The following is a 1153433-nucleotide window of genomic DNA, read 5'->3' on the forward strand; positions in this document are numbered from 1 at the left end:
CAGACCCCATTTGAGCCCCCCCCCCGGTGCAGGAACCCCCTCCCCCCCCCCCCCACAGGCCGCCCCCCCCAGCGTTCCCGCGCTGTTCCCGCTGGCAGTGACCAGGTGTGGATGGCGCTGGTGGGAACCCGTCGTATTGGGCAGGCCGCTCGGCCCATCCGGGCCGGAGGATAGTGGAGAATCGCCATTTTGGGTGTCTCGAGCGATTCACTGGACTGCGCCGCGCAGAACTCGATAGTGCCGATCTCGCCACTTGGGTGAATCGCGGGAGGGCATCAGGCCGGTGTCACGTGAAAAAGTGGCGCCCCAGGCGATTCTCCCAGACGGCGCGGCATCGGAGAATCGCGCCCATCATCTCTAAATACAGCTTACCTATTTTGTTAAATCTTCTAGTTTACTAGTGTCTTGTATGCATGACATTCTCAACCGGATCCTACCGCTTAAGTTTCTGCTTGTATGCCGGGAGAAGGAGCATCGTTCTGTGATCTGATTTTCTGAAATGTGGTCTGGGAATAAGGCGGTAGGCACCATGTTTAGGGGCTGTTTAGCACAGGGCTAAATCGCTGGCTTTGAAAGCAAACCAAAGCAGGCTTCAATTCCCGTACCAGCCTCCCCAAACAGGTGCCAGAATGTGGCGACTAGGGGCTTTTCACAGTAACTTCATTTGAAGCCTACTTGAGACGATAAGCGATTTTCAACATTTCAACATTAATGTTTGTGTAGCAGTGGTCAAGGATGTTAGGGCCCCTGGTGGGATAAATGTGTTGATGGAATTTTGGCAGTACACTCTTGAGGTTGGCCTGGTTAAAGTCACCAGCCACGATGAACAAGGCCTCCGGATATTTCATTTCAAGGTTGTTTATTGCGGTGTACAATTCATCACGCACCTTCTTCACTTTGCCTGGGGTGAGTGGGCATCCCTACCTTGTCCCACGGTGTAATCCAAAATATCCTGAACTCAGCTGATTCGTCCTAACACTCGCTACCGGTGACCTATGTAACAACTGGACCAAATCCACAAACCTCAGCCCAAATCCGAACCATCCCAGTACTTCCCACAGATATTCCCATTCTACTCAATCAAAGGCCTTCTTCACATCCATAGTGACCGTCACCTCCACATCCTGTCCCACCGGGGGGCATCATAATCACATTTAATAAGCGCCTTACATTGGCGACAGATGCCTCCCCTTTACCAACCACGTCTGGTCCTCCCCTATCACCCCCGGCACACAGTCCTCAATCTGCGAGGTGAAGGTCTTTGCCAACAGCTTGGCATCCACATTTAGCAGTGAGATCGGGCGGTAGGGTCCTTATCCTCCTTCAGAATTAAGGATATCAAAGCCTGCGATAACGTTGGGAAAGCTCCCCCTTTTCCCTCGCCTCAAAGAATGCCCTTACCAGCAGGGTCACCAGATCCCCAAATAAAATTCTACCGGGAACCCATCCGGGCCCGGGGTTTTACCTGCCTGCATCGCTCCATCATCTCTACCAGTCCAATGGGTGCCCCCAGCCCCTGTACCAGATCCTCCTCCACTTCAGGGAACTCCAACTCATCCATAATTCGCCGCATTCCCCCTCCCCCAGCCAGGGGCTCAGATTCATATAGCCTCTTATAAAATTCCTCAAAGGCCCCATTCACCCCCAGAGGGTCCAAGACCCTCCTTCCTTCCTTCTCATCCTTCCCATCCTTCACCGTTCCAATCTCCCTCACTGCCTCCTGCTTCCTAAGTTGGTGCGCAAGCATCCTATTCGCCTTCCCCCCATATTCATACACTGGCCCCCTGGCCCTCTGTAACCACCAATGCCTTCCCCGTTGACATCAACCCGAACTCCATCTGAAGCTTCTGTCGCTCCTTCAACAAACCTGCCTCTGGGGCCACTCAGTACCTCCTATCTACCCGAAGGATCTCCTCCATCAGCCTAGCCATCTCTGCCCGCTCCGTCCTGTCCCACTGCACCCGGATCGATATAGACTCCCCCGACCACTACCTTAAGTGCCTCCCGTAGCATGGCGGCCAAAACCTCACCCGTGCCAGCCAGCTCCACATACCCCCTAATGGCAGCTCTCACTCATTCGCACACCTCCTCGTCTGCTAGCAACGCCACGTCTAGTCTCCAATGAGGGCGCTGGGCTCTCCCCCACCCCCCAGGTCCACCTGCCAGTCCACCCAGTCCGGTGCGTGGTCAGAAACCACAATCGCCGAATACTCGAGTCTACCACCCCCGCCAGCAGAGTCGTATCCACCACAAAGTCATTGAGGCGCAAGTACACCCTGTGCACATGGGAGAAATACAAAAATTCCTTTGCCCTCCATCATCCACCACCCCACCCCCATGCGCTCCGCAAACCCCTTCAGCTCCTTCGCCACCGCCGACACCCTCCCCGATCGCCGACTCGACCGATCCAAACTTGGCTCGATAACCGTATTAATGTCCCCCCCTGCACTGGTGCAAGTCCAGGTGCGGGATCTTCCACACTTCATGAATTCAACATCATCCCAATTTGGGGCGTGCACATTCACCAGGGCCACTGGCATCCCCTCCAATTTCCCACTCACCACCCCGAACCTTCCCCCTGAATCTGCTACTGTATTCCCCACCTCAAACGCTACCTGATTATTTATCAGCACTGCCACATCCCTCATCTTCATATCCAACCCCGAGTGAAAAACGTGTCCAACCCACTCCTTCCTCAGCCTAGTCTGGTCCCCAATCTTCAAATGCGTTTCCTGTAGAAATGCCACATCCGCCTTCAAGCTCCTCAGGTGTGCGAACACGTGCGACCGTTTGCCGTTTGACTGGCCCATTCAGCCCTCTCACATTCCATGTGACCAGCCAGGTTTAGGGGGGGCACCACTCCCCTCCCCTGCCGATCAACTATAACCCTTCTTGGGCAAGCCCCCAGCTCACATCCTGCAACCCACCAGGTCTGCCCTCGGATGTCCACTGTCACCAACTCCCTCCTTATTTGGATATCAACCACCCCATCCCTGTCAGCAATCCTCCTCCCCCTAGACAGTACAACAATCTAACCCTCTCTAATGCTCTAACCACCTGCTCATCCTCCACTGCACTGCACGTGGGTGAGAGCTACCTGGAAGCCCTCACCCACGGCGTCAAGCATCCTGCCTCCCACTGATTCCCCTTCCCCTCGCTCGCACACTGCCATAGTGCAAACAATAAATAACAATGAAAAGAAGGAAAAAAGGCGCACTCACCCTCCGCCACCCTCTGGCCTCCCACCAAAGAACCCCATGAAAAACCTAAACAGCCTCGAAGAGAAGAGAGGTTTTCCCCTGACCATCACCCAAATAAGAACACACAGCAATACAACAAAAAGAGGGGCAGGGAGAACCAACACCACCTCACATTTCCTCCAAAGTTCAATGTCCTCCCTCTCCTGCCACTCCATTGTCTCTCAAAAACTCAGTTGCCTCCTCCAGTGTTCCAAAATAATACTTGCGGCCGTTGTGGGTCACCCAAAGAGGGGCTGGGTACAGCACCCGAACTTCACCCCCTTCTTAAAGAGGGCAGCCTTGACCTGGTTGAATCCTGCCCTCCTCTTTGCGAGTTCCACACCCAGGTCATTGTGTACCCAGAGCTCGTTGCCCTCCCAGATACATCACCTCCTCAGTCTGGCCCACCACAAGATCTTCTCTTTATCCAAAAAACGGTGGAGACTCACCATCTTTGCCCTCAGCGGCTCATTCACCTATGGCTTCCTCATCAGCGCCCTAAGCGTCCGATCGACCTCCAGGGGTCAGTCAAAGGCCCCCTTCCCCATTAGCTGCTCCAACATCTTGGCAATCTAACAGCCTGAGTCCGCTCCCTCAATGCCCTCCGGCATCTCCACTATTCTCAGACTCAGCCTCCGGGATCGGTTCTTCAAATCCTCCACTTTCTCCTTGAGCTCTTCTGGGTCTCCCTCAACATCCTAATTTTAGCCGCCAATGAGGTAACCTGCTCCTCGTGTTCGCCTGCCGCCTCCTCCACCTTGTGGATCGCCTGGCTCTGGGTCTCCAGCCTCAGCTTCACGCAGATGATCCCCCTTTCAGCGGGTCTACCACCTTCACCAGGTCCTCCTGAGCCACCCTCCTCTGTTGGCTGAACCTTTTGTTAAGAAAGTCAATCAACTGCTCCGTCGACCATTGGGTTGGTAGGGCCGACCCTTTACCCTCCTCCATCTTCCCCAATGTCGCACAAAGAGTTTCTTGTTCCTGCAGCTCCTTTCTTCTAGACCCACATCTGGTCTGTGGATCAATCCACAGGCCTCACCAGTGGAGTATAGCTTATCCTCCACCACCTCTGCACCTTCTTTCTCCAAAGCACCCACCCGGCAACCGGGGAAAAGGACCAAAAAAACCTCCTCGAGCAGGAGCTGCCAAATGTGTGACCACTAACGTCATGGCCGCCACCGGAAGTCTGGAGGTTACATCAATTTAGCAATATTTGCCCGCAACAGTGTTTCATTTTGTCTAGCTTGTCTCCTTACATGTAAATATAGGAGCATGCATGTTCTATGAAGGCGAGATGGAGAAGTAAACTAGAGATTTTTGGTTTTGGCAGTAAATGATGTTGCAATCATTTTTACCCTGATGATTGATAATATTTTAGGTGAAAGAGAGATTGGTGTTAGCACACAAGGACAGTCCCTTGAATAAAAATCCATTGTCTCATTTTCCCTATTTCACAGCTATGTCAGGAAAGAATGTTAACTCTGGCGTGATTATTATCAATTTTCTGTCTCTTTTTTCTAGACATTCAAAATCTGTCATTTTTTTATTGTATAACATGTTTTAAAAAACAAATTTCTCTATTTCTAATCAGATTCTAATTCAAAAATATAATGGAGCAGAAAGTTAGCAACATCGAACACTTAAAATGCTGCAACCTCTGAATAATAAGACAAATCTAATAGTAATCAACCATTTTCTCAACATTTTGCAGATAACAAGCTTTAATTTGTTGAAAGTGAATGTTTTAACCAGATCAGACTGACTTGATGTGGTGTCCTTGTGAATGTTCGTATTAACCTTTCAGTGAAGGCAATGGACCAAAAGATTATGTTAGTACAAATCAGAACAGCATTTTATCAGGAATCAACAGTTCTTCCCTTCTCATTCTATATGCAAATACCAATTTTCCATTAAGCACAAGCTTAATAAGTTTAGTTATCTGTCAATGTACTTCCCCATGTTAATTCTTTGGATGGTCATCCATTCTATTGCAGTAAAAGTTAGTAACGTTAAAGGGAAAAGTTAAAATGCATTTTCCTCCTCTTCTAATATTTAGATTCTTGCAGTATCAGAAAACTATTGTATTTAAATCGGCTTTGGAGCTAATGAACCATACATAGGAGGATTGAATAATTTGATGTTTCATAAATGATCATACTATCAAGGCTGGGAAACTCCACGCACAGAAACGTCATCATTCAACTCCAGAGCTGTTGGACGTTTAACCTTGTCTGTTTCCTGCAGTCCTTTTATTGGTTAAACAACGGGCTCCACTCCAACCAGCTAGTGTATATAAGACACTTAGCCCAGCTGAAGCAGTCAGTCTGTACATGTAAGGCTACTGCACGCAGAAGAAATTTTGTGAAGGGGACATAACAGCTGACAGCCACAATAAAAAATGTGCCGAGGACTATCATCACTACAAAGCTGCTGCTTAGAAAGGTATGTTACAGGACGAAGGATATGTTTGAATAGTGGGAGATTACTGAAGTAACTACTTGGGTTGGCCTTCTGAAAGAATAATGCATTCAATAGTTTAACCTTGTATACCTGAGGATTGATATTTTGCTGTATTACTTCTGTAAGTTAAGGTGGACCTGGGTTGCAGAGTGGGGTTTTGTTCACAAAGCTGTGATATAAAGGTGTGTAGCAGCACCTATTATACGAGAGAACCTGATAAAAAATTTACAATAGACTAAAAGTAGGCTGGAAAAATTGAAGAGGAACATAAGTAAAATGTATTTTGTGCATTCAGATGAACTTTGGAAAATGCTCTTTTAATTATTTTGGTGATGATTGAAAGTGATTTTAATTTTCATCAGTCCAGGTCTTGAGATCCTTAAAATGTTGAAAGATCATGTCCAATAAATTTTTTGATGGGACTCAAACCTATGTGGGCTGTCCAGGCTGTAATTCCAACATAAGTTAGTGGAGTTGCTGAAAAGTTTTTTTCAGATCATAGTATAAAGCTTTCTCCAAAGTACTTTTTTTTTTCAAATTTAGAAATAGCCAGAAATGCCTTCAAACACCTTTTGAAATTGAGTGAAAGCAGATCGATATGAAATTAGTCTTCAGCCTCTAAAAGAAAAGACAGATTAATATCTTGGGGTGTCACCGCTTTGTCAGAACCCAAAACATTATCCTTTCTCGTTTGCTTCCTGGATGTTGACAGTGACATGAATAGCTTTAAAAATCATGTCTACTCTTAAGCTTTGAATTGTCTTCGTTCCTCTTGAATGATTATACTGTGCAACCTGATGTGGTCCAGCCATGGTGTGCTGTGGCCCATCTGTAGGACAAATGAGCGGGCAGTTATGTCAAAGAAGAAATAGATTTAAGGATTGGCACAAACAAAATCACCTCAACTTAAAGCACATAGCTGGGTAATAAAGAAAGGAAAACGGATGTCTCCAAATAGCAAACTACATGGGGAGTAGAAATAAAATTGCAGCTTCTAGGTAGTAAAATTAGCAATAATGAGTGAATTCATTGGCACAATACTTACTTCAAAAATGGTGTTGATTCATGATTGCCATAGGAACATCAGAAGCTATTCTATTTTGCGACTAATAATGTTTTCTATTTTCAGGGCTAAGGGAATTAAGTCCCGGTTAGGAGTTTTTCTACAGACATCAGAGAAATCTTACAGTTCTGTTCAAGCGAACAATATAGAGAAAACCAAATCCAGGTTAGTACTCTGCCAACCTCTGAACCAGGAACAGAGTAACCGATTACTGAACACATTTAGCCTCTATTTTGTACAAATACAAAATAATACTGAAGAAAACTATTGTATATTTTTTTGTTCCAACCAGGCCCTCCTCAGAGGAAGCAAAGAAATGGAGGCAATCTCTGGACAAGATGCTTGCTCATAAATGTAAGTTGGTGTCTGTTTTGGTGTTGCCGTAATAGGGGCTCTAAGGGTTTTTCATTACGTTATTGTATTAAATTGACATGCATTGACAAGGTAGTTTTAGGAATCTTGCCTGACCATTATGATTCCATAAAGCTTGATCCAAGAGGATTTAAAAAAATAAATTATAGAGCTTATGCAGATTGATTTAATGGTTGTAGACAAAATGTTTTCAAGTGTTTGAGCACAGGACTTCAAACTTGCAAAATAATTCACTCATTAAAAAAGGGCACACCGAGGGCTTTGCCAACATTCAGTGCATCACATGATATGGGCAAAAAATAACTGGGAAATTCTTCTCCGACATCTAAAGGTGGATCAAAAGTGAGTTTGAAAGGTTTAACGATGAGCCCGGTACATTATCGAGCAGTCCACCTGTATGCAGGAATATTGACTTCCTCCAGGAGTTCGCCTAGTTCCCATTTAAATCTGCATCCACTGAATGAGTTGACAATCTATCCCAAAGGTCTGTGATCCTATGGGACTAGAAAAGCCTCCTATAAATTCTATATAACCTGGCACTATACTTATAAATATTGACTACATTAAATGATTGTCCAATAAAATATGGGAAGTGACTAGGTAGTATCTAAGCCAACCTAACAAACCAAATCTAATTATAAAACTCTGAACACCAATAAAGTTGCAGCACTGGTGATGGGAGGGGGATGGGATTAAGTGCCCAAAGATGTGCTGGTTGCAGCTTTTTGTAGTTGGGAAAACCAAGGTCCGAGCTGTGGTTGACCCACTAGCTTTGGTATCATTGAGAAACTACCAGCAGAGCAGCCTATTCAGCCTGTTGTCAACTCTCAGACAACAACCCTCCCTAGTCTAACCATGCGCAAAGGGATATTGAAAGCATAGGGGGCGTGATTCTCTGCTCCTGCGCCGTTTCAGAGAATCGCCTGGGTCGCCAAATTTTCCCGCGACGCCGGTCCGACGCCCTCCCGAGATTCACGGAAGCAGCCAGATCGGCACAATGGCGTTTTGCGCGGTGCGGTCCAGTGAATCGCCCGAGACAGCCAAAATGGCGATTCTCCATGCCGGATGGGCCCAGCGATTACCCAAAACGGCGGGTACCCCCCCCCCCCCCCACCCCCCCCCCCCCACCCCCCGGCGCCGTCCACACCTGGTCGCTGTCGGCGGGAACAGCGCAGGAATGCTGGAGAGGCAGCCTGCGGGTGGGGGGAGGGGGTATCCTGCAGCGGGAGGGGGGGGGGCCTCAAATGGGGTCTGGCCCGCGATCGGTGCCCACCGATCGTTGGGCCGGCCTCTCTGAAGGAGGACCTCCTTTCTTCCGCAGCCCCGCAAGATCCGTCGGACATCTTCTTGCGGGGCGGACTCGGAGGATGGCAACCACGCAAGCGTGGGTTGGCGCCGGCCAACCCGCGCATGCGCGGGTGATGCCAGTTATGCAGCGCCGGCCACGTCATGTATGCGGCGCCACCTTTACGCGGCGCCAAGGCCTGGCGCGCGTAAATGACGCGTCGCCGTTCCTAGCCCATTTGCGGGCCCTGAATCGGTCGGGTTAGGGGCCGTTTCGTGCCATCGTGAACCTCGACGGCGTTCACGACAGCGCGAACACTCTGTCTCCATTTCAGAGAATCGCTTTTCCAATGTTGAGGTTAAAAATAGAGCTAGATCATAATAATTTTGCAAGACGGAAAATGTGGAACATACTTGTTTCATCCTTAAATTAAACAGAACCTCTAGATCTTTCCAGAAATTACAATTTTTTTCCCCCTTCTCTTGGCAGATGGTTTGGCTGCCTTTCGGGCATTCCTCCACTCTGAGTACAGCGAGGAGAACATCGAATTTTGGTTGGCATGTGAAGACTACAGGAAAACAAAGTCATCTGCAAAGCGGGCCTCCAAAGCAAAGAAGATTTATTTAGAATTCATAGAAACAAATGCTCCTAAAGAGGTCAGTCCTTTCATCTGTAATTGAGGACCACATGAAATGTATTATTTTAAAACTAAATTGGTGCTTCAGTGAGAGCAATTTTAAGATTAAAAGGGAATGCTCATTGATTTATTTTCTGCCTCCACCTTCTGAATAGGTTAATATTGATTATGAAACTAAAGACTTCACTAAGAGTCACCTTCTGAAACCCAACTGCTCCAGCTTTGATGTGGCCCAGAAGAAGATTTACAACCTGATGGAGAAAGATTCCTACGCTAGATTCTTGAAATCGGAACTGTATCTAAACCTGATTAAACAAAGAGAAAGAACCACCAGCCAGTCAGACACCAACAGGCAGTCCCAGACGTGAACTTGGAAAGAGTGTCTCTTGTGGAGATCTTTAAAAAGCAGCTAATAGAAGCTGGGGCCATGAATGGAAGGCATGAGCGGAAAAGCAGTTGGAATTAGTGACAAAAGACATCATCCGATGACGTGGATTGGAGGCAAACGTTTTTCATAGAATTGAACAGAGAGAGATGAATCGATGATATTGAAGAAGATGGTAAATAAGAAAATGAAGGTGTACACCGCAATGAGAAGTGATGGGACAATGCATTATAGTCTTACCAAGTGTCTTATGTTTTGCTTAATAAATTATTTATTGTGCATAGCCATAAATGATTCTGATATCATTCACACAGTTTAGGAAATACAATTTGGAAAATATCTACATGAGGAAGAATTGATACCGACGTTGTTTAGAAAATTTGTGAGGGCAGCATGGTGGCACAGTGGATAGCACTGCTGCCTCACGGTCCCAGGTTCGATCCCGGCTCTGGGTCACTGTCCATGTAGCGTTTGCACATTCTCCCAGTGTTTACATGGATTTTATCCCCACAACTCAAAAGATGTGCAGGGTAGGTGGATTGGCCACGCTAAATTGCCCCTTAATTGGAAAAAAATTAATTGGGTACTCTAAACTTAAAAGAAAAAGAGAATTTGTGATTAACCGAAGCAATAGTGTAAAGCTTGCTTCAAGTCAAAACATTCTGAAACGAGAGCATACACTCTCATTCAGAATTGTAATAGGTTTGTTCTTTATGTTGCCATACAAAGAAAGTTTACATTAACCGAATAAAAGAAGATTATTTGAAAGTTGCTTGACAAAAGCCAAATTCTACATGAACAATACAGCCACACATTAAATCAGGAACATGTTACTAGTCATCTTGAACTTGCAACATGATTAGTTGTAAAGCTTTTGACATTAATTTCCAATGTGCTGAACATTACTGAGCTCTCCATGTCGATAATTGTTGTCTTACAAACATTGACATTGCTGGACATTTGCAATGACAATTTTCAGCTGGTGACTGGTCGCTTCTGGTGTAGTTCCACATCCAAGCTGGGACAGAATACTTACAACCACGTTGTACTAAAGTTTTGTTAATTTATTGTCTACCACTGGTTTGTACATGAATTATTTATGTTTGGATATTTCATCTCTTCCAAGTGGAAATGCTAAGAGAAAGTGAAATAAAGAATGTTGTACCACACAATGCCTTGTGCTTTTTTTGTGTGTGGGTGGGTGAGTGCTGGGAGAGGGAAAAGAGAGCAATGTCCATGAAACACACACAGTATCAAGTACTAAAATTAGAACAGCCAATCTTGGCTCTCACCTGAGTGAGGAGGTTATTGGTTCAGGCACTGTTTGTGACACCTTTTTAAAATTAATTCTTAAAATGTGGGCATCATTGATGAAACTGCCATTTGTTACCCATCCCTAACTACCCTTGAGAAGGTGGTAGTGGGCCACCTTCTTAAACCGCTGCAGTTCATCTGGTGTAGGTACACCCACAGTGCTGTTGGGAAGGGAGTTCCAGGATTTTGACCCAGCGACGGTGAAAGAACGGCGATATATTTCCAAGTCAGGATGGTGAGTGACTTAAATGGGAACTCGGAGCTGGCGGTGTTCCCGTGTATCTGCTGCCCTAGCTCTTTCAGGTGGTAGGGTTCACGGGTTTAAAAGATGCTTTTGAAGGAGCCTTGATGAGTTGCTGCAGTGCATATTGTAGCTGCTACATGCTGCTGTCATAGTGCATCGGTGGTAGAGGGAGTGAATGTTTAAAGTGGTGGTTTCTAATCAAGCGCTGCTTTGTCCTGGATGATGGTTAGCTTCTTGAGTGCTGTTGGACCTGCACTCATCGAGGCACATAGAGAATATTCCATCACACTCCTGACTTGTGTCTTATAGATGATGGACAGACTTTGGGGAGTCAGGAAGTGAGTCAATTTTCATAGCATTCCCAGCCTCTGACCTGCTCTTGTAGCCACAGTATTTATACGGCTGGTCAATGGTAAACCCCGTGATGTTGATAATGGTGGGGTTCAGCAATGGAAATGCCGTTGAATGTCAAGGAATGATAGTTAGATTGTCTTTTGTTACAGACGGTCATTGTCTGGCACTTGTGTGGTGCGAGTGTTATTTGTCAGTTATCAGCCCAAGTCTGAATGTTATCCAGGTCTTGCTACATGTGGGCCTGGCTGCATTGTTTGAGGAGTAACAAATGGAATTGAACGCTGTGAAATCATCAGGTAACATCAGGCAGTTGTGTCTGGAACATGGCACAAGGGAGCTTCTGCAGTGATGTCCTGGGCCAGAGTTGATTGACCTCCAACAACCGCAGCCATCTTCCATTGTGCTAGTGGAGCTGGCTCCACCGTGCTAGTGGAGAATTTCACCCAAATTCCCAGTCTGTTCAATTTTCCTAGGGCTCCTTGATGCCACACTAGGTCAAATGCTGATTTGATGTCAGGGTAGCCACTCTCACAACACCCATGGTTGAACCAAGGTGGTAATCAAGTCTGAAGCCTAGTGGACCTGGTTGACCCCATACTGAGGACCGGTACAGCTTATTGGTGAGTAAATGCTGCTTGACAGCATGTTGGTGACACCTTCCACCATGCTGATGATAGAGAGCAGACTGATGGGCTGGTAATTAATTTCATTGGCTTTATACAGCTTTTTGTCACATGATATACCTGGCCAATTTTCCAGTTCATGTTTTCAGTGCAGGTCAACAGAACGCTTCACCCAACAAACCTCCCTCCTACATTTGAACACTTGGCCCATCCCATTCACACACCTGCCCACCACAGACCTCCTGATCTCCAATCTTCATTAGTTATCCTCACCGTATACATTTCCTGCAGAGCTCTCATTGCTGGCCTGCCAACGTGAATAAAGAACAATACAGCACAGGAACAGGCCCTTCGGCCTTCCAAGCCACCGGTCAACGTGTTAATATGCTTTGGGGTCCTCTCATTGTCTTTGCAGTCCAATGTCTGATTTCAAATCCTGAGATGGTGGGCAGATTTACAACACTCTTGTCTCCTTAGTGGACTCTGATAACATATGGGCTCTTGTCCTTTCACCTAGTATCATTTACAATCACACCCCATCTCCACAGAGCAATGTACAGGCCTGTGCCTTTCCTACCCATTGCTGAGAAATATTGAGATCCTCCAAACCATTTACATCCTCACTTGTTGACCCCATTGGCCATCGATTCTGCAGAACTTAACTGCACTTTGTACTACCCTAAATCTCCATAACAAGCATAATCTCTTCATCCCCAAAGAGCAGTATCCCAGCAGTTAACATCCATCCGCAGGTGAGGAGTTTTACGGACTCTGTTCTTACACCAATTCATCAACATTGTACCCGCACCCAGGAACTCCCTACCAGAACAGAAGAATAGCACCAATGGAAACCAATATTTATTTTCCAGATAAAACCAAATTACTGGGGATACTGGAATCTGACACAAATACAGAAAATACAGGACAACCGCAGTAGGTCTATCAGCATCGGTGGAGAGAAGGGAGCTAACGTTTCAAGTCTAGCTGACCCTTTGTCAAAGCTTCATTGGATGTGATGCACTTGTCCTTGAGGTGAAAGCAAGTTTGTTCTTCTCTATCATTCAACTACTTTGAACTGCTGCGAAATGGTTACTTTGAAACGCAGTAATCATTTAAAAATGAACATTCTTCCTGTCAGAGGAACATCAAGTCATATAGATCAGTAAACTCCCAGGTTGGATACTGCACTGATTCACTTCTCAGCTGCAGAACTGCCATTGGGTTCTGGGCAAGGGAGTGTTAAAAATAAAACTCGACCATGGTTGCTTTCCTGACGGTTATCTAGTGACCCCTGCTGGAAAAAGAGTATGCATGCCTCTTTGATGCTCACAATCTAAGTTCACAATTGAAACTTGCCCCATTGGACAGGATATTGCGGGAAATCGGATCCTCAACACCTGAGAAAATAAAGCCCAGTATGGCTCTCCTGGATTAGAGAAAAATAACAATCAGAATTACCTGTAGTATTAGAAAGGTAAAATGTGACAATGGCATATTTCTGTGACAAACTCCCCCAACCACATGGTTTTCCAATTAAATATGTGATTATGTGGATTAGTGTACGTGTGGGATGGTATAAAAAGTCAGGCTAAATAATTTAGTATAAATATAATGTGTTGGCTGTTTAGCTCACTGGGCTAAATCGCTGGCTTTGAAAGCAGACCAAGGCAGGCCAGCAGCATAGTTCAATTCCCGTAACAGCCTCCCCGAACAGGCGCCGGAATGTGGCGACTAGGGGCTGTTCACAGTAACTTCATTTGAAGCCTACTTGTGACAATAAGCGATTTTCATTTCAGTTAACCCTATGTTTTTTCATGTATGGAGTGATCTGTCTGGACTGTAGGCAGAACAATACTTTTCACTGTATCTCGTTACACTTGACAATGAAATCAAATCAAATCAAATCAATGAGTAGCTAACCATCACATCCCACAATGTCTTCTTCGTCAGCTACAAGACTCATATCAGGAAGGTAACCATTCCTTGCCTGGATGGGTGTGGCTGCAACAGTCAAAAGACTAGACACCACCACTTGATCAACAATCCTGCCACAGATCTGAATATTTACTCCCTCCACCAGCAGCATGGTGTGACTATAATACTGACAATACAAGATGCACAACAACATTTTGCCATGCTTATTTCAACAATACCTCCCAGCACCATGACTGTAAAGGGTTAACATGATGCAGATGTTATAATGATGCCAGATCACATCAACTGAGAAGCAACAGAGAACTGGAAAGTGAAGAAGCTCCAATCTCGTGTTGAGATCCAAATAGGTAAATACTTGCTGTAAATAAAAAGTAGTGGTTTTGAGAAATGACAAGATTGATAAGTTATACTTTTGGAGAATAGACAATCCCCAAAATCCCCTGTTTAGACCCCGGCCACAGAATGAAACAATGACCATCACAATTTAGAAAGACATGAGCAGCAATGCCATGAGTATACCACCACCTCCAAGTGCCCACCTACCCACCCTTCCCAGCTACACATCATTCAGACATGAACAGAAACTATTTTTCCTTCTTCACTGCTGTCTCAACATTCTTCCTGATGCAACTGGAGGAGCACCATCACGATGGTCCAAGGAGAAGGCTCATCACCACCTGCAGGAGCAACTACAGTTAGGCAATAGGTAGAGCCAAGTCAGTGTTTCCACACCCCCAATGACAAATATTAAAAACATGAATGAACTGGTGCTTTTTGGAAAAATATAGATGTTCTGTTCATTTTAATACATCAGTCACTCACAAATGAACCATTGTATCCAAGACAACTTGAACAATTAAATTGGAAAAAATACATTTATTTACACAATTTTAATGACAGGAAGTGACTAAAGAAGTTATTTTTTTTAAATAAATGTTTTATTGAGATATTTTCTTTGGCAGTTTAACAGCAACAAAATCCACAGAAAATAACAAGAAAAGAAAAAATATATGTATACATAGTGCAAATTCCGCCACTCTCTCCCGCAGGTTCTGCCATTACTTACCCCCTACGCTACACTAACCTAACCCCCCGCCCCCCGCCTCTTTCTCCTCCTGGATTCCCGGGTCCTGCGATACCCCAAAAATCGCCACTTCCGGACTCATTGCCACACTCGTATTTAATACCGTGGACATGGTGTCGGCAAGCCCCTGCCAAAATCCCCTCAGTTTTGGACATGCCCAAAACATGTGGACATGGTTCGCTGCCCCCCCCCCCCCCCCCCCCCCTCCGCACACTTCGCACACCTGTCCTCCACCCCAAAGAATCTGCTCATCCAGGCCACCGTCATGTGAGCCTGGTGAACAACCTTAAACTGGATCAGGCTGAGCCTGGCACATGTTGCGGTGGCATTGACCCTTCCTAGCGCGTCCGCCCACAGACCCTCCTCCATCTCACCCCTCAGTTCCTCCTCCCACTTAAGCTTCAGCTCCTCGGTCTGCGTCTCCTCTGACCCCATAAGCTCTTTATATATATCTGAGACCCTCCCCTATCCATCCTCTAGAAACCATCCTGTCCTGAATCCCCCTTAACGGCAGGAGTGGGAAGGTTGGCACCTGCCTCCGCAAAAAGTCCCGCACCTGTAAATACCGGAGATCATTCCCTCCAGCCAATGCAAACTTCTCCTCCAGCGTCCTCATACTCGGGAAGCTTCCTTCTATGAACAAGTCCCCCATCCTCTCAATCCCTGCTCTCCGCCAAATACGGAACCCCCTGTCCATCCTCCCTGGGGCAAACCTATGGTTATCGCAGAGTGGGGACCACACCGATGCCCCCTCTGCCCTCACATGTCTCCTCCACTGCCTCCAGATTCTCAGGGTCGCCACCACCACCGGACTGGTGGAGTACCGCGCCGGCGGGAACGGCAGGGGCGCCGTCAGCAGGGCCCATAAACTTGTGCCCTTTCACGAGGCCGCCTCCATGCGCACCTACGCCACCCCCCCCCCCCCCCCACCCCCCCACCACCAGCCACCTCCTCACTATGGCTATGTTGGCCGCCCAGTAGTAATTACTGAAATTCGGCAGCGCCAGCCCGCCATCTCCCCGGTTCCGTTCCAGCATTGCCCTCTTCACCCGCGGGGGCTTACCCCCCCCCCCATACAAAGCCCACAGCAATCTTATTAATCCACTTGAAAAAGGAATGTGGGATGAAAATGGGGAGGCACTGGAAAACGAAGAGAAACCATGGGAGGACCGTCATTTTTAACAACTGCACCCTACCCGCCAGAGACAGTGGGAGTGGCCTCATCTCCGGAAATCCTCCTTCATCTGGTCCACCAACCGGGCCAGGTTCAATTTGTGTAGCTTATCCCAATCTCTCGCCACCTGAATACCCAAGTATCTAAAACTGTCCTCCACCACTCTGAACGGTAGTTCCCCCAATCGCCTCTCCTGACCCTTCGCCTGCACCACAAACAACTCGCTCTTCCCCATATTGAGCTTGTAACCCAAAAACCGGCCGAATTCCCCTAGGATTCCCATAATTTCCCCCATCCGCTCCATTGGGTCAGAGGCATACAGCAGCAAGTCATCTGCATACAACAAGACTCTGTGTTCTTGTGTCCCGGGGGCATCATAATCACATTGAGCAGCCTTCTAACATTGGCCCCCAGGTGCCTGCCCTTAACAAACCCTGTCTGGTCTTCACCTATAACATCCAGTACACAGTCCTCAATCCTAGAGGCCAGAATCTTGGCCAGGAGCTTGGCATCCACGTTTAACAAGGATATCAGCCTATAAGAACCACACAGCTGCGGGTCCTTGTCCCTTTTCAAAATGAGCGGAATAATGGCCTGTGACATTGTCTGGGGTAGAACTCCTCTTTCCTTGGCCTCGTTAAAGACTTTCAGCAGCACTGGCCCCAATATCCCGGAGAACTTTTTATAGAACTCGACTGGGTACCAGTCGGGTCCCGGGGCCTTCCCCGACTGCATGGCCTTCAAGCCCTCCATTATCTCCTCCAGCCCGACCGGGGCCCCCAACCCTTCTACCAGCTCCCCATCCACCTTTGGGAAAGTCAGCCCATCCAAAAGGTGCCTCATCCCCTCCGGCCCCCCAGGGGGTTCCGATCTATAAAGCCTGCTATAAAAGTCCCGAAAGGTCTTGCTCACCCCCTCCAAGTCCCCAACTAAGTTCCAATCCCCGTCAACCACTTTCTCTATTTCCCTAGCTGCCTCCCTCTTGCTGAGCTGCTGTGCAAGCATCCTACTGGCCTTTTCCCCGTGCTCGTACACCGCTTCCTTCACCTTCCTGAGCTGCTCCACTGCCCGACCTGTAGTTAACAAATTAAATTCCACCTGCAGCCTCCGGCGTTCCCTCAAAAGCCCCGCCTCTGGAGCCTCCACATACCTCCTATCCACTCGTAGGATCTCTCATACCAGTCAGTCCGTTTCTGCCCTATCCGACCTGTCCCTGTGAGCCCGGATCGAGATCAGCTCCCCTCTCACCACCGCCTTCAGCGCTTCCCAGACCACTGCTGCTGAGGCCTCCCCCATGTCATTTACCTGCAGGTAGTTCAGCATGCATTTCCTCAGCCTCTCGCATACCGCTTCGTCCGCCAACAGCCCCAAATCCAATCTCCAGTGCAGGTGCTGCTTGCCATCCATACTGACCTGCAGATCCACCCAGTGCAGAGCATGGTCCGAGATCGTTATTGCCGAATAGCCCATGTCCACCACCCCCGCCAACAGGGCTCTGCCCACAACAAAGAAATCGATCCGGGAATAGACCTTGTGAACGTGAGAGAAGAAAGAAAATTCCCTGGCTCTCGGCTGCCTAAATCTCCATGGATCTCCCCCCCATCTGTTCCATGAACCCTTTCAGCTCCTTTGCCATTGCCGGCACCCTACCCGTTCTCGAACATGACCAGTTCAGGCCTGGATCAATAACTGTGTTGAAATCCCCACCCATAATCAGCCGGTGCGAATCCAGGTCCAGAATCTTTCCCAGCATCCGCTTTACAAAATCCCCATCGTCCCAATTTGGCACGTAGACATTGACCAGCACTACCTTCATCCCCTTCAGCTTGCCTCTAACCATGATAAATCTCCCTCTTACATTCAAGACTATCCTCCCCACCTCAAACGTCACCCGCTTATTGATCAAAATCGCAGCACCCCTTGTCTTAGAGTCCAGCCCCGAGTGGAAAACCTGCCCAACCCAGCCTTTCCTCAACCTGACCTGATCCACCACCTTAAGATGTGTCTCCTGCAGCAGCACCACATCTGCCTTCAAACTCCAAAGGTGTGCAAAAACACAAGACCTCTTCACGGGCCCATTGAGCCCCCGGACGTTCCAAGTGACCAGCCTTGTTGGAGGACAAAGTGCCCCCCCTCCCCGCCGGTATGGCATCACCCTTTTTGGGCCCGCCTCTAGCCCATGCGCCCGCACCTCCTCTGGCCTGCCACGGGGCGGCCCCCACCCCCGAACACCTCAGTGACCTTCCATCGAAGTCCCTCCCACGTCAGCAGAACCCAACCCCCCCCCCCCCAACAACACTACTCTAAATCCCAACCCAGCTAATAAACTAATCTTATACACACCTCCCACTGTGCTTCTGTGAGCTAACACACACTAGCTAGCTTGGTGAAACCCCCGCCTCCGGCGCCTCTGGCGCCAAGCAGTCTCCCACCCATTGTTCCCTCACTCCCCTTCCCCAGCTCCTGCAAACAAGTTTCCTCATCCAGCCATCCCCCAACAAACACCCAGCAGCAAGCTAAAACAAAGATCAAAGGCACCACCCACCGAAACCCAGACAGGCACTTCTCCATCCCACCAAATTGCACAAGAGTATAATTACCCAAACTACAACACAAGAAGAACAATTACCAACATCTACCCCACAAACAGAAAATAACCAAAAACAAAACGAAAAATCGATTCTCTCCTCCCCCCCACTCCCCTCTCCCCTTAACAGAGCACTAAAGAGAAGACTTATACAAAGCAATACGAAAATACATAGCCAATTTTAACAACAGTAAGAGAGGAAAAAACACACCCCCTTCAACCGCAGCCACACCGACAATCAGAGCGGGGAGAGATGAAAAAACAAACAAACAAAAAAGAACAGAAAAAGAACAGACAAAGAAAAAGGGCCCGATATCGGCCAACATATTGTCACTGAGTCCAAAAGTTCTTTTCTTTTTGCATAGTCCAGCGCCTCATCGGGCAACTCAAAATAATGGTGTTGGTCTTCATGCGTGACCCACAAGCACGTCGGGTACAGCAGGCCGAACTTCACCTGCTTCTTAAAGAAGATCACCTTGACCTGGTTGAAGCCTGCCCTCTTCCTCGCCACCTCCACGCTCAGGTCCTGGTACACCCTCAGGATGCTATTATCCCACTTGCAACTTCGCGTGCGCTGGCCCACCGCAGAATACATTCCTTATCCAGGAACCTGTGGAATCTCACCACAGGTGAGTCCCCTGGAGAGCCCTCGGAGAGTCCCCCGCCCGCGGCTTCCTGGCAAGCGCCCGGTAGGCCCTGTCCACCTCCCGTGGTCAGTGGAATGCCCCTTCCCCCAGCAGCTTTTTGAACATACTGGCCACGTAGGCTCCTGCATCTGCTCCCTCAGCTCCCTCAGGAAGCCCGACGATTCTTAGATTCTGTCGGTGGGACCGGTTCGCAAGGTTGTCCACCTTTTCCAAGAGCCTTTTCTGCTGCTCTCGAAGCATCCCCACTTCCAGTTCCACCGCTGTTTGGTGCTCCTCTTGTTCCAGCAGCGTCTTCTCCACCTTCTGAATCGCCCGGTCCTGGACGTCCAGTCTGTTTTCCAGGCGTCAATTGACTCCTTGATCGGGTCCAGACATTCCCGCTTCTGTCTGGCGAAACCATCCTGGATGGCCTGCATCACTGGGTCCGCTGCACTCTGCGCTGCCACCCCAGGGGTCCACCCCTCGGCCATACTGACTCCCATTCCAGCTTCCACACCGCTCACTACTGTCTTCTTGTTCCTGCCCTTTTGCACGCTTCTAATCCTTTTTTCCATAAACCAATGCGAGGAAACAGTGCCCAGCTGCCTTAGCCAACAAATCTTCCCATTAGAATCGAAGAAATGTCTGGGGGAAAAGTCCAAAAGCCCAGCCAGAGCCGGAGCCACCAAATGTGCAACCTACTCCTCCATAGTCGCCACCTGAAGTCCAGAAGATATGATAATTACCACGCCTAGTACAGGCATGAAAATATTTCTAATTTTAAAGCTGTATTTTTTTAATGGGCTCAACAGTTTTTAAGACGGCTGACAACACAGCTTGTGACTTTGACAATCCCAGCTTCAGCCAAGATCTGAAATGCAGGCAACTACCTCATTCAAAAAGGAACAATCCCAGCCACTTGTGAAACTCATAGGTCTTTGATGCACGATCAATTGTACAAAGACTCAGGTTGGATACAACTGTGACTTTATTGCAGTAAGATGATGGCCTCCCACAGCAGCTGGCGAAATGGCTGCTGAATAGAGGACACGCATATTTATACTCCTCCTACTGGGCGGAGCCAGCAGGCAGGGGCTACCGTCAAACCTGTAGTACAGGTCCTGCTTTACTGTAACAGTGGTTTACCACATTCACCCCTGTTAAAAATGAGTCCGGCGGGGGGCTGGTGGGCAACTATATACAGTAATGAATTTATGTACAGTGTTTTATTAGGAGAGAAAAAAATGTCTTTTGAAAGTCCGGTGCCAGTTAGAGATTCAACCAGTCTGGTGCCTTGACGTTCCACTGGGAGCAACGTAACGGTGGCGGCGATGTCGATGCTGGCGACGTCGGTGCTGGCCTGATGTCGGGTGACCCTGGGAGCGTGCCGAAATCCTCTTCATCCTCTTGCGTAGGCAGGGGAAGGACGGATGGTCCTGGGGGGGTTGCTGCTGGGTGCGCCGGGAGAGGGGGGTGGAGCCGGGCCGGAGAGGTGTGTGTGTGTGGAACCTGCTGGTGCCAGGTCCCTGAGGGAGACAGTATCCTGGCGGCCGTCGGGGTACGCCACGTAGACATACTGGGGGTTGGCATGGAGCAAGTGCACCCTATTCACCAACCGGTCCGCCTTGTGGAGTCGGACGTGCCTACGGAGCAGGACTGGTCCTGGAGCTGCGAGCCAAGTCGGGAGCGACACCCCGGAAGTGGATTTGCTGATGAAGGCAAAAAGACGTTCATGGCGTGTGTTGTTAGTAGCGGTGCACAGTAGCGACCGGATGGAGTGTAGTGCATCAGGGAGGACCTCCTGCCAGCGAGAGGCTGGGAGGTTCCTGGACTGTAGGGCCAGTTGGACGGCACTCCATACCATCCCGTTCTCCCTCTCTCCCTGTCCGTTTCCCCAGGGGTTATAGCTGGTCGTCCCACTGGAGGCGATACCCCTGCTGAGCAGGAACTGACGCAGCTCATCGCTCATGAATGAGGATCCCCTGTCACTGTGGATGTAGGCGGGGAAGCCGAACAGAGCGAAGATTGTGTTGAGGGCCTTGATGACGGTGGCAGACGTCATATCGGGGCAGGGGATGGCGAAAGGGAACCTGGAGTACTCATCGACCACACTGAGAATATACGTGTTACGATCAGTGGAGGGGAGGGGCCCTTTGAAGTCTACGCTGAGGCGTTCAAAGGGGCAGGAGGCTTTCACCAGGCGCGCACGGTCCGGCCGGTAGAAGTGCGGCTTGCGCTCCGCACAGACCTGGCAGTCCCTGGTGACTGTCCGTATCCCTCGACGGAGTAGGGCAGATTGCGAGCCTTGACAAGGTGGTACAACCGTGTGACCCCCGGGTGATAAAGGCTGTCGTGTAGGGCCCGGAATCGGTCTACTTGTGCGCTGGCACATGTACCTCGGGATAGGGCGGCTGGGGGCTCGTTGAGTTTACCAGGGCGATACAATAGGTGGAGAGCTCGATTCTCCGCCGCAAGATTTTATCATTTTTGATCTTGCCCCTCGGTGTGTTATTGAACATGAAGGCTACCGACTGTTGGTGAGTGAGGAGAGTGAATCTCTTGCCGGCCAGGTAATGCCTCCAATGCCGCACAGCTTCAACGATAGCTTGGGCCTCTTTTTCAACGGACGAGTGCCAAATTTCTGAGGCATGAAGGGTGCGGGAAAAGAATGCCACGGGTCTGCCTGCCTGGTTGAGGGTGGCGGCAAGTGCGACGTCTGATGCGTCGCTTTCTACTTGGAAGGGCAGTGTCTCGTCTACTGCGTGCATCCCGGCCTTGGCTACATCAGCTCCGATACGGGCGAAGGCCTGTTGTGCCTCGGCCATAAGGGGAAAGTGGGTGGACTGAATGAGTGGCCGGGCCTTGTCCGCGTTGTTTGGCACTCACTGGGCGTAGTAGGAGAAGAACCCCAGGCAGCGTTTGAGGGCCTTGGGGCAGTGGGGTGGGGAAGCTCCATGAGGGGGCGCATGCGGTCGGGGTCGGGCCCGAGAAGTCTGTTTTGGACAACATAGCCGAGAATGGCTAACCGGGTCGTGCTGAACACACACTTCTCTTTGTTATAGGTCAGGTTGAGAAGAGTGGCAGTGCGGAGGAATTTATCGAGGTTGGCATCGTGGTCCTGCTGGTCATGGCCGCAGATGGTGACAGTATCTAAGTACGGAAAGGTGGCCCGCAAACGTACTGGTTGACCATTCGGTCCATTTCCCTTTGGAAGACCGAGACCCCGTTTGTGACACCGAAAAGGACCCTAAGGAAGTGGTAGAGCCGACCGTCCACCTTGAAGACAGTGTATGGCCGCTCCGACTTCCGGATGGGGAGCTGGTGGTAGGCAGATTTTAGGTCTATCGTTGAGAAGACCCGGTACTGCGCAATCTGATTGACCATATCAGATATGCGTGGGAGGGGGTACGCGTCGAGCTGCGTGTACCAATTGATGGTCTGGCTGTAGTCCACAACCAATCTGTGCTTCTCCCCAGCTTTAACGACTACCATTTGGGCTCTCCAGGGGCTGTTGCTGGCCTTGATGATGCCTTCCCGAAGCAGCCGCTGGACCTCGGACCCGATGGAGGTCTTGTCCTGGGTGCTGTACCGTCTGCTCCTGGTGGCAACGGGTTTGCAATCCGAAGTTAGATTGGCAAAAAGGGAGGGTGGGTCGACCTTTTGGGTCGCGAGGCAGCACACAGTGAGGGGTGGTAGGGGCCCGCCGAATTTGAGGATGAGGCTCTGGAGATTGCACTGGAAGTCCAGGCCTAGTAATAGTGCAGCGCAGAGATTAGGAAAGGCGTAGAGGCGGAGGCTGCTGAATTCTACGTCCTGGACCGTGAGAGTGACCGTGCAGAACCCCTGGATCGGGACGGAATGGGATCCGGAGGCCAGGGAGATTCTCTGATTGGCGGGGGGGACCGCGAGGGAGCAGCGCCTTACCGTCTCCAGGTGGATGAAGGTTTTGTTGCTCCCGGAGTCCAGCAGGCAAGAGGTCACATGGCCGTTGATTTTCACTGTAGTCGAGGCAGTGGCCAGGTTGTGTGGATGAGACTGGTCGAGCGTCATTGAGGCGAGCTGCAGTTGGTCGTCGTGGAGTCCGAAGATGGAGACCATGTGGGGTCCAGGTCGTGGAATGTTATCGGCGTCCATGCCCCGTGGGAAAGACAAGATGGCGGCACCTGAAGATCCTGTGGGGGACAAAATGGTGGCGCCCATGGGCCGCACGTTGCGGGGGCTGGACAAGATGGCGGGCCCCATGGGCCGCACGTGGACTGCGGGGGGGGAAGATGGCGGCGCCCACTGGCCGCTCGCGGCCCCGGGAGGTGAAGATAGCGGCGCCCACTGGCCGCGCGTGGTCCGGGACGAAGATGGTGGTGCCCATTGTGTGTGGGTCAGGGGGGAGGGGGTGATAGCGGCGACTGCGCGGGCCTGGCACATTGCGGCGAAGTGGCCCTTTTTGCTGCAAGCGCGGGCAGGGCAGCGTTGGCGAGGGGGCTTCTGCTGGCCGCAGAAGTAACATCGGGGACCCCCGGGGTGCGCGGATTGTATGTGGCGCAGCCGTATTGCTGGGTAAAGCCCTGGCTGGGGCGGCTGTTTGTGGGGTCCACGAGGGATAGGAGGGGTGAGCCGTGCGGCCGGAGGGGTAGGCCTGAGCATTACGTGAGATGACCGTCATGGAGAGTGCTAGCTTCTTAGTCCCCACTAGGTCGAGCGTGGCCCCTTCAAGCAGTCTTTGGCGAATGAGGTCCGACCCAATCCCCGTTACAAAAGCATCGCGCATAAGAAGGTTAGAATGTTCGGTGGCCGTAATGGCCTGACAGTCACAGTCCCGGACAAGTGGGATTAGGTCCCGCCAGAAGTCTTCTATGGACTCACCAGGGCGTTGAGAGCAAGTGGCGAGTACATGCCTGGCGAAGAGTCTGTTCGCTTTCTGTGCGTAGTTTTCTTTGAGGAGCGCCAAGCGTCGGCATAGTTCGGGGTGTCCTGGATCAGCGGAAACACGCTGGAGCTCAACCTTGAGTACAGGATCTGTATCTTCTGAGCCTCCATCAGAGGGGTGGTCGCTGAGTTGATATAAGCCTCGAAGCAGGCTAGCCAGTGATTAAAGTCCTTTCTGGTGTTGCTAAACTGCGGATCCAGCTGCAGGCGATCTGGTTTGATTCGGAGGTCCATCTTCTAGAAAATCTTACTGCAATAATTTGATGCATGATCAATTGTACAAAGACTCAGGTTGGATACAACTGTGGCTTTACTGCAGTAAGATGTGTGGTCTCCCACAGCAGCTGGCGAAATGGCTGCTGAATAGAGGACACGCATATTTATACTCCTCCTACTGGGCGGAGCCAGCAGGCAGGGGTACCGGCGAACTTGTAGTACAGGTCCTACCTTACATCACCTAATACAGGTGTAACAGTGGTTTACCACAGTCTTTTTGTTAAATATGAACGTAAGCTAGCAGAACTATGATACCAGCTGATTCACTTTCCTGGCTTACCGTGGATAATTAGGCATTGAAACTCAATGGGTGTTAGACGAATATGAACTGAGACTCATCAATCTGTTATTGTACTGTGATGGTCCTTCATCTCAAAACACTCAAAGTGTGAAAGGTCACAACACAGGATGTGTATCGGCACAACCCACATCCTTCTTTGTGAAAGGTCTTTGGACTTGCATTGGTCACATTAAAGCAACCTCACAGTTTATTGAAAATCTTCAGCTTTTACCTGACCTCCTATCCAGCTACAACTTCAATTCAGCTAAGAAACTACAGGTCTGCTGTGAAAGAGTCTAAAATCATTTCAACTATTAAATGTATTGTTGTTTTCCTCATTTGTATCTATTCTTTGTGTGTGTGAAAGTATGTATAACACATTGTGTTAAAACCCCTGGGATAAGTTGTGGGATAATAAATAATCTCTATTTTTAAATTCACAAAAACTGCTGCTGTACATTATTTTAATTGGGTAAAACCACTCTGAGGGTAAGAACGTACACTCACCTCACATAATAAAAAAAACTTTGATCACAGACAATGCAAGTAAATAAACTCTGATCCCGACATAATGAAAATTTGAATATGATGCATTTGCAAAAGGTTCCTGGGTAAATTCTTTTGTAGTTTTAATTTTCCCATTTTTGATGCACAATAGATTCCTAATACACAGCAATTTATTTTTGTGGAGTCACATTCTCCTGAGAGACACAGGGAAACTGCCGAAACCAATTTCACCATAATACTTCAAACAAGTATTTGGCATCTCCCTTTTAAATTTCAACTTGTGGAAGCTCCTGGCTAAGTAAGTAAAATGCCTTTCCTAAAATGGTACTGAGCTACATGCCCCAGGAAATAGCTAGGTTTGAACCCAGCCTGTATTGAGTTAACTGTTCTTAGAGCAGCGTGGAGGCATCACAATTGGTATCACTGCTCGGAGGATGGGATACAAGGAGACAATCTGATCATTATCCTGACTAAGGTATGCTGGAAAATACTTGTATATGCAGGCAAGTCTGGCTAAGGTCAGATTTGATAGGTTCCACTGGTAAACCGCCTAACAATTGTCTAGATTCACACATAAGGGCCGAGATTCTCCCATACCCAGCGGGGCGGGGACTACCTGACTACCCTTCCCAACCCCCCAATATCACCCTGCGATACCCAGCGGGACTCTTTCGACAACTCCAAAGCCCCCACAGGACCCCTCAGCTACCATACCAAAACCCCAAAATACCCTCCTGACTGCCACAGCACACCCGACTGCTGCCAATTTCCCCAGACTACTCTCACTGACCGTGCCCATTAACCACCTGCAGCTCCTCCCATTGTTCGCCATCAGCCCCTACTGAGCACCTGAACTCCCCCAAAACTGACAGATGACCAAACTCCTTCCCATCCACTTACCTTACACACTTGACGTTCACCCTGACTTCTCAAAGTGGCCAGACATTTAAACCTACCTGCATTAAAAAGGGAGCATGTTTTCCATTCTCTCCCCCGCCCCCCCCACACACACACACTCTGCTACACTCGACTTAAGGCTTCAGAAATGGCTGCACTACACCTTTCTCATCTGGTCCAAGTCGGAAGGTCAGGCGCGAGAGGTGCAGCTGTATTTCTGGGTATTTGGGGGGCAGAGTCACAATCCGATTGGGATTTCCACTCCACGGAAGTTATGGCCCAATGCGTTTTTAGTTTGAACTTTTAAGTAACCATACAAATATGGGTAATATTACACAATGGTAAATAGATCATTAGCGCCCTCTACTGATCTCAAGCTAAAATATTTTTTAAAGCTTTTTATTTGTTGGAAGAATTGTAAATTTTAGCTGCCACTGCGACCATCAAGATTTTCAACTGAAAAGCCATGGTGAAAATAGGGTATTGGTTAGAATAAATATTAATAAATTGAATGTGCTATCTATTTTTCCTCCCTGTCCAAATCACTTTAGATCTATAAATGTCAACCATTGTCCAGTGATAATTTGAGGATTTCAATCACCACATACAAGACTAGCAAATGTCAACAGGTCATTGGACCTGATGGCTTGCATTCTCAGGTATGGAAGGAAGTATCTGACATTTTTGCAATCTTCCAAAATTTCCTAGATTCTGGACAGGTCGGAGCAGATTGGAAAGCCGCAAATACACCACCACTATTCAAGAAAAATAGGAAAGAGACAAAAAGCAGGAAACAATAGGCCAGTTAGTCGAACATCTAACATTGTGAAAATCATTGCTAGAATCTATTATTAAGGAGGTGGTAGCGGGACATTTAGAAAATTATAATACAATCGGACAGAGTCAACATGGTTTTAAGAAAGGGAAATTGCGTTGGACAAATTTATTATTGCTTTGAGGACGTATAAGCAGAGTGGACACATTTAAAAATAAGGGGTCTCCCAGTTAAGACAAGAGATGAAATAATTATTTTTCTCTCAGAGGACTGTGAATCTTTGGGATTCTCTTCCCCAGAGAAGAGTAGAGTCAGGGCCAATGAATATTTTTCAAGCAGAGGTAGGTAGACTCTTGAGCAACAAGGGAATCAAAGGTTAACAGCCCAATGTGAAGTTGAGGCCACAATCTGATCAGCCATGATCTTATTGAATGGGGTGGAGTAGACACGAGGGGCAGAATAGCCTAGTCCTGCTACTAATTCAAACATTTGCATCGATGAAGGAGAACCAGTAGATGTAGTATATTGGGATTTCTAAAAGGTATTCAATAAGATGCCACAAGAAAGGATACTGTCGAAGAGTTCCAGGTGTTGAAGATGATATATTAGCACGGATAGAGGATTGGCTAACTAACAGGAAACAGAGTTGGGATAAATGATTCTGCAAATATATATAGATAGATTAGGTGAATGCCAGCTAAGGTTTGGCAGATAAAGTATAATGTGGGAAAATGTGAGGTTATACACTTTGGCAGGAAGAACAGAAAAGCAGAACATTATTTAAATGTATGGAGCCGGCAGAATTCTGCAGTTCAAAGTGAACTGGGTGTCCTTGCACATGAATTACTAAGGGTCAGAATGCAGATACAGCAAGCAATTAGGAAGGAAAATTGAATGCTGGCCTTTATTGCAAGAGGGATGGCATATAAAAGTAGGGCGGTCTTGCTACAACTGACAGGGCATTGGTGAGACTGCACCTGGAATGCAGACTCCTTAACTTAAGGAGCAATATATTTTCATTGGAAGCAGTTCACAGACAATTCAATAGGCTGATTCCTGGGATAAAAGGTTGTCTTCTGAGGAAACTTGGAGCAGGTAGGACTTATACTCATTGGAATTTTAGTAAAACATATACAATTCTGAGTGGGCTTGACAGGGTAGATGCTGAGAAGCAATCTCACTCTGATTTTGATTTCCTTTCTTACCCCTGAATGTGAGGATGATAACTTGCTGTCCCCATTGAGAAAAATTCACTCAGAATAGGCCACAAATCGCCAGTTACCAACGGAACCGTTGAAACGTGGTTATGACATTTTTCACATTATCCCACTCGCTTGTCTTCCTGCCAGGTTTAAAGGACAATTACGTGCAAAGACTACCCAAAGTGAGCAGTTGCAGAGATGATGCCCTCACGGTGCTTTTTAATTGCTTGCCAAAGGGATGTTGAGGTGTTGCAAGACCAAATATTAAAATTACTCACAGTAGATATCACTTAATTTCAGGCTGAGACAGCCACCGGTTTGTACATCAAGAGACATTTTAGCTTTTGTCACTTTTGACAGATGTCAACAGTAGCTTACATGAGATGAGCCACTATCTCCTTCCACAACAGGCAGCTTGTAGCGCACAAAGACTCACGAGAGACGAATAGAGATGAAGTCGATGAGGCTTTATTAAGCGTGACTTGTTCCCCGCAGTTCAGTAGCAGACTGGCCTGCGGGGGAGAACTCCAGGTTCTTATACTCTGCCTTCAGGGCGGAGCTAGAGGTCAACAGCCAACCAGGACGCGGGATCTGTCAGCCAATGACATCACGGCTTCACAGTCCCACATGACCCCTAATGCATACTACCACATTCACCCCTTGTTAAAAATGAACCCGGCAGGGTGGTGCTTCGTATGGTGGTAAGGGTTTACAAGGCTGGTCCTGGGAGGAAAACTTTTGCATGTCATCACAGCATGTACAGGGTTTTTTTTGTTTTTGTTTTGAACTATTTACAGTAAAAGGGGGAAAAGGAAAACGTTCTCGTTACAGTCCACAATATAGTAGTGTTACATCGATGCCACGAGTCGGTCGGGCGGTCTGGTCGTCCTTGTCGATCGCCTCGGCCCCGGTGGTGGTGCTTGTTCCCGTGTTGTCGTCTCCGGGAGCCTTACGGTTTCTGCTTCCGCTTCACTTCTGGTCGGACCTGGGAGGAGGACCGATCCCCCCGGGAAGGGGGCGCTCGTGGGGTGTGCCGGTGGCAGGGAGGGGGTGATTGGTGTCGGGGGGGGTGTGCGTGTTGCCGGCGGGCGCCAGATCTCGCAGGGAGACCGTGTCCTGTTGGCCGTCTGGGTACTCCATGTAAGCGTACTGCGGGTTCGCGTGGAGGAGGCGAACCCTCTCGACCAATGGGTCCGACTTGTGCGCCCGCACATGTTTTCGGAGCAGGATGGGTCCTGGGACCGCCAGCCAGGTCGGCAGCGACGTTCCAGAGGAGGACTTCCTGGGGAAGACAAGGAGGCGCTCATGAGGCGTTTGGTTAATGCTAGTACACAGTAGCGACTGGATGGAGTGGAGAGCGTCCGGGAGGACCTCCTGCCACCGTGAAACTGGGAGGTCCCTGGACCGTAGGGCCAGTAGGACGGTCTTCCAGACCGTGCCGTTCTCCCTCTCTACTTGCCCGTTCCCCCGGGGGTTGTAGCTGGTCGTCCTGCTCGAGGCTATACCGTTGCTGAGCAGGAACTGGCGCAGCTCGTCACTCATAAAGGAGGACCCCCTGTCGCTGTGGACGTATGCGGGGCAACCGAACAATGTGAATATGGTGTTAAGGGCTTTAATGACTGTGGCCGCTGTCATGTCAGGGCAGGGGATGGCGAAGGGGAAACGGGAGTACTCGTCCACCACATTCAGGAAGTATGTGTTGCGGTCGGTGGAGGGGAGGGGCCCTTTGAAATCCAGACCAAGGCGTTCAAAGGGACGGGAAGCCTTGATCAGGTGCGCACCATCTGGCCTGAAAAAGTGCGGTTTGCACTCTGCGCAGATGTGGCAGTTCCTTGTGACTGTACGGACCTCCTCCACAGAGTAGGGGAGGTTGCGGGACTTTATAAAGTGGTAGAACCGAGTGACCCCCCGGGTGGCAGAGGTCCTCGTGGAGGGTATGGAGGCGGTTAATTTGTGCGTTGGCACATGTGCCGCGGGATAGGGCGTCGGACGGCTCGTTCAGCTTTCCGGGACGGTACATGATCTCATAGTTGAAGGTGGAGAGCTCGATCCTCCACCTTAAGATTTTGTCGTTCTTAATTTTGCCTCGCTGTGCATTATCGAACATGAAGGCTACCGACCGTTGGTCCGTGAGGAGAGTGAATCCCCTGCCGGCCAGGTAATGCCTCCAATGTCGCACAGCTTCCACTATGGCTTGGGCTTCCTTTTCCACTGAGGAGTGGCGGATTTTTGAAGTGTGGAGGGTTCGGGATAAAAAGGCCACGGGCCTGCCCGCTTGGTTAAGGGTGGCCGCTAGAGCTACATCGGAGGCGTCGCTCTCGACCTGGAAGGGGAGGGACTCGTCGATGGCGCGCATCGTGGCCTTTGCGATATCCGCTTTGATGCGGCTGAAGGCCTGGCAAGCCTCTGTCGACAGAGGGAAGGTCGTGGTCTGTATTAGGGGGCGGGCCTTGTCTGCTATGCAGAAGCCTTTAATCTGTACGGAGTGGGATCCTGCAGCTAGGGAAATCTTTTGCGCACTGGGACGGATGGTCAAAAAACAGCGCCTTACCGTGTCGGGGTGGATGAAGCTTTCCGTGCTCCCGGAGTCGACCAGGCATGGTGTCTCGTGCCCGTTTATCAGCACCGTTGTTGTCGTCATCTGGAGCGTCCAGGGCCGTGCTTGGTCGAGCATCATTGAGGCCAGACGTGATCGTAGTGTTTGAGCGTCTTCCTCGAACCCCGTGGAGCCGTCGACACTGGGGTCCGTTGTTGCCGTCCAAGATGGCGGCGGGGGTGAACAAAATGGCCGCCCCCATGCATCGCACATGGCTGGGGGGTCACAAGATGGCGGCGGGGGTGGACAAAATGGCCGTCTCCATGCGTCGCACAGGTCTGGGGGATCCCAAGATGGCGGCGCCCCTCCTCCCCTCGTGGTGGCCGGGACCCAAAATGGCGGCGCCTGCGGGTCGCACATGGGGCGCTGGGGGGGTTGGGGAGCGTCAGAAATGCGCAGATCGCCTGGTTCTCCGGGGACAGCGGTAGTCAGGACCCAAACTGGTTGCGCCTGCGGGTCGTACATGGGGCGCTGGACAGCGGTGGCCGGGACCCAAACTGGTTGCGCCTGCAGGTCGTACATGGGGCGCTGGGGGGGTTGGGGAGCGTAAGAAGCGCGCAGGAATCCGTGTTCGCCGGGGACAGCGGCGACCTCCCGGGACCGGCACACAGCCGCGAAATGGCCCTTTTTCCCGCAGTTCTTACAAATCGCTGCGCGGGCCGGGCAGCGCTGCTGGGGGTGTTTCGCTTGGCCGCAGAAATAGCAGCGGGCTCCCCCGGGACGACTTGGCATCTGAACCGCGCAAGCTTGTGGGGTGGGGGGGAGGGGGGGGTTTGTCACGATGGGGGTCCACGGAGCCCAAGGGGCTGCCGCGCGGTCGGGGCCGTAGGCGCGGGCGTTTCGCGCGGCCACATCTAGTGAGGCTGCAAGGGCCCGTGCCTCTGAGAGTCCTAGCGACTCTTTTTCTAAAAGTCTTTGGCGGATTTGGGAAGAGTTCATACCAGCCACAAAAGCATCACGCATCAACATGTCCGTGTGTAGGCGAAAGAGGCCGACGTTGTGGCCTTTGCATCCCTAGTAGCCCGGCGCAGGATCCTACTCATGTGGAAGGAGGGGAAACCCCCCGGACTCGAGGCCTGGGTAAACTATATGGCGGGGTTCATTAATCTGGAGCAGATAAAGTTTGCCCTGAGAGGATCGGCTCAAGGGTTCACCAGGCGGTGGCAGCCATTTCTCGACTACCTAGGGGAACGTTAGAGGGAAGACAGATGACCAGCAGCAGCAACCCAGGGGGAAGGGGGGGGAGGGGGGGTTTAGTTTAGTTTAGGTCAAAGATAAAGGGGTTTTGTTACTTGTGTATTGTTAAAAGTTTCTGTATTGTTATTGTTGCGTTTGCTTTGTAAGAGGGGAAAAATTGTTGTTTGGGAAAAAAATTTCAATAAAACATATTTTTTTTTAAAAACATGTCCGTGTGTTCCATCGCGTTTACCGGCGGGCAGCTGCAGGCCCGTCCCAAGATTAGTAGCGCGGCGTAGAAATCATCTATCGATTCTCCGGGACTTTGCCGTCTCGTTGCGAGTTGGTAGCGTTCATAGATCTGGTTCACTGGGCGAACATAGATGCTTTTTAGTGCTGCGAACGCCGTCTGGTAATCCTCTGCGTCTTCGATGAGAGGGAAAATTTCCGGGCTTACCCTCGAGTGCAGGACCTGTAGTTTCTGGTCTTCTGTGACCCGGCCGGGGGCCGTTCTGAGGTAGGCCTCGAAACAAGTCTGCCAGTGTTTGAAAACTGCTGCTGAGTTCACTGCGTTGGGGCTGATCCTCAGGCATTCCGGGAGGATCCTGAGTTCCATAGTTCTTTTAAGCACGCTTAATAAATTGTAGCGCACAAAGACTCACGAGAGACGAATAGAGATGAAGTCGATGAGGCTTTATTAAGCGTGACTTGTTCCCCGCAGTTCAGTAGCAGACTGGCCTGCGGGGGAGAACTCCAGGTTCTTATACTCCGCCTTCAGGGCGGAGCTAGAGGTCAACAGCCAACCAGGACCCGGGATCTGTCAGCCAATGACATCACGGCTTCACAGTCCCACATGACCCCTAATGCATACTACCACACAGCTGTGAGGGACAATTTACTTTAATGGAAAGAAAAACTCAGATATATCTGTGTTCTCAGTTCTTACTAATGGAATTCTGTATTGATTTATATTAATTTTGTCTCGTGATGATCCCACACCACACTTGTTAGTTGTTAGATTACCTCAGACTCTGAAGGAAGTAACAAAGCATTGCAGTATGACAATGCCTAAAAAAACAAGCCCCCATAAACTTAACAACTTCTAGATTGCAGGTTACCTTGTGTTCATGGGACTTCATGAAGCTCAAAGTTTGTTGTTTAATTTAACTTCTCAGTTACAGCCTTTAAATTATTGATTGATAAATAAACTCTGATTGTATCTTATAATCCCTCGTAGCTTTGTATACTGGTTAAGAAATGGTTCATTATGGACCAAAACCAAACAAATGAGCTGAGCACTTCCAATGTCACCAGTCTCTAAATTGTTAAATCTCCATTTAATCCAAGGTCAAATGTCAAAATCAGTTTTACTACCTTGTCTCCTAAACCTCCAACTTGATTATGTTTCCAGCATAAAGATAAATGGAAGTTACGGCTAATCAACAATAAACACATTTCAAAAGTACTTTATTGGCTTTGAGAAATGCAAGTCCTTCTTTATCTCTTGTGACAGTTGAGAGTTTTTAGTAGGAGTATCATCTCAAGCTTCACACAAGTTATCAGGTTCACAGACCGGAAAAAAAATCTCTTCTTCTTACCATTTTACTGCCTTTTTTCTCACTAATTATTTTCGCATTTCCACCCTGTATTTTTCTTCACATTGTGTCCATACAACACTGATCAATCTTTTATTATCCCGCTCCCCATTTCGTTCTGGACCTTCCCAATGGGTCGATTGAGTTCTGAAGTTTTCCTTTTCTGATTTTTTAAAATAGCATGCAGGGAGGTGGAAAGCATTCTGATTGTTTGAATAGTGGGGTGGAGAGAGACAGTCAAATGTACCTCAACATCAGTGGTTCAAAGACAAGTTGGGGCTGATGGTCAGCCTCTGAGAGGCTGGAAGGGAAGGGTAGATCGCTACTTGGGTGGATAAAATAGAGTGGGCAAGGATGTGAGCCAGTCTGAAAGAGAGGTGAGGAAAGAGAAGGAGAGCATATGGTAAGGGGTGTGAACACATTTGTTTGGATTAGCATTAGAGACTCAGACTAGGTGAGTGAAAATTAAGGCTGGCATGGACTTTGGAGTGAGCAAATGAACAAGCCAGTCAAAATGTAAATAGAATGAATTGGCATCAGGTAGAAAAGGCGAAAAGCCAGACCCATTATTCTCCATCATTTACCCATCCACGTTTCTGATTTCCTTCCTCATGGCTGCTTTGCTCCTCAGCTGTATTAGAATATTTTGGCAATCATGATTTTTTTGCTGTATCTTTTTCAATAGCAGTATAGGGGTGGGGGCTGGCGGGGAGCGTTAAATTGCTGATCAGATTAAGTAAAAGTTTGGGGGGGGGGGTTGGAGGTTGGATGAAAGACATTGTCACTTAAACCCCAACATGCAAACCTGAGAGGAGACAAGGAATATCTAGGAAGACGTAGGGGGAAGGCTAATTATAACAATATTAGGCGGGAACTGAAGAACATAGATTGGGGGCGGATGTTTGAGGGCAAATCAACATCTGACATGTGGGAGGCTTTCAAGTGTCAGTTGAAAGGAATTCAGGACCGGCATGTTCCTGTCAGGAAGAAGGATAAATACGGCAATTTTCGGGAACCTTGGATAACGAGAGATATTGTAGGCCTCCCTCGTCAAAAAGAAAAAGGAGGCATTTGTCAGGGCTAAAAGGCTGGGAACAGACGAAGCCTGCGTGGAATATAAGGAAAGTAGGAAGGAACTTAAGCAAGGAGTCAGGAGGGCTAGAAGGGGTCACGAAAAGTCACTGGCAAATAGGGTTAAGGAAAATCCCAAGGCTTTTTACACGTACATAAAAAGCAAGAGGGTAGCCAGGGAAAGGGTTGACCCACTGAAGGATAGGCAAGGGAATCTATGTGTGGAGCCAGAGGAAATGGGTGAGGTACTAAATGAATACTTTGCATCAGTATTCACCAAAGAGAAGAAATTGGTAGATGTTGAGTCTGGAGAAGGGTGTGTAGATAGCCGGGGTCACATTGAGACCCAAAAAGACGAGGTGTTGGGTGTCTTAAAAAATATTAAGGTAGATAAGTCCCCAGGGCCTGATGGGATCTACCCCAGAATACTGAAGGAGGCTGGAGAGGAAATTGCTGAGGCCTTGACAGAAATCTTTGGATCCTCACTGTCTTCAGGGGATGTCCCGGAGGACTGGAGAATAGCCAATGTTGTTCCTCTGTTTAAGCAGGGTAGCAAGGATAATCCAGGGAACTACAGGCCGGTGAGCCTTACTTCAGTGGTAGGGAAATTACTGGAGAGAATTCTTCGAGACAGGATCTACTCCCATTTGGAAGCAAATGGACGTATTAGTGAGAGGCAGCATGGTTTTGTGAAGGGGAGGTCGTGTCTCACTAACTTGATAGAGTTTTTCGAGGAGGTCACTAAGATGATTGATGCAGGTAGGGCAGTGGATGTTGTCTATATGGACTTCAGTAAGGCCTTTGACAAGGTCCCTCATGGTAGACTAGTACAAAAGGTGAAGTCACACGGGATCAGGGGTGAGCTGGCAAGGTGGATACAGAACTGGCTAGGTCATAGAAGGCAGAGAGTAGCAATGGGAGGATGCTTTTCTAATTGGAGGGCTGTGCCCAGTGGTGTTCCACAGGGATCAGTGCTGGGACCTTTGCTCTTTGTAGTATATATAAATTATTTGGAGGAAAATGTAACTGGTCTGATTAGTAAGTTTGCAGACGACACAAAGGTTGGTGGAATTGCGGATAGCGATGAGGACTGTCAGAGGATACAGCAGGATTTAGATTGTTTGGAGACTTGGGCGGAGAGATGGCAGATGGAGTTTAATCCGGACAAATGTTCTTTGTCTTTGTTGTTGACGTATTTCACCGAAAGAACAAAAAAACACATGCATGGCTACTTTAGTAAACGTGTTGCACAAACTCAAAGAAGACAAGACCCCTGGCCCAGGTGGATTGAATCCACATATTTTAAAGTAATCTAGGGAGGAGATAGCAGAGATATTACCACTCATATTTATTAGCTTGTTATAAGAAAGTTGTGCCAAACTGGCCGATAGCTAATATCATTATTATATTTAAGAAGGGGGACTGAACATGTCGAGTGAATTGTAGGCCAGTCAGCATAACATTGATGGCAGGAAAAATAATGGACTCCTTAGTAAAGGAGAGAACAGAAGAATATCTAGCACACAGAAATACAATGAACAATCACCAAAGATTTCAAGAGGGAAAATCTTGCTTTACCCAACCTCCTTGAATTTTTTGAGCATGTGATAGAGAGTAGACATAATGCAGTAGATGCAATTTATCTAAATTTTCAACTTGAGAAAGTGCCCCATAATAGGCTAATGAATGGGTGGTGGTTGGGAGGGACGGTTGGGGGCGGAGAGACAGTGAATGTTGAGGAGGACTGCAACAAATTACAGGAGGACATTAATAATCTTGCAGAAAGGACAGCACTTTGGCACAGTGGTTAGCACCGCTGCCTCACGGCGTCGAGGACAGGGGTTAGATCTCAGCCCCGGGTCATTGTCCGTGTGGAGTTTGCACATTCTCCACCTTTTTTGCATTGGTCTCACCCCCATAACCCAAAAAAAAAGATGTGTAGGATAGGTGAATTGACCACGCTAAATTGACCCTTAATTGGAAAAAAAACATAGAATTCGGTACACTAAATTTATAGAAAAAATAATAATAATCTTCCAGATTGGGTAGATAATTCCCAGTGGAGTTCAACGCAAATAAATGTGAGGTACTACATTTTAGTAGGAAGAAAAGCGAGGTCACTCAGAAGGTGCAAGTCCAAGTGGAGTCGAAGAACAAAGATTTCTTGGAGTACAAATACACGAAAGGTTCATAGAATCATAGAATTTACAGTGCAAAAGGAGGCCATTCGGCCCATCGAGTCTGCACCGGCTCTGGGAAAGAGCACCCTACCTAAACCCGATCCCCGTAACCCAGCAACCCCATCTAACTTAAGGACAATTTAGCATGGCCAATCCACCTAACCTGCACATCTTTGGACTGTGGGAGGAAACCGGAGCACCCGGAGGAAACCCACGCAGACACAGGGAGAACTGTGCAAATGTGGAACATGCTACCATAGAGCGTGGTTGAAACAAAGAGTATAGTTGCATTTACGGGGAAGTAGTGGCGTAGTGATATTTTCCCTGGATTAGTAATGCTCTGGGGAGCCAGGTTCAAATCCAACCAGGCCGATAGTGGAATCTGAGTTTGATAAAATATCTGGAATTAAAAGTCTAATGATAATGATGACCATGAACCCATTGTCGATTGTCATAAAAACACATCTGGTTCAGTAATGCCCCTTTACGGAAGGAAATCTGCCATCCTTACCTGGTCTGGCTTACATGTGACTCCAGACCTATATACTCTTAATTGCCCCCTCAAGGGAAATAATTGCCCCCTCAAGGCAATAAATGCTGGCCCAGGCTGCGATGTCCAAGTGGAATTATGACAAGGAGAAGGAAATAGATGGTTACAATAGTAGATTTAGATGAGAAAAGTGGAAAGAGGCTTAAATGGAGCATAAACACAAGCATGGGGTTGCACGGTGGCATAGTGGTTCGCACTATTGCTTCACAGCGCCAGAGACCCATGTTCAATGCCAACCTCGGGTGACTGTGTGGAGGTGAAGTTTGCACGTTTGTTCTCCATGTCTACGTGGGAGTCCTCCGGGTGCTCCAGTTTCCCCCCACAGTCTAAAGATGTGCAGGTTAGGTGGATTGGCCGTGCTAAATTGCCTCTTAGTGTCCAAAGATGTACAAGTTAGGTGGTGTTATGGGGTTAGGGCAGGGGAATGGGCCTAGATAGGGTGCTCTTTTGTAGGATCAGTGCAGACTCAGATGGGCCGAATGGCCTCCTTCTCACTGTAGGGATTCCAGGGATAACCGGCGTGATGCCGGAAATCATACATAATCCTGGATTTTTAAAATTTAGACAAATTGTTCATCCCGTCACAAATGTCATCTTTTAAGTACAAACTTTGCAGCCTTGAATATTTTGGGATCCTGAAAAACCATTTTTTTTTTTTTTAATTTAGAGTACCCAATTCATTTTTTCCAATTAAGGGGCTATTTAGCATGTTCAATCCACCTACCTGCACATCTTTGTGTTGTGGGGGCAAAACCCACGCAAACACAGGGAGAATGTGCAAACTCCACACGGATAGTGGCCCAGAGCCGGGATCGAACCTGGGACCTCGGCGCCGTGAGACTGCAGTGCTACCACTGCGCCACTGTGCTGCCCCCGAACAATTTTTTTTTTAAATTACAGTTTCCAATTCTTTTCTTCCCAATTAAGGGGCAATTTAGCTTGGTGAATTCACCAACCCGCCACATCTTTGGGGTGTGGTGGTGAGACACATGCAGACACAAGGAGAATGTGCAAATTCCACACGGACAGTGACCCGGGGCCGGGATCGAACTTGGGACCTCAACGACATGAGGCAGCAGTGCTAACCACTGTGCCACCGTGCCGCCCTCTGAAAAAACATTTTGACCTTCAAATCGTCTTCAATGCCCACCTTTGACAAAATACTGGGATGATGTTCTGATAATAATGCAGTGATGTCAGCATTACACCTGGGATCTCATGAACAGTTTGTCCAATGGCTTATCTCCGGAACAATGGAAGAAAAAGGTGGAGAGAAACAAAACACAACAGAGAAGGAAATAGGGTGAATTAGAGTCAAACAAAAGATTGATATATGAAAAGAACAGAGATAGAAAGAATAGATTGTGAGAGACAAAAAAGTAGCAAAAATATTTCACAGGACAAATAAGTGGGAATTGTGACCCAGTTTTATTTCAGTCCATGAGAAGTTAATGAATGAATGGCAAGGTAGGCATGCAAAATGTACACAACAGTGGAAAACCCAGTAGTTACAGCATTGCACTGCTCAAGAATCAAAAGGCTGAAAAATATCAAAATCTACTTAGTTCCGCGACCACCCACCTTGGGAACTGTAGCGCACAAAGACTCCGTGAGACGAATAGAGTGAAGTCGATGAGGCTTTATTAAGCGTGTCTGTTCCCCCGCAGCTCGATAGTAAACTGGCCTGCGGGGGAAGACTCCGGCTTCTTATACTCCGCCTTCAGGGCGGAGCTAGAGGTCAATGGCCAACCAGGACCCGGGATCTGTCAGCCAATGACATTAGGGCTTCCAGTCCCACATGACCCCCAATACATACTACCACAGGAACATGGCAGAACAATAAAGGAGTTGTTGACTAGTCATAGCAATCGATCTCCATCAATTTAATTTAGACACAAACGACATGAGGAAAAACCTCAATGATGGAGAAGTTTCAGAACCATGGTACAAGGTCACCGTTTTTTCGCTCTACACTTACCACAGGACAGGTCTCAGATTACTCAGGTACTCTGTTCCAAAATGTAACTACGAAGAAAATTTAAATTTGCATTTAAACGAGTTGGAAGAAATTGGGTTCTTGAATAAATAGATATTTTCTACATAATATAGCAGCTTGTAAAAAATCTGTGGAAACAGGCATGGTCTCTTAGTTCAGACTAACATGTTGACATTCCACGTTGTTCATACTGCGTCCTGTGTACCCTCTTATCGATGTAATTCTTTAGAAAGAACCATGATATAATTCTCAGCAAGATGTAAACTAAAAAGCTGACCTCAGGGTGACAAATAGGGGAGTGCCTGCCCTGAATCCATTGGCCAGAGTTTGAATAGGTGATGACACTGGTTAGGCTACCAGCCCCCGGAAGAGGTTTATGTATATACATATATAGGTATTATACTGGTGGTAGGAGCTGAGGTGCTGGTCAGGTGGCAGTGCTCATTAGAAAGCTGTCTTTAGATGGAAGATGGACGAGGGGTTGGGAAGATGTAATGCTTTGAATGCTGTTACCACTGTTGTGTTCGGTGTTTGTTATCGAGCAAGGAATCTACGGAGCTGCTGCCGACTTGTTCAAACCAGGATTCTTATTTATTTTTTAAAAAAATCATTTTTATTAAGGTTTTCACAGAATATCGATAACAAAATGAAAAAGGAATCCAACAGGGTTAAATACAAAACACAGTCAAAAAACAACCCTCCATACCACCCTCCCCCCTGTACCTAAATAATAAATTAACACCACAACTTAACACAAAGCCAACATAGCAAATATAAACACCCCCTCAGATCCCCAAGTGTAAATAAACATAAATAAAGTAAACCCCCCACCCCCCCACCCCCAAGTTGCTGCTGCCATTGACCAATGTCTACCGTGTCGCGTTGGGTGTTCCGCTATACAAACGAACCAACACGGTTATAGATGGTACAACTCTGTTTTATTATTCTGGATAACAACAACTTATTTCTGTGGTTCGTACTTCTCCAGCTAACCTGTGGACCCAGCCCGAACACTATCTTAGAGAGGCACTCAGCACATGGTGTCTGTCTGAGTGGCACGCTGTGAGCTCTGTACTCTGAGCTATCTCCAGGTGGAATGAGCGGGAACTGTGGTGTTCCCTGTTTGATAGTGCGTGTGCTCTCAATGGTGATTGGCTGTGATGTTGCGTGTGTGTTGATTGGTCTGTCGATCTGTCCATCAGTGTGTGTGTGTGATTGCACCATGGTATGTTAATATGGATATCATGACATCCCCCCTTTTCACAAGAATATGTGCCTATATGGTAATAAATATTGGTGTGTACTGAGTGCAGCTGAATATGTGTGTGCAATATTTACAACGTGTACATGAGGCTAAACTATATACATAGGAAGGTGTCAGGTGCAACATAGCAACGAGGTTGTACCACAAACAAAACAAGTGCAATCATCAAATATCGAAAGAGACATCCTGGAACGACAAGAAAGAAACACATTAACATTGTTGCACAACAATTCAGTGAGTCCAATGTGCAAACAGGCTCATAAGTCCAGCCTAGTAGGTGGGCAACAAATTCGGGTTGACCGCCTCAAGGGTGGGTCAGGATCCACCGGCTGAGGAATGGGCCTGGCCACGAGCGATAGAGGAATAGGCATAGTGGCAGGAAGCTCCACGAAGTTGACATCAGGGACAACAGGAGGGTGTGACACCGGTGCATGATAACGTAGCGAGTGCGGAAGCAGCCGAAGGACCCGCCGATTACGCCGGCGAATGGAGCTATCAGGCATGCGAACCAGGAACGAGCGGGGAGCCACGCGGCGGAGAACTTCAGCAGTTGCCGACCAGCCACCCTCTGGTAGGTGGATGCGGACGTTGGCTCCAGGCGCCAGGGCAGGAAGATCAGTTGCCCGAGTGTCATGTGCCACCTTCTGCTGAGCACGCTGCTGTCGCATCCTTTGCAATACTGGAGCATGGTCGGGTTTAGGAACATGAATGGATGGTACAGTGGTCCTGAGGGCGCGACCCATCAACAGATGGGCTGGTGAGAGGCCTGTGGACAGTGGGGCCAAGCGATAGGCCAGCAGGGCTAAACAGAAGTCAGATCCGGCATCAGCAGCCTTGCAGAGGAGCCGCTTCACGATATGGATGCCCTTTTCCGCCTTGCCATTTGACTGGGGATGCAGAGGGCTGGATATCACGTGTGTGAAGCCATACGAAGCAGCAAAAGAAGACCATTCCTGGCTGGCAAAACAGGGCCCACTGTCCGACATGACGGTAAGCGGAATGCCATGTCGAGCGAAGGTGGCTTTACATGCTCTGAATACAGCTGATGATGTCAAGTCGTGCAGGCGTATGACCTCCGGATAATTGGAGAAATAGTCAATCATAAGAACATAAGAACTAGGAGCAGGAGTAGGCCATCTGGCCCCTCGAGCCTGCTCCACCATTCAAAGAGATCATGGCTGATCTTTTGTGGACTCAGCTCCACTTTCCCGCTCGAACACCATTACCCTTTCTTCCTTTATTCTTCAAAAAACTATCTATCTTTATCTTAAAAACATTTAAAGAAGGAGCCTCTACTGCTTCACTGGGCAAGGAATTCCATAGATTCACAACCCTACAATTATGATGACGTAGTCCCTGCCGAGCGCATGAAAAAGGTCCACACCCACCTTCGCCCAGGGGGACGTTACCAACTCATGGGGCTGAAGCGTCTCAGGGGGTTGCGCCGGCTGAAACCTTTGGCAGGTGCGGCAGTTGAGCACCATGTTGGCAATGTCGTCGCTGATGCCCGGCCAGTACACAGCTTCTCGGGCCCTCCGCCTGCACTTTTCAACCCCGAGATGGCCTTCGTGCAATTGTTCGAGGACCAGCCTGTGCATGCTGTGTGGGATCACAATCCGGTCCAACTTTAGGAGGACACTGTCAATGACGGCCAAGTCCTCCCGAACATTGTAGAATTGTGGGCACTGCCCCTTGAGCCACCCTTCCGTCATGTGGCGCATCACACGTTGTAGAAGGGGGTCAGCCGCAGTCTCACGGCGAATACGGGCCAGACTTGCATCAGTAGCTGGCAGATTGGCCGATGTGAAGGCTACATGTGCGTCGACCTGACAGACAAACCCCCCCGATTCGGGCGGTGTGCTCACTGCTCTGGACAGGGCATCTGCGATGATGAGGTCCTTTCTCGGGGTGTAGACCAGTTGGAAGTCGTACCTCCGGAGCTTGAGCAGAATGCGCTGGAGGCGAGGGGTCATCTCATTGAGGTCCTTTTGTATGATGCTGACCAGGGGGCGATGGTCGGTTTCCACAGTGAACTGAGGGAGACCATATACATAGTCATGGAATTTATCTATGCTGGTTAACAAACCCAGGCACTCCTTCTCAATCTGCACATAGCGCTGTTCTGGGGGGGTCATGGCCCGCGAGGCACAGGCGACCGGGGCCCATGATGCAGTGTCGTCCCATTGCAGGAGAACCGCCCCAATGCCGGACTGGCTGGCATCAGTCGAGATCTTTGTATCTCGAGTAGTGTCGAAGAACGCCAAACGGGGCAGTGGTGAGCTTAATCTTGAGCTCCTCCCATTCCTTCTGGTGTGCAGGCAGCCACTGGAACTCCGTAGTCTTCTTCACTAGGTGGCGAAGAGCCGTTGTGTGGGAGGCAAGGTTGGGAATAAACTTCCCCAGGAAGTTGACCATCCCAAGAAAGTGTAGCACTGCCTTCTTGTCTGCCGGCTGCGGCATGACTGCAATAGCTGTCACTTTGTCAGCATCCGGACGCACCCCTGACCGCGATATGTGGTCCCCCAGAAACTTTAGCTCAGTTTGGCCAAAAGAACACTTGGCTCGGTTGAGGCGCAAGCCGTGTTCTCGTATCCGAGCAAAGACGCGCTGGAGATGACTGATGTGCTCCTGTGGTGTGATGGACCAGATGGTGACGTCGTCAACATAGACGCGAATCCCTTCGATGCCCTCCATCATCTGTTCCATGATTCGATTAAACACCTTGGATGCCGAGATGATGCCAAACGGCATCCTATTGTAGCAGTACCTGCCAAAGGGAGTGTTGAAAGTGCACAGCTTCCTGCTGGACTGATCCAGCTGAATCTGCAAAAACCCTTTGAGGCATCAAGCTTGGTAAAAATTGTAGCCCGGGCCATTTCGCTAGTGATCTCTTCCCGTTTGGGTATGGGGTAGTGTTCCCTCATGATGTTGTTGTTCAGGTCTTTCGGGTCAATGCAGATCCGGAGTTCGCTAGAGGGCTTTTTCACGCACACCATGGAGCTGACCCATGCCGTAGGCTCCGTGACCCGGGAAAGCACTCCTTTGTCCTGCAGATCCTGCAGCTGCTACTTGAGGCGGTCCTTGAGTGGTGCTGGGACTCTACGAGATGCATGAATGACCGGGGTGGTGTCCGGTTTGAGCCGTATTCTGTAAGTGTAGGGCAGTGTGCCCATGCCCTCGAAAGCCTCCTGGTTGTGGGCCTAGCAGGGAGTCCTTTGAGGATCCAACTATCTCAACAGACAAGGTGGCTGTGTATGAATTGTGTGTAACCTTGATCCCATGGCCGGGATAACATTACCGTTGTAATCGACCAACTGACAGCGGGATGGCCTAATCGGTGGTTTGACCTTCACGGCGTAGAAGGCTGACCATGCAATGAGATTGGCGGAGGCACCAGTGTCTAAACGGAATGTGATTGGTGATCGGTTGACCGTTAGGGCGGCACACCATTCATGGCCCGGATTAACGCTGTGCACTGGCATCGGCTGGTGGGTCCTATTTGGGGACATCCAATTTCTGTTTATTACCGCAACGCGGAAGGCTTCCCAGTCGTCGGTACCACCGGTCTGTACATTGTCAGGGTATGACTCGGTGTATGGCGGCTGAGTGGCCCGCACGTCCCTGCGAGGCTGGCGGAATTGCGGAGCGTTGGCAGGTTGAGCTGCTCGACAGCAGGCAGCGTAGTGCCCCATCTTGCCACAGCGGAGGCATTGTCGAGTTCTGGCTGGACATTGCCGCTTTAAATGTGCGGATCCACAGGTGCCGCACGTCGTGACATCATGGCGTTTGTTGCGCCACCGCACATGCGCAGTTCAGTCCTGCGTAAAGCGCGCCTGCGCGTCACGTGCCATCTGCGTCGACGTCTCTTTTGGCGCATACAAGCGCGGGAGGCCTCGGAAAGCGCGCAAAATGGCCGCCCTCATCCGGGCACCGGGCCGGGAGGAACTCGATCGACTGGACCCGCTCTGCCTCGTAGGACCCCTGCCGTGCCGATTCGGCCGCCTGGAATTGGGAGTACCGGCTGGTCGCGTTTTCATGGAGGACGCAGGCTTCGATGGCGGTGGCTAGGGTGAGGCTCTTTATTTTGAGGAGCTGCTGGCGTAGGGTGCCCGAGGTGACTCCAAAAACTATCTGGTCCCGAATCATGGAATCAGAGGTGGCCTCATAGCCGCAGGACTGCGCGAGGATACGGAGGTGTGTCAAAAAAGATTGAAAAGGCTCATCCTTACCCTGCAGGCGCTGCTGGAAGAGGTACCTCTCGAAGCTCTCATTCACTTCGACGCTGAAGTGTTGCTCCAGTTTTAGAAGGACCGTCTTGTACTTTGTCTTGTCCTCGCCTTCCGCGAATGCCAGGGAGTTGGAGATGTGGATGGCGTGTTGCCCCGCCGTGGAGAGGAGGAGGGCAATCTTCCTGGAGTCCGATGCATTCTCCCTGTCTGTGGCTTCTAGGAAGAGCTGGAAGCGCTGTTTAAACAGCTTCCAGTTTACGCCAAGATTACCAGCGATTTGGAGCGGCTGCGGCGGGCTGATGGTGTCCATGGCGCAGGATGGCGGATCTCTGAAGATGTTCAGGTAGGTCTCACAGTTGCTGGGTTCCAATCCTGGTACTATGTCGTGTTGGGTGTTCCGCTACACAAATGAACCAACACGGTTATAGATGGTACAACTCTGTTTTATTATTCTGGATAACAACAACTGTAAACGTCTGGCTGTGGTTCGTACTTCTCCAGTTAACCTGTGGACCCAGCCCTAACACTATCTTAGAGAGGCACTCAGCACATGGTGTCTGTCTGAGTGGTGCGCTGTGAGCTCTGTGCCCTGAGCTATCTCCTGGTGGAATGAGCGGGAACTGTGGTGTTCCCTGTTTGATAGTGCGTGTGCTCTCACTGGTGATTGGCTGTGATGTTGCGTGTGTGTTGATTGGTCCGTCGATCTGTCCATCAGTGTGTGTGTGTGCTTGCACCATGATATGTTAATGTGGATATCATGACATACCGTTCTGCCAGGAAGTCTAAGAACAGTTGCCACCGCCTGAAGAACCCTTGTACCGACCCTCTCAAGGCGAATTTTACCCTCTCCAACTTAATAAACCCCGCCATATCATTGATCCAGGGCCTCGCATCTTTCCACTGAAGAAGAATCCTCCGCCGGCCTACCAGGGGCGGAAAGGCTGGCCTCTTTCGCCTGCTGCACTCCCGGCTCCTCTGCCACCCCAAATATTGCGAGCCCCCAGCCCGGTTGACCCTGGATCCTACCACCCTCGACAACGTCCTCGCTACCCCCTTCCAAAATTCCTCCAGCGCTGGGCATGCCCAGAACATATGGGTGTGATTTGCTGGGCTCCCTGAGCACCTAACACACCTGTCCTCACCCCCAAAGAACCTGCTCATCCTTGTCCCGGTCATGTGTGCCCTGTGCAGCACCTTAAACTGTATGAGGCTGAGCCTCGCGCACGAAGATGAAGAGTTCACCCTCCTCGGGCATCTGCCCACATCCCTTCCTCGATCTCCTCTCTCAACTCCTCCTCCCACTTACCTTTCACCTCCACCACTGAGGCCTCCTCCTCCTCCTGCATCACCTATTAAGCTTCCGAGATCTTCCCCACTCCCGCCCACCCCCCCGAGAGCACCCTGTCCTGTACTGTGCGTGGCAGCAGCCACGGGAATTCCACCACCTGCCGCCTGGCAAATGCCCTTACCTGTAAGTACTTGAATGTGTTCCCCGGGGGGGAGCCCATACTTCTCCTCCAACTCACCGTCCACAAACAGGTCTCCCAACCTTCCTATCCCTGCCCTGTGCCACCCCGAAAACCCTCCATCTGTCCTCCCTGGGACGAACCGGTGGTTCCCCGTATTGGGGTCCACACCGAGGCCCCAACTTCCCCCCTATGCCGCCTCCACTGCCCCCAGATTTTGAGGGCAGCCGCCACTACCGGGCTCATGGTATACCTCCTTGGAGGGAGCGGCAGCGGCGCCGTTGCCAGTGCCCCCAGGCTCGTACCCACACAGGACGCCGTCTCCAGCCTCTTCCATGCAGCCCCCTCCCCCTCCATCATTCCCTTGCGCACCATCGTCGCATTGGCGGCCCAGTAGCACCCACAGAGGTTGGGCAGTGCCAGCCCTCCCCATCTCTACCCCACTCCAGGAACACCCTTCTCACCCTCGGAGTCCCTCGCGCCCACACAAACCCGATTATGCTCCTGTTGACCCACCTAAAAAAGGCCTTTGGGATAAACACGCGGAGGCACTGGAACAGGAACAAAAACCTTGGGAGCACCGTCATTTTGACTGACTGCAACCTACCCACCAAGGACAGCGGCAACGCGTCCCACCTCTTGAACTCCTCCTCCATTTGCTCCACCAGCCTTGTAAAGTTAAGCCTATGCAGGGCCCCCCAGCTCCTGGCCACCTGGACCCCCAAATACCTGAAGCTCCTCTCCGCCCTTTTTAGTGGGAGCTCGCCAATCCCCCTCTCCTGGTCCCCTAGCTGAACTACGAACAGCTCGCTCTTCCCCATATTGAGCTTGTACCCCGAAAAGTCCCCGAATTCCCTAAGGATCCTCATTACCTCCGGCATTTCCCCCACCGGGTCCGCCACATATAATAGCAAGTCGTCCGCATAGAGCGACACCCTATGCTCCTCCCCACCCCGCACCGACCCCCTCCATTCCCTCGACTCCCTCAGTGCCATAGCCAGGGGTTCAATCGCCAGTGCGACGAGCAGGGGGGACAGGGGACACCCCTGCCTCGTCCCTCGGTGCAACTAAAAGTACTCAGACCTCCTCCTGTTCATGGCCACACTCGCCATCGGGACCTCATACAACAGCCTGACCCACCTGACAAACACCTCCCCAAACCCGAGCCTCTTCAGCACCTCCCACAGGTACCCCCACTCTATCCTATGGAAGGCTTTCTCAGCGTCCATCGCCACCACTATCTCCTCCTCCCCCTCCCTCGCCGGCATCATGATAACGTTCAGAAGCCTCCGCACATTTGCGTTCAATTGCCTCCCCTTCACGAACTCCGTCTGGTCTTTGTGGATGACCTGCGGCACACAATCCTCAATCCTCGTGGCTAAGACCTTCGCCAGCACCTTGGCATCTACGTTTAGCAACAAAATCGACCTGTAAGACCCACACTGCAGGGAATCCTTGTCCCGCTTCAGGATCAAGGAGATCAGTGCCCGGGACATCGTCGGGGCAAAGCCCCCCCCCTCCCTTGCCTCATCAAAGGTCCTAACTAGCAACGGGCCTAACAGGTCCATATATTTTTTATAGAATTCGACCGGGAAACCATCCGGTCCCGGTGTCTTCCCCGCCTGCATGCTCCCTATCCCTTTGGTCAGTTCCTCCAGCCCAATCGGGGCCCCCAATCCAGCCACCAGTCCCTCCTCCACCTTCAGAAACCTCAATTGGTCCAGAAAGCGGCCCATCCCTCCCTCCTCCAGTGGGGGCTCGGACCGATACAATTCCTCATAAAAGTCCCTGAAGACCCCATTGATGACATCCCCGCTCCGCACCACACTCCCTTCCCTGTCCTTAACTTCCCCGATCTCCCTAGCTGCGTCCCCGCTTCCGAAGCTGATGCGCCAGCGTCAGGCTTGCCTTTTCCCCATACTCAGAAATCGCCCCCTGGGCCTTCCTCCACTGCACCTCCGCCTTCCTGGTGGTCATCAGGTCGAATTCGGCCTGGAGGCTGCGCCTCTTCCTCAACAGTCCTTCCTCAGGCACCTCCGCATACCTCCTGTCTGTCATGATATTCAAACACACACATCATGATGGACACACCAACAGACAAATCAGAACACACAACACCACAACCAATCACACACAAAGACAGGAACCATATAAAAGCACGAACACGACACCTGGTGGACAGTAGGTCTGGGGACAAGGACACGGACATGACCTGTTTTAACATCACTAACAGGGAATCCCCACGTGCAGAGTATCAAGACAAAACTGTACATAGAAAGTTTAAATAAAATAGCGTTGTACCACATACAACTGTGTTGGCTCATCTGTGTGTCGGAACGCCCAACACCACACTGTCTACCCTCACCATCTCCCCCACCAGCCTCTCCCTCTCCCTCTGCTCCCTCCTCTCCTTGTGGGCCCTAATGGAGATCAGCTCTCCCCTAACCACCGCCTTCAGCGCCTCCCATACCATCCCCACTCGGACCTCCCCGTTATCGTTGGCCTCCGGTACCTCTCTATGCTTCCTCGGACCCGCTCACTCACCTCCTCGTCTGCCAACAGCCATACCTCCACACGCCACAACGGGTGCTGGTCCCTCTCCTCCCCCAGCTCTAAGTCCACCCAATGCGGGGCGTGATCCAAAATGGCTATCGCCGAGTACTCAGTATCCTCTACTCTCGCTATCAACGCCCTGCTCACAATAAAAAAGTCGATTCGGGAATAAGCCTTATGGACATTTGAGAAGAATGAAAATCCCCTAGCCCCCGGCCTTGCAAATCTCCAAGGGTCCACCCCTCCCATCTGGTCCATAAACCCCCTCAGCACCTTAGCCGCCGCCGGCTTCCTACCCGTCCTAGACCTGGAGCGATCCATAGAACATAGAACATAGAACATTACAGCGCAGTACAGGCCCTTCAGCCCTCGATGTTGCGCCGACCTGTGAAACCACTCTAAAGCCCATTTACACTATTCCCTTATCGTCCATATGTCTATCCAATGACCATTTGAATACCCTTAGTGTTGGCGAGTCCACTACTGTTGCAGGCAGGGCATTCCACACCCTTACTACTCTCTGATTAAAGAACCTACCTCTGACGTCTGTCTTATATCTATCTCCCCTCAATTTAATGCTTATGTCCCCTCGTGCTAGACTTCACCATCCGAGGATAAAGGCTCTCACTGTCCACCCTATCCAATCCTCTGATCATCTTGTATGCCTCAATTAAGTCACCTCTTAACCTTCTTCTCTCTAACGAAAACAGCCTCAAGTCCTTCAGCCTTTCCTCATAAGATCTTCCCTCCATGCCAGGCAACATTCTGGAAATCTCCTCTGCACCCTTTCCAATGCTTCCACATCCTTCCTATAATGCGGTGACCAGAATTGCATGCAATACTCTAAATGCGGCCGCACCAGAGTTTTGTACAGCTGCAACATGACCCTATGGCTCCGAAACTCAATCCCTCTACCAATAAAAGCTAACACACCATACGCCTTCTTAACAACCCTCTCAACCTGAGTGGCAACTTTCAGGGATCTATGTACATGGACACTGAGATCTCTCTGCTCATCCACACTGCCAAGAATCTTACCATTAGCCCAGTACTCTGTCTTCCTGTTATTCCTTCCAAAATGAATCACCTCACACTATTCTACATTAAACTCCATTTGCCACCTCTCAGCCCAGTGCTGCAGCTTATCTATGTCCCTCTGTAACTTGTAACATCCTTCTGCACTGTTCACAACTCCACCGACTTTAGTGTCATCTGCAAATTTACTCACCCATCCTTCTACGCCCTCCTCCAGGTCATTTATAAAAACGACAAACAGCAGTGGCCCCAAAACAGATCCTTGTGTTACACCACTAGTAACTGGACTCCAGTCTGAACATTTCCCATCAACCACCACCCTTTGTCTTCTTCCAGCTAGCCAATTTCTGATCCAAACTGCTAAATCTCCCTGAATCCCATGCTTCCGTATTTTCTGCAGTAGCCTACCATGGGGAACCTTATCAAACGCTTTACTGAAATCCATATACACCACATCAATTGTTTTACCCTCATCCACCTGTTTGGTCACCTTCTCAAAGAACTCAATAAGGTTTGTGAGGCACGACCTACCCTTCACGAAACCGTGTTGACTATGTCTAATCAAATTATTCCTTTCCAGATGATTATACACCCTATCTCTTATAAACCTTTCCAAGATTTTGCCCACAACAGAAGTAAGGCTCACTGGTCTATAGTTACCGGGGTTGTCTCTACTCCCCTTCTTGAACAAGGGGACAATATTTGCTATCCTCCAGTCTTCTGGCACTATTCCTGTTGACAAAGATGACTTAAAGATCAAAGCCAAAGGCTCAGCAATCTCCTCCCTAGCTTCCCAAAGAATCCTAGGATAAATCCCATCCGGCCCAGGGGACTTATCTATTTTCACCCTTTCCAGAATTGTTAACACCTCCTCCTTATGAACCTCAAGCCCTTCTAGTCTAGTAGCCTGAATCTCAGTATTCTCCTCGACAACATTGTCTTTTTCCTGTGTGAATACTGACAAAAAATATTCATTTAGCACCTCTCCTATCTCCTCGGACTCCAAGCACAACTTCCCATTCCTGTCCTTGACTGACCCTACTCTTACCCTAGTCATTCTTTTATTCCTGACATCTCTATAGAAAGCTTTAGGGTTATCCTTGATCCTACCTGCCAAAGACTTCTCATGTCCCCTCCTGGCTCTTCTTAGCTCTCTCTTAGGTCCTTCCTAGCTAACTTGTAACTCTCGAGCGCCCTTACTGAACCTTTATGTCTCATCTTTACATAAGCCTCCCTCTTCCTCTTGACAAGTGTTTCGACTGCCTTAGTAAACCACGTTTCCCTTGCTCGACCACTTCCTCCCTGCCTGCCAGGCACATACTTATCAAGGACATGCAGTAGCTGTTCCTTGAACAAGCTCCACATGTCCATTGTGCCCATCCCCTGCAGTTTTCCTCTCCATCCGATGCATCCTAAGTCTTGCCTTATCGCATCATAATTGCCTTTCCCCCAGATATAACTCTTACCCTGCGGTATATACCTATCCTTTCCATCACTAAAGTAAACGTAATCGAATTGTGGTCACTATCACCAAAGTGCTCACCTACCTCCAAATCTAACACCTGTCCTGGTTCATTACCCAGTACCAAATCCAATACGGCCTCGCCTCTCGTTGGCCTATCTACATACTGTGTCAGGAAACCCTCCTGCACACATTGGACAAAAACGGAAACATCTAAAGTACTCGAACTATAGCGTTTCCAGTCAATATTTGGAAAGTTAAAGTCCCCCATAACAACTACCCTGTTGCTTTCGCTCCTATCCAGAATCATCTTTGCAATCCTTTCCTCTACATCTCTGGAACTTTTCGGAGGCCTATAGAAAACCCCTAACAGGGTGACCTCTCCTTTCCTGTTTCTAACCTCAGCCCATACTTACTCAATTGACGAGTCCTCATCAAACGTCCTTTCTGCCACCGTAATACTGTCCTTGACGAACAATGCCACCCCTCCCCCTCTTTTACCACCTTCCCTGAGCTTACTGAAATATCTAAACCCCGGCACCTGCAACAACCATTCCTGTCCCTGCTCTATCCATGTCTCCGAAATGGCCACAACATCGAAGTCCCAGGTACCAACCCATGCCGCAAGTTCACCCACCTTATTCCGGATGCTCCTGGCATTGAAGAAGACACACTTTAAACCACCTTCCTGCCTGCCGGTACACTCCTGCAACTTTAAAATCTTACTCATGACCTCACTACTCTCAACCTCCTGTATACTGGAGCCACAATTCAGGTTCCCAAGCCCCTGCTGAACTAGTTTAAACTCTCCCGAAGAGCATTAGCAAATTTCCCCCCCAGGATATTGGTACCCCTCTGGTCCAGGTGTAGACCACCCCGTTTGTAGAAGTCCCACCGACCCCAGAATGAGCCCCAATTATCCAGAAATCTGAAACCCTCCCTCCTGCACCATCCCTGTAGCCACGCGTTCAACTCCTCTCTTTCCCTATTCCTCATCTCACTATCACGTGGCACGGGTAACAACCCAGAAATAATAACTCTGTCCTAGATCTAAGTTTCCACCCTAGCTCCCTGAATTCCTGCCTTACATCCCTAACCCTTTTCCTACCTATGTCGTTGGTACCAATGTGGACCACGACTTGGGGCTGCTCCCCCTCCCCCTTAAGGATCCCAAAAACACGATCCGAGACATCACGCACCCTGGCACCTGGGAGGCAACACACCAACCGCGAGTCTCTCCCGTTCCCACAGAATCTCCTATCTATCCCCCTAACTATAGAGTCTCCAATGACTAATGCTCTACTCCCCCCCCCCCCAGCTAGGACCCCTCCTAGCTGCTTTTCTCCCCCCATTGCACTTCCGCAAGTCAGCTGACTCCTGTTGACCCCGGCCACTCCCGCCTCTCCTCCGACTCCTCCCATTGTGTGACAACCCTCCTCTTCCATTCCCCATCCGCAGGCTCTCCACCTCCCCCTTCCAGCCCAAGCGTGGGAAACAACCCTCGCTTCCCCGCCACGGCCCCGCCCCGTCCAGTCTTCAGCGCGGGAAAAAGCCCGCGCTTACCACCTACCCGGCCCCGCCACCTCTGACGCAGCTCCTTTTACAGGCCCAGTCCCCTCACCCCCGACTCAGACCTCCCCCTCCCCCGTGGGGCCCCATCACACCGCCGACCATCCACCCCTGATCCATTTGCTTACTCCCCTCCAAGAGCCCCCCCGACCAACCCAACCAAAACGGTGCCCAACCCGCCCTAACCACCCTCACCAAACCAGAAAGGAAAAAACAAGAGCAAAGGACCCCCCTCAAAAAGTTACATATCAACCGCAGTCCCCAATCGCCCATCCCGACCCTCAGTCTGTGTCCAGCTTCTCGGCCTGAACAAAGGCCCACGCCTCCTCCGGAGACTCAAAATAATGGTGCCGGTCCTTGTAGGTGACCCACAGTCGCGCTGGCTGCAACATGCCAAACTTCACCCCCTTCCTGTGCAGCACCGCCTTCGCTCGATTGTACCCGGCCCTCCTCTTCGCCACCTCCGCACTCCAGTCCTGGTATATTTGAACCTCCGCGTTCTCCCACCTGCTGCTCCTCTCCTTCTTGGCCCACCTGAGCACACACTCCTGATCAGCGAACCGATGAAACCGCACCAGCACCGCCCGCAGAGGCTCGTTAGCCTTGGGCCTCCTCGCCAGCACTCTATGGGCTCCTTCCAGCACCAGGGGCCCCTGGAAGGACCCGCTCCCATCAGCGAGTTCAACATGGTGACCACATAGGCCCCCACACCCGGCCCCTCCAGCCCCTCCGGGAGGCCCAGAATCCGCAAGTTCTTCCGCCTCGACCGATTCTCCATCTCCTCGAACCGCTCCTGCCGTTTCTTGTGTAGCGCCTTGTGCGCCTCCACCTTTACTGCCAGGCCTAAGATCTCATCCTCATTGTTGGAGATCTTTTGTCGGGGCTCGCGGGTCGCCACCCCCTGGGCCGTCTGTGTCTCCAGCAGCTTATCAATAGAAGCCTTCATTGGCTCAAGCAGGTCCGCTTTAATCTCCCTAAAGCAGCGCTGGATACCCTCCTGTTGCTCCTGCGCCCACTGCATCCACGCTGCCTGGTCCCCGCCCGCCGCCATTTTATTCTTCCTCCCTCGCACCTTCTTCGGGTCCACCACCACTTTTTTAGTCGCCCCGTTCCTGGTAAAAGCCATATACTGTCGGGGAACTATTGTACTCTCCTTCCCACAGGGGGAAGTGTCAAAAAAATTGGGGGCCCTGAAAAGAGCCCAAAAGTCAATTTTTTGCGGGAGCTGCGGAATGTGCGACTTCGCTCCGCATAGCTGCAACCGGAAGTCAAAACCAGGATTCTTATTAATGTACACGTGGTAAGATAACGGTCAGATACAGAGCAAGTTAGCAAAGAGTTTCTTTAGACTCCCCTGGAACGACCCGCTATGCACAACTGTCCTCATGTACGTCTTACAACCTTCTGCGGATCACAGGATCTGCCCTGACTTATATCTGAGTGCCTTGTCACATGACCATTGTCTCGAGACCGCATGGTGGATTTATACTGCCACCTGCTGGTTGAATGTCGCACCACCAACTGTATTATACAACACCATCTACAGGCATATCACCAAAACCACAAACGACTGAGATCAACACACTGTCCAGTTGTCCTCCCTGATCAGTAAACTGCTCTTGACTATACACGTCGTATACATTTTCTGTCTAATTAGTTAATGTATCATATCCAAACTGTTGTTTCTTTATAAACTATGTTCACTGACGCCAAGCTCGAGACCCTCCTGCACGCGGTGGAGGAGAGGCAGGCCACCCTGTACCCCAGCCCAGGAAGGAGGCTGACAGGTTGCAGCCGCATATACACACTTCACTCCCCACACACACTATCCCAGCCAACAAGATGGCAGCAAGGAGTACAACTCCATGCTTCACCGATGCCGAGCTGGAGACCCTCCTGGATGCGGTGGAGGAGAGGCGGATGACACGGCATCCTGGCCCGGGAAACAGACTGCCAACTACCGCCTTTCGGCGTGCCTGGGCACAGATGGCAGAGGTGGTCAGCGCCGTGGGTAACACTGTCCGGACCGGCCAGCAGTGCCTGATAAAATTGCACAACCTCCTCAGGATGGCCAGGGTGAGTAGGTAGCACTGAGCCTCTGGCACCAAACCCGTCTCACACATCAGTAACCCTAGCCCCCACAACCCAGGTGACGGCTGAACCCCTACCCTGCACCACATGCCGGCACGCATACCTTCCGCTCTGCCAGGTGCCCTGGCCACTGAGGTCACCAGCTACCTATCCCCTGGGTTGCATGCGTAGGACTGTCTAACACTGTCATTTTCTGTTTGCCTCCCCCCCCATAGGAAATGGCCGCCAATAACTGCCTGGTGTGGGAGAAGACTGGAAGGGGATCGCAAGACTTGTAGCCCTCTCACCATGGCAGACCTGGACCTGGTCGGTGGCCCGGGGGAAAGAAATCTCTGGAGTGGAATTTGGCCGCAGGTGAGGAAGTGAGAACCTGCTGGGTTGCAGTCCCCCGTGACACATGTGACAACACGGCCAACACCACCCTCACCCTCTACCACTCTCACCCCCACACTACCCTCATCCCCACGCTCACTCCACCCCCCACATCACCCTCACCCCAACCCTCACCCTACACTACCCCCACCCCATCACCCCACCCACACACTCATCCCCACCACTCCGCCGCAGTCACTGCCTGATGTAACACAAACCCAGAAGGTGGTGGCACAGTCGCAGAGTGATTTGGCACAGCCCCAGAGGGAAGTGGTCCACTTGCTGTGCTCCATGGCTGTGAGCCTGCAGACCCTGGTCGAAACCAGAGCGGGCCTCCAGGACTCTCAGCGGCAGGTGGCAGGGGAGCTTCAGTGGAATGCTCCATTCGCGCCCCAGTCCCGTGGAGTACCCCAAGGACCATCGGGCACCTCGAGAAAGGTGTAGATGATGGGGCCCATGCCGGTGACTCCCGCAGGGGAGGTGCCGGAACACCGCAGCACCCTGGACAACCCCCTTGTGCTTCTGGTGGGCAGCAGGCAGAACAGGACAGCACCATGCTGCCTGGAACGCTCGAGCAACTGCCGGGTCCATCTAGGCCCGGATGGCCGATAAGATGGACACCAACAGTCACCTAGGTCGCGGGATAGGGATCACAGCAGCCTGCTTATATTCCTGCTGTGCCATCTGGGTATCCACCAAGACGTAGTGTTAGGACCCGTAAGACCAGAAAGTAGACACCAGTTAAGCTGGCACGGTTGCGGGGCACAGTTTCGTTATAGGGGCTAGGGCACAAATCTGTGCACATGTTTGTACATTAAACACCTGTTCACAATGTTACAACCTGCCTCGGTGCTCTGTCAGATTGGTGTGAAGGGTGGGCTGTCCGGGCTAGCCCCAGAGGGCAGGGGGGGAAATGGACAGACATCATGGGTGGCCTGCCCCCCCCCCCACCCCCCACCCCCCCCACCCCCCACCACCGCCACCATTGTCACCCCAGGGATCCAAATTGATTGTGTGATGGAATGGCCATCTCGCATGCGGGGATCACCCAGGTAGACGGGGACAAAGTGCTACCTTGGGCAGGAGGAGTCAGACGTGGTCAAACGATGTGGAGCACCTGAGCTCATCGCAGGGCGGGCTGTCATCCTCCATCCCATGGACCAGACCCTGTGTTACTGCCAACCCAGGGCCCACACCCCATAGTGCGGCAAGTATGTATCACGGAGGGGGGTTGCAAGCGAGAGGGTGGCGAAGGGCTGGGGGTGGGGGGTGGGGGGGGCGCAATGTGGGGATGGTATGCAGTGTCCGTGCCCCTGGCCACTTCCCCCTCCCTAGTTGGTGATCAGAGCATCCCGTACATGTTAGCATGGCGCACACTTGTTGCGGTCTCCTTTGCCTACCTGGGCTCCATGTCCTGCCCACCCTAGCTCTGCCCCGCATCCCGCTTGTCAGATGAGGCCTGGCATTCACCCTCCTCCTCCAGCCCGTCGCCCCTCTGCTGCATGATGTTGTGGGAGATGAAGTAGGCTGCCACAACGCAAGTGACCATCTCAGCATCATACTGGAGTGCCCCTCCAGAGCGGTCCAGGCACCTGAACCCCATCTTCAGGAGGCCGAGGCACCGCTCGGTCGCACTCATGGTTGCTGCCTGTGGTTCTCCGCATCGGCCTCCGGATAAGTGTCATCAGCCACTACCGCAGCGGGTAACCCAGGAGCCAACCCCCCAGCCGAGGTGAGGGGGCATCTTGAGCATGTCAGGAATCGTTGAGTGTGTCAGGATGAAGGTTTTGTTGCACACTGCCCGGGTATCTGATGCAGAGGTGAATGATATGCAGCTGATGTTCACATATCAGCTGCATGTTCATCGAGTGGAACCCCTTCCAGTTAGTGTAGAATGGCCTGATAACCACAGGTAGTCGTAGGGGCATTCACCCCATTAATCACCCTCTGGACCTGGGGCATGTCGGTGATAGCGGTGAACCCTGCTGCCCGGGCATCTTGGTGGGCTCGGTCCACATTGAAGAGGATGCATTGAGCTGCCTGGGCATATAGGGCCTCCGTGGCGGCACGGATGCACTGTGCGTCGTTGAGGTTTGTGAGATCCCAGATAGGTCTCCACTCGGCAGCTGGAAGGATTCCGTTGTGGACAAGTTCAGGGCAACCGTCATCTTGATGGCCACCGGGACCGGGTGTCCTCCTCCATATCCCCGCGGTAACAGGTGTGCCATGATTTGGCAGTTATGTCACACTGTCTCCCTGCTCAGCCGGAGCCTTCGACGGTACGGCCGGTCTGGCAGGTCTTTGAATAATAGGCGCTGCCGGTACACACGAGGCCTCATGCAGTACCTCTTTGGCACCTTTTCCGCCTTGGCCTGTTGGCCGGCAGGCTCTCCATCCTGGGCGGCTGCCTTCTGTTCCTCTGCGGCACACTCCACTGCTTCGCACTCCACTGCTGTGTGCTCCACTGCTTCGCGCTCTGCTGCTGTGCGCTCCACTGCTTCGCGCTCTGCTGCTGTGCGCTCCACTGCTTCGCGCTCCGCTGCTGTGCGCTCCACTGCTTCGCGCTCCGCTGCTGTGCGCTCCACTGCTTCGCGCTCCGCTGCTGTGCGCTCCACTGCTTCACGCTCCGCTGCTGTGCGCTCCACTGCTTCGCGCTCCGCTGCTGTGCGCTCCACTGCTTTGCGCTCTGCTGCTGTGCGCTCCACTGCTTCGCGCTCCGCTGCTGTGCGCTCCACTGCTTCACGCTCCGCTGCTGTGCGCTCCACTGCTTTGCGCTCCGCTGCTGTGCGCTCCACTGCTTTGCGCTCTGCTGCTGTGCGCTCCACTGTTTCGCGCTCTGCTGCTGCAGCTTCCTCCTCCTTGAGCAGCTCCAGCTCGTACAGCCCCAGAGCATCTCCCCGGACTGCGACGATTAGCAAGAAGGCCACATTGCTGGTTGAATTCCAAGATCCATTGTCTACAGGGGGTGAAAGACCGACATGTCAGCATGGTGTGTACCCCGATGTCCAACCAGGTCCAACTACATGGTGGCCCTGTCCCTGATGGCAGGGGTACCATTAGCTTGCATTGCCAGCGGTGCACTCCATGGTCCCTGCCCCCGCCGTAGGGACTACTGTGGCCCGCCTAATCCCCCGGGTGGCAGCTGGTTGGGTGGTGGGGGTATTGTGGAGGGTCGGGTGCGGGGGTTGGGGCACCCATACGGTGTCACTTTGCAGAACCAGGAGCCAAGGTGGGTGGTTCGTGCTGTGCGCAGCAAGATGGCTGTCTTGCAGGCCGCGATAATGGCGGTCAGTGCGTGGACACCGCCCCAGTCCCATGGGGGGTCACCCCAGCCCCTCCCCCTGTTCCCCCGTCAGCCCCCCTCCCCCAGCCCTGGCAGGGCCCCTCCCACTCCAGACAGTGTCTGGCCCGGCAGCTCGCAGTTGCGCCTCTCTGTGTCCTACCTCCTCTCTCCCTCATCAGACACGATGCTGGTTTCACGATTTTTAAAAGCACAAGTGAAACGCGCCGTCAGTAACTCGGCCTATCGGAGACGGAGACTCACAGTGAATACCAGGTCAAGCCCGTTAATGACATGCAAAGTGTTTACTGTACGTGCATTCTGCAATGCATTGAGGCCGCTATTAAACTGACAGAGCATTGCAATTAGGCGTCAAACCGGCGCCCCAACCGCGGTTTTGGCGTTGGAACCTATTCGCCACCCAATCATGTTTCGCAATTTCAGCGTCAGCCAACGGAAAATCTCGTCCATGGAATTTTCAATCACATAAAGTGATCGAGTCTCCCGCCACTTTGAATGGTGAGTGTTAAGCAAGGAGACCCATTGTTCACGGTCTAGTTTGGTGTCATCTTATATGTGATGTAAAAAAACTCCTGATTTGCAGATTCAATTGAAAACAGTCTGGAGGGATAATGAAGGAACTGCAATGTGCTCATTTATCCTGTAGGGATCTGACTGATCTCTTCAAATGTTGAATTGCTTGATGATAGAGAATTGTCCATTTGGGGTCCAATTTACAGACTCTGTATACAAAGATATTTATAAGCCAGTTTGTGACATCCTGTGAGCTCTTATGCTCAGATGGCTGTAGCATAGCTTTTGTATGTGGAACTCCTTCAAGGTAATCTCATGGCTTACGCAGCAAAACTGAACGCTGATGAACATGCCCTCGAGGCAAGGTGTGCTGCACCTTGCAAGATCTTCGGTGTTTGAGATCGTGTCCTGTCACTTTATGTTGCAGATAGGCCTTAAGCTGCTAAGATGAATTGCATCTCGCTGTGTCATGTGGCCTCGTAGCCCTGGGAAGTCATGAGAACTACTGCTTGGTTGACTTTGATCTTTGGACAGCTGATGGAATTTATTTCAGAACAAATGGGGGTGAACCTGTCAAATATTGAGCTTGATTTTATTAGGAAGTAATCAAGGTGAATAGCAATGATGCTTTTAACAGAGAAACACAGAGAAAGGAAAACAGCATATTATACTGATAGGGATCAATGAAGTGAGTTGGAGGAAGCTAGTGACAGAGCCCACTGCCCAAATGGCCTGTTTCAGTTTCGGTGCTCGACATAAAAACTCCTTGGGCGCAATCTACTGGTCAGGTCACACTGGAACAGTGGAGAGCAGCGTGACCAGTAGATGCCGGGTGAAGCCTCCACACGGGCTTCCCAGCAGCCAGAACGCCTCCTGAGATCTACCCAGATATCACGAGGCATTGGGATCAGGATCCCACCCATAATGGGCATGACCAAGCCACGCTCGTTCAAGTGTCTCGAGATAGTTGTGCGGAACTCACCGACAGATAGCTCCTGGCAAAACCCTCCCCACGAATGACTCTTAGAAACTTTGCTATTAGATCGCGCCCCTTATGTGGATTGTATGACAAGTTTTGTTCCACTGTGCTGTTGTGAAGCATCTTGGGATATTTTGTTACATTAAACATGCAATATAAACTTAAGTTGTTGCTGCTGTACTCAGGTGTCTATTCGCTCGGAAAAGTGTAGTCCTGGTCTTTATGCTACAAAAACAATATTGAAGCACAGGAGAAGGCACAGAAAAGATTTACAGGGATGTTACCAGAATTGAATGCAACTGTCAGAAAAGATAGTGAACTGTTTTCTATGGGGATAAAAATGCAGAGGATCCTCAAAGAGGTCTAAAAGAATTAGGAGGTTGATATGAAGCAAGTTTCCACTTGTGGGTGAGTTTAGAACATAAGGGTGAATTCAGAACAAGAGGGCATAAATACAAGATACTATTTATTTTTTTTAATATATTTTTATGCAAGTTAACACAATTTTTCACCCTTACAAATAACCCCCCCCCCCTCGTAACAAATAGAAAGAAAATGCACATAGCAAGACATAAACATGGTAAATCGATATGTTACAGAACTTTGTACATTGGATTCCTCCCGTACATGCCAGTTTTCCAGATCCTTCATGTATTACTAGGGACGCAAAGGCCAGAATGCCGGCCTCTTTCGCCTCCTGCACTCCCGGCTCGTCCACTGCTCCAAATATTGCTAGCCCCCAGCTTGGCTTGACCCTGGCTTTCACCACCTTCGATATTGTTCCCGCCACTCCCCTCCAGAGCCGGGCATGACCAAATCATATGGACATGGTTCGCCGGACTTCCTGAGCACTCCCACATCTGTCCTCTACCCCAAAGAACCTACTCAGCCTCGCCCCCGTCATGTAAATTGTATCAGGCTAAGCCTGGCACACGAGGAAGAGGAATTAACCCTACTTAGGGCATCAGCTCATAGCCCCTCCTCAATCTCCTCCCCCAGCTCCTCCTCCCATTTACCCTTCAGCTCCTCTACCAACGCCTCCCCCTCTTCTTTCATCGCCTGGTATATTGCCGACACCTTGCCCTCTCCAACCCATACGCCCGAGATCACCCTGTCTTGAATGTCCTGTGCCGGGAGCAACGGTAATTCCCTCACCTGCATGTATCTGAAAGCATTTCCCGGGGGTAGCCCAAACTTCTCCTCTAGTGCCCCTAGGCTCACAAACGTCCCATCAATGAACAGGTCCCCCATTCTTCTGATCACTGCCCGTTGCCAGCTCTGAAACCCCCGTCCATCCTCACCGAGACAAACCGATGGTTGACCCTGATCGGGGACCACACCGAGGCTCCCATTGCCTCCCTGTGCCATCTCCACTGGCCCCAAATCTTTAGCGTTGCCGCCACCACCGGGCTCATGGTGTACCATGTCGGCGAGAGCGGCAGTGGTGCCCTCGCCAGCGCCCCCAGGCTCGTTCCTTTGCAGGACGCCATCTCCAGCCTCTTCCATGCCGCCCACTCTCCCTCCATCACCCACTTACAGATCATCGCCACATTTGCTGCCCAGTAGTAGCTCCCCAGATTCGGCAGCGCCAACCCCCCTCGGTCCCTACTGCGCTCCAAAAACCCTCTCCTTACCCTCAGGGTCTTATTCGCCCACACAAACCCCATAATGCTCCTGCCTACCCTCTTAAAAAAGGCCTTGGTGATCACGATGGGAAGGCACTGGAACACAAAGAGAAACCTCGGGAGGACCACCATTTTAACCGACTGCACTCTACCCGCTAGCGAGAGCGGCAACATGGCCCATCTTTTGAAGTCCTCCTCAATCTGCTCCACCTGCCTCGTCAGATTCAGTTTATGTAGGGCCCCCCAACTCCTAGCTATTTGGATCCCCAGGTACCGAAAGCTCCTTTCCGCCCTCCTCAGCGGTAGATCGTATATCCCCCTTTCTTGGTCTCCTGCCTGTACTACAAAGAGCTCACTCTTCCCTACATTAAGCTTATGGCCCGAAAAATCCCCAAACTCCCTTAAGAGTCTGCATGACCTCCACCATTCCCTCCACTGGATCCGCCACATACAGCAACAGGTCATCTGCATAAAGTGACATTCGATGCTCCTCTCCCCCTCGGACCACCCCACTCCAACCCCCTCGGACCACCCCCCTCCATTTCCTAGACTCCCTTAATGACATGGCCAAGGGTTCAATTGCCAATGCAAACAACAGGGGGGACAGGGGGCACCCTGCCTCGTCCCACGGTACAGACGGAAATACTCCGACCTCCGCCGATTCGTAACCACACTCGCCACCGGGGCTCTGTAAAGAAGCTTAACCCAACTAATAAACCCTCCCGCGAACCCAAACCTACGCAGCACTTCCCAGAGGTACTCCCACTCTACTCGGTCAAAGGCCTTCTCCGCGTCCATAGCTGCCACTATCTTCACCTCTCCCTCCACCGATGGCATCATTATCACGTTTAGGAGCCGCCGTGTTGATTCCCAAATTTCTTTCTCCGTCAGTCTGGCCTCAATAAAAGTTGAGATGGATTTGCACGTAAAAAGAAGTTATTTTATTTAGCTTGCAAGCTTAATTCATCTCACAGAAACATAAGAGACATCCAGTCTCCTACACTCCAGAAAGCGAATGAACAAAGAGACAAAGGGATCTCTGCAAATCAATTCAAATGGTATCAAGTTTCACATACTCGACGCCCATAGGTCAGCCTATATCCCTCCTGACCTGTTTGATCTATTCTGATTGGCTCACTTCCAATCCCTTTCTCTGGCCCCTATCAATGCAGCATCACTCTCATAGACACACCTCTTCCTGCTTTTTCCATGCGGTCTCAAATCCCTTTGTCCCTAACTGCCAGAATCAAAGTGGCTTATTTCTACATTACATTAACTAGTATCTCTAAAGTAACTATTTTATATCACATTCGTCAGCCGCACATTAGTGTTTAGCTGCCTGCCCTTTACAAATCTCGTCTGGTCCTCATGAATCACCCCCAGGACACAGTTGTCGTTGGCCTCCAAGTACCTTTCGATACACCCCCTCACCCTCCCACACACCACCTCGTCCGCCAGCAGTCCCACATCCAGCCGCCACAGCGGGCGTTGGTCCCTCTCCTCTCCCAACTCCAGTTCCACCCAGTGTGGGGCGTGGTCTGAAATGGCTATGGTCGAATACTCCGTTCCCTCCACTTTCGGGATCAGCGCCCTGCCCAGAACAAAAAAAACTATCCGGGGGTAGGCTTTGTGTACGTGGGAGAAAAAAGAAAATTCCCTGGCCTGCGGCCTGGCAAACCTCCACAGGTCCACTCCCCCCCATCTGATCCATAAACCCCCTAAGCACCTTGGCTGCCGCCGGCCTCTTTCCAGTCCTAGATCTGGAGCGATCCAGTGCTGGGTCCAACACAGTATTGAAATCCCCATCCATTATCAAGCTTCCTACCTCCAGGTCCGGAATGCGCCCCAGCATGCGCTTCATGAATCCGGCATTATCCCAGTTTGGGGCGTATACATTTACCAATACCACCCACGTCCCCTGCAACTTACCGCTCACCATCACATATCGACCTCCATTGTCCACTACGATATTCTTGGCCTCAAACGACACCCGCTTTCCCACCAATATTGCCACTCCTCTGTTCTTCGCATCCAGCCCTGAATAGAATACCTGTCCTACCCCATCCCTTTCTTAACCTGACCTGATCCGCCACCTTCAGATGTGTCTCCTGGAGCATGACCACGTCTGCCTTCAGTCCCTTTAAGTGCACGAACACTCGGGCCCTCTTTACCGGCCCATTCAGGCCTCTCACATTCCACGTTATCAGCTGGATTGGGGGGCCTCCCACCCCCCGGCGACGAGCCATCTCCTTTTCTAGGCCAGTCCCGTGCCCGCGCCACCCTCACCTTACAGTCCCCCAGACGGGAGACCCCCGCCCCGACCATCTCTTCTGTGTCCCATTCCCCTTCGGCCAGTGCAGCAGCAACCCCTCCCCCCCCGCCCCCGCTAGACCCATGTCTAGCTTTTTTGCTCCCCCCATAACACTCCCGTAAGTCAGCTGACACCGGCTTCCCCCGCCTTCCCATTGACCCCCCCCCCACCCCCACCCCCCATGTGGGAATCTCCCAATCAGTGTGCATTCCTCCATTACCCCCCTTCCTTTCTTCCCTAGCGCGGGAAAAAAAAACATGCTTTCCTAAGCCTGCCCCGCCCCCTCTGGCGCAGCTCCTGTCTCATTTCCCCCATCCCCAAGCCTCCTCTCTCTCCAGCACCAGCGCCCACCGTCTCGTACGGTCTTCTCACCCGGTTCCTTTCCCCATCCCCATCCCTCCCCCAGCCCGTGAAACATTTCCTGCGCGTGATTAACACCCTATGTACAACAAACATCAAACATCCCCCCCCCCCCCCCACCCTCAGTTTGAGTCCAACTTTTCAGTTTGAATAAAGGTCCAAGCCTCTTTAGGCGTTTCAAAATAGTGGTGTTGCTCCTTGTATGTGACCCACAATCGCGCTGGCTGCAGCATTCCGAATCTCACTCCTTTCCGGTGCAGCACCGCCTTGGCCCGGTTGAACAAAGAACAAAGAAATGTACAGCACAGGAACAGGCCCTTCGGCCCTCCAAGCCCGTGCCGACCATGCTGCCCGACTAAACTACAATCTTCTACACTTCCTGGGTCCGTATCCTTCTATTCCCATCCTATTCATATATTTGTCAAGATGCCCCTTAAATGTCCCTATCGTCCCTGCTTCCACTACCTCCTCCGGTAGCGAGTTCCAGGCACCCACTACCCTCTGCGTAAAAAACTTGCCTCGTACATCTACTCTAAACCTATGCCCCCTAGTAATTGACCCCTCTACCCTGGGGAAAAGCCTCTGACTATCCACTCTGTCTATGCCCCTCATAATTTTGTATACCTCTATCATGTCTCCCCTCAACCTCCTTCGTTCCAGTGAGAACAAACCGAGTTTATTCAATCGCTCCTCATAGCTAATGCCCTCCATACCAGGCAACATTCTGGTAAATCTCTTCTGCACCCTCTCTAAAGCCTCCACATCCTTCTGGTAGTGTGGCGACCAGAATTGAACACTATACTCCAAGTGTGGCCTAACTAAGGTTCTATACAGCTGCAACATGACTTGCCAATTCTTATACTCAATGCCCCGGCCAATGAAGGCAAGCATGCCGTATGCCTTCTTGACTACCTTCTCCACCTGTGTTGCCCCTTTCAATGACCTGTGGACCTGTACTCCTAGATCTCTTTGACTTTCAATACTCTTGAGGGTTCTACCATTCACTGCATATTCCCTACCTGCATTAGACCTTCCAAAATGCATTACCTCACATTTGTCCGGATTAAACTCCATCTGCCATCTCTCTGCCCAAGTCTCCAGACAATCTAAATCCTGCTGTATCCTCCGACAGTCCTCATCGCTATCAGCAATTCCACCAACCTTTGTCGTCTGCAAACTTACTAATCAGACCAGTTACATTTTCCTCCAAATCATTTATATATACATTTATATACATGTATATATACATTTATATATACAAACCCGCTCTCCTCTTTGCAACCTCCGTGCTCCAGTCCGGGTATATTCGGATCTCCGCATTCTCCCAGCTGCTGCTCCGCTCTTTCTTGGCCCATTTCAAGACCCTCTCTCTGTCCGTGAAACAGTGAAACCGCACCACAATCGCCCTTGGCGGCTCATTAGTCTTGGGCCTCCTCGCCAGCACCCGGTGTGCTCCAACGGCCTCGAAGGGGCCTCCGTGCCCATCATCGACTCGAGCATCGTGCTCGCATATGCCCCGGCATCGGCCCCCTCCACTCGCTCAGGAAGACCCAGGATGCGAAGATTCTTTCTCCTCGACCTGTTCTCCAGGTCTTCGAATCTTCCCGACCACCTCTTGTGCAGCGCCTCGGGCTCCTCCACCCTCACCGCCAGGCCCAAGATCTCATCCTCGTTCTCATTGTCTTTTTTCTGCGCCTCCTGGATCTTTACCTCGCGGGCCTTCTGGGTCATCTCTAGTTCTTCAATCGCCGACAGCATAGGCACCAGCATCTCTTTCCGCAGCTCCTCGAAACAGCATTTGATGAACTCTTGCAGCTCTGGCCCGCATTCCACTTTATCCCCAGCCGCCGCCATTTTGTTTTTCTTCCCTTGCTTCTCCCGCTGTTCCAATGCCGCTTTTTTGGCCGTTTCACTTCTAGTCCAGTCCATAAACGGTGAAGGGGGACCTCACTCTTCCCTTCCCACACGGAGCGTCTTCAAAAAATTCCCGTTGGGGCTCCTCTAGAGAGCCCGAAAGTCCATGATCGCGGGAGCTGATGACTCATGCGGCTTAGCTCCGCATCGCCGCAACCGGAAGTCCCCAATACAAGATACTATTAACAAAGAATTCAAGAGTAATTTATTTCTGCACAGTGGATGAATGCGGAGCTCGCTGCCCCAAAGAATGGTTGAAGTGGGTAACAGTGATGCATTTAAAGAGGAGGTTTGATACATAATAAACGAAAAAGGAATACAAGATGGTGGTGGTGGGCAGGGGAGATAATTAGATCAGGAGGAGGTTCTTGATGGGTATAAATGGTGGCATGGACCAGTTAGGCTGAATAGTTCCTCTGCTGTAGATTCCATGTAAAATTTCAGAGTTCAAATGCTGGTTTATGTTGCATTTCCTTCCCCAAAATCCCTTGCTGAGCCGCTTTATCTTTTTGAATTCAAAAGTAGTCCAACTATTTATCATTATTAGAAGTGAATGAGAATGGGTGTGTGAAGTGACCTGGACCAGACCGGAAGGAAGCAAGGAAGAAACAGCCAGCGAGAATCACCTTTGCAAAGAGGAACCAGAGGGACTCAGGGATCGGATCTACAGCATACCAAACCACCTTTGCAGGTAGTATAGTCGATTCCTGGGTGTTTCTTGTATGTATATCGTGGGTAATTTACAGGTTAACCCTCTTTAATAAAGTATGTTGCATTAAAAAAAAAAGTGAATGAGAATGAAACAGCTCTTCGGGTACAATTAAAGAGACGAAGAGCAAAAAATCATCCAGAATAAACATTCTTTTTCCTGGGGTGCCCGTGTTCCAGTGGGAGAGGCAGGGAGCCACCCAGCCCTGTCCCTGACCACCTAGGGCTGTCCGATGGCCTGGGAGACCCCCCCCACCCCCCCAATGGCCTGGGAGATATCCTTCCTCCCCCCTAGGTGCTGTTCCAATAAAATATAATTCTTAAGACACTATTGGCAGCAGTTGCTTATTAACTGGGACAGTTCTTATTAACTTCAATAGTTTATTTTTACATTTATTCCGCAGTTGTAAATCAAAGGTCACACACTATAAAACACATAGAAATACATGAAAATGTAAATCAAATTTTGCACTTTAGGAAATTATAGTTTTCCTCAGTTAGTGCACTTTTAAGAAAGCTATATATAAAATAGTTCAAACAGTGACAAATATGCTGGCTAAAACTCAAAATAAAATGAAACGTGCTCAAGAATAATTGTAATTTGTAAAGGATAACTAAAGAGACAGTAGACTTAAACAGAGTAAGATTTGAAGTAAATGCAGGCAGTGCTTCAAATTCTTTCATTAATGGCTCTCTCTATTTCTGCCATTTGCTTGTGTCCTTCATATGTAGCCTTCTGCGTCACTATGGCCAAACGTTCATGGTATTGTTCCAGGTGAGCCAGCAATTTGGAATACAGATTCTGAGTAGATAAAGCAAGAACAAAAATGTGTATCCTCATCCTCTCCTTCAGAATATTCTTCTTTTACTCATGTTATTGCTTTAGCAAGCAAGAAGCTATTATTAAAAAGGTAGTAGCAGGACATTTAGAAAATACTACAATCAGAGTCAACATGGCTTTGAGAAAGGGAAATCACGTTAGATAGATTTGTTAGTTCTTTGAGAATGTAACAAGCAGAGTGAATTAAGGGGAACCAGTCAACAGTGTATTTCAATTTCAAAAAGGTAGTTGATAAGGTGCAGCATGAAAGGGGTCATATATTGGCATGGATAGGGGCTAACTAACAAGAAACACGAAGTGGGGAGAGATGGCTCATTTTTAGGCTGGCAAACTGTAACTAGTGGAGTGCCACAGGGATCAGTGCTGGGCCTCAACTATTTACAATCTGCATTAATGACTTGGATGCTGACAATACAAAGATAGTTAAAAAAGGTAAGTTGTGTGGAGGGTTCAAAGGGATGTAGATAGGTTAAGTGAGTGGCAAAAATATGGCAGATGAGGAGTATAATGTGAGAAAATGTCACATTGTCCACTTTGGCAGAAAGAGTAGAAAAGCAGGACATTTTTTAAATGGATGGAAACTTCAAGAATGCAGCAATACAGAGGAACCTGGATGTCATTGTTTGCGAATCACAAAGTGAGCATACAGGTACAAATAACTAAGACGGCAAATAGAATGTTGGCCTTTATTGCAAGGGACTAGATTATAAAAGTAGGAAAGTCTTGCTATACCTGTACAGGACATTTATGAAACAACATCAAGAGTACAGTGTGCAGTTTTAGTCACCTTAAAGCAGTTCAGTGAAGATTCATTAGGCTGATTCCTGGGATGGAAGGGTTGTCTTATGAGGAAAGGTTGAACAAGTTGGGCCTATGCTCATCAGAGTTTGGAAGGATGAGAGATGATCTTATAGAAACATGCAAGATTTCGAGGGGGCTTTTCAGTGTAGATGCTGAGAGGAATTTTCCCCTTGTGGGAGAATCTAGAACAGGGATCAGAGTTTCAAAATGAGGGGTCTCCCATTTGAGATGGAGCTGAGGAGGAAATTCTTCTCTTTGAGGGTTATTAGTGTTTGGAATTCTCTTCCCCAGCGAGCAATGGAGGCAAGGTTATTGGATAGATACAAGGCTGAGTTTTTTTTTAATGTATTTATTTATTTTTTAATTAAGGAGCAATTTAACGTGGCCAATCCACCTACCCTGCACATCTTTGGATTGTGGGGTGAAACGTGGAGAATGTGCAGACAGTGACCTGGGGCCAGGATCGAACCCGGGCCCTCGGCGTGGTGAGGCACCAGATACAAGATCGAGTAAAGACAGATTTTTGGGACAGCACGGTGGTGCAGTGGTTAGCACTGCTGCTTCACAGCAGAGGTCCCAGGTTCGATCCCGGCTCTGGGTCACTGTCCGTGTGGAGTTTGCACATTCTCCCGGTGTTTGCGTGACTTTCGCCTCCACAACTCAAAGATGTGCAGGGTAGGTGGATTGGCCATGCTAAATTGCCCCTTAATTGGAAAATAATGAATTGGATATTCTAAAAAAAGGACAGATTTTTGATAGAAAAGAGAGTCAAAGGTTATGGGGGACAGCAGAAAAGTGGAGTAAAGTCAACATTAGATCAGCCATGATCTTCCTGACTGACAGAGCAGGCTCGAGGGGCCAAATGGTCTAGTCTTATTCCTATTTCTAATGTGCCTATCGAACAAAAATTTGACATCAAGCCATATGAAGTTTAGCAGCTGAATTATGGCGTTTAGGGTCGTGGCAGCTAAAGGCAGAGCTGCCAGTGACCGAACAAAAATCCGTAATGCTTAAAGGACCAGAATTGGTGCATCGCACATATTGGAGGACTGATGACAGTAAGAATTTGCAAGTCTTTTTGTCTGCAACGACTGCACACTCTCATCTACATGAAACTAAAATGAACCCTCAATTTTAGAGCTCAGTTTTCAAAATAAAATAATCAGATGTAGTGACAATGGAGTCAAATTGCCACTCCACTCGTAGTTACTACCTTGAAATCCAGCCATTCCTATCTTGCCCAACCTTCCAACTCAGGATGGCTGAGATCTGTGCAGTGCATCGTGTTCCTGGGGCCTACTGGGGTTGCAGGGGGAGAAAGAGTTGGGTTGGGCCGGTGGGGAGATCAGTGCTATAGTTAGAAGTGGTTTTTATTGTTCTAAGCGTTTCTAGGTAACTAGTGTTGTAACACAGTCAGAACCATCCAAAGTTAGCGATTTAAATCACATTTCAGGTGGTTCCCAGTGCAGGGCAATTGTCCAAAGGAACTTTGAACTTCCTGAGCAAGTGTCATGCAATCCTTACCTGGGAACATCCAGTGGGGGAGGGAGGGCAACTCTGGGGTACTCCACAGATGCATTGCCCTGGAGCCTGGATGCTATGGCCCATTAAATATGGATATGTCACTTCTGCTAAAAACATTGATCAACATAGCAAGTTTATTCGTTTAGGAAAAGCTTTGATTTTAAAATTAGCTCAGCTATGGGCTGAACAGGTAAGGATTGTACAGCTACAATTAAAAAGCTAAATCTGGAAAGATTTGACACAGTTTACATTTTGCACAATGCTGAAAGGCTTGCTAACAAGTTTAATTTACCAAAATCCTCTCAAATCTCAATCTAGGACATCATAGACTTCGTAACGATCATTCTTCATTTAAAACTATGGGCTCACTTTTCCAATATTTTTTCCCAAAGTGTCAGGTTCTGACTGAAAACTGGTGTTTGACTCTCCAGCTGCACAGCTGAATTTGTAGAAAAAGCAGTGTTCATGGTTTACGCTGTCAATGTGGCAGGACGGGGTCTAAGAGGTCACGAGGCCAGCTACACATAGATCAGGGTGCCATTTTTAAAGGTTGTGCCAATCAGCATAGAAAATAAACGTGTCCAGATACGGAGGACCCCTACAAGCAGGCAACGCCCCCCCCCCCCCCTCCAATATAAACACAGCACAGGCATCGGGGATTTCCCAATTCTTGTGATACTTTGGGGCTATCTCACTGATGGCATCCGCAGGCTCAAAATTCCACTTTACATTCCACTTACTTCTGACACTCTATCAAAGTAGGAAAGAATACAAAGCGGGTAATTAAAGGCCAGTTAGCTTAACTTCGGTAGTAGGTAAGATGCTGGAATCTATCATCGAGGAAGAAATAGCGAGGCATCTGGATGGAAATTGTCCCATTGGACAGATGCAGCATGGGTTCATAAAGGGCTTAACTAATTTAGTGGAATTTTTTGAGGACATTACCAGTGCGGTAGACAACGGGGAGTCAATGGATGTGGTATATTTGGATTTCCAGAAAGCTTTTGACAAGGTGCCACACAAACGATTGCTGCATAAGATAAAGATGCATGGCGTTAAGGGTAAAGTAATAGCATGGATAGAGGATTGGTTAATTAATAGAAAGCGAACTTCCGGTTGCGGCGATGTGGAGCTAAGCCGCACATTTCACCAGCTCCCGCTAGAACGGACTTTTGGGCTCTCCGGAGGAGCCCCAACGGAACTTTTTTGATCGAATCCCGTGTGGGAAGGTGAAATAAGGTCCCCCTTCCATTGTGTATGGAGGGGACTAGAAGTGGAGGGACAAAAAAAGAAGCTTTGGAGCAGCGCCAGAAACGAGGGGGAGAAAACAAGATGGCGGAGATCGAGCAGCATGGGGGCCGGACCAGCAGGAGTTTCGTGGAGGAGCTTAAAAAGGAGGTGCTGGCGCCAATGCCGTTGGCATTCGAGGGGCTGAAGGCGACCCAGAAGGCCCAGGCGGTAAAGCTCCGAGAGGTGAAGGAAAAAACCAATGAGAACGAGGACGAGATCTTGGGCCTGGCGGTGAAGATGGAGGCGCACGAGGCGCTGCACAAGCGGTGGGCCGAGAGATTCAAAGTCCTGGAGAACAGGTCGCGGAGGAAGAACCTCCGGATTCTAGGTCTCCCCGAAGGAGTGGAGGGGGCTGATGCTGGGGCATATGTGAGCACGATGCTCCATTCGCTGATGGGTGCGGGGCCCTCTCCGAGCCCCCTGGAGCTAGAAGGGGCTCACCGGGTCCTGGCGAGGAGACCCAAGGCTGGTGAGCCGCCAAGGGCGATAGTGGCGAGGTTCCATCGTTTTGCGGAATGAGAGAGTGTCCTGAGATGGGCCAAGAAAGAGCGGAGCAGTAGATGGGAGAATGCGGTGATCCGAGTTTATCAGGACTGGAGCGCGGAGGTGGCAAAAAGGAGAGCCTGCTTCAATCGGGCCAAGGCGGTGCTGCATAAAAAAAAGGGTGAAATTCGGAATGCTGCAGCCAGCGCGACTGTGGGTCACGTACCAGGACCGACACCACTATTTCGAAACGCCAGAAGAGGCTTGGACCTTTATCCAAACGGAAAAATTGGACTCGAACTGAGGGGCTGTGGTAGTGGGGGAGATGTTGACTGTATACAGGGTTGTAAATATGGGTAAAGAATGCTTCACGGGTGGGACGGTGAATGGGGATGGGGGAAGAGTTTTTGATGGGGTGGACAGTGAGAAATGTGGGCGTCGGTACTGGAGGGAGGCGAGACTCGGGGATGGGGGAATTAGGATAAGGCCGCAACAGGAGCTGCGTCACAGGGGGCGGGGCTGGCTTGGGAAAGCGCGGGCTTTTTCCCGTGCTAGGGAGGGGGGAGGAGCGCAAGGATGAGGAGGGATTTCCACACCCGGGGGGGGGTCAACGGGTAGGGCTGGGGTCAGCAGGAGTCAGCTGACTTACGGAAGTATTATGGGGGGGAGCGAAAGAGCTAGATTTGGATCTAGTGGGGAGGGGGGGGACAATAGGGTTGCTGCTGCAATGGCCGAGGGGGAACTGAAAATCGAAGAGGTAGTCGGGGCGGGGGTTCCCCATTTGGGGGACTGGAGGGTGCGGGTGACGCGGGCAGAGGACTGGCCTGAAATAGGAGATGGCTAGTCGGCGGGGGGGTAGGCCCCCAATCCGGCTAATCACGTGGAATGTGAGAGGCCTAAATGGGCCGATTAAGAGGGCCCGAGTGTTCACGCACTTAAAGGGACGGAAGGCAGAGTGGTCATGCTTCAGGAGACACATCTGAAGGTGGCAGATCAGGTCAGGTTAAGAAAGGGATGGGTAAGAGAGGTGTTCCATTCGGGGCTGGATGCGAAGAATAGAGGGGTGGCAATACTGGTGGGGAAGCGGGTGTCGTTTGAGGCCAAGAACAGAGTGGTGGATAACGGGGGCCGGTACATGATGGTGAGTGGTAGGTTGCAGGGGACGGGGGTGGTATTGGTGAATGTATACGCCCCGAACTGGGACGACGCTGGATTCATGAAACGTATGTTGGGGTGCATCCCGGACTTGGAGGTAGGAAGCTTCATAATGGGGAGGGGACCTCAACACGGTGCTGGACCCAGCGCTGGATCGCTCCAGATCCAGGATCGGAAAGAGGCCGGCTGCGGCCAAGGTGATCAGGGGGTTTATGGACCAGATGGGGGGAGTAGATCTGTGGAGATTTGCCAGGCCTTTGGCCAGAGAATTCTCCTTTTTCTCCCATGTACACAAGACCTACTCCCGGATAGATTTTTTTGTTCTGGGCAGGGCATTGATCTCGAAAGTAGAGGGAACGGTGTATTCGGCCATAGCCATTTCAGACCACACCCCGCACTGGGTGGAATTAGAGCTGGGGGAGGAGAGGGACCAACGCCCGCTGTGGCGGTTGGATGTGGGACTGTTGGCAGACGAGGAAGTGTGCGGGAGTGCATCGAAAGGTATCTGGAGGCCAATGACAACGGGGAGGTGCAGGTGGGAGTAGTATGGAAGGCGCTGAAGGCGGTGGTCAGGGGAGAGTTAATCTCCATCAGGGCTCGTAGGGAGAAGAGAGAGGGTAGGGAAAGGGAGAGGTTACTGGAGATTTTAAGAGTGGACAGGAGATATGCAGAGGCCCCTGATGAGGGACTACTCAGGGAGAGGCGAAGTTTCCAGACGGAGTTCGACCTGTTGACCACAGGGAAGGCAGAGACACAGTGGAGAAAGGCACAGGGGATGATGTACGAATATGGGGAGAAGGCGAGCCGGATGCTGGCACATCAGCTCCGTAAAAGGATGGCAGAGAGGGAAATAGGTGGAGTCAAGGATGGAAGGGAAACTATGGTGCGGAGTGCGGTGAAATTGAATGCGGCATTCAAGGCCTTCTACGAGGAGCTGTATAGGTCCCAGTCCCCAGGGGAAAAAGAGTGGATGCGACGATTCTTGGACCAACTGAGGTTCCCGAGGGTGGAGGAGCAGGTGGTGGCTGGTTTGGGGGCGCCAATTGGGTTAGAGGAGCCGGTTACAGGACTGGGGAGCATGCAGGCGGGGAAGGCCCCGGGACCGGATGGGTTCCTGGTGGAGTTCTATAGAAAGTATGTAGACCTGTTAGCCCCGTTGCTGGTAAGGACTTTCAATGAGGCAAGGGAGGGGGGGGACCCTGCACCCGACAATGTCGGAGGCGACAATCTTTTTGATCCTGAAGCGGGATAAGGACCCGCTGCAATGTGGGTCGTATAGGCCGATCTCGCTCCTCAACGTAGATGCCAAGTTGCTGGCAAAAGTGTTAGCTACGAGGATTGAGGACTGTGTCCTGGGGTGATTCACAAGGACCAGACGGGGTTTGTAAAGGGCAGGCAGCTAAATACCAATGTGCGGAGGCTGCTGAACGTGATTATGATGCCATCGGTGGAGGGAGAGGCGGAGATAGTGGCAACCATGGACGCGGAGAAGGCCTTTGACCGGGTAGAGTGAGAGTATCTCTGGGAAGTGTTGAAGAGGTTTGGGTTCGGGGGAGGGTTTATTAGTTGGGTTAAGCTCCTGTATAAAGCCCCGGTGGTGAGTGTGGTTACAAATCGGCGGAGGTCGGAGTATTTCCATCTGTACCGTGGGACGAGGCAGGGGTGCCCCCTGTCCCCCCCGCTGTTTGCACCTTTGGCCATGGCGTTAAGGGAGTCGGGGAAATGGAGGAGGGTGGTCCGAGGGGGAGAGGAGCATCGAGTATCGCTGTACGCAGACAACCTGTTGCTGTATGTGGCGGATCCAGTGGAGGGGATGGTTGAGGTCATGCAGACCCTAAGGGAGTTTGGAGACTTCTCGGGCTAGAAGCTCAATGTGGGAAAGAGCGAGCTCTTTGTGGTGCATCCTGGGGATCAGGGAAGAGGGATAGACGACCTACCGCTGAGGAGGGCGGAAAGGAGCTTTCGATACTTGGGGATCCAGGTAGCTCGGAGCTGGGGGGTACTGCACAAACTTAACTTGACGCGGCTGGTGAAACAGATGGAGGAGGACTTTAAAAGATGGGACATGTTGCCACTCTCGCAAGCGGGTAGGGTACAGTCGATTAAAATGGTGGTCCTCCCGAGGTTTCTTTTTGTATTCCAATGCCTCCCAATTTTGATTACCAAGGCCTTCTTTAAGAGGGTAAGCAGGAGCATTATGGGATTTGTGTGGGCGAGTAAGACCCCGAGGGTAAGGTGGGGGTTCCTGGAGCGTAGCAGAGCTAGAGGAGGGCTGGCATTGCCGAATCTGAGTGGCTACTATTGGGCAGCCAATGTGGCGATGATCCGTAAGTGGGTGATGGAGGGAGAGGGGGCGGCATGGAAGAGACTGGCGATGGCGTCCTGCAAAGGAACGAGCCTGGGGGCGCTGGTGACGGCACCGCTGCCGCTCTCGCCGACAAGGTACACCACGGGTCTGGTGGTGGCGACAACGCTAAACATCTGGGGGCAGTGGAGATGACACAGGGGTGCGATGGGAGCCTCGGTGTGGTTCCCGATCAGAGATAACCACCGGTTTGTCCCAGGAAGGATGGACGGGGGGTTTCGGAGCTGGCATCGGGCAGGGATTAGAAGAATGGGGGACTTGTTCATCGATGAGACGTTTGCGAGCTTAGGGGTGCTGGATGAGAAATTTGGACTACCCCCGGGAAATGCCTTCAAGTACATGCAAGTGAGGGAGTTTGTGAGGCAGCAGGTGAGGGAATTCCCGCTGCTCCCGGCACAGGGGATTCAAGACAGGGTGATTTCGGGCACTGAGTGGCAAAGCAAAACGTGCAGAGGATACGGGAAGTCTGCAGAGGGATTTGGATAGTTTAAGTGAATGGGCTAGGGTCTGGTGATGGAATACAATATTGATAAATGTGAGGTTATCCATTTTGGTAGGAATAACAGCAAAAGGTATTATTATTTAAATGATAAAATATTAAAACATGCTGCTGTGCAGAGGTACCTGGTGTCCTAGTGCACGAGTCGCAAAAAGTTGGTTTACAGGTGATTAAGAAGGCGAATGGAGTTTTGTCCTTCATTGCTAGAAGGATGGAGTTTATGACTAGGGATGTTATGCTGCAACTGTATACGGTGTAGTGAGGCCACACCTGGAGTATCATGTTCAGTTTTGGCCTCCTTACCTGAGAAAGGACATACTAGCGCTGGAGGATGTGCAGAGGAGATTCACGAGGTTAATCCCAGAGTTGAGGGGGTTGGATTACAAGGAGAGGTTGAGTAGACTCAGACTGTATTCATTGGAATTTTGGAAGGATGCGGGGGGGATCTTATAGAAACAGATAAAATGTATGAAGGGAATAGACAGGATAGATGCGGGGAGGTTGTTTCCACTGGTGCGGGAAAGCAGAACTGGGGGCATAGCCACAAAATAAGGGGAAGTAGATTTTGGACTGAGTTTAGGAGGAACTTCTTCACCCAAAGGGTTGTGAATCTATGGAATTCCCTGCCCAGTGAAGCAGTTGAAGCTCCTTCATTAAATGTTTTCAAGATAAAGATAGATAGGTTTTTGAAGAATAAAGGGTTATGGTGTTCGGGCGGGAAAATGGAGCGGAGTCCACAAAAGATCAGCCATGATCTTATTGAATGGCGGAGCAGGCTCGAAGGACCGTGGGGCAGCACGGTATCATAGTGGTTAGCACAATTGCTTCACAGCTCCAGGGTCCCAGGTTCGATTCCCGGCTGGGTCACTGTCTGTGCGGAGTCTGCACGTTCTCCCTTTGTGTGCGTGGGTTTCCTCCGGGTGCTCCGGTTTCCTCCCACAGTCCAAAGATGTGCAGGTTAGGTGGATTGGCCATGCTAAGTTGCCCATAGTGTCCAAAAAATTGCCCTTAGGGTTGGTTGAGTGGGGTTACTGGGTTATGGGGATAGGGTGGAGGTGTGGGCTTGGGTAGGGTGCTCTTTCCAAGAGCCGGTGCAGACTCGATGGGCCGAATGGCCTCCTTCTGCACTGTAAATTCTATGACTCTATGACTATGACCAGATGGCCTACTCCTGCTCCTAGTTCTTATGTTCTAACTCTAATCCTTACAGCTGAAACAGGCATTTTGGGCATGTGGGTTACTCCCCTCCTGCACTGTATAATTTCTCTCTCAAGTGGCCAGTTGCAATTGCAATTTTTGCTAAAGGAAGACATTCAGCAGGGCAACACGATGGTGCAATGGTTAGCACTGCTGCCTCACGCCACCAAGGACCCGGGTTCGATCCTGGCCCCGGACCACTCTCCATATGGAATTTGCACATTCTCCCCGTGTCTGCGTGGGTCTCACCCCCACAATCCAGAATAAATATGCAGGCTAGATGAATTGTCGGGTACTCTAAATATATTTTTAAAAAGGAAGACATTCAGCAAGTCAGCCAGTCGCTTAAGTTAATGCAAATCACTTCAGGTTTAGGTGGTCAAACGTCCCAAGTCATGTAAAGCTAAAAAAGAGCCTGGGTGTCTTGTTACAATAAGGCTACGTTGTAGATTACAGCCTCGTCTTCATATTGCTATGACATACCTGACATTCAGATTCATCTTTAGTACAGCTCTCCTGCAATGCCTGGCTTTTTGTCAGATATTGTTGCCGTCCACTGTTTATTTGTGCAATCTGCTCAGATACCTCCTGGCTTCGCTGCTTAAACTGATCAAACTCACTAATCAAAAAACATACAAAGAAAAATAAACTTTAAATGCTTTTGGATTTTACAATGCAATATATCTTAAAACAAAACAAATAAGCATTCATTTTTAATAATCCAGAATTTAATTTATAAAATTAAAGCCGATAGCCCAAATTCAATGTTGCATTTCTTGTAACATTATCATCAAATGTGGAAAACAATCATCTATTCGATATGAAATTCATTTTAAAACTAAAAATTACTTTAATATTATAACGGTCTGAAAATTAGTGGCCAAAGCCAAAGGTATGAAGATATTTTTTGGCAATTGATAGAGGTATTCAAAATCATGAAGGGTTCTGGTCAGAGTGGGTAGGCAGAAACTGTTCCCATTGGTGGAAGGATCAAAAACCAGAGGGCATTGACTTAAATTAATTGGCAAAAGAAGCAACGTCGATATGGGGAAAAATATTTTCACAAAGTGGTTCGGATCTGGAATGCATTGCCTGAGACTGTGGGGAGGCAGGGTCAATTGAGGGAATTGATCATTATTTGAAAAGGAAGAAATTGCAGGGTTAAGAATAAAAGGCAGGGGGAGGCATCAATTGTTCCTTCAGAGGGCTTGCACAGACATAATGCTCTGACTTGTCTCCTTCTGTGGTGTAACCATTCTATGATTCTTCAAGGAATCATGACATTATAGCATTCACGATCTGTGGCGAAAGGCAAATGCTTCTTGGCCACTTCAAATGGGTGGAATTATTAGACTTCAGAAGTTTCTGACTCTCTCTCTCTCCAGGGACCCATTGCAATTAGTTTCTTTCCCGTCTTTTTCCCAAATCTTTCCCCCATCCACTTATTCACTCAGCAGCCCCTATTCTTAAACTGCTGACACATACACACCTAAAACCCCTACCCCACAACTCACTCAAATTAGCAACCTGGCATTTCAACAGCTTTACAGCAACATTGAGCTGCCCTGGGACCCCATAGGCCCCTTCATGGCCAGGCCAGTGATTGAAAACCGGTGCTGATTCAGTACAACTAAATGAAGCTTGGGCTTCCTCTCCTCCCCATCCCTCACTGCCTGCCAACTCCATGGCTCTGCCAAGCAGCCAGCAGCAGAGCATGCCCTTCCAGTGAGGTGAGTGACAATAGCCGGGTCTCGGCTGATGCAAATCTGTGGGGCAGTAGTTGAGATTTGGCTCCAGGCGTGAGCTACAATGGGGCTCCCCACCCTGGAGTTCACTGATTGCACCCTGGACATCTCGGACTTCAGGGATCAGCTGAAAGCATAAGATCAAGGTTGAGCGCACTAACATTCATGGTGGAGGTCAGAACATCATTTCCAAGGCAAAAGGCAGAAATTTCACACCCCATTTAGACCCAAGAATTTCTTCTGTGTATATGTTGACAAGGAATTATAAATACATATACAGAGATACAAAAGAATATTTGTGCAAAACAGATAAGCAATAATGGTTAACAAGTAGTGACACTTGAGGGCATATAACGGATAGAGAAACACAATTAGAAGATGAAAAAAGTTTAAATTTGGAATCCTTAAGTTTTCAGTTTGCATAACTTCAAAACAGATTACGAGAGGACGTTCATAGGGCGGCACAGTGGTTAGCACTGCTGTCTAACGGCGTGAGGACCCGGGTTCAATCCCGGCCCTGGGTCGCTGTACATGTGGAGTTTGCACATTCTCTCCGTGTCTGTGTGGGTCTCAACGCTACAACCCAAAGATGTGCAGGGTATGTGGATTGGCCACGCTAAACTGCTCCTCAATTGGGAAAAAAAATTTAAAAATTAAAAAGAGAGGACATTCATTATTCTGAGCACTCTGCTTAGATCTGTCAATAAATTGCAATTGTGAATTTTGAAAGGTGTGAATGATCGCCAGTCACAAAGCAAAATCTGAGACAATCAGTAGTTAAATGTACACACGTGGCTACTGAATCAAGATCATGTGCCCTGGTTTCCTGTTTCTTCTGCCTCTGCATCTGTAGCTTATCGTGTTTTTCAAACTTTGAACCCAGAATCCTTTTCAACCGAGTTTCTTCTGTCTGCAAATTTTTCAATTCCATTTGCTTTCTCTCTTGCTCATTTTCTTCATTCCAAATCTATAGAAGTCAAGAGAAAAATATATTCCTGTAGATGGTTTCACTTTTGAGATATAAATGCCCAAAGGTTTTCAGCTCTTTAATTGGAGTGAACAAGATAGCTGATTGTAATAAGGGTTAAAAGTATATTAAAATATTACCTTTCACGTACAGTACTAATATGTGAAGAATTTTCATAGAATCACTTCAGTGCAGAAGGAGACCATTCGGCCATAGAGTCGGCATCGATCCGCTGAAAGAGCACCCCCACACTATCTGCGCAATCCCATAACACCACCTAATCTTCAAATCTTTGGGCTGTGGCACCAGAGCAATGGAGGAAACACAGGGAGAATGTGCAAACTCCAAGGGGGGAATTGAACCCGGGTCTCTACCGCTGTGAGGCAGCAGTGCTAACCATTGTGCCACCATGCCGCCAATTGTGGTTAATTTTCTCGAGGATACCATGAACATGTTTAATGCTAGAAACAGAGGAACCAAATAATAGCGTGGTGCTTTGAAACACTAATGGTACTATTACTTTGCACATTCTCAACGCAACCTTCAGGAGTGCCCTCACAAGATCAGCTCCAGTTCTAACTACGGAAAAGCTTAATAAGATCACACTTAAGAGTAGGGGGGCAATACTGAGATCTAAGGTATAGGAACGATATTGAGTTTTTAGAGCAGATCCAACAAAGGTTTGTTAGGATGCTCGGGTGGAGAAATATAAATATGAAGTCTAACCTGAAAAATTAATGCTTTTTCATTAGAACAATGCATATTATGGAACAATACAATAGAAATATTTAAAGAATATTTTTAATGAAACGATATAGCAGGATAGGTAAAGCAACTGTTTCTGGTATTTATGGGGTCAAGAACAAGATGACGCCAGTACAAGAATAAATGGAAGAAGTTTAGAACAGGAGCAAGGAGAATTGTCTTCAGAGTTGTGAGAAGTGGAATTCACTTCCAGAGCGGAAACAGAAGTTGTCAATATTCATGATTAGATTGGACAGGTTCATGAACAAAAAGGGGTTGAAGAGCGAGAGGTACAGGGTGAGTAAACATGATCACAAATATTTGCTCACATGGAGAATAAACACCAAAGCATTTGGCCTAAATGGTTGGTTCCTATGTTGCAACCTCAATTTAAATGTAATCAGAAAACAAGTGTGCAAGTGTGTAGGATTTGAAGCGTAGAATAAAGCCCCCTAACAATTGTACCAAATCAGTGATATCGGAGGGTACGGTGAATTTCCTGTTAGTGAGAGGAAATTTTGGAACTCATCATCCAGCAGTTAGTCTACTTTACTAGTAAGATTTGGGTCATTCTGGAATTTGATTGGAGAATACACTTATTAGGAAAAGTATATCTATATAACAAAAGTTTGAAGATGAGCATGGGTCTCACCAAAGGTATCTGCAGAAAAATGGTGGGTGGTGGGGAGCCGATTGACTTATGACCATTACTTGTTTATTGACCATGCTGATTTTGTCAAATATCGACATGTAAGAAAAACTATTACTCATCAAAACCGCCTGGCAAACAAAAACATCCAACACCACCACCACCTACCAACAGATACTACGACACCAATCACACAACCAACTCACCCCTGTCCACTGTACTAATAAATTTATTACATAGAATTTACTTTTTACTTTTATTTGTAAATTTAGAGTACCCAATTATTATTTTTCCAATTAAGCGACATTTTAGTGTGACCAATCCACCTAACCTGCACATCTTTGGGTTGTGGGGGTGAAACCCACATAGACACGTGGAGAATGTGCAAACTTCACAGTGACCCGGGGCCGGGATCGAACCTGGGTCCTCAGTGCCGTAGGCAGCAGTGCTAACCACTGTGCCGCTCCACATAGAATTTACACCACAGGAACAGGCACAGACCAACGAGTCCATGCCAGTGTTTATTTTCCCTTCGATTCTCCTCCTGCCCCTCTTCATCTTACCCCACCAGAATAAACTTCTGAGCAAATCAAGAATCCCCTGAACTGTATCTATGATATTTGCCACAATTATCCTTGCAGCAAGTTTCACATTCTCACGTGAAAGAAATATTCTTATGAATTCTATTTTGGATTTATTGGTGACAATCTGATATTTATGTCCCTTAAGTTCTCAACTCCCGCTTCAGTAGAAACATCTTCTCTACATCCAACCCATCAATGTAAAAGCCACTCTTCAGTCTTCTCTTTGTTTGAAAGAACCTCCAGCCTTTCTAGTCTTTCCTAAGAGTTGCAGCTTCTCCATTCTAGTTTCATCCTTGTACCTTTTCCAGCACTTCTATATCCGTTTTATAATAGGAGCCCAGAATTGTACCTATAAATTATATATAATTAAGGTTGTATGTCTGCCTCTCAAAAAGCCTTTACAATACATAGAACATACAGTGCAGAAGGAGACCATTCGGCCCATCAAGTCTGCACCGATCCCCTTAAGCCCTCACTTCCACCCAACCCCATAACCCACTAACCCCTCCTTAACCTTTTTGGACACTAAGGGCAATTTATCATGGCCAATCCACCTAACTTTGCACGTCTTTGGACTGTGGGAGGAAACCGGAGCTCCCGGAGAAAACCCACGCAGACACGGGGAGGACGTGCAGACTTCGCACAGACAGTGACCAAGCGGGGAATTGAACCTAAGACTGTGAAGCCACAGTGCTAACCACGTGTGCTACTGTGCTGACCCAGTCGAAGTTCTCCATCAATCTTATGCAGGAGAAAATGGGGCAATCTGGAAACTCAATAGCATTCTTCGCATACAATTTGAATACAATAATTTTCAGATCGTTCTAAGGAGTTAGCAAAAGCTTTGCAATACATTATACAGAAAAAATATTTTGCTAAACACAGTGGAATCCACTTACCTCAGTGTTCATGTTGCTTATAAGATCAGAGCCAGCCTGGGATTGTTGCAATAAACTGCAGTAAGTTTCTAGTTCTTTGTTTTGGAAATTGTTAAAGCTTGCCAACTTGTCCTGAAGTTCCATTGTTCTATCATTTTTCTTTTGCTATTAAATGCACACAAAATTGAATTACAATTGGCGAAGTGAACTCGGTCTGCTACGTCAATGTGAGACATATCAGCTAGTGTTGCCCCTGCCAAGTATTTGCTGGCATTGTTCAGGACCAGGGACTGATGGTAACAAGCTACAGCATTTTCTCTACTCCAACAATTTCCAATCTGGACAATACAGGCACACAAGGTTGGGCAGCTCACAGTTCTGACCGAGGCTCTCTGCACTTTGTTCCTCCTAAATTATGTGGGATATAGGCACCAAGAATATTGATTAGTTATGCTACCATATGATCTAGGAAGGCATAGTTTGTAAATTGATTCGTTGTAATTCAATTTGATTTTTCTTTGCTAATTAGGACAATATTATTCCTATTGTTATTTATTCTGGAAATGTGTCAGTGGCAGCAATTTCGATTATTTAAAAAGAAAAAAAAAACAGAAATAGGTCTATTTGAAGACAAATACACTTGTAAAACTGCCTTAATGACCTAATGTAACCTAATCATTTCGACAGATTTTAGGTTTTGGCCTGTTTCGAAAGGATAGCTGCAACTTAAAGAATAGGAAACATTTTAGGCAGGAAAAAAAACAAAAATGCATCAATAACACAGGTCCAGTGGTTTTCATACTGTTCAATATCAAACGTACCACTATCAATTATCATAACACTCATGCATATCTTGAACATGCATAATCCATGGGCCACTGGACATCCGTGGTGTAAAAGAGATAGTTAGGGCTTGGAAACTGGAAACTGTAAAGCGGGTGGCGTTGGAAAAGTCACAGATGTAAGTTAGACGAGACTGAAGAAGGAGAAAAGAAAAAGTCAATAGAGCTAGGAAAAAATAAGTTCCATGGGCAAGAACAGGCTCCAACAACAGATCTAGCAGGGTAGTCCTGTTTGTGACCTTGGGAAGGAGGTAGAAGCAGGCTATGTGGGATTGGATGACGATGAGATTGGGAACCATTGGGGTGGGGGTGCAGGAAAGAACGAGATCACCAAAAAAGATGAATTAATAACAGATGGGAAAACGATGGTTTGATGTTTGGTGGAGGGATCATGGTCAAGAGGAGGTATCAGACCATTGGCATTCAGACTCTGCAAGATTAAGGCCTGTGCACCAAATAACAGTGCAGACCACGTCAGCAGGATTAATAAAAATGTGATCAACAGAAAAAAATGAACACAGTGCTGCAAAATCAGAGAGAGGTAGGGAAATTGAGGCAGCCTATTTCACAGGGGAGTCAGTAGCGTAGGGGTATGGTCAATGGGCTAGAAATCCAGTGACCCAACATAATGCTCAGAGGCACCAAGTTCAAATCCCACCATCTGGAATTTAATGTCTTTTAAAAACTATAGGGAAGGAAATCTACTATCCTTACCTGGTCTGGTCTTCATGTGACTCAATCTACAGCAATGTGGTTGACTCTGAAATGGTCGAGCAAACCACTAGGTTCAAGGCCAATTAGGGATGGGTAAATAAGTGCTGGCCCAGCCAGCGATGCTCACATTCCCGGAATGAATAAAAAATAACACCAGACATTAAAAGATCGAGAGAGAGTAAAAAGGTCAGAGGGACAGAGATCGGTGGAACGAGAATTTTGAAGATAGGAGCTGTGCAGGAGGAAAAAATCTGGTTAAAGAAGTGGGAAGCAATTTGATGCTTTTCAAGAGTTTTACTGAGATTGGATTAGAATACTACACGCACTTCTGATTATTACATTTAAAAATCTTTCAGCATAAAGGTAGCAAGTAATTGTTACAACAGATAAGGGAATAATTCAGTACTGGATTAATTACAATGCATGGTTCAGAATGTTTAAAACAAATTAGAAATTTAAAGCAATTTACTTTGTAATACATTTAAAAAACACAGAATGGAATGACATTCTAAAAACTAAGCAGTCTAGAATATATCTTTAGGATGATTGATGATTTATAAGCCTGGAACCAGGGGCAAAATTCTCCCCCAACGGCGCGATGTCCGCCGACTGGTGCCCAAATCGGCGCCAATCAGACGGGCATCGCGCCGCCCCAAAGGTGCGGAATGCACCTCAATGTCGGGGCTAGGCCGGCGCCGGAGGGATTTCCACCCCGCCAGCTGGCGGAAATGGCGTTTGTTGCCCCGCCAGCTGGCGCAGAAATGCGGCGCATGCGCGGGAGCGTCAGCGGCCGCTGACAGTTTCCCGGCGCATGCGTGGGAGCGTCAGCGGCCGCTGAACGTTTCCCGCGCATGCGCAGTGGGGAGAGTCACTTCCGCCTCTGCCATGGTGGAGGCCGTGGCGGAGGCGGAAGGGAAAGAGTGCCCCCACGGCACAGGCCCGCCCGCGGATCGGTGGACCCCGATCGCGGGCCAGGCCACCGTGGGGGCACCCCCCTGGATCAGATCGCCCCGCGACCCCCCAGGACCCCGGAGCCCGACCACGCCGCCTGGTCCCGCCGGTAAATACCAGGTTTAATTTACGCCGGCGGGACAGGCAATTTCTGGGCGGGACTTCGGCCCATTCGGGCCGGAGAATTGAGCGGGGGGTCCCGCCAACCGGCGCGGCCCGATTCCCGCCCCCGCCCAATCTCCGGTACCGTAGACTTCGGCGGGGGCGGGATTCACGGCGGCCAACGGCCATTCTCTGACCCGGCGGGGGGTCGGAGAATGACGCCCCCCGTGTCTTAACCAGTAACTCATACACTTGAAAAAAAATTCCATGTATGAATGTCAGACACTGACAGAATTTCATAAAATGCAATGCCGTACAGTGACAAAACAACTGACAGCACCAGCACCAGGTGGTTGTATGAAAGCACAAGTTACTATTAACAATTTTGGGAAATTGGGGGGGTAAGAAACATTTTACCATGGCCTCCTTCTTCTTTTCTACCGTCTCCCTCATTGTCTGTATTTCTGAGTTCAGTTGTTCTGGGCATTCCACAATCAGAGGCTTGAGATGTGCTTGGATTTCTTTTGCATTAGCCATGTCCAATTTTATCTGGCCCTTTTATTATCAAATAAAACTGGATTAGGAACAAAAAAACCACAATTGTACAACAATTCAGATTTTGGTAAAGGCATTGTACAGAATAATCTCAATACTACAGGCAGTCCTTGACTTTACGGCGTTCGAGTTAGGATGAATGGCACTTATGACATTTATAAATTCACACCATTTTAAATTTATGACATTGGTTCTGACGTTACGACTCCACACCAGCCCATCTTTAATTTTTTTTTTAATAAATATATTTTATTAAAGTTTTTCGATCAACCAGGAATTTTCAATTTTTTCAACTTTGTAACAGTAAATACATTGATCGTTTTTAAAATAATATATTAACTAACGGCAAGTGCCAACACAAATAAGAAACAAAAAGAAATAGTGACATTGAAAAGATAAACATGAACAGCAAATATATAACAACACACAAAAAAAACCCGAAGACCCGAATGCACCCTCCCCTCTCCCACCCCCCCCTTGGTTGCTGCTGTTGTCGTTCCTATTTTCCCTTATCGCTCTGCGAGATAGTCGAGGAACGGTTGCCACCGCCTGGTGAACCCTTGGGACGAAACTCTTAGTGCGTACTTTATCCGCTCCAATTTTATAAACCCTGCCATGTCATTTATCCAGGCCTCCACGCCCGGGGGTTTAGCTTCTTTCCTCATAAGTAGAATCCTTCGCCGGGCTACTAGGGACGCAAAGGCCAAAACATCGGCCTCTCTCGCCTCCTGCACTCCCGGCTCATCTGCAACCCCAAATATAGCCAACCCCCAGCCTGGTTCGACCCGGACCCCCACCACCTTTGAAATCACTTTTGCCACACCCACCCAGAACCCATGCAATACCAGACATGACCAAAACATGTGGGTGTGGTTCGCAGGGCTTCCCGCGCACCTATCCTCCACCCCAAAAAACCTGTTCAATCTTGCCCCCGTCATATGCGCCCTGTGTAGTACCTTGAATTGGATCAGGCTGAGCCTGGCACACGAAGACGAGGAATTTATCCTACTTAGGGCGTCTGCCCACAGCCCACCATCAATCTCTTCCCCCAGCTCCTCCTCCCATTTTCCCTTCAGTTCCTCTATCATCGTCTCCCCCTCGTCTCTCATTTCCCTGTATATATTGGACACCTTACCGTCACCCACCCATGCCCACAAAATCACTCTGTCCTGGATCCCTTGCGCCGGGAGCTGCGGAAATTCCCTCACCTGTTGCCTCACAAATGCCCTCACTTGCATATAACGAAATGCATTCCCAGGTGGCAACCCGTATTTTTCTGCCAGTGCTCCCAGACTCGCGAACGTCCCGTCCAAGAACAAGTCCTTCAGTTTCGCAATTCGTGCTCGCTGCCAAGATTGAAAACCCCCGTCTATCCTTCCCAGGACGAACCTGTGGTTGTTCCTTATCGGGGACCACACTGACGCCCCCGTCACTCCCCTATGTCGTCTCCACTGCCCCCAAATCTGCAGAGTCGCCACCACCACTGGGTTTGTGGTGTACCTATACGGGGAGAACGGCAGCGGCGCCGTCGCCAGTGCTTTTAAGCTAGTTCCCCTACAGGATGCCATCTCCAGCCTTTTCCACGCCGCTCCTTCTTCTTCCCTCATCCACTTACATATCATAGACACGTTAGCGGCCAATAATAATCACTCCGACTCGGCAGTGCCAATCCCCCTCTATCTCTACTGCGCTGCAGGAACCCCCTCTTTACCCTTGGGGTCTTTCCGGCCCACACAAAGCTCATGATGCTCCTGTCCACCTTCTTAAAAAAGGTCTTTGTAATCAGTATGGGGAGGCACTGGAACACAAAAAGAAACCTCGGGAGGACCACCATTTTAACCGCCTGCACCCTGCCCGCCAATGACAGGGGCACCATATCCCACCTCTTAAAGTCCTCCTCCATCTGCACTACCAGTCGTGTCAAGTTAAGCTTATGCAAGGTTCCCCAGTCCCTGGCCACCTGGATCCCTAAATACCGGAAATCTCTTGTTACCCTCCTCAGCAGCAGCTCGTCTATTCCCCTGCCCTGTTCCCCGGGGTGCATCACAAACAGTTCACTCTTCCCCATATTCAGTTTGTATCCCGAAAACTCTCCAAACTCCCCGAGTGTCTGCATTATCTCAGGCATCCCCTCCACTGGGTCCGCGACATATATCAGTAGATCATCCGCGTATAAAACAACAAAGAACAAAGAACAAAGAAATGTACAGCACAGGAACAGGCCCTTCGGCCCTCCAAGCCCGTGCCGACCATACTGCCCGACTAAACTACAATCTTCTACACTTCCTGGGTCCGTATCCTTCTATTCCCATCCTATTCATATATTTGTCAAGATGCCCCTTAAATGTCCCTATCGTCCCTGCCTCCACTACCTCCTCCGGTAGTGAGTTCCAGGCACCCACTACCCTCTGCGTAAAAAACTTGCCTCGTACATCTACTCTAAACTTTGCCCCTCTCACCTTAAACCTATGCCCCCTAGTAATTGACCCCTCTACCCTGGGGAAAAGCCTCCGACTATCCACTCTGTCTATGCCCCTCATAATTTTGTATACCTCTATCAGGTCGCCCCTCAACCTCCTTCGTTCCAGTGAGAACAAACCGAGTTTATTCAATCGCTCCTCATAGCTTATGCCCTCCATACCAGGCAACATTCTGGTAAATCTCTTCTGCACCCTCTCTAAAGCCTCCACATCCTTCTGGTAGTGTGGCGACCAGAATTGAACACTATACTCCAAGTGTGGCCTAACTAAGGTTCTATACAGCTGCAACATGACTTGCCAATTCTTATACTCAATGCCCCGGCCAATGAAGGCAAGCATGCCGTATGCCTTCTTGACTACCTTCTCCACCTGTGTAGCCCCTTTCAGTGATCTGTGGACCTGTACTCCTAGATCTCTTTGACTTTCAATACTCTTGAGGGTTCTACCATTCACTGTATAATGACACCCGATGTTCTTCTCCTCCTCTAAGTACCCCTCTCCACTTCCTAGAGCCCCTCAGCGCTATGGCCAATGGCTCAATTGCCAACGCAAACAGTAACGGGGACAGGGGGCACCCCTGTCTTGTGCCCCTATATAGTCGGAAGTAGTCGGGGCGTTGCCTGTTCGTAATCACACTTGCCATCGGGGCCCTGTACAGGAGCCAAACCCATCTAATGAACCCCCCTCCAAATCCAAATCTCTTCAGCACCTCCCACAGGTAGTCCCATTCCACTCTATCAAATGCCTTCTCTGCATCCATAGCCACCAGTATCTCCGCCTCCCCCTCCGGTGGGGGCATCATCATCACCCCCAACAACCTCCGTATATTGGTATTCAATTGCCTCCCTTTAACAAATCCTGTTTGGTCACCATGCACCACCCCAGGGACACAGTCCTCTATCCTTGTCGCCATCATTTTGGCCAATAACTTGGCATCTACGTTCAGGAGGGAGATAGGCCTGTATGACCCGCACTGCAGCGGGTCTTTGTCTCTTTTCAGGATCAGCGATATCGTCGCCTCCGACATCGTCGGGGGTAGTGTCCCCCTTTCCATAGCCTCATTGAAGGTTCTCGCCAGGAGTGGGGCCAGCAGGTCCACATATTTCCTGTAGAATTCCACCGGGAACCCATCTGGTCCCGGGGCCTTCCCTGCCTGCATGCTCCCGATTCCTTTTACCACCTCCTCTACCTCAATCTGCGCTCCCAGTCCTGTCCTCTCCTGCTCCTCAACCTTCGGGAACTCCAACTGGTCTAGGAAGTGCATCATTCCCTCTTTCCCTTCCGGGGGTTGGGCCTTATACAGCCTCTCGTAGAATACCTTAAATACCCCGTTCACCCTCTCCGCTCTCTGTTCCATCCTTCCCTCCTCGTCTCTAACTCCTCCGATCTTTCTCGCCGCCCCCCTCTTCCTAAGTTGTTGGGCCAGCAGTCGGCTCGCCTTCTCTCCGTATTCATACTGTACTCCGTGTCTTCCTCCACTGCGTCTCCGCCTTACCCGTGGTCAACAAGTCAAAGTCCGTGTGTAGTCTCCGTCTTTCCCTGTATAGCCCTTTGTCCGGAGCCACCGCATATTGCCTATCCACCCTCAGAATCTCCCCAATCAGTCTCTCCCTTTCTTTACCCTCTTGTTTCCCCTTATGGGCCCTTATGGATATCAGCTCCCCTCTCACCACCGCCTTCAGCGCCTCCCAGACTACTCCCACCTGGACCTCTCCGTCATCATTGACCTCTAGGTATCTTTCAATACATCCCCTCACCCTTCCACATACCCCCTCGTCCGCCAACAGTCCCATGTCCAATCTCCAAAGTGGGCGTTGCTCCTTTTCCTCACCAAGTTCCAGATCTACCCAATGTGGGGCATGATCTGAAATGGCTATAGCCGAGTACTCCGCTCCTGCCACCTTCGGGATCAGCGCCCTTCCCAGGACAAAGACATCTATCCGGGAGTACACTTTATGGACGTGGGAGAAGAAGGAAAACTCTTTACTCCTCGGTCTAGTGAATCTCCAGGGATCCACTCCTCCCATCTGCTCCATAAAGCCCTTAAGCACCTTGGCCGCTGCCGGCCTCCTCCCGGTCCTAGATCTGGACCGGTCCAGCCCTGGGTCCAGCACCGTATTGAAGTCCCCCCCCATTACCAACTTTCACATCTCCAGGTCCGGGATGCGCCCCAACATACGCTTTATAAAGTTCGCATCATCCCAGTTCGGGGCATATGCGTTCACCAGCACCACCGCTTCACCTTGCAATCTGCCACTCACCAACACGTACCTACCCCCACTGTCCGCCACTATGGTCTTCGCCTCAAACGATACCCGTTTCCCCACCAGTATTGCCACCCCTCTATTTTTTGCATCCAAGCCAGAGTGGAATACCTGTCCCACCCATCCTTTTCTTAATCTGACCTGATCCGCCAGTTTCTGGTGCGTCTCCTGAAGCATAACCACGTCTGCCTGTAGCTTCTTTAGGTGCGCAAATACCCTTACCCTCTTAATCGGCCCATTCAACCCTCTCACGTTCCACGTGATCAACCGGGTTGGGGGGCTCTTTATCCCCCCCCCATCGTCGACTAGCCATCCCCTTTTTTAAACCAGCTCCTCACCCGGTTCCCACGCAACCACTTGTCCCCCAGACAGCGCCCTCCCGTCCCGATCATCCCATCCCGTAACAGCTCACCCTTCCCCTTAGCAGCAGCAACCCAGATAATCCCCCCCCCCCCCCCCACTAAATCCCGCTCTAGCTTGATTGCACCCCCCATATTGCTTCCCGGAGTCAGCAAACTCTGGCTGACCTCGGCTTCCCCCGTTTATCCTTAGCCTCCCTGCGTGTGAGGCCCCCTCGTTCCTACGCCCCCTTTTCCCGCCAGTTTCCATAGCGCGGGAACAAAGCCCGGGCTTCCCTCTTGGCCCCGCCCCTATTGGCGCAGCTCCCTCTCTCCTTCTCCATCCCCTTCCCCACCGGCGCCCACATTTCTTCGTGTCCCCCCCCTTCGAGGGGAAAAAATTCCCCCATCTGATTTACAATTCCTTGCCACCACCTCGCTTCATTCCAAACATCCTTTCCCAAATCTAGTCCAACTTCTCCTCTTGAATGAATGGCCACGCCTCCTCTGCCGTCTCGAAGTAGTGGTGTTTGCCCTGGTGTGTAACCCACAGTCTTGCCGGCTGCAACATTCCGAATTTCACTTTCTTCCTGTGGAGCACCGCCTTGGCCCAATTGAAACTCGCACTCCAATCTTGGTAGACGCGGATCACCGCGTTCTCCCATCTGCTGCTCCGTGTCTTCTTAGCCCATCTCAGGACCATCTCCCTGTCCTTGTAGCGGTGGAATCTCACCACTATTGCTCGCGGTATTTCCCCTGCCTTTGGTCTTCTCACGAGGACCCGGTACGCTCCCTCCACTTCCAGGGGGCCCATCGGGGCCTCAGCTCCCATTAAGGTATGGAGCATCACGCTCACGTACGCCCCAACGCCCGCTCCCTCTGCCCCTTCGGGAAGACCCAAAATCCTTAAGTTCTTCCTCCTCGAGCTATTTTCCAGGGCTTCCAATCTCTCCATATATCTCTTGTGTAGCGCCTCGTGCGTCTCCGTCTTCACCACCAAGCCCTGTATCTCGTCCTCATTTTCGGCAGCCTTTGCCTTCACTCCACGGAGCTCCATCTCTTGGGTCCTTTGCGTCTCCTTCAGCCCCTCAATCGCCTGCAGCATCGGCGCCAGCACCTCCTTCTTGAGCTCCTCCACACATCGCCGGAGGAACTCCTGCTGTTCCAGGCCCCATACCAACTGGGCTCCCTCAGCCGCCATCTTGTTTCTCCCTTCTCTTCTCTGCCACTGCTCCAGAGGATCCTCCACAATCTGGCCACTACTATCACTTCTTTCCATCCACACCCGGGGGGGACTCCTTCCTATGTCGCCTCACACTGGGTTTAGCCTTTGAAAATTTCCGTTGGGCTCCCGATAAGAACCCAAAAGTCCGTTGAAACAGGAGGTGCCGAAACGTGCGACTTAGCTGGTCATCGCCGCACCCAGAAGTCTTTAATATTTTTATTACCCACATACACTACTGCTTATATTCGTAAATGCAGTCTTGTCTTAAATAGTCAAACAATCCAGCATACAGCAGTACGTATTGGGTCGCTGACTCCGAAAATGCTCAAAAAGTTGTGAAATCTGCTGCCAAACGTCAGGCTCCATGCACCCTCCATTCATCAGACCGTAACTCAGGGCTGGAACGACGGGCAATCACCAGCTGGTTAAACAGCTCGCCATCTACAGGGATTGGTTACTGTGGCCTGCTGGCAGTTCGCTGCCTGGCCAACCTACAACCCAGAAAGCGGAGAACGGTTTTCGGCGAATAATTTTGGCATGCCGCATTCTGGGGTTGCCAGCTCGGCTCGAGCCAAAACCAAGGCAGCCGCACCTCGGGGAGTCTGCCGGTAGAGATTTGAATGCATCGGGACGAATATCTAAAATCCACTGGAACAGCTCACAATTTGCTGGTAAAAATTATGTCCTGTCTAACTGATGGAATTTGCATGTGGGTTTAGAGCCCAGTACCCTGGGGGGCATATTCTGGGTGCCGGACTTGCAGACAGGAACAGGGGTAGATGTTTTTGCCTTTGCCTCGTTGATCGCTCGCAGGCTGGTCCTGTTGGGGAGGAGGTCAGTTTCCCCACCCTGTGCCTCGGTGTGGCTGGGGGATTTAATGGAGTTCTTGCACTTGAAAAAGGTGAAATCTGCTCCGAGAGGGGCAAGTGAGGAGTTTCATAAGAGATGGGGTTTATTTATACTACATTTCAAGGAGCTGGTTACTGTCAGCAGCTAGAGGAACGGGGAGGGGTAATGGGGGAGTTCATTGGTTGGGTTTCAGGATGACATGTTTGGGGTTGTATGTTGGTTTTAAATACTTGAAAAAACAATTAATTTTTAAACTCAAATCAGATGCAAGTACAAGGAAAGAAGACTATGACTTCCATTTGCTTACATAAAGTAATTGCTTACATAGAAGATAATTTCAAAACTAGTTAAATTTACTCATAAGTATGTGTTTATCTGTTCTTCTTGCACGCAAGTAATCCTAGGCAAACAAAATAGCTCATCTGAACATCACAGTGAACTGGCAGATGATGTTGCCATGTTCTTTATTGGGATCATTCAACTTCATCTGCAGGTAAGAATTTCCATTTCACTTGAAAAATATGAAACTTTGAAGGCAAATAAAGGTCACATACAAGCGAGTGTGATAGCAATTATTGGTGTGATACAAAATCTTCAAATCATTAGTGCCTTGCTTGGGAGACTTCTTACAATCATATTCCACATATCTACATACAAAATATAAACATAATTTAAATACTAATTTTTCAATAGTTGTCCAAAATTAAAAATAAATTAGGATGCGCTTACTAGCGTTTTGTTTCGTTCTGCAATTTCAGCTTTCAGTTGTGTGGTTGCATCTTGAATGGAATTCTGAACAAAACATAAAAACAGTGGTACAATTTCATTTGTATGGTTTATAACAGGGCTATTTCCAAGATGCAGCCCGTAAGTCAAATTGGGCTTGAATACACTGATTCAGTCAGCTCTTTGTGGAAATCCAACTTCAGCATCTTTTGAGTGCATAGGTCCTTTGTGAGATTCTGCAAGGCAAGTTAAGGCGGAGGACCAATAAATTGTCACGGTAGCAAATGGGAGATTCGGTATCATGAAAGGTGAAGGACAATTGCCACGAGTGACCGATATAAATGCTCCCAACATGGAGACTTCCGGGTGCGGCTATGCAGAGCTAGGTCGCATATTCGGTAGCTCCCGCTTGGAACGGACTTTTGGGCTCTTTTACAGGGCCCCCACGGCATTTGTTTGACATTTCTCGGTGTGGCAAGAAGACTGCAACATTCCCCTGACAGTGTCCCCCAGGAATGTTATGTCTTTTGGTTACCAGACCCGACAGAAACAGTAAAAGATTTGGCTTGAGCAGCAGGAATAGACAAAAGCCTCTTCCAGCATGCAGGCGGGGGAAGGGCAAGCTTAAAGCTGCAAGCTGACCTGAGGGCCTTTATCAAAGTTGAATTCTAGCAGCAGAGGGAACAACTGTGAAAAGATCTCACCAAGGCCACTGAAGAAGCAGGGACGAGGCTACCGGTGGCGGCCATGGAGGAGTAGGTCGCGCATTCGGCAGCTCCCATCTGGAACGGACTCTTAGACCTTTTTCAGGAGTTTCCACAGACATTTTGGGGCAGATTGGTGAAGCGAACACTGCCAAAAGGATTCCCTCTCGAGACTTCCGGTTGCGGCTATGCGGAGCTAAGTCGCACATTCGGCGGCTCCCGCAAAAACGGACTTTTGGGTTCTTTTCAGGGCCCCCAAGGGCACTTTTTCGACGTTTCCCGGTGTGGGAAGGAGTTAATAACAGCTCTCCGTCAGTATATGGCTTTAACTAGGAGTGTGGTGACAAAAAAGGTGGTGGTGGACCAGAAGAAGGGAGGGAAGGACAAAATGGCGGCAGGCGGAGACCAGGCAGCGTGAAGGCAGTGTGCGGAGGAGCAACAGGAGGGTATCCAGCGCTGCCTCAGAGATTAAAACGGACCTGCTAGAGCCGATGAAGGCTTCTATTGATAAGCTGCTGGAGACACAGACGGCCCAGGGGGTGGCGATCCGAGAGGCTCAACAGAAGATCTCTGATAATGAGGACGAGAGCTTAGTCCTGGCGGTAAAGGTGGAGGCGCACGAGGCGCTCCACAAGAAATGGCAGGAGCGGTTCGAGGAGATGGAGAATCGGTCGAGGCGGAAGAATCTGCGGATTCTGGGCCTCCCGGAGGGGCCGGACGTGGGGGCCTATGTGGTCACCATGTTAAACCCGCTGATGGGAGCGGGGTCCTTCCAGGGGCCCCTGGAGCTGGAAGGGGCCCATAGAGTGTTGGCGAGGAGGCCCAAGGCTAACGAGCTTCCGCGGGCGGTGCTGGTGCGGTTCCATCGGTTTGTCGATCGGGAGTGTGTGCTCAGGTGGGCCAAGAAGGAGAGGAGCAGCAGGTGGGAGAACGCGGAGGTTCGGATATATCAGGACTGGAGTGCGGAGGTGGCGAAGAGGAGGGCCGGGTACAATCGAGCGAAGGCGGTGCTGCACAGGAAGGGGGTGAAGTTTGGCATGTTGCAGCCGGCGCGACTGTGGGTTACCTACAAGGACCGGCACCATTATTTTGAGTCTCCGGAGGAGGCGTGGGCCTTTGTTCAGGCCGAGAAGCTGGACACAGACTGAGGGTCGGGATGGGCGATTGGGGACTGCGGTGGATATGTTATGCCTATTTTTGGTTCGGGGGGGGGGGTGGGCCTTTGCATTGTTTTGGGTTTCTTTTTCTCTGTGTTTTTCTCTTTCGGGTTGGGGAGGGTGGATGGGGCGGGTTGGGCACTGTTTTGGTTGGTGGCTGGGCCTGGTAGGTACAGAGCGCGGGATTTTTTCCCGCGCCGAAGACTGGGGGGGGGGGAGGGGGGGGCGGGACCGGGGCGGGAAAGCGAGGATTGTTTCCCGCGCTTAGAACGGAGGAGGAGAGCCTGAGAATCGAGTTGCTGCTGCTAAGATCAAGGAGGAGCTGGAGCGAGTGGGGTGGGTCGAGACGGGGGTATGTCGCTGTGGGGAACGGGCGCGTGGCTGGCCAAGGAGGAGTCATGGCTAGTCGGCGGTTGAGGGGTGCGGGTAGCCCCCTGATCCAGCTGATAACCTGGAATGTAAGGGGACTGAATGGACCGGTTAAGTGGACCCGCGTGTTCGCGCACCTGAAGGGGCTCAAGGCGGATGTGGTTGTGCTCCAGGAGACACACCTGAAGGTGGCAGACCAGGTAAGACTGAGGAAAGGGTGGGTAGGTCAGGTGTTTCACTCGGGGCTAGATGCCAAAAATCGAGGGGTGGCGATCTTGGTGGGAAAGAAGGTGTTATTCGAGGCGTCGAGCATTGTGGCAGATAATGGCGGTAGGTACATAATGGTAAGTGGTAAGTTGCAGGGAGAGAGGGTGGTGCTGGTCAACGTGTACGCCCCGAACTGGGACGATGCGGGTTTTATGCGGCGTATGTTGGGTCGGATCCCAGACTTGGAAGTGGGGGGCCTGATAATGGGGGGAGACTTTAACACGGTGTTGGATCCTGCACTGGATCGCTCCAGGTCTAGGACGGGTAGGAAGCCGGCGGCGGCGAGAGTGTGGAGGGGATTTATGGACCAAATGGAAGGGGTGGACCCTTGGAGATTTGCAAGGCTGGGGGCGAGGGAATTTTCATTCTTCTCACATGTCCATAAGGCTTATTCTCGAATTGACTTTTTCATTTTGAGTAGGGCGCTGATAGCGAGAGTAGAGGATACCGAGTATTCGGCAATAGCCATTTCGGACCACGCCCCGCATTGGGTGGACTTGGAGATGGGAGGAAAGGGACCAGCGCCAGCTGTGGCGCTTGGAGGTGGGGCTGTTGGCGGACGAGGAGATGAGCGAGCAGGTCCGAGGAAGTATAGAGAGGTACTTGGAGACCAACGACAACGGGGAGGTCCGAGTGGGGATGGTATGGGAGGCACTGAAGGCGGTGGTGAGGGGAGAGCTGATCTCCATCAGGGCCCACAAGGAGCGGAGGGAGCGGGGGGGAGAGGGAGAGGCTGGTGGGGGAGATGGTGAGGGTAGACAGAAGGTATGCGGAAGAACCTGAGGAAGGATTGTTGAGGAAGAGGCGCAGCCTCCAGGCCGAATTCGACCTGGTGACCACCAGGAAGGCGGAGGTGCAGTGGAGGAAGGCCCAGGGGGCGGTCTACGAGTATGGGGAAAAGGCAAGCCGGATGCTGGCGCATCAGCTTCGGTAGCGGGACGCAGCTAGGGAGATCGGGGGAGTTAAGGACAGGGGAGGGAGCGTGGTGCGGAGTGGGGTTGGCATCAATGGGGACTTCTACGAGGAATTGTACCGATCCGAGCCCCCACGGGTGGAGGGAGGGATGGGCCGTTTCCTAGACCAATTGAGGTTTCCAAAGGTGGAAGAGGGACTGATGGCGGGACTGGGGGCCCCGATTGGGCTGGAGGAGCTGATCAAAGGGATAGGAAGCATGCAGGCGGGGAAGGCACCGGGGCCGGACGGTTTCCCGGTCGAGTTCTATAAAAAATATATGGACCTGTTGGGCCCGCTGTTAGTTAGGACCTTCAATGAGGCAAGGGAGGGGGGGGCTTTACCCCCGACGATGTCCCGGGCACTGATCTCCTTGATCCTGAAGCGGGACAAGGATCCCCTGCAATGTGGGTCTTACAGACCGATTTCCTTGCTAAATGTAGATGCCAAGGTGCTGGCGAAGGTCTTAGCCACGAGGATTGAGGATTGTGTGCCGCAGATCATCCATGAAGACCAGACGGGGTTTGTGAAGGGGAGACAGTTGAACGCGAATGTGCGGAGGCTTTTGAACGTTATCATGATGCCTGCGAGGGAGGGGGAGGCGGAGATAGTGGTGGCGATGGACGCTGAGAAAGCCTTCGATAGGGTACAGTGGGGGTACGTGTGGGAGGTGCTGAAGAGGTTCGGGTTTGGGGAGGGGTTTGTCAGGTGGGTTAGGCTGTTGTATGAGGTCCCGATGGCGAGTGTGGCCACAAATAGGAGGAGGTCCGAGTACTTTCGGTTGCACCGAGGGACGAGACAGGGGTGTCCCCTGTCCCCCCTGCTCTTCGCACTGGCGATTGAACCCCTGGCTATGGCACTGAGAGAGTCGGGGAACTGGAGGGGGTTGGTGCGGGGTGGGGAGGAGCATAGGGTGTCGCTTTATGCGGACGACCTGCTGCTGTATGTGGCGGACCCGGTGGGAGGAATGCCAGAGGTAATGAGGAACCTTAGGGAATTCGGGGACTTTTCGGGGTACAAGCTCAATATGGGGAAGAGCGAGCTGTTCGTAGTTCAGCTAGGGGACCAGGAGAGGGGGATTGGCGAGCTCCCACTAAAAAGGGCGGAGAGGAGCTTCATATATTTGGGGGTCCAGGTGGCCAGGAGCTGGGGGGCCCTGCATAGGCTTAACTTTACAAGGCTGGTGGAGCAAATGGAGGAGGAGTTCAAGAGGTGGGACGCGTTGCCGCTGTCCCTGGCGGGTAGGGTGCAGTCAATCAAAATGACGGTGCTCCCAAGGTTTTTGTTCCTGTTCCAGTGCCTCCCCGTGTTTATCCCGAAGGCTTTTTTCAGGCGGGTTAACAGGAGTATAATGGGGTTTGTGTGGGTGCGAGGGACTCCGAGGGTGAGAAGGGGGTTCCTGGAGCGGAGTAGAGATAGGGGGGGGCTGGCGCTGCCCAACATCTGTGGGTACTACTGGGTCGCCAATGCGACAATGGTGCGCAAGTGGGTGATGGAGGGGGCTGCATGGAAGAGGCTGGAGACGGCGTCCTGTGTGGGTACGAGTCTGGGGGCGCTGCCAAAGGCGCCGCTGCCACTCCCTCCAAGGAGGTATACCACGAGCCCGGTGGTGGCGGTGGGGGCCCTCAAAATTTGGGGGCAGTGGAGGTGGCATAGGGGGGAAGTTAGGGCCTCGGCGTGGACCCCATTACGGGGGAACCACCGGTTCGCCCCAGGAAGAACAGGTGGAGGGTTTTCGGGGTGGCACAGGGCAGGGATACGAAAGTTGGGGGATCTGTTTGTGGACGGGAGGTTCGCGAGCTTGGGTGAGCTGGAGGAGAAGTACGGGCTCCCCCCGGGGAACACCTTCAGGTACTTACAGGTAAGGGCGTTTAGCCAGACGGCAGGTGGTGGAATTCCCACGGCTACTGCCACACACCGTGCAGGACAGGGTGCTCTCGGGGGGGTGGGTGGGAGTGGGGAAGATCTCGGAAACTTACCAGGTGATGCAGGAGGAGGAGGAGGCCTCGGTGGTGGAGTTGAAAGGTAAGTGGGAGGAGGAGATGGGAGAGGAGATCGAAGGGGGGACGTGGGCAGATGCCCTAGGGAGGGTGAACACTCTTTCTCTTCATGCGCGAGGCTCAGCCTCATACAGTTTAAGGTGCTGCACAGGGCACACATGACCGGGACAAGGATGAGCAGGTTCTTTGGGGGTGAGGACAGGAGTGTTAGGTGCTCAGGGAGCCCAGCAAATCACACCCATATGTTCTGGGCATGCCCAGCGCTGGAGGAATTTTGGAAGGGCGTAGCGAGGACGGTGTCGAGGGTGGTAGGATCCAGGGTCAAACCGGGCTGGGGGCTCGCAATATTTGGGGTGGCAGAGGCGAAAGAGGCCGGAATTCTGGCCTTTGCGTCCCTGGTAGCCCGGCGAAGGATTCTCCTTCGGTGGAAAGATACGAGGCCCCCAAGCGTGGAATCCTGGATCAGCGATATGGCAGGGTTCATTAAATTGGAGAGGGTGAAATTCACCTTGAGAGGGTCGGTACAAGGGTTCTTTAGGCGGTGGCAACCGTTCTTAGACTTTCTGGCAGAACGATAGACGTTGGTCAATGGCAGCAGCAGCTCCCGGGGGGGGGGGGGGGGGGGGGGGGGGTTTAATTTATTTTTGTTTATGTTATTTACACTGGAAGGGTCTGAGGGGGTGTATACACCTGTTGTGTTAAGTCGGGGTGTTAATGTTAATTTATTATTTAGGTACAGGGGGTGGAGGGGGGGTTTGGGGGATTGCTTTTTTAGATTGTGTTTTGTACTTAACCCTGTTGGGTTCTTTTTTCTTTCTCATTTTGTTATTGATATTTTATGAAAACCTTTAATAAAAATTATTTTTTTAAAAATAAATGCTCCCAACATTTGACTCCATGGAAAATAATTCAGAAGTGATTAGGTTAAGAATATGACTCTTAAAGCTGATCAAGTTGTTGGACCTGATGACATACAGCCCAGTGTTAAATAAAATGGGTTATATGTTATGCCAGCCACTGGTTCATATATTTAAACAACTCACTTTGGTCTGTAGTCTGGCGGCACGGTGGCATCGTGATTAGCACAGCTGCCTCACGGCGTTGAGGACCCAGGTTCGATCACGGCCCCCGGTCACTGTCCGAGTAGAGTTTGCACATTCTCCCCGTGTTTTTGAGTGTCTCACCCCCACAACCCAAAGATGTGCAGAGTAGTTGAATTGGCCGTACTAAATTGCCCCTTAATTGTATAAATAAATAAATAATTGGGTACTCTGAATTTATTTTTATTAAAACAACTTTGGCCTGTAGTCATTCCAATGAATTGGCAGGAAGTCCACGTAGCCCCAATATTAAAGTGGGTAAATCAGACCATAGGAATTATAAGCCATTTACTTTGGTGTCAGTTGTAGGGACAGTAATATAAGTCATAATCAGAGATGCTTTCGGTGATCACATTGTGTACCATAAAGTTGTTTGCCCATAAAACAAGAATCAAATGGTAATTTTGAATAAGTGCTCTTTGGTACCAACTTGAGTGACTACTCAAAACATTGCAGAAACTCAGTAGTGACAGGAAACAGCAGTAGCTTTAGAAAGCAAATAATCATTCTGAAATCATTGACCAATCCCTTTTGAGAATCCAATACTTAATTTGCTCTTCTTTGTTATTTCTGTAGTAATTGCAGGTCATTTGTTACAACTATTCTCTCCCTTTTCCTTCAGATTTATTTACTTTCATATTTAACAAAACTGATTAACTGCAGAAAACCTGGCAGCAAAATTTAGATCCATTATATCTGGCAAATATTAAATAGAACGAAGTGCAGAAACAGGCCAATTGGCATAACTAGTCAATGCTGATGTTTATGTTCCACATGAGACTAAGACAGCAGGTTCTAGCAACAGTCCTAAATATAGATAGCAACATGAGAGGGGAGGAATTAAGTGACGGTTAAGTACAAATGAATGCCAATCAGATCATGGAAATGAGGATGCAGTATCCATAGTTTTGTGGTAAGTCAGAGGATGCTACAAGATGTATTCCTCATTGTGGTATGTATGTAAATAAGTTTAGGTTACATTTTCTCTATATTAGTTCTGGAGTATTACCTCTTAAAAAAACTCCAGTAAATCAGGTGATTTAATCATATTGAAGTTCAAATTCTAAAACAGAACATTGTTGCCTGATTCACAACCTAACCCAACCTCCCACCCTTAGATTTCATAGGGGACTTCCGGTGTCAACATGTAGGTGGAGGTCGCACGTTGGGTGGCTCCTCCTAGAGCTTTCGTTTTTTGGCCCTTTTCACCCAGATTTGAGGGGAAATTTTATATGATTGATCTCAAGGAAAGATGCGGCAACGAAAGGGTGTCAGAAAAGCAACAGAAAATACGGATTGAAAAGGTGTGAGCGATAGTGTGCTTGAGAGCTCGAATTAGGTGCGGAGTTCTGTGGGAGGAAAGATGGTGGGAGCAAGCTTGCCGGGTGGGGCTGCGTCCATTACAATGGACAAGCTCGCTGAGGTGATGCCGCTGGAATTTGAACGCAGTTCACCAAGCATTTCAATAGGCATCAGAAGGAGATGACGGCCTCGCTCAAGGAGTTCGTAGATGATACGCTGACCCCGATAAAGGAGGCTCCTGGGAAGAGGTCAATGGTGGTGCGGGAGCAAGGAGAGGTGTTGAAGGGGGTGGTGGAGGCATTGTCGCGGCACAGCGATCAGTTCACCTCAATGGAAAGGAGCTGCGGAAGGTGGACGAGAATAATAAAGGGCTCAGAGCCAAAGTGGGGGACCTGGCGAACAGGTCACGAAGGCAGAATCTGCAGATCTGAAGGGTTGGAGCACTGGAGGCCGACTGAGTACTTTGCGGAGTTGTTCGCCAAGTTGTTGGGTAAGGAAGAGGAACCCCCCTCTATGAGCTGGATAGGGTTCACCGGTCGCTCCGGACCAAGCCAAAGGCGAATGAACCACCAAGAGCTGTGATAATCTGCTTTCATAGCTACCAGGTGAAGGAGAAAGTGCTGAGATGGGCAAAGCAGAATCGAGAGGTGAAGTGGGAAGGCAGTGGTATTCGTAAATACGAAGATGTCATGGTGGAGCTGGCAAGATGGTGGTGGCCTTCAACAGGACACAGGAGGCGTTGCACAAGAGCAACCATGTGGTTTGAGGTGGTCTACCTAGAGTTAAGGCATACACACAACTCCACGGACTACTACTCTGAGACAGGGGAGACGATTGTGAAGGCTGAAGGACTGGGACTCAATAGAATATGGACTTCATTTTTCTTCATGTGTTGGTTGTGAGGGGATGGTTTTGGAATATTGGGGTAATGTGTTGGAATTAGTTACTCTTTGTTTGGCCGTCTATTATGTTGGATTGTTTGGAAAGATTAAGTATGGGGGTCTTTATGTTGGTTTTTCGGTATTGTGTATGTGTGTGTGTGGGGGGGGGCGCTCTGCCAGGGGCCACTTCGCTAGCAAATGCAAGTTGGCTTGTGAACGGGAATGAGGTAGTGTTGTTGGTGGGTGTGGGGCCGCGGCCATCGGAACCTGTGTGGACCAGTTTCGATGGGCCTGGGCGGTGTGAATGGTGGAGGGGGGATTATGCAGAGAGAAGTGGTTTCGAGGGGAAGTGGCTGGAGGGTTTCTGGGAAGAGGGAAGAGGGGGGGGGGATGGGTTGGGTCCCACTTTCTGGGCAGGGCGAGCAGTGATCATGACTGACGGGCCAGGGAGGGGGGACCACGGTCCGAATGGTAATGTGGAACGTGCAGGGGTTGGGTGGACCGCTGAAGTGAGCGGCAGTGCCCTCGCATTTGAACAGCTTGAGAGTCTACATAGTGCAGTCGCAGGAGACCCACTTGAGGGTGAAGGACGAGGTGGGTTTTGGCTGAGCTGGGTGAGTCAGTTGTTCCCCTCGGGCTTTAATAACAGGGCTCCAGGGGAGAGCTAATCGATACGGAGGCTAAGAAGAGTTAGGTTTCAGATGGAGCAGATGGTGGCAGAACAAGGGGGCATTAACGTTACAGTAACGGGTGCTTTGGAGGGGGGGGCTGGTGGTGTTGGTCAGCGTGTATGCCCCGAATTGGGATGACATAGGGTTTATGAAGAGGATGGTGGCTGCAATACGAATTTGAATACGCACTAGTTAATTCTGGGTGGGAACTTATCCGAAGTTGGATCGGTCTAACCATGGCGATTTCTGCATCCACGGTGTAGTGAGTATTCCTTCTTTTCACCGGTGCATAATGTGTACTCAGGGATCTACTTGTTTATTAGGGGGAAGTCATTGTCGCCGATTGTTATTTTGGATCATGTTCTGCATTTGGTGGATGTGGTCTTGGGAGGATGTGAAGCCACAGACCAGCGTGGAGGTTGGATGTGGGGCTGCTTGCAGACCTGAATTCTTGTGCAAAGGTGGGAAAGGTGATTGATGACTGTGGGGTTCAATAGGAACGGGGAAGTCCTGCCATCGGTGGTCTGGGAGGCACTGAAGGCGGTGGTAAGGGGCGAGATCATCTCATTTAAGTCTCAGGTGGACAGGGAGGCAAGAGAGGAGCGCAGCAGCTGTTGGAGGAAATCTTGGAAGTGAATGGAAAGTATGTGGAGGATCCCATTCCAGAACTTCGAGTGAGGAGAAAGGAATTGCAGGCACGGTTAACCTTCTGTCCACACAAAAGGCGTTCCGGCAGTTAAGTCAGGCGAAGGGGGTGGTATATGAATATGGGGAGGCGAACAGTCACTTGCTGGTGGGCCAGATCCGCCGTCAGGCAACTGCACAAGAGATTATTCTGGTTCGGGATGGGGCAGGGGAATTGGTGATGGCGCTGCAGGAGGCAAACAAGGCATTTGAGGAATTTTCTAAAACACTGTGTAGGGTATGGGCGACTTTTTTTTTGGGGGAGGGGGGGTTGTGGTGTCCTAGAGTAGGAGAGTCCAGGGCTGGGATTGAGGAGGTTCGGGAGGCGATAGGGAAGATGCAAACAGGCAAGGCGCCGGGGTCAGATGGATTCCTGAGTTTTATAAAAAGTTTTGGATAGACTGGCGTCGCTGCTGGTGGAGATGTTTCAAGATGCTTTGGCTAAGGGAGCACTCCCAGAGACGATGGGACATGCATCCATTTTGCTTTTTTTCAAAAAAGGATAAGGAACCAATGGAGTGTGGGTAGTATAGGCCAATATCTCTGCGAAAAGTGTATGCCAAGATTCTTGCCAAGGTGTTGACGCTTAGGTTGGAAGTGTGCCTCCTGCAAGTGATTGGACAAATCAGATGGGTTTTGTGAAAATAGGCAGTTGGCCTCAAACGTGCCGCGTTTGTTAAATGTGATGCTTTCTCCAGCAGAAGGGAAGGACACGGAGGTGGTGGTGGTGGCATGGACACGGAGAAGGCATTTAACCGTGTAGTGTGGAGATATTTGTTTGCAGTGTTGGAGAGGTTTGGGATTGGGCCTAGGTTTGTGCCGTGGGTCAAATTGTTATAAAGAGAACCAAAGGCGAATGTGCGCAAGAATGAGGTGAATTTGATGTACTTTTGGTAACATAGGGGAACAAGTTAGGGGTGTCCCATGTCCTCCCTCCTGTTTGCGCTGGCAAAAGAGCCCTTGGCCATTGCGTTGAGGTGCTTGGATAAGTGGAAGGGGATAGTGAGGGGGGTATGGAGCACAGGGTGTCTTGTATGCAGATGATTTGTTCTACATCTCCAACCTGGGTTCTTGGGTGGGCAGCACGGTAGCACAGTGGTTAGCACAGTTGCTTCACAGCTCCAGGGTCCCAGGTTCCATTCCATTGGGTCACTGTCTGTGCGGAGTCTGCACGTTCTCCCAGTGTCTGCGTGGGTTTCCTCCAGGTGTTCCGGTTTTCTCCCAGTCCAAAGACGTGCAGGTTAAGTGGATTGGCCATGCTAAATTGCCCTTAGTGTCCAAAAAGGATTGGTGGGATTACTGGGTTACCGGGATAGGGTGGAGATGTGGGCTTGGGTAGGGTGCTCTTTCCAAGGGCCGGTGCAGACTCGATGGGCCAAATGGCCTCCTTCTGCAGTATAAATTCTATGATTCTATATAATGGGGCTGCTCAGGAGATTCGGGCTTTTTCAGGTTATAAGCTGAATCTGGAAAAGAATGAATGATTTTTGGTGTCTTCTCTGGGGGCAGGAGCTGGTTTGGAGGGGTGGAGGTTGCTATTTTGGATGATGACTACCCACTTTTGGTATTTGGGGCTGCAGGCAGCTCAAAACTGGGCCCAGCTCCGTAAATTGAATTCCAGCAAATCCGTCTTGACCCAGCCCACTGGGCTCATGAAATTCAATTTACAGAGCCAGGTGCAGGCGATTCGGAAAACGGTGCTTCAGAGAGGGCAGCAGCCAGGGGGCCTGGCCCTTCTGAACCCGAGTATTATTATTGGGCGGTGAACGCTGAGAAAATGCGGGGTTAAAGTAGGGAGTCAGAGGCTGTGTGTGTGAAGATGGTGGCAGGCTCTTTTAATGGGTCGAGGTTGCGGATGTTGGCAGTGGCGCCGCTCCTGTTTGCCCCAGGGAAATATTCGGAGAGTCTAGTGGTGGTGGCCATGTTGAAGATATGGAGGCAATTTTCGCACCACTTTAGGTTAGGGGCAGGGTCAAAGTCGATGCCAATCTAAGGGAATCATGGGCTTGAGCCGACATGGCTGGATGCTAGGTTTCCAGGATGGGAGCAGCGGGGTGGGGGTGATGGAAGGTAAGAACTTATTTCTACAATAGCGATTCTCACGTTTGGAGGAGCTGATGGGGAGGTTTGGGATTCCGCAGCAGAGGCCTTTTAGGTATATCCAGGTGCGGGATTTCTCGACTTTTCCGGTGCATCATCCTATTTGTTGTTGGAGGGGGTGCTGTCAGTGATGGGGCTGGGGGGTAGGGTGTGTGCGGTTATCTTGGTGATCTACAGGAGGATTTTGGAGGAGGATTGGTGTCGCTGGAGGGGATTAAGGCCAAGTGGGAGGAGGTGCCGGGGATGTGGTGTGAGGTGCTGTGGATGGCGAATGCCTCAACCTCATATGTGAAGCTGGAGTAGGTACAGCTCAAGGTAATAGTACTTACAGTGTAGTACTTACAGCGCACCTGATGAAGCTGAGGATGAGCCGGTAGTTTGAGGAGGTGGAGGTGGAGGGCATTTGTGAGCAGTCTGGGAGGGCCCGACCAATCATGTACATTTGTTCTGGTTCTGCCCGAAGTTGGAGAAATTCTGGAGGTCGCTTTCCAGCACTATGTCGGCGATCCTTCATATGGATTTGGAGCCCAGTCCCTTTGGGGCCATATTTGGGGTGTCGGACTTGCCGGCGCTTCAGATGGGAGCGGGAGCAGATGTTTTAGCCTTCAGCTCGATGATTACTCGCAAGCGGATACTTTTGGGGTGGAGGTCAGTCTCTCTGACCTGTGCCTCAATATGGCTGGGGGACTTGATGGGACTCCTGTACTTTAAGTTCATTTGGGTGGGTTGGGCGGGGGGTGGGGGTGGGGTGGGGGGGGGAGTGAGCGGTTCCACAAGAGATGGGGTCTGTTTATATGACACTTTAAAGAACTGTTTTCCGTCAGCTGCTGAGGTGTGGGGTTGGGGGGGGGGGGGGGGGGGGGGGTTGCGTTTTCTCTGATTTATTGGGGTATTGAAGGATGGGGGATGGGGGATGGTGGTTTGGGGTTTTTTAAGTTTGTTGTTTTACTTTGTTGTGTAGTACATTTAAAATGTTTGTTTTTTTTAAATTTAAATATATTCCCCAAAAAACCATTAAATTTCATCCCACATTTTTACACCTTCCTTCCCTTCAATTCATCTATTTTCTTCTTTTTTAAAATAAATTTAGAGTACCCAATTCTTTTTTTCCCAATTAAAGGGCAATTTAGCTTGGCCAATTCACCTACCCTGCACATCTTTTTGGGTTGTGGGGGTGAGACCCACGCAGACACGGGAGAATGTGCAAACTTCACTCGGACAGTAATCCAGGGCCGGGATCGAACCCAGGTGCTGGGCGCCATGAAGCAGCAGTGCTAACCACTGCACCACCGTGCTGCCCCCGATTCAGCTATTTTCTGCCTGTGGGAATTTGGTGTGCACCTGGCTGCAGTATTCTACAGAATAGTAATTATTCTCTTAAAATTAATTGGTTATGGAGCACTTTAGGATTCAAGCAGTATTAAGTCATGTTATTTCTGCGTATTAGTACAGAGGGAGAATCTGCACATACCTTATTGAACTAGAGCATACTTACTTGTTTGAGACGATATTCATGGTTTAGGACTTGTTGCAATTCTGAAATGTCCGCAGACAGCAAGTCAATCTTTGCCTTTTGTTCAGGTGGTATGGTACTGCCAAAATTAATGGTTTCTGACATGAATTGGTTTTATATCTCTATGAAATTTACACATAGTTTTATCGGATCATGGAAACCAAATTCAGAGTACACAGAAGTAATACAGTAGGTACCAATCTATTTCACTGTACTTTTAAAAATAGGTGGCTCAAGTGGCAGTTCTTCAGTTAAAAACCTGTTCATAAAATGCTGGATCAAGATACAAATTTACCAGTCTAAATATGCCACCAAATTGCTCAGTTTTGCGATGCCATACTTGAAGAGCCAATTAATACTTTACATTAAAACATAGGATAAAAATTAATTTACATAACCAGATACCTGTAGGATATCAACAGCAGTATAATTACTGAGGTAATATTTGTAAATGCAGATTTTTTCAAAAAATAAAAAATAGCAATATGCTGAGAAGATGTGGGGCCGGATTCACCATTTAAGAGACGAAGTACTGATGCCAGGACTGAATCGATGACGTTCTACGACCACTGAAGCGGCGCCAGTCCTGGAGCAATTCAGAATGCGTTAATGGGTGCCACGTGGAACCAGAGCAGTTCCAATGAAAAATAGTGTCCGATTCACCAAGGTCAGGATTGACACTCGAGAGGCTGACAAGCTGCAGCCGCATTTCAGCACTCCACACCGAACACACACTCATTCCAGCCAACAAGATGGCAGCAAGAAGAGCAGCACCAGAGTGGGAAGGAGGCTGCCACTCGATGCCGTACACCAGGCTTAGGCACAGATGGCAGAGGCTGTGAACGCTGTGGGCCTCACGGCCAGGACTGGACAGCAGTGCCAGAAAAAGCTATTAGACCTCCTCAGGGCGCCGGTGAGGGCAGTCACTGAGGCAGAGTTTGGTATCAGGGAACCAAATGAGCCTCCACTGAGTTTCAGTGTCCCTATAACACGTGGCGAAGAAGCGGGCCCTTCTGTTTCCCCCGCTCCAGCCCCGCTGAAGGTGGGCACGTCCAGGGCCCCCAGGTCAGCCATGGTACACCCCTCTCATTCCACTCCCCACCCACGCCACACCAGGGGTTGGGTGGGATCGTCTGATGGAATAGCCAGCTGGCATTGGATTGGATTTGTTTATTGTCATGTGTACCGAAGTACAGTGAAAAGTATTGTTCTTCGCATAGTTTCAGACAGATTCCATACATGAAAAGTAAATACATGGAGATAAACTAAAATACACAATGCAAATGGTGGCACAGTAGTACAGTGGGTAGCACTGACGCTTCACAGCTCCAGGGTCCCAGGTTCGATTCCAGGCTTGGGTCACTGTCTGCAGAGTCTGCACGTTTTCCCCGTGTCTGCGTGAGTTTCCTCCAGGTGCTCCAGTTTCCTCCCACAGTCCAAAGATGTGCGGATTAGGTGAATTGGCCATGCTAAATTGCCCTTAATGTCCAAAGGGTTGGGTGATGTTGCTGCGTTACAGGTATGGGGCGCAGGTGTGGGCTTAAATCGGGTGCTCTTTCCAAGGGCCGGTGCAGACTTGATGGGCTAAATGGCCTCCTTCTGCACTGTAAATTCTATGTCTTTTCAAATACATAGACACATGCATCAGGTGAAGCATACAGGAGTGTAGCACTACTCAGTCGAGAAGATGTGTGAAGATATCAGGTCAGTCCATAAGAGGGTTGTTTAGGAGTCTGGTAACAGCAGGGAAGAAGCTGTTTTTGAATCTGTTCGTGAATGTTCTCAGACCTTTGTATCTCCTGCCCGATGGAAGAAGTTGGAAGAGTGAATAAGCCGGGTGGGAGGGGCCGTTGATTATGCTGCCCGCTTTCCCAAGGCAGCAGAAGTTGTAGACAGAGTCAATGGATGGGCGGCGGATTTGCGTGATGGACTGAGCGATGTTCAAGACTCTGTCGTTTCTTACAGTCTTAAGCCAAGCAATTGCCATACCAGGCTGTAATGCAGTCAGATAGGATGCTTTCTATGTTGCATCTGTAAAAGTTGGCAAGAGTCAATGTGGACATGCCAAATTTCCTTAGTTTCCTGAAGAAGTATAGGCGCTGTCGTACTTTCTTGGTCGTAGCGTCGACCTGGGTGGACCAGGACAGATTGCTGGTGATGCGCACACCTAGGAATTTGAAGCTGTCAACCATCTCCACTTCGGCCCCATTGTACGATACTTTGTTTCCTGAAGTCAATGACCCGCTCTTTAGTTTTGCTGACATTGAGGAGAGATTGCTGTCATTACAGCACTCCTCTAGGTTCTCTATCTCCCTCCTGTATTCTGACTCATCGTTGTTTGAGATCTGACCGACTACGGTTGTGTCGCCAGCAAACTTGTAGATGGAGTTGGAGCCAGATTTTGTCACGCAGTCGTGTGTGTATAGGGAGTATAGTAGGGGGCTAAGTACGCAGCCTTGTGGGGCCTCTGTCTTGAGGACTATCGTGGAGGTGTTGTTGTTTATCCTTACTGATACTATGTATCAGAAAGCCGAGGATCCAGTTGCAGAGTGAGGAGCCAAGTCCTCGGTTTTGGAGCTTTGATATGAGCTTGGCAGGGATTATGATGTTGAAGGCAGAGCTGTAGTCAGTAAATAGGAGTCTGATGTAGGAATCCTTGGCGTCGAGATGTTCTAGGGATGTGTGTAGCGCCAGGGAGATGGCGTCTGCTATGGACCGGTTGTGGCGGTATGTGAATTGAAGTGAATCTAGGCATTCTGGGAGTATGAAGTTCATGTGCCTCATGACCAACCTCTCGAAGCACTTCATTACGATCAATGTCAAGGCCACCGGGGTAAGATGGTCGCACCGCCGTTGGCCAGGACCCCTAGTCACCCAACCTGGTGGTGATTAGAGTGTCCCATGTGCACCGGCCCAGGTGCACACGTTGTGTGGCCTCCTCTCCATGCCCTGACCAATCTGGTTTCCCTCACATCTTCCTCATCGGACTATGCCAGGCGTTCATCCCCCTCAATTTCATGGAGGATGCAGCAGGCCACCACAATGTGGCAGTCCCTCCTCGCGCTATATTGGAGGGTCCTTCCAGAGTGGTTGAGGCACCTGAACCGCATCTTCAAGGCGCAGTGCATTCGGGTCATAGAGTACAAAAGCAAGGAAATTGTGTCAAACATGTATGAAACACTGAATCGTCCTCAACTGTTATGTCTAATTCTGGATACCACACTCGGAAGGATGTAAAAGTGTTAAGAGAGGGTGCAAAAACTATTCCTGGGAGAAAAGAAGGTTGAGGGGAGGTTTGATAGAAGTATTTAAAATCACAAGATATCTGGGCCGAGTAGATGGGGAGAATTCTTCCCAGTGGGAAGAATTGAGAACCCAAGGCACAGATTTAAGGTAATTGGCAAAAGAGGTAATGACATGAGGAAAGTCATTTTCATGCAGTGAATGGTTGGGATCTGCCTGAGTGAGGTGCGATCGAAGCATTGAAGAGGGAATTGGTTTATTACCTGAAAAGGAAGAATGTGCAGGGGTATGGGAGAAGTTTGGGGAGTGGCACTAGGCTAACTACTTCAGAGGGCCAGCAGAGTTGGCCAATTGACCTCCTCCTGTGCTCTAATCATTCAATGATTCTATGAAAATACTGCTGTGCTTGTACATTGACTGAAGTACCATGGGCAGGATTCTCAGTTGGCTGACGCTGGAATTGGGAAATGCAATTGGTCTCGATCCACATTGAACCTGATATATTGTGCCGAATGGGCATACAGGGCCTCAGTGATGGCACGGATGCATCTGTGCACCAAGGTCTGCAAGATCCCAGACAGGTCACCACTCGGTGCCTGGGTGGACTCCATAACGAAAATGTCCAGGGCGACCGTCACCTTGATGGTCACCGCGGGACGAGTTGTGCTCCCCCTTACCCCCGCGTTTCCAGGTGCGCCATAATCTGACAGATATGCCATGCTGTCCCCCTGCTCAGCCGGAGTCTTCAATGACATGCTGGCCCGGTAGGTCCTTGAATGACAGGCACTGCCGGTACACACTAGGCCTAATTCCGCACCTCCTACTTTGCCTGTTGGGCAGCCAGATCTCCATCCTCACCGGCTGGCTCCTGGTCCTCTGGGGCAGGCTCCGCTGCTGCAAGTTCCTCCCCAAGCAGCTCCTGCTCATACAGCCTCAGTGCATCGCCACTGCTGCAGCAGCTTGGGTGATAGTAACTATTCAGAGTTGAATTCCAACATCCATTGTCTATAGGGGATGAAAGGCAGACATGTTAGCATGGTACGTACCCCCGTGCCCAATCAGGTCCAAGGGGTTACACTGTGGCCCTGGTCTGCACTGCAGCCCCTGCCCCCACATATTCCCTTCCCCTCTTCTCCATCCCCACGCCCGGCCGTCCCACGGCACTCTGTCCTCCGCATCGCACCCCTGGCCCCATCGGTGCCCGGCACCACAGAGGCCTCTGGCCCCGGCACCCTTCCCTGTCGGCAGGGGTACCGGTGGCTAACGTTACCCATGCCGGCGGAGGTTCTGTGGATCTCATCCGGCGTCCTCCTGTAGGGGCTACCATGTGTGTTCCCCTTGGGAGGGCCGCGTGATGCCCTGCCAGTGGCTGGCGCACGGTTGCGGGTTGGATGGGGTCGAGGGAGGGTTTGGGGTGTGGGGAGGGCAGGAGTGGACCCATATGGCCGGTGTTGCTCTACTCAACCACTGGCCCAGCGGGCGGTCAGTGGGGTGCACAGCAGGGTGGCTATCTTGCAGGCCACGGCAATCCGTGCCTGGACACCCTGATCCCAGAGGGGTCATCCTGATGTGAAGACCCATACCCATGCCACCTCCCGTTACTCCTCCCCGCCCTGGCAGACGCACCCCAACACCCCTCCCCAGCCCCTGCCATGCCAGTGGCAGGACCAGCAGCCCATGGTCACTCCCCTGGGAACATGAGCTACCTCCGCTCTCTCCCTCAACAGCCACTGCGCCTGTTTCCCGATGTTTTAAGTCATAAGTGAGCCTTGCAGTCAGTAATTCCTCCTGGCGGAGGGCGGTGCATTGCGGGAGCCCGGCAGAATACCGGGATGGGGTCATTAATGATACGCCAACGCCGTTTACTGTACATGCGGCGTAGAATGCATTCACACCGCTGTCGAGGCACCAGAACATGTCATTCAGCAGGGCGCCTGGTGCTGGCCTCGATTTCCGCCTGTCGCGTGATTCTCCGCCCAATTGCATTTCCCAATTCCAGCGTCAGCCAACTGAGAATCCTGCCCATGGTACTTCAGTCAATGTACAAGCACAGCAGTATTTTCATAGAATCATTGAATGATTAGAGCACAGGAGGTGGTCAATTGGCCAACTCTGCTGGCCCTCTGAAGTAGTTAGCCTAGTGCCACTCCCCAAACTTCTCCCATACCCCTGCACATTCTTCCTTTTCAGGTAATAAACCAATTCCCTCTTCAATGCTTCGATCGCACCTCACTCAGGCAGATCCCAACCATTCACTGCATGAAAATGACTTTCCTCATGTCATTACCTCTTTTGCCAATTACCTTAAATCTGTGCCTTGGGTTCTCAATTCTTCCCACTGGGAAGAATTCTCCCCATCTACTCGGCCCAGATATCTTGTGATTTTAAATACTTCTATCAAACCTCCTCTCAACCTTCTTTTCTCCCAGGAATAGTTTTTGCACCCTCTCTTAACACTTTTACATCCTTCCGAGTGTGGTATCCAGAATTAGACATAACAGTTGAGGACGATTCAGTGTTTCATACATGTTTGACACAATTTCCTTGCTTTTGTACTCTATGACCCGAATGCACTGCGTCTTGAAGATGCGGTTCAGGTGCCTCAACCACTCTGGAAGGAACCTCCAATATAGCGCGAGGAGGGACTGCCACATTGTGGTGGCCTGCTGCATCCTCCATGACATTGTACATTGACAAAACCGAGGATACTGTAAGCTTTATTAACTGCTCGTTCAATTTATCCTAGCACATTCAATGATTCACACACGCATTCACCAAGATTTCTTTGCTCCTGCATCCCCTTTAGAATTGTACCCTTTGGGCTGCATCATCTCTGTGATATTTCTATTAAAATGCGTCCCTATGATACTTTTACAATATTTCTTCCAAATAATACAGTATATGCAGTTACTATCCTTGCTTAACTCATGGTGTAGGGAATATACTACGTGTGCTTATCTTAAATGTAGATAATTTTTCCAGAGAAACTCTTTTTGTCTAAGGCGGAACACAGAACAACTTTCACCAGTTCTGATTGAATATTCCAGCCATGATCATTTGGATTTTGTTCAGCATGAAATGTCACTATAAGATATCTGCAGACTTGCAATGCAGCGGTATGCAAGCACTACCAAAACTTATTTTGTTCACACATATGCCAATACTGGAACACGTTGAGACATGTCTACAGAGCAGAATCTGATTATACATTATTTTGCCTTTAACAGGTTGAATTGCATTAGGATGCACTTACGTAAGACTTTCAATTTTGTATTTCATTTCTTCACTTGATGAAACCATCTGCTGCATCATCTCCAGATTCAATTTCTTTGGGGAACAAGTACATAGGTCAACTTTTCTATTAGACTTTTATTTTTGCAACTTGTAGTAGAGGCTATTTTGTTCAAGAAACACTTATTGTACTGGTCCCTAGTCCGAATAATCACAAAGACATCATAGTGACACATGTAGTAGAATAAAAATAAAATGTTACAAATACTCAGCAGGTCAGGCAGTATCTGCAGGGAAAGAAACAGAGTTACGGTCATAACCGTCGAAATTTAGAGGTGTGGTACAGGGTACAGGAAAAAGGACATCCCATCCATTCCATACAGCAAACATTGGTAGGAGTTGTTTATAGGCCTCAAACAGTAGTGGTATTGTGATGCATGTTGCATGTTATGAACCAGGAGATTAGAGAAGCATGTAGAATGGGTAATACAGTAATCATGGGTGATATCAATCTGCATATGGACTGGATAAACCTAATGAGCACTGGTGGACAAATTTCTGGAGTGTGTTAGGGATGGTTTTCTACAGCAGCATGTTGAGTAGCCAACGAGAGAAGAGGCTATTTTGGACCTAGTCTTACATAATGAAAAAAGGCTAATTAATAATATTTCAAAATAACCTTTATGAATGAGTGGCCATAATATGATAGAATTTTATATTGTGTTTGAAAATGAGGTAGTTCAATCTGAAGACAGGGTGTTAAATTTGAACAAACAAAGGAAATTATAACGGTACGAGGGTCAAATTGGTTGAACGGAATTGGGAAAATACATTGGATAAAAGCAAATTACTGTGGGTGCTGGAATCTGAAACCAGAGAAAATGCTGGAAAAACTCGGCAGGTCTGGTAGCATCTGTAGGGATAGAAAAGAGCTGATATTTCGAGTCCAGATAACCTTTGACAAAGGGCCATCTGGGCTTGAAACGTTTTCTCTTTTCGCCGGACCTGCTGAGATTTTCCAGCAGTTCTCTTTGGAAAAATACACTGAAAGGTATGGTAGAACACAGGCAACAGATAGTCATTAAACAATTATTACAAAGCTTATGGCAACTGTACATTCATTTCATGTACAAAACCCAAAGAAAAGTCAGTCAATTATGGCTAACAAAGCAATAAAGAATTTTATAAGATTAAAAGAAAAGACCTATAAATTGGCCAGAAATAGTAAACCTGAGGTTTGGGAGGATTTAAGAATATAGCAAAGGAGAATCAAGAAACTGATAAAGATGGGGGAGAGTAGAATATGAATGCAAACTAGCAAAAAACATTTAAAAAGGCCTGTAAAAGCTCCTATAGGTATATATAACGGAAATGTTTGTTTAAGGCAAATTGCAGGCAGAGTCAGAGTTATAACGGGCAGCACGGTAGCATTGTGGATAGCACAATTGCTTCACAGCTCCAGGGTCCCAGGTTCGATTCCGGCTTGGGTCACTGTCTGTGCGGAGTCTGCACATCCTCCCCATGTGTGCGTGGGTTTCCTCCGGGTGCTCCGGTTTCCTCCCACAGTCCAAAGATGTGCAGGTTAGGTAGATTGGCCATGATAAATTGCCCTGAGTGTCCAAAATTGCCCTTAGTGTTGGGTGGGGTTACTGGGTAATGGGGATAGGGTGGAGGTGTTGACCTTGGGTAGGGTGCTCTTTCCAAGAGCCGGTGCAGACTCGATGGGCCGAATGGCCTCCTTCTGCACTGTAAACTCTATGATAATCTATGATAACGGGAAACATAGAAATGTCAGAAAAGCTAAAATATTACATTGTGTCTGTCTTCACCTAAGAAGATATGAGAAATCTACCAGAATTAGAGAGCCAAGGGATTTGGGGGCGGAGGAGGGGAGAGTGGATGAGGAATTGACGGAAATTAGTAAGAAGGTTGTATCAGAGAAATTAATGGTCCTGAAAGTTGATCAGTCCCAGGGATCTACAATTCTATATCCCAGAGTGTCGAAAGAGATATCTGTGGAGATAGTTGATGCATTCGTGATCATTTTCCAGAATTCTACAGGTTCCGCAGATTGGAAGGTAGCAAATGTCACCCCACAATTTAAGAAGGAAGGGAGAGAGAAAATAGGAAGCTGTTGGGCTGGATTCTCCGACTGTGAGGCTATGCCCTCGCGCCAGCATGGGAACGGTGGCGTTTTACAGTGAAAATGCAGCACCAAACGTCCACCGATCCTCCGTTTGGTTGGGAGCTAGCAGCTGAGTAGCGTGAAGCACCCGACTCTAGCTGCCGATAGTCAGAATTGCCGGCCATGCGCAGACCCAGCCTGCGAAATAGTGCCCCCCTTTGGCGAATGCTGAGACGGTGTTAGGTTGGTGTAGTGACCCAGGGTCTACTTGAGTGGAGACAAGAGGCGAGGTCGTGCAGGGGATCTGGTTTGGGGGCACTGGTGACAGCTTCGCTCGCGTTCTCACCAAAAATACTCTTCAAGTCCAGTGGTTACGTTCACTCTAAAGTTATTGAGGCAATTCAGACATTTAAAACTTGGGCCAATGTTGAAGCTGGCCCCCATCTGTGCGAGCCGGTGAGATTCAATGCCATCTGTGGGGTGTGGGTAGGGAGAGGCTGTAGAGATTGCGAGACCCGTTTCTGGAGGAGCAGTTTTGCCAGTCTAGAGGAATTGACGGTGAAGTTTGGGCTCTGGGGCCCAGACTCATTCAGGTATCTCCAGGTTCAGAGTTTATATCTGACAGATCTTCCCAACATTCCCCGTGGCAGCATCAATATCTCTGATGGAAAGAGTCCTTTTGCTTGCGGGGTCAGAGGAGGGTAGCATATCCGGCATTTATGGGCAAATTCTGGCAGAAGATTCGGCTTCAGTGTAAGGGGTAAAGGCTAGGTGGGAGGAGGAGTTGGACAATATGTTGGACATAATATATGATGAGCTGTGGAGTGAGGCCCTTTGCAGGGTGAACTCATCTAACTGTGCAAGGATGGGTTTGACCGAGCTTAAAGTGCTGTTTAGGGTGTACCTCACCAAGTCTAGGATGAGTTGTTTCTTCTCGAAGGTGAATGTTAGATGCGATGCTGTTCCGGGGGTCCAGCCGATCACGTGCATACATTTACGTTTGAGCACTATGTCAGCGATTTTAAATATTGAACTGGAGTCCTGTCCGTTAGTTGCCATATTTGGGGTGTCGGACTCCTTGCAAATGGGTGGGGAGGAGGATGTTCCTGCCTTCGCCTTGTTGACTGCCCAGAGGCAGGTTCTGCTGGGGTGGAGGTTGGCATCTCCATCCAGCGCCTCAGTATGGTTGGGAGATTTGATGAAGTTTTTGTACCTAGAGAAGGTCAAGTACATTGTGAGGGGTTTGGTCAAGGGATTCGACCTGAGGTGGCAACCTTTTTAAGGAATTGATCACTGTCAGTTGTTTGGGGGGGCGGGGGGTGTAACTGGTGTGTGTTGGTGATACATTTAATATCTTTTGCCTGCAAATTGTATTTGGTTTGTTTGTATAGATTTGTCTATTTTGTAGTTTCTAAAACAAAAATCTTTAATAAAAACATATTTTTTAAAATCCAAGTCATTTACATGAATTGTAAACAGTTGAAGCCCCAGCACTGATCCATGTGGCACACCACTCGTCACATCCTGGGAACCAGAAAAGACCCTTTTATGCCAACTCTGTTTCTTTTCCAACAATTTGGGCGCAATTCAACCGACTCAAGTTAACGTCCATTCAACGGCAGCCGGTCTGGGCACCATTAGGAAGGCTGCCCCAATCTCCCCCCACACACACTTTTGACCCCCCTCATCCCGACCCCAACCTTGGGGAGGCACTCGGAAACCCCTATCACACACCCTTTACCTGGCAAGCCCACCCCCCCCACCCGGGCTTCACTCCTGGCAGTGGTAACCTGGCGTTCTGGCAGTGCCATTGAGGGACCATGGCAGTGCCAGGGTGCCATGCTAGTTGTGCTAAGGTGCCCAGGTGCCAGGGGAAATGGCAGGGTGCCACCCTGCCCTGTCCCCCAACAGCCCTGGGGTCTCTAATGGCTTGGGAGACCCTCCCCCTAGGTGCTGTTACAACTGGTCCACGTTTGTCCACTAAACGGCACCCTGGCCAGTTCTCCCAGGTGTTCTCCCGGGCGCTGGGTGAATTTAGCGTCCGGCAATTTAAATGAGCCGCAAGGCACATTTAAATATTCAGAACTGGATCATGTCCAGTGAGGGAGAGATCCAGGTCGGGTCAGGCAGAGCAAGTTCGGTGATTCGTGCGACGTTTCATGCCCGACACAGAGCCTGATATGGGGCTTGCGCACGGTTCCACTGTTGTGCCCGGGTCCGCGCCGGGCACAACAATGCAGATAAATCTAACAAGTGACTTTGCCAGAATGATTCACTAAAATAATGCTGATCACAAATATTAGAAATAATCAGGGTACATTACGGCAAAAGTCATATTGGAATTCCATTGTACAACCGTGTTTAACAATAATTGCTGAACACATTTTTATTATTATGTATATAATGGGAAGGGCAGCACGATGGCGCAGTGGATTAGCCCTGCTGCCTCACGGCGCCGAGGTCCCAGGTTCGATCCCGGCTCTGGGTCACTGTCCGTGTGGGGTTTGTACATTCTCCACGTGGTTTTCACCCCCACAACGCAAAGATGTGCAGGGTAGGTGGACTGGCCACACTAAGTTGCCCCTTAATTGGAAAAAATGAATTGGGTATTCTAAATTTTTTTTAAAATGTAGATAATGGGAAAGCAACAGTTGAAAAGTTGTCCTTCTATTGCCAGGAAATGATTTTGAAAAATTATTGTAAAAATCGAATCATGGAAATGAAAAATAACCAGGAAAGCAACAGGCGGAGGCCGCAAGAATGGACTACTTCACAATCCTCAGAAAAATAATTTCTATCTGTTAGGAAAACAAAAGTAGTGGGGCGGCACGGTGGCGCAGTGTTTGGTATTGCTGCCTCACGGTGCCGAGGACCGGGTTTGATCCTGGCCCTGGTTCACTGTCCCTGTGGAGCTTGCACATTCTCCCCGAGTCTGCATGGATCTCACCCCCACAACCCAAAACAAAATGTGCATAGTAGACGAATTGGCCACGCTAAATTGGGAAGAAAAAAAGAATTGGGAAAACAAAGATAGTTTTAAAGGGTTTTCATTTGTATTAGCAAGCTTTAGAAATAGGATATAGGGCGCTAGGGGATATAAGTGTCATTTGAGGCGGGTTTTGCTGGGAGTTTACCGCCAGCACTGTCGGCTAGTTCCTTACCGCTATCTAACCACTTAAGTCACTTTTTTGTGCCCTGGGAGTTTCTCACCGGTTTAGCCGACACTTAGAATTATTTTCATCACTGGGGAGTGAACTCACTGGCCAGACCGGCTCCTCAGGGATGGACTGCCATTTTGAAAAGGTGCCCCGATTTCTACGTGAGCTTGTGGGTCCCCCACATCCCACCCATGGGCAATGTCAACCCCACACATATGGGCAATACCACACACTGTCATCAACAGTGCTTTCAATAACCTGCTCACGGATGCTCAGTTTGGGTTCCGCCAGGGTCACTCAGCTCCTGACCTCATTACAGCCCTGGTTCAAACGAGCTGAATGCAGAGGTGAGAGTGACTGCCCTTGACATCAAGGCAGCATTTGACCGAGTGCGGCATCAAGGAGTCCTAGCTAAACTGGAGTCAATGGCAATCAGGGGAAAACTCTCCACTGGTTGGAGTCATACCTGGCACAAAGGAAAATGGCTGTGGTGGTTGGAGGTCAATCATCTCGGGTGAATACACTTAAGTAGGTCTGAAACCTCCTTAAGCACATGTGACTTGGTCCTGCCCATTGTGGGCGGGATTCTTGTCGCGCCATCTCGCGGGACTTGGCTAGATCCCGCAAGGCATAGTGGCTTCCAGGAAGACCACGGGAGACCTCACCAGGCATCTACCGGCCACGTCGCACAACGTGGCCAGTAGATCGTGCCCATAGTTTTAAGTGGGTTTAATTTAATGTTTTTGTGGAAGGAAGGGTAAATCCTATAAGTTAGATTCATGCTGGACAAAGGTGTTTTTAGATTCAGTTACAACTGTGTTTCTATTGTGCTTAGAAAGGGCCATGGCGTGACGGGTAAATAAACTCACAATGTTGCTGAGCAACTGGGTGCCCTTTTAAGGACGAAAGGTTTTGAGTTTAGTTTTGGCTGAACTCATTGCAGTTGGAAATGAGGTAGTAAGAGAGAAGACATCTCTTGCAACTCTGCTCGAAGCAGTTGGTAGAAAGCTAGAGAGAGGAAAGATCTCTCTCTGCATTGCTTGAAGAAAACCATACCATGGAGTAATGGTTTAGAAAACAAGCGCAGACATCTCAAGAGCAGCTAGTTAAGGCAACCAGAGAAATGAAGAGAAGTTTCCAAGAAGTCTGGAATTCAAGATAGGGAAACTGGGAACCAGAACAGATTACTTTTCTATAAAGTCACAAAGAGTTGAAAAGGAATTGGATTGGGAGAGGCCAGAAAGATATTTGCGACAGCGCTAAGGTTTGAGTGACATTATTTGGGATAATCGAGAAAATCAGTGGCTGGATTTCAGAGTTTGTGTGGAAGCCTTTAAGATAAAAGAAAACGTGAAATGAAAGGTGTAAAACCTGAAAGCAAATCTTTGAAGAGAGTAGTTGAGAAAAAGCATTTGAAAAGATTTGAAAGTTTGCCCATTTGAAAGTGGAATTTGAAATCACTCAGTCGGAGTTCAGGGAGATAAGGGGCGGGATTCTCCGCAATCGGCGCGATGTCCGCCGACCGGCGCGAATCAGTCCGGCATCGCGCCGCCCCAAAGGTGCGGAATTCTCCGCATCTTGAGGGGCCGAGCCCTCACCTTGAGGGGCTAGGCCCGCGCCGGACTGATTTCCGCCCCGCCAGCTGGCGGGAAAGGCCTTTGGTGCCCCGCCAGCTGGTGCAGAAATGACATTTCCGTGCGGCGCATGCGCGGGAGCGTCAGCGGCCGCTCACGGCAACCCCGCGCATACGCAGTGGAGGGGGTCTCTTCCGCCTCCGCCATAGTGGAGACCATGGCGAAGGCAGAAGGAAAAGAGTGCCCCCACGGCACAGGCCCGTCCGCGGATCGGTGGGCAATGATCGCGGGCCAGGCCACCGTGGGGGCACCCCCGGGGCCAGATCGCCCCGCGCCCCCCCCCAGGACCCCGGAGCCCACCCGCGCCGCCTTGTCCCACCGGTAAGAGAGGTGGTTTGATTCTCACCGGCGGGACAGGCATTCCAGCAGCAGGACTTCGGCCCATCGCGGGCCAGAGAATCACCAGGGGGGGCCCGCCAACCGGCACGGCGCGATTCCCAGCCCCGCCGAATATCCAGTGCCGGAGAATTCGGCAACCGGTGAGGGTGGGATTCACGCCAGCCCCCGCCCAAGGTGCCTCACACTACAAGAATTCCCTGGGGGAACTCAGAGGAGAAATTCACAGGCGCTAACTTGGGTTCAGAGCAGAGTGTGTGTATTTGACCACAGCCAATCTGGGTGCTTAAAAGATACTGTGTGTTAATGGGACCATTAAAGTTTAAGATATACTTTGTAATTCATGTTAATCTTAAAATCTGTGTGCATTCGTGAAGTTAAGGGAGGAGTAAAGGGGAAATGCATAATAATCCAACTTTCCATGTTTCTAAATGTTAAAAACTAATTTGTGGTCCTGTGACTCTGTTCCTCCACCATTTATTTAAAAAAGTTACGGTTGAGCCAGGGTTCCATTCTGGGATATACCCGTAGTTATATCGACTGACATTGTAACTATCCGTAGCTTCTTCACAAGTAAAATTAGATAAATATACATCAAGACAAAAAACAAGTACAAATGGAAACATATAAATCCTGCACACAATAATTAATTAAATCCTCCCTTATATTTTGGTGCAAGAGCAACCATTCTAATTGTTACAGGAATCTGGTTACATTCACTTTGCAACACACATAGTTTAGATTTACAGCTGATACTTACAAAACTTTTTTGTTGGTTCATGTAGGTCTCTAGAGCTCCTTTTCTGAACTGAAGAAAGTTGATGATGCCACTCAAGATGACAATAGTACATTTTGTTTCTTTGTTGAAAACGTTGATGTATCAGGTGAGCAAATGAGAAAGGAGAAGATAGGAAAAAATAAGAGTCCTACTCATAGCTTCTGTGAAATTACATGCAAGATACGTTGAAGTTGTTTCCAAAATTGGTATCCAGGTAAATAAGCAAGCAGCAAGATTAATCATACTGGTGCACCTGAAAAAAATAGTGCAATTGCCTCATCAAATTTCGAAAGCATTGTTTCTTTCCTTTAACCCCCATTCAACTTCCTAACTTCATTTTACTTCATTCAATATCAATTGTAATTATCAACAAACTGTCAGCAACACCTACTGCTATCATAAAATACAGAAAATGGAAAATCGTACCTTCTCCCATACCACGCAAATGTAATAATAGTGGGCCATGGAGGATGATGACAACCCGCCCTGCGGTGAGCTCCTGGCTCCACATCGTTGGACTATGTCTGACCCATGGCCACAGTACCACCATCCACCCAGACCATCCCTGCATGCGGCTGTGACACTGCAGCGCACGGTCCCGTCCTCTGCCCGGGGGGATGTTGATGGCGGCCCAGGGGGAAGGGGCAGACTCACCTGGGGCTGAGGTAAGACCACCCCTCACACACACACTTGCGCTCAACGTACATGACACCCCCGCACGCTTTGGACAGAGCACAAACGTAGCTTCTGTAGGTGTAACATTGACTTTAATAACCAAATGAGTTCATGCACGTGCCCTAGCCCCTAAAACTCATCTGTGCCCTGCACCCGTGCCAACTTACTCAGTGTCTAATTGTTTGGCCTTACGGGCCCTTTGACTACGGCTACATGGTTCCCCAGACGGTACAGCAGAACTGGAGGTGGACTCCTGTGATTCCTGCCCTCTGACACTGGATCCCTTTGGCGGCCGTTTCCTGGGGCGTCCTGGCCTAGATGGGCCAGGCTGCGGCCCGGGCGACTGGGATGGCGAGCTGCCAGCCTGCCCTGCCCGTTGCCCACCCGATGCACCTGGGACGGAAGGGGGGGGGGGGGGGGGGGGGGGGAGTCCGAGGTGTCGCGGTGTTCCGGGACCTCCCCTACAGGGGGAGCCGGGACGGACCACACCACCTCCTCCTCCCTCGGGGTGCCCGATGGCCCCCAGGCCTCTACATGGGTGGGGGATGCGAACCGACTGGCCATCCGATGCCCCCCCGACATCTGGCGCTGCCAGTCCTGGAGGCCCGTGCTGGTATCGACAGGGGTCTGCAGGTTTGCAGCCATGGAGCCCAGGGGGTTGGCAAACCCTGTCTGTGACAGTGCGACGCCGGCTCGCACATGGCCACTGGCGCCGATGCCGTCAACGATGGCCTGCAGAGACTGGGCCATGGCCAGCTGAGACTGGGCTATGGACTGCTGAGACTGGGCCATGGCGTTGAGCGCCTCTGCCACTGGCACTGGCTCATGGCCTCCTGTGAGAGGGCAGCCATGTCCTGGGCCACAGACGCCGCCTGCACGGAAAGCCCCAGGCCTTGCAAACCGTTCCCCATGTCTGACACCGTCGCACCCATTGCCTCCACCGCGGACGCCACCCGTGCGGTGTCGACCTGGGTGGCACGCATGACCGGCACCACTTCCAGCTCCTGGACGCGGGTGGACTCCTCCACCTGCGACTGCAGCCGCCGCAAGCCGCCCGTCATCCTCTTCGCTCGTCTCCGGGTCGGTGGTTGCATCGGATCTATGGGTGGGTGTGGTAACTCCAGGAACCCGGGATCCATCTGGGCGGCAGATGTTCGCTTGGGCTGGGCTGCCCTCCGACCGCCCGGCCCCTCTGCTGCTCCTACCTCCACCTGCTGTACCGGGACGGCTGTGTTGTGCGCACCAGTGAGTGTACCAGACGCCTCATCACTAAAGTGCCCAACCGAGGTGAGTGTTTCTGCGATGGTGGAGGGTGTTGGTGACAGCAGTGGCGTTGGGTCGTGCTCTTCGTCCCACTCTGAGTCCATGGCACTTTGGGGTGGGGGTTCGTCTCCACCCATCCACTCTGAGTCACTGTTCGGTATTTTGTCTTCCTGGGTAGTGCTGTCCCGGGTAGGGGTGTCCTGGGCAGTGGTGTCCCGGGTAGGGGTGTCCCGGGTAGTGGTGTCCCGGGTAGTGGTGTCCTGGGTAGTGGTGTCCTGGGTAGTGGTGTCCTGGGTACTGGTGTCCTGGCTCGGATGTGACGGGGGCCTGTGGCTGCCCCCCTCGTCGCTGGGTGGCACACGCCTGCCTCGTCGCTCCCGCACGTGACGGGGGTGTCGTCTCCCTGTTGCTCCAGGTCTCTCCGTCTCCCGTGGTGTGCGAGGGGCATCCTGCGGGCGTCGCATGCCGGAGGGTCCGGGTCTCTCCATCTCCCGTGGCCTCCGAGGGGCATCCTGCGGGCGTCGCATGCCGGAGGGTCCAGGTCTCTCCGTCTCCCGTGGCCTCCGAGGGGCATCCTGCGGGCGTCGCATGCCGGAGGGTCCGGGTCTCTCCGTCTCCCGTGGCCTCCGAGGGGCATCCTGCGGGCGTCGCATGCCGGAGGGTCCGGATCTCTCCGTCTCCCGTGGCCTCCGAGGGGCATCCTGCGGGCGGTCTGCATCTGCGGGGATGGGTGCCTCGACGCTTGATCCTGCGATACACAATGAAGCATGCATGGTTAGGCACGCAGGCAGTGATCAGCTGTTATGGGGGAGGGGGGATATTGGGGAGGGGGGATATGGGGACGGGCTGTCGGTGGCTCGCTTGCTAGTACGCCCCCGACCTCTGCATCAGCAACCTCCCGGTCGTCAGGTCCGCCAGCCAGTTCCAGGGCCCTTTCCTCGTGTTCGGTCAGTGGCCTCTCATCAGCGGGGCCTCCTCCAGTCCTCACATGCTCCCTATTGTTGTGTGCGCGCTTCTCCTGTGGCGGGGGGGTGGGTAGGGGTGGTGGCAGGGGTAAAAGGCAACACTGTTAGGCAGGTATATGAATGCACGCCATCGGTTGCGCGTGTATTGCAGAGGTTAAGGTTAGGGCTGGATTCACTTGGGGATATGGGGAGGGGGGGATATGGGGGAGGGGGGATACAGGGAGGGGGGATACGGGGGAGGGGGGGATACGGGGGAGGGGGGGATACGGGGAGGGGGGGATACGGGGAGGGGGGATACGGGGAGGGGGGGATACGGGGGAGGGGGGATACGGGGGAGGGGGGGATACGGGGGAGGGGGGGATACGGGGAGGGGGGATACGGGAGAGGGGGGATACGGGGAGGGGGGATACGGGGAGGGGGGATACGGGGGAGGGGGGATACGGGGAGGGGGGATACGGGGAGGGGGGATACGGGGGAGGGGGGATACGGGGGAGGGGGGATACGGGGGAGGGGGGGATACGGGGAGGGGGGGATACGGGGAGGGGGATACGGGGAGGGGGGATACGGGGAGGGGGGATACGGGGAGGGGGGATACGGGGGAGGGGGGATACGGGGGAGGGGGGAAACGGGGAGGGGGGATACGGGGAGGGGGGATACGGGGAGGGGGGATACGGGGAGGGGGGATACGGGGAGGGGGGATACGGGGAGGGGGATACGGGGAGGGGGATACGGGGAGGGGGATACGGGGAGGGGGATACGGGGAGGGGGGATACGGGGGAGGGGGGATACGGGGAGGGGGGATACGGGGAGGGGGGATACGGGGGAGGGGGGATACGGGGGAGGGGGGATACGGGGGAGGGGGGATACGGGGAGGGGGGATACGGGGAGGGGGGATACGGGGGAGGGGGGATACGGGGAGGGGGGATACGGGGAGGGGGGATACGGGGAGGGGGGATACGGGGAAGGGGGGATATGGGGGAGGGGGGATATGGGGGAGGGGGATATGGGGGAGGGGGATATGGGGGAGGGGGATATGGGGGATGGGGGGATATGGGGGAGGGGGGATATGGGGGAGGGGGGATATGGGGGAGGGGGGATATGGGGGAGGGGGGATATGGGGGAGGGGGGATATGGGGGAGGGGGGATATGGGGGAGGGGGGATATGGGGGAGGGGGGATATGGGGGAGGGGGGATATGGGGAGGGGGGATATGGGGGAGGGGGATATGGGGGAGGGGGGATATGGGGGAGGGGGGATATGGGGGAGGGGGGATATGGGGGAGGGGGGATATGGGGGAGGGGGGATATGGGGGAGGGGGGATATGGGGGAGGGGGGATATGGGGGAGGGGGGATATGGGGGAGGGGGGATATGGGGGAGGGGGGATATGGGGGAGGGGGGTATGGGGGAGGCTCACCCTGCCTGCTCTGACGAGGTCGTTCACCTTCTTGTGGCACTGGGTGCCTGTCCGTGGTGTCAGGGCCACAGCGGTGACGGCCTCTGCCACTTCCCTCCACAGACGCCGGCTGTGGCGTGGGGCAACTCTGCGGCCGTGCCCGGGATACAGGGCGTCCCTCCTCTGCTCCACTGCGTCCAGGAGCGCCTCCACATCCCGTGGCTCGAACCTCGGGGCTGAGCGGCGGCCAGCCATCCAGTCGGGTGTTCCGGTCGGGTGTTCCGGTCGGGTGGGGGGGGGAGCAGCGTGGCCTTATGAGCCGTCACGCCGTGCGGCGTGTATGACGCTGCACGGCGTGAACCACGTGCGCAAGCGCGGATCCCGTCACGTCGCTGCTAGCCCATTTCGGGTCGGAGACTTTTGACCCATTTTTCCGACGTGACGCAAGTCAGATTTGCGCCGTTTTTTGCGCCGATCGGCGGACTTTGCGCCGATAACGGAGAATTTCGCCCAGTATGTTTGTAGGTCAGGACAAATCTCTGAATTAATAATCCACTCCGAGATGTTGTGGGAAGTTGGTAAAATGGGACATACAAGAGTCAACAAGTCGTAGGGAACTCGCTCTAAGCTTCATTTTTTTTACACTGTCAGAAGTGCAATGATCTGATTCAATGATACCTTGGATGACCCTAGAGTACATACATCAACACACAAAACTCAAGAAGGTATTTGTATAGGTCTGTGGTGTTTAGAGGATGGCTGTGGTTTGAGGTAGGTGCTCTATATTCATGCCATTGCATCCCCGATATTACAAGACTATATCAGAGTCAGACAGAATTTAGATGGGGAGGATCCTTGTGGAGAAGCTAAAAATCAAATCAGATGCAGCAGCCAAATCTAGACAAAAGTTCTCAATATATTTGTGCTGCTTCTGCACAGCTGATTAACAAGTGCTATTCACTGGAACGGAGAAATACCCAGGAAGCCATATTCCAAGCAGAGCGTCAATCCAGAATTATCTGATCATTGGCTAAATCAGTCATAGAATTTACAGTGCAGAGGGAGCCCATTCGGCCCATCGAGTCTGCACTGGCTCTTGGAAAGAGCACCTTACCCAAGGTACATACCTCCACCCTATCCCCATAACCCAGTAACCCTACCCAACACGAAGTGCAATTTTGGACACTAAGGGCAATTTAGCACGGCCAATCCACCTAACCTGCACATCTTTGGACGTGGGAGGAAACCGGAGCACCCAGAGGAAACCCACGCACACACGTGGAGGATGTGCAGACTCCGCACAGTCCCACTTCATAATTTTGTCCCCCTTTGATCTCTCATCTGAGATCTGCCAATACGTTAACGCACATTTAAAAATACTACAGGTTAGGAAAAATACAGCCCAGTGTCACTTCTATTGTTCAGTTTTAACATGCCTCAAGAATCCACAATACTGAAGGTCTTAAGTGAACAGAAGCATTGCCAGGAGCTGGAGCATTTCTGCTGGCAAAGTCAGTGATACTTCTATGGGCTATGGGAAGCACATAGCTGCCCACACCACCAAGGAGTTTCAAAGCATGCAAGATTGTATTATAGTGCTTTGGGGGGGGGGGGAAATCACAGAAAAAAAATCTGTCGAACAGAAAGGGCCCAATGGAGCAGTTAGTTTCGCAGATGGTTCAAAATTGACCCTTTCAACTATTACAGGCATTCATGACGACAGGTTCAGCAAAGATGAGGAATTTCGTACATAAACCAAAAGGGCAGCAAACTAGCGTGATGTTATTTTGGGGATGGATAGGCAGGCAGAATGGAGAGTAATTTTGATGCAGTGAATAATTGTTCACTTGTTCACCTGAGGAAGGAGCAGTGCTCCGAAAGCTAGTGACATCGAAACAAACCTGTTGGACTTTAACCTGGTGTTGTAAGACTTCGTACTGTGCTCACCCCAGTCCAACGCCGGCATCTCCACATCATGTTTAGGTAATGTTAGGGAATTTACTCTACTGGATTAAATCCTTAATACTGATGTTGGGACAGCATTCAAAATACATGAGAGCAGTGGGCAAATTTGCCCTGAGGTTCCCCCAAACCCTTGAAAAATCAATGACATGGGCATAAATGAGAGAATGGTCACCTCCATGTGAGAGACCGGATGACACACGTGCAAGGCCCAACTCCCTGCATGTGCGATGATGTTACACCACTAGCGGCTGCTGTGAACCAGAGCTGGAGCCACTGCCACAACGGCCAGGAAGAAATCATCATGGTGCTTTCTTGATAATAGTCCCTTTTCTATAAAACAGCTATTTTTCAACTCAGTATGAACACCACTATGGGAGAACTGAAACAAATTATTTTTTTAAAAGCTGGAAGTAAATAGGACAGTCAGGATATGTGAAGAGGACAAACATGTCAACGTTTCAGGTTGGGTCTTTCTTCGCAACAGAGAAATAAGTGAGAAGGAAGCATATTAACAGAATCAGAAAGCAGGTTGGAGAGAGAAAAAGAAACATTCAGAAAAACGTGCATGGAAAGTAATATATAAAAGAGACAAAATCAGAGGTGTTTAACAGTGGAATGATACAATGGATAATCTCAGTCAACTAATTATCAGAAATGTTAAGAGATTCATAAAAGGTTTTAAATTTGTGTTTAAATAATCTTTATTGTCACAAGTTGGCTTTCATTAACACTGCAATAAAGTTACTGTGAAAAGCCCCTAGTCGCCACATTCCGGCGCCTGTTCGGGTACACAAAGGAAGAATTTAGAATGCCCAAATTACCTAACAGCACGTTTTTCGGGACTTGTGGGAGGAAACCGGAGCACCTGGAACAGACACAGGGAGAATGTGCAGACTCCCCACAGAAAGTGACCCAAGCCGGGAATCGAACCTGGGACCCTGGGAATCAGATGAGAATCTAAATGGATGTGAGAATGAAGATACTGCCAAACTTAGGGGGGGGCTGGCACTACCGAGCCTAAGTGAGTATTATTGGGCCGCTAATATTTCAATGGTGAGTAAGTGGATGGGAGAGGAGGAGGGAGCGGCGTGGAAGAGATTAGAGAGGGCGTCCTGTAGGGGGACTAGCCTACAGGCTATGGTGACAGCCCCATTGCCGTTCTCACCGAGGAACTACACCACAAGCCCGGTGGTGGTGGCTACACTGAAGATTTGGGGACAGTGGAGACGGCATAGGGGAAAGACTGGAGCCTTGGGGGGGGTCCCCGATAAGAAACAACCATAGGTTTGCCCCGGGGGGAATGGATGGGGGATATGGAATGTGGCAAAGAGCAGGAATAACGCAACTGAAAGATCTGTTTGTGGATGGGAAGTTCGCGAGTCTGGGAGCGCTGACCGAGAAATATGGGTTGCCCCAAGGGAATGCATTCAGGTATATGCAACTGAGGGCTTTTGCGAGGCAACAGGTGAGGGAATTCCCGCAGCTCCCGACACAAGAGGTGCAGGACAGAGTGATCTCAAAAACATGGGTGGGGGATGGTAAGGTGTCAGATATATATAGGGAAATGAGGGACGAAGGGGAGACTATGGTAGATGAACTAAAAGGGAAATGGGAAGAAGAGCTGGGGGAGGAGATCGAGGAGGGGCTGTGGGCAGATGCCCTAAGCAGGGTAAACTCGTCGTCCTCGTGTGCCAGGCTAAGCCTGATTCAGTTTAAGGTATTACACAGGGCACATATGACTGGAGCACGGCTCAGTAAATTTTTTGGGGTGGCGGATAGGTGTGCGAGGTGCTCGAGAAGCCCAGCGAATCATACCCATATGTTTTGGTCATGCCCGGCACTACAGGGGTTTTGGATGGGGGTGACAAAGGTGCTTTCAAAAGTAGTAGGAGTCCGGGTCGAACCAAGCTGGGGGTTGGCTATATTTGGGGTTGCACAAGAGCCGGGAGTGCAGGAGGCGAGAGAGGCCGATGTTTTGGCCTTTGCGTCCCTAGTAGCCCGGCGCAGGATATTGCTAATGTGGAAAGAAGCCAAGCCCCCGGGGGTGGAGACCTGGATAAATGACATGGCGGGGTTTATAAAGCTAGAGCGGATTAAGTTCGTCCTAAGGGGGTCGGCTCAAGGGTTCACCAGGCGGTGGCAACCGTTCGTCGAATACCTCGCAGAAAGATAGACGGAATGGGAAAAAGAAGGCAGCAGCAGCAGCCCAGGATTGGGGGGGGGAGGAGGAACCAGAAGGACTCTCAGGGTTGTTAATATATACTGTATAGTATGTATAGGTCGTTGCTACAGATAATTATATATTGGACTGTTAAATTATATTTTTGGAGAGTGTTACTTGTGACAAGGCAGTTGCCAATTAGGGCTAGTTTTCATTTTTGTTATTTATTATTTATTCATTTTTTGTTTATAAAATAGGTCATTGCTATTTGTGTTGTTATAATATTGTGTAAAGGATGCACAATGTACTGTGTTGGTTGACCAAAAATTTTCAATAAAATATTTAATAAAAAAAAAAGATACTGCCAAACTGTGTATAGTTATAATTAGACCACAAAGTAGGATGAAAACACAGGATGCGATATTGTTCTTGAAGTTTATACTGAGCTTTAGATGGTACATGGTGAAATTAATTTTGCCATTTTCAAAACCCATCCTAAATCTTTTCTACATGATGTTTCCTTATTACTACTCCCTATTTTAATGTTGTCAACAAATTTCATGTGCTTACATTTGCTTCCAAAACAATGTCAGTTAGGAACAGTTCACAGGAGAACACACTCAACTCTTTTTGTAGCACTTTTCATTCTGAGTGGGAAGAATGTCTATTCAAATCTCAATCCAGAGATTTGAGTACATAATCTAGGGTGGCAATTCAATGCAATACTGAGGGAAGATTCACCATTCCAGGAACTGTTTTCAGATGAAATGTTGAATCAAAACCTCATCTACTTGCTCAAGTGCACCAAAATGATCAACAACAGTTCTAAAGAGGTGTAAGGAATTTTTGTGTGTCCTGGCCGACGCTGATCCCTCAATCAATATGACTGATTCGCGAGTCATTTATCTTACAGTCTTTGGTATTTGTGCTACTGTATCAATCCAAAGAAAGAAATCAACACAATGAAGAAGGTAATGTCACTCTGTGACTGCATCACAAAATGAGGAAGTTGTGAGAATGAAAAGGAAGCCTGTGAAAATCAAAAAGCAGCTCGGTAAAATCTCAAAAAGAACTCTTGAAAAATAAACTACTTTATTTAAGTTGATTATTTTCCTAATTTTGTATATACGTTTATAACAACTCGCACTTTGCATATTTGCTTGAATCTAGAACTCAAATTAATTTGGAAATGTTTCAAACTTACTTGGGTTCAAGAGGTCACTCATCTCAAAATAGGGAATTGAGCACAGTAATATTAAATTCTGCCTGAGAGAGATATAAAATATTAGTTCAGACAACGTTATAGGATCTCACAAATAAAAATCCAGCACACATCATTTAACAGTATTTGTTGGTTGCAATGCAAATGTGATAAAAATTCTATGAAAGTTAAAATCTACTTAGTAAAAAAACATTATTTAACTAAATACATCGTAGCCTTTTAAAGTACAATTCATGCTTGTCACAACTTACTTATCAGTAAATAACCATGTCTAATGTATCATCTTTAAAAAGTCAGCCAAGTTTTAAAAAGTCAGCCAAGTCTTTGGATTAGACCCGTAACAGGGATTTATGTAGTAACATAAAGAGTTCAATCAACATGATAAATGACTACCAGGATCCAAGAAGTGAAAAGCCAAGACCAATATTATCACTGAGAATTTCTTAGGGGCTTTTACCTACTTTGTCATCATGACATCGCCAGAAACACAAATTATAGGCATAATAAGTGGGTGCTTCTGCCAGTCGTCAACCAAAGTCATGGTGAAGAAGTGGGAGAAGCTGTGTCAAAATTTCCAGCATATAGTAGTCAGTTACCACTGCAAAAACACTTTTTAAAATAAATGGGATGATCTTGGAGGAAAATTTTAATTAATCTCAAACTCTGCAGGCCAGAAAGATGGTTAATTGGTGACCTCGTCAAAATATTAAACAGTATAGGGAACATAAAACTGAAACACTCTGCAAGCAGAATCATCAGGTCAGAGGGCATAAAGTTAAATTGATGTAAAGACTCAAATCTGATAAATCTGCAATAATTTGCCAGTCAGCCTAATAGTCAAAACCATTGGAGACTAACAATTATTTTACACCAGATAGCACACATCATATTAGCGTTGAATAAGAACAGAGGAACTATGTGGAGCACAAATTCCTTTGAAAAAGAATCACTGGAGATCAGATGACGTTCCTTGGAACTGGAACAAGCAAACAGAACATCTCTATTTAAAAAATGTGCACAAAATGTCAATCACGTAATGCAGTCCTACATTAAGAACAAATGAAATAATGGGAACCATCTTGAAAGAGTGGGCTGCAATTAAAAGCAATAACTGCTTATTCATCTCAGGTGTTTATGGGATTAACATTATAAATTTATACTTCTCAGAGTTTTACAAATTAAGCAATCTTAGAATAGTTTATGATATAGTTAGCATGTTTGAGGAAGTAGTGAAAACAAAAATCAGCAGGAGCGGCACAATCGAACAATGGCTAGCACTGCTGCCTCACGGCGTCGAGGATCTGGGTTCGATCCCGGCCCCGGGTCACTGTCTGTGTGGAGCTACCGTGTCTACAGGGGGTCTCACCCCCGCAACCCAAATATGGCCAAGGTAGGAGGATTGACCACGCTAAATTGTCCCTTAATTGAAAAAAAAAAAAGAATTGAGCACTTTAAAAATGAAAAATAAACCAGCACCCTTCAAGGGTAAAGTCAGACTGGGAGAATTTTAACTGGATACTAGATTCTGGAAAATAAAGGTACTTTTCGGATCACAGGAGTCACCAATCAGTATCACCAAATCAGAGGTGTACATGGGGCTGACTCAAAATTTGTAATACACACCCATTTAAAACTTTTCCCATTACCTATACAAACGCATTGTCAATGTTCAGGTTTTGGACTTCACTAAAACTAATTACAAATGTAAGACCCAAGTACACTAACACAACTTATTTGTACAAATTGATTCAAGCTGTTTGCATTGGAGATAGCACCAAAACTCTGAAACTCTGACAGAAGTATTTATATAATTTCCACTTATCATAGAAGCATAGAAAATAGAAACAGGAGGCCATTCAGCCCCTCAAGCCTTCTCCGACATTCAATACGATCATGGCTGATCCTCTAACTCAACGTCATACCACCACTCTCTCCCCATAACCCTTGATGCCTTCAGTCTAGAGATGTATTTCCTTCTTAAATATATTCAGTAACTTCAATTCAATCACGAATCTGATAAAGATCAAATGCTGCAACCTGCATTAAGGTTGGTATTAGGTTTCCCCAGTATTCTTCAAAAAAGATTAAAAATTGATCAGTGTGGAATATTTAAATGATGGTTAGTGCTGGTGTCTCACAGTGGCAGGGACCTGGGTTCAATTCCAGCCTTGGGTGACGGTTTGTGTGGAGTTTGTACGTTCAGCCAGTGTCTGCGGGGGTTTCCTGCAGGTGCACCAGTTTCCTCCCACAGTCCAAAAATGTGGTTAGGTGGATTGACCATGCTAAATTGCCCCTTAAGTGTCCAAAAGGCTAGGTGGGGTACAGGGATAGGGTGGGTGCTCTTTCAGAGGGTTGGTGCAAACTCGATGGACCGAATGGTCTCCTTCTGCACTGCAGGGCTTTTATAATAAACTGGAGTGAATAAAGTTAAAAATACATAGTGAATAAATGCTGGTAACAGAGAAGCTAACAGTTCTCTTATGTATCAAAGCTCCAAAATCTTCATCTTTGATTATCAAATATCAAAGATATCTTGTTCTACAAGACTACTCTGATACTTACATGCAAACATTCAGATTCATAATAGGGATAAAGCCTTCAGAAAGTTGAGGATATGGCGTATTTTCACTCATGGGCATCTATATATAAACCAGACAGATTTATTTACGACATTTAAAAGGCTTAAGAACATTCAATTTTCAAAACACACCTTTCAGAAGTTGGCTGACAGGAGGTTATCGGCAACAATAAATGTCCTGTAATGTTAAAGTAAAATACTTTGGGGCACTTATCCAACATTGCCAAGAGCACAATGAATGAATATTTTTCATCTTACTGTCATGGGAGTGTACCTTTAAGAAAAGGGTGTTTATCAAAAAGCTGCAGTGATGTCATTGTGTGGGTGGAGCTGGGTTGTGTCTCTGGCTTTTACTTTTATTTTGAGCTGGAAGCTGTTTGTGGCTTTGTGTTTTACTTTCGTTTTAGGCAGTTGAAAGCTGAATCCAGGCAAGGAAGGTTCATTTTGTCTCTCTCTCTATGTTAAATGGTGTCCAGATCACTTGATAATTTAAAAGTGATAACTGTCTTGTGTAAAGAATTTATACCTACTGCTTTGTTAAAAAGGGTGTTTGGCTTATGGATGTTGTTAGGAAAGTTATTAAGGGTTACATATAGGGTACTGTATCTGTGGAGGGGGGGGGGGGGGGTAGTTGTGTTGGCAGTTGATAAAATGTTTACTGTGTGTTTATAAATGTTAACTGAATTCATAGAATAAACATTGTTTGCTTAAAAATACTTAAGGTCTCTGTTGCATAACACCTGGAAAGTAGGCCCTTGTGCTCCTCATAACCAAAATCTATTAAAAGTTGTAGGTCAGGTAAACTCTATGATATACTTTGGAGTTTCCTAAAACCTGGACCATAACATTACAAAGAAAAACATTATTTCATGCAACTCAAATATGCTATGAATTTGATAACATCAAAACACTTCCAACGTGCACTTACTTCAGTCTAAATGTTATTTCTAGATATTATTCTAGCTTTGAATACCAACAGATCAACTGTGATAGAATACATCAGAAGCACTCTTAAATGAACAGGCAAAGAACTGTTCAAAAGGAGTGATTTTGTGGAATTTGTGAGTTAGTCCCCTGGTATTCCAGGAGTGACTGTACAATAATCAGAAAGACCAATTATAGTGGGTCTGGAAATAAAGCCAAGGAATGCACTTTGCAGGAGGCAATGAATGTATTCAAATCCATAGTTAAGCAGTAGGGATTAAACAAAGCCCTACTCATGTATAATTGTCAACTCTCATGTGTTATATTGGGAACCCATGTTACAACTAATCCTACCATCATACTACAGTTGGTGTGCGCACAGAATCGAAAACAAGAACACCGGGCAGAATTTACTGCCTGTTCATACCGGCGGGAAATTCAGGTCCCACCCTGGTGCACAGGTTTGCTAACGCCAATGGATGCAGTCAACAGGAAATCTCTTTGATAACAGCGGGACTGGTAGATCCCGCTGGCGGGCCTCCTCCTCCACCAGAAAATACAGAGCAGGGTGATCGGTAAGTCCTGTCCACTACATTCATCATTTTCCCAACAGTCTTCCCAATGAGCAGCATGGTAGCACAGTGGTCAGCACTGTTGCTTCACAGCTCCAGGGTCCCAGGTTTGATTACTGGCTTGGGTCACTGTCTGTGTGGAGTCTGCACGTTCTCCCTGTGTCTGTGTGGGTTTCCACCGGGTGCTCCCATTTCCTCCCACAAATCACGAAAGACATGCTTGTTAGGTAATTTGGACATTCAAAATTCTCCCTCAGTGTACCCAAACAGACGCCAGAATGTGGCGACTCGGGAATTTACACAGTAACTTCATTGCAATGTTAATGTAAGCCGACTTATGACACAAATAAAGATTATTATTATAAGGTCCGACTAACCATGTAAAGGCAATCTGGTCGTGCATCAAAGATAATCTGTAGACATCTCATGTATAATCGCTGTACAGAATCCGGCTGTTGAAAAAATTAAAGCCGTTATCAACGTGTCAGACTAGTTAAGCTCAAATACTTCATTTTCAATGCAGGAAAAGTATCAACATCATTGTGATATTTAGTTCATAAATTGTAGCTATTGATATTGTAATTTAGGTCAGTAAACTGCTTGTAAACGATTGGTTTCAAGTAAATGCTTTGTTTCCTTCTTTCATGTTGCCTCTACAACAAAGCTGCACGCTAATGTTACGGTCATATACTATATGTACTTTTTCCAAGTAAAGATTAGACTTTGCAAAAACTTGTAAGCCCAATCCCGATCTTTACATGCCGATGCAAAAGTTTGTTGTCAGCGTTTTTAAAAATGGAAGTTGTGGTGTTCTTTGTGTCACTAAATTCAGGATGGTTGACGTAGTGTTCACAAAGACCACAAAATAGCTTTACCTTGAACAAAGCTATAAAATTAACACTACTAATTTGGATTCAACACTTACTCCTAGATAATACAGTTGATAATAAACATATAATCTACACTCATCAACTACTAATCTCTACACCATAACATTAACTATGATCTGCTCTCATTCACACACTCTTTCCTTCAGTCTGCTGTCTAGCCTTTTCCTCAACCTCTCACCCATCAGGCTCAGCATCAATGTCTTATATACTTGTACATCTAGCTCCCTCTAGTGGTTGAGTTATACATTTCATTAACCCTTGCAGTTCTTCCATTTATGATAACACCACAGTAGTCACCCTGCATTTATTCAGTGTTTCAACAACAAACTTTCTCCGCTCTTCATTCAATCTAATAGTTTCTATCAGGATAGTGATTCTATTTTGGGTAATCTAGCTGCACAAGCTCAACTTCCCTTTCAGAAACTCCTGTGGTATGACATTGTAGAAAATGTTTATAAAAGGATACCAAACTGCATGTTCACAGAGCATATCTATGCTTTAAACTATTGGCATCTTTGTATTGTTACAAGGATGTGTTTTTTAAAAAGAAATTCTCTTCTGACTGGATTTTAAAAACTGAAACTCTCTAAAAGACAATGGAGACTGCCAGACAGCCAGCAGAGTACATTATGAGACTGTTACCAAGCAGAAGGGAGATCAGAGAACAAAAGGCTGTACAAAAACAGACTTCAAAAGCTGTTTGCTTTCCCTCGCTCTTGAATATTATGCCCAGATTTGTAAAGTAACCTGAGAAGAGAAATCTACTGCAAACCGAGGTCTTTTAGGAACAAAACATGGAAATCTGCTCCATTCAACTACACCCAGGAGGAAAGCTGAACACAATGGCCGCTACATGGAGTCACCACATTGAGATCGGGCAAAGAACAGCTAACCTTATGCTCCTTTTTGTCATCTAATTCATGAACTGTCAAAATCCTTAAGCCTGTCCTCTGATTCTGCCCTCTGTTGTGTGTGGGCCCAGACGAATGTGTGTGACGTATGATTGGTTTACCTTTTTTGTTTAATTTCTGAAATAGTTTCAATAAACTCATCTTGTTCTTTATTTAATCTAAGAATGCCTGTCTGACTGATTCTTTACAAATGAAATGTAAATAGCGGGACTCATGTGGCATTGGCAAAGCACAACCCCCCAAATTCACAACAAAATAAATCCTGTTCTGGTCAGACCTAGAGTGGTCAAATAGGATAGTAATTTCACCCCTCCTCACATGGTCATAACAAAATTTTATAATTAAATTAAATTCAAACAGATCCAGCAGCTATCTTTTTAACATCCAGAGAACGCAAATGGTATGTAATGGTGGCTGCTGTTTATTAACTTGCAGGATCACAATAAAAAAAGACAAGATCATAATAAAAAAAGACAAACAATTTTCTAGGTTCTAATCAAAACACACATACTTCACTCTCAGAAATCTCAAAAACTTATTTTTAAATGTGTACCTCTTCCCAAATGCCAGTCTAGAATCTCTCCTAAAAACTAAACCTCTAACCCATTTAGTAGGATATATATATATATAAAATGTTCCATATGACAGTTCAAGTATATTTTATAAATGCACAAATGTCTTAGAAGAGGAAAAAAATAATTTAACTAGGATTTTTAACCTTTTCAAACTTTCTTTGAAGAGTACAATGCTCTGCAACTGGCATTAAGAGAAATTAGCTTGTAATTGGCCTTCAGGGGTGTATTTCTATAGATCAGACCTTTTAGAACAAAAGGGCCATAGGTCCACCAATATAACGTGCATTACATTGTTTAACACTCCTGTCCTCACAAAACAATGCATATTTGGTTGCAAATAAGACCACGAAAGGGCAGCTTTACACCGTTTAAAATAGTAAAATATTTACCTTTGATAGGTCAGCTTTTGTGAAGTTGTTCGCTTCTGATCCACTTAAAATGTGTCTGCGACAAAAATTCACAATATAGTCCATTTTGCAAATGGGATATGGAAGTCTGTTGTCCCCTTCCATTTGAGCTATTAAGAAAAAAGCTATATTTTAGAAGTCAGAAGTATACATAATATGTGCACTGCAGCTGAATATGAAATCATAATTGTTCTCTCAATGTAGGAGTTACCAATATTTACATGTTATAACGCCGTTCATTTTTTGAGCATACATCATCACCTCTACACAAGTACAGCAGTATCCAAAAGACAGACTCACAAATCATCAAAGACTTTCATCACCGCAGAAGAGAGGTTCACATGCCCAAGTTCTCTGACACCACAAAAGAGGGGTTGTATACTCTATTTTATTATCTTTGGCAGAGTTATGAGCTCTTTAACCCCCCAAGGTCCAAGCAGCCCAGTGAAGGATAAAACATCACATAGAGGAAAATCATACTGACGGTTAAGCGAACCGTCTCCCTATTTATTCACCAACCATGGATTAGTGTCTTGAGATTTCAACCAGTGAGTGCATTAGATTTAGCAGTGCTATCTTCTATGATAATTACCCTGCATTTGAGATAAACTTTAAGAGTGACTGTTTTCAGGAGCTGGACAGTATGCAATGTAGAAAGTTGTGCACAGCAGGTAACAAAAGCACTCTGCAATGACAAGCATTTCTCATTTGCTACGAGGGTCTCAAGGTTTAGCTGAAGAATTCTAAAAGTTAATTACCACAGCTGGAGTACTGTATGGAGTTCTGGTCACTACACTATAGGAAGGAAGTGATTGCACTAGAGGGGGTACAGAGGAGTTTCACCAGGATGATGCCTGGGCTGGAGCCTTTCAGCTAACAGGAGAGAATGGATAGGCTGGGGTTGTTTTCCTTGGAGAAGAGAAGGCTGAGAGGGGACCTGATTGAGGTGTATAAAATTATGGAAAGGAACTTTTCGCCTTAGTGGAGAGGTCATTAACCCGGATTTAAGTTAAAAATTTAAGAGGGGATGTAAGGAAAAACATTTTCACCCAGAGGGTGGTGGGAATCTGGAACTCACTGCCTGAAAGGGTGGTAGTGGTATGAACTCTCACAACATTTAAGTAGTATTTAGATGAGCACTTGAAATGCCATAGCATACGAACCAAGTGCAGGAAAAGAGGATTAGAGTAGATAGGTGCTCCATGGCCGGCATGAACACGATGTGTGGAAGGGCCTCCTTCCGTGCTGTAAAACCTCTATCACTCTATCATGCGTTAATCTTCCAGTTACAAAGACAGTGATTAAGCACAAAAATAGCAAGTGTCTAATTCACTTACATACTGGTGCTGGCAGTAGCAAGGGAAAGAATCTAGAACACGGCACCATATACTTGTTCACTTAGCCACGATAACAAAAATATAAAGGGAAACACTGGTGACTGTCATAATATACACCAGTATATCATGGTGCAGCCACACACACTGATGGACACACAGCGGGACCAATCAACACACACAACACCGCAGCCAATCACCAGTTAGAGCACACTCACTATATAGACAGAGGGCATCAGAGTTCCCGCTCATTCGGGATGCAGCCTCCTACAAGGACACAGCTTACAGCACAGATCATCACCATGTGCTGAGTGCATAGACTGGTTCGGACAGGCATAGGTCTTTAGTTTAATCTAACATCGTGTTAACCCGCAGTGAAAGTATGTTCAACAGTTTCGAACTTAATCAAATAGTGTTGTACTATTTTAAGTGTTGGTGGCCTGTATGTGTTCCACGGATCCAGAACACCCAACACATCATGGTACCAGTCGTTGAGGGATATTAGAACTTCTTAGACCTACCTGCAAGTGATCTGCCTTGCACCAGCATACAGTCATCCTGCAAAATGGACAGCGTCCGCCCGCCGCCGCCGCTCCGCATCACCGGTAACCTAGGGGCCAACTGGAAGATATTCAAACAACGCTTCCAGCTCTACCTTGAAGCCACAGACCAGGAAGCTGCCTCAGACACCAGGAAGATCGGTCTCTTCCTATCCACGGCCGGGGAACATGCCATCCACATTTTCAATTCTCTCACCTTTGCTGATGGGGAAGATAAATCAAAATTCAAGACGGTCCTCCTTAAGTTTGACAGTCACTGCGACATTGAGGTGAATGAAAGTTTCGAGCACTATGTATTCCAACAATGTTTGCAGGATAAAGGATGAACCTTTCCAGTCCTTTCTCACCCACCTCCGCATCCTTGCACAGTCCTGTAATTACGGGCCCACCGCCGACTCCATGATACGCAACCAGATCGTTTTTGGTGTTCAGTCGGACCCCCTACGCCAGCAGCTCCTCAGGGGAAAGCAGCTCACCCTAGCGATTGCCATCGAGACCTGCATGCCACATGAACACGCCACTAGTCGGTACTCCCCATCCAAGCGGCTGAAACGGCGTGGCATGGTCCCCACGAGGCAGAACAGGTCCAAGCAATCGAGCAACTCCAGGGCCTCAGCCTGGATGAGGGCGGCCATTTCGCGCGCTTTTCGCAGACTCCCGCGCTTGTGTGCACCGAATGAGGGGACGGCGACGTCGACGAACGTACTGCGCAGGCACGCACCACGTATGACCGCACCGCGAACGTACTGACGCTATAAATAGCGGCAACTGTGGCTCCACCCACTTAAAGCGGCAATGTCCTGCCAAATCCCGACGATGCCTGCGATGTGGCAAACTTGGCCACTATGCTGCTTTATGCAGATCAGCTCAGCCTGCCAACTCTCGTCGCTCCAGCCAGCCCCGCAGGAATGTCCGTGCCATTCAACCCACGATCACCGAGCCCGATTCAGACCTGCTACCCGATATTGACACCGAGGACCCGAAGACGCCTTTTCGAATCGGTATCATTACAAAAAACAGGGTGTCCCTGAAGCAAAGAATCCAGCCTCTATCAGTATGCAGCATCGATCCGGACGATGAGTGGTGTGCCACCCTTACGGTCAACCAAAATTCGTCGCCCACCTCCGAGACTAAATTTATGAACTTTTCGAATTTATGGACTCTCTGAATTGTTTTGTTGCTTTGTTTGATCGTTTCCCTGGTTTGTATATAGTGTTGATCTCGTTATTCTTGTTGCATACTGCTTCTCTGCACCAGGCACCTTCCCATGTAAATAGCTTAGTTCCCATGTACGTAGTCCTGTAAATATGTCTTCGCACCCCACACGTAGTTAAGAACATTCTCACCACACATTATTTATTGCCATACACATACATTTTTTATAAAAGGGGGGAATGTCATAATATACACCAGTATATCATGGTGCAGACACTCACACTGATGGACACACAGCAAGGCCAATCAACACACACAACACCGCAGCCAATCACCAGTTAGAGCACACTCACTATATAGACAGAGGGCATCAGAGATCCCTTCATTCGGGATGCAGCCTCTTAGGACAGAGCTTACAGCACAGTTCTTCACCATGTGCTGAGTGCATAGACTGGTGAGGATAGGCATAGGTCTTTAGTTTAATCTAACATCGTGTTAACCCACAGTGAAAGTATGTTCAACAGTTTCTAACTTAAAATAGTACAACACTAGTTTATTAAGTGTTGGTGGCCAGTATGTGTTCCACGGATCCAGAGCACCCAACACATCAGTGACCTATTGTTTCCCCTGGTTCGCGGCTCATTCAGTGACATGGGGAAAATTAACAAATAAGAAATGATGGCACTTTTAACATTTTAACTATGGTTCAACATTGCAAAAATTAAATTTCCTTGCTGATGAAATAGTTGCAACCATTTGCAATTTCCATTTAATGCAACCTCCATGACTCCTAATATGCAAAATGTTTTTGCTGCAATTCTTGCTTCCCTGTCTAAGAGACAATGTGTGCACACTAATGGGTCACTGATTGGTTTGGCAGCGTCTTGCTCTCTCTTTGCAATGTTGTCTCATGTCTTGCTTGCTGCTGCATTTCTTCTCTTTCACTCCCGTCTTTGTCATGTTGCTTGGTGGGGTATTACAGTCCACTTGTCGGACAACAACCCTAAAACCCAAGCACTCAGTGGAGCATATAGGTTAGTCCAAACATGGACAAAGAGCTGAACGCCAAAAGTGAGGTGGAGGGAGTGCCCTTGACATAAAGGCAGCATTTGACCAAATATGGCATCAAGGAGCCACTGGTAAAACTGAATTTAATGTCATTCCTAACACAAAAGATGGTTGTAGTGGTTGGAAGTCAATAATCTCAGCAGATAAGTGGAGTAACATACACACCACAGAAGTGCCAGGCAATGATCATCTCCTATAAGAGAAGATCTAACCATCGCCCCTTGACATGCAATTGCATTACCATCACTGAATCCCTAACTATCAACGTCCTGGGGTTACTGTTGACCAAAAACTGAGCTGGACTAGCAATATAAATACCGTGTCTCCCAGGGCAGGTCAGAGGCTAGGTATCCTGTAGCGCATATCACACCTCCTGCCCCCCCCCCCCCCCCCACCCCACACACACAAGCCTGACAACTACCTACAAGGTACAAGTCAGGAGTGCAATGGAATACTTTTTACTTGTCTGGATGGGCGCAGCTCCAACAACATTCAAGATGCTCGACACCATCCAGGACAAAGCCCATTTCATAGCTACTCTTTCCACATTCAATCCTCTACTACTGACCAACAGTGGTAGCTGTGTGTACCATCTACAACATGCACTGCAGGAACTTACCACAGGTCCTCAGGTGGCATCTTCCAAATCTTTGAACACTATCATCCTGAAGGACAAGGGTAGCAGATACCTGGGAACACCACCACCTGGAAGTTCCCATCCAAGCTACTCACCACTCTGACTTGGAAATATATCGCTGTTCCTTCATTGTCTGCTGGGGTACAACCCTGGAACTCCCTCCCTATCAACAGTGTGGGTGTGCCTACATCACATGGATTACAGTGATTCAAGAAGGCACATTTTCAAGAGCAACTACGGATGGGCAATAAAAATGTTCGTCTAGCCATCAAAACCCATATCCCATAAAATATTTTTTAAAAATCTACCTGTCCTATTACCAGCAAGGATCTGTAGACATGTACTCCACTCCTGGAACAGGAGCCGGAATGTGGCGACTAGATGTTTTTCACAGTAACTTCATTTGAAGCCTACTTGTGACAATAAGCGATTTTCATTTTTCATTTCATTTACAAGTTCCCTCTGTCCCTCGACATTTCTCCGTATCAGACTATTTATTGTGTATTCATTTGATTTGTTAGATTTCCCCAAATGCTTTTCTTGCACTTCCCAGAAAGAACTCCATTTGTTAATGTTCTGTGCATTTTCTTGTAGTCTAAAGTTTCTTCCATTGTCAACCTCTCAGTCAATATTTGCATTGTCTAAAATTTAGGATGAAAGACAGTTGCAAACCCAGGGACCTGTTGTATGGTGAAGTATCTGGAGTGACAGGTCCAAGGCTCGACTCTTGCACCTGGAAGTTATTCGTTGGCAAAAGAGGAGAATGGCGACGTCGCCTGTGGGCTGGCGGGCCATTACAACCAGTGGCTACTCAGCTTGCCTACTGGTGCCAAGGCCAGAAACAACAACCTACGTCACTTGGCAGCTTCATGTATTTTGCTTATGGCAGAAGCTGCCTCTCAAGGATTGGCTTTCACAATTATCAGCAAAGGTGCATCATATGAAGGAACCCCACCTGGGCGGCATGGCAACTCAGTGGTTAGCACAGTTGCTTCACAGCGCCAGGGACCCAGATTTGATACCCGGCTTGAGTCACTGTCTGTGCGTAGTCTGCACATTCTCGCCGTGTCTGTTTCCTCCCACAAGTCCTGAAAGACGAGCTGTTAGATAATTTGGTCATTCCGAGTTCTCCCTCTGTGTACCCGAACAGGCGCCGGTATGTGGTGACTTTCACAGTAATTTCATTGCAGTGTTAATGTGAGCCTACTTGTGACAATAAAGATTAATTATTATTATTAAACGGAATGTTTGTTGCATATCCATTATCTCTCATAGATGCAAAGATGACAACATGGTTCCACAGTTAGTTTTCAGTAAGTCAGCTGTGAAACATCCAGTTCCATTCTTTCGGAAATTATAGAGATGCATAATGTTAATGCCCTTCATTTTTTTTAAAAATTGTAGGATGTGGGCCTCGCTGGTATGCCAGCATTTATAGCTCATCTCGAATTGCTTGAGAAAGTGGTGGTGAGCTGCCTTCTTGAACTGCTGCAATCCATGTGAACACCCACAGTGCTGTTAAGGAGGGAGTGCCACGGACATCCGGTGGCGGCTATGAATGAAAAAAATGAAATGAAATGAAAGTCGCTTATTGTCACAAGTAGGCTTCAAATGAAGTTACTGTGAAAAGCCCCTAGTCGCCACATTCCGGCGCCTGTTCGGGGAGGCTGGTACGGGAATTGAACCGTGCTGCTGGCCTGCCTTGGTCTGCTTTAAAAGCCAGCTCTTTAGCCCTGTGTTAAACCAGCCCCTAGGAGTAGGTCGCACATTTGGTGGCTCCCGCTCGGGTCGGATCTTTGGGCGTTTTCCCCTGGTTTTTATCGGATCTGATTCAGAAAATTGATGTTGGATGCAATTGTGAAGAGGAATCCTACACCAGTGCATGGAGAGGCGGACCAGGAGTGTTCACAAAGGAAGAAATAGGCGAACAGAGAAGGCTTGGGCTGGGGCTGCAGAGGGAGAAAACATGGCGAACGACCGGAGTCCTGGCTCGACGACCCAGCGGTCGATGGAGCAGCTGATGCAGTTCATACAGGAGGGCTTCGCCAAGTAGAAACAGGAATGCTTGGACCCGATTAAGGAATTGATTGCACGGCTGGAACTCAGACTGGATGCCCAAGATCGGGCGATCTAGAAAGTGGAGAAGGCACTGACTGAGCAGGAGGAACACCAAGCTGCAGTGGAGTTGGAGGTGGGGATGTTGAGAGACCAACAGAAAAGGCTCCAGGAGAAGGTGTAGGACCTAGAGAACAGGTCCCGCCGGCAGAACTTGAGAATCGTGGGTCTCCCGGAGGGATCTGAAGAAACAGACACAGGGACATACATGGCGGGCATGTTCGAGAAGTTACTGAGGGAGGGGATGTTCACCCGACCCTTGGAGGTGGACAGGGCGCACAGAGCGCTCGCGAGGAAGTCGCGTGTGGGGGACCCCGAGGGTGATGGTGGTGAGATTCCACAGGTACCTGGACAAGGAGTGTATCTTACAGTGGGCCAGGCAGACACGGAGCTACAAATGGGAGAACAGCATCCTGCATATAGCCCAGGATCTGAGCGCGGACATGGCCAGGAGAAGAGCAGGGTTCAATCAACTAAAGTCGGCCCTTTTCAAGAAGGTCAAGTTTGGGCTGCTGTATCCGGCCCGTCTTTGGGTCACGCATGAGGAGCAACATTTCTACTTCGAGTCGCCCGAGGAAGCGATGGACGTCGCTAGAAGGAAAGGGCTGGTAGCGGACTGAGGTCTTTGAACTGATCTTTGCTGCAGCGTCCATGTTAAAGATGTTTGTGTGTTTGGACGTTATCTGTAATACCTTCTGTATTGATTTGGGGCCTTCAGCTGAGCTGTGTGAGTTAAAGTTTGCATTTGCACTGATGGGGGATGGAGATGTGAATTTGTAGATGTTGGATCTTCTTTTTGATTTTCTTTGTGTTTGTGTTGGGCAATTGGGTTGGGATTGCTTTCGTTTGCATATGTGTCCGAGCGGGGGAGAGGGGGAGCGGAAGCAAACAATAGGAGGGAAAATGTCTGGCGCCATGGGCGGGGGCCACCAAGCCTGCTGGGCGGGCTATCTCACGGAAGCACAGTGGGGGGTGAGCAGATGTTATGCTTGTTGAAGGGGGTGGTTTGCATAGTGCTGTTACTTGGGGGGGGGGTAATGTTCTGCTGATGGGGGGTGGGAACTTTTGCTGTGGGACAATAGGGAGGTCGGGGCCGGAGGCTGCCTGGGGGCGGGCCTGCAGGTGCGCAGGGTGCTAGATGGAGACTGGCCCAAGAAAGGCGATGACTGATCGGCCGGGGGGGAGGGGGGGGGGGGGGCAAGAAGCCCCCCATCCAGGCTGATCACATGGAATGTAAGAGGGCCAAATGGGCAGGTTAAGGGGGCACATGTATTCACGCATTTGAGGGGACTGAAAGCGGACGTAGCAATGTTGCAGGAGACGCACCTTAGAGTAACTGATCAGGTCAGATTAAGGAAGGGATGGGTCGGGCAGGTTTTCCACTTGGGGCTGGACTCTAAGACTAGAGGGGTCGCATGGACCCATGGAGATTTGGGCGGCCGAGAGTGAAGGAATTCTCCTTCTACTCACACGTGCATAGAGTGTACTCCCGGATTGACTTTTTTTATCTTGAACAGGGCTTTACTGAAGGGGGTGGTGGACACCGAATATTCAGCGATCACAATCTCGGATCATGCCCCGCACTGGGTTGACCTACAGGTGAGCATGGAGGGTGGCCAACACCGGCACTGGAGGCTGGATGTTGGACTTTTAGCGGATGAGGTGGTGAGTGGGCGGCTGAGGAAATGTATCCAGAGCTATCTGTAAGTTAACAACACGGGGGCAGTCTCGGCGGCAATGGTCTGGGAGGCGCTGAAGACAGTGATTAGAGGGGAGCTGATCTCGATACAGGCCCACAGGAGAAGGTAGACAGAGCAGAGACGGACCGACTGATAAGGGAAATACTACAGGTCGACAGGAGTTATGTGGAGGCCCCAGAGGCAGGGCTTCTAAGGGAACGACGGAGGCTACAGGTGGAGTTTGGCTTGTTAACTACAGGGAAGGCGGTGGAGCAGCTGAGGAAGGCGATGGGGGGGGGGGCGATGTATGAATATGGGGAGAAGGCCAGCAGAATGCTTGCGCAGCAGCTTAGAAAGAGGGAGGCAGCCAGGGAGATTGGGAAAGTAAGGGACAGGAATGGGAACCTGGTCGGAGATTCAGGGGTTAATAAGGCGCTTAAGGAGTTTTACAGCAGGTTGGATGAGTCAGAACCCCCCCCCCACCCCCGCTGGATCGGAGGTGATGATGCAATTCTTAGGGGGCTGAGGTTCCCGAAGGTTGACGAAGGGCTGGTAGAAGGGCTGGGGCCCCGATCGGGTTGGAAGAAATAGCAGAAGGGCTGATGGCCAAGCAGTCGGGTAAAGCCCCGGGACCGGACGGGTACCCAGTGGAGTTTTATAAAAAGTTCTCTGGGATACTGGGGTCACTGCTGTTGACATTTAATGAGGTAAGGGAGAGAGGGGGGCTTCCCCCGACGATGTCACAGGCCATTATCTCATTGATCCTGAAGCGGGATAAGGACCTGGAGCTATACGGGTCCTACAGACCGACCTCCCTACTAAATGTAGATGCCAAACTGTTGGCCAAGATCTTGTCCTCAATGATTGAAGACTGCGTTCCGGACATGATTGGAGAGGACCAGACGGGATTTGGCAAGGGTAGGCAGTTGGCGGCCAATGTAAGAAGGCTGCTGAATGTAATTATGTTGCCCCCAGGGGGTAGGGACGTGAAGGTAATGGTCGCAACGGACGCAGAGAAGGCATTTGATCGGGTGGAATGGGATTATCTGTGGGAGATACTGGGGCGGTTTGTATTTGGACGGGGCTTCATTGACTGGGTTAGACTGCTGTATCGGGCACCCATGGCGAACAGGTTGACATCGGACTAATTTAGGCTTCATCGGGGAGGCAGGACGTCCCCTCTCCCCACTGCTGTTCGCGTGAGAGCCTCAAGGGGCTGGTCCGGGGGGGGGGGGGGGGGGCACACAGGGTCTTGCTATATGCAGCCAACCTGCTCTTATATGTTTCGGACCCACTACGGCCGGTTTTTGGGTTATAAATTGAACATGGGGAAAAGTGAGATGTTTGCGGTCCAGGCAAGGGGGCAGGAGGGGCGATTGGGGGAGCTGCCGTTTAGAGTGGTGGGGGGGCTGCCGTTTAGAGTGGTGGGGTAGCTTTCGGTACCTAGGCATCCAGGTGGCGCAGGAATGGGAACGGTTGCACAAGCTAAATCTGGCCTGAATAGTAGACCAAATGAAGGAGGATTTCCGAAGGTGGGACATGCTCCCACTGTCGCTGGCTGGGAGGGTACAGACAGTAAAAATGACCGTCCTCCCGAGATTCCTGTTTGTGTTTCAGTGTCTCCCCATCTTTATTCCACGGTCCTTCTTTAAACGGGTCACTAAGGTGATCTCTGGCTTTGTATGGGCAGGTAAGGCCACACGAGTTAAAAGGGGGATGCTGGAGCGTAGGGAAGGGGGGGGGCAGCTGGTGCTGCCGAACTTTAGTAATTATTATTGGGCGGCGAATATAGCCATGATTAGGAAGAGGATGGTGAGTGGAGGGGGGGGTCAATGTGAGAGAGTGAAGAGGCGGCATCATGCAAGGGCTCTAGTTTGGGGCATTGGTAACAGTGCCTCTGCCATTCCCACCAGCATGGTACTCCACCAGCCCCGTGGTGGTAGCAGCCCTGAGAGTCTGGGGACAATGGAGGAGACATGTGGGAGCAGAGGAAGCATCGGTCTGGTCTCCAATAATCACCAGTTTGCCCCATGGAGGCTAGATGGAGGATTCCGGAGAAGACAGAGAGCAGGGATCGAGAGGATGGGAGATAAGTTTATAGAGGGGAGCTTTCCCAGCCTGAGGGAGTTGGAGGAGAAATTTGAATTGACGGGAGGGAACGGGTTTAGGTACCTGCAGGTGCGGGACTTCTTACGCAGGCAGGTCTCAACCTTCCCGCTCCTACCACGGGGTAGTGAATGTTTGTGCATTAAATGACAATCAAGCGGGCTGCTTTGTCCTGAATGGGGTCAACATCTTGAGTGTTGTTGGAGTTGCACTGATCCAGGCAAGTGACGAGTATGCCATCACACTCCTGACTTGTGCCTTGTAAACGGTGGAAAGGATTTATGAAGTAAGGAGGTGAGATACCCACCACAGGATTCCTCGCCTTTGACCTGCTCTTGTAGCCATAGTATTTACATGGTTAGTCCAGTTCAGTTTCTGGTCAATGGTAACCCCCAGAATGTTGACCGTGGGGTTTCAGCAATGGTAATGGCACTGAACATCAAGGGGTGATGATTAAATTCTCTTTGGTAGGAGGTGGACATCTGGCATTTGTGTGGAACAGAAGTTATTTGCCATTTGTCAGCCGAAACTGGATATTGTCCAGTCTTTCTGCATACGTGCATAAGACTGTTTCAGTATGCAAGTCGCCACAAATGGTGCCAAGCATAGTGAACATTCCCACTTTTGGGCCTTATGATGGTGGGATGGTCATTCATGAAGCAGCTGAAGATGGTTGGGCCCGGAGGAACTCCTGCAGTGATGTCCTGAAGCTGACATGGCTGATCTCCAACCACCACAACCGTTGTGCCAGGTATGGCTCCATCCAGCAGTTTTTCCTCTGACTCCCTGTGATTCCAGTTTTGCTTAGACTCCTTGGTGTCACACTCAGTCAAATGCTGCCTTGATGGCAAGGACAGTCACTGGAATTCAACTCTTTTGCCCATATTTGAACAAAGGCTGTAATGAGGTCAGGAGCTGAGCGAACCGAGCCTGCCCGTTAGCAAAATTGTTCCCCTTCTGCATTCGAGTTTTATCCTACAGAGAAGCAAATAAGGCAGGTAACCTTGATCAACACACAGAACTCCAACAAGAATTGTGCAGCTGGAAACTGACATCACGTCACTAACCGAGCATGCGCCAGAGACGGGTCCCGGCCGGTCACTCCAACCCAACCGAGCATGCGCCAGGAGCCGGCTGCTCGACAACCCCGCCCCCCTTCCCCTCCCGAAAAAAACTATTTTTATATGTAAAGATTGCTAAAATCGTAGTTGAAGAAAAAATTCATTGCAAAAAGTAAGGCGACATAACGTAACCCTGCGCAAAAGAGTAAGATCCGCCAGCGTCCTGCCGCAATTGACACAGTTAAGTCACATTCAAACACACCACACGCCTTAATAAAAGACCGTCTAAAACTTCCAGAGAGAGGGGCGGGGTACCGAATTGACGGAACATACCGCCGGCAATCCCGAGGTTGCTGAATTTCCCCGCTCCAACCTGCCGCTCCGAGCACTCAAAATTTCAACCTTGGCGCTTCCAGCATCAACTGCCAGCGTGATGAGCTCATGGCGCAGGCGCGGCCATCAGGCCGCTGTTCCCTGCCCCGAGTGCCAGGAGGCGCTGTGTTACCCCGCCCCCGCCCCCGGCAGCATCTACCAGAATACAACAAGCCTCTATAATAAAGTGTTTCAAGTGTAACAACTAATATATCCCAAAATAAATAATAAAAGTGAAATGTTGTGGGTGCTGGAAGTCTGAAATAAAATTGGCTCCCTGAGTATTGGCAGCATTTACTGTTTAACTGGAATATATCCCACATCCACTACACACTCGAGCACGTGTGTGATCACAAGAATGCCATAAATGTGCCAGTAGGCACCCTGTGCTTTCTACTGGGGTGTCCATGCCTCTTGCCCAGGGTTGCAGGGGTCAGTGGAGCATCAGTGTAATGAAGCTGTGATCGAACATGAATGTGGGGGCAATAAGAGTGGCCAGGATTCAATTCCGGCCTTGGGTGACTGGGGGGGGGGGGGGGGGGGGGTGCAGTTCTCCCCATATCTGATTTCTTCCGGGTGCTTCGGTTTCCTCCCACAAATATGAAGATGTGCAGGTTAGGTGTATTGGCCATGTTAAATTGTCCCTTAGTGTCCAAACGATGTGCAGGTTAGGTGGGGTTGTGAGTCTTCGGGATGGGGGAATGTGGGTCTAGGTTGCATGTTCTTTTGGGGGGTTAGTGCAGACTCAATGGGCCAAATGGCCTCCTTCTGCACTGTAGGGATTCTAATGTTCATGGAAGCATAATCCAGCTGAGAGGCTTTACAAATAAATGCTTAGCTTCATGGACATGTCGGAACTCATGAGTCCAAAGACTGGGTCTAGTCCAAGCAGGAGACAGTGGACCTATGTGGAATGCTGGAGGAACAGTTATGGCCACTGTGATATAGTGGTCATCCGTTATCTGTGCCGATGAAGATGACCACGGCACTCAACTGACTTGTCTTAGGCATGTTCCAGCGATCATCCTGGCCAATGTTTACTCCTCAGTCAAGGTGACCAGAAACAAATTATCTAGTTGTTATCACATTGCCATTTGTGGGAGTTTGCGATGAGCAAATTGGCTGCATTTCATATCTTATAACAATGACTACACTCCAAAAAATGCACTTTATTAGCTGTGACATGCTTTGGGATGCCTGTAGCTGGTGAAAGGTGCTATAAAAATGGAACTCTAAGGACAAGGTCAATGTAGAGAAACATGAAGTGATTAACCTTGTTAAGAAAACATGGAGAGACAAAAAAATAAATAAAAGGTACAACTCTAAAGTGAGCAGAAAGACCTGGGTGTACATATGCATAATGTGGAGATGCCGGCGTTGGACTGGGGTGAGCACAGTAAGCACTTAACCTGGTGTTGTAAGACTTCTTACTGTACATATGCATAAGTCACTGAAGGTGACACAACAGATTGAAAGAGCAGTTAATAAAGCATACAAAGGACTTCCGGGTGTGGCGATGACGAGCTAAGTCGCACGTTTCGGCACCTCCCGTTTTAACGGACTTTTGGGCTCTTATCGGGAGCCCCAACGGCAATTTTCAAAGGCTAAACCCACTGTGAGGCGACATAGAAGGGAGTCCCCCCCGGATGTGAATGGACAGAAGAGATAATAGTGGCCAGATTACGGAGGATCCTCTGGAGCAGCGACAAAGAAGGGAAGTGAGAAGCAAGATGGCGGCGGAGGGAGGCCAGTTGGTATGGGGCCTGGAACAGCAGGAGTTCCTCCGGCGATGTGTGGAGGAGCTCAAGAAGGAGGTGATGGCGCCGATGCTGCAGGTGATTGAGGGGTTAAAGGAGGCGCAGAAGACCCAAGAGATGGAGCTCCGTGGAGTGAAGGCAAAAGCTGCCGAAAATGAGGACGAGATACAGGGCTTGGTGGTGAAGACGGAGACGCACGAGGCACTGCATAAGAGGTGTATGGAGAGACTGGAAGCCCTGGAAAATAGCTCGAGGAGGAAGAACTTAAGAATCTTGGGTCTTCCCGAAGGGGCAGAGGGAGCGGACGTTGGGGCGTATGTGAGCACGATGCTCCATACTTTAATGGGAGCTGAGGCCCCGACGGGCCCCCTGGAAGTGGAGGGAGCGTATCGAGTCCTCGTGAGAAGACCAAAGGCAGGAGAAATACCTCGAGCAATAGTGGTGAGGTTCCACCGCTACAAGGACAGGGAGATGGTCCTGAGATGGGCGAAAAAGACACGGAGCAGCAGATGGGAGAACGCGGTGATCCGCGTGTATCAGGATTGGAGTGCGGAGGTGGCGAGAAGGAGGGCGAGTTTCAATCGGGCCAAGGCGGTGCTCCACAAGAGGAAAGTGAAGTTCGGAATGTTGCAGCCGGCAAGACTGTGGGTTACACACCAGGGTAAACACCACTACTTCGAGACGGCAGAAGAGGCGTGGACATTTATCGAAGAGGAGAAGTTGGACTAGATTGGAGAAAGAGTGTTTGAAATGAAGTAGTGAGGTGGTGGCAAGGGACTGTGAATCAGATGGGGGGGCGGGGGGAAAAAAAAGAAAAAGAAAAAAATGTCTTTCCCCTCGAAGGGGGGGGGGGACACACACGAAGAAATGTGGGCGCCGGTGGGGAAGGGGAGGGGGAAGGAGAGAGGGAGCTGCGCCATCAGGGGCGGGGTCGAGAGGGAAGCGCGGGCTTTGTCCCCGCGCTATGGAAATTGTGGCGGGAAAAGGGGGCGCAGGAAGGAGGGGGCCTCACATGATGGGAGGCTAAGGATAAACGGGGGAAGCCGAGGTCAGCCAGAGTTTGCTGACTTCCGGAAGCAATATGGGGGGAGCAACTAAGCTAGAGAGGGATCTAGCGGGGGGGGGGGGGGGGGGGAGGGGGGGGTGTTAACTGGGTTGCTGCTCCTAAGGGGAAGGGGGAGCGGTTACGGGATGGGATGGTCGGGACGGGAGGGCGCCGTCGGGGGAGAAAGCGGGTGCGTGGGAACCGGGTGAGGAGCTGGTCTAAAAAAGGGGATGGCTAGTCGACGAGGGGGAGGGTGTAACGAGCCCCCCAACCCGGTTGATCACGTGGAACGTGAGAGGGTTGAACAGGCCGATTAAGAGGGCAAGGGTACTTGCGCACCTAAAGAAGCTAAAGGCAGACGTGGTCATGCTTCAGGAGACGCACCTGAAACTGGCGGATCAGGTCAGATTAAGGAAAGGATGGGTGGGACAGGTATTCCACTCGGGCTTGGATGCGAAAAATAGAGGGGTGGCAATACTGGTGGGGAAACGGGTATTGTTTGAGGCGAAGAACATAGTGGCGGACAGTGGGGGTAGATACGTGATGGTGAGTGGCAGACTGCAAGGTGAGGCAGTGGTGCTGGTGAATGTATATGCCCCGAACTGTGATGACGCGAACTTTATGAAGCGTATGTTGGGGCGCATCCCGGACCTGGAGATGGGAAAGTTGGTAATGGAGGGGGACTTCAACACGGTGCTGGACCCAGGGCTGGACCGGTCCAGATCTAGGACCGGGAGGAGGCCGGCAGCGGCCAAGGTGCTTAAGGGCTTTATGGAGCAGATGGGAGGAGTGGATCCCTGGAGATTTACTAGGCCAAGGAGTAAAGAGTTTTCCTTCTTCTCCCATGTCCACAAAGTGTACTCCCGGATAGACTTCTTTGTCCTGGGAAGGGCGCTGATCCCGAAGGTGGCAGGAACGGAGTATTCGGCTATAGCCATTTCAGATCATGCCCCACATTGGGTAGATCTGGAAGTAGGAGAGGAAAAGGAACAGCGCCCACTTTGGAGATTAGATATGGGACTGTTGGCGGACGAGGGGGTATGTGTAAGGGTGAGGGGATGTATTGAAAGGTACCTAGAGATTAATGATGACAGGGAGGTCCAGGTGGGAGTGGTCTGGGAGGCGCTGAAGGTGGTGGTTAGAGGGGAGCTGATCTCCATAAGGGCCCATAAGGGGAAACAAGAGGGTAAAGAAAGGGAGAGATTGTTAAGGGAGATTTTGAGGGTGGATAGGCAATATGCGGAGGCTCCAGATGAAGGGCTATACAGGGAAAGACGGAGATTGCACACGGACTTTGACTTGTTGACCACGGGTAAGGCGGAGGCACAATGGAGGAAGGCACAGGGAGTGCAGTATGAATATGGAGAGAAGGCGAGCCGGCTGCTGGCCCAACAACTTAGGAAGAGGGGGGCGGCGAGAGAGATCGGAGGGGTTAGAGACGAGGAGGGAAAGATGGAACGGGGAGCGGAGAGGGTGAACGGGGTGTTGAAGGTATTTTACGAGAGGCTATATCCGGCTCAACCCCTGGAAGGGAAAGAGGGAATGATGCGTTTCCTAAACCAGCTGGAGTTCCCGAAGGTTGAGGAACAGGAGATGACAGGACTGGGAGCGCAGATTGAGGTGGAGGAGGTGGTAAAAGGAATTGGGAACATGCAGGCAGGGAAGGCCCCGGGACCGGATGGGTTCCCGGTGGAGTTCTATAGGAAATACTTGGACCTGCTGGCCCCACTTCTGATGAGAACCTTTAATGAGGCTAGGGAAAGGGGGACACTACCCCCGACGATGTCGGAGGCGACGATATCGCTGATCCTGAAAAGAGACAAAGACCCGCTGCAGTGCGGGTCATACAGGCCTATTTCCCTCTTGAACGTAGATGCCAAGCTTTTGGCCAAGGTGATGGCGACGAGGATAGAGGACTGTGTCCCTGGCGTGGTGTATGATGATCAAACGGGGTTTGTTAAAGGGAGGCAATTGAATGCTAATATACGGAGGCTGCTGGGGGTGATGATGATGCCCCCACCAGAGGGGGAGGCGGAGATAGTGGTGGCGATGGATGCAGAGAAAGCATTTGATAGAGTGGAGTGGGACTACCTGTGGGAAGTACTGAGGAGATTTGGATTTGGAGAGGTGTTCATTAGATGGGTTCAGCTCCTGTACAGGGCCCCGGTGGCAAGTGTGATTACAAATAGGCAACGATCTGACCACTTCCGACTATATAGGGGTACAAGACAGGGATGTCCCCTGTCCCCGTTACTGTTTGCGTTGGCAATTGAGCCACTGGCCATAGCACTGAGGGGCTCCAGGAAGTGGAGGGGGGTACTTAGAGGAGGAGAAGAGCATCGGGTGTCATTATACGCGGATGATTTGTTGTTGTATGTCGCGGACCCAGTGGAGGGGATGCCTGAGATAATGCAGACACTCAGGGAGTTTGGAGAATTTTCAGGATATAAATTGAATATGGGGAAGAGTGAACTGTTTGTGATGCACCCCGGGGAACAGGGCAGGGGAATAGACGATTTACTGTTGAGGAGGGTAACAAGGGATTTCCGGTATTTGGGGATCCAGGTGGCCAGGAACTGGGGAACCTTGCATAAGCTTAACTTGGCACGGCTGGTAGAGCAGATGGAAGAGGACTTTAGGAGGTGGGACATGGTGCCCCTGTCATTGGCGGGCAGGGTGCAGGCAGTTAAAATGGTGGTTCTTCCAAGGTTTCTTTTTGTGTTCCAGTGCCTCCCTGTACTGATTACAAAGGCCTTTTTTAAAAAGGTGGACAAGAGTATTATGAGCTTTGTGTGGGCTGGAAAGACCCCAAGAGTAAAGAGGGGGTTCCTGCAGCGCAGTAGGGACAGAGGGGGACTGGCACTGCCGAGTCTAAGTGATTATTATTGGGCCGCGAACGTGTCAATGATATGTAAGTGGATGAGGGAAGGGGAAGGAGCGGCGTGGAAAAGACTGGAGATGGCGTCCTGTAGGGGAACTAGCCTAAAAGCACTGGCGACGACGCCGTTGCCATTCTCCCCGAAAAAGTACACCACAAACCCAGTGGTGGTGGCAACTCTGAAAATTTGGGGGCAGTGGAGATGACATAAGGGAGTGACGGCGGCCTCAGTGTGGCCCCCGATAAGGAACAATCATAGGTTCCTCCCGGGAAGGATAGATGGGGGATTTAAATCTTGGCAGCGAGCAGGAATTGCGAAATTGAAGGACTTGTTCTTAGACAGGACGTTCGCGAGTCTGGGAGCACTGACAGAAAAATATGGGCTGCCACCTGGGAATGCATTTCGCTATATGCAAGTGAGGGCATTTGTGAGGCAACAGGTGAGGGAATTTCCGCAGCTCCGGCGCAAGAGATCCAGGACAGAATGATTTCGGGGGCATGGGTGGGTGATGGCAGTGTGTCAGATATATATAGGGAAATGAGAGATGAGGGGGAGACGATGGTGGAGGAGCTGAAGGGAAAATGGGAGGAGGAGTTGGGGGAAGAGATAGAGGAGGGGCTGTGGGCAGACGCCCTAAGTAGGGTAAACCCTTCGTCCTCGTGTGCCAGGCTCAGCCTGATACAATTCAAGGTTCTACACAGGGCGCATATGACTGGAGCAAGGCTGAGTAGATTTTTTGGAGTGGAGGATAGATGCGGGAGATGCGCAGGAAGCCCGGCGAACCACACCCACATGTTCTGGTCATGTCCGGTATTGCATGGGTTCTGGGTGGGTGTGGCAAAAGTGTTTTCAAAGGTGGTGGGGGTCCGGGTCGAACCAGGCTGGGGTTGGCTATATTTGGGGTTGCAGATGAGCCGGGAGTGCAGGAGGCGAGAGAGGCCGATGTTTTGGCCTTTGTGTCCCTAGTAGCCCGGCGAAGGATTCTACTTATGAAAGAAGCTAAACCCCCGGGCGTGGAGGCCTGGATAAACGACATGGCAGGATTCATAAAATTGGAGCGGATAAAGTACGCACTACACTAAGAGGTTCGGCTCAAGGGTTCACCAGGCGGTGGCAATCGTTCCTCGACTATCTCGCAGAGCGATAAGGGAAACTAGGAAAGGTAGCAGCAGCAACCCAGGGGGGAAGGGGGGGGAGAGAGGACTCATTTGGGTCCTGAGGGGTTTTATGTGTGTGTTTATATATTAGTTATTTATATTAGATTTTACGAAGTTACTATTTTAGTTCCTATTTCTGTTGTTTCTTATTTTGTTGTTGGCAGTTGCCGTTAGTTAGCATATTATTTATTTAAAAAACGATCAATGTATATATTATTACAAAGTTGTAAAATGGGAAATTTTTGTTTTTGTTTGATCGAAAAACTTTAATAAAATATATATTTTTTAAAAAAGCATACAAAGCTTTATCAATGGGACATAGAGTACAAAAGCAGGGGAATTGAGTAAAACTTGACAACAGGTCCCATCGGCTTAACCTGTGGATTGTTGGACTACCAGAGGGTGCAGAGGGTAAGAACCTGACAGAATTTGTCTCGAAGATGCTCGGGAAACTGGTCGGGGAGGAAAGATTCACTAAGCCCTCAGAAGTGGATCAGGCCCACAGGTCGCTCCTCCAAAAGCCCAAATCAGGAGAACCACCATGGGCAATAATTGCGAAACTTCTCAAGTTTCAAGATAAGGAATGGCTCTGAGCTGAAGCACACAGTCGTGCAAGTGGGAAGAACACACAATGCGCATACATCAGGAGCCGACCTGGCCAAGCACCGGGCAGAATATAATGGGGCCAAAACCCACTGTTTAAAAGTAAAGTGAGATTCGGAATGTTGTATCCGGCAAGACTACGGGTTACATTTAACAACAATGAACATTACTTCAACACGATGGAGCCAGCGAACGAGTTCATCCAAAAGGACGGATTCAGGAAGAAGCAGTGAAAGGAGAACAAGGACAATGTGGATACACAGGAACCAAGGGGGAAGGGGGGGTAACTATGCAGGGGATGAGGCGGGGGGGGGGGTGGAATCAGACAGGTACAAAACTGAAGAAACATTTTTTCCAGGGGGGAGCCACCACAGGCTAGTGCACGGGAAGATGGGGAGGGAGGGGGGGGTTCACTGCACCTCAAGAGAGGGTGCCTGGCAGGAGGAGAGGGTACAACTGCAAGCTGGGGGGTGGGGGGCATGGGAAGGGGATGGACAAAAGGTGGGGAGAAAGACATTGGGGGAGAGGGAAGGGGGACACCGCACAGGCAAATGGGCCCAGGATGGGGCAGGGGAGGGTAGAACACTGGTTACACACATGGAGAGGACTGGAACAAGAGAATGATGGTGGCCATCTTGGATGGCCCATGAACGAAGAGAAACCACATTGCAGGGGCGCACCCACGAGGTAAGTATGGCTGACCCCACAGGGCGACAGTAACCACCCGTCAGAATAGTCACCTGGAATGTGAGGGGACTCAACGGGGCAATGAAAAGATCCAGAGTCTTCACCCATCTAAAAAGCCTGAGGGTTGACAAAACCTTTCTACAGGAGACGGATTAAAGTGAGAAAGACTGACTGAGGTTAAGGAAAGCTGGATAGGACAGACTTATGAGCGCTTCAACACAAGGGCAAGGGCTGGCCAAACTGTTCAACAAAAAAGTAGCATTCACAGCGACAAACTCGATGATGGACTCAGGAGGGCGATATGTAATGGTGGGGTCCCGGTGGTACTTGTGTGTATATATGCTCCAAACTGGAATGACAGGTTTGTCAACGGCAGACAGCTAATGGCAAATGTCAGACACCTGCTGAACATGATTATAACCCAACCCTGGAGAGGACACCCAGAGGTAATCATCTCTCTGTATGCTGAGAAGGCCGGAGTAGAATGGAAGTACCTCATGGATGTGCTTGAACGGTTTGGGTTTGGGCTAATGTTCAACCTCATGGGTGAAATGCATGGCGAGCGAACGGACAAAACCACCAACTCTGAATATTTCCGGCTGCATAGAGGTATGAGGCAGGGATGCCCATTGTCCCTGCTGATGTTCGCTCTGGCAATTGAGCCACTAGCCAATGGAACCCCGAAGGGAGCTTGGATGCAAATTAAACCTGAGGAAGAGCAAAATCTTCCCGGTGAAACCCCAGGGGGGGAGGAGCAGTCTGGGGATGCTGCCGTTCAAACTACCCCAAACCAAGTTCAGGTAACTGAGGATCCAGATTGCTCACAACTGGGCAAGGCTCCATAAGTTGACCTGTCCAGCCTGGAGGAGAAGGTGAAGATGGACCTGCCGAGATGGGACTTGCTCCCACTCTCCTGGCGGGAAGAGTGCAGACAATAAAAATGAAAGTGCTGCCAAAATTCCTTTTCATATTCAGATCACTCCCAATCTTCATCTTCAAATCCTTCTTCACTAGGGTGGAAAAACTGATCATGCCCCTTGTCTGGGCAGGAAAGAACTCTAGGATACGTAAAACCGTCTTACAAAGAGGGTGGCGCATGGGGGACTTGGCTCTGCTGAACCTCCTATTCTACCACTAGGCAGAAAACGCAGAAAGGGTGTTGGGGTTGCTGGGAGAGCCGAAGGTGGAATGGATGCAGGTGGAGGGGGCATCCTGTATTGGGACGTCGCTTCGGGCATTGGCCACTGCCCCATTCCCATTGCCCCCAGCCAAGTACTCGAGGAGCCCGTGGTACTTGCCAGACTAAAGACCTGGAACCAGCTCAGACACCACTTCAAACACAGTGACATGTCTGTTGCGGTCCCCATCTGTAGAAAGGATGGATTTGTCCTGGCAAAGCTACCTACAAAGGGTGGAGAAAAGATGAAGGGAGGCTGATGCTAAGGGATCTGTAGGTGGATAATGGCAACTCTGGGGGAATTAGTGGAGAAGCTTCAACTCCTGAAAGGGAACAAACTCCGCTACCTGCAGCTCAGGAACTTCCTACACAAGGAGACCACTACATTCCCCCAGATACCCAACTGAAACAACTTGCTCAGGACGAACCAAGGGGCGGTAACTGCGCTGGCATAGATGAGGTAAGGGCTCCACTGAATGAAACATGAGAAAAATCGGAGGAGGAACTGGGCATGGAGACAGGGGGGGATGACTCTGGATTGAAGCTCTGCACAGGGCAAAGCCTAATGTGATTAAAGGTGGTGCACAGGGTGCACCTGACCAGGACACGCAGGAGTGCGTTCTTCCTGGAGGTGGAGAATGAATGTGAGCGGTGTCGGGGGGATCCAGCCAACCATATCCATATGTTCTGGTTTTCAGGATGCAGGGTGGGGGGGGGGGAGGGGAGAAAGAGACAGAGAGGGGACAAGGGGGATGGGGCGAGGTTAGACGGGGGTGGAGAAGAGGGAACACCAACTACAGCGAGGAGAAAGTGAAATCTTTATAACAATGTAAATAGGCCAGTTGTCCCTTTTTTCCTAATTTCTTTTTTTTAAAAATATATTTATTCAAATTTTTCAACAAATTTTCAACAAACCCCCCCCCCCAACAAAAAGAAAGAAACAAGAACACAACAATCAGAAATTATACATTGGATTTCCCCCATGTACAATAACTCCCCATATAACATTTAAAAATACAAATAGGGAAAAACCCCCGTCACGATATTCAGGTAAACATCATGGTGCAAACATACATACATACTGATGAACAGATCAACAGACCAATCAACACACACACACACCACAGCCAATCACAGGCAAGAGCATACACACTACAAAACAGGGAAGACAACACTTCCCGGGCAGTCCAGCAGGAGACAGCTCAGGGCACAGAGCTCACAGTAAGCCACTCAGACATCCACCATGTGCTGAGTGCCTCTCCAAGATACTGTTAGGAATAGGTCCACAGATTCAGGGGTAATGATCGAACCTCAGTAACCAGTTTACCACTGAAAATACATGTTAGTAATAAAACTGAGTTGTACCATTCACAACCGTGTTGGTTCGTCTGTGTAGCAGAGCACCCAACACATCATGGTACCAGGATTGGAACCCGGTAACTGTGGGACATACCTACGGATCCTCAGGAATCTGCCATCCTGCGCCATGGACACCGTCAGCATGCCGCAGCCGCTACAAGTCGCTGGAAACCTCGGCTTCAATTGGAAGCTGTTCAAACAGCGCTTCCAGCTCTTCCTGGAAGCCAACGAAAAGGAGAGCGCTTCGGACACCAGAAAAATCGCCCTCCTCCTCTCTACGGCAGGTCAACACGCCATCCATGTCTACAACTCCCTGGTGTTTGCGGAAGGTGAGGACAAGACCAAGTACAAGACGGTCCTTCTCAAACTCGACCAACACTTCTGCGTCGAGGTAAACGAGAGTTTCGAGAGGTTTCTCTTCCAGCAGCATCTGCAGGGTAAGGATGAGTCCTTTCAATCCTTCCTTACACACCTCCGTATCCTCGCGCAATCCTGCGGTTACGACACCACCTCCGATTCAATGATTCGGGACCAGATTGTTTTTGGGGTCACCTCGGGCACCCTACGACAGCAGCTCCTAAAAATTAAAGGCCTCACCCTAGCCTCCGCAATTGAAGCCTGTGTCCTGCATGAAAACGCGACCAGCCGCTACTCACAATTTCAAATGGCCGAATCGACGCGGCAGGGGTCCTACGCGGCCGGATCGGCGAGGCAGGCATCCTACGAGGCCGAACAGGTCCAGGCGGTCGAGTTCCTCCCGGCCCGCAGCCTGGACGAGGGCGGCCATTTCACACGCTTTCCGAGGCCTCCCGCGTTTGTGCGCGCCAAAAAAGACGTCGACACAGAGGGACGTGATGCGCAGGCGCGCTCGACGCAAGACCGAACTGCGCATGCGCGGTAGCGCAATGGACGCCATGATGTCGCGACGTGCGGCAAATGCGGAGCCGCACATTTAAAGCGGCAATGTCCAGCCAGAAACCGACAATGCCTCCGCTGTGGCAAGATGGGCCACTACGCTGCCTGCTGTCGAGCACCTCAACCTGCCAATGTTCCCCAATTCCGACAACCTCGCAGGGACGTGCGGACCATTCAGCCTCCTTACTACGAGTCGTGCCCAGACGATATCCAGACCAGTGACACAGATGACCGGGACGCCTTCCGTGTTGCGGGCATTGATGGGAACCGGATGTCTCCAGCCAGGACCCACCAGCCGTTGCAAGTGAACACTGTCAATCTGGGTGATGAATGGTGTGCCACCCTAACGGTCAACCGATCACCGATAACATTCCGTCTGGACACTAGCGCCTCCGCCAACCTCATAGCATGGTCAGCCTTCTACGCCATGAAGGTCAGACCACCCATTCGGCCATCCCATTGCAAGGTGGTCGACTACAATGGAAACATTATCCCGGCTATGGGATCCTGCCAGCTCCAGGTGACACACAACACACACACGGCCACACTCTCATTCGAAATAGTCGGATCATCAAAGGACTCCCTGCTAGGCGCACAGGCATGCAAGTTTCTCCACCTCGTGCAACGGGTCCACGCTCTGTCTCCAGAAGGCACATCTGATTTCCCGGATGCTGAATTTAGGGCACAACTTCAATCGCTCCTCGCCCACAACCAGGAGGCATTCGAGGGCATGGGAACACTGCCCTACACCTACAGAATTCGGCTCAAACCGAACGCCATCTCGGTCATGCACGCACCTCGCAGGGTCCCGGCGCCACTCAAAGACCGCCTCAAGCAGCAGCTGCAGGATCGCCAGGATCAAGGGGTGCTATCCCGGGTCACGGAGCCCACGCCATGGGTCAGCTCCATGGTGTGTGTTAAGAAGCCCTCTGGCGAGCTCCAGATCTGCATTGATCCAAAAGACCTCAACAACAACATAATGAGGGAACACTACCCCATACCCAAACGGGAAGAGATCACGAGCGAAATTGCCCGGGCTAAAATCTTCACAAAGCTGGATGCCTCGAAGGGTTTTTGGCAGATCCAACTGGATCAGTCCAGCCGAAAGCTGTGCACCTTCAACACCCCTTTCGGCAGGTTCTGCTATAACAGAATGCCATTTGGCATCATCTCGGCATCCGAGGTCTTTCACAGGATCATGGAACAGATGATGGAGGGCATCGAAGGGGTGCATATTTATGTGGACGACGTCATCATCTGGTCCATCACACCACAGGAGCACATCAATTGTCTCCAGCCCGTCTTTGCACGCATACGGGAAAACGGCCTGCGCCTCAACCGAGCCAAGTGTTCTTTCGGCCAAACCGAGCTGAAGTTTCTGGGGGACCACATATCCCGGTCAGGGGTCCGTCCGGATGCAGACAAGGTGAGCGCCATTACAGCCATGCCGCAGCCGGCAGACAAGTGCTACGCTTCCTAGGCATGGTCAACTTCCTGGGGAAGTTCATTCCCAACCTTGCCTCCCACACGACGGCTCTGCACCACCTAGTCAAGAAGTCCACGGAGTTCCAGTGGCTGCCCACACACCAGAAGGAATGGGAGGGACTCAAAATTAAGCTCACCACAGCCTCGGTATTGGCGTTTTCGACACATCTCGTGACACTAAAGCTTTGACTGATGCCAGCCAGTCCAGCATTGGGGCGGTACTCCTACAGCGGGATGACACTGCGTCATGGGCCCCGGTCGCCTATGCCTCGCGGGCCATGACCCCCACAGAACAGCGCTACACGCAGATCGAAAAGGAGTGCCTGGGTTTGCTGACCGGAATAGACAAGTTCCATGACTACGTGTATGGTCTCCCCCAGTTTACCGTTGAGACTGACCATCGCCCCCTGGTCAGCATCATACATAAGGATCTGAACGAGATGACCCCTCGCCTCCAGCGCATCCTACTCAAACTCAGGAGGTATGACTTCCAACTGGTCTACACCCCGGGAAAGGACCTTATCATTGCGGATGCTCTATCTAGAGCAGTGAGCACACCGCCCGATTCGGAGGGGTTCGTCTGTCAGGTCGAAGCGCAGGTGGCCTTCACATCGGCAAATCTGCCAGCTGACGACTCCAGTCTGGCCCGTATTCGCCGGGAGACTGCGGCTGACCACCTTCTACAACGGGTGATGCGCCACATGACGGGAGGGTGGCTCAAAGGACAGTGCCCGCAGTTCTACAATGTCCGAGACGACTCGGCCGTCATTGATGGTGTCCTCCTAAAGCTGGACCGGATTGTGATTCCGCACAGCATGCACAACCTGGTCCTCGACCAACTACACAAAAGCCATCTGGGGGTCGAGAAGTGCAGACGGAGGGCCCGAGAGGCGGTATACTGGCCGGGCATCAGTGATGACATTGCCAATATGGTGCTCAACTGCCCCACCTGCCAAAGGTTTCAACCGGCGCAACCTCCTGAGACGCTTCTGCCCCATGAGCTGGTGACGTCCCCCTGGGCGAAGGTGGGTGTGAACCTTTTTCACGCGCTTGGCAGGGACTATGTAATCGTCATTGATTATTTTTCAAACTATCCAGAGGTCATACGCCTGCACGATTTCACATCGTCCGCTGTCATAAGGGCCTGCAAAGACACCTTCGCTCGCCACGGCATTCCGATTACTGTCATGTCGGACAATGGGCCCTGTTTTGCCAGCCAGGAATGGTCGTCCTTTGCTGCTTTGTATGACTTCACACACGTGACGTCCAGCCCTCTGCATCCCCAGTCCAATGGAAAGGCTGAGAAGGGCGTTCACATCGTCAAGCGGCTCCTCTGCAAGGCTGCTGCTGCCGGATCGGATGTCTGCCTAGCCCTGCTGGCCTATCGCTCGGCCCCACTAGCCACTGGCCTCTCACCAGCCCAGCTGTTAATGGGTTGCGCCCTCAGGACCACTGTGCCATCCATTCTGGTACCCACAACCAACCATGCTCCGGTACTACACAGGATGCAACAGCAGCGCGTTCGCCAGAAGATGGCATATGACACACGGGCAACTGATCTTCCTGCCCTGGCGCCTGGAGACGACGTCCGCATCCACCTACCAGAAGGTGGCTGGTCAGCACCTGCCAAGGTTCTCCGAAGCGTGGCTCCCTGCTCGTTCCTGGTTCGCATGCCGGATGGATCCATTCGCAGGCGCAATCGCCGGGCTCTTCGCCTACTTCCATGCTCGCTACGGGACCTTACACCGACACCACACCCTCCTGTTGTTCCTGATGTCGACTTCATGGAGCTTCCTGATGCCATGCCCATTCCGTCGTCGCCCGTGGCCAGGCCCATTCCTCAGCCGGTGGATCCTGACCCACCCTTGAGGCGGTCAACCCGAATTTGTCGCCCACCTACTAGACTGGAATTATGAGCCTGTTTGTACATTGAACTCATAATACCACTGTGTTAATATGTTTCTGTTCTTCCTTGTCGTTACACCAGTTTGTTTTGTCGTTCAACATTTCCCCGTCCTTTGTTTATGGTACACCATCGTTGCTATGTCGCACCCGACATCGCCCCTTGTATATAGTTTAGCCCCATGTGCATGCTCTAGATATTGCACACACACACACATTCAGCTGCACTCAGTACACGTCTCTATTTATAACCACATAGGCACATGTTCTTGTAAAAAAGGGGGATGTCATGATATTCAGGTAAACATCATGGTGCAAACATACATACATACTGATGGACAGATCAACGGACCAATCAACACACACACAGCACCATAGCCAATCACAGGCAAGAGCATACACACCACAAAACAGGGAACACGACACTTCCCGGGCAGTCCAGCAGGAGACAGCTCAGGGCACAGAGCTCACAGTAAGCCACTCAGACATCCACCATGTGCTGAGTGCCACTCCGAGATAGTATGAGGAATAGGTCCACAGATTCAAGGGTTATGATCGAACCTCAGTAACCAGTTTACCACTGTAAATATATGTTAGTAATAAAACTGAGTTGTACCATTCGCAACCGTGTTGGTTCGTCTGTGTAGCAGAGCACCCAACACATCACCCCCCAACTTCACTCAAACGCCACCCCAAGAGAACCCCCCTCCCTTCCCCCCTCCCCGCCCCCCCCCCCCCCTCCCCGCCCGCCCTTGGGCTGCTGCTGACCTCCTCCTAACGCTCCGCGAGATAGTCTAGGAACGGTTGCCACCGCCTGAGGAACCCCTGCACAGACCCTCTCAAGGCAAACTTTATCCTCTCCAGCTTGATGAACCCTGCCATGTCATTGATCCAAGCTTCCACACTCGGGGGCTTTGCATCTTTCCATAGTAGCAAAATCCTCCGCCGGGCTACCAGGGTCGCAAAGGCCAGAATACTGGCCTCTTTCACCTCCTGCACTCCCAACTCGTCCGATACCCCAAATAATGCCAATCCTCAGCTCGGCTTGACCCGGGCATTCACCACCTTGGACATAGAACATAGAACATAGAACATAGAACAATACAGCGCAGTACAGGCCCTTCGGCCCACGATGTTGCACCGAAACAAAAGCCATCTAACCTACACTATGCCATTATCATCCATATGTTTATCCAATAAACTTTTAAATGCCCTCAATGTTGGCGAGTTCACTACTGTAGCAGGTAGGGCATTCCACAGCCTCACTACTCTTTGCGTAAAGAACCTACCTCTGACCTCTGTCCTATATCTATTACCCCTCAGTTTAAAGTTATGTCCCCTCGTGCCAGCCATTTCCATCCGCGGGAGAAGGCTCTCACTGTCCACCCTATCCAACCCCCTGATCATTTTGTATGCCTCTATTAAGTCTCCTCTTAACCTTCTTCTCTCCAACGAAAACAACCTCAAGTCCATCAACCTTTCCTCATAAGATTTTCCCTCCATACCAGGCAACATCCTGGTAAATCTCCTCTGCACCCGCTCCAAAGCCTCCACATCCTTCCTGTAATGCGGTGACCAGAACTGTACGCAATACTCCAAATGCGGCCGTACCAGAGTTCTGTACAGCTGCAACATGACCTCCCGACTCCGGAACTCAATCCCTCTACCAATAAAGGCCAACACTCCATAGGCCTTCTTCACAACCCTATCAACCTGGGTGGCAACTTTCAGGGATCTATGTACATGGACACCTAGATCCCTCTGCTCATCCACACTTTCAAGAACTTTACCATTAGCCAAATATTCCGCATTCCTGTTATTCCTTCCAAAGTGAATCAGCTCACACTTCTCTACATTAAACTCCATTTGCCACCTCTCAGCCCAGCTCTGCAGCTTATCTATATCCCTCTGTAACCTGCTACATCCTTCCACACTATCGACAACACCACCGACTTTAGTATCGTCTGCAAATTTACTCACCCACCCTTCTGCGCCTTCCTCTAGGTCATTGATAAAAATGACAAACAGCAACGGCCCCAGAACAGATCCTTGTGGTACTCCACTTGTGACTGTACTCCATTCTGAACATTTCCCATCAACCACCAACCTCACTTGCATGTACCTGAAAGCGTTTCCCGGGGGTAGCCCAAACTTCTCCTCCAGCGCCTCTAGGCTCACAAATGTCCCAACGATGAACAGGTCACTCATTCTTCTAATCCTTCTTTCAGCTAGCCAATTTCTGATCCACATCTCTAAATCACCCTCAATCCCCAGCCTCCGTATTTTCTGCAATAGCCTACCGTGGGGAACCTTATCAAACGCTTTGCTGAAATCCATATACACCACATCAACTGCTCTACCCTCATCTACCTGTTCAGTCACCTTCTCAAAGAACTCAATAAGGTTTGTGAGGCATGACCTACCCTTCACAAAGCCATGCTGACTATCCCTGATCATATTATTCCTATCTAGATGATTATAAATCTTGTCTCTTATAATCCCCTCCAAGACTTTACCCACTACAGACGTGAGGCTCACCGGTCTATAGTTGCCGGGGTTGTCTCTGCTCCCCTTTTTGAACAAAGGGACCACATTTGCTGTCCTCCAGTCCTCTGGCACTATTCCTGTAGCCAATGATGACATAAAAATCAAAGCCAAAGGTCCAGCAGTCTCTTCCCTGGCCTCCCAGAGATTCCTAGGATAAATCCCATCAGGTCCCGGGGACTTATCTATTTTTAGCCTGTCCAGAATTGCCAACTCCTCTTCCCTACGTACCTCAATGCCATCTATTCTATTAGCCTGGGGCTCAGCATTCTCCTCCACAACATTATCTTTTTCCTGAGTGAATACTGAAGAAAAATATTCATTTAGTATCTCGCCTATCTCTTCAGACTCCACACACAATTTCCCATCCCTGTCCTTGACTGGTCCTACTCTTTCCCTAGTCATTCGCTTATTCGCTTAGGACATAGTCCTCGCAAAACCCCTCCAAAACCCATCCAGCGCCGGGCACGACCAGAACATATGGACGTGATTTGCCAAGCTCCCCGAGCACCTCCCACATCTGTCCTCTGTCCTCCACCCCAAAGAACCTACTCAACCTCGCCCCTGTCATGTGCACTCTGTGAGTAACTTTGAACTGTATTAGGCTGAGCCTGGCGCAAGAGGAGGAAGAATTAACCCTACTCAGGGCATCAGCCCACAGACACTCATCTATCTCCTCCCCAAACTCCTCCTCCCACTTGCCCTTTAACTCCTCCACCGAGGCCTCCTCCTCTTCCTTCAGCTCCTGGTAAATTGCCGAAACCTTGCCTTCTCCAACCCATATACCCGAAATCACCCTGTCCTGAATCCCACGTGCCGGAAGCAGCGGGAATTCCCTCACCTGCCGCCTCACAAACGCCCTCACTTGCATGTACCTGAAAGCGTTTCCCGGGGGTAGCCCAAACTTCTCCTCCAGCGCCTCTAGGCTCACAAATGTCCCAACGATGAACAGGTCACTCATTCTTCTAATCCTTGCCCGATGCCAGCTCCGAAAAACCCCATCCATCCTTCCCGGGACGAACCGATGATTCTCCCAAATCGGGGACTAAACCAAGGCTCCCACCTCACCCCTGTGTCGCCTCCACTGCCCCCAGATCTTCAGCGTCGCCGCCACCACCGGACTCGTGGTGTACCTTGTCGGCGAGAGCAGCAGCGGTGCCGTCACCAGCGCCCTCAGGCTCGTGCCCACACAGGACGCCATCTCTAGTCTCTTCCACGCCACCCCCTCTCCCTCCATCACCCACTTATGGATCATCGCCACATTGGCTGTCCAATAATAGCAACACAAATTCGTCAGCGCCCCCTGTCCCTGCTACGCTCCAGAAACACTCTCTTCACCCTCGCGGTCTTATTCGCCCACACAAATCCCATGATGCTCCTGTTTACCCATTTGAAAAAGGCCTTGGGGATCATAATGGGAAGGCACTGGAACACAAAGAGAAACCTCGGGAAGACCGTCATTTTGACCGACTACACCCTACCTGTTAGTGAGAGTGGCAGCATATCCCATCTTTTAAAATCCTCCTCCATCTGCTCCACCAAGCGCGTCAAATTGAGCTTGTGCAGGGCCCCCCAACTCCTAGCTACTTGGATCCCTTGGTACCGAAAGCTCCTTTCCGCCCTCTTCAGCAGTAGCTCGTCTATCCCCCTTCCCTGGTCCCCTGAATGCACCACAAAGAGCTCAGTCTTCCCTACGTTGAGTTTATACCCCAAAAAGTCCCCAAACTCCCTGAGGATCCGCATGACCTCCGCCATCCACTCCACTGGATCTGCCACATACAGCAACAGGTCATCGGCATACAACGACACCCGGTGTTCCTCTCCCCCCCCGGACCAGTCCCCTTCATTTCCTGGACTCCCTCAGTGCCATGGCCAATGGCTCAATTGCCAGTGCAAACAACAAGGGGGATAAGGGGCACCCCTGCCTCGTCCCCCGGTACAGCCGAAAGTACTCTGACCTCCGCCGGTCCGTAGGCACACTTGCCACTGGGGCTCTATATAGCAGCCTGACCCAACTGATGAACCCCTCCCCGAACCCAAACCTTCGCAACACTTCCCAAAGATACTCCCACTCCACCTGATCAAAGGGCTTCTCCGCGTCCATAGCTGCCACTACCTCCGCTTCCCCCTCCACCGAGTGCATCATAATCACATTGAGGCGCCTCCGCACATTTGTGTTTAGCTGCCTACCCTTCACAAATCCCGTCTGGTCCTTATGAATCACCCCCGGGACACTGTCCTCAATCCTCGTAGCCAGCACCTTCACCAGCAACTTAGCGTCAACATTGAGGAGTGAGATCAGTCTCTACGACCCACATTGCAATGGATCCTTATCCCGCTTCAGATCAAAGAAATCAGCACCCTGGACATTGTCGGGGGCAAGGTCCCCCCCCCTCTCGCCTTATTAAACGTCCACACTAGCAACGGGCCCAGCAGGTCCACGTATTTCCTGTAGAATTCAACCGGGAACCCATCCGGCCCGGGGGCCTTCCCCGCCTGCATGCTCCCCAATCCTTTAACCAGCTCCTCCAGCCCAATCGGCGCCCCCAAACCAGCCACCTCCACCTCCTCCACCCTCAGGAACCTCAGCTGATCTAGGAATCGTCGCATCCACTCCTCCCCCGCTGGGGGCTCAGACCTGTACAGATCCCCATAGAAGTCCCTAAATACCTTGTTTATTCTCACCGCACTCTGCACCGTATTCCCCCCTCTATCCTTAACGCCACCAATCTCCCTCGCTGCCTCCCTCTTACGAAGCTGATGTGCCAGCATCCGATTCGCCTTCTCCCCATACTCATACGTTGCCCCCTGCGCTTTCCTCCACTGTGCCTCTGCTTTCCCCGTGGTCAACAGGTCGAATTCCGTCTGGAGGTTCCGTCGCTCCCTAAGTAGGCCCTCCTCGGGGGCCTCTGCATACCTCCTGTCTACCTTTAGAATCTCCCCCCCCCCCCAACCTCTCCCTCTCCCTCCCCTCTCTCCTCTCCCTGTGGGCCCTAATAGAGATTAGCTCTCCCCTGACCACCGCCTCCAATGCCTCCCAGACTACCCCCACCTGCACCTCCCTGTTGTCGTTGGCCTCCAAATATCTTTCAATACCCCTCCCGCACCCGCTCGCACACCCCCTCATCCGCCAACAGTCCCACATCGAGGCACCACAGTGGGCGCTGGTCCCTCTCCTCCCCCAACTCCAGCTCCACCCAATGCGGGGCGTGGTCTGAGATGGCTATGGCCGAATATTCCGTTCGCTCCACTTTAGGGATTAGCGCCCTACTCAAAATGAAAAAATCTATCCGGGAGTAGGCTCTATGGACGTGGGAAAAGAAGCAAAATTCCCTGGCCAGCGGCCTGGCAAACCTCCATGGATCCACTCCCCCCATCTGGTCCATAAACCCCCTGAGCACCTTGGCCGCAGCCGGCCTCTTACACGTCCTGGACCTAGAACGGTCCAGTGCTGGGTCCAGCACCGTGTTGAACTCCCCCTCCCATTATCAAGCTTCCTACCTCCAGATCCGGAATCCGACCCAGCATGCGTTTCATAAATCCGGCATCATCCCAATTAGGGGCATATCGGTTCACCAGTACCACCCGCACCCCCTGCAGCCTTCCACTCACCATCACATATCGACCTCCATTATCCACTACAATATTCAGTGCCTCGAACGACACCCGCTTCCCCACCAGTATTGCAACCCCTCTGTTCTTCGCATCCAACCCTGAATGAAAGACCTGCCCTACCCATCCCTTTCTCAACCTAACCTGATCTGCCACTTTCAGATGTGTCTCCTGGAGCATAACCACGTCTGCCTTCAGTCCCTTTAAGTGCGCGAACACCCGGGCCCTCTTGACCGGCCCGTTCAGGCCACTCACATTCCAAGTTATCAGCCGGATCGGGGGGCTACTCGCCCCCCCCCCCTCCTACTTCCAGCTCCCTTTTGGCCAATGCAGCAGCAACCCAATTTCCCCCCCCCCCTCCCGCCCTCCCCCCGCTAGATCCTCATCTAGCCATTTTGCTCCCCCCATGACACTCCCGTAAATCAGCTGACTCCTGCTGACCCCGGCCTCTCCCGCCATTCCATCGACTCTCCAGTGTGAGAGTCCCCCCACCCCATGGCAGTCAGTGTGCACTCCTCCCCAGCACCGCCCCCGGCCCCACCCCCATCCTTCCCTAACGCCCCCTCTGGCGCAGGTCCTTTTTGCGGCCTTACCCCAACTCCCCATCCCCGGGCCTCCACTCACCCTCTTCCTCCGTGGGGCCCTGCCCCTCCAACACCGACGCCCACACTCTCCCACAGCCCCCACATCAAATCCCTTCACACATCCCCACCCAGCACTCAAACAAAAAGAACATTCCCCAAACGCGGTAAACACAGTAAACATCCCCCCACGACAAACCCTTAATTTGAGTCCAACTTTTCAGTCTGTATAAAATTCCATGCCTCATCAGGCGTTTCAAAATAGTGGTGCCGATCTTGGAACGTGACCCACAATCACGTTGGCTGCAGCATCCCGAACTTCACCCCCTTCCGATGGAGCACCGCCTTAGCCCGGTTGAAACCAGCCCTCTTCTTAGCCACCTCCGCACTCCAGTCCTGATAAATTCAGATCTCCGTGTTCTCCCACCTGCTGCTCCGCTCTTTTTTGGCCCATCTCAGGACACACTCTCTGTCCATAAAGCGGTGGAACCTCACCACTACAGCCCTTGGCGGTTCGTTGGCTTTGGGTCTCCTTGCCAGGACCCGTTGAGCCCCATCCAGCTCCAGGGGCCTCGGGAAAGCTCCTGCGCCCATCAGCAAATTGAGCATCGTGCTCATATATGCCCCGGCATCGGGCCCCTCCACTCCTTCAGGGAGACCCAGAATCCGAAGATTCTTCATCCTCGACCTATTCTCCAGGTCCTCGAATTTTTCCGCCCACCTCTTCTGTAGCGCCTCGTGCGCCTCTGCCTTCACCGCCAGGCCCAAGATCTCGTCCTCGCTCTCCGAAGCTTTTTGCCGCACCTCCCGGATTGCCGCTCCTTGGGCCTTCTGGGTCTCCACAAGCTTCTCAATCCCCGCCTTCATTGGCGCCAGCATTTCTGTCTTCAGCTCCTCAAAGCAGCATTTAAGAAACTCCTGCTGCTCCTGCAACCACTGCGCCCACGCTGGTTGGTCTCCACCCGCCGCCATCTTGCTTTTCCTCCCTCGCACTTTTCGCTGCACCAGGATCACTTTTTTAGCCGCTCCACTCCTGGTCCAATCCATATAATGTCGGGGGGACCTTGCTGTCACCTTCCCACACTGGAAGCCGTCGAACAACTGCCGTTGGGGCCCCTCTGAAGATCCCAAATGTCCGTTCCCAGCGGGAGCTGCCGAACGTGCGACCTACCTAGGCATAGCCGCAACCGGAAGTCGTAATTTCTTTTTTTTTAAACACGAGTGGTTAGAGTGGGCAGGGGAGTGGACCTGGGTAGAGTCCTCTTTCGGAGAGTTGATGCAGACTCGATGGGCCAAATGGCCTACTTCTGCACATATGATTCTGTGATGGGAAAGTTGTTATGAAGATCAATTGGCAAGGCTGAGGCTGTTTTCCCTGGAGAAAAGAAGGCTGAGAGGAGATTAATAATAATAATCACTTATTGTCACAAGTAGGCTTCAATGAAGTTACTGTGAAAAGCCCCTAGTTGCCACATTCCGGTACCTGCTCGGGGAGGGCGGTACGGGAATTGAACCTGCGCTGCTGCCTTGTTCTGCATTACAAGTCAGCTGTTTAGCCCACTGTGCTAAACCAGCCCCTAATAATAATTTTTTATTGTGACAAGTATGAAGTTACTGTTAAAAAACCCTAGTCGCCACATTCCGGCACCTGTTCGGGTAAGCTGGTACGGGAACTGAACCCGCGCTGCTGGCCTTGTTCTGCATAACAATCCAGCTTTATAGCCCACTTTGAGAGGGGTACACAAAATCATGAAGGGGAAATCAGATGGGGAAAAACAGTTCCCACAAGATTGAGAATGAGAGGGCATAAGTTTAAAGTAAATGGTAAAAGAAGCAAAAGCGACATGAGGAAAAGTGAGTGGTTAAGGACTGGAATGCACTCCCTGTCGGTGTGGGGGAGGCAGGCTCAATTGAAGCATTATAAAGGAAATTAGACTGTTAATTGAAAAGGAAGATGTGCAGGTTTAAGGAAAAATAGCATTAAGCAAATTGCTCATTTGGGCAGCCAGCACAGACAAGATAGGCTGAATGGCCTCCCGTTGTGCTGGCGGCAGGGTAGCACAGTAGCACGGTTGCTTCATGGCTCCAGGGTCCCAGGTTCGATTCTCGGCTTGAGTCGCTGTCTGTGCGGAGTCTGCACGTTCTCCCCGTGTGTGCATGGGTTTCCTCCGGGTGGTCTGGTTTCCTCCCACAGTCCAAAGATGTGCGGGTTAGGTGGATTGGTCTTAGTGCCCCCCCAAAAAAGGTTGGGTGGGGTTACGGTGATAGGGTGGAGGTGGACGTGTGGGCTTGAGTAGGGTGCTCTTTCCAAGGGCCGGTGCAGACTCGATGGGCCGAATGGCCTCCTTCTGCGCTGTGAATTCGACCACTCTATGACGTCTTGGTTCGTGTGGGCGGGTCCATTTGTTTGACGGACGTTGGATTGTCCAATCAAGATCGCGGAGAATGTGCATGCGTCAGCGTTTGTTTATCAGACGTCAGGAGGGGGCGGGGCCGGGTTAGGTGGCACGCATGCGTGCGGTTCCTTTCCTGTCCATCAAGGGGCAGCAGACACACAGAGCTTGCGGCCTTGTTTACAGGCAGTCGGCTTGCCGAGCCGGCCTCCTGTCATGGCGACCTATATCGGGGCGAGATCCAGGCCCCCGAGACCCAGACCGCGGTACCACGCGGGCGGCTGGTACCCGGGGCCCGAGCGGCACGGCCTCAACCTGCCGCCGCTGGGCGTCTTCCAGGCCCACGGGCGGCTGTGGCGGGCGCACCGCTGCCTCGGCAAAGGGTCGTCGGCAGCCGTCTATCGGGTGACATCGGGGGCGGCCCGGGCCGCTGTCAAGCAGTTCGTCCACGACACCAAGTCGGACTACGGCTTCCTGACCGAGAGCGGCGTTTTGGAGGACCTGCAAGGCCACCGGAATATCGGTAAATATAGAGGGTGGTGCGACTGGGCCCAGCGACGGGGCCGAGTGGCGACAGCGTTTCTGATTCTGAACTACTCGAATGAAAACCCTGTTGGGATTTCTTTCCATGCCGAAGAAGAGTCACGTTTGACTCAAAACATGAACTGTTTCTCTCCACAAATGCTACCAGACGCGCTGTGTTTTTCCGGCGCTTGTTTTTATTTGAGGTCATTTTGTGTGAATTTAAATCTCAGCGCGAATATCTGAGAATGGCAGAACAGACTCCAGGGCCTTGGAATGGTGTATTTCTATTTGTGCAATGCAATATTGGATTATATGGGCAGTAAGCTGAAAGGTTCAGGTTCATTTGGATTTTAGAGTAGAGCATAGCTTTATTTCATTTTGACCTGTTTCAGTGGGTATTTGATGCATGGAAATTCAAATTATAGTTGCAATTCCATTATTCTCTCTATCTCTCAAGTGTTTCTTCTCAGACAAAGATTTTAGGAAGGTTTATATTCAACAACTGCAGGCCTGCTGGCAGCTAGTCAGGCCGAACCATGACCAGATTGTACATTGGTACAAGTGAAGATGCAGTCGCTGTTGGGGGTAGTTTGATCGTTCCTTCTCTTTCATGCTAGTTTTTCATTCGATCGGTAAGGTGTCTGTGGCACTCGACATTGTGTCTCCAGGCATCACAATTTAGGGCCTGCACTTACCACCGATAGTCGACGTAGCACACAGACTTTGAGTGAGCCCTTGACATGTATGCATGGGGCCAGTTGTCAGCTCTTGTGCCACACAGTCTTGGGCAGCCAGCTGTCATCCATCTGGGCAATGTGATCTGTCTGGCGCAGTAGATTTTGCAGAAGGGTGGCCTCATTGCTGTGGATGTTGGCTTTTTCCATGATTGAAGTGTGGTCCTGTCAGTTAATCTTGAGCCTGACAAATGCGCTGTATGCTTTCAAAAGCCTCTTATCCACTTCCTTATCTATGGTGGCATTAAGGGAGATGTGCTCCCTAAATGGGTGAATTGGTTAATAGCATTCAGCTCGGTTTCCTCTGGCAATGCTTGGTCCATAGTATTGCTCTTTGATGATTCTTCTAGGTTAAATTGAAAGGCTGTAATTTCCGTGATCCAACAGTGAAAAAATTGATACTTTCTATGCTGATTTTGGCACATGCAACTTTTGCCAAAATGCCTTGGGCATCCAATCAGCATATGGCCACATTTCAAAACCAGTCATGTCCCCAGTAAAGGAGGAGGTTACATACCATCATGAATTTTGTAAATATCATATCTTCTTAATGTTCCCAGCTTAAATGTTCATATTATTATTGTGTCATTTCATTTTTAAATGAAGCAGTTTCAAATGCTAGTAACAACATTCAAAGATCTGGAAGATACAGTACAGATCTTAGTAAAGACAAATCAAATACCAGAAGAATATCATCCGGTTCAATTGAACCTAACATTTTAGGCATCGGTTTACAGCTATTCAAAATTGGCGCAATTGGAAGAAACTTGTGTTGTGGAAGCAGTGTTGAGTTAAATAGGGTTTTTACAGGCGTGACACAGGTTTGTGGAAGTAATCAAGGAAAGCTGTGCATTGTGTTTTGATGTAAATTCCTACAGGCAAATTTAGAGAAGATGCAACTGCTTAGCCAAACCTCAAGCCTTAGTGTAAATTCTGACCTGTGTTGGGGAGGTTTTGGCAGGATATGTAGCCAGTTTCTTGAAAAGATAAAGAACCTGCATTTTTAGAGCACCTTTCATGCCCTCAAAAGTGCTTTACAGTCAACGAAATGCTTTTCCAAGTGGCATTTGGAAAGAGGAACTGGAGAGACAAGGGCTCTCTCTCCAGCCGCTCCGTCTAGACCTGTAAAGACTTAATTACCTGTGAAGACTCGCATTCAAAGTATCATTTTGCATCATTGACTTTGTCTATATGTGTGGTTGTGGAACCCACCTCTTCACTCATCCAATTCAATAATCAATAATCTTTATTCGTGTCACAAGTAGGCTAACATTAACACTGCAATGAGGTTACTGTGATAATCCCTCGTCGCCACACTATGGTGCCTGTTCAGGTGCACTGAGGGAGAATTCAGAATGTCCAATTCACCTAACAAGCACGTCTTTCGGAACTTGTGGGAGGAAACCGGAGCACCAGGGGGGAACCCACACAGACACGGGGAGAATGTGCAGACTCCACACAGACAGTGATCCAAGCTGGGAATCAAACCCAGGTCTCTGGCACTGAAGCAACAGTGCTAACCACTGCTACACTGTATCTTGATTTGTGCAATCGTGATTTTTCTTCCCAATAGTGTACAAGCCAAAAAATGCATCTTTGCTCTACTTCTAAAACACTAAAATTGTGCAGTCCTGTACGAAAGCTCAAAGTAACAAGTTGCCTATTATATTCTAATCTTCTATGTTTCAAATTGTGCAGCGATGACACCAAGCTCCAATGCAAGGTCAAGGAAAAGAAATATTTTTGCTGTAAAAGTGCTTTGCGTACACAACTCCAATATCCTTTGTGAGTCAGGGAACCTGGATTGTACCCACACAAGTGGCAGAAGTGTCTAAAAGGCTTGCTCAAAGTTAAAAGAATGAAGTCAGCAGCTGTAATGGTGAAAACGATATTTTTTTCTGCTACCAAAATAATTGAATGCGAGGGAACTGGCATCCAGATTTACCACAGACACCTAACAGCATTTCAGTGAAATCTCTCTCCCTATTGTACAAATCCCATTCTTATTTCATTTAAAAAAACATTCCAGTGAATTCAGGTCCCCGCACTTCCACTTAGAACCTATGATTCTGCATTCTGAATGCAAGATACATATTCTTACTGGTGAACTATATTCAGGTAAAACATTTCCAATTAGCACATTCCCCTTCCAACCTGTCTCTGGTGTAACGCAAGAGCTCAAGCTGCCTTTACCAGATGTTGTAAAATACTTGAAGCTAAGTTTTCTCACATCGAATAGTAAATTGCAACAAGGGCCATTGTGCATATTCACCTACTTACTCTTCCGTATGGCTCTTTGGAGCAGAAGCTGTTGTCACAGTTTTAATGTCAAGTTCTGAACCAGTCCAATGCCCTACTGGAGAGCAAGTATAACTCCAGGGCACCCTTAAACTTGATTTGGGAGCAAGGTGTTATGTGCTCCATGCGTTTGGGCGAGTGAAGGTGGCTTTGTACAAGAAGGGGGTGCGATTTGGTATGGTGTACCCGGCGAAGTTGAGAATAACATATAACGCCAATAATAACAACTTTTATTTTGTGGCGGCTGAGGCGTTCGTGAGGGCAGAAGGCTTGGGACAGACGTGAAGAGCGGAACTGGAAGAGAGACTGTGTACATAAATGCTACAACTTTATTTTTACTGATTTGTATTGCAATTTACTTCTCTTTGCATTGTTACAGAGTTCAAGTTAATGGCATTCTGTGTTGCGACGGTTAAATGTTATGTTAGTGAATTGTAGGGGTTGGATTGTTGGGTTTGTTTTGGTGTTTCTTTCTCTGGGACTGGGTGGAAAGGGGCGAGAGGTCTTGGCGGGGGGAGCCACCCGCGCTAGCTAACTAAAGTCAGTTAGTGAACGGGGGTGAGGTGAGAGGAGGGCTGCGGACCTTGGAGCCTGGATAGCAGGCTTCAATGGGCCTACGAGGCGAGCGAGACGTGGGGAAGGGATGGATGTTGGGGGATGTTTTTGTAGGGGGGGTTCTTGGGAGGGGGGAAGAGGTTTGATATTAACAATGGACAGGGGCAGGTCAGGCTTATGGGGCAGGGCCCGGTGGTATGGTGCTGGTGGATAAGAAAGGTGAGAGACCCCCAGTAAGGATAGTCACGTGGAACGTGGGAGGGCTAGGAGATCCAGTCAAAAGGTCAAGGGTGCTTGCGCATCTTAAAAGTTTGAAAGCCGATGTAGCAATGCTGCAGGAGATTCACTTGAGGGTGAAGGACCAGGTGAGACTTAAAAACGGCTGGGTCAGCCAAGTGTTTCACTCCGGATTTGATGGAAGGGCTCGAGGGGTAGCGGTGCTGGTCGGCAAAAGGGTATGCTTCCAGGTGGAGAAGGTGGTGGCAGATCAGGGGGGTAGATATGTGATTGTGGCAGGGGCGCTGGAGGGGAGATTAGTGGCGTTGTTAAGTGTATATGGTCCCAATTGGGACGATGTGGGATTTGCGAGAAAGGTGTTTGGCGCCATTCCCGACTTAGACATGCATGAGCTGATTGTGGGGGGGGGGACTGGAACTTGGTGCAGGAGCCACGGTTGGACAGATCACAGCCGCATTCGCTGGTCCCATCAGAGGGGGGGGCGAAGGCGCTGGCTGGGCTAATGGTGGAAATGGGAGGGGTGGACCCTTGGAGGTTCCTGCACCCAAGGGAATGGGAGTACTCGTTTTTCTCAGCGGTCCATAAGGTATATTCGCGGATCGACTTTTTTGTGGTGGGGAAGGCTTTGCTGACTGGAGTCAAGGGGTCGGAATACTCTGCAATTGCAGTGTCAGATCATGCTCCACATTGGGTGGATATGGTGCTGGAGAAGGGGGTAGTGCAGAGACCGGGATGGAAACTGGATATGGGGCTTTTGGGGAACCAAGTGTTCTGTGAGAAAATTGAAACGGTAATTAAGGAGTATGTAGGTTTCAATTGTACGGGTGAGGTGTTCAGTTTATGAACATGGAGATAAGTATGTTAGCAGGTCAGCTCCGGAGGGAGGCAGCGGCAAGGGAAATTCTTCAGGTGAGGGATAGGGCAGGGAAGTTGGTGGTGGCTCCAGTGCTGATTAACAAGATTTTTGAGGCGTTTTATGAGAGGTTGTACAAGTCAGAGCCACCCGGGGGAGACCGTGAGATGCAGGAATTTCTAGATGGGTTGGAGTACCCGAGGCTCGGGGAGGGGGACAGGGCTACATTAGAAGGAGCAATAGTGGAGCAGGAGATAAAGGATGCGATTGGGAGGATGCAGTCTGGGAAGGTGGCAGGGCCGGATGGGTTTCCGGTGGAATATTATAAAAAATTCAAGGATAGGTTGGCCTCCCTGATGGTGGGGATGTTTGAGGAGGCGATAGGGAAGGGGGTGTTGCCCAAACCTTGAGGCAGGCATCGATTTCACTGTTGCTAAAAAAAAAGATAAGGATCCGACGGAGTGTGGGTCGTATCGGCCCATATCACTTCTGAATGTGGACGCAAAATTGTTGGCGAAGGTACTGGCGGGTAGGCTGGAGGAGTGCCTCCCGAAGGTGATAGGGGAGGATCAGACGGGGTTCGTGAAAGGGAGGCAGCTGTTTTCAAACATTAGGAGGGTTTTGAACGTCGTTATGGCACCGGCGGAAGGGAAGGAAACAGGTAGTTGTGGCATTGGATGCCGAGAAAGCGTTTGATCGGGTAGAATGGGGGTACCTGATGGCAGTGCTGGAGCGGTTTGGGATTGGACCAAGATTTGTGAACTGGGTAAAGCCATTATATAAGGAGCCGAAGGCGAGTGTCCGCACAAACAATATCAGTTCGAGATACTTTTCTCTCCACTGTGGGACGATACAGGGATGTCCTATGTCCCCCCTGCTGTTTACACTTGCGATTGAGCCGTTGGCCATCGCATTGAGAAGTTTGGGAGTATGGAAAGGAATAGTGCGGGGGGGGGGGGGATAGAGCATAGGGTGTCCTTATATGCCGACGACTTGCTGCTGTATGTGTCGGAACCGAGTGCATCGATAGGAGGAATATTGGAGCTACTGCGGGTATTTGGGCCTTTCTCTGGGTACAAGCTGAACCTGGACAAGAGTGAGTATTTTGTGGTGTCTCGGCTGGGGGTGGGGGGGCTGCCACTCCGTAGGGCAGGGACTCATTTTAGGTATCTGGGGGTGCAGGTTGCCCGGGAGTGGGGGAGGCTTCGCAGGTACAACATCACTAGTTTGGTGGGGAGAGTGAAAACCGATCTGGCAAGGTGGGATGGCCTTCCTCTGTCACTGGCGGGTTGGGTACAGGCGGTTAAAATGAATGTGTTGCCGCGATTTCTGTTAATTTTTCAATGCCTACCGATTTTCCTGCCAAAGTCTTTTTTCAGAGAGATTGAGGGAAGGATTACCTCATTCATATGGGGAGGGAAGGTGGCCAGAGTGAGAAAGGTGCTGCTACAGAGGGGAAGGCAGGCAGGGGGTTTGGGTCTCCCGAACCTGTTGTGCTACAACTAGGCGGCGAATGTGGAGAAGGTGCAGAGCTGGGTCAGAGGGGTTGATTCTCAGTGGCTCAGAATGGAGGAGAGTTTGTGCAGTGGGTCGGGGCTGAAGGCACGAGCAACAGCGCCGCTCCCGATAGCTCTGGGGAAATACTCGGGGAGCCCGGTAAAAATAGCTTCGTTGAAAATCTGGAGGCAATTTCGCCAACACCTCGGGTTGGGGGTAGGGTCAAGGGAAATGCCGATTCAGGGGAACCACAGATTTGAGCCAGGGAGGTGGGATGGAAGTTTTCGGAAATGGGAAGAGAGGGGGATTAAGACACTAAAAGATTTGTTTCTTCGGGGTCGGTTTGCCGGATTGAGGGAGCTGGAAGCGAAGTATGGGCTGGAGCAGGGAGAAGTGTTTACATGCAGGTTCGGGATTTTGCCAGGAAGGAGATACAGAGCTTCCCAGAGGAACCGGCCTCCACATTGCTGGAGGAGATGCTGACGACAAGGGGACTGGAGAAGGGGGCAGTGTCAGTGGTGTACGGAGCTATTTTGGAAGAGGATAAGGCACCACTGGAAGGGATCAAAGCAAAGTGGGAGGAAGAGCTGGGAGAGGTTATAGAGGAGGGGGTCTGGTGCGAGGTGCTCCAGAGAGTGAATGCCTCCACCTCATGTGCGAGGTTGGGGCTGATACAGCTGAAGGTGGTATATAGAGCGCACCTCACAAGGGCGAGGATGAGCCGATTTTTTTGAAGGAGTAGAGGATGTGTGTGAGCGTTGGGGGGGGGGGGGGGGGGGGGGGCGCGGCGAATCACGTTCATATGTTTTGGTCCTGTCCAAAGCTAGGGGAGTACTGGAAGTAGGTGTTTAGGGTAGTTTCCAAGGTGGTGCGTGTGAAACTGGATCCGGGTCCCCGGGAGGCTATATTCGGGGTGTCGGACCAGCCAGAGTTGGAAATGGACGCAGAGGCAGATATCATAGCCTTCGCCTCGTTGATCGCCCGAAGGCGGATCCTGCTGGGATGGAGAGCAGCCTCTCCACCCAGTGCCCTGGCGTGGCGTGGGGACCTGTTGGAATACTTGATCCTTGAGAAGGTTAAGTTCGAACTGAGGGGAAGCTCGGAGGGGTTCTACAATTCTTGGGTACTATTTATTATGCACTTTCAAGAACTGGATAACACCGAACATTAGTTTGGGGGGTGGGGGGGGGGGGGGGGGGGTGGGTGGATGGGGGCTGTGTATATTAAGGGTGACTATGGGTAATCCCGGATTCCTTTTTGTCATTTGTTTGTGTAAACATGCGGACTGATGGTTGGGGGTTGGTGGGAGGATGGGATCGTTGTTATTATGGGGATTGACATATCTTGCTGATTATTGTTAATAGGTATAAATGCGGAAGAAAATGAAAAAGGAGGAGAAAAATATATTTTTTTAAAAAGTGTTGGTGCCAGTGTTAGTCTCCAGACTGTTGCGGAGTGTTCTTGGAGTGCTGACCTTGTAGTGTAGTTTAGCACATGGGGGCAGCAGCAGGGACAGTTTGAGCATTAGTCGTGTTTCCACAGAGTATTGTAGGGCAATCTTTGAAAGCAGCTCCAGTCTTAAACTTGCAATGAAAAGCAACCTCTGTTTGTGGTGATAGCAAGCACTTGTTCACAGCAACTTTGTCATAAATGTACCCAATCTTTACAACTGAAAACACTGCAATTAAATGTTAAATGTATTCTTAGTAAAGGGTCATCTACTTGTCCGTTGGCTTTTATTACAAGACTGAGCTGAATGTAGATTACATATCCCTTTTTTTTAGAAACTGAGCTAATTGCAGCAGACTTCAGGTGTAGTAAGAGAGTGGCACGGTGACACAGCGGTTAGCACTGCTGCCTCATAGCTCCAGGGACCCGGGTTCAATTCCGGCCTCGGGTGACTCTGTGTGGAGTTTGCACTTTCTCCCTGTGTCAGCGTGGGTTTCCTCCGGGTGCTCCGGTTTCCTTCCACAGTCCAAAGATTTTTTAAAAAAATTTTGAGTACCCAATTATTTTGTTTTTCCAATTAAGGGGCAATTTAGCATGGCCAATTAATCCACCTAACCACATCTTTTTGTGTTGTGGGAGTGAAACCCATGCAGACATGGGGAGAATGTGCAAACTCCACACGGACAGTGACCCAGGGCCGGGAGTCGAACCCAGGTCCCCAGCACCGCAGTCCCAGTGCTGCCCATTGCGCCACCGTGCTGCCCCATAGTCCAAAGATGTGCAGGTTAAGTGGGTTGGCCATGTTAAATTGCCCCTTACTGTCCAAAAGTTTAGGTGGGGTTACGGGGATAGGGTGGAGACGTGGGCTTAAGTAGGGTGCTCTTTCCAAGGGCCGGTGCAGACTCGATGGGCTGAATGGCCTCCTGCACTGTAAATTCTATGATCTAGGAAATACTGTTGCGCGTACACAATGAACTGCTTGGTCATAATCATCGCGCAATAGCTTTCACTGACTTGCCGTAGGTCTGTATTCAAACCACAATAGGATAGAATCATAGAATGGTTACAGCACAGGAGGCAGCCATTTGGCCCGTTGTATCTATGCCCCCTCCCTGCATGAGAAACTGCTTGATCTATACCCCTGTTGATCTTAGTAATAGGCAATGGAACATAATTGAGACATGGGGCCAACTGGGTATTGTTCATAAAACACAAGGGATACTAAGCAATTATGTATCCAAGCGTAGTAGGGACCAAAGTTGATTAATGATTGCATACTCTGTACTTGACAAGAAACTTGACAACAGTCAGGACAAAGCAGCCTGTTTATTGGTATGTCAACAATCTTAAACATTCACTCACTCCACCATTGACGCGCAGTGAAGGCAGTGTGTACCATCTACAAGATGTGCTGCAGCACCTCACCAAGGCACCTTTGACAGCATCTTCCAGACCTGCGACCTCCACCACCTTTAGAAGGTCAAGGGCAGCAGATGCATGGCAACACGGGTTCCTCTCCAAGTCATGCACCATCCTGAACCGGGAACTATTTATCACTGTCGTACCATCCCTGTTGCTGGGTCAGATCCTGGGACTACCTTTCTAACAGCACTTGCGTGTTCCAGCAGCAGTTCAGGAAGGTGGTGGTACCTTTCCAAGGTTGGGCATTAAATGCTGGTCTAGCCAGCAACATCCATATACCATGAAAGAATATAGAAAACAAAATGTTGGTTGAGAGACGAATATCAGGAGGACGATTTTATTGCCTACAGATTGTACTGATTTGAATAGGTCGATTTCATCATTTGAAAGATGACCATACAGCATTTAATAATAATCTTAGTGTCACAAGTAGGCTTACATTAACACTGCAATGAAGTTACTGTGAAAATCCCCTAGTCGGCCCTCTCTGGCACCTGTTCAAACCCATCTGATATTTAAATATGGGATATGGAAGTTCTAAAATGAGAGAGGGTCCGATGATAAGGTGCCCATATTTTGGTTGCAAAATGAGTATTCTTAGTAATAATTTATATTTAGATTTTTCATAAATGAACTTATTAAAAGAAATTGACATCAGCTCAGTGATATCCTTACTTTGAAGTCAAAAGGGTCCTAGTTAATACCTTATTGCAGAATTGAAACCTGAGCAGTACAGATGCAGTGCTACATCATCAAAGATATTTAACACCTATTTAGGTGGGTATAAAAGATCCCACGGTGCTATTGAAGAGGGCACAGGACAGTTGTGTTGGTTAACAATCTATCCTCATTGCAGAATCCATTGACAGATTAATTGGTATTCAACTCATTGCCTGGTGCAAATTGGCTGCGGGATTTGCCAACAAATTGAAATGATGTGGGATGGTCAAGGGACATGAAAGTACACTAAAGGTTATTTATTTTTATCTCTAAATTGGAGAAGTACTTGTATAGATAAATATGGGAGCTGTTTATTTTATTTTATTGCAATCTCCAAGTGCCAACTTCACTATTGATTTTAACCAGCTACAACCCTGACTATTGTGGATTTGTTGAGCTTTGTTAAAGAAATTCTTTCTACTTCGACTTGGGACCATGCGAACACATGGCTAGTTGTCTTTCTCCACTGTTTGCCTCACTTCAAATAGGGTCAAAGCTTTTGAGAGAGACAATGCAAATAACTAAGAGTATTGAAGTAACCTGAATCAACTATAGTCTTTTCTGATTAGTACATCTCCCCAGCATAATTAGCTCTGCATTTTCTTCAAGCAATTCTTCATTGGTGAATAACTGCACTCACCTGTTAAATTTTTGAAGCAAGTACTATGGGCAGCAAAATTCACTCGGCCCCTGGAGTTTGCACATTCTCTCCGTGTTTGCGTGGGTCTCGCTCCCACAACCCAAAGATGTGCAGGTAGGTGGATTGGACATGCTAAATTGCCCCTTAATTGGAAACAATGAATTGGGTGCTCTAAATTTATTTTAAAAAAACAAACTCACTCTGTCCCATTGTCTCTGGCAGCACCCCCTTAGCCACCATATCCTCAAACATCTCCATCAACAGTGGCCGCCAGCTTATCCAAAAACTTCTTCTAAAACTCCACCGGGAAACCATCTGCCTGCTGTGCTGTACCCATCCACATCCTCCCTATCACCGCCTGCATTGCTTTCATCCCCACTGGCTCTTCCATTTGTGCCCTCTCCTACTTTAGGACACTCCAACTGCCCCAAACTTGCCTCATAGCTGATTTATCCTCCAGAGACTGACTTATACAACTTTTTATAAAACTCCTCAAATGCCTCGTTCACCTGTTCCGGTGCCACCACCAACTCCCCTGCCCCATCCCGAACCCGAACAATCGCTCTCGCAGCCACCTGCCGACAGAGCTCATATGCCAGCAAGTGGCTGGCCTTCTAGTACTCTGGAAAGATTTGCAGCTTAATAGTTGTGCACCTATTTAGAAACTCAATTTGGAAGAGTGCTGTGAAATATTAGTCGTTCAAGATTAATCATGGCTTACAAAAATAAAATATTCATCATGTTGCCAGTTTATGTAGATGTTAGCAAGCATGCTACCAAACCATGGCAAAGTAACCATAGACCTAAAAGCCTTGTGTTTTAATCACCAGACAATGTACAGAGTAAATGGTGCTTTGGAGTTGTTTCACATTTCACATGCTCAATGTTGGTTCTAATGAGTAGGAAGCTTGTAACACAAGTTGCAAACAACAACAAGCCATAATTGTATTTTCTGATGTTCCATGAAATTTAATTTATATTTTCCTCTTTATACTTTCAGTGACTTTATATGGGAGATTTTCTAACTTGTCCTACACGAATCAACGTTCTAACTGCATTTTGCTGGAATTATTGGACGTCAGTGTCTCTGAGCTGCTGCTACACTCCATTAATCGAGGCCACTCAATGTGGATGATCCAGCACTGTGCTCGGGATGTTCTGAATGCACTAGCTTTTATTCATCGAGAGGGTTACGTACATGCAGACCTCAAACCATGTAATATCCTCTGGAGTGCGGAAGATGAATGCTTTAAACTCATTGATTTTGGGCTCAGTTTTCAAGAAGGAAATCAGGTAAATTGTATGGCCAGATTCATTACTGTAGATATGGAGCATAAATGTATGAACTTGTGCTAAAAACATAATTGGAAAAAAAATCACTTTCCAGTTCTCTTGACACCAAATACCTTACCAGACTGATTAAAAACAAAATGCCTTGATTTCTGCAGAGAAGTTAGCCTGATTTGTCGTTTCCATTTCTGCCGACGTAGGGCGAGGTATAGGAACTGATTTACAGGGTGTCAGGGAACCTGTTACTCTGATCTGCAGAAATATCAGCAGTTTCAAAATGATAAGCAATGAGGAAAAATGCAGAATTTCCGGAATTGCACTTTACATTTCTGTAACATCTTAAGCCATGTATAATTCAGAAATCAGGTTGCAGCTCTAAAAATGTTTTGAGCAATGATTTTAGTATTTTGTAGTGGGTTTAATGACAGGTACAAAAGTTGTTTTTTCTATGTGCATTTATCTCGAGGAGGAGGGTGTTAGGAGCTGACATGTCTAGAACTTAGCAACTCACAGGGACAGTGTGCGCATTGAATAAGTTGCAACAACAAGATTGTGTTCACGTTATTGCATGAGATTTCAGGTGTTTGCTGCACCAATCATTTGAGAAATTATTTCCCCTTAAAACTGGATCACTTGACATCATGATGAATTAAATGATAAAATGTGAACAACTTGGCTTCTGCTAGCTAGATATTTTAAGTAATTACAAATCAACTATGCAGCAAATGTGATCTAATGCATCCTCCGAATAAATTGTAATATACAAACACAGCTTAAACTTTAAGTTGCGGACATCGGTCCGAAGCCAGTAAATGATTTTTTCCTGCAAAAATGTAATTGTCCATGTGCCATATAAATTGCTGACGCAATGCGTTTTTCTCCTAGCAAAACCCTCCAATGCCACCTTAACATAGGAAAAAGTCCTAAGATGCTTCAAAGGATCATTATCAAAATGCATAAATGTAATAACACGAGTAAAGGGTTGGACATTGTTTTCTTGAGGGTAAGAAATTAAACTGACTTAATCAAAATTCTTAGATATTCACTATTTTGTCTACTCTATACAGGATGTTAAATATATTCAGACAGATGGCTACAGAGCTCCTGAAGCAGAGTTACATAATGTCTTAGCACAGATGGGCTTGGAAAGTAATACGGAATGCACAACAGCAGTTGATGTTTGGAGCCTTGGAATAATTTTGCTGGAAATGTTCTCAGGAATAAAACTGAAGGAGACAATCAAATCTCCACAATGGAAGGTAAGAACCAAAACATTTACTGGAAAGTAATTAGGCAATGACATTTAAAATAAGCGGGAAAATATCAATTTTTGAAATCATAGTCCTTTACATACATTCAGAAATTGAAAAGAAACCAGCAAAGGCCAGTTGGATCAAACAGCCAGTTTTTATGTGGTAAATTTTATGACAAAGGGGAACTTCATCCTACCATCATTGCTAAGTTTAAAAAGCAAGGGATAGATTAATTGAAAATTTAGGAATTGGGTGGGAGAAAGTACTTCATTTTCCTTAAGTAACTTCATGCCATCTTTTAAAAAAATTTTTTAAAAAAAATTCTCCTCCTTTTTCACATTTTCTCCCACGTTTGCATCCATCAACAATAAACAATAATCAGCAAGATATGTCAGTCCCCATAATAACAACGATCCCATCTACCCACAAACCCCCAAACCTCAACCCGCATGTTTACATAAACAAAGGACAAAAAGGAATCAGGGATTACCCGTAGTCACCCTTAATCTTACACAGCTCTCCCCCCCCCCCCCCCTCTTCCCCCCCCCCCCCCCAGTCTCCAGCTCCTCCCGTCCACTGCCTCTTGTAAAACTCCTCCTCCCAACCTCGGTTCCTTCCCCCCCAACTTTCCACCCCGGCTAGACCACTCGGACCCTGTTCTGCCAGGCTCCGATGGCCGCAGCCCCTCCACCCCACCTCACTCCCGTTCACTGGCCGGCTTAAACCGGCCAGCGTGGAGGCCTCCGCCCGGGTCCCTTTCCCAATTGCCCGGCCCTAGGAAAGCCCAAAGATCCCCTTTTAGCACACAAACCCCGCATATCCACCTACACCCCAAAGAACCCTCATTTCGAGTGAAAGTCCTGTCCCTTCCCTTGTCCAAATATATACCACATTAGCTCCTTTAGTCTCTACGCCCGCGTGCAGTGATACAAAAAAGAAGAAAATACAGTCATGAGGTTACATCGGTACATGGCCATTCCTTAATTTGTCAGTTCTGCCACAGTCCTTCTGCTTTCGCAAACTCCTCCGCTGCTCCTGCCGTTCCAAAATAAAAGTCCCTGAGCTTGTAAGTCACCCTCAGCTTCGCTGGATATACAATGCCGCACCGCACATTGCTAATGTACAGTGCCCTCTTCACCCGGTTGAAGGCAGCCCACCTCCTTGCCAGCTCCACCGTAAAGTCCTGTTATACACGTATACCAGCTCTAGCCCACTGCACCACCTGCTTCTGCTTGGCCCAGCTCAGGACCTTCTCCTTCACACTGTACCTACGGAAGCACAGAATCACTGCTCTTGGCGGCTCACTCGCCTTTGGTACAGGCCTCAACGACTGATGAGCCCGATCCAGTTCATATCGGGAGGGATCCTCCCCCTCCCCCAATAGTTTTGCCAACATCGCGGCAAAATACTTACTCGGCTTTGGTCCTTCAACTCCTTCGGGCAGCCCCACAATCCTTAAATTCTGTCGCCTGGATCTGTTTTCCAGGTCTTCCATTTTTCCTCGCAGATCATTGTTAGCATCCATCACCTTCCGCATCTCTTTCTCCATCGAGGCAAGTTGATCACCGTGCTGCAATAACGTCTCCTCCACTTCCTTCAGCGCCTCCCCTTGCTCTCGCACCTCCGCCACTGCGCTCGCCACCTCCGTCCTCACCGGGGAAACCGCCTCCTCCACCAGCACACTCAAAACCTCCCTCATCTCATCCCTCACCGTCTCCATGCATTTCGCAATCTGCGCCAACTGCTTTTCAAATTCCGCAGCCATCACCATAGTTATTTCTTCAGCCGTAAGCAATGCGGCCTTCCCTGGTGCTCCAGCCTCCATTTTCCTTGGTGACCCCACGGTGACCTTTCCACTCCCTGACGGACCCTCAGCTGTTGTTTTTTCCGGCCGTTTTCTTGCTCACCCTCGACATTTTTCTTTGTTCTTTTTTTCCTCCTGTGTCTTCACTGTGCCTCTTCACTGTGCCTTCTCCCTGCTTCTGCGCCTCTGTGGGACCGGGCTTATAGCCCCGAAAATGCCGTTGCCGAACGGGAGCCCTCCATTGTGCGGCCGCCTCCCGCCCGCCGTCACCGGAAGTCCGACACTTCATGCCATCTTTGTGCACATGTCCACAAGTTAACAGATGAGGTGTATTTATGTGAATAGTTGTGGGCAGCAGCTGTTTGAATATGGAGTTACTCGGGTACGTTTAAAGAAAATCTCCGCCGTAGCTTCCATCTAGATGCTTTTTTTCCCGGTGATCCCATTAAACATTAACAGGTGATCCTGTTGTTTTCCTGAGTAAATTGACCTCGTTGTTCTAATGTCAGAAATAGGCAGTGGGTGATTGCAAAAAACTGATGGCCTGACGGGAGAGAAAAGCAAGTGCTTTATCCAATCCAGGTCCCCACCAAAATAAAAAGCATGTTTTATACGGACGTGGATCTTATTAATTTTAATGATGCAAAATAGCATGTTTCCTTGCACCTTTGTTTACAAAGTGACCTAATTCAACATTACGTCCAGAAACCTCTATCAAGAAATCCACAGTCTTGATCAGAGTTGCAGAATTAAAATTTACGATCCACCAGGCTGAGATGGAATAGAACATCCAAGAATCCACAAAATACAAAACATACAGACAAATAGTCCCGCTGTAAAATTGGAGATCTACAAAATTATGGCAGGGATTCGAGCATGGATCTCATTCTCCCAGTTTTGCAGCACAGAGCACTTTTCCTTCCCTCAAAATAATGGCTGGATTTTGTTGTTGGTTGGGGTTAAACTCAGCATTTGCCATTCCAAGTTCTCTGAAACAGTCCACATGTTCAGTTAAACACAAAAATCCAGCAGTTGCTGTTGCACTTGTATGCGTCTGCATAGGGTACATTATTGAAGACTATCAGATTGCAATCAAAGAAAAATCACTGAAATTACTAAAATCATCTTATTTGTACTATTGATCTCAATGTAACAAGCCTTGAAAACGTTACACCTCATTCAGTGACGTTAAGCAGTGTTTTTAAGTCTCTAATTACATAAAATCAATGAATAGCCTCATGACTCCATAAAAAAACTAATTTGTATTTGAATTTCAAATTTCTCCATTATGATAAAAATGAAGATCTCAATTTTAAGTTTATGCTATTTCAATTTGTATGTTAATGCCAAATAAATCCCCCAATCATTTTTATCTGTTTAAAATGTTTCATTTAAAACATTTAGGTGCATTTTACCTCCTAGTTTGCCGTCTAGGAGAAAATATGTCAGTGTAATTGGCTGTTTGACTTCCTGCTGGATATATAAAGGTTCCCTTGACTTGGCATCTGATTCAAATTGGCATGGGGAAAGGAGAAATCCATGTTATGATGATTGCTAGGTCTTTGTTGGCTCTGACTCTGAAATCCAGGCCATAGCATTCTTTCCTCACCAGCACATTTATTTTACAGAGAAAATATGAGCAGGAGTAGGGCTTTCAGCCCTTCGAGCCTGCTCCCCCATTCATTATGATCATGGCTGATCATCCAACTCAGTAACTTGTTGCTGCTTTCCCCCAATATCCTTTGATCCCTTTAGCCCCATGAGCTATATCTAACTAATTCTTGAAAACATACAATGTTTTGGCCTCAACTGTTTTCTGTGGTAGCGAATTCCACAGGCGTACCACACTCTGGGTGAAGACATTTCTCCTTGTCTCAGTCTAAGTGGTCTACCCCGTATCCTTAGATTGTGACTGCATGTTCTGGGCTCCCTGATATTGGGAATACCCCTCCTGCAATTATCCTGTGTAATCCTGTTAGAATTTTATAGGTTATTTGAGATTTCAATGAGTTTGTATCCCCAAATTTACTCCAGTTGTTGAACTCAGTGCCACCATCGTGGGAACTGAAATACTTCTACCAGAAAGACAGAAATCACTGTTGCTATTCACCAAGCTGGCAGCTTGTTAGAATTTAAAAAAATTTCCTTTTTAATTTTTCCAATTAAGGGGCAAATTAGCCTGGCAACTCCACCTATCCTGCACATCTTTTGGGTTGTGGGAGTGAGACCCACGCAGACACGGGGAGAATGTGCAAACTCCACACGGACAGCGACCCGGGTCCGGGATCAAACCCGGGTCCTCGGTGCCGTGAGGCAGCAGTGCTAAAGAATTGCATTTATGCCGTGTCAGAGCAAGTAAACGAACCCACTCCTCCGTGCTAGAAAATGGCACTGTAAGTTATTTATTTTCTAGTAACAAGTATATTTTGCTCAGCAGAGCTATGTGCAACGTCTTTTCACCTGCTGAAGGCGAATTGTATTGGCTCGCATCATAATACTATGTTCGATTGGGGGACTCATGTAGGGTAGGGTTGGAATAGAGGAGAGAACATTAATTATGTTATGGGATAGAGTTGAAGAACATGTGGCCAAGCATTGATGTGACAATTTAGCACTTTCAGTTTTGGGCTATAATGTTTGGATTGACATTTCATGTTGTTTGGGGATGATCCAAAATTTATTTCTGCCGGTGTTCTGCATTTTCTACAAAACCGCTCAATATTGGCTTTTTCTATACTTAAGTCAAGTGATCTCTGTAGCTCAAAATGTGGGACCAGAAAAATTCTTCCACAATTTTTAAAAGATTAACGATCTAAATCTTTACCGTTTTGATTGCACGTGATATTTTTGCTCTGATCTAAATGTTTCCATTTTATTCTACCTAGGCAAACAGTTCTGCGATCATCGATTCTATTTTTGCAAGTAAAGATATGGTTTACTCGGCTATCCCAGTGTACCACCTCAGAGATGTTATCAAAAGGTTAATTATACGCATTAAGCATCTTGAACATTACAACTTGCGTTCTGTCTGAAATCTGATATTTGTTATGGACTTACTCTTCACAGACACATAAATATATGCGCATTTATTTTTAGACTGAGTGCCATTACAGTCCCAGAGGGCCATAGGCTACTCTCTCCTTTGAGAGAGCTGACTGATCATGATTTAACCTGAGGGTACCACAGCTCAGGTGAGGGGCAAAGTTGAGAAGACTCATGAATAAACACAGCCAGTACAGTAATTGAACCAGCACTGTTGGCGTCGCTCCACATCACGAACCTGCCATCCAGCCAACTGAGCGAACTGACCCCCTATTTTTTGGACTAACTGGGGACATGAGCAACTGGTATCCTGTATATGCCTTAAGGAGGGATATAATTGCATTGGAGCAGTTCAGTAAAAGTTCACTATTTTTATCACTGGAAAGGTTGAGCAGGATGGGTCTGCATTTAATGTGGTTTAGAAGAATGAGATGTGATCTTATTGAAACACAAGGGGCAGGATTCTCCGAAATGGAGGCAGAGGGTTCGCGCCGTCGAGGTTCACAACGGCGCGAAACAGCCCCTATCCCGACCGATTCAGGGCCCGATAATGGGCTAGGAGCGGCGGCGCGTCATTTACGCGTGCCAGGCCTTGGCGCTGCGTAAAGGCGGCGGTGCATACATGACGCGGCTGGTGCCGCATAACTGCCATCACCCGCGCATGCGCGGGTTGGCCGGCGCCAACCCACGCATGCGTGGTTGCCGTCCTCTCCGAGTCCGCCCCGCAAGAAGATGTCAGACGGATCTTGCGGGGCTGCGGAAGAAAGTGGGTCCTCCTTCAGAGAGGACGGCCCGACGATCAGTGGGCACCGATCGCGGTTCTCTCCCCCCCCCCCCCCCCCCCCCCCCCCAGCGTTCCCGCGCTGTTCCCACCGGCAGCGACCAGGTGTGGACGGCGCCGGGGGGAACCCGCTGTTTTGGGCTGGCTGCTCGGCCCATCCGGGCCCGAGAATAGCAGGGGTGCCGGAGAATCGCCATTTTGGGTGTCTCGGGCGATTCTCCGGCCTGCGCCGCGCGGGGCTGTTCTCGCCGCTTGGGAGAATCACGGGAGGGCATCAGACCGGCGTCGTGGGAAAATTTGGCGACCCAGGCGATTCTCCCAACCGCGCGGGAGCAGAGAATCGCGCCCAAGATTCTGAAGGGGCTTGACAGTAGATGTTGTCTCCTGGGGAAACCTAGAAGTAAGGGGCACTGTTTAAAAATACGGTATCTCCCACTTAAGACAGATGAGTAATTTCTTCTTGGGGTCATTTGTCTTTTGAATTCTCTTCCCGACGAGCAGTAGCAACTGGGTCATTGAATATAGGTTGAGTTAGACAGATTTTTGATTGACAAGTGAGTCTAGGGTTATTGGGAGGGACAGGAAGGAAAGTAGATCTGAATCCGATCAGCCACAATATAATTCAATGGCAGATCAGGCTCGAGGAGCCAAACAGCCTACTCCTTCAATTCTTACATTAGGATTCTTGTACATGGCTGTGGAAACGGGATGCTAAAGCCTAATGGAATGGCTACTGATGTCTGTCCCAACCAGTGTTAATATTTACAGGCATTCATTGTTGGGCAAAAAATTGCCTCAAAATAGGAGTTTTAAAAGTGCTATTTAAGTATCCTAGTGCTTCCCAAGTAAAATATTTTGAGGCACACTCATTGCTGATATGTAGGTAAATGTATCAATCAATTTGTATGGAGCAGGCTCCTACAAACAACAGTAAGATAACTACTAGATGATCAACATTAATGAAAAAAAAATAGCTCCATGCAAAGTGTTGGCTTTCTACTAGGAGAAATTCCCTGCTCTTCAAATGAACTTGTTTGGAACGTGGACCATTGTCTGTATTACACTTGTCAGCTTAGACTATGTGCTCATTACACTGGAGTGAGCCTTTAATCCACAAACTTCTAACTCTAAGTCAGGAGTACTATGGCTGAGCTTGACACCTTTATTACACCTTAAATTGACTCAAGTTATTGAAAAATTTGGTTATTTGACTGCACTTCAAAGTGGTTTATATATGAATTTTACAGTTGTGATTATTTAATGAAGCAACGGAAGACTTCAAATTGCTGGGATTTTCAAAACCAACTGATTTAACAACTTGTTTTGGATGTGTAATATACCATTAAAATCTGACCTCCGACCGATATTTTTATTATCAAAATAGATCCCTTACAAAAAAGATGTGTTATCGGTTGCAAGCGAACCACACTTTAAAAAAAAAATTAGAGTACCCAATTATTTTTTTCCAATTAAGGGGCAATTTAATGTGGTCAATCCACTTACCCTGCAAGCATATTTGGGTAGTGGGGGTGAGACCCACTCAGACACGGGGAGAATGTGCAAAGTCCACACGGACAGTGACCCAGGGCTGGGATCGAACCTGGGTCCTTGGCGCCGTGAGGCAGCAATGCTAACCACTGCGCCACCGGGCTGCCCTGCAAACCACACATTTAAATATTTCTTGGAAACAACAGCACTGGTCACTCGACAATGTGTCTGAACTACAAAACTCCAATGCATTTTAATCTTAATGTAGTCTGTTTTAATATGGCAACATTCCTCTAGTAATTGGTGCTATATTAAAGAAGATATTTCAGTCCTGACATTTGTACTAAAACAAGAGATATTAGAAATCTGTAAGAGTATATCATTATGGGTGCAACTTAATCTTGCCAGTTGAAAAAAATGTAGATAGTTGCATATTAAATTATTTACTCTCTTTTATAATACTTGCCAATATTTTCTCCCGATATTTAAATTATAGCATGCTTCATGATGATCCAGCACAAAGAACTACAGCAGAACATGCTTTATACAACCCTTTCTTCAGCATTCCCTTTGGTGAGTTCAATATCCTATATCTTATTTCATGTCATAAAGAGCACAATGTCCAAAACTTTACAATGTTCTAGAGAGGGATATGGTGTTCTAGTTTACATTTAATATGACTATATTGTGAATTATATTGGAGCCAAGAGACTTGGAGGATCTGCTCTTTCGTGTTCTTTTGTTTTGGGTATGGAGCTTAACTATCCACAGTCAGCCCTGATGGGAATATTGAACAATGGTGGCAAAGTGAATGTGAAAATCTGTTCCTGTTAACAGATGTCAGAAAATTTATTTGGTTTGTCTATGCTGTGCCAAACACAAAATAAGTAGATTTTCTGGCTAAAGTGTACTGAACTGATTTAACATATTTAACATGTGCAATATACATCAGTATATTACTGCAAAAATGTAAAACTCTACCATCCCTCAATAAAAATCAACACCCACTTCCTTTGCAAAATTTCATTGGTGTTTGAGACAATTTTGCATTCCTTCCTTTTTGTTTTTGGGAAGAGCTGTCAAAACCCAACTTTGTTCAGCTGCAGTATAACTCCTTATTTACATGTGACGTGTCAGAAAAACATAACGTTTTCATATGCTTGCATTTTTAATTAAAACTGTGACAATTGAAATGAAGTGCTCACTGCGTTCATTTTCACTAACAGCACCCCATATTGAAGATTTGGTTATGCTACCAACCCCAGTGCTGAGACTGCTTAATGTTATCGATGACAGCCATCTTCAGTGTGAGGAATATGAAGGTCAGTTACCTTTTTCACTTCAGGGCTTCTATTTTCTAAGCAATTAACTATTGGGAAGGAAGCAAGTTTGGCTTGGATAGCTTGACTAGGTGTTGTTTTTAAACAAATTATGGAATTCGAATTTAACTTAAAATTCAGTTTGCTTTTCAAACAGATGTTGTGGAAGATGTGAGAGAGGAATGCCAGAAGTTTGGACCAGTTATGTCTCTGCTTGTCCCAAAGGAGAATCCTGGTAAAGGCCAGGTAAACATTTCCTCATATATGATATGTCTTTCCTTGATTTCCGAAGCATGGTAGTATTATTTCCTTGGGGAAAATGTAAGCTGAACAGACATCTGAGCAGCTTGATCCAGAGACTAATTAAAACACCACAGGTTTTGTTGAGGACTTAAAATACCTGCATTAATATAGCACCTTTCACAGGCACTTTATACACTATGAAGTACTTCTGTAATGTAGGAAACATGGCAGCCAATTTGTAGACAACAAGCTCCCGAAAGCAGCAATGTGATAATGACCAGATAATCTATTTTTTGTGGTGTTGATTGAGGGATAAGTATTGGCGAAAGCACTGCCGTGATACCTTTTACATCCACCCGAGAGGGCCACGGTTTAACATCTCATCCAAAATCCAAAATGTTTGCTTGGGTTTCACCCCCACAATCCAAAGATGTGCAAGGTAGGTGGATTGAACACGCTAAATTGCCCCTTAATTGGCAAAAAAATGAATTGGGTACACTAAATTTATTATAAAAAAAGCTTTGATTTTTATTTCCTCCTCCCCATGTATTTTTGTGTTTATTAAAGTCAGCACTTGTATAGAATGAATCTCAAAGAAAAAGTATGCCCTACGTTCAGCAGTGTGCATTTTCCTACTCTTCATTCTGGCTTCGGGCCTCTTCAGGAGTCCACACAATCCCATGTTCACTCCACATGGTTTCAAGAAGTGGCTGAAGGCACGGGTTATAATAATCTTTATTGTCACAAGCAGGCTTACATTAACACTGCAGTGAAATTACTGTGAAAAGTCCCTAGTCGCCACATTCCGGCGCCTGTTCGGGTACACAGAGGGAGAATTCAGAATGTCCAAATTACCTAACAGCACGTCTTTCGGGACGTGTGGGAGGAAACCGGAGCACCCAGAGCAAACCCACTCAGACACTGAGAGAACGTGCAGACTTCACACAGACAGTGACCCAAGTCGGGAATCAAATCTGGTACCCTGGATCTGTGAAGCAACAGTGCTACCCACTGTGCTACCATACTAGAGCACAAGTCTTCAGAACTTGCCGTGTCCCTAACCAACATAACAACAGAACGGGCTACAAAGCACAGCCGAGTAGAATTTCCGGCAGCAATGTTCGGTTTGAGCAGGAAACCATCAAACCGTTGTCAACTGCCCCAGCAGCCTCAGACACACCCTTGAATCACAAGTCAGTTCGGCCTTCTTGAAAGAGAACCCTTGGAAAGCCAGGTCCTCGCGGGATCCCTGGTCGTGCACTTAGATCCTGCGCGGACCAACTGGCGGATGTCTTCACGGACAACTTCAACCTCTCCCTACTCCATTCCAAGATTCCCACCTGCTTCAAGAGGACCACCATCATACTGGTGCCAAAGAAGAACCAGTCAATGTGCATCAATGACTACCGTCGGGCAGCACGGTGGCGCAGTTGTTAGCACTGCTGTCTCATGGCGCCGAGGTCCCACGTTCGATCCCGGCTCTGGGTCACTGTCCGTGTGCAGTTTTCACATTCTCCCCGTGTTTGCGTGGGTTTCATCCCCCACAACCCAAAGATGTGCAGGCTAGGTGGATTGGCCATGCTAAATTGCCCCTTAATTGGAAAAAATGAATTGGGCACTCTAAATTTTTTTTTTTTAAATCAATGACTATCGTCTGGTGGCCTTTACCTCGATCATTATGAAGTGCTTTTGAGAGGTCGGTCATGAGACACATTAACTTCATATCTCCAGAATGCCTTGATCTACGTGCAATTCGCATACCACCGCAACCGGTCCACAGCAGATGCCATCTCCCTGGCCCTAAACTCCTCCCTAGAGCATCTCGACATCAAGGACTCCTACGTCAGACTCCTAGTCATTGACTACAGCTCCGCCTTCAACCCCATAATCCCAGCCAAGCTCATATCCAAAACCTCCGACTTGGCTCCTCCCTCTGCAACTGGATCCTTGACATCTGACCCATAGACTATAATCAGTGAGGATACACAACAATACCACCTCCACGATAGTCCTCAATACTGGACCCGCAAGGCTGTCTGCTTGGCCCCCTACTATACTCCTTATACACAGGTGACTGCGTGGCAAAATCTGGCTCTACAAGTTTGCTAATGACACGTCTGTAGTGGGTTGGATCTTGAACAACGATGAGTTAGAGTACAGGAGGGAAATATAGAACCTAGTGGAGTGCTGTAACAACAATGGCTGCAAAATTAAAGAGCTGGTCATTGATTTCAGGAAGCAAAGTATCATGCACACCCCTGTCTGCATCAATGATGCCGAGGTGGAGATGGTTGACAGTTTCAAATTCCTAGGTGTGCACATAACCAATAATCTCTCCTGGTCTACCCACGTCGACGCTACGACCAAGAAAGCACAACTGCACCTATACTTCCTCAGGAAACTAAGGGAATTCGGCATGTCCACAATGACTCTTAGCAATTTTTACAGATGCACCATAGAAACCATCCTATCTGGCTGCATCACAGCCTGGTATGGCAACTACAATCTTGAACACAGTCCAGTCCATCACGCGAACCTGCATTCCATCCATTGACTCTGTCTACACCTCCCGCTACTTTGAGAAAGCGAGCAGCATAATCAAAGACTTCTCCCACCTGGGTTATTTACTCTTCCAACTTCTTCCATCGGGCAGGAGATACAAAAGTCTGAAAACACGCACTAACAGGTTTAAAAACAGCTTCTTCCCCGCTGTTACCAGACTCCTGAAAGACTGACTTTCTTATGGACTGATCTGAACTCTTCACACACATTCCCTACTGAGTAGTACTGCACTCTGTGAGCTCACCCGTTGCCTGTGACTATGTATTTTCATTGGGTATTTATGTATGTCCCATGTTCTTTTTCATGTATGGAATGATCTGTCTGGACTGTATGCAGAACAATACTTTACACTGTACCTCCGTACACATGACAAAACAAATCCAAACCAAGCTGTTCCAGTTCAATTACAGCATTTGGCACCTACCCAACAATGTGGAAATATGCCCAGATATGTGTCTCCACAAATGCAGGACAAACTTAATTCAGCTGATGAGCACCCCATTAGTCTACTTTCTAGCATCAGCAAGAAGTGATGGAAGGTGCTTCCACGGTGCTATCAAATGGCACTTAATCTGCAGTAACCTGCTCACCAAGACTCAGTTTGAGTCATCAGAACCACTCGACTCCTGACCTCATTAGAGTCTTAGTGCAAACATGAACAAAAGAGCTGAATTTGTGAGGAGTGGCTGACTGCCCTATGACATCAAGGCAAAATTTGATGGGAGTGTGGCATCTAGGAAAACTGCTGGTAGGAGTCATAGCTACCACAAAGGAAGATTCTTATGGTTGTTAGAGGTCGATCATCTCTGTTCCAGGACATCAGTGCAGGAGTTACTCAGGGTAGTGTCCTAGGCCCAACCATCTTCAACTGTTTCATCAATAAGTTCACTCCAAGGTCAGAAGTCGGGATGTTGTTCAGTAAAATTTGCAACTCCCCAGATACTGAAGCGGTCCATGTAAAAATGCAGCAAGACCCGGACAAAGTTCTGGCAAGTAACATTCACTCCACGCAAGTGCTAGACAATGACCCATCTCCGACATGAGAGAATTTAACCATCTCTCATTGACATTCCACAGCATTACTATTGCTGAATACCCCACCATTCATATCCCATGGGCTACCATTCACCAGAAACTGAATTGGACCAGCCATATAAATGCCAGGGCTACAAGTGCAGGTCAGAGGCTGAGAATTCTGTAGAGACTAACTCGTCCAAAGCCTGCCCACCTCCTACAGGTCAGGAGTGTGATGGAATGCTCTTCACTTGCCTGAATGAATGTGGTTCCAACCACACTCTCAAAACTCAACACCAACCAGGACAAAGCAGAGCACTTATATTTGCACCCCATACATCACCTTAAACATTCACTCCCTCCATCACCAACACATAGTGGCAGTAATGTTTATTATATGCAAGATAGAGTCATAGAGGATTACAGCATGAAAACAGGCCCTTCAGTCCAACTTGTCCATGCCACCCAGTTTTTACAACTAAGCTAGTCCTAATTGCCCAGATTTGGCCCATATCTCTCTACACCCATCTTTCCCATATAACTGTCTAAATGCTTTTTAAATGACAACATTGTACCCGCCTCTACTACTGTCTCTGGCAGCTCATTCCAGACACTCACCACCCTCTATGTGAAACAATTGCCCCTCTGGACCCTTTTGTATCTCTCCCCTCTTACCTTAAACCTATGATCTCTAGTTTTAGACTCCCCTACCTTTTGAGAAAAGATGTTGACTATCCATCTGACCTGTGTCCCTTATTATTTTATAGCCTCCCACGCTCCAGGGAAAAAAGTCTCAGTTTATCCAGCCTCTCTTTATAACTCAAACCATCAAGTCCTGGTAGCACCCTAGTAAATCTTTTCTGCAGTCTTTCTTGTTTAATAATATCCTTTCTATAACAGGGTGGCCAGAACTGAACACAGTTTTCCAAGTGTAGCCGTACTAATGTCTTGTACAACTTCAGCATCCCTGGTGTATTTCAGCAGCTCACCAAGGTTCCTTTGACAGTACCTTCCAACCCGTGACTTCTACCACCTAGTGGGGTAAGGGCAGCAGGCACCACCACCTGCATGTTCCTCTCCAAGCCACACACCATTCTGATTTAAATAAATATCACCATTTCCTCACTGTCGCTATGTGAGAGGAACCTGGAACTCCCTTCTAAACAACACTCATAGGTGTAACTACATCAGATGCACTGCAGTGGTGCAAGGTGGCTCACTACCACCTTCTCAAGGGCAGTTAGGGATGGGCAACAAATGCTGGCTTTTCCAGTGACACCCCCATTCCATGAAAACGTTTTTTTTTTAAACTCTGGAAATCCTTCACATACCACAGAAATAAATACAGACCGACAAGAAACGACCATATGAAAATGCAGATTGGCAGTAGGATTAGATTAATGTATTTTGTATTAGATTGGTACATAACTTTAAACTTAGGAGGTTCTCTATTAGTTCTATATTTACAACATGATCTCATCTTCTTTGCAATAAGTGAGCAGAATTAGATAGCACAGGAGATGACCATTTGGCCCATTGTCCCAGAGCTATCCAGTTCCCTTTTGAAAATTATTGAATTTCCCTCCACCGCGCTTAGACAATGCATTCCATATCATAACTTACTGCATTAAAAAATTCTCACCTTCCCCCTGTTTCTTTTGCCAATTATCTTAAGTATCTATCCATTGGTTACTGAGCCTTCAGACACTACCAATAGTTTTTGAACCCTTCATGATTTAGAATAATTTGATGAAATCTCTCCTAAACCTTCAGTGCTCCATAGAGGAAATCTGAGAACACGCACCAACAGATTCAAAAACCGCTTCTTCCCCACTGTTACCAGACTCCTGAATGGCCCTCTTATAGACTGAACTGATCTCTCGTCGCATCTTCCCTTGAGTTGTAATACTATATTCCGTCTGCTTCACCAGATGTCTTTGTATTTACATAATGTATTTATTATATGTCCTATGTTTTTCATGTATGGGGTGATCTGCCTGGACTGCAAGCAGAACAATAATTCACTGTACCTCGGTACATGTGACAATAAATCTAAATTAAGTCCAGCCCTTCTAGTCATCCCGTGTAGCTGAAGTACCCCAACCCTGATACCATTACAGTAAAGAATGATTTTTACCCTCTTTAAGGCCTTGCCATCCACCCTAAATTACAGTGGTGCAAATTAAACCGTATTCCATCTGGGGCACAACCAGTGATCTTTGACGGCTTAGCATAACTTCTTTGCTTTTGTAGTTTATGCCTCTGATTCTCAAGCCAATGATCAATCACGTATCATTTTGTTTTTAAAAAAAGTTCTTCATTTGCACTGCCTCCTTCAAACATTTGTGTACACCATCCCCCAGATCTCTGTTCCTGCATCCATTTTTAATCTGTCGTTTGAAAAAGGACTGTTCCTCTGATTTATTGAATAGAATTTATTGTTCTTGGAACAAGGATTTTATGTAGACCAAAGGACTCGATCTTACATTTACAGTAGTTCTACAATATATTGAATATGTTTGAAAAGTAGTTAAAACAGTTAATTTATTGTATATTCATTATTACAATGGAAGGAGCCTCCATATGCCATGGTATTACCCAATCAGTTCAACAATCCTCTTTTGTTATCTTGAATTCTGAGCATAGGTGTGAAATTGGAATAGCCTGGGGCAAGGGAAGGAATTTCCGCTCTACGCAATCAAAGTAGTGAAGTATTACTTCACCTAACAAACCCAGCTTGCAATCCAACTGTCAGATCTGTGTTTTTGTTTACCTCATGGAATCAGAACACTACAAATAAACATTTAAGCAGGAACTAAAGATGTGCAGGGTAGATGGATTGACCACTTTAAATTGTCTCTTAATTAGATTTTTTTTTTAAAGCAGGAACTGGCTGAGGACAACAATGGAATTTAAACTGAGGCTAATGCAATATGCTTCTACCTACAGTGCCCCTGTCCATCCATAGTCAATGACCTGAAACAGTTTGTATGCACATTCTTCCCCACTAATGTAAACAAATGGTTCTGCAGGCAGTGGAGCAGCTGGTCTTCAGTACTTCAAATCTTTGTACAGAAACTTATTAGTAGGAGAGATGATGGTACATGGGCAGCACTTTTTCAAAATCCACATGGGCATTCTTGAGAGTCATTAATCATTCACCTTTAATCAAGGAGAGCTTGAGGATACCAGAGACCGGGATATGGATAGCATGAAGCCAGTTATCCATAGAATAAGTCCGAAAGGCAACCACACCTGCATATCCTTTAAGCATTATTTCCTGGAATGGAGGATCTTTTTGCACTTAAACAACATAGAAATGATGTGCGTTGAGAACAGTACTAATATTATGAATAATTTCTCACTGCAGCTTTAAAAGAAAATTGGTTAGTCATTTTCCAATGAAGTAAGTTGTTAAACTTTAATATGCTGAGCACCCTGATGTTTTCTACCAATTCTGGTAAAGAAAATAGGAGGCGGCGGCGGTTCATTTATAGGTAATCTCAACTGCATGCTCATTTAAAAATCAATATGTGCATTTCAGGTTTTATGAAATATGGCACATGGTACTTCTTAAGCCAGGTGGAACTCATTCGTTAGAGAATCAGGATTGGTGTTACTTTAGATGGATAATACTTATGGGTTATGTTTTGCTGTCTCATTTACTCCATGACTGCAAAAAATTGTATTGGCTTGTAATGATTTGTGATGTTTTCCAGTTACCATACTTAATATAAAATAACTTGAACAATTTAACTCCCAATCATGTTTGTCAACGAGATGATGAATAACATGCATTGTAAACCCACCCATTTGGATTCGATTTGATTTATTCTCACGTGTACCAAGGTACAGGGAAAAGTATTGTTCTGCGTAAAGTCCAGGCAGATCACTCCAGACATGAAAAAACACAGGACACACATAAATACACAGTACATCGGATGATGCTTACGGAGTGTAATACTAATCAGTAGAGAAGATGTGTGAAGAGATCAGTGTCATTCAGGAGTCTGGTAACAGCGGGGAAGAAGCTGTTTTTGAAATGTTTGTGGATGTTCTCAGACTTTTTTATCTCCTGCCCGATTGGAGAGTGAATAACCCGGGTGGGAGGGTCTTTGATTATGCTGCCCGCATTCCCAAGGCAGCGGGAGGTGGAGACACAGTCAATGGATGGGAAGCGGTTTTGTGTGATTGACAGGGCTGTGTTCATGACTCTGTAGTTTCTTACGGTTTTGGGCCAAGCAGTTGCCATACCAGGATGTGATGCAGCCAGATAGGGTACTTTCTATGGTGCATCTGTAAAAATTGGTAAGAGCCAATGTGGACATGCCACATTTCCTTAGTTTCCTGAAGAAGTGTAGGCACTGTTGTGCTTTCTTGGTCGTAGCGTCGCATGGGTGGACCAGGACAGATTATTGGTGATGTGCACACTTAGAAATTTGAAGCTGTCAACAATCTCCACCTAGAATCATAGAATTGGGCCCATCGAGTCTGCACTGGCACTTGGAAAGCACACCCTCCTTAAACCCACGCCTCCATCCTATTCCCTTAACCCAACCTAACCTTTTTGAACACTAAGGGCAATTTAGCATGGCCAATCCACCTAACCTGCACATCTTTGGACTGTGGGAAAGGAGCACCCGGAGGAAACCCATGCAGACCCGAGGAGAACGTGCAGACTCCGCACAGACAGTGACCCAAGCCGGGAATTGAACCTGGGACCCTGGAACTGTGAATCAACTGTGCTAGCCACTGTGCTGCCCTCAGCACTATTGATGCAGACAGAGGTGTGTATGATACTTTGCTTCCTGAAGTCAGTGACCAGCTCTTTCGTTTTACTGATGTTGAAGGAGAGATTGTTGTCCTAGGTTCTCTACGTTAACAGAAAGACAAAGCCTCAATATTCAGTTTCAGTTGAAAGTCATTTCTTAAGAATATTTGGCTGTGAAGCTCCTGTCTGTGCTGTGAGAAATACATGATTTCTTTTCAAATGAAATGCTAGACTATTTTTCTCTTTCTTCTTTTAAAAACTAGGTGTTTGTTGAATTCAGAAGTGCTGCTGACTGCAAAATAGCCCAGCAGATGCTGACTGGAAGAATGTTCGATGGCAAGTTCGTTGTGGCTACATTCTACCCACTCTGTGCCTACAAAAGGGGATACCTATATCGTACTGTTGTTGCTGACACCTAAGTTACAGCCAGGCTTACCACCTTTTACAATCACCCAGATCCCTTTTGAAATATTCGTCAATACGATAGCGTAAAAGGTTAAATGTTTTCCTCCGTTTCCTTTTGTGTGTAAGCGAGCATCGATTTAAGCAGCTAGTTTAGAGAAAAGGTTTACAATGTTAGGGATTAATGCACTTAAGTCTGCTGGCAAGTTATTAACAAAATCTATTTTATTACTAGAAATTATAGCAACCTGCATTTGGTTTGTAAAATGCTAAAATAACATCTTTGCTGGCAGAGCTATCAAATACATTATTGTTAATGGGGAGCATGCTGGTGAAATTTATTATATCTGAACGTAAAGAAATCACAAATCATTTTTATAAATGGTGCAAAAGGATTAAATTGGATTGAATCTGTCAGTGAAGTCAAATGAATCACATTGCAAGCCTATAAGTGCATCAGATGCAGAAAAGGTGTAATTTCTTGAAGGATTTTAATGAATGTGTGTAGTAGAAAAATCACTCTATTGTGGGCAAGAGGGACACACATTTGAACACAACTCTTAGAATTCCTCAGTAGTGCTTTATTTGGCCTTGTTTTAACAGCAGCTTGAATGGCACATGTAGTGCGGGGCAGATTATTTATATTCAGGGACAGATAAAATGTTCCCTGTATCATTTTGGAGATTTAGACATTGCATTACATTGATTTTTTTTTTTGCCTTGCATTGGGACAGCTTTGCAACTGTTGAGTGGCCTGGAAATGCACAAACTGACCATAGCAGACCACAAACACTAAACAAACAACAACAACCTCTTCTACATATGAATACATTTAATCCGATACATAAGCGGACACCCATGCCAAAAACAACATAGTTAGCATATTTAGGGATGTAAACCGCAGTTATATTCTTGACTGCATCGTACATTTGGCTTCCTCAGACATGTTTTATATACCCAGTAATTCAGTATACAATAAAAGCTAGTACTTCTGAAATAGTGGAGGCAGTAATCTTATTATTCCCCTCCTAAATCATTCAAACAGCCCAAATATCAAATAAAATGAACCACAATTTGAACATCTACTCTGGCAGAAAGGTAAGAGAGAGTATGCACAAATTATGCAGGACAGAGTACAATTCATACACCAGATTTTACTGGAAGGTCAACACATACCCAAAGCCAAAAATAACCTTCAAGAAAAATATTGTCTTAATCATAAAGTGTGTCCACCATAATATAGTCGAGTGTGTCTCATTCTACCAATAATATGAATGAAAAGAGATGACATTGTGTATAGATGTGTTCGGAGTGAAGTATGGAAATTCATCCATGCATTCTCCTACGGGGCTTTCCTTCAGAGAGAGAACGATCACCTAAATCTTTCATTATTATTGGAAATGGCAATAAGCAAGGTACTAACAATGTTTAGCTGATTACCAAAGACAAGTTGCTGTAATGGAAAAACCTTGGAACCAGAGTCTAGAACCAGTGTTTGAAATATGACCTAAACATACATAGCAGTGACGATCTGCTAATTCACTGCCTGAAAGGGTGGGACAGGCAGATTCAAATCATGGCTTTCAAAAGGGAATTGGATAAGTACCTGAAGGAAAAATTGCAGGGATGATGAGGAAAGGGTCCAGAAGAGTTGAGTCTCGCTAAGCTGCTCTTGTAGAAAGCGGTCATGGACTCGATGGGCCAATTAGCCTCCTCCTGTGCTGTAACCATTCTGTGACTCCACACAAATTTTGATAGCATAATTACAAAATGCTTAGACACTCTGATGGATTCTGAGCTTATTTCTCAAGTATGTTGAAGGCAAAATTAATTACACATTCTTAATTTTGGGCGGCACGGTGGCGCAGTGGTTAGCACTGCTGCCTATAGCACTGAGGACCCGTGTTCGATCCAAATTTCTTGAATTTAAAGTCCACACTGTCCGTGTGGAGTTTGCACATTCTCCCCGTGTCTGCGTGGGTTTCACCCCCACAACCCAAAGATGTGCAGATTAGGTGGATTGGCCACGCTAAAGTGCCCCTCAATTGGGAAAAAAATAATTGGGTACTCTAAGTTTAGGTGGAAAAAACAGATACTAAATTTTAATGCCTTTGGTGTATATCTGACACCAATTTCTGTCACTTTGTTGTACTCCACATAATTTCAAAAAGTTAAATAACTGAACTAATTTATCCAGGAAGTGTGGACTTTAAATTCAAAAAATTTGGAATAAAAACTGACCCTGAATTTGAATTTAAATTAAACCCAAATTGAATTTGCTAAAATGAACTGTGTGTATTCCAAATTAGTTTTGTGCCTGGATTAACTTTTAATTTTAAAGCCAGTGCAGCAGCTTTAAATATCAAAAAGGTACCAAAGAAAAAAATAATGCAGGGAACATAACATAATATTTAGGAACATGTTCATGGTTACATGTTTCCTGCACCCAATTCTTACTACACCACTGCCATTTAACAGGTTTTCTTGATGATTTTCTAGGCTTTCTTGGTGATTTTCTATACACTTTCATTCTCTAAATCATTACTCAGTCATGGGTGAGGTCTGCTGCCTTTCAACTCCTGTCCTTTCAAGAGTACTTCTTAGGTTAACATCAATGTTCAGTGAGAAGTAAGTTTTAAAACTGAACATTCATTGTCTACCTTACAGATACGAGCCATTAATTTCTAGATCGTCTTGCCACATCACTGACTGCAAAAAATAAGCTTTTTTATTCAAGGATCACTATCAGCTAAACGTGGAGCGCTGCTGTTCTCCTCGGTTAGAATTCAGACTAATGAATTAAATATCCTGCAATCGTTGAAATTTTTAACGCTTTTGTTGAGTCAATAATTTTCCTTGTGCTCTGCACAGTTTGCAGGAGTTGTATTTTGCAGTTTATTGGCATGGTGTTACATAAATAAGGTATTGCACCTTGGGATGGTTGTCCTTTGCCCCACCTTCAACAATGGCTTGTTGCTTGCTTACCCAGTTTCTTGCACAAGGTTAGTTATTTTCCTGAGGTGGGAACTTGTCTAGCAGGCTATATGGCTAGGCACACCCCCAATCTCTGACAGACTTTCGTGATGGTCAGTAAACATCCTTCCTCCTGCCAGCTCCGCCACACATTTTGGTCATGTTTCGTAATGTAGAGGTTGGAAGGACTGTGACCACTCTTAAATACCTATAGTTCTTTCTGGCTCCCAATTTAGCCTGAACTAATGTCACCATCTTGGCTGCAAATGATTACCTGGTGAAAGAAAATGGATGCATACCCTCACAATTGTGTAATTATGGATTTTAATTTTAGAATTAAGTTCAGTATATTGGTCATGTTAGAAACACTGGGCATTATACTTGCCGTGAGATATTCAAAACAAATAAAACTGGCCTAATTCCAATAGTTCATACGCCCATTTAATTTCCGCACGTCCTTTAGGTTGTTTTTCAAACTTAAGTCTGATTTTCAGATCTGATCTAAACTCCCCATGTGGTTAAATCAATTCTACCACACCAATTTTTTTTCACATCTGCAACTGTGAAATGATAAGTGTACCCCGAGTGTACCATAGGCCCTCAGAAACCTGCAGCTCTGGAGCCAGACTATTGTGTGGCTTCTATAAATCACCTCATATTTGTGTGTTCGCCCTATGTCCTAGATCAAATCTTCTGAGATTAACTATAAGAGTTTGAGTAGCCACTAAATAATGAACATAATGCACACAATTTACTGAGTTCAAATTACATGCCACCTTTTCCTGAATCCAAGTACCAGGCTTTAAATGTTTTATTAACTTCCTGAAACAATTTGAAAGTAAACCAATGTAGAGAATATTGATATTTTAACCATTAGTAATTTTACTGCTCCGATTAGCTTTGGTGCAAAGGGGAAAATGAAAACATATTCCAGTGTACGTCCCATGACTCCAGACCTAATGTCAAGGACGCCAGTTGTTTTTAACAAACCTTCTACAAGCTCACGGGTGACGAGGGTTAATATAAATCGCATTTGTGATTCAAAGGTGTGATGTCTCCTTTTGAACTGGAATGCTTCAGCCAAATCTTAGCCATGTTATTGCTGCTGATTATGGTTGAAGATGCTGTAGTGGGTCCAGGCCTTGCTTAGTATGATTTCATCCTTTTGCTACTTGCACTTTAGAGCTTTGGCCATTTATAGAATTGCCCCTTTTGTGTAAACCTTTCTCCAGAGAAGATTTTTCTCCCCGCAGATCAAAATAGTATCAACTGTATTTGATTTTTTAAAAAATGTGCCCAAACTTTTCCCTTATTAGCATATTTACACTCCATGAGGGTGTCATGATAGCAGACAAATTTGACTAGGTGCCTCTGTTTCTTTTCTTCGTACTGAGCTAAGGATCATTAAGAGTTTGGCTAACTTAGTTTGCCACCTTGTCTGGGGTACAATTTGTCCACTTGCTTTTTTCCTGTGGAAATAAATGGATTCTTGGTAATCATCCTTCCCACCTATACAACTTCATGAGGTGAATAGAATGTTTACTCAGTCACAGCTTAACTGCTACTTTGCATAGTGAGGCATCTTTCTTCCCTGTCCAGCAATAGACCCACCAGACAGTAAAGGCTGACATTTAAGCAGGCAGTAATCATGATTACTTTTGCACCAAAATCTTTGGAGATAATCATTTTGTAGTCATAACTTGCTGCTTTTTAGGTAACCCATTAGCTAGGCAAAACTGAGATTGAGACACATTTGCAAAACATGGGCTGCACTGATGAAAATAATTGATTTCCTGCTTATATTTTGGTCACCAAAATCACATCACAATTTGTTACGCAAACTTAATTTCGAGCACATAGTGGGATTAGTATATGCAATTTTTATAAAAGGCAAGTTAAAATTGTGTGGATTATTTTTTAAAATGAAGGTCTTGGACCTCCATGCTAACAGAATTTGTCTGGTAATCTGTATTTATTTACTGAAGTTAGAGGTGTGGTACGGTGCGCTGAGAATGCATGCTTTCCCCAGTCTTTGTTTATATGCTGCCCCCTGCAAAAAAAAAAAAACTTGAGCCAAAAGAGATTAAAATGCTATCTTGTACCATTCGCCACATTCCTCAAACAGTTGCATTTGGGAGTGGAAATGTTTGTGTTTCCACAAATGACTGGTTGAGTTGAAATAAAACTTCCCAGTTCTTTAATAAAATTCAAGAGGAAGAAATTAGATATTTGCACTGTGTGAATGTGTGAACAGTGTATAGGACCATTTTTTCAAAGCAGTGTAGAGTACTATTTTGTTTGATTGTTCACTTTGTTCTTCTGTCCTTCAGTACATACCTGAAGACAAGGTTACTAGAACAGTGCACAGCTGACTTCAGTTTGAGCTCATTGTCATCTCCAACAACATTTTGATTGAAAGGGGATAAAAACAGCCATGCATTGACATTCTGCAGACAATCATTGCCCTACAAGAATACTTCCATCAGCTTTAAGTACTGTTTAGCACAGTGGGCTAAATTGCTGGCTTGTAATGCAGAACAATGCCAGCAGCGTGGGTTCAATTCCCGTAACTTGCCCCCCCCCCCGAACAGGCGCCGGAATGTGGTGACTAGGGGCTTTTCACAGTAACTTCATTGAAGCCGACTTGTGACAAGAAGCGATTATTATTATTATTAAAGAAAAGATATTACTGGGTCATCCCCAAAATATTTTTCAGGGTCTGTCATTCGCAACACATCCATGCATGATATGAGCAATCATAGCCAAAATTCTTGTGATTACAGAAGATTATTCTTATGTGGTGTTTCATGACATTCAAATCAGTCTGAGATACTGTCCTCATTGTGTAAGTAATGTGAACATTTAGATTTGAAGTGCAACAATCAGACAAGGCAGACCATGGTATTTAGAAACTGCCATTATAGCTCTTTTGGCTGTAACCTCTAATATTTAATGGATTGTTTATGTGCAACCTCTGAGGTTCCCTCAGTGACTGCTCCACCTCGGACTTTTGATCCTTCCTCAAATCAACACATTTAATACAAAGGTTGTGGAACAGATTCACTTGTAAAACAAGTAAAATAGCTGGTATCTTATGGAACTAGTTGACCTCTTGCATTCTGTTTTCAAGATTATTGTAAACTTCCTTGTACTCTTGAGTGAAATGTCAATCCTGTGTATAACTGCTTTTAATTGGGAAGTAATTTGTCTTTGTGAGAATTAAATCCAAGCCTCAATGGAGAGAGTAAAAGTATGATGTGCTCTGCTTTTATATTTCTGAATTTATGTTATCCTGTAACACCAAGAGCACAAATAGAATTTAAGTGTCCATAACGTTTGGATTAGAAACCACATGGTCAAATTAATAGCAAGCCAGCTTCTTTAGCTACACCACATTCAATTTGTTCAAAGTCTCTGATTATGTCTCAGAGATTCAAAAAGTTGGGCAATTGCACAAATAATGGATTGTTGTTCCAACACAGTACAGCGGTTATAATCTGGTCTCATACCTTGAAATTTGAATGTCCTTCAGTGCACTTCAGTCCTCTGTATCACTACGCCACCCATCGTAATTCCGCTGGTGATAGTTTTGAAAATCAAGCTAAACTTCTAGATTACACATCAATAATTTTTGTTCTCAGGAAACTATTAGAGACGTTGGCAAATTCTTTGCATTATCCCTCCCTAATCCAAGATTGGATATCCATTATTAAACAGACAGATTCTAAAAGTAAATAATTGAATGCATTGCCAGGCACCCTCACTGCACATCTGTTGCCATTATGAAATTTGTGCTCTCAAAAGCTGAATGTTCAACTGTAATTAAATTCATTGTCACCAGATGTTCAATAAATTTACATTTCTTAAAATCGCACAGCTATATATTAGAATAATTGTATGAAAGTTTCTTTTATAAAAGATGTTTATAAAAATGTAATTGTGCCCTGTTGCTGGATCAGACTAAGCCAATGAAAATGGAGCCATTTGCATATGCTGTGTTCATTATAAAATACTGCTGAGTGCCGATTGTGACAATTCTTTATCTAATATTTTGAATAACTACTGTGAATATTTGTAAGTTATCTGTGCAAGTGGTTAAGCTGCAGTTTGTACATGTACATTGGTGCACATCAGTTGTTAAAAACTTTCAGCATTCATCTTGAGCATTGCCTTGGGAATTGATTGTTAAAAGTTACTGCACAGTTAAATACTACATGGATGCATGTTCCTTGCACTTGTGCCAAGTAATGAGGCCAAAATCTATTGCAGGTTTTTCCTACTTTTGAGAGATGTAGAGAACGTTTGTCAAAACAGAGTGCAAAATTTTGCACAAATAATAAAGGAGAGTGATACTGTGAAGGGGATTGCAGATGCATTGCAAGCTGTAAAGTTGCGGTTTGTTTTCCAAACAGTTTTATTGGGAATTCTAGTTTGACTGCTTATTTCTGCAACTAATCGTCTTCCAGAGGAACAGTAATAGTTCCTGAAGGGATTTGCACAGCGAATTTCCAAACCAATTCCTTTCTTGCAGAAAATCAAGATTTGACTGTAGATTCAGTGCGCTTCCAGTCACTCAACAAAGGTTCAGTCCTAAATTGTCATTTTGCTTTTGCAATGGGGCTGTTTTCTTAATACTGCGACAGTCCTCCCTCTTCCAATTAGTTCTGCATCACAGGTTCAAATATTTGCCTTTTACAACGGTCATTGTCACTGCAAAGTTGTTCCCACTCAGTAATGTAAAGGTGGTGCTGTAACTGGACTTTAGAGAGAATAGTGCAAGGCCCTTTCTTCCAGCAGTTTACAATTTGTCATCAATTCGTGCATTAGCATTTCCAAATATTGAGTTGTGCAGGAGGTTTAGAACAACTTGGGCACTTCGTAAAAATAGAGGAGCACTTGCAGAGTTGCTTTGAGTGTATAGATGCAGTCATCCACCCTCCCAAAAATACTCATACTTAAAGCTATGTACAATTCTCTTATTGCTGAGAGATTGAATTGTAGCCAGGAAAAGTAAACCAGGCACTGTTTTTGTATTGATAATGTAGCTACCAAACTGTTAACACCGTAAAACTTACTAGAAAGACATTCAAAGGGGGAAAAATTACCTGAACGATTATTAATCTCCAAAACCATTGATACACAACAATGGATTTAATTTTGTCTCTGTGCTACTTTTAACAACTGTTAATGTATATAAATTACTGCTGTTATTTTAGCTCAGTCATTCCTCTTTTTAAATCAGCTGCTCAGAAATTTTCAGAAGTGTTACAGGTGTTGCAGAAAGAGGTAATTAAACCCACATCTGTTTTTCAATAGATCTTTTATTGTATGATAAATGTGTTGAAATAAAAGTACCGGAAGATGCAATACTGCTAGACTATTTCTGCCATTCAGTATGCAGACAGTAAATGAGTTCCCGTCTAATTCCAGTATGCTGTAAAGCAATTTTAATGTGCGGAGGGGCTTACCAGTGCTGTATCCTCCTACATTATACAAGGATTTAGATATGTGTACTATTTTTGTCACCTTGGTCATTCTGTTGCTTTGTGTACCAGACTATCTTGAAAGGCATGCTACCCTGTCTCGTAGCATTTATCTCCTTTTGGTTAAAATACTGCCTTATGCTTTAGTGACAATAAAAAGAACATACCTAAACAAAGGAATTTGTGTTTTTTGTAAGGCTTTTATGAAAATGAATCAGAGGTATTGCATATTAAAATTTAATGTACAATATACAAGCAAGACTTAAATGTTTTAGCATCAATCTAAACATCCAAGTTGTTAGAAATATTAGTTTCCTCCACCACCTTTAGCTCCTTGATGAAGCTTGGTTGCACAAGCACCAACCATCTAGCAATACCTTGCCAAGCACAATCATCTTCCAATACCTTATCTAGGAAGGGCTTTGTTCAACTGGAGTCAAAGTTGAGACCAGTGAAAGGAGTAAAGTCCAGGAAACGGTTAATTTTTCGTCTTACGAATGTAACTATGGCCAGTTTTAGCATTCAAAGCGTTCGGAAGAGATTTAAAGCGAAGATTAGCAATTTAAATTGTGGCGAGAATGACAAAAATTGTGATTATTCTGAGAATAGAGAAGGTTTAAGGTTGAATTTAATTACAAGGGATTTTGACAAAGTAAACCAGGAGAAATTAATTACACTTTTAAATTTTTGTAATTGAGCAGGATCCAAAATTATTAGTTCAAGACTGAAATGAAAACCCACTTATAAGTTTGGAAGAGTAGATTTTTAAAATACCAATCTTTTTCTGTTTAATCTCTTAAGTCACCTGATCATGTTGCTTGGGATACACAAAGTGGTGATTGACTAGGTATACCAACAAATTGCTTTTTTAAATTTAACATAGGGTAGAATTTGAACTTTAGGTGCAATTCACCAACTCTTTGGAAGTGATAACTCACTTTTCCACTTATTAACTTGCATATCTGTAAAATGTTCTAACAACTGCAAATTGGGCAGAATGGAGCACAATTCGCATTAAAAATATTAATTCTATTTGGGTGGGAACTTGGTGTAGTTTAATTAATGCAGCTGACAGTGAGTTTACCACAAAAATGTTTTTAGTCAGGGTGCCCAACTGCAAAAATCACTAATTTACGCTAGGTTTCAGTGGTAGGTCCATGTTCCTGTAAAAAGCCAAGTTTCAGGTTTTAAAAATTCTGACTCAATTTCTCTGCAAACATCTGAAGCAGTCTGGAAGCCACCTGAAGAAATTGACGTCATCTTCATTATCAAGCATAGCACTACTGCCTCACTGCACTGAGGACCTGGGTTCGATCCTGGCCCCGGGTCATTGTCCGTGTGGAGTTTGCACATTCTCTCCTTGTCTGCATAGGTCTCATCCCCACAACCCAAAGTTGGTATTGGTATTACGGAGTCTTGGTTGAGGGAAGGGCAAGACTGGCAACTAAATATCCCAGGGTATAGATGCTTCAGGAGGGATAGAGGGAGGTAAAAGGGGTGGAGGAGTTGCATTACTGGTCAGAGAAGATATCACAGCTATGATTAAGGAGGGCACGATGGAGGATTCGAGCACTAAGGCAATATGGGTAGAGCTATGAAATAGGAAGGGTGCATTAACATTGTTGGGACTTTACTACAGGCCTCCCAAAAGCGAGCGTGAAGTAGAGGTACAAATATGTAGACAGATTATCGAAAAATGTAGGAGCAATAGGGTGGTCGTGATGGGAGATTTTAACTTCCCCAATATTGAATGGGACTCATGTAGTGTTGGAGGTGTAGATGGAGCAGAATTTGTAAGGAGCATCCAGGAGAGTTTTTTAGAGCAGTATGTAAATAGTCCAACTCGGGAAGGGGCCATACTGGACCTGGTATTGGGGAATGATCCTGGCCAGGTGGTTAAAGTTTCAGTCGGTGATTACTTTGGGAATAGCGATCACAATTCCGTAAGTTTTAGAATACTCATGGACAAAGATGAGAGTGGTCCTAAAGAAAGAATGTTAAATTGGGGAAAGGCCAAGTATAACAAAATTCGGCAGGAGCTAGGGAATGTGGATTGGGAGCAGCTCTTTAAGGGTAAATCCACATTGGAAATGTGGGAGTCTTTTAAGGAAAGGTTGATTGGAATGCAGGACAGACATGTCCCTGTGAAAATGAGGGATAGAAATGGCAAGATTAGGGAACCATGGATGATGGGTGGAATTGTGAGACTAGTTGAGATGAAAAAGGAAGCATACATAAGATCTAGATGACTTAAATCTGATGAAGCTTTGGAGGAATATCGGGAAAGTAGGACAAATCTCAAACGCGCAATGAAGAGGGCTAAAAGGGGTCATGAAATATCTTTGGCTAACAGGGTTAAGGAAAATCCCAAAGCCTTTTATTCGTATATAAGGAGCAAGAGGGTAACTAGAGAAAGGATTGGCCCACTCAAAGACAAAAGAGAGAATTTATGCGTGAAATCAGAGAAAATGGGTGAGATTCTTAATGAGTACTTTGCATCGGTATTCACCAAGGAGAGGGACATGACGGATGTTGAGGCTAAGGATGGATGTTTAAATACTCTAGGTCAAGTTGGCATAAGGAAGGGGGAGGTTTTGGGTATTCTAAAAGGAATTAAGGTGGACAAGTCCCCAGGTCCGGATGGGATCTATCCCAGGTTACTGAGGGAAGAAATAGCTGGGGTCTTAACAGATATCTGATAGCATTTGATAAAGTTCCCCATGGTAGGCTTCTGCACAAAGTAAGGAGGCATGGGATAGTGGGAAATTTGGCCAGTTGGATAACGAACTGGCTAACCGATAGAAGTCAGAGAGTGGTGGTGGATGGCAAATATTCAGCCTGGATCCCAGTTACCAGTGGTGTACCGCAGGGATCAGTTCTGGGTCCTCTGCTGTTTGTGATTTTCATTAATGACTTGGATGAGGGAGTTGAAGGGTGGGTCAGTAAATTTGCAGACGATACGAAGATTGGTGGAGTTGTGGATAGTAAGGAGGGCTGTTGTCGGCTGCAAAGAGACATAGATAGGATGCAGAGCTGGGCTGAGAAGTGGCAGATGGAGTTTAACCCTGAAAAGTGTGAGGTTGTCCATTTTGGAAGGACAAATATGAATGCGGAATACAGGGTTAACGGTAGAGTTCTTGGCATTGTGGAGGAGCAGAGAGACCTTGGGGTCTATGTTCATACATCTTTGAAAGTTGCCACTCAAGTGGATAGAGCTGTGAAGAAGGCCTATGGTGTGCTCGCGTTCATTAACAGAGGGATTGAATTTAAGAGCCGTGAGGTGATGATGCAGCTGTACAAAACTTTGGTAAGGCCACATTTGGAGTACTGTGTCCAGTTCTGGTCGCCTCATTTTAGGAAGGATGTGGAAGCTCTGGAAAAGGTGCAAAGAAGATTTACCAGGATGTTGCCTGGAATGGAGAGTAGGTCTTACGAGGAAAGGTTGAGGGTGCTAGGCCTTTTCTCATTAGAGCGGAGAAGGATGAGGGGCGACTTGATAGAGGTTTATAAGATGATCAGGGGAATAGATAGAGTAGACAGTCAGAGACTTTTTCCCCAGGTGGAACACACCATTACAAGGGGACATAAATTTAAGGTGAAAGGTGGAAGATATAGGAGGGATATCAGAGGTAGGTTCTTTACCCAGAGAGTAGTGGGGGCATGGAATGCACTGCCTGTGGAAGTAGTTGAGTCGGAAACATTAGGGACCTTCAAGCAGCTGTTGGATAGGTACATGGATTACGGGAAAATTATATAGTGTAGATTTATTTGTTCTTAAGGGCAGCACGGTAGCATTGTGGATAGCACAATTGCTTCACAGATCCATGGTCCCAGGTTCGATTCCGGCTTGGGTCATTGTCTGTGCGGAGTCTGCACGTCCTCCCCGTGTCTGCGTGGGTTTCCTCCGGGTGCTCCGGTTTCCTCCCACAGTCCAAAGATGTGCGGGTTAGGTGAATTGGCCAATGATAAATTGCCCTTAATGTCCAAATTGCCCTTGGTGTTGGGTGGAGGTGTTGAGTTTGGGTAGGGTGCTCTTTCCAAGAGCTGGTGCAGACTTGGGGGGCCGAATGGCCTCCTTCTGCACTGTAAATTCAATGATAATCTATGATTAATCTAGGACAAAGGTTCGGCACAACATCGTGGGCCGAAGGGCCTGTTCTGTGCTGTATTTTCTATGTTCTATGTTCTATGTTCTATGTATATCTTTGCAGCATCCTTCAGCATGGGTGAGGTCCCGAGGACTGGAGAATTGCTAATGTCGTCCCTTTGTTTAAGAAGGGTAGCAGGGATAATCCAGGGAATTATAGACCTGTGAGCTTGACGTCAGTGGTGGGCAAACTGTTGGAGAAGATACTGAGGGATAGGATCTATTCACATTTGGAAGAAAATAGACTTATCAGTGATAGGCAGCATGGTTTTGTGCAGGGAAGGTCATGTCTTACAAACCTAATAGAATTCTTTGAGGAAGTGACAACGTTAATTGATGAGGGAAGGGCTGTAGATGTCATATACATGGACTTCAGTAAAGCGTTTGATAAAGTTTCCCATGGCAGGTTGATGGAAAAAGTGAAGTCGTATGGGGTTCAGAGTGTACTAGCTAGATGGATAAAGAACTGGCTGGGCAACAGGAGACAGAGAGTAGTGGTGGAAGGGAGTGACTTAAAATGGAGAAAGGTGACTAGTGGTGTGCAACAGGGATCCGTGCTCGGACCACTGTTGTTTGTGATGTACATAAATGATCTGGACGAAGGTATAGGTGGTCTGATTAGCAAGTTTGCAGATGATACTAAGATTGGTGGAGTTGCAGATAGCGAGGAGGACTGTCAGAATATAGCAAAATATAAATAGATTGGAGAGTTGGGCAGAGAAATGGCAGATGAAGTTCAATCCAGGCAAATGCGAGGTGATGCATTTTGGAAGATCTAATTCAAGAGCGGACTATGCGGTCAATGGAAGAGTCCTGGGGAAAATTGATGTACAGAGAGATCTGGGAGTTCAGGTCCATTGTACCCTGAAGGTGGCAGGTCGATAGAGTGGTCAAGAAGGCATACAACATGCTTGCCTTCATCGGACGGGGTATTGAGTACAAGAGTCGGCAGGTCATGTTACAGTTGTATAGGACTTTGGTTAGGCCACATTTGGAACACTGCGTGCCGTTCTGGTCGCCACATTACCAGAAGGATGTGGATGCTTTAGAGAGGGTGCAGAGGAGGTTCACCAGGATGTTGCCTGGTATGGAGGGTGCTAGCTACGAAGAAAGGTTGTGTAGATTAGGAGTGTTTTTGTTGGAAAGACGGAGGTTGAGGGGGGACCTGATTGAGGTCTGCAAAATTGAGGGGTATGGACAGGGTGGATAGCAACAAGCTTTTTCCAAGAGTGGGAGTGTCAATTACAAGGGGGTCACGATTTCAAGATGAGAGGGGGAAAGATTAAGGGAGATGTGCGTGGAAAGTTTTTTACGCAGAGGGTGGTGGATGCCTGGAACGCTTTGCCAGCGGAGGTGGTCGAGGCGGGCACAATAGTATCATTTAAGATGCATCTAGACAGATATATGAACGGGCGGGGAACAGAGGGAAGTAGATCCTTGGAAAATAGGTGACAGGTTTAGATAAAGGATCTGGATCGGCGCAGGCTGGGAGGGCCGAAGGGCCTGTTCCTGTGCTGTAATTTTCTTTGTTCTTTGTTCTTTGAGCAAGGTAGGTAGATTGGCCATGCTAAATTGCCCCTTAATTGAGAAAAAAAGAATGGGGTACTCTGAATTTATTTATTTTTAAAATCTTCATTATCCAGCAGAAACACCAAGGCCGGGATTCTCCGAACCCGCGCTGACTCGGAGAATTGCCGTTGATGCAAAAATTCCCGCCACACCACTCCGACGCCAGGAAGTGATTCTCCAGCCACTGGAGAATCGGCGGCAGTCGCGCACACGCGGTCGAATCGGCGCCGGTTGGGAGCCGTTGAAAGATGGCCTCTCCGCGGTCGACCGACCGAGTTCCGCCGGCGTGGTTCACATATGGTACCACCCTGCAGTGGTTCGGACCTGCGGCCGTGGTGGCTGTCCTGGTGAGGTGGGGGGGGCCTCCACGACGGCCAGGCCCGCGATCGGGGGCTATCGATCGGCGGGCGCAGGCAATCCGGGGGGGAGGGGGGCCTACATTGTTCCTTTCGGGCCCACTGTGTCGCTACGCCATGTTGTGCGGCGCCATTGGGGAAATGGCAACCAAGCGCGTGCGCCGGTGCGGAAACGGCCACCACGTGCATGCGCGGACCTGCGCCGGCAGTGCATGGCCACATATCAGCGCCAGAGCTGCGAGGAGCACTCCAGTGCCATTCTGGCCATCTGTGGGCCACTGAATCGCTGGGCCATGCGGCCTGTTGACCCGGCGTGAAACACTCTGGTGTTTACGCAGGCGTCAATACTTAGCCGGGATTTTGGAGAATCCTGGCCCAAGACTCTTGGAGCACAGGTTTATATTTTTCATAGCATAAAATAAAGGCAAAGTGCATGATAAAAGTTGAAGAAGATGCACAACATCATTCCAGACAGTAGTACATGGCCAGACTATAGCCTTGATAGATTTTAAATCAAACCAGGATTATAATAAACAACTTGCCTTGCAAATACTTGTAAATACATGTAGGCTACTCGAGGGAGCACTAGAAACATCACACACACACACTCAAGCAATAGATCACGTAGATAAGATATGACCAATAGACATTCACGATACACAAGGAGGTGACACGACCACAGGGGGGGCATTACACCAACCCATATATAAAGGACACCACACACATGATCTGCCTCTTTCCAGTGGAGACAGTCAGTGAGTACAGAGACAGGGTTGATTCAATATTACACCCACCACATGGATTGCAGCAGCTGGTCAGTCAGTCTGTGTAGCTATAGTAGGATTAGCAGTAGTGTCGAATCCGAGTAATAGAAGTGTAAATAGTTTAATAAAGTGTTGAAGTTATCTCCACGTCTGAACCTTCCTTTGTCAAGTGCACCACAAGGAAGCCGCTTATGTTACACCTACAACATAACAAATCATGGTACCAGAAGTGAACTGTTTCAATCCACATAGCAGTACCTCAGCGTACAGTGACAACCAGCAACGATACCCAGGCAAGATGTTCGACATCCGGGTTACGCAGCAGCTCCAGTGCCATGGCGATCGCCGCGAAAACTGGCGGGCATTCCGTCAAAAATTTGAAATCTTCCTGGTGGCAGCCGAACTAGAAGAAGTGGCCGATCCTGAAAAAACAGAGCTTCTCCTCACCATTGCCAGTGCCAGAGCAGAAGAAATCTTTTAAAAATTCAAGTTCTCCAAAGGGCAAAACAGGAACGACTTCCAGGCAGTCCTGGACAAATTCGGCAAATACTGTGAGGAAAACACACTCCAACCAGCAAGAAAAGGTCAGAGAAGCGCCAGTACTCACCTCGAGGCCGAAATCCCGGAGCAGAGAACGATTTTGATCGGGGGCCATCTTTCTAAAGGGACTGCACTTGCGCAGTTGCGCGAGAAGCGCACAGAACGGGACTGTCCGTTTGTGCATGCGCGAGAAGCCAATTTAAAGGGGAAACGTCCCAAATCAAAGAAAAAATCTTTTAAAGCTGTAAAACAATCTTCCTTCACCTGGAATGACAGCACAATGCCTCAAATTGAACCAGGGAATGAAATTAACCTCCGAAGAACCCTGCAACAAGCAGTTACCTATGCCCAAACCGATGATTCCGACCTTGAATACTTCGATACCGACCTTTACATTTTCTCTGGAACTCGCGAGCCCAATGCCAGCTCCGACGCAAACAGTGATGATATGGTCCTAGAAGACTACAACTCGAACGAACCTTTCACCTTGGGAGGCTACCCCAGTACTAAATCCGAACCACAACTAGACGTGTTGCACATTGGCGACCCCCGCATTGAATCCGACGCAGACGCGGATTCATTCTTCAGATTTGAGGATCTTCAGCCCAGCAGATATTACATCCCAACTCGTGAGTGCAAGATGATGCTGCAGCCTGAAACCAAGAGACAGAGGGCGATACAAGCCCACAGAGAGTGGCCTGCTGCCACACAGAGCGTGGTCCACGCACCGCTCAGGGTTCCCGACTCTACGAAAGAAGACATGCAAGACTCCACACCGCAGTCTTTGCATGAACAAGAAGTGACTCCAGTGTCACAGGCCTCCACAGCGAGCTCGTGGACAGCCTCCACGATAGAAGCAACGCAAGACTCCAGAGCGCAGTCCTTACAGGAACAAGACCATGAGGGTCTAGCAACCTCCTCTGACCAACTAGCGGCAGATGATGCAATTCTGCCATGCTCAAGTAAACAGCAAGAAGACTATGACAGTCTACCACACTCCAGTGCACAGCAGGACGACCATGATGGTCTGTCATGCTACAGTGAAGAACAAAGCGACGATGACAGTCCAAGCCCAAATGAAGGACAACAGCAAGACAATGACAGTCCACCCACATTGTTTGCACCACCAGATGAAGACTCTGACAATTTACCCAGCCCAAGTGAACAACAAGCATCTACTGAGGAGCTACCCACGGTATGTGAGACGTGTGACAACAGCATCCCACTTCCCATGCAAGATGTGCAAAGTGACAGACCTCAGCTAGTGTGTACAGAGGCACTCGACGATCACTGTGAGACCACTGGTGACTCCAGTGACACCATGATACTTCCACCCTCATTCGCTCGAACCTCTCCACAAGTCAATGCATTCCTGCATGTTCCGACTCCAGACGTGCAGCTTCAAGAAATCTCAGCTGACTCCAGTGAACCTGCTAAGACTCCGGATGGGGAGTATCAACAAACCAACATTGACTCAGTTAAAACAGACCAGACTCCAGATGGGGAGCAACCAAATGCCGACTCTGATTCACGTAAGCCAGACTTTACTCCAGACAGGGAGTGCCGCAACCTCAGTGATGGCACGCTCAGGGTGACAGCAGATGCCACAATGACAGGTGATGGATCACTTAACAATTACACTGGGTGAGTAATAACAAGCAGCGGCTACAGTCCAAGAGGAATACACCAATATTCACAACAGCTATATCCACACATTTTTTCCACACCAGCAGTGCAGCCAATGACAGCTCATGCTGGACAAACCCAGTATTTAAACATGCAACAGCCAGCAGTCTATGCAGCATAGTCTCAAACAGGCCAGCACTACGGATTGCCCACTAAAGGAATCAAGACCGAAGGAGGACTACCGCAAGCGCAATCTGCACTACAGACTGGATGCCTTAGTTACAGCCCAGGATTTGCTGCACCCCAGCCTGGCCAGATGGCATATTCCTATCAGATGCAAGGTTCTAGTTTCACACCATCACCAGGTATTTATGCGAGCAGCAATTCTGTTTCCAAGTCGACAAGCTTCGATGGTTCTCAGCAGGATCACCCTTCCTGCACAGCACGTGGCCAGAACCAGTATATACAGTCTTATCCAACTTCAACATATGGCACATCCATGACCTCGAATGATACTGTTGATGGTACCTCTTCAACATCAACACCTTATCAGCACAAGATGCCATCCAACAGCACCATCACAAATATCGAAAAAAGAAAGGGACTCCAAATCAGACAGCAAAGTGATTTGACCACTTCTTGGTTCCTGTGGCACAGGGATGTTGATGGCGTTCATAACCAAGAGAGACATTTGACCATGATGATTAATGGTTTATGGACTCACACAAATGATTTGGACTTATTGTTTAATCCCTTTTCCCGTGACTTGTATATACCTTACCTTATCTACCTGTTCTTTGTTCAATTTTCTTAAAGTGTACAGAAAATATGAACATATAAAAAAGGGGGGATGTGGTGATGTGCATCAATGTAAATACATGTAGGCTAGCTAGACACTAGAGGGAGCATGAGAAACATCACACACACACACTCAAGCAATAGATCAAGTAGATAAGATACGACCAATAGACATTCACGATACACAAGGAGGTGACACGACCACAGGGGGCATTACACCAACCCATATATAAAGCACACCACACACATGATCTGCCTCTTTCCAGAGGAGACAGTCAGTGAGTACAGAGACAGGGTTGATTCAATATTACACCCACCACGTGGATTGCAGCAACTGGTTAGTCAGTCTGGATAGCTATGGTAGGATTAGCAGTAGTGTCGAACCTGAGTAATAGAAGTGTAAATAGTTTAATAAACATGTTGAAGTTATCTCCACGTCTGAACCTTCCTTTGTCAAGTGCACCACAAGGAAGCCGCTTATGTTACACCTACAACATAACAAATCACTTGACTGCTGAAGTGTTTCCCGACTGGAAGGGAACATTCCTGCCTTGCGATTGTCGCGCGATGCCCGTTCATCCATTGTCACCATCGTCCGCATGGTCTCGCCAATGCACCACACCTCAGGACATCCTTTCCTGCCGTTTTCCTTCTATATATGAATTTGTGGAACCCACCCCTTCACTCACCTGATGAAGGAGCTGCGCTCCGAAAGCTAGTGATTCGAAACAAACCCATTAGACTTTAACCTGGTGTTGTAAGACTTTTTACTGTAGTAATCCAGAGTCCAAGGGAAATGATGTGGGGACCTGGGTTTGAATCTCACCAGGGCAGATGTGGAATTTGAATTCAATAAAAATCTGGAATTAAAAGTCTAATGATAACCATGAAACCAATGTTGATTGTAGTAAAAACCCATCAAGTTCACTGATGTCCTTTAGGGAAGGAAATCTATCATTCTTACCTGGTCAGGCCTATGTGTGACTTCAGATTCACAGCAATGTGGTTGACTCTTGCATTCCCCGAGGGATGGGCCATAAACGCTGACCCAGCCTGTGATGCCCACATCCCATGAATGAATAAAGAAAGAAAAATATATTTTTAATAGTGATGAAAAGATAAAATCTGATCTGAAGATTAAACTCAGCCTTGGCTATTAACAACATTTCTGGACTCAAGAACATTAATGGTAAAATGCTATTTCCCTGTAATGGATGCGAGAATATATTTATCTGGAATTTATAACATTGGGTTTTGCCTGTACTGTGAATCAATGAAAACAAAATGAAAACCAGTCAAAATTACAAAACATATTCACATGCAACAGATCAATTCATAAATATTTAAATTTGTTACTTGCTACTACAGACTGGAAAGTTTAAAAACATTGAACCCTTATCCAATATCATGGCATAATAAAAGAGAACGCAAGATTAATAGCAGATCAATGCTAGTATTGCACCTGATACTGCAGGTCAGGGGCTGGATTCTCTGCCGGCAGGATGCTCCGTACGGGGATTCCTGACGGCGTGGGGCTGCCCCACAATGGGAAACCCCATTGACCAGCCGGCGTAACGGAGCATCCCGCCGGCGGGCTAAACAGAAATGTGACGCGGCGGGGTGGAGAATTCAGCCCCAGATATTTGACATCAAATTAGAAGAATTAAAAGATATCCAGAGGATATTGAAAACTTGGTCCACCTGTGTGCCAGTATAATTCAGCTCTCGGAACCAGTGTCATGCCTTCTGGTCAGGAAGGTGGATTACAGGATAGGAAAAGGAAGAGTTGGAGGCCAATCATCTCAACCTCAAGACACCATTGCAGGAGATTATCAGGGTAGTATCCTAGGCCTAACCATCTTCTGTTTCATCAATGGCCTTACCTCTATCATAAGGTCAACAAGTGGGACCTTTGCTGGTGAAATTCCCATTTAGTACCATTCACAACTAAAATGCAGAAGCAACCCGTACCCGCATCATGCAGCAAGGTCTGGACAACATTTAGACTTGGACTGCGATTAATATAGGAATTTCAGATGTGCTGTATTATAGTATTTAGTGCAATAGGGGTTAAAAGCCTGAGTTAGCATTTGACTGCTGCCATCAGGTTTTAAAAGAAATACTAGTTTGAAGGGCAGCAAATGTTTTGGGAGCCAGGGGTTGCAATTAAGCCAATATAAAAGCTTCGGCTAGTGCGGTTTTTTTGGATTAAGGGGATTCCCTGTGGAGATTATTAGATTTCATCTTGGTAAAATTATGTCATTACTGGGCGGAGTTAGGTAATCAAGCATTTTGCTTGATTACAGAAAGCAGGTCACTGGAGTTTTAGATGAAGCTGTGAACAGAAGTCAAGCAGTTTGCTCTTTGCAGATCAGTTAAAAGATGTGTCTGCAGACAAAAGAGCAGTGTGGCTGGAAATTGAACAAACCAGCTGAAATAGCTTCTGAAGAAACACAGTCAGATTTTCTGCATAGTTCTGACAGAAGTCAGATCTTTTATTTAAAGGAGTATCAAAATACCTTGCTTCCTTAAAGAACACCTCTGTACAGCAGGTATTCCTGAATGCCAAGTGGATTGAGAGCTGAGATGTTTTTTCTTGCTGTTTGAATGGGATTCAAGATAACAGGTAAGGGTAGTGTATTCCCTGTATTGAGTCGCGTTCTTTAAGGGGTAATTGTCAGAAATTGTATTCTGGTGTGATGTTAAAGATATCTTGGCTGGGATTCTCCCCTGCCTGGCAGGGCAGGGGGCCCTGGCGGGATGGAGTGGCGTGAACCACTCCGGCGTCGGGCCGCCCCAAAGGTGCTGCTTTCTCCGCACCTTTAGGGGCCAAGCCCTCACCTTGAGGGGCTAGGCCCGTGCCGGAGTGGTTGGCGCGCCGCCGACCGGCGGGAAAGGCCTTTGGCGCCACCCCAGCCGGGGCTGAAAGGACTCCGCCGGTCGGCTGGAGTCCGCGCATGCGCGGGAGCGTCAGCGGCTGCTGACGTCATCCCCGCGCATGCGCAGGAGGGGGTGTCTCTTACGCGTCGGCCATCGTGAAGGCTGTGGCGGAGGTGGAGGGAAAAGAGTGCCCCCACGGCACAGGCCCGCCCGCGGATCGGTGGGCCCCAATCGCGGGCCAGGTCGCCCCGCGCCTCCCCCAGGACCCGCCCGCGCCGCCAAGTCCCGGCGGGAAGAGAGGTGGTTTGATTCTCGCCAGCGGGACAGGCATTCCAGCAGCGGGACTTCGGACCATCGCGGGCCGGAGAATCGCCGAGGGGGGCCCGCCGACCGGCGCGGCGCGATTCCCGCCCCCGCCGAACATCCGGTGCCGGAGAATTCAGCAACCGGCGGGGGCGGGATTCACACCAGCCCCCGGCGATTCTCCGACCCGGCGGGGGTCGGAGAATCCCGCCTCTTAATCTGTTAGTAATAAAGTTTGTTTTAATATAACATATAACTATATCTTTGTAGTGAGTGATGGTGGTATAGTGGTGAGCATATCTGCTTTCCAAGCAGTTGATCCGGGTTTGATTCCCGGCCATCACAGTAATAAAAAAGTTGGAAATTTTAGGGCAGCACGGTGGCGCAATGGTAGCACTGCAGTCTCACGCCGCCGAGGTCCCAAGTTCGATCCCGGCTTGGGTCACTGTGTGTGGAGTTTGCACATTCTCCCCTTGTTTGCTTGGGTTTTGCCCCCGCAACCCAAAGATGTGCAAGGTAGGTGGATTGAACACGCTAAATTGCTCCTTAATTGGAAAAAATTAATTGGGTACTCTAAAAAGTTTTTTAAAAAACTATATCTTTGTGAAATCACTCAAAAAAACAAAGAACAAAAAAAAGTACAGCACAGGAACAGGCCCGTCGGCCCTCCAAGCCTGTGTCGATCATGGTGGCCCAGCCTTAAAAATAACCTTACTCGGTCTGTAACCCTCTATTTCCTCTCTATCATTGTACCCATCTAGATGCCTCCTGGAGTGAGGTGTCCCTTAACAAAATTAAAATAAAATATTGGGGTTTCTGACCAATATCCTAGCCACTGTTGGGATTAGGTCTGGGATCATAATAAAATTGGGGGCTATTTGTCGGATTCCTAACATATAATTCCTTGTTTGTTATTGAATTTAAAGACGGTTAGTACGTGTGGGACAATTGTATTCTTTCAAGTTGTGAAATTTAAGTAGGGACTGATTGAACATGTCTCTTTCAGGTACCAATAATTTCCTGGATGTGGAAGAGGTTACTCGGGATGATTTACAAAGGGTTATAAAAACAAATTTTTAAAACGATTTATAAAACAAAACTTTTGGGTTTGGTGGAACAGCTGCAGTTAACTATCTAAAGGGAGGGTGGCATGATGGAACAGTGGTTAGCACTGCCGCCTCATGGCGCCGAGGATCCGGGTTCGATCCAGGCCCGGGTCACTGTCCGTGTGGAGTTTGCACATTCTCCCCATGTCTGCATGGGTCTCACCCCACAACCCAAAGATGTGCAGGGTAGGTGGATTGGCGATGCTAAATTGACCCTTAATTAGAAAAAAAAGAATTGGGCACTTTAAATTTAAAAATACTTTACCTAAAGGGGTGAGGAAGGTAGAGATAATACAAGCAATAGCTCAACATTTAAATTTGCCAGAGACGCAGCATGAATCAACAGAATTAGCTAGACTTCAATCACAAATGAAACAATAAACAAATGCAGGAAGAAGATAAACAGAAAGAAATACAATTGAAGAAATTAGAAGCAAAGGAAAAAGGGAGAGAATTTGAACTTGACAAAATTGGTAGCAAGGGAGCACAGTGGTTAGCACTACTGCCTCACAGTTCCAGGGACCTGGGTTCAATTGCAGCCTCGGGTGACAGTCTGTGTGGAATTTGCTCTTTCTCCCCGTTCTGCTTGGGTTTCCTCCCACAGTCCAAAGATGTGCAGGATAGGCGGATTATGCATGCTAAATTAGTGTCCAAAAGGTAAGAGGTTAGGTTAGGTGGGGTTACTGGGTTAAGGGGATAGGTAGGTACCCGTTCAGCAAGTCAGCGCAGACTCGATGGCCCACATGGCCTCTTTCTGCACTGTAATGACTCTATGATTCTACTCTATGAAAATAAATGAGAGAGTTGAAAAGGAAAAGAAAACATTAACTTAAACTGTTCGTAGTCTTGGTTCAAACAAAGTTGCTAGATGGAACTAGTGAAGTGTTTGCATCACTATCAGAACAGGTATCCAGGGATTAGGATAAGGTGGGAAAAGCCATATTGAGCGCATATGAACTAGTGCCAGAAGCCTACAGACAGAAGTTTAGAAATCTGAGGAAAGACCAGGTCAAACGTATCTAGAATTTGAAAGAATTAAACAAAATTATTTTGTTCAGTGAATAAGAGCATTAAAAATAGACCAAACATATAATGCTCTTAGGGAAACGATTATTTTGGAGGAATTTAAAGATTCACTTCGCGCAGTAGTGAGAACTCGTGTTGAAGGGCAAAGAGTTAAAACTGTTAGACTGGCAGCAGAAATGGCAGATGATTTTTAATTAGTTCGCAAAGCAAAGTCAGATTTTCAACAACAATTTTGATCTGCGAAGGATAGAAACTGGGGAAATAAGAAATTCACGGTTAGTCAAATAAGAAGGTCTAGTTGCTGGAAAACTCAAGCAAAACATAAACATTTTTATTGGCCTGGACTGCATAAGGATGTCATGGAATTTTGTCGTATATGTCACACATGTCAGGTAATAAGGAAACCTCAAGCCTTAATAGCCTTAAAAACCTTGATACCCATTCCAGCATTTGAGAAACATTTTACTAGGGTCCTAAGTGATTGTGTGGAACCCCTGCCTAAAACAAAAAGTGGAAATCAGTGTTGACCATAATGGATGTGTCTACTTGATTTACGGAGGCCATTCCATTAAGAAACATTACAGCTAAGAGGACTTGAGGAGTTAAGCAACATTTTTACTAGATATGGACTACTAAAATAAATTCAGTCAGATCAGGGGTCCAATTTCATGTCAAGGTTATTCAAGGAAGTTATGGATAGCTTAGGAATAAAGCAATTTAACTCAACTGTTAATTATCCAGAATCACAAGGGACATTACAAAGGTCCATCAGACATTAAATACCATGTTGAGGGCCTATAATCAGGTTTATCCAGAGGATTGGTGTTGGAGGGCATATTGTGATACTGGACTATGATATAAATTATAGGTGGCCCTGTAACTACATTTGTGCTCCAATATTACTTTTAAATAGTTCTGATGAAACAAAAGGTACTCATTGGCTTAGATGCCTGTTTAGAAGAGGCAATTTGTAGAAATAGATAGTGTATACACAATGCTGTTAATATCAGAAAAGATACAAAATGGTAGCATTGTGGATAGCACAATTGCTTCACAGCTCCAGGGTCCCAGGTTCGATTCTGGCTTGGGTCACTGTCTGTGCGGAGTCTGCACATCCTCCCCGTGTGTGCGTGGGTTTCCTCCGGGTGCTCCGGTTTCCTCCCATAGTCCAAAGATGTACAGGTTAGGTGGATTGGCCATGATAAATTGCCCTTCGTGTCCAAAATTGCCCTTCGTGTTGGGTGGGGTTACTGGGTTATGGGGATAGGTTGGAGGTGTTGACCTTGGGTAGGGTGCTCTTTCCAAGAGCCGGTGCAGACTCAACAGGCCGAATGGCCTCCTTCTGCACTGTAAATTCTATGTAAATTCCATGAAAATGGCTGTTAGCTATTTTGTGATATTAATGACACAAAATGGATGAACAAGCCACATTTCCTGTAAACTGTCTCATGAGACCCAAGCGTGGGTATGTATAGGGAGCGTCCCAACAGCCGCTGATAACAGCATTACAGAACAAGACATGCAATGTATCCTTTATAAAGCTCAAGGTCTATAGCTGTAGACAGAACACATTATTATGTTAGTTTTGAATGACTTCTGTATGAAGTTAGGGGTGAGTAAGTCAACACCCACTTTAACCATATTTGTGATAATTGGGATGCTACTGCAACTGCGTGTAATAAGTGTGACGCAAATATAGTTGATTGATTGTATGTAAATAAGAAAACAACTAATTCCGCTCCTTGAATCTGTATATTAACCCGTGTGAGCTTTAGCTCAAGTGAGAGAAGGTGCTGTCAAAGGCTGTGGAGTCTGAGACCTTCCCTCCCAGAATTCTGACATAATAAACTGCTTTTTTTAACTTATACTCAGGCCTTCGTGTGAATATTTTCACCTCTAACAATTGGGATAAAGAAATTCCATTTCTATTATGTGCAATTAGGGATGCACCTAATAAATCAACTAAATTTAGTGCATTTGAGCTGATTTTTGGTCATGAGGTGAGCGGGCCACTTAACTTGATCAAAGAGAAATTGGTGGGTCAATGTTCGGAGACTACGTTGATTGACTATGTGTCAAAATTTAGGGAAAGATTAACGGGCTGCTGAGTTGACTTGGAAACATTTTTAAAAAGAGGCAGATAAGAAATCAAAAATTTGTAGTTTTGCTAGTGGGAAGAAAGTATGAGTATTGTTACCAATGGTAGGTGAACCATTAAAAGCAAGATTTAGTGGGTCTTATCAAATTGAAAGGAAATTGAGTGAGGAATTTGATAAGCATGCCAGAAGGAAAATTCACAGAATGTGTCATGTTACTCTGCTCAGCTATTTTGATAGAGAAGAAAAGAAGGAGGAGGTGTTAGCCATTGTAACTCAGGGAGGAGATAGAAATCCTGATGATTCTGAATTTGACATTCCTCAAATTAGATTGGACAATGAGGAAGTAATATTAAATTGGGATAAATTATTGAGTCACCTTCCCGAGGAAAATCAAAATGACCTAAAAGAGTTATTACAATCACATAGAGCCGTATTTGGGAATAAATTGGGAAGTACAAAAGCAATTATGCTGTAGATGTATGAAATGCTAATCCAATTAAACAACATCCATGTAGGCTCACTCCACTAAAGTTAGCACAGGTACAAAAGAAGACTGACAGCATGCTTAAAAATGATACCATCAAAGTGAGTTGCATCGCTTGGAGCTCACCTAATTGTGATTGTACCAAAACCAGCAAGAGAGATTAAATGACAAAGATGTTATGGAACATAAAAGGCAAAAAGGGCGTGTTTTAGAATTTGGCCAAGTCCTACAGTTAATGGCATCTTTTTAGAGTACCCAATTAATTTTTTCCAATTAAGGGGCAATTAAGCGTGGCCAAGCCACCTACACTGAACATCTTTGGGTTGTGGGGGTGTAACCCTCGCAAACATGGGGAGAATATGTGCAAACTCCACATGGTAGTTAATCGCATCTTGCCGTGGTTATCAGAATTTGACATTTTTGTTCATATGATTATTGGCCAGAAAAATGAAAGTAGAAACTCTAACAGGCATGTTGGCTACATCGTATATTAGAGGTCAGTGTCAAGTATACGCCAGAACAATGAAAAACACCCAAACAGTCCCACTTGACTATTTGAGATTGTCTAGATCATCTTGTCCCTTTGGTAAAATTAATTGCTCAACAGCTAAACCATGAAGACAGACACTATGTCAATCAGGAAGTTGGACAAATGTTTAGGATGGTGGATGTTCAGTGATCAATATACATTCTGGATATCATACAATGGAATTAGCAAAGAAAGGGAACAGCTCGCTAAGGTCAGAACCCATGAGACAATCAGAAGCAGGGCGACCAACTCCTGCAGAGAAAAATAAGGGATACTCTGGCACGGGAGAACATTAGCGTAGGCAGGGGATGTGGGTGCTGTCATGGAGTGAAAACTGGTGGAGAGCAATAACTGCCCAGCTTGAGATCTAAAGGCCAAATTACGTGGGAAACAGAGGCCTGGATGCACGCAACCCTGGACACAGCACAATGGGCTCATTAGTCTGGGTAATGTATCTTCTTACATCACTGTGTGGGTGGTACTGTACTCAGTCTCACATTAACTCTATATGTGCTGACTTCCAGTGGCGGTATGTGTTGTGTTTGGTCCCTTGCACTTTAAGAAGAACTCAACAAATACTTTGATCTGTCCAACCAAGATTCTTTTATTGTGTCCATCGCAGTAGGATGGCAACCTGATACAGAGCATATTATCATGGGGTCTTGCTACTCCTCTGGAACTTATAACTTCTCTGACCTGCTACATGCACGTCTTATCACCCTCTACCTTGTGTTCTTCTGGAGATGGCCAGATGAGCCTCTCTTTATATACAGGTCCCCAGGTCACATGACCTTACTCTTGAGGCCTCATGGTGGATCTGTACTGCCACCTGCTGGTTGGAGTCTCACCATACAACTGTGATATGGCACACAGACATATCACCACAGTATATAGTGAGCAGTCGTACATGTTCAACGGGATTCTCCAGAATCGGCGCGATGGCCCGACGCCGGTTTCAAATGCGACAAAAACCATTCCGGCTTCGGGCCGACCGGAAGTAGCGGAATCCTACGCACTTCCAGGGGCTAGGTGGACGCTGGAGGGTTGGCACAGCGCCAGCCGGCACCGAAGGGACTGCGCAAGTCCACGCATGCGCCAAAGGGCCGGCGTGATCCCGCACATGCGTGGAACCGCCGCCGTATTCTGCCGCATGCGCAGGGGGGTGTCTTCTCCACACAGGCCATGGCGCCCTACAGGGGCCGGCGCGAAAGGAAGGAGTGCTCCCACGGCACAGGCCCGCCCGCAGATTGGTGGGCCACGATCGCGGGCCAGGCCACCGTGGGGGCCCCTTCCGGGGCCGGATTCCCCTGCGCCCCCCCCCCCCCCAAGGAGTGTCCCAGCCGACCTACCTGCCAGGTCCCGCCGTGTGGGACCATGTCTAATCCACGCCGGCGGGACTGGCCAAAAACCGACGGCCACACAGCCCATCGGGGCCCGGAGAATTGCCGGGGGGGCTGCTGCCAATGGCCCCCGACCGGTGTGGTGTGAGCCCCGCCCGAAAGCCGGCGCTGGAGAATACGGCGGGGTGTCGGAGAATGCCGCCCGTGGTGTCTCCCCCCCTGGGGTACATTGTTTTAGCCCTTTTTGCACAGTTTTTGGGTGGTGTTTGGGGGGAAACTTGAGTAGTTCAATGGGATAAGGTTCCCACGTAAAAGTAATGCCCAACAAGGTGCTGTCGTCTATTCCCAATCTGGATTCACACCAACTAATTTTTATGGTGGGGGGACTTAAATTGCATTTGGGTTCACGGTTGGACAGTCCTAAATCACTGAATTTCTGAATCTATCAGGAGTGATGAAGGCATTATTGTTTTTTATGGATGAGGGAGTGGGCGGTTGGGGGGGCGGTGTTGGTAGTGGCAGCAGACCTGTGGAGATTTTTGTATTGGAAGGAGCATCAATTCTCTTTTTTCTCTCACATCGATTGGGTCAACTCCTGGATTGACTTTTATTTTGTGGGTAAGTCTCTTATTTCTGGGTGAAGAGAGCGGGGTACTCGGCAATCATTTCGGATCATGCTCCACATTTTGTGGACTTGATCTTAGAGCTGGGCCCCTTTCAGCGTCCTTGGGGGAGATTGGACACGGCGATGTTGGCAGATAAGAAATTCTGTGAGCGCATATCCTCCACCATTGGGGAGTACATTGAGTCAATAGAAATGAGGCAGGCTTGCCCTCCACGCTATGGGACACTGAAGGCGATTATTAGGGGGGAGATAATCTCCGATAAAGTGCATAAGGATAAATCTGGAAGGTTGGAGAGGCAGAGGCTGGTGCATTCCATCCTCGGGGTGGACTGCCAGTATTCGATTGTCCCGACGCCGGAGATTTTGGCGAGTAGGAAGAAATTGCAGACGGAACTGGAGCTGCTTTCAGCGGGCAAGACGATGAACCAGCTGTGATGCTCGAGGGGGACCTTTTACGAATATGGGGAGAAAGCCAGTCATCTTTTAGCGTACCAGCTGAGGTGACAGGCTGCCTCCCAGGAGATAGTACAGATAAGGAACTGGGGTGATGGGTTGTTTTTCTGCCCCAGGGAAGGTTAATGCACCGTTTTCTCGAGATCTATATAAATCAGAGCCTCCAGAGGAGAGATTGTCAATGATGCAATTTTTGGATGGGCTGCCCTTCCCAATGGTGGGGAGAACGGGAGAAGGGAGGAGCTGGAGTCAATGTTGGGTCCGAGCAGGTTACAAAGTGCATTGGGTTAATGCAGTCGGGTCAGGCTCCGGGTCCTGATGGATTCCCTGCCGAATTCTACAAAACATTTGCAGGTCAGTTGATCCCACTGTTGTTGGACATGTTCAATGATTCCTTGTCCCGGGGGTATTGCCAGCCAGTTGGCGCAGGCATTGATTTCCCTGATCCTGAAGATGGATAAGGATCCTACGAGGGGTGGGTCGTACTGACCCATATCATTACTGAACACAGATGCTAAACTGTTGGCGAAGGTGTTGCCAATGCATTTGGAGCCCTGCCTTCCAGGGATGATGTCAGAGGAGCAGACGGATTTAGCCAAGGGTCTTCATTTGTCGGCCAACATACTAAATATCAGCCTGAACTCTCCGTTCTGGAGCCTAAGTGCTCTCACCAGCGGAGAATTGGGACTGGTCTCGGCTGGCTCTGGGAGTGGGGCCCAGATGCGAGTCTCTCTGCTTAATCGTACAAATATCTGCATGGTGGAGAGCTCGCCGGATTCTGACGGAATCCTACTATTGAGCCGCCATTTTGAGTGGGCGGCAGAATCCTGAGGTTCAGCGAAGGCCCGCTGCAACCCCACAAAACTAATCCTTCCCCCCCCCGCCCCCATTGACAGGGAAGGGCATCCTCCCCCAACCACAGGAATAACGGGTCACCCCCTCACAGCATGCATACATGAGAGTGACCCAACCACCCCACACCACCCACCGCAACCCCCCACATCAGACCCCCCATCAGAGACCCCCATCAATCACCGCCAACAAATTTCCCCACCAGACTCCCCATCTGACCCACAATCAGAGACACCTTTAACCCCCCAAAAGTCACCCCATCAGAGACCCCACATCAGAACCCCCCACCCCCCCCCCACCCCCATCAGAGACCCCCTATCATATTACCCCATCAGGGACCCTCATAAGAGATCTACATCAAATACTCCATCAGTCACCCCACCGGAGAACCCATCAGATCTCCCATCAGAGATTCCCATCAGTCACCCCTGCCTGAAAGTTGAAGAGCAGTCCACGCAATACAGTGAAGGATCACTGCATTTTCACTTACCCTTCCCTCACATCTGCTGCCTCAGACAAAAGTTGTTTGAAGCAGCAGCTGGTACAAGTACCAGTGGCTTCCTCGAAAGCCCAGTACGCTTCCCATGACAGCCTTTGAAATGAAAACCTCCCATTCAATTTCACACAACAATGTATTGCACTAGCCAGTGATTGACAATTTTATTAGTCCAGAGACAGGTGTTTGGTGGATTCTTTAACTATCTTTCCCTTCACGCTTAAATACATTTCAAGTACCCTGCCTTGATGCAAACCACAATGTTTCGAAACACTCTTTCTATGATTGGGCGGAGTGGTGGCACAATGATTAGCACTGCTGCCACACAGCCCCAGGGACCTTGGTTCAATTCCAGCCTCGGGTGACTGTCTGTGTGGAGTTTTCACTTGCTCCCCGTATCTGCGTGGGTTTCCTCCGGGTGCTCAGGTTTCCTCCCATAGTCCAAAGATGTGCAGGTTAGATGGATTGGCCATGCTAAATTGCCATTAGTGTCCAAAAAGGTTAGGTGGAGTTACTGGATTACAGGGTGGGGTGGAAGTGTGGGCTTCAGTAGAGTGCTCTTTCAGGGGGGTCAGTGCAGACTCAATGGCCAAATGGATGCAAATGCTTCGGCACTGTAGGGATTCTACGATTGACAACTCCAAACAACATCAAAAGGAACTTATTGATTTCACTTCCTCTTATTCACAGCATCTGCCCCCCAGTGCGGGGAAGGTAGCGCGCTCAGGCCGCTGGCAGGGGGTCGGAGCATCGCAATGGGTTTGGTGCCTGTTTTCCAGGGGATGCTCCATTGTCTACTCAATCAAGAATCTCGAACGCGGTGTCGGGCAACGGAGAATCCATTCCATGATATCCACCAATGAGTTATATCCTGTTTCATAGTCACTATCAACAAGTGAATCTACCAGGGGGAATGTTTATGCGATTTTTCTGAGGCTGGTGTATTCATCACAACTAAATATATTGCAACTAAAGTGAAGGAATTAAAAAGGGATTTGCCCAACAGGTTTTCCACCATGAATGAACTGTCTGGCCATGTCTGCAGCTCTTCAGTGTAATTGATCAAAACGTTCACAGCTCATATGAATCAGTTGCACTGAGACAGTTCCTCCCACTATGCACTCGCCTTCTCCAATCTGCTGGATTGGATTCATGGCATTGGGCTGAACGCCTGTTGAGAAAGAGGGAACCTATGGATAGAATTTTCATTTTAACCATGAATTATGCAAATATGATATGAGATGTTCGGGAAAAGTTTCGTGACATTTACCGAGCTGACTATTTACCGAGCTACTATTTTTCTGTTGAAGTTACATCAGAAAAACATTTGTGGGATGAGGAAGAAACATCCGAAAAGACCCGAAAAAAAGGTTTGTGGTCTTCCTTGTTCTTTTACTCTCCTTTTGGGGCCAGCAGGAGCCGGCATTATTATCCAGGACCCACTGTTCAAATTTAGACCTCCACATCCCCGGCCTTCCTCCTGCCCCAACCAGACGTGAGGCCTTGCGGCAACAAGTACTGGGGACTGTCTTCTTGGTTTCCTCGTGGCAGCCTCCTGTCGCAGCATTGCCCAATAGTCAACTTCTGCTTGCTGGCACATCCGACTGGTGATTGACAGGCCGATGGAGATAAAGTCTGGAATTTAAACGTTTTTTTCATTCCTTTCTCAGTTACAGAGCCAATGCACAGTGTGGATAAACTTAATCCATCTCCTTGCTTGCTCCAAAAAACAATTCAAATTCAAATGAAATCTGGAAAGGTTTGTCAGCTTGACTGCTGAAGTGTTCCCCGACTGGAGGGGCTAACGTTATCTATCTCATACGCTGCAGGAAAGGATGTCCCGAAGCGTGGTACATTGGCGAGACCATGCAGACGCTGCGACAACTGATGAACGGACATCGCGCGACAATCACCAGGCAGGAATGTTCCCTTCCAGTCGGGGAACACTTCAGCAGTCAAGGGCATTCAGCCTCTGATCTCCGGGTAAGCGTTCTCCAAGGTGGCCTTCAGGACGCGCGACAACGCAGAATCGCCGAGCAGAAACTTATAGCCAAGTTCTGCACACATGAGTACGGCCTCAACCAGGACCTTGGATTCATGTCGCATTACATTCACCCCCCACCATCTGGCCTGGGCTTGCAAAATCCTACCAACTGTCCTGGCTGGAGACAATTCACACCTCTTTAACCTGGGACTATCCCACTCTCTGGATCTGCAAAGACTTAATTACCTGCAAAGACTCACATTCAAAGTATCGTATTACATCTTTGACGTTGTCTATATATGTGTTTTTGGAACCCACCTCTTCATTCACCTGAGGAAGGAGCAGTGCTCCGAAAGCTAGTGATTAGAAACAAACCTATTGGACTATAACCTGGTGTTGTAAGACTTCTTACTGTGCCCACCCCAGCCCAACACCGGCATCTCCACATCATGTCAACCTTTACTGTGCCATGGGAGCAACTCTGTAACCCCACCGTGTACCTCTGCTGTGAGTTAAAGACTGAGGGCACATCACCACAAACTGCTGCAGCGGGAGAGGCGTAAGGAGCAGAACTAGCTGTTTCCTTCTCTGCAACATGCCCCTCCACAGGGCAGTGGGACGGACACGGAGGTCCAGCTGGAAGAAGGCGAGACTGCCAGCACAGGATGTACAGACAGGTCAACTCTCTCGCCATATCTGAGCACCAGTGCTTCAGGAGCTTTAGGCTCTCATATCAGGTTTCAGCTGACAGCTGCAGCCTCCTGGAACAGGACCTCTTACTCCACTGGGAAGGAGGAGTGCACATTTACACTTCTGGGAAGATGTGCACTCACTGCCAATGTGCCTGTCTCGGGTGTGGGTTGCGAGTCACTGGCCCGCCTCCCCTCAACCCCGGCTCTCTGCCCCTCACCTGTTTCTGTACTTTCTTCTCCTGCAAGGAGCGAAAACGGAGAATTTTGAGAGTTCATAATAGCCTATTTGTAGAGAGCTGAAGGCAACCGATTGTGGTGATGATGAGGCAAGGTGGCAATACGCTTTTAAAAAAAACATTCATAGTATGTGGGCATCACTGGATAGGCCAGCATTTACCGTCCATCTGAATTGCCTCGGAGAGGGTGGTGGTGAGCTGCCTTTTTGAGCCGCTGCAATCCATGTGATGTAAGTACACCCACAGTGCTGTTAAGGAGGGAGTTCCAGGATTTTGATCCAGTGACAGTGAAGGAGCGGTGATATATTTCCAATTAAGGATGGTGTGTGGCTTGGAGGGGATCTTCCAGTTGGTGGTGCTGCCTTGTGCCTTGTAGGTGGTGGACAGACTTTGGGAGTCACAAGGTCAGTTCCTCACCACCAGATTCCTACCTTCTACTTGCTTCTGTAGTCCTGGTACTTATATGACTAGTCAATGGTGGATAGTAGGGCAATTAGTGATAAAAATGCTATTGAATGTTGAGGGGCGATGGCTGGGTTCTCTCCTATTGGAGATGGTCATTACCTGGCATTTATGTGCTGCGAATGTTAGTTCGGCTCAGGGTGAGTGAGTGTTGACTATTCGGCTGGAATGTGAGATGGCTGTAGGGAGAAAGGAGTGAATGTAGCTGCAAGTTGTGTTGTCCTGAGGCATGCTATGTAGGAGAATTCTGGGAAAGCCAGATGTGTGGTGCTTGGCACTTGAGAGTGTTATGTACTCACCAGCCATACTTTACCGAGGTCCTAGAGCTTCTTGGTGCACTGTCTCTGGGTTGGAGGGGCCATATTCTGCTTCTGATTTCCTCAGCCATTTCCATCCATGTCTGCTTGGCTGGAGAGGTAGACTACTGCTGTCCATAAGGGTGGGTTGGGGGGGGGGCAACTTCCTCAGCATTTCTGTGGCTGTTGCAGCTTTAAAAATGCAAGCTTCTCTGCAAAATACCATGGTCCCTTAAAGCAGAAATCTTTCCTTTGACAAATGTTGCGTGATCCCACCCTCTCTAATTGGTTGGCGGACCTTGTGGTCAGGCTGGCAAGGTACATAGGCCCAAAACACTAACTGTTACATGAGGCCTTGGCTGGAATTGATATTGGCCATCTGCAAGAGCACTCAAGTCAAAGCATAAACCCGTTATCGCTATGTGGACTTTGTGATTACCCACTCACATTTACACAAACAAACAAGACCATGCTTTGAATATGTAACAAACGTCCAGACACAGGTGATCAACTTTGCAGCAGGACGAAGGACAGACAAAAGAAGCCACCTGATTCCATAATGAGCTGATGACTGGTCAGGCGAGGGTATTTCAGAGAACAATGGGCCTTGATTGAATCATCCTGGATAAACAGGAGTATCCTGTCTTTCCCATTAACGAGTTGGGGCCTGGATGGGACTGGCCAGTTGTAGGCGTATATCTATGATTCACTGCTAGCAGATCAGGAAAAGAAAGGAACATCAGAACAGATCATCAGCGATAACTTGGGAGTCCCCCAGGCATCAACCATCGCAAGAAGATGGGATCCTGGGTTTCGAAGCCCAGAGAAGACATCCACATTGAGTGATCGTAGGCTCGCCAGCCTCCTTCACTAAGTCTGGGTAAAACCTAAAGCTCAGCTATGAGTCAGAGAATTGTGAATACAATTGCGTTAAACCGTGAAGCTGTTTTGTTCTTTGTTCATCTTGCAAATAAGGGCACCTGGGTAAAAAATTTGATTAACACACTGGTCGACGTGTGATGATATGCCTGTGCAGTGTTCTACATATAGTTAGTAATCATAGAATCATAGAGTTTACAGTGCAGAAGGAGGCCATTCAACCCTTCACGTCTGCAGCGGCCCTTGGAAAGAGCACCCTACTTAAGCCCACACCTCCACCCAAAGCAATTTATATCCAAGAGGTTTTATTTTGACAATGTAATCACAGTTGTACGATAGGAAACCTGACATGATTACTTGAAAAAATGGTATATTACTTGATTTAAAGTTTAAGTGCTTGACTGAGTATCTGTTCCATAATCATGACCAGGATCATCCACCTTTAAAACAACTCCTCCTTTACCTATACCTGCCTGTCCTTCCTGATACCAATTCTACAATTAAACCACTATCACCTTGAAGCTCAACTTCTTTGTTGATCTCTACCCACCTATCGCCCTTCACAGTCGACAAACCATTCGGAATAACCCCACCCACAACCCTTAAAGCACTACACTTCACTCCATTTCGCTCTGACTCCATGTTCTGCTTCATATCAATTTCAAAATTCTGACCTGTACTTTCAAATACCTTCACATTCTTGCACCAACTTATTTCAGAAACCTTCAGCTATATGTTCCTGTTTGCATCCTTTATTCCCTGAAACTGGCCTATCTTCTATTCTATTTTTTTTAAATATAAATTTAGAGTACCCAAATTTTTTTTTCCCAATTAAGGGGCAATTTAGCGTTACCAAGCCACCTAACCTGCACATCTTTTTTGGGTTGTGGGGGCAAAACCCACGCAAACACGGGGAGAATGAGCAAACTCCACACGGAGAGTGACCCAGGGCCGGGATTCGAACCCAGGTCCTCAGTGCCGTAGGCAGCAATGCTAACCACTGTGCCACCGTGCTGCCCTTATTCTCTTTTTTAAAAAATATATAAATTTAGAGTCCCAGTCCTTTTTTTCCAATAAAGGGGCAATTTAGCGTGGCCAATTCACCGACCCTGCATATCTTTAGGTTGTGGGAGAGAGACACACGCAGACACAGGGAGAATGTGCAAACTCCACACGGACAATGACACGGAGCCAGGATTGAACCCATTCCACGGAGCTGTGTGACATCAGTGATAACCACTGCGCTACCATGCTGCCCTTCTATTCTCTATCATTGGTCTTCTGTCCTTTAGTACTCCTTCTCAATGTTCACTTCACCTTCTGCCTTTCTGCTTTCAACAGTCTTCTTAGTCCCATGCTACAATTCTGCCTCTCTTCTTCACTCTCCCTTGGATGACCTGTAACCTCACTGTGAATGATGCCACATTAAAGGACATCCTCTAAATGATAATAAAAAAGACATTATACGGCCAATTCTGTGATCTATGCTTCTTGATATCAAGACATTTCATTAAGAAGGAAAGTAACCAGTTGCTATTAGAGAAAATCAATAATTTATGTGCAAGTTAAAAAGGAGAGTTGATATTGAGATAATGAAAGGAAAATTAAAATTGTAGCAGAGACTAATGGATACTGTAGGAAAAGAACAGGAGGTTGAATTAATTCTGTTCGTTCAGGCATGTTTTGAAAATTGTGGATTTGCTTGATGTGTTTGATACTGTGGATGTGTGCGGTTCTGTGGCATGGGTCTGTGAATGGAAGTACAAGATGATTCAAGGGCAAGAATCCGAGACAGAAGTAAACAGGGTTATATGAGATCACAAGACATGAAGCTTTCGCTGTCTCTTTCACTGCGTATTGTTTGGCGACTAATATAATTCATGCGCACTGTTGCCTCACGGCCCAAGCATCCGGCCCGGGTCACTGTCCACGTGGAGCTTGCACATTCTCCCCCTGTGACTATGTGGGTCACACCCCCACAACCCAGAAAGATGTGCAGGGCAGGTGGATTGGCCATGCTAAATTGCCCCTTAATTGGGAAAAAATAATTTGGTACTCTTAATTTATTTTTAAAAACTAATGTAATTTATGAAGGCCCCCGGGACTGGAATGAGGGCCTGAAGTCAAAGTTAGAGCCATTCCCAAGTCCCTGTTGGAGCAGGCTTATGTCACTCATCAGTAACCAGAAAACATAGATGGAAATGCACCTGACTGAAATGGAGAGTTTGTCTTGGTTGCGTGGTGGAGTTAGTGTCAGGTAAAGTAATGGTGGGCATTTGAAGTCTCAAGTCAAATATTAGAATCAGCGAACCAAAAATAGGGAGGATAAATTTGGTTAGAGTAATTTGGGGATAATAAGTATGACTGTGATTAAGAGTGACTAAGATCCAAAGGAGTGACAGTAAAGTCTATAGGAGGTAAATGCCGCTTTGACAGGAAGACCGTAAACAAGCCGTTTTTTATGTTGCAGACAGTAAATCTCTTGATGACAGCAATATTATTCAGCTGATGTAAGGTATTCCCCAACAAATCTGATTGTGGCCTAAAGTACCTGATTGTGATTCCAAGGTGTCCACTGATCATGCTGTCAATACCCACTCCATTGATGGCCTCCAGATCGTCACACCTAAACTGACCTGTTCCCACAGATACCATGCTGCAGCTTGCTGCCCCCAGCTCCCAGTCCCGCTCGTCAGCCAATTAGTGGATGTGGGCCGACCGCAACTCTGGGAGAACTCATGTAAATGAGGCCCAGTCATTAAAATCAGCCAGGCCTCCATGTCCCTGGATTACTCAGGTTCCCCCTCAGCTTTAGGCCTGGGAGGTCTGTCCCTGTCCCGAGTTTAAAATCAAGGCATTGGCAATAGCACATCAAGAATGCAAGAGAGAAAAAAAAGATATATTGTACTGTCTTTGAAGCGTAGGAAGATTAAAAGAAAAAAGTTCAGAGAACCCAAGATTCCAGGAATAGGACAAATCTAAATCTTACTTACATTGGCCAACACATTTTCATTATTGGTATTCATCTGATAACCCTTGTAATGTTGAATTGCAAATGACCCCATATAAGAAAATCAGATAAAAACCCTCCACAGCAAACACTACAGTAAATTGAATCTTTTGATCTTGTAATAGACCTGGACACGACACAGAAATAGTGGTGTGGCTCTCAGAATCCAATTCACTAATGTTATTGAGGTTGAGCAATCACTGAGTAAATGTATTCATTGATTCTTAAGCTCTATCTTCATGTTGAACTTTACTGGGTGAAGCATTCAGACAGAAAAATAGAAATCTATTTAAAAACATTATTAACTGAATGACAGACAAAAAGAGAGAGTAAAATTGGAGCAGGTCCATGTAAGATGGTTCTTTATTGGAAACTAGAATTTAAATAATGCACTGAGTACTTGTTGCTAATGATGAATGTGATATAAAATAGTTACTTTAAAGATATTAGTTACTGTAATGTAGATGTAGGCCGGTCTTATTCATGTTCGTTCACAGACAAAGGATTTCAGAGAGCATAGCAAGGAAGGGGGGGTGGGGTGTTTAGAGTATGAGGAGAGAAGGATGCTGGGTAAAAAGAGGCCAGGGGAAGGAATGAGAAGTGAGCCAATTAGGATGTATGGCCAGGTCAGGAGGGGTATAGGATGACCTATGGGAATCGTGTATGTGAAACTTGATGCCATTTGAATGTGTTGGTAGAGATTTCTTTGTTCTCCAGAGGCACTCGATTCTGGAGAGCAAGGAAACTAATTGTGTCCTGGGTTTTTGTGAAACGAGTCAGACTTGCAAGTCGAATAAAAATAACTAATGCTATGCCTACAAATCCATCTCGAGTTTTATTGAGGCCAGACTGACAGGTAAAGAATTTAGAAATTCTCATTTGGTGCCGAAACCCGGGATTTTTCAAGACTATTCTGACCAACCGCAAAATCAGAATTAGACTGATTTTGGACAAGGCGAGTGGAAAAGGGCCCACAATGTATAGCTGGAAAATGACCGCACATTGATTTTTCCCTTCTTCTTATGGTCTGATTAGTCTGGTCACTCGCGGTTGGTATGGAAAGATCGTCTCGACGAAATCAAAGGTCAATCTGGGGATTAGAAATTTAACTGATAGGATTTCATAATTGATGATTCGGTTTTGGGTTAGGTTTTGAAATTGATGTGACATCAAAAAATGATGGTTTAATTCCACATGTGAGTGTTTTGTGAGAACGGATGGGATTTCATAATTGATTATTCGGTTTTGGGTTAGGTTTTGGAATTGATGTGGCATCAAAAAAGATGGTTTAATTCCATGTGCGAGTTATGATTCGGTTTTGGGTTAGGTTTTGGAATTAATGGGACATCAAAAAAGATGGATTAATTCCATGTGTGAATTATGATTCGGTTTTGGGTTAGTTTTGGAATTGATGTCACATCAAAAAAGATGGTTTAATTCCATGGGTGAGTGTTTTTGAGAACTAATGGGACCTCAGGAAGAGGGTTTAGTTCAATGAGTGTTTTTAAATCTATAGTTGATTAAGCTAAAATTGTACCCTTGGACTGTAGTGGCGAGAAAAGATAAATTTGAAAACAAACTGGATGCTACATGTTAGTTAAAGCAGAAATCTCTCAAAGGGTTAACAGTAGCTTGAGATAACAGGCAGCTTGTGTGTAATTGGATACCTTTCTTTCGAGTCAGTGAAACTCCAGCAAAGTTACGTTTTGAATAAATTAAAGGAAACCAGTGGGTTTCTCCACCTCTTTGATAAAAGTTTATTATTTTCGCAAGCAATTGATTGAAATTGCCAGAATCTTAAGTTTTAATTACTTGAAATAATGTTTATTCTCATTTTATTTGTGAATTAATAGAAACTTAAAGAAACACACTGACACCATTATAAAAGAGTAAATCTGGAGATGACAGTTGACTTTGCTCCGGTATAAATCACCGCAGCTAATTGCTCCCTCATTGATAGCAGCCAACATTTTTGTGAATGTAACAAAAACTTGTTAAAAGAAAAATTGTTAAGATAAAGAATTAATAAGTTGTAAAAGTTATACGAGTTTGTGTTAAGCAAATCGTAAATTTAGTTCCGAGTTGAGATCAGAGCTAAGCTTGCAGGTTGCAGTAATTTAATTTGAATTTTCAAACATTTTAAGTTTTAAAAGAACACTGTTAAAACCTTTTCAATAATTTTGCCAAGTAGCAAAAATTGCCATTGGTTATAAATAGGCAAATAAAAATAAAAAATAATAATAAAAAAGAAAGAGAGCCAAAGTATGAAAGCTAAAGAGTTAATTAGATTATGGAGACGATATTGTCAACATGAGAGGGATAGGATCATGTTATTAAGTTGGCAAGAAAATGCCCTTAAAATGGGGATTCCAATTAGTGAAGGGGGAAACCAGAAAACGAGAGAGATCTTGAAAAAGGAGTGTGCATTCAAAAAAACGCGCAAGTAAAGAGAGGGTGAAAAAAAACCCCAATGGGCTACGTAGTTCAATGGCTGGCCTTGCATTGACAGAGGATGAAATAGAAAATTGGACCGACTGCACCGGTAGCATTGTCTGCACTAATTCCAGAACCACCAGAGTATCATAATTTATATCCAGTCACTGCTCCCCAGATTCAAATCATGCCAGCCTATTCAGCCCCTTCGGTTGATAGCGTGGGTCCTATTTTACCATCTTCACTGTCTGCGAGAGAAGGGGAGTTCTGTTCCACAAGCCCAGTTAGCTCTAGGACCCGATCTCGGACAGCGAGAGAAGGGCCTGATCCTATCCAGAAACAATTACGATTACCACCTAAATCCCTTCAGACCGATATAGTAGGACAAAAAAGTACGAGAACAAAGGAAGAGGATAGGGATGGTTCTGAGGAGCTGGAGCTCCCTCTAGTGACAGGGAAGGAGGTCGAAGTCTTGGAAGAGCCAGAGGAATCAGCTAGAGCGTCCCCTAGTGGGACTCTGAGACAGTTGCCGATTAGGAAAATACCAAACCCTGATGCTGTGACGGCGGCGGCCCAGCCCACGATAGACGTTTATTTCCCATGGAGACCCAGTGAGATGATGGCTATTATGGCTGCAATCCCAGACAGGAAGAAATCTCCTGCTGCTTTCGTTGGTCATCTGAGAACTACCATCTCAGTTTATCAAGCTGATTCTAGGGACCTCTGGGCCCTAGTCCAGCAGGTTTTAACCCCAGCAGAATACCGCAATCATCTCAATCACTTGAATTATGCTAGCCACACCGCACTCCAGCAGGCCCATTCGTTGGACGATGATAGACGGACACAAATCCTGAATGCGTTGAATGTCACATTTCAAAAGCCCATAAACATTTCTGCTATATTAGACCTCAAACCACTCAAAAGAATGAAGAGCCAGAGGAATTTCTGGAACGTTTTAATGAAATCTACCGTGGGCAGTCAGGCGACTTGCCATATCAAAATGGTCAGAATTCCCCTCAATATTGTGCTATGTTAATGCATTGCCTACCACCTTCCGTGGCTATTGCCGTGAAATGTAATAACATGAATTGGATAGAGAACGACCCTTCTCAAATGGCCAGGGCAGTTAGATTTTATTGGAATGAGGGTGTAGGCCAGGAAGGAGGCTGAGTATGTAATGAAAAAGGATGATCTGAGACCCCAACCAGCGGCAGAAACGGTGGCTTACCAGCTGGTGGGTGGATCAACACGGGGGAGGATATCAAACCCACCCAAATGGACCCTTAGCTCCTCTTTATGGCCCACCGTATGCACCAACAGCTTTACAACTGCCGCCCCCTCTGAGGGGCCATTGGTCTACTGGGAAAAGAGGACGGGGCAGATATAGAGGGAACAATGCATGTTTTAATTGCGGCCGTGCAGATCACTGGCAACAGGAATGCCCCTTTAAAAGACGGGCAGCAGAAGGAGACTACCCGACCCAAAGGAGGGGGTACCCACCAAGGGGAGGACAGACGAGGTACACTGACTTCTCCCAGGCAAACCCTTTTCCCAACACAGGATTGACTAGCTAATTTAGTCATAAGGACTCTCCAATCGGACAGGGAGCCTATTATCTCTCTGCAGATAGGAGATCAACATTACCTATTTGTAATCGACACTGGAGCAGCCATGTCTTCAGTGCAATCAGAACTTCGACTACCACTATCTGACCACACGCAGCATTTGTCGGGGTTCCAAGGAGTATCCTATTTCTGAACCTGTGACAGTCACTTACGAGAATAAGTCTGCGGATCATCAGTTTGTAGTGACTACTGGATTGGACTGTAACTTGTTGGCCCGAGATTTACTGTGTATCTTCCAGCTACAGCTAGAGTGTGGAGACGAAGGGCTAACGGTTCAATCATGGAGGATGAGACAACAGTGCTATATTTCTATCACTCCCCAGTGGTGGACGTTAGATATTGAACATTCACTGCATCACGTTACCCTGGCCTATGACAGAACCGGACAAAACAGGGTGTTGGAGGACAAATACCGGCCGTTAATTGGGACCGAATGGCCAGTCAAGGTTACAGTCACGGGAAAAGAATGTATAGCCGATTTTGTTACAATACCACCACATTTATGGCCACAGTCAGCTTCGGCAAGCCCTCATATTACACGACAGGTCCACGACCAGTACCATGCCAAGGATCTGGGGCCTATGGTAAGGAGGGCAGTGGATCATTCGGATCCAACAGAGTACGCACTTCAAGTCACGCCAGACGGCATTGCCATAAAAAATTTTGAGGTCCCTGAAACTATTAACGCTCGACTGCAGCATCACCGGGGACGTGATGTTTTGGAATATGTCAATCCACAGGTCTGGGCGGAATACCCATCACAAGTGGGAAAGACAAATGTTACACCTATTAAGGTAACGATTAAGGACCATGTAAAGCTGCCTTCCATTCGGCAATACCCCCTGAAACCCCAAGCTGCCCCGTCTATAGACAAATTAATCCGAGAGCTGTTGCAACAGGGTATTTTGGTCCCTTGCCAATCAGAATGTAACACCCCCATACTGGCTGTGCCCAAACCAGCCAAGCCAGACCAGTACCGATTAGTACAGGGTTTACGTTCAATCAATGCCATCGCATAGCCGTTACATGCTCTCACCCTCCAACAGGATATTACGGTGTATAGCTCCCACTCGGTCATCGCACTACTGAGGCAACTGCAGACTCAGCATCTTACCGCAGCTCGTCAGAATAGGTATGAGATATACCTTTTGAACAATCCACGTCTGACATTTAAACACTGTACCACTATCAATCCAGCCTGTTTTCTTAGTGGTCCCCCTGTCCATGAAGACGCACCTGGCCACGACTGTTTAGCCTTGATTCAGGAAACTACCACAATAAGGGACGATCTGAGTGATATTCCGTTAGAACAACCTGACATGATTATGTATGGTCAAATATCCCACCGGGGTTTAGTTAGTGACCTACTACAGGCCCTCCTTATGCCCGCGCAGATTTCCATCATTAAATGCGCTGCCCATACAAACGGTAAGACCCCAGTTGACGTTGGTAATGAACAAGCAGATTGTGCAGCGCGGACAGCTGCGCAAATTCAGCAAGTGATGGTGCCTAAAATGTTAGGTCAGACTAAACGTTCTGCAATAAATAGGTCTGCCTCTGACAAGCCAATTCCAACCATCCAAGACGTCATAAGGTTACAGGAGGATGCTCCTGAGAGTGATAAACAAATGTGGAAAAGGTTAGGTTGTACATATGATTCTGTTTCCTCTTTATGGACCACGCCAGCACATCAAACTTGTATGTCTGATGTACTGGCTTTATGGGTCATCGAATGTGTACACTTTGCAACTCATTGTGGGGCTCGGGGGACTAGTGATTTGTTGCTGGACACTTGGTGGCACCCTAAAATGCAGGGGTTGGCCCAGAGTATCAGTAATCGGTGTTTGATTTGTCAGCAATATAACACCGGAAAAGGTATCCCTTGTGGTATGAGCCAAACCCCGTTGCCCAGTGGTCCCTTTGAGACGCTCCAAATGGATTACATTGAGCTGGAAAGGTGTCAATGTTGTCAATGTTATAAATATGTTTTGGTCATTGTGGATGTGTTCAGCAGATGGGTTGAGGTGTATCCGACTACCAATAATAAAGCTGCAACTGTGGTTAAGGTTCTGAGGCGGGAAATCATTCCCCGGTACTGCATCCCAGCTCAGTTGAGTTCTGATAACGGGCCTCATTTTCTTGGACAGATTAACCTGCCTCCCTTCCCCAGTGCTATTTTACAGGTGTGGAGCATGACGGGGTGGCTACGCACCGCCTGTGTGATCTTCGGCCTCACCTCGCCTGGAGTGACATTGGCGACGGACATAGAAAAGGGACATATTATCTACATTTGTAACCCCAACCAAACTGTAAGGACATTTTGTTTATGCAGAGGTGATGTTCTTCGGTGCCCCCATATACGAGGGCATGGTATCGACTCATAGAAGGTCACCAGGTTAACGGACAATGCAGGACTCATGAAGCAATTGCACCGGTCCCGGCGATGGGAAGGGAACATTACATGGACATTGCCTTGTTTTTGGAGTACATGTAAATTTGATTTTGGGATGTGTTAAGATTGGTGCCATAAAGGTAAAATCAGACCGTCAGGAGAGGGTAGGAAGAGGTTGTGAGAGAGGGGGAACTAGAGAGAGGACGGGGCGTGTAAGGAGGGGAGTACAACTAGAACGTAGGTTATCAGGAGATACACTTAAGTCATTTAGGGCCCAGACTGAGGAAAACCCGGGTAGTATGAATCTCTTCTACCAGATTTACCACCGCTTGTATGGCCACGGACGGGTTGTCTGCTACCCGAACCCCGCAGCGGTGTCTAGGTTATTTTCTGTTTCACCGCTTTGGGGCACTCCCCAAACGGTGGTTCATTGTCAGCATTCCGAGCCACCGCCCGAGCAAGTCACTCTTCCTTACGATCCAGGTTCAGCACCACCGGCTATTTGCCTTCCCCTTCCTCGGGATAATTCCTGTATGATAGGCTGCAACGGTGGAGGGCGTACATACCTAGCCATTTCACTCCCAATAGGGACTCCCGGTCGTACGCGAATTGTTTCAGCAGTGACGGGTACGGCTGTTTGCTCGTAGAAACGAAGATAACATGTCTGTTTTCCACCTGTCCATACAGGAGGTGTCATATCACCCAGGCGTCTGGCAAATGCGTTTGTTACAACACCACCTGCGTTCCATTGAACGCCGGCTTCCAGCTCCTTTGTGGCTGGGCGAATGTCTCTCATATCACTGTTGGGACTAGGGCTTTCCGCATTGCTAGGCGGCCCAAATGGGCGTTCCAAAGCTGGATAAACTGGACTACTGGGGGATCCCTACGCGACCGATATACTGATTGTGATGCTAGCCTGTACACGGAGCAAGGATACTACTTTTTATTTAATGGCACAGCGACCAATGTTTTGTCACCCCCATTTCCCTGCCAAATTGCTATTGGGACTCTAGTCCCTACCACAGTCCCCTGCCCCTCGACGTGGATGCTGCATAATCAGTTAGCATGCCGGGCAGTCTCAGCTGAATTCTGCGAGAACTGGAAAAAACCTCAGGTTCTCGCACCCAACCGGGGCCACTCAGCCGGATGGGGAATCCTGAGCGTCTTGACACTGGGAGGTGTGGGGGGTTCCTTGGCGGTCAGCGATAGGAATTATTTTATTTGTGGCCTTACCATCTTGGGAAATGAAACCTTGGGAGCCCTCGGGGCAATAACCAAGGAATTGTCTCAGCTACGGTTGTTTGCACTGCAGAACCGGTATGCTCTTGACTATCTTCTGGGCCGTGAGGGTGGGGTATGCGCCATAGTGCAGGGCGAGTGTATCATGGGAGTTCAAGACTTAACCGCTAACATCACTAAATTTATGGATCACATAAGGGATCACCTGGACGGAATGCAGGACCCTGGCTCTTGGGGTAACTGGGGATTTGGAAGTTGGAAGGATTGGTTGATGAATATGGCCATGTATTTAGCAGTGGCACTCGGCTGCATCTTTGTGGGCCTGGCCATAATTAAATGTGTGATGGGTAGAATGCGGGGTGCACTGGAACAGATAGACGCCCCAAGAATCTTGGCTGTTAGGATCCACGAGGGTGCAGCAGATGAGGGGGCTACAACAGGAATTGGAAATGCAGCGACGCATCTTTTTAGATGAGGGGCCGTAGCTACGGATTGAATAGCTAGGTTATCATGAAATGATAAAAGGAGGGAATGACGAATGTGATATAAATAGTTACTTTAAATATATTAGTTACTGTAATGTAGATGTAGGCCGGTCTTATTCATGTTAGTTCACAGACAAAGGATTTCAGAGAGCATGGCAAGGAAGGGGGGGTGGGGTGTTTAGAGTATGAGGAGAAAAGGATGCTGGGTAAAAAGAGGCCAGGGGAAGGAATGAGAAGTGAGCCAATTAGGATATATGGCCAGGTCAGGAGGGGTATAGGATGACCTATGGGAATCGTGTATGTGAAACTCGATGCCATTTGAATGTGTTGGTAGAGATTTCTTTGTTCTCCAGAGGCATTCGATTCTGGAGAGCTGGGAGACTGGTTGTGTCCTGGGTTTTTGTGAAACGAGTCAGACTTGCAAGTCGAATAAAAATAACTAATGCTATGCCTACAAATCTATCTCGAGTTTTATTGAGGCCAGACTGATTGGTAAAGAATTTAGAAATTCTCACTGATACATCTATTCTCTAATGCAGTGTTCTTCAAACTTTTTTTCCGGGGACCAATTTTTACCAACCAGCCAATCTTCGGGACCCACTCCGGCCAACCTTCAGGACCCACTCCGGCCAACCTTCGCGACCCACACCAGACGACCTTTGCGACCCATGCCGGCGGACCTTCGCAGACCATGCCGGCTGACCTTCACGGCCCACGCCAGCCGACCTTCGCGACCCACCATATTTTCTTACCTTGTTTGCTGCTGACAAAATGGATGAATCGCAATCGTGCCCAAAGCACGTGACATCGACGTTCGGGGGGGCGTGACCTGCTCTCTGTCTCCCTCCAGCCAGGAAGATTACATAGAATTGTTTTTAAAATCTTCTGCATCGGGGTAGCACGCTGGCGCAGTGGTTAGCACTACGACCTCACGGCGCCGAGGTCCCAGGTTCGATCCCGGCTCTGGGTCACTGTCCGTGTGGAGTTTGCACATTCTCCCCGTATTTGTGTGGGTTTCGCCCCCACAACCCAAAAGATGTGCAGGGTAGGTGGATTGGCCTTGCTAAAGTGCCCCTTAATTGGAAAAGAATGAATTGGGTATTCTAAATTAAAAAAAATAAAAAATAAACAAATTTTTTTTCAAAATTCTGCATCTCCAATTGCAAATTTGTGGGCAACAGCCGCAGCAGCTGGCTTTTAACAATGCCGGCTGCGAGCAACTTCAAAAAGGCTGCGACCATATAAAAAAAATGCACGCACACTGCGCATGCATGCCAGCTCATCGATGCGCATGCAAAACTCTGCACATGCGCACCGATGTGCGGGCACGCATGCACAGTGCGGCTCCATTTTTTTTATATGGTTGCGGCCTTTTTGAAGGCCGCTCGCAGCCGGCATTGTTAAAAGCCTTGCGCAATCGGATATCACCCCCACAACACCCAAAAAATGTGCATGAAGGTGGATTGGCCATGCTAAATTGCCCCTTAATTGGAAAAAAAATTATTGGGTACTTTAAAATATTTTAAAAAAAATTTTTAAAGAAGTTAAGCTATAAATTCAATACAACTCTTAAAGTTGCCTGGTTTTAGTTCAAACTACCGCCCTAGCTTAGAGGGTGAAAATTCTTAAAGCAAATTAACCAGTCACCTATTGCTCACCTAATTCATGCCTGTGGACTTCAGCTCTCATGTCTCTCATGTGGTAAACCTGGCAGGGCCTGGATTTTAGGCCCAATAAAATTGGACAGTTTAAATTAAGAATTGGACATATTAAATCAAACTGCCGACAACCTTAGGCAGGCTGATGGGAATTCAGACTTAGTCAAAGTCAAATACTCAACACACACACAAATTGCCAGGACAAGTCTGGACCTGCCCTGTCAATATCCATCAGGAGATAATTGGCTCCATTCACATGCATCGATCTGTCTTGGGTTGCCCAGATGGAGCCAGACTGTCTGGCACCCAGAGTTCCTGCTGTTACCTTATATTGCAACAGGTTACACACAAGCAACACCACAAGAGATGGACACTTGGGGGTGGGCCCCGGTGTCCTGTCAAGTGGTCATCATCTAATCCATAGGGTGTTGGGAACCCCTCCTGAGTCCTCATTGGTGGTAAGTCAGAGAAGTGTCTGGAAAGGCAGGGAGGGGCATAACACTCAGACCTCCCAGCAGCAAAGACTCCATGCAGAGGCAAGCGAGACATCTGACCAGAGGTGGAAGAAAGCAACATGTGAGACCCACCTTTGTAACAACGAAAAACCCTCAGGAAATTGAGACTCAGAGAATCAGACCCGCGGATCAAATGAATATGGTGGTATAATGAATCTTGGGGATCTTTAGTATATGGTTTTGGGTTAATTTAAAGGTAAATATTGTTGTAGTTGAATAATATTAGTTTGACTTTATACTTGTATTGTCCTTTGTTCTCCTGGCTAACAAAGACATCTGGGTAGAACTTTAATTAAAATACTGGTTGAAGTATCAGAGATTTTACAGATACAACACACTGTGCCCCACCCTCTCTCTCATATCACTCCTTGTAATGTAAAATACCGAAACACAACTCTTCTCTTATTGCACCAATTTCCCTCATTCAACAAATTCCCTGAGTTAAGCAAGTACTCTGTTGCAGCAGTATTCCATTGAGCTGGACTTTGGTGATGTAAGTAGTGCAATCTTCATTTCCAGTCTACCCACCAGTCGTTACCAATTGCAAATGTCACTTTTTCTAAAGCTTTGTCTCAGGGATACGTCCCTATTTTGATTATTTCAACATATTCAAACTTTTACTTATTGTTATTTTAAAGACCTGAAAGGACACAAATATTGAAATAAAATACTCACCAAAGCCATCAAACCTATGTTATTCAGGGGTTACGTAAACCCTTATACACAGTGTAGGAGTTGACTAGAAATTCCTATATTGTGAGGATAAGACCATGTGACCTCTTAAGCCTGTGCTGACATTCAGTGAGGTCATCGCTGATCTTTGACCTTTATTCAACCTTCCTGTCAACCCTTATTTCCCTTGATTCTCGTTGAGTCCAAAAATCCATCCATCTCAGCCTTCAATATACCATGTGAGGTAGAGAATTTCAAAGATTCGCACCTCTCTGAGTGAATAAATTCCTCCGCATCTCAGTTGTTATGATTATGGAGAAAAAAAACATGGAATATATACAGAAATATTAGACTTTAAAAAGACCTGAGGTGAAATTCTCCGGTATCGGCGCGATGTCCGCCGACTGGCGCCCAAAACGGCGCAAATCAGTCGGGCATCACGCCGCCCCAAAGGTGCGGAATGCTCCGCATCTTTGGGGGTCGAGCCCCAACCTTGAGAGGCTAGGCCCGCGCCGGACGAATTTCCGCCCCGCCAGCTGACGGAAAAGGCCTTTGGTGCCCCGCCAGCTGGCGCGGAAATGACATCTCCGGGCGGCGCATGCGCAGGAGCGTTAGCGGCCGCTGACGGCATTCCCGCGCATGCGCAGTGGAGGGAGTCTCTTCCGCCTCCGCCATGGTGGAGACTGTGGCGAAGGCGGAAGGAAAAGAGTGCCCCCACGGCATAGGCCCGCCCGTGGATCGGTGGGCCCCGATCGCGGGCCAGGCCACCGTGGGGGCACCCCCCAGGGACAGATCGCCCCGCGCCCCCCCAGGACCCCAGAGCCCGCCCACGCCGCCTTGTCCCGCCGGTAAGGTAGGTGGTTTAATCTACGCCGGCGGGACAGGCATTTTAGCGGCAGGACTTCGGCCTATCTGGGTCGGAGAATCGCCGGGGGCTGGCGTGAATCCCGCCCCCGCCGGTTGCCGAATTCTCCACCACCGGATATTCGGCGGGGGCGGGAATCGCGCCGGTTGGCGGCCCCCCCCCCCCCCCCGCGATTCTCCGGCCTGGATGGGCCGAAGTCCCACCGCTCAGCTGCCTGTCCCGCCGGCGTAGATTAAACCACCTACCTTACCGGCGGGACAAGGCGGCGCGGGCGGGCTCCGGGGTCCTGGGGGGGGGGGGGCGCGGGGCAATCTGACCCCGGGGGGTGCCCCCACGGTGGCCTGGCCCGCGATCGGGCCCACCGATTCGCGGGCGGGCCTGTGCCGTGGAGGCACTCTTTTCCTTCCGCCTTCGCCACGGTCTCCACCATGGCGGAGGCGGAAGAGACTCCCTCCACTGCGCATGCGCGGGAATGTCGTCAGCGGCCACTGACGCTCCCGCGCATGCGCCGCCCGGAGATGTCATTTCCGCGCCAGCTGGCGGGGCACCAAAGGCCTTTTCCGCCAGCTGGCGGGGCGGAAATTCGTCCGGCACGCGCCTAGCCCCTTAAGGTTGGGGCTCGGCCCCCAAAGATGCGGAGCATTCCGCACCTTTGGGGTGGCGCGATGCCCGACTGATTTGCGCCGTTTTGGGCGCCAGTCGGCGGACATCGCGCCGTTTCCGGAGAATTTCACCCCTGAGTTTTATATTTTAAATTGGACACAAACTCCAAAGGTGGCTGAGAATGTACAGCCAGCCACTGACAGGAATGGCTGCAGGATGTTTCTCGAAGGGACAATGTGTTTCTTGTATTTCCAGACAATGTACTTCTGAAAGCATCCAAAGAGTGATTATCATCTCCGGTAAAGACAAAGGAACACAATGACCATCTCATCTCAAAGACCCTGGGTGTAATTGCCCAGACGGACTAGTGTATTCTAGGTTTCCATTGTACAAAGAGGGGGTTAAAAGCTAGCTGAGAGAGCTGCCTGTGTCTGTCTGTCAGCCTGTGCGTGTGTGCTATGAGATTAAGCATCTGGATGTTTTCCAGAGTGAGAGTGTACATTGACAAATGTATATCAGCAGAACAGAACAGAAGCCAGTATCTAGCATTTTGTCCTAAGGAAAAAAAGTGTGAATCTCTACCACGAGGCAGAGAAAATTAAAATGGTGTCACAACAAAGCAGAAATCTGTAAGGAAAGGAAGCTATCCTCTGCAAGCATTTTCGAGCTCTGCACATGCGTACTAAAATGCGAGACGTTCAAGAAGTCTGCACATACGTGTACGTCACAATTACATCATGACGACAACGTAATTGTGTGTCACAGATGTGGTAACACCCACTTAAAGGGGAATTGTACAGCTTTTGGCAACAATGTTTAAAATGTCAGAAACTCAACCATTATGTTTCATAGTGTCAATCACCTGCTACATACATTCCTCCTACACACAAAAAATATCACAAAGTACGGGCTGTGGTCAAAACAGAAGAAATCAACACTCAAGCAGATTTCACGGAAGATGACAATATTTTCTCATTAGAAAATACTTTCTTCATTGGTGTAGTTGATTCGTCCATCAAACATGATCTATAAGCAAGCAAGGATCATCTTAAAACAATGAAGTTACCTTCTTCCTCAACCGTGATATCCCACCTACAGTTGTTGACAGAGCCCTCAACAGTGTGCGGTCCATCTCCCGTGCCACTACCCTCACCCCCTCCCCCTGCTCCCAGAACAAGGATAGAGTCCCCCTCATTCTCACATTTCACCCCACCAGCCTCCGTATGCAAAGCATAATCCTCCGCCATTTTTGCCAACTCCAGCGTGATACCACCACCAAACACATCTTCCCTTCACTCCCTCTGTCAGCATTCCACAGAGACCGTTCCCTCTGAGATAATCTAGTTCACTCCTCCACCATACCCAGTACCTCTCCCATTACCCATGGCACCTTCCCATGCAATCGCAGAAGGTGTAACACCTGCCCCTTTACCTCTTCTATGCTTAACGTCCCAGGCCCAAAACACTCATTCCAGGTTAAGCAGCGTTTCACTTGCATCTCTTCCAATTTGGTCTACTGCATTCGCTGCTCCCAATGTGGTCTCTATATCGGAGAGACCAAACGCGACTGGGTGATCGCTTTGCATCTTCGGTCTGTGCACATTCAGGACCCTAACCTTCCTGTTGCTTGCCATTTTAACAAAAGACTCTGCTCCCATGCCCACATGTCTGTCCTTGGCTGCTGCAATGTTCCAGTGAAGCTCAACGCAAACTGGAGGAACAACATCTCATCTTCCGGTTAAGCATGCTACAGCCTTCCAGTCTCAACATTGAATTCAACAACTTCAGATGATTAGCTCTACCCCACCTCGACCCATTTGTTTTCATCCCATTTCAATTTAACTGTCTTTTACCATTTCTTTCTTTCTTTCTTGTCTTTCTTAATATATATTTAACACCCCCCCCCCCCATCCTATCCACCTTTCCTTACCTTTTCTCCTCTTTGCTTCCCCTTTCCCCTCCCCTCACATCTACAGTTCACCCTCTGTTTGGCCTTTCACATCTTTTGTTCTCTCTGGGGACTGCCATTAGCACTCTTTCCCCTTGGTTTCTGTGGCCATTAGCACCCGGTTTACCTGGGTTTCTGTGCCTATGACTCATCTTTCATTCTTACTCCACAGTATAAATATTTCCCAATTTCTCTCTCTGTAAGCTTTGACAAAGAGTCATCGGACTCGAAACGTTCACTCTTTTCTCTCCCTACAAATGCTGCCAGACCTGCTGAGATATTCCAGCATTTTCTCTTTCGTTTCAGATTCCAGCATCCGTAGTAATTTGCTTTTATTAATGAAGTTACCTCATTGAGAATCTGAGAAAAATCTTCAAGCAACGGAAGAACAAAAAGTCAACATAGTAAGCAACGAATGGATGACTACTGTGTATATTAACACAATTCCAATCACTTTTAAATTGGATACCGGCGCCTCGGCGAATCATTTGAATTCCAAGGACCTGTCCAAGATTAAGAGTGATTATGAAATGATTCCTCCAGAATGCTCATTGAGTGATTACAATGGCAATCCCATTTCTTACATGGATCCTGCTACCTAAGTGTCACAAACAGAGACATTCAAGGACAAGTAAGGTTTGAGATTGTCAATGATACTCATTCATCATTACCTGGAGCACAAGCATGCAAAGGTTTGCAACTCTTCATGAATACGTGTCAATCAAGTGCACTCACTGATGATGTTCAGCAACTCTTACAATAATACCCAAAAGTTTTTCAAGGTATGGGCAGGTTACCTTTTCAGCACAAAATCCAACTCAAAAAGGATGCCAAATTGGTGATCCATCCGCCTAGGCGTGTTCCTGCTCCACTTAAAGATCGACTGAAAGCTGAATTGTAACGACTTCAAACTCAAGGAATAATCTCGAAGGTTACTCAACCTACTGACTGGGTAAGCTCCCTAGTCTGTGTGAAGAAACCTACAGGTGAAATAAGAATCTGTATGGACCCAAAAGATCTCAATAGAAATATCAAGAGAGAGCATTATCCAATACCAAAGAAAGAAGATGTCACTGCTGAGATGGCAAATGCTAAAATATTTACCAAGCTTGATGCGTCTCAAGGATTTTGGCAGATTCAATTAGAAGACTCCAGTAAACGTCTTTGTACTTTTAATACACCTTTTGGAAGGTACTGTTTCAATAGGATACCTTTGGTATCATACCTGCTTCTAAAATTGTTCACAGCACAATGGAACAGATGACCGAGAACATAGAAGGAGTTTGGGTTTATGCTGACAACATAATTGTCTGGTCAACAATGCCTGAAGAGCATATCAAGCATAGTGGGAACTTAAAAACAACAGCACATTTTTCCAAACAGCTAGTGGGTTGGATTCTCCGCCCACCACCTGTAGCGGACCCCTGATGCGGCGGAGAATTGAGTGTCAAGCGCCTCCGGCACCCCGCTGGCGGTGGGATTGGGGTTCGTGCCCACCAGCCAGTGGGAGGATGCTGATGATTGCAAATGGGTCCTAATGACCCATTTGTATCCATTTAGCGGGCTCGGCACCAGATTCTCCAGGCCCTCATTATTCTCTGATCTTCAAAGAGAGTTAAGTGCATTCCAAGCATGCCCTTTCATGCTTGAGTGATTTTGAAGTGCTGAGCTGGAAGTTGATAGCACTTAACTCTCTTTGATGTAGTTGATGTTTGTAAACATTATGGTTTCAACACTTAGACTTACTCATCCATGAAGAAGATGAATGAAGCAAGGCTCACAACTGGTTTGTGGAAGCTGTCAATCACAGCTCACTACCAGAAATTAATGAATGACATGCAGCGAATGGATCTGAGGGGCTTAAACACAGGTCACAGCTGTTCTCTTTTCAGGAATGGACACTTCCAGGTAAGTGTTACAACTGTAATTTATTTCACCACCCTTGTCTGAACTGTTCTCTAGCTTGCTCTCTAGCTTCCAGACAGAGGGACCCCCTCTTTTCTGGGGGGTCTGTGACGGGGTCCCTCTAGTTAAGAGGTTCCTGTGGCGGGTTTCTTTAGTTAGGGGTTCCTGTGGGAGGTCCCCCTATCTAGGGGATCACGGGGGGGGGGGGGGTACCTCTAGATTGGGGTCCCTGTGGGGGTTCCCTCTAGTTAGGGGGTGTATGTGGGGGTTCCTTCTAGTTTGGGGTTCTCTGTGGAGGGTTCCTTTATTTAGGGTGTCTCCCTATTTAGGGGGTCCCTGGGGTCTCCCTATTTAGGGAATCCCTGGGTGGGGGTGGAGGCAGGTCACCCGCATACTGGGAGAAGAGGGGGCACCAGAAAATCTAGGGGTGGGAAGCTGCTCTGTGATGCGGGCGGGAGGTGGGGAGGGGAGGGGTGGGGGGGGGGGCGCTGATTTGCAGTGTGAGGAGTGGGCAATCATGGGACTTCACTTTTGCGGCACCCGCTGAAGATGGTGTCCCGATAGTGGAATTCCCTCGGGAATCCCTTGTATTCCTTGCCAGCATAAATTTACATGGCAAAGGATACGGGATTGCTCCGTGATTTGCTCTCCCAGCGGGAGCTCAAATCACGGGCGATTCAGCTCCGACAGCAGAACATAGGGCACGATTCTCTGCTCCCGCGACTAAGTGCCCACACCATCGAGAATGCCGTCGAGGTTCACGACGGCACGAAACGGCCCCGATCTCAACCGATTCAGGGCTCAAAAATGGGCTAGGATAGGGGCCGCGAGAAACTCGGGGGGGCGTGTTGCGAGAGCAGCGACGTTAGCGTGCGCCGGGCATTGGCGGTGCATAAAAGCAGCGCCGCGTCATCCGCCGTGTAAATAGCGTCACCCGCGCATGCGTGGTTGCCGTCCTCCCCGAGGCCGCCCCGCAAGAAGATGTCTGATGGATCTTGCAGGGCGCGGAGGAAAGGAGGTCCTCCTTCAGAGAGGCCGGCCCGCCGATCGGTGGGCACCGATTGCGGGCCAGACCCCTTTTGAGTCCTACCCCGGTGAAAGAACCCCCCTCGCCCCCCCACAGGCCGCCCCCCAGCGTTCCCGCATTGTTCCCGCCGGCAGCGACCAAGTATGGATGGCACCAGCGGGAAGCCGTCGTTTTGGGCAGGCTGCTCGGCCCTTCCAGGCCGGAAAATAGCGGGTGTAGCGGAGAATCGCCGTTTTGGGTGTCCCGGGCCATTCTCCGGCCTGTGTTCAACGGTGCCGTTGTCGCCGCTTGGGTGAATCGCGGGAGGGCATCGGACCGGCGTCGCGGGGAAAAATGGCGCACCAGGCGATTCTCCCAACCAGCGCGGGAGCGGAGAATCGCGCCCATAGTCTCCCAAATGGAGAATCCCGCCCGACATGTGTTCAGTAGAGAGGATTATGATCATCTTCAGATATTTGCTAAACAAGCTTACGATTAGACGTTGTAAACTAAATCAATGCAAAGGAAAAGGTAAACAATTTTCCCATGAATTTTCCCAGGACAGCATGCAATAACTCCAAACTGCCACAGGGAGGCAGAAGAAACACAATGTACTGGCTTTTTTTGATGTCAAACAAGAATTTATTATCTGCAGCGAGTCTAGAGTTACGGGAGTGTTGACAAATTAATTACATAAATGAATCCACTTCATTGACACCTTTCAAACCATACAGGACTTGCTGCTAAAAAAACTTTTGCTAAAGGTGCTTTCAGCAAGTCTTGTTAAAGAGATTCATGTTCACTGTCCGTTTGGAATTTGCACATTCTCCCCGTGTCTCACCCCCACAACCCAAAGATCTGCAGGGTAGGTGGATTGGCCACGGTAAATTGCCTCTTAATTGGGGGGAAAAAAAATTTAAATAAAAAATACAGATTTGTATGTCCAATGCTTAAAGCTTGAAGGGACACATATTTTTCCATAGCTGTAACTGATTGAACGAACGGGAATAAGGTTTATATAACACTGCATCCTTCAAACTCAATCTGGTGCACCATGTTAAATAATGTTTTGGAAAAAACATTGCAAGGATAAACATCGGGCTCAGTAACAATGTTTTATAGTTTGAAGATGATGTCCATTGGATGTGTGCACATTCTGATATGAATTCCAGACAGGCAGCATGGTGGCGCAGTGGTTAGCATTGCTGCCTCACGGCACCGAGGACCCGGGTTCGATCTCGGCCCCGGGTCACTGTCTGTGTGGAGTTTGCACATTCTCCCCTTGTCTGCATGGGTCTCACCCCCACAACCCAGAAAGATGTGCAGGTTAGGTGGATTGGCCACGCTAATTTGCCCCTTAATTGGACAGAAAAGGCTGCTCTAAATTAAAAAGAAAATGAAACATGCCAGACACCGTCTTGGTAAAGTTCTTACTGCGCATGTGTTTGACATTTGCTGGGAGATTGCAGCATGGGTAGGTCTTGATTTCAATTAGCCTGCAACGTTGATTTGTTGTTTGTGCTGCCAGTTTGGAACTCCACTCTCCAGCCTCCACTCTGCCATAACCTCGCATAGCAAAAGCATGATCTAGAGTTCTGCTGGTGGACAAGCAATTGAAATATTAAAGGGTAAAAGCTGCTGTACCTGCTGCGAGTTCCAAGACTGAAGGTGTGTACAAGCAATCTCAGTTTAACATTTTGAGGTGGGCATCTCCGTGATTAGCTGTTTATGAACTTTGCTGGCTAAGCCAGAATTTATTGCCTATTTCTTTTTTTTTTTTAAATATTTTTATTCTCCTCCTTTTTCACATTTTCTCCCAAATTTACACCCACCAACAATAAACAATAAGCACTAATGAATGCAATGTCAATCCCCGTATCAATAACAACAATGCCATCCCCCCCACCACCCCCCCCCCCCCCACCAAACCCCCAAACAGCAGCCTGCATGTTAACATAAACAAATAACAAAAAGGAATCAGGAATCACCCATAGTCACCATTAACACCTACACAGTTCCTCCCCCCCCCCCCCCCCCACTAATGTTTGATGAATCCAATTCTTGAAAGTGCATAATAAATAACACCCATGAATTGTAGAACCCCTCCATCCTTCCCTCCTTTCAAATTTGGCCTTTTCAAGCGTCAAGAATACCAACAGGCCCCCCCCCTCCCCCCCCACCCCCCCTCCCCCCCCCACCCCCCTCCCCCCCCCACCCCCCCACGCCAGGGCACAGGGTGGAGAGGTTGATCTCCACCCTAACCGGATCCGCCTGGCAGGCCCGAAGCCAGGGCGCGATGTAGGTGAGATGTCCCACATCGGATGGCTCCCACCTAGAATGTGGTCAGAAGACTGAAGCCCGGTCCCAGGGAAATTTTGGAGGAATATAAAAAAGAAGAGAAAGAAGTTTTAAAGAAATTTGGTCAAAGTTTTATTTTCCCCTTTTTCCTTTGAAGGAAGAAACATTTTGTTTTTGTTTTTTCTATTAAAGAAAAGAGATTGAAGAAGGAAGGAATGGTGTAAAAAAAAGAAAAAGGAAAAATAATAAGTCGTTAAAGGATGCGAAAAGCAGCGTCGAGGAAGGGAGGAAACGCGGGCTCGCCGTTGAATGAGAGGACGAGAAAAAGTGCTGACAAGATGGCGATGGCGGATCGCATGGTGGGGCCATGCTACTTACGGTGGAGAAGATGACCGAGGTGATGGCGGTGGAGCTGGAAAAGCAGTTTGTGAGGCACATGAAGGCTTTGAGGAAGGAGACGGCGGTCGCATTGAAGTCATTGGTGGAGGAGGCAATCGCCCCGGTGAGAGTAGTTGTGGCAAAGACATCGGCCGAGGTGAGAGAGCAGGGCGAGAAGATGAAGGAAATGGAGGAGGCCTTGTCGCAGTACAGCGACCAGTTCACCTCGGTGAGGGACGAGCTGCAGAGGGTGGTGGAGGTCAACAGAGGATTCTGAGCAAAGCTCGAGGACTTGGAGAACCGCTCGAGGCGGCACAATCTGAGAATTGTGGGCTTGCCCGAAGGGACAGAGGGTCCAAGGCCAACAGAGTACTTTGCTAAGAAGTTGGTGGAGCTGATGGGGAGGGTGAGAACCCCTCCCGGTACAAGCTGGACCGAGCTCATCGGTCATTAAGGGCGAAGCCCAAAGTGAATGAGCCACCAAGAGCAGTAATTATCTGCTTCCATAAGTACTGCATGAAGGAGAAGGTGTTAAGCTGGGCGAAGCAGAAGCGCGAGGTGCAGTGGGATGGTGCTGGAGTTCGGATCTATCAGGACTTGACGGTGGAGTTGGCAAAAAGACGAGTGGTGTTTGGGCGAGTGAAGGCGGCATTGTACAAGAAGGGGGTGCGATTTGGTATGGTATACCCGCCGAAGCTGAGGGTGACGTATGATGCCAAAGACTTTTATTTTGAGACAGCGGAGGCGGCTGAGGCATTCGTGAGGGCGGGAGGCTTGGGACAGACATGAGGAGCGGAGCTGGAAGAGAGACTGTGGACTGTGATTGGGGAGCTGGAAAATGTATAAATGCTATAACTTTCTTTTTACTGATGTGTATAGTAAATTATTTCTCTTCACTTTGTTACAGAGTTCAAGTTATTGGTTGGGTTGATTGGCTTTCTGTGTTGCGACGGTTATATCTTAGTTTAGTGAATTGTATGGGTTGGATTGTTGTTTTTATTTTTTCTTTCTCTGGGACTGGATGGGAGGGGACGGTATATCTTGGCGGGGGGGAGCCACCCGCGTCAGCTAACTAAAGTCAGCTAGTGAACGGAGGTGAGGTGAGAGGAAGGCTGCGGACATTGGAGCCTGGTTAGCAGGTTTTGATGGGCCTATGGAGCGAGCGAGGGGGGGGGGCGGATTGATGCTGATAGATGTTTTTTCGAGAGGAAATGTAGGGGGGTTTTGGGAGGGGGGGGGGAAGGGGTTTGATGTTAATAATGGATAGGGGCGGGTCAGGCTCATGGGGCAGGACCCGGTGGTATGATGATGGTGGATAAGAAGGGTGGGGGTGGGGTGAGAGACCCCCACTTAGGATAGTCACGTGGAACGTGAAGGGGTTAGGAGGTCCAGTCAAGAGGTCAAGGGTGCTTGCGCATCTTAAAAATTTGAAAGCCGATGGTAGCAATGCTGCAGGAGACTCACTGGAGGGTGAAGAACCAGGTGAGACTTAAAAAGGGCTGGGTTAGCCAAGTGTTTCACTCCAGATTTGATGGAAGGGCTCGAGGGGTAGCGGTAATGGTCAGCAAAAGGGTACGCTTCCTGATGGAGAAGGTGGTGGCAGATCAGGGGGGTAGATATGTGATTGTGACAGAGGCGCTGGAGGGGAGGTTAGTGGCGCTGTTAAGTGTATACGGTCCCAATTGGGACAATGTGGGATTCGCAAAGAAGGTGTTTGGGGCCATCTCCGACTTGGACACACACAAACTGATAGTGGGGAGGGACTGGAACTTGGTGCAGGAGCCAAGGTTAGACAGGTCACGGCCGTGCTCGCTGGTCCCATAAGGGGGGGGGGGGGCGAAGGCGTTGGCTGGGCTAATGGTGGAAATGGGAGGGGTGGACCCTTGGAGGTTCCTGCACCCAAGGGAACGGGAGTACTCATTTTTCTCAGCAGTCCATAAGGTATACTCGCAGATCGACTTTTTCGTGGTGGGGAAGGCTTTGCTGGCTGGGGTTAAGGGGTCGGAATACTCGGCAATTGCAGTGTCAGATCATGCTCCACATTGGGTGGATATGGTGCTCGAGAAGGGGATAGTGCAGAGGCCGGGTTGGAAATTAGATGTGGGACTTTTGGGGGACCAAATGTCTGTGACAAAATTGAAAAGGTAATTAAGGGACATGTAGGTTTCAATTGTACGGGTGAGGTGTCGAAGGCAGTTGTCTGAGAGGCTCTAAAGGCGGTGGCGAGGGGTGAGATGATTTTGTTTAAGGCCAGGGTGGACAAAGAGGAGAGGTCGGAGCGGCAGAGGGTAATAGATGAGATGTTGGAGGTAGATAGGAGTTATGTAGAAGATGGGGAACCAGCAAAGCTGGAAAAGAGGAAGGAACTACAGGTGAGCTTTGACCGACTATCTACCAGGAAGGCGGTGCGCCAACTGAGACGAGCAAGGGGTGCAGTTTACGAACATGGAGATAAGGCGGGGCATATGTTAGGTCAGCTCCGGAGGGAGGCAGCGGCAAGGGAAATTGTGCGGGTGAGGGACAGGGCAGGGAAGTTGGTGGTGGCTCCGGATCTGATTAACAAGTTTTTTGAGGAATTTTATGAGAGGTTGTACAGGTCAGAGCCACCTGGGGGTGACTGTGAGATGCAGGAATTTCTAGATGGGTTGGAGTACCCGAGGTAAGGGGAGAGGGACAGGGCTACATTAGAAGGAGCGAAAGTGGAGCAGGAGATTAAGGATGCGATTGGGAGGGTGCAGTCGGGGAAGGTGGCAGGGCCGGATGCGTTTCCGGTGGAATATTATAAAAAATTCAAGGATAAGCTGGCACCCCTGATTGTGGGGATGTTTGAGGAGGCGATAGGGAAGGGGGTGTTGCCATAAACTTTGGGGCAGGCATCGATTTCCCTGTTGCTAAAAAAAAATAAGGGTCCGATGGAGTGTGGGTCGTATAGGCCCATATCACTTCTGAATGTGGACGCAAAAGTATTGGCAAAGGTGCTGGCGGGTAGGCTGGAGGAGTGCCTTCCGAAGGTGATGGATGAAGATCAGACAGGGTTCGTGAGAGGGAGGCAGCTCTTTTCAAACGTTAGAAGGGTATTGAACGTCATTATGGCACCGGCAGAGGGGAAGGAAACAGAGGTAGTTGTGGCGCTGGACGCTGAGAAGGCGTTTGACCGGGTAGAATGGGGGTATTTGATGGCAGTTCTGGAGCGGTTTGGGATTGGACCAAGATTTGTGAACTGGGTAAAGCTACTATATAAGGAGCCGAGGGCGAGTGTCCGCACAAACAACATCAGCTCAAGATACTTTACTCTCCACCGTGGGACGAGGCTGGGTTGTCCTATGTCCCTCCTGCTGTTTGCACTCGCGATTGAGCCGTTGGCCATCGCATTAAGAAGTTCGGAGGTATGGAAAGGAATAGTGCGGGGGGGGGGGGGGGTAGAACATAGGGTGTCCTTATATGCCGATGACTTGCTGTTCTACGTGTCGGAACCGAGTGTGTCGATAGGGGGAATATTGGTGCTGCTTCGAGTGTTTGGGTCTTTCTCGGGGTACAAACTAAATCTAGACAAGAGTGAATATTTTGTGATGTCTCGGCCGGGGTTGGGGCAGGGGTGGGGGGGCTGCCATTCCGTAGGGCAGGGACTCACTTTAGATACCTGGGGGTGCAGGTTGTCCGGGGGTGGGGGGGGGGGGGGGGCGCTCCACAGGTACAACATTTCTACTTTGGTGGGGAGAGTGAAAGCTGATCTGGCAAGATGGGATGGTCTCCCTCTGTCACAGGCGGGTCGGGTACAGGCGGTTAAAATGAACGTGTTGCCGCGATTTCTGTTTATTTTTCAATGCCTGCCGATTTTCCTGCCAAAGGCTTTTTTCAGAGAGATTGAGGGAAGGATTACGTTGTTCATAAGGGGAGGAAAGGTGGCCAGAGTTAGAAAGGTGCTGCTACAGAGGGGAAGTCAGGCAGGGGGTTTGGGTCTTCCGAACCTGATGTATTACTACTGGGCGGCAACTGTGGAGAAGGTGCGGAGCTGGGTCAGAGGGGTTGATTCCCAGTGGGTCAGAATGGAGGAGAGTTCGTGCAGGGGGTCGGGATTGAAAGCACTAGCAACAGCACCGCTTCCGATAGCCCCGGGGAAATACTCAGGGAGTCCAGTAATAATAGTTTCATTGAGAATTTGGAGGCAGTTTCGCCAACACTTTGGGTTGGGGGCAGGGTCAAGGGAAATGCCGATTTGGGGGAACCACAGATTTGAGCCAGGGAGGTGGGATGGAAATTTTCGGAAATGGGAGGAGAAGGGGATTAAGACACTAAAAGATTTGTTTCTTAGGGGTCGGTTTGCTGGACTGAAGGAGCTGGGAGCGAAGTATGGGCTGGAGCAGGGGGAAATATTTCAATACATACAGGTTCAAGAATTTGCTTAGAGCCGGCCTCCACATTGCTGAAGGAGGTGCTGACGACAGGGGGACTGGAGAAGGGGGTAGTGTCAGCAGTTTACAGGGCTATTTTGGAGCTGGGAGCGAAGTATGGGCTGGAGCAGGGGGAAGTATTTAGATACGTGCAGGTTCAAGACTTTGCCAGGAAAGAGTTTCCCGGTAGAGCCAGCCTCCACATTGCTGGAGGAGATGCTGACGACAGGGGACTGGAGAAGGGGGTAGTGCCGGCCGTTTACGGGGTTATTTTGGAAGAGGAGAAGGCACCACTGGAAGGGATCAAAGCAAAGTGGGAAGAAGAGTTGGGAGAGGATATGGAGGAGGGGTTCTGATGTGAGGTGCTTCGGAGAGTGAACGCCTCCACCTCGTGCGCGAGGTTGGGGCTGATACAGCTGAAGATGGTATGTGGAGCACACCTCACAAGGACGAGGATGAGCCGGCTCTTTCAGGGGGTAGAAGATGTGTGTGAACGTTGTGGGGGGAGGCCCCGCAAACCACGTTCATATGTTTTGGTCCTGTTCAAAGCTGGAGGATTACTGGAAGGAGGTTTGTAGGGTAATCTCTAAAGTGGTGCACGTGAAACTGGACCTGGGCCCTCGGGAGGCCATATTCGGGGTGTCGGACCAGCCGGGGTTCGAAACTGGTGCGGAGGCAGATGTTGTAGCCTTCGCCTCGTTGATCGCCCGAAGACGGATCCTGTTTTTCGTTTTATATATTTTTTATTCTCCTCCTTATTCACATTTTCTCCCAAATTTACACCCACCAACAATAAACAATAATCAGTAACAAATATGTCAATCCCCACATCAATAACAACGATCCCATCCTCCCACCAAACCCCAAACATTAGCCCGCATGTTCACACAAACAAATGACAAAAAGGACTCCGGAATCACCCACAGTCACCACTAACACGCACAGTCCCCTTCCCCCCAAACCCTCCCACCCCCAACTATGTTCGATGTTGTCCAGTTCTTGAAATTGCATAATGAATAATGCCCATGAATTGCAGACCTCTTCCATCAGTTCAAACTTAACCTTCTCAAGAGTCAAGAATGCCAACAGGTCCGCCCGCCACGCCAGGGCACATGGTGGAGAGGTTGCTCTCCAACCCACCAGGATCCGCCTTCGGGCGATCAACGAGGCGAAGGCTACAACATCTGCCTCCGCACCCGTTTCCCACCCTGGCTCCCGGGGGCCCGTGGTCCAGATTCACATGCACCACTTTAGAAATTACCCTAAAAACCTCCTTCCAGTAATCCTCCAGCTTTGGACATGTCCAAAACATATGAACGTGATGAGCCCCCCCCCCCCCCACCGCAATGTTCTCACACATCTTCTACTCTTTCAAAGAATCGGCTCATCCTCGTATTCGTGAGGTGTGCTCTGTATACCACCTTCAGCGCATCAGCCCCAACCTCGCGCACGAGGTGGAGGCATTCACTCTCCGGAGCACCTCACACCAGAACCCCTCCTCCATATTCTCTCCCAACTCTTTCTCCCATTTTGCTTTGATCCCTTCCAGTGGTGCCTTCTCCTCTTCCAAAATAGCCCCGTAAACTGCTGACACTACCCCCTTCTCCAGTCCCCCTGTCGTCAGCACCTCCTCCAGCAATGTGGAGGCCGGCTCTCCCGGGAATGCCTGTATCTCCTTTCTGGCAAAATGCTGTGGTCCATCACGCAGGTTGCTTTGTCTTGGATGGTGTCAACCTCTTGAGTGTTATTGAAGTTGCACTTCCGAGCAAATGGGAAGAGTATTCCATCACACTTCTGACTTGTGCCTTGTAAATACTGGACAGGAATTTGGGAGTCAGGAGTTAAGTTACTATATCTTTCTCTAAGTCTGAATAAAGATTGTAGACTTCCAGTTAATACAAATACTTTATTCAGTAGGTTTGTTCTGTTTCCAGAGCTTAACTAGATGTAATGGAGTCAAGAGGTATGACCAGTGAAGCTAAGGTAAGCTGCCTACGCTGAGCTGTCTCTGTCTGCTGCTCCCCAGCCCTGTGCTTCTGAACGATGCGGATCCTACCTTGGGCTGGACCCTTTATACCCGTCTCTGATGCCCTCTAGTGGCTGTTACATCTGTCTGTAGTCCCTGGTGTATGTGCAGACGTATGTACAGATGTACAGATCACTACATCCCCCCCCCCCTTTTATTGGACATGTTTTCTAGACTGGCCTCAAGAAAACTGTACATAACAAGTGGTGAGAATATGCAAACCTGCACACTGTGAAAATGATAAAAGTAATACAGAAACAATTAACTGCGTTGTGAGTCCATCGTGAGAAATGTCCATATTCGTCTTGTGCGTGTGTTGAAGTGTCGTCACAAATCTAACCGGTCGGGTGCCCTACGGCTTCTGCTGGAGTGTCTTAACGGTGGTAGTAGGGATGATGGTTTGATGTCATCAAGAGTACTGTCTGGCGTTGTGTGGCGAGGAACGTCCTGTGGACAAATGGACTCGGTCAAGTCCAGTGTGGGAAATACTGGCGTTGTAGGTCGAATCTCTAATAGATCCCGGCAGTTACGGCGAAAATGTACTCCCGCAGACGATTTGACAATGTAGGACTGCGGTGCCTCCTGCCTGATCACCGTGGCTGACTCAGACCATCCGCCTCCTGGGTCCCTGATTCTGACAGTGTCATCTATTGTCAGTGATTTGAGTGGGATCGCCTGTTGATCGTAGTATAGTTTTTGTTTGGAGCATAGTGCCACCATGTTGTCGAGAACCGGTGTGTTGCCGGGTTCTCGGAATTGCTTTGCCGTTAGGGTTGTCCGGATGTCTCTGCTGAAGAGCATTTGCGCTGGCGACAGTTCTGAGCTCAATGGGGTTGCTTGGTACGATAACAGAGCTAGGTTGATGTCGGAACGTGACTCGGCTGCTTTGCTGATGAGCCGTTAAATGATGTGGACACCTTTTTCCCCTGTTCCATTTGATTGCAGGTAGCGATTCTGTGTCGCACCGTTGTCTGACCTCGACTTTTTCTTGTGTTTGCGGTATTGATTCTGTATATCATCGTTCGTGAAAGCTGTTTTGTTTGTTTGTTGTGGCGCAGATGTGAATTTGTGAGATTCTTTATCATGCCATAGCATGTCTGCAGTCTTGTCATTGTTTCGCAGTGTGCTGTGGCATTGTCCTTCACGTGCAGAGTTGTACCATGTTGTACAGGTCGTTGTTCATTGTTGTCGTTCTTGTTGTTCTTTGTGTCACGCTTGTTGATTCTGTTTTCGTTTTTATTCTTGCTCTTTTTCTTGTCGTGCTTGTTGTTTCTGGGATGCTACTTGTTGCTTTTGTCGCTCTTGTTGCGCTGCATGTTGGTTTTGTTGTTGTATTTGTTTCTGATGTGCTTCGTGCGGTTTTTGTTGTTCTTGTTGCGCTCAATGTGTGCCATGTGGATGATTTCAGTCATTGTCAGTTATTGGTGTCCGTGTCCTTTGTAATCTTTGCTACATTGAGCGTATCTTCTTGAGAATTGTGAGAATGATCTGATGTTGCATTGATGTTGGTGACATCAGTCATTTGTGGTGGATTCGATTCCTCTTTGCTTACTTGGTACTCCTCTTCTAGAATCATTTCTGGTTCACTTGAATCACCATTGATTTCTTGGTGCTCCTCTTTTGGAGTCATTTCAGATTCATTTGAATAATCTGTGATCTCTTTGTGCTCCTTTTCTGGAGTCAAAATCTTCAAGATTTCAATTGACATGGTCTCTCTGGACTCATGGGTGGCTGTCCTCTGATTGTTGAGTGCTTCTGTGCAGACGAGCTGAGATCTGTCAGTCTCGCTGTGATCCTGCACATCTTGTATGGGAATTGTGATTTTTTTCGTCACTTGTCTCGCATACAGTGGGTAGACATTCAGTGTCTTCTTATGGTGGCTCAAATAAGCTTGATAGATCTTCATGGTCTTGTACATACATGGCGTTGCTATGGAGTGTTTGCTTGCTTCCATTTTTGAGTCTGTCACCGAGCTGTCTGTGGAGGCTTGCATCACTCTCTTTGTGGAGGCTTGCATCGTTCTCTTTGTGGAGGCTTGCGTCATTCTCTTTGTGGAGGCTTGTGACGCTCTCTCTGTGGAGACCTTCATCGCTCTCTCTGTGGAGTCCTTCATCGCTCTCTCTGTGCAGTCTGTCATCGCTCTCTTTGTAGAGTCGTGCAGTGTTCTCGCTGTAGAGTCAATCTGTGCTCTCTCAACGGAGTTGTTCTGTCCTCGCCGTGTGGCATCGTCTTCATCTTGGGTATTGCTGTCATCCAATGTATCAACGATCTGCCATGGCATCATGGTGTTGGATTCATCTACCAAGAGAAGAGTCGTATTGAACTGTTCAACCATGTTGCTGATGCTGTGATCAGGATCTCCGAATAACTCAACCATGTCTGAGCAGTATTGTGCGTATTGTTCGATTGACAAATCATCGCTTTTAGTTTCGGAGTTGTGATCGTTCTCTTCATGTTCAATGAACAAATCATCATCTTGTGTGGAGGCTGGGACCCTTCGTGGTGCATGGACCACTCTCTGTTTCTTGGCATCAGGTCACAGCATAATCCTGTACTCACGAGTTGGGATGTCATATATGCTGGCTGAAGATTCCCCATTCCGAAGAACTCATCGTCGGGGTCTTCACGGTACAACACCTCTAGTTGCGGTTCGGATTTGGTACTAGGGTAGCCATTTCCCAAGATGAAATCTTTGTCTGAGTCGTAGTCTACAAGGACCATATCATCTTCTAGGGCGGTGCTAACTGCTTGTTCCAGGGTGTTGTGAAAGTTATTTTTAACTGCTGGTGTAAGTTCAGGCATTGTTCTGTCTTTTGAGGCAAGAAAATTGGGTGTTGCAGCTTTAAATTTATTTTTGTTCATTTTCGTGTATTACCTTTTGAAGTGGGAGTGGTCCTGGTCATCTGACATCATGACGCCAGTGACGTCATTTTCCGGACTCGATTGCGCATGCACAATTCGAGTTTCCTTTACTGTGCTCTCTTGGCACAACTGCGCATGTGCGGCTCCTTCCTCAAGATGGCTGCCGCTCAGAACTTCCTACAATCCGGTCTCTGCCTCGCGGTAAGCTTTGGCGCCGTTTTTTCCGATTTTCTTTTCTAGACACTGATTCTGTGTTTGTAACGACTGACGGTATTTTGTTTTTGTTCATGAGTAAGGCATTTTTGTATAGCAATTTCTAGAGTTAGATGCTTATTTTGTAATAGTTCTTCCCTCAAATTTTTATCAGATAGTCCAGAAATTAATTGATGCATTATCACAGTGTCTCTGAAACCAGCATAATCACAGCCTTGTGGTATTAACTTGAGAGTTGTAATAAAATCAGAGATGGGCCCTCCGTTTCTCTGACAAGAGTTAAATCTTTCCAGCATCTCACCAGCCTGACTGTTACAGCATTTAGCAAATTTTTTGAGTATGATTTCTACTTTGGATTTGTCGTTATCTTCTAAGTAATTAAAACAATTATAGGTTTCTCCAGCTCCATGCCCTCCTGTTGAGAGATGTAGGGCTATTTTCATTGCATCAGAGGCATGGCCTAAATCATTAGCTGTGATAAATGTTTGGAACATCTGTTCAAACATTCTCCAGTTATAACTTAAATTACCGGTTGTTTCCAGCCGCCATGGAGTTCCAACAAGTTCCATCGAATCAGTTAGTCGTCGAGGATCCATTTGCTGCGAAGTCTTCCACAGTCGAATATTCAGTTTAAATTTTTCTTCTCTTGCTGATGGCTAGCTAGCTTTCTGAAATCACTACTGGTATCATATATCATTCTCTAAGTCTGAATAAAGATTGTAGACTTCCAGTTAATACAAATACTTTATTCAGTAGGTTTGTTCTGTTTCCAGAGCTTAACTAGATGTAATACAGTACGAAGTCTTACAACACCAGGTTAAAGTCCAACAGGTTTGTTTCGATATCACTAGCTTTCGGAGCGCTGCTCCTTCCTCAGGTGAATGAAGAGGTCTGTTCCAGAAACACATATATAGACAAATTCAAAGATGCCAAACAATGCTAGGAATGTGAGCATTAGCTGGTAATTAAATGTTTATAGATCCAGAGATAGGGGTAACCCCAGGTTAAAGAGGTGTGAATTGTCTCAAGCAAGGACAGTTGGTAGGATTTTGCAGGCCAGATGGTGGGGGATGAATGTAATGTGACATGAATCCCAGGTCCCGGTTGAGGCCGCACTCATGTGTGCAGAACTTGGCTATAAGTTTCTGCTCGGCGATTCTGCGTTGTCGCGGGTCCTGAAGGCCGCCTTGAAGAACGCTTACCCGGAGATCAGAGGCTGAATGCCCTTGACTGCTGAAGTGTTCCCCGACTGGAAGGGAACATTCCTGCCTGGTGATTGTTGCGCGATGTCCGTTCATTCGTTGTCGCAGCGTCTGCATGGTCTCACCAATGTACCACGCTTCGGGACATCCTTTCCTGCAGCGTATGAGGTAGACAACGTTGGCCAAGTCGCACGAGTATGTACCGCGTACCTGGTGGGTGGTGTTCTCACGTGTAATAGTGGTATCCATGTCGATGATCTGGCACGTCTTGCAGAGATTGCCATGACAGGGTTGTGTGGTGTCGTGGTCACTGTTCTGAAGACTGGGTAGTTTGCTGCAAACAATGGTTCGTTTGAGGTCTTTGAATTTGTCTATATATGTGTTTCTGGAACAGACCTCTTCATTCACCTGAGGAAGGAGCAGCGCTCCGAAAGCTAGTGACATCGAAACAAACCTGTTCGACTTTAACCTGGTGTTGTAAGACTTCGTACTGTGCTCACCCCAGTCCAACGCCGGCATCTCCACATCATAGATGTAATACAGTCAAGAGGTATGACCAGTGAAGCTATGGTAAGCTGCCTACGCTGAGCTGTCTCTGCCTGCTGCTGCTGCTACTTAGCCCTGTGCTTCTGAATGAGGCGGCTCCTACTTGAGCTGGACCCTTTATACCCATCTCTGATGCCCTCTAGTGGCTGTTACATCTGTCTGCAGTCCCTGGTGTATGTGCAGATGTATGTACAGATGTACAGATGACTAAGTTTCTTGCTGCAGGATTCCCAGCCACATTATTTACATGGCTCGTCCAGTTCGGTTTTTCTTCAATGGTAATCCCCAGTATGTTAATAGTGGGGGAATTCAGCAATGGTAATGTCAATGGCGATGGCTAGATTATCAAATGTTACTTACCACTTGTCAGCCCAAGCCTGGATATTGTCCAAATCTTGAAGCATGGGGACTGCTTCAGTATCTGCATGGTCATGAATGGTGCTGAACAATCATCTGCGAACATCCCCACTTCTGACCTTATGATGGAAGGAAGGTCATTGATGAAGTGCTGAAGATGATTGGGCCGAGGCAACTACCTTGATGACCTCCTGCAGTGATGTCCTGGAGATGACATGATTGACCTCCAACCACCATAACTATCTTCCTTTGTGCCAGGTTTATGACTCCAACCAACAGTGTTTTCTCCCTGATTTCCATTGACTCCAGTTTTGTTAATATAAGAGTTGGAAAAACAACTTCTGTTCTTGCCAGAGGTGCAGTTATGGTTGACATTTTTGGATGACTGATGTTGAATATAATAGAAAGTGAGGAGTGTGTGATTTGAGACTAGAGTTTTGTATTTTGAGAAAGTTGAACATTAGCAAAGTGTTCCCTAACAGGTGTGGAACAGATTATAAATGCATTTGATTAATAATCTTTATTGTCACAAGTAGGCTTGCATTAACACTGCAATGAATTTACCGTGCAAATTCGCCACATTCCGGCACCTGTTCGGGTACACTGAGGGAGAATTCAGAATGCCCAATTCATCTAACAAGCACGTCTCTCGGGACTTGTGGGAGGAAACCGGTGCACCCGGAGAAAACCCACGCAGACACAGGGAGAGCGTGCAGACTCCGCACGGACAGTGAGCCAAGCCGTGAATCGAACCTGGGACCTGGAGCTGTGAAGCAACAGTGTTAACCACTGCACCACCGTGCTGCCCGAGCATCTCATTTAAAATGTGCTGTGAGTTTACTAAATCTCAGCTTGAGGAATAAGGTGTGGTGACCGTGTCAGCGATGCCTTTGGTCACTCCACATTTCCTTTCTCTTTTCTTCACTGTTTCTTTCCTTGGTGTTTCTTTCCAACATCATATTGTAAATCACAGACAAATAAAGTTTGTTTTGCCAAGTGTAATGAGAATGTCGCTTTAAGAAATAGTTAGCTGCTCATGTTACTGCAGTGACGACAGAGTGTGGGTGGAGCTGAGCTCTGGTTCTGCTTTCTAGTTTCACTTTGAGAAAAGCTTGGGTGTGTCTCTGTCTTTTTGTTATTGTTTTTCAGTGTGTTGCAGCTGAAGTCAGACAAAGCAGGTGTACTGTTGATCTCCCTGCCATAGTGGACTATCTCTTGATCATTTGGCGAATTCAGAATTGTAAATGTTTTCAGTATTGAATGTAAACCCTGATGTGCTTCTGTTTAAAGGTTGTTAAGTCTTTTGGATGTTAAAAGGACAGCTTAAAGGATTACTTAGGGTTATCTTTGAATTAATGTTTGCTAAGATATTCACTGTTTGTTTTAAAAAGGTTAACTTGAGTTCATAGAATAAGCATTGTTTTGTTTTTAAAAATACTTTTCCATTTCTGCTGTACAACACCTGTAGAGTGGGCCGTGTGCTCCCCATACCACAATCTATTAAAAGTTGTGGGTCAGGTGAACTCCATGATACACTTTGGGGTTCTCTAAACCCTGACCCATAACAATTGGGGGCTCGAGGGGGATAAAAGTCTATCTATTGGATTGGCTTAGTGAACTTAAAAGAAAGTGAGGGGTGAGCATATTGTGGTTGCTTTTCAGGTGTGGTATTTTAGTTTAAGTAGGGTGTGTGTTGTGGACAATGGCTCTTTCAGACGCTCAGAAGTTTTTGGGGGTGGAGACCGTCACATGCAGTACCTTACGGACAGAGACTAAAAGCAGACTGTTAGATTTGGCAAAAACATTGCAGTTAACATTACCTGACAAAATGCGAAAAGATGAGGTAATTATGGCGGTGGCATTAGAAATGGCAAAGATTCAGTTGCAGATTAAGCAACTTGAACACGAAAAAAAATTAAAGCAGCTTGAATATGCAATGAAAGAAAAAGAAAAGGAGAGAGAAGAAAGAAACAAAGAAAGAACAGCCCTAGCAGAACGAAGAGAAAAAGAAAGAGAGATACAGATCAGGGAAAAAGATAAAGAAAGAGAGTTTGAACTTCAGAAAATGGCCATGAAATGTGACAGCCAGTTAAAATTGGCAGACGTAAAGGGAAATGTACAGTTGGATAATAGTGATGAGGATAGTGAGAAAGAGCGTCAAAGTCAAAAGCGTGGTGGGGATCTATTTAAATATGTCCAAGCATTGCCAAGGTTTGACGAGAAGGAGGTAGAAGCCTTTTTCATTTCATTTGAGAAGGTAGCGAAACAAATGAAATGGCCACAGGACATGTGAGTATTACTGATTCAAATAAAGCTGGTAGGTAGAGCTTGCATCACTACCGGAGGAGGTATCTGGGACATATGAGGAGGTGAAAAAATCCATCTTAGGTGCATATGAACTAGTGCCTGAAGCTTACAGACAAAGGTTTAGAAATTTAAGGAAAGAATTTGGTCAAACATACATGGAGTTTGAAAGGCTCAGAGTAATTTTGATTGGTGGATAAGGGCTTTGAAAATAGACTTAATGTATGAAGGTCTCAGAGAAATCATACTTTTGGAGGAATTTAAAAATTCAATTCCTGATGTCTTGAGAACTCATGTGCAAGAGCAGAGGGTTAAAATTGTGAGATTAGCAGCAGAAATGGCAGATGATTATGAATTAGTTCATAAATTAAAGCTTGGTTTCCGACATCAGTTTCAGCCTGTGAGGGATAGAAACTGGGGACATGAGAAATACTCAAGTGGTAAAGGTGACCTGATGGGAGATAATAAGGAGAATGTAACTCAGATTAAAAAAGAAATCCAGGAGGGTGGAAATAAAATGAAATGTTTCAAATGTTTTCACTGTAATAAACTAGGCCATGTAAAGTCACAGTGTTGGTGGTTGAAGAAAAGCACTGGGAAAGCTGATGTTCTAAAACAGGATAAGACAGTGGGGTTTGTTAAAGTGGTAAAGGAAAGCCCAAGTGAAGCGAAGGAGGTGCAAAAGATTGTACAGACTGATCGCGAGGTGATTGATAAGAAGGTGCCAGGTCTCTTTAAAGAATTTACTGTGTGGGTAAAGTTTACTCATGTGTATCAGGAGGAGTAGGTAAAAAGTCAGAATTTTAAGAGATACGGGAGCTAGTCAATCTTTAATGGTAAGCGATGAGGAGTTATGTAGTTCGGGAAGAATATTGCCAGAAAAAGTGGTAATATGTGGAATTCAGGGTGAGAGGAGTAGCGTTCCATTATACAAGGTAAGGTTGGAAAGTCCAGTGAAGAGTGGTGAAGTAGTAGGAATAATAGAGAAACTATCTTGTCCAGGAATACAGCTTATCTTGGGTAATGATATAGCTGGATCGCAGGTGGGAGTGATGCCTACTGTGGATGATAAGCCTGTGTAAAGTCAGACAACTGAAGTGTTGAAGGATGAATTTCCTGGGATTTTTCCAGATTGTGTAGTAACAAGGTTGCAAAGTCACATGTTAAGAGAAGAGGAGAAATCAAAGAGTGAAGATGAAGTTGAAGTGCAATTATTAGAAACGATTTTTGATCAGATGGTTGAAAAAGAACAAGATCAGGAGGAGGATGAGGCAGATATTTTTAGTTCAGGAAAATTGGCGGAGCTACAACAAAAAGATATAGAAATAAAACGGATGTATCAGAAAGCATACATGGAAGAGGAATCTGCGTGTGTACCAGAGTGTTATTACCATACAAGTAATGTCTTGATGAGAAAATGGAGACCTTTAAATATGCAGGCGGATGAAAAGTGGGCAGGAGTTCATCAAGTAGTATTGCCGGTAGGGTATAGAAAGGAGGTGTTGCGAGTTGCACATGAGGTACCAGTGGGAGGTCATTTGGGAATAAGGAAAACTCAAGCTAAAATCCAGAATCATTTCTATTGGCCTGGACTACATAAAGATGTAGTTAAATTTTGTCAATCATGTCACACATGTCAAGTGGTAGGGCAACCTCAAGCAGTGATAAAACCAGCGCCCTTAATACCCATTACAGCATTTGAGGAACCTTTTACAAGGGTCCTAATTGATTGTGTAGGACCGCTTCCGAAAACAAAAAGTGGGAATCAATATCTTTTGACGATAATGGATGTGTCTACTAGGTTTCCAGAGGCCATTCCAGTACATAATATTACAGCTAAAAAGATTGTGGAGGAATTACTTAAATTCTTTACTAGATATAGACTACCCACAGAAATACAATCGGATCAAGGATCAAATTTTACCTGAAGGTTATTCAAAGAAGTTATGGATAGCTTAGGAATAAAACAATTCAAATCAACTGCGTAGCATCCAGAATCGCAGGGAGCGTTAGAAAGGTGGCATCAGACATTAAAGACAATGTTGAGGGCTTATTGTCAAGATTATCCAGAGGATTGGGGTAAAGGAATTCCATTTGTACTGTTTGCAATTAGGGATGCACCTAATGATTCAACCAAATTTAGTCATTTTGAACTAATTTTAGGTCATGAGGTAAGAGGACCACTTAAATTGATTAAGGAAAAATTGGTGGGTGAGAAATCGGAAATTACATTATTGGATTACGTGTCAAATTTTAGGGAATGATTAAATAGAGCAGGTGAATTGGCTAGACAACATTTGAAAGTTGCACAAAATGTGATGAAACGGGTCGCGGACAAGAAATCCAAAGTTCGTAGTTTTGTCAGTGGAGATAAAGATTTAGTGTTGTTACCAGTGGTAGGTGAGCCTTTAAAAGCAAGATTTTGTGGACCTTATCAGATTGAAAGGAAATTAAGTGAGGTGAATTATGTGGTAAAAACACCAGATAGAAGGAAAACTCAATGAGTGTGTCATGTGAATATGCTTAAAAGGTACTTTGAAAGGGAAGGAGAGACAAAGGAGGAGGTTTTAATGATTCTAACTCAAAGTGACAAACCAAATCCAGATGACTGTGAATTTGACATACCTCAAATTAAATTGGAAAATGAGGATGTTTTTAAAAATTGGGATAAATTGTTGAGTTACCTTTCAGAGGAAAAATGACTGACCTGAAAGAGTTATTGATATCACATGGGCAAGTTTGTGGCGATAAATTGGGAAGTACTAAAATGGCTATACATGATGTAGATGTGAGAAATGCTGTTCCAATCAAACAACATCCATATAGACTTAATCCTTTAAAATTGGCACAGGTTAACAAACAGATTGAGAGTATGCTTAAAAATGGCATAATTGAAGTGGGTTGCAGCCAATGGAGCTCACCCATACTGATGGTACCTAAACCAGACGGTACCCAATGGTTGTGTGTGGACTATAGAAAGGTTAATGCAGTTACAAGAACGGACTCTTATCCTATCCCACGTTTGGAGGATTGCATTGAGAAAGTGGGACAGTACGCTTTTATTTCCAAATTAGATTTACTTAAAGGTTACTGGCAGGTACCTTTATCCGACAGGGCGAAGGAGATTTCAGCTTTTGTGACTCCAGATGGTGGTATATACCAATTCAAAGTTATGCTGTTTGGCATGAAAAATGCCCCAACCATATTTAAACAGTTAACTAACAAAGTTGTTTCAGGATTACCCAATTGTGCGATATACATCGACGATCTGGTAATTTTCAGCCAGACATGGAAAGAACAGTTAAAACATCTGATGGAGTTATTCGATTGACTTCAGGAGGTGGATTTGGTGATAAACCTAGCCGAAAGTGAATTTGGAAAAGCCCAAGTCACTTTCCTTGAGGAGTTTCCGATACCCTCGAGATAAAGGGAAATAATGCGATTTCTTGGCATGAGTGGATTTGATCGAACATTGGTGAAAAATGTTTGTAGCGTTGTTGCTCCACTGATGGACTTGCTCAAGAAGCGTAACAAATTCCAGTGGACGGCGGACTTTTGACAGGCATTTGACTGCCTGAAAGCTGTGATAACCAATGCGCATGTGTTGGAGAATTACAAGGGACTCTGTGATCAGATTGAACTAAAGTATCTGACTTTAAAGAGAAATGCCGAGGTCTGGAGCAATGGACGGATTGTGCAGAGACCTTCTTGTTCAAAGAGACTGTCAATCATGAAGGATTTCAGTTGGAGGAAGAACAAAAAAAAATGGACTATATTATTACACCTGTTTGCGTGTGTTGTTTTTTTTGAAATGATAAAGTATATTTACTGTGTGCATTTCTTAAAGGATAGTGAAAAGGTGAAAAATGAAACCATCTTGAAGTTGATGGTTTATTGTTTTTTCTCGGGGGGAGGTGTCATGGGAATGTCGCTTTAAGAAATGGTTAGCTGCTCATGTTACTGCAGTGATGTCAGAGTGTGGGTGGAGCTGAGCTCTGGTTCTGCTTTTTAGTTTCACTTTGAGAAAAGCTTGGGTGTGTCTCTGTCTTTTTGTTATTGTTTTTCAGTGTGTTGCAGCTGAAGTCAGACAAAGCAGGTGTACTGTTGATCTCCCTGCCATAGTGGACTATCTCTAGATCATTTGGTGAATTCAGAAATTTAAATGTTTCCAGTATTGAATGTAAATCCTGATGTGCTTCTGTTTAAAGGTTATTAAGTCTTTTGGATGTTAAAAGGACAGCTTAAAGGATTACTTAGGGTTATCTTTGAATTAATGGTTGCTAAGATATTCACTGTTTGTTTTAAAAAGGTTAACTTGAGTTCATAGAATAATTTGCTTTAAAAAATACTTTTTCCATTTTTGCTGTCCCACACCTGTAGAGTGGGCCGTGTGCTCCCCATACCACAATCTATTAAAAGTTGTGGGTCAGGTGAACTCCATGATACACTTTGGGGTTCTCTAATCCCTGACCCATAACACAAGATAACAGTACAATTCTGTGGATACTGAAATAAAAACAGAAAATTCTGGAAGTACTCAGCAGGTTAGGCAGCATCTGGGGGGGGGGGGGGGGGTGGGGGGGGGCAGAAAACAGTTACACTGGACTTTGATACCATTATAAGTTGGGTCGACAAGTCCCCCCAGAGCCTGGCTGCAAAGTTCTCCTTTCATTTAAATTTTTTTAGTTTACATTTTAAAAGGTTGACAAAATAGTGTCTCTATTTTGGTGTGCCTCTGTTTTGCTTATCCTGTCATGGCAGCCTGCTGCTCCTTCCAAGCTGGAGTGCCTCCTATTGGCCACCTGGCTTCAAGAACTCGCCCCGCCAGCCTTAATTAGACAGTGAGTGCATCCTCTGGCCACTAATTGGCCAAATCAAGGAAACAGTCACTTTGAGTGACTGTGCCCCCAGTTGACCCTGTCAGTGGGGCCGTGAAGCCTGGAGAGAAAATCCAGCCTGAGAATCTATTGCATCCATCTTTATCATTGTCCATACTTCAAATCCATGGAAGATATTGACCCTTTTATATAGCTGTGGTGAAACCACTGTGTTGTATTGTGCTGCCACAGTATTACGCATTATACAGTATTGCCACTATATTACATGTTGTACGGTTTTGGTTCTGCCCTTGGCTCCTCCCCCGAAGGCCTGGGTATATAAGCTGCGACCTCTCACACTGCCTCATTCTGGGGTCGCTGCCAGCTCTGTTGTAAGTCAATTAAAGCCATAGTTAATTCACTCTGCGTTCTCCATCTTAATTGACGGCATATCAATAGCCTAAAGCAATAATTAACACTTGATTACAAAGCAACAACAATGGCACAATACTGGAGATGCTAAGATGGCAAATAATTTCCTTAGTATTTTCTCAATACACTAAAGTTGCACCAACATGAGTCTGAACTCTCAATCATCAAATTTCCGGTGAGCGATATGAAACACATGCCTGTCAACAATCCCATCAAGATTAACCTGGCATGGAAAGCGTAACTTATTGATTAGCTCATTTGTAAGGTCAAAATGAAATTAATACACGGTTTTCATAATATTATGTTTTGTACTAAAAGACACTTGGCTTAAAGAAAGAGGTTAGATTGGCAGGCTCCATACTGTATGAATTTTACAGCACGGAAGGCGGCCATTCAGCCCATGATTCATGTGCTAGCTCTTTGAAAGAGCCATCCAACTAGTCCCAAACGTCTGCTCTTCTCCCCCTCCCCCCCCCCCCCCCCAAGGCCCTATTAACTTGTTAATTTTGATTATTTATCCAATTCTTTTAAATAATAAATCAGTAACAATTCTGCTCACTTTGGATCCTGGAGATATAGACAGTGCTTTTAAAGATATGTCAGAATTGATGGTGATCCTCACCCTGGAATTAATGTCACAGTTCCACTGACAGAAGACTGATACTTTCCTCTCTACAATCTTGCCACCAATTCCAGGTAAATTGCATTTTAATGCAATCTAACATGTCTCATTACAGCAGCAAACTAAATCACTAAATTAAAAGACATTTCATGAATAATATTTCAGTACTCTCTTTCACAGGTGCAGTCTGTCTAATTACAGAATCTATATGCACATGGCAGTGAATTATGCAGAATGTGGGTAGCCTAAAAGTTTGCAAAGCATAATGGTGTACTAATCTGTGCAAATCAAGGCAGAAGGGAATAAATATATCAAAGCACTTCAGAGAGAGAGAGAGACTGCAAACACCTACATTAAAATTTGGAAGAAAACCACAAAACATTATGAATTTTTTTGTAAGGATTTCAGTTTATAAAATAATGTGTAAAAATGCTAAAGATTTGAAGTGTTAACATTTGCATTTGAATAGAACAACTATATCTGAAAATGCAATCAAAATTCAAGATCACTTCTACAAATATCAGTAGATTATAGCTTTTCAGAATGTTGACATGGGTTGGCAGTTATCTCCACTGAGGCTAACTCCACTCTCTTCCCACCATCACTTCTTTAGGCTGAGAGTAATGGATATAAATCACATTAAAACATGAATAAAATCATGCCCTCGCACAGCAATGGTCCATACTAGTGTGGGTTTTAACAATTTAGGCCTGTGTATTTTTGATAAAAAACACGTTTTTGAAGTTTTTTATCTGGTATTCATTAGGCAAGTTTGCAAGAATATCAAGTGCACAGGGAATGACAGAACAGTCAGAGTCTACCTGCATGGTTTGAATTTAAATAAAGCTTGGTAATCAAGACTGTCAATCATCAGTTAACTGGTGCATTCTCTACAGCAATGCTTCTACCAATCAGAGCCCATTTGCCAACCAATCAGCACTCTCTTCTCATTAAGTAGGAATTGCTGTTCCCTTAATATTTGGTATTCTTGCGAATTACCTTGATGAGTGCAAGACGACAAGCTTCAACAACATGTGCCTTTTATCAGTAAAACGCAAGTTCTGTCCTACCAAACAACTATTCTGGCTTGTGTGCAGATGTGCTCAAAATCACAATGGATGCATAATTCCCTCTTCATTCCTCTGTGGTACTGAGCAAGCGTGAAGAGCAAATATGCAATAGCTATGGAGGGTTGTGGAGGGGGAGAGGAATTGCCTTATTCTATTACTGAAACTCTGCTACATTCTGAATAACAGAAGTAATTAAAACTAATAAACCGTAAACAAAAATTTGACTTCACTGAAATACCTTTGGAAATAATTCCTGTCTAGACTGGAATTCTGAAGAGCAGCACATTGTGTGTTAGTCTGAATGTGCGCGGTGAATTAATACAGAGAGCAGCTATCGTGGGACAGAACAAATTGTGCCATATTTAAATAATCCACTTCCTAAAACAGGATGTGCTTCTTCAAACAGATTATTATGAAGGCAGTATGACACCTAGAGTTTTTAATAAAATGATGCATTTTATAAAGATTCATTTGATTTAGTCAGTGATGCAGTAATATTAATCTAAAATAAATTCTTTTTTCCTAAAAAATACTACATTACCTTTCATTTTAAAATTACAAATCACTGTATATTCCTTGCTAGTTTCCCTTGTTCTGATTTTAAGATTCCAATAATTTTTTCTGAATAATCTAAGCAGCACTCCCAACAGACTGTGATGTTTACTTCATTTTGCAGTCAGTTTGCAGAAAATGTACGTATGAAAGAATATTTAATGAGGTGTTGACAAAACATAAGTTTACTGTGGCAATGTTGCAAGTGCATAAAGTTTAATTCAGGCACTTAATGTTATCTTGTTACATTATAGGCTTTCTATATGGTAAAAGGTTATCAGTCACTTTGGTGAATAGGTAGAACTGTATCTGGATTTGCTGAGTTTCATTCATTTAAAATCTAGGCTTTGAAATTACATTGTGAGATAGGAGGTATGAATGGTTGATGGGTTGGTCCGAACTTGTCCCCCTCTGCTATTTTAGCAGAGGGATTAATTTGTCTAAAATAAATAGGTAAAATGCACAATTAAAAATAGGACAGAGGAAGTTAGGTCAAATGCATAAGCTATTTGTATTTGAGTGTAAGTTCAAAGCCCAGTTCTAAAAATTATCTGCATTCTACTTTAGCCTCCTCATAATAGTCCAAGTGTATGCTGGACAATTTACCCTCTGAAAGTAGCGATTGGTAGTCTTCCTATGATGAGTGTAAAGTTGTCCTCAGCCCATTTAAAGCTCAGGGTCAAAGCCAAACTGCTGCCTAATAAAGGACACCTACACTGGTAATTGTACAACCCCTCGTTCCACCATGACACCAAACTCTAAGAGGCAAGTTACACATCTGAGACTATTCAAGGGAAAGGGATTCTGCTGTTCCAGTTATAGTCAGTGAAACAAGATCCCCACAGAAACCTATTCGAATGATAGCAAATCTGGGTGGTGTTCTTCATTTTCAACACTTGAACATCTTTGTCGTGGTACCCCGGAGTCCTCAGAGTCATTCCCCAAAAGGTCATCTTCACTAATGCTGATCCGCAAGCAAGCTTTGTCTGGATGCGGGGAGGAGGTCATCCGTTTCTCATGGCCAGTTGGCTTGAGTTTGACGTCCACAGGCTCTTTGTTCAGAAGATCAGGCACAGAGAGGGCTGGCTTGGCAAGATCTGCTACATTCTCCAGTGTGCTGCACAGCTCACTCTCTGATTTGGCCTCGGCAGTGAGGTTGGAAGTTAAATTCTCCACGCTGCTCGTGGGGGCAGTTTCGTCACCTTCGGCCTTACTCTCAGCCGCTCCATTCTTTTGCAGCACCGTTTCATCATGGCTTGACGTGGATGGATCGGAAACATCACTGCTGTTAACCACAGGCACCGATGATATCATCATATCCTGAGTGGTCTTCAGTGCTCGAGGTGCCCTCTTTTTGACCGTTGGTGGCGGTGGCTCTAGTCGAGGGAAAGTGTCCAAAAAGCTTTGTCTACAATTAAAGAAGCAGTGCAGAGGTTAATGTCCAAAATATAAAATGTGAATCAGTCAGTACACAGACCTTCAGAAACCTAGCTGACTGGGTTAAATTTTCTTCTCAATACCCCATCATCCCTTGTTAACGAGAGAGTTCATGCTTTCTCTTGCTGCTTACCTAACACTGCCATTTGTAAAGGCCATTTCCTTAACAACTGGCCATCTAGGCCATGTGCCAGAGCCTAAGGAACAAGATAGAATGGAAAGGAAAAGAATACCAATTACAGGATGGGTAAAGAATTAAAACAAGGTTGGAAGCCAGAAGCAAGCCTGACTTCTGACTTTGAACATTAAGTACTTAGAAGTTCATTGAAAACAGAGAACTTTGTAGCCTTATGTGCAAATGTGGTCCTGACTTCAACTGCCAGGGCCCCCCCTCCCTGGAATTCCATTCCTAAACCGCTCTGCCTCTCTCCTTTAAGAGGCACCTTCAAACTTATGGGTGGAATTTTCCACCCTCCTTCATCCCCCCTCCCCTATTCCTCCTTGCCCCCATCGTCCCCCTCTCGCGCCCCCCGTTCCCCCCTCCGCGCTGTGTTTTGCGGTTCAGAAGTGCCTCACCATTGATTGGCAACAGGACCATCCGGTCCCGCTGATGTCAATGGCGTTATGGATTTGTTTGCTGGCTGCAATGCCAGGGCACCCACCATGGGCTGTTCGCCATCAGTGGGACAAGATGATCCCGCTGGTGGAAAGGGCCATAAAGATCAGCCCCATGTCTTCAATTAAACAGTCGCCCAAATGCCCTAATGTCTTCTCCTTCAGCTCAGTATCAGTTTTCATTTGCTTACAGTCCGATGAGGCAGCTTGGGACTATTTAAAACACTAAAGGTGCTACGTAAATGCAGGTTGTCAATGTTGCAGTTTTGGTTTAATTCAGATGTATTTCTGAACTTGCCCTCTTGTGATTCATTCAGATTCACACATGAATATTTACCATCTGAGGGTACTGCTCACACAGACGCCCAAGAGTTAATATTAATTTGCATTGGTACCTTTGGCCAATACGAAGGGCAATTTTCTGTGCCAGGGTGCAAAAAATGTATTATTCAGTGACCGTGCTCAAATATTCATATATTCATTTAAATACAATAGTTCAGTAGATAAAATTAACACTTAGTCAGTCACCATAACAGAAAACATACAAGTCAAATCCTTATGGTGAATTGGCTAACAAACTTAAGGTTGTAGCTGATGAGCATTCATCTGCAAATCTTCCAGTTCACAAATCCTGCTTCCACGTTACTGCTGCCAAGCCAAGTTCTTCAGGACACATCAGCAATAGGTTTGTGTCTGTCGGGGACAGGCTAGTCTCTAGAGTAGTTACTGTTATGTACATAGAACATACAGTGCAGAAGGAGGCCATTTGGCCCATCAAGTCTGCACCGACCCACTTAAGCCCTCACTTCCACCCTATCCCCGTAACCCAATAATCCCTCCTAAACATTTTGTAAGTGAATCTGACAGTCAACATGTGCACAGAGCGTTCCCACAAGTGAAGTTAATGAGTTAGGAAAACTGCTTCATCTCTTTTTTTGTGTGATGTTGGTTCAAGGAGGAATGTTGGTAGGTCTCAGTTTAATCTCACTATGTCAACACCTCTGACAATGTAACACTTCCTTGATACTGAATTAGTACGTCAGCCTAGGTTACGTGCAAGTCATTTATCGAGGCTTGGCCCCATGACCTTCTGACGAAGTGTGAACAATTGATCAATTTGAAAGCAATAGCAGCACTGCAACAGGAACATAGAGGCCTGGTTTAGAAAGCTATCTCCCACTATATCAACATAAATGTACTCTCAATGTATTATTAAAGCCAATATGTTATGACATCTATTCATTCAAAATGACTACAGCAAGTCAATATAAATGAAGTTCACAACTAATGACGGCTGTCTTTTTAATGATTTTAATAGGGTTATTAATATGGCAGGTTATGACATTAGAATACAGCCATGGCTCAACGGTAGCATGCTTGCCACTGAATCAGTAGGTGTAGGTTCAAATTCTGCACCCAGAACTTCAGCACATCATTTATGCTGCCAGTCCAGTGCAGTACTGAGGGAGGGACTGTCTTTTGGATGTGATGTTAAACCAAGGATTCGTCCCCCTTTTCAGGTGGACACAAAAGATCCCATGCCACTATTTCAAACAGGGAGTGCTCCCCGCTGTCCTGAGCAATGTCTTGCTGAATCAGCATCTTTAAAAACAGATTACAGACAAACTACAGGCCGGTGAGCCTTACTTCAGTGGTAGGGAAATTACTGGAGAGAATTCTTCGAGACAGGATCTACTCCCATTTGGAAGCAAATGGACGTATTAGTGAGAGGCAGCACGGTTTTGTGAAGGGGAGGTCGTGTCTCACTAACTTGATAGAGTTTTTCGAGGAGGTCACTAAGATGATTGATGCAGGTAGGGCAGTAGATGTTGTCTATATGGACTTCAGTAAGGCCTTTGACAAGGTCCCTCATGGTAGACTAGTACAAAAGGTGAAGTCACACGGGATCAGGGGTGAACTGGCAAGGTGGATACAGAACTGGCTAGGCCATAGAAGGCAGAGGGTAGCAATGGAGGGATGCTTTTCTAATTGGAGGGCTGTGACCAGTGGTGTTCCACAGGGATCAGTGCTGGGACCTTTGCTCTTTGTAGTATATATAAATGATTTGGAGGAAAATGTAACTGGTCTGATTAGTAAGTTTGCAGACGACACAAAGGTTGGTGGAATTGCGGATAGCGATGAGGACTGTCTGAGGATACAGCAGGATTTAGATTGTCTGGAGACTTGGGCGGAGAGATGGCAGATGGAGTTTAACCTGGACAAATGTGAGGTAATGCATTTTGGAAGGGCTAATGCAGGTAGGGAATATACAGTGAATGGTAGAACCCTCAAGAGTATTGAAAGTCAAAGAGATCTAGGAGTACAGGTCCACAGATCACTGAAAGGGGCTACACAGGTGGAGAAGGTAGTCAAGAAGGCATACGGCATGCTTGCCTTCATTGGCCGGGGCATTGAGTATAAGAATTGGCAAGTCATGTTGCAGCTGTATAGAACCTTAGTTAGGCCACACTTGGAGTATAGTGTTCAATTCTGGTCGCCACACTACCAGAAGGATGTGGAGGCTTTAGAGAGGGTGCAGAAGAGATTTACCAGAATGTTGCCTGGTATGGAGGGCATAAGCTATGAGGAGCGATTGAATAAACTCGGTTTGTTCTCACTGGAACGAAGGAGGTTGAGGGGCGACCTGATAGAGGTATACAAAATTATGAGGGGCATAGACAGAGTGGATAGTCAGAGGCTTTTCCCCAGGGTAGAGGGGTCAATTACTAGGGGGCATAGGTTTAAGGTGAGAGGGGCAAAGTTTAGAGTAGATGTACGAGGCAAGTTTTTTACGCAGAGGGTAGTGGGTGCCTGGAACTCACTACCGGAGGAGGTAGTGGAGGCAGGGACGATAGGGACATTTAAGGGGCATCTTGACAAATATATGAATAGGATGGGAATAGAAGGATACGGACCCAGGAAGTGTAGAAGATTGTAGTTTAGTCGGGCAGTATGGTCGGCACGGGCTTGGAGGGCCGAAGGGCCTGTTCCTGTGCTGTACATTTCTTTGTTCTTTGTTCTTTGTTATTACCTGATCAGTATTACAATGTTGGCTGTGGAACCATGCTGCACACAAAGTGGTTGCTATGTTTCCTATATTACAGCTGTGATTATATGTCAAAGGTCGTTCACAAGCTTTTGGGCATTGTGAAACGGAGAGGGAGTGGCGAGAGGAAAAGAGGAAGAATAAAAGGGAAGGGTTGTGATTGGGAAGAGAGCAGGAGAGATTAATGACAAAGATGTTATGGAACAAGAGGCAAAGGGAGCGATGATGGGTTGTAGTAAAGAGACAAAGCGTTTGTCCAGAATAAGTGTGAATGGCAGAATAATGATGGCTCTGTCCGAAAGCAAAAATTTGGAAAATGTGATTAAGGCCAGCACATAGCAAAGAAAACCCAAAGAGGGACAGAGTTCACAGTCTGAAGTTGTTGTCCAGTCGACAACTAAACTTCACCTGGAATCATCCCAAAACTCCAATCGGATGGTTCCGACTCTCATAGCAGAATAGTTACCCAGGAAAAGTTAGAAGGACTAAGGAGTTAATCTTCAAACTAAGTCGATACAAAAACCAAGACACTGGGACATTACCATATCAAAGACAAACAGTGGCCATCAGACAATCAAATCAAAGAGACTGGGAGACCATCAGAGCTGATGGCCCCAGACAACAACCACTATACAACCAAGTCCAGAAGACTGTAAAGTCGCTAACCAGAAAATGAGGTGCTGTTCCTCAAACTTGCATTAGGCTTCACTGGAACATTTGCAGCTAGCCAAGGACAGAAAAATGAGCGCGAGAGCAAGGTGGTGAATTAAAATGGCAAGCGATCGGAAGCTAGCGGTCATGTTTGTGGACTGAGTGGAGGTGTTCTGCAAAGCGGTCACCCAATTGCGTTTGGTCCCCCCAAAGTAGAGGAGTCTCCTCTACATTGGTGTCATCAAATGCTTGGTGGAACATCTCTGATTGCGTCCCCCTCTCGGGGGGGGGGGGGGGGGGGGATTCACCCGACGTCGCTCTGACGCTGGTCCGCCAATTCACCGGTGACTGGAGAATCGGCGCCATTGGCGCTGGTGTGGTCGGCGCGGCGCCAGTCGGGGGCCGTTGAAAGCGGCCTCCCGGCACTTCTCCCCGCGCGATGGGCCAAGTGCCCACTGTGTAAGGCCAAGTCTCGCCGGCGCCGTTCCCGTTTGTTCCTACCCGCCGGGACCTCGGCATTCATGTTGCAGGGGCAGCCTGGTGGGATGGAGGGGGGATCCAACCCCAGGGGGGAGCCTCCACGGTGGCCTGGCCCGCGATCGGGTCCTACCGATCGGCGGGCGGGCTTATCCTGGTGGGGGCCTATGTTCCTCCGCACCGGACCCCTGTAGCTCTCCTCCATGCTGTGCCGTGGTGCGCATGCGCGAACTCCTGACGGCCGTAGCACGCATGCGTGAACCCACGGCGCAAATTCTGACGCCCGGTCGGCAGCTGGAGCAGCGTGAGGCTCTCCAGTGCCGTGCTGGTCCCCTGTGTGGCGCAGGATCGCTGCTCCTGGGGGCCTGTTGACGCTGTCGTAAAACGCCCTGGCGTTTACGATGGCGTCAACAGTTAGCCCCAGGATCAGAGAATCCCACCCATGGTTCTGGGTGCACCTGCATTTCTTATTTTTGCCATTTGGTGTCACTGTGGAGCACTAGAAATTCTACACCTGCCTCAAAAGTGTGTTTTGACTTCAAAAGCTTCACCCGGTCCTTCCCTGGCCACTATCCCCAAGAATGTTTGTTACACTTAGAAATCCCAGTGATCAGTATTTTGCATTTCACATACTACTAGATCAATACCTGGTGATAACTAACTTCTGTTTCAAGGGGGTGTGGAGGGGGTGTCGCGCAGGAAGGTACCTCAGAAAATGTGCTGTGCCCCCTCCACCCCCTCTGGAAGTTCCCATGCAAGGAGTGCACGGGAATTGCCCAGGAAGTTTAAACTTCCGATGGACAATTACCTTGCACCAGAAACTATCCAAAAATCCAATTTAAATCGGAGACTTCTAAGGAATATTTACCCAGGAAAGGTTAGAAGGATCAAATCAATGTTTTACTCCTGGGCAACGATAGTACTGGCTCCCTGACTGCCCACCTGACTTCCCCCTATCCTTCTGACTAACCCCCCCACTCCCCCATCTGTAGAATTGGAATCTTCTCCAACTGTACTTTTGTTAAATATGAAATTTCAAAAGCTTTATGGACATAAAACACTGCAAACAAACAAACAGGCCAAATCTCAACTGTACTGTAAGGAATTAATTTTCAAAACATGTCGATACCGAAACCAAGACACCGCAAAGACAAAATATTGGCCTTCAGACAATCCAATTAAAGAAACTGGGAGACCATCAGAGCTGATGGCCCAGACCACAGCCACTATACAACCAAGAATCAACGGCTAAGGAGAAATGGACTTTATCACATATATACCAACTTGGGAGCCAGACGTAGTACACCTGAATGGAGCCCATTGCTTTGGTTCTGGAAGCAACATCATTAAAAAAAAAATGTATTCCTTTCTCAGAGTTACAAAGCCAAGGCACAGAGTGGACAGTGGCAAACCCCTAATCCATCTCCTTTTTTGCTCCAAAAACCAATTCAAATTGAATCCAATTCATGGTCCCACAAGAGAGACATACCAGATCCAAGCTGACAAGAACAGGCATTACACCTGATCTCAAGCCTGATCTTAGCCAAAAGGCCGAGAAGCAGTGGAAGCCACATCATGATGAATGGTTTGTCTGAACTAAGGCAGGAACCAGGAACAAAGAGATTAAAAGGTGCTAAGCACTGACCATTAAAACAGGATGTCTTCAAGAAATATGCTTTGATATTTTTGATAATGTTTTGTCATAAGAAGGGCAAGACAGTTGAGTCTTGAACTGCCATCACAAAGGACGGTCAGGAAAGGTCAACCAGATGCAAGGCCCACAGCTCCAACCAGAAGAACAAACTGTGTGGGGAGCTGCAAGTATCAGCCAGATCCAAGGGAGTTTGGGGCTGAGGTTTAAGAATAGTTTAAGGATAGCAACTAAATCCTGAGGGGGGTTTAAGTTGAAGTCTTGGGCAACAAGTGGGGTCTTACTTGTGGTTTGTCGTGTCGGCTTTTATTAAGTCATTGATTTGTATACAGTGCGGCGTCATTCCATTAGTTTGAAGCTCTTGTATTAGGAATTAGAAATGTTTTATTCTGTTAATAAAATCATTGGGGTTGAGCATAAAAGCCCATGTCTGTGTAAGTCTATCCTTTATAAATTCCTAAAGTCAAGAACTGACAGTAAGCGTAAATGGAAGTGTGCACTTCTTATGTGACATTCCCCTACAAACTGAAATAGTGCCCCACCTCTCAACTGATCATACGACCCTATCCTTCCCACACAACCCCTCCCCAACGCATTCCTAACCCACAACCTATGTCCCCAACCCCATAACTAACCTCCCGATCCATACCACACTCCCCAACCTAGCCCCACCCCTGACTGACCATCCAGCCCCCCCCCCCCAATCCATCCCACCTGACCCCCCAACCCATCTGACCCTCACCCCCCAACTGGCCACCCCAGCCTCCTGATTCATCCTATCCCACATCTCCCTGGCCCCTCCTATCCCCACAACTCCCTATTGCCATCCCAACCCCCACCGCAGTCCTTGACTGACCCCCACACCCCCACTCACTGACAAATCCTATCCCTCCCCACCCTCTAATTGAAACCTTGGGAATCCGTTGAACTGCACTTTATGCCCCCGCCCGAGTTAGAAGGCCGGACTAGAAATGTGCAGCCCTCAAATGGGGCAAGTGTAAAGGAGCAGGGTGGCAACCTGTGATTACCATTCCTCAAATCTCCTGGCTCAATATTTAATCATGTTTCAACGTTGTGTCATGGTAGCTGCAGTTTCCTGTCCTCCAGCTTTCTCCCTATCCCTCCTTCGGTGTCCTGCTGTGACCCTCTGCAGCTAGTCCACAACCAATGGAGAGAAAGGAAAGACCCTGCTGGCACATCACAACACCACTACTGCCACATTTTCATTTCCCATCTTTGGTGCTGTTCACTTTTTCAGAAAAACGGTTGCTTCTCTGTTCCGAGCAAATCCCCTTTGCACGTTTTTACATGAAGCGCAAAAATGCAACTTGATACTGTCCGTGTGGAGTTTGCACATTCTTCCCGTGTCTGCGTGGGTTTCGCCCCCACAAAAGATGTGCAGGGTAGGTGGATTGGCCATGCTAAATTGTCCCTTAATTGGAAAGAAAAAAATTGGGTTTTCCAAGTTAAAAAAAAATGCAACTTGAATGACAAAACTTTAATGCAGAATGAAGTCATCCTTTAGAATGAGTAACTCTAAAGAGAAGTGTGTTAGACTACATGCGTCATGGGCCTAGACAAAATCATATGCTCTCAAAACGTTAGCTCTGTATCTCTCTCCACTGATACTGCCAGACCTGCTGAGTTTTTGCAGCATTTTCTGTTTTCATACGTGTCATCGAGTTTAGGGCTCGCTGCAACTAAATGGGAACTAAGTGCCATAGAGAGCATGTTTAGCCGTGTATTTCCCAGCACTCAGTACTGAGAAACACATGGCCAAATAACGCGACTCGCATTGTATAAGGGGCCTCAGTGGGGAATGCCATGATATCCACATTAACATATCATGGTGCAATCACACACACACTGATGGACAGGTAGTTGGACCAACCAACACACACACAACATCGCAGCCAATCACCAGTGAGAGCACAGGCACTTTAAACAGGGAATACCACTGTTCCCGCTCATTCTACCAGGAGATAGCTCAGAGCACAGAGCTCACAGCGTGCCACTCAGACATACACCATGTGCTGAGTGCCTCACTAAGATAGGGTTAGGGCTGGGTCCACAGGTTAGCTGGTGAAGCCCGAACCTCAGCCAGAAGTTAATAGTTATTATTGTACAGAATAATAAAACAGAGTTGTACCATCTACAACCGTGTTGGTTCGTTTGTATATCGGAACACCCAACACGACATGATACCAGGATTGGAAACTCCCCAGCGACTGTGAGACCTACCTGCACCTCTTCAGAAACCCGCCATCCTGCGCCATGGAAACCATCAGCCCACCGCAGCCGCTCCGGATCGCTGGAAATCTTGGCGTCAACTGGAAGCTGTTTAAACAGCGCTTCCAACTCTTCCTAGAAGCCACAGACAGGGAGAATGCATCGGACACCAGGAAGATCGCCCTCCTCCTCTCCACGGCGAGGCAACACGCCATCCACATCTACAACTCCCTGGCATTCGCGGAAGGGGAGAACAAGACGAAGTACAAGTTGGTCCTGCTAAAATTTGAGGAACACTTCAATGTGGAAGTTAATGAGAGCTTCGAGAGGTACCTCTTCCAGCAGCACCTGCAGGGTAAGGATAAGCTTTTTCAATCTTACTTGACACACCTCTGTATCCTCGCGCAGTCCTGCGGCTATGAGGCCACCTCCGACTCGATGCTTCGGGATCAGATAGTTTTTGGGGTCACCTCAGACACCCTATGCCAGCAGCTCCTCAAAATAAAATGCCTCACCCTAGCCACCGCCATCGAGACCTGCGTCCTCCACGAAAACACGACCAGACGGTATTCCCAATTCCAGGCGGCCGAATTGGCACGGCAGGGGTCCTACGAGCCCGAGCGGCTCCAGTCGATCGAGTTCCTCCCGGCCCGCGGCCCGGACGAGGGCGGCCATTTCGCGTGCTTTCCGAGGCCTCCTGCGCTTGTACGCACCAAAAGAGGGGACGTCGACGCAAAGAGATGGGACGCGCAGGCGCGCTCTACGCAAGACCGCACCGCGCACTCGCGGTGGCGCAACGAACACCATGACGTCATGATGTGCGGCAACTGTGGATCCGCACACTTAAAGCGGCAATGTCCGGTCAAAGCGCGACAATGCCTCCACTGTGACAGGATGGGCCACTACGCTACCTGCTGTCGAGCAGCTCAACCTGCCAACTCTCCGCAATTCCACCAGCCTCGCAGGGACGTGTGGGCCATTCAGCCCCCATACACCAAGTCATACCCTGATGGCGTGCTGACCGGTGATACCGACGACCGGGAACCCTTCCGCGTTGCGGTAATAAACAAGAACCGGATGTCCCCAAGTCGGACCCACCAGCCGATGCCAGTGCACAGCATTAATCCGGGCGATGAATGGTGTGCCACCCAAATGGTCAACCCGAATTCGTCGCTCACCTAATAGACTGGACTTATGAGCCTGTTTGCACATTGGACTCACTGAATTGTTTTGCAATACTGTTAACGTGTTTCTTTCTTGCCGTTCCAGAAGTTCTCTTTCGATGTTTGCTGTTTGCACTTGTTTTGTTTGTGGTACAACCTCGTTGCTCTGTTGCACCTGACACCTTCCTATGTATATAGTTTAGCCTCATGTACATGTTGTAAACAGTACACACCAATTTTTATTACCATGTAGGCACATATTCTTGTGAAAAGGGGGGAATGTCATGATATCCATATTAACATATCATGGTGCAATCACACACACACTGATGGACAGGTAGTTGGACCAACCAACACACACACAGCATCGCAGCCAATCACCAGTGAGAGCACAGGCACTTTAAACAGGGAACACCACAGTTCCCGCTCATTCTACCAGGAGATAGCTCAGAGCACAGAGCTCACAGCGTGTCACTCAGACATACACCATGTGCTGAGTGCCTCTCTAAGATAGTGCTCGGGCTGGGTCCACAGGTTAGCTGGTGAAGTACGAATCACAGCCAGAAGTTAATAGTTATTATTGTACAGAATAATAAAACAGAGTTGTACCATCTATAACCGTGTTGGTTCGTTTGTATATCGGAACACCCAACACGACAGGGAATACATGGACGAGGTCGCACGTAGCCCCATTTAGTAATGGAATCCCAATCTCTGAGGCCCCCAAAGTGATCACCAATCCCCTACACAGCCCGAACACACTAAGGAAGAGTCCCCCCCACCTCCACAAACCCACACAGGACACCACTCACCCAATCATGTTCCACACAAAATGCCAGCTTGGCACTGCCAACCCAGCAGTGCCCTGCCACCTGGGCACCTTGACAATGCCAGGCTGGTACCCAGGTGGCACTGCCAGGTTGCCCAAGTAGCAACAGCAGTGTCAAGGCACCACCCTGCATATAGGACATGCAGCTGGGGGCCTCCGAACTCCTGGAAGACTCCCACAAGTGCCGTTTCGTCTGGTCCCCGTTTGTGGGGACCAGTACTGAACATGGCTCGCCTGAAGCCTCCGAGGCAAAGTTGATGAATCCCAAAGCCTCAGGTACCTTGAGAATCTGCATATTAGAGTGAGACGAGTTCTAATATGCAGATTTGCCAAAATGTGATACCGCCCACAATGGGTGAGATTTACATCGCAATGTCTCACGAGATTGCACTGGATCTTGCAAAGCATTGCGAGCCAGGTAGATCCCAGAAGCAGGGTCTCCCAGCTTTTATCGGCCACGCTGCGCCGCGCCGAGCTGCTTTTCGGGCGCAGTGTGGCCATTGGATCAAACCCGTAGCTTTAGGATGTCACTTAAAGGGCAGCACGGTGGCCCGGTGGTTAGCATTGCTGCCTCAAGGCGCCGAGGTCCCAGGTTCGATCCCAGCTCTGGGTCACTGTCCATGTGGAGTTTGCACATTCCCCCCGTGTTTGCATTGGTTTTGGCCCCACAGCCCAAAGATGTGCAGGCTAGGTGGATTGGCCACGCTAAATTGCCCCTTATTTGGAAAAAAATGAATTGGGTACTCGAAATTTATTTTTAGAAAAAGGATGTCACTGCAACTCTTTGATTGTATTTACACTCTCCAAACCATTTTTCTGTCTCTTGGCAAGCTGCAGTTTGGGATTTAATTTGTTTATGTGATACTTTTAGTGTGCTGCTTAAAATGTTCTTAAAATTTTTTAATTATTTTTTTTTAAAAAGAGTACCCACCCACACAGACACGGGGAGAATGTGCAAACTCCACACAGACAGTGACCCAGAGCTGGGATTGAACCTGGGACCTCGGTGCCGTGAGGCAGCAGTGCTAACCACTGTGCCACCGTGCTGCCCTAAAATGTTCACCTTAAATTTTGGCCCCTAAATATTTCTGACACTTTTGACGTCATAAAAATGCTCCTTAAAATCTACCTGTTTGGCCAAGCAATTGGTCACCTCTCCTAATTCATGTCTCTTTTTGTAGCTCAGTGTCAGATTCTGTCTGAATATACTCTTGTGTTACATCTTTGGATGTTTTGATCTGTTGACAGTGATTTCCAATTGCAAGTTGCTGTTGGTGAAAAGACCAACAAAACACTGATCCCTGCACTCTAGATTTATGATCTGCGACACGTTTTGTCCTGTTTTTGATGTGAAAGGTGCTACACGGATGGTTTGAAGCAATGTTGCCTTTATCTGAACAAAATGGCGTTGCAATTTTTGAATTGTTCAGCACCGAAAGGTGAACTCTCAATGCGGCTGATCGAGATTCATTCCACTGCGAAGACCATTCAGTGAAAAATAATAAACAAGGTGAATTTTGCATCCTGTGTCCCTGATTGACAACTGGTCGGACCAAAGGAGAATATACTGGCATATGGACTTCATTGGCTGATTAGTGTCCTTCTGTGCTGTAATGACTATGTAATGACTCAATAAGGTAAAGTTGCCATAGTCCCAGATGACCATAGGCTGCTTTCCCCTTTGAGGGGGAGAGCTGACTGGTGGTGCTTTGACCTGAGGATCACCACATCTTAATCAGATGAAGGGCAAGTTGAAAAGGCAGGCCTTCATATCAGACGAGACAAACAAGTTCCAAATTCTAAACAAAACCCAAAATAATTGGTCATCTTGATGTGAACTTTAAATGCACTTTCTACTGTGTACCTGCATAAAATGTGATTTAGTACAATGCATTGCAGTAGATTGCAGTAAAGAAGCACTTGCATTTATATCGCACCTTTCACGACTTCAACATCATCCCTCACAGCCAGTTATTTTAAAGTGCAGACACTGTTGTAATATAAGATGTCCTAAGGCGAGCTCAGGGAGGACAGAAACCTCCCATGGAGCAGAAGGGCAAAAGCTCGCTTGATCTTGATTTTCAGTACGAATACAGACCGTGAAAGCGGGGCCTCACGATCCTTCTGACCTTTTGGGTTTTAAGCAGGAGGTGTCAGTAATATAAGAAACATTAACATCCTAGTTTGCTCAGTTGCACTGAAGCCAAAGTGGGCCAAATGTCAGTTTGTGAACCTATCGTTATTTGTAGAAGCAGGTGTCTCAGGGAGAGTATAGAAAGTGTGCTCAGGCAGTTGGTAAACCAGTTTAATACCACCTGATCCCATTAGCCGAGCGACATTGAAGACCTTTTGGCAGATGCAGCAAGCTGTCACATCTGCCACTCTACCTGAACCAGAGACATGGTGGACAGGGAACACTTTACAGAGTGAGGAGTACATTCAATCAGACTGATTTATGACCAGACATTGACCTAGTCTGTAAATGTGTCTTTAATGCAGCTGGGTATAAAGCAGACGTTAATCTCAGTGTGCTCATGGAGCCAGTCTGTGAAACAGCAACGCCGACATGGCAGTTGGATGAGTGAAGCCACAATGCCTAGTGGCAGTCACTTTAAAAGGTACTTCAATGTGGATCTGATAAAAAAGTGTTAATGTAATCATTTTAATTTCGCTACTGCTAATCTATTAGGAGGAAGCATGCTGCAAATTCTCATTGCATTTATGCAACTTGTTGCTCGAGAAATGTGCATTAACAAATACGTCCATGTTCTGAGCACTTGTCAATCTTCCGTTTGCTGCACAATGGGAACAATAGTGGAGGGAGAGTGGTGACTGCCTTAGTAAGGTGCCTAGAGGCGGACAAAGTTACTGGACTCTTGTCACCCCTTATGGTATGTGATCATCAGTAATTACTTCCCCTGCTGTAGTGTGTTTATCAATTCAGGCTGATAACCCCAGTGCAGTATTGAGGAAGTGCTGCATTGTCAGAAGTGTTGTCCTTCGGATGAGAAGTTAATCCAAGACCCTGTTTACCCGCCTCAGAGGGCATAAAAGATCCCATGGCAGTATTCAGAACAGAGCAGGGGAGTTCTCCCTGGTCTCTGATCAATAGTTATCCTTCACCAATACCTAGAAAAGACTTATCCGTTAGTGGTCACATTGCCATTTGTGGGACTTTGTTATGTACAACTTGATTGGCCCATTTCTTACATTGCAACAGTGACTACACTTCAAAAGTGCTTGTTAAAATTATGAGGTTAATAAGATTATATTTTGGGACTGTAGCTTTAAATTTAAGATAAATTAAGAGAGTCACGTGGCCTGTTCCGCAGTCTGCCTGACCGTAAGCCTGGGTGATTTGATTGTTAGTGATTAAAGGAATACTCAGATTGTTTTGCTGAGAAGGTGTAAGGTATTTACACTCTTCCCTAGGGAAGGGGGGGGGGGGGGGGGGGGGTAAAAGTGCAGCAACTTTCTTAGGTAGTTTATCCAATGTCAATCACTTGTTCGAACCTTGATAACCAATGAATCCAGGACAGGTATCCAAGATGCCAGGATGGTCACCTCCCCCATGCCCATCACTTAACTCAAGGTAACATTATAGTTTACCTCATGCTGGAGGCCATGCTGAGGTAGCAGCGCTCGTCAGGCAGCTACCTTCTTCAGATGGAAGATAAACCAGGGAAGATGGAGGAAGAGTCCCGAACACTCAACTGGAGAGCAGAATGCTGCTATCACAAGCTGCTGAGCTTAACACATGGAATTTTCTGAAAAATGGCGAAGTGTCAGGTTCTGACTGAAAGCCAGTGTGTTTCTTCCCAGAAACACAGCCAGGTTTTCTGTCCAGATCTATTGACACTTTGTCATAAAAAATTGGTGGGCATGTTTTGCGGTGTAAGTCTGGTGGGGCGGGGCCTCCTGTGCTGTATGTATATATCCATTCAGAATGACACTCCTCTGCACTACTGCATTGTCCATAAGACCATAAGGTTAAGAGCAGAAATAGGCCACTCGGCCCATCGAGCCTGCTCCGCCATTCAATCATTGCTGATATTTTTTCATCCCCATTCTCCTGCCTTCTCCCCGTAACCCCTGATCCCCTTATTAATCAAGAACCTATCTATTTCGGTCTTAAAGACACTCAGTGATTTGGCCTTCACAGCCTTCTGCGGCAAAGAGTTCAACAGATTCACCACACTCTGGCTGAAGAAATTCCTCCTCATCTCTACTTTAAAGGATTGTCCCTCTAGTCTGAGATGGTGTCCTCTGGTTCTAGTTTTTCCGTCAAGTGGAAACATCCTCTCCATGTCGACTCTATCCAGGCCTCGCACTATCCTGTAAGTTTCAATAAGATCCCCCCCTCATCCTTCTAAACTCCAACAAGTACAGACGCAGAGTCCTCAACCGTTCCTCATACGACAAGCTGTTCATTCCAGGGATCATTCTTGTGAACCTCCTCTGGACCCTTCCCAGGCCAGCACATCCTTCATTAGATACAGAGCCCAAAACTGCTCACAATACTCCAAATGGGATCTGACCAGAGCCTTATACAGTCTCAGGAGCACATACCTGGTCTTGTATTCTAGCCCTCTTGACACGAATGCTAACAATGCATTTGTCTTCTTAACTGCCGACTGAACCTGCACGTTATCATAGGTATTATAGAAGTTACAGTGCAGAAGGAGACCTTAAGACGGTAACCTTAAGTGAATCGTGAACAAGGATTCCCAAGTCTCTTTGTGATTCTGATTTCCTAAGCATTTCCCCATTTAGAAAATAGTCTATCTCGAAATTCCTCCTTCCAAAGTGCATAACCTCACACTTTTCCACATTGTATTTCATTTGCCACTTCATTGCCCACTCTCCTAGCTTGTCCAAATCCTTCTACAGCCCCCTTGCTTCCTCAATACTACCTGTCCCTCTACAGATCTTTGAATCATCTGCAAACTTAGCACCAGTGCCTTCAGTTCCTTCTTCCAGATCATTAATGTATATTGTGAAAAGTTGTGGTCCCAGCACAGACCCCTGTGGCACACCACTAGTCACTGGCTGCCATCCTGAAAAAGACCCCTTTATCTCCACTCTCTGCCTTCTGCCAGTCAGCCAATCCTCTATCCATGCCAGGATCTTACCCTGAGCACCATATGCTCTTAATTTATTTAACAATCTCCTATGCGGCACCTTGTCAAAGGCCTTCTGGAAATCTAAATAAATCACGTCCACTGGTTCTCCTTTGTCTAACTTCCTTGTTACCTCCTCAAAAAAACACTTACAGATTTGTCAGTCATGACCTCCCTTTGACAAAGCCGTACTGACTCAGTCCTATTTTACCATGCACTTCCAATGCTTCGCGATCTCATCTTTAATAACGGACTCTAAAATCTTACCAATGACCAAAATCAGGCTCACCGACATATAATTTCCTGTCTTCAGCCTCCCTCCCTTCTTAAACAGGGGTGTTACATTAGCTACTTTCCAGTCCTCTGGGACCCTTCCTGCCTCCAGTGATTCCTGAAAGATCACCAATGCCTCCACAATCTCATCAGCTATCTCGTTTAGGACCCTGGGGTGTAGTCCATCCAGTCCAGGTGACTTATCCACCTTCAAACCTTTCAGTTTCCACAGAACCTTCTCCTTAGTGATGGCCACTGCACTCACCTCTTCCCCCTTGATTCTCCTGGAGCTCTGGCATCCCACTGGTGTCTTCCACCGTGAAGACTGATGCAAAGTAACTATTCAGTTCATCTGCCATTTCTTTGTTGCCTATTATTACTTCTCCAGCCACATTTTCCAGTGGTCCAATGTCTATTTTACCTCTCTCTTACCTTTTATGTATTGAAAGAAACACTTCCTATCTTCTTTTATATTACTAGCTAGCTTGCACTCATATTTCATCTTCTCTCTCATTGCTTTTTTAGTTGTCCTCTGCTCGCTTTTAAAGGATTCCCAATCCTCTGGCTTCCCACTAATTCTTGCCACTTTGTATGCTTTTTCCTTTGCTTTTATGCTGTCCTTGACGTCCCTCGTCAACCATGGATGCCTTGCCCTGCCCTTAGCATGTTTCCTCCTGCTTGGGATGAGGTTTTAAGCAATGTCCTAACGTTACGGGATCTATAGATGTCAGCACGGGAGTTTTTGTCAACTGTTGTGAGTAGAAACACCACATTCACAGGCTCAACTTGCAACATGTTCTGCATATAAGTGATCCTACATCATGCAGATAGGTTGCGCCTCAACCATTTCACGCACACAATCCTTTGAAGGCCTGAGTGTTCAAAGGGTTCTAAATTACACAGATTTCATAGAATCTGCAGCAGTAGAAACATCTGTTAGGCCCAATTGATCAATGCCAGGGTTTGTATTCCACACGAGCCTCCTCTCACTCTTCATTATCTAATCCCATCAGTTTGGAGCTGCGGAAGAAGCTTTGGGCTGGTTTAGCACGGGTCTAAATCGCTGGCTTTGAAAGCAGACCAAAGCAGGCCAGCAGCACGGTTCAATTCCCGTACCAGCCTCCCCGAACAGGCGCCGGAATGTAGCGACTAGGGGCTTTTCACAGTAACATCATTTGAAGCCTAATTGTGACAATAAGCGATTTTCATTTTTTCATTTTTAAGAAGGATTTGGGTTTATAGTTTCACAGGAGGTGAGGGTGGCAGTGGTTTGCACTGCTGTATCACAGAGCCAGGGGCCCGGGTTCAATTCCAACCAAGGGTGACTGTGTGGAGTTTGCACCTTCTTCCCATGTCTGCGTGGGTTGCCTCCGGGTGCTCCGGTTTCCTCCCACACTCCAAAGATGTGGATTGGTCATGTCAAATTGCCCCTTAGTGCCTTTTGTAAGGGCCACGAAGAATCCAGCACGAGTTTTAAGGATACAAAATAATAACGTTTATTTACTATAACAATATATACATAACAGTAGCAGTAACTTCCCTTGCTACCTTCTCCTTCCTGCTGGTTCCTGAACTGGCCAGCTTATTTATACTAGGAGTTTCTCCGCCCCCCTCATTGGGGAAGTTCATACTCCCATCGGATTGTGGGATAGTCATTAGTCCCCAGCCATTCGTAAGTAGGCAGGTTATAACATCCCTCCCCCCCAAAGTCCAAGGAATGCACCGAAGACCATGGCGAAGGAAGGCGTCGAACTCGTTTGGCCGCAGGCCGGACGCCATTTGTACGCGGCGCTGGATCAGGCGGCGTGTAACGAGACGGAGACCGGCGCTTCCGTGATGAACGGCGCGGTTGTACATCCACGGCTTGTGGACCCGAGGATTCCCCCTCTGATGCATCCTGTGTCTCCATCTCGGAGTCAGAGTCTGCTGCCTCCGTCATGTCAGCGTCTCTATCTCCATTCGGTCCCGTAACGACCTGCGCAGGCTTCGAGTGAGGCACCAGTGGAAGATTTTGAGGACTACCTTCCGTTGTCTCTGGTCTTTGCGGCTGTTGAAATGAGCTCCGGGGGCGGGGAATCTTTTGAGGGGATGATCTTCTGGACTGGACGTGGTCTACATGTTTTCGTTGGAGACGACCCTGGGCTTGCACTTGGTAAGATATAGGGCCCGTTTGGCGAAAGATTACACCAGGAACCCATTGGGCACCACCAGCAAAATTCCGCACGAATACTGGGTCACCGGGCACAAACTGCCGAATCGGACGATGCCGAGACAATCCCTGTCCCTGCCGTTCTTATGTGCGGCGTACTTTTGCGCCAATGTCCGGGAAGACCATACTAAGGCGGGTGCGAAGTCTTCGGCCCATTAGGAGTTCTGCGGGAGCTACCCCAGTCACTGCATGGGGGGGTGGTCCTGTACGTAAACAAAAAGCGAGCCAGTCTCGTGTCCATTGATCCGGAAGACTGCTTCTTTAGGCGTCTTTTGAATGTTTGCACTGCACGCTCTGCCAACCCATTTGAAGCCGGGTGGTAAGGGGCAGTGCGGATATGGCGGATGCCGTTCATCTTTGTAAACCTAGCAAACTCCTCACTCGTGAATGGAGTGCCATTATCCGTGACCAGCACCTCGGGGAGGCCATGCATACTAAATGATAAATGCATCTTTTCAATTGTTGCGCAGGACGTTGTCCCCTGCATCTTATGCACCTCCAGCCATTTGGACTGGGCGTCAATTAGTAGAAGGAACATGGATCCCTGAAAAGGGCCTGCGAAATCTGCATGTAAGCGTGCCCAAGGCCGCCCTGGCCATTCCCAGTGATGTAGGGGCGCGGCCGGCGGAAGCTTCTGATGGTCCTGGCAAATGGAGCTGTTTTGGGCCACCTTCTCAATGTCGGTGTCGAGGCCTGGCCACCAGACATAACTCCGGGCCAACATTTTCATCTTGGTCACGCCCGGATGCCCATTGTGCAAGTCTGATAATATCAGCTCCTGGCCTTTTTCCGGGACAATCACACGCGTCCCCCACAAGAGGATGCCGTCTTCCACGCTGAACTCTGACAGCTTGGAGGAAAATGCCCGCAACTCGCCTGGGAGCTGTCTATGCTGCCCACCATACAGGACTATGTGCCGAACCTTTGACAAGACTGGCTCCGTCTGGGTCCACTCACGGATCTGTGATGCCGTGACAGGCAAGGTGTCCATAAAATTTAGGGTTGCAACCACCTCACCGGTCGTGGGGGTCGACATGGGGCCGGTCGTACACATACTGGTGGAAGCGTTTCACCGCGAAAACCACTGCCAGGCCCTCCTTCTCGATCTGCGCGTACTTTTTCTCCGCTGCAGTCAATGTGCGGGAGGCGAAAGCTATCGGTCGCTCGGCCCCGTTCTCCATCTTGTGGGACAGGACAGCCCCAATACCATATGGGGATGCATCACATGTGACGAGCAAAGGCTTTCCCGGATCATAGTGGGTTAGTAACCCAGACAACGACAATTGTTGCTTTACCCGCTGGAAAGCGGTTTCTTGCGGCTGACCCCAAACCCAGGTGTGATTTTTCTTTAGCAGCAGGTGCAAGGGGACCAGCGTAGTTGCCAGATTGGGGAGGAACTTCCCGTAATAGTTTACGAGGCCGAGAAAAGAACGAAGATGCGAAGTGTCAGTCGGGGTGGGGGCATGTTGAATTGCACGCACCTTCTCTGCGACGGGGTGCAGACCCTCGCGGCCCACCCGATAACCTAGGTAGACTACTTCTTTTGCCTGAAAGACGCACTTTGTGTGACGTAAACGGACTCCAGCCTCCGAAAGGCGTCTAAGGACAGTCTCCAGATTTTCCAAATGCTCTTGCTCCGACGTCCCTGTAATCAACACGTCATCTAGGTAGACAGCCACATGTGGTAAACCTCTCAAAATGCCCTCCATAACACGTTGAAAAATTGCGCAGGCAGAGGATACTCCAAAGGGCAACCGTGTATATTCATACAGGCCCCGGTGTGTGTTAATTGTTACATATGGTCGGGAGGCAGGGTCCAGCTCCAACTGCAGGTAGGCGTGACTCATATCTAATTTTGTGAATGAGAGTCCACCTGCAAGTTTCGCGTAGAGATCCTCTATGCGAGGCATTGGGTATCGGTCGAGTCGGTAAACTGTATTCACTGTAAGTTTATAGTCGCCACACAAGCGAACTGTGGCATCTGGCTTCATTACTGGTACAATTGGTGCTGCCCAGTCAGCAAAACGGACGGGCCTGATAATACCCAAACTCTCCAAACGAGTGAGCTCCCCTTCTACCTTCTCGAGCAAAGCGTAAGGCACTGGGCGCGCCCGGAGCGTGTGGCTCCTGGTTCAACTTGGATACGGGCTACGTCCCCTTTTATTTTCCCCAAACCAGGCTGGAATACCTCTGGGTATCGTCCTAGCACCTCAGTCAACCCTCCAGAAACTGTTTGGAGGATGTGCTGCCATTGCAACCGCAAATGGCGCAACCAGTCCCGACCCAAGAGGCTGGGCCCATGGCCACGCACTACGATAAGTGGGAAACGCCCCTCCTGGCGTCCATAGACAACAGGGGTCATTGTAGTTCCTGCAATGTCCAGTGGTTCCCCCGTGTAGGTGGCCAACCTGGCCTGTGAGTCAGTTAATGTAAGGGTCTGTATACCCTGCTTGATGCGGTCGAATGTCCTCTGGGCGATCACGGAGACCGCTGCGCCAGTATCCAACTCCATCTCCAGCGGGTGGCCATTGACCCGTACTGTCACCTTAATGGGGGCCACACGGGGAGCTGCCACACAATGCAGCTGCAGGCAGTCGTCCTCCGTCTCCATGTCCTCAGGGGTGGTCGCCGCAGGTTCATCCACATGGAAGGTACGGCCTCTGGGCTGGTCCCAGTTACGGCCCCTGGGCTGGTCCCAGTTTCGGTCGGAACGACGGCGCCTCTGGAGTCCCCAGGACCGCCGTCCGCGACGGGGTCGGCGCCTACAAGTCTGACACGGACATGGCTCCTCATCCATTGGCTCTGGAGAAGGCTCCCTTCGGGGAGGAATGTCCGATGGCCACTGGCGTCGGTCCGGTCGTTGCCTCGCCCAAGGTACCGCAGGAGTGCGGGGGGACGTTTTTGGGCGGAAAGGGTTGCGCCCCAAGGCATGCACTTCCATTCCCTGTAGCTCCTGTACTCCTCGCTCTGCGCTCTCTCGGGACAAGACTATTTGTATTGCCTGTTGAAAAGTCAATGTTGGCTCCGCTAACAACTTTCTCTGGGTTGCTGCATTGTTAATACCGCAAACCAAACGGTCGCATAACATTTCTGACAAGGTCTCACCATAGTCACAGTATTCCGCAATCCCGCGTAGCCTGGATAAAAAAATCGACAAGGGATTCTCCAGGGGTCCTCTCAGCGGTATTAAACCGGTAACGCTGGACTATCGTGGACGGGGTTGGGTTAAAGTGTTGCCCCACTATATTCACAAGTTCATCAAACGTTTTGGTGTCCGGCGCAGCTGGGTACGTAAGGCTCCTAATCACCCCAAACGTATGCGGCCCGCAGGCGGTGAGCAATATGACCACCTGGTGCTCGTTTTCAGTGATATTGTTTGCCCGGAAATAGTAATGCATCCATTGTGTGTACTGGTTCCAGCTTTCCAGCGCAGCATCAAAAACATCCAAACGTCCGTACAGAGGCATGGTATAATAGAAAACAACTTCCAACCTGTATCCAACAAAAATCCAGGGAGGTGGCTTCAGCAGTGTAGACAGCTATTCACCTTTACCTTCGTCGCCAGTTTTGTAAGGGCCACGAAGAATCCAGCACGAGTTTTATAATAATAACGTTTATTTACTATAACAATATATACATAACAGTAGCAGTAACTTCCCTTGCTACCTTCTCCTTCCTGCTGGTTCCTGAACTGGCCAGCTTATTTATACTAGGAGTTTCTCCGCCCCCCTCATTGGGGAAGTTCATACTCCCATAGGATTGTGGGATAGTCATTAGTCCCCAGCCAATCGTAAGTAGGCAGGTTATAACAGTGTCCAAAAGATTAAGTGGGGTCACAGGATTGCGGGGATGAGGCGGGGGGTGTTGGCCTGGGTGGTGTACTCTTTCGGAGGTCATGTGTAGACTTGATGGGCCAGCTGGCCTCCTTCTACACTGTAGGAATTCTATAAAGCACCTCAGATGATAAGACTATAAGAATATTCTTTTGAAAAGCATAAGTTTTAACTCTAAGGGATACACCATTTAAAAACCAAAAGGTAACGATGAACGGACATAAAACCACAAGCCTCAGTTTAGAGTACTGTACGCAGTTTTGGACTCGCCACTATAGGAACGAAATCAAAGCTCATCAGAAGTTCGAACACAGATTCAATAGGATGCTGCCAGGTATGAGAAAATCAAAACATAAACAAAACTTTTGTGCACATCTTTTTGGGTTGTGGGGGTGAAACCCACGCAGACACGAGGAGAATGTGCAAACTCCAGATGGACAGAGCCCTGGGGCCGGGATCGAACCCGGGTCCTTGGCATCATGAGGCAGCAGTGCTAACCACTGCGCCACAGTGCTGCCTTCGTTGCCTGCTTTTAAACTTATTTTGATGGCTACTGGTTTGACACTCCTACAACCTGTGTGAGGACTATGAAAAGAATAATAAAATCCCAGGTCATCGGGTTGATAGGAAGACAATGAGGCGATGACAGACATTCTGCACTGGGACATTGCCTCATCCTCTCTCCCAACCCCCGTCCTACTGAATACTAGAGGGATGTCACCAACTCCTCATGATCCTTAATGGGTCACTGCCCCCTGTGCTCGGAGAGCCCTGCCAGCAAAGCTAAAATGCCAGTACCCAATGTGTTTTTCCACAAGAATCGTGCAAACTTATACTGATGCCGCAGAATATGGAAAAGTAAAAGAACATTCCAAGATCTTCATTTCAACATCAAATAACTTTTACCTTTTTGCTGAAACATTTAAAACCCATGGGTCAGACATTGTTTTCACCAGTGCAGCTACTGGTGAGCTAACAACATACCCAGAGAATGTATTTAAGGAAGAACGAGATACACAGATGAGGGAGAAGAAAACGGAAGCTTATGAAGATGGGGATGGAATGAATTCTGATGGAAGGACCTTTGTGTGTAGCAGGAACACTGGCAGAATGGCCCAATACATCAGAATAATCATGTAATGTTAGTCAGAAGCCAACTGAAAACTCTCCTCATCGTGGCAGGGAAAATCGTTCATATTGAGCAGCCCAACTTACATTCCATTATTGTCCGTAGCTCCTTTCTCATCCCTGCTCGCCATTGAAACCGCTCCCTCTGCGTTCTTGTTGACCTCGGTCACACCGACCTCCATTGTGGTGCTCTGCTCCTTTCTGCGAAGGAGGTCATTGACCTTTGCCCCCATGGCCTTCCCCAGGTTGATGGCGCTCTTGAGATGTTGGCTGTTGATACCTCCACTGCCCGATCTTCCACCTGATTCACCAGCAATGGTCGTTGAGGAACCAGCCAGGGCTCCTTTAATGGAGGCAGCCCTGCCGTGGTGAAGTTTTGGCGTGGGGGCAGTATTAGAATTCTCAAACATGCTTTGGTCAACTGTTCAAAAGAATGGAGAAAAAGACCCATAAGTAACTTCTTTCACCCGATCAGCCAACACAGATCATAATTACAATCATAACTACTTTTAACAATTGGTAGAAAATAATTTGTTGTAACCAGACAGCCATTAGCCTGCAGTTTCCGCCTTGGGCACAGCCAGCAATCTGGGTGTCAAGTGCTCCAAATCTTCTGCTAGTTTTGAGGAGTGCTTTTTTCACTTCGAGTTTCCATTTGAACTCAGTGGCACATTCTCAATTGCAAAATCAACCCTCAACCGTGCACTGGAATAAAACATTTTAAAAAGATTTTCAATCTTCGATATATTTAAGACTGGTGACTTGTCACCGTTTGATGAATATAGCTGAAATTGGACACAAAATGAGGAGAATCTTTATTCACAGCTAGTGTCTCATTTACCACTCATGAGGAACCCAATTTTAAATAACTGAGGAAGGGTGGCAAACATACGCAAGTAGTTAAATCTCGCCTTGCTGATTAATTCAATCTTGGGCTGGGGCAGCACGGTAGTGCAGTGGTACGCTGTGCTGCCCCACGGTGCCGATGACCCGGGTTCGATCACGGCCCTGGGTCCTCTGTCAGTGTGGAATTTGCACTTTATAGGGCAGCACGGTGGCACAGTGGGTTAGCCCTGCTGCCTCACGGTGCCGAGGTCCCAGGTTCAATCCCAGCTCTGGGTCACTGTCCGTGTAGTGTTTGCACATTCTCCCCGTGTTTGCATGGGTTTCGGCCCCACAACCCAAAGATGTGCAGGATAGGTGGATTGGCCACGCTAAATTGCCCCTTAATTGGAAAAAATAATTGGATGCTCTGAATTTTTTAAAAATTCAATCTTAGGATCTGGATTACCAGTCTAGCTTTGTGGCAGCGCTGTCTTCTGGTTGGTTGTTTCTTTGGAATGAATGTAAAAGGCACTAGATTTGCACTGGACCCAAATTGTACTGAAAATCCTGTGATCAACTTGGTTCGATCAACTTTGAGCAAAATGTCACTAAAATGTCTAGCGGAACCTAGGAGCAAATCCAGGTCACTATCTGTCAATGGAAAGAGAGTCAGGAGGGAAGAGGGAGGATGAAAAATAAATTCTCAGATAATTTACGTGATGGGAGCGAACGGCAGAAGTATCTTACCTTATAAAACAAGAGCTCAGACAGCATTAAAGCAAAAGGGAAAGTAAAGGTAGAACAAGATATAGCAGGAAAAGAATTATTAATCAGCAGTCAAAGATTCGTACACATTCAGTAATAATAACCCATATTCCACAAACCCAATTACAATATACTGATATCTCACTTTTTATTTCACAGAAAAAGATACCTTAAAAGTGGCACAATTAAAAAATTAGCATATATAATAAGTGTTCATCAGAGTTGAGGTCCAATATTTAAACATTCACAATTTCTAGACCTGTCCCCACTTTCAAAATTTGCAATATGTATCTGAAACAGACTAACAATTGCAAAAATGAAACATGCAAAATATTCATATATATATATATATATATATATATATATGACGTTTTAGAATAATGATCAACTTGATTAATATACATTATATATATTTGACACAATTATTAACAATTCTTCCAGGTAAATTCAAAACTAGCTTAATTACATTTTCCATCTATTTTTGCTATGTCCATTCATCAGTCTTATTCAGATGGCCATCACAGAGTCAAACAGGCCTCAAAGCTTTTTATCAATCTTTCCCTAGCTGCCTTGTAATTGTTTAATGAGAGAAGCCCCACCCCCCAGGTGAAGCAGGGCAAACTGGTCATTCCCTTCCTTCCCTATTATCCGAATATGCTGCTTCACAGCAACGTTAGTACTAAAAACAAAATCAATTGCAGTGTCTTTTTATTTCAGATAAGTGTTGCCATTCCTTCAGGGTCAGAATGTTTGTTTTTTAGTCTTTAAGACTGCTTGCGATTCTACATTGATTTCAAAAGGAAATCACGTAAACCTGCAGGCTACAGGCAGAGTGGGACTGCTGATTGAATTGCTCAACAGTGGGCCAGCAGAGACTCGATGGGCAGAATGCCCTCCCTCTGCAAAATGATGACCCTGTGACATTGTGGCAGGTTGCTGGCTCCAGCAGCAGCGGCAGCCATTTTCCATGCCAACACCCCAAACTGGAAACTCCCAAGCAAGGAGGGACATCATCAGGAACCTGACCAACTTAAACAAATTAATCTGACCCGATAAAATTTGCCTGGGGCGTGCGAAAGATCATTTATACTAATGCAAAAAACTGTCTCGCCACATCTCCAGTGACACTGAGCCTGGAGAGGAAGGTCCCAGCCCATTTGTTTACAGAAAGTATTCACTTTCTCTCAAGGACACAATTTTTTTTCTCTCAACAAGTTCGTCATCTCAGACTTGAACTAAAGGGACATGCTTGATTACTTTGTTTGATTACTCCTTGCGAGCGGCTTCCGGATTCCTGGTACTGCATTGCACTCTTCAGCAATATCTATTCATGATTAAACCAGTTGAGCCTGTTACAAGTACTGCCTGGTTTCCTGATATTCTTGGTCTCTCGAAGTGACAAGAGATATAACAGTAATCTCTTATAATTCCCAGCAGCAAGACTTCAACAGTAAAAGGGCAATAATTGGATGCCATCACCCTCGTTCTATTTAACACACACGGTTAGGTCTCAATTTAATCGAAGGCGTTTCTTATAAATCTTTTGAGATAGAAAAAAAATCTATCAGGTGCAAACCTCAACCAGACTTATCAAATGATAGTTTTTCCCACCAGATTCAAGCAAGTTCCTTCCTCACTGTTTCAAAACATTAGTGTGAGGATCACCTCTCACACCCCAAACCTTCCAGTGAATCCAATCACATTATGATCATTATTTTTATGAGTTCTCTTTGTGCCAGCTTGTCAATTATAGTTTGCTACTCAGAACTATCAGTGATTTGTTGGGTTGAAGAGATGTTGTTTTGGAAATTAATTAGTCCTTCCTCATTAAGCCATGTCATGTCATGTGTGCTCTGCCGTGGCTCATTGTCTGCAGATGTTTCACCCTGAGCCGTTTTCTTTACAAGATTTGTCAGTAGTTGGTTTGCCTTCGACTTTCTCTCTTAGGAGCCCCCAAGTCGACCTCAGCTGGAATGGGAATTGAACGCACGCTGTTGGTGTTTATCTGAACAACTCGTTAGCCAGCTGAGCTTATCTCTGCCCTCACCCCTTTCACCAATGCCCTAATCTATATGCAAGTTGAAAGCTCTCATTCTTACTACATTTTTCATACAGAATTCCCAACACTGGAATAGACCATCAGAACCAACCGTTCTATGCTGATGTAACTTTCACTTGAGCCTTCTCCCACCTATTTTATTTAATCCCATCAGCATATACCTTGAAGTCCTTCTCCCCTGTGCACGTATCTAACTTCCCTTAAATGCATTCATGTGCTGGTAAACCTCAGCAGGTCTAACAGCATCAGGGAGAGAGAAACAGAGTCAACATTTTAGATTGAACATGACTTTTCTTTGGAACTGAAATGAGGTAGAAATGTGATGGATCTTATACTGTTGAAAGGGGTGTTGGAGGTAGAGGGAAGCAAAGGAAAGGTCTAGGATAGATTAAAGGGCCATCACTATTCATCTGTGTCATCTGAGGAAGGGACTACCGCTCATAATTTGCCTCTACTGCCAGCGCAGACAATGTTCATTCCAAATATGACAGAAACCCCCAGGCGCAGTCCACATCTCCTGAGAAGAATGGGTGGCAAAACTCCCTCTCTTCAGTTACTGTCCTTCTCTCCCTTTTAATTCATTCATAGGGTGTGAGCAATGTTGGCTGGGCCAGCATTTATTGCCTATCCTTAATTGCCCTTGAACTGAGTGGCTTGTTAAGCCATTTCATAGGACATTTAAGAGTCAATCATATTGCTGTGAATCTGGAGTCACATGAAGGCCAGGCCAGTGTAAGGATAGCTGATTTCCTTCCCTAAAGGACATTAGTTTATGACTATCAATCCATAGATTTTTAATGCCTCATTTTTATTGAATTAAAATTTCACCATCCGCTTTGGTGGGATTGGAACTTGGCTCCCCAGAGCATAACTCGGGGTCACTAGTCTAGTGACAACACCATTACACCACTGTCTCGCCTTCTAATCTGACATCATCACTCCTCGCCTCAAAAACTCACCCTTGACCCCACCATCCTTGCAAACTACCGTTCCATCTACAAATCCCCCTTCTTCCTCTAAAAACATGCTGTTAGCATGCCCGAATCCATGCTTTACTGGACGTTTGAATCCCTCATGATTTGCCCAAGAATCTACCGGACATATAACTCTCACAGCAAGGAATGGACTTAGACCCAAAGATTAATCAGGAATTTGACAATCTGGACATTTATTTCCAATTTAATTTACCGTCCCTCCAATCTGATTTCTGCCTATTTCTACCACCTATTATTATTATTACCTGTGATTTTGCCTCATTCTCTCTCAGTGGGCGGAATTTACCGGCTGTTCATGCCGGTGTGGATATTCTGGTCCCACCGATGGCACACAGGTTCCCTGGCAACGAGGGTGTAGTCAACAGGAAATCCCATTGACAAAGGCGGGACCAGAAAATCCCGCTGACAGGCCACCTCCACTGCTGAAAAACAGCAACTTATATTTATGTAGCACAGGTTGGTCGGTAGATCCCACCCATTATATCTGATGCGGAGAACCTCATTTAATGCCTTCATTATCTCTAAACTAGACAACTCCTGTCTGGTCTCCTATACTTTCCCTTGTATAAACTTGAGGTAATCCAAAACTCTGCTGCCCACGTTCTGTTCACTCATCACCAAGGCACTTGCCGATCTACGCTGGCTCCCGGTTGAGCAGCACCTCGGTTTTACAATTTTCATCCTTGTTTTCAAATCCCTTGGTGGCATCACACCTCCTGGTCTCTGTATGTATTCCATTTCCACAGCTCTCCAAGATATTTGTGCTCTTTCAATTCTGGCCTCTTGCACACCTTTTTAAAAAATTTAGAGTACCAAATTCATTTTTTCCAATTAAGGGATAATTTAGCGTGGCCAATCCACCTACCCTGCACATCTTTTGGGTTGTGGGAGCGGAACCACGCAGACACAGATGGAATGTGCAAACTCCACACGGACAGTGACCCAGAGCCGGGATCGAACCTGGGACCTTGGTGCCGTGAGGTAGCAGTGCTAACCACTTCACCACTATGCTGCCCCCTCTTGCACACATTTAACATTAGTTGCTTCATCACTGGCAGCTGTGCCTTCAGCTCCCAAGGTCTTAAACTATGACATTCCCTTCCTAAACCTCTCCACCACTTTTTATTCTTTAAAAATGATCCTTAAAACCTATCTCTTTGACTAAGCTTTTGATTATCTGCCCAAATTGCTCTTCATGTGGCTCAATGTCAAATTTTGTTTGAGAATGCTCCCACTAAGTACCTTGAGCTGTTTTATTACAGTAAAGGCGCTACATAAATATAAGTTGCTGTTTTTATTGTTCTTGTTCAGCAATAAATTTAAGTTTATTTTCTGTATTTATTTAATCACTGTGTCACTAAGCATTCTTATATTCCTCGTCACCTCAATTATTCACGAGCCTCCAATTCCCCTATTCGTCATCCCTACCATTCTATTTGTCTATATTATGATTGTCATTATCATTTGTGTGTTATTTTTTCACCAGGCTACCTCATTAGTTCAATATGCATCTCGTTGGACCATATCTGTGTTCACCATAAGCTTAAACCAGAGACACAGAGGATGTAGAGGGAATATTTAGAATGACTGATTATGTGTCAGCAGAAATACATCAAAGTCACAGTTCAATGTGTGTTCTACAATTCCTGAATGTTACAGACCAAATTCAGGGTTTCCTGAACTTTTGAACCATCGAATGCTTTTGACTTTCCAAGAGTATGGACAGAATCCCTAAGAAATATTCTTATTGTGTCGAAGAGTTAACCACAACAAAATGATTTCGCGCAATAGGCAAAAACATACAAAAGCCTAATTTATAGAGGTCTTTTCTATTTCTTATATCAATATGTTTATTATAATTTAAAAGTTCTCTTAATAAAGTCTGACTTAAGTCTGACATTTTTGTCATTTTTAATAGGAGGAGTGCTGCTGGAAAGCTGTATTCCCATATGGGACACACACACTTCCCCCCCCCCCCCCCCACTCACACACACTCACCTTTCTCTCACACACACACACTCACATATCTCTCTCTCACACACACTCACCTATCTCTCTTAAACACACTCACCTATCTCTCTCACGCAAACTCAACTATCTCACACATACACACACACTCACCTATCACACATACACTCACTCACCTATCACACACATACTCACCTACACACACACATACAAACTCACCTACCACACACATACTCACCTACCACACACATACACACACTCACCTACCACACACATACACACACTCACCTATCACTCACATACACACACTCACCTATCACTCACACACACTCACCCACACACACTCACCTATCACTCACCCACACACACGCAGCTATCACTCACACACACACACACCTATCTCTCACACACACACTCACTTATCTCTCACACACACACCTATCTCTCTCACACACACACTCACCTATCACTCACACACACTCACCCACACACACTCACCTATCACTCACCCACACACACGCAGCTATCACTCACACACACACACACACACCTATCTCTCACACACACACTCACTTATCTCTCACACACACACCTATCTCTCTCACACACACACTCACCTATCTCTCTCACACACACTCACCTATCTCTCTCACACACACACTCACCTATCTCTCTCACACACACACTCACCTATCTCACACACACGCTCACCTATCACTCACATAGACACACTCACCTATCTCTCACACACACACTCACCTATCTCACACACACACTCACCTATCACTCACACACACTCACCTAACACTCACCCACACACACACACCTATCACTCACACACACCTATCTCTCACACACACCTATCTCTCACTCACACCTATCTCTCACACACACCTATCTCTCACACACACACACTCACCTATCTCTCACACACACACTCACCTATTCTCACACACACACTCACCTATCTCTCACACAAACACACTCACCTATCTCTCACACACACACACTCACCTATCTCTCACACACACTCACCTATCTCTCACACACACACTCACCTATCACTCACATAGACACATTCACCTATCTCACACATAGACACACTCACCTCTCTCTCTCACATACACACAGACACACTCACCTATCTCTCTCTCACACACACACACACTCACCTATCTCTCTCTCACACACACACATTCACCTATCTCTCACACACACTCACCTATCTCTCACACACACTCACCTATCTCTCACACACACACTCACCTATCACTCACATAGACACACTCACCTATCTCACACATAGACACACTCACCTCTCTCTCTCACATACACACAGACACACTCACCTATCTCTCTCTCACACACACACACTCACCTATCTCTCTCTCACACACACACATTCACCTATCTCTCTCACACACACACACACATTCACCTATCTCACACACACACACACACATTCACCTATCTCTCACACAAACATTCACCTATCTATCTCTCACACACACTCACCGATCTCACACATACACACTCACCTATCTCACACATACACACTCACCTATCTCTCACACACACACACTCACCTATCACTCAAACACACACACTCACCTATCACTCAAACACACCCACCCACCTATCACTCACACACTCACCTATCACTCAAACACACATTCACATATCTCTCTCACACACACACTCACCTATCTCTCTTAAACACACTCACCCATCTATCTCACACAAACTCACCTATCTCACACATACACACACACTCACCTATCACACATACTCACTCACCTATCACACACTCACCTACCACACACATACACACACTCACCTATCACTCACACACACACCTATCTCTCACACACACACACCTATCTCTCACACACACACACCTATCTCTCTCACACACACACTCACCTATCTCTCTCACACACACACTCACCTATCTCTCACACACACACTCACCTATCTCACACACACACTCACCTATCACTCACACACACTCACCTATCACTCACACACACTCACCTATCACTCACACACACTCACCTAACACTCACCCACACACACACACCTATCACTCACACACACCTATCTCTCACACACACCTATCTCTCACACACACCTATCTCTCACACACACACACTCACCTATCTCTCACACACACACTCACCTATCCTCACACACGCACTCACCTATCTCTCACACACACACTTACCTATCTCTTACACAGACACTCACCTATCTCTCACACACACTCACCTATCTCTCACACACACACTCACCTATCACTCACATAGACACACTCACCTCTCTCTCTCACATACACACAGACACACTCACCTATCTCTCTCTCACACACACACACTCACCTATCTCCCTCTCACACACACACATTCACCTATCTCTCTCACACACACACACATTCACCTATCTCTCTCACACACACACATTCACCTATCTCTCACACAAACATTCACCTATCTATCTCTCACACACACTCACCTATCTCACACATACACACTCACCTATCACTCACACACACACACTCACCTATCACTCAAACACACACACTCACCTATCACTCAAACACACACACCCACCTATCACTCACACGCACACACTCACCTATCACTCAAACACACACACTCACCTATCACTCAAACACACATTCACATATCTCTCTCTCACACACACTCACCTATCTCTCTCACACAAACTCACCTATCTCACACATATACACACACTCACCTATCACACATACACTCACTCATCTATCACACACACTCACCTACCACACACATACACACACTTCCCTATCACTCACACACACTCACCTATCACTCACCCACACACACTCACCCACACACACTCACCTATCACTCACACACACACCTATCTCACACACACACACTCACCTATCTCTCACACACACTCACCTATCTCTCACACACACTCACCTATCTCTCACACACACTCACCTATCTCTCACACACACACTCACCTATCACTCACATAGACACCCTCTCCTATCTCACACATAGACACACTCACCTCTCTCTCTCACATACACACAGACACACTCACCTATCTCTCACACACACACTCACCTATCTCTCTCTCTCACACACACACATTCACCTATCTCTCTCACACACACACACACACACACACACATTCACTTATCTCTCACACACACATTCACCTATCTCTCACACAAACATTCACCTATCTCTCACACACACACACTCACCTATCACTCAAACACACACACTCACCTATCACTCAAACACACCCACCCACCTATCACTCACACGCACACACTCACCTATCACTCAAACACACACACTCACCTATCACTCAAACACATATTCACATATCTCTCTCACACACACACTCACCTATCTCTCTTAAACACACTCACCTATCTCTCTCATACAAACTCACCTATCTCACACATACACACACACTCACCTATCACACATACACTCTCACCTATCACACACTCATCTACCACACACATACACACACTCACCTATCACTCACACACACACACACATCTCTCACACACACTCACTTATCTCTCACACACACACACCTATCTCTCTCACACACACACTCACCTATCTCTCACACACACACACACGCTCACCTATCACTCACATAGACACACTCACCTATCTCTCACACACACACTCACCTATCACTCACACTCACTCACCTACACACACACCTATCTCTCACACACACCTATCTCTCACACACACCTATCTCTCACACACACCTATCTCTCACACACACTCACCTATCTCTCACACACACACTCACCTATTCTCACACACACACTCACCTATCTCTCACACACACACTCACCTATCTCTCACACACACACTCACCTATCTCTCACACACACTCACCTATCTCTCACACACACTCACCTATCTCTCACACACACACTCACCTATCACTCACATAGACACACTCACCTATATCACACATAGACACACTCACCTCTCTCTCTCACATACACAGAGACACTCACCTATCTCTCTCTCACACACACACTCACCTATCTCTCTCTCACACACACACATTCACCTATCTCTCACACACACACACACACATTCACCTATCTCTCTCACACACACACATTCACCTATCTCTCACACAAACATTCACCTATCTATCTCTCACACACACTCACCTATCTCACACATACACACTCACCTATCTCACACATACACACACTCACCTATCTCTCACACACACTCACCTATCTCTCACACACACTCACCTATCTCTCACACACACTCACCTATCTCTCACACACACACTCACCTATCACTCACACACACACACTCACCTATCACTCAAACACACACACCCACCTATCACTCACACGCACACACTCACCTATCACTCAAACACACACACTCACCTATCACTCAAACACACATTCACATATCTCTCTCTCACACACACTCACCTATCTCTTAAACACACTCACCTATCTCTCTCACACAAACTCACCTATCTCACACATATACACACACTCACCTATCACACATACACTCACTCATCTATCACACACACTCACCTACCACACACATACACACACTCACCTATCACTCACACACACTCACCTATCACTCACCCACACACACTCACCTATCACTCACACACACACCTATCTCACACACACACACTCACCTATCTCTCACACACACACACTCACCTATCTCACACACACACATCCTCTTCTATCTCACACACACACTCACCTATCACTCACATAGACACACTCACCTATCTCACACATAGACACACTCACCTCTCTTGCTCACATACACACAGACACACTCACCTATCTCTCTCTCACACACACACTCACCTATCTCTCTCTCACACACACACATTCACCTATCTCTCTCACACACACACACACATTCACCTATCTCTCACACACACACACACATTCACCTATCTCACACATACACACTCACCTATCTCACACATACACACTCACCTATCTCTCACATACACACAGACACACTCACCTATCTCTCTCTCTCACACACACACACACACACATTCACCTATCTCTCACACAAACATTCACCTATCTATCTCTCACACACACTCACCTATCTCACACATACACACTCACCTATCACTCACACACACTCACCTATCACTCACACACACTCACCTATCACTCACACACACTCACCTATCACTCACACACACACACACCTATCTCACACACACTCACCTATCACTCACACACACACTCACCTATCACTCACACACACTCACCTATCACTCACACACACTCACCTATCACTCACACACACTCACCTATCACTCACACACACTCACCTATCACTCACACACACACTCACCTATCACTCACACACACACTCACCTATCTCACACACACACTCACCTATCTCACACACACACACTCACCTATCTCACACACACACATCGTCTTCTGTCTCACACAGACACTCACCTGTCACTCACATAGACACACTCACCTCTCTCACACATAGACACACTCGCTTCTCTCTCACACACACTCACCCCTCTCTCTCACACACACACACTCACCTATTCTCACACACACACTCACCTATCTCTCACACACACTCACCTATTCTCTCACACACTCACCTATCTCTCACACACACTCACCTATCACTCACACACACTCACCTATCACTCACACACACTCACCTATCACTCACACACGCACACCTATCTCACACACACACACTCACCTATTCTCACACACACACACTCACCTATTCTCACACACACACTCACCTATCTCTCACACACACTCACCTATTCTCTCACACACTCACCTATCTCTCACACACACTCACCTATCACTCACACACACTCACCTATCACTCACACACACACACCTATCTCACACACACACACCTATCTCACACACACACACTCACCTATTCTCACACACACACACTCACCTATTCTCACACACACACACACTCACCTATTCTCACACACACACTCACCTATCTCTCACACACACTCACCTATTCTCTCACACACTCACCTATCACTCACCCACACACACACCTATTACTCACACACACACACTCACCTATCTCTCACACACACACGCTCACCTATCTCTCTCACACACTCACCTATCTCACACACACACTCACCTATCTCACACACACACACTCACCAATCTCAAACACACACATACTCACCTATCTCACACACACTCACCTATCTCACACACACACTCACCTATCACTCACATAGACACACTCACCTATCTCACACATAGACACACTCACCTCTCTCTCTCACATACACACACTGACCTCTCTCTCTCACACACAGACACACTCACCTATCTCTCTCACACACACACTCATCTATCTCTCTCTCACACACACACTCACCTATCTCTCACACACACTCACCAACTTTCACACACTCACACTCACCTATCTCTCACACACAAACACTCATCTATCTCTCACACACGCACACTCACCTATCTCTCTCTCACACACACACTCACCTATCTCTCTCACAAACATTCACCTATCTCTCACACAAACATTCACCTATCTCTCACACACACACACACTCACCTATCACTCAAACACACACACTCACCTATCACTCAAACACACATTCACCTATCTCTCACACACACAAAGAACAACAAACAACAAAGAAAATTACAGCACAGGAACAGGCCCTTCAGCCCTCCCAGCCTGCGGCGATCCAGATCCTTTATCTAAACCTGTCTTCTATTTTCCTCGGATCTACTTTCCTCTGTTCCCCACCCGTTCATATATCTGTCTAGATGCATCTTAAATGATGCTATCGTGCCCACCTCTACCACCTCCGCTGGCAAAGCGTTCCAGGCACCCACCACCCTCTGCGTAAAAAACGTTCCACGCACATCTCCCTTAAACTTTCCCCCTCTCAATTTGAAATCGTGACCCCTTGTAATTGACGCTGCCACTCTTGTAAAAAGCTTGTTGCTCCACCCTGTCCATACCTCTCAGAATTTTGTAGACCTCAATCAGGTCCCCCCTCAACTTCTGTTTTTCCAACGAAAACAATCCTAATCTACTCAACCTTTCTTCATAGCTAGCACCCTCCATACCAGGCAACATCCTGGTGAACCTCCTCTGCACCCTCTCTAAAGCATCCACATCCTTCTGGTAATGTGGCGACCAGAACTGCACGCTGTATTTCAAATGTGGCCTAACCAAAGTCATATACAACTGTAACATAACCTGCCGACTCTTGTACTCAATATCCCGTCCGATGAAGGCAAACATGCTGTATGCCTTCTTGACCACTCTATCGACCTCGTTGCTACCTTCAGGGTACAATGGACCTCAACTCCCAGATCTCTCTGTACATCAATTTTTCCCAGGACTCTTCCATTGACCGTATAGTCCGCTCTTGAATCAGATCTTCCAAAATGCATCACCTCGCATTTGCCTGGATTAAACTCCATCTGCCATTTCTCTGCCCAACTCTCCAATCTATTTATATTTTGCTGTATTCTCTGACAGTCCTCCTCGCTATCTGCAACTCCACCAATCTTAGTATCATCTGCAAACTTGCTAATCAGACCACCTGTATCTTCGTCCAGATCATTTACGTATATCACAAACAACAGTGGTCCGCGCACGGATCCCTGTGGAACACCACTAGTCACCTTTCTCCATTTTGAGACACTCCCTTCCACCACTACTCTCTGTCTCCTGTTGCCCAGCCAGTTCTTTATCCATCTAGCTAATACACCCTGAACCCCATACGACTTCACTTTTCCCATCAACCTGCCATGGGAAACTTTATCAAACGCCTTACTGAAGTCCATGTGTATGACATCTACAGCCCTTCCCTCATCAATTAACTTTGTCACTTCCTCAAAAGAATTCTATTAGGTTTGTAAGACATGACCTTCCCGGCACAAAGCCATGCTGCCTATCACTGATAAGTCTATTTTCTTCCAAATGTGAATAGATGCTATCCCTCAGTATCTTCTCCAACAGTTTGCCGACCACTGACGTCAAGCTCACAGGTCTATAATTCCCTGGATTACCCCTGCTACCCTTCTTAAACAAAGGGACAACATTGGCAATTCTCCAGTCCTCCGGGACCTCACCCGTGCTCAAGGATGCTGCAAAGATATCTGTTAAGGCCCCGGCTTCCCTCAGTAACCTGGGATAGATCCCATCTGGACCTGGGGACTTGTCCACCTTAATGCCTTTTAGAATACCCAAAACTGCCCCCTTCCTTATGCCGACTTGACCTAGAGTTAAACATCCATCCCAGCCTCAACATCCGACATGTCCCTCTCCTTGGTGAATACCGATGCAAAGTACTCATTAAGAATCTCACCCATTTCCTCTGACTCCACGCATAAATTCCCTCTTTTGTCTTTGAGTGGGCCAATCCTTTCTCTAGTTACCCTCTTGCTCCTTATATACGAATGAAAGGCTTTTGGATTTTCCTTAACCCTGTTAGCCAAAGATATTTCATGACCCCTCTCTCACACACACTCACCTCTCACACACACACCTATCTCATACACACACACTCACCTATCTCACACACTCACCTATCTCTCTCACACACTCACCTATCTCTCTCACACACACTCTGACCTATCACACACACACAACTCACCTATCACACACACACTTACCTATCTTAAACATACACACTCACCTATCTCACACACACACTCACCTATCTCACAAACACACACATACTCACCTATCTCACACATACACAGTGACCTATCTCACACATACACACACTCACCTATCTCACACATAGTGACCTATCTCACACATACACACACTCACCTATCTCACGCACACACACTCACCTCTCACACACACACACACACTCGCCTATCTCACACACAGACGCACTTACCTATCTCACACACACACTCACCTATCTCACACATACACAATGACCTATCTCACACATACACACACTCGCCTATCTCACACACACACTCACCTATCACACACACTTACCTATCACACACACTCACCTCTCACTCACACACTCACCTCTCACACACACACACACACTCACCTATCTCACATACACACACTCGCCTATCTCACACACACACAAACACTCACCTATCTCACACACACACTCACCTATCACACACACACACTCACCTATCACACACACACACTCACCTATCACACACTCTCACCTCTCACACACTCTCACCTCTCACACACACTCACCTATCTCACACATACTTGTAATGCTTGTTTATTTCCAAATCAGAATTTGCCTATGTATCTGTTTAATCCTAAATATAGCAAACTGACCTCCACCTTTTAATTGGAAATTTTGCTGTTTGGCGAGGTCATACATCCTTTTGGTTTTCAAGTGGTTATGAATTGAATCATCCCAGTATTTGCTGCATTCCCAGCACCTGTGTGTTTATGCCACAGAACTGAAGGAGCACTTTCTTCAGTCAGTTAATTAAAGGTTTCCAAAGTTTTAAGGGTTAATGGTTAAATTAATGAGATTATGATGATAATGATGATGTAACTGTGACATCAGAGGTCAGGAAGGCTCCAAGTGAGTTAGATGCCGAACAGTTTGTGTTCCGAATACCATGTGCTCATTTTGATTCCTTGTAAATAATGCAAAACTGCACTGTCTATCAAGTAAATCCTCACCGATAAGAATAGAAACTTTCTTCTATACCATATGGAATAGTTGAGGTGAATAGCATTGCTTTTCAATGGAAGGACAATAAATCCATGAAGGATCAAAGAATGATAGGGCAAGATGCAAAGGTTGTGGAGCATAAACAGTAGCAGGGACCGGTTGGGCCAAATGGCCTGTTTTCTTTGTGCGGTAAATATTTTGAAATACTTTGCAATGTCCTAACAGTCCTTAGAGATCCCGGCTGAAAAGTGCACGGCTACCAGGCTCACATATGAAGAATTGTCACTTGGGGCAAGTGATAGATACCATAAGTATATCAAACGAGGTGAGGAAAAACCTGCCCTGGGAAGGGATTATTATATTAAAGACATAACGTGTAACATTATAATCAATTTACAGAGCCAAGAATTGGTCTTGGGCATGTCCCTGTGATCTCTGTATTGGACTGGAGGATCAGGGGAATCCAGTGAAGCCATACCAAGGTTATTACTGCTACAAGACATTTGCTCTTTGGGAACGGAGAGTTAGGTTTGTACATAATTGCTCGCAATTGGGGAGTTAAGTCTTCAAAACCCTATCCAGGTGTACACCTCCGGAACAAGATTTCAGTCTTCACACATTAATGTAATTTTTAGCCAGAAGTCTGAACCGAAATAACAGGGTCTAACACTGCCTTTTTTGTAAAAAAAAATGCCAAGAAGAAGAATACAAGAAACAGCCATGAATGCAAAAGTAGGTTTATTAAGCAGAAAGCAGTTTGAGGACAGCAACACAGTAAGAGCACTTACAATACCGAGAGAATATTGTCAGAGAGAGCCAAGTTTACAGAGTCAAAGTCAGAAGACAGCAATGAGCTCTTGCTATGTTAGTATGAAAGATTCCAAAGCAAATAACACAGCAATATTAGTGAAGAGTTTGATCAACAGAATCAGTCTTTGCCTCAAGTTGAATTTTCACTGTTAGAGCAGACATACAGTGCAAGGATTACAATCACCAGCATTCAGTCTCTCTTGGGCACAAAGGAATGGCAGCAGGTTGAAAGGGTTAAACTGCGAGGGCAGGTTTCATAAATGTCGCATGAATTCTTTTGAGATCAGAAGGTTGAGAGCTGAACTAATTGTCATACTTAAAGTTATAAAGGGATTCAGGTTTGATTCAGGTCTTGGGTGACTGCGGGATTAGCATTTTCTCCCATATCTGTGTGGGTTTCCTCCAGGTGCTCTGGTTTCCTTCCACGGTCCAAAGGTATGCAGGTTAGGTGAATTGGCCATGCTAAAATTGCCCCTTCGTATCCATAGATGTACAGGTTAGGTGGGGCTCAGGGGATACAGGGATAGGGCGAAGTGGGCGTAGGGTGCTCTTTCAGAGAGTTGGTGCAGACTCAATGGGCTGAATGGCCTCCTTCTGCACTGTAGGAATTCTATGGTTCTGTCATTCTCGCTTCGCGCGGCTTGTCAAGCTCACATTGAACAAGAAAAATATTGCTACATTTGTTTTATAATAAATGATGCCCCAGGTGAAATACTTCCATGATTCAATGCAGCAAAGTATTCCTCAGGCCCATTTTGAACAACTCTATTAAGCTTCTCCAATGGTAGGATTGAACTGAGCCACATAAAGAAGGAAGGTTGTATTGCCTTGCGACTTTTGGAAAGTGTGGACATCAGGCAAGGACAAGATAGGGTTTGCACTGGAACCCATGCCAATACTCAGCACCCAGGGCAGCACGGTGGCACAGTGGTTAGCTCTGCTGCCTCACGGCGCCGAGGGCCCGGGTTCGATTGGGCCCTGGGTCACTGTCCGTGTGGATTGTGTACGTTCTCCCCGTGCCTGCGTGGGTCTTACCCCCACCCAAAAAAATGTGCAGGGTAGGTGGAATGGTCACGCTAAATTGCCCTTTAATTGGGAAAAAAAAGAATTCGGTACTCTAAATTTATAAAAGAAAACACTCAGCAACTAGGCTCCTGATGTGGTCCTGACACTTGCGTAATGCAATTGTATCTCAGCACAAATCACTGCTTTCAGAACCAATAAAGAGATGCTAAAAGGAGCAGTGGCCTGTATTATTGTAAGATCACATATTGTGAAGAAAACAGTCTGACAGGTTGTAAATTCAAGTTTAAAAGATGTAAAGGAACAATATTCCTTTCCAGGCCTCCACTCGATTCCCAGCAGACACAACACACTAGAGGGAGTGCATGCCTGAAAGGGGACTTTTCCATTCCTGAAACATTGTTTGGAATGAGGAACAGCAACAAAATTAAAGCTGTCGGCCTATGAAGTCCGTGGCTACAGTCCTGGAAATTAGCATTGGGGAATTCTGGTGGCAGAAGGTCTCAAGGCTCCAAGTTTCTCAAAAGGAAGTGGGGCAGCACAGGTTGGACAGGAGCTGGAGGGGGAAAAGAGGATTAATTCCGATTCTTTTTTTTCCAATAAAGGGGCAATTTAGTGCAGCCAATCCACCTACGCTGCACGTCTGGTCGCTGGTTTAGCACACTGGGCTAAATCGCTGGCTTTTAAAGCAGACCAAGGCAGGCCAGTAGCACGGTTCAATTCCCGTACCAGCGTCCCCAAACAGGTGCCGGAATGTGGTGACTAGGGGCTTTTCACAGTAACTTCATTTGAAGCCTACTTGTGACAATAAGCGATTTTCATTTCATTTCATCTTTGGGTTGTGGGGATGAAACCCACGCAGCTTCGGGGAGAATGTGCAAACTCCACATGGACAGTGACCAGGGGCCGAGATCAAACCCAGGTCCTCGGAGCCGTGAGGCAGCAGTGCCAACTACTGTGCTGTCCCTAAAGAGGATTATTTCAATGACTATTTGAGCCCTTCTTTGCTCAGGGTAATCAAGCGAACCCTGCAAACTCTCCATTCTGTGGAGGGTTCTGGTGCATGGTACACCTCCAGATATTGCCAGTAGCCCTCCATTTGGGCAGCTGCCTGTGAAGTTGAAAGAAAGTGAGTCAGGAGGTTTGAAACCTTCAACTTAAGCGACATTACTTTCTGGCTACAAAGCTTCCTACGGGTGCAGACCCAATTGTGTAAGATTGAGGAAGCATCAGAAATGTTGGAGCAGTCTGGTGGAGGCAGACGCCTGAGAAAATGAACCTCTGCCCTCATATCTTGTTTGATGTGCCTGGGAACTGTGCACACCCCAGATGGAATGGACCTCCAACTTTAATGCCACTGAGCCTCTACTTGATGTGCTGATTGCTGGGCTGGGGGAATTGTCTTATGAGGAGAGACTGAGTAGACTAGGCCTAATTTAGGAAAATGTGAGGTGATCTAATTGAAACATCTAAAATTCTTAAAGGAATTGAAAGGTCAGTGCTGGGCAGGGAATTCCCCTGGTTGAAGAATAAAGAATTAGGGGGGGGTCACAGTTTCAGAATAAGAGGTTGGCCATTTAGGACAGAGATAAGGGAACATTTCTTCACTTTGAATTTACTAACCAGGAGTATATGCTGAGTCGCCGAGTATATTCAGGGCAGAGATTAATGAATTTTTGGGTACTAAGGGGAATTAAGGGATATGGCATTAGTCCAAGGAGGGTGGAGCTGAGGTGGAAGAGAAACCGTGATCTTAGTGAATGGTGGAACAGACTTGGAAGGGCTGAGTGCCCTTCTCTTGATTCTGTTCCTTATGGTCTTACATTTTGATGGAAAAGTAGTCCTCAGATTTTTCATACACTTTATTTATACTTTCCTCACTTGAAATCTACAACTTTATTTTATTATTGTTCACATAAAGCTTGGTCTATGAAAATCCTGCCTTTGTCCAATATCCTCTCCGACCCTGGGCCCTCATCCTCCTAGTGGAGGACCTTAGCACATTTTGCTATGTTAAAGGCTCTATTTAAATATAATCCATTGTTTGAAAGCAAGAAGTCCAAAAAGGCTATCAAACTGCTGATGATTGAAATCCTTGTCCTGAACATAAAGATTAGAAAAAACAGTTTCGGTCACATCATGTAGGATTTGCTCAGACAGTCCAAAATATATTTTGCTTTCTTAAGGCCTTCCGCTCTGTGTCCCACCCCCCGCAACTCAATATACTTTGCTGCTGATCTGCAAAGATGCAGACGGATTCATAAACAGGGCCAATTCTCACAACAGCTCAGGTGTGCTGGTGTAATCACGTACACAACCCCATGAAAGGGAAGCCACTAAGAAATGAAAAGTCAGGAAACCTCGGTGGTGATTTTAAGACAAAGCCATGGAACAGGTGGTTGTATTGAGCCTACCGCACTTGCCTACATTTAGACAATAACAGCTGCTTCTTGATTATCGATGCAGCGAGAGTCCATTAAAGAGATGCGTCTAAACGATTTCCATTAGTTTCCCCAAGTTCCTAGGTTGATAATCATCGCACGTACGCTGATGTGCATTGTAAGTGTTAGGCTGGTTTATTTCCGAACTTCCGTTTGATAATAGGCCAGTTCAAGGGAAATTTGCCAGAGTTGATCAATAGGAAACAGTAAAGGCTGCCTTGCTCCCTGTTGTTTACCATTTGCCCACATTTACCTCTGACTAGCAACAGATAAGAAAGCAAAAGATATTTCTGGCTGACTCAATGATTACACAGAAGCATCTGTTCTCGGTCAGTACAAAAAATACTATTTTTTCATCACAAAATACTTTCTTATTTATATACAGAAAGTGGAAGAGAACTGGGTATGGGCATGCATATAAGCCCTGGACATCCCTGCTAATTCTGGGATGCACAACTGTTTAATACTCTGCTGATTGGAAAATGGCGGTGGGAGCGGGGAAAGTACACTCTCCACATTCACAGTTCCAGCCACGGTATTAGCATGAATGACTATGAAACAAAGCTTGGTGATAGATAAAGAACAAGGGGCAGCTACAGATCTTTTAAATCATATTGCCCAGAATTATTTCCCGATAACTGAATACCCTTTGTAGCTTACAACAGACTCGTGGACTTTAAAGGAAGTTCTGCAGTCATGCTCTGGTGTACTTTTTAACCATATTCAAATAATTAAGAGAGCCACAGATTATTTCTCAGTCCTCAATGTTCTCAGAAACAGTTTCGCCGTATTTTCCTGCAGACTGCAGGTTACCACTCAAAAAGAGTGTGGAGATGCTTTGACACTCTACATCTCTGCACTTGTACCATAACCTACTGTACTTAATCCTCAAATGTGACATTCTAATTTACTCTTCTAAGGAAAGCAGCAGCAGCTCCCTGAGTAAAGAGTAATGGAAGACTATCCATCAGACTTGACTCAACACAAAAATGCTTGTCTGATTCCTCCCTCTACTACCCCCAACTCAACCTTTTCCAATTTTTTATTAAACCTCTGAAATCAAAGGGTGCCTTCAGCTTTCAAAGCTCAAGTTCGCTCTTTCACCAAAATACTCCATGGGCGCTATTCTCCCCCCCCACGCCAGGTGGGAGAATCGCCAGGGCGCCGCGCGAATCGGGCCACGCTGCCCCGACCCCCGCACGCGATTCTCCCACCCCCGGAAACCAGCGGCGCGCGATTCGCACCGGGCCGCTCAGAGAACCGGCGAAGGGCGATTCTCCGGCCGGATCGGCCGAGCGGCCGCTACAACACAAAAGGTTCCCGCCTGCGCCGTCCAACCCTGGTCGCTGCCGGCGGGAACTATGTGGGAATGCTGGGGGGGTGGCCTGGGGGGGGGGGGGGGGGGGAAGAGGAGGGGTCTCCTTCACCGGGGTGGCCTCCGATGGGGTCTGGACCGCGATCGGGGCCAACAGATTGGCGGGCCGGCCTCTCCCCCCCCGGGCCTACCTCCTTCCGCACGCGGCCCCAGAACACCGGCTCCATCTTGGTGAGGGGCCGGCACGCAGAAGACGTTCCCCGTGCATGCGCAGGATGGCACGGCCCAACTGCGCATGCGCGGGTTGGCGCGGCGGTAAGGACGCTGGAGCGGCGTGAACCGCTCCAGCGCCATGCTGGCCCCCTGTGGGGGCCAGAATAGGTCGTGTCCGGGCCCTGTTTGCGCCGTCGTGAAACGCGATGGCGTACACGACGGCACGAACACTTGGCCTCAATATTGGAGAATCGCCCCCATAATGTTTTCATTCCTGATTTGTTTAAATTAATGTCAATTAAGAATCAGAATTAGACGCAACTTGAAGCCGTATGTTTCTCAGCACAGAATGATCTTCGAATGAACCACTTCATTTGCCACAGGTTTCACCTCAGACATAAATGGTTAAACATGACTCAGAGGTGAAGGTAAATTTGAATGTTACGTTTTAGTACCTGTTTTGCAGCAGAGTTCTGATTTGTATATATATATAAAAAAATATACATTTCCCCCAGGCAGCCCTCATGTTGGCCTTCAATCCAGGATTCAAAGCAATGGGTCCAGTCAGATGGGTGGTCTTGCAGTCAGGGTTGCCCGACTAGAGATCTCCATTTTGAGAAGAAAATTGACGACTTAAATTTCTCCCAATTTATTTTCTATTAAATGGGGCCAGTTTCAGGCTTCTTGTTTCTCAGCGATTAGAGGAACCAGTGATTAAAGTAGAGATGGTAATGAAGGGGAATTGATTATAGTTGTTCAAAATAATTTAGAGTTTGAATAGAATAAATAAGGATCATAATAGGGAGGGTCAATAAACCAAGGGCACAGATAATTGACAGAAAAACTTGGGTGGCGGGGGAGAATATGTGCAGGGATATGGAGAAAGAGCAGGGGAGTACAACTAAGTGAATAATTCTTTCAAATTAGCTGGCACGGGCAGCACGGTGGCGCAGTGGGTTAGCCCTGCTGCCTCACGGCGCTGAGGTCCCAGGTTCGATCCCGGCTCTGGGTCACTGTCTGTGTGGAGTTTGCACATTCTCCCCCTGTTTGCGTGGGTTTCTCCCCCACAACCCAAAAGATGTGCAGGGTATGTGGATTGGCTATGCTAAATTGCCCCTTAATTGGAAAAAATGAATTGGGTACACTAAATTTATAGAGAAACAAAAAATTAGCTGGCACAAGCATGAACGACCTCTTTCTGTCCTGTAAGATTCTATGAGCTTTGAGTCTTCCTGTGACCTACCTTTCGCTTTAAGTGACAAATTTATGCCCACAGTGATAATATTATAGTGCAAAACATGTCAGTTCTTGCTAGCATCATGATGTTTTGTAGGGGGCAGGGTGGCTAAGAGCTTAAAGCATTTTTCACACATACACACGAGACAGCGATTCTTTCGATCCTACGTTGTTTTAAAGGGCAGCGTCTTTATGAGAAACTGCTTGGCAAGCCCTTCATTTGTTTTGAGAATAATAGAGTTAAAGGAGCTGCAATTTATTTTCACCACCCCTGAGATATGTCACTGTCCATAGCCTGCAGTTTTAAACCAAGTTTCGGCCAAATATTTTTCAAGAAGACTTTAAAATCTACCCCTTTACCATTCTGCCTTAAAGCTTCCACAAGGTAAGCAGCTTGTGTTTGATGTTTTCATCTCCCTTTTAATAAAGCAGAGCTGAGAGAACTGTCTTTTTTTTTTAAAAAGTGCTTTGGTAAATATTTTGCTCATTATTTGCCAACACGTGTCTTCTTGCACAAAGTGCGTCGCTGCGTGGAGCATCGCTGTGAGCAAAAGGATGCATAGCTCCTTCCACAAGCAGCAGATGGCCTTTACACAATATGAGGGAAGATCAAAAAGATCCAAGTGAAATGCTAGTAAATCTGTTACAGACCACACATAAAAAAACTGGCAGCTTTTTGCAGTCGTGAAAAAACAGATCTGAAAATCCAATTTGTACAGGACCTGCTACCGAGCCACCGGACTGAGCTAATAATGCTGGCATTTTACAGACGACCTTCATTTAATCTCCTCTGCAGCACCTGGCCCAGTGAGGCTAATAAACCTTCACTTTGCACTCAGGATTATTCATAGTCCATTATAAATGCCTTGTAGCTGGGGCTGGTTTAAACAGTGTTGTGTTCATAGAAACTGCAGCATATATATATATATATTATACATATTTTAAAAAGCAAACACAAAGTAAACTTCTGACAAATTACATCTAAAAAATATATATTAATGTAGTAGGTAAATGTTAGATTAAAAAGTACCGGCTCATATTCTACGCTGACTATATGTACATAGGTTATCAACAAAAGAGGTTATTATTCAGTCTGTAAATGTAGTTGCTTCTTCTGCAGCATGACTAGGGCAGATCGAATGGGAAGGTGTCAGTACGCAGTCATTTGATGCTTACAATATGAAGCAACTTTCCCACACTTCAATTATTCAAAAGCCAAGTTTGCAGACCTGTATGACTCCCAATTCACCCTCATTAATCACAGGATTTAAAGGGAAAGAAACAAATCATTTAAGAGCGACTAATTCCAAACAGAAAAATCTAACGTGAACAAAGGGGAGATGCAATGGACGGATATGAAGTGAATCACAGTTCTGAATTCAGATTTAATGTGTCCAATGTTCCAGTGCTAAAGAGAACTAAAGACAATTATGCTTTGGGCATTTTAATGTTTAACATGACAGCAAGCTGTGTTTAGACTTGTAGTATCTGCCATGTCCATGCCACCTACTGTACCCGATAGTGAATCTGTATAATAGCACAAAAGATCAGTACATGTTGGACTCAAATTTTCAGCACTCTCGTCTCAAGAGTCAGAAGATTCCGCATTCCACCTCAGGACCTGAGCATTAAAAAGAAAATCAAGGGTGATACTCCAGAGTGGAGCTGAGGGAGTGCTGTGCCCGTTTGAGGTACTGTCTTTCAGATGAGATATTAAAGTAGGGTGGCATGATAGTACAGTGGTTAGCACTGTTGCTTCACTGCGCCAGGGACCCCGGTTCAATTCCCGGCTTGGGTCACAGTCTGTGCGGAGTCTGCATGGGTTTTCTTCAGGCGCTCCGAAAGTCGTACTTGTTAGATGAATTGGGCATTCTGAATTCTCCCTCAGTGTACCCGAACAGGCGCCATAGTGTGGCAACTCGGGGATTTTCACAGTAACTTCATTGCAGTGTTAACGTAAGCCTGCTTGTGACACTAATAAAGATTATTATTATTACCAATGCTCTGTCCACCCTCTCAGGTGGATACAAAAGATCCCATGGCACCATTTTAAAGAACAGTGAAGTTATCTTCGGTATCCTGACTTACATTTACCCCTCAATCAACATCACAAAAATAGATGATCTGGTTATTATCACATTGCTGTTTGTAGGATCTTGTTGTTTGCAAATTGGCCGTAGTGTTCCTTACATTACAACAGTGACTACACTTTAAAAGTATTTCATTGATTTGAGATGTCTGGTGGTCATGGAAGGCATGAGATAAATGCAAGTTTTTCTTTGAAATTAATATATTCAACTACTTACTGTTCACTGCTCTGATTCTCATAAGGGGCAAAATTCAGAATCCCCTTTCTCATATGAAACAATCCCAATTATCCTTTTAATTTAAAATAAATGCAGCATGCCAAAAGGGACCAACATTTGGAAGCACCAATTCTTTTATTTCTTAATTGAGACAGTTTGCGGATTCTGTTGTTTGAGATTGTGAATTCAGCAATATGAGACTGTGCATTCTGTGGGTTTGAGATTGTGAATTCTGCAGGGTGAGATTTGAGATTGTCAACTCTGTAGTGTGAATTCTGCAGTTGGGGTGATTTTAAGCCTACGTTAGCTGCCAGTGAGAACGGCGATGCGGTTGCAAAATGTGCAAGAACCGGGAAACGCGATTCTCACTGGCGAAACCATATTCTCAATTTTACAGGCCCCTTGCCGGTGACGTAATGAGAATCTAGCCACAGAAGGTCAGGAACCTCATTAAATACTTTAGCATCGAGGACTGGATTCTCTGTTGGGGAGGCTATTTCCTCCCGCCGGAGTAGGATTGCTCCTAGAAGTGCCATCCAGGAGCAAATCACTCTCCTTGCCATGCAAATCTCTGCATGGCTTGGAGCTCCCGGGATTCCGTTCCGAATCCCGCTATCAGGCCATCATTTTGAACAGCTAGATAGCAAGGTCTGGCGGCTGGTTCTCCACCCCCCCCCCCACCACCCCCACACCAAGCAAATCCTGTCCCCCCACTACACCAAGCAAATCCTGCCAGCCTCCGACAAGTAGGGTCACTGACCCCCATTAGTGACCGTCCATCAGACCCCCCTACCCGAGACCCTCCACCAACCCTTCCCCCCTGAGTCACCCCTACCTGGAAACTAAAGAGCAGTTTAGACAGAAACAGTGAAAAATCACTGCTATTTCACTTACCTGTCCCTTACACCTGCTACCTCAGACAGAAGTGTAGAAACCATTTGCTGTTACTTCATAGAAAGCCAAAGCATACCACAAGGCTTTAAACTGTCTCAGATCATTTGATCTGTGAGGCTGCTATTCACTTTCAAAGAGAAATAGCTTTAAGTAGGCTGTTATTGACAGGGAAATTGCTTCCAGAGAGCCAGATGTCTGAAATCTTTATTTTCATTTCCTTTCATGTTTGAATGCAGCTCCGGGTACCCTGCTGTGAACCTAACCACAATTTTTATGAACATCTAGCTATGATTGTCAGGTTGTATCATATCAATAGCAGTTAAGTGATTTCTGCTGAGAAAAAGAGGAAGTGAATGCATTTACCTCCTAGATGTTTATAAACATTGCGGTTAGTTTCATAGCAGGGTACTTAAGATGTGTTCAAGTGTGAAGGGAGATAAAAATAAACGATTCAGACACTTGGCTATATGGAAGCTATTACCCTGTCAATTACAGCCTACTAAAAACTATTTCTTTTTGAAAGTGAATAGAATCCTCACAGATCAAATGATCTGAGTGGGTTTAAAGCCTTACAAGGTGTTTTGGCTTTCTATGAAGTCACAACTGATGATTTCCACACCTCTTTCTGAGGCAGTAGGTGTAAGGGACAGGTAAGTGAAAAGGCAGTGAATTTTCACTGTTTCTGCCTGGACTGCTCTTTAGCTCCCAGGCAGGGGTGACTGATGGGGGTATCACTGCTATGGAGGCTGTTACTGATGGGGGGATTTGATGGGGGAGAACTGATTGGGAGGATCGATTGCGGGTTTCTGATGGGGGTCAGGGAGGACTGTTGGGGGGTCTTTGATGGAGGGGTGGGGGTGGGTTGGGCAGGATTTGGGTGGAAGGATGAGGCCCTCGAATGGACCTTTAGGGCATCTATGTTACATATAGACCCCCTTAACTCACCATGAGGTCCATAACTTCAAGGCCATGCTTAAAAATACTTGCTCCAATCCATACTCGCATGAATCCTGGCCGAGAGGATTGGAGCATCACGGAGGCGTGGAGAATCGGGTTGCCAGACTGTTAATCGGATGCAAATTTGTTCAAATGATTCATTTGTATCCTCCCGCCGGCATGAGGCGTGTAGCGCGCTGCCGCTGGTGGTGGGGGACAGAGCATCGGAATGGGATCGGCACCTGATGCGTGATTCTCCTCCACAGTAGGAACTCAGTTACCGGTGGCGGTGAATCTACCCCCGTATTAGCGAGCCCTCCCACCGCAACTTCCCCGCTCCCCAACTCACTGATTATTCATCGGGCGGCAGCGTGACGTCATGCCAGCATGATTTACAACAGCTGTATGAAAATGCGAAGCTGGTGACCTCACCTCCAAAGGGGATATTGGAGGTGAGCACTCAGGTCGCCATCACACTCCAGGGTTCCAATTGCAAAGGGGGCACCAGAGAGGATGTGGGGGGGGGGGGGGGGGGGGAGGCCGAATTAAGTGCAACTTGTGGCAAGGAAGGGGCGTTCAGTCTTGGAATCTCACTCGCAGGCCTTAACAGCTGTTCATGGCACCATGACATTGCAGCGTAGAGGATCCATATCGGTGAAGAAGTACGTTTTTATCCAAATGCACTATTACAATGGTGGCTTATCTTTACTAATGCCTAGCATCACCCGTGCTCACTAGGTGTCGATCATTTCTTACTCTTCCTCACCCTTCCACAATGTCTAGGTGTATAACCAGGATCCACAGCTGAGGTTGAGCTGGCCTACTACCTTCCACAGCCTGTTGCCTGAAGCGACCTTGGCCAGTGTCCCCTGGGGCGTCTAGACCTTGAGGGACCAGGCCTACCTTTGAGCTGCATGGGTGGGAGGTGGATGTGAAACGGGCAGGGTTTCCTGGGTGGAAGGCCCTGGGCTGTGCTCATGCCGAATCCCTTCCCTTCAGGTGTCTGGGGCTCCTGAACTCCTCCATGGGATGGAGGGGCAGCTGGTGACATCCAGACACTCCTCTATCCTCTGGCGCTGTCATAGCAATAAGAATCTGCATGGAGTGCAATGGGTGATCAAATCTAACCTCTGCTGTGGTCCGAAAGGGATCTGAGAGGCTTGGTGGGCGAGTTAGTGAGTTCAAAATCACAACCTCTAACTAGAGCAGCTTGAAGGGAGCATCTCAAACCTGCTTCGCTTCAACTTGTCTTCTCCTTTTCGAAATACACCATCATACTGGAATATTCAGTACAGACTATAAATAAAATGGCCATAAAAATGCAATCAAGACTAGAATAATAGATAAGGTGATTAGGCAGTGATATGAAATCAAGGAGATTTATAAAATGCCAGAAACCACAAAGGTAGAGTTGGAGTGATTTGTAAGCAGAAACTGACTCCTGATATTAAACTGTCACCCAGAAATCCCTTGCTAATATCGGTTCCACGAGAATTTATTAGTTTTCAGTTTTATGCAAGGTTTTATTCTGCTGCTCCAGATGCCATGCGTTGATTTAATCCACATTAAAAACCCAAAAGACCCCAAACGCTTAAATATGAAACATCACTGGCAGCAGCAATGCTTGAATAGGAGGATTAACCCTGGAGTAGCAATTCATCAAAGGGGTTCTGAACTCTCTGTGTTACCTCCTTTCTACAATAATATTTTAGTTTGAATACAGTAATCATGAAAAACCTCTAATATTCTTCAATTAGCTGTTGAGATGTTAGTCATAAAATATCTAATCGCCATATTAAAAATACATTTAAATAGTCTGTTATATAAAATTGCTCCCCTGACTGCCTCTTCTCCCTATTCTCTTCCATCATGATCTCCAGGATCTCCTGTGCTGGTTTAGCACAGTGGGCTAAACAGCTGGCTTGTAATACAGAACAAGGCCAGCAGCGTGGGTTCAATTCCCGTACCGGCCTCCCCGAACAGGCGCCGAAATGTGGCGACTAGGGACTTTTCACAGTAACTTCACTGAAGCCTACTTGTGACAATAAGCAATTATTATCATTATCGACAGCCCCTATTTTCTCCTATTTCAGCCTTTATCTCGCATCTACTTTGTTTTACACATTCAAAACGGTTTGCTGTAAGGCAGAAAATGAGTTCCAAAATCTGTGTTATTTCGCGAGGTTGACGGGAGATTAATGAAGGCCGTCTGTTATATGACAAGTTCAAAATTGGGACCCATTTGGAGCTGACATTGCTGACTCCCGATACATGCAAAGCATTCGGCAAAATAACTTCTCACTATCCATCTAGTAGACTGTGGAGTAATCTATGGGAGGTCATTAGTCCCAACTAATGGCAGCTGAATACAAAGAATTTCCTTCCAGTCTGCCATAAACCAACACTTGACACTGTTACAGAGTAATGGACGATATCCTCCCTCTCCCCTCATCTCCATCACTGTGTGGAAGTGGGCAGGATTTATCATGACCATACTGAGTGGCTAATCTTGCTTTGTGGAAGGGAGAAGACCCAGAGTCACATTGCACCTTCTGGATGTGATGACATCACATGTAAGGGTTTGATGTTTGTGGTGGCCGAAACAAAAACAAGACGATTTGCCAAACATTTTTTCTTAAAGACAGGGCCCAAAATGAATAATGAATCTACCATGTTAGTGGACCTGTTGCTTCAACATTCTGGAAGAATGCAGGACCTTTTTGTGATGGATAATGCATTAATAAAAAAAACTTCAAATTCAACATGGATCAGAGCAGGGTTTAAGGGTGCAAAACCTTTGCTGTCAAATTCCTGCATGTGTTGTTTTGGAAACAGTGGGCGTCATTCTCCGACCCCCTACCGGGTCGGAGAATGGCCGTTGGCCGCCGTGAATCCCGCCACCGCCCCCGCCGAAGTCTCCGGTACCGGAGATTGGGCGGGGGCGGGAATCGGGCCGTGCCGGTTGGCGGGACCCCCCGTTCAATTCTCCGGCCCGGATGGGCCGAAGTCCCGCCCAGAAATTGCCTGTCCCGCCGGCGTAAATCAAACCTGGTATTTACCGGCAGGACCAGGCGGCGTGGGCGGGCTCTGGGGTCCTGGGGGGGGCGCGGGGCGATCTGACCCCGGCGGGTGCCCCCACGGTGGCCTGGCCCGTGATCGGGGCCCACCGATCCGCGGGCGGGCCTGTGCCGTGGGGGCACTCTTTCCCTTCCGCCTCCGCTACGGCCTCCACCGTGGCGGAGGCGGAAGAGACTCTCCCCACTGCGCATGCGCCAGGAAACTGTCAACGGCCGCTGACGCTCCCGCGCATGCGCCGCATTTCCGCGCCAGCTGGCGGGGCAACAAACGCCATTTCCGCCAGCTGGCGGGGCGGAAATCCCTCCGGCGCCGGCCTAGCCCCTCAATGTTGGGGCTAGGCCGCCAAAGATACGGAGCATTCCGCACCTTTGGGCCGGCGCGATGCCCGTCAGATTGGCGCCGTCTTTGGCGCCAGTCGGCGGACATCGCGCCGTTGGGGGAGAATTTTGCCCAGTGTTTGTAGTAATTAGTTTTCAAAGAGATGTGCAATCCAGAGCGACAAAAGCCTTCAAATGTCCATCATTAGTGTTCAAGTGGCCCTCAAGGTTATTCCCAAAGTGACTATGACAAGTGAACAAGCATCAGGGGCGAAATTCTCCCCCAACGGCGCGATGTCCGCAGACTGGTGCCAAAGACAGCGCCAATCAGACGGGCATCGCGCCAGCCCAAAGGTGCGAATGCTCCACATCTTTGGCGGCCTAGCCCCAACATTGAGGGGCTAGGCCGACGCCGGAGGGATTTCCACCCCGCCAGCTGGCGGAAATGGCGTTTGTTTCCCCGCCAGCTGGCGCGGAAATGCGGCGCATGCGCGGGAGCGTCAGCGGCCACTGACAGTTTCCCGGCGCATGCGTGGGATCGTCAGCGGCCGCTGAAAGTTTCCCGCGCATGCGCAGTGGGGAGAGTCTCTTCCGCCTCCGCCATGGTGGAGGCCGTAGCGGAGACGGAAGGGAAAGAGTGCCCCCACGGCACAGGCCCGCCTGCGGATCGGTGGGCCCCGATCGCGGGCCAGGCCACCGTGGGAGCACCCCCCGGGGTCAGATCGCCCCGCGCCCCCCCCAGGACCCCGGAGCCCGCCCACGCCGCCTGGTCCCGCCGGTAAATACCAGGTTTGATTTACGCCGGCGGGACAGGCAATTTCTGGGCGGGACTTCGGCCCATCCGGGCCGGAGAATTGAACGGGGGGTCCCGCCAACCGGCGCGGCCCGATTCCCGCCCCCGCCCAATCTCCGGTACCGGAGACTTCGGCGGGGGCGGGATTCACAGCGGCCAACGGCCATTCTCCGACCCGGCGGGGGGTCGGAGAATGACGCCCCAGGTAACAGACTCTCCACTCCTGTCTGTTGCGAACCAACAAAATGTACATTTGGTGAGTGAAGTGCAGGTGTAGCCAGCAGATAGGATGGAATGTTGACCTTTTCAGCGATTGTGACTTCAATACACAAGTGACCACTTTATTGAAGGTTCAAAGGTTTCAGTATAAAGAGGCAATGCCTACACTGATCGGATTGACTAATTGTTTGTAATTGTATCTCTGCAGCCATCTTCAAATATTTCTAAGCTTCTACCATTTCTCAAAGTTTAAAGAATATGATGATGCTTCAATTTATTTTATTTAAACTCAGGAAACTAGATATTTAAAGAAGCATGGTACAGGTTGATTTTAAACAGATTGCATTACCGTCACTTTAAATCAACAGGATTATGTCAGAATTGAAAATCCGTTACCATTATTTACATGTGACAGCTCAGTCTGGTTGACCATTGGAAAATGCGTCACATTTAAATTTCTTTCATAAATAGAACCAGTGGCTTTTACACCGCAATTTCATCGTCAAGGCAATCCCCCATCTCCTGCCTCTTCAGCACATTCATTAACCGAACTGATTCTTCATTTACCCAGCAGTCCCTTTCCTCACTCTCATCTGTATTAGACTCGTATTCAGATGCTATTCCTGACTCTCGGAATTTGATCAACTCCAGGCTTCCCATGAATTCTTCACGGGATCTCTTTTCATTGTGCAGGAAGTGGAAGCACTCCAGTTTTACCAGACAGTCATCCATACCTAATGGACTTCCCAGAGGAAGAGTGAGGTCCGATCCGTCACATAGAGGTGGTAAGCAGATGTCCTCGGGTTTGGGCGTTGTGGGGTCGCACAGCACTGGTGGCACAGTCGATCGGTAGGTAATTTCCAACAAACTGTCCTGCGAGCCAGCTGAAAAAGCAAGGAAAAGCGAGACCATGTCACAGTGGCTGCTTACAACACCCTATTACCCTGATGTCTTGGTTCCCCCGGCCAGCTCTTCAGTGAGGCATGCAGGAGGGTTATGGGGGGAGAGTAAAAGGGGAAACTCAATCCAATGCAGCCAGCTTGAATTTGAAAACTACAATTGGTCCCCCCAAGTCTCACCCCACCCATTCTGCCACCGCAGGGGCTGCATTAAAAATCTGGTGGCATTCAATGCACTGCTTATAAAAATCAGCCGGAGACAACTGCCTACATAAAAAGATCTACAAACTATGGGTCTCACGCCTACAAACCAAAGACATGCAAGGTAGGTGGATTGGCCATGCTAAATTACCCTTTAATTGCAAAATAAAAATAAATCTACAAACTTGGGGCAGTGCTGACACTTTGTTTGGATAAGTGTCTGAGTGAACAGTCAGATCATCAACACAGATGTACAACTATTACAAAGAATGATTCTGATCAAAGATCATGAATTTGAGAAGTTATTTGTTTCTCTCCATAGACATGCTGAACATTTCTAACATCTTATGTTCTTTAAATGAATGATTAACATCAATTTCCTTAGTGGGCAGCACGGTGGCGCAGTGGTTAGCACCGCTGCCTCATGGCGCCGAGGTCGCAGGTTCGATCCCAGCTTTGGGTCACTGTCCGTGTGGAGTTTGCACATTCTCCCCGTGTTTACGTGGGTTTCACCCCCACAACCCAAAGATGTGCAGTGTAGGTGGATTGGCCATGCTAACTTGGCCCTTAATTGGAAAAAATGCATTGGGTACGCTAAATCTTTTTAAAAACCCATCAATTTCTTCAAGTACGGGTTTGTGTAGTCGGAGGCGTTCAGATACATGCAGGTTCGGAGAATTTTTCCGACCTTCCCGGTGTTGCAGCCATTGTCGTTGGTTGAGGGGGTATCGTCATTGACGGGGGTGGAAGACGAGAGTACTGCTGGAATTTATGGGAGGATTCTGGCGGAGAGCACAGTGACGCTGGAGGGGGTTATGGCCAAGTGGGAGGAAGAATTGGTGGTGGTGATGGTGGGGGAGGGGGGGGGGGGAGAGAGAGGGAGAGAGAGAGAGTGAAGGAGGAGTATGTAGCCCTGTGGAGGGTGAATGCCACCTCGTTGTGTGCAAGGCTTGGGCTCACACAATTAAAGGTGGTGCATCGGGCAGATTGCAGATTTAACAAGGGCTAGGATGAGTCGCGTGTATGAGGGGGTAGAGGATGGGTGTGAGCGATGTGGGAGGGGCCGAGTGAATCATGTACTTATGTTGTGGGCATGTCCTGAGATAGCGAACGTTTGGGGTTCTTTCTTCAGCACCATGTCGCCGATCTTGCAGAAGGAATTGGAGCCTGGTCCCCTAGAAACTATTTTCAGGCTGTCGGACCTGCGGGAGCTGCAGACGGGTGCGGGGCAGATGTCTTAGCCTTCGCTTCGCTAATTGCTCGCAGGCGGGTTCTGTTGGAGTGGAGGTCAGTGTCTCCACCCAACGCCTCGGTGTAGCTGGGTGTAGCTCATGAAGTTTTTGCACCTTGAGAAAATTAAATACACATTGAGAGGTTCGCTTGGGAGGTTTTAAATAAGTTGGTAGTCATTTGTCATGTATTTTAAGGAACTGATCATCATCAAGAGGCAGCACAGTGGTTAGCACTGCTGCCTCACAGCACTGAGGACCAGGGTTCGATCCCGCCCCAGGTCACTGTCCTTGTGGAGTTTGCACATTCTCCCCGTGTCTGGTGGGTCTCATTCGCACACCCCAAAGATGTGCAGGGTAGGTGGATTGGCCACACTAAAAATTGCCCATTAATTGGAATTCCTTTTTTAAAAAAGTTGCCAGACTTTCCTACTGATATATTTAGACATGAGTGCAGATGCAGAATTGGGGCTTTAATATTGTTGCCTATCTCCAGTCAACAATCAAATCTGGCAGAGTCTCAAAGCCTCCGCTCAGCCAAGTCCAACATAGGGGTGAAATAGGGTTAACGGTTGAAGGAATGTCAGTTTTTAATTAATTCTCACCATGTGGACATCACAGGCAAGGATGCCCTTTATTGTCCATCCTTAATTGCCTTTTCCTTAAACCGCTGCAATCTGTATTGTGAGAGTGCTCCCATAGCGAATGAGTTCCAGGACACTGGGTGCCTCAATGATAAGATCCATTCAATTGTACCTGGCCTTAGTTCTGCTTCATCTTACTGGGGCTCAAAGCTACTGCTTAATGCTATCTTAGCACAATTTTTCCAACAGAAAATCATTGCGCAATAGTGGATAGCGATAGCAAGACAGACAGAAGCTGTCAAACCAAATTCTATCTGGATATAAAGGTTTGAGGTTTTTTAAGAGATACTGAATAATCAACATTCTCTAAACGGTAGCATAGTGGTTAGCGCAATTGCTTCACAGCTCCAGGGTCCCAGGTTCGATTCCCGGCTGGATCACTGTCTGTGCGGAGTCTGCACCTTCTTCCCGTGTGTGCGTGGGTTTCCTCCGGGTGCTCCGGTTTCCTCCCACAGTCCAAAGATGTGCAGGTTAGGTGGATTGGCCATGATAAATTGCCCTTAGTGTCCAAAATTGCCCTTAGTGTTGGTTGAGTGGGGTTACTGGGTAATGGGGATAGGGTGGTGTGGGCTTGGGTAGGGTGCTCTTTCCAAGAGCCGGTGCAGACTCGATGGGCCGACTGGCCTCCTTCTGCACTGTAAATTCTATGAAATCTATGAGATCCCACAGAAAACTATTCAGTTGTTAATTGTTGCAGTTGACAATCACTTCACAGGCATTCGATCGAATATGGGGAAGCTGTAAGGTAACATACTGTATTAGGTCAACTGTACATTGATAATCAGACCTTATTGGATATAAAACTATTGCAATTCCATCACAATAAATGTAATCCTTTACAAAGGTCAAAAAGTATTTATCTTGGCATTCTTTGAGGATGATGGCAGTAATCCTGCAGAATAATGAAAGCCCACAACACAATTAAAAGTACAGGGTCTCAAAACTGACAACTTCGGGACCGAGGCCCTGCAGATTTTTAGGACCGTGGCAGATTTTGGGACGGGCGGTTCAGGCTGTGCGCAGTTTGGGCCAAGCCAGGTCAGGTGGGGTCAAGGATCGCTCAGAGGATAACACGTCACACCGTGCCAATTATGCAGAGATTAACTGAATTGTCCAGATAAACTGTATTTAAATTTTACTCAATTAACTTTGATGCATGACACTTTATTTTTTTTAAATAAATTTAAAGTACGCAATTATTATTTTTCCAACTATGGGACAATTTAACGTGGCCAATCCACTTAACCTGCACATCTTTGGGTTGTGGGGGTGAAACCCACGCAAGCTTGGGGAGAATGTGCAAACTCCACATGGACAGTGACCCAGAGCCGGGATTCGATCCCGGGTCCTCAGCGCCATAGTTCCAGTGCTAACCACTGCGCCAAGTGCTGCCCTGACACATTTTAAACATATTTGGTTGTCAGACAACTCTGGTTGTTGGAACACCCCGATTTCAGGCAATGTACCTTGTGCAGGCTTTTTGAAAATGTCAATATTTCTCCGCGCTCAGAAATGTTTATGATACCACAGATTCCCACAGCACTACAAATGTGCAATGCATTTGATGTGAATGTGTGGCTGCAAACATTGCGAAGCTTCAGAGGACTAAATGCTCAAAGGATCAATTATTAACTTGTGCTCCGCTAAATAAACATGCATGAATTCTTGGCACCACAAACTCATGAAGAGCTGCATTTTGAGGCCTAATCATTTTCTTATGTCAGTCAGCTGCAAATAACACCACACCAGCTGTCAGAGCTGGAATGTTTATTGTAGACTGGGTAAAAAAAGTGACTGGTATTTCCTTACTTGAACTGTGGCCAGATAGTTTGAGCTCCAACTCCTGCACTTGCTTCACAAGCAGCGATATGTGTTTGAGTAGGTCCTTGTTCTGGAGCAGCAGTTGATGGACACGAGCCTGGGCCTCAATTCGAGCTGCTGCCTCTGCCGCCAACTGATCCTTCAGTAAATGGACCTGTCCCAGGCATAAAGGACAACATTAGACTGGACCTTTCAGATCTATTGTAGTTGGCATGTGACAGATGTTCACTGCTACTTACTTCAATCTGGAATTTGCACTTTTCACTCACATTTACCTGATTGAGATTTGATTGTTGTAATGGAACATCATCACAGTTTGAGTTGTTGGATTGAGCTGCAGGAGGAACTAGCCAAGGAGGTGAGAAAGAAGAAATTGGGGGAAATGTTGGTCAGTAAAATAAACCAGCCAATGATATGGGGGGTGGGGGAGTGGGATTGGGCATAGGAACTGAGTGAAATGATTGAAAGCTTTAGAAGCCACGATCTAATGTTGCTTAAGAATCAACTCTGTTAGTAAAGCATTATTATTACCAAATAGAATGAATCAGAAACAGTGCGTTTGTGATAACTTGGCTGAAGCATTCCTAAAGGAAATGGACAGGCCCCTATTGTGGCACTTTTGGGCTCACATCAGAACTCCTTTACATACCCCCATGGCAAACAATAACATTTGCAGAGGTCACATGGTCAGATGTACTGGAGTTGAATGTCATATGATTGTACCGGCAGCATTGCCCCCATCCCCATTTTTGGCGGGTGGGAATGACGAAGGGGCGGAGAATCGCGTGGGAGTCCCCAAAACGGCTTTTCCGCTACCGGGATTTCTCTGCTCGATTGTCCCATCCCCTTACCAGTGACATAATGGGGAACGCCATTCAAATTCATTTAGATATAATTAGTGGGCCTCCCCGCTGGAAGATGTCTCCACATACAAAGGTCAGGGATACCGACAGGTTTTTGAAAATGGGGAACTGGTAAACAGAAGCTGTGGGGGCACAAAGCTAAGTATAGCCTCCAGGGGGCAGAGGATCATGCCCAGTAAGTACCCGGGCACTGCTGGGGGTAGTGCCAGGGGAGCCTCTTTTGGAGAGATTTAGGGTGGGGAGTGGGTTCCGTAGCCCTTTTATTTTTATTCTTTTTACATTAGGAGGGCACCCCAATCTGTCAGGAGCAGATGGTGCTGGTGGGGTAGGCTCATTCATTGCCCGTCCACCAGCATGGTGTCGTGGGACCCACCTCCAGAATTTTCTTTTGCAAAGAGTGTTTAGAAATTCAAGAGGAAAGCCAGCAGCGTAGCTTTCCGAGTTGTCACTGAAAAAAAGAGAAAATTCTACCCTATAAAGTTCTAGGTTCAGGATGGCTTGTGACTTGGAGGTGGTGGTGTTTCTACATCTTGCAACATTCCACCCTGATTCAGGTCAGGGCTCACAGCACTATTTCAAGGAAAAGCAGGGGAGCTTTCCCCTACTGTCCCAACCAATAACTATCACTCAATCTAGATCATTAAAATATAGACTAACTGGTCTCATTTCATTGCTCTTTGTGGGAGAGACTGGTATGCACAAACGTTTCCTACCCTACAACAGTGGATTAACTTTAAAAATACTACATTCCAGGGAGGTCTGTTAGCTCAGTGGCTGGACGACTGGTTTGTGATGCAGAGCGAGGCCAACATCGTGGGTTAAATTCCGGTGCCGGCTGAGGTTATTCATGAAGACCCTGCCTTCTCAGCCTTATCCCTCGCCTGAGGTGTGGTAACCCCTTCAAAGGGGAGAGCAGCCTATGGTCCTCTGAGAATGTGGCGGCTTTCATTACATTGTAAAACACTTTGAGGCGCCCAGAGTTGCAATACGGATGAAAGCTTTCTCTTTCCAATCTTGCTTTAATATTTAAAAAATTACATAATACAATCAGTCAAGCCTTCTGGAACAAATCACTATCCGTTCGGCTCTGAGGAAGTCATTTGGACTGGAAACATTGGGCGCGATTCTCCGAAATGGAGACAGAGTGTTCGCGCCGACATGAACGCCGTCGCGTTTCACGATGGCGCGAAAAGGGCGTGGGGACTACCGGTTCACGCCGCTCCAGCCTCCCTTCCCAGTGCCAAATGGGCGTTGCGCCAACCCACGCATGCGCAGTTGGGCCGCGCCAACCCGCGCATGCGCGGGGGACTTCCTCAGCGCGCCGGCCCCAACGCAACATGGCGTGGGGGTTCAGGGGCCGGCTGCGTAATAAAGTAGGGCCGGGGCTGGAGAGGCCGGCCCGCCGTTCGGTGGGCCACGATCGCGGGCCAGACCCCATTGGAGGCCCCCCTGGTGAAGGAGCGCTTTCCCCCGCCCCACAGGTCGCCCCCCGACCCTTTGCTCAGAGTTCCCGCCGGCTGCGAGCAGGTGTGAACGGCGCCGGCAGGACTGTGCCGTTTCCGCGCAGCCGCTCGGCACATCAAGGCCGGAGAATCGGCGGCCCGGCCGTGGACAGCGGCCCGTGACAGGCGCTGCGCCAAACGCGTTGGCGCAAATGGTGCCTGCCGGCGTCGGTCCGGCGCCACGGGAAAAACTGGCGCAAACGGCGATTCTCCCATACGGCGCGGCATGGGAGAATCGCGCACATTAACTCTGTTCCTCTCTCCACAGATTCTAATAATAATCACTTATTGTCACAAGTAGGCTTCAATGAAGTTACTGTGAAAAGCCCCTAGTCGCCACATTCCGGCGTCTGAATGGGGAGGCTGGTACGGGAATTGAACCCATGCTGCTGGCATTGTTCTGCATTACAAGCCAACTGTTTAGCCCACTGTGCTAAACCAGCCCCTGCATTCTGCCTGGCCTGCTGAGGATTTCCAGAATTTTCTGGTTTTAGTTCAGATTTCCAGCATCCGCAGTGTTTTATTTCTATTTGAATATCGGTTGAGTCCTGCTTAAGAGGGTAAGTGTGCAGATTGTATTCAACAGTAATATCCCTTGAGGTTCACGCATGATGAATGAGTACATGGGTGGCTGGCACACAAATACATCCCAGTAGAAATGGGCATTCTCAGAAGAAGAGGGAAGTAAAAGACAATTGGGAAAGAAAAGAGTTAAATGCTCCCCCCCCCCCCCCCCCCATTTGTTGTAGCCTTGCTGTCTTGTTTTTTTTATATATCTGCATCAGAACTGATTACATTCCTTTAACCTTTTACCATAGCTCATTAATTTAATATGCCAACACGAATATATTTGCCTCAAACAGTAGATTTTTGCTGCTGGACAGTTCACCAATGAAATACAGCAATTATCCTGCTACAAAAATGATAATTAACTACTTCAGTCAATTAAGAACTAATCCATTAATATATCTATGGAGTTTTCTACAAATGCAAAAATATCACGGTCTATTGCCTGTCACACATTCACAGCATTTTCATGTAGAATTTACTTGAACTACTAACTGACGAGGGGAGGGTGTTGTCGGCATGCTAGAAGCATTACCACTGCTAATACCTTGTGTCACTTGCCATGGCAACTGTGTGGGTTTCCACCCTCTGGCTCAGAACCTAACACTTCGTCACATTCCCAGCCATTGAACGGGACCCTGGCATGATATACACAACCATGTTCACAACTCCCAGAACTTTTGCCCTGAGCTCGAAGAACATATGGAATACAGCAAGCAGACACACTTAATCAGTAGCAACAGGCATTTTATCTTTTGTTTTCTTTGGCAGATTTTAGAAAAACATTCATGAAATACATGTGCTAAAGGTTCCAAAGTCACTAAAACTCTCAATTTCAGCAGCACTGCCATATTGAGGCCACAAAATTCACTGGCATATGCAGTGATAAATTTTCTTTGATACATGCAAATGGGCAGCACGGTATCACAGTGGTCAGCACTGTGGCTTCACAGCACCAGGGTTCCAGGTTCAATTCCTGGCTGGGTCACTGTCTGTGAAGAGTCTGCTCGTTCTCCCCGTGTCTGCGTGGGTTTCCTCCGGGTGCTCCGGTTTCCTCCCACGAGTCCCGAAAGACGCGCTGTTAGGTAATTTGGACATTCTGAATTCTCCTTCTGTGTACCCGAACAGGCGGCGTAATGTGGCGACTAGGGACTTTTCACAGTAACTTCATTGCAGTATTAATGCAAGCCTACTTGTGACAATAAAGATTCTTTTTAAACTGCATTTTATTTGGCTAGAAGATACAAATTCCAATTTGACATCGCTAACATCCTTTGACTCATTACAGTATGACAAGAGATCCTTTTTAATTGATGAAAATATTGAAAAGGGGGGAGGTGTCAGCATTATACCATAAGTTTTCAAACTGGGCTTCCCAGGCAATGATAAGTGAACCAGATTTCTACCCATTTGTTGAATTAACATCACATTATTTCTGTTGCTGTATATTGGTAAAAATAATTTTCTGCGATGATAGCACAGTTTTACCTTGGGGATCAGACTGTATGTTACAGGGAGGGACAATAAATACTGTGACAGGAAGCACATAAAAATGTGTTAATGCCACAGCTGAAAGGGGCATCAATCAGTTGGACAGTTACGAAGGTACAGGATTGTGGCCTTTCAGCATTTAAGAAACCCCAAAATAACGTGGGACTGCATACAAGCCCGGTTCACCTCCTGTCCATCCATTATTCAACATAGAATCCTTAGGTATGGAGCCATACTTGGCTTTAAAGTGGTGATAATCAAAGACTTTTATACAAACTGTCAATCACAAGACATTGATTTAGTCACTGTGTTATGTGTGGAGGTGGATTGCGTGGGTCTCACCCCCACAACCCAAAGGTGTGCAGGCTAGGTGGATTGGTCATGCCAAATTGACCCTTAATAAAAAAAATAATTGGGTACTCTAAACAAAAACAAAATGTATGGAGGTGGATGACATGCCGAAGGTTTGTGCGAGTTAATAGCTTTGCATTCTTTCAAGAATCAAGTCTATTTCCCCAAGAAGCAGCAGTAACAGATTGCGGTCATTGGAGATGGAAGATTTGGATGACCCTAACACAGTTTGTGCTGACAATGTCCACCAAGTCAATCAAAGCCACAAATTAGGCACTATATAGGAAGCTGTGAAACATACACAACACCATGTCACACTGCAACAATGACTAATATCGTTTTAATGGCTGAATGATCAAGAACATGTTTTCTTTTTCCTGGTGCTTATTAAATTGAGGGTAGATGGAAGCAGGGAATGAAAACGTTACTTTTTTTTTTAGAATTTGAAAAACACATTTTCATAGAATGTACAGTGCAGAAGGAGGCCATTCAGCCCATCGAGTCTGCACCGGCTCTTTGAAAGAGCACCCTACCCAAGGTCCACACCTCCACCCTATCCCCATAACCCAGTAACCCCACCCAACACTAAGGGCAATTTTGGACACTATGGGCAATTTATCATGGCCAATCCACCTAACCTGCACGTCTTTGGACTGTGGGAGGAAACCGGAGCACCCGGAGTAAACCCACGCACACACGGGGAGGATGTGCAGACTCCGCACAGACAGTGACCCAAGCCGGAATCGAACCTGGGACCCTGGAGCTGTGAAGCATTTGTGCTATCCACAATGCTACCGTGCTTCCCTTTTTTTTTTCAAAAGAAAATTTTGCTGGCTAATCCTACATTAAGGATGGACTTTCAAAGCTCAGTTTGCTTTGCCCTCATGCAAAGTGCCAAGCGTTTTTTAAACATTTATACTTTTGGCAGAATCAAAGTGAGGGAATGGACTTTGTTTTGGGGTGAGCTGGTTAACATTTCAACCAGCCGGTCAGCTTGTAGCACTCCTTGGTCAGGTATGGCACCAAACTGACACCAAGCTAAAGCTCAGCTCGTATACCTGTTGAGTAACTGGGCCATATTTATCAGGAAACCTCCAAGGCTCTATTCTGTGGTCACATTGTGCTCAACCCCAACCTAGGAAGAGCATTAGTGTACATGTTTTCCATGTCCAATTCTACCCATGCTGTGCGCTCTACAAGTGGGATGCCAATTAGTGCCAAATTGCCAGCAGATTTATGCCACGGATCTTACAGACTAAGTTCACTGAGGAATTCCACAGCAAAATATATATCTACATATTAAGAGAATGGTGAAGGGAAATGTGTTCCCATTAAAGGTGGATACAGGTGAAAATATAATAGACAGTAAGAAAATGTCACAATTGTTAAATTAATAATACTATTTTCACAGCAAAGGAAGAGACTAAAATACCAGTTGTAAAAGGGGACCAACAATTAGTCAAGAGTGAAACTTAAACAGATTAAATATAAGCAAAATAATAATTAAGAAAATAAGGTGTCTGCTGGGCGGCATGGTGATGCAGTGGTTAGCACTGCTGCATCACAGCATTGAGGATCCGGGTTCAATCCCAGCCCCGGGTCACTGTCCGTGTGGAGTTTGCACATTCTTCCCCTGTCTGTGTGGGTATAACCTCCACAACCGAAAAGATGTGCAGGGTAGGTGGACTGGCCATGCTAAATTGCCCCTTAAAATAAATAAGGTGACTTAAGAAGGTTTCCAGGACTTGATGCTTTCCAATCCAGAGTATTAAAACAAAAGGTCGAAAAATTGTAGAAGACATTCCATTATTTATGAAGGGAAAAATGAGATAACTACAGATCTGAAGTTCAACATCAGGGGCGAACTTCTCCCCCAACGGCGCGATGTCCGCCGACTGGCGCCCAAAACGGTGCCAATCAGACGGGCATCGCGCCGCCCCAAAGGTGCGGAATGCTCCGCATCTTTGGGGGCCGAGCCCCAACATTGAGGGGCTAGGCCGACGCCGGAGGGATTTCCGCCCCGCCAGCTGGCGGAAATGGCCCGCCAGTTGGCGCGGAAATGACATCACCGGGCGGCGCACGCGCGGGAGCGTCAGTGGCCGCTGACAGTTTCCCGCGCATGCGCAGTGGGGAGAGTCACTTCCGCCTCCGCCATGGTGGAGGCCGTCGCGGAGGCGGAAGGGAAAGAGTGCCCCCACGGCACAGGCCCGCCCGCGGATCGGTGGGCCCCGATCGCGGGCCAGGCCACCGTGGGGGCACCCCCCGGGGTCAGATCGCCCCGCGCCCCCCCCCAGGACCCCGGAGCCCGCCCATGCCGCCTTGTCCCGCCGGTAAATACCTACTTTAATTTACGCCGGCGGGACAGGCAATTTCTTAGCGGGACTTTGGCCCATCTGGGCCGGAGAATTGAGCGGGGGGGTGCCCGCCAACCAGGGCGGCCCGATTCCCGTCCCCGCCGAATATCCAGTACCGGAGACTTCAGCGGGGGCGGGGGCGGGATTCACGGCGGCCAACGGCTATTCTCCGACCCGGAGGGGGGGGTCGGAGAATGACGCCCCAGTTCTGGAAAAATTATAGCAATCGATCATCAGGGATTTGGGGTGCAATTCTCCCGTTTTTACATTCTGGTTGCTCCCGCCAGTGGGGAATTGGGAGTGTTTCCCGCTGCCGCTGGGAGCACTGCTCACATGCCATTCAATTGCACTGAGAAACGTTTTTCAGAGGATTGGGTTTCACGTTGGAGTCGAGAGGGGCAGTGCACATACTTACTGACACATGGGAGAGAGTTTAAACATCTTAAGGCAACAGAGAGGAGACTTACACTTCCTTCTGACAGATTCATAGAATCCCTGCATTGCAGAAGGAGGCCATTTGGCCCATCAGGTCACTACTGACCCTCTGAAAGTGCACTCTACCGAGGGAGACTCTCCCACCCCCATCCCTGGAATCCCACCTGGCCTACACATCTTTGGACACTAAGGGGCAATTTAGAATGGCCAATCCACCACACCTGGATATGTTTGGATGATGGGAGGAAACCAAACCACCCGGAGGAAACCCACGCAGACACAAAGAGAACATACAAACTCCACACAGTCACCCAAGGCTGGAAATGAATCCGGGTCCCTGGTGCTGTGAGGCAGCAGTGCTGACCACTGTGCCACCTTGCCGCCATTGATATTGACATGCTGGGAGAGATATCAAAACTTCCAAGGATCCAGACGGAACATTTTCTCCTCTTCCTGACAGAACTTTTAACTTGACATGTTGGAAAAGACATCAAAGGGTTCCAACACATCAGATGGAAAACTTGAAACTGTAAATTTAAATTTAGAGTACCCAATTATTTTTTTCCAATTAACGGGCAATTTAGCGTGGCCAATCCACCTACCCTGCACATATTTGGGTTGTGGGGTTGAGACCCATGTGGATACAGGGAGAATGTGCAAACTCCACACAGCCAGTTACGCGGGGCTGGGATCAAACCCAGGCCCTCGGCACCATGAGGCAGTAGTGCTAACCACTCTGCCACGATGCCACCCTAATCTTAACCTGAAACTTGACATGCTGAAAGACGGTTTAATGATGGCTGCAGATGGATAGACCTGCCAAAATGACCATCATCCCAGGAAAGACCCTCAACCTGAGCCCTCCAGCTCAGCCCAAGGCCCCCCGAACCCAATCTCCCATTAAATACTCCCTCGGCAACCTGACGCCGAGTGTAGGGAAGGTACTCACCTCCCTGTCGCGCCTAGGAGTACCCACATTACTCCCAGCTGCGGGGTACTGGAGCATCCTAGGCCGGTGCTTCCTGCCCGATAATTACATTCAGATGAATGTAATTGACAATTGGCATGCTCTTGCCTGTTCTGGGTAAGAACTTGGTCCGGGGGATTCAAAACGGCAAGAATCCCATTTTTGCCCTCACATCCAATTCAGCGGGGTGTCGCGATTCCCGCCTCACGCTATCCACCCCGCGAACCCCCCCCACCCAGTGACTGAGCACTTGGGTAAGTATGGGCTAATAAACCAAAGTCAGCATTGTCATGATATGCAGACATGCAGATAATGATATACAGACAGGCACAGACAGGCGGCTAATGAACACAAAGAACAGGACATGACCAATGAGCAGTCAGGACACTCAGTGGTGGTATCTCACTATAAAAGGCACGAAGCACTCACACTCCACCTCTTTCCACTGATGAACATCAACAGATTGAGTCAGGGTGTATGTACAGTATCACACCTCCAGCACGTGGCTAAGAGCTAGTCTGGTTCAGGCAGACAGAGTAACCACACTTAGGTTAGCAGAGAGTCGAACTCATAGAGAACTGTGCTAACTGTGCTACTGGTTCAATAAATCAGATTGAACTAACTTCAAGGTCTGGAGTATCTTTTGGTTAAAGCTGCATCCAGTTGTAGCCTATGTTATCCCAGAGTAGATAACACATCATGCTACCAGGAGACTGCTTAATCTAAGTGGTTTACCTCAGTCCGTTCCGTGACGACCAGCGAATGTATCCTGGTACCATGGAGAAGATTCAGGCTCCTCACCAGCTCAGGATCTTCAGCAATCTCAGTGCCAACTGGCGGACATTCAAGAAAAGTTTCTGCTGTACATCGAAGCTTCAGACCTCGTGGGAGCGTCTGATGCAAGGAAGATTGTGCTTCTCCTCTAAACAGCGGGTGATCAAGCCATCAAACTCTTCAACTCTTTTCACTTCACCGAAGGCCAGGACAAGACAAGGTTTCAGACCATCCTGGACAAGTTTGACAGTCACTGTGAAGTGGACACCAATGAAATCTTCGAGCGCTACATATTCACACAGCGTCTACAAGGTAAAGATGAATCTTTCAACTCCTTCTTAACTAACCTCCGCCTGCTAGCGCTGTCCTGCAACTTTTGGTGATATTGTTGACTCTTGTGGAAATAAACATTGAGACATTGACAAGAAAGTTCACAGAAAGAATAACTTATAACAACCACTTAAAGATGCCAATCAAGAAAATTCTCCAGTTATCAAAACAGATTCCATACTAGGATGAGCCTTTTATGAATCTGGGTTCTCAGTGAAGCATACCTAATGAGGTCAGGTATATGAACTACTTCATTGGAACTAGGTGGCCTCATGCATCGCTCATTTTTTCTGTATATCGTGAATCAGGTGAAATATAGATAAGATGTTTTGAACTTACCTTTCAAAAGGTTCCCGAATGAAAGGGCAGCATGGTAGCACAAGTGGCTAGCACTGTGGCTTCACAGCGCCAGGGTCCCAGGTTCGATTCCCCGCTGGGTCACTGTCTGTGCGGAGTCTGCACGTTCTCCCCCTGTCTGCGTGGGCTTCCTCCGGGTGCTCCGGTTTCCTCCCACAGCCCAAAGATGTGCGGGTTAGGTGGATTTGCCATGCTAAAAAGGTTAGGAGGGGTTATTGGGTGACGGGGATAGGGTGTAAGTGAGGGCTTAATGTGGGTCGGTGCAGACTCGATGGGCCGAATGGCCTCCTTCTGCACTGTATGTTCTATGTTCTGAATGGAATTTAAAGTAAGTTTGTAACATGAGTAATAGATTGGGTAGTAGGATAAAAGTATTAAGGATGAAGGGTTGTTCTTTGTTTAGTGGAATGTGACAAATGGTGCTCCCACATATCTGTACATGAGCACATTACCTGATGCCTAAAGAGCGTGGAAATGCCAAACTCGAAGGGGGAGGGGGGGGCTTTTCCACGTCTCCCATGGCATGTTTCTCGGCGTCAGGAGGCGGCCCGCTGTTGAACAGTGGTCCCACCACTGTCAATGGGATTTCCCATTGAATCCAACCACCTGCCATGGTAGAGGACGGGAAGATCCTGCTGGCGAGAACAGCTGGGAACCCCTCACCCCCTCTCGGCCCCCCCACCCCCCCCCCCCCCCCCACCCCCCTCCCTCCAAAGTCATTTTTATCATTTGAAATCTCATTAATAGGCCCAGACTCACTGAATTTTGACCCTTCAGTACAGCCAACAGGGAAAATAATATTTTTCTCTACTATCAGCTTCCCAAGCCGGCTTAAGTGCACAGTGCCAACCAACTGGCCTTCAACAACAATCCTTTTATCGTCTTAGTCAGACGCTGAATTATGAATCACATCACGTAAGTGACAATGGGTGAATGAAGTTCTTGGGCAGCCTGCATTAAAATACCAAGTCAGTGTAATGGGACATTTTCCACACGCTATGGGCCGATTCTCCAAAATGGAGACTAAGTGTTCACGCCGTCGTGAACGCCGTCGCGTTTCACAACGGCGCGAAATGGGCACGGGTCAACCAATTCTGTCCCCCACAGGGAGCCAGCACAGCGCTGGAGCGGTTCACGCCGCTTCAGACTCCCTTCCCGGCGCCAATGGTCGCTGCGCCAACCTGCGCATGCGCAGTTGGGCCGTGCCAACCCGCGCTTGCACGGGGGACTTCTTCAAGGCTCCGGCCCCGACACAACATGGCGGGGGGTTCTGGGGCCGGATGCGGAACAAAGTAGGCCCGGGGTGGGGGGGAGAGGCCGTCCTGCCGAGCGGTGAGCCCCGATCGCGGGCCAGACCCCATCGGAGGCCACCCCCCCGGTGAAGGAGCGGTGTTAAACTGCCCCACAGGCCGCCCCGCGACCCTTCGCGCAGAGATCCCGCCGGCAGCGACCGGCGGGACTCTGCCGTTTCCGTGCGGCTGCTCGGACAATCCGGCCGGAGAATCGGCAGCCCGGCCTCGTACAGCGGCCCGCGACAAACGCGCCGGTGCAAATGGCGCCGATTCTCCGCACCTCGGAGAACTGCGCGCCGGCGTCGGGGTGGCGTGGTTGCGGCAATTCTCCGGCCCGGCGCGGGGCTCGGAGAATCGCGCCCTATGGGTTTTACATATCCAGAGTGAGTGCCTTGAACTGCGAAAATGAATTGTGTTTCTCTATTTTATCCTCGACCTGGGTTCTCTCAGCCACTTAAGGTGAGGCACCAGATAGCTGCCAATGCCTGAGAGACCCATCAGTGCCCATGGCACAAGAATACATGTGGCATGGGGTCGCACCCCAGGAAGAATGAGTGCTTTGAGAGCAGCAAGAAAATGGTAAGATATTCTGAAATTTTAAAGTGAGCAGGGCAGCACGGTGGCGCAGTGGTTAGCACTGCAGCCTCACGGCGCCGAGGACCCGGGTTCGATTCCGGCCCCGGAGGTCACTGTCAGTGTGGAGTTTGCACATTCTCCCTGTTTCTGCATGGGTCTCACCCCCACAACCCAAAGCTGTGCAGGTGAGATGGATTGGCCACATTAAATTGCCCCTTAATTGGAAAAAAATAATTAGGTACTCTAAATTTATTTTAAAAAACAAAATTTAAAAGTGAGCAATACAAAGCATTCAGCAAGTGGAAATCAATCGTCGATGCAGTGTTTTTCACAGCAGTGCCATTTCATGTTAACAGCGCTTGTTGCCTTTAACATAATTTATGCATCATAATGAGCAGCTTGTCAGAATATATTGCTGCAAGACTGGAGGAACAAGCAGCAACAACACGGCAGGGAGACATATAATAACCATTTTGGCAGCACTCTTAACACTGAGAAAATAAACCAAGAGAAAGCTTTTATCATTTTCACAAATAATACAAAATATTTCATCCTTCACTTCCGACAGAAAATAAAGATCTGGCAGCCTGAATAACATGTTAATTTGTTTCTATCCCTATTTAATTTGTCACACACCAAGTTTGTCTGAGTGCTGGTGATGTTTGCCGAAGGCAGACTTTGAACTGCAAGACCTATCCTTTGAATTCCACAAGATATCAACATTTCAACTGTTGCCACCCCAATCCACATTTAATTCCTTCACAGAGAGCTCAAATTAGAATTTCACGCTGATTAAACAGGATCGATTCTTTTTGGCACTACATCAAATGACTCCTGTGTAAATAGGGATGGCAGTGGAAAGTCTTGGAGTTTTACAATAAGACCTAGGCTGGAATTCTCCGGTTTTGTGATTCACTTTCCTGCCGGGAGAGCACCCCGACCTGTGGGTTTCCCGGCGGCATGGTGTGCCTTCAATGGGAAATCCCATTGACAACTGGCTGGAAGACAGAATTCCCCCCGCAGTGAACGATGCGGCACTGGGAAACATGCGGCTGGGGATCTAGAGAATCCAGCCCCGGGTGTCTCGGTGAAATCTATGATGGATACATATAACTGTGGGATTACAAAGTTTGAAAACATTGGGCGGGATTCTCCGGTGCCCTGGCCGTGTGTTTCCCGGCAGTGCGCCGTTCACTGGCGGCGGGGTTCTCTGTTCCTGTCGCTTGTCAATGGGATTTTCCATCAAAGGATTTCCCTGGGGTGAGGGTGTGCTGCCAGCGGGAACAGAGAATTCAGGCCATTAAGTTTGAACCATACCATTTATCAATGGACACCATGATTGATCCAGTATGGCTTCCTTGTACATTCAGTTCTGATTTCACCCTAACAGTTATTAGAAACATTGAAGCAGTGGTAGGCAGGTTGGCCCATCAAGCCTGCCCTGCCATTCAGGTTTGGCCTGTACTTCAATTCCATTTGCCCATCTTTACTCTGTCTTCATCCCCTTACTCAACAAAATGTACCAAGTTCCGACTGACCCAGCACTGAACCAGGCCGAGATTTCCCGTCGAGGGCAGGATGGAAAATATGACAGACCAGCCACAGATCCGTTAACTTTGGGCGGGAATTTCTGGTCCTGGCTGCCAGGCCAATTTGTGGGAAGAGAATTCCCGACTTCTCCCTCACTTTGTGCTCCTGATTTCTCTCCTAAAAGGCCTTGTTCTATTTAAAAGAGTATCTTTATTGACCAATTGCACCAGAGCAAAGAGTTTCCCTGTATCTACCCCTTTTAACAATTTTAACCATTTTGATCAAATGACCTTGAAAACAATCAGGATTTTCTCACTTAACTACTAGCACGGTTAACACGGCCTATACAGTTTTCCTAGTGCAGCTCTTGAGCAACTACAACCTCTCCACATTTCACTTCAACGATTCACAGTATGAACATGTCCATTGTTCTCAGAGATATCAATTACTGCCAAACTGGGAGTAAATTAATCTCCGGATACCTGCAGCCTAGGAACTGCACTCATTTCAAATAGAAATGGAACAGCCATCTAGACAGGGAATTGCACCCCATCAAATGGTATGAAATATAAAACCCTTGTTACCAGGAATCGGAGACAGAACATGGAGTAATTTAATGTTGCTTGATAATTCTCCTGTGGGACATTTTACTCAATTGAAGGTATTATATAAGTGAAAGTTACTGCTATATCTAGTTTATTTCTGTGTATTTTAGAGTTCTGACTTTAGAGCAGTAGGACACTAAAAGGTTTAATGCCATAGATTTTTGATTCAGTCTGTAACAGACTCATTGCTAAGAAAGAAAGAGCTGCTATAAATGTTGACCTGCAAGAAACATTTCAACTTACCCTCCCTGCCTATCATTTCAATATTCCTGGATGCTTCTTTCTCATGGGAAGGAGCCCTCTGAATAACTAAATTTGTCGAGTAGGTTGTAATGGGTATGCTCTTACCAGCATACCAAATAGGCCAAGTTCCCAGTTATTGATTTTAAAAAAATTTTCCAATGAAGGGCCAATCTAGCATGGCCAATCCACCTAACTTGCACATCTTTTGGGTTGTGGGGGTGAGACCCACGCAGACTGTAACCATCTGGGATGGCCACGTCCCGATTACAAAATGGACACTTGCAAAGAATGCAGGGAAAATTGGACAATACTAAGAAACAAGCAGGTGCAAGGTCTGTCTGTTGATTAGAACCTTAAGCTCTCAGACAGGACAGAAACTGCTAAGCAATCTACATACTAATGAGCCATCTCCAGGGACAAAAGGGAAACATTTAGATACACAATGTTAAGGCAGACACCACGGCGCCAGAAGAGACTAAACAAAGCAGACCAACGGTCACCTAGGACACGCCCAGCAATCAGGGAACCACCCCTCTATTGGAGGAAGATCGATACGAATGATTGGGAAAGGCCCAATTAATTGAGGCCAAGTTCAAGGCCCGCCCAAAAGCGCTCGAAGCCCTTTTTAGTATAAAATATATTCCCCAAGGGAGAATCTTTCTTCTTTGGCCTTGGCTCTCAGTGAAGAGAGACCCGCCGAGTTGCTGCATCAGACCAAGTAAGTTCCAAGCCAACGCACGCTACGAGATAGACGCTCCTAGTTGCTATCCTGTAAACAGCTCAACCCAGCAGCCTCAGAACCGAGCAACAGCCATTGTTCCTCTGACTGAGTGGGCACCCAAAGCTAAGTATCAGGGGCAGCACGGTAGAATTGTGGATAGCACAATTGCTGCACAGCTCCAGGGTCCCAGGTTCGATTCCGGCTTGGGTCACTGTCTGTGCAGAGTCTGCACATCCTCCCCGTGTGTGCGTGGGTTTCCTCCGGGTGCTCCGGTTTCCTCCCACAGTCCAAAGATGTGCAGGTTAGGTGGATTGGCCATGATAAATTGCCCTTAGTGTCCAAAAATTTCCCTTAGTGTTGGGTGGAGTTACTGGGTTATGGGGATAGGGTGGAGGTGTTGGACTTGGGCAGGGTGCTCTTTCCAAGAGCCGGTGCAGACTCGATGGGCTGAATGGCCTCCTTCTGCACTGTAAATTCTATGAAGTATAGGCTTTAGTCATGGTGATAGTTTAGTTTGAAAAGTTTATGCATGAGTAGATTTGACTGTGTGTAAATAAATGAGCATTGCTTTTGATCTTACTAACTGGTGTATCGAGTCTTTGATCAGTATTCGGTTCTAAATCTTGTGGTGGTGTCGAAAGATAACTGTCGACTCTTGAGCAAACGTAATTAAACAGAGCCAAATTAAAAGTCAAACAGACGCGGGGAGAATGTGCAAATTGCACACGAACAGGACCAGGGGCCAGGACTGAACTCGGGTCCTCAGCACTATGAGGCAGCAGTGCTAACCACTACGCCACTGTGCCGCCGGAGAAAGTGCATAATGAGTATGGTGTGAATCCTCCAAGTACAGATTATACTAATATATGATGGCCCACCCAGGGCATTGTCACAGCACAACCTGAGAAACACTGCAAGTATGCACAAGAGACTGGAGTTTTCCTGCGGAGGCGCTGGCGAGCCATTGAAATCTCTGTTCTCATCGATGGGACAGGAGGGACTCCGCCGGTATGAGGGGCTGGATAATTCCAGCCTCAGCTGGAATTCTTCACATTCCAAAGTCTCTGCTTTGTTGCCAGGTAGAGGGATACAGTGCTCCTTTTGTAGCCTGTCAGGGATTGGCAGCACCAGGGGCCTTGGAGAAGGTTATCTACCTGAGCCACTGCCGGGTAACCGAAGGAAAATGGCAATGTTTAACAAAATTGGAGGGAAGTACTATTTCTGGATTATTATTTACAAAAACAGTGGGCAAAAATTTCCAGTTGGGAGACAAAGTGTTGAGGCTGGAACTGAATTACGTGTGGCTCGCGTTCCCGTTGGGGGCGCTATTTGTGGAGCAATTCAGGACATGCTATTGGGCAGCACTGCTGATGTGAATTTCGAGCAATTCCCAGCTCAGCGGGCATTCTAGCTGCTGGAGCGGGTGTTGGCGTCAAAGAGCCTGGCAGTTGGAGCTGTTTTTAAGCACTCCATGTATCACACACTCACTGCAGCCACCAAGGTGGCTCAGAGAAGACCCTCCCACCGAGGTTGTGAATGCGAGGTGAACCCACAGCTCTATGCCAGTGAGAAGCGAGGGACACTCTCTTCTCCAGCGTGGGCCGCAGACTCAAGTTTGCCCTCCGGATCACAGCCTGGGAGGTGATGGCAGTCAGTGATGCCAGTCTCACCCGGAGGAGACAGCTGATGATCCAGGGGGTGGAGGTCACTGGTGAGTCCTCTGCCCTCAGAGGAGCAGAGAACCAGTGAGGATTCTAAAGGCTGCAGTACAGGTGTCCTCTGGTTGGGGTGAGCTTTGCTGATCCCTTGCAGTCCTTTGCAAAGGGGCAGCACTTCTTAGGAGTGCCAACAACTGGTGGGCCCCTGATTGAAATTGGCCCTTGATGGTACAGTTGGGGTATGAGGGTGTCCAGAGGGGTGGCCTGAGTGGGCTCCCAGATGACCAGAGACCTTCTGAGTATTCAAAGGACACAGGCAGCACTCAACAGTGTGAGCAGCCAGGAGCCTGGAAGTAGCACCAAAGGGTGTTTAAAAGGCAGACAGCAGCAATGGCGGTCTGAGCCAGGACACCCTGATCCCAAGGGGACATCCGAAGTCCACGGACTTTGCACCAAGTCACTACCCACTACTGCCCCCGTCCTGGGCAGTCATCCCTCAGCAAGCCTGACAGTCATATATTAATGATTTAGATGAGGGAACAAAATTAATATCTCCAAATTTGCAGATAACACTAAGTTGGGTGGGAGAGTGAGCTGTGAGATCCATCAGTGTGGTTTGGACAAGTTGAGTGAGTGGGCAAATGAATGGCAGGTCCAGTATAAGTTAGATAAATGCCAGGTTATCCACATTCGTAGCAGAAACGAGAGGCAGACTATTATCTGACTGGCCATAATGTGCAATGAGACTTGGGTGTCCTCATATGCCAGTCACTGAAGGTAAGCAAGCAGGCAGAGCAGGGGATAATAAAGGCAAAATGGTATACTGGCCTTCATTGCGAGAGGATTCGAGTGCAGGAGCCGGGGTGTCTTGCTGAAATTGTACAGGATCTTCCCCCTCGGGGGAACAGGATGCCTCGTCTCTCATCGAAGCCTGGTAGGTCAGCATCTTCAAAGTGAGGAGGTGTGTGCACTGCCATGCTTGTGCGTTAGTCATAGAACATACAGTGCTTAAGGAGGCCATTTGGCCCATCGAGTCTGCACCGACCCACTTAAACCCTCACTTCCACCCTATCCCTGTAACCCCAAAACCCCATCTAACCTTTTTGGATACTAAGGGCAATTTAGCATAGCCAATCCACCTAACCTGCACGTCTTTGGACTGTGGGAGGAAACCGGAACATCCGGAGGAAACCCACGCAGACACGGGGAGAACGTGCAGACTCCGCACAGACAGTGACACAGCAGGGAATCGAACCTGGGACCCTGGCACTGTGAAGCCACAGTGCTATCCACTTTTGCTACTGTGCAGCCCCAGTGTTGTACCGTGCTACTCCAGTGCTGACTGGAGTGAATGGTGAGGGAGCATTTAAAAGCAGCTTTCCCTTGTCAGCGGCGAGACGCTGAGCTGCGAGTCTGACAAATCAGACGGCAAGACAGCCAGTAATGGCGAGAAGCTCAAGGGGCTCATTTCCGGCACTAAGTGCCGTTAAATACAAGCTGGGACCTCGCCAACGTGGCCGCCAATTGTGCCCAAGATGACACTTAGAAAGTTTTTGGTTGAATCGTGCCCATGTTCTCAGTTGTTGACCAGGAAGCCATCAGAAAGATCTGACCCATGGAAACTAAGCTGATTATGGTGGAACTCCAAAGTGTGTTTGACGGATGCGATTCTGTTTCCATTTGAAGGGGTTTGTTTCAGCAGTCAGCTAATGGGTGCCAGAATGTCCTGGACAGGCAAGCATTAATAAGCTGATCAGTGAGGCAATGCATGGTCTCAGAACCTGCTGAGGTACTCATTTGGATAGAAGCTAAGCTTGTGAAATGATATCAAAATAATATGACAATGAGGCAGCACGGTGGTGCAGCGGTTAACACTGCTGTCTCACGGCGCTGATGACCCAGGTTCGATCCCGGCTCTGGGTCACTGTCCATGTGGAGTTTGCACATTCTCCCCGTCTTTGCATGGGTTCTGCCCCCACAACCCAAAGGACAGCTTTTCTACCAAGATAGGAGTGGCATGTTGGGAAATTTTAAGACTCAAGCTGGTGGCCTTGTTAGTGGAAATCCAACCCTGCTGTCTGCATATTCTTGTTTTTATCGCAATGTTTATCATCTGGTCATTGGGTTTGAAATGCAAAACCTGGCAAACTCACTGAACTCATTCATTTATGTCTTTAAACAAAATAAGTCAATGGTATTGCCAAAACTAATCTGAAAAATCGAATTAGGCTGGTGTCTGATTGGCTTTCTGCTTGAGCAGACTTCATGTTAGTGGCACGTTTCCAGTTTATCCCCTTCGTTGGAAATAGTTGCATTAGTAGAAAGGTCCCCCAATGTTGTGATCTTCACTCTGGGAAGTGGGTGTGGGATACATTAGAGCCTGCCAAACCCGGAAGCAGATGCAGGCAATTACAAAGGCTGCCAAGTTCCAAGGTGGTCTCTTTTGAAGGCCCACATTGGTTCCCTGGAACTTTGTTCCAGTTGTATTGAAGGGTGTTGGTCCTCTAGTCCTCATCTCTCACATCCCTCCATTTCCCATGCCACCTTCATGCAAACTCATACCCCATACCAACCCCAATGACCACTTGTAGAACATAAGGCATACAGTGCAGAAGGAGGCCATTCGGCCCATCGAGTCTGCACCGACCCACTTAAGCCCTCACTTCCACCCTATCCCCGTAACCCAGTAACTCCTCCTGACCTTTTTGGTCACTAAGGGCAATTTATCATGGCCAATCTACCTAACCTGCACGTCTTTGGACTGTGGGAGGAAACCGGAGCACCCGGAGGAAACCCACGCAGACACGGGGAGAATGTGCAGACTCCGCACAGACAGTGACCCAGCGAGGAATCGAACCTGGGACCCTGGCGCTGTGAAGCCACAGTGCTAGCCACTTGTGCTACCGTGCTGCCCTTGTCATTCGCGAACCTTTTGAAAGGTAAGTTCAAAACATCTTATCTATCTTTCACCTGATTCACGATGTACAGAAAAAATGAGCGATGCATGAGGCCACCTAGTTCCAATGAAGGAGTTCATATACCTGACCTCATTAGGTATGCTTCACTGAGAACCCAGATTCATAAAAGGATCATCCTAGTATGGAATTTGCTTTGATAACTGGAGAATTTTCTTGATTGGCATCTTTAAGTGGTTGTAATAAGTTATTCTTTCTAGTGAACTTTCTTGCCAATGTCTCAATGTTTATTTCCACAAGATTAAGAGGTGTGAAGTGTTTGAAGCCTCTGTTATTGATACTTTAATGATCTGTCTGATTGAATCTTGTTTTTATTTTCATAAGAAATTTATGAATGGCTGAATTGTTTTTTCTGACCAGTTCCACTCATGCCATTGTTACTGATTGCTCATTTGTTTTGTACTTAGTGTATACAATGTGAATGGTCATGGGAAGCCCATGAGTTAAAATGGAGGGTATGAGGGGCTATGGAGTTCCCTGGGGTACATGAGCTGGCACGGAGTGGAAAAGGCGGGGCATAGAAGGGGCATGCGTAAGGTTTTGAACCCGATTCCAGACGATGTTTCACAACTCCTCCAAGAGGCCATGAACTACTAGTTCATGTGTTGGGATGGGAAGATGGGGGGAGGGGGTGGAGGGAGATGCCTAACCCCGCAATTGAACTGGCCAGGTTGGGAGTCCAAGGTGTGGACTCATTAACTGCACCTTTATCCCACGCCAGCAAAAATGGAGGAAGCCGGGACTGGGGACGGGAGTCCTGGAATTGGGTCCTGCTTGCCATTTTTAAATGGTTCCGGAGTCATTTCAACGCCCCAGAAATCCGGGTATAGGTCTGACGAAGGTCAATGAGTGAGAATGCAACAGGGAGCTCAAAAAATCTGGTTTACTCCAGAGCTTAGGGCTCTGATGGCTGACGAGAGGCCAGACCTTAAGGAGCACAGAGATCTCGGAGGGCTGTAAGGCTGCAGGAGATTACAAAGAGAGGGAGATGAGAAGCCACGGTCAAATATGAAGATGGTTACGTGGAGAAAAAATTAGAGGATGGTACATGCCGTCCTTCGAACCAGAGCTCATCAAAGAGAGCAAGGAAAGGGAGAAAAATCAGTGCACAGAGAAAAGAAGATGCATTAACTTTAAGAGAAAACAAAAGGAATAATTCATTCATTTAAAAAAAAAAAAATTTAGAGTACCCAATTATTTTTTTCCAATTAAGGGGCAATTTAGCATGGCCAATCCACCTACCCTGCACATCTTTGGGTTGTGGGGGCGAAACCCACACAAACACTGGGAGAATGTCCACACGGACAGTGACCCAGAGCTGGGATCGAACCTGGGAATTCAGCGCCGTGAGGTAGCAGGGCTAACCCACTGCGCCACCGTGCTGCCTGGGAATAATTCATTCATTATGTTCACCTGGTCATCTTGCTCTCCAATCTTTTACGTTTCATTCTTGGCAAAACACATTACATCAAAAAAGATTTTGAAATGTATTATATGCTGCTGTTTCAGCTCCTGTACCATACCAGCAGATCCATTTAAACGTAACAAGCACACAAGGAAAGATAAAGTCATCCTAATTGTGATGCTTCCATACCAGATAGCACCTTTGTGTAACACTGGAGTGTGACAACACCAATTCAATCAGTGGAAGGTTTCTAAAGAGCAGTTGCATAAATGAAGCATGAAAATTACAGCACAGAAAGAGGGCAGTTGGTCAATCAAACTGCTGCTTCTCTCTAATTGAGCCACCTACACAAATCCTCCTCGCTCCCCATGTCCACCGAAGCGATGTTGGAATCATTACAGCTCAAGAATGATTGAGTCTGTGGGTTAATCCTGTGCAGAGCTCCCACACCAAGGCCCTCACGCGCTGGCTCCTTCTTACCTGAGCGACAGCCACCTGTGTCTGCTGCTGCTGCTGCTGTAGTTGCTGCTGAAGGAGCTGGATCTGATGGTGTACCGAGAGTGGGGTGCCTGGTGGCAGCTGGCTGGCTGATGGAAGCAACATCTTGGGAGTGGCCATCAGAATGCTGGGGCTGTCGTCATGGGGCTGAAAGAGAGGGGGAGGGGGAGGAGAGCATGTTAGAATTCCTGTCAAGAGAAAAGAGGGATTCATTGATTTTTCTCACTTCTGCCCTTTTATATTTGCCGTGTTTGGGATTTAAACTTTTTTTTTTCATTGGTACAGGTCAGACTGCCATTTAATTAATTCTGATCTTACCATTTCATGAAGTTGATCATTGCAGAAGAACTCCTACATTTGAGGGGTCAGTGACGTGATGCATTAGCATTTTAATCACTGCCCTTCACTTCCAGTTTCATTAATATTATTCCCAAGAGCAAGGCAAATGTGCTGAGCTGCGTTAATGCAGTAACACTAAGTTTCAAGTCACATCATGACTAAGTTTCAATACAGACTCCTGCTCGAGTAATCTGGGAAAATGTTAAAAGGATAGCATCATCAAAAAATCTTTCAAATTTGTTTGTAGAACAGCAGGCAAGATGGCATTAGGGCTAAAGCGCAGGATTGTACCCTTAACATCCTGGCTCAAAGGGATTTTCTTTTCTGTCAAATTGACAATACATTTTCATGAAGAGTGTCCTTTTCATTGTTATCATGCCCTCTGAAAAATTAGAACATTTTTGACTTTTGTAACTCCGTCCACCTTGCAGATTAAAGTTTGTGTGCTTTTTCTGAGTAGGTGCATCCTCAGCTATCTGGACAGTCAGCTTGCTTTCAGTGCACTGTTCATTGGCTTCGGAGCACAAGACGCTAGCTTCAACCAGTTGGACAGCTGAGTGGTATTGAGAAGGCCGGTTGCACATCTCATTTCACTCTGAATTTGGTTCCTTAACACTCAGAAGAAACATCTTGGGCTACCATCCGACCTGAAAACATAAATATTAGTTTGTTCCGTCCGCAAGCAGGCCCCAGACCATCCTGCCTCTTGCCATTTCAACTCACCATTATGCTCTCACCTTCACATGTCTGTCCTTGGCCTGCTGCAATGTTCCAGTGAAGCTCAGTGCAAACTGGAGGAACAGTACCTCATCTTCCGATTAGGCACATTACAGCCGTCCGCACTTAACGCTGAGTTCAACAACTTCAGACTGTGAACTCTCTCCTCCACCTTCACCCCATTTTTTATTTCTATCAGTTTATTTTCATTTCTTTCATAGATCTGTTTTTTCCCTCACCATTGTCCCCCCCCCCCCCTCCCCCCCCACCCCACTTGGGCCATTTGTTCCCAGTTACCCTTTGAAATACTGCTCAACTTTGTTCTGACATTCACACATTCTATATATGCCACTATCAACACCCTTCTAAGCCTTAATCACCTCCATTTACATTCCTTTTGTCTTTCTGTCCACAACATCCTTGTTAATCTCCACCTATCGCTAGCCTCCTGTCTAGCCCCACGGCTCCATGCCGCCACGCAACAACAGTATAAATCTGACCCAATTTCCAGTTCTCTCTAGCTTTGACAAAGACTCCCTTCTCTCTCCACAGATGCTGTCAGACCTGCTGAGATTGTCCAATATTTTCTGTTTTTGTTTCAGATTGAAGCATCCACAGTAATCTGCTTTTATGTACTTTCTTCCATGCGAGCTTGAAAATCTGAGCCTTTTCTGCATTGCTGTGAAAAATGAATAGCTAAATGTGTATCCAGATATGTTTGTGTTGGGACAGTGTATACATCCAACAGGATGCCACTTTCAATTTTTAACTTACCGAACAATAAACTTGAAGGTGTGATGTCTCCTTATCTCACCGAACAGAATTTGAGTTACAAGGACTTAATTGCTAATCAAGTATGGTAAAGCAGTTATTACTCAATTGTCCTGACACTGTGCTTTTTCATTTTAGTCTAGAAATCGCTAATGAATGAAAATGAATGAGTCACTCTCAGGCTGCTATTTCCCATTGAAATTTTGAATATAGCCTCAGGGTTTTAAAAAATATATAAATTTAGAGTATCCAATTTTTTTCCAATTAAGGGGTAATTTTAGCGTGGCCAATTCACCTACCCTGCACATCTTTTTGGGTTGTGGGGGTGAGACCCACACAGAGACGGGGAGAATGTGTAAACTCCACATGGACAGTGACCCAGGCTGGGATTGAACCCAGGTCCTTGGCGCCGTGAGGCCACAGTGGTAACCACTGCGCTGCCATGCCGCCCTTATCCCAAGGAATTTTACACAAAACATGTTAAGCACTTGTCTCTATGATCAATTATAATTCCTTAGCTGTAATGTGTTGTTTTCACTTCATTTTTTACTTTCACTCAAGTTATTGTGAACTCAAACAAGATAGCTATTATTTCACTAACTTTTGACTTTTAGAAAAAGCGAGTCTCCCTGTATTCTTACAGAAAAACCACTTCTTTCAGGGAAACTGATGTAAGCTTTGCCAGAGGCCTGTCCTAATTAGGCTCCACTCTTTGCCGAGGCCAATGGCGATGGTTTCAATCTTCCAGCTTAAAATGCCTCTTCCTCACTCTTTAAGCCAAACCACATCACTTTTACATGAAAACTTTAGATTTACATAGAATTTACAGTGCAGAAGGAGGCCAACCGGCCCATTGAGTCCGCACCAGCCTCTGGAAAGAACACCTCACCTCACCATCCCCGCAACCCACTCAACCACTTTGGACACCAAGGGCAATCCACCTAACCTGCATATCTTTGGACTGTGGGAGGAAATCGGAGCATCCGGAGGAAACCCACGCACACACGGGGAGAATGTGCAGACTCCGCACAGACAGTGACCCAAGCCCGGAATCGAACCTGGGATCCTGATGCTGTGAAGCAACAGTGCTGCTGATTGCAGGCTTCTGATTTAGCTCTGTAGATGCAGCACTTACACATCTCACAGATTTAGTTACTCATTCTGTTGCAAGAATGAACTTCTCATCAAGTCTTGATCCTGTTCAGAGACACTGGCATCACCTGTGTAACCGAACGAGGGAAGGTGTTAAATTAAAGAGTCACTGAATACAGAGCTCTTCTACTTAGCTGAATAAACAATACTTCACAGTTATGAAGCATTGTATGAAACAATTACACAAAGGACTAGGCTGAATAAACACCAAAGTTTCAGCAATTGGGATTGAGAAACTGAGGCTTTTGTGTTGAGCAAACAAGTCTTATAATGAAATGCGAGCCATCCATCTACACCTCTTGTCAAAAAAAAATAATGCTGCTTCGTACATTCAAACAAAAAGGACAAAAAACTAAATTCCTCCATGGTATTGAGAATTCCACAATCTCAGCTTCTCTTATTAAATCTGGGCAAGCCATTCTGACTCACTGTCCAGTTAAGCATTCAGAATGTGTGAAAGTACAACAGGATATGGGATAAACCCCAGACACAATTAACGCCTTGCAGAATTATTATTTATGAACACAAAAGTTGGGCAAATATAGCTTGGTTATTAACCATGAATTAAGTTCAGTGAATTCTAGATGAAAAGTTGGCCACAGCATTGCCAGCATTTAAAGGTCGCTTTTCCACAGCAACTTGCATAAGAAAAAGAGCGACAATAGTATAATGTCAGATCAAAAAGGCCAGGTTTATGTTGTTTGAATAAACTGGATTGTGTTTTTATTTATTGGGGGTTTTCTATCGTGTTACTGGGAACACATTCCAAGATGCCATCCATTTTCCCCAGGCCAGTCAACCTTGCAGCTTCCAACCTTGCACCTCTCAACACTTATCCAGGGAATGATTCAACTTCCTTTAATCTTGTAAAGAAGTGACAGAGAGGGGATCTTGTACATGATAACAAATCGTATAAAAATGGTAAACCTAGGGTGCCACGGTGGCCCAATGGTTAGCACTGTTGCCACACAACGCTGAGGACCCGGGTCACCGTTCATGTGGAATTTACACATTCTCCCCGTGTCTGCGTGGGTCTCACCCCCACAACCCAAAAAGATGGGCAGGGTAGGTGGATTGGCCACGCTAAATTGCCCCTTAATTGGAAAAAGAATTGGATACTCAAAATTTAAAAAAATGGTAAATCTAGTTTAAGTTTGCCCACAAGAGTAAGACATAGGGGCGTTCTAATCAGGTACAAGGCAAACTTAACACCAATATTAGGAAGGCCTTTATCTCAATTGAAAAGAGTGAACCACAAATGGGGAAGGCTACAGTTGAGGAAAATATCTTGGCACCATTTAGGAGACAATTATGTCTCGTGATGGGAGGATTTTAAACTTTCTTTTTAATTGACTTATTAGCTCATGAAAGAAGCATATGCTTCCGCAATGGACACTGGGTAACTATCTGCTCATCTCACTGAATTGGAACAGGAAGGTTTTCCGCTATAGCTCGTTCTCCTATAACTGCTATAAAGTAGCTGCATATCTCACTTATCAATGTGTCAGACATTATGTTGGCTTGTGGCAGATTTGAACGTCTAATACATTTGCCGTCCACGAATACTCATGAATAAGAAACAGTTTTGAATAAATTCCTACCTTCAAGATCAAGTCAGCGGCACACGAGAATCTCGTGGCACCTGGTCCATGATGGTTTAAAGATGGTATGCACCAGTCGGCTTTGTGCAGTTGTGTGTAAGGAGAGTGGTTTTCTTTGTTTAACTCTACGGGCACAAGGGAGGGGGAGCAAGAGAATGGACTATTGCATGGAGGCACGGCGGCTGGCGAAGGTGGGTCACTGATGGAGGGGGGTGGGGTTTGGAGTGGGGCCGAGGCATTGTAAAGAGATCCAGGGGAGGACAAGGGGTAGGGTCAGGGACAAGGAAGAGTGAAGTGGGAAAAGCCTGGTGCCACGTGTGTGATGGGGACATTTAGTTAAGGTAAGAAAATGAGGGACCTATAGGGAGGTGCAAGTACTGTCCAAATGTGTATCCATTTCAAGCTGGCAGAGTCCTTCCAGGGCTTTGAGTTCACCTGCAACATATCCCACTGAGAGTAATCTCAGGCAATGTCCTTTACAATGCACAGAAGGGGCAACCAGGTGAGCGTGCAAGTTCAGCCACGTTCCACAGAGTGGCAAGTACAATACTGGACATCAGCATGAAGATTCAATAAAGTGAATGATTTGTTATGTTGTAGGTGTAACATAAGCGGCTTCCTTGTGGTGCACTTGACAAAGGAAGGTTCAGACGTGGAGATAACTTCAACACGTTTATTAAACTATTTACACTTCTATTACTCGGGTTCGACACTACTGCTAATCCTACTATAGCTACCCAGACTGACTAACCAGTTGCTGCAATCCACGTGGTGGGTGTAATATTGAATCAACCCTGTGTCTCTACTCACTGACTGTCTCCACTGGAAAGAGGCAGATCATGTGTGTGGTGTCCTTTATATATGGGTTGGTGTAATGCCCCCTGTGGTCGTGTCACCTCCATGTGTATCGTGAATTACATTGGTCGTGTCCTATCTACTTGATCTATTGGTTGAGTGTGTGTGTGTGTGTGATGTCTTTGGTGCTCCCTCTAGTGTCTAACTAGCCTACATGTATTTACATTGATGCACATCACCACAGTGAACTCTAAAACACTGGGCGGGATTCTCCACTCCCGCGCCGAAATGCCCACGCCGTCGTGAACGCGTCGAGGTTCACGACGGCGAGAAACGGCCCCGATCCCGACCGATTCAGGCCCCGACAATGGGTTAGGATCCGGGCCGCGTCATCTACACGCGCCAGGCCTTGTCGCCACGTATAGGCGGCGCCGCACAACTGGCGTCACCCGCGCATGCGTGGTTGCCGTCCTCTCTAAGTCTGCCCCGCAAGAAGATGGCGGACGGATATTGCGGGGTCGCGGAAGGAAGGAGGTCCTGCTTCAGATAGGACGGCCCGACGATCGGTGGGCACCGATCGCGGGCTATCCCACATTTGAGGTACCCCCCGGTGCAGGATCCCCCCTCGCTACCCCGCAGCCCGCCCCCCCCAGTGTTCGTGTGCTGTTCCCGACGGCAGTGATCAGATGTGGATGGCGCCGGGGGGAACCCGCCGTTTTGGCCTGGCCGCTCGGCCCATCCGGGCCTGAGAATAGCGGGGGTGCCGGAGTATCGCCATTTTGGGTGTCTCCGGCGATTCTCCGGCCTGCGGCCCGCGGAACTCGACCGGACCGTTCCCGCCGCTTGGGAGAATCGCAGGAGGGAGTCGGACCGGCGTCGCGGGAAATTTTGGCGGCCCAGGCGATTCTCCCAACCGGTGCGGGAATGGAGAATCACACCCAATATTGTTCCTTCTACAATAAAGGAAATATCCTCAACTCCCCTGTAAGCATCAATGCTTGCAAACCATGTCAGCACAATTAGCTCTCTGACTAAGCTAGTCACAACAATTAGCAACAATGCATTCACGAATAAAGTAAAACCAATGTGATGTGAAATATTTACATGTGAAATTTAATTTTGAAAAGCACCCATGCTGTTAAATTCTAATAGTTATTTGTCAATAAAGAAAAGTCTTGATAGAGCTTTATTCTAAATGATACAAAACTCAATCAGCGCTTTTGTCTCCTTTACATGCACCCATGTGCTTAACCAATTATGTGGAGATGCCGGCGTTGGACTGGGGTGAGCACAGTACGAAGTCTTACGACACCAGGTTAAAGTCCAACAGGTTTGTTTCGATGTCACTAGCTTTCGGAGCGCTGCTCCTTCCTCAGATTCACCTGAGGAAGGAGCAGCGCTCCGAAAGCTAGTGACATCGAAACAAACCTGTTGGACTTTAACCTGGTGTTGTAAGACTTCATACTTAACCAATTAGACTACTGTTAATAACTTAAACATTCCTTGACCGTTATCTATTTCCTACCCTAACCCATGCCACCTTTGTTCTCACAAGCCTTTTTTTAATAGCAATGTAGTGGGGCAGGAAATATGTGTCTGTGCTGTAGGTCTCTCTATTTGAGGCCGTTTGGTGATGCAAAGTTGTCAGCTGACGGTGGCATTCACCAATGTAAAGCTTCCCTCATCACAAAATTAAATGTGTTTTGCTCTTTGAATTTTAATAATAATTCTGTTGGAAAAGGCAAAAAGAGAGAACGTGTAAGTGGTGCATAGTTCCAGTTACAACATTGGGAATGGGAGGATGTGGACAAAATCTCAGCCATTATGTGGTGTGCAGCTATCGTGGTAAAGCAGGAAGGGCTGCCGATCAGCTCCACCAGTTAAAAGCAAATTACTGCGGATGCTGGAATCTGAAACGAAAGATAAAATGCTGGAAAATCTCAGCAGGTCTGGCAGCATCTGTAGGGAGGGAAAAGAGCGAACGTTTCGAGTCCAGATGACCCTTTGTCAAAGCTACAAGACAGAGAAAGTGGGAAATATTTATACTGTGGAGTGAGAATGGGGAAAGAGTGCTAATGGCAGTCCCCAGAGAGAACAAAAGGTGTGAAAGGCCAAACAGCAGAGAAACTATCATCAGAGGGTAAACTGTGACAGATGTAGATGTGGGGGAGGGGAAGGGGGATGCAAAGGAGAGAAAGGGTAAGGAAAGGTGGATAAGATGGGGGTGGGGGGTTAAATATATATAAAGAAAGACAAGAGAGAAAAAGAGAAATGGTAAAAGACAGTTAAAATGAAATGGGTCGAGGTGCTCCACCAGTTAACTTGAGTGAAAGCAAGGCAGCAGCAATGGGGGTGCCAATAGAAAATTGGGAGTCACATAACTGCCAGAAAGTAGCTTTATAAACAGACCCATAAGTGTCAACAGGATGCAATAGGTACTGATTCATCCCTTCACAAACGTGAGTGAAATCATTAGTGCCAGCATAAAGGCGCATGCTGACTTCACACTCACACTGACATAATGAGAGGAGAAATTTACACCCCACTATAAATTAGCATCAGTAAAAGGGTTATGGAAGCATCAGTCTATCTAGGGACTACAGTCAAGAATCTTCCTTACATTTACTATCACTTGTTTACATTGTGACTCTTAGTCTCATTTGCTCAGCATTTGAGATAGGATCAAAAGCTCAGGCCAATGTAATGGTCCAAACTCTCAATATCAATGGGTGGAATTTAATGCTGGCACTGGGGGAAGCCAGGGTTCTGTACATAGAACATAGAAAAATACAGCACAGAACAGGTCCTTCGGCCCACGATGTTGTGCGGAACCTTTGTCCCAGATTAATCATAGATTATCATAGAATTTACAGTGCACCCTACCCAAGATCAACATCTCCACCCTATCCCCATAATCCAGTAACCTCACCCAACACTAAGGGCAATTTTGGACACTAAGGACAATTTATCATGGCCAATCCACCTAACCTGCACATCTTTGGACTGTGGGAGGAAACCGGAGCACCCGGAGGAAACCCACGGACACACGGGGAGGATGTGCAGACTCCGCACAGACAGTGACCCAAGCCGGAATCGAACCTGGGACCCTGGAGCTGTGAAGCAATTGTGCTAACCACCATGCTACCGTGCTGCCTTCGCAATGCTACCGTGCTGTACCTAGCCGAGACCAGCAGCTAGCTCTCCACTGCCTGTCAGTACTATTGCAAGTAGTGGCAGCTGTTAGAAATGTACCCACTGAGGCCTAGGATCACCAAGGGATGAATGCCTCCGGTGAGTGAGACATTGATAGGTTGCGGGAAGAGATGGCTGGCTGGCTTAGCGGGGGGAAAGGGGGTCAGGAAAAAGGTCAAGGGTGGCTCGCAGTGGCGTCCATTCCCCCTGCCTCCTCCCCTTCATGATCCTGAGTTCTTCGATCAACCACAGAAAACTGCAAACAAACATGACAGGTGACCATTTAAGGATCTCCTTCCACTGTCACTCGTCTGCAGCCAATGGGCAGTCATTACATGGGAAGTTCAGAATGCAAACCCTCTCATGTTTGCCTGGGGCCTCCCGGGGGGAGGGGGTCCATTGATCAATGCCTGATCAAGAGATTCAGAATCGGTGGGGAGTGTGTGCCCGCTGATACTCATCTGCCCTGGTGACCAACATGCCCTCACCCCCTCTCCCATGATGTTCATCCTACCCGTAATCACCTGTGGCCTGGGCAGCTCAGTGATCCCCAGCCTCCCCTGGGGGCAACTTTTGCCGCTGCCACTACTTCCGATGGCCCTGCCTACAACACACAGCTGCAGTCACTGACTGGCCAGCAAAGCTCTGCAGTGAGCCAGGGTTCCTGGATTCCAGAGAAGGCTTGCTGCTAGCCACTCAAGATGGTGGACCTTCCCAGTGTCATGATATGCACTCATGCACATAATGAGATACAGACAGGCAGTGACAGACACCCAGTACAGCCAATCAACACACAGGACCGAACACAACCAATCACCAGGCAGAACACTGAAGGGGGGTTTCCCACTATAAAACACATGAGGCATCAGCACTCTGCCTTTTTCCACTGGTGACAACTGTAGTGACAGTCAGGGTGTATTTATCAGTTAGCACCTTCTACACGTGGCTCAAAGCTAGTCTGGTCTAGTTAGTTATAGTTAGCACATTTAGATTATTGGAACATACAGTGCAGAAAGAGGCCATTCGGCCCATCGAGTCTGCACCGACCCATTTAAGCCCTTACTTCCACCCTATCCCCGTAACCCAATAACCCCTCCTAACATTTTTTTCTGGCCACTAAGGGCAATTTATTATGTCCAATCCACCTAACCTGCACGTCTTTGGACTGTGGGAGAAAACTGGAGCACCCAGAGGAAACCCACGCAGACACGGGAGAACATGCAGACTCCGCACAGACAGTGACCCAGCGGGGAATCGAACCTGGGCCCCTGGTGCTCTGAAGCCATAGTTCTAATCACTTGTGCTATCGTGCTGCCCTATTGTGGCCAAAATGGAAAACTGAACACATTGCCACATTAAAGGGAAGTTGCCACTCCTTGGACCACTGCACCATAGTAGAGAGTTCACTCTGGAGGTGTGCCTTTGAGAGCCCTGGATTATTTTTCTTAACTTCCAAATAAATTTAAATGTCATCCATATATTTCAAAACTGTACTATGTTGAATCTGGCCATTAGTGGCATCAACGAGAGTGTCAACCCACAACAAGCTGTGTGCACTGCTCCAGAAGTTCAATAAAACGTATTGAACTAACGTCTAAGTTTGGTGTCTACTTTACAGTACAACTGCATCCAGTTGCAGTCTGCGTTACCCCAGGGTGAATAACACGACATGGTACCAGTAGTCTACTTTATCTAAGTGACTTACCTCGAGTGATTCAGTGACGACCAGTGAGTGCCTTCCAGCGGCATGGAGAAGATCCAGGCCCCTCCACAGCTACGGATCTCCGGCAATCTTGGCGCCAACTGGCGGGCCTTCAAGCAGAGATTCCTTCTCTACATTGAGGCCTTGGGCCTTGAGGATGCGTCCGATGCCAGAAAAATTGGGCTGCTCCTATCAACTGCGGGGGACCAAGCCATCCAAATTTTCAACTCGCTCACTTTTGCCGACGGCGAGGACAAGACCAAATTCAAGACCATTTTAGCTAAATTCGACAGTCACTGTGAAGTCAAAATGAACGAGAGCTTTGAGTGCTATGTCTTCCAGCAACGTCTTCAGGGTAAGGATGAACCTTTCCAATCCTTTATAGCTCATCTCCGTATATTAGCGCAGTCCTGCAACTATGGTGACACCACTGATTCCATCATCAGGGATCAGATCGTGCTTGGGGTCCACCCCGACTCTTTGCGGGAGCAGCTCCTCAAAATTAAAAACATGACCCTGCCAGTCGCAATCGAGACGTGTAAAGTGCATGAACAGGCAAGAAATCGGTACTCCCGTTTCAAATCGGCAGAACATGACCAACTTGCCTCCCACGAGGCAGAGAGTGCACAGGCCATCGCCCGGATGCGGCACCTTTTCCCGGGGTCCCACGCATGCACACCACAAACGGGAGAACGAAGCGGCCGAAGACCAAACTGCGCAAGTGCGAACGTCGGTTGACCGCACTGCACATGTGCAACGGCGCACGGAGCGTAACGACGTCAATGTCATGACGTGCCTGAACTGCGGCACTGACAACTTTAAGCGGCAATGCCCTACAAAAGGCAGGCGATGTTTAAATTGTGGGAAGCCTGGACATTATGCAGCCTTGTGCAGGTCTGCACCACCGGTCAAGGGCCAGCGATCCCATTTCCAATGCAAACGCGTTCGATGTGTACAGCAAGGTCTACTGGATTCTGATCCTGGTAGCACTACGGATCCAGACTACGGCTGCCTGGAGTCCCCATATCGTGTGGGCATCATCACTACATGTGAATATGCCTCCTCAAATTCAGTAAGACGCCTATCTATCCTCAATGTGGATTGGCGGTCGAATGGCTATCTGTCATACACGTTAACCAATGCAGCACCCAGTTCAAGCTGGACACTGGTGCTTCAGCCAATCTCATCTCTGAAGCTGATTTTGACAGCATTAAAAAGCAACCCAAAATTCTTCCGCCAGCCTGCCAGCTCCTTGATTATAATGGCAATGCCATAACTGCATTAGGATCTTGTCATCGGTTTGTCTCCAACAAGACCATGAAAATGAAATGAAATGAAAATCGCTTATTGTCACAAGTAGGCTTCAAATGAAGTTACTGTGAAAAGCCCCTAGTCGCCACATTCCAGCGCCATCAATGCCACACTGAGATTTGAAATCGTCAAGCCTGACAAGTCATCCCCGCTTGGTGCCCATGCATGCAAGCTACTCAACCTCGTACAGCGAGTCCATGCCATGTCCTCTTCCAATGTGGATCTTCAGGCTGACATTGATGACATCCTGGCGCAATACCCGGATGTGTTTAATGGAATGGGTACGCTGCCATACTGCTACAAGATCTTACTCAGGCCTGATGCCACACCTGTAATCCATGCACCACGCCGGGTGCCGGCTCCTCTGAAGGAACGTTTAAAGGCACAGCTGCAGGAGCTCCAAGACCAGGGCATAATCTCTAAAGTGACGGAACCGACTGATTGGGTCAGCTCGATGGTGTGTGTGAAGAAGCCCTCAGGAGAGTTGTGGATATGTATAAATCCCAAATATCTTAACCGGAACATAATGCGGGAACACTACCTGATCCCGAAGCGGGAAGAACTGACCAGTGAGATGGCACACGCCAAATTCTTCACAAAGCTAAATGCATTGCGTGGTTTCTGGCAGATACAACTGGACGAGTCCAGCAGGAAGTTCTGCACGTTCAATACACCTTTCGGAAGGTACTGTTATTGTTTCTGCCTCTGAAATCTTCCACAAGATCATGGAGCAGATGATGGAGGGTGTGCGTGTCTATGTAGATGATGTAATCATATGGTCCACGACCCCCAAGGAAAACATATCTTGTCTCAAACAAGTCTTTCAATGTATCCATGGAAACGGCCTCAAGTTGAACAAAGCCAAGTGTTCCTTTGACATGTCATCCATCAAGTTCTTGGGCGATCAGATATCCCACCAGATTCGGACAAAGTCAAGGCCATTAAAGCCATGAAGACCCCGGAAGACAAAAAGGCGGTACTACGCTTCCTCAGTATGGTAAACTTCTTGGGAAAGTTCATTCCCAACCTGGCATCACACAGATCGTTTGTGGTTCGTATGGCTGATGGCTCCATTGTCAGGCGCAACAGAAGGGCACTACGCAAACTTGCCTGCCCACCACCAAATCTCACCTTTCCAGATGTTGTTATGCCTCCTCCAGATACCTCGCTCCACGAGGCCACGAATCTGGCAGCAATCCCGCCTGTCAAGGCGCCGTCATACCCACCTCCACCTCTCAGGCGGTCGACACGGATCCGACGCCAGCCCCAAAGATTGGACTTATAGACATTTATCTTGTAAATATTGTTCTGTATCTGCACGTTAGCCACCTTTCATGTACAAATTCATTCACTCGCCATTTAATGTAAATAGTTATACATGTACATACAGTCGCATATGCGCTAAGCAACCGACAAATATTTTTTTAAAAGGGGGGTATGTCATGATATGCACTCATGCACATAATGAGATACAGAAGGCAGTGACAGACACCCAGTACAGCCAATCAACACAGGACAGAACACAACCAATCACCAGGCAGAACACTAGAGGGGGGGTTTCCCACTATAAAACACATGAGGCATCAGCACTCTGCCTCTTTCCACTGGTGACAACTGTAGTGACAGTCAGGGTGTATATATCAGTTAGCACCTTCTACACGTGGTTCAAAGCTAGTCTGGTCTAGTTAGTTATGGTTAGCACACTTAGATTAGTAGAGTGTCAACCCACAGCAAGCTGTGTGCACTGCTCCAGAAGTTCAATAAACCGTATTGAACTAACCTCTAAGTTTGGTGTCTACTTTACAGTACAACTGCATCCAGTTGCAGTCCGTGTTACCCCAGGGCGAATAACACGACACCCAGCAGGCGGGCGAGACACCCACTGCCTACATTAAATACCTCCCTTTGAGAGGTAAGATTTGGAGTGAGAGAATGGAATCATGACAAACAGCACCCAAGGAACAAGAAACAGAGAAGAGGAAACAAAGTGGTACAATGGGAGAATACTGAAAAGAGAAACAGAGAATGGAATTGTGCAAATGGACCATGCCATAATAGTTTCCATGTGCATAAGTGACCGTAGACGCAGGAAAAGCATAGAAATCCTTTCATTGTTTCTTTGATTCATCCTTGACATACATGTGGGAAGGTACATACATACATACAAACAAACACGCACACATGCAAACAAACACACATGCAAACACATGCGCACATGCAAACAAACACATGCGCACACTCTGACACATATGTGCACAGGAACATTAGAGTAGGCATTTCAGCCCATCGATCTGAGCCTGCCATTCAATACGACCATGGCTGATCAATACACACTGGCACACACAGCAGACTGGTGTACCCAAACGCACACATGCACACACAAACAGACACATATGTACACACACACAAGACAGACGCACACACACGGAAAGCAGAGAAAACTAACATGGAAGGAGCCATCTGATAGTCATATAAATCTCCCATTCAGATTGTTCTGATTAAATGTAGCAGCTGCAAATAGTGGCCAGCAAGTAGTGACTCTACAAATTCATCCCAAGCTGCAGTTTAATTAACCAACCCGTACTCTGCCTTTATATTACTGGATAGGTTCCAATCAACATAACTGGAGCATTTCCCTTAAAGCGAAATCTATCCTGATTAAGTGTTGTGTGGCTTTTGTAAAAACAGAACGTGATGTATTAACTACCCCACTGCCGGGTGATTGAAGTGGGGGGGGGGGGAGAGAGTTTTGGAATGCAAATATGCGTTGTTAGTTTGAATCAGGCTCTGTACACACACATTCTGCTCCTACTGTGAACAGCAGTATTCCCCCAATGGTGCTGGTGTCAGGTTAGTCATGCTGTTAGCACTCTTATCACCATAGACAGACCTGCAAGGTGAAGGGTACATCACTTTATCTAATAAGGATATTTGACACATCCACAGCAAAGTACATTTCAGGAACACTGCCACCTGAAGTCCCTCCAAGTCACTCACTATCCTGACATGGAAATATATCGGCGTTCCTTCACTGTTGCTGGGTCAAAATCCTGGAACTCCCTCCTAACAGCACTGTGCCTGTACCTACACCACATCAACTGCAGCAGTTCAAGAAGGCAGCTCGCCACCATCTTCTCAAGGGTAATTAGGGATGGGCAATAAATGTTGACCTAGCCAGTGACACCCACATCCCATAAATGAATGAAAAAAAATCTAGGTGAGGATATTGCGGTGAGTGATTAACTCACACCTTCTTAATGTACTGTAGACAACACACCTGCTTGGTGCTGTCTGCTAATTGTTATGATAGTCGCATGTTGTTCATTGGCTGCACACAGCAGCAGGGGACTCAATATTGCTAGCATTATTTGAAAGTAAAATGCACTGCGTAAAAGGAAGGTGCATTCTGGCTGTTGGGAGATGTTGAGATCATTCAGAATAGTGCTGACTATGGGAGAGGACTAGCACCCAGGGTTTCCATTGTTGCACTGGAGGTATGCAGGAGTGGGGGGGGGGAGGGGTTGTTAGTGGGGAAGTGGAACTGAGGAGAGATATCCTGGGCGGGATTCTCTGCTCCTGAGGCTAAGTGTTGACGCCGTCGGACGCGCCGTCGCGTTTCCCAACGGCATCAACACGTCCCCCAACGGCGTCAACACGTCCCCAGGATCAGCAATTCTGGCCCCTACAGGGGGCCAGCAGGGCACTGGAGCGGTTCACGCCACTCCAGCTGCTGATCCGGCTGTGGAATGGCCGCCGGGGGATGCTCACATGCGCAGTGGGTCCGGCGCGAACCCGTGCATGTGCAGTCCCACCGGCGAGATTTCCGCGCATGCGCGGTGTCTCCCTTGTCTGCGCCGGCCCCGACCCAACATGGCGCAGGTGAAAGGAGGCCGGGAGACAGAGAGGCCAGCCTGACGATCGGTGGGCCCCGATCGTGGGCCAGGCCACATCGGAGGGCCCCCCGGGGTCGGACCCCCCCTTCCCCCCACAGGCCGCCCCCGGACCCTTCAACCCGAGGTCCCGCTGGCTCAGAACAGGTTGGAACGGCGGCGGCGGGTCTCGTTTTTTTTTCTTTTTACGGCTGCTCGGCCCATACAGGCCAGAGAATCACGGGGGGGTCCGCGATCCGCGCAGCCCGCCGCCGATTCTCCGACCCGGCGCGGGGTCGGAGAATCCCGCCCCCTGTTTCTACGAAGAGCCAGAAGAATCTCCAGACATTTAATGAACAGGAAACAGATCGTCGTGGGTGTATAATACAAGGGGTTTAGCCCAAGGACCTGGATGCAGCATAGCAAGAAGTTTAATGACCTCACACATGTGGTTAAGGTGAGGTAATTCATTTTCTAATGCCGTATCCCACTAACTGCACCACTACCACACAAGCAACTCAACTCAGCACAACATCGCCACTCAGCTACCGCCAATTTCTACCATTCAGGATTCGTACTTAACATTGAAAGCTCCACGTCACACTCACCCACCCAAGCCTCACCTCCATATCTCACAACTTGCACATGCTGCCAGCTATTCAACCACAACATTCACATCACCTGAACATCTTGCTTCACACTCACTGACGTATTTTCCTCACTCTTGCAGGACAAGATGGTGCATAACAGAGGAGGCAGCACTTAGCTGGCAGGAGACAGGTTCTAACCCTGGCGCTGGTCATTATAGGTGGAACCATTGCTGAAAGCCTGGTAGCTAGCTGGGCTAAATCCATTGAAGAAGACATCTAATCCTCCTTCTCACACCCCATTTCCCCCTCATCCCGCACTCTCTCTGTCTAAGAAGCTGCAGATGATATAAGTATGCCCTTCTTACATTCCCCTCTCACCTCACCACGGCACCCTCATTCCCCTTTGCGTTCAGATACCCAACCTAGCCAAGCAGTGGAGAAAAGCAAATATAATAGTGGTGAAGGGCGGCATGGTGGCACAGTGGCTAGCACTGCTGCCTCACAGCACCAGGGACCCGGGTTCAATTCCAGCCTTGGGTGACCGTGTGTGCGGAGTTTGTGGGTTCTCTCAGTGTCTGTTTGGATTTCCTCCGGGTGCTCCGGTTTCCTCCCAGTCCAAACCTTACGACAGTCCAAAGATGTGCAAGTTAGGTGGATTGGCCATGCTAAATTGTCCTTTAGTGTTCAAAAGGTTGGGTGGGGATACTGGGTTCAGCGGGTAGGGTGGTGCATGGGGCTAGAAAGGGTGCTCTTTCGGAGGGTCAGTGTAGGCTTGCAGGGCCGAATGGCCTCCTTCTACACCGTAGGGATTCTATGATACGCCATTATGCAATTTAACACAAGTCCAGACCTGAAGTGACAGCATTAAGGTGGGATTTTCACAGGGTGAGACACAGAGTACGAGTGCACCGCTAAGAGATCAGGGACTAGGATAGTGGAGGTGCCAGCGTGCCGAAGAGTGAGTTCACACGAGTTCTGCTACAGAAGACTCAGGTGAGGACTTTGATCGGTCAGGCTACAGAAATTGTCTGACGGATATACACAAAAAAACGTTTGTATTTTGCACTGAAAGGCCTGCCAGAATACCCATGTTCAGCAGCAGGAAACATGGAGGAATCCAGCACCAGCTTGTCATGGGGCTTTGAGCAGAGTTTGGCGTTCATCATTGCTGGCATGGAACTGGTGGTCAATATCATCAGCTTACTTGCGGACTCAAGTACGATCATATTGATAACTGACATTGCAACACAGGCTGATTCCGCCAAACCCTTAAGTGCTGCAGGGGTAACTCTGACTGCTTCGACCATGGCTGCAGTTACTAGTGTTCAAAGGGACTCTTGATGACCAAAGAAGATGTGTTCGGCCAAACAGGTTGTGTATCAGCTTGTAAATCCTTCCAACATACACCACTGGCAGATGGTAAGAGCGGGAGAGATTCCTGGTCAGTCATGTGTTGGAAAGAAAATTGGAGCCTCCACCATCATTGTCCATAGCTTTTATAGCATGCATATAAAAGTGCATGTTATCACAGCAGCTTTCATTCTCCTCAAGTTAGTTGGCCCTGTTGGTTGGATGGCTAGTGTAGATCAGATTGGTGCTGATGGGGCAGCACGGTGGCACAGTGGCTAGCACTGCTTCCTCACGGTACCGCGATCCCAGGTTCGATACCGGCTTTGGGTCACTGTCCATGTGGAGTTTGCACATTCTCCCCGTGTTTGCCCCCACAACCCAAAGATGTGCAAGTTAGGTGCAGGGTAGGTGGATTGGCCACTCTAAATCGCTCCTTAATTGGAAAAAATGAATTGGAAACTCATAAATTTATTTTTAAAAAGATTGGGTTTGTTCCCTGTTCTGACTGGAATGGACTCCTTGCCCCACCTGTGGTGGAGGTCCTGATGCTGTGGGTCAGACCTGCCTCAGGGCAGAGAACTCAAGGAGCAGAAGAAGCAATTTTGTGTAAAATGGTTCCTATTTGAGGTCCCTTGCCTTGATTCTCTGTAATGGAAGAGAATGCACTGAGTAATGGAAGAGAATGCACCTTTATCAGCCATGATTGAATGGTGGAGTGGACTCGATGGGCCGAATGGCCTTACTTCCGCTCCTATGTCTTACGGTCTTATGGTCACACACTAGCCAGCTCCTCGGATGAAATGAAGTGTGCAATTGCATACATTGGCAAAAAAATTCCATCTAGTTCTTATACTAATTTCAGCTGCTAGTCGTAAGGTTTAAAAAAAGCAATTTTATGAAAATTAGTATGGGAACTAGATGGTATTTTTTTGCCAATGTGTGCAATTGCAGTTTCTGATCAAACTTAACTGTAGAGATTATTACTTAACTGTAGAGATTATTTAATATGCTGGCACTGAACAGCTACAGCCTAGCATCAGCTTAAGCTCTTGAGTCCTTGTCACAATTCTGGCCATGAATTTCCTCCCTATATAACTGATTCAGATAAGTGGCAAGACTTATTGGATCCTTTTTTGGATGAAGAACTCTCACATTATGTCTGTTGGCAGAGTCTAAGCAATATGTTTACACCAGGGTTGTATAATTTATTTATTTAAAACTGTGTAATCAAATCAACATTTTTTTCCTCATCTTTCTGCCAACTTCCTACCCATCTGTGGTTCTCTCCAGAAGGCTTTGAAAGATGCCTTGCCAGAGTCGGGTCAGAGAGATTAGGGAGGCAGATCCAGGCTGAGGCAGCTAAAAGTGCTTCCTCAACTCCCCTACCATAGTGCGACATCCATTCCTAGAATAAATCTTCGGCTGGCAGGCTTAGTGTTACAGTGCAGTGTAAGAATATGGCAACATGGAGCGGTAGGGAAAAAGACCCACATGACAAGACAAACGATAGGGATTGGAGACAGGGCAACAACACCATTGGGCTGATTCTCCAACCTCCAATCTCTTTTGAGTGTCTGGTTCCTGGCTGTGCATGGTCAATGAATTTACCCTGCTGCCATCAACCCAAAGGAACATTGTGCTGCCTTTTGCGAGACCATTCATTGTCAGAATGTGGCAACATGAGTGCGGCATGTGGTGCAGTGGCTAGCACAGGGACTGCGGCGCTGAGGACCCGGGTTCGAATCCCGGCCCTAGGTCACTGTCCGTGTGGAGTTTGCAGATTCTCCCCGTGTCTGTGTGGGTCTCACCCCCTCAACCCAAAGATGTGCTGGGTATTACATAGAATTTACAGTGCAGAAGGAGGCTATTTGGCCCATCGAGTCTGCACCGGCTCTTGGAAAGAGCACCCTACCCAAGTCCACACCTCCACCCTATCCCCATAACCCAGTAACCCCACCCAGCACTAAGGGCAGTTTTGGACACTAAGGGCAATTTAGCTTGGCCAATCCACCTGACCTGCACATCTTTGGACTGTGGGAGGAAACCGGAGCACCCAGAGGAAACCCACGCAGACACGGGGAGAACGTGCAGACTCCGCACAGATAGTGACCCAGCGGGGAATCGAACCTGGGACCCTGGAGCTGTGAAGCAATTGTGCTAACCACCATGCTACCGTGCTGCTGGCAGGTGGATTTGCCATGCTAAATTGCCCCTTAATTGGAAAAAATAGAATTGGGTAATCTAAATTTATTTTAAAATGGCAGAACAAAGGTAAGCAGTGTGTCAAAGGGCAACTAGAAACAGGGAACAGATGGCCCAATGGGGTGGGGGGACAATGGTGAGGGAAAAACAGATTGATAGAATAAATTTGAATTAAATTGATCAAAATTAAAACGGGGTGAAGGTGGAGGAGAGAGTTCACAGTCTGAAGTTGTTGAACTCAATGAACTCATGGTGATCTGGAGGCCCAGGCTAATGCTCTGGCATTAGGAATTTGCTGGTTAGTAATCATGGGTGAGGATTCCTAACGAGGGCAATGGTGGCCAATTCCAGTGACCTTGACCACCTCTCCAAATAATAACATGCAAGTTATCAGAGGCTTGAGAACAAGAGGAGAACTTTCATCATCTGTTGCTTATTGGTTAAGCTCACTAAAGCAACCACGGGAAAGGAGGAGCCCGATTTCTTTTTTTTTATTTTTCCAATTTAGAAGCAATTTAGTGTGGCCAATCCACCTACCTTGCACATCTTTGGGTTGTAGGGGTGAGGCCCATGCAGACACGGGGAGAATGTGCAAACTCCACACGGACAGTAACCTGGGGCTGGGATCGAACCCGCTCCTCGGCGCCGTGAGGCAACAGTGCTAACCACTGTGCCACCTGTCGGAGCCTGATTACTGTAATTTTGCTTTTTTTAATCAGAGATTTATAGAAAGGGGAAATATTCCCTGTTCCCAGTTGTGGAGTCAGTGGGGTTCCGGGAATCCCCCCCACCCCCCCCCCCCCCCCCACACCCACACCCATCCGATTATTTGGGGGTTTATCATGTGGTATAGGAGAAGCTCTTCCATTTTGACCCCATCACCCAACCTTGGCTTCCATGTTCGAGCTGTCAGTCCACTCTCTGATTCGGCCGCTGGGCCAGGGACATAAGCATTTCCCAGGTCCCAGCCTGATCAAGCTCCTGCCCTATCAAAGAAATCTTGGGAGGTGGATGAGTCCTCCACCTCCCCACTGCCACCAAACAGCTGGACCAACTTGTGTCCCTGCTTGATCTTCTGGACATTAAAACATCTGGTTAACCTTAGGAAAACATGTTTGAGGCTGGACTGAGGTACAGGCTCCATGTCCCACTCAGAAATCCAACAGTTTTATGAACGCTTAGATAGGATGTTTTTCCCGACAGCAATAACAGGACTACGAAAAGGTTCCTACAAAAGCTGACCTATGTAAAAATGGTTAGGAATAAAGTGAGCCTGAAGTGTGGTTTAAAATTAATTCACTGACATTCTGCCCATTGAACTAGGCCTTGGACCTTTTATTCTTAGGTGTCAGTTTTTAGTTTTCCCATTATCAGTTCATATCCAGTGTCAAACTAAATTTATTAATTGAAAGGTAACATTACTTGGGCCGTTGACTTTGTGCTAAGAAGCTGCTACTCACATTTTTAATTAGCTCATACCTCCCCAGATGCACATCAAAACATTTTAGAGAAAATAAATTTGGATGGAAGCCACAGATTATATAACCACTTTTGAAAATTAATTCTGTATGTGAAGTGATCTGATGAACGATGTTTCATTGTTGGCAGTTGTGTAATTGGGTTTCAGCAGCAGTTGAAGCCTCCTTCGGTACTCTATCAGATTTGCAGCCTCCAGCACGCCACCCCCGCCATAGAATCATAAACACTCACAGAGGGCAGCACGGTGGCACAGTGGTTAGCATTGCTGCCTCACGGCGCCGAGGTCCCAGGATCGATCCCGGCCCTTGGTCACTGTCCGTGTGGAGTTTGTACATTCTCCCCGTGTTTTCGTGGGTTTCACCCCTACACCCCAAAGATGTGCAGGGTAGGTGAATTGGCCACGCTAAATTGCCCCTTAATTGGAAGAAATGAATTGGGTACTCTAAATTTAAAAAAAATAAAATAAACACTCCCAGCACAGCCAGAGGCCATTCAGCCCATCGTGTTTGCACTGGCTGACAATCAGTAGCCCAGCCTAATCCCACTTTTCAGCTCTTGGTTCGTAGCCCTGAAGTTTCTGGAACTTCCAAGTTCATATCCAAGTACTTAATAAATGTTATGAAGGTTTCTGCCTCTACTCACTACATGCAGTGTGATCGAGATTCCAACCACCTTCTGGGTAAAAGAATTTCCTCTCAGGGCAACATGGTGGTGTAGTGGTGAGCACTGCTGCCTACGGCGCTGAGGACCCGGGTTCGATCCCGGCCCCAGGCCACTGTCTGTGTGGAATTTGCACATTCTCCCCGTGTCTGCGTAGGTTTCGTCCCCACAACCCAAAAATCTGCAGGTTAGGTGGATTGGCCATGCTACATTGCCCCTTAATTGGAAAAAAATAATTGGGTATTCCAAATTTTAAAGAAAGAATTTCCTCTCAAAGCTCCCATACCTCTTACCCTAAATCTATGTCCCATGAATACTAACCCCTCAAATAAAGAGAATTTGGCCTTCTATCCAGTCTATCTCACAATTCAATACACTCCAATTAGGTTTACCCTTAGCCTCCTCCGTTCTAAAGAAAATGACGCCAGCCGATCTAATTTTTCCTGATAACTAAAATTCTCCAGGAAAGGCAACATCCTCATAAATCTCCTTTCTACGGTTTCTACGAACTGTAGTACTTCAGCTGCGGTCTAACTGGTGTTTTATGCAGTTCCAGCATTATCTCCCTGCTTTTATATTCTATGCCTCGGCTAATAAAGGTAAGTATTCCGTATGCTTTCTTGACCGACTTGTCTACCTGTCTAGCCACATTCAGGGGTCTGTGGGCCTGGATCATAGAATTTACAGTGTAGAAGGAGGCCATTTGACCCATCGAGTCTGCACCAGCTCGCAGAAAGAGCACCCCACTTAAACCCACACATCCCCATAACCCAGTAACCCCACCTAAACTAAGGGCAATTTAGCATGGCCAATCCACCCAACTTGCACATCTTTGGACCGTGGGAGTAAACGGGAGCACCCGGAGGAAATTCACGCAGACACAGGGAGAACGTGCAGACTCCGCACAGTGACCCAAGCCGGGAATCGAACCTGGGACCTTGGAACTGTGACGCAACTGCGCTAACCACTGTGCTACCGTGCCGCCCTATACTCCAAGGTTCCTCTGTTCCTCTACATTTCTCTATATTCTACCATTTATGTTGTATTCCCTTGCTTTGTTAGCCTTCCCCAAATACATTGCCTCACATTTCTCCTTCAAGGAACTAATCTTATTTTTCCAATTTATTTTTTGCCATTGGGCCCTTTGTGCCTTATTCGTAAAAGATAACAAACAAAATGGCAGAAACATATGCAGTGGAGTGGGAATGGTATTGAAAGGCCGTGAAGTATAGATTTGAGGCCTTGCTGCATTGACGGAGTGACTGAAACGGGTCCGCAGGCTTCTCCAATACCTCCTACACGTTCATTATAAACACAAGTGCTTCTAGGCTACAAAGCTGAAAACAACCAAAAGACCGCAAACAATAAAGGTTTTGCCTCGAAGCCATATTGGCGAGTGGGACTGATAAAAGATGGCAACGTGAATCTTTTCTTCCCTACAGGTGAGAGTTGAGAGAAAGTCGATCATCTTGTTTCATCGATAATGATGCAAGTGGTTGCCATAATCTCAACTCAAAAGGGGTGAAAAAATTGAACCTCATATCAGTTTTAATCCATTTAGTATTAGAATCTGTGCAGTTGTCAAAGAGGAATTTTTTTTTTTTTTTTTTAAATCGAACTTTCTTTCTCTGATTTTGATAAAATAAGACAATGAGGAAATAAAATAATATGGTTCGATGTTACTTACGCTTTCCCACAGCATATTTGAAAGAGAAACAAACCATATAATTCTGGCCTTGTGCACCATTGGGCCTTGATTATAAAGTCACAGAGGCATCATTGTGGAATGGCCATGCTAAAATTGCCCCTTAAGTGTCCAAACATGTGCAGGTTAGGTGGGGTTGTGGGGATAGGGCGAGGGAGTGGGCCGAGGTAGAATGCTCTTTCATGAGAGGCTCGGTGCAGACTTGATGGGCCGAATGGCCTATTTCTGCACTGTAGGGATTCTTTTTTAAAAATATATTTTTTTAAGCATTGCCAATCCACCAAACCTGCACATCTTTGGACTGTGGGAGGAAACCGGAGCACCTGGAGGAAACCCACACAGATACAGGAGAAAGTGCAAACTCCACACAGTCACCCGAGGCATGAATTGAACCCGGGACCCTGGCGATGTGAGGCAGCAGTGCTAATCGATGTGCGAACATGCTCACTGTAGGGCTTCTATGTAATCACGATCAAGTGGATATTCCTTGTTTTTTTTTTAATAAACATTTTATTGAGGTATTTTTTGGTATTATAACAACAACACAATAAACAATGTACAGGAAACTAAAAACATAGTGCAAAAGCCATCTCCTCTCTTACAGGTTCCACCTTTATTAACCCCCTACTCTAAGCTAAACTAACCCCCCTACCCCTCCTCCTGCTGACGATTAATTTTCCACGAAGAAGTGGACGAACGGTTGCCACCTCCTGGTGAACCCAAACAGTGACCCTCTCAAGGCAAACTTGATTTTCTCCAAACAGAGAAAGCTAGCCATGTCCGATAGCCAGGTCTCCGACTTCGGGGGCTTTGTACCAAGCTAATGGTATCGATCTCCGGGCTACCAGGGAAGCAAAGGCCAGAACGTCTGCCTCTTTCTCCTCCTGGATTCCCGGGTCTTCCGACACCCCAAAACCGCCACTTCCGGACTCAGTGCCACCCTTATTTTTAACACCGTGGACATGACATCTGCAAACCCCTGCCAAAATCCCGAGCTTCGGACATGCCCAGAACATGTGGACATGGTTCGCTGGTCCTCCCGCACACTTTGCGCACCTGTCTTCCACCCCAAAGAATCTGCTCATCCGGGCCACTGTCATGTGAGCCCGGTGAACGACCTTAAATTGTATCAGGCTGAGCCTGGCACATGTTGCGGACGCATTGACTCTACTCAACACGTCCGCCCATAGACCATCCTCTATCTCTCCTCCCAGCTCCTCCTCCCACTTGTGCTTCAGCTCCTCGGTCTTCGTCTCCTCTGATCCCATAAGTTCCTTGTAAATGTCCGAGATGCTCCCTTCTCCTACCCACCCTTTGGAAACTACCCTCTCCTGAATCCCTCTTAGCGGTAGGAGCGGGAAGGTTGACACCTGTTTACGTAGGAAGTACCGCACCTGCAGATACCTGAATTTGTTTCCCCTCGCCAACCCAAACTTCTCCTCCAGTGCCCTCATACTCGGAAAGCTCCCCTTTATAAACATATCCCCATCCTCTCAATCCCTGCTCTCCGCCATATCCGGAACCCCCCATCCATACTTCCTGGGGCAAACCGGTGATTATTACAGATGGGGACCAGACCGATACTCGCTCTGCTCCCACATGTCTCCTCCATTGCCCCCAGACTCTCAGGGCCGCCACCACCAGGGGGCGGGTGGAGTACCGTGCCAGCGGGAACGGCAGAGACGCAGTTACCAATGCCCCCAAACCGGTGCTCTTGCATGATGCTGCCTCCATACGCTCCCATTCCGACCCCCGCCCCCAATTCCTGATCATGGCTATATTCGGCGCCCAGTAATAGTTACTAAAATTTGGCAGCGCCAGCCCGCCCTCTCCCCGGCTCCACTCAAGCATTATCTTCCTTACCCGTGGGGTCTTACCCGCCCAAACAAAGCCAGAGATCACTTTGTTGACCCGTTTAAAAAAGGACTGCAGAATAAAGATGGGGAGACATTGAAACATGAACAGTAATCTTGGGAGGATCGTCATCTTCACCGTCTGCACCCTCCCAGCTAATAACAACGGGAGCGTGTCCCATCTCCGAAAATCGCACATCATTTGGTCTACTGGCCGGGCCAGATTTAATTTATGCAGTCAGTCCCATTCCCGCGCCACTTGAATGCCTACGTACCTAAAGCTTCCCCCTACTAATCTAAACGGCAGCTCCCCCAATCGCCTCTCCTCTCCCCTCGCCTGGACCGCAAACATCTAATTTTTCCCCATATTTAGCTTATACCCCGAAAACCGGCCAAATTCCCCATGAATCCTCATGATTTCTTCCATCCGATACATACAGAAGCAGGTCGTCTGCATAGAGTGAGATTCTGTGCTCCACCCTCCTCCAGACCAGCCCCTTGAGGCTCTCAGAGCAATTGCTAACAGCCTTATAGCTAGCGCGAACAACAGTGGGGAGAGGGGGCATCCCTGTCTCGCCCCCCCCCGGTGCAGTCTAAAATAGTTCGATGTTGTCCTATTCATCCGTACACTTGCCACAGGAGCCTGATCCAGCAACCTGACCCAGTCAATAAAGCCCCGCCCAAATCCGAACCGTCCCAGTACCTCCCACAGATAGTCCCATTCTACCCGATCAAAAGCCTTTTCTGCATCCATTGCGATCACTGCCTCCACCTCCCTACCTTCCGGGGCATCATGATCACATTTAACAACCTTCTTACATTGGCCACCAACTGACTGCCCTTAACAAACCCCGTCTGGTCCTCCGCAACAATGTCCAGAACACAATCCTCAATCCTGGAGGACAAAATTTTGGCCAGCAGTTTTGCGTCCACATTCAACAGGGATATCGGCCTGTAGCACCCACACAGCTCCGGGGTCTTGTCCCGCTTAAGAATCAGCGAAATCGTGGCCTGTGACATGGTCGGGGGCAGCACCCCTCTTTCCGCTGCCTCATTGAACATCCTCATCAATACCGGCCCCAATATCCCAGAGAACCTTTTATAAAACTCCACTGGGTACCCGTCCGGCCCTGGGGCTTTACCCGCCTGCATGACCTTCAGACTCTCCACTATCTCTTCCAACCCGATCGGGGCCCCCAGCCCTTCTACCAGCTCCCCGTCCACCTTTGGGAAGTTCAGCCCCCGCAAGACGTGCCTCATTCCTTCCGGCCCCGTAGGGGGTTCCGACCTATACAGCCTACTGTAGAAATCCCGAAACGCCTTATTCACCCCTGCTGAATCTCCAACCAGGTTACCATCTCCGTCATTTACTTTTCCTATCTCCCTGGCTGCCTCCCTCTTTCTAAGCTGTTGTGCAAGCATTCTGCTGGTCTTCTCTCCATACTCATAGATCCCCCCCTCGCCTTTCTCAGCTGCTCCACCGCCCTCCCTATGGTTAACAAGCCGAACTCCGCCTGTAGCCTCCGCCGTTCCCTTAAATGCCCTGCCTCTGGGGTCTTCGCATACCTCCTATCGATCTGTAGTATCTCCTTAACCAGTCGGTCCGTCTCTGCCCTGTCCACCTTCTGCCTATGGGCCCGTATCGAGATCAGCTCCCCTCGGACCACCGCCTTCAGTGCTTCCCAGACCATCGCTGCTGAAATTTCCCCCGTGTCGTTGACCTGCAGGTAGTTCTGAATACATTTCCTCAGCGATTCGCACGCCCCTTCGTCAGCCAAAAGTCCCACATCTAACCTCCAGTGCGGGCGCTGGTTACTGTCTTTACTAACCTGCAGTTCAACCCAATGCGGAGCATGGTCTGAGATTGTGATCGCCGAGTACCCCGTGTCCACCACCCCTGCCAGCAAGGCCCTGCTCAAAATAAGAAATCAATCCGGGACTACACTTTATGCACGTGTGAGTAGAAGGGGCACTCCTTCACCCTCGGCTTCCCAAACCTCCATGGATCCCCCCCCCCCCCCCCCACCTGCTCCATGAACTCTTTTAGTTCCTTTGCCATTGCTGGCACCTTACCCATTTTCGAGCTTGACCAGTCCAAGCCAGGGTCAATAACTGTGTTGAAGTCCCCACCCATGCCAACCTGTGCGAGTCCAGGTCCGGTATCTTCCCCAGCATCCTCTTTATGAACTCCACATCATCCCAATTTGGCACATACACGAGTGAAAGACCTGACTGACCCAGCCTTTCCTCAGTCTCACCTGGTCAGTTACTCTAAGGTGCGTCTCCTGCAACATTACCACGTCCGCCTTCAGTCCCCTAAAATGCACGAACACACGTGCCCTTTTGACCGGCCCATTTAACCCTCGAACATTCCAGGTGATCAGCCTAGTTGGGGGGCTCATTGCCCCCCCCCCCCCCCCCTTCGCCGATCAGCCATCCCTTTTTTTGGGCCTGCCTCCAGCCCTTACTCCGTGCCTCCACCGGCCCGCTCCCAGGCAGCCTCCGCGCCCAATCTCCTCTCTGTCCCTTGGCCCAAGTTCCTCCCTCGTCAGCAGAACATTTCCCCCCCTCCCCCCCCCCCAGTAACAACACTCTGTAACCCAACCCCTTTGATAAACCGAACATATGCACCCCCCCCCACTGTGCTTCTGTGAGCTAGCCCGCCCAGGTAGCGTGGTGGCCCCGATCCCTGACGGCGGATAGTCTCCCACCTATTGTTCCCTCTCCACCCTCCCCCCGCTCATTCAAACATACTCCAACATCAAACAATCCCCACACAATTGCCCGACAGAAAAAACACCAAAATCTAAACAAGCACACCTCCATCCCCCAACAGTGCAAATGAAAACCTTAACTAACTCAGCTCTGCCACTGGTCCCAAATCAATACAGAAGGCATTACAAACAGCTTCCACAAAACGAAAAACGAGAAACTGTTTTTTAAAGAACAGAGAAACAAAAAGAAAAAAAACCAATCCATGAACGTTGCAGCAAAGTTCAAAAGTTCTCAGTCCACCACCAATTATTTCCTTTTCACGAAGTCCAGCACGTCCTCACGCGACTTGAAATTAAAGTGCTGTTCCTCGTACGGGACCCAGAGACGGGCCGGATACAACAGTCCGAACTTCACCTTTTTCTTAAAAAGGATCAACCTAATCTGGTTGAAGCCTGCTCTTCTCCTGGCCACCTCCACGCTCAGGTCATGGTAGACCCTCAGGATACTATTGTCCCACTTACAGCTCCATGTCTGCTTGGCCCACTGTAGAATGCGCTCCTTATCCAAGTACCTGTGGAATCTCACCACCATTGCCCTCGGCTGGTCTCCAGTTCGCGGCTTCCTCGCGAGTGCTCTGTGAGCCCTGTCCACCTCCAAGGGTCGGGAGAATGCCCCATCCCCCAGCAGCTTCTCAAACATATCTACGATGTATGCCCCAGCGTCCGCTCCTTCGGACCCCTCCGGGAGCCCGAGTCTCAGGTTCTGCCGGCGTGGTCTATTCTCTAGGTCCCCCACCTTTTCCAGGAGCTTCTTCTGCTGGTCTCTCAGCATCCCCACCTCCAACTCCACCGCAGTTTAATGTTCCTCCTGCTCAACCAATGCCTTCTCCCCCTTCTGGATCATACGATCTTGGGCGTCCTATCTAAGCTCCAGCCGCTCAATCGACTCTTTTATGGGGTCCAAGCAGTCCTGTTTCTGCTTGGCATAAGCCTTCCTGAATAAATTGCATCAACTGCTCCGTTGACCGCTGGGTCGTCAAACCAGAGGTCCGGTCCTCCGCCATGCTGTCTCCCGCTGCAGCTTCAGCCCAAGCCTTCTCTGTCTTTCTGTTTCTGCCTTTACGAGCACTTCTAGCCCTTCTCTCCATGCACCGATGTGGGAATTCAGTACACAATTGCCTCCGTCTTCAGTTATACAGTTCAAGTCCGGCAGAAAATCGGGGGAAAAGGTCCAAAAGTCCGACCCGAGCGGGAGCCACCAAATGTACAACTTAGTCTTTCATAGCTGCCACCGGAAGTCTCGGATATTCCGTGTTTGATCCATGCTTTTGCATTCTCTAGATCCTCCAAGAATGGAATTTAGAACGATTTCACTACAGTATCTGAAGCAATCCAGGCAGATGGTCTTCTGGTGTCAGCTTATCGGATTGAAACAGAGTGTTTGCCCCAACTGGTCTGTGCTGGTGTTTGTGCGCCACACAAGTCTCCTCTCAACTGGCATCATCTCACCCGATCAGCATTTCCTTCCATTCATTTTTCCCTCCTGTACTTATCACGAGGAACACTTCTATGGCACCACTAATCAACTGCCCGGGTTCTAATTCCCTGGGCAATGAGCTGCTGGTCAGCCTCTCCTGCACCAGTTGCCTTGTCAAACTAGTCAAAAGCACTCAAAACTTGATGCTGCCTTCTCCCTGGCAGTATTGTGCCATTTTCTTTCATTTATCATTTATATTCATTTACGTGAGTAATGTCCTCAAAACTAATTTCTGTACGGATAATGATAAAAGTGAATTGAATTGAATTGAAATCCATTATTGCAATTCTTACGAAATTGGGTTGACGAGGTGGACTGGCCAAGGTGCCAGTAGCTGAGCTGCAGTTAATCAGTTGCAGCTCTAACTCAAACCAATTTACCCTCTTCAAAATGCTACATCCAAGGGCAGCATGGTGGCGCAGCGAGAAGCACTGCTGCCTCACGGCGCTGAGGTCCCAGGTTCGATCCTGGCTCTGGATCACTGTCCGTGTGGAGTTTGCACATTCTCCCCGTGTTTGCGTGAGTTTCGCCCCCACAACCCAAAGATGTGTAGGGTAGGTGGATTGGCCATGCTAAATTGCCCCTTAATTGGAAAAAATGAATTGGGTACTCTCAATTTAAAATAAACAATTCCACATCCGATAAGTGCATCAAAACTCTCCACTTAACCTGATTTCTGAAGAATCCTTGCCTCTTATAAACCTACATGGCGGTGTCATTTCTAACATGTCCCCCATCAACTCAGAATTTTTGAGACATCTTTTTAATTTTCTTTTCCCAATTAAGGGGCAATTTAGCGTGGCCAATCCACCTAGCCTGCACATCTTTGGGTTGTGGGGGTGAAACTCACGCAGACACAGGGAGAATGTGCAAACTCCAAACAGACAGTGACCCGGGACCGGGATCGAACTCGGGTCATCAGAGCTGTGAGGCAGCAGTGATAACCGTTTTGAGACTTCTTCCAGTTATCATAAAATGCAAAGACACAATTTCTGCTGCATGGCTTCATAACGAAATCAATAAACAAAATCTGCACCAGGCTTGCGTTCTGGGAATCAAACATCTGTTAATTAAAACCCGCCACATATTATCCTACAACCGAACTGAGTCAAAATAGCCTGAGGTAATCTTCAGAATTTTATATTGGGTGAGCTTAATACCAGGAGAATTCCCTTGGAAAATCAAGAGTCATTATTTAGAAAGAGACCGTGGACAACATATGGTCTGTGAAAAAATCTAATCGATGGATAGGCCAGAGATACTGTTGATTTTGTCTTCAAAGAAAGAGGTTTTGAATAGATTTCAAAACAGAAGCAGCAGTGTACTGTACAAAAGCAAAAGGTCACGAACACTAGAATTCTGGAACCAAAACAGACAATGCTGGAAATCATAGAAACCCTACAAAGAACAAAGAAATGTACAGCACTGGACCAGGCCCTTCGGCCCTCCAAGCCCGTGCCAACCATGCTGCCCGACTAAACTACAATCTTCTACACTTCCTGGGCCCATATCCCTCTATTCCCATCCTATTCATGTATTTGTCAAGATGCCCCTTAAACGTCACTATTATCCCTGCTTCCACCACCTCCTCCGGCAGCGAGTTCCAGGCACCCACTACCCTCTGCGTAAAAAACTTGCCTCGTACATCTCCTCTAAACCTTGCCCCTCGCACCTTAAACCTATGCCCCCTAGTAATTGACCCCTCTACCCCGGGGAAAAGCCTCGGACTATCCACCCTGTCTATGCCCCTCATAATTTTGTAGACCTCTATCAGGTCGCCCCTCAACCTCCTTCGTTCCAGTGAGAACAAACCGAGTTTATTCAACCGCTCCTCATAGCTAATGCCCTCCATACCAGGCAACATTCTGGTAAATCTCTTCTGCACCCTCTCTAAAGCCTCCCCATCCTTCTGGTAGTGTGGCGACCAGAATTGAACACTATACTCCAAGTGTGGCCTAACTAAGGTTCTATACAGCTGCAACATGACTTGCCAATTCTTATACTCAATGCCCTGGCCAATGAAGGCAAGCATGCCTTCATTGGCAAGCAAGCGTGCAGGAGGAGGCCATTTGGCCCATAGAGTCTGCACCAACCCCCTGAGAGAGCACCCCACCTAGGCCCACTCCCCCACCCCATTCCTGTAAACCACACCCAACCTGCATATCCCTGGACACGAAGCAGCAATTTTATCATGGCCAATCCTGTACAGCTTTGGACTGTGGGAGGAAATCGGAGCACTCGGAGGAAACCCGCGCAGACACGGGGCGAAAGTGCAAACTCCTCATAGACAGTCACCCAAGGTCGGAATTGAACCCGGGGTCCTGGTGCTATAATGCAGCAGTGCTAACCACTGTGCCACCCCAGAATTTTTAATTCCACCATGCAATGTGGCTCGTTGAAGCTCTCAAGGGTCGAGGAGCTTCTGTGAAGTAGAATTAAGAGGGACAACTGTGGGCGATTGGCCACTGTGTGAGAGGGGAGGGTGTGAGGCTCATTGGAAAGGCACTCACATATGGTGATATGCATGCTGGATGCTACAGATTCTGAGAGGGCTGGGAGTCAGGGCACTGTCAGGTATCCTCATCACTCACTTTTACGTTCTCTTTCAGTTTTGCTACAAGAGAATCGTGGTGCCAGTGCAGCTGGCAGTTCTGTTGATAGCTGTGCAGCAGCAGCGATGCCAACCTGCGGCTGCATGTGGCCAGGACCAGCACCCTGCAGAGTCTGCTGACCTGCCAGGATCAAGGCCACAGGTGGCGGAGCCTCAGAGGGGACAATACAGACTACGGGTATACTGCCAGAGAATGTCCTCCCTCTAGATGTCACACATGCGGAGTAAACAGAGATGTTCCACAAAGTGGTCACCCAGTCCATATTTGGTCTTCCCAGTGTAGCCATATTGTGAGCAGTGAATACAGTATATTAAATGGAAAGAAATACAAGTGACTCACTCTTTCACTTGGAAAACGTTTATGGCTATTACAATTTGGATGGTCATAAGTGAGTAAGCAAAAGAACATGTATTGCATCTCCTGAACCTGACACTCTCTACCAAAACTCTCCAGATCGGAGTGCTCCTATGCATGGTGTATGGTGTTAACCAAAACTCTACCTGTGTGGATTCCTCTATAGCTCGATTTGGAGACTCTTAAGGCTGGTGATGGGTTTGTGTGCATATCAAATGTTCAGTTGACCATAAATGAGGAGCAAGTGCAAACTGACTTGCATTACAAGGCTAACACTTCAAATTATACTTTATTGGCTATAATCAGAAAACTGAACTGGTACCTCCTAATAATCTTAATTTCTGGTATTTTACTGTTAAAGATATTTTTCCTCTATGTCACACAGATTTTACTTTGCATCTGCCTCCTCTTTCTCTCCAGTAATTTTTCAGCAAAATGATCCTCTTGGCCACTCCCGACCACAAATCTTATTTGCAGTCTCCCAACTTTGCGGCCTAACTACCTCGTTCCTTTAAAAAACCAGAAAATGCTGGAAACACTATGCAGGTCTGGCTGAGGCCTTTTACTGATACTGTAGTATAATTGGATGCTCAGGTTTTTTTTAATGCTGCCCTGCCTCCAGGTATCAGCGGAGCCATCAACCTGCTCTTGCTTTGGAGTCAGAATGTCATTAAGCTGAAGAGCTGTCTGTGCTCTGAACTGGGCCTAAAGGACCCCATGTCACGATTTCAGAAGAACAGGGCAGTTGTCCTTGGTGTCTTTGGGCAATGTTTATCAGTCAATCAACATCACCAAAGGAAATAGGTTATTTTTGCTCATTATTACACTGCTGTTCGTGGGATCTTGCTGTGTGTACATTGTCTGCTGCTTTTCCCGCACTACAACAACAATGTCATTTCAAACTGTACCTACGGATGTCCTGATGTCATGAAAGGCACTATATAAAGGCAAATCTTACTTTAACCTTCATTTCCCTTGCTACAGACTCCCTCTACTGGCCAGTGTAAAGGAAGTACACCTACCCAGTGAGGCGCTTCCCCATGACGTGCTTCAGTTTTCTCAAACTTCCATTGACAACAATCACCTCATAAATTAAACTCTACCCATTTATTTTATGTATTATCTTCCAGCAGGTGTGGCAACTCTTTACATGGGGCTCTACTGCAACCCACAATTAAATGGCAAGTGAACACAGGATTAATTTAAACTCCTGGGCTGAAGTTCCTTTCCAGGTTTAAATGCAGTTGGTAGATAGGAACCCATTTCAAACAAAACCACTGGGGCCATTTCTCTCCAAGTAAATTATTGGCAACACAACACAGAGTTGAGCAGATTAGCTCTCGATTTACTCCCTTGAGCTAGGACCACAGCGTCAGCCAAGTGCACCTAAACTGCAGTTAAGTGCCCCAAAGTACCACTGGAATAATGCCAAGTATTAAAAAAATGTCACAAATTAAATATAAATGGGGAGTTTCAACATCAGAGGCAAAATCAATAGATGCCCAATTACCCTTAAGCTTATAAAAGTATTATCAATCTTTGTCAGTCACCAAAGAAAATTCCAAGCTAGACAAAAGGATGGATTGCACAAATCTTTAGAGCAATTCCTCTTTTAAAAGGGAATTTGCTGGAGAAGCTCCTTTATAAAATAAATGGTAAAAGCATTTACTTTAAAAAAAGATGTTGCAGGGGTGGCACGGTGCCAGTGGTTAGCACAGCTGCCTCACGGCGCTGAGGACCCGTGTTCGATCCCGGGTCACTTTGTGTGTGGAGTTTGCACATTCTCCCCGTGTCTGCGTGGGTTTCAACCCGCAACCCAAAGATGTGCAGGATTGGCGACGCTAAATTGTCCCTTAATTGGAAAAAAAATAATTGGCTACTCTAAATTTATTTTTAAAAAGACGTTGCTTCTCCAACGTTCCTCTGACTCTAATCCTCAGTCTACCAAAGTTAGGTGTAGGTGGGTGCTGCTGAGTGACATTGCAGGCATTCTTGCATCCTATCAAACATGTTCTCGGCCCACTTGAGGCACTCCAGACTGCTCTGGAGTGACAGTCATTTATAAAAGCCTTTCAAGCAAATACAATAGACGAGTGATGGAATAATAAACTACACACTCTGTGTACACAGATAAGCACTCACCCAGAGCAATATCCTTTCTAGTTAGACCTCAATTGCTTCTAATTGTGGTAAGCTCTATCACTGCACAAACCTTTCAATCAGCTTGGTCTATGGCTATTACTGCTAATGATTAATAAGTACCATAAGTGATCTTGTGCAACACGAGAGAGCTGCGGTTAAACTTGTGCTACTCCAATCCTAGCGAATCCTGGTAAATTTACTTGCGGTTGTTCAAGTGTCAAGAGCTGCTACAATTGGCAGCTTAAGAAATGGGCATGCAGTGCACTGAGTCATGAATCAACTTGCACTCATTTGCATTCAAGTACAGAGCATTACTTGAAACTTCTGTCTGCTGCAACATGGAAGCAGAGCTCGAGTCTACTGCCATTCAATTGGAACTAGTTCTTCTAGTTAACCACTGTTGCTCTATATTACACGATGCCCTTGCCCAACAGAAATCTACAGACTTCATTCAGTCTTGAAACCTTCAACTGTCATAACACACACATCTTTCTTAGAGGAAGAAAGTTCCAAGTTTCCAAACCTTTTGTGCGAAAAAAGTGTTTCTGAATGAGTTAACTATCTAGCCCCATTGCTCGATGCACCCCCACACCCAACAGTATAAATCTCATCCCATTTCCAGTTCTCTAGCTTTGACAGAGTCATTCAGTCTCAAAACGTTAGCTCCCGTCTCTCTCCACAGATGCTGTCAGACCTGCAAAGATTGTCCAGTATTTTCTGTTTTTGTTTCAGATTCCAGCATCCGTAGTAATTTGCTTTTATCCAATTTTGAGCTTATGTTTCCTCATTCTTGTTACCCACCAACCACTCACCCAAGCAAAGGATATAGCTTCTCTGCATTTACCGTATCAAATCCTTTAATGGTTTTTAAAAAATCAATAAGAGTACCCAATTCATTTTTCTTCCAATTAAGGGGAACTTTAGTGTGGCCAATCCACGTGCCCTGCACATCTTTGGGTTATGGGGGGTGAGGTCCACATAGGCACGTGCAAACTCCACACGGACAGTGACCCGGGGACAGATCGAACTCGGGTTCTCGCCGCCGTGAAGCAACAGTGCTAACCACTGCGCCACCGTGCCTGTTAACATTTTAAACACATCGGGCTGGATTCTCCGCTAGTGTGATTTTCCATTGCGCTGGCAGTGCACCCACATCCGCGGGTTTCCCGGCGGTGTGGGGTGCCCACAATGGGTAATCCCATTGGCCGGCTGCGGGAACGGAGAATCTTGCTGCCAGTGAGGGCGCGCCGCGCAGGAAAACGCGGCTGGTGGACTGGAGAATCCTGCCCCTCATCCTTCAAGGTCCTGTCTCAAGAGAATTCAAGTCATTTTTGTAGAACTTATTAACCCTCTCAGACGACCATCATTCTGATCACTTCTGGGTGTATCATTACAAAGCCCCTGTTTTTCAAAATTTTTCCAATTAAGGGGCAATTTAGCGTGGCCAATCCACCTACACTGCACATCTTTTTGGGCTGTGGGGGTGAGACCCATGCAGACACGGGGAGGATGTGCAAACTCCACATGGACGGTTACCCGGACTGGGGTTGAACCCAGGTCCTTGGCATCGTGAGGCAGCCGTGCTAACCACTGCATCACTGTGCCACCCTTACAAAGCTCGTGTTGACTATGTTGTTTTCTTGTCACAGGCTTTCAATAGGGGCATAGATTTGTCAACCTTAGCATTCATGTCGAGAGGGCTAGAATACTAGTAAGAAGTCTTACAACACCAGGTTCAAGTCTAACAGGTTTGTTTGGAATCGCTACCTTTTGGAGCGTTGCTCCTTCATCAGGTGAGTGATGAAGGAGCAGCGCTCTGAAAGCTAATGATTCCATACAACCCTGTTGGACTTTAACCTTGTGCTGTAACACTTCCTACTGTTCCCACCCCAGTCCAACGCCGGCATCTCCACATCATCGAATACAAGAGCAAGGATGTACATCGGAGGCTGCATAAGGCTCTGGTCAGACCTAATTTGGAATATTGTGAGCAGTTTTGGGCCCTGTATATCAGGAAGGATGTGCTGGCCTTGGAAAGAGACCAGAGGAGGTTCACAGGAATGATCCCTGGAATGAACAGCTTGTCATATGAGGAGCGAGTGAGGACTCTGGGTCTGTGCTCATTGGAGTTTAGAAGGATGAGGTGGGGGGGGGGGCGTCTTATTGAAACTGATAGGATACTGAGAGGCCTGGATGGAGTGGACGTGGAGAGGATGTTCCCACCAGTGGGAAAAACTAGAACCCGAAGACACAGCCTCAGACTGAAGGGACAATCCTTTAAAACTGAGATAAAGAGGAATTTCTTTAGCCAGATGGTGGTGAATCTGTGGAATTCTTTGCCGCAGAAGGCTGTGGAGGCCAAATCACTGAGTGTCTTTAAGACAGAGATAGTTAGGTTCTTGATTAGTAAGAGCACCAGGGGTTATGGGGAGAAGACAGGAGAATGGAGCTGAGAAAAATATCAACTATGGTGGAGCAGACTCGATGGGCTGAATTACCTAATTCTGCTCCTATGTCTTATGGTCTTGTGGTCTCAACCACCCTTTGTTAATTTTCTAGAATGGCTTCTACAAAGATAGTCTGAGTCGATGTCAATCAGTACATTATTGTGACTGGTCATAGCGATTCAATTTGTCACTGTTGTAGGATATTCTATCAGTGTGCAGGACAGCTGGTCAGCGAGGTTGCTTCTGAAATCCACAGAAAACACGTATATAAAAAAGAGAGCATTTTGCCTGACTTCTCTGTTATATGGCACTGTCAGTGCAGTGATTGCTGACATGAAGTGCAGGCCAAGTTGTTCTGACTGTCTAATTGAGACCGCTGCATAAGACACAAAGGACTAGCAAAGGCCTGGCACCCGAGAACCTGGAAACCGGCAGGAAGGTGACCTTGCAGGCGGTTTGCTGTGGTCACCAGTGACAGTGGGCCAGAGCTGCAGCAGAAGTTGGCCAATGCTTTGCATCAGTGCAAGCATCTTTGTTGGTAAAGTGGGAAGATGAAAAGGAGAGTGTGTGCAAGTGTGGGTTGTTTTTAATCCCAGGAGGTGCTCTTCGTCTTTGGTTACACAATCGTGATAGAGGTTTGTTAAGTAAATACATCTGTGTGAAGTGCATTTATCTATATTGTGTGGCTAAAACAATGTTAATGTAGCCAAATTCATGAGCTAGTTAATGATTCATATTGGACAAACAAAATCTAGGCTGATTCTCCAACACGGCATGTGGGAGTTGGGATTTTTTGGACGAGGTGTTAAGTATTACTGGCGGTCAGCCGTGGTTAAAACACACTTGAGGGGCTGAATGGCCTACTCTTGTCCACACGATCCCCAGAGCTTTTTCAGATGATCACAAAAGATCCCGCAGAATTACTTGAAGGGATTTCACCCGTTGTCTGGATAAGATTTCATCCCTTAATTGCCAGCACCAAAAAGAATAGATTAGGGGCAGCACGGTAGCATTGTGGATAGCACAATTGCTTCACAGCTCCAGGGTCCCAGGTTCGATTCCTCACTGGGTCACTGTCTGTGCGGAGTCTGCACATCCTCCCCGTGTCTGCGTGGGTTTCCTCCGGGTGCTCCGGTTTCCTCCCACAGTCCAAAGATGTGCAGGTTAGGTGGATTGGCCATGATAAATTGCCCTTAGTGTCCGAATATGCCCTTAGTGTTGGGTGGGGTTACTGGGTTATGGAGATAGGGTGGAGGTGTTGATCTTGGGTAGGGTGCTCTTTCCAAGAGCCAGTGCAGACTCGATGGGCTGAATGGCCTCCTTCTGCACTGTAAATTCTATGATAAAAACTCAACATTTATTGGATTTGCTGTTAGTGGGATCTTGCTGTGCAGATATCGTGTGCTGCGTTTGCCGACCAGATAACAAGGACAGCACTTCACAAATGATTAAATCGACTGTGAGGTCTTTAAAGGTGCTGAATTAATAATTTAGGCTCGTTCAGTATAAAATATATATGTATATAATTACAATTTAATAATGCATTCACACTGACACATAGAATGATGTATGAAACAAAGTGCGTTCAATAAATAGGCTAATCAGTTTGGATACATTGTAACCTGATGAAGGTAATCTCAGAATACTCTGGCTTCAACGTAAACTTTCTGACACAATAGAATTTCCTATCCGGAGCTATTTATGGGAACCCTGGAGTTCTGAAAATGAAAAATTGATATACCCCAGCGCGTTTATCAGAAATTAACTTCACTGTGTGAGAGCAGCATTAACTAAGCTGCAACTGAACCCCAAAAAGCTTCAAGACAGAGTTGGATTCTGGGTGGATCTAAGCAACTGCTCCTTAATTACATTTCTCAAAACCAGAATTAAGCTACCTTTTGTTTCACGAAGACTATCTTTGTGAGAGAAGTTAAAAGTTGGCTTCATTTCGACATCATCTGAATCTCCTTTGAAATGTCAGCATGTTGAGATTTGGAAGCCTTTCCACATGTTTGAAGTTTTTCGAAATAATGAGAAGCCACTGAATACATTTTAGATCAGCTTCCCTCCCCCCATTGGGTTTAAAATATTTTTCCGCTCAACATGCCTGGGTGTGGGTGCGGGAGTTCAGACAAACTGAAAGTCTCATTTGCTATAACCTCCCACACCAAAGAGGAGGTTCCTCATCCCAAGGAAAACATTTTGATTGGTAGTTTAGCAAGGCAGAACCTGACACAATCTAAGGTGGGGTGGGGGTGGGGAGTTTGGAGGTCAGTTTTTGTCTCTATTTCTTTTTCCTGGGGGAAGTCAATTTAGCATAGTCTCAGGAAAAGATAGGGGGATTTTCAAACAAATACTTATTTATTGTGTTTTAAGCATTTTTTCGATTATTATTTTTTAAATATAAATTTAGAGTAGCAATTCTTCTTTTTCATTTAAGGGGCAATTTAGCGTGGCCAATCCACCTACACTGCACATCTTTTTGGGTTGTGGCGGTGAGACCGACGCAGACACTGGGAGAATGTGCAAACTCCACACAGTCAGTGATCCGGGTCCTCAGCGCCATGAGGCAGCAGTGCTAACCGTGCTGCCCCTTTATGTATTACATTTGATGCAATTTTATCAACAGATTGTCTGGCCTACCATGGATCACTCAGCAACTTCTTCAATTTTTCTCCACACTCCTTAAGCTTTCTGAAGGTCCTTCTGATGCTTAAATCACTTCGGAAATCAGTTCTTTCCTGCCATTCAGTCTTCCTCTGGCATTGAACACATTTTCTTTTGACCCTTTGTTATTCATACATTAAATATTGACAATAAAGTTCAAGGGTCTCATGATTAGATCAGTTTCGCATTTAATAACATAATAAAGATTTTGCCATTTGAAATGAAAATCGCTTATTGTCACAAGTAGGCTTCAAATGAAGTTACTGTGAAAAGCCCCTAGTCGCCACATTCCGGCGCCTGTTCGGGGAGGCTGTTACGGGAATCGAACCGTGCTGCTGGCCTGCCTCGGTCTGCTTTCAAAGCCAGCGATTTAGCCCTGTGCTTCATGATGGGACATCACATGCAGGCTGCAGGTTAATTGCCACAAAAACCATAATGCGCAGCCCAACATGGCAAGATGGTGGTGTCGTGATAATATCACTGGACTGATCATCCAGAGGTCCAGGCTCATGCTTTGGGGATATGGGTTCAAATCCCACTAGGTCAGCTGGTGGAATTTAAATTCAATTTAAAAATCTGCAATATAAAGCAAGTCAGGTATGGTGATCATGAAATTATCAATTGTTGTAAAAAGCCATCATCAATTGTTGTTTTGTAAAAACCCATCTGGTTCACCAAGAGAAGGAAATCTGCCATCCTTACCTGGTCTGGCTTACAAGTGACTCCAGACCCATAGCAATGTGGTTGACTCTTAAATGGCCTCTGAAATAGCCGAGCAAACCACTCAGTTCAAGGGCAATTGGGGATGGGCAAGATATGCTGGCCTTCAAGTGATAAAAAGAACAAAAACAATAGAACTTAGAACACACAACACGTTAATTTGTAGGGGCATAAGGTTACACTGTAGCTTCCCCAAGTGGTTACTGTTGACATACACCATGGACAGGATTCTCCGTCCAGTGATGCCGGAACCGCAAAGCGCGATTGGGTGTAGAATCGCACGTCAGCCGAACGTTGAGGACAGTGCTGGTCTCCCAACGGAATGCCATGCTCCAGTGCCTCGACAGCGGTGTGAATGCGTTCCACACCGGCATACAAATTGTACAGTAACTTCCGTTGGCATATCATTAATAAGCCCAACCTGGCAATTTCTGGGCCCTGCAATGCTCCGCCGGGCGGAATTACCGATGGCGAGGTTCACTTGTGGTATTTAAAATTGAGAAACAGGCACCAAGTCTGCTGAGGGAGAGAGAGGGGGTACGAAAAGTGCCCAACATCGCTATAGTGTGCTAACCGTTGTGCCGTTGGCTGGGGTTTCTGCCAAGGCCGAGGGGTGTAGTGGGCGACGGCCAGCAGGTGGGCTGTGGGGTTGGGCTGGATGGGCCCAGACCAACATTGCTGCAGCCTGCAAGGCAGCCATGTGGCTACACATGCCGCTGACTGCCCACTGTAAACTTAGTGCCACTGGTGGTATGGGTGCTTCCCCAGGCCAACTCTCTAGGTACCCTCTGGCCCCCACTGATCCATCAACAGGATGTGCATGCTCCAGCGCAACCAGTGCCATCTTCTTGTTTGTGATTAGGGTGTGCGGGGAGTGAAGTGTGTCATAATACACACCAGTATATTATGGTGCAGACACACACAGTGATGGACATGCAGTGGGACCAATCAGCATACACAACACCGCAGCCACCGAGAGCACACGCACACCACTATAAAGACAGGGGACAGGAGAGTTCCCGCTCATTCTAGTAGCAGCCAGCTCGGAGCACAGAGCTCACAGCCTGCAACACAGACATTCATCATGTGCTGAGTGCATCACCTGGTTAGGACGAGGCAAGGGTCAACAGTTAAAGCTGGTATTGTATTTACCCACAGTTCAAGTATGTTAATATAGTTAACCTTATAATAAAATAGAGTTGCACCACTTCCAGTGTTGGTGACCTGTTTGTGATCCAGAGCACCCAACACATCATGGTACAAGGAGTGGTTGCATACTAGCACTTCTGAGACCCACCTGCAACTAATCAGCATTCCGGCATCCTTAAGTATGGAGAACATCAACCCGCCCCCGCCGCTCCGCATCGCCGGTAATCTCGGGGTCAATTGGAAGATTTTTAAACAGCGCTTCCAGCTCTTCCTCGAAGGCAAGGACAGGGAGAACGCCTCGGACACCAGGAAGATTGCTCTGTTCCACTCCACGGCCGGGAAACACGCCATCCACATCTTCAACTCCCTCACATTCGCAGACGACGAGGACAAGACAAAGTACAAGACGGTTCTCCTCAAATTCGATACCCGCTTCAGCAGAGGTCAATGAAAGCTTCTAAAGATACCTGTTCCAGCAGCGCTTGCAGGGTAAGGACGAGCCTTTCCAATCCTTTTTAACACACCTCCGCATCTTTGCGCAGTCCTGCGGCTACGGGCCCACCTCCGACTCCATGATACGCGACCAGACCGTATTTGGTGTTCTGTCGGACCTCCTGCGTCAGCAGCTCCTCAAAATTAAGCAAATCGCTCTAGCGACTGCCATCGAGACCTGTGTCCTGCATGAAAATGCCACCAGCCGGTACTCCCACAAACAGGCGGCTGAAACGGCGCAGCAAGGTCCCCACGAGGCAGAATGGGTCCAAACAATTGAACACCTCCAAGGCTGCAGCTTGGATGAGGGCGGCCATTTCGCGCGCTTTTTGTGGCCTCCCGTGCTTGTACGTGCCAAACGAGGGGACGGTGACGTGGAGGAATGTGATGCGCAGCCGCGCACCACGCAGGACCGCACCGTGCATGCGCAGTGGCACAACGAGCGTACTGACGTCATGACGTGCAGCAACTGTGGCTCCACAGATGTGGCAGACCTGGCCACTATGCTGCCTGCTGTCGAGCAGCTCAGCCTGCCACGTTCGGGCAATTCAACCCACGTTCACCGAGTCCGATTTCCCGCAGATCAGTGACACCGAGGGAGCCTTTTCGAGTCGCTGTTCTAACAAAGAACAGGCTGTCCCCGAATCAAAACCACCAGCCGCTGTCGGTGCTCAGCATTGATCCAGACGACGAGTGGTGTGGCACCCTGTCGGTCAACCGATCCCAGATACGATTCCGCCTCGACACTGGTGCTTCCGCTAATCTCCTAGCGTGGTCAGACTTTCAGACCCTTGGGGTTAAACCAACCATTCTTCCGTCGACCTGCCAACTAGTGGACTACAATGGCAACGTCATTCCTGCTACCGGTTCATGCCAACTTGAAGTGACGCACAACTCGCGAAAAGCCATCCTTCCCATTGTGATCGTGGGCTCCTCGAAGGACTCTCTGCTAGGCGCACAGGTGTGCAAACTCCTAAACCTCATTTAACGAGTACACTCTCTCTCTCCAGAGGACATGTCTGCCTTCCAGGATGCGGATTTCAGGGCGCAACTCAATGCCATCATCGACCAGCACCGCGACGTTTTCGAAGGCATGGGCACGCTTCCATACACTTACAAAATCCTGCTCAAACAAGGTGCATGCTCTGCTCATGCACCTCGCAGAGTCCCAGCATCCCTCAAGGACCGCCTCAAGCAGCAGCTGCAGGACCTCCAGGACCAAGGAGTGCTCTCCAGAGTGACGGAACCAACCGACTGGGTCAGTTCCATGGTGTGCGTAAAGAAGCCTTCCGGCGAGCTCCGGATCTGCATTGACCCAAAGGATCTGAATCGCAACATAATGAGGGAGCATTACCCTATCCCCAGGCACGAGGAGATCACGTGCGAGATGCCTCGGGCCAACATCTTCACCAAACCTGACGCCGCGAAAGGATTCTGGCAAATTCAACTAGACAGGTCCAGCAGAAAGCTGTGTACCTTTAATACCCCGTTTGGTAGATACTGCTACAACAGGATGCCGATTGGGATTATATCGGCGACAGAAGTATTCCATCGGATCATGGAGCAAATGATGGAGGGCATTGAGGGTGTGCGCGTCTATGTTGACGACATCATCATTTGGTCCTCGCAGGAGCATATCAGTCGCCTCCAGCGCGTTTTCAAACGAAAAGGGGACCAAGGCCTTCGCCTCAACAGAGCCAAATGTTCCTTCGGCCAGACAGAACTCACGTTCCTGGAGGACCACATCTCCCGGTTGGGTGTGCGGCCGGATGCGGACAAGGTGGCAGCCATCACGGCCATGCAGAAGCCAGCGGATAAGAAGGCGGTCCTCCGATTTTTGGGCATGGTCAACTTCCTGGGGAAGTTCATCCCCAACCTCGCCACCCATACCACAGCTCTCCGGAACCTAGTCAGGAAGACGGCAGACTTCCAATGGCTTCCCGCCCACGAGCGCGAATGGGAGGAGCTTAAGACCAAGCTTACCACGGCCCCGGGATTGGCATTTTTTGATCCCACGAAGGAAACAAAAATTTCAACGGATGCCAGCCAATCCGGCATTGGGGCGGTGCTCCTGCAACGCGATGAGGCCTCATCATGGGCCCCCGTTGCATATGCGTCACGTGCCATGACCCCCACGGAACAGCGCTATGCGCAGATCGAAAAGGAGTGCCTGGGCCTGTTGACTGGGGTCGCCAAATTTCATGATTACGTGTACGGCCTCCCCCAATTCACTGTCGAGACCGACCATTACCCGCTGGGTAGGTCAAAAAGACCTGAATTATATGACCCCTCGCCTCCAGTGCATTCTGCTTAAACTCCGGCGGTACGAGTTCCAGCTCCTATACACCCCGGGCAAGGACCTGATCATAGCCGACGCTCTGTCCAGGGCAGTAAACACCCCATGTGACCCAGAGGGGTTCATCTGCCAGGTTGACGCCCATGTGGCCTTCAGGGCCTCCAATCTGCCAGCCACGGATGAATGCCTTATCCACATTCGCCGCAAGACTGCGGCTGACCCCTACTACAGCATGTTATGCGCCACATGATGGACGGGTGGCTCAAGGGCCAATGCCCGCAGTTCTACAATATCAGAGACGATCTGGCAGTAGTCGATGGTGTCCTCCTGAAGCTGGACCGCATCGTGATCCCGCACAGCATGCACCAGCTCGTTTTGAAACAGCTACACGAGGGCCATCTTAGCATGGAGAAGTGCCGACGGAGGGCCCGAGAGGCTGTGTACTGGCCCGGCATCAATGAGGACATCGCCAACACAGTGCTCAACTGCCCCACTTGTCAGCGGTTCCAGCCGGCCCAACCACGTGAGACCTTACAGCCCCATGAGTTAGTCATGTCCCTTTGGTCTAAGGTAGGCGTTGACCTGTTCCATGCGCTCAACAGGGACTATGTTCTGATTGTAGACTATTTTTCGAACTACCCGGAGGTCGTACGCCTGCACGACATCACATCATCGGCGGTCATCCGTGCCTGCAAGGAGGCCTTTGCTCGTCACGGCATCCCACTCACTGTGATGTCGGACAATGGCCCGTGCTTCGCGAGCCATGAATGGTCCAACTTTGCCAGCAGGTACAACTTAGTGCATGTGACATCCAGTCCCCTGCATTCCCAATCCAATGGCAAAGCGGAAAAGGGAGTCCACATCGTTAAACGGCTCCTCTGCAAGGCTGCCGATGCAGGATCCGACTTCTACCTCCCCTTGCTGGCCTATCATACGGCCCCACTCTTCACGGGCCTGTCGCCAGCCCAGCTGCTCATGGGTCGCACCCTCAGGACCACGGTGCCGTCCATTCACGTTCCGGTCCTTCAGCGGATGCAACAGTCTCGTGCACAACACAAGACAACGCATGATGCTCGGGCGACTGATCTCCCTGCTCTGGCGCTGGATGACAACGTCTACATCCATCTTCTGGAGGGTGGCTGGTCTGCAACTGCTCTGGTTCTTCGGCAGGTGTCTCCCCGCTTGTTCCTGGTTCGTCTGTCAGATGATTCCATTCGCCGCCGCAAGCGGCGTGCCCTTCGTCTCGTTCCACGCTCGCTACGTGATCCTCCACCGGTACCACGCCCTCCTGTTGTCCCCAACCTGGACTATGTGGAGATTCCGATTACTCTGCATCCTCCTCACTCTGCCGTGGCCCAGCCCGTTCCTCAGCCGGTGGCTCCTGACCCACCCTTGAGGCGGTCAACCAGAATTCGTCGCCCACCTCAGAGACTTGACTTATGAGTTTTACGATGTTGGACTCTTTGATCTGTTCTGTTATCCTGTTTCATCGTTCCAGTAGTTTGTATATAATGTTCATTTCATTGTTGGTGTGACACCCCATTTCTCTGCACCAGGCACCTTCCCGTGCAAATAGATTAGCCTCATGTACATAGTCATGTAAATAACACGCACACACATAGTCAGGTACATTCACTACACAATATTTGTTGTCATGCAGGCACATGGGGCGGGATTCTCCACTCCCGCGCCGAAGTGCCCACGCCATCGTGAACGCCGTTGAGGTGCATGACGGCGCGAAACGGCCCTTATCCCGACCGATTCAGGGCCCGATAATGGGCTAGGGGGGGCTCCGTCATTTACACGCACAAGGCCTTGTCGGTACGTAAAGGCGGCGCCGCATACATGCCATGGCCGGCGCCGCATAACTTGCGTCACCCGCACATGCGCGGGTTGGCCGGTGCCAACCTGCGCATGCGTGGTTGCCGTCCTCTCCGAGTCCGCCCGCAAGAAGATGGCAGACGGATCTTGCAGGTCTGCGGAAGGAGGTCCTCCTTCAGAGAGGACAGCCCGACGATCGGTGGGCACCGATCGCGGGCCAGACCGCATTTGAGGCCCCCCCCCGGGTGCAGGATCCCTCTGCCCCCCCCCTGCAGGCCGCCCCCCCCCAGCATTCCCGCGCTGTTCCCGCCTGCAGCGACCAGGTGTGGATGGCGCCGGGGGGAACCCGCCGTTTTGGCCTGGCCGCTCGGCCCATCCGGGCCTGAGAATAGCGGGGGTGGCGGAGAATCGCCATTTCGGGCGATTCTCCAGCCTGCACAGCGCGGAACACGACGGGGCCGTTCCCGCTGGTTGGGAGAATTGCGGGAGGGCGTCGGACCGGCGTCGCGGGAAATTCTGGTGACCCAGGCGATTCTCCCAACTGGCGCGGGAGTGGAGAATCGCACCCATATTCTTTATATAAAAGGGGGATGTCATAATATACACCAGTATATTATGGTGCAGACACACACACACACACTGATGGACATGCAGTGGGACCAATCAGCATACACAACACCGCAGCCAATCACCAGTGAGAGCACACGCACTATAAAGACAGGGGACAGGAGAGTTCCCGCTCATTCTAGTAGCAGCCAGCTCGGAGCACAGAGCTCACAGCCTGCAACACAGACATTCACCATGTGCTGAGTGCATCACCTGGTTAGGACTAGGCAAGGGTCAACAGTTAAAGCTGGTATTGCATTTACCCACAGTTCAAGTATGTTAATATAGTTAACCTTATAATACAATAGAGTTGCACCACTTCCAGTGTTGGTGACCTGTTTGTGATCCAGAACACCCAACACATCAAAGTGCATGCCTGTCAGGCTCTTGAGTACCAATCCCGACCCCAGCGAATCACACGCCAACGTTCGTTGAAATTGCATTAGTTCCACGTAGTGCCGATGCTAACCCATTAGCACATCCGGAATTGTTTCGGGACTGACGCCACTTTCCGGTGCGTAGATCTCGTGATTCAAACCTGCCGTCTGCACCTAGTCTCTGAAATGGAGAATTCTGGCCAATATTTAAGTAGGAAATAGTTGGGAGATGGCAAACACTATTACACATGTTTATTTACAGATTTGGCACACATTACTGGCCCAGAAAGAGGATAGCAGAAATATTAACAGATTTATTTAATTCCAACGGAGGTTAAAAGGAATAAGTATTTTGGATAGATCATGGAGAAAAAGCCCACCATTGAGTGAGTCGAGGTACTCAGCAGAGCAATGCTTGGCTTCATTTACCATTTTTCCTCTGTGAGCATTGTTATGCTAAACGTTTTCACATTAATGAGATAATTCATTACATTTTTCAAATCCTAGTTCTACTTGAACTAAAATGCGGGGGAGTCAGAATGAAGTTGATGGATCGGAAGATATTTTGATGAGTTGCAATACAGTTCAGGTTTTAAAAGATGTCAAACTACAAAATCTGCTGCAGCCTGAAAATGTAGGCCAAACAGGTTTCAAACACAGTGCAAGAGCTTGAATCTCAAAGAGTTAAGTGATCAAGCCCTGCATTTTATGTGCTCCCGCTCGGCGCATTTCTGGTGGAGGGAGCGAGCATGTAAACCCATGCCACCACCTTCCCGCCCAACATCAAGCTCACCCCATAATCCAGGTGGGGTGGGCAGGCACTGGAATTGGCGGCTGTAGCGCACAATGACTTACGAGAGACGAATAGAGATGAAGTCGATGAGGCTTTATTAAGCGTGACTTGTTCCCCGCAGTTCAGCAACAGACTGGAGCTGCGGGGAGAACTCCTGGTTCTTATACTCCGCCTTCAGGGCGGAGCTAGAGATCAACAGCCAACCAGGACCCGGGATCGGTCAGCCAATGGCATCACGGCTTCACAGTCCCACATGACCCCTAATGCATACTACCACATTCACCCCTTGTTAAAAATGAACCCGGCGGGGTGGTGCTTCGCATGGTGGTAGGGGTTTACAAGGCTGGTCCTGGGAGGAAAAACTTTTTGCATGTCATTACAGTGCCCTACACTTTGCCCTACACTGGGCTATGTACAGGGTTTGTGAACTATTTACAATATTCGTAAGAGGAACAGAACCTTCTCGTTATAGTCCCACAACATTCTTGTGTTACACCGATGCCACGAGTCGAGCGGGCGGTCTGGTCTTCCTTGTTGATCGCCTCAGCCCCAGTGGTGGTGCAGGTGCTTGTTCCAGCGTTGTCGTCTCTGGGAGCTTTACGGTGTCTGCTTCTGCTTCACTCCTGGTCGGACATGGGAGGAGGACCGATCCTCCCGGGAAGGGGGCGGTCGCGGGGTGCGCCGGTGGCAGGGAGGGGGTGATCGGTGTCGGGGGGGTGTGCGTGTTGCCGGCGGGCGCCACGTAGGCATACTGCAGGTTCGCGTGGAGGAGGTGAACCCTCTCGACCAACGGGTCCGACTTGTGCGCCCGCACATGTTTCCGGAGCAAGATGGGTCCTGGGGCCGCCAGCCAGGTCAGCAGCGACGTTCCGGAGGAGGACTTCCTGGGGAAGACAAGGAGGCGCTCTTGAGGCGTTTGATTAGTGGTGGTACACAGCAGCGACCGGATGGAGTGGAGAGCGTCCGGGAGGACCTCCTGCCACCGTGAAACTGGGAGATCCCTGGACCATAGGGCCAGTAGGACGGTCTTCCAGACCGTGCCGTTCTCCCTCTCTACTTGCCCGTTCCCCCGGGGGTTGTAGCTGGTCGTCCTGCTCGAGGCTATACCCTTGCTGAGCAGGAACTGGCGCAGCTCGTCACTCATGAAGGAGGACCCCCTGTCGCTATAGATATATGCGGGGCAACCGAACAGTGTGAATATGGTGCTAAGGGCTTTAATAACTGTGGCCGCTGTCATGTCGGGGCAGGGGGTGGCGAAAGGGAAACGAGAGTACTCGTCCACCACGTTCAGGAAGTGTGTTGCGGTCGGTGGAGGGGAAGGGCCCTTTGAAATCCAGACTGAGGGGTTCAAAGGGACGGGAAGCCTTGATCAGGTGTGCTCTATCCGGCCTGAAAAAGTGCGGTTTGCACTCTACGCAGATGTGGCAGTTCCTGGTGACTGTACGGACCTCCTCCACGGAGTAGGGGAGGTTGCGGGACTTTATAAAATGGTAGAACCGAGTGACCCCCGGGTGGCAGAGGTCCTCGTGGAGGGTTTGGAGACGGTCTATTTGTGCGTTGGCACATGTGCCGCGGGATAGGGCATCGGACGGCTCGTTCAGCTTTCCGTGACGGTACAAGATCTCGTAGTTGAAGGTGGGGAGCTCGATCCTCCACCTTAAGATCTTGTCATTTTTAATTTTGCCCCGTTGTGCATTATCGAACATGAAGGCTACCGACCGTTGGTCAGTGAGGAGAGTGAATCTCCTGCCGGCCAGGTAATGCCTCCAATGTCGCACAGCTTCCACTATGGCTTGGGCTTCCTTTTCGACTGAGGAGTGGCGGATTTCTGAGGCGTGGAGGGTTCGGGAGAAAAAGGCCATGGGTCTGCCCGCTTGGTTAAGGGTGGCCGCCAGAGCTACGTCGGAGGCGTCGCTCTCGACTTGGAAGGGGAGGGACTCGTCGATGGCGCGCATCGTGGCCTTTGCGATATCCGCTTTGATGCGGCTGAAGGCCTGGCGAGCCTCTGTCGACAGGGGGAAGGTAGTGGTCTGTATTAGGGGGCGGGCCTTGTCTGCGTACTGGGGGACCCACTGGGCGTAATATGAAAATAACTCCAGGCAGCGTTTCAGGGCTTTGGAGCAGTGGGGGAGGGGAAATTCCTTGAGGGGGCGCATGCGTTCGGGGTCGGGGCCTATTATCCCATTGCGCACTACATATCCCAAGATGGCTAGCCGGTTTGTGCTAAACACGCACTTGTCCTCGTTGTATGTGAGGTTCAAGGTTTTAGCGGTCTGGAGGAATTTTTGGAGGTTGGCGTCGTGGTCCTGCTGATCGTGGCCGCAGATGGTTACGTTGTCGAGATACGGGAACGTGGCCTGCAACCCGTGTTGATCAATCATTCGGTCCATCTCCCGTTGGAAGACCGAGACCCCGTTTGTGACGCCAAATGGGACCCTTAGGAAGTGGTATAGTCGCCCGTCTGCCTCGAAGGCTGTGTACTTGCGGTCACTTGGGCGGATGGGGAGCTGGTGGTAGGCGGACTTGAGGTCCACGGTGGAGAAGACCTTATATTGGGCAATCCGATTGACCATGTCGGATATGCGGGGGAGAGGGTACGCATCTAGCTGTGTGTACCTGTTGATGGTCTGGCTATAGTCTATGACCATCCTTTGCTTCTCCCCTGTCTTTACTACTACCACCTGTGCTCTCCAGGGACTATTGCTGGCCTGGATTATGCCTTCCTTCAGCAACCGCTGGACTTCGGACCGAATAAATGTCCGGTCCTGGGCGCTGTACCATCTGTTCGTAGTGGCGACGGGTTTGCAATCCGGGGTGAGGTTTGCAAACAAGGATGGGGGCTCAACCTTGAGGGTTGCGAGGCCGCAGATAGTGAGTGGGGGTATTGGGCCGCCGAATTGGAATGTTAGGCTCTGCAGGTTGCACTGGAAATCTAATCCCAGTAATGTGGGCGCGCAGAGTTGGGGAAGGACGTAGAGCCTGTAGTTTTTAAACTCCCTCCCTTGCACCGTTAGGGTCACTATGCAGAACCCTTTGATCTGTACGGAGTGGGATCCTGCAGCTAGGGAAATCTTTTGCATACTTGGGCGGATGGTCAAGAAACAGCGTCTTACCGTGTCGGGGTGGATGAAACTTTCGGTGCTCCCGGAGTCGATCAGGCATGGTGTCTCGTGTCCGTTTATCAGCACCGTTGTTGTCGTCGTCTGGAGCGTCCGGGGCCGTGCTTGGTCCAGCGTCACCGAGGCCAGATGTGGTCGCAGTGTCTCAGCGTCTTCTTCGAACCCCGTGGAGCCGTCGATGCTGGGGTCCTTTGTTGTCGTCCAAGATGGCGGCGGGGGTGGACAAAATGGCCACCCCCATGCATCGCACATGGCTGGGGGGTCCCAAGATGGCAGCGGGGGTGGACAAAATGGCCGCCCCCATGCATCGCACATGGCTGGGGGGTCACAAGATGGCGGCGCCCATCCTCCCCTCATGGTGGCCGGGACCCAAAATGGCGGCGCCTGCGGGTCGCACATGGGGCGCTGGGGGGGTTGGGGAGCGTTTGGGATGCGCTGGACTCTTTCTTCTCCGGGGACAGCGGCGACATCCCGGGACCGGCACACAGCCGCGAAATGGCCCTTTTTGCCGCAGCTCTTACAAATCGCTGCGCGGGCCGGGCAGCGCTGCCGGGGGTGTTTCGCCTGCCTGCAGAAATAGCAGCGGGCCCCCCCGGGATGACCTGGCGTCTGAACCGCGCAAGCCTGTGAGGGGAGGGGGGGTGGTTTGTCGCGACGGGGGTCCACGGAGCCCAAGGGGCTGCCGCGCAGTCGGGGCCGTACGCGCGGGCGTTTTGCGCGGCCACATCTAGGGAAGCTGCAAGGTCCCGTGCCTCTGAGATTCCTAGCGACTCTTTTTCTAACAGTCTTTGGCGGATTTGGGGAGAGTTCATACCTGCCACAAACGCATCGGGAATTAACATGTCCGTGTGTTCAGCCGTGTTTACCGGCGGGCAGCTGCAGGCCCGTCCCAAAATTAGCAGCGCGGCGTAGAATTCGTCTAGCGATTCTCCGGGACTTTGCCGTCTCGTTGCGAGTTGGTAGCGTGCGTAGATCTGGTTCACTGGGCGAACGTAGACGCTCTTTAGTGCTGCGAACGCCGTCTGGAAATCCTCTGCGTCTTCTATGAGAGGTTAAATTTCCGGACTTACCCTCGAATGCAGGGCCTGCAGTTTCTGGTCTTCTGTGATCCGGCCGGGGGCCGTTCGGAGGTAGCCTTCGAAACAAGCTTGCCAGTGTTTAAAAACTGCTGCTGAGTTCACTGCGTGGGGGCTGATGCTCAGGCATTCCGGGGCGATCCTGAGCTCCATAGTCCTTTAAGCACGCTTAATAAATTGTAGCGCACAATGACTTACGAGAGACGACTAGAGATGAAGTCGATGAGGCTTTATTAAGCGTGACTTGTTCCCCGCAGTTCAGCAACAGACTGGAGCTGCGGGGAGAACTCCTGGTTCTTATACTCCGCCGTCAGGGCGGAGCTAGAGATCAACAGCCAACCAGGACCCGGGATCTGTCAGCCAATGGCATCACGGCTTCACAGTCCCACATGACCCCTAATGCATACTACCACAGCGGCCTAGCCACCATCTTTAAATGAATAATCAAGTGTCAGTTGGACTTGTTAACAATAATAACATGGTTGGCATGGGCAGTCGGTTAGGAGAGGGCAGGCCGCTTTTTCAATAAAACATGATCAAAAGGTGGGAAGTTGGGGTACTATCATCTGGGGAGGGTGCCCTTTGTAAATCGGGGGCAGCCCCCGAAGATAGTACTGCTCCTTTCTTCTAACCATCTGCTCGATAAAAGCCACCACCCCATAACACTCCACTCCATCCCTAAATTGCTCAAAGCCTCCCTGCACAAGACCCTGGACTTACCTGGCTCCAGGATCCATGGGCCTTCTTGGGCCTGCTTGCAGTCCCATCAGTGCCCACTAATGTGTTCTCAGCGTTGCTGGGACTGCTGAAGCTATCAAATTGACTTTGCTTGCATGGTTGGGCAATCTGCCTGCCCCCAACTCTGCCCCTCACCCCCACCGTAATATTCTGCTGTAAATATTGAAATAGTACAGGCTTGTCCATCACTTACATCTGCTTTCCGTGAATTGTTCGAAGGTTCCGTACACATCCAGAACTTTCACAAAGGTTAGAACACAGAGTGGATATAGTTCCCTGCCCAATTTATAATGTGGATTCTCGGATGGTTGTGAGAGATCCCATGGCAGTATTTTGAAGAGCAAGTGGGGTTCTGCCTGGTTTGCTGGCCAACACTTACCCCTCAACCAACATCACTAAAACAGGTTACCTGCTCATTACCTCATTACATTTGTGGGGATCTTGTTGTGAGCAAATTGGCAGTCGGGTTTCCTACAATATAACAGGGATTACACCTCAAAAGCTACTTCATTGACTTTAATGTGCTTTGCGATAGCCTGAGTCAGTGCCAGGCTTGATGTAAATGTCTTTTTCTTGAGTAGTATTCAGGGAGCCCGGTGGTGCAGTCCACAGTTAAGATATGGAATCAGTTGAGGAGGCATTTTATGGTAGAAGGGATGTCGGCGTTAACGCTGCTGTGCGAGAATCATGGGCTTGAGCCGTGGGGGATGGAGTGGAGGGAAGTGGAGCTGGTCAAGGTGAGGTATTTGTATTTGGAGGAATGGTTCGCCAGTCTGGAGGAGCTAAGGGAGAGGGTCGAGTGCCGAGGGGGAGTGAGTTCAGATATCTACAGGTTAGGGACTTTGTGCGAAAGGTCTGGAGGGGGTTTCCTCGGTACACCCTGCTGGAGCGACTGCTGCTTCCGGATGTGGAAGGGGAGGGAAGAATTGGTGTATATACAAGTAGCTAGGGAGCAGGAAGGTGAGCAGGTGATGAAGATCAAGGAAAAATGGGAAGCGGAGTTGGGAGGGGAGATCAATTGGGGAGTATGGAGTGAGGCACTGCGTAGAGTAAACGGGACCTCCGCTTGTGCAAGGATGAGCCTGATACAGTTTAAGGTGGTGCACAGGGTGCATATGACGCGGGTGAGAATGAGTGGTTTCTTCTAGAGGGTAGCAGATGAGTGTGAGAGGTGAGGGCGGGGGCCAGCGAATCACGCAAACATACTTTGGGGTTGTGAAAAATTGGGAAGATTCTGGGTGGGAGTGTTCACGGTCTTCGCCAGGATAGTGGAGGAGGAGGTGGACCCGGACCCTTTGGTGGCGATATTTGGGGTTTCAGAGAAGCCGGAGCTCATGGAGAGGAGAAAGGCCGATGTCGTGGCCTTCGCCTCTCTTGATTGCATGGCGACAAATTTTACTGGTGGCGGTCGGCATTGCCACTGGGGATAGTGGTTTGGTTGGGTGACCTGTACGATTTTCTGCAGTTGGAGAAGATAAGGTATGAGTTAAGGGGCACTGCAGAGGGATTTGTGAAAAGGTGGGTGATGTTCATGACCGTGTTTGAGGAGCTGTGTATAGTTGATTGCTGGGAAGTATGTTTCCCAGGGTATTTATTTGCTGTAACCTGTTTTGATTCATGTTTGTAATAAAATACATTTAATAAAAAAGTATTTTTTTCTTTGTAAAATTGCAATGTCTCTGATTTCTTCTACAATCTTGAATCATTCTCCTTCTTATTGGATACCATTCAGTGGGTCTTAGTGAAGTCATTGTAGTCTTTAGTACGTTAGCCGTATGTATTTATTTAATTCAAGAACAATGTACATATATACAGTCGAGGGTTCAAACTAGAAGTTGTCTCCATGCTTGCTTCTACACATGGCTCAGTCCAACACTAGACTGCCCTTAGGTGTGGGTCATGTGTTGATTTATATCACTGTGTGGGCGGGACTGTACTCAGTCCCACGTTAACTCTACATGTGCCTGACCATTCTACTATAACTTGCACGATCCAAAGCCGCGATGCAAAACTGAATGACGATGCTTTTGGAAATAGTGAATACTAGCTGAAGAAAAGTATATACGCCAACAGCAAAATTCAATTGAGAAAGCTCAGAAAAGCAGGTGAGAGTGTTAAAGGAGGTGAATGGAAGGCACAATCAAGCATATAACAGGGAACATGACAGGCACCGGAAAGTGTCTTCAACTCTGCAATAATCAGACTTGGCATTTAGATAACTATCTTTTTAAATACAAGATAGGGGAGAAACTGGACACACTGAGTTCTTAGAACATGTGACACCGCTTTTGCATCCCATGTTACAACATGGCCGAAGTTTAGAGTGTCAGAATATCAGGCGGAGTTTATACAACAGCTGGGAAAAGCAATGGAGTCCGTTTTACACCCCCTCTCACCTCAAGGCCTGGTTTTCCAATGCTGTAGGGGAGAAACAAGCTCATTAACAGAGGGAGCGAGAGGTTTACAGAAGTTGTAGATGCAGAGGGCTGTTAGGCAATGGGTTGCACTAGTAGAAATGGGAGCTGAAGCAGGATCAATAATAGTTTTCAAAAGGGCTGTGAGTAATTATTGAAACGTTTAAAACAGTGTCGGGGAATATGTGTGGCATGGTGGTGCAGGGGTTGGCACTGCAGCCTCATGGCGCTGAAGACCCGGGTTCGATCCCGGTCCCGGGTCACTGTCCGTGTGGAGTTTGCACATTCTCCCCTTGTCTGCATGGTTTTCATTCCCACAACCCAAAGCTGTACAGCGTAGGTGGATTGGCCGCGCTAAATTGCCCCTTAATTGAAAAAAAAAATTGGGTGCTCTATATTTACTTTTAAAAAACAGTGTCAGGGAAAAGGGCAGACAAGTGTGAGAAAAAGTGAAGAGTTCTTTCCGGGAGCTTGCACAAACGTTATGGGCTTCATTCTGTGCCATAATAATTCTGATTTAAGGATGCTTGGGCTGAGGCCCAGCACTTAAAGAACAATCCAGAAGTCCCATGGCTTCTTAACACTGAAAAGTGTCAGCAGTATTTATGTTTCTTTTTGTTTCTTTATTGCCTTTGAGGGGGCGGGGATTGGGTGCAGGGGGAGGTTATTCGATGAAGAAGGCAATGAATGAAACGGCCAGAAACTAGAAAGAGCATTCATTACCAGAGGCACTCGGTGTCCTGTAAGACAGCAGGGTTTAAATCTTTCAATCTAGTGGATAAGCAGAGAACTGCTGGGAAAAAAAGTCAGTTATATACAACGCTGACAGTTCTGTAATGTGTGCGCTGGATGTCAGCTGTAAATGTTATAACTCATGTCGCCACTTCCAGCGACAAATTCCATGCCTAGTACACACAGTCTCTCACAATGTTGACAACAGCAACACAACCTAGACTGATCAAACCAGCGCCCGGGGGGGTGGTGGGGATAAAGGGGGTAACGGGGCACGGAAGGGGACTGTTTGCAGTCAGACCCGGCAAAGCGTTAATGGTTCTCTCTCTTCCACCAAGAGATTTCACAATTAGATTTATCAGAAAACAAAATACAATGGATGGTTTTCTTCTCCCTAAAATGAAAGTGTTGCCTTGCTGGCTGGAAAGCAGAAAAAAAACACAGCCATCTCCTCACCCCCTTTCAAGTGGGGATCCACAGGAGAGAAGCCTTACATTGTGCCTGATTGTAAACCTCACAATAGGGGGGAAGGTGGGGGAGGCAGGAATTACCAAAAGTACATTTTGGACACTGGGACATTGTAAGAGTTTTTTTTTAATGTGCAGATATAAATTAAGGCCCCCTGAAGCGTTGACCTATGAGGAAATAATAATCCCCTGTCGTTCAGTATTCCAGAGAAAGTGCAATTGTGACTCCAAGCCAATGCAGATTCCAGAGCTTGCTTTTTAAGCTGGTCTTCTGTGTTGTTTCCTAGGGTTCTGCATGGATTGTGTTGAAATCTTATTAAAATGTTCATATTAACAGTTCAATTTGTTTCACAGCACTTACAGTAACCTTCCAAAAACATAACTAACTTATAAATAGGATCTGTTTAGCACAGGGCTAAATCGCTGGCTTTGAAAGCAGACCAAGGCAGGCCAGCAGCACGGTTCGATTCCCGTAACAGCCTCCCCGAACAGGTGCCGGAATGTGACGACTAGGGGCTTTTCACAGTAACTTCATTTGAAGCCTACTTGTGACAATAAGCGATTTTCATTTCATTCATTTCTAAGAAGGCATGAGAAAAGTCGAACTGTGAAGCAATGCAACTATAAAAAGGGACTTATGAGAGAATCCAGATATTATCACAGAGGCGTACAATTAAAAAGAGTGATTCTAGGGCGGCATGTGGTGCAGTGGTTAGCACTGGGACTGCGGCGCAGAGGACCCGGGTTCGAATCCCGGCCCTGGGTCACTGTCCGTGTGGTGTTTGCTCATTCTTCCCATGTCAGCGTGCGATTCACCCCCACAACCGGATGTGCCGGTTTCACGATTTTTAAAAGCACAAGTGACCCACGCCATTGGGAATGCGGCCCATAGGAGGCAGAGTATCGCGGAGGCCCTGGAGAGGATTGGGTTGGGCCCACTAATGATATGAAAACGGTGTCTACTGTATGTGTGGAGTGAAACGCATTGACGCCGTTTTCGAGGTGACGGAGGATCGCGATTTGGCATCAAATCGCCGCCTGTCGCGCTTTTGGCGTCGGCTGACGGAGAATCCCACCCACGATGTTGCTGAACACGTGTGCTCACATTCTTCCTGCTGCTTCAGCTCTTTTATGGTATAAATATTGGAAGCACACAGTAGGATTTTTAGATTCATTTGACTCACTCCAGCATCTCTCAAGATAAAGGTAGAGCTGCTGCCGTGTAGCAACGAATGTTCTAACCTTAATTGGGATAGAGGTATCTCACAAGTCTGTTGCTTTCTACTTGGGAGATTTAATGTAAACACTGCTCTAAATATATTGGATATCTTAAATGTCTCTCTGTAACATTATTTAAATCTGGATTCCCTAATAAAAACAAGATATTATCTTTTCTTGAACTATCAATGTTTCAATCAACTTACCACCTTGTTGCATGGAGAGAGATTGGGTCACCAGGCCTGTATTCTCTGGAGTTTAGAGGAATGCAAAGGGACCTCCATGAAATACATAAAATTCTGCCAGGACTGGACAGACTTCACGCCGGCCAGGGTGGTGTTTCCTCTGGCTGGGAGTTCTGGAACAAGGGGGGTCAGGATACGAGGTAGGTCAGTTAGGATTGAGTAGAAACTTCTTCACAGAGGGTGGTGAACCAATGGATTTCTCTACCACAAAAGGCTGTAGAGGTCAAGTCATTGACTATATTTAAGAAGGAAATAGATAGATTTCTAGACACGAAAGGTGTAATGGGCTATGGGGAGAGAATGGGAATATAGCATTGAGATAGAGGGCCCACCATTATCATACTGAATGGTGGAGGGATCTCGAAGGGCTATCTGGCCTACTCCTGCTCCTGCTTTCTATGCCAATGTGAATTACATGTTTGGTTCCTTAATAAACTTTTGCATAATTTAGAAAATTATATTGGCTAGGATTCCGCCGCCCCCCCCCCCAAATGGAATGGTGGGTTTTTCCCACGGCAGAGGTAGCACGTCATTGGCATTGCTCGCCAGCCATGCCAACGGGGAACTTAAACAGGGGATCATGTGCAGCGGGACCTGAAGATCCCGCTGGTGGGAAAGAGCAGGAATTCTCATACGGCTTTTCGTATTCAAACTCGAAAATCCGTCTCTGTACACTTTTCAGTGCAGAGGTACAATGTTGAGGAGAGGTCCCCAGACCCTTATAATATCCAGGTCATTATAATTGAGCTAAAAATGACTAAAAAGGCTATCTGGAGGATGGTATTATGTTCTGGTGGTTCCTGTCTTTCGGGAAGAGTTCGATCAGTTCTTAAGAGCCATTTAAGTGTCTGTGAGGCCTATCTTTCTCAACCTTAGGTTTGTGCGTGTATCTAAGGAGCACACCCGATTCAGAATAGACCCACAAAGGATCTAGTATTATAATCCACTTCATAATCGGTATGTGGGATTAGTTACAAAGGCCAAACTCTCATTGCATGTTTGGATAATATTGCTTTCATTTGATGAGGCCTTTCAAAATTATGGATTGAAATTTGCCCTGAAGTTACCACAGGAAAGCATTTGATGTTTGTCTTCAGCTTGCAGGCTGCCAAAATGCATTTCTCCTCATTGGTTGTGTCACAGACAATAGCATTGCTCAAACGTTTGTTAGGCAGTAAGTGAAAATGCTACAAAGTAGTTCAACAACTAGAATTCTTCGTCCATCTGGGAAGACTGCCAATTCAGTTTTGAAATGGATGGTCCATTTTTAAGCACACTCGGCAGTCCCCTTGAAAATGAAACTGAGAACCAGGACCAAATACAATTCTGTTAAATGACTAATGAAAGGATTCTGCGGGCAGCACGTAGCACAGTGGTTAGCATTGCTGCCTACGGCTCTGAGGACCCGGGTTCGAATCCCGGCCCTGGGTCACTGTCCGTGTGGAGTTTGCACATTCTCCCAGTGTCTGCGTGGGTTTTACCCCCACAACCCAAAGATGTGCAGGGTAGGGGGATTGACCACGCTAAATTGCTCCTTAATTGGAAAAAAAAATAATTGGGTACACTTAATTTTTTTTTTTTTTTTAAAAGAGGATTCTGCAAGGATACCTGCACTTAATGAGCATGAGGGCTGGCACATGACTGCAACTGGCAACTGTGCCAACAACTCACCATGCCCCTCACTCCCACTACCCTCCCCCAATCTCCTTCCTTAATTCTGAACAAAAACTCCTGCTAGTCATTAGAAGAGCTGAAGTCTGCTGTTGAAAATAAACGCCCATTTTGATTGTCAATTAGAGTAAATCTTTCCAAAGCTCTGCCCTGAACACAAACCAAGAAAGAGAACGCCTCGCGTGGTCTCAGAATGTCTAAAAGTGCTTTACAACTAATGAACAGACTGACGATTATAGCACGCCAACAATTAAGCAGTATATTCCAGGTTCCAGCATGTTAAATTACCATATAAATATGCACAGATAGACTGTCAATGTACCCATCCGTAAATGTCAAGAATAAATGCACAGTACCATGGAAACCGGTGTTTGTGAAAAGGAAGAAAAAATCTGCCATTTGTATCAGTGTCTTTCACGACTACTGGAAAAGTGAAAATGCTTTACAGCCAATGGGATGCTTTTGAATTGTAGTCATTATTATAATGTAGGAAATGCAGCAGCCAATCTCTGCACAATAAACGCCCACAAACAGCAATGTGACTGACCAGATGATGGTTTTTTGTGATGTTGATTGAGAGTTAATATTGGTCAGGTCTCCCCTGCATTTCTTTCAAACTGTGCCAAAGGATCTTGGGACACGTAATCAGCGACTGGGGCATGATGTCGAGGCCCTCAGCCATGGGTGTCACAGACTGAGCCTTGCCTTGGACACCACCACTCATGGTCAGTGCGCCTCGTGCTGCAGGCTTTCTGTTGCGTCGCCACCCTAGCAGTGTTGGCCTCGGTGCCACGCATTGCTGCCACTATCTCCTGTGCCCATAGCCTTTGGGACTCCTCCAATCGGCTATGCACTCGCCGGAGTGTTGCTGAAATCCCCTCCTGAATATCACAGCCGTGCCCAAGCATCTGCATCAGCTTCGGGTTATCCTTGCCCAGAAGCTCGGCATCTGAGTAGGACTCAGCAGAGAACTGGGATCCAGCAGACTTCCAACTGTTGACTCCCTTGAATGCGCCTGCCTCCCTCCACCTGATTTGCACCAGCAACTGTGTGGTGCTCACGAGATTGTACGCCAGAAGCCTGATCACTAATGTCGCCCACGGAGGTGTGTGTCTCTGCACTGGTGAAGGTGGGGTTGACAACTGTGATGCCTCGACGCACCCTGGATGGCCGAGCCCAATGAAGTAGTGATCCTGTGAGAGCATGGACATGTGGTCAGTGAGAGGGAAGGATCATTCTGACATGAACCACTCACTTGTGACAGCTCAGGTAATCTGGGTGAAGGGGCAATAAATCCTCCCCCCTGCGGTGCAGGCCAACCTCTCAGTTAGTGACCGCTCTCTCCTCGGCCAACCTGCCTGTTATGGGCCACCATCTCCTGTGGGGACAGAGAGAGGGTATTGTGGTGAGCAGGGCCATAAAATCCTGACCAAAATGGTAGAAAAACACATCTGGCAGCATCTGAAGAGAAGTTGATGTACCTGCTGTCGTGTTGGGTGTTCTGGTTTACAAACAAGCCAACAATGCTGGAAGTGGTGTAACGCTATTTTATTAACTGTTCAACTATGCTAACATTCTGTAAACGTGGGTATAAGCAATACCAGCTTAACTGTGGACCCTTTCCTATCACTAGCTATGGTGAGGCACTCAGCACATGGTGAATGTCTGTGATGCAGGCTGTGAGCTCTGTGCTCTGAGCTGGCTGCTGCTCGAATGAGCGGGAACTCTCCTGTCCCCTGTCTTTATAGTGCTTGTGCTCTCACTGGTGATTGGCTGTAGTGTTATGTATGCTGGTTGGTCCTACTGCATGTCCATCAGTGTGTGTATGTGATTGCACCATAATGTACTGATGTATATTATGACACCTGCTGTGTTTACTGATTTTCACACAAGAAATTCTGCAGAAAAATGGAATTATCATTTTAGAAAGAAAGAGTTGCATTTATAAAGTGGCAGTCATAACCATGTGGCTTCCAAAATGCTTTACAACCGGTAAACTAGTGTAGCAAATTCAGCAACCAAAAGGCTTGCAGCTAGGTCTGACAAACAGCAGTGAATGAAATTAAATGAAAGGTTATCACTTTTGAAGTTTTAGTTGAGGGGTATACGTTGGCCAGGACAACCAGGAAAAGTCTCTTGGTTTTCCGTCAAATAGTGCCATGGAATTTTATAGCCCCCCCCCCCCCCCCCCAAACTCAGTTTGAAGACAGGCAGAGCTCAAGTTTAACATCTAACCTGATTGATGATATCTCCAACAGAGGTGTACTCCCTCAGTACTGCACAGCCTAGATTAAGTGCTCAAGTCTGTAAGTGAGTCTTGAACCCTTCTGATCAGAGCTAAGAAGGTTGAGGCAGAAATGACTGCGTAGTGCAACTGAAGACACCAACAGGGTAAGGGTGTCTCTTGGACCAAGAAAATATCATAAGAAAATCTTTCCCCGTGTTGATCGATGACTTGGAAATTTTTTCAATCAACCAAAGTTACTTCAATAAAATGACTGCAGTTGCTTGGCGTTTTGATTTTTGGCTCCATTTTCAAACATTGACTCACCTTGCGGGCTGTCCCAGATTTTTCTGTTCTGTTTCAAGTCTCCAGAAGTTGGCTTTTTCTTCATCCGGTTACCCCCAACTGCGGAATCTTCAAATACACACTGATTGATTAGAAAGTACTCGCCATTTCCTGATTACTCCCAGTGGAGCTACTCTTTAGTTCGGTTGCCTACTACAACTGGTTTCAGAATGAGCCTACCTACTCATGGACAGCATAACATATTTCCATGTGTTGGACCATGAATTCCTCGGAGCTGCTTCCACTCCACTCCTGTAACTGCCGGCAAAGTCATGGCAGAGGTGTGGCATGAACTGCCCCATGGAAACTCTATGCTGTCCCCAGGAATGTCCTGAGCGGCTTTCCCAATCGTTCGGTGCAAATAGGGATGGACTATCGTCAGAATGGTGCGGACAAACCATACAGAGCAGCTGGCAGACAGGGAAAGGATAGCGAAGCCTCATCCAGCTTTTTGTGCACAAAACCATCGTAGCAAAAATGAATGTCGTCTTTTTTAGCTGCTTCAAGAGGAGAGGATTTGCTTTTTCCTGAAGATCCTTTGTGTTATGGGGGATGGGGGAGTAGGTGGGTGGTGGGGTACACATTAAGATTTCAAACAGGCATATTTGTAAAGTATATACTTTTCAGGCTGCACTTCTTCAGTGTCAACAAGATGCACAGTTGCACTTGGGTGGGATTCACAAGACAACATGTAAGGCAATTCTCTCTGATGTGTATTATGACTAGATTTCAAAAGCGCCTATTAATGAATTGCATTAAAGTCCATGCAACATTTCGACCTGCAACAAAGAGAATTATGTGGGAGAATTCTTGCTGTTTCCTAGCATTTAAGACCGAGTAATAATCATAAAAAATGGAATGTTTAAGTAAATGGGAAGCGTGACATTAAACCCATCAAATGCTTCAATGGTTCAAACTCGACTAGAGCCCCTGCGGGGTCCACGAGAAGGAATTTAGATTTTGTTTCGCCATTTGCACGCCACCTTTTTTCCCAGAATGTATCGGGCTCAGTGGGGTTGGGAAACACCACTATTGAGCTTCTATCCTTCTGGTACTGTTCTACACACTGCCCCCTTCACTCCAAACTCAAAACAGAAGGTACAATGGCAACCAGAGACCTTAGAAAGACACATCAGGGAGTCAGAAACACACATCAGGGAGCCATCGGACGAAAGACCTCAAAGAGGCGATTGCTTTATCCAAGTTTACCAGAGTCATGCAATCATTACAGACCCAGGCAGCTCAAGCTTTTTTTCAATTTTAGTCACTGAAAACAAATAAATGACAGCGAGAACTGTTAGGAATTAGAATTAAAAGCCAACACAGTCTGAAAAATGCTCTCTTTACATTCCAAAGAGTTTACTATTTTCAGGGTAAATTGAAAGTGCTTTTCGATTCTTGGTATTGCGAACAAACTGCATTGAGAAAGCATGGTCGTTTCTGAAAGATATTTGGCAAATAATGTATTTCCAGATGTATCATTGAATGAAAATTGTGATTATGCTGCTCGTCTACAGGATTTCTTAGCATCTGTCAATCTTTTCAAGTGGAAGTTGCAACTTTTGTTTTGTGGGTGACTGAGTTGCAGGTCTTAGTCCCCCAGGAATGACATGTTGGGATAGATGTTCATTTACTTCTGCACTTGCTGAAAGGACATATTGGGAAACCGCACAGCCGTCAGCAGTGATTTTCCACCAATTAAATTTAATGAGAACATTGTGTTGTAATATTTAAATCAACAGTCTCATTAATGTTCATATATTTCAAATTGTTGAGTGCTCCGGCTCTTTGTGTTGTGGCCAAATTCACCAGTGAGGCAGCAGCATTAAGGACAGACCACTCCACATCTCCAGGCCTTCAAGACGGAAATTAAGCAACAAGCCTAAGTGTGGAACTCTATCCTAGATCCCTAAACTCCTCAAATTTAAAATTTGCATCATTGTGCTTGTGATGAATGTCGTAAATTGTTATATATTTTATATTTGTTACAGTGATGTTATTAAAAATCCTGATTTAAAATACATACTGTCAATATGTCTAATAATGCTGTGATTAAGGGGTCTTAAAAGTGAGCTTATCATTGATTTTAACCATTTCCTTCTTTACAGATAGATAGCTAATGCAATATTGTTTTGATTTTGGAGGATTCCTGGAGAGTAGATCATTTATGAAGGATACTGCTTAGTCTTGGATAAATAGCTCATGGGGCATCTGAGTGGGAGGACACCGAAGAGTGCATTCTGATGTAATTAAGGGGTGGAGCCAGGTCTATTTGTAGTTTTGCAGTTTGCTATAGGATTTAATCCGACAAGACAGAACTTCAGCTGACTCATGGAAGGTTCACTCCAAGGTCTTTGCACAGAGAAAAGCAAGTAAACCTGATTGTTAACTTTGTTTCTAAGTGGTCTTTGGACGATATTGGTTTGCTTAATTGGAATATATGTACAGTTGCAGGTGTAGGGAGTAAGTTAAAGTTTTTCCTTTTATTTAAGAACTGTTTGAACTGTAAAGCTGTTACTTTGTTGCTAATGTGATTGATTCTGTGTTTAAATTAAAGTTTGTTTTAACATAAAATATACCCACTGGTCAGTGTTCTAACTCCTGGGGTGAAATATCTTCCCCTCAGTTTTGCAAATTGCAAATGGTTGGGTTTCTCGTTTGGGATCCTAACATGTTCAAATCCCTTTATGACCATGTTCCTCACTATCTCCTCGAGACCTAAAATCCTCCAAATCCTTTTTTAAAATAAATTTAGTGTACCCAATTCTTTTTTTCCCAATTAAGTGCAATTTAGCATGGGTCAATCCACCTACAGGCACATCTTTTTGGGTTGTGGGGGTGAGACTGACGCAGACACGGGGAGAATGTGCAAACTCCACACGGATAGTGACCCAGGGGTGGGATTGAACCCGGGTCCTTGGTGCCGTGAGGCAGCAGTGCTAACCACTGTGCCACCGTGCTGCCCCTCCAAATCTGCTGTTTATTCCCTGCTTCCATGAATCCATGACCGGTGGCTGTGCCTTCAACAATCCAGGTCCTAAGCTCTGGAATTACTTCCCATAACGTTTCCACCTCATTTAGCCCCTTTAAAATATCTCTTTAGGATTTATGTCCTGACTCACTTCAACTGATAGCTCCACCTCTGACCTGAAATCTTATTATTTTAGTCTGGTTAGGCTCCTGTCAAGTTCTGAGGGACATTTTCTATATGAAAGACACTGTATCAACCAAGTTGTTGGAAGAGGCCTTTTGTTTTGCAGAATTTATTGAAAAGTTGTTGACTCAGGACAGAATATTCTGTTCTCCCTGGCGGCGAGTTTGGAAGTGGGAAGGGTATTTACTTTAGTCATGATGGTGTCACACTAGAACCTTATCATTTTCCCACCTTTGTCAGAATTAAATTCAGAGTGACCAATGGTTGACCTCCTTGCCCTGTGACCTACTGAGGCGTTTAAGTGGCCAACGAATTGATCAGTGAAGGGTCTCATCTCACTGTTGCTGTATTAACCCAGTGACAAGCAGGCCCGTCATTGTACGGTCTGGTGGTTTGGCGGGGGGATATCCCTCAAAGGCACTCAGTGCTTGATTGAAGGACTTGACATCGTGAACGGGGGTTGTCAGCTAAGTGCACTGTCCCAGTGGCTTATGTTTGGGCGAGGCTTTGCTAAAAGACGCAGTGCGAGTCTCTCGTGTGCTCTCCAGTCAACAGGTGTGACCCTCAATGCCTCAACAAGACTCCACCCAAAGTTTCAACTTTCTACTCTATAGCACTGAGAGCTTTTAATAGCTGGTAAGGTGAAAACGATAAGAAAAATGGTGATTCCCCCCACCAACCTATGTACCTGAAGAAAGCTCTTTTCTCTCCCCCTCTTCATCTGACGCTGAAACAATTTTAGTACCTCTCACACATACAAAGATCCCCAGGGACTGGGTATACAGCTGAGAGCAATCAAAAAGGAACAACAATTGCTGCAAAACGGCCATCTTTTTTGCTCAAGTAAGTTGTGCAGTTCCCAGAGAAGCTTAGACTGTGTGGTGGCGACCACTTCACTCCAGGAAGACTTTAGCCATTAATGCTAATGGTGACCACTTTCTCTTCATTCTTGGTATTACTCCTATTGAGAGTGACATGATGACTGATGGTCGGACACTTTTCTGGAGAGCCACTTCATTCAGTCAAAGGCAACAAAAATGCAACATTTACGTGACAAGCCAAACATTAATTTAAGTGAGCGGTGGTGTGATACTAAGTTGACACCCAAATCCATGAGGTAAACTTAGGAGAGAATTCCTTCAAGCAAACATAAATCCTTTGGATGGCAGCTATGGATACGATTCACACGTTGGTTCCACATACACACAAATATGAAGAAATTCTGCACTTAACCAGTGCTGGCTCTGCTGGGTGCTTGTAAATTGAAAACAAATATATTGTTGATTTGCGAATAACACTTGCCTGTGAAAACGACAGACTACAAAAGGGAAATGGCAACTCAAGGATCAAATCACGATTTTAGCTGTGCAAACTCAGATGATTAAGACTGTCTGCGCCATGTAAACTTTGGGTGGGACTTTCCAATCTCGCCTATCCTGGGACCGGGTATTCCCACCCGAGGACAATGATCTGTGAAATTGTCCCATAGTGAGCGGGACGGGAAGATTTACCCCAGGACAGCCTCACATTCAATGGCCAGTCTTTAATAAGTTAATTGATTGCAGTCTGCACGACAGTGGTGATTGCTACAAAGCACAAATGAACATCTGTCGTCATACTATCCCTTCACTGCCCATTATTTCTGACGAGGTGAGATGTAGACTTGCTCACGGGTATGAGTTGAGGTCTACTCACTCATGCAGCCTCCAATTGCTCCTGAAATTTCATTAACTGAAAGCTTTGACAACGTAATTCCTTCTTGCATCCCTCCCACTTTAAAAAAAATTGTGCTTCGGTACATCCAGATCTCTCTGCTAATCCATGTTTTCATGAAACTTATCATTTAGCACTTCCTTGCACTGTTAAGTTTTTTTTAAAAAATGTATCGTTGCTCATTTTGCTGAAATTGTCAGCTGTCTGCCCACGTTGTTAGCCTGTTTAAACCTTGTTGCCATCTCCTACATCCAAACCTAAGAGTTATCACAAACCCTAATCTGGAATCGCTCACCGACCTTATGGCGTACGAGCAGATCATTTAAGTAACTTGAAAAACCACTAAATCTATTATTAGACTGTTATATTACCATTCATGGTAATATGTTATGTTATTTGTCTTTTCTTCCAGAATGATCTGATGTGTTGTTGACAAAGAATCCACCAATCAAAAGATTGAAACAAAACTAATTTATTATAGTACTATTAATTAAATGAAGTTTGCATACTCTACTGAGCTACAGATAATAATTAAGTAATATTGAATCTGTCTAGCAGTATTCAATAATCTAAAGAGTCACTAACTACACTATGATCTAACCTTGTGTTAACTTTGTCTCATCTAATCTTCTTCTATGCTGTCACCATGCTTTCTCCTTATGCTACTCCCAGAATTCCCTCAGAGTCTGACTTAAATACAGAGAAGTGGTAGCGCCCTCTAGTATTTTATTCACACAGAGATGTAATAATTAACCCTTCACTAACCTGACTATATACCTAGGATTACATAGACCATTAATGATATCCTGCCCAATCAAACAACAACTATTTTCCCTCTTCTTTCCAGCCATCGATGCATAAAGCTACATTCCCTTCATCGCCTAAAACTTACATTTTAATGACAAATCTCTTCTACATGGCGTAACAAATACCTTTGAAAATTCATATATCCCACATCAACCTCCGCTTATCTGGGATTCCCAGAAAGAATTCTGTTGATGCATGATTCAACTTTCACAAGTCCATATTGACAAATTTTGATTCACCCCTGCTTTCTAAGTGCTTAACCACTCTCAGCCCATATTATAGGGCTGGATTTTGCTGGTCAGATCGCGACCCTGATTTTGGGATGAATTGTGTGCGCAGAACCAGTTATGCTGGAACTGTATAAAACGTTGGTTCGGCAACAGCTAGAGTATTGTGCGCTGTTCTGGAATCCACATTTAGGAGGGATGTGATAGCACTGGAAAGGGTGCAGATCAAATTTACCAGGATGTTGCCTGGGCTGGAGAGTTTTAGTTACGAAGACAGATTGGATATACTGGGGTTGTTTTTCTTGGAACAGAGGAGACTGAGGAGGGGACATGATTGAGATGCATAAAATTATGAAGGAGATAGATAGAATAGACAAGAAATGATTCCCCTTGGTGGATCAATGAACTGGGGGCATAGATTTAAGGTAATGGGCAGCAGGTTTCAAGGGGATGTGAGGAAAAACTTTTTTACTCAGAGGCGGGTGGGAGTTTGGAAATCACTGACTGAAAGGGTGGTGGAGGCAGAGACCCCTCATAACATTTAAGAAATATTTAAATGTGCACTTGTGATGTCAAGGCACACAGGGCTATGGGCCAAATGTTGAAAATGTGATTAGAATACTTAGGTAGTTGTTTTTGACCAATTCAGATGTGATGGGCTGTAGGGCCTATTCTGGGCTGCAGACATCTGTGACTCTAACCCAGAAATGGCCATGGTGGGCGAACAGACGCGATCTTCCTGGAGGCAGCGAGTTAAGAAGCCACACCCATTAGGGACATCAACTGGATCCCAGATATGGGTGGTCCATCCAGCAGACAGGGTTGCTGTCTGCCTTCGCAGTGTGCACTCTGCCCTGTCACCAGCAGGACCATGGAAGCACCTTTAGTGACAGAGAATAACAGCTGCCCCTGTGGCAGGGAAAGCATTAACAGAGACCCCAGTCTCCAGGAAGTGGCTGCAGGGCACCTGGAAGAAACCCACGCAGACACAGGGAGAACGTGCAGACTCCGCAGAGACAGTGACCCAAGACGGGAATCGAACCCGGGTCCTTGGAGCTGTGAGGCAACAGTGTTAATCATAAATTGCCCCTTAGTGCCCAAAAGATTAGGTGGGCTTACTGGGTTACGTGGATAGGGTGGAGGCATGGGCCTTAGGTAGGGTGTCCTTTCCAAGGACCGGTGTAGACCCGATGGGCTGAATGGCCTCCTTCTGCACTGTAAATTCTGTGATCATGAGGATCGCACTCAAAGATTTACTGGCAAACAAGATAAAATCAAAATACGAAGTTTTTGGAAGATTATGGCTAATAGACTTACACCAACAATAACTTGCATTCACATAGCACCTTCAATATAGTAAAACATCCCAAGGCATTTTATCGAAGCATAACCAGAGAAATTCTGATTGAGTTTGGATTGGGCCTTGTCAACAAAACATGTTCTGTTAATGTTATCAGATCAGCTGAGCTGCAGGCAACATTTGGTGCTTTATGTTATGTAAATTATCAGGGCAGCACGGTGGCGCAGTGGGTTAGCCCTGCAGCCTCACGGCGCCGAGGTCCCAGGTTTGATACCGACTCTGGGTCACTCTCCGTGTGGAGTTTGCACATTCTCCCCGTGTTTGCGTGGGTTTCACCCCCACAACCCAAAGATGTGCAAGGTAGATGGATTGAACACAGTAAATTGCCCCTCAATTGGAAAAAAAAATGAATTAGGTACTCTAAATGTATTTTTTAAAAATGTAAATCATCAGCTGCTGACGCAAATCCTCTATATATTATCCCTGCAGGCAGCACCAACTTCTGACTCGTGGATGCTCGGGTGGATTATTTAGTGGACAGACAGTGGGATTACGCTGGACTCAGGAGCCCGCAGATGTTATAAATGACATTCGGCCACCCAGCTCTATTTTATCCCCTGTCTGACGGAGGTGATGAACATTGGTGAAATGCAGTGCAGTGGGAAACAACAAATACTTGGGCTGACTGTTGAATGCAAGTCAACACCCATTGCAATATTTAAAACCATCAGTTACCCCGAGACTTTCTTTTTATCTCTGTCTGTATTCCACTCTTTCGTGAAAGGGCTCAAATGCGTTCCACCCATCCTGTTGTAGTTAAGGATCAACTATCACAACAGAAGAGAACCTAGTGGATATTGTGCACTACTCAGAGAAGCCTCTTTCCCTGCTACTCCACAATTTACAATCATAGAAATGGAACCGATCATACACTGAGTCCCAATTGGTCACCAAGTCCAGGTGATCCTTACTCTGCTGTGGTGCCTTAAAGAGACAATCAACACAGTTACGGAGAAAGAATAGGGGAATAGGGCTAACTGGATAACTCCTTCAAAGAGCTGGCAGAGACACAATAGGCCAAATAGCCTCCTCCTGGATTCTACGATAAATGAGCGGCAAATCAGGGAGGTGTGAACGTGAAATACTATACAAGTTTCTTTAAAAGGAGAATTTTTACCTCCCATATCCCATTCAAGGTGCAAGAATCATGTACACATTCTTAATGCTAAAATATGGGAGTTAGCAATTTTAAGTTAGGCAAATCAATTGAGTATTGGCTCATTAATATTTCACGTAAGCTTTCAATCTATTGTTTTTAAGTGTCTAAATGATCACAGTTGAGCTGACGGGTCTCTGTTCGCAGATGGTCCATACAAATGGCTCTTTTTCTTGTTGGTCAGCTGGATGTCTGAAACCCATTGCCAAGTTTGGCAGATCGCACACATGAGAAAGCTGTGTAAATGCATTGCAGCCAGAAGAGACGGTCTCTGAACCATCCTCAGAACCCTTGTCACAGAGCAATGTGCTCCCACATTACTTTCTCAACCTGGGAACACTAACTCACAATCTGAGACACCTTCTGGCTGTGGCACAGATACATTGGAAAGGTAATGTTCACAGCAGATAGACACTTTTGTAATTTGAGCAAGTCTGTATTTCAGGCGTAGGGTACGACTGGGCCCTTCACAGAGTGTGCCCACTGTCTCACTGGACAAACACAATCCAGCGTCTCCCAAGTGTTTCTACGTCGTAACTAAGCATCAGCCGCTTCATAAATGTTACAAACTAACTGGATTAGATGTGCTTGTCATTCCGTAGACATGAAGCAGAAAGCAGGCTGCTTCAAAATAGCAGCAAAATGCATTATAAAAGGATTAACATCAGGATTCGCCTTCCCAGAGTAACGTGGTTTCTATGGACCCAGGCATCAATAGAGTCACCCCTCACACGGCGAACGCTGGGTGGATGAAGGGACAGCTTTAAAATTACCTTTTGGAATTTGTGAACATCCTGTTCTTTGCGTACCGCGTCTAGGTCAGTCACACCTCGGCTGAAATCAGTTGCTGTACCATCGTGTAGAGGTGGATCGATGGCATCTATATCAGTCTCTTCCGAAGCCTCTTTCTCTGCGTCAGTGAGCTGTTGAACTGGTACAGACCGCAAAGCAACACAAAGGATTAATCAATGTGAGACACTGGGAGATACAGAAATAAACATACACCCAGCAAGAATAGCATCTATTTAAAAAGAGCCAGGGCAGCACGGTGGAGCAGTGGGTTAGCCCTGCAGCCTCATGGCGCAGAGGTCCCAGGTTCGATCCCGGCTCTGAGTCACTCTGGGTCTGTGTGGAGTTTGCACATTCTCCCCGTGTTTGCGTGGGTTTCGCACCCACAACCCAAAGATGTGCAAGCTAGGTGGATTGGCAACGCTAAATTGCCCCTTAATTGGAAAAAATTAATTGGGTACATTAAATTTATAAAATAAAAAAAATAATTAACAAAAAAAGAGCCAAATTAGTAGGCTTCGAGATGAGTGGTGACCTGACTAAAGTAAAATTGTCAGGCTAGAAACTGAACTTCATTTTATTCAGGGGCTGGTTTAGCACAGTGGGCCGGAATGTGGCGACTAGGGGCTTTTCACAGTAACTTCATTTGAAGCCTACTTGTGACAATAAGCGATTTTCAATCATTTCATTTTATTTCATCATTCAACTCCATTTTCTCAGTGTATAATGGGAGCAAATGCCAATGTTGGGGACAAGGGTTCTCACGCCCAATAGAGACTTGAAAGACCTTCGACCCGATATTGCATCAGGAGATTATTTTACGATTCGCTCAAGGACACCTGAAACAGGTGCAAGACCCGTAGCAATATAAATGAGGGATTTAATGCCCTTTTTAGGGACCCTCATTCCTGCACAATGGTGCCGGTCGGAGGAGGAGCCTAAAGATTCCCCACCAGCAGCTCCTCGCCTTCTGGTGTAGGCCAGATTTGATGCCCACCAATGATAAGTCAATGTCCTCTTGCTAGCTGTAAACAGGCAGGGGAACAGAAATTGAAACAAAATAAAAAGTCTGTTTTCTGCTGATGGTCGGACCATTCCAATTTTCAGATGACCTCGATTTAGGCACCCAATGCCAGAAACAACCAGAGGAATAGCTGAATTATTAAGATGGCGGGGAATGGGGAATCAAATGATCTTCAAATCAATCAGCACTACACACTCAAACTGTCCACAAATCACAGACCGTACAGGGTGTGTGGGGACCATTCTCAGTGAAGAGATCAGTAGTTGCAAGTGAGCAGAAACTGAAATATGCCTGGCACTCACACTCCTTTGATTCACTGAAGAATGGTGAGCCGTACAGCTTCACTACAGCCTCTTGCTCCTGTATGTGTTCTTTAAATTTCTCCTTTGCTGAAACAAGCTTTTCCATCAACTCCCTCTGCCACCCCTACCCCAGACTTTGAGCCCTTCCCTTTGTTGATCAGTGCCACCCTGCCGGATTCCTTGCCCTCCCGAAGATTGGGAATAGTTCTGGCTGCAAAATGATAATGACGATCAACACAAGAATAGATTGAGCGCCTCTGATATCTTCAGATATCATGCCCGATCAGTAGGACAGGAAAATGGTGCCAGTGTATTTAATGAGTGCAGATAGACGGTGGTGTTTACACTGACTGGTGCCCAGCAGTTCGTGGGCAGCCAGGGATTAGTCTGTCCTGTTCAGATGATAAACAGGCAAGTGCCTGAAAAGGTAAGTATTAGAGCATTAATCAACAGTTTAAGTGCACACTGTGTAACTGGACATTTAAACAAAGAATGAAAGTTAGAAGAAAGTCGCCATAGTCCCAGGGGACGATAGGCTATTGAAATAAAATGAAAATCGCTTATTGTCACAAGTAGGCTTCAAATGAAGTTACTTTGAAAAGCCCCTAGTCGCCACATTCCGGTGCCAAGAATTGAACCGTGCTGCTGGCCTGCCTTGGTCTGCTTTAAAAGCCAGCTATTTAGCCCTGTGCTAAACCAGCCCCCCATTCACCCCTTTGAGAGAGAGAGAGTTGGCTGGTGGTGATTTAACCTGAGGGTCACCACACCTCAGCTGAGGGGCAAGGTTGAGAAGGCGGGCACCTTAATTGTAACCTGAGCCGGTACAGGAATTGAACCAGTGCTGTTGGCTGTTCATCACAAATCAGCCGTCCCGCCAACTGAGCTAACCAAACCTCTAAACGGAAAACACCCTTTTAACAATTTAAAAAATAAATTTAGAGTACCCAATTCTTTTTTCCCCCCATTTAATGGGCAATTTAGCATGGCCAATTTACCCACCCTGCACATCTTTTTGGGTTGTGGGGGTGAGACCCACGTAGACACGGGGAGAATATGCAAACTCCACACGGACAGTGACCCAGGGCCGGGATCGAAGCTGGGTCCTCAGTACCGTGACACAGACATGCTAACCACTGCGTTACCATGCTGCCCTCACACCCTTTTAACAACTGCACCGTAAGGCTAATTGTGACATTGGGCACAATTTAACCACCAGGTTGCACCCAGCTCAGATCTGGGTGTGCCGGTTAAATAGCGAGAAAGGCCAAAATTGAGATTCGCACTCTCTAACCAGCCAGCTCCCGATTGCGGAATCCGGGTCTTGCCCAAATAGGGCGAGGATATCATTAACCCCAATTTGTATTGATTTCCATCTCATTAGCAGGATTGAAGTCAAATGTAACGGCCTCCCAGGAATTAACCGGCTCCCCAATGAGAAATCATGCAGGCATCGTTTAGCACTCCTTTTTAAAAATGTGAAGCTGGTGTAATGGCTGCTGCGGGGAACTCAGCGAGTAGCCATTTCCATTTTCCGGCAGTGGGGGGAGGGGTGGAATTTGCACCTGTGAGGCCTTCAAGCCATCATTAAATATTGTGGATACCCATAACAGTGGTAACTACAGCTGCTGCCTGTCTGCCCTAGCAAACACTTCCTGGGCAGAGACTTTACTGCTGACAGTTACTTTAGCTCCCTTTGATGGCGAACAGCCTTTAGCTTCACAGCTGAAGGCTATTGCTAATAGGGAATTAGCTTTGTTAGTTGTGAGATCATTTCACAGCTCTCAAGTGATGCTGCAGGTTGTGTTTGCTGCTGCTTGTGGCTGTAAATGCATGGAGGCTGCCTCTTTTGCATCCTTCTTTCTGTAGCCAGGAGTAAGGAAAGGGAGGATGGGAAGATGACCTACTGCCTGGGCTGGAAAAGGGGAAGAAGAACTCTTTCTCTTTTCTGGTGTGCTCTGGATCAAGGTGATTTTCCACTCCTGGGAAGCTGCCAGAGGAAGAGAAATACAGGCGGATTGATCCGAATGAGCAACTTGGTGAAGGTGTTGAAGAGATGCTTTTGCAGATGGCTGGTGATTTTATTGGGAGTATGTGAGTGGTGCATGTCGAGTAGCACACCGCCATGAGTCTAACACGCTGGACGTTGAGGCTGCTGTATTGCACCTTGAACACCAGTGGAACAGGAGCACTGGGCTTTGGATTCAATGAAATTAAGCTGTATAAGAAGGCCTCTACAACTAAGGCTCATGGACAAAGACAGATAGGTAAAACAAGCGCACAGCATCGATCCTCCATTCTGTTGAGGACCTGCGAGGGGTGATAGTGTGTTTTTTTTAATACAAATGAACTGTTATGGCTTTGTGTTTGAACCAATATTCTGTGGTGGAAAGTTACTTGTGGGTGTGTGGCACAATGTCTTTTCCTTGTTGATTAATGGTTCACGTGATTTATTGGCTGTTAAGTAGTTGATTTTCATCTTTTTCTGGAAAGATACTTTTGACCATTTAATAAACATAATATTCTCAAGTGGTATCATAGAATCATAGAATTTACAGTGCAGAAGGAGGCCCAGCCCTTGGAAAGAACAGCCTACGCCTCCACCTTATCCCCGTAACCTTTTTCTTTTGGACACTAAGGGCAATTTATCATGGCCAATCCACTTACCCTGCAGATCATTGGGCTGTGGGAGGAAACCAGAGCACCCAGAGGAAATCCACGCAGACACGGGGAGAACGTGCACACTCCACACAGCCAGTGGCCCAAACCGGGAATCAAACCTGAGACCCTGGAGCTGTGAAGCAACTGTGCTAACCACTGTGCTACCTTGCTGCCTGTAGATACTGAAGGTTTTGTTTGCTGCTTGTATCTGCAAATGCCTGGCAGCTGCTCATAAGAAATTGGTCTTGTTAGTTGTGAGAGCACTTCACAGCTGCAGGTTGTGTTTGCTGCTTGCTCTTGCTGGTGACTGCAAATCCTCCATTTCTGTTGAGGAACATGTGAAGGGTGATACCGTGAGTCTGTTTTTTTGTGTGAAAATTAGCTGATATAGCTTTTGTCATGTGAGAGTGCCTTTAAGAATTGGATGCTGAAGAAGTGTACCTTTAACAGATGAAGCTGATCATATTACTGAAGTGATGTCACTGCGGGGGGGGGGGGCTGAGCTCACTTCTGCTTTTGGTTTCAGTTTGAGAAAGCAGCTTGGGTGTGTCTGTGTGTTTCCAGAGAGCTGCAGGAAGAAAAGCAAGGTGCTGGAGCTGAAGTCAACCAAGCTGATATATCTCTGCCATCCAACAGAAAATATATATATTCTGTGACCTGGTGTGTTTTGAAGGTTTGAAGCCTTTTGGATGTTTGAAGGAACATTTTGATGGATTATTTAGTGTTGTATTATTTTCGGGGTTATCTTTGAAGTAAGGGGTGTTAAGGGATCCAATGTTTATTTAAAAGGTTAAGTTGAGTTCATGGAACAAACATTGTTTTGTGTTAAAACCCACGTGTCCATAATTGTAACACCACACCTGGGGAACAAGCCGTGTGCTTCAAAAGCAACAATCCATTAAAGGGGGAGGTTGGTTGAACTCCATGATACATTTTGGGGTTCTGAAAACATCTCGCCCATAACACTTTGTATTGGCACCAATATGGAATGGTGACGTTTCCTTGTTGTTTAACGGTTAGTGTGCTATGTGGAACGTTGCATAGTTGATTTTCAAACGTTTGTTACTGTTGACCATTTACTAAACAAAATATTCTCAAGCAACAAAAACACAAAATACTGGACAACCTCAACAGGTCTGACAGCATCTGGAGCTAATGTTTTGAGTCTCGATGACTCTTGGTCAAAATTATTCTCAAGAATATTCTCAAGCGCATTCCTGTGGGTTCACGTGCCATGTCTCAGATGAGTGTTATTGCCCAGCATTCCAATCAAACTGCGAGGCCTGGATACTTTGCCTGAACCCTGGGGTTCACTCTCAAGTGAAACAAAATCACTTTCGGGTAGCACAGTGGTTATCAAAGTTGCTTCACAGCTCCAGTATCCCAGGTTCAATTCCCAGCTTGGGTCACTGTCTGTGCAGAGTCTGCACGTTCTCCCCGTGTCTGCGTGGATTTTCTCCGGGTGCTCCGGTTTCCTCCCACAGTCCAAAGATGTGCGGGTTAGGTGGATTGGCCATGATAAATTGCCCTTTGTGTCCATAAAAGGTTGGTGCAGTTACGGGGATAGAGTGGAGGTGTGGGTATAGGGGGAGGTGTGGGCTTGCGTAGGGTGCTCTTTCCAAGAGCCGGTGCAGACTCGATGGGCCAAATGGCCTCCTTCTGCACTGTAAATTCTATGAATATAAAAAAACAAAATATTCTCAACACTCAAATGCCTACTTCAATGTATACATGCCATTTCTCAGCTGATGATTATTGCATCGCATTTCAATCAAACTTTGAAGCCTGAACAGTTTGCCTGACCTCACGAAGCATCAGCATCATAGAGGTAGCAACGAACAACCAAACACTCAAGAGCTGGGCTTCAGCACTGGAGATATCCTCATGACCAAAGGGTGAATGTGTGGATCGGGGTGGGTACCTGAGCACGATCTCCCTAATGTTCCGCTTGGGGTCTGGAGTCTAGGGGCTCCTAATGTGGCCAAGCATTAAGCATGCAGAGCGAGGTTCTCCAGCACAACTGGCTTGCTGGATGGCACTCTGAGAAAAGGCAGAACATGTAAGGGTGGGGGAGGCTTGGGGGGTTTGAGGTTCCCGGGGTGGAAGCCCTGGCTGATTGTTGGTCTCTCTCCTTCTCCAATTCCTCACAGAGACCAAAATGGATGGTGCTGCCGGTCCCGCAGAGGATGCCTTCCCAGTGCTGGTGGCAGCCCAGGCAGCTAGACACTGAAGAAGGCATTGTGGTTTGGCAGTGAGTGTGCTTTAAGGGGCCATTATTTAGCCACTTGTGGGCTTCAATTGGCACAAGCGAGGGATGGTGGCCTAAGGCCTTGCCCACCACTTGTTAAATCATGGTCAGATTGGGTTGGGCAAAAGGCTGCAAAAAAGGCATTCGTGAAATTTTATGTCCCTCCCTTCTCCCCCACAACCAAAGACATCCATAGGGCACCACAAACTTCTGCCCGATGTCGGAACATAGCCCGGAATGGAATAGGATAGGAGTTTTAGATCGGCTGGTGTTAATGGAGGATTGGTGGCTGGTCAAGAGAACAGAAGAGTAGTGATGTCTGAAGATCACAAATGGAAGACCAACTGGGCAGCAGGTCGGATACTCTGCTCAAGGTAAGACAGGAAGATGAGGTTTAAACAACCGGAGTCAGAGGTCATTAGAAGATGGATTCACTGGTGTGGGGATGAAGCTTGTGGCTGGAGTCAAAGACAATGGCTGCTACTGGCCATTGGGACATTTAAAGGTAAGCATTAAAATAAAACGAAACACCAACTGTTCAATGAGTGGGATGTTTAAATAATAAAATTGCAGATTTTCCATTTTAAAAAAGTATATATTTGCTGAAGTTTTTCTTTGGACACCCAGCCTCACTGACCTGGGACATGGGTTACCCTGGTTACCTATAGCCCAGGGGTCCATTAGTTGTTTCTCTGGAAGAAAGATTAAAAAGATTATTCCCCCCATTATAGAATAAGTCACTGAACATAATTAAAATGTCATACCTGGGTCATTGCTGTTTTCAGCACTCTCTTCACTTTCGTGGTCCTCCTCTCCAGCCACATTTTGCTCAGTGTGTAGGAGGCTCAGCTTGTGGCATACTTCAAAGGCTTGCCCTATAGTTCGCACTATCCTCATTGCTTGGCTCTGTGATGGAGAGTAAGAAGGGGGAGACTATTACGTCAGTGCAACTCAGTGAAATATAGTTGGCATTGTTACAATATTTAGATGATAAACTTTCAGAATGGGCCAGTGATTGTGTAATACGGATCATCGTTTTGTACGAATAAGAAATACAGAAGAACTATGTGCACAATGTGGACCATTCACAATGAAGGTTAATCCTTCTCCTTCCTTAACAGACCAACAACACTTCTCCATGAGGTTTATGGCTCTTCTCTAATGAAAAGTATTTGTTTACAACAGGCTCTTTGTGCTATCTCCAGAAGTCACTCTGTAGAGAGGATATACTACTTATTCACTGACGACTTCCATTTCTGTAGCAATTATCATTAGGCTGTAAAGTAATCCAGACAGGTCACCCCGGCTTTGGCTTTGCAGTCTGAACAGGAACAAAACCCTGAATGAGTAGAACTTTTGCACCAGGGTTAAGTTCTTGAGCTTCGACCACGAGTCATCCAGACTCGAAACATTCCAGCATCTGCAGTAATTTGATTGTTAAGTTATTGATTGTACTGCTGCTCTGTTTATTCAACAGGAAAGCTTTGCAGCCATTGAATAGAAGAACGCTCCACATGAGCAGCAAGATAATACATTGTGTGCAGCACCATGTCAGAGATACCTGCCCTGACCAAACAGTACCTCATCTGATCGACCATGGGTGAATAATGCTGGCAAAGTATGGGTCACAGGTGGTTTACAAATTGTTCACAGTTCCAGTGGATACTCCCCCCACCCATCGCCCTACCCTCTCTTCCGCCTGCCTCGGGATTCTCTTCAGTGCCCTCCCTAAGTATTTCCTGCTGAGTACTAGCGTGTGACCAAGCATGCACGAGAGTTCTCCCTTGGGCAGAATATTTGGCGTTCCAGCCAGACAGTGTAAACAAAGTATTTGCTGCCTGACTGGAACCCACATGGCAGTTACCATTTTCAAATGAGGAGCTGCATTATAAATATCACATCAAACAATCAAACTACCGTTTATATTTGCTAACAAGCTGCTAACGGTGCAAACCTCTTTCAATAGTAATCCTCGAGCCTGGGTCCCAAAGGGTTCCCACCACAGTGGCAACGTTGAGTGTATTCTCTGCCATTGCTTCGGTCTACAGGAAATGGACATTTCCTCATTTCAGCCCCAGTTACTCAACTTTGCAGGGGGCCACATGCAGCTTTTGACCATTTAATGCGGCAGAGGGATGAAGTTCAAAGTTATCCACAATTTTTTAAAAAATGCTAGAACAACCTTTCATTCCAATTTACATGTAGTCACAATCCCAAACATAACCTGCTGACAATAAGGTTACTGTGTTTCGGTGAGTGATTACAAGTTTCAACTCAGCCCTTGTCTCTGTCATACACACACTGACAGTAATAGAGTGAATTGATCTGCAGCCATATTTCCAATTGATGAAGCATTTTCCCTATTTTTCTCCTTTCTTATTTCTACAATCACATGGTAGGAAATTGAACCAGTATTTAACTGTACCACTCTACTTCCAGCTGTACCACTTTACCTCTAACTGTACCACTCTACCTCTAACTGTACCATTCTACCTCTAACTGTACCACTCTACCTCTCTTGGTGCTTTGAGAGTGCAGCGTTCAAATTAGTCCACAAATTTAGTCGCAATCCATAACAACCCACATTAACGCACACTTAAAAGTAATCACATGCATTCAGAGCTCATCCATCAGGTTTCGGAAACAGCAGGCCAGAATTGATAATCACACAGGTAGCTCTGAGTTCTCCCCGCAGCTGAGAAAATTAAAAACATTAATTTCAGCTTCTGCTTTCCATATGTCATGGTAGCAATAACAAATGGACGGATGTGAGTGTTTGCACACCATGTAGCCCTTTGTCACAGAGCGAAAGCAAATGCTAATGCAGAGTCCACTGTTCAGGGCATCTCCCTTTTCATACCCATTTTGCCTTCTTCAAACCCCTCACCCCTTTACCCCATCTCCCCTTCATCTAAACTCCCGTCTTCCCCTTCATACACACCTTCTCTCCTTCAAACCAACCAACCCTCCCCATCTCCCCCTTAATATCCAATCTTGTTCCCACAACAAATGCACAGATCAAATCACTCAAAGACAAACATATTATATAATGGACAGAATGTTACACCCATCCCCACCCAGGCCGGTTCTCAGGCAGAGGGGGGAGGGAGCATAACGTTTTTTATTTTAAAAAAATATTTTTATTAAGGCATATATAATTTTAACAATTTTCAAGAGGAAAAACAACAAAGTAAATAACATCCACCCAACCAACAACCACACCCAGCCAACGTGGCTTACATACACAATTACCCAATCCCCCTTTCCTACTAACTATTTCCCACCTCATCCAACCCCCCATGCCTCCCTCTTTCCTTTTACCCCCCCCCCTCTCTGCTGACAGCTTAATTTTCCCCAAAGAAGTTGATAAACGGCTGCCACGTCCGGGCAAACTCTAGCATCGATCCCCTCAGGGCGAAATTGATCTTCTCAAGCCTGAGAAACCCGGCCATGTCACTAACCCATACCCCCGATTTTTTTTTTTGGGGGGGGGGGGGGGGGAAAGCATAAAATTGCATGGATGGATCCCCCCTCCCCCCAACCGGGATCCCAGATGCCCAAACCTAGACCATTTTCACAGAGGGACAGATAGGGCCTTGGGCAGGAAACCCAAACATTCCTGCATTAAGATCTTTAAATAGTCACTTTTTAGCCATTTAAGGAACTTTTGCCACCCAGCCTCAATTTTTAAGCTAGTGAGCATGGGTCAGGGTTGGGTGGGAAATAGGAAGAACCAATTCTCTGTCTCAAGACGGGAAGGGTGGTCATGGGAGGGGCTGTGCCTCAACCTGATGGCCCCTTCAGATTTGGGGCGCCCTCCCTGGTCGACCCCCAATGCCACAGTCACCCCCTCCCCACCTTCCAGGACATCCTGCTCCGAGACTCTTGTGACTTACTTTAATAATGGTCCTGGGACTTTGTTCCAGACAGTTACAGGCAGAGTGCTGCAGTACCTCTTTTGGCCACTCCAGCGCTGTACCTGTACAGGGAGGAGAACCTTTGGGTAATCAGATTGGCTGACTGCTCTCATAGGGGGGGATTTCCTTCCAAGGGCTGATGAAAGTCCCATCAGCTGCCAATCAGAGTTCAATTGAGCATGATATGGCAGTGGGCCTCTGAGCGGTGGGACAAGTTATGCGCTGACTCTCAGGATGGTAAATGCCAGCCACTCGCCATCCTGAAAATTCTGCCCAATATATATGCATGCATACTCAAATACATTCATGCATACCCAAATATATATACATATATATATATATATATATATATATGGCATATATTTATGTGTCAAAATCAGTAACCCTAATATATTTAACGCAAGTTTAATCTGACGCCTGCTAAGTGACTGTATAAAGGAAACAATTCAGCTGTAAAAATCATTTTAATTTAGTGTTTAATGACACAAATAGGAACATTTGCTTATACACAAAAGCAGCCCAGTGTGCATCCAATATCTATGCCCTGCATTGAAAATAGACATTTTACTGCATCTGTCTGTGCATGCACAGATGCCAGCCCACACCCTGACAATGTGGATCAACACACTGCACCCCAGGGCAAAAGCTCACCCTGAGCTTTTTTTTATTTAAAACGCGAGTATGAAAATGACATTTCGGCAAAATTGGAATGGCAAGGAAATATAATCTATAAAATTCATTTACTTTTAAAATGTTGGTGACACAGCGAAAAATATACTTTAATGAGACACTGAAAACTGAAATGCTACGAATATGGTATTCAGAACTGGAACATTTAATCCAATTAACTGAAAGCTTTCCAATGATGAAAATTATGAAACAAATATCCATCAATAGCATGATTATGTAGAGGTATCTGTGCTTGCCAAACTTCTGCTTGTACAACAACAATCCTAATTTCCATTAAAATTGTGCCTTTAACCTAGAATAATATTACAAAGCGCTTCACAGAACAACAATGAGATAAAAGTGGATGTTGAGCCAAAAAGGAGAGGGTGACTAAAAGCTTGGTCGAAAGGTGGTTTGAAAAGAGAATTTCAATAGGCAGAGAGGTCAATAAGTTGAAGGAGGACTTGAGAGTTCCTGCAGAAAACCTCCTATTTAATTATCAGCAGAGTTACCAAGTATGTGGCATTGTGCTATTTTTCACATATTCCCTGAGAGACTTGCTGGGTGTACAGTCATGCAGTCTGTTAGAAGTTCTCTTGTAGCTCACAGGCAAGTGCAAGCTCATATGAGACTATTAAATCATGGGAGGACATCCCAGGCAAGCCCAATATCCTGTCCTCACTCAATGTCCAGAGAAGCACACTTTCTGGCTGAGGTTAGCAACCAGACCGTGAAACTCTCCCCGACATTCTGCACTCATTAGTCCCAGGTATCTGAGGCCAATTGCACCATGAACGGGGACTAAAACCAGAAACCTCACTGATTTTAAGGCTCCATTTCAACATCAGGGAATGGATGAATCCACTGGCTCATTAGACGTTCTATGTCACAGGCTAAAATATGGTTGCATGAGGGGAGTGGCACGTGGCGCAGTGGTTAGCACTGGAACTATGGCGCTGAGGATCCGGGTTTGAATCCCGATCCTGGGTCAGTGTCCGTGTGGAGTTGATTGAATTATGGAGTGCAGAGTAGAATTTCAGAACTTGATAATAATATCTGAATTGACAAACAGCGAGAATGATAAAAATCACCCTCAACTTGACATAAGCTAGCACGATGGCGGAGTGGTTAGTACAGGTGCCTCATGGCGCCGAGGACCCGTGTTCGATCCCGGCCCTGGGTCATTGTCAGTCTGGAGTTTGCACATTCTCCCAGTGTCTGTGTGGATCTTACCCCCACAACCCAAAAAGATGTGTAGGGTAGGTGGATTGGCCATGCTAAATTGCCCCTTAATTGGAAAACAAAATAAGTGGATACTCTAAATTTTTTTATTTAATTTTTAAAAACCTTGACATAAGCTATTAGAAAGGTTAGGTAGAGGCAATGTAGACCTAATGGCACAATTCTAAAGAGTGTGTAGGAAGAGTGGGACCTGATGGTGTACGTGCATTGATATTGAAGTAATAGAACATACTGAGAGAGTAATTAGCAAGGCATATGGGATCTTGGGCTTCATAAATAGGCGCATGGAGTAAAAAGCTGGGAGATTATGCAGAACCTTTATAAAGCTCTGGTTAGGCCCACATGCCACCAGTTCCATCCTTCTCCTTGTCAACATTCTGAGGCTGAGCTAGATTCTTCGCAAACCTGATGACATATCCATGCCATTACTAACACTGCCGAGTTCCACTGCTGTAGCACCACCCGATATTGGCTAAAGCTCATCCACTGCTGAAACCCTCATCCATGCCTTTACCAGGATGTTGCCTGGTATGGAGGGCATTAGCTATGAGGAGCGGTTGAATAAACTCGGTTTGTTCTCACTGGAAACACGGAGGTTGGGGGGGCGACCTGATAGAAGTCTACAAAATTATGAGGGGCACAGACAGGATGGATAGTCAGAGGCTTTTTCCCAGGGCAGAGGGGTCAATTACTAGGGGGCATAGGTTTAAGGTGCGAGGGGCAAGGTTTAGAGGAGATGTACGAGGCAAATTTTTTTACACAGAGGGTAGTGGATGCCTGGAACTCGCTGCCGGATGAGGTGGTGGAAGCAGGGACAATAGTGACGTTTAAGGGGCATCTTGACAAATACATGAATAGGATGGGAATAGAGGGATACGGACCCAGGAAGTGTAGAAGATTTTAGTTTAGCCGGGCAGCATGGTCGGCACAGGCTTGGAGGGCCGAAGGGCCTGTTCCTGTGCTGTACTTTTCTTTGTTCTTTGTTCAAAAGGTAAACTGAAGTGCTAGTGTGGAAGGCATGGAGGGGAGACATCATCAAACATTGATGTAACTTTGATGGACTATGGACTTCAGTTGGAATATAATTAGAACACATTTTTGGAAACTATTTGTGTAACAGATGTGGGGGCATTTATTTCTTCTGGTAAGACAGTGGTTTATGATTGTTTGAAATTCCACTGTTGATAATCATTAAAATAAAACCAGTGGTGACAATGTTGATAGTAGACCAAGGAGATGACTTATATTCTGGGACAGGAGTGGGAGGAAGAAGAAAACAATTTATTTACCAGACTCTTAGGGTTTATACGTTTTACGATCCACAACATAAAAGAATTCCAACCACAGCTTTCTCATAAATTTCAATTTTTCCATTCCTCAACTCTGAAGATTTCTTCAGGCAAGTTTCATATTAATAGAAAGAAAAAAAAATTGCATTTATATATTGCCTTTCATGATTTCAATATATCCTATTGCATTTCATAGCTAATTGATTATTTTGAAATGTAGTCACTGTTGTGATGTAAGGAAATGTGGCTATCAGTTCTGACCCAGTAGGGTCTCATACACAACAATAAGATAAATGACTTACAGTTAATAAAAGGTTCCAACTGAAGGATAAATGTTGGTCAAGACACTGGGGAGAACTGCCTTTCCCTTCTTTAAACAATTCTACAGATATTTTACATCTACCCGAGGGTAGACCCCTCTGACAGTGCAGCGCTCCCTTGGTACTGACCCTCCGACAGTGCAGCACTCCCTCAGTACTGCCCCTCAGACAATGCAGCATTCCCTCAGTACTGCCCATCTGACAATGCAGCACTCCCTCAGTACTGCCAATCAGACAATGCAGCATTCCCTCAGTACTGCTCCTCTGACAGTGCAGCACTCCCTCAGTACTGATCCTCTGACAGCGCAGCACTCCCTCAGTACTGCCAATCCGACAGTGCAGCACTCTCTCAGTACTGCCCCTCCGACAGTGCAGCATTCCCTCAGTACTGCCCATCTGACAATGCAGCACTCCCTCAGTACTGCCCATCTGACAATGCAGCACTCTCTCAGTACTGCCCATCTGACAATGCAGCACTCCCTCAGTACTGCCAATCCGACAGTGCAACACTCTCTCAGTACCGCCCCTCCGACAGTGCAGCACTCTCTCAGTAATGCACCTCCGACAGTGCAGTACTGCTCCTCTGATAGTGCAGACCTCCCTCAGTACTGCCTCTCTGACAGTGCAGCGCTCCCTCAGTACTACCCCTCCGACAGTGCAGCACTCTCTCAGTACTGCCCCTCCGACAGTGCAGCACTCTCTCAGTACTGCCCCACCGACAGTGCAGCACTCTCTCAGTAATGCACCTCCGACAGTGCAGTACTGCTTCTCTTGACAGTGCAGCGCTCCCTCAGTACGGCCCATCTGACAATGCAGCACTCCCTCAGTACTGCCAATCCGACAGTGCAGCACTCCCTCAGTACGGCCCATCTGACAATGCAGCACTCCATCAGTACTGCCCATCTAACAATGCAGCACTCCCTCAGTACTGCCCCTCTGACAATGCAGCACTCCCTCAGTACTGCCCTCTGACAGTGCAGCACTCTCTCAGCACTGCATTGGAGTGGCAGTGGAGGAATTGTATTTGAGTCTCTGGAATGTAGCATGCACCAACAATCTTCAAACTCAATAGGTGAGAGCTGTGCCGTGAGCCAAGACTGGCACCTAACTGAAACACAACGGACATTCCAATAGTCAAGAAACCAAAGAAATAGACAAAAAAGATCATTAAGCGCTCATGTCCCTCTGCATCCTCGGATGTATCCCATTGGACAGTGCCTCTTCCGCTTCCTTAAGCCTAACAAACTTAGCTAAAAGTTTCCTGTTAACCATCATAATATTGTCTTGATGAAAGGTCATCAACCTTAACGGTTGGCTCGGTTTCTCCCACCACAGATGCTGCCTGACCTGCTGAGTGTTGCCACTGTTTTTATTTTATATTTATATTTCCAGTATCTGCAGTATTTTGTGTTTGTAATGATATTGTTTATCCCACTCTCGTGCACTTCAGGAATCGCTTGCTCTTCAATACGCTTTTAAGAATCCTATGACCAGAATCCCATGTTATGTCAAATGTGTAGATAGCACCGATATAGCGGTTTGGTGTTCGGTCTGAATCAGGAATTCTGTCTTCTATTTCCTGACTAAACGGGTTCCTGGATCATCAAGATGAAAGCCAATAATTGAATTAGTTGCTTTAGTGAGCTGCTGCATCCATCCATTTCTTCTTAATGAATGCCAAAGAAATGCCCGCTCCATGATTTACCAGTCCATTAGGAAGACTGTTCAATTTAATAACACTAAGTATGCAGTATAATTTATTAATGTTACTCCGAGTTTGCAAAGAATGCTACTAGATTAGGCGGGGTCCAATTATTACTGTTGTAATGAATGCTTTAAATACCAGCTAAAGTAAAAGATAACACTGCATCTAAAAACAGAAAGCTCGTTGAGTGGTTTAAAATAAATAAAATGTAATTGTATGATTAGAAGCTGCACACTTAGTAACGGCCATTGCATGCACTTTATGGATAAAGGAATGACTTTCCATTGAACTGCAGCCAAATCCAAAACAATTCAATGTGGTGCCACCCCACAAACACACTGCATGGTGTTGATTCCAGTCAGCTTACATGCTTCAATTCCACTGTGGAAGATCAAGCCATTCTGAGCAACCCGAGTGATTATCAGGCTCACCTCAGTCTTACTGAACAGCCTAATCTGGATAGAAAAACAGGTGTGGACTAATGCCCCATCCTGAATACAATATTCTGCAATGGAATTCATAATGGGACTCCTTGCCGATTTTTTTTTTTCATTTCTTCATGTGATGTGGGTGTAACTGGCAAGGCCACTGATTTGTTATGTTGTAGGTGTAACATAAGCAGCTTCCTTGTGGTGCACTTGACAAAAGAAGGTTCAGACGTGGAGATAACTTCAACACGTTTATTCTATTTACACTTCTATTACTCGGGTTCGACACTACTGCTAATCTCACTATAGCTACCCAGAGTGACTAACCAGCTGCTGCAATCCATGTGGTGGGTGTACTATTGAATCAACCCTGTGTCTCTACTCACTGACTGTCTCCACTGGAAAGAGGCAGATCATGTGTGTGGTGTCCTTTATATGGGTTGGTGTAATGCCCTCTTGTGGTTGTGTCACCTCTGTGTGTATCGTGAATATCCATTGGTCGTGTCCTATCTAACTGATCTATTGGTTGAGTGTGTGTGTGTGATGTTTCTGGTGCTCCCTCTAGTGTCTAGCTAGCCTACATGCATTTATATTGATGCACATCACCACAGCCACCATTTCTTGCCCATCCCTAATTGCCCTTAAACGGAGTGGAAGGTCTTGCTAGGCCATTTCAGGGGGCAGTTAAGAGTCAGCCATGTTGCTGTGGATCTGGAGTCACATGTAGGCCAGACCAGGTAGGGGTAGCATTTCCTTCCTTACAGGACATTAGTGAACCAGATGGGTTTTTACAGTCACCATTGCTGAGACCCGATTTATTAATTGGATTTAGATTCCACCAGCTGCCGTGGTGGGATTTGAGCCCATGTCCCCAGAGCATCGCCTGGGCCTCTGAGTGACTAGTTCAGTGAAATTGGGTGGGATGCCCCCCCCCTTCTCCGGGGCATCTTTTGCAGTGGCGGAGGCAGCCTGCCATTAATTAGCCAGTGGTGGGATCACCTCGGGCTGCCGCTGTCAGTGGGGTTTGCATCTTTCTCTGTGGGGAAACCTGTAGGAGGGCTTGCCATCAGCAGGACCGGATGATCCTGCCAGCGGGAACGGCAGAAACTCACACCCATTACTATTATGCCACCAATCCCCCCTAATAGAAACACACAATAATAGAACATAGAAAAATACAGCACAGAACAGGCCCTTCGGCCCACGATGTTGTGCCGAACCTTTGTCCTATATTAATCATAGATTAATATTGTGGGCTGCAACTGCTGACCATTATACGCTTCAAGTAACACTTCCAGCTCGGTCTGCCAACCCTACAGGATGGCCTGGAGTCTCCAAGAGTTGAAGATTAATTTTCGGGCCCTGGTAAAAAACTACAGGGGCATTAAAAACGGTTGCGTTTTTCTCAATTTCCTTCATTTCGTTAGTTTTTAAAAATTGTAGATGGATAAAAAGGACATTTAACTTGACGAGCATCAGCCAACTGGACAATGAAAAGTAATTTTGCATTCCAATTGGCTGTGCGACTACAGTGCGCCATGGTGATGGACGCATTGGGCAGCCAATGGAGGGAGGGTGGGGGTATATCCTGTGTTAAAGCCTCCAGGAATGCCTTCAACCATAGTAGGCAACCCTCTACACTCAGGATGTGGAGATGCCGGCGTTGGACTGGGGTGAGCACAGTAAGAAGTCTTACAACACCAGGTTAAAGTCCAACAGGTTTGTTTCGATGTCACCTTGGAGATCGCTTACCCGGAGATCAGAGGCTGAATGCCCTTGACTGCTGAAGTGTTCCCCGACTAGAAGGGAACATTCCTGCCTGGTGATTGTCGCGCGATGTCCCGTTCATTCGTTGTCGCAGCGTCTGCATGGTCTCGCCAATGTACCACGCTTCGGGACATCCTTTCCTGCAGCGTATAAGGTAGACAACATTGGCCGAGTCGCACGAGTATGTACTCGTGTATGTTCCAGTCGGGGAAAACTTCAGCAGTCAAGGGCATTCAGCCTCTGATCTCCGGGTAAGCGTTCTCCAAGGCGGCCTTCAAGACGCGCAACAACGCAGAATTGCCGAGCACAAGCTTATAGCCAAGTTCCGCACACATGAGTGTGGCCTCAACCGGGACCTGGGATTCATGTCACATTACATTCATCCCCCACCATCTGGCCTGCGAAATCCTACCAACTGTCCTGGCTTGACACAATTCACACCTCTTTAACCTGGGGTTACTCCACCTCTGGATCTGTAAAGATTTAATCACCTGCTAATGCTCGCATTCCAAGCATTGTCTGGCATCTTTGAATTTGTCTATATATATGTTTCTGGAACGTACCTCTTCAGTCACCTGAGGAAGGAGCAGCGCTCCGAAAGCTAGTGACATCGAAACAAACCTGTTGGACTTTAACCTGGTGTTGTAAGACTTCTTACTCTACACTCAGAGCACAGGTCATTGACTCAGAGCACAGCATTCTTCAAGTAAATGAAAACATTAGAATAGGTCAATGAAAAATGCAAACTATGTAAGCTCTGTGAGGGGTCACAAATTGGTATTTGCAAACTGTCCTTAGGAGGCATCTCTAAGTTATTGTCTAACTATCAAACTGTGATTACAATGGAGCTCTGTGATCAGGAGCACTGGCTTGGATTCTAAGAGGCAAGATCCTTTATTATGTAATGAGAATGTTCCAACAGCAGCCATTCTTTCTTAAAATGATAAATCAAAAGTACTTTTTTGTAAATTCTCAAAAGGTGAAGCATCTCTGCAGTTTTAAAACCAGCTTTAGAATCACAAGGCCCGTCAGCCCATCGTGCCTGGACCAGCTCTCTGTAGATCTATCCAACTAGTCTAATTTCTTTGCTCTTTTCCCACAACCATGTAAAACATTTTGCCTTCTGATAGTTACTCAAGTCTCTTTTGAAATTGATTACTGTATCTGCTTCCACTGTTCTTTCAGACAGTACATTCCAGCTCTCTCGGCCAGAGGTAATCTACAGCTGTTAATTTTGAGACTACCTCCCAGAGGCCTTTTGCTTAAGTGCACTCAAGGGCGGCTGGAGATCTACTACTGAGGTGCTTCACATGAGGCATGAAAGCAGCAGCACAGATCTACACCAAGTACGACAACGCATTTAAGCATCACTCAGTGCTGAGTAGCTTTGGTAAATGTTTTGCAGCATTGAAACAGGTAGCTATTAAAAGAAGACGTTTTCTGCCCTTCACAAATGCACTCACATCTATGACAGCTTTTTTTTGGGAGGTTTCACCTGGAACGCATGAAGGTTCTTCAAAGACCAAGGGCCGATGTAGTTATTCTTTTTGAAGTTGTGTGAAATGTCTGATTAAATCAGCACTTATGACAGTACAGACTTTCAAAGCAAATAGTAGTTTCTCATTAGGAACTGTTCTTTAAAATACAAGATCCACAAGGTGAGACAATATTTTAACTATCTTACAGGGTATGCACAATATGGTAATGCTTTTGGCAGGAGAAGACCCTTGGTCCATCTAGCCCACCTGATCACAATAATCCTTGGTACATTTTAAATAAATCCAAATCCCATTATTGGCAAGAACCCATTTTTCATCTCCTCTAGAAACCCATTCAGGTTCCATGTGAATGTTGTTAATACTGTATATACACAAGAACTAGGATGAGGCCATTCGGCCCCTTGAGACTGCTCTACCATTTGACAAGATCATGACTGATCTGGTTGTGGCCTCAACTCCTCTCTCCTTTCTGGCCCCCATTACCCTCAACTCCCCTGTTGATCAAAAAGATATCTAATGCAGTGGTTAGCACTGGGACTGCAGTGCTGAGGACCCGGGTTAGAATCCCAGCCCTGGGTCACTGTCCATGTGGAGTTTGCACATTCTCCCCATGTCACCCCCACAACCCAAAAGATGTGCAGGTTAAGTGGATTAGTCATGCTAAATTGCCCCTTAATTGGAAATAAATATAATTGGGTACTCTAAATTTATTTAAAAGATATCTAACCCAGCCTTGTATATATTCAATGACGCTGCCTCCACTGTTCTCTAAGGCAGTGTTTTTCAAACTTTTTTTCCTCAGGACTCACTTTTGCCAACCTGTCGACCACATGACCCACCCCATCCAACCTTCGTCGCGACACACGTCGGCCGACCTTGGCGACACACATCATATTCGCTTACCTTTAATGCAAAAGGAGAGCCTGCTTGATCTTACTCCAATCAGGTTCACATGAGGAGAGGGCAATGTGCACAGCAGGTGCAGACTTCAGCCAGTACCTTTGTGCCATCTGCATCTTTGTGGGAATGGAAAATCCAACCATGCATATATAGGCCATCATGAAGGGCAATAGGAACAAACTGCTTGTTTTACTCAGCACTGGATGCTCCCAGATGCTACTGCAGAATGCTGGCAGCCTCGTGGGCTTTTGCATGTTTTTAATGCGCTGTCACAGGCCAGGTATAACACCGTAGGGAGGGATTCTCCGGCCACACCCATCTGGTGACTGGAAGTTCCCGCCTGACGTCAATGGACCTTTGCATGGTCCGCATCCTGTCCATGGCGATCTTGCGGCGAGTGGGGCGGAAGATTCCAGCCCGTAGTCTTTTTACTTGGAGTCAGCTGCAAGTTAATAACTGACTCTGGGTCTCAACCTCAAAAATAATTTTTCACCCACCCCTTCTTTCAAAATCTGAAACTTTGCTCATTTACCAGTATTTCCCTGCATATAGCATACATGGGCTTTGCATCCTTATTTGCACTGACACAATTGACAAAACTGTGCCTCAAGAAATCATCTTTATATTGCTTTGTTCCTGAGTTAAGTTTCTTCTTTGTAGACTGTTAACCAGAGGCCCTGGAGCTCTGTCCAGAGGTAACACTGGCACGGCTCTGTCTTTTCCTGGACTCCCCTGAGCAGCTCTCTCCAGCAGATTCAGAGGTGAGATCCTGGCCTGTAGGTACACTGCCTGCCTATGTGTGTGTCTGGCCGTCTTACTTGTAAGAAAATGATTCACCTTCACAGTTCTTTGTCTTGCTTGCCAGCAGCTAGAATATGGACGAAGCTCTCCTCTGTGATTTGGTGCCAAAAACATGTACATAGAGGGCACTTGACGTCAAGTGTACGTGTAGGGAGTGTGATCTGCTCTCTGCTGCCACTTCTGGCCAGAAGAATACACAGAGCCTCATTTCCTGCTCATTTAAAAGACGGCAGCAGTTGCCATTCTCAATAAAAATGCAGTAGCAGCCATCGGGTGCTTCTCCCATTTTGCGACAACTGTGGGAATGCCACACCCAATCGCTCCGCAACTTTTCCGACACTTATCGTCGGGTTGCAACTCGCACTTTGAAAAATCCTGCTTAAGGGAACAGAATTTCTCAGATGAAAAAAATCACCTCCTCCTCATCCTTGTATCCCCTCGTTCTAGTCTTCTCCTGGAAGGAGAAATATCCTCTCAGCATTCACCTTGGTCAAGACCCCTCAGGATCTTGTATGTTTCAATAAGATCACCCCTCATTCATCTGTACTCCAATGGGCATGAGACGAACATGTTCATCTTTCCTCATAAGATAATTCTTCATCCCAGTGAACCGTCTCTAAGCTGCTTCTAATGCAATTATATCCTGTCTTTAGTGAGGAAACCTTTTTTGTAAAAAGCTCCTCTTCCTTTTCCTACTTTATTTTCTTGTCTTTAATTTGTAAATATGATCTTTTGTACTTAAATCCTTCACATTCCAGAAAAGCATACTTGGATCTAATTTGTCCAAACTCTTTGTCGCTTTAAACATTTCTGTCACATCCCCTCTCAGACCACTCTTTGCAAAGGTGAACAGTCAGGATTATTAATCTTTCTTCACATGCCATTCCCTTATACATACACCATCCAAGCATGGAAATACATCACCATTCCTTTACTGTCACTGGTTCCAAATATTGGAACTCTCTAACAACCAGCCCTGTGGGAGCACCTTCACCACAAGAGGTTCAAGAAGGCAGCTCACCAGCACTTTAGAGATGGGAAACAAATGCTGGCCTTGCCAACGACACCCACATTCCAAGAACGAATAAGCAAGAAATGTCTGGTCTCACTGAGGCCATGTTTTTTAAAGTGATCTTTCTGCCTTTATTTATATTCCATTCTACTTTGTGATGCAGAGTGAGGCCAACAACGGGAGTTCAATTCCCCTACCAGCTGAGGTTATCCATGAATTATTCTCAACCTTGTCCAGTGCCTGAGGTGTGGTGATCCTCAGGTTAAATCACCACCAGTCAGCTCTCCCCCTCAACGGCAAAAGAGGCCGATGGACATCTGGGACTATGGAGACTTTACTTTATTCCATTCTATGCACCCCATTCCTCCCCCTGCTTTTTTCACAGACTGGGATCATTTTCCTGATGGTTTTAATCACTGACAACCCAGTATCATTTCCTAGCTCTGATACCTCAAGTACAATCCCATTTGGCACATACTCCACGTCAATCAACAAAAATAATTTGATTGTGAAGTAGCAAAAAAAAATCTGAAAGGAGATGGAAGGACTGACGGATGAGAGGCAGAGGGAATGTGAGCCGTAACAACATGACTATTGGGTTACTTCAGCATTAGGACGGGAAGCGTTCCATCATTCAAGCGTTTTCAAAAATTAAGAAATGAAGGGGGTGTTTCAACATGTGTCGGTGGGGCACCTCAGCAAGGAATAACTGAATCCGCCGCGCTGCGGGATTGTTGAAACTACCATCTCAAGATGTGAATGCAGAGCAGAAATGGCAGGAAAAGCACTAGAAGACTGCAGAATGTTTTAATCAACGTAAATGCCTTGTAGTGTAGGGTGGGTCTGACTTAATTATGCATCATCACCACTCCTGCTCATTCAAGGTGAACCATTTTTCCATATCTTAAAGTTAAATAATTCAGCTCCTTTGACAGCTCTTGTATTCGCTTTCTCTTTCCATTTTTTTCCATTATTAAACAGGTCATCAGAGATGGAACATACCCTCTGAGGGGTGGATCTTTCCATCAAATAGGCTATCTGTATGCAGATTTCTACTTTTTGCCATCAGTCTTCACTGACTCATTCAATTAGAATCTGTTTAGTTTTCACAAAAGTGAAAGCTTTACTGTTGTATTCTGTGTTACTATTCCAATCAATTTGCATTTCCTGCTGGTTACAGGAAGGTTTTGTTGCTTCAGACAGGAGTCCATACGCACTATCTGTCAAGAATGCCTCTGGGACTATAGTGACTGAAAGGGACAGCAACATCAGGTAGCTGTGACACAACCTGCAGCCATTTCTTTCCAAATGATCCACATAGTTCCATGTGGCAATTTCCTACACATTCCCAAAGTCAGTATGGAAGTGTCATTATCTGAATGCATGTGTAGCACTCTCGTCTCCGAGTCAGATGATTGTAGGTTCAAACTCCACACCAGAGACTTGAGCAGATCATCCAGCCTGATACTCAAGTATTATAGTGAGTACTGCCATCTTTGAGGTGAGATGTTCAATTGAGGCTCCTGTCTGCATGCTCAGATGGATATAAAAGATTCGACGGAATCCATGCCAAAAGAAATGCTGGGGAGTTCTCCCTGCTGCTCTGTGTGGAAAAGACTGCCATGTTTCCCACATTGAAACAGTGACCCCACTTCAGAATAATTCATTGGTTGTAAATCACTTGAGGACATTCTGAGGCAATGAAAGGCACTATATAAACAATAGTCTTTCTTTCTTTCGCCTATCGTTTCGTAAGTTTTAGGAGGATATTGTTATATTGAGTATGTGAATCACTGCACATAATTTGTCCCCATATTGTGAAATAATGCTAGTCCAGTCACAGCATTAAACGTATATTAGTCACACTAAACCGTGATTAACTGTGATTCAGAAGAAGTGTGACGTGAGATGGTATTATTTTTAAATTCTTTTGGGATCTATTGTATTATTCTGTGAAGCAGGCTTGTGGTTCTGTGTGTCCCTCTGTGTGAAAATAATTTAATTAAAATGAAGTTGAATTGTCCACAAGGTTTAGGACATCAAAGGAGTGTAGGTGTGAAAGGCATGCATTTGAAGGTATGACCAAGTGGATTTTCTATAAGTAAATAAGCAGTGGGAAGAAGCTTGCATTAGGATACAAGTAAGTTTATTTTGATCAGTTGTTAAAGATCAAAAGTAAGTAAAATACATTTACAGCTTGCAATGGTCTCTTACGTAAGCAAGGAAAGACTTGTGACAATAAGCGATTTTCATTTCATTTCATTTTTCACTTCATTTCATTTTCATTTAGAAACAATACACAATCCAAATGTGGTGAACTCAAAAACCAAAAGAGAAATACTGCAGATTCTGGAATGAAAACAAAAACTGATGAATACATACACAAAACACAAACTTCCTCTAAAGGGAAGGAGGTAATGGCAAGTTTATGAGGCTCACTGACTTGCAATATTAATCCCACCTTCCTCGCTGCAAGAATGCTGCCTGACCTGCTGGATCTTTGCAACATTGCCTTAATCCGTGTAAATTTGACTTCTCCAATCCACTACCTGCATCATATAACATCTACACACACAAACTAAAGCAAACACGTATTTCCAGAAGACAGTTTTTAAGGTGCCACATCAAAAGCTATTGTGGAAAATAAAAGCTCATGATGCAGGGGTAACATATTTCCTGGCTAACATGAAACAGAGTTGGCATAAATGGGTCTTTTTCTGGTTGGCAGGATGTGACGAGTGGTGTGCTACAGGGATCTGTGCTAGGGCTTCAACTTTTTACAGTTTATATTATTGACTTGGATGAAGAGACTGAAGGTATGGGTGTTAAATTTGCTGACGACACAAAGATAGATAAGAAAATAAATTGTGAAGAGGACACAAGGAGGCTACAAAAGGGACATTGGCAGTTTTTGTGAGTGGCAAATGGAGTATGTCGGCAAATGTGAAATTCTCCATTTTGGCAGGAAGAATAAAAAAGCTTATGCTCTAGACAATTGCAGCAAGACCTCTTTATTCCTGTACTGAAATCCTCTTGCAATAAAGGCCAACATACCATTTGTCTTTCTAATTATTTGCTGTATCTGCATGTTATCTTTCAGTGACTCAAACAAAGACACTGTAATCCCTTTGCACATCAACACTTCCTAAACTCTCATTATTTAAAAAGTACTCGACACTTCTGTATTTCCTCCCAAAGTGGAGAACTTTGCAATTTTTCTACATCATGGGCACGAATTTCCCAGAAATTAGCAAAGGCCGCTGGCAGGCGGGAAAAGCAGTGAAGCTGCTGACAGCAATGGCAGCTTTCTCCACGACATATCACTGGTGGGACGGCCTCTGATTCGCCTGCCCCGCGAGCAACCTAGAAACCGGAGTATCGGTCCGCCATTTCTAAAGGCCGTCCCAGCGCAGAGAGAGCAAAGGAGTTCACCCTGGTACACCCACTGGCACTGCCCCCTGGCAGGACCTCCTCCCTGAGTGCTGCACTCAACCGAGCTCTCTTGCAAGGTTTGTACACCAAGTTCACGGCTTGGGAGACCTAATAATTATGTTCATTTATTAAAATGATATTCCCGATGTTGAAAGCAATTTTGCAATTCGCACAATGTTTTCTGCTCCCGTCGCCGAACCTGCCTGACAAAAAGAGGAGTGAAAAACACCATCTGCCACATTCGTGCCCACTCACTTTATCTGTCCAAACCCCCTTGATATGACTTTGCATTCTTCTCACAACTCACATTCCTACCTAATTTTGTGCCATCAGCAAACTTGGAAATATTAGATTTGGTCCCCACATCCAAATCATTGATAGAAAGAAAGAACAAAGAAAAATTACAGCACAGGAACAGGCCCTTCGGCCCTCCAAGCCTGCACCGATCCAGATCCTCTATCTAAAACTGTCGCCTATTTTCTAAGGATCTGTATCCCTCTGCTCCCTGCCCATTCATATATCTGTCTAGATACATCTTAAATGACGCTATCGTGCCCGCCTCTACCACCTCCGCCGGCAATGCGTTCCAGGCGCCCACCACCCTCTGCTTAAGAGCTTTCCGCGCATATCTCCCTTAAACTTTTCCCCTCTCACATTGAACTCGTGACCCCAAGTAATTGAGTCCCCCCACTCTGGGGAAAAAGCTCCTTGCTATCCACCCTATCTATACCTCATGATTTTGTAGAGCTCAATGAGGTCCCCCCTCAACCTCCGTATTTCTAATGAAAATAATCCTAATCTACTCAACCTCTCTTCATAGCTAGCACCCTCCAAACCAGGCAACATCCTGGTGAAACTCCTCTGCACCTTCTTCAAAGCATCCACATCCTTTTGGTAATGTGGCGACCAGAAATGTACGCAGTATTCCAAATGTGGCCGAACCAAAGTCTTATACAACTGTAACATGGCCTGCCAACTCTTGTACTCAATACCCCTTCCGATAAAGGAAAGCATGCCATATGCCTTCTTGACCACTCTATCGACCTGCGCAGCCACCTTCAGGATACAATGGACCTGAACACTCAGATCTCTCTGTACATCAATTTTCCCCAGGGCTTTTTCATTTACCGTATAGTTCGCTCTTGAATTGGATCTTCCGAAATGCATCACCTCGCATTGGCCTGGATTGAACTCCATCTGCCATTTCTCCGCCCAACTCTCCAATCTATCTATATTCTGCTGTATTCTCTGACAGTCCCCTTCACTATCTGCAACTCCACCAATCTTAGTGTCATCTGCAAACTTTCTAATCAGACCACCTATACCTTCCTCCAGATCATTTATGTATATCACAAACAACAGTGGTCCCAGCACGGATCCCTGTGGAACACCGCTGGTCACAGTTCTCCATTTTCAGAAACTCCCTTCCACTACTACTCTCTGTCTCCTGTTGCCCAGCCAGTTCTTTATCCATCTAGCTAGTACACCCTGGACCCCATGAGACTTCACTTTCTCCATCAGCCTAACATGGGGAACCTTATCAAATGCCTTACTGAGGTCCATGTATATGACATCTACAGCCCTTCCCTCATCAATCAACTTTGTCACTTCCTCAAAGAATTCTATTAAGTTGGTAAGACATGACCTTCCCTGCAAAAAACCATGTTGCCTATCACTGATAAGCCCATTTTCTTCCAAATGGGAATAGATCCTATCCCTCAGTATCTTCTCCAGCAGCTTTCCTACCACTGATGTCAGGCTCACCGGTCTATAATTATCTGAATTATCCCTGCTCCCCTTCTTAAACAAGGGGACAACATTAGCAATTCTCCAGTCCTCCGGGACCTCACCCATGCTGAAGGATGCTGCAAAGATATCTGTTAAGGCCCCAGCTATTTCCTCTCTCACTTCCCTCAGTAACCTGGGATAGATCCCATCCTGACCTGGGGACTTGTCCACCTTAATGCCTTTTAGAATACCCAACACATCCTCCCTCCTTATGCTGACTTGACGTAGAGTAATCAAACATCTACCCCTAACCTCAACATCCGTTATCTACCAGCCTTCCCGAACAGGCGCTGGAATGTGGCGACTAGGGGTTTTTCACAGTAATTTCATTTGGAGCCTACTTGTGACAATAAGCGATTTTCATTTCATTTCATTTCATGTCCCTCTCCTCGGTGAATACCGATGCAAAGTACTCGTTAAGAATCTCACCCATTTTCTCTGACTCCACGCATAACTTTCCTCCTTTGTCCTTGAGTGGGCCAACCCTTTCCCTAGTTACCCTCTTGCTCCTTATATATGAATAAAAGGCTTTGGGATTTTCCTTAACCCTGTTTGCTAAAGATATTTCATGACCCCTTTTAGACTTCTTGATTCCTCGTTTCAGACTGGTCCTACATTCCCGATATTCTTCCAAAGCTTTGTCTGTCTTCAGTCGCGAGACCTTATGTATGCTTCATTTTTCCTCTTAGCTCGTCTCACAATTTCACCTGTCATCCATGGTTCCCTAATCTTGCCATTTCTATCCCTCATTTTCACAGGGACATGTCTGACCTGCACTCTAATCAACCTCTCTTTAAAAGCCTCCCACAAATCAAATGTGGATTTACCTTCAAACAGCTGCTCCCAATCCACATTCCCCAGCTCCTGCCGAATTTTGGTATAGTTGGCCTTCCCACAATTTAGTACTCTTCCTTTAGGACCACTCTCCTCTTTGTCCATGAGTATTCTAAAACTTACGGATTTGTGATCACTATTCCCAAAGTAATCCCCAACTGAAACTTCAACCACCTGGCCGGGCTCATTCCCCAACACCAGGTCCAGTACGGCCCCTTCCCGAGTTGGACTATTTACATACTGCTCTCGAAACCCCTCCTGGATGCTCCTTACAAATTCTGCTCCATCTAGACCTCTGACACTAAGTGTATCCCAGTCAATGTTGGGAAAATTAAAATCTCCTATCACCACCACCCTGTTGCTCCTATATTTTTCCATAATCTGTTTACATATTTGTGCCTCTATCTCAGGCTCGCTGTTGGGAGGTCTGTAGTACAGCCCCAACATTGCTACCGCACCCTTCCTATTTCTGAGCTCTGCCCATATCGCCTCACTGCTCGGGTCCTCCATAGTGCCCTCCTTCAGCACAGCTGTGATATCCTCTCTGATCAGTAATGCAACTCCTCCACCGCTTTTACCTCCCTCTCTATCCCGCCTGAAGCATCGATATCCTGGGATATTTAGTTGCCAATCATGCCCTTCCCTCAACCAAGTCTCAGTAATAGCAATAACATCATACTCCCAGGTATTAAACCAAGCCCTAAGTTCATCTGCCTTACCTACTACACTTCTTGCATTAAAACAAATGCACCTCAGACCACCAGTCCCTTTGCGTTCATCATCTGCTCCCTGCCTACTCTTCCCCTTAGTCACGCTGACTTCATGATCTAGTTCCTTACAGGCTTTAGTTACTATCTCCTTGCTGTCCACTAACCTCCTCATTTGGATCCCACCCCCCTGCCACATTAGTTTAAACCCTCCCCAACAGCGTTAGCAAAAGCACCCCCAAGGACATTGGTTTCAGTCCGGCCCAGGTGTAGACCGTCCAATTTGTAGTAGTCCCACCTCCCCCAGAATCGGTCCCATTGTCCCAAAAATCTGAACCCCTCCTTCCTGCACCATCTCTCAAGCCACGCATTCATCCTGCCTCTTCTTTCATTTCTACTTTGACTACCACGTGGCACTGGTAGCAATCCTGAGATTACTACCTCTGAGGTCCGACTTTTTAAACTTGGCTCCTAGCTCCCTAAATTCTGCTTGTAGGACCTCATCCCATTTTTTACTTGTATCATTGGTGTCTATATGCACCACGACAACTGACTGTTCATCCTCCCCTTCAGAATGTTCTGCAGCCGATCTGAGACATCCCTGACCGTGCACCTGGGAGGCAACATACCATTCGGGAGTCTCATTTGCGTCCACAGAACCGCCTATCTACTCCCCTGACAATTGAATCCCCTATGACTATAGCCCTTCCACTCTTTTTCCCACCCTTCTGTACAGCAGAGCCAGCCATGGTGCCATGAACATGGCTACTGCTGCCTTCTCCTGGTGAGCCATCTCCCCCAACAGTATCCAAAACGGTATACCTGTTTTGGAGGGAGATGACCGCAGGGGACACCTGCACTGCCTTCCTGCTTGTTCTCTGCCTTTTGGTCACCCATTCCTTTCTCCCTCAGCAATCCTAATCTGTGGTGTGATCAATTCGCTAAACGTGCTATCCACGACCTCCTCAGCATCACGTATGCTCCAAAGTGAGTCCATCCGCAGCTCCAGAGCCATCATGCGGTCTAACAAGAGCTGCAGCTGGGCACACTTCCCGCACGTGAAAGAGCCAGGGACATCAGCCATGTCCTTGAGCTCCCACATTGAGCAAGAGGAGCATAACACGGGTCTGAGATCTCCTGCCACTTTTAATCTTAAGCTTAACTTAGTCCAACTATAATATCAAATAATAGATAAATGAAAAAGGAAAAAAAAAGAAAAATTGTTACCAATCGCATGATAAAAAAAAAGAAATCGAAAAACCTTACCTTATCAACATACCTCAGGGAAAAGAAAAACTACTTACCAGTCACCAGCCAATCACTTACCTGCTGGCTGTGACATCACGGTTTAACTTCTTTCTACTTCTACCTGCCCTCGAGTCTCCCTCTTGATCTTTACTCGCCTGGGATCCTTACAGTAATTGGGTTTTTTTAATTAGAGGAGGAGGTAGGGAGGGAAACACTGAAGAAGTGTTTGGGGTTTAACTGTTACTTGACAACGGCTCCTCCACAAACCACCTTCTGGATACAGTGGCCGCAATGCACTGATGCAAATTTTCCCCGTAATAGCCAATCAGCGGCTCCGCTCTGCTGTCCTCTGCTGGATGCTTGCGTTCACTTGAATACGAAGGGTGTCTTGCTCAGGCACACCTTCTGGATACAGTGACCGCAATGCACTGATGCAAATTTTCCCCGCAACAACCAATCAGCGGCTCCGCTCTGCTGCCCTCTGCTGGATGATTGTGAATAGCACTGATCCGTGCGGCAGACTACTAGTCATAGCCTGTCAACCCAAGAAAGACCAATTATTCCAGTCTCTGTTTTCTGTCCATTAACCAATTCCCAATACATGGCAGGATATTACCCCGACTTCCCTGTACTCTAACTTTGCTGACTAACCAGTGTGGGTCCTTATCGAAAGCCTTCAGCAAATTCAAATAAACCACATCCACTGGTTCCCCCTCATCTACTCTGTGTGTAACATCCTCAAAAAATTCAACTGGTTTGTCAAACTGGAGTTCCCTTTCGTAAGCCCATGTTGACTCTTCCCAATCCCACCATTATTTTCTAAGTGTCCAGTTATCACATACTTTCTTATGGATTCTAGAAATTCCCCTACTACTGATGTCAGGCGAACAGGTCTGTAGTTCCCTGTTTTCTCTCTACCTCCTTTCTTAAATAGTTGGGTTACATCTGCTACCTTTCAATCTGCAAGAACTGTTCCAGAATCTATAGAACTTTGGAATATGTCCAAAAATGCATCCAATATCTCCACAGCCACTTCTTTCAACACCCTGGGATGTGGTTCATCAGGAATGATGTGGTTCATCAGGACATTTATCAACTTTCAACCCCATTAATTCCACCAGGGTTACTTCTTTATGAATACTAATTTATTTCAGTTCTTCATCCTCACTAGTCCCTTGAGAAATGAAAAAATGAAAATCGCTTATTGTCACAAGTAGGCTGCAAATGAAGTTACTGTGAAAAGCCCCTAGTCACCACATTCCGGTGCCTGTTTGGGGAGGCTGGTAGGGAGGGATGATGACATAATTCCAAGACTGACTTGGAGGGAAACCTGAATGCGTTCCCACACACTTGTCGTTATTATTCTTCTGTGTGGTAGAGGTTGAGGGGTTGAAAGGTATTCTTGAAGGAATCTTGGTGAGTTGCTGCAGTCTACTTTGTGGACAGTACACACTGCTGCCACCGTGCACACTGCTGCCACTGAATATCAATGATGGAGGGAGTGAATGGTTAAGGTGGTGGTTGGGGTGCCAATGAAGTGGGCTGCTTTGTTCTGGATGACGGTGAGCTTCTGGAGTGTTGTTCCAGTTGCACCATCCAGGCAAGTGGAAATTATTCCATCGCAAGTGGAAATTATTCCATCACACTCCTGGCTCATGCCTTATAGATGACTGGCCAACTTTGGGAAGTCAGGGTGTGAATGAATGCTGCTATAAATATGAAGTTACAGGAGAATCCAGCTACAAATAAGAAGTTATAAAATTTAAATGAATAATTCTCATATGAAGTAGGAATTAAAATTAAAAACACAGTTCATCTGCCGGACAAATGCTAAAATATTTATAAACATGTCTGGGCATAATTTTGTGCCCAAGGACATCAACATCCTGTGGCACAAAATACGATACATCCTCTAACACAAGACAGTTCTGAAAAAACAGGAACTGGGCTCAACATTATCTCAGTCAGGCACTGATAAATATTAAGAGACTACAATCTAACTATGGATAACTTTTAATGATGACCCTAAATAACTTGTTAACTGAATCCTGGAAACAGTGTTATAAGGAAGTGACCACTTTCTGCATAAAAGAAACTTATTGCGGATGCTGGAATCTGAAACAAAAAGAGAAAATGCTGGATAATCTCAGCAGGTCTGACAGCATCTGTTGAGAGAGAAGGGAGCTAACGTTTTGAGTCTGTATGACTCTTTGTCAAAGCTTTGATGTTAGCTCCCTTCTCTTTCCACAGATACTGCCAGACCTGCTGTGATTGTCCAGTATTTTCTGTTTTTGGACCACTATCTGCATCTTTCAGTATCCTGTTTGATTGAGGTACATTGACTAAAAATGAAGGATATTGATAAAAAAAACAAAGGACGTTGTCCAGCATGTGTGTGCAAAATGCTTCCTGCTGGTTTAGTTATTTTAGGATCTAAGTTCTGGAACTGCACTGTAATTTGTTTAGATTTGTTTGATTCACTCCAGCATCTCTAAAGGTAACAGTGATGATAGTTATCCCCTGAATTGGATGGAGGTATCTTGCTAGACTTGTTAACTTTATACTCATGGATTTAAGGTAAATGCTACTTTAAATATTGATAGATAGCATAAATAATTCTCTGAAACATTAATAAGACTTGGATTCACCATTAGAAACAAGATTATATTTACTTTTCCTGGAATTATTAATGTTTTGATTCATCAAAAGTGAAATGCATGTACGGTCCTTTAATAAACGTTTATACAATTTGGAAAATATATTGTCTTGTATAATCTTCTGCATTCAAACTCAAAAAAACATCTGTATACTCTTCAGTGGAGAGGTAACATGTTGAGGAGAGATGTCCAGACCCTTATAATCTAGCTAAAATATGTTAAAAGGCCTATCTGGAGGATGGTAATATTCTCTGGTGGTTTCTTTCCTTCGTAAGACTTAGATCAGTTCTTCAAACCCATATAAGTGTCTGTGAGGTCTGTCTTTCTCAATCGCAAGTGAGATTGATCATCCAAGGAGTATGCTTGATCCAGAATAGTCCCAAAAAGGTGTCAGGATTATCAGTTCAGTTCCTGGGATGAGGGGACCTCAGTTAATCTGGAGAAACTGGGATTGTTCTCCTTAGAACAGAGAAGGTTAAGGGGGAGATTTAATTGAGGCGTTCACAATGACAAGGGGGTTTCAATAGAATGAATTTCCAGTGGCAAGAGGGTCAGTAACCCTAACAAAGTAGGCAAAGTAATGGAAAGGGTACTGAAGGATAGGATTTCTGAGCATCTGGAAAGACACTGCTTGATTAGGGATAGTCAGCACGGATTTGTGAGGGGTAGGTCTTGCCTTACAAGTCTTATTGAATTCTTTGAGGAGGTGACCAAGCATGTGGATGAAGGTAAAGCAGTGGATGTAGTGTACATGGATTTTAGTAAGGCATTTGATAAGGTTCCCCATGGTAGGCTGATGCAGAAAGTAAGGAGGCATGGGATAGTGGGACATTTGGCCACTTGGATAACGAACTGGCTAACCGATAGAAGTCAGAGAGTGGTGGTGGATGGCAAATATTCAGCCTGGATCCCAGTTACCAGTGGTGTACCGCAGGGATCAGTTCTGGGTCCTCTGCTGTTTGTGATTTTCATTAATGACTTGGATGAGGGAGTTGAAGGGTGGGTCAGTAAATTTGCAGACGATACGAAGATTGGTGGAGTTGTGGATAGTAAAGAGGGCTGTTGTCGGCTGCAAAGAGACATAGATAGGATGCAGAGCTGGGCTGAGAAGTGGCAGATGGAGTTTAACCCTGAAAAGTGTGAGGTTGTCCATTTTGGAAGGACAAATATGAATGCGGAATACAGGGTTAACGGTAGAGTTCTTGGAATTGTGGAGGAGCAGAGAGACCTTGGGGTCGATGTTCATACATCTTTGAAAGTTTCCACTCAAGTGGATAGAGCTGTGAAGAAGGCCTATGGTGTGCTCGCGTTCATTAACAGAGGGATTGAATTTAAGAGCCGTGAGGTGATGATGCAGCTGTACAAAACTTTGGTAAGGCCACATTTGGAGTACTGTGTACAGTTCTGGTCGCCTCATTTTAGGAAGGATGTGGAAGCTTTGGAAAAGATGCAAAGGAGATTTACCAGGATGTTTCCTGGAATGGAGAGTAGGTCTTACGAGGAAAGGTTGAGGGTGCTAGGCCTTTTCTCATTAGAACGGAGAAGGATGAGGGGCGACTTGATAGAGGTTTATAAGATGATCAGGGGAATAGATAGAGTAGACAGTCAGAGACTTTTTCCCTGGGTGGAACAAACCATTACAAGGGGACATAAATTTAAGGTGAATGGTGGAAGATAAAGGGGGGATGTCAGAGGTAGGTTCTTTACCCAGAGAGTAGTGGGGGCATGGAATGCTCTGCCTGTGGAAGTAGTTGAGTCGGAAACATTAGGGACCTTCAAGCAGCTATTGGATAGGTACATGGATTACGGTAGAATGATATAGTGTAGATTAATTTGTTCTTAAGGGCAGCACGGTAGCATTGTGGATAGCACAATTGCTTCCCAGCTCCAGGGTCCCAGGTTCGATTCCGGCTTGGGTCACTGTCTGTGCGGAGTCTGCACGTTCTCCCAGTGTGTGTGTAGGTTTCCTCCTAGTGCTCCGATTTCCTCCCACAGTCCAAAGGTGCGCAGGTTAGGTGGATTGGCCGTGATAAATTGCCCTTAGTGTCCAAAATTGCCCTTAGTGTTGGGTGGGGTTGCTGGGTTATGGGGATAGGGTGGAGGTGTTGACCTTGGGTAGGGTGCTCTTTCCAAGAGCCGGTGCAGACTCAATGGGCCGAATGGCCTCCTTTTGCACTGTAAATTCTATGATAATCCATGATTAATCTAGGACAAAGGTTCGGCACAACATCGTGGGCCGAAGGGCCTGTTCTGTGCTGTATTTTCTATGTTCTAACCCTAGGCAGCACGGTAGCATAGCGGTTAGCACAATTGCTTCACAGCTCCAGGGTCCCATGTTCGATTCCCTCCTTGGGTCACTGTCTGTGCGGAGTCTGCACGTTCTCACTGTGTCTATGTGGGTTTCCTCCGCGTTCTCCGGTTTCCTTCCACAGTCCAAAGATGTGCAGGTTAGGTGGATTGGCCATGCTAAATTGCCCTTAGTGTCCAAAATTGCCCTTAGTGTTAGGTGGGGTTACTGGGTTATGGGGATAGGGTGAAAGTGTGGGCTTGGGTAGGGTGCTCTTTCCAAGAGCCGGTGCAGACTCGATGGGCCAAATGGCCTCCTTCTGCACTGCAAATTCTATGATTCTATTATTAGAATCCACTTCAAAAGAAGGTGACTCAGTTGTCATAGAATTCCCAGCCTCTGACCTGCTCTTCTGGCCAGTGTTTATACCACTCGCCCAGTCAATGGCAGCCAGCCTCCACCCACCGCCCCCCCCTCCCCCCCCAAAGATTTGATGGCGGGGGATTTAGCAATAGCAATGCCATTGACCATCGAAGGAGATAGTTAGATTCTCTTGTTGAGGATGGTCGTTCGCTGGCATTTGTGTAGTGTAATTGTTACTTGCTTTTTAACAGCTCAACCCTGAATGTTGTCCCGGTTTTGCTGCAGGTGCCCACAGACTGCTTCGTGTCTGAAGAGTCGCAAGTGGTACTGAACATAATGTAATCATCAGCGAACATCCCCACTTCTGACTTCATGATGGAGGGAAGGTAATTGTAGCAGCTGAACCTAGCTGGACTTTGGACACTGCTCTGAAGAACTTCTGCAGTGATGTCCTGGGGCTGAGATGATTGACCTCCAATCACCACAACCATCTTCCTTTGTGCCGGGAATAGCTCCAACCATTGAAGTGTTTCCCTCTGACACCTATTGACTTTATTCAGGTTCCTTGATGTCAACTCAGTCACCCTCACCTCACCATGTGATGCCATGTATGTCACCATTGTAATAAGTGACTGTTGTTCAGAAGAGAACAGCGCAGCTCCAAGCTCCTGCCCATCCTTGCAGAAGTGAAAAGGGAAACTCATTCAGAAATGACACTGAAATGTTGGCAGCACAACGAGAAAGGTTCGAACTTCCTGCTGTACTGAATTCTCAATATGGCTACCAAGTGGAGATCAGAGTTGTGGTGATATGCATCACTGTAGATACACAAGGGGTTAATGTAGATACACTAGGACTGAATAAACACTAGAGGGAGCACCAGAGACATCATGACACACAGACATTCAACCAATAGGTCAGTAAGATAGGACACGACCAATGGGCAGTCAAGACACCCAGAGGTCACACTACCACAAGGGGGCAACCCATATAAAAGGACAGGGCACACATACTCGTTCTCTTTTCCACAGGCGACACTCAAGAGAGACAGAGGCAGATCGGAAGCATCACACCCGCCGCATGACTTAGAGCAGACTGGTTAGTTAGATTGAGTTACTATAGCAAGATCAGCAGGAGAGTCAAACTCAAGTCGGAGAATTGTTAACTGTTCAATAAATGTGTTAAACCTATCTCCAAGTCTGAACCTTCCTTTGTCAGAGTATATATCAAGGAAGCAGCTTATGCTACATGAAGAAGCATAACACAACAAGGGTTGACTCTCAAGGAGCAGCAGGAGGCAGAGCGGGGAGAAGGAAAACTAGCTGAGAAACATGGAATTCTTTTTATGGGCTGCTATTGGTATTCTCATGTAGTCAACTGAGACCAACAGTGGCAGTGATCTGGAAACTGGGCACATGCGGCACCTCAGAGATACAACATGTCCATCTCCCAAAAGGAATGTGGAAGGGGAGCAAAACAGAGGTGTAGTTAAAATACTCCATTAAAGAAGGAAAAGGAAAGATATTATTGAACAGGGTAACCGCTTTTCTCTCGAACAGGAAGACGCAGGAACAATCTGATGGAGGTATGCAAGATGATGAAAGTGTTTGATAGAGTTGATGTAGAGTGGATATTTCCATTTGTAAGGGAAGATCATAGGCTGGATTCTGCGGCCCCCTCCAGCCGTGTGTTTCTCAGTGGCACGCCGTTCACTGGTGGCGGGATTTTCCATGCCCGCCGTTGTCAATGGGTTTTCCCATTAAAGCTACTCCACGCGGCTGCCAGCAGGAACAGGAAACCCGCAAGCTGGAGTCCACTGCCAGCAGGAACAGGAAATCCCAATGGCTGGGGAATTCTGGCCCACATCTCGAGACCAACATTATACGGCAGTCACTAATAAATCCAACAAGGAATTGAAGATAAACTTATTTACCCAGAGAGTGGTTAGAATGTGGAATTTGCTACCACATAGAACGGTTGATGAGACAAGCAGCACAGCTGCACTTAAAAATAAACTGGACAAACACGTGAGGTAGAAAGGAGTACGGCATAAGGTTATGCTGATAGGATGGCATGTTGGAGCAGGGGAGGAGGCTTGGGTGACGCATTAGCACGGACCAGTCGGACTATATGGCCTGTTTTGGTGCTGCAAGTTCAATGTAATGCCATGCAAATTCTAGACTGTGCGTTCTATCAATTGTTACCTTCTTTTTAGATTTGAAGACATTGCATCTGAAAACGTTGCTGGAACCATCCCTGGCGATGTAACTGAAGATCTTGAGGTCTTGGGAGTCATGTGACACATAGAATATCCTGTCAGGATTGAGTGTAAAGAAAGCTGGTTAGGGTGATTGCAGACTCACATCAAGTCTCACATCACAAAGGGTAAAAGCAGAGATTTGCAGAGGCTTATTTTAATAAAGCATTGAGGCCAGGGACGGGAGCCAAAATGCAATAATTTCAGCCCTCATTCATTATTAAAGAACTGTGTTGCAGTTGCCAGGAAACGGTGCACTACTGCTGATATACTTTGTATCCTGGAAACGTAAGTCAATCTCAGGAGTACCTGGCTAAAGGTGATCAATTGGAATTGTTAACCTTTAGTTTCTTTGTATAAAAGTAAAATACAGCAGATGCTGGAAACACAAAATTAAAAACAGAAAATGCTGGAAATACCTTCCGGCAGAATCGGCGGGGAGAGAAACAGAGTTAACCAACTTTCAGGTTGTGGCCCTTCTTCTGAAACTGAAATTATGTACAACAGATGCTGTCTGATTTGCTGGAGCTTTCTGTTTTTACAGATCATAGAATTTTCAGTGCAGAAGGAGACCATTCGGCCCATCGGGTCTGCACAGGCGCTTGGAAAGAGCACCCTATCTAAGCCCACACCTCCACCCTATCCCCGTAACCCAGTAACCCCATCTAACCTTTTTGGACACCAAGGACAATTTAGCATGGCCAATCCACCTAACCTGCACATCTTTGGATTGCGGGAGGAAACCGGAGCATCCGGAGGAAACCCACGCACACACGGGGAGAACGTGCAGACTCCGCACAGACAGTGACCCAAGCCAGGAATCGAACCTGGGACCCTGGAGCTGTGAAGCAATTGTGCTAACATGGCACCCTTTTTTAATTGCAGATTTTCAGGGGCAGCACAGTGGCTAGCACTGCTGCTTCACGGCGCTGAGGACCCGGGTTCGATCCCAGCTCCGGGTCACTGTCAGTGTGGAGTTTGCACATTCTCCCCATGTCTGCGTGGGTCACACACTCCCACAACACAAAGATATGCAGGCTAGGTTGATTGGCCATGCTAAATTGCCCCTTAATTGGAAAAAAATGAATTGGGTACTCTAAATTTATATTAACAAAAATTTAATTGCAGATTTCCAGCTCCAGAAGTGATTTTTTTTTGTCAATGTTGTCAGGGTTTGATTGTCCTCTCATTGTCATGGAAATGTCTTCACTTTTCAACTTATGAATTGCCAATAGGTTAGAACAAATCCTCAAAGGTGAAGAGGAATAATACAACTTTCCACAAAAATAAAGAATTTGCTTTCAAAAGAGGTGCTCGAACGACTGCTGTAACTTTATAGAATGCATTCAAACACCAAGCCCCATTAGTTTTCCGAAAGTATCATTTCCTTTTATTAGCCTGATATCACAAAATAATCATGTTAATCTCATGAAATTAATCCTTTTGAAGAATCTGGGATTTTTGGTAATTTTTTCAGAAACACCAGCAGCAGGAGACTAAGATGGGCGGCACGGTAGCACACTGGTTAAGCACTGCTGTTTCACGGCGCCAGGGTCCCAGGTTCGATTCCAGGCTTGGGTCACTGACAGTGTGGAGTCTACATGTTCTTCCTGTGTCTGCGTGGGTTTCCTCCCACAAGTCCCGAAAGACGTGCTGTTAGGTGAATTGGACATTCTGAATTCTCCCTCAGTGTACCCGAACAGGCACTGGAATGTGGCGACTAGGGGCTTTTCACAGTAACGTCATTGCAGTGTTAATGTAAGCCGACTTGTGACAATAAAGATTATATATATATAAGTGTTGTCACTGGCGCAGGATTCGTGGAGTTCCACGACAGCAAAACTGGCGTTGCACCTGGACCAATTCAGCGACTGTTAAGGGGCCAGCACTGGCACCACGTGGAACACAATCAGGGCAGCATGGCAGCAATGTGATTAGCACAATTGCTTCACAGCTCTAGGGTCCCAGGTTTGATTCCCGGCTTGGGTCACTGTCTGTGCGGAGTCTTCACATTCCCCCTGTGTCTGCGTGGGTTTCCTCTGGGTGCTCCGGTTTCCTCCCACAGTCCAAAGATGTGCGGGTTAGGTGGATTGGCCATGCTAAATTGCCCTTACTGTCCAAAATTGTCCTTAAGTGTTGGGTGGAGTTACTGGGTTATGGGGATAGGGTGGAGGTGTGGACCTGGGTAGGGTGCTCTTTTCAAGAGCCGGTGCAGACTCGATGGGCCGAATGGCCTCCTTCTGCACTGTAAATTCTATGATTCCATTGAGACACAGTGCAGGACTCGTCGGGTCCGAGATTGACACTCAAGAGACTGGCAAGCTGCAGCCTCATTTGCATATTACAAACCCCACACACAACATCTCAGCCAATAAGAAGGCAGCGAGGAGTGCGGCGCTGAGATTCACAGATGCCGAGCTGGAGACCCTCCTGGACGCGGTGGAGGAGAGGTGGGCCGCCCTGTACCCCGGCCCGGGAAGGAGGCTGCCAGCCGCTGCCATTCGCAGTGTCTGGGCACAGGTGGCAGAGGCGATGAGCAACATCAGCAACACTGTCCGGACTGGCCAGGAGTGCCAGAAAAAACTGCACAACCTCCTCAGGGCGGCCAGGGTGAGCAGGCAGCAGTGTGCCCCCAGTGGCATCCCACGCACCTGTAACCCTACCTCCGAACCCACACCCTGCACCACATATCGGCACCCACACTGGCCGCCATGGCCAGGTGCCCTGGCCACTGAGGCCACCAGCTACCCACCCCCTGGGCTGCATGCGTCGGACTGTCTAACACTGTCGCTTTCTGTCACCCCTACCCCACCCGAGGAGAAGGTCGTTTGTAACTTCCAGGAGCGGGAGAAAACTGAGAGGGGGACCGCCGGAACTGCGGCCCATCACCATGGCAGAGCAAAGGGCCCTGAACATGGTTGGCGGCCCGGAGGAAAGGGAGGTCACAGGGGCGGAGGTCGGCTCCGGGCAAGGAATTGAGACCCTGCTGAGTAGTGGTACCCCGTGACACGTGTGTCAACACCCCCCCCCTCCACATCACCCTAACACTCACCCCCACAGCACCTTGACCACCGACACACACCACTCTCACCCTCACCCCCACACCACCTTGACCACCGACACACACCACCCTAACACTCACCCCCACAGCACCTTGACCACCGACACACACCACTCTCACCCTCACCCCCACAATACCTTGACCACCAACACATACCACTCTCAGCCTCACCCCCACCCCAACTCCTCCCCAGCCACAGTCTAATCGTGGTGGCACAGTCAATCGGTGATGTGGCGCAATCTCAGACGGAGCCGATCTACTCCCTGTACTCCATGGCTGTGAGCATGCAGACCCTGGTCGATACCCGAGGGGCCTCCAGGACTGACAACGGCAGGGCAGCCTCAGGGGACAGCTCCACTCGCACCCCCATCCCATGGAATAGCCTGGGGGCCATTAGGCACCCCAAGGGAAAAGGAGGTGATGGGTTCCGTGCCGGGGGGATGGGCAGATGTTGTGGGTGGCCTGGGCTCCACCCCCCCCCGCGACCGTTCCCACCACCGTCAACCCAGGGATTCGATCGGACTGTGTGATGGAGTGACCAGCTCGCATGCAGGGATCACGCAGGTGGATGGTGCGAAGTGCTACTGTAGGCATGAGTCAGACGTTGTCATACGTTGCGGAGCAGCAGAGCTCATTTCATCATGGGTAGTGGGCTATCAACATCCTCCATCCCATGGACCAGACCCGGTGTTACAGCCAGCCCAGGGCCCTCTGGTGCACGATGTTGTGGAGGACCTAGCAGGCCGCCGCAATGCGGGTGACCCTCTCAGCATCATGGATGGCCCCTCCAGAACAGTCTAGGCACCTGAGCCGAAGGAGGCCAAGGCACCGCTCGATCATGCTCCTGTTCTTGCAGCATGGCAGTCACGTAACGGGTCTCTGCATCGGCCTGTGGCCTCTTGATAAGCGTCATCAGCACGACCGCTGTGGATAACCCCCGTCACCCAGGAGCCAACTCCCGAGCTGAGGGGCGTCTCGAACATGTCAGGAATCATCGAGTGTGCCTAGATGAAGGCGTTGTGAACACTGCCCGGTGTGGAGAGTTGACGCGCATGATGCGCAGCTGATGGTCACATAACAGCTGGACGCTCATCGAGTGGAACCCCTTTTGGTTTGTGTAGAGCGGCCTGTCATCTGCGGGTGCTCATAGGGGAGCATGCATCCCGTCGATCACCCCCTTGACCCGGGGCATCCTGTCGATGCTGGCGAACCCTGTTGCCCAGGCATCCTGTTGGGTTCTGCCCACATTGAAGTGGACGTATTGAGCTGCCTGAGCATCCTGGACATGTCCCCACTCGGCGCCTGTAAGGACCCCATCGTGGAAAAGTTTAGGGCGACCGTCACCTTGATGGCCACTAGGAGTGGGTGTCCTCCCCCATATCCCCATGGTGCCAGGTGTGCCATAATCTGGCAGTTATGTCGCACTGTCTCCCTTCTCAACCGGCGTCTTTGACAGCATACCCAGTCCGCTAGTTCCTCGAATGACAGGCGCTGCTGGCACATGCAAGGCCTCATGTGGCGTCTCCTTGGCACCTCCTCCTTCTCGGCCTGTTGGGCGGCTGGCTTTCCATTCTGGTCAGCTGCCTCGTGTTCCTCTGGGGCACACTCCACTGCTGTAGCATCCTTCTCCTTGGGCAGTGCCAGCTCGTACAGCTGCAGGGTATCCCCCAGGGGATGAAAGGCCACCATTGCTGGTTGAATTCCAATATCCATTGTCTACAGGGGATGAAAGGCTGACTTGCTAGCATAGTGCGTGCACCCGTTCCCAACCAGGTCCAATGGGCTACATGGTGGCCTCGGTTGGCACTAAGGGCTCTGTCCTGCATATCCTCCCTCCCCCATCTCCGCACTCATGGCCCCGTCATTGACTGGCACGGTGGAGACCCTGGCCCTGGCGCCCATCCCTGATGCCATGGGTACGGTCGGCTGGTGCTGCCCATGCCAGTGGTACACACCATGGCATCCATCGAGCTACTGTGGGCACTGCCCTGGGTGGGCCACCTGATGCCCTGTCGATGGGTGGTGGCCAGGTTGGGGGTGGGGGGGGGGTATGGCGGAGGATGGGGTGTGGGCACCCATTAGGTCGGTGTCAATCTGCAGAATCAGGGGCCAATGTGAGTGGTCAGCAAGGTGCGCAGCAAGATGGCTGCCTTGCCGGCCGCGGCAATGGCGGTCCGTGCCTCAACACCGCCCCAGTCCTGTGGGGAGGGGTCATCCCATCCACTAGCCCGTTCCCCCATCACCCCCTCCCTCCAAAGGCTGGCAGGGGCTCCCCACACCAGCCAGCCAGTGTCCGGCCCGGCAGCCCACAGTCGTGCCTCTCCGTGTCCTACTTCCTCTCTCTCCCTCATTAGCCACGACGATGGTTTCACGATTTTAATTTTAATTTTTTTTTAAATTTAGAGTACCCAATTATTTTTTCCAATTAAGGGGCAATTTAGCGTGGCCAATCCACCTAACCTGCACATCTTTTGGGTTGTGGGGGTGAAACCCACGCAAAAAAGGGGAGAATGTGCAAACTCCACACGGACAGTGACCCAGAGCCGGGATTCGAACCCAGGTCCTCAGCGCCAAAGGCAGCAATGCGCCACCGTGCTGCCCTTTCACGATTTAAAAAAATAAATAAATTTAGGAGTACCCAATTATTTTTAGCATGGCCAATCCATCTAACCTGCACCTCTTTGGGTTGTGGGGGTGAAAACCAGGCAGACACGGGGAGAATATGCAAACTCCACACGGCCAGTGACCCAGGGCCCGGATTCAAACTCAAGTCCTTAGCCCTGCAGTCCCAGTGCTAACCACTGCACCACATGCCGCCCTGGTTTCACGATTTTTAAAAGCACAAGTGAACCGCGCCGTCGGTAATTCAGCCTATTGGAGGCGGGGAATCGCGGAGGCCCCGGGGAATACCGGGTCAGGCCCGCTAATGATCTGCAAATGGTTTTTAATGTTTGCGCGTTCCAGGCTGCATTGACGCCGAGTCGAGATGACGGAAAATTGCGATTTGGCGTCAAATCGGCGCCCGCTGCAATTTCGGCATCGGAACCTATTTTCCGCCCAATTGCGTTTCCCAATTTTGGCGTCAGCCAACGGAGAATCCCACCCCAAGTTCTTTTCCTACAGTCCTCGGAATAATTGTGTTGCCAGTGTCCCTTGGATAAAGGGTTTAAAATGATCTGAAACATGTTTCTCTGAAACAAAATAAATAGAAACTGAACTGCTTTAAATTCTAATTATCGAGGATCCGCACGGTGGCGCAGTGGGTTAGCACTGCTGCCTCACGGTGCCGAGGTCCCAGGTTCGATCCCGGCTCTGGGTCACTGTCCGTGTGGAGTTTGCCCATTCTCCCCGTGTTTGCGTAGGTTTCGCCCCCACAAACCAAAGATGTGCAGGGTAGGTGGATTGGCCACGCTAAATTGCCCTTTAATTGGAAAAAAATGGGTAGTCTGAAATTTAAAAAAAAAAAAAATTGTAAATATCTTCAGAACAGATTCCTGTAGATTATCTAAAAGAGGCACACAGGCATTTCAAAGTCTCCACTGACATTGGATTGCTTCAGTCCAGGGTTGTGTGTGTGTGTTCTATTTTATTTATTGTTTCATGAGGTGTGGACATCACTGGCAAGGCCGGCATTTGTTGCCCATCCCTCATTGTCCATGAACTGAGTGGCAAGGCAGTTAAGAATCGATCACATTGCTGTGGGAGAGGGAAGTGAGATCAGCGGACTTCCTGACCGAAAGGACATCAGGGAACCAAATGGGTTTCTACAATTGATGCTGGTTGTCATGGTCACCATTACTGAGACTGGCTTAATATATTCCAGATTTATGAATTGAATTAAAATTCCACCAGCTGCCATGGGTGGTGAACCCATGTCCCCACACCATTAGACTGGGCCTCTGGATTACTAGTTCAGTGACACTATCACTACATCACCATCTCCCCACCATACTCCGGAATCGTAACTAAATTCCAAAACGGCTGATTAAATGGGGAAATCATTTTTCTTGCAATTTTGTGCCTTTCTTGGTGCCTTACATAACGGTTTTTACACGGAGATGTTGAGGTGTACATATAGATTGATGCCAATCAATGTGTGCACACAAGTACAGAAATGGGTAAAGTGTGCATGTGCGTGTGTAAGTGTTTCATGAGAACACCATTACCAGAAATGTTGGATTTGATTTGAATTGCTCCATTGAGCGGAAACAGATGGCAGCAGAGTTAAAGTAGAGATGCCAGTCCTGCTGCCCGTTTCTCCCACTTCAATGCCAACGTTCCACTTGGTGGCTGAATCAGGGACCACCTGGTTAATAATCTATGCAGATCAGGGTCCTACCTACTGGTTGGAGAGTCCACTGTGGGTGTTCCACTCAGGTAAAGCCTGGCACAACATAAGCCCTTTAACTCTGTAACTGGGGGAGCCCCTGGAGGAGCAGGAGTCCTCCTCAGATTCAACAAGAATAATGCAGGCCACTGCCATCCTGGGTTTTACCTCTTCACCTGATCATTGAAAAATCCACCCATTACCACCACCACCAAACTCCCCATATCACCTCCTCCCCACCTCCACCCGCCCCGGTCCCCCAATCCCGCTCGCCTATCCAATCCAGCTGCCAGTTACATCAGCCTCCAGGCTGCAAGTTGGTGTCCAGTGTATTTGTTAATATGGACCTGACCTCTTGCCATTATTAATTGGGCAGCAGGATGAGACTCGCAACCAATTGCTATGTATTTTTTCATTGCACATGCGCGTTGCTGGTTAGGCCAGCAATTTTATTGCCCACCCCTAATTGCCCTTGAGAAGGTAGTGGTGAGCTGCCACTTGAACCGCTGCAGTCCATGTGGTGTAGGTGCACCCATAGTACTATTAGTGAGGGAGTTCCAGGATTTGGACCCAATGCCAGGGAAGGAATGGTGATATATTTCCAAGTCAGGATGGTGTGTGGTTTGGAGGGGCACTTCCAGGTGGTGGTGGTCCCATGCATCTGCTGCCTGTAATATACCGCACGGGACGTAAGGGGTGGGAATTCTCAACTTCCCAATGCTCCTTGTGGAGTACGAGTGCCCCTGCTGGGAGTGGGGTATCTCAATTAACCATTGTATAACAGGCCGGCCAGTAAGTCAACGACCAGAATAGGAACCCAGTTGGGATCTACCACCATCATACCGGTGCCAAAGAAGAACCAAGCAACGTGCCTCAATGACTACCGTCCGGTGTCCCTGACGTCAGTCATAATGAAGTGCTTCGAGAGGTTGGTCATGAAGCGCATCACCTCCCAGTACTCCTTGATCCCCTGCAATTCACATACGGTCGCAACCGGTCCACAGCAGATGCCATCTCCCTGGGACTACACCCATCCCTAGAGCATCTCGGCAACAAAGACTCCTACATCAGACTCCTATTTATTGACAATAGCTCCGCCTTCAATACCATAATCACAGCCAAACTCAAATCAAAGCTCCAAAACCAAGAACTTGGTTGCTCACTCTGCAACTGGATCCTCGATTTTCTGACCCACAGACCACAATCAGTAAGAATGAACACCTCCTCCACAATAGTCCTCAATATCGGGGCCCCGCAAGGCTGCATACTTAGCCCCCTACTCTACTCCCTGTACATGCACGACTGCGTGGCAAAATTTGGTTCCAACTCAATCTACAGGTTTGCTGACGATACGACCATAGTGGGCTGGATCTCGAATAACAATGAGTCCCAATACAGGAGGGAGATTGAGAACCTATTGGAGTGGTGCAGCGACAACAATCTATCCCTCAATGCCAGCAAAACTAACGAGCTGATCATTGACTTCAGGAAGCAAAGCACTGTACACACCCCTGTCAGCATCAACGGGGCCGAGGTGGAGATGGTTAGCAGTTTCAAATTCCTAGGGGTACACTTCCCCAAAAATCTGTCCTGGTCCACCCACGTCGACGCTACCACCAAGAAAGCACAACAGCGCCTATACTTCCTCAGGAAACTAAGGAAATTCAGCATATCCACATTAACTCTTACCAACTTTTACAGATGCACCACAGAAAGCATCCTATCTGCCTGCATCACAGCCTGGTATGGCAACTACTTGGCCCAGGACTGCAAGAAACTTCAGAGAATTGTGAACACAACCCAGTCCATCACACAAACCTGCCCCCCATTCATTGGCTCCATCTACACCTCCCGCTGCCTGGGGAAAGCGGGCAGCATAATCAAAGACCCCTCCCACCAGGCTTACTCACTCTTCTAACTTCTTCCATCGGGCAGGAGATACAGAACTCTGAGAACACGCACGAACAGACTCAAAAACAGCTTCTTCCCTGCTGTTGCCAGACTCCTAAATGATCCTCTTATGGACTGACCTCATTAACACTACATCCTGTATGCTTCACCCAATGCCGGTGTTATCTAGTTACATTGTGTACCTTGTGTTGCCCTATTATGTATTTTCTTTTATTTCCATTTCTTTTTATGTACTGAATGATTTGTTGAGCTGCTCGCAGAAAAATACTTTTCACTGTACCTTGGGACACGTGACAATAAACAAAATCCAGTCGATTTGTGTAAATAAAACATTGTTTCTTATTTTTCTCCATCTTATTAAATGTTCTTGTCCTTCCAGATGGCTGAGGCCACAGGTGCGGGAGGTGTTGCTGAAGGAACTTTGGTGAGTTCCTTGAGTGTTGTTGGAGCTGCACTCATCCAGGCAAGTGGAGAGTGTTCCATCACACTCCTGACTTGTGTCTTGCGGATGGTGGACAGGCTCTGGGAGGTGAGTTACTCGTCACAGAATTCCCAGCCCCTGACCTGTTCTTGCAGCCACAGTACTTACATGGCTGGTCCAGTTCAGTTTCTGGTCAATGGTAACCCCCAGGATGTTGACAGCGATGGTAATGCCATTGAATGTCAAGGGGAGATTATTGGATTCTCTCTTGTTGGAGATGATCATTGCCTGGCATTTGTGTGGTGCAAATTAGCAGCCCAATAGTTAAATTCTACCTTGTGATATCTCACGTATTGGCATTAGAATTGCAAAAGTAGAAAAATAACACACAGTGCACATTTTAAATTCAGGGGGAAATTCATTTAACTTTCAAAAACACCATACATGGGCGGGATTCTCCACGGGCGAGGTTCATGATGGCGCGGAACGGCCCCGGTCCCGACCGATTCAGGCCCTGACAATGGGCCAGTATTGGGGCCGCGTCATCTACACGCGCCAGGCCTTGTCGCCCACGTAAAAGCGGCGCCGCATAGATGACGTGGCCGGCGCCGCATAACGGACGTCATCCGCGCATGCGCGGGTTGGCCGGCTCCAACCCGCGCATGCGTGATTGCCGTCTTCTCTAAGTCCGCCCCGCAAGAAGATGGGGGACGGATCTTGCGGAAGGAAGGAGGTCCTCCTTCAGAGAGGACGGCCCGACGATTGGTGGGCACCGATCGCGGGCCACCCCACATTCTAGGTGAAGCCCGGTGCAGGATCCCCCCTCGCCCCCCCACAGGCCGCACCCCCCAGCGTTCATGCACCGCCCACGACTGCAGCGACCAGGTGTGGACGGCGCCGGGGGGAACCCGCCGTTTTGGCCTGGCCGCTCGGCCCATCCGGGCCTCAGAATCGCGGGGGTGCCGGAGAATCGCCATTTTCGGTGTCTCCGGCGATTCTCCGGCCCGCGAAACCCGACCGGGCCGTTCCCGCCGCTTGGGAGAATCGCGGGAGGGCGTTGGACCGGCGTCCCCGGAAATTTTGGCGGCCCAGGCGATGCCCCCTTTGCCCTTGGTGTGTGCTGGATAGAGGAACAAAAATATTTAAATCTGACGTGCTGGCATTTACAGGCTGTGTTTCAAGAATTATTTGTCCACAGGACGTCTATTAAATTTGAAAACAGGATTAGGATTAATGTTAAGTGACAGTGAAATTCCAGGGGACTAATGAAAACAGAGCTGCACACAAGCAATAACGACCGACTGAAGAATCTATGGGGTGGAAACAGGCGCAAGGGCAAAATGTTTCATTTAAATATGTTGACAGGAAATGATTACAGCACCTTATACCTGTTTGGATGCAGTCACAGAGACAAGGTGAAATGGTGATTGAACTCACACAAAGTTGCCCTCTGCCCAACCGACTTCAGGGCAACTCCAAGTATTTGTCCTCAAATTGTTACCCTGCCCGAATGCTCCACTGGGATAAAGAGATACCCAATTATGGCCAAAGGAGGGGGAAAGGGCACAGCATTGAGGGGAGCATATTGGAACTGGGTCAGAACAATGTAATGTTGATGGCCCCAGCATTGATTTACCAGGATAAAAGCAAATTACTGTGGATGTTGGAATCTGAAACAAAAACTGGACCATCTCCGCAGGTCTGGCAGCATCTGTGGAGAGAGAAGGGAGCTAACGTTTCGAGTCTGGATGACATTTTAAGACGTGATCAATCGGCCTCATCACGCCCAAATTGGCGACGCAACAAACGCGGTAAATCTCGAGAAAGGCCTCTCGCAAGATTTACGCCGCTCGGGGAGCCTCACAAAATCTAACGAGATCTCATGGGATATTCCGATCTGGATCTCACCCTGACCCTCACTGGGTGGAATCCTGATTTGTATATTCAAGTGAACATGCATCATTTGACGATGTCTGCGGCGGAGCATCCCAAGGCACGGGATTGAACGCCCACGCCTGGGAGACCTCACCGTGTCGTTGATTAGCACTGGTTTCCTGAACGTGGACCAGGCATAACGGCACGGGGGGGACGACTCCCAGGCGATCAGAGGCTATCGGGTGGTCGGGCTCTCGGCAGGGTGGTACCCCAACAGTCCTGTTAGGCACTGCCAGTCAGGCAGTGCCACATTGGCAGTGCTAGGCTGGCAGGGGGACTCCTCATACACACAGTGCCTCTCCCCCATACCCCCCACCCCCTGGCCCCACCTCCACCATCCCAGGGATTTGATGGAACTGTGTGATGGAATGGCTAGCTCGCATGCAGGGACCACCCAGGTGGTTGGTGATAAGTGCTACCGTGGGCAGGAGACAAACGATGCAGTGCACCAAAGCTCATCGTACAGCAGATTGTCATCATCCACCATCCCATGGACCAGACCCGCTGTTACTGCCAATCCAGGGCCTGAGCCCCATAGTGAGGCGGGTAGGTATCAGGGAGGGGATTGCAAGCGGGGGGGGGGGGGGGTGGCCCTAGCCTGTTCTCCCCCCCATTTTGATGAACCTGGTGGTCATTAGAGCATCCTGTGCGCGTTGGACCTGGCGCACATCTTGTGCGGCCTCCCATGCCTGCCCACGCCCCATGTCCTGCCCATCCTCCCCCTTCCACGCATCCTCATCAGACGAGGCTTGGCGTTCATCCTCCTCCTCCAGCACGTCGCCCCTCTGCTGCACAATGTTATGGAGGACGCAGCAGGCCACCAGGCTGTCGGAGTCCCTCCCAACGCTATACTGGAGGACTGCATTTCCAGGAGGCCGAAGCACTGCCCGATCACGCCCCTAGTCGCGGCATGAGCATCGTTGTAGCGGGTCTCCGCGTCGGTCTGTGGCCTCCAGATAGGTGTCACCCGCCACGACCACAGTGGATAATCCCTGTCGCCCAGTAGGCAGCTCCCCAGTTTGGTGGGGGGGGGGGCGCCTCGAAGTGACCAGGAACCATTGAGTTGTCCAGGATGAAGGGTCATGCACACTGACTGGGTATCGGGCACAGACGTGCATGATGCACATCCGATGGTCACATAAGAACATAAGAACTAGGAACAGGAGGAGGCCATCTGGACCCTCGAGCCTGCTCCGCCATTTAATGAGATCATGGCTGATCTTTGTGGAGTCAGCTCCACTCTCCGGCCCGTACACCATATCCCCAAATCCCTTTATTCTTTAGAAAGGTATCTATCTTTTTCTTAAAAACGTTTAAAGAAGGAGCCTCAACTGCTTCACTGGGCAAGGAATTCCAGAGATTCACAACCCTTTGGGTGAAGAAGTTCCTCCTACACTCCGTCCTAAATCTACTTCCCCTTATTTTGAGGCTATGCCCCCTAGTTCTGCTTTCCCCGACCAGTGGAAACAACCTGCCCGCATCTATCCTATCTATTCCCTTCATAATTTTATATGTCTCAATAAGATCCCCCCACATCCTTCTAAACTCCAATGAGTACAGTCCCAGTCTACTCAACCTCTCATCATAATCTAATCCCCTCAACTCTGGGATCAACCTAGTGAATCTCCTCTGCACACCCTCCAGCGCCAGTACATCCTTTCTCAGGTAAGGAGACCAAAACTGTAAACAATACTCCAGGTGTGGCCTCACTTAACACCTTATAGAATTGCAGCATAACCTCCCTAAACTCCATCCCTCTAGCAATGAAAGACAAAACTCGATTAGCCTTCTTAATCACCTGTTGCACCTGCACACCAACTTTTTGCGACTCGTGCACCAGCACACCCAGGTCCCTCTGCACAGCAGCATGTTTTAACATCTTACCGTTTAAATAATAATCCATTCTGCTGTTATTCCTCCCAAAATGGATAGCCTCACACTTGGCAACATTGAATTCCATCTGCCAGACCCTAGACCATTCACCTAACCTAACAAATTCTTCTGCAGACTTCCGGTGTCCTCTGCACTTTTTGCTTTACCACTCATCTTAGTGTCGTCTGCAAACTTTGACACATTGCACTTGGTCCCCAACTCCAAATCGTCTATGTAAATTGTGAACAACTGCGGGCCCAACACTGATCCTTGAGGGACCCCACTAGTTACAGGTTGCCAACCAGAGAAACACCCATTTATCCCCACTCTCTGCTTTGTGTTAGTTAACCAATCCTCTACCCATGCTACCACTTTACCCTCAAGGCCATGCATCTTTAGTTTATGCAGCAACCTTTTGTGTGGCACCTTGTCAAAAGCTTTCTGGAAATCCAGATATACCACATCCATTGGCTCCCCGCTATCTACTGCACTGGTAACGTCCTCAAAAAATTCTACCAAATTAGTCAGACACGACCTACCCTTTGTGAACCCATGCTGCGTCTGCCCAATGGGACAATTTCCCTACAGGTGCCCCGCTATTTCCTCCTTAATGATAGATTCCAGCATTTTCCCTACAACCCAAGTTAAGCTTACCGGCCTATAATTACCTGCTTTCTGCCGACCTCCTTTTTTAAACAGTGGTGTCACGTTTGCTACTTTCCAATCCTCTGGGACTACCCCAGAGTTTAGTGAATTTTGATAAATTATCACTAGTGCGTTGACAATTTCCCTAGCCATCTCTTTTAACACTCTGGGATGCATCCCATCAGGGCCAGGAGACTTGTCTACCTTTAGCCCCATTAGCTTGCCCAATACTGCCTCCTTAGTGATTACAATCATCTCAAGGCCCTCACCTATCATATCTTTATTTCCATCAGTCACTGGCATGTTATTTGTGTCCTCCACTGTGAAGACTGACCCAAAAAACCTGTTCAGCTGCTCAGCCATTTCCCCGTCGCCTATTATTAAATCTCCCTTCTCATCTTCCAAAGGACCAATATTTACCTTAGCCACTCTTTTTTGTCTTATATATTTGTAGAAGCTTTTACTATCTGCTTTTATGTTCTGAGCCAGTTTACTTTCATAGTCTACCTTACTCTTCTTTATGGCTTTTTTTTAGTAGCTTTCTGTTGTCCCCTAAAGACTTCCCAGTCCTCTAGTCTCCCACTAATTTTTGCCACTCTGTATGTTTTTTCCTTCAATTTGATACTCTCCCTCACCTCCTTAGATATCCACGGTCGATTTTCCCCTTTCTACCGTCTTTCTTTTTTGTCGGTATGAACCTTTTCTGAACACTGTGAAAGATCGCTCGGAAGGTTCTCCACTGTTCCTCAACTGCTTCACCATGAAGTCTTTGCTCCCAGTCTACCTTAGCTAGTTCTTCTCTCATCCCATTGTAATCACCTTTGTTTAAGCACAAAACACTAGTGTTTGATTTTACCTTGTCATCCTCCAACTGTATTTTAAATTCCACCATATTGTGGTCGCTCCTTCCAAGAGGATCCCGAACTATGAGATCATTAATCAATCCTGCCTCATTACACAGGACCAGATTTGGACCGCTTGTTCCCTTGTAGGTTCCATTACATACTGTTCCAGGAAATTATCCCGGGTACATTCTATAAACTCCTCCTCAAGGCTGCCTTTACCAACCTGGTTAAACCAATCGATATGCAGATTAAAATCTCCCATGATAACCGCTGTACCATTTCTACATGCATCCGTTATTTCTTTGCTTATTGCCTGCCCTACCATCCTGTTACTATTTGGTGGCCTATAGACTGGGAGCAAAGGTCCTATCAGTGACCTTTTCGCCTTACTATTCCTGATTTCCACCCAAATTGATTCAACCTTGTCCTCCATAGCACCAATATCATCCCTTACTATTGCTCGGATGCCATCCTTAAACAACAAAGCTACACCACCGCCCTTACCGTCCATTCTATCCTTTCGTATAGTCTGATACCCTTGGATATTTAACTCCCAGTCATGACCATCTTTTAACCATGTTTCAGTAATGGCCACTAAATCATAGTCATTCACGATGATTTGCGCCATCAACTCATTTACCTTATTTCGTATACTACGAGCATTCAGGTAAAGTACACTTATGCTGTTTTTTATGTCTTTGTTATGAATCCTAACACCTTGATCAGTAACTTTTCGCAATTTATTTTTCCTCTTACCCTTTCTCCTAATTTTCCTGGTCTTTGAACCCATATCTCTACATAATAACCTGTCACGTAACCTGCTGCCTTGATCTCCATTAACCATTATACTGTCCATAGCTTTACACTTCCCTTCCCCCCAACTTGCTAGTTTAAAGTCCTTGTGACCAACCTATTTATCCTATTCGCTAGAACACTGGTCCCAGAATGGTTCAGGTGAAGACCGTCCCAACGGTACAGGTCCCTCCTGCCCCAGTACTGATGCCAATGCCCCATGAAATGGAATCCCTCTTTCCCGCACCACTCCTTTAGCCACGTGTTAACTTCCCTAATTTTCTCAACCCTATGCCAATTGGCACGTGGCTCGGGTAGTAATCCAGAGATTATAACCCTGGAGGACCTGTTCTTTAATTTAGTCCCTAGTGTTTGATAATCCCCAAACAGGTCCTCTTTCCTAGTCTTACCTATGTTGTTAGTCCCAACGTGGACCACAACAACTGGATCCTCCCCCTCCCTCTCCAAAATCCTTTCAAGCCGACCAGAGATGCCCCTCACCCTGGCACCGGGCAGGCAACATACCATGCGGGACTCTCAATCTGGCTTACAAAGGATGCCATCAATCCCCCTAATTATAGAATCCCCTACAACTACCATTTGTCTTTTTGCTCCCCCCTCTTGAATGGCTTCCTGTACCACGGTGCAGTGGTCAGTCAACGCATCCTCCCTACAGCCCTCTTCCTCATCCACACAGGGAGCAAGTACCTCATACCTGTTGGACAAGGTCAAGGGCTGAGGCTCCTCAACTCCTAAACTCAGGATCCCCCTACCGCCTCCCTTGCAGTCACACCACTCTGTCCCTGACCACTGTCCAAATTAACAGTACTTATTCTACCAGGTGTGACTGCCTCCTGAAACAAAGCGTCCAGGTAATTTTCCCCCTCCCTGATGTGCCGCAGTGTGTGCAGCTCGGTCTCCAGCTCATCAATTCTGAGCCGAAGTTCCTCGAGCAGCCAACACTTGCTGCAGATGTGGTCACTGATGGTCTCAATGGGATCCACCAGTTCCATTATCATACAGCAACAGCACATCACCTGTCCAGCCATATTCAACTAGTTAATTAATTTAAATAATTTTTTAATTTTTTAATAGAACCTCAAGGATAAACCCGAACACCAACAAAAACACAGCCCTCTCTCGCCACTCACCCAAACTCAGTCACTCACCTAAACTCAGATGCGCTCTGTTCCAATCAGCACTCACCTAAACTCAGATGCACTCTGTTCCAATCAGCACTCACCTAAACTCAGATGCACTCTGTTCCAATCAGCATTCACCTAAACTCAGATGCACTCTGTTCCAATCAGCACTCACCTAAACTCAGATGCACTCTGTTCCAATCAGCACTCACCTAAACTCAGATGCACTCTGTTCCAATCAGCATTCACCTAAACTCAGATGCACTCTGTTCCAATCAGCACTCACCTAAACTCAGATGCACTCTGTTCCAATCAGCACTCCGTGTCTAAAGGCACTCCTGCCCCACCTTTTGTGCACTCGCCTCTCCCAGCACTCACATAGCAGCTGCATGTTTATCGAGTGGAACTCCCTTCAGTTTGTGAAGATCGGCCTGTCATCTGCAGGTGCTCATAGGGGGACATGCATCCCGTCGATCAGCCCCTGGACACGGGGCATCTCGGCCATGGCCCTGAACCCCGCTGCCCGGGCAATCTGGTGGGCTCGGTCCACACTGAAATGGATGTCGTGTGCCGTCTGGGCACACAGGGCCTCCATGACACCGTAGATGTTCCTGTGCACCGAGCTCTGAGAGATTCTGGATAGGACCCCACTCAGCGTCTGGAAGGACCCCGTGGCTTAGAAGTTCAGGGCGACTGTCACCTTGACAGCCACCAAGAGCGGGTGTCCTCTCCTATAGCCCCAGGGTGCCTGATGCGCCATGATCTGGCAAACATGTCGCACTGTCCCTCTGCACAACCAGAGTCGTCGATGGCATGTCCGGTACAGCAGGTTCTCGAATGACAGGTGCTGCCGGTTCTTAGGATGCCTCATCCGGCGTCTCCTTTGCACCTCTTCCTCCTCGATCTGTTGCGCTGCCAGATCTCTAGCGGCTGCCTGCTGTTCCTCTGGGCCACGCTCCGCTGCTGCATCTTCCTCCTCCTCGAGCTGCTCCAGCTCGTACAGCCGCAGTACATCCCCCAGGGCTGCAGCGACTAGGAGGAAGGTCACCATTGCTGGTTGTATTCCAATATTAACTGTTTGTAGGGCGTAAAAGGCCATTATATTAGCAGGGTGCATACCCCCCTTGCCCAACCAGGTCCAACAGGCTACATGGTGGCCGTGGCTGGCACGACAGAGCCTGGCCCCACATGTCACCCACATACCCCAATCGCCTCACCCCTGGCCCCGTCAGTGCCCAGTACCGTGGAGGCCTCTGGCACTGTCTCCCGTCCCTTCTGCCAAGGGTACCATAGGTTGGCACTGACCATGCCAGCGGTATGCTCCATGGCCCCTGTCCCGTGTGCCCCTGCAGGAGCTACTGTGGGCAATGCCCTTGGGTGGCAGCGTGATGCACCAGTTTGGTGGGAGTGATGCTAAGGCAGATGGTGGAGTGCGGATTTGGGTCTGGGGTGGAGTTGGGGGTGAAGAGAGTGGGGGCTGGGGTGCGGGTGAATTGGGGTGGAGGCACACATACAGCCGGTGACACTCTGCTGAACCAGGTGCCAAGGTTGGTGGTCAGTGGTGTGCACAGCAAGATGGCCGTCTTGCAGGCCGCCCCCAGTCCTCTGGGGGTCACCTCGGCCCCATGCCCCCCCCTCCCCATCACGGCCCCCCCCACCCCTGGCAGGCCCTCCCATGGCCCGATCCCCCTTAACGGCCCCCCCTCCCCATCACCGCCCCCCCCACCACCCCTGGCAGGCCCTCCCATGGCCCGATCCCCCTTAACGCCCCCCCCCCCCCTCCCCAGCCAGACCGGCCAGTGTCAGGACCGGCAGCCCATGGTCGCGCCTCTGCGTGTCGAACCTGATCTCTCTCCCTCATCAGCCATGGCGCCTGTTTCCCGATTTTGTAAAACACAAGTGAACCTCGCCGTCGAGAATTCCCCCCGGTGGATCACAGAGGACCCGAAAAATACCGGGTCAGGCCCACGACTGATATGGAAATGACATTGACTGTACGTGCGGAGAGGAGCGCATTGACGCCACTGTCGAGGCACCAGAGAATTGCAATTTGGTGTGAATCCAGCACCCGCCACGATTTTGGCGCAAAACTGATTCTCCACCCAATCGCCTTTCCAGATTTCGGCGTCGGCCAATGGAGAATCCCGCACAATTACATCTTTATTGAATTGCACCCCTAGTCTTGGTCATTGACCAGGACTTTGCTTTGGAGTAACGAGGAAAGACTACGGCATCAAAAATACCTGAATTTATATGGTGCCTTTCATGACTATTGGCTGTTTCAAAGCACTTTACAGACAATAATGTGCTTCTGAAGTATACACTGTTGCAATATAGGAAATGCTTCAGCCCATTTGTGTGCAGCAAGGTCCACAAAGTGCAACGTGAGATTACCTGTCCAGATTATCTGACTTTGAACTGTTTATTGAAGGATAGTCATTGGCCAGGACAGGTTCAACTTGCCTGCCTCTCTTCACAATAGTACCATGGGGGGGTGCGATCTACCTGCTGCGTTGCGCTCAAACAGGAGCGTGGCACCGCCGGTAGATGCCAGGTGAAGCCTCTGCCATGCACCCAGCAGCCAGTCCGTCTCATGAGATCTACCCAGACCTTGCGAGGCATTGGGATCAGGATCCTGCCTATAATGGCCGTGATCAAGCCACGCTCGCTTAAGTCAGTTTCAAACCGACTTCAGCGTGCTCAGCTGGGATCTACGGGTCTCCCGAGATCGACCGACCTCCCCAGGAAGGCCCCAGTCAGGTGCTGTTCAGTGCAAACGTGAACCAGGCAGAACGCACCCAGTGGAGGGAAGGGTGGGGGGGGGGGGGGGGGGGGTCTCCCAGGTCGTTGTCGGCCCATGGGTGCTCAGGGACAGTGCTGGGTGGCTCCCTTCGCCCCCCACCCCCCAGTCAACCTGGAACCCGGGTGGCACTGCAAAGCTGGTGGGTGCACTCCCTTCGCATTTCATTCGTGTCGGCCTAGATTTTCAGGCTCAAATTCTAGAGTGGAATTTGAACCAAAGACCTTCCGACTCGGTGGCATGAATGTTACTGTGGAGGTCACAGTAGAAGGACTATCAGATTCCCGGTGACCTCCACAGAATATGAACGACCCTGGTAACGGAGGGGGCAGGGTTTCCCCCTTAGCAACAGTGTATAAACCCCGACCTGGGTACAGGACAGGGAGGGAGACCCTTCGGGGAGTGGAGATTGTTGTACATCAAAATAAACCTGGTCTTTGTTTTCTACCTGCTTGTCTATACGTGCGACTTTGGGGGATTCCAATTGAGCCATAACTGACACGAATCTGGAACAGTGATTCAGGGGCTTGGGTCACCTTGGAGGTCCTTCAACACCAACCTTGTCATGTCCCAAGCTTTGCAACAGGCACAGGATCGAGCCAAAGGGAACTGGATAAATACTTGAAAGAGAAGGAGCTTGCACAGGTCCGGGGAAAGAACGGGGAAGTGTGACTAACCAGATTGCACTTCAAAGGAGCTAGCAAAGATTCGAAGGGTCAAACGATTACCTTCTGCGTTGTATTATTCTATTATAAAAGTGAAGTGTTGATGAAGTGGGAGGATCACGAGAAGATTTGATCAGTCCTTTATTTTCAATAAGGTTAGGAAATTCTACTGAGATTGTACATAAGCAAAAAAAAAAAGAGGGAATCTTCACAAGTATACTTACAATGTTGCTACACAGAGACCAGAGGAATTCTTAACTCCAATCTTTTACGAGGAGATAAGGCATATTGAACTAAGCAGCTTTACTTTCTTTGACAGCAAGTTACACACTATTAGCTTAGATGGTATTTCTCAGCGCAAGCTGAGGAATCCTGCTTACACAACAAAAGAAAATAAAAAGCAGGAGGAAATGAAGGAGATAAAAATAACTCGAGCAGAATTCTCCTTGTCTGACACAAACACTAACAGACAGTTTGAGATTAACTCAATGGTCTGATTGCTGAATACCTTTATTGTTGGAGCAGCAGAGGCTTTTAATAGATTGTCTTATCTTGTAATTATCTGTTGCGTTTCTCTGGTGATGGTATGCCTTCAACAAGGCTCTCAGTGAACAAAGACAAACATAGGCTATTTCTATGCCTCATGAAGGTTATTTACTGCCTTTCCTAAGAAAAGTTGTAATTCTCTCTCCTCTGCCATCGAATGCATCAAGAGCACAAATAAATCACATCAAATATATAGATGTTTTACATCAACAAGCTCCAGTCCTTTCCTCGCAGTGATACTGCTTCCTTTCAATCTTTCTCCATTTCCCCGAAAGGTGCCAATTCCTGCTGGAATACAGTTCTACGTGCGGTCACCAGAGTATCTTCCAAATGGTCATTCTTCATGTGCACCCAGACTGAGAGTGTCAGCAAACTATGTAGAGGCACTGGAGGTGATTCTGTCTCTACGTAGCACCCACGATCAAACAATTTTCAGCAGTATCAATTAGGAATTAGGATAAATTTGTTCATTTACCCCCAGCCTGGGGATAATGGCACCAATTCATCGCGAGCGCGACCGGAAAATCTCATACAAGGGGCGCGATTCTCCGACCCCCCACCGGGTCGGAGAATCGGCGGGGGCGGGATTCACGCCCCCGCCGTGTCCCGAATTCTCCACCACGAGAGAGTCGGCGGGAATCGCGCCGCGCCGGTCGGCGGGGGCAGGAATCGCGCCGCGCTGGTCGGGGGGGGGGGCAGGAATCGCGCCGCGCTGGTCGGGGGGCCCACCCCGGGTGATTCTCCGGCCCGCGATGGGCCGAAGTCCCGCCGCTGTCAATCCTCTCCCACCGGAGTGGATTAAACCACCTTTTGTACAGCGGGTCAAGGCGGCGCGGGCAGGCTCCGGGGTCCTGGGGGGGGGCACGGGGCGATCTGGCCCCGGGGGGGGGGTGCCCCCATGGTGGTTCCCACCACTCCATTACGCTGGAACCCCTCGCCCCGCCGGGTAGGGGAGAATCGCGCCCAAGGTGTCTTTACAGAAGTTAAAATGGAAGTTAATTTGACTGGATAAGCCATTGATTCTATCTTCCATGTGTTACAATCCTGGACCCAGGTTAGGGACCAGTAACTTTTTGTTTAAAGCTAAACTCCACGGATTTGTAACAAACAAAATAAATTTCAATATACAAAGTCAAAGAAGTAAAATGATTTACAATATAATAATAATAATCTTTAATATTGTCACAAGTAGGCTTACATTAACACTGCAATTAAGTTGCTGTGAAAATCCCCTAGTCGCCACACTCTGGCGCCTGTTCGGGTACACAGAAGGAGAATTCAGAATGCCCAATTCATCTAAGAAGCACGTCTTTCGGGACTTTTGGGAGTAAACAGGAGCATCCGGAGGAAACCCACGCAGACACTGGGCGAACATGCAGACTCCACAAAGCCAATGACCCAAGCGGGAATCGACCTTGGGATCCTGGTGCTTTGAAGCAACAGTGCTAATCACTGTGCTACCGTGCCACCCAATATCTGTCTTATACTCTAACATTTCAGGATGAACACAAGATAAATGTGAATTAACAGGCAAACTGTGGTCTAACATTGAAACAAATGTGATGATTTCTCAGCAACACACCCAGTCATCAGTGAGCATGGTGAGCCCACCAGTCTCTTGCAACATCTGGCTCCTTTATGAGGGGTTACAAATCTCCACCCTTCCATTTTGTAGATCTATCCTTGGAATTCCTTATAAAAGTCACTCCAATTCAGACTGCCTGAATGAACACGGTTTCAAACTCATCTCCCAAGATTCTGTGTTCCCCTGGATTCCCGAGTCTGCACTCCACCACCAACTCACAGGCACAGTTTCAGCTCTTCAACCTACTCAAGCAGTTCACCATTGCTCCAAAGGTTTATCTTTACCCCAACTGCCCACAGTACGTAATCACCAACTTTCTGCTGCCTTTGCTGATGTCCAGGATTTCTCCTGAACCCTTATTACTTGAAGCCTGCCAACTCCAGCATTTTTACCGCTTAGAGCCTCTTTCCTTGCTTCTTTTCCCAGCGATTCCTGTTCCCTACCAATGCTCTCCTCCTCCTGATGGCTCTTCCCCGGTTTCTTTCTCTCTCTCTGGGATCTTTGCCTCTCCCTTTCCCAGAACTCTTCTCCGGAATCCCGAGATCAGCTTCTGGCGCTGTTTCTTTTCCCAAATAGGTGCCTTGAGAACTTGTACCTGCCCCAAAGCCGCCAAAAATGTTTGACTGCGCATGCACAGCTGCCTCCCAATCCATCATGCATGTCTGGAAACTCATGAAGTCTGTCAGGGTTTGTAGGAGAGATTTTGCACCTGCGTCAGCCAGGAACAAAATAGCGATGCAGGATCAAAATATCTCGAGTCGTGAAATCAGGAGCTGTATTCTCCAAAAATGGAGCCATATCCCCACGCCGGTGTAAAATCGCTGGCGTTTCACGCCAGACTTTCCTTGAAAAAGATTTGCAGCTATTCTCCTACCTGCAGGGGGCTGGCAGGGCCCCGGAGTGCTTCTCGCAGCTTTGGCTGCGAATACGGCCCCCGTACTTCCGGTTGCAAGTCTGTACATGCGCACGCCGGCGGACTCGAACGGCCGCGCTGAACGCGATGGTGGACTCAGCCGGCGGACCTGGACCAACGAAGAAGGTCCCAGCGATCTGCCCTGTGCTGCTCCATCTGACCCGCCCAATCGCTGGCCTAAAGGCCCCACCCCGGTACTTAATCCCCCACCATGGGTCCGCAGCCGCCGCGCGTGAGTCCCGACCGGCCAGACGTGGTTAGAACCACACCATCGGGAATCTGGCCGGTCGGGACCTGAGCATCGCTTGGAGGGCCTTTGGCAATGTCCCCCCAGCCGCGCCGGGGACCGGAGAATCGTGGGAGCGGCGCCGGGCCCGATTCGGGCGTAAGAGTGGATTCTCCGCCCCCGCGCCAAACGCGACTTCGGCGCAGGGCTACAGAGAATCCAGCCCCAGGTGCATGCCAGCGAGATCATGGGTCGGTTCCTCCATTCTGGAGACTTAACTGCTCCCGCTGAAATAGAATTGTTCCTGGTCCCCATTCGTGCTAGGAGCGGTGCCCAGGAATGATTCAGTCCCCTTGTCCATGCAAATTTATGCATGGAGGGGAGCTCGCGGGATTCTTTTGGAATCCTAGCACTGGGTCACCATTTTGAGAGGTGAGGATCTGTCAATCATAGCAAGAGTGTTTATAAAAACTGTGGTGAGCATCAAAGCAGGGTAAGGGAGATGCATTCATGTGTGACGAGAAAGGTCAATGAACAATCCATCAACAGCTGTTTCTGGAGTAATAAAACTGAACTATCACTGGCTAATGCAATGTATTGCTATGTGCAATTGAATGGGAGATTTACGTTTCAAAGGCTATCAAAGGATTTCATTCTTTTTGAAGTATACTGGGTTCTTGAGGAAGCCAGAAGCCTCTGACACTTGTAGCAATTGCCTCTGAACACTTCTGTCTGAGGCAGATGTCAGGAAAGGGTAGGTGAAATTGCAGTGATTTTTCACCCTACTGCCTGGACAGCACTTCAGCTTTCAGGCAGGGCCCTCTGAGGGTGGGGGGGGGGGGGGGGGGGGGGGGGGGGGGGGGCAGTTGTGTTGTGGGGGATCCTCCGATGGTTATAGGGAAAACCTACACTCCACTCCACACTTACCCCGGGGCCCATCGAGGGTTCCACTACGCCAGGTCATGCTTGAAAATACCTGCACCAGGACTTCCGGTGGTGGCCATGGAGGAGTAGGTCGCACATTTGATAGCTCCCGCCTGTGACGGACTTTTGGACCTTTTTCCCCCGTTTATTTCCGGATTTTATGGGATAAATCGGTGAAGAGTGTGACAGTGAGGAGAAATACCCCTCCAGTGTATGGAGAATTGGACCAGAAGTGGCTGAGTGAGAAAACAAAGTCCTATAAGGAAGACGCGAGCAGAGCCGGCAACGCGGGAAAGCGTGGCGGAGAGCAAGGGCCGCGGGGAGATGGCACATTGGTCGGCGGGGCAGCTGGTGGAGGTTTTTGAAGATTGCTTCACCAAGCTGAAGAAGGACACGCTGGACCCGATTAAGGCTTCGATTGATCAAGTTGTGCAGAATCAAGAGACCCACGGGAGAGCGATCCAGGAGGTGGAGAAAAAAGTGTCCGAGCACGAGGAGTACATAACCGTGCTGGAGACCAAGGTGGAGATGATGAATGACCGCCAGAAAAGAATGCAGGACAGGCTGGAGGACCTGGAGAACAGGTCCAGGAGGCACAATCTGAGAATTGTCGGCCTCCCTGAAGGCAGTGAGGGATCGGATGCGAAGACTTGTGTGACGGACATGTTGGAGAAGTTGATGGGGGCTGAGGCGTTCCCTCGGCCCCTGGAAGTCAATAGAGAGCACAGAGTCCTCGCGAAGAAGCCCCGAGTGAACGAGGCGCCAAGGGCGATGGTACGCTTTCACCGATTCCTGGACAAGGAACACGTTCTGCGGTGGGCCAAGAAGGAAAGGAGCAGCAAGTGGGAGAATTGTGAGCTGCGCATTTATCAGGACCTGGGCGCGGATCTGGCCAAGAGGCGAGCTGGGTTTAATCGGGCAAAAACGGCCCTCTTTAAAAAGGGGGTGAAGTTCGGGATGTTGTACCCAGCCCATCTGTGGGTCACACATGAGGAACAGGACTTCTACTTTGAAACACCAGACGAAGTATGGACTTTTATTAAAGAAAAGAGGCTGGAGGCAAATTAAAAGACACTGAAGCCTTGGAGAGTACGGTGGTGGCAATTTGTTGTGCTGGGCTGTATAAGTATAAGTAGTGTTATGTGTAATAAGGGGATCTTTGGATGGCTAAAGGTAACTTTGTCTTGCAGGGAGCTGGTCAGAGGAGGGATGGTCTTTGGAGTTGGTTCTGTTATTGGGTGTTTTTTTTTCTAAAGTGGCTGTTTCTTCACTTTTTTTTTCCTGATGTTTGTTTACTAGGGAATGTGATGCTTTTAATATGTTTGTCCAAGTGGGGGGAGAGAACAATAGGTAGACAGACTGCTTGGTGCCAGGGGCGGGCACTATCAAGTCAGCATGGGTCAGCTGACTCTCAGAAGCGCAGTGGGGGTGAGCAGGTGTTAAGATGGAGCTTGACTTGGGGGGGTTGGGTTTCTAGTGTTGTTGCTAGGAGGGAGAGGGAGAAGGGGGGCCGAGCTACTTTGCTGATGGGGAGGAACTGTTACTAGGGGACAAATGGGAGGTTGGGAACGGTGAATGCCCGAGGGGGGGCTCGGGGAGATGGAGGGCGCGAGCTAGAGGCTGGCCTAAAAAGGGTGATGGCTCGTCAGCGGGGGGGGGGGGGGGGGGCGGAAGGAAGCCTCCCAACCAGGCTGATTACATGGAACGTCAGAGGACTGAATGGGTCGGTCAAGAGGGCTTGCGTGTTTGCGCATTTGAGGGGGTTGAAGGCAGACGTGGCAATGGTACAAGAGACACACCTAATGGCTATAGACCAGACGAGATTGAGAAAGGGGTGGGTTGGCCAAGTATTCCACTCAGGGCTGGACTCAAAGACCTGGGGGATAGCGACCTGGATCAACAAGCGAGTGGCATTCGAGGAAGAGAGAATCATGTCAGACAGGGGGTGTAGGTACAGAATGGTGAGTGGGAAGCTGGAGGGGGTGCGGGTGGTACTCGTGAACATATATGCTCCAAATTGCAGCGCTGTGGAATTTATGAGGCAGGTGTTAGGTAAGATCCCAGACTGAGAGTCACAAAACCTGATCATGGGACGGGACTTCAATACAGTCATTGATCCGGAATTGGACCGGTCAAAATCCAGGACAGGAAGGAGGCCGGCTGCAGCAAAGGAATTGAAGGGGTTTATGGAACAGATGGGGGGAATAGAGGTTTGCACGGCCAAGGGCGAAGGAGTTTTTCTTTTTCTCACATGTCCAAAAGGTATACTCTCGCATCAATCTTTTTGTTCTGAGCAAGGGGCTAATACCAGAGGTGGTGGATACTGAGTACTCGGCAATTGCAGTGTCAGATCATGCCCCGCATTGGGTGGATCTACGGGTTAGTGTGGAGAGAGGGCAACACCCGCTGTGGAGACTGGATGTGGGGCTGCTAGTGGACAAAGCGATCTGTGGGCGGGTGAAGAAGTCCATCCAGAACTACCTGGAAACAAATGATACGGGGGAGGTCTCCGCAGCAACGGTTTGGGAAGCTTTGAAAGCAGTGGTCAGAGGGGAATTAATCTCGATACGGGCCCACAGAGAAAAGGCGGAATGGGCTGAGAGGGCTAGGTCAGTGGAGGGGACACTCCAGGTCGGACAGGAGATACTCGGAGGCCCCGGACGCGGGGCTACCAAGGGAGCAGCGTAGGTTACAGGCGAAGTTTGGGCTGTTGACCACGGGGAAAGCAGTGGATCAGTTGAGGAAGGCAAGGGTGGGTGGGTGGGGGGGGGGGGGGGGGGGGGGGAATTTATGAGTACAGGGGAAAGGCAAGCAGAATGTTGGCACACCAGCTCAGGAAAAGGGAGGCGGCCAGAGAGATAGGTAAAGTAAACAGTAGAGGCGGAAATACTGTCCTGGACCCAGCAGGGGTGAACGAGGTGCTGAAGGACTTCTACAGTAAATTATATGAGTCGGAACCCCGGCTGGGGTGGAGGGGATGAGGCTGTTTTTGGATCAGTTGAGGTTTCCGAGGGTAGATGAGGATCTGGTGGAAGGGCTGGGAGTCCCAATTGAGATTGAGGAAATAATCAAGGGGCTGGTGGGCATGCAGGCGAGCAAGGCCCCGGGGCCTGACGGCCACCCGGTGGAATTCATTAAGAAGTTTTCAGAGATATAGAGCTCGCTGCTGGTGAGGACAGTTAATGAAGCAAGAGAGAAGGGAGTCCTCCCCCAACAATGTCGCAGGCCTTGATTTCATTGATCCTGGAACGGGAGAAGGATCCGGGAGAGCAATGCAGGTCATACAGGCCAATTTCTCTACTGAATGTGGATGCCAAACTGCTGGCTAAGATACTGGCCACAAGGATAGAGGACAGTGTCCCGGGGGTGATAGGGGAAGACCAGGCGGGGTTTTGTAGCCATGTAAAATGGCTGACTCCCGATTAGAATGGCCAAATCCCAATTTAAAATGGCGAATGGAAGAGACTGATGGGAAAATCAGCCAACAGGACTCAAACAGACAGCTGCAGGTAAAACAGTGTATTCGCCTCTGGAGAAGCCAGACCAAACCGATACCTGCAGCCATCAACATGACAACACCCCAGCCATCTGCATATTAATCAGCAATCCCCGGGAACAATTGATACAGAATAGACACACAAAGCCGGCCCAGACCTTTCGGCGCCAGCAGGAGCTGACACAAAGAAAGGTAAACGACCACCCCTCGATCAAGGAATCGCTCCAGTATTGGAGAATATCGAACCAAGTGATTGGGACCAAGTCCAATCACTTGGAACCAGGTACAAGGTCCGCCCCGAGAGGCGGGAAGCCCCTGGGGACTATAAGAATAGGGACCAAGTTCAAATCGACCCTTCTTTCTCCGCTCCGCACCCTTCGAGACCCTTGCTGAAAGAGAACGTAAGTTTTACTCCAACCATCGCTACCAGATAGACACTCCTGACTATCGAACTGTACCAGCTTTTGAATCCCGCAGGCTCAGAACCCATTCGAAAGGCCATTCGTTTCCCTGACCTGGTAGGCCATTTCCAAAGTTAAGTATTGGCCTGTTAGTGGTAGGTAGTAGTTTAGAAGTGGAATTAATGTATAAGTATTAATTGCTGCATATAATAAATGAGCGTTGATTTAACTCTTACTAAGCGGTGTGTTGGATTATTAATCATTACTCGGACTTGAACCACGTGGCGGTATCAGAAAGATACCTGGCAACTCAAGAGCAAAGGTGACAGAATTAGAGCAAATAAACTAAGGCTAAAACGAGCAACAGTTTGTAAAGGGCAGGCAACTCGAGGCCAATGTTTGAAGGCTTTTGAATGTTATTATGATGCCCTCAGAAGGAGGGGAGATGGAGGTGGTGGTAGCGATGGATGCGGAGAAGGCTTTTGATCAGGTGGAGTGGAATTACCTGTGGGAGGTGCTGGGAAGGTTTGGGTTTGGTGAGGGTTTTATTGACTGGGTGTGGTTGCTCTATCAGGCACCAGTAGTGAGTGGCGTACGAACCGGCTGAGGACGGGGTATTTTAAACTACACCAAGGGACGAGGCAAGAGTGCCCCCTCGCCCCGTTACTGTTTGCTCTGGCCATAGAGCCATTGGCCATGGAGTTAAGAGCCTCTAGGAGCTGGAAAGGGCTGGTTCGGTGGGGGTGGGGGGGCACTGGGTCTCGCTTTACGCAGATGATCTGCTCTTGTATATTTCAGACCCATCGGAGGGGATTTTGGCAATTTTGGGGGGAATAAATTGAACATGGGGAAAAGCGAGATGTTTGCGATCCAGGAAAGAGGACAGGAGAAGAGATTGGGAGAGTTGCCGTTTAGAATGATAGGAAGGAGCTTTTGAATCCAGGTGGCCCGGGAATGGGAGGCACTGCACAAGTTAAACCTTTCCCGGCTGGTAGAACAAATGGAAGGGGACTTTAAGAGATGGGACTTGCTCCCGCTATCACTGACGGGGAGGGTACAGACCATGAAAATGACGGTCCTCCCCAGATTTCTGTTTGTCTTTCAATGCATCCCCATCTTCATCTCAAAGGCCTTTTACAAGTGGGTGAATAAGGTTATTTCGGGCTTTGTGTGGGCGGGTAAAACCCCGCGAGTGCAGAAAGTGTTGCTGGAGCGCAGTCGGGGGGGGAAGGTGGGTTGGCGCTGCCGAACTCCTGCAATTACTACTGGGCAGCTAATATAGCCATGATTAGGAAGTGGGTAGAGGGGGAGGGGTCGGTGTGGGAGCGGATGGAGGTGGCGTCATGCACAGACACCAGTTTGGGAGCACTGATAACGGCACCTCTTCCGTTCTCGCTGGCCCGATACTCCACAAGTCCGGTGGTGGTGGCGGCTCTGAGAATCTGGGGGCAGTGGAGGAGATATAAGAGAGTGGAGGGAGCATCGGTTTGGACCCCGATTTATAATCATCATCGGTTTGCACCGTGTAGGCTGGATGGTGGGTTCCGGAGATGGAAAAGGGCAGGAATTAGAACAATGGGGGATCTATTTATAGGCGGGGGCTTTCCCAGCTTGAAAGCCTTGGAGGATAAATTTGAATCACCAGCAGGGAACCGGTATAGGTATTTGCAGGTGCGAGACTTCCTGAGAAAGCAGGTTCCGGCCTTCCCACTGCTGCTGCCACAGGGATTACAGGATAGAGTGGCCTCCAGTACCTGGGTGGGAGAGGGGAAGGTTTCAGATATTCACCAGGAGCTTTCGGAGAGGGAGGAAACTCCGCGGTGGAGGAGCTTAAGGGCAAGTGGGTGGACGAGCTAGGAGGAGAGATAGAGACGGGTCTGTGGGCGGATGCCCTAAGCAGGGTTAATACCTCCTCATCATGTGTCAGGCTTAGCCTGATAAAATTTAAGGTAGTCCACCGGGCACACGTGACAGTGGCTCGGGATGAGTAAGTTTTTCGGGGTAGAGGATAGGTGTGCGAGGTGCGCGGGAAGCCCAGCAAATCATGTCCACATGTTTTGGGGCATGCCCGAAGCTTAGAGGGCTTTGGCAGGGTTTTGCTAAGGCAATGTCCACGCTGCTAAAAACACGGGTGGTGCCGAGTCCGGAGGTAGCGATCTTTGGAGTGTCGGAAGAGCCGGGAGTTCAGGGGGAAAAGAGGCTGACGTTTTGGCCTTTGCCTCCCTGGTAGCCCAGAGATGGATCTTGTTAGTGGGGAGGGACCCGAAGCCCACGAGTATAGAGACCTGGGTTAGTGACATGGCGGGGTTTTTCAATCTCGAGAAGATAAAGTTTGCCTTAAGAGGGTCAATGGCCAGGTTCACCCGGAGGTGGCAGCCGTTCGTCGACTTTCTCTGGGAAAATAAAAATGTCAGCAGATGCAGTATTCCAAGCGTGTAGCTCGCTGCTGAAGAGGGGCCAGAGCATCTGAACGGGAGGAGCGGCCCACGTTTAGCCCGAGGCTCAATTCTCCGTCGGATTGAGAATCCCACTCGCACCAGTGGAAATCCAGTTCCTTGCTTCCCGATTTTCTCCACCCTCGCCAGTGCCGTAACGGGGTTCCCACTGTCGCCACCTAAATTGGCCAACTCCCGATTTAAGATGGCGAACGGCAAAGGCTGATGGGAAAGTCAGCCAACAGAGACAGAAACCAGCAGCTGCAGGTTTGCTGTGTATTTACCTCTGCAAAGGCCAGACAACATCGATACCAGCGACCATCAGCATAACAAAGTAACAGCCATCTACATACTGATGAGCAGTCCCCGGGAACAAGAAGTAACATTTTGGACACATAAAGCAAAGCCAGACTCCTCGGCGTCAGCAGGAGCCAACACAAAGGAGGTGAACGAGCACCTCAAGACCGCCCATCGATCAGGGAACCGCTCCAGTATTGGAGAAAATCGAACCAAGCGATTGGGACAAAGTCCAATCACTTGGGACCAGGAACAGGATCCGCCCCGAAAGGCGGATGCCCCTGGGGACTATAAGAGTTGAGCCCCAAGTTCAAATCGCTCTCTTCTTCCTGCCCGGGTCACCCAGCAACACGAACCAACATTGACCGTGACCGGTGCAGTGATCGTCGACTGACGTAAGCCTTAATTCAACGCTCGCTACGAGATATGGGCTCCTAGCTACCAATCCGTACCAACTTTGAATCCCGCAGACTCAGAACCCAAAAGAAAGGCCATTTGTTCCCCTGACCTGGTGGGCCAGTCCGAAGTTAAGTATAGGCCTGTTGGTTGTAGAAGTAGCTTAGACATAGAATTTGTGCATGAGTAGCGATTACTGTGTATAATAAATGTGCTTTGATTTGAATCTTACTAATCGGTGTATTGAGTTATTGATCATTGCTCGGACTTGAACCTCGTGGCGGTGTCATAAAAATACCTGGCGACTCGAGAGCAAAGGTAATAAAACAGAGGAATTGAACCAAGGAGAAAATCATCAACATTATTTGGCAACTCTGGTGGGACCCGATCTAGAAGTGGAAAACCACTCCGGGAATTTGAATTAGAGATCCAATTGGAAACAGAAAACCACAAGTGTTCAAGCAGTTCTGATCAATACGCATGAATTCAGAAGTGTGTGTATGCATGCGTAACTAACAGGACTATAAGGTAAAACTGATTTTTTGTTGCGACAAAACTGTCGGAAATTTGTATATCGGAAAGTAGCGAAAGCCGTACCCGTATTTACAGCACCGCCTTAATACCCCTGTCCCAAATTTGAAGAGCAGCATTCGGATAGGAAAGATGGCAATGCAGGGCCGAATGAACCCAGAGGAATTTGCAGTCGAAGCGACCAGCAGCAGTAGAGTGGGACAATGTCCCATTTGGGAGGAAGAGATCAGGAAATATCTCAAAGGGAAAGGATGGCCCCTTTGGAATGAATTCTGTGACAACGAGGAATCAGGTCCCAGGAGTATAGGACATACTTGGTGGGAGAACCTGAGCGAGATCCACAAAAAGAGCTCAGGGAAAGCTCGCAAGCCGATGGCAATCGTGTCCTGCTTAGCACAATTGCGAGGCACAGAGGAGGTCGTTAGGACGCTCCGGAAAGAAGTAGAGGGCATACATCGAATGAGTAAGGTCGATGTAAGCGAGGTGGAAAAAGAGAACTTAGAATTGAGGAGGAAATTGGCAGCAAAAGATGGAGAGGTGGAGGATGCCAAAAGGGCACACCAGTCTTGTCTGGCGCACTTAAGCAGCTTCCAGTCTCAATACGAAAAGGCCTATCAGGACACGCAACGTGCAGTCCTGGTACGTGAAGAAACAGAAAAGCAAGTAGAAGTGTTGCAGAGACAATGCAGTGACGTAAAGGCAGCATTAAGAGCACTCCATGCTGCCACGACAGAAGAAAGACAAAGCACATTAGATCACGCAAAGTGCCGGAAGCAGATTGCAGAGCTGCAATTGCAGCTTTCAGTTCAGAAAGGCTTCCAGGAAACCTTTGGAGCAAAATTAGATCAGGAAGACGGCCCTGATTGGGAAGAATTGAATGAAACAGCGCAGACATATGTTCAGGGAACATGTGCGCAGGGAAAGCCACAAAAGAGGAAAGTGCCCCAACCCCCCACAGAGCAAATAGTTCAAGCTCCAATGAATCCAGTCACCACCCACCGCACAGCCACATCGGACGATGCGGAATTTCTATACTCCACCCCCTTAACAGTGACCCAACTACAGGACGCGTGCGGTAAGATCACACCGTTCCTCCACACCTCAGACCCCCACCATTTCTTTGCCACAGTCAAGCATCAGGTGACCATGTACGGCCTGGATGAGCGAGAGCATGTAAAGCTCACAGTTTTAAGTTTAGATCCTTCAGTAGCAGCAGCCCTTCCCGACCCACAGAATGTAGGAGGAGGCACCCTTGCAGAAATGCATACCGCGATCCTGGATGCGATCGGGTATAACTGGGGTGACCCCGTAGATGGCCTCAACAAATGTAGGCAAAAGAAATCCGAGCACCCCACAGCGTTTGCTGGACGCCTGTGGACCCACTTTGCAGCAGTCTTTGGAGACTTAGACCGCGCCCATTTGTCCCCAGACAACATGACCAAATGGACCCGCACCCTTATCTCCCATGCCACAGAAACACGACAGGACGCTTGCGCGAGTTATGATCCCTCAGAAGAGGCCCATAATGAGAAGTGGGTAGTGAAAAGATTGTCCCGCCCTTGGGAGCAATCTATACAAAGCAAACCCGCAGTCAAGAATCCCGAGGAAAAGCAGGCCGCCGCAGATATACAGGCAGTTACAACACACCAGAACCCCGCATGGGTAAATGAAGGCAAGAGCAGCCCCCCACCCAAGTCACAGGGGTGTTACAACTGTGGACAGTTGGGGCACTTCGCAAGAGAGTGCAATGCCCCTAGAAATCCACAGAGAGCCCAGCAGACGGGCACTCTGAGCAAGAAGAAGACAGAGCCCATTCATAGTGTTAGCGCCCGTTGGGATCAGACGGACTTGACCGGAACGGACTGACGGTGTAAGAGCTCCCCCAGTTGGGTCTGCGACACCCTTTGGGATAGGTCCGGACGACCGGTAGTTGCAGCGAAAATTCGGGGACAGCCCATCGAATTTCTCTGGGACACAGGAGGGTCCCGCACCACAATAAATTCCTCCACCATGTTCCAAAAAGGCACGTGGCCCACTACAGCCACCATCACCCTCAGTGGCTTTACAGGCCACTCACAGCAGGGACACATCACAGCCCCTGTGCCAATTCAAATCGGTACCATCACCACCAAGCACCCCGTAGTTTTAGTTGACCTGCCCCACACAGCAGAACACATTCTGGGAATCGATTTCATGAATTCCCACAATCTTTCATTTGATCCAGTCAACCAGTGTGTCTGGAAGATGGCAAAATCCGCAAGAGCCCCCGCAACACTCAACGTAGGAGAGTACGCGAACAAAATAAGCGCAGTAGGCGAATTTTAGTTAAACCCGACCACGCTTAGTGCGGACAAGCAGGTTAGGGCAGTTCTGCAAAAGAACAGGGCAGCATTCGCGACCCACAAGCACGACTGTGGACGGATGACTGCCTCCGTACAAATAATAGGACCTGACCCTAGATCCCCAAAACAGTATGGATTTCCCCAAGAGGCAGAGGGAGAAATCTCCAATGTAACAGAAAGCTTATTAGAGCAGGGCGTACTTAGATCAGTAGCCTCCACAAATAATGCCCGGATTTGGCCAGTGAGAAAGCCCGATGGATCATGGCAACTGACCATTGATTACCGGGAACTCAACAAAATCATTCCCGCAGCAGCCCCCACAGTAGCAACAAGTCCCGAGACCATGCTTACGGTTTTGGATGTCAGTAATGGAATTCTGGTCCATTCCATTGGCAAAGGCGTGCCAGTACAAATTTGCCTTCACCTTTAAAGCACAGCAGTACACGTGGACATGCCTGCTACAAGGCTTCCACAACTCCCCCTCCATTTTCCACCGACAGCTGTCAAATGGTTTAGCCAAATTCTCTCGCCCCGAATGTCTCGTTCAGTACGTAGACGACCTACTACTGCAGACAGACACCAAGGAAGAGCACATTGAGCTTCTGTCTGCACTCCTGGAACACTTACACTCAATCGGTTGTCAAGTCAACACCAAAAAGGCCCAGATTTTGGAAGATAAGGTGATATATTTGGGAACAATTATCACACATGGTAAACGCGAGATTGAGCATAAAAGGATTGACTCGATTGCTAAATTGCCCCTTCCCCAGAACGTTTCAGCCCTCCGGTCGTTTTTAGGACTGGTTGGCTACTGCCGAAACCACATTGACGGTTTCGCCAGCAAGGCAGCACCCCTCTCAGACCTCCTAAAGAAGGGAGCCCGCTGGGAATGGCTCCCGCAGCATACGGATGCTGTGGACTCTTTGAAACAAGCACTCATAGAAGCCCCCACACTACAAGTTCCAGACGCGCTTTCCCCTTACGCCATAGAGGTAGTGACCACAGACCGCACCCTTTCGGCCGTGCTCCTCCAGGAACGGCACGACCAGTTAAGGCCCGTAGCTTCCGCCTCCAGAATTTTAGATGCTGTGGAGCAGGGATTTTCAGCCTGTGAGAGGCACCTGCTCGCAATATTTTGGGCAGTTCAGTACTTTTCGTATATTACCGGACTGAACCCCATCACAATTCTCACCGAACACACCCTCACCCAACGTTTACTGGACGGACGACTCAAGGACGGTACAGTAAGCCAGATTAGAGCAGCTGGATAGACCCTTCTCTTGCAGGGACGGGACATCACTGTTAAACGGACAAAGACGCACACCTTTTTAGCCGACAATCCGGAACCCCCCATGAATGTGAAATTATCTCTCCACACCACGACACGGGCCCCTTTATTGCTAAGACACCCCCCAGAAAGATAGGTAGTTCAACCCGGAGCCCCCAGCATACAGACATGTGTGAACCCATAAAGATCTATGTGGATGGATCTTCCACAGTCTTGGATGGGACGCGCATAACAGGTTGCGGTATCTGTGTCGAGGACGCGCAGGGACGCGCCTTTGAGGAAATATTGTTAAAAAGTTCAGGCCACTTAGGCGCACAGGCAGCAGAGCTCACGGCCATCGCATATATAGTGGAACACCCAGATTCCTTCCCCAGCCCAGCAGACATATACTCGGACAGCCTCGATGTCTGCAACAGCCTTACGGAATTCCTGCCCCTGTGGAAAGCAAGAGGATTTGTTTCCACAGTCAGGAAGCCCCTCCCCTCAGCCCCATTGCTCCGTCACATTTTAGAGAGAGCCCAGAACAGGACTTTTGGGATAGTCAAAGTTCGCAGTCACCATCGTTCCTCCCCCCCTGGAAATGTGAAAGCCGACGCACTGGCTAAGGCAGTTTCCAGGCATGGATATTTTTGGACACCCCCCGAAAGCGCACCAGTGAGTGCAGTTCAGGTCTCACAGACAAAGATCGAGGATCTAGTGGAGGCCCAGAAGCATGACAGCAATCTCAGAGAGATTGTAAAAGGAAAGTATCCAGCACCCTACGAGAGATTTTAAAATGCTCTGACCACACATGACGGTGTGGTGTTAAAAGACACCCTTTATGTGGTTCCTGAACAGGACAGGAATCAACTGATTTGTTTATTCCATGACGGTCATGGACATCAGGGAATCGATCCCACTACAGCCCACCTCAAGCAGCTTTGTTGGTGGCCGAATTTAAAGGATGATGTAAACCACTACATCAAGAATTGTCTTATCTGTGCCCAGAATAATCCGGACAGATATGCCAAAAAGGCTCAACTCAGCCACACCCGACCCGTTAATGGCCCCTGGACTAACCTCCAGATTGATTTTATAGGACCATTGTCCCCTTGCAGGAATGGCTATAAATATGTACTCGTGGTGATTGACACATTTACGAAATGGGTGGAAGCATTCCAAGCCCGCACAAGCACTGCAAAAACCACAGCCAAGATTTTGACCCACCACATCTTTACAAGATGGGGACTCCCCTGCAGCATTGAATCTGACCAAGGTTCCCATTTTACGGGACGTGTCATGCAGAACGTCCTCACGATATTTGGCATCACCCAAAAATTCCACAGAGCATATCAACCACAGTCGAGTGGTATCGTGGAGCGCATGAATCGGACCCTAAAATCCACCCTCAGAAAAATGGTCCAGCAGAACAACACGACTTGGGACTCAGTCCTCCCTTTTGCGCTGATGTTTTTGCGGAATACAATTTCTACTTCCACAGGTTACACCCCACACACTCTCATGACTGGACGCCCCATGGAAGGTACAGAATTTTTGTTAGGTTTAGACTTGACCAGCCCCGAGGTGACGGCCCTCACACATGAGAAAGCAGTAGAGCAATTAGTGGAAAATGTTAAAACGGCTCAGCTAGCAGCCGCAGTAAAATTGGGCACAAGGAAGAAATAGAGCAAGGCCTGTTTTGACAAGACAGTGCATGCGACTGAGTACAGTACAGGACAGCAAGTCATACTCTCCGTATACAACCCCAGCACATTCCTGTCACCAAAATACTCGGGTCCGTATTCCATTGCGGACAAAGTTTGCCCTTCAGTATATAAAATAAAGTATCCCAATGGTAAGACTGCGTGGTTCCATATCAACCAGCTGAAGGCATACGGAACACAGTCTAACCACTCACACCACGTCATGCTCGACGCAGCACACCACGGCCCGCCCACAGCCAACGTAACCCTACCATCCCCCAACACGTCCAGCCCAGCCACGGACTCGACCTCGACTCAACCCCCAAAATATACACTCCGCCCCGGTACGCCCACAGACTGCAGCAGCAGAGACAGCGACTGTGACTCGGACGATTGCCACAGCACGCCTCCCTACTATCCCCATGCACCAGGACGCACACCCAGCGAATCGGACTACGATCCAAGTGATCCCTTCATGATCACTTTCCTAAACAAACCCCACCACCGACCACCGAACTACCATGACAAACCCGATTCTGTCCCCACACAACTAGACACCAACTATTGGCACCGAGATAACTCGTTCCAACTCGTCCGCAACGACGAGAGCGACCCCACCTCACACCATGCAGCCCTATCAGCCCTGATACACTCAAGTGTTTGGCACCCGGGAGAAGATGACGCCCTTGAGTCTGACTCCCAAAACAAGAACCCCTTTGCGACCCTGTTCACAAACGATAACGGAGGTGTCCAGATGATGTTTTAAAAGGAACCGCTTGGGAGAAACGGTGTCCTTTCTGATGGACCCTGCAGCATGTTTTATGTTGTTTGTAAGTTTGTTAAATGTTGTTTGTCAGACCGAAAAAACTTTCACAGCTCCACGCCTTTTCGGCCGAAACCTCTGAGGACTTGCCCACAGAGATTTGCTATTGGCCAGACGCCAGTTCAGTGGAACTCGTCTGTTGACGGAAACCTAGACCCCCGTTCATAACTGCTCTTCTGGTTCAAGGAAGGAACCACGGCGGCAGCCCCCCACGATGACTACATTTCTTCCCGTTCTTGTCGGTTGCTCAGTCATTGGAGAAACGGCTTGGGACCCGCCCTGCCTGGGAAACACCCTCTGGTCAACTACGCTCGGGTAGGAGAGACACGGCATTGGTAGCCGTCCTACCCGGGGACTCCATCCAACTCTTACCCGTCGCGGCCCATACGCACCTCATTTTGGAAATTTTAGCTCAAAAAGTTTTGTTTTGTTTCAGGTAACCCTTAGGTTGTCAACCACATGCTATTTACATCCTGAAACATTTGGATGGTAGATCGCACAGTCTGCGAGACGGCTCCCACTGGTTCATTATTTGAAAGTGTGTCTTGTCCTAAAATTCGGTTTTTGAAAAAAAAAATGAGGGAGTCACACATAGTGACCAATTATAAAGGGAGTAATTGGCATTAAAGGACAGACAGGCTATCGTACGAGATGTTAAACCAAGATAGTTACAGACACTATGCTTGATTACACAGAACTCCAGAAGCTCCAGAACCGGAGAAGAAAAGAAAAGAAAAGAGAAGAGCCATGAGGACTTCCTTCACATGGATCATCATCATAATAATGGACATTTGGTTGCGAGTGAACGCGAACCCATGACCTCAAGACCCCCAGCCGTTAATGTTTCACTTCCCCACAGTACCCTGAGCCCAGTCACCAGCGACACCGCGCCATCTTGGTGTGCCAGGTTTATAACCTGGTACTCTCTGTCACATGTAATAGAAACCTTACTGGTATTGGCGATACTCTGCTGCATCGTGCAGACTATGCGTCTAAGGAAATGGAAAAGGAGAGACTACCGCGCTCGAACCCCGGTATATAGGATCAGATCCCCTATTTTCGGATACGACCAGACCCCCTACCCCCACGATCTATAATAAAGAGCATTCATTTGCGGATTTATTGTAAATAAAGAAATGTAAAGAAATGTTCATGAGCAATTGTACGATCCTGAGCTTGACTGCCAAGCCAGGAAAAACTGCGTATAAACTGCTGTGATTTTGTTGTATGGTTGAGGAAGGTAGAATAATGAAATGTTTAAGTGAGTGTAGTGTATTAAGAATAGTTAGAGGTTCCCATTTTATTGTTTGTAATGCATGTCCCTGTTTGACATAGCACCCCATAGAATTGTCAGTTAAAAATGTTTTTGCATAGTTATGGTCAGTGCAGAGGCCATGAAAGAAGTGCCCACCAGGTCAGGGAATGGAAAGCAACGTAGTTATGTGATCCTTCACGCTTCGTGTTAGGATTACAAGGAGGATATGTAGCCACCTAAATTGGCCAACTCCCAATTTAAAATGGCGAACGGCAAAGGCTGATGGAATAGTCAGCCAACATAGACAGAAACCAGCAGCTGCAGGTTTGCTGTGTATTTACCTCTGCAAAGGCCAGACAACATCGATACCAGCGACCATCAGCATAACAAAGTAACAGCCATCTGCATACTGATGAGCAATCCCCGGGAACAATAAGTAACATTTTGAACACACAAAGCAAAGCCAGACTCCTCGGCGCCAGCAGGAGCCAACACAAAGGAGGTGAACGAGCACCTCAAGACCGCCCATCGATCAGGGAACCGCTCCAGTATTGGAGAAAATCGAACCAAGCGATTGGGACAAAGTCCAATCACTTGGGACCAGGTACAGGGTCCGCCCCGAAAGGCGGGAAGCCCCTGGGGACTATAAGAGTTGAGCCCCAAGTTCAAATCACTCTCTTCTTCCTGCCCGGGTCACCCAGCAACACAAACCAACATTGACCGTGACCGGTGCAGTGATCGTCGACTGACGCAAGTCTTAATTCAACGCTCGCTACAAGATAGGGGCTCCTAGCTACCAATCCGTACCAACTTCGAATCCCGCACTCAGAACCCAAAAGAAAGGCCATTTGTTCCCCTGACCTGGTGGGCCAGTCCGAAGTTAAGTATAGGCCTGTTAGTTGTAGATGTAGCTTAGATGTAGAATTTGTGCATGAGTAGCGATTACGGTGTATAATAAATGTGCTTTGATTTGAATCTTACTAAACGGTGTATTGCGTTATTGATCATTACTTGGACTTGAACCTCGTGGCGGTATCATAAAGATACCTGGCGACTCGAGAGCAAAGGTAATAAAACAGAGCAATTGAACCAAGGAGAAAATCGGCAACACCACCCACAAAGGTTGAAAACCTCATTGTAATACATTTAAATAAAAGTTAATATAATTAACCAATGCCACCCACCCCCGCACATGATTCCCCCTCATTTAATATTCAAACATCACATCAGCGAGGTTTAGTACAGACATATGAAGGCGTGAATCAGTTGAGGGGATCGCCCCAGGGATGCTCAGGTAAGTACAGCCACCGGGGGAGGGACATGCCCTGGTTGACATTGGGCAGACCCTCTCGGGAGCCCCATTGGGCAGCCGGGGTTCCCATTATGTTTTCTGGGTCAAGGGACTAGCCTGATGCTTATGAGGTGGTTGGGGGTGGGGTGCAATGCTTCTGGGGGTGTCCTTCATATCCGTGGGAGGGGGCTGTGGGGACTTCATTTTTAGTTAAAATCTGTGCGCCCTTTAACGATAGCGCGCCGATATCTTTGGAGGTGGCCTTGCCGGCTGTATCAGGTCCCGCCCCGCCACAGTGATGAAAGACACCATGCCCTCAAATGACTTTTTGCTCAGAGTGTCAGAAGGTGTCTCAAAATTTGGCCGTGTAGCTGGAGAGATACACGCCAGATTTCAGTCAGAGCCTGACACCCTGACAAATTATGGAAACATTCTGTCCATAGTTCCTGACGTCCACCAGATGACAAAGCAAAGGTTGGATCTCTTAACGCATGCACGCACATGCTGCTTTAAATAAGGCCTGTACCGTAGAATCACGTTTTTTACATTTTAACACAAAATGTTCCAGGAATGTAACGTCTGCAGCTGTGATAAATTAACTACGAAAATCCAAATTGATCCTCTAGATTAGAAAATGAAAAGAGAAGTGTTTGAAGCTGACAGAGATTTGTGCTTGGGTTCAATTTTGTTTTGCGTAGAGCATAGATTAGACCAGGTGCTCATTCACCTGCAGTCACAGGCCTCCCACTTTTAATCACTGCATATTATTTCAATAAGGGAATGTGGTTTGTTATAATACACGTGGGGTCGAGAGGTATTTCAGTCTGTTAGAGACAGACAAATGGTTATGTTGCTTGAGGGGCGCCACTCACTTCAGGCATGGACAAGGTAAGGACGCAGGCCTCCACGAAAGACCACAACCAGTGTCGAGATCAAATACATGCTGCTGGCTTCATTCTACACCACTCTCTAGCCTAGGCATTTTCAAAGTCGGGGGCGCGACCCGTGGGTGGGTCGCCGGCGGGTGGCGGGAGGGTCGTGGAGCTGTCCGTCGCGGCGCTCCCAATTGTGCAAATTTGCACGCAACAGCCGCAGCAGTCGTTTTTTAACTATGCTGGCTGCGAGCGGCCTTTTTACCATATTAAAAAAATGTGGCTGCACTGCGCATGCGTGCCCGCTGATTGGTGCGCATGCGCGCCCGCTGATTGGTGCGCATGCGCAGAGTTCTGTGCATGTGCACCGATGATCGGGCACGCATGCACATTGCGGCCGCATTTTTTATATGGTAAAAAGGCCGCTTCAGGCCTGCATAGTTAAAAGCCGGCTGCTGCTCGCTCTGCCCGGTTCGGAAGTGCTCGGTTCTTCAGAATGAAGCTAAGGCCGAGTTTCCCCCTGGTGACTAGCACCATCGGACCCACCCGCAGAGATCCAGCGCCATGATCTCCACCTCGGAACTCACCTGTATCCACAGCGCACTCATCCTGCACGACGATGAGGTCACTGTCACCAAAGACAAATTCAATGCCCTGATTAAAACAGCTGGTGTGACCATTGAGCCTTTCTGGCCTAGTCTGTTTGCCAAGGCATTGGCTAATATTGACGTCAATAGTCTGATCTGCAACGTTGGTGCTGGTCATCATGCCCCAGCTGCTGCAGCAGTTCTTTCCACCGCTGCCCCTGTTGCTGCTGAAGAGAAAAACAAAGAGAAGAAACAGGAAGAATCTGAAGAGTCTGACGATGACATGGGCTTTAGTGTCTGGCCTTAATTGTTAGTCATTAAGATTAGACTACACCATGGAGAGTATCAATGTACAGTTTTAGGCAGTTATCGCAGGTCGAGGTAGCTGGAGAGACAAATGTGACTGAGCTCCATCAGCAACATCAGCACAAGTTAATTGCTTAATTATCGATGCAGTTAAGAGAAAACTCGGTATGTGGGAGAAAGAAGCAGGATATCATGATGCGATGAAATGAAGTCAGGTGGAAAATGACCTGTGTGGAGCATAAACACCGATAAAGACCAGTTGGGTTGAGTGTCTTTCTGAACCCATGCCTTTTCTGGCAGGAGTGGTTACTTGCCAGTGGCCGCCAGGGGGATTTTCCAGCCCTGCCAAGGGTCATTTTGCGTGACCCTTGTTCATCTGCTATAGTTAATATTAAAACAGGTTAACATTATTCATTTACAGTATGGGAATCACTGAAATGCAAATTTGCGATATAATTTTGTTTATTTATTTCTTATTTTGAGACGCAGGAAGAGGACTGCATGCTCCAGGAGTATATATTTTTAAAAATTTAGAGCACCCAATTATTTTTTTTCCCAATTAAGGGGCAATTTAGTGTGGCCAATTCACCTACCCTGCACATCTTTGGGTTGTGGGGGTGAAACCCACACAGACATGGGGATAATGTGTAAATTCCACACAGACAGTGACCCAGGGCCGGTATTTGAACCCAGGTCCTCAGCGCCGCAGTCCCAGTGCTAACCACTGCGCCACATGCCGCCTGTCGTGTTGGGTGTTCTGGTCTACAAACAGGTCAACACGGCTGGAGATGGTGTAACTCTATTTTATTAACAACTCAACTGTAATAACATACTGTAAGCTTGGGTAAATGCATTACCAGCTTAATGTGGACCCTGTCCTATCACTATCTAGGTGAGGCACTCAGCACATGGTGAATGTCTGAGAGGCAGGCTGTGAGCTCTGTGCTCGGAGCTGGCTGCTGCTAGAATCCGCGGGAACTCTGGTGTTCCCTGTCTTTATAGTGCGTGTGCTCTCACTGGTGATTGGCTGCGATGTTGTGTATGCTGGTTGGTCCTACTGTGTGTCCATCAGTGTGTCAGTGTGTGTGTGATTGCACCATGATATGCTGATGTATATCATGACACCGCCCTCCTCTGGGAGCATCTTCAACACATGGGCTCACCACCATCTTCTCAAGAGCAACCAGGGATGGACAACAACTGCCTACTACACACATGGATATCATTCCGTTGTAACTTAGGAGATCTGGAGAGAAAAAAAATTAAGGATACAATAGGATGCCTTCTCTAGAGAAAAAGGAAAAAACAGTACATTTCCTGAATTGCGGGTTAGTTGCGAAGCTAATGAAAAATGACAAACAATACATGAAAACTCATTGTCAATCATGAACAGGGTATTTGATCACCACCCCTGTTCATGGAGTAGCACCCACTAAAAGACTGAACTGTCTGCCTTCCTGTTGGAACTTGGGTTATTCTTTCACAAACTGATGATACAACACACTTCCCGCTTGCCTGGTCCTTCCAAAATCCCTGGGGATTCTTGCTTCATCAAATAATCAGCAACTGAACATTACCTACCATGTTACCTCCCACACACTCATTGTGGGGAAGGTTGTGGGCTGGAGCATCTTGCACTCCGTCTGCAGCAGGGCCACAGGGAAAGGAATGAATGGATAAGATACAGTCACAAGCTTGACAATACTCTTGTTACTGTCAGCCCTGCCCCTATCTCTGTAACATTCTTAAGCCCTACAATCGTCCAAGAGCTTTGCATTCCTCAGATTTTGGCCTCTTGTGAACTCCTCACTCAGTCTGTCCTGTCTATGGTGGCTGTGCCTTTATGCATTTCAGATCTAAGCTCTGGAATTCCCTGCACGAATCTCCCCACCTCTCTATACCCTTTATAATTTACTTCCTTGGCTTTCCAAACATCTCTTTCTTTGGCATTGCATCAATTGCTTTGTCTGCTCCTATGAAGCGCCCCGAGACATTTTAATACTTTCAAAGGTATGTAAATGCAAGGTGTTTTTTGTACGTTTGTTAAAATTATACCAAAAATATGGGGCTGGATTCTCCAATTCTGAGGCTATGTCCGCAGGATCCGTCTAGTCTTACGACCAGAACGTCGGTGCCACCCCGGCACTGATTGTCCGCCCGGTGGGGGGGCTAGCAGCCGCACAGCATAAAGCCCCCGGCTTTACCTGCGGATACAGCCGCAGAATGGCCATGTCCATGGCCGCGCATGCGCATGGCGACGGGCTGCGCGGTGCAACATGCCGCTGGCCGCGTGCAGACCCAGCCTGCTAAAAACTGCCCCCCTGTAACCAGCCTCGCCACCTCTGGACCACTCCCCACCAGCCCCCGCAGGCAGAACGGCACCCCCCCCCCCAAATTGGTTGCCTAGTTTTCTGCAGTACAGCAATGGTTCCACGTCACAAGTAATTTATTGGTATTGAAGTGCTTTGCGACACACTGAGGTCCTGAAAAGTCCTGCATAAATGTAAGTCTTTCTTTGTTTTATATGTGACTCAGCACAGGCATAGGATGGCTGGTGTGGAAGATGGGGGAAACAATATTACACTATTGAAGCCAGGGGGTGCCTTTCTGATATTGGGACTGCGACATGTTGGTAGGACATTAAGAGAGAAATTTACACTGTGACTACCTGTGTCACCCCTAACCTGGAAGTGCTTATGCAGTGTCCTCTATTCCTAAAGCAACACCTTGGGTACGATTCTCCAATAATGGGGCTATGTCTCCATGCCCGCGAGAAAACGGGCGGAAATCACTCCGGACTTTTTTCTAAAAGTCCGGAGTGATCTTTTGTTTTTAAGGGGGCCAGCAGGGACCCGGAGTGCTCCACGCAGCTCCGGCTGCCGATACGGGGCCCTGCACTTCCGGCCACGGCTCCACGCATGCGTGCGGCGGCCGCCTGCGGTTCCGGACCCACGCGACATGGTGGACCCACACAGCAGACCGGCGGCGAAGAAGTAGGCCCCACCCAGATCGTGCGCGCCAGCCGATTGGCGGTCCCCGATCGCGGGCCTGGCCATCGTGGAGACCCTCCCCGGTGACGGATCCCCCTGCCCCTCACCAAGAGGGCCACCGCAGCCACGGGTCAAAGCTCCCGCCGGGTGGAACTATACGTGAACCACGCCGGCGGGAAATCGTCCGGTCTTCCGCGGAGAATCGCCGCGGGGGCCTCTATCAACGGCCCCCGTCCAGCGGCGTGCTGACCGTGCGTGTGCGAATGCCGGCGATTCTCCGGTCACCGGAGAATCGCGGGAAGGCGTGGACCTGATCGCGGGGCTGACGCCCCATTCTCCGCCCCCGCACCAAGCGCGATTGCGGCACGGAAGCTCGGAGAATCCCAGCCCTTTTCTTATTGCAGGTGGAGCAAACATTCACACACATTAAAAAAATCAGAAGAACTGTAGCTCAGATATAAACAAAGGACAAAAAAGAGCACAGAGTGCAACTCATGCACACAGAGGACCCCGCCACACATTTACTGAAGGTCTTTTGCGAAACAGAAAAAATGTTTTACAAAAGCAAGATTTATCAAACTGGCTTCAGATATTCCACCCCCCACCACCCCTGACACACACACTTTAATTCTTTCCAAGTCAAACTTCATTTAGCAAAATGGGCGAGTGACTTCTGCAGCATACTACAAGGTGAATGTTAGAAAAGCCTGTGCTGCTTTCCCTCCTTATCATTCAGAGACAGAACCGCGTATATCATCAATCCACTTCAATGACAAAAACAAGCAGAATCCAGTGCAGGGAAATCAGTTCCACAAAGGTTAACCTTGAATTACCACAACACATACCACATTCATTGAAAAGTCAATTTTCACCTGACAGTTTGACTGGACTAAGTTTGGGAATGTGTGACTCCAGTTTCTCCCCAAGCCGGAGCAGATTAGTATCACTAAGATTCAATTTATTCCAAATAGAACATTTATTTTTATTTTTCTCTCCTCCAAGATTACTGAGGATGACTCGCCAGTCATAGCAATCGCAAGTGGACTAAGCTGACACTGCTCACAATTAGCAAAGGAAGTCTCTTGGGAAAGACTGAACATTGTTGGGCATTTTTACACTTCAATTCACATCACAGAACACCACAATGTACTGGCTTTCAATTGCTTTCACTCACTGGTAACTCACGCATTTTATATCTGTACACTTTCATCTCCCAAGTATTTTCAAAAATAAATTTAGAGTATCCAATTCTTTTTTTTCCGATTAAGGGACAATTTAGCGTGGCCAATTCACCTATCTTGCACATCTTTTTGGGTTGTGGGGATGAGACCCACGCAGACACGGGGAGAATGTGCAAACTCCACACAGACAGTGACACGGGGCCGGGATCGAACCCAGGTCCTCGGTGCTCTGAGGCACCAGCACTAAGCACTGCACCACCATGCGTTCTTTTTCATCTTCAAGTACAAAAGTGTTTTGATGTGGTGTAAAGGAGCTTGAATTTAAGCACCTGCTTTTAACCTCTCAAGGTCTGAAGCAGGACAATTATCGCCCGGAAACATCTCTTATGGTGGCGAGCTTGGAGGCGGGTAGGGCATTTACTTTACAGGATTGTGATGTACTGTAATCCCATTGCCTTCCCGCCAGAGTTAAGTTCAGGGTGGCGAAAATTAATGACCACACAAAGGCCTCAAATCGCCAGTGTGGATATTAACCTAGTTGCAGGTAGACCTATAACCATGCAGCGTAAAACTGTAAAACCAGCTCATCATGTCTTGAGGTGGGGTCCCCCAATCAAAGGCATTCAGTGCCTGATTGAGAGACTGGATATCAGGAAGGAGGATGGGGGTGTTTCCTCTGTCAACAGCCACTACTCAGATGCCTTGCTCTTGAACACCAAACCCTGCACCCCACACCACCCCCATCCCCAAACCCTGCACCCCCATCCACATTACTTACCTGTGACCCGGGTGGCTCTGTGATTCTGGGGCTCCAGTGCCTGTCCTTCCGGCAGCGGCCACAGCCTGGCGAGTGGTGCTGCTGATCCCAAGAGCTGCCAGCCTCTGATTGGCTGGCAGCTCTCAGTAGATATGACAACCGCCCCCAGGGTCTTGATTCCAGGGGAAAGCCCACCGCTGCCCTCGCCACTGCCCGATTGATGCCGGATCGGCGGGCCTTTCTGAAACGAGTCAGTGTGGGTCTCCAGTTGACGCTCCATCCAGCAAGCAAAACCCATGACACCTCAACAACTCTGCGCCACAGATTAGGTCAAAAGAAGGCCATTCAGCCCATTACGCCTGTGCTGTCTCTTTGAAAAAGCAATCCAATCCAAGATTTCCCATTGAAGCCCCCGAAAGCCACTGGGAAACCCAGGGGAGGTGGTACGCTGCCGGCAGCAACACTGCAGAAGGAGGCCATTCAGCCTATCGAGTCTGCACTGACCCTTCAAATGAGCACTCTACTCATGTCCACCCCACCCTATCCCCATAACGTCATAGCATTATCTGCATATCCCTTGACACGAAGGGACAATTTAGCATGGCCAATCCACTTAACCTGCACATCTTTGAGCTGTGGGAGGAAAACTGGAGCACCCGGTGGAAACCCATGCAGACAACGGGAGAACGTGCAGACTTCGCACAGGCAGTCACCCAAGGTTGGAATTGAACCCGGGTCCTTGGCGCTGTGAGACAGCAGGACTAACCACTGTGCCGCCGTGCCGCCCCACAATAGCAAAGTGGGAAACACAGTGTCCGATATGTATACAGCAAACACCCACAAACTGTCTGACAAAATATTTTTTAAACACACTAATGGAGGAAAGAAAGTCTTTGCATTTACACAATGCTTTTCACAACTTCCGAATGGCCTGGAATGTTTTGCACAATGCAATCCTTTGTGTAGTGACTGGTGTAATGTGAGAAAAGGTGCTCTGACAAACAGCAATGTGATAAGGACCAGATAATCTTCTTTACAGATGTTGACTGAGGGATAAATATTGGCCAGGACATCAGGGGTAACTTTGACGGGCAATCTTTGATGCCCACCTGTGAAGGCTGACAGGGCCTCGCCTGAACATCTCATCCCACAACCTTCTGACTCAGAAGCGAGGCTGTGCCACAGCTGACATACACAGATTTTCAGATTGACAAGCAATTAAAAGGTACATTAGCATAGCAGTTATGTGACTGGACTCGTGACCCAAAGGCCTACCCTAGTAATCCAGAGTTCAAATCCCACTGTGGCGTAATTAAAAATAAATCTGGAAATGGAAAGTTGTGGCCCAGTAAAAATGGCCAGAAAACTGTCAGATTTTCATAAAAATCCATCTGGTTCACTAATAGCCTTTAGGGAAAGAAACCTATCATCCACACACTGCTCGGCCTATAATCCGTCGCTGAAGTGGTTGTCAACTGCCTAACAAGCCACTTTGTTGTATCAAGCCACTAGAAAGGAAAGGGATAAAACCAAAAGGACCCATCAGGGGGGGGGGGGGGGGGTGGGGGGTACAATGAAACTGCATTGAAACAATTGGGAAATTGGGGACATGGCTAAGACCAAAGAATAAGTGTGGGCTGCAGTATTAACAACAAACAGCTCTGTAACACCTTTAACATTGTGCTTCATAGGAACAGTATTAAACATAATTTGACACAGAGCCACATGAGGAGATATTGGGATGGGGAATTAAAACCTTGCTCAAAGAGATAGGTTTTAAAGAGTGTCTTAAAGAAGGAGTGAGAAATTTAATGAGGGAATTCCAGATGTGAATTAGGATAGGGCAGCAGAGTTGTGGATGAGCTTGTTTTTATGTAGGTTGAAGATGGGTTATTGGCCAGGGGAGCATTGGAGTTGTCAAGTCCACAGGTAACAAAGGTGCGGATGAAGAGTTGAGAGAGGTGGTGGTGGGTATAGCCGGCATACATCTGGAATCAGACATTGTGATTTGGGATGATGTGGCCTCGGGGCAACATGTAGATGAGAAATAGGAGGGGGCCAAGGAGAGGCCCTTGTGTAACACCACAGGAAACAGAGCAAGGAGGGGAAAGAAAAGCCATTTCAGGTAATTCACTGGCTCTGACTGGATTGTTTAGAATGGAGCCCAATGACTTTATTCCCTTCCAATTTGTTTTCCCTCATTCCTATAAGTAACTTGTTCCATTGAAAGCCTTTTCTCTCTAGAATGTTTTCCTCTGAGTCATCAGCCCACATTGTTAGACGACCAGGCACCACCTCTGGTTACAAGGAGGATACGGATTTACACCTGATAGTCAAGGATGTTGGCTGGTAGGGGTTTGGAGGAGAAACTCTGCTGATTGAACTGTCACTTCATGATAGACACAGGTCCAGAACTGGATTGGATATAATGAGGGGAAGCTGGATAAGTACATGAAGAACAATTAAAATGGAAGGAAACATTAATAGGGTTAGATGAAGTAAGGCTCATTTGCAGCATGTCATGATGATGGAGGAAAGCCCTGAATTATGGACAGATATACTGGACCTGTAGTTTTAAAATTGACATACCAGCCAAAGATGACTGAGGATGTAAACTTGGTCACTGGTTGAATTGTTGGTGGGTGATACTAAGACAGACACTATGGAACCACCCCCTGTTTTCAGACAAGGATACATCAAAAGCACGGAAGCCATACAGAAACTAATGCCATCTCTTGTGGAGATAATGGGAGTTGATTTAACACCTCGGCAGGAATGATATCCTGTAAGCAATGCCACAGATCGGTTTATGAATTTGTCCCAACGAGGAATATACAAAGACTGACATAAAAGCCAGCTGAAAGACTTGGCTAGCGTTGACTAGCACTGGATGTGTCAGCATGTGACACAAGAGGAAAGACAGCAGCAGACCCCTGCAAATGCTTTTTGCGCGTAACTCCAAAGTCAGCAATGCCACAGCTGAAAAGGAAACAGGGCAACCTCTCAGCTAAACTGCAGAATACTGGAATCTTGGAACCGGCTATTCATCTGCTGAAGTCAGTGCTACTGGAATCACAAATCACAATGGCCACAACATTCCAACGTCTACTCCTCATGGACAATGCAAAGACTGATTTGTATATATTTTTTAAATTACTTTTTCATTTCTAATCTGTGTGAATGTATATGCATGTGCTAAATCCTTTTTCTTGTGTTGGGCAGCTAATAAGTTCACTCTATTTTTAACTCAAGAATGCCTGGTTAAATTGGTTCCTTTTAAAACATAAACAGGGAACGGTTGTAACAAGCACCAATGCCAAGGATCATTCGGACTGATTGCTTCTGTACTGCGACATTCTGTGCTGTAACATTCGATGTAATTCTATGTCGTTTTTTGATATTATTTTAAAGTGGAAATGAACATGGCACGTTAGTAGCCAAATTGTTGCAAAAGTTGGAGGAATCTGTGGATATTAAGATGGAGTACAGTGGTCAGAGTTGGGAAGATGTGTGTTGTGGAGATGGTCCTCCTTGATTTCAGGTCTCCTCAGTCTTCTTGGCCTTTTCTAATAACCTAGTATTTGGTAAATTAAGATTCACATCTGCACCTTCTCTGTTATTACTATCATTTTTTGCTGTACCAAAAGTTGAAAATATTATTTTCTGATGTGATATACAGCCCTATTTTATTTGCTCTTATCTGTGGATGGGGATGTATTTTTCTCCTGATTGTTGTAACAGTTACTCTGGCACCTTGATGAACAATTGTAACTTGATATCTTAAATACCAAGGAATTGATCCAGGCTTCTGTGGACTTTAGATAATCTTACTGGATGGGGAATCCTGTATGTTATAAACTGATTGCTGTTCAGGCCAAAGGCACTTTAACTGCTAGTCATGAATAACTTCCATAAATCTAAATTCTGATAAATTTAGACCTATATCCCCCCCCCCCCCCCCCCCCCGTCAAAAACCAAAAATGAGGGAATGCAAGGAGCAAATACCAATATATCCCATCTTGTGCAAAGAATTACACTGGGCACCAGCATTAAAAAAAAAATCAGACTGTGTTCATTAAAAACGAGATTATGGGATTTATTGTGAAATATAATTGCCTGATGTGTATGATGCTTTGGCAATTTTAATCCTTCCAAAATCTAAAATCTTAGTTTTAGATTTCTGACACTTTTAAACAGCACTGAACATTTGTAATTTGATTTTCACTTTGCTTCTCCTGTATTATATTTATAAACTTATGGAAGAGGCAACAAGTACTGCCAAGAACCTCAGGACATTATCCTGCTAACAGTCTGACATTAGATAGACATTAAATTCACTGATATTTAAAAATCTCAATTATTTAAGGATAGTGATCACAGGCAGAATAACCTGTGGTCAGGTGATGGGACCTTTGCAAAATTCAAGTTTTAGGTGTTGACCCTCGAGCCTGACCGAATGATCTTACTGGGAAGGGGATTCTGGCTAGTAACTTGCTCATAGCTTGTCTCACACAAGACAGTCAGAGACTCAGAGAATCCCTACAGTGCAGAAGGAAGCCATTTGGTCATTGAGTCTGCACCGACCCTCTGAAAGAGTACCCTACCTAGGCCCACTCCCCAGCCCTATCCTCATAACCCACCTAAACTGCACATGTTTATGTCGCCACACTACCAGAAGGATGTGGAGGTTTGGAGAGGGTGCAAAGGAGGTTTACTAGAATGTTGCCTGGTCTGGAAGGTGTTAGCTATGTGGAGAGGCTGAATAGCCTCAGACTGTTTTCATTAGAACAACGGAGGTTGAGGGTGTGGTGATGTGCATCACTGTAAATACATGTAAGCTAGACAGACACTAGAGGGAACACCAGAAACATCACACACACACACTCAACCAATAGATAAGTTAGATGGGAGGCGACCAATGGACATTCACGATACACAAGGAGGTGACACGACCACAGGGGGGCATTACACCAACCCATACATAAAGGACACCACACACATGATCAGCCCCCTTCGGCCAGTGGAGACAGTCAATGAGGAGAGGCACAGGGTTGATTCATTATCACACCCACCACATGGAAGACAGCAGCTGGTTAGTCAGTTTAGGTAGCTACAATAGGATTAGCAGTAGTGTCAAACTCAAGTTATAAAAGTGTACATAGTGTAACTAAGTGAGTTGAAGTTATTTACATTTCTCGACCTTCCTTGACAAACGCAACACAAGGAAGCCGCTTATGTTACAAAGGAAACATAACAAAACATGGTACCACGAGTGAACTGCTTAAATCCAGATAGCCATACCTCAGCGTACAGAGACAACCAGCAGTACCCAGGCAAGATGTACGAGCTCCGGGTTCCGCAGCCGCTCCAGTGCCACGGCGATCTCCGCGAAAACTGGCAGCCATTCCGGCAAACGTTTGAACTCTTCCTGGTGGCAGCCGAACCTAAAGACCTGGCCGATGATGAAAAAATAGAGTTTCTCCTCCTCATCGCCGGTGCAAGAGCAGAAGAAATCTTTAAAATATTCAAGTTCTCCAAGGGGCAAAACAGGTACGACTTCCAGGCAGTCCTGGACAAATTCGCCAAATACTGTGAGGAAAACACACTCCAATCGGCAAGGAAAGGTAAGAGAAGCGCCAGTACTCACCCAGAGGCCGAAATCCCAGACCAGAGAGCGATTTGGGTTGAGGTCGGCGGCCTTCTTGCTAAAGGGACTACACCAGCGCAGTTGCGCGAGAAGTGCGCAGAACCGGAAAGTTCGTTTGCGCATGCGCGAGACACCATGCATGCGCAATCAAGAAAACGGCCATCGGTAAATGAACAGCAATCTGCGCATGCGCAATCGCTTCCTACGTGCTACGTCACGCGCGTCATGACGCCAGAGGCCCCAGACCGCACCAATTTAAAGGGGAAACGTCCCAAATTTAATTTAAAGGGGAAATATCCCAAATCAAAGAAAAAATCTTTTAAAGCTGTAAAACAACCTTCCTTCACCTGGAATGACAGCACAATGCCTCAAATTGAACCAGGAAATGAATTTAACCTCCGAAGAACCCTGCAACAAGCAGTTACCTACGCACAAACCGATGATTCCAACCTCGAATACTTCGATACCGACCTTTACATTTTTTCTGGACCTCGCAAGCCCAATGACAGCTCCGTGGTCCTATACGACTACGACTCGGACGAACCTTTCTTGTTGCACATTGGCGACCCCCACATTGAATCCGACGCAGATGCGGATTCATTTTTTGGATTTGAGGATCTTCAACCCAGCAGACGTCCCAACTCATCAGTGCAGGGTGATGCTGCAGCCTGAAATTAAGAGACAGAGAGCGGTACAAGCCCACAGAGAGCGGCCTGCTGCCACACAGAGCGTGGTCCACGCCCCGCTCAGAGTTCCCGACTCTACGAAAGAAGACATGCAAGACTCCACACCACAGTCCTTGCAGGAACAAGACGTGACTCCAGTGTCACAAGACTCCACAGCAAGCTCGTGGACAGACTCCACAATTGCAGAAACGCATGACTCCGATGCGCAGTCCTTGCAGGAGCAAGACCATGAGGGTTTAGCAACCTCCTCTGACCAACTAGCGGCAGACGATGCAAGTCTGCCATGGTTACGTAAACAGCAACAAGGCTATAACAGTCTACCACGCTCCACTGCACAGCAGGACGACCACGACGGTCTATCATGCTACAATGAAGGGCACAGCACTGATGACTGTTCAAGCCCAAATGAAGACAAGCCAAAGGAATCGCCTCTTCCAAGCCCGAAGAAAAAAGAATTATGCGCTGACCTTCAGGATCATTCCAGCCGAAGAGATATTAATAATGCTGCACAGTCACAGAAGGATGCTCAGGATTTGCTAAAGAAATTGCTTGTATGTCTAACTTGCAAGGAGCAGACTGAAAATTGCCATTGCTTTAGTACGGATCGAAAAAATGGACAAGACATTGATCCTCATTTAATGGAAGTAACACAATCTGAATCATATCTACAGCAGGGACAACTGTCTCCCTTCAACACAAAACCACAAAGTCCCAACTACAGAGACCAGCAGTTAGTCAGTAATGACTCTTCAACCCCTGATGGGAATATTAATCGCATTGAACCTCTGCACACTCCACTGATAAATGAGCAGAACATTGGAGCAAGAATCCTGAGGACACCGACATCGAGTAGCCAGATAAAGCACTTAAAACCCGCAGCAGTTTCAAGTGAACCAATTGTGCTTTCCAGTGATGGTGAAGATGCAGATAAGGTCGACCGGATTATCCATTGTACCACATTAACTCCAGAGATTAAGCATTCATGTCTGGGGAGTAGAATGTGGGCAATTGAGAACAGTACAAGAGAGACTGTGACTGTGCCAGTCCCAGCAAAATCAGAGCCACAGACTATGAAGGCATGTACATTAGAAAAAGATGCTTTGAAGTAACTGAGAAGAAAATTGAAACGGACTGTTCTTTGGAAACTAGTACAATGACGAAAGAAACATTGGATTTAACATTTGATGCCCTACATATGGGAGAAATTGAGGGAAATTAACAAGGTTCTGTAATGTCTGGGGGAAGATTTAAAATTCCAAAGAGGGAAAGCCCAAATGAAGGACAACTGCAAGACAATGACAGTTCACCACATTGTTTGCACCACCAGATGAAAACTCTGACAATTTACCCAACCCTAGTGAACAGCAAGCTGCTACTGAGGACCTACCCACGGTATGCGAAACGAGTGACGACAGCATCCCACTTCCCATGCAAAAGGTGCAAAGTGACAGACCTCAGCTAGTGCGTACAGAGGCACTCGACGATCACGGTGAGACCACTGGTGACTCCGGTGACGCCACACTACTTCCACCCTCAATTGCTCGAACCTCTCCTCTAGTCAATGCATTCCTGCATGTTCCGACTCCAGACGTGCAGCTTCAAGAAATCTCAGCTGACTCCCGTGAACCTGCTAAGACTCCGGACAGGGAGCATCAACAAAAAACAGACCAGACTCCAGATGGGGAGCAACCAAACGCAGACTCTGATTCACGTAAGCCAGACTTTACTCCAGACAGGCAGTGTCGCAACCTCAGTGATGGCACGCTCAGGGTGACAGCAGATGCCACAATGACAGGAGATGGATCACGTGACAATCACACTGGGTCAGCAATAACAAGCAGCAGCTACAGTCCAAGAGGAATACACCAATTTTCACCACAGCTATGTCCACACATTTGTTCCACACCGACAGTGCGGCCAATGACAGCTCATGCTGGACAAACCCAGTATTCAAGCCTGCAGCAGCCAGCAGTCTATGCAGCATATTCTCAAACAGGCCAGCACTACGGATTGCCCACTCATGGAATCAAGACCGAAGGAGGACAACCGCCAGCGCAATCTGCACTACAGGCTGGATGCCTTAGTTACTGCCCAGGATTTGCTGCACCACAGCCTGGCCAGACAGCATATTCCTATCAGATGCAAGGTTCTAGTTTCACACCATCACCAGACATTGATGCGAGCAGCAATTCTGTCTCCAAATCGACATGCTTTAACGCTTCTCAGCAGAATCACCCTTCCAGCACAGCATGTGGCCAGAACCAGTATGCACAGTCTCATCCGACTTCAACATCTGGCACATCCATGACCTCGAAAGATACTGTTGATGGTACCTCTTCAATGTCAACGACCTATCAGCTACAAGATGCCATCCGACAGCACCACCACAAACATAAAAAGAAAAAGACTCCAAAGCGGACAGCGCAGTGATTCAACCACTTCTTGGTTCCTGTTGATGGCGTTCATAACCAAGAGAGACATTTGACCATGATGATTGATGGTTTATGGACTCACATGAATGATTTGGACTTATTGTTTAATCACCGTTCCCATGACTTGTATATACCTTACCTTCTCTACCTGTTCTTTGTTCAGTTTTTCTTCAAGTGTACAGAAAATATGAACATATAAAAAGGGGAGGATGTGGTGATGTGCATCACTGTAAATACATGTAAGCTAGACAGACACTAGAGGGAGCACCAGAAACATCACACGCACACACTCAACCAATAGATAGGTTAGATGGGAGGCGACCAATGGACATTCACGATACACAAGGAGGTGACACGACCACAGGGGGGCATTACACCAACCCATACATAAAGGACACCACACACATGATCAGCCCTTTTGGCCAGTGGAGACAGTCAGTGAGGAGAGGCACAGGGTTGATTCATTATCACACCCACCACGTGGAAGACAGCAGCTGGTTAGTCAGTTTAGGTAGCTACAATAGGATTAGCAGTAGTATCAAACTCAAGTTATAAAAGTGTACATAGTGTAAATAAGTGAGTTGAAGTTATTTACACGTCTCGACCTTCCTTGACAAATGCAACACAATGAAGCCGCTTATGTTACAAAGGAAACATAACAAAACAGAGGGGGTGACCTGTTAGAGGTCCACATGATTATGAGGGGCATGGATAGAGTGGATGGGCAGGCATTCTTTCCCAGGGTGGAGGGGTCAGTCACCAGGGGGCATAGGTTTAAGGTCCGTGGGGCAAAGAAAAGCTGAAAATATTTAAAAAAAATTTTTTTTAGAGTATCCAATTATTTTTTTCCAAACCAGGACAGACTGTTGGTGATGGTGACCCCCAGGAACTTAAAGCTATTGACCATCTCCACTTTGGAGCCATTGCTGCAGACGGGAGTGTGTGCCGTGCTACGCTTCCTGAAGTCGTTGATCAATTCCTTGGCCTTTCTGACATTTAGAGATTTATCTCCCTCCTGTGGTCTGATTCGTCGTTGTTTGAGATACTGCCCACCACAGTCGTATCATCCACAAACTTACAGATTGAGTTGGAGTTAAATCTTGCCACACAGTCATGTGTGTATAGGGAGTACAGTAGAGGACTGAGCACACATCCTTGCGGGGCCCCGGTGTTGAGGACTATTGCGGAGGAGGTGCTGTTGCCTTTCCTGACAGATTGCGGTCTGTTGGTGAGGAAGTTGAGGAGCCAAGACTGCAGAGTTTGGTTATTAGTCTTGTCAGGATAATGGTGTTGAAGGTGGAGCTGTAGTTTATGAACAGCAGTCTTACATAGGTGTCCTTGTTGTCGAGGTGTTTGAGTGTTGATTGTAGAGCCAGGGAGATAGCATCTGCTGTGGGCCGGTTGCGGTGATAGGCAAACTGCAGTGGATCGAGACTGTTTGGGAGGCTGGCGTTGATCCATCTCATGACTAGCTGCTCAAAGCATTTCATGATAACAGACTTTAGGGCCACCGGTCAGTAGTCGTTGAGGCAGGCTACCTTGTTCTTCTTTGGTATTAGGTGGTCTTCTTGAAGGAGGTGGGGACCTCAGAGCGGAGGAGTGAGGAGTTGAAGATATCTGTGAATACACTCGCCAGCTGGTCTGCGCAGGCTCTGAGTGTTCGCCCAGGGTCTCCGTCGGCGCCCGTTGTTTTCCACGGATTCACTTTCAGGAAGGCAGCTCTTACCTCTGAGCCTGTAATAGTGGGTATGGGTGTGTCCAGGACTATTGGGGCAGGTGGCACTGATGCATTGGCTGACTGCTCAAAGCTGGCACAGAACTTGTTCAGATCATCAAGTAGGGATGCTCCAGCACCAGATATTCCGCCTGGCCTTGTTTTGTGGCCTGTGATCTTGTGTAGGCCTTGCCATAGTCATCGTGGGTTAGTGTCGTTGGGCTGGGACCCTAGTTTGATAGGGTATTGTCTTTTTGCATCCCTGATGGCTTTCCATACGTCGTACCTGGATTTCTCATATCTTTGGGTTGTGGGGGTGAGACCCATGCAGACATGGGGAGAATGTGCAAACTCCACATGGACAGTGACACTGGGGCTGGGATCGAACCCGGGTCCTTGGCACCTTACAAAAACAAAAAACTGGACATTTTAAGCAGGTCTGACAGCATCTGTGGAGAGAAAAGGGAGCTAACTTTTTGAGTCTGGGTGACTCTTTGTTGGTTTGTTAGTCTGGAGATGTGAGGGAAAAAGGACCTTTGACTGCTAATAAAACAAAGAGCCGGTTCACTTTTCAGTTGGCCTGGGAAAGCAGTGCGCCCGCAGAATGAGCCAATTGGTAAGGCCAAGACGGTTCGAGGCAAGAAGTCCAGGAACAGGCCTGATCAAAGTTGGCAAAGCTGCAGTCATGTTACACCCCTAACTCTGACAGCAGAGCTTCAGCAGTGAAAATGCACATCGATTCTAACACTGACTGAGTGGATGAAACACAAAGTGGAACTTGTTTATTCGATCTTTGTTTTTTTTTCTGGATTCCCGCCTTGCTGCAGGGAACACAGGGCAAGTGCCAACTCCAGGCTGCTTTGGGCCTTTGCTATGGCGTATGGCCCCCAGATGTTTGAAAGAATCACACTTTTTAGACTAAAATGCTGAAGCTTCATCACATGTATTTCTCACATCACACCATGTGCTGTGGACTGATACAGTCTTGCTCAGTGCCCTGCCAGTAGTGCAGTCGTACGTGATGTGGCACTCTGGGTATTTACATACACATATAGATCCAATATCATATTGGAATAATATAACAATCAAACTGTGCAAAAGGCCTGTGCCCAAGAATGTGAGTTGGGAGGTCAGGAACACCCCATACCACATTCTAAAGTGGGACGGAATTAGGTCAAAATGGAGTGGGATGCCTGAGGTGGCAGGTGTAGCTCAGGGTGCGGCCTTCCACCTGGATCTCATTTAAGGCCATGGGTGGCATGAACTCTTAATGTGCAGGTTCAGTCGGCAGTTAAGAAGGCAAATGCAATGTTAGCATTCATGTCGAGGGGGCTAGAATACAAGACGAGGGATATACTTCTGAGGCTCTATAAGGCTCTGGTCAGACCCCATTTGGCGTATTGTGAGCAGTTCTGGGCCCCGCATCTAAGGAAGGATGTGCTGGCCTTGGAAAGGGTCCAGAGGAGGTTCACAAAAATGATCCCTGGAATGAAGAACTTGTCGTATGAGGAATGGTTGAGGACTCTGGGACTGTACTCGTTGGAGTTTAGAAGGACGAGGGGAATCTTATTGAAACTTACAGGATACTGCGAGGCCTGGATAGAGTGGACGTGGAGAGGATGTTTCCACTTGTAGGAAAACTAGAACCAGAGGACACCATCTCAGACTAAAGGGACGATCCTTTAAAACAGGAGATGAGGAGGAATTTCTTCAGCCAGAAGGTGGTGAATCTGTGGAACTCTTTGCCGCAGAAGGCTGTGGAGGCCAAATCACTGAGTGTCTTTAACACAGAGATAGATGGGTTTTTTATTAATAAGGGGATCAGGGGTTATGGGGAGAAGGCAGGAGAATGGGGATGAGAAAATATCAGCCATGATTCAATGGCGGAGCAGACTCGATGGGCCGAGTGGCCTAATTCTGCTCCTATGTCTTATGGTCTTTCATGGTTGACACTTTTGAGCTGGTCGCCTTCGAGGCCTCATACCTCATTCACTACAACAAGCGGCACGCCATCTTAGCCTGGGCAATCCAAACTGCTCTCCGCCTCATGTTACCGGAGGAACTGGCCAAACGCATCATCTCTGATGGCACAAAAGCGATTACCACGTACAGCAACTCCGTTTAGGTCGACCATACCGAAAGATTTTTTTTAAATGCGCCCCAAGCGCAGGCCAGTCATGCTCCACTGACAGAAGGCCGACAAATCCGAGAGCAACATACTGAGTCAGCCCTTACACAGAAAAGTGGATAGAGGAAATCCTGCTCTTTCTCGCTTTCTCATGAGCAAGTGAGACAGTCTCTAATTATCGATTTTGGAATGCAGCATTAGAGCGAGGGTCAAATGTATATTCAATGACTAAAAGTTACAGTCCCATAAAAAAAACTATCAGATTGTTTTTGACAATTTGCAGTGCAAGTTTTGCATTGATGTAAAGCAGATTTGACTCCACATTGTCCGAATGCCAGACTTTTCTCCATAGGCTACATTGGAACCTAACTCCCCAAGGCTTAAAGTGGAGTACAATTGCAGTGTAGTGAAATTCCAGCCCGACAGTCAACCGCTTGATTTGTACCTCACAAAATTTAATTTGCGACTCCTGGCGATACCACTCCATGAGACACCTCTGGATACTCTAATAAAACTTAAATATATGTACACATAAATATAGAGCAAGATCAAATGTAACAGCTGAATCCTAGTGCCTCAGTTGCACTGTGTCAGTCCTTGAGCTTATCCAGAGGCCACAGTCATCCACGTTCCAATCATATTTATTTTAAAATCTCTTTTTTGAAATTGTTTTTCAGTTTTTCCAATTAAGGGGCAATTTAGCGTGGCCAATCTACCTACCCTGCACATCTTTGTACTGTGGGTGTGAGACTCATGCAGACACGGGGGCCAATATACAAACTCCAGACCATTCCTAACTTCAGTGTAACGATTGTAAACATCTAGACCGGTCCCCACAAGGAAATCCCTCCCCATGCCCTTGACCCCCAGAGGTCACCCCTGAACACACAGGGGATTATCCCACTCCCCATCGTATTCCCAGTCCCTCCCCCACCCACACTGGTTTCACCACTCCACACCGACTCTCAACTTGCATATAGTTTCCTATCCCTCCCACCTCCCCGACCTGGCCAGACGACCCCAACCTGACCCTCCCCACCAACCTGACAGACCCCCCACCCAATTTCCCCCCTGATGTCTGACCACCACCCTTAACGTCCATTGCTCCCAATGTCCAACTGACCCAATGTCCGATGACACGCTATACTGTGCAAACGCACTCTCAATGCTTTAGCTCTCACAATGTCTGTCCAGCCCCAACATCCAACCCCCACCCTCCTTGATGTTCAACCCGCCCATGTCCAACCCCTTCACCCCCCTCCTGCCCCTTTCTGACCAACCCAAATGCCATCCACTTACCTCAGACAATTAGCTTCTCCCATGTCTGTTATTTTCAATGCAACCTTTAACTCACCTGCTTTATGGCAGCTAGTGCTGCAAAAAGGGGGCATGCTCTCCTTTAATTTGATTCTTTTAGACTGCTAATAGGACCCAGGGACCCAGTGTGCTGATTGAATCTCATCTGGCCTAAATCAGGAAGGTCGGTTGAGGCAAGCATTGATGAAATTTAGCACAACTAAGAGGGTGCAGGGAAGCTAGGGCCAACATATTCATTCCTTACCAATCTTCTTGTTCTTCATGTTCTTTGCTCAAGAACCATGACCTCCACCAAGGGTAGGGCAAGGAGGTAGGTCCCGAGTCCATCTCAGCTGGGATGGAGATTGAATCCTGTACCATTGGCACCTACTTGGTCCACACCAGCTGTCCAGACAACTGGACCAGCAGTCCCCTCTCCACTCCCACCCCCCCCCAATAACCAGAATTTCTGTGGTAACATATACTTCTATGTGCATGTTGCAACCTGCAGCTATGGATAGTGGAGGCTTCCATTTCTTTCCATCACATGGCTGACCAGGAATTACTTACTGCCTGCCATTTCTCTGTGTTGGAAGGGTTTTGCAGGTTGATACTCAACCTCTATGTCTGTACCTTACTTGGCCATCAAGTCCTAGGATGGGACTTGAACCTAGGGCTTCTGGTTCTGGGCTAAGGATCCTACCCACTGTGCCACAAGACCTCCTGGCTCCCTACCAGGAGACCTTTTTAAATCCTGAAGGTATTGATTCCTTGCTGGAGTACGACTTAGGAATTGCTGTACAAATATAGGCCAAGATTCATCATGTTGGTCTTCACTATCTGGTAGTCACAATACAGAAATGGAGTTATTGACTAATCACAGCGATCAATCTTTCCCAATTAGTCTACAACAAGAGGCAGGCACGACATGAGCAAAACACCAGCATCACAGAACATTGGAAATGACTGGCTCAAAGTCAACTATTCCTCCATAAGCCTGTTTCATTTATCACCTTCCCCAAGTGTCAAATTACTCACAGAATGATACTGCACAACGGCAGGCCATTCAACCCATTGTACCTGGCTCTTTGACAGAGCTATTGCATTACAGCCGCTTCCCTGCTCTTTGATAGTCCTGCATTTAAAAAAAACACTTTTTAAGTACCTATCCCATTCCCTTTTGCAAGTTAGATCTGAATCCGCATTTGTTCATGTTGTGCATTCCAGATCGTAACTCACTGCATGAAAGAATTACCAAACACCCTCATTCGCTTCAGTTCTTCTGTGAATTACTTGAAATATATGCCCTCTGGTTCCAGCCCCTCCTGCCACTGGGAAGTTTCTCCTGCACTGTGCCCCAGAATGATATTTTCTGAAAAAAAATCCAATTGGCAACAACATTAATCTATACCAACAGTTTCCACTGTCTGTCCAGGGAGTCTGCGATAGAGACGGACTACTCACCCATTGAAATGCTGGCCAGCCCCTTGGCGATGGGGTGAGGCTACGGGAAGGCTGGAAAAATGCTATGGCAAGGCGTCAGGTGGTGGGGGTGGGGGCTGTTGAGTGCATGCCTGCTGCCTTCCCACTGCCATGCCAATTTGTCAGCAGCGGGAAAGCTGGCATATTGATCACCTGCACGGAGTCCACTTGAGCCACGAGATTGGCACTGGCTGGCACTTACTGATTCCTTACCGATCGGTCACCGCTATTCACAGGGCACTTAGACAAAGCTGAAATGTTTTGAGCGCAGGGAGGGCTGAATCTTGACTGTCTAAACAGTTTATATTAAGGTCAGACAAGGTTTACAAAATATCCAAACAGGGAACACCAAAAATACCCTGAGCGCTTTGCAAACCCGTTGTAACATTGCACTGGATTACACGTAAGGTGTCAAACTGAAATAATGTCTCCCCATCTCACTCGCGAGCTAGGTCGGGCCCTGGTCCTAAGTTTACAATGCAAGTTGAGCACTGGGGCAAAGATGCAGTTGCTTTACAACAACCAACAGTAAGAAAGTGCAAATGTACTCTCAATAACATCTGGATAAATACTGTCAGAACATTCAAAGTAACTGATATTCATTTAAGATAGGCACAATCCTGGTGAAAAGCAGAATAAAGCACAAGCCAGTGACCACTCTCCTGAGATTAGAATCCAAAAGGGAATGTGAATCTTAGTTTCAGACCAGGATATATCCATATATCACTCAACCCCCCCAACCACTCCTGTCACTGCCATCAGGGCGGGTTTTCCAGCAGCGGAACTGGCTCGCACTTGGCCGCCAGTGAGATCTTCCGGTCTCACCGAAGTCGATGGCCATTTGCATTGCTCACCTGCTGTGCCGCTGAGGAACCCGCCATGGGGAGGGTCACCTTTGGAGTTAGAAGTTCCTGCTGGCGGGAAGGGCCAAAAATTCCCACCCTCTGGGTGAGACTTTGCCCACACCCCTGGGGCGTGTTTCACGGTGGTGGAGGTGATCCATCATCGGCCAGCGGCGGGATCATTCCATCCGCCGTTGTCAACGGGGTTTCCTACTGTATGTACCCCCCCCCCCACCCCCCCAATGGGAACAGCCAGAAAAGTCTGGCCTTTGTGTTTTCCAGTTGTTGACCCAGTAACACATTTACCTGTATTCTTCTATTTTTGGAAGCTTTTCCATTCTTAATGTGGCTTACGCTGGTGCCAAAAAAATAAAAGGAACAGAGAAAACTGAACAGGTCTGCGCGAAGATCAAGGAATCAAAAATTGACACTTATTCATGAAATGTTGGTCATGATTTGTAGCAAAATTCTGAGCAAGCACAATTGTAGGAAATTTGTAGCTGGGAATCTATAACTTGTGGGTGGGACACTTTTATGAACTGTAAAAAATCAAGGAGATTTGGGTGCATTGTACTTTGGAGCATCACTCATTTGCACTGCAGGTTTTGCCGTCCTATAAGTTGTGTGACTGCTTTACACCTGATTGTAAGTGTCGCTGGACACAACTACACAAGAAATTCCAGGCTCACTGGACGGTGCTTCTGGCTTCAATAGAGAGCAGAGCTGGGCAACGGACAGCCCAGGAGCCACATTGGGTTCTGAGTGCGACCCATAAACATTTTGCTGACCGTTATCCATGCGCGGGGTTATCACATTCCGCTGATCCCCATCGTTTTTTTCATAGCAGTATGACTGAACCTAAAACAATGGCAAGTGAAGTGAGGTGCGTGCGGATTGCTCACAACATTGACTGTGAAAGCCATGCGCAACCTCTGCATCCAAAGGGTAAATATTTATTTTGTCTTTACTATTTGAAGTTGATGAAAGATCTTTTAATATACAAATGATTAAGCACTTTCTATCGCTCATGTTGAAAAATTTAGTATGCATTAAATGCATTTAATCTTATTCATGGGATCATGGTTCGTGAACAAGCCTGATTTCAATCTTGCAGCCCATTGAGATGAAGGGGGGCCACTCATATGGCCTGCTCACTAACCTAGGTTACCCATCACTGATGTGGAAGAATGAATCGGGAGGAGTTATTTACTCAGCAAAAGTAGGGTTGGTAAAGTCTTGCCTCCATGGTTTGTTCTTTCGCAAATTTGTTTACCTGCACAAACGTCCTTGTACATGCAATCGCCCATTATGGACCCAAATCGTCACCTTAGCACAGTGGGCTAAACAGCTGGCTCGTAAGGCAGAACAATGCCAGCAGCATGGGTTCAATTCCCGTACCAGCCTCGCCGGAATGTGGCGACTGGGGGCTTTTCACGGTAACATCATTGAAGCCTCCTTGTGACAATAAGCGATTATTATTATTAGCGAGTTTAAAAAAAAAATTTGGAGTACCCAATTCTTTTTTTCCAATTATGGGGCAATTTAGCGTGGCCAATTCACCTACCCTGCACATCTTTGGGTTGTCGGGGAAAGACCCACGCAAACATGTGGATAATGTGCAAACTCCACACGGACAGTGACCTGGGGCTGGGATTGAACCCGGGTCCTCAGCGATGTGAGGTAGCAATGCTAACCACTGCGCCACCGTGCCACCTACTGCCTGCGAGTTAAACATTGAAAGTTCATACCTGAACATACCCTGGTCCTGAAATAAGGAAATATTGGCATTTAGAAGATAGAAAAAAACAAGGTGCAAGATCGAACGACCTCATCGCACCCGACATGGTGATACCACAATGTCATTAAATCACGTGAGGAGTTTCTCGCAAGATTTGCTATGCTCTTACCACCTCAAGATCTAACGCGATCCCATGAGATGCGGTGATCTGGATCTCGCCTTCACTGGGCATGATCCAGATTTACATATTTAAGTGAGCAGTTAAATATGTTACTGCCAGATTCTCCCAAGGCCCAGGAACGAACGCCCGCGCCTGGGGAGCTCTCCCAAGCCGTCAGAGGCTCCCAGGTGGTTGGGCTATGGGCAGGGTGGTACCCAGGGACACCTGCTGTCAACCAGGAACCCTGGCAATTCCAGCCTGGGCGCCAGGTTGCTCGTGCCGGGATCGGGCCTGGGAGTGCCCTGCGCCATGAGGTGGGGTGAGGTGGGGGTTCGAAGACCCCCCTAACAGGTAAGCTGGGGGGGGGGGGGGGGGGGGTCGAAAGCTCGTCAGTGCAGGAAATTAAGGCAAGTGCAGCCTTGGCAGGCGGCGATAAATACCCCACTAAATACACCCAAAACGAGACTCTGTTCTTTTTCCCGTTAAATCGCGCCAAAGGTTTCCGTGGTGTCCCTCCCCCAGTAGGAAGCGTGCACTGTGCATGCGTTGCCTGTGGGATGCTGTGATCACCACAACACAGTGACTCCTGACCAGTTTTTTACAGTGCTGCACGTTACTAAAAAAGAGCAAGTCCAAGCCAAGCAGACAGCATCCTGGGAAAGTGTTTTGTTGCTTTGTTAAACAAGTTCTCTGGTAAAATTATCTTGACTTTACTCAAAAACATATTTTTTGTTGACTCTGTGTCTCAAAAGTCAAAGTTTGGGATGGCTGGAATCTGATTCCTCATAGAACATAGAAAAATACAGCACAGAACAGGCCCTTCGGCCCACGATGTTGTGCCGAACCTTTGTCCTAGATTAATCATAGATTATCATTGAATTTACAGTGCAGAAGGAGGCCATTCGGCCCATTGAGTCTGCACCGGCTCTTGGAAAGAACATCCTACCCAAAGTCAACACCTCCACCCAACACTAAGGGCGATTTTGGACATCAAGGGCAATTTATCATGGCCAATCCACCTAACCTGCACATCTTTGGACTGTGGGAGGAAACCGGAGCACCCGGAGGAAACCCACGCAGACACGGGGAGGATGTGCAGACTCTGCACAGACAGTGACCCAAGCCGGAATCGAACCTGGGACCCTGGAGCTGTGAAGCAATTGTGCTATCCACAATGCTACCGTGCTGCCCTTAAGAACAAATAAATCTACACTATATAATTTTACCGTAATCCATGTACCTATCCAATAGCTGCTTGAAGGTCCCTAATGTTTCCGACTCAACTACTTCCACAGGCAGTGCATTCCATGCCCCCACTACTCTCTGGGTAAAGAACCTACCTCTGACATCCCCCCTAGATCTTCCACCATTCACCTTAAATTTATGTCCCCTTGTAATGGTTTGTTCCACCCGGGGAAAAAGTCTCTGACTGTCTACTCTATCTATTCCCCTGATCATCTTATAAACCTCTATCAAGTCGCCCCTCATCCTTCTTCGTTCTAATGAGAAAAGGCCTAGCACCCTCAACCTTTCCTCGTAAGACCTACTCTCCATTCCAGGAAACATCCTGATAAATCTCCTTTGCACCTTTTCCAAAGCTTCCACATCCTTCCTAAAATGAGGCGACCAGAACTGTACACAGTACTCCAAATGTGGCCTTACCAAAGTTTTGTACAGCTGTATCATCACCTCACGGCTCTTAAATTCAATCCCTCTGCTAATGAACGCTAGCACACCATAGGCCTTCTTCACAGCTCTATCCACTTGAGTGGCAACTTTCAATGGTGTATGAACATAGACCCCAAGATCTCTCTGCTCCTCCACATTGCCAAGAACTCTACCGTTAACCCTGTATTCCACATTCATATTTGTCCTTCCAAAATGGACAACCTCACACTTGGGTTAAACTCCACCTGCCACTTCTCAGCCCAGCTCTGCATCCTTTAAAAAAAATCTCGAGCTCCATTTTAAAAAGTTTTTCCAATTAAGGGGCAATTTAGTGTGGCCAATCTACATACCCGGCACATCATTTGGTTATGGGGGTGAGACCCACGCAGACCTGGGGAGTCTAATTCCCAATATAAAGTATGTTCGCCGTTCGTGATTTCATCCTTCGTGAGAATTCACAAGAAGATAGCCTCCCTGTGAATGGTGGGATTTTACTGTATACTAATCCAGGAGGATGTACAATTCTGTTACCTTGCACTCATTTTTAATTTAATTTAATTATAGTTTGTAAATCAAAGATCTGGCTAAAGCCATGTCACAAGTAGCAAACAAGGTGAATTTCAAAATGATAAAAGGCCATCTAGAAGCTGAGGTGACAATTTCTTTGGAAACATGAAGGGTGTGGCGACAAGTCACTTTCATTTTAGCAGGCACTGATAACCAATTTGTTTTGCTTCAGTCCCACTGGGGAGTAGTCTATACAGAGCACCCACAGGGAGCGAATAAATCACTCTCTGGGCTGAGACGTTCAAGGTCATGGGCACACTGTCATGGTGCCAAAAATCATCGACTTAAAACTAACAAATCGGCCACTGGCCAGTTCAGAATGGCAAGTAAAATGGACCAGGTTTTTTTTTTTAAAAATCCATTTCCTCAATGAAACTAATCAAAAATGTCAAACATCCACCCACCATTGGCTTGAAGATACTAATTGCAATCCTAAAATGACAGGTCAGGATTACAAATACACACTGGGGGAGTTTCACCCTCACTCAATTCATCATCTTCCAATTAGTTTTGAAGTGGCATTTCAGCCACCAGGCAATACTTTCTTTTGATAAACACTTGGACTGATTTTTTTTAACTAAGTATATCTGTCAATGTTCGCAGCAAGTCACCTTTCATCAGTTGCACACTCTCCACAAGTTTCCCACCCACACGCCCATTATCACACATCAGCGTTCCAGCGATAAGCTGCCCCAGGTGTTAGTCAATACTACTCGACTCAGTATTTACCAGCAGGTTGCAGAAGTATTCAGGATGACTCTTTCTAATTCCCCCTCCCCTCTCTTGTGGAGATTTGAGATTGCCCAGACAGTTCCTCAATAAGTCATTTACTGGCCATTCTGTGTGAACCTAGACGATGCGAATCAGGAGGCTAACTGATTGGAAGGGGCTTCTGAAGTCCATGCCTGAATTTCTACTCCCCAGTTGGAAGCACGGAGTTGGAAAAATTCATGAATCTGTAAATCTGGCTCGGGAGAAAGTGCCCTAAAAGGTTTGATTTTCGTTCGGAGGGGTGGGTGGTGTTAACAGCAACCAGGCCCGCCACCCTCTGGAAAGAGTTTGGAGTAAACCACAGGAGCTGTAGGTGTGGTGGAGAGCTGTGTGAAGGTCCCACCCTGGTGATCCTGGGCTTGGTTCCAGCTGTAAGAAAAGAATAAAACGAAAACAGCCCTCCAGCCTACATCATTAATACCTACTCAGTCCCCATACCCCATACATGGCAACCCACACCTCCTTGGTGATTTTTTTTCCAATTCTGTCCATAGCGAGCGTGCTTAGCTGTGTGTTTCCAGGGGCTCGTAAAACGTCACACGTTGTATAAGGCGAACATACGGCCGACACTGCTCATAGCCCCGTTTTGTAAATGTAAAAATGGTGTTCCGAACTCCGAGGTCCCAGAAGCGACCCCCGACCCCCAGCCTGAATGCACTATGCGAGGATCGCAACGCCTTGCTAGCTCGGGATGGTCCCCGGCCCTACCAACACCCATGCTGGGCACTCACGGCCTGATCACGCATGTGCAAAAAATGCCAATTTGCAACTTGGCAGTGCCCATGCCAGTTTCAGTGCCACCTGGGCACCTTGGCAGTGCCAGGCTGGCACCCAGATGGCACTGCCAGGCAGGCACTGCCAAGGTGCCAGGCTGGCACCAGAATCACCAGGCTACCACCCTGCAAAAGGGCATGAAGCTGGGTGTCTCCGATTCCCTTCAAGACCCCCACGAGTGCCGTTCCATTTGATCCCCATTTGTGGAGACCATTGTTGAACGGCATTCGCCCGAGTTCTCCGAGCCTCAGGTACCTGGAAATCTACACATTCGAGTGAGACTAGCGGTCTCGCTCTAATATGAAGATTTGCCATAAAGTGATCTCGCCCACAATGGGTGGGATTTACATCGTAACATCTTGCTAGATCGCGTTGAATCTCACGAGGCATTGTGAGCCACTTTTAGCGGCCATGCGAAATAAAAAAATTAATAACCTTTAATGTCACAAGTAGGCTTACATTAACACTGCAATGAAGTTACTGTGAAAAGCCCCGAGTCGCCACATTCCGGCGCATGTTCGGGTACACAGAGGAAGAATTCGGAATTCTCAGCTGTTACGGGAAAATTGAACATTCGCTGCTGCTGCGCTACGGCGAGCTGCTTTTTGGGCGCTGCATGGCAATTGGATTGTGCCCTAAGTATGTGCTGCTGAATCATAGAATCATAGCATTTACAGTGCAGGAGGAGGCCATTTGGCCCATCAAGTCTTCACCAGCCCCTGGAAAGAGCAGCCCACCCAAGCCCACACCTCCACCTATCCCCGTAACCCAATAGCCCCACCTAACCTTTTTGGACACGGAGGGCGTTTATCATGGCTAATCCACCTAACCTGCACATCTTTGGATTGTGGGAGGAAACCGGAGGAAACCCACGCAGACACGGGGAGAACGTGCAGACTCCACACAGACAGTGACCCAAGCTGGAATCGAACCTGGGACCCTGGAGCTGTGAAGCAATTGTGCTAACCACTGTGCTACCATTCTGCCCGCAAAGGAACGAGACTGCCTTGTCTGGAGCATCAAAGAATTGATTTTCTCCATTAAGTGCGATACAGAGGGGCAGCACGGTGGCGCAGTGGGTTAGCCCTGCAGCCTCACGGCGCCGAGGTCCCAGGTTCGATCCCGGCTCTGGGTCACTGTCCGTGTGGAGTTTGCACATTCTCCCCGTGTTTGCGTGAGTTTCGCCCCCACAACTCAGAGATGTGCAGGCCAAGTGGATTGGCCACGCTACAATTGCCCCTTAATTGGAAAAAATTTATTGGGTACACTAAATTTTTTTTTTTTAAAGTGTGATGCAGAGACGGGCAGGGTGAATCAGCCCGAGGCTAATTCCTTTTATGTACAGCGTGGACTTGTTGTTGTTGAATGATGCATGCCTTCTTGCCAGGTCTGCACTCTTGTCTCGGTAGATCCTGATTGAGTGGCCCTGGTAAGTAACATCACGTTGCTCCTTTGCCGACCAAAAAACAAGCTCTTTATCTTTGTAGCGATGAACCTGGACTACAATGGCTCCTGGGGGTCACCAGGGTGAGGTTTCACTGAAGGGTATGGTGGGGCCGGTCTATCTCCAGGGGACTGGGAATGTATCTTCGCCCACCACCTTTTTGAATAATTCTTCCAGGGTAACAAAGGCGGAATCCTCCGGGATTGTAACCTCTCACCACACGCTGCACTACATTGACGTTCTGGGAGGCACTGAACGCAGTAATCAGGGGAGAAAGTATAGCCTGTCGGGCCTTAGGACAGGAAAGAAAGGGCAGTCAAGCAGCAGCGGATTGATTCCATTCTGGAGGTGGATCGGCAGCACTCTATGGCCTCAACCGTGAAACTGCTGGCGGAAAGGAAAATGCTGCAGATGGAATTTGACTGCTCTCCGCACGAAATGTAGTCTCACCAGCTCCGCCAGACACGGGGGGGGCCTTTCCAAACATAGAGACGAGGTTAGCTGCATGCTGGCACACTAGTTGAGAAAACAATTGCCCATGAGAGAGATAGCTCAAGTTAGGGACAGAAATGGTAGGGTGGTAGTGGACCCAAACGAGGACAATGAGGCCTTTACGAACTTTTACCGAGGGCTATACACCTCCGAGCCTCTCCGGAGGGGGTCTCAGGGATGGAACAGTTCCTTGACAGACTGGATATACCAGTGGTGGGGGAGGACAGGAAACAAGGGCTGGAAGCAACGCTAGAACTGGGCGAAATCTTGGAATACTATGCTGTCAGGGAAAGAGCTGGGACTGGATAGGTTCCCGGTAGACTTATACAAAGAATTTGTAGCAGCTCTGGCCCTGTACTTGCAGGAGTAGTTCAACGACTTACTGTCAATGGAGGCCCTGCCGCATACACTGGCCCAGGCCTCAATCTCATTGATCCCCAAAAAGGACAAAGACCCGACAGAGTGTGGATCACACAAACCCATCTCTTTCTTAAAAACTGATGCGAAAATTTTAATGAAAGCACTGATGAGGTGACTGGAGAGTTCCTGCCAGATGTGATCGCGGAAGATTAGACTGGTTTTGTTAAGGACAGACAACTAACAATGAACATCAGATGCCTGCTGAACGTAATAATGACCCCATCTGGGGAGAGGGCACCAGAGGTGATTAGTTCCCTGGATGCTGAGAAAGCCTTCGATCGAGTAGAATGGAGGTACCTCATGAAGGTGCTCGAACTGTTTGGGTTTGGAGTGGGGTTCGCCATCTGGGTGAAACTCCTGTACAGTACCCCGATGGCAAGGGTACGGACGAAAGCAACCTGCTCCGAATACTGCCAGATGCACAGGGGAACGAGGCAGGGGTACCCGCTATCCCCGCTCCTGTTCGTGCTCGCAATCATGCCACAGGCTATCGCCCTTAGATCGGCGGAGTGGTGGATGGGCATTCGAAGAGGGAGCAGACAGCATAGAGTCTCATTCTATGCGGATGACCTGCTCCTCGACTTGTCGAACCCTCGAGCAGGATGGGATAAATAAACTGGACTCATTAGAGAGTTTGGCGCCTTCTCAGGTTACAAAGTCAACCTGGGAAAAAGTAAAATCTTCCCTGTAAACCCCCAAGAGGGAGGAGCAGAGCTGGAAGAACTCCCGTTTAAAGTAACCCAAACCAAGATCGAAGTGGATTAGACCTGGATGAGGCTCCACAAATGGAACCTCTCCAGCTTGGCGGAGGAGGTGAAGAGGGACCTGCACAGATGGGACTCACTCCCTCTTTCACAAGCAGGAAGCGTACAGACAGTTGAAATGAACGTGCTGCCTCTGCTCCTTTTCGTATTCAGATCTTCATTCCCAAATACATCTTTACCAGGGTCGACAAGTTAATCAAAGCCTTCGTCTTGGCGGTGGGGCAAGTCTATTCTACAGCAAGGGGGGCACGTGGGAGTTCTGACCCTACTGACCCACTATTCCACCACTGACCAGAGAGGGTGCCTAAGGGGGCCGGAAGCAGACTGGATCCAAATGGAGGAGGCCTCCTGCACAGGGATATTTCTCCAAGCTCTGGCCACCGCGGTACTCTGGGGCCCACCCTCACCAACACACACACTCAAGGAGTCTAGTGGTAGTAGCCACCCTAAGGACATGGAACCAGTTTAGGCATCACTTTGAACTTGGCGAGATGTCCATGGGGGCCCCCATCTGCAACAACCCCAGGTTGATAGTGGCAAGGATAGACACCACATTTTGAACATGGAGAGTGGACAGAGGTACGCTGAGAGTAGATGACATGCACAAGGACGACAGACTGGCGACCCTGATGGAATTCACAGAAAGGCTCCAACTCCCAAAAGGGAACGAGCTTAGATACCTGCAGCTGCTTGACTTTGCAACGAGACAAAAAGGTTCGCCAGAGACTCAAGGAGATAGATAGGGAAGGCCACCGAGAGGGAGGGGAGTTCGCAAGGAACAGAGTAACAATGGGGACGAGGGCCACCCACTGGAAGGAACACAAACCCCTTCCACGACAGCTCTTGTGCATAATGCTACCTGCAGTTAGCAGCACAGTAGCACAGTGGTTAGCACTGTTGCTTCGCAGCACCAGGGACCCAGGTTTGATTCCCGGCTTGGGTCACTGTCTGTGCGGAGTCTGCATTTTCTCCCCGTGCCTGCATGGGTTTCCTCCGGGTTCTCCGGTTTCCTCCCACAAGTCCTGAAAGACGTGCTGTTAAATGAATTGGGCATTCCAAATTCTCCCTCTGTGTACCATAACAGGCGCTGGAATGTGGCGATTAGGGGCTTTTGCCAATAACTTCATTGCAGTGCTAATGTAAGCCTACTTGTGACACTATAAAGATTATTATTATTATAAGTACACTTGACATGTCATTTTACTCATATCCACTGGTCTAATGCTGTGGGAATTGTCATCAGGAGCAGACAGGGGAATAGTCTAGGTACCTCACACACTGCTCCCAACTGAAATTCTGTGCCTTAGCCATCAATCCATTCCCCTTCCTGCCTGCTGTCTGAGGTGAAGTCAAACTGTTCCCAAGCTAAGTTTGCAACCCTTCATTCCCTGCATTCTCATGACCACCTGCTTCACCTTCATAATATCATCCTTTTCTGACCCAGTGTCACACCATCTCCTGCTGAAACCCCCGTCCAGATATTTGGTACATTCATACTTGATTATTCCGATGCCCCCTTGGGCCACAGTCCCATCTTCCACTCTCCATAAATTTCAGCTCATCCACAGATCTGGTGTTTGCCGACCTACACTGGCCCCCAGTCAAGCCATCCCATAAATTTCAGATTCTCAACCTCGTGTCCAGACCCCTCTTCGGCCTTCGCCCTCTCTATCTCTGTAACCCATTCCAACGCGTAACCCTCTTGAGAACCCCCCATTCCAACATCTAGAACATTCCTGGTTACCTTTACCCCTTCCATTGGCAGACATGCCTTCAGTTGTCTAGGCCCAAGGCTCTGAGATTACCTTCCTCAGCTTCTCTCTCTATCTATCTACTCTTTGGAGACATTCCTTAAAACCTACTGCAGATCCTCTGTGGGGAACCGTCACAGGGCAAACAATATCAAGATGGGCAGTCTACACGGTGGCGCAGTGGGTTAGCCCTGCAGCCTCACGGCGCCGAGGTCCCAGGTTCGATCCCGGCTCTGGGTCACTGTCCGTGTGGAGTTTGCACATTCTCCCCGTGTTTGCGTGGGTTTCGCCCCCATAAGCCAAAGATGTGCAGGCTGGGTGGATTGGCCACGCTAAATTGCCCCTTAATTGGAAAAAATTAATATGGTACTCTAAATTTATTTTTAAAAAATGAAAAATTATAGCACCCCAACAAATGAGTAGTGTGTTCCAGATTCTAGCATGTCAAATTACTATAAGAATATGCACAGATAGGCTGTTTTATACCCGCAGTAAACATCAAGAATATATGCACAACACCTTGGAAACCAGCAAAAGCATGAGTATTGTGTCAGTGAAAATGAAAGATTTGTGTTTATAAAGTGCCTTTCCTGACCACCAAGTGCCTCACAGTCAAAAAAGTGCTTTTGAAATGTGTAACTGCTGTAATGTAGAGAATATGGCTGCCAATTTGCACACAGCAAACCCCCCCAGCAACAATGTGATAATGGCCAAATCATCTGCTTCAGGGATGTTGACCGAGGAACAAATAATGTGCAGGTCACTGGCAATGACTCCCCTGTTCTTCTTCAAAACAATGCCATGGCACCTTGGACACAAAAGTGGGTCGGAAAACAAGTTGTGAGGAGGCTACAAAACATCCGCAAAGGGTTAAGGTTAAGTGATTGGGCAAAAACTTGGAAGATGGTGTATAATGTGGCTAAACATGAGGTTGTCCACTTTGACAGGAAGAAGATAAAAGCAGCATGCAGAAGGATCTGGGTGTCCTTGTGCTTGAATGAATACAAAAGTGCCCACGTGTAGGTACAGCAAATGAATAGAGAGGCAAATGGGACGTTGGCCTATATTAGTAGGGGGATGGAGTGTGAAAGTAGGCACGTCTTGCTCAAACTGAACAGGGAGTTGATGTGACTGCAGCTGGAGCACTGTGAACAGTTTTGGCCTCTTTACATAAGGAGGGATATACTTGCATTAAAGCAGTTCGGAGAAAACTCACTCAGCTGATTCCTGGGATGAAGGGGTTATCGTATGAGGGAAGACTGAGCAGAATGGAGTTTTTGAAGAATGAGAGGTGATCTTATTGGGACATAAGATTCTGCAGCGGGGTGGGGGGGGTGGGGGGATTACCAGGGTTAATGTTAAGAGGATGTTTTCTAGAATCTAGAGCAGGACGCACAGTTCAAGAAGAAATGAAACCCAGTTACGATGGAGACGAGAAACTTCTTCTCTCAAAATGTCATTAGTCTTGGGAATTCTGTTTCCCGCGAGCAGCGGAGGCTGGGTCGTTAAATATATTCAAGACTGAGTTGAACAGATTTTTCATCGATAAGGGAGTCCAGGATTATTCAGGGGTGGGGGGCGGCAAGCCAGAGTTAGGACCACAATCAGATCAGTCATGATCTACGGCAGAGAGGGCTTGACGGGCCGATTGGCCTCGTCCTGCTCCTAATACTTATGATCTTTACATCCACCTGAGCAGGCAGCTGAGGACTTACCCAAAGACCAGCATGTCCGACCGCACTGCCTCAGGATTGAAGTATCAGCCTACTTTGTTGTGAGAGAATGCATTGGCAGCTCTGGATCAGAGTGAGAAAACACTCGGGTACTTATCAGAGAGAGAGATTGTGTGTGAAAAGCGGAGCTTAAACTGTTATATCTGAATAATTAATTGGTAAACGTTTATCAGTTTCCCTCTTTCACTATGTAATATGTTTGCTCAGAAAATTGTTTCTCCCCATAAACAAGGATGCATCAGGTTTGCAGGGGTTCACAGCGGTGAACGATTCAAAAGGTTTTGTTGAATAATTAATAGAACTAAGTAATGATGCTCTAAGGCATTTGCCCCTCAAATAAATCATTTGTGATGGAGCCAGTGCAACTGTTCTTTCAGCCATTTTGCACCACTCCCGAATTTCCTGGCCAAATCCTTCTAATTGTTCCTTTCCTGCCTGCTTTCCTCAGGATCCCGTCTCTCCACGAGGCCTGCTCTCAGCCACTGCTCCCCGCACTGACTTACCTGGGGTTGCAAACTCTCCAGGATGATCCTGAGTCTTCCAGGAAGGAAAGATCAAACTGCCGGATATTGTTGTGAGCAACCCAGAAGAGAAAAGCCATTGAGGCATTAAAGAAATTCTGCGTTCGCCTTTCATTTACTTTGAGGCCTTTAGCTTACAGAAATGTTGTGGATGTGAAACAAGGTTGCCGGACTGGGCCAACCCATCGGAGGCTGGAGATTATATAAGGAAACCAGCCTTGGAGACTCCCAAATGCTCCTTCAAAGAGGCTGCAGTGAGGTCTTTTCCGCAGAGCGCACTGCTCGGGAAAGGGAACCTGCGGAGCCCCTGAGGTTATTTCCACTCCAAGCTCTGGGTAAAAACAAGAAATTCGAACTCTGCATTTACAGTCTAATGGTGTGAAGAGAAACTCTGATTCCTGGTAAACACAATCAATGAAGAAAAATTCCCCGATCCGATGATGTAAAAATAAAGGGCTCAAAAAGATGGTTCATAAAACGTTGGTACATTCTCTCAAGAGGCTTCTCCACAGAAAATCTCAGAACAAAAGGCACAGGGAGATGTCTGGTAAATTATCAACCAGCTATCAACAGTTAAAAAGTCAGGTAAAGGAAATCTAAACTTAGCCATTGCGGTGGCGGCGGGCGGGAGGCAGCCGCACAATGGAGGGCTCCCGTTCGGGAACGGCATTTTTGGGGCTTTAAGCCCGGACCCAGGATCCACGGAGGCGACAAAAGCAGGGAGAAGGCACAGAGGAGGCGCAGTGAAGGCACAGTAAAGAAAAATGTCGAGGGTCAGCAAAAAAACGGCTGTACAAAAAAACAGCTGAAGGTCCGTCGGGGAGTGGAAAGGTCACCACGGGGTCACCAAGTAAAATGGCGGCTGGAGCACCAGGGGAGGCCGCATTGCTTACGGCTGAAGAAATAACTACGGTGATGGCTGTGGAATTCGAAAGGCAGTTTACAAAATACATGGAGACAATGAGGAAGGAGATGAGGGCGGTTTTGAGTGTGTTGGTGAAGGAGGCGATTTCCCCGGTGACGACGGCGGGGGCGAGCGCAGTAGCGGAGGTGCGGGAGCAAGGGGAGGCACTGAAGGAAGTGGAGGAGACATTATTGCAGCACGGTGATCAACTTACGTCGATGGGGAAGGAGATGCGGAAGGTGATGGAGATTAACAAGGATCTGCGAGGATAAATGGAAGACCTGGAAAACAGATCCAGGCGACAGAATTTGAGGATCGTGGGGCTGCCCGAAGGAGTTGAAGGACCGAGGCCGACTGAGTATTTTGCCGTGATGCTGGTGAAACTATTGGGGGAGGGGGAGGATCCATCCCGATATGAGTTGGATCGTGCTCACCGGTCGTGGAGGCCTGTACCAAAGGCGAGTGAGCCGCCAAGGGCAGTGACTCTGTGCTTCCGGAGGTACAGTGCGGAGGAGAAGATCCTGTGCTGGGCCAAGCAGAAGCGGGTGGTGCAGTGGGCTGGAGCTGGTATACGTGTATACCAGGACTTTACGGTGGAGCTGGTGAGGAGGCGGGCTGCCTTCAACCGGGTGAAGGGGGCACTGTACATTAGCAAGGTGCAGTGCGCCATTGTATATCCAGCGAAGCTGAGGGTGACTTACAAGCTCATGGACTTTTATTTTGGAACGGTGGAAGCAGCGGAGGTGTTTGCGAAGGCAGAAGGACAGTGGCAGAACTGAGAAATTGAGAAATGGCCATTTGCTGATGTAACCTCAGGACTGTATTTTCTTCTTTTTTGTTTCACTGCGTGCGGGTGTATGGGCTAAAGGAGCCAATGTTGTATATATTTGGACAAGGGAAGTGATGGGACTTTCACTCAAAATGAGGGCTCTTTGGGGTGTAGGTGGATATGCGGGGTTTGTGTGCTAAAAGGAGATTTCTTGGCTTTCCTAGGGCCGGGCAAGGGGGAAAGGAACCCGGGCGGGGGCCTCCACGCTGGCCGGTTTAAGCCGGCCAGTGAACGGGAGTGAGGTGGGGGGAGGGGCTGCGGCCATCAGAGCCTGGCAGAACAGGGTCCGAGTGGTCTAGCCGGGGTGGAAAGTTGGGGGGCAGGAACCGAGGTTGGGGGGAGGAGTTTTACAGGAGGCAGTGGATGGGAGGAGTTGGAGAGGGGCGGGGTGTGTTTACAACTCTTGGGTATCATGAACGGTACTCTTTCAGAGGTTGGATGGCGTTGAGTGTGTGTGTGTGGGGGGGGGGGGGGGGGGGGGGGGGGGGGGCTGGTGGACTTGAAAGGTTAATGGTGACCATGGGCGGTCCCGGACTCCTTTTTCTTTTTCTCGTTTGTTTTTTGCTTCCACCATGGGAGGGTTTGTTTTATTATTGAATGCATATATTGACAGGTGGGCCATTGTTTAGGGTGGTGGGAGGATGGGATCGTTGTTATTGTTAAGGGGATTGATTTTGTATTTGTTACCATTTACTGTCTGTGGGTGTGGTGTACATTTTGAAGGAAAATGTGAAAATGGAGAATAAAAACATTTTTTTTTCAAAAAAAACTTAGCCGTTACTCTCAAGGGGTATATGAAGCTAACTCCCATTTTGATTATCTGTACCTCATGTGGGAATACAACAGATACTTGTTCCATCCTTGCTCAAAAGCACAATGGCACTATTTAGTGGAATGTGATGGCAGTCTCCTATGAATTAAAACAGCAGCAATGTCACAATGCACTCAGTTAGTAGCATTGGTGCCTCTGAGTTAGAAGGTTTTGGGTTCAGGTTCCACCCCAAAGCCTTCAGCAAATCATCTTGACTCAGTGCAGTACTGAGGGGCTGCTGCACTGTCAGAAGTAACACCTTTTGGATGAAACTTTAGGGCAGGTGGGGTTTTGATTTTTCATATGTAATGAAGGGGGATGGGACGGGGGACTTTTATGCCCATATTGGTCCCACCCAGGAAGATTGGGAACCTCATATCAATATACTAATATCTGATTAGGGAGCTTTGCCACCGTGTCGTCCCCCCTCATCAGGAATTCCATGGCGAGGCTTCCAACAGGTTTTTAAAACTGGGAACCTGGGAAGCACAGGTAAGTATAAACCCGGAGGGAAAAGGAAAATGGTTGGACTGTACCCCAGCACTGCCCCTGGCACTGCCCCGGAAGTACAAAAGAGCAGTGTCTGGGGGGGGGGGTGTCTTCATCTGGGGAGGTCGGTGCGGGGCGGAATAGGTCCTTGTGTCCCTGGAGGACGGGGTTCCCTGTGAGGCGGGTGGGGGGACTTGTGCGTGGGAAGGGCCTCCATCTCAATGGGAGGGGCGGGACTTTTTTTTTTTTTTAAGGTCAACTGGAGAGTCAATGTTGCCAGCTCTTTCAGGCACTTCCCTGCCGGTGTGACAGCAGAGACACGGCTCCAGCATTTCCTTTTTACTAAGTGCTGGACAATATGGAGAGAAAAGACGGATGTACAGCTGGAGAGCTGCGCACTGGTTTGCTCACCTGGTGCAGCACTTGGAAAACAAAATCATAGCATCCCTATAGTGCAGGAGGCCTTCGTCCCATCGGGTCTGCACCGGCCTTTCAAATGAGCACTTTACACATGTCCACTCCCCTGTTCACCCCGCCATATCCCCATCATCTAACCTGCACATCTCTAGACACTAAAGGGCAATTTATCATGGCCAAGCCAACTAACCTGCACATCTTTGGACTATGGAAGGAGACCGGAGCACCCAGAGGAAACCCACGCAGGCACGGGGAGAACGTACAAACTCCACACAGTCACCCAAGGCTGGAATTGAACCCGGGTCCCTGGCGCTGTGAGGCAGCAGTGCTAACCATTGCACTACCCTGCTACACAAAATGGAAATTTCTTGCTCAATACATCAGTTCTGATAAAGGGCCATTGACCTGAAATGTTGGCCAGGATTTTCTGGCCCCACCCACCACTACGATCTTCCAGTTTTGCTGAAAGTCAATGGACCTCTGGCTGGCCTGACGTATCCCCTGTGGTGCTTCCCACCATGACAGTGCTGGTAAACCCTGGCCATTAACGTTTCTTCTTTCCACAGATGTTGCCTCGTTTTTCTGGTAGATATAAAAGATTCCACGCACTACTTGAAAAAGGCAGTTTTCCCTATGGTATTTACCCTTCAGACAACATGACTAAAACAGATTATTAATAATAATAATAATAATAATAATAATAACAGCTTATTGTCACAAGTAGGCTTCAATGAAGTTACTGTGAAAAAACCCCAGTCGCCACATTCCGGCGCCTGTTCGGGGAGGCCGGTACGGGAATTGAACCCACGCTGCTGCCTTGTTCTGCATTACAAGCCAGCTATTTAGCCCAGTGTGCTAAACCGGTCCCAGTATCTGCTCATTATCAGCTCATTATCACACTGCTGTTAGTGAGAGCTGCTCCCTACAAACCTACAGCATTGTGTGCAGTTCTGGAATCCCCATTGTAGGAGGGATGGGATAGCACTGAAAAAGGGGCAGAGGCTATTTACCAGGATGTTGCCTGGGCGGGAGAGTTTTAGTTATGAAGAAGATTGAATGGACTTGGATTGTTTTCCTTGGGCAGAGAAGACTGATGGGGGACATTATTGAGATGTTCAAAATTATGAGGGACATAGATAAAGTAGAAAGGAAGAAACCTTCCCCCTTGGTGGAGGGATCAATGACCATGGGGCATAGATTTAAGGTAAGGGTCTGGAGGTTTAGAGGAGATGTGAAGGAAATCTTTTTCACACAGAGGGTGGTGGGAGTCTGGAACTCGCTGCTGAAAGGGTGGTGGAGGCAGAGAACCCTCATAAAGTTTAAGAACTTAGATGTGCATTTGGGATATTAAGGCATACAAGGCTACAGGTCAAGTGCTGGAAAATGGGATTAGAATAGTTAGGTGGTTGTTTTTATTTAAATTTAAAGTACCTACTTCTTTTTTCCCAATTAAGGATCAACTTAGCGTGGCCAATCCACCTACCCAACACATGGAGTTTTGGGCTGCAAAGGTACAAGACAGGGGTGTCCGTTGTCGCTGATGCTGTTCGCACTGGCGGATTGAGCCCTTGGCGATGACCCTTAGGGGGTCAGTGAAGTGGCAGGGTATTGTGAGAGGGAGTAGGGATCACCGGGTGTTACTGTACGCGGACAATCTGTCGTTGTTTGTGTCGAACCTGCTGGAGAGTATGGGTAGGATCATGGGAATATTGGAGAGGTTTGGGGCCTTCTCTAGATTTAGGTTGAACATTGGGAAGTTCAAGTTGTTTCTGGTGAATGCGGCGTGGCGGGGGGCTAATTTGGGGATGTTGCCATTTAAAGTAGCTAAGGAAAGGTTGAAGTAGTGGGGATTCAGGTGATGATGCACAAGTGGAATTTGACAATGTTGGTGGAGGAGATTAAGGAGGACTTTAAGAGATGGGACATGCTACACCCGACACTGGCAGGGAAGGTGCAAGTCATGAAAATGAATGTGCTACCAAGGTTCTTGTTTGCTTTCCAAGCCCTTTCTTCCAAAGGCCTTCTTTCAGAAATTTGAGACGGTGATCTCAGAGCTTTTATGGGCGGCGAAGGTGCCGAGGGTAAAGAGGACCGTGCTACAGAGGCAGAGTCAGAAAGGGGATTTGGTGCTCCCACACCTGCTGCACTATTATTGGGCAGCGAACATGGAGGAAGTGAGACGATAGTTATACGGGGAGCCCGTTGGTACAGTTGATGGTCAGGGTTGGAATCAGCTGAGGAGGCACTCTAAATTGGAGGGGATGTTGGTGATGATGTCATCGTGCAGGAACCATAGGTTTAGGCCAGGGGAGCTGGATGGGTGTACGGGAACTCAAGGGAGGCGGGGCTGGAGCGGGTGAGGGACATGAATCTGGAAGGGCAGTTTGCGGGATTGGACGAATTGCGGGAGAGGTTTGGGTTGCTGAGGGGGAGTGAGTTTAGGTATATGAAAGTGCGGGACTTCGCAAGAAAGGAGTGAAGGGTGAAGGGTGGTTCCCAGGTGGCCGGGGTTTACCCTATCGGAGCAAATGCTGCTCCTGGAGAGTCAATAGAGGGTAGGTTTAGAGATATATATGGGTGTGGGTGGCGGGGCGGGTAGTGGTGCAAGTTGTGAGGATCAAGTGCAAGTGGGAGAAGGAGTTGGGGGGGGGGGGGGCGTTAGATAGACTGGGTTCTGTGGTGTGAGGCAATGCGCAGGGTGAATTCAACCTCTTGCGCGCGGATGAGTTTGATTCAGTTCAAGGTAAAGCACTGGATGCATATGATTCAGGCAAGGATGAGTGGGTTCTTTCAAAGGTTGGCCAACAGGTGTGAGATGTGCGGGTGAAGGTCAGCGAATCACGCACACATGTTCTGGGGTTTGAGAAGCTTTAGAGGTACTGGGAAGCGGTGTTTGGGACGTTGTCCAAAATTGTGGGGGTGGAGGTCAGGCCGGCCCCAAAGGTGGTGATCTTTGGGGTATTGGAAATGCCGAAGCTGATGGAGGGGAAGGGGCCAATGTTGTGGCCTTGGTCACTCTAATTGCCCGCGAAGGAGCCTATTGAATTGGAGGTCGGATACGCCACCGGGGGTGGTGGCCTGGCTACGGGACCAGTATGACTTTCTAGAGTTGGAAAAGACCAAATTTGAGTTGATGGGTTCGGAGGAGGGCTTTGAGACACGGTGCGAGTTGCTCGTAATGATGCTTGAGGAATTGCTCATCATGGGGGATGGGGAGGGGAGAGGGTAGGGGGTAAGAATTGTACAAACTGTGGATTGGGAGGTTGAGTGTGTTGTGTATGTATCTGTTCATTTTACACACATTAGTAACAAAATACATTTTTTAAAAATCCACCAACCTTGCACGTCTTTGCGTTGTGGGGGTGAGACCCACGCAGACATGGGGAGACGGTGTAAACTCCACACGGACAGAGACCCGGGACCGGGATTGAATTCAGGTCCTCAGTGCTGTGAGGCAGCAGTGCTAAACACTGTGCAACGAGGTGGTTGTTTTTGACCGGCGCAGACACATTGGGCCGAAGGACCTTTTCTGTGCTGTAGACCTCTGTGACTTTCAATCGCCTGCTGTGTTTCCCATTTTGCAACCGGGAGTACAATTCAAAAGTGCCGCAGTGGCTGTGAAGTGCTTTGGGCTGTCCCAAGATCATGGTAAGCACTATACAGATGCAAGTGTTTTTCCTTTATGCACACCAGTAAAATATATTTACAATAAAAACTGGTCAGTGTGCAATCACGCTAGTCAGCATATTTGACAGAACAGAACGAGCATTTCAGTGGCATCTTACATCACCTGCATTGGTCATGCTGGAATAATTTAACCATCTCCTTTTGATACCGACTCATTTGGTTTCAAATCTCAGCACTGTTTGATTTGATTTGGGGATTTCCGTTTTTAAAATCTTGTATAAAGGTGCAGAGCATTGCCTCTCTTTATACATGGGGGTGGGGGGAGAGACCGAGAGACCATCTAGACACAAGGTGCTGAGAGCTGCAGAACCCTCTGACTGGTAAAATGAAATCTAACCCTGGTAATCACTTATTCTTCATAATCCTGATATCAAGCACTAAATCCCAGTTTAACCTCCAGAAGGAGTGCTGCATCAAGTTACCCAGTCAAATGCCACTCATTTTAACCCATGGGTGAATATTAAACAACCAATAACAACATAGACTTGCAGTAATTTTCCACCATGTGTTGCAACAAATCACCTCCGCAATTTATTGTTGTTTCATTAAACATTGAAGTGTTTTTCCTCTCCATTACTGGGCTGTAACTTCCCTTGGAAAAACTTGGCATTTGAATTTTGCAAAATATCCGTGACCAATTCATTATTATTGCTGGTCGCATTCTCAAGCCCAGCCTATCGCACTCGTTTCTGACATGAGTTTACAGAAGGATTATAGATCCTGTGACATTCAAATCACGTTTTTAAAAAAATAGTCAATTAGATTTTTCTTCCCCTTCCCCCAATTCAAACAATTTGCTCAGGTCCCTTCATGATCTTGGGAGCGATTTAACTACCTTGTCCAGTCCAATTTGGTGTCGGGATGAGGCCATTGAATCTGGCGATAGGAGAGGCTTCTCACGGGATTTGCGATGCTCGAAATGCATCGCGAGATTTAACGGAGTCTCACGAGATGTCGTGATCTGGATCTCGTCCTCACTGGGCATGACACAGATCAGCATATTAAAATGAGCCATTAGGCTAATTTAAATATGCGTTCACAGGATTTTCCCAGCGCCCGGGACCTGATGGCCGTGCCTGGGAGACCTCGGCGGGGCAACATTTAGCACTGGTTTCCACAAATGTGGTCCAATCGTACTAGCATTGGGGGAGGGGGGTCTCCCAGGCCATTAGCGATCCCCAGATCATTGGCGATAGAGCAGGGTGGCACCCTGACACTCCCACTGGCACCTTGCAGGGAACCCTGTCAATGCTACCCTGTCACTGCCAAGGTGACAGGCTGGAGGTGCCAGAGTGCCTAGGTGTCAGGATGGCACTGCCAGGGATCGGGCCCCAGAGGGCCTTCCTGAGGTGTGTGGGGGGGGGGGGGAGGGGGAGAAAACAGAGATGGGACTGAAAGGAAGGGGTAAAAGATCAGGGCAGCCAGACAAAATGGCTTTCCTGCTGGTCTCGTCACCAAGAAATGACCCTAAGAGCGGCCTCTGCGGGGAGAAACTCCCCAAAACGGGACAGAGATTTATTTTTTCTGGATAAATTGCGTCCCTTGTGAAATGTAAAATTGGATTGCCCTGAAGACTTCTCATTTCTGAAGTAAGCAATCGCAAGTTACTTAACCTTTCCACACAACATCGATTTCCAGCAAAATTAGGATACAGACGAGGCTACAATGCTCCCTCGGGCCCCCGAGGAAAGTTTCTCTTTGATGCTGTGGCTGGGCTTGAGAACCCACCGGATAGTGATGCTAATATGTCATTTCCTGCATGCTCCATTCCATGGAAGAAGGAATGGCATTCTTGCAGTATTTTGTCACAATTTCTGGGACTGAAGCCTGGGGGCAGGCTGCCCAGAAATCCCTTTAACCACATGCTACATAAAATGACGACGACACGTGAAGGGAGCAAGTAATATTGAAAAAAACAAACCACACAGCATGTTATGCCATGCACCATCACATTCATATTTAATTTTAAACTCAGCCAGGCCTTTCGAATGAGAAACCAAACAGAGGCAAGGCCTTTGCAAAGAGAGGGCATGCAAACCAGGTGGAAAAGCATATATTTCACTTGGTGGCAGCCAGTTCCAGAATGGCATTGGCACACTTTGAGAACGTAAGACATTGCTAAGATACATAGTTAGTGGGTTGGTAATCATTGGGCATAACTTCAAGAGGGACTCTCAGTAGGTGGAATAACAGACAGAGAAATGAGCCAATTTTATCAGAATGCAGACAGGGGCATGATGAAGCAAATACCTTCTCTGTAGAAAACGGAATAATTTAACTGTTACAATTAGTAGCTAACCAACCTTTAGTGCGGAAGCAATTTCTGATCCACAAGGCTTTTGGAACAGAAGACAGCTTAGAGTGAATCATCCAAAGACTCAAAAGGATGCAGTTAGTGTCCCTGCTGATTTTACCTGCAGGAAGTGCTGCCATCTCCAGCTCCTCCAAGATCGAGTTAGGGAACTGGAGCTGGAGTTGGAAGAACTTTGGATCATTCGGGAGGCAGAAGGGGTCATAGATAGCAGCTTCAGGGAATTAGTTACACCAAAGATTGGAGATAGGTGGGTAACCGTTAAGAGGGACTGGGAAAAAGCAGTCAGTGCAGGGATCCCCTGTGGTCGTTCCCCTGAGAAACAAGTATACCGCTTTGGATACTTGTGGGGGGGACGACTTACCAGGGGTAAGCCATGGGGTACGGGCCTCTGGCACGGAGTCTGTCCCTGTTGCTCAGAAGGGAAGGGGGGAGAGGAGCAGAGCATTAGTAATTGGGGACTCTATAGTCAGGGGCACAGATAGGAGATTTTGTGGGAGCGTGAGAGACTCACGTTTGGTATGTTGCCTCCCAGGTGCAAGGGTACGTGATGTCTCGGATCGTGTTTTCCGGGTCCTTAGGGGGGAGGGGGAGCAGCCCCAAGTCGTAGTCCACATTGGCACTAACAACATAGGTAGGAAAGGGGACAAGGATGTCAGGCAGGCTTTCAGGGAGCTAGGATGGAAGCTCAGAATGAGAACAAACAGAGTTGTTATCTCTGGGTTGTTGCCCGTGCCACGTGATAGTGAGATGAGGAATAGGGAGAGAGAGCATTTAAACACGTGGCTACAGGGATGGTGCAGGCGGGAGGGATTCAGATTTCTGGATAACTGGGGCTCTTTCTGGGGAAGGTGGGACCTCTACAGACAGGATGGTCTACATCTGAACCTGAGGGGCACAAATATCCTGGGGGGGGAGATTTGTTAGTGCTCTTTGAGGGGGGTTTAAACTAATGCAGCAGGGGCATGGGAACCTGGATTGTAGTTTTAGGGTAAGGGAGAATGAGAGTATAGAGGTCAGGAGCACAGATTTGACGTCGCAGGAGGGGGCCAGTGTTCAGGTAGGTGGTTTGAATTGTGTCTCCTTCAATGCCAGGAGTATACGAAACAAGGTAGGGGAACTGGCAGCATGGGTTGGTACCTGGGACTTCGATGTTGTGGCCATTTCAGAGACATGGATAGAACAGGGACAGGAATGGATGTTGCAGGTTCCGGGGTTTAGGTGTTTTAGTAAGCTCAGAGAAGGAGGCAAAAGAGGGGGAGGTGTGGCGCTGCTAGTCAAGAGCAGTATTACGGTGGCGGAGAGGATGCTAGATGGGGACTCTTCTTCCGAGGTAGTATGGGCTGAAGTTAGAAACAGGAAAGGAGAGGTCACCCTGTTGGGAGTTTTTTATAGGCCTCCTAATAGTTCTAGGGATGTAGAGGAAAGGATGGCGAAGATGATTCTGGATAAGAGCGAAAGTAACAGGGTAGTTATTATGGGAGACTTTAACTTTCCAAATATTGACTGGAAAAGATATAGTTCGAGTACAATAGATGGGTCGTTTTTTGTACAGTGTGTGCAGGAGGGTTTCCTGAAACAATATGTTGACAGGCCAACAAGAGGCGAGGCCACGTTGGATTTGGTTTTGGGTAATGAACCAGGCCAGGTGTTGGATTTGGAGGTAGGAGAGCACTTTGGGGACAGTGACCACAATTCGGTGACGTCTACGTTAATGATGGAAAGGGATAAGTATACACCGCAGGGCAAGAGTTATAGCTGGGGGAAGGGCAATTATGAGGCCATTAGACGTGACTTGGGGGGGATAAGGTGGAGAAGTAGGCTGCAAGTGTTGGGCACACTGGATAAGTGGGGCTTGTTCAAGGATCAGCTACTGTGTGTTCTTGATAAGTATGTACCGGTCAGGCAGGGAGGAAGGCGTCGAGTGAGGGAACCGTGGTTTACCAAAGAAGTGGAATCTCTTGTTAAGAGGAAGAAGGAGGCCTATGTGAAGATGAGGTGTGAAGTTTCAGTTGGGGCGATGGATAGTTACAAGGTAGCGAGGAAGGATCTAAAGAGAGAGCTAAGACGAGCAAGGAGGGGACATGAGAAGTATTTGGCAGGAAGGATCAAGGAAAACCCAAAAGCTTTCTATAGGTATGTCAGGAATAAGCGAATGACTAGGGAAAGAGTAGGACCAGTCAAGGACAGGGATGGGAAATTGTGTGTGGAGTCTGAAGAGATAGGCGAGATACTAAATGAATATTTTTCGTCAGTATTCACTCAGGAAAAAGATAATGTTGTGGAGGAGAATGCTGAGCCCCAGGCTAATAGAATAGATGGCATTGAGGTACGTAGGGAAGAGGTGTTGGCAATTCTGGACAGGCTGAAAATAGATAAGTCCCCGGGACCTGATGGGATTTATCCTAGGATTCTCTGGGAGGCCAGGGAAGAGATTGCTGGACCTTTGGCTTTGATTTTTATGTCATCATTGGCTACAGGAATAGTGCCAGAGGACTGGAGGACAGCAAATGTGGTCCCTTTGTTCAAAAAGGGGAGCAGAGACAACCCCGGCAACTATAGACCGGTGAGCCTCACGTCTGTAGTGGGTAAAGTCTTGGAGGGGATTATAAGAGACAAGATTTATAATCATCTAGATAGGAATAATATGATCAGGGATAGTCAGCATGGCTTTGTGAAGGGTAGGTCATGCCTCACAAACCTTATTGAGTTCTTTGAGAAGGTGACTGAACAGGTAGATGAGGGTAGAGCAGTTGATGTGGTGTATATGGATTTCAGCAAAGCGTTTGATAAGGTTCCCCACGGTAGGCTATTGCAGAAAATACAGAGGCTGGGGATTGAGGGTGATTTAGAGATGTGGATCAGAAATTGGCTAGCTGGAAGAAGACAGAGGGTGGTGGTTGATGGGAAATGTTCAGAATGGAGTACAGTCACAAGTGGAGTACCACAAGTATCTGTTCTGGGGCCGTTGCTGTTTGTCATTTTTATCAATGACCTAGAGGAAGGCGCAGAAGGGTGGGTGAGTAAATTTGCAGACGATACTAAAGTCGGTGGTGTTGTCGATAGTGTGGAAGGATGTAGCAGGTTACAGAGGGATATAGATAAGCTGCAGAGCTGGGCTGAGAGGTGGCAAATGGAGTTTAATGTAGAGAAGTGTGAGGTGATTCACTTTGGAAGGAATAACAGGAATGCGGAATATTTGGCTAAAGGTAAAGTTCTTGAAAATGTGGATGAGCAGAGGGATCTAGGTGTCCATGTACATAGATCCCTGAAAGTTGCCACCCAGGTTGATAGGGTTGTGAAGAAGGCCTTTGGAGTGTTGGCCTTTATTGGTAGAGGGATTGAGTTCCGGAGTCGGGAGGTCATGTTGCAGCTGTACAGAACTCTGGTACGGCCGCATTTAGAGTATTGCGTACAGTTCTGGTCATCGCATTATAGGAAGGACTTTGGAGCGGGTGCAGAGGAGATTTACCAGGATGTTGCCTGGTATGGAGGGAAAATCTTATGAGGAAAGGCTGATGGACTTGAGGTTGTTTTCGTTGGAGAGAAGAAGGTTAAGAGGAGACTTAATAGAGGCATACAAAATGATCAGGGGGTTGGATAGGGTGGACAGTGAGAGCCTTCTCCCGCGGATGGAAATGGCTGGCACGAGGGGACATAACTTTAAACTGAGGGGTAATAGATATAGGACAGAGGTCAGAGGTAGGTTCTTTACGCAAAGAGTAGTGAGGCCATGGAATGCCCTACCTGCTACAGCAGTGAACTCGCCAACATTGAGGGCATTTAAAAGTTTATTGGATAAACATATGGATGATAATGGCATAGTGTAGGTTAGATGGCTTTTGTTTCGGTGCAACATCGTGGGCCGAAGGGCCTGTACTGCGCTGTATTGTTCTATGTTCTATGTTCAGTTTGAATACTGAAATGGCCTCCATTTTTACAGGCAGCAAGGTTGGTAACCAGATGACACAGATTTAAGTAGTACAGTAACATAGCAGCTATATTCCTGGACTAATAACCCAGAGCCATCATCTGGAGCCACAAGTTCAAATCCCATCATGGTGATCACAAGACCCATCTGGTTCAGTAATGTCCTTTGGGGAAGGAAGTCTGGTCTGTCATTCAAGAAGGCAGTTCACCAATAAAATGTGTTTAAAAAAAAAGAAGGCAGCTCACCACCACCTTCTCAAAGGCAAATCAAAATAGGCAATAAATATTGGTCTTGTCAATAATGCCCACATCCCATGAAGGAATAAACAAAATGATCCATTAGCAAAAGAACCAAAGATGAGAGAATTTCATTTTAATATAGTGATTTGTTAGGGTTTAGAAAGCACTGCCTGAAAGTGCGTTGGAAGCAGATTTATGAAAAAGAATTGGATATAGACTTAACCTTAAAAAGTTACAAGGCCATGGGGAAAGAGCAGAGGTTTGGGACTAATTGGATAGCTTGTTGAAGGAGCCGGTACAGACAAGATGGGCAGAATGACCACTTCTGTACGATGTAATTTTATGAACAAGAAGCAGCTCAGTTGTACTCACTGTAAACCTGTTCCCATCATAGTACTTTCAACTTTGACATAAATGCAGCTTCACACACACACAACCATGTTGCCAATGGAAAAAGCATCAGACTTAAACCTGTTTTGCACCAGTGAACATATAGGCCAGGATTCGGTCTTGCCCGCTGGCGGGACAAACAGGGGTTATGGGAAGAATGCAGGAGAATGGGGATGAGAAACATATCAGCCATGATTGAATGGAGGACCAGACTGAATGGGCCAAATGGCCTAATTCTACTCCTATGCCTTATGCTCTTATGCAACCCCCTTCATTTTTGTGGGGAAGCCCAAGAGAATAATTGACCACTTTGGAAATTCCCCACGATTAAAGTCTCCGGCGGTGGAAGTCCTGTCCGCATGGAGCTACCAGCCAATCACTGCTCAACTGTTCCTCATGCCACGAGTGCCAATGCTACTGGCGGCAACACACCTACCAGAGACCATGGATCACCATGGCAGCCCAGACCAAAGAAGCGTGATGGCGGGATTGGCATTGTAGGATGGGGGTCGTGGCAGAGGCTCATTAATGAGTCTAAATTACCTTCTGCCAGCGATAACTGAAAGTTCTGTGTCAGCCCCTTCCACTTCAGTGGCGGAGGCTGAAACCTCTCCCATGAATAATTGAGCCTAGTCAGCATGGTTTCAGTTATAACCCTTGTGAAGACCACAGGTGATCGCAGATTGATCTCCCCGTGGGCTTCATGGAATATGAATTCTCGTGTTGAATGGGTGGAGGCCCGCTCAATAGGGGCTCATCAGGAGGCCTTAAATATTGACACCCAGACCCAGGCCGGGAGTTCCACATAGTCCCGGGCTGGGATATTTGTTGGGACATTTATTTTGTACGCCGCGGCTGCAGTTTTATTTGTGTTGGAGAATAAGCCTGCTTTGCCTTTTAGCCTGCGCCTTCTGAATTACTATAGTTTCCATGTGATGGACTGCATTAAATTTAGCCCACAGGAATGATTAAGTGAACGCTATAATGGAGATTATTCAGCACAATTTTAATTTGCTCCCAATTGCAGTCGTTGAGGCGAGTACCACAGATGTTAAGTTACAAATGGAGCCAGGTGGCACAGTGGCGCCGTGGTTAGCACTGATGCCTCACGACATCGAGGACCCAGGTTCAATCCCAGGTCACTGACTGTGTGGAGTTTGCACATCTCCCCGCGTCGGTGTTGGTCTCACCCCCACAACCCAAAGATGTGCAGGGTAGGTAGGTTGGCCACGTTAAATTGCCCCTTAATTAAAAAAAAAATGAATTGGGTACTTTCAATTTGTCAAATAAAAGTTACAAATGAATTCAATGCCACTGTCAATTGCTGATAAGTGAGCAAGGCGGTCGTTACTACACCACCTGGAAAACACCCCACGTGTGTTGGGACCTTAATCAGATTCAAACACTTTCGCACTTTGGAAAGGGTTGTGGGGGTTACACCCACACAGACACAGGGAGAATGTGCAAACTCCACACAGATAGTGACTCGGGCCCGGGATCGAACCCAGATCGTCGGTGGCATGAGGCAGCCATGCTACCACTGTGCCACCATGCAGCCCGGGATGCCGCACAACTTTAGGATTTTGGGACTGGCTCTACACAATGAAAGGAAAGTATTGACTGTGTGGATGGCCTTAAATGAAAATGTTGTTAAGAACTGGGGGTAAATTCCCCAATCCAGTGTGAAGCTACGTTCAGTAGTTTTAGGCAGATAGTCCTATATCAATGAGCATTACACGGCTCCCTTTGGAGTAAACGCCAGCATTAGTTCCAGATCTCATTACAATCTTGGTCAACATACGTGCAAAAGAGCCGAACTCCAGAGGGCAGGTGTGTGTGACTGCAAGGCAGTATTCGACTGAATGGAGCACCAAGGAGCTTCAGTATAATTGAAGACAATGGGAATTGTAAGAAACTCTCTGGAGTCACATCTAGTGTAAGCATCTTGTCCCCAGGAATCACTGCAGACCTTCCTCAGCATATTGTCCGAGGCCCAACCATCTCCAGCTGCTTCATCAATGAATGAACGTCCTTACGTGAGATCAGAAGTGTTTTCCTTATTCCTACATAGGATGTGGGCGCCGCTGGCTGGTTCAGCAATTGTTGCCCATCCTTATTTACCCTGTACCAAAGGGCTTGCTAGACCATTTCGGAGGGCAGTTTGAGTCAGCCACATTGCTGTGGGTCTGGTGTCACATGCAGACCAAACTGGGTAAGGGCGACACTAATGAACCCGATGGATTTTTACAACAATGAAGGACAGTTCTGTGGTCACCGTTACTGAGACTAGCTTTCAATTTCATAATTTATTCATTAGAGGACAGCACATTGAAACACTTGTCAGCACTGCTACCTCGCAGCCTCAGGGTCCCAGGTTCAATTCCGGCCTTGGGTGACTGTCTGTGTGGAGTTTCCACTTTCTCCCCGTGTCTGTGTGGGTTTCCTCCGGGTGCTCCGGTTTCCTCCCACAGTCCTAACATGTGCAGGTTAGGTGGATTGGCCATGCTAAATTGCCTCTTAGTGTCCAAAGATGTGGAGATTAGGTGGGGTTACAGAGATAGGGGGGAGGGCCTAGGTAGGGTGCTGTTTTGGAGGGCTAGTGCAGACCTGATGGGCTGAGTGCTTCCTTCTGCATGGTAGGGATTCTATGGATTCTATGAATTTTAATTCTACCAGTTGCCCTGGGGAGATTTTAACCCATGTCACCAGAGCGTTAGCCTGGGCCGCTGGATTAATCATCTCATGACATTACCACTGCACCACCATCTCCCACCACCACCGCACCCCCCCACCGCCCCCCCCTCTCCATGATGGCTGCACAACGTTCAGTACCATTTGCCTCAGATATTGAAGCAATCTGTGTATATATGCAGTAAGACTGGAAATAAAAGCAGCTAAATATCACCACAGCAATCTGAGTGTTTATTAAAACATAACAGGCCTCAGAGTCATAAACTGGGATTTTTCAATCCCATTGTGGCGGAACCCGCTGCTGGAGATTTGTCCATTGACTTTTGGAGGAGTCAGGCAGGAGACAGGGTCAGAAAATTCTACCCATTGGCTCCATCTCCGTCTCTTGTCTGGGGAGCCAGTGAAATTAAAGCACTTCTGCTTTTGGACAGATGGTGAGAAAATAAAAGAGTTCAGTTTTTCCTCCCTCCCCTGTCCATAACACTTTAAAAGCACTCCAAAAAACCTCAGAGCTTGGGAATGAGCTTGGGAATCCCAGAATCGGAACCGGCCTGCTATTTTTAAAAGGCTCCTGAGTCAATGTGACTCAGTAAAAATCTAAACCTATGTCTCTAATTATTAATGATATGGGGATGTCGGTGTTGGACTGGGGTGAGCACAGTTAGAAGCCTTACAACACCAGGTTAAAGTCCAACAGGTTTGTTTCGAATCACTAGCTTTCGGAGCACTGCTCCTTCCTCAGGTGACCTGTTGGACTTTAAGCTGGTGTTGTCAGACTTCTTACTCTAATTATCAAGCACAGGATTCCATATGCATTAAAAAAAATATATATATATTTATTCAAATTTTTCAACAAATTTTCAACAACCCCCCCCCCCCCCCCAACAAAAAGAAAGAAACAGGAACACAACAATCAGAAATTATACATTGGATTTCCCCATATACAATAAACCCACATAGCACATTTAAAAACACAATTAGGGGAAAAAAAAACACCTTCACCCAAACGCCACCCCAAATGCAACCCCCCCTCCCCCCCACCCTTGGGCTGCTGCTGCTGACCTCCTCCTAGCGAGATAGTCTAGGAACGATTGCCACCGGCTGAGGAATCCTTGCACAAACCCTCGCAAGGCAAACTTTATCCTCTCCAGCTTGATGAACCCTGCCGTTTCATTGATCCAAGCTTCCACACTAGGGGGCTTCGCATCTTTCCATAGTAGCAAAATCCTCCGCCGGACTACCAGGAACGGCAAAGGCCAGAATACCGGCCTCTTTCTCCTCCTGCACTCCGGCTCGTCCGATACCCCAAATAATGCCAATCCCCAGCTCGGCTTGATCCGGGCGTTCACCACCTTGGACATAGTCCTCGCAAAACCCCTCCAAAACCCATCCAGCGGCTGGCACGACCAGAACATATGGACATGATTTTCCGGGCTCCCCGAACACCTCCCACATTTGTCCTCCACCCCAAAGAACCTACTCAACCTCGCCCCTGTCATATGCGCTCATGTAGCCATTTTGCTCCTCCCATGACACTCCCGTAAGTCATATCATAGAATTTACAGTGCAGAAGGAGACCATTCGGCCCATCGAGTCTGCACCGGCTCTTGGAAAGAGTACCCTACCCAAGGTCCACACCTCCACCCTATCCCCATAACCCAGTAACTCCACCCAACACTAAGGGCAATTTTGGACACTATTGGCAATTTAGCGTGGCCAATCCACCTGACCTGCACATCTTTGGACTGTGGGAGGAAACCGGAGCACCCGGAGGAAACCCACGCACACACGGGGAGAACGTGCAGACTCCGCACAGACAGTGACCCAAGCCGGGAATCGAACCTGGGACCCTGGAGCTGTGAAGCAATTGTGCTATCCACAATGCTACCGTGCTGCCCCCTGCTGACCCCGGCCTCTCCCGCCATTTCATTGACCCCCCCAGTGTGAGAATCCCCCCACCCGTTGGCAGTCAGTGTGCACTCCTCTCCAGCACCGCCCTTCCCCCCCAGCTCCGCCCCCATCCTTCCCTAACGCGGGAAAAAGCCCGCGCTTTCCTGAGCCGGCCCCACCCCCTCTGGCGCAGCTCCTTTTTGCGGCCTTACCCCAACTCCCCATCCCCGGGCCTCCACCCCCACTCTTCCTCCATAGGGCCCTACACCTCCAAGACCGACGCCCATACTCTCCCACAGCCCCCACATTAAATCCATTCACCCATCCCACCCAGCACTCAAACAAAAAGAACATTCCCCAAACGCGGTAAACACATTAAACATCCCCCTACGACAAACCCTCAATTTGAGTCCAACTTTTCAGTCTGTATAAAGTTCCATGCCTCATCGGGCGTTTCAAAATAGTGGTGCCGATCTTGGAACGTGACCCACAATCGCGCTGGCTGCAGCATCCCGAACTTCACCCCCTTCTGATGGAGCACCGCCTTAGCCCGGTTGAAACCAGCCCTCTTCTTAGCCACCTCCGCACTCCAGTCCTGATAAATTCGGATCTCCGTGTTCTCCCACCTGCTGCTCCGCTCTTTTTTGGCCCATCTCAGGACACACTCTCTGTCCATAAAGTGGTGGAACCTCACCACTACAGCCCTTGGCGGCTCGTTGGCTTTGGGTCTCCTTGCCTGGACCCGATGAGCCCCATCCAGCTCCAGGGGCCTCGGGAAAGCTCCCGCACCCATCAGCGAATTGAGCATCGTGCTCACATATGCCCCGGCATCGGGCCCCTCCACTCCTTCAGGGAGACCCAGAATCCGAAGATTCTTCCTCCTCGACCTACTCTCCAGGTCCTCAAATTTTTCCGCCCACCTCCACCTTCACCGCCAGGCTCAAGATTTCGTCCTCGTTCTCCAAAGCTTTTTGTCGCACCTTCCGGATCGCCGCCCCTTGGGCCTTCTGGGTCTCGACAAGCTTCTCAATCGCCGCCTTCATTGGCACCAGCATTTCTGTCCTCAGCTCCTCAAAGCAGCGTTTAAGAACTGTCCTGCTGCTCCTGCGACCACTGCGCCCACACTGCTTGGTCTCCACCCGCCGCCATCTTCCTTTTCCTCCCTCGCACTTTTCGCTGCACCAGGATCACTTTTTTAACCACTCCACTCCTGGTCCAATCCATATAATGCCGGGTAGACCTTGCTGTCACCTTCCCACACTGGAAGCCGTCAAACAATTGCCGTTGGGGCCCCTCTGAAGAGCTCAAAAGTCCGTTCCCGGCGGGAGCAGCCGAACGTGCGACCTACCTAGGCAGAGACGCAACCGGAAGTCCTCCTTATGCATTTTAACCACTTTCTCAACCTGCCTTTCCACCCTCAATGATTTGTACACATGTACCTTTGTTCCTGCACTCCCTTCAGAATTGTATCCTTTATTTTATTTTGCCTCTCCTAATTTTCCCTACCAAAATGTATCACCAAACAGTCTCTGCATTAAATTTGATCTGCCACATGTCTACCCATTCCATTAAACTATGTCCTCTTGAAGTCTATTGCACTCCCCCTCACAATTTACAACACCTTTGTTTTGAAATTATAAAAAGTAAATAAACAATCTTTATTGTCACAGTAGGCTTACATTAACACTGCAATGAAGTTACTGTGAAAAGCTCCTAGTCGCCACATTCCGGTGCCTATTCGTGTACACGGTGGGAGAATTCAGAATTCTCAGCTGGGAAGGGAATTGAACCCGCGCTGCTGGCATCACAAACCAGCTGTCTAGCCCACTGAGCTAAACCAGCCATGTGCCCAGTACGTTTAAGTCTAAGTCAATAATATATATCAGTGGGCTAATACCAATCCTGGGGAACCCCATTGTATACCTTCCGCCAGGCTGATAAACAATCATCCAATAGCAATCTCGTCACTCAGCCAACTTTGTATCCATGCGATCACTGTACATTTCATTTCATAAGCTTCAACTTTGCTGACAAGCCTAATATATGGTACTTAATGAACTGTCTTTTAGAAGTCCATATGGACCAGATCTATGCTATCTGTTACCTCATCAAAAAACTCAGATCAAGTTAGTTCAACCCAATTTCTCAATAGGGAATCTATACTGGCTTTCCTTTATTTTTTTTAAATTAAAAAAAAATTTTTTTTAGAGTACCCAATTAACTTTTTCCAATTAAGGGGCAATTTAGAGTGGTCAATCTAGCCAGCCTGCACATCTTTGGGTTGTGGGGGCGAAACCTACGTAAACACGGGGAGAATGTGCAAACTCCACACGGACAGTGACCCAGAGCCGGGATCGAACCTGTGTAGCCATCTAAGATGGTCACCTGCAAAGGACCATGGAAATTATGGCCAACCCAGGACTCAGACAGATACACAGCCTATATGTATCTAAAACACAGGTAATCAGACCTGATCAAAACCCCCGCTCGTTTGCTTTTATATGGCCCATTTTCCCAGGACAATAGAACTCCAATCAAGTAATCGGTACAGCCACAGACTGATCCGCACCACTCCCCTTGCTCAGAAAGCACAACTGCCAAGGTCAATGACCGCTAAGGACCCGCCCAGCTACCAAGGCATCCGCTCCTTTGTTGGCCAAAATCGAAGAGAGTGATCAGAGCCCTATCAAACTATTGGGTCCAAGGTTAAGGACCGCCCCAAAGAGTGTGAAATCCCAGAAGGATAAAAGAGGACACAGCCGTGTGTTCTGTCCCTTTTGGATCTGGCCTGTGCCAACCCAATTGCAGCAGGAACAGCCAGCTAAGATCAAGACCAACGATCGCTAGCTGACGGATGAGCCCAGCAGAGACAGAGCCACTTCCTTCGAACCAGCCAAGTGAATTCCAGATAAAGGCCTTATCCATTTGCACAGTGTCGGTTGCCCTGAAGTTAAGTATAGGTTATTGTAGCTGATAGGTGTAGTTTAATTCGTAGTAGGTGTAGTTTAATTCATAGTAGATATTATGTTTGCATGTTGAGATAACTCTTCTGTATGTAAATAAACCATCTTTTGAACTAACTAACTGGTTGTGTGGTCATTTGACCGATATAAGGGAAAGGCTTGTGGTTCACCGAGATAAATAGAAATACCCACAGTATTGGCGAAGCAGTTGGGACTGAGACAGAGCAACACCTGGGACCTCGGCACTGTGAGGCAGCAGTGCTACTCACTGCGCCACCGTGCTGCCCTGGCTTTACTTTATTAATGTTTTCTAAATGAATGTTAATTTTGTCCCTCATTATCATTTCAAAAGATTAAACGGACTGGCCTATTGTTGCTAAGTTTATCTTTTTGAACAAGGGTGCAACATTTGCAATCCTCCAGTCTTAAAGAAGGCATACAGCAGTGTTCTTCAAAGTCGGGGGCACAACCTGCGGGTGGGTCGCGGGCGGGTGTCGGGAGGGTCCCGGAGGCGTTGTCCACGGCGCTCCCGATCGCGCAAATCCCCGCGCAGCAGCCGGCTTTTCATAACGCCGGCTGCAAGCAGCCGCGAACATGTTAAAAAAAAAATTCAGCCACATTGCGCATACACGCACGATGATCGGCGTGCATGTCCAGTGCGGCCGCTATTTTTTTAAACAGTTGCAGCTTTTTGTTTTACAAGTTCTTTAGTGGTTTTTATTCATTTATTCGTTTATTTTATTCATTTAATTTTTTATTTTTTTTTCATTTATTTTATTCATTTTATTTTTTTTACAAGTTCAGGTGGGGTTTTATTTGATAAAATTTTACAGGAAAAAAATTCAGAACTTTGGACAGATGGAGACTCCATACTTTCCAACACCGGAAGGCTTCACCTTAATCTAACAGGTTCCATTGGAGGAGCGCGTACGAGGGCCAAAGGGACCCAGAACCATTTCCTCCATTTTTGTCAGCAGCAAGCAAGATAAGAGAAAATGGTGGGTCACGCAGGTCGGCCGGCGTGGGTCGCGTAGGTCGGCCGGCGTGGGTCGCGAAGGTTGGCCGGGTTGGGAAAAATGGGTCCCCGGAAAAAACGTTTGAAGAACACTGGCATACAGCCTCGAAGTGTTAACTCTATTTTCGCTCCCCACAGATGCCGCCAGGCTGCTAGCTTTTCCAGCATTTTCTCGTTTTTGTTTCAGGTTCCAGCATCCCCCGCAGCACTTTGCTTTTTACCATATCTAAGGAGCATTGGAAGATTATGGTGAGCATCTCTGCAATTCCCACACTTACTTCCCTCAGCACCCTCGGATACATCCCAAACAGTCCGGTGACTTATCCACTTTAGTGCAGCCAGTCTTGCTGATGCTTCCTTCTATCAACTTTTAGCCCATCCAGTATCTGAACTACCTTCTCACTCACTATGACTCTGGCAGAATCTTCTTCCTTGATAAAAGGCAGATCTAAAGTACTGATTTAGTACCTCTGCCATGCCCTCTACTTTCATGAGTAAATTCATTTTTGGTCCCTACTCCTCCTCTCGTCACCATTTTACTATTTATATGCCTACAGAAGATTATATGCATACAGAAGACTGCCATTCTCTACTCATACTCTCTCTTTGCCTCTTTTATTTCCTTTTTCACTTTCCCCCTTAACTTTGAATATTAATTTTGCAAACAAATCACAGGAAATATAGTCAAGGCCTGTAGTTTGCAATTGCCACAAAATAGAATCACAAAATACAGGTAAATAACCCCAATAATTAAAAAAAGCAAATTTGATGCCCTCAGCCCATATACCAGCAAGCCTGGTTCTAAACATATAACATTATGAGACGTAACTACCATCAAAATATTCACCAGAAACACATGTTGATCCCTTACAAAGCAACCCTTCAGAATATGATTATTATTTTTTTAAATTATGAAAATATTTTACACTTCAGGAAATACTGAATTTCTCTGCAGAAGATAGGCTGAGGGGTTGATCTTTGAAATTAGAAGGGGTTTGACAGGGAAGACATGGAGAATGGGTTTCCTCTTGTGTGGAGTCCAGAACCTGGCAGCATTAATACAAGGAAATTGGTTTAAAAAAATTCAATGAGAAATTCGGGAGAAACTTCTTTATTCAGATGCTGACAGTGTGGATCTTGTTGCCACATGAATAAAAAAAACTTGCATTTATGTAATGCCTTTCACAAGCTCAATCAGGTCCCAAAGCTCTTCACAGCTAATGAAGTAGTTTTGAAGTATAGTCACTGCTATATTGGAGGAAATGCAGCAGGTAATTTGTATGTAGCAAGGCTCCACAAACAGCAATGTGATAACTACCGGATAATCTGTTTTTTTTCAATGATGTTAATTGAGAGATAAATATTTATCAGGACACCAAGGAAAACTCCCCTGTTCTTCTTCGAAATAGTGTCATGGCATCTTTTACACCCACTTGAGAGAGCAGACAATACCTGGGTTTAATGCCACAGAAATTGACAGCCCAACCGTGTCGACGCTGGCCATCAAGCACCTCATTTGAAACATGACATCTCCGACAGTGCAGCACTCCCTCACCATCTCAGTGGTGTGTCAGCTTAGAATTTGCGTAAGGGTGGAACTTGAACACAAACTTCTGACTCAGAGGCAAACGTATCACAGCTTACACGACAAGGAGCTAAATGGGGTAATTGAGCAAAATAGCATAGATGCATTTGTTGGGGAGGTGGGGGGGGTGTTGCGTTCAGTGTTCGATGTGTAGCAAGGAATCCACAGAACTGTTTGTGACTTGTCCAAACCAGGATCTTTATGAAAACACACGTGGTAAGGTAAACGATCTGATACAGAGCAAGTTATCATGGAGTTTCTTTATATTTCCTGGAACTACCCCTATGCACAACTGTCCTCATGTACGTCTTATAACCTTCTGAGGATCTCCAGATCTGCCCTCACTTCTACCTGAGTGCCTTGTCACATGACCACTGTCTCGAGACCACATGGTGACTCTATACCACCACCTGCAGGTTGGAGGTCGCACCACCAACAATGTACAATATTGTTTATAGGCATATCACCACAGGGGGAAGCAGATATGTACATGCAAGAGAAAGGAATAGAAAGATATGCTAATTGGGTTTGTTGAAGTAAGGCAGGAGGAAGAACTTGCAGAAGAGAAACAGTCAAGCTAAATTCCCCATTTCTATTCTGTAAGTACTATGCCACTAAGACCTGTTGATTTCCAAACAACCAGCCTCCCTGGCGGCAGACACGGTCCTGTGGAATATTTGATTACTTCAGTCTGTAGTAATCCCTACATCGTACAAGGATAATCTCAAAAGAATGAAAGCTGTACAATGATGAAGGGTTTGTTTGACTCTCCTGTGTCACTACTTATAATAGCTGTGTGCTCCTGATTGATTAGTCAGTACCACAGTGTGGGCACTCAAGTCCAAACTGTGTGCATGACGTCAGTGAACCACATGACGCATGGTAGTATTATTCAGTTCCCTACAGGTCCTCAGGCACAAGACAATCCCACCACCCCCCCCCCCCCCCCCCCCCCCCCCCCCCCCCCCCCCCCCCCCCCCCGGCAACACCCCACCCAGCAGTTCAGAAATCAAAGTTTGTTTCTCCCCCCACCCCAGATACTTCTTTTGACTAATTTCTACGGACAGTTTTCAAATGGGAGTTTTCCCTGGGTGTTTCTGCCATGTTAGCCAGAGCTCCTTAACTTGTTCTGAGAGTTAAGTGTATTTATAAGAAATTGTTGCCTGGTAGCCAGCCATATTCTTTGATCTTACTCGAGCGTGCATTGATCTGGCAATAATGACCATTCCAGTGCGTTGTATTTTAACTGAGAGTGGATTAAAGGGCGATGCACAGCTGAATGCTTTAATCAACTCGTTGTCTCTGACTCAACCATAAAGCTTACTGAGACGTGCTTTAGTATCCCAAGATAATTCTACATTCAAAAATTTAAACCTTGGCTGTACATTAACCCTTCCCACTCGAAGCCCTTGGGTTGGTCATTTCCTACAATCTATTTGCAGATGTGGATTAAAGTGCAAGAGTGGCTCAGTAGCACACAAAGGTGAAAAGACTGCATGCTTGACCATGCAGGGTATTATGCCCTAGTGCTAAAGCATTAAACGGCAGAATGTCCAAATTATACTGCATAGCATATGTGAAATTCCAGGCTGCAAGAAATCAAATCAGGGAACATAAAAGCTGAAATGTATTGGCTGTCCTGCATGATAAATAAAGTAATCAAAAATGAAATCTTGGATAACGATGTAATCATGTAAATCGCCATGGCTGACAAAATGGGTGCCGCACAATGTGAGAATAGTAGATAATCACTGTCGATCCAACCTTCCAGATACATGGCAACTATCATGGGACTTACAAAGCCCAGGATTGGAGGTCAGTTATCTCAGCCCGGGACTTCACTGCAAGAGTTTCTCAAGGTAGTGTCCTAGGCCTAACCATCTTCAGCTGCTTATCTATAACCTCCTTCCGACTTAAGGTCAGAGGTGGGGATGTTCGCTGATGACTGCACAATGTTCAAAACCAATGGCGACTCCTCAGACACTGAAGCAGCCCATGGGCAAATGCAGCAAGACCTGGGCAACATCCAGGCTTGGGCTAACAAATGGCAAATAGCATTCATGACACACAAGTGTCAGACAATGACCATCTCCAATAAGAGAGAATCAAACAATCGCCCCTTGACATTCAATGGCATTACCATCGCTGAATCCCCGCAATCAACTTCCTGGAGGTTAGCACTGATCAGAAACTGAACTGAACTAGCCATATTAATACTGTGGCTGCCAGAGCAGGTCAGAAGCAAGGAATCCTACGGCAAGTAACTCACCTCCTGACTCCCCAAAGCCCTTCCACCACCTACAAGGCACAGGTCAGGAGTGTAATGGAATACTCCCCACTTGCCTGGATGAGTGCAGCTCCAACAACACTCAAGAAGCTCAACACTATCCAGGACAAAGCAGCCTGCTTGATTGCCACTCCTTCCACAAACATTCACTCCTCCACCACCGATGCACATTAGCAGCAGTATCTACAATCTACAAAATGCACTGCAGGAACTCACCAAGGTTCCTTAGGCAGCACCTTCCAAACCCACAACCACTACCATCTAGAAGGACAAGGGCAGCAAATACATGGGAACACCACCACCACCTAGAAGTTCCCCGCCAAGTCACTTACCACACTGACTTGGAAATATATCTTCATTCTTTGACTGTCGCTGGGTCAAAATCATACAATTCCCTCCCTAATAGCACAGTGGGTGTACCTACAGCTCAGGGATTGCAACGGTTCAAGAAAGCAGCTCACCACCACCTTCTCAAGGGAAATTAGGGATGGGCAACAAATGTTGGCTGAACCAACGAAACCCACATCCCGTAAAAGTGAAATTTAAAAAAGTATAATCACCACATGAATGGTTTTCATCCGATGGCATTCTTCCCATCCTGTGTAAGAACCTTCATCAATCCATCAACATATTAAACTACAAGGACCACACCAAATAAAGCTACGGCTACGGAACATGTCAACAGACTATTCTCATCGTGCGAGAAGTTTACGCAACCTTACATTGAACAGCAGACAAGACTGTGACCGAACTTTCTCAGTGACTCATCTCTCAGCTAAGGGACAGAGGCAGTGCTCAGGTTTGTAACTATGCCCCGCTACGCTCATTTGCTTCACTGTCATGCCGGTTGTCCCTGATCTGCAATTATGCTGCGTATACGGGCGCCATTTAATGGAAAGGTTTCTCAGTGTCATATGTGGCGGGTTTTACGGAGTTTCCCCCCATCACTATCTAGTGATACTTAGGGCGGGATTCTCCAGAAAGATTTCTAAGTGGTGTAGTGAGCAGGAATTGTCGCGAGCTTCCCGGCACTTGGCCCAGCGAGGCCAGCCACGCTATTCAATGTTAATTAGTCCACTTAACGAGATCCCATGGGCTTCTCGCCGCAATTGAAGGGTTGCCAGCTGATTCGCCGGCTCCACGCTTGCCAGCCCCCCGCTAACAAGGTTGAGCAGCACTTAAGCAGCATCTCAGCCAATCTCAGCCAGCTCGCAACAATGGCGTCCAGATGATCAGCCCAAGATTTGGGTGATGCAGATTTGGGGAGGCTCCGAGATGCTGTGGAGGCCAGGGGGGTGTCCTGTTCCCCCGAGGGTCCCAGAGAGCCAGCCAGTACAGCCTGGGACGAGGTGGCGGCGGCTGTGAGCGTTAGGAGTGTGACCAGGAGGACCGGCCTCCAGCACCGGAGAAAGATCATCAAGGTGTGATTGGAATGCTAGGCAATGACTCCCACAAGCTACATGACCCATCCACCCACGGGAATCCACTTGAGTTGTGTGAAGTGCTCATTTAACCATGATTGTCAATTCCCCATCGGCAATAGCCTTCAGCTGCACGGCCAGAGACCTCGGCAGTTGATGGGGGTTTGGGTGGTCGGTGGGGCAGATGGGCAGGGACAAGGGTTCCTCGGAACATGTACACATGATCCAGGGGTTGGAATGATGGAACCATGTGCGGTTGCCCTCACAGCGCCTCCCCCCCACCATCCCATGGTGGCCCACCCCTGCGAAAGGTCCCCCAGCCCAGCCGAACACTGGGGTCGCAAGCCCAGCAACACTGGGCTCTTTGCCTGTGAGCAATAATGGCTACTCACCTCATTAGCTCCCCACAGAAGCCCTTCCGCCAGGTTCACGTTTTTCAAAAGGAGTACTAAACGGCACCAGCGTGACCACTTGCTTGGGAGGCCACTGAATCGTGGCAGGCTGTTGGGTATGAGGTGGCTCTCATTACTTGTATGGAAATAGGTCTTAAGTGGTGATAATTGGTTTCTCGCCATGCTATAGTGAGATCATGATTTCTAGCACGGTAGCACAGTGGTTAGCACAGTTGCTTCAAAGCTCCAGGGTTCCAGGGTCGATTCCCGCTTGGGTCACTGTCGGTGCGGAGTCTGCACGTTCTTCCCGTGTGTGCGTGGGTTTCCTTCGGGTGCTCTGGTTTCCTCCCACAGTCCAAAGATGTGCAGGTTAGGTGGATTGGCCATGATAAATTGCGCTTAGTGTCCAAAAAAGGTCAGGTGGGGTTGTGGGGATGGGGTGGAGGCATGGGCTTGGGTGGGGTGCTCTTTCCCAGGGCCGGTGCAGACCCGATGGGCCGGGTGGCCTCCTTCTGCACTGTAAATTCTATGATTCTATACTACGGGAGTGGGCCGGTTGCATCACAAAATGTTTGGTGCCTGGCGCGGTTCTCTGCCTCTCCTGCTATTCACCAGCCTCATTTCATTCGAGCGAGAGTGCGCGAGGCCAGAGAAACGCGCCCTTAGTCACTTTCTAGGGCCCTGGGGAGTTTCTCACCGGTTTGAGCCATACTTCGAATTTTTTAATTACTGGGGAGCTGAACTCCGAGCTCGGGCCGCCATTTTGAAAAGGTGTCCCGATCTCTAAGTGAGGTTGTGGGTCCTGCACCTCCCCCAATGGGCAATGTTGCCTTCTATACACATGGGCATTACTCCACACCACGCTCACCCCCCCCCCCCCCCAAATGAGGACATTCCGCTATGGGGTCCCTGGGGGGGGGGGGGGCTCTTCAGGCACCCCCCTCCATGCCCCCTTAACAAACTCCACCCTTTCTAGACCCCCACCTTTATACACCAAACCTCCCAGAGGCCCGTCTTATCTGCCCTGAACCCCTACCCTTCATATTCTCCCTCCACCCTTCTTTCACGGGCATGGCCCTCCTCGGCCCTAACCCTTGGCAGTGCCACCCTGGCACCCGGGCACCTTGCACTGCCACCCTGGCGGTGCTCCTTCCGGCTTTTTAGTGCCACCCAGGCACCTTGGCAATGCCAGGGTGGCAGTGTTCAAGGGGAAGCGCCGGGTGGCACCCTACATTATCCCTGGCCATCAGGGGCCTCCGATGGCCTGGCAAACCTTTCCGGTGCCGTTCCACGTGATCCACATTTGTGGGGACCAGTACTGAACGACACTTGGCTGTGGCCTCCCTGAGGCGGCTGGTAGATCCTGGGAGGCTAGTAGATACTGGGTAAGCTTGCCTAAGTAGATTTAAACCCTGCGTAGGCTTGCCTAAGTAGATTTAAACCCTGCTGAGGCACGTGCCGTTTAGTCACACCCATATTGGGCGGGATTCTGATTCCGCTGCCTTGTGAGATCTGGGTAGATCTCGTGAGGCGAATGGCTGCCGGGAAGCCAGCGGGGGGACTCTCCCGACATATACCCACTGCGCCCTCACTCGAGCGCAATGCAGCCAGTAGATTGCGCCCTATACATCAGTACTGCAAACAGAAAGTCCTGACTCCATTGGCAAGGCTGTAACACAAAAGGTGGCAGTACTGGTACCTACACCAGCATGAAGACTTCATACAGGAGGCTGCTTTTCCACACACCCATACTGTCACGCAGTAGAAATGATCAGGCAGTGGGGACATTTAGCCAGCTCCACGGGCCACTGGATTTCCTCATGTGAGATGGGACTGATGAGCTTTTACATTTACAGGGTTCCAGGCATGAACAGATCTCACATCCGTGTCACTCATGATTGCAGCTTCAAACATATACAGAGCAGATGGACGAGTACAGGGCACCCCCAATAGAATGTCCGTCTGGAAATTGTTCACAATATATTAAAAAACAAGCACAATTAATTCCCATCTGCTTTGCCAGAATAGGGGGTGATTTCTGAATGGAACAGGGTAAGTCTGTGTGCTGTGTTTGAATGATCTGCCGTATGACATTTGCTTCACACACTGGTCACAGTGCAGCCAAATACTTAAGGCACAAGGCCATTTAAAAAAAAACAATGGTGTCCATTTAGTTTGGACGATAAGAGATCATCCCTGCGTCAACTGTCTATTTACAGCGCTAAAATTGGTCTCTAATTCTACAACTCGCAATACACCAGCACCTCTGTTGCTCCCCAGCCACTGCACCTTGACCTGCTGGGAGAGGACCATGCGGCACCTATGTCAGGGGTGTGAGGTCGGAGCCACACCGAAGGTCAGTCCTCCTAGTCAGAGGGAGAGAGTCAGTTCTACGGTGTAAAAAAACACCTTATGTTATGGGAATAAATAGAGACAAAACAATTCAGACACACGATATGAACGTCAACTGTGGAGAATCATGATCTGCTGGATGGAAAGCAGCCAAGTATCATGGACAGACATTAGTGAATGATAAGTTCCATGAACCATAGGGACAGGAGGCTGATAGACCACCTGACCGGCACATTCTGTCACTGGAATAAGGCACCGGAGTTTAGCAGCATAAACTCTGAAAGGCAATGAACAAACATTGCTCTCTCCTGCAGAGTTTTATGTACTGTAATTCACAAGAGTTTCATTTTTCTTAAGAAAGCCAGATGTCTATAACCTTACCACCAGAGACCATTAAAGAACGAGTTTCATTATCTAAAAGGATTGTAAAATACCCAGTAAAGTTTTCAAATTAAAATTCCAATTAATTCCAGCCCATTAAGTTGGATCGTTAATAAAAAAATGATGAACTGGATTTCCAGATGCCCATCTTGAAAACCAGTTTTATTGACAGAAGGGCAAGGTGGAAAGGTTGGGTTTTCATCTTGGCGTCACTGTTTCCGTTTTTGTTTCAAAATTTGTTTTTTAAAAAACATGAACGAATTTGTAAAGCGATGGATAAATAAAACTTGAGAACAGGCTTGGCATGGGACATGGCGAATTCCAGGTTCAGATCGGATGGTATATTGACGCCATACTGTCATGTGACAGGAGTGTGTTGTCAGGTTTCTCTTTGAAACAAAGACGCCTTTCAACCTTTATACGTTCCTGTGTTCAATCAGTGAATGATAATCAGATGTAAAACCAGAAATATTAAGCCATTGGTCCACTTTTCTAGTTTCATAGATGCTGCCGGACAGAGTATGCTCAATATCAACAACAACTGGACGGCACGGTGGCACAGTGACTAGCACTACTGCCTCACAGCACCAGGGACCCGGGTTCAAATCCAGCCTCGAGTGACTGTCTGTGTGGAGTTTGTATGTTCTCCCCTTGTCCGAGGGTCTCCTCCGGGTGCTCTGGTTTGCTCCCACAGTCCAACGATGTGCAGGTTAGGTGCATTGGACTTGCTAAATTGTCCCTTAGTGTTCAAAAGGTTGTGATGAAAGTATAATTACTGATAATTCACCGGTGCACTGTGTTATGTTATTAACCCTGTGGGCTCCATCTATGGCCCATTGTGTGGCTTCACCCACAGGGGGATATGTTGGGGCATGTACGGGCTCCGCCCATGACTCCACCCCTTTAGAGGATGTATAAGAGCAGCTGACCAGCAGGGCCGCCTTCAGTATTGTACCGGTCGCAGGCAGGCACAGTTCTAAGCTTATTAAAACCACGGTTTACTTCTCCACGTGTCTTTGAGTGAATTGATGGTCGCATCAAACGTTAGGTGAGGTTACTGGGTTACTGAGATGGGATGGGGGTGTGGGCCAAGATAGGGTGATCTTTTGGAGGGTCGGTGCAGACTCGATGGGCTGAATGGCCTCCTTTGGCACTGTAGGAATTCTATGATTCTATGAACTTGGATTTGGACGACACCTTTAACTTAGTAAAATGGCCCACGGTTCTTCTCAGCAGTGCAGTCACACAGAATTTGAGACCCAGCCACTTGAAGTAATATTCGGGTCAGATTTTGCAGCTCCGCCCAGCACCGGGATCTTCTACTCCTGCCGCAAGTCTTTTGACAGGCCCACGATATTCCCCATGGCGAGTGCTGCCAGGGCGGAGCCGGAAGATCCTAGCCGAGAACAGGTGACCAAGCTTTTGGTCAAAGAGGTCGGCTTCAAGGCATCTTAAAGGAAGGAAGAGAGGTAGAAGGCAAAGTAATTTCACATAATCAGAGAATGGTTACAGCGTTACAGCATCAGGAGGCCATTCAGCCCATCATGTTCATGCTCTCTGGAAGAGGAACTCACTGAGTCCCATTCCCCCGACCTTTTCCCCATAGCCCTGCAGATTTCTTCACTTAAGCTCAATATCAGATTCCTTTTTGAAGACCTTGATTAAATCTGCCTCCGCCCCGCTCTCAGGCACTGCATTCCAGACCCTAACCTCTCATAAAATAGTTTTCCTTCTATCACTGTTGTTAAGTTTGCCATTCACCTGAAAAGGTTCTCGACCCTTCCGCCAATGGAAAGAGTTTCTCTCCAGCTCTTCCGTCCAGGCCTTTCATGATTTCGAACACTTTGATCACCTCTTAAATCTTCTCGTCGTCAGGGAAAACACTCCCAGCTTCTCCAATCTGCCCACGCAGCTGCAGTCACTCATGCCCAAAACCATTCTTGTGAATATTTTCCTGAACTCCTTCCAATGCCTTCACATATTTTGTGAAGTGTGGCGCCCAGGATTGGACACAATACTCCAGTCAAGGGAGCAAATTCCAGGGCTTAAGGTTTAGGCAGCTGAAAGCACATCTGTCAATGGTGGTGTGATTGAAATTGGGGATACTTAAGAGGCCAGAATTCGAGGAAGGCAGAGATCTTGGAGGATTATAAGACTGGAGTGGGGTTACTGAGATAAGACATGATTTGAAAACAAGGATGTGTATTTTAAATTTGAAACGCAGGCAGAACATTTGCATCATGCATTGCAGAACTCAGTAGAATGAATGTGCTGCATATAGAACATCAAGCATAGAGCCACAGAGTCATAGTGTTTTACAGCACAGCAAGAAACCCTACAGTCCATTGAACCATCAAGCACCTACCTATGCTCATCCCATTTTCCAGCACTTGGCCGGTGGCGGTAGGCTTTTAATTCTGGAATACGTTTTTCCCAGGGGAAAATCATATGCATCTAATCAAAAGCAAGATGCTAGCTATTAGGAATAAAAATTGAAAATGCTGGAAATGCTCAGCATCTGCAGAGAAAGTCTATTCAACCACCCTCATTAAGACAACACATGGTGCAACATTGAATTGGGCAAAGCAGCCCAAGCTCGGGTTATTCTACTTGGTTCCATCGAAGCTATTTTGCCTCAATGATTTTGGCACTGTGTTAGCAGAACTCAGATCTAGGCATAAAGATTGCAACACTGGTTTAAAAAAAAACATTTAATTCATGTATTAAAACCAGGAGTGGGTTCAGAATTCCTGGTTGATGCAGACATCTGCTTTTACTCAAAAAGAAATCCAATTAATACTTGGTTATCAACCATCCCTGCAGACGACTTCCGGTTGCGGTGATGCCTAGCTAGCCGCACGCTTCGGCGGCTCCAGCTCCGACGGACCTTCGGGCTCTTTTAAGAGCCTCAACGGGGAATTTTTCGACGACGCAACCCGGTGTGGGGCGTGTGAGAAGGGAGTCCCCCCCAAACGAAGGAGGAAAAAACCGGCGGCGGCGGCTGCAGCGCGAGGAATCGACGACCAAAGGGTCAGAAAGAGAGAAGTACAAGATGGCGGCGGAGAAAGCGCAGGCGACATGGGGGCCTGAGCATGAAATTGTGAGACGGTGCGTGGAGCTGCTGAAGAGGGAGGTGCTGACCCCGTTGCTACAGGCAATTGAGGGGCTCAAGGAGACATTAAAGACCCAGGAGACAGAGCTCCGTGTGGTGGAGCAGAAGGTGACAGATATTGAGGACGAGATCCTGGGCCTGGCGGTTAAGACACAGACGCACGAGGCACTTCATAAAAAGTGTACTGAAAGGATCGAAGCCCTAGAAAATGGAGCGCGAAGGAAGAACCTTCGGATACTGGGTCTCCCTGAGGGTGTGGAAGGAGTGGACTGTGGAGCGTACGCAAGTACGATGCTGAGCTCACTGATGGGTGCTGAGGCCCCTACGGGCCCCTTGGAGGTGGAGTGGGCAAATCGGATTCCGGCGAGAAGACCAAAAGCGGGAGAACCACCCAGGGCGATAATCGTGCGATTTTACCGCCTTAAGGATAGAGAAGAGGTCCTGAGATGGGCTAAAAAGGTGCGGAGTAGCAGATGGGAGAATGCAGTGGTACGGGTATACCAGGATTGGAGTGCGGAGGTGGCGAGAAGGAGGGCGAGCTTCAACCGAGCCAAAGAGGTGTTGCATAAAAGGAAGGTGAAGTTCGGGATGCTGCAGCCGGCAAGACTATGGGTCACGTATCAGGAGAGACACCATTATTTTGAGACGGCGGAGGAAGCATGGACCTTCATCAAAGAAGAGAAATTGGATCGGAACTGAGGGACTGATGCTGCAGGAAATGTTATTGTTAATGTTACGGTGGAAGTTAATTGAGAAGTAAACAGGGAAGGGGGGAGACATTGGGGAAATGTGGGCGCCGGTGAGGGGGGAAAGACGGGACATAGTTGGAGAATGGGGAAGGGGAGGGGGAGGGGAAAGGGAGCTGCGCCATAAGAGGCGGGTCAGGTAAAGGGATGTTCCCGCACCAGAAAGAATAAGGCGGGAAGACAGGCGCAAGGCGGATGGGAGTTCCCCACATGGGGGGGGTCGAGGAGTGAGCAGGAGTAGCCGGGGTCAGTTGAAGTCAGCTGACTTACGGAAGTAATATGGGGGGAGCAATCAAGCTAGAAAGAGATCTAGCGGGGAGGGGAGGAGGGAGGGAGAAGGGGGGGGGGGACAACTGGGTTGCTGCTGCGGAAATCCAAAAGGAAATGGCTAAAGAGTGGGTGGGCGGGGATGGTGTGCGACGCTGGGGGAGCGAGCGGGAGCGCGGAGGCGGGATATGGGACTGGCCTAGAGAAGGTAATGGCTAGTCGACACGGGAGGGGGGCAGGTAGCCCCCTAGTGAGGCTGATCACGTGGAACGTGAGAGGCCTGAACGGACCGATAAAAAGGGCCCGAGTGCTCGCGCATTTGAAAGGACTAAGGGCAGACGTGGTTATGCTCCAAGAGACGCACCTAAAGGTGGCGGACCAAGTTAGGCTAAGGAAAGGATGGGTGGGACAGGTGTTCCACTCAGGACTGGACGCAAAGAATAGAGGGGTGGCCATTTTGGTGGGGAAACAGGTCGCATTTGAAGCAAAGAACATCGTAGCAGATAGCGGAGGTAGATATGTAATGGTGAGTGGCAGGCTGGAGGGAATGGAGGTCGTGTTGGTTAACGTGTATGCCCCAAACTGGGACGATGCGGGATTTATGAGACGGATGCTGGGGCGTATACCGGACCTGGAGGTAGGAAACTTGATTTTAGGAGGGGACTTTAATACGGTGCTGGACCCGGGGCTAGATAGATCCAGCTCAAGGACCGGAAGAAGGCCGGCAGCGGCCAAGGTACTTAAGGGGTTTATGGACCAAATGGGGGGAGTGGATCCATGGCGATTTCTTAGACCTAGGGCTAGGGAGTATTCCTTCTTCTCCCATGTCCATAAAGTGTACTCCCGGATAGATTTTTTTGTTTTGGGAAGGTCGTTGATCTCTAGGGTGGAAGAAGCTGAGTACTCAGCCATAGCGGTTTCGGATCATGCCCCACATTGGGTGGACCTGGAATTAGGAGAGGAAAGGGAGCAGAGAACACTCTGGCGATTAGATGTGGGACTGATGGCGGATGAGGGAGTGTGTGCAAGAGTGCGGGGGTGTATTGAGAGATACCTGGAGGTCAATGACGACGGCGAGGTCCCTGTGGGAGTGGTATGGGAAGCACTAAAAGCGGTGGTCAGAGGAGAGCTGATCTCCATTGGGGCCCACAAAAGGAAAACAGAGGCCAAGGAAAGGGAAAGATTACTGGGGGAGATTTTAAGGGTGGATAGGGAATTTGCAGAGACCCCGGAGGAGGAATTGTACAGGGAGAGGAGACGACTCCAGACGGAATTTGACCTTCTGACCACCAGAAAGGCGGAGGTACTGTGGAGGAAGGCACAGGGGAGGAGGTATGAATATGGGGAAAAGGCGAGTCGCCTGTTGGCTCATCAATTGCGAAAGAGGGCAGCAGCGAGGGAAATAGGAGGAATTAGAGACGAAAGGGGAGACACGGTGCGAAGGGCAGGAAAGATAAATGAGGTGTTCAAGACCTTCTACGAGGAACTGTATAGGTCTCAACCCCCAGAGGGAGAGGAGGGGATGCGGCAGTTCCTGGACCAATTGAGGTTCCCGAAAGTGGAGGAGCGGGGGGTGGTAGGCCTGGGGGCACCGATTGGGGTGGACGAGGTTATTAAGGGACTGGGAAGCATGCAAGCAGGGAAGGCCCCAGGACCAGACGGGTTCCCGGTGGAGTATTACAGAAAATATGTGGACTTGTTGGCCCCGTTGATGGTGAGGACGTTCAATGAGGCCAGGAAAGGGGGGACTCTACCCCCGACGATGTCGGAGGCGACGATATCGTTAATTTTGAAGAGGGATAAAGATCCGTTGCAGTGCGGGTCCTATAGACCCATTTCATTGTTGAACGTGGACGCCAAATTGTTGGCAAAGGTACTGGCATCGAGGATAGAGGACTGTGTCCCGGGGGTGGTGCACGAAGACCAGACAGGGTTCATAAAAGGGAGACAACTGAATGTTAACGTGCGACGACTATTAGGGGTGATAATGATGCCCCCAGTGGAGGGGGAGGCAGAGATAGTGGCGGCAATGGACGCAGAGAAGGCATTTGATAGGGTGGAGTGGGAGTATTTATGGGAAGTGTTAAGGAGGTTTGGGTTTGGGAACGGGTTTATTAGCTGGGTTAGACTTCTTTATGGGGCTCCAACGGCAAGCGTAGTTACAGGTCGACATAGATCGGAGTATTTCCGACTATATAGGGGAACAAGACAGGGATGCCCGCTGTCTCCATTGTTGTTCGCGTTGGCAATTGAACCTCTGGCCATGGCGTTGAGAGACTCCAGGAAATGGAGAGGGGTGATTAGAGGGGGAGAAGAACACCGAGTCTCGTTATATGCGGATGACCTATTGTTATACGTGTCGGACCCAGCGGGGGGAATGATAGAGGTTATGCGAATTTTGAGGGGGTTCGGGGATTTCTCGGGGTATAGGCTAAACATGGGGAAGAGTGAATTATTTGTGATACATCCAGGGGACCAGAGTAGAGAGATAGAAGGCTTGCCTCTAAGGAAAGTGGAAAGAAACTTCCGATACCTGGGGATTCAGATCGCTAGGAGCTGGGGAACCTTGCACAGACTTAATCTGACACGGTTGGTAGAACAAATGGAGGAGGACTTCAAGAGGTGGGACATGCAGCCTCTATCGCTGGCGGGCAGGGTGCAAGCAATTAAGATGATGGTCCTCCCGAGGTTCTTATTTGTATTTCAATGTCTCCCTATACTAATCACTAAGACCTTTTTTAATAAAATAGACAGGAGCATCACGAGCTTCGTGTGGGCAGGGAAAGTTCCGAGAGTAAGGAGGGGGTTCCTTCAGCGTAGTAGGGACAGAGGAGGATTGGCACTACCGAACTTGGGCGATTACTATTGGGCCGCCAATGTGGCAATGATACGTAAATGGATGATGGAGGGTGAGGGAGCGGCGTGGGAAAGACTGGAGAGAAAGTCCTGTAAAGGGACGAGTTTAGAGGCGCTGGTGACGGCGCCGCTACCGATCTCACCTAAAAAGTTTACCACGAACCCGGTGGTGGCGGCAACATTGAATATCTGGGGACAGTGGAGGCGACAGAGAGGGGTGCGGGGAGCCCTGGTGGGGTCCCCAATCAGGAACAACCATAGGTTCGCCCCAGGAAGAATGGATGGAGGATTTCAGAGCTGGTTCCAGTTGGGAATTAGGAGGGTGGGAGATTTATTTATAGATGGGACTTTTGCGAGCTTGGGAGCATTGGAGGAAAAGTATAAGTTGCCCCGGGGAAATTTCTTGAGATATATGCAGGTGAGGGCATTTACTAGACAACAGGTGAGGGAATTTCCATTGCTCCCGACACAGGGGATACAGGACAGGGTGCTTTCAGGGGTGTGGGTCGGAGAGGGCAAGGTGTCAGAGATTTACCGAGAGATGAGGGAAGAGGGGGAGGAGTCGGTGGGCGAACTAAAAGGAAAGTGGGAAGAAGAACTAGGGGAGGAGATAGAGGAGGGTATGTGGGCTGATGCCCTAAGCAGGGTAAATTCCTCTTCCTCATGCGCCAGGCTTAGCCTGATTCAATTTAAGGTGCTACATAGAGCACACATAACGGGAGCAAGATTGAGCAGGTTCTTTGGAGTGGAGGACAAATGTGGGAGGTGTGGCGGGAGCCCGGCAAACCACGCACATATGTTTTGGGCATGCCCGGCACTGGAAGGGTATTGGAAGGGAGTGACGGGAGTGATTTCGCGGGTGGTGAGGGCCCGGGTCAAACCAGGCTGGGGGTTAGCTCTATTTGGAGTTGCGGAAGAGTCGGGAGTGCAGGAGGCGAAAGAGGCCGACGTTGTGGCCTTTGCGTCCCTAGTAGCCCGGCGCAGGATCCTACTCATGTGGAAGGAGGCGAAACCCCCCGGACTGGAGGCCTGGGTAAATGATATGGCGGGGTTCATTAAACTGGAGCAGATAAAGTTTGCCCTGAGAGGATCGGCTCAAGGGTTCACCAGGCGGTGGCAGCCATTTCTCGACTACCTAGGGGAACGTTAGAGGGAAGACAGATGACCAGCAGCAGCAACCCAGGGGGAGGGGGGGGGGGGGGGAGGGGGGGTTTAGTTTAGGTCAAAGATAAAGGGGTTTTGTTACTTGTGTATTGTTTAAAATTTCTGTATTGTTATTGTTGCGTTTGCTTTGTAAGAGGGGAAAAATTGTTGTTTGGGAAAAAATTTTCAATAAAACATTTATAAAAAAAAAAAAAAAACATCCCTGCAGACATCTGTACGGATTTTAACTTTTTCACTTGGTACTGTGTGTGAAAATCAATCTCAAACACTCTCCCATTAAAAAGGGATCTCATTGTACCCTAGCGTAGCCAAAGTTCTTACTTTGCTCCCTTCCAGAAGAACAAAAATAGATGAACTAGTAACTCACCTGATGGCTATTTGCGGGATCTTACTGTGTACAAAGATTTACCTGTGCAATAGCATTTCAAAATAATTCTTTGGGCATTTTGGACATTTTTGAGAGATGTGACAAAGTTCTGTGCTACCTTTGTTCCTGAATTTTCTCCAAGTAATTTCCTTGCATGCTGAATAAAATTGGCAGCATGCATAGATACATCCTCCTTTTCCCGGACGTACTAAGGCCTGACCGTGAGAAGGGTAATATGCAGTAGTGTACCCTGACATTAGACATGTTTATTTTCTTTAGAAATAACTAGGATTTCCACAGCGTACCCTGTTTCTTAATAAGACATTAAGGTCAGAAAATAAACTAACAGGATTATTGACAAAATTAAGTATTTTAACACTAGTTATTGAAATCAGTTCAAATAATACAGTAAGTTTGGACCAGTTATTGAAAGGGTTAAGCAAACCAGTCTGGTTTTTTTTTTGAATGGCATTCTTTGTCAACCTTTCAAGCAACACCTTGCATTTATATAGCACCTTTAAGATAATAAAACATTCCAGGGTGCATCATGACAGTGGAATCAGACAAAATTGGCACTGAGCCAAAAGAGGAGATCTTGGGGCAGGTGGCCAAGCGTTTTATTAAATAGGTAGGTCTTGGAGCAGCATTTTAATTAATGATAGAGGTAGAGAGCTTTAGGGAGGAAGCTCCAGAGCCTAAGACCTAGATGGTTGAAGGCATGGTTGCCAATAGTGGAACAGAGTGCAATTTGTTGGAAAAGGCATGGTCACATAACCTATACCAATCGTTCTTTTTTTTTTTAAAAACAAAGTTGGCATTCCACCTACGCAATTATGTCTTGCCTTCAAGCCACATGTCAAAACCACATCAAACAGTTAGAGCTGGGTATCTGATTACAATGCCCATGCCAGGCTAAGGTGCCTGCAACCCTGTGGTATCTTCTGAGTACTATTTTTTCCCAACAAAATCGAGGCAATGAACATGGTCAGGCTGCCGGCCCGTGGGATTACAGCTGAACCTGATTCTTTCATGGTCCAACTCTACCAATCCAGATTAATGTATAGCAATTAGTAAACAGAATTATTTTCCACAACCCAAAGACACTGAGGCCAATTACCGTGCTTCATCACTTACCAAGGGTCAGGCAATTGCTCAGATTAAGGCTCAAAATGGAGGCCTTTCTGCATGGATGAGTAAAATATGGGTGGTATGTTGCATTATCTGGGATTTTAGACTAAAAGAAACAGCAGAAAGGTTGGCATTGAGGGTGAACACGCAAATTGTTTCGGGAGACTTTCTGCACGTGCAACTGACAGTGAAAGACTGGCCAAAAGGCATGATGTCATGACAGGAAGCAATGCAATATATATTTACATAAGCATATATTCAAATAATTATACTTATTTTATCCAACTTATAACATACTAACCAGTATACTATCACAATGGTATGTTTTTCCCAGAAGCCATTGGGAGAGGGCAGTTTATAATATAAGCTATCAGAGATGATTGATCATTCTTCAACAGTATATTATGCAAGGTGGCAAGACAGTATGCTGACTACTAGGATATGGCTTTAATCAGGCAATTCTCTGATCTTTCTCAGGTGTTTACAGGAGGTCCAAAAATAGAAGCTGGCCACTATGGAAACTGGGCAGGGAGGAGAATGTTGTAAGTCAGACCCCTAGGGCTGAAGTTTCACTCCTGGGACAGGAGAGCAGATTCGGGACAATTCCCACTCTGCAAACCCGATTTGGGAGAAGTCCCCTAGATAGTCGGATGTCACTCCGGGCCTTGGGTGGGGTGAAATGGGAGTCAGGCCTGGCCCGCTGGTATGGAGGTAAGCTGGGCTAAAAGGCCAGTGCTCCGACACTGTAAGAAAAAGAATGAAACACTAACAGCCCTCCACCTTCTCCCTACAAACTCCCATGCCCCACCCATACCACCCCATGGCCATCTTATGCCCACACCCACCCACCATGTCCCCATATATCCTCCATGTCAACCTATGCTGCTCTACCCACCATGGCCCTTTATAGCCCCTATGTCAACTAATGCCCATCCCACCCACATTTTGCCCTTATGCCCTCCATTTCACCTCAACCAGTATTCACCATGGGTGGACCTCAGGACCCATGCTGAGATTAAATAGAGTTCTTAAGTGTCCATTGATTAAATCACTGTTTTTTTTAAACCACTTTAACTAAAAGCCCATGCACCACATTTAAATGCCTTTAATCCCTTAAAAGAACAAGAATTTATATTCATAGACTCACTTTCAAAAACCTTACAAACACTTGGATCTGTCAATCACATTGTGAATTGACACATGCCCCACTGTGATAATGATGGGCTCTGAAACCATTTGTGCAGCACCATTCCTATAATGGCACCCCTCAGGCTTATGCTAACAGGCAGAGCGAAATAGCAAGGACTGTTTTTTTCCCAGCACCGCAGAGTTTTGTTTCAAATGTTTAAAATGCTGAAGATTTAAATACTAAAAAGAACTATCAGCCCCCTTTGATAGTTCCCTCTGACGGTTCCTTAGCAATTAGTTTTATCTACTTTTTACCTACCCACATTCATGTCCATTTGGGGCTGGTTTAGCACAGTGGGATAAATAGCTGGCTTGTAATGCAGAACAATGCCAGCAGTGCGGGTTCAATTCCCGTACCAGCCTCCCCGAACAGGTGCCGAAATATGGGGACTAAGGGCTTTTCACAGTAACTTAATTGAAGCCTACTTATGACAATAAGCGATTATTATTATTTGTAACAATCCCAAAGGGCACTTGACCCACTTCTATAGGGTACCTGACCCTTACTAAAGGCATTCTGTGACAATATCCAAAATGGGTGCCGTACCTTTCCAAAAGGGTTTCCTATCTCTCCAAAGAACTCCATTAAGTTCAGACCTTCTCCAGACCTAATGTGCACATAACATTTTTTCCAATCCAACCTTGCAAAACTCAGATCAGACTGAAGGCAGCTGCATTTCAACATGTGAACCACTGGTGTGAACATTTAAAAAAAATTATTATTATACATTTAGTGTACCCAATTCATTTTTTCCAATTAAGGGGCAATTTAGCGTGGCCAATCCACCTACCCTGCACGTCTTTGGGTTGTGGGGGTGAAACCTACGCAAACACGGGGAGAATGTGCAAACTCCACACGGATACTGACCCAGAGCTGGGATCGAACCTGGGACCTCGGTGCCGTGAGGCTGCAGGGCTAACCCACTGCGCCACCGTGCTACCCCCGGGTGTGAAAATTTCACCTCTCCCCACCTTTTACACCACCACCTCCCCACCTCACCATGAAAATGCTGTTGGGCCGGGTTTGGGACTTTTAGAATCAGGCCTCTGGGGACATTATTATAGAACGGGAGAGTTCCTCCCAATCTGGGTAAAACTGAGACCCAGACTGGGATATTACCCTCTGTCTCCTTTACCCAGCTACAACTGAGCACAGGGTCGGTTAAAATTTGACCGGAAAAGATTAATTAGGCTCTCAGCGGGTTGGAAGAGGGGTTCTAAGTAAGATTGAGGTCCTTTCTGCGGGGGGGGGGGGGGGGGGGGGGGAAGAGAGCTGTTTGGGGTGGGATATTGGGCTAGCTCAGGAAAGAAAAAGGGAAAATGACAAACTGTTTGAAACTTGGTGATATTTGCTTGTTGATTGCTTGCATTACTGATTGTGTTTGGAATAAAATACATATATTTTTTAAAAACAAGCATTCTGCAGATGGCTATTGCTTTCAAACTGGCTGATTCCATGATTTGGAATCCAGATTTGATTATTTCAAATAATAAAAACGTATTTCCCTTCACATCCTTTAGTGAGGTATATTTCAGATCTTTACATGCATCACTGGAGCATTTTGTCCATTCCCATGGCAACTATAACACACTATAACTTCTGGGAATTAAACGCGCCTCTCCAAAAACATGAACTTACTGATCTGTACAATTGCTCAACAGATAACGCCACCGGAGAGCTCTTGAAGTGTGTATTTTTGTGTGTTTTAATGCATGACAGAGGAATCCTAACTGCGATAATAAACCAGTGGTTGCCTGGCCACACAGCAGGTTTATTTGGGTTTATGTACGCGACAGATGTTTGTTGGCTCGATGTGAGCTCCTCTGTAAAGTTGTGATCACCTCACATGTTCACAAAACTGCACCTCACGAAGAGCATCAACTGACCTGTAGATAGGATCCTGCATAATCATCATCTTGCTCTCATCCCAGGTCCATTCTTTTTTCTGAAAAGAGCAACAAAAAAAAAAAGAGAAAATTACTGAGCAGGAATAATTTGTCAACAAACCTGCAAGTGTTAGACATGGAGTAATATCCAGTGAAATGTGCCAATTGTCCGGGAAACGACTGTCCGCGCGTTGTGTGAAATTCCTGCAGTAAGATGCAGTGCCAATCAAATTCCAAAGGAATGGAGTTGGGCCATCATTGCAGGAAAAATAAACACTGCCCAATATGCATTACATTCCAGTACTTTGCGAAAACAGGTCATATAAATTTGTCTCACATCCCTTGAGCATAGGAGATCGAGAACTGATCTCATCGAGGCATTCAAGATATGAAATGGTTTCAATAGATAGATTCAGATAAACAATTGCTTCTGGTGAGGGAAGAGATGAGAGAAACTCAAAACTCTCAAGGTTCCCACACTTGCATGTTAGATATAATCTACACTCATCGCCAAAAGTTAAATTAGGTTGAGTGCTGATGAGAAAAAGAGACACGCAGTCGAATCTTTGCACCCATCAGGACAGGTGCAAGAATATCACATTTCAAAGGGAACAACCGTCTGTACTTGCTGACCTATATTGGATTCCAGTCTAGCCGCATGTCAGGTTTAAAATTCTCATCCTCGTGCCCAAATCCCTCTATGGCCATACACTCTCCATCTTTATAACCCCCTTCAGCCCGATAACTCTGGAAGCACTCTGCTTTTATCCAATTCTGGACTCTTTTGCATCCCTGATTTCCTTTTTCCCTCCACTGGTGGTCAGGCTTTCAACTGTCTAGGCTCGAAGCACAATGCTTCCTGCCCAAACCTCTCCATTCCAATCTTCCTCTCTTCTCATTTAAGGTTCTCCTCAAAACTGAACTATTTGATCAAACCTTTGGATGCCTGCCATGAGATTTCCTACTGTGGCGCAGTGACAAATGAGCGATTGGCAAGGTTACTGTGAAGAGCTTTGAGACATTTTACTGCAGTAAAAATGCTATGTAAATGCAAACTGTTGTTGTTGGAGCAGTGCAGATGGCACTTCCTGTTGGGTAGGTTGACCCACTTTGGGGAAAAGTGAGTCTATTCCATCCCTCTCTTGCACACTGCAGCAGTCCAAATGCAGCAAGACTGGGACAATTTCCAGTCTTGGGCTGACAAGTGGCAAGTAACATCCACACCACACAGTGCCAGGCAATGACCATCTCCAACATGATAGAATCTAATTATTGCCCCATGACATTCAACGGGATTACCATCGCTGAATTCATTATCAACATCCTGGGGGTTATCATTGACCAGAAACTGATGTGAACTAGCCATATAAATACTGTGGCTACAAGAGCAGGTCAGAGGATAGGTTTCCTGTGGTGGATAACCCACTTCTGACTCCCCAAAGCTTGTCCACCATCTACAATGCACAGGTGAGGAGCATGATGGAATATGTTCCACTTTTCTGGATGGATACAGTTCCAACAACACTCGAGAAGCTCAACACCATCCAGGACAAAGCAGCACACAAGATTGGCACCTTATCCACAAACATTCACTCTCCCACTACTGACGCACACCGGCAGCCATGTGCACCATCTACAAGATGCATTGCAGGAACTCACCAAGGCTCCTTCTGCAAAACCTTACCAGCAGCACGGTTCAATTCCCGTACCAGCCTCCCCGAACAGGCGTCGGAATGTGGCGACTAGTGGCTTTTCACAGTAACTTCATTTGAAGCCTACTTGTGACAATAAGCGATTTTCATTTCACCTACAAGCTATTTCACTACCATCTAGAAGGACAAGGGCAGCAGATACAGAAGAACACCACCACCTGGAAATTGCCCTCCAAGTCACTCACCAGCCTGACTTGGAAATATATCGCCATTCCTTCACTGTCACTGGGTAAAACTGCTGGAATTCCCTTCCCAGCAGCACTGTCGATGTACACCCACATGAATTGCAGCGGTTCAAGACGCAGCTCACCACCACCTTCTCAAAGGTAACTGGTATGGGTTCTGTGCAATAGTTACCCAGGAGCTAGAAGTGCTTTTAACTCTTCTAAATTTTTCTGGGCAACAATTGCTGAAACCCGATCTGAACCTTCTGAAGTGTGTGATCTGAATCGCATTTTCAGATGGTCCCCAATGCTGGGCAATTATTGTTGGAAATTTGCACTTCCAAGACAATTGCCGTGCCATCCCCGGAGCTCGGATGTTACAGCCCGATATTTCCGAGTTTCCTGAGTGTGCAAAGCTAGTTGGGAATCTGAGTTGTGAAGAGGATGTTAAGAGGCTTCAAGATTAAGTCAGTGGGAAAGCACATGGTAAATGGAATATAAGGTGGAAAAAATATGAGGTTATCCATTTTGGTAGGGAAAATGTAAATTTCTTAAATACTGAGAGACTGAAAAGTGTTGATGTTCACAGGAACCTGGGGTTCAGGAGTTGCTGAATGCTAACAGGCAGGGACAGCAAACAGATAGAAAGGCAAATGGTATGTTGGCCTTTATTGCAAAAGGATTTGAGTATAGGAGTAAAGATGTTGCTACAATTGTATAGACCCTGGAGTATTGTGTACAATTGGTACAATGTGAGAAGCCTCCTTAGCAAAGGCTTGGGAAGATGAAACACTAATCAAGAAGGAGAAATAAGGAAAGATGGCCATGAAAAAGGCCTTCATTTTAAACATTAGTCTATCCTTTATTTTTAGAGGTGTTAATTGACTTGCGAATGTTTCCAAAATGGTCTTCACTTCATTTTGATCCCTTTTGTATCCTGGGCACGATTCTCCCATGCCGTGCCTAATGGGAGAACAAAGAACAAAGAATCGGCGTTCGCGCCATTTTTTCCCGTGGCGCCGGTCTGACGCTGCCAGGTGATTCTCCGAGGAGCGGAGAATCGGCGCCATTTGTGCCGGCGCGTTTGGCACGCCGCCAGTCGCGGGCCGCTGTCGCGCCGCCGATTCTCCAGCCTTGATGGGCCGAGCGGCCACGTGGAAACAGCAGAGTCCCGCCGGCGCCATACACATCTGCTCGCAGCCGGCGGGAACTCTGCGCGTAGGCTTAGGGGGCGGCCTATGGGGGGCAGAAAAGCGCTCCTTCACTGGGGGGGGCCTCCGATGGGGTCTGGCCCACGATCGGGGCCCACCGATCGGCGGGCTGGCCTCTCCAGCCCCGGCCCTATTTTATTATGTGGCGGCCCCCCTGAACCCCCACGCCATGTTGCGTCAGGGCTGGCGCGCTGAGGAAGTCGCCTGCGCATTCGCGGGTTGGCGCAGCCCAACTGTGCATGCGCGGGTTGGCGCGGCGCCGGGAAGGGAGGCTGGAGCAGCGTGAACCGCTCCAGCATCGTGCTGGCCCCTGTGGGGGCCAGAATCGGTAGTGCCCGCACCCGATTTGCGCCGTCGTGGTTCACGATGGCGCATACACTCTGTCTCCATTTCGGAGAATCGCGCCCCCTCTCTCTGATGTTCCTTAACAATTTGGCTTGGCAGACATTATTTCTTTTGCCAACACTGATGCCATTCACATTCTCCTTTCTTTAATGACACTTTTTGCTTCTGTCCAGCTCTTGAAGATCACTTTGCGCTATGTCACCACCTCCTCCAAGTCATGGTTCCGACTGCATGTTGAATCCGACCCACGAAACAGAAATCTAATTCTGTCCCCTGAACAAGCTGACAAGCTTGTTCATAGAATTAAGGGGCCATTGAAGAAGTTTGGACAGGTTGCCTCTTCCTCCTCCCATCGACGGCTTTTGAATTTCGAGCGTGCAGCTCTCGCACCAGGAAAAGGTCATAGAATTTACAGTGCAGAAGGAGGCCATTCAGCCCACTGCGTCTGCATTGGCCCTTAGAAAGAGCACCCTACTTAAGCCCATGCCTCCACCCCATCCCCGTAACTCCGTAACCTCATCTAACATTTCGAACACTAAGGGGTAATTTAGCTTGGACAATCCACCTAACCTGCACACCTTTGGATTGTGGGAGAAAACTGGAGCACCCGGAGGAAACCCATGCAGACACGGGGAGAAAGTGCAAACTCCACACAGACAGTGACCCAAGGCTGGAATTGAAATCGGGACCCTGGAGCTGTGAGACAGCAGTGCTAACCACTGTGCCACCATGCTGGCTGGGAGTGGGGGGGGAGGGGGGGGGGGTAGTCTTAAACAACCATCCCAGTAAGGGTAAGGTCTCAGCTATTTATTATACATGCCCTTCTTCATAAAATGGTTTTAAGAGTCACACAATGAAACCTTCCCCCACTCCCCAGTATTGATAAGCAACATGTTTGACCACTGCTTCAAACTACTAAATAACAACAACTTATTTTCATATAGCACCTTTAATGTAATAAAATGTCCCAAGGTGTTACACAGACAACATCAAATATGACAGTAAACTGCACACGGAGAGGTTTTAAGAAGATTAAAGGATTAAAGTGAGTAGAGGAGGTGTAGGGAGGGTATTTCAGAGTTTGGGGCCTCGGCAATAGAAAGTGCAGCCACCAATGGTGGAGTGATTAAAACCAGGCATGTTCACGAGGCCAGAATTGCAGGAGTCAAGATATCTCAAGGGGTTGTGGGGCCCTGGCGAAAATTCACAGAGAGAGAGGGAGGTCATGAAGATTTGAAAACAAGGATCCAAATTTTTAATTCAAGACACTGCTTGACTGGGAGCCAAACTAGGTCTGTAAGAACAGAGCGATAGGTGAACGGGACTAAGCCATGATCAACATTTGGTTGACCTCAAGTCTACAAGTCTTTTGGAGACCAGCCAGGAGTGCACTGGAATAGTCAAATCTGAAAGATAACAAAGGTATGAATGCCAGAGATCTGCAGACTAAATTCCCATCATGCACTATACCTTCAAAACTTTATTATTTCAACCAGCCTAACAATGGTTAATCGTGTTTAAAAGAAGATCTTGCCTGCCTCAAACATGAAGCAATCTTTCAACTTCAGTTACATTCCTTAGTCCTTTCCATTTTGAGGCTATATTTATATTTTTAGCTTTTAAACAAAATTTCTAATATCTATTTTTTAATTTTAATAGTACAAATATTATTTTCTGTAAAAAGTCAATATAAAATCCACAAGGAATTGCTGCCCTGATCGAGGAACTAAATGGCCAATTTCATGTATAATAAAAGAGAATTTCATTTTTCAATAATATTGTAATTTAGATTTGCACTAATTGGAGACATTGCCCCATGTGAAAAGGCTGACGTAGAATACCAGATTTGGAGAACATGCACAATGATTCCTGCATTAATTTTCGAAAATCTACTCTCCGGGCATCGCAAATGACAAATAATGCAAGCCCGGAAACCAAAGAACAGAGACAAATATATTCAGCATTAAGAAAACAGGGAAGAGGAAAATGGGGAAATTCAGGAGTGAGCAGTTTGACGTTTACAAGATAATGAGGGGCCTAGATAGACAGGGAAGTTTTGTTTGCCCTTCCAGGAGGCACAGGTTTAAGGTGATTGGGAGATGGGTTAGAGGGAAAACTTCCAAACGCTTGAGCAATCATTAGATTGCCAAGTAACCCTGGTATTTCCGAAAGCCAAGTTCCTCAGGGAAAAACACTCTTGCAGTGAGGGATTATATACATAGCAAATAAGGGGCCTAATGCCCGGTTCAGGCATTCAGGCTGCTTGCTTAGGATAGTCGGCGAACCTATTGCTTGTAATGAGTGTGCATTTACTGCTCGCCATACCTAGTGGTTGAGAATTTCTAGACTGTTTAGATTTCAGTTCAAAACGTTTGCATTTTTAAACTATTTAATCTTCAATAAATGTTTTGCTGGCTTCGCTGACGACCAAATTTACATCAAATCACTGGAGCAAAAGAACTAAAACACCAGAGAAAAGTGACTTTCAGTTGACTTCCTTCTCCCCCTACTCCATATCTCTCGTGCCAAATTAGGATCAATCAAGCCCCAACCATGGGTACCTCATCAATTTTCACCCACAGCTCCTAGATCCATTAGCAAAGACACAGAGTACAGGTCGTGTTTTTCTGAAAACAAACTGAAAATGTATATTCTCTTCTCATATAATGTAATGGCAAATAAAAAAAAAAGTGAAAATTGCTAATTGTCACAAGTAGGCTTCAAATGAAGTTACTGTGAAAAGCCCCTAGTCGCCACATCCTGGCGCCTGATCGGGGAGGCTGGAACGGGAATTGAACCTGCGCTGCTGGCCTGCCTTGGTCTGCTTTAAAAGCCAGCTATTTAGCCCTGTGCTAAACCAGCTCCATGTGCTAAACCATCCCCGTATATTACAACGTATTACTATTTTACTGGCTTGCATTTATCCCCAAAACATCATCACTGAAACAGACTGGGGGTGACATGGTGGCACAGTGGTTAGCACTGCTGCCTCATTGTGCTGAGGACCCCGGTTCGATCCCGGCCCCAGGTCACTGTCTGTGTGGAGTTTGCACATTCTCCCCGTGTCTGTGTTGGTCTCACCCCCACAACCCAAAGATTTGCAGGGTAAGTGGATTGACCACATTAAGTTGCCCCTTAATTTGAAAAAAAAAAGAGAATTGGGTACTCCAAATTTTAAAACAAAATCACTGAAACAAACTATCTGGACATCACCTTATTGTAGTTTGCGTGGTCTTGCTATGCGCAAATTAGCAACTGCAGTTCCTACAAAAGAGTATTTCAAAAAAATAGCGCATTGGCTGTAAAGTGCTTTGAGGTCTTGAAAGGTGCTACAGGTCAGAGGTGGGAATTCTGCTGTGAGCTACTCATTTCCTGAATCCCCAAAGCCCGTCCACCATTTACAAGTCACTAGTCAAGAGTGTGCTGGAATATTCTCCACTTGCCTGGAGGAGTGCAGGTCCCACATAACGGAAGCTAAACATCATCCAGGACAAGGCAGCCTGCTTGACTGACACCCATCCGCCCCAGCAAGCATTCACTCCATAAAACCATAAGACATAGGAGCAGAATTAGGCCCATCGAGTCTGCTCCGCCATTCAATCATGGCTGATATTCTTCTCATCCCCATTCTCCTGCCTTCTCCCCATAACCCCTGATCCCCTTATTAATCAAGAACTGATCTATCTCTGTCTTAAAGACACTCAGTGATTTGTGAGATTGTGTCCTCTGGTACTAGTTTTTCTTACAAGTGGAAACATCCTCTCCACGTCCACTCTATCCAGGCCTCGCAGTATCCTGTAAGTTTCAATAAGATCCCCCCTCATCCTTATAAACTCCAACAAGTACAGGCCCAGAGTCCTCAACCGTTCCTCATACGACAAGCTCTTCATTCCAGGGATCATTCTTGTGAACCTCCTCTGGACCCTTTCCAAGGCCAGCACATCCTTCCTTAGATATGGGGCCCAAAACTGCTCAAAATACTCCATATGGGCCTGACCAGATCCTTATACAGCCTCAGAAGTACATCCACGGTCTTGTATTCTAGCCCTCTCGACATGAATGCTAACATTGCATTTGCCTTCCAAACTGCTGACTGAACCTGCACATTAACCTTAGAATCTTGTACAAGGACTCCCAAGTCCCTTTGTGCTTCTGATTCCCTAAGCATTTCCCCATTTAGAAAATAGTCTGCCTTTGTTCCTCCTTCCAAAGTGCATAACCTCACACTTTTCCACATTGCATTCCATCTGCCACTTCTTTGCCCACTCTCCTAGTCTTTCTGCAGCTCCCCTGCTTTCTCAATACTACCTGTCCCTCTACAGATTTTTGTATCATCTGCAAATTTGGCAACAATGCCTTCAGTTCCTTCTTCCAGATCATTAATGTATATTGTGAAAAGTTGTGGTCCCAGCACAGACCCCCGAAGCACACCACTAGTCACCGGCCATCCTGAAAAAGGCCGCTTTCTCCCCACTCTCTGCCTTCTGTTAGTCAGCCAATCTTCAATCCATGCCAGGATTTTACCCTTAACACCATGAGCTCTTAACTTAGTTAACAGTATCCTATGCAGCACCTTCTGGAAATCTAAATAAATCACGTCCACTGGTTCTCCTTTGTTTAACAACTCCCTCCACCACCCACACGCAGTGGTGGCAGCCGTGTGTGTCATCTACATGATGCACTGCATCAACTCGCCAAAGCTTCTTCAACAGCACTTTACACACCCATGACCTCCGTATGATGCATGGGAACCCCACCAGTGGCAGGTTCCCCTCCAAGCCACACACCATCCTTACTTGGAACTATAATCGCCGTTCCTTCACTGGCACCGAGTCAAGGAACTCCCTCCCTAATAGCACTGTGGGTGCTCCGACAATACTTGGACTGCAGTGTTCAAGACGCCTGCCCACCATCACCTTCTCTAGGACAATTAGGGATGGACAATAAATGCCATCATAACCAGAGATATCCACATTCCATCAATGAATGAAATAGATAAATGCGAGACTTTCTTTGGCTTTTACTAAATATATTGAAATTATATAGTAATGATAAAAAATATATATGTTTCAAATATGTTCTCAAAAATATATTGGCCGGAATTCTCCGGTCGTCACGATTCAGTTGTCCCAATCGGGCAGCGCATCCCCTCCAGCGGGTTTCGAGGCAGCGTGGGGTGGTTACAATGACAAAACCCATTGACAATCGGCAGAGAAACATGCAGCTGGCGGACCGGAAAATCCTGCCCATTATTTAAATGAAAACATGTACAAACAACGTGATGTCGAGATTTAATATTCCAAAACGACTTACAAGGAGAGTCATCCAGAATGAAGTCGGGGTCACTCTCCTGTCCTCGTCCTTAGCTTCTAGACTCTTGACCATCTAAAGTATACAATGATTAACAACAGAATTAATAATCCAAAATAGAAAGGCACCAATTCATTACCACAAAAACTCACTCCTACTCCAGCCTGCTAACACCCCACAAGAGAAAGCAGTACAAAATGTACTTAGTGCTTCGATGAATCAAATTAAGAAAACCTCAAATGCTGAACCACGGGAACAGCAAGCCTTCAGTACATTAATTTAAGCATTACTTACAATAAAATATTTCAGTGCTTGACCAGAGATCCACTTTATAACAATGATATTTCCTAAAAGTAAATCAGGAACAGCACACCGCTCATATGAACAAAAATTTACTGATGTTAAAAATGAAAAAAATTTCTTCTGGCATAGGTTTTCAGATAGGAAATCAATCGACAGCACACACCCCTCACTTTTCATGAAACAGGGTCATCCAAACACCTTGAAAAGCTCCCAAAGCTTAAAATATTGCAGCAGGAAAGGGTTGATAAAGCAATGGCAAAACTATCTCAGTGCCTCTGTAAATGGGCATTGAGCAGCACCGATCCCATTCTGTCAGAGTTGCTCTGCAGACGAATGAGTGAGTCTGATCGGCATCTGATCAATTCCTCCTCACGGTCTTTTTAAGAATAAATTAAATCAGAACTCTCTGCGCAAGCCAGACTGCAATCTGAATCATCATTAAACTATCTGTATTTCTGAAGTTATTATATTCCTTCTGAGCAATGCTGCGTCATAATATTCACTCGAAAATGGTGTGTCTTCAAGTGTTTCGAAAGCAAACTAGGATGCTAAAATCTTTTATTTCTAAGTGTTCCCCTTTAAAGCATACAGTGTCACTCTGGGCCAATGGACACATGGCAGCAGCAAAGTAATGAACACTTCATCCACAGTGTTTTGAAAATTACTTGCAAGTTTCGTGCCATTTTTGATTCACTTTTTGATGAAGTGCAGAATACAATAGAGAATCCAATAAAACATTTTGGGTAGTAATAACACAGTTATTTCTGAGATGAAAGTTCGAACTGAATACATCATAATCCTTCTCCTTGCTTTATCCAAAGTAGTTCTCTCCACGTTTGTTTACATACCAGACTGTTATAGGTGTAAAGCTACCATTTTCAATTTATTAGTATGAAATTACAGTCGAAATAGACATACTCCAATGTAGCTGCAATGCTTCCAATGACACCCTGTTGCCTACATTATGTCCAGTACACCAGACTTCAGGTCTGACTATCCCAAGTCAGGCTGTTAGGTTAGAGTCAATAAATACATGCACAAAGTTTATGAATGAATGAGACAAGGCACCAGAGGATGGCTCAGGCGTCCTGATTTCTTTACCTGACAATTGCGGCCGCCCTGATCAAAAGCGGGTTAAAAAGCCATTGTGGTCATCTGCCCAATGGGATGATTGGTACTGATTAACTTGGTCAGAGTCCAGTGGGAATCTCACCTACATCCAAATTCCAGTGGTGTTAAAATTGGGAGTGGAGCAGGAAATGGAGCTAGTCCATTTGGATTACTCCCCTCAGCCAGGAACAGTTACAGTTACAGTTCATCTGTTATGGTGGCAGTGGAGATTGGAACCCGCATGATGTAACGTTGGTGTGGCATGTCAATCTGCAACATGCTGCTCTGCTGGAGGAGAAACACAGCCGCCCTCCAGATGGGAAAGGGGGAGGAAAACTGAATTGTGGAAACATGAATTAAGTCCAAGCAGGTCATCTGCCAGCACCTGACTACGAGAACCTATTCTAGCTTCTTGGAGAGGTATGAGGTCTAACAAAAGTTAAATACCAGGTCAGAGAAAGCAAATCAACACACACATCAAGGGTGAGATTCTCCGTTTCTGAGACTATGTGTTGACGCCAATGCAGAATCCGTGGGCTTTTACTACAGAAAACCCGGCGCCGCACCTGGACCGATTCTGCTACCATTGAGGGGCTAGCACCGGCGCCACGTGGAACACAATCGATTCCAATGAAAAACGGTGCAGGGTCCGTGTTCGACACTCAGGAGGCTGACAAGCTGCAGCCACACATACACATTACATTCCCCACACACGCTTATCTAAGCCCAAAAAATGGCACTGGTTGTGCTGGAGCGCACACATCCCACTGATGGGTCGGCTGGGGCCTGGGGGCACCCAGAGCGGTGCCATGGGGGGTCACCTATACGACCCGTGGCCCTAAGTTCACAGTGGGCTGGTGCAGTGTGTGCAGCTGCATGGCTGCCTTGCCGTCTGTGACAATAGTGCGCCATGCTCGTCCACTCCGCCCCACAGCCCACCTCCTGGCCACCTCCCACTACTCCCCCAGGCTCTGGCAGAAGCCCGCCGAAAGCGGCACAACTGTCAGTAAACTATGGCGATGTTGGACACCTTCTGTACCCCCTCTCTCTCTCCCTCAGCAGTCGCCACACCGGTTTCACGATTTTTAAAAGCACAAATGAATCTCGCCACCATTGGAGGCAGAGAATCGCGGTGGCGCCAGAGAATACCAGGTCGGGCCCGCTAATGATATGCAAACGGTGTCTACTGTACATGCGTTCTGAAACACATTGACGCCACTGTCGAGGTGCTGGAGCACTGCGATTTGGCGATAAATCGGCATCTGTCGCAATTTCAGCATCGGAAAATTTCTCCGCCCAATAGTCTTTCCCGATATTGCTGCCGGTTAACGGAGAATTCGCCCCATACACTTGCAACACTTGTTTACCAACGGGTTACTTCTTCATAACTTGGCTACCAAACATAAATGGAAATAGGATATCTCTTGTATTGATCTCTCAGATGTCCTTAGAGGAGACTGTTACTTCATAGGTGAATTGATTTTTAAAAATACATATGACAGCTAGGAGGTCTGGACACTTACACAAACTATTTCCCATACTCTATTTTTTCAAATCCCATTTTGTGCACAACTCAGACAAAGACAATCGAGTTCCCTTCTGTATTTATTAAAGCTCTTCCTCGAAGGATACAGTGGCGTGAAATTTACCAGTGTCGTGGGAACTCTGGGGAACGTTAAAAATGGCAGGCGAGACCCAGATACGGAAGTCCTGTCCCCATTAAGGACAAATTATGTTATCGTTGGTAGGGGAAAGAGGGCAGGATGTAAACCACACGAGGGAAACTCAAAATCAACAGGGTCATTTGAACTCATTAGATCAAATTTGCCTCATTTTCACTGGAGCGAGAGCTTTATCCTGCATTGTGTGAGTTATGCATTTTTAGAGCAAACGTAAATGCTCATGTGGAAGTGTCAAGCTGTCAAGCTATTTAAATCTCCTGCCTTTTATAAATTTGAAAAAATAAGTAGCCTGCCTATGTCTAGGAATTTAAAAAATCTGTGATGCAGCTCCAATAGCCATTTGTGTACATAATCCCTAGTGTTATCACTATAGCATTTTAAAAAAAAATGAATTTAGTGTACCCAATTCTTTGTTTTCAATTAAGGGGCAATTTAGCGTGGGCAATCCACCTACCCTGCACCTCTTGGTTGTGAGAGTGAGACCCACGCAAACACGAGGAGAATGTGCAAACGTCACATGGACAGTGACACGGGGTCAGGATAGAACCCGGGTCCTCAGCACGTGAGACAGCAGTGCTAACCACTGTACCACCGTGCTGCCCATCATTATTGCATTATTAATGCTCGACTGCTTTCCATACCTTATATCCTCATACAGGTCGGTTGGGTGGGGGGGGGGGCACCGGTTTGTGTGGGAGGTGGGGGGTCCTGAGGTTTGCCCAAGGGTGGATACTGGGTCAGTTGGTTTAGACGGTGTGAGCGAAAAGGAAGGTGGAGCATGAGTTGGCATAGGGGCTAGAAGGGACCATGGGGGTAGCTGGGGGAACATGAGTGGCATGTGTGGCACTAAGGGGGCGATCTTCCCAAAAGCGAACAAAGTCCACTGCTGAGAAACACGTGGCTATTCAACGCTACTCGTGTTGAATAAGGGGCCTGAATGGGGAACGCGCGTCCAAGGCTGCACATAGCCCCATTTTTACAACGGGGAGCTACGCTCGCCAGAATTGCCGATTGTAATGAGAGATTGGGATGCCATTTATCAATGCTGTCCCGATCTCCGGGGCCCACAAATAAAATCCCCAACCTCCCCCCAGCTGGAACACAACATGGGAGGGTCCCGCGGCCCCTCCACCCTCTAACACCCACAGTGGGCAATCCCAGCCCAATCGCACGTGCACAAAAATGGCAGCTTGGCACTTTGACAGTGCAAACCTGCACCGTGGCAGTGCCATCTTGGCAGTGCCAGGATGGCACTTAGGTGACACGGCCAAGGTGCTAGCCTGGCATTGCCAGGGTACTCAGGTGGCACCAGTGCGAGGACACCACACTGCTCAAAAGGCATGCAGCTGGAGGCCTCCGATATCCTTGGAGAGCCCACGAGTGCGTTCCGTCTGGTCCTCATTTGTGGGGACCAGTGCTGAACAGCGCTCACCCGAGATACCTTGGAAATGTGCACATTAGAGTAAGGCTTACTGCCACGCTCGAATATGCAGATTTGCCAAAACGTGATCCCGTCCATTGTGGGCGGGATTCTCCTTGCAACGTTTTGCGGGATTGCATTGAATCTCGTAAGGCGTTGCGAGCCGGGTGGATCCCGGGAGCGGGGTCTCCCGGCTTTCACCGGCCACGCTGCAGCACAGCGAGAAGCTTTTCCGGCGCAGCATGGCTGGAAGATCACGCCCCAAGTTAACATCATGCTACAGGGTAACGTGAGGTTAGTGGGAGCATGTGGTCACAGCATCAAAACCCTGGAACTCTCTCCCTATCAGAATGATGGCACAACAAGGACTGCAGCAGTTCAAGGCAGCAGCTTACCACCACCTTCTCAAAGGCAATTAGGGATGGGCTGTTAATTATGGCCGAGTCAGCAAAGCCCACATTCTTTAAATGAATAAAAAAATGAGTTGCCACTACATTTGCAGATGGATTATAAGAGGCCATAAGAGTTTGGGGCATGGGTCGATATGTCCTGATAAGCCATCCCAATCTTCCAAACGTTAAAGTTGCTGTTGGGGTGGCCTGAATCAGCCCATAAGACCATAAGATATAGGAGCAGAATTCGGCCACTTGTCCCATCGAATCTGCTCCGCCATTTGATCATGGCAGATATGCTCCTTACCCTCATTCTCCTGCCTTTTTCCCGTAACCCCGGATCTCCATATTAATCAAGAAATCCCCTGATTAATCAAGAACACCAGATTTGTGCTTAAGGTGCAGTTACCTACAGGGCTACAAAGAGCTGCAAGGTGAAATCAGACAGAATAGTTATTTCTTAGAACATCAGAACTAGGAGCAGGAGTAGGCAATTTTGCCTCTCAAGTCTGCTCCAACGTTCAATACAATCATGCCCGATCTCATCATGGCCTCAACTCCACTGTCCTGCCCGTTGTCCATAACTCTTCAACCTATTACCAATTAAAAATTTGTCTAACCCCCTCCTTAAATTTACTCACTGCCCCAGCATCTACCACACTCCCACAGATTAACAACCCTTTTGGAGAAGTAAGTTTCTCCTCATCTCAGTATTAAATTTGCTACCTTATCCTATTATTCAGCAATGGGCTGAATCATGCTAGCATAATCTCATAGGACCACCGTTTCAATTTCCCCCCCCCAAAGAGTTTAAAAATAAAGCGGGAAAAGCCGGCAAGGCAGCCGGCGGCCTGCCCTCTGTATTTCCCACCCAAGACAACACTGGAAAAAAGATCAAAAAATTCCGCCCCATGTTTTATTGACTTCCAGTGTGAGATAATACTCTGCCTTCTGCGACACAACTTTTCACAGCCTTATTCGTGAACGGTTCAAGTTCCAATAAAAACAGATATAAAGCCAATGCAACTGATTCCCTGATCTATTCTCTGGGATAACTGGATCAGCTACAGGTCAGCCATTGTAACTAGTGGGGAATTACAGGAACATTGGTGGGGCCTCAACTATTTACAATCTGATGGCTTGAATGAAGGAACAGATGTATCGTAGACAAATTTGCTGATGACAAGAAGATAGGTAAGAATATAAGTTGTAAGGACACAAAGAGCCTGCAAAGGGACAGAGATAGGTCAAGTGAGTAGGTAAAAAATTGGCAGATGGAGTATAATGTGGGAAATGGGAAGATTCTGAGGGGGTTTGATAGGGTAGATTCTGAGAGGATTTTTCCTGTCATGGGGGAACTAGGAGGCACCTTTTCAGAATAAGGGATATCCCATTTACGATGGCGATGAAGAGCAATGTCTTCTCTAGAAGATCATTAATCTTTGAAATACTTTATCCCAGACAGTGGAGTCATTTAATATATTCAAGGCTGAGTTAGACAGATTTTTGATCGACAAGGATGTCAAGAGATAAGCTTTGGCCCCCACAATGGGGCCAAGCAGGAAAGTAGAATTGTGGCCACATTCAGATCGGGCATGATCTTGTTGAATGGCAGAGCAGGCTCGAGGGGCTGAATGGCCTGCTCCTGCTCTTCCATCTTACACTCTTCTGTTCTCTAAAAGAATGCCTATTTCTTGCTTCAGGTTAAAAAAAGGGCCAGAGATCCTTTACTCCTTTGCATTGCCCCTGGATTTCTGGGTCCTAACCAGGCGTGTGGTTGCAGTGCTGGAGGAGGATGGGAGCTGCACCTCCAACTATAATAGTTATAATCCCAGCATTGAATTTCAAGGTGGAACAAGGTTCTCTATGCCTATTTCATACAGCATCATCAGAAATGTTGATAGGTTCAATCAGAAGGCCTGAGAAATTGGCCAGTAAGGTAAAGAGGACCAAAAACTGGGAAGTTGGGTTGTTTAACAATTTTCCTAATTTGGGACTCCAGCTTCTAGCTGAGAAGATGCCAAGCTGCATTCTATTTGAATAACCAATTATACATCCACATCCTAAACCACAGCTGGACATCTGGCAGGGCTTTTTGTTTTGTACGAGGTATACAAATATAACATGCAGCATTTTTTTTTAAAGTTCAGGCTTGATGAAGATCGCCTGAAGCCTCCACTTCCCAAGTGCCTCTTGCAATTGTTAACAGTTACATCTGAATCAGGGCTACCGATAACAATCTCATCACTTCACAGATGTACTAGATGGATAGTGGCATGTGTAAACAGGTGTCACATTCAATCATCACCACAGCCAAGGACCAAGACGTTTACAAGTTCTGTCAGCGACCAAAGCTGAGTCCCATAAATACACAAGGGGTCAAACATCTGAACAACCACAGCAATCGTAAATGAAGAAATTCTACAGCAAATTGCTCTAGTTGCACACACCGACACGAGAACTGAAAAACTTTAGCAGATGATGACTGAAGGCTCCATATTGGCAGGGCATGGACTTTGCTGTAAATCACTACTCCAAAGATCATTCAAGGTCAACCCACCTTCTTCTTCTTCCTAAGGAGGACTTTGACACCATCCACTGACACCATTATATTCACTTTCTTCTTCTTGATGTTCTTGGCTTTGAATTCATACTGAAATAAAAAGGGATGGAAGAGCTATATTAATATGTGATGCCATCCTTAACCATCAGGAAAAACATGGAGAATATTATTTTTCTCATTTCCCATGAAGGGCTAAACAAATCTGCGCAATCTGCCCCCACTCCAATCCCTCACATTTCCCCCCTCCCCTCTTTTGAAATAACAAACAACAGTGGCATAGCATGTTCTGATACTTTGTGCTAGAGTACTGGTAGTCACAAGATTTTACTTGTATTCTTTGCTGTGGCAAGTGCCATTGGGCAAAGATATTTGCTCCATAGAAGGAAGAATTTAGACTGCGACACAAACACTGGTTTTCAGCAGCCAGGTCACAATCAACACTGCCACCTCGTAACAGAGAACTGAGCTGTAAGCGTGCACACATAAGACGGAGTGCTGTGGGTTAGTAATCAATAAGGGAATCAAGGGTTAGGGGGACAAGGTGGCAAAGTGGAGTTGAGGTATCACATCAGATCAGTCATGATCTTATCGAATGCTGGAGCAGATTCGATGGGCTCATTGGCCAATTTCTGCTCCTACTTCTTATGGTTTTATTGGTCAAGGAGATGCTTTATTATCACCGCCTCATTTTTTAGGATTTACAGTGCAGAAGGAGGCCATTCAGCCTATCGAGTCTACACCGGCCCTTGGAAAGAGCACCACACTTAAGCCCCACTCCTCCACCCTATCCCCTTTATCCCCATAACCCAGTAACCCCGCCTAACCTTTTTGGACACCAAGGGCAATTTAGCATGGCCAATCCACCTAACCTGCACATCTTTGGACTGTGGGAGGAAACCGGAGCACCCGGAGGAAACCCACGCACACACGGGGAGAACGTGCAGACTCCACACAGACAATGACTCAAGCCGGGAATCGAACCTGGGACCCTGGAGCTGTGAAGCAACTGTGCTAACCACTATGCTACCGTGCTGCCCTCATGGATTATTAGGGATGGGCAACTGATGCTGGCTCGTTCACACCCCATGAAAGAATTGGAAACATTTTTAATATGTTCAACTTAATACAATTTGCATCCAGACCATCATTTTACTCTTTCCTTGTGAAAGATAAATGGCAATGACCTTTATAGTTGTTGCATATGACAACGCAGTGCGCCATGATACAGGATAGCACTGCAGTCAGGGAATGGCTTTGCACTATTGAGGTAGCTTTCGATTCCGGACTTGGGTCACTATCTGTGTGGAGTCTGTACCTTCTCCCAGTGTCTCAGTGGGTATCCTCTGGGTGCTCCGGTTTCCTTCCACAGGTCCCGGAAGACGTGCTGTTAGGTGAATTGGGCATTCTGAATTCTCCCTCAGTGGACCCGAACAGGCGCCGGAGCGTGGCAACTCGGGGATTTACACAGTAACTTCTTTGCACTGTTAATGTAAACCTATTTGTGACGATAATCAGGATGTTATATTATTATTCTCGGAGGTTTTGAGGGTTAGTAAAGTTTCCGCAGCAGTAAACAAAGTAAATATTAATAACAGAATGATAGCTTCCTGCAATATCTGAGTGAGTTAATCCAGTAATTATTTGACCCATACTTTTAAGTCCCAGATTCTATTCCAATTTTTGCTACAACATTAAGAATACTACGGTCGGGTTCAGTGTCACTGAATTGGTGAGGGCTTGACCGACCAGAGTTCCTGCTTTGGTTCTTTATACATTAACCTTTGCTAGAAGTGGCAAGAACCGAGCGTTAAAATAATTGTTGGGTGGTTATGAGCACGAGCAAAATCCTAATAATTGGATCTTTATTATTGTCACAAGTAGGCTTACATTAACACTGTAATGAAGTTACTGTGAAAATCCCCTAGTCTGTAATGCAGTCACTGTGAAAATCCCCTAGTCATCACACTCCGGCGCCTGTTCGTGTACACTGAGGGAGAATTCAGAATGTCCAATTCACCTAACAAGCATGTCTTCCGGGACTTGTGGAAGGAAACCGGAGCACCCAGAGGAAACCCATGAATGATGACAATGGCAGAAGCAACAACTTCCAGTTATGAATAGCTGTAATGTTAAAAACAAAGTTTTAAACATTTACGTACATTCCTGTCTCATTAGCAAGTCATTTCTAACAACCACCTGAGTATTCAACGGTTGGAAATGGGTCATTAAGACAAATTGCTTGGACAATGGGACACTGACTATGTTAACTTCCAGATATGATATGATCAAATCGCCTTTGGAATACACAGACAATGCCTTTTTTAAATTCCCCTGGAAATTAGAGAAATAGGTCACAAGACTAGCCTACCTTTTATATGTTTTAAGCGCATGATTTCTCAGCAGAGCTGAGGACAAGCAGATTGTCAAAGTGGGGATCAAAGTTGGGTCCCTCCTGACGTCTTTTTTCTCCAATCCACCTGCTGTGTTTCCAGCCCCGTTTGCAGACTGTGATCATCCTGCTCCCAAAAGAGATTTCTTAAACCATCCCAACCCAGCACTACATTGCCCGAAGAGCAACAAACTCAGTCACCCACATATTTAAATTGGAAGAGTTTAAAATGGAGGGAGTGCACAGAAGATTTACTCAAATGTTGCCAGGACTGGAGAATTGTAGCTACAAAGAGAGATTGGAGAGGTTGGTGTGGTTTTCCTTGGAACAGAGAATGCTGATGGGTGACATGATTGAGATGCACAAAATTGTAAAGGGTCGAGATAAAGTAGACAAGAGGCACCTTTTTCCCTCGGTAGAGAGTTCAAAAACCAGGGATTCCTGATTCAAGCTAAATGGCAGAAGGATTAGAGGGGGCATGAGGAAATCCTTTTAATGCAGATGGTGGTGGTCTTGAACTTGCTGCTTGAGTTGGTGGTGGAGACGGTGAGCCTTAACTCTTTTAAAAAGTACCTGTATCCACACCTTAAATGCTGCAGACTGCAGGGCTATGGGCAGGAAAATGGGATTAGAAAGGATACCTGGGTGTCTTTGGTTCGGCATGGACAGGATGGGCCGTATGGCCCCCTCTTGTGCTGTATCATTTCTATGGTTCTCAGCATCAATTGAGCCATAAGCCAGCTGAGTCACCATACTACAAACTGCATACTCTTCCAATTTTTGTTTTAAATTGACTTTAATTTAGTCAACCTACCCCTCTCCACTTTGTTACCTGTATTTGTGTGGGAGAGCTTCAAGATTGCATGCATGAACATTGGTGTGTACTTTATTATTTTGCTTCGATCAATTTAAGAATAATAAATCTAACCTCTTTTCTTTGTTAAGCTCAAGAAAAACATGTCTTCTTGGTTCTTTTATGATCATATCGTGTAAGCAATTACGCACCCACTGAATTGGAGATATATCCTTTTCAACTAAAACACCTATTTGCAGTCAAACAAGGAGAGAGCAAAGAGGGAAGCCACTCGATTCTTCCTCATCTTATTTGTTTTTGTTCATTTACAAGATGTGCCCCTCCCTAGGTGGCCTTCAGAAGGTGGTGGGGAGCAGTTTTCTTGAACTACTGCAGTCCCAAAGGTGTCGGTACACCCACAGTGCTGTTAGGGAGTTCCAGGATTTTGACCCAGCGACAGTGAAGGAATGGCGATATATTTCCAAATCGGGTTCGTGAATGACTTGGAGGGGAAGCTCCAAGTGGTGGGGTTCCAAGATATCTGCTGGTAGTGGTTGTGGCTTTGGAAGGTGCTGCCTCAGGAACCTTGGCAAGTTACTGGAGTGCATCTTGTAGATGGTACACGTGGCTGCCACTGTTTGTTGGTGGTGGAGGGTTTGAATGTTGGTGGAAGGGGGAGCAATCAAGTGGGCTGCTCTGTGCTGGATGGTGTCGAGCTTCTTGAGTGTTGTTGGAGCTGCACTCATCCAGGCAAGTAGAGAGTATTCCATTACACTCCTGACCTGTGCCTTGTAGATGGTGGACATGCTTTAAGGGGGGTCAGGCTTTAGGGGGTAAGATTCCTAACCTTTGACCTGCCCTGGTAGCCACAGTTTTTTTTCAATTAAGGGGCAATTTAGCGTGGCCAATCCACCTAACCTACACATCTTTTGGGTTGTGGGGGTGAAACCCACGCAGACATGGGGAGAATGTGCAAATTGAGTGAGCCAGGGCTGGGATTCGAACCCAGGTCCTCAGCGCCGCAGTCCCAGTGCTATCCACTGCGCCACATGCCGCCCTTAGTAGCCACAGTTTTAATATGGCTAGTTCAGTTCAGTTTCTGACCAATGGTAACCCTCAGGATGTTGATTGTGGAGGATTCAGTGATGGTAATGCCATTGAATGTCAAGGGATGATGGTTAGATCCTCTCTTGTAGGGGATGGTCATTACCTGGCACTTGTGTGGTGTAAATATTACTTGCGACTTGTCAGCACAAGCCTGGAAATTGTCCAAGTCTTGCAGCATTTGAACATGACTGCTTCATTATCTGAGTCGTGAATGGTGTTGAACTTTGTGCAGTCATCTGCGAACATCCTCACTTCTGACTTTATGATGGAAGGGAGGTCATTGATGAATAGGGCCTAGGGCACTATCCTGAGGAACTCCTGCACTGATATCCTTGAGCTGAGATGATTGGCCTCCAACCACCACAACCATCTTCCTTTGTCGGTTCAAAGTGGAAGATCCAGGAAGATCGCGCATATAGACACTGACATTAAGTTTCTACAAAGATGCAAGAAAGCAGACAAGATCCCGAAAGGGCTACAGATCACAAACCCACTCAAGTCGACCTACAACACAGACTTCGCTGAGAGACTCTGCCGTCGCACCTCTCTCACACTCCTCAACCACCTCGTACACCAGCTCTACAGCAGACGACGCAACCTGGAAACCAAGATAGAGGCCATATTCTCAACTTGCGCTCAGGATGCAGCAGACCAGCTGCGGAACACCGCCAAACAGATGAGACAACAATACTATGCCACCTATATGCATACCAAGAACAGAAAGCTTGAGAAACTTGGCATCACCACCGGCAGCAACCAAGCCACCCCCGGTGTCACAGTAGAAAACAATACAGGGAAATCTATTGTCAACTTGTCAGACTACACCCTTCAACCAGATGAAATCGAAGTCCTCAGCAGAGGGCTCAATTTCTGCACCACCACCAAAATGGACCCCATCAGTCTCGCGGCAGACACGGAGGAATTCATCAGGCGAATGAGGCTCCGGGAATTCTTCCACAGACCCCAAGAGGCCAACAGCGAACCCAAGCAGACTACCAATGAACCGGAACAGCAGACCGAGAGATCTGCGGTGCGGCAACCGAAGAGGAAAGAGTCGAATTGGACCCCTCCGGAAGGCCGCTGCCTTAGACTCGACATGTATGCTCAAGCCGTCAGGAGTCGAATCAATGCCAGATTCATCAGTCGCATTCACAAGACAGCCCCGAACGTCACCCAAGCACAACGCAATGCCATCCGCGCTCTCAAGACCAACCACAGCATCGTCATCAAACCAGCAGACAAAGGGGGGGCCACTGTCGTACTGAACAGAACGGACTACTGCAAAGAAGTATACCGACAACTGAACAACCAAGAACACTACAGACAGTTACCCGCAGATCCGACCAAGGGACACATCCGCCAACTTAACAGACTGATCAAGACCTTGGATCCAGATCTTCAGAGCACCCTACATGCTCTCATCCCACGTACTCCCCGCATTGGAGATCTCTACTGCCTCCCGAAAATACATAAGGCCAACACACCAGGCCGCCCTATCGTTTCAGGCAATGGGACCCTGTGTGAGAACCTCTCTGGCTACATCGAGGGCATCTTGAAACCCATCGTACAAGGTACACCCAGCTTCTGTCGCGACACGACGGACTTCCTACAGAAACTCAGCACCCATGGACCAGTTGAACCAGGAACATTCCTCGTCACAATGGACGTCTCGGCACTCTACACCAGCATCCCCCATGACGACGGCATTGCTGCAACAGCCTCAGTACTCAACACCGACAACTGCCAATCTCCAGACGCAATTCTGCAACTCATCCGCTTCATTCTGGATCACAACATCTTCACCTTCGACAACAAGTTCTTCATCCAGACGCACGGAACAGCCATGGGGACCAAATTCGCACCCCAATACGCCAACATCTTCATGCACAAGTTTGAACAGGACCTACTCACCGCACAGGACCTTCAACCGATGTTATACACCAGATACATCGATGACATTTTTTTCCTTTGGACCCACGGCGAAGAATCACTGAAACGACTACACGATGACATTAAGAAGTTCCATCCAACCATCAGACTCACCATGGACTACTCTCCAAAATCAGTTGCATTCTTGGACACACTCGTCTCCATCAAGGACGGTCACCTCAGCACTTCGCTTTACCGCAAACCTACGGATAACCTCATGATGCTCCACTTCTCCAGCCTAAACACATTAAAGAAGCCATCCCCTATGGACAAGCGCTCCGTATACACAGGATCTGCTCAGACGAGGAGGAGCGTAACAGACATCTACAGACGTTGAAAGATGCCCTCGTACGAACGGGATATGGCACTCGACTCATCGATCGACAGTTCCAACGCGCCACAGCGAAAAACCGGACCTCCCTCCTCAGAAGACAAACATGGGACACAACCGACAGAATACCCTTCGTCGTCCAGTACTTCCCCGGAGCGGAGAAACTACGTCATCTTCTTCACAGCCTTCAACACATCATTGATGACGATGAACATCTTGCCAAGGTCATCCCCACACCCCCACTACTTGCCTTCAAACAACCGCGCAACCTCAAACGAACCATTGTTTGCAGCAAACTACCCAGTCTTCAGAACAGTGACCACGACACCACACAACCCTGTCATGGCAATCTCTGCAAGACGTGCCAGATCATCGACATGGATACCACTATTACACGTGAGAACACCACCCACCAGGTACGTGGTACATACTCGTGCGACTCGGCCAACGTTGTCTACCTCATACGCTGCAGGAAAGGATGTCCCGAAGCGTGGTACATTGGCGAGACCATGCAGACGCTGCGACAACGAATGAATGGACATCGCGCAACAATCACCAGGCAGGAATGTTCCCTTCCAGTCGGGGAACACTTCAGCAGTCAAGGGCATTCAGCCTCTGATCTCCGGGTAAGCGTTCTCCAAGGCGGCCTTCAGGACCCGCGACAACGCAGAATCGCCGAGCAGAAACTTATAGCCAAGTTCTGCACACATGAGTGCGGCCTCAACCGGGACCTGGGATTCATGTCGCATTACATTCATCCCCCACCACCTGGCCTGCGAAATCCTACCAACTGTCCTGGCTTGGTACAATTCACACCTCTTTAACCTGGGGTTACCCCATCTCTGGATCTGTAAAGATTTAATCACCTGCTAATGCTCGCATTCCAAGCATTGTTTGGCATCTTTGAATTTGTCTATATATGTGTTTCTGGAACAGACCTCTTCATTCACCTGAGGAAGGAGCAGCGCTCCGAAAGCTAGTGACATCGAAACAAACCTGTTGGACTTTAACCTGGTGTTGTAAGACTTCGTACTGTGCTCACCCCAGTCCAACGCCGGCATCTCCACATCTTCCTTTGTGCCAGATATGACTCCAACCAGTGGGGGCTTTCCCCCCGATTCCTGTTGATTCCAGTTCAGCTAGGGGTCCTTGATGCCATACTGTGTCAAATGCTGCCTTGATGTCAAGGGCGGTCACTCTCACCTCACCTCTGGCAGTCACCTCCTTTGTCCATGTTTGAATCAGGGCAAGATGTGCAGCAGAGTTTGAAACAAGTTGTCAGTTCTAGAGTTTGGATCTTGGGAGACCAGCAAAAAGAGAGTTGAAAATGTTGAAACAGGGTGCAACCAGTGAAAAAAATAAGGTCATAGGCACTAGCCTGAAGAGACAAATTCATAAGTCTTGGGAAATACAGGTCTATTTCATAAATATTGATCAGTCAGGACTGAGTTGTAGGTATTAGCAGGTAGAAAGGGAAGTTCTGAGTGTTAGCAGGGGCTGTTTAGCACAGGGCTAAATCGCTGGCTTTGAAAGCAGACCAAGGCAGGCCAGCAGCACGGTTCAATTCCCATAACAGCCTCCCCGAACAGGCGCCGGAATGTGGCGACTAGGGGCTTTTCACAGTAACTTCATTTGAAGCCTACTTGTGACAATAAGCGATTTTCATTTCATTTCATTTCCACAAGTAATGGCCAATATGGCTATGGTTCAAAGTGAATAAGGCTTAAATGTTGGCTATTTTGAAGCAACTCAACTGTGAATATGCATGAAATGAAATGAAAATGAAAATCGCTTATTGTCACAAGTAGGCTTCAAATGAAGTTACTGTGAAAACTGCCACTGGCACTTATATGCCACTGTCGCTCAGGTGAATATGATGATACAATGTTTGCATTAATATCAGATGCCCTTGTAAGCAAAAGTACGTGAAAATCAGTCTTAATATATTCCCAAGGATACAAGAAATAGAAATTCATGACAAATTAATTAGCATAATTCCTTTAGCATCAGCTCACATTGAAGATCGTGGCTGAAAAGTAGAGCCTGCTATTCCTCAAACTGATTGTCTGCATTCCATTAATCCTGTACCGTAGCAGATGTAAATATGTTACATCGCACCAGTCTGACACAAATTATTTCATTCAAGGCTCGAAAATGAGTTCATTCAGGTGAGCAAACGTTGACAATGCATTTCCTCTCTTTGGTTTCCTGTTTCCTAAACCCTTCACTTTCAAGGCCTGAATCCTTTGTATTTTTAATGAGTTGATGCCACTTCCAAAATAAGTAAGCATTGATAATCTAGTTGAAACACTCTGCAGGGTGATGGATAAATTATTACATTATTTGTGCACTTCATTAATAACTAGAAACTGGGAATGTCAGTCCAGTCACGCCACTGAAGCTTAATCTTTAGCAAAAGCCAAGTTTATTCTACAAAGCTGAGATCAATGGGTAGACACCTGGAAAGCCTTGCAGCCATTTAAGGATGTCCTGTTCATTGCAGGAATAGGGACAAAGGCTTCACAAAGTGCTTGTTCATAAAAAAATATGTTTAACACGCTGCCAATTTACTCTGATTATTTATTCCACATTCTGTCAAACTTCTCGCTGTCACCAATGCAAGCATTGCTGGCAAGGCCAGCTTTATTGCTCATCCCTGATTGCCCTGGGGACGGTGATGGTGAGCTGCCTCCTTGAACTGCTGGTTCATGTGGTGTAGGTACACCCACAGGGCTGTTAGCGAGAGAGTTTCAGCATTTGATCCAGCGACATCGAAGAAACAGTGTCAGAATACTGTGCGACTTAAAAGGGGTTCATAGAACTTACAGTGCAGAAGGAGGCCATTTGACCCATCAAGTTTGTACCAGCCCTTGGAAAAAGCACCCCACTTAAGCCCACGCCTCCACCCTACCCCTGTAACCCAGTAACCCATCTAACCTTTTTAGGACACCAAGGGCAATTTATCACGGCCAATCCACCTAACCTGCACATCTTTGGACTGTGGAAGGAAACCGGAGCACCCGGAGGAAACCCACGCAGACACGGGGAGAACGTGTAGACTCCGCAGACAGTGACCCAAGCCGGGAATCGAACCTGGAACCTTGGAGCTGTGGAGCAACTGTGCTAACCACTGTGCTACCGTTGGTTGGAAGTTCAGTAATTCTGACAAATGAATGAAGTAGAAAAACTTTACCCTTACCTAGCATCAGTCATCCAGTGACACAGGTATAGAAAAGACACGAGTTTAGAGAGAGTGTATCAGAGAGAGAGGACAAGGATTATAAACTCTGAAAAGAAAGCTACAAGACTAGTGGGACAGTAGTTAACTGAATAATCAGTTATAGAACTCAGTAAAGTGATCGGTTTAGTTGAGGTGTTATTAGAAGATTCAAAAAATCCCTACAGTACAAAAGAAGGCCATTGGGCCCATCGAGTCTGCACCTACCCTCTGAAAGAATACTCCACCCAAACCTACTCCACCTTATTCCAATAACCCCGCAACCTAACCTATACATCTTTTTGGACACTAAGGGGCAATTTAGCATGGCCAATCCACCTAACCAGCACATTATTGGACTGTGGGAGGAAACGAGAACACCTAGAGGAAACTCACACAGGTATAGGGAGAACGTGCAAACTCCACACAGTCACCCAAGGCTGGAATTGAACCCAGGTCCCTGACGCTGTGAGGCAGAAGTGCTAACCACTGTGCCACCCACTGAGTTTAAGGAACTAATTTGTTTACTCTGTAGTTGAAGAAACCGTGAGTTTAGAGTGCAATTTTGGGTGACTCAAGGAGAGATACGAGTTGGATGACAAGAATCAAGAGAATGCTCAGCGACCTCACTGGAAGAAAACTTTGCAACTGTGCCAATGCCAGTGCCAGTCCCAAAGTCCCTTTGTGTCAAGCTGGTGGTAACTCCTCACTGGTTTATGTGCATGTACAGATATTGCTGGGGTAAAGGAATAGTGTGAATTTGAATCATCCTCTTTTGTTTGTATTAAGATCTTCCCAGCCTTTTTGTACAGTGTAATAAAGTTCACATTTCTTGTTAAAATAAATATGTTATTCTTTGGGTGAAAAGCTCATCAGCCGACTCTTATGAATTCGGTCAGTAACTTTCCTCCATGGTTTTTGAAGACAGGGTAGGATCTATCATCCCAGGCTTCACTCTGGCATCTAACTCATCCAGTATTAATAGGTAGAATCATAATAGCATGGATCCATCAACCTGAATCCACCAATAAGTCGGGTCTAAAGATGATATGGGTAGCTATAGCAGAAAAGGGAAAGGTCATTCAAACTCCATTAAACAGATCAAAACTCCTCCTAATGCAACTCTTCTGTCCTTTTGTGAATCCACAAGGTTACAGAAGGAATATGACTGCCCTTGCTTATGTTTTTCATGCATAACAGTAACTCATTAGCTCATAGAGACAAGCAGCATCTGTCCTGCACCTGAGGTAAGCAGAAATAAATGGAGCCATCATGACTTAATCTGGATCACACTGACATGGGTTTTGAATAAACTAGGCCCCAGAGAAGCAAAAAAGAGCAGGTGCTAAACTGTGTCGTTTTTCTTCACATGGAGTATCAAACAAATAGATTATTTGGCGCTAAACACAAGAAAATCCATTCTCTGGCTCATTTCATTGTATTGATCCAATTAGTAACAAATCTATGTGACACTTATGGATTTTTTTGTGTATCATGGCAGACAGAATTCTGCATCGTTTTTACTTCCAGAAACAGGTCTCCATTGCAGAGAAACTAAGCCCCAGCGGGATGATCAACAAGTTGCATTTATTTAGCACCTTTAATGTAGTAAAATTGCTTATGGTGAACGTTTCACCGAGCCACCTATTAGGGTTGATGACCAAAGGCTTGCTGAGAGAGACAGATTTCAAGGTATGTCTTAAATGAGGAAAGAGGGGTGGAGTGGTTTCAGGAGCGAATTCCAGAGTTCAACACCTCCTTGGAAACTGAAGGCATGCCAGGCAATAGTGGAGCAATTAAATTGGAGGACATCTTACTAATGTCTCTTTTGAATGTAGGAGTGGCGTGGATTCGTTGCTTATTCCTCAAACAAATTTTGATATTTCCAGGACAGAATGGGGAGAAAAGTGGAGGAAAGCAAAATACAGTTTAGGCACAACGGTGGAATAAGTTTAAAAATGGACAAATGAGCAGGTACTCCTGGAGGTTTCTTAAGTTGAACAACAAACTTTATTTATAAGATTGCTTCATTGGCTGAATGCTTCAAGCATTGTGTACTCTTTCTAACTTGGAAAAGCCCTCCCTCCCATTCTAGGTGTTGATTGGTTGTTCAGATCATGTGACCCTTACTCAGTAAGGCGGGGTCTTAAGTCCACCAATCACTACAGATCGCCTCACCAAAATTGAAAACAAAATTACTTGCAGGAAATAAATGAAGCAAATCATTCATCTGTATTTCTGGCTACTTTCACGACCTCAGCATGCCCTAAAGTTCTCTATAATCATTGAAATGTGCTGCAGTTGCTTTTAGTCAGTAGACCAGACAGACATACATTGTTCATTCAAAATTCACACACAGTTCAGATCCCCAAGGTTAGTGTCTCTAGCTCGCATGTTGCAATATTGCCACATTGTTCCTTCGCAACATTCACTCGATTAAAAGAAAACACACAATTACGCCCCACTTTCTCACTAAAGTCCACTTTCAGCATAGCCCTGTGAATAATGCAAGTACGGAAGATCCATTCATGTGGGGCAGCATCATTAACACAGGCAGGATGAGAACTGTACAGATTTTTCAGAATTAGGACTTTGTAAGAGGGATATATACATGCCTTATAATTTAAGGGGTATATCCCTGTCTATGAACCAGACGCTCCTCGTGCAACACGGTGGCGCAGTGGGTTAGCCCTGATGCCTCACGATGCCGAGGTCCCTGGCTCGATCCCGACTCGGGGTCACTGTCCATGTGGAGTTTGCACATTCTCCCCATGTCTGCGTGGGTTTCGCCCCCACAAACCAAAAGATGCGCAGGGAGGTGGATCGACCACATTAAATTGCCCCTTAATTGGAAAAAATGAATTGGGTACTCTAAATTTTTTTTTTTTATATAAAAGAACCAGATGCTCCTGGTTCAAGTCCCACTCCAAGACTTGATGGTAAAGGAAGGTGTGTTGATAAGATGGCCAAATAGGTTGCGCATCAACCTTGAAATCCTCTCAACAGACGCCAATGGCAGGCGGTAAAAGCAGGAGAGATTCCTTGGCCGGGAATTTCTAGAACCCCCCACCCCCTGCCACCCCCAACCCCAGCGAATTTTCTGGCGGCGGACATGGGTGGCCGTTGGCTAGGGAAGCCATCGGAAATCTTGCTGTGAGGGTGCCTTAGTCAGCCATGTGATGAAAGGATACTGGAGTTCCCACCGTCCCTATTCACATAGCACCAACTACAACATGCATGTAAAAGTGTATGGTGCCATAGCAACGAAGGCTCACTGAGTGATATATAATTAAAAATGCGTTCAATTCAAAATCGATGCAGCATTTCATTAAACCCTTATGGCATTAATTTTAAGACTATGATCACATATTTATGCAAAAACCAAAAATATGGAGGAGCTGGAGGGGAAAATTAACTCTATAGTTCACAAAGACATCTATCATTTACTAAATACTCATTGTGATTTGGAATGCGTCTGCACATTCTGCTTCAATTGGTATTGAAGCAATGGGCTCAGGTGAGGTGGGGTGTGGGGGAGGGGATGAGATGGTGGGCAGCTGCTGATGTCTGACACCCTTGGGTGCACTGACTAAGAATAGGACTGCTTTCTTCAGTAATCCAACCTAGGGAAAGATGGAGAAGATGCTCACATTCCTTGGTGAGGTTTTTATACCAGCCTGAGATGTTTGGCTTCTCAAATATTCCAATCCCAATGAAGCATAAACCTGAGCCAAACTCTCATGAGTCCATTATTTTTACAAATCTACGGGACCGGTTAATGGTTGAGACTGGGTGTGGCACCATCTTGAAGGGATGAAATAAAAATGGGATCAAGAGGAAGAAGGTTCAGAACAGTTATTTCCATTATATTTTTGTTGGATGTTTACATCCGGCAGTGCAGTTTTTTTTCTCAAGATGCATTTTGAAACATCTTTGTCAAAGTGATTACACAATCCTGCATCATAAAATAGGTTCTTTTGTTTCTACTGCCAAAGCCAAGTTCCCTCAAGCGCTTTAAGAGAGATGGCACAACTTAAATCTGGGTTATATATTGCAGCTATCATACAGCACTTCCTCTGGGCATGGAACTGGTATCGGATGTAAAATCCCTGGGGGTCACTGGCTTTGAGCACGCCATATTATTCCATTCAATGGAATTGTTTTGACAAGCAATTATACATGGGAAGTTGAACTACAAGGAATTGGTTGGAATACATATGATAATCGACCAAAAGATGTGTTATTTTGTTTAATAGATGCATTGTTAAGAGGAGATTTGTATTCCCAGCTGCAACTATGTCATCGTACATAAAAGTAAAATTATGTCACATACATCCTAACTGCCTTAAAGCAGCAACTTACATTTATATAGTGCCTTTAATGTAGTAAGATCTCCCAAGGAGCTTCATAGGAGCACAGTCAGATGTCATAATTGGTTTTAAGGGACTTCCGGTTGCGGCTATGCCTGGGTAGGTCGCATGTTCGGCAGCTCCCGCCGTGAACGGACTTTTGGGCCCTTCTAAGGAGCCCCAGAGACACTTGGACGACGATTCCCGGTGTGGGAAGGCAGCAGTGAGGTTCCCACAGCACTGTATGGAGTGGACAGGACCGGAGCGGTCAAAAAAGTGGCATTAGAGCAGAGAGGAGAACGGGCGCGAAAAAGCAAGATGGCGGCGGGTGGAGACTAGGCAGCGTGGGCTCAGTGGTCATGGGAGCAGCAGGAGTTTTTGAGAAGCTGCTTTGCGGAATTGAAGGCAGAGATGTTGGCCCCTATGAAGGCGTCAATTGAAAGGCTGGTGGAGACCCAGAGGATGCAGGGGACAGCGATTAAGGAGGTGCAGCATAAAAAATTAAGGCCTCTGATAACGAGGACGAGATCCTGGGCCTGGCGGTGAAAGTGGAGCCGCACGAGGCGCTGCATAAAAAATGGCAGGAGAAATTTGAGGATCTGGAGAACAGGTCGAGGAGGAAGAATCTGCGGATTCTGGGTCTCCCTGAAGGTGTGGAGGGGTCGGCTGCCGGGGAGTATGTGGCTACGATGCTGGGTATGCTGATGGGCGCGGAAGCCTTCCCGAGGCCCCTGGATGGAGCTGGATGGGGCACACAGAGTCCTTGCGAGGAGGCCGAGGGCGAATGAGCTGCTGAGGGCTGTGGTGGTGAGGTGTCACCGTTTCACCGACACGGAGTGTCTCTTGAGGTGGGCGAAAAAGGAGCGGAGCAGCAGGTGGGAGAATGCTGAAATCCGCATTTATCAAGACTGGAGTGCAACGCCGGCCAAGAAGAGGGCAGGATTCAACCGGGCCAAGGCGGTTCTCCACGGAAAGGGAGTGAAGTTCGGGCTGTTGCAGCCAGCGCGGCTGTGGGTCACATATCAGGACCGATACCACTACTTTGATACGCCGGACAAGGTGTGGAACTTTATCAAAAACGAGAAGCTGGGGCTCAAATTAGTGGTTTATAGCATGCTATGGGGGATGTTGGGGAGTGAGAGGGGGCGATATATGTGTTTTCTCTGTATGTGTGCTGGTTTGGGAGGGGTTGTTCTTCCCCCCGTTCGATGGGAGGAGTGTATGAGTATGGGGAGAAGGCGAGTCGGATGCTGGCGCAACAGCTGCGAAGGAAGGAGGCGGCTAGGGAAATTGGGGGAATCAGGGACGGGGGGGGGACACGGTGCGGAGTCCAGCCAAAATAAATGAGGTCTTTAGGGACTTCTATGGGAACTTTTACAAGTCAGAACCCCGGGGGGGGGGGGGGGGGGGGGGGTGCGCAAGGCCCCGGGACCGGATGGGTTCCCGGTTGCGCTCTACAGGAAGTTCTCGGAACTGTTGAACCCATTGCTGTTGAGAACCTTTAACGAGGCGAAAGAGAAAGGAATTCTTCCCCCGACGATGTCGCAGGCTCTGATCTTGCTTATCCTCAAGCGGGACAAGGACAAGCTGCAGTGTGGCTCGTATAGGTCGATTTTGCTCCTCAATGTGGATGCCAAGTTGTTGGCGATGGTCCTGGCGACTAGGATTGAGGATTGTGTCCCGGGAGTAATACATGAGGATCAGACGGGGTTTGTGAAGGGCAGGCAGCTGAATGCAAATGTGCGGAGGCTGAATGTGATTATGATGCCCTTGGAGTGGGGGGCAGGCGGAAGTGGTGCCGGCAATTGGACACAGAGAAGGTCTTTGACCGGGTGGAGTGGGAGTACCTGTGGGAGATGCTAGGCAGGTTTGGGTTCGGGGAGGGGTTCATAGGGTGGGTTAAATTGCTGTGCCAGGCCCCGGTGGCGAGTGTATTGACGAACCGGCTGAGGTCAGAGTACTTTAGACTGTACCGTGGAACGAGGCAGGGGTGCCCCCTGTCCCCCCTGCTGTTTGCCCTGGCAATTGAGCCGCTGGCCAGGCACTGAGGGAGTCCAGAAACTGGAGGGGGTTTGGTCCAGGGGGGGGGGGGGGGGGGGGGGCAGCACCGTGTCTCACTATACGCGGATGACCTGCTTCTGTACATCGCGGATCCGGTGGATGGGATGGGGGAGGTCATGCAGACCCTTAGGGAGTTTGGAGACTTCTTGGGGTATAAGCTCAACGTTGGGAAGAGCGAGCTCTTTGTGGTGCACGCGTGAGGCCAGGAAAAGAGGAGCTGCCGCTTAAGATGGTGGAGAGGAGTTTTCGGTATTTGGGTATTCAGGTGGCCAAGAGTTGGGGGGGCAGCAAACATGTCGATGATTCGGAAATGGGTAATGGAGGGAGAAGGGGCGGCGTGGAAAAGACTAGAGGCAGCATCATGTGTGGGTACTAGCCTGGGGGCACTGGTGATGGCACCGTTGCCGCTTCCGCCGACACGGTATACCACGAGCCTGGTGGTGGCGGTGATGCTGAGGATATGGGGGCAGTGGAGACGGCACAGGGGGGAGCTGGGGGCCTCAGTCTGGTCCCCGATACGGAACAACTATAGGTTTGCTCCGGGCAGGATAGATGGTGGGCTCCTAAGCTGGCACCGGGCAGGAATTAGAAGGATGGGGAATTTATTCATCGACGGGACTTTTGCCAGTCTGAGGGCGCTGAAGGAGAAAATTTTGTTACCCCCGGGAAATGCCTTAAGGTATATGCAGGTTTGGGCATTCGTGAGGAGGCAGGTGGAGAAATTCCCACTGCTGCCTGCCCGGAGGATACAGGACAGGGTGATTTTGGGCGTGTGGGTCGGAGAGGGTAAGGTCTCGGAGATATACCAGGAGCTGCAGGAGGCGGAGGAAGCCTCGGTGGAGGAGCTGAAGGGCAAGTGGGAGGAGGAGCTGGGTGAGGAGCTGGACGAGGGCCTGTGGGCTGACGCCCTGAGCAGGGTCAATTCCTCCTCATCTTGCGCCAGGCTCAGCCTGATCCAGTGGAAAGTGGTACACAGGGTGCATATGACAGGGGCGAGGATGAGTAAGTTTTTTGGAGTGGAGGACAGATGTGTGAGGTGTTCGGGGATCCCAGCGAACCATGCCCAAATGTTCTGGGCGTGCCCAGCGCTTGCGGAGTTTTGGAAGGGCTTTGCAAAGGCTATGTCAAAGGTCTTGGATACTCCGGTAAAATCGAGCTGGGGGATAACGATATTTGGGGTAGCGGATGATCCGGGAGTGCAGGAGTCGAAAGAGGCCGGAGTCCTGGCCTTTGCCTCCTTGGTAGCCCGGAGAAGGCTCCTGTTAATGTGGAGGGACGCGAAGCCCCCAAGCGTAGAGGCTTGGGTCAACGACATGGCAGGGCTTCTCAGGCTGGAGAAGATAAAGTTTGCCTTGCGAGGGTCCTTGCAGGGGTTCTCCAGGCAGTGGCAACCGTTCCTTGACTTTCTCGCGGAACGTTAAGTGGAGGTCAATAGCAGCAACAACCCGGGGGGGGGGGGGGGGGGGGGGCTGGTGGCGATTTTCCTTTTTGTAAGGGGCGCATGCCCCATTTCGTTTTGAGTTGGGGGTTAGTTTGTCAAACTGTTTATCGTTTAGAGGGTTAAGTTGTTTTGTTTTGTTGGCATGTTGCCCTTCTTTGTATTATTTTCCTTTTTGGAGTGTTTTGTAAAATTATTGAAAAACTTTGAATAAATAAATTTTTAAAAAATAATTGGTTTTAAGAAACGTCTTATAGTAGATGAGAGAGGTGGAGCGTGCAAAGGTTTCGGGAGGTATGACAGAGCTTCTGGGCAAAAGCAGCTGAAGGTACAACTGCCAATGGGGCGTGAAGGCAGTGGGGGATGCATAAGAGAACAGAACTGGAGGAATGCAGAATTCCTAAAGGATTGTAAAGCGGAAAGAGTTTACAGAGATAGAGGTGGTGGTTGGGGGGGCACCATAAAGCGTGGCTTAAGCCTGGCCACTAATCTGCAGTTTGTACAGGAGAAATACGACAGAAAATTCCAGAGCCCAGGTAAGAAAATGGATCATAGCTTTGCCCTCGCTTCGTGCTTCTAGTTAAATTGACAGGGTTGCTGATTCAAGCCCCAAAACAATGTTAAGCATTCTGGTGCCACACGGCACCGAGGGCCCAGGTTCGATCCCAGCCAGCGCTGGATCACTGTCCGTGTGCAGTTTACACATCCTCCCCGTGTCTGCTTGGGTCTCACCCCTCACAACCAAAAAAAAGATGTTCAGGGTAGGTGGATTGGCCATGCTAAATTGGCCCTTAATTGGAAATAAAATTGGGTACTCTTTTTAAAAATATATTAAGTGCAGCATGGTGGCACAGTGGTTAGCACTGCTGCATCACGGCGTCGAGGACCCGGGTTCGATTCCGGCCCCGGGTCACGGTCTATGTGGAGTTTGCACAATCTCCCTGTGTCTGCGTGGGTCTCACCCCACAACCCAAAAATGTGCCACACTAAATTGCCCTTAATTGAAAAAAAAGTAGTGTGTACTTTAAATGTATTTTTTTTTAATGTCAAATTCCATGCAATAAATAAAGAATTTGACCAATTATCCTGTCACTATAGCCCCATCAATGGATTAGAGACAGCCAGTTTCATAAAGACTCCTCTTACATCATGCACCATTTATGTTTCCATCATATTTTCTCACTGCGATGTGAAACAACAAACATAGATTCAATAAATACATGTAAGGAAATGTGAACACGGGGATCATTACACAGAGCCGGTTGCAGGACAGTACATTTGCAATGCCCTCCTGCTTTCATTTATAGGCTTACAAGGCATTAAAGCTTCAATTAAAAAAAAATATTCACTCATGAGAACTTCATCTCTATCCCCAACTTCATATTCTCATCTGCTTAGTCACAGTTAACTGCCTTACCATGAATGATGAATGTCCTCAAAGCCACGGAAGGACCGACTGAGAAAGTTATGTACTCTAACAGATTATCCATGTTAACAATTAAGTTTAAGACTCCTCTGGTATTAAACCCTAAAGTCCAGGGAAGCCCCTTATGCATGGGATGTGTTGGGTGAATTGAGCCTCATCCTCTAGCAGGGCTTGCTATAAAATCTATGGATCAGAAAGGAAAGACAGGGACACAAGTACAAATATACTGGAAAACTGTTCATCTGTTCTAGTATCATAATTTCAGGAGACACTTGGGAACAGTCACAAGCTTTTAGTTTTATGTCTATTGGGTATCAATCACTATCCTTCACCAAACACAACAGGAACAAAAACTTGCCTTTGTATGTTAAAGTGGTGTAGCACCCAGGACACTTGAATACGAGAGCACTGAAGCAAACCATGGCACTTTTACCTGAACTCTTTTGAGAGAGGTTAATTCAGTTTGGGTAGGGTGGATCTGGAATTTTCGTGGGCTACATAGCTCTGTACAACATCTGGCTACTTTGACATAGGAATCACTGGATGGCTAAAGGCTAAAAGGTCTCTCCAAGTCGCTAGCCTGATAGTTCCTTAATATGGTCATAAAGGATTTGTTTACCAATAATAGCAATCAATCTCTATCAATTGGTCGAAAACAGATCCAGTCACAAAATGGGAAAATCCCAACATGGTCCTGTTTTTCCTCATAAGGCTGTGACACTTATCTCACGTCTCATCTCAAATTACTCCCATACTGCATCCCAAAATGTTTTTTGCTTGAACAAAATCTGTCAAATTTGCAGTTGAATGAATCAATACTAACTGCTTTTATTCTTTCCCATGGGAGATAACTCAGATACCTGGATAAATAATGCATGATATTTATGAGCAAGGCAAAGTACAATCCTGTTTACTTCAAAGATCTTGCCAATTTAAACCAGTCAAACAAAAAGCAGTGGTAATAAATATTATGCCTACTATAAGGGTCCTTCCTGTTTATTCCCCTTGTTTCCCCTTTCTTTTATTTTGCTGTTCTTATTTTGATCCATGGATGATTAATGGACGTGTCTCTTTAAGGCAAGCAGCCTATGACTTTCATTCAAGCAGAAGAATGTAGAGGTTTAAGAAGAGATCACCTGTTGGTTTCAACTGGCGCTGCAGACTTTCCGGCACCAGTGTGCGAGATGGGGCTGGGACTCGGTTAGATTGATTGCGTGGTGGCCAATGAATTGGCCCAAAAGGCTGTTCTCTGCCCAGTATGCTTTTCAGAGTACCCACGGTTTGAGTTTTGATTTTGGCAGCACGGAGAAAAGATCCAGATAACTCTCTCCAGAATGCTGCTGTGAGCACTATCTCTCTCCAGAAAGCCTCTGGCGGCTGCATTCCTGAAACTACAGAGGTCTGAATACAAACCACAAACTGAAAGCAAGGTTTGAAGGACAATTGTGAGTACTGAATTTCTAAACTACAGAGAAATTGAAGGAATGGATCTACAGAGAAGACCATTACATGCTGCAAACCAAAGACTTTAATCTGCAAACTTACTGTGAAGAAAAGTGTACTAAAAACCATCACCTGAAACAAAAACTATTTTTCCTTTCGCCTATGACTTTGCCCCTTTCCATCCCTCTGTGTTTGTCTGTCTTATGTGTGTGTTTGTGGGGGCAAGATAAGGTGGGAGTTAGGTATTAGTTAACAACTGTATCTGTTGCATACTTCATTATAGTTTGTGTTATAAATAAACTGTAATTGTGTTTAAACTTACAAACCTGGTGATTGTAATTATTGGGCAGCTAAGGGCCAAAGACTTTGGGTATTTTTATAAGAATTATTGGTTAAGTTGCTTTTGGTTGGGCTAGAATTGACCATGCACTCGCCAATATTTTGTAAGAATACATGCACTAGAACCAGTTTGCCACACATGCACTGCTCAGTCAAATTGTATCAGGCTCTAGTTAAGCCTTTAGACCATGTAGCTTGGCAGAGTGGGAGTAAGTCAAAGTATGACAGTGGATAAACTGGTTAAGTGAGACATTTTAACTGCGAGCAGTTCAGATTTCCAGTCACTCATTCAACGCTCATTTGTATGAGCTATTAGCTTTAATCCCGGTCATCTTCCTTTTACAAACATGGCTGTTGCTCACATAGCTGTTGACAAAATACTCCCATTTTTCTGGACCAACATCCAATTCTGACCTCCCCTACTGAATCATGCAGGCAATTTCAGATTGAAAACATATGATTGGTTACGGAATTTTTTACTCCATCTATTTTCCCAGCTGTCACCATTGTCAACTTGCAGTCAGCATTAGAAGCAGAGAGGAGAGAGAAATCCTCGATTCCTGAATAAAGCTCTGTGACATGAACATGATGGCACGGTGAATTATTGAATTTTATTCCCTCCTGTGACCAGCAGCAACTGGCACTCAATTTTCCTCTAACCAGCCTCATTATACAACTGTCACTGTTATCATCCCATTCTAATAACAGTTCAAGCTGAAGGTGACATTTCAGATGGAGGTTTTTCTGCTCGGATTCCGATGATCAATGTAACTCAGCATATCATAAAGGAACTCCAAGCAAAGAAGCAGAAACCAGAAACATGCATCCATCACTCAAGTTGCTCTAATGCATCTACAAGTGGCTTCAAGTGGACTAGCCATATCTATATATACTGTGGCTACAAAAGCAGGACAAGAGACTTCTGGTGACGGGGATGTGTTGTGCAAACACACATCAGGTGGCTCTCCTCCATACAACAGGAAAATAGGCACCTTTGGCCAAAATTAGCCCGCAAAACTGGACTTAAAAATCCTCTCACCCTCAGCAACAATACGAACAACAAAATGCCAAGAAACATCGTCTTGGGAGGCCGCAGGGAAACCAGAAACGGCAGCACTGCAAGGACAGGTGCGGTGAGCAAGTGGGTCAGCAGACCCACAAGGTCAGGGGTCCCCAGCCTTCCCTGAGAGGAGGAGACTGGCAACCCAGAAAACAAGCCCCTCCACACCGCCATACAGTGGATGGAGCATGTTCTTACGCAAGGAACTAAGTGCAACGAAGGATGACATTGAGGCCGAGATAAAGGCGACGGTCAAGGTGGTGGAGGCGCTAGCCACAATGCAGACAGCGCTCGATGGCATGGGGAGGAATCTGGGAGTCCAGGTGCACACAATCCGAGAGCTGGAGAAGGCATCGACAGATCAGGGTGACCAAATTGTCTCCCTGAAAGCTGAGATCATGGGGTTGGTGGAGACCCAGGGGAGCCTGAAAAGGAAGATCGAGGACCTTGGCACTGCTGCCTCACAGCGCCAGGGTTCAATTCCGGCTTGGGTCACTGTCCGTGTAGAGGTTGTACATTCTCCCTGTGTCTGCGTGGGTTTCCTCTGGGTGATCTGGTTTCCTCCCACAGTCCAAAGATGTACAGGTTAGGTGGATTGGCTATGCTAAATTGCTCTTTAGTGTCCAGGGATGTGCATGGTAGGTTGTGGGGTTACGGGGGAAGGGAGGGGTGGTTGGGCGAGTGGATATGGGTAGAGCGTTCATTCAAAGAGTCGGTGCAGACTCAATGGGTCGAATGTCCCCCTTCTTCACCGTGGGGATTCCATGATTCTATGATGACCAGGAAAATTGGTCGAGGAGGCAGAACATTAGGATTGTGGGCCTGCCAGAGGGGATCAAAGGCAGGGACCCAACTGACTACACGGCTGGGCAACCTGGTTGGGAGGGACAGTTCCCAAAACCGCCGGAGGTCTACAGGGTTCAAGGCCACTCTGACCAAATCCCAGGCGGACGGGGTCATCTGTAAGAATGGTATGGACAGGCAGCAAGAGAGGCAGCAGTGAGGAAGACACAGAGGAGACAATGGAGAAAAAGAAAAAAAGTACAATTTTGCGCGGAACTGCTTCGCCTCGCTATGAACTAGGGAACCAGCTCATAAGAAGGAGAGGGTTAGAAGGAGACAGTAAGGACACGAGCAGAGCGGGCGTAGGAGGGGCCAGATTGACCCCGGGAGGGGAACCACCACACTAGCAGGAAAGCTAGCGCCAGGAGGTATGAGAGAGAGGGGGCTGTGGCGCATCTCTCTCTGGGGAGAGAGGATCTGGCCGGGTTTGGGGGGGGGGGGGGCCTCTGCGAAGACGGGGTGGAGGGGGTGAGCAAGGGAAGCAAAACCATGGGTTAGAGGAGGGAAGGCAGGGGGTAGATAGAAGAGGGGGAATTTGGGGGGGGGAGCAAGGGAGGCAGAAGGGTGAAGCAAAACCATGGGTGGAACAAAACAATAAGGGGGGAAGGGAAGGGCTCTGGACTGGCTTCAGCAGATCGATTTCTTAAATGTGCAATTAGGTGGCACAGTTAGCAGCTACTTTGGAGGGTCCCTGAACAAAGGGAAAGGTGGAAGTGCAGGAGCTCACCCACATGCCATACACAGTGCGACCATGCTGGGTGGCCCCTGAACAAAGGGAGTGCAAGGGCCCGGCGTCATGCGAGAATGGTGGCTGTGGTCATTTTGGATTGCCCTCTAACAAAGGAAAATCCCAGAGTGCAGGGGCGCTCCACAAGTTAAGCATGGTTGATCCTGCAGGAAGGGGGGGGGAGAGACAAAAAAAAACCATCAGGATAGTCACCTGGAACATTATGGGACTTAATGGCCCAGTGAAAAGATCCTGAGTTTTTACTCACCGATAAAACATGAAAGCTGGCATAGTCTCCCTCCAAGAGATGCATCGGAGGGGCAGACCCACCATTCCAGTTACGGGATGAGGACGGGGGGGGGGGGGGGTAGCCATACTGATAAGTAAGAAAGCGGTGTTCACTGCAATGAGGACGGTTTCAGACCAAGGGGGATGGTACGTCATGGTCAGCGGTGTCCTGCCGTTCTGTGAGGGGGGGGTGGTGGGAAGAGAGAATCCAAGAATCCCCAAAACAGTACTACAAAGGAGAAGAAACATGGGGGAGTGGGGCTGGCCCTCCCGAACTTGCAATACTACCACTGGGCAGCCACAGCGGAAAGAGTAAGAAGTCTTACAACAGCAGGTTAAAGTCCAACAGGTTTATTTGGAATCACTAGCTTTTCGAGTGCAGCTCCTTCATCAGGTAATATAACTACAGTCTTATCCCGGTATTTTAATATCTAACACTATGAAATATTCTCAACGCCTAATCTAAAAGATCAAAAGGTGCTGAAGCCGATATTCTTCTGTTTAGAGCCAGTACCATTATCTGACGAAGGCGGTAAACAGGCCATACAAACAGCATTCTAAATTTGCCACTGTCCTCAAATTAGCTCGATTTTCATAGCTAAATCTGTACAGCAAACAGTTTCATCCCTCTAAAGGGTTGTGCAACAAATGTTAACTAACTTCATTTTTATGGTAATTGGAACTTCAAATCAATATGGAAAGTTCAGCCAGCCATACAGTGCTATGCCTCATTTTGGCCTCAGGATTTAAGAGTGATTTATTCTGAAGTTTATTATGGAAGTTATTTTTGAGATCAGCCTGTTGAAGTCGACATGCCGCAGACCATCCATGATCAGCGGGCAAGGTCGATCTTTATTCAGCACAAACTGCTACCCCCGAGTGCTTTCAAATACTGTTCTTTCTCCTGCCCAGAAACACGATGAGCGTAGTTGACTTTGGCAGTTTCAGCCAAAGGCAAGTTTCAGCAGACACAGAGACAAGGAAAACTATATTACAGAAACCACCAGATCAGGATTCATGAGCATCACTGCATTTTGAGATGAGACTGGGAAATCCACATTCAGACAAAACTTTCATCCAAGATCACAATATGTTTTTTTGAAAAGTAATCAGAAAAAAAACTATTGGCGTGACTCAACTGAAGGCCCCGGGTTTTCAGATCCCAGTCTCCCTACCACCTCTTGCTTTATTCAGACTCCACCGTTTTATAACCCAGCAGATTCTCATTTCTTTTTGATTTAGATGATCCTCAAAAGTATTTCAAATGCTCCTCCGTGCCCTCAATCCCCTGCTGAGGGAAGGCAGCGACTGATAAGCAGAACTTTGGAATGAGGTTAAATTTCAGATGAGGTGTTAAATCCAAGGTGCCATGCGCTCTCTGAGGCAGGTGTGAAAGATCCCAAGGCACAATTTTGAAGCTGAGCAGGAAAATCCTCAGCGTTGGCTCTGGCTAAAATCTATCCCTTTATCAACATCAATAAAACACAATACTTGTTCTTGTTATTCACAGGAACTCCCAGCTGGAGGGTTGACAAGCCCCCCCGCCACCTCTTTTCAGGAAGACCTGCCTCATCCACTCAGGCATCTGACAGCCCAGCAGCGGGCCTTCTCCTGTGATCAAGGACCTCAGAGGTGGAGTCCCACCTGCCGACTGCTACCGATTCTTCTGTACTCAGCACTGCCGGCGGCGAGGCAGGGGCTGCTGCAAGTACGACCCCTTCCTGATGCTGAGCCCTTCGATCAGGAACTGAGTGCCTTTGAACAATCAACCCCACCATGGATCCCACCTCACTGGAGCTCTCAAGGAAACTCCCACATGCAAGCCCCCCTCCCGCCACTGGTATATATACTAGCACGAGGGCCCTAAGTGAGCATTAATTCATGGAAAAGCCATTTATTCAACCTACCCATGCAAGTTTGAACAACATAGAACGTTACATGTGACAGGGAAGGCAGGCCAAGAAGGTGGAGGTGGGCAGATGACAGTGTCCTCACGCACCACTGACCCAATTAACTGCTCCCTGCCAACCAAACTCACCATGGAGGTGGGCCCATGATTCCACCTGCTCTGTGCAAATTGGGTGTCCCCATCACCCTTTCAGCGACTATTCACATTCTTATGGGTAATCTCAATTCTAATTTCATCTTGGTGGGAGGGAGAGATGGAGGGGGCAGAACAACTCGAAAAGCAATTTCCATAAACGAGAAGTTCTGTGAAATTTCTCCCTGTTCCTGAAGGTAATCAGGCAGCAACGCAGGCTCAGTCACATGTAACTATTCTTATTATTCAAACTTGGCTGGGTATGTTGAATAAATGGCTTTTCCATGAATCACAATCTTTTTATGGAGTTCCATGTACTGGAACCCGTATAATTTTCAACCAATATTAAACCAGAAATTCATCCAACTCTTAAACAAGAGGTATTAACTGATTTTGCAGTTATATCTATCCTGTATGTCTGTTAGGAGGACAGAGAAAGGCAATCCTTTGTAATCTCCTGCCTCGCTGGAAGCCCATGAATTTTTGCGCTCGCATTCTCTGGATCAGTAGTAGTAGCAAAGTTAAATGATTGCTTTCATTGATGCTTTTAATGTTTTAAAAGTCTGGACCTCGCCCTCTCTCTCGATCTCCTTCACTGAGGAGAAGTTCAGATTTCAATCGCAGGCTATTTCTACACAGAAATCACAAAATGGGGCTTGGTTTTTAGCCCCAGCCACAGTCAGGATAGGAGCCTGGGTGGCGCTTAAAACACACTGCCTGGCCTGCACGTTGGTTTCCCAACTCCATCCTAAACCCCAGGCCATTTTCCCTGGGATAGGGCGACTATCATGACTATCCACCTCCCAGCTGGTGGGGTCGCCGATTAAGCTAGCTGAAGGCACGTAAGGCCACATGCCCTGTGACATGTTTTACCGACACTCAACTAGACATCCACGAATGGGATATTTCAGTCAGCGTCCAGGCTCCAAAAAAATGGGCAGCTGGTTTTGTTCAACAGACTCGGAGACTCAGTCAGGCAGAGAGAGAACTGAAAAGGGAGACCAAAAACGGCTGCTGCTGCGCCCTACCAGAAGGAGAGGCTGTTTTTGTGCTAACCACCAAACAGAATGCTGGTGAGAATGGTTTCCCTGTTTGAAGAGGTGGGACAAGTGAAGATATAACCATTCAGAAATCTCCAGAGGGTGCCTTGCTACCAGAAGTCAATTTGATTCTACTCAGGAGGATTAAAGGACACTGGAAGGCTCAGCCTAATGCAGCAGTGAGAACAGAGCTTGTTGAATTGCCAGTAGGAACTTTCAACTTGTTAGAACCCTCACAACACCAATGGAGAGAGACCAATTAGTCTCCCCTTAAGCCTCATGGAATACAAGCACCCTTGCTGAGGGACAGGGCCAGCCCATCAGCAAGGTAATTGAATATGGGCATAAAAGCCAGCCCATAAAGGAGACTGGACACAGAAGTCCTGGCAGGGACCTGGATTGTGACCTGTAAATAGATGGCTTTAACAATAAACCCTTTTCATTATACTCTTGTATCGGACTCCTGTGACCATAAAATTAGTGATGTGGGTCGCTACAGTGTAGCTACAGTCAGCGCTGCTCATTGTTTGGAGTACAGCCACCTCCTCTCTTTGTACCCAAATAAGGTTTGCAACATTTGAATATGCCACTGTCTTGACTCAATGCGTTTGATACAAATGTGGAGGACTGGCCACAATACGTAGAGTGTATGCATTATTTCTTAAAGGCTAACGCTACAGTCAGAGATGAGTGACAGATGGTGATTCTTCTGACCGCCTGTGGGGATCCCCCACTTTCGGCATTATAAAAAGCATGATATATCCCGCAGCCTCAGACTCCCAAGACATTCGAAGAGCTGGTGACATTGGTGACGAACCACTATGACCCCAAGCCTTCGGTCATAGTAGAGCGGTACCATTTCAATACGGCTGACAGGAGTCAGGGGAGTCTGTTGCTGAGTTCTTGACACACTTACAAAAATCAGCGGAATTCTGCGACTATGGCCCATTTCATCCTGAGCTGCTGCGCGACCGACGTGTATGTGGAAGGAACAACATGCCGACCCAGAGGAAGCTGCTAGCAGAACCGTTGTTGGACCCTCAAATGGCCATAGAGATCTCCTTTTTGTGGGAAAATGGCGACAAGGGACTCCAGGGGACTATGAGGATGAAGGTCAGCAACATGGGGCATGCACTCTTCTGGCATACAGCGCCGCACGGTACTCCACCCTGGCCCAAGCACCAGCGAAGCCAAGTCCATGGGCCTAGGGCCGTAAAAGACAGGCAAGACTCCTCCCCCGAGTCAGAAGAGGGCGGTGCCAGACAATGCTCCGCTTGTGGTCAGACCAGCCACAAGGAAAGAAAACCCCAGGGCAGCCAGCTGACAAACTGCCCAAGGCAGGCGCCTGCCCAAGTAGACCAACTTGAGGAGCAAGACTGCATGCAATTGAACTGCATCACGGCATCAAGAGATGCGCCAATTCAGATCACAGTTCAGGTGACTGGACACCTCCTTGAGATGGAGTTGGACACGGGAGCTGCAGTTTCGATCTTTGGAAAGCGAACATTCGAGAATATTAGGACCGGCGTCCAATGGCTGAGCCTGCAGGACACGGATGCCAGGTTGGCTACCGATATAGGGCACGTCTCACCATAGCAGCTGTAACGATGACCCCAGTAAAGTATGGACTGCAATCCATTCAGCTGCCATTGATTACAGTAAAGAGTCCTGGGCCGAGCTTACTGGGTTGCAATTGGCTGCAAAGCCTCCGCCTAGACTGGCTGCAGATCTTTTGGATGGGCACCGGAGGACCATATGAGGTGTTGGAAAGTACCCTGAAGTTTTCCAAGCAGGTTTGGGTAAAAATTAGGGAGCCATAGCCAAAATACAAGTGGACCCTGATGCATAGTCCAAGTACTTCCTGGTTCTCTATGCCCTACTGTCGAAAGTCAAAACGGAACGGAACTGTCTAGAAGCCCTCGGCGTCATCCGGCTGGTACGGTTTGCCAATTTGGCAATGCCGGTACTCCCCATACCTAAGCCAGATGAAACAGTTGGACGGTGTGGCGACTACAAGTTGACTGTGAATAAAGCCTCCCATTTGGACCGGTATCTAATGCCACAAGTTGAATATTTGTAGCCGAATTTGGCTGGAGGATATTCATTTACTTAGCTCGCCATGAGCCACGCATATCTCCAGCTGGATCTGGACCCAGAGTCCAGACTTGATGTCACCATTAATACACACAGAGGCCTTTACGAATCTATATGGCTGCATTTGGAGTATCGTCGGCTCGTGCTATTTTGCATTTTAAAATAAAATTAAAGTAGCCAATTCTTTTATTCCCCAATTAAGGGGCAATTTAACGTGGCCAATCTACCTACCCTGCACATCTTTGGGTTCTGGTGGTGAGATCCACGTAGACACGGGGAGAATGTACAAACTCCACATGGACAGTGACTCTCACTTTACCAACAATGAGTTCAGTAGTTTTATGAAGGCCAAAGGGGTGCGCCACATCCTCATGGCCCCATAGCACCTGTCCTCAAATGGGCTGACCAAACTGGCAGTGCAAACGTTTCAAAGGGGCTGACGGAAGCAGACCTCTGAATCCTTGGACATAAGGCTGGCTAGATTTCTATTTTGCTACTGAACCATGTTGCATGCCACCACTGGCGTAACACGGGCAGAACTTTTAATGAGCCGATACCTCAGGACCCGCCTCAGCCTCATGTTCCGCAACAGTGGTGGGAAAGTGTGACAGAGTCAGGAGCAGCAGGGGCATCGTCCAGTCAGGCGAACACGGATCTGGCAGTTCTGACCAGGTGGCATGGTTCATGTTCAGAACTTTGGTGATGGCGCCAATTGGGTTCCTGGGATGGTGGTGCAGCAAACAGGGCCAGTCTCATACCAGGTGCCAAGCATGTAAACCACCTCAGGGGTAGGAAACCGAATTGCACCATGCCCCTCCAGAGCAGCCAGCTTCTAAACACATCAGCCCAACTGAAGCAAGCTTAGCCGCCCCCTAAGCCTTGTCGTACGAGCTCGGTAATTGAAGTCGGGCATAAAAGCTGGCCCAGATAGGAGCCTGGACAGAGAAGTCCCAGCTGGGACCTGTACTGTGGCCTGTAAACAGTTTGCTTTAACAACACATCAATTTCATTATACTTTTATACCCGACTCCTTTATTGGAAGGCAATGGATCGGCTGAGATTGTGGTGTAACATATAAACATGGTGTGAGATTTTCGGTTGTGGTAATTGGTTAATGGGTGGGTACTTTTCTGTAGTTTAGTGTATTACAGGTTGAGCATCCCATATCCAAAATGCTTCGGGCTGAATGTGAATCAGAATTCTGAATTTTTCCAATTTCAGAATGGAATTTGAGGGGACAAAATGACTTGTTCCCGGGACCTGCGTATGTGTGGTGCATTGGACCTGCTCATGAGATGCACAATGGGGCCTGCACATGTGAGGCACAATGGGGCCTGCACATGTGAGGCACAGTGGGGCCTGCACATGTGAGGCACAGTGGGGCCTGCACATGTGAGGCACAACGGGGCCTGCACATGTGAGGCACAATGGGGCCTGCATATGTGAGGCACAATGGGGCCTGTACATGTGAGGCACAATGGGGCCTGCACATGTGAGGCACAATGGGGCCTGCGTGAGGCACAATGGGGCCTGCACGAGAGGCACAATGGGGCCTGCCTCCCCGAACAGGCGCCGGAATGTGGCGACTAGGGGCTTTTCACAGTAACTTCATTTGAAGCCTACTTGTGACAATAAGCGATTTTTATTTCATGTGAGGCACAATGGGGCCTGCACATGTGAGGCACAATGGGGCCTGCGCATCGCCCAGTAACCTTCCCATAGCCTTGTGGAATTCCCCACTTGTGGCGTCATGTCGGCACTCAAAAAAAAAAAGAGTACGGATTTTGGAATTTTTCAGTTTTTGATATCCGGATAAGGGCTGCTGAACCTGCAGTTGCCTAATAAGTAATGCCGGTTGATGTTAATTTCAGTTGGCTTGTTAAAGTAAAAGACTGAAAGCATGAATTCCTGAATCATTCTTTGCATTGGCCACTGGCAAATTCAGATCTCTTCTTAAATGTTATCGGTTTCTATGGGACCATAACAAAGCCCAAGAGTCAGGTTGAATATCACCAGTACCTAACATTTGTCATGACTGTCAGAAAGTAAAAATTTGTTCTTCTAACATCAAGGACTCTTGCCCTAACAAGCCCTCTTACATTACTTTCAAAATATCAAGAATTCTGTTTGCCAAAATAAATAATAGAACAGCATCTGTGTAAAAAGACAATTTTCACAGGGAACATAATTTAACTTGAGGCCTGAATGGATTATCATCAGTTTTAGCAAAATCTAAATGGGCGTAAAAAGTGACAGAGGGGAAGCAGAAATTGTTACTGGACTGCTCATCTGCAGCTGGCTACTTAACAAGCTAATTCATCCGTCATTTCACAGGTGTACAATCAAATTGAAGAGCAAATATTTTACAACGGTCGCGCCTGGGATTCATGAACTTAACAAATAAGAACCTTTTCAAGTCTTGTTACATCAGTGACCAAAGTGCAAGTTGAATTTTATTATTTTGTCTTGAAATAACTGCTTGAGAAGTGTTCAGGAATGTTTTCTTTCCAAGAGCTGCCATTGGCAGGTTAAGCATGGCCACGCAGCCATACCACATGACAAAACTGCAGACAGCACTGTACCAGAGACAGCCCACATGGAAAAGCTGGGGATGGCTTTAGAATAAGGAAGGCTTCTCATAGGGTTGCAGGTTGTGCCATACAACTGATCAGGACTTTAAGAGGAATTAGGCATCTGCAATTTACTATCATTGGCAGCAAGAGTGAGCAGTAATGTTAACTTTCATCCCATGTGGCTTTTCAGGTCCACCTCAGGAGTCAGTCATTTTATTAATTTGCCTCTAAATAGCTGCTTGAGATGTGTTCATTGGTTAGTGGTAACTGTACACTGTGAGGGGAATCTATTTCACCCTGCCCCCCCCATTACCTGTTGTCTCAGGTTTTCCACACTTAAAACATACACACCCATGATTTCACCCAACAAAAAAATATAGTCTTCCCACTTTTGGCTGGGTCAAATTCCTGGATCTCCCTCCCTCACAGTCCTGTGGTGGTGCTTACACCAGATGAACTGCAGCTCACCACTACCACTTTCTCAAGGTCAATGAGGGATGAGCAACAAATGCTGGTCTAGCCAGTGGCATTCACATAGCCCATGAAAGAAAACAAAGTCCTGTTTAGGACACTGTATGCAATGTGCAAAACCAGCACTGGCTAGCTTTATAATCAATACTCCCTACTTCTCATCTCATCTCAACAATCAGCAAACACGTATTTTGGGGTGGGACAGCATGGTAGTGCAGTGGTTAGCACTGCTACCTGACAGTGCTAAGAACCCAGGTTGGATCCCGGCCCCGCGTCACTGTCCTTGTGGAGTTTGCATATTCTCCACATGTCTGCGTGGGTCTCACCCCTACAACCCAAAGGTGTGCAGGGTAGGTGAATTGGCCATGCTAAATTTCCGCCTTAATTGGAAAAAAAGAATTGGGTACTTTGAGTTTAATTCAAAAAAATTATAAACACGGGTTTTGGGGTACAAAGGTTGCTGGTGTGCGATAAGAACACCATTGCTCATTACCAAGCACTGAACAGAAGGTCTGCCTGAGTGGAAAGGCCCAGTTTATCCCCCTATATAGAAACTCTGAATTAAGCTGCTAAGATTTGCCTCAATTCGGATATTATCGCGAGTGCTTTCTGCAGCCTGTTAAAACATCAGGAAACACTGCCAGGAAATATCACAATCTTAAAATGTGGTAATAATCGTTAAGAAAATTTGAGTAGGTCATGAGCAAACACTGAGGGCAATTGTATTCAGAGTTTCTGATGACCCTCAAGAAAGGCTGATGATTAATTCCAGGAGCAAAAAACAAACTTGAGAAATCGGCCATTAAGGGCAGCCTGTGTACTGCATAATATGAATATAATATGAATATATATACTTCACTTGTGAAGATAAGGGAAAGATTTCAATGCCCCAGTTGCTTGTTGTGCATAGCAATGGCAAAGCACTGTTAGAATGAAATTACTATTCACGTCTGGTGAAATACTGAATGCCAGCCAGCAAAAAGCAACAAAGTGTACACCACAGGTCAATAGAATCAGCCTAAATCTTAACCTTGTCCTTCGACATGAATTGAATCTTTTAGATTACACTGAAAAAAAAAGCATTTGTTCCAGTTCAGTTCCAGGAAAGTGTCTCAGGCTTTTTGCTGGTCATGCAGCTTATTTCAGATCCCATGTTTACGGAGCCTCCCCTCGTTGCCATCTCCATTGTCACCAATAGTTAGTCAGCGACAATTCAGTCAACTAGCTCTTGGTCCTGACATTTTAATTGCCCCAAAACAGCTTTCATTCCAAAATGAGTGCTATCACATTTGAAGTTAGAGAGCTAAACCCAAATTGGTCAGTCCCTGGGAATATCATTTTATATTTCTTAGCACTTTCTTAAAAAGCAGTGCTGATCATTCCAGTGTACTGTTTAAGCTATCAAGCCTGTGAAACGCAAGAGGACTTTGTAGTTAATTGATCTTTTGTAACATTTAGCGGAAGAGACTATAATTACGGTAGATGGATTTGGGGCATGTAATTACTTTTAGGCTGGAAAACAGTGGCACAGAAAAACTTTAAAGAGACAATTAGCAATATAAATTCCTGACACCAACTGTTTATCTGCTTTAGTTGACAGCTTTTCTCCATGACACCCTACCATTCTGGCTTCTTTTTCAACAGTGAATATTGCGCCGATAGATAGCCTGCATTGATCCAGTCCTGCAGCTGTGACCAACCCGACAGGTCAGATAGAGTTTTACCTTCATTATATATCCAAAGAATGCCATATCTACCAGCTACAGCTTACACAAACATTTATCATTCCAGTTTTATGAGTTTCGGCTTTATGTCAGATCCAAGGAAGTGTAAAGATTATGCAAGTATATGTTGCTATGAAACATTATCAGGAATAGAGGCTCATTCAGTAAACGCCAATCAAAACACTGATTCGCTTTTTAATCAAAGTGATCCCAGATGTATTCAATGAATAACTATTCACCATAAAATGAAGCTCGCTTCCTTTGCTGGGGTTTTGAAGTCCAATGCATCGCACACTCACTCAGTTTAACTGACAGGCGTTTGATCTTTCTGATTCTAACCGGTGTAGTTCCCACGGTTGTGCTGGGAGAACTTGGGGGTGGTGGTGGCCTGGCACTGAAGTAAAAGTGGTCCACACATATCATCCACTTGATTCTTTGTCCCACAGGACTGCAGCCTTGACTCTCAGTTTCTGTGCTGCCAATGAGCAAGATAATTCATGAGCAGCTTGGCCAAGAACAGCACGATATATGCACCTCACACAAACTGGGAACAATTCAAATATTCTCATCAAAACCAAGAAATAAAAATCTACACTTCAACAAGAATCAAACTGAGAATCGGACCACCATTGCAATGGTGATCTAGATGAGAGATTGCACTGGCACAGTGCGCGCAGTGACAAAACTGACAATTGTAGAGAATGCACCAGTGCTTAAATTATTCCTCTGCACTCTCATCAGATTCCAGCATCCATCAAGCTGAACCTTTTCTTTTCGTATTGCAGCCAATTTCCCCAAATACCAGAACTTGCACTTACACTTCAAGCCCAGTATTTTTTTGCCCAGTTCAAAACCAATGCTTGACAAACCTCTGGCACTATTAAGAGAGCAACCAAATTCTCAGTGTCTGGCCAATAGTGGCACGGTAGCACAGTAGTTAGCACTGTTGCTTCACAGCTCCAGGGTCCCAGGTTCGATTGTGGCACTGTTTATGAGGAGTCTGCATATTCTCCTTGTGTCTGCGTGGGTTTCCTCCGGGTGCTCCGGTTTCCTCCCACAGTCCAAGGTTAGGTGGATTGGCCATGCTAAATTGCCCATCCAGAAAGGTTGGATGTGGTTTCTGGGTTACGGGGATAGGGTGGAGGTGTGGGCTTAAGTAGGATGCTCTTTACAGTGGCCGAAGCAGACCCGATGGGTCGAATGACCTCCTTCTGCACTGTAAATTTTATGATTCTATGATTCTGATTCCATGCCTAATCCTCGACCAAAATCAGAAAAAAAAAGTTAAAATTCAGCTTGCTCGGGCAGCACGATGGCACAGTGGTTAGCATTGCTGCCTACGGAGCTGAGGACCCGGGTTCGAATCCCGGCCCTGGGTCACTGTCTCTGTTGAGTTTGCACGTTCTCCCAGTGTGTGCGTGGGTTTCACCCCCACAACCCAAAAGATGTGCGAGATAGGTGGATTGGCCACGCTAAATTGCCCCTTAATTGCCTCCTTTGGTTGGGAATCGAAGCCCAACATCATGCTCACGTGGGCAATCTCACTCAGGTTAGATGATAAGCATTTGATCACCCCGATCATAACTGGTGTAGAAATATTAACTTCACGTGTCTCATTACTGTTTGTGGGGCCTTGCTGTGTGCAAAATTGTCTGCTGTGTTTCTCATGTTGCCACAGAGGCTGTACGTCAAAAGTGCTTAAGGTCTACCAAGTTGTTTGACATGCACTGAAGTAGTGTACGGCACAATGCAAATGCAGGTTGTTACTTTCTGGTATTCCATTAGTTGGCAGTTTACTCATTGTGAAAGCTGGTCCCATTTGCCTTTCTCTTTTCAAAAATAAAATGCATCCTTCTGTTCTTCTGAGATGTCATTGCACACTGCTTTGTGCACCCGGAAACAAAAATCATTCACTTCCAAGTCGGGTACTGCACAGATCAGATGCAAAGCAAACCTCTATTCTGCTTTTGAATGTCCCTTAGTCTCCACACTTGGACCTCCGCCACAGCAATTTATTTTTACTTCTCTCCAGAGCCTTGCTGGTGAATAGTTGCAGAGATAGAAACCAAGTTTAATTAGTTTTGAAGTTAGTGAACCAGATGTGCTTTGCTTAAAAAAAAAAGACGAAGACAACGTAGCTTCTTTCATGGTCATTTAACTTATAATTCCAGCACATAATTTACCAGATTTATTGAATTCAATTTCGCGACTAACCATAATGGAATTTGAACTCATTTCTAAACTCTAATCCATTATACCAACACACATACTTCCCACCGGCCTTTATTTTCATGCAAGACTAGGCTGAGTGTATGAATAAATTCTTCTCGATGGTTAGTGTTCAGATATTAATTATTTCTATCTTTGATAGAATCATTGAACAGAAATTATGGGCGGGATTCTCTAAGCCCAGGCAGGCCGGAGAATCGCCAGGATGGGAGCGAATCGCGTGACGCCGCCCCAACGCCGGTCCGCAGATTCTCCGGAGAGTGGAGAATCGGCGGCGGTCGGGCGGCCCCCCCGGTGATTCTCGGCGCAGTATGGGCCGTACAAAAAAACCCGAGCCCACCAGCGCCGTTCTAACCTGGTCTTACCCGGCAGGACCGCGGAGTGAATGGATCCGGGGGCGACCTGGTTGGGGGGGGGGGGGGGGGTTCTCCGCTGTGACCTGGCCCACGATCGGGGCCTACCAATCGGTGGGCCGGCTTCTCGGGCTGGGGGCCTCTTTTGGTCCGCGCCGGCCCCTGTAGCCCTACGCCATGTTGCGTCGGGACCGGCGTGGAGAAGGGAGCCACCGCGCATGTGCGGCAATTGCGCCAGTCTCACTATGCATGCGCAGATCCGCGGCGCCCATCTGATGCTGGGATCGGCAGCTGGAGCGGCGTGGATCACTCGTGTCGTGCTGGCCTCCTGTAGGGGTCAGAATTGCTGCTCCTGAGGCCAAGTTGACAACGTCGGGAAACGCGACGGCGTTTACAATGGCGTCAACACTTAGCCTCAGGATCAGAGAATCCTGCCCATAGAATGGTGACAGCACAAAAGGAGGTCATTCTGCTGGTCATGTTCATGCAAGCAAAATTCAGCTACTCCCCCTCCCCTGCCCTTTTCCTGTGGTCCTGCATTTTTTTTTCAGGTCATTTACCAGTTGCCTTTCGAAAGTCACCCAGTTGAATCTGTCTCCACCACTCTCTCAGGCAACGCATTCCGGATCCTAATCACTCGCTGCATTAAAAAAAAATTCTCATGTTGCCATTGGTTCTTTTGCCAATCACTTTAAATCGTTGTCCTCTGGTTCTTTACCTTTCCGCAATTGGGAAAAGCTCCTCTCGCTCTACATACTCAAGCCCTTGGTCAAATCTCCTCTCAACCTTCTCCTCTCAGTGGAATAGCCCCAGTTTATCCAATTTATCCATGTAGCTAAAATCCTTCATCTCTCAACCATTCGCACAATCTTTCCAGCACCCTCCCTAAAGCCATCACATCCTCCCTAAAGTGCGGGTGTCCAGAATTGAACATAATACTCCCAATTGTGACTGAACTAGTGTTTTACAAAAACTCTATGCCTCAATTTGTAACGCCCAGGATCCCATATATCTTTTTAACCAACTTCTTTCTCAACCTATCCTGGCACCTTCAATATTAATGCTGCCAGGTCTCTCTGTTCCCGTACCCCTTTTAGAATTGTACCGTTTATTTTATATTGCCTCTCCTCGTTCTTCCAACCAAAATGTGGTACGTCACAGTAAATGGCCATCTGTCCACCACCCTATGTCCTATTGAATTCTAGCACTATCCTCCTCACAGTTCACAGCAGTTTCAAGTTTTGTGTCATCCATAAATTGTGATCAACCAGTAACATACCAGTGATCAGATGGGTATATTTGCATTAGGACAAATCTCCTGACAATGCAACCAATTTGAGACACAAATTTCATCTACAAATTTGCTGCTTATGCTGTATACAGAGAACTGAAAATCATTTTACGTCTGAGGTTAATACCTGTCTTTGAACAACTTCCTCATTCATATTTTCCAGGACAATTTGGTGTGTTGGCCACTCCTCAGGCAGCAAGACAAGAACTATTCCTATAAAGTCAATTGTTGGCCTGCCCTCATTTTGTAAGCAACACCACATTAAATAAAGCAGGACTTTCCTTATTTCACGCAGGATTAACACTCGACTTCTGCACACAACATTTTTCTGAAGTTCTATTCTCTTCTAATGACTCTAGTTGAATCTTCTCTAGCTTGTCCTTCAAGCACTGCCTTTTTGAAATGTGCATTCTCATTTTACCTTTCTTGCCACTGACCCTCGGCATTTTAAACTGGTGATTGCTTTTGCTAAAATGTTGCTCCCTCTTAAAACGATGAGCTATTTTCAATTTATTGCTGAATCAAACGTCGTGAGCTGTATTCTCCGGGCCGCCAGCCACGTTTGCCTCGGCGACAGGCCCTCGGCAGCAGCTGGATTTCCGTTCCCCCAACTTGCCAATGGGATTTCCCATTGTGGCTACGCCACAGCGCCGGGAAGCCAGTGAGCATGGGTGCACTGTCGGCTCAACGGAGAATCCCACCCCACAACTTTCCTCAGATCTGCACGATCGCAATGCTACAACGTTCACGAAGATTGATCTCCCGGTGGGCTTTGTAGAATCTGAAGACATTTGTTTTGGAATCCGCAGCTGGAGCTTTATTTGTGTTGGAGAATAAAACTGCTCTGCCTGTTAAGACTATGCCTTCTGGAATTATTACACTGATGATAGGAATCCAGCACAGCAGTCTTTGAAACTTCAGTAGGCAAGGCCGGTAAGAAAGAAAACCTAAACTTCTTTGGAAGACGTGGGCCATATGCTGCGCATGTACAGGTCTGGACCCAGAATGCCATGCGCATGTGCAATTTTACTCTATGGCAGTGGCATTGAAGGGGATGAGAGACAAAAGGTGATCCTCCAAACAACATGCTGGGCCCCGACGTTTATCATCAAAGGTTTAACCTATTCAGCGGCTCCGGATACAGAAATGTTTGATGAACTCGTGGACCTGGTGAAAAACCATTCAGACCCAATGCCGTCCATAATCCTCCAACACTACTCTTTTAACACAGCTTGAAGGACCCCAGGGGAGCCCATTATGGAATTCTTTCTAGCTGAAGGAAGTTGGAAGATTATTGTGAATTTGGCTCATTCCAAAATCAGATGCTACATAGGCTAATGTGTGGGATGAACAATATTACAACCCAGGGAGGCACGGTGGCGCAGTGGTTAACACTGCTGCATCACGGCACCGAGGACCTGGGTCCAACCCTGGCCCCGGGTCATTGTCCATGTGGAGTTTGCACATTCCCCCTGTATCTGCGTGGGTCTCACCCCCACAACCCAAAAATGTGCAGGCCATGCTAAATTACCCCTTAATTGGGGGGGGGGGGGAGAACTGGGTACTTCAAATTTATTTCAAAAAACAATGTTACAATCCAGAAAAAATTACTGATGGAGCCTAACGAAAAGGCCTCGAAAAGGCTATAGAAATAGCTTGGCCCCTAGAGAACGCAGCGGAAGGTGCTCAAGAACTTCCAAGAGGTAATAGATAGTAGCTTACTCAGGTTGGGGGGAGCATCCACACAGAGAAGCCAGCATATCGAGTGAAGGCACCCACATGCCTCACCCACCATCAACCCAACATTCCAAAAGTGCATCCTGGCGTTTTAAAAGACAACTGGATCACCTCAAAGTACCCAGGAAACTTTCCGGGACGATCACAAGTGTCAGCTATAGGACTGCTGGCGGTGATGTCAAAAGGCACGACCCAGAAAAGGCTGCCAGAATCAGCAAGGAGATCCTGACCCCCCCCCAGAGTTGAAATCTTTCTTCAACCTGATGAATTACTATGGGAAATTCATCCCATATTTGGAAACTTTGTTGTCACCCCGACAGATGTTATTGAACAGCAGTCACGGCAGTCACCGCAGGATGAAGTCTTCGCAAATGTAAATCCGCAACTGCTTTCCTGGAATATTCTGGCCCATTGTGACTCTGGAAAATAACTAATACTGTGATGCCTCTCTGTATGGAGTGGGTGCAGTCCTCTCACATCAATTGGATGATGCAATGGAGAAGACCATTGCAAACATATCCAAGATCTGGCGGACGCATTATTCACGGATTGAAAAGGGAGAGTTGGCTGTTATGTCTGGTGTGAGAAAGTTCCACCAGTATGTCTATGGGCAATATTCTGGAATCATAAAAGACCACAAGCCTTTGCTGGGCCGTTTCAAAAGATAAAGCAATTTCTGCCATCATCTCGGCTCAGATCCATCATTGGGCTTTGATACTGGTGGCCTATGAATACTCACTGAAGCACTGCTTCAGAATCGTTTCCCTCTGCCCTAGCCCCTTTGCCAGCAATGGAAGAAGTCATCATGACTTTAAATGTTTTAGTTACCTTGCCAGTTTCTGCGAAACAGGTCAGAGCTTGAACTCCAGAAGGACTCCACATTGTTCAGGTTATGCCATATGATCCTCAGTGGTGGAATCCGAGGACACCCCACAGACAATCAAACCCTTCCTCACGAACAGGGAAGAACTATGTGTTGAAGATGGCATTATCCTGTGGTGATCCTGGATAGGCGTTCCCCACCCAGGGTCGGCGCCCAATTCTGATGGAGCGACACAACGGTCACCCCGAGGCATCCAAGATGAGGAGCTAGGTTTGGATCCTAGTCTCGATGCAGATGTCAGGGACTTGGTGAAGCAATGCTCCTTGTGCCGGGAGAACCAAAGGCTCCCACCTTCAGCCTCCTTACACCAATGGGAATGGTCAGGAAGACCATGGGTACGGATGCACGTAGCCTTCTCTGGTCCGTTCTTAAGATCAATGTTCCTCATTATGGTTGACGGCCATTCTTTTTTTTTCTTTTTTAAAATAAATTTAAAGTACCCTTTTTTTTTCCAAGGGGCAATTTCACGTGACCAATCCACTTACCCTGCACACCTTTGGGTTGTGGGGGCGAGACCCACATCGACATGGGGAGAATATGCAAACTCAACACGGACAGTGATCCGGGACCGGGATCAAACCCAGGTCCTCGACGTCGTGAGTCAGCAGTGCTAATCACTGCGCTACCATGCCATCTGACAGCCATTATAAATGGGTGGCAGCTCATTGCATAACCTCTACGACTTCCCATGCAACAGTAGAAAAACCTCCCGCCACATTTTTGTACCTACAGCATACCAGAGGTCCTCATAGCCATCCTTTACCAGTGGAAAGTTAAAGGTGTTCTTGAAGCTGAATGGCATCAAGCACATCTGGACGGCACTGTACCACCTGTTGTCCAATAGTCTGGCAGAGTGGGCAGTACAGACATTCAAGAATGGAATGAAGAAACAGCCAGCGGGTTCCATGGACACAAGTTGGCTTGATTCCTGCTTGACAACTGAACCACGCCTCACACCTCGACGGGAGCAGTCCCGGCGGAATTATTACGGAACTGGGAAATTGGCGGGGAAGGTAGAGTCCAAGCAGGAGAGAAAATCCAGTCCTTGTTGAGACAAACAACAACTGCAGGCCCTACTTGGACCTCCTTTTATGTGTAGTCTTTAATGAGCTCCAACTGGATGGCCACCGCCCCTTTCCTGGGAAGCTCAGAATTCACAGGACCCATGGGGAGATCAACAAATGAGGGGATGGGGGATGGGGTGTCATAACCCCCGCGAGGACAATGGGGAAACAAGTCTCAAAGCTCCCCTTAAGCCGCCAATGGTGGGGCCTTCTGCACCACTTCACCCAAGGATGTGCTTCAGCTTGCGGCAGCTCTGGGTCAGGCAGTGTATATCGATCGGTTCGTCCACTGCCTCTTTCTGGCTGACCTCCGCTGGGATCGGTCCTGGACACTACATCGTTCGTCTGCACGGATACTTTCATGTCCATTTCCAAACCAGAGTGACCCTCCTCCTGCTGGGCCAGGCACTTGGATATAGACAGTTGGGTCCCCTGGCTGAGGCGTGGTTCCTGGTACAGAGGTGGGATCAATGCTGCCGGCTGGGCATCATGTGGCGTGGGCCCCCGCTTCTTGAGGTGGACCAAATGCTTCCGCTGAACTCTCCCCGGATTCCAACTTTGTAGGAGCCAGGTTCTCTCCAGCACGACATCTGGGAGCCAGTGTGCCCTGTCTGCAAAGTTGCGGGCATAGATCGCGTCCTGTGAGTGAAACTGCCGCCCTGGTGTCCTCAAGTCTGTGCTTCCTGCTGCACTCTACTTTCCTGCCAAAGTTTGGAAATGGGAGACTCAGCTGGGTTCAAAGCCTTTGGCCCATCAGCAGTTATGCAGGAGCGATTCCCATCATCACGTGTGGTGATGTGCGGTAGTTAAAAAGGAACTGCGCCAGTTGCATATCCAAGGAGCCTGTTGGTTATTTTATTATGCTCCTTTTGAAAGTCTGAACCGCCCTTTCCGCCAGGCCGTTGGATGAGGGATGGTACGGAGAGGTTCTGATATGCCAGATGCAGTTCAGTTTTGTAAACGTGACAAATCCCTCACTTATGAATGGTGTCCCATTGTCCATTACCAGGATCTCAGGGATCCCTTGGGTGCTGAATGATCATTAGAGTTTTTCTACTGTGGCCCTGAGTATTGTCAAGGCCATCTTGTACACGTCAAGCCACTTCGAGTGGGCATCTACGATGACGAGAAACATGGAGCCCATGAAAAGCCCCACGAAGTCCGCTTGCAATCGCACTCATGGGTGCCCCGGCCAATCACATGGATGAAGGCAGGCTGCTGGTGGGGGCTTCTGATGCTCCTGGCATGACAGGCAGCTGCATGTGACCCTCCCAATACCGGGCCACCAGATAAAACTACAGGTCAACATCTTCATCTTAGAGGCACCGTGGTGCCCATTTTGTAGGTCCTACAGCAGGAACTCCTGGCCCTGTGGCAGGGTTACTCCCCACAACATGACACCATCCTCCACGCTGAGCTCAGACAACTTCTGGGAAAAAGGCTGTAGAACTACAGGAAAGATCGCCTGCATACCACCACTCAAAAGCATATGGCAGAGTTATGGAACATAGAACTGCACAGCACAGTACAGGCCCTTCGGCCCACGATGTTGTGCCAAACTAGTCTGAAACTAAGATCAAATCAACCTACTCCCAATCATTCTAGTGCACTTCATATGCCTATCCAATAACCGCTTGAAAGTTCCTAAAGTGTCCGACTCCACTACCATAGCTGGGAGTGCGTTCCACACCTCAAAAACTTTCTGAGTAAAGAACCTACCTCTGACATGCCTCCTATATCTTCCACCACGAACCTGATAGTTATGCCCCCGTGTAACAGCTACATCCACCTGAGGAAAAAGTCGCTGAAAGTCCACTCCATCTATCCCTCTCATCATCTCATACACCTCAATTAAGTCCTCCTTCGCTCCAATGAGAAAAGCCCTAGCTTCCTCAACCTTTCCTCATAAGACCTACCCTCCAATCCAGGCAGCATCCTGGTAAACCTCCTTTACACCCTTTCCAATGCTTCCACATTCTTCCTATAATGAGTTGACCAGAATTACATACAATACTCCAAATGTGGTCTAACCAAGGTCTTGTACAGTTGCAGCATAACCTCACGGCTCTTAAACTCAATCCCCCTGTTAATAAATGCTAACACACTATAGGCTTTCTTCACACTATAGGCTCTATCTACTTGGATGGCAACTTTCAGAGATCTATGGACATGAACTCCGAGACCTCTCTGCTCCTCCACAGTTCCGTCAGTCTCGGATCCCGCTGCGTCCATGCATGCATCAGAGTAGCCATCACTGGCAAGGTATCCATAAAGTTAAGAGTTGCAACCATTTCTTCCGCCACTGGCAAGGATGGGAACTTGTGGGCAATAGTAGAAGACTGAAAGCGTCGGCGGGGCAATCTGCGTATGCGGCGAGTAGAAGTACCCAACACTGAATTCTAGCTGATGTGGTGGGTGGGTTGCCCTTATCCTCCCTAAAAAGGCCAAGCAGGGGCTTGTGGACAGTCACAATAGAAAATTGCCTCCTATAAACATATTGGTGGAATTTCTTGAACTAATACTGCCAAGCCCTCCTTTCCGATTTGAGCAAATTGTCGCTCAGTGCCCGCCAGGGTCCTTGAGGTGAAAGCAATGGTGCGTTCCACACCATCGGCCCATATATGGGCCAGCACTGCTCCAATGCCATTGGGACAGGTGTCACAGAGCACCTGGACTGGATGGAGGATTAGAGACTGAGCTGGATCATAGCGAGAGTGAGGAGCTGTGTGGATGACAGGTGCTCTTTTACTCCAACGAATGCTCTGTCTTGTGAGGCACCCCAAAACCACTTCTGGTCCTTCTTCAACAGTATGTGGAGTGGAGCCAATAAGGTGGCCAGGTTGACAATGAATTTTCCATAATAATTTACCAGGCCCAAGAGCACCCGGAGTTCAGTGGTGTTCTTCGGGGCCGGGGCCCTTTTTATGGCCCGAACCTGATCTTCAACTGGGTGTAGACCATCCCTGTCCACTACGTATACTAACTTACCGCTCCAGCGTGGCACACACTTGCTCCTCTTTAGCCGGGTGTCCACTTGGGAAAACCGCCCGAGTACTTCTTGTAGGTTGTCCATAGTTCCTTCTCTACAGTTACCATGATGAGCACAGCGTCTGGATTGATGGCCACCTGCGACAGACACTGCAGGATATTTTCCATTACACGCTGAGACACCGAATGGAAGGCGGGTGTATTCAAATCACTCTCTATGGGTGTTTATGGTCGCAAATTTTCTGGACGCTGGATCTAGCTCCACCTGTGAATATATGTGCTTCATGTCAAGTTTTGTAAAAGAACATCCTCTAGTCAGTTTGGTGCACAAATCTTCCATTCCAGGCATCATATACCAGTCCAGGCGCAAAGCTCTTTTACTGTGAGTTTGTAATCCCTACAGAGTTGGGTAGATTTGTCGGGCTTCATTACAGGTATCACAGATGCAGCCCGCTCCGCAAATTGTACAGGGCATATAATTCTCAGAGCCTTCATGCACTGAAACTCTGCAGCAACCTTGGCAAGCAATGCGTATGGGACAGGCCTCACCCTAAACTACCAGGGCTGAGCATCAGGATCCACATAGATACGGGTCTTGGCTCCTTTTATCCTACTCAGACCCTCCTGGAACATTTCAAGGTATTTGCTCATCATACAGATTCCCGGTGCCCACCTGAAAAATATTTTGCCATTTGAAACAGAAGACTTGCAACCAGTCGCAAACAACAAATTGGACTCCGGTCCCTGTACCACAACCAAGGAAAGATGGAATGACTATTGCCCGTGTGTTACCAGAATTACGGTGGTCCCCATGATGCTCACTGGGTTTCAACCCATGGGAGACCCTAGGGTAATTCCCGCCAAAAGTGAAGACTCTGGATTCAAGATGGAGACAGAAGAGACTCGTTTGCCTTCGGAAATCAGCACTGAAGGCTAACCCGCTTTCGTAACTTTCAGCCGCTCGTCGAGGAAATGGAGGACCCCAGTCCGCTTCATGCCCCCCGATCAAGCTCCACCTGCCACAGACTGGAGGTCTAGGCCCAAAAGGTCTGGGAGCTCCCGATAGTCCCAAGCTGGTATATTTTTATTGGAGGCTGCGGGGTTATTTGTGTTTGAGAATAAACCTGCTTTGCCTTTTAGTATGCGCCTGCTGGAAATATTATACTCGACCTTACAAAATTCATTTGCTCCCCCAGCAATGACCTATGTTCTGTCCAATTTATTACTGGATAATTAAAGTCACACTGGATTACACTTCCTTTCCTTGCAGCCTCCTATTCACCATGTGACTTTCTCCAGCCGTATTAAAAATGATTGCTAACAAGAGAGGGATGCGGGCGTATTTCTCTTCAATGGAATGGACAATTCACTTGCTTAGATGCCTCTATTCCTGGTCGTCTTGTGTTTGTTAACAATTAAATATATCACTGCAGATTGAAGCAAAACACTCCATCTGCACAGGCTATGTGGTTCAAAGGTCTCGTCAGGGCTGATAGCAAACAAAATCGTCAACTTCAGCAGCAATTTATATTGATATAGCACCTGAAAAGTAACACAACATCCCAAGGTGCCTCACAGGGGCATTATAAAACAGAGTATGACACCGGATCTCAGAAGGAGATATTAAGTCAGAGAGTCCTTATGAGCTTCATAAGACATGCCATGAGTATGCAAAGTCATTATGATTTGTTGAAATTATCGAATTTGAATAGATTACCTCCAGAACATTTAGATAGTCTACATTTTCCTCGGACCACATTTTAAAGGTAAATGTGCATTGACTGCGAACGTGAGGAAACTAAAAAACCCTTCAACAGAATGGCTTAACTGGCAAGCAGCAGTTATAGCTTCACTTCGAAAGAATGATTGATGACTTCAAAGCTTTAATGATTGCATTCACAGATAAGTCCGATCAGAGTGCTGGGATTCATCGTGGGTGGTTTTAATGTGTGTTGAGCTCTTGGTAGCTCTAACAAGAAAGCCATACTGTCATTGTCACACATTTAATCAAAGGATTATGCCCTCAACTCCACAGGGAGGATACCAAACTGAAGCCATGTCTACCCTTTCAGGTGGATGCAAAAGTACCCCCTTCACTATTCAAAGATGAGCATAGGGGTTCGCCTTTGTATTCTTGACAGTATTTATCCCTCAATAAACATCATCAAAACATGACTATCCAGTCACGATCACGCTGCTTTTCATGGGAGGTTGCTATGTGCAAACTGGCATTTCCTACATTACAACAGTGACATTTAAAAAAAAAAAAACATAAAATTGACGGAAAAAGCTTTTGGAATTTTTGGATCGTAAAAAGTAAAAGTACAATGGGCTGGATTCTCCGATTTTGACGCTATGTCCGGAGCATGTGTCTAGTCTTATGAAAAGGTCAGCAGCAGCCGGCCACATAAAGCCTTACCTGCAGATACGGATGGAGAATTGCCTGGTCCGTGGCCGCGCATGCGCACGGCGGTGACCTGCAGCGGTCGTGCCGTACAACATGGTGCCAGCCGCACACGGACCCAGCCTGCCAGATAGTGTCCCCCTGTAACCGCACCCGCACCCCCACCCCCCGACTGTTGCGGCGCCACGCAAGGTCTCCAAAAACTGTAAGCACACACGTCCCACGCCGTCAGGCCGTCGGCCCATCAGGGGGAGGGCCTCACGTGTCGTCCTGAGGCCGTCCCAACAGCGTAGTCAGCGATTACGCCGTTTTTGAGGGGACGGATCGTCAAAACGGATTCTCCGGCCAATCACTGAATGCGATTTTGGAGTTGGCAATCGGAGAATCCAGCCCAATGTCTCAAGTCCAGCTGCCCAACAACTAGAGTTGCCCAAAAAGCAGACATTTTTATAATGTGCCATGCATCAATTTGAATCGAGTAAAACCTTTTTAAAACCTGCCTCGACAATTCAGCGAGGCGCTGCATAATTGGCACGATGTGGCTGCTGACTAATTATTAGCTTCGTCCGCTGGTCTATCCCAGCCTCCAAGTGGCCCTTGACCCCACCAGACCTAACTTGGCCTAAAAATGGACATGGGCTGAACCCGCCCGAAACAAAATCCGGCAAGATCCAAAATCCAGCTCGATTCTGAGAGTCGGTTTTGAGGCTCTGTACCTGCATACACATGTGCGTTAATGAACGCCACTTTTTATAACAACAGCATGTGTGGCAACACCTATCATTACTTTACCCGTAACAAGCACTTCCTGTGTTTTATTTCAGTCTACATGAATTTGCTGCATTCAGCCTGCAGTAGCATCATTCCTTCCTTTCAAATGTTCCTTCACGGTTAAAAACTTTGCCAGCATTAGCGGGTGATCAACATGCCAGCAGGTGCCACAGCAGGAATAGTATCTATCGGTGACAGTTCTGGATAAAAGCAAATTACTGCGGATGCTGGATTCTGAAACCAAAAGAGAAAATGCTGGAAAATCTCAGCAGGTCTGGCAGCATCTGTAGGGAGGGAAAAGAGCTAACGTTTTGAGTCCGGATGACCCTTTGTCAAACCATCCTCTTGACAATACAGGGTCTCTGTTGGTCCACATTTTAATGTGGCCAGATGAAATAGGCATGTATCAAAACAATTTAGAGCCAGGACGATCTCCTAAGAAGTGGGAGGTTCAGAAATTGTTTATGGTAATAAACTCAAAGCACATTTGTTATCTGGGGTCCCGGTCTATGCTGAAAGATATACAAATATATCGCCAAGTGCAGTGCCCATCTTTGCAGACAGGCTGAAGCTATTGATTGAACGGGCATTTCTTCAAGAAAAATGCCACGTCATGTTTTATGGTCTGAGACGATGGTAAAACGTCGACAGTAAACGTATTTTGTTTCAATTTAGAGTACCCAATACGTTTTTCCAATTAAGCGCCAATTTAGTGTGGCCAATTCACCTACCCTGCATATTTTTCAGTTGTGGGGATGAGACCCATGCAAACACGGGGAGAATGTACAAACTCCAGACGGGCATTGACCCGGGGTCATTACCGACCCCGGGTCCTCGGCACCATGAGACAGCAGTGCTGACCACTGCGCTACCATGCTGCATGATCGTAAACATATTGATTACATTTTTTTTTACGGCATAAATGACAGCCAAAGTTTCTTTGTTGATCTGGGAATAATTCCTTCCAGCATCTGATAGTTTTCGTGATTAGAAGGATGCGAAGGTAACAGACCTTTCCACACCGTTTTCCATTTTGTGTTTGAGCACCGAACCAATACCGCACCAATATGCATCGCAAGTAACAATGATAGGTTTATCTGTGTTGAAATGGACCAGTAAGGCCGTCGACTGCAGGATCTGACCAAAATGCTTCCCCTGGGTTCCTCCAATGTTGGTGCCTTTTTGTAAAAAGTTGATGCAGGTGTGCCAAGATGGTCGACAGGTTGGACAAATGTAGAGGTTGGACAAATGCGGCCGTAATAACTAACCATACCTAGAAAAGACTTCAATTCCGATGCATTTTGTGGTTTCCGGAACCCCCATCAATTACCTTCATCTTATCTTCAAGCAGGTGTAACCCCTTTGCATCAACTCTGAAACTGATATGTGATTTCCTCAGCCTAATGCAGACTTCTTTAAACTGCTTCAGGACTTCTTCCAAATTTGTTTTGTGCTCCTCTGGTGTTGTTTCCGTCACTAGATACACAACAACCGTTGGAATTCCCTGCAAAAGGCTCTCCATTGTGTGCTGCAATATTACACAGGCTGACGAGATACTGAAAGGCAATATTGTATATTGGAACAAGCCTTTAGGGGTATTATATTAACAAACTTTCTTGATTTTTTTTCCAACTCAAACTGCTGTCACAAATGGCTTAAATCTACCTTGGTGTATTTAAGACCTCCAGCCAATGTAGCATATAAATGTTCTATCCTAGGTATAGGATATTTATCTATTTTAGCCGCTCTGTTTACCGTCTTCGGAGAATTATCACAGATTTGGACTATGCGGTCTAGTTTCAACACTGGTACGACGGGTGTAGCCCATTCGGAAAATTGTACTGAAATAATTAGGCCCAGATCCTCCAGATGTTTCAACTCTATTTCCACTTTTTGGTGTCGAGCGTAATGATAATAATAATCTTTATTATTGTCACAAAGTAGGCTTACATTAACAGTGCAATGAAGTTACTGTGCAAATCCAAGCACCAGTCTGGCGCGAAAAGATTTTGGTATTGCTTCCGGCTCCAAAGAGATCTTTGCCTTCACACCTTTGATGTATCCGAACTCTCTCTGGAAGACCTTGTGGTATTTCTGTAGAAACGCCTGGAAAAAAACGGTGATATTCTTCAGCCAATCATGCTCCATGTGGCTTGGTTTCTTTCCCTCCACAACAATTAATGGTAACTGGGTTGATTGATGTTGGTACGATACTGGTATCCAACCAGTCCCTCTCCAGTGTAGGTGGCTAAAGTAGCCAAAGTACTGCTGAGTTTCACAAGCTGCAGCCGGTGCTTAAGCAGGCACTTGGGTGTCTGCTCACCCACTGCTGAGGCAGCTGCCCCCACATTAACCTCCATTTTGAGTGGACGGCCATTGATGATGAGGGTGATGTCAATGGGAGATGGTTTACTTAATCACACCACATAAAGATTGTATACTTCTTAGGTCTCTTCAGGGTCTTCCTCAAGCTTGTTGACTGGAGTCACCGTTGTTTAGTTTTGGGAACTTGAATTGGACTGTTTACATCTGCACCTGGCTTACACATGGCCTTTCTTATTATATCTGCGACAGGTGAATTCTTTATACCTGCATTTGACCTTGGAGTGTTCTCCTCCTACAACAGCACCAAAGCTCTAAGCTGTGTGACTGACTTTTCTTCTTTTCAGGCTCCACTGTTCCTTTGCTCCACGAACCTCGAGCTGCCACCACTTCTCGGTTCACCTCGGTCTGCACGCTTTGTAATTCGAAAGCGGTTTCTGCTGCGCTTTAAGTCACTTGAACCAACTCAACCACCTTGTCCAAGGATATCTTGGTTTCTGCAAGAACCCTTTTCTGAATATTTACGTTGTTAATCCCCAGAACAACCAGCCATGCAGCATATCACTGACAGAACTATCAATTTCACAATGTTCAGACATTTGTCAAAGTCTCACCATGAAAGCAGATACCGTTTCACCGGGACCTCCGATGGCTGTATGAAACTTGCATCTCTGCATAACGATGGAGGGACGGGGGTTATAGTGATCCCTCACCAACTGCACCAATTGATCAAAGGACTTGAGGCGGTATTCTCCGAGCCTGCGCTGGATCAAAGAATCACCAGGGGGGGGGGGGCACGAATCCCGCCACGCCGCACCGACACCAGGCCGCCGATTCTCCGGTGACTGGGGAAATCGCTGCCAATCACGCTGGCGCGGTCGCCGCAGCGCCGGTCGGGGGCCGTTGAAAGAGGCCCCCGCAGCGATTCTCCATGCTCGACGGGCCGAGTGCCCGCCGGGTTCCGCCGCGTATGGTCCTACCCGGCAGGACCTCGGCGTTCTGGCTGCGGGGGCCGACTGGTGGGGGGTGGGGGGAGCTGACTTGGGGGAGGCCTGCATGGTGGCCAGGCCGGCGATAGGGGACAGCCAATCGGCGGGCACGCTCATTCCGGGGGATCCTATGTTCCTCCGTGCCGGGCCCCTGTCGGGCTCCGCCATGTTGCCCAGGGAGATGACCGTGGTGCGGAGATGACCGTGGCGCGCATGCGCGGACCCACGCTGACCGTGTAGGGCCGGCTTTTGGCGCCGGAGCAGCGCACAACACTCCGGCACCGTGCTAGCCCCCGAGGAAGGGGAGAATGACTGAGCCTGGAGGCCAGTTGACGCCGGTGTCGCTCGCGCCCGTTTTGGTGCCCGTTTTTACGCCGGCATCAACACTTAGCCGGGATTTCGGAGAATCCCAGCTTTGAAGTCTGGAATCTCCGGACATAAGTTTGCACAAGGTTGGAGGTTTGTGGGCTGCAAACAGTAATATCACTTCTTGTTTCTCTTCTGCCATTATTTCATTGGCAGCGAAAAGTATCGAAGCCTTTCAACATATTGACTGCAACATTCAACCTCAGGTTCAAACATATTTATTTTCCAAACAATAGCATCGCTATTAGACTGCAGACGATCTTTAACCTTCTTAATCTTGGGGACGCGCCGTCTTCACGGCGCCGATGAACCGAGTTCGATCCCAGCCCCGAGACACTGTCTGTGTGGAGTTTGCACATTCTCCCCGTGTCTGATTGGGTCTCACCCCTACAACCCAAAAAGTTGTGCAGGTACATGGATCGGTCACGCTAAATTGCCCCTTGATTGGAAAAAAAAAATGAATTGGGCACTCTAAATTTTTTTTTTTTTAAATCTTGGGAAGACTCTTTTCAGCCCCACCCCACCCATCCAAATCTTCCAAGATATCCTTTGACTGGCTTGTTGACTCTTGTCACCAATGTTGTATTGCGAGGTAATCGATGAGGCAGTGTTAAAGTACAAAAGAGGTTTATTGAAGTAGGGTGAACTATATACACTGAACTGCTCAAAAATACAGATCTTGTTCCCATGACTCACAGGCTAACTCTGGCCAAACTCAATGGCCAGAGTCAGGCCAAAACTCCTGATAGGCTTATACACACTGCCCCCATCGGCTCTATGCCCATCACATGGCCAGCGAATTGTTGTCCCTTAAAGGGCCCATGCTACCACAGTTCCCGTGAGCTTTTTACTCATTATATTCGGCGGAAGCAGAATATTGTCACACCTTAAATGTTTTTTTAAAATCAACAAATCTGAAGGCATTTATGTGACAATTGGAATGAAGATTTTGATCATATTCCGCACCTCCAAATCAAACAGTTTGTTCATTCACGTAATCAAAGGCACTTTATTTGAGCAGGCTGCGCTCAAGGTGTGCTGAAGTGACAAAACAGCCTGGCAATTGCTCCTTTAAATCACTTTGACGATTTCAGCCTCTCCCATGCAAAACTGAACTATCTGGATGTTGAAAGCTGCCCTTGTGCAGCTTAGTGGCCACTGTACAGACCTGACAGCTCTGCACGGTGGTGCAGATAGCAATGAAAATTTGGCTGCTCCCCAATTTATAGCGGACAGGCAAGAACCAAAAGGTCTGGAGCTGGATTCTCCGCTGTCGGGATTCTCTGTTGAGCCAGCAGCGCACACACGCCCGGGGATTTCCCGACAGAGCGGGGCTGCTCACAATGGGAAACCCCATTGACCAGTTGGCGGGAGGGAGAATCCCGCCGCCAGTGGGGGCGAACTGCACCAGGAAACTGATGCAGAGGGACGGAGAATCGCACCCCTGAAGTCCACCGCAAATCATGTGTACTGCATTGTACTAGTAATTCAACGTTACCACTTTGTTTCCCAATTACCCCAATGAACATGGCGCTTAAAGACAGGATGGTATGTTTTGAACAACAGCTTGTAATGATATGGAACTTCAACAGAGGAAAAAAAATCCCAAGAGCTTCACATTGCTGCACATTCTCCCTGTGTCTGCGTGGGTCTCACCCTCACAACCCAAAGATGTGCAGGTTAGGTGGATTAGCCATGCTAAATTGCCCCTTAAATGGAAAAAAAACATAATTGGGTACTCTAAATGTATTTTTTAAAAAAGAGCTTCACACAGCCACAATATTGACATTGGGTCAAAGGCGTGGGGGCAGCAGGACAGTTGACCACATTTATTAACGAACAGAGAGGCGGACAGGTGTAAAGGTTCGGGAAGTGAATTCCAGGGGCGAGGGCTTGGGCATTGAAGGCACCAAATCGTGAAGCAAAGGAAGTGGGGGTGTACAAGAGATCACTGTTAAGTAATATCTTGGAGGGTTGTCGAGCTGGAGGAGGCAACACAGATGAGGCTATAGAGGGGTTTGAAAACAAGGATGAGAATTTTAAAATCGAGGCTAAGATGAACTGGGAGCCAATATAGTACAGTGAGCACAGTGGTCACGACTGAATGGGACTTGAGAGGGTGTCAGGGTGTGCTGAAATAGCATTTTTGATGAGCTTGAGGGTAATGGATGGGAAGCAAACGTTGGAATAGTCAAGTCTAGAAGTTAAAAAATCTAGATTAAGGGTTTGAATAATTACGGCAGGTTACCTACAAAATTTATTTCCAATCCTAAACAGATGGATATTCTAGTTAATGACAGCCCACTTCAACACCTCATATAAAATGCCTCTGCAAAATTGCCACATCTGCCAGTAGGTGTGGGTCTAGGACAGCATCGTTATTCACTTAAGAATTACTTTCCATCTTCTGAATATTTCCACTCGATGCTTACGGTCCAAAAGAAATCAGCGCTAGCTCACTTGTGCTTTGTGTATTCACCACGTGTGAAATCTCTTAATTTTGGGGCTTGGGAGGTAGAGCGCACAAAAAAAAAGAAATCAAAGCTAGGAGTGAGGAGAGATCGTAAGAAAAGAATGATCAAGTTTGTGTTTGGGGGCAGCACGGTGGCGCAGTGGGTTAGCCCTGCTGCCTCATGGCGCCGAGGTCCCAGGTTCGATCTCGGCTCTGGGTCACTGTCCATGTGGCGTTTGCACATTCTCCCAGTGTTTGCGTGGGTTTCGCCCCCACAACCCAAAGATGTGCAGTCTAGGTGGATTGGTCACACAAAATTGCCCCTTAATTGGAAAAAATTAATTGGGTACTCTAAAAAGAAAAAAAAAGGTCTGTGATTGGGAATGTCTCATTGTACAGGGCAGGAAAGAAGCGGACATTCAAAGTACAGAAAGTTGCAAAATGCTGTTCTGGAGAAGAACGGAGGGGACCAGTTGGAGAGAACATAGAACATACAGTGCAGAAGGAGGCCATTGGGCCCATCGAGTCTGCACCGACCCACTTAAGCCCTCACTTCCCCCCTATCGCCGTAACCCAATAACCCCATCTAAACCTTTTGGTCACTAATGGCAATTTAACATGGCCAATCCATCTAACCTGCACGTCTTTGGACTATGGGAGGAAACCGGAGCACCCGGAGGAAACCCACGCAGACACGGGGAGAATGTGCAGACTCCGCACAGACAGTGACCCAGCGGGAAATCGAACCTGGGACTCTGGCGCTGTGAAGCCACAGTGCTATTCACTTGTGCGACCATGCTGCCCAACACATGAGAGAACACATGAGCATTGAAAACATTCTCAGAATGGTGGGAGGAGGAAAGGTCGTCAGTGAATGCCATCAAGAAAAGACAACAAGGTTGTACAGGCCATATTCAAAGGCTTGAGTACTTGTTGAAGGTGTTTGAAGGAGGATGAGAGGGCTATAGAATTAGAGGGAGAAAGAGAACGATGATGTTAGACAACTTGAAAATGGGAGGCTCCTATAAGCAATCAAAGAGGAAAACGCAAGACCCGTAAGGTGTGAAGAAATTATCAGAGAACCTGCCCTTAGGCAGATCACTCTAATATCAATTAGTTCCCTGAGGCCAGTGTTAATTTTAGTAATTTAAGTATTGTTCATGATTTGAATCACTGTCGTCAGATTTCCATGAAGAATGCTGAATAGTAGAACAGTGTATTCAATTTGTAAAACTTTTCACATTTACACTAAAGTGAAATAGAAATAGAAAGAAATTATATTTACATAGCATCTTTCATGACCTCAGGATGACCCATAGTGCCTTACAACCAATGAGGTACTCCATGCTGTAAACATCTATGACTCTATAGACAGTTACATGGGCATGGTGGGTATAGAGGGATATGGGCCAAATGCGGGCAAATGGGACTAGCTTAGGGATAGAAACTTAGTGATATGGACAAGCTGCGCCGAAGGGTCTGAATCCATGCTGTAAACATCTATGACTCTAAGCAAGCATAGTCACTGCTTCTTTGTAAAGGAATGGATTTTGGGATTTACCCAACCAGCCTGTGTTTGCAAAATTCAAAACAGATGGCACGATTTAACCACTGCGCTGTGCCAGGCATAGATCTGGGCACACCGGTTAAATAGATGGAAAGACCAAGCACGAATCAGTTTGCTATCTAACCGGCCAGCTCCCGATGGCGAGTTCTGGATCATGCCCAAATATGGCAAGCATTTCATTAACCCTCATTTGCATTAATTTCAACCTCATTATTGAGTTTGAAGTCGAATGCAGCATGGGCGCAGTGGTTAGCATTGCTGCCTCACGGCACCGAGGTCCCAGGTTCGATCTCGGCTCTGGGTCACTGTCCATGTGGAGTTTGCACATTCTCCCTGTGCCGGCGTGGATTTTGCCCCCACAACCCAAAAGATGTGCAGGGCAAGTAGATAGGCCATGCTAAATTGCCCCTTAATTGGAAAAAGTGAATTGGGTACACTAAATTTATTTTTAAAAATAAGTGCAACAGCCTCGCAGGAATTAACCAGCACCCCAGGGAGAAATCAGTATTGTTTAGTACTCCTTTTTAAAAACATAGAGCCGGTGCTTGGTTGTTCAGGGGAACTGAGGAGGTTAATAGCCATTTTCCGGCATGAGGGGTTGGGCTTGGTCGGGTTGCTGAGGCGTTCCAGGTCGGGGAGCGCCAACCGTCCGGTGGTGGGGGTGAGGTTGGGGGTGGGGGGGGGGGTGGGGGGGGGGGGGGGGGTCTTTTCATCTGTGAGGCCTTCGAGCCATCTTTAAATATTGTGGATACACATAACAGTGGCAACTACAGCTGCTGCCCACCTGTCCTACCAAACACTCTCAGGACAGAACCTTGCTCTTGATTCTATAGTGGTTAGCACTATGGCTTCACAGTGCCAGGGTTCCAGGTTCAATTCCCGGCTTGGGTCACTGTCTGTGCGGAGTCTGCATGTTCTCCCCATGTCTGCATGGGTTTCCTCCGCATGCTCCAGTTTCCCCCCACAAGTCCCAAAAGACGTGCTGTTAGGTAATTTGGACGTTCTGAGTTCTCCCGAACAGGCGCCGGAATGTGGCGACTAGGGGCTTTTCACAGTAACTTCATTACGGTGTTAATGTAAGCATACTTGTGACAATAAAGATTATTATATTATGCAGACTGAGCCTTTGACTGTGCGCAGCCTCTAGTTTCACAGCTGAAGGCTATATTGTTCATGAGGAATTGACCATGTTATTCCAAACAAGTGCAAATTATCGGTAAGGAAGGTGTGGGTCTTGGTTCTTTTAACAGAAAACAGTGCAATGATTTGAAAGCAGCCCTCCAAAAGAAGAGCTTAGGGAAAGCTCGCAAGCTGATGGCAATCTTGTCCTGTTTGGCACAATTGCGAGGCACAGAGGAGGTCGTTAGGACGCTCTGTAGATAGAGGTGAGAGACAGAAGTAGTGAGGTAGACGTGAGCGAAGTAAAGAAGGAGAATAGAGATTTGAAAGAGCAGTTAGCAGCAAGGGACAGAGAGGTGGATGAGGCCAAGGGGGCACACCAGTCTTGTCTCGTGCATTTGAATAGTTTCCAAATGCAATACGATAAGGCCGACCAGGACACGCAACGTGCGGTCTTGGTAAGACAAGAGACCAAGCAACAACTTGAGAAATTGCAGAAACAGTGCAATGATTTGAAAGCAGCCCTACGAGCACTCCATACTTCCATGACGGAACAAAGGCAGAGCTCCGTAGACCACGCAAAGTGCCGGAAGCAAATTGCAGAATTGCAATCTCTGCTTGCCATTCAAAATGGATTTCAAAGTACATTCGGACCCCAATTAGATCAGGACAATGGCCCCGATTGGCAGGAATTGAACAAGACTGCCCATAGATACGTACATGGGACATGTACGCAGGAAAAACCCCAGAAAAGTAAAGCGCCCCAACTCCCAACCGAACAGGCAGAACACACCCCCATGAACCCTGTAACCACACACCGCAGGGCCGCAGGAGAAGCAGAAGCAGATTTCCTTTCTACAACCCCGTTAACCGTGACCAAATTACGGGACGCGTGTGGAAAAATTACACCGTTCCTTCCCACATCAGACCCCCACCAATTTTTCGCGAAAATCAAACAGCAGGCTACCATGTACGGCCTGGACGAGAAGGAGCAAGTGAAGCTCACAGTTTTAAGCCTCGACCCCTTCAGAACATATCCTACGGATCGATTTTATAAGCTCCTACAACCTTTCTTTTGACCCAGTTAACAAGTATGTATGGAAAATGGCAAAGGCAGCACGAGCCCCCGCCATGCTCACAGTACGAGAGTATGTAAACAGGATTAGCTCAGTAGGAGACTTCTGGTTCGACCCTCGAGCCATTGGTGCAGACAAACAGGTTAGGGCAGTCCTGCAGGAACACAAAGCAGCATTTGCACAGCACAAGCACGACTGTGGCAAATTGGCTGGCTTTGTGAACATTACAGGTCCCGACCCTAAACCCCAGAAGCAGTACGGATTTCCCCAGGAAGCAGAGGGAGAAATCTCCAAAGTAATAGAGAGTTTGTTGGATCAAGGCGTATTCAGATCAGTAGCCTCCACAAACAATGCACCAATTTGGCCAGTCAGGAAACCGGATGGATCATGGCGACTGACCATTGATTACCTGGAACTGAACAAAGTAACTCCTGTAGCAGCCCCCACCATAGCCACGAGTCCCGAGACCATGCTCAAACAGGGACTCCAGTCAAACTTTTTTTCGGTTTTGGACATTAGCAACGGCTTTTGGTCCATTCCATTGGCTAAAGCGTGCCAGTACAAATTCGCCTTTAAATTCCAGGGACAACAATATACGTGGACGTGCCTTCCACAAGGCTTCCATAACTCCCCCTCCATTTTCCACTGACAGCTGGCAAATGGATTGCCCCGATTGTCTGGTCCAGTATGTAGATGACTTGTTACTACAGACAGACACAAAGGGAGAGCACATTTCACTTCTCGCCGAACTCCTCGGACTCCTAAAAGAAATTGGTTGTAAAGTCAACCCCAAGAAGGCCCAGATTTTGAAAGAGAAAGTGATTTACTTGGGAACAGTAATCATACATGGTAAACGCGAGATCGAGCAAAGGAGAACTGACTCGATCGTCAAATTGGAGCTTCCCCACAATGTCTCAGCCCTACGGTCATTTTTAGGACCGGTTGGCTACTGCCGAAACCATATTGACTGTTTCGCCACAAAAGCAGCACCCCTTTCCGAACTTCTCAAGAAGCAGGCACCTTGGGAATGGCTTCCACGGCATACGGATGCCGTGGATGCTTTAAAAAGAGCACTCAGCACAGCCCCCGCACTACAGGTCCCAGATCCACTTTCCCCATACGCTATCGAAGTAGCAAGCACAGACCGAACCCTGTCGGCCGTGCTCATCCAGGAACGCCATGACCAATTAGCATACACCTCACGCGTGTAAGACCCTGTAGAGCAAGGATGTTCTGCCTGTGAAAGGCACCTGCTCGCAGTTTTTTGGGCAGTACAGTACTTCGCCTACATTACAGGACTCAACCCCATCACCATCCTCACAGAACACACCCCAACACAGCTATTGTTAGACGGCTGACTTAAGGATGGCACAGTCAGCCAAATCTGCGCAGCCCGTTGGACCCTTCTTTTACAGGGACGGGACATTACAGTAAAAAGAACCAAGACCCACACCTTCCTTACCGATAATTTGCAGTATGCAGGCACCCCTCATGAGTGTGAGACCATCACCACAAAACAGAACACAGGCCCATTTATACCCAAAACACCTCCCAGGAAAACAGGTAATACACCCCAGAGCTCCCAGCCCACAGACACGTGCGCACCCCTGAAGATTTATGTGGATGGCTCCTCCACAGTGTTAAATGGAAAGAAAATCACTGGTTGCGGTATTTACGTAGAGGACGCGTAGGGACTCGCCCTAGATGTGATCTCATTAAAGTTGCCAGGACACTTAGGCTCACAGGCAACAGAACTGGCAGCGATCGCTTACATTGTAGACCACCCAGACTTGTTCCCGATCCCAGCAGACATCTATTCGGACAGCTTGTACGTCTGCAATAGTTTGACGGAATTCCTACTCCTGTGGGAAATGAGAGGATTTGTTTCCACGGACGGTAAACCCCTACCCTCAGCCCCATTACTCCGCCATATCTGAGAGACAGCGAAGGATAGGAAATACGGAATAATTAAGGTTTGCAGTCATCACCGTTCTTCCCCCCCCTGGAAACGTTAAAGCAGACGCCCTAGCGAAGGCAGGCTCCAGGCATGGTTACTTTTGGAACCCCCCCAAAAGCACCCCAGTACACGCAGTTCAGGTCTCACAGACCAATATTCAGGATCTAGCGAAGGCACAGAAAGAGGACGAGAAACTCAGGGAAGTTTTAAAGGGTACCTTCCCAGCCCCGTATGATAAATACAAGAATGCAATAACCACACACGACGGTATGATTTTAAAGGATGGCATTTATATCGTTCCCAGCCAGGACAGGAACCAGATCATTTGTCAGTTCCATGACAATCATGGACACCAAGGTATTGAACCCACCCTAGCCCACCTCAGACCGCTCTGCTGGTGGCCTGATTTACTAACTGGTGTATCGAGTCTTTGATCATTATTCGGTTTTGAACCTTGTGGCGGTATCGAAAGATACCTGGCGACTCTTGAGCAAATGTAATTAAACAGAGCCAAATTAAGAGAGAACACAATTAGCAACAGGGCCCAATAGGAAACTGCCTCAACGATCTACGGAGGCCGGAAAACAAAAGAACCTTCAATTATGATGTGCCAGATTCCGGGAGACCCCAGACGGGGTGAGAGGCGACACACTGTCAGGCACAAGTGAGCCCTGCACCCCACTGCAGAGAGCCTCATGTGCACCTCCGCTCCAGTCACTGGGCGGCTGACAGCCTTCGGACCCGACAGCCTCTGGGCCTGAATCCTCCACCACACTGAGTGTGGCGGGCGACATGGGCCCACCAACCAACCCAGGGCCTGCCTTGATCGCGACACCCGGATCATCGACAGGTGGGATCTCTTCAGGCTCCTCTCGGGGCCCCGGGACAGCGGGCGGCGGTGGTGCAGATGTCTGCTCCGCACCCCGGTCACCGGAAGGCCCCGAAAATAACTACGGAAACAGATCCAGGATGAGGGCAGAGGTGTCCGAAGTTGGCAGTTGGGACAGAGGGTCTTCCAAACGATAACCCGCTAAGAACCTAAGAAGCAGGGGGTTATCGCTGACCCCCTCCCCCGAGTAATTGAACAAGTCCGGGATGCTAAATTGTACTGGGTGGAATGGACCCTCTACGGTCCCGTCCGACTCCGAAGCACCCTGCTCGGGGGACAGCGGCAGTTGCTGGGATTTCCTCACTATCCCCTGCCTCTTTTCTTTCGGGGACTGGGCTGAGATCTATGGAAAATAACCTGGAGTGACGCCGTTTGCAGGGGAGGGAGTCACACACCGGGGAGATCTCCATCTCTGGAGGCCCCTCCAGGCAGACTCCTTGTCCCTCAATGCTTCTCTCCAGAATTTGCGGCTGGGACAGAGCACCCTCTGGTTTGAGGTCGCGCACCTCACTACCGCCACCCACAGGGGCCTGCGCAGAAGTGTCGCTGAGTCCGCCATCCGATGCCGAAATGTCACCGAGCTGAGAGTGTTGCTGGGTAATGGTGGGGTGAGGTGTAACGGCTGCACCCGAGTCAGGCTGCAGAGGGACAGATATGTTTTAATTGTGAACATTTAACATTTCCATTCCCACTAGCTGAACATTCCTGATTGTGCTAAAAGTTACACTGAAAACCAATATAAGATTATCAATCAGGAGCACAGCATGGCGGACTTATATATGCTATTAGCCATATATATTCACATACAGGGGTCTATCCTCTACAGACAGAGGAAACATGTGCCCACTTTGCACCTTATCTAAACAAAAGCTTTGGGGACACTCAATCCCTGGCCCATTCCACAGGGCAATACCCTGATCAGAGTTGAGCTGCCCAGTTTGAAATTGAACAAAGCTGGGCAGTTTACTGTTCTATGCTGCATTGTCCATGGCAACACCTCCACCAATCAGAATCAACTCAATAATCATTGGCGGGAGCTGACACGCCGCACACTGGCAGAGGGATTCTCTGCTCCCACGGCTGTCAATGGGAATTGCCATTGAATCCCCAACATGTCGTCGGTCATAAAACTCAAATCAAAACCTATCAAAAGCAAGTGCAGGTTTTAACACATGGGCACAAATTAGGAGACAGCTGGTCTGTCTTTTCACAAACTCAAAAACACTCAGTCAGACAGAGATTTGAGGAAGAAGTCTGAAAATAGTGCTGCTATTCCAAACAGAGAAAAGGGTCTGCTTTTGTAATAACTGCCAAGCAGAGTGCTGGTGAGGGTGGATTCCCTGTTTGAAGGTCATTGGAAGATTACCCTGGAGGGGAAGGGCGAGATCCTGTTGAAGCTGGGGGTTGGGGGTCTTGGGACTCGAGATGGAGTACGATGTAAAGTATTCTTGTGGCGTGGGGCTTTTGGTTGTGCTGAGTAGTTAATGGGGGGTAATTTTTCTGTGCTTTAATGTATTAGTTGTCTACTCAATGATAATTAGTCAATGATGATTATTTATTAGTTACAGTAAAGTCTTTATCATAGATCATAGAATTTACAGTACAGGAGGCCATTCGGCCCATCGAGTCTGCACCGGCTCTTGGAAAGAGCACCCTACCCAAGGTCAACACCTCCACCCTATCCCCATAACCCAGTAACCCCACCCAACACCAAGGGCAATTTTGGACACTAAGGGCAATTTATCATGGCCAATGCACCTAACCTGCACATCTTTGGACTGTGGGTGGAAACCGGAGCGCCCGGAGCAAACCCATGCACACACGGGGAGGATGTGCAGACTCCGCACAGACAGTGACCCAAGCCGGAATCGAACCTGGTACCCTGGAGCTGTGAAGCAATTGTGCTATCCACAATGCTACCGTTTCCAACATCAAATCTTGTTGTGCATAAGTCACTGGGAAATTCACACCGCTTTTTAAAACCTATCGTCCTCTACAGGAATCGTAACAACTCCAACCCCAATGTATACAGCAAGAACAGGTGCATAAACATTTACAGCATTGATACAGGTTGGCATCGTGGAAATATTTGGGAATAAGATTTAAGCAATTAACAGAGCTGACTGACTTTTATGAACCATTTAAAACAGGCAAGCAATTTCAGTTTAAAAAAATTAAGATCTGTCAAACAACGGTAATTTGGAATCTAATTGTGTGAGCCTCACTGCACACGAGTGAGACTAGACAAATTTGAGTGCTCATAATCTTAAATGTAGTTGTCACCTACATGCAAGACAATTGAAACAATGGCACTTTTTTCCTTTTGAGTGCTGAATAGTTTTTGAAGCTTTATATGCACCTTTGACCAAAGAACAACTTACCTTGATAATTGAACACTGGGCCAAACAACAGAGATGCTCCAACTGCTTTGCCGAGAGGCCTATCTTTGCTAGCTAATTTGCTAGTTAATTTGCTGCCAACCACGTTTCCTACTTTAACATCTATTCACTGGATTGTTCAATCGTTCTACTTACTCAGTGCATCAACAAATCAGATTCTGTGTGGGATGGGAGTTTCTGATTAGATTTGCTGGCCTTGTATGCACATTGAGCAGGGAAAATTCCCAGATGAGCTGATATTTCAAGACATATTAATAAATGACAACAAATTCTTTGATAATACCAAATTAATTAGACAAACAAAGACATTGTAAATGTTCCAACAAACCAGTTTGATGCTTTTGATTAAGAAATGGATATCGCTGATTTGAGATTCAAAGTCCTTATTCTACAGTCTGCCCATCAAATCATACTTCCTGACATCATTAGAGAGAGAAAAAAAGTTGCTCAATCAAATACTTTTTGCAGCTGGTTCTTTCCAACAACTTTTTTTTAAAAATGACTGTCACTTATTTCATGCCACATGGGTTACTAATTGGTCAGGAGGTAAAATAGGACTAAACAGAATCTCTTCTGGTTAGTGGGACGTGACAGGGATCTGGACTGGGGCCTCGGCTTTTTCGTACATATCAACAGCTGGGCTTTTGCAGTCCTGCTGTGGTTAGACCCACTGCGGAGGATGCAGCGGGCCAGCTAAAAGTCCATTGACTTCCAGCAAGACCGGAAAATCCTGTCAGTGGTCGGGACTGGAAAATCTCGGCCAGCAACTTGGATGAAGGAATCCAAGTTTGCAGTTGACACTACGTTATGAGGCACAGTAAGTTGTGTAGATGGGATCAGGAATTTATAAAGAGAAGTGGACTAATTATGAGTTGGCAAAACAGATGGGATTTCAATGTGGGGCAGTGTGAGGCCATCCACTATGGATCCAATATAGACAAATTGGAAATTTTTTCCAGTGGTGAGGGACTAAGGACTGAAAAAAAGCAAGACATTTGAGTGTCCACGCCCACAAATCATGAAGCACTAGTGGGCAGGTGCAAAAGGCGAGTGAAATCATATCCCTTATTTTAAGAAGGGCAGAATATAAAAGTGGGATAAATTATGCTTCAGTTGTTCAGAGTCAAAATCTCTTCAGGTTTTTCGCACCTCACCTCAGGACAGATATAATGGCACAGATTATCCGGAATGATACCACGCATTGAAGCAGACCTGCTCTTTCTAGGACGCACTTGAGAACAAAGAGGCAGCCTTGTAAAATAAAACTGCGGATAGAAAACTACCTGCTAGGGTGGCATGGTGGTTAGCACTGCTGCCTCAATGCGCAGAGGACCCGGGTTCGATCCCGGCCCCGGGTTACTGTCCATGTGGGAGTTTGCACTTTCTCCCAGTGTCTGCGTGGGTCTCACCCCCACAACCCAAAGATGTGCAGGGTACGTGGATTAACCACGCTAAATTGCCCCTTGTCAGTATGCCAAGTTTAAAGGTCTGGGAGGCAAGGGTAGAAATAATCCCTTTAAACTGGTGGATACCTTTGAAGTGGTTTTCACACAGTCAATTCCATTTCCCTTTAAAGTACAGAAGCCTGTTTGAATGCCTAAAAGCTTTGAACTGTATGGTTTACATTCAACATCACAGATGCTAAAAGCTTTCTGATTGACAGGTCCAGGCAATTTCAAAGGGAATTTTGGATTGTTTATTTATATAGCTTCGCAGTGGTCCATTAACTCAGGGGAGCAGGTAAATTTCATTTTTTTTTCCTATTTTAAAAACTAAATTTAGTGTACCAAATTATTTTTTTCTAATTAAGGGGCAATTTAACGTGGCCAATCCACCTAACCTGTACATCTTTGGGTTGTGGGGGAGAAAACCACGCAGGCACGGGGAGAATGTGCAAACTCCACACGGACAGTGACCTGGGGCCGGGATCGAACCCGGGTCCTCAGCGCCGTAGGCTGCAGTGCTAACCACTGCTCCATCATGCCGCCTGAGACCCTTGTGGAATTAAAATGAATTTTTTTTCAGCAACTGTGGCACAGATCGACATACACAGGGAACAAAGTCAACCAGTGGTCACCATTCTCTGATCACTGATTTTCCAGGGAATCATATAGTAGAGTTTACTGTGCATTACCATAAAACGTTTGTTTCCCGGCCAGTTAATCCTGTGGAGGCTACATTTTCCAGCTAATGTAAGAAGCCCATATAATGATACGACGCCCAAGACCAAAGTGGAACGACAAAAAGAACAGTTACATTCAACAGATCATGGATATTGTGTTGAAACTCCTTCGGTGGAAGGATTGGCTTTTAAAAATTGTTTATGGGATGTGGGCGTCGTTGGCTAGGCCAGCATTTATTACCCACCCTTAATGGCCCTTGAGAATGTGGTAATGAGCTGTCTTGTGGAACTGTTGTAAGTTCATGTGGTGTAGGTATATCCACAGTGCTGTTAGGAAGGGTGTTCGAGGAGGATCCTGAACCAGCAGTGATGGTCAGGATGGTGAGTGGCTTGAAGGGCAACTTCCAGGTGGTAGTGTTCCCATGTATCTGTTGCTCTTGTCCTAGATGGTAGCGGTCCTGGGTTTGCAGTGGGTGCTGTCTAATGAGCATTGGGTGATTTCCTGCAGTGCATCTTGTAGATGGTGCACACTGCTGCCACTGTTCATTGGTGGTGGAGGGAGTGAATATTTGTGAATGGAGTGGCAATCAAGTGACCTCGCAAACTTCAGTATTTGCTCTTTTCGTCCTCCTGCTGTGAACATGGCTGCTGCATAGGAGATTGTGCTAATCTTGCTGTGTGAGACATTGGTATGTAAGCACAGAGCTGAAAAGCTAACATAGCTCCAGACAAGGCTGTAGCACAGAAGCAGGCCATGCTTACCGTATCTTTGTCTCTTCTTTCCTCGGGCAAGCTAAACCTCAACCTCTGACCTGCGTGCTTCCCATTAGCCCAGCATCATTCGGCTTCAAATGTTTAACCAACTTTCTATTTAAAAAAAAAAATGCAATGATCTCTCTTTCCATTCCTCCTTGTAGCAAAACAATCTATGCTCCAACAGTTCACTGCTTTAAAGGAATTTCTCCTCTCTGTTTCCCTCATTCTTAGCCGTCTTGTAAATTAATCAACTAACTCCTCAACCAGAGAAATAGTCATTCCCATATCATAACCATTACAAATCAAAATTACTATTGAATCTCTTTGCCTTCTCTGCTCCAGTCTAAATAGCCCAGCATCTCAATCTCACAATGATAGATTTCCATCCTTGGTACCGCCCTGACGAAAATTTTGTTGCACGGCAACTTTAACATTCTGTCCATAATGGCATGTCCAAAGCTATATACAGTGTGCATTAAGTAATGCTTTGAACAAATTTATGATTCCCTCCCTTCGAGTGTCTGCTGTGGCTTAGTGGGTAGCCACAGGGCCTCAGATTTAGAACATAGAATATTCAGTGCAGAAGGAGGCCATTCAGCCCATTGAGTCTGCACCAACTCACTTAAGCCCACACTTCCACCCTATCCCCGTAATCCAATAATCCCTCCTAACCATTTTGGACACAAAGGGCAATTTAGCATGGCCAATCCGTCTAACCTGCACATCTTTGGACTGTGGGAGGAAACCGGAGCACCCGGAGGAAACCCGCGCAGACACGGTGAGAATGTGCAGACTCCGCACAGACAGTGACCCAGCGGGGAATCGAACCTGGGATCCTGGCGCTGTGAAGCCACAGTGCTAGCCACTGTGCTACCCATGGATTTAGTTCCCACTCTAGGGCTTAAAGCAGACAGTGCTGTAGTGAAGGAGTGCTGCACTGTGTGATGTACCATTGTTCAGATGAGGCATTAAACCAAGACCTCATCTGTTTTTCAGGCGGTCGTAAAAGACCCCTTGGCACTGCTTCAAAGAGTAAGGGAGTTACCCCTAGTGTCCTCAGCCAATATTTAATCACTCGCCGAACATCGCAATAGAACAAATGATCTGTACATTGTCACATTTGTGGGATCTTGTGTGCGCATATTGGCTGCTACATTTCCGACATGACAACAGTGACTACACTTCCCAAAAGTATTTCATTGGCTGTAACATGCTTTGAGATATCTGGTGGTGGTGAAAAGTGCAATATAAATGTGAGTCTTTCTTTCCCTGCCACAAAACTTCCATGTACCTAAATATGGAACTTTCTTGACTTTCTGGCTTTAATTACATACACTTGCAATGCATGATCAACGGTTTGTTAATTATTGAAACAAATAATGCCTCGCCACTGCGGCTCCCGTGACAGGTGCTGAACACTGTGAAGGTGAGCTGCATACCAATAAAGTCCCAGGTGCATTTCCCTTGGTTACACCATGCCATGACCCCCATGCTCATTGCCAGCAATGAGTGCTTTATGAGTTGTTTCCCCTTCAAATGTCAAGGTTACTGAAGCAAAGGGGAATGGAATTAAGAATGCAAGTGCTCCAGTTCTTTGTTGCATCAGCTGATAGGAGCCCAGGGAAATGATAGCGACCCTATAGTTGGCTTCAGTACTCCATTGCAGGTTGTCCTTGCCCAATGTCTGGCTTCGGTGAAAATTAATTGATAAGAGATTGATTGCTACGATTTGCCAACGACTTTATTATCAATGCACATATTCACCACTAGGCTGGTAGACTGTGAACTAGATAGGCCTTGGGTGAGCCATCCTTACACTCCTGTGATAGAGATTAGATAATCAACCCCGTTTACTACTCTTATTCATCAGCCAAAGTCCTGCAGGGAATAGCATGAGTGGATAGGCCATCAAGACAGAATTCAGATTGAGTTGAATGTTGTCTCTTGCTCTGTACAAAGGTTGAATACACAACCAAAACTCAGTGCACGGTTTAACAAAATGCAGAGTCCCGTTTTGGGCACGAAAAGCAGGGTGTTTCTCAGAGCCTGCATCACCGAGAACCACCCTCTATCAAACTGGACTTTGTTTGGGGAGGCGCCTCTGCAGGGAACTCCCCGCCAAAGTCACCTTCACCTTACCTCCTGCGCATGAAGAGATCAGGGTGCCATTTTTAAATGCCACACGATAACTTGACCACTCCACCGCACCCTCCCCCAACAACCCAACTTATCAATTAGGAGGTCCTCGAACACTATCACACCCCACCTCTTAAGGGCATGGTACACCCGGACCCTAACCCAGCACAGGCATTATTAGCCTGGCAGTACCCTGCAAGCCTGGCAGTGCCACCTGGGCACCATAGTAGTGGGTGCCACTGCCAGGGTGCCCAGGTGGCAGTGCCAAGGTGCCCAGGTACCACACTGTCCAGAGTCCGACCACTTGGGGCCCTCTGACCACCTGGGAGAGTTCCCCCATCCCCCCAGTGACATTACGCCTGGTCCACATTCATGGAAACCAGGGCTAAACAGCGAGGTCTCCAGGCACGGGCGTTTAATCCCGCAGACATATTTAAGTGAAGTTAACTGCTTGCTTAAATGTGCAAATCTTGCACCGTCCAGTGAGGGCGAGATCTAGATTGTGACCTTTCGTGAAGCGTCGTTGAGCATCGTAATTCCCGCAAGATTTAAAGGCCTCAGCGTGTCACCGAGTCGGGCGCAATGGGGCCATACGATCACACCCTCACAGTCTAAGCTCAATCATTTAGAATGGACATTCACATGATTAGCGGGGTCGCCTCTGAAGCTGAATCCCAAGTAGTACAAACCACCATGTATTTGAGGCCAGATTAATTAGCCACAATCTACGGAAAGTGAAAGCTACTATGTGATTTTGCTGCAATATTGTCACTGTAATCTTCAAAGGATTAATGGCAAGTATCTCACGGCATCTACAGTTTTCCATAATAAGACTGACTGGATGGTGACTGTACAAAGAGGAGGCCTTGTAGCACAGCAGTAGCATCGCTACAGCTGGACCAGAAGCTCCGAGTTCAAGTCCAAACACCAGGACTTGACCTCAGAAGGAGCGTTCAGCATGGTTCAATGTGCTGATAATCAGCTCAGGAATCCTTCCCACTTTTCTGCAAAGGGAAAAAAGCAATGTGGGTGTGAAGATACATTAAAATAAACTGGACAAACTATTGAACTAGAAAAACAATGGGTGCTATTCTCCCCCCCTCCCCATGCTGGGGCGCCGCGTGAATCGCGCCACGCCGCCCCGACCCCCGCACGCAATTCTCCCACCCCCCCCCCCCCCGAAACCAGCGGCGTGCGATTCGCACCGGGCCGCTTGGAGAACCGGCGAGCGGCGATTCTCCAGCCGAATGGGTCGAGCGGCCGCTACGACACGAAAGGTTCCCACCGGCGCCGTCCACCCTGGTCGCTGCCGGCAGGAACTCTGCGGGAACGCTGGGGGGTTGCTTGTGGGTGGGGGGGGCTCCTTCACCGGGGTGGCCTGCAATGGGGTCTGGCCCGCGATCGGGGCCCACCGATCGGCGGGCTGGCCTCTCCCTCCCCGGGCCTACCTCCTTCCGCGCGCGGCCCCAGAACACCAGCTCCATTTTGGTGAGGGGCAGGCGTGCGTAAGACGTTCCCCGCGCATGCTCAGGATGGCGCAGCCCAACTGCGCATGCGCAGGATTGGGCTGCCCCAACTGCACATGCGCAGGGTGGCGCGGCCCAAGGGTGCTGGAGCGGCATGAACCACTCCAGCGCCGTGCTGGCCCCCTGTGGGGGCCAGAATAGGTTGTGTCCGGGCCCTGTTTGCGCCGTCGTAAAATGCGACGGCGTTCACGACGGCACGAACACTTGGCCTCAATATCGGAGAATCGCCCCCAATATCTATTCTGTATCTTTTGAGTTAATTCAGGAAAGGATGCAAATGCAAATCTATTCTGCAATTTCTTGCATTTTTCCATCTTGACGTTGCAAATGTTTTTTTTAATCCTTTGCCCCCAGCATAAATAGGGAGCAAGTTGTCAACCTGGTTAAACAGAGAGATAACTGGGGAAATAATACTTGGAGAGTAAGTTTACTCTAGAGGTGAGTACTCTGAAGAATCAAGTGTTTAGCTACAGATGTGTCCATTTAGCTCCATATCTATCTCTTTTTCTTATCCTACAACTGAAAAATGAGGTCTGCTCCCAATTACTGTATTAGACATCAAGTGAAGTACACTAGCGGTGTAGAAAAAAATTAGTTCCCATGTCTGCAAGAATCTCTTGACTGACATTTTGGGGTGTCTGAGAGCACAAGGGACACATCACTGGGGTAAGTATAAAAAGCCTACAAACATCACTGATATTGTAATGGAAACGCATTTTCACAGGAATCATGATAAGAAGCAGAGCTGGAGGATGGAGGGGTCAAAAGGTTGCAGTGTTGCAGATTATGCGACTGATTGCTTGAGAGGGAACAATTCACCCACACCAAAAACAAAGGCATCCCGAATAGGTCAGAAACTTTACTCCTTTTAAACCTCAACTCATCATCGGCCAGTGATTTGCGGTCGACTTTAGATCTAATCAGCAGTTGAAAAGGAGAGGAAGGCATTTAGAGAGTGCCTTTCACAACTATAGTACATCCCAAAGTGCTTTACAGTCAATTGAGTACTTTTTGAAATGTGATCACATGCAATGTAGTAAATACAGCAGCCAATTAAACGTGCACACAGCAATAATATAATGACCAGATAATCAGTATTTCAGTGATGTTGTTGAGGAAAATATATCAGGTGGGTCTCCCTGCTCCACCAATCACATTTGATACAGCCTTGTTTTTTTTAATGTTGTGATGACTGAGAGATGTTAGGAAATTGGATCCAAGATGTTGTGGGAAATTTAGGGGTTAACAACCCGTGAGTAAAACTACTAGCACTGAGTCAGAGGTATATGCCCACACCTGGCCTGAGTTACATCATCCCATTCAGACTTATATTTAATGGGAATAAACTAGGTAGGCCTGTTCAGCCAGGGCAAATCACTCAAGATCCATTGTCCTCTCGGACACTCTTGTCTGACCAGCCATTAGCCTATTATGGAGTTCGATGGCCTATTTTGTCCACCAATTGGAGGTTAGTTGCATATTATACCCCTGCCCCACCCGAGGTCCGACCCCCTGCTCCCCACCAGGACAGCCCCCGCAGCCGAGCTCCCGCCAGGTGAAACCATATGGAAACCATGCCGGCGGGACTCAGCGGGAACTTGGTCAGTCGACCGCGAAGAATCGCCGCGGGGGCCTCTTTCAATGGCCCCCGCCTGGCGCCGCATCGACCGCGCGTGACTGCCGCTGATCCTCCAGTCGCCGGAGAATCGCGTCTTGGCGTCGGATCCGACTGCGGGCATTCTCCGCCCCACGCCGATCGCGATTTCAGCGCGAAGAATCCCGCCCATGTTCTGTAATGCAAATATTATTTTTGCCTGACTGTGTAAGTGGAGTTGAGAGCAGTATGTTCATTTTACATGCTGCTTAATAGGAAATTGTGTATTAGGTTTAAGAGATACATGTAAGCTGTTCTGGTTAGGTTCAATATTTAAAAGTTTAAATATTGTTTTTCTTTGCTATAATAAAGTTTTGGTTATTTTTACAAACAAGTCCTACTTTTCATGCGGTGGAGATGCCGGCGTTGGACTGGGGTAGGCACAGTAAGAAGTCTTACAACACCAGGTTAAAGTCCAACAAGTTTATTTGGAATCACTAGCTTTCAGAGTGTAACTCCTTCATCAGGTGAGAGTTCTTACTATTTTTCATGCAATCACTCCTGGAGCGAATTGGCCCAGTATCTTAGCTACTGTTGGGATTTGGGCATGCGCCTGTAACAATGTCTACAGAATTAATAATAATCTTTATTATTGTCACAAGTATGCTTACATTAACACTGCAATGAAGTTACTGTGAAAATCTCCAAGTCGCTACATTCCAGCACTTGTTTGGGTACACTGAGGGAGAACTCAGAACATCCAATTCAACTAACAAGCACGTCTTTCGGGACTTGTGGGAGGAAACCGGAGCGCCCGGAGGAAACCCACACAGACACAGGGAGAATGTGCAGACGCCGCACAGACAGTGACCCAAGCGAGCATCGAACCAGGGATCCTGGCGCTGTGAAGCAGCAGTGCTGAATTGTCCAGCTGTTGGAATTCACGTCCGGCCGACAGCGCATCCCTACCTGTGGATTTCCCGACAGTGTAGAGTGCCTTCAATGGGAAATCCTATTAACAAGCGGCGGGAGTAGAGAGAATCCTGCTGCCAGCAAACGACAAGCTGCCGAGAAACACGGGACTGTGGGACTGGTGAATCCAGCCCTAGTCGTTTGGCAGTACCCTGATGGGTGCAAGACGAAAAGATTCAACAAAAAAAGTCGCATTTTTTAGCAAAACATCAGAAACAAGGTCATTTTCATTCAGGTGTGATTAGGTTATGGACTTTAAAACATATGCTGAATCTTGCCACATTGGAGTTACATCAATAAGGAAAAGGATTCCAAGATAAATTATTTAGAAAGTGTCCATAAAAGGTTCCTGGCACGTAAACGATATAGGTGTAAGTTAAAAGAGAACGTAAAGAAATCAATTCTCAATGGCAGTATTTTGAGTGCTCCAGTTGTGCTGGGAGTTCTAGAAAAAGAGAGTCTGACAGCCAGCCACAAAAATCGGGAGGTCATATTGGCTGTCAGTCAGAATGCACTCGTTCATCTGGGGTCATTTTATCAAGTTCCCAGCTGGGCTGCCAGATGGACAGCAGAACAAAAGGAAGTTTCTTTAGCGCAGGCTGAGAGCAGGGACGGGGGAAAGAGGAAAATAACTGAAAGCATCTGCAGTGATAGCTGTAGATTATATTTAAATTAAATTCAATTCAATGGTCACCATTATATGCGCATGTTGTACTATCGTCCGAACACAGACCTCAGACATAGTTTTCTCCCAGTAGGAATAAGAGGGAAAATAAGAGGAGCAGGGGGACATGTAATGTAGTGGTAATGTCACTGGACTAGTCATCCAGAGGCTCTGGTTAATGCCCCGGGGATGCGGGTTCAAATCCCACCATTACAGCTGCTGGAATTTTAATTTAATTAATAAAACGGAAATATAAAGCTGGTCTCCGAAACGGCGCCCATGACAGCTATCATCGATTGTTACAAAAACTCATTTTGTTCATGAATGTCCTTTATGGAAGGAAGTCTGCTGGCCTGGCCTTCATGCGACTCCAGGGGGATACTCTTAACTGCCCTCTGAAATGGCCTCACAAGCTACTCAGATCAAGGGCAATTAGGGATGGTAACAAATGCTGGTCTTGCCATTGATGTCCATATCACACAAAAGAATAAGAGAAAAAAAAAAACAGCAACCCATCAACAGATAGATCAAGACAACAGTGGCAACACCAGAGCAGGACTGCAAGTCAGAAAGATCTCCTCATTAACCTATTTCCAGTCATCAAAGTGAATGTAACTGCTCCAGTCAGTAAAGTTGCAGCATGTGGAAAGGAATGGAATACATCAAATGCTGATTCCCCTACAAATCTACAATGGCTCCCTAAAATATCCTCAGAAAAAGAGCGCTGAATTTTATCCCTCACAAATGGGTGGAATTTGGGTCAGGTGTTAAAATCTTGAAAATCGTACACCGCACCCCCAACCCACCAACTTTCAGGTTTGAAGGCGGTAGGTTGGAAATCTAACCATTTTAATTAGGCTGGCCACCTCTGAATTAACTTGTTTTGCAGGTGTATTCGTGGTCAGCTGGGATTTCTCGGCTTTCAGCGCCGCCCCCCCCCCCCCCCCCCCCCCACCTCTCTCCCAAACATCATGCAAAGAAGCTCCAATCACTTTACCAACTGTTCAGGGATCGGATCATTTCTGCGACCCCCCCCCAAAACCACCCCCCGCATCCCCATCCCCCAGGTTAGTATCTGAGCACTACCCTCCATCCTGTCATCCTTGTAACAATCTCAGTGAAAGCTACAGGGTCACAACCTGCTCAGGTGTCGTCCTAGTCAGTCTGGATGCCAAACTGATCAATCGAGCTGACATCTGTTCAGAGAAGTCAGTCAAGGAATAAAGTCACTTGTATGGAAAGCTGAACGTGCAGGTTTTCCATCTGAAGCTGCACTCCCATCCCCACCTACTCAACGAACCGGTCAACAAATCAGTCCACAATTTTGGAATATTGGACGAGGCCCTACTTATTCCTAAAGAGAATAAACTTCACACCACATGTAAGTCGCAGAAATGGTTCTGTATGTGTTGAGGCCCTCAAACTACAACCTGATACAGATTCCACAGCGGAATCAAAACAGAACTTAGCCATACACCGTAATTTGCGAAGTGACCCACAGATGCTAGAAATCTGAAAGTTAAACATGAAGCACTAGAAATGCTCAGTAAATCATGCCAAGATCGTTCAAAGAACTTTAACCAACAACACTGCAGCTTATCCTTTCGACAGAATTGGATCAGAATCCTGGAGCTCCCTCCCCAACAGCGCTGTAGTTATACCTGCACCACATGGACTGCAGCGGTTCAAGGAGATTGCACACCAACACCTTCTCAAGGGCAATTAGGGACGGGCAATAAAGGCCAGCCCAGCCTGGGATGGCAACACCCCATAAATGAATGAAAAGAACAATTCAGATGAGCAGCATTTTTAAAAAATGAATAAGGGAAAGGGTGTGATTAAAATACACACAAGGGCAACAAGGTGGCGCAATGGTTAGCACTGCTGCCTCACAGCACCGAGGACCTGGGTTAGATCCCAGCCCTAGATCACTGTCCGTGTGGAGTTTTCACATTCTCCCCGTGTTTGCGTGGGTCTCACCACCACAACCCAAAGATGTGCAGGGTTGGTGGATTGGCCACGCTAAATTGCCCCTGAATTGGAAAAAAAACACAATTGGGTGCTTTAAATTTATATTTTAAAAAACCACACAACAATCACACACAAACAATGGGGGGAGATTCTCTGGCCCCGTTCACTCAGGCACAAATTGCGTTACAGGTGGCAACTAACGAGATTGCTGTAACGCGATTTGCACTGGCGAGATCTCATTTTGATATTCTCCATGCACCCAGCCGACAATGGAATCTGGTTCACGCCCTCATTTGCAGGATTAGCTTTAAACCAAATTCACTGTTATTTACCCACCCGCCGGCGCACCTTGAAGCCGGCAGGATTCACTGCTGGTCTCCTGAAACGGAGTCCAGGGGCCGGATTCACCATTCCAGCCACGTGTTTCTCGGCAGCACATCATTCTCTGGAGGCAGGATTCTTTTGTTCCGTCGCTTGTCATGGGATTTCCGATTGAAGCCAACCCACACCGCTAGGAGACCCCCGCAGGCGGGGGTGCAGAGCCAGTGGGAAAGGCGAATCCCAACGGCCAGACCATTCCAACCCAGATGTGATGACCACGGTGGGGGGCACGGAGACCACTGTAACCCATGGGGGGGTCAGGGACATGGCTGGACAGTTCCCTGGCACTGCCACCTGGCAGTTCCAACCAGGCAGCCAGGGTTCTAGAGGAGTTGGGGCCTTTGGCGACCTCTTGCCGGTGATTGGGTTGGGGGATTGATTGCCGGTGATTGAGTCAGGGGGCTGGTCTATACACCCCGATCTCGGAAGAGCTGGACCTGCCAGTGCCTTTGGAATCGCAAGCCTCATTCACAGCACAATTTACTCCAGCCTCCAAAAAGATTTCTGCACATGGGTGGATTGTGTTCTGGGTCACGCCAACCCACCCAGTGGGAGTCACACCACGTTTCCCGCTGGACACCATTCTTAGACATTTTTGGGAAAATTGCGCCCAATGACTATGGCATCATTACAATCATGACTTATACCTTGATGGTGGACAGGCTTTGGGGAGTTATGTGCCGCAGAATTCCCATCCTCTGGCTGACCCTTGTGTAACATTTGCAATCCTCTGATCCTATGGCACAATCCCCATATCGAAGGGAGAATGGATGATTGAGACCAGAGCCTCTGCAATTTCTCTCAGAAATCCAGAATATATTCCATCCGGGCCAGCTTCAATGCAAAATTGGACACAGGGCACCATCAAACTCTTACATTGAAGCTACTTGACTTGGACATTTTAGACCCCATTACATGCCAGCTGGCTTTGGAATTGGAGAGCCAATTCAAGTCCGAGAGATGGAGCCAACTGAGCATTTAAACAAACCATAAGATCATAAAACATAGGAGCAGAATTAGGCCACTTGGCCCATCGAGTCTGCTCCACCATTCAATCATGGCTAATATTTTTCTCATCCCCATTCTCCTGCCTTCTCCCCATAACACCTGATCCCCTTATTGATCAAAAGCCTATCTATCTCTGTCTTAAAGACACTCAGTGATTTGGCCTCTACAGCCTTCTGCGTCAAAGAGTTCCATAGATTCACCAACCTCTGGTTGAAGAAATTCCTTCTCATCTCTGTTTTAAAGGATTGTCCCTTTAGTGTGAGATGGTGTCCTCTGCTTCTAGTTTTTCTTACAAGTGGAAACATCCTCTCCACGTCCACTCTATCCAGGCCACACGGTATCCTACAAGTTTCAATAAGATCCCCCCCTCGTCATTCTAAACTCTAACGACCCAGAGTCCTCAACCGTTCCTCATATGACAAGATGTTCATTCCAGGGATCATTCCTGTGAACCTCCTCTGGACTCTTTCCAAGGTCAGCACATCGTTCCTTAGATACTGGGCCCAAAACTGCTAACAATACTCCAAATGGGGTCTGACCAGAGCCTTATCCGTGGTCTTGTATTCTAGCCCTCTCGACATGAATGCTAACATTTCATTTGCCTTCCTAACTGCCGACTGAACCTGCATGTTAACCTTAAGAGAATCATGAACAAGGACTCCCAAGTTCCTTTGTGCTTCTGATTTCCTAAGCATCTTCCCATTTAGAAAATAGTCTTTGCCTCCATTTCTCCTTCCAAAGTGCATAACCTCACACTTTTCCACATTGTATTCCATCTGCCACTTCTTTGCCCACTCTCCTAGCCTGTCCAAGTCCTTCTGCAGCCCGCCTGCTTCCTCAATACTTTCTGCCCCTCTGCAGATGTTTGTATTATCTGCAAACTTAGCAACAGTACCTTCAGTTCCTTTCTCCAGATTATTAATGTATATTGTGAAAAGTTGTGGTCCCAGCACTGACCCCTTAAGACACCACTAGTCACCAGCTGCCATCCTGAAAAAGACCCCTTTATCCCCACTCTCTGCCTTCTGCCAGTCAGCCAATCCTCTATCCATGCCAGGATCTTACCCTTAGCACCATGGGCTCTTAACTTATTTAACAGTCTCTTATGCAGCACCTTGTCAAAGGCCTTCTGGAAATCTAAATAAATCAGGTCCACTGGTTCTCCTTTGTCTAACTTCATTGCTACTTCCTCAAAGAACACTAACAGATTTGTCAGACATGACCTCCCCTTGACGAAGCCGTGCTGACTCAGACCTATTTTATCATGCACTTCCAAGAACTCCGCGATCTCATCTTTAATAATGGACTCTAAAATCTTACCGATGACCGAGGCCGGGCTAACTGGCCTATAATTTCCCATCTTCTGCCTCCCTCACTTCTGAAACAGTGGTGTTACATTAGCCACTTTCCAGTCCTCTGGGACCCTTCCTGCCTCCAGTGATTCCTGAAAGATCAACACTAATGCTTCCACAATCTCCTCAGCTATCTCTTTTATGACCCTGGGGTGTAGTCCATCCGGTCCAGGTGACACCTTCAGACCTTTCAGTTTCCCCAGAACCTTCTCCTTAGTGATGGTCACTGCACTCACCTCTGCCCCCTGGTCCTCCTGGAGCTCTGGCATCCCACTGGTGTCTACCACCGTGAAGACTGATGCAAAGTAACTATTCTGTTCATCTGCCATTTATTTGTTTCCTATTATTACTTTTCCAGCCACATTTTCTCATGGTCCAATGTCTATTTTTGCCTCTCTCTTACCTTTTATATATTGAAAAAAAAACTCCTCCTATCTTCCTTTACATTACTAGCTAGCTTGCACTCATATTTCATCTTCTCCCCCCTTATTGCTTTTTTAGTTGTCCTCTGCTCGCTTTTAAAGGCTTCCAAATCCTCTGGCTTCCCACTAATCCTCGCCACTCAGTATGCTTTTTCTTTAACTTTTATGCTGTCCTTGACTTCCCTCGTCAGCCATGGCTGCCTTGTCCTCCCCTTAGCATGTTTCCTCCTCCTTGGGATGAATTTCTGTTGTGCCTCCTGAATAACCCCCAGAAACCCCTGCAATTGCTGTTCCATTGTCTTCTCTCCTCTGCTCCTTTTCCAATCAACTCAGGCCAGCACCTCCCTCATGTCTTTGTAGTTACCCTTATTTAATTGTAATACCGTTACATCTGATTGCAGCTTCTCCCTCTCAAACTGCAGGGTAAATTCTATCATATTGTGGTCACTGCTCCCTAAGGGTTCCTTCACCTTAAGTTCCCTAATCAAGTCTGCCTAATTACACATCACCAGATCCAGAATTGCCACTTCCCTAGTCGGCTCTGTCACAAGCTGCTCCAAAAAAACATCTCTTAGACATTCCACAAATTCCTTTTCTTGGGATCCACTCCAACCTGATTTTCCCAGTCCACCTTTATATTGAAGTCCCCCATGATTATTGTAATATTCCCTTTTTTATCTCCTGATTTATTTTCTGCCACCCATCCTGACTACTGCTAGGGGGCCTGTGCATAACTCTTTGCGATTTCTCAACTCTACCCACAGAGATTCTCTGCCTTCTGATCCTATATCGCTCCTTGCTATCGATTTAACTTCATTCCTTACTAACACTGTAACCAGTGATCAATACTCCCTTTCATAAAGACCCAATCAAAATCAAACTAGAAATTGGGCATCATGTGATGAGAACAGTCTAATTGATGCTCAAGTGGACATTTTCAAACAGAACCCTGAAGATTGGCTCACTCCTGAAGTGGCAACTTGCATGCCGCTCAGTAAATTTGGGTGTAATTCTGACTACACAGGATGGTTTTCCATTTGTAGAAACACTTACAACATTGTGTAAAAAGCAGCTCTTTCGACAGCACCACCGGTATGGGAAGACCACAACAATCCTTCAACAGCAATAAATGAGATTGGAGTACTAACTCCCTCTCAGAATGGCAGCCTCATCATTCGCAACCATTTCAATGTCTCAATTTAACTTAGTGCATTCATGCTCAGCAACAGGAGTTTGAAGAATTACTGAAGAGTCCTTGCTCTCTCTGAAGTAGATTAATACAGTACAACGCACAGAGTAGAGACCAGCGCATTACAGGCTACTGGGTCAGGACTGTGGGAGGATGTAACTGAATCTATTGCACTTAAAAACATTCTCCAACCCCAGTAAATTGGCACCATGACAACATGCCTGGGGCAAGGTCTTTCACTAACTAATAAACACCAGTGCCCGTAATAAAAGCCTGTAACCTCACCTCATTCTTAAAAATATAATCCTCTGCACAGTGCTTTCTGAGCAAAGTGCTAACATGAAATCCCGCAGAGTCAAAACTACTCAATTAATTTACAGTCCCAAGTCTTAAACACAGCCATGCTCCTCGATCCCAGAGGGGATACATGTGCTAAATTATGCAAGTGAATTATTGTAGCAATTAAATGGCTATTAAACCACCCAATTGTAAATAAATAGGACTTTTTCCTCCTCATGCCCACTAGTACAATTATAATTCCCCAAAGATGAAAGTTGATTTCTAAATCAAAAATAACTTTTCAGAAAAGAAAGTCAAACTTATTGACGAAATTGCCAAATTGGTCTGGAGGTGTTGAAAGGCGTGTTCAAGAATTGCAGTACCACCCATTCTGGCTTTTTAGTCGAAATTAATTTTCAAAAACTTTGAATCTGATTGGATATTAGTAACATGGAAGCAGGAGGAAGCTGTTCAGTCCTTCGGGCCTATTCCAGCATTTAAATAGTTTGTGGCTAATCTGTGCTTTAATGCCATCTATCTGCCTTTTCTCTCCATCCCTTCATTATTACCTAATACAAATCTAGCACTTTTGGTCTTCAAAGCTCTCAACGACCTGGAATCCAGTCTTTTGAGGAGTGAGTGACACACCTCCATTACCCCTGTATGTGCCTGACCATTCCTAAACAGCCTAACTCTAATTTTAAGAGAATGCCCCTTGTTCTGCCCTCACCAGATGGTTTCTTTGAATCCACTCTTAACAAGCCCTTTCATCACTTGAAGCACTTCAATCGGTTCATCTCGCAAACTTCTTGAGTTGCAACCAAGGTTTATGCAACATTTCCTCAAAATTTAATCCTGCCAACTCGAATATTAGTTTTTTAAATTCTTCCATGAGATGTGCGCATCGCTAGCTGGGCCAGCATTTATTGTCCATTCCTTATTGCCCTTGGAATGGGCGGCTTGCCAAACTGTTTGAGGGCATTTAAAAGTCAACCACATTGCTATGGGTATCGAGCCACGTGTAGGCCAGACTAGGTAAGGATGCCAGATTCCCTTCCCAAAGGGACATTAATAACACAGGGGCAGAGTACTCCTTTTGGGAGATTACGTTCTCCCACCAGAGCTGAATCACACCTGATGTGGTCCAGGAGTTGTCCATCAGAGCTAGATGTTTCTAAACATACAGCTGGGTACTTCAAAGCCCATAGCTATGATTGACAGAGACAGTTAAGTGCTTTCTGCAGAGAAGAAGAGGAAGTGAGATCACTTACAACACTTATCTGTTTATTTTCACAGCTGGGCACTTCAAAGCCACTTTTTGAAGGGAGATGAATGAAACCATGCAGACAGCTGGGCGCATGTGGAAGCCATCATCCACAGCCCAGTGAAAGCAATTTCACAGATATATGCATGAATGTCTTACAGATCGAACATCTGAGGGGGTTTAAACCCAGCTGACAGGTTCTCTCTTACCAGGATTTGACAGGTGCTGCTTCCTCTATCTAAACCAGCATGTGAATTGCATAGGTGAATTTTAAACCAGTAATTTTTTCACTGCCTCTTGTCTGCACTGCTCTCTAGTTTTCAGACAGGGGGTGTCTCTCTTAAAGGGGGCTTCCAGGCAAGTGTCTCTCTAATTGGGATATCTCTGGTGGCGGGGTGGGGGAAGGGGTTGGCCCTCCGATGGACTTGGGGACCATCTCCCTGAAAGAAGTACCCCCTTGGCCCATCGCGTCAGGTCAGGCCCATGGTTGTCAAGGACTGCACCAATTCTCGGCCATGTGATTCCCATCCCAAAGTCCAGGAAATCACACGCGCCTGGAGAATATGATGCCCGGCCCATTCATAGGATGCAAATGGGTTATTAAAACCGCTGGTGCAGAGCATGAACCTCGATCTTTCCGCCAGCGAGGGACTGAAGGCATTGATCTCCCTTTTTGCCCCAGACTGGATTCTCCGGACTATCATGAATCGTTCTTCTGGCGTTGTGAAATGGAGAATCCAGTCCCGATGGGTTTTGATGACAATCGACAATCTGTGCTGTACCACCTCTAGGAATAAGGAAGAAAAGCATAAGAGGAGGAGTGCATTCAGCCCCTCAAAGCTGTTCCAACCTTCAATTCGATCTTGGTTGATCTCAATACTTTTTTAAAAAAAAAACATTTTATTCAGGTATTTGTAATTTTATAATAATAACAGAAAAGAAAGCAAATCCAAATATAAAGTACATACATCATTTCCATCCCTAACAAGTCCCTCCTACACTTAACAGAAAATAGCCCAACTTCCCCTCACCCCCCGCCCTGCCCCTTTAGATTATAGCCTCTGCTGACAGTATGACAATTAATTTTCCCCAAAGAAGTCAATAAACAGCTGCCACCTCCGGACAAACCCTAGCATTGACCCTCTCAGGGCGAACTTGATTTTCTCAAGACTGGCTGATCTCAATTCTATCTAACCAATTGGGTTCCATACCCTTAAAACCTTGCTGAACATAACCACTGCCAAGGTGTCAGGTGGGGCGCCACCCATAGTGTTTTCGGGCTTGGGGGGGGCGGGGGGTGGGGGGGTTGGCAGGGGTCACCTAGGGGACTTCAGAGATCAGGACGCCTCGCTTCACTGGGGTGTTCCGGCGAGCAGTGTACAAAACGGGGCTAAGTGCGCCTTAGTCACGCGTTTCCTGTTGAGTCGCATTGTACAGCCATGTGTTTCCCAGCGCTGCGAGCCGAACCAGCAGTGCACATGATGAGATGATCCACTTCAGCAAATTCTGGCCCAATTACACGTGGACAAATGGTGGACTCATTGGGCGGGATTCTCCGACCCCCGGCCAGGTTGAAGAATCGCCGGGTGGCGTCGTGAATCCCGCCCCGCCACTCCGACGCCAGCTGCCAAATTCTCCGGCGCTGGCTTTCGGGCGGGGGTGGGGATCATGCCGCGCTGGTCGGGGGCCGTTGGCAGTGCCCCCCCCCCTCCCAGGCAATTCTCCGGGCCCTGATGGGCCAAGCGGCCGCCCGTTTTCAGCCAGTCCCGCCGTCGTGGAATGGAAATGGTCCATCACAGCGGGACCGGGCTTGTCGGCCGTCCAGCGGGGTCCTCGGGGGAGGGGGGGGGGGGGAGGAGCAGGGGGATCCGGCATGTGGGGGGCCCCCACGGTGGCCCGGCCCGCAATCGGGGCCCACCGATCTGCAGGCGGGCCTGTGCCATGGGGGCACTCTTTCCCTCCGCGCCGGCCTCTGAAGGACTCCGCCATGGCCAGTGCGGAGAAGAAACCCCCTGCGCATGCGCAGGAAACACGCCGGCAGTTCTGCGCCTTCGCCAACTCGCGCCAGCCCACGGCAGCCCTTTGCCGCCGGTTGGCACCAACCAACCAACCCCGGCACCGGCCTAGCCCCCGGAAGTGCGGAGGATTCCGCAACTTCCAGGTGGCCCAACGCCGGAGTGGTTCGCGCCGTTCTTGGAGCCGGCGTCGGGCCATCGCACCAAGTCCGGGAGAATCCCGCCCATTGTGTGCGGGAGTACATGATGCACACGCCCACACACATCACTGCCCTGGAATCATCCAAAACCTGCCCTCAGCAAATAATTCCAAGTTACTGTCAGCTAGCGGTGTACCAGGTCTAATTGGGCTCATTGACATCCTGGTGGTTGGCAGAGAGTCCCCATGGCTCAGTGTCCATCAGGAGTATGTTGAAAAGAGAGAGAGAGAAAGAAAAAACATCCTGTTCCACTTCTGAGCAAACATTTTTTGGAAATTTCCACAGCACATTCACAGGCTGCAAAGACATGTAACAATACCATTCTTCACAATAAACACACCTCAAGGAAAATTAATAGCCTCCTCAATGTCTGAACTATTGCGGGCTCCTGCATACAACAGCAGTCCACGGTTCACGACACTTGGCAGGCAACTGGTTTATGAGTAAGCTAATCACTTATCACTGAAATGTGTAATAGCAGCTGAACTGCTGTAGAAATCACAATGGGGCCACAAATGGGGCATATATATGACTGCATGATGACTTGACAATGCAGTGTGCACTAGCAGAGTAAACAGTGTAGAACTGGAAATACAAAACAGGGTGAGTTCCCAACCTCTCACTGTCACTTCATCCCCATTTCTCGCAGCTAATGGTGGACATTGCCAGAGATATTGGGAGATCATCGTCACAGGAAAATCATCAGGTTGTTGTCCACAGGTGGGTAAAGCAGGTACTGCATCAAACGGCCAAAATAAAATTCAAAAGCAGAAAGGCGCATAGAAATTGAATTTGAAAACCAATGCCCTTTTACTTTTCAAGTAATTGCATATTTTGATCTATTAAACTCTTATTCTGATTTCAGTATCCCTTACAGCTAAGGGTGCACTTGCAGGTGTTTTAGAATAACAGATTACACCAGACAACTTTAATATGTGAACTTGCAGGCAAATATAAAAATAGGTGGCCCAGTGGTTAGCGTGGCTGCCTCACAGCCTTGGGTGACGTGTGAGGTTTGCCCGTTTTTCCAGTGTCTGTGTGGGTTTCCTCCAGGAGCTCCGGTTTCCTCTTACAATCCAAAGATGTGCAGGTTAGGTGGATTGGCCGTGCTAAATTGCCCCAAAGGTGTATTGGTTAGTTGACAGGGTTATGGGGATAGGGCAGTACAGATTTGATGGGCCGAATAGCCTCCTTCTGTACTGTCGGTAGTGCATGAATTCGCATGAGTCCCTGCACCAAGTACTGGGGATAGAAGATGATTATTGTGTTTCAGGAACAACATATGACTGTGCTACATTTCACCTTGTTTGGTTTTTAATGCCTTTAAAGTTATCCCAAGAAACGTGCTGACATAAGAAGGATTAATGTGCAGTACATGAACTGCTTCTTTACACAGTTGCGAGCCAACTAAAGTTCCAACCTTTGTTGGTGCCGTTTCACTGAATGTATTCCATTCACGGTCAAGATTGGCCCGTCTATATGCTCTATTTGTCCTTTTGATGGTGAAATAAAGGCCAGTACAACTTCTAGCGTGTTGTAAAGCCAGCTGGAATTGAAAAGAAAAGGCCTTGGGATAAGACTGGAGAGGTGCCAGTAATTTGACTTAAATGTGCCCCTCCACATGTAACAGTGAAACAATACAACTGAAGGTTGAATTCAAATTGATTTTTTTGTTTGAACTATGTCTGATATTAAAAGGGCAACAGGCTTAAAACTAACATATCGACGACTCACTATCCCAGTGTTTCTGGGTACAGTAGCACAGTGGCATGTTACTGGACTAGCAATCCAGAGGTATGGATTAATTCTCCAGAGATATACTAGTTCAAATCTCACCACAGCAGCTGAGGAATTTCAATTCAATTAATTAAATAAAGCTGGAATGAAAAGCTGGCCTCAGTAATCGTGGTCATCCTCGGCTGGTGGGATTTTCAGGCCCTGCCGACGGCGCACACCCACCATGGGCTTTCCGCCAGCCTAGGGTGGATTCAATTGACAGCTCATCTCTCGCCGCTGAGAAACATGCCACGGGGTGGCCAGAATATCGAGCTGCATGAAACCACTGGATTGTCCCAAGCACCCAACTGAGCCACCAATATCCTTTTGGGAATGAAATCTGCCGGCCTTACCTGATCTGACCGACATTTGACTCACAGCCATGTAGTTGATTCTTAACTGCCGTCTGAAATGACCCAGGAAGTCACTCGGTCGTATTCACGAAGGCAGCTCACCATCACCCGAGGGCGATTAGGAATGAGCAATAAAATGCTAGTCCCATAAGCAACGCATACATCCCCTGAACGAATAAAAGAAAAGATAGCCTCTATACGGAGGGTGCAATTGTCTTGCAAAGCTTGAAGTCAACAATTGAGTTTCTGGATAGTTTTGAGCCACTGAAGCAAGGCATTTTGTCCATGTGTTTACATGAAAAAACAATATCAGAAAGAGGCCCTGTATACAAGGACATTAACAGCCATTGCAGAGGTGATATTAGTTACCAATTTTGGTTGGATGTATTTCTAGAGATTTCATCACATGACCTCTTGCTTCCAATAGCCCCAACCAGTGAAACAACTTTTCCCATCCTCCAACTCCGAAAACTTTTAGGTATATAAAGAAGCAACTAAATCATATGCAAAGAAGAGGATATTCTTTTCCCCAGGTGGCACGGTAGCACAGTGCTTAGCACTGTTGCTTCACAGCGCCAGGGTTCCAGGTTCGATTCCCGGCTTGGGTCACTGTCTGTGCGGAGTCTGCACATTCTCCCTGTGTTTGCGTGGGTTTCCTCCGGGTGCTCCGGTTTCCTCCCACACATCCCGAAAGAGGTGCCGTTAGGTAATTTGGGCATTCTGAATTCTCCCTCAGTGTACCCAAACAGGCTTCAGAATGTGGCGACTAGGGGCTTTTCACAGTAACTTCATTGCAGTACAGTGTTAATGTAAGCCTACTTGTGACAATAAAGATTATTATCATAGATACCGACTTAACGGGTCAACTTCATAGTGCAGGTTTAAAGAAAGTTGAGGGGAAAAAATAAAGTAGGAAGATGCTGGGCTGGATTCTTCAGTTCTCTAGTTGCGTGTTTCTTAGCTACACGTCGTTCGCGGGTGATGGGATTCTGTACTCACGACATTCGCTGGTGGCGGGATTCCATACTCACGGCACTTGTCAATGAGATTTCCCATTGTAACCACCGCACAGCGCCAGAAAACCCACAGGTGGGGGTGTGCCACCGGCAGGAAAAGTGAATCACGACAACCCGAGAATTCCTGCTCCTGACTTTGGATTTTAAAACCAACGTTTTAGATTATATGTGAAACACTCAGTGTTATGGTGAAATATTGACAGCAAGAGTGAAGATGGGAAATCAGACTGTACATTTGGTCAGAATTCCAAAGAATCAGAATACAAGATGGGGGACAACCACGCAAGGCAAGAAATGGAAAAAGTTAGGAGGGTAGAGAGAAAGGCAAAAAGGGAAAGTAAAAAGCAACAAGATAAAAAGTGGGAGAGGAAGGCAAAAAAAAGAACAATGTCTAAATAAGACTGAAATTGTATTCATATGGCATCTCATTACTTCCTCAGGGCACCTCAAAGCCCTTTACAACTAATTAATTTAGATTTTGTTCTACCGGCAAACCTGACAGGCAATTTAACCATGGCAATGTCTCAAAAGCAGCATACAAATTACCAAATAACCTGTTCTTGCTGTTGTTGAGGGAAGACTGCTGGTCAGAACATCATGGCAACTTCCCATTTCTCTTCAAAATAGCACCATAGCATTGTTCTTATATGCACCTGTGAATGCAGCCTGTGCCTCGATACCTAGATCACGCGCTCAAATGCTGGAATGCCATTGGACCTTACAGTCTTCTGATTCAGAGAGAAGAAAGCAATCTCGAAACCACAGGTGACACCATAAATCTCAGCTGGTGGATTTTTATATATACATTGAGGGCTGGTTTACTGCACAATTGAATGTGCACAGAATTTGCATCAATCTCACTCACTGTTTATATCTGTTATGCAACTGGCATAGTTTCAACGTTAGATCCATCACTCAATTGGGAGCTAAATGAAATCAAAGCTGTTCATTTTGTTGAGATATGTGCTGAACAAAATGGATCTGACACCACGCCACTTTGAAATTGTGTTTCAAAAGGCTTCGTCGAGATGTTCAAGATGGTGCCATTTACTCAGAGTCATCGAGACATCTCCTGATCAGAGATATCTCAGATTTAACACGAGTCAGAAGAATTTTTTTCCAACACCGTTCCTTGCTCAAATTCAATATTCAGACTGAAACAGATTTTCCTTTTGGCTCGATTTATATATCTGCATCCAATTAATGGCATCTCCAATTCAGAAGCAACAAAGTGAACAATGCAATGCTGCTGCATACAAAGAGGTCTACGACCCACTAATGAAAGGCTATTGCCATGGCAACTTGTGGAGGCAGACATGCTGAGAGCACTAGTCGACTGGGAAGCTCCATCCCCACAACCTGGCAGTGAAGGGACTTTTCCAGTTGATGACCTGCATGGGCCTTCCGTGCACAATTGAGAAAGTTGCAAGGCATTACGCATGGCCATTGTTCCGATCGCTGTGGACACAATATAAAGCAAAGTGTCTCCAAACTCTCAGGACACTGAGGCAATTCCATTACATACCTGGCATTTTATCAATTGCAAGAATGTGCTGGAGAGATGAAATGAGTTTAAAAGCCAAATCATAAAAGAGCAATTTTTCCCGTCCTTCGCTTACCAAACAGCCACCATTAGATCCGTGGCTGATCAGTCACAGAATGAAGACGGTTTCATAACGGAAAAATTTACACAACAGCATCATGCATCCAGAATTCAAATGAAGTGCATGGCTGCAATCCTTCACAAAAGACCACAGCAGATAACCTCTACAATCTCTCTGCATTTTAAACCCAGCACATCATGTGAATCTCTCAGTAAAGAAATGATTTAAAATGACTATCATGTACCTGCAAATCAGAACAGCAAAGAGATTGGTTTTGTCGGGGCTGCATGTGGACTCAGTGGACTGAATGTCGTGAGTACATCTTACTAACCATTTTATTAAAATAAAGTCTCCGTAACCTATCAATGCAGAGCCACTCAACGCCTGGGTTAAACACCAATAGACACTGCACCATTATTGAAGCTGTAAAGGCAGGCATGAAGGCATTTTCCTGACTTTCAGCATCGAGTAGTCTCTTATTCATAGAATTTACAGTACAGAAGGTCATTTGGCCCCTCGAATCTGCACCACCTTGGAAAGAGCACCTTACTTAAGCCCACGCCTCCACCCGACCCCATCCCCATAACCCAGCAATCCCACCTAACCTTTTGGACACTAAAGGGCAATTTAGCATGGCCAATCCACCTAACCTGCACATCTTTGGACTGTGGGAGGAAACCGGAGCACCCGGAGGAAACCCACACAGACACAAGAAGGAAGTGCAAATTCCACACAGACAGTTACCTGAGGCCGCAATCAAACCCAAGACCCTGGAGCGGTGAGGCAGTAGTGCTAACCACTGTGCCACCGGGCCGCCCCTGGTTATCCAACTTCCAGTACTGGATGAACAGGAGTTTTCTCCAATTAATTATTTGGGAAGACCAAAACCAATATTTTTAATCCCTACTCCAAATTCCATTCCCTACTTACCAACTCCACCCCCTTCCCTGGCAACAGTCTGAAGCTAATCCAGATTGATCACAACCTTATTGTCACAGTTGACTCGGAGATGAGTTGCTAACCACACACCGTCGCTAACAATGGTTGTTCCATCCCCTTAACTTGAGCAGATTTCATCCCATCCACTGCTGAAATCCTCATCCATACTCGACGATGCGAACATACCGCCAGTTGGTATCCCACATTTTCCCTGTTGTAAACTTGAGATCATCCTGAACTCTGCTGCCCATGTGTAACTCACACAAAACATGCTTCCCCTATCATCCCTCAGCTCCCTGACTTACCCTTGGTATCCAGTCAAATAATGGCTGAAATCTCCTGTCCTTGTCTGGGATTTTCCAGTGCGGCCGAGGATGAATGAAGTTTCAGCTGAAATGCCAAATTTTCCATTTTCGCTCGCAACGCATCCTGCCCAATGTCTTGATATGAAAATTTTCATCCTCACCCCTCCCTTTTTTCTCTATTGCCCTCTGAGATATCTGTACTCCTGTAATTCTGGCCTCTTTGGCATCCAGAATTTTAATCTCTCCACCATTGGTGGCATTCAGTTACCTCAGCTTCAACCTCTGGAATTCCTGCTCTACAACTCTGAGCCTCTCTCCCTCAATTTCCTCCATCAAGACGCTCCTTAAATCCTACCAAGCTTTTAGTCAAATTATTTCCCATCTCCTGATGTGGCGCCATAGAACCATAGAATCCCTACAGTGCTGAAGGAGGCCATTTGGTCCATCAAATCTGTATCAACGCTCCAAAAGGGTGCCCTACCTAGATCCACTCCCCTGCCCTATGACCGTAGCTCCACCTAACCAGCTCATCATTGGACACTGAAGGGAAATTAGTGTGGTCAATTTAGCATGGCTACCTAACCTGTCCATCTTCATGACTGTGAGGGGGAAACTGAAGCCTCCGGAGGAAACCCATGCAGACATGGGGAGAATGTGCAAACTCCATGCAGATTGTCACCCAAGACCGGAATTAAACCCAGTTCCTGTGAGACAGCAGTGCTACCCACTGTGCCGCACCTTTTTTTGTTTTACAATGTTCCTGTGCGACAGCTGGGGATCTTTTATCATGTTAAAGGCAAGTTGTTGTACAGAGCCCCTCTTCTCGTAGTGCTGCTCCCAACACAGATCAGTAAATGCATGAGTAATTGCAGCTACTATATGCTCTGGGCAGAATGAGAATTCATCCCAGTGGTTTGCAGCAGCCAGAATTAGTTCAGGTAGTAGGAAGTAGGCAAGCGCAGGGCTCAAGGAGGATGAACGAGTGGAAAAGGGAGGCAAGAAAACGAGGGAGGAAATCTGAATCAATGCTGAGGAGTGATAGGGTTGTATGGAAGGAAAGTATCAGTTGTAAATGAGGGCAGGTGTAGAGGTGGGAAGAACGCCAACGTGAAGGGAGGAGGCGTGGGCGATATAGACTTGGAAAGGGGGGGAAAGAGAGTAAATGGAGCGCAGGCAATTGTCCTCCTTTCCATTTTTAGCTGACAGTGTTTGAATGAGCTGGATGCGAAGAATAATGGCTGATCCAGTCGCGAGATAGAGAGGGAGGATTACCAGCTTACACAGAGCGAGGTAAAAGGAAGAAGTCCCATCTTGGGTAAAGGTAAAATAGAGTATCTAATACCACTTGTTTATATCCCATCAAGGAGGCAATTTGCAACATCGGTGCCTGTGTTTTCAAAAAAACAAAAACAAATTTAGAGTACCCAATTATTTGTTTTCCAATTAAGGGGCAATTTAGCGTGACCAATCCACCTACCCTGCACGTCTTTGGGTTGTGGGGGCGAAACCCATGCAATCAGGGTGAGAATGTGCAAACTCTACACGGACAGTGACCCAGAGCCGGATGTCATGATTTGCAGACACACATAATGATATACAGACAAGCAGCTAATGGACACAGAGAGCAGGACATGACCAATAAGCAGGCAGGACACTCAGGGGTGGGATCTGACTATAAAAGACACGAGGCACTCACTCCGCCTCTTTCCACTGATGAACATCTAGAGAGTCAGTCAAGGGTGTTGTTACAATCTCACACCTCCACCACGTGGATAAGAGCTAGTCTGGTTCAGTCAGAAAGAGTAACCACACTTAAGTTAGCAGAGAGTCGAACTCACAAAGAACTGTGCTATTAGTTCAATAAACCTGATTGAACTAACTTCAAGGTCTGGAGCATCTTTTTGAGCTATGCTGCATCCAGTTGCAGCCAGTGTTAGACCAGTGTACCTAACATGACACCGGGTTCGAACCTGGGACCTCAGCGCCGTGAGGCAGCTGTGCTAACCACTGCACCACCGTGCTGCCCATATCGCTGCCTGAGTTAAGCTGATAATCGTCCTCCCTCCTAAAATCCAGCAGCTTTGCATCCCATTCATTTTGTGGCTCGGGTGCACCCACAGCATGAGAGGCAGGCTGCACTCACTTCAATCAGTTGAAGAAACTGGTGGCTGGGATTTTCCACTCCCTTTATTCTCGGGTGGGTTTCGTGACAGGAGCAGAAAATCTTATTTTACGTCAGTGGGAAGTCTTGCCAAGTTGGTAATGAGCTGGATAGGAGGTACATTTTGCTCTCAGTTCTGGGATCTCTATTTGATTCCGAAAATATTCCATTATTGCCCCTAGCCAGCATCACTGTTGAGGCTGTGAATTAAACAAGGCACTGCTAAGAATTGATTTTTCACAGAAGACAAAATATGAAGAATTCCCCAGCCCTGTGAGTTCTGATCTCAAAACATTGCACACTATCAAGCTCATCAGACAATACCAGAAATAATCTACAGCTTCATACACACGCTGTCCCTGCAATCAAATCAATCAGAATTCCCAGCTTAGCTGGATCAGGGAAAGAAAACATGCAATGTAAACAATCTGCTGCCTCAATTTATTGCAGGAACTGTAGGGGTAAACTATTAATTAACTTCGTCCTGCATTTCATTCACTTTTTCAAACAGTAATCACGCTTTAACGGGTCTTGAAATCAGTAAAGCTACTTATTACAAAGCTGGATTGGATTTGTTTATTGTCACGCGTACCGAGGTACAGTGAAAAGTATTTTTCTGTGAGCAGCTCAACAGATCATTAAGTACATGAAAAGAAAAGGAAATAAAAGAAAATACATAATAGGGCAACACAAGGTACACAACGGCATTGGGTGAAGCATACAGGGGTGTCGTGTTAATGAGATCAGTCCATAAGAGAGTCGTTTAAGAGACTGGTAACAGCGGGGAAGAAGCTGTTTTTGAGTCTGTTCGTGCGTGTTCTCAGACTTCTGTATCTCCTGCCCGATGGAAGAAGTTGGAAGTGTGAGTAAGCCGGGTGGGAGGGGTCTTTGATTATGCTGCCCGCTTTCCCCAGGCCGCGGGAGGTGTAGATGGAGTCAATGGATGGGAGGCAGGTTTGTGTGATGGACTGGGCTGTGTTCATGAATCTCTGATGTTTCTTGCGGTCCTGGGCGGAGCAGTTGCCATACCAGATTGTGATGCAGCCAGATAGGATGCTTTCTATGGTGCATCTGTAAAAGGTGTTAAGAGTTAATGTGGACATGCCAAATTTCCTTAGTTTCCTGAGGAAGTATAGCTGCTGTGCTTTCTTGGTGGTAGCGTCGACGTGGGTGGACCAGAACAGATTTCTGGTGATGTGTACCCCTAGGAATTTGAAACTGCTAACCATCTGCACCTCCGCCTCATTGAGGGGTGTGTACAGTACTTTGTTTCCTGAAGTCAATGACCAGCTCTTTAGTTTTGCTGGCATTGAGGGAGAGATTGTTGTCGCTGCACCACTCCACTAGGTTCTCTATCTCCCTCCTGTATTCTGACCCGTCGTTATTCGAGATCCAGCCCACTATGGTCGTATCGTCAGCAAACTTGTAGATGGAGTTGGAACCAAATTTTGCCACGCAGTCGTGTGTGTACAGGGAGTAGAGTATGCAGCCTTGCGGGGCCCCGGTATTGAGGACTATTGTGGAGAGGTGTTGTTGTTTATTCTTACTGATTGTAATCTGTGGGTCAGAAAGTCGAGGATCCAGTTGCAGAGTGGGGAGCCAAGCTGCTTTAGTTACAAGGAATTCTTGAAGATGAAGGGGAAATAAAGAACATAGCTTGTTTTCGAAAATAAACACCAAATAAGTTTGATTTTGCTCAAGCCAGTGCGTTGGACAGTCATCAAGTCAGTTTTAAAATGTCAGTTGTGTCACTAGTACGATCAATACACCAGCATCATCATCTCAAGAAATCCCCTATTTATTTATTAAGTTCAGAGGATCGTCCCAGTAAATATGGGCAGGGTTCATGCTCCCTCAAGGGTGGGTTATCAGGCGGCAGGAAGTTTAAAAGTAGGTGTGATGCCATGGGGCTTACACTTTTACCCCCAACCTCACCACAATTTTACGCAAAGCAGGGTCAGGCAACACATCCAACCTTGAGCCAACTGATGCACTTAAGTAGCCAATTATTGGTGACTTAAAGGTCTCCTCCCACCTCAATCATGGAGCAGATGGAGGAAGGGACTAGGTTTCAAACCCGTCAGGTTCCATTCTAGGGCTATTGGCAAGAGGGGTGCTTCTTTTACAGGCCACTGAGACCATCGAAGGCTCCATTTTCACCCCTCCCAAGATCTGCCCCCCCTCCACCTCCCTCCAGAATGTGCCACACAGCCCCCAATCCCCTTGTCCCCCCCTCACCAGAACTTCCTATTCTTGTCCCACTAAATCTCCCCCTCCCCCCCACCCCACAATTTACCTCCCCACCTGGCTCCAGTGAAGATCATCGTCTCAGAGCCATGTTTTCACAGGGTATTGGGCCACAATAATAGGGGCAAGGAGGTTCAGAGCAATCCTCTCTCTTTTTTTGGCAATATTTTTATTAAGTTTTAAACATTTTATACATAAAAAAGAAAACACACCCCACCTCACTTAGTACAAAATGAAACACCCACAATGCGCCCCCACAACCCAACCCCCATCCCCAAACCATGCTCCACGCCGCCCTATTCCCCACAGCAGCCGATGGTGACCAACTCTTTGAAGTACAGTATGAATGGGTGCCATATTTTATAGGACCGCTCGTTAACTCCTCTGATGGTGAACTTAACCTTTTCAAGGTGTAGGAATTCATTTAAGTCCCCCAGCCCTACTGAGGCAATGGGGGGGGGGGGGGCGGACCTCCACCCCAAAAGGACCTGCCTCTGAGCAATCAGTGAGGTGAAGGTCACTGACACAGTCTGCAGCTCCAGCAGGTCCGACACCCAAAATAGGCCCCTAGGAGATTGGGCTCCAACTTCATTTGCAAGAATACCGACATGGTCCTCAAGAATGAGCCTCAAAACCTCCGCAGCTCAGGGAAAGACCAGAACATGTGAATAGGGCAGCATGGTAGCATAGTGGTTAGCACTGTGGCATCACAGCGCCAGCGTCCCAGGTTTGATTCCCCACTGGGTCACTGTCTGTGCAGAGTCTGCACGTTCTCCCCGTATCTGCGTGGGTTTCCTCTGGGTGCTCCGGTTTCTTCCCCCAGTCTAAACATATGCAGGTTAGGTGGATTGGCCATGCTAAATTGCCCTTAGTGTCCAAAAAAGGTTAGGAGGAGTTATTGAGTTAGGGGGATGGGATGGAAGTGAGGACTTAAGTGGGTCAGTGCAGACTCGATGGGCCGAATGGCCTCCTTCTGCACTGTACGTACTATATAATTGGTCGGGCCCGTCCCACACTGCTCTCACTTGTCCTCCACTCCCTCAAACAACTGGCTAGTTCTCGCCCTCATTAAATGTGCCTTATGCACCACCTTTAATTGAATCAACCCTAATCTCGCACACAAAGTCGTGGCATTCACCCTGTGCAACACTTCACACCACACCACCATTGCCATTCCCAACATCTCCTCCCACTTATCCTTAACCCCCTCCAGAATCCTCTCAGAAATCCCTAAGGTACCCCCCTGCTCCATGCCTGCCACCGACAGCACTCTCTCTAACAGCGAGGGAGGGATCACCGGGAATATCAGAAAGATCTTCCTCGCAAAATCCCGCACCTGCACATAACGGAATGTTATGGTCCTTGGGATACCATACTTTTCAGTCAACTCCTCCAAACTCGCGAATTGCCCCATCCAGAAACAAATCCCTCATTCCTACAACCCGCTTGTCCTCCCAGACCCAGAACCTAGCATCTAATGTAGCCAGTTCAAACAGGTGATTTGCACAGATTGGCACCATCTTCGAAACTGCCCCCAACTTAAAATGCTGCCGAAATTGCCTCCAAATCCTCAAGAGTAACAACCACCCCCCGGATTGCCAAGCTATTTCCCTGGGGAGAATGGGAGTGATGCCGTCACCAGCGCCCCCTTACATGAACCTGCTAAATTTCCTCTTGGTCCGTACCATCCCACCACCTTCTCGGCGTTTGCCGCCCAATGGCAATAAATCAAATTCGACAGAGCCAAACCAACCCCCACCCCCATCCCCGACCGACTCCTCCGAAGCACAGATTTCCAAATGCTGGCTACCTTGCCCGCACAAATAAATGACCTGATCAAACGCTCCACCCCCTGAAAAATGCCTTCAGCAAAAACACAGGCAGGCATTGGAATAAAAATAGAACTGATCGATTGAACCCAGCTGGTGAGGAAGGTTACCCACCTCTGTAACTCCGCCTTGACCCTACCCACCAAGCTTGTGACTCCAAAGCGTCATCCAGACTCGAAACGCGAGCTCCCTTCTCTCTCCACAGATGCTGTCAGACCCGCTGAGCTTGACAAGTATTTTCTGTTTTTGTTTCCGATTCCAGCATCCGCAGTTATTTGCTTTTATAACCGCAACAACTCCACTCCACCATATCAAAGATCTTCTCCGCATCCAGCGCCACAACAACCTCCTGCCCCCCCCCTCCAGACGGAGACAGTGCCACGTTCAACAAATGCCGCACATTCGAGGACAACCGCCTACCTTTTACAAACCCCATGTGGTCCACCCCAATCAGCTGCAGAAGACACTCCTCCAGCCAGAGCGGCAGCACCTGAACAAGAATCTTGGCATCCACATTTAATAAAGATATCAGCCCGTATGACCCGCACTCTATGAGGTCCTTATCTTTCTTCAATAGAAGCGAGATAGAAGCCTGCCTCATGGTCTGAGGGAATACCCCCTTGCCACCGCATCCTTAAACATTTCCACCATCAGCGGAACCAGCGGGTACGCAAACGTCTTATAAAATTCCACCGGGACCCCATCTGGCCCCAGTGCCTTGCCCGTCTGCATTTTCCCTATGGTCGGCCAAACCTCCTCAATCCACAGTGGCTCCTCCACCCTCCCTATCCTACTCCTCCACCATAGTGCACTCCAATCCCTCCGAAAAACTCCACCATATCCAACTCATTCCCCGGCGGCTCGGACCTGTACAGCTCTTGATAAAACTCCTCCAATGCCCTATTCACCTTCTCCGGAGGGGATACCAACCCCTTACTCACCTCCCTTATCTGAACAATCCCCCAGGAGGCTGCCTGCTGCCTGAGCTGGCCAGCCAGCAAACAACTGGCCTTCTCCCCATATTCGTACATTGCTCCTTTTGCCTGCCTCAGCTGGTGCACCGCCTTGCCTGTGGACAACAGATCGGACTGCGTCTGCAGTACCTTTCTGCTGGCCAAGAGCTCTGTGGGGAGGACCTTTCGAATACTTGCCATCAACCTCCAAAATTTCATTCATCAGCCTCGTGCCTCCTTCTCAACCTGCACCTCATGCGAGACTCTCACCTTCTCACCACTGCTTTCAAAGCCTCCCACAGCACCGATGGAAAAACCTCCAATTCTTATTCAACTCCACATACCCATCTATCACCCTTGCTATCTTCTCACAGAACCCGTCAGTTAGCAACCCCACATCCAAACTCAATGCCACCCGCCGTGCCGGCCCCCTCTCAAATACCACATCCACCAGTGGGGGCATGTTCAGAGATGATGATCACCGAATACTCCGGCCTCCTCACTGCTTCCAATAAGGACTTCCCCATGATGAAAAAAATCAATCTGAGAATACATGTTGTGTAGCAGAGGAAAGAAAGAGTGCTCTCTGGTCCCAATTTAGAAACCTCCACAGGTCTACTCCCCCCACCTCCTTCATAAGACCATAAGACATAGGAGCAGAATTAGGCCACTCGGCCCATCGAGTCTGCTCCGCCATTCAATCACGGCTGATATTTTCTCATCCCCATTCTCCTGCCTTCTCCCCATAACCCCTGATCCTCTTATTAATCAAGAACCTATCTATCTCTGTCTCAAAGACACTCAATGATATGGCCTCCACAGCTTTCTGCAGTAAAGAGTTCCACAGATTCACCTCATCTCAGTTTTAAAGGTCTTTAGTCTGAGATGGTGTCCTCTGGTTCTAGTTTTTCCTACAAGTGGAAACATCCTCTCCACGTCCACTCTATCCAGGCCTCCAGTAAGATTTAATAAGATCCCCCCTCATCCTTCTGAACTCCAACGAGTACAGATCCAGAGTCCTAAACCGTTCCTCATACGACAATATCCAGGGATCATTCTTGTGAACCTCCTCTGGACCCTTTCCACGGCCAGCACATCCTTCCTTAGATATGGAGCTCACAATACTCCAAATGGGGTCTGACCAGAGCCTTATACAGCCTCAGAAGTACATCCCTGGTCTTGTATTCTAGCCCTCTCGACGTGAATGCTAACATTGCATTTGCCTTCTTAACTGCCGACTGAACCTGCACATTAACCATAAGAGAATCATGAACAAGGGGCCCGCCCCCGCCACCCGCCGAATCCTCCGAAGGGTGAAAAATCGGCGGGGTGTCAATCGCGCCGCCCGCCTCGGAGAATGGCAGGGGCGGGCGCAAGACAATGGACTCCGGGGCTTCCCATATTCTCCCGGCCGGATTGGCTGAAGTCCCGCCGATTTGACCACGGGTCACATCGGCGTAAATCTAAACACCTTTTTAATGGCGTCAACCAGTGCGGATGGTTGACGCCGTCCAGCGTGGAGGTAGGTCACAGCCTGGGGGGTGGCCGCAAGAGAGGTGATGGCGTGGCCGCAGTCTGTGTGTGTGGGGCAGAGGTGTAGGTATGTGTGTGCGCGGCGGGGTGGAGGGGTGAGTGCCAGGGATGGCGGGGGGGGGGGGGGGGGGGGGGGGGGGGGGGGATGAGTGCCGGGTACGGGAGGGATGAGTGCCGGGGACAGGGGGTGTGAGGGCAAGGGAGTTTGTCCGCCTGACCAGGTGCCATCCTCCAACAGTCGCGCCCATGCAGCCCATGCCACCTGGCTGAGGAGAGTGGGGGTTCGGGCAATGACGACATGTTGTCGGCCCCCCCCCACCCCCCGCAGGCCGTCATGTTTTCTGATCAGCCAGCGATGTTGGCCGCCATGGCGGCAGCCGCTATTCTCCATGTTGCCCTGGAGGAGGAGGAGGAGCGTGCCAGAGAGGCGGCGCAGGCTGCCGCAGGGGAGCATGCTGCAGAGGGGCAGGCGGCAGCCGCCCAGGCTGGAGGGACACCCGCCCGACAGGGCAAGGAGGAGCAGGGGGAGCACATAGTGAAGGAGGAACACGAGGGTGGGGAGGAGGACGTCGCGGCGCCACGGCAACGGAGGCACCCGAGGAGGTCCCGTGTGTACCGGCCCCGGCTGTCGTACCAGGACCTCACGGACCGGGATTGCAGGAGGAGACACCGGATGAGCCGGGAAACCGTGGCACACATCTGCCACCTGCTGGCACACCAGGCACCGCGTGGCATTGGGGGGGGGACACACCCTCTCCCCGTATCCGTCGAGGTTACGGTGGCCCTGAACATTTATGCCATGGGGTCATTCCAGACGCCAGGTGGGGACCTGTCCAGCATCTCGCAGACACCGGTGCACCGGTGCATCCAGGCAGTGACAGACGGCCTATATGCCATTGCGGACCGCTACATCCACTTCCCTGTGGACTGGGCCAGCCAGGATGCCCGAGCCGTGGGCTTCTCTGCCGTGGCCGAGTTTCCCATGGTCCAGGGTGCGATCGATGGGATGCCGTCGCCGTGCGGCCAGCTGCAGATAACAGGGCCGTGTTCACCAATAGGAAGGGGACCTATTCCATGAACATCCAGGTGGTCTGCGATCACCGCATAATTATCCTGCACGTCTGTGCCCGGTACCCGGGAAGTGTACATGACTCATACGTGTTGTCGCGGTCTTACATCCCCGGCATGTACGAGGGACGCCACCCCCGGCTGAGCGGCTGTTTGCTGGGCAACAGGGGTTACCCGTTGCGGTCGTGGCTGATGACGCCTATACGGAGGCCACAGAATGACGTGGAGAACAGCTACAATGATGCCCATGCAGCGACAAGGGGTGTGATAGAGAGGTGCATTGGCGTGCTCAAAATGCGTTTCAGGTGCCTGGACCTCTCTGGGGGCGCCCACCAGAATCCGTCAGATAGGGTCGGCCGCATCATTGTGGTGTGCTGCGTCCTGCACAATATAGCCCAGCAGAGGGGCGATGTGCCGCAGGCAGAGGATGGCGGAGTGGAGGAGCAGCAGGAAGATGCGCAGTCCTCCCCAGATGAGTGGGATGGGGGAAATGGTCAAGGCAGACGGGCTAGACATGGGCGGGTGGCTGTCCACCGTTACTGGCTGAGCCAGCAGGCACGGGACAGGCTGATAGCCGCCTGCTTCACTGACTAGGGGGCGTGGGAATCGGCGAGTATGGCCACATACCACACACCATGGCAACACCTGAACACCCTCACCCACCCTCCAATCCATCCACCCACCCAGCACCCTCACCCCCCCCTAACCACACCCACCCCACCCGCATGCACACCACCCCTCCATTGCAGATCCACCTGCGGTACGACAGCCGGGCTCTCACGGGCGCCGGTGGAAGCGTGTCTATTGCAGGCCACTGAGGATGATGACAACCCGCTCTGCAATGAGCTCCTGGCTCCACATCGTTGGACGATGTCTGACCCATGGCCACAGTACCACCATCCACCCGGACCATCCCTGCATGCGGCTGTGACACTGCAGCGCACGGTCCCGTCCTCTGCCCGGGGGGATGGTGAGGGCGGCCCAGGGGGAAGGGGGCAGACTTGCCTAAGGCCGACGTAAGACCACCCCTCACACACACTGGCGCTCAACGTACATGACACCCCTGCACGCTTCGGACAGAGCACAAAGGCAGCTTCTATAGGTGTTAAAGTGATTTTAATAGCAAACAGTGCATGCACGTGCCCTAGCCCCTAAAACCAGTCTGTGCCCTGCACCCGTGCCAACTTACTCAGTGTCTAATTGTTTGGCCTTACGGGCCCTTTGACTACGCCTAGGTGGTTCCCCATACGATACAGCAGAACTGGAGGTGGACTCCTGCGATTCCTGCCCTCTGACTTGGGATCCCTTTGGCGGCCGTTTCCTGGGGCGTCCTGGCCTAGATGGGCCAGGCTGCGGCCCGGGCGACTGGGATGGCGAGCTGCCAGCCTGTCCTGCCCGCTGCCCACCCGATGTACCTGGGACGGAAGGGGAGGGAGTCCGAGGTGTCGCGGTGTTCCGGGACCTCCCCTACAGGGGGACCAGGGACGGGCGCCAGCAACTCCTCCTCCCTCGGGGTGCCCAATTGCCCCCAGGCCTCTCCATGGGTCAGGGGTGCGAACGGACCGGCCATCCGATGCCCCTCCGACACCTGGCGCTGCCAGTATTGGAGGCCCATGCTGGTATCGACAAGGGTCTGCAGGTTTGCAGCCATGGAGCTCAGGGAGTTGCCCATCCCGGTCTGTGACTGTGCGATGCCGGCTAGCACATGGGCAATGGCACCGATGCCCTCAGCGATGGCCTGCTGAGACTGGGCCATGGCCTGCAGGGATTGGGCCATTGCCTGCCGAGACTGGGCCATGGCCTGCTGAGACAGGGCCACGGCATTGAGCGCCTTTGCCATCTTCCGCTGGCTCATGGCCTCCTGTGAGAGGGCAGCAATGTCCTGGGCCTCAGATGCCACCTGCATGGAAAGCCCCAGGCCTCGCATACTGCTCCCCATGTCTGACACCGTCGCACCTATTGCCTCCACCGCGGACGCCATCCCTGCAGTGACGGCGTCACCGTCCACGTCGGGCGACGCCATCACGAATGGCGTCATGCCGCTTTTAGTCCATTCGGGGCCGGAGAATTTGCGTTGTTTGGGGGGAGCCCCGACGCTGGAGTGATCCGCGCCGTTTTTGGCGCCGGGTCCCGGACATCGCGCCAGTTTTCGGAGAATCCCGCCCAAGGATTCCCAAGTCCCTTTGTGCTTCTGATTTCCTAAGCATTTCCCCATTTAGAAAATAGTCTATGCCTAAATTCCTTCTTCCAAAGTGCATAACCTCACACTTTTCCACATTGTATTTCATTTGCCACTTCATTGCCCACTCTCCTCGCTTGTCCAAATCCTTCTGCAGCCCCCTTGCTTCCTCAATACTACCTGTCCCTCTGCAGATCTTTGTATCATCTGCAAACTTAGCAACAGTGGCTTCAGTTCCTTCTTCCAGATCATCAATGTATATTGTGAAAAGTTGTGGTCCCAGCACAGACCCCTGAGGCACACCACTAGTCACCGGCTGCCATCCTGAAAAAGACCCCTTTATCCCCACTCTCTGCCTTCTGCCAGTCAGCCAATCCTCTATCCATGCCAGGATCTTACCCTGAGCACCATGAGCTCTTAACTTATTTAACAGTCTCCTATGCGGCACCTTGTCAAAGGCCTTCTGGAAATCTAAATAAATCCCGTCCACTGGTTCTCCTTTGTCTAATTTCCTTGTTTCTTCCTCAAAGAACTCTAACAGATTTGTCAGACACAACCCCCCTTTGACAAAGCCATGCTGACTCAGTCCTATTTTAACATGCATTTCCAAGTGCTTTGCGATCTCATCTCTAATTTTTTTTTAAAAATAATTTTTATTAAGGTTTTCACAGAATATCAATAACAAAATGAAAAAGGAACCCAACAGGGTTAAATACAAATCAGTCAAAAAAACAACCCTCCATATCCCCCTCCCCCTGTACAAAAATAATAAATTAACACCCCAACATAACGCAGAGCCAACATAGCAAATATATACACCCTCTCAGAGATCCCCCAGTGTAATTAAACATAAAAAAAGTAAACCCCCCCTCCCGATCTCATCTTTAATAACAGACTCGAATCACTTCTCGGCCTTTTGGCTAAGATCAAGTGTAGTAGCCTTTTGGCTCAGATCTGGTGTGTCTCTCTTGTGGGGACCATGAATTGGATTCAATTTGGGTTGGTTTTTGGAGCAGGTGGGGAGCTGGACTGGGGGTTCGCCCCGGCCACACTCTGAGCCCTAGCTTTGTAGCTCAGAAAAAGTAATTTAACAAAATAATAATAAATAAATAACACACTCTAAAATCTTCCCTCCCTTCTTAAACAGTGGTGCTACATTAGCCACCTTCCAGTCTTCTGGGACCCTTCCTGCCTCCAGTGATTCCTGAAAGATCATCACCTCCATAATGCCTCCACAATTTCCTCAGTTAACTCTTTTAGGACCCTGGGGTGTAGTCCATCCGGTCCAGGTGACTTATCCACCTTCTAACCTTTCAGTTTCCCCAGAACCTTCTCCTTAGTAATGGTTACTGCACTCACCTCTGCCTCCTGGTTCTCCTGGAGCTCTGGCACCCCACTGGTGTCTTCCACCGTGAACACTGATGCAAAGTAACTATTCAGTTTGTCTGCCATTTCTTTGTTTCCTATTATTACTTCTCCAGCCACATTTTCCAGTGGTCCAATATGTATTTTTGCCTCTCTCTTACCTTTTATACATTGAATAAAACTCTTCATATTCCTTTATATTACTAGCTAGCTTGCACTCATACTTCATCTTCTCCACATCAAACACCTTATCACCCACCAGCGAGGCCAAAGACCTTGCCCTAGACCTATCCACTCTCGGGTTCAGAATCGTATTCAAGCCCCCCCCCACTCCCCTCCAGAAGCAGCTGATGTGTGTACATGTAGAGGATAGGACCATAAGACCATAAGACATAGGAGCAGAATTAGGCCACTCGACCCATCGAGTCTGCTCCGCCATTCAATCATGGCTGATAATTTTCTCATCCCCATTCTCCTACCTTCTCCCCATAACCCCTGATCCTCTTATTAATCAAGAACCCACCTATCATTGTCTTAAAGGCACTCTGTGATTTGGCCTCCACAGCCTTCTGTGGCAAAGAGTTCCACAGATTCAAATTCCTCCTCATCTCTGTTTTAAAGGATCGTCCCTTTAGTCTGAGATTATGTTCTAGCGGGATAGCCGCTAATATCTTCTTCATGAACCTTGCATCATCCCAATTGGTGACATGCACGCTGACCAACACCACCGAGCACACAGCTCACCTTTGTTCTGCCATTCACACATTCTAATCTCTTTATGTATCACTAGCAGCAACCTTCTTAGTCTTCATCATCCCCATTTGCATTCATTTTGTCTTCTGTCCTCAACATCTTTGTCAATCTCCACCTATTGCTAGTCCCGTATCCAGTCCCACCGCTCTACGTTCACACCCCCTGCCCCCACTACAGTATAAATCTGTCCCCGATACCGGTTATCTCTAGCTTTGTCAAGGGTCATCCAGATTCAAAATGTTAGCTCCCTTCTCTGGCCACAGATGCTGTCAGACCTGCTGAGATCGTCCAGTATTTTCTGTTTTTGTTTCAGATTCCAGAATCCGAAGTAATTTGCTTTTACCACCGACCTCCCCTCTAAAGTACCAATAACCATCCCGTATCTGCCCCCTGATCTGCCACCACCTTTCGCCATCTGAATGCACTCTCTTGTTAATCAGTATCGCTACCCCGGGTCCTACTAGCAAAGCCCGAGTGAAACACCTGACTAACCCAGCCCTTACAAAGTCTTACTCGGTATTTCACTCGCAAATGGGTCTTCTGCAGCAGCAGCACCACATCAGCTCTCAAGCCCTTCAAATGGGCGAAACTCTGCTTACTTGAGAAAGGATGTGCTGGTAATGGAAGGTGTGCAGAGAAGATTCACTAACTTGATTCCGGAGTCAAAAGGATTGGCTTATGAGGAGAGACTGAGTAGACTGGGACTATACTCATTGGAATTTAGAAGAATGAGGGGGGAATCTAACAGAAACATAAAATTATGAAGGGAATATATAACATAAAAGCAGGAAGATAGTTTCCACTGGCGGGTGAAACTGGAACTAGGGGGCATAGCCTCAAAATAATGGGAAGCAGAATTAGGACTGAGTTGAGGAGGAACTTCTTCACCCAAAGCGTTGTGAATCTGTGGAATTCCCTGCCCAGTGAAGTAGTTGAGGCAACCTCATTGAATGTTTTTAACGTAAAGGTAAATAGAGTTTTGAACAGTAAAGGAATTAAGAGTTATGGTGAGTGGGCGGGTAAGTGGAGCTGAGTCCACAAAAGATCAGCCATGATCTCATTGAATGGCGGAGCAGGCTCGAGGGGCCAGATGGCCTACTCCTGCTCCTAGTTTTTATGTTCTTTTGTTCTCTCACCCCTATATAGCAGCCATGGCCACTGCGAGGAATGCTCCAATCCCCCCACTCAATTCCCCCCCCCCCCCCCCCCCCACCTCCCCCATCCCCGTTCTCACAGTTGGTAGCTGAAAACGGCCTAGCCAGGTTTGGCCCTATTGCAGCTCCTTCCCCATCTTGCTTCCAATCCTAATTAAAGGATTAAAAAAAAAAATTTAGAGTACACAGTTTTTTTTTACAATTAAGGGACAATTTAGCGTGGCCAATCCACCTACCCTGTACATCTTTGGATTGTGGGGGCGAGATCCAAGCAGACACGGGGAGACTGTGCAAACTCCACAAGGACAGTGATCCGGGGCCTGTTTCGAACCCGGGTCTTCGGTGCTGTGATGCAGCAGTGCTAACCACTGTGCCACCGTGCTGCCCTACTTCCAATCCTATCTGTTTTTCATAAATTTAGAGTACCCTATTCATTTTTTTTCCAATTAAGGGGTAATTTAGCGTGTTCAATCCACCTAGCTTGCACATCTTTTGGGTTGTGGGGGCGAAACCCACGCAAACACGGGGAGAATGTGCAAACTCCACACGGACAGTGACGCAGAGCCGGGATCAAATCTGGCACCTCGGCGCCGTGAGGCCGCAGGGCTAACCCACTGCACCACCATGATGCCCACTTCCAATCCTATCATAACCAAATTCTGCATGTGCACACTTTCTGTGGGATGGGACATTGCGTAGCGATCAGAAGCCAGGATGACTCTTCCACACCCTAATCCTGGAACACGGAGATTGATCGTCCTGAACCCTTAAAGGTCTGAGAACCTTTCTGTTGTATATTGAAGCAAGTTGGACATCTCTGCTATTTACTAACTTGAAGTTGCACTTTGACCAACTCAATAGACAATCCAGTTTGCTTTCGAGGTTGGATCCATATTGTACAATGACAACTTTCACAATAAGTATTATTGACTATTTGTGAGTGGACAGGGAATGTAACTATTGTCTATGGAATTACATCCCAGAAAGGAATTGATATTCCCCAGGAGAACATGGTAGGAAATTAGCTGAAACGATCAATGATAAAATGTAAGGCAGCCGACAGGTGGGAGAGATTTCCCTATCCTAGGAATACTGGATTGTCTCACTGGCCGAGATTCAGATCAATATATCTGGCTCAGTTAAATATGAATGCACTGGATTTTCTGGGATCCCAGGAACTAATGGGCTCCCCAGTCAGCTCTCGACCGGGCCCCATTTAGTATGGGTCCATACAAATGTGGACAAGGTATAATGGCACCTTTGGACTCGCCCATGTCTTTGAAAACCTCTGGGTGGTCGGGGACAGGGCAGGGTGGCACACTGGCTCGCCCTCTGGCACCTTGGCACTGCCATCACCAAGGTGCCTGGGTGGCTCTGCCAGGCTAGCAGGGGTAGAGGGTGGCAGTGCCACAGGTCAGGACCAAAGAGGAGTCATGTACATAAAAGCCGAATGGGGAGTACAAAGGGTGGGTATGAAGGGGCCTCATGAAGGTTGGAGGGGTGAAGTGTGGGGGTCCTGTAAGGGCGGGGCCTAAAAGATGGGGTGGAGACATCTGAAAATGCAGAAACTTCAGTGACCCCTTAGCGGGGTGTCCTCACTTGGCAGGGGTGGGTAATGCCCATGTGTGCAAGGGGTGACATTGCCCATGGGTGGGGGACCGTCAAGTACACAGAGACCGCGGTACCCTTTCAAAACGGTGGTCCGATCTGTGAAGAGCTGGTCTGGCCAGCGAGTTCAACTCCTCAGATGATGAACAAAGTCTGGGTTAAACCAGGGAGAAACTCCCCAAGAAATGACTACGTGTGGTTGAACACAGATCTTGGTCTCACCCAAAAAGCCAGCGGGAAACACGGGAAACACCTGCCAAACGTGTCCAAAATGACACTTAAGTTTTTTGGATAAATTGCGCCATTTAATTGTTCATTTCCACGGGCGCAATCTACCAGTCGCGTCACAACCAACCCGGGACCCGCAAGGCCGTTAAATCTTGACTGGAGAGTCCTCTTGTGAGATTTACAAGCTCGTTATGCCTCTGAGATCTAATGAGATCTCACGAGGCATTGCAATCTGGATCTCGCCCTCAGTGGGCATGATCCAGATTTGCATATTCAAGTGAACAGTTTGTCTCACTTGTATAGGTCTGCGGGGGAGTTACCCAAGGCTCGGGATCAAACGGCCTCGCCTTGGAGCCTGCCGTGGTGACGTTTAGTTCTGGTTTCCACAAAGGTGGAGCAGGCATTCCGGCACTTGAGGAGGGGTCTCCGAGGCGATCAGAGGCCACCGGTTGGTTGGGCTCTGGACAGGGCGATGCCCTGGCACTCCCGATGCCAACCAGGCATCTTGGCAGTGCCACTGTGCCCAGGTGGCACTGCCAGGCTGCCATGGGCGCTGTCAGGGTGCTAGGCTGGCAGTATTAAAGTGCCCAAGTGCCAGGTTGCCCATGCCAGGGATCAGGCCAAGGGGTGCCCTGCCCTTTGGGAGCTCGAGTGGGGGATTGGGGTCCAAGAGACATGATGCCCGAGCTGAGCTCGCCAGTGCAGTAAATGAGTAAGTGCAGCGTCGGTGGGGTGTTCCTGGCCGTGGCCCAAAAGAGAAGTAGAGTCCTGTTTAATAGCAGGGTCATTCTCGGCACTGCAGGTGCTGGGAAACACCCCACATACACACCCAAAATTGACTCTTGTCTCTTTGTCAATGAATCGCGCCCCATACCTGTTATGTAATTCTCAGTCAAGAACTTGTTCAGCTCCCTTTTGAAAGCATACCGAAAGTCAGTGCAAACTGCAAAAACAAACAGCAGTACATTTCCAGTGCCTCACTATTCTCGGGGGAAATGATCCACCACCTAACATTCAGCCTATTCCTCGTCTTGCATAGTGTAAATGAAAGCTCAATGCTGGTTGACTTCAATCTATCAAAGTGGAACAATCTATTAATATCTATACAATCAGAGGTACGTTATTTTATTCCGACCTATCAGATCTTCTTTGGGCTTGCTCTGAAGTAAACAGTCCCAGTTCTTTAAATCCACCTGAGTAATCAATGCTCTTTAAGTTGGAAATCATTCTTGTTCCTGACCTCTGACGTCTTCCCCTCTGTGGGAACAGTTTAATGCGGAGCACACTATGGAGGGAGGGACAGGGGACGAGAGAAGGACTTGCATTTTTCCATAGAGTCACTACAGTGCAGAAGGAAGCCATTCACCCCATCGGGTCTGCACCGACTTTCTGAAAGAGCACTTTACCTCGGCCCAATCCCCCGCCCTGTTGTGAAAAAAAAGTAAAACCACTCAGCTGCTTTTGATTTGGTGAGAAGCTGTCAACCATATCAAGAGTGTTTATAAACATTGTGGTTAGTACCAAAGCAGGGTAATGGATATGCATTCAAGCACGAGGGGGGAGATCAATAAACAATCTACCAAGCACGGTGTCTGGACCACTAAAACAGTCAATCACTGGCTAGTGAAACATTTTGCTGTGTGAAATTAAATGGAAGATTGGCATTTCAAAGGCCATCAGGGGATTTGAAGCCCGTTCAATTGCACTGGTCTTTGGAACAAGCTGTTGACTCTTGTAAAAAGCTGCTGCTTTAAACATTTGTCTGAGGCAGCTGATGTTAGGAAAGGGTAGTTAAAATGAAGTGATCTTTCACTGTACAGACCATATGAAATAGGAATAAGAATAGATCTTTCGACCCCTCAAACCTACTCCGTTTAACCCGTTTATCAGAAATATATCTATCTCCTTCTTGAAAGCTTATAATGATTCAGATTCTTCTGAACTATGGGGCAATAAGTTCCACAAATTCACCAACCTCTGCGAGAAGTAGTTCCTCCTCATCTCAGTTCTAAATCTAGCACCTTTCAACCTATATCTGTGACCTCTTGTTCTAGATTGCCCCACAAGGGGGAACATTTGGTCTATATTTACTTTATCAATTTCTTTTAGTATTTATTTTATATATCTCGATCAAATCACCTCTCATCCTCCTAAATTCCAGCCCAAACTGTTTATGATCTCTTATGGCTCATCCAACATTCCTCACGTCCACTTTCCTGTCCTTTCCCCATAACCCTTGATTCAACACAAATCTGTCTATCGCAGTCTTATATATAAACAAGGGCTCTGCTACCTCAGCTCTCTGTGGTAAGGAGTTCCAAAGATTCACAACCCTCTGAGAGAAGAAATTCCTCCTCATCTCAGTCTTAAATTGGCACCCCTTTATTCTGAGGCTATCCCCTCTGGTCCTAGACTCTCCCACGAGGGGAAACATCCTCTCAGAATTTATCCTGTCAAGCCCCTTAAGAGTCCTGTATGTGTCAATGAGATCACCACTCATTCTTCTAAATTCCAATGAGTAGAGTCCCAACATGCTTAATCTTTGCTCACAAGACAATCCCTCCTTACCGGGGATCATCTGAGTGAAACTTCTCTGAACCACCTCCAAAGAAATTATATCTTTCCAGAAGTAAGGGGACCAAAACTGCTCACAGTACCCCAGATGTAGACTCACCAGTACCTTTTACAGTTGCAGCAAGACTTCCCTGCTCTTATATTCCAAACCCTTGAAATAAGGGCCAACATTCCATTAGCCTTGCTGATTACCTGCTTTACCTGTGCGTTAGCTTTCGGTGTTCGTGCACAAGTAACCCCCAAGTCTGTGGTGCAGCTTTCTGCAGTTTTTCTCCATTTAAATAATATTTTGTTCTCCCTTCCAAAATGAACAACTTCACATTATACTCTATTTGTCAACTTTCTGCCCATTACTTAACCAACCAATATCTCCTTGCAAACTGTTTGTATCCCTCGCGCAGCTTACTGTTACCTCATACGCTGCAGGAAAGGATGTCCCGAAGCATGGTACATTGGCGAGACAATGCAGACGTTGCGACAACGAATGAACGGACATCGCACAACAATCACCAGGCAGGAATGTTCCCTTCTAGTCGGGGAACACTTCAGCAGTCAAGGGCATTCAGCCTCTGATCTCCAGGTAAGTGTTCTCCAAGGCGGCCTTCAGGACGCACGACAACGCAGAATCGCCGAGCAGAAACTTATAGCCAAGTTCCGCACACATGAGTGCGGCCTCAACCGGGACCTGGGATTCATGTCGCATTACATTCATCCCCCACCATCTGGCCTGCGAAATCCTACCAACTGTCCTGGCTTGATACAATTCACACCTCTTTAACCTGGGGTTACCCCATCTCTGGATCTGTAAAGATTTAATCACCTGCTAATGGTCGCATTCCAAGCATTGTTTGGCATCTTTGAATTTGTCTATATATGTGTTTCTGGGACATACCTCTTCATTCACCTGAGGAAGGAGCAGTGCTCCGAAAGCTAGTGACATCGAAACAAACCTGTTGGACTTTAACCTGGTGTTGTAAAACTTCGTACCTATTTTTGTGTCATCTGCAAATTTGGCTCCAGTACGTTTCCTTCCTGGGTTTCCTCAGAGTGCTCCGGTTTCCTCCACAAGTCCCAAAAGACGTGCTTGTTAGGTGAATTGGGCATTCTGAATTCTCCCTCAGTGTACCCAAACAGGCCCCGGAATGTGGCGACAAGGGGATTTTCACAGTAACTTCTTTGCAGTGTAGTGTAATCCTACTTGTGACACTAATAAAGATTATTATATATCAGTGCCTGGACCATGATAAGGAGTTATTAGATATCTGGGTTCAGAAATGGGGTCCACAAATGAAGCAGACAATTTAAAGGTTTAAACAGATTGAAGGAAAATGTTGTTAGTCCAAGCTCATATGCCCATACCTGGCTGAGTCACATACTCCCATTCAGACCTAAAGTCGTTAGGGAATGTATAATGTGATTCACCAAAGACCCACTGTCTTTCGGGACATTCCTGCATGACAAGCCATATCCCATTAACAGAGTCTGATGACCTCGTGGTCTATCAATGGAAGGTAGTTGCGAATGAGAGCGAGCGAGAGCATGTGAGAGAGCAAGAAATCCCTTTGGGAACAAAGGCAGAAGCAGTTGGACAGCCAGGCAGACAGGTCAGGAAACGAGGATCGGAAGGCTGTGGAGAGCAGCCAGTCAGGTCATGAAGCCTGCTAACTTAAAGATGTAAGCAGCCATGGGACAGGTCATGGAAACTGCCACAGAGAGAGAAAGGTTTGAAAAAGGATTTTGAAAGAGATGTCCTAGCAGGAGAAAGATTGCTTCCTAAATTAAAGTACTATCTTTGTTTGGATGTGTAAGTGGAACAAGATCTGTATTTTAATGCCTGGATGTGTAAGTGGAACAAGATCTGTATTTTAATGACGAGTGCTGTTTAATGGGACTTTGTGTGTTAAAGTCAAGAAACTACATATAATGTGTTAGTGTGAAAACTGAAGTTTGAAAGTTTAAGGGCAATATTCTCCATCCCTCCAGACCCGCTTTCTGGCACAGCGTACCCCTGCTGGCAGCGGGATCTTCCATCCCAGCAGCCAGCCAATGGGGTTTCCCATTGTGGCCACCCCCACGTCCTCGCAAATTCCCGGGCGTGAGTGTGTTGCCAGCGAAGTGGAGGATCCCGCCGACGGAGAATACCGCCCTATATATTGTTTTCTTTTAATAAAGTTTTGTTCATAAAATAACAAGGCCCAATGTCTCACTATTATCACTCAGAACAAATCTACCCTTTCTGCACAGTCTTAAAACTGAAAAACGTTATGCATCTGGTTCAGTATCTTAACCTATGTTGAGGGCTGACAAGGTGTCCATAACACTTGATCCCTTTGACCCTCTCCGGCTCCACCACATCAGGGCTGCACTTGGCCAACCTCACACCAAAGCCCAAACAGGATTTAGATGTTCCCGCCAGCGTGGGGCGGGTAGCATGCTGCCGCCTCTGATGGGGGAATCAAAGCATGGCTATGGAAAATCCATATTTCGGGCGACCTGCCATTCTCTGCCCAATTACGAATCCAGATACCAGCATTGAGCAATGGAGAATCCACTCATATGTTTTAGGCATTGATTGATGGATAAATCCTGGGCAAGATACAGCAGTTTCTTGAAAATTGTATTCTAGGACTTGCTGAGGGTAAAGGCGGAAACTCAATTTTAACGGCTCATCCAAAGGACATCACCGCTGGCAGTGCAGCGCTCCCTCAGTACTGCACTGAAGTACCGGCCTAGCTACTGTGCTGAAGACTCAAGAGTGGGAATTGAACTCAACTTTGTAACTCAGGAGGTACGAGTGCTGTGTAAACTGAACCACAGAACCAGGATCAGAGCCTCAGTGGCTCACTGATGCACCCATTCTGCATGCCTAAACCCAAACCCAGGGTGGGATTTTCCAGAGCCTCCTGGTGGCAGGGATTTTCCAGACCTGCCAAAGTTATTGGGGATTTAAATAGATTGCCACATCCGCCGCAGGAAAGCCAGTCACGGCAGGGCCAGAAGGTCCCTGCCAAAGTTTCAGTGGGCCATTATGTTAGGAGGCAGTCCAGTCTGATCCCAACCTAATGCTATCCCAGACACTTTTACAATCATAGTGCTATATACATCAGCATGCTGCATGCTTTCTGCTGTGGATAGGCATTGACTGCATTATCTAGAGGAAGAATGACTGCCGATGATCAATACAAATACAATTTTGTTATAAAGCCAACTCCAATAGGTTTTTGGAATAGATGACTGCTGACAGCGATATCCATCAACTTTCTAAAATAGATTATATTGCAACAATTGAAGAAACCAAAAATGGCAAGTTTGGAATCAGATTTATTTTTGGGCGCCCAGAAATTACATCAAAAAATGATTTTCTCCCTCACCCCCAAGATTCTCTCTACTTCAGAGTTTGGACGAGGTTTTCGAATTTGCAGAAACATATGAACAGTCCTCGAGCCCATTTAGCAATTTATTTGGATTGTAGTTGATCTGTTTCTGAACGTCACTTATCCACCTTGATACCGTTAATTGATCAAAAAATTAAAGAAGCCACTTATTTTAATAAAATAGCTTGCTAAAATTAACATGGTCAAAAAAAAATTACTTTATGGCTACGTAGAAAGTGTTGTTAATTTTTTGATTTTGAAGTTCATTGGAGGCTGAGGATAAGTTAAAGTAAACAGATCCATACTCAGGCTTTATATTGTGGACTTTCCTGACTTACCCCATGTGCTGAAGGACTCTACGTTTGCTACTCGATGCAAGTCTTTGCTGTTCAGTCCCAAACTAAATCCAAAGGAAATTCATATTAGGCATCTATGGTGTACCTATAAAAGTCTCCTGTTTCACCTCACAACCCTCAGGCAAAAACAAGGGGAAACAATAGGGGAAATCTCTCCAAAATCAAATCAGCAAATGGTTTGCAATGATTTTTAACAAGATGTTTGTCTGGGACTGTGTTAAAACTTTCACTGGGTGCGATTCCACAACACAAACTACAATCCTCAGACCCAGAAGAAATGCAAGTGCCGTCTGCCACTGGGCCGTCATGGAACTACACTGAATTTATACCATACTAGTATATTAGCTGTGTTGAATTGTTTACAGGTTTGGGCGTTAACTAGTGGTTCACTTGTGCTTCTACAAATAGATAGAGACTGGAATTGTTGTTTTGGCTGTCAAGTTAGAAGGTGCATGCTTGTAATGTGTAAGTCGGTAAATAAATGCTTATTAAAGCATGCAAACATCGGTTCCAACTCTATCCTTCACCAACTGGTTTGCTGGACTAGAGCAAGCTAAGTGGTCTCTGCCAGTATTTATTGTCCACATGAACCTCTGCCTACCCTCTCAGCATAGCCTTCTATTTAGAACCATAGAATTCCTACAATGCAGAAGGAGGCCATTTAGCCTTTCAGGTCTGCACCGACCCTCCGGAAGAGCACCGTACCCAAGCCCACTCACCTGCCCTTTCCTTGTAACCCCATAAAGCCCACCAAACCTGCACATCATTGGACACTAAGGTGCAATTTAGAATGGTCAATCCATGTAACCTGCACATCTTTGGACTGTGGGAGGAAACCAGAGTACCCAGAGGAAACCCACTCAGAAATGGGGAGAATGTGCAAACTGCACACAAAAGTCACCCAAGGCTGGAATTGAACTCGGGTCCCTGGTACTGAGGCATCAGTGCTAACCACTGTGCCACCATGCCACCCTTTACCTCACTTCTTTCGCACTCATGTACTTTGCCAGCTTCCCCTATTGCCTCAACGACTCCCCGCGGCAGTAAGTTCGACATTCCAACTGTTCTCTGGGCAAAGACGTTTCTTCTGCATTTCCTTTGGATTTGGTGAAAATTCGATATACATTTCCTCTGGCGCAAGTGAACATCTGGAGCTGTGTAAGGGCCATGCAGTACTTATTACTCTACAACACAGAAGTAATGGCACCTTTCTCCAGTTCAATATTCGCAAAAAAAGCTACAGTTAATTATAACCAGGTACTTTTAAAGTATAGTCACTATTGTAACAATACTGTTCTAAGGTGATCATTTTAATTTTGAAAAAGAGAACTTGCAACTTTAGCTGAAAATCTGTCTCCACGGTGGCACAAAATTCAAGCACTATAGGGACGGCCATTAAAGGAAGATAAACAGTTTCCTCCCAGAACCCGCAAAATAATTTAATCTCCATTTATAGAAAATTCCGTGAAGACCTTAAGATTTGTCAAATTGCAGAGACGAAACTGTTCTTCACCAAATCTATCTTTCTGGATCAATCACTTAATGAGAGCAGATGGAATGCAACAAAGTCCTGTGTAACACAAGGTCTTGAATATCCCTAGAGCCTGAATAATCCATCTTCAAAAAGACCCGCTACAGTAAAGAAGAAAACTAGTGAATTAGATTTGGTTGAAGACAATTAATGGACCATTAAGTTATCAAGGCAACCAGCAATAGACAACAGAGCCACAACAAATCTTTCTGATCCGCTGTTGCAGCACACGATTCATGAGGTTGTTGCAACAGGAAACAATGATAATTTCATTAGCTTAATTGTAATTGGATAATTCTCAAAAATTTATTTTACTCAATAGGGTAAATTTTACACAGGAGTCTATTACAGGAAGAGGTATAAGCTAACAACATAAGACCAGCAACATCAGGTCTCAATAACAGGGAAACACCAAAGGGGAATGCAAATAATGAACTTTTAATTCAGTTTCTCTCTCTTTTTTCACTGAAGCAGGAATAATATGAAAAACAACAAACTTCAAAATATAATTGGTTTGACAGCTGCTAGTCTGCGATCTCCAGGGCACCATTATACTGGCACAACAAGAGTCACTGTATGCCAAAAATTAATTCCTTAAGTGCTGGAAGACACTTCATTAATGTCACAAAGTGCCTCTTTTCTGCAAGTGCTCTGGTACCATTTAGCTTCATAACAGATAAAAACATTTATAGCAAGAAAAATTGCAATTCAACTACCAATACCTGATTGACTGTTATGAATTAATTGAAATCTGCCTGTTCCTATTTATCATAAAGCCTTCCCAGTGTGTTCAAAATACACATCTGACCGAGAGAGAATTGCTTTTGCTTACTGCAGTGCCCCATCATAACAGTAGTCTCCTTGGAGGCAACTCTACTCCTCATTCAGATGTCATTGGTGATGGATGAAGTTGACCGTCAGGGATTCTGCTCAAGGCACCAATTTAAAGTTTTCTCTGAGGAAAGTACAGTTAATTGCACCTGGGTTTTTGGACTATTTCATAAATGGCAGGCAAATTTTGCAATATTAAGACACATCAAACATAATTACACCAAAAACAGAACAGCTCTTTTATGAGTAATTTGTATGTTTATAAATAAATCACAGCTTCAAGCCCCAAATCTAGACTGCATCATAGAAGACGTGTATCCATCGAAAAACTAAAACAAGGCCGAAAATACCACCTTGATATAATACTGTTGCTGGCTCAAAATCTTAGAATCACAGAATTTACAGTGTAGAAGGAGGTCATTCGGCTAATCAAGTCAGCACTGGCCCTTGGAAAGAGCACTCTACTTAAGCCCATACTTCCACCCATCCCTGTAATCTGATCTAACCTTTTGGACACTAAGGGACAATTTAGCATGGACAATCCACCTAACCCGCACATCTTTGGACTGAGAGAGGAAACCGGAGCACCCGGAGGAAACCCACGCAGTCATGGGAAGAAAGCGCAAACCCCACACAGACAGTCACCCGAGGCCGGAATTGAACCCAGGTCCCTGGAGCTGTCAACCATACCTCCGACATTTTATGTCATTCTCTCTCTCTCAAAAGTTCCAGCTACTTGTGTCTTGTGGACGATATTCACTGGGCTTTATATCCAGATATGTGTTCTGCATTGTACTCAGAAGAACAATTTTGCATGGTCACAGTTACAGAAAATCCTTCCACACAATTTTTTCCCGCATCTTTAATAAATAATAAGTCATCACATCAAACCTACTGTTAAGTTTAAATGAAACAAAAGATAAAGCAGCTATAGATATATATTGAAAAAACTTTCAGTATATCTTTAATAGACACTTTTGTTCCCCGTTTTCTTTCTTACCGTTGAGGGAACTGCGGTAATCTTTAATATATCTCTTGAAAGTATATTAACTGCGACAAGGTCTCCAACATATATCATGAGGTTACTGTTTAACAACCATAATATATCTCGCTGGCATGAATGAAATTGGTTCATGTTAGCTCTTGATAAAACCGAAGGGGTATTGCAGACAAACAAAACTCCACCGATGTAAACAGCCCCCTCCTCAATCATGTGCAGCATAAAAAGGGGACAAAGCGCAACACTGTTCTCAACAGTTCCAACATTGTACGCCTCACACAGAAAGTACTGGCAATACCTAGTTTCATTCAAGGAGCAGTTAATTGCAACAGGAAGTTTTATACAGAAGGACGAGCAACCTTCCACGTCTTCGTGAAAAGGGTTCATTGAACCACACCAAGTGAAATGTTCAGGAGGTAAGCAGTACAGTATCAGATGCACTGCAAGCAGACAAGAATGTTTCTAGACCATTAAACTCCTCCCATCCTCAATAGCGTAATCAGATACTTCTCTTAATTATGGCAGCAGCCTGGCATTGAAAGCCAAAGAAATGGACCTGTGGAAAAATAGCTGTCTGGGGACTGAAGATGTGGAACAGTGATTGGTCACAATCTGTGTTTAAAGCCTGCTACTGGCGCCAGAGGGGCCAGAACATTCCGAGTGCTGACCTGACTTTGTCCAGATCCAATCCAGATTTAGAAACATTTCACTGAAAAATTGAACATGACAACTGCAATGATTTTTCTCTTGCACCAAGTGATCTGTCTGAAAAACAGAGAGTACCTACGAGAGAGAGTGGCTCAACACTTGGCTACTACTGATCCCGCAATGGCTCAATTTTTTTAAAATATAGATTTAGAATACCTAATTATTATTCTTTTCCAATTAAGGGGCAATTTAGCATGGCCAATCCACCTAACCTGTACATCTTTGGGTTGTGGGGGTGAAACCCACACAGACATGGGGAGAATGTGCAAACTCCACACAGACAGTAACCCAGGGCCGAGATTCGAACTCGGGTCCTCAGCGGGCTCAATTTCAAACATTCATCTTTGCTTTCAAAACCCTCAGTGACCCTGCGTCTCACTAGTTCGGTAACCTCCATCAACCCCATAAGCCTCAGAGGCCTCTGCACTCCTTCAAATCAGACTGCTTGAGTATCCGCGATTGGTTTGTCCCAACTTTGGTGGCTGTATCCCGAGCTGCCGAGGCCCCAAGCTCTGGAATTCCTGCCTGATAGAAATCTAACTTTTAATATTAAAGGAAGAAATGGTTCAGAATCAAAATGGTTTATTAAAAATGGTTCAGAATTAAAATGGTTTATTAAGGTCACACAGTTCAAACAGATAGACAGTGAGAACTTCTGAATAGCATGCGAATGATCAGATTAAAACTCCAGACAGAAGGACACATTTGTTAGTATGTAAATCTGGGCAGCGTTCCTAGTTCAGTTTTCATGACAACGGATAAAGTTTGGTGGGAACACAGTCATACCATATCAAAATTTGATGGACAGACATTTCAATCGAATTAAATGAACTGTTTAAAAATGGAGGTAGGCAGAAAGTGGGTAATTATAGGCCAGTGAGCTTAACTTCGGTAGTAGGGAAGATGCTGGAATCTATCATCAAGGAAGAAATAGCGAGGCATCTGGATGGAAATTGTCCCATTGGGCAGACGCAGCATGGGTTCATAAAGGGCAGGTCGTGCCTAACTAATTTAGTGGAATTTTTTGAGGACATTAACAGTGCGGTAGATAACGGGGAGCCAATGGATGTGGTATATCTGGATTTCCAGAAAGCCTTTGACAAGGTGCCACACAAAAGGTTGTTGCATTAGATAAAGATGCATGGCATTAAGGGGAAAGTAGTAGCATGGATAGAGGATTGGTTAATTTATAGAAAGCAAAGAGTGGGGATTAATGGGTGTTTCTCTGGTTGGCAATCAGTAGCTAGTGGTGTCCCTCAGGGTTCAGTGTTGGGTGCACAACTGTTCACAATTTACATAGATGATTTGGAGTTGGGGACCAAGGGCAATGTGTCCAAGTTTGCAGATGACACTAAGATAAGTGGTAAAGCAAAAAGTGCAGAGGATACTGGAAGTCTGCAGAGGGATTTGGATAGGCTAAGTGAATGGGCTAGGGTCTGGCAGATGGAATACAATGTTGACAAATGTGAGATTATCCATTTTGGTAGGAATAACAGCAAAAGGGATTATTATTTAAATGATAAAATATTAAAACATGCTGATGTGCAGAGAGACCTGGGTGTGCTAGTGCATGAGTCGCAAAAAGTTGGTTTACAGGTGCAACAGGTGATTAAGAAGGCAAATGGAATTTTGTCCTTCATTGCTAGAGGGATGGAGTTTAAGACTAGGGAGGTTATGCTGCAATTGTATAAGGTGTTAGTGAGGCCACACCTGGAGTATTGTGTTCAGTTTTGGTCTCCTTACTTAAGAAAGGACGTACTGGCACTGGAGGGTGTGCAGAGGAGATTCACTAGGTTAATCCCAGAGCTGAAGGGGTTGGATTACGAGGAGAGGTTGAGTAGACTGGGACTGTACTCGTTGGAATTTAGAAGGATGAGGGGGGATCTTATAGAAACGTATAAAATTATGAAGGGAATGGATAGGATAGATGCGGGCAGGTTGTTTCCACTGGTGGGTGAAAGCAGAACTAGGGGGCATAGCCTCAAAATAAGGGGAAGTAGATTTAGGACTGAGTTTAGGAGGAACTTCTTCACCCAAAGGGTTGTGAATCTATGGAATTCCTTGCCCAGTGAAGAAGTAGAGGCTCCTTCATTGAATGTTTTTAAGATAAAGATAGATGGTGGCTTCCGGGTGCGGCGATGACCAGCTAAGTCGCACGTTTCGGCACCTCCCGTTGAAACGGACTTTTGGGCTCTTATTAGGAGCCCCAACGGCAATTTTTAACGGCCAAAATCATTGTGCGGTGAAATAGGAGGGAATCCCCCCCGGATAAATATGGATAAAGGAGAGGATAGCGGCTGGATTGCAGTGGATCCACTGGAGCAGCGGCAAGGAAGGGAAGCTCGAAGCAAGATGGCGTTGGAAGGTGGCTGTTTGGTATGGGGCCCGGAGCAACAAGAGTTCCTGCAGCGCTGTGTGGAAGAGCTGAAGAAGGAGGTGTTGGCCCCGATGTTACAGGCGATTGAAGGGCTAAAGGAGGCGCAGAGGACCCAGGAGTTGGAGCTTCGGGTCGTGAAGGCAAAGGCTGCGGAGAATGAGGATGAAATACAGGGCCTGGTGGTATGGACAGAGACGCACGGGTTACAGCACAAAAGGTGCGTGGAGAGGTTGGAAGCCCTGGAGAATAACTCGAGGAAGAATTTAAGAGTCTTGGGTCTTCCCGAAGGCACCGAGGGGGCGGACGTCGGGGCATATGTGAGCACGATGCTTCACTCGCTAATGGGATCGGAGGCCCCGACGGGCCCTTTGGAGGTGGAGGGAGCTTATCGAGTTCTGGCGCGAAGGCCTAAGGCAGGAGAAATACCTCGAGCATAGTTTCACCACTACAATGACAGAGAGATGGTTCTAAGATGGGTGAAGAAAACTCGGAGCTGCAGATGGGAGAACGCGGTGATCCGCGTGTACCAGGATTGGAGTGCGGAGGTGGCGAGAAGGAGGGCAAGTTTCAACCGGGCCAAGGCGGTGCTCCACAAAAAGAAGGTTAAATTTGGAATGTTGCAGCCGGCGAGACTGTGGGTCACATACCAAGGGAAGCACCACTACTTTGAGATGGCAGAAGAGGCGTGGACATTCATTGTGGACGAGAAGCTGGAATAGTCTGGCGAGAGAAAAAGCTTCTGTAATAAAGTGGTGGGGTGATTATGTGGGACGAGGAAGGGAAAAGGGGGGGGGGATTTTTTCAATTTAGTACCTTTTCTCTTTTCCCCTCGTGGGGGGGGGGGGGGGGAAAGAGTATGGGGAACTGTGGGCGCCGGTGGGAAGGAAAGGGGAAGGAGAAGGGAACTGCACCATCAGGGGCGGGGCCGTGTGGGAAACATGGGCTTTGCTCCCATGCTATGGTAATTGTGGCGGGAACGGGGACGCAGGAAGGAGGGGGCCTCGCACAATGAGGGGCCGAGGGCAAACGGGGGAAGCTGAGATCAGCCAGAGTTCGCTGACTTCTGGGAGCAACATGGGGGGGTGCAATTACGCTAGAAAGGGATCTAGCGGAGGGGGGGGGGGGGAGTTAACTGGGTTGCTGCTGCTAAGGGGAAGGGGGAGCTGTTATGGGGCGGGGTGGTCGGGACGGGAGAGCACCATCGGTGCGATAAACGGGTACGTGGGAACCGGGTGAGGAGCTGGGCTAGAAAAGGGGATGGCTAGTCGACATGGAGGGGGGGGGGGGGGGGGGGGGGGGGGTAAAGAGCCCCCCAACCCGGTTGATCACGTGGAACGTGAGAGGGCTGAATGGGCCGATTAAAAGGGCACGGGTACTCGCACACCTAAAGAACTTAAAGGCAGATGTGGTCATGTTGCAGGAGACGCACCTGAAACTGGCAGATCAGGTTAGACTACGTAAAGGATGGGTGGGGCAGGTGTTCCATTCGGGCTTAGATGCGAAGAATAGGGGGGTGGCTATTTTAGTGGGGAACTGGGTACTGTTTGAGGCAAAGACCATAGTGGCGGACAGTGGGGGTAGATACGTGATGGTGAGTGGCAGATTGCAAGGGGAGGCGGTGGTTCTGGTGAACGTATACGCCCCGAACTGGGATGATGTAAACTTCATGAAGCATATGCTGGGGCGTATCCCGGACCTGGAGGCGGGAAAGCTGGTAATGGGGGGAGACTTCAATACGGTGCTTGATCCAGGGCTGGACCGGTCTAGGTCTAAGACCGGGTGGAGGCCGGCAGCGGCCAAGGTGCTTAAGGACTTCATGGAGCAGATGGGAGGAGTAGACCCCTGGAGATTTATTAGGCCTAGGAGTAAGGAGTTTTCATTTTTCTCCCATATTCACAAGATGTATTCACGGATAGACTTTTTTGTCCTGGGAAGGGCACCGATTCCGAAGGTGACAGGGGCGGAGTACATGGCCATAGTCATTTCGGACCACGCTCCACATTGGGTAGATCTGGAGGTAGGAGAGGAAAAGGAGCAGCACCCACTCTGGAGATTGGATATGGGGTTGTTGGCGGATGAGGGGGTAAGTCTAAGGGTGAGGGGGTGTATCAAAAGGTACCTGGAGCTTAATGATAACGGAGAGGTCCAGGTGGGAGTGGTCTGGGAGGCGCTGAAAGCGGTGGTCAGAGGGGAACTGATATCCATAAGGGCCCATAAAGGGAAGCAAGAGAGCAAAGAAAGGGAGCGACTGTTGAGAGAACGTCAGAGGGTAGACAGGCAATATGCAGGGGCTCCGGAGGAGGGACTGTACAGGGAAAGACAAAGGCTACATATGGAATTTGACCTGCTGACCACGGAGAAGGCAGAAACACAGTGGAGGAGGGCACAGGGAGTACAGTACGAGTATGGAGAGAAGGCGAGCCGGTTACTGGCCCAACAACTGAGGAAGAGGGGAGCGGCGAGGGAGATAGGAGGGGTGAGGGATGAGGAAGGTGAGATGGAACGGGGAGCGGAGAGGGTGAACGGGGTGTTTAAGGCATTCTACGAGAGGCTGTATAAGGCTCAGCCCCCGGAAGGGAAGGAGTGAATGATGCATTTCCTAGATCGGCTGGAATTCCCGAAGGTGGAGGAGCAGGAGAGGGCGGGACTGGGAGCACGGATTGAGATGGAGGAGGTGGTAAAGGGGATTGGGAGCATGCAGGCGGGGAAGGCCCCGGGACCGGATGGGTTCCCGGTGGAATTTTATAGGAAATACATGGACCTACTGGCCCCGCTTTTGACGAGAACCTTTAATGAGGCCAGGGAAAGGGGGAAGTTGCCCCCGACTATTTCGGAGGCGATGATATCGTTACTCTTAAAGAAGGAAAAAGACCCGCTGCAGTGCGGGTCTTACAGGCCTATTTCACTCCTAAACGTGGATGCTAAGCTCTTGGCCAAGGTGTTGGCGACAAGGATAGAGGATTGTGTCCCGGGGGTGGTCCACGAGGATCAAACTGGGTTCGTTAAGGGGAGACAGCTGAACACGAATATACGGAGGCTGCTAGGGGTGATGATGATGCCCCCGCCGGAGGGGCAGGCAGAGATAGTGGTGGCGATGGATGCTGAGAAAGCATTTGACAGAGTGGAGTGGGACTACCTATGGGAAGTGTTGAAGAGATTTGGTTTTGGAGAGGGGTTTACTGGATGGGTACAGCTGCTATATAGGGCCCCGGTGGCAAGTGTGATCACGAACAGGCAGAGGTCCGACTACTTCCGTCTTTATAGAGGGACAAGACAGGGGTGTCCCCTGTCTCCGTTACTATTTGCATTGGCAATTGAGCCGCTGGCCATAGCACTGAGGGGCTCTAGGAAGTGGAGGGGAGTACTCAGGGGAGGAGAAGAACACCGGGTATCATTGTGTGCAGATGATCTATTGCTGTATGTTGCGGACCCAGTGGACGGGATGCCTGAGATAATGTGGACACTCAGGGAGTTTGGGGAATTTTTGGGGTACAAATTGAATATGGGGAAGAGTGAGTTGTTTGTGGAGCAGAGCAGGGGAATAGATGATTTACCGCTGAGGAGGGTAACAAGAGATTTCCGGTACTTAGAGATCCAGATAGCCAGGAACTGGGGAACCCTACATAGGCTTAATTTAACACGATTGGTGGAACAGATGGAGAAGGATTTTAAGAGATGGGACATGGTGTCCCTGTCACTGGTGGGCAGTGTGCAGGTGGTCAAGATGGTAGTCCTCCCGAGATTTCTTTTTGTGTTCCAGTGCCTCCCTGTGATGGTTACGAGGGCTTTTTTCAAAAAAATTGAGAAGTGTGTTATGAGCTTTGTGTGGGCTGGGAAGGCCCCGAGAGTGAGGAGGGGGTTTTTGCAGCGTAGCAGGGATAGGGGGGGGGACAGGCACTGCCGAGCTTAAGTGATTATTATTGGGCCGCCAATATCTCAATGGTGTGTAAGTGGATGGGAGAAGGGGAGGGAGCGGCGTGGAAGAGACTGGAAATGGCGTCCTGTAAAGGAACCAGCCTACAAGCATTGGCGACGCGCCGTTGCCGTTCTCCCCGAAGAAATACACCACAAGTCCAGTGGTGGTGGCAACGCTGAAAATTTGGGGGCAGTGGACGGCATAAGGGAATGACGGGTGCATCGGTGCAGTCCCCGATAAGAAATAATCATAGGTTTGTCCCGGGGAGAATAGATGGGGGATTTAGAACATGGCAGAGAGCAGGGATTGTGCAACTGAGGGATCTGTTCCTAGACGGGACGTTTGCGAGTCTGGGAGCGCTGACGGAAAAATACGGGTTGCCCCAGGGGAATGCATTTCGGTATATGCAATTGAGGGCTTTTGTGAGGCAACAGGTGAGGGAATTCCCGCAGCTCCCGACGCAGGAGATTCAGGATAGAGTGATTTCGGGGACATGGGTGGGTGATGGTAGGGTGTCAGATATATACAGGGAAATGAGAGACGAGGGGGAGACCATGGTAGATGAGCTGAAGGGAAAATGGGAAGAAGAGCTGGGGGAAGAGATCGAAGAGGGGCTGTGTCAGATGCCCTACGCAGGGTAAACTCTTCGTCCTCGTGTGCCAGGCTTAGCCTGATACAATCCAAGGTCTTGCACAGGGCGCATATGACCGGAGCAAGGCTCAGTAAATTTTTCGGGGTAGAGGATAGGTGCGGGAGATGCGCGAGAAGCCCAGCGAACCACACCCACATGTTTTGGTCATGCTCGGCACTGCATGGGTTCTGGATGGGGGTGGCAAATGTGCTTTCGAAGGTGGTGGGGGTCCAGGTCGAGCCAAGCTGGGGGTTGGCTATATTCGGGGTTGCAGAAGAGCCAGGAGTGCAGGAGGCGAGAGAGGCTGATGTTTTGGCCTTTGCGTCCCTAGCAGCCCGGCGAAGGATATTGTTAATGTGGAAGGAAGCTAAACCCCCGGGCGTGGAGGCCTGGATAAACAACATGGCAGGGTTTATAAAACTAGAACGGATAAAGTTCGCACTAAGAGGTTCGGCTCAAGGGTTCACCAGGCGGTGGCAACCGTTCATTGACTATCTCGCAGAACGATGAAGGAACTTGGAAGGTAGCAGCAGCAACCCAGGGGGGGGGGGGGGGAGGGGGGAGGGCTCGGGTGGGTCCTCAGGGGTGTTTTTGTATGGATATTTTTACTTGGATATGTATATTGGCTTGTTTGACTTTATTATTTGGGAGAGTTATTATTTTGTTATGGCAGTTGCCATTCAGTTTATATATTATTTATTTATTTGTTAAAAACGGTCATTATTATTTATATTGTTTTATTGTTGTAAAAGGGAAACATTTTTGTACTGTTTTATTTGGCCGGAAAAAAATTTGAATAAAACATATTTTTTTAAAAAAAGATAAAGATTGATAGTTTTTTGAAGAATAAAGGGATTAAGGGTTATGGTGTTCGGGCTGGAAAGTGGAGCTGAGTCCACAAAAGATCAGCCATGATCTCATTGAATGGAGGAGCAGGCTCGAAGGGCCAGATGGCCTCCTCCTGCTCCTAGTTCTTATGTTCTATAATTATTATGATACAATCACAGACAGAAAGGGGACAAAACAGTAATGATAGCAATTACCTTAAAACTAGGTGCCGGTTTTGAACAATTCATTCCGGAATAATCTTACTTCATTTCTTTAACTATTTCCTGTGCTTTGCTCTAAAAGCCGCCATTTTGTCTATTTCCAACTTCTCTGTATTATGTATTTTAATTTGAAGAAATCATCAAGAACTGTAATTTGTATTGAATTCAACTCAGTCATCTGTATTTGCTTGGATAAAACAAACTTTGAAACACTCTGTACTTGCAAGCAAACTGACCTGATCAAGAGACATCTGAAAACTGACTGAATAAAGCTACAATTTACTTCACGCATGAAGCTCAGTTTTAAGTTCTGTTGAGTGATATATAGTGCGACGATACATGAGATACATTAACCAAGTACAGATCTATCACTTCCCTAAAACCTCTCCACCTTGCTTTCCTCCTTTAAGACACTTATTAAAACGTCTGGTCACCTGGATCGCCACCCATGATTCAGTGTCAGATTTAGTTTGGTATCTGTCCTGTGAAGTGCCTTGGACATTTCCTTACAAAGGTGTGATACCACTGCAGTCTATATGATGTAGGTACAGTGCTATTAGAAAGGGAGCTCCAGGGTACTGATCCAGCGACAGTGAAAGAACAGCCACAGATCCAGTCAGGATGGTGTGTGGCTTGGAGGGGAATTTTCAAGTGGTTATATGGTTACTCTTTACTTCGGAATCCAGAATGGTCTGATGGTTGTGATTGTAAAGAAACCAGCAATCTCTAACTTAAAGCGAAACTGATTTATTGAATAACGATTAATTATATTGAGTTTGCACACCCCACAGAACTGTAACTATTAATAAAGTAATCTATGTTTAAGTAATAACTCATGAACTACACGTGCTACTTCTATATAGTCTTAACTATGCTGTGATCTATCTCTCTCTGTTGCTAACACTTAACTGACTACCCAAGATTCCCTGAGTTCTTATATTTATACTGGGAACTGGTGGTACCTCTAGTGTTTGCATTACACTGAGATGTAATAATTAACCCTTTGCTCGTCTACATATATACATATCATTCCAACCCCCACAACCCAAAGATGTGCAGGGTAGGTGAATTGGCCACACTAAATTGCTCCTTAATTGGAAAAAAAGAATTGGGTACTCTATTTTTTTTCTAAACTCAAATTATGCACTATATACTTTGAATTAAGCAATGTAACACAACAAATTAAGAATCTGTTGTTAAAATAAATCAAATTAATAGACACTACAACTGCAACTAAGTTATTTCAAATTAAGAGCCAACAGTAACTGCCCAACCGAGTGGGGTTTGGATTGGATTTGATTGTCACGTGTACCGAAGTACAGTGAAAAGATTTGTTCTGCGTACAGTCCAGACAGATCATTCCGCACATGAAAAGAAAATACATAGGGCAAACATAAAATACACAATGTAAATACAGACACAGGCATCGGGTAAAGTAGGCAGGAGTGCAGCACCACTCAGTAGAGAAGATGTGTGAAGAGATCAGATCAGTCCTGTGATTAAGCGAGGGAGTCCACCAAGCTTCTTAAAAGTCCTTTATTTCAGCAACAGCATCATACATGCACAGGGCCCGTTTACCTTCCCCTGGGTCCTTGTTCCGTTTTAGCTGGCTCTGCAGCTGCTGGCCTTTTATGCTAGTGCTGGGTTAACTCAGTCCAATTGAGCACGGGGAACAATCATCTCCAGCTGGATGAGTCCTGTGCAGGTTATTGCAAGTCCATAAGAGGTTCACTTAGGAGTCTGGTAACAGTTGGAAAGAAGCTGTGTTTGAATGTTAGTGCGCGTTCTCAGACTTTTGTATCTTCTGCCTGATGGGAGAAGTTGGAAAACTGAATAGGAAGGGTGGGGGGAGTCTTGGATTATGCTGCCCGCTTTCCCAAGGTAGCGGGAGTTGTGGACAGAGTCAATGAATGGGAGGCAGGTTTGTGTGATGGACTGGGCTGTGTTCACGACTCTCTGTTGTTTCTTACGGTCTTGGGCTGAGCAGTTGCCATACCAGGCTGTGATGCAGCCTGATAGGATGCTTTCTATGGTGCACCTGTAAAAATTGGTAAGAGTTAATGTGGGCATGTCAAATTTCCTTAGTTTCCGAAGAAACGATAGGCGCTGTTGTGAATTCTTGATCGTAGCGCCGAAGTGGTTGAACCAGGACAGATTATTGGTGATATGCATACCTAGGAATTTGAAGCTGTCAACCATCTCCTCCTCGGTCCTGTTGATGCAGACAGGGGTGTGTACGATACCTTTCCTGAAGTCAATGACCAGCTCTTTAGTTTTGCTGACAACGAATGAGAGATTATGGTCGTTACATCACTCCACAAGGTTCTCGATCTCCTGTATTCTGATTCATCGGTGTTCGGAATCCAACCCACGACAGTCATGTTGTCAGCAAACTTGTCGATGGAGTTGGAGCCAAATTCTGCCACAGTGGTGTGTGTATAGGGAGTGAGTATAGTAGGGGGCTAAGTACTCAGCCTTGCGGCGCCCTGGTATTGATGGTATTGTGGATAATCTGGGCCAAACAGAACACACTCCTAATCCAACAGAGCAGTCACGACAGTTCAAATATCCTTAGCACTGAGTAGATTTCATGTTTCAGGTCAAGGACGGTGTCATAATACACACCAGTATATCATGGTGCAGACACACACTGATGGACACACAGTGGGACCAATCAACATACACAACACCACAGCCAATAACCAGTGAGAGCACACGCACTACAAAGACAGGGGGCATCAGAGTTCCCGCTCATTCGAGTAGCAGCTAGCTAGGAGCACAGAGCTCACAGCCTGCAACACAGACATTCACCATGTACTGAGTGCATCAACTGGTTAGGACAAGGCTTTAGTTAAAGCTAGTATCGTATTTATCCACAGTTCAAGTATGTTTAAATAGTTAACCTTCTAATAAAATAGTGTTGCATGACTTCAAGTGTTGGTGACCTGTATGTGATCCAGAACACAAACACATCATGATACCAGGAGTGGTTGCATATTAGCACTTCTTAGACCTAACTGCAAGTGATCTGCCTTCCGACAGCATTCCGTCATCCTGCAACATGGACAACATCAGCCCGCCGCCGATGCTCCGCATCGCCGGCAACCTCGGGGCCAACTGGAAGATTTTCAAACAGCGCTTCCAGCTCTTCCTCGAAGCCACGGACAGGGAGGGTGCCTCGGACACCAGAAAGATTGCTCTTCTCCTCTCCACGGCCGGGGACCATGCCATCCACATTTTCAACTCTCTCACCTTTGCAGCTGACGAAGACAAGACGAAGTTCAAGACGGTTCTCCTCAAATTTGACACTCACTGCAGCGTAGAGGTGAATGAAAGTTTCGAACGCTACGTGTTCCAGCAGCATTTGCAGGGTAAGGACGAACCTTTCCAATCCTTTCTAACGCACCTTCGCGTCCTTGCGCAATCTTGCAGCTACGGGCCCACCTCCGACTCCATGATACACGACCAGATCGTTTTCGGTGTTCAGCCGGACCCCCTACGCCAGCAGCTCCTCAAAGTAAAGCAACTCACCCTAGCAACCGCCATCGAGACCTGTGTCCTACATGAAAATGCCACCAGTCGGTACTCCCATATACAGGCGGCTGAAACGGCGCGGCAAGGTCCCCACAAGGCAGAACGGGTCCAAGTGATTGAACATCTCCAGGGCCTCAGCCTGGATGAGGGCGGCTATTTCGCGCGCTTTTCGCGGACTCCCGCACTTGTACGCACCAAACGAGGGTAGGCAACTGCGCAGGCGTGCACCACGCATGACCGCACCGCGCATGCGCGGTGATGCAGCGAACGTGCTGACGTCACAACTTGCAGCAACTCTGGCTCCGCCCATTTAAAGCGGCAATGCCCTGCAAAATCTCGACAATGCCTACGATGTGGAAGACTTGGCCACTATGCTGCCTGCTGTCGAGCAGCTCAGCCTTCCAATTCATATCGTTTCAGCCAGCCTTGCAGTGACACAGAGGACCTGAAGGCGCCTTTTCGAGTCGGTGTCGTAACGAAAAACAGGTTGTCCCCGAAGCAAAGACACCAGCCGCTGTCGGTATACAGCATCGATCCAGACGATGAGTGGTGTGCCACCCGGACGGTCAACCGGTCCCAAATACGATTCCGCCTGGACACTGGTGCCTCCTCCAATCTCATGGCGTGGTCTGCTTTCCAAAGCCTTCGTGTCAAACCAATCATTCTTCCATCAGCCTGCCAGCTATTGGACTACAATGGCAACATAATTCTTGTTACTGGCTCATGCCAACTCGAAGTGACGCACAAGTCACAAAAAGCCATCCTTCCTTTCGAGATCATGGGCTCCTCGAAGGACTCTCTGCTTGGCGCACAGGCGTGCAAGCTGCTAAACCTCGTTCAAAGAGTTCACTCTCTCTCTCCTGATGACACGTCTGCCTTCCAGGATGCTGACTTCAGGGCGCAACTCAACGCCATCATCGACCAGCACCACCACGTCTTCGAAGGCATGGGCACGCTCCCATATACTTACAAGATCCTACTCAAACAGAATGACACGCCTGTGGTGCATGCACCTCGCAGAGTCCCAGCACTCCTCAAGGACCGCCTCAAGCAGCAGCTGCAGGACCTCCAAGACCAAGGAGTGATCTCCAGAGGTTCGGAACCAACCGACTGGGTTAGTTCCACGGTGTGCGTAAAAAAGCCTTCCGGCGAGCTCAGAATCTGCATTGATCCAAAGGATCTGAATCGCAACATAATGAGGGGGTATTACCCAATCCCCAAGCGCAAAGAGATCACATGCGAGATGGCTCGCGCCAAGCTCTTCACCAAACTTGACGCCTCGAAAGGATTCTGGTAAATTCAACTAGACAGATCCAGCAGGAAACTGTGTACCTTTAACACCCCTTTTGGCAGATATTGTTACAACAGGATGCCATTTGGGATCATTTCGGCGTCAGAAGTGTTCCACAGGATCATGGAACAAATGATGGAAGGCATTGAAGGTGTTCGCGTCTATGTCGACGACATAATCATTTGGTCCACCACCCCGCAGGAGCATATCAGTCGCCTCCAGCGCGTGTTCAAATGCATACGGGAGCAGGGCCTACGCCTCAACAGAGCCATATGCTCGTCTGGTCAGATGGAACTCAAGTTCCATGGGGACCACATCTCCCAGTTGGGTGTGCGGCCGGATGCGGACAAGGTGGCTGCCATCACAGCCATGAAAAAGCCAGAGGACAAGGCGGCGGTCCTCCGATTTCTGGGCAGGGTCAACTTCCTAGGGAAGTTCATCCCTAACCTCGCCTCTCATACCACAGCTCTCAGGAACCTGGTCAGGAAGACGACAGACTTCCAATGGCTTCCTGCCCATGAGCACAAATGGAGAGAACTTAAAACCAAATTTACCACGGCCCCGGTATTGGCCTTTTTTGATCCAGCGAAAGAGACAAAGATTTTGACCGATGCCAGCCAATCTGGCATTGGGGCAGTGCTCCTGCAAGTCGATGAGGCCTCATCATGGGCCCCCGTTGCATATGCGTCACGTGCCATGACCCCCACGGAACAGCGCTACGCGCAGATAGAAAAGGAGTGCCTGGGCCCTTTGACCGGTGTCGTCAAGTTTCATGATTACGTGTACGGCCTTCCCCAATTCACCGTCGAGACCGACCATCGCCCGCTGGTCAATATAATACCAAAAGACTTGAACGACATGACGCCTCGCCTCCAGCGCATTCTGCTCAAACTCCGGCGATACGACTTCCAGCTCGTATACACCCCGGGCAAAGACCTGATCATAGCCGACGCTCTGTCCAGGGTAGTCAACACCCCGTGTGACCCAGCAGGATTCGTCTGCCAGGTTGACGCCCATGTGGCCTTCGTGGCCTACAATCTACCGGCCACAGATGAACGCCTCATCCAAATTCGCCGCAAGACTGCGACTGACCCCCTGCTACAGCGTGTCATGCGCCACCTAACAGATGGGTGGCTCAAGGGCCAATGCCCGCAGTTCTACAACATCAGAGACGATCTGGCGGTAGTCGATGGTGTCCTCCTGAAGCTGGACCGCATTGTTATCCTGCACAGCATGCGCCAGCTTGTCTTGGAACAGCTACACGAGGGCCATCTTGGCGTGGAGAAGTGCCACCGACGGGCCCAAGAGGCAGTGTACTGGCCCGGCATCAATGACGACATCACCAACACAATGCTCAACTGCCCCACCTGTCAGCGGTTCCAGCCGGCCCAACCACGTGAGACCCTACAGCCCCATGAGTTGGTCACGTCCCCTTGGTCCAAGGTCGGCATCGACCTGTTCCACGCACTGGGCAGGGACTATGTTCTGATTGTAGACTATTTATCAAACTACCCGGAGGTGGTACGTTCGCACGACATCACATAGTCTACAGTCATCGGTGCCTGTAAGGACACCTTTGCTCGTCACGGCATCCCACTCACTGTAATGTCGGACAATGGCCCCTGCTTCGCAAGCCAGGAATGGTCCAACTTTGCCAGGAGGTACAACTTTGTGCATGTGACATCCTATCCCCTGTGCCCCCAATCCAATGGCAAAGCGGAGAAGGGCGTCCACACAATCATTTTTTTTTTTTTTATAAATTCAGTTAATACAGCTCTAGACCCAGCATCATAGCCCTGCCCTGTAGAAGCAGCTTTAATCAGGATCACAGGAAGCCACGGCCAATTCGGGGCACAGTGATGGAACAGCAGCAGAGCCCAGGCATCGAGCTCCATGCATAAAGTGACATTAACACTCGGAAGTATCCACTGAACAAGAAAGATTCAGAGTAACACCCCCGTGCAATGATTCAAATGGGCTAGCTTTGCACTGGTCCTAGGAGTATTTGCTGCAACAGTGGCCAGCTGCACCCCTCCTCGCCACCCCCCCCCGCCCAATCCCCAGCAAGCCTCCCTTCCCGTGGCAATCAGACCAGAAACGCACCAATCAGTCATACCAGAAACGCACCAATCAGTCATTGGCGTCCACATAGTCAAAAGGCTCCTCTGCAAGGCTGCCGATGCGGGATCCGACTTCTACCTCGCCCTGCTGGCCTATCGCTCGGCCCCACTGTCCACTGGCCTGTCGCCAGCCCAGCTGCTCATGGGTCGCACCCGGAGGATGACGGTGCCGTCCATTCACGTCCTGGACCTCGACCATGTTCCGGTCCTTTGACGAATGCAACTGTCTCGTGCACAGCACAAGGCGGCTCATGACTCCCGTGCAGCTGATCTCCCTGCTCTGGTTCCAGATGACGACGTCCGCATCCATCTTCCGGATGGTGGCTGGTCTGCAACTGCTGTGGTTCTTCGGCAGGTGGCTCCCCGCTCGTTCCTGGTTTGTCTACCGGATGGTTCCATTCTGCGCCGTAATCGACTTGCCCTACGTCTCATTCCGCGCTCGCTACCTGATCCTCCGCCAGTGCCACGCCTTCCTGTTGACCCTGACCTGGACTATGCGGAGATTCCAGTTACTCTGCATCCTCCTCGCTCTGACGTAGTCCAGCCCGCTCCTCAGCCGGTAGCTCCTGACCCACCCTTGAGGCGGTCAACCAGAATTCATCGCCCACCTCAGAGACTTAATTTGTGAACTTTGTGCACTAATGGACTCTCTGGTCTGTTCTGTTCTTCCGTTTAATCGTTCAAATGGTTTGTATACAGTGTTCCTCTCGTTATTTGTGTGACACACTGTTTTTTCTGCACCAGGCACCATCCCATGTAAATAGCTTAGTTTTATGTACATAGTCCTGTAAATATTTCGCACACACGTAGTCAGGAACATTCACCACACACTATTTATTGTCACGCAGGCACATTTTTTGATATAAAAGGGGGGATGTCATAATATACACCAGTATATCATGGTCCAGACACACACGGTTGGACACACAGTGGGACCAATCAACATACACAACACCGCAGCCAATCACCAGTGAGAGCACATGCACTATAAAGACAGGGGGCATCAGAGTTCCCGTTCAGTTGAGTAGCAGCCAGCTAGGAGCACAGAGCTCACAGCCTGCAACACAGACATTCACCATGTGCTAAGTGCAACAAATGGTGAGGACAAGGCAAAGGTCTTAAAGCTAGTATCGTATTTACCCACAGTTCAAGTATGTTTAAATAGTTAACCTTTTAATAAAATAGTGTTGCACTACCTCAAGTGTTGGTGACCTGTATGTGATCCAGAACGCCCAACACATCAGACGGGCCTTCAGATCCAAAGGTCCTTGACTTGAAATGTTACCGCTGTTTATCCACACATGCTACTTGACCTGCTGAATGTTTCTACCATCACCAGTTTTTATTTCAGATTTCCAGCATCTACTGTATTTGTTTTTGAATGTAAAAAAAAAAACTACTAGCATTTCTGGTTTTAAGTAACTTTGCCAATGTGAACATCTTGCAGGGGCATCATCACATTTGGGTATTGTGTCCCAAATGACTCAGCTACATTTATCCACTCCTTTTATCGCAAGGTACAGTTACGTGGGTCAACTGAGCCCCGCCTGCCGTATAACTTGTACACAATTCTAAAGAGAGATGGCCAAATCCTGTGGAACTGTACCCAAGCTTAAGTTCAGTGTGACACTTCAAAAGGATGTCACTGTCTGCACAGGCTTTGGTAAGGGCAGAGGTCATGAATGGTGCTATAGAAATCCTTTGTCTTCCTTTCTTTTGCATTCACAGGAGGAGAGATGGAAACGTTGGCAGGGAGTCATGCATAAAGGTACCAGTTATACACTAGGCTTTTGTAACTGTCCCATCAGGAGCTCCTTGGAAAATGGATGAACTGTTATTTTCTCTATTTTTACAGTTTACTATTTTGAACCTTTCAAAGCTATTTTGATTCGACAATCCCAGTGCCAGGAACTGTCTTAAACGAGGTATAATTATAGTCTGCTTTTCCTTGTTTACCAATTTATGTCCCAGCCAACTATTAAATGGAAGAGGGTTCATTAAGGACACCATGGGAGTTCAGTCTCATGTGAATGCTTAGCCTGAATCACAAGCGTTCTGTTTCCTTGTGATTACCAGAGTCCAAAAATTACGGTCCTATCACCAAGAACAGCAAGCACGTCCAATGCATTGAAAGGGATTCCAAGTTCAAGTGCAGCATTGTAAACAAATCAATCAATCTCTTGTTTATTTTGTACTTTCCTCTGCTAATGACTCACCTAGATAAATATGAATCCTAACGTTTAGCCGGAGTGCTATTTTCCTGTTAGTTGCAGATCCGGAGTGCACAGCAAGATCCCATACCATTTCCAGTGAGATCCTATTTTATTTTCTGTGCATACCTTGACTCTAAAAAGGGTCCAGCATTTGCACTGTGGCCTGCATACAAGAAAGTATATATTTTTTTAAATTAATTTACGGGATGTGGACGTCACGGGTTAGGCCAGCATTTATTACCCATCCCTAGTTGCCCTTCAGAAGGTGGTGGTGAGTTGCCTTCTTGAACCGCTGCAGTGCTTGAGGACATCCACTGTGCTGTTAGCGAGGGAGTTCCAGGATTTTGCCCCAGCGACAGCGAAGGAATGGCGATATATTTCCAAGTCAGTATGGTGAGTGACTTGAAGGGGAACCTCCAGGTGGTAGGGTTCCCAGGTATCTGCTGCTCTTGTCCTTCTAGGTGGTAGTGGTCGTGGGTTTGGAAGGTGCTGTCTAAGGAACCTTGGTGAGTTATGCAGTGCACCTTGTAGATGCTACACACGGCTGCCACAGTTCGTCGGTGGTGGAGGATTTCAGTGTTTGTGGAAGGGGCAGCAATCAAGCGGGCTGCTTTGTCCTGGATGGTGGACAGGTTTGGGCAGTCAGAAGGTGAGTTACTCGCCGCAGGATTCCTAACCATTAATGTGTATTAATGTGACTAGTCCAGTTCAGTTACTGATTAATGTTAACACCCAGGATGTTGATTGTGGATGATTCAGCGATGATAATGCCATTGAATGTCAAGAGGTGTTGGTTAGATCCTTGCTTGTAGGATATGGTCATTGCTCGAAGCATAATAGTGCCATCCTCTGGATTCAAGCAAGATTCTTGCATGCCTATGTAGTTAGATGTTAAAGATCCAGTTGTATTTTTCAGAAAAGAGCAGGTAGTTTTCCAAGTGGCCAGGCCGACATTCCACTCTCCCACACTAATACCATTTATTAGCCTTTCAGTCTACTGTCATTTGAGATTAATGGCTGCTGAACATACCTACATTATCATATACACAACGCACTATGGGCCATTTCCAAGCGAAGGGATAATGGATTGTGTAAATGCAAGTCATTTTTTCTTTATACTTTTATTCTCCTCCTTTTTCACATTTTATTCCAAATTTACACTCACCAACAATAAACAATAAGCTGTAGCGACCACAATGTCAATCCCCATATCAACAACAATTGAAAATGGCTCGACCAATTTGTTTTCATGCCATTTCATTTTAACTGTCTTTTACCATTTCTTTCTTTCTTGGCTTTCCATATATTTACCAACCCCCTCCCCATCTTATCCACCGTTCCTTATTCTTTCTCCCCTTTGCTTCCCCTTCCCCTCCCCCACATCTACATCTGTCACAGTTTACCATCTGATGTTAGTTTCTCTGCTGTTTGGCCTTTCACACCTTTTGTTCTCTCTGGGGACTGCCATCATTTCCCCGTGGTTTCTGTGGCTATTGGCACCCAGTTTCCCTGGGTTTCTGTGGCTCTGATTCATCTTTCATTCTCACGCCACAGTATAAATATTTCCCACTTTCTCTGTCTTTTAGCTTGGACAAAGGGTCATCTGGACTCGAAACGTTAGCTCTTTTCTCTCCCTACAGATGCTGCCAGATTGCTGAGATTTTCCAGCATTTTCTTGAGGGGAGAGAGTTAGGGGTTTAAGGAGAAGTAGAGAAAATAAGTTGAGTGCATTCCGAGTTGATCCTGGAATTTGAGCAGTTCTGGAAGATGGGCCCAGTCAAGCTTTATCTGGTCCAGCCCAATCTGGCAGGGAAAGGCCAAGTCAGTTGTTCGCCGTTTCTAGTCCAGGGTGGGGGACGAGGACTAGCCAAGGTGAGAGTAATGGTTTCAATAAGGGGAAAAGTAGAGGGGAGGGGGTAACTGAGCAGATCGGAAGCTGAAGAAATGTGGCAGATGGTCAGCCAAAGGCAAGCAGTTGGGATTTTTAAAGTGTAGTTGTAAGTGAATTGGGCGAGATCCTTTCCCTAGGATGGACATAGAAAGAAGGATACTTGGCTGGGGTGGGTGTGGGTGGTGGAGGGGTATACATGGAGGATAAAAAATGTGATCTGAAATGGCCTTCTTTATCTGTAATTGGCAAAATAGGAATAGCAAAGCCCGTGAAATGGTAAGGCCAAGAATATGGATTTGGGAATTTATATGGAGGGAGATAGACAGAGAACGTGATGAACTGAGATAGAGATCAGGGAGGATGAGAAGTCACTTGGTAGAGGGGCAGAAGGAAAAAAGCAGTTAAAAGTAGGGCAGCTGAAACTAAGGCCCAAGGAAGGACAAATGAGCTGTTCCCTGCTGAACCTCGAAACCAAATCTAATTGGAAGATTACCTGAATCAGAAACAATAAATTAAAATAACAATCCAACCGACATGCCAACAAATTAGAGAGAGAGGTGGCGCCCTGCCGATCCCGGCTCTGGGTCACTGTCTGTGTGGAGTTTGCACATTCTCCCCGTGTTTGCGTGGGTTTCGCCCCCACAACACAATGATGTGCAGGGTAGGTGGATTGGCCACGCTAAATTGCCCCTTAATTGCAAAAAAATGAATTGGTACTCTAAATTTATAAAAAAACACAAATTAGAGAGAGAGAGAGAGAGAGAATGCTACAGTCAGACATGCTATCTAACAGATCTGACGTTAAATCGAAGCACTGTTTACCCCTCTCACAGATGGAAAAGGGTCACTGGCACTTTTTCTAAAGAGTAGAGGAGCATTCCCCAGTGTCCTGATCAATGTTTATCACTCCATCAGTATCACTAAGAAAAGCCCATTAGCTGGTCATGATCACACGGCAGCTTGTGGAGCTAACTGTATGCAAATTGCCTGTCACAGTGACTACAATTCAAAAGTACTTCACTGGCCAAAAGGGTTTCTTTCTCCACCTCATAAAGCAGTGACAAAGCATGTGATACACAGGAATTTCAGCACTGAATAAATTCTATAGGCCCGATACAGTTTAAGGAAGGCCAGAGGTACAGATCTATTTGTTTTAAATCCCTTTACACCAGAAAGGGTTTCATCTGGATTCTGTATCTCATCGTAACAATCACGACTTGAAATGTTTTAAAGCCTGATTATTATTATTCAGTGCCAGGTCATGAAACAGAACTGGTGTAAATCCCTCTGCCGACTAGAATAAGACACAGTCAAAATACATGTGGGGCGGGATTCTCCAAAATGGAGGCAGAGTGTTCGCGCCGTCAAGGTTCACGACGGCGCGAAACGGCCCCTATCCCGACCGATTCAGGGCCCGATAATGGGCTAGGAGCGGCGTCGCATCATTTACGCGCGCCAGGCCTTAGCGCCGCGTAAAGTCGGCGCCGCATACATGACGTGGCCGGCGCCGCAGAACTGGAGTCACCCGCACATGCACGGGTTGGCCGGCGCCAACCCGCGTATGCGTGGTTGCCGTCCTCTCCGAGTCCGCCCCGCAAGAAGATGTCTGATGGATCTTGCGGGGCTGCGAAAGAAAGGAGGTCCTCCTTCATAGAGGCCGGCCCGACGATTGGTGGGCATCGATCGCGGGCCAGACCCCATTTGAGGCCTCCCCGGTGCAGGATCCCCCCTCACCCCCCTGCAGGCCACCCCCCTCCCCCAGCGTTCCCGCCAGCAGCGACCAGGTGTGGACGGCACCGTGGGGGAATCCACAGTTTTGGGCAGGCCTCTCGGCCCATTCGGGCCGGAGAATCGCGGGGGTACCGGTGAATCGCCATTTTTGCTGTCTCGGGCGATTCACTGTACCGCACCGCGCAAAATGCGATTGTGCCGATTTGGCCGCCTCCGTGAATTGCGGGAGGGCATCGGACCGGCGTCGCGGGAACATTTGGCGACCCAGGCGATTCTCCCAACCGGCGCAGGAGCGGAGAATCGCGCCCGTGATTTCTGTCAGAGGAGAGAGGCAAAATGATTGCCCCAAGCCTGCACTGAAAATGCTCAGGAAACTTGGAATAACAAGCGAGGTGCGACTGGCACAGGGCGGATAAAAATACTTAGAAAGCATGTTTCTCATTCAAATGAGTTGAAGTTAAGACAAATCTTGCTGGGGTCTAAATAATACTTTTCATAAAGGACATTTAGCTCATTTATTACAATTAGTGAATTGTTACATGGTGTGCACCAACAGAAGAACATTTTGGACTACAAATTCACTGGAAGGTTTCTGAAAAATTCCAGAGCATGACTGCAGGAATGGGAGAGCATCCTATTCCCGTGAGCTACTTTGGAACTTTTTGACAGTTACTATTACTCTTCACCATACAATTTTTTTTCAGTGGTACAGGCCTTCACCAGACTAGATATTTATTTATACTTGCTTCATTTGACGAGAGTTCTCTCGAGCTTGGCAGATGCAAATCAAGCAGCTTCAAAAGGAATGAATACATTTAAGGCTGAGCATATCATACCAGTTTAAAATAGTGAAATCTTGCGAATAGCGTCATCTAAAAGTTTCCATTTGTTGCCGGTGACTGCCTAATTTGCTATTTTACAATACAATGCTCCGTAGTAAGAATATCCCTCCGAGCCAGTCCTGCACAGTTTGAAATGGTTATCGACAAGACACGGCATTAACTTTTTTTTCCAATGCCTCATGCACATCGTACCTATGTTAGCAGCAGCCATTACAATTCTGAAGTCTGCAAGTTATACCTTACAGGGTGATCATACCCATTTACATCGGACTCCTCTTCCAACTCTTCACCGAGTAGCAGGCCTATTTGAACTTTTGATGGTGCAGTAATGAGCATTGCTAATTCTATTCAATGTGCAACAGCCACACAGGGGATAGTCTCAACCACAGTATCAGCATATATGCACAGAGTAGAGATTTAATCAGGCTGCACATCTTTCGGAATTTTAGTATTTATCTCAAAGAATTAAAGGTGTGATCACCAGTGGCACACGTGCAGTTTACACTTCTTACAGCACTCCATGCAGTCAGCGTGCAAAGCGTTTTTAAAAGTTTCAGAGCCAGGATCAAACCTGGAACTTCGGTGCCATGAGGCAGCAGTGCAAACCACTGTGCCACCCGTCAGTGTGCAAAGGTGAGGGCAGAATGGTATCACCAGGCTGTCGGAGATCTGACTTGACACCAGGTTTGTAGCAGAAAGCGCAGATTTGATTAGTGTAATTTTGTAGGGCTTATTATATCTATTGCCTACTTCATTATTAAAGTGATAGTGACTGACAAAACAAGCCCATCATTATACCAGGACAAAGTGGCTGGGAATGTCTGTAGAAAAAAAGGGAGCAACGTTAGGTTGCAGTGTCACTGGGCTAGATTTTGCCATGGAGGTAAGTTAGTGTGGCGGTTGCCCCTTTAAGGGCAACACAGCAGGGTAAGGGTCACCGTGCCTGGGTTGTAGCCACCTAAAATGGCTGATTCCCTATTAATTTGGCCAAAACCCGATTTAAAATGACTAACCGAAAAGGCTGATGGGAAAAGCAGCCAACAGAACACAAACGGACAGCTGCAGACAGAATAGCGTATTCAGATCTGGGGAAGTCGGCCCAGATCGATACCCAAGACTATTAGCAGCACATGAACACAGACATCTGCAGTTTAATCGGCTATCCCCGGGAACAATTGCAACATATTAGCAATTGAATACCAGGCCAGACCTTTCGGCACCTGCAGTGGCTAAAAAAAACAGGTGAACGACCACCCCCCGATCAAGGAATCGCCCCATTATTGGAGCATATCAAACCCAGTGATTGGGAACAAGTCCAATCACTTGGGACTCAGGGTAAAGGGCCGCCCCGAGAGGCGGGAAGCCCCTGGGCCCTATAAAGTGAGGGGCCAAGTTCAGATCGCTCTCTCCCTTCTTCTCCTGCTCGCAACCTTCGCAAGAACATCGACCAGAAACTGTAAGTTTGACTCCAGCGATCGCTACCCGATAGAGATTCCTAGCCATCGACCCGTATCAGCCTTTTGAATCCCGCAGGCCAGCCCCAATTCGATAAACCATTTGTTTCCCTGACCTGGTAGGCCATCTCCTAAAGTTACGTATTGGCCAGTAGTGGTAGGTTTTGATATAGATAGTAGGATTATTGTGTAAGTATTGATTGCTGTACATAATAATGACCGTTGATTTCAATCTTACTAAGCGGTGTGCTGACTTATTAATCATAACTCGAGCTTGAACCACGTGGCGGTATCAGAGAGATACCTGGCAACTCGTGAGCAAAGGTGACATAATCAGAGCTAATAAAACTAAGGTTAATAAGAGCAACAGGGTGACGCATAGAGACTCAGTGTGTGGAATCACCTCATGGTGAGAAAGGCTCCTAGGCAGAGACATTTTGGGAGCGAGCTACAGCCCATGAGGCTGCAGTACAATTCTTATTAACAAATAACTTGTGTGTTCGGTAATGGAGTCGCTGAAAGAGCATCTTTACACCTGGCAACGAGGATAAATAATCCTGACACTGCCTCTGGGCTGATACCAGTGAGTATCTTGATTCAATAGAAGTCCGAGGGAGAAAAAAGTACTCACCACAATGCCTCTCTTCAGGCGAATAAACCGACTTGACTCCTCCACAGAGGACTGGACACATTACGTCAAGCGCCTTGGGTACTACTTCCAAGCAAATGAAATAGGGGAGGAGGAGAAAGGAAACGCAAAGCAATTCTCAAGTGTTTTTGGAACTCATACCTGTAAACCTATACACAGTCTTACAGCCCCAATTCTGAATCATTAAGTGAGCTTCTGGATTTAGTGAAGGTTCAATTGTAACTTAAACCATCAGCCATACTCCAGAGATACAAATTTAATTTATGTTACTAAACTAAAACAATAATCAGAGTATTGTGATTATGGAGCCACTCTATATGACCGGCTACGGGATAGGTTAGTCTGTGGCATGAACAACGCCGCTATTCAACGCTGATTACTTGTAGAGGTCGACATAAATTTTAAAAGAGCAATGGAGATAGCACTGGCCATGGAAAGCACTGAAAAAGGTGTACAAGAGCTGAAGAGTGCACAAAATGGCATCGTTCACCAGTCCGGGCAGGAACCTGTGGCCAGCAGTGGCACCAAAATTGCCAAAGCAGCAGCAAAGTAGGAAATAATTTCAGCCACCAACAAAACAAAATGATACAGAATAGGCAACCGGTCAGTAATGTTTAAAGGAGATTGTCCGATGTGGAGGTAACCACACCCCTGAATCATGTTGGTTAAAGGAGGCCGAGTGTTTTTATTGTCACAGAAGAGGACATTTGATAAAGCAGTGCAGAGCCATGTCAAGGAAATCAAACAGCTAAGGTTTTACAAGTATAAAATGTGGAAGAGCCCAGCACCCTTGATTCTGGGATTAACTCTCTGTTTTATCTAAAAACAGGCAAGTAGACCCCATTACTGTAATGCTCCTGGTAAATGGGAAGCCTCTGAAAGATGGAAGTGGATGCAGGGACATCAGCCACCGTGATGGGTGAGCATACATTTCAGCACCTAAGAGAGGGAGTCCAATCATTGAACTTGGAAGACCATTTCTGCCAAGTTGATGGCTTATATAGGAGAAGCGATAGAAATAAAAGGCATCACAAAGGTATTTGTAAGCTATGGACAACAGTCGACCAATCTCCCAGTGATAATAAGACCAAGACTTATCGGCCACTTAAAAAAATCAGAATTTTTTTTTTTAAGTAGAATTGGGCTGGGATTTTTCAAATGCTGGCAGGGGAAACTGCCTGAACTGATAAGAAAATACGAGAGTATCTCCTGTGATGAATTAGACAAAATCAAAGGGCTATAGACTAAGATTTATGTGGATGCCTGACTCTTTAGTGCAAGTCCAGTACCATATGCCTTAAAAGAAAAAGTGGATAATGAGTGAAACAGATTGGAGGAATTAGGCATTATTCAGCCAGTTCTGTTCTCAGAATAGGCAGCACCTATAGAACCCGTATTGAAATCAGACAAGACCATCCACATGTGAGGCGATTGTAAGCTAACAGTTAATCAGGCTGCCAGGATGGATAAATGTCCAATCCCAAGAATTGAAGACGTGAATGCAAAGCTGGCAGGAAGTCAATCTTACACAAAGCTGGATAGGAGTCATGCTTACCAGCAATTCAAATTAGGTGGAGTTTCCCAGGGGCATGTCACGATAAACACACACAAAACATATTCCAGTGTACGCACCTGCTTGTGTGTCTTTAGCATGTGCAGTGTTCCAAAGGACAATGGACAGTCTGCAACAGGGGCTACTGCAGCACATTAGCACTGTTGCTTCACAGTGCCAGGGACCCGGGTTCAATTCCCGGCTTGCACACAGTCTGTGTGGAGTCTGCACTTGTGGGTCCTGAAAGACGTGCTTGTTAGGTGAATTGGACATTTCTGAATTCTCCCTCAGTGAACCTGAACAGGCGCCATAATGGGCAACTAGGGGATTTTCACAGTAACTTCAATGCAGTGATAATGTAAGCCTACTTGTGACAATAATAAAGATTATTATTATACCTTGGCCATGTCCTGATAGCTGGATTGACAGAGGCTGTGTATCCAGCAAACTTAGAAGAGATGTTAAAGAGATTTTAGGAGGCTGGATTTCACCTCAAGAAAGAGATGTGCACCTTTCAAGTGACCTACTGTAGGACCGTCACTACCGGGGGCATCATGTCGATGCATGAGGATTACAACACATGGAAGACAAGGTCAAGCCGATAAAGGAGGCACCTTCTCTCACAAACACAGCTGAACTCAAATTATTTTTGGAGATGGCGAGCTTAAATCGGGGAGTTATTTTGACCGTAAGCCCCAATTTCTCCTCCCAACTTTATTGATTTGGCCTCACTCACCAACCTTGGTGGGGGGGGTGGGGGCGCCTGGAAACCCCCAGTTACCCATTCTCCAAGTGGCAAGACCCCCTGGCAATGCCAACCAGGAACCCTGGGACTGCCATTTTGGCAGTGCTAAGGTACCAGGGGGAGTGCCATAGCTTACAAATACCTGTCCTGTCCCTGAAAAACAAGGGGTCTCCAATGGCCAGAGAGACCCCCCCCCCACCCCACCCCCCACCCAGGTGCCAATACACCTGGTCCACATTTGTGTGGACCAGTACTAAACGGCGCCCTGGTGATGTCTCTTACGCAGGGTTGTCGAGTTCCGGACACCAGGTGAATCTGGCGTCCGGGTATTTAAATGAGCAATTGGGCTTATTTAGATATTCAGATCTGGATCTAGCCCAGCGAGGGAGAGATTCAGATTGCGCGGGGCAGAGCGTGTTGGGTGACTCACGCTTGATTGGATTGGATTTGTTTATTGTCACGTGTACCGATGTACAGTGAAAAGTATTTTTCTGCGAGCAGATCATTAAGTACATGAGAAGAAAAGGGAATAAAAGAAAATACATAATAGGGCAACACAACATATACAATGTAATTACATAAGCACTGGCATCGGATGAAGCATACAGGGTGTAGTGTTAATGAGGTCAGTCCATAAGAGGGTCATTTAGGAGTCTGGTGACAGTGGGGAAGAAGCTGTTTTTGAGTCTGTTCGTGCGTATTCTCTCAGAACAAAACTGAGCCTAGTGTGTCCAAATTTGCAAAGGATGGCAGAAGTCAGCCAAAGTAATCAGAAAGCAAGCAATAATTCATTCAGTGCAGTACAATCATTTATAGCAAATTAAGCCATGCACATGAGAAACTTCAATCGTAATTAAAGTCACCTAAATGGGCAGACAGACGAGCTTAACATTACATCCAAAAAATGGCACATCAGAGCAACATTGAAATTTAGCCTCGAATGTGACCAAGTTCTGGGTTGGGGCTTGAACCTACAACCTGATGAACAAGAGGTAAGAATGCTGCCCCAAACAGAGGTGGGAACGCTGTCCCCAAACAGAGGTGGGACTGCTGTCTCCAAACAGAGGTGGGAACGCTGTCCCCAAGCCAAGTCCAACTCTTTAAATATAGGTTTTGCTCCCAAGTCGCGAGTTATTATTTTGAGGGAAGGACACAGATACATTTAAAACAACCTTCACTTGATGAAAGGCAAATACTTTTTGTGTTTGAACTTTGGATTGAGATAGTAGTTCATTATGGAAGCCTAAAGTTCAGATTAAAATGTGACTTCCCAGCATTTAGCCTGCTCGGAGATAAACGTGAAACTGAACTTTGAACATTCCTCTTCATTTCATCAAGTTATTTATAAAAATTGCTCCTAATTACAAGTCAGCAAATAATTAACATAAATAGATTACTAATAAGCACCATCATAGCCTGGATATATATTGCATTTTCCAAGAAGGTATAAGTTTATGTCACTTGAACAGTCTTGAATAAAACCATTAGAAACAAGAGCCAATAGCTGCCCAACATTAGTTCACTGCCCAACATTAGTTCACTGCAGCAGGGCAGTTGGGTCAGCTACTGATGGAACATTTCAGAAAATTTGGTTTTCTAAAGCATAGCATAACTGACCACACATTCAACTAGTCACCACACTTTACCTTCCTAAATTAGGGATGAAGAAGGACGGACAAACCAGGAATAAATATGTAGGAACAATGGGGGTAATTTTGAGCCCGCATTAGCCGTCAGCGTAAACTGCAATGTGGGCCCAAAATCCCACGATAGTCAGAAAATGAGATTATCACTGGCAAGATTTCATTTCCTGATTTACCCCACCCCTCGCCAGCGACATAATAAATTTCAACATCATTAAAGGGCTTGCCAGCCACAGATCCCCCCCTCATTGAATATTCATACCTTGCCGACGTGATATCACATTGGCTGTGCCAGAGGTGGGCCCCCTTATATCTGTTGGTGGGGGAAGTACCTGATGGGTGGGGGATGGGGTAGAGTGCCCCGATACTTGCGTTGGAGTTTGCCCCAATGCTTGTGGAAGGTCTTCCATGTCTGAGGGTGGAGGTGGAGGGGGAAAGAGTTTATTTGCAGCACAGATCAGGGCGCACTTTACAGATGGTGACCCAATCTCTATGGAACTGGTCTTGCCAGGCCCCGCTCCCCAGTGTGACAGCGCAAATCATGACTGTGCATCCGGAGAGGCACACGCTGGTTTTCAGTCTGATACTGACACGCTGAAATATTTTGGTATAATTCTGCCCAATGCTCAAAAGGACAATGCAAGGAGCATGCCAGGAGCATTTATTACAACTTCAACACTCTGACATCCACAACCTGCTCATCATTCCCCAAGTAACCAAGGTATTTCCATTGAACATTGGTCCAAGTTTTCAAATTATTACCTCCACCCCTGCAGGTGGATGAAAGCTTTTTTTTCTGACTCCTGCTGGTTAGTCTATTTGTCTGCAAAAAGAATCTCAAAAATTGATGGTTTGATCTCAACAGAATTTGGTACATAAATAGGATATACCCGAAGGAATAACTGATTAATTTTGAAACAAAGGAGCAGATGCAGATCCTGGATTTTTCTTTTAATAAAAGGATCCTTTCATATTGGGGTATAGACCTTTTGAAAAAAAAAATGTTGTGGGTTCTCAGATTTGGAATGTTGTTGCTTGTTTTAGAATGTTTTGGATTGTCTCAGATGATAAGGTAGATCTTGTCACAGCTGTCCAAATGTGAGCAGACTTTTCAGAGCAGGTTTTTTTTTTAATAAATATTTTATTGAAAATTTTTGGTCAACCAACACAGTACATTGTGCATCCTTTACACAGTATTATAATAACACAAATAGCAATGACCTATTTTATAAACAAAAAATGAATAAATAATAAATAACAAAAATGAAAACTAACCCTAATTGGCAACTGCCTTATCACAAGTAACACTCTCCAAAAATATAATTTAACAGTCCAATATATAATTATCTGTAGCAACGACCTATACATATTATACAGTATATATTAACAACCCTGAGAGTCCTTCTGGTTCCTCCTCTCCCCCCCCCCCCCCCCCCGATCCTGGGCTGCTGCTGCTGCCTTCTTTTTCCCATTCCATCTATCTTTCTGCGAGGTATTCGACGAACGGTTGCCACCGCCTGGTGAACCCTTGAGCCGACCCCCTTAGGACGAACTTAATCCGCTCTAGCTTTATAAACCCCGCCATGTCATTTATCCAGGTCTCCACCCCCGGGGGCTTGGCTTCTTTCCACATTAGTAATATCCTGCGCCGGGCTACTAGGGACGCAAAGGCCAAAACATCGGCCTCTCTCGCCTCCTGCGCTCCCGGCTCTTGTGCAACCCCAAATACAGCCAACCCCCAGCTTGGTTCGACCCGGACCCCTACTACTTTTGAAAGCACCTTTGTCACCCCCATCCAAAACCCCTGTAGTGCCGGGCATGACCAAAACATATGGGTATGATTCGCTGGGCTTCTCGTGCACCTCGCACACCTATCCTCCACCCCAAAAAATTTACTGAGCCGTGCTCCAGTCATATGCGCCCTGTGTGATACCTTAAACTGAATCAGGCTTAGCCTGGCACACGAGGACGATGAGTTTACCCTGCTTAGGGCATCTGCCCACAGCCCCTCCTCGATCTCCTCCCCCAGCTCTTCTTCCCATTTCCCTTTTAGTTCATCTACCATAGTCTCCCCTTCGTCCCTCATTTCCCTATATATATCTGACACCTTACCATCCCCCACCCATGTCTTTGAGATCACTCTGTCCTGCACCTCTTGTGTCGGGAGCTGCGGGAATTCCCTCACCTGTTGCCTCGCAAAAGCCCTCAGTTGCATATACCTGAATGCATTCCCTTGGGGCAACCCATATTTCTCGGTCAGCGCTCCCAGACTCGCGAACTTCCCATCCACAAACAGATCTTTCAGTTGCGTTATTCCTGCTCTTTGCCACATTCCATATCCCCCATCCATTCCCCCCGGGGCAAACCCATGGTTGTTTCTTATCGGGGACCCCCCCTCCAAGGCTCCAGTCTTTCCCCTATGCCGTCTCCACTGTCCCCAAATCTTCAGTGTAGCCACCACCACCGGGCTTGTGGTGTAGTTCCTCGGTGAGAACGGCAATGGGGCTGTCACCATAGCCTGTAGGCTAGTCCCACTACAGGACGCCCTCTCTAATCTCTTCCACGCCGCTCCCTCCTCCTCTCCCATCCACTTACTCACCATTGAAACATTAGCGGCCCAATAATACTCACTTAGGCTCGGTAGTGCCAGCCCACCCCTATCCCTGCTACGCTGTAAGAATCCCTTCCTCACTCTCGGGGTCTTCCCGGCCCACACAAAACCCATGATGCTCTTTTCAATCCTTTTTAAAAAAGCCTTCGTGATCACCACCGGGAGGCACTGAAACACAAAGAGGAATCTCGGGAGGACCACCATCTTAACCGCCTGCACCCTCCCTGCCAGTGACAGGGATACCATATCCCATCTCTTGAAATCCTCCTCCATTTGTTCCACCAACCGCGTTAAATTTAACCTATGCAATGTGCCCCAATTCTTGGCTATCTGGATCCCCAGGTAACGAAAGTCCCTTGTTACCTTCCTCAACGGTAGGTCCTCTATTTCTCTACTCTGCTCCCCTGGATGCACCACAAACAACTCACTTTTCCCCATGTTCAATTTATACCCTGAAAAATCCCCAAACTCCCCAAGTATCCGCATTATTTCTGGCATCCCCTCCGCCGGGTCTGCCACGTATAGTAGCAAATCGTCCGCATACAAAGATACCCGGTGTTCTTCTCCTCCTCTAAGTACTCCCCTCCACTTCTTGGAACCCCTCAACGCTATCGCCAGGGGCTCAATCGCCAGTGCAAACAATAATGGGGACAGAGGGCATCCCTGCCTTGTCCCTCTATGGAGCCGAAAATATGCAGATCCCCGTCCATTCGTAACCACGCTCGCCATTGGGGCCCTATACAACAGCTGCACCCATCTAACATACCCCTCTCCAAAACCAAACTTCCTCAACACCTCCCACAAATAATCCCACTCCACTCTATCAAATGCTTTCTCGGCATCCATCGCCACTACTATCTCCGTTTCCCCCTCTGGTGGGGCCATCATCATTACCCCTAACAGCCTGCGTATATTCGTGTTCAGCTGTCTCCCCTTCACAAACCCAGTTTGGTCCTCGTGGACCACCCCGGGACACATTCCTCTATTCTCATTGCCATTACCTTGGCCAGGATCTTGGCATCTACATTTAGGAGGGAAATAGGTCTATAGGACCCGCATTGTAGCGGGTCCTTTTCCTTCTTTAAGAGAAGCGATATCGTTGCTTCAGACATAGTCGGGGGCAGTTGTCCCCTTTCCTTTGCCTCATTAAAGGTCCTCGTCAATACCGGGGCGAGCAAGTCCACATATTTTCTATAGAATTCGACTGGGAATCCATCCGGTCCCAGGGCCTTTCCCGCCTGCATGCTCCTAATTCCTTTCACCACTTCTTCTACCTCGATCTGTGCTCCCAGTCCCACCCTTTCCTGCTCTTCCACCTTGGGAAATTCCAGCCGATCCAAGAAGCCCATCATTCTCTCCCTCCCATCCGGGGGTTGAGCTTCATATAATTTTTTATAAAATGTCTTGAACACTCCATTCACTCTCTCCGCTCCCCGCTCCATCTCTCCTTCCTCATCCCTCACTCCCCCTATTTCCCTCGCTGCTCCCCTTTTCCTCAATTGGTGTGCCAGCAACCTGCTCGCCTTCTCCCCATATTCGTACTGTACACCCTGTGCCTTCCTCCATTGTGCCTCTGCAGTGCCCGTAGTCAGCAAGTCAAATTCTACATGTAGCCTTTGCCTTTCCCTGTACAGTCCCTCCTCCGGTGCTTCCGCATATTGTCTGTCCACCCTCAAAAGTTCTTGCAGCAACCGCTCCCGTTCCTTACTCTCCTGCTTCCCTTTATGTGCCCTTATTGATATCAGCTCCCCTCTATCCACCGCCTTAAACGCCTCCCAGACCACTCCCACCTGGACCTCCCCATTATCATTGAGTTCCAAGTACTTTTCAATGCACCCCCTCACCCTTAGACACACCCCCTCATCATTAGTCCCATGTCCATTCTCCAGGGTGGGTGCCCTCCTGTTTCCTCCCCTATCTCCAAGTCTACCCAGTGTGGAGCGTGATCCGAAATGGCTATAGCCGTATACTCCGTTCCCCTCACCTTCGGGATCAACGCCCTTCCCAGCACAAAAAAGTCTATTCGCGAGTAGACTTTATGGACATAGGAGAAAAACGAGAACTCCTTACTCCTAGGTCTGCTAAATCTCCACGGGTCTACACCTCCCATCTGCTCCATAAAATCTTTAAGTACCTTGGCTGCTGCTGCCGGCCTCCTCCCAGTCCTGGACTTCGACCTATCCAGCCCTGGTTCCAACACCGTATTAAAATCTCCCCCCATTATCAGCTTTCCCATCTCTAGGTCCGGAATGCGTCCTAGCATCCGCCTCATAAAATTGGCATCATCCCAGTTCGGGGCATATACGTTTACCAAAACCACCGTCTCCCCCTGTAGTTTGCCACTCACCATCACGTATCTGCCCCCGTTATCTGCCACTATAGTCTTTGCCTCGAACATTACCCGCTTCCCCACTAATATAGCCACCCCCCTGTTTTTCGCATCTAGCCCCGAATGGAACACCTGCCCCACCCATCCTTTGCGTAGCCTAACCTGGTCTATCAGTTTCAGGTGCGTTTCCTGTAACATAACCACATCTGCCTTAAGTTTCTTAAGGTGTGCGAGTACCCGTGCCCTCTTTATCGGCCCGTTCAGCCCTCTCACGTTCCACGTGATCAGCCGGGTTGGGGGGCTTCCTAACCCCCCCTTGTCGATTAGCCATCACCTTTTTCCAGCTCCTCACCCGGTTCCCACGCAGCTGTATCTCCCCCAGGCGGTGCCCCCCCGCCCATCCCCTCCCATATCAGCTCCCCCCTCTCCCCAGCAGCAGCAACCCAGTAATTCCCCCCTCCCACCCCCCCCGCTAGATCCCCCGCTAGCGTAATTACTCCCCCCATGTTGCTCCCAGAAGTCAGCAAACTCTGGCCGACCTCGGCTTTCCCCCGTGACCTCGGCTCGCACCGTGCGACGCCCCCTCCTTCCTGCTTCTCTATTCCCGCCATGATTATCATAGCGCGGGAACCAAGCTCGCGCTTCTCCCTTGGCCCCGCCCCCAATGGCCAACGCCCCATCTCCTCCACCTCCCCTCCCCCCCCCATCACCACCTGTGGGAGAGAGAAAAGTTACCACATCGCAGGATTAGTACATTAAACTCCTCTTTCCCCCCTTTTTAACCCCCCTCTTTGCCCCCCACATTCGCCCCACCACTTTGTTCAAACGTTCTTTTTAATAACCCGCTCATTTCAGTTTTTCTTCCACAATAAAAGTCCACGCTTCATCCGCCGTCTCAAAGTAGTGGTGCCTCCCTCGATATGTGACCCACAGTCTTGCCGGTTGCAGCATTCCAAATTTTATCTTCTTTTTATGAAGCACCACCTTGGCCCGATTAAAGCTCGCCCTCCTTCTCGCCACCTCCGCACTCCAGTCTTGATAAACGCGGATCACCGCGTTCTCCCATTTACTGCTCCGAGTTTTCTTTGCCCATCTAAGGACCATTTCTCTATCCTTAAAACGGAGGAATCCACACAGCATTTCAAGAACTCTTGTTGTTCAGGGCCCCATGTTAAACTGCCACCTTCCGACGCCATCTTGGTTTTTGCTTGCCTTCCTTGCCGCTGTTCTAAAGGATCCACTGCAATCCGGCCACTTTCTCCTCCTTTTTTCATCCGTGTCCAGGGGGGGATTCCCTTCTGGTTTACCGCACAGTGTTTTTAGCCGTCAAAATTGCCGTTGGGGCTCCTATCAAGAGCCCAAAAGTCCGTTTCACCGGGAGCTGCCGAAACGTGCGACTCAGCTGGTCATCGCCGCACCCGGAAGTCCAGAGCAGGTTGTTGGATGTGAATTGACCTGAAGCCTCCTCAGTGAGATGGAAGCTGTTAATAAATACATCTCTTGCAGCCAGGCGAGGAAAGGGAGGGTGGCATAATTATAATGATGTTGGGTTGACAGTGTGGCAGAGCTACGCATTCTACAGAGTTGATCTGTTCTCAAACGAAACACTTCAATGTAAGGAGTGTCCCTTGAAAGGATATTCATTTAAATAATTCCTGAAACACTCCAGGTGTCGCAGCTTTCAAAAAAAAGTACTAGGGTATATGTTGTTTGAAATTCTGAATGCATGCAAGTCAGAATTTAGCAATCTTTAACACCCTATGAAGAGGTGTTTGCTTAATGAGTAGCTCTTTGCTGGTTTTTGGATCCATACCGAAAGAACATTTGCACTGTATTAACATAGACTGGCTGCAACACAGAAGGCGCCCATTCATATTACAATGAGGCTTCCACCTAATTTCCCCAGGAGTTTCCTGTTGCCCTGTCCTGCTTGAGTAAGAACACACGTGATATGTAGTGTGAGCGGAGAGCTGTCAAGCACAATCTACATCCCCACTCCCAGTAATCGCTACAACTCATGCGAACAAAGACAAATACATCAAGAGGAAAAATTTGATTTGGTCTGCTTTATCCCCCCCACTCCCTTTCTTGGCTCGCAGGCTAGAAAAAGGGTTGCTTCAGGTTGACTTCCAAAATAAACACTTGACTCAAACCAACATAAACAAGGAAATAGTATTCTGGTTAAGTATCTGGCTGACTAATCACATTTTAAAACTACTGCAAAGTTGTAGAAGCAGATCTCAGATTATACAATATGCTTCACACTCAAACACCACACTCGACAATTATTTTGAAATTAGGAGGTCCTCAATTTGCCCAAAGAGTTGATTAAAAGTGGAAACACAGTAAATGACCGTTAATCCCTATGGGCAGTTACCATTTTGTGTTGTGATGACATAGGTGATCTAAAAATGGTGCTACACTTAAGAGAAATTCAACTGTAAACTTGGCCAACTTTTACCTTTTTTTCCTAAACTCAACAGACTGTTAATGTTCAGATCGCACAGACCTGATTACTGGGAATCTCCATTAGTGACTCATCCAAAAAATACAGTGATGGAATGGGGGTGTGAGATTTATTCATGTTACAAAAAGACAGATTGGTCATTTATCTGTCATAATACATGAATGGGAATGTTTCAAATTACCAGGTCCACATTGGCTATTCATTCATGCAATTTTAATACAAGCCTCAACAACCATGCAGTATTTGAATCATACAGATAGTCATGTCTATCCAAATTATTTGTACGTTAATCGCTATATATGCCATCATTCCAGGACTTATTTTTTTAATTAGCATTCCTGCCAGGGGTAGGTCCTTTATTTTCCATAGAACTGGTACCATCTGCTTTTTAAAAATGTCCATGAATAACTTTGTGGTAAGACTCACATCTCTGAGTCAGAGGTTTGCAAGTTAAAACCCCACTTCAGACTGGAGCACAAAATCTGGGCTGATATTTCAGTGCAGGACTGATGGAGTGCTGCACTGTTGGAGTTGCCATCTTTCAGATGAGACGTTAAACTGACGCTTCTTCCACCCACTCAGTTGGATCTGAAAGGTCCCATGGCACTATTTGAAGAGCAGGGGAGTCCTCAATAATTAGCACTGATACATCTGATCTTGTCAATGGCCGAGATTTCCCGGCCCTTCCCGTTGGCGGGACCTTCTGATCCCACCAAATGTGACGCCCTCAGCAGGTTCCCTGGCGGCTCAGCCGGCGAGTAGCGCAAACGACTATTGATTTTGCGGGGACAGAACATCCGGATAGCGGCCAACTGCAACCCATTCCTACTGCCAAGGGGGGAGGTTCAAGAAATCCTGGCCATTATCTCATTGTTGATTGTGGGACTTGGCTGTGTAAACTGGTTGCTGCATTTCCTACGTACAACAGTGACTAACTTTGAAAGCAATAAAGTGCTTTGGGACGTCACAATGTCATGAACCACTTAGTATAATTTAAGCTCTTTGTTCCATGTCCAAATCATAGAAAAAAAGAGACACCAAAATACAATGGGCGGGATTCTTCCTTCTGGGGACTAAGTCCCCACGCCCGCCGGAAAACGGGCGAGAATCACTCCGGACTTTTTCGTTGAAGCTCCAGGGTGATTCTCCGTTTTCCAGGGGGCTATCAGAGCCCTGGCATGCGTCCCGCAGCTCTGGCTGCCAGCAGGGCCTTGCTAGACAGACCGTACGGCGGCCGCAAGCTGGTCCGCGCATGTGCGCGGTGGCCCACCTCGGCGCAGGTGCCGCCGACATGGCGGAGTCACACAGCGGGCCCGCGCAGAGGAAGATAGGTCCCTCCCAGATCGCGATTTCCGCCAATTGGTGGCCCCTGATCGCAGACCTGGCCACCGCTCAGGCCCCCGCCGGAGTCCCCCACCAGGACCGTCACCGCGGGTCCCAGCTCCCGCTGGGTGGTACCACATGTAAATCACGGCGGCGGGAGTTCAGCCCGTCGAACACAGTGAATCACCGCGAGGGCCTGTTCCAATGGCCCGCAACTGGCGCTGCGTGGGACTGGCTTGTCTGCGGAAAATAGCGGAAGCGCCATCGCGCCGGATTTCCGGTGTGAACATCTATTCTCTGTCCCCGCGCCGGGCGCGATTCCGGCGCGGAGGGTCGGAGAATCCGCCAAATATGTTGTCGAGCTATTCAATGTTCCGAATTATGTATTTGCATGAAACAAAAACTGCTGACTGATTGATTGCTTTGTCCATTTTTCACAAATGTTTCTGGAGATTCACTTCACATTTTAACAAACCTCAATTTCTTTTCATGGAACCCAGAGTGACAAATTGAAGCTTTACAAAAAAAAACACCAACAGTGACAGCTGCGTAGGCCCAGACGAGCCTGGAACCTTTCCTCACGGACAGGGTCATTTGTTCACGGCCATAAGTGCTTACATCTTTTGCTGGGCTGATTGATAGCAGGAGGGCTGCCGGCGGTGTTGTGAGATTTGACATTTACTTTGAAATCTGACCATCATGGCAAATTTCTAATTTGCTAGTTATGTTGTCAAGATTAGCCAGTGAAAATTTGTCAGCAGCCGTTTGCAGACATGTAACTTAAATTTGTGTCAATTGTGCCAAACTCGAATGGATTAAGGAAAGGACCTTTTGAAGAAGGGCACATGTTTTATAATGGTAGCATTTTGACCAGCATAACAATGCTGCTTGATGCAAAGATTTAAACCTGGATTGTGAGAAATGCATGGCTATTGAGCCAAAACACCTGAATCTATTTTATTTCAAGCAGAAACAGAATTAAAATAGCAAAATTATTGGATCCAAATTGATGCAAGTTCGAATTCAGCCATGGCTGACTGTGTGGAGTTTGCACGTTCTCCCAGTGTCAGTGTGGGTTTTCTCCAGATGCTCCGGTTTCCTCCCACAGTCCAAAGATGTGCAGGTTAGGTGAGGTTACGAAAATAAGGTGGGAGAGTGGGCGTAAGTAGGGTGCTCTTTTGGAGTCGGTGCAGACTCGATGGCTGAATGGCCTCCTTCTGCATTGCACCGATACTACCTCTAATAATGGTCTCTCTCACCAAACATCCACTGGCCAGTGACCTGCCTTTCACCAATACCTTTTAAGAAATAAATCATAAGAATACAGTACATTGAATAAAATGACTAATTTCCCCATACTGTTCGTACATTATAAATAGGCTTCAATCCATTTGGAAGGCAAACAATTAATCAACTCCAAGAGCCCAGCAAAGTAAATAGTAAGTTGATCAGAAAGGATGCACTTGGGCATCTAAAGATTAGTTAATTGATTAGGAGAGGTCTAGCTATGGTCTGTTCTCGAGGATGCTAACCCAGTATGGGTCAGAATGACTGTATATTTTCTGATAGCCATTAACAGAGTGGGGTGCAAATCCATTTTACTCAACTATTAAGAAAATTATTCATAGAATTAACAGTACAGAAGGAGGCCATTTGGCCCATCAAGTCTGCACCGGCCCTTGGAAAGAGCATCCCACTCAAGCACAGGCCTCCGCCACCCCATCCCCTGAACCCAGTAACCCCAATTAACCTTTTTGGACACCAAGGGCAATTTAGCATGGCCAACCCACCTAACCCGCACATCTTTGGACCGTGGGAGGAAACCGGAGCTCCCGGTGGAAACCCACGCACACACGGGGAGAATGTGCAGACTCCACACAGACAGTGACCCAAGCCGGGAATCGAACCTGGGACCCTGGAGCTGTGAAGCAACTGTGCTAACCACTATGCTACCATGCTGCCCCTATCATCTTCCTTGGGCAACATAGAACATTTTAATTACTTTTTAATTTTTCCCATCCTTAAAAGTTACAAAGCCAATGCGCAGAGAAAATAGGGCAAACCCTAAACCTATCTCATTGCTTGCTCCAAAAAACAATTCAGCAAGAGAGACACACACGCATGACCCAAGCAGAGAAGAAAAGGCATCGCACCTCATCTTGGGTTTGATCTGACGCTTGAGCTCAGCCAAAAGGCCGAGAAGCAATGAACATTTTAATTACAAACCGATCTTTTATGTGGTCTTTCCAGAACAACTGCCCATCTGTAAATTACCAGGGTTTCCCACGATCAGGTGGTAATTCCAAATGTAAAGGTTCAAAAGACCAAGGAACATCATAATTAGCAAGAGAACGTCAAGTGAAAAGACTTAACAGAAATTTCCTGGGGCCGAATGCTTCCTTTTTGAGACGGGGTCCCGTGGCAGAAGCAGGGAAGTGGAGAGTTTCCCACTGCAGCAGCTAGTGGGAAAACATACCAAATCTTCCAACCCCGACCTCAAATTATGCGGCTGAATGTTTCACACACTATTCAGTGGTGGGCTGGATGGCGTGTAGTCTGCGTCGTGTCCGGGTGCCATGTTGAAGAAAGAAGGTGAAGCGCCTGAAAATGAAGATAGCTCTCCGGGAGCACTCGGGGACTGAAGACAGACCTCCTGACAGCAAAGTTGGATCTCCAAGAATTATCTGAGGTTGGAATCATAGAATCCTCCAGTGTAGGAGGTGGTCATTCATCCCTTTGAGTCTGCACTGACCTTTGCAAAGAGCACCCTGCCTCGGCCCACAATCCTACCCTATTCCCGTAACCTAGTAATCCCACCAAAAAGTTTGGATTCTATGGGGTAATTCAGCATGGTCAATCCACCTAACCTTCATATCTTTGGATTGTGGGAGGAAACCGGAGCACCCAGAGGAACCCACATAGACACGGGGAGAAAGTACAAGCTCCACACTGACAGAGGCTGGAATTTAATCCGGGTCCATGGTGTTGTGAGGCAACAGTGCTGGCCATTGTGCCACCGTATTGCCCATGAATGATGGACGCCTTGCAGGACACCTGATCTGGAAGGTCCTACTGCAGATGCTCCCCCCTGTCCCCAACCCACCCACTGCTGTGGTCCTCCAGGTTTGCAGGCGGTCTTCATCTTGAACTCCGAAGGCAGTCCCAGGCCTTGTTCAGAGGAGTCCAGACATCTGCACATTGTTCCAAAGGTGTTTCATGCCAGCGTGTTTTCCTGCCAGCATCGCAGAAAGTCTGGGGTGGAGGTGCAGAGTCTTCATATGTACCCCATTAATAGGATGCAAATGAGGTTCACACTGGCCTCTGGTGGGTGCCAGTGGATGATGCCGGTGTAAACTCACTGACGTGAAAATAATTTCTTGGCCTCTCCCCATGCACACCATTGAACCCACTTGGGGGAATTCTGCCCATTGTCTTCACTGCAATACAGTTAAGGGCCAGCATTTTAGTATCACAGAGTTCTGTATCAGAATCTACACTCAAATTAATTACCATGGAAACTGAACCCATCGACATCATTGTATTACTGTATCAAAATTTTATACAACATTCCAAAGGAACACTGTCCTGGTGGATGTCCTGTGTGCTGAACGTTTATCAAAATCTATCACCCATTGCAACAGTTCAGACTATAAGTTTTGAACATGTTGTTCATCAACCTCTTCGAATTAAATGAATTGATTGACAATGTTGATAGCTTTCACAGCAGTCATTTGTTATTGCTGCTTGCTCATTACACTGTACAATGGTTGTAGCTCGCGCATTATCCATCCTGGGACCGATTGTGGAAGCATCAACAAATCCTTAACTCACATAACCATCAGTTAACCTCAAAACGTGCCGGTTAGATTTCAAAGTTTGGTAGTCAATCCTGAAATGTTGAACTGAGGTTTCTCCCTCCACCCCACTCCCCTCATCCAAAAACAAACATTCAAAAACTTAGATTGTAATAAAGATACGATCAAAAAAAGTGCTGCTCGAGAGGCAAAAGTAAAGGCAACTGGAAAGGTACTCCTTCGAGCTGGCCAGACGGAGAGGAAAACAAGCTGTCAGTTTGCTATTAATACAAGTAATTAGATCAATCTCCATTCTGTTGCTTCCACTTCAGTGCCTTCTTGCTGCATCTGGCAATACGCAAGGCAGCAAACGGATTCATTTCTCATCCCTACCAGCAAGTGCCTTTTATCCTTTTTTCCCTCAATTTAAATCACTGCCATTTAAGACTAGTCAGTGAGGTATAATTGAACTGGTGTCTTACGCAAGTTCAAACAAGTCAACAGATGTAAACAATGTGCACATTTGATCATAAATACTTAGAACGCATAGTGCCGAAGAAGGACATTCAGACCATTTTTTTTACGCTATCCAATTAATCCAACCCCTCTGCTCTTTCCTCTTAGCCCTGGAGGTTTATACTCATCCCTTCAGTATATATCCAGTTCTCTTTGGAACGTACCTGCTGAATGTGACTCTGCCACCTTTTCCAGCTGTGCATTCCAGATTATAGCAATTTGCGGTGTAAAATAATCTTTGCTCCGTAGAAATCCGTGGGATCGCTACAGTGCAGGAGGAGGCCATTTGGCCCATCAAGTCTGCACCAACCCCCATTGACAGAGGTGGTACTGGAATGTCTCACTGCCAGCCAATGGTGGGCCTCCGCTGCCGTCAAACGCAGGGCAGTGTGGGGGGGGGGGTCGAAATCCGAACCAATATTTTAGTTGATGGACTTTCATCAGAACTAGAACAAGTTAGCGATTTAGCAGATTATGAGCAAGGAGAGAGCCAGTGAAACGTTAGTGGCCGGGGTGGACAGAGGTAATATGTGATAGGCAGGTCAATAGGGATAGAAGTGGGTTATAGTGGGACAAGCAATGAACTAGAGCAAAGAAACGAAAGGTCAACTGTCTACTTTTTCTACCTATGCTGTACTGCTAAAGCAGCAAAGAACACAACTTTAATGTAACATCCAATTGAAAAGAAACAATAGATCTCAGCTCCCCATTCAGGCATTGGTTTCCAAATCATTGAACTCTTTCTTGTGATTCTGTCCGGCTGATTTGAATTGGAAAAATTCCCCATGATATTTCACTCGGTAAATCATTGCTGGATTTATGTGTCAAATGCAACCAGTTGGCTACGTGTTGCAATAAATAACTGGAATGCTCAGAAGGATGATAAGCATTCCTGACTGGCAGTGTAAATCTCAGGCTGGAACCTGTGCTGTATTTGTACAGCACTCCCATCCCACATTCTGACCGTACCACACTATCCTTTCTCATTATTATGCTGCTTTTCCTGGGTCTAGTTCCCCAACATGACAGCGGACATCTCGGGAAGACGCAAAATAGATCCGGAATTTCCACATATTGGTTCCTACGCTGTCACCCAAGTGGGGTCTCAAGAATTTTGACGTCCAAGCATAATTATTTGTAATTGCGTTTTGTGTTTCTGACAATCTTCATTTTCCCTTACTACCAGGACTTTTTTTCTGGTGTGTTTGTCTGCTACCTCAGCTACACAATGCTCGGTCTTTTGTCCTGTTACACTATTGTAATGAGTCACAAATACACAGATTTCAATTTGTTTCCTTTATTATGGTAGGATTTAAATCCACCAGTTTTGGATTGCAAGTCCATTAATGCAACCACTAGGCTACTGTATCCAAAAATGCTGGACCCCTTTAAAATGTGCAATGTTTGTCCGCTGTGGTGTAGTTGGTAACACTCTTGCCTCGAGTTACATAATTACGGGTTCAAGTCGCACTCTAGCACTGAAATCAATGCTGGCACTTGCAGAGGGGAATACAAAGAACAAAGAAAAGTACAGCACAGGAACAGGCCCTTCGGCCCTCCAAGCCTGCGCCGACCATGCTGCCTGTCTAAACTAAAATCTTCTACACTTCCAGGGTCCATATCCCTCTATTCCCATCCTATTCATGTATTTGTCAAGATGCCCCTTAAATGTCACTATCGTCCCTGCTTCCACCACCTCCTCCGGCAGCGAGTTCCAGGCACCCACTACCCTCGGTGTAAAAAAACTTGCCTCGTACATCTCCTTTAAACCCTGTTCCTCGCACCTTAAACCTATAAAATTGACCCCTCTACCCTGGGAAAAAGTCTCTGACTATCCACTCGGTCTACGCCCCTCATAATTTTGTAGACCTCTATCAGGTCGCCGCTCAACCTCCTTCGTTCCAGTGAGAACAAACCGAGTTTATTCAACCGCTCCTCATAGCTAATGCCCCCCATACCAGGCAACATTCTGGTAAATCTCTTCTGCACCCTCTCTAAAGCCTCCACATCCTTCTGGTAGTGTGGCGACCAGAATTGAACACTATACTCCAAGTGTGGCCTAACTAAGGTTCTATACAGCTGCAACATGACTTGCCAATTCTTATACTCAATGCCCCGGCCAATGAAGGCAAGCATGCCGTATGCCTTCTTGACTACCTTCTCCACCTGTGTTGCCCCTTTCAGTGACCTGTGGACCTGTACACCAAGATCTCGCTGACTGTCAATACTCTTGAGGGTTGTACCATTCACTGTATAATCACTACCTGTATTAGACTTTCCAAAATGCATCACCTAGTGAGTGAGGCGCTGCTGGTAATATTTTGCAAGAAGTAGTTACATTCTTTGGCAGAATTGCAGCAGGTGCTGACTTTCATGCGTGTAGTGAATCATTACTTGCCCTTGAGGGAAGGACATTCAAATGTAGCTGACCCTTTCCCCGCATGAATGGCAAGTGTCAAATTCAACCCTTTATCTCTCAGTGTCTCTCCGCCATGGGCAGTAGGGTGGCACTCTGGTTAGCACAGCAGATGTGGGGTCATCCGGCAAATCTGCCTGCTGTGACAGAAAAACCTCAGTGACCTTTCGAGATCTGCCAGCTCAGTGTCTAAACATTTCAGAGATGGACCCAATAGAAGGGTGTAAAGTAGCACTAGTGTGGGGTTCACTACTGTGCTGCCCAAGTATAAAAGGCAGCATGATGATGACACCACTCTGCCTGGAATGGGGGTTGATCGGCAGTGGAGGGGAGGGGATGGTACTGTAGCACCGGTCAGCTGGCAGGGAGCACTGACAAAATATTAGCATCTGACAAAGCCCAAATTGGTCACCCATTTGAAGGTAGCGCAGCACAGTCATGACAATGTCCTTTTTACACTTTCAGGAGTAGGTGGGTGCACAATGACAGAGAATGATCCAGGACCAGAGGTGGCTAGGCAACAATGGCTTTCCTCACCCTGCTAGGGGAGGTAGTCCTGGAGCCATTCCTTTGGCAGAGGTTGGATGAAGACTCCAGGCTCATAGATCTCTTCTGTGAACGGTGTTTCAAAGGGTTTGTGAGGAGGCAGAGAGGATGGATGGTGAGAGGGTTTGGGGGGGGGGGGGGGAAGAAGAGAGAAAAAGATATGCAGGGTGGCGGGAACGGGAGAAGCTGCCAGGAAGATTACATTGGTTTTGTCTGTGGAGACTCAAACAATTCAGGGAGGATGGTCCCGCCTGAATGTGGAGGGAATTTCAACATTGCCTACAATCTCCTAATGGTGCCTGTGTGTGTCCTGAACTCAGCTTGAATAATGATGATGCCCTCCATTCTTCTCGTTTTGTTACTCCCACAGGATCAGACAACAAGAGCAGCAGCCACAAGCCCTGAGGGACCCTCACTAACATTGGAGGAGGAGGCGGACTCAGATGGTGGAATGTCACGTTATTTCTTCGCACCTAGCGCCAGCGCAGATGCTCACGACTCGATAGACTATGTGCAGCTCCCCTGCAAGGGATTCTTACACACTGGTGAACATACATCGCAGTCAACTGACCAGCTGTTGCAGACTGAGCGAGAGCAGCCACTGGCACTGGGAGGAGATTTCGGAAGTCACCGAGATGCAGAGCTTCTGGACCTACAGCATGAGGTACGTGGAGATGAGGGTAGAGATTCCAGAGGGGTTGCTTCCATTGGCATGGGCAGTAGAGGTCACTGTGGTGACTTGCTTTTCCAAATGGGGGTCACCTTGCAGGATGCTCCCTTGGTGGGGGGTTAGGGAACGTTGGTGTCTACTCCCTCGTGCTGCCCGGTGACCTTGTTCCGACACTGAAGGCCAATCCACCTGGTCACACTGCCCGAGCTGACAGCTGCCGCCACCTCGTCCCAGGCAGCATTGCCTGTCTTGTGGTTCACCCTCCAGGATCCTCGTGGGAACAGGACATCCCTCTTGGCCTCCACCGCGTCCAGGAGCCTCCCCAGGTCGGCATCTCCAAATCTTGGGGCTCGTCTCCTCGGCACCATTTGTTGTGAGCTGGCTATGGTTGGGCGAGCAAGTGCAGTTTAAGTGCTGCTCGACCTTGTTTGCGGGGGGGCTGGCGAGAGCGGTCCCAGCCAATCAGCTGGTGAGTCAGCAATTGGGGCTGGAAACCCACGAGGCTTCATTACGTGGACTAATTAACGTTGAATAGCGTTGCCGGCCGCGTGGCATAAACGTTCAGGGCTGCAGTGATTTTGATGGCCACCAGGAGTGGGTGGCCTCCTCCTCCAGGTGGTGCCAAGTCTGCGAGGTTTTGGCACAGATGCCGCACCGTTTACTTGCTGAGACGGAGCCTCCTGTGGCACACGCTGTCCGTCATCTATTCAAACGACACCTGTATACACTGGGCCGTTGTGGGATTCCCCCTCTGGCCCCTCCCTAGCCTGAGAGGCGGCCAGGTCCTCAAGGTGTGGGGCAGGGTCCGACACATGGGCAACTGCCTCGAGCATCTGCAGACGCTTCGGCTGCCGCCTTCTCTGGCGTCTGGCCACATCGTGTGGCACCAGCATCACTAGGGCAAAACTCTGCCTCCAACATCCCTGCCATAGCGTTCAATACCTGTAAAGAATTGGGAGAGGATGTTAGACTGACAAACAGCGGTGGCTCCCACCCTCGACCCTCCATTCCCACTGATCCTCCCCCCACCCCACCCCCTCGCCCTTACCGAGAACACCCTGTCCATGAACACCCAGTCAGGGTGGGCCCCCTTCACCTGGCCCCAGACCCTGTACCCCGGACACCTGCTCACAACATCAACCGGACTGGGCACTGGCCCCCTCCCTGTGGCACTCACCCATCTCGTGGCACTCACCGCATCGCGGTCTGATTGGGATGCTAGGCAATGACTCCCACGTGCCACATGGCCCACCCACCCATGGGAATACACTTGGGCTGTGTGAAGTGCTCCACAATTCCCAATTCCCTGGAGGCTATAGCCTTCAGCCGCGCAGCCAGAGGCCTCGGCAGTCAGTGGGGTTCTGGGTGGTCAGTGGGGCAGATGGGCAAGGGCAAGGGCTGCCCCTGGAATGGGTACACATGGTCCAGGGGTTGGCATAGTGATGCAACGACCAGTTGCCCCACGGTTGCCCACCAGCATGCCCCCACCCTCCCATGGCAGGCTACCCCTGCGGAGGGACCCCTAACTCCTAACTGAGGATCCCCCATCCCCCACCAAGCACAGGGGCAGTAAACCCAGCGCCGCTGGGCTCTTTTGTATGATAGTAAAGATGGCTACTCACCTCCTTGGCTCCCCACTGAAGTCCTTCTGCCAGGTTCACATTTTTAAAAAGGAGCATTAATTGGAGTCAGCGTGAGCACTTGCTAGGGAGGCCACTAAATGATGGGAGGCCGTTGGATAAGGGGAGGCTCTCGTTAATTGTATCAAGATGGGGCTAAAGTGGTGATAAATGCTTTCCTGCCTCGTTACGGCGAGATTCCAATTTTGGCCTCTCCCGTTATTCACCCGTTATTCACCCGCCTCGTTTCACTTGAGCGTGAGTGTACGAGACCGGGCGATTGCACCCATTCTCTTTGTGATGAGAGTTGATTTGGTTTGGATGGCTGGATGGTTTTAGGGAGTTTGTGTTCATTTGGGTCCCTCTGTGGCATTCATTTGTTGATTCTACATAGTGAATAGTAGACACGGATATTCATGAGGGACATGATTGTATTGTTGTGTTACAGACACACATCACTCATGGAACCTTCACATAATTACATGGTCTCTTGTTCCCCGGTATCCAGAACTCCCTGTGGACCAATATGCACTCCTGGCTTGTATGGCTCACCCCAGGGTTATCAGAGCTCTCTCCATGATATTGTCCTCTGGCAGGGTTTCCCCTCTCTGCAGAGCTAGGCTGTGAAACACACAGCGAGCCATGACCATTAGTGACCTTTTCCATGGTGTATATTGCAGGCTGCCACCTGATCGGTCCAGACAACAGAATCAGTTTCAATGGTTTGCTCAGTATGGGGCCCTGGTCGATGAGTGGGAGGCATAGTGGGATTGTCACTGGACTAGTAATCCAGGGACCTAGAGAACTCTGGGGTTCCAGATTCAAATCCCACCACTGCAGATGGTGAAATTTGAATTCAATACAAAAATCTGGAATTAAAAGTCTAATGACAACCATGAAACCATTGTCGATTGTCGTAAAAACCCATCTGGTTCACTAATGTCCTTTAGGGAATAACCTTACCTGGTCTGGTCTATATGTGACTCCAGACCCACAGCAATATGGTTGACTCTTAAATGCCCCTCAAGGCAATTAGGTGATGGGTAATAAATACTGGCACAGCCTGCAATGCTCACGTCCCATAAACAAATAATAAAGAAAACATTGTTTCCTTTCTTAGCCTCCATCCATGCCTTTCCCACAGGCATCATCAGCCAGCTCCGAAGAGGTTGTTGCTAATTGTGTTTCCCTTAATTTGGCTCTGAAGATGGCGGCCTATATGGTCGCTTCCTTAATTCTAATTACGTTTTGCTCTAGAGTCGCCAGGTATCCTTCAATACCGCCACAAGGTTCAAAACCGAATACTGATCAAAGACTCGATACACCAGTTAGTAAGTTCAAACTCAATGCTCATTTATTTACACACACAGTTAAATATACTCATGCATAAAACACTACAGACTAAACTATCACTACTGCTAAAGCCTATACTTAGCTTCAGGCGCCCACTCAGTCAGAGGAACAATGGCCGTTGTTCGGTTCGGAGGCTGCTGGGGTCGAACTGGTACGGAATAACAGCTAAGAGCGTCTGTCTCGTAGTATGCGTTGACCTTGGACTTACTTGTTCTGATGTTGCTGTTGGGCAAGTCTCTCCTTGGTGAGAGCAGGGGCCGCAAGAGAGCGATTCTCTCTTAGGGGATTCTTCTTATACCCAAAAGGGGCTTCGCGCGCATTTGGTCGGGCCTTGAACTTGGCCCCAATTAATTGGGCCGTTTCCCAATCGTTCCTATCGATTTCCTCCAATAAAGGGGCGGGTGCCCTGATTGCTGGGCGTGTTCTAGGTGGCCGTTGACCTGCTTTGTTCTGGTCTCCTCTGGCGCCGGGGTGTCTGCCTTGGTATCGTTTACTTAAATGTTACTCTTTTGTCCCCGGGGATGGCTCATTAGTATGGTAATGGTTTTGCAGTATTGGTCTTGTCTGGGAGCTACGGCTCCAATCAACAGACAAACCCTGCACCTGCTCGCTTTCTCTGTATTGCCCATTTTCCCTGCAATCTTTGCAAAGTGTCCATTTTGTAATCGGGAAGTGGCCATCCCAGATGGCTACAAGGTTAATCTCTGGCCCTCAGTGAGCATCACGGTGGCACAGTGGTTAGCACTGTTGCTTCAAAGCACCAGGGACCCGGGTTCAATTCCCTGCTTGGGTCACTATCTTTGCAGAGTCAGCACGTTCTCCCCGTGTCTGCGTGGGTTTCCTCCGGGTGCTCCAGTTTCCTCCCACAAGTCCCATAAGACGTGCTGTTAGGTAATTTGGACATTCTGAATTCTCCCTCAGTGTACTCGAGCAGGCACCAGAATGTGGCGACGAGGGGATTTTCACAGTAACTTCGTTGCATTGTTAATGTGAGCCTACCTGTGACTCTAATAAAGATCACTATATCCTTGCATAATTAGAGGCAAGCTGAACAAACTGTTGTAAATATCCCAGCATGTTTTATTAATTTGAAACAATGTTTTCTTTCCCCACCCCGTTACAGTTTTATGGATTGGCACATGGACAGAAAGTTTGGGGGTGTGGCATGGGGGGAAAAGTAAATCCACTTTTAGGACCGTTCGCAATACAGGTGAAGCAACATTCAAGGTCATGGAATTAAAGCAGAATTTTCTTTTTGATTGAAACGGATTATGGGGGAAAAAAGACATGATTTCTTCAGACTATGCGGGTGAACTTGAAGGAAGGGACAATTATTTTAATAGCCTTAAATAGATCACTAATACAATTCTACAGGTCCAAATTGTAGAGTTACCTTGGATCACTGGCATTTCAGAGCAGCGGAGAGGACAAACAGGAAAATACTAACTGGTTAATCAAGCTGACCCACAGTAACAATGCCTGGGGCATCACAAATAGACACTTCCCACTGTACGTTATCTCCGCAGAAGGGCAAAAGAAAAAAGGGAAAATATAGGCTGGTGGTTCACCACACCTGAATGAGGGTGGGAGATAGACCTCAGGTTGAATAAAACAAATTCAGGCATTAAAATGAGGCTGGAAGCGTTGCTCAGTTTGAGAGAGGAAGAATAATCTCCACCTTAAAATAAACCTCACTGTGAAAGACTGTTCTGAGTTTAAAAGTTGCCAGGCTGAGAAAAGACAAGTAAACCTACTGGAGCCAAGAATCACCTTGGATTGTTCTGGGAGAATTGAATGCCCACTTAATGGAGAGTGTAAAAGTATATCTGTGAAGTGTGTTTCTGGTTGTACTGAAAGAAAAGGCAAACATTCCACTTTGTGGTTTAAATTAGAAGTTGCGCACAAAGGTAGTGTTTAGTCAATAACCTTTTTAGTCTTAAAACATGAAATGTTGTTTTGTCAAAAAGAAAACCTTGAACGGAAGCATCAATAAATGATCATAAAGATGTATTTAAAAATAGCAATGGTGAATTCAAAATATTACCTTTACAAGGAGTCTTCGGTTTAAATTAATAAAACTCAAATCTAAGATTGTCATGATATTCAAACACACACATCATGATAGACACACCAACAGACAAATCAGAACACACAACACCACAACCAATGACAGAAAGATATAAAAGCACAGACACGACCCCGGTGGTCAGTATTAGCTGCAGAGGAGAACCAGGACACATCTATTGCCAAACACACTCAGGGAGACAGCACGTGCAGAGTATCCAGAACGAACTGTATTATAAGAGTTATAATAAAATAGAGTTGTACCACATACAACTGTGTTGGCTCATCTGTGCACCAGAGCACCCAACACCACATGGTACAGGAGTGGATCGATACCTGCCGGCATACCTCAGTGTACACAGACAACCAGCAGTGCCCAGGCATGATGTACGAGCTCCCGGTTCCGCAGGCGCTCCAGTGCCACGGCGACCTCCACGAAAACTGGCGGCGATTCCGGCAAAATTTCTAATTGTTCCTGGTGGCAGCTGAACTCAAAGACCTGGATGATAGGGAAAAAATTGAATTTCTCCTCACCGTCGCCGGTGCAAGGGCAAGAGAAATATTCAGAAGGTTCAGGTTCTTCAGGAGGCAGCAAAGGTACGATTACCAGGCAGTCCTGGGCAAATTCTCCAAGTACTGTGAAGAATACGCAATCCAATGGGCACTTAAAGGTAAGAAAAGCTGCAGTACTCACCTCGTGGCTGGGATCCCGGAGCCCGAAATCCCGGGCCTGAGAGAAGGCTGGGTCGAGGTCGGCGGCCATCTTGCTAAAGGTATAACGCTAGCACAGTTGCGCGAGAAGTGCGCAGAACCGGAAGTTTCGTTTGCGCATGCGCGAGATGCTGCGCATGCGCAGTCAAGAAAACGGCCATCGGTAAAGGAACAGCGATCTGAGCATGCGCAGTCGCTTCCTACGTGCTACATACCGAGCGTCAGGATGTCAGAGGCCCCAGACTGCACCAATTTAAAAGGGAAATGTCCCAAATCCAATTTAAAAGGGAAACGTCCCAAATCAAAAAAACAAAAATCTGTTAAAGCTGTAAAACAACCTTCCCTCACCTGGAATGACAGCACAGTGCCGCAAATTGACCCAGGAGATGAATTTGACCTCCGAAGAACCCTCCGACAAGCAGTTACCTACGCACAAGCCGATGATTCCGACCTTGAATACTTCGATGACGATTTTTACAGTGTTTCCGGACCTCGCGAGCCCAATGATAGCTCCGTGGTCCTATATGACTATGACTCGGACGAACCTTTCGTGTTGCACATTGGCGGCCCCCACATTGAATCCGACGCAGATGCGGATTCATTTTTCGGATTTGAGGATCTTCAATCCAGCAGATATGACGTTCCAACTTATCAGTACCGGATGATGCTGCAGCCTGACATTAACAGACAGGGAGCGGTGCAAGCACACGGAGAGTGCCCTGCTGCCACACAGAGCGTGGTCCACGTCCCGCTCAACGTTCCCGACTCTATGAAAGAAGACATGCAAGACTCCAGAGTGCAGTCCTCGCATGAACCAGAAGTGACTCCAGTGTCACAAGCTTCCACAGCAAGCTCGTGGACAGACTCCACAATTGCAGAAATGCAAGACTCCAGAGCGCAGTCCTTGCACGGACAAGAAGTGACTCCAGTGTCACAAGCCTCCACAGAGAGCTCGTGGACAGCCTCCACGATAGAAGCAACGCAAGACTCCAGAGCGCAGTCCTTGCACGAACAAGAAGTGACTCCAGTGTCACAAGCCTCCACAGAGAGCTCGTGGACGGACTCCACGATGGAAGGAACGCAAGACTCCAGAGCGCAGTCCTTGCAGGAACAAGACCATGAGGGTCTAGCAACCTCTCCTGACCAACCAGCGGCAGACGATGCAAGTCTGCCATGCTCACGTGAACAGCAAGAAGGCTATAACAGCCTACCATGCTCCACTACACAGCAGCATGACCATGACGGTCTCTCATGCTACAATGAAGGGCACAGCGCTGAAGACTGTTCAAGCCCAACTGAAGACAAGCCAAAGGAATCGCCTCGTCCAAGCCCGAAGAAAAAAGGTTTATGCGCTGACCTTCAGGATCATTGTAGCCGAACAGAGATTAATAATGCTGCACGGCCACAGAAGGATGCTGAGGATTTGCTAACGAAATTAATTGAATGTTTAACTTGCAAGGAGCAGACTGAGAATTGCCAGTGTTTTAGTACGGATCGAAAAAATGGACAAGACATTGATCCTCAGGTAATGGAAATAACACAACCTGAATCATATCTACAGCAGGGACAAATGTCTCCCTTCAACACAATGCCGCAAAATCCCAACTTCGGAGACCAGCAGTTAGTCAGTAATGAATCTTCAAACCTTGAGGGGAACATTAATTGCATTGAACCTATACACACTCCACTGATTATTGAGCAGAACATTGGAGCAAGAATCCTGAGGACACCGACATCGAGTAGCCAGATAACGAATTTAAAACCCACAGCAGTTTCAAGTGAACCAAGTGTGCTTTCCACTAATGGTGAAGATGCAGATAAGGTCGACCCGATTATCCATTGTACCACACTAACCCCAGTGATTAAGCAGTTATGTATGGGGAGTATAATGTGGGCAATTGAGAACAGTAAAAGAGAGACTGTGACCATGCCAGTCCCAGCAAAATCAGACCCAGAGACCATGAAGGCATGTACACTAAACAAAGTTACATATGAGGTACCTGAGAAGAAAAGTGAAACGGAATGTTCTTTGGAAAATGGTACAATGTCGATAGAAACAGTGGATCCTATATTCGAGACCATACATATGGGAGAATTTGGGGGTAATAAACAAGGTTCTGCAATGTCTGGGGGAAGATTTAAAGTTCCAAAGAAGAAAAGCCCAAATGAAGGACAATGGAAAGACAATGACAGTCCACCGACATGGTGTGCACCACCAGATGAAAACTCTGACAATTTACCCAACCCTAGTGAACAGCAAGCTGCTAATGACGATCTATCCACGGGATGTGAGACGAGTGACGACAGCATCCCACTTCCCATGCAAAAGGTGCAAGGTGACAGACCTCGCCTAGTGCGTACCGAGGCACTCGACGATCACGGTGGGACCACTGACGACTGCGGTGGCGGCGCACCGCTTCCACCCTCGATGGCTCGAGCCTCTCCACTGGTTGGTGCATTCCTGCATGTTCCGACTCCAGAAGTGCAGCTTCAGGGAATCTCGGCTGCCTCCAGTGAACCTGTTGGGACTCCGGACGGGGGGCATCGACGGAAGGCAGACCGGACTCCAGATGGGGAGCAGCCAAGCGCCGACTCTGATTTGCGCACGCCAGACCTTGCTCCGGACGGGCGGTGTCGCGGCCTCGGTGATGGCACGCTCAGGGTGACGGCAGATGCCACGGCGACAGGGAATGGATCGCGTGGCAGTCCCACTGGGTCGGCAGTGGCAACCAGCACCGGCGGTCCAAGATGGACACACCAATTCGCGCCATCGCCAGACGTTGATGCGAGCAACAATTCTCTCTCCAAGGCGACATGCTTCGACGTTTCTCTGCGGAGTCGCCCTTCCGGCACAGCAGGTGGCCGGAACCAGCGTACACGGTCTCGGCCAACTTCCACATCTGGCACAGTCATCGCCTTGTATGATATTAGTGATGGTGCTACTTCGATGGCAACGACCCATCGGCTACAAGATGCCGTCCACCACAAACATAAAAAGAAAACAGACTCCACCTTGTTCCTGGCATGCAGGGCGGATGGATTGGTGCGTAGGCGCAATCAGCGGGCTTTGTGCCGCCTTCCACGCTCGCAACTGCACCGTACGCACACGCCGGATCCTCCACTGGTTCCCAAGGATGACTTCGTGGAGGTGCCACGGATCATGCCCCTTCCATCGCCACCAGAACCAAACCACAGCCAGGGCACCACTAACAAAGATGTTGAATGTTATATTTGCACGAATGAAAAAACCAAGCACTGCACGAAGTACAACAAATGGTAAAGTAGAGACTTCGGCAACAGCATCACCTCCAACAGTCCAAGGTGAACCAGTGTGACCCCAAATCTCCACAGCTGAACCGGCTTGAGGACCAGCCCATTCTTGAGGCGGTCACCCATTAGACTGGACTTATAACGCTGCTCATACGTTCAAAAAGTCAAACACTTCTGTATTATAACCTGTTGTTGTTTATTGTTCCAGATATCGTCTGACCGGACCAATGTTCAAGTTTTTTTTTTCTCTCGCATCCAAGTTTTGTTATGGTACAACCTTGTTAGTGTGACGCACCCGACATCGCCCCATGTAAATAGTTACGTCATAAACACACGCTGTACACAACACACACACACACTCTTAGATGCACTCACGACACAATTATATTTATAACCACGTAGGCACTTATCTTTGTAAAAAGGGGGGATGTCATGATATTCAAACACACACATCATGATAGACACACCAACAGACAAATCAGAACACACAACACCACAACCAATGACAGAAAGATATAAAAGCACAGACACGACCCCCGGTGGTCAGTATTAGCTGCAGAGGAGAACCAGGACACATCTATTGCCAAACACACTCAGGGAGACAGCACGTGCAGAGTATCCAGAACGAACTGTATTATAAGAGTTATAATAAAATAGAGTTGTACCACATACAACTGTGTTGGCTCATCTGTGCACCAGAGCACCCAACACCACAAAGATGACCATCAGAAACTCCTTTAGCACAGGGCTAAATCGCTGGCTTTGAAAGCAGACCAAGGCAGGCCAGCAGCACGGTTCAATTCTCGTAACAGCCTCCCCGAACAGGCGCCGGAATGTGGCGACGAGGCGCTTTTCACAGTAACTTCATTGAAGCCTACTTGTGACACTAAGCAATTTTCATTTCTTTTCATTTTCATTTCATACAAAAAGGAAAGTGAATAGATACACAGAGCAAAACACACTGAAACCAATCCAAAAACGAATTGGATGCTGCAAGAGAGGTATTTTAGGGTGAATGAACCAGTATGGTTGATTTGGGATTTGCAGTTCCACAAAGGGAAAACTAAAGGAACAGGTTTTAATGTATTATGGAGGTTGCCAGTGGTAATAAGGGAGAGGGTGCATAAATCTTTCTCCAGGCAATCCAATTAGAACTGATGAAAGCCGCTCCTTCATTCACGCTAGAAACTAAATGAAAGATCTGCTCCATAATGAAGGAAAATTGAAGCCACAACAAATTGACCAGATTTAATGGTTAAGGAAGTGCAGCACGTGATTTCTGGAATTGTGCTCATTTTTATTTGGACCTCGAGGGCCATGTTTTCAGAGTCTTGAATGGTGGACGGTAACCCAGGTACAGATGCACTGCTCCCATTTGCCAGCAGCAGGGAAAGGGATTGGATGTGAATCACACAGAGAGAAACCCATACTCAGCAAGCCATTTAAACTCAGTGTTGAGTTCACACAGACCCCATTTTGACTATTGTGTGACACCAAAAATTTCACAATCGATTACAGGGGTTGGATTCTGCTGTTATTGTTAGCGTTGATAGAGTACAGATAAATTCTCTTGAAGTGCACATAGAATCTGTATAACTGCCATGATCTGGAATTTTTAAAAAAAATCTCTTTTCTTTAAATTAAAAAAAACAGGTGGCATCTGCCACTTAATAAGTTTTTTTAAATCCCTCTATCTGCTGTGGGTTAGAGAAAGAATTAGCATCAGTTTGTGCAGTTTAACAGAGTTGTTGTTGGTGTTTCTCCAAGGACTATTATAATGTTATTATAAATGTTTGCCCAGCGCATATGTTAGCACTGGGACTGCGGCGCTGAGGACCCGGATTCGAATTCCGGCCCTGGGCCACTGTCCGTGTGGCGTTTGCATATTCTCCCCATGTCTGCGTGGGTTTCACCCCCACAACTCAAAGATGTGCTGGTTTGGTGGATTGGCCATGCTAAATTGTCCTGTAATTGGAAAAGAAAAATAATTGGCTAATCTAAATTTATTAAATAAATAAATGTTTGCCCGAATTAAAAAGTTACAATTATCTCAACATGGGTTCGGAGTGTACAGTTTGATTGACAATTTAAAGAGGTTATTAATGGATTAGCTATCTTTGCTGTGGAGTCGGAATAAAAGTTTGTTTTTATAAGTGATTAATTACTCAAGGACTCTAAATGGATTCTATAAATGGAAAGGGGTTTCCCCACTATCAAATGTACATGGGTGAGAGCGGTATTAGATGGTGGGGTGATGAGTTGACATGGAGGATATGAGGGGCCATGTAGTCAGGACTGAAGGGCCTTACAGCTTCTGAAAGAAAGTCCCAGAGAACTGAGGAGAAGCCTTCTAACCAGGCCATCGACATTCACCCACCCGTACGGAGACTCCGCTTCCAACTCCATTCCGCATCGGCCTCACCTCCCCCACCTGTTGCAGAAATTGTGCGATTCAGAGTGATTTCTACTGAGTCAGGAAATTTCCCAACTCGAGATACCCAATCTCCATTGACAAAATCTGCCCCTCCCTCCTCTGATTCCTTTTCAAAAAATGGTGTTAGTTTTATATCAGCAGAGGTAACTTTAGGCATTCTGTCTAATGCAAAGGACAGTTAATTAGACAGTGAGGGTGTCAAATTGGTCCTGCATCTGTAGATAATGATAAAGATCTGGGGCGAAATTCTCCGGTATCGGCACGATGTCCACCAACTGGCGCCCAAAATGGCGCAAATCAGTTGGGCATCACGCCGTCCCAAAGGTGCGGAATGCTCCGCATCTTTGGGGGCCGAGCCCCAACCTGGAGGGGGTAGACCCGCGCCGGACGAATTTCCGCCCCGCCAGCTGGCGGAAAAGGGGCAAAATTCTCCGGTATCAGCGCGATGTCCGCCGACTGGCGCCCAAAATGGCGCAACTCAGTCGGGCATCGCGCCGCCCCAAAGGTGCGGAATGCTCCGCATCTTTGGAGGCCGGGCCCCAACCTTAAGGGGCTAGGCCCGCGCCGGACGAATTTCCGCCCCGACAGCTGGCGGAAAAGGCCTTTGGTGCCCCGCCCCCGCCGAATATCCGGTGGTGGAGAATTCGGCAACCGGCGGGGGTGGGATCACGCCAGCCCCTGGCGATTCTCCGACCCGGCGGGTGGGTCGGAGAATCTCGCCCCTGGTCTTTGGTGCCCCGCCAGCTGGCGCGGAAATGACATCTCCGGGCGGCGCATGCACGGGAGCGTTAGCGGGTGCTGATGGCATTCCCGCGCATGCACAGTGGAGGGAGTCTCTTCCGCCTCCGCCATGGTGGAGACCGTGGTGAAGGCGGAAGGAAAAAAGTGCCCCCACGGCATGGCCCGCCCACGGATTGGTGGGCCCCGATCGCGGACCAGGCCACCGTGGGGGCACCCCCCCGGAGCCAGATCGGCCCACGCCCCCCCCCCCCCCTCCCAGGACCCCGGAGCCCGCCTGCGCCACCTTGTCCCGCCGGTAAGGTAGGTGGTTTAATCTACGCCGGCGGGACAGTCATTTCTGCAGCGGGACTTCGGCCCATCCGGGCCGGAGAATCGCGCGGGGGGGGGGGGGGATGGGGGGCCCGCCAACTGGCGCGGCGCGATTCCCGCCCCCGCCGAATATCCGGTGGTGGAGAATTCGGCAACCAGCGGGGGCGGGATTCACGCCAGCCCCCGGCGATTCTCCGACCCGGCGGGGGGTCGGAGAATCTCGCCCCAGATCTGTATTACAAATGAGTAAGTACTGCCAAATACATACCAACCACATTTATTCTTGAATGTTTCAATAAAACTGCACAATTCTACTGTCTGCAACATTACTTTAGCACCGCTTTTAGCTGGATTCCTAGCAGCCTCAATATGGGAACAATACTTGTATTTTCATGTGTGCAGAAGAATCATACAGATCACAGAATGAAAAAGTTCCAGATCCAACTCGATCGATCTACCTTCCCTCATTTTGGTAGTGACATGTTGAAACAATAAACTGAACTGTTAACTCATCACAGCAATCAATCTCCACCAATTAATCTACACCAAGCATGAGGAAAATCCCAAATGATGGAGTCCAAAGACACCTGCTGCTACTAAGCACTAAGGACACCTGCATGTTATGATTCAAATTACTCGTAAACGATATTCCAAAATGTTCTTTTCTGAAAGCAATCTATCTAATTTGCATTTGAATGAACCAATGCCGCCAACATCTCCTTGCGCAGCTTGCTCTGTAGACTGACGGCTCACACACCAAAATCCTGTTTCTTCAGATTAGTTTTGTGTATACACCCTGTTCAATTGTTGTGGACAAGATGCAATAGCTCGGCGTGATCTATAATATTCAGTCTCCTTAGAATTCTAAACCCAGCAATTATGTCACTTCTCAGCATTCTCTTTTCCAGTGAGAATATGCCATAAACACTCCTCACAATCTAATCTAAAGATGAGGAGGATTTTTTTCAGCCAGCGGGAGGTGAATCTGTGGAACTCCTTGCCGCAGAAGGCTGGGAAGGCCAAATCACTGAGTGTCTTTAAGACAGAGATAGATCGGTTTTTAATTAATAAGGGGATCAGGGGTTATGGGGAGAAGGCATGAAAATGGGGATGAGAAAATATCAGCCATGATTGAATGGCGGAGCAGACTCGATGGGCCAAGTGGCCTAATTCTGCTCTCATCTCTTACGGTCTTATGGTCTAATCCCTCCAACTCCTTAATCATTCCGGTTGCTCTCTTGTGCACTTTCACTAGCTATAATGTCCTTTTAGTCATGTGATGCCAGAACAGCAATTTAAATGCAATTATAGCAATGGTTTATAAAGTGCTAGGACTACCTCACTGTTTTATTCATTACAAGGAAAGCCTTGTAATGCTTTCCAACATCCATTTTGCCTTACTGCCACCTAACATAGATGTGATGGCTTCAAGCTGTTGATCATCAGGGTCCCCCAAAGCATTCACATTTTTCAGGTACATTATTTCCTTTTCACTGAAGTAGTAGTTCCTTCCTGGATTTTCTTTGTGGCATACAGGTTTGGCAATGTAGCTGAACTGCAGCAACTATCACACAGCTAAAGACCAGCCCAATGGTTTGAGACCTGGAACTTTTTATTTCTGTAATCTCCGGGGTATCTGCGCTCCTCTCATTCTGGTCACCATGTTAATTGCTTCACCATTGGTGCCAGTACCTTCAGCTGCTTCGGCCCTAAGCTCAGGAATTCCCTCCATCTTTCTTATCTCCTTTAAAATACTCCTTAAAACTTAACTCTTTGACCAAGCTTTTTGGTCATCTGCCTTAATATTTTTATGGATGATCACACGTATAAAGAGGTGGTCGCATCACAGGCTCAGACTCCACAGGCAGGAAGGGAATGGATGACAATCGGGGGGGGGGGGGGGGCAATTTTAACTGGAAGCAGCTACTTGTAAGAAAATCTACATTAGAGCAGTGGGATTTATTCAAAAAGGAAATAGGAAGAGTACGGGGCCAACATGTTCGCATGATAGTGAAGGGTGGGAACAATAATCTTGAGAACCCTGGATATCAAGGGATATCCAGGGTTGGATAAGGATAAAAAGGGAGGCTTATGGCAGATACCAAGGGCTCAAAACAGCGGATGCTCTAAAAGGAATATAAAAAACGCAATAGTTACTTCAGAAAGAAATAAGGAAAGCAAAGAGGGGGCATGAAAAAACACTGGCGGGTAAAATAAAGGAAAATCCAAACGTTTTTTACAAGTATACTAAGGACAGGAGGTTGAACAGGGTAAGAGTAGAGCCCATTAGGAACCAATGTGGCAATTTGTGTGGAGAACCAGAATATATAGGTGAGGTTTTAAATGAGTACTTTACATCTGTCTTCACAAAGGAGAAGGATGATGTGGGTATAGATATCAGGGAGGCGCATTGCGATTTACTTGAATGACTTAAAACTATTAATAACCCCTCCCTCTCAATGTTAACGGGCCTAAAAGTGGATAAATCCCTGGGGCCAGATGAGATGCATCCCAGGTTGCTGTGGGAGGTAAGGGAGAATATTGCAACGGCTGGAATGAAAAGTTTCAAATCTTCTCTGGCCACAGGAGAGGTGGTAGAGGACTGGAGGACAGCTAATATGCCATTATTCAAGAAGGGAAGTAGGGACGGACCAGGGCGGCACGTTAGCACAGTCGTTAGCAGTGTTACTTCACAGCGCCAGGGCCCCTGGTTCGATTCCCGGCTTGGATCACGGTCTGTGCGGAGTCTGCACGTTCTCCCCGTATCTGCGTGGGTTTCCTCCAGGTGCTCCAGTTTCCTCCCACAAGTCCCAAAAATGTGCTTGTTAGATGAATCGGACATTCCAAATTCTTACGCAGTGTACCTGAACAGGTACCAAAGTGTGGCGACTAGGGCTTTTCACAGTAACTTCATTGCAGTGTTATGTAAGCCTACTTGTGACAATAATAAACATTATTATTATCAGGAATTTACAGGCCAGTGAGTCTAACTTCAGTGGTTGGGTAACTACTGGAAAAATTCTGAGGGGCAGAATTAATCTCCACTTGGAGAGCCATGATGTGGAGAAATCTGTAAAGATTTAATCACCTGCTAATGCTCGCATTCAAAGCATTGTCTGGCATCTTTGAATCTGTCTATATATATGTTTCTGGAACATACCTCTTCATTCACCTGAGGAAGGAGCAGCGCTCCGAAAGCTAGTGACATTGAAACAAACCTGTTGGACTTTAACCTGGTGTTGTAAGATTTCTTACTCCACTTGGAGAGGCAAGGATCGTCAGCATGGTTTTGTCAAAGGGAGATAATGTCTTACAAATTTGATTGAATTTTTTGAGGAAGAGGTGACTAGGTGTGCAGATGAGGGTAGCGCGGTTGATGTAGTCTACATGGACTTTAGTAAGGCTTTGGACAAGGTCCCACGTGAAGAAGAGCCCATGGGATTCAGGACAATTTGGCAAACTGGATCCAAAACTGGATTTGTGGTCCGAGGCAGAGGATGATGTTTGACGGTTATTTTTGTGACTGGAAGCCTGTATCCAGTGGTGTTCCAGATGGATCAGTGCGGGGTCCATTTTTGTTTGTAGTGTACATTAATGATCTGGTGTGAATGTAGGTGGTATGCTAAATTTCACAGATGACACAAAATTTGGTGGTGTGGTAAATAGTGAGGAATAAAGTCTAAGATTACAGCATGATATAGACAGGCTGGTTCAGTGAACAGAAGACTGGCAAATGGAAGTTAATCATAAAAAGATGTGAGGTAATGCATTTTGGGAGGACTAACAAGGCAAGGGAATATACAATGAATGGTCGAATCCCAGGAAGTACAGAGGATCAAGGGGACCTTGGTGTGCATGTTCACACATCTCTGAAGAGAGGTCAGGTTTATCAGCTGTTTGAGGCGGCATGCGGGATTCTTGTCTTTATTAACCAAGGCATTGGATATAAGAGCAAGGAGGTTATGCTGGAGCTGTATAAAATGCTGGTTAGCCCCCAGCTGGAATACTGTATGCAGTTCTGGTCACCACACGATAAAAAAAGAAGTGATTGCACTGAAGAGGGTGCAGAGGAGATTCACCGGGATGTTGCCAGGGCTGGATTATTTCAGCTATCAAGAGAGAGGCTGGACAGACTGGCATTGTTTTCCCTAGAGCAGAGAAAACGGAGGGGGGGCCTGATTGAGGTGTATAAAATTGAGAAACATAGATAGGGTGGACAGGACGGTACTTTTCCCCTTAGTGAAAGGGCCAATAACCAGGGGGCATAAATTTAAGGTAATGGCAAGGAGATTTCGAGGGAACGCGAGGAAAACCTTTTCAGAGGGTGATTGGAATCTGGAACTCACTGCCTAAAATGGTGGTAGAGGTGGGAACTCCCAGCATTTAAGTAGTATTTAGATCAGCACTTGTAATGCCATCGCTAGAAAATGGAATTAGAATAGTTAGGTGCTTGATGGTTGGCGTAGACTCGATGGGCCCCTTTCCTTGCTGTAAAATTCCATGACGATGTATTGCAGTTTGTTTTATAACCCTTCTGTGAAATGCTTTGGGACATTTTATTATATTAAAGATGTTATTTAATTAGAAGTTGCTGTTGTTTTACACATCAAACCCACAGCAGCATTGAACAGCAAGAGAAGCAAAGGAAAGGAACTATTTCATCTCCGAATCAGCAAAAACGCCACAAGAGCTCCCTATTCTACAATCCATCTATATAATGTCATGGTGGAGTTCGAACTTAGCTTTCCCACAGGACCTACTGCAATTATTCATTCAGGTAGCGTGACAAGAAGTTCCACATAATTATCTCAATATTTGGTAAAAAGTTTAGGAGATCAATTCTTATACTTTACCCTTAACAAATAAATTTTACTCCAGGCTCTTTACAACTCAACCTTGATTCATTACATCAAGGGATTGCATTTAACTGCACATTATACTTTGTTGTTGACAGAGTTATTGGGGCAATTTTTTGCTGAATACTTTAGGTGCCGAAGAGGTGGCCAAGATGGGGGGTCATAAACTGAAAAACCTGGTTTAGCACTAAGTCACTACCTTGATAAAGCAGCTGAAGGCAGCTCCAGAAACAGCCATCTGGAGACTTATTAAACAGTTATAGCCACTAAACATACCTGCTAGTGTTCAAATAGACTGCACATTTTGGTGGCTCACACTGCAGTTAAAACTGTTCTACAGAGACCAGCTGATAGGGAGCAAAACACCAATAAGAATTTCACATATTTCAAAGCAGGCCTGCCTGTCCCACCGGGTTCCCGCTCATTGAAGAACATGCATTGGATTAAAACCACTGGTGGGTTCCTACCATCAGTAATTTCAAGTATTTTAATCTGCAGCCCACACACCCAACCAGCCTGACAGGTTAAAATTCCCCTTGTGTCCTCCTCAGATCTTATTTTCTTAGCTAGCTTCTTAACAGCAGCAAATTTGGATCTATTACATTCAATTCCATCATCTAAGTCATTAATCCGCCTTCAGGTACTCTGCCCAAAGAAGGTATTGGTGACCACTTTTATTGGAATGGTCCATGCTTATGCTTGGGAAAGTACTGCAATAGCTTGACATCGCCTTTTGCAGTATGGCTGACTAAGAAACTCTCCCATTCTTACCACCTGCCATCAGGCACATTAGAAGGGTTTAAAGGCTAATAATCAACCCATTTGGCAACATTATGATTACACCTTCTGTGGCCATCAAAACCTGAAATGGGAATTTAAACCAGTGCGTCTGGTCCAGAGACAGATGTCTATCACTGAGCCACATCATTAATATTGATCATGAATAATAGGGTCCAACATAGATGCTCGCCAAAACAAAAATGACACATTAATTCCTGCTCTGTTTCCTGTGCTTTAACCAATCTTCACCAATCTTGTGCAACAAACCTTTGTCATATGCCATCTTCTTCTTCTCCCTCTGCCTGAAGGCAGAGCTAACCCACCAGTACCACAACCTCCACCAAGTGGAGGTCAAGGAAGCAGATCCCAAATCCACCTCAGTCAGAATGGGGATTGAACCCTGTACCATTGGCACCAATCTGATCCACACAGATCATCCAGCCAATCGAGCTAACCAGCCCGCCAAGGAGTCCAAATATGTTGTGGGCTGGGGATGTGTGGAAGAGGACATTGTTTCCCATACACCCTGTGGATTAAGGCCTCCAGTGTTGTGCTGGAGATCATTGCAGCGCGCTCTCTCCCTGTTACATCATTAATCAGTCTTCTACCTGTTCAGAATGTCTTTCCTAGTCAATTCCAGCAGCTGCTGAAATCAGAAAGTGCCTCCCTTTAAGGAGGTGAATGCTGGTTTGAAGTAGCGCTAGTGAGCTTTAAATGATACTAGTCTTGAACAAACTTGAGACCCCTACTGAGGCATGCAATCACTGAATAGCGAGTGTGCAGCACCGGGCTACATGTTACTATCAATGTTAATCAGCAGGCAGCATGTTAGAGACGTACACAACAGTGGCGAAAACCTTATCTTAATGGTCCCAAAATGTATTCACAGCAATTCAAACACTCTGCCTATGTAAAACAGGTGTCTGCATGGTAGGCTGATTCAGATACCTTTTCTTCATGGAGATTCACAGAATAATCGCAGAAAACAGAGAACATACAGTGCATTCGACCCATCGAGTCTGCACCGACCCACTCAAGCCCTCACTTCCACCCTATTCCCCAACCCAACAACCCCTCCTAACCTTTTTGGACACCAAGGGCAATTTGGCCTGGCCAATCCAGCTATCCTGCGCATCTTTGGACTGTGGGAGGAAACCTGAGCACCCGGAGGAAACCCACGCAGACATGGGGAGAACGTGCAGACTCTGCACAGACAGTGATCCAGCAGGGAATTGAACCTGGGACCCTGGCGCTGTGAAGCCACAGTGCTAACCACTATGCTACCATGCTGCCCCAGTTGAATGGGACAGTTGAATGTGGACCCAACAATTCAATTGCCATCTTACTGAAGTCACTCCCCATTTTCCATCTTTTTTTGCATTCATTCATAAGATGTGGGTGTCACTGGCTCGGCCAGTATTTATTGCCGATTCCTAATTCCTTAAGGTGGTGGTGAGCTGCCTTCTTGAACTGCTGCAGTTGTGGTGTAGGAGGGAGTTCCAGGATTTTGACCCAGTGACAGTGAAGGAATGGAAATATATTGGGGGGGGGGGGGGGGGGTTGGGGGTTAAAGTGGCAGCACCAGAAGATTCCGCCACCGGCCAACATGGGCTGCCTCCTGCCGCTGAGAAACAGGTTGCTCGCAGGCCAGAGAATCTGGTCCTGTATCTCCTTCCTAATCATGTGACCCTTCCATTGGTTTCTTTTTAAGAGCAAGGAACAAGTTGGACAACGGGGAATGGCCGGAGAATCCAAATTCCCAACGAAATCGGGGACGCCACTGCTTTTGTGATTCTCCGCCCCCTCACGCCACGTATCAACGGCCTCAGGCCATTTCCTGAGGCCTGCACCCCCCCCCTCCCAACCCCCGATGCTCCGCCCCCGACCGACCGAATACCCAACGGCGCGGGACATGTGTGGTCTCATTCATCAGAAACTCGGCGTGGTGGCTGCGGTCTCAGTCCAGCGCCGCCACAGTCAGGCGAGGGCCGATCCATGAGCAGGGGGACTCAGCAATTCTCCGGGCCGTATAGGCAGCTAGAGCCGGGTGCTCTACGCTGCTTCCCTGCTCGCCTGCAGCAAAACGGGGAATCGGTGCCCGTTTTGCGGCGGTTTTCCTGGCATAAAACCCCACCGTTCCCACGCCGGCGTGGTGGCATCGCCCCAGAATCGGAGAATCCGGCCCCAGTGTCTGTTTAACTTGGGGCTTGAAAGTCGTCCATTACTTTATGTTGGCTCAATACTGAGGGAGTGCCGCACTGTCAGAGGTGCTGTTTATCAAGTGAGGTGTTAACCAATGCCCCAGTGGCCCTCTCAGGTGGATGTAAAAGATGCCCATGGCATTGTTTTGAAGTAAAAACAGAAAACACTGGATAAACACGCAGGTCTGGCAACATCTGTGGGGAGACCTCTCTACAGATGTTGCCAGGACTGCTGAGTTTTTCCAGCATTTTCTGTTCTTGTTTCCGATTTCCAGCATTCGTAGTATTTTGCTTGTAGTTGCACTATTTTGAAGAGCAGGTCTGAGTTATCCCTGGTGCGCTGGCCAATATTTGTCCATCAAGCAATGTGCAGCAATATGTTACGTTTCTCACATTACTTTCGGAGTATAGGCTTGATGCAAAGTGCTCTGGGGCAGCCCAAGGTCATGAAAACCTCTATAAATGAAAGCCTTTCTTTCTACCTACTGGTGTGCTGAATGATTTCCGATGATCTGCATGTTCATAGTTAATCTCGTAGACATTAAAGGACAGTAAGTCACGTTTGTCTACATCAGTTTTTTCATCTAGGTGGTGGTAGGCCAAGCACATGAAATTGCTGTTCAGAATAAATGACTTTTCATCAGACTACAGAGATCTGCAAATGGTATCTGACAGACCAAAGCAAGGGGGCAACCTATTGTCAAAAGGCTTTTAATTTCTCAAGAGGTGGTTTAGTCCAAAGGACCTTGAAGATGACAGATTTCAAATGGTGCCAAGATTGCCAACCTTGTCTTGAAATATTAGGCAGGCCATCTGCTGAAAGGAATTATATCCCATTTTAATATCTGGTCTTTTAGTAACAATTCATCGATTCTGTCACAAATAAGCTGCAACACCAGGCAGAGATGACAAGAGTTGACCGCAAGTATTTATGAAGTACATGAAAATCATTATTTCTCAACCCAAAGGCAAAAGGGGACTACAGGCCAGAGTTCAAGATGCCAATGTTGAAAAAAATTAAATATCAGGAAGCCATTCAAAACATTTTGATTGAGTGACACTTTTTGGGGGAATTCAGGAGGTAGGGCATCGCAGAAGATTTTCCACTCATGAAATTGCCAAATCTCAATGTGATTTTCATTTCATCTACTGTCCTTTCAGTTTCTTATGTCATTCTGCTCAGAGTCTAATCCTATTGTGTACCTTTTTGTTCTCGACTACAATCAATTTTTAAAGTTCTTTTATCCTTGTTCTTTCTGAGTCATGCTGATTTTTGTAATTTTGTCTATCCAACTTTTCCTCTTCGGGGTGACTCAAGCTGTCAATAATTGAGTGGATTGGGTTGGGGGAGAAGGTGTGGGTCAGAAGTTAGAAAATGAACTCAAGGTCAGGCTGAGTTCATATCAGAGTACACAAACTAGTGGTATTTTGTAATTCATATTTGGCCCAGAGATGAGCATCTACTCTCATTTATGTGCCAGCCCAGTGAGCTTGACAGCTGGTTTGTGATGCAGAACAAGGCCAGCAGTGCGGGTTCAATTCCCGTACCAGCTTACCCGAACAGGTGCCGGAATGTGGCGACTAGGGGCTTTTCACAGTAACTTCATACTTGTGACAATAAAAGGTTATTATTTTCACTAAGACAACCCGTTTCCATCTCTGTTTGACACCTTCATTACCATGAGACTGCATATCCCAATGCACTCCTGGCTGGTCTCCCACATGACTCGAGGTCACCCAAAACTCTTGCTGCCCATGTCTTAACTTGCACCCAAGTCCCGTTACTTTCCCAATTGCTGTTTGCCGACATCTCTTTGGTCGTCACAATTCATAACAGAATCAGAGCTCACCTCAAGTCTGTCAGCTCAGGTAACCAGAATTGAAAATAACAAGAGTACATATTACAAACGCCAAAAAAACTGCGGATGCTGGAAATCTGGAAGATGGTGCCAGAAATACTCAGCAGTCATGCTGTCCAATACATAATACACAAGTTAACATTTCAGGTTAATGAACGGGGCAAGTAAAAAAAACAAAAGATTGAAGGTGTCAGTGGCAGAAGAACGAGCAGCCGCTCTTCAAAAGCAAACAAAAAAAAAAGAAAGAGGAGAATAGCCAGATTAAATCGAAACATGGGACGGTGGGGCAGAGATTACAATCTTAAATTGCTAAACTCAATGTTGATTCCGGAAGGCTGCAAAGTACTGAATCAAAAGATACAGTAAAGTGTCATTGGAACATTACAGCCAATATTGGTCAGCAAGAACAGGGGAGATGGAGTAACGGGACTTGGCACAAATTAAGACATGGGGAGGAGTTTTGGATAACCTCAAGTTTATGCAAGGCAGAATGTGAAAGACCAGCCAGGAGTGCATTGGAAAGTCAAATTAGATGTGACGAAGGTATAAATGAGGGTTTCACCAGCAGATGAGCTGAGACAATCGTGAAGTCAATGCGATGTTACAGAAGTGGCAATATGTTGTGTTAGTGATGGTACATAAATGAGACCAGATGCTCATCTCCGGGTCAAGTACGGCAAATACAGAAAACCCCACATGTTTCATTAGCAATTGCTGTTGAAGGGAAGTCACCTGCAGTGAATGCCTCACTTGAGCCACCTACAGCCAATGCCTCACTCGACTCATCTACAGCCAATGCCTCAATCGAGCCACCTATAGCCAATGCCGCACTCGACTCACCTACGGCCAATACCTCACTCGACTCACCTACAGCCAATACCTCACTCGACTCACCTACAGCCAATGCCTCACTCGACTCATCTACAGCCAATGCCTCACTCGAGTCACCTACAGCCAATGCCTCACTCGGGTCACCTACAGCCAATACCTCACTCGACTCACCTACAGCCAATACCTCACTCGACTCACCTACAGCCAATGCCTCACTCGACTCATCTACAGCCAATGCCTCACTCGGGTCACCTACAGCCAATGCCTCACTCGACTCACCTACAGCCAATGCCTCAATCGAGCCACCTATAGCCAATGCCGCACTCGACTCACCTACAGCCAATACCTCACTCGACTCATCTACAGCCAATGCCTCAATCGAGCCACCTATAGCCAATGCCTCACTCGGGTCACCTACAGCCAATGCCTCACTCGGGTCACCTACAGCCAATGCCTCACTCGACTCACCTACAGCCAATGCCTCAATCGAGCCACCTACAGCCAATGCCGCACTCGACTCACCTACAGCCAATGCCGCACTCGACTCACCTACAGCCAATGCCGCACTCGGCTCACCTACAGCCAATGCCGCACTCGGCTCACCTACAGCCAATGCCGCACTCGGCTCACCTACAGCCAATGCCGCACTCGGCTCACCTACAGCCAATGCCGCACTCGGCTCACCTACAGCCAATGCCGCACTCGGCTCACCTACAGCCAATGCCGCACTCGGCTCACCTACGGCCAATGCCGCACTCAGCTCACCTACGGCCAATGCCGCACTCGACTCACCTACAGCCAATGCCGCACTCGGCTCACCTACAGCCAATGCCTCACTTGAGTCACCTACAGCCAATGCCGCACTAGAGTTGCCCATTATCATAAAGCTCACTATTACCTCACATAAAGCAACAAAATAAATCCTAATCTCTTATTAATACAGAGAGTCTTCTAGGGACACAAGAGGGGCTGGAGGGCAGGGAAACAATGCCATCAAAAGCTAAGTCTGCTCCGGTCCTTCCCCCCAATATTTACATGGGCGCAACTTAGGGGTGGCATTCGCACCATGCAATAAGGCATGGGGAAAACACATCAAGGGCCCCACCAGCAGATCCAGGACCTGATTCAATGGTCTCAACTTAATCAGGAGGACATGAGGGTGGTCAGATGGTAGGGGTATGTCAGTGGCTGAGGGGAGGAGTAGGAAAAGAGGGATCAGTTTAGTAGTTACTCAGGTGTTCGATGAGGTTTCATCTAACTATCAGGTAAGGACCACGGATCTCTCCCAAGCCTCCAACTCTGGCTCAGACACCTTGGGCGAAATTCTCCCCCAACGGCGCGATGTCCGCCGACTGGCGCCAAAGACAGCGCCAATCAGACGGGCATCGCGCCGGCCCAAAGGTGCAGAATGCTCCGCATCTTTGGCGGCCTAGCCCCAACATTGAGGGGATAGGCCGACGCCGGAGGGATTTCCGCCCCGCCAGCTGGCGGAAATGGCGTTTGTTTCCCCGCCAGCTGGCGCGGAAATGCGGCGCATGCGCGGGAGCGTCAGCGGCCGCTGAAGGTTTCCCGCGCATGCGCAGTGGGGAGAGTCTCTTCCGCCTCCGCCATGGTGGAGACCGTGGCGGAGGCGGAAGGGAAAGAGTGCCCCCATGGCACAGGCCCGCCCGCGGATCTGTGGGCCCCGATCACGGGCCAGGCCACCGTGGGGGCACCCCCCGGGGTCAGATCGCCCCGCGCCCCCCCCAGGACCCCGGAGCCCGCCCACGCCGCCTGGTCCCGCCGGTAAATACTAGGTTTGATTTACGCCGGCGGGACAGGCAATTTCTGGACGGGACTTCGGCCCATCCGGGCCGGAGAATTGAACGGGGGTCCCGCCAACCGGCGCGGCCCGATTCACGGCGGCCAACGGCCATTCTCCGACCCGGCGGGGGGTCGGAGAATGACGCCCCTTCTTCCTAAATGTTGTTTAAAAACTGAATAATACGTGGTTGAGTTTAACATAACTCAAAAACAAAGCAAAACGTATATACAAAGAACATTTTAATCATTTCAAGAAATGTGCACCCTAACATCAACGGAAACAGGAGTAGAAATTGGAATCACTCCAGCTCCAAAATCTTCTTAATTGCAATCATATTGGGTGCACCTTGTGAGCAGTTTTAAAACTAATTGTGATAACCCTCACGAGGACCACAGGGGAAATCACTGATTAATCTTCCCGTCTGCTTAATAGATTACGAGTTCCCATGGTGAGCAAGTGGAGGCTCACCTAGCGGAGACTCGATAGAAACGTAGCTCTCAGCCACTGACAGTTCCTGATAGTCCTGGGCTGGAACGTTTGTTTTGTGCCGCATAGCAGCGGCGAGGCAGGGGCATAGTGGTATTGACGCTGGACTAGTAATCGAGAGACCTAGGGTAGTGCTCTGGGGACCCAGGTTCAAATCCCACCATGGCAGATTGTGGAACTGAATTCAATAAATATCAGAACTTAAAAAGTCTAATCATGACCATGAAACCATTGTCAATTGTTGTAGAAACCCATCTGGTTCATTAATGTTCTTTAGAGAAGGAAATCTGCCATCCTTATCCGGTCTGGCCTACACCTGACTCCAAATTCACAGCAATGTAGTTGACTCTTATAAGCCCTCAGGGATGAGCAATAAATGCTGGCATAGCCAATGTTGCCCACATCGTATGAACAATCTTTTCTTTTAAAGCTTAAAATAAACCAGTTTGATCTTTCACCCAATATGCCGCTACTTCGCCCACGCCAATGTCATAGGAGGGGATAACAGACATAAAGTAATCCTTTTGAGAACATGAGGGGCCCGGATGTTCAGCATTAAGAGTTTTACTTATCTTGCAGGCTCTGACACAAAACGTTCAATGAGCTTGTGGATCGAGTGAAGAATCATTACGATCCAAAGCCTCCAGCATTACCGATTCAAAACAGCTGTGTGGACCCCTGGGGAATATGCGACACAATTTCTGGCTAGATGAAGGAAGCTGGCCAAATAATGCCAGTTTGGCCCATCTCTGACCGAGATGCTACGTGACCAGCTAGTGTGTGGGATCAATAATCTAACAATACAAAGGAAATTGTTGGCAGAACCAAGCCTAGACCTCAGAAGGGCTATAGAATTAGCATGATCCTTGGAGAACGCCAAGAAAGGGCCCAAGAACTCCAAGGGGTGCGTGTGTGTGTGCGCGTTGGGGGGGGGGGGGGTTTAAGGGAGGGACCCTCATACAGAAGAATACAGAAAAGCCAGCAGTCCCAGTGAAGGCTCCCACGTGCCTCACCAACCACCAACTCAACATTCAGCCAGGACATTCCGACATCTCAAAGCACAGCATTATACCCCTGGGAGGACCAGGAAGTCTCCCGGAGGGATAAAACTTGTGTAAAACTGCCAGAATCAGCAGTACTCGTGTGGCCCAGGCCGAAAGCCAAAACCACCTCCGGCGCGGGCCTTGTAAGTCTATCAGTCCCTCAAGGACATGCAGCTAAACTGCATCATCACCCCTAAGGTTGCCCTGATAAAGATAACTCTCTCAGTCAATGACTATTCCCTACAAATGGAGGTGGATACTGGAGCTGCCATCTGCATCATCAGAGAACAGACTTCCGGCATCTCCAGATGGGCATCTTGCCCCCAGGCTGTGAGACACCAGGGCCAGGGGAACCGTTGAAGATTATGGGGATCACTATGTCCCGGGTTACCTATGGGCAGCAGATGGCTCATAGTTGTTCGAGGACCAGGACCCAGCCTATTGGGCAGAGACGGATTCCGGAGGATCCGTCTAGACTAGATACAAATTTTATAACTGGGAACCGTTGAACCTGTGGTCATTGGCAAATACCGTTGGGTATTCGAAGAAGTGTTGGTACAATGAAGGGCATGGGCAAAGATTTGTGGGCCCCGACAGGTTACCCAAATATTTTAGGGCACAGCCAGTCCCATATGCTTTATTTAACAAAGTAGAGACCGAACTCAAGTGGTTAGGAAACTCGGGATAATACGACCAGTGTAGTTCACAGAATGAGCTGCACCAGTAATCCCGTGCTCAAGCCTGACAGATTATAGTCCCCGCAAAGATGGACCAATTTAACAGTTAACAATACCTCACATTTAGATCGGTATCCCATGTCAGGCATAGAAGATCTATATGCCAAACTGGCAGAGGGTCAAACCTTCACCAAACTAGATATGAATCATGCCTACTTCCAGCTAAAACTAGATGAGTCATCCAGGAAGTATGTGACGATTAACACCTATAAGGGTTTGTACGAATATACACGCCTGCCCTTTGAAGTCGGGTCAGCATGAGCTTTTTTCAATGCATGGTGGAGAACATTCTCCAAGGGTTACCCAAGGTAGCAATACATTTAGGCGACGTACTAATCACAGGAGCCAAGGGAAAAAAAGCATCTAGAAAATTTGGGAGGAGGTTTTGAGGTCATTTCTGATGCAGGTGCCCATCTCAAATGAGAAAACTGTGCGCTTCAGACAGGCGAAGAGACCTACCTCATGTACCGAGTCAACAAAAAAAAAAAGGCCTGCGCACCAGGGAGTATAACGTTAAGGCCACAGAGGCACCAATCCTGCAAAATACGCAGAATTAAAATCTTTCCCAGGTTTCATGAGCTACTATTGGAAATTTATCCCAAACTTGGCGACTTTCTTACTATCCCTGCCATGCTGTTAAAAAAAACACCCGAAGAAGTGGTCCTGGTAACGTCGCAGGATGAAGCCTTCACAAAGGTGAAGCAGCATTTACCATCATCCTGGCTCATTATGACCTAGAGAGAGAACTGGCATTAACATGTGATACCTCTCCATTTGGATTAAGGGCAGTCCGTTCCCATCGATGGGACGATGGCACAGAGAGACATATAGCATATGCGTCCAGAACCTTGGCAGATGCAGAAAGATGCTATTCTCAGATCGAAAAGGAGGGATTCGCTGTTATTCTTGGGCAGAAATTCTACCCATATGTCTACAGCCGACATTTCACAATCATAAACATACCGTAAATCCCTGCTGGGCCTTTTCAAAGGGGATAAAGCGATTCCCCCCATCGCCTCGGCTCAGATCCAACACTGGGCATTACTGTTAGCATCCTACAAATACTCTTGAGCACCACCCAGGAACACACATTGCCAACGCGTATGCCCAGAGGTGCCTCCTGTTGTCCACACTTGGCCCCTCTGCTGGCATTTGAAGAAGTCATCATGACCTTGAACTTCCTAGATACTTTGCCAGTATCCACAAAGCAGATTCAAACGTGGGCCTAGAATGAGCCACATTAGCAAAATAGCGCCATATGATCCTCCATGGCGGAATCCAAGGACTGATGAAGCCCTTCCTCATTAAACATCAAGAGTGTCATGATATTCAGATAAACATCATAGCACAAACATATACATACTGATGGACAGATCAACGGACCAATCAACACACACACACACAACACCACAGCCAAGAGCATACATAGTACAAAACAGGGAACACGACACTTACTGGGGATTCCAGCAGGAGACCGCTCAGGGCACAGAACTCATAGCAAGCCACTCAGACATCCACCATGTGCTGAGTGCCACTACAAGATAGTATTAGGAATAGGTCCACAGATTCTAGGGTTATGTTTGAACCTCAGTAACCAGTTTACCACTGTAAATAAATGTTAGTAATAAAACTGAGTTGTACCATTCGCAACCGTGTTGGTTCGTCTGTGTAGCAGAGTACCCAACACATCAAAGAGCTGAGTAAAAAAGATGGCATCATCCTGTGGGGAGCCCGAGTAGTCGCCCCCCGCCCAGGTTGGCGCCCAACCCTGACGGAATCACACAATGGACACCCAGGGTATCCAAGATGAACATATTCACAAGGAGCTACATCTGGAGACCCAGTCTCAAGATAGACATCGAGAAACTGGTTGAGGGAGTACTAGAAGAACCAGAAATTCACACCATTGGCTTGTTTGCACCATGGGAATGGCCAGGAAGACAGCGGATATGGGTGCACGTGGTCTTTGCTGGCCTATTCTTGGGATCGATGTTCCTCATTATGGTCCTCCCATGACTTCTCATGCAACAATAGAAAAAATCTGGCAAAGTCTCTGTACCCACAGCACACATTGTATCCAGTAATGGTACTCCCTTTTACCAGTGGAAAATTTCAGGTATTCATGAAGTCAAGTGACATTAAACACATCAGAATGGAGCTGTACCATCAATCATCAAATGGCCTGGCCGAACAAGCAGTTCAAACATTCAAAACCGGCATGAAGAAACAGCCTGCTGGTTCCCTGGATACACAATTGGCCCAGTTCCTTAGAACCACATCACACACGACGATGGGAATCACACCAGGGGAAATATTAATGGGACGACTGCACAGCAGGCTCAGACTGCTGTTTCCCCAATTGGAAAGCTGATGTCACAGCAGGAGACCCAAAAAAGGAACTATGACACCAGAAGACATGAAAGGACTTCAAAACATGAGATGCCATCTATGTTGAGGTACTTTGAAGATGGCTCCCAATAGATCCCAGGAGTCATGCTGGAAAAGACTGGTCTGGGAAGTCAGCACCGAAGACAAGCCTCCATCTTTGGCCCTTCGGGGCTCAACAAGGAAACGGCGATCGCCAGTCCACTTCACGGCCCTTGATCCGGTTGAACCAGCTGCCGACTCGCAGCCTTGTGCCAAGCGACAAAAGAGGCCTCATCGCCACGATAGTGAGGGGGATGATTCAGACTCGAGGAAATAAGATTTGATAACCCCCATGAGGGGATTACTGATTGATCTCCCAGGGGCTTCGCAGAATAAGAGTTCCTATGGTGTGTGGGCAGAGGCTGCTGGGGCTTATTAGCGGGATCTTAGCTCCCAGACCTGGACAGGCAGTTCTCAAAAGTCCTGGGCTGGGACGTTTCTTTTGTGTGCTGCAGTAGTGGTTTCATTTTAAAATAAACCAGCTCGGTCTTTCACCTCATGCCTCCTAGAATTATTACACTAATCAGCAGTGGGTGTTTCTATTCTAAACCTAACATGTGACATGTTGACTCACTGTCATTTAATTTAACATAGCTTAAATTCTGGAAACGATCCAAATGTAAGAGTATTGTTTATACAGGAATTCAAATGCAGTAAAATGGTGTGGCAAAGTACAAGATATGGCAGCAATGCTTTGTTTGAAGTATCATTCTGGGTTCAAAAGGGTCAGAAATGTTTTCATCTACCTGGCAGCTTCTTGATGGCTCATGAGAGAACACAATAATAGAGATCATGTAACAGTACCCAAGGAAGCAACCTGCTGACATTATACTGCCATCAGCTTTTCTGTGTGCACCTTGTATGCTTGAGCAGGCCACTGTCCCAACTGAAAAAGTTTTTTTTTTTTAAATTGCTAAAACATCGGGGCACTTGTGCAATTGGAATATAAAGTTGGTCATGGAGTACGATGGGACTTCAAACTCATCTAAAAATATTGCATGCATGCTTTTTCTTTAAACTTAGGTATGCTGAATTCTGAGCACATGTTGCAATCCAGAACATTTTATGAATTGATTCTTTACATTGTTAGCAATGTCATTTGCTGGAGTATTGGCTTATTTGTGTGCATTGGCACATTGCATTGTATGATGAATTGCAGGTTTAGGGTCACGACAGCACGGACCTCCAAGTTAAGGCATCCCAGCAAACAGTTAATGTAATTAGATTTCTATATTTGTTAAGTTATTACTTGCTTTCTTACACGCTGAATGCGAATTAATTAAAACTCTACTTTCAGCCAGCCACATGATCTCTTTCCTCCTTCCCTGCTGTAAATATTCTATGTTTTTAATTATAGGAAGTCTCCTGTTACAACTTAGGTTCTATCACTAATTCTATTCCTACCCACCCCCACAACCAACACATTTGGACAAACAATTTGATTACTCATTTCTTACAAACTGACACAAACCCAACAATTAGCCAGTGTCTCATACTGGAGACCAGGCATGATGCCCACACCGCTGCTGAACAGCACCATACCTCGGTTAGAGAACAATAATTTGGGGCAGCTAGACGGTGCGGTGGTTAGATCCAAGCCCCAGGGTCACTGTCCGTGTGGATTTTTCACATTCTCCCCATGTCTGCGTGGGTCTCACAACACAAAAAGATGTGCAGGGTAGGTGGGTTGGTCATGCTAAATTGCCCTACCTCTTAATTGGAAAGAATTGGGTACTCTAAATTTTTTTTTTTTTTTTTTTAAAAAGAAAATGATAATTTGCTGGAGGTTAATGCACCTTCATTTTGAGCAAGGGTGCTGACATTTTTCAGTTTCTGACTGACAACCAGAATTTGAAATGCATCTTTTGGAACGTTACTCACAGGTTGCACGCACTCACACACACACACACACACACACACCAGCAGAGCCTTTTGTGTGGTCAACAGAATTAAGAACCAGCAACTTTACCCTGAAACGTAATTAACTCAAGTATTTTGAAGCATCAAAGTAGAAAAAAAATGTGCCTTGAATCGGAGTAAACAATGACACCACCACCTGGTACATTTGTTTTAATAAATTTCCCAGACTGTATGTTCTATTTTCGGCCATTCTTAAAATAAATTTAGAGTACCCAATTCATTTTTTCCAATTAAGGGGCAATTTGGTGTGGTAAATTCATCCACCTTGCACATCTTTGGGTTGTGGGGGCGAAACCCATACAAACACGGGGAGAATGTGCAAACTCCACACAGACAGTGACCCAGGGCCGGGTGCGAACCTGGGACCTCGGTGCCGTGAGGCAGCAATGCTAACCACTGCACCACTGTGCTGCCACCTATTTTCAATCATGGCCACAACTACAAACTGATGCGACCGTCAATTCACTCGAAGACACGTGGAGAAGTAAACCATGGTTTTAATCAGCTTAGAACTGAGCCTGCCTGCGACCGGTACAATACTGAAGGCGGCCCCGCAGGTCAGCTGCTCTTATACTTCCTCTAAAGGGGTGGAGCCATGGGCGGAGCCCATACATGCCCCAACATATACCCCTGTGGGTGAAGCCACACAATGGCCCATAGGTGGAGCCCACAGGGTTAATAACATAACATGACATAATACAGTGCACTGGTGAATTATCAGTAATTATACATTCACCACACAAACTACATATCTGTCTGGTCTATATTGCCTACATTAACACTTTGAACATGCTCCCTCAAATGCCTCCTGTGTTCTCAGTCTCGCGGGTCTACCATTTTGTTCTAGCTGCACAAAACTGTCACCTAACAAATTCAGAAATTCCAACTCTTGTCAAACACCCGAGAAAACCAGCCTGACAGTAACTGGGGAGATGGTGGTGTAGGGGCAATGTCACTGGAAATCCAGAAGCCCAGACTACCCCAGATATTGGTTCAAATACAGCAGCTGGTCAAATTTAAATTAAAGTTAGTCTCGGTAATGGTGAGCATGACAGCTACCATTGATCGCAGTAGAAACCCATTTGATTTATTAATGTCCTTTGGAGGATACCCTGGTCTGACCTACAGGTGACTCCAGACCCACAGCATGCAGCTCATGCTTAACACTGCCATCTGAAATGGCCTAGCAAGCCATTCCGTTCAAGGGCAATTAGGGATTACAAATGCTGGCCTTGCCAGTGACACCAACATCCTGTGAAAGAAAAAAGATGATAACCTGTCAATGACATCCTGCTAGCTCTGGAACCGCTAAGCCAATAAAGATGTGTTGCGTCCATTTCATAAAACGATGGGGGAAGGTGCAGGAAAAAAAACCCTGCATACATATAGCCAAAGTGCTTTTACAGCAAATGACATGAAATAGCAGTCTGCAACAGTCACCATACCTGGCAGCAATTTACTGGAACACCCCATCTCCCGAAGAAGCAGCAAGTGTAGAAACACCATCAGAAGTAGCCTGTCGAGCAATGATAGGCGGTTTGGCCCTGTGAGTATGCTTGCCTCACTCGATAGTGATCAGGGCAGTCATCAAGACTGATTCTCTTTCCAACATGGGTCATCACCTTCAGGCATGACTGTCGACCCTATCAACATGACCAAACCCAAGTTCTAGCTTGTGAAAGAGGGAGATACAAATCTGGCAATATTGAATTTCCTTTTCATAAACATACTTTCTTTTTTGCGTTTAAATTTTGGAGCTCTGATACCTGCTATAGCATATAGGCCGAATGTCCTCGGTACTTATTACAGCCATATCGCTTAATCATTAAGACCTAATTGTTCTCAAATAACATATTTATGTATGGCTAGGTGATAAGTGCGGTTTTACCTTTGTGGGCTTTCTCTAAATCATGTTGATGTGGCTGCTGGCTGCCTTGGTCTTAACCAATGTTAATGTCAACGCTGAAGGAATGAATGAGGCAAACACAATAGCAACAGTCAAGCTACAGAAAGGCGTGCAGTTTGCAAAGCCAGTGCAGTCACACAGCTGGGATTACAACAATAGCAACTGGTTGGTGCCAGCCAGCCTTTGGACTGCAGGCAAGAAAGAGAATTTGGTGGGCTTGGTGGCCTAAAAGCTCTGGCGGCACCGTCATGCATCTGTCCACTTAGCAGGGGTGAGATGACCATAAATAACAACATACCAGCATTCACGTGCCCAGAAAGCAGAGCCGTGCAAACAAATGGATTATGAGGACCGATGGAAAGATCATGTTCAAATCTCCATGTTGTATTCATCAAGATTCAGGCTGTTCTGCGGCAGTTGCACAATACAGACTTTGACAGTCCTGGCACTCTGAATCAACAATGCACTCGATTTGAATGGGCAGCACTAATCACTAGTTAAATCCAAATCTCAAAACGAGGACAGAATGAACTATGGTAAAAAAAGCCAGGGAAAACAAACAGTCCTTTCACAAATGTTATCAGAAAGACTATTTGAATATTCTCAGGCGAAATTATTCTTGAATTTCATAGACAACAGGGGATTTTCACAGTAACCTCATTGCAGTGTTAGTAAACCTACTTGTGACACTAATAAAGGTCACCATTGCATCAATCGCAATGGGGTTGCGTAAAATTAGTTGGTGGAGGTAAACTGGTCATTCACCTCCCAAATCTGCCAGCTATCAATAAATAGAAGTCAAACACTTTTAAACTAAAAGAGTACAAATTAACAGTCAAGGTTGGATACCAATATTGAACAAATATTATGCATTATCAATTATGTTGCAGGAACCAGTCAAGCCTCAATTTTTGGCAGCTGATGCAGTCATTTAGGTTTAAAATATGACCTGATGGTTCAGCTGGGTCACACAGACCAGGAAGCTGTCCTATTTGACCACAAGTATTTACTGGAGTTTGCTGATTTCACTCAGGGCAGAAGCAGAAAATACTACAAATAACTTCATGCCCCTGGTTTAGGGATTCCACTCCCACCGAGTTCCAAGGAAGAGTCACATTGAACTTGAAACTTTAACCCTGTTTGTCCCTCTACAGATGCTGCCAGACCTGCTGAGTTTTTCCAGCACTTTCTCTTTTTATTTACCGTCCCAATGGCTATCCATTGATTGCTGCTGGTTGTTGTCGGATACAGAATGCAAATGTCGCCGCAATCCTAGAGGACCAGAGGTTGCTCTCCCCTTTGAGAGCTGACTAGTGGTGATTTAACCTGAGCGTCACCACACCTCAGGCAAGTGACAAGGTTGAGAAGGTAGGGCTTTACTGAATAACCTCAGCCAGTACAGGAATTAAACCTGCACTGTTGGCGTTGCTCTGCATTATGAGCCAGCCATCCAGCCAACTGAGCTAAACTGACCCGAAAGAGAAAATGCTGGAAAATCTCAGCAGGTCTGGCAGCATCTGTAAGGAAAGAAAAGAGCTAACATTTAGAGTCCGATGACTCTTTGCCAAAGCTAACAGACAAAGAAAGTGGGAAATATTATACTGTGGAGTGAGAATGAAAAATGAGTCATAGCCACAGAACCCCAGGGAAACCGGGTGCTAATGGTGGTAAAGGGGCAGGTGTTACACCTTCTGCGATTGCATGGGAAAGTGCCATGGGTGATGGGAGAGGTACTGAGTGTGGTGGAGGAGTGGACTAGATTGTCTCGGAGGAAACGGTCTCTGCGGAATGCTGACAGAGGGAGTGAAGGGAAGATGCGTTTGGTGGTGGCATCACGCTAAACTGACCCCCATGTTTGAGGAAAGAAATCAGACAAAACAGTTATGCCCAACAAGTCTGCCAAGTTTGTGGGCTTCTTAAACATCCCTAGTCTTCACTGGAAAGGCCAGCATTTACCAACCATCTTGCCCTGAGAAAATGTTGTCAATCCTTTTTCTTGAAATTACTGGTAGCATTTTGTTTACAAGTGGCTCAATGGGTCTCTTAAGAAATAAATTAATAGTAAAACCACATTAGTTTGGGACTGGAGTTACGTTTAGGCCAGGCTGGTAAGGATTTCAGGGTTTCTTCTTGAATAGGACCAATTAACTGGTTACAATTGATGGACAATTTTACTCATGAACTCCTCAAACTGGCACATTGGGATTGGGACAAAATTTATTGGATTATTAGTTGATTGTTGCAGCTTGCACTGCATCTCAGAATAAACAATACCACGTCCCAGAGGGATATTGTGTAACACAGGCACCATTTTAACCTGAACAATGCGCATGGAAACAGTTCATCCACAGAGACATACCAGCATCCATACATATGCAATGTATGCTCGTAACTTTCCAAAGCTCCGATACCAAGATAATAGGAATGTGTCTGGCTTGAACCTCTTGTCACTCAACAGAAGGCCGCAATCTGTTGGCACAGATTACAAATCCTCTCACTCATTATTGCATCAGTTAGTTAACTTTTAACATCTCTCCTCCATGGAATATACACAGCTTATCTCCAAAGTGTTCAGAAAGCTTCAGGCATATTGGCCTCCATATTAGCCCCACCAATGAGTGGAAGGTTTTTTTTTGGGAGGGTAAAAAGTATGGGAAATGAAACCCCAACTGCCATTTGTTTAAAGGACATCAGATATCACCATCCAAAGTGGAACACTTCATTAATATATATATAAAATAAGGATCACACAATGCGATTGGGAGCCCAATTTAAAAGTTAAAGTTGTTGCATTGATTTCCCAGGGAAACTCTGCATTGAAAGGGAGGCAGGTCCTGCTGGTTTCAAGTCAGCACTCCGTGGGGCAGAAGTGCTCCCTTTGGCCTCTTCCCCATTTTGGGCCTCTCCACCCTCTCGATTTGTCAGCAACCGTCCCCAAGGGGTCCACAGCTGCGGCCTTCTGTCACTGGTTTCCCCCATCCCCTACCCCCAGCCCAATGGACAGGCAGCAAACCAAGCTAAGGAATGCTAATGAAGTCCTGCGTTAAGGCTTTGCCAGGTTATTTGGCCATTTGTTTCATCTCCCCTACACCCAAGCCATTTATATTGGACCAATCATAATCAAACCTTTGCGGCTATCGTAGGTTAGAAAGATGCAAACCAGGACACCCATTAAGCTTTACCGTTAGGTATTACAGGAAGACAAAAAAATACTTTCCCCAATGAGCATGTTTCCACAAATTAATTGGCTTCAAATCAGAATTAAATCCAGCTGCATTCACATTTTTCACTCAGCCATGGGACAGTATTTACCTGAAAAACCTTACAAGATGATTCAGCTAAGAATGTGACAGATTTCAGTTAGTAGGAAAAGCGATAGTTTCCAAAGAGAGGCAGCAATGTTTAAACCTTGGCCTTCGTCCATTATACCTGCTCTGACATGTGGAAAAATGTAGGGAGGGGTTAGCGGAAGAAAAATCAGATGGTAAGTAGTGTAACAGGTCCAGAATTGGCAGGGGCTGTGAACTTGACCGCAATTTCCGGCCTGTGTTTACAGAGGTAGGGTAGGGCAGGCCATAAAAGAATTTAAAAACAAGCAGTGTGGATTACAAATTAGAAATATACTATGGCAAGAGATCATCTAGTCAGAACAATCACTTACTGCAAAGTAATTTTGACAAACTTGAAGTAGAAACTGAACCACTAAAAAAAAAAAGAGTTGCGAGATTATGGAAACAGAAATCAGGCAATGTAGTTTGCATGATGACCTTTGAGCACTAGCAAACGTGAAATGTCAAGTAATGTGACACCAAATGATTTTATTAGTTACTTACCATGTGGAGGATTTAAAAATGAATGTCAAATTAACTGGACTTCAGGATTTCTGTCATCCTCTCATAAATCCAAACATTCTACATTCTGGCTTGAGTATGGACCTGTTGATGGAGTTGCGTACTAGCATGTTAACAACAATGGTTTAGCAAAAGATAAACAGAAGTTGAAGGTGAAAAAAAAACAATTTGAGAAATCTAGGGCGGCACGTGGCGCAGTGGTTAGCACTGCTGCCTCACGGCAGTGAGGTCCTAGGTTCGATCCCGGCCCTGGATCACTGTCCATGTGGAGTTTGCACATTCTCCCCGTATCTGTGTGGGTCTCACCCCCATAACCCAAAAGTTGTGCCGGGTAGGGGAATTGCTCACGCTAAATTGCCCCTTAATTGGAAAAAAAACAATTGGATACTCTAAATTTTTTTTTTTTTTTTTTTTAAATTGAGAAATCTTAAAAAAGAAACAAAATACTACAAATGCACAGATCAGTCAGCATCTGTGAAGTGAATGACAGACCCATGCTTTGATCAGGAAGCATTTCGATGAGGACCAATCAATTTTATATCTTCTGGTTTTATTTTGCAATTGGAACATTTTCAGAGAAGGGTGTAATCATACTGCAGCGTCTGCCCCAACATGGAAGTGTTTTAGGTTCAGCTCAAAACACAAGGCAGGATAGAATAACCCAGAAGACTAGATCCCCGAGACCCAGAAGACCATAAGACATAGAAGCAGAATTAGGCCGTAGGCCACTCGCCCATCGAGTCTGATCCGCCATTCATACATGGCTGATATTTTTCTCATCCCCATTCTCCTGCCTTCTCCCCATAACCCCTGATCCCCTCATTTATCAATAACCTATCTATCTCTGTCTTAAACACACACAGTGATTTGGCCTCCACAGCCTTCTGCGGCAAGAGTTCCACAGAATCACCACCCTCTGGCTGAAGAAATTCTTCCTCGTCTCTGTTTTAAAGGATCGTCCTTTTAGTCTGAGTTTGTGTCCTCTGGTTATAGTTTTTCCAACTAATGGAAACATCCTCTCCACGTCAACTCTATCCAGGTCTCGCAGTATCCTGTAAGTTTCAATAAGATCCCCCCTCATCCTTCAAAACTCCAACGAGTACAGACCCAGAGTCCTCAACCATTCCTCATATGACGAGCTGTTCATTCCAGGGATAATTCTTTTGAACCTCCTCTGGACTCTTTCCAAGGCGAGCACATCTTTCCTCAGATACGGGGCTCAAAACTGCTCACAATACTCCAAACCCCTGAGACACTCTCCAGGAGGCCAGCTCTCATTGATTTGAGTTAATACCAAGTACAGTAAAACTTCAGCCCAAAAGACCATGGATATGATGAGATTCACCAATATGACAAATAGTTCCTCATACCTGCTTGGTAGCACGTTCACATCAGAGTCAGGGGTTGTTAGTTCAAATCTCATTCCAAGCTTCAGCATATAAGGGGCTGGTTTAGCACACTTGGGCTAAATAGCTGGATTGCAATGCAGAACAAGGCAGCAGCGTGGGTTCAATTCTCGTACCAGCCTCCCCAAGCAGGTGCCGGAATGTGGCGACTAGGGGCTTTTCACAGTAACTTCATTGAAGCCTACTTGTGACAATAAGCTATTATTATTATTATTATAAATTGATAAACTTGGAGATATTTGCCGGGATTGTCCAACCCTGCGCTGGGTCGGAGAATCCCCGGGGGACAGCGCGAATCCCGCCCTGACACCGGCTGCCCTATTCTCCGGCGTCGTTTCTCGGGGGCCGGCAGGATTCTCGCCATGCCTGTCAGGGGCCGTTGATAGCGCCCCCCCCCCCCGGCGATTCTCCGGGCCCCGATGGGGCGAGAGGCCGTAAAGTTTTGCCCAGTCCCGTCGCCGTGAATTACTCACCTCATGCACGGCGGGACCTGGCAGGTAAGTGTGCGGGGGCGGTCCTGGGGGGGGGGGGGGGGGGGGGGGGAGCGCAGGGAAGGCCACGGTGGCCTTCTGATCTGCAGGCGGGATGGTTCCATGGGGGGCCTTATTTCCTCCGTGCCGGGCCCCTGTAGGGCTCCGCCATATTGCCCGGGGGCCGGCACGGAAAAGGGAATCCCCGCGCATGCGCGGAAATACGCCGGCCGGTCCGCACATGCGCGAGATCACGCCGGCCGTTCCGCGCATGGGCGAATTCGCACAGGCCATTCGGCGCTGGCTGGAGCTGCGGGAACCACTCCGCCGTCAACCCAGCCCCCGAGAAAAGTGGAGAATTCTTCACTTTAGGGGGCTGTTGACGCCGGAATGGTTGCCGCCGGTTTTCCCGCCAGCGTGGGGACATAGCCCCATTTTCAGAGAATCCCGCGAATAATGTTTTTCTTTTAAATAAGACATTGGATTGTGTTCCAATCTAATTAATTGTAAACACTCCCACGGCAGGGTGTGATGAATGCAGGATTTTAGGTATATTGAATTATACATATTTGGCAATTTCAGGGTTAAAAGCTTGGGTTAGAGTGTGTTTGACTGCAATAGTCATGTTTTAAAAAATAATAATTTTTTACAAGACCAGAAAGCTTTTAGGTGCCAGAGGTGAAATTGACCATCGTAAAAGCCTGGGCTTGGGCGGCATGGTGGCGTAGCGCTTAGAATGGCTGCCTCACGGCGCCGAGGACCCAGGTCACTGTCCATTTGGAGTTTGCACATTCTCCCCGTGTCTGCGTGGGTCTCACCCCCACCAAACAAAGATGTGTAGGTTCGGTGGATTGTCGACGCTAACTTTTCCCTTAATTGGGGAAAAAAGAATTGGGTACTTTAAATTTTAAAATAAAGTAATAGCATGGGCTATTTGACTAGAGGGGAGTCAATGTGTTTTGAGCATTGGTAGATGATGTTATTGCTGGGTGGAGCTAAGGCATTCAGACATTTTGAGAAAGCGTTTTGAGCGAGTTCTGATCTGGCTAATACTGGGTCCACAAGTAAGGCAGATAATTTTTTTAAAGATTAATAGTATTTAGAGCAGTGCAGACTTGTCTTAGGACAAGGGGGAAAGCTAAAACAGCTTTTGTAAGACATCCAGCTGGAGTCTGCAAGGGTTCGAACCGGAACCAAATCTGTTCTAGAAAGCAAGTATTGTGCCATTGGGTTGTAGGATGGATTGGGAGCGAGAGGATTTTCCTTTCTTGTTGTTTAATTGGGAATAGAGATAGTAATTAAGAGTAATAGTAATTCAGTATTTACTATATTTAGTAGTATTGCTTAAGGGGTTATTGCAAGCTATTTTTGGGCGTGACGTTAAAGATTTTAATACTGTTACTAATAAAGTTGTGTTTTAAAAATAACAAATCCTTTTTTTTGTGCAGTCACTCCTGGAGCGAAGTATTCTTTACGCACAGTCTTACAAAATAAGCTAAACTTTTGGGGGTTCGGTCCAGTATGGGATTGTAATAATGGTAAAAATAAGAAACCTCAAACAAAATTAGGTGGATTGGCCATGCTAAATTACCCTTGGTGTCCAAAAAGTTTAGATGGGGTTACTGGGTTGCGGGGATAGGGTGGAGGTGTAGGCTTAGGGAGGGTGATCTTTCCATGGGCTGGTGCAGACTCGATGGGCCGAATGGCCTCTTTCTGCACTGTAAATTCTATGTCTATGTCTAAAGTATTTGGCTATTCCTTCAATTTGCCAATTGTGAGATCTTACTATAATGAAGGAAAGAGGAACTCCAACTTATAAAGTGCCATTCAAAATCTCAGCCAATGAAGTATTTTTGGGGCGGCAGAGTGGTTAACATTGCTGCTTCATAGCACCAAGGCCAGAGTTCAATCCTGGCCCCGGTTCACTGTCCGTGTGGAGTTTGCACATTCTCCCAGTGTCTGCGTAGGTCTCACCCCCACAATCCAAAGATGTGCAGAGTAGGTTGATTGGCCACGCTAAATTGCCCCTTGTAAAAAAAAAATTGGGTAAATTTTTTTAAAAATGAAGTCCTTTTGAAGCTTCGCCATTGTTGTGATGTAGGAAACACGCAGCTAATTTGTGCACAGCAAGCTCCCCCAAACCAGATTGAGATAAGGACCAGCTGATCTGTTTCCTTTGGTGTTGGTTGATGGATAAACTATATAGCGGACACGGGGAGAACTCCCGTTCTCTTTGAACAGCACCTTTCTGACCAACCGAGTGGGCAGACGGAACCCTGCGTTTATGTCACATTTGTGAGCCAGCACCTCAGACAGTGCAGCACTCCAGTCAGCTTGAGAACGTCATTCTTGATGTTGCACACAGTTCCTGGAGCGGGACTTGAGCCGACAATCTTCTGCCTCAGGGTAGGTGCTACCAACTGAGCCAAGGCTGACACACGGGCAAATTAACTACCACATTGGCTTGCGTAAAAGCAAAAACATTTGAAAGGTTGTTCATTGATTTAAACTGCTTTGAGACCGAGAATATAAAATACTGCAACGCTGTAAAATTTTCTATACTCTAAATAAATTCCAACAAGCCATATAAAGAGCAGATTGACAACTGTTGGAAGTGACAGTTCACCTTCGATCATCTCGCAGTGGGATTGCTGGAGGTCAGGGCAGCTTTGTTCAAATGCAGGCTGAATTAAATCACCAGTTGGTTATCTGGTCAAGGTGAGATGCAGAGATTTGTAGGCATTTCAACTTGACTCAATCAATATAAAACGGAAAATATGCAGGAGATCAAAGTGCAATGGGGAACAGTTCCGCAGAGTACAGAAAAAAAACTAAAAAAGTCTATTGAGGCATTTCAATTTTTAACTATACGATTCTTTTTAAAACACGCACCAATAAAAAAAATCAGCTTAACGTTAAAGAAAAATCAGCTCATGGTTACTGCTTTCCGCTTCAAGAAAAAAAACTCCCATTTTTTCCCCCAGATTACAAATTGAAATTCAATTACATAAAAGCTTGAACAATCAGATCAAATTTCAAAAGTATTTGTTTTGTTGTGCATGTGATTTATATGCCAAGTCTATTCGCTGGTAAATTTTACTTCCAAAAGGTCCCTCAGGTTTGCAAATAAATTTTTTTTAAAATCAATAAACGTCATCAATGCTGATACAGTACTTCAGTCAGACAGAGGTTGTCAAGCAATACTCATTGCAGGGAACATGTGCTGGCTGCATGGAGTAAAATACCTCAATATGGCAAAGTTGTAAGGGTGGGGGAGGTGGAAAGATACGGTTTTCTTCCCAAAATTTAAACTAGCAAGCAGCAGAGAGGCTGCAGTAATCAGTGCAGGCAGACCTTCAAGTGACTGGGACAAAGAGAGATTGGGTTGTTAATAAATTCTGAACTATAGTGACCAGCATCCAAATTGGTGCCATATTGAAGTCACCTCTGAAAGTACATTTTCCTCACGTATGAATGCGTTTTGGGGTATTGCCTCAAGAGAGTTTCAGATTGAAATGGTTCATGGAGCTGGTGCACGGCTCGACCAAGGTGAATTGTTATTGTAAGGTACCAGCTTTTACTATTGTGAGTCAGGTAACTCAAACTAGCATGAAAATATCACGGTAGTTAACAGGCAAATTCTCGCACATTTAAGCACAAGACAAATGGGGAAGGGGAACGGAACTGCTGACATAATAGGAGAAGCAGGCCCTTTGCCTTCCTCATCTAGGGAGCTGTGCAAGAGATGGAAACATTCCAAACTTAAGTTGGTGCATCACAGTTCTTTTCAAAGCAGCCTCAATTAGCTCAGTGATACCGACCGGTACCTCTCGGGAACATTAATCACAATAAGAATCCATGGTGGCATACCAACAGGAGCTATAAATCTTCAAATTTATTGACATAAGTTAAGCCCTGTAATAAGGCCATCAAGTAAGCAATTGAACTTCTGCTACAAACTATGCAGCCAATAACAATCGACATTCCATTTGCTCCTCAGGAATGTCGAGCTATTATTTTATCTGCAACAATTCAGCACTGTGACTTGGGCAGCTGGCAAAATTCAAATAGCACCCACTTAAGAAAGCTTAAGTTGTAAGGAATTCATGGGGGGGGGGGGGACAGGAAATCTCTGTAGAAGCTTTTATTGAAATGTTCGGAATTCAAAACTTTAATACAACCTAAGAGAAACAACCTTGAAACATCCGTACAGTCCCCACGCTTGGGCAAAAAGATATCAAAGAGAGCCAATTTCATCAAGCCCAATCATATCGCAGAGGCAATATGTGATGAGATAGTATAGGTTAGAGGTTTGAACAATCCCTTATGGAGGAATTCTCCATTTTTGCAATGACTCAGCAGAACGTGGGAATATTTCGCTCATTTTAAAATATAGAAATGTGGCATTGGGAGCTGCCTATTCCTTTCAATACTCGACGAAGGACTGACATGCTTTTAAGTGAGATTTGAAGTAAAACTTATAGAAAGCACAATGATCCACCAACCCCATCTCCATCTGTTTCTCCTCTGACACAACAGCCGGGAGAGAAGAATTTTCTCTCAAAAAAAAGTTGACGGACTTTTAGAACTCTCTGCCTTAGAAGCCGGTGGAAGCAGAGGGGGTCACTGAATATTTTTAAAGCAGGAGGTACGTAGACTCTTGTTAGGCAGTCAAAGGTTATCGGGAGATGGGAACATAGAAACTCAAAATACAAAGAGATCAGCCATGACCTTGCTTAATGGCAGAACAGGCTTGAGGGACTGAATGGCCTATTTTCTATCATCATATGAGCTGAAACTCATTTCTTTCAGTTAAGGAGCAATTTAGTATGGCCAATCTACCCACAACTGCACATCTTTGGGTTGTGGGGTGAGCCCATGCAGACACGGGGAGAATGTGCAAACTCCACATGGACAGTGACCCGGGGCCGGAATTGAAACCGGGTCCTCGCTGCTGTGAGGCAGCAGTGCTAACCATTGTGCCACCCATGAAACCTTTTTCAATCGCATCTAATTTATTCCACAGACCACAGAATGCCTTCTGGAAGCCAATACAAAGACCATTCACAAATACACGCATATCTACAAGTTAGTGACTACTCAAAAAGTACAACTAAGTCAGTTATACAATGCTTATTCTTTACAAGTCCATGCTGATTCTTACTGACCAGTCCCAATATTTTTCCAAGTGCTCAGGCCCTCTATCTTTAATACCACATTCCAAAAACCTTCCCACAACAGGAATTGGACCAATAGGTCTGTAATTTCCTGGGTTATTCCTCCCACAAATCTTAAATGATAGGATGGCATTGGCAATTTTCCAGTCCAAGGAAACAATTATCGAATCAAGGCCAGGATTTTATGGTCTTTCCTGCTGGTGGGATCTTCTAGTCCCACCGAAGGTAACTCCCACATAGCGGTTTATCGACGGCGGGATGGGTGAGCCACGCAAAATGCCAAAGACATCGGCGCGACCAGAAGTTCTCACCGGCAGCCAATGGTGAAACGTCTCCACCACCGGAAAAGGCCCCATGGTGGTGGGCGGGGGAATCCCGCCCAGGAAATTAGGAAAGATCCTAATTCGTGCATCTACAATTCATTCACCTGCTTATTTTAAATCCTGGGGTTGGGAATATCATGCCCTGGTAATTTTCTTATTATTAGTTTTGCTTTTTCATTCGTATTTTATATTTCTTTTATATCTATAAGTTCCTCCCTTGGATTTACTTTTGATTTCCTTGTACCACTAGTAGTCTGTTCACATCCTGCATGGTGAACAAAGTAATCATTTAGCAACCTTCATTTCAATCATAGTGTCACCCATGTCTGTCTTTAAGAGTCATGATGTGGAGATGCCGGCATTGGACTGGGGTGAGCACAGTACGAAGTCTTACAACACCAGTTTAAAGTCCAACAGGTTTGTTTCGATGTCACTAGCTTTCAGAGCGCTGCTCCTTCCTCAGGTGAATGCCCACCATCTGGCCTGCAAAATCCTACCAACTGTCCTGGCTTGATGTAATTCACACCTCTTTAACCTGGGGTTACCCCATCTCTGGATCTGTAAAGATTTAATCACCTGCTAACGGTCGCATTCCAAGCATTGTTTGGCATCTTTGAATTTGTCTATATACGTGTTTCTGGAACATACCTCTTCATTCACCTGAGGAAGGAGCAGCGCTCCGAAAGCTAGTGACATCGAAACAAACCTGTTGGACTTTAACCTGGTGTTGTAAGACTTCGTACTGTGTCTTTAAGAGGCCACCTCTCCCTTAGTCACCCTCTTTTCCGCAGCATATTGATAAAACATTTCAGTGTTATCCTTGATATTCACTTTAAGGGTTTTCTCATCTCTTTTCTGACACTCTCCTTATTTTGTTTATGTCCCTTTGATGTTCTTTATATTTCTTCTAGTTTGCAGGATCACCACTATTCCTCACATTGTTGAAGTTCATTCTTTTAGTTTCATACTGTCTCTCATTTCTTTTTTTGGTCAAGGTTGTTAAATTGCACAAATTGAGATCTTGCTCTTCAGAGATATGTATAGACCATAAGACCATAAGACATAGGAGCGGAAGTAAGGCCATTCGGCCCATCGAGTCCACTCCACCATTCAATCATGGCTGATTTCAACTCCATTTACCCGCTCTCTCTCCATAGCCCTTAATTCCTCGAGAAATCAAGAATTTATCAACTTCTGTCTTAAAGACACTCAACGTCCCGGCCTCCACCGCCCTCTGTGGCAATGAATTCCACAGACCCACCACTCTCTGGCTGAAGAAATTTCTCCTCATCTCTATTCTAAAGTGACTCCCTTTTATTCTAAGGCTGTGCCCCTGGGTCCTAGTCTCCCCTGCTAATGGAAACAACTTCCCTACATCCACCCTATCTAAGCCATTCATTATCTTGTAAGTTTCTATTAGATCTCCCCTCAACCTCCTAAACTCCAATGAATATAATCCCAGGATCCTCAGACGTTCATCGTATGTTAGGCCTACCATTCCTGGGATCATCCGTGTGAATCTCCGCTGGACCCGCTCCAGTGCCAGTATGTCCTTCCTGAGGTGTGGGGCCCAAAATTGCTCACAGTATTCTAAATGGGGCCTAACTAATGCTTTATAAAGCCTTCAGAAGTACATCCCTGCTTTTATATTCCAAGCCTCTTGAGATGAATGACAACATTGCATTTGCTTTCTTTTTTTAAAAAATATATTTTATTCAAATTTTTTGGCCAAACAAAACAATACACAGGTTTTCCTTTTTACAACAATAAAACAGTATAAATAACAGTGGCCGTTTTTAACAAATAAATAAATTATATATATATATATATATATATATATATATATATATATATATATATATATATAAACTAAATGGCAACTGCCATATCAAAAATAATAACTCTCCAAAAATAAAATCAAACAATCCGATATACATAGCCTAATACAAATATCTATACAAAAGCACCCTGAGGACCCGCCCGGGCCCCCCCCCCCTCCCCTCCCCCCTGGGTTGCTGCTGTTACCTTCCCATTTCCTTTATCGTTCTGCAAGGTAGTCAATGAATGGTTGCCACCGCCTGGTGAACCCTTGAGCCGAACCCCTTAGTGCAAACTTTATCCGTTCTAGTTTTATAAATCCTGCCATGTCATTTATCCAGGTCTCCACGCCCGGGGGTTTGGCTTCTTTCCACATAAGCAATATCCTTCGCCGGGCTACTAGGGACGCAAAGGCCAAGACATCAGCCTCTTTCGCCTCCTGCACTCCTGGCTCTTCTGCAACCCCGAATATAGCCAACCCCCAGCCTGGCTCGACCCGGACCCCCACCACCTTCGAAAGCATCTTTGCCACCCCCACCCAGAACCCCTGCAGTGCCAGACATGACCAAAACATGTGGGTGTGGTTTGCTGGGCTTCTCGAGCATCTCCCACACCTATCCTCTACCCCGAAAAATTTACTGAGCCTTGCTCCGGTCATATGCGCCCTGTGTAAAACCTTGAATTGTATCAGGCTTAGCCTGGCGCACGAGGATGACGAGTTTACCCTACGTAGGGCATCAGCCCACAGCCCCTCCTCAATCTCTTCCCCCAGCTCTTCTTCCCATTTCCCCTTCAGCTCATCCACCATGATCTCCCCCTCGTCCCTCATTTCCCTGTATATATCCGACACCCTACCATCCCCCACCCATGTCCCTGAGATCACTCTATCTTGAATCTCCTGCATCGGGAGCTGCGGGAATTCCCTCACCTGCTGCCTCGCAAAAGCCCTCAGTTGCATGTATCGAAATTCATTCCCTTGGGGCAACCCATATTTTTCCGTCAGCGCTCCCAGACTCGCAAACGTCCCGTCTACGAACAGATATCTCAGTTGCTCTGCCCCCCTGGATGCACCACAAACAACTCACTTTTCCCCATGTTCAGTTTATATCCTGAAAATTCTCCAAACTCCCCAAGTATCCGCATTATCTCTGGCATCCCCTCCGCCGGGTCCGCCACATACAACAACAAATCGTCCGCATAGAGATACCCGGTGTTCTTCTCCTCCCCTGAGTACTCCCCTCCACTTCCTGGAGCCCCTCAGTGCTATGGCCAGGGGCTCAATCGCCAATGCAAACAGTAACGGAGACAGGGGACAACACTGCCTCGTCCCTCTATGAAGACGGAAGTAGTCAGACCTCTGTCTGTTCGTGACCACGCTCGCCACCGGGGCCCTATACAGCAGCTGTACCCGTCCGATATACCCTTCTCCAAAACCAAATCTCCTCAGCACCTCCCACAGATAATCCCACTCCACTCTGTCGAATGCTTTCTCGGCGGCCATCGCCACCACTATCTCCGCCTCCCCCTCTGGTGGGGGCATCATCATTACCCCTAGCAACCTCCGCATGTTCGTGTTCAGCTGTCTCCCCTTAACGAACCCAGTTTGATCCTCGTGGACCACCCCCGGGACACAGTCCGCTATCCTCGTCGCCATCACCTTAGCCAGGAGCTTAGCATCTACATTTAAAAGGGAAATGGGCCTGTAGGACCCACACTGCAGCGGGTCTTTTTCCTTCTTCAAAAGGAGCGATATCGTTGCCTCCGACATAGTCGGGGGCAGCTGCCCCCTTTCCCTGGCCTCATTAAAGGTTCTCGTCAAAAGCGGGGCCAGTGGGTCCATACACTTCCTATAAAATTCCACCGGGAATCCGTCCGGTCCCGGGGCCTTCCCTGCCTGCATGCTCCCAATCCCTTTTACCACCTCCTCCATCTCAATCTGTGCTCCGAGTCCCGCCCTCTCCTGCTCCTCCACCTTAGGGAATTCCAGCTGATCCATGAAATGCATCATTCCCTCCTTCCCTTCCGGGGGCTGAGCCTTATATAACCTCTCATACAATGCCTTGAACACCCCGTTCACTCTCTCCGCTCCCGGTTCCATCTCTCCCTCCTCATCTCTCACCCCACCTATCTCCCTCGCTGCTCCCCTCTTCCTCAATTGGTGGGCCAGTAGCCGACTCGCCTTCTCTCCATACTCATACTGTACACCCTGTGCCCTCCTCCACTGGGCCTCTGCCTTACCCGTGGTCAGCAGGTCAAATTCCACATATAACCTTTGTCTTTCCCTGTACAGTCCCTCCTCCGGTGCCCCCGCATATTGCCTGTCCACCCTCAGAAGTTCTTTCAGCAATCGCTCCCTTTCTTTACCCTCTTGCCTCCCTTTATGTGCCCTTATGGATATCAGTTCCCCTCTAACCACTGCCTTCAACGCCTCCCAGACCACTCCCACCTGAACCTCTCCATTGTCATTAAGCTCCAAGTACCTTTCGATGCACCCCCTCACCCTTAAACATACCCCCGCATCCGCCAATAAGCCCATATCCATTCTCCAGAGTGGGTGCTGTTCTTTTTCCTCTCCTACCTCCAGGTCTACCCAATGTGGAGCGTGGTCCGAAATGGCTATGGCCGTATATTCCGTCCCTGTCACCTTCGGAATCAGTGCCCTTCCCAAGACAAAAAAGTCTATCCGGGAGTATACTCTGTGAACATGGGAGAGAAATGAGAACTCCTTACTCCTCGGCCTACTAAATCTCCAGGGGTCTACCCCTCCCATCTGTTCCATGAAGTCCTTGAGTACCCTGGCCACTGCCGGCCTCCTCCCGGTCCTGGACCTCGACCGGTCCAGCCCTGGATCAAGCACCGTATTGAAGTCTCCCCCCATTACCAACTTTCCCGCCTCCAGGTCCGGGATACGTCTCAAAATACGCCTCATAAAATTTGCATCATCCCAGTTCGGGGCATATTCGTTCACCAGAACCACCGCCTCCCCTTGCAATCTGCCACTCACCATCACGTATCTACCCCCACTATCCGCCACTATGATCTTTGCCTCAAATAGTACCTGTTTCCCCACTAAGATAGCCACCCCCCTGTTCTTCGCATCTAAACCCGAATGAAACACCTGCCCCACCCATCCTTTACGTAGTCTGACCTGGTCTATCAGTTTCAGATGCGTCTCCTGCAACATAACCACATCTGCCTTTAATTTCTTTAGGTGTGCGAGTACCCGTGCCCTTTTAATCAGCCCGTTCAGCCCTCTCACGTTCCACGTGATCAGCCGGGTTGGGGGGTTCTTTACCCCCCCCCCACCCTCGTCGATTAGCCATCCCCTTTTTTAACCCAGCTCCTCACCCGGTTCCCACGTACCGGTATATCCCCCCGAAGGCGCCCTCCTGCCTCGACCACCCCATCCCATAACAGCTCCCCCTTCTCCTTAGCAACAGCGACCCAGTTAACCCCCCCCCACCCCGCTAGATTCCCCTCTAGCGTAGTTGCACCCCCCATGTTGCTCCCAGAAGTCAGCGAACTCTGGCTGACCTCGGCTTCCCCCCTTGTCCTCGGCCCCCACTGTGCGAGGCCCGCTCCTTCCTGCGTACCTGTTCCCGCCATAATTACCATAGCGTGGGAACAAAGCCCGCGTTTCCCACTCGGCCCCGCCCCTAATGGCCAGCGCCCACAGTTCCTCATACTCCATTCCCCCCCCCAGCATGGGGAAGAGAGAAAAGTTCCAGGATCGCAAAATTAACAAATTGAAAAAAACATCCCCCCCCCCCTTTTTCCTCGCCCCACATAATCACCCCACCACTTTGTCCCACAAGTTCTTTCTCTTGCCCGACTATTCCAGCTTCTCGTCCACAATGAATGTCCACGCCTCTTCTGCCGTCTCAAAGTAGTGGTGCTTCCCTTGGTGTGTGACCCACAATCTCGCCGGTTGCAACATTCCAAACTGGATCTTCTTTTTGTGAAGCACCGCCTTAGCCCAATTAAAACTTGCCCTCCTTCTCGCCACCTCCGCACTCCAATCCTGGTACACGCGGATCACCGCGTTCTCCCACCGACAACTCCGAGTTTTCTTCTCCCATCTGAGGACCATCTCTCTGTCATTATAGCGGAGAAACCTCACCACTATAGCTCGGGGTATTTCTCCAGCCTTCGGTCTTCGCGCCAGAACTCGATAAGCTCCCTCCACCTCCAAGGGGCCCGTCGGGGCCTCCGATCCCATTAGCGAGTGAAGCATCGTGCTCACATATGTCCCGACGTCCGCCCCTTCGGGAAGACCCAGAACTCTTAGATTCTTCCTCCTCGAGTTATTCTCCAGTACTTCCAACCTTTCCACACATCTTTTGTGCTGTGCCTCGTGCATCTCTGTCTTCACCACCAGGCCCTGTATTTCGTCTTCATTTTCAGCAGCCTTTGCCTTCACGACCCGAAGCTCCAGCTCTTGTGTCCTCTGCTCCTCCTTTAGCCCTTCAATCGCTTGTAATATCGGGGCCAACAGCTCCTTCTTCAACTCCTTTTTCAGCTCTTCCACACAGCGGCGCATGAACTCTTGTTGGTCCGGGCCCCATAACAAGCGGCCACCTTCCGACGCCATCTTGCTTTGAGCTTCCCTTCCTTGCCGCTGCTCCAGCGGATCCTCCGCAATCCGGCCGCTATCCTCTCCCTTATCCATGCGTGTCCGGGGGGGGATTCCCTTCTGGTTTACCGCACAGTGTTTTTGGCCATTTAAATTGCCGTTGGGGCTCCTCGTAAGAGCCCAAAAGTCCATTCCAACAGGAGCTGCCGAAACGTGCGACTTAGCTGGTCATCGCCGCACCCGGAAGTCTGCATTTGCTTTCTTAATTACGGACTCAACCTGCAAGTTTACCTTTAGAGAATCCTGGACTAGGACTCCCAAGTCCCTTTGCACTTCAGCATTATGAATTTTGTCACCGTTTAGAAAATAGTCCATGCCTCTATTCTTTTTTCCAAAGTGCAAGACCTCGCACTTGCCCCGTTGAATTTCATCAGCCATTTCTTGGACCACTCTCCTAAACTGTCTAAATCTTTCTGCAGCCTCCCCACCTCCTCCATACTACCCGCCCCTCCACCTATCTTTGTATCATCGGCAAACTTAGCCAGAATGCCCCCAGTCCCGTCATCTAGATCGTTAATATATAAAGAGAACAGCTGTGGCCCCAACACTGAACCCTGCGGGACACCACTCGTCACCGGTTGCCATTCCGAAAAAGAACCTTTTATCCCAACTCTCTGCCTTCTGCCTGACAGCCAATCGTCAATCCATGTTAGTACCTTGCCTCGAATACCATGGGCCCTTATTTTACTCAGCAGTCTCCCGTGAGACACCTTATCAAAGGCCTTTTGGAAGTCAAGATAGATAACATCCATTGGCTCTCCTTGGTCTAACCTATTTGTTATCTCTTCAAAGAACTCTAACAGGTTTGTCAGGCACGACCTCCCCTTACTAAATCCATGCTGACTTGTCCTCATCCGACCCTGCACTTCCAAGAATTTAGAAATCTCATCCTTAACAATGGATTCTAGAATCTTGCCAACAACCGAGGTTAGGCTAATTGGCCTATAATTTTCCATCTTTTTCCTTGTTCCCTTCTTGAACAGGGGGGTTACAACAGCGATTTTCCAATCCTCTGGGACTTTCCCTGACTCCAGTGACTTTTGAAAGATCATAACTAACGCCTCCACTATTTCTTCAGCTATCTCCTTTAGAACTCTAGGATGTAGCCCATCTGGGCCCGGAGATTTATCAATTTTTAGACCTCTTAGTTTCTCTAGCACTTTCTCCTTTGTGATGGCTACCCTATTCAACTCTGCCCCCTGACTCTCCGGAATTGTTGGGATAATACTCATGTCTTCTACTGTGAAGACTGACACAAAGTGCTTATTTAGTTCCTCAGCTATTTCCTCGTCTCCCATCACAAAATTACCAGCGTCATTTTGGAGCGGCCCAATGTCAACTTTTGCCTCCCGTTTGTTTTTAATGTATTTAAAGAAACTTTTACTATCATTCCTAATGTTACTGGCTAGCCTACCTTCAAATTTGATCCTCTCTTTCCTCATTTCTCTCTTTGTTATCCTCTGTTTGTTTTTGTAGTCTTCCCAATCTTCTGACTTCCCACTACTCTTTGCCACATTATAGGCTTTCTCTTTTGCTTTGATGCATTCCCCAACTTCCTTTGTCAGCCATGGCTGCCTAATCCCCCCTCTGATAACCTTTCTTTTCTTTGGAATGAACCTCTGTACTGTGTCCTCAATTACTCACAGAAACTCCTGCCATTGCTGTTCTACTGTCTTTCCCACGAGGCTCTGCTCCCAGTTGATTTTCGTCAGTTCCTCCCTCATGCCCCTGTAGTTACCTTTATTTAACTGTAACACCTTTACATCTGATTCTACCTTCTTTCTTTCAAATTGGAGATTGAATTCTACCATATTATGATCACTGCCTCCTAAGTGCTCCCTTACTTTAAGATCTTTAATCAAGTCTGGCTCATTACATAACACTAAGTCCAGAATGGCCTGTTCCCTCGTGGGCTCCATCACAAGCTGTTCCAAAAAGCCCTCCTGTAAGCATTCAATGAATTCCCTTTCCTTGGGTCCACTGGCAGCATTATTTACCAGTCCACCTGCATATTGAAATCCCCCATGATCACTGTGACCTTGCCTTTCTGACATGCACTTTCTATTTTGTGGTGCATTGTGTGCCCCCGGTCCTGACCACTGTTAGGAGGACTGTACATAACTTCCATTATGGTTTTTTTGCCTTTGTGGTTCCTCAACTCTACCCACACAGACTCCACACCATCTGACCCTATGTCGCTTAATGCTATTGATTTAATTTCATTCCTAATTAACAAGGCAACCCCGCCCCCTCTGCCCACCTCTCTGTCTTTTCGATAGGTTGTGAGTCCCTGGATGTTTAAATGCCAGTCCTGAACCCCCTGCAACCATGTCTCTGTGATGCCTACCACATCATACCTGCCAGTCACAATCTGGGCCACAAGCTCATCTACCTTGTTCCGTACACTGCACGCATTTAAATATAGCACCTTTAATTCTCTATTGACCGGCCCTTTTTGTTTTCTTAGTGTGGTGGACCTTGGTTTACTGAGCCTTTCCATACACTGTCATATTTTGTGGGATGGGGACAATCGTAACCACTCTTGAGTTTTGTCTGTTCGTGTTTTCTTGTATTCCTAAGCAGCTACGCTCCCCGCTGATTACTTCACCTCTTGGTTCCCTGACTTTCCCTTCCCCCCCCAATCTTTAGTTTAAAGTCCTATTGACCACCCTATTTACTCTTTTCGCCAGAACACTGGTCCCAGCTCGGTTCAGGTGGAGACCATCCCAACGGTATAGGTCCCCCCTGTCCCAAAACTGATGCCAGTGTCCCATGAAAAGGAACTCCTCATTCCCACACCACTCTTTCAGCCACGTGTTAACTTCCCTTATTCCTGCCTCCCTATGCCAATTTGCACGTGGCTTGGGCAGTAATCCGGAGATTATGACCCTTGAGGACCTGTTTTTTTAATTTGAATCCTAGCTCTTTATAATCTCTAAACAGGTCCTCTTTCCTAGACTTGCCTATGTTGTTGGTACCGACATGGACCACAACAACTGGATCCTCCCCCTCCCTCTCCAGCATACTTTCAAGCCGGTCAGAGATGTCCCGCACCCTAGCACCGGGCAGGCAACATACCATGCGGGACTCTTTATCCTCCTCACAAAGGATACTATCTATCCCCCTGATAATCGAATCCCCTACAACTACAACTTGCCTATTTACTCCCTCCCCTTGAATGGCCTGCTGAACCATGGTGCCTTGGTCAGCTGACTCATCCTTCCTGCAACCCTGTTCGCCATCCGCACAGGGAGCAAGTGCCTCATACCTGTTGGACAGGGTCAAGGGCTGAGGCTCCTGAGTTCCTGACTGCTGGTTCCCTTTACCTGCCTGACTTGCAGTCACACCCTGCTGTCCCTGGCCACTGGCAGGATTTAAACTACTTACTCGACAGGTGTGACTGCCTCCTGAAACAGTGTCCAGTCACCCCCTCCCGGATGTGCCTCAGTGTTTGAAGCTCAGACTCCAGCTCATCAACTCTGAGCTCATCAAATTTGAGCACTTTGAAACAAGCTAGTGGCATAGGCATGATAAAAATGTCTTTATTTCATAAACCCTGCCTCTGGAATGCCCCATGCACCTCCTCCCCCACTGTGTCTCCTTCACTTTATGGTACTGTCAGGCAAAGCATTCACTGCAAATAATTGCGAACACGTGATATGGATTTGGCACATTTCCAACACTATTCTGTTACATATAAAATCATCCCTTGCACAATGCCAGATTGGTCATGACAGCAACATATCACAAAGTGTCTAAGAATAGCTTTCCAGAGATGGTCCTCTCACGTATGCCAATTTTAATTGAAGTAACCGAGACAATAAACTGACAACAAACTGAGAACAGATTGGTCCTGCAACATTTGTTAATAGTCGTGACGGGCTTGTAAAGGGATGTAAACAGCAAAGCCCTCAAATGAAGCCAGGTATGTAGTTGCAAAGTCTGGTACCCAGGTGCTTACAAAGTTTCACAATTACCAACTGAAGTGGAGAAGTCTTCGGCCTGGTGTGAATTTCGTGACATGAATAATATGGCAGACTTTTTAGTGGAAAGGTCATCTTCAGTAAACAGTGTGAGGAGATGCATTGGGTCATAATAGTGAGAATTCAAACAGAACTCCAGAAGTGTTCAACCTACTACAGTGAAGCATCTCCCTCAGTCTCACTTCTGTGCAGAACTAACAGAAGCCAAATCATTTCCAAACCAGTTTCACTTTTTTTTAAGTACAAGATTCAATAACAGCTGTCAGTTTAATATATCTGGCATTCATCTTTTTAAGAGCCTGTATAAAGGATTGCATGTCTCAAAGCCATTTCATATAATGTAAATTTAAATATATTTTGCAACAGATACCGATCAATTGCGGCATTTAAATTGTCTTCAAAATGTTAACATGCAAAGATAACCTGGTAATTGAATGATTAGCCATTACTGTATTAGATGCATGGTCTTGAATATGACAGCAAGAATAGATCAATCTTTAATTGTTTGTCAGCAACGTCTCTATTGCAGGCTGGTATAAATTCAAAGCAATGTATTGGAATTGCACTAAATGAAATTCTGAATAAATTATATTTCTAAAAATCTACTTGACTCTCCCTTGTCGGTCTACTTCCTATTCATGGTCTTTCCATATTAGAAGTAGAGCGTTGTTAAAATTTTGAAACAAACGGTTGTTGAAAGGCATTGTATTCCACGCTCTGCACACCTAATCCTTTCCCCCTCTTACAGCTGTTAGTGAGCTACAGTTCCGCATAAACCACCAAGCAACCATAGTGTGCACAAGCCCATTTAATTGACCATGGAGAAACGCAGAGTCCCGGCTGATCCTATCCTCAGCCAGTATTCCACAGCAGCCAAGTGAGAGGTCAAGAACAAATGCACTGGGCGGCCTCTGCCCTACCTAGCCCAGAGAGGACAACAGTGACTGAAGATCGCCTTTTTTCAGCTCAGTTGACACGCTCTCTTCCTGGTGGACTTGCAGCACAATGGCAAGTGGACTCGCCAAATAAGTCACTGAAGGTCAAGGGTTTGCTGCAGTTCTTGAACCACATTCTTGAAGATATCAGCGCAGTGTGCGATATTAGAACTGGGTGAGTTGACAAATCAGTGAAGAATTCTGTGCTCACCGATTGAAAAGAGGAATTTGCTGCTCTTTCTCTCAAAACAGCATCCTCGGATTTTGTGCAGTTCGAGTTTAAGGTCTCACTGTTATACCCCCCACGAGGACCACGGGGGAACCATATGACTCGTGGGGCGTGATTTAACCAAATGGGAACTATGTCCCATAGCGAGCGCATTTAGCATTGTGTTTCAAGTGTTTCGCACAGTGCCGAGAAACACAACGCTAACTATATATATATTTTTAATTTAGAGTATCCACTAAAGGGGCAATTTAGCATGGCTAATCCACCTACCCTGCACATCTTTTGGTTGTGGGGTGATTTAAAAATGGCATCCTGATCTCTCGAGCCCCTGACTCGACCCCTGAAACCCTCCCAAAACCTCCCACTCATTCGAAGGGGGGTCACCCACACCAACCCATCCCCCCAGGGCACTCCCTGCCCAATCACCACCATGCAAAAAAAAAAAGAAGCCAGCTTGGCAGTGCCAGGCTGGCACCCAGGTGGCAGTGCCAGGGTGTCAGGCTGGCACCAGTGCCAGGGTACACCCTGCCCAGAGGACATGCACCTCAGGGCCTCCAATCCCCTGGGAAACCATCACGAGTGCCGTTCCATCTGGTCCCAGTTTGTGGAGACCAGCACTGAATGGTGCTCACCTGAGGTCTCCAAGGCGAAGGGATAGGTCCCAATGCCTTGGATACCGGAGGGGACTACATATTAGAGTGAGACTAGTTGTCTCGCTCTAATATGCAGATTTGCCAAAAAGTGAGACTGCCCACAATGGGCGGGCTTCACATTGCGACGTCTCGTGAGGCGTGGCAAACCAGGTAGACCATGGGAATGGGGTCTCCTGTAAGGATTAAAGTGGGAGTAAGATCTGCCTTGAGCAGAACTTTGTATATAGCTAAGTAAACCTCTGTTCTCTTACCGCCATCTTCCTCAACTAACGAAACTCACCCAAAGTCCAACAGCTCCAACACAGCGCTTTCGCAATACTGCAATGAAGTGTTAAGATTAGCTAGCGTGTACCAGTTCTATTGCCAAGTTGGAACACAAATTCCAGACTCAAAAGGCAAGTGTCCTACCATATCAGACAATGACTTGGGTGTTGTGTTTCTATCACTTTCTAAGGAAGAAACCAATTGCGGCATTTTTTTGTGCATAGTACTTCGGTGAAGAAAACAGCATCACTTAGCAAGTAGGGAAGTACAGGGAATATTGCTAGCTCTAAACTGAAATACTTTTTTTTTAAAAAGTAATTACCAAAGTGGAAACAATTAATCTTTACATTAACAAGCTAAGAGATTTTGAAATGTTGCAATTTAGTTCTGGATATATACTAAGGGAAGAATATGTTTCCATTCCAAAACAAATGGAAGCGGATTGTGTAACCCAATAGCCTTTTCAGTATATTCTCAAAAAAGTTAAGAAAAGAAAGGTCCTCAACGCACAAATGTTGTTCTTCCCAATTTCTATTCTATACACCCTCGAATTATCTTTTTACCATTCAGTACTGACTTGCCAAGCAGCGTGCTGCATGGACTGAGGTGAGTAGAATGACAACCAAAGCCTCAGGGCACGATCTATACGAATATTGGATTATTATTGTTAGGTCAGAGTACTACCAGGTATGGTCAATAGAGTTAAGCACAGATCTGCCATGATCTAATCGAATAGTGGAATGGGTCCAAGGGGCTGAATGACATACTCCTGTTGCCTTATTGGCAAAATTAACTAGAAAAGTAGTTCAATTTGAAAAGATCTCTTGTTTTTTTTGTACATGTGCACTCTATGGGCACGGTCCAACAACAGTGCAGTGTGGCCAATAAAAGCTGGGAGACCACACCCCAGGGATCTACCCAGCTCACAACACTTGTGAGATCCAACATGATCTTGTGAGATACTGCGATGTAAATTCCGCCCATTGTGGGCGGGATAATCTGCATATTAAAGCAAGACACCTAGGCTCATTTTAATGTGCAGATTCCCGAGTTGCCCGAGGCATGGAATCTATCCCGTTTCCTTGGCGACCACGAGCCAGCGCCACTGAGCACTGGTCCGCACAGACAGGGCCAGATGGAAAGCACTCGTGGGGGTCTTGCAGGAGATTGGAGGCCACCAGGTGCATGCCCTTTGGGTAGGGTGATATCATGGTACTGCTGGTGCTGCCTGGACACCCTGGCACTGCCAGTTTGGCACCATGGCAGTGCCACCTGGCACTGCCAAAGTGCTAGGGTGGCAGGGCACTGCCAGGTTGGCACTGGCAAGATGCCAAGCTAGCATTGTGTGTTGGTGATCTGGCCAGGGGTGCCCTGCATTGGGGGGGGGGGGTGCTTTCATATTGCGTTGGGGCGGGGATTGCATCGGGGGGCCTCAGAATGGGACAGCATTTAAAAATGGCATCCCGATCTTGCACTACACTGAACAGTTCCAGCTGGTGGAGCACCTGTGTAGAAAACAGGGCCATGTGCAGCATTGGCCATGTGTTCCACCTGATTTAAAGCGAGTCGCATTGTATAGCTATGTGTTTCTCAGTGCTGTGAGCGCCAGGAAACACGCGGCTAAACACACTCGCCATGGAACTTTATTACCATTTCGTTCAATCGCGCCTTATGGTTGAAGAGGGACAGGCTCTGAAAAGCCCCAAAATTAAGTGGATGTTTTCTATCTGGAGTTAAGAGGAAACAGCCTTCAATTGACAATCATGGTATTCTAAAAAAACTAAAAGTGCTTTTAATACAGAATGGGTTGATTATTTTGTAGTTCGGGTAATCAGGGGCAGGGTTTCATATTGAGGGATGTAAATCGGATTTCCAAATATTATTTGCTCTGAAGAATTCAATACATATTCTGCAACCTATACTCCAGCCTTCCCTTCCCCCAAACTGATAAAAAGTGTTGGTGACTAAATTTAGGTGTCATAAATAACCCATTCATATCAGCAGTTTCCTTTGGAAGATTAGTGCCTTGGAGCATATCAACATCAGTGCACACTTCTCTTCACAGTTATGTTAAACTATCTCCTCAAGCTCTTCCAAAGTTCACACACAGCTGCTGCATTTGGTTCCCAAACAGGATTTCCATCAGCTTGCCCAAGGACTTGGCCAAGACAGAACTGTAGGAAGTATGGAGCGAGACATTGGAACACAGACTCCACGGTGTGTACAGTAAAAAACGTAACACATCATTCTCATTTTACACTCAGTCTCACTGAAAGCACAGCGCACTAGGATGTGACCACAAGCACAAACACTTCAGCCAGGGATTAGAGCCGCAGTCTCCGGTAATTATTGAATCATAAATTACTTGACCACGGGCTGTTCTAATTGAAGTGTTTAAGATGATCGGTCAGATAGAGACAAATTATTTCCCCTACTGCGAGAATCTGGAACAAGGGGATTCAACTTGAAAATTACACCCAGGCCATTTAGGGGCAATGTTAGGAAGAAAAGGGTAGTAAAACTCTAACTCTTTCCCCTGTAAAGCAGTTATGGATAGGTCAATTAAAAAAGGGTTTTTGTTCAGTAAGGAATGTAGAATCAAGGTGGGAAGATGGAATTAAAATACAGATCAGTGATGGTCTAATGGATAGCACGGTAGCACAAGTGGATAGCATTGTGGCTTCACAGCGCCAGGGTCCCAGGTTCGATTCCCCACTGGGTCACTGTCTGTGTGGAGTCTGCACGTTCTCCCAGTGTCTGCGTGGGTTTCCTCCGGGTGCTCCGGTTTCCTCCCACATTCCAAAGGCGTGCAGGTTAGGTGGATTGGACATGCTAAACTGCCCTTAGTGTCCAAAAAAAAAAGGAGGGGTTATTGGGTTACGGGGATAGGGTGGAAGTGAGGGCTTAAGTGGGCGGGCGCAGACTCGATGGGCCAAATGGCTTCCTTCTGCAATGTATGTTCTAAATGGCAGAATAGGCTGGAGAATCTAACAGCCTCCTCTTGTTCTGATGTTCCAAGTGTGTGAAATATTTCCATGATATTATTATTGAATTTTTAAAAATGGCAGTGTGGAACATGGCGGAGCCCTCAGCGTGCACTACAGGCACACAAAGGACATTCAGGAGCAGAGGCTCTGTGGAAATCTGCAGACTTTGACATGATCAACCACATTATCCTCCTCCAATGCCCTCCACTGTTGTCTGGCTGGATGGGTTTGCACATGCCTGGTTCCATTCCACGAAAGGGGCTAAGCCGGTGATAAGATTGCCAGTCGTCTGATTGTTTGTCAAATAGTGGCTCTTTTGAGAAAGCAGCTTAATAAAACATAAACTGAATAGCTAAAGTCCAGATTTTCAGCTAAGATTTTCCCACAAAAAACCCACCCATATTGTGAGTTGACAGCATAATATCAATGAGTGGCTCCTACACCTTCAAATAAAAGGTCAGCACCAGAAAACACGACAGCAAGAGAAATCATGAGAGAAAAAGTGCAGACAAGAGAAGCAAGAAAGTAAGAGTGAAAGAAAGTGGTATACTGAGCAGGCTACTAATGCTACAATGGCCAAAAGGAACAAAAACAGGTGGCATCGACCTGGGCACCAGAATCGATAACAGCACACCCAGCCCTGTCGACCCCAAAAAGTTCTCCTTCCTAACATCTGGGGCTTGTGTCAAAATTCAGAGAGCTGTCCCACAGACATGTCAAACAACAGTCTGATGTAGTCAATTCACAGAATCATATCTTACAGACAATGTCCCAGGCCCACCATCACCATCCCTGGTTATGACCTGTCCCATTGACAGGAAAAGCTGGCGACAGTGGTTTACGGTCGGGAGGGAATTGCCCTGGGAGGCTTAAACATCAAATCTGAACTCCATGAAGTCTCATGGCATCAGGTCAAACATGAGCAAGGAAACCTTTCGCTGCTCACCTCCTATTGTCCCCCCACTTCAGCACAAATAGGTACTCCTCCATGTTGAACACCACTTCGAGGAGGCACTGAAGGCACAGATTGTATGCGGGGAGAGGGCTTTAATGTACATCACTGAGTGCTTCGATAGCATCACAACTCATCAAGCTGGCTGAGAACATAGCTAAGATGGGTCTTGGACAGGTGGTGAGGGAACCAACAAGACAGAAAACCTACGTGACTTCATCCTCACCAATTTACCTGTCGCAGATGCACGTGTCCATGATTATCAGGAGTGACCACTCCATGGTCTTTGTGGAGACTAAGTTCTGTCTTCACATTCAGGATACCCTCCATCGTGTTGTGAGGCCCTACCACCATGCTAAACGGGATAGATTTCAAACACATCTGGTAGCGCAAAATTGGGCATTTATGCGGTGCTGTGGGCTATGGCAGCAGCAGAATTGTAATCAATCTGTAATCTCATTGCCTGACATAACCCCACTTCATCATCAATGGGCGGCACAGTAGCACAGTGGTTAGCACTGTTGCTTCACAGCACCAGGGACTCAGGTTCGATTCCCCGCTGGGTCATGGTCTGTGCGGAGTCTGCATGTTCTACCCATGTCTGCGAGGGTTTCACTGGGTGCTCCGATTTCCTCCCACAAGTCCCAAAAGATGTGCTTGTTAGGTGAATTGGACATTCTGAATTCTCCCTCAGTTTACCCGAACAGGTGCCGAAATGTGGCGACTATGGACTATTCACAGTAACATAATTTCAGTGTTAATGTAAGCCTACTTGTGGCAATAATAAAGATTATTACCACCAGGCCAGAAGTCCAACCCCAGTGGTGCAGGAGAGCATGCTAGGAGCAGCAACAGGGATACCTGAAGATGTGGCGTCATCCTGGCGAAGCTACAATACAGGACTATTTGCGTGACAAATAGCAGAAGCAGAACGTAATAAACAGAGCTAAGCAATTCCATAACCAATGGATCAGATCTAAGCTCTGCAGTCCTGTCACATCCAGTTATGAATGGTGGTGGACAATTAAACACACTGGAGGAGGAGGTTCCACAAATATCTTCATCCTCAATGTTGGAGGAGCACAGCACATCAGTGCAAAAGACTAGGCTGAAGTATTTGCAATCATCTTCAACCAGGAGTGCCGAGTGGTTGATCCATACTGGCATTTCCTGTTGTCCCCAGCATCATAGATACCAGTCTTCAGCCAATGTGTTTCCCTTCACATAATATCAAGAAATGGCTGAAAGCACTGGATATTGCAAAAGCAATGAGCCCTGACAAAATTCTGGCAATACTGAAGATGTGCGCCTCAGAACTAGCCGTACCTCTCGCCCAGCTGTTCCAGTACAGCTACAACAGTGGCATCAATTGCCCAGGCATGTTCTGTCCACAAAGAACAGGACAATTCCAACCTGACAAACTACCATCCCATCAGTCTACTCTTGATCATCAGCAAAGTGTTGGAAGGGTCATCAATAGTGCGCCCTGGTGGCATTTGCTCAGCAATAACCTGCACACTGATGTTCAGTTTGGATTCTGGCAGGGCAATTCATCTCCTGCACTCAATACAGCCTTGGTCCAAATATCGACAAAAGAGTTGAACTCCAAAGACAAGATCAGGTGACTGCCCTTGACATCAAGGCAGCATTTGACCAAATGTGGCATCCAGGAGCCCTAGCAAAACTGGAGTTAATGGGAATCAGGGGGGAAACTTCCTGCCAGTAGAGTCATACCTAGCACAAAAGGAAAATGGTTGTGGTCATTGCAAGTCAATCAACCCAGTACCAGGACATTAGTCCTGTACCCAATCAGCTTCAGCTGCTTCATAAAAATCTTCCTTCATTCATGAGGTCATACATGGGGATGTTTGAGGATAACTGCACAATGTTCAGAAACATTTGGGACTCCTCAGATACTGAAGCAATCCAAGAAGATCTGGGCAATATTCAGGTTTGGGCTGGTAAGTGGCAAGTCACATTCATGCCACACAAGTGCCAGGCAATGACCATCTCCAACAAGACAGAATATAACCATATTCTCTGGAGATTTGATGGCACTATCATCACCAAATTCCCCACTGTCGATATCCTAACACTTACCATCGACCAGAAACTGAACTAGAGCAGCCATATAAATACTGCGGCTACAACAGCACATTAGAGGCTGGGAATTCTGTGGGAACAACCCAGCTCCTGACTCCCCAAACCCTGTCCACCATCCACACAGCATAAGTCAGGAGTGTGATGGAATACTTTCCACTTGCCTCGATGAGTGTATCGCCAACAACACTCAAGGAGCTCGACACCATCTAGGACAAAGCAGCCTGCTTAATTGGCATCCCATCCACAACATGAACAATCATTTGTTCTATCATTGAAGAACAGTGCAGCAGTGTGTACCAGCTACAAGAATGTACTGCAGGAACTCACCAAGACTCCTTTTACACCACCTTTCAAACCCATGACAACTACCATCTGGAAGGTCAAGGGAGCAGACAGATGGGAACACCATCACCTGGAAGTGCCCCTCAAAGTCACTCAGCATCCGGTTTTCAAAAATATATTGCCGTTCCTTCACTGTCGCTGGGCCAAAGGCTCTCTCCCTAACAGCACTGTTGGTGTACCTGCACCACATGGTATTCAACAGTTCACCACCATCTTCTCAAGGGCAATTAGGAATGTGTAATAATTGATGGGATTGCCAGCGACATCCATATCCCATAAATAAATAAAAGAACCTTACAGCACAGGAGGCTATTGGGCATTTCTATTAGGTCACCCTTAACCTCATTTGATCAAAGAAAACAAAAATTGCAGTTTCTCCAATCTATCCACATCTATCTGATGCCAGAACCTCCATCATTCCTCGAATAATTCTCTTAATCCCCTCTGTACCCTCTTTAATAATAATAATCTTTTAATATCTTTAATGCCTTGATATCTTTCTTAAGAGTAATGCCCCAAATTGTACGTTCTTCCTGTGTCTGCATGGGTTTCCTCCGGATGCTCCGGTTTCCTCTCACGGTCCAAAGATGTGCAGGTTAGGTGGATTGGCCATGCAGAAATGCCCTTAGTGTCCAAAAAAAGGTTAGGTGGGGTTGCTGGGAAAGGGTAGAGGCGTGGGCTTGAGTAGGGTGCTCTCTCCAAGGGCTGGTGCAGACTCGATGGGCCGGATGGCCTCCTTCTGCACTAAATTCTATGATTCTATGATAATAGTCCAGCTGAGGCCTAACGAATGGTATGTAAAAGGTTTAGCAAGGTGACCTTGCTTTTATATTCAATTTCCTTATTTACAAAGTCCGGTATCCTGTACGCTTTAAGTGCCTTATCAAGTTTTCAGGACCACTTTCAAGGATTTATGAATATGCATCACCAGGTTCCTTTGTTCTGGCACAGGGCCTGTCCTCGACACCCCCCACCACTCTCCAAATAGTAACATTTAGGCTTCATTGTTACTCCTTGTCGTTCCTCCTGAAGTGAATCACTTCACGCTCACTCATTAAATTGTTTTATCCATGTATATGCTCATGTGCCATTCTCCCAAAGTCAGAGGTTTATCCCACTCCCGATTTCTAAACAAGAGGTGGAACCTCTGGCATCACTTCCTGATTTATCCAAGGAGGGTCGAAAGGTTCTGGACATTATGAAACACAACGGGCGGGATTCTCTCAGCCCAGGCCGGGCCGAAGAATCGCCGGGACGGGTGCAAAATGCGCGACGATGCCCCGTCGCCGGTCCGCAAATTCTCCGGAGAGTGGAAAATCGGCGCCATTGGCTTGCGCCGACGCGGTGCCGGTCGGGGACCACTCTACGCGGCCGCCACCGGCAATTCTTGGTCCGGGATGGGCCGAGCGGCCGTACAATAAAGCCAGAGTCAAACCGGCGCCGTTCACACCTGGTCTTACGCGGCGGGACCTCGGCGTGAATGCATCCGGGGGGGGGGGGGGGGGGCGGCCTGGTGGGGTGGGGCCTCCGCTGTGGCCTGGCCCGCGATCGGGGCCTCTCGGGCTGGGGCCTCTTTTGTTGCGCGCCAGCCCCTGTAGCCCTACGCCATGTTGCGTCGGGGCCGGCACGGAGAAGGGAGCCACCGCGCATGCGGGCCAATCGCGCTGGTCCCACTGCGCATGCGCGCGTTGGCGCTGATTCCACTGCGCATGTGCAGACACGCAGCGCCCATCTGACACCAGGGATCGGCAGCTGGAGTGGCGTGGGTCGCTCCAGTAACGTGCTGGCCCCCTGTAGGGGTCAGAATCACTGCTCCTAAGGCCATGTTGATGCCGTCGAGAAACATGACGGCGTTGAACACTTAGCCTCAGGATCAGAGAATCCCGCCCAACGTTTTTGGAACACCATGCTGAATTCTTCTTTTTTTTTTTTAAAAACAAGAGTACCCAGTTCTTGTTTTCCCAAATAAGGGGCAATTTAACGTGGCCGACCCACCTACCCTGCACATCTTTGGGTTGTGGGGGTGAAACCCACGCAGATACGGGGAGAATGCGCAAACTCCACACGGACAGTGACCCAGGGCTGGGATCGAACCCGGGTCCTCAGCGCTGTGAGGCAGCAGTGCTAACCACTGCGCTGCCCGACAGTGCTGAATGTTACTCATTAATTGTTAATTCACTGAATGCAAAACATTTTTGGTGTTAGCTATAGCTCAGTTGTAGCACTTTTGCATGAATTAGAATGTTTACGTTTCACTCCAGAGTCATGAGGGCAGAATCTAGGCTACACCTCAGAGCAGCACAGGTGAACTGCTGCACTGCCTCAGGTGCCAACGTTTGGATGAGTTGTTAAATTGAGGCTCTGTCTTCCGCTCTGGGCACAAAAATATTCCGTAGCATGAATTTAAACAGATTAACTGGTTGAGAGTTTGCTCTTTCTGGGAGCTTGCTTCATGCAAATTGGCTGCTCTTTCCAGCATTACAACACGATTGTTTCAATATTTCAGAAATTGTGCAAACACGAGATTTTTTTTTCTTTAGAAACTCTATCCTCGTTACAATCAGAAACAAATAGACCCAAAACCATGGGCATTTCTGCACTGATGGTCTCCACACACAGCAGCAGCCCAGCCAGCTTGTGTCAAAATGTTCTCGGGTCAACTTGGCTTCACAAAGCGTACATTCATACCCATTTGTTCGTGGAAGAAAGAGACCATAAATCATTTCTACTGAAGTCAACCTATTTCTTGGGGGAAAATACTTTTTTTAAAAAAAAAGTGTTGCAACCCAGGATCAGAAACCTGCTGCGCATAGGACATTAACTTTATATTTATCTGATTTCTGACATGCTTCATCATCCAGATCTTTGCTACCCCTCACATATATGCCATTCCTTTATCACTCACCCAAGATGCACTACAGGAACTCACCAAGGTTACTTCGAAAGCACCTCCAAACCCATGACCACTACCATCTAGAGGGACAGCAGATACCTGGGAACCCCACCACCTGGAGGTTCTCCTCCAAGTTACTCAGCACCCTGACTTGGAAATATATCGCCGCTCCTTCACGTGGCTGGGTCAAAATCCAAGAATTCCCTCCCTAACTGCACTGTGGGTGAACCTACACCTCGCCGACTGCAGTTGTTCAGGGTGGCAGCCCACCACAACATTTTGAAAGGCAACCAAGGACGGTCAAAAAATGCTGGCCCAGCCAGCGCCGACCATATCACGCAAATGGGGCAGCACGGTAGCATTGTGGATAGCACAATTGCTTCACAGCTCCAGGGTCCCAGGTTCGATTCCGGCTTGGGTCACTGTCTGTGCGGAGTCTGCACATCCTCCCAGTGTGTGCGTGGGTTTCCTCCGGGTGCTCCGGTTTCCTCCCACAATCCAAAGATTTGCGGGTTAGGTGGATTGGCCATGCAAAATTGCCCATAGTGTCCAAAATTGGCCTTAGTGTTGGGTGTAGTTACTGTGGTTGGGATGGAGGTGTGGACTTTCTAAGAGTCTCTTTCTAAGGGGTGCTCTTTCTAAGAGCCGGCGCAGACTCGATGGGCCGAATGGCCTCCTTCTGCACTGTAAATTCTATGAAATGATTTTTTTTAAAAATCCCGTGGTCGACCCCTTTCCTTGCCAGTTCCCCTTCCTTTTTTTTTTTAAAGCACAGTTCTCTGTGAGTTCGACTCTCTGCTAACTTTTTTAAAAAAAATTTTGAGTACCCAATTCAAATTTTTTTTTCCCCAATTAAGGGGCAATTTAGCGTGGCCAATCCACCTAGCCTGCACATCTTTAGGTTGTGGGGCGAAACCCACGCAAACACGGGGAGAATGTGCAAACTCCACACGGACAGTGAGCCAGAGCCGGGATCGAACCTGGGACCTCGGCGCCATGAGGCAACAGGGCTAACCCACTTTGCCACCGTACTGCCCTGCCAGCTCCCCTTCCTGCTCCAATAAAATAAAAGTTACATTTAGAGTCAGCTAAATTCCAGTTGTTGGTTAAACTCATTTCTCCAACCCCAGAAAGTGCTCATCTGATTTGCACCTAATGAACTTGGCTCGAATTTCTTTCCATTTATTTCATTGAAAGGAAGAGCAAGGTTGGCCTGTAAAGGGCCAGTGACTGATCTCCGAATTCTCAAATTAACGAAACCTGGCCCTGAAATTAAGATCCAAAAGGCAGTCAATATTTTTGATTGGAATTATCTTGACTGTCATCTTAACTCAAGACGTTACTGCCTCTGTTAAAATACCAGGCGAGGGAATGTAAAGCACCTGTATATCAAACTTCACAGTATAATTTCTACTGTTCACTACTTGCTATAAGAATGTTGTAAACACATTCAGGAATATTTCCGTATTTAATTGCCAGAGTAACCATATTCTTTGTGCTAGAGTCTATAATTTGAGTAGAGCAAAATCTATCCCCTATAATTTTAGTATACAGTCAGCAGAAATCAGTTACAATTTTGACACTCCTCCTACCAGCGTCTCTGTAACCCGAGTCACTAGAATGGTGAATTGGCCGGATAAACCTTCTCATCAAGCCAAATCGGACCGCCCTCCTAGTTTTTGCGCAGCTCTTTATACATATGCTCTGACGGATGCCTATGTTAACTGCAGGGTGAAAAGTCTCAGTAGCAAGGGCAGGGAAGCACAAATTGGGAATATAGTCATCGAGAGCTTTATTAAACAGGCGTAAAGGCTCACAAGTCATCATTGTAGTAGTAAAGCACGTTTTTGAATGGACAACAACGGAAAGCCGTGCCAATTTAATTTTGAAAAAGTCTCTCAATTGTTAATCATTAAATATTTTAATTTTTGAATGTGTAACTTATTTGTAATAGTTTGCTGCGCGACATCTACAGTTATTGCTCTTTAATTTCTTCTAAACAAGGAGATTTGTATCTAACCCATCAATCTATTTGCAATTTCCTGATGAGCAATTTCACTTGAAGTTGATTTCACATTAAACAAAACCCCAAGTGCAGGCAATCTACTTCTTTTCTTCCTTTATCTGCGTAGATTTTCCATGTCTCCTCTCAAAGTACAGAAGATGTTTTGCTGATGCACTGGGTCCAAGTGCAGCCTCGGGTTAACACATCAAAGCCATGTACCACTATCCCAGAGCAGCATCCCAAGGTTGGCGTAATGAAAGGTATTGGGCCGAAGTTATTGACTGAAGGTGGCCCAGTCCAAAGGCCAGAGGGCCAAGTGCAACCCCATCCAGAGCCATTTTCAGCAAGTCCCCCAATTGTCCAACAACAGGGCTTCTGCCTGCCAATTGGAGGGTCAGCAGCACCTCCCGGAAGACTGGAAACTGGGACTGCAGCAGGCCTCAACCTGCGATGGTGGGGATGGTTTTTGAGGCAAGGTGAGAGGCAAAGTGAGTTTGTGGGGCTATCCAGGGCCAGTCAAGAGGGGGTGCTGGGGGAACGGGGGTTTCATAATTCATCATGTGGGCAATGGGCATCTTTTTTTTTTTAAACAAACAATTTTATTGAGATATTTTTTGGCATTGGAAACAGTTGCAGATTACAGAAATATGCAAACATCAACGAAAAACCAACACTTCAACCAAACCAGAATGCACATACCCGCTCCTCTCCCTTAGACACTACCCGTCTATTTATCTCTCCTACTCTAATCTCCCCCCCCACCCCCATCCCGCCTTGCTGACATTCACTCTCCTGTGAAGAAGTTGATGAATGGTTGGCACCTTCGGGCGAACCCCAACACAGATCCCCTCAAGGCGAACTTGATTTTTTTCCATACCCAGAAAACTTGACATGTCCAAAAGTCATAGTTCGGTCTTCGGGGGTTTTGAGTCCCTCCATGCCAGCAGTATTCGCCGCCGGGCTATCAGGGAAGCAAAGGCCAGAACATCGGACTCTTTCTCCCCCTGGACTCCCAGGTCTTCCGAAATCCCGAAAATTGCCACCCCTGGACTCATCACCACCCTTGTTTTCAGCACCCGGGACATGACCCCCGCAAATCCCTCCCAGTACCCCCTAAGCTTAGGGCATGCCCAAAGCATGTGAACGTGGTTCACTGGTCCTCCCGCGCATCTAGCGCACTTGTCCTCTACCCCAAAGAATTTGCTCATCCGAGCCACCGTCATGTGGGCCCGGTGAACGACCTTGAACTGAATCAGGCTGAGCCTGGCACATGTTGCGGTTGAGTTTACGCTACTCAGGGTTTCCGCCCACAGCCCGTCCTCCATCGCCCCACCGAGCTCCTCCTCCCATTTGAGTTTCAGTTCCTCCGTCTGGGACTCTTCTCCCTTAATGAGCATCTTGTAAATATCAGAGACTCTACCCTCTCCTCCTTCTCCTCTAGAGACTATTCTGTCCTGGATCCCTATGGGCAGGAGGCGTGGGAAGGATGGGACCTGTCTGCGTACAAAGTCCCGCACCTGTAAGTACCTAAAGTCATTTCCCATTTCCAGCCCAGTTTTCTCCTCCAAATCCCTCAAACTCACGAAGCTCCCCTCCAGGAACATATCGCCCACCCTCCCCACCCCCACCCGCCGCCATGTTCGAAACCCTCCATCCATGTTCCCGGGGGCGAATCGATGGTTATCACATATTGGAGCCCAGACCGACTCACCCACCTCCCCTGCATGCTTTCTCTACTAGCCCCAAATCCGCAGGGCCGCCCCCACTACCGGGCTGGTGGAGTAACTGGCCGGCGCAAGCGGTAGGAAAGCCATGAGCAGGGCTGCCAAACTGGTGCCCCTGCACGAAGCCACCTCCACCCGCTCCCAGATAGACCCCGTACCCACCATCCACTTCCTTATCATGGCTATGTTAGCCGCCCAGTAGTAGTTGCTCAGACTCGGCAATGCCAGACCCCCCTCGCTGCGGCTCCTTTCAAGCATCGCCTTCCTCACCCGCGGGGATTTTCCCGCCCAGACAAAGCTCATGATGATTTTGCCGGTCCTTTTGAAGAAGGACCGTGGGATAAAGATCGGGAGGCACTGGAAGATGAACAGGTATCTGGGGAGGATTGTCATCTTTACCGTCTGCACCCTCCCCGCAAGTAACAGCGGGAGTGCATCCCATCTCTGAAACCCCCTCTTCATTTGTTCCACTACTCTAGTCAAATTTAACTTATGCAACCTGCCCCAGTCACGTGCCACCTGTATCCCCAAGTACCGGAAACTTTTCCCAACCAGTCTAAATGGCAGCTCCTTCAGTCTATTCTCCTGGCCCCTTGCCTGCACCACAAACATCTCACTCTTGGCCATATTTAATTTGTACCCTGAGAACCGGCCAAACTTCCTCAATGTTTCCAAGAGATTTTCTATCCCGGCCAGTGGGTCCGACACGTACAGAAGCAGGTCGTCCGCATAGAGAGAGAACCTATGTTCCACCCCCCACCCCTAGTCATTCCCTTTCACCCCTTTGCAGCTCTCAACGCCATCGCCAACGGCTCTATGGCCAGCGCGAACAGCAACGGCGAGAGTGGGCACCCCTGTCTGGTCCCGCGGTGTAGTCTGAAATAATCTGACATTATCCTGTTCGTCCTAACGCTAGCTTTTGGGGCCTGGTACAATAGTCTGACCCAATTAACCAGTCCCTCCCCGAACCCAAACCAACCGATTACCTCCCACAAATAGTCCCACTCCACCCAGTCGAAGGCCTTTTCAGTGTCCATTGCCACCACTACCTTCACCTCCTTGCCCGTCGGGGGCATCATAATCACATTAAGCAATCTTCTCAAGTTGTCTGTCAGCTGCCTGCCTTTCACAAACCCTGTTTGGTCATCCCCAATCACCTCCGGTGCGCAGTCCTCTATTCTAATCGCCAGGACCTTGGCCAGGAGCTTAGCGTCCACATTGATCAGGGAGATTGGCCTGTATGCCCCGCAGGATTCCGGGTCCTTGTCCCACTTTGATATCAGCGAGATGGTGGCTTGCGACATCGTCGGAGGCAGGGTCCCTCTGTCCCTCGCCTCATTAAAAACCCTAGTCAGGACCGGTCTCACTATGTCCAAGAACGTTTTATAAAACTCTTACTGGGTATCCATCCGATCCCGGGGCTTTTCCCGTCTGCATGGCCTTTCGTCCCCCCAGTACCTCCTCCGCTCTAATCGGGGCCCCCAGCCCGTCCACTAGTCCCCTGCCTACTTTTGGGAAGGTTACTCCGTCCAGGAACCGTTTCATCTCCTCCGGCTCCTCTGAGGGTTCTGAAGTGTAAAGCTTACTATAAAAGTCCCGAAATACCTTATTCAGTCCTGACGGGTCCTCCACTTGGCTCTCCTTCCTGTCCACCACTCTACTTATTTCCCTGGCCGCCTCCCTCGTCCAGAGTTGCTGCGCTAGCAATCTACTGGCCTTCTCCCCATGCTCATACACCACTCCCCTCGCCTTCCTAAGTTGTTCCACGGCCCTACTCGTGGATAGCACCCCCAGTTCCTCCTGCAATCTCCGTCTCTCCCTGAGTAGGTCCTCCCATGGGGACCCCGCTTGCTCCTCGTCTATCCGGTGAATATCCTTAACCAATCTGTCCATTTCTGCTCTGTCCGCCCTGTGAGCCCGAATTGAGATCAGCTCCCCCCTCACTACTGCCTTCAGCGCCTCCCACAGGGTCGCTGCTGAAACCTCCCCCGTATCGTTCACCTGCAAGTAATTTTGCACACACTTCCGAAGTCTCTCACATATCGCCTCCTCCGACAACAATCCTATGTCTAAGCTCCATTGTGGGCGTTGGTAATTCGCCCCCCGACCTGCAGGTCCACCCAGTGCGAGGCATGGTCCGAGATAGTGATTGCCGAGTATTCCGTATTCTTTACCTCCCCTACACAGTCCCTGCTCAAGATTTAAAAAATCAATCCTAGAGTATACTTTATGAACATGCGAGTAGAATGAGTAGCCCCTTCCCGTCGGCTGTCTGGCTCTCCATGGGTCCACAGCCCCCATTTGCTCCATGAACCCTTTCAGCTCCCTTGCCATTGCTGGGAGCCTACCCGTTCTGGGACATGACCGGTCTAGCACCGGGTCAAGGACCGTATTAAAGTCCCGTCCCCCCCATTATCAACTTACGTGAGTCTAGGTCTGGGATCTTCCCCAGCACTCTTTTAATAAAGTCAGCGTCGTCCCAGTTCGGAGCATATATGTTCACCAGCACCACTCCCTTCCCCTCCAGCTTGCCCCTTACCATAAGGAATCTGCCCCCACCGTCTGCGATTACACCCTCCGCCTCAAATTGAACCCGTTTATTGATCATGATTGCTACCCCCTGGACTTAGAACCCAAGTCCGAGTGGAGAACCTGGCTGATCCAGCCCTTCCTTAGCCTAGTCTGGTCAGACACTTTCAGATGTGTCTCCTGCAACATAATTACGACCGCCTTTAGAGCCCGCAAGTGCGCGAACACACGTGCCCTTTTAACTGGCCCATTTAGTCCTCTGACATTCCAGGTGATCAGCCTGGTTGGGGGGCACATCGCCCCCCCCCCCCCCACCCCCCACACACGCCGGTCAGCCATAACCTTTCTTGGGCCCGCCCCCGGCCCATGCGCCGCGCCGCTCTTGGCTCGCCTCTTGCCCGCTTCCACCCCCGACCTCCTCTCCATTACCTACTTCAGACCCCTCCCACTTCAGCAGAATAACCCCCCCCCCAGTAACATCTCCCGATAGCCCCACCGCTGCCATCTACTGGCTGTATTCACACCCCCCACCTGACTCCCTTGACTAGCCAATCTGCTAGCCCGGTGACTTACCCTTCCGGCGCCCACTTGTCTCATTCCCACTGTTTCCCCGACCTCATCACCCCACTCATCAACACACCATCCTCCACTCCGACCCACTGGAGCAGTCTCACTAAAATGGGAAAGATCAACCAAGATGTAAACATCAAACAGCACCGCGAGGCTGCTCCAGGTTCAATACAGTTCCAGCTGTGTACACAGAAAAGTGTTAACCCACGTCCCTTTCTGAGCACTAATAAAATAGCAACACAGTAACACAGTACCCGTATATCACCCACCCAAAACAAACATAAAAACCATAGACATAAAAAAAACCCAACCAACATCTTTAATCCCCATTGCTTACCGGCCACCTTTATGTTACAATGAAGGCTCCAGCACACCCAGAGAACACGATGGAAGGTACCAACAACAGAAAAAAGAGAGAAAAAAAAGAGCATACGAGAGGGGGATCCCCTCCCCCCCCCCCGCAACCCCCGGAGGCAAAAGCTGCCCAAAAATACAACGCATGGCACCTTTAAAGCAGTAAACAGTCGACCGTCAGTCCAGGCACAGTAGGCATCCCCCAAAACGATAATTCTCGGACCCTAGCTTGCGTCCGTGGGTCCTTTTCTCGGGACCAGCCCCGATCCCTCACAAAGTCCATCGCTTCTTCGGGCTCGGAGAAGTAGTGGTGTTGGCCCTGATGAGTGACCCAAAGACGAAGAACAGACGGGAAGAGCAGACCAAACTTCGTGCTTTTTGAACAACACCTCCTTAACTTGTTTAAAGGCTGCTCGCCGCCTGGCCACCTCCTGACTTAGGTCCTGGTAAATGTGAAGGACACAGTTATCCCACGTGCTGCTCTGAGCGCTCTTTGCCCACTGCAGCACCCGCTCCTTCTCCACAAACCTGTGGAACCTGATCGTCAGCCACAAACGCTGTGGCATCTGCTCCGTCAGCCCCCTCCGGGAGGCCGATGATCCTCAGATTTTGTCTGCGGGCTCTATTTGCCAGCTCCTCCACTCTGTCCAGCAGTCTTCTCTGTCTCTCCTTCAACCCGTCGACTTCTAGCGCAGTCACTGTCTGCATGTCCGCCTGCTCCTCCACCGCCTCCCCCAGCTCCTTAACCTTTTCGTCCTGGGCATCCAGTCTCTGGTTCAATTGATCCACTGCCTTCTGAAGTGGGTCCAAGTTATCCCGCTTCAACGATTCAAAACTGCTTTTTATCACCAGCAGCATGTTTTCCAGCACCTGCTGGATCGCCGGGTCCGAGGTCTGTAGGTCCGCCATCTTTGCTCCCGGGTGAGCTTCCCCTGCACCTTGCCTTTGTCCCTTTCTCTCCCGTTTTCGCTGCTTTCTGCTCTCCCGCAGTTCCATGCAACTCTGCCCGTTCCTCAGCACCTCCGTGACCGTCTTTCCAGCGCTCCGCAAACCCACAAAACCCGGGGAACCAGGTCCTCAAATCCCGCCGGAGTGAGAGCCACCAAATGTGCGGCTCACTAACTCATCGCCGCCACCGGAACCCCCCCCACCCCCGAGGCATGGGCCCCTCCAGCCACTGTTGGAATGCCAGCTGATGAGCTCTTAGTGGCCTTTAATTGGTCGCAGTGGTTGATTTAGCACTATAGGACAATGTGTTGGCGTAACCATCAGGTTACTGCTTCTTGAAGATAAGGAGGGGTCCGCTTGGACAATGCAAGACTTTACTTCTATGGCAGCCTGACACACCGCTGATGCTATCTAAAATGCTATTTCAGCAGTGATATCTTCTGGCTCATTACCAATATCATGCTGCCTGGAGCACAGCAGGTGGGTGTCATTCTCTTCCACATGCTCCATCATTGGGCATATTTACATGGTGACGTACTGCTCTGTGCAGCAGACTAGAAGACCCTGGAGAAACAGTATTGTAAGGTATTCACTAATCTAGCCACACAAGCCATTTAGGAACCGTCACTGCAGTCTGTCCTCAGCTCTAAGCAGCCCTGGCAGAAAGGATTGACCGAAAATGAAGACACCACTGCCACCTGGGAAGTAACAGGTGACCTCGTGACTCGGTTTCTGCAGATAATGGAACAGAACCACTGGTGGTTCAGGAAAGCCATAAGATTCTGTGTAGGAGGCAGGCACAAGTGTCAAATGGGGTCATTAATAATGGCCTGTGCTCTGGAGAATCTTACCAAGCAGAAAAAAATTGGCCAGAAAAGGAAATTCAGCTCATTAAACTTGTCTGCTCACTCAGGTGGAGAACAAAAGCATCCCAAGGTATGATTCACAGAGAACAAATAAAGCATTTTTGAGTCCCAATTGACATTTATCGACCAACATTAGCAAAATACAATAAACTAGTCAATCCTCTCCTTGTTATTGGTGGCACCTTGCTGTGAGTGAATTGGCTACCATATCTGCCTCCAAATACTAGAGACTAAACTTTTTGTCATTGGTCACAAGTGTCTGGGGAATTCCCAGGAGGGAAGGCGTTACACAAATGCAAATGCTTTCTTTCTTTGCACAGGATCTCTGTTACATAAAAAACTTTTGACAATATTTTAGTTAATTGTTACTGTGGGAGTAATACAAACAAAAAGGTATTTGCTCATGATGTAGGTCAGAAGAGTGGAACTCCTTGCAGTAGCAATAAATGTGTTCCCAAATGTCTAGAAATAACATGCTATCAGTCCTGCCCATCTTAGACAAATACCAAACCTGAAATCCTGGACGACATCTCAACTTTCAGGTTAGTCACTCCTTTCCTTTCAGTAATAGTTGAAAAACTGGCTTTTCTACAACCCTAATGAGGGTGGCTTTGCAAAGTAGAATTATGCAGACATACAAATACACAGGTCACAACTCACTTTATCTTTTGATCAGATTAATATGAAAATGTTATTTGTAACAAAAGCACACTGTCCTAGCCTCACCAGTCACAGAAAATACATACGTTTTAATGTTCAGGTAAGAGTCCATTGCTTACCTTGCATGGTGATTGTTGGGCGATTAAGTTGCCAAGAAACAAAGGTACCTCATCTTGTAACAGCTATGATCTGTATACCCACACGCTAGCTTCCTAACATATTCGGGTCACCAAACACACCAGTTAAAATAGAAAGAGAAAAAATAATCACACAACTTAGATAAATTCCCTTTTCTTCTATCCATAATAAAAGTGTTGCTCGTTTTAGCCTTAGTTTACTTTATTCTTATTCTGTCACCTTTGCTCATGAGTCGCCAGGTATCTTTCTGATACCGCCAAGTGGTTCAAGCTCAAGTAATGATTAATAATGCAACACACCACGTAGTAAGAGTTAAATCAACGCTCATTTATTATATACAGCAATTAATACTTATACAATAATTCTACTTGTAGAATTCTACTTGAAGTCAGAAATAGGAAAGGAGCAGTCACCTTGTTAGGAGTTTTCTATAGGCCCCCCAATAGTAGCAGAGATGTGGAGGAACAGATTGGGAAACAGATTTTGGAAAGGTGCAGAAGTCACAGGGTAGTAGTCATGGGCGACTTTAACTTCCCAAATATTGAGTGGAAACTCTTTAGATCAAATAGTTTGGATGGGGTGGTGTTTGTGCAGTGTGTCCAGGAAGCTTTTCTAACACAGTATGTAGATTGTCCGACCAGAGGAGGGGCAATATTGGATTTAGTACTGGGTAATGAACCAGGGCAAGTGATAGATTTGTTAGTGGGGGAGCATTTTGGAGATAGTGACCACAATTCTGTGACTTTCACTTTAGTAATGGAGAGGGATAGGTACGTGCAACAGGGCAAGGTTTACAATTGGGGGAAGGGTAAATACGATGTTGTCAGACAAGAATTGAAGTGCATAAGTTGGGAACATAGGCTGGCAGGGAAGGACACAAGTGAAATGTGGAACTTGTTCAAGGAACACGTGCTACGTGTCCTTGATATGTATGTCCCTGTCAGGCAGGGAAGAGATGGTCGAGTGAGGGAACCATGGTTGACAAGAGAGGTTGAATGTCTTGTTAAGAGAAAAAAGGTGACTTATGTAAGGCTGAGGAAACAAGGTTCAGACCGGGCATTGGAGGGATACAAGATAGCCAGGAGGGAACTGAAGAAAGGGATTAGGAGAGCTAAGAGAGGGCATGAACAATCTTTGGCGGGTAGGATCAAGGAAAACCCCAAGGCCTTTTACACATATGTGAGAAATATGAGAATGACTAGAGCGAGGGTAGGTCCGATCAAGGACAGTAGCGGGAGATTGTGTATTGAGTCTGAAGAGATAGGAGAGGTCTTGAATGAGTACTTTTCTTCTGTATTTACAAATGAGAGGGGCGATATTGTTGGAGAGGACAGTGTGAAACAGATTGGTAAGCTCGAGGAAATACTTGTTAGGAAGGAAGATGTGTTGGGCATTTTGAAAAACTTGAGGATAGACAAGTCCCCCGGGCCTGACGGGATATATCCAAGGATTCTACGGGAAGCAAGAGATGAAATTGCAGAGCCGTTGGCAATTATCTTTTCGTCCTCACTGTCAACAGGGGTGGTACCAGGGGATTGGAGAGTGGCGAATGTCGTGCCCCTGTTCAAAAAAGGAACTAGGGATAACCCTGGGAATTACAGGCTAGTTAGTCTTACTTCGGTGGTAGGCAAAGTAATGGAAAGGGTACTGAAGGATAGGATTTCTGAGCATCTGGAAAGACACTGCTTGATTAGGGATAGTCAGCATGGATTTGTGAGGGGTAGGTCTTGCCTTACAAATCTTATTGAATTCTTTGAGGAGGTGACCAATCTTGTGGATGAAGGTAAAGCAGTGGATGTAGTGTACATGGATTTTAGTAAGGCATTTGATAAAGTTCCCCATGGTAGGCTTCTGCACAAAGTAAGGAGGCATGGGATAGTGGGAAATTTGGCCAGTTGGATAACGAACTGGCTAACCGATAGAAGTCAGAGAGTGGTGGTGGATGGCAAATATTCAGCCTGGATCCCAGTTACCAGTGGTGTACCGCAGGGATCAGTTCTGGGTCCTCTGCTGTTTGTGATTTTCATTAATGACTTGGATGAGGGAGTTGAAGGGTGGGTCAGTAAATTTGCAGACGATACGAAGATTGGTGGAGTTGTGGATAGTAAAGAGGGCTGTTGTCGGCTGCAAAGAGACATAGATAGGATGCAGAGCTGGGCTGAGAAGTGGCAGATGGAGTTTAACCCTGAAAAGTGTGAGGTTGTCCATTTTGGAAGGACAAATATGAATGCGGAATACAGGGTTAACGGTAGAGTTCTTGGAATTGTGGAGGAGCAGAGAGACCTTGGGGTCGATGTTCATACATCTTTGAAAGTTGCCACTCAAGTGGATAGAGCTGTGAAGAAGGCCTATGGTGTGCTCGCGTTCATTAACAGAGGGATTGAATTTAAGAGCCGTGAGGTGATGATGCAGCTGTACAAAACTTTGGTAAGGCCACATTTGGAGTACTGTGTACAGTTCTGGTCGCCTCATTTTAGGAAGGATGTGGACGCTTTGGAAAAGGTGCAAAGAAGATTTACCAGGATGTTGCCTGGAATGGAGAGTAGGTCTTACGAGGAAAGGTTGAGGGTGCTAGGCCTTTTCTCATTAGAGCGGAGAAGGATGAGGGGCGACTTGATAGAGGTTTATAAGATGATCAGGGGAATAGATAGAGTAGACAGTCAGAGACTTTTTCCCCAGGTGGAACACACCATTACAAGGGGACATAAATTTAAGGTGAAAGGTGGAAGATATAGGAGGGATATCAGAGGTAGGTTCTTTACCCAGAGAGTAGTGGGGGCATGGAATGCACTGCCTGTGGAAGTAGTTGAGTCGGAAACATTAGGGACCTTCAAACAGCTGTTGGATAGGTACATGGATTACGGGAAAATGATATAGTGTAGATTTATTTGTTCTTAAGGGCAGCACGGTAGCATTGTGGATAGCACACTTGCTTCACAGATCCATGGTCCCAGGTTCGATTCCGGCTTGGGTCATTGTCTGTGCGGAGTCTGCACGTCCTCCCAGTGTCTGCGTGGGTTTCCTCCGGGTGCTCCGGTTTCCTCCCACAGTCCAAAGATGTGCGGGTTAGGTGAATTGGCCAATGATAAATTGCCCTTGGTGTTGGGTGGAGGTGTTGAGTTTGGGTAGGGTGCTCTTTCCAAGAGCTGGTGCAGACTCAAAGGGCCGAATGGCCTCCTTCTGCACTGTAAATTCAATGATAATCTATGATTAATCTAGGACAAAGCTTCGGCACAACATCGTGGGCCGAAGGGCCTGTTCTGTGCTGTATTTTCTATGTACTACCTACCACTAAAGGGCAATACTTAACTTTGGAAATGGCCCACCAGGTCAGGGAAATGAATGGTCTTTCGAATTGGTTCTGAGCCTGCGGGATTCAAAAGCTGGTACAAGTCGATAGTCAGGAGCGCCTATCTGGTAGCAATCGCTGGAGTAAGACATGCAGTTTCTTGTAGAAGGGTCTCGAAGGTTGCGAGCAGGAAGAGAAGGGTCGAGTTGAACTTGGCCCCTATTCTTATAGTCCCCAGGGGCTTCCCGCCTCTCGGGGCGGACCTCGTACCTGGTTCTAAGTGATTGGACTTGGTCCCAATCACTTGTTTCGATATGCTTCAATAATGGGGCGATTCCATGATCGGGGGGTGGTCGTTTACCTTTCTTTGTGTTAGCCCCTGCTGGCGCCGAAAGGTCTGGGTCGGCTTTCAATTGCTAATTTGTAGCAATTGTTCCCGGGGATGGCTGATTAAAATGCAGATGGCTGGGTTGTTGTGATGTTGATGGCTGCAGGTATCGGTCTGGGCTGACTTCCCCAGAGGCGAATACACTGTTTTACCTACAGCTGTCCGTTTGAGTCCGGTTGGCTGATTTTCCCATCAGCCTCTTCCGTTCACCATTTTAAATCGGGGTTTGGCCATTCTAAATCGGGAATCAGCCATTTTACGTGGCTACAAAAGGAGTAACTACGAGAAATTGTTCTCTCAAGTTTCAACGTCATGCTTTACTCTTGTTATGAAGAAAATCAAGTATTAAGCAACAAAATGGAAGCAAGAAAATACAGGCTCCAAGATAGGTAATTAACAATAGCTCATGAAGAACCACCCTCATTTGAGAGAGATAATTGAGTACATAGCTTTTTTGAGGGGGGGGGGTGCCACTCCACATCAAGCGTAGGGCAAGGTAAGGAGGCAGGCCTCCATGAACGACCACAGTTGGTATGAGGCTTGAACCAATGTCATTCCCGTCATTCTATGCCACACTCTAGCCATCTAGCTACCTCAGCTAACTAAATGCCCCTCAGGCCCCATTGTGGATTTGGCAAACTGTGCTCGAAGAAATACTTGCTGCCCTTCCTCACACAGTCAGTCAATCTAAAAGCTGGAACCTTTGACAAATCAATAATAACATTTTATACAGCATTAGGATACTAGACCAGACCCCAACTTTATCAGACAAGAATCCCAAACAATTTGTAACATTTTGAGGAAAGGATACTTCACACCAAGAGTGATGATTCTGACCGATTAGGTATGTTCAATGTTAAAATTAACTTTCATTTCAACACAGAATTAACTACATTATTAAATAAATAGCTTTATAATGATTAAATTTTTTAAAACCTTTTACCCTGTACCAGACATGAATTCCAATTATGCAACCCAATACAGTTCAAATGCTATTTAAAATAAAGTTAGCAAAACAGGTTACTTGCTTATCTGTGTGGACCTTTGGAGGAAGAAAATCTATGTCTTGTCAGGCTCTGCTGCTCAACCTTACAGCATTTGGCAAACCTGCAAACTACAGACAGAGGGATCCTCCCATTAATTACATCATCTGTATTCCACTAAGATGTCCCATGAACTGCTCAACTACGGCTAAATACAATCCCTAAAATTATCCACTTGCCAGAGAATCGCCAGCAATCAAAACAATATCCCATTAGCCATCTCTCAAACCAAGTCACTACCCCACCTTTTAAGACTCCTTAATTACAGCTTTAGCAGATGTACCCCTGTATATATTTTAAACCAGGATTTTTAAATAACATTTCTGCCACAAATATGAAATATAATACATAACAATTTCTATATTCATCACAACTAGCAGAATCCTAGCACAGAATTTGCAGAGTGTAACATAAGGATCAAGGGGTTCAAAACAGCAGAAGCCAGAACCAGTTTGCATAGTTACCAAGAGTCTAAACTGCTAAATAATCCAGATGTGCACGTGTGATATTGCTATTTCTGTGAAAGCTGCTGCTCCATGATAGTTAATTACTATGATCTTATCAATGTTTTGACAATGACAACATCCTTTCCAGATTATTGTAAGCATCACAAAAGTCAGAATTTGATCAGTTAACAGATTTGCACTAGTCTGTCGGCTGTTATTCATCATGTTACATTCCAACCCCAAACTCAGGCTAGCTCACACCTGCAACCCAAGGTTCATCTACTCCGCAGCCTTTTTAAATTTGAGTTCTCAAGCGTATAAACTGACTCCATAATTAAACCTTGGTCCTTAATTTCAAATTTCACTTGGTTGTGGTAAGATCCCTCAAGCACCAAATAATTAATTCTGTAGTAGTGACGATGCAAAGGTATTCTGGAAGCATAAACTGATTTCAATGCTTTGAGCAGCATAAATATATTTTGAAACTATGCCTTTTGAATATTTCATTGACTATTCACATGAAATTCATCCATCCACTAATTTAACAGAAATCCAACAGTCATAATAATGAAGGAAGAACAAAAACAGATTATGACTGGAAATATTGGACTTCAAATAAAACCAGAATTATTATTTTTTATTTTTTTTTAAATGGACACAAGCCATTGTTGCAGGGTGATTTTTTTTCATTCATTTATGCAATGTGGGCCTCGCTGGTTAGACCAGCATTTATTGCCCATCCCTAGTTGCCCTTCAGAAGGTGGTGGTGAGGTGCCTTCTTGAGCCACTGCAGTTCTTGTGTAGATACACCCACTGTGCTGTTAGGGAGGGAGTTCCAGGATTTAGCCCCAGCAACAGTGAAGGAACGGCGATATATTTCCAAGTCTGGTTGGTGAGTGACTTTGAGGGCAACCTGAGGGGAATCCCAGGCATCTGCTGCTCTTGTTCGAGATGGTAGTGGGTGGGGTTTGGAAGGTGCGGTCCAAGGAACCTTGATGAGTTACTGCAGTGCATTTTGTAGTTGGTACACACTACTGCCACTGTTCATCGGTGATGGAGGGTTTGAGTGTAAAAGACAATGGAACCACACTCAGTTACCAGCCAAGGTACTTCCAGAACATCCAGAAACTAATTGCCATCTCTGGTGGAGACAAAGCGATATAATGGCCATCTCATCAAGAGACTTCCTGTGCAATGCCCAGGCCGGTTTTGTGGATTCACCTTCCCACTTGGAATGTGCAATGAATGGATTAAAAGACAGCTGAGAGTTGCTCCAGGTTGTCTGTCAGTGAGTGCTCTGTGAGAACAAGTGCCGGAAGTTGGACACGGAAGTAAAAGCCATCAAGCACACAGACAGTACCCTGCAAATAGCTATTGTTTCAGGTATATCTTGGATCTCTGTCTCTCTCCCTGACTGCGGAAGTCAGTGAAGTGAGCAAAGACCACATCTGACAAGAGGACGGGAAGATTCCCGGCCAAACTACAGAACACTTGAATTGTAAAACTGACTATTCACCTGCTGAAGCCAACTCTACTGGAACCTGAAATCACAACAGCCACAATGCTCAATTATCTACTTTTTAGGAGTCAAGTACTGTTCCGTATACCATTTAAACACATATTTACGTACTTTGAACTATTCTCCCTTCTAATCTGTCTGACTGTATATCCATGTGCTTTTCCACTTTCTCACAGGCCAGAATCCCACTGGCGTGGGATTATCTGGTCCCACTGCAATGACTGGAGTTTTGGCTGAGCGTCAACTTCTCCATTCTTGCAGACAGTGGTTTTGGGACGAATTTGGATCGGAGAATCCCGATCACTATCTTTAACTTGGGAAAGCCTGGGATCTTGGAAAAAGGTGTTCACGAAAAGAGACCCTTTAAAGATTAAATCTTCTTGTGACCAACAGAGGAGGCAAAATAAAAACAGTAAACTAGGTAATCCCTCCTCACCCGGGTTTCCAATATGGTGACAAATTGACAGGTATTGCCCAAATCAACAACCTTGGGGAACCTTGCCTGGGGTGGATAGTAACCATTTAAAGGAAACATGTAAATTCCTCGGTTTAAGGCTAAAGAACACGGATTTCTTAAATATTCGTACCTTGCCCTAATATATGCAGAACATTGGTTAAGCCCAAGATATGATAATGCATTATCAATCATAGTATATAGAATGTGATGGACAAAGAGCATATTGCTGAACAAAGACATGTTGCCAAAGTTTTCCATCTTGCACATCAGGTCAAATTTCAAAAGATCACAACAATTTCCACTACACGAGATAAAGGTGCGAACTGTTTGGAAAGGCACAGGAGAAGTGTTTGGGAAGTCAGCACTGATTGGCGGAGGCGTTGTTGTGGAATCCGAAGAGAAAAGAACAAGCAGGGGAACAAAGAACTGCTGGAAAAGAGCAGAAAAAAAAATCTCTCCCTCTCCAGGAAGCTGAAAGAATATCTTCAACAAAGTGAAGACCTGAACAAAGTCAACTTCAGATCTCTACAAGAAACCAACTAACTTAAAACGGCCACACTGTTCAAAAATCAATGCATCAAAGACAAGCAAAGGACTTCATTGTATATTCTAAACAGTTTGTTGGACTCACTTTCTTACTTCTGATACCTATCTGCGTTGATGCCGCCATTTTTCCCATGTTTAGTAACAAATGAACTTACTCCCCTCTCTTTCTTTGACCCAAGCAAACTTGGTTTGATTGGCTCCTTATTAACAAATAAATGCACTTGGGATTGGAAAAGGCATTTACAAGGATAGGAAAATCTAAAGAACGTTGGTGCAACCAACCAAGGGGGCTGAATAGAAGAGTAGCCAGTTCATTCCTCCTAAGCTGGTCATAATAAATTTTTGGATTTTTTTTCCCCATGACAATGCCTCGGTTCAACTTACCAACCAAATCAACACCTTTGTTGCTCCGATATAATTTGTTGTGGTCATTTGAAATTTGTACCTTTCTGTTTGTCTTGATGAGTGCAAGATGAAAAGCTTTGGCAAAAGGTCTCTTTTTCGACAATGTTCAAGTTTAATACTATAAAAGGCATAAGAAATATCTATATGCAAATGAAATTGAATAATATGTAGCTGCTAATTCACTCTTTGTTAATACCAACATGTTTTCTATTTTCTATTACAATCAGAAAAAGCAAACGTCAAACAACTTGACATTACGTTAAATTTTAACTAATTATGCACTTCAGATCATCCCAAGATCATTTTGATCATATAGTTTTATTCACTTCACTGGTATAAAAATAATTGTAATCATAGGAGAAAAGAGTGAAGAAACCAAAAATACAAGTCTCTTTAATGGATTTAACAGCCTTATCAACAAAACCAAACAATCTTCATGCACAAAGAATCCAAGCATTGGTCAAAACTCTGACTCCATCATTAGTAAATGAAACAATGGATCTTTTCTGCCATTAGCTGAGTGGGAAAGATTCCCAACATGATGCATGGCACAGATATCCTTGGTTTCACCTCAAGGTATACAAGCCTCCTATTTATCAGGGCAAGTCAAGTAGCAGAACCTTGGTTCAAAGTTTTTGCTGTTCCCTTTTCTCACTAACTTTTGCACTGAGACTTTGATTCTTATGACTTTTGATTCAAATCAGAATGCCTGAGATTTGGAAACCAGCAGGTATTATAAAAACATACATAAAAATGACCTTTAACAAAGTTTTTAACAGATCTTCACTGAGTCTCAAACAGGACTGGCAGCAAGACAGACAAAATTAGTCACAATCACATGGGGCACTCTCATCTTGGCTCATTCAGTTGCAATATTCCTTAGCACTCAATGCAATTTGGTTCCAGATTTAAATTAACTTTGATGCCTTGAATCTTTGTGATTTTATCCCACACTCTTGCTGGTTGGTGTGCTTGATTACATGCATGCCACCAGAGTTCCCCCAATTTGAAAAAAGATGCAGAAATGCATCAGCAAACGTTATACACACATGTGAAACACAATACTGTCAACCAGTAAGTGCACTTCTTAAATTTTGCTCTATCCTAGTCTCAAATAAAGTCTTATTGTACTTCAGGTGGAGAATCTGTAAAACAGAAAAGTAAATTAAAAAAAATAATACATTTAAAGTATTCAGTAAATTATTTTTAAAATAAATTTAAAGTATTCACCTCCCCCCCCCCCCCCCCCCTCCACCCCAATTAAGGAGCAATTTAGAGTGGTGAATTCTAATACCCTGCATTTATTTTGGGTTTTGGGGCTGAGACCCACGCAAGTATGGGGAGAATGTGTAAACTCCACACGGACAGTGATCCGGGGCCGGGATCGAACCCGGGACCTCAGGGCTGTCAGGCAGCAGTGCTAGCCACTGCGCCATCATGCTTCACCCACAGAAATGTAACTTATGATGGAACTTGAATTTCAAATATAAATTTTGCTTGACATCTCTTAACTGGTTCATTAGTGTGTTTTAGGGACGGAAATCTGCCATCCTTACCAAATCTGGTCTACATGTCACTCCAGATCCACAGCAATGTGGTTGACTCTTAATCATAGAATCCCTACAGTGCAGAAGGAGGCCATTCGAACCATCAAGTCAGGACCAACCCTCTGAAAGAGCATTCTACCTCGGCTCACACCCAGCCCTACCCCCGTAACCCCATGCATTGATCACAGCTTATCCACCTAACCTGGGCATCTTTGGACTGTGGGAGGTAACCTAAGCACCCGGGGAAGAACGTGCAAACTCCACACAGTCGGCAAAGGCTGGCATCGAACCCCCGTCCCTGGCGCTGTGAGGCAGCAGTTCTGATCACTGTACCACCCTGCTGTGAAATGCCCTCTGAAAAGCTACTCTGCTCAAGGGAATTAGGAATGGGCAACAAATGTTTAGTCAAGCCAGCGACACCCATATCACATGAATGAATTAAAATAATCTTTTTTACATAAGGGGACTAGATTAAAATGTCTATGCTTTTCCCTCAAGCAAGGCCGAATGGTACCATAACAATATTGTACTTGCTATGCAACTGAATGCAAGGATGCCACCACTTAAGAAACCACATTTAAAATGTTTACTTTAAAATCTGCAGGAATGTGAGTTAGGAAAGAGGATTCGGGGAGGGGAGGGGGGAAAAAGAGAGAGAATCTAGAGTCAGCTCAATGTAAACAGATCACTTATGTTAACTGGCAATTTTGGGCAGCACTGTTGCTTCACAGCTCCAGGGTCCCAGGTTTGATTCTCAGCTTGGGTCGCTGTCTGTGCGGAGTCTGCACATCCTCCCCGTGTGTGCGTGGGTTTCCTCCGGTTTCCTCCCACAGGTCCCGAAAGATGTGCTGTTAGGTAATTTGGACATTCTGAATTCTCCCTCTGTGTACCCGAACAGGCGCCTGAATGTGGCGACTAGGGGCTTTTCACAGTAACTACATTGCAATGTAAATGTAAGCCTACTTGGGACAATAAAGATTATTTTAAAAAGGTTAACTGCCAATTTTGAAATTCATGTGAATGCAATTGCAAAATGACAATTTTTCTGGCTGAGATAAGTGACTGATGAGCATAAACGGGGTATTAAGTAGTGGAGATAGTACTAAAAAACTCAGGAGGAAAACAAAAAGACTATCACATGGACTTCTCACCCTGATGCCACAATCACGATGGTTCATAGCGATAGTGAAAACAAGTAAATACAATTGAATAGAATGGCAATATTACCATGTCTTCATTAAAAACTCTTTGTTGGTAGCTGTATGATTTATATCCTCATTGTAAAGAGCTACAGAAACAACCTTAATATGCACTAACTCAAGGCACAGTCAACAGAAGTTCCCCTACAAAACACACCTCACTTGTTCTCATATTCTGCACTGCAACACATACGTCAAAAAATAATTTAAATATGTATTTGCTTCTGATACCTGATCACCTTCTCATGGATGAGTAATAAATGCTGGCCTAGCCAGAAATGCCCAAAGCCTGTAAAATTACTAATATAAATCCATGAATAAACAGAGCCATCTCTATGGGGAGTGATGCATTGCCTTCCCCCCACCCTCCCCCCATGTTCATTCATAGCATGTGAGTGTCGCTGGCAAAGCCATTTATTGTCCTCCAATAATTGTCATTGAGAAGGTGGTGTTGAAAAAGTGGTGGTGAGTTGCCTTCATAAATTGCTACAGTCCCTGTCGTGTAGGTGCATCAACAGGGCTGTTGAAGAGAGTGTTTCACGATTTTGACTCAGCGACAGTGAAGAACAGTCAGGGTGGAATGTGACTTGGATGGGAACTTGCGGGTGGTCATGTTCACATTTATTTGATATCTTTGCCCTACTGGTTGTTGCAGTTTTTGCGAGTTGGGAAGATGCTATTGTTGAACCCATTGCAAGTTGCTGCAGACATGATGCTCCAGCAGTGGATGGAGTGCAGATCAACTGGGCTGAGTTGTTCAGATTGGTGTGAAGCTTTGAATGTTGCTGGTGCAGCCCTCATCCAGGCAAGTAGAGCGTATTCCGTCACATTCCTGACTGGTGTCTTGTAGATAGTGGACAGGCTTCGTAGAGTCAAGAGGCGAGTTACTTGTTCAGAATTCCTAGCCTCTCACCTGATCTTGTAACCTGCCATTCATGGCTGGAACAGTTTAGGTTTCTAGCCAGTGGTAACCTCTAGATTATTGACAGTGGGAGGTTCAGTGATTGCCATGCTGTTGAAGGCGGTGATTAGACTCTCTCTTGCTGGAGATGGCCAATGCCTGGAATTGGTGTGGCACCATGAAACTTGCCACTTCCAAAAGCTGTTCACTTCTTGCTGCATGTTCAATCTTGAACACTTTCAAAAGAAGTAATCCAGCCTTTCAGAAACAATATACAATGAAAATCTAAACAAGTACATGTGGACTTCCTTCAAGATTTTCAAATTATTTGAATTTTAGTCCACAAAATGAAACCTTCCCGGAGATGCAAATTCTCACTGGTATACAATCCCTTTTGGCCACACTTTTCCCCTGTCCACTCTACAGACTTTGTTGATCTTTGAACTGACATTCCCAAATAACTACATTTTTGTCATGGATAGAAGTTAGAGCACAACACCAGAGAACATTATTATCCTGACAACAAAGGTACATCATAAAATACGACACATTTATCGACAAAAAGAAAAACTTGATATGATACATAATTGAATTTTGGTTTGTTATTGACCAAGCAATATTTTTTTTTAATCTCAGGCGACCCATTACAATGTTGTTTTAGATGTGACTACTGCACAAGCAGATTAAAAACTCTCTCTGCAAAGCAATTATGCTTCCCTCTCCTCCCAATTAAGTTTCCCATCTGAGTCCATGCCAAATTTGGGAATATTTCCCTCAGTGCAATTTGGTCCCCTTGCATTATTCGCATGCTGTCTTTATTCATTGACGCTAGCAAATAAAAGATATTTCCCAAATATCCTCTTTCTCTCCCAATGTATCTGTGTACTCCAGTGTTCAACCATGATGTAGCCACGCTTAATTGCTCGGTTGCCCGTAACTACCGCTTTATTGCGCTGTCCAATTTTTCCTTTCAATTGAAACTTTCATTTGCTTAACAACCTCTACATTGATCAAATAGATGGCCTGGATTGTTTCAGGATTTTAACAGTTCAGCGACCACATCAGCAAATGCAATGTCCAACAGGGAAAAGTGAAGAGGACACAATGGGAACATGATGCTTATGTACTGACAATGCTAAACTACGCTTAAACGTGACAGCACAAATTTATTTCCGAGACCATACAAGAATTTACTTATGTGAAAGCAAAATACTGTGGATGCTGGAAATCTGACAGAAAAAACAGAAAATACTGGAGAAAGAAAGAGAGTTAACGTTTCAAGTCCACGTGACTCTTCTTCAGTGCTGAAGAGAGGGAGAAATGTGATTGATTTATACTCTTTAAGAAGGGGTGGGGCAGGTGGAACAAAGTAGCAGGTCTGAGATAGGTGTGAGCTAGGAGAGATTGGAAAATAATGCTTAGGGCATGTTAGATCCGAGGAAAGCAGCTACGCATAAACAGTAGTTTAGAAAAGCACAAAGATGTTCATTACTAGTTACAGTCAAACACCACTGTTGTGTTCTGCGATATGGCCATTGCAATGAGGTACACAGAACATCCAGTTGTTTAACTAGAAAGATGATTTATTAACACAAACGTGGAAAGATAACAGATTGCTGGACACACAATAATTACAAAATTAATTCAGTGAGTTCTACTGGAACTATTCTAACTGCGACTATCCTCTCGTACTTCCTACTACCAACTGACGGGTGTCTCCACTCACGTAATAGATGTCTGATTCCACCTGCTGGTTGGAGGTTGTACCGATACTATATGCACTGATATACAACTACATACATTTGTGTGTACAAGCATGTCACCACAACCACCACTGCCCGGAGGGTCTCCTTTGTTGCTATATTTACTTGCTATAAATACGCCTCAATGTGGAACTGTTGGCGGATGAGGTGTGCGGGCGGGTGCGGGGTGTATTGAAAGATATTTGGAGGCCAACGACAACGGGGAGGTGCAGGTGGCGGTAGTCTGGGAGGCGTTGGTCAGGGGAGAGCTAATCTCCATTAGGGCCCACAGGGAGAAGAGAGAGGGGAGGGAGAGGGAGAGATTGGTGGGGGAGATTTTAAGGGTGGACAGGAGGTATGCAGAGGCCTTCGAGGTGGGGCTACTTAGGGAGCGACGGAACCTCCAGGCGGAATTCGACCTGTTGACTACGGGGAAAGCAGAGGCACAGTGGAGGAAATCGCAGGGGGCGACGTATGAGTATGGGGAGAAGGCGAGTCGGATGCTGGCACATCAGCTTCGTAAGAGGGAGGCAGCGAGGGAGATTGGTGGCGTTAAGGATAGAGGGGGGAATACGGTGCGGAGTGCGGTGAGAATAAACAAGGTATTTAGGGACTTCTATGGGGATCTGTACAGGTCTGAGCCGCTAGCGGGGAGGAGGGGATGCGACGATTCCTAGATCGGCTGAGGTTCCCGAGGGTGGAGAAGGAGGAGGTGGCTGGTTTGGGGGTGCCGATTGGGCTGGAGGAGCTGGTTAAAGGATTGGGGAGCATGCAGGCGGGAAAGGCCCAAGGGCCGGATGGGTTCCCGGTTGAATTCTATAGGAAATACGTGGATCTGCTGGGCCCGTTGGTAGTGAGGACTTTTAATAAGGCGAGGGAGGGGGGGGACCTTGCCACCGACAATGTCCAGGGCGCTGATTTCTTTGATCTTGAAGCAAGACTAGGATCCATTGCAATGTGGGTCGTATAGACCGACCTCGCTCCTCAATGTTGACGCTAAGTTGCTGGCGAAGGTGCTGGCTATGAGAATTGAGGACTGTGTCCCGGGGTGATTCATGAGGACCAGACGGGATTTGTGAAGGGTAGGCAGCTAAATACACATGTGCGGAGGATCCTCAATGTGATTATGATGCCCTCGGTGGAGGGGGAAGTGGAGGTAGTGGCAGCTATGGACGCGGAGAAGGCCTTTGATCGGGTGGAGTGGGAGTATCTTGGGAAGTGTTGCGGAGGTTTGGGTTCGGGGAGGGGTTCATCAGTTGGGTCAGGCTGCTATATAGAGCCCCGATGGAGAGTGTCGCTATGAACTGGCGGAGGTCGGAGTACTTTCGGCTGTACCGGGGGACGAGGCAGGGGTGCCCCTTAACCCCATTGTTGTTTGCACTGGCAATTGAGCCGCTGGCCATGGCACTGAGGGCGTCCAGGAAATGGAGGGGAGAGGAACACCGGGTGTCGTTGTATGCGGTGACCTGTTGTTGTATGTTGCGGATCCAGTGGAGGGGATGGCGGAGGTCATGCGGATCATTAGGGAGTTTGGGGACTTTTTGGGGTATAAACACAATGTAGGGAAGAGTGAGCTCTTTGTGGTGCATTCAGGGGACCAGGGAAGGGGGATAGATGAACTACCGCTGAAGAGGGCGGAAAGGAGCTTTCGGTACCTAGGGATCCAAGTAGCTAGGAGTTGGGGGGCCCTGCACAAGCTCAATTTGAAGTGGGTGGTGGAGCAGATGGAGGAGGATTTTAAAAGATGGGATATGCTGCCACTCTCACTAGCGGGTAGGGTGCAGTCGGTCAAAATGACGGTCCTCCCGAGGTATCTCTTTGTGTTCCAGTGCCTTCCCATTATGATCCCCAAGGCCTTTTTCAAATGGGTAAGCAGGAGCATCATGGGATTTGTGTGGGCGAATAAGACCCCGAGGGTGAAGAGTGTGTTTCTGGAGCGTAGCAGGGACAGGGGGGCTGGAGCTGCCGAATTTGTGTGGCTATTATTGGGCAGCCAATGTGGCGATGATCCGTAAGTGGGTAATGGAGGGAGAGGGGGCGGCATGGAAGAGGCTAGAGATGGCGTCCTGTGTGGGCACGAGCCTGAGGGCGCTGGTGACAGCACCGCTGCCGCTCTTGCCGACAAGGTACACCACGAGTCCGGTGGTGGCGGCGACGCTGAAAATCTGGGGGCAGTGGAGGCGACACAGGGGCGAGGTGGGAGCCTCGGTTTAGTCCCCGATTCGGGAGAATCATCAGTTCGTCCCGGGAAGGATGGATGGGGGGTTTCGGAGCTGGTATTGGGCAAGGATTAGCAGAATGGGGGACCTGTTCATCAATGGGACGTTTGCAAGCCTAGGGGAGCTGGAGGAGAAGTTTGGGTTACCCCCGGGAAGCGCTTTCAGGTACATGCAAGTGAGGGCGTTTGTGAGGCGGCAGGTAAGGGAATTCCCGCTGCTTCCGGCATGTGGGATTCAGGATAGGGTGACTTCGGGTGTATGGGTTGGAGAAGGCAAGGATTCGGCGATTTACCACGAGCTGAAGGAAGGAGTCCTCGGTGGAGGAGTTAAAGGGCAAGTGGGAGGAGGAGCTTGGGGAGGAGATAGATGAGGGTCTGTGGGCTGATGCCCTGAGTAGGGTTAATTCTTTCCCCTCTTGCGCCAGGCTCAGCCTAAGTTACTCACAGAGCGCATATGACAGGGGCGAGGTTGAGTAGGTTCTTTGGGGTGGAGGACAGATGTGGGAGGTGCTCGGGGAGCCCAGCAAATCACATCCATATGTTCTGGTCGTGCCCGGCGCTGGATGGGTTTTGCAGGGGTTTTGCGAGGACTATGTCCAAGGTGGTGAATGCCCGGGTCAAGCCGAGCTGGGGATTAGCATTATTTGGGTACCGGACGAGCCGGGAGTGCAGGAGGCGAAAGAGGCCCGGTATTCTGGCCTTTGCGTCTCTGGTAGCCGGCGGAGGATTTTGCTACTATGGAAAGATGCGAAGCCCCCCCCCCCCCCCCCCCCCCCCCGAGTGTGGAAGCTTGGATCAATGACGCGGCAGGGTTCATCAAGCTGGAGAGGATAAAGTTTGCCTTGCGAGGGTCTGTGCAGGGGTTCCTCAGGCGGTGGCAACCATTCCTAGACTATCTCGCGGAGCGTTAGGAGGTCAGCAGCAGCAGCAGCCCAAGAGCGGGGGGGGGGGTGGGGGGGGGGGGGGGGGGGGAAAGTGTCTTTTGGGGTGGCGTTTGGGTGAAGGTGTTTTTTTTTTCCCTTTGTGTTTTTAAATGTTATATGGGGGGTTATTGTATATGGGGAAATCCAATGTATAATTTCTGATTGTTGTGTTCTTGTTTCTTTCTTTTTGTTGGGGGGGCGGGGGGGGGGGGGGGGGGGGGGGTGGAGTTGTTGAAAAATTTGAATATAAATATATATTTTTAAAAAAATAACAGGGCACAAGACAAAGGAAATGTTAATGGCAGTGTTGAGGTTGTGAAGTGCCTAATGATAAGATGAGGTGTTGTTTCTCCAGCCTGTGTTGAGCTTCACTGGAACACATGGTAAAAATGAAGAAAATGGAATTGCATGCAGTGATGGCATCACTTCTTTAGGAACACTTAGCAATCAACTCAAATTACAAATCATTTTTTTTTTAAAACATAAACTTGTACCTGTTGTGTTTGGTCCTTTATACGAAGTAATCCACCAAACACTAATTGAGTCTCGTGTGGCAAGATAGCAATCTGTTACAGAGCATGTTATCATGGAATCGAGCATGTTATCATGGAGTCTGCTTATTACTCCTCTGGAATCTGTACCGAGCATTCACTTGTATGTCTTATTACCCTCTCAATCTTCTTTTGAAGATGGCCGGATGTGTGCTGGTCACATAACCTTGGTCTTGAGACCGCATGGTGTGTCTGCACTGCCAGCTGCTGGCTGGAGGTCGCACACCATCCATGATGTAGCCCAAAGGCATATCACCACAGTACCCAATTAAGGGGCAATTTAGCATGGCCACCTACCCTACACATCTTTTCGGGTTATGGGGGCGAGACCTACGCAAACACGCTCAAACTATGAATCAGAAGGGATTTTCTGGCACGTGGATCAGTGGATAAATTAAGCAGCCAACTGTAATCCACATGAGACATTTAGTCAGCTGTCAAAGACCGTTGTGTCAGTGGCAGCACAGAAGATCAAGGATGACATCACAGAATACATGTTCATATTCTCTGTGTACAAATCACTAAATGACCACAAAAGCAAGACACAGGTTCTGAGGAGACCAACAAAGCACAGAAAGTAGGTCAACATTGTCCAGGAAAGCATCATCATACCAGTATTCAGGATACTGATTGTGTGATGACCTTTGACCTAGAAGCAGTACAGCAAGGAAAATTGAATCTGTAATTTATTTTTAAAATGTTTTACCAACCGTAAAAGGCAACAATTATAATTTTCTTAAATAATAAGAAATACTGGTCCATGTGCCCTGGCGATCATTTTAAAAAAAAATTTAGAGTACCCAATTAATTTTTTCCAATTAAGGGGCAATTTAGCGTGACTAATCCACCTCCCCTGCACATCTTTTTGGATTGTGGGGCGAAACCCATGCAAACACGGGGAGAATGTGCAAACTTCACACGGACAGTGACCCAGAGCCGGGATCGAACCTGGGATCTCAGCGCCATGAGGCAGCAATGCTAACCACTGTAGCCACCTGGGTTGGCCACTTCCCGACTTTAAAATGGAGATCCGCTAAGAATGCAGGGAAATTCAGCCAACGCAGGAAAAACAAGCAGGTGCAAAGTTTCCTGTAATCAGAACTTGCAGGAACCCAGACAGCACTGAAACTAACAACCATCTACATATTGATGAGCAATCCCCGGGAACAATTGGGAACAGTTGAGGTAAGCAAGGCCAAGCCAGACTCCTCGGCGCCAGCAGGAGCCAAGACAAAGGAAGGCCAACGGACACTTAGGAACCGCCCAGCGATCAGGGAGCAGCTCCAGTATTGGAGAAATCGATCCACGTGATCAGAACTTAGTCCAATCACTTGGAACCAGGTACAGAGTCCGCCCAAAAGGGCGCAAAGCCCCTGGGGGCTATAAAATAAGAGTCCCCAAGTTCAATTTGTCCTTCTTGGCAGGGTCTCTCAGCAGCTCGAAACAACCCTTGAACGTGGCCCGCCTAGCTGCCGCATCAACCAAGTAAGTCTCCAGTCAACGCACGCTACGAGATAGGCGCTCCTAGCTACCAGTCCATACCAGCTTTGAAGCCTGCAGACTCATAATCGAACAAAAGGCCATTTGTTCCCCTGACCTGGTGGGCCAGTTCCAAAACTAAGTATAGGCCTTTTAATGTTAGAGATAGTCTAGTAAGTAGAGTTTTATACATGAGTAGTGATTGACTGTGTATAATTAATGTGTTTTGATTTGAAACGTACTAACTGGTGTATTGAGTTATTGATCAGTACTTCAACTTGAACCTCGTGGTGGTATCATAAAGATACCTGGCGACTCTAGAGCAAAGGTTATAGAAGCAGAGCAAATTAAGTAAAGACACAACGAGCAACATTTAAGAGCCAACCAAAAGTTAGCAAACACCACTGTGCCACAGTGCTGCCCTCGCCATGGCGATCATTAACCTGGAAGCAGTGCCAACAAGAAAGTCTTGTGGAAGGCAGACCTAAAAGGTGAACAAAGGAGACCTCCAGAAGGAGAAGAACAGAGAAGGCACATTTACAAGGAGCGGTGTGTGTAATGTAGTTTAAAAGGACAGAAAGTTGAAGTCAGGGTTAGAGCACAGATTGCAATTTGAACAATTCTATGGCTAGGCACAGCTGTATCTGTTATTCAGGTGTAGTTTAAAGTTTGTACCAACCATAAGTTGCCTGTTAATTCATGTTTAATTGATATGGATTCTGATTGAATTTAAAGTAAAAACCAAGAAAAGTGGAATTTTATTGGTAATTTCTTCATTTGGGGATTATTTGGCAAATTTGTTATTTTGCTTTCCAGTTGCCCCTTGGGGATCATAACAACTGTTTATTCTGCACACAGAAGCCAGTTTACCCAAGCCCTTGACAGTGGGGCTAGATCAATGTGCGATGACAAGAGAGAATGTCACTCAGGATTAAAATGTCATCTTCACGAGTCAGATTAATGAGTAAACACCAAAGTCCAACAGAAATTCCTCAGCAGAATTACACATTTAATGGAAAAGCATCCAATATTATTTCAAACATAGTAATATTTGCAGTTGTTAACAACACTATACCCATGATGAGGATTTAAAAAACAGAATTCCTATACATGAAATGTCAACTTCCAAAACCTCTAGATATTGTTATGACCGGTCTCCAGACGAGGTTTCCTAAATCCCAGTTGCAATCTCTCCATTTTTAAAATATCTCCTCCAGACGTTGTTATGCCCCGAGTGAGGAAGGAAGAATAGCTTCCTTCCTTTATTCAACCCCCTCGGTTGGTCGCAACAAGATTAATTTTAAAAGGATGTCTTCCCTTGTGGATACCTTTCTCCAGTAACAATACACATGTTTTAAAAGGAGATAATTCAACCAGGCTTTCTTGAGTTTAGGAAAAAGTGTGAGTTTATTGACTACTAAATACGAGAAACATGGTGAAGCATATGCATTCATAGATTAGAAATCAGAATGGAGTCTAAAAGTAAGTTAGTAAAAAATATATCTGTACACAAATCAGTGTTTGACTTGTCTGTGAGAAGTAGATGGTGGAATGTTGTGGAGGTGGAATTTCGGGATTCCAGGAGCACGGACTTCAGAAGGTGAACTCTAGGTTTCAAGATTCCAGTGTTCTGCAGTCTAGCCAAGAAGCTGCCTTGCTTCCTTCCCAGCTGTGGTTTTGCCAACTTGGCTTGCTTCAGCAAAGCTTTAGCAGGGGTTTGCTGTTGTCTTTCCTCCTGCATCACATGCCGACACACCCAGCAATAATTGACACTGACCAGGTTTTGCAGCTGGTTTTTACCCCAGTCTTTCTATACTTCTAGATGACAAAAATCCACAAACCATCCTGAGACATTGCTCACAGGACATCAGTCCTGCTGAGATGATAATCAGTCTCCATTATCTCCACAGGAGATGGCAGTTAGTTTGTGTATGGTTTGTGTGATTCCATTGTCTCTCTCTTGGTATCCAGCAATTCAGACAGTGACTGAATTAAAAACCTCAGCTGTCTTTGGATTGTATGTTTATTTTTAAACTTCAGGTCTTATTTAAAAATTCAATATATCCTTACGCAGTTCAGGGTTTTCCTCCATCGTCATGACAATGTCCATGTTAAAGTACCAAATCCCCACCATTAAAAATTCTCCCAACCCCCAAACTGTCTAGAATTTTGCTAATCTGTCCGCTACGCCATATTTTGTTTGCTTCTCTCAATGATACCACAATCTTTCCACTGCTCACTCTCTGAACTTATATCTTTGCCAGTTTTTTGCAGCATTTTGAATTTCTTAGGGCAAGAGATTGGTGGAAAGAAAATAATGAGAGTGATGTTTATAAATTATCACTCATTAATAACAGACCCCATGCCACCAAAGAGGATCTGGTCTTATCTAATTCTCCAAGGCTGTGGAATTTAAAACGCTACAACCAGAGGAACTCGGGTGATCAACAACACAAATAGAAAACAATTCCACCAGAACTTCCAGAGCTATATAATGGGGCTCATGGGCTAAATCTGGTACCCATGGTTCCTAACTAAGCACAGCGTCCCTAATCAGAGACAGCAACGTTTGCCTCAGTTTCGAGTACCTTGGTTAAAAGTGGCCCAAACATTGCCCACTTCACAAAAGTAGTAAGTTAGTTTGTCACAACTGGTCAACATCCCCCTAAATGGTCAAATTTACAAGGTAGCCAAATGAACACTAATTTTCACAGAACAGTGGGGCTTAACGAACCAAGCAAATCAAAATTAAACTGCTCAGGTAGCAATACGTATGTTGTTACAAATTAGAAGTTGGGGCCTTTGGTGCAACAATTAGCAGAAGCAAGGTTTAAAGAGGCAGTATGTGCTCCTGAAAACCAAAGATATAAATGAACAGCACAAGACAGAAATCAGTTCTGCCATTCACCAAGAAGCTGTGCGACAGTTCAGACTTTTCCAGGACCTTGATCGCACCAGGAAAGGATAGTCAGGCTGGATCTTTTCTCTCTTGAAGCAAGGTGGCTGAAGGGTGACCTGATCAAAGTATGTAAAATTCTGAAAGGTTTTGATAGAGAGGGTATGGAGAGAATGCTTCCTCTTGTGGGGAAGAACATAACCAGAGGTTATCGATATAAGATGGCCACCAAGAAATCCAGTAGGGAATTGAGACAAAACTTTTTTACCAAAAGAGGGGCAAGAGTGTGAAACTGGCTACTCCAGTGAGTGGTTGAAGCAAATAATACAGGTGCACTTAAAGGTAAGCTAGAAAAGCAGATGCGAGAGGGGAGTAGATGGTTATGATGGTAGACCTTGATAAAGAAAGATGTTGGAGCTTTCAGCGGAGCATAAACATTTGGGTGGACAGGTTCGGTCAAATGCTTTGTTTCTGTGTCATATATCCCATGTAATCCTATCCATCAATAGTGGATAGATAGGCAGCACGGTGGTGCAGTAGTTAGCACTGCTGCCTCATGGCACCGTGGTCCCAGGTTCGATCCCGGCTCTGGGTCACTGTCCGCATGGAGTATGCACATTCTCCCCGTGTTTGTGTGGGTTTCGCCCCCACAACCCAAAGATGTGCAGGCGAAGTGGATTGGCCACGCTAAATTGCCCCTTATTTGGAAAAAATGAATTGGGCCGCTAAATGTTTTAAATAAAATAGTGGATTGATGCCCCTGCATCTCCTGCTTCCAAAGATGCATTTTGTGTCCACTGCCATTCACTATATAGGCTCACCACAACACTATCCAAAGCCTCTCTCAACCTTTCTGAAACCAACAGCACGGTCCCCACTCATGCTAGCCAACCTGCCTGTGATTTTCCAAGTTCTTATTATGGCTATGTGAATTTTGTATGAATACATTTCTTGGAAGCATTCATTGCAAATGCCCCTGCATTATTACAAATTGTGTGACAATTGGATATTATGGACGGGATTCTCCATTGGCTGATGCCGAAATTGGGAAACACAATCGGTTCCGTGCCGAAAGCACAGCAGGCGCCGACTTGAAGCCAAATCGCAATTCTCCGTCGCCTTGACAACGGCATCAATGCGTTCCAGAACGCACGCACAGTACACATTGTTTGCATATTATTAGCGGCCCGACCCGGTACTCTCCGGGGCCTCCGCGAATTTCCGCCTCCGATGGACCAAATTCCCGATGGAGTGGTTCACTTGTGCTTTTAAAAATTGTGTAACCGGTGTCGTGGCTGATGTGGGAGAGAAAGAGGAGGTAGGACACAGGAGCGACTGTGAGCTGGCGGGCTGGACACTGGCCGGACAGGCTGGGATTGAAGGGGGGGGGGGGAGCGCATGTGACCAGGGTGACCTCTTACAGGACTGGGGTAGTGTCCAGGCACGTACCGCCATTGCTGCGGCCTGCGAAGCAACCACCTTGCTGCGCACCCCACTGACCACCCACCTTAACCCCTGGTTCTGCAAAGTGACAGATGGCCACATGGGTGCCCCCACCCCAACTGGCCTCTATCCGCAGACAGTGCATCAGTCGGCCCACCCAGTGCAATGCCCACATAGTCCCTACGGGGGTGCCAGGCAGGCCCACGGAGCATACCGCTGGCATAGGCAGTGCCAGCTGATGGCACCCCTGGCAGCAGGGACTGGCGCCAGGGCCACAGGCCCCAAGGTGCTGGGCACTGCAGGACCAGTGGTGCGCAGATGGGGGGAGATATGCAGGGGCAGAATCCGCAGTGCCAACTGGAGCCACGGTAGTATGCACCATACTAACATGTCGGCCTTTCACCCCCTGCAGGCAATGGATATTGGAATTCAACCAGCAATGGTGGCATTCCTGCTCGTCGCCGCAGCCCTGGGGGATGCACTGCGGCTGTACGAGCTGGCACTGCTCGAGGAGGAGGAAGCTGCGGCAGTGGAGGAACTGGAGGCAGCCATCCAGGATGGAGAGCCGGCTGCCCAACAGGCCGACAGGAGATGCAAAGAGGCCGGATGAGGTCTCGTATGTAGCGGTCATTTGAGGACCTGCCGAACTGGGCATGCCGAAGATTCCGACTGGGCAGGGGGACAGTGCAACATATCTGTCAGATCATGGCGCACCTGGCACCATGTGGGAATGGGGGAGGGCACTTGCTCCTGGTGGCCGTCAAGGTGACAGTCACCCTGAACCTTTTACGCTACGTAGTCCTTCCAGGCACCGAGTGGGGGCCTGTCCAGAACTCTTAGAGCTCGGTGAGTCTGCTCTGGCAGGGAGGCCCTATATGCCCAGTCGGCACAATGCATTAATTTCAATGTGCGCAGAGGCCACCAGGATGCCCGGGCAGCGGGGTTTGCCGCCATCAACGGAAGGCATGTCCCCCTATGAGCGTCTGCGAGAGTCACCTCCCCCTACCTTGGGGTATCCGGTGGCCCCCAGGCTACTCCATGGGATGGGGATGTTAGCAAAGCTATCCCCTGAAACTCCCCCGCCACCTGGCACTGCCAGTCCTGGAGGCCCACTCTGGTCTCGACCAGGGTTCTCATGCTCACGGCCATGGAGTACAGGGAGTGGACCCTTGCTGTCTGAGACTGCCCCACATCACCCATTCACTATGCCACCTTCTGGACCTGTGTCACATCAGCCAGTGACTGCACCATCACTCTCTGGGACTGGGCCACCTCTCTTATCTGCGGCACACCTGCCAGCGCCTGGGCAATGCTGCTGACATACTCAGCCATAGCCCGCTGTGACTGGGCCACACTCAGAAGTGCTGCTGCAATTTCCAGATGGCTCACGCACATGGCTGCCTGTGAGGCGGCAACCCTGTCCTAGGCCTCGGCCAGTACATGCACAGAACATCCCAGGCCTTGGACATGCTGATCCACAGCCAAAACCTTCACCCACAATGCCTCCACCACGGAATGCACCCGTGCGGTATTACCCTGGGTGGCACTCGCGTTCAGCACCTTCTCCTGCAATCGGTTGGACTCCTCCAACTGCACCTGCAGGTGCTGGATGCTCACTGACAACTCCTCATGTAGTCCCTGGCTCTGTGACTGCATCTCCACAACCGATGGGCCTGTCCATTCCAGAAGCCCGAAACCCATCTGGATGGCAGCTGGTTCAGGAGGTTGGCCTGTCCTCCTGATGTCTGCCCTCTCGGGAGTTCCTGCCTCTACCTGGTGTACCAGATGAGCAGTGTGGTGCGCACCAGGTAGTATTGCAGGAAACTCTAAGTGCTCAACCGAGGTGAGTGTGTCTGGGCTGGTGGAAGATATTGGAGACAACTGTGACGGGAAATCAGTGTCATCCCCGGATTCGAGCTCCAGGGTATCTTGGGTCACAGGAATATGGCTCCCGTCCGTCGCTGCTCGCCACACATGGGGGAGGGGGGGGGGCTCCAGCTGTGGCACTGGCTGGGGATGGGGGACACCAGATGGACCCACCCCATCACCAGCAGGTCCTTCAAGCCACAAGACAAGATGCATGATTAAACCGCGGGACCATGTGCAAACAACAAACGCAGATCTGTCTTTCCTCTAGGGAAGGCACAGGCAGGTGGCTGCAGACATTTAGCTACTACATGCAATCGGAATTAATAAACATCAGGCTTAATATTTATGGAAGAGGAGCCGTAGGCTGTAACAGATTGCAGCAAGTCCAATATGCTAAAATATTGCAAAGGTGGAGGTCTGGAAAATATGACAGAATAACAATAGGAACAGTTCCATCCAACAGTACAAGGCTAGTTTCAGCTAATATCAAAGAACATTTTGTCCTATTTCTGTCATATTATTCAATTTAATTAATGGACAAGAATGCAAACAAAGAGATATTACTGAACAGAAACAGATTTACTCAACAAATTATATGAGTTGTCTGACATGAATCCACTTTACTTAATTCCAGTGGAGGTCTGCAAAGTTTACATTACAACCAAGAAAGTTTCTATGTTCCAATGTCACATTTGATAACTATTGTGGCTTCTAGTTTACACTGGGCCACCAATTTCAAATGTAAACTCTCTTGCCTAGATAAGGGATTTTCAGCTCCCTTTTAACATCTAGAATGCACTGGTTCCATTAATGTTACTTTTTGCCAGTCAATCAGGATTCATTCCAGGGGCAGCACGGTGGCGCAGTGGTTAGCACTTCTGCCTCAAGGCGCTGAGGACTCCGGTTCAATCCCAGCCCCAAGTCATTGTCCGAGTGGAGTTTGCATGTTCTCCCCCTGTCTGCATAGGTCTCACCACCACAACCAAAGATGTGCAGAATCGGTGGATTGGCCACACTAAATTGCCCCTTAATTGGACAATAATTAGGTACTCTAAATTTATTTTAAAAAAGAAGAGGATTCATTCCACAATAATACTTCAATGGGAGGTGGAGTGGAATGGGTCCACTTTCATGCAATTCCTCATATCCTGAAAACTCATCTTTCATGAATGTTTCCTCAACGCAATGCGGGGCACAGTACCGCGGGGCACAGTGATGCGTGTGAGACTGCACTAAGTGCTGCACTACAATCAGCAAAATTATTTCAGCCAGGATGACAGGGAAATATGAGGCGGGGGGGATGAGAGAGAGAGAGAGAGAGAGAGAGAGAGAGAGAGAGAGAGAGAGCGAGAGAGCGAGAGAGAAGCCACGTGTTGGGGAAGGGGTGAGGGGCAGACTGCTACAACTGACATCTAGGTGAACGTTGACAGGCTGCTGGAAGCTACCAACTTTGCAACCATACCCAACAGGGCTGGACAGACTGGATACAGGGATGCTATTTTCTCTGCCTGGGAGCGTCTAGAACAAGGATTCACAATCTCAGGATATGGGATAGGCTGTTTAGGAATGAGATGAGGAGAAATTTCTTTGTTCAAAGGGTGGCGAACCTATGGAATTCTCTACCACAGAAAGCTGTGGAAGCCAAATCATGAAAAGACTCTGAAGGTGTCGAGAGGTAGGAGGAGAGTGCTGAAGTATGGTGTTGAGACAGAGGATCTGCCATAACCATATTGAATGGCGAAGCAGGCTCTGAAGGGTGAATAGCCTACACCTGCTTCTATTTTCTATGTAACATGATTTAAGGCTTTTAAGAGAGATGGAGAGAGAAGTGAAGAGTGAGGGGGATGAGCATCTTCACCAAGATGGAAGATCCTCCTTGCATTTTTGGAAACTACCTGTTAATAAAGGAATCTCAGTAGAAGTATTCCTTTCAACAGGGGAAGGAGGAAGCTCTTAAATTCCAGTGTGGGAGAGTAGAATTAACAGCATCAGGTGTCGTCATAAACCCAGTGTGCTTCAGTGATCAGGGCACTGCAGCCACATCGATTAAAAACCTCTTTTCATCAGGAAGTCTGTGGCATCACTGAACCAGACATCTCATAATAATTGTTAATTATTTACACAAAAGTATTCAAACTCAAAAGATCTAGTGAGAGTAAAAAAATAATGTTGACATTTATCAGTATCTGGAAAGTTTTGATCTTAAAATGAATATTGTTACTGGTAGAATTTCTTGGCTAAAAAAAGCTGGGCTCCTGGTCCAGGTTTACATGGTTTCTTGCTTTCAATACAGAACTCACAGTAAATGTGGACATGAGGTGGAAAATATATCACTGAATATGAATTGAGGCATACAGACAAGGTACTTTACAGGCTGGATGCTTGACCTGTGTCGAGTTAGAGCAGTGAAGCAACCATATTCATAAAAGCATCATCTCAAAGTTAGGAAAAAAGTCAGGATCCTCAATCTCTCGTTAGTAATTTCAGTTGGAAATTATGAATATGTGTGTGTGCTTACAGGAAAATATATGGGCAAGAAAACTACTATGTCTCCCGATCATTGCAGATTTTTTCTTGGATGTATCAATGTTGACCTTGTCACAGATTCATAGAGTTTTACAGCACAGAAAGAGTTTTTGCCAGCCATCGAGCACCTATCTATCCTAATCCCATTTTCCAGCACTTGGCCCGTAGCCTTAGAGGTCATGTGACACTCGTCCACTAGACCTAAGGTACAAAGAGAACAAGTAGTGCAAATATAAACACGTCGAAACACGCTCTACGCGGCCGGCCCAATTGGGCCGAGCAGCCGTAGGAAAAGAGCCGAGTCCCGCCGGCGCCGTTCTAACCTGCTCTGGGCCGGCGGGACCTCGGCGTACAAGGGTCGGGTGGCGGCCTGTGGGGTGGGCCTCCGATGTGGCCTGGCCCGCGATCGGCACCCACCGATCGGCAGGCCAGCCTCTGTAGCTGGGGGCCTCCTTTCCTACGCGCCGGCCCCTTAGCCCTGCGCCATGTTGCGTTGGGGCCGGTGCGTTGAAGGAGGCCACTGCGCATGCGCGCGTTGGCGCCAGCGCTACTGCGCATGTCCGCGTTGGCACCGGCGCAACTGCACATGCGCAGATCCTGCAGCACCCAGTTCGCACTGGGATCTGCAGCTGCGCGAACCGTGCTGGCCCCCTGTAGGGGCCAGAATTAGACGTGGGAGCGGCCCATTCACGCGGTCATAAAAAGCGACGGGGTGGACTCTCTGCCGCGGGATTGGAGAATCCTGCCCAGGGTTGTTTTCCGGAAGGAGTTTGAAACTGCTGGTTGAAACTAGATCAGAATCTCAGGGAAAGGACCAGTCCCATTCAAGTGAGAATACAGTGTACCATGGCTGGGCCACTCCCTTGAAAGGGGTTTTGGTTTATTGGATTATGTTATTGAATTGGAACAGCCAAGGGGGAATTCATTAAGTGTTATATACACAGATTACTGTAGCTGTTGTGTTTTCTCGTTTGTAATTGATTTAAAAATTCTTGCTGTGTTTAAATATATATATATATAGATATGTTAACTACATTCTTAGAATAAACCTTGTTTTGATTAAAGCGCCTCGGAAGTCTGATGAATCACCACCTGAAGCAGTTTTTGTGCTCATCCTAGTCAAATTCAACATAAAGGTTATAGGCAAGGTGAACTTCACAATAGACTTTGGAGTTTCTAAGCACTGGCCCATGACAATTTTAGCGTAATTGTCAATCAATATACATTCATTGTCCCCCATCTGGAATATACTTCAGGGAATACAAGAGAGTGTAATCATATCACACATCTGACACAACGGTAGAAATATTGGGATTCTAGAGATCAGCTTTGGAATACAACAGAGCAAGCAAAATATCTGGAGGTCCAACTTTTCTCAGTAATGTATAAAAAACAATGTTCCTAAGAATGGAAAGAATGCAAGCATTAATTATCTCGCGCCAGTAACTCAGGGATTAGCAGATCCAAACTTGGAATGAATACAACATTCCAAGTTCAAGAATTTCCTAGTCCAAAAGTGTAACATCTCTCTGATAGAACGGGAGACAATGATGCAGTCATGTAGTATATGATAATATGATGGGGGGCTAGCTTCCTGGATATTCCGATATTCTTCTCTACAGCTACTTGCTGTGCCCGCACCCCAAGAATTTATAAAGTCTTTTGCACAGTGGGCTTTCAGTGGTGAATCACACAGCATTGTGGGTAATAGGTTACCGAGGTAACAGCTAAATGTCAGCCTGGCCCAGCGATAGCACCTTAAATCTGGAATGCAAAGAGTTGTCAATTGAAGCCCCACTTGAGAAATGGGAGCACGTAATCCGAAGTGACATCAGTGGAAGCCTGAGGGACTACTGCACAAGAGCAAAAAGGCACACAGCCAGACACACTGTTTCGGTGATGTAGTTAGGGGATTAATATTGATCTGCACACTAGGGGTGGGTGGGGGCAGAGTCTCCAGCTTTTCTTCAAACACTTGAGGCGTTATTGCCTCATCTGAAGGGCAGCATCTTCGACAGTGCAGCACTCCCTCAGTACCAGATTACCTGCTGAAGACTCTGGTGTGGGACTTAGACATGACTGTGTTTCTAATCAAGCCACAACTCAGACTTTGCCATCGGTTGAGATACATAACCGAGACAACCCTGTTACTCAGCTGCACCTGTGCTGCAAACAGTTTAAAACCATCCTTGATAACTAGGCTAGATTTATATCCGACTATAAATCGTTGTGCCTCAGGGTGTTTCCTATACCAATGCAAGGTCTTGCTTCTGGTAGACATGTGGGTTATGGAGGTGACACATGCACGAGTTCCAACAAAATAACCCTGAACAAGTCCACTCAGATATTCTGCTCTTGTACACCTAAAAAACACAATATCTACACATCAAATAACAAATGAAGCTTTGTTTCGCGAAACCTCATTATTAAATGGACCAAAATTGTGTGCTATACATCTGACCCACTGGACAACAGGCAGACTATCCTCTGGATTGATGAGGTGCTCCTCATCTGGAGTCATGCACAGGTATTCAAATAAACTGTTGACTGGGCTTCTAGTGTCCACAATGCAGTGACCCAATCCAGCACTGATATCACAAACTCGGATTGTGAATTCCAAGTTTTATGGTGTGTCCTGTTGGTTACTGCCAAGACCTTACTTCGCTTCACACTAACAAATTCTCCGAAGGCATGGCTCCTTGCTCATTCCCAGTTCTGAACTCGCGTGGTGGCAGAGCAGTTAGTGAAGGTTGAACATAAAACTGCACAATTCCAGTCATGACCCCGCTTCTGTCTGGTCTGTTAACACGTCTGACTGTCATCGGGGAAGTATATGAATGCTGCCCAAATACATCTTGGGTCAACAACCGGGCTCCACTTGTACTGACTGCAGTTACAAAGCTCAGATCTCAATTCTTTCTGCCACTAACATGCGACCGTTGACTGGAGCCTTTAAGCGGCACACAACTAGAGTATACAATGCAGCCAGATTGATGTTCTTTTGGTGTCAATCACTGATTTACTCACTCACTCACCCTGATCCTTCTCATGGCAGCGACGATCTCCACTCTGCTGTTAGGTCTGGGTACATCCAATGTCCCGATGTACTGTTTTGAACAAAATTTAAAAAAAGAGGGGAGGTGGTAAATCAATGAGGCGAGTCTTCATAAAGAATTAAGAGCTCCTTCGACACAAACTCGCGAAGCGGCTGCTTGGAGGGAAGCGCGGATGAAGTTACAAACCTTCGCTTCGAAGCTGATCCCATGCTGGAACGCTTCTTCATTGTGCAAAGGAATTCGCAAGTCGTGTCCGTCATCCACTAAGTTGTATTTGGTTTTGCTTGGCATGTTTGTGAAACAATTGGAACGAGAAAACAGCCCGGGCGAAAGCAACAACAAACAAACAAAAAAGCCCCAAGCTAGGCTTGCAGCGGGGAAGTGTCCTGCTCCAGATATAATGGACTACATAACATCCAGAAACTAACTAGGGAAACTTTAGCGGGTTTCTCCTGGGGCGGCTTTTTAAAGCAGCCCCGATGCCACACCATGTACCTACGGCAGGCTGGCAATTGCTGATCTTGTTCAAATGCTCGGGCTTGCTGTGGATTGCGAGCCCTGCTCTGCATACACACAGACAAGAGGGAGCCCAGCCCAGCCCGATGCTGCGGTGGGCTCTGTGAGGGAGAGAGCGGTGCCTGAGCTGCCCTGTGCCGGCAGCCAGCGCTCAGCTACCGGGCTGCTGCTGCTCGAGCCTCCCGCTTGCCTTTCCCTCTCCCTCCAGCAGCGCCATCTCGACACTTCCCAAGTCAGCCGACACACACAAAAAACCCTAACTCCCTCCCATTGGCCAGCGCCGGGAATTCCGCCCGATTTTTATTGGCGTAAAGTTACATCACTGCGCTCCGTGTGGCTGGAGAACTCAAGAAGCTTCCTGGATTTCCCCCCACCCTGGGGAGGGTAGAGAAGCAGGAGCAGGGAGAGGAATGCGAATGTGCTGGCCGTGATACTCCCATACCTGTGTCTGGAGGGAATGTGTTCCTGGTCCTATTGCCGCAATTAGCCGGCGGAGACTTCAAAGGGGCGGCGTGTATGTCAATGTCATCCCTCTGTACCCAACTTCCATGTTACTGTGCACAGCCATCCCAATAAAACACACACTCTTCATTGTGTTAGAAATGTGTATGTATCCCCCACAAAAAAACAGACTCAACGCTCTGCTGAACATTGTTAAAAGGGCAGAACTGTGACATTGAAAGTTGAATAATATTGTGACAATCTAATTGAGTTCCAGTGATTGCTGGTGGCTCACTCGGCAGGGAGATTTTTCAATGGACATGCAGGGAAACGGCTGTGGCAAGGACAGGCGGCTCTCAACAGCGCCCCTGCTGGCTGGCTGCTGAGACACAGGACAATTTGTGTTTCTTTGGCGGGGGCTCGGGGGGGGGGGGGGGGGCGTCAAACTGACCCTTGTCGTCAGAGGACCTGGCACACAGAAAATTCAATTTCCTTGGTTGCCAGGGTAATCTGTTCCTGCTGATCCTCATGTATTGTTTAGATATCTACATTTTTAAAGCAAACTTTCCAATGGTCTAAACTGAGTAACTGAACCAGAGAAGCTAATCGAATCCGTACAGTGCAGAAGGAGGCCATTCAGCCTATCGAGTCTGCAATGACCCTCTGAAAGGGCACCCTACCTAGGCCCACTCCCCCACCGTACCTGCAGGGGCTGGATTTCCCGTTTCAGGGACTATGCCCCCACGCTGTCGGAAAAACTGTGGCCTTTTGGCATGAAAAGGGCATATATTCATAGCCTTCAGGGGGCTAGCAGGGACCTGTCGTGAATCTAGCAGCTTTTGTTGCAGATACGGGCCCCCGCACTTCCCGGTCAGAGGCCACGCATGCGCATGGTGGCGGCCTCCAGCGGCTGCGCCGTGCTCCATGGCGGACTCAGACCGCAGAGCTGGACCTCCTGAATAGTGCCCCCGATCGGGCGCGTGCCCGACCTGGACCGTCCCCCCAAAAATAGCCCGGTCCCATATGAGGTACCCCTGCCCTCCGATCAGCCCGCCCCCGATAATGGCGGCCGCGAACTGAGTCCGCAGCCGCCACGTGAGTATCCCGAATGGCTGGGACCATATTACAAATACGCCGTCGGAACATCGGCCGATGGGGGCGGAGAATAGCGGGGCGGGCTTCCAGCAATGGCCACGGGTAGGGGATACACGGCGCGTTTTCGGGGCCCTGAGAATCAGGGCACCGGCACCAGTCCCGATTCCATGCCCGAAAGTGGATTCTCTATCCTGGCGCCGGATGCGATTTTGGCGTCGGGGTGTGGAGAATCCAGCCCCATATCTTTGGACATTAAGGGGCAATTTTACCATGTCCAATCCACCTATACTGCAGACGTTTGGAGAATGGGAGGGGACCGGAGCATCCGGAGGAAACCCACGCAGGCACGGGGAGAATGTGCAAACCTCACACAGTCACCCTAAGCCGGAATTGAACCCGGGTGCCTGGCGTTATGAGGCAGCACTGCTAACCACTCTGCCACTGTGCCTCCCTCTTTAGTGTGTGTTCACCCATGCAGAAAAGGTTTGAAACCTATACTAAGTTAAGTGACCTGAACCTGAAATACAGCAATTGCTTTTGGCATACCCAGCCGGGTGATACTTCTGATTAGCTTCTAGTGACATCTGCTTGAAAGGGTAACTGAGTCGACAAGCAACATGACCCTAAAAAAAACATACACAGATTATACGGTAATTCTCTTCACTGCAGTTTGTGGAATGATGCATATTGACTGCCCACTTTTGTTTCCCCACTTCTATATTGTGACTATATTTCAAAAGCATTTAATTGGCTATAGAGGGCTTTAGGACATCCCAAGATGGTGCATGGAAATATCGAGAAGCAAGCGTATTGTTTCCAATTTATACATGAGCTGTGCTATAAACAAATTCACACAAAAAGGAACAAAATTCGATGCAACTCTTCAATTGTGCTGACAACCTTAGCCTTACAGACAGCGCACCAACTGTAAATGCAGCCCAGCTCTCTATGCAAGGAGACATCAAATAATTTTACCAGTAGCAAACTGCTGAAAATAAAAGCCACAAATTATGCAAAGAAACACCTTTGACCGCAAGTCCGTCAAGCAGTGAGTGGTCTGCATGTACCCATAGAGGCCCAAGGGGAAAGGAGATTGCAGATCCTGTCAGATGGTTCCCTGAGCAAATTGTCAAAGTCATTTGGCAGAATTCTTCATCATCAGATCTTTCAAATAAGCACCAAGACCAGCTTGGCCGGTGGTGAGAAGGGCCCTCCCCATCAGATACTTCCTACACGCACAGAGTCTCACCCTGCCTGCACACTGCCTTTGAGGTGAATGTGGTGGGGAAGAGACCATTGTCCATATCTTTGTGCAACGTGCCTTTGCAAAGAAGAGAAATGAGGTGATTTTTAATGGAATCCCTACAGAAGGAGGCCATTCGAGTCTGCACCGATCCTCCAAAAGAACACTCTGCCTAGGCGCATTCCCCCACCTGTAACCCCGTAACCCCACCTAACCCACACATCTTTGGACTGTGGAACAAAACGAGAGCACCCAGAGGAAACAAACGCAGACACAGGGAGAACATGCAAACTTCGCACAGACTGTCACTCAAGTTCCTGACACGATGATGCAGCAGCGCTAACCACTGTGTCACCGTGTCGAGGTTCATTCTGAACAGCTCCGTGAAACAGAACTCTGTGCTCATGGGCTCTTTCCAGAGACGCACACTGAGACAAACATCAGCTGCTGCTGGAGGATCATCAGCCCGATGAAAGATGCTCTTCGGCCTGCCCGAAACCTGTTGGTCTTCCAGGGCAAAGTGTTGTCTCCAACTGAGTGTTGCAGACTGGCACATTCCTTCACACATCTTCTCTACTGAGTAGTACTACACTCTAAACATAGGACATACATAAATACATAATGTAAATACATAGGCACAGGCATTGGGTGAAGCATACTACTGAGTAGTACTACACTCTGTATGCTTCACCCAATGCCTGTGCCTATGTATTTACATTATGTATTTATGTATGTCCTATGTTTATTCATGTATGGAACGATCTGTCTGGACTGTAGGCAGAACAATACTTTTCACTGTACCTCGGTACACGTGACAATAAATCAAATCCAATCCAATCAAAGTCTATGTGCTAATACATGCACTAAATCTTGGGGAAGCTGCCACAGAGATGCAATGGGGAAAGGTAGCTGTCTAAGACCTTTCAGCTATAGCACACCAAGGGGAGGGGAATTGTATAGAACCCCCTCAGGCTGTTTGGTATACAGTGAATATTACATGTAAAACTTTATCTATGTCGAAAACTTGAATATTATTGCAATGTTTTGTAATTTTCTTTCAGATATTCATGAATAAAGTATTTTTTTGCAAAGAATATACAAAAGTTAGATGTATGGCTTCTGATTTTCTGTTATGACCTTTATGTTTGGAAATTATGTTTCACCTTTACTTTGGTGACATGATAAAGAAATGGAGATATATACTCATCGAAGGCTAGAATAATATCTTGGCAGCCCAAGCTTTCCATTGGTTCTTATGTTATATTAATAAACACATTTCAGGTGTCCAATTGGACCAGTAAAGCATGCGAGACTGAATAGGCTCATTTTCAAATCTTTCTCTTCCTATTTTCCAGATTTTATTCTGAATTTAACATTTCTAATGTAAGAAACTTAAAATCAGTGCTAAAACCTCAGACTTGGTAAAAACAAAAATGGTGCAAAATATCTAATGAAAATTGGGGGAAAAAAAGCCCAACAAGTTGGAAATCTCATTGCAACATAACCCAGATCGTGCCTACTTTACATTGCCAGATTGCCATTTGTCACCATTTGGTGAGATTAGTTTGGGTTAAGTCTGCTACTGACACAAGTTCATGGTTAGCATATAGTTATTTTTGGATTTTTCTCCCCATCAGTTAATAATTACTCCCACAGTACATCTCTCACGTCAATGTATATTCACCACATCAGTTGTGCATAGATTCTACTGTCTGTACATATAAATGTATTGGAGGGCTGCACAAGTTATCCAGTTGACATGGTGCAATGAGAATCTGCTTTGTAAATCATTTGCAAACTCACAATAACATTCTGGCTAGCTATGTCAATGGTAATCTTAAAATAATTTTTATTAGTGTCACAAGTAGGCTTACATTAACACTGCAATGAAGTTACTGTGAAATGCCCCTTGTCGCCACATTCCGGCGCCTGTTCGGGTACACTGAGGGAGAATTCAGAATGCCCAATTCACCGAACAGCATTTCTTTTGGGACTTGGGGGAGGAAACCGGAGAACCCGGAGGAAACCCACGCAGACACAGGGAGAACATGCAGACTCCGCACAGACAGTGACCCAAGCCGGGAATCGAACCTGGGACCCTGGCGCTGTAAAGCAACAGAGCTAACCACTGTGCTACTCTGCCACCCAAAAAGAGGTATCTAATTTAAGAACAAAATAATTTGCAATTAGATAGCATATTTCACAGCAATGTAACATCCCAAAGGAATCCATAAGCATCTGAGGTGCAGTCATTATTGTTACATAGCCAGATCCAGCAATGGCACATCAAGATTCCACAAACAGCAACAAATGATTAGTTTGATTATAATGGCACTTGGTTGAGCACTGAAAGTTAGCCAGGACCCTGGCAGATCTCTCATGCTCTGTTAAAACAGCGCTACAGTATCTTTTTTTATGTCTTTGTTTAACATTTCAATCCAAAGAGCATTGGATCCACAATTAGCTGTCTCAGATTAAAGGGTGCTGCTTCGGAGCCAAAGTTGACATCATTTGGTCTAAATGACCAGAAAGTGGACAGGAAACCCGAACTGTAATTTGATTCTCACTGTACACTAGCAAATGCCAAAAAAGGCTCCGTTGGAACTTGAAACCTGATTTGTAATAGAATTGCTTTCAGTAAATGGTAAACTAAATGAAGCAGAGCAGGTGATTGAGTGGATTTTAAGAAGCAGCACAGAAACAGTCAAATCAATGTTACTTTTTAAATTAGTCTTTAACTAAAACTTCAGAGATCTGCATAGTCTCGATCCTGCAAAATACTGTCCTGGCCTAATGGACCATTGTTTACATACATTTGTGGGGAAAGTCATGCACATCGTAATTGGAAATTAAGTCAAGCACAACTCTGAATGGCACACGAGGATGCATCAATATTTTTTTCATTATACAATGGCTGCTAAACATTAAATGGTCGCTCAAGTTATAGATAACCAATGGGTTATTTTAAAATGATATCAAGCAACTGATAGCTTATTAAAATTATAATTAAGTTTGACATAAGTGCCTGGATTTTTCCTGTGCACTTTTAAGTATGCTCAACAGGTTTTAGTTCATAAGGTCTATTTGCGGATAGATTTTTTTGTGGTGGGAAAGTCACTGTTGACCGGTGTCAAGGGGTCGGAATATTCGGCAATTGCGATATCGGACCATGCGCCATACTGGGTTGATATGGTGTTGGAGAAGGGAATAGTGCAGACGCAGGGGTGGAGATTGGATGTGGGGCTGTTGGGGGACTGGGGGTTTTATGAAAGATTGGAAAAGTGATTGAGGAATATGTGCGGTTTAATTGTACGGGTGAGGTCTTGCAGGCGGTGGTATGGGAAGCTTTGAAGGCAGTGGTGAGGGAGAGGTGATATCGTTAAACGGCAAAGGTGGATAAGGAGGAGGACCGGCTGTCCACAAGGAAGGTGGTGTACCAATTGAGGCATGGAGTTTGCACATTCTTCCCGTGTTTGTGTGGGTTTTGCCCCCATAACCCAAAGATGTGCAGGCTAGGTGAATTGGCCACGTTAAATTGCCCCTTAATTGGAGAAAATGAATTGGGTATTCTAAATTTATTTTAAAAAAGAAGGATAAGGATCCGACAGAATGTAGGTCGTATAGGCCCATATCACTTTTGAATGTGGATGCAAAGATGTTGGCAAAGTTATTGGCGGGTAGGTTGGAGGAGTGTTTCCTGAAGGTGCTAGGGAAGATCAGATGAGGTTTGTGAAGGAGAGGCAGCTCTTTTCGAACATTATGAGGGTGTTGAATGTGGTTATGGTGCCGGCAGAGGGGACGAAGACAGAGGTGGTTGTGGCATTGGACGCCGAGAAGGCGTTTGACTGAGTAGAGTGGGGGTATTTAATGCCGGTTTGGGATTGGGCCACGATTTGTAGATTGGGTAAGGCTGCTGTACAGGGAGCCGAGGACGAGTGTCCGCACGAATAACATCCATTCGGGATATTGTGCTCTGCACCATGAGACCAGGCAGCGATGTCCTATGTCTCCCCTGTTGTTCACGTGTGCGATTGAGCCATTGGCCATCGCGTTGAGGAGTTCGGAGGTGTAGAAAGGGATAGTGTGTGGTGGGGAGGGGGGTGGTGGTAGAGCATAGGGTATCTTTTTAAAAAATTTAGAGTACCCAATTCATTTTTTCCAATTAAGGGGCAATTTAGCGTGGCCAATCCACATACCCTGCACATCTTTGGATTGTGGGGGTGAAACACATGCAAACACAGGGAGAATGCACAGCGTCCACTGGACAGTGACCCAGGCCGGGATCGAACCTGGGACCTTCGCACCATGAGGCAGTAGTGCTAACCACTGCGCCACCGAGCATAGGGTATCTTTGTATGCGGACGACTTGCTGTTGTATGTATCGGAACCGGGTGTGACGATGGGTGGCATATTGGAGCTGCTTTGAGTGTTTGGGTCTTTTTGGGGATATGAACTAAATTTAGATAAAAGTGAATATTTTGTGGTGTCTCGGCCAGGGGTGAGGACAGGGGTGGGGGGGGGGGGGGAGGGGCTACCATTCCATAGGGCGGGGACTCACTTTAGATATCTGGGGGTGCAGGTGGCACGGGATTGGGGGGGGGGGGCTCCATAGGTATAACATTACTAGTTTGGTGGGGATGGTGAAAGCGGATCTGGCAAGGTGGGATGGTCTCCCTCCATCGCTGGCAGGTCGGGTACAGGCAATTAAAATGTCTGTGTTGCCGCGATTCTTGCTTATTTTTCAGTGTCTGCCGATCTTCCTGCCAAAGGCATTTTTCAAGGAGGTTGAAAAGATGATTACCTCATTTATATGGGAGGGGAGGTGGCTAGGATTAGGAAGGTGCTATTGCAGAGAGGACGGCAGTAAGGGTAGTTGGGACTTCCGATTATACTATATTATTAGTGGGCGGAAACATGGAGAAGGTGAGGAGCTGTGTTAGAGGGGGTCTCCCAGTGGGTTAGAATGGAGGAGAGTCTATGCAGGAGATTGGGGGCCGAGGTTGTTGGCACCAACGCCGCTCCCGATGGCCTCGGGGAAATACTTAGGGAGTCCGGTAGTAATAGCGACATTGAAAATCTGGCGGCAGTTGCGCCAGCACTTTAGGTTGGGGGCGGAGTCAAGGGAAATGCTGATTGAAGGGAATCACAGATTTGAGCCAGGGAAGTGGGATGGGAGTTTTCGGAGATTAGAGTAGAAGATAGTCAGGGCATTAAAGGATTTGTTTCTGGTGGGGCTGGTTTGCAGGATTGAAGGAGCAGGGGGCGAAATATGGATTGGGCCAGGGGGAAATGTTTTGGTATATGCAGGTCTGAGATTTTGCTAAGAAGGAGATACAGAGCTTTCCGGTGGCGCCGGCCTCCACACTGTTGGAGGAGGTACTGACGACAGGGGGAATGGAGAAGGAGGTGGTGCCGGCGATTTATGGGGCGATTCTTGGAAAAGAGAGGGCATGGGAGGGGATGAATGCAAAGTAGGAGGAAGAGTTGGGAGAGGGCATGGGAGAGGGGTTGTAGTGTGAGGTGATCCAGAGGTTAAATGCCTCAACTTTGTGCGTGAAGATGGGGCTGATACAGCTGAAGATGGTGTATAAGGTGCACCTCACAAGGCGAGGATGAGCCGACTCATTGAGGGGGTAAAGGATGTTTGTGAACATTGTGGGTGGGCCCACAAACCACATTCATATGTTTTGGTCCTGTCCAAGCTGGAGGGGTATTGGAGGGAGGTGCTTAGGGTAATTTCTAAGGTGGTACATGTGAGGCTTGAGCCGGGTCCTCTGGAGGCCATGTTCGGGGTATCGGATCGGCCGGGGTTGGAAGCGGGTGCGGAGGCAGATGTTTTAGCCTTCACCTGGCTGATCGCCCGAAGGCGGATCCTGTAAGGGTGGAGGTCAGTTTCTCCACCCTGTGCCCTGGCGGGGGAATCTGTTGGAGTTTTTAACATTCAAGAAGGTGAAGTTTGAGTTGAGGGAAAGGTTGGAAGGGTTCTACAATTCATAGGCTTTGTTTAGTATGCACTTTCAAGAATTGGATGACATCGAACATTGGGGGGGAGGGTTGGGGTGGGGGTGGGGTGTTGGATTGTGTACGTTGTTGGTGAGTATGTATGGGGTGATGGTGGATTCCTGAATCCTTTTCTTTGATGTTTGTATTTAAAATGTTGAGGTTGTTTGCGGGTTGGTGGGAGAGGAATTGTTGGCCTGGGGATTGACATAAAAGGTGTTACCATTGATTGTTTGTTGGTGGGTGTAAAGTTAGATGAAAATGTGAAAAAGGAGATGTTGCTAACTTTGCCTTAGTTCAATTGCTCTGTTTTATTACCTTTGCTCTCGAGTCGCCAGGTATCTTTATGATACCGCCACGAGGTTCAAGTCCGAGTAATGATCAATAATCCAATTCACCGATTAGTAAGATTAAAATCAAAGCACATTTATTATACATAGTAATCGCTACTCATGCACAAATTCTACGTCTAAGCTACTTTTACAACTAACAGGCCTAGACTTAACTTTGGACTGGCCCACCAGGTCAGGGAAACAAATGGCCTTTCGTTTGGGTTCTGAGCCTGCGGGATTCGAAGTTGGTACGGATTAGTAGCTAGGAGCGCCTATCTCGTAGCGAGCGTTGAATTAAGACTTACGATTTTGATCTTCACTGCTCCGGTCACGGTTAATGTTGGTTCGTTGTTGCTGGGTGACCCGGGCAGGAAGAAGAGCGTGAAGAGAGCGAAGAGGTGGAGAAGAAGAGAGCGATTTGAACTTGGGGCTCAATTCTTATAGCCCCGCCTTTCAGGGCAGACCCTGTACCTGGTTCCAAGTGATTGGACTTTGTCCCAATCACTTGGTTCGATTTTCTCCAATGCTGGAGCGGTTCCCTGATCGATGGGCGGTCTTGAGGTGCTCGTTCACCTCCTTTTGTGTAGGCTCCTGCTGGTGCCGAAGAGTCTGGTTCTGCTTTGTGTGTCTAAATGTTGCTTATTGTTCCCGGGGATTGCTCATTAGTATGCAGGTGGCTGTTGTTTTGTTATGCTGATGGTTGGTGGTATCAATATTGTCTGACCTTTCCAGAGGTAATTACACAGCCAACCTGCAGCTGCTGGTTTTTGTCTTGTTGGCTGACTTTCCCATCAGCCTTTGCCGTTCACCATTTTGAATCGGGAGTTGGCCATTTTAAGTGGCTACATACCCTCCTTGTGATCCTAATGCAAAGCGTGAAGGATCACATAACTATGTTACTTTCCATTCCCTGACCTGGGGGGGGGGGGGCACTTCCTTCATGGCCTCTGCACTGACCATAACTATGCAAAAAATTTTAACTGACAATTCTAAGGGCGCTATGTCAAACAGGGACATGCATTACAAAGCAATAAACTGGGAAGCTCTAACTATTCTTAATACACTACACTCACTTAAACATTTCATCATTCTACCTTCCTCAACCATACAACAAAATCATAGCAGTTTATACACATTTTTCCTGGCATGGCAGTCAAGCACAGGATCGTATAATTTGCTCATGAACAGTTCTTTACATTTCTTTATTTACAATACAAACGCAAGTGAATGCTCTTTATTATAGATCGTGGGGGTCGGGGGTCTGGTCGTATCCGAAAATAGGGGATCTGATCCTATATACCGGGGTTCAAGCACGGTAGGCTCTCCTTCTCCATTTCCTTAGACACATAGTCTGCACGATGCAGCAGAGTATCGCTAATACCAGTAAGGTTTCTATTACATATGACAGAGAGTACCAGATTATAAACCTGGCACACCAAGATGGCGTGGTGTCGCTGGTGACTGGGCTTTGGGTACTGTGGGGAAGTGAAACATTAACGGCTGGGGGGCTTGAAGTCATGGGGTTCGCGTTCACTCGCAACCAAATGTCCATTAGTATGATGATGACCCATGTGGACATGTGGAGGAAGTCCTCATGGCTCTTCTCTTTTCTTTTCTTTTCTTTTCTTCTCCGGTCCTGGAGCTTCTGGAGTTCTGTGGAAACAAGCCTGGTGTCTGTAACTATCTTTGTTTAACATCTCGTACGATAGTCCGTCTGTCCCTTAGTGCCAATTACTCCCTTTATAATTGGTCACTGTGTGTGACTCCCTCATTTTTTTTTCTTCAAAAAATGAATTTTAGGACAAGACACACTTCCCAATAGTGAACCAGTGCGAGCCATCTCGCAGACTGCGCAATTTACCATCCAAATGTTTCAGGATGTAAATAGCATTTGGTTGGCAGCCTAAGGGTTACCTGAAACAAAACAAAACTTTTTGAACTAAAATTGCCAAAATGAGGTGCGTATGGGCCGCGACGGGTAAGAGTTGGATGGAGTCCCCGGGTAGGACGGCTACCAATGCCGTGTCTCCCCTACCCGAGCGTAGTTGACCAGAGGGGGGGTTCCCAGGCAGGGCGGGTCCCAAGCCGTTTCTCCACTGCCTGAGCAACCGACAAGAACGGGCAAGAAATGTAGTCATCGTGGTGGGGCTGCCGTAGTGGTTCTTTCCTTCGAACTAGAAGGGCAGTTATGAACGGGGGTCTGGGTTTCCGTCGACAGACGAGTTCCACTGAACTGGCGTCTGGGACCTTAACAAGTCTCTGCAGACAAGCTAGTTCCGTTGAACTAGTGTCTGGCAATAGTGAGTCTCTGTGGGCAAGTCCTCAGAGGTTTCTGCCGAAAAGGCGTGGGCCTGCGAAAAAAATGTTTTCCTGTCGGACATGCAACATTTAACAAACTTACAAACACCATAAAACATGCGGCAGGTTCCAACAGAAAAGAAACCACTTCTCCCAAGTGGTTCCTTTTAAAACATCATCTGGACACCTCAGTTCTCGGTTGCGAACAGGGTCGCAAAGGGGTTCTCGGTTTGGGAGTCAGACTCAAGGTCGTCATCTTCTCCCGGGTGCCAAACTCTTGAGTGTATCAGTGCTGAAAGGGCTGCATGGGGTGAGGTGGGGTCGCTCTCGTCGTTGCGGACGAGTCGGAACGAGTTACCTCGGTGCCAATAGTTGGTGTCTAGCTGTGTGGGGACGGAATCGGGGTCATCATTGTAGGTCGGTGGTCGGTGGTGGGGTTTGTTTAGGAAAGTGATCATGAAGGGATCACTCGGATCGTAGTCGGATTTGCTGGGTGTGGGGCCTGTTGCATGGGGATAGTAGGGAGGCGAGCTGTGGCTATCGTCCGAGTCACAGTCGCTGTCTCTGCTGCTGCAGTCTGTGGCCATTCCGGGGCGGAGTGTATATTTCGGGGGTGGAGTCGAGGTCGGGTCCGTGGCTGGGCTGGACGTGTTGGGGGATGGTAGGGTTACGTTGGCTGTGGGCGGGGCGTGGTGTGCTGCGTCGAGCATGACGTGGTGTGAGTGGTTAGACTGTGTTCCGTATGCCTTCAGCTGGTTTATATGGAACCACGCAGTCTTACCGTTGGGGTACTTTATTATATATACGGAAAGGCTTACTTCATCCGCAATGGAGTACGGACCCGAGTATTTTGGGGACAGGAATGTGCTGGGGTTATATACAGAGAGCATAACGTGCTGTCCGATACTGTACTCAGTCGCATGCCCTGTCTTATCGAAACAAGCCTTGCTCTGTTTCTTTCTGGTGCCCAATTTTATTACGGCTGCTAGCTGAGCCGTTTTAACATTTTCAACTAATTGCTCCACTGCTTTCTCGTGTGTGAGGGCCGTCACCACGGGGCTGGTCAAGTCTAAACCGAATAAATATTCTGTGCCTTTTATGGGGCGCCCGGTCATGAGGGTGTGTGGGGTGTAAGCTGTGGAAGTTGAAATTGTATTCCGCAAAAACATCAGCGCAAAAGGGAGGACTGAGTCCCAAGTGGTGTTGTTCTGCTGGACCATTTTTCTGAGGGTGGATTTTAGGGTCCGATTCATGCGCTCCACGATACCACTCGACTGTGGTTGATATGCTATGTGGAATTTTTGGGTGATGCCAAATATCGTGAGGACGTTCTGCATGACACGTCCCGTAAAATGGGAGCCTTGGTCAGATTCAATGCTGCAGGGGAGTCCCCATCTTGTAAAGATGTGGTGGGTCAAAATCTTGGCTGTGGTTTTTGCCGTGTTTGTGCGGGCTTGGAATGCTTCCACCCATTTCGTAAACTTGTCTATCACCACAAGTACATATTTATAGCCATTCTTGCAAGGGGGCAATGGTCCTATAAAATCAATCTGGAGGTTAGTCCAGGGGCCGTTAACGGGTCAGGTGTGGCTGAGTTGAGCCTTTTTGGCATATCTGTCCGGATTATTCTGGGCGCAGATAAGACAATTCTTGATGTAGTGATTTACATCTTCCTTTAAATTCGGCCACCAACAAAGCTGCTTGAGATGGGCTATAGTGGGATCGATTCCCTGATGTCCATGACCGTCATGGAACAAACAAATCAGTTGATTCCTGTCCTGTTCAGGAACCACATAAAGGGTGTCTTTTAACACCACACCGTCATGTGTGGTCAGTGCATTTTTAAATCTCTCATAGGGTGCTGGATATTTTCCTTTTACAATCTCCCTGAGGTTGCTGTCCTGCTTCTGGGCCTCCACTAGATCCTCGATCTTAGTCTGTGAGACCTGAACTGCACTCACTGGTGCGCTTTCGGGGGGTGTCCAAAAGGATCCATGCCTGGAACCTGCTTTAGCCAGTGCGTCGGCTTTCACATTTCCAGGGGGGGAGGAACGATGGTGACTGCGAACTTTGATTATCCCAAAAGTCCTGTTCTGGGCTCTCTCTAAAATGTGACGGAGCAATGGGGCTGAGGGGAGGGGTTTTCCGTTTGCGGAAACAAATCCTCTTGCTTTCCACAGGAGCAGGAATTCCATGAGGCTGTTGCAGACATAGAGGCTGTCCGAGTATATGTCTGCTGGGCTGAGGAAGGAATCTGGGTGTTCCACTATATATGCGATGGTCGCGAGCTCTGCTGCCTGCGCGCCTAAGTGGCCTGGCAGTTTTATCGATATTTCCTCGAGGGCGCGTCCCTGCGCGTCCTCGACATAGATACCGCAACCTGTTATGCGCTTCCCATCCAAGACTGTGGAAGATCCATCCACATAGATCTTTATGGCTCACACGTGTCTGTGTGCTGAGGGCTCTGGTTTGAACTACCTATCTTTCTGGGGGGTGTCTTAGCAATAAAGGGGCCTGTGTCATGGTGTGGAGAGATAATTTCACATTCAGGGGGGGTTCAGGGGTATTGTAAGTTGTCGGCTAAATAGGTGTGCGCCTTTGTCCTTTTAACAGTGATGTCCAGTCCCTGCAAGAGAAGTGTCCATCTCGCTGCTCTAATCTGGCTTACTGTACCGTCCTTGAGTCGTCCGTCCAGTAAACATTGGGTGGGGGTGTGTTCGGGGAGAATTGTGATGGGGTTCAGTCCGGTAATATATGAAAAATACTGCACTGCCCAAAATACTGCGAGCAGGTGCCTCTCACAGGCTGAAAATCCCTGCTCCACAGCATCTAAAATTTTGGAGGCGTAAGCTACGGGCCTTAACTGGCCGTGCCGTTCTTGGAGGAGCACGGCCGAAAGAGTGCGGTCTGTGATCACCACCTCTATAGCGTAAGGGGAAAGCGGGTCTGGAACTTGTAGTGCGGGGGCTGCTATGAATGCCTGTTTTAAAGAGTCCACGGCATCCGTATGCTGCGGAAGCCATTCCCAGGGGGCTCCTTTCTTTAGGAGGTCTGAGAGGGGTGCTGCCTTGCTGGCGAAACCGTCAATGTGGATTCGGCAGTAGCCAACCAGTCCTAAAAACGACCGGAGGGCTGAAACGTTCTGGGGAAGGGGCAATTTAGCAATCGAGTCAATTCTTTTATGCTCGATCTCGCGTTTACCATGTGTGATAATTGTTCCCAAATATATCACCTTATCTTCCAAAATCTGGGCCTTTTTGGGGTTGACTTTACAACCAATTGAGTGGAAGAGTTCCAGGAGTTCGGACAGAAGCTCAATGTGCTCTTCCTTGGTGTCTGTTTGCAGTAGTAGGTCGTCTACGTACTGAACCAGACATTCGGGGCGAGAGAATTTGGCTAAACCATTTGCCAGCTGTCGGTGGAAAATGGAGGGGGAGTTGTGGAATCCTTGTGGCAGGCATGTCCAAGTGTACTTCTGTGCTTTAAAGGTGAAGGCAAATTTGTACTGGCACGCCTTTGCCAATGGAATGGACCAGAATCCATTACTGACATCCAAAACCGTAAAGAATCGGGAATTGAGTCCCTGCTTGAGCATGGTCTTGTGGCTACTGTGGGGGCTGCTGCGGGGGTGATTTTGTTGAGTTCCCGGTAATCGATGGTCAGTCGCCATGATCCATCGGGCTTTCTCACTGGCCAAATCCGGGCATTATTAATGGAGGCTACTGATCTAAGTACGCCCTGCTCTAATAAGCTTTCTATTACCTTTGAGATTTCTCCCTCTGCCTCTTGGGGAAATCCATATTGTTTTTGGGGTCTAGGGTCAGGTCCTGTTATTTGTACGGAGCCAGTCATCCGTCCACAGTCGTGCTTGTGGGTCGCGAATGCTGCCCTGTTCTTTTGCAGAACTGCCCTAACCTGCTTGCCTGTACTTAGCATGGTCGGGTTGAACCAAAATTCGCCGACTGCGCTAATTTTGTTCGCGTATTCACATATGTTGAGCGTTGTGTGGGCTCTTGCGGATTTTGCCATCTTCCAGACACACTGGTTGACTGGATCAAATGAAATATTGTGGGAATTCATGAAATCGATTCCCAGAATGTGTCCTGCTGTGTGGGGCAGGTCAACTAAAACTACGGGGTGCTTGGTGGTGATGGTACCGATTTGAATGGATACAGGGGCTGTGATGTGTCCCTGCTGTGAGTGGCCCGTAAAGCCGCTGAGGGTGATGGTGGCTGTAGTGGGCCATGTGTCTTTTTGAAACATGGTGCAGGAATTTATTGTGGTGTGGGACCCTCCTGTGTCCCAGAGAAATTCGATGGGCTGTCCCCGAATTTTAGCTGCAATTACCGGTCGTCCGGACCTATCCCAAAGGGTGTCGCAGACCCAACTGGGGGAGCCCGTACACCGTCAGTCCGTTCCGGTCAAGTCGGTCTGATCTGAACGGGCGTTAACGCTATGAATTGGCTCTGTCTTTTTCTTACTCAGAGTGCCCGTCTGCTGGGCTCTGTGGCTTTTTAGGGGCATCGCACTCTCTTGCGAAATGTCCCAACTGTCCGCAGTGACAGTTGGGTGGGGGGCTGTTCTCTCCCTCATTCACCCATGCGGGGTTCTGGTGTGTTTTTACTGCCTGCATATTTGCTCCGGCCTGCTTTTCCTCGGGATTCTTGACTGCGGATTTACTTTGTATAGATTGCTCCCAAGCGCGGGACAATCTTTTCACTACCCACTTCTCGTTATGGGCCTCCTCTGAGGGATCATAACTTGTGCAAGCTTTCTGTCCTGTTTCTGTGGCATGGGAGATAAGGGTGCGGGTCCATTTGGCCATGTTGTCTGGGGACAAATGGGCACGGTCTAAATCTCCAAAGACTGCTGCAAAGTGGATCCACAGGCGTCCAGCAAACGCTGTGGGGTGCTCGGGTTTCTTTTGCCTACATTTGTTGAGGCCATCTATGGGGTCACCCCGGTTATACCCGATCGCATCCAGGATCGCGGTATGCATTTCTGCAAGGGTGCCTCCTCCTACATTCTGTGGGTCAGGAAGGGCTGCTGCTACTGAAGGGTCTAAACTTAAAACTGTGAGCATGACATGCTCTCGCTCATCCAGGCCGTACATGGTCGCCTGATGCTTGACTGTGGCTAAGAAATGGTGGGGGTCTGAGATGGGGAGGAATGGTGTGATTTTCTCGCACGCGTCCCGTAATTGGGTCACTGTTAAGGGGGTGGAGTATAGAAATTCCGCATCGTCCGATGTGGCTGTGCGGTGGGTGGTGACTGGGTTCATTGGAGCTTGAACTATCTGCTCTGTGGGGGGTCGGGGCGCTTTCCTCTTTTGTGGCTTTCCCTGCGCACATGTTCCCTGAACATATCTCTGCGCTGTTTCATTCAATTTGTCCCAATGAGGGCCGTCTTCCTGATCTAATTTTTCTCCAAAGGTTTCCTGGAAACCTTTCTGAACTGAAAGCAGCGATTGCAGCTCTGCAATCTGCTTCCGGCACTTTGCGTGATCTAATGTGCTTTGTCTTTGTTCTGTGGTGGCAGCATGGAGTGCTCTTAATGCTGCCTTGAGGTCACTACACTGTCTCTGTAATGCCTCTACCTGCTTTTCTGTTTCTTCACGTACCAGGACTGCACGTTGCGTGTCCTGATAGGCCTTTTCGTATTGAGACTGGAAGCTGCTTAAGTGCGCCAGACAAGACTGGTGTGCCCTTTTGGCATCCTCCAGCTCTCCATCTTTTGCTGCCAACTTCCTTCTCAATTCCAAATTCTCCTTTTCTACCTCGCTTACATCAACCTTATTCATTCGATGTATGCCCTCAACTTCTTTCCAGAGCGTCCTAACGACCAAGCAGGGCACGATTGCCATCGGATTGCGAGCTTTCCCTGAGCTCTTTTTGTGGATCTCGCTCAGGTTCTCCCATCAAGTATGTCCTATACTCCCGGGACCTGATTCCTCGTTGTCACAGAATTCATTCCAATGGGGCCATCCTTTCCCTTTGAGATATTTCCTGATCACTTCCTCCCAAATGGGACATTGTCCCACTCTACTGCTGCTGGTTGCTGCGACCGCAAATTCCTCTGGGTTCATTAGGCACTGCATTGCCTGCATTGCCATCTTTCCTATCCGAATGCTGCTCTTCGAATTTGGGACAGGGGTTTTAATCCGAATGCTGCTCTTCCAATTTGGGACAGGGGTATTAATCCAAATGCTGCTCTTCAAATTTGGGACAGGGGTATTAAGGCGGTGCTGTAAATACGGGTACGGCTTTTGCTACTTTCCGAAATACAAACTTCCGACAGTTTTGTCGCAACAAAAAATCTATCAGTATTACCTTATCGCCCTGTTAGTTACGCATGCATACACACACTTCCGAATTTATGAGTATTGATCAGAACTGCTTGAACACTTGTGGTTTTCTGTTTCCAATTGGATCTCTAATTCAAATTCTGGGTTCTCCCGGAGTGGTTTTCCACTTCTAGATCGGGTACCGGCGGAGTCGCCAAATAATGTTGCCAACTTTGCCTTAGTTCAATTGCTCTGTTTTATTACCTTTGCTCTCGAGTCGCCAGGTATCTTTATGATACCGCCACGAGGTTCAAGTCCGAGTAATGATCAATAATCCAATACACCGATTAGTAAGGTTTAAATCAAAGCACATTTATTATACACAGTAATCGCTACTCATGCACAAATTCTACGTCTAAGCTACTTCTACAACTAACAGGCCTATACTTAACTTTGGACTGGCCCACCAGGTCAGGGAAACAAATGGCCTTTCGTTCGGGTTCTGAGCCTGCGGGATTCGAAGTTGGTACGGATTGGTAGCTAGGAGCGCCTATCTCGGAGCGAGCGTTGAATTAAGACTTACGATTTTGATCTTCACTGCTCCGGGCACGGTCAATGTTGGTTCGTTGTTGCTGGGTGACCCGGGTAGGAAGAAGAGCGTGAAGAGAGCGAAGAGGTGGAGAAGAAGAGAGCGATTTGAACTTGGGGCTCAATTCTTATAGTCCCCAGGGGCTTCCTGCCTTTCGGGGTGGACCCTGTACCTGGTCCCAAGTGATTGGACTTTGTCCCAATCGCTTGGTTCGATTTTTTCCAATGCTGGAGCGGTTCCCTGATCGATGGGCGGTCTTGAGGTACTCGTTCACCTCCTTTTGTGTAGGCTCCTGCTGGCGCCGAAGAGTCTGGTTCTGCTTTGTGTGTCTAAATGTTGCTTATTGTTCCCGGGGATTGCTCATTAGTATGCAGATGGCTGTTGTTTTGTTATGCTGATGGTTGCTGGTATCTATATTGTCTGGCCTTTCCAGAGGTAAATACACAGCCAACCTGCAGCTGCTGGTTTTTGTTTTGTTGGCTGACTTTCCCATCAGCCTTTGCCATTCGCCATTTTGAATCGGGAGTTGGCCATTTTAAGTGGCTACAGAGGAGAATAAAAATATATTTTTTAAAGTATGCCCACCAGGTTTCAGCTTGCTCTTTGCCATGAATAATTTGTTTACATTGGTCAGTATTCCACGAAGCCATATGATCTTAGGCATAAACAGGTTCAATACTAGGTTTTTGTTCTTCCAATACACCCATGTGCAAATGGAACATTCCATTAGGTTGGGGTGGGCCGCACAACTCCTCACACTATCTGTTTAATTCATTGCCCTCATTATCTTGTTTAATCCACCAGTCAAATGGTGTGAATGAAATGAAGAAAGAAACATATTCATGTGCAGCCTTCAGGATTTGAAGGGACATCTGGGTGGTTTGAATTTTAAAGGCGTGCAAATGCTTGAATATTACATCAGGGACCTCCAGGGCAGAATATTCACCTTGGTAAAGCTGTGCAAATTTATTCTCAAGCTCGCTACTGCAATAAGTAAAGTCTGTGCTGCAATGCAAGAAGAGATAAAGCTAACTTGTGCACAATGTGACAGGGAGCGTGGGCTACAAAGGAGCACTTGAGCTTCTTTGCAAAACATTTAGTTCAATCTCCAGAAATATCTGAGTAGTTCGAAAAGATACCGACATAAGACTGACAAAGGCGTAACGTTTGTCGTGATATGCAAACATGCAACCAATGAATACTCAGGATAGGACACAACCAATGGGCAGTCAGGACACTCAGAGGTAGCATCACCACAAGGGGGCATGACATAAACACTATAAAAGGGATGAGGCACTCACACCCTGCCTCTTTCCACAGGCAGACATCTAGAGAGTTAGACAGGGTTGATCAGCAGCATCACACCCCAGCACATGGCTTAGAGCAAGCTGGTACAGTTAGACTGAGTTACTACAGTTAGATTAGCAGAGACTCGAACTCATTTGAGAACTGTGTTAAAAGTTCAATAAACACGTTGAACTCATTTCACATTTCAGAGTCTGGAGCATCCTTTAGTTAAGACAGCATCAAGTAGCAGCCTATGTTATCCGAAGTAGCATAACACAACATGATACCAGGAGTGACTGTTCAATCTGTTTAGTTCAACTCAGCAAGATCTGTGACAACCAGCTACTGAATACAGCCACAATGGACAAGATTCAGGCTCCTCATCAGCTCAGGGCCACCGGCAATCTTAGTGACAACTGGCGATCATTCAAGCAGAAATTTCAACTATACGTGGAAGCATCCGACCTCAATGGTGCGACCAATGCTAGGAAGATAGCTCTTCTACTCTGTTGCTAACTTTCCGGTTTGTTCAATTGCTCTGTTTTATTACCTTTGCTCTCGAGTCGCCAGGTATCTTTATGATACCGCCACGAGGTTCAAGCCCAAGTAATGATCAATAACTCAATACACCGATTAGTAAGATTCAAATCAAAGCACATTTATTGTACACAGTAATCGCTACTCATGCACAAATTCTACGTCTAAGCTTCTTCTACAACTAACAGGCCTAGACTTAACTTCGGACTGGCCCCAGGTCAGGGGAACAAATGGCCTTTCATTCAGGTTCTGAGCCTGCGGGATTCGAAGTAGCTAGGAGCGCCTATCTCGTAGCGAGCGTTGAATTAAGACTTACTTCTGTCGGTGGTCACTGCACCGGTCACGGTCAATGTTGGTTCGTGTTGCTGGGTGACCCGGGCAAGACGAAGAGAGAGAGAGCTGAACTTAAGGCTTAACTCTTATAGTCTCCAGGGGCTTCCCGCCTTTCGGGGTGGAGCCTGTACCTGGTCCCAAGTGATTGGACTTTGTCCCAATCACTTGGTTCGATTTCTCCAGTACTGGAGCGGTTCCCTGATCGATGGGCGGTCTTGAGGTGTTCGTTCACCTCCTTTGTGTTGGCTCCTGCTGGCGCCGGGGAGTCTGGCTTGCTTTGTCTGTCCCAAATGTTACTTATTGTTCCCAGGGATTGCTCATCAGTATGTCATCAGTACCCAGATGCTACATTGTTATGCTGATGGTCGCTGGTATCGATGTTGTCTGGCCTTTTGCAGAGCTAAATACACAGCAAACCTGCACCTGCTGGTTTGTCTATGTTGGCTGACTTTCCCATCAACCTTTGCCGTTCGCCATTTTTAATCGGGAGTTGGCCAATTTAGGTGGCTACAACCCACCACTGCGGGTGACCATGCGATAGAGACCTTTAACTCCTTTTACTTTTCCAAACGGCAGGACAAAACAAAGTACCAAACAATCCTGGACAAATTCGACAGCCACTGCGAAGTGGACACCAACGAAATCTTCGAGCGTTACATCTTCAAGCAGAGGATGCAAGGTAAAGATAAATCCTTCAACTCCTATCTAACTAACCTTAGACTGCTAGAGCAATTCTGCAACTTTGGTGATATCACTGACTCCATGATCAGAGACCAAATCGTTTTTGGAGTCCACTCTGATCCTCTGCGATAGAAATTGTTGAAAATCAAGCACATGACCCTGCCAGTCGCGATTGAAACGTGTACTGTGCATGAGCACTCTAAAAATCGCTATTCACAGTACAAAATGGCAGAAAGTGAAAAACGAGCCTCCCATGAGGTGGAGAGTGTTCAGGCCATCTCCCGGATGCAGCGCCTCCACATTGATGAAAGCGGCCATTTCGCGCGCTCTTCCCGGGGCCCGACACATGCGCAATGTGATCGGGAACACGAAGCAACCGAAAACAGCACTGCGCAGATGCAGATGTCCGAGAACCGCACCGCGCATGCGCAACGACACACTGAGCGTCATGATGCTGAAGTCATGACGTGTGCGAACCGCGGCACCATCCATTTTTTAAAAACTGTCCTGCAAGAGGCAAACGCTGTTTAAACTGTGGGAAACCAAACCACTATGCAGCCCTGTACAGATCTGCACCACCAGTCAGGAGCCAGTGCTCCCAATTCTGACAGCGGCGCATCAGAAGTGTGCAACACCGAATGCATGACTCTGATCCAGGCAGTGCGACGGATCCAGACGATGAATACCTGGACAACACGTACCGAGTGGGCATTATTACAAAGTGCGAATACGCCACACCGGACACATCGCGAGTCCAATCAATCCTGGCCGTGGATTCCGAGGACGAATGGCATACAGTAATGAAGGTCAACCAGTTCAATCTGGACACAGGTCCCTCCGCCAACCTGATTTCGCAGGTGGACTTCAAGAGAATCAAGAAGCCCCCCACAATCCTTCCAGCTGCCTGAAAACCCCTGGACTACAATGGAAACGCAATCAAGACACTGGGGTCCTGCCATCTGCAGGTGTCCAGCCGACACACACAAGCAAGCTTACGCTTTGAGATTGTTAAACCAGACAGGGCATCCCTGCTAGGTGCGCACGCCTGCAAGCAACTGAACCTCATTCAAAGGGTCTACACCACGACGCCGTCCCTTTCGGATCTTCAGGCCAGCATCGGCGACATCCTAACCCAGTACCCAGATGTATTTAGCGGGATGGGCACACTGCCGTATGAGTATAAAATTCTACTGCGGCCTGATGCCAAGCCAGTGGTCCACGCACCACGGCCTGTCCCTGCTCCACTGAGAGAGTGCCTGAAGGCAGAGCTCACGAGTCTACAGCAAAAAGGCATCATCTCCAAGGTCACTGAACCAACCAACTGGGTCAGCTCGATGATGTGCGGAAAGAAGTGTTCGGCGGCCCTACGCATCTGCATTGACCCCAAGGATCTAAACAAAAACATTATGCGGGAACATTACCCCATCCCGAAGAGGGAAGAAATCACGAGTGAGATGGCTTCTTCACAAAATTAGACACATCCCAAGGATTTTGGCAATCCAACTTGAAGAATCCAGCAGAAGGCTCTGCACCTTCAACACGCCTTTTGGCGGGTCCTGGCACAACCGAATGCCATTTGGCATCATCTCGGCATCAGAGATTTTCCATCGCATCATGGAACAGATGATGGAGGGAATAGAATCGTGTCTACGTTGACGATATCATAATCTGGTCCACAACCCCAGGGGAACATGTGTCGCGATTCAAGAAAGTATTCCGACGCATACATGAACATGGCCTCAAGCTAAACAGGTCCAAGTGCTGTTTTGGGACATCCACGCTGAAGTTCCTGGGCGATCAGATTTCGCGACACGGTGTGAGCCCAGACACAGACAAAATTAAACCCATCGAGGCAATGAAAGTCTCCGAGGACAAGAAGGCAGTTCTGCGCTTCCTGGGAATGGTCAATTTCCTTGGCAAGATCATCCTGAATTTGGCCACACACCACGGCCCTACGCAACCTGGTGAAAAAAATCAACCACCTTTGAGTGGAAGGCGGAGCACTGAACAGAGTGGCTGGAGCTGAAAGCCAAGCTCACCACTGCACCCGTCCTTGCATTCTTTGACCCAGACTAAGAGACCAAGATATCCACAGATGGGAGTCAGGATGGCATTGGGGTGGTGTTGCCTCAAAGAGACGACACGTCATCCTGGGTACCAGTAGCATGCGGGTCACGGGCAATGACACCCATTGAGACCAGATATGCACAGATTGGGAAGGAGTGTTTAAGTCTTCTCACCGGCATCCTCAAATTTCATGATTATGTCTACGGCTTGCCAACATTTACTGTTGAGACGGATCATAGGCCTCTGATCCACATCATCCAAAAGGACCGGAACGACATGACGCCTCGTTTGCAGAGAATTTTGCTCAAACTCCAGAGGTATGATTCAATTTGGTATACACACCTGGCAAGGAGCTCATCATCGCCGATGCATTGTCCCGCTCCGTCAACTCACCCAGCTGAACCACCGGAGATCATCCAGCCCATTGAATTGCAGGTACAACTGTGTGCAAGCACTCTCCTGGCAACAGATGAGAAGATCGTTCTCATCCAAGAAGAGACGGCCAAAGACCCCCTGTTGCAGCGAATCATCCACAACCTCAGCAATGGCTGGCAGAAAGGGCAATGCCCTCAATTCTACAACGCCAAGGATGACCTGGCGCTGATCGACGGCATCCTGCTCCAGCTGGACAGGATAGTCCTCCTGCTACGTCTCCAGAGCATGGTGCTGCGGCAGATTCATGAGGGACACCTGGGCGTAGAAAAGTGCAGACGCAGGGCCCGGCAAGCTGTCTACTGGCCCGGCATCAACCAGGACTTCATGGACATGGTCCTTGTTATAACCTGCCTGCTTACCATTGGCTGGGGACTAATGATAATCCCACAATCCCGTGGGAGTATGAGCTTCCCCAATGAGGGGGGCGGAGAAATCATTAGCAGACTCCCTGTATAAATAAAGCTGGCCAGTTTGGAACCAGCAGGAAGGAGTGAGCAGCAAGCGAAGTTGCTGCTGCTGTTGTATATATATGTTATTGTAAATATATGTTATTTCTTTGTATCCTTAAAACTCGTGCTAGGTTCTTCGTGGACCTCACAAAACTAGCGACGAGGGTTAAAGTGAATAGCTGTCTACACTGCTGAAGCCACCTCTCTGGGTTTTTGTTGGATACAGGTTGGAAGTTGTTTTCTATTACACCATGCCTCTGTACAGACGTTTGGATGTTTTTGATGCTGCGCTGGAAAGCTGGAACCAGTACGCACAACAGATGCGTTACTATTTCCGGGCAAACAATATCACTGAAAACGAGCGGCAGGTGGTCATATTGCTCACCGCCTGCGGCCCGCATACGTTTGGGGCGATTAGGAGCCTTACGTACCCAGCTGCGCCGGGCACCAAAACGTTTGATGAACTTGTGAATTTAGTGGGGCAGCATTTAACCCAACCCCGTCCACGATAATCCAACGTTACCGGTTTAATACCGCTGAGAGGACCCCAGGAGAATCCCTTGCCGACTTTCTACCAGGCTCCGCAGGATTCCGGAGCACTGTGACTATGGTGAGACCTTGTCAGAAATGTTACGCAACCGTTTGGTTTGCGGTATTAACAATGCGGCCACCCAGAGAAAGTTGTTAGATGAACCAACATTGACTTTTCAACAGGTCATTCAAATAGTATTGTCCCGAGAGAGCGCAGAACGAGGAGTGCAGAGGCTACAGGGAATGGACGTGCATGCCTTGGGGCGCAACCCCTTCCGTCCGAAAACGTCTTCCCGCACTCCTGCGGTACCTTGGGTTAGGCGACGTCCGGATCGACGCCAGTGGCCGTCGGACATTACTCCCCGAAGGGAGCCTTCTCCAGAACCAATGGATGAGGAGCCATGTCCATGTCAGACTTGTAGGCTCCGACCCCGTTGCGTACGCCGGTCCTGGGGGCGCCAGAGGCGCCGTCGTTCTGACCGAAACTGGGACCAGCCCAGGGACCGTACCTTCCATGTGGATGAACCTGCGGCGACTACTCCTGAGGACGTGGAGACGGAGGACGACTGCCTGCAGCTGCATTGTGTGGCAGCTTCCCGTGTGGCCCCCATTAAGGTGACAGTACGGGTCAATGGTCACCCGCTTGAGATGGAGTTGGACACTGGCGCAGCGGTCTCCATGATCGCCCAGAGGACATTCAACCACATCAAGCAGGGTATACAGACCCTTACATTTTTTTTTTTTTTTTAAATAATATTTTATTGAAAATTTTTGGTCAACCAACACAGTACATTGTGCATCCTTTACACAACATTGTAACAATACAGATAATAATGACCTTTTTAAATTTAAACAAAAACAACAACAAATAAATAAATATTAAATAACAAAAAATAAAAACTAGCCCTAATTGGCAACTGCCTTGTCTCAGGCCACACACCACCACCCCCATCCCCCCCCATCCCCCCCCCCCCCCCCCAAGTCCTGGGCCGCTGCTGCTGCCTTCTTTGTTCTCCCCTATCTATCTTTCCGCAAGATATTCGACGAACGGTTGCCACCGCCTAGTAAACCCTTGAGTCGACCCCCTTAGGACGAACTTAATCCGCTCTAACTTTATGAACCCCGCCATATCATTTATCCAGGTCTCCACCCCCGGGGGCTTGGCTTCTTTCCACATTAGCAATATTCTGCGCCGGGCTACTAGGGACGCAAAGGCCAAAACATCGGCCTCTTTCGCCTCCTGCACTCCCGGCTCTTGTGCAACCCCAAATATAGCCAACCCCCAGCTTGGTTCGACCCGGACTCCTACTACTTTCGAAAGCACCTTTGTCACCCCCATCCAAAACCCCTGTAGTGCCGGGCATGACCAAAACATATGGGTATGATTCGCTGGGCTTCTCGAGCACCTCGCACACCTATCCTCCACCCCAAAAAATTTACTGAGCCGTGTTCCAGTCATATGTGCCCTGTGTAATACCTTAAACTGAATCAGGCTTAGCCTGGCGCACGAGGACGACGAGTTTACCCTGTTTAGGGCATCTGCCCACATCCCCTCCTCAATCTCCTCCCCTAGCTCTTCTTCCCATTTCCCTTTTAGTTCGTCCATCATAGTCTCCCCTTCGTCTCTCATTTCCCTATATATATCCGACACCTTACCGTCCCCCACCCATTTCTTTGAGATGACTCTGTCCTGCACCTCTTGTGTCGGGAGCTGCGGGAATTCCCTCACCTGTTGCCTCGCAAAAGCCCTCAATTGCATGTACCTGAATGCATTCCCTTGGGGCAACCCATATTTCTCGGTCAGCGCTCCCAGACTCGCAAACTTCCCATCCACAAATAGATCTTTCAATTGCGTTATACCTGCTCTTTGCCAAATTCCATATCCCCCATCCATTCCCCCCGGGGCAAACCTATGGTTGTTTCTTATCGGGGACCCCCCCAGTGCTCCGGTCTTTCCCCTATGTCGTCTCCACTGTCCCCAAATCTTCAGTGTAGCTACCACCACCGGACTCGTGGTATAGTTCCTTGGTGAGAACGGCAATGGGGCTGTCACCATAGCCTGCAGGCTGGTCCCCCTACAGGACGCCCTCTCTAATCTCTTCCACGCCGCTCCTTCCTCCTCTCCCATCCACTTACTCACCATTGAAATATTAGCGGCCCAATAATACTCACTTAGGCTCGGTAGTGCCAGCCCCCCCCTATCCCTACTACGCTGTAAGAATCCCTTCCTCACTCTCGGAGTCTTCCCGGCCCAAACAAAACCCATGATACTCTTTTCTATCCTTTTGAAAAAAGCCTTCGTGATCACCACCGGGAGACACTGAAACACAAAGAGGAATCTCGGGAGGACCACCATCTTAACTGCCTGCACCCTCCCTGCCATTGACAATGCTACCATATCCCATCTCTTGAAATCTTCCTCCATCTGTTCCACCAACCGCGTCAAATTTAGCCTGTGCAATGTGCCCCAATTCTTAGCTATCTGGATCCCCAGGTAACGAAAGTCTCTTGTTACCTTCCTCAACGGTAGGTCTTCTATTTCTCTACTCTGCTCCCCTGGATGCACCACAAACAGCTCTCTCTTCCCCATGTTCAATTTATACCCTGAAAAATCCCCAAACTCCCCAAGTATCCGCATTATTTCTGGCATCCCCTCCGCTGGATCCGCCACATATAGTAGCAGATCATCCGCATATAAAGATACCCGGTGTTCTTCTCCTCCCCTAAGTATTCCCCTCCATCCCTTGGAACCTCTCAGCGCTATCGCCAGGGGCTCAATCGCCAGTGCAAACAGTAATGGGGACAGAGGACATCCCTGCCTTGTCCCTCTATGGAGCCGAAAATATGCCGATCCCCGTCCATTCGTGACCACACTCGCCACTGGGGCCCTATACAACAGCTGCACCCATCTAACATACCCCTCTCCGAACCCAAATCTCCTCAACACCTCCCACAGATAATCCCACTCCACTCTATCAAATGCTTTCTCGGCATCCATCGCCACTACTATCTCCGTTTCACCCTCTGGTGGGGCCATCATCATTACCCCTAACAACCTCCGTATGTTCGTGTTCAGCTGTCTCCCCTTCACAAACCCAGTTTGGTCCTCATGAACCACCCCCGGGACACATTCCTCTATTCTCATTGCCATTACCTTGGCCAAGACCTTGGCATCTACATTGAGGAGGGAGATTGGTCTGTAGGACCCGCATTGTAGCGGATCCTTTTCCTTCTTTAAAAGAAGCGATATCGTTGCTTCTGACATAGTCGGGGGCAGTTGTCCCCTTTCCTTTGCCTCGTTAAAGGTCCTCGTCAGTAGCGGGGCGAGCAAGTCCAAATATTTTCTGTAAAATTCAACTGGGAATCCGTCCGGTCCCGGGGCCTTTCCCGTCTGCATGTTCCTAATTCCTTTCACCACTTCTTCTACCGTGATCTGTGCTCCCAATCCCATCCTTTCCTGCTCTTCCACCTTGGGAATTTCCAGCCGATCCAAAAACTCCATCATTCTCTCCCTCCCATCCGGGGGTTGAGCTTCATACAATTTTTTATAAAATGTCTTAAACACTTCATTCACTCTCTCCGCTCCCCGCTCCGTCTCTCCATCTTCGTCTCTCACCCCCCCTATTTCCCTCGCTGCTCCCCTTTTCCTCAATTGGTGTGCCAGCAATCTGCTCGCCTTCTCTCCATATTCATACTGTACACCCTGCGCCTTCCTCCATTGTGCCTCTGCAGTGCCTGTGGTCAGCAAGTCAAATTCCACATGCAGCCTTTGCCTTTCCCTATACAGTCCCTCCTCCGGTGCTTCCGCATACTGTCTGTCCACCCTCAAAAGTTCTTGCAACAACCGCTCCCGTTCCTTACTTTCCTGCTTCCCTTTATGTGTCCTTATTGATATCAGCTCCCCCCTAACCACCGCCTTCAACGCCTCCCAGACCACTCCCACCTGAACCTCCCCATTGTCATTGAGTTCCAAGTACTTTTCAATGCATCCCCTCACCCTTAAGCACACCCCCTCATCCGCCATTAGTCCCATGTCCATTCTCCAGGGTGGACGCCCTCTTGTTTCCTCCCCTATCTCCAAGTCTACCCAGTGTGGGGCATGATCCGAAATGGCTATAGCCGTATATTCCGTTCCCCTCACCCTCAGGATCAATGCCCTACCCAACACAAAAAAGTCTATGCGTGAATAGACTTTATGGACATAGGAGAAAAACGAGAACTCCTTACTCCTAGGTCTACTGAATCTCCACGGGTCCACCCCTCCCATCTGCTCCATAAAATCCTTAAGCACCTTGGCTGCTGCCGGCCTCCTACCAGTCCTGGACTTCGACCTATCCAGCCTTGGTTCCAACACCGTGTTAAAGTCTCCCCCCATTATCAGCTTTCCGGTCTCTAGGTCTGGGATGCGTCCTAGCATTCGCCTCATAAAATTGGCATCGTCCCAATTCGGGGCATACACGTTTACCAACACCACCATCTCTCCCTGTAATTTGCCACTTACCATCACGTATCTGCCCCCGTTATCCGCCACTATAGTCTTTGCCTCGAACATTACCCGCTTCCCCACTAATATAGCCACCCCCCTGTTTTTCGCATCCAGCCCCGAATGGAACACCTGCCCTACCCATCCTTTGCGCAACCTAACCTGATCTATCAGTTTCAGGTGCGTTTCCTGTAACATGGCCACATCTGCTTTAAGTTTCTTAAGGTGTGCGAGTACTCGTGCCCTCTTTATCGGCCCGTTAAGCCCCCTCATGTTCCACGTGATCAGCCGAGTTGGGGGGCTTCCCACCCCCCCCACTTGCCGGTTAGCCATCATCTTTTTCCAGCTTCTCGCCCAGTTCCCACACAGCTGTATTTCTCCCAGACGGTGCCCCCCCCGCCCATCCTTTCCCGTACCCACTCCCCCCTTTCCCCAGCAGCAGCAACCCAGTAATTCCCCCCTCCCCCCCCCCCGCTAGACCCCCCGCTAGCGTAATTACTCCCCCCATGTTGCTCCCAGAAGTCAGCAAACTCTGGCTGACCTCGGCTTCCCCCCGTGATCACGGCTCGCCCCGTGCGGCGCCCCCTCCTTCCTGCTTCTCTATTCCCGCCATAATTATCATAGCGCGGGAACCAAGCCTCTCCCTCGGCCCCGCCTCCCATGGCCAACGCCCCATCTCCTCTCCCTCCCCACCTCCCCCCATCACCACCTGTGGGAGAAAGAAAAGTTACCATACCGCAGGATTAATCATACAATCCCTCTTCGCCCCCCCCCCCCACTCGTCCCACCACTTTGTCCAAACGTTCATTTTTGTAGTCCAATCATTCCAATTTTTCTTCTACAATAAAAGTCCACGCTTCATCCGCCGTCTCAAAGTAGTGGTGCCTCCCTTGATATGTGACCCACAGTCTTGCCGGTTGCAGCATTCCAAACTTTATCTTTTTTTTGTGAAGTACCGCTTTGGCCCGATTAAAGCTCGCCCTCCTTCTCGCCACCTCCGCACTCCAATCTTGATAGACGCGGATCACCGCGTTCTCCCATTTACTACACCGAGTTTTCTTCGCCCATCTAAGGACCATTTCTCTATCCTTAAAACGGAGAAATCTCACCACTATGGCTCTGGGAGCTTCTCCTGCTCTCGATCCTCGCACCATAACTCGGTATGCTCCCTCCACCTCCAACGGACCCGTCGGGGCCTCCACTCCCATTAATGAGTGCAGCATCATGCTCACATATGCCCCGACGTCCGCCCCCTCCACACCTTCAGGAAGGCCAAGAATCCTCAAGTTGTTCCTCCTTGCGTTATTTTCCAGTGCCTCCAACCTCTCCACAGATCGTTTCTGGTGTGCCTCCTGTATCTCCGACTTCACCACCAGGCCCTGTATATCGTTTTCATTCTCTGCTGCTTTCGCCTTCACGACCCGAAGCTCCTGCTCCTGGGTCTTTTGTTCCTCTTTCAGCCCTTCAATCGCCTGTAATATCGGGGCCAACAACTCTTTCTTCATTTCCTTTTTTATCTCCTCCACGCAGCGTTTCAAAAACTCTTGTTGTTCAGGGCCCCATATGAAACTGCCACCTTCCGACGCCATCTTGGTTTCTGCTTGCCTTCCTTGCCGTTGTTCCAAAGGATCCGCTGCAATCCGGCCACTTTCCTCTCCTTTTTCCATCCGTGTCCAGGGGGAACACCCTTCTGGTTTACCGCACGGTGTTTTCAGCCGTTAAAATTGCCGTTGGGGCTCCTATCAAGAGCCCAAAAGTCCGTTTCACAGGGAGCTGCCGAAACGTGCGACTCAGCTGGTCATCGCCGCACCCGGAAGCCTCTACAGACCCTTACATTAACCGACACACAGGCCAGGTTGGCTACCTACACGGGGGAACCATTGGACATTGCAGGAACCACGATGACCCCTGTTGTTTATGGACGCCAGGAGGGGCGTTTCCCACGTATTGTGGTGCGCGGCCAAGGGTCCAGCCTGTTGGGTCGGGACTGGTTGAGCCATTTGCGCTTGCTATGGCAGCACATCCTCCAAACAGTTTCTGGAGGGTTGACTGAGGTGCTCGGACGATACCCGGATGTATTCCAGCCCGGTTTAGGGAAAATAAAAGGGGCCGTAGCCCATATCCAAGTCGAAACAGGAGCCACGCCGCACTATTTCTGGGCGCGCCCGGTGTCTTACGCCTTGCTCGAGAAGGTAGAAGGGGAGCTCACTCGTTTGGAAACTTTGGGTATTATCAGGCCCGTCCGTTTCGCTGACTGGGCAGCACCAATTGTACCTGTAATGAAGCCAGATGCCACAGTTCGCTTGTGTGGCGACTATAAACTTACAGTGAATATGGCTTCCCGATTCGACCGATATCCAATGCCTCGCATAGAGGATCTCTATGCGAAGCTTGCAGGTGGACTCTCGTTCACAAAATTAGATATGAGTCACGCCTACCTACAGTTGGAGCTGGACCCTGCCTCCCGACCATATGTAACGATTAATACACACCGGGGCCTGTATGAATATACACGGTTGCCCTTTGGAGTATCCTCTGCCTGCGCTATTTTTCAACGCGTCATGGAGGGCATTTTGAGAGGTTTACCGTGTGTCGCTGTCTACTTAGATGACGTTTTGATCACAGGGAAATCGGAGCAGGAACATTTGGAAAATCTGGAGGCTGTCCTTAGACGCATTTCGGAGGCTGGAGTCCGTTTACGTCGCACAAAGTGCGTCTTTCAGGCGAAGGAAGTAGTCTACCTGGGTTATCGGGTGGACCGCGAAGGTTTGCACTCCGTCGCTGAGAAGGTGCGCGCGATTCAACAGGCCCCTGCCCCGACTGACACTTCGCATCTTTGTTCTTTTCTCGGCCTTGTAAACTATTACGGGAAGTTCCTCCCCAATCTGGCAACTATGCTGGCCCCATTGCATCTTCTGCGAAAGAAAAATCACACCTGGGTTTGGGGTCAGCCGCAAGAAACCGCTTTCCGGTGGGGAAAACAACAATTGTCGTCGTCTGGGTTACTGACCCACTATGATCCTGGACAGCCTTTGCTCGTCACATGTGCTGCATCCCCGTATGGTATTGGGGCCGTCCTGTCCCACAAGATGTAGAATGGGGCCGAGCGGCCGATAGCTTTCGCCTCCCGCACATTGACTGCAGCGGAAAAAAAGTACGCGCAGATCGAGAAGGAGGCCCTGGCAGTGGTCTTTGCGGTGAAACGTTTCCACCAGTACATGTATGGCCGCCACTTCACTGTCGTAACTGATCATAAGCCTCTGCTGGGACATTTCAGAGAGGATAAGCCAATACCACCCATTGCTTCTGCACGGATCCAGCGCTGGGCTTTGTTGCTCGCTGCATATGAGTATTCTCTGGAGCACAAACCAGGAACGCAGATAGCGAATGCCAACGCACTGAGCCGATTGCCTTTATCGACCGGCCCCATGTCAACCCCCACGACCGGTGAAGTGGTTGCAACCCTAAATCTTATGGACACCTTGCCTGTCACGGCATCACAGATCCGTGAGTGGACCCAGACGGAGCCAGTCCTGTCAAAGGTTCGGCACACAGTCCTGTATGGTGGGCAGCATAGACAGCTCCCAGGCGAGTTGCGGGCATTTTCCTCCAAGCTGTCAGAATTCAGCGTGGAAGACGGCACCCTCTTGTGGGGACGCATGTGATTGTCCCGGAAAAAGGCCAGGAGCTGATACTAAGAGACTTGCACAATGGGCATCCAGGTGTGACCAAAATGTAAATGTTTGGTGGCCAGGCCTTGACGCCGACATTGCGAAGGTGGCACAAAACTGCTCCATTTGTCAGAAGCATCAGAGGCTTCTGCCGGCCGCGGCCCTATATCACTAGGAATGGCCGGGGCGGCCTTGGGCGCGCTTGCATGCAGATTTCACCGGCCCTTTTCAAGGATCCATGTTCCTTCTATTAATCGACGCCCAGTCTATTTTTTTTATTTTTTTATTTTTTATTCTCCTCCTTTTTCACGTTTTCTCCCTCATTTACACCCATCAACAATGAACAATAATCAACAAGATATGTCAATCCCCATAATAACAAGGATCCCATCCGCCCACCAACCCCCAAACCTCAACCCGCCTGTTTACATAAGCAAACAACAAAAAGGAATTAGGGATTACCCGTAGTCACCCTTAATCTACACAGCTCTCCACCCACCCACCCACACCCCCAACCAACGCCATCCAGCCTCTAAAACTCTAAAACTCTAAAACTCCTCCTCCCAACCTCAGTTCCCTCCCCCAACCTCGGTTCCCTCCCCCCAACTTTCCACCCCGGCTAGACCACTCGGACCCTGTTCTGTCAGGCTCCGATGGCCGCAGCCCCTCCCCCCACCTCACTCCCGTTCACTGGCCGGCTTAAACCGGCCAGCGTGGAGGCCCCCACCCGGGTCCCTTTCCCCCTTGCCCGGCCCTAGGAAAGCCCAAAGATCCCCTTTTAGCACACAAACCCCACATATCCACCTACACCCCAAAGAACCCTCATTTCCAGTGAAAGTCCCATCACTTCCCTTGTCCAAATATATGCAACATTGGCTCCTTTAGCCCATACACCCGCACGCAGTGATACAAAAAAAAGAAGAAAATACAGTCATGAGGTTACATCGGCACATGACCATTCCTCAATTTGTCAGTTCTGCCACAGTCCTTCTGCCTTCGCAAACTCCTCCGCTGCTTCCGCCGTTCCAAAATAAAAGTCCCTGAGCTTGTAAGTCACCCTCAGCTTCGCTGGATATACAATGCCACACTGCACCTTGCCAATGTACAGTGCCCTCTTCACCTGGTTGAAGGCAGCCCGCCTCCTTGCCAGCTCCACCGTAAAGTCCCGGTATACACGTACACCAGCTCCAGCCCACTGCACCACCTGCTTCTGCTTGGCCCAGCTCAGGACCTTCTCCTTCACACTGTACCTACGGAAGCACAGAGTCACTGCCCTTGGTGGCTCACCCGCCTTTGGTACAGGCCTCCACGACCGATGAGCCCGATCCAGTTCATATTGGGAGGGGTCCTCCCCCTCCCCCAGTAGTTTTGCCAGCATCGCGGCAAAATACTCAGTCGGCTTTGGTCCTTCAACTCCTTCGGGCAGCCCCACGACCCTCAAATTCTGTCGCCTGGATCTGTTTTCCAGATCTTCCATTTTTCCTCGCAGATTCTTGTTCGTGTCCATCACCTTCCGCATCTCCTTCCCCATCGACGCAAGTTGATCACCATGCTGCAATACCGTCTCCTCCACTTCCTTCAGCGCCTCCCCTTGCTCTCGCACCTCCGCCACTGTGCTCGCCACCGCCGTCTTCACCGGGGAAACCGCCTCCTCCACCAGCACATTGAAAACCTCCCGCATCTCCTTCCTCACCGTCTCCATGCATTTCTCAATCTGCACCAACTGCTTTTGGAATTCCGCAGCCATCACCTTAGTTAGTTCTTCAGCCATAAGCACTGCGGCCTCCCCTGGTGCTCCAGCCTCCATCTTCTTTGTTGACCCCGCGGTGACCTTTCCCCTCTCCAACGGACTTTCAGCCGCTTTTTTCCCAGCTGTTTTTTTGGTGTTTTTCGACATCCTTCTTCTCCTTGCGCTATCTCCCGACTTTTACTGCCGTCGCTGGCCCTAGGACCGGGCGATACTCCCCGAAAATGCCGTTCTGAACATGAGCCCTCCAATGTGTGGCTGCCTCCCGCCCGCCGTCACTGGAAGTCCCATCGACGCCCAGTCTAAATGGCTAGAGGTGCATAAGATGCTAGGCACAACATCCTGCGCAACAATTGAGAAGATGCGTTTGTCTTTTAGTACGCATGGCCTCCCCGAGGTGCTGGTCACGGATAACAGCACTCCATTCACCAGTGAGGAGTTTGCGAGGTTCATGAAGATGAATGGCATACGCCATATACGCACTACCCCTTACCAGCTGGCTTCAAATGGGTTGGCGGAGCGCGCTGTGCAGACATTCAAACAAGGCCTAAAGAAGCAGTCTTCCAGGTCAATGGACACGAGACTGGCTCGCTTTTGTTTTCGTATAGGACCACCCCCCATGCGGTGACTGGGGTAGCTCCCGCAGAACTCCTAATGGGCCGGAGACTTTGCACCCGCCTTAGCATGGTTTTCCTGGACATTGGCGCAAAATTACGCCGTACACAAGAACGGCAGGGACAGGGATTTTCTCGGCATCGGCCGATCGGCAGTTTGCGCCCGGTGACCCAGTGTTCGTTCGGAATTTTGCTGGTGGTGCCCAGTGGGTCCTTGGCGTAATCTTTCACCAAACGCGCCCTTCATCTTACCAGGTGCAAGCCCAGGGTCGTCTCCAGCGCAAACTTGTAGACCACGTTTGGTCCAGAAGACTATCCCTTCCAAAGATTCCCCGCCCCCGGAGCTCATTTCTACAGCCCCAGAGACCAGAGACAATGGAAAGTAGTCCTCACAATCTTCCTCTGGTGCCTCACTCAAAGCCTGCGCAGATCGTTACAGAACCGCATGGAGATAGAGACGCCGAGATGACAGAGGCAGCAGAGTCTGAATCCGAGATGGAGACACAGGACGCATCAGAGGGGGAATCCTCGGGTCCAAGGGCCGTGGATGTACAACCGTTACGCAGTTCATCACGGAAGCGCCGGTCTCCTTCTCGTTACATGCCGCCCGATCCAGCGCCTCGTGCAAATGGTGTCCAGCCTGCGGCAAAACGAGTCCGACGCCCACCTTCGCCAGGGTCTTCGGCGGATTCCTTGGACTTTGGGGGGGGGGGGGGGGGACGGGGGCGGCGGGGGGGGTGATGTTATAACCTGCCTGCTTACCATTGGCTGGGGACTAATGATGATCCCACAATCCTGTGGGAGTATGAGCTTCCCCAATGAGGGGGGCGGATAAATCATTAGTAGACTCCCTGTATAAATAAAGCTGGCCAGTTTGGAACCAGCAGGAAGGGGGTAAGCAGCAAGCGAAGTTGCTGCTGCTGTTGTATATGTATGATATTGTAAATAAATGTTATTTCTTTGTATCCTTGAAACTCGTGCTGGATTCTTCGTTGGCCTCACAAAAGCCCTGAACTGCGAAACCTGTCAGAGGTTCCAACCAGCGCAGAGCAGGGAAACGCTGCAACCACATGACCTAGAGACCTCTCCGTGGTCCAAGGTTGGCATTGACCTATTCCACGTGAATGGTCGCGACTGTATGGGCCACGTTTGCCAAGTGCTACAATTTCAGGCATGTCACCGCCAGTCCGCACTATCCGCAGTCCAACGGCAAAGTCGAAAAAGGGGTGCACATCGTTAAGCAGCTCATCCGCAAGGCCTCGGACTCCGCTTCCGACATACACCTTGCACTACTTGCGTACTGGGCAACTCCCTTGTCCACTGGCATGTTGCCAGCTCAACTGCTGATGAACAGGGACCTGCGGACGACGCTTCCAGCCATACGCCTGCCCAACCTTGATCACCTCCCGGTGCTGCAGAAGATGCAGCAGCTTCCCGACAGCCAGAAGCAGGGCTATGACGCACATGCCACCGATCTGGACGTGCTATCCCCGGCAGACACGGTCAGGATCAAGATACTGGATGGTGGGTGGTCTGCTCCGGCTGTCGTTGTTCGACAGGCCGCGCCCAGATCCTCACTCATACATATGGCTGATGGCTCCATTGTGCGAAGGAATCGCAGGGCACTGCGAAAAGTTGATGCCCATAACCACTTTCCCCTCCATTTCCACATGTCGAATTGACACCTCCAGACAGCTCGAATCACGAGGCCACCAGTCGTGCCTCCCACTCGCCTGTCAAGACACCGTCATCCCCTCCACCATCTCTTCGGCAGTCGATGAGGATCAGACACAAGCCTCAGAGACTGGACTTATGAGCATTTGTTTTGTTTGTTCTGTTCTGCATTCCTCAGTCAGTCACATTAAACAGACACATTCACATGTATATACATCTAAAAAAAGAAGGGGAGATGTCATGATATGCAAACATGCAACCAATGAACACTCAGAATAGGACACAACCAATGGGCAGTCAGGACACTCAGAGGTGGCATCACCACAAGGGGGCATGACATAAACACTATAAAAGGGATGACGCACTCACACCCTGCCTCTTTCCACAGACAGACATCTAGAGAGTTAGACAGGGTTGATCCACAGCATCACACCCAGCACGTGGCGTAGAGCAAGCTGGTAGAGTTAGACTGAGTTACTCCAGTTAGATTAGCAGAGAGTCGAACTCATTTGAGAACTGTGTTTTTAAAAATAAATTTAGAGTACCCAATTCTTTTTTTCCAATTAAGGGACAATTTAGCGTGGCCATTTCACCTAGCCGGCACATCTTTTGGGTTGTGGGGGCAAAACCCACGCAAACATGGGGAGAATGTGCAAACTCCACACGGACAGTGACCCAGAGCCCGGACCTCGGCGCCGTGAAGCAGCAGGACTAATCCACTGCGCCACTGTGCTGCCCATTTGAGAACTGTGTTAATAGTTCAATAAACACGTTGAACTCATTTCAGAGTCTGGAGCATCCTTTAGTTAAGACTGCATCAAGTAGCAGCCTGTGTTATCCGAAGCAGCACAAAACAACAACTTTCACATGCGACTTTCACTACTTTCCCCTCAGCACCTTAAGATATCTTTCTCTTGAAAGGTACCTGGAGGCTAATGATGATGGTGAGGTCCAGGTGGGGGTGGTATGGGAAGCGCTGAAGGCGGTGGTTAGGGGAGAGTTGATCTCCATTAGGGCTTACATGGAGAAAAAAGAGGGCAAAGAAAGGGAGAGATTAGTGGGGGAGATTTTGAGAGTGGATAAAAGATATGCGGAGGCCCCGGACGAAGGACTATACAGGGAGAGGCGAAGACTTCAGACGGAGTTTGACCTGCTGACCACAGGGAAGGCAGAGGCACAGTGGAGGAAAGCACAGGGCATGAGATACGAATTACCAGCTTTGTAAGAGGATAGCGGCGAGGGAAATAGGGGGAGTTAGGGATGGAACGGGAACTACGGTGCGGAGTGCAGGGAAGGTAAATGAGGTATTAAGACCTTTTATGAGAGGCTATATAGGTCCCAACCCCCGGAGGAAAAAGTGGGAATGCAACAGTTTTTGGACCAACTAAGGTTCCCGAGGGTGGAGGAGCAGGAGGTGGCAGGTCTGGGGGCGCCAATCGGGGTGGGCGAGGTGACTAAAGGGCTGGGGAACATGCAGGCAGGGAAGGCCCCGGGACCAGACGGGTTCCCAGTGGAATTTTATAGGAAGTACGTGGACTTGTTGGCCCCGCTGTTGGCAAGAACCTTTAACGAGGCCAGAGAAGGGGGGACTCTACCCCCCCGACAATGTCGGAGGCGATGATATCATTAATCCTGAAGCGGGATAAAGATCCGCTGCAATGTGGGTCATATAGACCTATCTCACTCCAGAATGTAGACGCCAAGTTGCTGGCAAAAGTGCTGGCGATGAGGATTGAGGATTGTGTCCCGGGGGTGGTGCATGAAGACCAGACAGGGTTTGCAAAGGGGAGACAACTGAATGCTAACGTGCGACGGCTGTTGGGGGTGATAATGATGCCCCCAGCGGAGGGGGAGGCAGAGATAGTGGCAGCGATGGATGCAGAGAAGGCATTTGATAGGGTAGAGTGGGAGTATTTATGGGAGGTGCTGAGGAGGTTTGGGTTCAGGGAGGGGTTTGTCAGTTGGGTTAAACTCCTCTATGGAGCCCCAGTGGCAAGTGTAGTCACAAATCGGCAGAGATCGGAGTTTTTCGGTTACACAGGGGAACGAGGCAGGGGTGCCCTCTGTCCCCATTACTGTTCGCGCTGGCAATTGAACCACTGGCCATAGCGTTGAGAGACTCTAGGAAATGGAGGGGGGTGGTTAGAGGAGGAGAGGAACACCGAGTGTCACTCTACGCAGATGACCTACTGCTGTATGTGGCAGATCCTGTGGAGGGGATGACAGAGGTTATGCAGATATTGAGGGAGTTTGGAGATTTTTCGGGATATAGGCTTAATATGGGGATGAGTGAGTTTTTCGTAGTACACCCCGGGGATCAGGAAGGAGGGATAGACGACCTGCCGTTGAGGAGAACGGAAAGGAGCTTTCGATATTTGGGGATTCAGGTAGCTAGGAGCTGGGGAACTTTACACAAACTCAATCTGACGCGGCTGGTGGAGCAGATGGAGGAGGATTTCAAGAGGTGGGATATGCTGTCGCTCTCACTGGCGGGCAGAGTGCAGGCGGTAAAAATGATGGTCCTCCCAAGGTTTCTTTTTGTGTTTCAATGTCTCCCCATTTTGATCACTAAGGCCTTTTTTAAGAAAATAGATAGGAGTGTTATGAGTTTCGTGTGGGCAGGGAAGACCCCGAGGGTGAGGAGGGGTTCCTGCAGCGCAGCAGGGACAGAGGGGGACTGGTGTTGCCGAATCTGGACGATTATTACTGGGCCGTCAATGTGGCAATGGTTCGCAAGTGGATGAGGGAGGGAGAGGGGGCGGCGTGGAAGAGGCTGGAGATGGCGTCCTATAAAGGAACGAGCCTAAAGGCGCTGGTGACGGCGCCGCTACCGCTCTCCCCGAAAAGGTATACCACAAACCCAGTGGTGGCGGCAACCTTAAGGATCTGGGGGCAATGGAGGCGACATAGGGGTGTGACGGGTGCCTCGGTGTGGTCCCCGATCAGGAACAGCCATCGGTTTGTCCCAGGACGGATGGACGGAGGGTTCTAAAGCTGGCATCGGGCAGGAATTAGGAGATTGGGAGATTTGTTTATTGACGGGACTTGCGAGCTTGGGAGCGCTGGAGGAAAAGTATGAGTTGCCCCCGGGGAATATCTTTAGATACATGCAAGTGAGGGCGATTACGAGGCAACAGGTGAGGGAATTTCCGCTGCTCCCGACACAGGGGATCCAGGATAGAGTGATTTTGGGGGTATGGGTCGGGGAGGGCAAAGTGTCCGAAATATATCAGGAGATGAGAGAGGAGGGGGAGGCGCTGGCAGAGGAGCTGAATGGAAAATGGGAAGAGGACCTGGGGGAGGAGATTGAGAAGGGTCTGTGGGCTGATGCCCTAAGCAGGGTAAATTCCTCTTCCTCGTGTGCTAGGCTTAGCCTGATACAATTCAAGGTTCTACACAGAGCACACATGACGGGAGCGAGGCTGAGCAGGTTCTTCGGGGTGGAGGACAGGTGCGGGAGGTGCTTGGGAAGCCCGGCGAAACACACACATATGTTTTGGTCGTGTCCGGCACTGGATGAGTACTGGAGGGGAGGGGCAAGAGTGATTTCAAAGGTGGTGAAGGTCCGGGTCAAGCCAGGTTGGGGGTTAGCTATATTTGGGGTAGCGGAGGAGCCGGGAGTGCAGGAGGTGAAAGAGACCGATATTCTGGCCTTTGCGTCCCTGGTAGCCCGGCGAAGGATCTTACTCATGTGGAAGGAAGCGAAGCCCCCCGGCGTGGAGGCCTGGACAAACGATATGGCAGGGTTCATAAAACTGGAACGGATTAAGTTTGCGTTGAGAGGATCGGTTCAGGGGTTATTCAGGCGGTGGCAACCGTTCCTTGACTATCTCGCGGAACGTTAAGGGAAAATAGATAGTCAGCAGCAGCAGCCCAGAGGGGGAGGGAAGGGGGGGGCAACCTGTTTTGTTCTGGTTGGGGTGGAGGGGGGGGGGAGCACTATTTTTTGTTACTTTGTTATATCACTATTTTATTTAGATTGTGTTATTGATCAGTTATTGTGTTAATAATGTTATTTATTAGTTATGTGTTATCTTTTTTGTTGATTTGTAAGGTGGAAAAATTGTGTTTGAAAACTTTAATAAAATATATATATTTTTAAAAGATATCTTTCTCAGCAGCAGCATGATTCTCTGATTCTGGCTCCAACGGAGTAACTCTGACAGAGGAAAGGATGTACTTTTATGTGGCCTTCATCATTTGGTAAATAGATCCCAATGAAAGCCCCAGTGTGCACCAAAGAATCCTCCTTTATTTAATTATTTATAATAATACATTCCTGCAGCAACTCGTCTAAAGCTTCACAAAATAAATTACTTTTGAATCACGGTCACCGTTAGGTGTCAGTTATAGCAGAGCGGGTGGTATTTTTGTCTCTTATTGTGTGTTCAAGCCCCCAATCTGGAGGTTTGGATACATTAACCCAGACTGACACTTCAGTGTAGCACTTGTTAGACTGAGGACCCACCCGTCCTCTGCGATGGATGTTAAAGATGTCACAGTACTATACATTGGAGAAGAACCGCATTCTCCTGGTTTTGTGAGGGCCACGAAGAATCCAGCACGAGTTTTAAGGATACAAAGTAATAACATTTATTTCCAATAACATAGATATATATATAACAGCAGCAGCAGCAACTTCCCTTGCTGCACTCTCCTTCCTGCTGGTTCCAAACTGGCCAGCTTTATTTATACATGGAGTTTACTAATGGTTTCTCCGCCCCCCCCTCATTGGGGAAGCTCATACTCCCACAGGATTGTGGGATTGTCATTAGTCCCCAGCCAATGCTAAGCAGGCAGGTTATAACATCCCTCCCCCCAAAGTCCAAGGAATCCACCGAAGACCCTGGCGAAGGAGGGCGTCGGACTCGTTTTGCCGCAGGCTGGACACCATTTGCACGCGGCGCTGGATCAGGTGGCATGTAACGAGACGGAGACCGGTGCTTCCGTGATGAACGACGTAACGGTTGTACATCCACGGCCCGTGGACTCGAGAATTACCCCTCTGATGCGTCCTGTGTCTCCATCTCGGAGTCAGAGGCTGCTGCCTCCGTCATGTCAGCGTCTCTATCTCCATTCGGTTCTGTAACGACCTGCGCAGGCTTTGACTGAGGCACCAGAGGAAGATTGTGAGGATTCCCTTCCCTTATCTCTGGTCTCTGCGGCTGTAGAAATGAGCTCCGGGGGCGGGGAATCTTTGGAGGGGATAGTCTTCTGGACCGAACGTGGTCTACATATTTGCGCTGGAGACGACCCTGGGCTTGCGCCTGGTAAGATATAGGGCCCGTTTGGCGAAAGATTACGCCAAGAACCCACTGGGCACCACCAGCAAAAGTCCGAACCAACATTGTGTCACCGGGCGCAAACTGCCGAATCGGCCGATGCCGAGAAAATCCCTGTCCCTGCCGTTCTTGTGTGCGGCGTACTTTTGCGCCAATGTCCGGGAACACCATACTAAGGCGGGTGCGAAGTCTCTGGCCCATTAGGAGTTCTGCGGGATCTACCCCAGTCACCGCATGGGGGGTGGTATTATACGTAAACAAAAAGCGAGCCAGTCTCGTGTCCATTGATCCGGAAGACTGCTTCTTTAGGCCTCTTTTGAATGTCTGCACTGCGCGCTCTGCCAACCCATTTGAAGCCTGGTGGTAAGGGGCAGTACGGATATGGTGGATGCCGTTCATCTTCGTGAACCTCGCAAACTCCTCACTCGTGAATGGAGTGCCGTTATCCGTGACCAGCACCTCGGAGAGGCCATGCGTACTAAAAGACAAACGCATCTTTTCAATTGTTGCGCAGGACGTTGTCCCCTGCATCTTATGCACCTCTAGCCATTTAGACTGGGCGTCAATTAATAGAAGGAACGACTTCCCTCAGGGTGATGTCGGCCTGAAGGACCGGGAATCGGAATCCCCCCCCCAATGCCAGTCGCAGTGGGACCGTACGGGCAGTCACAGCCCAGCTGCTTCAACAGGGTTCGAATGGGCTTCATGATGGGCTGTGCAGTTGGCATGGCGGCTGGTGCACTTTTTGGCAGTTTCTCATGCCTCCGGCTGGGACTGAGGGGGCGAGAGCTGCTGGGTGGTGTGGGGAAGACCATGATGCAGAGCGGAGGCACATTTGGAACCTTCATGGCGATTGGAATGGGAATCAGATGCTAACGACCATTCTTCTCTTTCTGCTGAAATTTCAAGACTTGCAGATAATGTATCACCGGTCTCTGTCCCTTTGATTACCAGCTGTATAATAACGGAGATTAAAGTGTATGATTTACTATTGCAAAAAAAAAAAAAAAAAAAAAAAAAAAAAAAAAATTAATAGAAGGAACATGGATCCTTGAAAAGGGCCTGCGAAATCTGCATGCAAGCGCGCCCAAGGCCGCCCTGGCCATTCCCAGTGATGTAGGGCGCGGCCGGCGGAAGCTTCTGATGCTCCTGGCAAATGGAGCAGTTTTGGACCACCTTCTCAATGTCAGTGTCGAGGCCTGGCCACCAGACATAACTCCGGGCCAACATTATCATTTTGGTCACACCTGGATGCCCATTGTGCAAGTCTTTTAGTATCAGCTCCTGGCCTTTTTCTGGGACAATCACACGCGTCCCCCACAAGAGGATGCCATCTTCCACGCTGAATTCTGACAGCTTGGAGGAAAATGCCCGCAACTCGCCTGGGAGCTGTCTATGCTGCCCACCATACAGGACTATGTGCCGAACCTTTGACAGGACTGGCTCCGTCTGGGTCCACTCACGGATCTGTGATGCCGTGACAGGCAAGGTGTCCATAAGATTTAGGGTTGCAACCACCTCACCGGTCGTGGGGGTTGACATGGGGCCGGTCGATAAAGGCAATCGGCTCAGTGCGTCGGCATTTGCTATCTGCGTTCCTGGTTTGTGCTCCAGAGAATACTCGTATGCAGCGAGCAACAAAGCCCAGCGCTGGAGCCGTGCGGAAGCAATGGGCTGTATTGGCTTATCCTCTCTGAAAAGTCCCAGCAGAGGCTTATGATCAGTTACGATAGTGAAGTGGCGGCCATACACGTACTGGTGGAAATGTTTCACCGCAAAGACCACTGCCAGGGCCTCCTTCTCGATCTGCGCGTACTTTTTTTCCGTTGCAGTCAATGTGCGGGAGGCGAAAGCTATCGGCCGCTCGGCCCCATTCTCCATCGTGTGGGACAGGACGGCCCCAATACCATATGGGGATGCATCATATGTGACGAGCAAAGGCTTTCCAGGATCATTGTGGGTTAGTAACCCAGACGACGACAATTGTTGTTTTACCCAGCGGAAAGCGGTTTCTTGCGGCTGACCCCAAACCTAGGGGTGATTTTTCTTTAGCAGAAGATGCAACGGGGCCAGCATAGTTGCCAGATTGGGGAGGAACTTCCCGTAATAGTTTACGAGACCGAGAAAAGAACGAAGATGCGAAGTGTCAGTCGGGGCGGGGGCCTGTTGAATCGCACGCACCTTCTCTGCGACGGGGTGCAAACCTTCACGGTCCACCCGATAACCTAGGTAGACTACTTCCTTTGCCTGAAATAAGCACTTTGTGCGACATAAACGGACTCCAGCCTCCGAAATGCGTCTAAGGACAGCCTCCAGATTTTCCAAATGTTCCTGCTCCGACGTCCCTCTAATCAAAACGTCATCTAAGTAGACAGCGACATATGGTAAACCTCTCAAAATGCCCTCCATAACACGTTGAAAAATGGCGCTGGCAGAGGATACTCCAAAGGGCAACCGTGTATATTCATACAGGCCCCGGTGTGTATTAATCATTACATATGGTCGGGAGGCAAGGTCCAGCTCCAACTGTAGGTAGGCGTGACTCTTATCTAATTTTGTGAATGAGAGTCCGCCTGCAAGCTTCGCGCAGAGATCCTCTATGCGAGGCATTGGATATCGGTCGAGTCGGGAAGCTGTATTCTCTGTAAGTTTATAGTCGCCACACAAGCGAACTGTGGCATCTGGCTTCATTACAGGTACAATTGTTGCTGCCCAGTCAGCAAAACGGACGGGCCTGATAATACCCAAACTCTCCAAACGAGTGAGCTCCCCTTCCATCTTCTCGAGCAAGGCGTAAGGCACCGGGCGCGCCCGGAAATAGAGCGGCGTGGCTCCTGGTTCGACTTGGATCCGGGCTACGGCCCCTTTTATTTTCCCCAAACCAGGCTGGAATACATCTGGGTATCGTCCTAACGCCTCAGTCAACCCTTAGAAACTGTTTGGAGGATGTGCTGCCATTGTAACCGCAAATGGCGCAACCAGTCCTGACCCAACAGGCTGGGCCCATGGCCGTGGACCACGATAAGTGGGAAACGCCCCTCCTGGCGTCCATAAACAACAGTGGTCATTATAGTTCCTGCACTGCCCAGTGGTTCCCCCGTGTAGGTGGCCAACCTGGCCTGTGAGTCGGTTAATGTAAGCGTCTGTCTACCCTGCTTGATGCGGTCGAAGGTCCTCTGGGCGATCACGGAGACCACTGCGCCAGTGTCCAACTCCATCTCAAGCGGGTGACCATTGACCCGTACTGTCACCTTAATGGGGGCCACACGGGGAGCTGCCACACAATTCAGCTGCAGGCAGTCATCCTCCGTCTCCATGTCCACAGGAGCAGTCGCCGCAGGTTCATCCACATGGAAGGTACGGCCCCTGGGCTGGTCCCAGCTCGGTTGGAACGACGGTGCTTCTGGCGCCCCCAGGACCAGCGTCCGCGACGGGGTCGGCGCCTACAAGTCTGACACGGACATGGCTCCTCATCCATTGGTTCTGGAGAAGGCTCCCTTCGGGGAGGAATGTCCGACGGCCACTGGCGTCGGTCTGGACGTCGCCTCGCCCAAGGTACCGCAGGAGTGCGGGGGGGCGTTTTCGGATGGAAGGGGTTGCGCCCCAAGGCATGCACTTCCATTCCCTGTAGCTCCTGCACTCCTCGTTCTGCGCTCTCTCAGGACAATACTATTTGAATGGCCTGTTGAAAAGTCAATGTTGGCTCACCTAACAACTTTCTCTGGGTGGCTGCATTGTTAATACCGCAAACCAAACGGTCGTGTAACATTTCTGACAAAGTCTCACTATAGTCACAGTACTCCGCAATCCTGCGTAGCCTGGATAGAAAATCGGTAAGGGATTCTCCAGGGGTCCTCTCAGCGGTATTAAACCGGTAACACTGGACTATCGTGGACGGGGTTGGGTTAAAATGTTGCCCCACTATATTCACAAGTTCATCAAACATTTTGGTGTCTGGCGCAGCTGGGTACGTAAGACTCCTAATCACCCCAAACGTATGCGGGCCGCAGGCGGTGAGCAATATGACCACCTGGCGCTCGTTTTCGGTGATATTGTTTGCCCGGAAATAGTAACGCATCTGTTGTGCGTACTGGTTCCAGCTTTCCAGCGCAGCATCCAAAACATCCAAACGTCCGTACGGAGGCATGCTGTAATAGAAAATAACTTCCAACCTGTATCCAACAAAAATCCAGGGTGGTGGCTTCAGCAGTGTAGGCAGCTATTCACTTTAACCCTCATCGCCAGTTTTGTGAGGGCCACGAAGAATCCAGCACGAGTTTTAAGGATACAAAGTAATAACATTTATTTACAATAACATATATATCTATAACAGCAGCAGCAACTTCCCTTGCTGCACACTCCTTCCTGCTGGTTCCAAACTGGCCAGCTTTATTTATACATGGAGTTTACTAATGGTTTCTCCGCCCCCTCATTGGGGAAGCTCATACTCCCACAGGATTGTGGGATTGTCATTAGTCCCCAGCCAATGGTAAGCAGGCAGGTTATAACACCTGGCCAATACCTTTCCCTCAGCCGATGGTAAAAGCAGACATCTGATTATTAACACAAAATGGTGGTGGGGGCTTGCTTTGCACAGCTTAGCAGCCATATTTCCTACATTACACCAATGGCCACAGTCGATAAAAAAAAACAGTTGTCTTTGACTGGAAATGGGTTGGGAAATCCTGCTACCATGAAAGATGCTACATGAATGCAAGTTCTTTCTTCCTTTGGCACTAAAAGGACTGGAGCCTCTATGGTGCAATAGTAATACTACTTGAAGCACAGGGAAGGCTTATGTCTGTTTTTGTGAATTGGAAACATGGCACCCTACATCTGTACTGTATCACCCCCCAAAAAGTAGAATGTTTCACTGCCAACCAAGTGGTAAAGCTGAAACGCAGAAAATCATCCCATTAAAAATGTAAATCACTGTGTGCCTCACATTTTGGATTCCACACAAGGTGGAGACGGTATTGCAAGGTGAGACTGCAAAAGCAGAGGGCAGGTGATACCAAACCACAAGCATAAGCTTAAAGAGTTCAACAACATCATCTAAACCTGGAGAAATATAGCATTGTTGAAGCAGCCTTCACTCTGCCGTGCTATTTCTGGGGTGGGGGTTGGAGGGGGGGGAGGCGGGGGGGTGCAACTGGTTCATGGAGCAGAGTGAGGAATAGAGCGTGGGCTCTATTCCTGAACTGGCTGATGTTAAACTTGTGGAACATACAGATGTCCCATGACATTTCTCACTAAGCCAGTAGCAATGTTCTTTGTAAGGATAAGTGCCTACTCAACCTTGCCCCTCACTTGAAGTGTGGTGATCCTCAGGTCAAATCACCACCAGCTGGCTCTCTCTCCCTCAAAGGGAAAAGCACCGATGGTCATCTGGGACTATGGCAATGTTACCTTATTGTGACATGTGAAATAGGTAGGGACCAGTTATCTTTAACTTTGAGCAACTGGTGACCCTCAGGTTAAATCACCACAAGTCAGCTCTCTCTGGCAAAGGGGAATGCAGCTGATGGTCCTCTGGGATGGTGGCGACTTTCATTGCTGTCAGCCATTCAGGTGTCAACATTTGAAACCTAACAGGAGTGCCATCCTAATAGGAGTGCCAGAAAGAGTGACATTTATTAGAAATGGTGCTGTATCTCTTTTTAAGGGGTGATATATTTTAAACTAAAACGAGTAGATGTCACTCATCATGAATGATGCTTGGGTCTTGCGGCACTTTACGATGAACCACAAAAGGCAGACATTTGAATTTAGACTGAAACATGTGATTTGAACTTTACTCTGTCGCAAGAGCAAAACATGTACAAATCCCAACATAAGTTGGATTTACTTGGGTGGCATCTTACAGAGACTGCAACTATCTGAGAATCTGTTACATAGATTAGAAGAGCATTTAATGTATTATTGCAGAGAGGAATGCAAACGGCAACACAAGTGATGAATGGAAGCTTTAGTGGTTTATCAATGTCATCAAGATGTGTTAGCTGCTGCGCCTGCACCCGAGAAGGTCATTCTTCTTAACAACATTCACCAGTGATGTTTGGGGTTGGTTATTTCTCAGATGCCCCCTGTGGGGGAAGTAGTACAAACAGAAAATTTGAGGTGTGCAGCTCCTCCAGAACATCGCAAGGCAACGAGAGCTGAAAACAGGAAATGCTGGAAATATTCAGAAGCCCTGACAGCATCTGTGGAGAGAGAAAGAGAGTTAATGCTTTAAATCTATGAACTTTCATCAGATCCCCTCCTTTTCAATTAATATGGGCACAACGGGCCCAAAGGCCCCCTTCTGTGCTGTATGCTATTCTGTGTTAATGTTTGCAGTCAGATGGACACATGCTAAACTCGTGTAACCTACAGGTTTCCCATGACATTTCTCACTCAGCCAGTTGCAATGCCCTTTATAAGGGCGGGTGTGTGTTCCAAGTGGTAAATAAAGCATTGTTTTGCTGTGGCAGTGTCCCTTTACTGATACATCATTTAATTTCTGTTAATTAAGCTCTGGCTGAGATCAAAGTTTAATTGTTGTCAAAATTAACGCCTCAGCTTTCTCTCTTTTAATTATTAAGCCAGTCATGCTCCGGGTATTCTCTCCTGTCTCAATTAAAATATCTTCTGTGGAGTTTTCATAATCCACATGACTAACTTTTTATGTATCATTTTCTACTGTGTTTTGAAATTTTCAGATTGATGCTTGGAGTGTGATGGAGATGTATGACAGACAGGAAATTCACTTTAAATAAAAATTTAGAATACCCAATTCATTTTTTCCAATTAAGGGGCAATTTAGCGTGACCAATCCACCTAGCCTGCACATCTTTGGGTTGTGAGGGCGAAACCCTCGCAAACACAGGGAGAATGTGCAAACTCCACACGGACAGTGACCCAAAGCGCGGACCGAACCTGGGACATCAGTGCCGTGAGGCAGCAGTGCTAACTGCTGCGCCACTGTGCTGCCCCCCAGACAGGAAATTCATGATTTTTATTTGAAGAGAAGCCCCTGTGGTCTCTGTCAGCTGTGACTCTGTTGCTTGCACTCGTACCTCTGCGGTGGAAGGTTAAGGGTTCAAGTCCCACTCCAGGAACGCAATGCAAAAATCAAAGATGCCACTCGTGTTGGAGAAGCTACCTTTTGGATGAGACACTGTATACAACATGATTCCATGACGCAGAGACCCAATGGAAGCTTCTCGCAAAAACCCATTTGGACTTGTAGCGAGCAATTGAGACTGCTATTTCCCGCAAAAGCATGAGCTGGGGTCCAGGAGCTCCAACGAATGTTTGTCCTGATCTTGGGATGCCTGGCTACATTCCAACCACCAATTCTGAGGCCCGAAGAGGCTGGCCCCCCGATCTTGGGGCCACGACCGCGATGAGCCAGAATGCCGTTGAAGGGGCCTGGAGGGTTGTGGAGCAGTCTCCCTCAACCAGGAAGACCTGAACCACAGATGTGGGCCAACAACAGGCAGCCAAGACTAGGACAACAGATGCCCAAGAGAAGGCCCAACCCCCTGATGTCCACCAGGCACGACTGCCCTCCCTGGGCACAGGCATATTATTTGGATAACTGTACCAGCAGTTAAACTGCATAGTGATACCAAGAGTGGTGCTGAGCCATGTCACTCCATTGGGATGGAGTTAGATACCGGGCAGCAGTCTCCATGATCAGCCGCCGCACATTTGACCACATCAGATCGGGCAATCAGGCCCTGATTATGCGAGATACAGACGCCCAGCTGGCCACGTACACAGGTGAGATATTGGCCATCACAGGTACCTCGGTGGTCCTGGTCGAATAGGGGCAACAGTCATTCAGTCTACCCTTGGTAGTGCACGGAGACTGGCCGAGCTTACTGGGCTGTGATTGGCTGCAGCACCTCCGCCTCAATGGAAAGCGAGTCTGCCATATGTACCAAAATGGACCAGAGGGTGTTTTGGCTAAGTTCCAGGAGGTGTTCCTGGTCTGGGCACCATCAAAGGACCAGCGGCCAAGATCAGTGTTGACCCACCGTTGGAACCACGCTATTTCCGTGCCCGACCAGTCCCATGCGCTTTAAGACTGAAGGTGGACATAGACTGGAAGGCTGGGCATAATCCGCCCTGATTGGGCGACCCTGGTCATACCCGTAATGAAGTCTGATGGCTCCGTTTGCCTCTGTGGTGACTATAAGATGACCGTGAACAGAGTATCTCGCTGGGATCATTATCCCATCCTGCGCATAAAGGACCTTTATGTGAAGCTCAGCAGCAGCCAAACATTTACAAAGCTGGACATGAAATGAAAATAAAATGAAAATCACTTATTATCACAAGTAGGCTTCAAATGAAGTTACTGTGAAAAGCCCCTAGTCGCCACATTCCGGCGCCTGTTCAGGGAGGCTGGTATGGGAATTGAACCGTGCTGCTGGCCTGCCTTGGTCTGCTTTAAAAGCCAGCTCTTTAGCCCTGTGCTAAACCAGACCTCTAAACCAGAACCACGCATGCCTCCAACTGATTTTGGACCCAAGGTCCCGAAAATTTGTTACAGTGAATACACACCTGGGACTGTAAGAACACACCCGTTTTCCTTTTGCGGTCTCTTCCACTTGTGCCACATTTCAGTGGGTTCTGGAGAATATCCTATGAGGTTTGCCATGCGTGGCAGTCACCTGGACGACGCACTAATTTCAAAGCTTCTGACCAAGAACATTTACAGAACCTGGCCGAGGTTTTGAGGCAGCTGGGGCTTCGCCTGCACCAGGAGAAATGTGTAATCCATGCTGCTAAAGTGCCATATTTGGGATATGATGTGAACTGCCACGACCTCCACCCAATCGAGGACAAGGTGCAAGCAATCTGACAGGCCCCCGTCCCGGAAGGGCCGATGGAACTTTATTTGTTTCTGGAGCTCCTCAACTACTACGGGAAACTCATCCCCAATCTTACAACCCTGTTGGCCCTCCTCCATAGGTTATTGAAAAAGGGCCAGCCATTGGAATGGGCTCAGTTAAAAAACCGCTGTCATCGTCATGCTTGTTAACGCATTTCGACGCTGCCAAGCCGTTCTTGCTAATGCGCAATACCTCGCCTTATGGGGTTGGGGCTGTCCGAGCCCAGCGCATGGATCGCATTTGCCTCTGGGACATTTGCCGACGCCGAGCGTAACTACTCCCAAATCAAAAAAGAGCGTCTGGGCATAGTGTTTGGAGTAAAGAGGTTCCACCAGTATGTTTATGGTCATACGTTCATAGTGCTAACGCTGTGTCTTCGCTGGGATTATTTAAGGATACAGGACAATTCCCCCCATCGCTCCCACATCAAGCCAATGTTGGGTTCTATTGATGGCCGTCTATGAATATGTGTTGGACATATATACAATCCAAATTTTCAAACGGGCGATGAAGAAGCAGACCATGGGATCCCTGCAGATGCCTTTAGCCAGGTTCCTTTTTCGTTATTGGACCACGCCATATGCACGACGGTGTCTCAACATCCAAACTGCTCATGGGCTGCTGCCTCTGCACTCATTTGAAGCTGGTGCTTCTGGACCTTGGTGGGAATGTCAGTTGCAGCCAGGACGGTCCGGGCGGACATAGCCAGGCGTACGCCCCTGCGCAACCTTCTCCTGGGCGACTCGGCACATGTCTGGTATTCATCGGGCCGGTCTCGTATAAGGCATGAGCACAGGGCCGCGAATTCAACGAGCACATGGACTATCTACGCAGTCTTATACCCGATCTGATGTCCCGGCCCCACAAATTCTGCCTCCTCCGCAGCTGTCAAGGCCTTTGGCCCCATTGGTCACCGAACCCCAGGACACCGAGATGGCAGATGTGGATGTTTCAGACTCCAACTCTGAAATGTAGACTCAGCCACCAGCAGAGTTCGACGACCCGGTTTCCGATGCCGAGCCTGCTGCACGGGCCCAGTTGATCTCTCATCTGGTACACCCCTCCGGACCCCGCGGAGATGACGCCCGAGTGCTAACCCTAGGCGAAACGGACAAAAGGGACCTCACGTGATTCCACCGTTGCAAACACCATTCAGGACTTGGTGGGGGAGGAGAGTAACACCCCTACAGAACTCACGTGGTGTGGACCATCAAGTTCCCACGACCTCTGCTGAGTACGAACTTCCCCGGTAACGAGGCGGGGCTTCTTCTTAATGAGGGGAGCCCATGCAGTATAAAAACACCACCCTAAGTGAAGGTCAGCGCGGGAGAACGCTTCGGGGAATGAAGTAGCCTAGTTTACCTGTGGTAATAAATCCAGTTTTGCATCCTACCGATCATTTTCTTGACACCAAGGCTGCATTTGACAGTGTGTGGCACCAAGGAGCCATAGTAAAACTGGAGTTAATGGGAATTGGGGGGAAACTCTCCACTGATTGGAGTCACACCTAGCACAAAGAAAGATGGTTGTAGTGGGTGGAGGTCAATCATCTCAGTCACAGGACATCACTGCAGATAGTGTCCTCGGCCCAACCACCTTCAGCTGCTTCACCAATGACTTTGCCTCTATCATAATGTCAGAAGTGGGGATATTTACTGTTGATGGCACAAGGTTCAATGCCATTTGCAACTCCTCAGGTACTGAAGTAGTCAGTGTCCAGATGCAGCAAGACCAGGACAGTATTCAGACTTGGGGTAATCATTAGCAAGTAACATTTGAGCTACACAAGTGCCAGAAAATGATCAACTCCAGCAAAAGAGAATCTAACCATCTCCCCATGAAGTTTGACAGTATTACCATTGCTGAAGCCCACACTATCAACATCTTGGGGTTATGCATAAGCAATTCTGTATGTTAATATGTTAGACCTCCAACCAGCAGGTGCCAGTTGAACTACACCATGTGACACTGTAACCTCGGGGAGTCTGGGTGAGGAGTTGTCATGGATAGTCGTATTTAGTATTAGCCCTAGTATTCTAGTTGTTAACAGTTTACAGTTCATTAGTAGTATTAGTATTGTTTTCTACCTACGTTATTGTAATTTAATAAATCTTAACTAGTCACAAATTAGACGTTCTTTGGTGCACTGACTCAATCATTGCAACGCACTAGAACATAACATGGTACAGGAGTGGTGATCTATGAATTGAAAATCTGAAGTAAAGAACTTAGGAAATGGTACTACTAAAAAAACAATCTACGAATCAACGAAGAGCATCAACAGAACTCATCTCAACGCTCAACTGGTCACCGAAGAAAAAGATAGATAGCTTGTAAACACCACAATGACTATGTGTAACTGATAACGTAGATGCAAATTTAAGCAGCTGTTTACCTTATACGTAGCGGCTCTAGATTTACAGGCACAGCCTGATGAGCGAAAAATAACGTTGCTGCTCATTCTAGCAGGTCCACAGAAGATCAAAATCTTTAACACATTTGTATTTGAGCGAGAGGCAGATCATGAGAACTTTGATGCCATTGTTAAAAAGTTCAATGAGCCTTCTACCCCAAAGAAGAACAAAACTTTTGAAAGATACATTTTCAAAACGCGCATACAGCAGACAGGCAAGTTGTTCGACAGTTTTCTCACGAATCTAAAATTAAAGGCTCAGATATGTAATTTTGCCACATTAAAATCATCAATGATCAGGGGTCAAATCGTATTTGGCATAAAAAACAATAAAATGCATGAACGTCTTTTATGGGATAATGAGTTCCAGCTTGAAGATGCAGATCAACACGTTAAACATGAGAAGTTTAGGTGCAAAAATCGGGAATGAAGACGATCCCATAAATGTTGTGATGCACCCAAAAAGAAACTCAACAGCGACGGCCATTTTAAGTGATTGCCAGATGCCACCATTTTGTGTAAGCGGTGTGGAAATAGGCACTTACAGAGGCAATGTCCGCCTTTGGGAAAATGTGGGCGAAGTGCAAAGGCAAAAAACACTTTGCCAAGCAGTGTTTTTCCAACAAAAAAATCGACTCATAAAAATCTATAAACACTGTTGAAAAAATTAACTTAGAGGATACATTCTTCATTGATGTCATTACGAATGAAGACAGGGCTGATGTAGCCAAGCAAAATGAAATGTTTTCGATGAACATAAGAAGTAGTAATAATGAAATATGTATTGTAAATAAAGATAACTGGACAGTTTCTTTACTCATAAATCAAACGTTTATAAATGTCAAACTTAACACAGGAATGAGAGCAAATCTTAACAGTATCACGGATATTGAAGCAATGAAAATCAAGCCCATATTTTGAACGGACCAGTATTTTTAAAAGATTACAATGGTCAAAGGATTCATTCTTTAGGCGTGGGTGAGCTTGAAGTTCAAGTCAAAGATAGAATCCATAAAGTGAAATTTTCAATTGTACCACAGATTGTGAATCATTAATAGGTGTGGAAGCGTGTGAAACACGTGAATTAGTCAATAGAGTATATAATGCTGATTATGCTTTGAATGCGCACAGTGGATCGGTGGATTCAATAGTATAAGCATTTCCGGAGATTTTTCAAGGTTTCGGTAAATTGCCATTTACTTACCGAATTCAACTAAAGGATAATGCACAACCCATAATACATGCTCCTCGGAGACTACCAGCACCATAAAGGGATCGGTTGAAAGCTGAACTTGATAGAATGGCGAATCTGGGGGTCATTAAGAAAATTGAAGAACAAACAGATTGGGTAAATTCAATGGTGTGTGTAAAGAAATGCAATAACGATTTAAGAATCTGCATGGATCCTAAAGACCTTAATGTCAACATCAAACGAGACCATTATCCAATACAGAAACATGGACAAATAATGAGCAAAATGTCAGATGGGACATGCTTCAGTAAACTGGATCAATCGCAGGGTTTTTGGCCACTGAACTTGGATGAAGAGAGTACAAAGTGTTGTATGTTTAACACTCCTTTTGGGCGCTTCTGTTTTCTTTGAATGCCTCTTGGGATAATATCCGCACCTGAAATCTTTCACAGGGAAATGGAGCACATTGTGGAAGGTATTGAAGGAGTTGTGTGTATGTTGGTGATATAAGAGTATGGGGTTCTACGAAGGAAGAGCACAACGACCGACTCATCAAAGTACAGAGCGTTACGACGTATGGGCTAAGGTTGAACAAAGCCAAGTGTCAATTTGGCATTGAAGAAATCATGTTTCTGGGGGAAAAGTTGACTGCCCAAGGCGTACAACCAGTTCAAGTGAAGATACAGGCAATAATGAATATGCCACGACCGTCAGACAAGAAAGGAGTTCTGAGGATATTACGAATGATCAACTTTATAGATAAATTTATTCCAAATTTGTCAGCCAAGACAACATGTCTGAGAGGAGTTATCAAGAAGATGAATACTTTTGAATGGACAGATAAGCATGAGCAAGAATGGCTAAGTCTGAGGACAGCTTTGACAACAGCTCCAATGCGAGCATTTTTCGGCCCGTCCATGAAAACGAAAATCGCAACTGATGAGTCGAAGGATGAGTTAGGTGCAGATTTGTTACAGCAAGAAAATGGAGAGGATTGGAAGTTGGTTGCCTATGTGTCTAGATCCATGACCAACTCTACGTGCCAATACATTTAAATTGAGAAGGAATGTCTTGGACCAGGTAATGGCTTGGAAAAGTTTCATATCTATGTGTATGGCCTACCAACCTTTCTGGTAGAAACGGATCACAGACCATTGGTAGCCATCGTCAAAAAAAACCTAAATGAGATGTCACCACGCATCTAGAGAATGATGATGAAGCTCCAGCGGTACGATTGTGATCTAATTTACGCCCCAGGCAAGCACATTGTAGTTGCAGATTCACTATCAAGAGCTACAGCTGTGCTGGAAGACAATCATATTGAAGATGACGCACAAGTGCATGTCAATCTGATAACGGAGACACTGCCGGTGTCTGATGCAAAATCGAAACTAATAGTGGCAGAAGCCAAAAAGCATGATGTTCTGCAGATGTTAATCAAGAATCTTAATGGGGGATGGCCCAAAAGGGCATGTTCAACGTACCACAACATCAGAGCAGAACTAATGTAGCCAATGGATTCCTACTAAGGCAACAAGGGATAATAATACCACAGTCTTTGTGAGCCGAAATTTTACAAAAAATTCATGAGGGCCACCTCGGAATTTGAAAGTGTAAAAAGAGAGCACGAGACACAGTATATTGCCCAGGGATCAACAAGGATATTCAAAGGATGGTAGAGGAATGTGCAACATGTCAAAAATTCCCACATAGGCAAACAAAAGGACCAATGAAGATGGGCGCCATAGTGACACTTCCATGGCAGAAAGTAGGGATAGACTTGTTTTATCTCGAAGGGAAAGAGTATTTACTGGTTGTAGGTTACTTTTCCAGTTTTCCTGAAGTGGCATAGTTATCCAGCTCGCCAGCCAAGTGTGTTATAATGCATACTAAAGCTATCTTTGCACGTCATGGCATTCCACAGGTTGTCATGAGTGGCAATGGTCCATGTTTCTGTTGTCAGCAATGGAGGGAATTTGCGCAGAAGTACAACTCCAAGCCTGTCACATCCAGTCCTTTATATCCACAGTCAAATGGAAAGGCAGAGAAAGTGTGCAAATAGTAAAACAATTACTTTAATAATCGATGGACAGCCAGGATGATCCATATCGATTATCGAGCATCACCTTTGGGCAATGGTTTGTCACCATCACAATTATTGATGAAAAGGAAGATAAGAACAACGTTGCCGTGACTTTCAAATCAACAAGCAAATCACAAAATAAAACATCAACTGCAGTCTCAAAGGAGGAAGCAGAAAACATACAACAGCAGGTCAACCAGGTCTCTAGAACCTTTGGAACACAATGCCACCTTAAGGGTGGAGGATCCTGATGGCTGGTCAAAGTGTGCAAAGGTGATATAGAAGATAGGTCCGAGATCCTACACAGTCATCACAGACAAGGACAGATACTCAAGAGAAACAGAAGAACTTTGTTAAAAATTCAGCAACCTGATTCTTCGCTGTCAGCAGATGATTGTGTGTGAAACCTTCTGTCTATCCAAACCAACGCAACCTGAACGAGAATCAAATGTACAAGCTGAAGATGCACAGAGTAATGCAGTTCCAACAGAGGCATCTTCAGAGCCACTAGAATGTCAAGCAGATTCGGCGGATCATGAAAATCTGAGACGGTCAACGAGACATCGAAAGAAGCATGACAGACTGAATCTGTAGTGGACACTGTAATTGTAAATAATCTGAATTGATATGCTATGCATATCATATGTATGAAAATTGGTTGAAATGGTGTATATATATAATGTAATGATGTGTGTAAGCAATTCTGTATGTTAATATGTTAGACCTCCAACCAGCTGGTGGCAGTAGAACTATAACACATGACACTGCAACTTCGAGGAGTCTGGGTGAAGAGTCGTCGTCGCTAGTCGTGTTTAATATTAGCTCTCGTATTCTAGTTGTTAACAGTTTACAGTTCGTTAGTAGTATTAGTATTGTTTTCTACGCACATTATTGTAATTTAATAAATCTTAACTAGTCACGAACTAGACATTCTTTGGTACACTGACTCAATCATTACAACGCACTAGAACGTAACAGTTACCATTGATCAGAAACTGAACTTGAGCTGCCATATAAATACTATGGCTATGGGAGCAGTCAAGGGCTGGGAATTCTGCAGAACGTAACTCACCTCCTAACTCCCCAAACACCTGTCCACCACCTACAAGACACAAGTTAGAAGTGTAATGGAATAGTCTCCACCTGCCCTGGATGAGTGCAGCTCCAACAACATCCAAGAAGCTCAACACCATCCAAGACAAAGCAGCCCGCTTGATTTTGACCCCATCCACCACCACCTTTAGCATTCACTCCCTCCACCACCGATGCACAGTGACAGCAATGTGTACCATCTACAAGATGCACTGCAGCAACTCACCAAGGCACCTATGAAACCTTCCAAACTCACAATCTCTATCACCTCAAGGACAAAAGCAGCAGATATATGGGGATATCATCACCTGCAAGTTCCCCTCCAAGTCACTCACCATCCTGACTTGGAAATATATCCTTGTTCCTTCACTGTTGCTGGGTCAAAATCCTGCAACTTCTCCTTGACATCACTGCGGGTATGCCTACACGTCAAGGACTGCAGCGGTTCAAGAAGGCAGCTCATTACCACCTTCCCGAAGGCAGTTAGGGGTGGGCAATAAAGGCTGGCCTAGCCAGCGACACCCACATCGAATAAACAAAAGTTACCTGCAGGCTCAGTTTCCCGTGCATGTAAAAGATGCAATGGTATTATTTTGACGAAGAGTGGACAAGTTATCCTCAGTGTTCTGGCCAATATTTATCTCTCAATCAACATCACGGTAACAGATTATCTGGTCATTATCACATTGCTGTTTATGGGACCGTGCTAGGTGCAAATCAGTTGTTATATTACAGCTGTGATTACACTTCAAAAATACCTCATTGGCTGCAAAGTGCTTTGGGGCATCCTGTGTTTGTGAAAGACACTATATAATCACAAATCTTCTTTTATTGTACACAGGGAGTTCCGAACGATGTAGTTACCAGCTGAAGTGTGGTTAGTAAGTTGAGTATACTTAACCCTTGATGTACAGTTCCAATTCAGTATTAATTTAAACTTACACAGTATGTTCTGTCTGTTTTAATATATTCCCATTATAAATGACTATGTGCACATTTGAAGTGGAAACGATCTGAGTAAACTTGTTGCATCATAATTATGGTGCCTTGGGTTCTGGTTCCTAATTTAGTAATGAAAAAGAAAAAATTTGCATACAAGACAATCAACTGGAAGAATTTACATATGATCAAATCGTAGGAGAAGAAATTGTGCTGGATGTTACACATAGCTAAATGTGACAGATCGTGTGTGTCATAATATACACCAGTATATCATGGTGTAGACACACACTTATGGACACACAGTGGGACCAATCAACACACACAACACCGCAGCCAATCACCAGTGAGAGCACATGCACTATAAAGACAGGGGGCATCAGAGTTCCCGCTCATTCGAGTTGCAGCTAGCTAGGAGGACAGAGCTCACAGCCTGCAACACATATATTCACCATGTGCTGAGTGCATCGACTGGTTAGGACAAGGCAAAGGTCTTTAGTTAAAGCTAGTATCGTATTCACCCACAGTCTGAGTGTGTTTAAACAGTTAATGATTCATTAATATAGTGTTGCACTATTTCAAGTTTTGGTGACCTGTATGTGATCCAGAACACCCAACGCATCATGATACCAGGAGTTGACGGACATTAGCACTTCTTAGACCTACCTGCAAGTGATCTGCTTTCCGCCAGCATTCCGTCATCCTGCAACAGAAACAACATCAGCCCACCGCCACCGCTCCGCATCGCCGGCAACCTCGGAGCCAGCTGGAAGATTTTCAAACAGCACTTCCAGCTCTTCCTCGAAGCCACAGACAGGGAGGATGCCTCGGATACCAGGAAGATTAATCTCCTCCTCTCCACGGCCGGAGACCATGCCATCCACATTTTCAACTCTCTCACCTTTGCGGATGACGAAGATAAAACAAAGTTCAAGATGGTCCTCCTCAAGTTTGACACTCACTGCAGCGTAGGGGTGAATGAAAGTTTTGAGCGCTATGTGTTCCAGCAGCGTTTGCAGGGTAAGGATGAACCTTTCCAATCTTTTCTCACGCACCTCTGCATCCTTGCGCAGTCTTGCAGCTACGAGCCCACCCCCGACTGCATGATATGCGACCAGATCGTTTTCGGTGTTCAGTTGGACCCCCTACATCAGCAGCTCCTCAAAGTAAAGGAACTCACCCTAGCGACCGCCATCGAGACCTGTGTCTTACATGAAAAACGCCACGAGTCGGTATTCCCATATACAAGTGGCTGAAACGGCAAGGTCCCCACGAGGTGGAATGGGTCCAAGTGATTGAGCACCTCCAGGGCGTCAGCCTGGATGAGGGCGGCCATTTTGCGTGCTTTTCACAGACTCCCGCGCTTGTGCGCACCAAACGAGGGGACGGCGACGTAGAGGAACGTAATGCGCAGGCGCGCACCACGCTCGACCGCACCGCGCATGCGCGGTGGCACAGCGAACGTGCTGACGTCACGACGTGCGGCAACTGTGGCTCTGCCCATTTAAAGCGGCAATGCCCTGCAAAATCTCGACAATGCCTACGATGTGGCAGACTTGGCCACTATGCTGCCTTCTGCCGAGCAGCTCAGCCTGCCACTTCATATCGCTTCAGCCAGCCGAGCAGGAATGTTCAGGCAATTCAACCCACGGTCACCGAGTCCGATGCGGACCTCCCACACAGCAGTGACACCGAGGACCCAAAGGCGCCTTTTCGAGTCGGTGTCGTAACGAAAAACAGGCTGTCCCCGAAGCAAAGACACCAGCCGCTGTCGGTATACAGCATCGATCCAGACGATGAGTGGTGTGCCACCCTGACGGTCAATCGGTCCTAAAAACGATTCCGCCTGGACACTGGTGCCTCCGCCAATCTCATGGCGTGGTCTGTTTTCCAAAGCCTTCGTGTCAAACCAACCATTCTTCCATCAGCCTGCCAGCTATTGGACTACAATGGCAACATCATTCCTGCTACCGGCTCATGCCAACTCGAAGTGACGCACAAGTCACGAAAAGCCATCCTTCCTTTCGAGATCGTGGGCTCCTTGAAGGACTCTCTGCTTGGCGCACAGGCATGCAAGCTGCCAAACCTCGTTCAAAGAGTTCACTCTCTCTCTCCTGATGACACGTCCGCCTTCCAGGATGCTGACTTCAGGGCGCAACCCGACGACACCATCGACCAGCACCGCGACGTCTTCGAAGGCATGGGCACGCTCCCATATACTTACAAGATCCTACTCAAACAGACGCCATGCCTGTGGTGCATGCACCTCGCAGGGTCCCAGCACCCCTTAAGGACCGCCTCAAGCAGCAGCTGCAGGACCTCCAGGACCAAGGAGTGATCTCCAGCGTTATGGAACCAACCGACTGGGTCAGTTCCATGGTGTGTGTAAAAAAGCCTTCCGGCGAGCTGAGAATTTGCATTGATCCCAAGGATCTGAATTGCAATATCATGAGGGAGCATTATCCGATTTCCAAATGCGAAGAGATCACATGTGAGATGGCTCGCGCCAAGCTCTTCACCAAACTCGACGCCTCGAAAGGATTCTGGCAAACCCTGCTCGACAAATCCAGCAGGAAACTGTGTACATTTAACACCCCCTTTGGCAGATATTGTTACAACAGAATACCGTTTGGGATCATATCTGCTTCAGAAGTGTTCCACAGGATCATGGAACAAATGATGGAAGGCATTGAAGGTGTTCGCGTCTATGTCAACGGCATAATCATTTGGTCCACCACCCCGTAGGAGCATGTCAGTCGACTCCAGCACGTGTTCAAATGCATTCGTGAGCAGGGCCTATGCCTCAACAGAGCCAAATGCTCCTTTGGTCAGATGGAACTCAAGTTCCTCGGGGACCACATCTCCCAGTTGGGTGTGCGGCCGGATGCGGACAAGGTGGCTGCTATCACAGCCATGAAAATGCCAGAGGACAAGAAGGCGGTCCTCAGATTTCTGGGCATGGTCAACTTTTTAGGGAAGTTCATCCCTAACCTCACCTCTCATACCACGGCTCTCAGGAACCTGGTCAGGAAGACAACAGACTTCCAATGGCTTCCTGCCCACGAGCGCGAATGGAGAGAACTCAAAACCAAACTCACCACGGCCCCGGTCTTAGCTTTCTTTGATCCAGCAAAAGAGACCAAAATTTTGACCGATGCCAGCCAATCCGGCATTGGGGCAGTGCTCCTGCAACGCGATCATGGGCCCCCGTTGCATATCCGTCACGCGCCATGACCCCCACGGAACAGCGCTACGCGCAGATAGAAAAGGAGTGCCTGGGCCTTCTGACCGGTGTGGTTAGGTTTCACGATTATGTGTACGGCCTTCCTCAATTCACCGTCGAGACCGACCATCGCCCGTTGCTCAATGTAATACAGAAAGACTTGAACGATATGACGCCCGCCTCCAGCGTATTTTTCTCAAAACTCCGGCGATACGATTTCCAGCTGGCATACATCCCAGGCAAAGACCTCATCATTGCCGACGCTCTTTCCAGGGCTGTCAACACTCCATGTGACCCAGCGGGATTCGTCTGCCAGGTTGACGCCCATGTGGCCTTCGAGGCCTCCAATCTACCTGCCACGGATGAACGCCTCGTCCAAATTCGCCGCGAGACGGCGGCTGACCCTTTGCTACAACGTGTCATGCGCCACCTAACAGACGGGTGGCCCAAGGGCCAATGCCCGCAGTTCTATAACGTCAGAGATGATCTGGCGGTAGTAGATGGTGTTCTCCTGAAACTGGACCGCATTGTCATCCCGCATAGCATGCGCCAGCTCGTCTTGGAACAGCTACACGAGGGCCATCTTGGCGTGAAAAAGTGCCGCTGACGGGTCCGAGAGGCAGTGTACTGGCCCAGCATCAATGACGACATAGCCAACACAGTGCTCAACTGTCCCACTTGTCAGCGCTTCCAGCCGGCCCAACCATGTGAGACCCTACAGTCCTATGAATTAGTCACGTCCCCTTGGACCAAAGTGGGCATTGACCTGTTCCACGCACTGGGCAGGGACTATGTCCTGATTGTAGACTACTTTTCAAACTGCCCGGAGGTGGTACGTTTACACAACATCACATCGTCTTCAGTCATCCATGCCTGTAAGGACACCTTTGCTCGACACAGCATCCCACTAACTGTGATGTCGGACAATGGCCCCTGCTTCGCAAGCCAGGAATGGTCCAACTTTGCCAGGAGGTACAACTTTGTGCATGTGACATCCAGTCCCCTGTACCCCCAATCCAACGGCAAAGCGGAGAAGGGCATCCACATAGTCAAATGGCTCCTCTGCAAGGCTGCCGATGCTGGGTCTGATTTCTACCTAGCCTTGCTGGCCTATCGCTTGGTCCCACTGTCCACTGGCCTGTCGCCAGCCCAGCTGCTCATGGGCCGCACCCTGAGGACGACGGTGCCGTGCATTCATGTTCCAGAACTCAACCATGTTCTGGTCCTTCAACGAATGCAGCTGTCTCGTGCACAGCACAAGGCAGCTCATGACTCCCGTGCAGCTGATCTCCCTGCTGTGGCTCCAGATGTCAACGTCCGCATCCATCTTCCGGATGATGGCTGGTCTGCAACCGCTGTGGTTATTCGGCAGGTGGCCCCCCCGCTCGTTCCTGGTTCGTCTACCGGATGGCTCCATTCTGCGCCACAATCGACTTGCCCTTCGTCTCGTTCCGCGCTCGCTACGTGATCCTCGACCATTGCCAAGCTCTCCTGTTGACCCTGACCTGGACTATGCAGAGATTCCGGTCACTCTGCATCCTCCTCACTCTGACGCAGTCCAGCCCGCTCCTCAGCTGGTGGCTCCTGACCCACCCTTGAGGCGGTCAACCAGAATTTGTCACCCACCTCAGAGACTTAATTTGTGAACTTTGCGGACTTATTGACTTTCTGATTTGTTCTGTTCTTCCGTTTAATCGTTCAAGTGGTTTGTATATAGTGTTCATCTCGTTATTCTTGTGACACACTGTTTTTCTGCACCAGGCACCTTCCCATGTAAATAGCTTAGTTTTCATGTACATATTCCTGTAAATATTTCGCACACACGTAGTCAGGAACGTTCACCATACACCATTTATTGTCACGCAGGTACATTTTTTATAAAAGGGGGATGTCATAATATACACCAGTATATCATGGTGCAGACACACACTGATGGACACACAGTGGGACCAATCAACACACACAACACCGCAGCCAATCACCAGTGAGAGCACACACACTATAAAGACAGGGGGCATCAGAGTTCCCACTCATTCGAGTTGCAGCTAGCTAGGAGGACAGAGCTCACAGCCTGCAACACAGACATTCACCATGTGCTGAGTGCATCGACTGGTTAGGACAAGGCAAAGGTCTTTAGTTAAAGCTAGTATCGTATTCACCCACAGTCAGAGTATGTTTAAACAATAAAATAGTGTTGCACTATTTCAAGTGTTGGTGACCTGTATGTGATCCAGAACACCCAACACATCAGTGTGAGAGAGAAAATGTGGCATAGAAGATAGACATGCTAGATGTTCTGTTTTTATCTGTAGCATTCCACTTCATGAAATTTGTCATGGGTAAACTGTTGCGATCAGATGAAACAATTTGAATTGAGTGGAATTGTGATCCTGCAGCACAGTAATGTTGCGATTTATTGATGAGCACATTTTTCAGGTAGCTTACTTTGCCCCAACCTCCGTTATTTGTGTGATAGGCTTGTTGGTAAATGTCCGTTGTCCATGGGAACCTTCCTTGTCAAGGCCAAACCTGTCTGTCTGCAGCTGATGTCCACATACATGCACTTTTAACAGGCACCACTGGATACCAACTCCAGCTAATTTCCCCATCCTGAACCTAAGGCATTAGGATCGGTTGTCACACCCTTATTATTGTATTGGCTAAGATGCTGACGGAGTTTGGCAGGGTAGACATTGGGAGGTTATTTCCCCCGCTGCGAAATGATTGCAGGGAATGGAGTTGACCACCTAGGACTGAGAGTAGGAGAAATTCCTGTCTGCCATCGGCAAGGCTCCAATCAGGAGTGTAATGGAATACTCTTCACTTGCCTGGATGAGTGCAGCTCCAAAAATACCAACTTGATTTCTACCCCTTTCGCAAACATTCAATCCCTCCTCCACCGATGAACAGTGGCAGTGTGTACCATCTATAAGATGCATTGCAGGAACTTGCCAAGTTTCCTTAGGCAGCACCTTCCAAATCCACGACCACTATCATCTGTGGCCTCCTACTATACCCCCTATACACATACGACTGTGTGGCAAAATTCGGCTCCAACTCCACCCATGACACGACCATAGTGGGTCGGATGTCAAACAACGACTAATCAGAGTACAGGAGGGAGTTAGAGAACTTCGTGGCATGGTGTAATGACACCTAATTTCAGCAAAACTAAGGCACTGCTCATCGACTTCAGGCAGTGAAGTGTCGTACACACCCCTGTCTATATCAATGGTGCCGAGGTGGAGATGGTTGAAAGCTTCAAATTCCAAGGTGTAAACGTCACCAACAATCTGTTTTGGTCCACCCATGTCAATGCTACGACCAATAACCACAACAATGCCTTTACTTCCGCAGGAAATTAAGGAAATTCAGCATGTCCACAATGGCTCTTACCAATTTTTATAGATGTACCATAGAAAGCATCCTATCTGGCTGCATCACAGCCTGGTATGGCAACTGCTTGGCCCATGACTGTAAGAACCTACAGAGAGACATGTACACTGCCCAGTCCATCACGTGAAACCGCCTCCCATCTATTGACTCTGTCTAGACCTCACGCTGCCTTGGGAAAGGGTGCAGCACAACCCCTCCCACCCGGGTTATTCTCTCTTACAACCTCTTCCATGGGGCAGAAGATACAAAAATTTGAGAACACCCACCAATAGATTCAAAAACAACATATTTCCCATGTTACCAGTCTCCTGAATGACCCTCTCATGGACTGAACTTATTTAAAAATAAATTTAAAGTACCCAATAATATATTTTTTCAATTAAGGGGCAATTTAGAGTGGCCAATCCACCTACCCGGAATCTCTTGGGGTTGTGGAGGTGAGACCCACACAAACACTGGGAGAATGTGAAAACTTCACATGGACAGTGACTCAGGGCCAGGATCGAACCCAGGTCCTTGACACTGTGAGGCAGCAGTGCTAACCACTGCATCACCGTGCCATCCCTTATGCACTGAACGGATCTTTCTACGCATCTTCTCTACAGTTGTAGGACTATATTCCAGATGCTACACTCGATGTCCATGTTTATGTATTTACATTGTGTATTTATAGTGTGTTCTATGTATTCATGTTTGGAACGATCTGCCTGAACTGTATGCAGAACAATACTTTTCACTGTACCTTGGTACATGTGACAATAAATCTAAATCTTTTTTTTTAAATTTAGAGTACCCAATTATTTGTTTTCCAATTAAGGAGCAATTTAGCGTGGCCAATTCATCTAACCTGCACATCTTTGGGTTGTGGGGGTGAAACCCATGCAGACATGGGGAGAATGTGCAAATTCCACACGGACAGTGACCCACGGCCGGGATTCGAACCCGGGTCCTCAGCGCTGCAGTCCCAGTGCTATCCACTGCGCCACATGCCGCCCTCTAAATCAAAATCTAATCTAATCTATCTAGAAGGACAAGAACAGCAATTACCTGGGAACCCCACCACCTGGAAGTTCCCCTCCAAGTCACTCACCACCCCAACTTGGAAATATATTGCCGTTCCTTCTCTGTCGCTGGGTTAAAATCCTGGAACTCCCTATCTAACCACACTGAGGGTGTACCTGCAGCTCAGGGACTGCAGCGGTTCAAGGAGGCAGCCCACCACCATCTTCTCAAAGGCAGCTACGCTCGGCAATAAATGATGGACTAGCCAATGACGCCCACATCCTGTAAATGAATTTTAAAAAATCTTCACTTAGAAGGTTGTGAATCTTTGAAATTCAGGGAATCAAGGGATATGGGGAGTGGGCAGAAAAATGGAGTTGTGGTAGAATATCAGCCATAAGAATATAGAATGTTGGAGTGGAAATGAGTGGTTTACTCCTTCTCCTATTTATTATTTTCTTATGTCGTATTCTTAATAGCTACCATCACATCCTGGAGATGTATTATGAGGAATTTCTAAAATTCTCACTCAATAAGACAGTCTGTAAAAATTATTTCTGGTATTATTATTTGGGGCAGCACGGTAGCAGAGTGGTTAGTACAATTGCTTCACAGCTCCAGGGTCCCAGGTTCGATTCCGGCTTAGGTAACTGTCTGTGCGGAGTCTGCACAACCTCCCAGTGTGTGCGTGGGTTTCCTCTGGGTGCTCCGGTTTCCTCCCACAGTCCAAAGATGTGCAGGTTAGGTGGATTGGCCATTCTAAATTGCCCTTAGTGTCCAAAATTGCCCTTAGTGTTGGGTGGGGTTACTGGCTTATGGGGATAGGGTGGTGGTGTTGACCTTGGGTAGGATGCTCTTTCCAAGAGCCGGTGCAGACTCGATGGGCCGAATGGCCTCCTTCTGCACTGTAAATTCTATGATCTATGATCTGTAACCGAAACTGGGCACAGACGTTGCAACAGGTCTTGGAGCCATTTTCTTGAACAACAGTGTCCCCTGGTGACTGGCAGCCGAATTACAAACTGTATCAACTTGGTTATTTATATGAATACAAGTCAGCTTCGTACATTTCCAATCTAAAGTACTCACAATTGAAGATTCAATTGTTTTCTATCAGATTAAAGTATGTGGAACAAAATAAAACCTGGTGTCCCCTGAAGCTGATATCGTATCACAGAATGCTTGCAGCACAGAATGAGGCCAATTGACCCGTCATGTTTGCACTGGTTGTGAGCAAGGGCAAATCGGCTCGTTCCACTTCCCTACTCTTTCCCAGAAGGAGTAAACCATTCAACCACTCATTTCCACTCCAACATTCAATATTCTTATGGCTGTTTTGTCTTCTGCTGCTTATCCAATTGCTTTTTGAAAACAATCTCAGGCAGTGTATTCCAGATCCCACCTACTTGCTGCACAAAAATATTTTCCCCTCACAGTGACACATTTTCCCCTCAACAGTTAGTTATTTAGTCAATCACTTTAAATTGGTGTCCTCTGCTTCAATAGGAATTGTGTCTCCCTTTACACTTTGTCTAGACTCCGCATAATTTTGTTTACCCACTCCAGCTTACTCAACCTCCCATTTCTCTTTCAGGGAATGTGAACACCACTGGCAAGGCCAGCATTTGTTACCCATCCCTAATTGCCCTTGAACAGAATGGCTTGCTAGGTCAGACAGTTCAGAGTTAACAACACTGGAGTCACATTTCGGCCAGACAAAGTAAATGCTGCAGATTTCCTTTCCTAAAGGGCATCAGTGAACCCAATGGAGTTGTTACGATGATAGTTTCATGGCCAGTGCCTTAACCCTCATGAGACCCACGGGGAAATCATTATTGATCTCTCCGTGGGACTCATGGAGTATGAGCTTCCCAAGTAGGGGCCGGAGGCCCACTCAACTGGGGCTTGATTAACTGAGCATAAAAGTTGGCCCGAGCAGGGATCAGCAGGTTGGTTGTCCCAACAGGAACTGCGATGGATATAGTTACTGCTGTGGGCAAACCTTATATTTAAAGTAAAATAAATCTTTATCCTTCCTACCGCTGGCTTCCTTGGTCATTAAACTCAGCATTTAAAAAAAATAAATTCAGAATACCCAATTTTTTTTTTCCCAATTAAGGAGCAATTTAGCATTGCCAATCCAACTAACCTGCACATCTTTTGAGCTGTGGGGGTGAGACCCACACAGACACAGGAAGAATGTGCAAACTCCACACGGACAATGACTCAGGGCCAGGATCGAACCGGAGTCCTCGGCGGCGTGAGGCAACAGTGTTAACCACTGTGCCGTCCTGTAACTCAGCGTTATTGAGATTAGCTTTATATTGCAGATTATATTAATTTTATTTCAAGTACACCAGCTCCCAGGGTGGGATTTGAACTCCTGGGATCTCAGGGTACTAGCCCAGTTACATTACCGCTACACATGGGGAACATCACCAGCTTCTCCAATCTGACCATGTAACTAAAATTCCATGACGTCCGGTGGTGGCCATGGAGTGAGTGGTCGCACATTTGGTGGCTCCACTCGTGGCATTTTTTTGGGACCTTTTCCCCGATTAACAGGTGCATCTGAGGTGGGAGTGAGTGGAAGAGATTGACCCTTTGGTGTATGGAGCTGAGGGCCAGAAGCGGTCGAAAAAGAGGGAATCAGTCGGTTGGAGCTAGTGCGGCGCCTGCGACGCACGTGGAGATGGTGGAGGGGCAGGGAGCGGCCCTGCCAGCTCAGTGGTCAACAGACCAGCTGGTGAGCTTCTTGACCAGGAAGTTCACCCAGCAACGGAAGGAGAGACTTCTAAAAAATATATATTTTTTATTCTCCTCCTTTTTCACATTTCCCCCCAAATTTACATCCACCAACAACAAACAATAATCAGTAACAAATATGTCAATCCCCATATCAATAACAACGATCCCATCCTCCCACCAAACCCAAAACATTAGCCCGCATGTTCACACAAACAAATGGCAAAAAGGAATCAGGAATCACCCCCCCCCCCCGAACTAATGTTCAATGTTATCCAGTTCTTGAAAGTGCATGATGAATAATGCCCATGAATTGTAAAATCCTTCCATCCTTCCACTCAGTTCAAACTTAACCTTCTCAAGAGTCAAGAATTCCAACAGATCCCCCCGCCACGCCAGGGCACTGGGTGGAGAGGCTGCTCTCCATCCCATCAGAATCCGCCTTCGGGCGTTCAACGAGGCGAAGGCCACAACATCTGCCACCGCACCCGTTTCCAACTCTGGCTGGTCCGACACCCCAAATATGGCCTCCCAGGGGCCTGGGTCCAGTTTCACGTGCACCACTTTAGAAATTACCCTAAAAACCTCCTTCCAGTAATCCCCTCGCTTTGGACAGGACCAAAACATATGAACGTGATTAGCCCCCCCCCCCCCCCCCCCCCCCCCCGCAACATTCACACACATCTTCTATTCCTTCAAAGAATCGGCTCATCCTTGCCCTCGTGAGGTGTGCTCTGTACACCACCTTCAGCTGTATCAGCCTCAACCTCACGCACAAGGTGGAGGCATTCACTCTCCGGAGCACCTCATACCAGAACCCCTCTTCCATATCTTCTCCCAACTCTTCCTCCCACTTTGCTCTGATCCCTTCCAGTGGTGTCTTCTCCTCTTCCAAAATAGCTCCGTAAACCTCTGACACTATCCCCTTCTCCAGTCCCCCTGTTGTCAGCACCTCCTCCAGCAATGTGGAGGCCGGCTCCTCTGGGAAGTTCTGTATATCCTTTCTGGCAAAATCTCGAACCTGCATGTATCTAAACATTTCCCCCTGTTCCAGCCCATACTTCGCTTCCAGCTCCTTCAATCCTGCAAACCGACCCCTAAGAAACATATCTTTTAGTGTCTTAATCCCCTTCTCCTTCCATTTCTGAAAATGTCTACCCCACCTCCCTGGCTCAAATCTGTGGTTCCCCCGAATCAGCATTTCCCTTGACCCTAAACCCAACCCGAAGTGTTGGCGAAACTGCCTCCAAATTCTCAATGAAGCTATTATTACAGGACTCCCTGAGTACTTCCCTGGGGCTATCGGGAGCAGCACTGTTGCTAGTGCCTTCAGCCCCGATCCCCTGCACAAACTCTCCTCCATTCTGACCCACTGGGAATCAACCCCTCTTGCCCAGCCCTGCACCTTCTCCACATTCGCCGCTCAGTAGTAATACATCAGGTTCGGAAGACCCAAACCCGCTGCCTGCCTTCCCCTCTGTAGCAGCACCTTTCTAACTCTGGCCACTATATGAACGAAGTAATCCTTCCCTCAATCTCTCTGAAAAAAGCCTTTGGCAGGAAAATCGGCAGGCATTGAATAATAAACAGAAATCGCGGCAGCACGTTCATTTTAACCGCCTGTACCCGACCCGCCAGTGACAGAGGGAGACCATCCCATCTTGCCAGATCAGCTTTCACTCTTCCCACCAAACTAGAAATATTGTACCCCCCACTCCCAGGCAACCTGCACCCCCAGGTACCTAAAGTGAGTCCCTGCCCTACGGAATGGCAGCCCCCCCATCCCTGCCCCCACCCCCGGCTGAGACGCCACAAATTACTCACTCTTGTCGAGATTTAGTTTGTACCACAAGAAAGACCCAAACACTTGAAGCACCTCCAATATTCCCCCTATCGACACACTCGGTTCCGACACATATTACAGCAAGTCATCGGCATACAAGGACACCCTATGCTCTATCCCCCCTGCACCATTCCTTTCCATACCCCCAAACTTCTTAATGCGATGGCCAATGGCTCAATCGCGAGTGCAAACAGCAGGAGGGACATAGGACATCCCTGCCTCGTCCCACGGTGGAGAGAAAAGTATCTCGAGCTGATGTTTGTGCGGACACTCGCCCTCGGCTCCTTATATAGTAGCTTTACCCAGTTCACAAATCTTGGTCCAATCCCAAACCGCTCCAGAACTGCCATCAAGTACCCCCATTCTACCCGGTCAAACGCCTTCTCAGCGTCCAGCGCCACAACCACCTCTGTTTCCTTCCCCTCTGCCGGTGCCATAACGACGTTCAAAACCCTCCTAATGTTTGAAAACAGCTGCCTCCCTCTCACGAACCCATCTGATCTTCACCTATCACCTTCGGGAGGCACTCCTCCAGCCTACCCGCCAGTACCTTCGCCAATACTTTTGCGTCCACATTCAGAAGTGATATGGGCCGATACGACCCACACTCCGTCGGATCCTTATCTTTTTTCAGCAACAGGGAAATAATTCCTGCCCCAATGTTTGTGGCAACAACACCCCCTTCCCTATCGCCTCTTCAAACATACCCACCATCAGGGGTGCCAGCTTATCCTTGAATTTTTTATAATATTCCACCGGAAACCCATCCGGCCTTGCCACCTTCCCCGACTGCATCCTCCCAATCGCATCCTTTATCTCCTGCTCCACTATTGCTCCTTCTAATATAGCCCTGTCCCCCTCCCCTAACCTCGGGTACTCCAACCCATCTAGAAATTCCTGCATCTCACAGTCTCCCCCCAGGTGGCTCTGACCTGTACAACCTCTCATAAAATTTCTCAAAAACCTTGTTAATCAGATCCGGAGTCACCACCAACTTCCCTGCCCTGTCCCTCACCTGAACAATTTCCCTTGCAGCTTCCCTCCGGAGCTGACCTGCCTTATCTCCATGTTCATAAACTGCACCCCTTGCTCGCCTCAGTTGGCGCACTACCTTCCTGGTAGATAGCTGGTCAAAACTCGCCTGTAGTTCCTTCCTCTTTTCCAGCTTCGTTGGATCCCATCTTCTGCATAACCCCTATCTACCTCCAACATCTCCTCTATTACACCCTGGCCTTAAACAAAATCACCTCACCTCTCACCACCGAACGGAAGGAGAGACTTGAGGACCTGGCCCGGCTGGTGGATTCGATCAAGGAGGTGGTCGATCGTGTTGAGACGAAGCTGATGGCCCAGGGTCAGGTGATCCAAAAGATGGAGGAGGTGGAGGGTGAACACGAGGAGCAGTTTGCCTCGATGGCAGCAGAGATGGGCTCATGCGAGACCAGCAGAGGCGGCTCGAGGAGAAGATTGAAGATCTAGAGAACCGGTCACGCAGGCAGAACATAAGGATTGTGGGCCTGCCGGAGGGGAGTGAATCTAGTTCTGGTGAATGAGTTGGGTCAAGTCGATTAAGTGTCTGAAGGGAAATTTAGGCAATAGTGATCATAATATCATTAGATTAGTGATAGAAAAGGACAAGGAACAATCTAAACTAAAAGTATTTAATAGGAAGAAGGCCAATTACAGAGTGGAAGATGAGATCCGCCCCAGGTAAATTGGTTCTTACACTGGATTTTTAGAGATAATTCATCATATCTTTGAGAGAGAGAGAGTTAGAGCTCCTTCATCCAGACTTCAGAATTGAAAGTGAAATGAAAAATCAGCCTTGGCACTGAAAAGCACCTCAGAGGAAAAATATCTAATCACCATCTGGTGCTGGGCAGAATCTCAACTTTCTGGGCCATTCATTGGCCACCAGCCAAGTCAGACAAACTGAGTCATCACTGATCACTCCACCTTGAATTAAAGGCAGAGTCTGCATTAAAGTCACAGTCCCATTAATCATCCATGGATCAAAATTGTAGTATATAGAAATTATAGAAAGGGGGAAACAGGGAACAAACAGGGTTTAAACAGGAGGATCCTTACACTGTTAAAAATGCAGGCTGCCTCAGGCTGGTATATAACTGTGCTTGGAACTGATCTTAATTATACTAGCATGATCCAAAGTTTCTACAGAATTGACTGCACTGCAAAGATTAGTGTTTGAGTCTAATAAATAGGTTGTCCTAACAAAAACATCACTACAGCATACAGTTCACAATACCAAGTCATTTGACAAATACAATAAATGCATCCATCCCTATTTGATCTACTGTTTTATGCATCAAATTGTATCAACAATTATCCATGAATAAAAGTAATAAACATATTTCATACTGCAACTCCTGTCTGGAGTTAAATCAAATAGCTCTAATATCGCGTTTGTATGGCAGTAAACATCTCTTGCCTTTTCTTTATTGCCTTATAAAGGCTTTTGATTTGGATTTAAAATACAATGCAATGCACATTAATCTTCAATGCAGATACAATAAAGAATAAAATGTTACTTTAGCAATCATGCAAGAGGTATTTCTAAATGAATATTTGAAGAACACTTGAACTTATTTTGCTGCGTTTCCAAAATGAATTGGAACGAGTTTTCATGATAAACATATTGTGCCAAAATATTCTTGCAACGCTTTTTCAACCATTGAGTTCTTCAATTACAATCTAAGTATTTTCAGAGTAATTCTAAAGTTGATTAGCGAGAAAGAAAAAATAAGCAGCCTCAGGATGTCCCAACGTGCCTCACAGCTAGTTGTTTTACTTTTAAATGTAGTTTGCTCCATGTCTGTTAACCATTCTTCTATCCATGTTAATTTATTACCCCAAATCCATGAGCCTTCATCTCAACTATTAAGCTTCTGTGTGGCACTTTATTGAATGACTGCTAGAAATCCAGGGATACGACTTCTATTGGTTCCCCTATATCTACCATACCAGTTGCAACCTCAGTTGTGACAATAAGCAATTATTAATATTATTATTAATAAAAAATGATCAACTTGTCAAACCATGTACATTTTGTCTGATCATACTGTGATTTTCCAAGTGCACTGCTAAGACTTACATAGAACATAGAACATAGAGCACAGAACAGGCCCTTCGGCCCACAATGTTGTGCCGAACCTTTGTCCTAGATTAATCATAGATTATCATTGAATTTACAGTGCAGAAGGAGGCCATTCGGCCCCCTGAGTCTGCACCGGCTCTTGGAAAGAGCACCCTACCCAAACTCAACACCTCCACCCAACACCAAGGTACTGTGGCCTATGGCCAGGGAATGGTAATAAGATCTCCTTCCATGTATTGTACTGGAACCCTGGTTGTCCTAATAACCCATCAAGGTCACTAATGGCTTAGGGAAGGAAATCTGTCACCCACAACCTTCTGGGGTGGGGGAGTCACAACCCTCTGAGCGAAGAAACTTCCCCTCCTTTTGGTCCTAAATGATCTACCCCCTTATCCCGAAACTGGGCCCCCGTCTTTTAGATTCCCAAACCAGCGGAAACAATCTCTCGGTGTCCACCCTATCAAACTCCCTTCAATGTTTTGTATGTTTCAATGAGATCACCTCTCATTCTTCTATACTCAGTTTAATTGGGTTCACATCATAGGACAATCCCGTCATCGCAGGAGCAGTTTAGTGAATCTTTGCTGTACCGTCTCCAATGCAAGTGTATATCCTTACTTAGACAAAGAGACAAAAGCAGCACCCAGTACTCAGCAAAGCCCTGTACAATTGTAGCAAGACTTCCTTATTATACTCCAATCCCATTTCTAGTTTTAAAAAAATTAATTCATGAGATGTCAGCGTCGCTGCCCAGGACAGCATCAATCGGCAGTTTCTAATTGCCCTCGAGAAGTTGGCGGCAAACTGCCTTCCTGAACCGCTGCAGTCCACGTGGCGTAGGTACACCCACAGTGCTGTTCGGTAGGGAGTTCCAAGATTTTGACCCAGCGACAGTGAAGGGGATTTAGAAAATAGAAGAAGAGATACTAATACTGATAAATTCTAATTAAAAACATTTATATGTTTGCACCTCCGATGTAAACATATATTATATACAAGTAAAACAGCTTCACAACAATTCCTTGTAATTGTGTAGCCACTTTTTCGGCAAAGTAATGGACTGCTCAGCTTCTGAAGGAACAGGGCACTCGCATTCCAATTCCTGATTTCCACATTTCACTGCCCATGTGTGGTCGCCAGAAGCTGCTGACTGATTTACACTTAAATTACAGTGAGTGACCATCACAATTTCCTCTGAACTTCAGAAAGCGAGCATTACAGTGAGTATGTCCGCAACAAGATCAGCCCACAGTATCCCTGGGTCTCAAGTGAGTGATATCAACCAGGCTCAGTGTGTAGCCAGCTGAGCTCTGAGTCAGAGAGCTCCGGCCCCAAATCCCACTCCTGAAACTTCAGCACATACTTCAATGCGGTGTTGAGGGAGTGTTGCACTGCCTTGGCGCAGTCTTTCAGATGAGATGTTCTTCACTCCCAGGTGGGCGTAAATGATCCCATGGCATCAACCCACATCACAAAGATCATCATTGTTATTGCTGTTTGTGGGATCTTTCTGTGCACAGATTGGCTGTTGTGTTTGCTATATAATGACAGCGACTACACTTCATAAATGCCTCCCGACATTGTGGACGGTGCTCCATTAATGCAATTTCTTTCCAACCCCAATAACATATTGAGATAAATTGCACTCAACACACACCATCTTGTCACTGGTGTGTGACTTCCTTCCTCATGAAAAGAGAACATGTCAACCCTAACTTTACTGCTTTCCCAAGCAAAGAACAGGTTTGTCAAAGATTTCTTCAGCAGCGTTCCATTCGTCTAAACAGTAAGGGCAGATGTCATCACCATGGGAACTATCTTTGACGAGTCACAAACGCTGAATCAATTCACACACCATTTGAAATGGACAATTATCGAAGAACCTTGAGGTATTATCTTCATTCCGAGATGTTACTTCAGACTCCCACACTTAAGGTCAGGAACATGTCCCAGAGTTGTTCAAATTAATTATTGGTTTAGTCTATTAGAATTCTGTACAATAGGTATTTCTTTGATGAGGAGGCATCAATATTCTTGATTACCTATGATAGGGTAGAGTGTACATGGGGTGTGGAAGCGGATTAAATGGGTGGGTAGAGTCTATGATAGGGTAGAGTGTACATGGGGTGTGGAAGGGATTAAATGGGTGGGTAGAGTCTATGATAGGGTAGAGTGTACATGGGGTGTGGAAGCGGATTAAATGGGTGGGTAGAGTCTATGATAGGGTAGAGTGTACATGGGGTGTGGAAGCGGATTAAATGGGTGGGTAGAGTCTATGATAGGGTAGAGTGTACATGGGTGTGGACGGGGATTAAATATTTGGGTGGAGTCTACGATAGGGTAGAGTGTACATGGGGTGTGGAAGGGGATCAAATGGGTGGGTAGAGTCTATGATGGGGAGAGTGAATGTGGGGTATAGAATGGGATTAAATGGGTGGGTAGAGTCTATGAGAGGGTAGAGTGTACATGGGTGTGGACGGGGATTAAATATTTGGGTGGAGTCTACGATAGGGTAGAGTGTACATGGGGTGTGGAAGGGGATCAAATGGGTGGGTAGAGTCTCTGATAGGGTAGAGTGTACATGGGGTGTGGAAGGGGATTAAATGGGTGGGTAGAGTCTATGATAGGGTAGAGTGTACATGGGGTGTGGAAGCGGATTAAATGGGTAGGTAGAGTCTATGATAGGGTAGAGTGTACATGGGGTGTGGAAGGGATTAAATGGGTGGGTAGAGTCTATGATAGGGTAGAGTGTACATGGGGCGTGGAAGCGGATTAAATGGGTGGGTAGAGTCTATGATAGGGTAGAGTGTACATGGGGTGTGGAAGGGGATTAAATGGGTGGGTGGAGTCTATGATAGGGTAGAGTGTACATGGGGTGTGGAAGGGGATCAAATGGGTGGGTAGAGTCTATGATAGGGTAGAGTGTACATGGGGTGTGGAAGGGGATTAAATGGGTGGGTAGAGTCTATGATAGGGTAGAGTGTACATGGGGTGTGGAAGAGGATTAAATGGGTGTGTGGAGTCTATGATGGGGGAGAGTAAATGTGGGGTGTGGGATAATTTATATTACGCAACTGAATAATGTTTCCTCCTTTCATTCTTTTAACGTTCGTACATTGTAAAGAACTTACCAAGTATGGTTAAGTTTGCTAGGAATGAATGGAATGGAGATGTATCTATTGGTATCTTCAATTGTGTGGTGAATGGGCACTACCTTCCAAACCCGTGACAATTACCATCTCGAAGGACGAGGGCAGCAGACACATGGGAACACCATCACATGCAAGTTATGCTCCAAGTCACTTACCATCCTGACTTGCAAATATATTGGTTGTTCCTTCACTGTCACTGGGTCAAAATCCTGGAACTCCCTCCCTTTCAGCACTGTGGGTGCACCTGCACCACAGGGGCTCCAGCAGGATCAAGAAGGCAGCTCACCACCACCTTCTCAAGAGGGATTAGTGATGGGCAATAAATGCTGGCCTAGCCACAATGCCCACATCCCGTGAAAGAATAAAACTTAATTAAGAATTTACATTGTGAGAATCTGTGCTATGCAGTTGAATGGGAGTGAATTTCTTTTAGATTGACAGAAAGGCGGTGACTAGGGAGGGGTTTTATCAGAGTTTGGAATTGGTGTGTTGTTGAGGAAGCAGTACACATGACAATGGCGGCAGCTTGGAGCTGGGCATAAGTGGCACGGGTGCGACATGTCATTTTCGACTTAGTTTTGAGGGGTTTAGACTGGCGTATTGGATCATTCAGCCTTTTACAGAATAGATTGTTGCCTGTAATTAAATATATTCCGGAGGATTCACACCGTGACTTGCCCCCCGCTCCAGCCTACAGTCGGCCAACACATCCAACCTTGTGACGCACTGCCTACCTACACCAATTGGAAAGCAAAAAAGACTCATTAGCCAATTCGATGAAAGTTTTTTTTTTCTTTTTTTCAAATAAATTTAAAGTACCCAATTCATTTTTTCCAATTAAGGGGCAATTTAGCGTGGCCAATCCTTCCTTAATAATAGATCCCAGCACATTCCCGATGACTGATATCAGGCTAACTGGCCTGCAGTTCCCTGTTTTCTCTCCCTCCTTTCTTAAATAGCAGAGTTACATTTGTAGCTTCTAATCTATCGGGACCATTCCAGAAACTGGGGAATTTGGGGAAATCTTAGCCATCGCTAACATTCTTTGTAACTCCCCCTTCTAGAATCTTAGGATGTAGGCCATCAGGTCTTCAGGCGTTGTCAGGTTTTAGTCCGTTAACTTCCTCCAGTAGTATTCCTGCAAATGTGAATTACCTTAATTGTTCATTCTCAGCACCTAGGCTGCCGTCTATTTCTGGCATGTAACTTGCGTCTTCTATTGCGAAGCAAGACACAAATATTTGTTCAATGCCTCTGCCATTTCCTCATTCCCCATGATAATTTCCCCTATGTCTGCTTCTAAGGGACCATACTATCTTTAACTTCCCGAGCAAGCTACAGATGGATCTTTCTTGCTGAGCTATTGTTTTTCAAAATTATTTATTTATTTTAAAAATATTTTTATTCAAGGCTTTTTACATATATACATGAAAATATCAGAAGACGGGGCAGCACGGTGGCATAGTGGTTAGCATGGCTGCCTCACGGCGCTGAGGTCCCAGGTTCGATCCCGGCTCTGGGTCATTGTCCGTGTGGAGTTTGCACATTCTCCCAGTGTTTGCGTGGGTTTCACCCCCACAACTCAAAGATGTTCAGGGTAGGTGGATTGGACACGCTAAATCGCCCCTTAGTTGGAAAAAATTAATAGGGTACACTAAATTTATTTTTTTTTAAATATCAGACGGCGTGGTGGTATGGTGGCGCAGTGGTTAGCGCTGCTGCCTCATGGTGCTGGGGAGTCGAAATATATCCCGGCACCAGGTCACTGCCCATGTGGAGTGTAATGTTCTCATCGGATGGCCTGATTTATATTACAAGAACACTTGTACCTAAAGCTTTAAATGATTTATTAATATTAACTGTGGATCAAATATATACAAAACAACAGATGAATAACAGTATGAACATGCAGAAGCAACCTCTCTCCCAGCTCCCTAGTCAGCCTGAGGTCACCTGACTCTAACATTCACTTATGTACTAATGAGACTCTTGGTGGTCGGTCGGTGAATTACAACACAACCATGATATCACTACATGGAGTTTGCACGTTCTCCCCCTGTCTGCATGGGTCTTACCCCCGCAACGCAAAGATGTGCAGAGTAGGTGCATTAGCCATGCTAAATTGCCCCTTAATTAGGAAAAAATTATTGGGTACTCTAAATTTAAAAAAAATCTTTCCTAAAAAAGGAAAATATCAGGGGCGAAATTCTCCGTTATCGGCGGAAACTCCGCCGATCGGCGCAAAAAACGGCGCAAATCCCACTTGCGTCACGTCATAAAAATGGGCCGATAGTCTGCGGCCCGAAATGGGCTAGCAGCGACGTAACGGGATCCGCGCTTGCGCAGTGGTTCACGCCGTGCAGCGTCATACGCGCTGCACGGCGTGACGGCTCATAAGGCCGCGCAGCTCCCCCCCACCCGACCGGAACAGCCGACCGCAACACCCGACTTGATGGCTGGCCGTCGCTCAGCCCCGAGGTTCGAGTCACGCGATGTGGAGGCGCTCCTGGATGCGGTGGAGCAGAGGAGGGACGCCCTGTATCCCGGGCACGGCCGCAGAGTTGCCCCACGCCACAGCCGGCGTCTGTGGAGGGAGGTGGCAGAGGCCGTCACCGCTGCGGCCCTAACACCACGGACAGGCACCCAGTGCCACAAGAAGGTGAACGACCTCGTCAGAGCAGGCAGGGTGAGCGTCCCCCATATCCCCCATATCCCCTCTCCCCCAAATCCCCCCCTCCCCCATATCCCCCCCTCCCCCATATCCCCCCCTCCCCCATATCCCCCATATCCCCCATATCCCCCCCCCCATATCCCCCCCTCCCCCATATCCCCCCTCCCCCATATCCCCCCTCCCCCATATCCCCCATATCCCCCCGCCCCCATATCCCCCCTCCCCCATATCCCCCATATCCCCCCTCCCCCATATCCCCCCTCCCCCATATCCCCCATATTCCCCCCTCCCCCATATCCCCCATATCCCCCATATCCCCCCTCCCCCATATCCCCCCTCCCCCATATCCCCCCTCCCCCATATCCCCCCTCCCCCATATCCCCCATATCCCCCCTCCCCCATATCCCCCCTCCCCCATATCCACCATATCCCCAAGTGAATCCAGCCCTAACCTTAACCTCTGCAATGCACGCGCAACCGATGGCGTGCATTCATATACCTGCCTAACACTGTTGCCTTTTACCCCTGCCACCACCCCCCCCCCAGGAGAAGCGCGCACACAACAATAGGGAGCATGTGAGGACTGGAGGAGGGCCCGCTGATGAGAGGCCACTGACCGTACACGAGGAAAGGGCCCTGGAACTGGCTGGCGGACCTGAGGACCGGGAGGTTGCTGATGCAGAGGTCGGGGCCCCACGAGCAAGTGAGCCACCAACAGCCCGTCCCCATATCCCCCCTCCCCTATATCCCCCTCTCCCGTATCACCTGATCACTGCCTGATGTCTAACCATGCATGCTTCATTGTGTATCGCAGGACCAAACGTCCAGGCACCCATCCCCGCAGATGCAGACCGCCCGCAGGATGCCCCTCGGAGACCACGGGAGACGGAGAGACCCGCACCCTCCAGCATGCGACGCCCGCAGGATGCCCCTCCGAGACCACGGGAGACGGAGAGACCCGCACCCTCCAGCATGCGACGCCCGCAGGATGCCCCTCCGAGACCACGGGAGACGGAGAGACCCGCACCCTCCAGCATGCGACGCCCGCAGGATGCCCCTCCGAGACCACGGGAGACGGAGAGACCCGCACCCTCCAGCATGCGACGCCCGCAGGATGCCCCTCGGAGACCACGGGAGACGGAGAGACCCGCACCCTCCAGCATGCGACGCCCGCAGGATGCCCCTCGGAGACCACGGGAGACGGAGAGACCCGAACCCTCCAGCATGCGACGCCCGCAGGATGCCCCTCGGAGACCACGGGAGACGGAGAGACCCGAACCCTCCAGCATGCGACGCCCGCAGGATGCCCCTCGGAGACCACGGGAGACGGAGAGACCTGGAGCAACAGGGAGACGACCCCCCCGTCACGTGCGGGAGCGACCACCCAGCGATGAGGGGGGCAGCCACAGGCCCCCGTCACATCCGAGCCAGGACACCACTACCCAGGACACCACTATCCAGGACACCCCTACCCGGGACACCACTACCCAGGACACCCCTACCCGGGACAGCACTACCCGGGACAGCACTACCCAGGACACCCCTACCCGGGAAGACGAAATACCGGACAGTGACTCAGAGTGGATGGGTGGAGACGAACCCCCACCCCAAAGTGCCATGGACTCAGAGTGGGACGAAGAGCACGACACAACGCCACTGCTGTCACCAACACCCTCCACCATCGCAGAAACACTCACCACGGTTGGGCACTTTAGTGATGAGGCGTCTGGTACACTCACTGGTGCGCACAACACAGCCGTCCCGGTACAGCAGGTGGAGGTAGGAGCAGCAGAGGGACCGGGCGGTCGGAGGGCAGCCCAGGCCAAGCGAACATCTGCCGCCCAGATGGATCCCGGGTTCCTGCAGTTACCACACCCACACATAGATCCGATGCAACCACCGACACGGAGACGAGCGAATAGGGTGACTGGTGGCTTGCGGCGGCTGCGGTCGCAGGTGGAGGAGTCCACCCGCGTCCAGGAGCTGGGAGTGGTCCCGGTCATGCGTGCCACCCAGGCTGACACCGCACGGGTGGCGTCCGCGGTGGAGGCAATGGGTGCGACGGTGTCAGACATGGGGAACGGTTTGCGAGGCCTGGGGCCTTCCGTGCAGGCAGCGTCTGTGGCCCAGGAAATGGCTGCCCTCTCACAGGAGGCCATGAGCCAGTGCCAGCGCCAGATGGCAGAGGCGCTCAACGCCATAGCCCAGTCTCAGCAGGCCATGGCCCAGTCTCAGCAGGCCATAGCCCAGTCTCTGCAGGCCATGGCCCAGTCTCTGCAGGCCATGGCCCAGTCTCAGCAGGCCATCGCTGAGGGCATCGGCGCCAGTGGCCATGTGCGAGCTGGCGTCGCACTGTCGCAGACAGGGTTCGACAACCCCCTGGGCTCCATGGCTGCAAACCTGCAGACCCCTGTCGATACCAGCACGGGCCTCCAGGACTGGCAGCGCCAGATGTCGGGGGCACGTCGGATGGCCAGTCCGTTCGCATCCCCCACCCATGTAGAGGCCTGGGGGCCATCGGGCACGCCGAGGGAGGAGGAGGTGGTGTGGTCCGTCCCGGCTCCCTCTGTAGGGGAGGTCCCGGTACACCGCGACACCTCGGACTCCCCCCCTTCCGTCCCAGGTGCATCGGGTGGGCAACGGGCAGGACAGGCTGGCAGCTCGCCATCCCAGTCGCCCGGGCCGCAGCCTGGCCCATCTAGGCCAGGACGCCCCAGGAAATGGCCGCCAAAGGGATCCAGTGTCAGAGGGCAGGAATCACAGGAGTCCACCTCCAGTTCTGCTGTACCGTCTGGGGAACCACGTAGACATAGTCAAAGGGCCCGTAAGGCCAAACAATTAGACACTGAGTAAGTTGGCACGGGTGCAGGGCACAGATGAGTTTTAGGCGCTAGGGCACGTGCATGAACTCCTTTGGTTATTAAAGTCAATGTTACACCTACCGAAGCTGCCTTTGTGCTCTGTCCAAAGTGTGCGGGGGTGTCATGTACGTTGAGCGCAAGTGTGTGTGTGAGGGGTGGTCTTACCTCAGCCCCAGGTGAGTCTGCCCCCTTCCCCCTGGGCCGCCATCAACATCCCCCGGGCAGAGGACGGGACCGTGCGCTGCAGTGTCACAGCCGCATGCAGGGATGGTCCGGGTGGATGGTGGTACTGTGGCCATGGGTCAGACATAGTCCAACGATGTAGAGCCAGGAGCTCATCGGAGGCGGGTTGTCATCATTCTCCATGGCCTGCGATAGACACGCGTCCACCCGCAACTGGGTGAGCCCGGCCCGTTGTGCCGCCGGTGGATCGGCAATTGGGAGTGGGGGGGTGGTGTGCATGCGGGTGGGGTGTGTGGGGTTGGGGAGGGGGGTGATGGTGCTGGGTGGATGGATGGGTGGGGGGTGTGGGTGGTCGGCTGTTGTCATGGTGTGCGGTCTGTGGCCATACTACCCGATTCCCACGCCCATCTAGTCAGTGAAGCGGGCGTCTATCAGTCTGTCCCGTGCCCGCTGGGCCAGCCGGTAACGGTGGACAGCCACCCGTCTGTGTCTACCCCGTCTGCCCTGACCATTGCCCCCATCCCCCTCATCTGGGGAGGACTGGGCCTCTTCCTGCTGCTCCTCCACTCCGCCCTCCTCTGCCTGCGGCACATCGCCCCTCTGCTGGGCTATGTTGTGCAGGACGCAGCACACCACAATGATGCGGCCGACCCTATCTGACCGATACTGGAGGGCGCCCCCAGAGAGGTCCAGGCACCTGAAACGCATCTTCAGCACGCCAAAGCACCTCTCGATCACTCCCCTTGTCGCTACATGGGCATCATTGTAGCGGTTCTCCGCCTCATTGCGTGGCCTCCGTATAGGCGTCATCAGCCACGATCGCAATGGGTAGCCCCTGTCGCCCAGCAACCAGACCCTCAGCCGGGGATGGCGTCCCTCGTACATGCCGGGGATGGATGACCGCGACAACACGAATGAGTCGTGTACACTGCCTGGGTAACGGGCGCAGACGTGCAGGATCATCATGCGGTGTTCGCAGACCACCTGTACGTTCATCGAATAGGTCCCCTTCCTATTAGTGAACACGGCCCTGTTATCTGCAGGTGGCCGCACGGCGACGTGCATCCCATCGATCGCGCCCTGGACCATGGGGAACCCGGCAATGGCAGAGAAGCCCACGGCCCGGGCATCTTGGCTGGCCCGGTCCACGGGGAAGCGGATGTAGCGGTGCGCCATGGCATAAAGGGCATCTGTCACTGCCCGGATGCACCGATGCACCGATGTCTGCGATATGCCGGACAGGTCCCCACTCGGTGCCTGGAATGACCCCGTTGCATAAAAGTTCAGGGCCACCGTAACCTTGACGGACACGGGGAGAGGGTGTCCCCCGCCAGTGCCACGCGGTGACAGGTGTGCCAGCAGGTGGCAGATGTGTGCCACGGTTTCCCGGCTCATCCGGAGTCTCCTCCTGCATTCCCGGTCCGTGAGGTCCTGGTATGACTGCCGGGGCCGGTACACACGGAGCGCCCTCGGGTGCCTCCGTTGCCGTGGGGCCGCGACGTCCTCCTCCCCCTCCTCGTCCTGTCGGTCAGGTGTCCCTCCAGCCTGGGCGGCTGCCGCTTGCCCCTCTGCGGCAGCCTGCGCCGCCTCTCTGGCACGCTCCTCCTCCTCCTCCTCCTCCTCATCCAGGGCAACATAGACATGAGCGGCTGCCACCACGGCGGCCAACATCGCTGGATGATCTGAAAACATGACGACCTGGTGGGGGGGAGGGGAACGACGACATGTCATCATTGCCCATATTCCCTCCTCCCCCCAGCCAGGTGGCATGGACCGCATGGGTCCAACTGTTGGAGGCTGGCACCTGGCCAGGTGGACCAACTCATTTGCCCTCCCATCACCCACCCCGGCACGGACCCCCCCCCCAACCTCCACCCCAGCACGGACCCCCCCCCAACCTCCACCCCGGCACGGACCCCCTCCACAACCCCCAACCTCCACCCCGGCACGGACCCCCTCCCCAACCCCCAACCTCCACCCCAGCACGGACCCCCCCCCAACCTCCACCCCGGCACGGAACCCCTCCCCAACCCCCAACCTCCACCCCAGCACGGACCCCCCCCCCCAACCTCCACCCCGGCACGGATCCCCTCCCCAACCCCCAACCTCCACCCCAGCACGGACCCCCCCCCAACCTCCACCCCGGCACGGAACCCCTCCCCAACCCCCAACCTCCACCCCAGCACGGACCCCCTCCCCAACCTCCACCACGGCACGGACCCCCTCCCCAACCTCCACCCCGGCACGGACCCCCTCCCCAACCTCCACCCCAGCACGGACCCCCCCCCCCAACCTCCACCCCGGCACGGACCCCCTCCCCAACCCCCAACCTCCACCCCGGCACGGACCCCCTCCCCAACCTCCACCCCGGCACGGACCCCCTCCCCAACCTCCACCCCGGCACGGACCCCCTCCCCAACCTCCACCCCAGCACGGACCCCCCCCCCAACCTCCACCCCGGCACGTACCCCCTCCCCAACCCCCAACCTCCACCCCGGCACGGACCCCCTCCCCAACCTCCACCCCGGCACGGACCCCCTCCACAACCCCCAACCTCCACCCCGGCACGGACCCCCTCCCCAACCCCCAACCTCCACCCCAGCACGGACCCCCCCCCAACCTCCACCCCGGCACGGAACCCCTCCCCAACCCCCAACCTCCACCCCAGCACGGACCCCCCCCAACCTCCACCCCGGCACGGACCCCCTCCCCAACCCCCAACCTCCACCCCAGCACGGACCCCCCCCCGACCTCCACCCCGGCACGGAACCCCTCCCCAACCCCCAACCTCCACCCCAGCACGGACCCCCTCCCCAACCTCCACCCCGGCACGGACCCCCTCCCCAACCTCCACCCCGGCACGGACCCCCCCCAACCTCCACCCCAGCACGGACCCCCTCCCCAACCCCCAACCTCCACCCCGGCACGGACCCCCTCCCCAACCCCCAACCTCCACCCCAGCACGGACCCCCCCCCAACCTCCACCCCGGCACGGAACCCCTCCCCAACCCCCAACCTCCACCCCAGCACGGACCCCCCCCCAACCTCCACCCCGGCACGGACCCCCTCCCCAACCTCCACCCCAGCACGGACCCCCTCCCCAACCTCCACCCCAGCACGGACCCCCCCCCAACCTCCACCCCGGCACGGACCCCCTCCCCAACCCCCAACCTCCACCCCGGCACGGACCCCCTCCCCAACCTCCACCCCGGCACGGACCCCCTCCACAACCCCCAACCTCCACCCCGGCACGGACCCCCTCCCCAACCCCCAACCTCCACCCCAGCACGGACCCCCCCCCCCAACCTCCACCCCGGCACGGAACCCCTCCCCAACCCCCAACCTCCACCCCAGCACGGACCCCCCCCCCCAACCTCCACCCCGGCACGGACCCCCTCCCCAACCCCCAACCTCCACCCCAGCACGGACCCCGCCCCCCAACCTCCACCCCGGCACGGAACCCCTCCCCAACCCCCAACCTCCACCCCAGCACGGACCCCCTCCCCAACCTCCACCCCGGCACGGACCCCCTCCCCAACCTCCACCCCGGCACGGACCCCCCCCCAACCTCCACCCCAGCACGGACCCCCTCCCCAACCCCCAACCTCCACCCCGGCACGGACCCCCTCCCCAACCTCCACCCCGGCACGGACCCCCTCCACAACCCCCAACCTCCACCCCGGCACGGACCCCCTCCCCAACCCCCAACCTCCACCCCAGCACGGACCCCCCCCCCAACCTCCACCCCGGCACGGAACCCCTCCCCAACCCCCAACCTCCACCCCAGCACGGACCCCCCCCCCAACCTCCACCCCGGCACGGACCCCCTCCCCAACCCCCAACCTCCACCCCAGCACGGACCCCGCCCCCCAACCTCCACCCCGGCACGGAACCCCTCCCCAACCCCCAACCTCCACCCCAGCACGGACCCCCTCCCCAACCTCCACCCCGGCACGGACCCCCTCCCCAACCTCCACCCCGGCACGGACCCCCCCCCAACCTCCACCCCAGCACGGACCCCCTCCCCAACCCCCAACCTCCACCCCGGCACGGACCCCCTCCCCAACCCCCAACCTCCACCCCAGCACGGACCCCCCCCCCAACCTCCACCCCGGCACGGACCCCCTCCCCAACCTCCACCCCGGCACGGACCCCCTCCACAACCCCCAACCTCCACCCCGGCACGGACCCCCTCCCCAACCTCCACCCCGGCACGGACCCCCCCCCCAACCTCCACCCCGGCACGGACCCCCTCCACAACCCCCAACCTCCACCCCGGCACGGACCCCCTCCCCAACCTCCACCCCGGCACGGACCCCCTCCCCAACCTCCACCCCAGCACGGACCCCCCCCCAACCTCCACCCCGGCACGGACCCCCTCCACAACCCCCAACCTCCACCCCGGCACGGACCCCCTCCCCAGCCTCCACCCCGGCACGGACCCCCTCCCCAACCTCCACCCCGGCACGGACCCCCCCCACCTCCACCCCGGCACGGACCCCCTCCCCAACCCCCAACCTCCACCCCGGCACGGACCCCCTCCCGGCACTCCCCCGGAGCCCAGCCTACTCTAACCACCCCCCCCCCCCCCCGCCGCACACACACACAAGCCGAGACACACCTCTCCTCAGGCAATCAGTCTGCGGCCACGCCATTTCCTGCCCAGAGCCAACCCCCCAGGCCGTCACTCACCTCCTCGCTGGTCGGCGTGAGCCTGGAGCACCGGGTCACGCCGATGAAAAGGAGGTTTGATTGACGTCGACGTGAACGGTCATCACGTCGACGGGACTTCGGCCCATCCGGAAGGGAGAATATCGGCAGGCCGAAAATCGGCTGCCTTGCGCAGACCCGTGACATTCTCCGCGGCAGCGGCGCCATTAACGCCCCGCCGACTTTTCTCCCTTCGGAGACTTCGGCGGGGGCGGGGGCGGGATTCACGGCGGCCAACGGCCATTCTCCGACCCGGCGGGGGGTCGGAGAATGACGCCCCAGAAGACCAAAATATCAACATGAACTGAAACCACAAATCTCCAACCTCCCCCAATACCAACACCGCCACCGCACAGTGCCTTCCTAACTTTACCCCTTTATCCATCCCCTCCCTGTCCCCCAACCCACTCGCCCACTGACCCTTCAATCCATCTTGAATAAATCAATGAATGGTTTCCATGTGAACCCCTCCTCCGACTCCCGCCAAGCAAACTTGACCTTCTCCAACCCAGGAATTCTGCCAGGCCACTCACCCAAATCGCCGCCTTCTGCGACTCCGAGTCCCGCCAACAGAACAATATCCATCTCCAGGCTATCAGGGAGGCAAAGGCCAATATACCGGCCTCTCTCCCCACCTGGACTCCCAGATCATCTGACACACTGAATATTGCCACATCCGGACTCGGGGCCACCCCCACACCCAGAATCTCGGACATTATGTCTGCAAACTCCTGCCAGAACACCCTCAGCTTTGGACACGCCCGAACCATGTGGACGTGATTTATGGGCCTCCCCACACTTCGCACATATCTATCCTCCAAACCACAGGCTCATCCTTGCAACTGTCATGTGGACCCTATGCACCACTTTAAACTGGATGAGGCTTAACCTCGCACACAACGAGGACACGTTCACCCTCCACAAGGCCGCATTCCACGTCCCGGCCTGCACCTCCCCTCCCAATTCCACCTCCAATTTACACTTAGTCTCCTCCACTGGGGCACCCTCCCTCGCCATGAATTCACTGGAGATATCTGACACCCTCCCCTCCTCTATATCATCCTCTGACAGCAATTTGTCCTGCAACACCAGAGGCGGCAGCGCCGGGAGGTCGGCACCTCTCCCCTCACGAAACACGCTCAATCCCTTTCCAACCCCTTGACACTCTGAGTGACATTGCCAACAGATCTATCACCAAGACGAAAAGCAGTAACCCAAACTCGTCCTGTTCGTCCGAACGCTCTCCATCGCCGCCCTGTACAGCAGCCAAACCCAATACCCAAACCCCTGGCCAAACCCGAACCGACATAACACCTCCAACAAATAGGCCCACTCCACCTGATCAAAGCCTTCTCCACATCCATTGACACTATTACCTCTACCTCCTGACCCTCCAAGGGCATCAAAGTAACATTAAGCAGGCTTCCGATCAGCCATACCCCTTTTTAGTCCAGCCCCCGGCCCATGTCACAAGCCCCTCCAGGCCCGCTCCCAGATGTCCGCCGCCAACTCTCACTTTCTAACTGCGTCACACCAACCACATCCCTGTTAGCAACCATCCCACCCCCCACACAGCCAAACAAAGAATCAAATCATTCCCCACTCTCCTACACCTTCCTCTTGCCAGCCCCCACTTTACTCCCATTAACTAGCCCACCCAGCTAGCATGGTGACCCCGTCCAAGACCTCTGACATCGTGTCACCCTCACAATCCGCCCTTCCCCCCCAAACTTCCCAGCAACCAACAAAGAAAAACAAAAGGCCCACTCGCCTTCTCCGCTCCCCTGTCGTGATCCCCCCCAATCTACACACCCAATAAGCCCCACAATTTACACCTAACTCCTCACTAAAGTCCTTCCACTCCTCCGAGTCTACAGTTTCCATAAAGTCCATCGCCTCCATTGGCAAGTCAAAATAAAGTTCCTATTTTTGATGCATCAGCATAGGCGAGCAGGGTACAACACCCTGAACTTCACCCCTTTTTTGTAGAGGGCGTCTTTATCCGATTATACCCAGCCCTCCGCTTGGCTAGCTCTGCACCCAGGTCTTGGTAAATTCGCAGCTCACTCACCTCCCAGGTGCATTGCTTGGTCTGCCTTGTCCACCTCAAGACCTTCTCTTTATCCAGGAATCGATGCAGCCCCACCACCTTCATCCTTGGTGGCTCCCCCACCTGTGGCCTCCTCCTCAGCGCCCTGTCCACCAGACCTACCTTGAAGAGTCGGCCAAAGACCCCCTCCCCCATCAGCTTCACCAACATGCTCGCCACAAACCTAGCAGCCTCTGCACCTTCAATGCTTTTGGGCATCCCAACAATCCTCAAATCCTGCTTCCTGAAGCAGTTCTCGAGGTCCTCCAGCTTCTCTCTCACCCTAATCTGGCTGCTCACCACCGACTTCTCCACCTTCTGGATTATCAGGCCCTGAGCCTCCTGCCTTTGCTCCTCGTGCTCGACTGCAGCCCGAGGTGGCTCTGCCATCTTGGTCAAATCCTTTAAGGCCTCTTTCCTCTGCTGCTGGAATTTGCCTTTTAGGAATGCCACCAGATGCGCCATTGACCACTGGGCGGCAATGCTGTCCACTTGCTCTCTGCCATCTTCACCTGTGTCGCACCACAAAAACTTTCCTGCTCCAACTGCTCTCTCTTCATCATGACACTCCTCGTCCGATGAGCCATACACCAGCCCTACTAGGGGAATTTTACATTCCCTGGGCACTCATGCACGTTTTGCCCTCAAACACCTCACAATTAATGCGGGGAAGGACCAAAAAAATCCACCTCAAACGGGAGCCACCAAATGTGCGACTCATGCCATGACCACCACCGGAAGTTGTCAATAGAATTTATTTTTGTTGAATATTTTGATTTATTTCTTTAAATGTTTCCAACTGTTTATTTACCATCATACCTTTCAGTCGGCTTACCCAATCAACCTTAACCAGTTTTCCCCTCATACCTATATAATTAGCTTTGCTTAATTCTATGATTCTTGTTTGTAGCTTTCCCGTTCAAATTTAATATGGAATTCAATTGTATTATGATCACTCATTCCCAGTGGATCATTTGCTATGAGATTACTAAGTAACCCTGCCTCATTACACAATACTAAATCTAAAGTAGCTTTATCCCTTGTTGGTTCCACAATGTATTGCTCCGGGAAATTACCACGAAAAACATTCTAAAAACTTATCTTTGATATCACCCATGCCAATTGATTGTCCTAGTCTACATGAAGATTAAATCCCCTCACAATTATTTCATTGTCTTTGTTACATGCTCCAATAATTTCTTGATTAATGCTCTGTCCAAACAAAGTATCTACTGTTAGGCAGCCTATAAACTATTCTCATCTGTTTTCTGACTCTTGCTAGTCCTAATCTCTGCGTATGCTGATTCTACTTTGTCACATTCTGAGTCAGGATTCTTCCTCACTAATATCTTTATGCCATCCTTAACTAAATTCCTTTGCCTCTCTGATTGCCTTTCCAAAATATTATGTACCGAGAATGTTGAGGGGAGGTGGTGGGATTTTAAAAAAAGTCTTTCATGGGATGTGGGTGCTGCTGGCTAGGCCAGCATTAATTGCCCATCCCTAGCTGCCTTTGAATTGAATGGCTTGCGAGTCAACCACATTGCTGTGGATCTGGAATCACATGTAGGCCAGGCCAGGTAAGGATGGCAGATTTCCTTCCCTAAAGGGCATTAGTGAACCAGATGGGTTTTTAACGACAATGGGTATCATTAGACTTTTTTGTAGCCTGCCGTGGTGGGATTTGAAATTCGAACCCGGGTCCCCAGAGCATTGCCCTGGTTCTCTGGATCACTAGTCCAGTGACAATGCCACTATGCCACTGCCTAACATCACTGGGCAAGTAATGCAGAGGTGCAGACTAAAGGCCTGAGGGCATGAGTTCAAATCCCACAGCTGGCAGGACTTAAATTCAATTAATTAATTAAAAATACCTGGAATTTAAAGTCAGTCTCAATAATGAAACTATCATCAATTGTCATTAAAAACCGGCACAGTGGTTAGTATTGTTGCCTCACGGCGCCGAGGACCCAGGTTCAATCACGGCCCCAGGTCACAGTCCGTGTGGCATTTGCACATTCTCCCCTGTGTGTGTCTTACCCCCACAACCCAAAGATGTGCAGGGTAGGTGGATTGGCCACGCTAAATTGCCCATTAGGTGGAAAAATAAATAAAAATATAAAAAACCTACGTGGTCACTGACATCCTTTAGTGAAGAAAATCTGCTGGCCTTACCTGATTTGACCTCCATTGGACTCCAGGAACCAGTAATGTGGTTGACGCCTTCTGAAATGGCCCAGCAAGCCACTCAGCTGTACTAAGCACGAGCACTGTCAGTGTGACCGCAGCAGTGCGTAAAGTTGGCTCTTCAGCTCTTGAGGGCAATTAGAGAAGGGTAACAAAAGCACACCTTGGTATGCCCGCATCCCATGACAGAATAAATTTCAAAAAATTATTTCCCAAGCTTGGTCGCAACGTAACCATGTCTTAACTATTTACCACTATTTGTGTCCCTAGCTGATCTATTGTGTTGCAGATACTTCACGCATTCAGATAAAGAGCCTTTATTTTCATTTTTCTTACTTGTATTCTATGCATGGACCTAACCTGCTGATGCACAATTACAGTTAAACTCTCTGTCCCCTCTTGTTCCATCCTGCTTGTCTTTGCCCACACCTCAACAATATTCTGTTGTCTTGACCTTACGTTTTGGGTTTCTGAATCTCTCTTTACCCACACTTGTCACCCCATCTCTGTTTAGCCTAAAGCACAATCCACAGCCCTGGTTATGTGGTTTGCCAGGACACTGATCAGAGCCCAGTTTCAGTGGATCCCGTCCCAAAGAAGCAGCTCTCTCTTTCCTGAGGGCTGTTGCCAGTTCCCAGTGAATTGCACCCCTTTTGCTCCGCCCCATTCTTTGAGCACATTTTAATTCTCTAATTTGCTAATACCAATTAGCATGTGACTCAGTCAACAATCCTGAGATAATTCCTGGAAATCTCCACCTGTTGGGATTCTCTTTCCTCACCAGCAATGCACCCATGCCCATGGGATTCCTGGTGGCATGGGGTAGCTTCTTTGGGAAATCCTATTGACAAGCCGCGGGGGTAATGGATCCTGCCGCCTGTGAATGGTATGCCACTGAGAAACACACAGCTGGGAGAATGGAGAATCCTGCCGATGTACCTTTGATGTTCTGCATCTTAATTTGGACCTTAACTCCTCAAACACTCTCAGCAGAACATTATTCCTAGGTCTCACTATATGGGTGGTTCCTTTATGGACCACATTGAGAATCCTCCCCTTCCCACTCCAAATTGACCTCCAGCCCTGAGGAGATGCTTTTTAACTCCTGGCTCATGATGGCAGCTGCAGAGGACAATATCCACCTTCCTTACTGTATTGTCCCCTATCATTACCACACTCATTTTTGCTCCTCCCCATTTGAAAAGCAATCAGCACCATAATACCATGGTCAGTTTGCTCATCCATCCTGCGGTCCTTCTTCTCATTCACACAGGTAGCAAGCACCTCATACCTGTTGGTCAAAGTCAAGGACTGGGGCTCCTCTCTCACTACCTGCTGGAACCCATACCTGCCTGACTTACATTCACAACCTCCTGTCCCTGGCAACTGACTAACTCTAAACTATTGGACTGAGCGGTGCGACGGCCTCCTGTAACAAATTGTCCACGTAACTCTCCCTCTCCCCACTGCTCCACAATCCCTGCAACTCAGACTACCGCTCAGCAACTCTGAGCCAAAGTTGCTCAAACTGCAGTATAATTGTGCAGGAATTTATTTTAATTATTTATTCTTTCATGGGATCTGGGCATCACTGGCAAGACCAGAATTGATTACACATCTCTAATTGCCTTTGAGAAGGTGGTGGTAAGCTGTCTTCTTGAACCACTGCAGTCCATATGGTGTTGGTATACTCACAGTGCTGTTAGGAAAGGAGTTCCAGAATTTTGACCCAATGATGATGAAGAAACAGGAATGTATTTCCAAGTCAGGATGTTGTGTGGCTTGGAGGGGAACTTCCAGGTGGTGGTGTGCTCATGCTTCTGGTACTTTGTCCTTCCAGGTGGTAGAGTTTGCAAATTGGAAGGTACTTTTGACAGTCTCTTGGTGAGTTGCTGCTGTGCATCTTGTGGATGGTGCACACTGTTGCTACTGTGCATTGGTGATGGAAGGGTGAATGTTGAAGGTGGTGGTTGGGATGCAAATCAAGAGGACTGATTTGCCTTGGAAGTGTTGAACTTCTTGAGCGTTATTGGAGCTGCACTCATTCATGCAAGTGAAGAGTATTCTATCACGCTCCTAATTTGGTGGCACAGTGGTTAGCAGGGACCCAAATTCAATTCTGGCCTTGAGTGACTCTCTGTGTGGAGTTTGCACTTTCTCCCCATGTCTGCGTGCATTTCCTCAGAGTGCTCCGGTTTCCTCCCACAGTTCAAAGATGTGCAGGTTAGATGGGGTTATGGGGGTAGGGATAGGGAAGGGAATATGCAGAGTGCTCTTTCAGAGGGCCGGTGCAGACCTGAGGTGCCAAGTGGCCTACTTCTGCACTGTAGGAATTCTATGGCTCTATCTTTAGCCTTGTAGATGGTAGACAGATGTTAGGGATTTTGGAGGTGAGTTACGCGCTGCAGAATTCCTACCTGATTTGTTCTTGTGGCCGCAGTATTTATATGGCTGTTCCAATTCAGTTTCTGATCAATGATAATGCCCAGGTTGCAGATTCAGCAATGGTAATACCACTGAATGTCAAGGGAAGATGATTGGATTTTTTCTCCTTGGATTAGTTCACTGCACACTTGTGTGGCACAAATGTTACTTGCCACTTATCCGCCCGAGCCTCAATGTTCTGCAGGTCCTGCTGCATATGGACACCGACTGCTTCATTATCTGAGGAGTCGAGAATGAACATTGTGCCATCATCAGCGAACATCCCCACTTCTGACATTATGATGGAGGGTAGATGTCAGTGTTGTAGCTGCACTGGAACAGCTTGCCTAGGGTTGCAGCTCATTCTGGAGCACAAGTCTTCAGACCATTGCTGAAATATTATTTTGGCCCATAGCCTTTGCAGCATCTAGTGCCTTCAGGCATTTCTTGATTACATGTGGAGTGAATCGAATTGGCTAAAGACAAACATCTGTGAGTCTGTGGATCTCAGGACGAAGTCGAGATGAATCATCCACACGGCACTTCTGGATAAAGATGGCTGCAAATGTTTCAGCCTTGTCTCTTGCACTTATGTGCTGGGCGTTCCCTTCATTGAGGATGGGGATATTTGTGGAGGCTCATTATTATTACAGTTATTTCATTTTCGACCAGCATTCTGCATGTGTTAGGACTACAGAGCTTAGATCTGATTTGTTGGTTGTGTGATCTCTTCACTCTGTTCATCGCTTGCTGCTTCTGCTGTTTGGCATGCGTGAAGTCCTGTGTTATAGCTTCACCAGGTTGATATATCATTGTTAGATATGCCTGGAGTTGCGCTTGGCAGACCCTCCTGCACTCTTCATTAAACAAGGGTTGATCCCCTGGCTTGGTGGTAATGGTAAACTGGGGGCTGTGCCAGGCCATGAAGTTACAGATTATGAATTTATACAATTCTGCTGCTGTTGATAACCCATAGCACATCATGGAGGCTCAGGTTTGAGTTGCTAGACCTGTTCGAAACCAATCCCATTTAGCACGGTAATAATGCCACACAACACAGTGGAGTGTATCCTCAATTTTAAGATGGGCCAGGGGCGGCACAGTGATACAGTGGTTAACACTGCTGCCTCAGGGCTCCGAGGACCCGGCTTCGATCCCGGCCCCGGGTCACTGTCCATGTGGAGTTTGCAGTTTCTCCCTGTGTCTGCATGGGTCTCAGCCCCAAAATTCAAAGATGTGCACGGTAGGTGGATTGGCTATGCTAAATTACCCCTTAATTGGAAAAATTAAAGAAACAGACAGGCCTTCATCTCCAGAAGGACTGTTCTATGTGGCAGTCATGCCTACTGATATTGTCATAGTCAGACAGATCTGTGACAGGTGTATTGGTGAGTATGAGGTCAAGTATGTTTGTTTCCTCTTGTTGGTTTCCTTACCAATGTTGCTAATCGGAATGCTATCCCATCAGAGTCGCCAATAATGTTGCCAATAATGTGATGAGGTTCTATTTATGATATGACGTTATGTCCCAACAGCGTCACCAATACTGTGGGTGTTTCTATTTCTCTTACTGAATCACAAGGCTTTCCCGTATATCGGTCAAACCAGTTAGTCAGTTCAAGTTCAAAGATGGTTTATTTACACACAAGTGTTATTTCGACATGCAAGCACATATACTACAAGTTAAACTACACCTATCAGCTACAATAACCTATACTTAACTTCAGGGTGACTGGCGCTGTGCAGATTGATAAGGCCTTTACCTTGATCTCACATGGCTGGTTTGAAGAAGTGGCTGTGACTCTGCTGGGCTCATCTGTCAGGTAGCGATCGTTGTTCTTGAACTTGGCTGTCTGGTCGTTATGCTGCAGTTGGGTTGGCACAGGCCGGATTCAAAGGTGGCTGGCACAGGCCGGGTCCAAAAGAGACCGAACACATGGCTGTGTTTCTTTTTTTATCCCTCTAGGGTTTCGTGCTCTTTGGGGCGGTCCTTAATCTTGGACCCGATAATTCGACAGGCATCGATCACTGCCTTCGATTTTGGCCAATAAAGGGGTGGGTGCCTTGGTGGCTGGGCGGGTCCTTAGTGCTCATTGACATTGGCAGTTGGGCTCTCTCAGTAAAAGGGGATGGTGCCGACCATTCTGTGTCTGTATTGGTTTCTTGAGTGCAGTCCTATTCTGGGGAAATGGGCCATTAGAATGCAAATGAGCGGGGGTTTCGATCAGGTCTAACTATCTGTGTTGCAAATTCACACAAGCTCTGTATCTGTCTGAGTCCTAGGTTGGCCACAATTCCCATGGTACTCTGCAGGTGGCCATCTCAGATGGCTACACCAACTATTGTAGACCCACTCTGATGTGTTGGGTGTTCTGGATCCGTGGAACACATACAGGTCACCAACATTTGAAATAGTGCAACCCTATTTTATTGAATCATTAACTGTTTAACATACTCTGACTGTGGGTTAACACGATACTAGTTTTAACTAAAGACCTTTGCCTTGTCCTAACCAGTCGATGCACTCAGCACATGGTGAATGTCTGTGTTACAGGCTGTGAGCTCTGTCCTCCTAGCTAGCTGCAACTCGAATGAGCGGGAACTCTAATGCCCCATCTTTATAGTGCGTGTGCTCTAACTGGTGTTTGGCTGCTGTAGCCAGTTAAAATGGCTAACTCCCGATTAGAATGGCCAAACCCCGATTTAAAATGGCAAATGGAAGAGGCTGATGGGAAAATCAGCCAACAGGACTCAAACAGGCAGCTGCAGGTAAAACTGTGTATTCACCTCTGGGGAGGCCAGACAGAATCAATACCTGCAGCCATCAGCATAACAACACACCAGCCATCTGAATATTAAGTAGCAATCCCCGGGAACAATGTGCAACAAATTAGACACACAAAGCCAACCCAGACTTTTCGGCGCCAGCAGGAGCCTACACAAAGAGAGGTGAATGACCACCCCAAAACCGCCCATTGATCAAGGAATCGCTCCAGTATTGGAGAATATTGAACCAAGTGATTGGGACGAAGTCCAATCACTTGGAACCAGGTACAGGGTCCGCCCCGAAAGGCGGGAAGTCCCTGGGGACTATAAGAATAGAGTCCAAGTTCAAATCGACCCTTCTTCACCCTGCTGCAACCCCTGCTGCCTTCTGCCGACCTTCTGCAACAGCCGCTAGAATCGTAAGTCTTACTCCAACGCTCGCTACGAGATAGGCACTCCTTGGCTATCGACCTGTACCAGCTTTGAATCCCGCAGGCTCAGAACCCATACAAAAGGCCATTCGTTTCCCTGACCTGGTGGGCCATTTCCAAAGTTAAGTATTGGCCTGTTAGTTGTAGGAAGTAGCTTAGAAGTAGAATTAATGTATAAGTATTGATTACTGTATATAATAAATGTGCGTTGATTTAACTCTTACTAAGCAGTGTGTTGGATTATTGATCATTACTCGGACTTGAACCACGTGGCGGTATCAGAAAGATACCTGGCGACTCAAGAGCAAAGGTGATAGAACAAGAGCAATTAAACTAAAGCTAAAACGAGCAACACTGCGGTGTTGTGTGTGTTGATTGGTCCCACTGTGTATCCATCAGTGTGCGTCTGCACCATGATATACTGGTGTATATTATGACACACTCTAGCAGCTTTGTCCTTTAGGATTCAGGCAGCAATGGTGCTACTGAGCCATCTTGTGATGAATATTGTAGTCGTCAACCCAGAGGACATTCTTCACCCTTGCCACTCTCAGGGCTTCTTCCAAGTGGTGTTCAACACAGAGGAATACCTCTGAGGAGGTGGGGGCAATGGAGGTAGGTGGTAATTAGCAGAAGGTTTCCTTGCCCATGTTTACCTTGAGGCTATGAGATGTTATGGTGCCCAGAGTCAATGTCAGGGATTCCGAAGGCAACCTTGCCCCCACTGTACAGCACTGTGCCACTATCTTTGGTGCTTCTCCTGCAGGTGGAACAGAGCATAGCCAAGGATGGTAATGGTAGCATCTGGGGCAATGCCTTCAATGGCTATATCAGGTTGTCTGACTAGCCTGCGGGTCTGTTCTCCCAATTTTGGCTCAAGCTTCTAGATATTAGTAAGGGTTTAGCTCACTTGGTTAGACAGCTGGTCCGTGATGCAGAGCAAGGCCAGCACTGTCTTATACCTGCAATTTCTGTACTGGCTGATGTTATGCTCAACCTTGCCCCTCACCTGATGTGTGGTGATCCTCAGGTTAAATCATCTCCAGTCAGCTCTCTCCCTCAAAGGGGAAAGCAGCCTATGGTCATCAGGGACTATAGGGATTTAACCTTTTTTTACCTATTGGTAAAGACTGCACTGATTCACACATGTTGCAGTCATCGCACACCACCACTCCTGCCATGCCCATCAAACCTTATTGATTTAATTACTCAATTGGCTATTAATTTACAAAGCTGAAGAACAGCAGACCTCCTAGTTTGGAGACCAAAGAGAATATTTACCATCCACTGGTGATTGAAAAAAGGTCTAAAATGGAGCACTCCTTTCCCCTGTACCAACTTCCTGACTTAACACTTGTTCCTTGTCCTACTCAGGTTATTTTTCAAGACTGATCCAACGGAAAGTTAAAAAAAAACTATTACATGGTGCTGCAGCACATTAAGGATTCTTCATTTACAACTTAAAACTCTTTTCAGTCATTTATGAGATAACTCCAAAGGCGTGTTACTCCAAATCAACCAAGTGTCACAGGAAGGTTGAGGGGCTTGTACTGTGAATCCAAACTGTTCTGATGGGTGTTCTGCATCATGTTTCTATGGCCACTCACTCTATCAAAAATGAGAGTCAGCCAAGTGTGGTTTAAAAATAACTTTTATTCACCGTCAAAATGGTTTCATCATCAAATTTCCAATACTACAGTTATTGAAGGAGGAAAGTGGTAAATGGCAAACCAAAGGTCACGGGTATTAAATTATCTGCTTTACATTCTGGTCATGTTTCCTGTATGCTTTGGGCTACAAAATAGAATTGCTTAGAACAAACCTGTTGCGAACCAATTGAATATCTTTAGTGAAAGAAGCACTCTTCTGCAATTATGCAGAACAATCACTCCAGGGGGCTCGAGGCTGGGTTATTGCAGCAGGAAGTTAAAGGCCAACAATTAAGGCAATATTAGATTAACTTGTCTCTTTCCTTTCATGTCACATCTCATTATTGCTATGGGATTTATGCTTACATATTGACCTGGGCTATTCATAAAGATAAGGGGCTGGATTCTCTGCTGTCGGGATTCTCCGTTACGCTGGTAGCCCGGAGATTTCCTGACGGCGTGGGGCTGCCCACAATGGGAAACCTCATTGGCCGGCTGGTGAGACGGAGAATCCGAATCCCGCCCAAGATTCTTGTGATCTCAAGTGAGTTGACCACTTATGCCTGTCAAACATGTGCACTGATAATGGAGGGGTCACCTAGGTTCAGCAAATTTGCACAGCAATTGTGAAAAATCTGATGGACAATAGCCAGCAACACAGAATAAGGGTTCGGAATTCACCGTGACCAACATATTTTGAAAATTGAATGCAGAAGAGCAATATTAACCAGAGAGGGTGTTCGTCAGGAAAAAGAGAAAGAGGAAGGTGGGAGGTTAGGGAAAGGTCTGCAAATTCCACCAAGGGGAAGCTGGAAGTATTGCTGACAGAAGAGAAGGGGGATGTAGAAAATGTTTGGAGGAAAGAGGAAAATAGCAGTTTGGCTGCAAAGTGGAAAGAATGGCACTTGGTGTTGTAACCGCATCCTTCAACCTTGCCCCACGCTGCACTTTGTCAGAAGAAATTTATTACACTAACAAGAATGAGCAAGGTAGGTTTCAAGATCTGCTTTCATTAGGAGGCAACTGAGCTGTTTTGCTTGGTATTATGGCTGACATAGTGGAGGTCAATGTTACTTTTGCAATTGCAACTGTACACTGCACTTGCCTTTGCATGGACACCGACCGGGGTGTATAACGAACAGTCAATCCACCACCATCCATTCCACCTTACATTCGAAGTGAACATTCCCCTCACCAGATTTTCACAATTCAAGATTGGGTTTTATAGAATTTCCCTCTTTTGGGACAATTGTTTTGTGGTTTTCTTTTTTTTTTAATTAAGGGACAATTTAGAGTGGCCAATCCACCTACCCCGCACATCTTTGTATTGTGGGGATGGGATCACACAGACACAGGGAGAATGAGCAAACTCCACATGGACCTGGGGCCGGGATCGAACCCGAGTCCTTGACGCTGTCAGGCAGCAGTGCTAACCACTGTGTCAACCTTTATGGTTGTCTTCTTTTTTTTTGAAAAATATTTTATTGAGGCATTTATATTATACATTTTAACAGAATAAGCAACTATACACCAAGAAAAACAAAACCCAGCCAACATGGCTTCCATAAACAACACCCCAACAACAATCCCCCTCCAACCTTTCTCCACCTTACCAAACTCCGCATCCCTTCCCATTCCCCCCCCCCCCAGCTGACAGTTTAATTTTTCCCAAAGAAGTAGATAAACAGCTGCCACCTTCAGGCGAACCCTAGCATTGATCCCCTCAGGGCGAACTTAAACTTCTCAATCTTGAGTAACCCAGCCATGTCACTAGCCCATACCCCCGACTTCGGGGACTCCGAGTCTCTCCATGCTAACAATATCCATCTCCAGGCTACCAGGGAGGCAAAGGCCAAGACATCGGCCTCTCTCACCCCCTGGACTCCTGGCTCTTTTGACACACCAAAAATCGCCTCCTCTGGACTCGGAACTACCCTTGCCTTCGATACCTCGGACATGATGCCGGCAAACCCCTGCCAAAATCACCCAAGCTTTGGATAAACCCAAAACATATGGACACAATTCGCAGGCCCACCTGCACACCGCTCACACCTATCCTCCACCTCATTGAAGAACCTGTTCATCTGGGCCACAGTCACGTGCGCCCTGTGGACCACCTTAAATTGTATAAGGCTAAGCCTGGCACACGATGAGGACGCATTGACTCGCCTCAGGGCGTCCTCCCATTACCCAGCCTCCAACTCCCAACGCAGCTCTTCCTCCCACTTCCGCTTAAACTCCCCTATCGGGGCTCCCTCCCAGTCTATCATCTCCTTATAGATTTCCGATACCTTCCCCTCCCCTACTCCCGTTTTCTACACTACCTTATCCTGTAGCCCCTGGGGTGGCAGGTGCAGGAAGGTCGATACCGGCTTCCGCACAAAGTTCCTCACCTGCAAGTAACGGAACCCATTCCCACCGGGCAGCTCAAACTCCTCGTCCAACTCTTCCAAACACAGAAACCCCCATCGATAAACAAATCCCCAAACCGCTCGATCCCCGCCCACTGCCACCCCCGAAACCTCCCATCCAGCCCCCCTGGAGCAAACCGGTGGTTGCCACATATCGGTGCCCACACCGACGCCCCCTCCAGCCCCATGTGCTGCCGCCACCACTACTGGACTTGTGGAGTACCTGGACAGCGAGAACGGCAGAGGTACCATTAACAGCGCCCATAAACAAGTGCCCTTACATGAGGCTTCCTCCATCCGCTTCCACACCGACCCCTCCCCCACTATCCATTAATTTCCTGACCATCACTATATTCGCCGCCCAGTAGTAATTTATAAAGTTCGGGAGAGCCAGAATCCTTCCCCCCAAACCCCGCTCCAGCAGCATCTTCTTCACTTGCGGGGCTTTACCCGCCCAAACAAACCCCGAGATCACCGCATTCCACTTTCCTGAAAAACACCTTGAGAATGAAGATTGGGAGGTTCTGAAATACAAACAAGAACCTCGGGAGGACCGCCATCTTCACCGTCTGAATCCTCCCCGCCGTGGACAATGGGAGCGCATCCCACCTCCTAAAGTCCCCTCTCACCTGCTCCACCAACCGAGCCAGGTTTAACTTATGCAGCTGCTCCCACCCCTGCGCCACCTGAATGCCCAAATATCGAAAACTCCCCCCCCCCACCATCTCTGAATGGCATCTGCCCCAGTCTTTTCTCCTGCCCCCTTGCCTGGATCGGAAAGACCTCGCTTTTACCCATATTCAATTTATACCCCCAAAACCGTCCGAAATCCTCGAAGATCCCCATCATCACCCCAATACCACCCACCGGGTCCAAAATATACAGTAACAAACCGTCTGCGTAAAGTGAGACCATGTGCACCCCCCCCCCCCCCCCTGTACTATCCCCTGCCAGTCTCTCAACGCTCTCAGCTCCATTGCCAATGGCTCTATAGCCATGGCAAAGAGCGGACATCCCTGCCTCTTCCCCCGGTGCAGTCTAAAATAGTCCGAGCTCACCCAGTTTGTCCGCACACTTGTCACTGGTGCCTGGTACAGCAGCCGGACATCCACAAAACCCTGCCCAAACCCAAACAGCCCCAAAACTTCCCACAATTAGTCCCAACACCACCCAATCGAAGGCCTTCTACATGTCCATGGCAACCACCACCTCCACCTCCCGTCCCTCGGGGGCATCATTATCACATTTAGTAGCCTCCTGATTTAGCTGCCAGATGCCTCCCCTTCACAAACCTCGTCTGGTCCTCCCCTATCACCCCTGGCACACGGTCCTCAATTCTCGAGGCCTAAACCTTGGCCATTAACTTGGCATCCACATTTAACAGTGAGATCGGCCTGTATGACCCACACTGCTCTGGATCCTTATCCTGCTTCAAAATCAAGGAGATCGAGACCTGCGACAGCGTCGGGGGGAGCACCCCCCCGCTCCCTCGCTTTGTTAAATGCCCTCACCAACAAGGACCCCAGGACCCCCGAGAACTTTTTATAGAACTCCACTGGGTATCCAGAGCCCAGATCTGGGCCCAGATCCTTGCCCGACTGCATTGCCTCCACCCCCTCCACCATTTCTACCAGGCTGATGGGGGCATCCAGCCCCTCCACCAGGTCCTCCTCCACCCTCGGGAACTGCAATTCCTCCAAAAACCACCTCATCCCCTCCACCCCGGCTGGGGGTTCCGTCTCATACAGCCTACTGTAAAAATCCCTAAACACCCCTTTCACCCCCACTGGGTTCAAAACTGCATCCCGCCCCTGTCCTTCACTTTCCCAATCTCCCACGCTGCCTCCTGTTTCCTCAATTGGTCCTGCTCGCCTTCTCACCATATTCATAAACCATTCCTCTCACCGTCCTCAACCACTTTCCCGTGGATAACAACCCAAACTCCATCTGCAGCCTCTTCAACAGTCCCGCCTCCGGGGCCTCCGAGTCTCTCCTGTCCACCTGCAGCATCTCCTTCACTAGCCTTTCCATCTCCACCCGCTCCGCCTTCTCCCTGTGTGCCCGCATCGAAATAAACTCCCCGCTCACCACTGCCTTCAATGTTTTGCGTAACGCGGCGGGCGAAACTCCCCTGTGTCGTTCAGCTCCTCATACCCCCAAAACGGCCTCCCTCACCGCTCACAAACCTCCTCATCCGACAAAAGCCCCTCATCTAGCCTCCACTGCGGGCACTGGCCCCTTCACTTATTCACCCGCAAGTCCACCCAATACGTTGCATGGTCCAACAACACTATCACTGAATACTCAATGTCGACCATCCCCGCCAAAGCGTTGTACCAAAGACAAAAAAGACAATTTGGGAGGGCACCCTGTGCACATGCGAGAAGAATGAAATATCCTTTGCCCTCAGCCTCCCAACCCTCCACAGATCCACCCCCTCCATGTGACCCATAAACCCCCTCAGCTCCTTCGCTACCGCCAACGACCTCGAACTCGACTGATCTCACCTTGGGTCTAAAGCCATGTTAGATTCCACCCCATTATGAACCGATGAGAGTCCAGATCAGGGATCTTCCCCAATACCCACCTCATAAACTCCACATCATCCCAGTTCAGAGCATAAATATTCACCAGCACCAACGGCATCTCCCCCCCCCCATTATTTTAGAATGTAATCCTGAATGGAATACCTACCCTACCCACCCTTTCCTCAACCTAGTCTGATCCACCACCTTCAGATGTGTTTCCTGTAACAGAGCTATGTCCGCCTTTAGACTCTTTAAATGTGTGAACACACGGGCCCTCATGACCAGCCCATTCAACCCTCGTACGTTCCATGTGATCAGCATGGTAGGGGGCACCCCCCCCGCCCACCCTCTCACCCCCGCCCACCCCCTCCCTACCCACCCCACCCCCACCCCCCCTCCCTTCCCCCCTACCGATCAACCACAGCCTCTCCTGGGCCAGCCTCCAGCCCGTGCCCAGCACCTCCTCAGGTCCGCTCTCGGGCGTCCACGGTCATCGCCCCTCCCCATACCACATTTTAGAACCCCCTCACCTGACAGCAGTCATCCCCTCCACCACAAAATAACAACTCCAAACCCTATCAACACACCAACCACCTGCTCACCCTCCACTGTGCTGCCATGAACTAGCCCACCCAGCTTGCCTGGTAGCCCCCGCCCATAGTGCTGAGCATCCTACCCACCACTGATTCCCCTCCCCCCACACTCAAACACTACCCCAGTGCAAACTTAACAACACCCACCCAACACAAAGAAAAGAGCAACCCACCATCCCACACCAAGAACAAACACAGAGTAATGGCCCCAAACACAATACACACATCACCCAAACAAACCCAAGGAACAAAAAGAGAACATCTCCTCCAAGGTTCAGTGTCCTCCATCTCCTGCCAGTTCATTGTCCCTGACAAATTCCATTGCCTCCTCAGGCGTCCCAATGTACAGCTACCGACCCTTATACGTCACCCACAGCATGCCAAATTTCATCCCCTTCTTAAAGAGAGCCGCCTTCACTTTGTTGAAGCCAGCTCTCCTCTTGGCCAACTCCGCACCCAGTCCTGGTACACACACAGCTCGTTACCCTCCCAGGTACATCGCCTCGTCTGCCTGGCCCACCTCAGGATCTGCTCCTTGCCCAGGAACCGGTGCAGGCACACCACCATAGCCCTCAGCGGTTTGTTCCTCATCAGCGCCCTGTGCGTCCGGTGCACTTTCAAGGGTCGTTCAAATGACCCCTCACCCAGCAGCTTCTCAAACATATGCGCCAGTGTCCGTTCCCTCGCCGCCTTCCGGCAGTTCCACGATCCTCAGATTTTGCCTGGGAGACCGATTCACCAGGTCCTCCACTTTCTCCTGCAGCCGCCTCTGTTGATTCCGCATCATCCCCATCTTGGCTGCCATCGAGGCAAGCTGCTACTTGTGCTCCCCCACCAGCTCCTCCGCCTTCTGGATAGCCTGGCTCTTGGCCTTCAACCTCGTTTACAGGCAGTCAATCCCCGCTTTTATTGGGTCCACCACCTAGTCAGGTCCTCCAGATTCTCATTCCTCTGCTGGGTGAACTTCTCGTTAAGGAAGCCCACCAGCTGCTCCGTCGACCATTGAGAGGGCAGGGCCGATCCCTGACCCTCCGCCATCTGCACCTGTGTCAAAGGCACAACTCCAGCTTTCTCCAACTGTTCCTTTCTTTTTAAACCACTTCTGGTCCACGAATCGATCCACCGGTGGGATACTCTCTCCTACCACCCCTCCTGCACCTTTTTAAATCAACAAATCCACCCCTTAGCCGGGGAAAGGTCTGAAAATTCCATCACGAGCGGGAGCCACCAAATATGCGACCACTCACATCATGGCTGCCACCGGAAGTCCTATGGTTTTCTTCGTCGTGACAACTTTGTCTTTGCCTTAAACTGGGAATATGTCACAAAATAAACCAACAAAATTAACTTTGTCATGCACAGCTTGCCATGTCTGTCCCTAATTCAGTGCCTATTAAGAGTGCGTCTCTATGAGTTGAAGCTAACTAGTTATTTTAGTGTCAGGCCAGATTAAATACAATTGAACATTATTACTGCGTTCCAGATTATCAATGGACCAGGTCAAATGAAATCAACAAATCCTGCATTGCTTTGAGAATATATTGGATCATGCAATATTTGTGTCTAAATAGTAAATCCATTTATTTTTCTGGAATCACTCTCCCAATCTTTTAACACTTGGGGAGTTGAATGGAGAGTTGAAGGTGTTGAATGAGATGAGAGGAATTTCCTCATATCCTCACTCACTGAAATACTTTGTGAATAACTCTGAACTTAAAGTTAAATACCTTTTGAAACAAATCAGTAACTCTGAACGACAAAGTACTTTAAAAAAAAACATATTTCCACAGAAACATTGAGATTAAATGGTCTATACACGAGGAAAGGGCACTTGTACACGAAGCGCCCAACCGATCGGGTGGAAGGAAAGGGAACCCGCAACAGTCCCGCGCTGCGCGGGCGCGCGCCTCCATCCATGCACGCGCGTTCCAGGTTTCGCGGCGAGTTTTCTCCGGGAGCGGTTCACGTGCTCAGAACGCGGTGTCAATCACAAGCCCCGCTGCCCGACTGCTGCTGAGCGGAGGCAAGACAACGCGCGCTCCGGGTCTTAAAGGGGCCCTGCTCTGAAAATACTGCAGGCTTTTATTCCCATGCAGGAACAATTCGGCGGGTTGTACGTCATGTACTCCAATTGTTTGGGTTTGCTTTCGGTAATTATTATCCTTGAGCGAGCAGGGGAATTGTAAAGAAATGATTTTAGTGGTACCGGACCACAGTTAAGTACACCACTTTTTGTGGGCCTGCTGGGGGCAGATATAGCAGAAGCCAGGAAGCTCTTTGTGATGCTTCCAGTGTCGAGCCATTGCGCTTCAGAACAGTCAGACCTTGTTTCCAACTCAGGCTCATTTTCTCGTAGATTCACCTGGATCTTTTCTTCCTTGAAGCATATATGTTCGAAATTATTCAGCAGCAAATTAAGTCAAGCAGTATCAGAGAGAGAGAGAGAGAGAGAGGGAGAGAAAAAAGGTTTAAATGTTTTGGGTCAATGCCTTTAAGCAATTTACCTTTACTTCCACCCCCCCCCCCCCTTCCTCAGATTTTCCTGCTCTGCTGAGCCTTGCGTTTGGCCCGAACATGGTAGATTATGGATTTGAGACGGCTCAGATCTTCTGAAGACTAGGAACAGCACCTCCAGAATTTGTCAGAACCCTTTAAGCTGGATTTTGCAGTTCGCAGCCAAGCGACGCAACTCACCACTGACCCTGAAGAAAATAAGTTGCTTGTACAAAAATCTAGCAAACTGAGTGGTGCGGATTTCACCATTTCCAACCTCACTTTTGAATCCAGGGTGAAGTCAAGGGAATCTTCAGGCACCCAGCAACAGTGATGTCATCAAGCGGGGTAAGCAGTCAATCACATTGAAGAATTCTAACAGTAAAGCTGGTAGTAAATGTGCTAATTGTCCTCTTTTTAATTATAATTTTTACAACACCAGGTTAAAGTCCAACAGGTTTGTTTCGATGTCACTAGCTTTCGGAGCGCTGCTCCTTCCTCAGGTGAATGAAGAGGTCTGTTCCAGAAACACATATATAGACAAATTCAAAGATGCCAAACAATGCTTGGAATGCGAGCATTAGCAGGTGATTAAATCTTTACAGATCCAGAGATGGGGTAACCCCAGGTTAAAGAGGTGTGAATTGTACCAAGCCAGGACAGTTGGTAGGATTTTGCAGGCCAGATGGTGGGGGATGAATGTAATGCGACATGAATCCCAGGTCCCGGTTGAGGCCGCACTCATGTGTGCGGAACTTGGCTATAAGTTTCTGCTCGGCGATTCTGCGTTGTCGCGGGTCCTGAAGGCCGCCTTGGAGAACGCTTACCCGGAGATCAGAGGCTGAATGCCCTTGACTGCTGAAGTGTTCCCCGACTGGAAGGGAACATTCCTGCCTGGTGATTGTTGCGCGATGTCCGTTCATTCGTTGTCGCAGCGTCTGCATGGTCTCGCCAATGTACCACGCTTGAGGTAGACAACGTTGGCCGAGTCGCACGAGTATGTACCGCGTACCTGGTGGGTGGTGTTCTCACGTGTAATAGTGGTATCCATGTCGATGATCTGGCACGTCTTGCAGAGATTGCCATGACAGGGTTGTGTGGTGTCGTGGTCACTGTTCTGAAGACTGGGTAGTTTGCTGCAAACAATGGATCGTTTGAGGTTGCGCGGTTGTTTGAAGGCAAGTATTGGGGGTGTGGGGATGACCTTGGCAAGATGTTCATCGTCATCAATGACGTGTTGAAGGCTGTGAAGAAGATGACGTAGTTTCTCCGCTCCGGGGTTCCGCACACATGAGTGCGGCCTCAACCGGGACCTGGGATTCATGTCGCATTACATTCATCCCCCACCATCTGGCCTGCAAAATCCTACCAACTGTCCTGGCTTGGTACAATTCACACCTCTTTAACCTGGGGTTACCCCATCTCTGGATCTGTAAAGATTTAATCACCTGCTAATGCTCGCATTCCAAGCATTGTTTGGCATCTTTGAATTTGTCTATATATGTGTTTCTGGAACAGACCTCTTCATTCACCTGAGGAAGGAGCAGCGCTCCGAAAGCTAGTGACATTGAAACAAACCTGTTGGACTTTAACCTGGTGTTGTAAGACTTCGTACTGTGCTCACCCCAGTCCAACGCCGACATCTCCACATCATAATTATAATTTGCAATAGAGTGAAATTAATGTCTTAAATACATAGGGCGGGTTTAATGGAAAAAAAAGTCCCGCTTCGGATGTGTTTAGCGGGGTGTTTCCTGCCATTTGCAACACTGAGTCCTGCTATTAAATGGGACTCTGCTTCTTTTCCCCAAGGACCTTGGTGAGGCCATGCCTGGAATAGTGTGTGCAGTTTTGGTCTCTTTATCTGAGGAAGGATGTACAAGCTATAGAGGGAGCACAGCGTAGGTTTACCAGACTGATTCCTGGGATGGTAGGACTGACGTACGAGGAGAGATTGAAACGGTTAGGATTGTATTTGCTGGAATTCAGAAGAATGAGGGGGATCTCATAGAAACTGATCAGGAGAGATGCAGGAAGGATGTTCCCGGTGATGGGTGTATCCAGAACCAGGGGTCACAGTCTGTAGACCATTTAGGACAGGGATAAGGAGAACTTTCTTCGTCCAGAGAGTGGTGAACCTGTGGAATCCGTTATCACAGGAAGTAGTTGAGTCCAAAACATTGTATGGTTTCAAGAAGCAGCTAGATCTAGCACTTCGGGCAAAGGGGTAAAAGGATATGGGGGAAAGCGTGATTAGGCTATTGAGTTGGATGATCAGCCATGATCACAATGAATGAATGATGGACTCCTGCTCCTTATTTTCTACGTTTTTATGTTTTCGGGCCTCGGCGAGGAACCCCCGACAACGCCACACTTAGACTGCTTTCCTGCACTAACAAGCTCAAAAATGGTGCCCTGATCTTTTGACCCCCAGCAGTGGTATCTGGACCCCCAAACACCCTTATCTACCAATCAGGGGCCCCCTGCACCCCACCCCACCTCATGAGGGCAGGGCACCCTCGGGCCCGATCCTCGGCACAGGCAAGATGCCACCTGGGCACCCTGGCAGTGCGTTTGCCAGTCTGGAAGTGCCATCTAGGCACCCTGGCATTGCCAGGATGACACCCAGCTGACATTGTCAGGGTGCCATACTGGAAGTGCCATGGTGCCCGAGTGTAAACATGAGTGCCAGGGTACCACCCTGCCCAGAGCCTGACTACCCCGAAGCCCCTGTTATGCCTGGTCCATGTTTTTGGAAACCAGTGCTAAATGGCACCACAGCGAGATCTCCGAGGTGAGGCCATTTGATTCTGTGCCTTGGGTAACTCTAGCGCAGGCCTATTCAAGCGAGACTAACTGCTCACTTGAATATGCAAATCTGGAGCACAACAAGTGAGGGCAAGAGCCCGGTTGCGACGCCTCGCGAGATTTCATGAAGCTAACCCACCCAGACATTCTAGGTACGCACTCATTTGCCTCCCCGGTAGACTTGGTGGGGGAGCACTTCGACCCGAAGCCGTCGTTGATAGTGCACCATTTCTAGTTCCACATGGCCATCCAGGGCCAGGATGAAAGTATCAGCGAGTTTCTGGCCTGCCTCCGGACCTGTGAGTTTGGCCCAACCCTGGGCAAAGCATTACGCGACTGGTTAGTATGTGGGATCCGTGATGCGGCCGTGCAAAGAAAACTACTTGCCGAGGCAAGTTTCTACCTCCAAAGAGCCCTGGAAATTGCAATATTCAGGCAAAGCGGCGAACAGGGTGTCCAAGAACTCCAGGGGATGACGGTGTTCAATGTACCCCGCTAGAATCGAGGAACCCATTCCCCAGCATTGGAACACCTACATGCCAGGGGCGAGAATCTGGAAAAGGCCCCAGGGACACTGCCGGACCTTTACCCCTGACCGGGAGGACCGGGAATATGATTACTGGCCTGCAGTGGACGCAAGTATCAGGGGCACAAGAGGAGCCTCCCACCCACCATACTGCCCAGTGTGACCGCCCTGCCCGTGACAGGACCCACTACATGGGTAACGATAACGAACGGTACCAACAACATTGTGTCACGGCACTAAAGATCGCTCGCATCCAAATCTTGCTCCAGGTGAACGGCCACGTGAACCGCATAGAACTTGATTCGGGAGCTGCATGTGTCATTCATCGCCATATCTTTTGACTGCATAACTTCTGGGATTCATCTGCTGATTCTCTAGGAAACCAACACAAGGCTAGCGACCCACATGGAACCTTTTGCGTTTGCGTGCACGATCATTGTCCCTGTTGCAAAAGGCCGGCAGTCAGACAATTTAACACTGGTCGTTGTACATGGGTGCGGCCCGAGCCTGTTGGGGCGTGACTGGCTCCGGCACCTTCGCTTAGACTGGCTGAGGGTTTGCCAAATGCACACATAGCCCCAAAGGCATATTGGCCAGATTTCTGATTGTATTGCAGGAAGGTTTGGGCATCATCAGGGGGGGCCGTAGCCCGAATAAGCGTGCACCCCATGGTCCAACCACCCTTTTTCTGCACCCACCCAGTTCCATATGGTTTGAGTGCAAAGGTAGATGCGGAGTTGGACCACATGGAGAACCTGGGGATCATAAGACTTGTACAATTTTTCAACTGGGCACCGCCGGTTGTACCGGTAATAAAGCCCGACGGGTCACTGCGTATCTGCGGGGATTATAAAACAGTAAATCGAGTATCACACTTGGATCATTATCCAGTCCCCAAGATCGAGGATCTGTATGCCAAGCTCAGGAGTGGCCTTCCATTCACTAAGCTAGATATGAGCCATGCGTATTTCCATTTGGTCCTGGCCCCTGGGTCAAGAAGATTTGTCACCATCAACATGCACTGGGGGCTCTGAGTACACCTGGCTACCATTTGGGGTCGCCTCACCATGTGCAATATTTCAGAGGATCATGGAAACATCTTGAGGGGGTTACCGCACGTGGCGGTCTACTTAGACAGATGTGTTGAGAACCGGTTCATCCAACCAGGAGCACCTCCGAAACTTGGCAGAAGTACTTCAATGCGTTGGGGCGTCCCCTCTGCCGAGAGAAGCGCGTTTTCATTGCAGTTGAGGTGGTGTACCTTTGGTACCGCATGGACCGCCACAGTATGCATTCCATGGGGGAGAAGGTCCAGGCCATCCGCCGAGCCCCAATGCCAGGGGGGGCCATTGAATTTCAGGCTTTCCTGCAGCTGGTCAAGTTCCTCCCAGGGTTGGCCACACTATTGGCTCTCTATAAACTGCTTAAAAAAAAAAAAAGGACAACTCCTGGCATGGGGGGCCGAGCAACAGGCAGCATTTGCCAGAGTAAACCAGCAGCTTTCTTCTTCAAGACTGCTTACTTATTTTGGCCCTTCGCGGCCACTTTTACTGACCTGCGTTGCATCCCCCTTATGGCATCGGGGCTAAGCTAACCCACGTAATGGAAGATGGCTCCGAGCGACCTAAGCCATCAGGTTTGCGTCTAGGATAATGGCCGATGTCGAAAAATGATGCGTGCAGTTTTTCCAATTAAGGGGCAATTTAGTGTGGCCAATCCACCTACCCTGCACATCTTTGGGTTGTGGGGGTGAGACCCACGCAGACACAGGAATAATGTGCAAACTCCACATGGACAGTAACCCCGGGCCGGGATTGAACCTGGGTCCTCGGCGTCATGAGGCAGCAGTACTAACCACTGCACCACCATACCGCCCTCCCTTACAACCTCTGACCAAGCACTGAGGCAGGTTGTAATGTTGTGAACGTGTTTATTGTGAGTAAGTGAACATGTATAAATGCAGGTTTGTGCCCTAGCCCCTAACCTATGTGCTGGACCCGTTGTAACTTAACTAGGTGTCTACTTTTCTGGCCTTATGGGCTGTGCCTAGGTGGATCCCCAGGCGGTACACCGGAGTGGAGGCAGCCTGCTGCGATTCCCGTCCTGTGACCTGAGACCCTTTTGGCGGCCATCTTCATGAGATCGCCCACAGCAGCCACTACAGGAGGGCACCAGACAGGGCCACTGAGCATACTGCTAGCATAGGAAGCGCCAGCCTTCTGTGCCCGTGGCAGCAGGGACAGGCGCTAGGGCTAGAAACTCCAATGGGGCCAGGGGTGCGGAGGACAGGGTGCCAGGGGGAATGGGCGAAGGGGAAAGGGGACATGCGGGGGCAGGATGTGCAGCGCAGGACAGGGCCACCGTGTAGCCCGGTGGACCAGTTTGGGCACGGGGGTACTCACCATGCTAACATGTCTGACCGTCACGCCCTACAGACAATGGACTTCAGAATTCAACCAGGATTGGTGGCCTTCAGGGCGGCACGGTGGCGCAATGTTTAGCACTGCTGCCTCATGGCACTGAGGACCCAGGATCGACCCCAGCCCCAGGTCACTGTCCCTGTGGAGTTTGCGCATTCTCCCCTTGTCTGCATGGGTCTTACCTTCACAACTCAAAGATGTGCAGGGTAGGTTGATTGGTCACGCTAAATCGTCTCTTAATTGGACAAAAATGTTTTATTTAAAAAAAAAAAAGGATTGGTGGCTTTCATCCTAGTCGCCGCAGACCTAGGGATGCACTGGGGCTGGAGCTGCTCGAGGAGGACTTTGCAAGGTGGAGCCTGCTCCAAGGAACAGGAGGCAGTCTGTGAGGATGGAGAACCGGCTGCCCAAAAGGCCGAGGAGGAGGTGGAAAGGAAACGCCTCATCTGGCTTTGTGAGTACCGGCAGCGCCTGTCATTCAAGGACCTGCCGGACCGGGCATGCTGTTGAAGACTCCGGCTTAGCAGGGGGACAGTGCGACATATCTGCCATTTCATGGCACAGCTGGCACTGCGGGGGAATGGGAGAGATCACCCACTTCTGGTGGCCGTCAAGGTGACGGTCGTCCTGAACGTATATACCACGTGATCCCTCCAGGCGGCGAGTGTGGACCAATCCGAGATTGCACGGGTACATCCATGCCATCATGGAGGCCCTATATGCCTTGTCGGCACAATACATCCATTTCAATGTGGAACGCGCCCACCAGGATGGCTGAGTAGTGGGGTTCGCCACCGTCACTGAGATGCCCCAGGCCCAGGGGGTGATCAACGGCTGCATGTCACCCTACGAGCACCTGCAGATGATAAGCTGATCTTCACAAATTGAACGGGGTTCCACTCTATAAACGTGCCACTGGTGTGTGAGCAGTGTTCACGACGCCTTCATCCTGGCACACTCAACGCTTCCCGGCCTCTTCGAGGGGCCGCAGGTACGGCGGTCCCTCTCCGCTGTTTTCCCTCTCCCGGCGGTTGCGGGCCACCTTCTCCTGGGGCAGGGGGGAGACAGACAATGCACAGTTTAGACAGTCAGACGCATGCAGCTCATGGGGTCGATAGCTGGTGGCCTTCGTGGCCAGGGCACCTGGCCATGGCAGCCAGTATGGGTGCTGGCAGGTGGTGCAGGGTGGGGGTCCGGTCACATCCAGGTGGTGGGGAAGGGGTGGGGTTACAGGTGTGTGGGTCGGAGGTTAGTGCCAGGGGCACAGTGCTGCCTACTCAACCTGGCCGCCCTGAGGAGGTTGTACAGTTTTTCACGGTGCTGTTGGCAGTTCCTGACGGTGTTGTCCACGGCGCTGAGCGCCTCTTCCACCTGTGCCCAGGCCCAGAGCACGGCGGCGGGTGGTAACCTGCTTCCCACTCCAGGGTACAGAGTGACCCATCTCTCCTCCACTGCGTCCAGCAGGGTCTCCAGTACAGTATCAGTGAATCGGGATGCTGCTCCTCTTGTTGCCATCTTTTTGGCTGGGATGAGTGTGTGGGGAGTGGAGTGCTTGTATGTGGCTGCAGCTTGTCAGCCTCGAGTGTCAATCCCAATGGCGAATCGGAAACTGTTTTCCATTGAAATCGACCGTGTTCCACATGGCACCGTTGCTAGTCCATTAACGGTTGATGAATTGCTCTGGGGACAGTGCCAATTTTGCTGTCGTAAAACACCACCAATTAAGTCCCAGCGTCAACCACTTTCTGAAATGGAGAATCCCGCCGCAGGTGCTTATTCTTTCATTTGATGTGGACATCGCTGGTGAAGCCAGCATTTGGTGCCCATCCCTCATTAATCCAGTGGCTTGCTAGGCCATTTCAGAGGCTAGGCCATTAAAAAAGTCATAGACATTGTTGTGGATCTGGAGTCACATGTAGGCCAGACCATGTAAGGATGGCAGATTTCCTTCCCTAAAGGGCAGTAGTGAACCAGATGGGATTTTCCGATCGTCGACAATTCTATGATATGGTTCTATGAATAGTTTCATGGTCACTATTACTTTGACAAGCCTCTAATTCCAGATTTTACCAATTGAACTTCGATTCCACCAGCTGCCATGGTGGGATTTGAATTCATGACTTCCCACCTATGGTTCTGGTATTGCAGCTTGCAGATGGAAAATAAATGCCTTCAATGAGATTATAAATTCCTCATGACCGCCATGAGAGGGGCAGTATTGGAGATCATCAGTCATTTGGGACTCCAAGAAATATAGAATTAGTACTACCAGCAGCATTTGGAGGTTTCTCTAGTCAATTGAGTGTGTGATTTGTTGGAACCCATCACTACTTTCACACCTGCAGAAAGGTTATACCAATGCCATTAATGGTAGTCTTAAGGCACAGAGACAAAATAACATTCTTATTTCAGACTCCAAATACAGCAGATGCTGGATATCAGGGCTGGATTCGCTGTTTTTGGGACTGTGTCCCCACACCATTGTAAAAACTGTGGCCTTTCATGACAGACAAACTGGCCTGAAAAGGCCACACATTCATAGCCCTGCAGGGGGCTAGCAGTGAACCACCGGGAATCTCGCAGCTTTTGCTGCAGATACAGGCCCCCCGCATTTCTGGGTCAGAGGTTGCGCATGCACACGGCGGCGGCCTCCAGCGGCCGCACCGTGCTCCATGGTGGACTCGGATCGCGGAGCTGGACCCTCCAAATAGTGCCCCCAATCGGCCACACTCCCGACCCGGACTGAACGTGCAAAATTAGCGCGGTGTCGTATAAGGCCCTCCCTACCCTCCGATTGGACCGCCCCCGACCATGGCGGCTGTGGAGTCTGCAACCGCCACGATAGTATCCCGACCGGCAGGACCATGTTAGATCCACGCTGTTGGGCCTTCGGCCGGGGGTGGAGATTGGCGGAGAGGGCCTCCAGCAATGGCCACAGGCAGGCGATACGCGGCGCGGCGTACTCTCTCAGTACTTTTGGGGTCCTGGGTCCGGCACCGGTCCCGATTCCATGCGGAAAACTGGATTCTCCGCTTTGGTGCGGGCCGCAATTTTGGCGTCGGGGTGCGGAGAATCCAGCCCCTTATTCCGGCATCATCTCGCGAGAGAGAAGCAGAGTTAAGGGGCGCAATTCTCCCATCGGGGGACTAAGTCCCGACGCCGGAGTGAAAACCGGAGTGTTTAACTCCGGCGTCGGAGCCCGCTCCCAGCCCCCTGTTCTCCCGCCCCTAGGGGGCTAGGAGCGACATCGCGTCATTTACGTGCGCTGGGCCTTGGCGACGCGTAAACGCGGCGTCGCGTAAATGACGCGGCCAGTGCCGCATAATTGAAGTCACCAGCGCATGCGCGGTTGCCGTCCTTCCCCGAGGCCGCCCCGCAAGAAGAGTCGGATGGATCTTGCGGGGCGGCGGAGGAAAGGAGGTCCTCCTTCAGAGAGGCCGGCCCGCCGATCGGTGCGCAGACCCCTTTTGAGGCCCCCCCAGTGCAGGACCACCCCCCCCCCCCCCACAGCGTTCCTGCGCTGTTCCCGCCGGAAGCGACCAGGTGTGGACGGTGCCGGCGGGAACCTGTCGTGTTGGGCAGGCCGCTCGGCCCATCCGGGCCGGAGAATCACTGCTCGCCCGTTGCAACGGCGAGCACCGATTCTCCCAGCGGCCAGCCGTGATTCTTGCCGTGCCGGTTGGGGGGGGGCGGTGGGTGGGTGTGGGGGGGGGAGAATTGCGTGCCGGGGCAACGTGGTGGGACTCGTGCGGCGCCCCAGTGATTCTCCCGGGGGGGGGAGAATTGCGTGCCGGGGCAACGTGGTGGGACTCGTGCGGCGCCCCAGTGATTCTCCCACACGGCGTGGGGGGGGGGGGGGGGTGCTGCTCTGTTTCCAACAGCAAATAGTGTTTCAATAGAGAGAGCCAAATTTTACAATTGATTGTTTAAAACCCAGGGGATAGGCCAAGGCCAATAGTGCAGAAAAACACCAAGTTTGGAAACGTAGCTGAGAAGATGAGGTAAATTTAAGTTTAAATGTTGACTTATACCAGGTCTGCTGATAAAGGTAAAGGCTTGGATTTACCATTCTGGAGCCTAAGTGGTCCTGCCAGTGGGGAATCGGGACTGGTTTCTGCTAATCTGGGAATGGGGCCCAGTGTGAGACTCTCCCCTTAACTGAGCAAATATAAGCATTCTGTCAGAATCCCGTTATCGGGCTGCCATTTTGAGCTAAGCCCGATCCCAAGCTGCCCCCCACTGCACAATTCTAATCCTGCTCCCCCCCCCCCCCCCCCCCCCCCCCCCCCCACCACCACCACCACCAACCACCACCACAATAACGTGTTCCCCCCACCACAGCAAGCACGTGTGAGGGTGACCCCACTGATCCCTCTCTCTCCCCCCGGCCATTGGAGACCCGCCATCAAAGACCCCCATCAGTCACTCCGCCTGAAAGCTGAAGAGCAGTCCAGGCAATACAGTGCAAGATAACTACATTTTCACTTTCCCTTACCTAACCCGTGCTGCCTCAGACAAAAGTGTTTAAAGTAGAAGCTGGTACAAGTGCAGAGGCTACCTCAAAAGCGTGTGAAAGTGCTTCAAATCCCTTGACAGCCTTTGAAATACAAAACTCCCATTCAATTTCACACAGCAATATATTTCACGAGCCAGTTATTGACAGTTTTATTAGTCCAGAAAGAGGTGCTTGGTGGGTTGTTCATCTACCTTTCCCTTCACACTCAAATGCATCTCCATTACCCTGCTTTGATGATACCCACAATGTTTATAACATTCTTGCGATGATTGACAGCTTCTCACCACACTAAAAGAAGCTTAACGGCTTAGGCCACCTGTGGGGGATCGGAACACATTCCAAACCTGTTTTTGTGGGACACTCCACCCGCCCGATCGGGAATCCCAATCGTGACTTTGGGCATCGGAGAATCCACCCCAAGGTTTCATGGTGGGAGATACCAAGATTTCACATTTTGTGGATTGGAGGCTGCTGAAGGAGAGAGAGGTTTCCATAATTTTGACCATTTGGGAAAGATTAACTTTGAATAAAAGAATTTTGTATTCAATCTTGATTTCAATGCAGTGAAGATGGTCTGTGCTCAGGGGTCTGTGCTGGGACCATATCTTTCCACAATATACATTTAATGATCTGGAAGAAGGAACTGAAGGCAGATGACTGTGGATGCTGGAATCTGAAACCAAAGAGAAAATGCTGGAAAATTAAGTTTTCAGATGATACAAAGATCTGTAGAGTGATAGGTAGTATTGAGGGCAGGCTGCAGAAGGATTTGGACAGGCCAGGACAATGGGCAATGACGTGGCAGATGGAACACAATGTGGAAAAGTGCGGATATGCACTTTGGAAGGATGAATGGAGGCAAAGACTATTTTCTAAATGGGGAAATGCTTACGAAATCAGAAGCACAAAGGGACTTGGGAGTCCTTGTTCATGATTCTCTTAAGGTTAACGTGTAGGTTCAGTTGGCAGTTAGGAAGGCAAATGCAATGTTCGCATTCATGTCGAGAGGACTAGAACACAAGAGCAGGGACGTACTCCTGAGGCTGTATAAGACTCTGGTCAGACCCCATTTGGAGTATTGTGAGCAGTTTAGGGCCTCGTATCTAAGGAGGGGCTGGCCTTGGAAGGGTCCAGAGGAGGTTCACAAGAATGATCCCTGGAATGAACTTGTCGTATGAGGGACGGTTGAGGACTCTGGGTCTGTACTCGTTGGGAGTTCAGAAGGATGAGGGGGCTATCTTATTGAAACTTACAGGATACGGTGAGGCCTGGATAGAATGGATGTGGAGAGGATGTTTCCACTTGTAGGAAAAACTAGAAGCAGAGGACACAGTCTCAGACTAAAGGAACGCTCCTGTTTTACAGAGATGAGGAGGAATTTCTTCAGCCAGAGGGTTGTGAATCTGTGGAACTCTTTGCCGCAGAAGGTTGTCGGCCAAATCACTGAGTGTCTTTAAGACAGAAATAGATAGGTTCTTGATTAATAAGGGGATCAGGGGTTATGGGGAGAAGGCAGGTGAATGGGGATCAGAAAAATATCAGCCATGATTGAATGGCAGAGCAGCCTCGATGGGCCGAGCGGACAATTCTGCTCCTATGTCTTATGGTCTTATGATCTAAGATACAAAGCAAAGGAAGTGTGTAGAATGGTGCATTTGGAGAAAAAGCAGGTTTTACTAAGGCCATAACTGCAGTGGTATTGATAAAAGCAAATTACTGTGGATGCTGGAATCTGAAACCAAAGAGAAAATGCTGGAAAATCTCAGCAGCTCTGGCAGCATCTGTAGGGAGGGAAAAGAGCTAACGTTTCGAGTCCAGATGACCCTTTGTCAAAGTGGTATTGATAAAATTGGGCAAGGATGGAGCAGGTGGGCAGAGAATGCAAAAGGCAGGAAAGGGTGTACTGGAGGCTCTCAGGATATTCAAAATGTAATAACCGTGAGAGGTTATGCAACAGAGTAATCAAATGGAAACTGGTATTTGTACTACCGAGGACACAAACTCAGCAAACCATTATAGAAAACCTGAAGAAATCAAAGTTTGCATTTTCTGTCTAGAAGTAAGAATTGAAGTTACCAAATGGTTAGATGAACCTGCTTAATTTACAGTTATAATTTTACCCGTAAGAACTTAGCATGTCCATTATATAGGTTCACATGATGTGGCGCACAGAGATTATATTGGACAAAGTAAGAAAAGTCCTGCAGCAGAAAGGGTATACGGATATTGAATGCATCGGCCAAGGTGGATTCAGTATTGTATATAAGGTAGGTGAAGTTATTTTGTTTGTAAGTAGAGCCTTTCATTTGTTTGAACTATTTTGAATGGCAGGAGAGTCCGTACCCAGAGAACAGTGATATAAGATAATTAGCAAATTAAGATGGGGCAGCATTTGTTTAATGCATTTGTTTATTGCTTGAATGGGTGATGGAAGCAGATTTAATAGCAACTTTCAAAAGGGAGTTGGATATATACTTGGGGGAGAAAAATGGGAAGACATTGAAAAAGAAATAAAAATCTCGGGTGTACTTTCATTTAAATAGTTTGAACCCTGCCCGCCAAGGACAGCGGGAGATTATCCCACCTCTGTAAGTTGGACTTGACACCATCAAGCAGACTAGTATAATTTAAATTCTGAAGTAAGTCCTAATTGTGGGCCACCCGGATCCCTAGATAATGAAAGCTAGTCTTGGCAAGGCAAAAAGGTAGCGTTCCCAGTTGGGTTCTGCTCCCCAGGGGGTTGACCGGGAAGCATTCGTTCTTATCCAAGTTCAACTTGTACACAGAGAAGGAGCCAAAACTCCAAAGCAGCTTCATTATCTCGTCCATAGAGGGTACTGGGTCAGAATATAGCGAAGTAGGTCATCCGTGTAATGGCAAACCCGATGCTTCACCCCCGCCCCCCCCTCCATTTCCCCCTGATTTATCCTCCTCCACTTAACAGAGGGCATCAACGCTATAGCAAGTGTTCTATTATCAAGGCGAATAGGAGTGGAGACAGTGGACACCCCTGTCTCGTACCCCTATTCAATGGGAAGTCGCCAGAGTTAAGAGCATTCATATGAACATTCTCAGTGGGGGCCCTGTACAATATTGAATCCAAGAGATAAACTTGTGACCAAATCCAAACCCCCCCAAGAATCTCAAAAAGATATTCCCACTCTACGCTACAAAACACCATTTCGGCATCTAGGGAAACAATCACCTCCGGTTCCGGTATGGAGGTGGGAGAAAAGGATAACATTTAGCAGGCAACGCATGTTGGCCGACAATTGCTGACCCTTAACGAAGCCTGTCTGATCCTCCCAGATCACCTCTGGGAGGCAGGGCTCCAGCCACAGGGCCAGCATTGGCAAGAAACTTTTTTTTTCTTTCTTTTTTTAAAAATTTAAAGTATGCAATTCATTTTTGTTTCCAATTAAGGGGCAATTTAGCGTGGCCAGTCCACCTACCCTGCACATCTTTGGGTTGTGGGGCTGAGGCCCACACAGACATGGGGAGAATGTGCAAACTCCACACAGACAGTGACCTGAGGCCGGGATCAAACCAGATTCTCGGCGCCATGAGGCAGCAGTGCTAACCACTGCACCACCATGCTGTCACTTTGGCAAGTAACGTAATGTCCGCATTTAAGAGTGAGATTGGTCTATATGACCCACACTCTGTTGGGTCTTTGTCCTTCTTGCGAATCAAGGAGATAGAGGCCTTTGTGAGGGTGGAGGGCAACAAACCCTTGGTGAAGGAATCATTAAACATATCCATTATTAAAGGTACCAACTACTCCGCAAACTTCTTAAAAACTTCTTAAAATTCAGTGGGGAAGCCATCTCAACCAGCAGCTTTACCAATTTGCATCAACCCAATGCATTTCACGATTTCCTCTGGGCCCAATGGGGATTCCAACACCTTGTTCCTCTCCCCCCTCCACAGTTGGGATGGATGAGCTGTCTTAAAAAGTCAGTCATGACCGATCCCTCAGCCGAAGATTCCGATTTATATAGACCCTGATAAAATGATTCAAAAGTAATATTGACCTGAGGAGGGATAGAAACCAGACTGCCACACGAGTTGCTTACCTGTACAATCTCCCAGGAAGCTGCCTACCGCTTCAGCTGGTGAGCTAAGGACGACTGGCCTTCTCCCCGTATTCATAAACATACCCCTCGAGTGGCGCAGCTGGCCCACCACGCTGTCCGCTGACAACTCGTGTGTCAGCAGCTTTTTCCTTCTTGCCGACAACTCCGGGGTTGAGCAAGTAAGTTTTGGTGGTCCACCTCAAGGAAACAGTCCATCAACCTCTGCCGCTCCACCCTCATTCTCTTCACCATGTGAATTTTATAGGAGGCAATCTCCCCCGAGGACCTCTTTAAGGGCTTCCCACAGCATAGAAGGCGAGATTGACTCATTTTCATTACATTTTATATATTTCCCAATGACGGTGGACATGCGTTCACAAAATTTCTTGTCCACTAATAATGCCTTGTCCAATCTCCATGCTGGGAGGGTTTGGCACTCTTGTGCCAAAGTGTGGGGCATGATCCAAAATCACAATCGCTGAGTAAAGCCGCCACCACAGAAGGGAAGAGAGACCTATCCACCACAAAGTAAATAGATCCGCAAGTATATCTGATGCACATGTGAGAAACATGAAATGTTGTGCTATCACCTGGGTGAAAAAAGCAGCAAGGAACCACCCCTTCCATCTGCTCCATGCAAAATATCAAACCTCTGGCCACTCCTCATGGAGTCAGAGATTTGGGCTTAAACCGATGCAGACTGTGGTTCAGAACACAATTTTAAGTCCCCACCCAAAATAAGCTGATGCAAATCCAAATCTAGGAGGGAGACCAGTAAATTATAAATAAAATTCATATTGTCCCAGTTTGGAGCATAGACATTAAACAGAACCACCAGAGTCCCCGCCAAGGAGCCACAGACACTAATATGTCTACCATTGGGGGTAGGCCAAGATCCAGTGGCAGAAAATTGAACCCTTTTATTGATTAATATTTCCGCAACCCTGGCCCTACCATCGAAGCCCGAATGAAAGACTTGGCCCACCCAACCCTTCCGCAGCCTTGTCTGGTCTCTGGCCCGCAAATGGGTCTCCTGGCAAAACACCATGTCGGAATTTAAACTCTTAAGATGAGCAAATACTCTCAATGTTTTCACTGGGCCACTCAACCCCCTGATATTCCAGGTGACCAAATGAATTTGGGGTCTCCCACCCGCATTCATTCTCAGTCAGCCATTTCCACCAAGGGAGATTCCCCAACAGATATAAAAAAGGTACAGCAACCAGGCCCACCCAAGATGGTGCCAAACCAAATCACAAAACTGAACAAAGAAAAATCTGCAGTCACCGTCAGCAAACTACCCCCTGTCCTCGCCCTCTGATACATCCCCACCCAAATATGCACACGGGTAACAGCAAGATGGACATAAACAACAAAAATCTACTTCCAACAAACCTAAATCTAAACAAAACAAGAAATCTGAGCTCTATTGAAAAACAGAACTACTATAATGAGCTGCAGTCAATCCTTGGTGTTAGCTAACTCTTAGGTTAGCAGGGCGACTTCCAATTAGAGTGAAGAAAAATGGTTACACATAACAAGATATTAAAACCCATAAGCCCACAAACCATTGGATCTCCAACAGAGAGCTGTATACTTTCATAACAATCAGAACAGAACTCCACATAGGACTAAAACCCAGACCTGAGCCAAACGGTAAAGATTCAACCCCAACAAGAACAGGAAATGCAAAAATAAACATGGAACCCAAACAATTCTACATGCCCGTTCAACATCCAAAAAGCCCAATTACATCACGCCCAACCTGTGTTTCTTTGCAAAGGAATCCGCCTCTCCTGGAGCATCAAATAAAGAGTCCTTTCCCTCGGAAGTCACTCTTAACCATGCCGGGCACACCACACCAAATTGGACTCCATGTTTGTACACGGTGACCATGACTATGTTGAACGCAGCCTCTTCTTCGTTAGCTCTGCCCCCACACCCTCGTTAAACCTGATGGCATGGCCTTCCCATTTGAAATCGTGATGTTCGCTCGGCCATCTCGGAACCCGCTCTTTCTATTTAAAGCTATGGAACTTCACTATTACCGCACCTCAGAGTGCGGCCTCTACTGGAGTGTACGGGACGTGAATTCATTCTCCCCCACCATCTTCTCAAACATCTCCGCAAAGTACTCAGTGGGAGTTGGGACTTCCATCCCCTCTGGCAGCCCCACATTTCGATAATTTTGCCTCCCGGTTCGATTCTCTAAATCGTTCACCTCGGCCTTCAGCGACCAGAGACATCTCCATGTACAGTGAGACAGTCTGATCTCCATGTCTCGAAAAGGCCACTTCTGTGTCGTGTATCGTAGCTCCATGGGCCTTCACCGTTTTGTTGGTCTTCTCCAGAGCCATTTGGATGGGGCCAAGGCCTCCTCCATCGATTTACGGAGGTTCTCTGATGCAACCCGCCAGTGCTTCTTGAATTATTTCGGCAAGGTACTCAAAAGCACCTCGGCCGTTAGTGGAGTGGCCACTCCCCAAAAGGCTGCCTCCGCCATTTTTTCTGCCATGAGCTCTGAGAGGCCTCCGATTCCATTGATGAACATCTACTGTCCTGCTTTTTTCCCCCCTGGGTTTTCTGGGCATGTCACCTACATAGAATCCGTATCCCATTAATTCTGTGGGTTTTTTTAAAAAAAGGGCAAAAAGTCCAGTACTCCAGCAGGTGCCACCTCATGCATGTCTTCCCCTTACATAACACCACCAGAAGTTCCCTCTATCGATGCCTTTTAATTACTTCCAAGTATCAGTCATTCTGTACATATACTCCAATCACCTAGGTTACTTTTTCTCAGGTATTCCGCAGTCTTGAGGAGAAAGCCTATGCAGTGAAGTGCATCCACCTTGCACACAGTAAGAAATGTGCTGAAAGCACCTTCCTGACTGAGGTGAAGATTCTTTCAAAGCTAAATCACAGGAACGTTGTGCACTATCACCATGCTTGGATTGAAGAACTGGAGCATCCGGTGAATGTTGAATGGATGGAGCAATCTCACAGTGATCCTTGTGACAGTTCGTACGACCCCATCGTGGCAGCAGCACCTCCACTGTGTGAAAACTCTGTAGAGTGGACAGACAGCAACCCAATTGAATGCCAAGGTCAGTGTTATCATTGCAATCTTTAAAAAAAAAATTAATGGGCAAATAATCTTTATCGACACAAGTAGGCTTGCATTAACACTGCAATGAAGTTACTGTGAAAAGCCCCTTGTCACCACATTCTGGCACCTGTTCGGGTACACAGAGGGAGAATTGAGAAATTTCAAATTGCCTAATAGCACGTCTTTCGAGACTTGTGGGAGGTAACCGGAGCACCTGGAGGAAACCCACGCAGATACGGGGAGAACATGCAGACTCCGCACAGACAGAGACACAAGCCGGAAATCGAACCTGGGACCCTGGCACTGCGAAGCAACAATGCTAACCACTGCGCTACCGTGCCACCCCTAAATTAGCATGGCCAATCCACCTACACTACACATCTTTGGGTTGTGGGGTAGAGACCCACGCAGACACGGAGAGAATATGCAAACTCCACACGGAGAGTGATCCGGGGCCGAGATTGAACCTGGGTCCTCAGCGCCGTGGGGCAGCAGTGCTAACCACTGCACCACCGTGCTGCCCGTCTGTAATTCTTAGACTGATTTCCTTTGTCTTTCAGGTGAGATGTTAAACCAAATCTGCCCCCTCAGGTGGACACAGAGGATCCCAGGGCACTATTCAAAGATGAACGAGGGAGTTATCCCTGGCATCCTGGCATATTTATCCCTCAACCACCATCACCAAAACATATTATCTGATCATTTATTTCATTGCTGTTTGTGGGACTCAGCTGTACACACACTGGCCGTCACATTTCCTACATTATAGCTCAAAATAATGATTTGGTTGTGACATGCTTTGGGATGTCACAATGTCATGAAATACCAACTACATACAGATGTTCAGCAAAACATTTCTATTTATTAGAATGTCTGTCATAACAATAAAAGAAGTAATTAATTTCCGACTAATCGCAAATACTGTGTCTTAAAAATTTAAACACACTTCCGGTGGCGGCCATGGAGTGAGTTGTCGCATATTTGGCAGGTCCCACACATAGTGGTCTTTTTGTGGCCTTTAAGCCGGTTTGTAGCAGGAATTTTGGAGGAAAAAGGTGTAGAAGTGAGAGCAGAAGAGAGTGACCCCCTAGTTTATGGAGCTGCAGACCGGAAGTGCCAGGAAAGAAGTGAACCAGTTGGTTGAGGCGAGTGAGGAGTGGACAACGCATGCGGAGATGGCGGACGGGCAGGGTCCGCCCTGCCGGCTCAGCGGTCGATGGACCAGTTGGTGAGTTTCTTGAACGAGAAGTTCACCCAGCAGTGGAAGGAAAGTTTGGAGGATCTGGCCCGGGCGGCGGACTCGATCAAGGAGGTGGTTGATCGCGTGGAGCCGAGACTGGCAGCCCAGGGACATCCAGAGGATGGATGAGCTGGCGGAGGAGCATGAGGAACAGTCCACCTCGATGCCAGCAGAGATGGGACTGATGTGAGACTATACTGCTGACGGAGAGGGGACTTTCAAAGTGGAGGAGAGTTGATGACGGTAGTTGCCCGAGGACGGGCCAGGGGAGGTGCGGGACATGGGCCAAAGACTGGCTTAGGAGAGGTTGTGGTTGATCGGCAGGGACGGGGGCGGGGAACTTGAGGCAACTGAAGGCCGACATGGCCACGTTGCAGGAGACACATCTGAAGATGGGGGGGATCAGATTAGGTTAAGGAAGGGATGGGTTGGACAGGTGTTCCATTTGGGGTTAGACTTTAAAACAAGGGGGTGCCAATCTTGGTTAATAAGCAGGAGGCATTTGAGGTGAGGAATATAGAAGCAGACCCGGGAGGTAGATAGGTTATGGTTGGTGGGAAGCTGGAGGGAATGGCCATGGTATTGGCAAGTATATATGCCCCGCACTGAGTTTGTGAGACGGGTACTGGGGAAGATCCCGGACCTAGAATCACATCGACTGATTATGGGGGGAGATTTCAATACGGTCCTGGATCCAAGGTTGGACCGGTCGAGTTTGAGGTCTGGGAAGGTATCCGCTATGGCGAAGGAGCTTGGGGGGTTGATGGAGCGCGGGGGCGGGGGTCGGTCGATCCGTGGACATTTGGGAGGCCGAGGAGTAAGGTATACTCGTTCTACTCCCATGTGCATAAGGTGTATTCCCGGATAGACTCTCTTGTTCTGGGTAAGACGCTGTTGGCTGAGGTGGTAGATACTGAATATTCAGCAATAGTGGTGTCAGACCACGCCCCGCACTGGGTGGACTTGCAAGTTAGCAAAGGAAAGGCCCAGTGTCCTCAATGGAGGTTGGATGTGGGGCTGCTAGCGGAGGAGGAGGTGTGTGAGCGGGTGAGGGAGGCCATTCGGCGATACGTAAGCATCAATGACTCGGGTGAGGTTTTGACGGGGGTGGTTTGGGAGGCACTGAAGACGGTTATCAGGGGTGAATTCATCTCCATTCGGGCCCAGAAGGAGAAGGCTGAGCAGACGGAGTTGGACAGACTGGTAGGCGAAATTTTACAGGTGGATAGGAGGTATGCGGAGTCTCCGGATGACGGGCTTTCGAAAGAGCGTCAGAGACTGCAGCTGGAATTTGGGCTCCTGTCCACGGGTAAGGCGGAGGGACAGCTGAAGAGGGTAAAGGGGGCGGTGTATGAATATGGGGAAAAAAGCTAGCATGATGCTGGCACACCAGCTGAGGAAACAGGAGGCGGCGAGGGAGATGGGGAAAGTGAGGGATACAGGGGAGAAGGTGGTTCTGGATCCGACAGCGATGAATGATGTGTTTTGGGAGTTTTACAGTAAATTGTATAAATTGGAACCCCCAGCCGGGAAAGAGGGGATGAAGTGATTTCTGGGGGGGGGCTAGAGTTCCCGAGGCTAGATGAGTTGGTGGAGGATTTGCGAGCACCAATTGGGCTTGGGGAAGTAATAGACGGGTTGGGGCAAACGCTGTGGTAGAAGCCCGGCGAATCATGTACATATATTTCTGACGTGTCTGAAGTTGAGGGGATTCTGGTACGGATTTGCAGACGTCTTGTCAGAGGTCCTGGAAGGGAGGGTGACTCCAAGTCCAGCATTGGCAATATTTGGGGTATCGGAAGATCTGGGGGCCCAGAGGGGGAGGGAGGCTGTTGTTCTGGCCTTCTCCTCACTGGTGGCCTGGAGACGGATTTTGCTGGGATGGAGGGACTCGGAGCCCCCGAATCAGGTGTGTGGGTCAGCGATATGGCAGGGTTTCTCAGCCTGGAAAAAAAAATCAAGTTTGCTTAGAATCATAGAATTTACAGTGCAGAAGGAGGCCATTCGGCCCATCGAGTCTGCACTGGCTCTTGGAAAGAGCACCCTACTCAAGCCCACACCTCCACCCTATCCCATAACCCAGGAACCCCCCTAACCCAAGGGCAATTTAGCATGGCCAATCCACCTAATCTGCACATCTTTGGACTGAGAGGAAACCAGAGCACCCGGAGGAAACCCACGCAGGCATGGGGAGAAAGTGCAGACTCCGCACAGAGTGACCCAAGCCGGGAATTTAACTTGGGACTCTGGAGCTGTGAAGCAACTGTGCTACCGTGCTGCCCAATGGCAATGGCACGCAATTGCTGAGGGCAAAGGAAACGCTACAAGGACCCTCTGAAAGCCTCCCTAAATAAATGCGACATCCCATCGACATGTGGGAATCGCTCGTCTTAGAACTCACAAACTGGAAACGCATCCGCGATGGTGCCAATCAACTCGAGCATCACGGGGTGGAGCAGGTGGAAGCTAAGCATAAACAGCAAAAAGAGAATGCAGAATCCAAAGCGTCCCACCCACCTCATTAAACATCACCTGCCAAACCTGTGGCAGAGTCTGTGGATCCAGGTTTGGACTATTCAGCCACTGTAGAACCCAACAACCCCACTCTCTTACTTAACTCTTTCACTGTCTATTGATATGTTTGTATTATTCTTGGAATTATACAGCACACTGGTATGTTTGTATTATTCTCGAAATTATGCAGCTCACTGATTTACAGTAGAACAGTTGTAAAGGAATTCCACGCAAGTTTAAATTATAGGGTTGCATTCATGGCAAAAAAAAAAGTCTACAATCAATGCAATCTTGTTTAACAAAACACAAATTTGGGTTGGACAAGTACAATTTGATAAAAATAACCAGATCCCAATGCTGCTGCAGGGAAAGTTATAAAAACAGTGACAGTTGGTCAGATTACATTGCCCAGAGTGAACAATGATCCATATTAACATTTGGATCTCACTAGCATTGTTTTCCAAGCTGAAGTGTGTGCATGCACATCTCTCGGTTTGAGGGAAAAGAAAATGGATGGAGGTATTACAAAAATAACAAAACAATCAGTTTGAAAACCTTAGTTGCATTCAGGTTTTTAAAAAAAAATCATACACTCAATTCTGTCTGATCGCCAACACTTGCTAAATTGTAATCAACAACCTTTGGTAACCATAACTCAATTCGGGGATTTGCCCGGAGGTGGTAGCCGTTCATCGACTTCTACATCAGCAGTAAGCGGGGGGTAGGAAAATGGGAGGCATTGTAGTGTAAGACAAGGACAGGGAACTTAATATACGGATAATTAGGAAATAGGGTGGGGGTATAGGGGATATTATTCTTATATTTTTTTGCGTGTATCGGCTCGCGCGGTTGTTTAAGAAATGTTAAAGTGTTTAAACTGTGAAAATTACAAATGCTTCAATAAAATATTTTCTAAAAAAAAAGCAAAATACTGCAGATGCTGGAGATCTGAAATAAAACCATAAAACACTGTTAACCCTTCACGATCTTGCGATTCACACTGACTGTTGTGAAATGAAAAAATTTTTTTTCAGACGCTGATTCTATCGCAGACAATCAATTGTCTGTACCTCCAGCTACAAAACTCAAACTTCCAGCAGGTGTTGTCGAGGAATTAAAGATGGGAAGCACTGAGGCTGAACGCTTAAGTGAAGTTCAGGAAACAGTAGTGAGTGTTTCATCCCAATTCTGTAGTTGCCTGTTAGTGATTGATGATCAGTGTAGGGACACAAGGGTGCCTCCATCATGTGGCATGTTCTGAAAGAGGTTAGATGCAAATAAGAAACTCTCTACCCAGTCGGTGAGATTTTCTGCGCCTCCCCTCGTATTTTGCGGCGGCGGGGGTGGCCCGCCACTGACTGGTGACGGGACCTTCTGGTCGTAATGCTGTCAACTGGGTTTGCTGTTTTATGCACCCTCCCCACAAATGGGAAGCCGCAGCGGGGGTTTGCTTTCGGTGGGACCGCCGGTGGGAATGGCTGGAATATTCCAGCCAGAGTCAACAATTCCAGGTACTTCACTTTATGAAGAATATAAAAATCTTGGTGCGGGTTCCGAACAGAATGGTGCCAGGAACAAAGGACTTCTGTCTTTCGGAGAGACTAGAGAAGCTGGTATTGTTCTCCCTGGAGCAATCATTATTTCTTTATTCTGTCATAGGATGTGGGAGTCACTGGCAATGCTGGTATTTGTTGCCCATCCTAAATTGCCCTTGAACTGAGCCAGGAGTTAACCACACTGCTTTGGATCTGGAGTCACATGAAGGCAAGACGAAGTAAGGATAGCAGATTTCCTTGCCGAAACGGCATTCATTAGTGAACTAGATGGGTTTTTACGACAATTGATTCCAGGTTTTATTGATTGAATTTGAATTCCATCAGCCACCGCTGGGGTGGGATTTGAACCTACTGGGAATTAGCCTGGACCTCTGGATGACTAGACTACCATCCATCATCTCTCCAAAATGTAATAGATTTCAAAATAGTGAAGGATTTTAATAGCATAGATGAGGAGAAACTGTTCCACTTGCAGTCAGGTCGATAACCAGAAGGCACAAAATTAAGGTAATCGGCAAAAGAACCACAGGGGAAATTGGAAAAAGAACCACAGGGGAAATCGGAAAAAGAACCACAGGGGAAATCGGAAGAATTGCTTTTATGCAGCGAGTTGCTATGATTTGGGATGCGCTGCCTGAAAGGCCGAAGAAAGTAGATTCAAAGTAGGTTTGAAAAAGGAATTGGGTAAATATTTGAAGGGGAAACATTTGCAGAACTATGGGGAATGAGCAGGGCAATATAACTAATTGGCGAGCTCTTTTAAAAAGCAAGCATGGACATAATGGAACAAATGGCCTCCCTCTATGCAGTATCATTTTGAGCTCTTGCTCCTTTCCCTGTCTTGTGTTTGATTACTGTTGTCTACAAAGCAGAAAAACTACACTAATCCCTGTGCCTCCAGGCTCGGTGAGTGAGAATTTCTGCTTGCGATCACTGTACAGAGATCTCTAGCAGAAAATGCAGAAGTAGGGATCTCCTGTGAAAACAGACCGGGCAGAGATGGAGTTGCTCTGTCGATCATTTAGCTTTGTGGCACTTGCTACTTCGACTCACACATGAAGAATACCCACTTAGACAAAGTTCCAGACGGCTGCTGGCAAATGTAGAATGGAACATTAGAATGAAGAAGCAAAATTGGATGGGGAATATTGTAGCAAGTTAATCATATCGCATTGACGTTGTTGAGTAGTATACTATTAAATGATTAACATGATTAATTGACCGTAATTGAAATGCGTAAGAACGCTATCTGACATTGCTAATCCCTCATTAAATCACCATGAGCTACACAGTTGGCCAATAGAAAATGAAACTTGAATTTAATGAAATAATTGTAGTGATTTTAAATCAAAGGTGTTGCTACATTTTAAAAAAAATTTAGAGTACCCAATTCTTCTTTTTCCAATTTAGCGTGGCCAATCCACCTACCCTGCACATATTTGCGTGTTGGGGTTGAGATCCACGCAGACACTGGAGCATATGCGAACTCCACACGGACAGTGACCGGGGTCGAGATTGAACCCGGATCTGCAGTGCTGTGAGGCAGCAGTGCTAACCACTGCGCCACTGTGCTGCCCCCGTTGCTACATTTCTTGGCGAACCACAAGACAAGTTCATGCTTGGGGTCAACGTGACATGGAGTTAGTGGATTTAATTGATTGGTCAAAGTCAAATTTGATGCATGAATATAAGGCAAATTAATCTGTCACACAAATGAACACTGTTTAATTAGGTAGTTTGATTTGCTTAAAAAATAAGATGTGGTCTTGTGAAGTTAAGTGTGAAGTTGAGTGTGATGTGCTTTGGTTTGCAAATGCATTTTTAAAACAGACCTTTGGACAATATGTGTTCAGGGAAGCGATTTGGAGGGAGTGTTGATGATATTTTGCAGGACAAAATTGAGGTTTTCAATCAACAAAAGTCCAACTGAATGGAAAATAGTATTTATCATTCTGATACTAGTATTAGTGGCGCTTTTCAATTATTTGGCTAGGGTGGAAATGGCCGACTGTAATTCCCAATTGTTGCACATCAAACATTTGAACTGTTAAAACTGCTCAGGGAATTTCTCTCATGGTTAATGATTCGCTGTCTTATTTTACCAGAATTTTCTAAAGCACTCTGATGAAGAACATTTGAAGAAGCTTAGGTTTCTTTTCATTAAGGTAAGGAGCCTAATCTAATGTTTCTCTGGATTCTCTGTCTGTGTGAAAGGCTTTGTGTAGAAATCTTGCAAGACTTTGACGACCAATAGCTGAATGTTGTTTAAAGACTTTCTGATAAATTGTTCCTTCTTTACTTTCAGCCATGTATTTTCTACTTTAACCTTTTATGTAGAAACAGAAGTTGTTCCATCTCTGATTCAAATAAAAATATGATTTTGACTTTTTTTCCTCTGAATATTTTTCATCGGCGCCTAATTCAGATGGATTTTTGCAAGATGACACTTGAAAAGTGGATAGAAAATCACTGCCACACATGCTCCAACTGCAAATGCTCTTTGAAGATCATTAAGGAAATGCTTCAAGGATTGAGATACATCCACAATCAGGTACATTAACTCAATGTTACAACTTAACATTTTATATTAAAATAATTTGATAAAAAATGTTGGATATCGATTTCTGTTGCCAATTCCCTAGCAATGTTCCAGGCATACAGAGGAAGTTGCCAAGTAAACTGCAGGTCTTTTTCAAGAGCAGTAGAGAGGAGTTAACTGAAACCCATTCTCACATAGTTGTAGAAAATACTTGCAGAACGCCTTTGGCAGAATTCATTCAGTGCTAGATAATGATGAATGGTGGAGAGGAAGTGGAGTCTTTCTTGAGGTTAAGCTGCTGTAGCTACAGTTCTGCACAATATTCCAGATGTGGCATGATCAGGCTTGGTACAACTGTAGCAAAACTTCCTCACCTCAAATTCTAGCCCTCTAAATAGAAAGACTAATATTCCATTAGCCTTTTTGATTATTTTTTTGTTATCGAGCACAGTGTTTTAGTGACCTGTCCACATGAACCCCGACATTGTGTTGCAGCCTCCACTGTTCCTAGCCTTTCACCGTTTAAAAAACATTCAGATCTAGCATTTTTAGGTTGATAATTGATGCCCTTGCACTTACCTGCAGTAAAATCCAGAAGCCAGATTTATGCCTACTTACTTACTTTATCTATCAATGTGTCAAGGTAGCACAGTGGTTAGCACTGGTGCTTCACAGTGCCAGGGTCCCGGGTTCGATTCCTGACTTGGGTCACTATGTGCGGAGTCTGCACGTTATCCCCGTGTCGACGTAGGTTTCCTCCCGGGTGCTCCGGTTTCCTCCCACATGTCCCAAAAGATGTGCTCGTTAGTTGAATTGGACATTCTGAATTCTCTCTCTGTGTACCCGAACAGGCGCCGGAGTGTGGCGACTAGGGGATTTTCACAGTAACTTCATTGCAGTGTTAATGTAAGCCTACTTGTGACACTAATAAAGATTATTATTATTATAACAATACTTTATTGTAATTTTATATATTACATATTATACCCCACATCTGTGTGTCATCAGCAAATATATGGGTCTCTATAATTTTATCCAAGGCATTAAATAAAGCACAGACCCTTGTGGAGGACCATTAGTTCCAATTTGCATACTCATTATCACAATTTCCTATTTTCTGTCGCCTAAACAATTTCCTAGTCAGGTCAATAATTTTCCTTCTATTCCATGAGCTTTTATTTTAACTCTTAGTCTGTCATGTGAAACTTTATCAAAAGCCTTCTGGAAGTCCATATAAAATACACTCATAGACATTCCCCTCTCTGTCACTTCCTCAAAAGGTTCAGCTAGGTTTATTAGACATAACCTATCTTTTACAAATCCATGTTGGGTCTCTCTAATCCGCTCGCCTCTCTCTAAGTTCTTGGACATCCTCTCCTTGTTACAATCAGATGAGGGGGGTCGAATGCCTGCCCACTTTTCCCCCTCCTTACTGAATAGCAAAAGGTTTGTTTAAAAAATGGATTTTTTGCCAGTTTAGTGAGTGTTTTACGAGCCATGATCATAAAAGACACCATCAGACAGGTTTTCTTTACTTTTAAAAAAAGAAAAGAGAATAGCTTTTATTTTGCTTAACCAGGTGTGCTCAACGTTCACACGTGCACAGATTCAGAGTTGGGAGGATAGACTAAGTAAAATTCAAGGTATATATGGCTCTTGAAGGTTGGTGATTCAGCTGGCTTCAGGCTGAACCCCGTGGTCCTGCTGCTTTTGGTGTTGTGATGGTTTAAAGCTGTAGACAAACCATGTACCTGTTCTTCTGGAGACAACAGCAATGGGTTGAGTTATTTTTAAAATCTCTGTCTGCAGCACCTGGATAGTCAAAATCAGCAGACAGGGTTCAACTTGCAAGTTGGAAGGAGAGCGAGAGGAAATTAACCTACTCAGAGTCTTGCTCTTTCAGTGCCTCAGTTGCTTGTCCTGTTCTGCAGAGAAAGCAGATGTTTAAACATTCAATGGTTTGGCCTAACTGGAGTGTAATTTCCTGATTGGGGTAGCAAACCTTTTTTAAATATTGCAGTTACATTTGTAATATTCTAATGTAAAAGGAGAATTCCTGAATCAAGTTGACAGATTATAAATAAAGTATTTGTAATTTCCACAGCTAGTTCCTTTAAAAGCTTTGAAGGGGCAAACTATCTGATCCTGGGGATTTGTTAGTCTTTAGTGCCATTACTTTTTCTTATTCAGTTCTTCTGCTTACATTAATTTTAGTGAGTTCCAATCCTTTATTCATTATTAATTTCCCTGGAATGTCTTATGTAATATCCTCTTCCGCAACTGTGAAGACTGGGTCGCTCTATTATTGGGGAAGTTGTGGATGAAACTGAACACTGAAATCATCAGCCACAGCTCCACTCCTGCATTATGATAGAAGGAAGTTGGTTGGGCCAAGGACACTGCCTTGTAGAACTCCAACATTAGGAGTTTTGACGGTGAGCCTCTAACAACAACAACCATCTCCTATTTGGAAACTATAAATCCGGCGGGTGGACTTAGGTTTGCTAGGGCTCCTTGGTATCATCCTCAAAAAGCTCACTGAGGGCAGTTACTCTGGCATTCAGCTCTTTCCCTCATCCTTTGATCAATCCTCTAATGAGGTTAAACGCTGAGTGGTTCTGCCAACCCGACTGGCCACCCATGAGCAGGTTATTGATGAATAGATGTTGCTTGCTAAGTAGGAGCGATCTTTGTGTATGTCGTCTCTTTCTTTTAAAAAGTACATATTTTTTCTTCACATTTTTCAATTTATAGAATACAAAATAGAAAAAATAAACAAATTTACATATATCGACCATAAAAAACAGAAAACTAGAACAGCTCCTCGCAAAACGTAAATCCCCCTCCCTCAGAACAACTAACAGTGACCAATTCCTTGAAATAAACAATAGAAGGCTGCCATCTCCGGTAGAATCCCTTGATTGCTCCCCTCATGGTGTACTTAACTTTCAGGTGTAAAAACTCCATCAGGTCCCCCAACCACAACGAGCCACTCAGTGGAGATGGAGACCTCCACCTCAGCAATACTCTCCTCCGGGCAATCAGCGAGGCAAAGACCAGGACATTGGTCCTGCCTGTCTGTAGTTCCAGTGAGTCTGAGACCCCAAATATGGCCACTAAAGGACAGGGCTCCAGCTCAATCTACTGAATTGCTGATATGCTAAAGAAGGGGACCCAGAAACCCACAAGCTTGGGACAGGACCAGATCACGTGTGCATGGTTAGCCGGGCCTCCTGAACAGCACTTGCATCTGACCTCCACCTTTAAAAAGAAGTGACTCATTCTGGACTTAGCCAAGTGTGCCCGAAAACCTACCTTAAGTTGGATTAAACCAAGCCTCGCGCATGAGGATGTGGAGTTCACCCTGCGAATGCCTCACTCCACACCTCATCCAATTTTTTGGGGCGGCACGGTAGCACAAGTGGATAGCACTGTGGCTTCACGGCGCCAGGGTCCAAGGTTCGATTCCCTGCTGGATCACTGTTTGTGCGGAGTTTGTACGTTCTCCCCGTGTCTGCGTGGGTTTCCTCCAGGTGCTCCGGTTTCCTCCTAAGACGTGCGGGTTAGGGGGATTGGCCATGATAAATTTCCCTTCGTGACCAAAAAAAAAAGGTTAGGAGGGGTTATTGGATTACAGGGATAGGTGGAAGTGAGGGCTTAAGTGGGTCGGTGCAGACTCGATGGGCAGAATGGCCTCCTTCTGCACTGTATGTTCTATGTTCAATTGGGCCCCAACTCCTCCTCCCACCTAGCCTTAACCCCCTGCACTGACACTGAATCTTCTGACAAAATCCATTCATAGATACCGGCAGTTCCCCTTTCCTGTGACCCCGCGAACGAAAGGACCCTCTCCATTAAGATGCTGGCGGCGCCACGGGGAATATTGGGAAAGTCCGTCTCGCAAAGTTGTGAACTTGGAGATATTTGAATGAATTTGAACCCGAGAGCCCAAACTTTTCCATCAGTTCCTCTAGACTGGCAAGCCACCTCTCTAGGAACAAATCATCTAGTCTCTCCAGTATCTTCCCTTCCCACCCCTTGAATGTGGCATCTCAACTCGCAGGCTGTAACAGATGGTTAACACAGATGGAAGCCAGCTTCGATACTGACCCCAATTTAAAATGTTGCCGGAATTGTCTCCATATTTTCAAAGTGGAAACAACCACTGGATTTGACGAATACTTTGTCACTGAGAACGGAAGCGAGGCCGTCACTAATGCCCCCAGACCAGACCCCGTACATAACCTTGATTCTATCTGCACCCATGTAGTGGATCACTACATCGATCCAACACTTTCTGTGTATTCGCTGCCCAGTAATAAAATATCAGGTTTGGTAACACCAGTCCCCCTGACTGCCTATCCCTTTGAACGACTGCCCTACAAATCCTCAGGGCCTTGCCCTCTCATATGAAGGAAGATATCAACCTTTCGACCCTCCTTTTATATAAAAAAAAAGATAGAGGAAGGAAAACTGGCAGACACTAGAAAAAAAATTGTGGCAGAATGTTCATTTTGATCGACTGGATGCTGCCTGGCAAGGACAGGCGATGGTTATCCCACCTTTGCAGGTTGGTCTTGACTCTACTTTTTAAAAAAATTACTTTATCAGAGTCAGAAAGCCAGAGCTCAGAGTGTGGATAGGGCAAACCCCCAAACAAGCTCCCCGCCCGCTCCAAAAACCAACCCAAACAGAATCCAATTCATGGTCCCCACAAGAGAGACACACCAGATCCGGGCACCAGACCCGACCCCACGCCCATCCCAGCCAAAAGGCTAAGGGTTTTGACTCTACTTACCAGGCTAGTATAATTATGTTTACGAAGTCGGGGCTAATCCCGAGCCACTCGGACCCCCGTAAGCCTAAAACTGGATCCGGCCAAGCAAAATGGAGGCACTCCCAGTTTGGTCCCCCTACCTGGTTCACCAGAAAACACACACTCATTTATGTAGTCTATTTCTGACCATTCAAAGTTTATTTGAACCAAATTCAGTAATTTATTTATTTATTTATTCCAATTTCGGGGCAATTTAGCGTGGCCAATCCACCTATCCTGCACACCTTTGTTTTGTGGGGGTGAAACCCAAGCAGACGTGGGGAGAATGTGCAAACTCCACACGGACAGTGATAAAATAATTAATAAATAATCTTTAATGTCACAAATAGGCTTACATTATCACTGCAATGAAGTTACTGTGAAAATCCCCTAGTCGCCACATTACGGCGCCTGTTCGGGTACACAGAGGGAGAATTCAGAATTCTCAGCTGGTACGGGAATTGAACCCGCGCTGCTGGCCTTGTTCTGCATCACAAACGAGCTGTCTAGCCCACTGAACCTAAATCAAACCCGGGTGATCAAATGGGATCAAACCCGGGTCCTTGGTGCCGTGAGGCAGCACTGCTAACCACTTGTTGCTCTGTACTGGTGCACTCCATTGTGAAATATTAATCCTAATATAGTGAGTTTGACTGTTCGCTTTGCTCAATGTTGACACTCTTGCTGCCAAGAGAGTTGGGGTTATCGTCTCTGGATTACTACCCGAGCCACGTGCAAATTGGAATGAGAAAATTAGGGAAGTAAACGTGTGGCTAAAGGACTGGTGTGGGAAAGAGGAGTTCCATTTCATGGGGCACTGGCACCAGTATTGCGACAGGAGGGATCTGTATCATTGGGACGGTCTCCACCTAAACCGATCTGGGACCAGTGTTCTAGCGGAAACGGCAAATAAGGTGGTCACAAGGACTTACTCATTGGTAGGATTAATTTACAGGCCCCCAAGCAATACTTCCAAAGTGGAGCATAGTATAAACCAAGAAATAATGAGGTGTTGTGAGTTGGGCACAATGGTAATCATGGATGATTTTAACATGCATATTGGCTGGATTAATCAAATTGGCAAAGGTAGCCTCGAGGGAAATTTCATATAGTGTATGAGGGATTGGTTCTTAGAGCAAATGTTATGGAGCCAACCAGGGAACAGCCTATTTTAGATTTAGTGTTAGGTAATGAAGAAGGGCTGAAAAATAGTCTTGTCGTTAAGGATCCTCTTGGAAGGAGTGTTCACAGCATGCGAGAAGTTCAAATTCTGATTGAGCGAGAGAGGACAGTGCCAGACTTGAGTTTTAGTGTTGGGCAGAGGTAACTATACAGACCTGAGGAAAGAGTTGACCCAAGTAGATTGGGCTCAAATGAGGGTTATTAAGGAACAATGGCTAAGATTAACTACAAAAGGAAAGTAGCAGAAAGCATAACACTGATACCAAGAGTTTCTATGAGTACATAAAGGGGAAGCGAATAGCTAAAGTAAATGTTGGCCCTTTAGAAGATGATACTGGTGAGGTAATAATGGGGAACACAGAGATGGCGGAGGCACTGAACCAATATTTTGCCTCCATCTTCACGGGAGAGGATAATAACATTTTTCCAAGAACTGCAGTTAATGCAGAGGAACTTAATGCAATAACCATCACTAGGGAGAAGGTATTGAATAAACTGATGGGACTAAAGGAGACGGATAAGTCTCTGGGAGCTGATGGCTTGCACCCTAGGATATTAAAGGAAGTGGCAGCAGAGATAGGGAATGCATTCATTATGATACATCAAAATTCCCTGGATTCTAGAAAGGTTCTGCTGGATTGGAAACACGCTAATGTGTATTCAAAAAGGGAGAGAGGCAAAAAGCTTGACCTCTGTGGTGGGAAAGTTGCTGGAATCAATCATTAAGGAGGAGATGACTGAACATTTGGAAATACAAAGCTCAATCCACCATTGTCAAGGTAAGGGTAAGTCATGCTTGACAAGTTTGCTTGTGTTCTTTGAGAACGGAACCAGCAAGGTGGATAATGGGGAACCTGTGGTTGTGGTCTATCTAGACTTCTGGAAGGCATTTGACAAGGTGCCACATAAAAGATTGACCATAAAGTGAGATTGGAGGTAGAATACTAGATTGGATAGAGGATTGGCTGATTGACAGAAAGCAGAGGGTTGGGTCCTTCTCTGGCTGACGAACTGCAACAAGCGGTGTGCCGCAGGGTTCAGTCCTCAGACCTCACCTGTTTACAATCTATATAAATGATCTGCAAGCAGGGACAGAGTGTAACATAGCAAAATTTGCTGATGATACTAAAATAGGTGGGAAAGCAGGCAGTAAAGAGGAGATACAGATTTTACAGACAGTTGTGGATAGGCTAGGAGATTTGGCCAAAAATTGGCAGCTGGCGTTTAATGTGGACAAGTGTGAGGTTATCCATTTTGGCTGAAAAAATAGTCAGGCAAATTATTATCTAACTGGAAAGCAGATTGAAAATGTGTCTGGGCAGAGGGACCTGGGTGTCTTTGTTCATGAATTGCAGAACGTCTGTATGCAGGTACAAAATGTAATAAGAAAGGCAAATGGAATGTTTGCGTTTATTGCAAAAGGACTGGAGAATAAAAGTAGAGAAGTATGTTGCAATTGTATAGAGTGTTGGTGAGACCACATCTGGAGCATTGTGTCCAGTTTTGGTCTCCTTATTTGAAGAAGGATGTGGTGGCATTGGAACCAGTTCTGAGGAGGTTCACCGGATTGATTCCGGGGATGAAGGAGTTGATGTTTGAGGAGAGATTAAATAGTTTGGGCTTTTACTTGCTGGAGTTTAGAAGGATGAGAAGGGATCTGATTGAGGTATATTCACAGTAACTTCATTGCATTGTTAATGTAAGCCTACTTATGACACTAATAAAGATTATTATTATGAAAATACTAAAAGGGATTGATAAAGTAAATGTCGACCAAATGCTCCCCCTTGTGGGGCAATCTAGAATGAGACGTCATGGAGAAAGGTTGCGAGGCGGTAGATGCGGAGGCCCTAATTCTCGCCCAGGGTGATGAATTTGTGGAACTCGCTGTTCCATAATATGGTGGCGTCCGTGACGAATGTGATATAAAATAGTTACTTTAGAGATATTAGTTAATGTAATGTAGAAATAGGCCAGTTTAATTCTGGTTAGTTCACAGACAAAGGATTTCAGACCGCATGGAAAAGCAGGAAGAGGTGTGTCCACCAAAGTGATGCTGAGTAATAGGGGCCAGAGGAAGGGATTGGAAGTGAGCCAATCAGAATAGATCAAACAGGTCAGGAGGGACATAGGATGACCTATGGGCGTCGAGTATGTGAAACTTGATGCCATTTGAATGTATCAGTACAGAGCTCTTTGTCTTATAGCCTCACTTGATTCCGGAGGTACAGAGAGCAGAGGTGATCTGTACTGCTGTGAACTGAGAAAGACTTGCAAGTCTAATAAAATAACTAATGCTGTACCTGCAAATCCATCTCGACTTTTATTGAGGCCAGACTGACGGGTAAAGAAACTGAGGATTTAACATCCGAATCATTAAATGGTTTCAAGAGGGAGATAGATATATTTCTGATAAAAAAGACTGGTTAAAGGGATATGGCGATCAGTTAGGGAGATGGATTTGAGACCAGGAAGAGATTAGCCATGATCTGATTGAATGGCAGAGCAGACTTGCAGGGCGGAATTGCCTACTTCTGCTCCTAATTCCTATGTTGGAGCTTCACTCCAGACACTGTTCTAATTTAACCTGGCATTTCAGTGCAATACGGAGGGATTGCAGGAAGGGAATTCTATCAGTGAAGTTAAATATCTTTAAAAAAAAAAGAAAAAAATTTAAGAGTACCCAATTAATTTTTTCCAATTAAGGGGCAATTTAGCGTGGCCAAGTTGTGGGGGCGAAACCCACGCAAACACTGGGAGAATGTGCAAACTCCACACGGCAGTGACCCAGAGCCGGGATCAAACCTGGGACCTCGGCGGTGAAGTTCTATATCATTCATTCCTCAACCAACTACTAGTCCTATACCTGTTCATTTACCTCATTGCTATTTGTGGGATCTTGCTGTGCACAGATTGACTGCTATATTTACCTACATGAAAACAGTGACTATACTTCAAAAGGAACACGTAGTTTGCGAAGTACTTTGAAACTAGGCTATAAAACAAGGCTGTAAAAGGTGCACATCCATTCATTCCAAATATAAATAATAATGTGATTAAGTAGCTAACGACAGTCGTCATTTTAATGTTGTCCTTTCTTGTGACAAAGTAATGATGGACAACCCAGGCTAATGAGTGAGCCATTCGAGTGGCCCTCCTTCGTCTCAGTGGGCCAGAAGATTGAAATCAGGCTTGTTCACTCACCATAACCCCATTATAATCATAGAATTTACAGTGCAGAAGGAGGCCATTCGGCCCATCGAGTCTGCACCAGCTCTTGGAAAGAGCACCCTACCCAAGCCCACACCCCCACCCTATCCCCATAACCCAGTAACCCCACCTAACACTAAGGGCAATTTTGGATACTAAGGGCAATTTATCATGGCCAATGCACCTAAACTGCACATCTTTGGACTGTGGGAGGAAACCGGAGCACCAGGAGGAAACCCACGCACACACGGGGAGAACGTGCAGACTCTGCACAGACACTGACCCAAGCCGGGAATCGAACCTGGAGCTGTGAAGCAATTGTGCTAACCTATATGCTACCGTGCTTCCCAATACATTTGATTCAATACATTTAACACATGCCGAATTTTTCATACTTTATCAAAAATGCTTAATAATTTATATATTCATAAGGCTATCATCAACTTCAAATGGTAAAAACAAAAGAAATATTTACACTTTGGATGCAGAGGGAGTGTACGGCTCTCCAGTCGATGTTGGTTCTCCGGTCGTCGGGATTCAGTTTTCCTGCTGGCAGTGCATACCCACCAGTGGGTTTTGCGGCAGAGTGGGGTGGTTTCAATGGGAAGTCCCATTGACAAGCGAAAGTGAGAATCGGAGAAAAACGTGGCTGGCGGACCGGAGAATCCAGCCCCTTGTGTGCAATCAGAATGCACCTTATTTCATTTGCTGTTGCTTTATGTGCGTATCACTTCAGTCGTACCGGTAGGAAAAAAACTACTTGGATGGAAATCGATGGCATGTGGCAACCCTGTGCTTAGGCAGTGGTCCACAAAATATCTCAGGGGCCGCATCCAGAACCCAGACGGGCTGCATGTGGCCCCTACTGTGATAGAGTGAGCTTCTATTGGGAGAATAAACAGCACATTCAGTAATATTCTGAATTAAACAAACAGGTTTTTTTTAATCTCAAAAGGATATTATACATCGAGACCTGAAGCCTGGAAACATATTTATTGACCAAGATGGAAGTGTGAAAATTGGAGATTTTGGTTTGTCCAGATTCTGTATATCTCAGGTAATGTGTATTGGTGTTTCGATATATTTAATAGGATTTCTCCTTTTCCACTTAGTTGACGTGACTTCTGATGCGTTCTTTTTAGAGATTGTGGAAACGTAATTATATTTTGCTGTTATAATTAAGCGTACAGCCTTTCAACTATAAGCATCTTTATTGAGCCATAGTTCACTAATAATGTTGTTTCACTGCGGCTCTTGCCTCAATGTGTTGCTGTTTACTGGCCTACAAGACAAACCATATAAACAACAACCGCTCATCAATACAATTTGGCATTGCTTGAGCAAACTATTGGAAAGGTGACTATGAAACACATCAGTTGGTGTAAAAGTCAAACATTGCGCTGCTCTATCGTATGTTTTTAGGAACTCAAATTTAATAGAACTGAGTTATCTTTTGTCTTGTAATTCAGCTTTCACTTGTTAGAAAGAACTCGTTAAGTCTTCGGCATTGCAGATGTCTGTCTTCAGCCAGTTCAATTTACTCCATGTGGTATCAAGAAACAGCTGAAGGCACTGCATACTGCAAAGGGTATGGGCCCTTTCAGTATTCCGGCAGTAGTACTGAAGACTTATGCTCCAGAACTAGCCGTGCCCCTAGCCAAGCTGTTCCAGTACAGCTACAGCACTGACATTTACCTGGCAATGTGGAAATTTATCCAGCTATGTCTTGTCCACAAAACCAGGGCAAATCCAACCTAGCCAATTACTGCTCCATCAGCCTTCTTTTGAAAGTGATGGAAGGTGATGTCAACAGTGTTATCAAGCTCCACTTACTTAACAATAACCTGGTTCACAATGCTTAGTTTGGGTTCCGCCAGAGACACTCCGCTCCAGATCTCAGTGCAGCCTTGGTCCAAACATGGACAAAGACCTGAATTCCAGAGGTGAGGTGAGAGTGACTGCCCTTGACAACAAGGCAGCATTTGACCTGTGAGCCACACACCATCCTGACTTGGACCTATATTGTCGTTCCTTCACTGTCGCTGGGTCAAATTCCTTGAGCACCCTAACAGTACTGCGGGTGTCTACACCACATGGACTGCAACGATTCAAGAAAGCAGTTCACCACTACCTTTCAAGGGCAATGGGATGGGTAACGAATGCTGGCCTAGCCAGCGATGCCCTCATCCTGTGAACAAATACATTAAAAAAACGACTCTGTCTTTAAACTCTGATGCGGTTAAGCAATGCAATTGAACTGCCTACTTTTATCCTTGTTAGGAGTATGGTCAATGTTACACTGGTGCTGTAGTATTGAGGTATCGCACTCCACAATCTTCAGATGTTTTGAGTCACTCAGAGAAGAGTCCATCCTCTAAATAATACAAAAGTACACAATCTGCAGTTTAATCAAGTAAACCTTTACCACTGAACTGTTCTATGACAAGCAGATGTCTGGAGAACACAAGTGAAGTTCAATGAAAGAGAGGCTTGCTTATTCCAGTGCTATTTTCTTTCTGCATGGACGTGATTGCTGATTAGAATGTATTGTGCTCCACACTTCAGGTATGCACAGAAAACAAAGCTTTCACCTGTAAGAACAAAATGGATGATCAAGTGGAGCTGAGTGATGGTGGTGTGTAAATTATTTTGCTGTCCATTTGTTTGCCAAAATAACTAGCTTCCAAAGATTGTGTGCAAGAAAAAATCTCTGGAGAATTATAGTCATAGATATGTGCACCAAAGGGCACTAATTTATTTTCTAGAAACTTCACTTTGATGAATGCTGTAAAGTCTGGTGTATAAGCCATTGCTGTGCATTTTGTAGTGGAAATCAGTTGTCACTTGTCTCCAATAGACAAGGGAAAAGACTTCTAGTGCTGTATAAAATAGTTACATTTTGTTTTGACTTGTATGCTACAAAGAACATATCAAGCTTTATTTAAGGATTAAAAGTTGCAACACTTGGATTGAAAAGCTTTTTGTAGCATGTTTCATGAATCACACTCAATTTATTGCAATTTAAAAGATATTTTAGATACCACATTGTCCAAACGTGTATCATTTGTATGTTTTTCCCAAACCCAAGCTCTACCTAATTTTAACCCTTAACAATGTTGCCTTCTTCAGCAGACATTATGAAACTCACAGCAAATATTGGAACTTATGGATACCAGGCTCCAGAGGTCAGAACAAGCCACCACAAGACCACGTATGACTCGGTATGTACTTTCTAAATGAATGCTCAATCTGCATTGCTTCATAGATACGTTCGGTTGCAAATGTCACAGTGAGGCTGAAGTTGAAAGCCCAATCTTAATGGGTCAATTTAAAAACTCTATTAGTTCAGCTTTCTGAGCTCTATGGGCGTGATCTGCTGGCTGCGCTGCGCTTGAGCGAGATTGCAATGTGCCAGGAGAGGCCTCCCACGGGCTTCCCCGCAGCCTTTACGCCTCATTGGGTATACTCAAGTCCTGCTAGGCATCGGCATCGAATGGCACCCGGAGGGTTTCCTGGCCATTGGAGGCCCCTGGATAGCAAGGGATAGTGTAGTGGCTCCCTGGCCCTCCCCCTGGAACTTGAGCACCTTGGCGCTGCCCAACTGACACCTTGGCACTGCCAAATCGGGATCTTGCCATAGCAAGACGAGAAACCAATGATCACCTCTTAAGTCTAATCTCCATACAATTAATGGGAGCCATCCCGTATCCAACGGCCTCCTGTCATTCAGCAGCCTCTCCAGCAAGTGCTTGCACAAGCGTCGATTAGTGCTCCTTTTGAAAAACATGAACCTGGCGGAAGAGCTTCTGTGGGGAGCCGAGGAAGTGAGTAACCATCTTTTCTCCAGACAAAGAGCTTGGGAGTGCTGGGACTGCCACCCTCCTGCTCGGCTGGAGGTGGGGGACCCTCCGCAGGGGTGCGCTATCATGGGCGGGCAACTGCGTGCGGCACCACCATTCCAACCCCTGGATCATGTGTACCCATTCAGGGGGCAACCTTTGTCCCTGCCCATCTGCCCCACCGACCATCCATAACCCCCACCGACTGCCGAGGCCTCTGAAGGCTATTGCTGATAGGGAATTGTCAATCGTGGTTAAGTGAGTACTTCACACATTCCAAGTGGATCCTCGTGGGTGGACGGGTTTCATCCTATCCTCTCAGTCAGCTTTGAGTACCTCTGTACATAGGCATGACATCAGGCTGGTACCCAGCTGGGTCCTGAGATCCAGTAGACCTCTGCCTGTTACCTTGCCTGGGGTTTCCTGCACCAACCTGTGGTGCTCACCAGATTGTGCCCCAGAAGCCTAACATTTCCCACCGAGGTGTGTGTATCTGCATTGGTGAAGGATGGGGATAACAGCTGTGGCGCGACTATTACGGTGGCATCCTCGGAGCTCACCTCCGAGATGTTCTCCTCTAAGTCAGGAGAAGGTGCCGCCCGGGATGGGCCAGCGCTGTCGGCTGGAGGACCTGCGGGAGAATGGACATGTGGTCAGTGGGAGGGATGGGTCAGTCAGTAAGGCAATAACAACTCACGTTTGACAGGCCTCCAAGTGGAACCTGGTGGTTCCTCACCTCTACGGCATCCGCCAGCCTCCGCGTGGGTGACCGATCTCTCCTTGGCCACCCCAGTCATCTCCAGGACACGCTCCTCAAAAGAGGTGAGGATTCTTAAGTCAGGCACCCTTCCGTCAGCCTGGGCGCCCTCCCAATGAATATGTGGGAGCTTTTCCTGAGAAGACACAGGGAGGGCATCACTGGCACATGCATGGTTCACAGTGGTGAGTGGGGGGGGCATGAAGGGGTGTGGAGGGAGTGGTGGGGGTTTGAAGGGGGAAGGGTTGGGGTTGTATGAGGAGTTGGGGGGGTGGATGCTCCCTTGGGGGTGGCAGCGGGGGTGGCAGGGGGGGGGGGGGGGGGGTTGGTATCTATTCACTCGTGCTGCCCGGTGTAGGTCAATGACCTTCTTACTGCAATGGAGGCCAGTCCTCCTGGTCACACTCCCTGAGCTGACAGCTCCCGCCACCTCATTCCAGGCAACACTGGCTGCCTTGTGGCTCACTCTCCGGAACCATCAGGGCAACAGGGCATCCCTCCTGGCCCCCACGATGTCTAGCAGCCTCCTCAGGCCAGCATCCTCGAATCTTGCGGCCGGTCTCCTCGGCGCTATTATTGCGAGCGTGTTAGCGTTGGCTGAGCAAGTGCAGCTTAAGTGCTGCTCTACCTTGTTACGGTGGGGGGGGGGTGTTGGCGAGCGCAGTCCCGGCGAATCAGCCGGCGAGCCTTCATTTGCGGCAGGACGCCCATGAGGCCTTGTTAAGTTGACCAATTAGCATTGAATTGCTTTGCCGGCCTCGATAGGCCGCGCGCCGGAATACTCGGAGCAATTCTCACTCGCTACCACACAAATCTTTCCGGAGTGTCGTTTGATAGCGGAGGGGGAGGGGGAAGGGCAGAGCCGGCAGGAAACTCCCTGCAAAACCCACCACAAGTGAACTTAGAAATTTTTCCATCAATTTTTCCCGACATGTTTTTGATTAGGCAGGGAGCAGGGTAATTTTAGGCTCATGTGCCTTATAGAAAATTGCCCTTAATTTATCTGCAACCCCTGTTTTACACCTTGCCAGATTTTACATTCCCATTTTATTCATGAGAAAATCAGGCAGGCTGTTAAATTGACAGCTGATATGATTCCACCAGTTTCCTGCCAGAGGAGTTGGTTTAAAACTGCCCGAGGTTTCAAAGTTGTACCAATCTTTTAATGACAATATTCCGGCAATAGTACTGAAGACTACCCTAGCCAAGCTGTTCCAGGGCAGCCACAACACTGGCATCTAGAGGCTGGTTTAGCACAGTGGGCTAAACAGCTGGCTTGTAAAGCAGAACAAGGCTAGCAGCACGGGTTCAATTCCCGTACCAGCCTCCCCGAACAGGCGCCGGAATGTGGCGACTAGGGGCTGTTCACAGTAACTTCACTGAAGCCTACTTGTGACAATAAGCGATTTGCATTTCATTTTATTTTTACCCGGCATTGTGGAAAATTGCCCAGGTGTCTCCTGTACACCAGAAACCAGAACAAATGCAACCCAGCCAATTGCCGCCCTATCAGTCTACTCTCCATCATCAACTAAGTGATGGAAGGAGTCATTAATAGTGCTATCAAGTGGCACTTACTCAGCAATAACCTGCTCACAGACGCTCAGTTTGGGTTCCACCAGAATCACTCAGCTCCTGACCTCATTACAGCCTTGGTTCAAATATGGGCAGAAGAGCTGAATGCCAGAGGTGAGGTGAGAGTGACTGTCCTTTATATCAAGGCAATATTTGACCGAGTATGGCATCAAGGAGCCCCAGCTAAACTGGAGTCAGTGGGAATCAACGGGAAAACTCTCCACTGGTTGGAGTCACCCCGGCACAAAGGAAGATGGTTGTGGTGGTTGGAGGTCAATCGTCTCAGTTCCAGGGTATCACTGCAGGAGTTACTCAGGGTAGTGTCCGAGGCCCAACCATCTTCAGCTGCTTCGCAATGACCTCCCTTCCATCACAAGGTCAGAAGTGGGGAGGTTTGCGGATGACTAATGTTCAGCACCATTCGCGACTCCTCAGATCATGAAGCAGTCCATGTCCAAATGTAACAAGTCCTGGATAATAGCCAGCTTGGGTTGACAAGTGGCAAGTTAGATTCATGCCACAAGTGCCAGGCAATGACCATCTCCTACAAGAGAGGATCTAACCATCGCTCCTTGACATTCATTGGCATTACCATCACTGAATCCCCCACAATCAACATCCTGGGGGTTACCATTGATGAGATATTGAAATGGATTAGCCATATTAATACTGTGGCTATCAGGGCAGGTCAAAGGCTAGGAATCCTACAGCGAGTAACTCAACCCCTGACCCCCCCCTCCCCCCCAAGCCTATCCACCATCTACAAGGCACAAGTCAGGAGTATAATGGAATACTCTCCACTTGCCTCGATGAATGCAGCTCCAACAATACTCAAGAAGTTCGACACCATCCAGGACAAAGCAGCCCGCTTGATTGCTCCCCCTTCCACAAACATTCAAACCCTCCACCACCGCCAAACAGTGGCAGTCGTGGGTACCATCTACAAGATGCACTGCGGTAACTCACCAAGGTTCCTATACAACACCTTCCAAACCCATGACCACTACCACCTAGAAGGACAAGAGCAGCAGAAACCTTGGAACCCCACCACCTGGAGGTTCCCTCCAAGTCACTCACCACCCTGACTTGGAAATATATCGCTGCTCTTTCACTGTCACTGGAGCAACATCCTGGAACTTGCACCCTAACAGCACAGTGAGTGTACCTACACCTCAAGGACTTCAGCGGTTCAAGAAGGCAACTCACCACCACCTTCTGAAGGGCAGCTAGGGATGGGCAATAAATGTTGGCCTAACCAGCGACGTCCACATCCCATAAATGAATTTTATAAAACCTCTAGCCGTGACCCTATCATAGATGCTTCAGTTGTCTGCCTTTTCCTATTATATATCCACATTTTTATCTTATAAAACTTGTCAAAGGTAGCGCCTCGTTGTATTTCTGTCTAACATAAATTTCCTCTTGTTTCCGGTGGCGGTCATGGAGTGAGAGGTCATGCATTTGGTAGCTCCCGCTCAAGGTGGAATTTTTCAGTCCTTTTTTGGGGTGAAATTTGTGGATGGAGAAGCTGTAAATCCCCTGGTGTGGTTGGTGGATGGATCCACGAACTAGGAGTGGGTTGAGAATAAGGGAGTTGTTGGAGCAGGTGAGTCTTCGAGGTGCACCATAGGTTAAGCTGGCGGAGGTCAAAGGGCCTGTTCTGATGCCCAGTGGTCAACGAAGCAGCTGGTGGACCTTTTAAATGATAAGTTCAGGCGACAGAGAAGGGGGGCCTTGGAGGACCTGGCCAAGGTGGTGGAGCTGCTCAAAGCAGAGATTGACATAGTCGAGCAGAGGCTGAAGTCCCAAGGCCAGGTGATCCAGAAAGTGAAGGAAGCAGTGGGGGAGCATGAGCTCGCCTCATTGGTGGATGAGGTGGGGGTGATGTGGGAGACCCAAAAGAGATTGAAGGAGAAGATGGATGATCTGGAGAACCGCTCCAGAAGGCACAATTTGAGGATCCTGGGAATGCCCAAAGGCATGGAAGGAGCAGATGCCGGCACGTATGTGGCCAAAATGTTGAAGAAGCTGATGGGGGCGGGTGCCTTTGCCCGGCCTCTGGAGGTCGACCAAGCGCACAGGGCATTGATGAGGAGGCCACAGGTGGGTGAGCCGCCAAGGCCGATGGTGGTGCAGTTGCACCGCTTCTTGGACAAAGAAAAGATTCTTTGGTGGGCGAGGCAGACGAGGAGGTGCACCTGGGACGGGAACTGCGGGTGTATCAAGACCTGGGTGCAGAATTGGCGAAGAGGAGGGCCGGGTTTAATCGGGTCAAGGCTGCCCTCTACAAGAAGGGGGCGAAGTTTGGAGTGCTGTATCCACCCGCCTCTGGGTGACTTTCCAGAATCGAGAACACTATTTTGGTATGCCAGAGGAGGCAATGGAGTTTTTGAGGGACAATGGACTGGCAGGAGAAGGACGACACAATGTTGGAGGAGGTATGAGGAGGTGTTTTCTTTTGGTTGTTCTTGTGAAACTTTCTCTCCCTTGAAATGTTTGGTTGGGTTTGGTGACGGGGTGCTTGGGGAGCATCAAGGGTGAGTGCACCTTTTTTCTGTTTCTTTGTTTCTTTAGGGAGTGTGGGTGGCGGGAGGGGAATTGGGGGTTAGCGTAGGAGGTTTGGAGTGGGGGCTGCCATGCTAGCTGGGCGGGCTAGTTAACGGGAGCACAGTGGAGGGTGATCAGGTGGTTGGTACAGGTGAGGGGGATGGGGCTGCTGTTTTGTTTCGGGGAGGGGGTTGCTGACAAGGGTGTGGTTGTTGTGGCGCAGTTGGAAAACGAGTGATGATGGTGGACATCAGAGGGTGGGCCTGGAGGGTCGCGTGACACGGGCCGGTGGCGGGCCCAAAAAGCAATATGGTCGATTGGCAGGGGTGGGGGGCAGGGAGTCCCCAAGCCAGGCTGGTCATGTGGAACGTAAGGGGGCTGAGTGGACCGGTCAAACTGTCGCTTGTGTTCACGCATCTGAGGAGTCTGAAGGCGGACGTGGCTTTTCCACAAGAGACGCAGTTAAACATAGGGAAGCAGACAAGGCTGAAGAAAGGATGGGAAGGGCAGGTGTTGCATTCGGGACTGGGCATGACGAGAGGGGCGGCGGTGCTGCTGAATAAGCGGGTGGCATTCGTGGTGGGGAACATTGTAGTAGATTCGGATTGTGATGATTAGTGGGAAGCTGGAGGGGATGCTGATGGTCCTGGTAAATGTTTATGCCCCAAATTTGGATGATGTGGAGTTTATGAGGTGGGTGCTGGGGAAGATTCCTAATCTGGACTCGCACCGGTTGATCATGGGTGTGGATTTTTTTTTAGAATTTAGAGCATCCAATTAATCTTTTCCAATTAAGGGGCAATTTAGCTCGTCAATCCACCTACCCTGCACATTTTTTAGGTTGTGGGGCGAAACCCATGCAAACACGGGGAGAATGTGCAAACTCCACATGGACAGTGACCCAGAGCCGGGATTGAACCTGGGACCTCAGTGCCGTGAGGCAGCAGTGCTAACCACTGTGCCACCATGCTTCTCCAGGGAGCGGATTTTAACACGGTCATTGAGCCAAGCTTGGACCGGTCGAGCCTGAGGTTGTCCAAGGTGTCGGTGGTGGCGAAGGAGCTTAAGGGGTTTGTGAAGGGGGAGGTGGACCTGTGGAGATTTGGGAGGCCGAGGGCGAAGGAATTTTCGTATTTATCCCATATGCACAGGGTGTACTCCCAGATTGACTTTTTTGTGGTGGACAAAGCGTTGCTGGTGGGGGTGTCTGACTGAGGACTGGGTGATTGGAGTCTCAAACCATGCACCGCACTGGGTGGATTTGTGAGTAGATCAGGTGGGAGGTGTGGGGGCAAGGCAGATGAACTCAGGGCATGGATAGGTACATGGGACTGGGATATTCTAGCTAATTTATGAAACGCGACTAAAGAAGGGGCAGGACTGGCAGCTCAATGTTCCGGGGTACAGATGCTATGGGAAAGATAGAACAGGAGGTAAGAGGAGGGGGAGTTGCATTTTTAATTAGGGACAGTATCACGGCACGACAGAGAGAGGTTATATCCAAGGGTTCGCCCACTGAGTCTATATGGGTAGAACTTAAAAATAAGAAGGGTGAGATCACTTTGATAGGACTGTACTATAGGCTCCCAAATAGTCAGCGGGAAATCGAAAAACAAATATGTCAGGAGATTAGAGATAGCTGTCGGATAAATAGGGTGGTAATAGCAGGGTTCTTTTTCCCAAAATTAACTGGGACAGCCAGAGCACTAGGGGTTTGGATTGAGAGAAATTTGTTGAGTGTATTCAGGAAGAATTCCTCATTCAATATGTGGATAGCCCAACTAGAGAGGGGGCAAATCTTGACCTCCTCTTGGGGAATATAAGTAAGGGCAGGTGACGGAAGTGTTAGTGAGGGATCACTTTGGGACCAGTGACCAAATTCCATTAGTTTTATGATAGCTATGGAGAATGATAGTTCTGGCCCAAAAGTTAAAATTCTAAATTGAGGCTAGGCCAATTTCGATGGTATTAGGCAGGAACTTTCAAAAGTTGATTGGGGGAGCTTGTTTACAGGCAAGGGGACAGCTGGTAAGTAGGAGTCTTTCAAAAGTGAGTTAACTAGAGTTCAGGGTGAGCACATTCCTCTTAGAGTGAAGAGTAAGGCTGGTAGAAGAAGGGAACCCTGGGTGACTTGGGATATTGAGGCCATGGTCAAAAGGAAGAAGGAGGCATATGACATGCAGAGGCAGCTGGAATCAAGTGGATCCCTTGAAGAGTAGGGCTTGTCAGAGTATAGTTCATCAGTCCTTTAGAGAAAGTATTTTCAGTTCTGTTCTGATCTGGCTGAATGAAGCTGTGCCCAGAAGTGAGGCAGTTCTGCTCTCATCCTAGGTTAGTTAAAAGACTTAACAACATTCAAAACAGTTCAGACTTGTTTGAGAACAAGAGGGAGCTGAAACAAGCCAGTGGAAACAGCATTTGAAGACATACAGTTGGATTTCTGACAGGAATCAATCTTTTCTGTAAAGCAGTGTCAACATATCTCTTTCTCAAAGAATAACTTTGTAAAGCAAATATTTCTCTGTGACTTTGATATTTCAGGTGGATTGAGAGCGGAGATGGTTTGTTTTCTTATTATTTAAATGGAAACAAAGATTGCAGTTAAGGATATTGTGTTCACTGTAAAGAGTAGTATTGTTTATGGGGTAATTGTAAACTATTTTTGGGTGTGATTTTAAAGATTTTAATACTGTTAGTAATTAAGTTTGTTTTAAAAGACCAGGGGCGTCATTCTCCGACCCCCCGCCGGGTCGGAGAATCGCCGGGGGCTGGCGTGAATCCCGCCCCCGCCGGTTGCCGAAGTCTCCGGCACCGGAGATTCGGCGGGGACGGGAATCGCGCCGCGCCGGTTGGCGGGCCCCCCCCGCTCGATTCTCCGGCCCGGATGGGCCGAAGTCCCGCCGATAAATTGCCTGTCCCGCCAGCGTGGATTAAACCACCTTTTGAACAGCGGGACAAGGCGGCGTGGGCGGGCTCCGGGGTCCTGGGGGGGGCGCGGGGCGATCTGGCCCCGGGGGGTGCCCCCACAGTGCCCTGGCCCGTGATTTGGGGCCCACCGATCCGCGGACGGCCCTGTGCCCTGGGGGCACTCTTTCCCTTCCGCCTCCGCCACAGTCTCCACCATGGCGGAGGCGGAAGAGACTCCCTCCACTGCGCATGCGTGGGAAACTGTCAGCGGCCGCTGACGCTCCCGCGCATGCGCCGCCCAGGGATGTCATTTCCGCACCAGCTGGCGGGGCAACAAAGGCCGTTTCCACCAGCTGGCGGGGCGGAAATTCCTCCGGCGCCGGCCTAGCCCCTCAATGTTGGGGCTCGGCCCACAAAGATGCGGAGCATTCCGCACCTTTGGGGATGTGCGATGCCCATCTGATTGGCTCCGTTTTGGGCGCCAGTCAGCGGCCATCGCGCCATTTCGGGAGAATTTCGCCCCAGATCTCTATTTATTCGTGCAATCACTCCTGGAGTGAGGTATCCTTTCCTCACAGTCTTACGAAATTAAAATATTGGGGTCTCGATCCAGTATCCTAGCCACTGTTGGGGTCTGATCTGAGATTGTAATATGGGTCTGCAGAGTGGTTAGCAAGAGGAGATTTATGTTGGACAGCAATGCAACGAGGCACTGTCTCTTACAAGTTTTATAAGGTAAAAATTTGGATGTACAATAGGAAAAGGCAGACAGCTGAAGCATGTATAATAGGGTCGTGGCTAGAGATTTTTAAAGTTCATTCAGGCCAGCATTACTGGATCTGGCAGGATTGGTGAGCCTGCATGACCTGGGTAAGCACAAAGCTCGCTGTGCTCCGATCCTGCCCTTTCACTGCCAGGACTGGGTGACCTGAATTAGTAGGATTCTATCATCTTCTCATGCTTGTTATTGACATTAATATTACTTTGAACTTTAAACTGAGATGACTGAGGGGGCTTAGTGTAAGTATAATGTATGCTTCCTTCCTGCAGAAAGCTGATATGTACAGTTTTGGAATGGTAATCCTTGACATGCTGTTTCAGTGTACAGTCCAGGAACGTCAGAAATGGAGGGACCGGATTCGACAATGTGTAAGAATTTTTACTCCATGATTCTTCTATATAAAATATGTTTACTTTTGTTCATCACTGTTGGAAAGGCACTGGCCTTCCCTTATACCATTTGCCTTTGTGGATTCAAATAATCTTTTATGGTGCATTGTGTAAGTTTAGAAGCTGTGGTGTTTTTTAATGTATAGCTGTAGCAACTAAAGTGAACAAAATCTTTTGTTTAAATTCCAGACTTCATTTTGAAAAACATGCTTTTAATGTCTCTGTTATTTTGCAGAATGCTCCACGTTACATAAACGAACTTTACGTTGACAAAAAAAAAGCCTTCCTTTTGCAACCAGAATTCATGAGCTTGGTGAGTTACTGAGGCATTTATAGTTCAGCTTGAGTAACAGGTTCTCTTTAAAGTGAGTGAATGATGCAACTTTGCAGTCTTTTAGTTGAGGCATTGAACTGTAACTTATCAGCTCCCCAGCGTCAGATTGAGGGGTTACCCCAAAGATGCACTGGGGAATCCCTCATGGAGCTCCTCAAGAAAGGATTTGTACAGCAATTGCCCAGAAGCGCAAACTTCCTCTGGGCAATTGCCCTACACTGGTAACCATCCAAAGGTAATATTTAAATCGCAAAGTTCAGAGGAAAACCAACAGGTTTACCAACAATTACCCAGAAAAAATAAGAATTAAAACCCCTTTTCACTTCTGCTAACTATTGTAAAGATTCAGACCAATGCACCCCATGTGACTCCTCCCCGATCTTGACCACCCCCCCCCCCGGACTAACCAGCACCCTCGCGCCCTTGGTATTCCCACTCCTCAACCCGTCATAGGATTCCTCCAACCTGTACAGGACTTCTCACCTTTCCCCATGGCCTGTCTCTCACCCCCACACCCTCTGAGACCTGACCCATTCAACCTAACCATATTAGTACCCAATCCCCTCTCCCACACCCAACCCTTCCCTCTTCATACTCTGGAAGTGGTGGTATAGTGGTATTGTCGCTGGACTTGTAATCGAGTGACCCAAGGTAATGGGCTGGGGTCCCGGATTCAAATCCCGCCAGGGCAGACGATGGAATTTGAATTCAATTAAAATATCTGGAATTGAACATCTAATGACAACCATGAAACCATTGTTGAATGTCTAAAAAATCCATTTGTTCACTATTGTACTTTCGGGAAGAAAATCTGCCATCCTTACCTGGTCTCCCCCTTATGTGACTCCAGAACCACAGCAATGTGGTTGACTCATAAATGCCCTTTGTATCAAACCTCTACGAAGTCTACACAAAGAAATGGAACAGGGTGGCCCACCTGACATCGACTTAGGCACTGGAAACCACAACGGCACACCCAGCCCTGTCGACCCATTTAAAAAATATATATATTTAGAGTACCCAATTATTTTTTTCCAATTAAGGGGCAATATAGCGTGGCCAATCAATTTACCGTGCACATCTTTGGATTGTGGGGGTGAAGCCAACACAGACACGGGGAGATCGTGCAAACTCCACACAGACAGTGACCCAGGGCCGGGATCGAACCCGGCTCCTCAATGCCATAGGCGCTGCCGATCCAGTTAATTCCTCCTTATTAACATCTGGTGGCTTGTGCCAAAATTGGGAGAGCTGTCTCACAGACTAGTCCGCAAGAGCCTGATGTCGTCATACTCATGGAATTTTATCTTACACACAACGTCCCAGGTACCACCAACAGGGCAGTCACAGCAGGGGTGGAAACACAGTGGTATACAGTCAGGAAGGAGTTGTCCTGGGAGTCCTAAGCAGAGACACCGGACCCCATCTCGTCTCATGGCATCAAGTCAAACTTTGGGAAGGAAGCCTCTTGCTGATTACCACATATTGTGCCCTCCCCTCAGCTGATGAATCAGTATACCTCCCATGTTTCACCACCACTTAGGGTGGCAATGGTGCAGAATGTCCTCTGAGAGGGGGCCTTCAATGTACATCATTAAGAGTGGCTGATTGGAATCACCACAGACCGACCTGGTGGAGTCCAAAAGAACATAGCTGCTTGACTGGATCTGCGGCAGATCGTGAGGGAACCAAGAGAGAAAAGCATATTTGAACTCATCCTCGACAATCTGCCTGCTGGAGATGCATCAGTCCACAACAGTTTCAGGTGGAATCATCACCGCACAGTCCATCTTCACATTAAGGATACTGTACTTCATGTTGGGTGGCCCTACCACTGTGCTAAATGGAATAGCCCTCGAACAGATCATCATAATCCAGGTTAGTGACCTGGATGAAGACATTGGGGGAACTGTCTGCAACTTTGTGGATGGCCAAAGGTTTATATGAATGTTCGGATGTTAGATGAGTGTAATAGATAACAAGCAGGTTCAGGCACACATCTAACAGATGTCACTTAGTGTTGGTAGGAGTTCTGAACTTAGAGCTGCTAAGCAGGCAAAGAGCTTTGGTATTCTGGTATATTAATCTCTGAATGTCCATGGGCAATACTTTCAGCCCTTTGAGGTTGTGAACGTACTACCAGGGACAATTGTATGCAAAACAACGGAACATTTTGTTGTTCTCATAAGCCCATGGATAGGCCTGATTTAAATACCGTGTCCAGATTTGTTCACCCCTCAGGTGATACAGAAGCACACTCGACTGACGCGTAGTTCCGATGTACTTAGTTACCATGATAAGGTTGGAGAGATTTGGGCTTTTACTCTGGAAAATCATCAACTTTGAGGAGATTTGATTTGGGTTTTTAAAGTAACTAAAGGATACGTGGCTAGGCTATTTGACAAAGTTGGGCTAGGGAGGTCCTGAGAATGTCAGTAGAGGGTGGAGAGGGGTACTTCTTTTCACATGATTGTGGCCACTGGAATATGTTGCTGGTTGTGTTCAATAAGCGTGGAATCACAACAAGCATGCAGAAGGGAGCTGGACAAGTTCCTGATTGCGGCCAGCATCGCCAATTCAGAAGCTGGGATTTTGGGTGATTGATCCCCCAGTCACTGTGCGTTCCTGGAACTTTGTTTTATTACTCCAATAATGGCTTTAAAGTAGCTGAATTTTGAAGCTATTAGAAATTAATTTGGGTGGCATATTCATATAAATAACAGTTCATAGAAAATATTAGATTCAATTTTTCACTTGGTTCTCTGCATGGCTCACCCTCCATTGTTTTTAATGGTTCCAAGCTGTATGGTGCAGTAGCAATTCTTGGACTAGATTGCTATATGTTACAACTATAGCCAGTTGTAATTTTGAAGTGAAACAATTATTTTAACCTGGAGTGTATTATGAAAAGAAAGATCCTGTATTTATGTGAGAGCTTTCACAACCTGAGGAGGTCCCAAAGTTAATAGTGTACTTTTGAAGTGTAATAATCACTATTGTGTAGGAAACATGGAAGCTAATTTGCATACCACAAGATCCCACAAACTGAACTGTGATAATGATCAGAGGCAACTATTTGTGTGACCATAGACCGGTTGGATCAGTGGGTGGAGGTCCAGGGGCAACAATTAAGAATGTGGAGGAGGCGCTCACTGATCACAGCGATCTGATTATCTCTTTGGAGGCAGATATGGCACTGCTGTCGAAGGAGCGGAAGGCATTAAAGGTAAAGGTCGATGACCTGGAGCATCTCTCCAGACAGCAGGATTTAAGAATTGTTGGTCTGTCTGAGGACCTGGAAGAAACAAGCGCCACTGATTACGTTTCGAAGATGTTTGGAAAGTTGGTGGGGAGGGGGGTCTTCTTGATCACATCAGAGTTGGACCAGGCTCATCAGTCGCAGAGTCAGAAGCCCAGATCGGGGGAGCCTCCACCTGTGACCATAGTCCGGTTTCATCGGTACCTGGATAAGGAGCGGGTCCTGAGATTGGCGAAAGACAATTGAGAGTGTAGATGGGAGGGCCATCCCATCAGAATATATCAGGCTTTGGGACAGAGTTGGCAAGAAGTCTTGCAGTGTTTACGAAGGCCAAGACGGTACTTGCATTTTGGGATGATGTACCCGACTCATCTCCGGATCACCTTCAAGAGACAGAGTGCACGATCTAACTTAAAAAAGAAAAAAGTCCATTCTGGGCGGGATAGCACCGTTCCCAGTGCATATCGCCCTGGGAACAACATTGCTATCTAATGGCACTCTTTTTGTTTTTAGTGGCCCAGCGGGGAACGCACCCCGCGAGGCTGGCAGTGCCAAGGTGCCCAGGTGACACCAGCGAGATCTGGTTAGATCTCACGAGGCATAACTGCCGTCAGGAATCTCGAGGGAGGCCTTTTCCCTAATCTACCTGCTGTGTCTTGCCCCCGGTTCCGGCGGAACGTGGCTGGTATATCGTGCCCAGAGACGACTATTTCGCCACCCTGGAGGAAGTGAATGACTTTGTTAAGAAACAGGGATGGGGGGGGACTGAAGTGTTTGAGGACTATGGTTCTGTTTGCTTGGTCATTCTTGAGTTCTTTTATATTTGTATTTTAGTGTGGGATAGTTATAAAGTGGGGGAGGTTGTTGGTGGGGGTTGTATTTGGGTGAATTTGGGGGTTCTTTACTGTTTTGTTGGAACAGTTTACGGGAGGGAATTTGGGTGTAGTTCTCTGATTTCTTCATATAAGGATTAATATTAAAGTTGGGTATGGGTTGGGAGTCTGTTTGTTGATCCATTGTTTCATAGAATCATAGAATTTACAGTGCAGAAGGAGGCCATTCGACTGATCAGGTCTGCACTGGCCCTTAGAAAGAGCATCCTACTTAAGCCCACGCCTCCACCCTATCCCCGTAACCCAGTAACTCCATCTAACCTTTTTGGATACCATGGGCAATTTAGCATGGCCAATCCACCTAACCTGCACATCTTTGGACTCTGGGAGGACCCGGAGGAAACCCACGCAGACACGGGGAGAACATGCTAACCACTGTGCTACCCTGCCGCTGAAGACTTGAAAGACTTTGATTTTTACCCTAGGTGGGGGTCACCCTGGTAGCAGTTCAGCTGCTTAACAGGAGCAGAGTGGGAGAGATGGCTGCAGCTGGGGACTTATGGGTGGGGTTTTCTTTTGTTTTGTTAGGTAATGAGCTTAGGTTTATTGTGTTTGTTTTGATGGGGAGGAGGAGGCGTTCAGGGGCAGGGAGGAGTAGTTTGCTGACTGTGCAGATTCCTTTGTTTTTCAACAGGCTTGATGGGGATGATGGCGGCCATCCTGGTGGATCTCGAGCTGGCCCAGGTTGAGGCCCTGCCGGATCAGATATGGGGGACCATGGTGTTGATTAGCAAGGGTGTTTATTTCTGTGGTTAACATTATGGCTGACTCGGGAGGGAGATATATAATAGTGGGGTGTTAGCGAACATGTCGTGGGTTTTAGTTAACATGTATGCACCGAACTGGGATGACATGGAATTCATTAAGAAGGTGCTGGCTTCTATTCCCGATCTCGACTCGCATCAATTAATTATGGGGGAGGACTTCAATTGTGTTCTGGGCCGTAGGCTGGACAGGTTGAATCCCAAGTCCTTCGCTGCATCGGGGATGGCAAAGGAGCTGTTGGTGTTCATGGAACAGATGAGGGGGGCAGGAAGACCCCTTGAAATTTGGGCATCTGAGTGATAAGGAGTTTTCTTTTTTTCCCATGTTCATTGGGTTTACTCCCGGATTGATTTCTTTGTGGTGGCCGCGTCTTTACTCCTTGGGGTTAGGGGGGCAAGATTCTCGGCGATTGTGAAAACGGAGTATGGGGAGAAGGTTTCTGGCCCAGAGAAGATCAATGAGGTGTTTGAGACCTTTTACAGTGTGCTATACAAGTCTGAACCTCCGAAGGCGAATTCGACAATGCTACAGTTTTTGGATGGGTTGACCTTCCCAGAGGTGGAACAGGAAAGAAGGAAGGAGCTGGAGACGCCAATTGGACAGGAGGAGATCATGAAATATATTTGTTTAATGCAGACGGATAAAGCACCGGGTCCGGACGGATTCCCTATCGAATTTCATAAACAGTTTGCTGGGCTGCTGGTTCCGCTTCTGCTGGTTTTGTTCAATGACTCTCTGTCCCAGGGGTGTTGCCAGCCACGTTGGTGCAGGGATCGATCTCCTTGATCTTGAAAAATGACATGGATCCCGGGGAGTGTGGGTTGCACCGACCTATTTCTCTGTTAAATGCTGAATTTAAAGTTTTGGCAACGCAGGCAGTATTTGTTAAGGGTCCGCAGCTGATGGCCTACATAAGGAGACTCTTGAATGTGGTGCTGTCGCCCTCCTCAGTGGCCGATCCAGAGGTGATTATTTTGATGGACACGGAAAAAGCATTTGGTGGGGTTGAGTGGAGGTATTTGCTTTTGGACCACAATTTAAATTTTGGGTTAGGCTTTGTACAGTGCCCCCACTGTGAGTGTCTGTACCAATGTCCTGAGCTCGGGGTACTTTCAGGTGAAAAAGGGGCACGAGGCAGGAGCGTCCACCGTTGTTGTTTAGCAATTGAGCCGCTGGCCATTGCGCTGAGATCGTCTTTGTTATAACCTTGCATGGGATTCATCTAGCTGGGGTGATTGTTCCTTAGTGCTGATTGGCTTATAAGTTAACCAGCATTAGTATAACAGGTCAGCTGCTGTAGCAGCTGACAGGAAGGAGTGAGGACCCCGAGATGTGTAACCGAGTCCTGTGTACACACTGCTGTTATGCTGAATAAATGTCTTTCTTAGGAACTCCTCGGATTCCCCTTTGCTGTTTACTTCAGTCTCCTAAGTGCAGGGGGGTAGAGTGGGGAGGGAGGGAGTATTGGGTGTTTCCATATGTGGGCAATTTGTTATTATACATTATGGACCCTCACTCCAGTGTGGGGAGATAATGGAGGTGCTCAGGAAGTTTGGTTCATTTTCAGGGTATAAGCTAAACTGGGGTGAATTTTTTCCAGTGGCCAGGAAGAGTTTCCTGTATCTGGCAATACAGGTGGCCCATGATTAGGTCTCACTCCATAGACTTGCACAGTTCGTTGGATGGGGTGATTTGAAGAGGTGGGATGACCTTCTTTTGACCTTGGCAGGAAGAGTACAGACAGTGAGGATGAATATTTTGTTTTTGTTCCAGTATCTCTCTAAGGCTTTTTTTGTTGGTGTCAATAAGTTAATATCTACCATTGTCTGGGCGGGATCATAGGGCATTTTTGCGAAGGGATAGACGGTCAGAGGGAGTGTTGGCACTACTTAATCGAATGAGTTATTACTGGTTGACAAATATTGATGATGTGCGGAGTGGTTTAAGGATCCGGACTGTATAGGAGGGTGGATGGTGGAGGCCCCTTGTACAGGATCAAGTCTGAGGGCTCTTGTTACAACTCCTCTCCTGTAAGATTTTCATCGAGCCCAGTGGTAATATCTTCCTTGAGAATTTGGAATCAATTTAGGCAGAATTTTGAATCAGGCTCGATGTCGCTGTTGCTGCTGATTTGCGGGAACCATAGGTTTGTGCCCTCTGATCTAGATTCAAAGATCAGGGCATGGGAGAGGGAGGGTTTGGAAAAGTTTAAGGATATGTTTCTGAAGGGTGGGTTTGCTGGACTAGAATAGATTTTAGAGAAGTTTCAACTCCCGACGGGGAATGTATTTAGATACTTGCAGGTGCGAGATTTGTACGTAAGGAGCCTCCTTCGTTTCCCCTGGTGCTGGCGCCTTCACTTATGGATAGGGTCCTGTCTTTGGCTGAGTTGGGGAGGCAAAGATCTCAGACATTTATGAGCAGACGTTGACGACGGAATAGGCTTCGTTGGAAGAAGTAAGGAGGAAGTGGAAGGACGAGCTGAGTTTGGTCGGGGGTGTGGGGGGTCGGGTGTGGAGTGAGGCTCTTAATAGGGTCAACTTCACCTCATGTGCAAGGTAAAGTTTGATACGGTTGAGGGTGGTGCATAGGTTACACTTGACCAGGGTGCATGTGAGTGGTTTCTTCTCAGGTGGAGGATAGGTGTGAGCGGTGTTCTAGGGGTCTGGCGAACCACACGCACATGTTTTGCTTGTTGATTTTTGGATCTCCTTTTTTTGAAACGATGTCAGGGATTCTGGGTGTTAACGTAGAGCAGTGCCCGATGGTCGCCATTTCTAAGTGTCTCGGACTTGCCAGTGGTGCAGAGGTGAAGAAGGCAGATGTCTTGCCATCGCCTCTCTAATAGTCCGGAGGCGAGTCTTGCGCGGGTAGAGGTCCTTGGCGCTGCCTAATATTTTGGCTTGGTTCGGAGACCTGGTGGAATTTCTGCAGCTGGAGACAATCAAATATGCCATGAGGGGGTCGGTGGATGAGTTTTACTCAAGGTGACAGCTGTTTATTATCTTTTTTAAGGAACTGGTTACTGTCAGCGGTCCCAGGGTGGGGGGGGGGGGGGGGGGGGGGGGGGGGGGGGGGGGGTGGAGCTGGTCAGTCCAGTAGGATCATCTTTGTAGGAGGGGATGGACTTGGTATGAAACTGGGTTAGGATAGATGGTGTTGCGTCAGGGATCTTTTGCAATAATCAGAAGTTCATTTGAGTATTTGTTTGTTATAAAATAAAATTCTTCAATAAAAGTATTTAAAAATAGATTTTGAACACTGTCACCCCTCGATGCGAGTTTTCAGTGTACCTTGTAGTACAGGTTAAGTACCAGTGCCAAACGTGTTTATCTTTTAAAGCTGCAGACGTGTCGAGACTTGTTGCAGGATGATCCCCGGCAGAGGCCTAGTGCTGAAGAGATCCTTCACAGCAAGGATATGGGCCTACTACCTGAGGAGAGGAGGAGGCTGGAAGAAATACTGAATCAAACCCTCTCATCACCCGATAAAGACACACACCGAGAAACCATTAAGTTGATTTTTGAACGGCTTGTTGGAAAGGTCACCGAGGATCAAGAATCTGCTCACTATCGTGCGCCTCGTGAGGTATCTTCAGTAACTTAAGCAAGGAATGTTAACAATACAAAAGTGAAGAAATGTTTATATCTTGCGAATTAGAGAAATTACAGTACAGAAGAAGGGCATTTGATTTGTCATGCCTGGGTTGATGCTAACTCTTTATCTGCAGCTATCTAATCCCATTTCCTTCCCTTTGCATGTAATGCATTTTTGTTTAATATATTTTAAAAGATGAGAGTCTAAACAGTTTGGTTGAGAGCTTTCATTATGCGTCAGTTCTAACCTACTCGGCCTTCAGGAAGCCAACAGAATTCTGGTGCAAAGCAAGTTTTATATCCAGCCTGATTTTACTCTCCATTGAAGTTAATATCAAGCGGGGTGTAATCCAGCATTCTGCCCAATCCAGTGGGTTCCTGCCTGTCGAATTAGGTTAAAATTACCCTCCTCTTGAAATTGATGATAAACCCCAGCTATTGTAATACCACCAGTGAATGCCCTTAATTTGCATATTAAAACAGATAAAACTGCCTGAAATCATAATATTGACACATTTCCTTGCAATGGGTGAGCTTCTGTAAGGAATGCAGCAGTGAGATTTGTTGGTAGGGTGGAATTCAGAGTAGAAATATTTATGCTTGTGCCCTATTTCTCGCTTCAGATCATGGACCTGGCCTTTACCATATCGTCATCCAGATTATGGCAAAAAGTTGAAAAAGAATTTAGGCGGATATTTCAAAAGCATGGTATGTGGTTTTATACAGGTACTGTTCCAGTTAAACGTGCAGCATCTTTGGCCAAAGTGTTTGGCAAACCTTTTTTTTTTGGACAGGCGGTGTTGGTTGGTGGGGAGTGGTTTCAGATGAGAGGAGAGCAGCACATTATTCTTGTTAACAATGACTGTGTGTGACTCAACCCAGAGCATTTAGACGCAATTTATGTCCTCACATTGTCTAAATGCAAAGAAGGAAAGTTTACCGAGCACTTATTCATGAAGACATTGACCTTCATTTTGTACGTTTGTGGTGTGCCTTTCATCCATGCAGAATCAATAATGAGTAAAGGCAGTGTTCAGTTGATTGTGACAACCGAGTCTGTCAGTGCTTGCTGCTCAGTCTGAAAGCTCAGCTCTTGGAAAGAAGTGGTCGTAAATTAAAAATTAAGAAACATAAAAAGCAAACAGGGAGAATATATGACCGGGATGATTGAATACAAAATGACAATACTGTGATATAAAACCTTGATTAGAGCTGATTTCATAATACTTTATCCAGTCTTGATTGCCTCACATGGTTGGAGCTCTGGGAAAAGTTCAGAGGAGGGCCACTAGATTGATACCCAAAATACAGGTCCTTAGTTATTACAATAGGCTTAGAGATCTGAGTTATGAGTGGAGTGATGTGACCATCAATTCACTCAAGACAAGAGTAGAAATAAACTGTGGCTTTAATCAACTAGAACAGTGCCTGCCTGCGACTGATCTAACACTGAGAGCCGCCTACAGGCCGACTGCCCTTTATACCTCCTTTCAAGGGGAGGAGCCATGGGCGGAGCCCATAAAGGCCCCAACATGTTACCTTATGGATAATGCCAAACAATGGCCCATAGGTGGAGCCCACAAGGACAATAGCATAGCACAGATACAAATGGTGGATTATTAATATAATACATTCACCCCCTGTTAAAGAAATGAAGTCCGGCGGGGGTGACGGGTTCATATGTTCAGCCGGTCCGGCACACGGATTGTGTGCTGTGATCGCTGAAGCTCTGGCGTTGTTGCTGGCCCGGGTGTCAAACTCGTCCGTGCTGGCATCGGTAGTGAGGGCGCCGGTGCGGGTACAGACGTGGACTCCGGAAGCGTCTCTTCTGGAGCTTCATTCCTGTGGATCGGTGAAGGGGAGGATGGCGGGCGGGAGGAGGTACGAGAGCCATATAGTGGCCGGGGTGCTGGTCATGGTAGGTTGGGTGGGATAGGGTGGAGTGGCGGTGGTGGTGGTGGAACCGGCGGGTGCCAGGTCCTGGAGGGAGACCATATCCTGTCGAACATCGGGGTGTTCGATATAAGCGTACTGGGGGTTGGAGTGTAGGAGCTGGACCCTCTCTACCAGGGGGTCGGACTTATGGCTCCTGACGTGTTTTCTGAGTAGGACGGGCCCCGGTGTCTTCAGCCAGGATGGAAGCGACGCCCCTGAGGTGGACCTCCTGGGGAAAGCGAATAGGCAGTCATGAGGGGTCTTGTTTGTGGCCGTGCAAAGTAGGGACCTAATGGAGTGAAGCGCATCGGGGAGGACCTCCTGCCAGTGAGAAACTGGGAGATTCCTAGACCGTAGGGTCAGTAGGACGGTCTTCCAGACCGTCGCGTTCTCCCTCTCCACCTGCCCGTTTCCCCTGGGGTTATAACTGGTAGTCCTGCTCGAGGTGATGCCCTTGCTGGGCAGATACTGACGCAGTTCGTCGCGCATGAACGACGTGCCCCGGTCACTGTGGACATAATTGGGGAAACCAAACAGGGTGAAGACACTATGTAGTAATGGCGGTGGCCGTGGTCATGTCGGGGCAAGGGATTGCAAAGGGGAAGCGGGAGAACTCATCAATAATGTTGAGAAAATATGTATTGCAGTTGTTGGATGGGAGGGGCCCTTTGAAATCGATACTGAGGCGCTCAAAAGGGCCGGGATGCCTTCACCAGGTGGGCCTTATCTGGTCGATAGAAGTGCGGCTTACACTCCGCATAGATTTGGCAGTCCCTGGTCATAGCTCTGACCTCCTCGGTGGAGGTAGGGCAGGTTGCGGGCCTTGATGTAGTGGATAAGCCGGGTGACCCCTGGGTGGCAGAGGTCATCGTGGATAGCATGTAGTCTGTCATCTTGCAAGCTGGCGCATGTGCCGCGGGACAGGGCATCTGGGGGTTCGTTGAGCTTCCCAGGACGATATACTATATCGAAATTATAGGTGGAGAGTTCGATCCTCTACCTCAAGACCTTATTGTTCTTGATTTTGCCCCGCTGGATATTATCAAACATAAAGGCTACCGATCGTTGGTTGGTGACGAGGGTAAACCTCCTACCAGCGAGGTAGTGCCTCCAGTGCCGTACGGCTTTCATGATGGATTGGGCCTCCTTTTCGACTGAGGAGTGCCGAATTTCGGAGGTGGTGAGGGTGCGCGAGAAAAACGCTACTGGTCTGCCTGCTTGATTGAGGGTAGCGGCGAGAGCGACCTCTGATGCGTCGCTCTCCACCTGGAAGGGGACGGACTCGTCCACCGCGCGCATCGCGGCTTTGGCGATGTCCGCCTTGATGCAGCTGAAGGCCTGGCGGGCCTCAGCCGCCAGTGGGAAGATGGTGGCCTTGATTAGTGGGCGGGCTTTGTCCGCATAGTTGGGGACCCACTGGGCATAATATGAAAAGAAAAGAACCCTTTTCAGGGCTTTGGGGCAGTGGGGGAGGGGGAGTTGCAGGAGTGGGTGCATATGGTCGGGGTCGGGTCCTAGAATCCCGTTTTCCACAACGTAGCCGAGGATCGCTAGTCTGGTTGTGCGGAAAACGGTTAAGGGTTTGGGCGGTTTGGAGAAATCTGTGGAGGTTGGCATCGTGGTCCTGCTGATCATGGCCGCAGATGGTGACATTGTCCAAGTACGGAAATGTGGCCCGCAGCCCGTACTGGTCCACCATTCGGTCCATTGTACTTTGGAACACCGAGACCCCGTTCGTGACGCCAAAGGGGACCCGGAGGAAGTGGAAAAGCCGACCGTCTGCCTCAAAAGCCGTGTAGTGGCGGTCCACCGGGCGGATTGTGAGCTGGTGGTATGCAGACTTCAGATCCACCGTGGAGAGGGGACCTTGGGTAGGGTCCTCTTTCCAAGAGCCGGTGCAGACCCGTTGGGCCGAATGGCCTCCTTCTGCACTGTAAATTCTATGATCTATGATCTGAGAACACCCGGTAGTGTGCGATCTGGTTCACCATGTCTGCAATCCGGGGAAGGGGATACGCATCGAGTTGCGTGTACCGGTTTATGGTTTGGCTGTAATCTACAACCATCCGGTTCTTTTCCCCGGTCTTGACGACCACCACCTGAGCTCTCCAGGGGCTATTGCTGGCCTCGATGACTCCCTCCCACAAGAGTCGCTGGACCTCGTACCTGATGAAAGTCCTGTCCTGTATGCTATACCGCCTGCTTCTGGTGGCGACTGGTTTGCAGTCGGCGATGTGGTTTGCGAAGAGTGGGGGAGGGTCGACCTTTAAGGTCGCGAGGCTACATACGGTGAGTGGGGGTAGGGGCTCCCGAATTTCAGGGTTAGGCTCCTGAGGTTGCATTGGAAATCTAGTCCCAATAGGAAAGGAGCGCAGAGGTCTGGGAGTACGTATAATTTAAAATTGGCATACTCAGCGCCCTGTATTGCTAGGGTTGCGGTAGTGCACCCTCGGATTTGCATCGAGTGCGACCCAGAGGCGAGGGAGATAGTTTGGTGCGCCGGGAAAATTGGGAGCGAGCACCGTCTTACCATGTCTGGATGAATGAAGCTCTCTGTGCTCCCGGAGTCGAAGAGGCAAGGCGTTTCGTACCCGTTTACCCGGACAGCCATCATGGAACTCCGGAGGTGTTTGAATCGCGACTGGTCCAGAGTGACCGCGCTGAGTTGCGGGTAGCTGGCGTGGTCGGAGGCGCTGGGGCGTTTCCACGATGGCTGCTCTTGTTGGTTGCACATGTTGAGCGGCGTAGCAGATGGCGGCCCCCATTCGTCGAGCGTGTCGGGCGGTGAGGAAAATGGCTTCCAAGATGGCGGCCCCCATGGATCGCACGTGGCCGGCCGCGTGGGGGAGGCTGGCTAAGATGGCGGCCCCCGTGAGTCGCACGTGCTGTGTGGGCTGGAAGATGGCTGCCCCTACGGATAGCACGAGGCTGATGACGCGTCTACAGGGGGTGGAGTCGGCAGACACGCTGCCACACTGCGGGGTCTGTGGGTCTGAGGATCGGGCCTGTGAGTTAGAGTTCTTGCACCTGGCCAGGCAAACTTTGGCAAAATGTCCTTTTCTCCCACAGCTGCTACAGTTCTCGTTACGGGCCGGGCAGTGCTGCCGGGGGTGTTGGGACTGGCCGCAGAAATAGCAGGGTAGCCCCCCATGGCGGGCGGGCAGCTGCGCGGCACAGGCCTGGGGTAGTCTTTGGTCGGGGATCCACGACAGGGTCGCGTGGTCAGCCAGGAACACGTTAAGGCTCTGGAATGCTACTTCCAGAGAGGAGGCGAACTTTACCGTCTGATCCAGGTCCAGGGCCCCTTTTTCGAGTAGGCGCTGTCTCACGTAGTTGGACCGGACTCCTGCCACGTAGACGTCTCAGACGGCGAGGTCCATATGTTGAGTGGCCGTAATGGCCTGGTAGTTGCAGCTGCGGACGTGGACTTTGAGGTCGCGTAGGTAGTCTTCTAGCGATTCCCCGGGACGCTGGCGGCGAGTGGTGAGGATGTGTCGCGCGTATAGCTCGTTTACGGGCCTTACAGAGAGGCGCACGAGTATCGCGAGGGCGTCTGCGTAGGAGGAGGCCTCCTCGAGTTGAACAGCGATTCGATGGCTCAACCGTGCGTGGAGGAGGCTCGGCTTCTGTTCGTCGGTGACAGAAGGCGTGGAGGCGGCGGCGAGATAGGCCTTGAAACAGCGGAGCCAGAGCAAAAAAATGTATTTCGCCTCCGCGGCCTGCGGATCGAGTTCCAGTCGGTCAGGTTTGAGGGCCTATTCCATAGTTGCGTTGTAGTTGATTAAATTGATGCGACCATCAATTCACTCGAGCCAAGAATAGAAATAAACTGTAGCTTTAATCAACTTGAACAGTGCCTGCCTGCGACTGATCTAACACTGAGAGCCGCCTACAGGTCGACTGCTCTTTATACCTCCCTTCAAGGGGAGGAGCCATGGGCGGAGCCCATACAGGCCCCAACATGTTACCTTATGGATAATGCCATACAATGGCTCATAGGTGGAGCCCACAAGAGCAACAGCATAACACAGATACAAATGGTGGATTATTAATATAATACATTCACCACATGGAGGTAACTTTAGAAAGGCATAGACCTCAAGGAGATGGGAAGCATCTGTTTAAAGTGATGGGAATATTAGGTTTGGTTCACATGGATTAACTATTTGAGTTTAGATAGGGAGGGCCTGTGTGGCCTGAATATATTGCACAAGTGTAGAACTGTATCAGATGCCAGGAGGTATTTTGTTTTTCCTGTGGATCAGGTTTTTGGCTGATACACTGAGCTACATCCGAAGGTTCACTGCTCCTTCAAAAGGCAGCTGGATGAGTTCCTGACCGCGGTCAATATCGCTGTGTGGGAGATTGGCGAATGGGTCATCCAATTACTTTGGTCTTTTGGAGTTTGTTTATTTTAAATCAGAGAGCAATTTCCCAGAATTCTGTTCCAGGTTTAGAGGTTTTTTAATGCGTATGTGTGTGTTTATTGTGGTGTGTGTTTGTATGTCGTGTGTGTGTGGTGCGTGCATGTGTATAGTCCAGAACAGACCAAGGTAAGTATTTCAGAAGAAGATAACTTCAAGCCTGTCTTGCCCTGATCTTTCCTTTCCCTCCCCCCCCCTGGCATCTATTTGGGAAACCATACCCTCCTCCTTCCTAGCATTTGTCTCAGGGCATGTTCCCTCGGGTCCACAGAGGCAACCTGATCTGACCTCCATTCCTGTTGCTGCCCGCCAGCCTTAACGTTGTTCCCCACTGACCTTACATCACTCCCCACTGTGAGAGGAACACCAATGCCAATTATTCAAAGATGGTCCTTGAACTGGAATCAGGCAGGGCCACACTACCAAGATGGTGCTGTTTGCTTGGGAATCTTCCATTCACTGTGTCCATAAGACCATAAGACATAGAGGAAGAATTAGGCCATTTGGCCCATCGAGTCTGCTCCGCCATTCAATCATGGCTGATATTTTTCTCATCCCCATTCTCCTGCCTTCTACCCATAATCCCTGATCTCTTTACTGATCAAAAACCTATCTATCTCTGTCTTAAAGACATTCAGTGATTTGGCCTTCCCAGCCTTCTGCGGCAAAGAGTTCCACAGATTCACCACCCTCTGGCTGTAGAAATTCCTCCTCATCTCAGTTTTAAAGGATCGTCACTTTAGTCTGAGATTGTGTCCTCTGGTTCTAGCTTTCCTACAAGTGGAAACATCCTCTCCACGTCCACTCTATCCTGGCCAACAGGCCACGCAGTATCCTGTAAGTTTCAATTCAACCGCCCCTCATCCTTCTAAATTCCAAAGAGTACAGACCCAGAGTCCTCAACCGTTCCACATACGACAAGCGCTTCATTCCAGGGATAATTCTTGTGAACCTCCTCTGGACCCTTTTCAAGGCCAGCACATCCTTCCTTAGATACAGGGCCCAAAACTGTTCACAATACACTAAATGGGGTCTGACCAGAGCCTTATACAGCCTCAGAGGTACATCCCTGGTCTTGTATTCTAGCCCTCTCGACATGAATGCTAACATTGCATTTGCCTTCTTAACTGCCGACTGAACCTACACGTTAACCTTGAGAGAATCGTGAACAATATACTTAATGATCTGGAGGAAGGAACTGATGGCACTGTTGCTAGGTTTGCAGATGATACAAAGATCTGTAGAGGGGCAGGTAGTATTGAATATCATAGAATATCATAGAATTTACAGTGCAGAAGGAGGCCATTCGGCCTATCGAGTCTGCACCAGCTCTTGGAAAGAGCACCCTACCCAAAGTCAACACCTCCACCCTATCCCCATAACCCAGTAACCCAACCCACCACGAAGGGCAATTTTGGACACTAAGGACAATTTAGCAAGGCCAATCCACCTAACCTGCACATCTTTGGACTGTGGGAGGAAACCGGAGCACCCGGAGGAAACCCACGCACACACGAGGAGGATGTGCAGACTCCGCACAGACAGTGACCCAAGCTGGGAATCGAACCTGGGACCCTGGAGCTGTGAAGCAATTGTGCTATCCACAATGCTACCGTGCTGCCCACTCCTCCCTCCCTTGAGGAAGCAGGCGGGCTGCAGAAGGACGTGGACAGGCTAGGATAGTGGGCAAAGAAGTGGCAGATGGAATACAATGTGGAAAAGTGTGAGGTTATGCACTTTGGTAGAAGAAATGGAGGCATAGACTATTTTATAAATGGGAATATGCTTAGGAAATCAGAAGCACAAAGGGACTTGGGAGTCCTTGTTTACGATTCTCTTCAGGTTAACATGCAGGTTCAGTCGGCAGTTAGGAAGGCAAATGCGATGTTAGCATTCATGTCGAGAGGGCTAGAGTACAAGACCAGGGATGTACTTCTGGGCACCCCTGCCTCTCCACCTCCCCACAATTTCTAATTAACCTTTCTCATTTCAAATTCAATCATTTCAATTTGGATGACAGAGTGTGTGTACTCTGAATGCTTCAGTGGACTGATAATCACAGTGATTTATGCCAGTAACTCTGAGGATGGTTCTACTTTGTGGAGCTAGACCACTTGACAAATGTTTTACTTTGATTAAAATAACAGCATTCAGCTAGGTAAGTGAAATGATTGAGTGCTGTAACATTCTGCAGAAATGAGGAGGGTCACGTGCATTGCTATTTACCTTACATTTAGAAACTGAACGGTGATTCTCCCAGAGAGGTGGTTTGTACTGTACACAAATGGAGGAAGCCATGTGTCATGTTTCTTTGTGAAAACACACAGCCAAAAGCCTGTTTATGTGTTATGCTTCTTGTTTTTTCTTGCGATTATTGTAGTCAATGAGGAGTCCCGAAGGGGTGAATCAAAAGTAGTTTATGCCCTACTCACAGCTGGAAAATACAGCAACAATCCAAGTCCCAATCGGGACCATCCTGAGATGTCAGCTCCTTCCTGGGCCAGCTTTTATGTTGGGGAATTAACAAGCCCTGCCTGTCAGTGGGGGAGCTTGTACTCCACGGGCCCCACAGGAAGATCAGTCGGGTTGTCTCTGTGGGTCTCATGGGGGTTATAATATGTGTGTGCGCGCATGTGTGTCTGTGTGCGTCTGTATCTGTGCGTGTCCCACCCACCAAAGTCTGCAAGTCCCTCTATTGTAGAGATGGAGGAGGTTGTCTTCTCTGCTTTGCCCACTGTTGCGCCACCGGCTCTTGTGGGGCTGGGACCAGGGGCATGTAACGTGTCGGGGAACGTTTTTGTGTCGATCGTCTGGGGTGGGGGGTCGATCATCGTTCCCTGGTGAGGCCATCGTCCCAAAACTCGGACTTGGACGCTGAATCATCTGCTTTAACCATCTTGGTGTCGGGGCCCTGAGGGTGTGATGTCCCCAGGCCTCCTTGTGTCGAGCCGACGGGGCTAAAAGATGGTACCTCCGGTGGGGTTTGTCCTGACCCTGCTCCGGAGGTGGCCTTGTGCTTCTGCACCGTCTGTTCTTGTGTTTTTAATGAGTATGATACTGGCCCAGTCTGTTTCACCATCGTCCCTGGAGTCCACCAGGGACTGTTTCCAAATTTTTGGACGTATACTGCGTCCCCGATCGGAGACCTCTGTCTTGCCTCTGTCTACTTCGGTACTGCCTCTGAAGGACTTGCCGCCGTTCTACTTTCCCGCTAATGTTTGGGAACATTAGGCCAAGGCGGGTCCTGAGCCTCCGGCCCATCAACAATTCAGCCGGTGCCACTCTGGTCGTAATGTGTGGTGTGGTCCGGTAGCTGAACAAAAGGCGCATCAGGATCCTGTGGCCTGTTTCCACAAATCTTCTTGAAAGCCTGTACTGCTTGTTCAGTCAGCCATTTGAGAAAGGGTGGTATGGGGTCGTCCGGATGTGCTTCACTCAGTTTTTGAAGTGTGCAAATTCCTTGCTGGTAAACTGGGTAATGTTGCCTGTGAGTAATACCTCTGGGATGCCATGGGTACTAAATGAGAGTGATAGCTTCTCAACATTGTCCTTTGAAGTGGTGGACGGCACTTGATGGATGTCTAGCCATTTGGAATGAGCGTCCGTATCAACAAGAACATTGAGCCTTGAAAAGCCTGACAAAATCTTCATGTAGGCGCACTCGAGGCTTGGCTGGCCGTTCCCATGGGTGGAGGGAGCTTCTGATCCTCCTAGCACGTGGTGCATTGCTGGGTCAGTCACTTGGTCTCGCCATCCAGGCCTGGCCACCATACGTAGCTCTGACTAGCATTTTAATCTTTGACACCCCCAGGTGCCCACCCCCAGGTGGCCATTGTGTAGATTTTGGAGTATGGCCTGTCTGTCCTGGCTTAGGATCACAGTGCGAGCTCTCCATAGGAGGATGCCGTCCTCTATGCTGAGCTCTTGCTGTTTGGTCTCAAAAGTCCACAGCTCTTTCAGCAGTTTCCCTTGCTGTCTTCCGTGTAAGACAACATAGCGTACCTTTGCCAGTACTGGGTCCTTCTGTGTCCAATCGTATACTTGTGCAGCAGTGACTGACAATGTACACATAAGGTCAATACGACCTCGCTAGGCCTTGGTAGAGATGGGGGAGCGCGGGGGCGGGGGCGGCGGCGGGGGGATGACTGGTGTCTGCAACAGGAGCTGGCTCCGAGCGTTCACATTTACAAACTATGCACCTGGGCGATGCTCAAATACACACTTGTATGCCGCTAACAATAGGGTACATCGCTGTATCCGGGCAGATGCTATTGGCGGAATCACCTTCTTCGCTTCAAACAATTCGAGCAATGGCATGTGGTCTGTTATGATGGTGAATCGACACCCGTACACATACTGGTGAAATTTCCTCACCCCAAAGACGACAGCCAGCCCTTCTTTCTCAGTCTGGGCATAGTTGCACTCCGTGATGCATAGGCTATCGGTCTCTCCTGTCTGTCCATGTGGGGGGATACCGCCACCCTGATTCTGTCAGAAGATGCATCACAAGTGACAAAAAAGGGCTTTGAGGAGTTGTAATGGGTTAACAACCCTGATGAACCGTCGCTTCACTCTGGCGAAGGCTTCTTCTTGCAACACTCTGCACCCATTCTTGATGTTTCTTCAGCCACGCATGCAGTGGTGCGAGGATGGTCACCAGGTTAGGGCTAAATGTCCTGTAATAATTCACGAGTCCTAAGAACGACTGCAATTTGGTTGCACTTTCTGGCATGGAGTCTTGTTTGATTGCTCGCATCTCCTTCTCTACTGGTGCAGGCCATCTGGGTCGACAAGGCATCCTATGTACGTGTCCCCTTTGGCGTAGAAAATGTATTTTCCTCTCTTAAGGTGGACTCCTGTCTCGGAAGACTAGGGGAGGACTTCCTTCGTTGCTCAGGTGCTCTTTTCCAGTGGCTCCGGTGACTAGAAGCTCATCCAAGTAGACCGTCGCTTGCCGTAGTCCTCTGAGGATGTCCAAAATGATCTATGGAAAATAGCGCGCATGCTGATGTCACTCCGAATGGCCACCTTGTATATTCATAGTGATCTCTGTGTATACTAATGGTCACAAACTTTCCAGAAACCACATCTAGCTGTAGTTGAAGGTACGCGTGACTCATATCAAGTTCAGAAAAAGAGTATCCTCCAGCCAACTTCACGTAGAGATCTGCTATTCATAGCATCAGGTATCTGCCCAAACGAGAGCTTATTATCCCTGCATAGGTGGGTGGTTTTGTTTGGTTTCAGTATCGGGACTACAGGAGCTGCCCAATCTGCAAATTATACTGTTTGGATGATTCCTAGGCTTTCCAAGTTGTTGAGTTCATCCTCTACCTTTGTCAGTAATGATGTGGAGATGCCGGCGTTGGACTGGGGTGAGCACAGTCTTACAACACCAGGTTAAAGTTCAACAGATTTGTTTCAAACACTAGCTTTCGGAGCACTGCTCCTTTCTCAGGTGAATGTGCCCATTCACCTGAGGAAGGAGCAGTGCTCCGAAAGCTAGTGTTTGAAACAAACCTGTTGTACTTTAACCTGGTGTTGTAAGACTTCTTACTTTGTCAGCAACGCGTAGGGAACTGGGCAGGCTCTGAAGTACTTTGGTTGGACCTCGGGGTTTATGGTTTCTCTGGTCACAGGTGCCGCACCTCCATGGGTCCTCCTCCAGTAGTTCAGGGGAGATGTCTCACATGGCTGCAGCGGCCCTCGGCCAATGGGCTTTGCCGCCAGAGTATTCTGGCGGGGGGGGATGTCTCACTCCAAGGGGGTGCTGCCTGTCTGAATGGGGGGGCATCCTGCGCTACTCACCTCCATCCGTGATGTACCCTGGACCTCCTGGACTCCCTTCTCCATGGTCTCCCATGAGAGGGAGATTGCAATGGCCCATTTTAGGTCCAATGACAGTTCGGCCAACAATTGCCGCTGGGTCGCCATGTTGTTTACACTGCATACAAGGTGGTCTCATAGCACCTTGGATAGGGATGGCCCACAGTCAGTGTTCTGCCAGTTTGTGTAATCGTGCCAGATGTTCAGTTACAGACACTCCCGGGGTTCTCTTTGCCGTATTAAATCGGTATCTTTGGACAATGACTGACAACTTGGGGTCATAGTGTTTTGTCACAAGTGCCACCAATTCCTCAAACGTCTTGGAATTTAGGGCTGCAGGGTAGGTTATGCTCTTTATGATGCTGAAAGTGGTGTACCCACAGGCAGTCAAAAGAATCACCTTCTAGCGGTGTTCCCCAGTAATAGTGTTTGCGCTGAAGAAATAACGCATACGCTCCGCGTACTGAGCCCAGTCTTCCACACTCCCATCAAATACGTCGGGTCTATCGAAGAACGGCACTGTTTGAAACAGTGCAAACTTTGCTCCTTTGTGTTGAGAAGCAGCCATCATCTGAGTCGCTAGCAGCACCGCTTGTAGTTCCATTTTATCCTCATTGCCAATATTGTAGACATTGAGGAGTCCCGAAAAGGTGAGTCAGAAGTTGTTTATTTCCGACTCACAGTTGGAAAATACCGCAACTAAGCAACAGTCCAAGTCCCAGTCAGGACCATCCTGAGATGCCGACTCCTTCCTGGGCCGGCTTTTATCTCGGGGAATTAGCGGGCCCGCTATTGGACCTCCGTCTCTCAACGGGGGAGCTCACACTTCACGAGCCCCACGGGGAGATAATTCGGGTCATCCATGTGGGTCTCGTGGAGGTTATAGCAGTGATGTAAACACTTCTGGTGATGGGGATGTACTGAGCAGTCACACACCGGGTGGCTCTCCACCAGAATACAGTAAAATAGGCACTTTTCAGCCCGTAAATTCTGGCTTATTCAACTCTTAAAACAGAAACGGCAGAGAAGAATAGCAATATGCATGCTAGCAGCAGCTCAAGAGGCCGCAGGGAAGCCAGAAGTGGTGGAAAAGTGCAGGAGCAGCGAACGAGCAAGTGATGGACCCTTGAGCGAGGGATCCCCTGCCACCCATGAGATGGATGACAGACCCCCCCCCGCCCCCAAAGCGGTGGGAACAGAGAGTCCTGGCGCTCCGCCTTGAAACACTCGGCTGGGGAACCGGAGAATCCAGCCCTATATCTCTTGATAGCCTTCTATAAATTTTTACTTAAGGCACTTAGCTAATTCTCTTTTTAACTAACTGATTATAATCAATCCCCTGATGCCTCCCTTGGCAATCGTTCCTTCATCTGTTTAAAAAGTAGTCATATCCAAGTCTGTCCTTTCACACGCTTCTGTGATGTTTGTAGCTGTTTATTCTGTCGCCAAGGGACACCCAGCCATACTTAGGAAGTAGACATGTAACCGATTTCCTTTGTAATGAGTAACGGTGCTGGTGGTGAAGTGAGTGTGAATTATATTTTCTTTTGCACTAGGTGCTTTTCCTGTGGATGTTCCAGAGATTATTCCATTCAGCGTGGGAACATCGTGTCGCTGCGACATCACAACAATGCTAAGCAGTGATGGGTATATTTATGAAATGACCTTGGATCACAAGGTATAGCTGCTTAAAATGTAACATTGTATAATAATATTGTGATACACTGCATTGAAAAGTAAGAATTTGCATCTATATAGTAGCTTCTCTGACCTCGGTATCTCCCAGAGCACTTCTCAGCTTGAGGTACTTTTGAAGTGTAGTCCCCATTATTTTGTTTTATAAATTTAGAGTACCCAATTATTTTTTTTCCAATTAAGAGGCAATTTAGTGTGACCAATCCACCTACTCTGCACATCTTTGGGTTGTGGGGGTGAAACCCACGCAGACGCGGGGAGACAGTGCAAACTCCACACAGACAGTGACCCGGGGCTGGGATCGAACCCGGGTCCTCAGCGACGTAGGTAGTAGTGCTATCCACTGGGCCACCATGCTGCCCATAGTCCCCATTATAATATGCAAGAAGCACCACTGCCATTTTGTCCACAGCAAAGTATTCCACAAAAAACAGCACAACAATGATCGGTTAATTTGTTTTTTAGTGGTTAGTGTGGGTTAAATATTTGGCCAAGGCATTCTGCACTTGCGACCTGTTCTTGCACAAAGTAACTTGATAAAAAGTACAAATCCCTCTGTGGTTACTATTCTGTTTGACTGCAAACATCTCTCTCTGTTTACAGGTACCCTTTGTGCGTTTTGTCCATAAAAACAAAATAAGTGAAATGAAAAGGTGAATGGAGGCCATGTGACCATGTTTTGCAGAAATACAGGAACGTTGGACTACTTTGTGCCATCTTATTCTTTTGTAACAGAAAGATAACCAGAAACAAATTATTCTGCAACTTTGTTGCATTGCAAAATGTTCGTGATTAAGTACATTGGTTACTGAGATGCTAAAAGCTTTTATAAACCTTTTATTTGCCATCTCTAGCAATTATTGTCTGGATACTCCAATCAATGAGTATATGGTCTTGAAGTGGCTGCGAGAATATTTTTGAGTCTGTGCTACGTGCCAACTGTCTTGTTTTGAGAAATGCTTACATTTCCTGACTTTAGGTCAAGTGAGTGTTCTCAGCAATGACGCAGCAAATACTCCATTGATGCAGCCCCTCATTTTAAAAGTAGGGGATATATCAGTGTTCTCGGGTTCCGAAGTGGGTGACTCACCAGGAGAACCCAAAGGTCTTGATGAGTCAGCCAATCTTAACGGAAAGGCTTAATTAACATAAAGATTTTCAGGGTCCCACTCTGTCTCCCTGGTAGATGGGTAGGAGTCGGTATTCAGCAACAAAGGTCCGCAGCCAAAGACCCATGGGCTTGAGGGCAGCTTGGGAGTTCCAAGGCCATCGGAGACAGTGGGAGGCCAAAGTGCTCCTTAGCTTTGGGGAGCACTCCTGTATCTCCTGCTCCACAAGGAGTTCCGACAGAAATATTCTTTAAACACTGATCTTGGCTCCTTGTTGCCAGTTGGTTTACCTTGCCTGGCCACAGCCACTGCAGAATTGCCCCTGGTTTCAGTTTAATATTGTTTTAAATTTTAACTAGGCCCCCATGTGTCTTTAGTAGGACTCTTGTCAGTGACCTGATCCACAATTGTAAAACTAACGGTGGCCAGGAACATGGTGAGTTGGAGCTAAGAGACAACAATTTCAGATTTTAACTCCTCTCACACATCATTCTTGGCAGGCAGGAGGGGTTTAAAATCCTGGCTATAATTCCTGGATTAAGGAGCAGTCTAGTTGTTATTCATTCCTTCATTTTGGCAATAAATATGGTTGTGATAAGGGACATCTCAGATATATGTTAAGAGTGCTATATGAAAATGCAGATTGCTTTGAAAGTTCAATGATGAGAAAAGATATGTATGGTCTGTCCTAAGCATTTTATCATTTGGTCCTAGAGATACTGCATGAAGAAAAGGTTTCTTCCAAATGGGCTTCCTTATCAAATACATTGTGCATTTGATATTGTCGATCTTGAACGGGACTCCATCTTCTCTGTTGCAGAGTTAATTCAAATTGTGTCAGAGATTGTGAACAGGTATCCTTCAGCAGGGGTAAGAATGTGATTTGGCAATCAATTAATTGGAATTAAAAGTTATTCACTGCCCATTGAATATTATTTTACTTTTCATTCAACATTAATTCACTGTCTACTAGTTGCATATCTTGCGGGCATTTTGGATAAATTCCTTGGCTAAACAGAGTTTCCACCTGCACTGGAATTTCCAGAGGATCATCACGCTTCGTTTTGCTATTTTCTCCAGGACTGTTCTGATATCATTAAAAGAACTATGCATATTGATATAGAAACAGAGAATACTGGAAAAACTCAGCAGGTCTGGCAGCATCTCTTGGGAGAGAAACAGTTGACTTTTTGAGTCCAGTGCAGCTCTTCCTCAGTGCTCTTGAGTTTATCCCGCACTTTCTGTTTTTATTTCAGATTTCCAGAATCTGCAGTATTTTGCTTTTATTATTGCATCATGTTGTACATCTTTTTATGATGCCTAATAAAACAGTCCTGAATGCCACCTTCCATTGCCCACCTGCACTTAATGCAGGGCAGCTTTGCACTATCATGAGGCCATGTCTAAAGTGGTAAAACGCAATGCCGCTGCGAAAGCAACACTGAAAGGTCATCCGTGACAAGATGCTATATTGCTGCTGTAATTGTTTCCTGCTAATGTAACTTTTCAAGTCTAAAGAGGGCGTGAATTACCAGGCAAACCAGTTCAACAAACCTTGGGGCTGGGTGATTGCAATTGTCTTGTGCCACAGCTGTAACAAAGTTAGCAGTGTGCTTATTGTCAAATTACGAATGGTGGTATTTCATCAATTTGGTGGCTTACTGAAACAGACCAGAGCAACTTCAGATTAACATGTGCATTAACTGTAAGGCACAGCGTGAATTCAACTCCACATTTTGGGAAATTGTTTTCAAATTTAATGCTGCGGTTTCCTGGTCATGTCCGGTTTGTTGTGACATAGAAAACATTTACTTTGTGTGGAGAGAATTCCAGGGACCCAATATCTAATTACAGCTGCCGGAATGTAATTTTACTAATGCGGACTGCGGAATTCCTCTGAAATGTAACAAGTGTTGCAAGACTTTGAGAAGAAAATGACTGCCAAGGAGCACAGCTTCTATCTGGCTGAGTCTGTTTTAATGATAGTCTGTTGCTCAATGATGTAGAAATCAGAAACTGCTTGCCAGACATTTTAAGCTTCTGGAGAAGTATTGTGAATTTAAACCATTCAATGTTAAATAACCAGCAGGAAAAGGTAAACTCCATTGCCTTTCATATTCCTTTACTTTTAAAACATTCAAGATGGTTAAAGAAAAACACACATTTTCGTACACACTCAATCATAGAAACATCATTTGCAGGAGATTTAGTCCATTGTACTTTACAATTAATTGAATACTGTATTAGCCAATTCCAAATCTCTTCCCGCACTCAGGTATATTTTCGCCTGTTTCCATAGTTAGTAATTCCTGGAAAAGGTAATTAGTCTGTCACTAGGGGCTTATAGCTTGAGGGGTGCCACTCCACATCAAGCATGACTGATCAGGAGTCCTTCCTGCTCTTACTGCCAGCCACTGGCTTGTTGGAAGGATTTGCTGGTTAAAACTCAACCTGTTTGACCTGCGTTTAGAACGCACCTTCCTTAGCCATCAAGTCCTGGTTAAATTGTGACTTTTTTAAAGCACTGGTTATGCTCCATTTAGTGCATTGACTTCTTGGAATGGGGCCAGTGCACATTCACCCAGAATGATTCTGGGGCTAAAAAGATTTCATTATCAGGCATGTGGCATAGACTAGGCCTATATTCCCTTGAGTTTGACAGATGAATTGAGGTGTTCAAGATGATTAGCTGAGTTAATAAAGTTGACAGAAAGAAACTGTTTCCTCTGGTGGAGGAATCAAGAATCAGGGGATATAAAAGATAACAGCGAGGTAATTTAGTTACCTTTAATATATTATTGGAGTCATTCTTAGATGATACTTTGTTTCTCATAACCAGAGTTATAACCTCTTTAATATCTTTCTTGTCTGAACAGAAACAGTATAGGAACCTGATAATTAGTCATACACTGTTGGAAGAAACACTCTTCGCGAACGGAAGTCCAGAATGTGGCTCACAAGATCACTGTACAAAGGTATTAAGTCCATTCAGCCCCCTCGATTCAGTTCCACCATTCAATAAGATAATGGGTAATCTGCCTCCGCTACATTTGTTCCATATCCCTTGGTAATCTTCCTTAATAAAAATCTATCAATGTCTTGAAAAAGATCAATTGACTCAGTGTCCCATGGGCGTCCAGACACCCATTTTCCAGGCTTGCAATACCCTTTGTGAGAAAAAGTGCTTCGTGATTTTGCTCCTGACTGACCTCACTCTGATTTTAAAATTATGCCCTCTTTTGTTCTTGATTTTGCCACTGGAATACTTCTCTCATGTACTGCATGCAAGGCTTTTAGGAATCTGTGGCATGTCAAGCCCAATTTCCAGCCTCTGCAACATGGGATGTATATTCTGTAGCATATTTACCCAGAGTTGAGGGACTTCTTATTTATAAAAATATATATTTTTATTCTCCTTTTTCACATTTTCATCCAAATTTACACCCACCAACAAACAATCAACGGTAACAAATACAATGTCAACCCCCTGGCCAACAATTCCTTCCTCCCACCAACTCCCAAACAACCCTCAACATTTTAAATACAAATATCAAAGAAAATGGATCTGGACTCCACCATCACCCCATACATAGTCAAACCCACTCCCCCCTAATGTTCGATGTCATCCAACTCTTGAAAGTACATACAAAACAAAGCCCATGAATTGCAGAACCCTTCCACCCTTCCCCTCAACTCAGACTTCACTTTCTCAAGTTATAAAAACTCCAACAGATCCCCCGCCATGCCAGGGCACAAGATGGAGAAGATGGCCTCCAACCCAACAGCATCCGCCTTCAGGTGGTCAATGAGGCGCAGGCTAAAACATCTGACTGCACCCGCTTCCAACCGTGGCTGATCCGATACCCCGAATATGGCTTCCAGGGGACCTGGTACCACCTTCGAGATTAACCTGAAGACTTCTCGCCAATACCCCTCCAGCTTTGGACAGGACCAAAACATATGATCGTGATTTGTGGGGGCCCCAGCCCCCAACAACGTTCACAAACATCCTCTACCCCCTCAAAGAGTCGGCTCATCCTCGCCTTTGTGAAGTGCACCTTATACACCATCTTCAGCTGTATCAGCCCCAACCTCGCACACAAAGTTGAAGCATTCACCCTCCGGAGCACCTCGCACCACAACCCCTCCTCCAAGCCCTCTCCCAACACTTCCTCCCACTTTGTCTTAATCCCCTCCAGTGGTGCCTTCTCTTCTCCCAAAATCACCCCATAAATAGCCACCACCATCCCCCCTCTCCACTCCCCCTGTCGTCAGCACCTCCTCCAACAGTAATAATAATAATCTTTATTGTCACAAGTAGGCTTACATTAACACTGCAATGAAGTTACTGTGAAAAGCCCCTAGTCGCCACATTCCGGTGCCTGTTCGAGTACACAGAGGGAGAATACAGAATGTCCAAATCACCTAACAGCATGTCTTTCGGGATTTGTGGGAGGAAACCGGAGCGCCTGGAGGAAACCCACGCAGACACAGGGAGAACATGCAGACTCCGCACAGACAGTGACCCAAGCCAGGAATCAAACCTGGGACCCTGGCGCTGTGAAGCCATAGTGCTAACCACTGTGCTACCATGCTGCCGCACACGGGCACCACCGGAACGCTCTGTATCTCCTTCTTAGTGAAATCTTGGACCTGCACATACCTAAACATTTCCCCCTGCCCACCCCATATTTCGCTCCCAGCTCCTCCAATCCCGCAAACCGCCCCCCCCAGAAACAAATCCTTTCATACCCTGACTCTCTTCTCCAATCTCCGAAAACTCCCATTCCACTTCTCTGGTTCAAATCTATGATTCCCCTGAATCGGCATTTCCCTTGACCCCGCCCCCAGCCTAAAGTGCTGGCGCAACTGCCCCCAGATTTTCAACGCCACTACTCCTACTGGACAGCCGAGTTTTCTCCAGGGCAATCGGGAGTGGCGTTGTTGCCCATGCCCTCAGCCCCGACCCCCTTCATAGACTCTCCTCCACTGCACTATCCCTCTCCACACTTCCGAACTCCTCAACATGACGGCCAAAGGCACAATCGCATGCGCGAACAACAGGGGGGACATAGGACATCCCTGCCTGGTCCCACAGTGCAGAGCAAAATATCGCAAATTCATGTTATTCGTGCGGACACTCACCCTCGGCTCCCTATACAACAGTCTTATCCAATCTACAAATCGTGGCCCAATCCCAAACCGCTCCAGAACCACATCAAATATCCCCACTCTACCCGGTCAAATACCTTCTCGGCATCCAACGCCACAACCACCTCTGTCACCCTCCCCTCCGCCGGTGCCATAACCATGTTCAATACCCTCCTAATATTCAAAAAGAGCTGCCTCCCGTTCTCAAACCCCATCTGATCTTCCCCTATCACCTTCGGGAAGTACTCATCTAACCTACCTTCGCCAACACCTTTGCTTCCACATTCAAAAGTGATATGGGCCTATACGACCCACTCCCCTTTGACGCTGCACCCTTTCCTCCTAATCCACCTTTGCCTTAAACGAGATCACATCCCCGCTCACCACCGCCTTTAGAGCTTCCCAAACCACTGCCTGCGAAACCTTCCCCATACAATTAAACCCCATGTACTCCTCAATTACTTTCCCAATCTTATCACAGAACCCTTGGTCCCCCAACAGCCTCACATCTAATCTCCACCCTGGCCTCTGCACTGCCCCCCTCTCCAACACCATAGCCACCCAAACCAGCGCAAGATCCGATATTGCAATTGCCGAATATTCCTTGACCCCAGCCAGCAGCGCCTTCTCCACCACCAAAAAGTCAATCCTCGAATAAACTTTATGGACCGAGGATAAAAAAGAAAACTCCCGCTCCCTTGGGTGCAGAAACCTCCCAAAGGTCCACCCCTCCCATTTCCGCCAGTTAGTCCAGCCAACGCCTTCGCCCCCCCCAACGGGACAAACGATAGCGGCCATGTCCTGTCCAATCTCAGCTCCTGCACAAAGTTCCAGTCTACACCCACTATCAATTCGTGAGAATCCAATTCGGGAATGGTCCCACATACCTTTACAAATCCTACATCATCCCAGTTGGGACCATACACGCTTACCAGCGCCATTTGCCCCCCACTACAATGCCCCTGTCACTATCACATACCTACATCCCTGGTCCGCAACCACTTTCTCCATCTGGAACCGCACTGTTTTGCTAACCAGGACTGCTACCCCCCGCGCCCTGCCGCCCAATGAAGCACCTGGCCCAGCCCTTCCTAAGCCTAACCTGATCCGTCACGCTGAAGTGAGTTTCCTGCAGAATCGCCACATCGGCCTTCAAACCTTTCAGATGCGCCAGAACCTTGATCTCTTGACTGGGCCTCCCAACCCCCTCACGTTCGACGTAACTATCCTAACTGGGGAGGGTCTCACCTGCCCCTCCCTTCTTATCCACCATCAGCATAACTCTGGGCCCTGCCCCATTAGTCTGACCCGCCCCTATCTATTGTGAAGATCAAACCCCCTCCCCCATCACCGAATCTCATCCCCTGCACTTTCTTTTGAAAAACCCTCACCCAGTATCCATCCCCCCCCCCCCCCCCCTCCCCTTTTCACACCTTTTAGGCCCATCGAAACCTGCTCGCCAGGCTCCAATGTCCGCAGCCCCCCCCCCCCCCCCCCCTCCCCACCACACCGTTGACTTAAGTTAGCTAGCACGGGGGCCCCCACCTAAGGCTTTCCCCCCGCCCAGTCCCAGGAAAACAATTAAACCCAAACATCTCAATAAATTAAAACCGTCGCAACAAAGAATAACAATCAAAAAACCTAACCTATAACAGCGTGAAATAAAAAATAGCAATATAGGTAAAAAAAAAACATTTATACACTCTCCCAACTCCCCATTCACAGTCCACAACTCATCTTCAGTTCCATTCTTCACTTCTGTCCCAAGCCTTCTGTCTCCGCCGCCTCCACCGTCTTGAAGTAGAAATCTCTGGCGTTGTAGGTCACCCTCAGCTTCGCTGGATACACCACTCCAAATCGCACCCTGCTGTTGTATAATGCCGTCTTCTCTCGGCCGAAAGCTGCTCGCCTCTTTGCCGGCTCCACTGTCAAGTCCTGGTAAATATGAACACCAGCACCAGCCCACTGCACCTCCTGCTTCTGCTTCGCCCAGTTCAGAACCCTTTCCTTCATGTGGTACTTGTGGAGGCAAATAATCACTGCCCTTGGCGGCTCATTTAACTTTGGCTTCGGCTTCATCGACCGATGGGCTCGGTCTAGTTCATACCGAGAGGGCTCCTCTCCCTCCCCCATCAGTTCCTCCAACATCTTGGTGAAGTACTCCGTCAGCCTCGAGGCCCCCCTCCCCCCATCGGGCAAGTCCACAATCCTCAAATTTTGCCACCTCGAGCGGTTCTCCAAGTCTTCCAGCTTTGCTTGAAGCCCCTCATTGGCCTCGACCACCCTCCGCAGCTCAATCCCCATCGAAGTGAGCTGATTGCTGTGCTGCGACATGGCCTCCTCCACTCCCTTCATCTTTTCGCCCTGCTCCCACACTCGGCCAATGTCTTCGCCACAGCCACTTTCACCAGGGCAATTGCCTCCTCCACCAACGCCTTCAGTGCCACCGTCATCTTCTTCCCCTATCCCTCCATGTGTTTCACAAACTGCTTCTCCAGCTCCAAAGACATCACCTCAGTCATCTTCTCTGCTGTGAGCAGTGTGGCCCCACCCAGCACCCAGTCTCTGCCATCTTGCTAGCCCCCTGGCTGGCCCTCTCACTCGACGGTGAAAACTCACTCCCTCCATTCTTCACGCCTGTTTTCCTTAAACCTTATGACATTCTTTGCCTTCCTTTATCTTCCTATATCCAATCCTTCGCAAATTGCCCCCAGGACCAGACTTTAAAACTCCTAAAAACACGCCTCAAGCAGGAGCCACCAACATGCGACTTCTCCTCTACATGCCGCCACCGGAAGAGGGACCTATTATTGTTCATGTATTAAATATTTTTAAAACTGATAGTAAATCAGAGATAATTGTAAGGCTATTCTTTGAGAATCTTTTGTGAACATTCTCCCTGGCCCTGCACTTGTGCCAGTCTGAAACCAGCTGTTCGGAGGTGGGCAAGGGCGGCCTGACATTGACTGTTACTTTTTCTTCCAACAGTCCATCATCAGAACCATTTAGAACTATGTAGCTGGCACATCAACATGTTTTTTCATAGTTGCGGCTGGATCTTGTACTTTTTCCAGTATTTTCGGCTTATATTGTCCAATGACATTTTATACATTAAAGGTTGGACATAAAATTGACGTCAATCTGTACACCAACAATTTCTTATTGTGTTTATTTCCTTTCTTTAGTCTTGCTTTGGTGGGTTATCATTCAATGCCATATCCCAACATTTGGAAAGATTCTTGCAGCTGAATCCACATTTTGCAGGGAGTATCACCCCGTGTTGGGAATCACTGACAATGCTACAGAGGCTATTTGCGGATTCTGCTTTTATTGTAAAGGTGAGAAGAAAGAGGATTACATTCAGAGATGTGTGAAGCTCTTCTTACACTCACCGAGGTGTGTTGGTTCTAAGTGGCGCAGCAAACCATTCAATTGTATCAAACCGCGACAAAGGGTATCTTCAGGGAAGCTCGGGATGGTTAATAAATGGTGGCATTGCCACTTCTGCTCACATCCCTAAAAATGGATTTAAAAAAAAAGAATAGTGTGATGAACAGCTTTTGTTACTGCTTCTCATTTGTAGTTTACTCAGCTGTCGAACTCTCGCTGTGCACCTTTTCTGCTTCATGTTGTGAACAAAATTACAAACTGGCCAAACATTGTTTTAATTGTTTGATGTCCTATTGATTTAGTTTTTAAAAAATTCCAATTAAGGGACAATTTAGCGAGGCCAATCCACCTATCCTGCACATCTTTGAGTTGTGGGGGTGAGATCCACGCAGACACGGAGAGAATGTGCAAACTCCACACGGACAGTGACCCGGGGCCGGGATTGAGATACCCTATTAATTTACCTGGTCACTGCTGCATGGTCATTGTAAATATACCCATTAAAAACGCAAGTCAAGTCTGATACCTGGTCATGGTGGTGGCTTTTAAAATTTATCTTCCAATAATGAACTGAGACCGGGTCGCCTCCGGACGTTCTCTCTCTCTCTCTCTCTCTCTCTCTCTCTCTCTCTCTCTCTCTCTCTCTCTCTCTCTCTCTCTCTCTCTCTCTCTCTCTCTCTCTCTCTCTCTTCCCCCCCCGCCCCGCCCCGCCCAAGCGGGAAGAACTGGATTACGACCACAAACCAGTGGGGACCGAAACAGTCCGCAGAAACCAGGCAAACTGGAGCTCCCATGACGATGTGCCTGCCCGCCGAACCCTGGGCGTGACCGCCCCCCACATGACCGGGCTTACTAGGTGGAAGGCGACGACAGCACCTACCAGAAGTTGCACTGCGTAGCCACGCCAAGAGTGGCACCCATCTGGATCTCCTTGTCTCCCTGCAAATTAATGGACACCCAATCTGCATGGAACCTGACACTGGGGCAGCAGTGTTGGTAGTCTGTTGCCGTATGTTCGCCCACATCGGGTCAGGCCTTCTATTGCTTACCCTGTCGGACACCAACGTGAGATTGGCCACTTACACCTGGGAACCATTGGCAATAGCAGGCACTTCAACTATTCTGGTCGAATATGATCAACAACCTGCAATCCTTCCTCTGTTGGTGGCCCTCAGGAGTGGTCCGAGCTTGTTGGGTTACGCCACCTGCGGTTAGATTGGCAGCGGGTGTGCTGCAAGCACCTACTTGGCCCTGAGGGAGTTCTGACAGGGTTTCCATCGGTATTCCAGGATGGCTTGGGCACCATAAAAGGGGCTGTGACCTAACGATTCAACCGTGCTCGTTCTGCGCCCGGCCTGTCCCGTACACCTTACGACCCAAGGTGCGCACTAAATTGGAATTGGGTATCAAATGCTCAGTGCAGTTCTCAGACTGGGCAGCGCCAATTGTCCCAAATTTGAAACCGGATAGATCAGTAATTGTGTGTGGCCACTGTAAGGTTTAAAAGAAAAAAAATGTTTTTATTAGGGTTTTTCTTTTTATACAAAGCAAAGATGAACGATAATCTACACAGAAACGATGTACATTGGTTGCCATGCATTATTTGCATCAGTTACAATTTTTATTTCTCAGCAAGTGCCTAGTTTTGGCTAGGCCTCCTGCACCCAACTCCGTTCTTTCCCCCCGATACCCCTCCCCGTCTTGCTATCTGGTGTGTTTTCTTTGTTTGGTGGATCTTCCAACCTGGGCCTGTTGGGGTGGCATGGTGCTACGTATACTGTTTTGTGTTAGGTATGGTTGGGTTCTGTGCCTCTTTCTTCCCCCCCCTGCCCTGCCCCCTGCTCTCTTTTTGTTTGTGTCTGTGGATCTACCCTCCCCCTGGCTTATTGGCTGTTGGCTACAAAGAGACCTTGGAACAAATTGGTAAATGGCTCCCGCGTTCTGTGGAAGCCTTCTTCCGACCCCGCGTGGTGAATTTGATTTTTTCCATTTAGATAAATTCCGATAGGTCTGACAGCCAGTCCGCAGCTTTGGGTGGTGCTGCTGATCGCCAGCAGAGCAGGGTTCTCCGGCAGGCAATTAGGGAGGCAAAAGCATGGACCCTCCTCCCTATAAAGAGTTCTGGCTGCTCTGATACCCCAAAGATTGCCTCTCTCGGGCATGGCTCCACCCTCACCCCGCAGCCTTGGACAGCCTCAAAGAAGGCTGTACAGAACCCGCACGACCAAAACATGTGGATGTGGTTGGCCGGGCCTCCTTGGCACTGTTCACATTTGTTTTCCACCTACAGTAAGAACCTACTCATTCTGGTTCTGATTAAGTGAGCTCTGTGTACCACTTTTAGCTGCATTAGGCTTAGACTCGTGCAAGTGGAGGTGGAGTTGACCCTGTGCAGTGCTTCGCTCAAGCATCCCACCCTATTTCAAACCTGGCGCCTTCCCCACCTACATGGAGTTGATACTCTGCATGACTTCTTCCAGTTCTAATGGTGCTTCCAGCCCCCGTTTCCTATCCTCCCCCACAACTGGTATGTCCAGTCCATTGAAGAACTGCTTCATCCCCAAGACCCTCCGGGGGACTCTTGAGGTGTACAGCTCCCAGTAGAAGGCCTCAAATATCTCATTGAACTTTTCCGGCTCCGCTACTAGTTTAGTTTACCTCTGCTGTCTCTAATCTGGGCTATTTCCCTTTTGGCTGCCTGCTTTCCCTGCAGGTGAGCCAGCAGGCGCTGGCTTTGTCTCCGTGCTCTTACAAGGTCCCCCGTGCCTGGCGCAGTTGGTGCACTGTTTTCCTCGTGGAGAGCAGGTCAAAGTCCATTTGTAGCTTCTTCCTCTCCGCCAGGAGCTCTAAGGTCAGGGCCTCGGGAGTATTTACGGTCTACCTCCAGTATGGAGTCGATTAGCTGCTGCCCAGCCGTCCTTTATTCCCTATCTCTACGTGCTTTGTAAGAAATAATTTCACCCCTGATCACAACGTTCAGCACCTCCCCATTCCTGTTATTAGTAATAGACTTGCCTATGGCCTGCGATATTTTCTCACAGCAAGCCTTGTCAGCCAGGAGGGCCCTGTCCAACCTCCATGGGGGTGAGCATTGGGCACAGCCCGTCTCCAATCTCACATTCATATAATGTGGAGCGTGGTCGGAGATCACGATAGGCAGAGTATTCCACTCTTACTATCCCTGGAAGCACCGATTTCCCCACTACAAAGAAGTCAATCCAGGTATACGTTATGTATCTGGGAGGAAAAGGAGAATGCCTTCTCCCCTGGTTGGGTGAACCGCCACGGGTCCACTGCCCCATCTGCTCCATGAATATGCTGCGTTCTTTCACCATATTAGAGGTCCTCCCTGTTTTGGGGTTTGACCTGTCTGTCCGTGGGTCCTGTGTGCAGTTAAACCGCCCCCCAATGATAGATTGGTGCATGTTGACGTCAGGCATTTCGGCCATGATCTTCTTTATAAACTCCGCGTCGTGCCAGTTGGACTTGTACACGTTCACCAGGACCACTGTTCCCCTGTCCAGGGCACCGCTTGCCATGACGTATCGTTCCCCTGGTCCATAACTGTCCTCATCGCAGTCAACACCGTCCTCTTATTTAACGGTATGGCTACCCAACCCCTGGCTCCCGTCCCATAGCAGGAATGGTAGGGCTGTTCCACCCAGTCTGTCCTTGCTCGCAGTCGGTCTTTCTCCCTCAAGTATGTCTCTTGGAGGAAGACTATGTCAGCTTTCATATCTTTCAGGTGGGTGAAGACTCTGGACCTTTTCACTAGGCTGTTAAGGCCCCTGAAATTCCAGGTGACTATCCTGATGGGGAAGGGGGGGTTGTCCCCCCATTCCTGCGGGATCAACCATACTTACCTTGTGGATATGTCCATGCACTCCTTTGTTTGGGGGCCATCCAAAATGCCCATGTTACTGTCCTCACCATGAGGCTGGACCCCTGCGCTCCGGGGTTTCCTTTTGTTTGGTGACCCTGCAAAGTGGTTGCTTGCGGTGCTTTTGTGTTCCAAATCATCATGTGTGGCCTGTTGTAACTAGCTTAATGTCCTTTCTATCCTTGGCCAGGTCCGTCCAGTTTCAGGTCTTTATCTGCCTGGCCCAGCGCAGGATTCTTTCCCGGTCCTGATACTGGTGCATTTCGATTATCGCCCTCAGTTGCTCTCCAACCTTGGGCTTCGACAGGTGTGCCCAGTGAGTCACGTCTATTTCTGGTGGGTTGGGGAAGCTGTCCCTTCCCACCAGGTTTCCCACATCTGGGTCTCTGTCTTCGATCCCCTCCGGCAGGCCCAGTGTTCTTACGTTTTGGTACCGTGACTGGTTCTCCTGGTCCTCTATCTTCCTCTTCAGACTTCCCTGCGCCGCGACCAACCGCACTGTTTCCATCTCCAGGGCGTCGATCCAGCCGCTCTGGCCTGTTGAGGCTTTTTCTAATTCTTTTATGGTGTTCTCCTGGGCCTCGAGTCGCCTCTCTGCCTTGTCCAAGGCTAACTGCATGGTTGTCAAAGTCCCCGAGGCCTGCCACCTTGACCGCAGCCTGGATATCGGTCTTTGGCTCTTCAATATGTTCTCTTAGTTCCCTGAAGAGGAATATCTTCCACCCGCCCTCTGGTGAGGGGGATCTCCATGTGCGATTTGCCAGTCCTTCTTCCTCAGGAATGGCTGGCGCTTCGTCGCCTCTTGCATCTGCCATCTCAGCTGCTTGTTTCTCCTGATTTTTTCTGTTCTTGTCTCCTTATGGCCTCTGAAATTACTGTTGTTCGGCATGCTTTCTTGTATTATTGTTAGCTAGGGTGATGGGGATACTTTTTTCCCAGTTCTGGCAGGCAATTTGGGTAAAAGCCTATTTTTGGGTTGATAGGAGGAGAGCCACCTGATGTGCGACTATTCGACACACCCTGGTCACCGGAAGTCATGGTGATGACAAGATGATGGTCAACCGTGTGTCTCGACTGGACTGTTATCTGGTCCCTAGGATTGAGGTTCTTTTGGCGAAGCTCAGTGGCAATCGCACATTAAGGAAACTCAACATGAGTCACGCTTGCCTCCAGTTGTTCGGCGCATGGTGGCACAGTGTTTAGCACTACTGCCTCATGCCATCGAGGACCCTAGTTCGATCCTAGCCCCAGGGTCACTGCCCGTGTGGAGTTTGCACATTCTCCCTGTGTCTCACCCCCACAACCTAAAAGATGTGCGGGGTAGGTGGATTGGCCCTTAATTGGAAATTTAAAAAAAAACTCCAGTTGGTCCTGGCCCTCGAGCCCAGGCGCTTTGTAACGATGAACACACACAGGGGGCTATATGAATACACCCTCCTGCCCTTTAGGGTTTCCTCCGCATGTACAATATTCCAGTACATAATGGAGAATATCCTGCAAGGCCTATCCCACGTAGCATTCATCTAGACAACCTCCTGATCATGGGCTCGTCCGACCAGGAGCACCAACCCAGAGTTTAGCCGGGTACAAATGTTACCTGCCTGAGGTACTGAGGCATTTTGAGGAAGCCAGCATCCGCCTCTGGCGGGAGAAATGTGCCTTCAATGCCACTGAAGTAACATCTCTCTTTGCGTGGGTCTCACCCCGCAACCCAAAGATGTGCAGGGTAGGTGGATTGGTCACGTTAAATTGCCCCTGAAAACAAAGAATTGAGTACTCTAAATTTATTTAAGGTACTTCGGCTACTGCGTACCGCCTTACCACGTACCAGCTTGCACCTGGTGGAAGAAAAGGTACAGGCATTTCGGCAGGCTCCCGTACCAGGTGGCCCAACAGAACTCCGATCATTCCTGCACCTGGTGAATTACTAAGGCAAGTTCCTCCCAAACCTGGCCATGACTTTATCCCCCCTTCAACGTCTGGTAAAGAAGAGGCAACTTAGGAGTGGGCCCAAGAACAGCAAGCGACTTTTGTTAAGGTGAAGCAACAACTCTTCTCATCAAGACTGTTAACCGACTTCGACCCATCCCGATCACTCCTGTTGACCTGCGATGCTTCTTCGGACTGTGGAGGCCCACGCCATGGATGACGGATCAGAATGTCCCATTGCCTTCACCTCAGGAATGTTGGCCGAAGCAGATAAGCAATATGCTCAGATTGAGAAGGAGGATATTTGGCTGTCGTGTTCGAAGTCAAGAAATTTCATCAATATGTCTACGGGCATCGTTTCACCGTTCTCACGGACCACAAGCTTCTCCTAGTGCTCTTAAGGAAGAGCGAATGATTTCCCCCCCGTTGCTTCTGCCCACATCCAGTTATTCGCAGCATATTACAATGTTTTGGAGAACAGCTCCGGGACTATCATTCCCCACACCCACGTGTTAAGCCGTCTGCCCCTGCTGACCAGGCCACCTACACCAGCGGTGGCCGGCGAGGCCATTACTGCTCTCCATTTTGTAGACTCGTTACCGGTCACATCATCCTGTTTCCACGGGTGGACCCAGACTGACCCTCAGCTATCCCGCGACTGCCACACGGTGCAGTATGGAGCCCAGCTTCAGAGCCTTATTGCAGAACCTGAAGGCCTATACCCCAAAGATGCAGGAGCTTAGCATAGTGGATGGCGTGCTCCTTTGGGGGACGTGGATCTGGCCCTCTCCTGATGGACCTCCACAATGGACACCCAGGCATGTCGAAGATGAAAATGTTAGCTCGAAGCTACGCTTGGTGGCCCGGCATTGATGCAGACATTGAACGGGTGGCCCAGCGTTGCGTCCAGTGTCAGGCACACTAGAAGTTGCCTCTTGCGCCACCTATGGCAATGGCCAGGTCGTCTGTGGCCTCGCCTCTATATGGGCTTTTCGGGGCCCTTTCAGGGGGCAATGTTTCTCGTCCTCGTCTATGCCCATTTCAAGTGGATGGAGACCCTCCAGGTAGAGGCAACAACGGCCCGGACCACCACAGAGAAACTCCAGCACATTTTCAGCAAACACTGCATACCCGAGATGCTGGTATTAGACAATGATACAGCATTTACGAGTGGGGAATTTGCGGCATTCGGGTCCACCAACGGGATCCATCATGTGAGGACTGCCCCACACCACCCAGCTTCGAATGGGTTGGACGAGCAGGAGGTGCAAACATTTAAGCTCGGAATGAAAAAGCAAACATCGGGATCAAAGCTTCGACAAAAGGTCACCTGGACTCGAAACGTCAGCTCATTTCTCTCCTTTCAGATGCTGCCAGACCTGCTGAGATTTTCCAGCTTCTTCAAAAGTATTTCTTTGGCTGTGAAATGCATTTGGGATGTCCTGAGGTTGTGAAAGGTACTATATAAATGCAAGTCTTTCTTTGTTTAATTCATGTGTGAGTAGCAACAACAGGTGGTGTCTATAAAACTCATCAAGTTGAAATGTTCTATTCATAAGCTTGCCATAAGTACACTCCCCAGTTTATTAAGTTTCTTCTTCATCAATTGAACAGCCAAGGCTCAGAAACAGACTCCTGAATGGGAAGTTCCAGCTGCTGCTTAAATTACATTTTGTCTAGCAGTTTATTGAGCAAACTTTAGCAAAGCCAGCAAATTAGACCAAAGAGAACAACTTGGAAGAAGTGAAAGGGCGATTTGAAATTATCCACAGTAAAGCCTATCCTCGCTGAGAGGATTGTTTCAGTGATGGAAACTGTGAGCTAGGAAACCAGCCGGATGGTGAAAGGATTTTCGTTAAGAGACACAGCGGAGGCGCTGGCAAACCTCCCTGTACCAGCGGACCTTTTTGATGTTGCTCAGGACACCACACTGGGATACAACCGTTCAGCAGAGAACATTTTTCTAACTGCCCTGCCTGGAAGCTTTGCCAAAACCTTATCGAGGTTTGTTTTTCTAGGACAGCAGGAAATTGCAATAATATTGCTGCACAACATTAAATCTGAGTTTTCATTTGCTGTATTGTCACAACTGAGGGACCAATCAGCTCAGTTGACTTGTTTGTGGTTCTGAATAATACCTATAGTGCTGGGCTCAATTCCCATTCCATCTCGGGTAGACTTGGGGTCTGCTCCTCGCCCGGCCCCATAGCTAAATAACAGCATAAGCCATGGTTCAATAACCCCTGAATAATGAAGTATGCCAGCTTGAGAAGACGGATGTCAATCTTGATCTAGTTTGATCCTGTGCACTGGTGAGGAGTGTGACTAAAGAGGGTAAAAATTATTTTGAGTCTCTATGGTATTCCATGCGAAATGTAAAACTGGGAGAGTGTTGTGAACACATGTTGAAGCTGCACTGCACGCTGCTGGTTGTCATGCAAAATTCACAACCAAGCAACAAGGTGCTGGAATTGTACTGTCATTTGTTTGCACAGTACTACTGTGGTGAGGATTCATAGTTTTTGTCTGCAGTTCATTTTAATAGGTAGCTAAACTACGTTTCCTAAAATTGAAAAAGTTAAAAAACCAGTGAATTAAAATTGCTATGGAAGTAGCACAATTTGCGATACATATTATGCCTAATTTAAATGCATGGTGGAATTTTTAACCAGTGAAATATTTCTCTCCATAACTACTCTAAACAATAATCCATAGGATGGAAAGTGAACTTCATATGGTTTCAAATCAGCATTCTCTGGATGGACTTTTTAAACCCAAAGTTACATTAAAAAGAGCACTCCAGTTTTCAAGGTACAAGTGAAACATACTGCCTGAAGCCTGCACTATTGAAGGCAGTTTATCTATGGGCATAACAACATAATCCTGAAGCTTTATGAAGCCATCAACTAATATCCCATTTGTGTTTTAGGATACGAAGGTCAATCCTTCCTCATTGAAAATGTGCTTACATTGCTGTAGTCATGTGCATGAGGTGTCACACACGTTACTTGTCCTGGACTTTGTCACACCCCACAGCTACTAGCAGACCGCACCAAGTGTCAGGAAGCAGACAAGAAATGAGAGCAGCATTGGCACATGCTGCTGTTACAGAGAAGGCCCCTTTAATAAGGACACGGGGAGTCCACACCGAGTAAAAATAAGAACAAAGTTTTATTTACAAATAAGATATGTACATTTCCCGGTAGACTCCTGCCGGGTTCCTCTCTCTGGCCCTAGCCAGGGAGCTCATACTCCGCAAGGAGCACAGGGTAGACTAGCATTCCCACCCTGCAGGTCCCATGCAGGATGTTACATCCTCCAAAACTCAAAGGTCATCGAGGGGAAAGGGAAGGGAGAAAAAAGGCTATTGATCTTTGGGCTGCTGCCTCCAGAGGCATTTCTGGTCTTTCAGCACTCCAGCGCTTGTGCTTAGGTGACTGCTCTTACTCACTGGGAAGTGGGCTAGAGACCAGATACGTGCAAAGGGCTAGGAAAGCCCCATCTGCCTCAATTAAAACGCTAACTTGGGGAATGCACCTCTTTCAGAACACGCCAGGGTGAAACACTGCCATGATGGATCTTTGCCTTTTTAAAAAACATAACTGTACCTCAGAAATTGGTGTTCTTTAGAAACATAGAAGCATATCATCGAACCTGTTCTACCATTCAGTGTGATCATGGTTGATACTCTATCTCAATGCCATTCTCCCGTTCTCTCCCTATACTGCTTGATGCCTTTAGAGCCCAGAAATCTATTTTTTGTTCTTAAATGCATTCATTGACTTGGCCTCAATGGTCCTATGTGGTAGAGAATTCCACAGATTCACCACTCTCTGAGTAAAGAAATTTCTCCTCATCTCAGCCCTAAATGGCCCATCCCATATCCTGAGCCTGTGACCTCTAGAGAACCAACCCCCCCAATACTTGGTGTGCTCTCACCAAAGCCTTGTGCAGCTGCAATAAGACGTCCTTTCTCCTGTCCTCAAATCTTCTTGCAATGAAGGCCAACATACCATTTACCTTCTTAACTGCTTGCCATACCTGCATGTTTGCTTTCAGTGACTGGTGTACAAGGACACCCCGGTCCCTCTGTAGGTTAGCATTTCAACCTATCACCATTTGAATAATATTCTGTCATTCTGTTTTTCTTACCAAAGTGGATAACTCCACACTCAGCCACAGTATACTGCATCTGCCATGTATATGCCCACTCATTCAACTTGTCTGAAGCACCTTGAAGCCTCTTTCTTTCTTCCTCGCCACTCACAATTCCACTAGTTTTGTGTGACCTGCAAACTTGGAAATGTTAGATTTGATTTCCTCATCCAAATCATTAAAATTTAGTTTGATTAGCTGGGGCCCAAGCACTGAGGTACCCAAGTAGTCACCACCTTGCACTCTGAAAAAGATGCAACAAGGAGAATAACCACTCTTAAACACACAAACCTCAGCTTGGAGATACATTAATTTTGCATGTAGTGTGTACTGACCATCTTCCTTTCCTTTTTTACGTTACTATAGGTTGGAAGTTTACGTGGTACAGAAGAAATAAACTTGAAGCATTACGAAGGATTACTTTTTGCTTTGTACAATGCAACTGGATCGCAATTTCTGGCGTCCGGAGGACAGTATACAAAACTAGTAAGATGTTTAATACCTTTTTTGTTTCTAAAAAAAAAAGATAGGCACCTTAATAAATTGCTTTGATTTTGTGTGCTTAGTTTATAAGTTCATGTCCTTTGTACTTTTCGAACGGCAATTCCACATTCCAACTAATCTTGCATATTCAGTGCCTGATACGCACGCATTCCCTAACGTAGGGTGGAATTTTCCCATTTAAAAAAAGAAGTGTTGGCCTGGCGAGAAAACCGGGGAGAATCCTGACAGCGAAACTTACCATATATTCAGCCTCTTACAATTTATTTTTCCCACGTGCTTCACGCTGTGCTCATGGCGGACTGCCTCTGATTCGCTTGTAATCAGTGGGGTGCTCCTTTTAAACGTCTCCCCAGCACTTGTTCCAAGTTCAGGAAGACAGCACCACGTTTCATGGATGGAGCCCTCACCAAATCTCTGGATGTTGTCGAGCAGAAGCGTCACATCCTCTACCCGCAGTCAGGCGGATGTCCAGCAAGTCAGGTCACCAACCTCGCCTGGGAGGCTGTGACCACAATAGTGAGTGCCAACTCGCTGCTTAAGTATGGGGCTACAGTGCTGAAAAAAGATGAATGGCCTTCTTTATGCAGCCAGGTAAGTCTGTCTCCCGCCTCCAGATGCACCCCATAACACACCTATCACACCTCCACTGTGATCTCGCTCCCAGTCACCTCCTGGGTTTCCAACAGCTGTCATGGCTCCCTCCCCTCCCCCACTCCCTATGGTAACTCCAGTAGATAATCTGTTCCTCATATCCCCACTCACCTCACACACATGCCAGACTTGATCATCATCAGATCTGGCAGCATTATCACCCACACTCTCCCCATCTGTCCCATTGCAGGACAAACATGAGCACAGACAGTGTAAATGGGCAGTCTGCCGAAATCATGCCTGAGCAGTGAACCCTAATGCCATTTGAGGAGTGAGCCCTTGAGCTGGCAGGCGAGGAGCTGGACCGCACCTGTGCAGAGGGAGAGGTGTGGGCACCTGACAAAAGTGAGAATCCTCAAAACATGCAGCCATGGTGCAAGCCTCACGCGAGTTAATTTCTCCCATCAGTCTACCCCTGTGATGCACTAATGCCATTTCGCTTCCTTTGCGGGTCAATCAGTCGACCAGTGCAGACCATCCTCATGACCTCTACAGACCACAGACCTGAGCAGCTCGGAGGAAGACATCTTGGAAACGAGCATCGAGGAGGTATCACAGCTGTCACCTGCACTCTCCACCAGCGCAGATACTCGCACCTTGGTGGGAATAACTAGCAGGCAGGCTTCTGGGTCACTCGCCGATGAGCACCTCACAGCTGACGATCCACAGCAGGCGGGGGAAGGAACTTCCCAGCGATCCAGCACTTTGAGGGAGGCTGGAGCCCAGGACTCTGTTGAGCCCAAGACCGATGACATGCCCCTTGGTTCGGTCGACCCAGAGCTGCTGCAGCTGCTAAGGCAGAGTTGCGAGCATCAGGAAGGGACTGGAACAGTCCCATTGCCTTCTTTCCGAGGAGATGGTGCTGTCAGTGAAAAGTAATGAGGCTGGTGTCTGCAATGGAGACCTTGACATAGGACATGCACTCCATGGTGGGAGATGTCCACTCCATGATTAAGCTCATGACCTCCATAGCTGAGGGCATGAGCTCCATAGCTGAGGGCTTCAACTGGGTGAGTGGGAATCCATGACTATGGCGGGTCTTCAAGCTCTAGCTTCCCTTCTATCCCATGGAGGAGCCCAAGGGCCCCGAAAACCTGAAGGGAAGTGGATACGCAGGAGCACAGTCCAGGACATTCCACGAAGGAGACCCTGGGAGTGTCCAGCCAATGACACGCACTCCCTGTGAACGACATCCCTCCAACCCTGCACACCGAGGTGGGCAGCACTGCTACACCCGTGGAGCCCAAACGTAGGCCTGGACCCTCAGGGGACCTCCCTTATATACTTGGACGTGCTGACTGGTAAATCCTGCTCAAGCCACCGGTACAACCCTAAAATGAGCTCCTGTTAGATGTTCAGAGCGGTAATAACGTCAAGGGTCACAGGTAATGGATGACCTTCCAGTCCATGTGGTGCCAATTCATGGCATCACTTAGCACAGGTGGTCCACTGTCCCCTGGGACAGATGCAGTGTTCTCCGGCACCGGACATCTATCTGTGAGATATGAAGTTCTACGGCAGAATACCCATGGCCGGTTCATGGCGTCTCCGAGATTCTGCCACCTGTGGCCCTGTTCCCGGAAGATTAACGGGACCTGCCTCCCCCTTTGCAGGGGACTGGTCCTGGCTGCGTGCAGTGGCATGCTGATGTCGCTGTTGCTGATGGATTGTAATCAAAACAATGGCCAGCTCAACTGGCTCCATGATTCCCCTGGATAAAAAATTGAAGTTATGAGAACATTGAAGTGTGCGTGGACATCCACCCATACACATTCCCTCATGTGAGTGACTTTCCAAAGAGCCTCACTCCCTCCCCTGATGCACAATAGCCAGTTCACCACAGTTGCCTGTCTCAACTCCACCTGAATGAAGCACCTCCACCCTGGAGAACCTCAGTGGGCCACGTGACTTCCCAAGAGTGAGGAGTGAGGGCAGGTGAGTGCACTCAATCGGCAGCATGGTGACTCAGTGGTTGGCACTGCTGCCTCATAGTGCCAGGGTCCTGGGTTCAATTCCGGCTTTGGATAACTGTGCGGAGTCTGCACGTTCTTCCTGTATCTGTGTGGGTTTCCTCCGGGTGCTCCAGTTTCCTCCCACAGTCCAAAGGCGTTCAGGTTAGGTGGATTGGCCATCTTAAATTGCGCCTTAGTGCCCAATAGGTCAGGTGGGATTATGGGGATAGGGCGGGTGCATAGGCCGAGGTACGGTTCTCTTTCAGAGGGTCGGTGCAGACTCGATGGGCCAAATGGAATTCTATGGCCTGTGTTCTTTTTCTTAAAGTAATTTCATTTCAGCAAATTTTCAAAAATTTTACAATACAAAACAACCCTACAAAAATCCCCAGCCCCCCCCCCCCCCATTTAACAGTCAATGGTATCCAACTCCTAAAAATGCACGATGAACAAACACCAACAATTGTAGAACCCATCACTCGCGCCCCCCCCCTCAGAGCAAACTGCACCTTTTCAGGTTCAAAACTCCAGCAGGTCCTCCCACCACCCCAACAAGACCCGCCTACGAACAATCAGCGAGGCGAAGGCCAAGATATCTGCCCCCACACCTGCCTGCAACTCGGGCCGGTCTGACACCCCGATTATGGTTGCTAGGGGATTGGGCACCATGTCTACATGTAAAACTCCTGAGATGGTGCTGAATACTGTCCTCCAAAACCTTTCCAGCTTCAGGCGGGACCAAAACATAGGTACTTGGTTCACAGGGTCCCTCCCACATCGCTCAGAGACATCCTCCACTCTTCAAACAGCCGGCTCATCCTAGATTTTGTAAGGTGCGCTCTGTACACTACCTTCAGCGGTGTCAGCCTCAACCTTGCGCAACACCTCATACCACAGACCCTCTTCCAGCACTGCCCACAACTCTTCCTCCCACTTCGCCGTAACCTTCCCAGGACACCCAAAATTCTCCCGTAAATCGCCAAGGTGACTGCCCCTCTCCAACCCCCCTACTGACAGCACCACCTTCAACAAGAAGGCAGGTGCTATCGGGAAGATCAGAAAGACCCGCACCTGCATAAACCTGAAACTTTCACCTCCCAGCCAGCCCACACTTCTTGCCCAATTCCTCCAAACTCGTAAATCGCCCTCCCAGGAACAGATCCTTCATTCTTTAATCCCCCTCTTTTCACATCCCCGAAACCTCACATCCATCCTCCCCGGCTAAATCCCATGATAATAATCTTTTATTATTGTCACAAGTAGGCTTACATTAACACTGCAATGAAGTTACTGTAAAAATCGCCTCGTCGTCACATTCCAGAGCCTGTCCGGGTACACAGAGGGCGAATTCAGAATGATCAATTCACCTAACAAGCATGTCTTTCAGGACTTGTGGGAGGACACCCGGAGGAAACCCATACAGACAAGGGGAGAACGTGCAGACTCCACACCGACAGTGACCCAAGCCGGGAATCGAACACGGGAGCCTGGTGCTGTGAAGCAACTGTGCTAACCACTATGATTCCCGCTAATCGGCATCCCTTCTAACCCGGCTCCCTGACACGGCCCCCAGCCTAAAGTGCTGTCTAAACTGCCTCCAGATCTTTTTTTTAAAAAGTATTTTTATTAAGGTTTTGCTGAATTTTTCATAATAAAACAGTAGTAACAATAACAACAAAACAAACGCGTGAACGTTAACATAGTGTAAATAGAGAATATACAATAAAAACTAAATAGACATTACCCCACATAACCCAGTCTTCCCACACCATCCCAATGAAGCACTCACCCCCACCCCCTACGGATTGCTGCTGCTGACATTTTAATTTTCCCAGAGAAAGTCAATGATCGGCTGCCACCTCCGAGAGAACCCTAGCAGAGACCCTCTGAAGGCAAACTTTATTTTTTAGAGGCTGAGAAACCCAGCCATGTCGTTAACCCAAGTCTCTACACTCGGGGGGCTTTGAGTCCCTCCACATTAGTAAAATCTGTCTCCGGGCTACTAGGGAGGCAAAGGCCAAGACGTCGGCCTCTTTCGCCCCCTCAACTCCCTGGTCTTCTGACACTCCAAAGATCTCTATCTCTGGACTCGGCACCACCCGTGTGTTAAGCACCTTGGACATTGCACTCGCGAACCCTTGCCAGAACTCTATAAGCTCCGGGCATGCCCAAAACATGTGGACATGGTTTGCAGGGCTGCCCTTGCACCTCATACAACTCTCTTCTACCTCAAAAAACTTGCTCATTCTCGCTGCCGTCTTGTGTGCCCGGTGGACCAACTTAAATTGAATTAGACTGAGCCTGACACATGATGAGGAGGAATTGCCCAGGACCTCTGCCCACAGACCCGCTTCCATCTCCTCACCTAGCTCCTCCTCCCACTTGCCCTTGAGCTCCTCCACCGGGGTTTCCTCTGCCTCCTGTAGTTCCTGGTAGATATCCGACACCTTCCCCTCCCCCACCCAGGTGCAGGAGACCACCCTGTCCTGTATCCTCAGTGTCGGCAGCGTCGGAAAGGCCACTATCTGTTTTTTCAGGAAGGCTCGTACTTGCAGATATTTAAAGGCGTTCCCTGGTGGCAGATTAAATTTGTCCTCTAGTGCCTTCAAACTGGGAAAGCTTCCATCTATGAACAGATCGCCCATCCTTCTGATGCCTGACCTCTGCCAGATCTGGAACCCATCATCCATCGTACCCGGGACAAACCTGTGGTTGTTGCATATCGGGGTCCAGACCGACACCCCCTCCACCTTCTTGTACCTCCTCCACTGTCCCCAGATCCGCAGTGTCGCCACCACCACCGGACTTGTGGAATAATGGGTCGGCGAGAACGGCAAAGGAGCCGTTATCAAAGCTCCCAGACTAGTACTTTTACATGACGCCGCCTCCAGCTGCTCCCATGCCGCCGCCGCACCCCCCCCCCCCCCCCCCCCCCCGACTGCGCTCCAACAGCGATCTCCTTACTCGCGGGGTCTTATTCGCCCACACAAAGCCCATAATGATCCTACTCACCCGCTTAAAAAAGGCCTTAGGGATGAAGATGGGGAGGCACTGAAAGACAGACAAAAATCTGGGGAGGACCGTCATTTTCACGGTCTGCACCCTCCCTGCCAGTGACAGCGGGAGCATGTCCCACCTTTTAAAGGCCCCTTCCATTTGCTCCACCAACCGGGTCAGGTTGAGCCTGTGCAAGGCATCCCATTTCCTGGCCACCTGTATACCCAGGCAACAAAGACTTTTCTCTACCATCCTGAGCGGCAGCTCTTTCAATCTCTCCTCCTGCCCCTTGGCCTGGATCACAAACAACTCGCTCCTTCCCATGTTCGGTTTGTACCCTGAAAAACTACCAAAATCCCTCCGGATCCGCAGAACCTCCCCCATCCCCTCCACAGGGTCCGAAATGTACAGGAGCAAATCATCCGCGTATAGCGAGACCCGATGTTCACCCCCCCCCCCCCCCCCCCCCAAACCAGTCCCCACCAGTTCCTCGAGGCTCTCAGTGCCATAGCTAGTGGTTCTATAGCTAGGGCAAATAGTAACGGGGAGAGGGGACACCCCTGCCTCGTTTCTCGGTGAAGCTCGAAGTACCCCGACCTCAGCCGGTTTGTACATACACTTGCTACAGGCGCCTGGTACAGCAATTTCACCCAGCCAATAAAGCCCTCACCAAACCCGAACCTCCCCAGCATTTCTTACAGGTACTCCCACGCCACCCGGTCAAAGGCTTTCTCTGCGTCCATCGCTGTTACCACTTCCGCCTCCCCTCCCTCTGAGGGCATCATCATAATATTCTGATGCTCGATCGATAACCCCAGAAGCGAGATTGGAGACAATTGAAGGCTTCATTACACTAGATGTTTCCCCCAGCAGCGCAGGTACAGAAGGCAGCTGCTGGGGAGACACGGGCCCTTATACTCCGCCTTACTGGGCGGAACCAGCAGGCACGCTTAACCAATGAAAACAGTACCTCCTACACCAATGGTCTTAGAGCATTACAGGGTACCCTAATACCTCTAATACCGACTACCACATTCACCCCCTGTTAAAAAAAGAGTCCGGTGGGGGTGGTGGCCTCGCATTACACAGTGGTAGAGGTTAAGGTTATGGAGGTACCCGGTATACATCAGTACAGTGGTTTTGCCTCGTTACATCGCAACTATTTACAAAATTTATTTACAGTCCAGAATGAAGTAATTAGTCGATCGGGGTCCCTGGTCGTCTTCTGCGATTGTTGTAGCTTCGATGGTGATGCAGGCGCCGGCTCGGGCACCTGTGGCTCCGGGAACGTGGCTTCGGCAGCTTCATCGCCCCATAGATGGGACCGGTGGGAGGACCGATCCACCTGGGAAAGGGGCGGCTGTGGGGTGCGCCGGTGGGAGGGAGGGTGGGATTGGTGCTGGGGGTGTGTGTGGGGATCCAGTGGGCGCCAGGTCCCATAGGGAGACCGTATCCTGTCGGCCGTCGGGGTACGCCACGTAGGCGTACTGAGGGTTAGCGTGGAGGAGGTGGACCCTCTCGACCAATGGGTCCGACTTGTACGCCCGCACGTGTTTGCGGAGCAGGATGGGTCCAGGAGCTGCCAGCCAGGTTGGGAACAAGGTCCCGGAGGAGGACTTCCGAGGGAAGATGAGGAGACGTTCGTGAGGTGTTTGGCTGGTCGTGGGACACAGCAGTGACCGGATGGAGTGGAGGGCATCCGGGAGGACCTCCTGCCAGCGGGACACTGGGAGATTCCTGGACCATAGGACCAGTAGGACGGTCTTCCAGACAATTCCGTTCTCCCTCTCTACCTGTCCGTTTCCCCGGGGATTGTAACTGGTCGTCCTGCTCGAGGCAATGCCCTTGCTGAGCAGGAATTGACGCAGTTCGTCGCTCATAAAGGAGGACCCCCGATCGCTGTGTTTGTAGGCGGGGAAACCGAACAGCGTAAAGATACTGTGGAGGGCTTTTATGACGGTGGCTGCGGTCATGTCGGGGTGGGGAATGGCGAATGGGAACAGGGAGTACTCGTCAATCACATTCAGGAAGTACGTGTTGCGGTCGGTGGAGGGGAGGGCCCTTTGGAATCCATACTGAGGCGTTCAAAGTGACGGGAAGCGTTTGTCAGGTGCGCTTTCTCTGGCCTGTAGAATTGCGGCTTGCACTCCGTGCAGATTTGGCAGTTCCTGGTGCCTGTCCTGACCTCCTCGATGGAGTAGGGCAGGTTACGGGTTTTAATGAAATGGAAGAATCGAGTGACCCCTGGGTGGCAGAGGTCCTCGTGGAGGGCATGGAGGCAGTCCACTTGTGCGTTGGCACATGTGCCGCGGGATAGGGCATCAGGAGGCTTGTTTAGCTTCCCGGGACGATATAAGATCTCATAGTTGTAGGTGGAGAGTTCGATCCTCCACCGTAAGATCTTGTCGTTCTTTATCTTGCCCCGTTGTGCATTATCGAACATGAAGGCCACCGACCGTTGGTCAGTGAGGAGAGTGAATCTCCTGTCGGCCAGGTAATACCTCCAATGCCATACAGCTTCTACTATGGCCTGGCCTCCTTTTCAACTGAGGAATGGCGGATTTCTGAAGCGTGGAGGGTGCGTGAGAAGAAGTGCTACGGATCTGCCCACTTGGTTGAGGGTGGCCGCCAGAGCTACGTCGGACGCGTCGCTCTCGACTTGGAAGGAGAAGGACTCGTCGACGGCATGCATCGTGGTCTTTGCGATGTCAGCTTTGATGTGGCGGGCCTCTGTCGACAGGGGAAAAACCGTGGATTGGATTAGTGGGCGGGCTTTGTCCGCATAGCTGGGGACCCACTGGGCATAATGAGAGAAAAATCCCAGGCAAAGTTTCAGGGCCTTGGAGCAGTGAGGGAGGGGGAACTCCATGAGGGGGCGCATGCGTTCAGGGTCTCGGCCTATAACTCCATCATGCACTACGTAGCCGAGGATGGCTAGACGGTCGGTGCTGAACACGCATTTATCCTTGTTATATGTGAGATTAAGGATTTTTGCGGTATGGAGGAATTTTCAGAGGTTGGTGTCGTGGTCCTGCTGGTTGTGGCCGCAGATGGTGACATTATCGAGGTACGGAAACGTGGCCCGCAAACCGTACCAGTCAACCATTCGGTCCATCTCTCGTTGGAAGACCGAAGGGAACCCTTAGGAAGTGGTAGAGCCGCCCATCTGCTTCGAAAGCAGTGTATTTGCGGTCGCTAGGGCGGATGAGGAGCTGGTGGTAGGCGGACTTTAGATCCACCGTGGAAAAGTCCTTGTATTGTGCGATCCTGTTGACCAGATCGGATATGCGGGGGAGAGGATGTGCGTCAAGCTGCGTACAGCTGTTGATGGTCTGGCTATAATCGATGACCATCCTATGCTTCTCCCCGGTCTTTACAACCACTACTTGAGCTCTCCAGGGACTGTTGCTAACCTCAATTACACCTTCCCTCAGTAATCGCTGGACCTCCGACCGAATAAAGGTCGGTCCTGGGCACTGTACCATCTGCTCCTGGTGGCGACGGGTTTGCAATCCGGGGTGAGGTTCGCAAATAGGGAAGGCGGATCGACCTTGAGGGTCGCGAGGCTGCAGACAGTGAGGGGGGGTATAGGGCCGCCGAATTTAAAGGTTAAGCTTTGGAGGTTGCATTGAAAATCTAACCCGAGGAGTGTGGCAGCGCAGAGGTGGGGAAGGACGTAGAGCCGGTAATTTTTAAACTCCCTTCCCTGGACCGTGAGGTTCGCTATGCAGAACCCCTTGATCTCCACTGAATGAGACCCGGAGGCCAGGGAGGTTTTTTGGTTAACTGGGTGAACGGGGAGAGAACAGCGCCTTACCGTGTTCGGGTGTATGAAGCTCTCCGTGCTCCCAGAGTCAATCAGACCGGATGTTTCATGCCCATTGATGAGCACAGTCGTCGTTGCAGTCGAGAGTGTTCGGGGCCGAGACTGGTCCAGGGTCACCGAGGCTAGTCGTGGCAGAAGTTGGATGTTCTCCTCAGGCGGTGTGTGGTCATCCGAGTCGGGGACCTGCGAGTCCAGCCAAGATGGCAGCGCCATCTGGTCGCACATGACTGGGGGTGCACAAGATGGCGGCGCCCATCCATCACACGTGGTGTCCGAAAGACAAGATGGCGGCACCCGGAGGCCACACGTGGCCCTGAAGGAGGAAGATGGCGGTGCCCGCTGGCTGCACGTGGCCCGTGGAGAGGGTTGTGGTGGCGGTCCCGATTCGCCTCCGGAGACTGCGGCGACTGCCTGGGCCTGGCATACAGCCACGAACTGGCCCTTTTTGCCGCATCCTTTGCAGAGGGATGAGAGGGCCGGACAGCGCTGTCGGGGGTAATTGGCTTGCCCGCAGAAATAGCAGCGGGGACCCCCGGGGTTGTCTGGCAGTCTCACAGCACAAGCTTGTGGGGGGATGGGGGATGCATTGGAGTAAGTCGCGGGGTGGGTGGGGGGTGGGGGGGGGGGGGGGGGGGGTCCACGGGGGGGGGGGGTCCAAGCTGCCCAAGGGGCTGTCGCGCGGTCGGGGACGTAAGCGGGGACGTAGGCGCGGGCGTTTCGGGAGGCCACATCCACGGAGCTAGCAAGGGCCCGTGCCTCCTTGAGGCCTAGTGTCTCCTTCTCCAGCAATCGCTGGCAGATTTGGGAGGACAGCATACCTGCAACAAATGCGTCCCGGATCAAAGGTTCTGTGTGGTCACTGGTCGAAACTTGCAGGCAGTTACAGTTCCTCCCCAACACCAGGAGCGCACGGTAGAACTTCTCCAGCAATTCCCCAGGGATTTGTCGCCTCGTCGCTAGTAGATGTCGGGCGTAGACCTGGTTTACAGGGCGAATATAGTGTCCTTTCAGCAGATTCATTGCCGCCTCGAAATCGTCCGCGTCCTTGATGAGAGGGTAGATCTCTGGGCTCACCCTCGAGTGCAGAACTTGCATTTTCTGGTCCTCCATGGGTATAATTGTGGCCGTCCTGAGATATCCATTGAAACACGCCAGCCAGTGCTTGAAGGTTGCTGCTGAGTTTGCCGCGTGGGGGCTCCGTTGCAGACACTCCGGCTTGATTCGGAGCTCCATTCTTTAAAATCTAGCGTAGTAAATTGATGCTCGATCAATAACCCCAGAAGCGAGATTGGAGACAATTGAAGGCTTTATTACACTAGATGTTTCCCCAAGCAGCGCAGGTACAGAAGGCAGCTGCTGGGGAGACACAGGTTCTTATACTCCGCCTTGCTGGGTGGAACCAGCAGGCAGGCTTAACCAATGAAAACAGTACCTCCTACACCAATGGTCTTACAGCATTACAGGGTACCGTAATACCTCTAATACAAACTACCACATATTCAAACGTCTCCGGACATTGGTATTGAGTTGTCTGCCTTTAACAAACCCAGTCTGGTCTTCCTCTATCACCCCTGGGACGCAATCCTCAATTCTTGTGGCCAGAATCTTAGTTAGCAATTTGGCACCCACTGCCTCCAGATCTTCAACGTGGCCACCACCACTGGGCTCATCGCGCACGTTCCTGGAGCCACCGGGAGTGCTCTGGTGCCAGTGCCCGCAACCCCTGCAACAGCCACCTCCATCCTCGCCCACAGAGCCGCCACCCGCTATTCTAGCCCCACACCTTCTCTACCTTTGCCGCCCAATAACAATACAACAAATTTGGGGGTCCTAACCCCCTGCCTGCCGTCTTCTCTGCAGTATTGCCTTCCTAATCCTAGCCACCTTCGCCGCACAAACAAATGAGGAGATCAGCCTGTCACCCCCCTGAAAAATGCCTTGGGCAAAAAGACCAGCAGGCATTGAAACAAAAACAGGAATTGTGGCAAAACATTCATCTTTACTGCCTGCACCTGGCCCACCAGCGACAGAGGGAGGTTGTCCCATCTCAGCAAATCAGCCTTCACCCTCCCCACCAAGCTAGTGAAGTTAAACCTCCAAAGCCTCGGTGAGGCTGGAAAATCAGAAAATGGCTCTGTGGAGACGCGGGCTCTGTGGAGACGCGGGCTCTGTGGAGACGCGGGCTCTGTGGAGACGCGGGCTCTGTGGAGACGCGGGCTCTGTGGAGACGCGGGCTCTGTGGAGACGCGGGCTCTGTGGAGACGCGGGCTCTGTGGAGACGCGGGCTCTGTGGAGACGCGGGCTCTGTGGAGACGCGGGCTCTGTGGAGACGCGGGCTCTGTGGAGACGCGGGCTCTGTGGAGACGCGGGCTCTGTGGAGACGCGGGCTCTGTGGAGACGCGGACTCTGTGGAGACGCGGACTCCGTGGAGACGCGGGCTCCGTGGAGGCGCGGGCTCTGTGGAGACGCGGGCTCTGTGGAGACGCGAGCTCTGTGGAGACGCGGGCTCTGTGGAGACGCGGGCTCCGTGGAGACGCGGGCTCTGTGGAGACGCCGGGCTCCGTGGAGACGCCGGGCTCCGTGGGGATAAGGGGTGGAATTTACTCATTTTTCCAGTGTCAGACTCTGATTGAAAACTTGTATGTAGCTCTCCAGCTGCATGGTCGAACTTTTGTCCAGATTTTATGCCTCTGAAAATAAAAATCAGTAGGCATATTTTATACTATCACTGTGGTGGGCAGAGCCAGATAGAGCCGGTGAGGCCGTCTGTACAGAGATCGGGGCGTCCTTCAGAAATGGGAATTTAGAAAGAAGACCCCCTGCTCCACGGGCACCCACCCCCCAGCCCCAACCACCACCCCCCCCCCCCCCCAACCACCCATAAGTCTGCGCAGCTCTTCACACCCCCACCCCACCCCACCCCAGTATTATTGATTAAAACTGGCAACAAATGATTCATACATATTTAACTCTTTTCTAAGCATCTCTCACTCTAATCTAGTGAGGGGAAGTGATGGCAGAACTTTAAGTGTTAAATTCTGAGGTCAGGCTGAATAAACTTGGCTTGTATTCCCTTGAGTGTAGAAAGTAAATGGAATGTTAGACTTTATATCATAGTAAAATGCTGGGGGAATTATAAACAGTTAAGGATTACAACTGTATAAAGCTCGGGTTAGGCTACCTCTGGAATACTGCTTTAAACTCTGGGCATGGCACTTGAGAAAGAACATTAACACCTTAAAGACCTAAATGTTTCCGATTCACCAAATTCACGGGGATTAGATTATGAGGACGGGTTGCATTGACTGGGTTTGTGATTCCTTGAGTGGAAAAGGTTACGGGTTTCTAATTAACATGTTTCAAATTATTAAAGAAGTTGGTAGGGTGGATACAGAGACACCATTTTCCTCAGAGGGGTTATAAAGAATTTAGGAATATGACCATAAATTAGAGCCAGCCCATTTTGGCGGATATTCTAATTCAGGGCAACATTCAGGCTGTAAGTATTCTGGAATTCTCTCCTTCAGAAGACTGTGTTTGCTGGGCCAATGGGTGCTTTCAAAACTGAGACTGATGGGACTTTTATTAGGTAAGGTATCAAGAGATATGGTACAAAGGAAAGTAAATGCAGATCATCCATGATCTCTCAGTGGTTGAGCAGGGTGAAAGAGGTTAAATGGCCTGCCTCTAATATTCCTATAAAATATACCCGTTTAAAAATGCAGAGCAACATTGAACCTTGAGTTTAATTCTTCAGGGTAAAACTTTATTTTCTTTTAGATTGAGGAGCCAGTGGTGTAGTGATATTGTAACTTGACTAGTAGTAAAGCAGAGACCCAAGGTAATGCTCTGTGACCCAAGTTTGAATCCCATCATGGCAGATGGTGACATTTGAATTCAAAAACTGTAATCTGGAATTAAAAGTCTAATGATGACCATGAACCAGTTGTTGTAGGTACCCATCTGGTTCACCAATGTCCTTGAGGGAAGGAAATTTTGTGCTTCTCTGGTTTATTTATTCTTCTTTTGTTGCCTCAGCAGATGAAGGAGGCATGAGACCAGTGATTCAGGCACCATTCACAAAGTTGGTTCCTGTGGGATCAGAGGCTTTAGTTATGAGGATAGAAAGTTGGACTCTTCATATTAAAGCAGGGAATCTGATAAGGGTGTTTACAATTGTGATGAGTGTGCATATGAAAACTAGAGAATTTCTACTGGGTCGGAGGCGTCAAGTAGCTAAAGAGCATAAGACAACGAAGGAACTAATAAAGAGTTAGGAGAATTTATTTTAATACACAAAGTCCTTAGAACATCGTCTGCCTTGCCAGAAAAAGGTGTTACAAGCAGAATCAAGAATAACTTAAAAGATAGGCAAATAAATATTTAAATAAGAAATATGTTAAAACAGTATTTTAGGGCAAGGGAAAGGTAACTGAGTAGATAGCTCATCGAGAACTGGAGCAGCCCGTTGGATTGAAGGCAGTAATTATGTTTGATTGCATAAATAGAAATGCAATATGTGCTTCGAGACCCCATAGTAACCTGTGGATTGAAATGAAGGTATGTTTGTGACATTTAAAAAAAAAGACCTCAATCAAGTCCAGTATCAGTCACCAAGTGCACGTGCGCTGCCATCATTCCCACATTCTTTATGGATTGACCGTGGGATGGATTTTCCGTTCCTTTCTGCTGGCAAGATCTTGCAGGCCCGGCGAAGGTGACCCCATGTGGCGAGTTTCCCAGTGGCAGGATGAGCGAGCCACACAAACTACCATAGTCATTGGCGGGACTAGAAGATCCCAACACCAACCAATGGTGAGCTGCCCCCACTACCAGGAAACATATTCCCATTGCGCGGAATTTCCCTGGAAACGGCACAGAGAGCAGGCCGGAAAAGTGGCATAGTTGGCAGCTTTATCCACCATGTAGTGTAGGACTTAGAGTAAAAATCGTAAAGCGGCGGGTGCCATGATGTATTCCTGACGGAGCGGCCCTTGATTTGCCTGCCCCACCAGCAACATAGTCTATTGATGAATGGGGCACCATTTTAAAGGCTGCTCATGCAGAAAGGAGTTCATCTGGAAGTCCCCCCCCCCCAAACATTATTAACCCCCTGACACTGCTGAGGTAGTGCCCAGGCATGACCTTCTCCCCCCTAAACCTGAGCTCTCGTCCGAGGTCTGCTCGTCAGGTGCACGTCTTGGGGAAACCAGTTGTGATTCACACGTTCTGCCCTGCCGACATGGATAGGTTTTCTGATGGAGGGGGGTGAGGGGAGATGATTTTGGCATAGAGGTCTGATAATTAAATGCTAATGCATTCAAATTATGTTCCTGATGTTGAAAGTCACTGACTGGGTAGGGGACAATCGCATCATGTGTTTACATTGGCATGAAACGTGATTTTGAAGTTGTGGCAAGATTTCTGCTCCCATCGCCAAACCTGCTCAATGTGATCACAAGTGGAAAATCCCAGCCATTGCATTTGCATTGATCCATTTCTAGCCCTTATTGGACTTTGATCTTAAACCATTCCTTCTCTCGTTTGGAAGTTGAGCATTTTCCAGCTCTACCACTTTTTATTTAACCTTGTTGACATTTTCAGCTGGTTAACTTGCTCATTAGCTGCTTGTGAAGCTTTGAAGAATCATGGTTGCTGTGAATAGTCACTAGTTGCTAAAATTTTATTATTTTGTTACATGTTTTAAGGTGCAGTTTTAATAGCGTCACTGATTTTTGAAGAACGTGTAATTGTACAATTTTTAACAAAAAGAGGAACGCTGTGACCCGCTCCTCGAATGAGTCTTGAAAAGACAGTGGGCTAAATTAGAAAAATAGGAACAGGAGTAGGCCATTCAGCCTCTTTAGTCACTTGTTAGATGGCGCCTTCCATGTTTCTTAACTCCATTTACCTGCCTTTGTTCCTCACTGAACAAAAATCTATTGATCATAGTTTTAACTTCTTCAGTTTACCTAATTTGGACATCATATCCTGGAGGGGAGAGTGGTCCAGGTTTCCAGTACCTTTTGTGTGAGGAACTGCACCCTGAGATCTTCCTTGCACAAACTTGTGGTGGTTTTAAAATTAAGCCTGCAGGCCTCACGGGTTTAAAGAAGATGTTAACACTACAATCTGCTATGTTACGCGGCCCGTTTGCCCACACAAATGGCCAATGATGTCACGCGATCGGTCTCTTAAAGTGCCACTGTTCCACTGCAAGGCTGCTACCACCATCCAGGACAAAGGAGACCACTTGATTGGCACCCTATCCAACACCTTACACATTCACTCCCTCCACCGCTGATGCACAGTGGCCTCAGTTTGTATTGTTTGTAAGATGAACTGCAGTGACTTGCCTCATCTTTTTTGACAGCACCTTCCAAACCCAAGACCTCCACCATCCAAAAGGACAAGGCCATCGGACATATGGGAATAGCACCACTTGCAGGTTCCCCTCCAAGCCACACGCCTTGATAACTTTGATAACTCAGCAACAGGGAAGGAATGGGATATAGTTCTAAGTTTAAAAACCTGAAACAGGTTGGCAGCTTTATCCGCCATAAAGTGCAGGACTTAGAGTACAAAAACTTAGAGGCGAGTGGCCCCTGATTCGCCTGCCCCTCTGAACAGCACTATGGGTGTGTCTACACCACCGCGGAGGTTTCAGAATGAGGCTAATCATTACCTTCTATCAGGGATGGGCAATAAATGCTAATCTTGCTCATTATGCCGCATCCCATAAAGCAGAGGTTGTCAAACTCTGGTCCGCCAAGGGTCTCCAGGCAGTCTGCAAAGTTGGCGGCTGCTACATGAACGGAAAGCATTGGTTCGAACGCTCAAAGCTGAAAAAGAATTAGGTAACTCAAATGGGCCAATAACAGCAAGACCTCTTGGAGCACGGACTGTTATCAGCATTTAGTGCTCTGAGAGTACTTGCTCTGATCAGCACGTTTGATTTGTTTCATCTCGCTGTTGCTGGGCAGAAACGACTGCGGCCAACAGTGAAACCAAGGTCAGGCAGGAGCCGGCAGAGGACAAATCGGCCAGACGCTGGGTGTCGGTGGCGAGGAGATGCTGCGTGAGGCCTACAGGTGGCAGCGAGTGCTCAGGAAAGGAGTGGTGGGTTTCGGGCCTCAGTAAATGAGCAGTGGGGGTTTGAGCCTCATGAAAGGAGGACGAAAAGAGTTTGGGCATTGGGAAGGACCAGGTGGGGGGGCTGTTCAGGCTTTGTGAAAGGAGCAGAGGTGGGTTCAAGCCTCAGGAAAGCAGTGGTGGGGGGTCCAGGCCTTGAAAGTAGCGGAGTGGGGGGGGTTTCAGTCCTCAGAAAGGAGCGAGATGGGGCTCGAGCCTTGGAAAGGGGATGTTAGCCTTTGCAAATGATTGGTGGCGGTCGGACCTTGTGAAAGGAGCAGTAGGGAAGGGGGGCTTCAGCCTTCTGGAAAGGAGAGTGTGTGGGGTTCGGACCTCTAGAAAAGGAGTAGTTTGGGACTTTTGAAAACAGCAATGGTGGGGGGGGGGGGGGGGGTGGTGTGGTGGTTCGGGCCTCGTGAAAGGAGAAGGGTGGGGTCCGGGCCTTGGAAAGAGGTGAAATGTGTGTTTGTGTGAGAGAAAGGTAAGTGAGAGTTGTGTTTGTGTGTGAGGGAGAGAGAGGTGGATGTGTCTAATATGAGAATCAGCTATCAAGCATCATTCCTCCCATTTAAAAATTACAAAAGATTTGGGTATTTCTTTAATGAGAGAAATTTTTAATTATTGCTGTGTTACCCACTCCTAAAATGGGCCTGACCTCCAGGGATTAATGGTAAGAGGCAATGGGAGGCTGGCTTGGCCAGGCGGTAATGTGAGAGGGCCATGTAGCTGGTGAATGTATTTGTGATTGTGAGCCTCTTTCTAATTCATAATATGTACATAAATATAGCTAGAAAAGATTTGTTTGCATTTGAGTTCTGTGTTTGCACCTATTTTGCAGCAAAAAAAAGGGGCGTCGACATTATGAGAATGTTTGGGAAAACTCAATGATCTTGGGAGATCACTTGGGGTTCTTTGGCTTGAAAGTCTTGGAAACCCGACCAGAAAGGAATTTTTCAAAATACCTCAAAATTTAGGAAGCATTAAAGCAGCAATTTAGAATATTCAAAGTGGAATAATAATTAATAAATAATGGTCAGATCTGAAGATTTGAAGGGGTGTAATAATCTCTGCTCTTATTTTATATAAAATTATTCTTTGAACAAGAATGTCACAGTCTGAATTGCTTGTCTGTCACAATGCTGTAGCTCCGAAGTTTTGATGATTCTTTTGGGGAGTTGCCTGAGCTGTCTGTTGCCGGCCTAAACGTTGACCTCCAGAAAATCATAGAAGCAGATGCAAAAACGAAGGTAAAAGGCAGACAAGAGACGGAATCCCAGAACCTGAGAAAATGCAGGCAATGTTGAAAATATGTTGGCCTTTCCGGTGGGTGGAGGGGCGGGACGGCAGGCGCAAAGGTGTTGCAATGAGTAGTAAGTCACTCCTAAAGGTCGCTAGAACATTCAGAGTCTCCAATTCCCTCAAGAATCCATAACGTAACTGTCCCTTGTTTCATTTTCCTTTGCTTAATATTATTTTTGAAGATTAAACTTTAATCTGATTGTGCAACATTTCCATGATCTGATTATCACTTAATGAGGCCTTCCATTTTTAATGCTTGATCTTGGCTACAAGTTCTAAACATGGTACAATGGATGTAATTTAGTTTAACTCCAGATTCTGCTGTGAAAAATACTTCCAGATATTGCACACATTTATTGCAAAAATACACATAAAATTTTCTCATTTTATGCACAGAAGCCAAAAAGGATGCTGGACAAAATATGCATTCATTGCTCTCCTGACACGAGTGCAGAAGTCTGTTTTATGTTGGCAAGAAAATTTTGGGAAGTAGGCATACACGTTAGATTGATGACCAGACTTAATGAGGTAATGTATGGAAATCACTTGACATTCTGAACGCAGGGCGCTAACAGTAATAGATAAATGGAGACATTGCATTTTAAACTCTAGGACAGTTTTTTAATTTTTAATATCTGCTTATAAGATGTGGCTGATGGCTACAAAATTTGTTTGCTGCAACAGGTTGTCACCAGATAATAATCATAAAGTGGGCTTTTCCGGTCCTTCCAGCTAATGGGATCTTCCGGTCCTGCCAAAGTCAACCCCCGCTTTAGGTTCCCCAGCAGCATATGGGCACGACATGCAAATTGCCATTGACTGGAAGATCCTCAGAAGTGCACAAGTGTTAGGAAAACAAAGGTAGTTTTATGGGATTCATATTTGTATTGGTAAATATTAGAAATAAGGTGTAGTTTTAAGTGGGTTTAATTTAATGTTTCTGTGCCTGGACAAGTAAAACCTATAATTAGATTCATGCTAGACAAAGGTGTTTGTATGTGTGGGGGTTTGGTTTCAATTGCAACTGTGATTCTGTTGTGCTTAGAGAGGGTCATAGTGTGAAGAATAAATAGGCCAACAGAGGTATGTGGATATTGCTTCGCAACTGGAGACCCTTGTAAGATTTAAAAAAGCGTTTAAACTTTTAGCTTTGGCTGGATATATTGCAGTTGGAGGCAGGACATTGGGGAGTGAACATCTCTCAACTCTGCCAAGAGAAGCTGGACAGGATAAGGGAGTTGCAAGACTTCCTAAGGAACAAAATAGATAACCAGGGAATTAGAACTGAAAGAATGTACAAGGCAATTGGAGTTAAGAGAACAGAGACCATGATATTAATCAGAAGAATTCAAGGAAGAGTAAACAAAGTGTTTTGAGTTAAGAGACACAATTTCACTGACCAGATATAAAGTGGGACAGCAGACTTCAAAAATAAATGAACCATTTGATGCTATTTTAATAAGTCTCTGGGAATCGAGAGATAAAGCAATTGTGAAAAGTCCTAAACGGGCTGGTATAAAATCCTGGACTGGATTTGTTGTTAAAAGTAAAGCGGAAGTTTTGTTTAAAAGTGTCAATTGGAAAACGTGGACTGGATTTCGGAATGAAAATCGCTAAGGGAAAGCATTATTGTGAGAAAAGATTTAAAGCGTGTTTTTGAGAGTGGAGTTTGGAAACTCTCATGTGATAATCTGGGGGGATTTGGAGGAGAAATCCACAAGCACTAATCTGGGTTCAGAGTGGTGTACGTCTTGTGTGTTAATGAGACAATTGTAGCCTAAGATGTACTTTGTAATCCATATTAATTTTAAAATTTGTGTGTAATTGTTAAACTAAGGGGAGTAAAAGGATGTTTATCATAATACAATTTTTTTCACGTTTAATGAATGTTTAATGTTGTTTGAACTAATTTGTTTTTAAAATTCCAATTAAGGGGCAATTTAACGTGGTCAATCTATCAAAACCTCCACTCCGAGTAAGACTTGAACACATGAGCAGTACTGTCAGATTTTTAGTTCATTTTTTACTTGTGCACAAGGGGAGAATGCCTAGACAAACGCTAGGCCAGCAACTCTGAATCACCAGTAGTTATAACATATTTATACGCTTGGGTAAACAAGTTCCATAGATTCACGTGTAATGGTTCCTCTTGAATATGATTTTGTAGAGTTCACTATGTGTTCTACATTCCCTCTTAACATCGTTATTCTCATCTGATTAGTTTATTGTCTAGTATCCCCCTTAATATTGTTATTCATATCTGATTAGCTTATTGTCTGGTATCCCCCTTAACATTGTTATTCTCATCTGATTAGCTTATTGTCTGGTATTGGTTGTCACGTCCCCATTGTGGTTCAACCTGAAGCCAAGGATACAGATGGCCTCAGTTGCTGCAGGACTATTGTCGCAATATGTGGTTTCAACTGCCAATGGTTTATGAAGTAAGCTTTAACCCGAAGTTGACCGGATACAATGCCCCAGCAAACTTTGCAATCTATAGTTGTTCTTTTCTATATTTCCACAAATCCACCTACCCTGCACATCTTTGGGTTGTGATGTTGAGACCTATGCAGTGCAGAAACGGGGAGAATGTGCAACCTCCACACGGATAGTAACCCAGTGGCTAGGGTCGCACTGTGCCGCCCCTTGTTAGAACTAATTAGCGGTCCTGTGACTCTTCCTCCGCTTTTGAGCCAGGGTTCCATTCTGGGATCTTCCTGTCCAGTTACAACATTAATTGGGTTCGTAACAAAAAGGAGTACATTCAGCCCATCCTTTCTATGCTGACTGTTCACCAGGGCAGTCCAAAGCAGTCCCAATATCATAATCTGTCACCATTGACCAGCCTTTTTTATAGTTTGCTGCTCGTATGCCTTACCCTTAGAATTTCCAACGTTTGCCTCAATTTCTCCATATGGCAAGGTAATTTGTGAAACTCCGCATAAAGACCTTCCTCCTAACATCTTACCTCAGTCTCTTACTGCCTATTTCAAATTGCATACTTCCCTTCACTAATCTCCCCTTCCCCACAACCAGGGAAATATTCTTCCCCTGTTCACTCTATAAACCCCTTCATTGGGTTGGATAGAGGGGCTGGATAGAGGGCCAACCATAGGTGGAGATTGACAAAGATGTTGTGGGCAAAAAGACAAAGGGGATGTAAATGGTGGTGATAATGACTGGAAGGGTGCTGATAGTGGCATGTTAAGAAATCAGAATGTGTTAATGGCAGAACAAAGGTGAGCAATGTGTCAATGGGGAACAGGGAAACAGATGGCCCCGGGAGGGGAGGCGATGGTGAGGGGCAAACAGATCGATGGAAGAAATTAAAATAAATTGATAAAAATGGGGTGAAGGTGGGGGAGAGAGTTCACAGTCTGAACTTGTTGCATTCATGTTAAGTCCAGAAGGCTGTAACGTGCCGAACCTGATGGGATGCTGTTCCTCCAGTTTGTGTTGAGCTTCGCTGGAGCATTGCGGCAGGCCAAGGACGGATATGTGGACGTGAGGGCAGGGTGGTGTTGGAATGGCAACAGGAAGGTCTGGGTCCTGCTTGCAGACGGACCAACGGTGTTCTGCTAAAACGGCCACCCAGTCTGCGTTTAGTCTTGCCAATGTAGAGTAGATCATATGGGCATTTTCTGTTTTTGTTGTAGCTTGTATATTGGTCTGGTCCCTCTGCAGGGAAGATTTTGAGGTGAACGCATTATATGTATGTTAAAAAGGGCAGCACGGCAGCATTGTGGATAGCACAATTGCTTCACAGCTCCAGGGTCCCAGGTTCGATTCCGGCTTGGGTCACTGTCTGTGCGGAGTCTGCACGTTCTCCCCGTGTCTGCGTGGGTTTCCTCCAGGCGCTCCGGTTTCCTCCCACAGTCCAAAGATGTGCAGGTTAGGTGGATTGGCCATGATAAATTGCCCTTAGTGTCCAAAATTGCCCTTAGTGTTGGGTGGGGTTACTGGGGGTAGGGTGCTCTTTCCAAGAGCCGGTGCAGACTCGATGGGCCGAATGGCCTCCTGTACTGTAAATTCTATGAAAATTACTTTAAAAACTATGATCAAATCTCTTCTTAGCTTTGCCTGCTTCACTGTAAATTGTCCAGGTATTTCAGTTCTCTCCTCATAATTCTATCTTCCCATCCTGATCAGTCCATATGAGAAACTGTCAGCAGTTTTAAACGTACTTTCAATAATAGCACAGCCCCAAGTACACACACTACACTATCTAAATAATGCTTTGTACAAATCTACCAAAATCTCTTTGTTCTTGAACTCCCAATTCTCTATTTAGAAAACCCGAATGGCTATTTGCCACTGTAGCTTTTCAGCCATGGTCTTTTTCTTTATATAAATGTAGAGTACCTAATTCATTTTTTCCAATTAAGGGGCAATTTAGCTTGGCCAATCCACCTACCTTGCACATCTTTGGGTTGTGGGGGTGAAACGCACGCAAATATGGGGAGAATGTGCAAACTCCACATGGTCAGTGACCCAAAGCCGGGATCGAACCTGGGACCTTGGTGGCGTGAGGCAGCAGTGCTAACCACTGCGCCACCGTGCTGCCCTTTCAGCCATGATCAAATGGCTAAGTTCCTGACATTTTTTTTCTGAATAACATTTTTAGAATTATTTTCGCTCTCCCAAGTACATCTTTATTTGATTTATGACCAGTATGGGGAATTTTTAGCGTACGTCTTAGCGTCCAGTTTTCAAAGGCCTCGATTTTCTTCTGCAGATCTTTACTTATTGCCCAGGAAAGTGGATGCAATGTCGCTTCTTGTGTGTTTTTTCTTGTTATAAGCTTGAGTTTTCTTGTTGACACTTCCTTCATCTTCACAAAATTCCTTCTGGCTGCCTCTATCCTTCTCCTAACTCCTGCATCACATCTGACAGCTTCTGTTACCATTTGTCCTAAATAGACAATCTTACCTACTTGTTTGCATAGTTTGCATAATCCCACAGTTTTCCACATCGAATTGCATGTTCTGCCTTCTGATTACCCATCCTGTTAACTTGTCTAAAATGCTGTTTGCGGAAATCCCTACTATTGTGTTATCACTAAATGTTTAGCAGGGGATAATTGGGCCAGTGTGTGCAGAGGTGGCTCAATCCTCTTAAATGCATAAATTCTATTCTTATTGTTATTTAATACTTCGATTTTATGAAGTATTGTAAAGTTGGCCTCAGCGTAGAACATGTACTACTTTACAGACAGAGAAGCAGGAAGAGGCAAACCTCAGGTGTTACAGTGCCACTGCTGGCAGTGAGGTGTAATTACAATGTGATAAGCTGACGGGCAGTTTCCATTATAAGAAGATGTGCTGCAGGATTTTCTGGACCCTCCATGACGAGTTTTTCCATTGTGGCTGTGGTAAGCCATTGGCCGTCAAAGGGATCTTCCAGTGCCCCCAAAGACTATGTGCTGTTGCATGGCTCGCCTGCCCCGCTGCCAGGCAGCCCACCGTGGGGGTTTGATTTTGGCAGGACCAGAAGACTCGACCAGCGGGAAGGGCCGGAAAATGACACCCATGATTTTTATAATGGCAACTCTTGACAAATCAGTGTGACAACAAATGAGAGCAAATGAGACAACAAATCAGTTTGTTCCTGCATATAGAACGAATCAGCAGACATAAGATTTTAAATATATTACAGATAGATCGAGAGACCAATTGACGACATGGCTTCGTCATTTCCAAACTTTCTCCTATTTGGTTAGAACCCATTAACCTTAATCCTTTGTTTTGTGTCCATTAATCAACTTTCAATCCTCTATGCTAATTTCCCTTCAACCTTTTTGTAAGAATATTGAATATAAATATACCATTGATATTATAATAAATAATAAACCAATGAAGGTAAATTCTCTATATTAGAATTTGAAAAAATATTGTAGACGATTTAAAGCAAAAGCAACATGTTGACCAGAATATGCCACTAGGTGACAGTGTTTAGACAAAATATAAACTACTGGTGCAAAACACATTTTGGATCACTGCTTTCCCTGTTATACTAAAGTTACCTACTTATCAATATAATCTAGCCAATTGATTGCAGAAATGTTATGATTTTAATTTGATAATTACCTTTGTGACATGGGAATTTTCCACCTTAATTTTATTATCTGATGTTTGAGCACTCAGTATTGAATCATCACAAGATCACTTTCAACTCCCTAAATATTAGAGCCATTCTTTGGATCCCAGTAGTGGCAATAACCTATTAATTTGATCAGCTCAGCTACAGGCCATTCAGTCTTTTTTCTCTCTAGCTTGCATGCTGAGGTTTGTCACTTTACAGCTCGACAGTTCATAGAACCATAGAATCCATAACAGTGCAGAAGGAGGCCTTTCATACAGTGCAGAAGGAGGCCATTTGGCCCACCGAGTCTGCACTGACCCTCTTAAAGAGCACCCTAAACAGGCTTTTGCCCTATCCTCGTGATCCTGTAACCCCACCTAACCTGCACATCCCATGACACATGAGGGGCCAATTTAGCATGCCAATCCACCTAACCCACACCTCTTTGGACTGTGGGACGATCCGGACACCCATGCAGACATGGCTAGAACGTGGAAACTCCACACAGACAGCCACCCAAAGCCGGAATCGAATCCGGGTCCCTGGCGCTGTGCTAACCACTGTGACGTCAGGAAGCACGTAATGCAATGTCATCAGTTCTTGGAAAAAGCACTCTCCACAGTGACGTGGATGATACAATGAAAGTAATTCAGGTTTCTTTGGAAGGATGAGGGCATTGCCCTCATCTATACTTCTGCAACTTTTTAAATGTGCACTCACACTAATAATAAGGGAAATAAAATAACCTCCTGGTTATTTTAAGTATTTTGTTGGTAAAGATTGAGATTTTTGATTCCCAGGTATGTGATTTCCTTTCAAGTTCTTCATGCAGGAAGTTCTTCATGCAAGAATTACTGATGTAGTGCAAATGCATGAAGTACACATACATTATTATAATTTCAGGATTCTGTAGGATGGTGGGTAAAGTTTGTTTTCAAAGACAGCTTTTTGTTGTAACTTAAGCATCTTCACCGCACTACTTGGAGGATGTGTACTAACATTAGCTCAAGTCTTAAAAATCTGGCCTTGCGTTTTAATCCTGTTTAGGAAACAGTTGCAGCTGAGAGTCTTGAAAAGGGAAGGATATTTGTTCTACAACCAGAGAGTGAAACAGCTCTAAAGGTAATAACAGCAATCTCTTTCATTTTTTAAATCGCATCCTTAAATTTACAAAGCCAGTGCGTAAAGTGGACAGGGCAAACCCTTAATCCATCCCATTGCTTGCTCCAAAAACAAGTTCAAATTCAAATTGAACCCAATTCATGCTCTCCACAAAGGAGACACACGTGATCCAAGCTGACAAGAAAAGGCTTTACACCTCATCTTGGGCTTGATCTTAGCCAAAAAACTGAGACGCAGTAAGAACAGAAATCTAAAGAAAGTTGTCCTATCAGCAGAATTCAATGAATGTGTGTAGGCACAATGCAAAGGATTGGAAGGCCTGGAAACCTAAATTGTATTGTTGCCTCCATCACTTACACTGTGCACATTTATAGTGTGCAACCGGCAATTGCCACTAACCAGTTACCATCACCATAAAAATCAATGAGAAAGCCATTTGGCTATGTTAGGAAGACTCAGCTGTTCAGTAATCTCTTTGCAAGTTGTTAATGTGTGCTTACCTTAATTTCGCGATACTCTGTATTTACCAGTTTCTAAGCTCCACTGATTTCAGGCAAACAGGTCTTTCAGCAGCTCTTCAATAAACTCTTTGCACCTTATTAAGCTTTTATTATTATTGTCTGTTTATTTTTGAGCCCGTTAATCATAGAACCCCTACAAGCAGGAGGAGGCCAGTCAGCCCATCACGTCTGCGCTGACCCTCTGATAAAGCACACTACCTAGGCCCACAACCCCACTCAACCAGCTCTATCCCCTGTAACTTAATCTGCAGATCACTGGATACTAAGGGGCAATTTAGCATGGCCAATCCACCTAACCTGCGCATCTTTGGAAGTTTATCAGCTTCCATTATGAAGCAACTTACTAGGGTTTTACAAACGTAAAATCGCGTGGACACCAACTCACCTGCAAGACTATTATGATATTCCGATGTTGTCCTGCCTCAATTTACAGTTGGTGATCTTTAGATTGGTACTGAGTTTAGAACAGCCTCCGAGTGTTTTATTATGTGGCCGATTTTGACTTTAGGGTGGCTGACTGGGTGAGTGAGCTGGTCGGCAACCCATTCCATTGACATTTGGGCCTCTCATGGCCTGAAATTTGTCGGCCCCAGCCCCACTTAGACTTGCTGGATGAGCTTCAGATGCCAACTAGAACGTGATCCGCCATGCCAGGATTGGCAAAGCAAATTAGGTGCTGTACTACTACCAAGGTGCACAGTATTAGTGATAGAGATTGTAATATATAAGTCGTGGCGAGTTGGGGTACAGGTACAATTGCCGATGGTATGGGACATCCTCAAGGATGACAGTGGTCCGAGTTATTCTTTTGGGCCCTGGAGGGCCTGGTCCACTGCCATTTCTGACACTGCAGTAGCCTCGCAGTCTCTGACCATTTTCTGGCTATTGGTCCTCTTTACATTAATCGGGATAGATTAGCGGGATCAATTCCCGTACCGGCTGAAGTTATCCATGAAGACCCCGCCTTCTCAACCTTGCCTCTAACCGGAGGTGTGGTAACCCTCCGGTTAAATCACCACCAGTCAGTTCTCAAAAGGGAGAGCAGCCTATGGCCCTCCCGGACTGTGGCAACATTTACAGTTTTCATTACATTAATCAACCCCAATTTCCTGATCCAAAACTGCTAGTTTCAAAGGGGCAGAAACATCAGACTGAAATGTCAACAATGTAGGCAAATTCAAATATTTTCTTGTATATTTATTTAGGTTATTAAGTTAACCTCTCAGAGGTCTAAGAAATATTGTACGCATATATTGGTCATATGGAGAAATGGTCATTGACAGGTTGCAACTAGTGATGTCCTGCAGGAATCTGTACTGAGGACACAGCTTTTCATCATGTTCAGAAATGAATTGGATGAGGAAGTAAAGAGTTGTAGATTTAGGTGTGCTGTATTACAGATTACTAAGTAAGGTAGCACAGTAAATGGTTTGGTTGAGAGTGGGAAGTTGCAATGGGACATTGATAGGTTAAAAGATCAAACAGTGGCAGGTGGAATTCAGTATGGGAATGTGTAAAGTTATCCACCCTGAACCTAAGAAAGATAGATCAGTTTTTAAAAAATATATAAGAATCATAGAACCCCTACAGTGCAGAAGGAGGCCATTTGGACCATCAATTCTGCACCGACCCTTCGAAAGACCACCCTACCTAGGCCCAATCCCCACCTGATCCCTGTATTCCCACCCAACCTTTGGACACTTGCGGGCAATTTAGCATGGCCAATCCACGTAGCCCGCATATCTTTGGACTACGGGAGGAAACTGGTGCACTTGGAGAAAACCAGGGAAGACTCAGGGAAAACTCCACCCAGACAGTAACCCGTGGTCAAAATTGAACCCGGGTCCCTGGTGCTGTGAGGCAGCAATTCTAACCACTGTGCCACCGTGCTGCCCCTCGGAACTGTGGGTGAATATAGATACTTAAGAGTCCAAGTACAGAAATTACTAAAGGAGAGTGGACACTTACATAATTAAGACTTATGAAATGTTAGCCTTTATCTCAATAGGACTGGAATACAAAAGGGTGAAAATTATGTTGCAGTTGTAGAGAGCTCTGGGGCATGATTCTACCATCGCGTGGTGGTGTCCAAGGCGTTGCTTAGTCAGTGACGGCCATGGCTGAGTGCCTCAACAGCATGTCCGAGTCACTGGGGTCGTGTCCCTGACGCAAGCGGACCTTTCAGATTAGCTGTGGAGCATGTCCCAGTCTCAGATGGGCATCGTTGAGGTGGTCCACAGCATGTCCCGGTCCCTGAGAACTGTGTCCCAAATGCAGGTGAACATTGGCGAGGGGATGCAGAGCACAGCCCGCTCACAGAGGGGCATTGCTGAGGGCATCGATACCATGATGCAGACATTGGGGAGCTGCCAGGCATCACCCCCAAGGCATACCACGTGTAAATGCCGGTTCTGACAGTGCACTCAGCAGACAGACCAGAGTCAGACTATGGCATACATTGAGGAGCACCAGAGCTCGGCTCACAGCGGATTGTCATCACCCTCCTGCCTTGAATGCTGACCCACTGACAGTGTAGATACAGGCCCATCACCTGACTGCTTTGCCGGGTTGTGGAGGGCACAGCTAACGCCTTCAGTTGTGCAATCCGCGGCCGCCACGATCAGTGAGGCTTAAATTGACCATCACCACATCACCACTGATTGGGGTCTGTCACGGGGGTGTTTGGAGGGATGGATAGGCAGCAGCTGGGTTTGCATGATCCGGGGACTGGCATGGCGTACCCACGAGAGCTGCAGTCCCTCATTCCCGTCCCCCCGAAACGCAGGAGCGACCCCCCCATCCCTCCTGAGCATTGGGGAAATAGCCCAGGTGTCCCCGGGCTAATTGCCTGATTTCCAAGATGGCTACTCACCTCCTCGGATCCCCACAGCAGCCATTGTGCTAGCTTCATGTATTTAAATAGGTGTACTAAACATGTGTCTGCTCGCTGAGGAGGTGATTAGATAATGGGAGACCATTCACTAGGGTGACCTTCCTGTTAATGGGATGGAGATTGGACTTTATTGGTGATTTTGGTTTCTCGCCACACTGCAGCAGGACCCTGATCTCACCAATGGGAGCCGGCTGGTTAGATCGGAAACTGATCATCACCCGGCGTGGTTCCCGATTTCGGCCTCTCGCTGTCTAAACGGTCCGCTCGTTTTCGCGACCAGCGTAACGTGGCTGGGAGATCGCGCGCATCATCTGTTTTATTTAGAGAAACATTTTCTCTCCTTTTCTGCTTTAACTAATGTTATAAGTGAATTGCAAAAAACACATTCCTGCAGGTGATAGGTAACTGCAGCCAACTTAATGAAGCAGTTCTGTATTAATGGCATTTACCCTCTGTTTGTATATAGGTGTTGCTGTATGACAGAGGAAACGTTTCAACCATAAATAGCATTGAGAAGTTTTTGCAGTGTGTAAAAAGGTCCACGAAACTGGCTCCATCAAGGTAAAGCATTAAGACAAAATACCACTTGATACAAGTATGTCCAATTTGAGTGTGCTACTTTTCGTTGATGCGGTGAAAATGGTTCTATTACAGTGAAGCAAATTCACACAGTGAAGCAGTGAGGCTGTTTTCGTTAGAGAGAAGAAGGTTAAGAGGTGACTTAATAGAGGCATACAAGATGATCAGAGGATTAGATCGGGTGGACAGTGAGAGCCTTTTTCCTCGGATGGTGATGGCTAGCACGAGGGACATAGCTTTAAATTGAGGGGAGATAGATATAGGATAGATGTCAGAGGTAGGTTCTTTACTCGGAGAGTAGTAAGGGCATAGAATGCCCTGCCTGCAACAGTAGTGGGCTCGCCAACATTTATGGCATTTAAATGGTCATTGGATAAACATATGGATGATAAGGGAATAGTGTAGATGGGCTTTAGATTGGTATCACAGGTTGGTGCAACATCGAGGGCCGAAGGGCCTGTACTGCACTGTAATGTTCTATTCTATCTAATATAAAGGCCACGAGAAATGTGCATTAAACGGTGCAGGAGGATTACCTGCATGTCCTGAAATAAGAATTCCTCCATGGGGATAAGTTAGTGAAAAGGTTCTGCCATGTTTTTGGAGATTTCTGATAATTTTTGCATGGAGAGTACATTAAATATGTTACCTTTAAATTAAATCCAGTGTTTATGATCACCGTAGCGATCAGAGGATTGGGAAGAAAAGTTGGGTTTTAAAGTTCTATTTGCAAGATGATGGAGTTTGCTACTTGCGTCTCACATTGAACTGGAGCAACACGAGTCAATTGACTCGTCTCAGATAAGATGGTATTATTTATTTTATTTTAAAAAATGAGACTTCTTACCAGTATTTTTGCTTACTGCTGCAATTGAAGTTGTAGCAAAGCAAGTGTAGTGGATTGGAATTCCCTGGGCAACCTTGTGACTCGGAGGTGAGAGAGAAAGGAATAAACCACGCCCAATTTTTCCCTGGGTGTGTTTGTGAAGACCAAAAAAAGTATTGTGAGGACTCCTGGTGTCACGTGCTAGCGAGTACAGAAATAGGAGAATAGGGCAGAAGGATGCGTGGCTCAAAAGCTGCTGCTGGAGGGAGGGTTTTCAATTCCTGGATCACTGGGACTGTTTCTGGGGAAGGTGGGACATGTACAAGTGGGATGGTCTCCACCTGAACCAGGATAGGTTTTTGCAGGTGGGTTTCCTAGTGCTGTTGAGTTTAAACTAGTTCGGCAGGGGGAGGGGATGCAGACCATTAGTGACACAGCATACTGTATTAAAGGAACTAAGACAGAGGGAGCTCAGCCATGTTTTCAGCCAAGGGAGTAAGTTGAGGCTGGATCGCTTCTCCTTTAATGCTAGGAGTATTATAAGCAAGACTAATGAGTTAAGGGTGTGGATTGACACATGGAATTGTGATATTGTTGCCATCACAGAAACGTGGTTGAGGAAGGGGCAAGGTTGGCAACGTAACATTCTGGAAGGATATTCAGGCGAGACAAGGGAGGATGTAAAAGGGGAGGTGGTGTTGCATTATTAATTCAAGAGTCAATTACTGCAAGGAGGGATGGTATCTTGGAAGGGTTTTCAAATGGAGGCTTTGAGGGAAGAGCTTAGGAATAAAAAGATTGCGGTCACATTGTTGGGGAGTGTATTATAGACCCCCAAACAGTCGGGGGGCAATAGAGGAACAGATATGTAGATAATTCACTGAGATGGGTAAAAAAATATATTTTTTTAAATATTTTTTTAATTAAAGTTTTGCAAAGTTTTTCATAATGAATAGTAATAATCCCAATACAGCAAAATAGAGTGAACATTAACATAGTGCAAAAAGAGAATATAAAATAGCAATTGACTAGACGTGACCCCACGCACCTCAGTCTTCCCACACCCTCCCAACGGAGCACTCACCCCCACTCCCTTACGTGCCGCTGCTGCTGACGTTTTAATTTTCCCTGAGAAGCCATCGGATGGTACACTTGGCAAAATTATTTACACACATAAGTATGCACTGTTCGTGGTGTTGTCGTCCCTTGCTTCTCCCAGACGGAGTTCACTGCCGTTGTCGTCTCGTTCCGCTTCTGCGCACTTCCGTTTCTGCGGCCCTCCCGTCTTCCCCGTTTTCTCTGTTCCTGTGGACGTTAAGTTTGTTAACGTTTCCCTGCCTTCCCCCTCCCCCTCCTTGGCTCTCCTCTATTGTTCCGTCTCTTCCCTCTACCCCCCCTCTCCCCGCTCCTGCCCCCACCCCCCCCTGTGGCTCGCCTTTCCTTCCTCTTAGATTTAGCTGTCTCTCTTTCCCCCCCCCCTCCCCTCTCACCCCTCCCCTCTCACCTCGTCTATCTCTCCCTCTCATGCTTTGGCTACTCTCCCCTGTTTCTTGGCTACCTGGCTATTCTTCTGCTTGTTTGTTGGCCACACACAGGTCTCGGAACAATTGGGTGAATGGCTCCCACGTTCTGTGGAAGCCGTTGTCTGACCCTCGGATGGCGAATTTGATTTTCTCCATTTGGAGAGATTCCGAGAGGTCGGACAGCCTGTCTGCAGCTTTGGGTGGTGCTGCTGACCGCCAGCCGAACAGGATTCTATGGCGGGCGATCAGGGAGGCAAAGGCAAGGGTGTCCGCCCTCCTCCCCAGGAATAGATCTGGCTGGTCTGAAATCCCGAAGACCGCCACTTTCGGGCATGGCTCCACCCTCACCCCCACCACCTTGGACATTGCCTCGAAGAAGGCTGTCCAGTACTCCACATTCTGGGGCAGGACCAGAACATGTGGGCGTGGTTGGCTGGGCCTCCTTGGCACCGCTCACATCTGTCCTCCACCTGTAGGAAGTATGAGTAGGAAGAACCTACTCATACGGGTTCTTGTTAAGTGGGTTCTATGTACCACTTTTAGTTGCGTCAGGCTGAGCCTTGCGCATGTGGAGGTGGAGTTGACCCTATGCAGTGCTTCGTTCAAGAGTCCCCACCCTATTTCGATCCCCAGGTCCTCCTCCCACTTCATTCTTGTTGCGTCCAATATGGTGTCGGCCCCTTCTACCAGTCGGTCATACATGTCACTATAGTTTCCTTCATCTAGTATGCTTGCGTCCAGTAACTCTTCCAGTACTGTCTGGAGATGTGTAAATATAATCATAATAGGGTAATTATTTTAGGGGAGTTCAACTTCCCCAACATTAATTGGGATCGTCATAGTGTAAAAGAGTTTTGGGGGCAGATTTCTTACAAATATATTCAGTAGAGCTTTTTACGTGAATATGTAGAAGGTCCAACAAGAGACCGCATAGTGTTGGATCTAATTCTGGAGAACGAAGCTGGACAGGTGTTTATGGTGGCAGTGGGGGGAGCATTTTAGTGGTAGCAACCACAACACACTACGATTTAATTTTGTTATAGAAAATGAAAAAAGATGGGCCGGGGTGCTCAGGTATCCGGTGAGCGGGCCGTACCGGTGGCAAAGAGTGGCGTGAACCACTCCGGCATCGGGCCGCCCGGAAGGTGCAGAATCCTCCGCACCTATGGGGGCTAGGCTGGCGCTGGAGTGATTGGCGGCGCGCCAACTGGCGCCGAAGGGCCTCCGCCGACCGGCGCGATTTGGCGCATGCGCAGTGGGGTTCCTCCCCGCGCCGGCCATGGCGGAGCTTTACACAGGCCAGCGCAGATGGGAGGAGTGCCCCCACGGTACAGACCCACCCGCAGATCGGTGGGCCCCAATCGCGGGCCAGGACACCGTGGGCCGGAACACCCGCGCCCCCCCCCCCCCCCCGAGGACTCCGCAGGCCACCCTCAGAGCCAGATCCCACCGATATAGACCTTCTGTAATTCACGTCAGTGGGACTGGCCGAAAACGGGAAGCCGCTCGGCCCATCGGGGACCGCAGAATCGCCGGGGGGGGGGGGGGGGGGGGGCCACTTCCAATGGCCCCCGACCGGTGCGGCGCGATCCCCGCCCCCGCCAAAAAATTGGCGCTGGAGAATTCGGTAGTCGGGGTCAGAGCGGCGGGGTGGAATTCACGCCGCTCCCTGGTGATTCTCTGACCCAGCGGGGGGTCGGAGAATCCTGCCAATGGTCTGCAAAAAACAGGTTAGTCCTTTCTTTTTAAAAATAAATTTAGAGTACCCAATTCATTTTTTCCAATTAAGGGGCAATTTAGCGTGGCCAATTCACCTACCCTGCACATCCTTGGGTTGTGGGGACAAAACCCACGCAAACACGGAGAGAATGTGCAACCCCCTCACAGACAGTGATCCAGAACCGGGATCGAACCTGGGACCTAGGCGCCGTGAGGCAGCAGCACTACCCACTGCGCTACCGTGCTGCCCTAGGGTTAGTCCTTTCTTATCGATGAGTCAATGGCACCGAGAGTCCTCCAGCATATGTATCCAGAACCTTGGTGGCCATGGAAAGACGCTTTTCTCAGATCGATAAGGAAGGATTGGGTGTTATTTTTTGGGGGTGAAGAAGCTGCACCCATATGTCTATGGCCAACGTTTCACAAATGTAACAGAACATAAATCCCTGCTGGGCCTTTTCTGTTGGCCCGGGCTCAATATAGCCATTGAGAATCTGGTGAAGCAGTGCTCCTTGTGGCAGGTGAACCAGAAACTCCAACCGTCGACCTCTTTTCACCCATGGGAGTAGCCAGAAAGGCCATGGGTATGGGTGCACGTGGACTTCGCTGGCCCCTTCTTGGGATCAATGTTCCTTTTTATGGTCGACGCCCACTCAAAACTGTTTGAAGTACATTGATTGTCCTCCACGACTTCTCATGTAACAGTAGAAAAACTCCAGCAAAGCTTCTGTACGCGCGGTATACCAGAGGTCCTCGTATTCAATAATAGTACTCCCTTTACCACTGGAGAATTTCGGGCATTAAACACATCCAAACAACGCTGCACCATCCAATCATCTAATGGCCTGACCGAACGGGCAGTTAAAACATTCAAAACCGGAATGATGAAACAGCTTTCTGGTTCCCTGGATATGAAATTAGCCCGGTTCCTTTTGGATTGTAGAACCACATTGTACATGATGACGGGGTTCACATCAGCAGAATTGTTAATGGGTCAACGACAGCACCCCAGGTTCAGCCTGCTGTTTTCTAACTTGGGAGAAGGTGGAGTCAAAGCAGGAAACCGCAAAATAGAAACTCTTAACACTAGAAGACCCCCCAAAAATCTTCAGAACAGGAGATGCTGTCTCTGTTCGAAACTTTAAAGGTGGCTCCCAATGGATCCCAGGAGTTGTGCTGGAAAAAACTGGTCCCGTTTCTTATGAAGTAATAGTCCAAGGGAAGGCCGTGAGAAACACCTGAACCCCTTAGAAGCAGGGAACCCACTCCAGCGAAGATGATTTCAGCAGAGATGATGTCCTTGATGCCCACTGCGCCTACCTCTGGCAAGGGGACCCAGTCTGTGGTGGACCCGAGAGTCATTCCCCCCGACTATGAAGTTTCGGAGTCCAAAATGGAGATTGACCAGATTGATCCTCCACCAGAAGATGAGCACCCATCAGTGGATCCTTTGTCGCAACAAGGAAGCGACGATCCCAGTCCGCTTCACCCCCTCCCTTAATCTGGCTCCACCTGCCGCCGACTTGAGGCCTCGTGCCAAGTGACAAAAGAGGCCCCTCCACCGCCGGAATGAACATAGAGTGCAGAAGGAGGCTACTCGGCCCATCGAGTCTGCACCGACCCACTTAAGCCCTCACTTCCACCCTATCCCCATAACCCAATAACCCCTCCTAACCTTTTTGGACACTAAGGGTAATTTATCATGGCCAATCCACCTAACCTGCACGTCTTTGGACTGTGGGAGGAAACCGGAGCACCCGGAGGAAACCCACGCAGACACGGGGAGAACACAGACTCCGCACAGACAGTGACCCAGCAGGGAATCGAACCTGGGACCCTGGCGCTGTGAAGCCACAGTGCTATCCACTTGTGCTACCGTGCTGCCCAATGAGGGATTGATTCTGGCTTGAGGGGGAGGAATGCGATAACTGTACAGATAAAAGTCACACCCAGACCGGCAGTTCACAATACTCCTCAGCTGGGTTGTTTGTTTTGTGTGCCGCGGTAGCGGCTTTATTTTCATTTTATGATAAACCAGTTCAGCCTCCTATAATTATTATAATTAGCATAATGTCTTTCTGGCTTTTTTTGTTGAAAGCTTTGCCAACACTATTGTTACCAGACTCCAGTTTTAGTGCATTCGCCGAACGTACCATAGCAACTGCTATAATGAGCCATAAGTTTGAGATAAAAAATGTTTGAAAGCAAACGAGGAAATAAAAAGTGTCATCAGGATACAATTGCATGGATTTCAGTAAACAAATGTTGATTACCACTGTATCAGGGACAGCACAATTGGAATAGTTTCTTACTCTGCCTCACTTTGGATGCACGTTATGTTTAGATATAAGATTTGATGAGAATTGAGCCTGAGTTCAGTCTGAGATTTGAATTTCAAACGTGAATGTATGATTCTGTCCAAACAACTCCAAAGCTATCATTGAGGAATACTCCTAAGTGCATACATCCCCGGAAATACTGTTTCGGGAAGCCGCCTACCTAATTGTAGTGTTGACCATTGGGACTCGGAAAAGTTGTGAAAATTCATGCACCAGACAAACAATCTGTATTATTGGTAGCAGAGAGTGGAATTTAAAGCCTCACCCTTTGGAGATTAGGTTCCGAGGTGGAGGGGAGGCCGACTGATCAGGTAGGGGTGGGGACCTTCTTGCCTGGAGGCCAACTGTGCCCCTTACAGACCTCATCCCAGCACTGCTAGTATTCACTCAGTGGCATGTGGGGAGCCAAAAATCAAGGGGGAGGGCGTTCCTCCTTCACAGGCATTTGGTACCTGACTGAGGGACCCCATTGAGTGCTGGCCATGCATCACCCCCTGTCCTTTCCTTTCTAACCTCTTGCCCCCTCTCCCCCCTTTCAACACCTCCCCTCTCCCTGCAACCCTCATCCTGCCCTTGCCTACCTTTCTCCAGGGGCCTAAGGATAGTCCCTGGTGAAAGCCCAATTGCATTACTTGCAACAGTCATATCTCCCGATAATGGAGAGCTTGCGGCCTTCAATCGGCTGGCAGCTTTCACAGGCAGGGTTTATGCCTTTCTGGGGAAGTCCTTGAATTCAATGTCCCCTGTGGAGTTTGGAGCACTGGCAGCAGGATTCCTGCTGACATGTGGGGATTTAATTCCATCAGGGAATCAGGTTGGTGGGGGAATTCAGGTTCGGGGGGGGGGGGGGCATCACCAACTTTGGTGGTGTCATTGGACACCCCCTCCCGTTTAATTCCACCCAGAGGCCAGGATTTTCAGGAAGGTCCAGAAATTCCCACCCAAAGTCTTTTAAAAAAAAAAAAAAAAAAAAATTTATTAAGGTATTTGAAATTTTTTAAAACCGTAACAATGACATCAACATGGTTAAATAAACATTTCCCCCCCAGCCCAATCTTCACCGGAGGTCAGCACGGTAGCATGGTGGTTAACACAATTGCTTCACAGCTCCAGGGTCCCAGGTTTGATTCCCGGCTTGGTTCGCTGTCTGTGTACGGAGTCTGCACATTCTCCCCGAGTGTGCGTGGGTTTATGCTCTGGTTTCCTCCCACAGTCCAAAGATGTGCAGGTTAGGTGGATTGCTCATGCTAAATTGCCCATAGTGTCCAAAATTGCCCTTAGGGTTGGGTTGGGTTACTGGGTTATGGGGATAGGGTGGAGGTGTGGGCTTGGGTAGGGTGCTGTTTCCAAGAGCTGGTGCAGACTCGATGGGCCGAATGGCCTCCTTCTGCACTGTAAATTCTATGAAATTCACCTAACATTGACCCTCTTACGGCAAACTTTATTTTCTCAAGACTGAGAAACCCAGGTCTCTACACGCAGGGACTTCGAGTCCTCCACATTGATAAGATCTGTCTCCGGGCTACCAGGGAGGCAAAGGCCAGGACGTCGGCCTCTTTCGCCCACTGAACTCCCGGATCTTCCGACACTCCAAAGATCGCTACCTCCGGACTCGGCACCACCTGTGTTTTTAGCATCGTGGACATTGCCTTAGCAAAACCCTGCCAAAACCCTCGAAGCTTCGGACATGCCCAAAACATGTGGACATGATTTGCTGGGCTTCCCGCGCACCTTGCACACCTATCCTCTACCCCGAAAAACTTGCTCATCCCTAGCCACTGTCATGTGTGCCCGGTGGACTACCTTAAATTGTATCAGGCTAAGCCTGGCGCACGATGAGGAGGTATTAACCCTGCTTAGGGCATCCGCCCATAGACCCGCCTCTATCTCTCCTCCTAGCTCGTCCTATTCCCACCCAAAGTCAATGGACCTTTTGCAGATCCGTCACATTTTCCGTCTCGCCTGCGACAATTCCCGCCACGGGCGTGACTGGAAAGCCCCGGTCATATTGTTTAGTCTTTGGTTTGATTTGTACAGTAGTTTCATGAATATGTTATTCACAGAAAATATTGTTTTGATTGTTCTGCTTTTCAAACAAGCAGGTGCTCACCAAAGAAACCACTTTCTTCCAAGAGGCGGTCAAAAATACCACGGCAGTATCATGCACTCCGAAAGTATTGAGGATGGTGCTCAGCCTACCGGTAACTCTGCAACTGTGAACATGATCAGGATATGAAAATTGTTAATATTTGCATTTTTTGGTAATATCTTGTGGCCTTGTTTTCATGCCTATAAATGGTATAATTAAAGGAGAAGTTAATGGAAACAGTGGCAACATCCTAAATGTTATAAGTACTGACCTTTATCATCACTTCTTTTCTCGCAAATTTTGTGTTGTAAGTTCAGACTCTCCCAAAAACATTATATGCGAAAAGCTCTATCCTGGTGACCCTTGAACATCGAACATGTTCAGTGCTGACTTGACAGTATGTTTCAAACAATTGTGATAATTTATTTCTTTTCTCAGAATTCTACTGATAATTTATTGTCACAAGTAGGCTTCAATGAAGTTACTGTGAAAAGCCCCTAGTCGCCACAATCCGGCGCCTGTTCGGGGAGGCGGTATGGGATATTATATACAACAGTGTTTTTCAAAGTGGGGGTCGCGATCCGCGGGTGGGTCGCTGGATGATGTAAAATAGGTCGCCAATAGGTCTCCAAAATGATCCCTGGGGATTGCCTGAGCTTTTTCCAATTTTCTTTAAATTTATTTCCTGCAGATACTCCTTCTGCACAATGTTAGTTTCCAGCAGTGCTTCGCGCTCTTTTTTTTTTCCAGGCCTGCACCCCCACCCAAAAACAAGTGACTGCCAACTGGAATATCTATCCACAAGTACCGCAGTCAGTAACTCATAGCAGAGTATTCCTTTACACTAGATCTAGCTCTAGCAGATAATTCCTGTGTCTCCTGTGGGGTTCTCTCCATCTTTCAATTGTTCCATTTTCACAAAGTTGATTTATGGTTGCCCCACTCTGGGGCAATGGGTATATATTTGGGAACTCCAACCATCCCAGTCAGGGGGGAAATACATCTGTTCAAGTGCAGATCATGGGAAACACAGAGTCAACGATCATACAAAGAGACCAACTTCAGGTTAACGTTCTGAATCGGATGCATGATTATTGTCTGCCATTGTTACCATTGTCAATTAATCTTGAATTTCAGTTATCATTAACGTTGTCAGTGTTGGTTCAATTTATGTGACAGTTAATCTCGTTGATGTCTGTTGAATTTCAGTTACTCTTAACCTTGTCAATCAGATCTATGTTTAAAGTTATGCTGTGTTTACATAAGGGGTTTGATGTTTATTCAAAATGAGGAGCTACTGTCCGCTCACTTTCCAGGATCAGTCGCTCTCTCAGTGAGGCTGACTTTGCGATCAGTGGTGAGTCTCCTTCCTTCCCATCAGCGCAAAATCCAGGCGTGTTTCCAACAATTGTCTCATTCCCTCTTCAAATACCTCAGGAGTCAGCGATCAAAAGTCTTGCTCACTGATCTGCGCAGAGATTTTTGTCACAAGTTATTTAGATCTCCAAATAACAACAAAAATAGAAAATATATCTTCATTTACAATTTTTTACATTTAATAATACAGAAGTGCCAACAATGAACGTGATGGTTTAAAAAGTTAACTGAAAATGATATGAAATGAAAATCGCTTATTGTCACAAGTAAGCTTTAAATGAAGTTACTGTGAAAAGCCCCTAGTCGCCACATTCCGGCGCCTGTTCAGGGAGGCTGGTACGGGAATTGAACCGTGCTGCTGGCCTGCCTCGGTCTGCTTTCAAAGCCAGCGATTTAGCCCTGTGCTAAACCAATACCTGGTAACTGTGGAGAATCTATTGTCTATTGAATCTATAACATGGCGTGGGTTGTGAGAGGTGGCTATTTTGTAAAAATGGGTCGCCAGAAAAAAAGTTTGAAAAACACTGATATACAGGATACTAACGTCTGATGTGAAATTTTTAGAATATTATTATAATACTTCAATATTTTACATTCCTCTGTCAAGACGTTTATTAAATAATTATTAAAAAGTTTACTGAGTAGCAATTTATTTTTCTCTTGTTAATTTTCTCTTCTCTCCCCTGAAGGCATCATCAGCTCTTTGCTGGGTACAGTTTCACAGTGGCCATTTTGCATGTATGAACCTAGGTCAGTCATTTTCAAATTCAGGGTCGTGACCTGCAGGCGGGTGTCGGGAGGGTCGCGGGGTCATCGGTCGGGGCGTGACCGATCGCGGGAAGAAGTGCTCAACGGCCGCAACCGGCTTTTAAAAATGCAGGCCACGACCGGCTTTCAGAGTGCCAGCTGTCTACTGCATGAGTGCTCCCTCAGCCGTTCGCAGGCCAAGAGCCCAGCAAGGCAGACCGCCTCCTACTGACGTCAGCGCGCTGGACTGGACCAGGAGCAGATTCTTTTTGAAAATCAATGGAGTCTTCTCTCCAGAAACAGCGGCAGAGAGCAGATCATGTTCAGTCCTCTGAGTCATGTGGTCTGGGCGCAAAAAAGATTCCTCCATTTTGTAGCTGCCAGCAGAGCTGGTGTGAGCTCCAGGGCCTCTGGTGAACAACCCATGAAGAAGAAGATGAAATCAGGAACAAAGCAGCATAAAGAAGTTTTCTTGAGGTATGGGTTTATTAATTGTACTCTGCAAATCCAGATACAAAGTTTGTGTATGTTATGCAGGAAGCACTGGCAAATGAAAGATCAAAGACATTTGAAGACGAAGCGTGGCGAGTTTAAGGAAAACGTCTTGATTTTTTCAATTGATGCAATGAGAACTTAAATCATCAACTGAAGTCCTCATCAGAAATATAACATTGAATGACAAAGCTAGTGAGATCGCGAGGACCAACCAGGCTCACCTGTCACATTAAACATTAGTGAAAATGGTGGGTCATGAGGTTCGAGCGGCATGGGTCGCAAAGTTTGGGTGGCGTGGGTCACGAAGGTCGGCCAGCGTGGTCCCGAAGGATGGCTGGTTGGTAAAAAATGGGTCCCAGACAAAAAGGTTTGAAGACCACTGGACTACTATTTTGACACACCAGACTGGGAGGCGAATTACTTTGTAAAGAAACGTGGACTGTAACATCAGATCATGCCCCACACATGCAGATGTATCCCCTGCAAGAAAACCACATCCGTCTTCAAACTATTTTTCCATGTTCTGGGAAGCACTGAAAGGCGGTCATCAGGGGAATAGATAATTTAATTTGCAGATAAATAGAGATAAATCTGGTAGGGTGGAGAGGCAGAGGTTAGTGGATTCCATCCGTCAGGTGGACTGTCAATACTTTGCTGCCCCTTATGTGCATCATGTCCAGAAATTACAGGATAATCCCATCACAGGACAAAACAAAGTGTTGTGACATTGGCATAAAAGCTGGGAAGAATGATACACCATTAGGAGTAGTAACTAATATATACGAACTACATGAACTACAGGATGTCCTAGAGCAGGTAGTAAATGATACTGCAGAAGCTGTTAAACAGATAGAAACTGAGATGGTTGCTATAAGAGCGGTGGTCCTGCAGAATAGAATGGCCCTTGATTTTGTGTTAGCTGGAAAGGGAGGTACTTGTGCCCTTACTGGAAGTGAATGTTGCAGGTACATCCCACACAACTCAGAAAAAATTGATAATCTGGTGAATCACATTCGTAAAAAAGTAACAAGATTACATGAAGATGATGGATGGGACTTTGGCTTTGGGTGGTTAGGATCGTGAGGACAGAAAATTGTGTTCTGGATTATAATCACCATTATAAAAGTAATTATAATCAACAAATCATTGTTGTATGGTTACTGTTTAAATGTTGCGCAGCGTATCGGATGAACATGGGAGCAATCCTGGCAACATTGCCTCCTTGGTACCAGCCTCATGACATGCAGGGAACTGACATACGTCTGTTCCCCTTACATTATAAACCACCCTTCTCTACGGAAGACACGATAATGTACTGAAAGGTATTGATCAAAAGATCAACAGGGTGGGAATTGTAGAAGGGAAATTAATGTGGGGATTTATTATTATTTGTCGTCCGCTGAGAGAATACGTTAATATTAGTTGCTGCTAAAGAAAAGGCACTTGCTAAAGCATGATGGGATTGCTTGACTATATTTTATCACTGCTTTTGAACAAAACTTGGAAGGTCGGGTAATGTAACTGAAATACTGCTACCAAACAGCTAAAACCTTATTATGCTGACAAGTTGTTTTAGAGTTGTTTTAGCAAGGGCAAGAACTACGTACTTTCCCAAGGTTTGTTTAATATAAACATGGGCAGCCCGATGCTGTTTTCTTCTAGAGCTGTTTATTTCAGACTATGAAGATATGCTTTCTTCTGTCTAATCTCAGAGTGCTGTGAAATGGCTATTAGCCATTTCAGCCTCTCCATGATTTTGTGTTAATAAAATTCCTGAAACGAAGCTCAAAGCCTGTGTCTAACATTATTTCCACGACAGACTGTGTGACGAAGAAGGTAGCAAATGCGTTCCCCAACCGGAAACCGTGGTTTAACCGGGAGATCCACTCCCTACTGAAGGCCAGGTCTGACCTATTTAAGACGGCTGAGCCAGACCTATACAAGCAATCTAGGGACGAATCTTGCAAAGCCATCCGGGATGCCAAGAGACAATATCCCATTAAGCTAGAGTCCCAGACCAATGACACGGGACTCTCGTCGGTTGTGGCAAGGCTTAAACAATGTAACAGACTAGGGCAGCACGGTAGCATTGTGATTAGCACAATTGCTTCACAGCTCCAGGGTCCCAGGTTCGATTCCCGGCTTGGGTCATTGTCTGTGCGGAGTCTGCACATTCTCCCCGTGTGTGCGTGTATTTCCTCCGGGTGCTCCGGTTTCCTCCCACAGTCCAAAGATGTGCAAGTTAGGTGAATTGGCCATGCTAAATTGCCCTTAGTGTCCAAAATTTCCCTTAGTGTTGGGTGAGGTTACTGGGTTATGGGGATAGGGTGGAGGTGTGAACCTTGGGTAGGGTGCTCTTTCCAAGAGCCGGTGCAGATTCGATGGGCCAAATGGCCTCCTTCTACACTGTAAATTCTATGATCTATGACTACAAAGGGCGGCTGAGAAGAATCCCTGGCACAGAGCACCCCTATCCAATGAGCTCAATGCATTCAATGCTCGTTTTGAGCAGAATGGCAACGAACCGCTGTCAACTTCCTCAAGAGCCTCATACACACCCATTCCTACTGTCACAACCTCAGAAAGTGAACCCATAGTAAGCAACGGGTCCTGATGGAGTCCCTGGTTGTGCACTTAGATCCTGTGCGGATCAACTGGCGTGTGTGTTCGCAGACATCGCCAACCTCTCTCTACTCCGTTCTGAGGTTCCCACCTGCTTCAAAAAGACCACTATCATGCTGGTGCCAAAGAAGAACCTGGCAATGTGCCTCAACGACTACCGACCGCTACTCCTTCCATCTATCATTATGAATTGCTTTGAGAGGTTAGCCACGAGACACATTAGCTCCGAACTTCCAGATTGCCATTATCCACTGCAATTCGTCTACCGCCACAACCGGTCCACAGCAGACGCTATCTTCCAGGCCCTATGTTCATCCCTGGAGTATCTCAACAACAAGGACTCCTATGTCAGACTCCTATTCATTGACTACAGCTCTGTTTCAACACCATAATCCCAGCCAAGCTCATAACCAAACTCCGAAACTTAAGACTTGGCTCTTCCCTCTGCAACTGGATTCTTGGCTCCCTGACCCACAGACCACAATCAGTAAGGATAAACAAGGACCACCTCCTCCATGATAGTCCTCAATACCGGGCCCTGCAAGGCTGCGTGCTTAGCCCCCTACTATACACCTTATACACACACGACTGTGCGTGAAAATTCGTCTCGAATTCCATCTACAAGTTTGCTGATGACACGACTGGAGTGGGTCACATCTCGAACAATGTCAGAGTACAGGCAGGAGATAGAAAACATAGTGGAGTGGTGTAACAACTAAATCTCTCCCTCAATGTCAGCAAATCTAAGGAGCGGACCAGCTGGCGACTTCAGGAAGCAAAGTGTCGTACATGCCCCTTTCTGCATTAAATAGTGCCTTGATGGAGATGGTTGACAGCTTCAAATTCCTAGGTGTAAACATCACCAACTATCTGTCCAGGTTCACCCACGTCATCGTTATGACCAAGAAAGCACAACAGCACCTAATGTTCCTCAGGAAATTAAGGAAATTTGACATGTCCATATTTCCTCTCCCTATATTCCCCATTCCTGCCCCTGTGGTGCCCCCTCCCCCTTACCAGATGCTCCCTCCCCACCGGGAGGTGCGCCGCGACCCCCTTGCTTTCATACTTCCGAGTGCTAGCTTGCCCTGGTAGGGTGATGGCCCTCCTCCTGGGGCTGATCTTACCCCTTTCCTCTTTTTCTTTCAAAAAAATAAATTTAGAGTACCCAATTTATTTTTTCCAATTAAGGGGCAATTTTGCGAGGCCAATCCACCTACCCTGCACATCTTTGGGTTGTGGGGGTGAAACCCACGCAAACACGGGGAGAATGAAAACTCCACACGGGCAGTGAGCCAGAACCGGGATCGAACCTGAGAATTCGGCGCCGTGAGGCAGCGGTGCTAACCACTGCGCCACCATGCTGCCCTTTCCTATACCTGATCAATAGCTGTTCCCTCTGTCCCTCCTTCACCCTCTCCTGCACACTGCTGACCTCGGCGTTTCCTGTGAGCTGGTGCTTTTGGTCAAAATGAGTCAGAACCGCCCCTCCCAAACATTGTTCAAGTCCATCAGTTTTATTTCTCTGCCTCTTCCTCAACGCTGCGTTGTCTGTCCCTTGACCAGGCCATTCATCCGCACAAACTCATCTGCCTCTGCTGGGATGTTAAAATAATGTTACTTGTTTTGAAATGTAACCCAGAGCCTGGCTGAGAATAGCATCTGAAATTCTACTCCACTTTGTACAGGGCCGATTTTGCATGGTTAAACTCGGCCCTGCTCTTTACCAGGTCTGTCCCAATGTCCTGGTGCATTCATGTCCAGTGTCCTTTCCAGCTGCTCGCCTTTGTCTGTCTTGTCCACCGCAGGATCTTCTTCCGATCCTGGTATCTGTATAGTTTGGCAATTATCACCCTTGGCTGTTTCCCGGCCTTGGGCTTCAGTCGGAGTGTGTGTCTTGTCCATCTGCGGCGGCTTGGGGAAGCTGTCCCTCCCGACTAATTTGCCCAACATCTGGGTCACATAGCCTGTCGGGTCCCTGCTCTCGATCCCCTTTGGCATTCGGATATTTTGGCACAGAGACCATTTCTCCTGATCCTCGACTTTCCACTTCAGGCTCGCCTGGGTCAACGTCAATGGTTTTATTTTGGCCTCCAGAGCAACAATCCTGTTGCTCTGGTCCATCGACCCGTTTTCAAGCTATAGGATCACCTTCCTCTGAGCTTCCAATTTCTGCCCCATTCCGTCAATTGCCATCTGCATGGCAACCACGCCTCTGCCACCGCCACTTAATCACCACCTGGATCCCTACTTTAATTGCCTCCCTCATCGCTGTCAACTCCTTAGTCAGGAATATCTTCCATCCATCTCCAGGAGGTGGGGTGGGGAGTTTTTGGGGTCGTCAGTCTCCCTCTCTCAGGGGTGGCCAGGGACCCTTCGCCTCGTGAGTCTGCCAGCTCGCTCGCTCGCTGCTCCGGACCTTTTCCTCCACTTCTACCTTCTCTGCGGCCTCTGAGCTCCCATTCGCTGGCATACTGCACCTTGCCTCTTCCTTTCTTGTTTGTGGGAGTCTTGGTCACGCTAAATTGCCCCTTAATTGGAAAGAACAGAATTGGGTACTCTAAATTATTTTTAAAAAGGAAGACTTTGTGGAGAAAGTAAAGGGGAAATGAGAGGAAGAGTTGGGTTTGGTTATAGAGGAGGGGGTGTGGGGCAAGTTTCTGCACGGGGTCAATTTCACCCCCTCGTGTCCAAGGTTGAGTTGATACGGTTGAATTTGATACAGTTTAAAGTGGTACATAGGGCGCACTTGACCAGGGCACGTATGAGTGGGTTCTTCCCAGGTGCAGAGGATACATGTGAACGTTGTTCGAGGGAGCCGGCGAACGTCTCGCCTATGTTTTGGTTTTGCCCTAAGCTGGTTAAGTTCTGGGTTTCCTTCTGCGAAACAATGTCGGAAATTTTGAGAGTGGAGCCGTGCCCAGTGGTAGCGATCTTTGTAGTGTCGGACTTGCCTGGGCTGCAGGAGCGGAAGAAGGCTGAAATCTTGGCTTTCGTCTTGCTTGAATGGAGGGCATCAGCGCCGCTTAAGGCTTTGTCGTGGTTGGGAGATTTGTTGGAAATCCTGCATTTGGAAAAGATCAAGTATGCTATATGGGGATCGGAGGAGGGGTTTTACTGAGGTGTCTGCCATTCATAACCTTCTTTAAAGAGCTGGTTGTCGTCAGCAATTGGGGAGGGCATAGTTAGGAGGTGGGGAGGGAGTGCCGGGGTTCTGCGTAAATCCGGGTTTGGTAGGGTTGGGTTGTAAGAGTATTTTTATTAAATAGGTATGAATTTGTTTGACTATTCTGTAATTGAAAATTTTCCTGAATAAACATTTTTTTATAAAAGGTACACACTGACCATTCGAAGTATACAAATAAGGAAAATAATTTACCTTGAACCTTCTGTTGTTTTTTCAATGTCAAGATTCTCGCTTGCATTGAAGAAGTGCATGTCATCAACGTGAGTCACTCTCCCACCTCAAATTAAATGCCTTCTTTAGATGGTAATGTGTTTTAACATTCATCAGCACATGTGTAGCTCAAAGCATCTGTTCCTTGTTGATGGATAAGGGTACCAATTACTGCCAACATTTATGTAGATGTTATCCACAGTAAAGTGCAGCCTTGCACGTAGCATCTCTAATCTGTTACATTGTATTGCTCTATCCATGTTCCATTTCTTCTTTTGATTTTTAGAAGGACATTTATTCTGTTTTTCCAAAACATGTTTGACAGGATTCTCTGTTCCTGAGACTACGTGTTGAAGCCGGGGCAGAATTCGTGGACTTCCACGACAGCAAAACTGGTGCAGTCACGTGGACCTTTTCAACGATTTGGGATTGACATTCAGGAGGCTGACAAGCTGCAGCTGCATATACACACTTCACTCCCCACACTCACCGCCCCAGCCAACAAGATTTCAGCAAGGAGAGCGGCCCCACGATTCACTGACGCCGAGCTTGAGACCCGTGGAGGAGAGGTGGGCCACCCTGTACCCCGGGCTCGGGAAGGAGGCTGCCAGCCACTGCCGTTTGCTGTGCCTGGGTGCAGGTGGCAGCGGCTATCAGCAACACTGTCCAGACCGGCCAGCAGTGCCGTTAAAAACTATACAACCTTCTCAGAGCAGCCAGGATGAGTAGGCAGCACTGTGCCCTCGGCACCAACCCCCCAGCCCAACCAGGAGGGCAGCCGAACCGGAACCCCACCCTGCACCACATGCCGGCAACCACACAGGTTGCCATGGCAGGTGCCTGGCCACTGAATCCAGCAGCTCTCCACCCCCTGGGCTGCATGCGTGGACAGTAACACTGCACATTTTCTGTCTCCCCCCCCCCCCCCCCCCACCCCGAGAAGACCGCTAAGCCCTCTTCCCTTCCCCCAGGAGAAAGCCGCTCATATCAGGAAGAAGCGGGAGAAGACTGGTAGCAGACTGCCGGATGTAGCCCCTCAGCACAGCAGAGCAGAGGGCCCTTCTGGTGTCACCCAACCACAGCCAAAACCCCGAGAGATGAGCAGCGATGAGGACACCGACACGGAAACACCTCGGATGTTGATACCGATTTCCTGTCACAGCTGTATCCAACACCTCCCGCCATTCTAGAGATACTCACCTCCGTCGGACACTTCAGTGAAGAGGCTCCTGGGAGACTCTCAGGTGCTCTGGTATATCAGGTGGAGGTAGGAACTCCTGAGGGGGCATACGGTTGGAGGGTGGGTCAATCCCAGGGACTTGCTGTCGTTCAGATGGGTTTCGGGGACTTCCGGTTGCGGCTATGCCTTGGTAGGTAATAATGAACTTTTGGACCCTTTTAAGGAGCTCCAGCGGCATTTGGACAATGATTCCCGGTGTGGGAAGGAAACAGTGAGGGTCCCCTGCTCAGTATGGAGTGGACCAGGAGCGGAGCGGTCAAAAAAGTGGCTTTAGAGAAGAGAGGAGAACGGGCGTGAAAAAACAAGATGGTGGCGGGCGGTGATCAGGCAGCGTGGGCCCAGTGGTCCCAGAAGCAGCAGGAGTTTTTGAGAAGCTGCTTTGCGGAGATGTTGGCCCCTATGAAGGCGTCGATCGAAAGGTTGGTGGAGACCCAGAAGATGCAGGGGACGGCGATTAAGGAGGTTCAGCAGAAGGCCTCTGATAATGAGGACGAGATTCTGGGCCAGGCGGTCAGAGTGGAAGCACACGAGGCGCTGCACAAAAAATGGCAGGAGAAGCTGGAGACCTGGAGAATAGGTCAAGGAGGCAGAACCTGCGGATTCAGGGTCTCCCTGAAGGCGTGGAGGGGGGTCGGATGCTGGGGCGCATTTGGCCGCGATGCTGAGTACGCTGATGGGCGCCGGTGCCTTCCCGAGGCCCCTGGAGCTGGATGGGGCGCACAGAGTCCTGGCCAGGAGGCCAAGGGCGAACGAGCCGCCGAGGGCTATGGTGGTAAGGTTCCACTGCTTCACCGACCGGGAGAGTGTCCTGCGATGGGCGAAGAAGGAGCGGAGCAGCAGGTGGGAGAACACCGAGATCCGTATTTATCAGGACGAGTGCAGAGCTGGCCAAGGAGCGGGCAGGATTCAGTCGGGCCAAGGCGGTCCTCCACGGGAAGGGGGTGAAGTTCTGGCTGTTACAGCCGGCAAGGCTGTGGGTCACATACCAGGACCGACACCACTATTTTGATAAGCTGAAGCCCCCCGATCCGGCTGATCACGTGGAACGTGAGAGGCCTAAATGGGCCGGTCAAGAGGGCCCGGGTATTCTCGCACTTGAAGGGGCTGAAGGCAGACGTAGCCATGCTACATTAAACACACCTGAAGATTGCGGATCAAACCAGGCTGAGGAAGGGATGGGTGGGGCAGGTTTTTCACTCCAGGCTGGATGCGAAGAACAGGGGGGTTGCAATCTTGGTGAATAAGTGGGTGGCATTTGAGGCGGTGGGTATTGTGACGGATAAAGGGGGTTGATATGTTATGGTGAGTGGCAGGCTGCAGGGGGCCCGGGTGGTGCTAGTGAATGTGTATGCTCCGAACTGGGACAATGCAGGGTTCATGAAGCGGATGCTGAGTCGGATTCCGGATCTGGAGTCATGTAGTTTGGTAATAGGGGGGGGGGACTTCAATACGGTCCTGGACCCGACTCTGGACCGGTCGAGGTCGGGTAAGCGGCCGGCAGCGGCCAAGGTCCTGAGGGGTTCATGGACCAGATAGGGGGAGTGGATCCGTGGAGATTTGCCAGACCAAGGGCGAGGGAGTTTTCCTTCTTCTCCCATGTGCACAAGGCTTACTCGCGGATAGATTTTTTCTAAGCAGGGCGCTGATCTCGAGGGTGGAGGGGGCGGAGTATTCGGCCATTGCGATCTCGGACCATGCCCCGCACTGAGTGGAGCTGGGGGTGGGTGAGGAGAGAGGCCAACGCCCTCTGTGGCAAATGGACATGGGACTACTGGCGGACGAGGAGGTCTGTGGGCGGGTCCAGACGTGCATCCAAAGATATGTGGAGGCCAATGATAATGGGGAGGTGACGGTGAGTGTGGTCTGGGAGGCGCTGAAGGCAGTGGTCAGGGGGGAGTTAATTTCAATCAGGGCCCACAGGGAAAAGAGGGAGAGAACGGAGAGGGAGAGATTGGTGGGGGAGATACTGAGGGTACATAGGAGGTATGCGGAATCACCCGAAGAGGGGCTACTGAAGGAGCGCCGGAGCCTCCAAACGGGGAAGGCTGAGGCCCAGTTGAGGAAGGTACAGGGAGCAGTGTATGAGTATGGGGAGAAGGCAAGTTGGATGCTGGCACATCAGCTGCGGAAGAGGGTGGCGGCTAGGGAGATTAGGGGAATTAGCGATGTGGAGGACACAGCAGGCCGTCACAATGTGGGCGACCTTCCCAGTGTCATACTGGAGGGCCCCTCCACAGCAGTCCTGACATCTAAACCGCATCTTCAGGATGCCGAAGCACCACTCGATCATGCCCCTGGTCACTGCATGGGCATCGTTGCAGTCGGTCTGTGGCCTTCAGATAGGATTCATCCACAACCGCAGTGGATAACCCCTGTCACCCAGGAGCCAACCCCCCAGCTGTGAGTGCCTTTTGAAGAGACCAGGAATCGTCGAGTGTGCCAGGTTGAAGGCATCATTGCCCGGTTATCGGGCACAGACGCGTATCATGTGCAGCTGGTGGTCACATATCAGCTGCACATTCATCGAATGAAACCACTTTCGATTTGTGTATAGCGGCCTGTTTTCTGCAGGTGCTCGTAGGGGCACATGCATCCTGCCGATCACCCCCTAGACCCGGAGCATGTTGATGATGGCGGCGAACTCTGCTGCCCGACCATCCTGGTGGGCTCGGTTCACATTGAAATGGATGCATTGTGCTGACCAAGCATATAGGGCCTCGTGATGAGCATATAGGGCCTCGTGATGCCATGGATACACCTATGCGCTGAGCTCTTATGAGATTCTGGACAGGTACCCACTCGGCGTCTGGACGGACACTGTGGTGTAAATGTTCAGGGTGACCGTCACCTTGACGGCTACCAGGGGTGGGTGTCCTCCCCCATTCCCCTGCGGTGCCAGGTGCACCATGATTTGGCAGATTTGGTCTCATTGTTCCCCAGCTCAGCCGGAGTCTTCGATGGCATGCCCGGTGCGGCAAGTTCTTGAATGATAGGCATTGCCGGTAACACGCCTCATGTGGCACCTCCTTTGCATCTCCTCCTTGGCCTGTTGGATGGCCGGCTCCCCATCCTCAACGGCAGCATACTGTTCTGCTGCTGCATGTTCCACTGTAGCTCGCTCCGCTGTTGCAGCTTCCTCCTCCTCCTCCAGCAGCTCCAGCTCGTACAGCTGCAGGGCATCCCCCAGGGCTGCGGGGACTAGGAGGAGGCCATCATTGCTGGTCGTATTCCAATATCCATTGTCTGCAGGGGGTGAAAGGCCGACATGCCCAATCTATTCCAACAGGCTACGCGGTGCCCCGGCTGGCACTGTGGATTCTGCCCCGCGTGTCCCCCTCCCCCACCTCTCCGCACACATGGCCCTGTCAGTGCCCAGCACCCTGGGGGCCTCTAGTCCTGTGCCTGTCCCGGCTGCCTGCAGTGCTGTCGGCTGGTGCTGCGCTTGCCAACGGCAAGCTCTGTGGCCCCCGTCTGGTTTCCCCCCTCCCCCACTGTAAGGGCTACTGTGGGCATTGCCCTGAGTGTGCCGCCTGATGCCCTGCCGGTGGATGCTGGCCAGGATGGCGGGGGGGGGGGGGGGGGGGGGGGGCGGGGTGGTGGGTGAGAGGGTTAGGATCAGGAGGTGGTGGGGTGGGGGAATCCATACGGTTGGTGTCACTCTGCAAAACTAGGGTCCAAGGTGGGTGGTCTGTGCAGCATGATGGCGGCATTGCAGGCTGCGGCAGTAGCGGATCGCTATTGCCGCAGCCTGCAATGCCGCCTGGACACCGCCCAGTCCCATGGAGGGTCACTCCAGCCCCACAGCCCATTCTCCCCATCAACCCCCCCCCCCCCCCACCCCTCCCCAGCATAGATAGGGCCCTCTCCCCCCACTCCAGCCCACCCAGCCAGTGTCAGGCCCGGCAGCCCACGGTCGTGCCTCTCCATATCCTACCTCCTCTCCCTCATCAGCCATGGCGCCAGTTTCACGATTTTCAAAAGCACAAGTGAACCTCGCCGTCGGGAAATCCCCCCAGCGGAGGCTGAGGATCGTGGAGGCCCTGGTGAATACCGATTCAGGCCCGCTAATAATTTGCAAACGGTGTTTACTGTACATGCCGAGTGGAATGCAGTGATGCCACTGTCAATGTACCGGAGAATTGCGATTTGGCGTGAAACCGGTGTCCGTCACGATTTTGGTGTCAAAACCGATTCCCTGCCCAATCGCCTTTCCCGATTTTGACGCAGCCGATGGAGAATCCACCTGTTGAATTTAAGCAGAATTTTAGTTTGCTTGCGATCATTTTCAATAAAATGCAATGTAATGTGGAACAGGAAAGCAGATGTTAAACGAAATAATTTACACTGATTAAGATCATACTCATTATACTGATCGTGTAGAGTTTGCACATTCTCCTGTGTCTGTGTGGGTCTCACCCCCACAACACAAAGATGTGCGTAGGTGGATTGGCCACGCAAAATTGCCTGGTAATTGGAAGCAAAAGAATTGGTACTCTAAATTTATTTATAAAGCATATTCATTTTTTTCCAAACTTGATATGTGAATGACACTTTAATAATACAAACACTCACTCTTTTCCAGATTTAGTTTATAATCTGAGAAGGTCCCGAATCTCCTAAGCAGTCCCATTATATCCCCCACTGAAGATTATACAACAGATCATCAGCATATAGAGACACCCTATGCTCCATCCGGCCCACTATCCCTTCCATTTATCTGAGTATCTCAGCGCTATGGCCAAGGGCTCTATCGCCATCATAAACAGGAGGGGGGACATGTGGCAACCTTGCCTCGTTCCCCTATGCAACGGAAAATACACCAAACTCACTTCATTCATGAGCACACTCGCCTTTGGTTCCCCATACAACAATTTAACCCATGCCACAAACTTAGGCCCAATCTGAAACCTCTCCAACACCGCAAACCAATAACTCCACTCCACATGATCAAACGCTTCTCTGCATCCAACGCAATCACCACCTCTGACTCCCTTCTGCCGGAGAAAACACCACATTTAACAGACACCGTACGTTCGATGACAACTGCCTTCTCTTTACGAGCTCCACCTCATCCTCCCCAATCAACTTCGGGAGGCATTCCTCCAACCCAAGTGGCAACACCTCAGCCAAAATCTTGGTATCCACATTTAGCAGGGTTATTGGCCTAAAAAATTCGCACTCCTCTGGGATCTTATCCTTTTTTTTAGCAGCGATGAAATGGATGCCTGCCCCATAGACTCTGGCAGTGCCCCCTTAACCACCGCATCTTCAAATCTCTCCATCAACAACGGCGCCAACTTATACAGAAATTTCTTATAGATCTCCACCAGGAGTCCATCCGACCCCGGTGCCTTGCCCGTCAGCATCCTCCCTATTGCCACCCGCACCTCTTCCATCCCATTGGCTCTTCCAACCCTGCCCTCTCCTCCTCTCCTACTCTAAGACACTCCAACCGCCCAAAAAATATCCCTCATGTCCGACCCATCCTCCATGGGCTCCGACCTATACAACCTTTTATAAAACTCCTCAAAGGCCTTGTCATCTGCTCCGGGCCACCACCAGCACACCTTCCCCTTCCCAGACCTGAACAATTTCCCTCGCAGCTGCCTGCTGGCAGAGATGGCCCACCAGTAAGCGACTGGCCTGCTCCCCAAAGGTCGAACTGGCTTTCCTGTGGAAAGAAGGTCAAACCTTGCCTATAATAGGGGCTGATTTAGCACAGTGGGCTAAATAGCTGGCTTGTAATGCAGAATAATGCCAGCAGCGCGGGTTCAATTCCTGTACCAGCCTCCCTGAACAGGCGCCGGAATGTGGCGACTAGGGAATTTTCACAGTAACTTCATTGAAGCCTACTTGTGACAATAAGCGATTATTATTAATTCCTTTCTCTTCACCCAAAGATTGAGGGTAGGATCATCCGAATACCTTCCACCCACTTCCAGAATTTCCTCCACCAGCCGCTGCTGCTCCTCCCTTGCCTCCCGGTCTAACCAAGCCTTATTTGAGATAATCTCACCCCTCACTACTGCCTTCAACGCCTCCCACACCACGAGTGGTGAAATCTCCCCTTTTCTATTAAACCCACATAATCCTCAAATCACCTTACCCACATTTTACGCAGAAATTCGGGTCTGTCAACAACCCGACAAGGCCCAGAGTTTTGCTCCTGGCTCAGGTGCGCAGAGACATGAAAACCATGGGAAACCCGTGGTGGGAGTGCGCCGTTGGCAGGACCGGAAGATCGTGCCAGGGTGAACAGCCGGAACATTTCACCCATTGATAAAAAAAATCATTCAATGCATGGAAATTCCTTCTGCTGTGTTTCACACTCCTGGCGTACCAAAAATTCCTTATGAAATCAAACATTTCTATTATATAATAGCTTGGAGCCGCCAATTAAACTGTTCACTTAACAGGCATCCCTGTGATCATGGTCATTTGTAAAATCAGTCATTGCAGCACAAATCCTATAATGATAAAGGTCAGGCTTATGTCAACAGACATAATGACATATCAAGCACTGCTTTGTTTCGAACTCCAGACTTTTTTAAAGCCTAGGAAAGTTAAATCTATTGACAGCTTTGACAGTGTAGCCACCTAAAATGGCTGATTCCCTATTTGGCCAAAACCCGATTTAAAATGGCTAACCGAAAATGCTGATGGGAAAAGCAGCCAACAGGACACAAACGGACAGCTGCAGACAGAATAGCGTATTCGGCTCTGGGGAAGTCGGCCCAGATCGATACCTAAGACTATTAGCAGCACATCAACACAGACATCTGCAGTTTAATCGGCTATCCCCGGGAACAATTGCAACATATTAGCAATTGAATACCAGGCCAGACCTTTCGGCACCTGCAGTGGCCGAAACAAAGACAGGTGAACGACCACCCCCCCGATCGAGGAATCGCCCCATTATTGGAGCATATCGAACCCAGTGATTGGGAACAAGTCCAATCACTTGGGACTCAGGGTCAAGGGCCGCCCCGAGAGGCGGGAAGCCCCTGGGCCCTATAAATTGAGGGGCCAAGTTCAGCTCTCTCTCTCTCTCCCTTCTTCTGCTCGCAACCTTCGCAAGAACATCGACCAGAAACAGTAAGTCTGACTCCAGCGATCGCTACCCGATAGAGATTCCTAGCCATCGACCCGTATCAGCCTTTTGAATCCCGCAGGCCAGATCCAATTCGATAAACCATTTGTTTCCCTGACCTGGTGGGCCATCCCCAAAAGTTAAGTATTGACCAGTAGTGGTAGGTTTTGATATAGATAGTAGGATTATTGTGTAAGTATTAATTGCTGTACATAATAAATGACCGTTGATTTCAATCTTACTAAGCGGCGTGCTGACTTATTAATCATAACTCTAGCTTGAACCACGTGGTGGTATCAGAAAGGTACCTGGCGACTCGTAAGCCAAGGTGACATAATCAGAGCTAATAAAACTAAGGCTAAAAAGAGCAACATAATTGGCGACTCCACCGGGACCCGACATAGAAGTGGAAAACCACTCCGGGAGAACCCCAGAAATTTGAATAGAATCCAATTGGAAACAAAAAAAAAAAAAAAACAGGGCAGCATTCGCGACCCACAAACACCACTGTGGATGGGTGACTGGTTCCGTACAAATAACAGGACCGGACCCTAGACCCCAAAAGCAGTATGGATTCCCCCTAGAAGCAGAGGAGAAATCCTAAAGGTTATAGAAAGTTTATTAGAGCAGGGCGTCCTAAGGTCGGTAGCCTCAACTAATAATGCCCCGATTTGGCCAGTAAGGAAGCCTGACGGATCATGGCGCTTGACCATTGATTATCGGGAACTCAATATGGTCATCCCCGTAGCAGCCCTCACTGTTGCAACAAGTCCCGAGACCATGCTCAAACAGGGACTCCATGCCCGATATTTCACGGTTTTGGACGTCAGTAATGGATTCTGGTCCATTCCATTGGCAAAGGCGTGCCAGTACAAATTTGCCTTCACTTTCAGAGCGCAGCAGTACACGTGGACATGCCTGCCACAAGGCTTCCACAACTCCCCCTCCATTTTCCACCGACAGCTGGCAAATGGACTAGCGAAATTTTCTCACCCCGAATGTCTGGTACAGTATGTAGATGATCTACTACTGCAGACAGACACAAAGGAAGAGCACATTGAGCTTCTGTCCGAACTCCTGGAATTACTACATTCCATTGGCTGTAAAGTCAACCCCAAAAAGGCCCAGATAGTGGAAGTAAAGGTGATATATTTGGGTACTATCATCACACACGGCAAACGCGAGATCGAGCACAAAATAATTGACTCGATCGCTAAATTGCCCCTTCCCCAAAACGTTTCAGCCCTCCGGTCGTTTTTAGGACTGGTTGGCTACTGCCGAAACCATATTGACGGTTTCGCCAGCAAGGCAGCGCCCCTCTCAGACCTCCTAAAGAAAGGAGCCCCCTGGGAGTGGCTTCCGCAGCATACGGATGCTGTGGAATCATTAAAACAGGCGCTCATAGCCGCCCCCGCACTACAAGTTCCAGACCCGCTTTCCCCTTACGCCATAGAGGTAGGGACCACAGACTGCACCCTTTCGGCCGTGCTCCTGCAGGAACGGCATGACCAGCTAAGACCCGTGGCTTATGCCTCCTGAATTTTAGATGCTGTGGAGCAGGGATTTTCATCCTGTGAGAGGCACCTGCTCGCAGTTTTCTGGGCAGTCCAGTACTTTTCATACATTACCGGACTGAACCCCATCACCATTTTGACCGAGCACACCCCCACCCAACTCTTACTAGACGGACGACTTAAAGACGGTACCGTCAGCCAAATCTGCACTGCTCGGTGGACCCTTCTCTTACAAGGACGGGACATCACAGTCAAACGGACCAAAACACACACATACTTAGCAGACAATCTACAGTACCCCGGAACCCCCATGAGTGCGAAATCATCTCACCCCACCATAATACAGGCCCCTTTATTGCGAAAACACCCCCCAGAAAACTAGCCACCCCATCTCAAAGCCCCCCTCACCCGGACATGTGTGATCCCATTAGGATTTATGTGGATGGATCTTCCACAGTCTTGGATGGGCAACGCATAACAGGTTGTGGGATTTATGTTGAGGACGCGCAGGGACGCACCCTCGAGGAAATCGCATTAAAATTACCCGGACACTTAGACGCGCAGGCAGCAGAGCTTGCGGCCATCGCTTACATTGTAGAGCACCCTGATTCCTTCCCCAGCCAAGCAGACATATATTCAGACAGTCTATACGTTTGCAACAGCCTCGCCGAATTTCTACCCCTCTGGGAAACAAGAGGATTTGTTTCCGCGGATGGGAAACCCCTCCCCTCAGCCCCATTACTCCGCCATATTCTGGAAAAAGCCAAGGACAGGACTTAAGTCCGCAGCCACCATCGTTCCTCCCCCCCCTGGAAATGTAAAAGCCGACGCGCTGGCAAAGGCAGGATCCAGGCATGGGTATTTTTGGAAGCCCCCCCGAGAGTGCCCCAGTGAATGCAGTTCAGGTCATGCAGACTAGGATCGAAGACCTAGTAGAGGCCCAGAGGCAGGATAGCGCTCTCACTGAGATCGTGGAAGGGAAGTTTCCAGCCTCATACGAGAGGTACAGAAATATGATAACCACACATGACGGTGTGGTGTTGAAAGACACCCTTTATGTAGTTCCGATGCAAGATCGGAACCAATTAATCTGTTTATTCCATGACGGTCATGGACACCAGGGAATCGATCCCACCGCAGCTCACCTCAAACAGCTTTGTTGGTGGCCAAATCTCAAAGAGGATATATCCCATTACATTGAGAATTGCCTCATCTGCGCACAGAACAACCTAGATAGATATGCCAAAAAGGCACAACTCAGCCACACCCGACCCGTTAACGGCCCCTGGACTAACCTCCAGATCGATTTTATAGGTCCATTGCCCCCTTGCAGGAATGGCTATAAATATGTTCTGGTGGTCATTGACACTTTTACAAAGTGGGTGGAAGCATTTCCAGCCTGCACCAACACCGTGAAAACCACAGCCAAAATCCTAACCCACCACATTTTTTACAAGATGGGGACTCCCCCGCAGTATTGAATCGGACCAAGGTTCTCACTTTACGGGACGGGTCATGCAGAACGCCATAACGATATTTGGCATAACCCAAAAATTTCACATTGCGTACCACCCTCAATCGAGTGGTATAGTGGAGCGCATGAATCGGACCCTAAAAACCACCCTTAGAAAAATGGTCCAGCAGAACAACACCACTTGGGATTCTGTCCTCCCCTTTGCGCTGATGTTTTTGCGTAACACTGTTTCCACCTCCACAGGTTACACCCCACACACCCTCATGACCGGATGCCCCATGAAAGGGACAAGAGTACTTGTTGGGTTTAGACCTGACCAGCCCTGAAGTTACGGCCCTCACCCACGAGAAAGCCGTTGAACAATTACTTGCGAATGTAAAAACGGCTCAGTTAGCAGCCGCTGTTAAACTGGGCACTAAAAGAAAACAGAGCAAGGCCTGTTTTGATAAGGCAGTACATGCAACGGAGTATAATATAGGACAACAAGTGATGTTGTCTGTGTATAACCCCAGCACATTTCTGTCTCCGAAATACTCGGGTCCGTACTCCATTACGGATAAAGTAAGCCTATCGGTATACAAAATCAAATACCAAAATGGTAAGACTGCGTGGTTTCACATAAACCAGCTAAAGGCTTATGGAGCACAGTCAAACCACACCCACCACGTCGTGCTTGACGCAGCAGACCAAATCCCGCCCATAGCCAACGTGACCACACCAACCCCCTCCACGTCCAGCCCAGACACGGACTCGCCCCCGACTCCACCCTCAAAATTTACACTCCGCCCCGGAACGCCCACAGACTGCAGCAGCAGAGACAGCGACTGTGACTCCGACGACAGCCACAGCACGCCTCCCTACTATCCTAGACCCACACCCAGTGACTCCGAGTTCGACTCCAGTGATCCCTTCCTCATCACTTTCTTAAACAAACCACACCACCGACCACCGAATCACACGGACGACCCCGACTTTGTCCCCACACAACTTGACGAACGCCATTGGCACCGCAACAACTCCTACAGACTCGTCCGCAACGACGAAAGCAACCCCAACTCATACCACGCAGCCCTCTCAACATTAATTCACTCCAGAATTTGGCACCCGGGAGAAGGGGACGACCTCAAGTCGGACCCCCAATCTGACAACCCCTTTGCGACCCTGTTCGCAACAGAGAACTGAGGTGTCCACATGATGATTTAAAAGAGACACTTGGGGAAAAGTGTTGTCCTTCCTGATGGAACCTGCAGGATGTTTTACGTTGTTTGGATGTTTGTTTAAGTGTTGTTCAGGAGAATTTTCTCACTGTCACACACCCATTCACCTGAAACTTTTTAGCTCTTTCCAAAACCCCCACCGCGGCCAGACGCTTGTTCAGCGGTACCAACTTGTCCACAGATACCACAATGGTACCAACTTGTCCACAGATACCTGGTCAACAGACCAGACGCTTGTTCATCGGAACTAGCTTATCTGCAGATACCTGGTCAGCAGACCGGACGCCCAATCTGATTTGAGGGTAGAAGCACAGCCCTAGCTTTTCAGCTGGTACTGGTTCAAGTGCCAGATGCCCGATCTGATTTGACGGTAGAACCACAGCAGCCAGCCCACCATGATGACTACATTTTTGCCCGTTCTTGTCGGTTGCTCAGGCAGTGGAGAAGCGGCGTGAGACCCGCCCTGCCTGGGAACCCCCTGCTGGTCAAAAACGCTCGGGTAGGGGACATACGGTATTGGTAGCCGTCCTACCCGGGGACTCCATCCAAATCTTACCCGTTGCGGCCCATACGCACCTCATTCGACCTTTTCCTTTCAAAACAGTTTTATTTATTTAGGCGACCCTTGGGTTGCTGCCTCATGCTATTTACATCCAGGAACATTTGGATGATAAACTTAGCACTGGTTCACCATTGGGAAGTGTGCCGTGTCCTAACATTTGTTTTGAAAAAAGAAAATGGGGGAGTCACATATAGTGACCAATTATAAGGGTTTAATTGGCCCCAAGAAGGACAGACACACTAACACACCGGATATTGTACCAAGGTAGTTACAGATACTATGCTTGTTTTACAGAACTCCAGAAGCTCCAGGACTGGAGGAAAACAGAACACGAGGAAAGAAAAAGAAAGAGGACAGCCATGAGGACTTATTTCATCGTGATCAAAATTTTCATAATGAACATTTGTTTGCGCGGGAACGCGGACCCCATTACTCCAAACCCCCCTGCCGTTAATGTTTCACTGCCCCGCAGTACCGAAGGCCCAGTCACCAGCCACGCTGCATTATCCTGGTGTGCCAAGTTCATAACTTGGTACTCCCTGTCGTACGTCATTGAAGCACTATTAGCGTTGGCAATACTCTGCTGTGCAGTGCAGACTATACGCCCCCGCAAATGGAGAAGGGGAGCATACCGCGCTCGAACCCCGGTATATCGGATCCGATCCCCTATATTCGGGTATGACCAGACCCCAGACCCCCGCGACCTATAAAACCAGAATAATAAAACATGCACTTGCGTTTTTCTGTAAATAAAAGATGCACAAAACGTGTCATGAACAAAAAAATGTATGATCCTGAGCTTGACTGTCAAGCCAGGAAAGAGTATATGGAATGTTATGATTTAGAGAGATAGGATGATGCAATGCTTGATGAGTGTATTTAGGTAAAATTAGAGGTACCAAGTTTTTATTTTTTAGATGCATGCCCCTGCCTGTCATAGCGCCCTCAAAAATTGTTGAGGTAAATTTTGTGCATAGCTAGGGTCAGAGGAGTGGCCATGTAGGAGGTGTCCCCCCGGTCAGAGAACGGAAAGGACAAAATTTATGTGATCCTTCACGCTTCGCGTTAGGATCACAAGGAGGGGATGTAGACACCTAAAATGGCTGATTCCCTATTAATTTGGCCAAAACACGATTTAAAATGGCTAACCGAAAAGGCTGATGGGAAAAGCAGCCAACAGGACACAAACGGACAGCTGCAGACAGAATAGCTTATTCGGCTCTGGGGAAGTCGGCCCAGATCGATACCTAAGACTATTAGCAGCACATCAACACAGACATCTGCAGTTTAATCGGCTATCCCCGGGAACAATTGCAACATATCAGCAATTGAATGCCGGGCCAGACCTCTCGGCGCCTGCAGTGGCCGAAACAAAGACAGGTGAACGACCACCCCCCGATCGAGGAATCACCCCATTATTGGAGCATATCGAACCCAGTGATTGGGAACAAGTCCAATCACTTGGGACTCAGGGTCAAGGGCCGCCCCGAGAGGCGGGAAGCCCCTGGGCCCTGTAAATTGAGGGGCCAAGTTCAGCTCTCTCTCTCTCTCCCTTCTCCTGCTCGCAACATCGACCAGAAACAGTAAGTCTGACTCCAGCGATCGCTACCCGATAGAGATTCCTAGCCATTGACCCGTATCAGCCTTTTGAATCCCGCAGGCCAGATCCAATTCGATAAACCATTCGTTTCCCTGACCTGGTGGGCCATCCCCAAAAGTTAAGTATTGGCCAGTAGTGGTAGGTTTTGATATAGATAGTAGGATTATTGTGTAAGTATTAATTGCTGTACATAATAAATGACCGTTGATTTCAATCTTACTAAGCGGTGTGCTGACTTATTAATCATAACTCTAGCTTGAACCACGTGGCGGTATCAGAAAGATACCTGGCGACTCGTGAGCAAAGGTGACATAATCAGAGCTAATAAAACTAAGGCTAAAAAGAGCAACAACAGTTCCAATAAGTAACAACAGTTCCAAAATGTTTTGACAGCTCATCGATAGCTTTGACAGTTTGTCGACAGCTTTGATAGTACTAATGATTTTATTCACTTTTTAAAAGCACAATTATGTTTACTTTTAACAATCCCAAAGGTGCCTCACCTATCCCAGAGGGTGCTTTCCCTCTCCAAGTTGGGACCCAGGGCCAGAAGTAAGAGGTGCCCGCCATAACCTGCCTGCTTACCATTGGCTGGGGACTAATGACAATCCCACAATTCTGTGGGAGTATGAGCTTCCACAATGAGGGGGGCGGAGAAATCATTAGCAGACTCCCTGTAGAAATAAAGCTGGCCAGTTTGGAACCAGCAGGAAGGAGTGAGCAGCAAGCGAAGTTGCTGCTGCTGTTGTGTATATATGTTATTGTAAATAAATGTTATTTCTTTGTATCCTTAAGACTCGTGCTGGATTCTTCGTGGCCCTCACAAAACTGGCGACGAGGGTTAAAGTGAATAGCTGTCTACACTGCTGAAGCCACCTCCCTGGATTTTTGTTGGATACAGGTTGGAAGTTGTTTTCTATTACACCATGCCTCTGTACGGACGATTGGATGATTTTGATGCTGCGCTGGAAAGCTGGAACCAGTACGCACAATGGATGCGTTACTATTTCCGGGCAAACAATATCACCGAAAATGAGCGCCAGGTGGTCATATTGCTCACCGCCTGCGACCCGCATATGTTTGGGGTGATTAGGAGCCTTACGTATCCTGCTGCGCCAGACACCAAAACGTTTGATGAACTTGTGAATTTAGTGGGGCAACATTTTAACGCAACCCCGTCTACGATAGTCCAATGTTACCGGTTTAATACCGCTGAGAGGACCCCAGGAGAATCCCTTGCTGACTTTCTATCCAGGCTACACAGGATTGCGGAGTACTGTGACTGTGGCGAGACCTTGTCAGAAATGTTACGCGACCGTTTGGTTTGCGGTCTTAACAGTGCGGCCACCCAGATAAAGTTGTTAGCTGAGCCAACATTGACTTTTCAACAGGCCATTCAAATAGTATTGTCCTGAGAGAGCGCAGAGCGAGGAGTGCAGGAGCTACAGGGAATGGAGGTGAATGCCTTGGGGCGCAACACCTTCCGTCCGAAAACGCCCCCCCCACACTCCTGCGGTACCTTGGGCGAGGCGACTTCCGGATCGTCGCCAGTGGCCTTCGGACATTCCTTCCCGAAGGGAGCCTTCTCCAGAACCAATGGATGAGGAGCCATGTCCGTGTCAGACTTGTAGGCGCCGACCCCGTCGCGGACGCCGGTCCTGGGGGCGCCAGAGGCGTCGTCGTTCCGACTGAAACTGGGACTAGCCCAGATGCCGTACCTTCCATGTGGATGAACCTGCGGCGACTACTCCTGAGGACGTGGAGACGGAGGACGACTGCCTGCAGCTGCATTGTGTGGCAGCCCCCCGTGTGGCCCTCATTAAGGTGACTGTATGGGTCAATGGTCACCCGCTTGAGATGGAGTTGGACACTGGCGCAGCGATATCCGTGATCGCCCAGAGGACATTCGACCGCATCAAGCAGTGTATACAGACCCTTACATTAACCGACACACAGGACAGGTTGGCCACCTACACGGGGGCACCATTGGAATTGCAGGAACTATGATGACCCGTGTTGTTTATGGACACCAGTAGGGGCGTTTCCCACTTATCGTGGTGCGCGGCCACGGGCCCAGCCTGTTGGGTCGGGACTGGTTGCACCATTTGCGGTTGCAGTGGCAGCACATCCAGTTTCTGGAGGGTTGACTGAGGTGCTAGGACGATTCCCAGATGTATTCCAACCCGGTTTAGGGAAAATAAAAGGGGCCGTAGCCCGTATCCAAGTCGAACCAGGAGCCACGCCGCGCTATTTCCGGGCACGCCTGGTGCCTTACGCCTTGCTCGAGAAGGTAGAAGGGGAGCTCACTCATTTGGAGACTTTGGGTATTATCAGGCCCGTCCGTTTCGCTGACTAGGCAGCACCAATTGTACCTGCAATTAATCCAGATGCCACAGTTCGCTTGTGCGGCGACTATAAACTTACAGTGAATACAGCTTCCCGACTCGACCGATATCCAATGCCTCGCATAGAAGATCTCTACGTGAAGCTTGCAGGCGGACTCTCATTCACAAAATTAGATATGAGTCACGCCTACCTGCAGTTGGAGCTGGACCCTGCCTCTCGACCATATGTAACGATTAATACACACCGGGGCCTGTATGAATATACACGGTTGCCCTTTGGAGTATCCTCTGCCTGCACTATTTTTCAATGCGTTATGGAGGGCATTTTGAGAGGTTTACCGCGTGTCGCTGTCTACTTAGATGATGTTTTGATCACAGGGACGCCAGAGCAGGAACATTTGGAAATCTGGAGGCTGTCCTTAGACGCTTTGCGGAGGCTGGAGTCCGTTTACTTCGCACAAAGTGCATCTTTCAGGTGAAGGAATTCGTCTACCTAGGTTATCGGGTGGACCGCGAAGGTTTGCACCCCGTCGCAGAGAAGGTGCGTGCGGTTCAACAGGCCCTCACCCCGACTGACACTTCGCATCTTCGTTCTTTCCTCGGCCTCGTTAGCTATTACGGGAAGTTCCTCCCCAATCTGGCAACTACGCTGGCCCCTTTGCACCTGCTGCTAAAGAAAAATCACACCTGGGTTTGGGGTCAGCCGCAAGAAACTGCTTTCCGGCAGGTAAAACAACAATTGTCGTCGTCTGGGTTACTAACCCACTATGATCCTGGAAAGCCTTTGCTCGTCACATGTGATGCATCCCCGTATGGTATAGGGGCCGTCCTGTCCCACAAGCTGGAGAACGGGGCTGAGCGGCCGATAGCTTTTGCCTCCCGCACATTGACTGCAACGGAAAAAAAAGTACGTGCAGATCGAGGAGGGGGGCCTGGCAGTGGTCTGTGTGGTGAAACGTTTCCACCAGTACGTGTATGGCCGCCACTTCACTATCGTGACTGATCATAAGCCTCTGCTGGGACATTTCAGAGAGGATAAGCCAACACCGCCCATTGCTTCCGCACGGATCCAGCGCTGGGCTTTGATGCTCGTTGCATACGAGTATTCTCTGGAGCATAAACCAGGAACGCAGATAGCGAATGCAGACACACTGAGCCGATTGCCTTTATCGACCGGCCCCATGTCGACCCCCACGACTGGTGAGGTGGTTGCAACCCAAAATTTTATGAACACCTTGCCTGTCACGGCATCACAGATCCGTGAGTGGACCCAGGCGGAGCCAGTCCTGTCAAAGGTTCGGCACATAGTCCTGTATGGTGGGCAGCATAGACAGCTCCCAGGCGAGTTGCGGGCATTTTCCTCCAAGCTATTAGAACTCAACATGGAAGACTGCATCCTCTTGTGGGGGACGCGTGTGATTGTCCCGGAAAAAGGACAGGAGCTGATACTAAGAGACTTGCACAATATGCATCCAGGTGTGACCAAAATGAAAATGTTGGCCTGGAGTTATGTCTGGTGGCCAGGCCTTGACACCGACATGGAGAAGGTGGCCCAAAACTGCTCCATTTGCCAGGAGCATCAGAAGCTTCCGCCGGCCGTGCCCCTACATCACTGGGAATGGCCAGGGCAGCCTTGGGCGCGCTTGCATGCGGATTTCGCCGGCCCTTTTCAAGGATCCATGTTCCTTTTATTAATCGATGCCCAGTCTAAATGGCTAGAGGTGCATAAGATGCTAGGCACAACGTCCTGTGCAACAATTGAGAAGATGCGTTTGTCTTTTAGTACGCATTGCCTCCCCGGGTTGCTGGTCACGGATAACAGCACTCCATTCACAAGTGAGGAGTTTGCGAGGTTCATGAAGATGAACGGCATACGCCATATCCGCACTGCCCCTTACCACCCGGCTTAAAATGGGTTGGCGGAGTGCGCAGTGCAGACATTCAAACGAGGCCTAAAGAAGCAGTCTTCTGGGTCACTGGACGCGGGACTGGCTCGCTTTTTGTTTTCGTATAAGACCAGCTCCCCACGCAGTGACTGGGATAGCTCCCGCAGAACTCCTAATGGGCTGGAGACTTCGCACCCGCCTTAGCATGGTTTTCCCGGACATTGGCGCAAAAGTACGCCGCACACAAACGTCAGGGACATGGTTTTTCCTGGCATCGGCCGATTCTGCAGTTTGCGCCCGGTGACCAAGTGTTCGTTCGGAATTTTGCTGGTGGTGCCCAGTGGGTCCCTGGTGTAATCTTTCACCAAACGGGCCCTATATCTTACCAGGTGCAAGCCCAGGGTTGTCTCCAGAGCAAACATGTAGACCACGTTCGGTCCAGAAGACTATCCCTTCCAAAGATTCCCTGCCCCCGGAGCTCATTTCTACAGCCACAGAGACCAGAGACAATGGAAAGTAGTCCTCACAATCTTCCTCTGGTGCCTCACTCAAAGCCTGCGCAGGTTGTTACAGAACCGCGTGGAGATAGAGACGGCGAGATGACGGAGGCAGCAGACTCTTGACTCCGAGATGGAGACACAGGACGCATCAGAGGGGGAATCCTCGAGCCCACGGGCCATGGATGGACAACCGTTACGCCATTCATCACGGAAGCTCCGGTCTCCGTCTCGTTACATGCCGCCCGATCCAGCGCCTCGTGCAAATGGTGTCTGGCCTGCGGCAAAACGAGTCCAACGCCCTCCTTCGCCAGGGTCTTCGGTGGATTCCTTGGACTTTGGGGGGAGGGATGTTATAACCTGCCTGCTTACCATTGGCTGGGGACTAATGACAATCCCACAATCCTGTGGGAGTATGAGCTTCCCCAATGAGGGGGCGGAGAAATCATTAGCAGACTCCCTGTATAAATAAAGCTGGCCAGTTTAGAACCAGCAGGAAGGAGTGAGCATCAAGCGAAGTTGCTGCTGCTGTTGTATATATATATGTTATTGTAAATAAATGTTATTTCTTTGTATCCTTAAAACTCGTGCTGGATTCTTCATGGCCCTCACAAAAGTGCCTTACTTCTTCAATGGGGTAAGCTAGCTACAAAAACATATCCAACAAGTTCAGACTGGCTTTTACCTGGCCTAATCTGCACATCCTGTGTTTCACACTTCTTGCCTACCAAAAACCCTCTTCAGTGAAGTCTGCGAATGCAGCCTTTCTAAATCCTTTCTTCCTTAGTGTGTGGTGCCCAGAATTGGACACATTACTCCAGTTGAAGCTGAGGCAGCATTTTATAAAGTTTATCATTCCTTCCTTGCTTTTGCACAATATGATAAAGCCCAAGATCTTGTATGCATTTTTAGCCCCTTTCTGAAACTGCCCTGTCACCTTCAGCATGTTGTGCACGAGTAGGTCTCAGTTCCGTGCATCCCATTTTGAATTGTACCCTTCATTTTTTATTGCCTCTCTACTTTCTTCCCACCAAAGGTGCAACACCTCATGCTGCCCTGCATTAAATTTAATCTATCACGTGTCTGCCCATCCCATCAGCCTGTCTATGACCGTTTGAAGTCAGTCTGTCTCACAATTCACTTAAATTTGTGTTATTTGCGAATGTTGAAATTGTGCCTTCCACACCCAAGTCTAGATCATTCACCTAGATCAAGAAAAGCAGTAGTTCTATATCATTGCCTGGGGAACACCACTGTTTATCTTCATTCAGTCTACCCTCAGACTGGATAAGAAGTTGACTGAATGGCTATCATTTATTTCATAAGCTTCAAGTTTACTGGCAAGTGTGTTTAGTGGCACTTTATAAAACATCTTTTCGGAAGTCCATATACGCCACAAAAGCCACATTACCCCCTTGCCACCTCGGCTCTTTCTATCACTTCATCAAAAGCTCAACCAAGGTAGTGAAGCATGATTTGCCTTTAATAAATATGCATTGGCTTTCTTTAATTAGTCGACACTTGCCCAAGTGATAATTTTAACCTTTCCATAAGGTTTCCGTTCAGTTATGTTAAACTGATTAGCCTGGAGTATCTGGGTTTATCCTTGCACCTTTTTTGCAATTCTCCATGCTCTTGCACCAGGTCTATTTCTAAGGAGGATTGGAAGATTATGGTAGGTCCCTCCACAATTTCTACCCTTCCCTCAAGATGCACTCCACCTGGTCAACTGCACTCCACCTGGTCAAATGCACTCCACCTGGTCAAATGCACTCCACCTGGTCAAATGCACTCCACCTGGCACTGGTGACTTATCAATTTTAAGTACAACCAGCATTTCTAATAGTTCCTTTCTCAATTTTTAGTCTGCCCGGTATCTGAACTCCCTTCTCTTTCATTATGACTTTGGAAACACATCATCAGCCTGACATTTGTCATATGCACTCTTTCTTTCCTGCTTTATTAAATTCCATCTCATTTGTCATTCAGGGAGCACTGGATTGGTTTGCCCCACCTTTCCTTCTCGTGGGAATATACCTGAACTATCTCCTCATTACATCTCCACTTTGCTGTGATCCAGATTTGCATTTCAACCTTAAATTCCAATTTACCTGGCCAGAGTCGTTCTCGTCTGCTGAAATTGACCCTTCACCAATTAAGTATTTTTACTCTAACTTGTCAGTAATCTGCTCCTTTACTCTACATCTTCATCCCCTCCCACCTTGTCTTTATCGCTAATATGTTTACACCTCCAACATCTCCCCACTGAGCTTCACATTTCATGGTGATAGTCTCTGAGGTGCCTTGACTAATCTCCCTGATCTTCTTCTGATCGCTTTCAGGTCGAGGCTATTCTGTACTCTGTCGGTGTGTGTTCTTCTCCTGTGTGACTGTAGAGATTTGCCTTATTCTTTTTCTTCAGATGTCAGATACAAACCCAAGTTTCTGTTGCCTTTCTCTCCAAGGTGCCTTGGATTCTCCTTACAGTACCCTGGTCTGTCTTAATCCTGTTTCTGACCTTGGTTGTCAAGTTCTTTCGCTAATTAGGCCTTCCCTCTGTTGGTCTCGTACCCATACTCTTTCTGGGTTTCAGCACTGTTAATTCTGTGTTCGTGGTTAAATTTATAAACCTGGTTGTTTCTCTGTACTTATTCACTTTGTTTCACCCTCTCGTGGTTGTTTGACATATGGTTTAAGTTTCTGTAGGAAAGTTGTTTTCTCAATCACATTCCTGTCAATACGTCAATAACTCTGATGGCGAGAAACCATTTTGTAATTGGCATTGAAGGAAATCCTCCAAATCTACCTAACAGCATATGTCACGAGATGCACTGCTCCAGCAAGATTTGGCCCATAATTTGTAATTGGTACCCCAGCTCAAAGATTTACACCCCATTGCTAAAAGCTGAGGAGGTTGTGGTCATTGCATTTTACTTAAAGAAAAAAAAATCACAAATGAGGTAAAAATAAATAAAGCTATTGCAACACCTTATCGGGAATTAAATAAAAATCAAGAACACCGTATCATTGGATGTGTCCAGGTAATGGTTTGGAAACGCCCCCTCATGAGTAGAAATTACAATAGTACTTGAATTAATCATTGATTTAGTTCTTGTGATTTCAACATAGTTACAGGGGAAAACAAAGAGATACAAAAACAAAAGGCATCTGGAAAGAAATATCTCAAACTGCAGCTCAGCATTTGGCCTCTCATTTAGAATAATGACAGAAGGCTACAAATATCATTCTGAAGGTTTGTAGCATTTCCTACTGTTTTAGTTGCCTTTACATTTGGTGAATATAGCCCTGTTATCAAGTAGTAAAGCAATAGGATAAATCAATGGACTCAGATCAAACTAAGTACCCACCTGCTGGGATCCCTTTGGCTACAATTTCAGTTTGAAATCTTCTGAGTTCCAGCAGTGTCTGTGCAGTGTGGGTGAAAATGGCAGGTCAACTGTGGGCATGGCAGGCAGTAACGGCACCTTAAAAACTATAAGTTGCATCTGTAAAATAAAAAAGAGGCGTTGGAACAAAGGAAGAAATCAGATTTATTTGACATGATTCACTTCACAATATAAAAAATTCAAACATGTTCAAAGAGTGCAATCATTTTGATCAGAACCATTTTCAGTCACATTTTGAGGATGTCACTGTAAAATGTGGTATATATTACTTTAAAATGTAGTATATATTGAAACAGTTAAAAAGTATGATCAATCAGGTCATGGATTTTTATGTTTTAACAAGATTTGTCAAACTTTTAAAAGGTTTCATGTTGACCTTTTAACAAGATTTGTCTGATTTGTTGAAAAGGGACTTACATTATAATAAAGAGTTAAGATAAACCCTATTGAAAAAATTATCTCTATTTAAAAAAAATTGTTCATGGGATGTGGGCGTTGCTGGCTAGGCCAGCATTTATTGCCCATCCCCGAGGGCACTTGAGAATCAACCACATTGCTGTGGATCTGGAGTCAAATGTAGCCCAGACCAGGTAAGAACGACAGACTTCCTTCCCTAAAGGACATTAGTGAACCAGATGGTTTTCTACAACAATCGACAATGGTTTCGTGGTCAGCTTTTAATTCCAGATTTTTATTGAATTCAAATTTCACCATCTGCCATGGCGGGATCCGAACCTGGGTCCCCAGAGCATGACTCTGAGTCTCTGGATTATGAGTCCAGCAATAATACCACTACGCCACTGCCTCCCTAAAACAATGAAAACATGTGATAAATCTTAAAATGTTTAAAAAGCCAAATTAATGATTTTGAAAAATCATTTGCTTAAATCCATCCTGACATCCTTTCTGGCAAGGCCCTGCCCATGAAGTATTTGTGAAGTGAGAGTAAGCCCCTTTATGCCTACAAACACCAGGCCTAACATTTTTGAGGTGTAAATAATTTGTAATTCGTGGACAATTTGCACAAATTCACATTGATGGCAGGTAGGAAACCAAAGATATTGAACCCTTGGGACTAGTATTGATTGGTACATCGCAACCTTTGGATCAGAACAATGCAGTGCACATGTAGGATACTCTGGAAGTTTCTAGGCCTCTCCGATAATCGCCGTTATGGGTACCATGGGCCAATATTCCTAATTTTACCCATTAAATAAGCAGACCAATTCCAGTTATTGTTAAATGGCATCAATCATATTACATTTTTAAAGATGTCTATATTACATTTAGGGCAGTGATGCTTTGGAGCAACCCTCTGAGAACAGTTTAGAAGAAAAACTTTGATTAGGAGACAATCTGTACAATAGATTAATGTACTTTGACACACTGGGGCTAAATTTTAATTCCAGACAGGAACACAGCCTAGCAAATGACCCGCTCAAACAGTTTTAACTCATTAACCTGCCGCTGGCAAAACTCTTGACCAAATGGCAGGGTAGTAGATGATAAATGCCTGCCTGTCAGGGATCAGGAACAATAGTTCCCTCCACTCATTTACCTTGAGTTAATTCACATGGAGTGAAATTTACAGATTGTGCGAATATCAATTCGCATGAAGGTTGTCGTGTTGGGTGCTCTGCTGCATAGATGAACCAACACAGTTGTGGATGGTACAACTCAGTTTTATTACTAACAGTAACAACATCTGTAAACTGGTTACTGTGGTTCGTTCATTACCCTCTAACCTATGGACCTAGCCCTAATATTATCTTGGAGAAGCACTCAGCACATGGTGAATGTCTGAGTGGCTTGCTGTGAGCTCTGTGCCCTGAGCTGTCTCCTGCTGGAATGAGCGTGAAGTGTCGTGTTTCCCGTTTTATAGTGTGTATGCTCTTGGCTGTGATGTGTGTGTATTGATTGGTCCGTTGATCTGTCCATCAGTGTATATGTATGTTTGCACCATGATGTTTATCTGACTATCATGACATCCCCCCCTTTTTACAAGAATATGTGCCTATGTGGTAATAAATATAGATGTGTACTGAGTGCAGCTGAATGTGTGTGTGTGCAATATCTACAACATGTACATGAGAATAAACTATACACATAGGAAGGTGTCAGGTGCAACATAGCAACGAGGTTGTACCATAAACAAAACACGTGTAAACATCAAGCATCAAAATGAACTCCTGTAACGACAAAAAGAGAAACATATTAACATTGTGGCATAATACGTCAGTGTTCAACAGGCTCATAAGTCCAGCCTAGTAGGTGGGTGACGAATTCGGGTTGACCGCCTCAAGGGTGGGTCAGAACCCATCGGCTGAGGAATGGGCCTGGCCACAGGCGACAGAGGAATGGGCATGGTGGCAGGAAGCTCCACGAAGTCGACATCAGGAGGGCGTGGCATCGGTGTATGATCACGTAGCGAGCGCGGAAGCAGGCGAAGAGCCCAGCGATTGCACCTGCAAATGGAGCCATCAGGCATGCGAACCAGGAACGAGCAGGGAGCCACGCGTCGGAGAACTTCGGCAGTTGCCGACCAGCCACCCTCTAGTATGTGGGTGCGGACGTTGTCTCCAGGCGCCAGGGCAGGAAGATCAGTTGCCCGAGTGTCATGTGCCACCTTCTGCTGAGCATGCTGCTGTCGCATCCTTTGCAGTACTGGAGCATAGTTGGGTGTAGGGACCAGAATGGATGGCACAGTGGTCCTGAGGGCACGGCCCATCAACAGCTGGGCTGGTGAGAGGCCCGTGGCTAGTGGGGCCGAGCGATAGGCCAGCAGGGCTAAGCAGAAATCTGATCTGGCATCAGCAGCCTTGCAGAGGAGCCGCTTGACGATTTGAACGCCCTTTTCCGCCTTGCCATTTGACTGGGGATGCAGAGGGCTGAATGTCACGTGTGTGAAGCCATATGAAGCAGCAAAAGAAGACCATTCTTGGCTTGCAAATCAGGGCCCATTGACCGACATGACAGTAAGCGGAATGCCATGGCGAGCGAAGGTGTCTTTGCATGCCCTGATGACAGCGGACGATGTCAAATCGTGCAGGCGTATGACCTCTGGATAATTCGAAAAGTAATCTATGATGATGACGTAGTCCCTGCCAAGCGCATGAAAAAGGTCCACACCCACCTTCGCCCAGGGGGACGTCACCAACTCATGGGGCTGAAGCGTCTCAGGGGGTTGCGCCGGCTGAAACCTTTGGCAGGTGGGGCAGTTGAGCACCATGTTGGCAATGTCATCGCTGATGCCCAGCCAGTATACAGCTTCTTGGGCCCTCCGTCTGCACTTCTCAACCCCCAGATGGCCTTTGTGTAGTTGGTCGAGGACCAGCTTGTGCATGCTGTGTGGAATCACAATCCGGTCCAGCTTTAGGAGGACACCGTCAATGACGGCCAAGTCTTCCCGGACATTGTAGAATTGTGGGCACTGTCCTTTGAGCCACCCTCCCGTCATGTGGCGCATCACACGTTGTAGAAGGGGGTCAGCCGCAGTCTCCCGGCGAATACGGGCCAGACTTGAAGCATCAGCTGGCATATTTGACGATGTGAAGGCCACCTGCGCTTGGACCTGACAGACGAACCCCTCCGAGTCGGGCGGTGTGCTCACTGCTCTGGATCGGGCATCCGCAATGATGAGGTCCTTTCCCGGGGTGTAGACCAGTTGGAAGTCGTACCTCCGGAGTTTGAGCAGGATGCGCTGGAGGCGAGGGGTCATCTCGTTCAGGTCCTTGTGTATGATGCTGACCAGGGGGCGATGGTCGGTTTCCACGGTGAACTGGGGGCGACCATACACGGAGTCGTGGAACTTGTCTATGCCGGTTACCAAACCCAGGCACTCCTTCTCGATCTGCGCATAGCGCTGTTCTGTGGGGGTCATGGCCCGCGAAGGCATAGGCGACTGGGGCCCATGACGCAGTGTCATCCCGTTGCAGGAGTACCGCCCCAATGGCGGACTGGCTGGCATCAGTCGAGATCTTCGTATCACGAGAGTTGTCGAAGAACGCCAATACCGGGGCTATGGTGAGCTTAATTTTGAGCTCCTCCCATTCCTTCTGGTGTGCGGGCAGCCACTGGAACTCCGTGGACTTCTTTACTAGTTGGCGAAGAGCCGCTGTGTGGGAGGCCAGGTTGGGAATGAACTTCCCCAGGAAGTTGACCATGCCTAGAAAGCGTAGCACTGCTTTCTTGTCTGCCGGCTGCGGCATGGCTGTAATGGCGCTCACCTTGTCTGCATCCGGACGCACTCCTGACAGGGATATGTGGCCCCCCAGAAACTTTAGCTCGGTTTGGCCGAAAGAACACTTGGCTCGTTTGAGGCGCAGGCCGTGTTCCCGTATCCGCGCAAAGACACGCAGGAGATGACTGATGTGCTCCTGTGGTGTGGTGGACCAGATGATGACGTCGTCAACATAGACACGCACCCCTTCGATGCCCTCCATCATCTGTTCCATGATTCTGTGAAATACCTCGGATGCCAAGATGATGCCAAACGGCATTCTGTTATAGCAGAAACTGCCGAAAGGAGTGTTGAAGGTGCACAGCTTCCTGCTGGACTGATCCAGTTGGATCTGCCAAAAACCCTTCGAGGCATCAAGCTTTGTGAAAATTTTAGCCCGGGCCATTTCGCTCGTGATCTCCTCCCGTTTGGGTATGGGGTAGTGTTCCCTCATGATGTTGTTGTTCAGGTCTTTCGGGTCGATGCAGATCCGTAGTTCGCCAGAGGGCTTCTTAACACACGCCATGGAGCTGACCTATGGCGTTGGCTCCGTGACACGGGATAGCACCCCTTGCTCCTGGAGATCCTGCAGCTGCTGCTTGAGGCGGTCTTTGAGTGGTGCTGGGACCCTGCGAGGTGCGTGAATGACCGGGGTGGTGTCCGGTTTGAGCTGTATTCTGTAAGTGTAGGGAAGTGTGCCCATGCCCTCGAATGCCTCCTGGTTGTAGGCGAGGAGCGAGTGGAGCTGTGCCCTAAATTCAGCATCCGGGAAGTCTGATGTGCCTTCTGGAGACAGAGCGTGTACCCGCTGAATGAGGTGGGGAACCTTGCATGCCTGTGCACCTAGCAGGGAGTCCTTCGATGATCCAACTATCTCGAAGGACAGTGTGGCCGTGTATGTATTGTGTATCACCTGGAGCTGGCAGGATCCCATGGCCGGGATAACGTTTCCGTTGTAGTCGACCATCTTACAACGGGATGGCCAAATTGGTGGTCTGACCTTCAAGGCATAGAAGGCTGACCATGCTATTAGGTTGGCGGAGCGACCAGTGCCCAAACGGAATGTTATTGGTGATCGGTTGACCGTTAGGGTGGCACACCATTCATCACCCGGATTGACACTTCACTGGCATCGGCTGGTGGGTCCTGCTTGGAAACATCCGGTTCCTGTCAATGACCGCAACGCGGAAGGCTTCCCGGTCGTCTGTATCACCGGTTTGTATATCGTCCGGGTATGACTCGGAGTACGGAGGCTGAATGGTCCACACGTCCCTGTGAGACTGTCGGAATTGGGGAGCGTTGGCAGGTTGAGCTGCTCGACAGCAGGCAGCGTAGTGGCGCATCTTGCCACAGCGGAGGCATTGTCGGTTCTTTGCCAGACATTGCCGCTTTAAATGTGCGGATTCACAGTTGCCGCACGTCGTGATGTCATGGCGTTCGTTGCGCCATCGTGCATGCGCAGTTCGGTCCTGCGTAAAGCGCGCCTGCGCGTCAGGTCCCTCTGCGCAACGTCTCTTTTGGCGCATACAAGCACGGGAGGCCGCGGAAAGCGCGTGAAATGGCCGCCCTCTTCCGGGCCGCGGGCCGGGAGGAACTCGATCACCTGGACCCGCTCGGCCTCGTAGGACCCCTGCCGTGCTGATTCGGCCGCCTGGAATTGGGAGTAGCGGCTAGTCGTGTTTTCATGGAGGACGCAGGCTTCGATGGCGGTGGCTAGGGTGAGGCTTTTAATTTTGAGGAGCTGTTGGCGTAGGGTGCCCGAGGTGACCCCAAAAACAATCTGGTCCCGAATCATGAAATCGGAGGTGGCCTCGTAACCGCAGGACTGCGCGAGGATACGGAGGATACAGAGGCGCTGCTGGAAGAGGTGCCTCTTGAAACTCTCAATTACCTCGACGCTGAAGTGTTGCTCGAGTTTGAGAAGGACCGTCTTGTACTTCGTCTTGTCCTCACCTTCCGCGAACACCAGGGAGTTGTAGATGTGGATGGCGTGTTGCCCTGTCGTGGAGAGGAGGACGGCGATTTTCCTGGTGTCCGAAGCATTCTCCCTTTCTGTGGCTTCTAGGACGAACTGGAAGCGCTGTTTAAACAGCTTCCAGTTGACGCCGAGGTTTCCAGCGATTTGGAGCGGCTGCGGCGGGCTGATGGTGTCCATGGCGCAGGATGGCGGATTCCTTAAGATGCGTATGTAGGTCTCACAGTTACTGGGTTCCAATACTGGTACTATGTCGTGTTGGGTGTTCTGCTACATAGACGAACCAACACGGTTGCAGATGGTACAACTCAGTTTTATTACTAACAATAACAACAT

The 1153433-nt window shown here is 47.9% G+C and overlaps 6 protein-coding genes, 2 non-coding genes and 1 pseudogene across 17 annotated transcripts; 6 read left to right on the plus strand and 3 right to left on the minus strand.

The window, feature by feature from the left end:
- The first annotated feature begins 5561 nt into the window (after positions 1 to 5561).
- On the plus strand, positions 5562 to 10613 carry LOC140426567 (regulator of G-protein signaling 5-like). Its single transcript, XM_072511496.1, has 5 exons — positions 5562 to 5681; positions 6829 to 6927; positions 7055 to 7116; positions 8909 to 9075; positions 9212 to 10613. The coding sequence occupies exons 1-5, from the start codon at positions 5638 to 5640 to the stop codon at positions 9422 to 9424; spliced, it is 585 nt and encodes a 194-aa protein (XP_072367597.1). The 5' UTR covers positions 5562 to 5637; the 3' UTR covers positions 9425 to 10613.
- Positions 10614 to 67519: 56906 nt separating this feature from the next.
- nuf2 (UF2 component of NDC80 kinetochore complex) lies at positions 67520 to 150820 on the minus strand. 3 transcript variants are annotated; one of them, XM_072511498.1, is made up of 14 exons: positions 150680 to 150820; positions 138614 to 138741; positions 136226 to 136300; positions 134337 to 134413; positions 131757 to 131818; positions 122113 to 122210; positions 114122 to 114195; positions 107608 to 107704; positions 93930 to 93992; positions 85907 to 86044; positions 82902 to 83045; positions 79850 to 80025; positions 77797 to 77932; positions 67520 to 67960 (listed from the first exon to the last, which is right to left on the minus strand). In XM_072511498.1, exons 2-14 carry the CDS (start codon positions 138734 to 138736, stop codon positions 67829 to 67831), a joined length of 1395 nt encoding a protein of 464 aa, XP_072367599.1. In that variant the 5' UTR covers positions 138737 to 138741; positions 150680 to 150820; the 3' UTR covers positions 67520 to 67828. The 3 variants fall into 3 exon arrangements, with proteins under 3 accessions (XP_072367599.1, XP_072367598.1, XP_072367600.1); XM_072511497.1 differs by having other exon boundaries at positions 150662 to 150762; XM_072511499.1 differs by lacking the exon at positions 150680 to 150820 and adding an exon at positions 149593 to 149867.
- A 24113-nt stretch (positions 150821 to 174933) lies between these two features.
- uhmk1 (U2AF homology motif (UHM) kinase 1) lies at positions 174934 to 214345 on the plus strand. 2 transcript variants are annotated; one of them, XM_072511501.1, is made up of 8 exons: positions 174934 to 175337; positions 186745 to 187037; positions 188102 to 188293; positions 192977 to 193071; positions 195899 to 195975; positions 196629 to 196724; positions 196879 to 196967; positions 205175 to 205423. In XM_072511501.1, the coding sequence occupies exons 1-8, from the start codon at positions 175031 to 175033 to the stop codon at positions 205406 to 205408; spliced, it is 1383 nt and encodes a 460-aa protein (XP_072367602.1). In that variant the 5' UTR covers positions 174934 to 175030; the 3' UTR covers positions 205409 to 205423. The 2 variants fall into 2 exon arrangements, with proteins under 2 accessions (XP_072367602.1, XP_072367603.1); XM_072511502.1 differs by lacking the exon at positions 205175 to 205423 and adding an exon at positions 205575 to 214345 and having other exon boundaries at positions 174938 to 175337.
- A 13080-nt stretch (positions 214346 to 227425) lies between these two features.
- trnag-ucc (transfer RNA glycine (anticodon UCC)) lies at positions 227426 to 227497 on the plus strand. The gene has a single exon. It is a non-coding gene; the product is annotated as a tRNA-Gly (tRNA).
- A 57835-nt stretch (positions 227498 to 285332) lies between these two features.
- Positions 285333 to 880841, minus strand: nos1apa (nitric oxide synthase 1 (neuronal) adaptor protein a). Of its 5 annotated transcripts, XM_072511503.1 has the most exons (13): positions 880259 to 880835; positions 880052 to 880123; positions 613318 to 613410; positions 605854 to 605925; positions 597109 to 597167; positions 476786 to 476894; positions 446481 to 446622; positions 439469 to 439626; positions 367997 to 368161; positions 346509 to 346674; positions 342461 to 342610; positions 309886 to 310219; positions 285333 to 286545 (listed from the first exon to the last, which is right to left on the minus strand). In XM_072511503.1, the coding sequence occupies exons 1-13, from the start codon at positions 880361 to 880363 to the stop codon at positions 285987 to 285989; spliced, it is 2184 nt and encodes a 727-aa protein (XP_072367604.1). In that variant the 5' UTR covers positions 880364 to 880835; the 3' UTR covers positions 285333 to 285986. The 5 variants fall into 5 exon arrangements, with proteins under 5 accessions (XP_072367604.1, XP_072367605.1, XP_072367606.1 ...); XM_072511504.1 differs by lacking the exon at positions 605854 to 605925; XM_072511505.1 differs by lacking the exons at positions 880052 to 880123; positions 880259 to 880835 and adding an exon at positions 854335 to 854353.
- Positions 292720 to 292926, minus strand: LOC140427559 (U2 spliceosomal RNA; annotated as a pseudogene).
- LOC140427557 (U2 spliceosomal RNA) lies at positions 714574 to 714758 on the plus strand. The gene has a single exon (XR_011948564.1). It is a non-coding gene; the product is annotated as a U2 spliceosomal RNA (small nuclear RNA).
- Positions 880842 to 923246: 42405 nt separating the features above from the next.
- Positions 923247 to 923649, plus strand: LOC140426572 (reactive oxygen species modulator 1). Its single transcript, XM_072511508.1, has one exon. It carries the CDS (start codon positions 923297 to 923299, stop codon positions 923534 to 923536), a length of 240 nt encoding a protein of 79 aa, XP_072367609.1. The 5' UTR covers positions 923247 to 923296; the 3' UTR covers positions 923537 to 923649.
- A 63585-nt stretch (positions 923650 to 987234) lies between these two features.
- On the plus strand, positions 987235 to 1117442 carry LOC140426573 (eIF-2-alpha kinase GCN2-like). Of its 3 annotated transcripts, none has more exons than XR_011948234.1 (25): positions 987235 to 987393; positions 987780 to 988084; positions 1000157 to 1000273; positions 1004883 to 1005186; positions 1009977 to 1010110; positions 1012604 to 1012663; positions 1012924 to 1013049; positions 1023201 to 1023302; positions 1024811 to 1024880; positions 1025375 to 1025466; positions 1034921 to 1035019; positions 1035276 to 1035353; positions 1043634 to 1043879; positions 1044511 to 1044595; positions 1057629 to 1057750; positions 1058371 to 1058420; positions 1059593 to 1059746; positions 1061753 to 1061851; positions 1067213 to 1067365; positions 1077748 to 1077867; positions 1095588 to 1095689; positions 1096138 to 1096269; positions 1098057 to 1098182; positions 1102870 to 1102944; positions 1106825 to 1106861. XR_011948234.1 is itself a non-coding variant. In XM_072511509.1 (25 exons), the coding sequence occupies exons 2-25, from the start codon at positions 988070 to 988072 to the stop codon at positions 1115523 to 1115525; spliced, it is 2712 nt and encodes a 903-aa protein (XP_072367610.1). In that variant the 5' UTR covers positions 987235 to 987393; positions 987780 to 988069; the 3' UTR covers positions 1115526 to 1117442. The 3 variants fall into 3 exon arrangements, 2 of the variants coding, with proteins under 2 accessions (XP_072367610.1, XP_072367612.1); XM_072511509.1 differs by lacking the exon at positions 1098057 to 1098182 and adding an exon at positions 1115444 to 1117442 and having other exon boundaries at positions 1106825 to 1106919; XM_072511511.1 differs by lacking the exon at positions 1098057 to 1098182 and adding an exon at positions 1115447 to 1117442 and having other exon boundaries at positions 1106825 to 1106919.
- Positions 1117443 to 1153433: the final 35991 nt, after the last annotated feature.

Source organism: Scyliorhinus torazame, chromosome 7 (genome assembly GCF_047496885.1).
Source record: "Scyliorhinus torazame isolate Kashiwa2021f chromosome 7, sScyTor2.1, whole genome shotgun sequence".
Lineage (NCBI taxonomy): Eukaryota > Metazoa > Chordata > Chondrichthyes > Carcharhiniformes > Scyliorhinidae > Scyliorhinus > Scyliorhinus torazame.

Excerpts from the sequence above, each read along its gene's own strand:
- LOC140426567 (XM_072511496.1), top strand. The coding sequence starts at position 5,638 with ATGTGCCGAGGACTATCATCACTACAAAGCTGCTGCTTAGAAAG. Across the intron at positions 6,928-7,054 it reads ATAGAGAAAACCAAATCCAG|GCCCTCCTCAGAGGAAGCAA; the intron begins GTTAGTACTCTG and ends TGTTCCAACCAG. Across the intron at positions 9,076-9,211 it reads AAACAAATGCTCCTAAAGAG|GTTAATATTGATTATGAAAC; the intron begins GTCAGTCCTTTC and ends CCTTCTGAATAG.
- nuf2 (XM_072511497.1), bottom strand. Across the intron at positions 114,196-122,112 it reads TGAACCAACAAAAAAGTTTT|AAATTGAATCTGGAGATGAT; the intron begins GTAAGTATCAGC and ends TGTTCCCCAAAG. Across the intron at positions 107,705-114,121 it reads TACAAAATTGAAAGTCTTAC|TACCATACCACCTGAACAAA; the intron begins GTAAGTGCATCC and ends TAATTTTGGCAG.
- uhmk1 (XM_072511501.1), top strand. The coding sequence starts at position 175,031 with ATGGCGACCTATATCGGGGCGAGATCCAGGCCCCCGAGACCCAGACCG. Across the intron at positions 175,338-186,744 it reads GCAAGGCCACCGGAATATCG|TGACTTTATATGGGAGATTT; the intron begins GTAAATATAGAG and ends TTATACTTTCAG. Across the intron at positions 188,294-192,976 it reads TCAAATCTCCACAATGGAAG|GCAAACAGTTCTGCGATCAT; the intron begins GTAAGAACCAAA and ends TATTCTACCTAG.
- nos1apa (XM_072511503.1), bottom strand. The coding sequence starts at position 880,363 with ATGCCAAGCAAAACCAAATACAACTTAGTGGATGACGGACACGACTTG. Across the intron at positions 605,926-613,317 it reads TCCTTAGGAAGAAGAAGAAG|ATGGTCAAGAGTCTAGAAGC; the intron begins GTGGGTTGACCT and ends TGTATACTTTAG. Across the intron at positions 476,895-597,108 it reads ATGCAGGATCCTATCTACAG|GATATTCTATGTGTCACATG; the intron begins GTCAGTTGATGC and ends CAATCCTGACAG.
- LOC140426572 (XM_072511508.1), top strand. The coding sequence starts at position 923,297 with ATGCCAGTCGCAGTGGGACCGTACGGGCAGTCACAGCCCAGCTGCTTC.
- LOC140426573 (XM_072511509.1), top strand. Across the intron at positions 1,024,881-1,025,374 it reads AGTGGAGCTGAGTGATGGTG|CAGACATTATGAAACTCACA; the intron begins GTGTGTAAATTA and ends TGCCTTCTTCAG. Across the intron at positions 1,102,945-1,106,824 it reads AGAGTGAAACAGCTCTAAAG|GTGTTGCTGTATGACAGAGG; the intron begins GTAATAACAGCA and ends GTTTGTATATAG.